The 982,554-nt window shown below is 37.0% G+C and overlaps 1 protein-coding gene across 4 annotated transcripts; it reads right to left on the bottom strand.

Annotated features, from left to right (window-relative positions):
• Positions 1 to 259,247: 259,247 nt before the first annotated feature.
• On the bottom strand, positions 259,248 to 969,714 carry PCDH9 (protocadherin 9). Of its 4 annotated transcripts, XM_054382635.1 has the most exons (9): positions 966,679 to 969,714; positions 925,320 to 925,340; positions 898,128 to 898,141; positions 863,790 to 863,804; positions 836,017 to 836,027; positions 672,161 to 672,173; positions 614,649 to 614,676; positions 510,094 to 510,295; positions 259,248 to 259,621 (listed from the first exon to the last, which is right to left on the bottom strand). In XM_054382635.1, exons 1-9 carry the CDS (start codon positions 969,712 to 969,714, stop codon positions 259,248 to 259,250), a joined length of 3,714 nt encoding a protein of 1,237 aa, XP_054238610.1. The 4 variants fall into 4 exon arrangements, with proteins under 4 accessions (XP_054238610.1, XP_054238617.1, XP_054238633.1 ...); XM_054382642.1 differs by lacking the exons at positions 672,161 to 672,173; positions 836,017 to 836,027; positions 898,128 to 898,141; positions 925,320 to 925,340 and adding exons at positions 717,830 to 717,853; positions 897,565 to 897,571 and having other exon boundaries at positions 966,651 to 969,714; XM_054382658.1 differs by lacking the exons at positions 614,649 to 614,676; positions 672,161 to 672,173; positions 836,017 to 836,027; ... (1 more) ...; positions 898,128 to 898,141; positions 925,320 to 925,340 and having other exon boundaries at positions 510,094 to 510,169.
• Positions 969,715 to 982,554: the final 12,840 nt, after the last annotated feature.

A 982,554-nucleotide genomic window follows, 5' to 3' on the forward strand; every position in this document is an offset into this window, starting at 1 on the left:
ATCATCTGACTCTTTCTGACATTGAATTATTTTTTTGCAATAAAGATAGAATTTAAGCTTTCTTTGTGATGTTCCTTACACCATTTAATCATATATTAGTTAAAGTTCACCTGATCTTTATTCTGCTTGTAGCAGTATAATTAAGCAATGTTTTGGTAAGAATCATAGTTTGTGGAAACATAATTACAAATGAAAGATTATTAGAGAAGATATGATTCTCATAAAACAGAATTCACATTTCTGTGAAATTCTGTTGTGTTTGCCCATAAAACAACCAAATATTACGTATCTGAAATTTGTTCTGATGTTGATGCAGACTTCAACTCACCAGTACCTTTTTAGTCACCAAAATATTTAGACATCTTCTTAACTAACTTAACTAGGTTTTGATAAGTTTTAAGCAGAGGTTTCAATACATTTTTTTGTTTTATTATTTAAAACTTCAGAATGATCTGCACAGAAATAGGGGTCAATGAAATTGAATACATTTTGGGTTTAATTGTATGCCAGATGTAATGAATCTTTCAGCAACCAATTAAGCAAATTGTATTGCACAGTGATCTTATTTGTTGCCTCATGATATATATACAGGAGGATAATGATAAAGATATAATGTAGTTCTGTATGCATACCAGCATAATTTGAAAACCTTAAATTATTCTTTAAAATGTATCTAAATGAGATACAGAAAATTTCTTTACTTCTTAAATCCTGCTACTATTAGTAATAACATTAATCCTGTTAAATAATATTTAATTTAAAAAATATGAGGAAATAGTGAAATTGCATTAAGCCACTTGCCAACAAATTTAAAAAATGTAATTTGTTGAGCTCATATAGGAGTAGTTGCTCATATGCTGAACATCATGTAATCTTCAGAGTCACAGTTGTTCTCATTTAAAGTACGAACAAGACTGTTTTATCACACCTCAGAAAAACTTTTTTCATTGTGTCCATTTTTTCAGGTTTTTCATATGTGTCAGTTGATGAAAAACTCAACACGAACCAGCAATGTGAGCTTGCAGTCCAGAAGGCCAACTCTGTCCTGGAATACATTAAAAAAGGTGTGACCAGCAGGATAAAGAGGGTGGTTCTTCCCTTCTACTCTGCTCCCATGAGACTCCACCTGGAGTACAGCATCCAGTTCTGGTGTCTCCTGCATAAGAATGATGTGGAACTGCTGGAGCAGGTCCAGGGGAGTGCTACGAAAATGGTCAGGGGACTGAAGCACCTCTCCTATGGAGACATGCTGTGAGAGTTGGGGTTGTTTAGCCTAGAGAATAGAAGCTCCGGTGAGACCTTATAGCAGCCTTACAGTACCTGAAGGTGGCCTACAAGAAAGCAATGAAGTAACTTTTTACAAGGGATTGTAATGATAGGATGAGAGGGAATGGTTACAAGTTTGAAAAAGGCAGATTCAGACTAGATATTAGGAAAAAATTCTTTACAGTGAGGGTGGTGAGACTCTGGAACAAGTAGCATAGGCAGATTTGTCGTGAAGTCATCCTATGCCCAGAATTATGCCCCAGATATTGCCAAAACTTGTCCTAATATGTTTGACTCACATCCTCCCCCCCGCTTCCCTCTCCTTTCTGGAGTGGATGCTCAGCCCAGAGCTGGGTAAACAAAGGACCAAGGCACCAGTCAGATGCTGTAAACAACCAAACCTGCCTTATTTGGGGTAAACAAGACCAAGAGCCCACCTCATGGGATGCTCATGCAAGCCCATGCTCCTTCCAAGTTTGGGCATAATTCTAGCTACATGCTTGGTCATCGGCTGGAAAGGTATTAATCACAGTCCAGAATCAAGGCTCAAGTAATGTATAAGTATTACCCCAAGCTGTAAGCAAGTCACTCTTTGCTTGAGCGGTTTGCACTCTTTGCTTTGTGCTATCAAGCTCTGCTTAACCTCTTGCTACTAAACTCCTTGCTATTGCTTCTATTAAGCTCCACTCAGCTGCATGCATACTACCGGCCTCTGCAATTCGGAGAGAAGCCAGCAGCCCAGGACGAGCCATCGTGCCTCAGTTTACCCAGATACCTGCAAAGAGTCCTTTGCAAGCTGCTTTGAAGCCACAGTCAGTTTTGTGTCATAATCTGCCAGTTCCACTGGTTGGAAAGAGCCACCGCATCTTAAAGGGGACTGCATCCCCGAAAGTAAGACTGCCCAGGAGGAGGGAAGAACTTGCCTGAATCTCACCAAGTCTTAACAGCATCTGCTACAGCCACGAGCAGCAAACTGACAAGCCACAATCCTTCGTGTACCAGCTCGCAAAGCAGGAATTACCATCAGATGTATCCTGCCTGACCCCCCTGTTACGGGAGAAGAGGAGCAGCCCACCCGTGGCCACTCCGCAGTCCTGTATGTGCTGGGGAAATTCAGAGCACCACTAGCTCTTTTCGAGCCGAGCCCAGGTAAAAGCTGCTCTGCACCAAGGGGGCAGCTTGAGCCCTACAGGGGAAACTGATGACTGGAGGGAGCTGCCTCCACCTTGCAGAGGGACTGCTGAGGGAGCTGAGCCAGCCATGGGACCAGCCCATAGCAGCAGCAGCCCCTGTCAGGTCCCTGGAGCCAGTCAGTATCGTCAGCCAGTCTGTGTCTCTTAGCAACCAGCTAGCAAGTGATACAGTGCATTTTTTCAATTGCACATGTTCAGCATCAGGTGGCCAAGAAGGCCAATGGTAGTCTGGCATGTATCAGGAATAATGAGGACAGTAGGACCAGGGAAGTAATTTTACCCCCTTACTCAGGACTGGAGGGGCTATATCTCGAGTACTGTGTTCAGTTTGGGGCCCTCACTACGAGGACATTGGACTACTAGAATGTGTCCACAAAAGGGCAATGAAGCTGGTGCAGGCTTTGAAGAACAAGTCTTATGAGGACCATCTGAGACAAGTGAGGTTGTTTAGTCTGGAGAAAATGAGGCTGGGGTGAGACCTTACCACTCTCCACAACCACCTGAAATGAGGTTGCAGTGAGGTGAGAGTCAAGCTGTTCCACCAAGTTCCAAGTGATAGGAAAGAGGAAATGGTTTCAAGTTGAACCAAGGGAAGTTTAGATTGGATATTAGGAATAATTTCTTTACTAAAAAAGTTGTCAGGCATTGGAATTGCTTGTCCAAAGCAGTGGTGGAGTCCTCATTCCTGAAGATATTTAAGAGTCATGTAGATGCAGTGCTTAGGGATATGATTTAGATGAAGACTTGTCAATGTTAGGCTAATTATTGTATTTGATGATCTTAAAGGTCTTTTCCAATCTAGGCAATTCTGTGATTTAATTACTATATTTTTACAAGCAATAATTTCCCATAGCTAATCTGTTATGTGTAATCATGTATCTTCCATATGAATTTAACTATAAATAAATAAATGGAATTATTTGGATATATTTTGGTGTGTTTTCAGGGTTTTTCCTTTATAAAGATATAACCCTGATTTTATTATGTGCTGTAAAACTTGTTGCTATTACAAAAAAGAAAAAAGAAGAAAAACAAAAAAAAAAGGACTATAACAGACCATAGTTCTAACTGAGATTTCACAAACAGATATTAAATGCCACAGCATTCTGTGAATATTGGAGGCTTTTAAGCCTTAAAAGGACTATTTACTGTGAAACCAATTTGCCTTTCATGACTACGACATGTGTTAAATCTATAATCTGTACAACACATACAGTTCACTCAGAGGAAGAACTAAATTACTTGGTAGTTTCTGAGTAATCTTCTGGCCAAAGAGAACGGTCTCTGTTGCCAGAATTGTTCATAAAGTTTGCTGTGTGTCCTTTTATGGGTCTGAGAAGAACCTCTGTGCAGAATGTATTAGCTGTCATGCTGGTATGACCCTGAGTCACCTTCATGTGCAGAAGAGAACATAGTGTGGGACCTGCTGTGTTACAGAGAAAAATTTGTGGTATGTACTCTGTCAAGAGAGACAGATTTGTAATGTAATCACTCAGAAATAACTATAATCATCAGCACTTCATGAAGGAATACACAGGTACTATAGTATCAGTGTGAATGAAAATTGTATTGGTATGCTTTATTAACTTGCAAAACATAGGACCCGAGTACAGTGTTACAGAGCAGATGGCAATTATTCATGGAATCTTGTCCCATGATAGATATTTATGCTCTCAAATATCTAAAGGGTGGGTGTCAAGAGGATACGGCCAGATTCTTTTCAGTGTTGCCCAGTGACAGGACAAGGAGCAATAGTGTCCTGGTTTGAGTTAAAACATAACTTATGCTGTTCAGTGATTTTAGTTTTCAGCTCAGTCTAAGTAACTGTACTTTTGGAAGTTAATGGCATGTTTTCACAGACAGGTCTGTTTATAGCAGTGATAATGTTCAATGTTTCTAATTAGCAGGACAAGGTCACTGTTAAATCTTATGGACCACATTGGGGTGCAGAGTAAAAAGCCATACGTGCATGGAGGAGCAGATGCTTCAAGTGACCTTAAACTGACCTACAAGATACTCAATTCCATATTCTATTTGTTATAAAGCTGAGGGATCACAAAGGTCAAGTTCTCTTCTCTTCTTCAATGACCAGCATCCAATGTGGACTCTCTATGTTTTGTCTTCAGTCCCAGTGCATGAGTTCCAGTTCCAGAATCCAACTCCTGAATCTGTATCCTATTTGCTGTTGACTACAGTCTAGGACTTCTGCCACAGCACCAGTACTGATGCTGATTAATTGTCGTTGGGAGGTTGGATTTTATACTGGTTTTGTATATATTTGTATCTATTTCATTCCATTATTATTATTATTCCTTATCTCAACTCATGTGCCTTTTGTCATATTTTTCTCTCCCCTTGTCTAAATGAGGACAGAGAGTGATAGAATGGCCTGGTGGTCAACTAGGATCCACCCAGTGTTAACCCACCACACCTGTTTAAAAATATTGGTAGCCTACAGGTAATGTTTAGCATACAGCTGATAAATTTTGGGTATTCAGAAAAAATGTCATAAATTATATTTTGTATATATATATATATATATATATATATTTAAGGCTGTTGAGTTAGTGATAAATAGCTTTGCATGACCATTTCTTTCAGAGATCTTTAAAACTGCATCCAGGTTAGTTTTATTAGACAAATAAGACATGTTGTTTCTATTTCTTGCTAGGGTAATCCACTTCTAGAATCATATTTAAAGTGTATTCCCACTGATCTGTTCAATCGGAGTTTTTAGTAGTCTTGATGACTTGTCTGGGAACATTATTGCAGCTAGAAAGGGAAGAAAACATCCCATGAAGTTGGATGAGGTTATTCTAGTTTCTTATCTACTGTGAGGCTTTTTGTTCTTAAGTAGACTTGTATTTGTTTGCATCCCTGCTCTCATTTTTCAATACAGTTTTTCTGAGCTTTATCACTTGAATATAGTCTCAAGCAAGTAATTTTCTGTTTTTCTCATGCTGCCCCAACAGTGAGTAGTCTGGGGATACACAAGAAGTTAGAAGGGGACACAGCCAAGAGAAAGTGACCCCAGCTGACCAAAGGGAAATTCCATACCAAGAAATGTCATGTTTAGCAATGAAAGCACAGTGAAAGCTGAAGGAAGAGAGGTTATTCAGGTTTATGATGTTTGATTTCCCAAGTAACAGTCATATGAAATGAACTGTGCTTTCCAGGAAACAGCTAAACATTTGTCTGTTGATGTGAAGGGGAGTAATCAATCCTTTAATCTTTTTTTTTTTTTTTTTAAATTTGCTTATGTGGGGAGATTTTGCTTTAACTATTAAAATGTCTTTATTTCATGAAAACCCATGACTTTTCACACCTTTGCCTTCTTGATTTTGCCGCCACCCCATTGTGGGGGAATGAGTGAGCAGGTGTGTGGGGTTGAGCTACCTATCAGTGTTGACTCACAACAAAAATTTATCATCTGTTTATGTGGGAAAAACAGCAATCTCAAACACTTACTAAATACTGAGAACTTGAAAGGATGTATTAGACTCATAAGTTACCAGATGAAGTACTGACATAAGAAGTTGTCTTCATTGGTCAAAGTCTCAGGTTTTAGAGAATGCTTTCAAGTTTCACTTGTAAAAATATGTCTAATTTTCTAGGGGTTTTCCTTTGTTTGCGTTTTGTACATAGTATCTCTTCATTATGATTAAAATGTACCAACAGTCAAAATAGCAATGTAAAATGTAACAATCACTGAAATCCAACTTAATTCCAAATTATGCATGAGTGAATGAAAATCACCTGCTTTTATACCTGCAAAAATGGCAGGTGATTAGATACTTTCTGTTTTGCTCAGCTGTTTTTTTTCCTCAATAAAATAGCCTACAAATTATATGAGAGAACCAATAGCAGAGTTTGAATTAAGACCCTGAAGAGAGTAGTTTATAGCAAATTGATGCAAACAGCACAGACGCTTACAGCCAGTGTACACTGTTGGCAGTGCTCATAAAAAACAACAAACAAAGAAAACCCCACCACAAACAAAAAAACAACCAACCAATCAAACCCAACCAAACAAAAATCCCTAAAACATACCACAATAACCAGAGGTTATCTTCCAGACAAATTGGGAAATAAGGGATCTGGTAAGAAATATGACACAGAAGATTTCACTTCTCAGAGACTGCAGGCTGAGGAATTCTTATGGCTAGGGGCATTATAAACAGTTTGACCTTGCCTCTAGGTCCCAAAATGTTCATATGCTACATGTACCATCCTCGGCTCTTAGCATCCAGCTTCTTTGGTCAACTGCTGTGTCCAAGTGCCTTTTTGCAGTACATTTTTCTTAAAATATGTGATTATACAGCACTTGCTGATAAACAAGTTGAGCATTTATTCACAGATGTCTCTTTATTACTGCCACTGTTTATCATTACTCTAAAGATTTCACAGTTTTTAATTTTGCTGCTAAGATACCAATGCAAAGTAAGTTTTGAAATCCTTTAGTTAATAACTGTTTTTACCAGGAAAACAGATTCTAATTCATGCAATTTTTCAGTAACACAATCTGGGAAAGAGGGGAAAGGGAAGAGAGAAGATCATTTGGAGGTTCCTAGACATCTAGGACAAACCAGAGAAGAGTTGAGTTTGGAACTAGCTCTTCCTGGGCACTAAATGCTTTGTCTGCAAAAGTACTTTTCTCCTATTTGTTACTTATTTCTTGGAAGCTAGCCTCTTTCAAAAGCCTGGGTCCAGTTGTGACATTTTCCCATTTCTGACTATGTATTGTACAGATAAATTAAACCCCTTTTCAACTAAAGTATCACTTCTTTTTCATGACCATTGAAGAGAGTGGAATTGCTGAAATTTGACTTACATTTCTATACGTCTATTCCACCGACTAAGACCAGATTTCTGAGGGTATATAAGGACACAGCTTCTATGACAGCAGTGGGCATTAGACTGATAAGCATATTTATAAGTATCCTTCAAAACTAAAATGAAGAATTACGGAATAAGCTAAAAAAATATGAAAGAGTTACTGGAACATCTGTTGGATCTCAAAGGTATAATTGTGACACATGCCACATGTCACCTTCAGTGACTATGTCCCACCAGCACTGAAAATTAAGAGAACTGGAAGATGGCCATATGTCAGCTGGAAAAGGACAGAGAGTCTTATGCAGTAATGATCCCATACTCCCATTTTATCTGGTTTGAGGAACAGTTCATATACTGTATATACAGGAGGATAATTTCAGACCGCTGTTAATATTTGGTGGCCTTGCTAAAGTCCTCAAGGAAGACCGATTTGGAAAACCAAAAAAAAAATAGCATCTATATGAGGATCATTGACTAAATATCATAAAGAAAGTAGATGTATATGAGGACTAAGTACCACCAATTTAAAAGTCAGAAAAGATGCTGTAGAATCCTCTCTCCATGCACACAAGCTATTTTATTTCTCCTGAAAATTAAATGAAATATATTTAGAAAAGGATAATCAATTTTGCCTTAAGAAGGTAGTAAATATCTTTTTTTCTCCTACTTCCTTTGAATGAGACATTCCAGTGTTATATAAATATACTTCAAAAGTATTTAGAGCTTTTTTTCATGTTTAAATATATCTAACTCCAGCCTCTGGGCACTTAGTTTTGTGTTCTTGTCAATGAGTTGAAAGATCTTTGTTATAAGATGTTTTATTTATGTTAGCATATATGCAGCAATATTCTCTCAGATTTCCCTTAGAGGTAGCTGATCTCCACAAGCCTCAATAATCCATTTTATTTGCCAGATGTGAGCTACAGTGTCTTCAATCTACCAAGAACAACATATATTTTTTTTAAGTATTTAGTGTTGAAGTTATTTTTAGATGGAAATTACTTTTTCCACAAGAAATTTTGTATTCTACATTTAAAAAAAAATAAATCAAATACTGTATATTTGTTCCCTGAAAATATTCAGAAAATTGATGTGACTACTTTCTAGGGCTATCATTTAAAGATAATCACTTTAAAAGTACCTTAAATCCCTACTGTAAAAGACTGATCAAAACCATATTGAAGCCAGTTCAAAAAGCACCATCAGCTTCACTGGGATTTAATTTACTCCTTATGTACTTTGCTTCAAAATAAACTAAAAGTATTTATTTTTTTCTAAATACAGAGTCTTATATCTGCCATGATTCAGCTGTTTAAGAAGGCCAATTACCCACTGAATCTGCTGAGAATTAATGGGTTTGTAAACAGGCACGCACAAAACTATTTCAGCAGTAGTATTTATATACATATGTATATATTTCAAACATTAAAGCTAGCAGGGATCATCAATTGTACAAGACTACTATCATTATCATTATCATCCATAATAATTTTAAAGAAAGGTTCTGTCAAAAAGCAAAGGCAAAAGTATGTAGTTGATGAGTTACCACTTTAGTAGCCCAATGGCTGAAAGCAGCAGATATTAGATAATTTCTTATAAAATTAAGCACTTTTAAGAAATAGGTCATTATAATGACTTCTAAAAATATTCTCAATAACTGATTACTCTATGATTACTCTAGTTAGAAAGACTGCATTTTGAGGTGATAGCTTTTTATTCACTTTTACTACAGGTAAATTTTAAAGTGCATGATCCTTTTGCTCCATTTATTCTACTCAGTGAAACTATTTTCAGAAACTTCAACCATTTATTTATTCATGTCACCTCTGGATATAGTAGTTTAAAAGTCCTGCTTCTTTTGATGTAGCTAATATGAACTGATTTCATGATAGCACAGTTTATTGTGATCCACATGAAATGAAGCCATTCATTAGTTTGTGATGAGTAAAAATAACACCTCAGCAATACCATCTGGAATCTTATAATTAAACATAAGCTTCAATCAATTTTTTGCAACATAAATTTATCCTGCAATTCATAGGAAGGTATATTATAAAACATAATTAATACTTTTTTCTATAATTTTTGCACCTACTTCTCAATATTAAAATCCTTGCACTCATAGTTTCCCTAATTTTAAATTTGCATTACAAGTATTTTTTGATATTTCAGTCTAAACTTAACTATTTTAAAAATCAAGTAAACTGAAAACTTTCCAGCAATGACTGCAAGGTAAGCATCATAGGGGAAGAGAAAACAAAAACTAAACATTAGAAGAAAAATGACAATTACAAGATAAGAGTTCATCATACAGTTTTTCATTATCATTTCAGAGTGCAGATGGCCAAAAGATCTGTGCTATTCATCCCTATTTTTTAATATAGCTAACAAATTCCTATTTAAAGGACAACTGTTTCTCAGACTTCACTAATTGCATCTTAGGAACCTTATGAGCCTGATAATTTGGCTTTGAATTCTTATTTTATTGAGCTGTTTACCTCCTTTCTTAAAACATTGATAACTTTCACTGTACTCAGTACTCTGCAGCAAAGATGGCCACAATTTAATTGTGTTATGTGAAAAAGCTGGGTTGTTTTTTTGGTGGTGGGTTTTTTTTGTTTGTTTGTTTGTTTGTTTGTTTGTTTTTTTTGTTTTGTTTGTTGTTTTTTTTTTTTGTGTGTGGTTTTTTTTTTAATTTTTTTTTTTATTGATCTTTGTTTGTTTGTTTAGTTGTTTCCAGTCTGGAAGATGTTCAAAATCTTCATTCATCTTTACCTCCTCCTTTGAAAATTTTCCTCTTCTACTATATCCTTTGAAAGATATCAGGACCAGAACTGCAAATACTTAATGTGCAAGCTAGAAGGGAATTATGAAGTTCTCAGCTGAGCTTAGTGTTTTCAGTTTGTCTTTTGAAAGACAAGGTGTTTTCCATTAGCCATTGTTTTTTAAAAATTATTTCTACCATTTACTTTGCTTGTGGAATTTTTATTGGTTTTGCTTTGGTTGGGTTGGGTTTTGGTTTGTTTGATGCTATTCTTTTCAAGATCACTGGCCACTTTGGGTAAGTTATTTCTATGGAGTTAAGTAAAATGGAACCAAACCGTTATCCCAGGTATTTAATCTTAAAATCTGTGACTCTAAGTATGACATTCAGATTTTTCCTATGTTCATGATTGAACCATACCAGTTCCATTGTTTTGACTCTCCACTGTCTTTATTCTACTGAGTAACTTACTGATACAAACAGATTTGAACACTTCACTAGCCATGTCCTTTTCCATGCATTGTAAGTAGAGGAGTGCATAGAATCTAGAATAGATTCCTGAAGTGCTTTATACATGTCAAAGTCTGAGGTAAAAATCTAGGTCTTGCCTTGCTTCTTTGCTTTGCCTTGAATTGCCTTGCCTTCCTTTCCCTGCCTTTCCTCCTCTTCACTCCTCTTTGTCTTTCCACTTCCTCATTACTTTCCTTTTTTCCATTCAATGACTCATCTCTTGTCCATTACTTCCTTAGCTTCTTCAATTATATTTTGGTAAGGAGCTATGCTTAATCTTGATATGAAATGAAAATAGATTATATCAACTCAGATCTTCTTTACCTGCATGACTGTCTCAAAGAGTTCTAAAAATATGTAAGGCATGGTTTCCCTGTAGAAAAGTTGCAGTTCTTTTTCCTCAATATATCATATTTAACCAGCCATCTACTGAATTTATCCTTTATTATTCTTTCTGCTAGTTCATCATGTACAGCTCTCCACTGTCCAAGTTTGTATTTTCCTAGATCTCTCTAGGAATAAATTTTGTGACAAACATCGTATTATCTAACTTTCAGGTGTGTGGAACAAAGTTGCCTTTAAGCAAAAGGTTATAAACCACATTTAGTAGATGGGCTATTTCATCCCTGAGGTCCTTTCCTCTTTTTGTTGCAGAGCGTATCTGGAGGGAATTTCTGATTATTCCACTGCATCTGCTCCTTCAATTAACATTCTCTAAGGATAACTACCCTGTCGCTGAGTTACTGAACTCTTATTAGCATAGGACTCAAGAGTATGAATTATGAAGCTGTGGCAGGTACAACTGCTCTGACAGGAACGAAAAAGCTTGACAGATACCTGACAAAGGGCCAGGCCTTTCTAGAGGCTGATAAAGATCATTTTGGGGTCTCTCAGACACCAACTGGAGACTCTGTGCTCGGGCTGTCACCCTGGTAATTATGTGAGCTCGGCCCTCCAACTATTTAAAACAACCACAGTGCACCCTCAACTGGAGTATAAATTGACATCTGTTACAAAGCCATTTGAAGTTTGTCTTCTCAAAGTAAGTGGCCTTGCAGTCAGACCCTTCCCTTAGACTGGGATGCCATCTAAGGATAATTCCATGGACCGAATCCTCAGATCCCTTTGGTGAGTATATATTTTGTATACCCTTGAGTGGGAAGTTTTTTTTTCTCTATGAGTGAGTGCATACATATTTTAATTCATCTTTCTAGAAAAAGTATTCCTTAAAGGTTAAGACTTTCTTTGTCATATTGTATTCCCAACTGACATCTGAATTCTGAGTAGTTTTGGTTACAATAAATCCAAATTTTGTGTAGCTATTACTGTCTGTTTTGTGGGTACTCCATGATAGAAGCATTGACCAATATGGACTGTTAAAAAAGCAAGTGAAATAAACAAAAGAAATCAAATTAAACCCCTCAAACAAAGCAAAACAGCAGTTTCAATCTCTCTATTTTTTCTCTAAATCCATTATTTTCATAAGTTTGGAAAAAAAATAGAAGTTAAGAAAAATAGGTACCTGAGAGGCAACTTCTTTCTGTAAATGTCTGTATTCAGAACAGTGAACAAAATAGATGGATTTGTTTGTATTTTTCAAAATTCAGTGGGAAAAACACACCACCACCACTACCAAAGCACTTTTTTTAAAAATTTTGTTTATAGAAGAATTGACAATACTTTTCATAGAATCATAGAAACATAGAATCAGTCAGGGTTGGAAGGGACCACAAGGATCATCTAGTTCCAACCCCCTGCCATGGACAGGGACACCTCACACTACATCAGTCTGGCCAGAGCCTCAACCAGCCTGGTCTTAAACACCTCCAGGGATGGGGCCTCAACCACCTCCCTGGACAACCCATTCCAGGCTCTCACCACTCTCATGCTGAAGAACTTCTTCCTCACATCCAGCCTGAATCTCCCCAATTCCAGCTTTATTCCATTCCCCCTAGTCCTATCACTACCTGATATCCTAAAACGTCCCTCCCCAGCTTTCTTGTAGGCCCCCTTCAGATACTGGAAAGCCACAAGTAGGTCACCTTGGAGCCTTCTCTTCTCCAGACTGAACAGCCCCAACTCTTTCAGTCTGTCCTCATATTGACATATGTCAACTGACAATTCAATTGTAAAAGACAGGTGTTCTTACTGCTGATTTTGACTGCAGGGGCTTGTTAAGGTGAAACTATAGAAGAAAAGAGCATAGGATTTGTAAGTTACAGGGAGACCAAAGTAATTTTGGAATTTTTTTATTACGAGCAAAATCAGGGAACTATAATTTGAAAGGGTTCCTTCCTCAATAACCCCAAATCTAGCTTTTGAACAAGTTTTAACAGAAATATATTCTGACCAAGTCACATTTACCTGTTCTATTTTGAAGCCTAGTTTGAACAGAACAGTGAAACGTTCTGTGGACTTTGTATCCGGTCTGCATAAAATATATTGAATTAAATATGACTACACAGTATGAAGTGAGTTCATCTGTGTAATCTGCAGGTGTACAGTATGATTTGAAAAGCCCCAGATGTAGCATATGTTTATTTATTTGCTTCAAATAATTTCCAGCTAGATTAATATAGTGAAGGATTACAAATTCTCCAGTCCCCATATTGTGTATATATTTAGAACCCTTCATAAGAACACTTCTTGGAAGAAGACCCTTATGAAAACGGAAGAAACTTTCACAATTACAAAGCATCCTCAGGCTTGCTTTGCCATTCAATTAAGCAAAGATTGGGAGGGAAAAGGAGAAAAGAGGTTTTGAATGAACTGTACTGCTGCATTACTTAAAGAAATTACCATTTGTGTAGGCACCTTCTGAACCTATGAAAAGCTGTCACTTGCTGCTCCACTGTGGTGTGGTTCCTGCACCTTCTCTGATATGCTGATCACATTAGACAAGGCCATAGAGGAATCTGCACATTCAGATACGGAAACACAGTTAAGGAACTTGGGAAAAAGAAGACATCCAGACAGGGGCTTGTAACATGAGGTACATAAATGGAAGCAGATATAGGTCCTAGCTTGAGAAAGTTATATGCAAAAATGCCTAAAAATATAGCTAATATCCTTGCAATAGAATCTGGATCATGTAATATCACAATGAAGAGAAGATCACAGAATGAAAATAGGGTTTTGAAAGGACTCCTGGAAGTTCAGGGGAAGGAATGTAATGCAAATTTACTTTATTTTAACATATTTATATGGCCTTTAAGTTATTGCCAGTGCCTTTACTGCCTTGAGACACTTAGGGTGCTAGTGCCTTTACTACCTCGAGGTACTAGAGTCTCAGAAGAATTACGTACGCCTAATCTCGTTCAAAATGTTTGGATTTTACTTCTCTTATTTCTCATTTAATTGGCTGAAATTAAACCAGGTTTTTTCCTCCTCTTAGATCTTATTTTTGTTCTTCATTTTTGAGTGAAAGAAATAAAAATTATGCAATTTTATTCTCCTAAGAGTAGTTATCATTTCCATTTTAATTTTTAATCAATTTTAAAATAGTCAGCATTTTTCATCTTATATTTATGTATAAAAATCAAGACTTTTTTAGTTAAATTAACTATATTAAGGAATGATCTCTTCAGTTTTGCACATAAAGTTTTAAATGCACATTATATGCTAACACGTTTTGTGCTGCTCTTACTTTTTAATGCAAAATTTGCTTTTATGGATATTTCTTTGGTTTTGTTTTTGTTTTTGTATTTTACATTGCAGTTTTTGACTTTTTACTTTGCTCTAGCCACTAATGATTATACTAAAGAAAAGTTGATTGAACTTTGTTTGGTATGTGAGTATTCTCACATAAAGTATTCTTTAGATACTTAATCTGTGCTTTAGCCATGTACATTTGTAATAAAATAGCATATTTTTATGTTTTATAATTAATATTTGGGTGGTGGTATCCTTAAACACTGCCATAACTTATTTACAAAATGTATTCACAGGTTCAGTTATTTGGTTGTGGGTTTTACACTGCACATACAAAGGGAGTTACATGATTTAAGCACAGATATAACCTTTCCAATACAGCACTTCAGATTGGAAATGCAGGTGCTGTGATCTGTGGTTTTCCCACAAATGGAATTCTATGGCAGATTGGCATGGTGCTCACGACTTGCTCCTCTGTCTGGCATCTTTCCAGATGCTGTGGCTATAATTCAAGCAGTCCTTGTCTTGGAGAGGGCTAAGAGACCTCTCTCTTGTGGTACCCAGTTCACAGTCTGCAGATTGCCCTTGGCTTGGAGAGGGCTAAGGCGCCTCTCTCTTGCGTGCTCCCCCGCTGGGCTTCAGCCTCTTCTGGGATTCAGTTCCCTTGGAGCTTTTCCCCTTTCTGACTTGGTTCAGGTGCAAGGCCTTGTAGGAAGATAGCAACCTTTGAACAATTTTTGAGAAGGCTATGTTTTGTCTTTGAGTTGGAAAGAATGTAAACACCTTGTAACTGAAGAGAAAGACTAGGCAGAAGTTGAGTGGATATGCTGAGAGGCTTGTTTGTCAGTATTAACCTATTGTATGCTTTGCTTGGACCCATGTCAGTGAAAGGATAGCCTATTGGGATGTGACAGCTCTATATTAGAAAAGTATATAAGATGACTATGTTACACAGTAGTAGGCTATGCTTTTGCTTAGGCTTTGCTTTTGCATGTGCTTGTGCTTAGTGCTTTGCTTAGTTGCTTAGGCAATAAATGCTTTTGCCTTTTGCAATAAGAGTCTTCTTGTCTTGTGTTCACCTGGAAACATCTTGGCATGCAGCCTGAGAAGAATAGTGCATGTTGCCATTATAAGGCCTGGGTGAAGTTGTTGGTCTGCTAGAGCAGATTCTTCAGCTGCTCTTGGGCAGCATTTGGCTGTTGTTGCCGTCAGGGTGAGAACAAGGTAAGTTGCCTGGCTTCTTGGCTGGTTTAAATACTGTCCCAAGACAATTAATGGCCTTTGGTAACCCTGGATAACTGGACCTCTAGGATGGGGCACATCCAAACGTGGCCAGGGGCACACACAGTTCACAGCTGTGTTACAAAGTTAATTACACGTGGTACATGTTTATCTGGACCCCAGGAAGTGTCTAGGTTTGCACATTCACAGGTGCTTAGCCCATTGTCTGGGCTAGGGCATGTTTAGTGGTTTGACTGTTCAGGACAACATTTTACAAGTTCCATTCAAAAGAGCATTTAAGAGTATTATAAGTTCATATATGATATATAAGTTATCAGTACCTGTTTGAATTAATTAAAAATATCACCCAGCTGAAACAGTCACCTATGTTCTCTGATTGTGTTGTCTTGCATATATGTGCAAATGTTGTAGCTTAATGCTACTAGAATCATAGAATGATAGAATCACTAAGGCTGGAAAAGACTTTTAAGATTATTGAGTCCAACTGTAACCCAAATACCATGATCACTAAACCATGTCCTGAAGCTCCACATCTACACACTTCTTGAACACCTCCAGGAATGGTTACATATCTCCTGGGCAGCCTGTTCCAATACCTCATCACTCTTTCAGTAACGTTTTTCCTAATGTCCAATTTAAACCTCCCCTGGCACAGCTTAAGCCCATTTCATCTTGTCCTATCTCTAATTATCTGGGAGAAGAGACCAACACCAACCTCACTGAAACCTCCTTTCATCTAGTTGTAGAAAGAAATAAGATCTCCCCTTAGCCTTCTCTTCTCCAGACTAGACAATCTGAGCTTCCTCAGACACTTCTTATGTGGCATTGCCCTCCAAACTCCTCACCAGCCTCATTGCTTTTCTCTGGAAATGCTCCAGGACCTCAATGTCTTTCCTATACTGTAGTGCCTAAAACTGAACACACTACTCAAGCTGTGGTCTCACCAGGGCCAAGTACAGGGGCACAATCACTTCCCTGCTCCTGCTGCACACACTGGTTTTGAAATGGGCTCGGATGTTGTTGGCCTTCTCAGCCACCTGGGCATGCTGCTGGCTCATGTTCAACTGGCCAACCAGCAGCACCTCCAGATCCTTTCCCACTGGGCTGCTTTCCAGGCATGGAAAACCTCACTGAGCCCAGATACTAACAGGATTGACAGATTGAGAGCTCTTTCTCAATTCCGTGGGTAGTGGTGCATGGCTGTTCTTAGTTGGTGGAGCGACTTGTCTGGTTAATTCCAATAATGAATGAGATTCTGGCATGTTAACTAGTTACGCAACCCCCAAGTGGTTGGAATCCAACTTCTTAGAGGGACCAGTGGCATTCAGCCACCTGAGATTGAGCAATAACAGGTCAGTGATGACCTTAGATATCCGGGTTCACACATGTGTTACATTGACTGACTAAGCTTGTGCCTACCCTCTGCCAGCAGGTGCAGGTAACCCACTGAACCCCATTCGTGATGGGGATGGGGGATTTCAATTGTTCCTTATGAACAATGAATTCCCAATAAATGCAAGTGATAAGCTCATGTTGTTAAGTCCCTGCCCTTTGTACACTCCACCTGTTGCTACTACTGATTGGATGGTTTGGTGAGGTCCATGGATCGGCTCTGGTGGGGTTGGCCATGGCCCTGCAGCAGCATCGAGAAGATGATCGAAGATGACTATCTAGAGGAAACAAAAGTTGTAACAAGGTTTCTATAGGTGAACCTGCGGAAGGATCATTAAAATTTGTTTTCGGGGGTTGGACTCAATGATCTCCTGAGGTCCCTTCAAACCCCTAATATCCTGTGATCCCGTGATCCTTTCCTAAGCCTGTAGCATTGCTTGGGGTTGTTGTGACCAAACTGCAGGACCCAGAACTTAGTCTTGGTAAACCTCATTCTGTTTACCTCAGCCCATTGATTTAACCTGTCCAGATCTCTCCACAATGCCTTTCTACCCCTGAGCAGATCAACACTCCATCTCAATTTGGTGTCATCTGCACACTTGTCAATGGTTCCCTTGGTCTCTTCATCCAAATAAAGATATTAAACAGAATTTGCCCTAATATCGAGCCCTGGAGGACACTGCTTGTGACTGGTTGCCATGTGGATTTAAATCCCTTTATCACAACTCTTTGGGCCCAGCTGTCCAGCCAGCTTTTAATCTGGCAAACAGACCACTTGCCTATGCCATGGGCTGCAAGTTTCTCAAGGAGAATGCTGTGGGAGATGGTGTCAAAGGCTTTACTAAAGTTTGAGTATACAACATACACAGCCTTTCCCTCGTTCTTTGTGTGGGTCACCTGATCATAGAAGGAGATGAGGTTGGTCAAGCAGGAACTGTCTTCCATGAACCCCTGCTGACTGGGCCTCCTAGGTTTGACTCTGTGCTGGAAGTCTGTGTTCAACTTACATGTTCAGACTGTGAGAGGTGTGCTGAAGCTAAATAGGTACAGGATTATCATTCCTTATTCCCTGTGTGACAGGAGTCCTGTCCATTCACCACTAGCTGAGCACATGAAGACTAGGAGAGGTGTTTAACTAAATAAAGAAAAAAAAAATAAAAGGAGAAGAGAACATCTAGAGCAATGCCTCACATACTTGCAACTGATATTTTCTTCTTGTTAGGATAGTGTTAAAGTGAGGTCAGTCTGCTAAGTCTGAGAGGAAGCAAGCTCTACAGTACTATTGATGAATACAAACCCATTGATATTTATGATTTACATCCAGGGCCACAGAAAAAAAAAAAATTATTCTTAGGAAAATAAAAAGGTCTGTCCCAGAAAGCTTGACAATGGATATGAATGACCACTACACTGACATATTCAGCTCCTGATTTCCAGATGAGGAAAAGGCCTCAAGTAATATGTACATAAAACATAACCCTCATCTTTGTATACAACAGGAATCTGTGATGGAACTCCATATTGCCAGGGGTTATTTGTGTTTTTCTCCTAATTTGGTATTCTGCTAAAAGTATGATAAGAGACAAACTCTATTCCTTTTTATAAGACTGTAGCCTCTAAAATATTATCTGAAAGTTTGTACTGGTTTTAAAATTATATCTAATAGTAAATTTTATAGGAAGTAATTTTCCACAGTGTTTTAAGGGTTTAAAAAAAAAAACAACACAAACAAACAGGTAATTTTCTTTATAAATATTTATGAATGTTATATACTACAAGGAGCTAAAAATCATTCTATGTTTTTCCTGTCGTTGTCTACTTAGCTAGATACAGCTAGTGGAAAGGCTGTGACTTCTTTTCAAACAGTAAAAGCAATGCAACTTGAAAGCGATGTGAAATTGACTACAAGGAATTGATTAGATCTTTCACAGAATGTTGGGAGTTGGAAGTGACCTCAAGAGGTTGTTGAGTCCAAACCTCCTGCAAAGCAGGACCCATTAGGGAGGTCACACAGGAATGCATCCAGGTGGGTTTCGAAGATCTCTAGAGAAGGAAACTCCACAACCTCTCTCGGCAGCCTGTTCCAGTGGTCCATCACCCTCACAGTACAGAAGTTTTTTCTCGTGTTGAGATGGAATTTCTTGTGATTGAGTTTACATTCATTGCTCCTCATCCTATCACTGGGTATCATGGAAAAGAGACTGTTTTCACCCTCCTGACAGCCATCCTTCAGGTGTTTGTAGACATTGATAAGGTTCCCCCTCAGCCTTCTCTTCTCCACACTAAACAGCCCCAGGTCTCTCAGTCTTTCCCACTAAGAGAGATGTTCCTGTCCTTTAACCATCCTCATAGTTCTCCATCTAACTCTCTCCAGCAGTTCCCTGACCCTCTTGAAGTGGGGAGCCCAGAATTGTACACAATATTCCAGATGTGGCCTAACTAGGGTGGGGTAGAGGGGGGGGAAGAATTCCCTTGTCCTGTTGGACACATTCCTCTTAATGTACCCAAGCATATTATTGGTCTTCTTGGCTACCAGGTCACATTGCTGTCAAGTGGATCACTTATTATCACCCAGGACTCAAAGGTCCCTCTCTGTGGAGCTACTCTCCAGCAGGTCAACTCCTCACCTGTACTAATGCATAGTGTTATTCCTCCCCAGGCGCAGGACTCTATGCTTAAACTTTGATTTCTTAGTGATCATAACAATAAAATATGTACCAGATCCACTGCACATATTCAAAAGCAAGTTTTGCATACTATAATCTATAAATCTAAGCATTCTGCAGGAATAATATTTGAGGAAATTTACAATAATTTCACATGTTCAGATTTCACTATATAATTTTAAACTAAGCTTGTTAGTCTGAATAAAGAATATGAATTGAAATTGTTTGAAATTTGATCTTATAAGAACCCTGCTGCATAGAACCTAATTAGTCTTGTTTACTAACAGGATACTCATCAAGCGGGTTAATAATTTTTTTTTAAAAAGCTTGATTTTGATACATGATTCCATCAATGTTTTATCTGTGTTCCTGACCATAAATATAAAGAATACATGAAAATCTTGATTATTGTGAAAAATTGAAAACAATTGACTTTGAGCTATAATTCTAAATCCTGCTTATTTCTGTTTTGTTCATCAGTTTTTCATTGTAAAGACTATCCCTTTCAAGAATAAATCTCCAGTTTTATTCAGTGAGATTAACACAGAGATTTGTCTTCAAATGGCTTTTCTGTAGATGACACGAGAGTAGAAAGGCAAATGAAGTGGACCAGCTGGAACAGGCTGCCCAGAGAGGCTATAGAGTCTCCTCTGGAGACATTCAAAACCCACCTGGATGCTTTCCTGTGTGACCAGCCCTATGTGATCCTGCTCTGGCAGGGGCGTTGGACTAGATGACCTTTCAAGGTCCATTCCAAAGCATGACATTCTGTGATTCTGTGATCCTTTTAAATGATCTCTTTCAGGAATTAGCATCTCTGATGCCAAGTGATCCTGTCTTGCAATTATGTCTCTCAGCTATTTGTATACAATATGTAGCTGCCTGTCATCTGACAATTGTGCCAACTCACTTCCAACAAAAGGTCTCATGTGTCACTCTTTGCAACAAACGGAACTTTGTGCAGATCAGCAGACTTTCATGAGATCTTTTGCTCTTTCCTCAGGCTCTGCTGTGCCTGTAACACACTTTAAAAACTCCCATGGAAATGAACTGCCTGATGTTTCCTGCAGTGTGTTATAATCATGATACCTGAATCACTGAGATAGCAAATTTAGCACAGACTATTCCATATGCAACATCAAATGAAATGAGCTCCAAAGTTGTAATAAAAACTTAAAAAAAGTATGAACAGCAACAACAAAACCTTCCCAAGCATAAAAGGTTATAATATTTTCTATGTATATACTGCAGAAATGTCCCTTATCTGGGAAAACTAGGTTCATCTGTTAGATTTTTTTGTTTTGTTCTCTGCTGCATAAAAATACCACCTGCCAAGTTGCAGAGTATTTACAGATCTACAAAAAATTTCAGTATCTTCTCTGAATTTGTTAACAGATGTTGAATTATTCTGGAATTAGCTGATCCTTTGTGGTTTCTTGTAGCAATTAAATGTGTAGCAGTTTTCTGAAGTGTTGAAGGATCTAATTTTTCATTTGCATAATTGTTTGTTCTAGTTAGACAGTAGTTTAAGATCAAATCTTACAAAAAGCAGTGCAACAGACATGAGAGTATAATAAATAAGTAAGTAGCTGTAGAGATGAAGAGAAGCTGGTTAAGGCTATTTATGTACTACCTAAAACTCAAATGAGGATCACAGAGATTTCAGAAGATAAAGTTTTTATGAGTTTAAATTAGACTTATCTGCAAGTTATAGATGCAGTCTCGAACTGGATAAGTAATGGCCAGGAAGGAGATAGATCTGCAAGTCTCATAAACAAACAAACAAACAAACAAAAGCCCTAGAGATTCTTTAGAAGATCAAAATATATTTCATCATGCCTCAAAGTCTTTCAGTACTCTTTAACAGATACCTACTTCACCCATTGGCTCCATTGTGCCATTAAGTGTACCTGCCATTAACAGTACCTTTTCATAACAATATCTGGTTTTTTTTTTCCTACCAAAAGAATAAGTTAATTTGAATGTTATAAAATGGACTGTACTATTATCTAGACCTTAAACTCTATGGGAAAGGAAGAGTTTCTGAAAATTCAGTACATGGATTAATAAAAAAGTAGATACGGGGCTTATAAAATAAAATAATAATAATAAAAAAAGCTTATAAAACTACTTTCTATTTGAATTTGCCAGATATAATGTTACATTTGTTAAACAGGATAAACAGTACTAGTCGTGGGTTACCAGAATATTGAATTGCTTTCTACTGTTCAAAAAATAGCTTAAGACTGAGTTGAATTGGACATCTGCAGTTTAGCCTCAGGACAGAGCTGACCTTCCATAGAAAAGAGTCAACAAGTATTAACAGATATAATAAGCTGTCAGAGAATCTGAACTATAGGCTAAAGCACGGTGCCAGTTTTCTCTGCTGCCTGTGCTGACCCTCGCTCGTTTCACGTGCTCAGAGTTTGTTGGCACAGGAACTAAATAGACTTCATGCTACCTTAATACGCCAAAGTTATCATAGGAGCCAACGAGAACTCAGACGAATGTACTATGTGGGTCAGTTAGAGCTATTGTGCTAATTATTTTTTCAGGCTTTGTTTAGCTCTAACCAAAGAACAAAGTGAATTCCTCTTGAAAGGAGTTCACTATAATAGTAGTCGCCCTAGCACTAACACACCACCGCTTTACATTTCCAAAGTATTGTTCAAATAACAGACAGTTAAGCTTTACTGCTGACATAAAAGTAATTATTCAGTTTCAATTTCAAAGTAAACACTAAAAATATAGATCTTCTGTCCATCTCTCTCTGATAGTCTTTCTCTAGCAAGCACTTAACACCTCAATGCAAAAAGTTTGAATATGCCAAATGGTATTTTTTTTATGGAGCATCAAATGAAAAATCCCACTGACTCTAGCTTTTATTTTATCCCATTTATTGCAAGATACTGCCTTGGAAAGTCAGATATTTTACTGTACTTTCTAAAATAGACATCATCCTAATGTTATGCAGCTAAGACAGTTAAAATTATATCAGGATCTCCACAGTACTTGAAATTATCTAATGGTACTGGTAAATTGCACTGGTATCTTGCTCCAATATCCTCTTATGATCTTTTATTTACATCCACAATCTCTAGACCAGAAAACTTATCTTAGCTATTGGAAATCCTTTGACTATCTTATATGATGCCTATAACTACAATTTAATTGGTCTGGAAATTGAAACTTACTTTTTTTTTTTTTTTTTTTTTTTAACAAACCCACCAGCTCTTATACTGCAACAAAAATCATTACTTGTTTCTCACTGTAGTATACCTAATTTTAGATTGCAAACTGCTTGGGGCAGGTGTCATATCTCTTATGCATTGTGCAAACTAGATAGTGAACGTTGTATAAACTGAACAACAACAATAACATGGAGCTGGATCATACCCTTAAGTCATATGCACAGACAGCTTTCTTTACAGAGATTGCCTTTCAGCCCAGTCTGGGAGAGAGGGGTATGTCAGATGGTTCCTCACTATTGCTCTACAGCAATGAAATCCTACTTGAGATGACAATAGAATTAGCTGCAATATTGAAGGAAAAGTGACCAGATGAAAGAAAGCATTAGAAAAGATCACTTCATCCGTAATAGCTTAATCCAGATAAATGATAAATTCTACTCCAAAGGGAAACCCTGAGCAAAATTCTTTAGGCCACAAAATTATAACTTACAATTATTATTATTACTTATTTTCTAGTTATTGAGATAACAAGAAGAAATTATGTTTGATTATATTTGAGATTAGCAATCTATTTCAGTGGAGTCACTTCAGACTTGCATTGGTGTAAAGGAGAGCAAAAATTGCCCCAATTAATTCTACCAAGTTTCTATAAAAGTCAGTTAGGATAATTTCTGGTTTAACCTTTGGCTATTTTAAAGGCATCACAATATAAAGATCTATTTCCTGTCAATCTGCTAAAACTTTAACATTTTAAATTAACTTCTGTTAAATTATGAGAGCATACATTTTAACACTTATCTAGAGGCAACTACAAACATTCCCACTGACAACAAATCTTCCAATTAAATTACCAGAATATATACAGTCATTCAAGAAACGAGTATCACCAGAGGCTTTCAGCTTTATGTCCACAGGGTATTTGATCTGCTCAAGCCTGTTTTTACACATTTTTACAACAAATGGCGTAAGTCCCTTCCTTTCACTACCTTTGAGTTTTCTTGCTCATGGGGCTATACCATATGACTGTTCCCACTACACCTTTGTGACACGTGTTCCCTGCTCTTATCACCATGCTGACAGTTATCATTGCTGAAAGTCACGTAGGGCAGTTTCTGTGAATAAGAACCTAGATGATCACATGGTAACCAAATAAAAGAAAATGTGTTCTCTCACTGCACTGCTAAATCAGAAGCATTTGGCTGAGTTGAAAGCTACAGTTTGCACCCAACTCTTACTACTTCAAGAGATTCATAAGGCTATTTTTTTTTTTGGTATAAACCATGTAGAACATATGCTTTGCCATTTAATCTAAAACATAGAGGTAACAGAAAGAAAAAGATCTCCAGTCAATGTGTAGGCCAGTAAAAATTTCCTGCAGATCTCTATTAGTCAAAATCATGCCAGAAACAAAATTAACTTTGAAAGGGGAAGGATGGACTTTGTTTTATTTCTCATAACTGTGAGTCTTGCAAAAAACATGTCCATCAGTGTAAAAATAGAGAAGGATATAAACTAATTATTTAATGATAGACTATTTTTAGATTACATATTGAAATCTTGAGTAGGAAATCGAAGATTTAAATGTATTTTTTCTTTTTCCAGATGAATTTTTTCTATTACTATTATTCATCTGTCAAATGTCACCTTGTGTTTCAAACTTCAAAAAAGCAAAACTCACTCCCACCACTTTTATTAACCTTCATTATATAGATTCTAGACAGTATTGTGTGTCTCAGTCTTAGTAACCAGGCAGCTTTTCAGCATCATAAAGTTAATTTATATTCATTCAATTCTGTCTGATCTTCAATTCAGTGACCTTTCCATCCACTATCTACTATTAGGTTAGAACAGAACATTTTGAGTATTTTGATGTGTTATCAATTATTTAGAGTACTGCTTTAGTTTTGGATAACCATAGACTGTCAAAGTGCTGTGAAGTGTTTATAATATTAGCACAACTTGACATAAACAAGGAATATTTATTTCAGGCATCTCATAAGAATTAACCTACGAAAATACCAAAACTCAAATCATTTTTGAAAACATACACTTTTGAATCCTGTACTTTTTGAAATTTTCTGAGCTTATTCTTAGGTGCAGTGCTAAATTGCACTGTCCAAAGTTTCCAAATGCTGACTTCTAAATTCTCAGATATTCTTGAGAACAAGAAAGAAATAAAGATAGAGAAGTATTGAACAACATGGAATTACGTTATATTATCATCATTCTGTAATAGTGAATTTTCACTTTACATTAGAAATACAGAGGTATAATTTTAATGAGTTCTGTTGTAAATTGAAGGTTTTGATTGACTTTTAAACAAAGAGTAAAAATATTATAGAGAAAAATAAGTTTTACTGAGCATTTTAATTGTTTTTATTTCACAAATGTTCTCTCATTGTTTAATCTAATAGGTACATTAACCAAAACTTCTCTAACATCTTTACTCTTATGTGGGGTTTTTTAAATAATCAAGTGCTATGAAAATTGGCATTAGCTTTAGTCCTTGATGAGTCAGAATAAAAAAAATAATAGATCTTTTATTCTCTTATCCTTTAAACACAATGGTTCTGTTAAGTATTGTATGACAACACTAATTACATTGTTTTGATTCATGTTATGAAAGAAAAGAACTATTTACTTTTTTATGCATATTGTACCATGTTGCATCTATATCCTAAATATAAACTTGCATTTATATTATGTTTTTAGTTCAGAAACTATATAGAAAATATGATGGCCATGCATGCACTAAATGATAAATTATGAGAAACAGTAGACAGCTTAGGATCAGCTACTCTTGGTCCACAGTTAGCTATTGTGACTCAAAATATTTTCTCAACTGTGGATGAAAATAGTCCATTTCAGTAGGATTACTATTCTCTGGGAAGGAGCACATAAATTTGACCTGCTCTCTTATCGTTATTTTCATCCTTCTAGAGAAAAAAAAAAAAAAAAACAAAAAAAAAACAACTCTAATGCTCTGTGTCTGAATTTGATATTACAATGCTCTTTTGCAGTGAATTACATCCATACCCACTTGAAGGTCCATTCTTTGTGGACACAGTAGAGTAAAGGGACCTTATTAAAGTAAGAGTCATGCTATGGCATGTTCTTCAAAGATGAAATAGGATAATACAACACAGTGACCAAAACAAATTAAGGATCAATAAACATCCTCCCTGCACTGCTTTTTACAGCAGTGTGTTTTATGAGTAAGTTTTTCTGAAGTTCTAGCCTGTAGGATATTCTATATACTTACAGTTGTGATATGTATTGTTGAATATCCATCAGAGCCTTAAACCAGCTGTTCTTTTTTTCTTTCTTATGTCAGTGCCTACTAATGATAAAAGGATGTTTGCCTCTTCTGTTTTAACTGGCACAATTAGAAGCCAGAGGGCTCACTGTTAAGACACTACAGATTTTCTCTCTGTCTTTGAAATTGTTAATACAGCATAGCATTTATGAATCTGAGATAGTTATTCTAATTCAAATTTTCCTTATTTTTAGAAAGTCTTCATTCTCCTCATTTGCAAACAGTTGCTTTCTCTATCCATATGGCTTTAATATTTGCCTCAGTTAATACACTTTATTTAAACTGTGTTAGAAAAGGAAGATACATTTCTAATGAATATAAAAAAATCTTGTGCAACATTTTAGCCTTATGAATCTCTTGAAGTAGTAAGAGTTGGGTGCAAACTGTAGCTTTCAACTCAGCCAAATGCTTCTGATTTAGCAGTGCAGTGAGAGAACACATTTTCTTTTATTTGGTTACCATGTGATCATCTAGGTTCTTATTCACAGAAACTGCCCTACGTGACTTTCAGCAATGATAACTGTCAGCATGGTGATAAGAGCAGGGAACACGTGTCACAAAGGTGTAGTGGGAACAGTCATATGGTATAGCCCCATGAGCAAGAAAACTCAAAGGTAATGAAAGGAAGGGACTTACGCCATTTGTTGTGACTAGACTTGTCATCTAAAGTTTAGCATATCATCAAATCACAATCCCTCCAACTCTCCAAATTTTCCCATTATGAGGGTGATTCGAAAGATTTTCATTGCTCAGAGGAAACAGTGTCCTCTGCAGAGGAAACAAGAAATCCACATGACTCTTTATGCTAGAATTCTTTGGTGCAAAGCAGAAGATTGTTGAGAATCTTCCACATGAAGAAAACTAGTCAGCTCTTTGGCAGTAGTTAGGACTGGGAAATTTGCATCACATAAGCTAAACACAGTCTATCAGTTTATTCAATCACAACTGCAACTCAGATGTTAAACCTACATCTTTAAGGTAGGTTTGGATTATATAATTATTACAGTTGTTATTGTTTTGGTTGTTTCTTTGGTTTTTTTTTTTTTAATTTTAGTATTAATAAAAGCCAGCTTCCCCTCTATTTATTCAACCTTACTCCCTTCTCATGTTAGGAAACCACCTCTCCTTTTTTTTAATTTCTTTATTTCTTTTTTTTTTTTTTCTTATGTTAATATGACAAGAGCTATTACAATCAGTTCAATATGCCTCTAGGAGGTGGACATGAAATGTGATTTTCTTACCCTCATGACCTTCTGAAAAGGAAAACAAATCCATTCTTAAGCAAAATATTATCATCAGTATTTCTCTGAACCTTGATAAAGGTGAAATTATAATAGTTCAGGTATAATAGAAATAATTAAAGAAGAAACACTACTTTGAAATATTCAAAACCCAGAATTTATTTCTGTAAAGATAATTCCTAAATAATATGTCTTGTTTCATTTATTATGAGATTCAGAGATGTGGGAAGCAATGGAAGAAAACAGTGACATTTAGGAAATGATGTAATCATAAATAACAGTTAGAGTACTAGTGGAAGACAAAAAAACAGTCTGCTCTGAAAACAAAGAGTATTACTCTTAGCCTCTGTGAAATACAGCAGCCTATTGAATCTGCAGAATATTATACCTGGGTGTCACCTAAACAGTTCAGTTCTTCTTTGCTCCATACCTGGAGATATTCAAGGTGGGGCTCGACAGGGCCCTGGGCAGCCTGATCTAGTTGAGGATGCCTCTTCTTACTACAAGGGGGGTTGGACTAGATGACCTTTGTAGGTCCCAGAACATTCTATGATTCTAAAAGCAAATTGTTGCCAGTGCAGAATTTGCATTTAGTGAAATACTTATTGATGGGCATGAAGATTAATTAGAACCTTTAGAATGTATCAAAATGCACAGGAAGATAAAGCAATTAATTACTCACATATAATTTTCAAAGCATTATTGCTAGACCAGCTGCCAAATTGCAGAAGTACAAATGAGAACACAAATATTTTTATGTTTTCTTCAGTAACAAAACTCTAATACACATATTTTACTGAAAGAAGACCATCAAACATATTTGAAGTAATGTTTCATGTGTAAATATTCATATGCAGCATATGCACATAATCTGTAAAAAGAAGTACAGTCTTTTAATACTCCCATACTGTGGTAGTTTTAGGTTGTACCTTTAATGTTGGGGGTAATTTTCAACCCCACACACATACTCTAACAACAAATTACCAGTATGAAAATTTTATGAGGGTTGGACTACAGAAATTAATAGCTGCATTTCTTGTGAGTAGGTAAGTTCTAAATATAGAGTGAAAGCTAGAACTTGCGCTGTAGAACATCCTTTGCTTCTAATAAAATGTCATCTGACTTCAACATTTTAATGTCCAACTGAAAAATTACTATCATGGATTATATCTCTATTCCATACCACTCAGGAAGATGATGTTTACAGGTCTTTTCTATGTGACTGTAGAAGTATCATTCCATTTAACGATGCCTCATTTAATGAGGCAATCTGCATCCAAAAGCAGATTCACTTGCTACAGAAGTGAATACTATTAGATTACAGAAAACTTCATAAGATCAGATTCAATCTGACCTTTACATATAACCTCTAATAATTCCAGTATGATTGTTTTTGGGTTTTTTTCCCCACAATATCTAATGAATGGCTATTACTTTCAAATAAATAGGGCTTTCCTCCTCCCCTCCCCAATTACCTCACTGTGTAGAAATTCCTCCATTTTGTCTTCTTTTTTTTTTTTTTCTAACAAGGTTTCATAGTTTTCTTCTTGATTTCTGAGTCCTGCCAGCTTGTTATAAATAAACAAAAAACTGAATCTGGTCTAGCCATATCCTGCATAGTGGGGATTTAGGCTTTTAAAAACTTCTGAGTGACAGCCAAGTCCAAATATACCTGGGAATGTCTATCTGTAAATGTTCCATTCTTTAGATGCATCCCTGATTAGTGAACATTTTTCTCATATGGCTAATTTTTCATCGCACAAGGTGTGAAGATCTACTCTTTCTGGTAACATGGATTTAGTGATCTGCTGCAGTCCACATTTATGTGGCTAGCTGACTGAACTCTATTTCAGATTATGTCAGGAGTACAAAACCATTATGATACTATGGTGCTACTTTTTTCAGAGTGATCAATGTCATTAATGTGGACTTCCCAGTAGAGAGCTGGTTAGACTGAATTGTCATGAACAGACTGGCTTAAATGGACAGAAGGTCACCTAAGTTAGCCTTGCTGGACATTCTGCTCACAGAAGCCCCTTCTTCTTTGACTGTTTGTTTTTTTTTTCCCAGAAGATTGTTGTGATTTAGGTCCAGCTGGCAGCTCAGCCCCACAGAGCCACTCACAAAACTTAGAGCTAGAAGGGCAAGTGTATCCGCAGCTAGTCAAGTCTGGTTAACAACAGGTGTTGTCATCCATAAGAGCCAGGTCTGGATCAGAAAACTGTATGCAGACAAAGAGGTCTATCCAGCAGACTGCATTAAAATTTTGCCTTCAGCGTTTCACACAGATGGAAACTCTATGAATTATACTATATGCCACACAGATAACAGAGAACTGGGGATCCTAGTAAAATGTATAGTTGACATTAACATAATACCATGTATTATTTGTTTGTCATATATGCTTGGCTGACTGAATACTTTTCCTCACTTAGTGGACCACAGACTTAAAAATCAATGAGGTGTGGTGGGTTGAAACTACCCCCCATATTAAAATTGCTAGACTAGATCAGATGGAAGCAAAGGAAGCTATATTTACAAGCAAAACTACAATCTAGAAATATGAAATGCAGTGAATATGTACAAAATATATAATATTTACATGTATTTGCAATTTAGAAACAACACGGAACCAGGGGGTTACCAACAGCTTCCTCCTCTGCACACGGGACAAGAGAAAAAAGAAAAGCAGAACAGCTGCAACAAAGAACGCAGCCAAGGTCAGCAACAGCCAAGCAAAAGCACCAGCTAGTTTCTGCCAGTGAGGAAACAGAAAAGAGAAAGAGTTAGTTTGCACAACTAACTTTATGTTAGATATTAGACCATTGGGATTATTTAGACCTTATCATTATTTTCCCTTTCTATCACTTTCTACGCAATCTGTGGAAAAATTTCCTAGACACAGCCTAAACTGCCACACGAGGTAACATCTCAACTTTAATTGGTTTGGATTTTATCCCTCAAACATTTCTTTATTTATAAATGTAAACAGCAATAAGAAGATCAACAAAATAGAAACATACTCTAATACCTTTTCTATTTGTAGTTAATGTGTTTCTGCTTCACAGCTGTATTCAAAATTTGTTCTGTTGTGATTCTGAGGAATGGTCATATAGTGTTCTGGAGAAGCTATGACATGTAAAACCTGTGAACTGTCAGTACATGGTTACTGTGGGATTCTACAGTTACAGTTAGATTACAAGTCTGACTTTTTTCTTCTCCACACTTACAGGAGTATTTGCAGTTTCCATTCCTAAATAAAAATGCATTTTGTTTTCATATGGATTTTATTACTTGTTTGATTCTAGATTTTGCCTCTTGAAATCAATTCCTTTATTCTTTGCAATGTTATTTGAATCTGAAATTAGAAGGTTTTCATCCTGTAGGTATTCTAGAATTTAGAGCTGTTGAATAAGAATGAAGAGTATAAGGGATGAATTTATAGAAAATATGTTTTAAGAAAAATCTTTACTTTTAGACAAAGCTGAGTGCATATTTTCCATCATTTGAAGGCCAACAAACTAGATCTACCCAACTTGCTTGGGAAACTGGGACCATGCCTCTTCTATAGGCAGAGAACCAGAAAACTAGATAGTCAGCCAAGAAACAATCTGACCAGGAAATCATGCAGACTAGGTTATCCATGGAGCTATGGCATTCCTGTTTTCTACCAGTCGTACTATAAGTTAGCCAGAGCTCCTAGGCATTTGGGCAGCCCACATACAAACAGGTGGGACTTCAGGGAGCCAGGGAAACCACATGTCAGTCATTTGACTGGTATTTGAGTTGACAGAAAACCAGGCATTCATGCAAGCCTTCCAACCTACCCATCTGCTTTGGTTTTGGTAAGTTTCTGTTAAGTCTACTAAGTTGCAAGGAAAGCTTTTAATTGCATCATATGACTAACTGCTTTTCAGAGAAGAGGTAATAGTTGTAAAGTTTTAATAGCAAATTAGAGGAAGAACTTTCTTACCATTTCAGTGGCACTCCATTTAAATCCTGCAATATAGATGAAAAACTGGAGCACAGCCAGAATACACTACCTCCAGAAGTTTCCACCCAGCAAAATGACCCTTAGGGATGTTTCCATCTTGGCACAAAACACAGTAGTATTAAAATTAAAAATTCCTGCAACTCTTTGATAGCCACACAGATAGGAGCATAAAGCTAATTTAAAAAAAACAAAACAAAACAAAAAACAAAACAAAACCAAAACAGACCTGCTGTTGCATGACTGGACCTGTGGCTCCAAAAAGTACCTAGACCTCAGAATGTACTTGACCTCAGCATGTACTTATCCTTACATGCAATACAAAGCAATCATTAAGACATTCTAAAGCAGAATAAAAATTACAAACAAAATTTTCTTAATGCACTTTGAATTATCTTTCAATGATACATTGGTAAAAAAAAAAAAAAAAAATCAGGTTATTTTTTTTAAGTTCTCCCCCTGCTGCCTGCTAAAGTTTACAAGAGAATTAAGGGACAAAGAGTTTGTACAGTGCTATTACTTTGAACTGCTGCTTCCTTCTCATTTTGACACATCTGGGGCATGTAATTATTCAAAAAGGTCATTTTCCACACAAGAAAAGGACAGTGACCAGAAGGCAGCATTTAGGCTGTGAATACACCATGACAACTTAATCAATGAGAAAACCCCAGTGTCAAGAACCAGATTACTTCTGGGTTGACAAAGACTGATGTCTCATCAGTTGCTTGTAAAACTCACTAAAGGCACAGAAAGGTCAGAGTCCTGGTGCAGCACAAGAGAATTATGAACGTTCAAAGACATTAGCCATAGAGGTTGAGACAATTGCATCTTTAGATATTTATTTCATAATTAGCTTGAAGCATCATTCATAGAGTAGCAGCTAATGTGCAAAATTGGTCTCTCTTCTTAATTTAAAATTCTAAAAATGACAATCGTTTTTTCCTTTCTCACTAAATTTAAACAGGTCAACTGAAAGGATTTAGCTGAGGTTTAGTCATCAAGATGACATGCTACAACTACAGAAATCCCAAATTGAAATCCTAAAAAACTCCACGTTGCCATCTAGTCACAGGAGTATTTGCAATGAGTAACATCTGGGTATGTCTGAAGTGTTTGTAAAATGGGAAATAGCTTAACTTTCAAACTCTGAAGTGATCCACAAATTAGATGCTTGTTCACCTCTCATGCCTCAGTTTGATGATGGGGCTTTGTGCTACAGGTAATGGAGTTGACAGACCTCAATACTTACTGAAGGGTGTAAAGATGTAATGCCATTATTATCTAGAGCTGATCATTACTAGTCCAAACTTGTACTTGTTGATATCTATGCCATGGTGTTGGAGAGCTGTAAGAGCATAGATGGAGACACCACCAGCCTCACTGCAAGTAGTGAAGTTTTTCACCGGTTTCTGACAAATGTAAAACACATGTTGGTTCTCCTAAGAGAATTGTATCCATATTTCCAATGTGTGACCCAACCATCAGGCCATCTGGCACTGTATGAGAGTATATTCTGACTTTATTACAACAAAGATATGCAAAAATGCAAAGCCTAAATAAACATTGAAGGACTAAGACATTTAGAAGATAAATGGGGTTAAGTCTTTTCCCACTGAATTTAACTGACTTTCTGAATAATTCTTTCAATATTAATTCATCTAAAATGATTCTCAGATAACATGAATGAGGTAGCTTTGCTGACACAAATGGACTGTGCTGATATGCTCTGATTTCTGTGTGCTTTTGACGTGCCATGAGTTTTTAACTAATGAAAATGGATCAGGTCTTTGTTTTTATTTTAATTTTTTATGTACATTGATCTTATTTACTGTAAATCTCTTCAGATATTTTAAAAATTATTTTATTTTTCATTTTGAGAAAAGAGGTCATAGATTTTATCTCCACCCTGGATTTATTTCACTTTTACCACTTGAGTCAGAGACCTTTCAGTAGGCAGCAGTGCTTAAGCAGGGATTTAGTTTTGTTTGACACGTAGAAGTCATACCTGCTCTTTCATGAGGACAGCAGAGAGAGGCAATTCTTGATTCAGTTTATGCAAGTGCTCAAACTGATAAATTGCCATAATCAGATGCATCAACAGACACAAGAAAGAAATGCATATAGCTCTGTGTTTTCTCCTCTCTACAAGGACTCCACTGCAGATGTATCTACTGCATTCTCTATGGATTACTTCTACAGGGATTTAATCTCCAGGGAAAATCAGTACAGGAAGACTAAAACAGTAGTGCTTATGCAATCACTTGAACTGCAAAACTGAGCTGTGTCTTGCATTGTGAAAGACATGTCCAGAATCTGATCAGTTTGCAGCTTTATCCTAAATGCATGTTCTATGCAAGCTAAAGACAATATGACATTAATAAATACACTGAAATAAAATTAAAAATATGAAACAAAAATAATAAATCTATTTTGTGATATTTGGCTGTTATTTACTAATAGCCTCTACCTGCCTTTGGTGCCTCAAACTTGACCATAGCAAATGCTTAAAGAAGCCTTTGAATAGTTTGAGATTCTGGGGCAGCTCTTTGATCCACATGTACTTGGCTCAAACCTCTAACATCTTGATTGTTGCATTAGATTCATCCCAGTTCTAGTGTTTCACCACCTTCATTGTAAAAATATCTTCCTTAAATCTAGTTTGAAACTAGCTTCTTTTAGTTTAAAGCCATTACCTTTTGTCCTTTTGCAGTGGGCCCTACTAAAAAGTCTGTCCTTATCTTTCATATAAGCCTGTTTTAAATATTGAAAGACTGCTATGAGGTCTCCCCAGAGCCTTGTCTTTTCCAGGCTGAACAACCCCAATTCTAATCAGCCTTTCTTTATAGGAGGGTTTTTCCAATGCTCTGAATATTTTTGTGGTGCTCTTTTGGGCCTGTTCAAACAAGTCGATTTCTTTTCTATGTGGAGGACCTCAGAGCTGGATGCAGTACTCCAGATGGAGTCTCACTAGAGCAGAGTGGAGGGGCATAATCACCTCCTTTGGCCTGCTGGCTGTAATTTTGATAATGCCCAGAATATCATTGATCTTCTGGGTTGTAAGCACACACTGTCAGACCATGTCCGAGTTTTCATCTGCCAGTGTCCCCAAGTTCTTCTCCACAAGGCTACTCTAAATCCCTTTGTCACATAGCCTGTATTGTTACAGAGGATTGCCCCAATCTCACACTTGTCCTTGTTGGATCTCATGAGGCTTACCTGGGCTCACATCTCAAGCTTGTCCAAATACCTTTGGATAGCATGCCACTACCCCTCAGGCATGTCAGCACCACTCAGCTTGGTGTCATCTAAAAATGTGCTGAAGGTGCTCTTGATTACATTACATCGTTGATGAAGATATTAATACTGGTCCCAATACAGACTCCTGAGGGACACTGCTTGTCACTGATCTCCATCTGGACACTGAGCCACTGAACACTACCCCCTGGACCACTATCCAATCAATTCCTAATTTATCAAACAGTCCATCCATGAAATCCAGACAACGATATTGTGAAGGACAATGTCAAAGGCCTTGCAGAAGTCCAAACAGATGATAACCTTAGATCTTCCCTTGTAGGGACTCCATCATAGAAGGTGACTAGGCTGATCAGACAGCACTTGTTACCATACAAGTATTTCTTTAGCTTTTTGTCCTTCTTCTCCTTCAACCATGACTGCTGCAGAGAAGCTCTTCTGCTAAAAGGCCATTACAAGAACTGAACTGCTTCATGAAAGAAATATATCAGGTGTTGAATGATGCCTATTTGGGAATAGGTGTCTAGCTTCATCTTTGGATGTGTACTTCCAATCAAATGACTTACACCCTCTGTACCATATTTACGGCAGAAGCACTTCGCAGCTGCTTTGCAAGAACAAAAGGATGGATACTTACAGTCATTTGGATTACATTTGTAGCTGGTGCTAACTTGCAGGTGTTAACTTGCAGATGTATGTACTAAAAATCACAGAAACATAAAATCATAGAATCAGTCAGGGTTGGAAGAGACCACAAGGATCATCTAGTTCCAACCCCCCTGCCATGGGCAGGGACACCTCACATTACATCCGGTTGGCCAGAGCCTCATCCAGCCTGGCCTTAAACACCTCCAGGGATGGGGCCCCAACCACCTCCCTGGACAACCCATTCCAGGCTCTCACCATTCTCATGCTGAAGAACTTCTTCCTCACATCCAGTCCGAATATCCCCACCTTCAGCTTTGTTCCATTCCCCTTAGTCCTATCACTACCTGATAGTCTAAAAAGTCCCTCCCCAGCTTTCTTGTAGGCCCCCTTCAGATACTGGAAAGCCACAAGAAGGTCACCTCGGATCCTTCTCTTCTCCAGACTGAACAGCCCCAACTCTTTCAGTCTGTCCTCATAGGAGAGGTGTTCCAACCTTCTGATCATCCTGGTGGCCCTTCTCTGGACACATTCCAGCATGTCCATATCTCTCTTGTAATAGGGCTCCAGAACTGGATGCAGTACTCCAGGTGGGGTCTCACCAGAGCTGAATAGAGGGGGAGAATCACCTCCCTCAACCTGCTGGCCACACTTCTCCTGATTTAAAATTTGAAAATTAGAGTTATCATCTTATAGCTGTGTAAGAGATCTGACAAGTTTCATTATACTAGATAGAAGGGAAGAAAAAACAAACAAATAAGCAAACAAACAAACAAAACAAGACCAAAGAAAAAGCAACAACAAATCCCCCCCACAAAAACAAACAAAAACTGAAAAAATCCCACCCAACTCAACCATTATATTCCCTCTAAAAGATGTAGTTATGATATCAAACAACGAAAAACTGTTCTCAGCACTATTATCTATGTGATTTTTGTTATTAACTGAAACCTCCAAGAGACTCCAGTATGTCCTGTGTGGAGGGTTGAAATTACCCCCCAAAATTAAATTGCCAGACCAGCTCAGGTGGAAGCAAATAAAGCTGTATTTACAAGCAAAACTACAATCTAAAATGAAATGCAACACTATGTACAAATTATACAATATTTACAATATTTACAGGTATTTACAATTTATAAACAGCACAAGAACCCCCCTGGACAAACCAGGGGAGCTACTAATATCTCTCCCTTCCCTACTCCCTACCCCCCTGTACACGATAGAGGAGAGAGAAGAGCCGAGAGTTGTTTGTTAGATACTCAGTCACAACAAAGAACACAGCCAAGGTCAGCAAAAACCAGCAGAAGCACCAACCAGAGCAGAGGAAGCAAAAAGAGAGGAGGTTAGTTTACAGATTTAAGTTTTATGTCTGTTATCTGCCCAATGGGATTGTTTAGAACTTATAATTATTTTCCTTTTTACACCCAATTGTGATTTATTTACATTCTACTACTTTCTGTTCAAGATCTGTAGAAAATTTTCCAGGCACAGCCTGAAACTGCCACAGTCCTGGTTTGAGTTAGAACTAATTCTGTTCAGCAATTTTAGTTTTCAACTCAGTCTTTTCTAACTGTACTTTCTGAAGTTAACAACATCTTTTCATAGTGTTTGCTTTCAGCAGTGGTAATGCTCAATTTTTCTAGTTAGTACCAGGGATTGGTATGCAAACTAGGGTCATTGCTAACTCTTGTCTACTGCTTTTAGGATGTAGAGTAAAAGGCTGCACCTGCAGGGAGGAGTGGACAGTTTAGGTGTCCCTAAACTGTGCCATAAGTTATTCCATTCTATATATGTCACATTCATTGTAAAGCTGAGGGGTCACATATTCTTCTTTAATGGCCGGTGTCCAAGGAGGACTGTATCCATTCTGCCATCAATCCCAACACGTGTTCTTGAATCCAGTTCCAGAATCCAGTTTCTGAACTGGATCCCTGTCTGCTCCTGAGTCCAGTCACAGCATTAGCGGCAATGGTGACTAATTGCTATCAGGTGGGTTGGGTTTGATAGTGCTTTTGTATATGTTTGAATATATTCAATTTTATTTGGTTTATTTTCATTAAGATAGTAGGCTTTTTTGTTTTGTTTTCGTTCTCTTTTCCAGTTTGTGAATCTCTCTCCCACATTTCTTTTCTTTTCCCCTTTGGAAAGGTAGGAAGATTAATAGTGTCTCAGTCATTTTGTGGCCAACTCAGCCCTAACCCATGACACAGTGTCACATTGCTAACAAATCTATGGAGATATATGATGATATTGGTAGCATCTAGTCAATCCATACCTAAAACTGATGTTCCAATAATAACCATGAAAATAAAAATCTGCCTATCTTCTACTAAAATGAGCATTAATTCCATTGTAGTTCTTCCCCACACTGAAAGGACTCCATCATAAAAGTGATCTCTACAAGAATTCTAATACTGTTTTTGTACATGCAGCAAAGTAATAATTTAAATAATTACAAATGTGTAGCTGTATGTACAAAATTAATGTGCAGTCTAAACTATTTTGCTGGCATAATGATCGTTTATGTTTATAAACTCAGAATTCAAATGAAATAATAAATCATGTTAATGTTAACAGAGGTAGAATATATGATCTTGTACAAAGGTATGGAAACTGGCATGACTGTGGAATAAGGCAGTAAATAAATAGCAAGCATGAGTAAAGAAATTTTAATTTATATTGTTTTACCTAGGTATTTAAACAGCCACTGTTCTGGTTTAAGCCACCCCCTTCACACCCCCACACACCTCCAAAGATCAGGAGGGAAAGTAACAAAAAAAGCCTGGGTCAAGATAGGGATTTTAATGGAAATAATGCAATGTACAATTGACTTAGCCTATTTTGCAGAAAAGCACAGCAAAAGCAGAAGCAGCAACAGAAGTCAGCCTTAAAAAGACCTCCCCCAAAATTCCAAGCCTGCAGCCAGCATAACATCAGCATGGTATCCAATACTCATGTGCACGTTCAATTAGCCAAACCCATCACAGTTGCTTAACTTCAAAATTATCTCTTAGATATACTGTTGTTGACATCTCAGGAATTTTGAATAATTTGTAAAACTTTAATGGCAAATTAATTGGGATTTGTGCCCCCTGAATCCCCTTTTTCACACAAACAGAACTGGAATAAGTTTAGCACTTTGTAATAAGACTTTGTTCATGATCCTCCTGACAACTTTTGATATGCTATGCAAATTAATTTACACTTCTGAATTATCATATCTGCTTTTTATTGTACGATCAGTTATTTTGTTTGTAAAATTAAAAGTTTAAAAAGCTGAAAAATTACAATCATAGAGTATTAAAGAATTAACAAACACACTAATCAGACTAAATACCTAAGGCATAATTTGAGTGCCAGAAAAATCAGTTGCAATACAGTTACCTGTCAGGGTGTCAGGATGGGGATTAGACTCAAAAGGTGGGTTTATGCTTCATTTTATGTGCTGTAATATACAGGATGTCTCATGCTTGTCCAAATTTACATTACCTGTGAAGAATTAGATTGCTGCAAATGTGATCTACAAAAGCCAATATGATGACCTAGTTTTGTTTGCTACCAATATTGGCAAGGCAATCATGTATTACTTTTTTCATTACAGTTTATGAAACTGTTCTTACTTAAGATTTTGTTCTTACTTAAGATTCTCTTACATGGAGTTACACATTTAGGCTAGACTTAAAAAAGCCCAAAAGTGTACTTAGATAAATGAGGTGTAATGGTGAGTAATGTGAGCCATATAAGTCTTTAACTGACATTGAAGACCTGCTATCAGCTGTCAGTTACTTTGTTTAAATTCCAGAAGTAAAATATCTTTACTTAAATTCAAAAGTTTCCAGGACACACAGTTACACATCTGTACCCTGAAGAGTCAAATTTCAGTTTTGATTAGGCAAATGCCTCAGCACCCAAACCTGTCTTGGATCTCAAAATTAGGCCATGAGAGTACTCCGGAAGTCGTGATGTCAGCGCAAGGAATAAGCACACACTTGGACTGCTTGTGATGCACAGGTCAAGAATCTATCTGCTTTTCCTAAATTAGCTGAAATTACTTTGGGTAAAGGAGTCTCATACATATTCACAAATTGTAATAAAATATAAATATTTTATATTTAATATTCTGGCTGTGGCATATTCAGACACTGCTGTAACTTATTTACAAAGTACGTTTACAGGTTCTGTTATTTGGTTGTGGGTAATATATTCCATGTACAAGGAATATGAAAACAGGCAATTTAAGCAAAATCTCGAGAATTTCCAATACAGCCATTCAAATTGGAAATTGAGGTGCCGTGATCTGTGGTTTCCCATGAGAAGGATTCTATAGCAAATTAGCCAGGTACTCACAGCTTGTGACTTTCTCCGGTATCTTCCCAGACGCTGTGACTATAATTCAAGTGGCTCTTGGCTCGGAGAGGGTTAACAGGCCTCTCTCCTCTCTTTAGCTCCAGCACAAGGCTCTTGGAGCTTCAATTGGCTTGCAGTCTGCTGCGGCTGGCTTCTCTTCTCTCAAGCACTCCGGCCCAGGGCTCTCAGAATTAAAATTCAAGCAGTTTCTTCCCCGTTCACGGGCTGTGGCTTTTTCTTGGCTTAGAGAGGGCTAAGGGGCCTCTCTCCTCTCAGGCACTCTGGCACAGGGTTCTCGAGCATTGATTGCTTCAGGCTGCAGCAGGGCAGCTCTTTGGGGATTTAGTTCACTTGGGGCTTTTCCCTTTTCTGCCTCTTGGAGCGTTGGTTGCTTTGGTCCAGGTACAAGGCCTAGGTACAAGGCCTAGGTGTACCTGCTAGGTACAAGCTTTCCCACTGCAACTCAGCAGCATTTGGCTCTTGTTGCTTTGTTGGCAAGAACAGGGCAAATTTCCTACCATCTGGCTAAGACAATTAATGTCCATTGGTAACAGAGAAACCTGATAGCTTAACCTATAGAACGGGGCATATCCAAACATGGTCAGGGGCACACACAGTTCCCAGGTGTGTTATAAGGTTAGTTGCACATGCTACACATTTACCTGGACCATCTGGACCACAGCAAATGTTCAGGTTTGCAAATTCACAAGTGCTTAGCCCATTGTCTGGACTAGGGCACGTTTTGGCCTTTGTCCCTTCAGGACACAAATATCTTGTATTACCATTAAGGAGAGCATTTCCAAAGTAACAAAAAAGGACTGAAATACTTGAATATGTAAAGATAATTTAAGATGAAGTTTTCATCATATTATCTGGCTGTTATAGCTACTCAGCTGTGGAATAATAGCAGATAGTACTGGCAATAGAAGAAAGTTCTTGTCTGACTAGTTTTGCTTGTCAAATAAGAAGGGAGAAGGGAAAGCATTTCAAGTAAACCATATATATCTACTAGTTAGGAAGAAGTAAGTGAGATGGCACTGAAGAACTGATGGTAAAATGCTATAAGCATGCTCAGAAACAGATGAAAAACATCCATGAGGATTCACCAACATTATTTTATGTGGGAAACGTATATCAATTCAGAGAATTCAGAAACAGAGGTAAAATATTAAAAATGTAAATGACACATGAGTCAGTGCCTAAAATGACCTCAGTGCCTAAAATGCATTTAAGCATCTGCATCTGTATAACGACTTCATCTTCTAGATTTAAGCTTGCCTTCTCATTGCTCCAACTTTGCAAAGAAGTTAAACAGGTCAGAGTGTTATTAGGAAAAGAAAAAAAATGATAAATTTAAGAGACAATATCAAAGATAAAATATAAGCAAGAACATTGTGTTAACAGCCAGATTTGAGGAGGGATTTAAATTAAATCTGAAAAGTGTAAAATGTTATCATGATTAATTTTTCTTACTTGGTCTACCCAGGACAACTTTAGGGAAACAAAACCTCCATTTTCTGTTTATACATTTTGTAGTCCAAAGAAATGATCTGGCTTCTAGTTAGGATGGTCACACCTGTTTCTTCAGCCTACACACATACAAAAGTTGCCAGGAAGCTTCAGTAAAGAAACTTCAGAAAATATTTTTACCCTCATAACATCAAAACCAGATTACTAGCAATTTCTTTTTAAGGATTGTTCCCTCAACACCCAGAACTCTTCATCACATTGTCAGGATTTGTAACATGAGCAAGAACCTTGAAAATTTTTTACCATTATAACTTCAATTTTATGTTGTTGAAACTTTATTAATTAGTTTCAGCATTATTTCCAACTGTTGCTGGTTTTATACATAGCACTATGCTCTCCTATGCAACCTGTCTGCCCTCTCTACTCTTTCTCTCTTGTGGTAAGGGGCATAACTATCTCCCTTGAAAGCCATCAAAGGAGTCAAGTCAGGACTCTCCATTGACACGAACAATATCTATCACCAGTGCTCCCCCATCTGCATTATTGGCCTGGCTGTTCTTGTTACCTGAAGTGCAGGACATGAGCTTCTCATCACAGGCCTCATAAACCTGAGGTTAAAACCTGCCTATGAGGCCACAAGAGAATACCAAACATCTTGCAAAGAAGGCATGATCCATTTGGGGCATCTGCCTTCCTGGTTGGGCAGCCAACAGCAGGTTGCTTCTGGGACCTGTGTGACATCAAAGAGTGACTGTGACATCCCCCTGACCATGGCTTTTCATCAACCACAGACTCTGTCTCATGCATTTTGTCCAGGATTCCCATGGTCACACATGCAGGTCTTGCAGTCTTCATCTGGATTGTGGTCTTTATCTTCAAACTTTGACTAAGCAGAAAGCAGTGGCTCAAGGCACTGTGTGAAGACAGCCTCTTCCAATGACTCTCTCCACTCTGCCCATCTGTGAAGTGCTGTGGGATCTACAAGGGGGCTGTCCTGGGGCTGTGGACATGAGTGCCATCCAGAAATGAAGACTCTCAGTGAGTTTCACTGTCTTCCCCTGACATCATCCTTCAGGTACTCTGTACAAAATCAGGTCATGTCTGTAGACAGTGTAGGAGCTCAGGTGTCTCGTCTGAACCAGCTCTTCTCCAAGGGCCTCCTGATAGTTTGTCAGAGCCTACCTCAGGTATGTCACCCAGTCTGGCTTGAGCACTAGGGAGGTGTGGAGGAGAACAGGGCTTCCCTTCCTACTGTCCCTCCATCCTTCCCTCTTGCCCTGGAATAAACCTCCAAAGGGGCAGAGGTATGTGAATCTCACTTTAGTCCCACCTCCTTCCAAGTCCTAGCTGGATCCTCTGCCACACAGAGCCACATGGATTCTCCCTGCCTGTCATGGCCCTCTAGGGCCATGACATGGCCAAGTACAAACCCAGACAGGCTTTAAGATGTCTAGACAGGGTCCCTTTTTCTCCCCTCCTTCCTGCAGAAAAACAGGGCAATGTGGGAAAAAGGAACAAAGGGGAGAGGACTCCTGCCTGTCTGGTAAACAAGATGTTTATCTGGGCTGAGAGCACATAAGCTGACTGCTGTTTCCCCAGATACAAAGTCCTTGTTTCTGCCTTTTATGGCTATAGCCTGGCAGAATACTTTTCCATTGGGCAGCTACGTGTTAGCTTCAGCGCCCCATTTTATGCTGATATGGCAAGGTCACTATGCCATTGCGGCTGTGCTTGCAGCTGTGTTGTTAATTTACAGGATGTAACAAAGAACTAGTTAGACAGAAGCTTGTGAAATGGCACGTAGACTTAACCGCAAGTGGGCTGGATATTATAATGTAGCTTTTAATTAAAAACCTATCGAATGATGACACTTGTGCATATTCACCTGAGTTGTACCAATAGAATAGTGACATTTATGCATATTTAGCTGAAGATGTTATATAAGCTGTGTATTCGAACAATAAAGTTGAAGCTTGCTTATCAATCACATTGATTGCCGCTCGTCTTCCCTCGTGTTTCACCAGTAAATCATACTGATTTCTGCCCGTCTCCGCGTTCGACAACACCATTGGACCAACCAATCTCTGGCAAGATGTATATATACAAGTGGCTTGGTAGTCACCCTTGCCTTGCCTTGCCTTGCTCAAATCTTGTTTCAAGCCTACTTGGACCCATCTCATAGAAGCTGCCTCAAGTTGTCCTGCCCTGCCTCGAGTGCCTGGTCCACAGCCTGGGATAAAGCCATTAGCCATACACATGCAAGTCGGAGAAGGCACAAGCCTAGAAGCCGGATCTGCCTAGTCTGCTTCCCCTTGCTACCTGAATCGTGCTGTGCCTCAGTGTTCCAGGAAACCAAGCAAGCACCTGTCACAAAGAGTGTCGTTAACTGCCTGCCATCCGCTGAAGCCGGATCAGCCTGGGACCACGCGGTAAACTCTCCTTGCCAGCAATCTGCCATGCTGCGCCTTATGAGAACACCCAAAAGCTAGCACAGCAGCAGCAGCATCTCCCATGTGGGTAAAACCAGCTGTGAGTAATTGATTCATTGCCCTTTGGGTTTAAAGGTTTTTATCAAGTCTCCCCCCACTATAATCAAGCGCTATCTGCTCTCGGGGACTTTCTCTTTCCAAGTTGTTGCCTCCTAATTTGCATTGAATAGTTTGTATTTTGCCTTAAGACTGCATATTCCCATTGCAAATATATCTTCCAACTGTACAATGATCATCTGGGAGAATGTAACATCCCCTCCCCACAGCTTTCTTGGGCTTTTCTTGCTTTTCTGCACCTAAATACAGAAAGAGTCAGGCACTTTGCATGCCTCTCTTGGCAGGACATGATATGGCCACACAGGACCACCTGAAAGAGAGAAGCTCTACTGCAAGGGCTGAAACCAGCCATCTGTCTCCAAAAGGGCTATATGAGACTTCAGCAAGGTCCTAATGTCCCATCTGCCTGGGTGCTACTGCAAATGCTTCCTACATGGCCTTCTGACTACTCCCCTTTTGCTTTATGTGCATCTGGCAGTAGGCTAGAGGGAGAGATGCCTGCCCACTCTGCAGGCAGCCTTTTGAGCTGGTGCTGCACATGAGACTGGACAATGACTAAAAGGAATAAATGGACTGTTTGTCCACTACTAAACAAACACAACCAGGATTTGGAGCAGATCTCCACAGTGGTGTTACAGCCTCAAGAAGCCCACTGATTACAACACCTCAGAGGGGAGAAGGGGACATGTGGAGAGAGACTGAGAGCAGAGGGCTAATGTAACTCTGGGGTCCTCAAATGCCATTTCCTAGCAGTCTCTTGGATCCAGCACCTCTCAGGAGCAAACACTACCAAGCACAGATGAGTATGTAACAGGCCCTGCTGCTGTGTTCTAGGTCCATCCTTCAGCATGATGTGGTTGCAGACAGAGTATTGTCCTCTTTCACCTGCAATAAACACTCAGATGCTTTTCATTTCTAGAAGAGTATGATTTTTTTTTTTTATATTTACTGCTGTAACAGAAGATGTTTCCCTCCTGTTTTCCCTCCTTCTATATTAGAAACCAAGGAAGCACCTTAGAATGTTAACACATGAATTAAGACTTCTTCCCACCAAAAGATGGAGAGATCAATAGCCCAGCTGAAGTTCATCTACACCAGCGCACACAGCATGGACAACAAATAGGAGGGGCTAGAAGCCATTGTACAGCATGAAAACAATGACATTGTGGCCATCACAGAAACATGGTGAGATGACTCACACAACTGGAATGCTGCAATGGATCATTATAAACTCTTCAGAAGGGACAAGCAAACAAGGAAAGGCAAGTATTTTGATTGTCCAGAGCCAACAAGACCTAGTGCTGGGTCATTCACTTGGGTCACAACAACCCAGAGAGACTGGAAAGCTTCCCATCAGGAAAAGACCTGGAGGTGTTGGTAAATAGCTGGCTGAATATGAGTCAGCAGTATTCCCAGGCAGCCAAGAAAGCCAATAGTTTTCTGACTTGTATCAGAATTGTTGCGGCCTGTAGAACTAAGGAAGTGATTGTCCCCTTGTACTCACTGATGAGGCCACACTGTATTCAGTTTTAGACCGAAAAAAGAAGAAAGACACAAAGATTCTGGAGCACATCCAAAGAAGAGCAACAAAGCTGGTGAAGAATCTAGAGCACAAATCTTACAATGAGGGAAGTGTTTTTTTTTTAGTCTGGAAAAAAGGAGGCTAAGGGGAGACTTTACCACTCTCTCCAACAACCATAAGGCAGGTTGTAGTGAGATGGGTGTGGGTGTTGGTCTCTTCTTCCAAGTAACAAGTGATAGGATGAGAAGAAATGGCCTCAAGTTGCTCCAGGGGAGATTTAGGTTGGACATGATGAAAAATTTCTTCAAAAAAATGGTTGTGAACAGGCTGCCCAAGGACGTGATTGAGTCACCATTCCTAGAGATACTTAAAAGATGTGTAGATGTGGTGCTTAGTGACATAGTTCAGTAATGGACTTGGCAGTGTTAGGTTAACGATTGGACTTGATAACATGAAAGGTCTTTTACAACGTGAACAATTCTATGATTCTACGATTTTAGAGAACTGAAGGACTTTAGTGGTAAAAGTGTCTGATTTCTTGTTTTTCCTTTCTTTTTTTTTTTTTCTACTTTACTTGACAATTATTAATGAACCATAACCTGTTTACCTGATTAGTTTTGCTTCACTTCCGTTAAGATGACTACACACATGCATGAACATACACACTTCCCTGCAGATACGCCACTAATACTCTTCTGCAATATTGACCTTTAGCAATATAATTTTTACATTTTTATAAAACTTCCTAAGAGCACAAATAGAAATAGAAATATTTTATGGTTTATTACAAATTTAATTCTGTTTTTTCTAGTACATCTTTTCTCAAGTGGAAAGCCATGAAATCTACCACAAATATTACTCAGCAGCCTACTTACATTATTACAATTAATGCATCATCTGGCAACTAAATATGTAGAGCATATACCCCAGCTTCACATCTTCACCCTTTCCTGAAAGTATCATCAGATTGATACATTTTACAGAATACACGGAAGATAACCAAATTGCAGGTGCTTTCTTTTCTCATACTGTTGATTTACAAATCCATCTTAAAAACTATCTTTAGCATGTAATTAAGACATTGAGTGTAGTGTGTACTTTAACTTGCATTTATACTTTCCATTTAAATGCAACAGTTGCTTTTTTGATGGATATTAGAAAGTTTACTTATAAGATTATATTTAATATACTAGGGATATATTAGTGAATTTCACTTTCCTTGAAAGAAACAGGGGAGAGAAATAGAGTTTACCAGTTCTGGTTCTGTTAAATTTGTTTGGGTTTGGTTTTAATTTAGCTCATGACCATTTACCTCTTTTGTTTTGTCAGTTCTGTGCATTTCTAGCAAACATAAACTTGTTCCAACACTTTGTAAATTCACAGTACAATGTAGTAGAATATGCCCATTCATACAGATCTCAGTATGCACAGTGGTTACAACAAAAGAAGATGATAAAAAGGATAATGGTAGAAAAGTGAATAACAAGATATATGAAAAATTGGAATGTAAATATTAGCTATAGCTTATCCCTGGTAAGTTTTGCGATGTATTATAAACATTATTTCTCTTTTCTGAGTACTGCAGAGAAACATAGAGAAGGTTGAATATAATAGGAGACTGATGTGAGAAGTGAGGAAAGTTCTGAATCAACACTATTATGACAGTAGGTGTAATTACACAATATGATTTCACCTATGTAGGGAACTAAATGGTGTGTTGGAAATAAGAAATGTAACACTTTAAATACAACAAAAGGTTGTGCTATCTTTCATTATTTTCAGGTGTTCATAAAAAATAATGAGAAGCATCTCAGAAATATCACAGGTTGAAATGAGAAAAACATGTAGAGAAGAATATGAGATTTAACACATCTAAGTGCCAGGTTCTATACATTGGCCAAAATAACCCCATGCAGCGTTACAGGCTGGGGACAGAGTGCCTGCAGAGCAGCCAGGCAGAAAGGGACCTGGGGGTACTGATTGACAGTAGGTTGAACATGAGCCAGCAGTGTTCCCAGGTGACCAAGAAGGCCAATGGTATCCTGGCCTGTATCAGGAATGATGTGGCCAGCCAGAGCAGGGAAGTCATTCAAGTCATACACTTTGAGTACTGTATCCAGTTCTGGACCCCTCAGTTCAAGAAAGATGATGAGTTGCTTGAACATGTCCAGAGAAGGGCAACAAAGCTGGTGAGGGGTGAGGAACACAAACCCTATAAGGAGCAGCTGAGAGTGCTGGGGTTGTTTAGCCTGGAGAAGAGAAGGCTCAGGGGAGACCTCATTGCTGTCTACAACTACCTGAAGGGAGGTTGTAGCCAGGAGAGGGTTGGCCTCTTCTCCCAGGCAACCAGTGACAGAACGAGAGGGCACAGTCTCAAGCTGCACCAGGGGAGGTTTAGGCTGGATGTTAGGAAGAAATTCTTTACAGAAAGAGAGATTGGCCATTGGAATGGGCTGCCCAGGGACGTGGTGGAGTCACTGTCCCTGGAAGTGTTTAAGAAAAGACTACTTGAGGCACTTAGTGCCATGGTTTAGTTGATTAGATGGTGTTGAGTGATATGTTGGACTGGATGATCTCAAAGGTCTTTTCCAACCTGGTTAGTTCTTTGATTCTGTAATCATGAAGAATAAAGCTTTTCATCTTAAATCCATTCAGATTCCTCATAGTATGTTAAGTATGGAAAAGGCATTGGAAGACTAATCTATTCTTGCCAGAGATTTGTCTCATCTACTTAAAAGTACCTTCAATGACAGTAGGTTGACAGGTTTCTTTGGCAAGCTTTCTAGTTTTTTATTACCTTTTACTTCCAGAAGTGTTTCCTAAAATGTCTTTTCTAAACAATGAATTTCTCTTTCTTGCAGTTTAAGACTATTACTTCTTTTCTAATATGAGAAGCATATTACCCCCTTCTTTCAAATTGTCTTTTATTTTCTTGAAATCTATTATTAAATCCTTCTTAAAACTTTATTTTATCTTTCATTTCAGGTTGTAATCTCAAGACCTTCAATCAATATTTCCACCCTAGTTGGCACTCTCACCAATTAGTATCTACACATTATAAAACCTGGTAGAAAAATAACTTACATACTAATTAAGTCTATTCATAAATGCTGAATTGAATAAAAGGATAACGACACACATCTTGTAGACCACAAGAAATGTTTTAATATATTGCTGATTATTTTAATTATTATTGCTGTTGACTCATTCTTATCTCGGGATCCTCTCTTAACATGGAGACTTGCAGAACTTTTATCTAGAACTTGCAGAACTTTTATCTAGACAGCTGTTCCTTAATTTATATGTATGTAATTTCTTATTTCTGCCTGTGTATCTTGCAGCTGTCTCTATTGGCTAACACTGCATTGTTTCAAACCTACCTCCAAGATTCTTTTGAATTCAATTCTTATACTTGTATTCTCTTCAGAGCCTGGTATCATATGTAAATATTCCAGCATCCTGGGTCTTCATAACTGAAGTTCAAGCACGGCATCTTCAGACTACTGAAGCAGTCCTTTCAAAAGCAGTACACAGAACAACAAAGAAAACAGAGTAATATAGTATACAAAGCAAGCACATCAGCAGGAAAAAATAAGTGAAATTTTTAAAAGGCAGAATAATAGTCAAAACAAGCCTGTATATGGACTGTGCTACAGGAAGGAGCAATGCGTCTGGTAGTTCTGTCATTAATTAAGATGGTCACAGAATCATCATAGAATCATTCAGGTTCGAAACATGAGGTCCAACAATTAACCCTATTCTAACAAGTTCACCACTAAACCATACATATCACTAAGCACTACATCTAAACCACCTTTAAATACATCCAGAGATGTGGTGGTGGTGACTCCACCACCTCTCAGGGCAGCCTGTTCCAGTGCTTGACTGCTCTTTGCTAATGTCTAGCCTAAACCCACCCTTGTGCATCTTGAGGCTGTTCCCTGTTGTTCTGTCACTAGCTACCTGTGAGAAGAGACCAGCACCTACCTCTCTATATTGTCCTTTCAGGTATTTGTAGAGGGCAATAAGGTCTCCCCTCAGCCTCCTTTTCCTCTGACTAAACAGTCCCAGTTCCCTTAGCTGCTCTTCATAAGACTTACTCTCTAGGCCCTTCAGCAGCTTAGCTGCTCTTCTTTTCACCTGCTCCAGTGCCTCAATGTCTTCTTGTATTGAGGTGCCTAAAACTGAACACAGTACTCGAGATGTGGTCTCACCAATGATTTCTACAGTGTGACAATCACTTTCCTACTCCTACTGGTGACACTGTTTCTGTGGATGCAGTTGGTTTGCTTTTCCACCTGAGCACACTGCTGGCTCATATCTAGCTGCTTGTCAATTGGAACCCTCGGGGCCTTTTCTGCCGGACAACTTTCCAGCCACCCTTCCCCAGTAAATATCATTAATACTGAGGGGTTTTTTATTTGTTTGTTTACCTAGCAAGTACAACGGTAAAGTCACCTTCAGGCAAAACAATTTTCTCCTTGTCCTGAAACTTTTGGGTCATCCATTTATACATAGATTCTTGAAAGAGAAAAATAAGTGTTCCAAAATTCTATATATAGAAAAAGGAGAGTTTAGTGACTGACATAGCATCTCTGTTCCTCTTTACTTAGTGTGACAGATCATCTGATACTGCTTGTCTTTTGCTAGTTTTAACCTCCACAGTGAACAGACAGAAGGTGTTGCCTCCTCTAACAATAACCATAGCAACAAGAAATATGACAGTGTTACTTGTCTGTTTTCATTTTCTTTCTAATCTTCTTCCTTTTCCCATTTCAGGATAGTAGTATATTTGAAGTACAGGATGACTGTAATGTCATTTAAACACAGAATAAATATGAATATGCTATGGTGTAATCAAATAACAGTACTCAAATCCTTTTCTTCCATCTCCACAGTACAGGATATAAATCCATGAGTCCTACAAGCTGAAGAATCAGTAATCACAGTCACCAGGTACTCTTCTTAATCCTCTCCAAAGAGTGATCACAGGTGACTTAATTCATATTAACATTATATTGTGACAGAATTAGTAACACATATAGCCACAAAGTATGTGCAAAAACATGAATTGATGCTTTTTTAACTGCATGCTAAGTGCTTAGGGCAGCCACTCCACATTGGCTACGGCTGCTTTTATACAGCATAGTTTTAACATAAAAATGTTTGAATAACAACCATTGACCAAATTAATGACTTATTAATCATCACATTTTCTTTCTCTATATATTTGACTGTCATTTAACATCTCTGCTCTAAATCCTGTACTTTCTGCTTACCGATGAGCTAATTTAATCTCTGGCCTTAGTAATATGAAATTTAAGATAACTTCAGTTTACTGTGTTTTTTTCCAATACTATACCATACTTTTCTGAATTGTAAATCTACACAAAAATCATGTCACCTTCTCTGAAGAGAAAAAAAAAAAAAGATGAAAATATCAATGCAACAAAGAATGCAATGCAGTCATTGCAGTCATTGTTATGTTCATAAACTGATGTTGCAATAAAGAAAACTAGGAAGGCACACTCTTCGTGGCAGGATGAAAGGGTGTGGTAGTTTGAGCTCTAAGTTTAGGAGCTCAAATGATAATAGATATAAAAGTTGGCTATACCTTTTCAGCCAACGTCACGTTTTGTTGTGGCATACACTGAATATCCCCAGTCTCTAGCATGACCCAGTATGTGTGACCAGGCCCCTCAGCAGAGACCACCCCTCAGGTTGGTTTGCCCCCACCAACAGCAGGGAAAACCCATACTGATTTTCCTAGTAGGTTTTTCTCATTGATCACAGGAACTCCATCTCCATCCACTGTTTGCAGCAGGTTGGACTGGGCAGGACCAGCTCGGTTTACAGACCCTCTGCTATTGACTAACCAAGCGGCCTGAGCTAGGTGTCTTTCCCAGTTCCTAAAGGTTCCACCCCCCATGGCTTTTAGGGTGGTCTTCAACAAGCCATTGTAGTGTTCAACCTTCCCTGCAGCTGGTGCATGATATGGGATATGGTAAATCCATTCAATCCCATGTTCCTTTGCCCAGTCCCTTGTGAGATGGTTCTTGAAGTGGGTTCCATTGTCCGACTCAATCCTCTCTGGGGTGCCGTGTCTCCACAGGACATGTCTCTCCAGGCCCAGGATGGTGTTGCAGGCAGTGGCATGAGGTACTGGGTAGGTTTCCAGCCACCCTGTACTTGCCTCCACCATGGTCAGTACGTACTGCTTGCCACTGTGAGATCGAGGAAGGGTGATGTAGTCGATCTGCCAGGCCTCTCCATACTTATACTTTGACCATCTCCCCCAATACCATAAAGGCTTCATGCGCTTAGCCTGCTTTATGGCAGCACAAATGTCACACTCATGAATAACCTGGGAGATGGCTTCCATGGATATGTCCACTGACCTGTCCCGAGCCCACCGGTATGTGGCATCTCTCCCTTGGTGACCTGGAGTGTCATGGGCCCAGTGAGCTAGGAATAGCTCACCCTTGTGTTCCCAGTCCAAGTCTATCTGGGAGATTTTAGCAGCCAGATCTGCTTGGTGGTTGTGCTGGTGTTCCTCAGTGGCTCTGCTTTTGGGAATGTGTGCATCAATGTGCCGTACCTTTATTGGCAGCTTGTCCAGATGGGCAGCAATGTCTTGCCACAGGTCTGCGGCCCAGATAGCCTTTCATTTCCTCTGCCACCCGTTCTTCTTCCATTCCTTCAGCCACCCCCATAAGGCATTTGCCACCATCCAGGAGTCAGTATATAGGTAAAGCACCGGCCACTTCTCCCGTTTTGCTATATCCAGGGCCAGCTGGACAGCTTTTACCTCTGCATACTGACTGGATTCACCTTCTCCGTCCCTTGCTTCTGCCACTTGCCTTGTTGGGCTCCAGACAGCTGCCTTCCATCTCCGTTTGCTCCCTGCAAGACGGCAAGATCCATCTGTGAATAGAGCATAGCCCTTTTCATTATCAGGGAGGTCATTATATGGGGGAGCTTCCTCAGCACGGGTCACTGTCTTCTCTGGTGGCATCCCAAAGTCAGCACCCTCTGGCCAGTTGGTGATCACTTCTACTATGCCAGGACGTTCAAAGTTCCCCATTCGAGCTTGCTGAGTTATCAGGGCCATCCATTTACTCCAGGTGGCATCTGTAGCATGATGTGGGGTTGAGCCCCTCCCTTTAAACATCCAAGTCAGGACTGGAAGCCTTGGAGCTAAAAGGAGTGGTGACTCGGTCCCAATTACCTCAGAAGCAGCTCGGACTCCCTCATAGGCAGCTAGGATCTCCTTTTCTGTTGTAGTGTAGTTGGCCTCAGAACCTTTGTACCCCTTGCTCCAGAAACCTAGGTGCCTGCCCCTTGTCTCACCAGGAGCTTTCTGCCACAAACTCCATGTAGGACCACTCTCACCAGCCGCAGTATACAGCACATTCTTGATCTCTGGCCCAGTTCGAACAGGTCCCAGAGCCATAGCATGGACCACTTCTCGTTTTATCTGGTCAAATGCTACCTGTTGCTCAGATCCCCACACAAAACTATTTTTCTTCTGTGTTACATGGAAGAGGGGTTTCACTATTTGACCATACCCGGGAATGTGCATTTTCCAGAGCCCCAAGAAGGACTGTGTCTCTTTCTTACTAGTGGGTTGCACCATAGTGGCTACCTTATTCACCACATCCTGAGGGATGTGGCGACAGCCATCTTGCCATCGAACTCCCAGAAACTGGATCTCTCTGGCAGGCCCTTTTACCTTGCTTCTCTTAATGGCAAAGCCAGCCTCCAACAGGATATCGATTATCCTCTTACCCTTCTGATAGACCTCCTCTGCTGTCTCACCCATACAATGATGTCATCAATGAACTGCAGGTGCTCAGGGGCTCCACCCTTCTCCAGTGCAGTTTGGATCACTTCATGGCAGATGGTAGAACTGTGTTTCCACCCCTGGGGGATACGATTGCATTGCTATTGGACACCTCTCCACATGAAAGCAAACTGTGGCCTACATTCTTCTGCAATGGGAATGGAGAAGAAAGCATTAGCAATGTCTGTTGTGGCATACCACTTGGCCCACTTCGATTCCAGTTTGTACTGGAGCTCCAACATGTCTGGCACAGCAGCACTCATCGGAGGAGTCACTTCATTCAGGCCACAGTAGTCCACAGTCAATCTCCATTCCCCGTTTGCCTTCCACACTGGCCTATCGGGCTGTTGAAAGGTGAATGAGCTTTGCTGATTACCTTCTGGCTCTCCAGTCATCGAATCAGTTGATGTATGGGGTGCAGAGAGTCTCGGTTGGTCCTGTATTGCCTGCGATGCACTATGCGAGAAGCAATTGGTAACTTCAAATCCTGCACCTTATGGCTGCCAACTACGGAGGAGTCATCTGACAGCTCAGGCATGGCAGACAGCTGTTCCCTGTCTGCAGTCCCTACAGCTGCTACCCCAAATGCCCACTTGTGCCCCTTAGGGTCCTTAAAACATCCCCCCCACAGAAAGTCAATGCCAAGAATGCAAGGTGCATCTGGACCAGTCACTATGGTGTGTTTTCCCCACTCATTCCCAGTCAGGCTTATCTCAGCCTGCAGTACAGTCAGATCTTGTGAGCCCCCTGTGACCCGTTGAATGGTTATGGGCTCGGTCCCTCTGTAGCTTGATGGTATTAGGGTGCATTGGGTCCCTGTGTCCACCAGAGCTTGGTACTTCAGGGCTTCTGAAGTGCCAGGCCATTTCACAAACACATCCCAGTACACTCTGTTGTCCCTGACCTCCGCCTGGCTGGAGGCAGGGCACCTCTAATGCTGGCGGTGATGCCCACATTTGTCACAGGGCCCTGTGTTACTGGGAGAAGGGTCTCCTGAACGGGAGGAACCACCCTGGGAAACTGAGGCTGCCCTTCTCCTGGGCGACTTATTCCCATTGGGGCCACCTTGCAGTTCCCGTACTCTGGCCCAGAGTGCAGAGGTGGGTTGGCCATCCCAGCGGTTCATGTTTTCCCCATGGTCACAGAGAGCTCTCCACAGAGCCACCCTTGACATCCCCTGATTAGCTTGGGGTGATCTCCTAGGGGGATGAGAATGACGTTTATTCCTGATGGCTGAAACATGGATCCATTCTGATGGAGAAGGTGAAGGGGGAGAAAAGGTGTCATCCCCTTCCTTCAGTTCAGGCTTGGAGGCCTTAATCTCTTTGATGATGTCTTTAGTCATAGCCTCTATGGCTGAGATTACGGGCTTGTGACTGATACTGTCCTCATATTCCCTCAGGTCACTAGCAAACTCACCCACAGTTTTAGGACTTCCATCCTGTCCAGTCAGAAGCATCCCTCCTCGTGTGTGTGCATATCTTTGAGGGGCACCCTGGGTGAGTTTCTTTACTAAGGACCGTTTCATGGACACCTGATCTGGGTCTAAGGGGAGCTGGCCATTTCCATAGATGATCTCCAGCACAGCCATCTGTCTCAGGTACTGAATGCCCTGTTCCATAGCCGTCCATTTAATTGGGGCCCAAGGCAAATCCTCTCTGGTAGGGTACCTGCGCTTTATAGCATTAGTAATCCGGGCCCAGAGAGTGTGTGTTCCATCGAGTTTTGCTAATTCTTTATCCAGACCGGCATCATGAGACAGGGAGCCTAGAAGCTTCGCCTCCCTCTTATCTAGATCTACAGTTTCTGCACCCTCATCCCAACATTTTAGGGTCCAGTTTAGTATTGTCTCACCCTCTCTCCGTGCGTAGTCCAGACGAGTTTGCCTTAATTCTTTTCTGGGCAGAGATGTGATGGTTATGATCTCCTGATCTGAGTCCTCTCCATCTGCTGGTCGGTTCTGAGATGTGCTGGGTCCTGCTGAGGTGCCTTCTTCACCATCCGTATTTGGAGCTGATTTTTGCATCTTTTTCCTGCGTGTGGTAACCGGTGCTAGGGAAACTACAGGTGGAGGAACATCAGGGGTTATGTGTGAAGCTGTTGGTGGGGGGCCAAACCCTCGGGGCTGGGCCTCAGGTTTGGCCAGCCTCCATCGGGCTGGACAGCATTCACAGCAGCCAGACCCCTCCCTCCTGTTTTCATAAACATTATCACAGTGCCTGCAGTGCTTACAGCTCTCCGCCTTTGGGCCATTAAGGCTTACAAAAGAATTTCCTAAACCGATTGTCCCTCCACAGATACCTCTTAATGGGTCGGGGCACCCCCTTCCCCACATGGCCAGAGCGAGTATGATTATCAAGATTACATTTAAGCCTACAGAACATATTTTTACATAGTCCCATTCTCCTTCAGCAATATTTTTCTCCACACGTTTAGTTTCATAATAGGTTTCAGAGAAATTCTTTATGTCAGAAAAGTTTGAGAAGTGCCCACTGCCAGTAAGATTGATGGAATTCAAAAGGTACATGCAAAACTGCATTGGCAGAGTTTTTATCCAGTCAAACAGCATCTCTATAAATAACCAAAGCACATGGTAAGTCAGTAGTTTATAAACATGCGTCCAAAAGATCCAGCCAACAGCCCATCCAAAAACTTGAACCATAAGAATCTGTAAAATTACCATCTCTACTTCCAAACCCTTCTTTCCCAATCAGGTGTTATTTTCAAGCAAAAAAAAAAAAAATATATTTCCCAAGCCCCACGTTGGGCGCCCAAAGAAATATTGTGGTAGTTTGAGCTCTAAGTTTAGGAGCTCAAATGATAATAGATATAAATTCCTCCCCCTGCCCCTCTCCCTTTTTTCTCAGCAGGGTGGAGAGAGAGAAGAAAGGAAAAAAGAAAAGGGGTAGGGAAAAGGGAAAGAAAAAAAATCATGAAAGAAATATTCTGAAGTCGGTTTGGAAGTAGGAGGAGTAAATTTTTTTCTTTTTTCACAAAAGGGAAAGGAAAAAAAAAATTTTTGACATATATATATATATATCAGTAACGGGGGGGGGGTTCACAGAGGTGAGGGATGAGGGTGAGTGGGAAAAAATATACAAAACCAAGCCTGGATGGCCTTGTGTTCCCCTGGATGTCGGTGGACTCAGTTGAGAGAGAGAGAAAGGGCCCCAGCCACGTGGTCCAGTGCAGGAGACAGTGACAGCAACAGTAGCAGGAAGTCCTCTCGAGCAGACGAGGCAGGAAAAAGGGGAGAGCAGCAAGCTATCCGCCCTTTTTATAGGCTTGCTGGACAGGAAGGGGAAGTGGAATAGACCACCTCTGAGTCAGGGGACCGCCTTCTCCCAGCAGGGGAGGGGCCAAGCCCTCCCCAGATTAAATTTCTTTTGTCCACCTGGGGCTGGGTTCTTCTCAATCCCATCCAGGATGGGTGTGCCCCAGCACAAAGGGTCACATCCTCCTGGTAGTACAGCAGGACTAACATAATATGTACTGTACCTGTGTAGATTATGAAAGATTCTGACTAAAAATGATAGGAATCTTTTATTTATTGTAATGGAGTCAGATAAGATTCAATAATCAAGCTAAATTTCTCACTTTTAGTTGTAAAACATGGATAGGCAACTGTTTGAGCTGAAGTGTTCATGTTTATTTATGAGCTTCTCTCGCTTTGTCTACTAAATATTCTAAGAATAACATATTTTTGTATACATTCTACCTACTTCATGATGTATTTAATATACAAAATCAAATTAACAGGATTTTAATTCCGGTAGAACAATTCTTACACACCAGTAATTATGGTTAGTACACATGGGATACACATTCTAGTCATACTTATGGTAGCGAAGACTATTAACTAAATAGCAGATGTAGTCACTTTGTTAAGGCTACATAAAAAATGTTAGCATTTTGACTTGAAATGATAGCACATTGGCATCTGTTATTCTTGCTCAGAGCTCTCCCCAATGCATGTCTCTGTGTACCACTGTGTATGTGCCAACTTGCCTGTGTGCAATGATGAGAATATATGCACCTATGTTAGCTTGGCTGAAGCAAAATAATACCCTGTACTCTTTATAGAATGAAAATATAAAATAATCTACATCACAATTTTTCTGCCTTTCAATGACACATGGATTTGCCATTTGCATGTATATTCTTGTTTACTCTTTAAGTTGAAGCTCTGTATTGAACTGTGTAAAACAAGATATCTAAATTTGGAAAAGCTGAAAAGTGAAAAAAATATTCCTTCATTGTGGTTCAGCCCACCTCCTTACATATCTGAACCCACGAAACAAGAGATTCAATTTCCAGAAAAGATTTGTTTTACAACTTTTCATCCCTAAAAATAGTGAAATGCACAAATAGTAAGTCATAATTTAGGAGTTAATTTTCTAAGTTTCCTCAGTCATTCTGTACTTTGAGACTTTATTTAGAATGAATGTGAAAGATTAAGCTTGTTTTAAAAGTCTTGCTTTGGTTTGAGAACCAAAGCACCTTTGGAAAACAATTTTATGTGCTTCAGTATTTTTTATCAACATTATTTTAGTGAAGAAATGAAAAGATAAATTGATTAATTGTGTGCAAAATATGTTAGCATTGCAGAATTATTTGTTTTTCAAGTAATTTTTTAAAACTGAACTCTGAGATCAACAAAGCTCTTTAAATATATAAACAACATAAGGAAGCAGTAAGGTCATAGTTTCAGAGAAAAGAACAAACTTTTTATATTACAGATAAGGTGAAAACAAAAAAAATAGAGGAAATATGTAATATTTCCAGTACAATTTCACTTCTACTCAACTACTCTTCTTATTCCTAATTTCTTTCCCTTTAAAATGATAGCTTTATTACTGATTATTCCTAGATTTTAGAAAATGAAGACTTTATTAATTCTTCAGATTTCCTTCAGTAATTAAATTAATTTTGGTTTTCAGTATCCATTTTCTAAACAAAAGTAAATGTTATTAAATGTAGTTGTAAATCCAATCTCTTTATTTTTTTGTAATCTGTCCTGTTTTTCTTTCTTTCCTGTGAAATGTATTCTTAGGGAAAATATGAGTATTTCTGATTTGACTATGCAGTTTCAGAAGGCAATTTAGATATGCTAAGAAGGTATGATGCTTCCCATTTGTCTTCAGACATATTTTAGTGTCCTCTATTTGTCTCTCTCCCTTTTTTTTTCTTTTTTTTTTTTTTTTTTTTGATTGGCTTCTTTTTCTCATAATACTCCTCTTTTGATGTTCTAGGTATTTCCTTCACACATCTATTTAATCCTCAATAATTAATGAAAATAATCATAACTCTCTAGATACTGATTTTGGCATACAGTCTTACTGTTAGCTGTCAGTTTACAAAACGTACTGCTCCTATGAGGGTAGTTTCAAAAAGTCACACAATTCAATTATTCACTTTCACAGAGCAAGAATCACAATGTGTTAATACTTTCCTATGGTGGATTTTATTTTGTTGGCAATAGATCACAGTAAGGCTGCAGGTTTTCAAAATCTGGCAAAGTAGAAGAGAGTCACCAGATGGAGTCCTCAGGTAACATACTGAAATCAATGTAGTTTATTAATACAGAAGTATTTGACTAAGCTATGTATTAATCTCAACCTTCAAAAACAGAATGATGGTGACTTGCCAGATTTTGAAGTTCACATTAAAAAGAGCCTGATAACTGATTAAGTTATTTCACATACTTGCCTAGATTTATTTTAAAGATTCTTTGGATGGTTTCTCTACCATGTGCCACTCTATTCTTCTGACTTCCCATCCAAATAGATAGAGTTCAGCCTACTCATTTAAAAGGAGCACAGGCTGAATAATTATATACTCCAATTGTTCTCCATCTGCTGCTTACTTGATCTACAAATGCCTTTTCATGTACCAGGAAGCAAAAAGCAGAAATTCAGCTCTTCAGAATTTCCATGTGGGAAATTGGAAGTTGCTATGTTCTAGTAGAACCTAGGCATAGATTAAAATGCATAAGAAAATGAACTTTTTTTAAAATGCAAATTATCTCATTTCCACTGGGCAAATACCAAAAGGTAAACAGAAAAAAATCAAGGAGCAGGTAAGTTGCCTATGCTATCTTTTTCTAAGACAGAGCTTTGCAAGTTGAAAACACAGGACACAGACCTGGAAATGTAGGTATCTATATCCATACGGTACTGGGGAGTTCCAGGAAATATTTCTTAGGGTTAAGTTCATATTTCCTCTGCATTCATGTTTCACCAAGTTTCTACAGGAGGGACATTTATTTAAAAAACAATGTAGCTCCTATATTTTAAGGGTAGAAAAGATGTTGTGTCTAAAGCTTGGAACAAAGTGATATAAATCTGATTTATTTTAAATGCATAATTGGCATAAAACAAATGTCTGCCAGCAGAAATATAACTGTGATTGTTGAGGTTTTTTGTTCTCTCTGTCAAAAAAATATACAATGACAAAGTTTTTTAAAATGATTATAATTTATTATAATTGGCTTATTTTATTCTAGAGACAGATTTTCCTAGTTGAGTTTTTTTTGGTAGCAACAGTTTTTCCTGGAGGACAACAAAGCCAGAGATGTATGCATGGAAGGAAGGAAGGAAGGAAGGAAGGAAGGAAGGAAGGAAGGAAGGAAGGAAGGAAGGAAGGAAGGAAGGAAGGAAGGAAGGAAGGTAGGAAGGAAGGAAGGAAGGAAGGGAGGGAGGAAGGGAGGAAGGGAGGAAGGGAGGAAGGGAGGAAGGGAGGAAGGGAGGAAGGAAGGAAGGAAGGAAGGAAGGAAGGAAGGAAGGAAGGAAGGAAGGAAGGAAGGAAGGAAGGAAGGAAGGGAGGAAGGGAGGGAGGAAGGGAGGAAGGGAGGAAGGGAGGAAGGGAGGAAGGAAGGAAGGAAGGAAGGAAGGAAGGAAGGAAGGAAGGAAGGAAGGAAGGAAGGAAGGAAGGAAGGAAGGAAGGAAGGAAGGAAGGAAGGAAGGAAGGAAGGAAGGAAGGAAGGAAGGAAGGAAGGAAGGAAGGAAGGAAGGAGAAGGAAGGAAGGAAGGAAGGAAGGAAGGAAGGAAGGAAGGAAGGAAGGAAGGAAGGAAGGAAGGAAGGAAGGAAGGAAGGAAGGAAGGAAGGAAGGAAGGAAGGAAGGAAGGAAGGAAGGAAGGAAGGAAGGAAGGAGGGAAGGGGAGAAGGGGGAAAGGAAGGAAGGAAGGAAGGGGAGAAGGGGGAAAGGAAGGAAGGGGGGAAGGGGGGAAGGAAGGAAGGAAGGAAGGAAGGAAGGAAGGAAGGAAGGAAGGAAGGAAGTAAGGAAGGAAGGAAGGAAGGAAGGAAGGAAGGAAGGAAGGAAGGAAGGAAGGAAGGAAGGAAGGAAGGAAGGAAGGAAGGAAGGAAGGAAGGAGGGAAGGGGAGAAGGGGGAAAGGAAGGAAGGGGGGAAGGGGGGAAGGAAGGAAACAAATCCCATGTGGTACTCATTACATATCTATAAAAAAAGACAAATCAGAAAAGGTACTTAGAGTGGAAAAAGTAGAGAAATAGTACACATGATACCTGTTAATATTTTCAGTAGGATATAAGGTTGGAGTTTTTTGGTTGGTTTTTGGGGTTTTGTTTGGTTGGTTTTGGTTGTTTGTTTGGGTGGTTTGGTTTGGTTTTGTCACACTCACATAGACTATTCTACCTGTAAACCATTAGTAATATTGCTGTACTAGGTGTCTGTGCCCAGGGACTGGCAGTGGAGGGCTGAAGGGGTAGCTTCTGAGAGGAGGGGACTGATCTGCCCCATGCTTTGCACAGCTAGTTCTAGACTGCAGAGCATGGCAGAGCCCAGCAGCCACAATGGATGTGCCTCTGGGAAAACATATTTAATAAAAGGCAGAAAGCACTGCACAAAAGTGTAACAAGGAAAGAACAGTAAAAAAAAAAAAAAAAGGAAAAAGAGAAACAGTCATGTGAACTCAATGAAGGAGAACAGATTCTGCTGCAAGTTGTGTCAAGTCGTATGGATCCCAGAGAGGTGATTAGAGACAGTCAGCATGGTTTCTCTAAGGATATAACATGCCTAGGTAATCTGGTGGCATCATACAATGGAGCGACTACAATGCTAGATAAGGGAAGGGAAAATTGTGTTATCTACCTGGACTTCTGTAAGGCGTTCGATACGGTCTCACACAACATCCTTGTTTCTAACTCTGAGGCATGGTTTTGAGTAGGTTGGCAAATGTGGTGGCCTTTTATGAGAAAGTCCATAGAGAAGATCCAGGAAACTACAGATCTGTCAGTCTGACCTCAGTGATAGGGAAAGTCATGAAGCAGATCATCTTGAGAGCCATCATGTGGCACATCTAGGACAACCAAGGGACCAGGCCCAGTCAGAATGGTTTTATGAAAGGCAGGTCCTGCTTGACAAACCTGATCTTCTAAACGAGGTGACCCACTTAGTGAATGAGAAAAAACCTGTGGATGTTCTTTGCCTCTACTTTAATAAAGTTTTCAATAATGTGTTCCACAGCATCATTTTGGAGAAACTCATTGCCCATGGTCTGGACAGGGCTTTGCTGGCTGAAAAGCTTGCCAGATGGGTAGGCCCAAACACTGGTGTTAAATGGATTTAAAATCCATTCAGCTGGTCACAAATGGTGTTCCCTGGGCTTGGTATTTGGGCCAGCTTTCTTTAATATCTTTATTGATGACCTTGACAAGGGGATCAAGTGTACCCTCAGTAATTTTGCAGATGACATCAAGCTTGGTGGGAGTGTCAATCTGCTGGAGGTAAGGAAGGCTCTTCAGAGGTATCCAGACAGGCTGGATCTATGGGCTGAGGCCAACTGTATGATGTTCAGCAAGGACAGGTGCTAGGTCCTGCACTTTGATCACAAAATCCCCATACAATGCTAAAGGCTTGGGGAAAAGTGGCTTGAAAGTACTGAAAGTACTGGTTGACAGCCAATTTAACATGATCCAGCAATGCACTCAGGTGGCCAAGGTAGACAACAACCTCCTGGCCTGTATCAGTAATAATGTGGCCAGTAGGTGGAGGGAAATGATTATGCCCCTGTATTCAGCATGTCACCTGTCCCCCTGTATGGTGGTGAGGCCACACTTTGAAAACCATGTTCAGTTTTGGACCCCTCACTACAAGAAAGATACTGAGGTGCTGGAACTTGTCCAGAGAAGGGCAGTGAGGTTGCTGAAGAGTCTTGAACGCAAGTGCTATGAGGAGCAGCTGAGGGAGCTGGAGTTGTTTGGTTTGGAGAAGAGGAGGCTGAGGGGAGACCTCATCACTCTCTACACTTACCTGAAGTGTAAGGATGTTGTAGCAAGGTGGGGGCCAGCCTCTTCTCCCAGGTAACAAGTGATAGGACAAGAGGAAATGGCCTCAAATTGCACCAGAGTATGTTTAGATTAGATATCAGCAAAAAATTATTCACCAAAAGGGTCATTGGTCACTGAACAGACTGCCCAGGGAAGTGGGGGAGCCGTCATCCCTGCAGGTGTTTAAAAGGCATTTGGACAAGGTGCTAGAGACATGGTCTAATAGTTGTGTATGGGGAGATTCTAGATTATGGTTGGACTTGATGATCTAAAAGTCTTTCCCAACCAGGCAATTCTATAATTTTATGATGGCTGGACTACCTGATGGAAAATAAATTGACTGTGGGGCCACATACAAAGGGTTGCAGTCAACAACTCTATACCCAAATGAAGATCAGGAATATGTGGTGTCACTCAGAGGTCTGTACTGAGACTGGGATTGCTCAATATCTTTGTTAATATCATAGTGAAATTCAGCGCACTCTCAGAAAGTTTGCAGATTACACCAAATTTGTATGCTTGAGAAGAACCTTGACAAGGTCAAGAAGTTGATCAATGTGAACCTCAGGAAGGGAGTGAGACACTGGAACAAGATCTCCAGAGAAGTTGTGGATGCGCTATTCCTGGAAACATTCAAGGTGAGACTGTAGGGACTTTCAGCAACCTGATCTAGTGAAAGAGGTCCCTGCCCACAGCAGGTGTGTTGGAACTGGATGATCTTTAAAGGCCTATCCACCTCAAACCTTTCCCCTGTAGTTGTTGAAAAGACTCATGCTACCATGCAGAAATAGTTTGAGAAGGAAGGGGAAAGTACGTCAGAAAATCTTCGTATTGATTGACCACAACTCCCCACTCTCCTTTTGGACTGATTGAGACAGGAAAATAGAGGATTCAGGAATAAATAAATTGAGAAAAAGAAGTGTAGAGGTTGGGGGAAATAAATAATACTTTAAACATTTAGGATATATTTTTTTTGTCTTTGTTTCTCACAGTTCTACTTTTCAATTTGCAATAAATTATTTATATTTCTGCCCCCCTCCCCCGTATTGATTGTGTTTGTCTGTGATAGAAACTAGTAGGTAATCTCCCTGTCTCTATCACTTTATTCCCTTGCTCTCTTGAAGAGGGGGATTGAGAGAATGGCTGGGTGGGAATATGGCAGGCAGCCAAGGTCAACCAACAACAGTATTGCATTGGGGAAATGACAGGCAATATATAGAATTTTAAACTGATTCCTGCATCAGCCTCAGTAGCTCATGCAGCAGGATGCCTGCATTGTCACGATTAAGAGTGTGCCAACACTCCTTTTGTAAAACCTCTACATTCAGGGGATTAGAATTACATGGCATTAAATATTCTTTCTGAGTTGAAACTAAACATACGGTACTTAGGGTGTAATGGTAGTGCTGATGTGTGAGGCTCTTGTAGTGTGACTACTAATATTAATTTCTCAAGCATTCGGCTCTAATGATCTCAGTGCTAGACCTGCAAAATGACATGGGTACTGCAACACTGAGCTTTGCAATGCATTGCTCCCAGAGGGGAATCCATCCGTCAGAGCAACGTGCCTGTGCTCCGTGTACAATGTACTGGAAATTTAAAACATTCTTAAGAAGGATCCCAGCTGGCAGCCTGCTGAGTAGAAAACTGCCAAGTTAATCACTACAGAAAGAGTAACTTCTTTCTTTCAAGGTACACAGAAGGTGATATTTTAAAAAAAAAAAAAACATGTGGTGTAAGTAATGCTATTAAAAATGTCATTTCTTTCTCTGGATTTTTCTGAAAAATTACTTTTAATATGGCAGTGAAATAAAAAGGTGGGGTTTTTTAAACTTTTTTTTTCCCTTTTTAATTAAACACAGGTTTGGCCTACAGAGAATTTTTTTTGTAGAAAGTCTCAGAAGGAATAACCTGATAAAACTTTTTTTTTTTTTGACAGAAAAGTTTGCTTTCAGAAGTTCCTGTAGAAGTCTGTTCTGTCCTTAAATTGTTTTCCATTCAAATACACAACATGAAGTGCTGATAAGTGGTTTTGTTACAAATTTTTTGTCTGTAATTTTTTCAGAGATGTTCTTTCCTGATCCTTGAAGCTGTATGTAGAGTTCTCCAAAACATTTAAGTTTGCTTCAAGTGAAAACAAGAAAAAGCAAGTTTGATGAAGATGTTCATAAGAGGTGTTGATACAGGGTGAAGGTATATTAAAGATGGTAATTAAAGTGTTTTATTAAACTTCTTCTCTGTTTGATTCCTTTCAGCTTGTCAGGAGAAATTATTGGTACATCTCTTTTCATTTTAAGAATAAAACAAAATGATGAGGGATTATAGAACAAAATTCTTCCGGGAATGTGTCTTTTAGTTACTGTATTGATGTTACTTCTGCCTGCCGTGTGATTCAGCAGACATAAATTTTCTGGCTGTATCTTTTTCAGCAATTTATGAAGTTAATGACTGCAACAGAGAATCTTAAATGTATAATACCTTACTTTCTGTCTTTTTAGAGTAATGTGTAGATATGAAAATCCCTGTTGAACATTCCCAAACAGAAATACATAGTAAGTACTTCAATCACTGCAATACCTGAAACAATCCTTCACACATAAGTGTTAGGGGAAAAAAAGTATGGTATAAGTAAATTTTATGCTACGTATCTCCTGATGTGCAAGAATCATCAACATTACTAAATGTAACTTAACATATAATGTTGGTAGACATCCGTTCTCAGCATTATTCACTGGTTAAATAGATGTAATGAACGGGTTACAAAATCTACTTACTAGGAAATTATTTTGGATGACATTCACTAACTTTTCAGTCTCAATTTTTTTTTTTACATCCACTACCAGTAAAGTAGACACACAAATATAGACAAAGGAATATGATGCATAGACCATGTAAAGTTTATATCCAATAAGGTTCAAATTTCATAGTGCGTCATGGTTGAATCTCATTGTCCACTAGCTGTACAAAGTCATGAGAAGCCATGAGCACTCAAAGAAACATTAAGTTCCCTTTCTATTCAGAACCATGCTGACAATTAAAAAAAAGCCTAACTCCTTCTGTGAAAGAAATAGGTTGGCACAAACAAATTCTATTTCTCAGTTTGTGGTCAAGCAAGTAGCACACAATTATGTGGATCTTATGTTGTTTATTGAGACTGCCATTTTCTTTTAATGTTCATCACATTTAGTTGTACAAAGACTCCAGCCTTTGAAAAAGTGTTACTAAGCAAAATTTGGCTCTTGGCATGCTTTATACTCTGAATGTTGGTCATAGTGTGTATTTCTAAAAAGGGAGCTTTGAAATTAATTAATGTGGACTTAATAATTAAAACAGCAGTATCAGCACCCAGGAATTTCTGCTACATTAGTCAGTTCACAGCATTTATTTAGTTTATCTGAATTAATTAATTTCACTTTCAGCACACTCATTTATTTTCAAGGTAACTGTTGTTTTGAACTATTTAACCATCCTAGTGAAAGAATTCAGTACAGTATTACAGAATTATATTGTGCCTCTTTTTTTTTATCTTAACATCCTCTAAGTGTTAGTGGTAGCTGTAACGGGGAAAATGTGACTATTTTCCTAATAGGATGACATTTCCTAGGGTGCATTTCTATGATTATGAGCAGTACATTGCATCTTGTATGGCAGAGGCTGTTAAAACCAGCACGTTAAAAGGTCTGCCTGTTTTACTTAGCAAAAAATTAACCCTGATAATCTCTGTATAACTCCTAATTTCCAAAGCCAGGTCTGGAATTACATCAGATCTTCACTTATTGTAACTGAGAAGAATGCAAGCAGAATGAGATCTTGGCCATCCTTCATATCTCAGTACTGTGGGACAGCCAGTGTCATGTAGCACTGTGCACAATTCAAGACAACACATGGATTATCTCCATCAGACAACACGCTGCTACAGGTCTCCCACCATTACAAAGGTTACAAAAATAACCAGTAAGCTCAGAAACATAAAAATTCTAAATTTGCTCTTGCTATGCAAAGCAATAAATGGATGTATCAGGGTTAGTGTCATGGTAAAATATGTAATCTTTAACAGGCCTTAGTGGCAGGTATGGTAAAATCTCTACGCAGTGAGTGTTCACTGAAATATCCATGAACTGTCCAGAAAAATCTGAAACAGAAAACTTGTCATATTAATTCACCTAATAAACATCCTATTAACAAATAATTTCTGGTTGATCCCATAGAATAAGAGAAAATTGAAATGAAGCTTTTATTTTCTTTAGAGTTTGCTGAAACATATTGGTCTGGTCAGCAACACAAATTTAAAAATTGACATCCAAATATAAAATCTGAAAAAAAAAAAAAAAAAGAGTCAGAGAATAGAAATGAAGATGACCTAGAGACCCAACTAATATGAAAAGACACAATATTTATTGAGGATCTAGAAAGAAAATGGACTTCTGAAATCATATTTAGATATCTATTTACATTTTCAAACAGACCACAACATTATTAATGAACAACATTATAATATCTTCACTTGTTTATTACACTAATATTTCTGGCAACTAAATAACATTGTCTTTTTTACTGTAATACTAAAACAAAACAACAATAAATAAAAAAATGAACAACCTCAAAACTTAAATATTCCACATATAATGCCCCAAATACACTCTAAATTGGAAAAAAAAATTGAAAATCCTTCTACATAATTATTGAAAATAGATTTCCCTACAAAAAGCGTTCTAATCATTTTACTATAAGGAATGTTAAATACACTGATTTTTTTTTTTAAATAAACTATATGAAAATAATCAGTAGAATTAGTTTGTGAGCTTATCCTTGATGAAGCACAGAAGTATTTCCATCTAAAACTGATTATGTTTAATCTACTGCATTACAGAGGGAAAGCAATCCAAAAGACAACAGTAAATTTGTGTGCTTCTGCCTTGGTTTAAGTTTGTATTATCAGTGTTATTGAATAACACAGATAAATAGCAGAAGTTCACTCATATTGTCCAATTAAGTATTACTTGATAGGAACCACACTTTACTCTGTGAGCCGGGATCATTTTTAGTAGATGGGAAGCTGACAGTTTTAAGACACTCTTAAAGAGTGAATATCATTGTTCTTTTGTTTCTCTTATAACTGAAGAACAGATTTTCATAGGAGAGTTATAATAGACAATAACCATGAGTATGTCCTCATATTCAACTTTATCCAAGTTTATCCCTCAACAAATTGCTTTTGCTAAACTATGATCTGTCAAAACCACTGTATTCTTAGCTTCCCTTTGTTCTATTAAACTCCAGAAAAGTCCAAGTTGATGGATAATGGTATTTTGGTATAGAAGAGATTATTTCAACTTTAGTTTAGCTATTATGCTCATATGAAATGACTCTTAGTGGAGGTCATGATTTGAAATAGGGCACAGCCAATTCTGTGTTTCCAAGATGAAATTCAGTGGTGTAGTTACTATTTCCACATTTCAGACCTTGAATGATTCCAAATGTTCAGTTGCATTTAGCTGTTCTACACAGAGATACACAGCTCTGGCAATTCAGCAACTGTAATATATCGTTCTGGGGTATGGCTCATTTTACCCCTGAGAACAAAGGTTTTCCATCAGTATAGTGTTGAGGCAGGTAAACAGTTTCAAATCAGTAGTTCAAGTTACCCACCAATCCCATATATATATATGTATTTTAGACAGGAAAGCTTCTCAGAGACACTCATGTGACCACAGAATTCCCTGGAAAAAGGCATATACCTGTTAGGATCAGACACAGTGCAGAAAGTAGTACAGTGAGGATCTGTATTAGAATAATACTAATACCATGGGCTGGAATTTCTTGTATTCTCTGAGGGTCACTTGGCTGTAGGTTTAGTACATAAAACTGAGCTAAAGGATGCATTTGAATTTGAGCCCACACCCATAGCCTGAGTACTACTCCAACATATGTTACGGCACGTTACTAACTTGTCATGACAACTGGTGTTTAACAGCTTCACTACAATGTTACAAGAGGCTGTTACAGTTGACAACACCACCAGCCAGCTCTACCTCATCGGATGTGTATGCAACATAAGAAAACGCAGAATTACACTTCAACATTTAACACTAATTCACAGGGTCAGCTGTCTTAAACTTTCTTAAGAGCCACTAAAATGACATACAATTGTACAGCAAGTTCTTTAAATGCTCGTATAAGTAGTACAGCATGGTTGAAAGTCTTGCCACTACTATCTTCATATTTCTTCAAATTTCCTGCATGTATCACAGTATATCAGAGGTTGGAAGAGACCTCAAGAGATCATTAGGTCCAACCCTCCTGCCAGAGCAGGATCACTTAGGGTAGTCCACAGGAATGCATCCAGGTGGGTTTTGAAAGTCTCTAGAGAAGGAGACTCCACAACCTCCCTGGGGAGCCTGTTCCAGTGCTCCGTCACCCTCACTGTAAAGAATTTTCTCCTCACGTTGAGGTGAAATCTTCTATGTTCTAGTTTGAACCCATTGTTCCTTGTTTTATCACTGTGAACCACCAAAAAGAGCCTGGCCCCATCCACTTGACACTCATCCCTCAGATATTTATAAACATTGATCAGATCCCCTCTCAGTCTTTTCTTCTCCAGACTAAATAGCCCCAGGGCTCTCAGTCTGTCTTCATAAGGGAGATGCTCAAGTCCCCTAATCATCCTCGTGGCTCTCTGTTGGATTCTCTCCAGCAGTTCTCTGTCTCTCTTGAACTGGGAGCCCAAAACTGGACGCAGTATTCCAGATGTGGTCTCACTAGAGCAGAGTAGAGAGGTAGAAGAACTTCCCTAGACCTGCTGGACATACCCTTCCTGATACATCCCAGGATCCCATTGGCTCTCTTGGCTACAAGAACACATTGTTGTTCCATGGAGAACTTGCTGTCCACCAACACTCCAAGGTCTTTCTCTGTGGAGCTGCTTTCCAGCAGGGCAGCCCCTAACCTGTACTGGTGCCTGTTGTTATTTCTCCCCAGATGTAGGACCTTGCACTTGTTCTTATTTAACTTCATGAGGTTTGCCTGCACCCAGCTCTCCAGCCTGCCCAGGTCACGTTGGATGGCTGCACAGCCTGACAGGTGTCAGCCAACCCCCCTAGGTTTGTATCATCAGCGAACTTGCTGAGAGTACTCTCAATACCCTCATCCAAGTTGTTGATAAAGATATTGAAGAAAACTGGACCCAGTACTGATCCCTGGGGGACACCACTTGCCACAGGCCTCCAAGTTGACTCTGAGCCACTGATGATGACCCTCTGAACTCTGTTGTGAAGCCAGTTTGCAATCCTTCTCACTGACCAACCATCTATGCCACATCTCCTGTGCTTTTCTGTGACGATGTTATGGGAGACAGTATCAAAAGCTTTACTGAAGTCAGGATCTATGACATCCACTGCTCTTCCCTCATCTACCCACTTGGTCATAACTTCATAGAAGGCTATCAGATTAGTCAGACACGATCTCCCCTTGGTAAATCCATGTAGGGATCACTAGGCTTCTAGATAGCAACTGTTCAAATACCTGCACATTAAAAATGCTGTCATACTTGTGAAGTGGGCATAGGATTATTTTTGCAGGTCAATTAATTCTTCCCCATTATTGCAGATTATGTGGGTATTTTCATGAAGCATATCTAACCTCTAAATAAGATAATATTGTCCATGTTTCTTTTTGTCAAATTCTAAACCACAATGTTTAGGCTGTTGGTTTAAATTTTAAGACAAAACAAATAAAAACAACAAAAACCCTTTAGTGCTATAAATGGCTGAAAAAGAGAAATTTTTAATATAATTGCTTTCAGAACTTCAACTGTAGCAACTATGTGACAATGTTATGTAAGAATTAAAAAAATGTTCCTTTTCCTTGCACTGTGAAACATGGAATTCCCAGAGGGGAGTTTCGACTAGATCACTATCATGTATTAGAGAATATTCATCGATGATGTGAGAATTGTTGTTCACAGACTCTTTCAGCAGATCTTCTCATCTCTCCAGAATTTTAAAATCCTCATTTATGTCAGTGGGTCATTGAAGTAGAACTACATTTCTTAGAGAAGAGGTGATATATACCATGAATTGCTTTAATATATTCTACTGAAGACGAATGCAACTTTTACAGACTCATCTTGTTTCACATTAAGGTGTTTCTATAGATTATGAAGGCTAAAATCATTGCTCTGAAGTCTTGATAAATGGAGATAGTTTGCAATATCTGCACCAAGAGGTCTTACTAATTTTTTCAAGAAAGAACATCAAGCAAACTCGTAAAGCGATTTTTACAGTTTCATTCCTAAATGTTATAATTTTTTGTGTATGGCAATACAACCTAGAATTCATATCTAGCTACAGGAATTTCTTGTGCTAGGCAATATATAAACAATGCAAAATGAGAGTATGAAAATTAAGTTTTCTCACCATCTCCACAGAGGGCCATACAGAATCCTGATTGAATTCTTAAAAAGATTAGTTTTCATCATTTGAGATTAAATAATTCTTTGTATGTCTACTATTATGCTATTGTTGCTGAAATCACTACAAGTAAAATCATGGAAAGGGACCAAGACAATCTGTGCCATTTAACTTAGCACAGAAATATTCACATGGTCACAAGCTTTCAGTCAAGGGTGTAGCTTAAAACATAGAAAGGGGAAAAAAAATAAAAAAAGAGAGCTTGGGTGTTAGAAGTGAGTGACTGCTCCTCCTGTAGCTGTCAGAGTGAGATGGTGAAGATGGCTGCAGAGTATGTATCCCTCCTTAAACAGAAGTCTCTGCTCCCCAGACCTCAGTTTCTCCCTCTGTGATGGTAGAGAACTATGCAGATGGCACAGAGGAAAAGAGCTTGGTCTATGATAAATCAGACATACCAATACTTTCCCCTATTTTTCTCCTTAAAATTTTGTAGTTTCATAATCTTTTCCTAACTGGTTCATCTAACAAACATTTACTATTCTAGTTATGAACATGATGTGGAAAAGCTTTATTCCAAGTTATACATTGCTATATTCCTATTTTGTTTACTAGGCATTCAGGATTAAACACAGGAAATACTTTTCCTCTCAGAAAATATTTATTAATCCACTACTCCTGGATACCCAAAGCACAGCATTCACAGAAGCAAGAAGCAATTTTTTTTAACCTTTTTCTTTCTTCTTCCCCCCCCCCCATCTCACTTGACAGGTTTGCTAAATTGTTTTTGATTAACTTACGTGGAATTACAAGTATATTCTGTGCAGCAGGTATTGATCTATTTCATAACTCTACATCGACTGAAACTGTTCTATTTAATTTTCCTCCAGCAGAGAATTTGAACTGAAATTCTGTTTGAATGGAATCTGTCAGGATTTCTTCCACCTTATAGTTTAATCTTTACCCAGCCCTATCACTATAATCCCATTTTCCCAGAAACATCAATGGAGATTTTGGCTTTCACTGGGCCATATCATATTTTAACAAATATTTTTCTTTTTTTCTCTTTTAACCATTGATGGGATGCCCTGAGAACTAGCAATCAGTGGGCTTATATTTATAAATTTGCAGTTAGAAATTAGTTGCTGGTTATGAGGAACATCTGCTTATATTTGGCATAGCTGTAATTGGGATAATACTTACTAACCAAGGGAAGACAGGGTAGATTACAACAGAGCAGTTCTGAGACCATACTAGCTGTCAAACTGAGTTATAAACCACTTTTCAGTGTCATTGGTCTTTATATGAAGCTTCCATCACTCAGCAGAATCAAAAGGGAATGCAAGTAACCTAAGGAAAAATAATATTTGTGTCCCCCTATATTTTTTCTCCTTCATCTTTTTTCTTCACCACATGCTGTATTTGTAGAAGAATGCACAAAATGAGGCAAGTTCACCTAGTATTATTGTTCAAAATTTAGCAATAAATTGGTCAGCAATAAATTTGTATTAGCCACAAATTCTAATTCACGTATTCCTTGCTGATACCCCATTTTTCTGTTTCTTTCTGTGAGAGAACTTTGCATCAGTATAGGTTACGTTAAAGTTGAACTATAAGCTAAAATAATTAATTGGAAATATATTTAATATATTTATCTATTTGTCCATTAAATAACATATTGATACATTTCCAAGTTTTCACAAGTGTCTGCTTATTTAGTTTTATGAAACACTCATGTTTTTTATTTAGCTAAGGAAAATATGTCAACACCAACCACAGTGTCCATAAACAAGCATCAGTAATGACAACAAAAGAAGTCTTGGGGCAATCATCAAAACCTAAACAAAAGCTAAGTCAAAGGACCTTTGGAAATCATCATTCATAGCATTCACTTAATCTAAATTTAAAGCTCTACTTCTCTATACATTTACAGTACCCAGTGATGTCTGAGATAACTTCATGGAGCTGCCAGACACTAAAAAACACCACCTGAAAACCTTTTTTCTATGTCTGAAGAATAGTAAGAGCTATACAAACATCATTTTCAATAGCAATAGATGCCTGGTTTGATCAGCTGAACTCAGAACTAGCTATCTGAAAAGCTTAAATATGAGCAAATTCTCACTGAGTCTAATTTCTCATTATAGAAGATTTCTTATCTATTTTACTTCCACAAACTCCTCCAAAAGATATGACAGCGACTTTTCAATTAAGTATGATAATTTTGTCTGATTAGGTGATTGATGCCACCAAGTACAACATAAAGAGTGGGAAGTAAGTGAAGTCATACAGGTAGACTAGGAAGAAATGAAGCACTCATTGCATCAGCACTGCCAAAAGAAATTATGAACATGACAAAATATCTGAGCCAGAAATTCATATCACTGTTACCTTTACAGTATATCTGTATCTACGCAAAGTTCGTTTAGAATTTTACACAGATAGGCCAGTTTGAGACTGCCTAAAATGCTGTCATGTAGATACACAATAATTATGTCCTATAGAGCTGATCCCACAGACAACTGCTCTTCTTGAGACTGGTCAATCTGATTAGCTAATTTTAGCACTCAGAGAGTAGACAAGACTCTAACAAGGACCATCACAAAAAGGATTGTGTATATAAAGTGTTTATGCTGGATTGTCTTACAGTACCACAAGGGTGTTGGAAATTAACAGAAATAAAGTAGAGGGGATGGCAGGTTCAAAAGGCATTTCAGACACAGCCACTTGACTCTCCCACTTTAGCCACCTTCCTACAACTTAGTACAACTTAAAGTACAGATACTATCTGTTTTGGCTTTTTTTCACATTCCTATACATGTGAGGTGCATAAGAGTGAATAGATAGAGATGAGCTTTCACTTTCTGTAGCTAAACAAATGAAGAAAAATATATGAAAAGCATTATATCTTATATATAAAGGCTGCTTTTTCTTGTCCCAAGAGAGTTAATTACAATAGCTATATATTCACATCTTGATGTTTACATAAAATAAAACAGAGATAATTTTTCACCAAGTGACACAGTCCAGATTTGCTTCTCTTTTCATTTGCCCTTTTGAGTGAGTAGCCTACACATTCTATTAACATTATCTGGATTGAACTCTGTGAGAAACTGGGCCAAGGTATTTTCTGTAAAAGTGCTAAATGAAACAGGCCATTTCTTCACAGATGTTTGATAATTGATTAAGCTAATGTTTTGAGCCTGCCTTATGTAGTCACCTTGATTAACTGTCCTACTTGCATACTAGGAAGACCAGCTGTAGTTGATGAGTCAGACACAGAAATGCAGATAAAGCTCTCTTTGAGATAAAGAAAATGTTGTTGAATGTGTCATAACAAGCATCCCTCATTTAATACTGTAGAAACAGTAATGCTTTCTGAAACTGAAATACCTATAGTGGGCAAATGTCTGTGGTCAAGCAAACATACAAGAAATCTGCTCAAGACTATGACCTAAATGAAATGAAAGCATCAATGAGAAGTTACGAGCTTGTCTGTAAGAGCATGAGTACCAGCAGGGAGAGAACGGAGGAAAATAACAATGGGTAAACGCAGAAGCCAAATAGTAACAGCAGCATTCACAGGGTGGGTGAGTTGAGGGGTCAGGCTTTTGGGGAACTGTATGTTAATCAGTAGAAAAGATGCAGGAAATGACAAAGTCAAGTTCCCTATCATTTGAGTCATCTTGTGTGCAGGGATTAAAAAAACCCCAAAATCACACACAAAAAAGGCAAGCAAGCAACCAACCAACCAACAAAAAAGACCCCTTTTTGTATCACTTTCATAAACAATCAAAACTGAAACAGAAACTTGTGATTCAATTTAAACAATTTCTTCTCCTACTAGAAACAGTGCTCTGAATCCTGAACTTTCATTAGCTGCTCAGGTCAAACACAGTTATCTTTTTTGTAAAAACCCCAATAGTTAAAATCATGAGAAGAGATCAATAATAGAAGTTTAAAATATTCTACCATAAAAGAAAGCAGCTTATTAATTTGAATTTTAAAATGAAATTATTACTGTAGCACATTTGTTATTTTTTAGTAAAAAAAAAAAAAAGAAAAAGAAAAAGAAATGGTAACCAAAAGTCTTATATTGCAAGTGAAAGATCTCAAAAAGATCATGTTATCTTTCTCACTGAGCACTTCACCAGAAAAATTATTCTGCCCAAGGCACAGGAAACAAATATTTTTAAGTATAACAGAATCCCTGTTATGACCTTTTTACTGTTCTCAAGGACTGGCATGTTTCTGATATTAATTTCTTTATTTGTTGCTTTTTGTAACAAGTCTTTGTGTTCTTGTACACACTCAGCCTGTTCATCTACATTCACAGATACAGGCTTTCAAGACTGGAGGGACAACTGGCAATATTTCTTCCCAAAGATCTACTGCTGTACAAAGAATAAACTACTTCATTTCCTAAGAACACTGAGCTGACTTACACACTAGAATAAGACAATGAAAATAAATATATTACCACTTTTGATATTTTCTCAGTATATTTAAAAATTTCTGAATTATTGTAATGGTTTAGTGCAAGGGCTAACCTGCCTTCTCTCCTAACAGAAAAGTGAGGAGAAAAGTAACACAAAAAAAAATCAGGTTTGAGATAGAGGTAAGAGTTTAATATAACATGAGATACCATAATACAATGTATGATTACTTTAGCTTAGCCTCTTTGCCGAAGCAGCACTGTGAAATACAGGGTAAAAAAACCCAGTGCGTAACAGAAAAGCAAAACCAGTGCTACCCAACTCCCACCCATTCCACACCATGCCTGCAGAAAAGAGACAACACCCAAGAACCCCGGAACCCAGAAGTAGCAACTGGAACATGAAGTCTCCCATGTTGCAGTTTAAACTCCAAGTCTTGTAATACTTTGCTCTGTTTAGCACTTTCATTGTTGAAACTGGCATGGTTGCAGGATGGTATGAGGAACAGCAGCAGCTTCAATTCAATCCGTAAACATTATCTACTAATAACCTTTCATAACTGTGTATACTCTCATTTGATTGCCTATCAGGCTCTCTGAAGAGAAGAGAATGAAATTCACCCTTGGTAAATATTAGCATTAATAGAAAATATAGCGATATCATTATTGGTGACAATAATTTATATAAAACTGTAGTGTAGGGGGTAGACACAGGAAATAGTGTATTTCTACCTATATATCCTGCACCCTTATAAATCTGGCTGTAAAGTAATTGTCTTTCTCTTTCTTCCCTCTCTGCTCCCATGGGAGAGAGACGGTCTCTTACCTGGTAATGATGGGGGAGTATCCCAGGCCTCTTTGGCCTGAGTAACTTTTTTGTTTTCCCTGCACAGTTTTCACCTGTTCAGGCCTAATGCCAGGGTAGAAAGGTAGTTCAGGCCTGGCCAGCCTGAAACCAGCCTAGCAGTGGGGAGGAAGAAAGAGCCCTGGGGGTTTTGGGTGAAGCCCAGGTGGGGAGAAGAGAAGCATTGGGCTTTTGGTTTGGTGTAAAGGAACTTTGCTATGCTCACCATTATGCTTTGTAGTTATTGTGTATATGAATTGCTTTCCATGACTATCCAATCCATTTGTGTGAATGTTCTTCTTTTGCCCCTTTTGGAGCAATAGAGCTCTAAACTAGGACACTGTAGGATGTGCTATGCTTTACATAGAAAGATTCTAAGCTGCCCAAGTTACTTAAAATAGACAAAAGGTAATGCAAACAACAGCAAACCAAACCACAGGAAAGCTCTTATGGAAGCTGAAGAGAGTTAATTTTCACAAAACAAGTAGAAATATGTATTTTAAAGGGGATCTTGGAAAAAAAAAACAACACACACACACACACCAAAAAAACCCAAACAAACAAACAAAAAAATTCACCACACACAAAAAAACCCCCACACATAAATAAAGACAAGGTACATCCTAGCTGTACAAATGCAGTATGTACAGTTGGTGATTCATACCTCCACTTTTACTTGTTGACCTCAATCGATTTCATGTATCTTTAGGTAACAAACATCTATCATTGAAATCACCTTACTCAGCCTACTGAAACAGATATATAGCTCTAAAAAGTGAATCATATCTCCCAAAATTCCAGAAGCATGCTTTTATTTAGATGAAAAGCCTTGGCTAATTACAGAAATATTTTTTAACATATGTTTTCTATTTTCTTCTAATGTTTGTATGCTTATAAAAATATATATAGGGAAGCACATCAAATGGTATGATTTGCATGGCAAAATAAGATACTTGGTCTGTCTTGCTATCTGAAAGAGGGCTATGGAGTAATCTAGACTGCAAATTCCTATAGAAATTATCCATTACCATTTTTTTAAAGCTCTGAATTCAACTATGATGTAATTGAACTAGGTCTGCATCAATATTTTACTTTTATTGCAGTACAATTGCCACATAGTTTCCTCTTCTAACAATACTCTTACTATTTGCAAATTAATTGATCCAATAAAATATCAATGAGTCAGTCTGCTCTTGAAGTGGAGGGGAAATTAATCTTCATCCTGAAAAATAATTCATTTGCTACTTCTTTTATTCCAAGGCTTTTTACACTCATTCTGTTACAAGGACGACATCTTGGCAACTATGATATAAGCCACTTCGAAGAATTTTGTAGACAGCTTTCACATGCACCAGAAAGTGCATGATGCTGCTTTTACTAACCAATATACATTTAACCAATTTTTAAAGGACTTGGAAACTCCAAGCCCGTAATTGTTTATATATAAATAATACCTTAAGCCAACTTTATATTAGATTTATTACAGTTAATAGTGCTGAAAACACTTAATCAGGGTTGACTATTTCATAGGGATCTTTATGTGCATAAGTAATATCACATAAGAAGATCCATTTGCACTTTATTATATATGATTTTAATATACTAAAAACAAGAACACAGGAAATGATTAGTGAGAGAATTTCAAAAGAATTATGCATCTCTGGTGAGTACTAAGATATTATAACCAACAGTCAGCTTGGTTCCTAGAAAAATTCTTATTTTACTACTTTCCATAAAAGCATTTAAACATTGTTTGCATTCCTTTCCTGTAGTCCTTTCTCACACACAAGCAGACACTCCCACAAACAACGCTCTGCAAGGGTAATGAAAAATAATTATATTGAAACTAATGAATGAACATGCAATTTTTAAAAACTGTGAAAGACAAATCCTACATTTTTGTCACAGATAAGTTTCTGAACAAGACAACCATCAGTGAGTTTAAATACTTTTATAGTATTTTATTGTTTTCTTGGTATCATGAACATATCCTGAAACAGCACGACAGAATTGTTTTATTGGTGCAGATTAAATAAAGCCAGTAACTCCTAGCACAGGAAATGTATAGAATCATAGAATCAGTCAGGTTTGGAAGGGACCACAAGGATCATCTAGTTCCAACCACCCTGCCATGAGCAGGGACACCTCACACTAGATCAGGCTGGCCAGAGCCTCATCCAGCCTGGCCTTAAACACCTCCAGGGATGGGGCCTCAACCACCTCCCTGGACAACCCATTCCAGGCTCTCACCACTCTCATGCTGAAGAAATTCTTCCTCACGTCCAGCCTGAATGTCCCCATTTCCACCTTTGTTCCATTCCCCTTAGTCCTATCACTACCTGATATCCTAAAAAGTCCCTCCCCAGCTTTCTTCTAGGCCCCCTTCAGATACTGGAAGACCACAATGAGGTCACCTTGGAGCCTTCTTTACTCCAGACTGAACAGCCCCAACTCTTTCATCTGTCCTCATAGGAGAGGTGCTCCAGCCTTCTGATCATCCTGGTGGCCCTTCTCGGGACACATTCCAGCATGTCCATATCCCTCTTGTAATAGGGGCTCCAGAACTGGATGCAGTACTCCAGGTGGGGTCTCACCAGAGCTGAGTAGAGGGGAAGAATCACCTCCCTTGACCTGTTGCCCACACTTCTCTTGATGCAGCTCAGGATGTGATTTGCTTTCTGGGCTGCAAGTGCACATTGACAGCTCATGCTGAGCTTCTCGTCCACCAGCACTCCCAAGTCCCTCTCCTCAGGGCTGCTTTCCAGCCAATCACTGCCCAGCCTGTATTTGTGCTTGGGATTGCCTCCACCCAGATGCAGGACCTTGCACTTGGTCTTGTTGAACCTCATGAGGTTGGCTTGTGCCCACCTCTCCAGCCTGTCAAGGTCCCTCTGGATGGCATCCCTTCCCTCTAGCGTGTCTGCTGCACCACACAGCTTGGTGTCATCAGCAAACCTGCTGAAGGTGCACTCAATGCCACTGTCCATGTCACCAACAAAGATGTTGAACAAGACTGGTCCCAGGACTGAGCCCCGAGGGGCTCCGCTTGTCACTGGCCTCCACTAGGACATGGACCCATTGACAGCCACTCTTTGGGTGTGGCCATCAAGCCAGTTCTTTATCCATCTCGTGGTGCACCCATCAAACCCATGTGTCATCAGTTTGGAGACCAGGATGTGGTGTGAGACAGTGTCAAAGGCTTTACTCAGGTCCCGGTAAACGATGTCAGTTGCTTACCCCTCATCTATTAATGTTGTGACCTGTTCATAGAAGGCCACCAGGTTTGTCAGGCAGGATTTGCCCTTGGTAAATCCATGCTGACTGTACCAAATCTCTTCACTATTCTTCTGTCTCAGTAGTGCCTCCAGGAGGATCTGTTCTATGATCTTACCAGGTACAGAGGTGACACTGATTGGCCTGTAGTTCCCTGATTGTTCCTTCTTACCCTTTTTGAAAATGGGAGTAATGTTTTCCCTTTTCCAGTCAGTGGGGACTTCCCCAGACTGCCAGGACTTTTGGAATATAATAGAGAGGGGTTTAGCAACCTCCTCTGCCAGTTCTCTCAGTACCCGTGGGTGTATTCCGTCGGGTCCCATGGACTTGAACACTTTCAGGTTCTTCAGGTAATCACGAACCTGATCTTCACTTATGATGGGCAGTTCTTCCTCCCGGTTTCTGCCATTATTTTCCATGACTCCAGGAGTGTGGCTTGAGGCCTTTGCAGTGAAGACTGAGGTAAAGAAGTCATTGAGAACCTCAGCCTTTTCCATGTCACTTGTGTCCATTTCACCTGTTTCCTTTCTGAGGGGGCCCACACCTTCCTTAGTCTTCTTTTTACCATTAATATACCTGTAGAAATTCTTAGTGTTCCCTTTAACCTCCCTGGCTCGATTCAATTCAAACTGTTTACAGATTTACATGATCTAGTTCCTATTGTACTAAAGGATTCTATTCTAGGGTTGTATTTGGATGTTATCCTTGGTCAGAAAGAAGCAAGTATATGGTATAAACAGAAGTATATAGTAGAAACAGAAGCTTGAAGTGTCATTTAAGTTACTCTGAGATATCCAAGGTGTAAGAAGTTGCCAAATATAATACAGAATCCATGAGAGACTTGTGGAGTAGCAGCTAGTGACTTAAGGATATTGCTGGTCATTCCGAATTGCAGTGTGTTTGGAAAAAGGAAATGAACCCTCTTTCTGTCCTACTTACTATATTTGTATGATTTCCCTTCATCTGGGGAATTGAGGATGAAATATAACTATCAGCTGAACCACATGATTTATGCCTCAGATGTGTTTAGGCAGGTTTTGTTATTTCATATGCTTATGGTAAGTACTCTTTTTTTTTCATTGTACTGTGAGAATGCTGTGAATATCACTTCTTATCTGAATTCAAATAAAAAGGAGTCTGTTAATTTTTACATGGGAAAAGAAGTATGGGCTGCAATAGATTTCAAACTCAGAACAATATTATTTGAATTATTGTAGGGTGAAGATGAACAAGTAAGCTTTCGACCTGTCAGAATACAGGAGATCAGCATAAGTTGTAACTTTGGGAAGGAAATATGGACAGAAATACTAAAACTGTCTGATAAACACAGATTCTGTTTCACATATATAATGTCAAGTGGTTGAAATTTATTTTCATTTTCAACAAGTATAAAAGTGAGCTTTATAACAAAGCAAATTATACCTTCAAAGACATGGAGGAATGTAGACTACTTGACTGACATTAGGAAGTGCCAAACTTAATTTTTACTCTAAATAACTTAGTGCAGACATTAAAATTTTGCTCACTCTTAAGATGATTAACCAAACTATAAACCTGTGGCTATTCTGTGAAATTAACAATTTCACCCTCAAGCCTAGAAAGTTTTATCATAACTAGTATTTTCCATGAAAACTTTGACTTTTATGAAAAGGCAAAAAATAAAAAGAAAAAAAGTAAAAAAAAATCTTAACAAGCTAAACTGAGGAAAGGTTAGGAAAAAGGTGAAAGAGATCTCCGGCAACAGTTATTAACAAGCAGGAAGAAATGAGTAGATGAGTGAAACATCAAAACTTTTCCTGAGTGATACTTTTTTGTACAATCTGACTTTTGGTTCAATACAAATGTATTTTTCCCACTGGCTAACAAACTGCAGAAGAATGATTCCAATTGTGACCACAACTACTACAGTTCAACATGACCAGTCTAAAGATACTAACTATCCCCATCAGAGGACAAACATCCCTATGATGTTCTTATCAGATGGTGTCTAATGAGAGTACTTCCTTTGTGTAGCAGCTGTGTTTTGGATTCTACAGACAGTGGATGAAGCTTAGATGTCATTTTATGAAAGTTGTTGCTGGGCATGGGGAACAGAGAAACTTACTGAGAAAATTTAATAAGTGCCATCGGATAAACCTCATAACTCTGTTGGGCGGTAATGTTCCTGGGAAACATAAGCAGAATTTCTGCTGGATATCAAAATAAGTGTTTCCTGAGCTTTCCTCTATTTTTTTATGCAATGAACGTGCAATGGAAGAAGAAAGCCAAACCTGATTATGAAAAAAAAAATAAAAATGAATTGCTGCTTTCTCATTCTATGTGGAACCTGACTATGCTAAGACAGTGCTAAGGATGAGTCTCACTTGAGAACATATACAAACATGCACACACACATTAGCTTGGTCTATTAAGTTTGGATTTTCAAAATTCAGTGCATTGTTGCCTGATCCCTTTCCTGTTCTGGGATTTGTTGTGTGGTGTACAACTCAGTAATTTTAAAGTTTTTAAAACCTTTCATAAGAATTTTTTTATGAATAAATGAAGCAAATAAACTTGAAAGATCATTTTGTAGATAAACAGGAAAAGGAAGAGTAAGCGATCTGAGATTGTTTAAGATGCAATGAAGGAATTATTAATAAAATAACATTTTATAATATTAAACATTTTCACTAAGTGTTGTACAACTTTAATTAACACTTTTGATATGAAAATTAGTAGCATCAGCATCACAGATGGGATGATAATGTTGAAAAGACACACTAAAAACTAATGATCACTGGAAATCACATCCCAAAAGACTTATTTCTTTTTCTTTTTTCTTTTTCCCCAAGTTTACTGAATTATCTCTATGCCAAAAATCGAAAGAGTGGTTAAAAATGGGAATGACACAATGTATCCATATTGATTCTGGAAAGTTACTCCACAGTATCTCTTGGTAATTACTCTACAGAGCAGAAGGGAGGGAACCTAATCAGTATGACCATCAGATTAAAGAAATGCATAATTGTAAGCAAGGGAGTATGGCCATTGATTCCCCCAAATAAAAAGGCTAATGTTTTCAACTACACTACTTTGAAAGCTCATAAGAAAATGCTCATGTCTTCCATTGCATAATCTACAATAACCTGAACCAAGAAACCAATTTATCAGGTGAGCTGTTCCACCAAAATGCTAAAGGGCTTTAGCTTTACTATGCCTTCACACTTTTTAATCAAGTTCCCGTTATTTGTAATCTGTGTCTGATAATAGGTAAGAATAACAAATAATAAAAATGATAACTATATTCTTATCACTTCCATTCTACACAGATAACTTTGATGTTTTTGTCAGAGGAAATTAGGACTGAGCTCACAGGTAGACATTGCTAGTTTTATTGTTCTATGAAACCTAATTAGCTATCTTTGAACTGCTTACCGGAGTATAGTTTTCTCATTTTCACCTATTTAAGCAAAAAGCCAGAAGAACTTGAAACTCTGGAACTTTTGAAATCAACAGGATAAAGGTTCTAGCCTTCTAGGTCCTGTATAATGTGCATCTAAGGAAATGAAATTAAAAATTTTGGGATATGTAACACTTGCTTTTCTTCTATAAGAATGAAAAAAAAAAAAGTGCTAATTAGTGCTATTTTTCCTTTATATATTTAAAGTAGAATTGGGAAGATATGTGAAAGAAAGAAAGAAAGAAAGAAAGAAAGAAAGAAAGAAAGAAAGAAAGAAAGAAAGAAAGAAAGAAAGAAAGAAAGAAAGAAAGAAAGAAAGAAAGAAAGAAAGAAAGAAAGAAAGAAAGAAAGAAAGAAAGAAAGAAAGAAAGAAAGAAAGAAAGAAAGAAAAAGAGAAAGAAAGAAAGAAAGAAAGAAAGAAAGAAAGAAAGAAAGAAAGAAAGAAAGAAAGAAAGAGAAAGAAAGAAAGAAAAAGAAAGAAATAGAAAGAAATAAAGAAAAAGAAAGAAAAAAAGAGAAAGAAAGAAAGAAAGAAAGAAAGAAAGAAAGAAAGAAAGAAAAGAAAGAAAGAAAGAAAGAAAGAAAGAAAGAAAGAAAGAAAGAAAGAAAGAAAGAAAGAAAGAAAGAAAAAGAAAGAAAGAAAGAAAGAAAGAAAGAAAGAAAGAAAGAAAGAAAGAAAGAAAGAAAGAAAGAAAGAAAGAAAGAAAGAGAAAGAAAGAAAGAAAGAAAGAAAGAGAAAGAAAGAAAAAGAAAAGAAAGAAAGAAAGAAAGAAAGAAAGAAAGAAAGAAAGAAAGAAAGAAAGAAAGAAAGAAAGAAAGAAAGAAAGAAAGAAAGAAAGAAAGAAAGAAAGAAAGAAAGAGAAAGAAAGAAAGAAAGAAAGAAAGAGAAAGAAAGAAAAAGAAAAGAAAGAAAGAAAGAAAGAAAGAAAGAAAGAAAGAAAGAAAGAAAGAAAGAAAGAAAGAAAGAAAGAAAGAAAGAAAGAAAGAAAGAAAGAAAGAAAAAGAAAGAAAGAAAGAAAGAAAAAGAAAGAAAGAAAGAGTGTAAAGTATCATAAACAATTTTACAGTGAATAAAATTAGGCCTAAACATCCCTTCAAAACCAGTAGTGTTCTGCATCCAAAAATTAAACTACAGGTAATTTTGAAGAAAAGCAGGCAGTCTTTCAAGTCACTGAAACAAAATTTTCTTTTATGTGTAGTACTAGAAAAAGAAAGAACTAAAATATGCAGTCAGTTAATAAGTAATGCCCCTTTTTTTTTATCAATGTTCAATAACGTTCAATGAGATTTTTCCAAGCAGCAGGTCTGAAAAACTACTTTATTATTTACCAAATTTGTGGCAAATTCTGATAGAAAGTGCTAAATTTTTAAAACCAATTCTCAAATTAACTCATGTACTGAGGAAATAATTTACTTGTAAATTCTAAGAAAATTCTCTCCATACTCAAAACCTTAAATAGTAAATGCTGTTTGGATGCATGCAGTTTGGGGGAATATGCAGTGTATTACAAACAGGACAATTCTTGCCTTATGTGCATAACTGACCTTCAGCATGATGACACTGTCAATGCCTTTCTGCTCTCTTTACTTTGTTTAATGTATTGTCAGCTGCCACAGAAGAGTAAAAGAAAAGCAAAATAATAAGCAGTTGATTTCAATTTTAAAAACGTTACAGTATTGTATGTAGATTTTACATGAATTTTTTCATAGAATAAAGTATTCACCTTTCTGAACAAATTCAGATAAAAAAAATAAAAGCATTCATACCCTATAGTGTGGCCCACCCCAATTTTTGCCTCTGATAATCCTCAGTAAAGGATTGTGAGCATATATATAATTCCCCTTTTCTGACTGGAAACAAAATATCATCTTTAAAAGATTTAATTTTCTTGTCTTCCTTGTGACCTTCATTCTCTTTTTAGCTGCATGCAAAAAGTGTAGGGATGGTAAATTGACTTAATCACATCTGAAAAACAGCTCCCTTGTACTCCCACAAGCATTCACCCTTTCTTTTCACCACTCAACAGTCTCCCAAGAGAAATACATTTAACAGAGAAATGAAAACAGTGCACATCACAGAAAACAAAATGCTCAAGTATACCTGATGTTTAGCCCAAGTATACAGAGATTGTTACTGGGTTAGCTATACTACAAAATGATGAATTTATTTCATTACTGGGAGGTGAGGGGGGAAGTAAGAAGGGATCTGTGCTGTAGTCCTCTAGGGATGCTCAAGCTAGATAAACTGCTTCAACAAAGACGTTCACAACTACAGTGACCAAAAAGAAAGTACTGTCATTAATGCCCTCTTAAATAACAAAATAAATTAAATGGAAGTATATACCGTGACACAGAATAGGTGTCGGGCACAAATAATGTGTTATTTCCTTTAGAAAGATTCATACAGAGAGACAACAACTGCTATCTTTGATAATATATCTTACAAAGAGAAAGGAAAAACAAATACTTGATATTTGCAAGATTACTTTAAAAAAGAACTTGCAAAGGTTTTCACAAGATATCAAAGTCTCCAGAGAAAATTTCCCAAATATGCAGAAAACATAAAATCTGAGTGGCATGTTTTGTTTATTATGAAGGCACTTTATGTGCAAATAAAGAGTGTTTGATGTTGAACTGATGCAGAAAGACATATTTCTTAAAGAAACCACTAGAATTGTGTTTGTACTCTGAATAACACAGATTAATTTAGTCACTGAAAAGGTGTTTTTGATACGTGTAAACTGCACTTTATATTTCAATTAACAAGATTCTATGACAATATTTTGTGTACAGCTTTGTAGAATATAAATAGGTTATCATCCACTTTTATTAGTTATATGTTGTCTTAGTTGTTCTTACCATAACATTACAGTCTAATATACAAATTTGTTTTGCCTACTTCCACATAATACTGACATTGGATAAAAAAAAAATAATTAGGTAATAGTACAAACATCTAATTTCTCTACTCTCATTCAGAAATCATGTCAGTAAACTTCAGCATAGTATTCCACTGATATTCATTGATATTTGACATTTGACATGCTGTAAAGCAGCTCCATGGAGAAGGACCTTGGAGTCCTGGTGGACAAGAAGTTATCCATGGGACAGCAATGTGCCCTTATAGTCATGAAGGTCAATGCTATCCTGGGGTGCATTAAGAAGAGTCTGTCCAGCAGGTCAAGGAATGTTCTCCTCTCCTTCTGCCCTGGTGAGACCACATCTAGAGTATTGTGTCCAGTTCTGGGCTCTCAAGTTTAACACAGTCAGGGAAATACTGGAGAGAGTCCAACAGAGGGCTATAAGGATGATTAAGGGACTGGAATATCTGTCTTATGAGGAAAGGTTGAGAGATCATAGGCTGTTTAGCCTGGAGAAGGGAAGACTGAGAGAGGGGACTTTATTAACATTTACAAATATCTGAAGAGTGGGTGTCAAGAAGTGGGACCAGTTTCTTTTCATTGGTGATCTGTGATAGGATGAGGGGAAATGGATACAAACAGGAAGTTTCACCTCAATATGAGGAAAAACTTCCTCACTGCAAGTCACGAAGCACTGGAACAGGCTGTCCAGAGTCTGTGGAGTCTCCTACTCTAAAGAATTTCAAGTGAGTCATCAGGACGTGTTCCTATGTGGTTTGCCCTAGGTCATCCTGCTTTGGCAGTAGGGTTGAACTCAATGATCTGCAGAGGTCCCTTCCAACCTATACCGTTCTGTGATTCTATGATTATATGAAGTGGCTAACAAAAGTTTTTTTAAAAAGCATAATAAGTAGAACCTTTTACCTCAGCATTTAGAAAGATTACAACAAATAACACAAACTTAATTAAATATATAAGGTATTTGGGCATCCATTTAAAATGTGTAATTGCATTTGCTGAAGTTCAGATGTTCATTGCTCTGTATATTTTATTAGTAGTTGCAGTGATTGTAAATGTAAATATACTTAAATAACTTACAAAGATATATTTGGGAAATTTTGTTTAAAAAATTAAATAAATTAGTAAACTCCCAACACATTTCAGCATTTTTTTTTCTTTAGAAAGTTTTTGCTTTAAAATAGAGGGCTTCAGAAAAAAAAAAATCTAATTTTATAATTTTGTCCCTTTGATGAAGAAGGTTATTCTGCTATCTCTCTTATTTTTCCTTACTTATCCTTACAATAATCCTTCATGGTAGTAGGAAACAAACAAGATAACCAGTATGTAAATCTTTCAGAAGAAGTCCAGGACAAGCCTATCTACTAATCTAAATCTGCACTTCTAGATCAAAGGCATAGGGAACCTGGGAGAGGGACTGGGTAGGGGATCCTGAAGAGGGATTGTATAAACCCACAGTTTGATAGTATCAAAGACAGAAATGTTTCTGAGAGAGCTTACAGATGGTGATGTTCCTTCTCTGAATGTGCTTTTAAATTACCTTTGGTACAAGGTAACAAGCTTTGACAGAACTTATATCTCATTCATAGGCTGTGAAAGTAGAAACCATTATAATGACTACCACAATGTTTTGCAATTTATATTGTTTATAAAATGCTTTACTTTATTGTTTTCAAAATCCCATATGAAAATCGTCTTTGAAAAGACATGAAAGATTTACAAGAAATATAACATAATTCACTCTTTCATATTTCTGCTCTTTGGTTACTTGACTTTTGAAGAAGATGCTGGACATTCAGACACCAATTCCTTCTGTGCAGCTGGAGAAATGCTTTAAATTAGAACCTAAGACATCATTTTGTTGAGAGAGAAAGAGGAATTTTTTTTTTTAGAAATTATGGTCAGAATATTTACAGATATTTATATTCTATAAATATTCTGTAGAGTTTCACAAAATCACACAGAATCACAGAATCACCCAAGTTGGAAGACATCTCCAAGATCATCAAGTCCAACTGATCAGCCAACCCTAACTAATCAACTAAACCATGGCACTAAGTGCCTCATCCAGTCTTTTTTTAAACACTTCCAGGGACAGTGACTCCACCACCTCCCTGGGCAGCCCATTCCAATGGCAAATCACTCTTTCTGTGAAGAATTTCTTCCTGACATCCAGCCTAAACCTCCTCTGGCACAGCTTGAGACTGTGTCCTCTTGTTCTGTCACTAGTTGCCTGGGAGGAGAGACCAACCTCCGCCTGGCTACAACCTCCCTTCAGGTAGTTGTAGACAGCAATGAGGTCTCCCCTGAGCCTCCTCCAGGCTAAACAACCCCAGCTCCCTCAGCCGCTCCTTGTAGGGCTTGTGCTCCAGATCCCTCACTAGCTTTGTTGCCCTTCTCTGGACATATTTGAGCAACTCAATGATCACAGAGATATCTTATGTTAGCTATAGACCTAGAATAAGTAGAGAGAGTCTGAAGATACTTTGTTTGAATCAGGTATCAGAAATCAGAATAAGCATCCTATGGGAAAGCACCATTTTAGTCTGTTCTATGTCTGTAAAATGGAAGGTAGTTTGATGAGAAGGTCGTGCCTATATGTGATCAACTGACTTGATAAACTCACTTGAAGTCTCAGATGCTATAAAACTTTGTCATCAAGAGATGATCTGTTCCTTCATGCACTCGGGAAAACAGGAACTAGTTACAGCACTCCTGTGAAACAAAAACTGGGGGTAGGAATTACCCAATAAATTTTATTTCTGTCAGCTTCAAAAAGAAGGGTATGAATATGCAGAAGGAGTAGAATCACAAAATAGTCATAAAGTAGGCCTGAAAATAAACTGGGATACCAGTACTCTGTATCTGAGCTGTACAATTTTCAGAAACACCTCCAGAATTGTATTTTTCTTCTATGAATTGCAGAGATTCATGTATGAAGACAATCTTCTGTGTAACACAACAACGGAGAAGTGGTTTCTATTAAGTGTTTGGGTTATTCCAGTCCTCCTGTATTTTAAAGTTAGATGTTTTTTTGCTTATATACTTCTGTATGTTTTTCTCTTTCCTTCAGAGCTGTCAAGTTTTTAAAATAAATCAATTCAAATTGAAAAAAAAAACTGTTACTGTATCAATAACAGGGAGTTTCTCATCTGAAAACAGGCAAATAAATCATCACTTTTATTATTGGTTTTGAAATGTCTTTTCTGGTAGAAAATCCTCTGCCTACAAAAATGCTGTGAAAGGACGAGATCAGAAACCAGATCAAGCTGCTTTCTCTTAAGGTGTTGTATTATCAAGATATATTAATAAGTAAAGTTAATATTCTACTCTAGAAATACACAAATCAAAGTTCATCCTATGGATTTCAACATAGTACAAATAAACCAAGAATAATATAGTATATAGAAGTCTAGAAGTCCATCACAATATTTCTGTTGACTGTTTGAGCTCCATGTGCAAAATTTCATTGACAACTGCATTGAAACCAAGTCTAGCATCTCGCCTCAAACATATGTATGGGGCAGGATTAACTTTGGACTTCTGCTGTGTAGAACCTTAGACTTCTGCTATATAGATACCCATGTGAAATAATCATCTAGACTCCCTTAAGAATTCAAGAAGATAAATAGAATTTTTCAAAAGGTACTTGACTTGATCTGTCTTAAACTTCTGCCTCAAAAATAGAAAAAATGCTCTGTTGGAAAAGTCTTTCATCCATGTCAAAACCAGATTCATAACAAAACCAGAAAAGTACCAGTAGCAGTTACATTTGAGATCCATTCATACACACGCACACGCACACTTGCACAAATTCAACAAAATCCAGCACAAAAGAATTAAAGGGTTTTCTGTGAATTTTTAAAGATGTTTACTGCTTTGTGAAGCTACCATTTAAATGTAAAGTGTTTTTTAATGGTTTTGACTTCTTTTTTTCTACTCTATTCCATTAACGTTAAAAGAAATCTGCTGGAAGTGTTATGAATATAAAGATTCTCCCATTAAAAAAATCTTATGCTAGTCACTTTGTAGTATAAGTACATAAAGATCAAGTCCACATGTAATATGAATATTTGGCAAGTGACTCAAACTTCAAATCTGGTGATTGTTGCATCAGATTTTAAGTGACACCATTAATTTCAGAATTCAGAAAGTTAGGCGTTAGGTGTTTTGAAGAAGTGGTTAAATCAAGCACTTCAGTTTCTAGTTTATGCAAAACCCTGATGAATAAACAGGCTTGGGGAAATCTGTAGAAGCTCATTAGCATGTCTCAAGTCTCTGGAATTCCATTTCTTAGAACTCTAGCTCAAACATTTCTATTACACTGAAACTATTAGCACTGTGTTTTTGTTTTCAAGAAGGGTTTTTATTTATTTATTTACTTATTTATTCTTCTTTATTTCTCCATAACAATAACAACGACAAAAGAAAAAAAAAAAGTAAAGAAAGGCATGTACAAGTTGTTTAGACAATTTTGTTGCATCTGTTTCGGAAAAAAATGTTTGTGTACACTTGAGTAATGTTTTACTTCAGAGAAACAGAATACTTTCCATCACACCTCAAACAAGTGAATGAATAACATGAATTTCATGGCTAGGTAGCACCCTGGAGATTTATAAATTTATCCAGCAACTAATGCTTCAGTGATATATCCATATTAATATCAGCCCAGTTTTGTGTGATTTGGAAATGACATATCAATTGTCCAATTAGAAGTAATTACTAGACATAATCCAGATTCATAATTCAGATACGTTGGAAATCCTGTAAATCTAGTAAAAAATGTTATCGTGTCTACTTTAGACCCATTATGATATAATATAAACATACTATATATATGTTCATATATATAAACATTAATACAAATAAAAACAATGTAAATTTTATAATGTACATTTTTATTTCATCAATAACTTCTTATATTACAATGTAATATATGATGACATAATTTCTAGAAAATTAAAATAAAATGCACACAAATGTAAAAGACTAGTGTTTCATTAAACATTGTGAGTCAGGAAGTATACTGTAATATTAAATGTCATGCAATATCATGTTTTCTTCTCTGTGAATATCCAGTAAACAGACAAATGTTAAAAGACAAGTATTGATGAAAAAGAATAAAATGAATTGAGTGAAATGTTTATCATTTTTTTATGTTTAGGGTAGGATAATAAAACCACATGGCATTTGTTTATCATGTATGCATCACTATGTAGTAAAATTATCTCCTATTCATGTAAATCAATTTACATATAAAAAACACTACTGATGTTTTGGTTTTTTTTTCCTCTTTTCTTAGGTCCACTAGAGGTATTATTATCCAAATCAATTTGAATCACAGTCCATAGAACAAATATTCCTTCAAACAGATTAAGTAAAGAATTTGTCACACTTGAGATACAATGATTGTACACTGGAAAATGGAAGCACTTTCTTCAATTTTTGTTGTTCTTGTTCTCAGTAATATTTTTCACCACCATCACTCTAATTTTCAAACATAATTTCTGATCTGTTACAGTGTTAAACCTCATTAAAGTAGCTTTTTTAAATCACACTTTTGTGTAAACCTTGACATTACTCAGAAACTAACTAGAACATCATTAAATTAGGCTCTTATTTAATGTAATGTAACTTTATAGCTCCTGAAAAATAAAGAGCTTAGTCTGAAAAATGGATGTCTGTCAACAGGGACAAAGATGTGCTTCCAGGCCATAAATGATCCCATCCCAAGTTTATTATGGCCTGTATTCCTAGGAGGCATAGACACCTCCTTTCAGGTTCCCGATGTTAGGATAGACAAAGCCAAGGATAAGTGAACTGTTTTGAATATTAGGTTTAGGCACTTAGGCCTTCAACTCATGTCATTGTCTACATACTTGTGACTTCTTACAACACAAGTTACTCCCTCATCAAGGAGAGTGACTATACTATTTTGAAAAAAGTGTCTGCCATACACTGGATCCACATTTAGGTGGCTTCCCACAAGATTAATTGTCCATGAAAGATTATACTGATGTTTTTTTAATGAATCCTCATTCATAAATAACAGTCCAGCTGTTTTTCACAGTAGGATTCCATATTACTGAAGAGCTATTACCAGGATGGCACCTGCCCTCGTCACTTTATATCTTACAAAGTCATTTTGATTACAGCTACTTTCATTTATTTTGAAGTAGTGTACATGCGAAAATGATACGCAGATGACCAGAAAGGTCTTCAGAATATTCAACTGAGTTCTAGTCATATTATGTAGGTCAAGGAACTATACACATGTAAAACTCTTTGCAAATACTCAAACCCCCTTCCTATATCCCAACAAATAATCTGTAAAACGGAACAGGATAGTTTAACAGAGAAAGTAGAGTTCACTGATGGTAAGCCTTTATATATTACCAGTATTTGATAAACACCTGGTTCACCCGATCATGATTTTTCACAACAACTTGCTCAGTTTGCAATCTTAATTTGTAAAGTCCATATATACAACCAAATACAGATTAATTTGTTTGCAATGTTTTTTTTTCACAGATTTACAGATTGCATTGGATTGGAAGGGACCCCCAAAGATCATCTTGTCTGACTCCCCTAGAGTGAGAAGGGACACCTTCAACTAGATCAGGCTGCCCAGGGCCATAGTAAGCCACCTGTCTACATGAAAGACAGAATAAATTAGGGGGTTTTCTAAACCCCAACAGCTATCTTTATAGCTCATACAATGCACACACATGAATGACCAAAGTTATCCCATCTAACATCAGAAAACTAAGCTTCCCATTTTTTTGTGTATTCAATGAAGACAGAGACACAACATCTCTAATTGATCCAGAGCTTGTGAATATCAAATAGGTCTTACATTTATAGCAGATGGAAAAGAAATGTAGGAATTCTTGCTTGTTGCTCAACATTAGATAAAAATAACCTGAGCCTTCATGTTTGTAAATCTGCATGTAGGCTACAGGGTGTGTGAGATTCATTCTCCTAACTTGTGCAGATCAGATCTGATTAGACATTTCTTAGAACCCTCTCTGAGTGAGCACCAAGGTTTCCTTACACGAAAGCTCACAAACAGGAAGGAGGAAACTACGCATTTGGTGTTAACATTGTCAAGCTGCAGTATCCTGACAGAATAGGACACCCACATTAAAGGGATGCATAATTAGACTAGCATTACATGCTCTGATAGCAACCCATTTAATCATTTTCCACACAAAATTGAAATAATACCAAGTTATTTTTTTTCTATAAATCCTTGAAAACAAACAAGCTGTGCATAGCACAGTATGAATTCCAAAAGGAAGAACATTAAACTTCTTACAGCTTATTTTCTTAAATATGTAAACAGTATAAATTTTTACAGTGGAATCAATCTCTATCAGTATTTTTTTTTTTTGTTTAACTTCACAGTGAACAGAAAATTGCAGGAGGCTTTCTTTTTTATTATTATTTCATGTAATTTAGACAACAGTTGCACTAAGTCATCTACCACTGTTATTTTCTTTCAGTTTAGAAGGAAAATAGTTTGACCTACAATACAAATTCTCTTGGTATTTTGTCAAATTTATTTTATGCCAGCAGCAGTCACTGATTTTAATTGAATGGAAACAATAGCTCTCATCCTCCGTGTCACATTGCTGGATTTTGTATCATTGAATTTCAATCTGGTTTCACTGGGACCTGCCGAGTATAGTTTATGCCAACCTCTGAGTCTCCTTGCTATACTCCATTCCAGGGCATCATTGTTTGCTTTTTGTCTGCTCTCTGATTAAATTGACACCATTTTACCTTTTGTGACTCCTGTGTCATTTTATGTTGACAGCATCTAGTAATGGTAACAGACCAGTGTCCTTGTGGAAGGGGCAGAAACCATTGATTGGCTGGGTGTATTAATGCAGACTCTTTAGAAGTCACGCAGACAGGGCTTTGTGCTAACTGGCAGATGAATGGGGGATAGTAAGAGATGTTATTAACCATAGATAACAGTCAGCACCTTCTATTCACTAGCAATGTCACTTTGTAACATTTGAGGAACCAGTTGGTAGCAAAATTTGTTAAAGCAATTCTTTCCCTCTGTATACACAACCTGGACTGAAGCTGTTTAAGGCAGAAGAGTGGAAATAGTGTTCTGATCAGGCCCATATTGGCTGGATGCTCATATAATTTCCAGGGAGCTGAAACACTTAATTCAATCCATCTCCACTTTACAGCTAAAATCTCTTTAGGACAACAAGATAAGCCTTGCTGATACGAAAGGTTAAATATTTACTGTGTATAGGGAATTTGTAGTTGTCTTTTTAGAAATGAATGATTAAAAGTGGTTACAAGAAGCACCTGTCTATATAAGTTCTATTCATAAAACACAAGGGAAATATAATAATTACATTAAATCTTTCACTATTATCCTTTTAATCAGGATAGAAAAATAAAAATACCAAAGCCTTAAACTTATGAACTTTACAAAACATCTGCATTTAAAAGTAAAGTGTCTGAGAAGTGCAGAATGGCCTTTGTACATGCTTATATGCTGCTGCTGAAACACTTATTCAGCCCCACTTATGTTCATCAATAAAATAAAATTTTTGTCATAATTACAAGATTTACATACATGTTGCCAATGTTTTTTTCTAGATTAAGGAATCTGCCAAGAGTTAAAGCAGAAACTAACTCGAGTGGGAAGTTTATCTTCCTTTGCTCAATTTACATCATGAATAACATAAAGTAACCAACGTAATTTTAATTCTCACCAACATTCTGAAATCATAACTATCCTTCCGTTTTTCTCAGAAACTGAGCCTTTCATCCTGATTCTAAGTTACCCTGTAAATACATTAAAATGTTGATGGCAAATCAACATTTCTGGCACAAAGATATGCTGTATAGTATATTAGCTCACTCACAATGCCACTGCAAAAAAATCATCCTACAAGCTACAGTTGTCTAACATCCAGCTATTTCCAAACACTGATGGAATAAATTCCACCTGTCTGCATTCACACATTTAAACATTTCCTAATTGTTGCAAGATATTCTGGAAGCTGAAGGGAAGTGCAAATCCCTACTGATCCTTAGAATAGAACCCACAAATATATAAGCAGGTCCTACAAATAAGTACTGCCATATGATTAAGCCAAAAGACAGTATGTGTTGTATATTATTTTGAACATAATTAAAATGCCACCTGCTGTGACATTACACATGTAATAAACTCAGTAGAATGATATTTACTTTATTGAGTGCTTTTCTTCATAGCAGTTATTGTTTTGCTCCACTGTGGCATAGTGCTACCTACTTAGGTTATTATTCACTACCTATGGTTTTCAAAAAGATATTCTCCATTATGAACAATGTCATTAGTTTACTTTTTTATTATTTAGATATTTTTATATATATAGCAAGCATAGGGAGCTCATATATATGATAGGGGAAAAAATAAAAACAAAAGCAATATTATCTCATTTGTATTTATATTCACCTTCATATTCATTCCAATTTTGACAGTGTTTTTTTCCTTTATCAGAAAAAAATTTGGCCACATATTGTAATTCTGTGTACTCTGTCATGGTAGGGCCAAAAGGGCCCAGCACAAACCCAGACAGACCCTGATGTGTCTAGACATGGTCCCCCTCTTTCCCCTCCTTCCTTGCAGAAAATCAGGGTAACGTGGGAAAAGGAACAAAGGGGACAGGACCGCGCATGTCTGGTAAACAACTCTCCTTCTGGGGTAAGAGCATATGTACTGGCCACTGCTCCTCCCAGACCAGGCCTGTGGTTCTGCCTTTTATGGCCACAGCCTGGCAGAAACCCTTTTCATTGGGCAACTGTGTGCTGGCTTCATTTGCCCTATTGGCCCAATTGAATCTTGGGCAAGATATATAGACAGGCTGATTTCTAGTTGCCTTGCCTTGCTTGAATTGCTTTCTTGCACCCACCTAGCTTGAAGCTTCCTCGAGTTGCCCTGCCTTGCCTCGAGTTGCCTGACCCAGAGCCTGGGATAGAAGCCATGAGACTACTCACTGCAAGCTAGAGAAGCCATGAACCTTGGAGGCAAAGCCAAGCCTTGCTTCCTCTTGCAACTAAAATTTTGCAGTGCCTCAGTTTACCCAGAACAAAGCAAGAGCCCATTGCAGTAATAGCGTTGCACAGCCCACTGTCCTGCTGAAGCCAGACCAGCTCCAAGACTGCATGGCACTTCCTGCTGGCAAGCTGGTGCACAAGAGGACCTCAAAAGCCTCAACAGCTAATAGCAGCATCACTCCCAACTTGGAGCAACTTCATTTCTTCTTTGGCTTAATGGTTCTTCTTGAGTCTCCCCCCCCCACCCCCCCCCACTGTGGTCATGCACCATTTCACTCTTGGGGATTCTCTCTTTCCCTGTTATTCCTATAGGTTTGCAGAAAATTGATAAAATTGTTATATTTGCCTAAATACTGTACATTCTCATTGTAAATATATATTCTAACTGTACATCGAACAAATTTAATACATTGTTGGCAATTTTTCATATTAATAAAAAGTTATTAATATTTTTATTACTATTCACATTTGCCATATTGTTTATAAATTAGAACCATAGAAACATAGAATCATAGAATCAGTCAGGGTTGGAAGGGACCACAAGGATCATCTAGTTCCAACCCCCCTGCCATGGGCAGGGACACCTCACACTAGATCAGGCTGGCCAGAGCCTCATCCAGCCTGGCCTTAAACACCTCCAGGGATGGGGCCTCAACCACCTTCCTGAACAACCCATTCCAGGGTCTCACCGCTCTCATGCTGAAGAACTTCTTCCTCACATCCAGTCTGAATCTCCCCACTTCCACCTTTGTTCCATTCCTCGTAGTCCTATCACTACCTGATATCCTAAAAAGTCCCTCCCCAGCTTTCTTGTAAGCCCCCTTCAGATACTGGAAGGCCACAAGAAGGTCACCTCGGAGCCTTCTCTTCTCCAGACTGAACAGACCCAACTCTTTCAGTCTGTCCTCAGAGGAGAGGTGTTGCAACCCACTGATCCTCTTGGCAGCCCTTCTCTGGACACATTCCAGCATGTCCACATCCCTCTTGTAGTAGGAGTCCAGAACTGGATGCAGTACTCCAGGTGGGATCTCACCAGAGCAGAGTAAAGAGGGAGAATCACCTCCCTTGACCTGCTGGCCACACTTCTCTTGATGCAGCCCAGGATCTGGTTGGCTTTCTGGGCTGCAAGTGCACATTCCACAATTAAACACATTCCATAACATACATGACTATAGACTATTACTAGACTGTTACTAGAACATTATTGCAGAAGGTTTGTTCATCTGAGAAAGAGCATCTCAAGAATGGGGATACTCTAATGAAAATTTAGTGGCTTGTATGTTGTCTCCAAATATGTGCTAAAAAGCAAGTATTCAGAGCATAATTTTAAGTAAACTACATCATTAATTAGGTCTCTTGATGTTGACATTTTTTGCTGCTGCTTTTTAAATACCCAATTAGATAACTAAAAATAAATATTCCTGTAGTAATAAGGACATTGCAACATTATGGGTTGTTTGGGTGACATAGAAGAAATAGCATCTGGTTGCAATCACAATTGATATAGATCTGTCAAACTAGTTCCTGATGGATTCTTTTTGTTGCTGTCTCCATCTCTGAGAGAACAGCGATGTCTGTGAAAATCAGAGGTTGATGCAATTAAACTCTCAGTCCATCTGTGCAGAAGATTTCATAATATTTTCAAGAATAGAATATTTACTATATTTGTACATCTCTATTTTCACTTTTAAGTTACATGTTATTCTGTGTAACTTTCAAGAACAGTTTGTAAAGAAATTCCCTTATGAATGTTTTGCTGAAGCCGAAGGCAGCAAATACCTACAGTATTTAAAGTTTAACTCAGTTTTCTTCTTTGCAAGACCTATTATGGAATGTAAGATGCTTCTCTTGTAAGAGTCACTGACAGTACTAGAACATAAAGTAGGGCAGAATCCTTTTCTTTCTTTTTTTTTTTTTTTCTGACAAAATATTCTAAAGCTATCAAATGTGTAGGCAGTAAAACTAGGGCTAGAGGCCAAAGAATTTTAAAGGCAGAAGAGAACATTGGAAAAAGAGCAGTTTACTGATTCAGCAGATAGTCACATTTTGCTTTTTGTGTGAGAAATCATGTCAAGAAAGCTCTATTACTGATTTCAACAGCAGTTGCAAAAGATACTTTGTAGTCATGAGCTCATGAGCTAGCAGATGTATATAAAGTTCTCAGAATGATAGAGAACCCTTCTGGGATTCAAAAAGGGATCTATGTATTCAAAAAACTTTTCGATAAGCCTTTATAGGGAAAAGTATATCAATCAAGACTTTGAAATTACTGTAAAAATAGCAATGGAAAGTTGTACTGACTACAGAAGAACAATTCTATTTCCCCAAAAACTTTTAAAGTCTCGGTATCTGCTTAATCCCATGCTGGAAAAACAGCAAGAAAACAAATAAACAAAACCACCAAGGATCCCTCCCTCTAAAACAAACACAAAACCAGCTACAGGAACAAAACAAAACAAAAAGGAAAAAAGAAAAAAAAGCCAACAACAAAAGACACAAAACCCCCCACAAATAACACAACAAAACTAAAACAACACCCCCCCCACAACACAAAAATAGGTATTTTTGTCAGAAAGTGAAGTGCATAGAATTGTAGCATCACTATTCAATACTATCAACATAAGATGCTATGTTGATGCCTGAGCTTCCTGTTTATATAATTGAGTTCAAACCATTGTGCTAAGTCACTCATCTATGGCTTCTCCATCTCAGAGCAGTTTCAGTCATGCAGAGTACAGATGTAATGGTAGTTTTCATCATTAAATCAAGCAGCTGAATATGAGCCAGATGTCAAAGAAAGCCAGTGGCATCCTGCTGTGTATCAGAAATGGCATTCTAGATTGTATCAGAAATAGTGTCACCAGCAGGACGAGGGAAGTGATTGTCCACCTGTACTCAACATTGGTGAGGCTACACCTCAGGTACTGTGTTCAGTTTTGAGCACTTCAATACAAGAAAGACATAGAGACATTAGAGCAGGTTTAAAGAAGACCAACTAAGTTGCTCAAGGGCCTAGAGAATAAGTCTTATGAAGAGCAGCTAAGAGAACTGGGACTGTTTAGTCTGAGGAAAAGGAGGCTGAGGGGAGACCTTATCACCCTCTACAACTACCTGAAAGGACAATATAGAGAGGTAGGTGCTGGTCTCTTCTCACAGGTAGAGGGAATCACCTCAAGCTGCACCAGGGTATGTTTAGGCTAGATATTAGGAAATCTTTTTAACAGAAAGAGTAGTGAAGCATTGGAACAGGCTGCCCAGGGAGGTGGTTGAGTTAACATCCCTGGATGTGTTAGAAGATTGTTTAGATGTGGCGCTTGGCAATATGGCTTACTTGTGAGGCTGGTAGAGTAGGTTTAATGTTTGGACCTGGTGACCTCTAAGGTATTTTCTAACCTTAATAATTCTATGATTCTATGATTATTGCCTAGTGTCTTACAAAGAGAAGGGGGAAGTTCTTGACGTTGTTTGAAACCATCATCTTTCTACTAATTATTTCTACTTTAAAAATATATTTCAGTACATATATTCTGAATTCTTCCATTCATGAAAGAATAATCAAATATAAGGCTGTCTGTTGCTTTTCCTGTATTAAAATAGATTTAAAAAAAAAATCCCAAAACTATTCTTACATTGGAGGAAAATTAGAAACAGTTGAACAATGTAAGAGATACTTTGATGAGTGAAAAAGTGATCTTTCAAAAAAAAAAGAAAACAAATCTATTTTATCAATTCTGATTTTTTTTTTTTTCAATGAGACATTGCGGTCTTGAACATGGGTATTTGTAATTCATTATGTGATAGTCACCACAGATGTGAATTGTTTGGAGGTCTATGAAGATTTTTCCCTACGTCACTAACCTATCTGCTGTCCTCTTTTTTTCTTCTGTGTGTTTGGTGACAATCCAAACTTTGGTCAATGCTTAATGTTGCAGCTGCTTTTGAGTGCCTTACCATCATTTCTCAGTCACCAGATCTTGCAGCCTTCTGTAGCTGGTCACTTCTACCATAAGATTCAATAAAGAGAAGGAGGAAGTAATGTGAAAGAAAATTATTATTTGAAAGGCAAGGAACTACAGCCATCACTGATTTGCCATTCTGTATTTTGCTACTTAATAAAAGGCCATACAGCTAATGAGAATCCAGAATTTACAATGCAATATGCACAATCAATTAACAGATGAAAATTATGTCTCTAATTCTGAAGTATATGATTAAATGGGTTTTGGAGGGATAAAAAATGTTTCATAAGCAGTCCACGGGAAGAACTGTCTGCATCAGTTCCCAACAACTAATTTAAAACATTCTATTTCACTATTTCTTTTCATATTTTAGGAAAGTGTTTACATTGATATCTCACTAGTTATTCTGCACTGCTGCATTGGACTGGTTTTCCATAGTGAAGGAGGGGCATGCCCTCCATAAAAAAATTTCAAGAAGGTCCCCCAGCTCCAAGCAGGGCCACCTCTGACCAAGAACAAGCTGATTGGTACCTCTTCAATAACATACTCAATAAGGGAAAACCTGTTGGGCAGGTTTTTTGTGCTGAGCATTCTGTGGGTTAGAGAGGAGTAGGATATGATAGATACAATCATGCAGACACCAAGGTCAGTAAAGGAGAAGAGGACGAAACACACCAGGGCAGCCATTCCCCTTTAACTTATGGTAATATGGCAAGCTGAAGCCTTGCAGCTCTTAAAGATCAATGGCAGAGAAGAATTCTGACCATGCAGGATGCCGTGCTGGAGTAGAGGAATGATCCTGAAGCAGGCCATGACTCCGAAGTGAGTCCACACTGGAATTACTGATTACTGAAAGGACTACATTCTGTGAAAAGGAGTCACACTTGCTGGAGAAGTTGGTGAAGGACTGTCTCCCATAGGAGGGATGCCATGTTGCCACAGGGGAGGACTGTAAGGACTTTCCTCCTTGAGGAGAAGGGAGTGGCAGGACAACATGGAATGGACTGAGACTGACCACAACCCCCATTCTCTGTCCTTTATACCACCAGCAATGAGGAGGTAGTAGAGCTGGGTCCAGGAAGAAGGTGGAGATGGGGGTAAGGATTACATTTAAGATCCAGATCTATTTATGACTACCCCACTCAGACTCTGTGAAGTTCTGGTAGATTTGTTTGAATTAAATTTATTTTGTTTTCCCAAGCTGAGTCTATTTTCCATGATCATGATTGGTGACTGTGCCCTCCCTGTCCTTTGTCTTGACCATGCGGTCTTTTGTTGTGTTTTCTTCCCCTCACCACTGAAGAGAGGTAAGAGTGAGTGTGTAGACAATGATGACTGAGGGGCTGTGTGGTTTCTTTCTTGTATTCTGGGTGGGCATAAACCATGACAACCATATTTGACCAGTTTTCTAATACCATCTGTGAAGTTATGACACATAACAGTTTTACAGGTATATTACAGTAAATCAGTAGAATCTGAAAGGAAGCTTAAAAAAAAAGTAGAAAACCGGTTTCAGTTTAGTCTTCAGGATATTTTTGATTTATTAAACTACACCACAACATGCCAAGAGGTAAGAGGGTCAGTTTAAAAAACACCCACAGCACAAACAAAAAAGAAATTGAGGAATAAAAAATCATGTTTAAGCTTCCTATGGGTATTCACAGAAATATAAGATTACACTTTGCAAAAGAGCACTGTGCTTTATAAAAGCATCAGTTTAGAAGCAACTGTGAAAGATAAAGTGTTCTGTCAAGTAGAGATGGTCACTACTGACATGTGTTTTTCTGCCTCTTAGTAAAACAGTTGTAATGATTGAGATTCCTAAATCCCTGGAATAACCCATTCCAGAGATTATCATTTAAAATGATAAAATCTTTCCTACTGTCCAGTTTTCATTGGTGCAGTTAAGCATCACTACTTCTTTGCCTGTGCTGCTTAGAATAAAGAATGGGAAGTTACTGTGTATTTCATCACATATGTAGCTGATTAGTGCATTCACTCCACAGCAACCTTTTTGTGTTTTGAACTGAACATATTAATTTATTCAAAGTTTCCTTGTTTGATTTGTAAGCCAAATATTTGATGATTAATACTTCTTTTATCTATGGCCTGGCCAATCCTAACTGACCAAAGATTTCTAGAAATATGGTACTGAAAACTGGAAGTAGTATTCCCACTGAGATGGTACAGCACTGAGAGAAGTAGAGATTTTTTTTCATATATTCCGGGTTATAACTCCTGGTTATGTTTGCCTATTATGTTTGCATTTGTTGATGGTCTTGTCCAATTTGATTAAGACTTTACTACAATCGAGATACATGTTTTCTTTGTTGCTCCTCTATTTGCAACTCCTTCATCATTTTATAAATAGACTTTTTTTATTTCTAATATATTCATATTGTCTGTAATTAATATCCTTGGGTTTGTATAAATGACTCATAATATTTCTTTCAGTATTTGTCTTGCATATTAAAGTGACAAATGTATAATTCTCTACTTCCCTCTTTTTAAGATGAGACCACAACTGATTACCTCCAGAGTTTTGATAGAAGAACATGTGTTTTCAGAAAGATTTCATGAGTTCTCAAAAATAATTACCAATAGTTTTCAAATTCTATCAGCTAATACTTTAAATACTATGGGCTGAAATTCATCTGTCCCAGGCAATCTGAAAGACTGCAACTTGTTAAAGTCTTCTTTAACCTGTTCTTTCTCATTCAAGAATGAGATCTGATCTCATTCTAATGTTATTGACAAACTGCATTAATCATTTGATCACCACATCTCTATTATTAGATCGAATAGGACATGGGACATATATTGTTCATATTTAGAATCATTTATACATAGAGAGAGAGCTGGTAGATGACCTCACCAAATCACTGGCCATCATTTGCCACCAATCCTGGCTTACTGGAGAGGTCCCAAATGACTGGAAGCTGGCTGATGTGATGTCAGGAGGTGTTAGGTATTAGGTAATAGGTTGGACTTGATGATCACTGAGGTCTTTTCCAACCTGGCTGATTCTGTGATTCTCTGATAGAATCATAGAATTGTCTGGGCTGGAAGGTACCTCCAAAGGTCATCTAATCCAATCTCCCTGCAGTAAGCAGGGACATCCCCAACTAGACCAGGCTGCCCAGGGTCTTGTCAAGCCTCACCTTGAATATTTCCAGGGAAGGGGCCTCCACCCTGGGCAACCAGTTTCAGGGTTCCATTACCCTCATAGAAAAGAACTTGTTCCTAGCATCCAATCTAAATATTCTCTTCTCCATCTGAAAGTCATTGCCCCTCATCCTGTCACTGCAAGTCTTTGTAAATATCCTTTGTCACTGTTTTGACTTGCCAAACCTTATATTGCATGAGGCAATACAAAGGCACAATTCAATAATTTGAAGAAGACTATATCAGATTTGGTTTCCTCAGCTTTCTACAATTTTCCAAAACTATTCAGTAAGCTTTACACTGTCCATCCCCACCATACACCACAGCCAATAGTGCGTACCTTCAGTCTATGGCTATAAGTTACAATATGCATAGCACAGAATCAGTCTCAGGAACGCAATTCCCTGTGTTCACAGACTGGGATTTGGTACATTCTCACTATCATTATCCATTCCTGAGTAGAGTTTTGGAGTTACAATTTTTCTGGAGTTGTCTTCAATAGAGAATTTCACTGTCTGTTAGTTGGCGTCAACACCAGGAAACATTGCTGACCAGATTTACTTTGCTGGTTTAACTACAGCCTCACTTTCCCACTGCAACAGAGTCCCTGTATTATATCAGGTCCAGACCTAAGATCTGTATATTGCTTACGTGGCCAGTTCATTAGTGAAATGAGTTGCTAACTCATTTTATTTAGTTGTTTTTATTTAATTTCTTCATATGTGTTCATTAGTTGCATGTTTTATTTTGTTTTGGTTTGGTTTGGTTTTGTCAGCAACAGTTTTCTTTTTATAAATCTTTTCCTCTTTTGACATCAGTGAAAAGCATGCAATTTTTCCACCACTTCAAATTTTCCTCGACAAGATGACACAGTTACAGAAAGTCTTGTACAAATCCCTACTTCTCTTCAAGTCTGCCTTCCCATTTCAATTGTATCATATTTCCTCTTTCATGTTCAGAAGACTGTAAATGTAACCATTTCATACTTAGTCTTCCTAGCTAAGTTCCACATCAATATTCCATATAAGTTCTTCTCTATTAATTAGAATAAAATCTACTAGATAGAATCACATCCTTTAGTTGCTTTCCGTGCAACTGAATAGTTATTACCACAGTATCACAGTATACCAGAGTCTGGAAGGGACCTCAAGAGATCATCAGGTCCAACCCCCTGCCAAAGCAGGATCACTTAGGGTAGTCCACAGGAATGCATCCAGGTGGGTTTTGAAAGTCTCCAGAGAAGGAGACTCCACAACCTCCCTGGGCAGCCTGTTCCAGTGCTCCATAACCCTCACTGTAAAGAAGTTTCTCCTCATCTTGAGGTGAAATCTTCTATGTTGTAGTTTGAACCTGTTGTTCCTTGTCTTATTACTATGAACCACCAAAAAGAGCCAGGCCCCCTCCACTTGACACCTATCCCTCAGATATTTATAAACATTGATGAGATCCCCTCTCAATCTTCTCTTCTCAAGACTAAACAGCCCCAGGGCTCTCAGTCTTTCTTCATGGGGGAGATGCTCAAGTCCCCTAATCATCCTCGTGGCTCTCTGTTAGATACTCTCCAGCAGTTCTCTTTCTTGAACTGGGAAGCCCAAAACTGGATGCAGTGTTCGAGGTGTGGTCTCAGCCGGGCAGAGTATAGAAGTAGAAGAACTTCCCTAGACCTTCTGGACACACCTTTCTTGATACATCCCAGGATACCACTGGCTCTCTCGGCTATAAGAGCACATTGTTGTTCCATGGAGAACTTGCTGTCCACCAAGTCTTTCTCTGTGGAGCTGCTTTCCAGCAGGGAAACCCCTAATCTGTGCTGGTGCCTGTTGTTATTCCTCCCCAGATGTAGGACCCTGCACTTGTCCTTATTAAACTTCCTGAGGTATTAATGCCTTCCAAGAATTTGTAGATCAGTATGGACAGGATAATATGTAGATCAGTATTATCCAGCTGTTGAAATCAACAATGCAGACTAAGAAATCTGTGTCATTCAAAGATTCAGTCATAATCAGTGGAGAAAAAGAACCACTTGGAGTAAATCACTCACCAGCAGCATACTAAGTGAGGGCTTCTGTTACTCAGCAATCACAGCAATCAGTTGAGAAAATAATTTTGGTTGAGAGAATAGTTTTAGTCCATTCACCAATTAGATTTTAAAAGAACTGCAGCTGCTCTCATCACCAAATGTATAAAATGACTTTTGACTAAATAATTAACTGCAGATTGCTCATTGGAAAGTAGTAAAACAATTCACGGGTTTCATCCTACTGTATCATACAACAACTTTGATTTACCAGATTTCCTTGTACATATCATTATACAGAGACACTGCTCATAATTACCTCGGATTAAATTTACACATTCACCTAAAATTTTAGAACTAATCATGACTGTTACTGTTTCCTATGTTATACCTGAAAGTTAAAAATGTTCTAATTGCAACATATCTGGAAACAGCTTACTGGATTTGTAAACAGCTGAACATTTCTGTTTCCTAATAGACTACATTGGAAAACATTACTTTATTTTCATTTGAGAAAATGCCAGCTGTGAAAGCAAGCAACATAAGCAATTAACCAAGGGGGATCTGACTTTTATTTTTAAATGTTAGTCAATGGATTTACCACCCACAGCCTTCTCTGTGGGTGTACGTGCATGCACAGAGCATCTTTCAGGGCTGCTCAAATTCTGCTACTGAGATAGCATGGGAAACTTGGTTTTCATTTGTTTATTCTTTTATTTTCCTGATCTATCCATTAAAATTTGTTTACACAATATTCTGGGATTAACAATTCTAGAATGGTATGGGAACAATGTGCTTCAGCTTTTATTAAATGAAGACTTATGCAGCCTGTAGTTTAGGCCAGTTTGTTTTAATAGGATCAGAAATTTTTAGCATTTGGTAACTTCAGCAGATTTTCTTTTAATGTTAGTAGATCTGCACTCCACAGCCTTTCCAGATTTACTATATATATTTGGTCTATTAGAAAATGTTACCCACTCTTATTGTACTCTGCTATATGAGATAGTCTTCTAAAATCATGTTTTAGTAGCTAAATATCATTCCAGTATTTCAAGTTCCACAATAATGTAATAAGGGCTGGCATTTTTATAAGCTAGCATTTTCACTGGTAGGCTAAATGAGGCATTATACTTGGAGTGATGGGAATGAAATAACAACATTGCTCTTTTTGGTCACATTATCAAGAGACTACAAGAATTAGTAGGTCAGTAACAACATACAGATAGTTGTCTCCATGGCATCGAAGAACTAATCTTCCAAGAAAAATAAAAAGGGATGATGATAAGTGAGGGTTAAAGGAACAATTTCCAGAAGTTTTAAATCTCACTAGCGAATATTTATTTCTAACTAAAATAAAAGTTGCCCTATAAAAACAAAAGGTCAATAATAGTCCTAAATCAGAAAAAGACTGGCAAGATTCTTTGGCTAAAGACTAATTGCAGAAATCATTGAAGACAAGAAGTCAGACTAAATGATCATAGCATTTTCTGACTCTTCAGAACACAAAAGTTGCTGCTTTTTACAGAGTACAGTTGTAGCTTCCTTAAAATATTTTTTTTTTAATTTCACAGGTTAGTTTTGAGATCACTTTGAGGAGTTTTATCTCTTCAAATATTAAGAAAGTGATTAAAATTTTTCTTATACTTTCTAACTTTAGATATATCAGTCCTTTTAAGCAAAAGAAGGGCAGCCACTACCAGTTGGACACCCTACTTAATCATTTTGGTGGGGCAACCTTGGCAAACTGTCAGATGTCCACATAGCCGCTCTCTTTCTCCCCACCTTTTCAGCACAAGAGAAGAAAACAAGATGAAAACACTCATAAGATGAAATAGTTACTGTAACAGGCAAAACAGACTCAGAGAATAGTAATTTAGTTAATTGTGAGTTTAAAATAGAGTAGGATGGTTGGAAAAAAAAAGACAAGAACTACAACATCTTTTCCCATGCATACCTACTTCCAAGGTTCAATTTCACTCCTTTATTACTGAATTCTTTACCTCTCCCTCCTAAGGAGGGGGCACAAGGTAGATGAGAGGGTTTGTCCATAAAAGTTTCACTCTACTGTTCCCTCCTCCTCACATTTTTTTCTCTGGGTCCAGCATGTGTCTTTTAAGAGACTAAAACTTGTCTCTCTTGATGTGAATCAACAAAGATAAAATCACCTTTGCTCCACACCAGACTGCAGTGCCCCATCTTGAGATGCCACCACCTTGGCTGCTGGGCTCATCTGTGCCCTGCAGTGGCTCTCTTGGAGCCATCTGGAACCAGCTGTAACTGGCATGGGGCATCCTTGGCATTTCCTCACAGAGGCCACCCCTACAGCCACCTACTTGTAACCCCTGGGCACTTGCACCCAACAGTTATTGACATCTTCCCTAACTGTTTTTTACTGTCCTAAATACTTTTAAATTTTTTTCCCTTAGAATGACCTGAAGAACTTTTCAGAAGGAACAGGAGAAAGTGGAGTGGTCCTCTATATTAAGAATACATATGAATGCCTACAAATTAGTGAGAGTAATGATGAAGCTGAATCCCTGTGGGTAAGGATCAGGGGGAAGGCCGACAAAGCTGGTATTGTGGTGGGAGTCTGTTATCCACCATCCAACTAGAATGAAGAGGTGGATGAAATATTCTACAAGCAGTTGGGAAAGGTTTCACAATCACTCCCCCTTGTCCTGTTAGGGGACTTCAACTTCCCAGATGTCTGCTAAAAATACAAGACAGCAGAGAGAGATCAGTCCCAAAGGTTCCTGGAGTGTGTAGAAGATAACTTCCTGAGGGAACTGGTGAAGGAGCCAACAAAGGAAAGTGCTCTCCTGGACTTACTGCTTGTGAACAGAGCAGGACTTGCTGGGGAAGTGACAGCTGAAGGCTATCTTGGGCATAGTGATCATAAAATTATAGTTTTCAATTCTCAGAGAAGTGAAGAGAGGGGTTAGTAAAACTGCTGCCTTGGACTTCTGGAGGGTAGACTTTGATATTTTCAGGAGCCTGATGGATAAAGTCCCTTGGGAAGTAGTTCTCAAGGGTAAAGGAGCCCAGGAAGGCTTGACATACTTCAAGAAAGAAGGCTGGACGTACTTCAAAAAGGAAATCTTAAAGGCCTAGGAGCAGGCTGAGCCCACGGGCCAAAAGATAATTTGATGGGGAATAAGGCTGGCCTGGCTGAATAGAAAGCTTTGGCTGGAACTCAGGAAGAAAAGAAGAGCTTATGGCCTTTGGAAGAGGGGGCAGGCCTATCATGAGGACTACAAAGATGTGGTGAGATTGTGCAGTGAGAAAAGTTGGAGGGCCAAAGCCCAATTAGAACTCAACCTAGCTACTGCTATTAAAGACAGCAATGGCAAAAAATGGTTCTATAAATATATTAACAACAAAAGGAGGACTAGGGAGAATCTTCATCCTTTACTGGATGCAGGGGTAACATAGTGACAAAGGATGAGCAAAAGACTGGGGTACATAACGTCATCATTGCCTCAGTCTTCAGCAGTAGAACTAGTTGTTCACTAGTCACCCAGCCCCCTGAGCTGGAAGACAGGGAGGAAAGGTGGCATGAGACCTTCAAAATCCAAGAGGAGATGGTCAGTGACCTGATACACTACTTAAACACACAGAAGTCTATGGGGCCGGATGGGTTGTTGCCAAGGTTTCTGAAGGAGCTGGCAGGTGTACTCGATAATCCTCTTTCTGTCATTTACCAGCAGTCCTAGCTATCTGGGGAGGTCCCAGCGGACTGGAGGGCAGCAAATGTGACTCCCATCTATAAGAAAGGCCAAAGAGAGGATCCAGGGAATTACAGGCCTGTCAGTCTGACCTCAGTGCCAGGGAAGGTCATGGAGAAGATCATCTTGAGTGACGAGATGATCCAGCTCAGTCAGCATGGGTTTATGAAGGGCAGGTCCCGCCTGACGAGCCTGATCTCCTTCTATGACAAGATGACCTGACTATTGGATGAGGGAGATGCTGTGGATGTTATTTATCTGGACTTTGACACTGCTTCTCATGGCATTCTCATAAAAAAAACTGTCTGCTCATGTCTTAGATGGGCACACACACTGGCTGGCTGGCTGGGCCCAGAAGGAAGTGGTCAACATAGTTAAATCTACCTGGTGGCCAGTCACAAGTGCTGTTCCACAAAGGTCAGTATTGGGACCAGTCCTGATCAATTTCTTTACCAATGACTTGGATGAGGGGATTGGATGCACCCTCAATAATTTTGCAGATGACATGAAATTAGGTGGGAATGTTGATCTGATTGAGAGTAAGGAGGCTTTACAGCGGCACCTGAATACGCTGGACTGATGAGCTGAGGTCAGCTGTATGAGCTTCAACAAGCCCAAGTACCAGGTCCTGCACCTGAGCCATAACAACCCCAGTCAATGCTACAAGCCTGGGGAAGAATGGCTAGAGACCTGGGCGACAGAAAAGGATCTGGGGGGAACTGATTGACAAGTGGATGAATATGACCCAGCAATGTGTCCAGGTGGCCAAGAAGGTAAATTTCTCCAAGGTTTGCAATTTGAGGATGGATTTTTAGCAAAATTAACTGCAATGTTTCTCTGTATGTGGAAAGAAGTTCAAAATAAACAAGCAAAAGTATCTAAATTAGTCTAGAGATTATATCTTCCATGGAAAATAACAGGTTTATTTCTTTTATCAAATGAGTCTAAAACTTGTCACAGAGATTCAGTTTTGTTTTTTTTTTCTTTTTTTTTTTTTTTTCCGGGGGGTGGGTATGTAAACGGCATTATCATAATTTTGTAGCAAGTATTTCATCTGTTCAAGTACTAATTTTGAGATGAATGTCTTCCTGTGGGACATAACTCAATTATGCATCAGTTATACTTATAATCCCTACAAATTGTTCTATATTTCACTTGAAGTTATTAAGTTTCTGTTTCAATATACCTGAAAGCTAAGGATATGCTCTTCTTCTATTGCCTACGTATATAATCTATCTCCATGGTTGTTTTTTTTTTTTTTTTTTGTTTTGGTTTTTCTTTAAATTTGCATTTTTATTATATACTGGGGATCTGGAGAATACTAGACTCCAGTGTATGCTAATGGATATAACAATATCATTACAAGATGCCACACTGGCAGCCAATGGAAGCACAGTTCCACTATGAGTTGCTGGCGTAGCTAAAGTGCTATCTATAGTAATACATCAAACGAAGACCATAAAAAGCTACAAGATGCTGGCTCAGTGTCCTAGAATATACACAACTTCTCAACACATTCTTCTGAGTCAAAGAATTTGGAGTACTTTGGGCAAGAGAGGTTCTCTTCAGTACTGTTATTACGATCACAGGGTCACAACTCTCAAACAGGAGCACATCTCTGCCAGCCTTCTAGCACATGAAACCTGCCTTCAATACAGGATTCTGTATTTTAATTATGATAATCAATAAAATTAAACTGATTTTAAATTAATGATAAAACCACAAGACCATACATCTAGAGGTTTGGGGCTTGTTTTATGGGCTTGTTTTCCTTCTTTAAATTAACAATTCAAAATAAGTATTCAGGCTGAAATTCTCAACTGGTTTCAACCATATAAAACTTAAAAGCCTAGTCTAAAACAATAGCTTGGAAAACAGATGTTTAGCATTACAGGCAGACATTTCCAAATGGCTGCCTTTTTCCTACTGGTAAAAGAATGTACCAATGCAATGAGTTTAAACTAAATATCTTAACTTTAAACTGTTAAAATTATATGTGACAAATAAAATATGTTGTCTTAAAATGCTTCTTTATCACTGACTCAAAAACAGTAAAACATTCTGTACCTTGGTTGTTACAGCAATCCCCTGTCAAGTTGTTTTTGTTTTAGTTTTTTGTTTGTTTGTTTGTTTGTTTTTTTCCTCCTGGGTTTGCTAAGTTCATGTCTGTAGTTTAGCAGATTCAGAGATATTCATACCAAATAGTCCCATCTTCCAGGAAAATGTTCTAGCCAACAGTTTATGTGGCATCATGATCTGGCTTCTCCAATACCACTGTTACTGTTTCATAAAATACTTGCATCATCTTTTTTATTTTTTAAAAAATATTTTCACCATGGGAATGAAAAAATTAGTACTGGAGAGTTATAGTGTGGCTTTGTTGTTGTGTGGCTTTGTTGTTTGCTTTTTTCATTATATTAATGGGCTTTGCCACTATGCTATAACCTTAAGTAATTTGTCCCATCCATTACTCCTTTACCTTTCACTTCCTTCTTCTTTCATACCTCTTGAAGCCAGACTGTAGCTTGCAGCAATTTGAATAGTACTGTAGCTCTTTGATCTAGTGCTTAACCAGTGAATTTACACTGCATGGTGAACTGAAGAAAACTGCTACAATATCCTTAAGTCAGTAAAATGCCAGGAGTGAAAATGAACTCCATTCTTCGATTAGGTTGAGCTTGCAATCTAATGGGAAAAAAACATGTATTTTATAACTATTTTAGGAAACCTAATAAGATGCTCACTATAAAAGAAATAGTTCTGAAAGTATGAGCATATCTGAACAAAAAGTACTTAGCACAAACTGATTCCTATTTTCTGTGTGAAACTAGTATTTCTTTTGGTGCTTCTCTTTATTTCAGTGCTTTATTATTTCCCTCTGATGGAATTTTTACTTTTCTTGGATCATAAATCCATATGATTGCACAGATCATCTGGGTGTGTTGGCAAGTATGATATTGCAAAAATTGGGTTATCCTGGTTTTCTTAGGCTGTTATGAAATGTATGTGAAGCCTACAGAAGTATTTTAGGAGATAGCTGTGAGCAGTTCCAATATCATAAGCTTACAATGTTACTCAGTTTAAGGTTACTTTTAAAGATCCTTTGGATTAACTTTTTGTTGATAGACTTTATCATGTTCTTCCTATTTCATCTTGTCAGTGTCTCACACTAATATATGACAGTTCAAAAACGCATTCCCTGAACTCAGATATCAGATTATTACTCTGAGTTTGAAAGCAAAATATGACATTTTCCTAGATAACAAATGAAGGGTCCTACATTATTGGTCAAATCTGTCACAAAGTCCTGTGATAAAGAGGAGTTTGGAAACATGTTGTTGTTGTAGGGCATCACTGACATGTTGAGATTATAGATACTGAAGCATCAATTATTCACTTACAATCAGTTTTATTTTCTATTTATAAATATAAATAAAATTATTCACAGAAATTAAGCAAAAATAAATTGTTGTTCTTATGCAGATCTGCATATGCTTCTGTACAAAATACAGAGGAACTACTTACCTAAATGAGAGGACTGTGAAAACATCTCACTGTTTTTTCCAACATACAAAAGAACATTTTATTGACTCCAGTTATGCTTCAATGAATATTCAGTACTGCTAATCTGTTCATTAGTCTTTCAGACAGGTTACTCCATAGATGGGAAACATAAAAGCACAGTAGTAATATTTTTTGATGACAATAAACTATTTTGGAGATATTTACAGGAGAAATATACAAAGCCTCAAAATTAATTAATTTGTGCAAATATGTGAAAATCAGAGAGTTTATAAAGTTTACAATGTTATCTTCCACACTGGTGTCATTTTACTGTGCCTTGAAATATTAACTGCTGATTGATTCAATATTCTAGGGAGAAGGGCTGAATTCTCCTTCCATCGGAATTTCTGCACAAGTATTTCAGATAAATTTATGTAGAGAAAGAACTCTGATATTATCAACAGATCATGAATAAATTCAGCTTTATTTAAGCTGTAGATTTATTTCCTGTGTATCTGTATTGCACGTTGTGATAGAATTACATCTGGTATTTATGCACACATGGCTTTTGGATAATCAGTTAAACCTTGTGTTTGTCTTGTAGTAGCTGTTCTTCAATGGATTAGACTTGTCAGACTTCAAGTCATCAAAAGACCAATGTAATTTATAAATTTCATTCCTAAAGTACACTCATCTTTACAAGTTTCTGAGACTTTATACACTAAGTTATGATATGATGTTCTACAGCGAAGATCATGGAATCATAGAATCATACAACGACAGGGGTTGGAAAGGTTTTTCGGGGATCATCTAGTCCAAACACTCTGCTAAAGCAGGATCACCTAGAACAGGCTGCACAGGATCACATCCAGGAAGATTTTTAATCTCTCCAGAGAAGGAGATTCCACAACGTCTTTGGGCAGCGTTCCAGTGCTGTCTCCCTCTCTGGAGATATTCAAAACCTTCCTGAATGCATTCCTGTGTGACCTGGTATAGGTGATCCTGCTCTGCTGGGGGGTCAGACTAGATGATCTTTTGAGGTCCCTTCCAGCCCCTAACATTCTGTGATTCTGTGATAAGAAATTTGAGATAGAGGTGTCCAAATCCTTCAAAAACTACTTAATGCAATCTTACACAATGCTATTTTTCAGTACAAACCATACTTCAGAGACCATAATATTTACTAGAAAATATAGGAATAGTGTTCTGAATAGTTTTCTATAATAAAAAATTCTCAGGATTCCGTTAGCTCTTAACTTTGACCTTCTCTCAACTTGTAAGGAGAAACTTCTTTATGGTGAGAGTGACAGAGCACTGGAACAGGCTGCCCAGAGTGTTTGTGAAGTCTCGTTCTCTGGAAACTTTCAAAACCTGCCTGGATGCGTTGCTGTGCAACCTGACCTAAGTGATCCTGCTTTGGCCAGGGGGTTGGAAAAGATGATCTCTAAGTGGTCCCTTCCAACCCCTAACATTCTGTGATTCTCTTCATAGTCAATTAAAATAAAAACAACCCCTACATACTTCTTTTATGTATACTTCCTTCAAACAGTCTCATAGGTGTTAATTTAGGAATGCAATGTCAGATAACACACACATATATATAAAGCTGTATTTCATTCTGCTCTTCAACTCTGTCTAAACACATCTGCTTCAGAAAGTAAAACTTACATTTTAAATTATCTTTTCTTTCAGAATTATTGAATATCTTGTCATTTCTTCATTGTGTGATATGCCTTCAAGATTAATGAACCATCATGGTTCTTTTTTATGTCACCCATCACCTCCATTGTATTTTTGATGTATTATTTAAACACAGTACCTGAAAACCTGATCTTTTTTTTCCTAGATAAAATTCTTATTGTCCTCTTTCCTATTAAAAACATACATTTGCAAGTCAAAGCTATTTCATCTTCATTTCTAACCAAAGAAATAGGGCACTATTTTACTGTTAGTGAGAACTGTAAGAAAGCAATGAGTTTGATGAACATGGATTATGTAAATTCCAAAATAAGAATTTTTGCATTGGATGAGAAAAATGAAGCTAAGAAATTGAACCTGCTAATCCAAATAAAAATTAAAGTTATATATATATGTGTGTTATTTCACAAAGTCATTTTAGAGTTGGGTTGGATTTTCTTTGTTGCACATATATGAGAAAATTGAATTGGGGAAATTTCTAGAATTAGGCAAAGATACAACTGAAATCACAGAATCACAGAAAACATCCAGTTGTAAAAGACCTCAGATATCAACCAGTCCAACCTTCGACCCAGCACTGAAGGGACGACACTAAACCATGTCATTGAATACCAGGTCCACACGCTGCTTAAACACCTCCAGGGACAATGCTCCACCACCCTCCTGGGCAGACCATTCCAGTGTCTGATAGCCCTCTCTGTGAAGAAATATCTCCTAGCATCCAGTCTGAACCTCCTGAATCAATAGGCACTACACAGATAAAAAGGAAATGTGACCACAACCCTTGAACTAAGTGATAGGACAGGGTTCAACTTCTCCAGAATATTGCTTGAAGGTGACCAATTTAATTTCAGCTCCTCTAATTACCTGTATTCTCCTGTTGTTCTGGTTGTATATGCAATTATTTTAAAATATAACTATTTATTTAAAACTGTTTTAAAATTGCTGCAAACTTAAACACAAGTGAGTTATGAATGGTAGCATTACAATATTCATTAATATAATATATACATTCAGAACCAAATATTTTGTATCTCTTTTTAATATGTTCCCAGATTTCCAGCAGTTACCCCCTGAAGACACACAGATTCAAGTTCTGTTCTTAGAACAGCATTTATCTGTAAAGACAACATTTTTTTTCTGCTCCCAGCATACCCAGTCCAGCATTTTAACTGTTCTCATGAAAGAGTTTGGGATCATCTTCAGCAGAAATGAGGAGGCAGAGACACTTGTATTGGATGGAAGATTTATGCTCTTGTGAGCCACACCTGGTGTCTCTGTTAGGGTTATAAATTCAGAAAAGTCATTGAGGTTTTACCATTTTTGTGCATAGTCAACCAGGTGAAAAAAATTGTTTCTTATTGCTCTGAAGTCTTAAAAGAAAAACAAAAGCAATGGTTGCTTAAATACTATTATATTGTAGTAGACTTTTAAATGGATTGGTTGATAAACATTACATTCCTATTTTGATTTTTTCTTGCCTTATACAGCTAAATATAAAGCACAATTTATTCTCTTACATAATGCTCAAAGTGTATAATGACATACTTATTATAAAAAACACATTAATAATATGCTGACTTGGGTCATTCTCTTTCTAATTAGTCCTTTTATTCCTGTATGTTTCATCTTCTCAGATGGAGTTGGAATTCAGATTGTTACACAAAGGCAGGATTTAGTTCAGCTGCCTGCACACAGAATATTAGTGTCATTTTTGGTGTTGGGTGGTGTTTTTTTTTCTGTCCTTCAGTTTCTGTCTCAGAACTATAAAGGTCTCCCAAAAGCATTGTGGCCTAAGTACCACACCTGTAAGATGGTTTGTATACTCTAGGGCAAGTAAAATTGCAGGAGGTGCCTACATTTAAGTTAGCTTATAAAATTTATGGTCAAAACAGCCACTGAGACTCAAACAGTTTGCTTAAATGTATTCATCTCATGCCATTTCCAAACCCTCCAGCTACCATTCCAGGAAGATATAGGTCTGCTTTACATCCCATCTGTCACTCCTGTGCATATGTCTTGGGTATCCTAGCATATCTCAAATGGCATCAGGAGATTATTTTTAGGCAATTGAATTAAGCCTATACAGGCTAGAAAGTTGTTCAATTGGTTACATTTATATGTCTCCTGAAAACAGAACTGAATAATTCCTTAGATTTCCTCAGCACCTCTGTAATACAGACTTGATTCATTTTTACAAAATAGGCACACAATCCATTTTAAATGCTTTATCATGTCCTGTTAGACCTCAAGTACCAGTACAGGACAACACAGCTTTCCTGTGCAGGTCTTATACCTGCTAGCTCCACACAGACATTTTAGACATAATTAAAGATCTTATCTGACACTAAATACCTATATGTGGCAAGTGAAGAAATTTCCAGATCACCACAGCATTATTGTCAGATAGCTCACATCAACAAGAGTGAGGATTACTTTACTATGTCTGCTCCAGGTGCTTACACATAAGTGTCTGAGTGACATAGGGCACCTACTCTGGCCCACTTTTATTGGTACCAAACGACACATACTTTTCTGAGGGACCTGTGTCCTAACTGTGAACCCAGTGGGATATCTTGACTATTCCAGGAGGTCTCAAATGCCAGTAGATATGTATATTTAAGAAAAAGCAAACAAACAAACAAAAAAAAACCTCAAAGCAAACCAAAAAACCCAGTCCCATATGATTAAATAGACTACACCAAACTGAGATCTGTTGATATTCTAGAGATTAAGGTTCCTAACCAAAGGGACCTCAAAAGATTGAAGATATTGTGAACAGAAACTGTGAGAAGTTCAAGACATATAAATGCAAATTCCTGCACCTGGGATGGAATAACTCAATGAAACAACGCAAGCTGGGAGTCATCTTGCTCAAAAGCTACTTTACATAATCTCAAGAATAGCAAGTTGAACGTGAGGAAAGTGTGCTGTTGTAGGAAAGACCAAGAACAATCTGGCAAGTGTTAGTAGGAGTCTACACAACAAATCAAGAGCTGTGATTATTTTTCTCTATTTGGTACTTTTAAGGACACATCTAGAGTAGCAAATCCAATGGAGAGACACCATGACAATTAGGAGCCTGAAGCACAACAGATAAGGATAGAAAAAAAGGCTTGGGGGGATTCAGCTGATGTCTTCAGTTGCTTGAAAAGCATTTGTTAGGAAAATAGAATCAAAGTCTGCAGAGTTCTACAGCAAAACAACAAGAATCAGTGGACAAACTTGCCAGCATCCTCCTGGAAAAGCTGGCAACCCATGGTTTGGAGAGGTGGACCCTTTTCTTGATTAAAACCTGGCTGGATGACTGGGCACAGAGAGTGGTTGTGAATGGTGCTGCATCCAGTTGGTGGCTGGTGACAGTGGTGTCCCCCAGGGATCAGTACTGGGCCCAGTTCTATTCAACATTCTTACTGATGACTTGGATGAGGGGATTGAGTCTGCCATTAATAAATTTGTGGATGACACCAAGTTGGGGGGGAGTGTTGATCTGCTGGAAGGTAGGAAGACACTTCAGAGAGACCTGATTGATGGGCTGAGGCCAACAGTATGAGGTTTAACCAGGTGAAGTGCAGGGTCTTACACTTTGGTCACTACAGACTGGGGGATGAGTTGCTAGAGAGAAGCCTGGCAGAGAGGGACCTGGAAGTGCTGGTTGACAACAGGCTGAATGTGATCCAGCAGTGTGCCAAGGAGCCCAATGGCATCTTGGCTTGTATCAGGAATAGTGTGGCCAGCAGGACTAGGAATGTAATTCTGGCCCTGTACTCAGCACTGGTGAGGCCTCACCTCGAGTACTGTGCGCAGCTCTGGGTCCTTCACTTCAAGAAAGATACTGAGGTCCTGGAGTGGGTCCAGAGGAGAGCAGTGAGACTGGTGAGGGGACTGAGGGGAAAGTCTTATGAAGAGAGGCTGAGGGAGCTGGGGTTGTTTAGCCTGGAGAAGAGGAGACTCAGGGGGAACCTTATCACACTCTACAACTATCTAAAGGGAAGTTGTAGTAAGGTGGGGGTCAGGCTCTTCTCCCAGGAAACTTGTGACAAGAAGGCGTGGCCTGAAGCTGCACCAGGGGAGGTTTGGGTTGAATGTTAGGAAGCACTTTTTCATGGAAAGGATAATTAGACACTGGAATGGACTGCCCAGGGAAGTGGTAGAGTCACCATCCCTGCAGGTTTTTAAGGAAAGATTGAATGTGACACTTAGTGACATGGTCTAGTCAATATGGTGGTGTTAGGTCACAGGCTGGACTTGATGATCTCAAGGGTCTATTCCAGCCTTGGTAATTCTGTGATTCTGTAATAAGTTAGATATTAGGAGAAGTTTTTCACAATGAGAGCAAAGTCTGAAACTGGCTGCTCAGAATCAGTGAGGAATCTCCAGTCTTAGAGACATTCAAACCCAGCTGGATAAAATCCTGACGGACATGCTTCAATGACAAAGTAAATTCCAGTTAAGAAGGAATTTAAATCTGATGATCTTCACAGGCACCTTGCAACTGAAATTATCAAATTAGTCCACAATTCTTGAATCCCACAGCATAAACCCAATTCTGTAAATAAATTTTCAAATTGTAAGTAGTCATTCCTTTACATGAGGCTGGTGAAAGAAAATTAATCAAATTCACCTTTCCCTTCTAATAGGTAACTTAGAAAGAGATAAAGCACTCAGGACAGCTTTTGTGTTATTTATTTGCATATAAAACCAGTGTATTTTTCTTGAAAAACCATGAAAGAAGGACAGGACTGGTGGCTTATTTTTGTTTGGTTTGGGCTTTTGTGGTTTTTTTGGTTGGTTGGTTGGTTTGGGTTTGGGTTTGTTTTTTTTTTTTTTTTTTTTTTTTTTTTTTTTTTTAAGGGGGGGGGAAGTTGATCTTTTTTCTTTTAATTCCATTTTTCTCACCTTTATTTTCTAAGCATGACAATCCTGTACCTGTGATTAGGTGTGTTAAGAAAACTGCCTTCTCGTATGTTTTCTGTAATGTGTAAAGTATATTTTTATTGCAATATAGGAAAAAGAGGATTCCTCTGGACTTTGGTGACTGTCACTAGAAGACATATTTTGGAGAGTCCATTAAATTATTGAGCTATTTGCTTTCCACTTTTTGTATTAAATTCATAATTCTCTGTAACCTGGGCTTAAGTCAGAAGGGAAGATATTGTAGCCAGTGTTTGACTCAGTTGTGCCTGAATGATTTTATAATCCTCTTTTACTTCTCAGCCACTTTTACTTCTCAGCCACAGCAGGGATACCTGTCCATGATTATAGTAGCTAGATTTCCTAAAGATAAGTCTTTTGTAAGTGTAAAGTGTTCAAGATGTTTGTTACAAGAAGCAATACCACTAGACTATGTATTGTTCACTACTCAAAGTAGAAATAAGTCCTCTAGGAAGAAGTATGTTAGGTTCTTATTCATTGTACAATTTTTATAGTAAAGGACCCTAAGAGGAACAAGTTTGGGTTTTGACTGACTTACCAAACACATGCTGGAGAGCATCTAAGATGTCACAGTCAAAGCTTTTCCTTTGTAAGACATTCTGAGAGCAATAGAATGTTTAAAACCAGAATTATGAAAGTTCTCAATATGGTGAAGATGCAACCCAGTACGTTTCATATACATAAGATAGTGAAACATCATCAACATTTTTGCATAGAGTAATGCTTTATGAGCTATGATTTATAGTTTTTAGCAATACAGCAGTTAGCATTAGCCCATACAATTAAAACTAATCTTGGGTTAAATTATTGAATCTTTTGATTCAACAATTCCATTTTGAGCTATGGTAGACAGTGTCCATTGTAGTTCTTAACCTGAAGTTGTCAGAGTTTAAATTAAAAGACTGGTCAGGTATTGGCCCTGCTGACTCTGAAATTTATTTTCCTATTTGAAGTACTAGAGCCTGAATACCTTAGCATTTACATTAGCTGCAACCATACCATTAGAATTTGATGTTTGATCTGTGGAGCAGGCAGTTATTAGGGCAGGAGGAGTAGTGAACTAAGTGATATTGAGTATTTTATTACGAACAGTAACATTAGCTAGCAGTGTTCAGAGCATGAACATAGCTTAGGAGAATAAGAAACAGCTTTAAGTACAATTGAACATATTTATGAGTTCACACTTCACTGTCTAATCATATTATCTAATACTTGCTCTGAATATGATATTTGAAGACAAGTTCCAGAGAGTAAATTTATCAATGTAATATTTATACACAACAAATAAAGAAGTGTGCATTTCTGTAAACCCAAGCCACTTCTTAACTTGGGATTATCTGAAGTATTAAATTGAAGTTTTGTTTCATTTCCCTAGAAGCAAAAATATCATACGTACATTCTTCACATGCAGTGACATTTTTTCAGAACTTTACGGTTAGTGGTGGCTCACCGCCTGGTGACACAAAAAGCTTTCGGGAGTTGATGTGGGAGTTTTTTAATTGTTTAACGTTACTGTTACAAGACTTTTTCAACTAACTTTCTCACTCTCATAATTACCTGAGAAAAAGTCACTTGTTGAATGGATTTAAGGAATGGAGCTACTGCCCTATCCTTAATAACATAATCTTCTGTTTGATGTAGATTTAGAGAGATTTCTATGCTTTTCAAAAATAAATGTACAATTCAGTATAAACGATTCCATTTCCCAAATCTTTTGAGGATGTACATAAGATATACAAATGAAATGTCATGTCCCTTGGGCAGTTGACACAAGGACATGAGAAACTATAGACATGATGAAATTCAGTTTTGAATTTCAGATATCTGAACATAAGTATCTATTGCTATTTGAGATGAGCTATCGTATATTATTCTATTACAGCTTTCTTTCCTGTCCTGTTATTCTATACCATTTGGTGTGTGTCACTTTCTAATATGAAACTCCTGTACAGCTTTACTACAGATCCAATCTATCTAAACTTTAGGTTCCCAGTCATTCTAAAGCATAATGAGTTTTAGAAATTAATGGAAAAAGGAAATAGGCCTTTACTGGCTCAGAGCTACTGTCTTAAGTTTAATTGAAGTGAACGGGATTTTCCCTCTCTAAATCTGCAAAGAAATCACATTTTAACTTATTTAATATGCACTCATTGCATGACACATCAATATCAAAGCAGCTTTTGAAATTCTAAAACAAAAAACCACCAAAGGTATTGACAGGGGAATCTGAGCCAGGGTGGGGAGAATCCTCCAGGGCCTGGGAAGAGGCAGGGAAGCCTGTGAGTGGAGCCCAATCTATGTTAATTTTCAGTAAACTGAATGTGAAAAAGCATACTATACTAGAGTGGCATCCATCTAAAATATATCTCCCTGGAAAGAAATCAAAAGACAAGGATCATTGTGGCAAAAAAGAAACAATTTTTAAAATGTCAATGAAAAGAGGTGTTTGGCATACAAGAAAGTTATTCCTAACTGGAGGTAAATCAGAGAAGAAAAGTTAGCAAGTAGTTAGACGCTACCTTCTTTGAAACTGTTTTCCCACATCATGACTGAGGCAATGAAACTTGTGACCCACACATACGAAGTCTGTTCCCTAGTTAATCAGATTTTTACATGTTCTTTGGAGTATGTCCTTCACCATGCCATTTCTCAAGAAAAGCCTTGATGGCACAATGAATGTTAATGTCACAGTGAATGTCAAAGGGACAATGAAGTCAATGTACCTGACTTTATCCAGAAGTAAAAAGCTTCTTTTTTTTTTTTTCTTTTTTTTTTTTTATTGCTCCTTTTTCTACAATCAATGCTTATGTCTTCTACTTGAAAAGTGAAGTTCTTTAGAGCAGCATGAACCATAGGCCAAACACATTTTAACTGTATAATATTTCATCCAAAGGACAAAAAAAAAGTTAAAAAGAAGTAACTGCCAGTGACATTCTATAATTGTGTTTCTCTGTTTTCTTAAACTTATGAAAGAATGATCATATAATGACATATACTAGCCTTGGAATATTCAATTTCCTTAAAAAAATATTTTCTCTAATTTTAATTTTGCTGCTTTAAAGATAGCAGATTCCTGGTTTATTATTAAAATATATCAAAAATATTAAGGAAATACTGACAGTTTTACATAGCTGCAAGTCTGAAAAATCTTGGGTGTAGCCCATTCTAAATTTCATTTTAGTAGTACATTTAGGTATATGAACCTAAATAAATGAAAGTAAATAAGACATGCATTTGACTTTTAGCTAAGGAAGCAATTGGCCTTCTGATGCTGAAAAGCTGCCAGGAATGTTTATTAAGGCTGCCCTATGTTAATTAATTGTACTTAACAACAACTGAAGAATAGAAGTGCTTCTTTAAAATATCAGAGCTTTTTTGGATGATAATAATAATTGTCCATGATCTGGTAAAGCAGATATTCACTGACCACCAATGATCCTGTATAACTCTGGAACAACCTTCCCAATGCTTGCTTTTCTGGAAAAATTAAGAGGACCAATGTGGACTTCATCTGCTATGAAGTCTAGCAGCACATCAATAAGACTTTTGCTTAATATTGAGAATTTTACAAAACTTCACAAAAGATGGAAGCACAGACAACACCAATTATTCTTTTCCTAAATTTACAAAAGATCAATTAAGTCTTTTAAAAGTGAGGAAAAGAAAACATAAATGTTAGGACATAAATCTTTTGGAAACATAATATTTTATGGTAGAAGTACATAAACTGAATCTAACCCATTTAGCTGTTGTCCATACTGAGCAGAGAGACAAGCCTACTTGGAAAAAGAAAAACATTGTTTTGTTGGGTTATTTTTTGAGGGTATCTTTTTTGTCTGTTTGTTTGTTTGTCTTACTTGGGTTTTAGTTATTTCTTTTAAATAAAGATAATGATGGGTGTTAACGTGCTATGGAAGTCCTGCCCTTTTCTTTCGCTGTGCAGTGCATGTGTGTTTGGATAAGAAAGCAGTCAGCTACACCTTTAGTTAAAATGCTGAGCTGAAGTAATTTTTTTCTTGTGAAAAAATGAGGTATTCCTCAGATATAGCACAAGAAAATTATTTCTAAGATATTTGTTCCTGTCTATTTCAATGCAGCCAATGTATTTTGCAGAGGAAGAGATTATAGCTATATAGGTGAAATTATTTCCATGTTATTTGGCCTCAGGGCCAAAGAAGCATGCCATTCTGGTTTTGCTATGAGAGACGCAGGTCTCATTCCTCTAAAGCTGTAAGACACCAAATGTGCTTGCATTTCACACCAAATCTGATGCAATGTTTGCAGAAAGTTGTCTGTCAGCACATCAATAGGATGTTTGCCTTCACTAGCCAGTTAGCAGAGAACTGATTCTGCTGGATAACCAATTGTAGTAAAGAGAAACTTAAGAGTTGCATTTTTACCTTGCTTCATACATTGTATCATCACTGTTCCTGTATACATGTGACTCACAACTATGAATGCAACAATGCAGTTGCTTCTGCATGTAAAAGTCTGTCTCAGGGAAAAAAAAAAAAAAAAAAAAATGCAAGCATCTGAATAATACAGCAGGTAATAATATATGAAGACTTTTCTGTTTAGGTAAGTGCTGAAGAGTACAGGTGTGTAATAAAAGAACCTTATCCAAAATATCTACTTGCTGCGACAAATTTTTCATCTCTGTGTAATATAGCTCTGCAGTCAATTGTGGGCAAAATAAATATTCAGTAAAGATTCAGTATGTGTTCAATGTGATGCCAGACTTCAATTTGAAGTCATATGTACTTACCAGCTGTGCCTTAAACTAAACTGTAGGCCTAAAACTTAAGGCAAGTTATGCTTCAAGATGAATGATCTCAACAATGCTTCCCAGATTCTTTCTTTTACCCTGCTTCCACAACTCAATGGAAAGAATTGCCCAGCACACTAAGCTCTTCTGTATCATATACATATATGTGTTTTCTCAGGGTTGCTAGATATACTGAGGTTCAATGGAGCTATGACATCCAAAGACTGGCAGTCTAGATGACTATGGATGACTAGTATTCTGAGGCATAGTGCAGCACAGTTCAGAAACTATGGATATGACTGTCAATGCCTATGATTAGACAGAATATTATCTTTGGTGAGCCTCCTAGTTCTCTTCCTGCCAGACTAACAGCCCCTAGGCAGTTCTGATTCTACCCAAATTTATATCTAGTAGGAATGTTTTATATAAATTAAATAAATTATATAAATATGTATTTGAGCTTTCAAAAAACAATTTGCATGAGATTTATTTGCAAAGTTAATTTTTTTTGAGAAAAATACTCAAAATGTCCATCAGGGTACTATGCTTATAATGTTTTCTATGTAATTTATCACTAAAGATGAGTAACGGGAAGAATAATGCAATCATTATAGGATTTAATTTGAATTTATCTTAACTACAATAGAATTAATTATCCTTTAATTTGAACTTTCTGTAGTTTAGAAAAATAAGATCTGTAAAGTTTGCAGTGAATAAGTGTCATGAAAAGTCTGCCTTTCCTTTTCTTAGGTTTTTATTTTTTTTATTTTATATAATTCATTGCCATACTAAGCCACATAAACAATATAGAATTTGATAGATACAACAGATCATCTATCCCCTATGGAATATCAGCAAGTTAAGTATTATATCAAAGAGAAAAATTTAAGAAATAATCATATCTGTATTTTCATGAAGGAAGCATTGTTTCATGGCTGACTAATAAAAGCCACTTTGTAATGTAATCCAAACATATTTGTACACTTTTAAATATTCATGCAAAACTAACCATAGCTGAAGTACTCAACCTATTACCAGGCTCTTAAACAGCCTCATTTCCCAGTTTGCATCTGTATTACTGTTAAACTAAATTAATGCCTGAAATATTTTGTAGCAAAGCATTCCTTTTAAATATTAATTCCTTATTCATATTCTTTATCAATATCGGTACCTTTTAAAACAAGTAGAAGGAATTTTGTGATAAACTTCACTTGGAACTTTTGCTGATAAGAAAGTCCCTTTCTATTCTGCCTAGATAAAAAAAAAAAAAAGTTTTATTTGTATTCTACAGAGCTTTTATAACATTCCCTAGAAAGTAATTTCAGTTCCCTCTCTCCCAGATCAAATTAATTTGACCAGGCATAATTTAATTAGCATTAATTATTATACATGCAATGTACAACAAATGAGTACATCAATAAATAAATACATCAAGGATCTAATCAAATGTAATGAAATGGACTAACGAAAATATGTTGCACATTTGTGCTTAGACAGGGATATAGTGTTTTGACTTTAAATGTTCTTTTTTTTCCCTTTATTTAGCAATGATTAGGCATGGCTCTAATGCTAGTCCTTTTCTGTACCTCCATTTCCATCATATGCCAGTGTTTTGAAATGTTTTTTATCTGACAGATGAGATTTTTCTCTAATAAGCTTAACTGAAAACCCAAAGTCTGACCTCATTTAAAACTAAAAAAAAAATCTCACTTTCTAGAGTGAGGTTCCTAGGAAAAAAAAAAAAAAAAGGATTATATTTAAATTTTCCCCTTCAGAGGCAAGAGAAAAGCAGCCTGGAAGACTGAATTACATCTGCATAGAATACTAGCAGATATTTTCTCTTTAGTTTTTGAAGTTCAGGTGTGAATTGTTAATGTAAAACATAAATATAAAACTTTTATTAGCCTATCCTGATATTGCATCAGTGAGGTAAACAAACAATAAGTTGGTAAAAGCTAAGCAGAAATAGGTATCTGGTCAAATACACAAATATTTCCACCAGCAATGTGTATGTATGTATATGTGAGTCATCATAAACAGACACAAACACATATGTGACCATGCACTGTCTATGTCTGTGTCTTTATGTGTGCACATATGGGGGTATGGGGGAAACAAGCAACCTATCCTATCACAGAATCACAGAATCAACAAGGTTGGAAAAGAACCTCAAGGATCATCAAAGTCCAACCTGTTACCCAAGACCTCATGACTACTAAACCATGTCACCAAGTGGCAAGTCCAATCCCGTCTTGAAAACCTTCAGGGATGGTGACTCCACCACCTGATCCCAGGTAATTTGTTTATTCAAATGATTATTACTTTTTTTTTTTTTAATTTGATATGTGTAGATTTACAGAAGAAATCAACGTGTTGTTGTAGTCACACCAGCAAGTGACAAGTGTATGCTTCCTTTCTGTATAGTCGATTCTTAATTAATTCTTTATTAGGTCTTCACAGCACATATAAAAGAGAAATTAAACAATATTTTTCACAGTATTTTTCTGTGTGCAATCCTGTCATACGGAAGAACTCAAATGTCTAAAAATCCACATAAAACAGTCATATCTTATCTTTCACCTTTCATGTTTTGGAAGTAACCATGATTATTTTTTGTTTACTTCTTTTCTGGTTTCCAAATGTTGTTATCTATTACTGTCTTTAATACCACAACTTTTCCACATTCTTTCTATATTATATTCCTGAAACAAGATGACTGCCTTATATCTTCCGCTTAACTACTATGATTCTGTTATTAATATATTAAAGAACCACAATATAAAAATATTATTTCATAGAATATTAAATGTCTTTATTAGCCTCTATAGAAAAGAAGATTAAAAAGAAATTATTTCGTTTGATTTCATTATGTCTTGTTTTTCCAACCCTAGCACTGGCACATAAAAAAGCAGAAAGTCAAGTTACCTAAACACCACAATGATGTACATGACTTAAATTAGTATGCCCAAACAAAAACATGCTCATCATCAGTAAAAAAATACATATCAATGAGAAAAATCATTACAATGGTATTTCATACATCACTGTAAGGCATCTTATTTTTGAAACAAATTCTGAAACAATATTCTTTCTTTCCCAAAAGCAGAAAATATTCTTAAATAAAAAAAAAAAATCTTTGAAGGTTATTCTTCCTCAAGAGCAAATAAATTTATTTTCTTTTTGTCTCCAGAAATGTTCTCCAGATTGAACGGGTTTTTTGTTTGTCTTTTTTTTTTTTTTTTTTTACATATAGATACTATCCCTGAAAATTGATTGAATTTGTTTGCTAGAATGTAGACTTTTTAAGTATGTGCAGTTTGCCTTATAAAATGGTTTAGAATACTGTAGAAATATGAAAACTGAACTTCAAGTATATCCTTTAAATATTTCTATCAGGAAGAATGCGTTGGGTCACACAAAAATGCAGACTGTTGCAAGAGCCGTGCTAGTTTTAGCTGCTGATTTTTACAGTAATTTATACTGCTATCTGCCTGTAGGCAGCCTAATAACCCAGTAAGAGATGAAGTATTTAAAGTAAAAGGCCAAAATCCAGGTTCCTCCATGTAATTCTGAGCAGTCTTTCTTAAATCTAATGCAGATATGAGACATCAAATTAGCTCTACTACCCTTAGAAAACAATGTCAACTAAACAAAATTTGAGAGGAGTGGTAACTAAGTTTCCTTATGCATTTCTAGTGAGTCCAAAATCCTGGAATGAACTCAAAATGAAGACCTAAATATCAGCAAAAACCATGAGTTATTTTGTCTAATTCAGTCCTGTACTGCAGGACAAGGTGACAGGAGACATAGTAATAGCTGTAGAAGGGAATGCATTAAATCTAATTGATAGACTCATAGAATGATTTCCATTGTAACAGACCTTAAAGATGGTCTAGTTCCAACCCCTCTGCCATCGGCCAGGACCCCCTCCACTACACCAGCTTGCTAAAGGCCCAGTCCAACCTGGCCTTGAGCATTTTCAGGGAGGGGACATATGCAGCTTCCCTGGGCATTGTATTCCAGTGTCTCACCACCTTTACTGCAAAGAATTTCTTTCTAATATCCAGTCTAAATCTACCCTCTTCCAGCTTCAATCCATTGCCCCTCATCCTATCACTACAAATGTCCCTTGCCAGCTTTCTTGTAGGCCCCCTTCAGGTATCGGAAAGCCACTATAAGATCTCCCTAGAGCCTTCACTTCTCCAGGCTGACAGCCCCAACTCTTTTAGCCCATTCCCATAGGGTAGGTGCTCCAGCCCTCTGATCATCTTCATCACCCTCCTCTGCACTCACTCCAACAGTTTGATGTTCTTCTTGTGTTGAGGGCTCTAAAATTGGACACAGTACTCCAGGTTCAGTCTCATCAAAGCAGAGTAGAGGGGGAGAATCATCTCCCCCATCCTGTTGGACACACTTACTTTGATACAATCCAGGACACAGTTGACCTTCTGGGCTGCAAATCTTCAAGTACATACTTACCAGTTCATTTGAGACACAGAGGAGCAACATGAAGTGGAGTTTATTTTAAATCCATGTCAAAGAAAGCTACCAGAGAAAGTAGGTAACTTGCAAAAATCCAACAAACATTTCATTGAATAATTATTCAGTATAACACTCAGACTTTTGCATAGTTAATTAAAATCTGGCTGGTACATTGGTCATCTGTAGGATCTCTACTTATCAAATACCAATCAATACTGAGGTAGAAGGGCAAAGAGAGGGAGGACAAAGCATGGGTGAAAACAGAAAATCAAAAATCAAGATACCGGTGCTTGTGTTCAAACAAAATACCCTTTTATCTTTATTTTCAACATGGTATGGATGATGTTTCCGTGTTGAACTGTCTTCATATCAACACTTCATTTTTTGAACATGTTTTCCACCCATTCCTTCACAAGTGTAAACAGTTGCTATGACTGGCTTGCATTAAATTAGAAATTAAAATGTAAACCTCTAAATTATCAATAAAGTTGACATAAAACCTTTTTGATTGTCTGGGATTGAAGGTAGAAATACCATGGCCTCAGGACACTACAATGTGCCTCATGGAGTCTGCTGTCACACGTCACATTCATATATATTACTACACTGTGTCTATTGACATTATGCCTTTAGAATTTTCGTAGGCCTTTGGAAATGATCTCTACAATTGTTCTTGTTTTACCTAGTGCATGCTTCTACACTACTGTTAAAGTACTCATGGGTAGGCCAAAAATACAAGTCTTTTCTTACTTTGGCTAGTAAGAGTGTCAAATTGCCAGCCTAAACTGAGCAAAAGGGAATGTTAATTAAAAGGGCAGGATGTGTTCCAGTTGTTCTAATCAAAGAGAGCTTAATCCCTTCATAAGCTGGCAGGCTTTGTTGGAGGAAATTCTGAACAACCTTGTTACTTTTGATAACTGTAAGCCACTGACTCATGGCCCCTTGACAGCTAGCTGAGCATGTAATAACATTTCTCTGTATTTGGGGACTGGCTTAACTGGCTTTATAATAGATTATTGTAGATGTTAAAGTGAAATGTTAGTCTTTCTTTAAAGCTCTGTATTCCCTGGTAATTAAGGTCATAAAAAGGGCACTGAACACAATGCAGTTTCAAGGTCGCCAAACACAGATACAAAAGTCTTCAGTTTGTGTAAATAAGGTATTAACCATGGGCTTATTCTGCAGTGCTAATAACTGAAATATGGTTCTTCTATTACCAGTACATGACAAATTCACTGAAAGTTATTTTTTAAGTACAAACAAGTGCCTTTCACTTGAATTAGAAGACCCAGTAAATTGTGAGGACTTTTATCAGAAGAGAGAAAGGGTGGAAATACATTGAAAGAAACCAGAAAAGAAAAAGAAAAAATAGTAACAAAACTCTCAGGTAAGCAGAACACTACAAGAGAGAGCACAATCAAATGGCATTGCATAACTACATCTGCAGAAGTGGAGGTTATTTAGTGTAACAAGAGCCTTAGCAAAATCTCAGCTTTTGGCACAGAAAATCTAGTGGGACTGTGAAAACTAGGATTTCCTTTTAACTTTCAGGGCAGTGATGCTTATTCATAGTTTATGTTTTTCAATTTGTGTATTCCACTGTGAATGTAAAAGCTTAAAGAAAGGAGTCTCCCGTACTTTAAGTATTAAATTCCTAACCTGTAAGAGAGTAGGACAAGAAGAACTACATAGCCTGAGAATGTAAAACCTTTTATAAAAATAGGTTAAAAAAAGAAAACAAAAGCAAGAGGGAAAAAAAACAAGGCAGCCATTTAAAATGCCCAGAGTAAAGACACTTTGAGATGTCTGCGTGCACCTGCATTTATTAAAAGAATAAAGCTTTGGTTTTGATAGAGCTAGAATAAGATCCCTGATCAGGAAACTGGCTCTACTTTTTTCAGGACTGCTAACTCAATTGTCTGGAAGAACACCGAGAAATGTGTGAAATTACAGACACCAATAAGTATATAAGCACAATGTGAATGGTAATGGGCACAAAAAGCTAAAAAAAAAAAAAAAAAAAAAAAACCAAAAAAAACCCACAAAGGATCAGATTTGCCAGAAGGGAAAACTTTTTTGTTGTAAGGAAAGCATTCAGCCAATGGAGTAGTCTATCCAGAGAGACTCTTCAGGTTTTTAATGCCCTACTGCATGATGTTCTGAGGAACCTCATGTGCCCTGTAGCTGACCCTGCTTTGCTAGGCTGACCCAGAATCCTCCTGGGGTCCCACCTGACATTTAAATATTTACTTGTATTGGAACTGCTTTTTTAAGGCTGTAAGCAATTTTTAAACCTTTGATCTTTGTTACAAACAAAGATCAAGTATGAAGTTTTTAACAAATTACGTTAACTCAGGCAAAATTGAGGCAACGTACTCAAGTTCTGGTTTGTTTGTTGTTTTTGTTTGCTTGGAGTTTTTTTCTTATGAATTTAAAGAGACAGAAGAAAAGAAAGGTAAATTATGAAAAATAATTATATAATCCTTTAACCTACAGATAAAGGAGAAAAGTATTTAAATCTTAAGTGTTTGACAAAGAGAAAAAATGTATCTGACAAATATGTGAAGTTACATCTGTACACCCAAAGTTTAATGACAATGTTCATTAAAAATGCAAATAATTATGAATGTAAATGAAAAACCACAATCCTGCATTTGTTATACAATCATCCAATGTATTATTATCACAAAAGCATATATTAAAAAAGTAATAATGATACAACATGTATTTATGCTTAATTATTAAGAATACTCACCTTCTCCAAACAGAAAAGAAAAAATTCTGCATCGTTCCTGAAGTACAAACCTGTGCTAAATGACTTCAACCAAACAAATTAAGTTGTACAAAGACAAAATATTGTTGTGCAGAACAGTATAGATATATTTGCTCTGAAAACTGCTGTGAGGATGCAAACAAGCAAGCAACTCCTTTTGGAACACTCTGAAAGCATATAGCTGCATGTTGTGAAGACTTTGGTCTTCCTTCTATAAGCTTGCTCATAAAAGGCTGGTTAGACTGAGTCCTTCAGGGGACCTGGAATTCACCTGATTTCAAAATCCTATCTGAGCCTAGAACTCAAGAAAGTAAATTACTTTGCTGGGGGCAAACTTTTGCCAAATTATGGAGCAGGATGCAGTAGACTATTAAAATACCTGAATTTTAGTGTCTGTATGTATGCTGACATCATGTTTCTCTGGACACGTTCCAGCACCTCCAGATCCTTCTTGTAATAGAGGCTTCAGAACTGGATGCAGTACTCCAGGTTGGGTCTCACCTCTCTTAATATAGACTACTTTTCCCATGTTGCACTGTAACAAAATCTGAATTGCCCACCATATTATACCAATGCACCCAACTTGCAGCAATTTGCAAATCCAGTGTCAGGTAGGATCCCAAAACAGACACATCTTCTGGGATACCAAGAGCCAAGCTCTCAACTGCTGTAAAGAGGCATTTCATCACTGAATTTGTAAGAGGAAATTTGTTTACGTTAACTGAGAATTTGGCTGAAATTCTGTGAAAACTATTTATGTGGGTTTTATATGTTTTGATATTCTATTAGAAGTATAAACATTGAATTAAATTTACTAATAAAACCAACACTTGGCTAGTTAGTAGAACATTCACTCTAAGGTGTTAATGAAGAATTAAATTATTCTCTTCATACATAGTGTTGTCTACAGAATCTTCATAATTTATATTTATGACTTCAGTACTCATTAGTAAGTTAATAATGATTTTTCCCCCCCCACGGGAAATTCATCAAGAAATAAAAAGACAAGAAAGGAGATACTAATGAAAAGTTTCAACAGATGTAAGTTTTCCTAAAGGCTAAAGCAGGATAATTGTTAATTATTTCTACTACACTACCTTGCATGAATTTTGCCAAAGATCAGAAAATCTGAAAAAGAACCTAGCAAGCAAAAATAATAATTAAAAAAAAAAAAAAAGAAAAAGGCATTTAGGGGAATTTTGCTTAATTATTCTCTTAGAGCTTTTGAAAGATATTAGGCCTATATCTGTATCATTCCCTTTTGTTTTCCTTTACAAGACTGAAGTCAAATATCCACCTCCTGACCCAATCACTATTTCCAAAGTTCATGATCTTATTCTTCTCCCCAGATTGCTTCTTGTACTTTTCTCTGGACTTATGGTTACAACTTCTCGGACTTTTGTCAAAAAGCATAGAATTGCAAAATATTTAGCTTTTTTTCCCTCTTTTTTGCTTTTTATTTTACAGTGGGATTTTACAGATGGATCCAACACTTTTTCCTTTAACTCTGGAATTGAAGAATGTCACACAACATTTTTGTTCTGCATCAAGATGTGACACAGATGGGAATATAAGGATTATATAAACTTATATGTATGAGGAAATATTAATAGAATCGTATTTTATGCCATCTTGAACCAACTATATTTGTACTGTCACTTCCCAAGAGAAAAATAGAATGGTTTCAAGTGTTAAGCATGAAGAGTGCTACATTTCCCTTTCATATTAAGCTCGAACTCTCGGCTCTAACACAGCAACTTGCTGATTACACATCATTATGTCAGTCATGATGAACTATCAGTTCAGCTGAACAAATTAAACAAATTTCATATAATCATATAAGCATATATGTATAAATATAAACACAAATATTTATATGAGATTTATACTTTATTAATTTATTTTTTTAAAGAAAATCACCCAATGAGTTCTGACACATGAGAAATAGCAAAGGATGTGTCATAGGAAATACCATTCCTGTATAGTAAAAGAAACAAGGAGCTTCTGGCTTGAGCTAAACACTCAGAGTTCATGTCTTCCTCTCTGAAGAAGGCAGCTTTGATCTCTTTCAAGGAATTGTAGTTAATGCTTTGTCTCAGCTGGCACTTCTCAGCTGAGGATGTTGTCTGGCTGAAGGATCAAACCTGTTTTCCGCCATTTCTGCAGGGTAACGGAAAGTGACACACCTTCACAACCAAAAGGAAAGGAGGCAAGAGATGTGCTTCAGCAGTAAAACTCCATATTCACCTAGGAAATGGCAACTGATAGTAATTGATAGCAATCAGGCATCCCAGTTATCTCCTCAGATATGCTGTCTTCCTGTTACCATAAGACCCCTCAGTACATTATGATGATTACTTTTTGATGGAAACATCTAGGATATATCTGTACTCAGCACTGGTGAGGCCACACCTTGAGTACTGTGTTCGATTCTGGGCCCCTCACTACAAGAAGAACATTGAGGTGCTGAAATGTGTCCAGAGAAGGGCAATGAGGCTGGTGAAGGGCCTGGAGGACATGGCATACATGGAGTGTCTGAGGGAGCTGGGGTTGTTCAGTCTAGAGAAGAGGAGGCTGAGGGGAGATCTCATTTCTCTCTACAACTACGTGAAGGGAGATTGGAGCAAGGAGGGGGCCAGCCTCTTCTCCTTGGTGTCAGGCAACAGGACTAGAGGAAATGATTTCAGGTTGCACCAGGGGAGGTTCAGGCTGGATGCTAGGAAATATTCTTCATAGAGAGGGTTCCCAAACATTGGAATGGTCTGTCCAGGGCAGTGGTGGATTTGCCATCACTGGAGATGTTTCAGCAGCATGTGGACCTGGCACTTAGGGACATGGTTTAGGATTAACCCTCAACTAGGTCAAAGGTTGGACTGGATGATCTTTGAGGTTTCTTCCAACTGGATGTTTTCTGTGACTCTGTGATCTAGGATCTAGCATTTTTACAGGCAGGGGTAGAATGTATGCACAATCTGCAATATCTTTCCATATTTGTATGTCTTTGTTTCAAATCATCACTTATTTTCTTTTCTGAAGAGCATTAGGTTTAATATTTATACTTTACTTTATGGCTATGCCCAGAAGTCAATGAGGCTGATTTTCCATAACATGAAAAACATTACAAACTTCATCCATTTTCTGAGAGGACGGAATTTCTGTTATCCTGCCACCCTCAACTGTTATCTTCCCTTCTCATCTTATTTATTATTTTTTTTCCCTCTACCTGTATTCTCCTACTAAAATTCTTTAAAAGCTAACCAGTTCCAAAAAATAGTTCTTATCCTATTATTTTCTTCTGTCTTTTAACTCTATGGAGTTCCTAGTGCAATAGTATAAACCAGACTTTTTTTCCTTTTGTGGTGGATTTAAGGCTATGCCTTTAATTTTTCTTCTCAGAGTTTGAGCAGAGAGGTGAAAGAATGTAAATAAATCACTATTGGGTGTAAGAAAGAGAAATAATGATTATTCTAAACTATTCCATTGGAGGGAATGGTCTCTGAAGAGTCAGTTCCCAAAACAAAGATTGAAGAGTTCTCTCAGCAATGCTAACAGAGTGTTCTCTGCTCTTCTTTTCTGGTTTCTTCTTCAGCATTTGACTTTGGCTAAGTTTTCTAACATATTTCTTTTTTCTCTTTTTTTTTTCTCCCCCTTTGTTTGCTAGTTCTGGGAAGGGGGTGAGGGGGAGATGGGGGGAAGAGGCAGGGCTCCTCTGAGGCCAGGGGGCTTTGTTTTGATTTTCTGTTAGTTGTATATATTTGTAAATGTTGCGAATAGTATATAGAATCATAGAATCAACCAGGTTGGAAGAGACCTCCAAGATCATCCAGTCCAACCTATCACCCAGCCCTAAGCAATCAACTAGACCATGGCACTAAGAGCCTCATCCAGTCTCCACTTGGACGTCTCCAGCGATGGTGACTCCACCACCTCCCTGGGCAGCCCATTCCAATGGGCAATCACTCTCTCTGTGAAGAACTTCCTCCTAACATCCAGCCTATACCTCCCCCGGCACAACTTGAGACTGTGTCCTCTTGTTCTGCTGCTAGTATATTTGTACATATTCATTGGATTTCATTACAGACTGTAGTTTTGCTTGTAAATACAGCCTCACTTGCTTCTAAACTGAGTTAGCCTGGTTATTGTCAGAGTGGGAGGAATTTTTTTCTTAACCCACCACACCTTTCTCTATAAAAGCTCTCTTTCACACGACAGACATAATAGGAAATCATTGCCAATTACTCTGTTGCGCAATAACAAAACCTCCATTTTGTATGACAACCTAATCCAAAAGGTGCATTCTAAGTGTACCATTCTCAAAATGCTTCACAGATTGAACCCCTTAGGGAATGTAGATATTTCTCATTTCTTCTTGAAACCAATATGGTTTAGGCCTATGGCTGCTCAGAATGGGGTGGGATTTGGCATGTAAAGAGCTATAATTCTAAAAATTTGTATTTATGGAACTTCAGCCACAGCCTTCAATTCAGGTAACAGTCATCTTTCGCACATATTTCGGAGGAAGAAATGAGAAATTTTTGGACAATCTTTCTAAACTATGTTTAACTCTTACATCCCTCATTAAAAATAACATAACGATGAAAAATTCAGTATAATCCCTCCAAAAATCTCCAAATTTAGAATTTATTTCTGAAGTATTGTCAACTCTTCTGGAATCAGAAAACATTAAAAATATCTTGTTATTAAAGTGTGATTTACAGAAAGATTTCTCAAGTAAAATGTCTGTATAAATACAGCAGAAGAATAAAAAGTTTGTGAGTGTTTTCTGCACAACCTATAACTAAAGCAGCCTGCTATCTGCAATCTCATTATAGTGGAGAAAGTGGGAAGTCTCACTTCCTTACAAAGTAGTATAAATGAAAGTGTAGTTATTAGCATAAAATAGGAATGATACCCTTGAGTGAAGAAGGAGCAATCAGTAACAAAGGATAGTAATAATATAACAATCGTGTTATCGTTAAATGATGGCTGCTTGATTGTGATGGATTAAACAATTGCAGCATTTTATTGCTTCCTATCCCTCCTGCAGTAACATTACAGCAGCAATCATGTGATTTTTTTTCCTGTATATTTGGCACCTGCTGACTTAAAGTCATTTATAGTATGTTGTTAAGTTGGTTTCTTAATGCAGGTGCTAAGTTACCATTAACACACTTAATGACCACAAGGAATATGAAATTGGATCAATTAAATGAGGGGGTTACCTTTCCCACAGTTTCTAATCACATGTGGACAACCACTAATGAATTGGAGCTCTCTTGGGTATCTATTCTGAAAATCAAATCTCCTAGACAGTTAATCAATTGAGATAGATATCAGTTAAGCTTATGCTCTGCTAGATTCCACTGCGTCACTGTCACTTAGAGAAAAAGAGGCCAAGTGAAAAAAAAGAGTGGTGGTGGAAAGTAAGTTTAAACTCATTTATCTACTGTAATGTACAATAAATAATTATGCTTAGTTTTATTCCTGAAATGCCATGAACGTTTGAACTGAAGGACTTTTTTAGACTTTCTTTATGCTGATATTTTTCTGTACAAAAATAACAAAAGTCCACAAGCAAGCAGGATCTATTAATTTGCTCACATCTTGAACACTAACATTGCCATGAAATTGCTGTTGGATAAACATCTTTCCTAGAACAAGCATGGCAAACATTTAAAAATTCTTTTTCATGCTTCCAAAATGTCTGCTACCCCATATTGCCACATGTATGCAGCTTTCCAAATCTAGGACTTCAGCAGTGATTTTGTTATTTCTAGACTTAATTGTATGTCACAGAAAGAAGTATGTCCTGATTTAAGGAAAATAAGATAAAAAACACATAATCTTTATAAACTCCCAAAGCATTTTCTTGGACTGCAATCTAATAGTGAATTATAGCTAATATATAGCTAATTATAGCTCCCAAGTTGTACTTTTATGATTTGCTATTCATGTACTACTTTATCCACTGCCCAGAAAATAAGTGTTTTTCCAGTACATCGCCTCTGCAAAACTGTATTTTTTAAAAAGTATGCATTTCATCAATGTCACATGTACAGACCATTAGAAAGCAGTGACTGCTTATGCTGCATGTGAAGTCTGTCTCAAATCTTACAGTATTATACCAGTTTCTACCAGGAACTATGGCTCTACTCTGAGTCAGTTTATTTTTCCTATCAGTATATATGAAATACGAAGAAAAACTCTGAAAAAGGTGATGGATTAACTGGCTATGCAGAGGTGACATACCCAGACCATTCCACATGAAAAGCCTTCCCATCTCTGTGGAGATTTTCTCTGCAAATCTATGTTCTTGGAAGATTGGCTAGGACTGAAAATTACTTGGTGAAGGGAAGCTCAAGAGTACATAAATAAGTTATCCCAAAAAGAACATATGACTTTGCTTCTCAGCCAAGAGAGTGATACTCAGCAAAAAGTGAGAACACAGCTACAGATGGCAGCTTTTCAAATTTGAAAGATAAAGATATTTCACAAAGATCTTGTAGGAGCTGCCTACTACCTAACCCTTCTGACTTATCACAAATTCCATAAATAACTGATGTTTTTGAAGAATTTTCAATCAGTAAATGTAATGGATTCTTCTTTCATTGATGAAGATATTGAAGATGCAGCCGTTGTTTATCTGAGCTGTCTTTCTGGAAAGAAGACACTTAGATTAAGAAGAGGTGTTACTGTGACCAGTTGTATTTCTTAACTTTCACAGAATTTGGAGCTGAGAAATTACTTGTTCTTATTTCCTCAATATCTGAGGTCAAATCATATATATGGATTGTTGGATTTAGCAGTTCATACCTGCATTGTCAAAGCTTGCTTACTGTCACTTGGAATACATACATATTTGGTACCAAAAGTGCAATATTTTTAAGGCATAAAATTCAGTCTGTGGCCAGAACTATAAATGTTATCTCTTATCAGAATGTTTGTGTTTCTCACTTGAACACGTAGTTAATGCCATTTCTGCCTAAGAAATTGCAAAAAATAACAGCAGCAGGGTACTCCACTGATCTTTCTTACATGTATAGATGTTTGTCTGAAAAAAAATGATATTTATGTGTTTTATTTATCTCAGACTCTTGGACAGTGTGGGCCACAAAGGAAAATGGATTATGTTTTCCAAATCTCAAAATGAGTTCAATGTTTGGATATTTTTTAACATATCAAGACTTCCTTATACCTTGAAGCTAGTGAATCTACCAAATATCAGCTAGATAGGCATCTTATCTCTCTAAGATGAATGGTAAGAGTGTATGCTATACTGACACGGTACAGTGTATGTGTATTCATGATCACACCTTTAGTAGACAGAAAGAAAGGGGAGAGGATCATAGTTCTGAATAATTTTTTCCTCTGTTTCAGCATCTTTACTTTCCTAGATAAGGATTAGTATATATTTGCTTTGAAATATTTTCATCTGGCTTTTTAATGAGAAATTATCCACAATCATTCCAGTCATGCTTCTCTTGTACTCTTTTTAGTATTTGCTTAACCTAATTAGTGTTCGCAGCTAATGCAACAGCCGTTGCTGAGCGTGAGCTGAAATAATGTCTTCAGTCCAACCTTGCCAATGTGTGTTTAAATCCAGTCTTGTGTGGCAATCTCTACTGAAAGGTCATTGTTGCTCATCATTTCACTTTGTCCATCCTTACCAATCTCCTCCTTTGACAAGATCCTCATCAAGAGATGCAAGATATGAGAGACAGAGAGAAATTAGAAAAACAGTCCTTCAGAAACAGCACTTGCAAGGGAGTATGTGGAGAGTATGTGATAAAAGCAATAAATATTCTACTGCCACCAATTCCTTCTTGAGCTCCTTACCTCCTGTTATGAATAAAAGAGATGAGTTGGGGAATTAATAAAAATATAAATTATTTATTAATTTAGCTTTGCCACCCACATAACTATACAAAAATTACAAAATATATATATGTGTGTGTGTATACATGTGCATATATATGCATACATATGTGTACATATATACGTATGTGTACATATATGTGTGTATATATGCATGTGTGTGTGTATATATATATACAGGTTCTTATGTTCAGTTGAAGAATATCTTCAGAATGTAGGAATGGTTACAAATAGTTTGAGAATCAAACAACATTTGGAAAAGATAAATCCAAAAGCAGTATGTTGCCCCTACTAACAAAAGGGCAGTTATTTCCCAGAGATTTAGGAATATTCCAATTTACTCACCATGATGGGAATTACTCTGGTGTCTCTTTTAATCAGAAAATCCTCCTGTAACTGTGGCTGCTTCATCCACACGTGTGTGTGAGGAAAATCCAAGAAAGAGAGAGAGTGCTCTGCAGCTTACCCATTTAAACACCCATCCTAATTTGTTGTTGTAAACACTACCAGAAAGCATACTCTAAAAGCTGAAAAGAGCAGAAAATTACTGCCATCAGTTCTCTGTTTAAACATGCCTAGGCTTGCTCTGGCATGGTGGTCTGCACCTGACATGTGGCTTGGGGAGCAGCATCCGTGTGTGGCAACCAACCACAACCTTGGGGAAGGAAAGGTGTCCCATGCTTCTCTCTTTTCCCCCCATCCTAGCTCCATGGGGGTAGGAGAGAAGTTTTGGGTGTACTGCCACACCTCTATTTAGAGAATTCAGGAATGTACATAAAGTAGACCTACTAAAAGTAGAAATATTATCATCTCAGTATCTCCTTCTAGAATGTTTGAAGGTTACTGATGAGATAATGAAAAGGAAAGGCCTAAAAGGTCAAACTGGAATACTTTCATTAGAAACTACAGTCTCGAAACTACAGTCTCATAACTACAATACGAGGTCTAAGGGTTTTCCCTTTATGCATTTAAACAGTATGGAAGAAGAATGTTATCTTAAAATATTATAAATACCAACATGACTACAAAGAATAAAGAGAATTCAAGGAGTCTAAATTTTCATTATACAGACAGCAAAATGGCAATCCATTCTGCAACAGTAATTAACTGTTGTAGTGATATTCTAAAGAGAAACAATTAGTCTCTAATGTATTTAGTACCTTATTATTTATGTGGAAGAGGAATAGTTTGTTTTCTTCAAACTAATTTACAGCTCTCAGAAATGAAGTGACAATGATATTCGTAACGGGTGAAAACAATATAAATTAGAGGTGACAAGAAACTACAATCCTTGTAGTGGGAATTCAGCAGCACTGAGATATCAAAAGCATCTGTCTCCTCAATTGAAAGTCACTTATTCTGTATTAGTACTTTCCTTGTACTACAGATGCTCACCTCTCTAGTAAAGCTGCACAACTGTATACATCTCAGACATGAGTATGAAAAGATTGAAACCTAGTACCATTGAAAACATGCAAATTAGAGAAGATTGGACCAAAATATTGGACCTGATGAGATACACCCACGGGTGCTGAGGGAACTGGGGAAGGAGGTTGCTAAATCTCTCTTTGTTATATTTCAAAAGTCGTTGCAGTCTGGGGAAGTCCTCGCTGACTGGAAAAGGGGAAATATAACCCCCTCATGGAAGTGGGCCCATGACAACCTCATGAGGTTCAATAAGACCAAATGCAAGGTCCTGCATCTGGGTCAGCGCAATCCCAAGCCCCAGTATAGGCTGGGCAGACTGTCTTGAGAGCAGCCCTAAAAAAAAAAGGACTTGGGGGTGATGGTGGATGAGAAGCTCAACATGAGCCAGCAGTGCACACTTGCAGCCCAGAAAGGAAATCACATCCTGAGCTGCATCAGGAGAAGCATAGACAGCAGGTTGAGGGAGGTGATTCTCCCCCTTGTTACACACCTCTACTCTGCTTTGATGAGACCCCATCTGGAGTATTGTGTCCAGTTCTGGAGCCTCTATTACAGGAAGGATCTGGACATGCTCCAGCATGTCCAGAGAAGGGTCACGAGGAGGATCAGGGGTCTGCACCTCTCCTATGAGGACAGACTGAGAGAGTTTTGGCTGTTCAGTATGGAGAAGAGAAGGCTTTCCAGTATCTGAAGGAGGCCTACAAGAAAGCTGGGGAGGGACTTTTTAGGGTGTCAGGTAATGATAGGACTAGGAGGAATTGAACAAAAATAGAAATGTGTAGATTCAGATTGGATGTTAGGGAGAAATTCCTCACCATGAGGCTGGTGAGACACTGAAACGGGTTGCCGAGGGAGGTGGTAGAAATCCCATTCCTGGAGGTTTTTAAGGCCATGCTGGATGGTGCTCTGAGCAATCTGATCTAGTGTGAGGTGTCCCTGCCCATGTCAGGGGGGTTGTAACTAGAAGATCCTTGATGTCCCTTGCAACCCTAACAATTCTATGATTCTGATTTCAGTGCTTGTGTAGTCACAAGTTATGACATTTTCCTTGACAGCAGAATTTAATACAGGTTGAATGCTCTCTCTCAGAGAATTGTTCTATCTTTACCAAATCATTCCAGATCATCAATTCCAAGCAACAGTCCTGCTAGCAACAGTGTAGGAAGAGGTACATCTCTGACTCCATCTTTTGTTTTCTGAGTGTTTCTATTCAGATTTATTTGAGGTACCTGGATGTTCTGGTATTCTCCATAGGTGTTTAGGCACCTAAATTAGAGATGTACGTCTCACTCTAGAATAAAGTTAGATACTTCAGAAACCAATTTTCTGGATACTCACAGCCTTTATTAGACAAAGTCATTGATAGTTACTAGAAGTCATACTCCTTAGCTCTATTTATTAGTCAGCACTATAAAGAATTGTAATTGCAGTAAAAATTATCTAAGTACAAGGAAAATTTCTGTGCAATGAATGCTATAGTTTGCTATAGTCATACTAATTTTCTTTTAAATATCTTTTAAAACCAATCATTAAAATTCTATGATAAGGAACAAGCACATATGTGGACACACAAGTTTTATCTTCCAGTTTAGCAGAAGTTTTCAATACATAAAATAAAATTGTGTGTGTGTATATACATATATATATATATGGGACTGAAAAATAAAAAATATCAGGAAAAACAGTATGGCAACAATAAAATATTTAAAATATTTAAAATATTTTATATGCATGTGTGATCCTCTGCTCTCATATCTAGATATTCACCAGCAGGATTGTGATGGTTTGAAACTGTCTCTTTAATTTTGCTTCTCAAAGTTCAAGCAGAGAAAGAGTCTTGCATTTTACTAACAACATTCATAAAATAGTTCTTAACTGCAAGAAGTATAGACTACAAAAAATTACATTTATTTTGAGACATTCCTAGACAAGGCACTTCTACACATATAAATGTAGTCACATAATTGAAACATCTGTCTTACACTGTAATTGTTTGAAGTTACAAATCAGAGCCCTACAGAATTCTGCTTTGCACACCACTAGATGGAAATTTGCCAAGGGATATCTAACTGCCCATCAAAGAATTAGGAATCTTTAGTGTTTGTGTGACAGGTACAGTAGATGAGTAGTATGGAAGATGGCAGGAAGGATTTCTTTTTTAATGTCTTAAGCATAAAGAATTGCAATAGGCATAGGCAATGCTGTTAAGTTTTATTCTTTTAAGGTTATCATACACATTCAGCATTGTATGAAGCTACAAAAGAAAAAAAAAAAAACAAAACCAAAACAATGCATAGCAATCTATCTTGTGGCAAGACAGGTGAACTAAAATTGAAAAGAAAAATTCTAAATACACTTATTTTGTTGTCATATTTCACAGAATTCTACAATCAAGCACAAAACAAAGAAAATTTCCTATTTCACCTTTCACTTCACTTTAAGCTTTTTGTGACTGATAAATTTGTGACTGATTAATACCCTTGTGTTCTACCCAGTCTGCAGAAATTAAAGGGGCTAGGAGTGGCTGGACTTAGCTCTTAATAGATATGCCAGTTATTGAAATGAGTATAGGCCTGACACCAAATGCACAAACAATCTGTCTGCTGTCGGTTCAGCCATATCCAAAAGAAGCAGTTTGGTAAGGCTTATTCATACACAGATTCTTTAAGATTGCCAGTGATAAATGCATTAAATTGCAGATGGTCTTCAGCTCTAACATACAATTGCAATCATAACCTTGATTTCCCAAGGAAGCACTTGATGCAGCTGAGTTTGCAAATGTTAGCGGACAGAATCTCATTCTCAGTGTCTGCTCTGGTCATCAAGTGTATATCAGCAATATGGAACCTTGTAGTTTTCCACTGTTTTGTGCTTCTAATATCCTGTCACTGGGCACCACTGAAAAGAGTCTGGTCATATCTTCCTGATAGCTGCCACTTAGATATTTACAATCATTGATTAGATCTCCTCTTAGTCTTCTCCAGGCCAAAAAGACTCAGGTCATTCTGTCTTTCCTCATAGGAGATGTGCCTCAGTCCCCTAATCATCTTCATAGCCCTGTAGAAGCACTTAAAGAAGTTGGTACTCATTTATTGACTTTCTGACCAGAAGGGATCATTATCTTAATCTATTTTGACTTATTGTACAACCAAGCCTATTGGAATTTCACCTGAAAATTTCTCTGTCAGTTTTATAGCTTTGCAAGGAGACAGGTATTTTCAGTGAAAAACAGAGGTGAAATGATAATTTCAAAAAAGCAAACAATAAACAACAAACCAACAACACAAAAAAAGACAAAGAAAACAACAAACCAGACCAAACAAAAAACCTCAGCAAAATAAGGAAAGCAAGGAACTTTCATGCTTACAATAGTGCTATGTATCTGCTTACACACACGTATACACACACACATATATGTATGTCATAGACCTGGAAAAGTTTTAATGCTTTGAAATCTTATGCTACCTTTTAACATGTTAATAAATACTGAAACTTTCAGAGGAAGAAATATTCTAAAAGTTTAATGAATCATTCAATTTCCAGATGTACTTCCTCCATGTATCAGTAGATTCCTAGTGTCATTCTGTCAAACTCTGTAAGGTTGTGACAGAATTAAGCACTTCAACTCAGGCTTTAACACAGGGTAGAAAGCTTATCTAACCTGACAGTACTCTAGAAATAATCATTCTGACTTGTCAAAGATGGTACATGCCAGGTTCTTTACATTATTTGGAAATGAAGGAACTTAGAGAAAAAAAAATCAAATGAAAAAAACCTGAAATCTTATCAATCCCTATGGGCAAATATCAACTTTGGCAAAGGAGAGAGACATGAACCAAGCTAGAAACACAAAATGCACAGAATCTCATAATATACGTAATCTACGACTTGAGCTTAGTTTTAACCACTAGGTACAAAGAGTTTTGTTTTGTTTTGTTTTTTTTTTAAACTGAAGGAGTAAATGAAAAACAGAGATGGTATGGCTCAGTAATGTTTCTCAGTGACAGGCATTTTATCATCTGTTAAGTGGTTGTAGTTGCCTTTGCAGAAGCAGACTACAATTGAATAGAGATATCTAAAGATGAGAAAGATTAGGTCATTCTGTTGTTTATAATTATTTTAGTAAAAAATATTGTGTGAATTAAAAAAAAAATCCCCTTTTCATGGCAAAGGCAACCCCTCTCCTAAGATTCTCATAGCATTAAATAATAAATATATACATCAAATTGATTTTTGTTAACAATATTATTTTCTTCCAAATATCTCTTATTCTGAACAGTATTTTTCTGTTTCTAATAAATGGCTGTTTTGGTATAAACAGTGGACACAGCTGTGCCAGAGACACACTGATTCTTCAGGTGTGAGGCAACTTACTTGAAAGCAATTAGTTCTCTTGAAAGGTTCTGTTTGCTCTTCAAATAGTAAGATGCTTAAGCATATGCTAGGTGTGTATGTAATCATGTTGACTATGGGCAGTTGTGCTTTATTAAGTACTTTGGTTAGGTAGAGTATTTTTTTACTTCTATGTACTCAACTAAACAATCTACATGATAGACCCCTTTTGAATTTAACAGATCTGAGCTAACCAAAAAGATCCCTAGTCAGATTAGTAAATCTCTGTACCAGTTTTATTCAAGTAATGACAGCTTCACAGAATCCTCTTTTGTGCTTTGTGATTTAACTACATTCATACAAAATATTTAGACATATAGGTTTATTCAGATGGCTAGACATGGGAATGGAGTGGTTTTTGAGACATACTAGGGCAGCCAAATAGCCATATAGGGCTGTTATATTTGACAAAGGACTTGTAAGAGAGCTGCACCCATCTGAACCAGCAAGTAAAGATATACAAAAAGATCCTAAGACTTCTCAGATGATGGTAAATTAATTAACCTCTGATGTCTGCATTAGGATGAAATTGCTCTTTAAGCTTTGTTGGATGTATTGGCTGACTATAAAGGGAGCTTAGATGTACACCTTGCATGAGGGCTGCCACACTGTAGATTGTTGGAATATATACTTTATTTCAATCTTTTAACTTTTATCAATTCACCATTTCACAATGGAAAGTTTTTTCATGGACTGTCATTCTGTCCAGCAATCCAATCACTTATTTCTTAGAATGTCTGAATGTTACATAGAGACTCCCTTGCCACTCCTACAATCTCCTTCTCACTGTTCTCCACATTTGGACACAGACTACTTCTGGCAGTGGTTTCTCATTTGCCCTTGTGTAGATTCAAAAAACCTGTTGGAAAAAGGCCAAAGAAAAATCTGAGAAAAACAGTTGTCCTTGGAGTGTGATTTTTGTTCAGTCTTACACAGTGTTCGTATAGACCAAAGTAAGACAGTTCAAAGATCATAAAAATGGTAGGAAGAAAGAGCAGGTGAGGTGACAGATGTCAAAACCATAAGACAGGAGAAATAAGGATCAATACTCAGGCAGACATGACAAGACATCTGACTAGAGAAATGGAATTGGCTTTGTGTGATAACTAGTAGTCTATTTAGGGTAAAGATCAAAGACAGGAAAATGGAGAAGAAAACAGAAAAAAGAAGACCTTGTACCTAAGCACACAAAGAAACAAGGTAATAAAAAATAATATTTTCTTATTTGTAATAGATGATAAAGTTAGCATAATCTCATATTAGTTGACTAGTGATATGGTGTGTTATTCTGCAACTGCTTTAGAGTCTCATGATGCAGTAGCTATTCACCCTCAGTGTGAGAGTGGCCTTTTCTCATTCCCTTATAAGCACTGTCTGGTGAGCCCAGTGGATCTTCATTTGTCAGCTAGTCCTTTCAGTAGACAGTGAGTGTCCCTTCAGTTGACTGGTGTTGAACAGGGGAGACCTGCAAATAGTGTGCAGCATGTGCAACACCAAAGCCAAAACTGCTTTTGGTGAAAATGAAGGCAAGGTGAGCAGCGGTTCACCCTAGGGTCATTTGGAATATACAGGAGCATTGTTGTAATACATCCTGGGAATCTTTGTTTTTGTAATATTTTTTGTTTGTTTGTTTTTTGTTTTGTATTTAATATTCTTCCCAAAAATAGTTTACATGTAGCTTCTGAAAATCATAAACAAGCTCATTACAATCTGAAAATCAGTTTCATATGCAAATATGACATTTAAGGTGTCTGGTATATAAAAGGCATAGTTAGAGGTAAAGATTCTCTTTTAAAAGTTCTACTTAAATTGAACTTATTTTAAAAAAGGTTATCACTCAGAAATGTTAGCTTGGGCTTTTTTTCAGATCTGGAATGGCACACCCAGGTTTATAAGTGGTTTTAAACCCCATTAAAAAAACCAAAAATTGGCTAGATCAGTGCAGTCAAACTAATGCTTGCAAATTTAACTCTTATTTCTGTCTATAACTTGTTTATCAAGGGTTTCTAATTCCACAAGCTTACTTGTCTAATGTCTTGGTGTATATCCAAATTGTCTAGTTTCTGTGAAGATCTGCAATATGAGAGAAATTTTGGTGTTAAATTCACAGCAAACATGAAAAGAAATTCTAAATAGATTTTTAAGACTAAATCTATCCAGTAATTATTCTTTCTATAAGATGGCAAACTCCAGAAATTATGAAAGTTCTGAAAAATTCTGTCTCCAGACTGCATTCAGCTCTTGCATACTTTGGGACTTCCTTATAAAGCTGTTATTTTAAATGGCAGTAAAAAAATATCCATTGATTTTCAGGTCTGACCGGTATGGATTCAATACCACACACTTGAGAAAAAGAAAAAGCAGCATAGGTCAAAACAGCATTACAGACTAGGTAAGGCTGAGAAATGGATGCAATTTAAATGAGTGAAAAATAGACATAAACACACTTTCCATTCACTCATGTAAAAGGCATTTCAGAACTCTTGGAAACAACCTCTTTGGAATTCTTGTAAATAAAATATTGTTGCTACCGTATCACTGCAGGGTCTGAGTGGTGGTGTTCTTTACAATTTCACTCTATTCCAAACAAACTTTGTTTTGGGAGTCTTAAATTTTCTTCATTGACCAAAGATGCATCATTAAAAAGGAAGGATATTAGTTAAATTGTTTCTCACTGATTCTTAACATAGTCTGAGTAGCCCCAACCCTTTCAGAGGAAGTTCTCATTGATCTTTGTTTAGTACTTCAATGCAGAGAAACAGTATAGGACACATAGCACTATTTCTTTCACATCACAGAACCACAGAATCATAGAATCATAGAATGTTAGGGTTGAAAGGAATCTCAAAAGACCATCTAATCCAACCCCCATGCCAGAGCACGATCACCTATACCACATCACACAGGAACGCATGCAGCGGGTTTTGAGTATCTCCAGAAAGGGAGACTCCACAACCCCCTAGGCAACCCGTTACAGTGTTCCATCACCCTCACAGTGAAAATAGTTCCTCATGTTTACACAGAACTTCCTGTGCCTCAACTACCACCCACTACTCCTTGTCCTGTCATTGAACATAACTGAGAAGAGCCTGACTCCATCCTCTTGACACTCAGCCTTTACATATTTATAAACATTTATGAGGTCACTCCTTAGTCTCCTCCAAACTAAAGAGCCCCAGCTCCCTCAGTCTCTCCTCACAAGGGAGATGTTCCACTCCCTTAATCATTTTTGTGGCTCTGAGCTGGACTTTTTCAAACAGTTCCCTGTCCTCCTTCAACCAAGGGGCCCAGAACTGGACACGGTATTCCAGATGCTGCCTCACCAGGGCAGATTAGAAGGGGAGGAGAACCTCTCTTTACCTACTAACCACACCCCTTCTAATACAGCCCACAATGGCATTGGTCTTCTTGGCCACAAGACCACATTGCTGTCTCATGGTTACTCTTCTACCCACTAGAACTCCCAGGTACTTTTCCCCTTCACTACTCTCCAACAAGTAGGTGCAAGACTCTACACTTGCTCTTGTTGAATTTCATTAAATTTCTCCCTGCCCAACTCTCCAGCCTGTCTAAGTCTTGCTGAATGACAACACAACCTTCTGGCAGCCACTCCACCAGGTTTTGTGTCATCAGCAAACTTGCTGACAATGCACTCGGTGCCCTTATCCAGGTCATTGATGAATATATTGAGTAGTACTGGTACCAGTACTGACCCCTGAGGGACTCTACTAGTTACAGGCCTCCATCCCACTGACCACCACTCTCCGACTTCTTTCCTTCAACCAATTCTCAATCCACCTCACTACCCTACCATGCAGTCTGTGCTTCTTCAGTTTAGGCACAAGGATGCTGTGGTAGACAGTGTCAAATGCTTTACTGAAATCAAGATAAACCACGCTGCTCTACCATCATTTATCCACCTGGTTATGTCCTCATAAAAGGCTATCAGGTTGTCCAAACATGACTTCCCTTGGGTAAAACCATGTTGACTGTTCCTAATGACCCTCTTGTCCTTGATATGCCTAAGGACACACCAAGGATAAGTTGCTCCATTACCTTTTCAGGGATGGAGGTGAGGCTGACCTTGTCAGTGACTCAGTAATATGTCTCCAATGTGATTTTAAATGTCATAAACCAAGTCTGGTTCTCATCTGCTGATCCAGAATGATTTGGGTTTTTCATACCTTAAAGCTTTTAGATAGGCACTCGACTCACTGCTTTTACAATAACTTGAAAGTCCTTTGATGATAATGTTATACTTTCTCTTTTTTTTTTTTTTTTCCTGTGTTGTTCAGCACTGCTACAGCTGGGATGTTACCATATAACACACTTCTAGGCTTTATGGTGACACTGGAACAAATTATTATTATTATTAATGACAAAGAAGAAAAATATAATAAATAATTATAATAATATTAATCATAATTATAGCAAACATTATAAGATTAAGAAGAAAAGAATGTATTAATACACACAATGTGATTCCTTTGCATATATATGAGAAACAAGACAGCACTGGAGTTAAAGTACAATACATGTGATGGCAATATTTGAAATACATAATCAGCAGAAATTACACTAAAGTTTTGTGGATTGAATTATGATCTGAATCAAACTATTTCCTACTGATCTATTATCTAAATTCCATGATTTATCTCATCCCATGAATCATCTAATTCCTATGACTTCATACCATTATGAATGAAGACAGCACTGCAGGATAGAATCTGATATTCCAGTTCTTTTGGCCTTTGTCATCAACTACTGTGTAATACACTGGAGAAGTATTGGATAAAAAAATTAAGGAAAATAACTTAAGGATATAGGAAAATATTAATTTATTTGCTTTCCCTTACCAGTTGAACGGAAGGAGGAAGGCTGCAGGGTCACATTTTCTTGTTTAATTTTAACCAGACCTGTAGTGATAGAACAAGGGACAATGGTTTTAAACTGAAAGAATATAGATGTAGATTATACATAAGAAAGGCATTCTTTACAATAACAGTGGTGAGACACTGGAACAGATTTTCCAGAGAATTTGTAGATGTGCCATCCCTGCAAGTGTTCAAGATCAGATGAGAGTAAGTGGGCATGCAAATTTCTTAAAGGGAAAGAAAGCCTAAAACACTGGACTCCTTTCTGAAAGAGTGACCTAGTCACTAAATGGCTGTGCAAAGAACACCAATTATACAGAGAGACTGAAATGAGTTCGATAAGGTAAGATTTGCCTCAACTATCTAAATAAAGACAGTTTTGCAAGGCTATGGCTACGTAGTTGTGTTTGTTGGGTTTTGGTTGTTTGTTTGTTTGTTTTTTTTTGTTGTTTTTTTTTTTTTTTTTTTAGTTAAACAGTCTCGGGTTGAAGAAATGAACAGATTGCAGTTCTGAATTTAGGCTTTTAGGGAACATTTAAGGCTCTGGAAATCATCTGAAATGCTGTCCTAGTAGTGTGTATTCATCTAAGTTCAAGTATGTACTCATTTAAGCACATTACAACGCCTCCTTCAGAAACTTTGATTCCAGAACACACAGCTGCTATGAATGCCCAGAGGCATATACTCCTAATACTAGTTAATTTGGAATTAAAAAATCAGATCCTGTAATTACAATATAATGCAACCAAAACAAGGAGCCATGAGAAGTACAACAGTCAGAGTCTGTTCCTTTCAAAAATGCTGTCAAAGTAAGAAGTAATGGTATCCAGATTTTTCAAAATAGCCTTCCAGCTACTTATCTTCTACAAACAAGTATATAATCTTTAACTGTTGAAATACTTTTATCATCTCTTTTTCCTTCCTTGTTTGTAAATACATCAACAATCTGGGTCATCTGACTTAACTGGAGTGTGTTTGAAACCAAACAGTAATAAACAGAAAAATATCTAATAATCGAGAGGGAAAAAAAAAAAAAAAAGAGTGCCAACTGGTTATTCATTATCTGGCATGGGAAAGCAACTTTGGTATTACTTTCCAATGATTCATATACTAATACTAATATGATGTGATTTCTTATCTGACTTTTATTCTCTTCTCTTTTCTTTTGTCTTCCTTCAAAGACATTTGTTTATTATATATTCACCTTGTATCCTCATCAATTACCTGAGTGCCTGAGGGATTCTCAGGTATCAGTTTGAAAGGATTAAAAAAAAAAAAAGGTGAAGCAAGGCCATCCCTTCCAGCTCAAAGAAGCAAAGGATTATCTTGGAGTGAAATTAGAAAAAAAAAAAAAAAAGTGCAGTGTACACTCTTTGACTGCTAAATCATTCTTTGTAAAGCAGAAAAGGACAGAATTGAATCATGTGACTTTGAGCATGGACCAGAAATTGTTTGGCAGTGGTTGTTTATGGCTGATGAGATCTTAAATAAGTAGCATATTTACCTCAGTCTGTGACTTTGAGTACATGCTATCTAGCTCAAGGTCATTAGAATCTAGATCTAGTTTCTATTAGATTAATAAAATGGAATGAAACAAAATAAAACATACATGTTTGTAGGAGATTATCTAGCAAATGAGTTCCTTCAAACTAGTCTCAGAAATATTTCACTTCAAGGCATAACTAAATAAACACCTGTTAACAGATTGCAGTTAACGCTAGTACTTTAACATTCACTGATAACACTCCTATACAGTGCTCAGAGAATTAAGATGAAAATGATAAAAAATTAATAATAATAAAAATAAAGGAATGGACTGGAATTCTCATAGCACCGCTGAACTGATTAAGTGCACAGTTAGATTTCTTTACGGCATATATCTCTGAAACTTCATATGATAAAATACGGCACTACATAAGGATGTTAAATCTTAGTAGGTTTATCACTATATCAGACCTTGGTACAAAATAAGAAATAAGATTCACTGCATTAGGACCTATTAGATCATTACTATGTGCCTACACAATATTCACTGACACTTCTTTTCTTGTCTTAGTTTAATAGAAATTTGTAGTTTGCACCTTGATTAGATTGTTCCATTTTTTTTTTTCATATTTCAAAAGCGCTTAACTATTTCTACTAGTTTTCTTCCTCTTCTCCTCAGTATACTTTTGAATTTTAATTGTTTGGACTTTGGTTAGTTGGTTTGTTGGGTTTTGTTGTGTGGTCTTTTTGTTTGTTTGTTTTCCCAAGGTCAGTTATTACTTTTCATAATTCTTATTTCTACAACCTTTTAATTAGACGTTTATTTTTCCATATCATGTTAGGGAATCTAACTCTGCAACAAATTGATGACTCTGATCACTATTTGTATGGTGATAAACAAGTTAGGATAAACTAAGGACTGAAGAACTGAGGCACTGTTTTTTTAAATATTTGCTTTAGATTACACTCTTACTTTCTGCTTTATCAGAACCTATGGTATGCTATTTATATATCTAAATATTTCATTATCTGCAACTACTACCCTTTAATATTGAGTATAACATTCAATATTACATATTTTTATCCCCATAAATAGATTAAAAATAGGATGCAATTTAATTTTAGCTAAATTGATTTCCTGAAGGATAATATAGAGATTATTATTGCCTGTACAAATATATACAACACGTTTGGGGAATTCAATGTAGTGAAAGGTGAAATATTTGCAGAATATTTCTTAAAGGTAGAAGTAATTAAATAAAATAATTTTATAATAATACACACAGATCCTCAGAGAAAATGTATTTCATAACTATTGTCTACATGTGTCCTTAATATATTAAAAATATTCACACTGGAGGATGCCGTGTCAAAGGTGTTACTAAAGTTCAGCTAAACAAAATCTATAATCTTTCCCTCATCCACTATGCAGGTCACCTTGTTGTGGAAGGAGTTCAGGTTCACTAAGTAGGATCTGCCCTTCATGAACCCATGTTGACTGGGTCTGATCATCTGGTTGCCCTGCACGTGCTGCATAATGGCTCCCAAGATGACCTGCTCCATGACCTTCCCCTGCACTGAGGTCAGACTGAGAGGTCTATAATTCCCCAGGTCCTCCTCTGGTCCTTCTTTTAGACAGACATCTTGTTTAGCAATCTCCAGACAGATGGAACCTAGTGATAGCCCAGTCCTCTGCTCTCTCAACACAAAACATGTGGCGGGCAGGGCTGATAGCCCATAACGATTCTATTGTCTGAAATAAGGTGTGACACACCTAGTCTGAATAGACAGGTTGAGGGCTTTGACAGCCCTTAATAGCTCTCAGAAAGAGCTGCTGGCCTGGCAGAATGGTTTAACAATGAAAAGTGATAATTTCTGTGAAGGTGGAAATTCCCTCTTTCCTTATTTAAAAGGCAACAGCTTCATGCAAAGGCCAATGGCAGACATTGCAACTAAGTACTCACCTCTCTGTGCACACATTTGTCTGCACAACTCTCTTTGTTATTTGGAGAGACTGTCACCACCCCCACTTAAAGGACCAGAACTTCCAGGGTCCATGTGTTGTATCTGTCACAGACGACTCTGCTAGTATGTACACCTGCTACTGAAGGACTTGGACTACGCTTGTGAAAACATCACTGGATCCAACTCTCTCTCTCTCTCTCTCTCTTTAATTTTTATTCTCCTTTTTTTTTTCCATTTTCATTTTCCTCTGATCCAAATGCGTCCTTCAGGTGCAAGTGACCAAGAGCTTTTGTTGGATCTAAGAAGCCTTATTCATCATCTGTTTGATGCTGGTTCACTTTAATTTACTCCAAGGGAATTTTTGAATCTTGACAGCACACACCCCGACTTCCCACTGCCCAGGGCTGCCTTGGGACATTGGGTCATGGCAGTTGTGAAAGACCTCCCCAGGACTGCTGGTAAATGATGGAAAATGGCTTGGTGAGCACTTCCACCAACTCCCTTGTTACTCTTGGGTGTATGCCATCCGGCCCTATGGACCTGTGGACTTCTAAGTGGTGCCATAGGTCACTAAGTACCTCTTCTTGAACTATAGGGGCTTCATTCTGCTCTTCATCCCTATCTTTTTAGCTCAGGCAGCTAGTTATGCAGCAAACAACTGGTTTTACTACTAAAGCTGAAGGCATAGAAGGTATTGAGTACCTCAGCCTTTTCCTCATCCTTGATCATTATGTTCCCTGCTGAACCTGACAAAGGACATAGATTCTCCTAAGTCCTCCTTTTGTTGATAATATATTGTAGAAGACATTCCTGTTCTCTTAAAAGCTGAAACCAAATTAATTTCTAGTTGGGCTTTGGACCCTCTAATTTTCTCCCTACATAGTCTCTTGACAATCTTGTAGTCTTCCCAAGTGTCCTTTCCCTTCTTCCAATGACCATAAACTCTCCTTTTCTCCCTAAGAAGCAATCACAGAATCACAAAAACACAGAATCACAGAATGTTAGGGGCTGGAAGGGACCTTGAAAGATCATGTATTCCAATCAAACCTCTCTAGTCAGCCAAGCCAGCTGTATTCCCCATCAACTCATCTTTTGGCACATGATGTCAGCCTCTTTCTGTGCTTTTGCAATTTCCCTCTTGAACAGTGTCTAGCCATCCTGGGCTCCTTCGTCCTTCAGGACTTCCTCCCAGGGCACTCTGCCCACCAGTCTTTGAAAGAGGCCAAAGACTTTAGTTGTAATTTCATCCTTTTATTTAATTTTCCATCATTAAAAAGAACACTCTCAGAGTCTTTACCACACTTCATGACATCCAAAATTAAGGTATCCATCCCAGCATGTGAAGAAAAAAAAAATCAAATACTCATAACCAAAATTAAAGAAATTCAGGAAAATTAACTGAACAATATGACAAGAATCAGATTACCAAAGAATTTACTATATTGTATATATTATACATTTCATAAAGACCTGGTAATAAGAATAACAGAGTAACAGGTATAAATGTATAATATGATTCAAAGTCTGAAATGTCTTTTAATCAAGATTAATCCATGAATCATAGAACGGTTGGTGTTGGAAGGGATATTCACAGGTCATCTAGTCAACCCCCTCTGCAGTAATCAAGAACATCCTCAACTGGATAAGGTTGCCCAGAGCCCTGTCAGGACTCAAAGAGAGAAATCTATCTGAATCTCATCTCAGACCAAACTGACATCATAATGGTGAGCTAGGGAAAACATATAGAAATTATTGTCCAATTTATATCACTGTCTTTAGATGAGAGAATACATTTGTTCTCGTCACTGGTGCTGTCATTTAAGGTTTAGTCCAGACCCCTATCTGCTAGTGGATGTCCACACTTCAGTAACAGACAGCTTTTCTTGGCCTCATGGGGTTTTTTTGTTGTTTGTTTTTTTTTTTTTTCCAGTTACGGCTGATAACAGGACCATACCTGACTATAACTAGAAAAATGGAACAAGCCACATGCAACAGCTTACTTGTTCAATGGAGCCTCTACTTAAGGGCATATGAGAACAGTACTCAGAGAATTATAGCAAAAGCTAGATTAATTCCATCTAGGCAAGCGCTCCTTTTCCAGTAAGTGAAGACTGATTATTTTTTTTCCAGAGACAAAGCAGATTTTAGATAGTTCTTTTTACTCTCTGAACAGTTTCAGCTGGATGTCTTTGGGCTGAGCACTGCCATGACACTCACTTCTGTGTCACATGAGACACTAAAAAGTCCCAAACTAAATTAGGGCTAGACACAAAATTGTGGATCAGTTAACCTCTCAAGTAAGGCACTAACTGAACTTAATTAGGTGATGTGAGTCTGGGACCTGACTAATTTAAGTCTGCCCACACAGTTTAGTATCTAGTTGGCTTATCCTTTCTGAAGAGTGTTTTGTTGTTGTTTTTTTTTTTTTTTACCAAAGCAGCAACTTTTGAATACTTAAAGTATTTTGATTGAAAACTCTTCATTGCAAAGAAGAACCTGGAACAACCAAGGGAAAAACTCTCTCAATGAGTGTGAAAACTGATCCCATATTTGGTCTGAAGCAGAATACTAGTAAGAAGACGAATCAAGCATCTTGGTCTTACAGAATTTAGCATCATTACCTTGGAGTATGCTCTTTGGCATCCAGTTGTTGCTCTAGCAGCCTTTAGGTATACCACGAGTGTTTGCACTATGTATTGCAAATCCACCTGTGCAGGTATCCCACACATATTCAGGCATATAAAATGACTCTAGATTACTATGGTTATTAAATGAAACCTCTCATTTTGGATGAGTGTTTTCATGAACATGCAGACATCTTTTGTTACTGTGGCTTTATAACTGTATTAAAAATCATTTAGCCAACATGGAAATGTGGTACTTTTAATCACTGTTTCGTTTAAAGTTGATTATCATCTAGTGGTGTCAAATTTAGTGACCTAGAGATTCATCCAAAAGCACAAGGTCTTTCATAACTTTTTTTGTTTTTCTCCAAGAACTTTCTTATGTCTACAATGAATAAGAAAATGCAAAAATCTAAAAGGAGGTAATTTGCTGTAATAAACACATTTCTTCATTCAAGTATCCACTTCTTCAGAAAACTTTCATTACCAGAGGAAGGTAAAACTGATACTCTAAAATAAGAGGATCCCACCAGGCCTAGTATTTCCCTCAAAATCTGTTTTTTCTTGAAAATGAATACAGTAGTTAAATTGGGGAAGTGGCTCTTTGACCACTATGATGACAGAGAAAAGACTTTTGTAAAGTCAATTTTATATATGCAAACTTGTATGTCCAATTCCTTGACTGATGTGTGACTGTCCTGTGAACAGTTTTGGCTGTTTTCACAACAGCTCATCTTGAGAAAGATGACATGCAACTTCCATCATCAGAAGTCTAAAACGTTGATTTAATGAAGGTGAGAGTATGTGTGTTGCAGTTAGGCAAGCTTTTCAATGTTGCTGCCAAGAAAACAGTGAGTTCCGGAAATTCTGTGTCAGTCTTTCAAAACAGTAGTCAGAGCAACAAGAAAATCAACATCTGTTGTGTGTTTTCCCTTTGTTTCTTCTAATCGATTCAGCAAATCTTTGCCAAACATTTGCACAGAGTGCCATAAAAATGTCACTTGAGGGTGAAAAAAGTGTCACTTTATAAGTAAATGTCATTTTATAAGTAAATACTATTCAATAGGGAAAGAAAAAATGACACTAAGAAGTTCAATAGCTATGTGGCTGATGATACAAAGAAGCAGAGACTGTAATGAAAATTCCAGTTAATTTGTACCCCATCTGTCTGATGTCTTGATAATAGTAGACATTAAAGGAAGTGATAATGGTGGGTTTCCAGAACATCTCATCAGTGGACCTCTACAGTTCAAGAAGCACCTGCAGCAAGCAGTATTGTCTCCACCTTAACCAGTCATAACAATTGAATTCCCTCTCCTTTTCCGTTCCTTCTTTTCATTCCATTGAATATCAGCTGTTGTAGAGTTCCCAAGTAACCTCTGCCTCTGTTGTCCTAGCCTTGCCTCTCACCATGTCATGGTCATTGTCACCAAAGCTGTTCCCAGCCTTAATGTCCCCAACCAGTCCTTCTTTATTCTTTATTTGTCAATACTTGTGATTCTATTTTCTGACATGCATCCTTTCAGTCACTTCTACACATTTATCTGTTTTTATCTCCCACTTAACCTTTTCCTGCCTTAAACTTGAATCTCTTCCCTTTATTGCTTACAGTCCTGGAGTCAAAATTTGTTACGCCTTCAAGTGTTGCAATCCAAGCTCCTCCTTTTCCCCAAACCTGGTATGTTTGGGTCAGATAAAAATTCCCATTTCTCACAGAAAGAGATGTATTAAAAAAAAAAAAAATTTTTGTTCCACACTTCTTTTTCTCCTTCTTTGGTAAAAGTTAATAGCAGAAGATAGAAGCAGTGACCCTGCTTCCTGCAGCAGTTTTCATTAACTGCTCTTGCTTTGAGTGTCAAGCAGAGAAGGCAGCTTGCGGGGTCTGGATTTTTTTTTCTCTATACACTCTTTGCAGGTTGTATTAATCATATACTGATCTAGGAAATTTTGCTTTCTATATTTTTTTTCCCCAGGATCTTCCATTTGGCTCACTTGAAACAGTATGTACATGATAAAATATCTGTTTGCACAAAGGGAAGCGATATAATTGGCAAATGAGAAGCAGAGGCCAGGAAAACTGTAGACTTCTATAGCAACTGTGCCAAAACAAAACATACTCAATATTTAATGCTGCTAGTGACATTCCCAAATTACACATCTGCTCTTTGATTTACATTCTAGAGGACCAGGCAGCAGATGGAAAAGACAGTGAGACTTTCAGAAGAGGACTATTCTGCCTTATAAATCTATATAGGACCTGCTTACCCCCTTGACTGCTGACAATTACGTGGGAAAGCATACTGAATAAAATAAATGTCTTGCATTTGAGGCACTTAGCAACAGCAATATATTTCTGGCACAGGTGATAGGCAATTTGAAGGCCAAATCAGTCCTGCTATAAGTTTTTTTTTTTTTTTTTTATTCTGACAATTCTGTAATCTTATGTGATAAGACATCACAAAGAGGGAGCTAAAATGGGAACCATTATGAAAAAAGGTATGATTTATTAAGCACATTTAGAAATTATATTTAAACAATTTACTGAATGCCATATAGTTGTTTGTTCTTTTGTTTGTCTTGTTTAGACTTACCCAGATTCTAATTTTGTGTATTATTTCATTCTTTATCCATAACACATAAAGCTGTGATCTTCTGCCACTGGTGGTGATAGTGGTATTTTTGGTTATCCACCTTCATTATGATTCAAATACTTCTGCTAGTGCTGCAGGCAAATGAGTTGTCCCCTCTAGGGAATAATGTGCTTTCTCTTCATTTCTGATAGAGACTTCTAAAAAAGAAAAAACTTCATTCTGATTTCATGAATGGTTTCATAACAAGATACAGAGTGTTGATTATATTTTGAATAGTTGTAAACTTTAATCAGCAGTTTTCAGATTTATACTTTTAACTCCATTATTCCACTCAATTTAAGGAATATTTTATTTTAAATTATTTTTTAATTGTATTTGAATGCCTGATATTTTAAGCAGTATACATCTTAATTCTGTAACATGAAATCTTCGCATTTAGAGCAGAGAATAATTTATCTAAAGCTTACTGTAGTCAAATTGAAAATTATAGTGTGAAATATTTCAACAGTTTGTCACTGTTTGCCTTGAAATATACTTTTACTGTTTGCAGGTAGTATTAGACCTAAACAGATATCAGGGAAATAGAAATGATTTTTAGAAAAGGAGCAGTTATTCTACGTGCTGAGCATGCACAAGTGAAAATATAAGCACATCAGCAAAGCCTGGGGAGAAAATTTGACCCTAACTCCTTTATGTTATAGTTTAGGTCCTCAAAGTGCAATAAGAAATTAGTTTTACTGCTACACTGCATAACCTTTGTTTACTGCTATATTGGGAACATCACCTGATATCAATTCTAATTACAGTGTACTAGAATACAGCACTGAAAACTATGTTTAAAACTTCAGGTCTAAACTCACACAGCATTTGAAATATCAGCCACTATGTCATTTTAAGATCTACACATTTTTCTTCATCTTCTCGCACAGGATAAAATGTTTGTTGGAAAATAAGACTGTACAAAACTCTTATTCAGACTTCATCTCTCAGACACACAATACCACTGAGATGCTCATTTGGCACATTATCCTTGTAGAATACATTGATATAGTTCACATAGTTGCCTCTTTAGTTAATGTGTTGAGTATCTGAGGCTCTGTGGAAAAAATAAACCCCCCAAAAATGATAATGAAGCAGTGTAAAGCCACTGATGAAAAGAAGCTGGGCCAGCACCTAAAGCGAAGGTAAGTGTCTAACAATGGAGTATTTTAGATGAGAGATCAAGTTGTGTCAAAGCCTTAGAATATTCTTGCAGAACTCATGTTGACCTTTGGATGTATCTGATCACAATGATCATTCATTTGTAAGAATTTCAGATAGCTACTACATTTTTCCTTCAGTGAGTTTTCTACGTTGTTAATCAAATTGGTACTTCAGCACAGGACTGTAACTATTTGTGAAAAATTTCCTTGTTAAGTAATAATTAAAACATTCCTGTGTTTATCCATGATGCTTTCATCGAAGTTCAAAGCCCCTTATAAGCTACTATAAAAAAAAAAAAAATAACTGCACATCAGACAAAACCATTATGGAGAGTGAAGTTAGTTTTATGGATATATTTGTACTTTTTTAGTTTTGGCTGAATTATTGGATAAAACTCCATTATAAATCTCAAACACTAGAAATTCAGTTGGGTAGCTTCTTAGAAGAGAAATGATTGTTTTCCTTCTTGGCATTTTTTGTTCAGTTAACAGGAAAAAAAGCAGACAAAACAGAAATTAGATAATCACTGTATCATCTAATAGACTGTTAGTACAACTCATCTACAGTTGAGAATCAAGAACTACATCCTTCTCCCTTAATCCACCTGAAATAAATGTCTAACTTCCTTCCTCTACTGGGCAGAAGAAAGCAACAATTCAGGAAGGTGATTCATGTCATCAGAGACATGTCATAGCAGAGGAATTAACTGGTCTGAGTAAAATTATCTTCATTATCAGTAGGAGAAAAAAAAAAGTCCATAAAATAATTTGTCATTGTTCCTTAAGACAAGTACCTGAGATAGATGAGGTAACTTATGCTCTGACAGTTATTATATTTCTGTGGTTTTTATAAGTGCAGCTATAACTAGCTAAGCTAAGCCTTAGACTCTTAGAGAGATACTTTGAAGCAACAAATAGCACCCTAATTGTTTATATTATCAAGAACATCATGCTGTGACAACACATACACAAAATTAGCAATTAAAATATAATTCTCCATAATGTGTCTGTCTTTATTGTGTTTATCTACTTTATATTGCAACAATCTATATGAATCTGTGTTCAAACAGGGTATGTTTTCTTTGTATGTTCATCTGAATCTTTATCTGAGTTCTTGTACTGTCTTATTCTGGGGAGTATCTTCCTTTCTAACTGGTGTCTATGTTACTGCAAACCTTGCCATTTTTACTCCAAACTCGATGAGACTGGAAGTCATATCCCACTACTTTTTGTATTCTAATTGTATTATAAGTGTATTCATTTCCTTCTCTATGTTGCATCAGTTACTACAGAGCATGTCTGTCCTCAGAAGATGGCTGATAAAGCTTATTCACAACTACCAGTCTTCCAAGAATTCAACAGTGATCATCTTATAGTGGTAAGATTATTTTCATAGTGATCTATTAATTGTTAAAGTACACCCTGCCACTGGAAACCTCTCCTCCCTGCTTCAGACACATTAGAAATTCTTTTTGCTTTGTGCCAACTAGTCAAGTGGGAATGCTCAGTCAACATGAGGTAATCTACAATTATCAAAGAAAAAGCAACTGCTTAAGTGGTGATGCCATCTATTTTATTGCAAAGAACATTCCCATTCTAATTCTCCCATGTTACTTTATGAGCACACAGTAATTTAAATGATTCTCTTTACCACCCATCTTTAGTTACAGTGTCTAGTCCCTTTGTAAATGGAGACATTTATACCTTTGTTACTTATTTCACTATTAGCAGATAAAAGATTTGCTGTTCATGTGTTTGTGCAGAGCTTGTCATTTTATATTATGACATATTGCCTTGGTGGTGCATTTTGATAACGTTAAATAAAGGTACAGATGATGAGAATTTGTAACTAGAGGTTTTTTTCTCTCTCAGCCTAAAGCCATGGAGCCATTCAAACAGGCAAATTATTTGCAAGAAAAGATATTAAAAAGGGTTTAGCTGACATCTACAAACAATAAGATAAAATTACAAAAGACACATTTCTTCAATGTGCAGCGTAGAGCTTACCTGTTGGTTATAATGTTTGCACGATGATGTTGTATTATCTTGTCATCTTGATCATCAAAAGCTAGTCTGTGCATACAAAAAGAAACCAAACATAAGAAAATAGCTTTATCAAATTAATTATTCACTAAAAGCAGTAAGCTCAACAGAGTAATTTTTAGATTAATATATCCGTAAAGAGAATACACTATCTTTGTACTAAACCAAAACATGAATAATAGTACAAAGAAGACTCTTTAGCAAAACCTAATTGAGAATAAAACTGTCACATTAAAGCGTGTTTTTGACAATAGGGTTATACACAAAACCTTTCTGTGATTAATCTAAAAGTTTAAACTAAAGAAGTACCATATAATTGCTTATTATCGTGAGCTTCTTACAAAATCTTAAGGGAGAACATAATTTGCACAAACATATGCTCCTTCTTAGATTACTAAATATTTCTTAGGGGAAAATGGTTAGAACATTAATGAATAATAACAACAGATAATTTCATTACATTTAACAGAGACATAAGCATTTGTTTCTGTATCAGAAATGTTAATTGCCACAATATATGAACAGCAGTGATTTACGCATTGCTTTTTCTCTTATGTGATTTTCTTATTATTTTAAGATGTCTTCAGCCTGACAAAAAAGTATCAGAAATTATCAAACCGATGATTAATTTATCTCTTTTAAAGACTTTTTTTAAAAAAATCACATGTATACAGGGAAAATAAAAATATTTTTACAGATATAATCATTGTGTGTCAAATGGATGTCCTATTAGAATAAGTTAATAAAACATATGACAAGAATTTAACATTTTGCGTAATTTTAAAAAATGTAAATGTTCAGAGGCATGAGGAAAAATATTATAAGTAACATTACTGGAAGTAACAAGAATACTAAATGTAGTATTGCAAATGTAAATGTAGTTTGCATTTCTAGGAAAAAATGCACTCTACTCTCTGATTGTATTTCCTACATTTTTTTCAGTTAGTATAATTCAATGTATTTGAAAACAATATTTTAAAGCAAATCATGCCAGACATCATCTTAAAGAGCAGAGCACTTTGACAGTATCATCATTCTTCATTTGGAAATATGTCTTTGTATACCAGATGTTGTGGTTCAGGCCCAGCTAGCAGCCAAGCTCCAAGCAAATACCAACTGCCCTCCCACCCCCTGTTGGGATGGAAAGGAAAATCAGGCAAGAAAGGCAAAACCCTGTGGATTGCGGTAAGGAGAGTTTAATGGGGCAGCAAAAAGAGATAACAACAATCAGGGAGAACAATAATACTGATGAAATTGTATATACAGTGAGTGATACAAAATGCAGCACTGGTCACGATGGTCTGGCCCAGCCTGGACTGGTGTACCTGCTTGCTCCTGCTGCCACCCACACCATGCTACAGCCACCTGCTCAAAGCGCTGATGCTTGCCCCTGCCAACCCTTCCCTGATGTAGCAGAGAAGATGTCAATATCATATTCAATATTCATTGGCTGGATCATCTGTCTGTCTTTGCGGTGGCCCCTCTCAGCTTCTTGGGGAAAAAAAGAAATAATAACAAACCAAAAACTTAGCCCTGTCCTAACTGAACCCAGGACACCAGAATTACATATTCATTTTTTTTCAGGTAATCTGTAGTTATGGTGGAAATACTGGTTTTTTGTTTGTTTGTTTTTCATTTATCTCATACCTGCACCAAATATACTGCTACTGTACTAAAATCTCTCTGTAAATATTCCTCATTGTTGAGTGCTATTCCATTTTCTTTTCAGTAGTTTACAAATATTTTAACTCTGCTTTTTTAAGACTTATAGAATGAAATATAAATCAGAAAAGGACTCCAGAAATCTCATGATTCTAAATGCCATACTATAAAATAACACATCTTCATGTATAATTTTGTATCTCAAGTCATTAATTTGGGCTTCAGCAAGGATCTCTGTTTCATGAATAGCAAAACATCTGTACAACTTGTAGCAAATAAAAAGTAAGCACTTATTTTCTAAGAGAAAATTGTTTTCCTGGATATCAATGCTTATTAATTTTCAAAATTTTACTTTGTTCAGTCAGCATGACTCAGTAAAGATTTTAAAGTTTCTGCAAGTCTTTTATCTTACTACTTTCCGGCCGGATAATAAATCCGTTCTAAAGCTTCAGGGCAAGGATTCATTTTTTTTTTCCAATATAATGTGGCAGTTAATGATATACAATTAGGGGGGTAGGCCATATATTTATATTACAAGAGGAGGATTTGTATACCACTGTAGACGCATGTAAAGAACACAACTGGTCCAGTCATTTTTGTGGATAACAATGGTCCAGTCTCACTTCCCTTCATATACATTTATGCTTCCTTTTACTAGTGTGCATGGTAGACTGAAAAAAGTAAATAGGGATGACATTGTCTACACTGTTTAAGACTTCATGTAGATTAAATGTATTTCAAAATTGTGTGTATGTCACAGCTCTTTGAAATAATGGCTTATGGGTAGATTAGGCTGTCACAATAATTTTTTGTTTCAAAATATTTAAAAACAACCTATATTATATTACAATTTATTGTGTCGTTGACCTTAACACCTACTACTCCTCATTTTGTTATATACATTATTATTTTCTGTTTCCTTCTTATTCCACTTTTACAGTTTCTTTGTGGAAATGCTCTTTCTGTATACAGCAATACCATTTTAGAAATGCAGCAAAAGTGTACTGTGGACATGTAACTTGTCTTCTATTATTTCAATTTACCACTGTTGTCTTACTCATTGAATAAAATTCCATCTAGAGTAGGCAAAAAAGTATTCTGTGTTGGGCTATTAACACCGTGATTTAGGAAAGTATCCCAGTATCACAGTACATCAGAGGCTGGAAGGGAACTCACGAGATCATTGGGTCCAACCCCCCTGCCAGAGCAGGATCACTTAGGGTAGTCCTCACAGGAATGCATCCAGTTGGGTTTTGAAAGTCTCCAGAGAAGGAGACTCCACAACCCCCCATGGGCAGCCTGCTCCAGTGCTCCGTCACCCGTGCACCCCTCACATTGAGGTGAAATCTTCTATGTTCAAGTTTGAACCATTGTTCCTTGTCTTATTACTGTGAACCACCAAAAACACCCTGGCCCCATCCACTTGACACCCACCCCTCAGTTATTTATACACATTGATGAGATCCCCTCTCAGTCTTCTCAAGAGTAAATAGCCCCAGGGATAATAATTTGCTAAATCTTAGATCTTTTAATTTTGTGTCTATTCTTTAGCATGTCTCAAAGATGTACCAGTTAATACCAGAGAAGTTGAAATAGGCTGAAACAAAATCATCCATAAACACAATCTTGTGAACCTAAGCTGCCCTCCTTGTCTCTTCATACAAGTTTTCATTTTGTTTCTTTTTCCTGTCCCTGGAAGTTCATTATGTGATGTACCTGTCTTATTATCATTTTAATACTCCTATGTATAAACTATCTTATTGCAGGAAAATGTCAGCTCATTTCTTCTTGTGCTTCTGTTGTCCTGATTTTTAACAGTATAATAAAACTCATACAAAAAAAAAAATCTTTCTTGGGAAAATTCCTGGCATAAAAGTACTCTTTAAAGACAATTAGGTGATTATATGGGATAGAGTTAGTTTTCCCTTAGCAATATTACCTCTAGAAATGATTGGTGAAACCATGTTGATCTCAACTTTCTGGGCAAAAGTTTAGCTTTTAGATTAAATTAAAATGCATATTTTTATTTATGCTAAGCACTCATTCTTCATGTTGTCACTCACTGTTCAGAATGTGTGTGTTACAGCTAAGCACAACTTTTGTTTTAGGGAAGAGGATACAGTTTCTCATAAGAGCACTCTCCAGCTTGTGAACTAAACAGAGGTCCGAACCCACAGAAGCTCACAAATACAAATGCCTTGAATGCTCTCAAAGCAACTAAGATTTTCACAAGATTTCCATTTTGCAGATGAGTTTGGTTTTTGTTTGTGGGGTGGCTTTTTTGTTGTTGTTGGTTTTGTTTTTCAATTTGCCTTCTTTCCCCCTTCCCCCACCATGTGGATAATTATACTCCCAAAGAGAAAACAAAACAAAACACAGTGTTCCAAAATTTTCTGTTAAATAGTATTTTAATAAAAATTAATAGTGAATTTTGACCTCCATCATGGTATAATGTAATCAGTAACACAAAAAAGATACATTTCGAACATTTTTTATGCTATTTCATGAGAAATCTGCCTCTGATTAGTATCTAAGTAGTCATTTCACTTTCCTTGCCAGCTCTCAGAGCAGAGTTTAGTTTCATATGAGAACACCAGTTTGTAACCTTTTCAGATACAGTAAATGAAACATGGCTCAAAATGGATTAATGAAAGTAAGAACAGACTGTAGAGAGACTATGTCTATAATCCTCCAACTATCTTCTTTTATTCTGACCTCTTTTTATTTTCAAGCACCTTAAAATGGTAAAGAAAAAGGGCCAAATCTCACTCTACAATATATGCCTTCTTCACTATAGTTGAGATTGAAGGAAGAAGTCAGATCCAAATTCTTTACAGCAGAATCTGTTCACAGTTAATGTAGGATGCCTCCCTTTCTCCTCAGGTCTTATTTCTCAAATTTAATCAAAATCAGATCTTATCTTCTATTTTTTTCACACAAGTGCCCTGACTCTGGAACTTTGCCCCTATCTAATTCTGTTATTTTGATTGTCCAAATCTAATTTTCATGTACACAGTTTCTTTTCACAGAATCACAGAATTGTCAGGGTTGGAAGGGACCTCAAGGATCATCTAGCTCCAAGTGCCCTGCCATGGGCAGTGATACCTCACACTAGATCAGGCTGCTCTGAACACCAACCAGCTTGGCCTCGAAAACTTTCAGGGATGGGGCTTCTACCACATCCCTGGGCAACCTGTTCCAGTGTGTCACTGCTTTCATGGTGAAGAACTTCTTCCTACTGTCTAAGCTGAATCTACCCATTTCCAGTTTTGTTCCATTCCCCCTAGTCCTATTCCTACCCAACACCCTATAAAGTCTCTCCCCAGCTTTCTTGTAGACCCTCTTAAGATACTGGAAGACCACAATAATGTCTTCTTAGAGTCTCTCTTCTGGAGACTGAATAACCCCAACTCCCTCAGTCTGTCCTTATAGGAGAGGTGATCCAGCCCTTTAATCGTCCTTGTGGCCCTTCTCTGGACACATTCCAACACATCCATATCTTTCCTATAATAGGGGCTCCAGAACTGGATGCAGTACTCCAGGTGGGATCTCACCAGAGTAGAGTAGAGGGAAAGAATCACCTGCCTTGACCTGCTGGCCACACTTCTCTTGATGCAGCCCAGAATACAATTGGCTTTCTGGGCCGCAAGTGCACACTGGTGGCTCATGTTGAGCTCCTCATGCATCAGCACCCCCAAGTCTTTTTCTTCAGGGCTGCTCTCAAGACAGTCTGCCCAGCCTATAACGGTGCTTGGGAGTGCCCTGATCAGAATGCAGGACCTTTCAGATGCAGGTCTTGTTGAACTTCATGAGGTTGTCATGGACCCACCTCTCCAGCCTGTCCAGGTCCCTCTGGATGGCATCCCTTCCCTCCAGCGTGTCTGCTGCAGCACACAGCTTGGTGTTGTCAGAAAGCATGCTGAGGGTGCACTCAATGCTGCTGTCCATGTTGCCAGTAAAGATGTCACTCCCTGTGTTAGATGGACAAGGAAGTGAAAAATATAACCAGAGGTCCATGATTCAAGATAGAAGCAATTTAATAGGATGAAAAGCAAAAGCAAAAACAAAGGTCACACATGGAAGCAAGAGTGAACAAAAATACTACACTTCCCATCAGCAGATGATATTTGGTCACTTCCCAGGAAGAAGAGCTTCAATACGTGTAGCGGTTGGTCCAGAGGACAGATGCCATCAATAAATGCCTTCACACTTCTTTCTTTCCCTTAGCTTTTATATGTGAGCTGATGTCATATAGTGTGGAATTACCCCTTTGTTCAGTTTGGGTCAGCTGGCCTGGCTGTGAACCCTGCTGGGATCTTGCCCATCCCTCAGTCTACTGTTGGGGAAGAAATGCTGGAAAACCACAGCCTTGGTGTTTGGCTCAGCAGTAGCCAAAACACTGGTGTGTTATCAACATCCAGCTACCTCACTGCAAAGCTCAACCAAACCAAATAGTGTTTAAAACAAACAAACCACTCTCAAACATTATTTCAATAGTTTTAGGGTTTTTTTTTTAAATTAACTGAAGTAAAACTTATAAAAATATATATTTCTTCTCCCAATAAAATCCTTTGATACACTATTTCCTAAGCTTTTACAGAATCACTAATTGTTCTATGAAAATTATATGAAAGAAGGCAGTCACTTGTACATTCTGCAAAAGTAATAATTTATGTAATGTTCCATAATTACTTTTAAGGCATTTAATTTTTAAAAAAATATTTGTATTTATATATAATATTCTGCTGCAAACAAGCTTTTCTTACCTTCTAGAGAAGCCAGGTAAGGAAGACTGAGAAGCTATCTGAGCTTGCTGGTACAGTAATTTCAATGATATATTTTTCTGTCAGTAGATGCCTTCAGTTGCTGTAATTGATGTTTCATCCATTACATCAACTTGATTTCTCAGACAATAGATAATTATCTAGGTTCTGCTTCTGGATGATTATTTCCATTTTCCAAGAAATCTCATGTTATAAAGGACAAGAACGGCATGAATAATGAGGGATTATGTTGGTGAAAACTACATCACTAAACCTATGTGTATTGTTCCTTGTCTTTGAAGAAGGAAAGAGACTTTTATGGACTAGCAGTATCGGTTCTGTTTCATCTCTTCCTGAAGAGAGAATGTTAAGACTACCTAGAAAATGAAAAACTGAAGATAAGGCTATATAAAGCTCATCTTCCATCTGAAGATGAAACTGAAATTAAAAAGAGTGATGCAATTTTAAAAATCCTGAAAATGTTCATTCAAAGTTTGTTATTTAATCATGCATGAAGATTTTTTTCCTCTGAAAGGGCATCTATGAAGTTATAATTGCATTAGGTGACTCACATTTATGCAATTACCTTAGGATATTGCATTATATTTCCAAGGATATATTTTTACTAAGTGCTGCTTATTGAGTTTATTCACATTATCTCATAGTTACAGATGAGGATTTTCTATTGTCTGTTTTATGTGGGATGCTTAAAGCACAGAAATAGGCACCTTCACCACATGCTGCATGGTATCTACACTGCACAGCATTCCCTGAATCACTACATTTTACACACAAAACAGAAAAGGTGGAACACACTCTCATTTTCTCGTGAACTAGCAAACAACAGGAATATATTTCTATTCAAAGAAGTTTTGACAGAAGTTGGTTAGCACTGAACAAGCAGCAAATGAAGCTAAGCCAAAGGCAATTATTAGGATTTCCTGTGTTTGGTTCTTGTTGCCATGTTGCATGTGTCTTTTACTTGGAACCGCTTGTAAGCTTGAAGACTTAAGGGGGAAGCCAGCAAGAGATGTATTACCGGAGCTACGTGTCATTGGAAGCTCCTCTTGACTTTCATTTCATTCCTTAACAATTTGTGTTCATTTTGATGCACTGCAGCACCTTTAGGTGTCCTGTAAGAGGGTTTTTATGTGATATGCAGATACTAAGATCCAATCTAATAATATAGGTGCCAGGTATATTTACCACAGTTTCCATGTCCTTAAGGGTTTAAGGAAAATGAGAAAAATAATTTTCTGACTGTATCTTAATAACTGACCCACTTTGGCTACCAGCCTTGCTGTTCTACAGAAGCACCTAGAGGATGATTCCTGCAGAGGTAAGTTCTTAAATTAAATGAAATATGCTAAAACAATGGATAGTTCATTGCCGGAGAGCATCCCAAGTTAATCCATATATGAACCTGGTTAATATCAAGGTAACTATCGCCAAGAGACTGCACTGGACAGATGTTGCCTGTGGACTGGGCTAATAAGGGCAGGACAGTCAGGAAGCACCAGGGACAATCACAGCCCTGGACATCAGGTACCTCCCTGGAAATGAGTACAGGCCAAAACCAGGCCAGGATGTGGGCCCACAGGTGGACCTAGTTCGGGAGGGCTGATAACTGAGCAGGACAAGACTGTGGGGAGCTGGAGACTGGTCCTACTGTGGTGTGGCTGGAACGGAGGCTGACAGCCCTGGTGAGCTGAAATGGGGTCCTGGGATATAGACAAGGTGCAGGGAGCCCCAGGACGTGTGGGCAGATGCAGCAAGGCCAATATGTTTCCTCAGGACCTTGACATAAGATAGCTATTATGCCGAAATGAGTAAGATGTTGAGTTGCTGGAACGTGTCCAGAGAAGGGCAATAAAGCTGGTGAGGGGAGGTTGAGGGAGCTGGGGTTGTTCAGCCTGGAAGAGGAGGCTCAGGGGAGACCTTATTGCTGTCTACAACTACCTGAAGGGAGGTTGTAGCCAGGTGGGGTTTGGTTTCTTCTCCCAGGCAACCAGTGACAGAATGAGAGGACACAGTCTCAAGCTGCACCAGAGGAGATTTAGGCTGGATGTGAAGAAATTCTTCACAGAAAGAGTGATTGGCATTGGAATGGGCTGCCCAGGGAGGTGGTGGAGTCACCATCCCTGGAAGTGTTTAAGAAAAGACTGGATGAGACACTTAGTGCCATCATTTAGTTGATTGGATAGGGCTGGGTGATAGGTTGGACTTGATGATCTTAAAGGTCTTTTCCAACCTGGTTAATTCTGTGTTCTGTGAAGATTTCAATGTTCATCTACATTAAGTAAACCAACACTAATATATTGATGAAATCATCTAACTAAAAATTAAAACTAGCAGAATAAGGGTGGTGTCAATGAAGCAGCAAGACACTTGGTGGTGTGCCAAGTGATGATGGAGAAAAACTTAATCTCAGTTGGTGCAGTCCTTCTTTTACACCCAAACCAGAAATGTCATTGCTCACAAGTGCTAAACAGACAGGTGGCCAAAAAACTTATTTACTACAAACCATGAGATGAATGTAAATCACAAGGAGAGTGTGTGTATGGTAATATCTGAAAGTAAAGAAACTACATTGTCTAAGACTGACTCCAATATCTCTCCCTCACGTTGTAAATGTGCAAGCTACAGCACGTCTGTCTTCTACCTTCTGTCTCTTCACACTTCTTCCTTATATATTGAAAGCCCAAACACCTTTTAATATATTATACCAAAATTAATACCCTAAGCATGTGGTATACACAAACTAGAACCCCAAAGTATTAGCATACTCTAGAGTTTACTCCAAAACAGCAAAGAATTTAATGAATATGTGAGCTTTCCTTAAAAATTCCTGTATCCACAAACATTTGGATTTTGCTCTTTTTTATTTATTTATTTTAGATTTATTGTCCTGTGTAATGATTAACAATTAAACTTTTATTTCAGTGGAAAGGAGAATTGAGAAGTATTTAGATGCCACAGCTGAGACACTTCATAATGTATGAGTACTTTGTAGTCTAATGCTTATAACTTGACTGTTGTAATGGCTTCAGGCTTTGTATATTTTTGTCTTCATGTCTCAAAAATTTGAGAGCATCCTTTGTTGAGTACTTTGCCAACCAAAGCTTTCAGACCACAGGATCACAGGATGTTAGGGGTTGGAAGGGACCTCTGAAGATCATCGAATCCAACCCCCCTGCCAGAGCAGGACCATAGGATCTAGCACAGGTCTCACAGGAGCACATCAAAATGGGTCTTGAAAGTCTCCAGAGAAGGAAATTCCACAACCTCTCTGGGGAGGTCTGTGACCCTCACAGTGAAGAAGTTCCTCCTCATGATATGGTGGAACCTCCTGTGCTGTAGTTTACATCCATTACCCCTTGTCCTATCCCAGGGTGCAGCTGAGAAGAGCCTGGACCCTCCCTCTTGACACCCAGCACTCAGATATTTATAAACATTCATTAAATCCCATCTCAGTCTTCTCCATACTAAATAGCCCCAGGTCTCTCAGCCTCTCCTCATAGGGCACATGCTCCAGTCCCTCAATCATCCTGGTAGTCTTCAGTTGGGCTCTCTTGAATAGATCCCTGTTCCTTTTGAACCGGGGAGCCCAAAACTGGATGCAATATTCCAGGTATGCCTCACCAGGGCAGAGTAAAGGGGGAGCAGAATCTCCCTTGTTCTGCTGGACACACTCCTCTTAATGTACCTCAGGATCTCATTGGTCTTCTTGGCCACAAGGGCACATTGCTGTCCCATGGATAACTTGTTATCCACCAGTACTCCCAGATCCTTCTCCACAGGGATGATCTCTAGCAGATCACTTCCTAACCTGTACTGGTGGAGTTTATTATTCCTTCCCAGATGAAGGACTCTGAATTTATCCTCATGGAACCTCAATAGGTTCCTCTTTGCCCAGCCCTCCAGTCTGTCCAGGTCTCGCTGAATGGTCACACAGCATTCAGGTGTATCAGCCAAGCCTCTCAGATTCATACCGGCAGCAAACTTGCTGAGCAGACACTCTGTTCCCTCATCAATGTCATTGGTAAAGATGTTGAACAGGACTGGATACAGCACTGATCCCTGGGGGACTCCACTAGGTACAGAACTCCAGCTGGACTTGGCACCATTGACCACCACCCTTTGCACTCTTTTTTGTAACTGGTTCCTAATCCTTCTCACTGTTGATCTATTCCACACCTCCAGAGCTTACTCACAAGAATGCTATGGGAGCTAAGGTCAAGGTAGACTACTTCCACTGCTCTCCCTGCTCTCCCCATTCAGTTACATCACAGAAGGCTATCAGATTAGTCAAGCATGACTTCCCCATGCTGACTGCTCCTGATCATCTTCTCTTCCAAACGCCTAAAGATGACCTCCAGAATGAGCTGTTCCGTTGCTTTTGTGGGGGTGGAGGTAAGGCTCACTGGTCTATAGTTTACTGGAATAGCTTTCTCACCCTTTTTGAAGACTGGAGTGGCACTGGCTTTCCTCTAGCCCTCAGGCATCTCTCCTGTTTGCCAGAATTTTTCAAAAATGATGGAGAGTGGTAGAGTGACAACATCAGCTAATTCTCTCAGCATTCTTGGATGCATTTCATCAGGTCCCATGGAGTTATGGATGTTCACTTTATGTAACTGATCCCTAACCCAGTCTTCATTGACTAGATGAGAGTCCTCCCTACTTCAGTCTTCTTCTCCTTCATCCAGGGTCTGGAATTCACAGGGTTGTTCAGTCTTAGGAGTAAAGATTGAAGCAAAGATGGTATTTAGCAGCTCTTCCTTCTCTGCATCCTCAGTTATCACAGGGTTGTCTCCTTGTCCAGCAGAGGGCCCACACTTTCCCTATTCTTCCTTTTCCTACTGATATATTGGAAGAAGACGGTGCTCAGTACAAGCATGGCTTCTCTTTTAGTGAGTATCACCTTTAAGAAGAAAACAAACAAACAAAAACCAAACAAACAAAAACCAATCAAGCAAGCAAAAAACCAACCAACCAAAAGACAAAAAAACCCAAAACCAAAACAAAAAAAACCTGAACAAAACCCAAAATCGATTGTATATTTGAGATTATTTCTTTTTTATTATTATTTATTTTTTTGTTATTCACTGTTTCTCATTTCTTGGATTCTGGGTGCTGTGTGCTGCAGAGTAGCCTCAGACTTTTTTCCTGACTGTATATTAAAAACAATGCCCAGAATTCAAATGGAATGGGGGTTAACTTTTTTTTTTTTTCCCCTCTGTGATCTATTTTTCTCTTTCTTGGGATTTTCCTTCCTAATTTGAAAACAACTCTAAACATTGAGGCTCATTCTATGCTATTCTGGGACCCATGAATTGGTGGATGACAGTTTCAGAGGTATCCAGCAGTGCCAATTATGAAACTACAGTGTCCAGTGAAGCATGCAGGTTGCAGTTCAGCAGGCTGAACTATCGAATACTCAGTGAGTTTAACAATAAAGACTCTTTATTTGGCCAGTGAACTTTTTAAATTTTATTTCTTGCTCATAAGTTTTCAAAGTGGAAAACAAGGATTTTACTGGTGAATTTCCCTTTAACTTTAATGGAAATCATGTAGCTAAAAGCCACTGCAGAGGGTCAAAAACGTAACTGTTGTTGGAAGCTATTGTATGGCAAATAATTAAAATTCAGAGTACAGTACAAACAATTCTATACAATCAGAAGTAAACAAGAAAATTGTAGGAAAGATTAAGAAAGCAAGGAGCAAATATAATAAGAGAGAATAATAATATTTGGAAAAATATTTTCATTTGGTTAAAAATATTACTTCACTGACTTTTTACAGAATCTTACCATATACCTGAAGAACCTTCTTGTTCACTAGATATTTTTGTAAAAGTTTGATGGATTTATTTCACAGCAATATTTCTTAATTGTAAAGTTAAGTTATGTATAATAAGATACACATGTATAATTAACTTTTGTATTAATGTCTGGCTCTTCATTTTTAGAGAGCTCAGGATTACGCTCTATAAAATAGACAATGTTAATTATCATAAAAAAATAAATACTTGAATATTCAACGCTGTTAGTGATATATCCAGCACTGTTACTTGTACATGTAAAATTTGTTTATAACTTTCTTAATATATGTCTACACAATTTAAATCCACCTTAAGAACTGATACCAGGTTTTATATTTTATGCTTCTTTTTTATTTCTTTTAAATTCCCTTGTTGTTTTTTTTTTTCTTCTCTTTTTTTTTTTTTTTTTTTTGTTAATGGACTTATAGACATGAAATATTACTTTTTTTTTTTTCTCAGAACATAAACATTTTTATATCACAACAATTTATGGAAAGATTCATGTCAAATATCAAAAATTCAGCATATCTTGGAGATATTTTTAAAGATATATTAAAACCTTATGCTCAGGCAGGTGTTCCTATTCCTTCTGATCATAGCTATATTCACCTGAATTGGCAAGTTCTAAGAGACTAAAAATGGAGAAGATTTGACAGACTTGGATTTATGCATAACTGTCTTTTTAGGTAGTCTTTTTAGATAGATTGAGCTCAGATTACGTTCAAGCGACCTATAATTTCTCTCTGTTTTTTTAATCAGGAAAGATCAAGGTCTGCTCAGAAAGGATTTAGGTGTTCTCTGTCTCCCAACACTGGCTGTTACACTGTCACAAGGACAATTGGCACAGGCGGGCTGCCAAATCAGAAAGGGAGCAGTGGGACACATTTACAGTATGTGGGGGAAATCTGTAATAATATAATTAAAGAAACCACAAATCAGCTGGTCAAATGTAAATGTCTACTTCAGGGTGAGATTAATTGCTCTCTGAAGTCCACTGGCTGTACTGATTACCTAAAACTAGCCAGGATAGGACAAGCTCAGACAAGTACTGAGACACTGCAGAGTCAGGTCAGTGCAAAGTCTATGGCCTTGTAGTACTAATGGCAAAATCATATTTACTGGGATGAAGCACTGTTTATGTCCTCAGTTAAAAAAAAAAAAAAAAACAAAAACAAAACATTAAATCTGTGATCTGAGCAGTGACCAAGTCAGCAGGAGCACCTGAATTATTAATTACTTTTTAAACTATGCACTATTAATCCACCTTTATTTTTCTCTTTGGTTGGTTGGGTTGGTTTGTTTGTTTGCTTGCTTGTTTTTTTAATGCATGCGACATGCTGAAGATGCCATCTTTACAGGATAATTCATAACAACAGTATAATTTTTAGTTAATATTTCTTTGGTCCTTTGAGGATTTATAAACATTTTATAATAATGTCTAGTTGTGATGGTTTGAAACTGTCTTTTTAATTTTTCCTTGCAAAGTTCAAAACAGAGAAAGTGAAAGAATGTAAATAAGTCACTATTGGGTGTAAGAAAGCAAAATAACGATTGTTCTAAACACTTCCATTGGATAGATAGAAATGTTTAAGAACTATTACCCAAAACAAAGTAGGCACTCTGCACATTCTGCGTTCGGCAGTGGGGGCAGTTGCTGGGCTGTCTGGCTGCTGTTTCTTCTTCTCTTCTGGCTGAAGATAACACACTGACCTTGGCAGCTAAGTTAACAACTTTCTGCTTAACAAACTCTGCTTCTCTGTCCAGGGGGGTCTGGGGGGGAAGCTCCTGGGAGAGGGAGGCCCCTTTGGGAGGGTCCCCTTGGGGGGAAGCAAAGGGAGATCGATTGTGCTTTTTCTGTTGATTGTACATATTTGTGAATGTCGTGAATTTTGTATATTTGTACATATTCATTGCATTTCATTGTAGATTTTAGACTCTGCTTGTAAATACAGCTTTTCATTTGCTTCCAGACTGAGCTAGCCTGGTTATTGTTGGTGGGGGGGGAATTTCAGCTCACACCGACACACTTTTTATTTTTGGCGCTCCAACTCGGGGCTCGATTGCTTGTTTGATTTATTTCTGCTCAGATTAGGAAGCAAAATGAAGCTGTTTTGGATTTTGAGTAATTTTATTTCCTCTGTTATCAGTGTGATTGTTTACAGATGGGCTGTTTCCTGCATGATAGACAAGATTGTGAGATATGTGGCATATAAGTCATTTCTTTGGGTTAAGAACAAGTTACTGAATGTTGGTGAATTCTGTTATGGTCTTATTGGGCTAAGAAGCTATGGTAACTCAACTATGGATCTGCTAGCAGACACATATGAGTTTGTTACTCCTCTTACAACTACAGAGGGTCTTTGTAACCAGTGGTACCCTAGATATCTTGTACTAGCCTTAATCTTAAATTTGTTGCTTCTTGGAATAATCATATGGCTACTGATAGCACTGTGTCAAGAAAGACATAAGGCTACTTGCTCTTCCAGCTCTGCTGTGAATGTGAAAACCAAGCCAGTAAATTTGGTGGCCACTGTAACCAGAAAGCGTAAAGGAGCTGCAGGAGGTGATGCAGATGCTGCAGGAGATGGTGCAGATGGAGATGAGGGTCCTTCTACTCAGGGTCCCTCTGTTAAGAAAGATCCTTCTGATGAGGAAGAGAGGGTTAGCCTTAAAACTCTGGTAGACCTCTTAAGACCCCACATGGATGATGGAGATGTAGGTCAGGATGTAGACCCTAGTAGATTAGCAACTGCTGGTAGTGCCTCTGAACTCAAAGAAATTCAACGGAGGATTAAAATAGGATTATGGGGACAGCGACCTCAGGATGATGATGATGATGATGATGATGAGGATGACATACAGTCAGCTAATGCACCCAGACAGGAAATTAGACATGTGAGGAAGGATTACATCAGAGGAGATAACGAGCCAGTCCTGTCTTGGCTAGCCAGGTGTTTTGATATGGGAGCCCCAGCATTGGTGGTAGGTGACAAGTCGGCCTCTCAGTTGGGGATGCTCTCAAAGGATACAGGCATAGACAGGCATCTAGGCAAGTGCATTGGTAAAGTTTCTCTGTGGGCACGCCTCCTACTGGCAGTCTCGCTGAGGTACCCCAGCAGAGATGATTTACCATGGAACCCTAAGCCTTGGACCACAATAGCTGAGGGAATCAAGCGTCTGAGAGAGTTTGCTGTGAGAGAAGTAATGTATGGAGATCATAAGACTCTGAATCCTGATGAAATTCCTGTTGGAACAGGCCTTGCCAAAAAGCTCATTAAGCTTGCTCCTCCTAATTATGCTACTATTCTGGCAAGCAGGATTGTGGCAAGAAATTATGGTGGAGCACCTCCTACTGTTGGCCATTTCACTGACCAAATGAGGCAATTGGAGGATAGTCTTGCACGTACTTCTTTGGTTTCAGCCATTGAAACTCTGTCTGGAGAAATGAAGAATTGCATGAAAGAGCTGAAGGAGGAACTTAAAACCTCCATATCCAACTTGATGAAGGGGGATGATTCTGATTCCTCTTCCTCCAGATGGATACAAGTTTCAGCTGTCAGAAACAGACGTGCTCCAAGAAGGCCATTCCAGAATAGGTCAAACCAAAACAGACAGCAGAGGCAATCACGTGGCAGTATCTGGATAACTCTGCGTGATCAGTTTGGTGAGAACATGAACAGATGGGATGGTCAACCAACTTCTGATCTTTTCAAGAGGTTACGGGAGCTGCAGAGGGGCAGATCCCGAGGTAGCAATACCAGGAGGGTAGCTGTCGCTTCCTCAGTTTCCCAGAACAACTCTGATAGCTCCAACAGTGATCCTAATTCTGGTGCTGGACGTTGTGCCGGCTGTACATGTGGAGGTAATCCCCACCATTAGGGGTGCCCTGCCTTCCACCAGGGGGAAGTAAGGGATAATGGAGATAACAGAATCTATTGGGATGTGTACATCCAGTGGCCTGGCACTTCAAAATTTCAGAAGTACAGGGCCTTGGTTGACACAGGAGCTCAGTGCACCATAATACCATCAAATTATCAAGGGGGAGAATCTATAACTATTCAGGGAGTCACTGGTGGATCTCAAGAGTTGTTTAAGATAGAGGTTGACATAAGTTTAACTGGGAAGCAGTGGAAGAAACATACTATTGTAACAGGTCCTAATGCACCTTCTATTTTGGGAATTGACTTTCTGAGAGAAGGGCGTTTTAAAGACCCTAAGGGTTACAAATGGGCTTTTGGAATAGCAACTGTAGAAATTGATGGAGGAAAATTGAAGTTGTCCATCAGACCTGAGCTTTCAGATGAATCTGCAGTTGTGGGACAACATGAGATAGAGGATGTAAAGCTGCCGGTTGCTTCTCAAACTGTGCATCACAGACAATACAGAACCAACCGTGACTCTTTGGTGCCCATTCAAAACTTGATTCGTCAGTTGGAGAGTCAGAAAGTCATCAGCAAAACTCATTCACCTTTCAACAGTCCAATCTGGCCTGTGAGAAAGCAGAATGGAGAGTGGCGTCTGACAGTTGATTTCCGTGCCTTGAATGAAGTAACTCCACCCATGAGTGCAGCTGTACCAGACATGATGGAACTCCAATATGAGCTGGAATCCAAGCAGGCCAAATGGTATGCTACCATAGACATTGCTAATGCTTTCTTCTCTATTCCCATAGCAGAGGAATGCAGGCCTCAGTTTGCTTTCACCTGGAGAGGCATTCAGTACACATTCAATCGTTTGCCCCAGGGGTGGATTCACAGTTCAACCATCTGCCATGCAGTGATCCATGATGCTTTGGAGAAAGGTGGAGCTCCAGAACACATTCAGTTCATCGATGACATCATCGTCTGGGGTGAGACTGCTGAAGAAGTCTTCGAGAAAGGTAATAAAATCATTGACATTCTCTTGCAAGCTGGTTTCGCTATCAAGCGAGACAAGGTGAAAGGACCTGCCAGAGAAATCCAGTTTCTGGGAGTGCGGTGGCAAGATGGTCGCCGTCACATCCCAATGGATGTGATAAACAGAGTCTCCACCATGGCAAATCCCATCAACAAGAAAGAAACTCTGCGTTTCTTAGGCATAGTGGGATTTTGGAGACTGCACATTCCTGGATACAGTCAGATTGTGAAACCTCTCTATGATGTGGCTCGAAAGAGAAACAGTTTCCAATGGGGTCCTGAGCAACAAGCAGCCTTTGACCAGATCAAGCGAGAGGTAGTCCAAGCGATGTGTCTGGGACCTGTCCGAACTGGTCCAGACATTAAGAACATTCTGTACACGGCTGCGAGTGACAATGGTCCAACCTGGTGCTTATGGCAAAGAGCTCCAGGGGAGACACGAGGACGTCCTCTTGGTTTCTGGGGTCGTGGCTACAGAGGCTCAGAGGCAAACTACACTCCAACAGAGAAAGAGATTTTAGCTGCTTATGAAGGAGTGAAAGCTGCTTCTGAAGTGATTGGAACTGAGTCACAACTTCTTCTAGCTCCTAGATTGCCAGTTCTGAATTGGATGTTCAAAGGCAAAGGTTCTTCACCACATCATGCAACAGATGCTACCTGGTCTAAGTGGATGGCTCTGATAACACAGAGAGCTCGAATGGGAAATCTCGAAAGGCCTGGTTTGGTGGAGGTGATCACAAACTGGCCAGAAGGCACAAGCTGTGCTAAACCTCCAGAGGAGAGAGTAGCTCGTGCTGAGGAAGCTCCTCCTTACAGTGATCTGTCTGATGATGAAAAGAGATATGCTTTGTTCACAGACGGTTCCTGTCGTCTTTTTGGGAACAAGCAGAGATGGAAATCTGCAGTGTGGAGTCCAATGCGCAGAGTTGCAGAAGCGAGAGATGGAGAAGGAGAATCCAGTCAATTCGCAGAGGTAAAAGCTGTCCAGCTAGCTCTTAACATAGCTGAACGTGAGAGATGGCCAAAGCTTTATCTCTACACCGACTCGTGGATGGTAGCCAATGCCTTGTGGGGTTGGCTGAAAGACTGGAAGAAGAATGGCTGGCAGAGAAAAGGAAAGCCAATCTGGGCTGCAGATCTGTGACAAGACATTGCTGCTCGCATTGAGAGAATCCCAGTGAAAGTGAGACACATCGATGCTCACATTCCTAAGAGCAAAGCTACTGAGGAACAACAACACAACCATCAGGCAGATCTAGCTGCAAGAGTTTCCCAGGTGGACACAAACTCTGATCCTGATCCTGATCTTGACTGGAAACACCGAGGTGAGCTGTTCTTAGCTCGGTGGGCCCATGACTCGTCAGGACATCAAGGCAGAGATGCAACCTACCGATGGGCTCGTGACAGATCCATTGACATTTCCATGGATGCTATCACACAAGTCATCCATGACTGTGACATTTGTGCTGCTATTAAGCAGGCAAAGCGGATCAAGCCCTTGTGGTATGCTGACCGATGGTCCAAGTACAAGTATGGTGAAGCCTGGCAGATTGACTACATCACTCTACCTCGTTCTCCATCTGGTAAGCAGTATGTGCTGACTATGGTAGAGGCAAGCACTGGATGGCTGGAAACTTATCCAGTTCCTCATGCAACTGCACGTAACACCATTCTTGGCCTGGAAAGACAAATCCTGTGGAGACACGGAACTCCAGAGAGGATTGAGTCAGACAACGGAACTCATTTCAAGAACAATCTTGTAAAAAACTGGGCCAAAGAGCACGGCATCGAGTGGATATTCCACATTCCCTACTATGCACCAGCTGCAGGGAAGATCGAACGCTACAACGGTTTGCTGAAAACCACTCTCAAAGCCATGGGGGGTGGATCTTTAAAAAACTGGGAGAAACATTTAGCACAAGCAACCTGGTTGGTGAATAGTAGAGGTTCAGTGAATCGAGCTGGACCTGCCCAATCAGATTTGTTGCAAAAGGAAGAAGGTGATAGAGTTCCTGTTATCAGAGAAAAGAATCTGTTAGGCAAAACTGTTTGGGTATTTTCTCCTTCAGGAGAGGCCAAACCTGTCCGAGGGGTGGTTTCTGCTGAAGGTCCTGGTCACACCTATTGGGTGATGCAAGAAAATGGTGAAATTCAGTGTATTCCACAAAGAAATCTAACTTTGGCTGAAAGAGGTTAAATTCAGAGTGTTGCGCAGATACAGCATCGCGCCCAAGAGGAGAGTTCATGAGATCTACAGTGCACGAACCCTGAGAGCCCTGAGTCACCTGAGAGTCCCTGTTCCTTTCTTCGCTCCATCTGCGAGGAAACAAGCTGTTTGCTGTTTTTCCTGTGATTTGACTCTTTTGAATCATCTACATCTGAGATAGCCGGAATGGACTATGGTCTTTATTCACCTAGTGTTGTAGATATTATTTTAGATTAGATAAATGATAGTAGCAGCCAATGGAATTGTTTAGAAGGGGTGGACTGTGATGGTTTGAAACTGTCTTTTTAATTTTTCCTTGCAAAGTTCAGAACAGAGAAAGTGAAAGAATGTAAATAAGTCACTATTGGGTGTAAGAAAGCAAAATAACGATTGTTCTAAACACTTCCATTGGATAGATAGAAATGTTTAAGAACTATTACCCAAAACAAAGTAGGCACTCTGCACATTCTGCGTTCGGCAGTGGGGGCAGTTGCTGGGCTGTCTGGCTGCTGTTTCTTCTTCTCTTCTGGCTGAAGATAACACACTGACCTTGGCAGCTAAGTTAACAACTTTCTGCTTAACAAACTCTGCTTCTCTGTCCAGGGGGGTCTGGGGGGGAAGCTCCTGGGAGAGGGAGGCCCCTTTGGGAGGGTCCCCTTGGGGGGAAGCAAAGGGAGATCGATTGTGCTTTTTCTGTTGATTGTACATATTTGTGAATGTCGTGAATTTTGTATATTTGTACATATTCATTGCATTTCATTGTAGATTTTAGACTCTGCTTGTAAATACAGCTTTTCATTTGCTTCCAGACTGAGCTAGCCTGGTTATTGTTGGTGGGGGGGGAATTTCAGCTCACACCGACACACTAGTAAAGCAATTATTGATGTTGAACATATGAGTAGCTCTCATTCTTAAAAATATTGATTACTTGTTATGTAACCACATTAGATTTGTTTTCACAGCATTACCCAGTTGCAATTTCAATAACCATCCTTAGAGATCAAAAGACACATTGAATATACCAATATATTCAACATATCACTTAATGCAGTTCAAGAATTAATCCTTCACTTCACACTTAGCTCTTCCACCACAATATTTAGAGATTTTTAAACAGACCAGATTCTAATCATAGAATCATTGAATCAGTTTCAGTTGGAAAAGACCTCTAAGGTCATCAAGTCCAACTATCTACCTGAAACCACCATGCCCATTAAACCATGTCCCGAAGTGATGTGTCTAAACAGTTTCTGAACACCTTCAGGGACATTGACTCCAACACCTCCTTGGGCAACATAATCCAATCCTCGACCACTGTTTCAGTAAAGAAATGTTTCCTAATATTCCATCTACACCTCCCATGGCGCAATTTCAGGACATTTTCTCTCTTTTTTTTCACTTGATACTAGGGAGAAGAGACCAACAGCCATCTCATTACAATCTCCTTTCAGGTAATTGTGGAGAGCAATGATGTCTTCCTTCAGCCTTCTCCCAGTTCCCTCAGTCTCTCTTCCTAAGATCTGCTGCCTAGACACTTCATCAGCTTTGCTACTCTTCTCTCAACACACTTCAGCAAGTCATTGTCCCAGTGAGGGGCCCAAAAATGAGTACAGATTTTGAGGTGTGGCCTCACCAGGAAGAAGATCACTTCTCTACCCCTGCTGACCACACTATTCCTGCTACAGGCCAGGATGCTGTTCACCTTCTTGGCCACCTGAGCACATTTCTGGCTTATGTTCAGCTATGTGTCAATCAAGCAGGAAGCTATCCATCATATTCTAATCATAGAATCAAGAAGGCTGGAAGAGACCTCAAGGATCATCGAGTCCAACCTGTTACCCTAAACCTCATGACTATCTAAACCATGGCACCAAGTGCCACGTCCAATCCCCTCTTGAACACCTCCAGGGATGGTGACTCCACCACCTCCCTGGGCAGCACATTCCAATGGCCAACCACTCTCTCTGTGAAGAACTTTCTCCTCACCTCCAGCCTAAACCTCCCCTGGCGCAGCCTGAGACTGTGTCCTCTTGTTCTGCTGCTGGTTGCCTGGGAGAAGAGACCAACCCCCTCCTGGCTACAACCTCCCTTCAGGTAGTTGTAGACAGCAATGAGGTCACCCCTGAGCCTCCTCTTCTCCAGGCTAAACAGTCCCAGCTCCCTCAGCCTCTCCTCATAGGGCTTGTGCTCAAGGCCTCTCACCAGCCTCGTTGCCCTTCTCTGGACATGCTCCAGCAATTCAACATCTTTCCTAAACTGAGGGGCCCAGAACTGGACACAGTACTCAAGGTGTGGCCTAACCAGTGCTGTGTACAGGGGTACAATGACCTCCCTGCTCCTGCTGGCCACACTATTCCTGATGCAGGCCAGGATGCCACTGGCTCTCTTGGCCACCCGGGCACACTGCTGGCTCATGTTCAGCTGGCTGTCAACCAGTACCCCCAGGTCCCTTTCCACCTGGCTGCTCTCCAGCCACTCTGACCCCAGCCTGTAGCTCTGCATGGGGTTGTTGTGGCCAAAGTGCAGCACCTGGCACTTGGACTTGTTGAATGCCATCCTGTTGGACTCTGCCCATCTGTCCAGCCTGTCAAGGTCCCTCTGCAGAGCCCTTCTACCTTCTAACAGATCAACACCTGTTCCCAGCTTGGTGTCATCTGCAAATTTACTGATGATGGACTCAATCCCCTCATCCAGATCATCAATAAAGATATTGAACAGGATGGGGCCCAGCACTGATCCCTGGGGGACACCACTAGTGACAGGCTGCCAGCTGGATGTGGCACCATTCACCACCACTCTCTGGGCTCGGCCCTCCAGCCAGTTCCTAACCCAGCACAGAGTGCACCTGTCCAAGCCACAGGCTGCCAGCTTGGCCAGGAGTTTGCTGTGGGGGACAGTGTCAAAGGCCTTGCTGAAGTCCAGGTAGACTACATCCACAGCCTTTCCCATGTCCACCAGGCTGGTCACCTGATCATAGAAGGAGATCAGGTTGGTGAGGCAGGACCTGCCCTTCCTAAATCCATGTTGGCTGGGCCTGATTCCTTGGCCATCCTTCAGGTGCGCAGTGATTGTCCCCAAGACAATCTGCTCCATGATTTTCCCTGGCACTGAGGTCAGGCTGACAGGCCTGTAGTTCCCAGGTTCTTCTGTTTGTCCCTTCTTGTGGATGGGCGTCACATTGGCCAGTTTCCATTCTTCTGGGACCTCTCCAGTGAGCCAGGACTGGTGGAAAATGATGGAGAGAGGCTTGGCCAGCTCATCTGCCAGCTCTTTCAGCACCCTAGGATGAATCCCATCAGGTCCCATGGACTTGTGAATATCCAAGTGACTCAACAAGTCTCGAACTAATTCCACATGGATTTCAGGAGTACAACACTGCTCCTTGACCCCATCAACCAGTTCAGGAGGCCAGTTATCCTGAAGTCCTCCTGCCTTACTGTTGAAAATGGAGGCAAAGAAGGTATTTAGAATCTCAGCCTTCTCCTCATCCTTAGTTACAATCCACTTTTAAACTGCCTTCATGTAGTCACAGAGGGAAAGAATTAGAAATATTTTAGACAAAGGAGTAACAAGTCTCTGGTATATTTGGAAAGAAAATTGCCACTCCTTAAATTGCCACTTTTATTCATCATTGTGTTGATAAGGAATGAATTAACTCATCAGAGCTTCATTTGCTTACCTGTTTGACAAAAAAAACCAAAAATGGCAAACATGCCTGCTACGTATTATCATCTTAAGAGACAGTTATTGTGAATGTTTTGGTCTATAATTATTACAACTGCTTGCCTACTGAAGAGATGTAGTCACCATTTGTCACTTCGTGGAGGATGACCACAGGTTAATAGATTTCTTTTCTTTTCTTTTCTTTTTCCCAAGTGTACCCTAGAATTAATTTTCATGCTATAATATATGTGCTTGCGATTACTAAATATTCCTTTTACAAATTTCCCTGTACTACACTTGATCTTAACCAAAAGGCTGAGAAGCGGCCCTGTGGTAGTTTTTGCTTATGATATATTGATGGTAAAGTACATATTTCCACTGTAAGAAAAAAGAGTTAAAGACAACACATATTTTCATGCTGTATATCTTACATAGCTATACAAATACGTAGAGAGAGGAAGAGGAAGAAAAATGGAGAGAAAGACGTAACTGCAGACCCTATATCAAGTAGATTGCACAATCTTTCTTCAACAAAATGCACTGATTTCAAGCCTCACCTGTAGAGTTGCCTTTTCTTTCTAATTAAAAAAAAAAGTTGGCATAATTACAGATTTCTTTTCTAACAAGAAGTATTTATTAATAATCTTGAAAGTATTTAGATCATCATAAAACCATATGTTCTAGGTAACACCTCTTAATTTATTAAGAAATGAGAAGGCAGCTGGTTAGTGTGAATGACATTTTCTGTTCTGCACCAGATTTGCAAGCCCTCAAGTATTTATTTCTAGGTTGTATTTAGAGACGTCATTGTTATTGTTACAGATCAAAGAACTGCACTAGGGTAGAAAATATTTAATGTCTCATTTTCCTGCAAATTGCTCTAAAAACTTCACTAACGATACATCTTCTCCTTTGACTTTCTGTTCACAGAAAGACTGCCATCCTGATAATGAGCATAGATTAATTAAAGCAATGGACTAAGACTGAATTTTGGTAACAGCTGTGAGAATCTAAATCATGCTGTGGATAGTGCAATGTACATAAGCAGGAGACTCAAGGTGCCACTGGTCTTAATTAGCACATGCAAAATTTATGTATTGTGGTAGTTGAGCAGCCTCTTTGTTTTAGTCTCCTTAAACTAAGCTGAAAGATTTTTTTTCCTTTGTATAGTTCTCTTGTCCTTTTCAACTTTGGTATGTGTTGTCTCCCACCAAAGTTACATTACACTTAATTTGTTAATAAAATGTCTTAAGGTTGTGGATTTCAGTTGAGATACCTTTTTTCTTTCATTTCCTATTTACTTTCACACAAGAGTGCTGGATGTGGCCTTACTGAGAATTAATAATCCCTTCCATTAATGACTAATAAAAGATACCCTTCTATCCCATTGCAGTAGTAATAGATCATGACATTTTGCCATTGTCCTGTAATATTGTTAGTATTTGACTTTGTGTTATCAGTACCATAATAAAAAGAAATCAGAATTTAGGTACATTGTTATTTATACATTTTTTTTTTTAAGTGAAAATCACCACCCTCTTCTGCTGGAACACTGCTTAATGTGATAATTTCTAAAAGAATCATCATATTACCAGCTACCTTCAAAATGAATCTCTTAATCTGTAGTATCTGGAAGCTTGGGGAAGTGTGGCTGGAAAGCTAGCTAGCAGAAAAAGACCTGAGAGTTGTAATTGACAAACAGCTAAACATGAGCCAGCACTGTGCCCAGGTGGATAGGAAAGCCAATGGCATCCTGGCTTGGATTAGAAATGCTGTGTCCGGCAGGAGTAGGGAGGTGGTTGTCCACTTGTACTCAGCATTGATGAGGCCACACCTTGAGTATTGTGTTCAGCTTTGGGCACTTCAGTACAAGAGAGATACTGAGGTGCTGGAGAGAGTGCAATGAAGCTGGTGAAGGGCAACTGAAGGAGCTGGAGCTGTTTAGTTTGAAATAGAGGAGACTGAGGGGAGACCTCATCTCTCTGTACAACTACCTGAAAGGACATTGTGGAGAGGTTGGTGCTGGTCTCTTCTCACAGGTGATTAGTGATAGAAGAAGAAGGAATGGTCTCAAGCTGCAGCAGGGTAGGTTTAGACTGGCTGTTAGAGGAAAAAAAAAAATAATAGAAAGAGTGGTCGAGCATTGGGCTGCCCAGGGAGGTGGTTCAGTCACTAACCCTGGATGTGTTGAAAGGTCATTTAGATGTGGTGCTTGGAGATATGATTTAAGGGTGAATTTTGTAGAGTAAGGTTATTGGTTGGACTCGATGACCACAAGGGTCTCTTCCAATCTGAATATTTCTGTGATCTGAGATATCTGATAAAGTGTGTCTGCCCTCATGATTATGACTTGAATTTACAACTGTTTTCTGTAGAAGCTGCAAATCTGACAGTAGTGGGAAAGTTAGCAAAAATTGTGATGCAATACTTTCTCAACAGCAGAACAAAATATCTGACCAGACTAAAATAAACCTAAATTCAACATCCTTTCAATTAAAATGTAAACTTCTCTAAATATTAGCAAAGAAGGCATTTAGGAATGGAAAAGAAGATAAAACAGGAGACAACAAAACCAAAGAGATAAGATGTGGTTTAAAACATAATAAATAAAAATATACTCCTAGATCTGACTGCATTAAGGGAAATGGAGCAAAAAAATTGGATCACTAGCCAGTTCTTAGAGCAGTTACTTTTTCCTCAATGACAATTAGATGCTTCAGTGATATATGCTATAAGAATTAGAAACTAGCAAGCTAGATAGAAGAAATTAAAATAATGTATGACCTACCTTCAATGGCAGCAGGATTAGATCTTGAATCAGTAGGTGTCTGATTAGAATTTTCTTGAGAGCTGGCTGTTAAAATTTATGTTTTAATTTATGTTAATTGCTTTTTTGAACCATTTAAAAAATTATTATTTTGTTTAAACATGATTGTAAATAAAGCTAGCATACTTAAATTCAGTATTAAGGATCAGTTCATGATCATTTTGCAGAAAGCATGTGAGACCAGAATGAAGCATTAGAATCGAGATACTTAGCATGAAATCTAGTGCACCTAGTTTGGCAGAGAGGCAATCCAAGCTACCTAAAGTAAGTTTCTAAATTTACAATAAAGGTAGTCCAGAGATATATGCATTTTGTAGACGTGCAAAGTGAAATCCAAGACATCTTGGTAATCTGTTTGCTTTGTATACTTCTTTTCATTATAGACATATTAAGGTTTGGCCACTAGAGGATGACTCAGTTTAATCTTTCTTAATGTAAGTTAAATGTCCTTCAGATGACTACAAGGCTAGACAGACTTAGACACATACATCCCAATGCAGATGTGGTTTCTTGGCTTGATTCCCACTTTTGTTTGCAGTTCAGTGGCTGTGACACTAACCTAAAATGGGCAAAAAGACAAGCCTGAAACAAAGACAATATACTCAGTTGATATTTAATTATGGTTTTAATGTGTCATACTTCATATAGAATTTGATGAGAAGCATTTACTGCAAAGCACTCATTAGAGTGTTTAATGGCTAGCACACTCAACTAAGGATGAATACTTTTCCCAGTAAATTAATTAATAAAGTGAAATGTTTAAACACTCACATACCAAATAAGAATTTGTCTAGCTGCATTACATGGAAACTATGTCTGGCATAAATTTGTTCTTAAAATATTATTAACAAATCATATTAATATGCTAAAATAGTTGTGGTATCATTATATTAAAAATAATGGCTATTTAATATTCTTCAAATATTGATATCTGAATAATAATACCAATACCAATAATAATACCAATAATAATAATAATAATACCAATAATAATAATAATAATAATAATAATAATAATAATAATAATAATAATAATAATAATAAATCTACTGATTTTGGCTACACCTATAATTCTGAAAAAAATAATTGTGAAAGTTCAGGCACTGTTTATCCACAGTATTCAGCCAATGTTAGCATAATTGATGAGCACAATTTTGCTCCAGTCAACAAGAGCTCCCACAAACACGGTCAGGGCTCTGATCCGAATATATCCTCTGTAAGGGACCATTTGCAGGGGGAAGTACAATGGGAACAGGGTTTGACTCCCTTAGTGCAACACAGTCTTCCAAAGCTATCTCAGTAGACATTGCATGCATTGTGTATTTTCAGGTTTATACAACAAAAATGTTACTCTCTTGAACTACATGGTTATAACATTAATACATGTGTTTAAAAAACAAACACATAATAGTGTAGGAAGATAGCAAACCTTTGGACAACTTTTGAGAAGGCTATGTTTTGTCTTTGAGTTGGAAAGAATGTAAACGCCTTGTAACTGAAGAGAAAGACTAGGCAGAAGTTGACTGGATATGTTGAGAAGCTTGTTTGTCAGTATTAGCCTATTGTATGCTTTGCTTGGACCCATGTCAGTGAGAAAGGATAGCTAATTGGGATGTGACAGCTCTGTATTAGAAAAGTATATAAGCTGACTATGTAACACAGTAGTAGGCTTATGCTTAAGCTCTTGCTTTGCTTATGCTTTGCTTGTGCTTAGTGGTTTGCTTAGTTGCTTAGGCAATAAATGCTTTTGCCTTTCACAATAAGAGTCTTCTCGTCTTGTCTTCACCTGGAAACACCATAACACGACCAGACCATGCAGCAGTGGCATTAAGGAGGTCAATATCAACCAAAGATGGAACACATGCATCTAAAAAGCTTTGCGACTTAACCTTAGAATGTGTTGCATAGTCCAATGAAAGTGTATGTAAATTAATGTTTATATTAATAAAATAGCTGTTCTGAATTTATATATTTTTTTCCTAATTAATTGTATGATCTCTTTGCATGAGCTATTCTGGCAATGCAGCATTGATTTCAGTAGGCTACATGTAAAAAATATATTGTTCATAATCCTCACCGACATTTTATCAAAGAAAAAAAAAAGCAGCTGTTAATATGGATGATGTCAATGCCTATTATATTTAATTCACCAAAGTTATCCAAATATGCAGTGTTTGTGTTAAAATATACTCACATTTTATTTTATTTAGTGGCACAGAAGGCTAATCTGGGTACTGAGAGTATATATACAGAATGGTACTGGAAACGTGCCAAAAATTATCAAGACTGAGTTTCAACTGTAAGAATATAGGTGTTGTGCAAAATAGTGAGAGTTTTGTGAGGGAATTGATACATTGCAAGCAGAAATGAAGCTACACATCATAAAATATGTTCTGGCACTTATATGCACCTTCTATATACAAAACACTTCGGTTAACGCCAAGCTTACTGCTGTATCTTTTTCTATCTATCTCTTACTGCTACCTACTTTTTGATTTTTATTGCATTGCAATAAGTTTATTAGTATAATATTATAAATACCCAGTTTAGAATTTTCTTGGTGTTTGGGAATTCATAGGTTAGCTGGTATGGGCAGGTGACAACATTAATACATGAGAGGAGAGCAACTGATGTCATTTTCCTGGACCTGAGCAAAGCCTTCAACACGTCCCACACCACATCCTGGTCTCCAAACTGGTGACATATGGGTTTGATGAGTGGACCACTAGATGGATAAAGAATTATCTTGATGGCCACACCCAAAGAGTGGCTGTCAATGGCTCCATGTCCCAGTGGAGGCCAGTGACAGTGGCAAGCAGAGTCCCTCAGGGCTCAGTCTGGGACCAGTCTTGTTCAAGATCTTTGTTGGTGACATGGACAGTGGCATTGAGTGCACCCTCAGCAAGTTTGCTGATGACACCAAGCTGTGTGGTGCAGCAGACATGCTGGAAGGAAGGGATGCCATCCAGAGGGACCTTGGCAGGCTGGAGAGGTGGGCACAAGCCAACCTCATGAGGTTCAACAAGACCAAGTGCAAGGTCCTGCATCTGGGTCGAGGCAATCCCAAGCACAAATACAGGCTGGGCAGTGACTGCCTGGAGAGCAGCCCTGAGGAGAGGGACTTGGGGGTGCTGGTGGACGAGAAGCTCAACATGAGCTGTCAATGTGCACTTGCAGCCCAGAAAGCCAACCAGGTCCTGGGCTGCATCAAGAGAAGTGTGGCCAGCAGGTCAAGGAGGTGATTCTCCCCTTCTACTCTGCTCTGGTGAGACCCCACCTGGAGTACTGTGTCCAGTTCTGGAGCCCCTATTACAAGAGGGATATGGACATGCTGGAACATGTCCAGAGAAGGGCCACCAGGATGATCAGAGGGCTGGAGCACCTCTCCTGTGAGGGCAGACTGAAAGAGTTGGGGCTGTTCAGTCTGCAGAAAAGAAGGCTCCAAGGTGACCTTCTTGTGACCTTCCAGTATCTGAAGGGGGCCTACAAGAAAGCCGGGGAGGGACTTTTTAGGCTATCAGGTAGTGATAGGACTACCAGGAATGGAACAAAGGTGGAAGTGGGGAGATTCAGACTGGACGTGAGGAAGAAGTTCTTCCCCATGAGAGTGGTGAGAGCCTGGAATGGGTTGTCCAGGGAGGTGGTTGAGGCCCCATCCCTGGAGGTGTTTAAGGCCAGGCTGGATGAGGCTCTGGCCAGCCTGATCTAGTGTGAGGTGTACCTGCCCATGGCAGGGGGGTTGGAACTAGATGATCCTTGTGGTCCCTTCTAACCCTGACTGATTCCACGATTCTGATTCTAAGCTTTACTAGAAATCAGCACTAGAGGGACAGAATGGAAGATTTTGTCTTCCATGTATCCTTCCATGATAGGGAATTCCATAGGAATAACTGTCAAAAGATAGTGACTGAGGTAGCCTCCACATCGCCATTTTCTCAAGAAAAGTTAATCTGTTATAAACTATTATTTTGTTTCCTTGCACCCACCTCTTTCACTAGTGTGATTGGAAATTCTAAGGATAGAAGGAAAAACTAGTCTAATGATCAATGATTAGAGGTCAAGACTGCATCTCTAACATTTTCAATGTTAGAGTCTGCAGTGATTGACACTTTCAGTGTGACTTGAAACCTGCACTACCTCTTTGAAATGAAACCTGTACAGACGTTTGCCTTATGCATTATATCTTTGCCATGTATTCGTGTGGTTGTAAGAGAGCACAAATAAAATATACTTCAGAAATAGATTTTCCATTAATTGGAAGGAGTACAAGATTAAACATTTATAGCTGCAAATAGTCAGAGGCATGATTACAAGTATTTAAATCCTTTTTCTTTGTTACATGCACCAGATTTAAAAAAAAAAAAATTCTCTAGTAAACTATTTTTATATTACAAATCATAAAAAAAAAATCAGAAGGATAAGGCAGGTGGGATCATTTATGCAGCTATGATAATACCCAATTTAGAGAATAAAAAGATTGTTGAAAGTAGATGAGGACCTTGGAAATTTTTCTCCAAAATGAGAAGTAAACAATCACTTTGGAGCCATCCACAGCATCCTCCCTGCGTTAGTTTTCACATCTCCATTATGTCAACAGCAGAGTGTAATAAAATAAAAAAAAAGGAAAGGAAAGAAAAGAAAAGAAAGCATGCTTTATTCTAGAGAGAATAAATTTTTCTGAGAGAAACAATGCAAAAATGTAGGTCTGTGACTCACTCTTAGAAGCCAGTAGTTTGTATTGTGGTATTCCTTTATAAACACAATTATTTGCTCTCTTTATGACGCAATAATTAGAGATTTTTTCCCCAATTGGACTCAGTCTAACAGCTATTTATTCCATTAAATTTACTCCAGTCCTTCTCTCAAATATGTTCTTCTATTTAATAGAATGACATGTGTTTCAGGAAGATGATAAATTTCCCCTTGTAGCTCGACTTCTTTTATAACCAAAACAAAAAAACGAACAAAAAAAAAAAAAAAAGAACAAAAAAACCCCAACTAAACAAAAAACAACCCCAAAAAACAGAAGAATGTAACGCTGACAGCATTCAATTTCATTTCTGTATGCACTGAAATACTGGTTTATCAGTTTTGCTGTATGTTAAAGAGAGAACAATTATAAGTAAGAATTACTTTCTGCTTGTCTTGGACTCCTGGGGTTATACATATAAGGTCCCAATCAGATAAATTTTTCTACTTTAAGTACAGTTTTAACAAGATATTGAGCCAACATTCTATTCAGAATGGTCTGTAATTTTGACACAAGGCTTTAAATAACTACAGAACTGACATGCACCTGACATGTATTAGGAAAAAAGGAAAAGAAAAAAAATTACAAGAGAGATTCTTATATAAGAAATCAATGGCCATTACTTTTAAGCAGGTACATAGCAGAGTTAATCTGAATAGTGCATTTTCACAAGCACGTTGTTCTGCTGTTCTCATATAGCTGGCAACTAGGATACAAGAAAGCATAAATAACAAAGATCACAAAAAACTACAAATCTGACATGCCCACCAACTGCATTACTAACACAGAAATTTATAACAAACACATTTAAACTTTCAAGTTTTTACGTGTAATTTCCATATATTACTTACATTTTCTAACTGTGTCATGGGATCTGAGTAACTAATGTCCTAATTGTGTAACTATCTGCTCTTATTACCCAAGTTGAATATCAGTCTGTTCACTTAACTTTCTCAAAGCACACAGGATAATTAGTAAAATTTGTCATATTCTACTCTTAATTTTCCTCTTTCAGAAACCACACTACAAATTACAGCATCATTAAAGAGCGTAGACTCCTAAGCACTTGTGAAAACTGACAACCTATTTTTGAAAACAGATATAAAAAGCTTTGGGGAGAAAAAAAAAAAGAAAAAAAAAGGAGTAATTTTCTCCAAGACATATTAAAAGCTTAGAATCATTTAGCTGGAAACATAGAAATATTCTTAACTGTCAAATAATAAAAATTATGTTCTAAAGGTTTCCTTAAAAATTAGGAAGATATCTATTATTTTCTGTTACCAGCGTTTTTCCACTGCTTTTCCAGAGTGCAGATTTCTAATGGGAAATAAAAATCAAACCTCAGAGAAGGTTCACTTATTCTTTGATTATTGGACCAGAAAAGATCATTACAATAACTAGTTGTGGTAGTTTTAGGCTATGCCTTTAAAAATTTTTCACAGATCTTGAACAGAATGTAGTAGAATGTAAATAAATCACTATTGGGTGTAAAAAGGAAAATAATGATAAGTTCTCAGCAATCCATTGGAGAGATAACGGACTTAAAACTATTTGTACAAAAAAATCTCTCTCTTTTCGCTTCTTCGGCTCTGGCTGATGAATGTCCTGACTTTACTGACCTTGACTGCATTGCTTTTGTTGTGCCTGTGCTTTGCAGCTCCCCTGGTTTTGGCCAGGGGAGTTCATCTGCTGTTTATCAACTGTAAATACCTATAAATATTTGTAAATACTGTATATTTTGTACATATTCATTGCATTCCATTGTAGATTGTAGTTTTGCTTGTAAATACAGCTTCATTAGCTTCCAACTGAGCTGATCTGGCAAACTTAATGTTGGGGGGAATTTTCAACCCACCATGTTAGTCTAACCTGTATGATATAAATGTTCATGCAATTACATTTTACTTAAACCCTATAACTTCTGTTTGTCTACAGTATAGTTTTCAGAAGTATGCTTTAGAGAATTCAGCTACATATCATATCTAAGGGAAAGTTTTTATTAGGGGCTGTACTTACAAAGGCCTTTGAATGGCTTCTTGAAATGTCCATTTCAGTAACTGAAAATCTTTGAGTCTTTATGTCTTTTAATGTAGTAGATCAATGTTAGAGAGAAATATCACTATTTCCTACCAAGGATACTGGAAGAAACTGCACAACACTGTGGTAATATGGTTTAAATTTACATAAAATTACTGTATGTCTACAAATGGGTCTAATAAATTTACTTCTTAAAACCACTTTTTTGCAATTTCTGTGACATAGGTGTGACATGCAGAGCATTGAATAGTTATATCAATATTTCAGTAGAGTAAGCTAACATAGCTGCAGTTTAAACCACTTTTAGATCTTTAAATGTATATATCAAGTATTTTGATCAGTCCTAGCAATTTATGAATATATCAGATAAATTATGCAGTATATAAGAAGCCATAACACAGTTTTAAGAACAAACACAATATTTTCTTTAAAATGAGAGCACAAAATGTTATCTTTTAGAGTTTCAAGTTTTTAGGAAAATGAAGTAAAATATTAACAATCTGTAAATTAGATATAAAAGGTTCAGTTCTATTTTGTTGTTGAATCAGATAGATTCATACTAGCAGAGATAATTGAAATAAAAAACTTCAGGAATAGTATTTTAAATGTCCAACATAAATGAATAGTTTAATTTCTTTAGCTGAAACTCCTCCATTAATATATAATTTTGGATTAGGTCTGAAGCTCATTGGAGTCTTTCTTCCTTTTCTCTTTCCATAAAGGTAAAAATTGAAGTTCCTCTATCCATAATAAAAATTTTTAATCAGGATGTTGATAGCTTCAGGACAAGAGAATCTTCTAAACATTGTGGTTAGAGTGTTGTGGCAGCAGTTTCCAAACTCTTGGAAAATCTGAACTCTATTCTTGATCTGGCCTTGAATCCAAGCTCTCATTTAAACATCATCTTATTGACTCATCTTTTGACATGGCTGACTTCATCTCAGTTGTATGCTGTAATCACATTTGTTTAAAATTTCAACAGCTTTCAAAAAAACATTTAGTAATGAGACTGTGGTGAAGCATGTACCATCTGGCTGTGGTATGTTTGCCATACCCATGAAACGTATTTCTATCCCTTCAGCAAAACTGTATTAGCACAGTGTCCTTATTATTAAGCAAACATGATATTTATGTCACATAAACCTTGAAATATAACATAGTTGCACTGAAAAAATAAGAGATTATGTTATTAATCTTTAAAGAATATTTTCTCTTCTTTTTAGAGGAAAATTCTACTAAAAGGTTAACATAATCTATTGGAGAAACACATTCACACATAATGTGGAAAGTTCCATCAAGGAATTCTTGCAGATCATGTCAAAAGAGAACAGATGAAAGCAAAGGAGTTTTTCAGTTTTGCATACTGCTGTCAACACTAATATTTGACACACTGGTTCAAAACAGGTTTTTCTGGCTTTCCTGGGCAACAGGGATTCTTTTTCATATTATATCTAGAAAATAATAATCTATCTAAAATTGTAAATTGAAGATTTCTGTGACACTCTGAAACACACTGAGATTCAGGAAAAAGAATTGTGGAGAATGGCTTTTAAATGACATATAATACTCTGAGGATTAAGTATCTTAAGAGTTTTTAAACTCTCTTTTGATAGCTCTTACCTAGAGTAGATCCTCAGTAATTTTCATTAATAAAATGACTTGAATAAAAAATAGCAGTCTCAGACTTAATAAAGAGACCACTGACTTTTTTAGTGCACTTCATTTTATAAGATTCTTATGTTTAGCTGAACAGAACTGAAACAATACATAAGCTTTGTATTCTCAGATCATGGTACTTTAAAGATTCAGCTTATAATGAATAGTGGGTAGAAGTGAGTCAGATTAGAATTTGTATTTTCAGAAACATATATTCATCTGCTAAGTTAAAGGAAAAAAGAAAAATCTTAGTCAAGGAAAAAACTAAGGTTCTTCCCAGCCACAGAACTGACATTCATCTGTTGGAACAGAAATGTGTTTTTCCAGCTAGTGGAAAGAATGTTTGCAAAGGATGCAGTAGACAATAAAAAATCCATGCCTTTTTGTTGCAAAGAGAGAATGTGTGGATGAAAATAATATGATTGCATTCCACATATGCATTCTGGCAAATTTATCAGAAGGGAGTTTAGAAAACATACGCAGATGAAATTTCAGAGATGCAAAGACTGCATTTAAGAGTAAATTTTCCTGTGAGAACTTCCTCAGTCATTTAACATCCAAAAACTAAGCTAACCAGATGGTGCTGAAGATTGTGTGTAGAATGAAGAAACACATATACAAATATCTTCACAACACTGTTGTTCTGACTCAGTGACTGCACTCATGCATATTTTATGGTTTTATTTTTTCACAGTTGGCTTTATTACTTTAATTTTATGTTTATTGTTAGCTAAAAAAAAAATTTGAAAATAAATATTAGTATTGATTAAAGGAAGTGGAGGAAAAGTTGTATTTTGTGATTAATCATGGTAAAACAGTATCTCGAATTGTTAGTCATAATGTGTTCATGCCTAAATAGTGTATCAAAAAACACTTAAGAATTTGTAACTACCGAAACCTCATTCTTCCACTCACTATAAAACTCTTCTTAAAAAAAAACCTGTTTTAAAATGTTGCAAGAGGGTCTTAGGTTGAGCAGACAGAAGTTAGTTTACCCCCCTCCCCAAAGGAGTAAAAGAAAAACAATCTGCACACACAATTTGGAAATTTAAATGGAAATACTATTCACAACTATATACAACAATATAAAAGACACAAACTTCGTATTCAGCCTCAGACTAGTTCTCCATCCTGGGCTTGTCAAAACCTCACTAGGCCAACACCTTCCTAAAAACCTTCCCCCAACCAAACCAAAAACCAAGCCTCAATGACCCTCCTTCCCATACCTCCCTGCTTCCCCCTGCCCCAGGCCTGAATTGGTGTAGATAAAAATTAGCTACCCCTCCCACATTGCAAGAGATAAGGTCCTCACTGGGAGCAGGAAGAAAGAGAAAAAGGGGCAGAATAGAGAGTAATGCATGTTTATAAAAGGTTCGCAGGATTATGGGAATGAAATAACAATGATTACACTTACTCGTACACCTCCTGGACTATCTGGTCCTTCTGGAGGACTTTTTTTTTTTTTTTTTTTTTTTTTTTTTTTTTTTTTTTTAATAGTTCTTAAACCCACAACAAAGAGAATCCTGGTATTTCATTTTACTCTTAGGTTTTTAGCAATTTTTTTCAGCCAGCGTCTTCTACTTGCTTCTGCCTTATTGACAGCTTCTGCCTGTTGACAGTGGGAACTGCCTACCTTGTCTGGTATAGAGTTTATACTAAGTATTTGTGCTTGTTTGCTACCTTGTGCTGCACACAATTCTCAGCTCTCTCTTCTGTTCCTTGATAGTTTTACATTGCTGTCTTCCAATCCAACAATGTCTAACTCAATTTGAACCATTTGGTCTACTGATGTATGCACTATCATATATTAAAATTTTAATATATGAGCAAAATTTTAATAACTGAGCAAAACACTTGAAAAATTAAAGGTGTTATCTTAAATAATTAAGTTTTCTGTAAATGTAAATAGTTTGAACTCTAAAGTAGGCTTTTCATAGAAGTATAGAATCATAGAATGGTCTGGGTTGGAAGGGACGTCCGAAGGTCATCTAGTCCAACTCCCTCTGCAATAAGCAGGAGCATCCTCAACTAGATCAGATTGTCCAGAGCCATATCTTGAATACCTCTAATGTATCAAAATGTGTATGAGTATCAGCCTCTGTTTCGCCCTCTGTCAGGTCCATCTTTATTTCTATATTCTGCTAACAGAGAAAATGCTGAACTGGTGGTTAGTAGATGTTTTATGTGTGCTTGGATTGTTTGTTTTGGAGTTTGAATAGTGCCATCTCCAGGAAGCTGAGAAATTTTCAGGAAAGCATATTAGGGTTATATGCACCTATTTCAAAACCTGATTTCATCAAGTTTCATATCACTATCACTAAAATTGTACATGAACAAATCCATCACATTCCACTTCAGCATCTCGCTTCGTCGTTCTGTAAAATTGCCAAACCCCAAACATTTTTATTTTATATGAGACTTATCATCCCACTGGGTTCTAAGAAAATTTAGAGGACTAAAAATGTGGGGATGCTATTCATACTTTTTTTCTCTTATTGAAAGCAAATAGACTTGCACATTGCTTCTGTACTTATTCCAGCCTGATTTCATTCCTTTGCCCTTTGAGTCACTTCTCCCTTACCATCCTTCTTATCTAGCCAGTCAGAATGTCTCTTCAATTCTGAGCTGAACACAATCCTGCCTTGCTCACTTTACCATCTGTAGCCTACCATGAGGTTCAGATACTATCTTCCCAGCATGCAAGACATTTATTTCAACTCCTTGCAGCCTGTCTGATGGACTATGTCTATACTGCTAGAAAGGAGCCAGTGATTCCCTTAGTAATAGGCAATTGTTACAAGATAAAACTAGTTCAGCCAAGACTAGGTCAGAAGAATTCTGAGCATCCTGAGAACTATCAAGTCAGTACAAACAGAAATAGAAATAGAAATAGAAATAGGGCCTTTACCAGGAAGCAATTCGATTTATAAATGTTCTTGAAACTGCCAATGATATCACCAATTACACGTTGCAAATGCTTAACTAATGAAAGTAGGAGCAATTTGATGGACAGCACATAAAACCTTTATCTTGACAATTTTTCTGGTCAGGTATTAATTTACCTATTTTGTAGTTCTAAATATTTGGAGAAAAGTAGTTAGAAACTGAATTACAGAACAAAAGTCTGTCAGAAATGGAAAACTATTAATTTCTGGGTTATATATATAAAAGGTGCTCTTAGGTCTATCTCAGACTAATGCAGAACTTGAAGATTTATTTGGAAGCACTGGGTAGAAAGGCACATGAATAAGACCTTCAGTCAAATATTTTAAGTGCTATCCAAAAATACCAAAGGATTAACCTCAATAGCAACAATACAGTGTTTCATGTGTAAGCATATTATAGTGTCCACTGTCATGTGTGACTGTGGCACATTGCTGTCCCTGTGAAAGTGTCATAGAAACACAGAAATTTCCTATTTAATAAAAAAATATATTTGAAATCATAACTAAAATCATCCTGCAGAAATCTCCATGAAGCAGCTCCAGACTTTCTACAGAAGATAGGAGCTACAAAAAAGTGCAACATTACCCTTTTATCTGGCGTTACTGTATGATGTATCATGTAAAAAGTTACTGCAGTTCTTTAGAAAGTAGTAGTCTAAGAATTCAATTTTGGAGGATTGAATTATTAATAGAAAGCATAAGACTAATAAACATATTAAAAATTAATGCAAATAGCCAAAAATATAGCCTATAAAACAATATGGTTGTAAAAAAATGTTGGGGTAGAAATGTTGGGGGTTAGTTTGGTTAGGTTTTTTCCCCCATATATCATATTTTCCTATATGCTCAGGAGCATTAGGGAGGCTGAAATGGAGATAGACTATTGGAGCCAGGCTCTGCCCTTCCTGCAGAGGAAATGGGAGCACCTGCCACATAGGACCCAGGAGCAAGGGGTCCCTATACAATCCCTGAGGCAGGTATGTTGGGAGACACATGAAGAAAAAGAGAGTCCCCTGTCATTTATCTGGACCTGTGCAAAGCCTTTGACTCTGTCCCACATGACATCCTTATCTCCAAGCCGGTAAAATATGGGACTGATGGATGAACCACTCAGTGGATAAATATCCTGAAGGCTACACCCAAAGAGTGGCTGTCAATGGGCCCATGTACAAATGGAGGACAGTGACAAGTGGAGTCTCTCAAGGATCAGTACTGGAACTGGCCTTGCTTAACATCTTCATTGGTGACATGGACAGTGGCATTGAGTTCACTGATGACACCAAGCTGTGTGCTGCAGCAGACACGCTGGAGGGAAGGGATGGCATCCAGAGGGACCTTGACAGGCTGGAGAGGTGGGCCATGCCAACCTCATGAGGTTCAACAAGACCAAGTGCAGAGTCCTGCATTTGGGTTGGGGCAATCCCAGGCATCGATATAGGCTGGTCAGTGACTGGCCTGAGAGCAGCCCTGAGGAGAGGGACTTTGGGGGTGCTGGTGGATGAGAAGCTCAATGATATGACACTGTACACTTGCAGCCCAGAAAGCCAACAGTATCCTGGGCTGCATTAAGAGGAGCGTGGCCAGCAGGTTGAGAGTTGATTCTCACCCTCTACACTGCTTTTGTGAGCCCCACCTAGAGTACTGTGTCCAGTTCTGGAGCCCCTATTACATGAAAGATTGGACATGCAGGAAGGTGTATGGAGAAGGGCCACAAGGAGATTCAGAGGGCTGGAGCACTTCTCCTAAGAGGACAAGCTGAGAGAGTGGGGGTTGTTCATTTTGGAGAAGAGAAGGCTCTCAGGAGACCTTATGTGGCCTTCCAGTATCTTAAGGGGGCCTACAAGAAGGCTGTTACAGGACTTTTTAGGGTGTCTGGTAGCGATAGGACTAGGGGAAATTAATCCAAGGTAGAGGAGTGTAGACTTAGATTGGATGTTAGGAAAAAGAGTGGTGAGACACTCAAACAGGTTGTCCAGAGTGCTGGTGGAAGCCCCATCCCTGTTTTGTTTTGGTTTTTTTTTTTTTTTTTTTTTTTTTTTTAAGACCAGGCTGGATGTGGTTCTGGGCAACCAAATATAGTGGGAGGTGTCCCTGCCCATGGCAGGGGTGTTGGAACTAGATGATGCTTGAGGTCCCTTCCAACCCTGACAATTCCGTGATTCTGTGTTGTTAATGATAAAATTCTTGTTAGTGCTTCTATTATGTGTTATTTTGTATCACAGTTCATATAACAAATAATTAAATGCTAATATCATAAACAAATACCCTTCCCCCCATCTTTCTCATATTTATGATTTAGAGTTTTTAAAAAATCAGTAAATACAACATCTGGAATACCTGTTCCCTTTAAGCAGGTGTATCAGAACAGAGAAATAACCTAGTTGGGTAATAGCCAAGAAAGTGAAGCTATTCAGTCCTTCCTAACTATACTAGTTGTTTACAACTACATATAATTTTTTTCCTTATCGTGGGAAACAAAAGTTTTAGTTTAGTTTAGTTTCATTCACATTCTTACTTATTTATCATTGCTCTTGTCTTCTTGGTGTAGAATCCTCAATCCACTCATTTCTATTGCAAAAAAATTCCTTAGAACCTTCAGTTACATAAAAATAAAAAAAAAAAAAAAAACAACTTTTGATCCAGCATCTTTTACTGTATTATCTGTCATGGATTCCTTTTGTTTCCTCCTTTGCATAGATTTTTTTCCCAAGGTTTCTTCATTATGCCTGAAGCATGTCCTTGTTCCTAATGTCTGCTGTGTAACTTTAATGTCCCTCAACACAGTAGGACAGGCCTGGGATTCTGATGTCGTATTTACTGCACAAACAACAACTTAATTAAGTAGTGCTTTAGAAATATCATCAGTGCTTTGCTACTACTATTGCACTTGGGCATGTATCACATTGTTTTGACAAATGTGTTTGGAGAATTGCTTTGTAGTTTGCCCTCCTTCTGGAACACTACTGGCTAAGGATCCTGGAACAAATTGTTTCTATTGCACAACTGGGGACAATGCTCTCAGTTCCAAAAATTAGTACAAAAGAGGCAGGGATGAGGACCAAAGTTGCACAACCTGAATCAGAATTAGACCTGCTTCACTTTCATTGATATTTTATATGCCTAATATGGGAAATCATATTCCATTCCCCCCCCCCCCCCCCACTTTACTAAAATAGAAAAGCCAGGATAAAATTCCTTCTTCCATTTCTCTTTATATGTACAGCTAGGGAAGGGAGGAAAATAGAAAAGAAAGTACTTTATTATGCATTCTGTGAAAGTTAGGCCAACATTTTCTGTTCTGTTCAATTGCCTTGCACTCTGTGTGGTGTATTCACTCGCATCAGGTTGGCATAAATAAAAGCAGTTGAGCTTGAATCTCCATTAGTTTTCAGCAAGTATCTCTATTTATACCTTTGTGAAGTAAGTTCAAGTTGAATTTAAACTAATATAAAAGAGACATTTTCACAATTACTGTCCTTAGATAACGAGAATGGACCACAGCTCTAGGAGGATCTAAATAGCAGAGCCCTAACAAAGGAATGCTAATGCTAGTGTTCAAAGATTATTTATATTAGAAAAAAACCTAGAGTGCTATAATAATCATAAGGGAAATTTTGTGGATTGGAAACAAGTATGAACAAAAAAGCTTGGGGTTCCTAGCACTGCAAACCCCCAACTGCTAACAGCAATAAAAGATTTCACAAAGCAGAGATTGAGCTAGATACTTTTACCTTCGAAACCAATTCTATGCTGTTCACATCTTTCCCTACATAATTTAGTACATTATTTGAAAAGTCCACTTAAAATTCCTGGTTTAAAGTCTCTTCATGTATTTTCTTGTTCTTTACATGTTATTGTTCCAGTTGGAGTATTGGAATCAGAATGGTTTGGGTTGGAAGTGTCCTTTAGAAGTCATCTAGTACAAACCCCTTGTTATGGGCAGCAACAACTTTTACTAGATCAGATTGCTCAAAGCCCTGTTTAAACTGACCTTGAACACTTCCACTAATGGGCCATCCACAATTTCTCTGCATAACTTGTTCCACTGTCTCACCGATTTCATTGTGAAAAAAAAAAAATTCTTCCTTATATCCAATCTAAACTTATCCTCTTTCAGTTTAAAATCATTGTCTCTTGTCCTATCACTACAGACCTTGGTAAAATACCTCCCTATATCTTTTATCTTTCCTATAAGGCCTATGTCTTTTTTTTTTTTCTTTTTCTTTTTCTTCTGTCTCTAAGTAAGCACGCCCTCAGTTCCTGTCTATCAGCTTCTTATAAGATATATTCACAAAATTATTCATACACCCAGTGCTTGGTATATTCCTCTGAATAACACATTGTTAAATGTATGTGGAATGAGTATTTGCTCTTTTAAGCAAGCAAAGTAAAAAGCCATGAACAAGAACATATAGAGTACAAGCCTTACTGACAAGAATGAAACCTGGTTAGTCACACTAATTGGTAAGGATATGTGGGATTGTGAAAATGTTTATTTTGTTAGAATTTCTGGTCAAGAACACTATGAGGTGGTTTGCTGGGGAAAATGAGAATGCCATAAACAAAATGTACAGAGACACAAGCCAAGCAGATAGAGACAAAATCAAGAAACAAACCTGTCCAGTCACAATAACTGGTGAGCTATCAAGAAACTGCAAGCAAACCAAAACTGCAGCTGATAAGGCTTCAAGTCTCAGGGTCCAGAATATTGGGAGATGGGGCATGTGCGTCAGTGAGTCTATGGCAACTGGTCCAGTGTTGGAGGTGTAAGGAAGAAACAAGGCAGGAACATACAGAAAAGGGAATAAAAGGAAACAGTCAGGTGCAAAATGAGGTCCATCAGTACATTTGTCTGAGCTCTGTACCTGATGACTACATTCTGTCCTGTTTTATTAAATCCTTGCTTAACAATTTCTCCATGATCTCTCCCTCTCTGTCTGGTCTGTGTCAATGCTGCAAAGACTCATCGCCATCTACTGAGGGGATTGGAATTAGGGGACTGCATGTCAACTGCTGGATTCAGGCTTGGGCTGCGCATACCCCATTGTCAAATACTGGATCCAGTGAGGTCTTAAACCTCCAATCACTGGAGCAGAAAGAGTTTGTGTCCCTAATAAGAGCTACTTGAAGGGATCAGGGTGAGTGAGGGATTGTGTCAGGACCATGGGTCACAATCTGTGTGCAGGCAAGAAGGGCAAGAAGCTGTACCTTTTCCAAACTGGATGTATGTAGATTGTAAATGTGAATTCACTGACAAATTCCAAGATGGACCAATCAAAAAGCTGGGGACTCAACTTGGAGTGGGTAAGGAGGATTAGCACTGGGATAGGAGTTCTGAGCAGGCAAAGAGACTGTGACAGTGTTCATAAAACCCACGGACATACACATGCTTGTGAACCTGGAGAGTGTGGTATGTGCTGTACTAGTGAACACCTGCCTCTGACAGGCCAAGAGGAAGAGGGGATATGGCTATCTGCACCTGTGTCTGGTGCGAGTCTTGAATGTGGGTGCTGGGGACAGTGCCTGCCTGTGGCTGTCTGCGTGACCTGCTGTGTCAGTGTCATCTGTGTGTGTCTTTATGTGTCCCTGTCTGGGGAGGCAGGGGGAATACATGTTCAGTGTCAGTTCTGAAGCATCTTCATTAGTTCAAAGGGGGAAGCAGCAACCATGTCACTCATCTTGGGCAAAAATCTCCAGGTCCTCAAGCACCAGGCTGGGCTCCAGCAGCCAAGAATGAGGATCCTTGTCATGAGCAACTGGAGGAGGTTGCCACTCCTAAGTTCTATTAGTATTTACTTGAAATCTGACTAGGTTCTGCCACTAGTATTTCTTTCCCTAAGACATTATGAATAAACAGTGATCCAAACTCCTGTTTTAAATAAAATCACAGTTTATACTTTCTCTCAGGAGGCACAGTTAAGTGATATAATTGTTAGATCAAAAAAAAAAAAAAAAAAAAAAAAAAAAGGCATTCCTAAGTCCATTCTTCACAGTGACCAGAGAATCATGTGATACCAAGTTTTCTTCCTTCCACAGTCATAGTTTTATCAGAAAACCAGAATTAGAACCTCTTTGCTCAGTTTTTTCCACAATTTCTTCTAGCTAGTGTTTCAACCTCAGCAGAAAATATAGAGAATGTTTTCTCAATATTACTGGTGACCTTATATTCAGAACAAGTACCTGAAGAACAAGACCTACAATCATCTTCAAGGTAAAGCTGCTGAATCATAGAATCATAGAAACAACCAGGTTGGGAGAGACCTCCAAGATCATCCAGTCCAACCTATCACCCAGCCCTATCCAATCAACTAGACCATGGCACTAAGTGCCTCATCCAGTCTTCTCTTGAATGTATCCAGTGATGGACACTCCACCACCTCCCTGGGCAGCCCATTCCAATGGGCAATCACTCTCTCTGTTGAGGAGGACCCCAAACTGTTCGTACATTGTGCAAAACTGCTAAGATAATTGCAAAAGGTAGTACTTAAGTCAGGAGACTAGCTATAAAGAGACAACTGTTTCTTGTCTATACAGCTCCTCCTTTCTTCCCATTCTGATGATTTGCATTCTGTGAAGACGTCATTATTTCTCTGTTGTGTGTTAAAAAAAGGTCAGATTAGATTGCTGCTTAATTTTCCTCTCCTTCCCTAGGATCTATAAAAAAAGATAAAATCCTTGTATAATCACATAATTTGTCCAATGTCTTAACAGTCAGGTAAATGTACAATAGTCTTATTCCTACAGAACAATTTAAACTCTGTCTTAATTAGCATTTTTGTTACTATGTCACCACACAAAGAGTTAATCTATTTTTTTATTATGTCTTGAGGATCACCATGGCACACTGATGTTTCAATATTAAAAAAATGTGGTATTCATTCTTTGATAGTTGCCTTTGTTCCCTAAGACATTATATATTCCCTAAGACATAACATTTGTATTTAAGGTTAACTAGCATCAGACTATCTTTCAGACTAACTCTTAATGCAGGGAATGAGTTTAGGGAACTTGAGGCCCATGCAAATTAGATTTCCTTAATGATTTCTGCAATTGTTTCCCTGAGAGGTTTGAATATTCTACAGCATGTCTACTGCCATAATAGCAATACAATCATAACTATATCAGCAGAAACCATGTGTACAGACACAGTATGCCAAAAAGGACCTTCTGTATGCAATTTTGCATGATTTCCCCATGCAAATATGAACTAATACGAAATTAGTTAAGCAACAAAATATCTGGTTTTAAGTTATTTTCTACTGAAAACATACCATAAAATATTAAAAACCTTTAAGCTGTTTAATGCCAAATGATCCTTTCCTTTTTTTATTGCCTTTTTTATTATTATTATTCCTTCATTAGGTCTTTTGGTTGTAGAAACATCTGCAATAGCTTTAAGAATAGCTTCATGCTTTCCACAACTTGGATTTATTTCATGCAGCTTACACTGTTGAGACTGCAGAAGTCTGTCTGAGCTGGTATCCCTGTTGCACTTAATGAAGGGGAAAAAATCATGCATATGTTATGCTACCTTTTAATTGGTTTAGATCTCTAAATTAGGTCTGAATTTTCAGAGTACATAATTCTTTTCATTGAATATGATGGAAGGCAACCTCCATAAAGCCATTTATACTGGAGTATAAATACTTCTGTTTTCACATGAAGTATATACCTTCTAACAAACATTATAGCTATGTATTCTGCTGAGGGGGACAAAGGTCAAGGTGTCAGCCAGACAGCCAAAGCAATCCAAACCTGCCTTCTAAGGTAAACAAGTACATGAACCCACTGCATGGGATGTTCATGCTCCTGCAAAATAAGGGCATAATTCTAGCTGCACCTTTTCTATAGGCTAAAGTATAGTTGTTGACAAGAGTGCCCATTGGCCAAATCCAGCCTCAAGAAATTTACGAGTATCACCCCAACTTATAAGCAAGTTGCTCTCTCTTTGCACTCTCTCTTTGCTCTCTCATTTTGTTACCAATCTCTCTTTGCCTGAGCTTGTAAGCTCGTTAGTTTTGTGCTTAAGCCTTTGCTATTGAGCTCATTGCTAGTAAGTCTTCCCACTCTACCTCCAAGCAAGCTACTGGTCTTGGCAACATGGAATGAAGCCAGCATCCTCAAGAGCCCCGGGAACAGCCACCTGAGCCTCAGACCCCAAAAACTGTAAAGGAGAGTCCTTTGCTGAAAGCTACAGAAGGCTACAGCATTGCATTGCCAGCCTTGTGGTTGGAAGAAGAGTCCACAATGTCTTAAAGGGGACTGGACCCCAAAGGGTAAGCCTTTAGCCCAGTTGGGGGATGACTAGCCCAAACCCCGGCAGTCCAAACATCTGCTACAGCTATATGCAGCAGACAATGAGCCACTGAGCCTCTGTGCTGTTTCGGAAAGCAGAAACACCACCTAGATGCAGCCTGCATGACCCCCTCCTCTGTTCAAGGGAGAGAAGGGAGCTGCCACTTGGACCTGCTTGCAGCCCTGTGACACAGGAGTAACTCGAAGCCAGAACCAGCCCGAGAGAGTCTCGCCCTCTCCTTTGAGCCCAGCAAAGGATTGCCTTATAACTTTAAAATGGGAAAGCAGTTGCTGAGAAAAATCGGCATCACGAGCTCCTTTGAGCCAAGCAAGGGGAGGCTGCCACTCTGTGCAGCTGTACCACTTCCCTGAGGCCGCTCCCGCTGGCCCCAAAGGCTGTCACCACACGAGGGATGACACCAGCCCCACCCACCACAGCGCAGGATTGGAGACGTCTGAGCCTGCCTACAAAGAACCGTTGCCCTGCCCCTCAGTGCAGGACAACCCTGCAAGGGCTGACCTCGAAGGGCCCAGCCCTGCCCCACAGGACCGCTCTCCCAGCCTCAGCAGTCATGCCACCACTCCAAGGGAGCCACTCCAAGGGAGCAGCCTGAGCTCTTCTAAAGGAACCTGCCAACCTCCCACCTCTGTGGGAGAAGGTTGCTGCCACCGTCGCCATCTGGAGGGAAGCTCCCCCCATGGGTCAGCCAGCATCTGAGCTGCAGCCTCAGCTCTGGGAGCTCTCGCCAGGAATGGACCAGCCCCAGGCCAGGCAGGCAGCAGCCAGATAGCGTAGCCTAGCAACTAGCTTCCCTACAAACAAAGGACACAATGTGTTTTTTCAGTTTCACGTGTGCAGCACCCACTAACATTCAGTTCAAAGCCAGCGCCCAGTTCAAGCCTCTGCTCGAATTGTGTCTGATACACTGTAACACCCCTCTGTATATAGGAAAAGCTGCAACCGTCTTGTCGAGTCGCCATCTGGTGGAAAATGGCAGAACTGCACCCTGTGTTCCTGTAATAGAAATTAATTCTGTAAATAGTCTAATGGGGTCCAAATTGCACATATTAAACCAATTATGGGTAATATCTCACAATCATGCACTAGAATCTGTATATAAAATAGTTATTAATTGGTTATTAATAATTTTAATAATTAATTTTAAAGTTAATTATCATATTTCAATTTAATCATAAATTAATAACCTCTCCATCATAGTTTGTATCATGTTGTGCTGGTTTGAGGCCAGACAGATCCTCTCTTGCCCCAAAAGGGACAAAATGACACTCACACAAATGGATTGGAGAGTGATAGAAAGTTTAAATGGAGAAGCAATTGGTGAAACTACAGAAAACTACAAAGCGTGGTGCCAAGAATATCCCAAAGCATACAGAGCCCCTTATATAATTCCCAAAGGCTTCCCAATCCTTCCCTTCTCCCACCTGAGGGTCTACCCAAACCCCCAGGGCTCTTTCGTCCCCCTCCCACTGCTAGGCAAGTCTCAGGCTGGTCAGGTCTGAGACTGTCCCCCCCTCCATTCTCCTCCTGGCATTAGGCCTAGACAGGCCTAGGAGGCCTTGAGATACTCCCCCACCGTTACCTGATAGGAGCATCTCCCACGGGAGCAGAGAGGAAAGAAAGAGGAAGGGAATGACTTTGCAGATGGATTTATAGGGTGCAGGATTTATGGGTAGAAATACGCCGTTTCCTGTGTCCACCTTACTGGGTTGGACACTCGGGACACCAGAGGTGTAACTTATGTGGCAGCAACAGGAGGCACCCAGCCTAAACTGCCACACGTGAAAACTAGTTATGTCTTGATCCATGGAAAAATGATTAGTAGTACTAATATTGAAATTAGTAGGTATGGAATAGCGTTCTCTTCTCTAATATATATTGGGATGCAGATTCTAAGAAAAATAACCCTACATAAATTATAATAGCAAGCTGTCTGAAATTCTCATTGAGATGAGCTGGTATGGTTGTTATATGAATGTATAGAAATTGATAAATGACACACTAAGGGAAAAAATGTGAATAATTTTCTTGGTCGTGGGGCTGAAAAAAAACTTCTCAGGATTTACTGTCAAAGAATGCTATTTCTGTAACACTATTTTGACAGTTACAGAGGCTATATTCTATGTCAACAAGCTTATAGGGCATTTTTGTGAACAAATAGATTCTAAAAAGACATGATTTTGAAAATGGTGTCATTGTTTTGTCTTTCAGATTTTATCATAATTTTGTCTTTATATTTGTCTAAAAGCAAGAAAATAATTCTCTCAAATTGAAGCACACACTTTTAAGCAATTGTAGCTGTTCACTTGGATTTCTTAGGGCCTCAGTAACCATGTCAGAACCCTGTGCTTCCCTGAAGATTAAAAGCAGATATTTTTTTAGCTGACAGTGTTTTGTTTCACACTATATAAACAAAATACACCTATTTTTCATTACTAGTACTTCTATCCATTTAACAGATACTGTGACAATATTGTAGTATCAGTTATGGTTGTATTAAAAAAAACACAAAGTCAAGCCCACAATATTAATAGTAATTTTGCACTTTGAAATATGATTTTTTTTTCCCCAGAAAATGTAGTCACTATTCATTATAGTGCTAACCTTATGAAGGTAACTTCTACTTTGTACAGGTCCTGATTGTGAACCCTGAATATTTTTGATCTCTAACCCATAATGTGGTGCTAATAGTACTGTAGGGTATTTTGGAGCATTTGTTGTTTCAACACACTCCAGCAATTAGTAAATTTGTGTGCAAAATTATGTGTTGGTTTGTAGTTTGTTTGGTTTTTTTCTTTGTTTCCTTTAAATTGACCATAGAGCTTTTAAGGATATAATCAAACATGCACCAGGGAATATCTGCAAAGCTTTTATATGGCATGTTTTAAGCAGCTACATGGTTTTGGTTTTGAGAGAGAGCTTTGCCCTGGAGGAGAAATCCTTCAGAGATAAGAAGAAAGGGAACAAAACAACTTAGACAAAAAAAGTTTTCAATCATGGAGAATGATTAGTACAAAGGAAGGAGGAGGAGACATCTGTTGATTAAAGGATTTTTAGAGATAATTAAGTGCACTTATCCAGAAATAAAAACATTAACATCGTTTGCAAGCACACATGGCTTCCTTGGGAAAAAAAAAAAACGACAACAAAACAACAACACAAAAAACCCCAACCAAACCAAAACAAACAAAAACAAACAAAAGAAACCCCAGAGAATTAAACAGTCTACAAAATAATCAGCAGCTTGGGGCCAGTCAAAACTGTGCCACTTGCATGACCTTCCAGACTTTGTAACAAGTCTTTATGAAGTAGTAGTAGCAACCAGGTGCTGAGTGCTAAATTAGAAGACGCTAAATATAGATGTAGGAAGATGAAGTGAGGCAATCATTTTCAAAAATATTGTTGAACTTTTAAATTTTCAAGTAATCCATTAATACTCACCCTTAATACTGTGTAATTTTCTGTCAATCTTACCTCAAAAAACTCATACCTATTTTCCTAAAGAGATTAGGTATTTTTATAAATAATTCATCCTGCTGAGAATCTTCTGATACTTTATTTAATATGACATGTGTATGAAAGAGAATGAAAACTCAAGATGTTCTGAAGTTCAGAGGAGTGATGTTCTGTAAACTGCAGGGTTAGGGCCACTTTCACCATTTCTACTTGGAAGATTTGTGATTATTATTATGTTTGATACTTATATAGACTGTGACTATATTTAAATATTTTTAAAATGTTAGTTAGTGCTTAAGGTAAAGGACTTCTTGTCAGAGGGGTCTTTAGGAGTTCATGTTTCACTTACTTCCAAGCCATCTGAAACTGTCAAATACCTGAAATAATTACTGCTGCAACCAAGTTTCACCATGTAGAAAAGCCATACAAGAATATTCACCTCTGCTTTTCATTGATCCTTCCAGTCAATGGTAAGGTGCACAAAATGGCCAGTTGAATCTGAAAAATCAATGAATGGTTATGGGAGTAGTGCCTCAGCCAGAGCTGTGGTTACTTAGACCATGGGACTCACTTTGAGAAATCCAGTCTCCTGGAAGCTGGTAGAATATGCTTCCAAGAGAAGGAACAGAGTATCTTTGGTCATAGGCTTGCCAATTCAGTAAGGAGGGCTTTAAACTGGAGTTGACAGGGGAAGGAATCCTCAAACAATCCCACTGGTACAACTCTAAGGCCTGAAGAAGGATCACAGACCAGTAGTGTATCACCCGAAGTACCTGAAAATGGAATGCAAACCAGTAATTCAGCTTCAACTAATGCACATAGCATGAGAAACAAACAGGAGTGAGAGATGTGCACTCCTACAGGGCTATGGAATTATCAGCATCACCAAGATGTTGTGGCATGGACACTACAGCTGGAGAGTGGGAATTGAAGGATACAAGCTCTTTAAGAAATACAGGGGAGGGGAGGAGATGAGTCACCCTCTACATCAATGACCACACAGAGCCCATGGAATTCCATTTGGGGAAGGATGAGGAACTGTCTAAGATCTTATGGGTCAGGGTTAAAGGGAAGGCAGGGGCAGGCAATACTATAGTGGAGGTTTTTTACAGACCACCTAATCAGGAAGCCTAAATGGATGAGACCCTCTACAAACAAATGGGAATGGCTTCTCATTCACAAACTCTGATCCTCATGGGGGACTTCAAACACCTCAATATCTGTTAGAGGAACAACACAGCAAGTCATCAGCAGTCCAGAAGGTTCCTAGAATTTTAATTTCCTCCTCCAAGTAGTAGAGGAGCTGACAAGGATAGGTGCTACACTGGACCTTGTGTCATGAAGGCATCGCATGCCCAGAATTATGCCCCCAGATACCAGCTAACTTGTCCCAACATGTTCTGGGAAGTCCCCCTTTCACCCTCCTTTCAGGAAGGGAAGATAAAAGGCTCAGGCGCCTGCCTGTCTCCTAACGGCATAATTCTAGTTTCACCTTTCTATAAGTGGAAGCAGGTTGTTGGCAAGTGTGCCCGTTGGCTAAGTCCAGCGTCGAGTGTCTATAAGTATTGCCCCATTTTGGTGCCACGTTGCTCTCTCCTTTGCTTTCACTCATCATGCAACTCACGATTGTGTAAGCTATAAGCCTTTCACACAAGCATACTTGGAAGCCTCTGTGAACATGGAAGCCAGCCCACGGAGTGTGCCTCGAGGACCCGCAAAGGATGACCCCGTCGCCAGAAGTGACGTAGACCCAGTCGACAAGGACTGAGGGAAGCCCCCAAAGAGGGTAAGCTGTAACCCAAAGGGGGGAAGAGCTAGCCCAAGCCTGGCTGTCCAGAAACATTGCAAGCTAATTAAGCAGCCAAATAAGCAGAAACGCATCTTGCGTGGCCCCTGCAGACCACGGGAGCGAAAGGAGCCGCCCCCTGTGGCCGCTCCGCAGCCCATATCAGGGCGAAACACCCGGGGTTTCCCCGAGGGAAAAGAGAGGGCAAAGATTAGCCTCTCCATTGAAGTCAAGGCAATGACTGTACCATTAAAATTTAAATGGAAGCAGTCGCCCAGAGAAGCGACAGTCAGCTCACTCGAGCCGAGCCGAGGGGGGGAAGCATCGCGTCACCGCACCCCCCACTGGAAACCTGCCTACGGGAAAACTGCCCCCGATCGTAGGGCCAAGCACCGAAAGGACCTGGCCCTCCTGAGCCGTCCTCCGGTCAGGGAGCCGCACCCCTCCCCGCAGACCGCGGGAGGACAAAGAAGCGAACTGCCCTTCCCGTAGACTGCGGAAAGAGAAAGCCAACCTTGCCCCCCCCCCCCCCCCCAGAGCCGGGAGGGAGAAAGAAAGTGCCACCCGAACGGGGTCAACCTCGGGCAGAAGCAGATACCCAGCGAGCCCGCGTGATCCGGCAATTTGTCTCGCTGCTTGTATCTTTCATGTGTGTAACATTTAGTAACGTTCTATTCAAAGCCCCCGCGCACAGCCGAGTGATATTTCCAGCTTAACCTGCCTCGTGATAACGTTATAAATAGCTCTTACATAGCTCGCAGCCGCAAGCCCCTTGTCGAGTCTCCATCTAGTGGACAAGCAGCAGAACTGCACCCTTTCGTTCCCTTAATTAGAAATTGACTGTAAATATTATAATTGAGTATAATTGTAAATACTAAATCAGTTATGGTCTATATTATTACAACCGTGCATCCGAATCAATATATATAAAGTAATTAATAGAATATTAGTAATAATAATAAACAATAATTTCATAACTCATATTTTCATAATTCATAATTAATAATCAGCCATCCTCCATCCCTATTCACCCTCTACACGACACCTTGTTCTCACCAATGAGGAGGGGATGGTGGGCAATGTGAAACTCAAGGGCAATCTGGGCAGCAGTGACCATGAAACGATTGAATTCCTCATGCTTAGGACAAAAAGGAGGGTGCATAAAAAGCTCACTGACTGGATTTAAGGAGGGCAGGCTTTGAACTCTTCAAGGATCTGCTTAAGAAGGTATCATGGAATAAATGCTTGGAGGGGAGAGGAGCCTGAGAAAGGTGGGTAATATTCAAGGATCACCTTGTCACCAAGAGCAATGCATCCAAAGAAAGAAGAAGATGGGCATGAACTGATGATCCAAGCCTCTGCTGATACAAATGATCTTAAATGGAGTCTTAAATGGATCAATGGATTTTGCTTTCTCCCATCCTTAAGAAACATGACTAGTCATTTTCCCAAATATAAGACTCTCCTGTGTATACATATGGCTATTTAAAAAATTATGTGCTAAATACAGTGTGTCTTCCTTTTAAACATACACTATGTACCAGTGTTTTCCTTACCTACTGAAGCCTATGTTATCAAAATCTTTATCAGTTATGGAAGATCAGAATAAGATTGTAAAAGATTAACAGATTTAACAAAAAGACCTAAAAAAAAAAAAAAAAGAGGTTAAAAATATTTCAGGAAATAATAATTCATTTAGAATCAAAAAATCATAGAATGGTAAGGGTTGAAAGGGACATCTGGAGATCACCCCTGTGCCGAAACAGGATAACCTAAGGCAGTCCACACAAGAACTTGTGCAGGCAGGTTTTGAAAGTCTCTGGAGAAGTAGACTCCACAACCTCTCTGTGCAGCCTATTCTGGTGTTTTATCACTCTCACAGTAAAGAATTTTTTGCTTATAGTGAGGTGGAACTTTCTATGTTCCAGTTTTCATCCCTTGCCCCTCTACCTATCACAGGGCACCACTGAAAAGACTGGCCCCTTCTTCTTGACACCCAATCTTCAGGTATTTCTGAACATTAATAACATCTCCTTTCAGTCTTCTCCAGTTTAAACTGCCCAAGGTCTCTCAGCTTTTCCCCATAAGACAGATATTTCAGTTCTTTAATCATCCTCTTAGCCCTCTGTTGGACGCTTTCCAGTATTTTCCTGTGTCTCTTGAACTGGGGAGCCCAGAACTGGAGACTAGCCCAGATGTGGTCTCACCAGAGCAGAGTAGAGAGGGAGGACAATCTCCCTTAATTTGCTGCTGTACACAGTCTTCTTAATGCACCCCAAGATACCACTGGCCTTCTTGGCCATAAGGGCACATTACTGTCCCACAGATAACTTATTGTCCACCAGGACTCCAAAGTTCTTTGCCATGGAACTGATTTACAACAGATCAACCTGTAATCTGTTCTGGTACATGGGATTACTCTTTTGCAGGTGCAAGACTCTACACTTACCCTTGTTGAACGTTATTAGGTTCCACACTATTAGAAATAGTGTGGCCAGCATGAGCAGGGAAGTGATCATGTCCCTATACATGGCACTGCTGAGGCTGCACCTCAAATACTGTGTTCATTTTTGGATCCCTCACTACAGGAAGGACATTGAGTTGCTGGAATGTGTCCAGAGAAGGGCAATGAAGTGGGTGAAGGACCTAGTGAACAAGTCTTATGAGGAGCATCTGAGGGAACTGGGATGTTTTCAGTCTGGAAAAGGCTGAGGTGAGATTTCATTGATCGCTAGAGCTTCAAGAAAGGAGGCTCTAGTGGGGTTGGTCTCTTCTCCCAAGTAACTATGGTAGGAGGAGAGGAAATGGCCTCAAGTTGTGCCAAGGGAGGCTGTGATTGGATATTGGCGTTGGAATAGGCTGCCCAGGGAATTGGTGGAGTCACCACCTCTGGAAGTGTTCAAAAAATATGTAGACATGGCACTCTGGGACATCGTTTAGTGGGCATGGTGATGTTGGGTTGACAATTGGACTTCATGATCTTAGAAGTCTTTTCCAGCCTTGATGATGGAGGGATAATAGGTGCTGGCTGCTTCTGGGGAGATTCTGGATGGACGCTAGAGGACAATTTTTCACAATAAGAACAGTGAGCGATTGGAATAATCCTAGGGAAGTGGTAGAAACTCCAGCACTGGTCACTTTCAGGATTCAGTTGGACAGGGTGCTGGGCTTCTTGTCTAGACTGTGGTTTTGACAAAAAAGTTTGTACCAGATCATCCTTGAGGTTCTTTCCAACCCGGTGTTCTATGTGTCTCAACCCACTCATATGGGAGAGAAGGTTCTTTTAAGGATTGCCCAAACGAAACAAAGACCAAATGGAGTAGCTGGTTAAGAAAGGTACTTTGATCTTATTTTTGCTTCTGAAAAGGGAAAAGCTAGAAGTATAGGGAAGGAGGAAAAGCAAGGAATTATTATAGCAAGGGATAGTCACTACCAGAGATCCAGTGACATCTTGCCAGTCCTGATGGCTTCACACAGTGGGGGAGCTCCAAATGCCCAGCAGTTGCTCTCACAGTTTTATAGTTTTCCAATCCTGTGTGCAGTTGCACTTCCTTAGCTGGTTGCCATAGTTTTCTGCCCAAGTGCAGTTCTGCATTTTTTTTGTGTGCTGTATAGCTCTGAAGTGCATCTGTGCTAGTCATTTGTGGGGAGGGGTTTCTCCACCTGAAGGACCCTGACCCATTCCATGTGAACTAAGTCTATCTGTGTGCATGTTTATTAACTCTGTTCCTTCAGTTAATGAAATACTACTGTAGGTAGAACAAAGACCTTCTAATTTAGCTACACAGTTTAAACACTATTCTACCAAAAATATAGATGCCCACAAGAAGAAAAGTAATCAAATTCCCTGCAGAGGCAGTAAAGATTCAGATTTCAATTTGTGCATAAAACCTGGTAGGAAGTGCTGAGAATACACACCATGTTCACCTGCCTCAATCAATTTTTCTTATAACCTTCGGAGGACTTTTTTTTTTCTAATAGAAAAGCAAAACAAAACCAAAGTTTAAAACATCATCTGAGTCTACCATATTTTTTCTTAATCCTTCTACAGATATTCCAATCCCTCCATATGAGTTCTAACTGTGGTGTAAATTAGTCTGCATTCCTCCTAACTCCATTACACTCTCATGCTTGACTGCACAGTGATCTAGCCTCAAAAAATGTAAGATGTCCTACTGAGGATACTCCACAGATTGGTTGTCACAACACTGTTCTAGGAGACGGAAGTTCAAAGCCTTTCCAGTTGATAGGGTCAAAAGAAACAAGCTTACAAATTCCTATTTTATGCTTAAGCTACATCAGAGCTATCAAATGAGACGCGATGTTTATACACAAACTTGACAGTGGCAAATCACTTTTATGTTTTGGTGTTTCTCAGTGGACTTGGATCATATATATGAGTCACATCCAAGTTTCAATCTGTAAAGAAGTACCTGCTCCCTCAAAGCAGGCACTTCTGAGCAAGCATGACAAATTAAGTGTCATTGGCAAGTGAGCATTCAGGCTAAGAAGACTAAGTAATGAATTTCAGGGTAAAGCAGTCACTAAAGAGGGTTATAAATGACTAATTTCCAATTAATGTGAATTTTTGTCAGTTGAACTCCATGACATGAACAATCTTGTCCTATTATTTTGAATCACAAGACAATCTAAGCACCCTATATTTCTCAATTTCACATTAATAGAGACTTGTTTTTTACTTTGTTCTTCCTCCATCTCTAGTATCTATGTCATGAAATCAAGAGATTAGAAGTGTGTTGTTTTTAAATTATCCTTTCTCTCTCGCCTTTTTGTCTTCACAGAGTTATCCCATGTATTTATGTTTTGTCCAGTTTGACTTAATCCCACTCATATAGCTTTTCTCCACTTCAATTCTAGTCCAATATATCAGATCCCATACTGTTACGCCTTTCCTACAATGAGTTTGTAACTGGTGTTGAACTATGCTGATAGCTGTGCTTTGTTTGGTTATATTTTTCAAAGATGCAGAGAAAGAAATTCACTTTTTATGAGCTTTTTTCCTCTAAGCCTACCAATCACTAATGCCAATCAGTGACAATTAGTATATTTTTCTTGTTTATTGTGAGGATTTTATTTTTGTTTTGACTAAGACCACAGATTATTAACTACCACTGAATAGTCCTTATACAACAAGAACTTTAATTTAACACAGCTTTAGGCCAGATTGAATTCAATAATACAAAAGGAAGAATTATAGATCACTGCCAGTCCCAAATTATCCAAATTCCACTTTTCCAAATACTGGTTATGAAACCATGCTATTTGACTGTCATTTCTATAGAGAAATAGATGTGTTTTCAGTCATTCAGTAAACGTTTACATTTCTGAAATGCTAGTGACATTTTTTCATTGAAGAAATTGCTTTTTTTCAGCCAGTTCTAGTGTTCAAACTAAGATAGAGTTAATGGAATACACCTGAAGCACTAAACAAGCAAAAAATCCAGGCACAGAAGACAAAACAAACTAAACCAAAATAAACATGCTACATCTGTCCTAGTTTAGGACTAGTCCACAACTAAACACCATGGAGCCACCCACCCCTCTCCCCCTACCTCTGGTGGGACAGGGAGAAGCATCAGAAGAAAAGGATAAAAAAGTCATGTGTTGAGATAAAAAAAAAAAATAGGACAACAAAAAAAGAGAAGAAATATTAATATTAATACGAACAAAAGATTTATGAAGAGAGTAATGCACAATGCAATTGCTTTCCACCACTATGAACCTGATGCCCACCCATTCCCAATCCCTCCTACCTCTACCCTGGCCAGCTTTCCCAGTACGTATAGTGATCATGAAGTCATATGTCAGCTAGTATCTCCTTGGCTACTTCAGGTCAGAAGGCTCTCTCCTCTCCCAGCTGCTTGTGCAAGTTAACTGAAATGTAGCCAAGCCCATGACAATATCACATTAATCCTTAACCCAATAACTAGATTATGGGGAGGAATTACCTCATGTATCTGTACAGGTTAGGGACTGACCTGCTGCAAAGAAACTCTGTGGAAAAAGACCTGAGAGTCCTGGTGAACAAAAGGATAACCATGGCATCCCAAAGTGCATGACAAAGAGTGTGGCAAGGAGATCAAGGGAGGTTCTCCTTCCTCTCTACTCTGTCTTGGTGAGGCCTCATCTGGAGTACTGTATCCAGTTCTGGACTGCCCAGTTCAAGGACATGGAACTGTTTCAGAGGGCACAGCAAAGGGCTACAAAGATAATTAAGGGACTAGAACACCTCTTGTGTACCAACACAGGTTAGGGGCTGATCTGGGGAAAAGGACCTGGGAGTCCTGGTGGACAACAGGATGACAACAGGCCAGCAATATGCCTTTGTGGCCAAGAAGGCTAATGGCATCCTGGGATGTAGAAGGGGTGTGGCTAGTAGGTTTAGAGAGATTCTCCTTGCTTTCTGCTCTGCCCTGTTGAGGCCACATCTGGAATATGATGTCCAGTTCTGGGCCCCTCAGTTCAGTAAGGACAAGAAACTGCTTGAAAGAGTCCAGTGCAGAGACACAAAGCTGATTAAGGGAGTGAAACATCTTCTTATGAGGAAAGGCTAAGGGAGGTGGGTCTCTTTGGCTTGGAGAAGAGGAAATTGAGGGGTGATCTCATTCGTGTTTATAAATATGTGAAGGTGAATGTCAGGAGGATGGAGGCAGGCTCTTCTCGGTGATGTCAAATGGTAGGACGAGGGGCAATGGGTTCAAGCTGGAGCATAGGATGTTCCAGGTAAACATAAGGAAAACTTTGTCACTGAGGGTGACTGAGCACTAGAACAGCCTGCCCAGAGAGGTAGTTGAGTCTCCTTCACTGGAGATATTCAGGACCCACCTGTATGCATTCCTGTGTTACCTGCTCTAGGTGGTCCCGTCCTAGTAGAGGGGTTGGACTAGATGATCCTTTGAGGTCCCTTCCAACCCACAACATTTTGTGATTCACGAAGAAAGGATGTGGTATTCAGGGCTTTTTAGTCTAGAGAAGACTGAGGGGGCATCTTATCAAGACTTATAAATACTTCAAGGATGGATGTCAGAAGGATGGGGCCAGTCTTTTTTTGGTGTTGTCCAATGACAGGACAAGAAGTAACGGGCACAAACTTGAACACGGTGAGTTCCATCTAAACAGGATGATTGAGCATTGTAACAGGCTGCCCAGAGAGGTTGTGGAGTCTCCATCTCTGGACTCATTAAAAAACTACCTGGATTCTGTCCTGTACAACCTGCTCTAGGTGATCTTGCTTTATCAACAGGATTGGACTAGATAGTCTCCAAAGGTCTCTTCCAACCCCTACAATTCTGTGATTCTGCATTTCTGTGAACTAGAGCATTAACTTAGGATTGAGAAAATGCATTCTCTTCTGTCTGCAGGTATTTGAATGCAAATCTCATTCTTCTGGCTACAAGTCTAAGATCCTTGATACATGCCTTTTTTGGATCTCTAAGTGGGATCTAAATAGTGCATAGTCTTGGTGCTGAGTATATACACAGCTGAGAATTTACTGACCTGGAAGAAAGTCTATAAAACTGATGCAATAATTTTCTTGTTTATATAACAGAATTTAGTTGTGTAATTTCCACAATTGAAAAATAAATAAATAAATAAGACACACTGGAAAAAAGGAGAGAAAATTTAAGTTATTCCACAAAGAATGAAATAAATGATTAATTTTAATTATGTAAATATTTAATTAAAAACAACAACAAACAAACAGTGGAATGGACAAAAATGTGAAGTAACATATCAGAAGATTCAGAACAGCAACAGCAATATATAGCAGTATCACCAAAAGAAAAGATGACAAATTGATAAAGACAGTTCTGGAATTATTGCCAGAGCCTGTGAATCCCAGCAAAAGATGCTAAGCTGAATTGCAGAAAGACAGAACCTGGCAGATAATAGGAAGCAGCAGGGATGCAAACTAACCACTCAATTCAGAAGATGTAAGACATTGGCAGTCCTGTGTCCAGCAGTGGGTTGATAATGGCAGACATGCCAAAAACATGTTGCATTTGTATTACTAATAACTACAGTATTACTAATGTAATTTGTATTACTAATAACTAGTTGTATGGTGCTGCAATATTTAGGTGAATTGTTTCACATATTCCAATTTCATGTGATCATACACAACTCCATGAAGTGACACAATGGAAAAGAATTGTTTGTGTTTTTCAAATCAGTTTGCTGTCATTTTAGATGAAATACATTTATGTGTAATCTTATCTTGTGTGGAACTATATGTTAATGTAACAAATAGGAGTTTAATTCAATTAATAAATCTACTGTCCAAGTCACTTTCTTTTTGTCTAGGTCTTGGCCATGTACAACTCACACTGAGTCACCTAGGACCATTATCTGAGTGAAAACTATAAAAGCAGACTCCTATGGTGACTGAAATCAGGGGGAATTTTTCAAATTATTTTTGTATAATTTAGTTCAAGCCTTCAAGAGAGATGACAATTAGATCATTTATTTTTTATACACATAGATATTATCAGAATCTACCGCCCAAATGAGGCACTCAGATTCCCTCTGTGATTCGTGGCACTATGTCTTGTATTATCACAAATCCCTAACAAATTAGAGCATTAAACTGAGTATTGAAATACCTATTTTCTCAAGGTTACCCATGACCAGAAACAAAAGCTTGATCATTAGTATCCTATAAACAGCCCTTAAAAAATTAGTATTGTAAGGAGTTTGATGGCTCCCATTTGGTCACAGTTCTGCAGTGTCATCAAATGATCAAATTAGTGTTGTATTCCTCCAAATATTGTGGTGGGTTGAAATTACTCCCCAACTAATTTGAGAGAATTACCCCCCACAAAATAAAATTGCCAGACCAGCTCAGTTTGGGATGGAAGAAAATGAAGCTATATTTACAAGCAAACTACAATCTAGAAATATGAAATTCAACGAGTATGTACAAAATATATATGTACAATATTTATATATAAACAATTTTTAAACAACACAGAAACTCCTTATGGATCCAGGGGACCCGTTCATTTCTTCCCCTACTCCTTCCCTCCTTCCTGTTACCTCACACAGTAGTCAAAACAAAGATATCCTGCAAGGCCACAGGAGAGAGAGGAACGTTGCAAGCAGAAGTGATAGAAAAATAGAAGAACTCTTTATGCCTCTGTTCTATATTCCCATTAGCAATCCAATTAATTATGTAGACCTTATAATTATTTTTCTTTTACATCAATGGTAACTTATTTTACTTTCAGCCTTTGCAGTCAGGATCTAGGCTAAAGTTCCCCCTTCAAACTGTAACATAGACATTGTCCATAGGCATGTTAATACTTTTTAACTTTAAGGAGGTACTTAACTGCCACTGCCACTGATGGTACTCAAATTAAGTAATCAGTTTGAAGAAGGTGCTTATATGCTTCCCTGAAATATGTAATGAGTTGCCATTCTTAGATTTTAAGATTGCAATACTTTTATCTTGTAGTTTAAAATAAAAAGTAAACAGGCAATATAACATTGGGGAAAGGAATTTGGGCACCAAATGGAGCAAATTAACCCCACAGAAAATACTAAGTCTTGGTGTTGTTTCAAAATTGGACTTCAGAATGAACCTATTAGTTCCAAAAAACCTGGAATCTTAAGGACTCACAAAATGTGGCTTTATAAGGCATGATTTTTTTTTTTTTTTTACTGTAGCAGATACATAAAAGTACTCCAAACCAGGACTCCTTGGAAAAGCAAAGTACCTTACAGAACTGTTAAAGCAAGTGATAGCAAATAACATTTTAGAGGTTATCGTGAACAGTTTTAACGAGTCTCTTTAGTTTTAGAAAGTAAAGGATAAAAATGACGATGAAGCACAAGGCACCTAACACATTTCTCAAACCATCTTCTTGCCTCTATAAAAGATAAGAGGAAAACACCCTGCTGATACGGAGATTTAATTTGAAGTAAGATGCATAAACTTTGATACCTCCACATGGGTTTCTTCACTCTGCCATGGATCTGCTATATTCTGCATACTGTATAAACACAGTTCTGAGGGTAATTCTCACACTAAAATTAGAAAAAAAAAATAGTGTGCATATTTAATACCTCCCTAAAGTGTTTCACTTCAGCAATAAAGTATAGCAGTGAAGTAAAAAAAAGCTTCTAGTTGCTTTCTTGAGCTGCTTGCCTGAAAGGGACCACATTGCAGCATTTGTTTTATTATGTAGATGTGAATTCATTTGAATAGAAATGCACTTTTCCCACATCCTTTTCTATGTATAAATAAGAAACAAACACTAAAAAAATGTCAGACAGCTCAAAGAGGCTCATAGACTGAGTTCATCTTTGGCAGTTCGGATTCAGAAACAGTAATGCTGTGGAAAAAACTGTTCTACAATTTAAAGTATAGCATATATTTTTAACAAGCCCTCATTTTTCAAACCAAAAGTGAAAATAGGTAGGTGGTTGTTGCTACTGGTTGTTCTAATATTTCAGCTAATGTGACCTGATGTAAAGTTGAAAGCATATAGATTCATTGTGGTGGTTTGGCCCTGGCTGGGGGCCAAATGCCCACCCAAGCCACTCTATCAATTCCCTTCTTAGACAGACAGGGGATGCAGGAAAATAAAGCAAATGGCTGGTAATAAGGTAGAAGCAACTCAATAATGTAAAGAACAAGCAAAGATCGCATGTAGAAATAAAAGCAAAGAGAGATGTTATTCTCTACTTACCACCAGCAGGCAATCTTTGGTCACTCCTGGGAAGCAGGGTTCTACGCTTAGCAGTTGATCTGGAGGACAGATGCCATGGACAAATATCCCCACACTTTCTTCTTTCACTTAGTTCTTGTATCTGAGCTGACATCAGATGGCATGGAATACTCCTTTGGCCATTTTGGGTCAGCTGGACTGCCTGTGTCCCCTCCCAAGATCTTGCCCACTCCTCAGCATACTCTTGGGGCAGGGGAATGTTGGAAAAGCACACTCATGCCTGGATGCTCATTCAGCAGTAACCAAAACACTGCTGTGTTATCAACACTGAGCTAAAAGGACTGCAAAACACACCACTAGAAAGATGCTCTGAGGAGAACTAACTCCAGATCAGCCAAATCAAATACATTCATATATCTTTAGTAATATGTTTTTCTGGACTCATTAATGAGCTTTAAATGAGGAAAGTGCTAATAAGAGAACAGTGCAGTGATATACTGTTCCCTACTATGATATTTTCATCATGAAATTACATCCAACAAGTAACTGCAAACACTATAGAAGATTTAATCTGGCAATTTTAACCCTATACTAGCTTCTACAGGTACAAATGACCGTTGCTAATAAAAGTAATACCTATCCTGTTTGGAAACTTGATGAAGGTATTTTAGATTATGGTACACAATGGTAGTAGCAAGTGTTATATTTTAATCTCATTGGGAAAATACATTATGAGATACAAAAAAAGGAAATTGAAAGACAGAAGGGACCTTAAAGATCATGTAGTTTTGAACCTCCTGCCATGTAGTGGAGGCTAAAAGAAACTGGCTTCATCCTTCTGACATCCACCCTTCAGTCCCTTCCCAATTCCAGTCCTCCCAGTCTTTCCAGCTGCCAACACACAACAGGTATGTGGCTCTTAAAATAGAGGGTCAGACAAACAAGGATGGAGCTGATTGTCCATTCATGCAGTCACCCAGGTCTTGTCTGCTAGTCCCACAACTTAGGACTAGTGCAGAAAATAGGTGGTGGAGTGGCCCTCTGTTTAGAGAAACATATGAAACTATGCAAATTAACGAAGGTGATGATAGGGTTGAGAATCAGGAGTAAGGTCATCAAGAGTGATATTGTGGCAGGAATGTGTTATAGACCAACCAGGATGAAGAAGTAGATGAAATTTTTTATAAGCAGTTGAGAGAGGTTTCACAATTGCTTCCCCTTGTTCTCATGGGTGACTTCAACTTCCTGGATACCTGCTAGGAGAGCCCAAGCACAGTTAGAGTTCAACCTAGCTGCAGCCATTAAGGATAACAAAAAATGTTTCTATAGATTCATTAACAACAAAAGGAAGATTAAGGAAAATCTCTATCCTTCGTTGGATGCAGAGGGAAATATAGTGACTAAGCATGAGGAGAAGGCTGAGGTGCTCAATGCCTATTTTGCCTTGGTCTTTAGCAGTGGATCCAGCAGTTCCCTGGACACCCAACCTCATGAACTAGGAGTCAGGGAGGGGAATCAGAATGAGGTCATCACAGTAAATGAGGAAGTGGTCACTGACCTGCTACATCGCTTAGACACACACAAGTCTATGGGGCTGGATAGGCTACATCCAAGGGTGCTGAGGGAGTTGGCAGATGTGTTTGCCAAGTCACTATCCATTATTTACCTGAAGTCCTGGCTAACTGGAGAGGTTCCAATGGACTGGAGAGTAGTAAATGTAAGGCTTATCTACAAGAAAGGAAGAAAAGAGGATCCAGGAAACTATAGACCTACCAGTCTGACGTCAGCATCAGGTAAGGTCATGGAGCAGATCGTCTCAAGCACCATTACACACCATACAGAGAACAACCAGGGGATCAGACCCAGTCATCATGGGTTTATGAAGGGCAGGTCCTGCCTGACCAACCTGATTTCCTTCTATGACAGGGTGACCTGACTGTTGGATGAGGGAAAGGCTGTGGATATTGTCTACCTAGACTTCCAAAAAGACTTTGACACCATTTCCTACAGAATTCTGGACAAATTCGTGGACAAACTGGCTGCTCATGGCTTGGATATGCACACACTCTGATGGATAAAGCACTGGCTGAGTGAACAGGTCTGAAGAGTAGTGGTCAATGGAGTTAAATCCATCTGGCAGCTGGTCACAAGTGGTGTTCCTCAGGGCTCAGTGCCAGGACCATTTCAGTTTAACATCTTCATTGATGACCTTGATGAAGACATAGAGTGTGTCATCACTAAGTTCACAGATGACACCAAGTTGGGTGGGAGTCTTGATGTGCAGGAGAGTAGGGAGGCTCTACAGAGGGACTTGGATAGATTGGATTGATGGGCCAATGTTAATGGAATGGGCTTCAACAAGGCCAAATGCCAGGTCCTGCACTTGGGTCACAACAACCCCAAGCAATGCTTGGGGCAGTGTGGTTGGAGGGTTGTCTGGCAGAAAGGGACCTGGGGGTTCTAATCAGCGAGCAATTGAATATGAGCAAGCAGTGTGCCCAGGTGGCCAAGAAAGCCAATGGCATCCTAGCTTGTATCAAAAATGTTGTGTCCAGCAAGAATAGGGAGGTGATTGTTCCCTTGTACTCAGCCCTGGTGAGGCCACACCTTGAGTATTGTGTCCAGCTTTAGGCACCTCAATACAGGAGAGGTGTGGAGGTGTTGGATTGCAGATGAGGGTAACGAAGCTGGTGAAGGGCCTAGAGAATAAGTCTTATGAAGAGCGACTGAAGGAGCTGGGGCTGTTTAGTTTGGAAAAGAGGAGGCTGAGGGGGAACCTCATCGCTCCCTCCAACTACCTGAAAGGATGTTGTGGAGAGGCTGGTGCCGGTTTCTTGTCGCAGGAAATCAGTGACAGAACAAGAGGGTATGGCATCAAGCTGTGACTGGGTAGGTTTTGACTGGACATTAGGAAAAAAAAATTCACAGAAAGAGTGGTTAGGTATTGGAATGTGCTGCCCAAGGAGGTGGTTGAGTCACCAATCCTGGATGTGTTTATAGGTTGTTTGGATGTGGTGCTTGGGAATATGCTTTAATGTTGAACTTTGTAGAGTAGGGTTATCGGTTGGACTTGGTGATCCTGAAGGTCTTTTCCAACTGGAATGTTTCTGTGATTCTGTGATTATAGACACTGATAAGGTCCCCTCTCAGCCTTCTCTTCTCCACACTAAACAACCCCAGTTCTCTCAGCCTTTCCTTTTAAGAGAGATGCTCCAGTCCCTTAAACATCTTTGTAGCCCTCCATTGAAATCTATCCAGTAGTTCCCTGTCCATCTTGAACTGGGGACCCCAGAACTGTACACAATATTCCAGATGTGATCTAACTAGGGCAGAGTAGAGAAGGACAAGAACCTCCCTTGACCTGCTGGACACAGTGTTCTTAATGCACTCAAGTATACTATTGGCCTTCTTGGCCACCAGGGCACATTGCTGTCCAATGAATAAGCTTCTTATCAACCAGAACTCCAAAGTCCTTCTCTGTGGAGCTGCTCTTCAGCAGGTCAACCCTTAACCTGTACTGGTGCATGGTGTTATTCCTCCCCAGGTGCAGGACTTTATACTTATCCTTGTTGAACTTCATTAGCTTCATCTTTGCTCAGCCTTTCAGTCTGTCCAGGTCTCATTGAATACAGCACAGCCTTCTTGTGTGTAAATATATTCTCCCAGTTTTGTATAATCAGCAAATTTGCTGAGGGTACACTCTGACTCTTTATCTAGGTCATTCATGAATATGCTGAACAAGACTGAACCCAGCAGCTACCCCTGGGGAGCACCACTAACTGCAGGTCTCCAACTGGACTTTGCCATTAATGACAATCCTCTGGGCTCCGTTGTTTAGCCAGTTCTTGATTCATCTCACCATCCACTCTTCTAAGTCATGCTTCCTGAGATTTCCCATGAAGATGTTATGGGAGACAGTGTTAGATGTCTTACTAAAGTCAAGGAAAGCATCATCCTTCTGCTCTTCCTGCATCTATGCATTCAGTCATGTCATCATAGAAGACTATCAGATTAGTCAAACATGACTTCCCCTTGGTAAATTCACCTTGGCTGCTCCTGATAACCTTATTTTCCTCAATGTGCTTAAAGATGACCTCCAGAAAGAACTGGTCCATCACTTCTTCAGGGATGGAGGTGAAAATGGCTGGTCCATAGTTTCCTGAGTTCAGTTTCTTTCACTTTTTGAAGACTTGAGTGACATTTCCTTTACTCCAATCTTTAGACACCTCTTCCATTCCCCATGATCTTTCAAAGATGATGAAGAGTGGTAGAGCAACAATATCAGACAGCTCCCTCAGCACTCATGGATGCATTCCACTGGGATCCATGGATTTTTTTATGTTCAGCTTCCTCAGATGATCTCTAACCCAATCTTTACTGACCAGTGAAGAGTCCTCCTTCTTCTAGGCATTCTCTCTTACTTCCACAGTCTGGGATTCCTGGGGGCTGGTCCTTGTTGATGAGCACAAGGTCCAGCATAGCACCTTTTCCTGTGGGTTCCTTTACCACTTGGAAGAGGAAATTGTCACCAAGACACTCCAAGAACTTCTAATATTGCTAGCATCCTGCTGTATTGTCTTTCCAACATATATTCAGGTGACTGAAATCTCCTACGAGGACCAGGGTTTGTGAATGCAGAGTTTTTCCAATGTGTTTATAGAAAGCCTCCTCCACTCAGTCTTCTTTGTTAGGTGGCCTGTAACAAACCCCCAATATGATATCATTTTCCCTGGTCTTCTCTTTAATCTTCACCAATAAGCTCTCTGACACCTCTTCATCTATCCCAGGTAGAGCTCCATGGACTCCAGTTTGTCTTTGAGGTAGAGGCCAACACTTGTCCCCTTCTCACCTGCCTGTCTCTCCTGAAGAGATTATACCCATCTAAGCATAACCTGCAGCCCTGAAAGCCATCCCACCATGTTTCAGGAATGCCAATGACACCATAGCCCTGCAGTCATGTCCATGTCTGTAGCTCTTCTTACTTGTTCCTCGTGGTCTCTGCATTAGTGTAGACATTTAAGTTGGGACTCAATTGAGGCTGATTTACTAACTGGGGTTTCCTTATCCTACATTTCTGGTGCTCTCTTCCCAGCCTGAGGTCCAACTCCAGGCCCAGGGTGCCTATTATTTTCATCTTTGATGTTGGGTGGATTGAGGATCCCTTCCCCCAGCAACCATAGTTTAAAGTTTCAAATTGCTGTTAAAAAAAAAAAAAAACAAAACAGGTGCATGTATGCCAGCGGTGAGTGCTAGTAAAAAGACTAAAACCAAATACATTTTGTATCTTAATAATTAGTAGTTACAAATGGATACCTATAAACAGAATCTAGGTACATTTCAAGGAACCTGAATAACAGCAGAATTATACAGGAATCCTTAACATCTGTTTGTCTTGCAAGAAAAGCAAAATCCTGCTTGCAAGTAAGGTAGGCAACCTGTAATAAATGAAAACATCACTTTTATATAGGAATTGTCAATTTTATTTGGTATTAAGTGCTAGAACTGACAAAAATACTTGCTTCATCCAACATATTGCCACGTTTAAATGTAGCATTTAAATCAGGATTTTGAGTAAAGGGTTATGAATAAATCAAGAGATAGACTTGAGTGGACGATTTAAAAGAGAAAAAAAAGTAAAAAAAAAAAAAGTTACGAATTCATAAGCTGTTTTATTTTTCATTCAATTGCCCTGAACAGTCAAATAACAACAGCAACATATGTTAGGTTATAAATATGCCAGGTACAACTGATGCCTTCTGATCTTCCACCAAATCAAGGGATCCCTGCTGTAGGGACATTATACACGGCGCCAAGTTGCAACTGTGAAGGAAGTGACAGCATCACACAGCAGTACTCCTGGCCCTGGCAGAGGTCAGCAAACACAATTAATGTTGGGGAAAGAAGTTCAGCTCCATTTGTTTCTTGCAGTTTAAATAAATGACTGCTCAAGAAGTATGCTACTGTAAGATCTTTAACCATTTCACCCTTTACAACATGAATTGTAAACTTTCCACTTCTTTACGGGAAACCTAAAATATATAGCAATATTTGGATATTATTATATGTGGTATTATTTACTCAGAGCAGCTCATCTTAAGGAATTATGCTGAAGTAAAAGGTCTGTAATTTTGAAATGGCAATTGTACTTCGTATTCAGCACTGCAACAAAATAGGCTATGATTCTGGATTTTTGTTAGGTGAATTTAATCTTCTAATTTTATCTGTGTATCAGCTTGTATTTTGCCTTTTATAACCCAGTAAATACTTCCTCCAGCAAAATGAGACAAGTATGTTCATAAAATAATTAAATATCACTAAATGATGATTTTTTAAAAGTAATCAGGAGAAAACACAGGCTGACTCAATGTTGTTGCATTTTTTATTTTCTTTTTACTTTCTTCTTATAGATTTAAGCTACAGACATGATTTCTCTAGCTACAGTTGAAATTATTTTTCTTTTACAGAAATGTTGCCCAACTACAGAGGCAAAGGTGAAGATAGCTAGCATCCTATTATTGATTTTTTTGCTGTTGTTGGAAAGTGCTATGTCTTTTCATTTAGCTTTCAGACCATGTACTCTTTTCTCCTTTATAGCTTCTTGTTTTGACTATAAACTCTCTAGTTAAAAACCAAAACCAAACCCAAAAAAACCCAAATAAAATAGAGAGACAAACAACAATCAAACCACATTTAGCAGTTCTACAATACTTTCCTTGTTAAGATATGAGAGTAGTTAAATGTCAGGTCAATCTCAGAATACGTTTTTAAGGATAGTGAGTCTAAGAGTCAAATTCTTGTGAGCCTATTTATAAAGCCAAGTGTCCTACCCCTGGATCAGGGCAATCCCAAGTACAAATATAGGCTGGGCAGAGAATTAATAGAGAGCAGTCCTGAGGAGAAGGACTTGGGAGTACTAGTTGATAAGAAGCTCAGCATGAGGCAGCAACGTACACTTGCAGTCCAGAAACCCAGCTGTATCCTGGTCTGCATCAAAAAAGGCATGGCCAGCAGGTCAAGGGAGGTGATTCTCCCACTCTCCTCCATTCTCAGGAGACCTCAGATGGAGCCTCTAAAACAAGGAAACTGTTACAGAGGGTGTTGAGAAGAGCCACCAAGATGATCAGAGGGCAGAGCACCTCTCCTATGAAGACCAGCTGAGCTGGGGTTGTTCAGTCTAGAGAATAGAAGGTTCCAGGTAGACCTTATAGCAGCCTTCCAGTATTGAAAGAACCCTACAGGATAGTTGGAGAGGGATTTTTACAAAGGCATATAGTAATAGGACAGGTGGTAATGTCTTCAAACTGGAGGAAGCTAGATTGAGGTCAGACGTTCTGAAGAAATTCTTCAGCATAAGGGTGGTGAGGTACAGACACAGGACTCCCAGAGAAATTGTGGAGGTTCCAATCCTAGAAGTGTCCAAAGCCAGGTTGATGGGGATTTAAGCAATCTGCTCTAGAAGGAAATGTCCCTGACTACGACATGGAGGTTATAACTAGATGATCTTTAAGGTCCCTTTCAACCCAAACCGTTCTATGTTAATCAAACCAGTCTACTAATAAAATACTAAGACCATGAGAGAGTCAGGAACAGCATTCATTCTTCCCCTTTTTGACTCCTGTCAGCTAATACTAAAGCACAGTTTTACCCTCCTACTATTAGCTAAACAGTCTTTTACTATTTTATCACTGTAGCATCCAGATGTCCTAATGATGATACAAGTAATATTCTTCCTTTCTGAACAATGCTGTATTCATGGTCTGTTTGAAACACATTGTCTCTCTTTTTTCTTAATGACAATTACACTTCTCCATGATAATAAAAGAGGTACAAATATATGAAGCAGGCCTCACTTCTCCCTTTCTAGACTTCAGTTGGCATGTTTCCTTTGCTAGAAGCCATAACAAACATCTTATTCATCCCATTGTTGTTTATGCTTGTGATGGTTTAGCACAAGGTCTAAACCAGGTGCTCTCCCAACACAAAAGTGCAGGGAAAAGTAACACACAAAACTTTGGGTTGAGATAATGAGATAAGAGTTTGCTTTAACATGAGATATCACAAGCACAAGGTGTAATTACCTCAGCTAATAATCTAATTAATCTAACAGTGTATAATACAATGCATGATTACCTTAGCTTAGACTATTTGCAGAAGCAGCAGAGTGAAATACAGGAAAAAACAAGCATAAAAGAGAAAGCCAAAACCAGAAGCTCTACCCAACTCCCACACACCTCACCACCATCCCTGAGGAAAAAAATAACCACACCAAGAAGCCAGAACCCAGAAGAGGCAACTGGAACAGAAAACTTCCCATATTGCGGTCAATTTCAAGCCCCACAATACTTTGCACCAGGAGGCATTTTCATTTTTGAAGCTGGCATCACTGCAGCATGGTATGAATAACAGCAGCAGGTTCAATTCAATCCATGACAATGTTATATTTAGTTTGATGTTCATTCAGCTGACACTCATTCAGATTCTTACATGTATTTTCATTGATGCAGCCACATTTAAGAGGGTAAAGGTATGTCTTGGAATGCTCAGGATGCCCATGTCAATTAAAATTACAGTGCCAAAAGTTTTTCAGTGATTCTCGCCTGCATATAAAATAGGTAAATCAGAAAAAGTTTTTAAAGGCCTGTATAAATGAAAGCACTACGGGATGAATGATACCATTACATTGTCAGAGACCTGTTTTTCCTTCTGAAAGTAAGAAAAGGAAAGTTGTCATCTCAGGTCAAAAAGAGTTTGAATTACTGGCTCTGTGAAAATATCTATTTCTCTCAATTAACAATAAATGATAATCTAAGTTGTTAGCTCAGATTTAGGTATTTATGATATAGAAATATAAAGAGATTAAATTAGTTCTATATCAAAGTATTCCTCTCATTCCAAGTGTTAATTTATGGATGTTTTCGACTTTAGTTTCTTTAAAATATTTCAGGGTATATATAACAGGCATAAATGGAATTACACTTACTAATCATTAACTAGTCAACTCTTTGAACTTTATTCTTTGCCCTTTGGTCAGGCACTGGGTTAATATCTTCATGCTTTCAGCATTATTTGTTTAATTGTTTTTAATAACACTTCCTAGCAAGAGACTAGATAAGGCTATGCTTATACTTATTGTTATATGATATCTTTTCTTTCATGCTAGTCCTATCATCATTTCTTGAGAAGCTAAGACATCAATACTGTTTCTTTTTCTTTGCGGATAAACTATGAAGGGGTTCATTCAGTTTCTGAAACACAAAAGGCAATTACTGCATTTTTAAAATAGTCTAGGTTACTTGAGATACCTCCACAGGGTTGAAAAATATATCAGAGCATCTACAGGTGTATCATAGTCTCTGGAAAAGGCATTGGAAGTCAAAGTAGGCTACATAGGGCAAATGGAATAACATTAGTTGCTGATCTCTTGAAATGACCTGGACTCTGTTAGCTCATTGGGTCTATAGTTAGTGAATGATAGTCTGCGTTCTTTTCAGATAAACTAGTTAATTTAGAAGCATTAGATTTATTCTTAATTTTTTTTCCTTAAAAAAATTACTACTTGACCTTTTCCATCAATCTAGTTTCTGTAAACTGTAATATATCCATTACAGGAGCTAAAGTTCCACTTTTAATTAGGAAACCTTAATGTGGTTATCTACATATTGAAATTAGAAGATCACATTATGTTCAGTAAACAGATCAATTCAGCTGACAACATACTTCTGTCCATTGTCATTTGATCTCTAAGAATACTTTGACTAGCATCTATCTGTGATTTCAGTGTGGTGCAGGGTTTCTGCAGGTCATGTATCACATATGATAGTCTTCTGTAATATATGCCAAAGTTAGGCTAACGGTTGGATTTAATGACCTTAAAGTCCTTTTCCAGTACAGATGATTCTAAGATTCTCTGATTCTATTTGCAGACCCATGCAGCTTTGTTGATTGTCTTTGAAAGTCTCAAATTAGTGCTAAAAATCTGCGTTTAGGTAATTGAACCAAGCCTCAAGCTAAATTTCTTTTGAGGCTCCATTGGCAATTAACGAAAGCTTCAACACTTGCCTGCGTACCACAGCAAAACAGAAACAGAAACATGGTGTCTGGAGATCAGCTCCACTCTTCATTTCATGCTTATTTTCATTGCCGAATATTGTACCAAATACCGTAATATTTCTACACATCCAAACTAACACACTAGGGTTTACAGGTAGCAACAGAAAGGCACTGACGGCAAGACAAGACTATTTTAAAAAAGCATCAAAAAATACAGGTTTACAGTTTCCTTTCTTGACAAAGTTATGTTCAGAGTCACTACAAAGTGGAAAAGCCAAAACTGTTCTCAACCTAACAATGAAATCTATGGTGCTGTTTCATATGAACTTAAGCAGCATCTTTTGCTGATTTTGATTTTTTTTTTTACTTAGGCATGAGCAAACCAGGAGTGCACCAGAGATATATACACCAAATGGAAAGCCAGACAAAGTCTAGCTACTTAAGCACCTTTGTCCTATTTGTCATTGCTCTGAGAAGAGTCAGACTTGCTCACCTCAGTCACTACAGCAAGGTTCTACAACATTCAGGGCACTGTGGAGTAGCCCTTTGTAATTGAGGGTTCAGTCTGAACTCAGGAGAATGGGACTGTAGTTAGCTTTACTATAATTACAATACCTATTTCACTTTCACTTACACCTATCCAAGATATCATTTAACCTCATTTTAGATATGTTTCAGGATTCATATTACTATTTCTCTGAAGAGTATTCTTTTTTGTTCATTCATTTTATTTAATAATCACTTTTCTGTTAAGCCTTGGACCATGGATCAGTATGCTGTGAAAAAGCCATTTCCCCCACTCTACCTCCATCTCTCTGTCCATAAAAAGGAAACTACTAAATCAATCTTCTCTGTACAGAGATCTAAAACTGACTGATAAAAGCAGTATGAAAAAAGTAGCTGTTATTATCATCACTAAAAAAGAGTAAGAAGAGTTTTCTCCCTTTTGAATGACAAACGATGATTAGTAGGCAACCCTGTGATGTTTTTTCAGAATTGTTTAATAGTGGATGAGATTTTAAAACATACTCAGCTCAAATTTAAGTTTGATTTAGTTCAAATCAATGAGAAAACTCCCACTGACTACTATTATTATTCTTTAATACTTACTACTGATGCTGAAAAAATAAAAGTTGAATAGCAAAGGACCAGAAAAGCTTCCCTGGCTTTTATATGCAATTCATATACAGAAATGTACAATTTTTCTTTTTTTTTTTTTTAGCAGAAGTCAAATGAATAAATGTATCATTTGAAAACAAAAAATAGAGCTAAAGCGTAATGATTTGGCTATTAACCACACTGAAACAGACACAGGTGATCTTCAGTTTTGCTGGGGGTACTGCTTGACAGGCCATACTCAATATGAGTCAGCAGCATGCTCAGCTGGCCAAGATAGCAAACAGTATCCTGGCCTGTATCATGACCTGTGTGGCCAGCAGGAGTAGGGAAGTGATCATGCCCCTGTATTCAACACTGGTGAGGCTGCATCTCGAATACTCTGTTCAGTTTCAGGCTGGAGCATGTCTAGAGAAGGACAAAAAAGCTGGTGAAGGGTCTAGAGAACAAGTCTGATGCAGAATCGCTGAGGGAACTGGGACTGTTTAGTCCAGAGGAGGCTAAGGAAGAACCTTATTGATCTCTGCAACTACCTGAAAGGAGGTTGTACTGAGGTGGTGTACAGTTTCTTCTCTCTGGTATCAGGATGAGAGGAAATGGCCTGAAATTGTGCCAGGGGAAGTTTAGATTAAATGTTAGGAAATATTTCTTTATGGAAGGAGTGGCCCAGGGAGGTGGTGGAGTCACTGCCCCTGACGGTGTTCATTAAACATGTGGACATGACACTTCAGGATATGGTTTAATGGGCATGGTGGGGGCTGGTAGACAATTGGACTCAATGATCTCAGAGGTCTCTTCCAACTAAAAACAATTCTGTGATTTACTCTATTATTAAAATAAACCTCAAAATTTTACATGTCATTGTGCATGTTTAACATGTACATGTTACTTAATATTGGATCTACTTGAGAGCTTTCCTATCAATATAGAATCATGGATTCTTTCTTATCAATATAGAACCATATATAGAAGAACACATATAGATATGTACTTCTTTCCAGAAAGCAAACAAACAAAACCCCAAATATATCTGTCATTTTTGGGGGGGATTAAAAAAAAAATTAAAAATTAAAAAGCTTACCTAAAAAGGTAAGCCTTTTTATTCAATTAAATAGCTTGTGAGTGTACAAACATATATACATGTGTACTTGTGATACACAGCTAGATAAGTCCAGATGTTTTGAGACTTACTGGAAAATGAGAAAAAAAACCTAAAAAACTGGAAAAAAACCCACAAAAACAAGAAAACAAACAAAAAAAAAACCCCAGCAATAAAAAGACAAGCTATACTACAGAGTGGATAATAATGGTAAGTAAATGCTCCATACTGCAGAGGGAAAGCTATGGTTAACTTATGCCTAGGTGTCTGCATATAACCCGTATCTGGGGTTAAACTGTAGCAGTTTCCCTATCACCAAATTACCCCTCCCCAGCAGAGAAGGGGAATTGGGAAAAGAAGACTCACAAGTTGAAATGAAAACAGATCTAATGATGTCATTTACTTGGACCCGAGCAAAGCCTTCGACTCTGTCCCGTACCACATCCTGGCCTCCAAACTGATGACACATGGGTTTGATGGGTGGACCACGAGATGGATACAGAACTGGTTTGATGGCTGCATCCAAAGAGTGGCTGTCAATGGCTCCATGTCCCAGTGGAGGCCAGTGACAAGCGGAGTCCCTCAGGGCTCAGTCCTGGGACCAGTCTTGTTCAAGATCTTTGTTGGTGACATGGACAGTGGCATTGAGTGCACCCTCAGCAAGTTTGCTGATGACACCAAGCTGTGTGATGTGGCTGACACGCTAGAGGGAAGGGATGCCATCCAGAGGGACCTTGACAGGCTGGAGAGGTGGGCACAAGCCAACCTCATGAGGTTCAACAAGACCAGGTGAAAGGTCCTGCATCTGGGTCTATGATTCTGTCCCACCAAAACCAAGACAATAGGCATTTCTAAAAAGGAGAAAGCAATGTGATGAGAAAATAAGCTAACAAAATAATTAGGATGAAAATGCAGGGATCTCTGAGTTCAAAACATCTTAGACATAGCATCAGGGAAAAAGAATTGCAGAAGAAATAACATCAGGAAATTGTGTTTGAGAATAGAAATGTCTATTTTTACCATATTTACCACCATCTTCCACAAAGATGAATTTTGTCCTCATTACCATTTGTAATATTCCTGTTAAGAAGAGGCAGTATTAGACATATTAATGTGTTTGGTTCTACTTTAATTTATGATTCTCTCCCCGCTTTAATGAGATCTGCTCTATAGCCCATAAAATAATTGTTATGGTAAACTGACTTTTTAAAATTAGCTACACACCAGTTGGTCCAGAAACCTATTGCTCTGGACTATTCATGCACAAAATACCTTTGTGTGAAGCTCTTTCCAAATGTGTAATGATTGGAGTAAGTCCAGAAGTTTGCCTGCAGAGTCTCTCTACATGATTGCCATTGTAAGCAATCTTACACTTTCTTTTCCCAAGGAGGTTATGGTCAGGTTTACCATGATTAAGAAATGCAGACAACGTTTTCAGCTTCACAATGAAAATCAGAGTGCTTCTTCATATGAAATTAAGAATTTTCTTATTTTAAGAAAAAAGAAAATGAGCCATTCTAAACTCCCCATTCTATCCTACTGCATCACAACTTTCTGTTTCAGAATTTTTTTACAAGAAATCTCAGAAGAGGGAAAAAAAATGTCAATTTCTGTATTCTCTCTATAGTTTTATCAAGTTACTCTGGTGTGATAGAGCACTGCTGTTTGTCCCCCAGACCATGCATCCTGCTGAGACAGTTATTCTATCCAAATGATTTCCTGTTGAGAGTGTCGGTTTAGGTCACAAGCGCAGTTTACCAACAATACTTCCCAATTAGCCCTAGGGAAAAGTATTTCTGTTCCCAGAAAATAGCACACTGGAGGGGAAAAAAAATCCTCAAAGCCTAAGCCAACTGAGATAGATCATATTTCAGGGGTCATATGAAATGAAGATGCTGAAGAACGTTTAATGATCAAGGCATACCAACAGGCAAACTTCACAGATGTGGATGTCAAATAAAACTGAACATATGCAGTTCTGTTATCACTCATCAAAATAGGAATACTTCTCTGTGTGAGAGAAGGAACAAAAATATAATAGAGACCTGGGGTTTTTATATCCCAGAGGAGACAACAACCTCTTTCCACTGCAGCTCACAGTTTTCATGTCCTTCCACTCCTACAATAATTTCTGTAGATAAAGGTGACTGCAGACAGATACCTAATCTGGTTGAAATCTCAGCAGTCTTCCTAAATGGCTGAGAATTCTGACTTCACTACCTGACAGCTCTACTTTCCTTTCATTTCTCAGCAGAGGAATTTTTTTGACTGGGGTTGTGATTAAATATAGGGCAGGGAGTTGAAGCAGTTTGTAGCACATGCAGAGCTTCTGCATTTTTAGCGTTCTTAGAAGAACAGAAATTAGAATTTTTAATATTATTTCTTTTGTGTTTCATTTTGTTTGGTGTGTTGTTGGGTTTGGGTTTGTTGTTTTTTTTTTTTGAGGGTTTGTTTGTTTGGTTTTTGTTGGATTTTTTTTTTTCTTCCCTGCAGTAAAGGTCAGGAATATATGGTTGAATTGAACAAGTCTTAATCCTTGTTATAACCCATTCAGAAAAGAGTCAAACCTAATACTTACATACTACATGGGCATACTAAATTGTACATTCCATATCCCGGCTTATAGTATTGATGCCACATTTATGGCATAACAGTAGACTGTAAAATGAATACCACGTTTCTATACCTGGAAGCAAGGTCTCAGGCCCCCCTGTATATGTAATAGAACTTCCTTTTGATTTTTTCCCCTCAAAAATCATAAAAAATGATGGCTTTACATCATAGCAAAAAACCCTCATTTTTTTTAGATTCCAAGGTATGCAAGTTTTGGTTTTGTACATCTGCTTCTGTGCAAATAAGTAGAAGATTCAGATCAGAACAAAAGGTTTTTCAGAAGTAAAAGTGTCAAAAATTTATCCACTATATAAGAAAAAAAAAAGTAATTTGTGAATACTGTCCCACTAGAAATCATATTAACAAAATGTCATGGTAAAAGCCCTAGAGAAGCCTTCAGTTACTGGGAAATATTCAGCAAGCAGGGGAAAAAAAAACCAACACAACATCAACATTATAAGATTACTTGAATTGTCAATAAACGTAAGTGCACAGCAGTCTTACTCAACAAGACACAAATCACATCACTAAACCTCTAGAAACACCATGCAGTGACAGTAATCTATCATCATACTTTTAAAAACTGCCTTAAAAATGAAACTCAGATGAGTCAGGATTTTTATCATCTTCAGGCAATGAAAGAATTGGCAAAGTGACTCAATAAGACATTTGAAATCTTTCTCATTTGGATTTCTTGAGCTTGAAAGTTGTACTTCACTGAGTACAAAACTAGCTGATCCTTCAAGTCTGTCGCATAGCCAGTCAGCACAAGTTTAGTTCCAGATGTGCTATCTTTTGCTCCATAGGTCTGCCACAGGGGACATTATAAAAAAGGCTTTTAGGGAAAAGCAGATATGAATCTGTGAAGGATTTGAGTGTCTTCCACATGAAACAACTGTTTCATTTTCCAAGGGTGCAATTTTTCTTGTTTTCTGAAGCAAAAGTAAACTATCTGAAGTTTGTATTATTGGAAAAAAAATAGGCACAATTCACCTATATTTTTCTATAATATTGACTATATAACTAGAAATAAATAGGAATTTGTGACATAGCTGATTGTGGTAGTTTTAGGCAGTGCCTTCAAAAATTTTTCACAGATCTTGAACAGAAAGTGGTAAAATGTAAATAAATCATTATTGTGTGTAAAAAGGAAAATAATGATAAGTTCTAAATAATCCATTGGAGAGATAACAGACTTAAGCTAGTAATGTAAACAATCTCTCTCTCTTTTTGCTTCCTCGGCTCTGGCTGATGTTTCTCCTGGCTTTACTGAGTTTGACTGCATTGCTTTTGTTGTGACTGGTATTAACAACAACAACTCTGCCCTTTTTTTTTTTTTTTTTTTTTTTTGTCCCTTTTGTGTACGGGGGGTTGGGCGAGGAGCAGGCAAGGGAGAAGCTATTAGCAGCTCTCCTGGTTTTTGGCCAGGGGGGTTCTTGTGCTGTTTATTAATTGTAAATACCTGTAAATATATGTAAAAACTGTATATTTTGTACTTATTCATTGCATTCCATTTTAGATTGTAGTTTTGCTTGTAAATATAGCTTCATTTGCTTTCAATTAGGCTGGTCTGGCAAATTTAATGTTGGGGGGAATTTTCAACCTACCACATTACAAATTAATTGGCACCTATCCAATGTGGGGGGTTGCTCGACTGATTGATTAATTACTGTACTACTACTAATTGCTAGTACTACATTAGTACTACCTTTAGCAGCTTGCTCTGAAACAGACACTTAGAAAATAACACTTGAAGAATTTTGGAGAGCAGTCAGTCAGTCAAATATCCCAAAGCAGTATCAGCTAGGCTTTTGCTCATGTCTACACAAGCATACCATTGAGTGATTAAGCTCAGGCTTTTTCTTCACACAGATCAAACATCAGAAATGCATTTGCTAAACCTACATAGATGATCTGTGATATTCTGCAGTTAACATTGTGCTATTTTTGCTGAAAATTCCTGACACATCTTCTGAGGATATTTCAACATTAGAAACAAACACATACAGAGAAATTTAAAATTAATAAATCCTTAGAGAGAAAAACAGACTTGTTGCATATTTACAGTAAAGATTTCAATTAATGTGACATATTTATATTTGTAAGTCCTTTCACTCACTAATGGTTTTGGTCCTAGATGAATTGATGGGAAAGGAAGAGAAATTTTATTAACAAACACTTTTATTAATTACTTATGAGACACAGACTCACCACTGTATAATAGCAATATTTGATGGAAAGTAGAGCACAGAGGATAGAACTTAATTTTGTTTGTGTAGCCACAGAAGAAAAAAAAAAAAGATGTTATAATCAGTGTGGTCTCTGCTGCAGTAAGCAGTTAAAGATTTATTTTAATTTAAAAGAAGAGCTTTGTTTCTTCTTTTCTTCTGTCAACTCACAAAGAGAGCACAAAATGAGTCAGATGTTTCTAGCCATGCCAGCAAAATAATACAGACAAACTAGTACATTTTCTTCCTTTAGGGTTTCAAGACACCAGTTTTTGGACATTCTGTGAAATCTTTAAGGAGATGTGATTAGGATGAGGATTAAAGGCTATTGTAGTTAATATGCTGTTTGGAAGATAAAACCTCAGAAGAGGGGAAAAGATCCATTGTCAGACTGGAAATAGGCTTACACTGGGCGTTATTAGCACTAGCATTATTTTCTATCCTGGACAACGTGGTAAACAGCCTCATGCCTGCATCTGAGGAATACATACAGACTGTTAAGACTATGCTGTAGTCATATTTAAAGAAAGAACTGGAAGTGGTAAGTTTTCAAAAGAGCTACCCAAGTATGAAAAACAGTAGAAGCCTAACTGACACCATGTTCTTGTTAAGTCAATTTATATGCTTACATCTTCAGAGAAATATACAATGAAGAAACCTCAGTGAGAACTAATAAATTTAGACAAACGAGGAGGAGATTCAGTGAATTAAAGATGAAGTATGTTATAGGCAAACACATCATAAGGAATCATTTGAGCTGAATTACTCATATATGTTTCTGGGTTATAAATTAACTGTATTTGCTCAGGCTAAACACCTGGGAAGCTCACTGGAAACATATGTTCAGTTTGCAATTTAGAATTGATTTTTTTTTTTAAAGAAACTTTAAACCCAAAAATATTGTAAAAACAAAAATATTATGGAAGCAGAAAGTGATTTAATAGTGCCATCACCTCAAACATCAGCCAATTCCAATCATGCAGTCATATAGATTATAATCAGGAAATACAAAGAAAAAAAAACACCAAAAAAAACTCTAGAAGAAGAGAACTCAGGTACTCAGAAGAAATTTCCCATACGAGAAGTTTAAAAGCTTAGCACCGTATAGCTTGTATTAGACTTGAAGGAAAAAAGTATCCTCTATACCAGTATGAAATTAGCATAGCATAATTTGAAGTTGGGAGTTCCTTTTTACTTTCTTCTATTAAAAAAAAAAAAATACCCCAAAACACAGATAAAGGAGAAATTTCATCATTCATAAATAATATGTAAATTTTAATTCTCGTAGGCTATAAAAAGGCAGGGAAGAATTTTCAGAGTTGTTTCTCCCTTTCTTTCCAGAATAGTGGGCCCATAAAAAAAGCTCACTGCTGAACTAACATACACTGTAAAAGAAATTGCTCTTCATCCATCTGACTGGTAGACAGCTTTTCACATTTGGACCTTAAAGCCAGGCAGTGACAATGAGATAATGGTTTTAAAGCCTAGCCCCATGCAATCTTGAGCTTTTACTCATTGTCCTTTCCTTGAAGTCAAATGAATGGAAGGAACATTCCCCTTAGGTAAGTTTTCTCCATAGACAAAGCAAAGAGGGGAAATTGGACAAGTTAGCAGATGTAGTGATTTTTTTGTTTGCTTTAAAATTTTCTTTTATTTTTTGATTCTCCTGATTAATATGAACATGAGAGATAAACTCTATAATCTTAGTTGTATAGCATTTGTTACATATAAGCAGATGTCCTCTGTCAGTGTTAGCCTACTTGTTTGTCTTTATACTTAAATTCATAAGACATTTAACTCCCTACTGCCTGCTGTGATCAAAGTCTGGCCCTCTGCAGAACATGCAAATCACCTTAAGATCGTGATGATTACATTAAGAACTAAGAAGTGTCTCCACAAAGATAAGATCATTCTGAACAACCTGGCTGATGTGTCATCTCTGCCCACAGCAACTGTCCAGGGCTGTGGTGGAAAGCAGACAGCAAAGTGGGGCGAGGGCCTCTCATCGCTGGCCCCTGCAGGCACACGGGAAGACCCCCTGGAAGTCCACATATGCATTGTTAATGTGGGACAGGGGGAGCTATGATGAAAAAAACAGTATAAAATTCCTGAGTTATGCCAGCTTACTGGAGGGGAACATTATCAGGGACATCTCAGGCTGGAGGCAGCAGTTCAGGAACATTCCCCCTGCCTCCCCCCAAACAAAGAAAGAACATGGGGTGGTAATGATCTTTCCTATTCTCTCTTTCTCCATTCTCTCTCTCTTTCTCTATCCCTTTTCTTTCTTTCTTTCTTTCTTTCTTTCTTTCTTTCTTTCTTTCTTTCTTTCTTTCTTTCTTTCTTTCTTTCTTTCTTTCTTTCTTTCTTTCTTTCTTTCTTTCTTTCTTTCTTTCTTTCTTTCTTTCTTTCTTTCTTTCTTTCTTTCTTTCTTTCTTTTTCTTTCTCTTTCTTTCTTTCTTTCTTTCTTTCTTTCTTTCTTTCTTTCTTTCTTTCTTTCTTTCTTTCTTTCTTTCTTTCTTTCTTTCTTTCTTTCTTTCTCTGTTTTGCTCGCTCCATTCTCTCTCACTTTTTAATAAATAGTCTTAATACATGACCTTGTTTGTGTCTTAATTTGACTCAAGGGAATGTTCAAAAGAACCACGTCTCCTTCCCAGCTTCTGGATCGAGACACCTTACATGAACAGTTTATAGAAATAAATAAGAAATACATAAGAAACACAATACTTGCACTTTACCTGCAAGGTACAGACTATTAACAGATATGTGAAGCAGATAACTGAAATGCTTTCTATTTTAAACAAAAGAAAACAATCCCCAAATAAATAAAAAAACAAAATTAAAAGTCCCATCAAATCTTCAGAAGAAAGCAACAGTATTCCCTCGTTCTTCTATGGGTTTCTTTTTCTTCTCAAAAATCCAAGAAGAGCTATGACTCTTTATACTGCAACATGAGATTCAGGATGCAGGCTACTCCGAGGTCAAATACCAACTCAGTATTAAACGGTAGATCACATTAAGAGTCTATAAAACAGTACTGTTTTCCAATTTACTGAATGGTTTGAGGACATGGACTAGTGAGGACATATATGACTCCTAGACAAATGTCATCTGCACCATCTGTGGACCATATTGTGCATCAGATGGCAGGATAAAATTTTCCAAAAGAAAGTTTCAGAGCTGAGCTCTGTTCCAGGGACTGCGGCCATGATCATCATAGAACAGCTGCATGGGGCTGGTCATACATTGAGGATAGAAGACACCAGCATCCTGCAGCAGCTGGTGTGCCATGGACTTGAAGAAGCAGAATGTAACCCGGACAGACAGATGATCTGCTTCAAGGATACACTGAAATACAACTTCAAGCAACAAAAATTGCTAAGGTGTCAGACAGGTAGGGTTGGTACAGCATAGTTTAGCGTGAAGAGATTCATTCATTGTAGCCCAGAAAGCCAACCAGATCCTGGGCTGCATCAAGAGAAGTGTGGCCAGCAGGTCAAGGGAGTTGATTCTCCCCCTCTACTCAGCTCTGGTGAGACCCCACCTGGAGTACTGTGTCCAGTGCTGGAGCCCCTATTACAAGAGGGATATGGACATGCTGGAACATGTCCAGAGGAGGGCCACCAGGATGGTCAGAGGGCTGGAGCACCTCTCCTATGAGGACAGACTGAAAGAGTTGGGGCTGTTCAGTCTGGAGAAGAGAAGGCTCCAAGGTGACCTTATTGTGGCTTTTCAGTATCTGAAGGGGGCCTCCAAGAAAGCTGGGGAGGGACTTTTTGGGATATCAGGTAGTGATAGGACTAGGGGGAATGGAATAAAGCTGGAAGTGGGGAGATTCAGGCTGGATGTGAGGAAGAAGTTCTTCCCCATGAGAGTGGTGAGAGCCTGGAATGGGTTGTCCAGGGAGGTGGTTGAGGCCCCATCCCTGGAGGTGTTTAAGGCCAGGCTGGATGAGGCTCTGGCCAGCCTGATCTAGTGTGAGGTGTCCCTGCCCATGGCAGGGGGGTTGGAACTAGATGATCCTTGTGGTCCCTTCCAACCCTGACTCATTCTATGATTCTGATTCTGATTCTAAATTTACTAACAGAAACTTTGATGGTCTTGCTGACTCATTGACAAAGACAGAGGTCTCCAGTTAAGAAGTCATTACTGTTCCTTGATAATCTCTGTGTCTGGCTTCTTTGTAGAGTGCAGGTGGGAAAGGCTAGTATGTCTGGGTCTGACTCAGCCCTGTGGAGGCAAAATGAAAATCTGAACTTGGCAGATCAGAGGAATTTCTGATGTTTGTGATTCTGTGCACCTGAGCATGTGTTGCATAGTAAAGAAAGAAGACATCAAAGAAAAAAAACCAAAACACAACACCAACCCTTAGGACTACACATGAAACCAACAAGAAAAAGACATCCCAGTAATGTGCTGTGCTGGGTTTGGCTTTTTGTTTGTTGTGTTTTTCTTTTCTTGTCCAATCTTATAATACTTCAGGCCAATTCCATGTGAGGTTTTCTTTTCACTCCTGAAGGACAATGTAATAAAAAAAATTAAACAACAGAGAGGGCTTTTTGTTTTTCTTTTTTTTTTATTTTTATGAAAATCACCTAGCAGGCATTGTTGCATGTTAAGTTGATGAAAACTCAATTTTAATTGTTTATATTTATTGCAGTTGAAACAAGAGAGGTTGAATTTTTAGATATTTTTCTAATTTCAAAGCCTCATTTTAACTAGTTTGTTTCATTTTTTTTTTTAATAGCCTAATGAATTAGCTCACAAAATTACTTTGATTTATATGTGATGGTAAAAATGGCTTAATTAAATTAATAGATTTGGTATCAGAATTTCATTATATCTGAATTCATGGAACTAAGTTATGGTTATGTATGACCTCAATTGCATTTTGAATTTACAATAGAACTCTTCAGTCTAACAAGGAAAATGAAAGGTTTCTATGGCATCTTAGAAATATTAAACTCAAATTAGTAAGTACAGGAGTTAATGTATATTATTTGCACTATATTGTATTTAGTTATTTGTTTGTTCCTTTGTTTATAATTTGGCTTTGACATTCTCATTGTGAAACTGAGTATCAGAGGTTGGTAAACATAGGAAAATCCTTAGTCCCATGGCTAAACAAATAAATGAAGAACAACTATTAGTAAATAATAGCAAATAATAATAATAAATAATAGGAATAGTAATAAATAATACAACAAAACAAACAAAACCCCTCAATCTTATTTTCATTTCAAAAGAACAATCAAAACCTGTGTCCCATCTGACTGAAAGTAGATGCCCTTCAGCGCTGTAGACGTTCTAGCACTTATCAGATTCAAAACACCTGTTTCTTCCCCACATTCACATGCACACATAGCAGGAGATGCTGAGATTTAGAAAATATCCACAGCTGCAAATTAGCCTTCTCACATGTATTGCAATTAGCATCCCTCTTCTAGATGTATTCATAATATGCTCTCACTGGCTACATAATCATTACTTAATTTTTGCCTGGACTATGAGTAGTAGTCAAGACTATAAAAGTAAAGTCTTTGGGAATATGCCTAGGTTCTGTGGTTACTCAGTTTGCAACCATGAATGACTATTCTGATACCTGAATTTTAGTGATATTTGAAGGACTTTAACAAACAGAACATGGGTTTTGAGGGAAGTGGAGTTTACTGACACAGAAAAGGCATAGATTAGATGATGATTATTTATAGATAATGGCAGACTTTAATGTAAATTCAAGGTTGAATCTGGCAACATGTGCCTAATGTGATTAGCTAGCTGGAAACTTATGTGGTGACCTATGATCAGACAGGGCAAAGCTGAGACAAGGAAATGATGAGGTGCTGCTTATGAACAAGAGAGGATAGACAAGCAGCAGTTCAAAGACATGAGAAAAGTGATGATCTAAGACATGACCATCACTCCAGTGGCAGTTGTTATGTTGGGGCATTGATGCATTCAAGACATCCTCACCTTCTTAGACTCCAGTGGAACACAGGACTTTCAAGGCCAGTGCTGAAATCAACAAATATCTCTATAATCAGAATCACAGAATCACAGACTGTTAGGGGTTGGAAGGGACCTCTAGAGATCATCTAGTTCAAGCCCCCTGCCACAGCAGGATTATCTAGGGCAGGCCACAAAGGAATGCATCCAGGCAGGTTATGAAAGTTTCCAGAGAAGGAGACTACACAACTCTGGGGAGCCTGTTACAGCACTCCATCACCCTCACCATAAAGAAGTTTTTCCTCATGTTGAGGTGGAACCTCCTGTATTCCAGCTTGTACTCATTGTTTCTTGTCCTGTCACTGGACATCACTGAAAAGAGACTGATGCCTTCATCCTGACAGCCACTCCTCATATATTTATAGACATTAATAAGATTCCCTCTGATCCTTCTATTCTCCAGACTAAACAACTCCAGTTCTCTCAGCCTTTCTTCGTAAGAGAGATGTTCAAGTCCCCCAGTCATCCTCATAGCTCTCTGTTGGACTGTTTCCGGTAGATCCCTGTCTCCCTTGAACTGAGGATCCCAAAATTGGACATGGCATTCCATGTGTAGTCTCACCTATATATTCTTTCAGCCTCTTTGTAGGAACAGTGTTTCAGACCTCTTACCATCTTTTCAACTCTTCTCTGGACTTGCTCCAGCAGGTCTGTGTCCCTCTTGTATTGGGGGTCCCATATCTGGGCACAGTCATCCAGGCCAGGTCTCACCAGAGCAGAGGGATCACCTCTCTTGATCTGCTGTCCTCACTTCTTTTGATGCAGCCCAGGATGCGATTTGCTTTCTGGTTTGGAGGTACTCATTGTTGGCTCATGTCCAGCTTCTCATCCACCAGTACCCCCAAGTCCTTTTCTACAGGGCTGTTCCCAATTTTATCATCTCTCAGCCTGTACTGATATCAAGGATATCCTCCCAGTGTATTGCCATCTCCCAGTTGCATTGCTGTGACACCAATTAACCTTCTAGAATTTGGGGAAGAACTTCACTTAAAGCCTATACATAGCAGTCTATCTGCTACATGGATCTGACAGCCCAAAACCGGACTGCATATTTTCGTGAACTGACTCTTCTTTGGAGTTCTTTCCATATTCTTCCCCATTTTGTGGTGGGAACTTATAACATGTGGATCAACATTTACATGGTCTAGTACTACATCTTCTGTGTTACACATGAAAGTCTCAGATATCACAGACTGGTGTTGCCTGAGAAGAGGTCCATCCTGATATTGGCTCCTGCAACCACAAATTCCAAATATAACATCTTTATTTTCTCTTCCCTTTTTTTCTTTCCCCCCCCCTCCCTTTCTTCACAGACAGTCCAATTCACCCCATCTTTTCCTGTCTTCTTGCTCCTTTTTAAATCCTCACAGTGAAAGCAGATGTTCTGCATAGTTGTCTACATGTGTGCACACTGTGACACATTTGGAAAGCAGGATTTTCCCCTCAAAATATGCAGATAATACCTGCACCACTATAAAGACAATCTACAGAAAGTCTTGGAACAGGTCAGCCTCATCTATGACACATTGTGCAAAATTTTGAATTAATGGAAAATCAGAGTTTCCTGAGGCTCTGAAGGAGGAAAAGGAGTGACCTGTCTACCAATGTCATGAAGATTCAGAGAGAGGGACATCCTGCAGGATTAGGAGGTTTACGATTTGCTAGACTGTGTCACTTCTGCTGGATATCTTAGCAAATTTTGCAATAAGTAGGAATGGTGAGTGACTACACAAGAATATCCATTTCTTGCAGCCAAAAGACTGAAATGCTACTAAACTGGGAACAAAGAAGCAGATCATATCAAAAGAAAACTGCATTTATTTCACACTCTAGCAGAAATTAAATGTGGTAAAGAATACATACCACAGACTACATCTGAGGAGGTCTCTCGGGTGAAACTGTCACTATTTACTATTTTTTCATTTTCCAGTGGCAGTATATGTACTTCTCATGGAAGTACAGTGCTATGACTTGAAGAGGATACATTACTCTGTACTTCTATGCTCATTATAATTTTTATAGTGATTTTAGGTCTCTCCCAAGGTGTAGGGGGAGTGTAGAGAGGCCCCTTTGATGCACTTTGATGTGTTGGTGTTTGTGTATGGACAAGAAAAATTCAGAGGATGTCTTCCCACTGACACATTGCCACCTACAATGCAGCCATCTGCAGTAGGAACTAATATAACAAACAGCCCACTGTAGCCTTACAATTTCAGGACTGATAAAGCATAACACATCTATGCAATGTTGTTATTGTCTCCCTTATTGCCTATGATTGTTCCTACATAGGGCTAAAAAACAAGATGAGCACACTTACTCAGTTCATATTGCTCAGCCTGGCCTGCAGAATGACTCTTGGCTGGAATATAAATGTGATTTGGCCCTCACCATTCCCTGTCTGAAGAGATAAAGATTTCTCCATTCACTGGGGGCTGGAATTCAGGCTCAGGTGTCCTGTTTTGAAGATAAAAGTCTAATTGTTTTTATCCGGTCAATGTATTCACAAAGACAGACTTTTCCTAAGTTCATGAGCAGTTTATTGGATAGCAATATGTGAGGAAGTCATGAAAATGTTCTGAACCTTTTCTGTAAGCTTAAAAAGCCTCCAACCACAAAACTACAAAAAGCCAACACAAAACAAACAGAAGATAAGCCATTAATTTTAGTACCAATGGGAAGAGGTAGTGCTGTGTGGTAGATTTACAACTACATGCTGTAATTTAGGCAGCCTGAATCTTTCTATGTTAAAATTACTTTTTCTCTCTACTCCTCTATTTAGTGTAATTGTTATACAGCAGGATTACTTAAGGGCATATGAGTTTAAGGATATTATGACGTCTCTGATTGACATATCCTTTCATCCTTATTTGGTGTAATGACCACTGACATAAAAAGTACTTCTTGAACTAATCTGTCTCCCACTGAAATCAAAGGGAGCTTTTTAATACAAGGACCTTTGCAGAATAAAGACACCTTCAAGATTAAAAAAAAAAAAAAAGTTTCGCAAAATTCTACAAATTTCTCTCTAGACAGAACTGCCAACTATTCACTTCTGGCTACATACCATCTCTGCAACCTCAGGATATGATCAGCTGCTGTTTATCACACAAAAATATGAGGTGGTAAATGCAAGAGAAGGGCAATGAATTCATAGTAGCTCCTGTGACCACAGCCTGTATCATGTTTATTATAGCATAATCACAATGCCATAAGCATTCAAAATACAAAAACAGTCAGCAATGGCAGCTCTAGGTCTTCAACAAATTCAGCAGCAGTCAGCCAGACAGACTGTTGAGAACTAGTCAAAAAATAATATTTTGGTAACCACATAGTAGGAAAAATGCAATTTCATTCTCATTTATGTTTAGTTTCACTTTTTAGTGATTCTTTTTGCTGGTGGTTGGTTGATTTATTGGTTGAAATATCCAAAAGCATCAATGGGTGTTAAACAGAATTTCTGTATTTTGGCAATGTACAGGCTCAGACCTCATTAAATCAGTAGTATCCCTTTTGAAATCATCCATGTCTACTCCCAATGCTACTGTAGTTGAATTAGTAATTATGCAGTTGTTCAGGACTAAAGAATTAGAAAGGCTGTGGGTGCAAGCTTATTATAAACAGTAATCATGCATTTGATATCCTAGAAATGCAGAGATACTCAATTTCTTTGTACTTCCCATGCAAGAACCATATATTAACTGAATGCATATTTGTGTAGAAGTATTGCTTGCTTCTGACGTATTGTTTATTGAGCTTGGCCCTTAGCATGGTAATTGAACCATACATAGCAGGGCATTCAAAGAAAACACATTAGCAATACACTTCCCTGAAGCTACATGTTTTACAAAGAAAAATCTTGAATGTATCATTCCCTCATCCCTTCCACAAAGTTTATTTGTTTTCTTTGACAGAGGGTGCACATATTAATTTCAATCCCTCTTTCACTATTGTTCTGCATAAAAGTTTCCAGGTTTTCAATATCAGTGGTGGGTAATTCAACATAATAAAATATCAAGAGATTTTTGCAGCTGTCAGTTGCAAAGTTTGGAACAGGTTCTGCACTCTGATTCTCCATAAAGCAGAGAACTTGTGAATAAAAGGTTTCTTTCTGTAGGTCTTAAAAACATAACTCTTTACATGTGTAGGGAACTTGAAGTTATTTCAAAAGGTTGTTTCACTATACAACTAAAACTAAGGAGCCAAAGACCTACCTAAGACTGTATTCCCCTCAGATCCATATACCCGTAGGTTCCTCATCGTGGCAGTTTATGCTGGGTGCCTCCTGTTACTGCCACATAAATTACACCTCCGGTGTCCTGAGTGTCCAACCCAATAAGGCGGACACAGGAAACGGCGTATTTCTACCCATAAATCCTGCGCTCTATAAATCCATCTGCAAAGTCATTCTCTTCCTCTTTCTTCCCTCTCTGCTCCCGTGGGAGATGCTCCCTGTTGGGTAACAGTGGGGGAGTATCTCAAGGCCTCTTAGGCCTGTCTAGGCCTAATGCCAGGAGGAGAAGCAGGGGAGGGCAGTCTCAGACCTGGCAAGCCTGAGACTTGCCTAGAAGTTGGGGGGGGGGGAGGGAGGGGGGGGGGGGATGGTGGAAGAAAAAGCCCTGGGGGGTTTGGGTAGACCCTCAGGTGGAGAGAAGGGAAGAGTTGGGAGACCTTTGGATGTTGTAGAAGGGACTCTGTATGCTTCGAGATATCTTTGCCACTGTGCTTGTAGTTTCTGTAAAACACCAATTACTTTTCCATTTAAACTTTCCATCACTCTCCAATTCATTTGTGTGAGTGTCATTCTTTTGTCCTTGATCTGTCTGGCCTCAAACCAGGACACTCATGTTTCAAATAATTTTCAGAATGAGGTTTAAACTCTTCATGAAGTATAACCATTTACAGTTAGTGTTATTCCTAAAGGAAACAGTGTATTGTTGAATCAGTGAGCACCAGCAAGTAGGTAGTTCTGGCTGAATGAACAGACCGTTGTAAATTTTGCTTCTGTAACACAGTGCAGGTTTATTTGTATGAGTAAAACAATTGTCTTCATGTGTCTGCCTCATTTATTTATTTTTTCATCTCTTTGGGGTGTAACACCACATGGTGGACAGTAATTATGCATGGTCTTTATCAATAATGTAGAAGAACTCTTCCTAGGAGTACAATATCATGCAGAAAAGCAGAGGTCTATGCCATTCCCTGTGGTAAATAATACTCTTGAAAAAAAATCTAAACAAAAATAATAATCAAAAGTACAAACACTGTAAACAGAACTCAAACTTCAAAAGAAAACAAACTATAAACTTGTATTATAAAAAATACAAAGTAATATATATAAACCTGACCAATGCACTTTAAAAACAATCTCCTTACTAAGAATGACATACTGCTTGCTAAATGATGATTAAGTAGTGACATGTAAGGAAAAAAAATAAAATTCTATTAATGTGATTTTTTTGGCTTTATTTCACTGAAGTTCTTTAATTTCTCATTGAATTAATTTAAATATCAGATGAAAACATAAACATCTTCACAAACCAAATATTTCTTCAGAATGTTGCACATGAAAAGAAATCCACTGATCACTTTATGACATTAAGCTTGTGTCTTTACCAGCTGTGCCCTTTTTTGGGGGTGGGTAGTAGAAGTGTTTGATCATTTATCAGGAGTGAAATCCCTTGTGCACTACTTTTTTTTTCTTTGGAAATTGATAACAGGTAATTCCTCATTCATTTGAGCCTATGGATTATCTGCATGCTATCTCTAGCTGATGATTTTATAAGCATTTGATATTAAAAAATCACTACTCAGACTTGGTGCTGGGAATAGTGTCCCTCTGACATTCCCTAAGAATTTACCAGGGAACTTAACTGTCTAATTTGAGTAGGCACTAGGAACGCCCAACTGTCTCAAGTTCAGTCTACCATTTTATGCCATGGCAGCACTTACTTGTCAAAAATACATCCAAGGCAATAAAGTAGATGAAAGAATCTTTCAAACAAACAGTGCAGTGAGTGAAAAGAAAGCAGATGATGTATTTTCTTCAAACAAACACACATTTAGATGCTGGTGAAATAGTGGCTTTTTTCTTTTTTTTTTTTTTTTTAATAATCAAGAAAATTCTTATTGACTTGGATATAATTATGGGTTACCAAAAGTAGTTCCCAGTTTTATCAACAATGAAGATTTGATCTTCTCAAAGAAGCGTATGTTCTAGTTGATACTATCTGCAAAACAAAGATGAAATCTGACTGTGAAACATGACAGAAATACTCCTTAGTGTACAAGATTTCTGTCACATCTTCTGATAAATCAGTTCTAAATATTATCTTCTGAGCCCAGAGTCCCTTCATCTCCCATCTGGGGCTTAACATATTGTCACCTGTGTAATGAAGAATGTAAGTTCACTTCTGATAGCTACAGTAAGCAAACCCTAACTCCTGTATTATGTATCTATTGTATGGCTGATTTAAAGTACTGATCTCATCCTAACTTCAGTTGTGAATAAAGGCAAAAAAGACATTTTAAAAGCCATTCCTTATCCTTCCTTTACATTTGCAGTATGTGTAAGGCGATAGTAAAAACATAGAAAGACACATTCTTAAAACTCAGATCACTAATAAATATTGTTATAGGTATATATTTAGACAAGAAAAAAGAAACAGTTATATTTCCCGTACAGTACTTACCCAATTTAACATTGTCACATGGTTGTACAAACAGGATTATAACAAGCAAAGAAAGCACTTTATTGAATGAATAAATAATTAAAAGCATTGGTGAGGGTAGTCTTAAGAATATGCTGCTTCATACAGTTTAAAGTACATCAAACAACAAAATCCATAATCCCAAAATTCCATTAAATAATACTGAGTAATTATGTGATTGATAATATTTAAGTATATATATATATATATAATCTGTATATATATATGTGTATATAATCATATTATTATGAGTAATTAAGGTATCTATTTACATGCCATGCAATATTAGAATGTGTTGCAATACCTAGGCACAACAGGTGGATTTAAGATTGGCCATGATAGAACAAAACAAAGCAAAGCAAACCAAAACAAACCGAACCAAACAACCATAATGAAAACAACTTATATTTGAAAATGAGGGATATTTTCTCAGTTCTTTCTTTTCATAATATACAGTGAGAATTTGAGATCCTTTCTGGTAGGTAAAGACATACCTTTAGTATTGTACAACTAGGTAGCAGTATAAACTTAAAGCTGTAATTAGAGCCATGAGATGCTGCTGGTAGAGAAAGCAATCTTGTCATATGGCATGCATGTTTGTGATATTCTTCTCATCTCAAACCCAATTATGCAAAACGCTGAGCTTCTCCTACATGAGGATGCTTACTGCTGTATTCTGAAGAAATTAAGTGCACTCAGTGTCTCAAAAGAGCTGCACATTATTTGGTTCTACTACTGTCAGAGAAGTGATGTGTCTATATCAATTAAAAAAAAATTAAAAAAAGAAAGAAGGCAATAGAAAGAGGTACTAATTTTGTATTTAGTAGCATTAATTTCATTTTGTAAATAAACTATATTTTGTTTTAAAACCCTGCAAATTACAAATTTGCTTCTTCTCAAGCATTTGCTAGTCCACTGTATATGAAAGGACTTGCTATTTCTGTTGAAAATTGAGAGACAAGTCCTGATATTATGCTTTGTTAGAGGTTCAATAAAGCCAGAAGGATCAGATTTGGCCCGCTTTATTACCATTTTACTATACGATTGAAAATAAATTGAAAACAAGAAAAGCAGTTTATAATATATGTGTTAGTCATGTAGAAGTTTCAGAGAAGCTAAATAAGAAACAAATAAATCACTCAAGTAAAGTAGGAAAAGTTCTGTATAAGAAGCATCTACCAATGAGAGCTGTTTTGAAACAAGAGAAGTCAAAGATGATTTCATTTTATGTGGTAATTATATTTGTTAGATGAGACCACTAACACAATCAGCAGTGAAAGTTAATAAAACTAATTTTAATTGAGTTGGAGGTTAACTACCCATGAAACACTAAGCTGATTCACACCTCTTGGTGATATTGTATCATGTTTTCTGTACACTAAAATAGCTTCCTCTGCTCTTGAATTCATTTCCAGTTTAAAGGTCTTCATCACAGCAGCAAGGACTGCAAGCATATGAATTAAATAAATTCAAGACTTTGGAACATAGTTCTGCTGAAGTGTATTAAACAAGGAAGAACTGAGCATTCAGACATAATGCTAGTAGTATTTTGTTGGTTTCACTGCATGAATTGGCACATGTGAGCACACGTGCTGTAGAAAATCCTCACTGCTTATTTTACTTTATGGAAGGGACACATGCCGTACGAAAGTTTTATCACCTCAATCAGGAAAATATTTTGAGGTCATGGGAAACCATCATCACAGACTACTTTCTCTTCTTTCTGAACTGGACATCATTTCTCAGCCCTCATGCCAGCAGGAATACTTTTATAAACTTATTGCGAGGTATCAGACTCTATTGCCTAAGACTGTCAGACACTGCCTTTATGCCTTTTGTCTTGTCCTGAGTTCCGTGGTTCCCATGAAATCACTTATTACTATGTTCCAAGAATGACCATGTAATTCTTACTGCATTCTTCTCTTTTGTTAAAGATACTAGTGCCTCCCTTTGTTCAAAACATCCCAAGATTAATTTTCCAATTGATGTTGTGATCCTATCTTCCCCAGTTCTTTTCTCATATCAGGTACATCAGGTTTTTATCACTCCTGTTCTTTTCTCTCACACAGATATGCATCCTCTGCTTTTGCCATTTATGTATCCAAAGCTTCTTGATTTCCTCCATTAGACTTTAGTCCACTCCATGCTCAAGTCCTTAAGATTCTTTCTGATCATTATTCCTATTAATAATTTACTAAAAGTTAGTAATCATATTAAGCAAGTAATGTGAATATATTTTTCTTAATGTATATTTGTTCAAATTTATGTATATTTTTTGTATCCTCTGTAATTCTGCTACATGTGTTTCTTTTCCTTCATGTATTTCCTTGGAAAATAGGTCCTGGCTACTTTATTGTTAGCAAGAATTGGCACAGCATATTATTCAGTAGGATGAAATAACAGTATCTGTGCATGCTTTCCATTTTCTGTTTGGGCAAAGGGTTTTGGTCAATGACAGTAAATATAAAGGACTATTGAAGAAACCTTTGGTTTATCTTTTGAGCCGTGCTTATTTTTTGAGCAGTCCTTCAAATGTGTGCACTAAGAAATAAATAAATAAAGGACACCCAGTCTTCCTAGCTGAAAAGCAAACAAGCAAACAAACAATCAAACAAACTAGAAGTGGCATCAGAGAGGTATCCATAGCATGCCAGTTTATCAATAAATTGAAATAAAGTTTAGCCTCAGAGCTAATAAACTGGAATAGTCATCAATAAGCAGCTGTCTTCTCATTCTGTGCAGTTTATTTATTTTTTTTTTAAAAAAAAAGCTCTCCATCTGACATATCACTGAATTTGTCAGATTTTTTTTATTATTTACTTGTGAGTTTCAGACAGAAGTACTAATATCACTGATTGAGGAAACCCAATGGTTGTAAATGAATGGGCACTTACTGAACACACATTTCAAGCTGATTTACAGTTCTGCGGAAACCTCTGGAAAATGCGCCTTTGACTTAAATGGTATTAAGGTACAGTTCTCAGTGATCATTTTGCCTGGCCTTACCATGCCCTGCCCTGCCCTGACTTGCCTTGACTTTCCCTTTCCCTTTCCCTTTCCCTTTCCCTTTCCCTTTCCCTTTCCCTTTCCCTTTCCCTTTCCCTTTCCCTTTCCCTTTCCCTTTCCCTTTCCCTTTCCCTTTCCCTTTCCCTTTCCCTTTCCCTTTCCCTTTCCCTTTCCCTTTCCCTTTCCCTTTCCCTTTCCTTTCCTCTTCTTTTCCCTCCAGTCCATTTTTTAATAACTATTTCAAAGTTGGGTAATGGCTTAAGAATCTAAAATTATACAGAATCTCAGAAAATGAGATTTCTGGTAGAAATTTAAATCATATATGTTTGTTCTCTTCCTGTACAGATGGATGGCAGCACAAAGTACTGAAGGTTGCAACTAAACATAGTTATTTTTCCATAGAAATAGTAATATAATTTATTTTCTGTCCACGATCAATTTTCTTTTTTTTTTTTAATTTCTTTTTCAAATATCTTCTATTTAAAAAGGCACTTATCATTTATTTGGATTTTTAAATAATTATGATATTTTAGGGTTTAAGATAGAACTTAGGGCACCTCAGGTTTAAAATTCATGTTGTTCAAAAAAAGGTTAATTTTATTGACACATCATTTTCAAAGTCGTTTGATTTTTAAATTTCTCTTCCTTTTTATTTTACAGTGCTGCAAAAAAAAGTGATTATGTAAATTTTCCTGTATTTACTGTATATTGATATAACTTTATTCTATTTCCAAAAGAAAGACTGAGGTGTGGTAGGGGATGACTTTTCTGTACATTACCACTGTATATTACGAAGACTCATGTAAGGATGATTATTATATGTGCTCAAGTACGCCTAACAAATCTAGGCTAGATTCTGTTATCTTTGTTCTGGAAAATCAACACTTTACCCAACTGAAGTAATTAATTTTGATAAAGTTCCTACTTATCATAGAAATGACACAATTTGACCCTCAGGATATATTTGTTGTATATTCCATTCTTATACATATCTATATGAAATAAATGGACGATGATATGTTTAGAAAAATAACTGAAATTCATAATGAAAGAAAGAAACAAATTAACCAACAACAGAAAGAAAGAAGGAAGGAAGGAAGGAAGGAAGGAAGGAAGGAAGGAAGGAAGGAAGGAAGGAAGGAAGGAAGGAAGGAAGGAAGGAAGGAAGGAAGAGAGAAAGAAGGAAGGAAGGAAGAAGGAAGGAAAGAAAGAAGGAAAGAAAGAAGAAAGAAAGAAAGAAAGAAAGAAAGAAAGAAGAAAGAAAGAAAGAAGAAAGAAAGAAAGAAAGAAAGAAAGAAAGAAAGAAAGAAGAAAGAAAGAAAGAAAGAAAGAAAGAAAGAAAGAAAGAAAGAAAGAAAGAAAGAAAGAAAGAAAGAAAGAAAGAAAGAAAGAAAGAAAGAAAGAAAGAAAGAAAGAAAGAAAGAAAGAAGGAAGGAAGGAAAGAAAGAAGAAAGGAAGAAAGAAAGAAAGAAAGAAAGAAAGAAAGAAAGAAAGAAAGAAAGAAAGAAAGAAAGAAAGAAAGAAGAAAGAAAGAAAGAAAGAAAGAAGAAAGAGAAAGAAAGAAAGAAAGAAAGAAAGAAAGAAAGAAGAAAGGAAAGAAAGAAAGAAAGAAAGAAAGAAAGAAAGAAAGAAAGAAAAGAAAGAAAGAAAGAAAGAAAGAAAGAAAGAAAGAAAGAAAGAAAGAAAGAAAGAAAGAAAGAAAGAAAGAAAGAAGAAAGAAAGAAAGAAAGAAAGAAAGAAAGAAAGAAAGAAAGAAAGAAAGAAAGAAAGAAAGAAAGAAAGAAAGAAAGAAAGAAAGAAAGAAAGAAAGAAAGAAAGAAAGAAAGAAAGAAAGAAAGAAAAGAAAGAAAGAAAGAAAAAGAAAGAAAGAAAGAAAAGAAAAGAAAGAAACAAAGAAGAAAAGAAAGAAAAAGAAATTCAAAGGAATAATGTCCCTCAGGCATCTGCCCAAGAACTACCACAACACAATCAGGAATTCAGAACATTTATTGCAAGAGCTGAAAAACTAAATAACGTTGACCTGGCAATGCAGCAATAAGGATAAGTGGTTAGATAGATTCTTATTATGTCAAAGTCATCAAACACCCCTCACAAACTGACATAAGTACTGCAATAAGCAATGCACCCCTGACCCATTTTTATGCCTTTTGTACTGTGCAGGGAAAAAATACAAAATAAAAAAATAAGAAGTGAACCGCTATATACAAAATAATAAAGAAGAACAAAAATAGTTTGTGGTTTTGGTAAGAAAAAAATCACCTTCAGATTAGCTAAGTTTGTTAGTGCTGTTTCACTGTGGCATATGTAAATTTTTCTTTTGTCTGTAAGGATTTATTTTATTTTACATTTTTTTTTTACTTTTTTTTCCCCCATGCTATTTATTTTTGTAAATTTTCTGTCATGCCTTAACAAAATACATCTAAACATGTTTGGATTTGGATTTGCTTTGCGTGCAACTTAGATCTTATTAACATTAGGAGTCATTCTGCTGGTTTGACTGAGGTGACATGATACCTGCCAGGCATTGACCAACTATGATAATAAACAGTTAAACAGCAATAATTAGAGATTTAACCCCATAGTTCCCCCAACTAGTCTACCAGGAGAATGCTCTGTTACATCATGAAGGCACAACACATTCTGTGGCTATGGTCTAAAAACACTTGTGTTACTACTACATTAATGCAGATGAAAATCAACACAAATGTTGCTGTTTCAGCAATACAAACTGTCTTAGGTATAGACACACATCTGCCCAACTGGAAAAAAAAAGTGATTATTGTATTTTCCTTCTGTAGAATTTTCTCCATATGTTCTAGCTTATAACAATATCAGTTACCACTCATTAAATGACATATTACAGCTAATTTGATCAATAATTCTAAACAAACAGCTTTCCCTCTCACCCACCACAAATTTAAATATTCTCCTTTTGTTTTGCAGTTTCCCTGTTTTATGAAACACAATGGCAGTTGGTTTTGGTGTTTTGTTGTTGTTTTTTTTTTTAATATATAAATTGATAAATGTGTAAGCCCTCGCACATGTCTTTTCATTTTTAGTATTAAAAAAAAAATAAAAGAAAGTCTACCTGAATGCTGGTTTCATTTGCTACTACATACAAAGAAAAATTTCTTTGTTTTCACTTCTACAACCAACCTTCCCTCCCACCCCATCACTCCCTCTTTCACTTTTAACACAAATGGTTGGGTTTCTTGGAACATTGTGTGTCAGACAGACTACTAACACATAAACACCATCACTAAAAATAAAAGCAAAACAACAGAAAGCAAATGAAAGAAAGTAAAAAAGCAGCTGTGAAACACAGAAATATGCTACAGTATCTTTTCAAGTGAACGCTATAAGTACACAAAAATTTTAAGTAATAATTGTTTCTATTTACAAGTATTTGAAAACACGGACTGACTTATAAGTGTCCACTAATATTGTTAATAGCACAATAGGTTTAACGTTTACAGTTTCAGTTTTGTTTGCAATATGATCTCAAGTATAATGGTCCCAGCATAGATCAATGACAACAAAAGCACATTTTTCTCTAACTGGATATGCTTTTCAGTCATTGTAATCCACTGAACTTTCTCACTTTCTCACTCTCCAAATGCATCTTCTGTTGTTCATAGCAGCAGTCCAGGGTCAGAAAGGAAATAAACAAACAAAAGGATATTTGCAAACTGGAGAGATTTCTGCAGATTTTAGTCATGTCTATTTAACAAAACCACACAACTAGTAGAAACACTCTTTCATGTTGCAGGACATCATACCTTCCACGGTGCTAATATAAAGATGTGCATATCTCTGCTAGGTGAAGCATAGTTCTAGAGGTCTACCCAATACATAAAGCTCTGACACACACACACACAGCATCAGCAAGTCTAAGTAGGCTAAAGTCATTGGTCCAGAGTAACCATTTCTTATAGCTGGTGCTCCTTTGGACTCTCAGCAGCTCCTGAGGCCTGTTTGTAAGACTTCAAGTTGGCCAGAGGAATGTCAGTCATGTGGCTGCCAGAGTTGAAATGGCCTTCACTGGAACCATACTGCTTTCGGTCACTGAACTGGTTTCTGTTGCTATCTTCTTTCCAGGTCCTGGTCAATGTGTGTCCATTAACTAGTTTGTCCTTCTTAACCCATTCTTTCTGAGGTGCAAAGGTGGAGAGAGGAGACTTTGGCTGTTGGTATGGGCCCAAGCTGGGAGGCATCCAACAGTTGTCTGAGTGACCCAAAACTAGGCATTCTTGAGTACACATCTCTGTAGCTTCAGCTAATCCTCGAGGCCCAAGAGGTCCATCTAGAGAAGAAAAACAAACAGAAAGAAGAAACAAGAAGAAAGAAAAAAAAAAAAAGACAGGAAAAAAAACCCATAATATTAGATTGTGATATTTGGCATTGAATTCACGCATATATCTCACGAGAAAATTAACGATTCTGCAACAAAATATTGTGCTGGCAAATCCTAGACAGGGGAAATGCAGTTCAGTTAGCCTCAAGTTATCAGTCTTAGATCTTGCTATGAATAAATTTAATTCTCTTTTTCAGTTACACTAAGAAAAATATTGCTAGGTGGGTGAAAATGTCAGAGGAATAAACATACCATTTCAGATTTTGAATGTGAGTGAGAATTAATGCTCTTTATAAAGGCCTACACTTTGGATGTATTCTCTTCTGCTTTTAACTCTCTTTACTACCACACAGCCTTGGTGAACTACCAGCCTACCACAGCAGAGAAACATTTATTCTGTCCAAAGATAAATTTTCCCAAAGGAATGCTTTGTACGTGAGATTATTCTAATGTAGTAGTCTATGAAAAAACAAAAGGGTAAATACACAAACAAACAAACAAACAAAAGGCTTATGTAAAACTTGATAAAGAACTGTTCTCATAGTTCGTTGTGAGTGAGGAATGTTAGATTACAGGAGACAGAAACGGAGCCTGGTGAGCTACTCTGCATATTAAATATCCACATCATTTTTCACACACTATTGAGGACACAGCTGGCCAGCTGCAGGCATCTTGCAATCAAGCAGACAGGTCACCCATGTCTTCAGCTGCACTAAATGCCTTTCAGTCTTACTGCATTTCTAGATGGCTGCACTCGCTCATCTAATCAGACTGGATACATAAGGAAGGACAAGCCAGGAAAAGGGGAGAAAAATCACTTTGTGTATTTTTCTTAGATGCTTCTCAATATGTGAGATACTTTTTCATGATTCTTTGCTAACTGTATTGTAATTTTGAGCAAGAATTTTGAGATGCCTTTTCCCAACTTCAAACTAAATCAACTGGCTATTGGTATAGAGTTAAGGAGACATTTAAAGAGACATGTTTCCTTGATTAAACCGCCCAGTGACAGAAAGGAAATTATAGATTGATTTTTGAGGAAGAACATTAGTAAGTAGTCTTGAATAGTGAAGTTATGAATCATCATAAAAAGCAGTACTAATCAGAATAAAAATGTCAGTGATGTGTGAGAAAAAAAAATAGTATCTTTATAATATAATTGAGACTCAAAATAAGTGAGGCCACACTAACAAAGATTTCTGTGTTACAATCCCAAAGAATATTTCATTCTCTTGTATTCCATGCACATGAAATAAATTACCCTTAATATCAGATCCTTTTTTCTGAATACTGAATTATCCCAAATCATTTTACGTAAATTGCTATCCTTTCCCTGTTGCAGTGGTGGGTTGGTTTCTTGTTTGTTTGTTTGTTGGGTTTTTTGTTGTTTTGTGGTTTGTTTGGTTTTGTTGTTGTTTTTTTTAACTGGCACATAAAAATATGGCAGTAAATTCCAGAGATTATCAACCAACTGTTTTTACACACACATATAGAAAATGCGGTCAGGCATATTTCTAAATGTCACATTGTAATTAGTCAATTTTCTTATGTCTGTTTACTCCTCTTCTTAAATATCTGGAGAATATACAATATGCTATTGAAGTGACAGAACATAATAACCCACAACAAAAGTTATTTCTTCATTTCTTGTACAAGAAAATGTCCTATTGTTGACAACTGGAATGTGAAAATATTACAGAATCAGTGTTTCCATTTAGATCAATACAGGGTGATATAACTAAACCAGAATCGTTAGGGGAAAAAAAATTAAAGACAACTGTAAAGCAGAAGCTTAGCAGATTTCAATGAGAATCAAGAAACATGATTCTAAAATGAGAATCGGGATAATTCCCTGAAAGGGATGTACCTAGAGAACAACAAACCAAACCAAACCCCAAACACAAAACAACAGAAATAAACAAATATTCATGTTATATTGTTAACATTTCCAATGCTTTAAAGTTTTTTTTTGATAACAGAAATTTGTAATTTTTTTCTTCCCATTTTCAGAGGGAACAAGTGAGAAGTAGATTTTTCAAACTGCCTATTCTTACTATACAATACTATCCTGCTGACCAAGAAGGAAAAGTTTGGCAGAAATTAAAACTTTCAAAAGAGAAAGAAAATATTACCCTGCAGAATAACATACATTAAGAAACACAGTTTTTCTAATCTACAGTGGAATAAAAGAGGGCCTTCAGTACTATAGTTCTGAAGTGGAGAAATTACTTTTTCTATTTAGCTAACTACATTTCAAGAGATAAGGTATGTATTTTCATTTAAAATTAAAATGAGTAATAAGCTGGTTTTACTTAGGGTTAAATATGGTTGTGGGCCTATAAGCTACATGTCAAACTCTCTGGAAGATTTACTTCAATTTTTTTTGCTTTCTTTAGTAACAGTTCCAGGCAGTTAATGCTCTTAAACTCAGAATGGATTTTAAGCATTCTTTTCTTTAGCTGTCTTTACATTGATAAACTTTCTGAAGAGTACTGAAATGCTTAGTTATCTGTTACTCTGAGCAGCAGACAAGAATGGGGTAACAATGTCAAGATGATTTCCTGTTCCGAATGAGCAACTTGGGTTTTCTTTGGTTTCATGAAATAGCATGAGAATTAGACTTCAAAATTCAGAATTAGACTTCAAAAATGAGAATTAGACTTCAAAAATTTATTAAAGATTTTGTACAAGTCCTCTTCCAGTCAACCTTCCCTATGCAGAAATTTCAATCAAAGGCAAGACTGTGGCAGTGTCTGCAGTGGGCCAGTTAAAATCCTTGTATGGATGTGGGTCACTTCAAGTGACAACTGTAAACAGAGTGAAATCCTCTCCTTTTAATCACAGAATGTCAGGGGTCAGAAGGGACCTCTAGAGATCAACTGGTCCCTTGCCAAAGCAGGATCATCTAGGGCAGGCCACACGGAAACGCATCCAGGCAGGCTTTGAAAGTCTCCAGAGAAGGGCACTCTACAACCTCACTGGGGAGCCTGTTCCAGTGCTCCTTCACCCTCACCATGAAGAAGTATCTCCTTGTGTTGAGGTGGAACCTCCCACGTTCTAGCTTGTACTCATTGTTCCTTGTCCTATCACTGGGTACAAGCAAAAAGAGACTGACACCTTCATCCTGACAGCCACCCCTGAGATATTTACAGCTGTTGATAAAATCCCCTCTCAGCCTTCTCTTCTCAAGGCTAAAAATCCCCAGCTCTCTCAGTCTTTCTTTATAGGAGAGATGTTCAAGTCCTGCAATCATCCTTGTTGCTTTCTGTTAGACTCTCTCCAGAAGATCCCTGTCTTTCTTGAATTGGAAAACTCAAAACTGGACTCAAAACAGCATTCCAGATGTGGCCTCACCAGGGTTGAGTAGACAGAGAGGACTGTGAATCCCTGAGGAACACTTCTAGAACTCTTCTTTTAGCTGCATAACTATTCAAATATCTGTGAGGTACAGTGTTAGTCAGCACACTTTTCCATGTGTACCTGTATGTAAAACTCTATAAATAAAACACAAGTTCGAAGTTGAGAACAGGTTCAAACTGCTACTGGAGTGAGTAGGCATTTTTCCAGTACTTCAACCTGTGCTTTCCAATCTGTAAACTGGAAATATTTACTCACCTTATTAAATTATAGTAAGGTTTGCATTTACAGAATGCCTTGTAGGACTTCATCTAATATATAATTAACAGTTATTATTTTACTCACTTTTAGTTTAGGCTGTCACAACAGAAAAATAAATCCACAAATTATTTTTTTTTTAATACTGATTGTTAAAATTATATACTTTATGGCTGAGGTACTACACAGAATTATCATACTTACTGATTTCATGAAAACAACAGGTTTATTCTTAATATATGTGGTACCTGTCATGCCTGATCTTCAGTTAAGAGCCTTAGACACAGCATAATGTTTTTGTAAATATTATTGCTAATAATGATTATATAGTATACATATAACATGTTTTATATAATATATAGTATATTATGTATATAATATAATAATGTTTATCCTGATTTAGGGAGGCTCTATAAATGTCTCACTGTGAGACGAGAAAAAGCTGAGAAACAGATTTGGAAGAAACAGATCTTAATTTATAAAAAAAAAAGAAAAAAGACAGTCTTTCAAAACAACATTATTTTTTAAGCTTCTGTATTGTGTAATTATGTTCTCAAGCACAGACAGTTAAATGCTTTTCTAAGACTCTATTATTCAGTCTGCTATTCAGTAGCATAAAGTGAAATGATCATGAGCAGTATGATGGGAGAGACCTTCTGGGTGTAGCTTACACTGAAGAGTTGGTTGCTTTGTATTGAGAAAGCACAGTGTTGCCTTAATGGTAATTATCTTTCTCCTCCACTAATGCTGAACAATACCTTTTACCCAATTTTCTAAAGTTGCTTCATTACCACATGAAATGATACCACTTAAGAATCTTGTTTGTGCTGCTTTAATTTTGTAATTGCATTAATTTGTTTCTTTTCTCTTCATAAAAATGTCACTGAAATTTCTGTATCAAGTTTTTCCACAGTGAAGTATTTATTGATATGTGAGGGATTTTTTTTCAAAGTATTTGTTCTCTGAACAATCTGTAATACATGAGGCTGGTTATCAGTCTTGGCTGCTTGAATATATAATGACACAAGTGCTGATAAAACTGTACAAGCCATCTGTCTCTGGAGTTAAATGTTTTGAAAGCAAACACAAAAGTGAATAACAAACCCTCCCTTAAATTGTCTTTGTAAATATTTATATCAGACCTTGCCAAAAAAAAAAATGTTTTTTTCTTTGTTATTTTATTCCGTTAATAGCTGTCAAGCAGATGCATGACTTGCCTACTCAAAAGCAGACAGGTGTAAGAAGAAAAATAATGTATGCCACTCAAGAGCCAGTCATACCCTAATGCTAGAATTTCTGTGTGGCCTTTTATCTCTTTTTATTATACCCAGAAGCTAAACTACTATTTCATTGATTAACTTACTGCTGCAATTAGCAACTAGGTTCTGGTGTGTTTGCCAGCTGTTTTTCAACCTGCTTCGTTAGAGCTCTCTTGTTTAAAGACAGAAAATTCATTCTTTAATTTTGAAAGTCAAGGCCACAAGTTCTACTCAGTGAGACTTTATTGTTGGAAAAAAAAAAAAAAAAAGAGAATGGGTACTCTTTGCCTGAGGGCACTAACATTAAGTATAGTGGATTTGAACATGGCCACAGTTGTGCTTCAGACAATCATATTTATTTAACTTCTCATATTACATCTTAAAAAGAAAAAAGAAAAGGAAACAACAGCAACAACATTTTCAGCTCTATTTAACCTCAAATACAGAAATCTTTTTTTCAGCTTTCATGGGCTACCTCACTAAACGACCTTTTCTGAGACCACATATTTTCACCACTTTCCCCACATATATTGAAACTGAAATGTTATTACTACATTTCATAGAGGTTTTGCAACTAGTGTATATATTAAATATAAAAACTGGAAAACCATTTATAATGACTAAGAGTCTTTTGACTTTTTTTCTCTTAAATATCAGCCAATTAAATAAGAAAGGCTGTTCTTTATTTCTGGTTGTTAAAAAGCTAATCCAAGACTACAAAGCCACATACATGCTGTACTGTATGGATATGTTTTCTTGGTATTATTAATTAACAGCAAGATTCTGTGACTACTAAAAATATATTTTTAGTGGCTTGTTCCATGGTCATTCCACCTGGCACAGTCAGTGCTGGTAAAATCACATTCTGTCCCCAAATCACCTAATTCCAAGGCCCCTGGATTCCTACCACTTTTGCTGTCAGTTTTGTTAGACTTAATCACCATCACCTTATAACCTTCTTCTCTCTCCTCTTCCTGGAGTTGCATCATCTGTACTGAGGTGCAGATGAAGAAATGCCTGCTAGTTCCTGTTTTTCAGAGGTAAGCTGCCAGAATCCATAATTAGGACAATAAGAGAAGGGACAGAAAGCAGGAAGGTAAAGATATGTGGAGGAGGTACCCAAAATACAGAAATGTAGCAACTAAAGTATTTTCTGAAAAGAAGGAATTACAAAATTGCCTCAATTGGAAAAAATCATGAAGTCAAATCATTAGTCTAATATCGACAAGTCCTTGACTACACCACGTCACTACATCTGCATGACTCTTAAACACCTCTAGGGATGGGAACTCCATCACCTCCTTGGGCAGCCTATTTCAATAAATGTCAACCCTTTAAGTAAAGAAATTCTTCCTAATATCCAATCTAAACCTCCCTTTGCACAATTTGAAACCATTTCCTCTTGTTATAACAACACTTGTTACTTGGTTGAACAGCCCAAGCTCCACCTCTCCACAAACTCTTTTCAGATAGTTTTAAAGTCCTCCCCCTCAGTCTCCTTTTCTCCAGACTAAACAACTCCAATTTTCTCAGTCACTCCTCATAAGACTTTTTCTCCAGACCCTTCACCAGCTTTGTTGCTCTTTTCTGGACACACTTGTCATGGTAGGGCCATGACATGGCCCAGTACAAACACAGGCAGGCCTTAAGATGTCTAGACAGGGTCCCTTTCTCTCCCCTTCTTCCTACAGAAAGACAGGGCAACGTGGGAAAAAGAACAAAGAGGACAGGACTCCTGCCTGTCTGGTAAACAAGTTGTTTACCTGGGATGAGAGCACGTAAGCTGACCACTGCTCCCCCCAGAGACAAGGCCTTTGGTTCTGCCTTTTATGGTTGTAGCCCAGCAGAATGCCTTTCCATCAGGCAGCTACATGTTAGCTTCAGTGCCCCTCTGGACCAACCGATATATATATATAGGTTGACTGGGTAGTCGCCTTTGCCTTGCTTCCAACCTTGCTTCAGACTTTATTTTGCCTTGCTTTAAGCCTTGCTTTCAAGCCTACTTGGACCCATCTCATAGAAGCTGCCTCGAGTTGCCCTGCCCTGCCTCAAGTGCCTGGTCCAGAGCCTGGGATATAGCCATGACCCTATACACAGCAAACTGGAGAAGCCACGAGCCTAGAAGCCGGATCCACTTAGCCTGCTTCCCGTTGCCACTAGAGTTGTGCCGTGCCTCAGTTTACCCAAGAACCAAGCAAGCGACCATCACGAGAAGCGTCATTGACTGCCTGCTGTCCGCTGAATTCAGATCAGCCTGGGACCACGCGGTAAACTCTCCTTGCCGGCAATCTGCCGTGCCAGTGCCGTACTAGAGTGCCCCAAGTCTCCAATGCTAACGCAGCATCCTTGTGTGGGTAAAACAAGCTGTGAGTAATTAATTCATTGCCCTTTCAGTTTAGAGGTTCTTACCCAGTCTCCCCCCCACTGTGAGTGAGCAGTATCTGCTCTCGGGGACCTTCTCTTTCCAAGTTATTGCCTCCTAATTTGCATATAATTGTTTGTGTTTTGCCCCAAGACTGTATATTCCCATTCCCATTCCAACCATACAACGATCCTATTTAACGAGTTTTGGCAATTTTCATTAATAAAGGGTTATTAATACCTGTTTGCCATATCTTTTTTTATTATTGTAAGGGTAATTAATAATCCCCTTCACCACAACACTCTAGTACTTCAATGTCCTCATCGTGAGGGGCCCAAAACCGAACACAGTATGCAAGATACAGACTCACTAATGCAGAACACAGGAGTAAAATCAATTCCCTGGCCCTACTGGCCACACTATTCCTGATACAGGCCAGGATGCCATTGGCCCTCTTGGCCACCTGAGCACGCTGCTGGTTCATGTTCAGCTGGTCATTGATCACCACCTTCGTATCCCACTCTGCTGAGGAGCTTTTCAGCCACTCCTCTCCAAGCCTGTAGCACTGCTGGTGTTTGTTTTGGCCAAAGTACAGAATCTGGCATTTGACTTTAATGAAACTTAATACAACTAGTTTTGACCCACTGATACAGTCTGTCTAGATCCCTTTGCAGAGGGATCAAGCAGATCAAAAATTCAACCCGATTGAGTGTCATCTGCAAAATTTACTAGGGGTGCAATCAATCCCCTCATCTAGATCATTGGCAAAGATGTTAAACAGAACTGGCCCCAGTACTGAGCCCTGGGGAACACCACTTATGACTAGCCACCAATTGGATTTAACTCCACACACAACCACTCTTTGCACCTGGTTATCCATCCAGCTTTTAAGCCAGTGAAACATTCACCCATCTAAGCCATATGCAGCCAGTTTCTCCAGGAGAATTCTGTGTGAAACGATGTCAAAGGCTTTACTAAAGTGTGGATAGACAACATTTCCAGCCTTTCCCTCATCCACTAAGCAAGTGATCATGTTGTCAAGAAGGACCTGCCTTTCATAAACCTATGACAACTGGGCCTGATCATCTGTTTGTCCTGTATGTGCTGTGTGATGGTACTCAGGATGATCTGCTCCCTCACTTTCCCTGAGACCAAAGTTAAATTGACAGGCCTGTAGTTTCCCAGATCTCTTTCTCTGCCCTTCTTGTAGATGGGTGTCACACTGGCTAACTTCCAGTCTGCTGGGAACTCCCCAGTCCACCACAATTGCTGAGAAATGATGGAAAGTGGCTTGGTGAGCACTTCCGCCAGCTCTCTTAGAACTCTTGGGTGGACTTCATTTGTTTGTGCAGACTTGTGTACATCTATGTGGTGCAGCAGGTCACCATCCATCCCTTCCCGGATTTCATGGAAATCATTCTGCTCCCAGTCTGTCTTCTAGCTCAGGGAGCTGCAGGGGTGTTGGACTAGATGACCAGTAAAGGACCCTTCCAACCCAGTGCATTTTTTGATTCAATGATTCTATGATTACCAGAGTACAACTGGTCCTATTACTAAAGGCTGAGGCATTAAGCACCTCAGACTTTTACACAGCCTTAGTCACCATGTTCCCTCCTGCATCTAGTAAATGATCGAGGTTCTCCCTAGCCCTTCTTTTGCTGCTAATTTATTTACAGGAAGATTTCTTACTGTGTTTTACTGCACAAGCCAGATTAATTTCTATCTGGGCTTTGGACTTTCTAATTTTCTCCCTGAATAGCCTCACAATATCTTTGTGATCATTGTGTGTGACCTGACCCTTCTTCCAAGGCAATAAATTTTCCTTTTTTTTTCCCTGAGTTACCTTCAGAGCTTCCTGTTCAGACAGGCCAGGCTTCTTTGCTGCTGGTTCATCTTACAGCACATAGGGACAACCTGCTCTTGAACCTTTGAGATTTCTCTCTTGAAGTATGTGCAGTCTTCCTAGATTCCTTTGCCCTTCAGAACTGCCTTCCAAGGGACTCTGTCAAGCAGTCTCCTAAGCAAATCATAGTCTGTTCTTTGGAAGTCCAAGATGGTAGTTCTGCTGACTTCCTTGCTTACTTCTCTAAGAATAGACAACTCAATCATTTCATGATCGCTATGCCCTAGATTGCCTCCAATTGTCCCATTACCCGCAAGTTCTCTCTTCACAATGAGCAGGTCCAATGGGGCACCTTCCCTAGGAGATTCACTCACCAGCTGTGTAAGGAAGTTATCTTCAACACACTATAGGAACCTCCATGACTATTCCCTCTCTGCTGTGTTGTGCTTCCAGCAGACATCAGGGAAGTTGAAGTCCCCCACAAGAACAAGGGAAAGTGATTGTGAGACTTCTCCCAGACGCTTATAGAATATTTTATCTGCCTCTCTGTCCTGATTGGGTGTTCTATTAACAGACTCCTACATCTATATCAGCCTTGTTGGACAGGAAAAGCTAGCAGAATAAGATTTTCTATGCAATTCCATGAAGTACTTAAGTGATCCAGATGGCTTCCACAGAAATACAAGTATCTAAGATATTTTAAAAAATTGTATGCGGCTTCTTTGACTCCATGGGCAACTATAATTTGAATTGCAACATCATTCAACTAGTTGAAATTGATTTTGTGCAGAACTTCCTCTAATGCCTGCTAATGACTGGTTCACATTCAAATCTTCTGAGAATTAAGAATGTAAGTGTTTCCTTTCTTTTCTAATCTTCAGTGTCTAAGATATGTTTGGCATTTTAGGAGCATAACCAACATATGCCAAAAGGTTGTAGCTTTGAAGAATATAGCAATGTAGTAGGCTGTCTGGTTTGGTTTGTTAGTTTTCCCCTCAACAGGTCACTTGTGGTTAGAACATATCTGAAAGGCCCAGACGCGGTTCTCTTTTCTTCCTGACAGGTTATGGTCGCTTCCTCCTATAAATGTGCAAGAATCAACCTTGATCTCTGTAACTCTTGTTCTGAGAAACAAGAAGCAGTTCTGTTATCTTGCAGAGAAGAGGATTTCTTATACACCTCAGGAATACTGAAATTATTAATCTCCTGTAGAAAAGGTAGCTGTTAATACCATGTTGACTTATTGAAAAAATTTCTTGTCTGAAGTTCCTTTCACCTGTAGCTGCTCCACTACAAAAGGTACTTTGAAAGGAACTGATACTTAGGTTGTTATTTTTTTTTCTGTTGTCCCTCCTAGAAATTAAATACCATTACAATTGTCAAGTTACATCCCCATCAGTAATAGCATTGTTGTCAATATATTATTTTTATCTGGCCTAAATTTATCTATTTCCAATTATTTTTACATATTTATATAAATTTCTGTGCATTTCTACTTGTGCTCTTTCAGGAGGCAGTCATGTACCATAGAGTCCACCCTTTGAAGCACTGCTACACTAGACAAAATTTAAGTTCCTTGTACTTTCCAAGGCAAGACACCTTCCAAAAAATAAAAATACTTTTTTTTTTTTTTTTTATTGAGAATATAGCCTTTGGTTTCCTAGATCTGCTTACCTACACATTCCTTGGATATAATTTTTGTGGCCTGTTTCTGTAGATAGATATAAACTGGCTACTTTACTGTCCAGCCGGATACAGAGCAAGTGTCACAAGAGTGACACTCATAAAATGATGCTATGAAAAATGCATTTAGAGAAAGTATATAGGGAATTTCAGCAGAGTTAAGAGTTCTTAATAATCCCATTAAGTCTTCCAAACCAGCCTCTTTGGAAATGGAAAACTCACTCCACAGGCAGGCCACATTTACATCTCTCTGCCCCTGCATCTAAACACATACTTGAAAACAGTTCAGCTGTATGTCATTACATTTCTGGTTTAGTTCTGGGGGATTTATAAAAGAAATTATTTAATCCTGAATTTATTTGGGACTTAATTCATAACAACACCTTAAAACAAGAAATAAATTTTTACAGCCTAGTGACAGCTCCTTTCAGTTGCTTGAAAATTCATAGAGGTTTAAACAATTTCTAGCCCTCAGTTGTCCATAGAAGACAGCAAGCACCCCATATCCTAAACTATACTGAATATGCTTTACGCAGCCTCCAAGCTTGTGAGATACTAGGGGTCAGATTTCCTGAGTGCTGTTTAGTCTTTATAAATAGATGGATGAATTGACTAATCACAGAAGCACAGAAGCATAGAACAACTCCCCACAAATGACTGTAATTTGTATTCTCAAGTTTAAGCATCACATTGCGAATGCAGACAGTCACCTTCCAGGGAGAGAGGGAGAAAAGAAGTGTAAACAGGATTTAGCAAAACCCCTTTTGTTAACAAATAAATAAAGATTAAGTGTTTTACATGTCGCATACAGATTTCATTCTTTGGTCACAGATGAAAAGTCAACATTTGCAAATGGAGATAGTCCAAATACATGGGCAGCCAGAACAGCAGATTCTCTCCCTGAGAGGATATTGTTTTTTTAGATAGACTTTATGGTGCACAAAGAACAGACAGCATATCTTTATAAATTTGCACCCATCTTCAGGATGGCCTGAACTCATCCATCTTCTTGTCTGCTGAAGCTACTTCAATGAGGAATGCTATCTCATCTATTTCCTCAAAATTAGATTTTTTTTTCCTGCCATACATGTAATTTTAGCAGGACAATCTAACAAATCAAAATACCACAGAGAATTCAAAAGAACCTTCTAAATTTGATTGGATCACTTAATGAGGCCAAAGCACAATCAGTGTTTGGAATAATTTGGAATAATAATTTTCAGCATTAATCATTTTTTTTTTCACTCTGTAGCTCTTCATTTTGCTAAAAAGTCTTTATTCCCAAAATGTGATGATGGATAGAGATAATAGAATATTCATAAAGGATCCTATGGTTATGATCATTTAGTACCTTTTTTCTTTCACACCTAAATATTTATGACACTTGATCAAAATATTTTGTTGAATTGCTTTACAGGCAGCCTGCTGAGGCAGCACCGCTTCTGACATGGTCACATTTTCTGATCTATTAATATGTCCCAAACATCAAACTGCTGTCAGTCAAAAACAACTAAAGTCTCAATTTGGAAGATTCTGTCAACTGTTTATCATAAAATCAAATCTTAGTGAGTAATGTCTACAAACTGTGTGTGAGAAAAGGTAGGATTCAATGCAAATAAAAATCAAAATGAGAAAAATGTGGAGAATGTTGTGAAACTGAGGTGAACACCATTTCTTTCAACACTGCACAGTTTTATGAACTTTCTAATGCAGCTGCTATGGGTCTGACCACTAGCTCGTGCACAGCAGAAAAAAATACCAGATAACTTGAATTTAATTTGATTTTTACAATTTTAAAAATAAGTGTAATAATAAAGGAGTTGTTTTTCTCAATTGCTATATAACTTACAGTAAAAGCTTGATCTTCTGACTTGTGATAAATATGGATCATGCCTTGAAGGCAGGCATGATACCTCGTGATTTTACTGAGGTGAAAATTTTGGCTTTACCGATCCATAACTTAATTATAGCATAATTCATTGTCAATATACACATATATGATGAACTATACTACCAGTAAAAACATATATATTGTGTTTTATTTGAATATACATCAGATATATTTTCCATAATTGTACTTCTGTATATATTTTAAATATATATTCTACCTATTCATCTATGTCCATTATCTCCATTCAGCAACAGAATGGAACAAATAGAGTGATACACATTGAAGTGCATTTAATCACAAAATGAGCAACTTAATTGCTGTACTGAAGTTGGGTGTGCAATCACCCTAACCTTCTGTGATCAGTGCAGAGAGAAGCAATTGCACAAAATGATTCAGCTCTCTGAAGACCTGATTCATTTTCTGGAGGTGTGAGTTTCTGCCCATTGACAAAAAGGCAATCGGTGGATGACAATTACATCTACCTCAACATATTTTCTGAAACATACTCAGAAAGGAAAGATTTTGTGAAGCCTGAAAGAGACTTACTGGAGGGATTCTGCTACAGTCAAGTTATCTTTCAGAAAATTAATACTTCAAAACAACTTTATTTCTCCATACTTTGAAATAGGTACAAGACCCTGAAATAGGTACAATATCTGATCCAGTGTGAGCTGTCCCTGCCCATGATAGAAGGGGTGGGAGTAGATGATACTTGAGGTCCCTTTGAAACCTGACAATTCCATGATTCTATGAAATGCTGTTATTTATAAGAGAGAGAAGACTGTGATTGTTGAGGTTTCCTGAATTTTTCAAAGCAGGACAGAGGATAAAGTAAAAAGCCTGGAAAATACTAAAACTACAAAAAAGTTAAAATTATTAAATGCATAAGCCAGATAAAGAAAAGTGTATTTTAAAGTTATCTCCTGCACCACAAATCCATGTGAGTTTAAAATTAAGGGAAAGCATTACATTCAGATACACATATGGTTTTATTTACTTTATTTATCTCTAGAATATTCTCAGTCCATACAGAGGGTTAATGAAACTCAAACCATCTATTAAATTTCAATAGCTGTGTTGGTTTCAATGGATTTTCTTTGATGAGTCATTCAGTAATTCTCCCCAACTATCTCCAGTTCTTGTGTGTTGCCAATTTTCCTGTAATCTTGAAATGTCATTAATAATAAAATTCATCCATTAGTTCAATATTTACTTGACAGATTAAGACAAGGGTTTATTTATCCTATTGCAAGAATATTTTTATTGGATTCTAATAAAATTTAACTTTTTTTTTTTTTAAAAAAAGTTTACCACATTTTAAAGTTACGGAAAATTTTGTTCTTCCAAGCAAGTTTTAAAAACAGTAATAAGTTGAATGCCCAAAACAACTTGATAAAGAAAGACTAGACTCAACTACAGAGTCTCCAAAACATAACCTTACTGCTCTTATTATCGTTCACAGAAATGTGTAAATAGGAAACCCGAATAGGGACCACAGCAAGAGTTATCTTCTTATTTAACCTTAAATAGTGGCATCCTTCATTAAAACTAACTTTTATGGAAGAGGTTATTTTACCATAAGCATGCAACTTAATTCACTGTCTATAGTCTTTCCAGACTTCCAGGAATTTGGCTCCAGATTTCATTGTATTTCTGCAATACTGCAAATTTTACTTCTTCTCGTATCAAACACAGTTTTGTGAGGCACTCCTCGCTGAGGTTATCAATTTGTTTCTCCCCAAAAGTAACAAGTCTGGGTCTTAATCTCAGGAATAATAATTCCAAGTTATTAATTTAGGAACCTTTAGAAATTTGCCACCATGAACAATCAATGTAGCTTTATTCCAAATTCGATCACCTATTTTATTTTTAAACACTCAGCCTGATTTCCTAAGCATTATTTTCTTAGCCTTGGATTAAATTCTGTAAGATGGAAAGTGTTAAAGTAAACATTTTTGAATAAAAAAGAGGAAAAATCAGTTTCCTACTTTAAGAGATACATGGCAAATGGGAAAATAAAGACAATATAAAACCCCTACAGACTTTATACTCCAGACAGCAATTCATCCAAGAGCAAAACAAAAATGCAGACATATGCTTTAAAAACAAGGTGTTAAGAAGTATAATTAAGATTATTTTTGCACAGAAATATGAAAATCATTCTGTAATTAAGTTGATTGCAGCTATCTAAACAAAGATTAAATTTAAGTTTAAATTGTAATGCAACTTTTTTAATTAAGCCCTATTACTAATGTATGTTTCTTGTCACTGTCATGCTTTCCTATTTTTCTTCAGTAAAATTCAGACCAAAATAAAATTTAGATTAAACTGAATTTGTTTCAAATTTGTGGCAGATTCCTTATGTGTAAGTGCTATTATGTAAATAAGTAGTTTAACTGACTTGAAGAGACCTTTTGAAGTCTGGGAACTCATTCTCCTAATTTAAGCTATACCAGTCTGAAAAAAATGAAGTGCATAACAAAAGAAAGTGCTTAAAATAGGTGCCTAGTAAGCTTGATTATTTTGTTGTCTTCCATTCTACACAAAAATGTATGCTTGATAAATTTCACAGGATGCAGATGTTAGAGATGCCATTAAACTAATCCAGAGACAAAAGAACCATTTCCTAATTCTGCTTGTATAATGGCATCTCATTTAGTTAATTTGGTAAAATTCAGTTCAGTGCCAGTTGAGTTGTCAGAACTGCAGGCACATTACACAGAGAATACCAGATTACTCCATTATGTCTGAGTTACACCCATGCTACAGTTTCTTCATTTTCTTTAAAAACTGTGTTTATTTACATTATTTTTTTTTCAGGAGAGACAGCCATAAGTCTCTTAATGAGCTTATATAGTTTACAGTAAAATTCCCATTAAACAAATGTTCCTGAATCAAAACACTTACATTTTTATGAAACTAGGCTTGAAAGTTAATCTGTGCTGCTTTTAGTCTTTACATTCAATGTGCTGAAAATTAATATGGAATTAAATGTCAGTATATGCTATTTTCCAAATACTTTTGGTTAGTCATACAGTCATATTCTACTCCTTGGCAAGAGCTCTACGTTCCAGGCTTTTAAGTCTTACCTGGGAGACTGAAGAAAAAATAATCTTTGTGATTCTAAATTGGAAATCAAACCATAATTCATATTTATTCATGCAAGAGAAGCTAGAAAGTAGGCCACTTTAAGTTGCATCCAATTCTAAGCATACAGTAAAAAGATTGTCTGAAATCAGTGCACAAAGTGAACATATGGTAGGTCTCTAACAATACATTTAGAGGAATATCCTTAATGGCATCTCCAGATGAGCAAATTTTTTAAGAAATAAAAAATAACAAATATTGTTTATCTTTAAATGGATTATAATGGATCGAGAGAAAGATGGTGAAGGAAGAATTGTTACTATGAGCACATATCATGAATACACGCACATATAATATGCTCTTTACATTCCCCTTTATGATTGTAAGGAGCTTGGCTTTTTTTTTCAAGTAATTAAAAAATAAACCAAAGAACAAAAACATTAGAAATTTGGGAAATGTGGTTCATGTGCAAAGCAAAGTTTTTGCAGGAGTTTACCAAGTAAAGCTGTCATTTCATGGAATCAGAGAATCATGGAATCATCGAATCATAGAATGGCCTGGGTCAGAAGGGACCTCCAACTTTCATCTAGTTCAACCTCGTCTGCAGTAAGCAGGGGCATCTTCAAACAGGTCAGGTTGCCCAGAGCCCTGTTGAGCCTCACTTTGAGTGTCTCCAGGGATGGAGCCCCAACCACCTCCCTGGGCAACCTGTTCCAGTGTTCCACTACCCTTATGGTCAAGAACATCTTCCTAACATCCAGTCTAAAATCTGTCCTTCTCTAGTTTGAAGCCATTGCCTTTTGTCCTATCACTACTACTACTCTCTTCATCCTTCTAGTATGCCCCTTCAAGTACTGAAGACCGCTATTAGGTCTCCATGGAGACTCCTGTTTTCCAGACTGAACAACCCCAGAACCCTCAGCCTGTCTTTGCAGCAAAGGTGCTCTAACCCCTTGATCATTTTTCGTGGCCCTCCTCAGAGCCATCAGGTCCATGTCTTTCCTGTATTGCAGACTCCAGACTTGTATACAGTACCCAGGTGTGGTCTCACCAGAGCAGAGCGAAGTGGCAGAATCACCTCTCTGGATCTGCTGGCAATGCATCTTTTGATGCAGCCCAGGATGTGATTTGCCTTCTGGGCTGCAAGCACACACTGTCTGCTCATGCCCAGATTCTTGTCCATCAGCACCCCTAAGTCCTTTTACACAGGGCTGCTTTTTGGGGGAGGAAGTGAACAGGTCCCCTGGATTCATCCAGAGGGGTCTGAGGAGTTTTTACATTGTTCATAAATTGTCAATATATATATATGTTGTACATGTATTGTAGATTGTGTATATATTCATTGTGTTTCATATTTCTAGATTGCAGTTTCCTTGTAAATACAATTTCATTTGCCTCCATCCCAAACTGAGTTGGTCTGAGCAATTTATTTTGGGGGTAGTTTCTCCAAATTAGTTGGGGGGTAATTTCAACCTACCACAGATGTTAGGGGGCCTTCTGAAAGTAGTGGGTGTACAAACAGATGTGTTCTTACTCAACATGTAGAATGGAAAAATTATGAAGAAACTCAGATTAACAAATGGAATAACATATTTTTCTTCTTACATTAAAAAAAAAAGTAATAATAATAATCTAATTTAACAAAGTATTAAAACTAAATGAAGAATTCCAGTTGCTGGATTTAGTTCACTTAACATTTCTGCTCTTCCATCTCCCTGACAAGAACTGCAGTGCAGATGTTAATTACCACTTATAGAATGCCTTGTCAAAACACCTAAGAATTACTCTTCCATTAATGACTTTGTCCTGCACATGGGTTCAGTGACTGACTCAAGTTGAAGAATGCTGAAAAGGATCAAAGACACTTATTTAGGACGCTCAGTCTTTCTCTGCAAGCCCCACCCAGTAATGCATGGCTTTGTGCCAACAGCTTAGCTTTAGAAGAGGAACTATTATAAAATTGTAGTTACGAGGGAATTAGAAGTCACATTTAAAAAGATTATTACCCTCGTGTCAAGTGAGTTAATTTATTAAACAATAACTTAAGACACAGCAAGTCATTTAGAAACAATGCTAAACATGTAAGAGCACAATGACCTATTTGAGATGACAGAAAACTTTATTGGTAGATGAGCAGAAGTATTCCAGGCCAAATTATTTAGTGCAGTAAGAGAGACAGTCAGCTGCTTCTCCACACATTCATTGGAGACATACATCTTCTCCTTTGAAATAGGTTGGAGTTTTGCTACTGCCTTTGCTGGGTGTAAAACTGGGTCTTTTGTCTCTGCAGAACATCAAATTAATCTACTGGCAAGCCTGATTTAGGAAGGTGAGCACTGAAGGAAACTGATCAATTCCCTTGTGAATTACAAGTCATTCCTTTAGCATTTAGTGTCCCTACGTACCACCCCAATTCTTTCTTTACAAATTCTTCAAGCTCAAAACTCTACCTTTTTCCAAGTTCCTTACATGTAGCTCTGCTTACTCTCTTTCTGACATGATTTCAGCTCAGGTCTCGTCAGTATTCTGGTTTTTGGTCTAAAAAACCCTATTTCCTTCCACTATCTTCTCAGTTACCTGGCTGATAAAGATGATAAGTCCTTTGCTTACACATCTATATAACCCAAAATTTAAGGTTACTTAAATATGGAATCATAAGTAAGGTAGGACTCATTCCACCCTAGGGTTCATCTCTGAAGACAGCCGTCTGAACTATTTATGCAAAGTGGTTTCACCTTGTGTATTTGCAACTCTTTGGAGGAGAGGCTTAGAGACCTGGGGCTTTTTAGCCTGGAGAGAGAAGACTGAGAGGGGATCTTATAATACATATAAATATCTAAAGGGTGGAGGTCATGAGAATGGGGCAGGGATCTTTTCAGTGAATTTGGTTCCCCATTCAGGCATTAAGTGAGAATAGTATATGTTGTTACCTACTGTGGGGAGAAATACAGCACTGAAAGCAGAAAACACCTGGCAGACATCTTGAATATGAAACTTTTTATTAAGTATTGCATTCTTTTTCTTTATTAATTAATCTATTTCACTCTCAGGTAATCCCTTTGCAATTTCGCAGCAGTCCAACTTTCAAAGGAAATTTATGCTCTGTCAGTTTCTGTGCCTGTGCTGTTAAAGGACTTGGCAATGACATAAATATCTTGGTAATTTGTTCACTGATAGCTTGCATATCCCCTCCTCAGTGGTCTTTTTCCAGAAGGCATTAACATCAAAAATATTCTGTGTCCTACTGGTCATTCATTAACAATGTGGTCTCTAGGCCTATGTGAGTTTAAAAATCCAACGTCTTACTATTTTTACAGCTAAAAGATGGAGATAGTAAGATCTTGTTGACAAGGTTGATTAAGTAAGACTGCACGAATGCCCTCCTTAGCACAGCATTAACTAGAAATTCTTGTTTAAACTTCTAACTGCAGCATATTGCCTGAAGTTCTTCTATACTTGACATGCTTTTGTTTGATACCTGCTGCTTACTGGGAAGGCATTTATTACAGAGAGAGAAGCATGAGAAAAATCCACATTCAGCATCAAATAGTTTTATAAATATGTGAAGTGTAAGATCTGTGCTACCCGACTAGGATGCCATAAATGTACAACCAATGTGACAGAAAAGTGAGCATAAGTTACCACAAATCTATAAGAATTGATCTGAAGGAATTAGAATTAGAAAGGAAAATGTAACATCATGACAACTGATGAATGGGAAGATCTGCCACATATATTGCAAGAATGGTAGATAATGTGGGTTTACCATGGGAAATTACATCGTTTTTGGAAGCAAAAAAATTCAAGTAAATCTCATTACTCTGGACATGCTGTTCAGAGATGAAGTGCCATATAGTAAATTATTTTAGATCAGCTAGAATATATGCTAATAGAGCCTGTAGGTTGATTCAGGGAATGAATAGCTGCTGCTGAGAGGTACAGAGCTGGAGACAGGTTCCACCCAATTCAGTATCAGAAATAATCCTGAATATTTACACTAATAACCTTGATCTATTCAAAGTGCTGATGCAATCTGCTCCTGGCACAAAACTGGGAAATACTACCACTAAGGACCAAATTATCTTATCAAAAGAAAGGAAAGCAAACAACAAAACACAAACCGAAGCCTTTTATTACTATGGAAGACTTGGAGATTTTAGCTCTTTTCATTCAGGAGAATAAAACCAAAGAAAAAAAAGATGAAGAGCACGGGTAAACAAATAGATGTAAAACGACTTTGCAAATTAAGAGGTGGTGTTGTGGTGAGAATAAATCTGATGACGCAGTGTCTGCAAACAGACTACTGGACCCTTTCCTAGGGGTTTAGATTTTACAATAGCAAAAGTTCCAAAAAAAAAAAAAAAAAAAGATCAGCAGACTTATTAGTGGAAGTTCTTACTCTCACATTTAATCTCTTAAGGTCTGACTATGGTCTTATCAGCTGATGTACAACAGATGTTTGGACTGGAATAAAGTATTAAGGCACTGTAGTCAGAATGTACTGTTTCCAATGTAAAATCGATAAAAGGATTTATAATTCCTTACAGAGAGGATATGCATTATTAAATATAACAATTCTTAGCAAGAAGATGGGATTTTTCAGTATGAATGCTGTCTAGCATTCACATACCTGCCAAATATCTCATCTAGGAAATGAAGGTTCTGGAGATAGGAATGATCTCATGTTGGTAATTGAAGAATACTTTTCAGCTAATTATCTGGATTCTTTAAACAGGGTCTTTTACAATGTGATTCATCTGAATTCCTTCAGGTTTTACTTTATGAGATGAATTGTGCCCTGCAAGTGTCTACTTCTCTCCCTGCTGACTACTAAATTACCCAAAGTGCCTAGATCAGGTGTATACCTGGGATCCTTACCTTCTGCATCTGAAGCAATGGAAGACAGATCTTTCAAAATATCTACTAAATCGAGGGCAATGTCTCTGACCTTAGACATGCCATTTAGTTTCCCTGTGTCTTTACTGCTTATCTATAAAATGAGGATAATAGAATTTCCATACCTTACAGGGCAGGTTGAGAATTACATGTCTCTCTATTACCATGGCAATAGATGCCCTATAAGTACTTAAGCCTCTTCTGGACTGGTAAATGAGAAAATCAAGAAGAACAGACAGTAAAACTTGAAAACTAATTACTTTTCAGTGAAGGCCATTTCACATCTCCCTCAAGCAAAATGGCATTGAAGGATGGGGTTGTGTAAAGCATTCTATGATTAATCATAAGAATGACAACGATGTTTTTGAGAACGGGGGCATCTCTCACTCCTGAATTCTTATTCACAGAGGATATGTTTTTCTCTTTTGTTACAAGCTGTTCCACTTGTCTCATGATGCAAGTAAACAATTGCTGCAGCAACAAAAGAATCCTTTGTGTTTATTTTTCACTGATACAGGATGTATCCTCTTAAATTTTCTTTGTCCTCTTTTGAGACAGCTATCAGAGAAATGTTTTCCAGCACTCAAATCTTTAGTGAAAAATTTATTACAACACATTTCTTGTGTTATACTGTGGCTCTGGTGTTATGTGTTTGTTTCATGCATCCAGAAGATGATTGTAATCTCATTTCCACCAATACCAATTGACTTCAGATGGATTACTCCTAATTTACCATGGAATAACTGTCATAGTCATATTTCAGCCAGAGCTTACAAGCCTCCATCAGAAAAGTAATTTTTTTATTGAAAGGCTGAATTGGCATTCATCCAGAAATCCCTGTAAGAAAGAATTTTTTAACTGCACTGATTTAGAAAAACATAGAAGCCTTATTTATTGAAAATAAAGGATATAAATATTTTAACAGCAGCAGCAGCCATAAAGAGAAGGTAGTATTCAAAGTTACTGCAAATAAAAAAAAATCCTGTTAGGTTGTCTAGAGCTAAAAACTGATGATAGAATTTGGAGAGTGCAGAGAAATAGGTACAAAGAAGTACTTGTCAATAATAAGAATAACAGCACTATATTTACAATCTGATGTTTAAAGCCAAAATAGACATTCTTTTCTCTTTTTGATCTCAGGAAAAGTTATCTGCGGCTCACAGGCTTGAACTTGAGTCTTTATGTCACTTAAAAGAAGTACTGAGATAACTGTGCTAGAGATGACAGACTAGTAACCCCTTAGCAAGCCAGACCTGTGGGAAGGTGTCATGTTTTCTGTGTCTGGCCTGAAAACACTCTTATAACTTAGAAATGTGCTCTTTTGTTCTCCCATATGCCTGAAACTGCTTCTCAAGAGATATAAAAAGTTGAAATTCATCTTACAGAAAAAAGGTCATTCTATTTTCCATAGGAACAAAGAATCACAAAATGAATGTAAATCTTTTTGTTGATATTGTTGTTTGTTCTTTTTTTTCCTTAAATTATTTTCTCAAGACAGAACAGCTCACAGATATTATAAACCAGATCCCCAGATATATTAACGGCTACAGCACCGATAAATTTGGAGGGTTTCTTCCTCCAGTATCTCTCTACTCAGTCTAAGCTACATCAAAAAAATGAAATGTGGTCAGATTATTTACAATGATACATTTGCAACATACATTATTGTTAACCAGACAGCTGCCTGGAGAAAAAACAAAACTGGATGCCTTTATGAGCTACTGCATTTTAATAGATTGTCTTCTTTCTCAGAGAATTCACACTGCATTCTTACTTGTTTCAATAAATTATTATCCTAAATAAAACATAGCAAGTAGAAACATCTTATAAAGAAACAGAGAAGTTTGAGAGAGTAAGCTAAAAAATGTAAACATGTCAAATCACATTATTCAAACTATATCCTGAAAGATCAAAACCAGATCTGTGAATCTTGAAAGCTAGTAATATTACCAATTGAAAGGCATCCAGAACTACCTTATTCCAGTTTGGCATATATCTTTATTTAAAAACAAAGTTTTCATGAGAGCAAATATATTCCTAAAAAACATGGATAAGTACAGACATAAAAAAAAAAAAAAAAGGAAAAAAATAGTGTTAGAGAAATTTTCAACTCAGTGCAATGACAAGCTTTCCCAGTTTAACTTTCAGTGAGTAACCTAAGAGAGTGTCATAGCAAAGGTTTTAATTTATAATTGCAAAGATTATTCAAATCTGCAATGAAAAGATCTTAATAATTTACAGGTTCTACTTTTTAAAATAATTCCAATACTATTTGCAAGTTAATCAATGGACTGGGACTAAGGAGCCTCTGTTCTTCTCCATTCAGCCCTTAAGCTTTCTTCTCTTGCTTCCTTTCAGGAACTCTTTCATTCCCCACAAAATTTCAAAACCTTGAAGTTTCCCTTCTTTTGACCTGATCTATTGACCACAAACAAATCATATAAGCAAATAATAAGCAGCAAGTCCAACACAACCCAGCACCAGCTAAAAGAGGTGCTGTGCAATCATAGTGGTGTCTAACTCTAACTTCCATTGTGAGCATGCAGCTCTGAGACAAGAAGCTTGCACACGAGCTCCCCAGATGGTCTCCTCCACCACAGCATGATTTTGATAAAGAGATAACTATAGGTAATCTCTTAATGGTGATTTTTCATATGGCTTTCTTTGCTTCAGATAAAGGTTTGCTTAAGTTTTGCAAACTGAGTAGAAGGTGGACAGATTTCTTGAAGACTCTTACAGTCTTTTGTCATTAAAAGACTTTTGAGCTGTTACTGCAGGAGACAGCTACAACTTCTCTTGTAATATAAGTACTTTGCTACTTGAGTAGCGATTAGGTGCTTGTTTGTGTAGCCAGTGACAAGGCTTAATGACCGTGTTAATTATTCTCCCCTCTCCAGTGTCCTCGTCTTGGGTCGCTGACAAATCGGCAAAGGGAAGAGTGACCTCTGCCCAGTATACACAACTGATCTTATTGAAATTAGCAGTGGTGCAAGCTTTTAATGACTAATTTACAGGAGAGTCAAATAAATAGAATATAATACAAAAAACCACACAATTCTTAGAAGTTCTGGCAAACCTACTCTGTGAACATCGTTACAGACCGTCTGAGATAAAAACAATTAGAGCCTCTTTCAGCTCTGATAATGTGAATGCTGTTTCTTGGGCATAGGCACAGTGTAAGCATATCAGAGCTCTCTCTGTGTTCACACATCATTCCCAGACTCTAGACATATACACCGTGTTAGCTGAATCCTCTAAGGAGCAAGTAATTTCTTTTTACGTCTTTACAGTCAAATAATTTTGCTTCTCTTTTACTTTTTCTTAAGCCATGTAATATTTACACAACAGAGGGACAGATTATAAAATATTCATCTTCCTCAATAATTCTGTTTTTACAGAATTCGTGCATAGAATTTGATCTTGATTTACAGAAAATATACCAAGCCTATATCACTTTCAAAACTCTGGAAAAAATAATAGAAAACTACCCAACAGCTTAACAACAAAGAATACGTCCTTAAATACTCACCAACATCTATTAATTCTTCCACAAATTTAAAAACATAGTAATAACTGAAATCTCCTACTCCACACAAATTAAATAAAGAACATGATATATTTTTACGTAAGTGTTCTATAGTCTTGTCTATATAAGAAAGCATTTAACACATAGCTATATCAAACACTGTTGTATTAAAAGTACTGGGAGAGTGCAATTCTTATTTTTTATCAGCTGCCCTTATTTCTGGATAACTAGTATCCTAATTAGAAATATTGTGTGACTTTTGCTTCTTCTAAAGAATGGACATAATTATGAGTATTCTCAGTATGAACCAAGTGCATGAAGAGAAACATCATATAAAATTATAAGGTTTACAAATAATGGGGCTTTTTCAGGCTAATTTTCAGACCATAGTTCTGGATAAACTATTGAGATGTGAAAAATAGAACATATTATTTTCAAATCAACAATTATAAAAGATTCAAGGGATTCTAGGATGTTCTTCAAAGTATACATTTTATGTGTAATACATAAAAAAAAAAATCAGATCATAGCTAAATGTGCAAAAATGTGCCAAATATGTCACTCAAATAGTTCATTAACACTAAGCTGATTAACACAACATATTTTATTTCAGAGTGAAATTCAAAGCCTGTTATGGCAAAACAATTTAGGCTTACAGGATTGTATTGAGCACTTGTGCCTGACCATGCTAATGTAGTTGGTTTTATTTCAGAAGCACTGGGGAGGGAAGCATGAAATCATTAGTAATTATATAAATATTAAGGCCACACAACTGGCTCTATTGCTGTTTTCAAACGGTAGCATCTGCAAATTCAGCCTGCAATAAACACTAATGCATCCAGAGAGGAGAGTTCTGACACATGAATGGGATGCTTTGTCAGACTTGCATAAAAATGTAGATGAACTGGAGGGAAAGAAAAGCAAAGAATTCAAAGGGTTTCTTGATTGCCTTCTTTAAAATGCCAAGAACTTAAGCTGGCCTTTCTTATCTTCCTCTACATGCATGTGACACTTTAGGAGGTCTTTCTTATTGTACTATAATTCAGTAATTGTTCCAGCTCTGTGCACCATGCCTTCCTTCCAAAGGGCAGCATGAGATATATAATTCTGGTAATGAACAGCTGCATAATTTAAGGGTTGAACTAGCAGGACACTGCTCCTTATTTGTGTTTTCTTAGCAATTGCCAAGATATTCCAAGCCTATTTAGGAATACAATCCTTTGTCTGTCTACATTCTCATAGATGATATATGTTGAGACTTGGTCATGTTCCAGAAAGCAGATTTTATCAGCTGAAGTACCAGAGCAAGCCTCCTCTCATTTTGCTTCAAAGGGCAGCACTACAGAACTATTATGCTGTATTTTTTTCCCCAGCCATGAACATTCTCTGTTCTATCATGCAGACTTGTTCAAATACAAAGCATGATAGACTTAATCACAGAGCTATCAAAGGCATTTCCACACAACATTTCTCTCACCAAGGCTAATCTTCCAAATGTTAAAAATGTCCAGGCAGTTAGGCCCTTCAAGATGAAAGCTGCATGCTGATTAATCAGCTGCTTTTTTATTCTGTTCTGGCAAGTGTTCCCTATTTGTAAATAAAAGGTTTACCCTGGATTTCCTGTAAAATAAGGAGCATAAGGCAGCTTTGGACCAGAGTCATAAAGCAACAAAGCCTTCTGCTGTTGCATCTGCAGGGGCAGGTTGTTTGTTCTATCACAAATATACTTTCAGGTGTCCTGGAGAGAATGAGCTAATCTAATATGAACCTTATTCCAACATGAGAAAATGATGTTGCAACCTCAAAGTTTTCTACTTATTGATTATGTTCTTTGGCTTCCTGCAGCATTTTAATTGTTGTTTGCTTGAGGAGACCTGTCTGCAAGTTGTGTCATTGCAGAAGTTCAGGTTGGCTTATGATGTGTTGCAAAGTATAATACAAATCCCTCACAGAAACACTCTCATATTAAAGATGAATGCACCTATTTATGTTGCAGAGTGCTGACTCTCTATTCAGATGGTAAATAGGTAGTGTGAAAGAGACGTGACAGACCCAAGAAGACTAGAAATTGTCTGCAGACTGGCAGCCACTGTGGTTCACTGACAGCACAAATTACTTTCAGGCAGTTTGGCACATCTCCATTTGTCACACTTAAAAGCTTGAGCCAAGGATATCCAATTAATACAGAACTGAGTATTTCCTCCTCAAAGCTGGAACAGAAATGCAATTGTTTAAGATTCACAGTGTGCATCACATCACTTACAGATCATAAAGGAATGTAAAACAGTTATAATAAAACCTATGTAATTTGTTTCACAACCTCTTGGCTGCCGCTCACCTCAGGTTTTCTTCTACGCTGTGCATACCACCTCTGTACTATTAATTCCAAAAAATGATTTCTCATGCAAAGTGAATTCCTGTTGCTGTAAATCATGCAAACAGCTAGAACAAATAATTTTTTTAATATACCAGTTATCAGGGAATGAGCTTTTGAAATATTTACCTAGACCAAAAAAGGAAAATTTTTCCTTCCTCACCAAATTTTGAAGGCCGGGTGAAGGTTGTTTATTTTGAAAGTAGAACTTTCATGAATCAGTATCAGTTTTTGACATTATAAGTCCATCTATCGTTGTGCAGCAATAACAACTGTATCTTCTGCTATGTCCCAGTGCCTGTTTATGTATGATTTCATATGAATTATTGGTGGTGCAGTCATGAGGGTCAGGTTTATATAGCTCTTGCACACACAGATTTTTTGTTGTATCACAGGATTTCCTTGGAGAATTTCCACACTCCCTAAGCAAGTTTACAGAAGTCCTCTTTTATCTGGATGAGCTTTTGGTGTTCAAAAGATAGGAGAAAAAGTGCAAGACTTCCATGTATTGTAAACACTAATCAAAAAGACCTGTGAGGTTCTCCTGTAGATTATCTAAAGCCAAATTAGATATGCAAAACAAACACTACACTGCTGGCAATTTATAATCAAAAGGTTTGAAACACTTGAATTTTTCGAAGTAACTGACGATACAGACCTTTTGAAAATGTGAAGAAATAATAAGGGTTAAATAATGAATAAAGAACGAGAAAAGCACTTTCCCTGCTCTCTGCTATCTGAAGAAAGCTGCAGCTGGCCCCCTTTGTTTGTCCCCCTTGAAGCATCCATGAAAAAAATGTTTTAAAGAAAAGTGTTCTCAGATACCTATCTGAGTTATTCTTTATTCTTAGCCAAAATTTCACATTGAACTCAAACTGAAAAGAGCTCCACTATCATTATTCCAAGTTTACTGGTGTAAATAATATGAAAACCTTGGCTTTAATTGCAAATTAATATCTTTCACCAACATATTTCCCGCTTAATGCCATGGTATTTTTGACTGCAAAGTCCAGTAATAAACAGAGCAAATGAAATGTTTGCTAGGCAAGATCAAATTTTAAAACTAATCATAGAATCATAGAATCAGTCAGGGTTGGAAGGGATCACAAGGATCATCTAGTTCCAATCCCCCTGCCATGGGCAGGGACACCTCACACTACATCAGACTGGCCAGAGCCTCATCCAGCCTGGCCTTAAACACCTCCAGGGATGGGGCCTCAACCACCTCCCTGGACAACCCATTCCAGGCTCTCACCACTCTCATGCTGAAGAACTTCTTCCTCACATCCAGCCTGAATCTCCCCACTTCCAGCTTTATTCCATTCACCCTAGTCCTGTCACTAGAGCATATTTAGGTTTTCAGATATTTTCATGTTGACATTGTCATATATAATTTCTTCACAATGCCTTCACCTTTTAGCATACACGGCAGTCAGAAAAAAAAAATCTGATTATACATAATAAATAAGAAAAAATGAGGTTATTTTAGCACCACATTATCAATAATTTAAAGAAAAAATACAGCAAATTAAAGAAAAAAACCAGCTGTGCCTGAGTGAGATTGTACCTAGGATGGTTTTCTTCGGGAACAACTTCTCCCAGGCACAATGAAGGGGAAAGCATGGGGCAGGGATGTTCCCAGCAAGCTGGCAGCATCCAGGTATGCTGCTCTGGAGGACAACCGTGCTGGCTCACTTAGATGTGGGCTATCCAGTAGTTCTCATTGCCTCAAGACAGTCCAGGGCATATTTATTGTAGAGGGAGTTTCTGTACCAAACCAAATAAACCGTATCAAAGACTTTGTTGTAATTTGTGTAATTTTCTGCTAATAAAACATGTATTTTTTATTGTCTGGAGCTATATATGTGAGTAAACCATTACAATTTTCAGTTAATAAAAATAAACTTGGACTAAGGGCAAGAAATTACTTTCCCCCAAAGATTTTGGGCCGTAAATGCTTTTTCTACATTAACCTTACTGTCAGAAATAGTATACTGGGCTGTGTCACATTTTATCCAGTCCTTGGAATTACACCTTTACACCACACAATTCTGTCAAGACTTTTCGACAAAAAGTTTTCTTTTAGAGAGGGTAAAAAAAAAAAAAAAAGAGTAAAAAATGCTTCCTTAGAAAAAAAAAAAGTCTGAGGCAACTTCCAGAAGAAAAAATTGTAATGAAGTACCTTGTCACAAATACCCAATGGAACTGAAAAGTGAAAACAGAAGATGATTCATTACACTTGTCTGCTTACTGATGATTGTTTGAAAGGTCACCCAGAAGAAATATGTCCTCCAAACCAAAAAAGTAGGTCTGGTAAATAAAATTACACTTGAAGGACAAAAATTTGCTACATTTATTACTTCAAGAAAATAAGTTTTCCGTTCTTCTAATATGCAGATATCCCTGTTAAAATACACTGCCTGCCCAGTGGGAAAAAAAATATAAATATTTTATTTCCTTCCTTTATATGTATAATCAGACTTTTTGTTGTAACTCATTTTTCACTCAAGACAACAGACTTCTTTTCTGAATAAATCTATCAAATTCTGTTGTGAACACTTATTATGATATGAATCTACAATCTACAAAGCAGTCTTGAGCAATTACTTCAAGTTGCCTCTACTCTTGGACGTTTTGCTATCCGTGTTACATTATACCCAATCTTTCCTGTAACTCCTGTGCTGCCACACTTCCAGTGAAAAATAATTCCTTTAAAGATGCAGCATGGTCTCAGGTTAGAACACCTCTTTCAGCTAAAATCAGTGTTGCTACACAGGCTGAGAAATATTAAGGTTATCTGAATTTAACTGAATCCAACTGGAGAATCTAGATCAAGGTTCTGCTCTTTCTTCTTAAAGAAACTGCTTATGAAATATGAAGAATTTTGAGCTAATGTAAAGTCTATAAATAATAGAAAGAATTCCCTCTATTACTCATTCCTTCATGAGAATGTGCTCTAGGGTATGTTCTGAATTCATAAGTGAAAAAGAAACTCCACAAAGGATTTACATGAACAAATTGTATAGTGTCTCAAACCCAGAAATATTCAGCATGCAATTTTTCTTTGAAATACTGTATGTATGCTTCTTTTGTCCTAAATATGTCAACAGTTCTGTGTTTATTTTATGCACTGCAACACTAAATATCTCCTCAATTGAACAGATCATGGTTGCATAGCAGCATGCAGGAGCCAGCTGGATGTTTAATGATAACAGAAATGTTTTGCTGAATGATTTGTATTATAATACCAGGATATACAATTTAGAGTATGGGTTCTTTTTCAGATTTATATATGTGGCTGTGATGTTAGCAGAATCCTCCTGAAGCCGGAGGTTTAGTAAGTAGAGAAATGACTGTTATGACAATAAAAAGACATACTCTGAAGGAAACTGTCTTAAAAGAAGAAGCCCAAAGAACTTTTCATTTAAATTATTACATTTCACAGAAGCTGCAATGGGTTAACAGTCAGTCTGCTTTCCCAATCCCTGTCTTTCTACACAGGCAAGAGGGAAATTAACACAGAAAAACCCTCTCAGTTGAGATAATGAGCTTTGCTGAGAAAAATGAGTTAATACAATGCACATTAACCTTAGCCTCTTTGCAGAAAAAGTGCAGAAAGTGTAGAAGCCAGACAACTAACCTCCCCACTCCTCCCAACCTGTGGCAGCCCGGCAGAAAAAGACCAACATCCCAAAGTTAGAAAACAAAAGCAGCTGTGGGAACAGGAAGCCTCTCACATGACAATCTAAACTTCAAGCCCCATACTATGTTGTTCTAGCCAGCACTTTCATTTTGAAGCTGGAATGACAGCAGTATGGTATGACTATCTGCAGCAGATTCAACACAACACATGGCATTCTCCACCCCTTTATTCTATACCATCAGCAACATGCGCAGCAGCAATTAACATCCAGCAACATACACCACACATCATTCACTGTCCATTCTCACTCAAAATGAAATTGCTTTGCAGTACACATAAGATGTCTCACTGCAGATGCTCCTGATCTCCACCCTGTTCCAATGCAGTCTGTATCAGTCCATAACCATTCCAAATCGTGGAGCTGCATTTTCACCCTGGGGCAGTTGATTCCAGTGACTCCTTCCACTCCTCCAAGTGAAAGAAAATTGTGGCTCCGTTTCCAACACAGCCAGGTGTTGAGGTCCCTCTGTCACACCAGCAACACAGGTTACATTGCGTGACTGTGTCTACTAAAGCTTTTATATTCTTGTGGGTTCAACCTGCCAAGCCATTGGTTCCACACAGTCCAATAAACCTAGCTGTCCCTCTCCTCCATCTGGTTGGAGGCAGGGCCCCTCTAATTCTGACTGGAATCACTTGCATCTTGAGAATATGCTTTGAGAGTCCCTTGAGGAGGGTCAGAAGCAGTATCAGCTTGTCTGCTCTTTTTGGGTAACTTTCCACGGGGAATCGAGGCAGCATTCTTTGGGAGAGAATTCCCCTGTAATTCACATGCTCATGCAGCCAGGACAGAAGTGGGTTTTCTGTCTCACTTCCTCATGTCCTCCCCATGGTGACATAAGAAGAACCACAAGGTACACTGTGGTGTGTACTTCCCAGATTTTCTCCCTTGGACAGGCGAGCACCTGTGCCTCATGGCTGAAACATGGGACTGTACTGGTGGGGAATAGAATGTGTCCTTTTTGAGTTGATGGACCTCCCATGAACAGTTCCTTCACAGCTGAAAAACAGACCTGTACAGAGGAAGAAAGACTTCCCCTGCATTGCTGGGGCCTACTAGACATTTCATCTGCCTTGTCTTTGACCATCTTCCAAAACCAGAGATAAAGACCAAACAAGTACCCCTGGGTCTTACTCTTGTTCCCATGATGACCTTGCTTCATCCTCATCCGGGTCAGGGCAATCCCAAGCACCGATATAGGCTGGGCAGTGACTGGCTTCAGGGCAGCCCTGAAGAAAAGGACTTGGGGGTGCTGGTGGATGAGAAGCTCAACATGAGCCACCAGTGTGCACTTGCAGCCCAGACAGCCAATCACATCCTGGGCTGCATCAAGGGAAGCATAGCCAGCAGGTCAAAGGAGGTGATTCTCCCCCTCTACTCCACTCTGGTGAGGCCCCACCTGGAGTACTGCATCCAGTTCTGGAGCTCCTATTACAAGAAGGGTATGAAGGTGCTGGAAAGTGTCCAGAGAAGGGCCACCAGGATGGTCAGAGGGCTGGAGCACCTCTCCTGTGAGGAGAGACTGAGAGAGTTGGGGCTGTTCAGTCTGGAGAAGAGAAGGCTCTGAGAAGACCTTCTTGTTGCCTTCCAGTATCTGAAGGGGGCCTACAAGAAAGCTGGGGAGGGACTTTTTAGGATATCAGGTAGTGATAGGACTAGGGGGAATGGAACAAAAATAGAAATGGATAGATTCAGATTGGATGTTAGGAAGAAATTCTTCACTGTGAGGGTGATAAGACACTGGAACAGGTTGCCCAGGGAGGTGGTAGAAGCCCCATCCCTGGAGGTTTTTAAGGCCAGGCTGGTTGGTGCTTTCAGCAACCTGATCTAGTTGGCAGTATCCCTGCCCATGGCAGGGGGCTTGAAACTAGATGATCCTTGAGGTCCCTTCCAACCCTAGAAATTCTATGATTCTATGACATCCTTTGCCAGAGAAGCTGCTTTCCTTTTATGCTTCTTTTTCCATCCAGGGGTAGCTGATATGGGCACAAACTGGCTCTCCAGTGCAGCTGCCATGTCTATTGGTCTGTTTGTAGGCCCAGAGACCTTCTCTTGTCCCTGTGTGCTCTGAACAGTGATGAGAAGTGTTTGATACACACGGGCCAGGCCCCAACACATCACAGTGATTTCTGTCTCTTAGGAACTTGCAGGCTGACAACAGACTTTTTTTTTTCCAAACATTTCACCAGCTTCTCAGGATTTTGCTCTTTTTCAGGGGTGGAATTCCAAACCACTGGAGATGACCACTGTCCTAAGGATTTACCTGTATTTTCCTACACACCCTGCCCCTCACTGTTATTCTGCAATGGGGCAGATCTCTCAGTGGTGTTTTTGGGAAAGTCATGTATTGATGTGAATAAAACCTGGCATGCTAGTAACCAATACAGCAACAGCACAGCTCTGAGCCACTCTCTTAAGGTAACACAGCACCAGAAAGAGTACATACAGGACACCAGACATCCCCAGAGAGCAAACACATCAACATACTGAACACAACAGAATAAAAAATCCCAGACTTCTATAAAACTCTTTTAACAAGCCTCAAGTCTTAATTGAATCCTCTTGTTATCTTGCTTCTCGTTATCTCAACCCTTTCATCTCCTGTCAAAATCAACTGTTTTAGTTAAGACAGTTGCTTTTGAGCCCCATATTGAGCACCAAATGTGTAGACTGTAATGCAGTGAGAGTTTGCTCTCCCAACCTCTCTCCCTCCACACAGACAGGAGGGAAAGTAACACACAAAAAAACTCCCAACCCTCTGGGTTGAGATAAAGAGTTGAGATAAAGAGCTTTAATAAGAAAAATGAGATAATACAACACACTGTTACCTTAGTCTATTTGCAGAAAGAGTGCAGCAAAATGCAGAAGCAGCAGAAGAAGCCAACAAACTAACCCCCTCCTGTCCTGCATCAACCCAGTGGAAAAAGACCAACATCCCAAAAAACTGAAACCAAAAGCAGACAGCAGAACAGGAAGTCTCTCATGCTACTTTACTCCAGCCAGCACTTTCTGTGGCTGGAAATTATCCATATTTAATCAAAGTCCTACATTTTATCAATGAATAAACCTAGAATAAGAATTAGAACTAAAATTAGAATAAGAAAAGAATAAATTTCTTCACTGAGACCATATAAAGCGCAAGGACTTGTATTATATAATTACTTGATTGCAATTCTACTTAGAGTACACATTCAAGCTCTTGTATACACTCGTGTCTACACATATATACTTTGATTATAGTGATAGTGGAAATAGTTTAAAAGTGAAAAATCAAGCAAAAGTATTGACAGCTTTCTGTTAATCAAAATTCACAGCTCACTAGTCCTTTCTACTTCATTTTTAAAGTCTGATAACACTGTCTTATTAATTGTCTCATATTATTACTTCAGCATCTTTCAGTTCTGAAACAGAATGGAATATTTACACAAATCTGTGAACAGGTGGTGACTTACTAAAAGGTAACAGTGCTCAAGCAAATTCTTCTAAAAGAAAAATCTATCCATTACAATGCAATCATGACCAGGTACACAGCCCTGATCAATACAAAAGTACAGTTGCTGTAAAACAGCTCCACTAACCAAGGTAATAATCCACCATTTTAAAGACTGGAAGAACCAACCAGTTAAACACTGGATAAGGTCAAGCACTATTGATCATAGATTCTAGTGAAATTCCTTTTATTGTTTTTCCTTCTTTTGGTTTTCTTTGTAACCCAAGTATTATTTCCTTAAAAATACACTTCTTTTTTTTTTTTTTTTTTTTTTTTTGTCAGTGGCTGCACTTACATAGAATACAAGTGGTCTCACAGAACTACATAATGATGCATTGATTTCAAGATCAATACTGCTACAAAACCTTGGAGACAGGAAAATAAAGAGGAAAACATATTTTTCAGAATCCATTAATAATCTAACTTCTACAGTTTTTAAGCAGCAGGGTTTGACAATCCCATGAACTTTTCTAAAAAATCACATCTAACAATATTTTTGTAGTTGAGCAGTACTAATAAAAGCTAATTTCACACTTTTTCCATGGACAATGGAGAAGGACTGTAAAACTGTATAAGGAGCAAGAGTAAGGTTTTCTTAATTAATACCTTTCAGCAAGCTAATGCTCTGCTACAGTCTAGTCCTGTTTTTCAAATATACACAAAAGTCTAAGATATCAACTACAGCTTGAGTATGCTATGCACTGCTCTTTTTCTTCTTGTTCTTTTACTTCAGTGTGAGAAAGTAGTTTTCACAATTTGGAAAGAAGAAACATTAAATATTAGCAAACTTATTCAGACATAAAACTGTTTGCATTTTCTGCTGATCATTTTTCTAATTTTATTCTTGGACAAATTTACACAAAAGGCAAATTTTTATGAATGATTTTTCTTACACACTCTTCTGGGACTTCTTACCTGCAAAATAGTTAGGATCTTTCATCTATCTTGCATACACCTTTTAATATCATCAAAAAGTGGAATTAAAATATTCTTTCTCAGTTGGTAAGGAGATTACCTCCATGCTTTTTACTTTTTTTCCTTTTGTTATTTCTTGCCAAGCTCTTTCTCTCTGAACACAAAGTCACTTTGATGAAGTTTCACACTAGCCAGATACGCCCTCAGGTTCCTGAATGAGAGCCTTCAGCATAGAGAAGGAAACCAGAAACCCTGATTTCTTGCCCTTTCTGCAGTTCTGTGTGGGACAGCTACCTTTGAAGCTCCAAGCTGGTAGGGAGTAAATATGTACTGCAACAAACTTCTGGGTTTTCCAATTCAAAATAAGCAAAAGAGTTCTACCACTCTGACAATCATTTTTACTAGCAGCTTTTTTTTTTTACCTTCAAGCAGCTGACTTGATTTAAAGTTGACTATAAGGTACTATGAACACTGATAAAAAGAAAGGATAGCAGTATTCTGTATCTTATGCTTTTACAATACAGTGATTTATTGTGTTTGGTATGGATCAGTCCTTCTGGTTTGCACATTTTCCTTTTCAAACACACTTAATGTGTTTTCTTAGCTTTTGTCTAGCTCTCTAATATTAATTTCATTTACCTTAATATAATTAATAAACTCTTGCTTTCTACTGCATATTCAGGCTTTTATTAAATTAGTCTCAGTATCATATGCATTCTCATCTAACCACAGGTAGAATGATATGCTGGTGTATTGTTATCTCTCTGTCTCCAGAAAGCCCTGAGCACAGACATGGAAATATCACATATTTGGAGAAATGCCACCTGGCACAAATCAGTCACTAGGTGGGTGAATATGCTGAAGAGAAACAACTGGCCAAATGGAAAATCCACTTAGAATCCAGCAGTGTATCTGGCTTTCACATTAAAGAGGAAAACAAAATATTTGTTGTAGTTAATCACTGTGATGGTATTTAATATTTTTTCTCTATTTTTCCCTGTCTCATTAACGTAATCTGTTTTAACTTGCCTGGTGAAGTTTTACTTCCTTGTCTTTCTTGCTTTGTTTGTTTGTTTGTTTGTTTTTCCTTTGCATTTTTGTTTGTTTGCTTGTTTTGGTGTGGGGGTTTTTGTTGTTGCTTTGATTTTGGTTTTTTCCCTCAACCTATAGCAAAATGAAGAATTAGAAAAGTTACGTCCTGTTTTTATTAATAGAGGCACTGGTACTTTTTATGGGACTACAGAAATCACCACAGACAACCCCTTTATACACCACTTCTAAAATTTACTTAAAACTCACTATAAAATTGACCAGTCTTGCTTAATATCTTTATCAATTATCTGGATAAAGGTACACCCTCAGTAAGTTTGCAGATGACACCAAATTGTGTGGGAATGTTGATCTCTCAAAGGTAGGAAGACTCTACAGAGGGATCTGCACAGCCTGGAATGATGAGCTGAGGTCAGTTGTATGAGGTTTAATAAGGCCAAACGCTAGGTCCTGCCTTAGGGTGACAGCAACCCCATGAAACATTACAGGCTTGGGAAAGAGTGGCAGGAAAGATGCCCAGCAGAAAAGGGCCTGAGAATGATGGATGACAGATGTCTGAACATGAACCAGGAGTGTGCTCTGGTGTCCAAGAAGGCCAACAGCATCTTGGTCTGTATCAGGAATAGTGTGGTCAGCAGGACTGTAATAAAATATATTTATAGTTTATATTTCTGGCAGTGGTACCTTCAGACATCACCGTAACTTATTTACAAAGTGTATTTACAGGTTCAGTTATTCGGTTGTAGGTAATGTATTCTACATACAAGGATTATGAAGACTGTTAAATGATTTAAGCAAAATCATGAATTTCCAATACAGTGATTCAAATTGGAAATAGAGGTGCCACAATCTGAGGTTTCCCACAAGGGGAATTCTATAGCAAATTAGCCAGGGACTCACAGCTTGCTGTTTTTGTCTGGTATCTTTCCAGGCGCTGTAACTACAATTCAAGGGGCTCGTGGATCAGAGAGGGCTAAGGGACCTCTCTCCTCCCATGAGCTTTGTTGCCACGCTGTAGCCCTTCCTTGGCTAGGAGAGGGCTAAGAGGCCTCTCTCCTCTTGTGCCCAGTTCAATTCTCCCAGTGCTCAATTCTCTTGGGGCTTTTCCCCTTTCTGCCTCCAGCGCAGGGCTCTTGGATTGTTGGCTGTCTTGGTCCAGGTGCAAGGCTCAAGTGTGGTTTGCCTGCTAAGACAAGGTCCTCAGCTGCAACTCTGTCAGTATTCGGCTCTTGTTGCTTTCTGGGTGAGAACCAGGCAAATTGCCTACCATCTCAGCTGGTTTAACTGCTGTCCAAAGACAGTTCATGTCCATTGGTAACAGAGAAACATGAGAGCTGGACCTATAGAATGGAGCATTTCCAAACATGGCCAGGGACACACACAGTTCACAGGTGTGTTACAAAGTTAATTACACATGCTGCATGTTTACTGGGACCATCTGGACCCCAGGCAGTGTCCAGGTTTGCACATTCACAGATGCTAAACCCATTGTCTAGGTTAGGCCATGTTTTGGGGTTTGTTCCTTCAGGACAAGGACCAAGAAAGTGATTGTGCCCGTGTACTCTGCACAGGTGGGGCCACACCTTGAATACTGTGAGTTTTGGCACATTACTACCAGAAGGACACTGAGTTTTTGGAAGGTGTCCAAAGGGAAACAGAACTGGTGATGGGTCAGTAGAACAAGTTAGCGGGGCTTTGGACTGGGTATTAGGAAAACATTTCTTTACTGAAAAAGTGGTCAGGCATTGGAATAGGTTGGTTTGGATTTTTTTTTTACCCCAGAAAGATCCATTTATTCTTCAAGACATGATTCTGTGGTACATTTTGAACCAAGTGTGAAACTTGAGTGATTTCTGTTATGTACCACTTTTCTCCTATGTTATGTACCACTTTTCTCCTCTTTGCCTTAACAGGAAAGAATATGAGGGAGGAAACTGAAACTAGGATCAGCAAATTTTGTCTGGCATCAGAACTATAGTCTTATGTCATAGGTGTTACAGTAGCTTTACAGCAAGTGACCCTGAGCTGCACAGTACATGAAAAATTCTACTAAAGTCCTACTCTCTGTTACCCTCTTACCATGCTTGCTTCAAACCTAAGGCAATGGCAGTGAGATAGTCCATTTTGTCAACCTATAAGATGACAATGAAGGATGATTTGCAAGAAATGGAATATTAAGTAGAAAGTCAAATGAGTTGGTACTCCAGCTAAATTTGATATGACGAGACATATGCAATAAACTCCACAGGCGTAAAATTAGATTGCATTTACTGTACATCATCTCACCTATGCTTGGCCCACAAATTCTGTTCTACTGAGATCACTTTGAGAGTGTTCCAAATCTCTGAGCAGTTGTCAAACATCTGCCTTTTTTTTTTTTTTTTCAATCCTGTAAAGGAAAGCTAACCACAAAAGAAATTTGTTCTTGTTCTTCATCATGTTACTTTTATTCCTGTATGGACAGCCAAGATTTTCCTGTGGCACTTGCAGCTGAAAACAGTCTCTGAAAAGACTTGCACATAGAATTAAACATTTTTTTTTTTTTTACACTATGTGTAAAAAAAAATAATAGCACATGTGAAAAGCCTTGATAATAATTTATATTTTAAATGAATGCATAAATGCAAGTATTACAGATTATAAGACTAGTTTATTTTGGGTCCCCTGAATCTATGGTATTAATTGGTCCAGATTGAATGGACTTCTTTTACTTTTTAGGAGGATGTTTCCCTACACCCATGAAAACATTTCATGATTGCCATGCAAACTCCAGTGAGTTCATATGTAAAAATATTTTTTAAAATGTTGACAATTTTCTCCTGCAAATTCCTCCAAAGAATAATCCCCTTATCATGTGTCCTAAGCATCTTACCTACTGCCTCTCCTCTAAGTGATTAGAGGTTTTACAAAAGTGACTCATACTGTATGATATGGGGGACCAAGGAATGGGAAAAGGATGACCTTGATAGCTATCGTGTCTTGAAGTACCAGAGTCATTTAAGGAAGCTGTTAAAAAAAAAGTCATGTAACCTGTGACAATTCAATTACATTGAATTTCCGCAACAGACACATAATTTTAAAACAAAAATAATTCTTATTATTGGAATTTCAATACACTTTTTACATCATTATCATTACTATTATAGCACCTAAGGTAGATTTTTATTTTTTATGAGGATTAGGAAGATCACAATTGTCTAGATGTAATTATTCCTACTAGAGACGTAGTTCAACATCAGTTATTTTCAGAAACACTGTCCATTTCTTTTTGCCAGTGACAACTTAACTTCTCCATCATTATTTCCTTTGAAGGAATGCATGAAAACAAAGTCTTCTGCCTTTGCTACACTGTATAGTCCAATGCTTGTTCTGAGGTCATCAGTGATCCAAAATTGTCAAGGGAATCAGATATACCAATAGTAAATTTAATTCTGAGAGGACCCTGGCTAGAGTTATAGGACAGTAAAGAACAGTAAAGAAAATGGAAGATGCACTGATTGCACACTAGCAATACTTTAACAAAACTGTAATCTTCAACAATTTATGACAGCAGAATGTTTGGTTCACTGATTCAAACCAAGAGGAAAAACAAAACAAAACAAAACAACCCCCAAAACAAACAAGCAAAAGCCAACCAAAACCAAAATAAAAACTACAACCCCAAAACAAAACCACAAAATATCTCTGCAGAAATGTTTCTCCTTAGTTTAGCTCATCAGGCACATTATTCACTGCTGTAAACAAAGAAAAACTGCCTGTGCTCTATGTACAATCCTGAAACTCCATTTGATTTCAGCAATTTCATGGTTCATGTACTAGCTGAAAGAAAATTTCTCCCCAGAAGACTATGTGCACGAAGCACTGCCAATCTCTAACAGTTAAAATCACGAGTCCTCGATCAAAATTCGTGCTCGATTACAAAAACCCCAAACCAAACTACTGCCACCAAAACAAAAAACAACCAACAACCCAAAAGAACTCCAAATAAGTAAACAAAGCAAGCAGAATGAAGAAAAAAAAATCATATTTAATTGGTTAGATACATCTTCCTTTCTGTTTTTAACATAACTTTTCATTTTGAGGTTTCTACCTCTGATTACGAGATAACTAAACATTTGTTTATTTTTGTAACAAAAGATTGCATGTTCATTCATATTCCCATCATTTTTGACTTTTAAGAAAAAATGCTTTCAATCACATGAACATGTAACCCTGAAGAACTGCCCTTGATCTTCTACTATACGAAATGCCTGGAAATAATGTTTAGATGAAAAATTTCAACAGACTATAAAGATTAAAAAACAAAATACAAATGTATGCAACATTCCACTCATTTGCATACTCTAGCCTGAATTCAGATCATCTAGCTTTTCTTAGCAAAGTATTTCCACAAAACAAAACAATTAGAAATGCTGAGCAGAATGACAACGAAAGCATTGCTGCAGTTCCTTCACAGAATGCTATGGAATTTTATATTCTCTTGCCTGCACTATTATTACTGATTTATGTCATCTTTGATACTGGACAATATGCAAGTTGCTAGTATTTTGCATGACAATAACTTACCATTTTCATTTTCTGGGCCTTCCATTGCTCTTAAGAAAATACAGGAGACTTTCTAGTAAATAGCATCAACACGTAGTTACCCAAACCATGTTAGTGAAGTCTTTTTGTTTGTTTGGGTTTTTTTTGGTGTTTTTTTTGTTTGGTTGTTGTTTTTTTCTTTAATTCAGCTGTTGTATGGTGCATAAGTATTAGGGACTTTCAACAGTGGAATAATATCTCAGCTGAGCTGGGGAATATGCAGGCTCTTGAAATGGTACCTATTGTACTGTTAAGTGGAAAATAAATAAAAAAAAAAAAAACAAACACCAAAACCCAAACAACCTAATGGCTCTTCATCTTTTATAGAAAGAAAGAAAATAAATGCAATAGAAAGAAATAAGAAATCATGTTGCTTAGCACTTATGTATAGTTTTGCCATATATAAAGTGTAACTAAACAAGGTTGGGATGATCTTAAACTGTTGTAGGAAGCTAACTTATTTTAAAATGCCTACAATTGCACTGAGATTTGTGTACTTTTAGTGGATTCATGAACTTTCCTTTAAATGCAATATTATTAATCTGAGTATGGATTGTAAGGTCAGACTCACAGAGGGCAAGCATGTGACCATTTTAATATTTCCCTACTTAATACTTCTCTAGTTCAACACTCTCAGAAATGTTTATAGTAGAGAGGGATTTTTTTTATTATTTGCTTCATTTTTTTTTCCAGATAAACTCAGGTAAAGTACTTAAATTAAAATAGCCTAGATTAATAAATATCATTTAAAAAAAAAAACAAAACAAACAAAAAAGGAGGAAAAAAAGGAGAAAAAAGTGATGTTGGACAGAAATGTTGAAAAAACCTAAGTTGTTAATCAGCAATTCACTTAAATCTTGTCATGATTAAAAGTCTAATTAAATCCAAAATTTTAATTACCTGCAAAAATTTTAGGTTTAATTTAAATATTAAAAATGACAAAAATCTCAATTCTAAATACTTCAGAATTTCAAGCTGAGTAACATACTAAATAACTTTGATTTCAAGCAATTGCTGATTAAAGAAAATAATGTTATTTCTATCAATTTAAAATGTGAATGCAGTCACATAACATTTCCTTAATTTCCAAACTTAAAATCTCACTTTTTAAATATTTATTATAGTTTAATCCTAAAAATTGCACATGTCGACATATTCTGTAGAATAAAACCAATTAAATTGTTTACAAGCTAACACATGGAGCCAAGCAGGATTTAATTACAAATCTGAAATAAGTGATTTTAAGAATTATTTTCTACTTCATATGAGCAAGCAGTGTGCCCAGCTGGCCAAGAAAGCCAATGGCATCCTGGTTGTATTAGAAATGTTGTGTCCAGCAGGAGTAGGGAGGTGATTGTCCCCTTGTGCTCAGCTCTGGTGAGGCCACACCCTGAGTATTGTGTTCAGTTTTGGGCACCTCAGCACAAGAGAGATGCTGAGGTACTGGAGCAAGTGCAGAGGAGGGCAATGAAGCTAGTGAAGGGCAAGGAGAATAAATCTTATGAAGAACTGAAAGATCTGGGGCTGTTTAGTTTGAAAAAGAGGAGGCTGAGGGCAGACCTCATTGCTGTCTACAACTACGTGAAAGGACATTGTGGAGAGGCTGGTGTTGGTCTCTTCTCACAGGTAATTAGTGATAGAACAAGAGGGAATGGCCTCAAGCTGTGACTGGGTAGGTTTAGACTGGACATTAGGAAAAAAAACTCATGGAAAGAGTGGTCAGGCATTGGAATGGGCTGCTTAGGCAGGCAGTTGAGTCACCAACCCTGGATGTGTTTAAAGGTCTTTTGCATGTGGTGCTTGGGGATATGGTTTAGGGGTGAACCTTGTAGAGTAGCGTTATCAGTTGGACTTGGTGATCCTGAGGGTCTTTCCCAACATTTTTTTGTGTTTTTGTGATTCTGTGAACTGTAAAAATAGAAATAAATGCAGTATGATGTCTGCTGCATATATATATTACAGATAACAATAAACTCATGGCATTGAAAAGATATCATTGAAGCCTGTATTTTTTTTCAGTAGGAGTAGTACATGAAGAGATGATTGAAGAAGCTTTAAATATTAGAATGAAAACTGAGTGTAAAACTTGGGCCATGGTTCAGAACACTTTATTAGTATACTGAATTACTTTATTAGTAAACTGAATTACTTTATTAGTAAACTGAATTATCATAGTAAAAATAGAATCACTGTGGAATCAACCTTCTCAGAAGAGAGCTAAAACAATACCAAAGGTAATAACATCAAATGCTTTAATACATATGTATATTGTAGGAAGATGATACAGTGTGAAGTCCGTTATGTATGAAATGTTACTCGTAGGCAAGAATTCAAGCATAGGGTCCCTGAGCTGATGATCTCTTATAGCCAGGAGGTTTTTAAGGCCAGGCTGGATGTGGCTCTGGGCAACCTGATCTAGCGTGAGGTGTCCTTGCCCATGGCAGGGGGGTTGGAACCAGGTGATCCTTGAGGTCCTTTCCAACCCTGACAAGTCTATGATTCTGTGATCCTGACAACCTTTCAATGGATGTTCTGGCACACTAACCAAGGGATGGTTACAAAATTTAAAGTTCATTTGAGGAGACAAATCTCCCTAGCTCACACCATAAAATAGGTCCCCTCTTGAGAAAGCTGTAAAATCATAGTACTTTAAGAAACCTCCAGAAGTCATCTAATCGCATCTTTTCTGTGGGTGGAATCAGTTATATTTGTGTCTTTTTGACAGATGTCTGTCTCACCTGCTCTTATAGCCCATCAGTGACAGAGACTTTGTGATCTACTCAAATGAATTATTTCAGTATGCTTCCCTGTGCTGCTAGAAGATTTTTGCACTTCTTTAATATAAAACTTATTTGCTGCATTTCTTTGTCTTTTCACTGTCTTAATGGAGGACAGACTTTGCAGTGATCTGTTAACATATTTTAAAAGGTTCATATCCCCCTGTCATCTCTTGTTCATGATAAGTCTAATTTCCAGTCTTAACAAGCAGATCGTTGTTTCAGAATCTCTTCTTGATCTCTTCTGTAGTCTTTTCAAATGGGCTGCATACTTCAAGCTAGGGTTCTGCTTAGCATGAACTGAAAGAGCTTATTTCTTTCCATGGACTATTAAGGGAGCCTGGGGTTATTAACCTCCCAAGGATAAAGTTAATCTTTGTGAAGCACTGAAGTAAATAAATTGTATTTTGCAGTTTCTTGCTAGATGTCAGCAATGTAAGGAACATTGCTCCTAAAATAGCTCCCTGACTGTTATTGTATGGTAAATGATGTGAATGACTTGTTGCTATATTCACAATACAGATGGTCTCAAAATCCACAGTGGTGTGGCTTTATTATGTGACTTGGTTCTGAAGTGTGCAATTCAGCTATTTTATTAAACTTACCATGTGGAATACTTCAGGTCAACAGATGGAAATCTCTAAGTCATGTTATGAATCAGACAGCACTCACTGGCTACGAACTATTTGAAGAAAAACTTCACTGAGAAATATTCAGGGCCTGTATCTTACAACATCTATCCTCCTCACACAGTTCTTTTGCTAATAATTATTTCATTGACAATGCATTTATTTTTTACTGTTTTGTGTGTGTGTGTAACTCCATCCTGTGCTTAATCAGAGGTGATTTTGGCTCTTCAGAATATTATTTTTATATCATTGAGATGCAAATTCTGAAGATCCTCTACCTTTGGGTCATAGGATACTTAACACTCTTTATTGCCCCAGAAAAAAAATAGAAGTCCAAAACCAGAAAAAAAGAATATGTTGCTGGTCACAGCTACTATTTCCTTAATATTGTTGCCATTGGGTTAGCCAGTTTTGGAGGACCATGGATCTATTATATCTACTCTAAAGATTTTATAAATAGCTGTTAAGAAAGACCATACACACAGACTGAATATCACTCCTGTCCTTCAGGACAATTTGAAAGGCACTACTACAATAAATCAAAATACTTGGGCAATCTATAAAAGCATATGACAGTTACAATTTTTTCACTTGTATAGCAGAAGTCATCATTCATAATATTGAAAACACACAGTATGTCCCTAAAAAAAAAATAGTCATGCCCTTAGGAGCCCTTTCTACGCAACAATATAAATATTGCTGGCTCTAAAATTGGTGAGGGGGTTCTGTTCTTTCAGTACAGAACCCATCAAGATGAATTGCATCCAAAAGGAAACATCCAGAAGACCCATCATGGAAGCATGTGAACTCAGAAAATCAACATGTACAATAATGAAAAGTTACATCAGCAGCTTTTGAATTTGGCCCTAGAACAAAAAGGATTGTATGAGGGCATCTTTTAGATAGTGTTCCTTTTACTATCTTAAAACAAACAACCTTGAAAAGAACAGAGGTAAAGATGTGCTTTTGTGTATCTCCTGGATGAATAAAGCTGTAAAGTAATACTGATAAAGTATGAAAGCAGTAAACAGCAAGGCATGTTATTTCCTTGTAGGTGATATTAATGGCAAGTTATAACTTCAGTAACACAAGCTTCTGCTTCAGTGATTCAACCAAGGTCACGCTATGCAAAAATGGAACTCACACTCCAGATGCTGAAAGCAGGAGAGTGTTTATTAATCTCAAGATGTGGTGTTTACAAGGAGTTATCGCATTCATGGCTGCCATACAGTAGGTCTCACAGATCTCTTTATGTTGAGCAAATGTTGATTGCAAAAGCAGGTGCATTGTCATTACACTTGACAGAGAATGGTTTTCATATTCATATATTCATATTTTTAAGTAGATGTTTCCACATAGAGAACTCACAAATCTGTATCACAGTAGAATGAGGACAATGGCAGTCTTTCATAATTTAAAACATATTTCAAAGTAACTATTTTGAGTGATTTGAAAACACACTATAAACAAACTTAACTCATGTACTTGAATAGTACCCAAATTTACAGAGGAATAATGCAAGGTAAAAGCGAGTAGTATGAATTGTAGAATCTGGTGGTATCATCCTCTCCAGCTGCTACCATGCAAACATATATATATATATATATATATATATATTATTTGTATTCCAAAACAACTTAATCCTGACACCAGAAACAATTATTCCAGCCCTACTAATTTTTTTTTTCCTTCCAACTGAAAAGTTTTTACTGTTAACACATGCAAAAGGAAAGCCAGTTCTTTGATACAGTCTCTGACAAGGAAGAATCTTTGAGAGCAAGTTGAAGACAATTCATTCAAATGGGGTACCACTCTGCTTTGTCAGATACTCATGATCTCCTATATTCTAGCTAATGAGATAATCTACATAATAACATGCCCCTACTGTGTGTTTCTACTGGATCAGTACAACTCTTGATCTACACAATATCACTATCAGCATGCATTTAGCAGATAGGACCAGTACTAATCTCATAATTTCACTACTAGAGTCCTTCTTTTGTTCCAAGTTTCACACATTAAAAATAACTGTATAACTCAAACCAGTCTTTCTTCTACATGTTGAAATATACTGCACAGAAATACAATAGATTGGATTTCATATATGAATGAGAATTGTGTAGATGGTATTTCCAAAATAATTTTAAAAAATGTAAGTTTACCATTTTAGTTACTAAAAATATAATTTCACAATCCCAGATTTCAGAAGCTATACACTTTGAACCTGAAAATAGTACTCATGCACACTTTGTGGCTGTGTTACTAAATGTGCCTCAGTGATCAGAAAGGATTCAAAGTATTGGAAGTTTTATGTATATCGTACTGCTGCCTCCCCAAGAAAACTTATGCTTGAAGAAAGTTGCAAAATTTGAGTAGATGTTTTAATGTCTTTTACAGTGTATTGTTGCTGAAGTAAACATTAAGTTACAATCTTTTCATAGCTAGCATTATTTTGTATACTCACAATAGCAAGTTCTTCAGAAACAAAGATGATTTTGAGGTGAGCAGCTCAAGGAAGACACAAATGAACAGGTACTTCTATGAGACTAAATTGTAAACACAAAATATACTTTGAATTGGCTATTCTCCTTTTGTTCAAAGCATTTAAAGGCATACAAATGTAGCAATGCAGTATTAGCTTTAGTTGAGAGAGAAAGTAGATTACTACAGGCTTAAAGTCATGTACTGTATCAGAGTATGTCTGTGTTCCATAATGTCATACTTTACAGTGAGCCCCAAACAGGATATGATCATACCCACACTATAAATCATTAAATAGAGTGAGAAGAGGGACTCCTCTTCTGACTAAGGCCATCACAAGCTGATTGTTGAAGCTACTCTTACAGAGCACAAAATGACTCTGCTCATACCCTCTTTAAAATCATCCCATTAAGAAAATAAAGTCCTTTCATAAATGAATATCGTCTCTTAAAAAAGCTATGTCCATATTATCCTTTTCTCAACTCTCCCTGTGTAACTCTTCTGCAGATTATGTTTTGTTCTCTTAAGCTCAGTGGGTGTATGGATGTAGCTTAGGGTAGTAGTGTGGCTTTTTCACTTTTCTGGTTAGTTTGTATAGTTTTGCTTTTTGTTTGTTTGCTTTTCTAAATCAGATTAGTACAGCTACAGCAGGATATGATATTGTAAGGATATCTTTAAGCCACAAAGAATGACTATGGTTGAGGCAGAGTAAAATGAAACGACTGACAATTGACAGGGCAAAATATTTTTTTTTAAATTTTGTATTTAGATTCAGAAAAAGAAAAGCACATCACCCAGAAATTTTAAGTACCCATGGTACTATATGCATATTTTAAACTTTCAATTTTATGGCTCCTGTCACCTTGAAGACAGACAGTAAAGCAGATGCATTACAGAATTTTGACATTCTAAATGCATTTCCCCCTGTATAAAGCAAAATTCACTGGCAAAAATAAAATTAATTTCTTAAAAAACATTTTTTTCTTATTACTATAAATTGATAAGGATTTTTTATTTTTATTTCATATTACTACAATTTGTGGAGATACTATTGTCATAAATCTAACCTAGTAAATGATCTTCGTTGGTGCCAACTAATCAAATAAAGTTTTTGCAGCAAAGCTAAAATATTATTCAGTACAAATATCAGCAGGAATCTTATCACTTCCTTCCTTCTAAGAACTTTGGCACAGATGGCAAAGAGAATATGTTTAAGGCTTTTATGGAAGTAATGATGAGTTCAGTCATCAGCAGACTGAAATAGAATCTTATCTGCAGTAGGATTTATTTCCTAATGTTCATAAATTAAAGAATATATCTGAGCTATATGGGAAAATAATTAAGAATAGCTACTTTCTGCCCAGTACATTAAATTGCTAAATTTTTTGACAGCTGGAGCTGAATTACTAGTGTACACTGAGACATGAGCCGTATGGGGAAAGAAAGCACATTTGCCAAATAAAGGATTAAAATGCAAGGGGAGAAGGGGGGCGGGAGGGAATCTCTGTCAGGGAATAAAATTTGCATGAAGGAAGACCAAATGGCAATATGTTGTTATACCCTTTGAATGCATAATTTGCAGATTTATTTCCCTGTTCTCTTTGCATAGTAGATGTAAAGATTATGCTGAAATCTAGGAAAATTTGATTGTACATGTGCCAAAGCGAATTGAGAACTTGAGTCAAATGCCTGCTCCCGTTCTAACAAATTCATAATTAGAAAATAGCTCTGCAAGGCATTTCTTTGTAAATACATCCAACTAATTTTGCAGCTATGCATTTTAGAGTTCAGACATGCAGGATAAGCCTTCCTCACTTAGTTTGTTCTTGTAACATGACCGAATTGGTGCAGCTTTAGACTTCTGTGATAAACAGGAATGTCACACATCTCATATTTCTTTCATCTCTGTGCTGTAAGTGCTGTTTGTTTGGTTGTTGTTTTGGTTTTTGTTTTTTTTAATTACTCAGTGAAGCTGTTTCTGGTTCATATTTGGAAGCCTGTGGCTGTTCCCACAGCAGAAACAGGATTACTCAAACCCCTCCCATTGCTGTCCCTCAACAAGAAAATTTTCTCAAATGTCACTCATAGTCTTACTGATAGATCTACTACCTCTGGAGCAAAACTTATCACTCCTATTCTTCATTCATCTCTGTTTATTTGGAGCAGTTGATTTTCTCCCTTCAGATACTTGTCAACATTTCCGGAAGATGTTTTAACTAGCACCCTGTCAGCTGACATCTCTAAAGCAGGAAGGCTGACTAGCTGTGAAAGATGTGACTCCCAAACCCAGAAAGACTCAAACCACTGGAAACTGAAGCAAACCCCTTCAGAGCATATGTTACCCTACTTACAATAAAGCTTTTGTGACATCCTTTTAATTGCAACCATATGACGCTTGCTTGTAAGCCAGAGGCACTGAATATGAGTGAAAAGTCTCATGTGAACTACTAGACTTTCAGTTTCTAAAGGTATTTCTAAACAGATGAGTAGCCTCACTTAGAGTATAAAAACAAACCAAAACTCCAAAAGCTTTTAATTAAATGTAATTTTGACTGCCATTCTATAGAGTGAGCATATATATAACTCATTCCTGGCAGAAAATTATAAAATCCTGGCCATCAACCAGACTTTTAAAAAGATACCATTAGCAGAGTGCCTGTTTTGTGAATTACTTGGATTGGTGGATGCAGAGTTAAGAAGACAGGGTTTGGACAGAAGGCAGGAATGTGATGAACTACTTTTAATAAGTGTAATGCATATGGCATTCCGAACTGCTTTGACTCTAATGCTAATCTTAGCTGTGCATGTTAAAGTAGTGCTCCCCTAGTTACCAATGAATTTACTTGGTGTTGCATCTGGAATAAATGAGAATTTAAACCTTCTTTCATTTTCATTAAAGCATCCAACACAAGAATGTTCTTAATTTTTTTAATTTTACTTTTCCACTGTCTTCATTCTTTTCTCCACATATTATAGAGTAGAACAGAGGAGAGGGACCTGGGGCTCCTGGTGGGTAGAAGAAGGACTATGAGCCAGCAATGTACCCTAGTGGCCAAGAAGGCCAATGGTATCCTGGGGTGTATTAGAAGGTGGTAGTAGATTGAGAGAGGTTCTCCTCCCTCTCTACTCTGCCCTGGTGAGGCCACATCTGGAATACGGTGTCCAGTTCTGGGCCCCTCAGTTCAAGAAGGAGAGGGAACTGATTGAAAGAGTAAAATGTAGAGCCACAAACATGATTAAGGGAGTGGAGCACCTCCCTTATGAGGAAAGGTTGAGGCAACTCTTTAGCTTGGAGAGGAGGAGACTTAGAGGTGACCTCATTAATGTTTATAAATATCTGAAGGGCGAGTGTCAGGAGGATGGAGGAAGGCTCTTCTCAGTGATGCCTGATGATAGAACAAGGGGCAGTGGGTGCAAGCTGGTTCCACGTGAACATAAGGAGAAACTTCTTCACTGTGAGGGTGGCAAAACTCTGGAACAGGCTGCCCAGAAAGGTTGTGGAGTCTCCTTCTCTGCAGAAATTTACAACCCTCCTGGACACATTCCTGTGTGACCTGCTCTAGGTGATCCTGCCCCAGCAGGGGGGTTGGACTAGATGATCCTTCAAGGTCTCTTCCAACCCCTAACATTCTGTGATTCTGTGATTTATATATCCAAACATACTTTAAGGGATGTAGATAACAGTTACCTGACTGGTTTATTTTGTAATAAAGTGTGAAGCTCCAGAATGATTTCCATTAGTACATCTTGCTTAAACCATGTTGGGTAGGAATGAAAGACAGCTTTATGTATAACAGTATTATGAGAAATCAAGGAGTCAGAGGACATGCGGAGTTATGTAGTTTCAGTAAAGTGTGAGAAAGGAAAGGAAAAGAAAGGAAAAGAAAGGAAAAGAAAGGAAAGGAAAAGAAAAGAAAAGAGAGGAAGAAAAGAGAAGAAAAGAAAAGAGAAGAAAAGAAAAGAAAAGAAAAGAAAAGAAAAGAAAAGAAAAGAAAAGAAAAGAAAAGAAAAGAAAAGAAAAGAAAAGAAAAGAAAAGAAAAGAAAAGAAAAGAGAAAAGAAAAGAAAAGAAAAGAAAAGAGAAAAGAAAAGAAAAGAAAAGAAAAGAAAAGAAAAGAAAAGAAAAGAAAAGAAAAGAAAAGAAAAGAAAAGAAAAGAAAAGAAAAGAAAAGAAAAGAAAAGAAAAGAAAAGAAAGAAAAGAAAAGAAAAGAAAAGAAAAGAAAAGAAAAGAAAAGAAAAGAAAAGAAAAGAAAAGAAAAGAAAAGAGAAAAGAAAAGAAAAGAAAAGAAAAGAAAAGAAAAGAAAAGAAAAGAAAAGAAAAGAAAAGAAAAGAAAAGAAAAGAAAAGAAAAGAAAAGAAAAGAAAAGAAAAGAAAAGAAAAGAAAAAGAAAAGAAAAGAAAAGAAAAGAAAAGAAAAGAAAAGAAAAGAAAAGAAAAGAAAAGAAAAGAAAAGAAAAGAAAAGAAAAGAAAAGAAAAGAAAAGAAAAGAAAAGAAAAGAAAAGAAAAGAAAAGAAAAGAAAAGAAAAGAAAAGAAAAGAAAAGAAAAGAAAAGAAAAGAAAAGAAAAGAAAAGAAAAGAAAAGAAAAGAAAAGAAAAGGAAAAGAAAAGAAAAGAAAAGAAAAGAAAAGAAAAGAAAAGAAAAGAAAAGAAAAGAAAAGAAAAGAAAAGAAAAGAAAGAAAAGAAAAGAAAAGAAAAGAAAAGAAAAGAAAAGAAAAGAAAAGAAAAGAAAAGAAAAGAAAAGAAAAGAAAAGAAAAGAAAAGAAAAGAAAAGAAAAGAAAAGAAAAGAAAAGAAAAGAAAAGAAAAGAAAAGAAAAGAAAAGAAAAGAAAAGAAAAGAAAAGAAAAGAAAAGAAAAGAAAAGAAAAGAAAAGAAAAGAAAAGAAAAGAAAAGAAAAGAAAAGAAAAGAAAAGAAAAGAAAAGAAAAGAAAAGAAAAGAAAAGAAAAGAAAAGAAAAGAGAAAAGAAAAGAAAAGAAAAGAAAAGAAAAGAAAAGAAAAGAAAAGAAAAGAAAAGAAAAGAAAAGAAAAGAAAAGAAAAGAAAAGAAAAGAAAAGAGAAAAAGAAAGGAAAGGATTTCAGACTCATACAGTCTTAATTTTAAAAGAGCACAAATAATATCAAAGTATCAAATGGGAAATACTGAAGGAAACAGTGGCCAAAGTATATGAAGAATGAACTTAAATTGAAATCTGTACATGCTATGCAAATCTCACTAAAGCTACCTGAGTTTAGCCTTGGATATAATTTGGTCCCTGAGTCAGGAAAGCACTTAACCATGTTATTTAAATCTATCTCCATTTAAAGAAGCACTTAACACACGCTCTTCTTCAAGCATGTGTTTTAAGAACCATTGACTTCTGTGAAACTTAAACACAAACTTAAAAATGTAATCATGCAATTAAAGCTTTGTATGGAACAGAGGTGCTTCCCTGAGAGGGAACCTTTGGCATGTATCTGCAAGTGATTAAATTGAGAGAACTCTAGAAATGAGAAGGTAGCACTGAAATGGTGTGGCTAGCTGGATGCCTAAAAAGCAGAACATGAGAGTAAACAGCAGCTACTTAAGCAGAATTTTTTGAATATTCAGCTGTTTTAAAAAAATGCCTTATATAATCACATTTATTAAATAGACATGCTTAGGAAGAGGTTTCCCCCATGCTTGTGTGAAAGCCCTACAGATTGCTAAGTGTTTTCCTGTTTCCGGATTCCTGATTTTATTAATTCTGTTAGTATAGGCAGGAATAAAATTATTGTCTTGCTTCTGTTACTGTGGTGAAGACTTTGAGTACACTGTAGTTTCCTAATAGTTCTCATGAAAGAAAAAAATCTAGCAAAACTATTGTCTACTTCTCCAGAACAAAACAAACAAAAAAAAAATCATTTAAGTTTTGAAATCTCTTATGTCTCAGGGATCAGGAAAAAACAGCTTGAAACAACAGAAAGGTAGTGGACATTATGAAAAGAATCTCCAGTGACCTTGAGAAGAGCAAAGGCAGGAAAGAAGATTTAGCAAGATACAACTAGCCAATCATGAGCAGCAGTTTTGATTTGGGGCTGATACTGAAAAAAGCAAAAGACCCTGAGATTACCCCTGGCTCATACTGGAGCTGTGTGCAAGATCTTCAGAAGGCTAATGGATTTATCCTCTGCACAGCAGAAGGAAATGAACTGCCATGACACAAATTATTTGCCCAAAGGGGCACTGGAAATCTATGTGAAGAAGGAAACTGAATATACACCAACAGAATCTCAGGTTAGCTGCAAAGATTGAACCATTTTTTCTAAGGAAAAAAAAAAATAAAAATAAAAAAAGATAAAACCAAAATTTTAAAATTAGAGGAAAAACAGACATCAGACTTAATAAATTAAACCAGTAAGTCTTTATACACACATAAATGTTGGAAACTAAAAGCAAATACAAAGGGAAGGAAAATTCTTAATAAAAAACAACCAGAGATATTAATTGTAATGCTAAAAGTAAAAACAGAAATAAAAATAAGCTGGGTTAATATTAGACATTTACATAGTAATGGCTTTCCTGAGTGAATTTGAACTGGAAGACAATTATGTGAACACTTTCTAGAAAGCAAATTTGTAATAATTGAAAAAAGATGATGAGGCTGAATGCCAGAAAACATACTTACAATACCAAATTAAAAATAAAAATACATACAGAAAATTGAAGTTTGGAAAGAATATTTTATGGATCATTAAACCACCAAACATGAACATTCTGGTCACTAGCTGTTCTGTGTGGATTAATAAAATAAGGTATAACAGCAGGAGAGCACTGTAAATCATATTTTAAGATATAAATGTGATTAATCTTGCCTAATTTTATGTGTGAAGAGTGACACCAGGTAGCGGATAGTCACTGCAGACCAACTGTTACCTTCAAATAGCAGTTCCTTCCTTTCCAAAATGATTTTCATGCATAAGCAGCATCAGTTTTTCCTGAAGATGCCTGTATCTTTTCATGATAGAAAGAAACTGACTAGTTTAAATTTAGGTGACAATCATTTTCACAGCCAGACTCAAATGAGATGAATCTCACAGTGCTATAATTTAAGGAACTTAGGAAATCTAAGTGTTTTGGAACTTTTTCCATTGTGGAAAGTCACTTAGTTGAGTAATTTAGGGCAGATCATAGCTAAATTAGAACTAGAGCTCCACAAGGACATGTGATATCTTTGTAGAAATGAAGATTTAAACATCTCAGCAAAAATTGGTGTGTCTAGAGATGTTTTGTAGTATCAAACAAGCTTAAAAATCTAATCTATTTGCAGAAATGGATACAATTACTGCAGAAACATCATAGAATCATAAAATGTTCCAGGTTAGATGGGGCCCCAACCATCTCCCCGGGTATCCCATTCCAGTGTTCCATCACCCTCATAGTAAAGAACCTGTTCCCACATACAGTCTACATCTGCTCTTCTCCAGTTTGAAGCCATTGCCCCTCATCCTATCACTACAGGCCTTTGTAAACAGTCTCTCTTCATCCTTCTTGTAGGCTCCCTCCAGGTACTAAAAGGCTGCTATTAGGTCTCACCAAACCCTCCTCTTTTCCAGGCTGAACAACCACAGCTCCCTTAGCCGGTCCTCGAGGAAGAAGTGCTTCAACCCTCCGACCATTTTCGTGGCCCTCCTCTGGACCTGCTCCATCAGGTTCACATCCCTCCTGTATTGAGAGCTCGAGACCTACACACACAACTCCAGGTGAGGTCTCACCAGAGCAGAGTAAAGCAGCAGAACCACATCTCTTGATCTGCTGGCAATGCATCTTTTGATGCAGCCCAGGATGTGATTTGCCTTCTGTGCTGCAAGCACAGACTGCCTGCTCATGTCCAGCTTCTTACCCATCAGCACCCCTAAGTCCTTTTACACAGGGCTGCTTTCTATCACCTTATCCCCTAATTTGTATTGATATCAAGAATTATTGTCCCGTCCAGAATCTGGTGACAAGACTTATTATATCAACATATAAGAGAAAATACAGTCAAATATGAGCACATCTTTAGGTAGTTTTGCCTAACTTAAATCTGAATCGCTATCTTCTGTTACAAAACAGTGAACTAGCAGTTAATAATCTTCCACTGAGGCACCTGACAAGATATAAAGTAATAGGATGAACCAAAGCCTAATTATATGGACAATCCTATCTGTAGGCAACCCCTAATCCATTAAGAAGCTTCACTGAAAATAGGCTAATGACAAACTTAATTTTCCTCCTTTAAAAATGTTAGTTCTTTAGCATCTCATTCGATAATGAAATGAAAATGCACTTTATTTGGTTTGTCTTACAAAAATTGCTACTTCAAATTTACTCTCTATAAAGCTTTTTGTATGGAGTGAGCAATTTTTCAATAGAATGTTATAAAAGGTTCATTGTGCTTTTAGAAAACAATTGGTTTAAAACTCTGATTACTATTTTTCTTGTTCTGTTAGCCAAATTCTAAATTTTATAGTTGCAAACAATTTCTCATCTGACATAATCTAAAATCAGAAATAGAACAACTTTACTGAATTAGGTCAGACACTGAACTAGATTGTCTGGCTCATACCTATTTGCTATGATTTTGTGGAATAATTATGTGTAAAGGCTTCAGATTAGACATTTCTCTACATTAACAGAAGGATTTTTTAAAAGTAGAAGCAGTGTAATAAAACCAACTAATCCAGAAGAGTTTATCTGGAGTGTTTAACCAAAACCAGATCTTCCTAACTTTGAATATATTAAAAAAAAAAATTAGTATGAAATAAGTGAGAAATGAACATCAACACTTAAAGAAAGGCTTATGAGTTTTCCAATTTGCCCAAAGACTTCATTTGGAACTAGGGTCATTTATTGTCAGCATTCACCAATTCCCTCCATTGTGTTTACTACTATTCACATCATCCTTTTCTCATAATGAAAGGATCATCAACACTCATTTGTTGTCTTCCACAGACACGACAATTCTAATATTGAAAAGCAAGGGTTTGCAGGCTGTAAAATTTTTTCCTACACTCAATATGCACATGTTCTAACACATCACAGAGATTAAAGTAGTCTTAATTAGTTTAGTTTTAAATTAATTTAATTGGTAGGTTTCAGCATAATAAGGGGTTTAAATAACAAATTCTTAGCTATGAAATGAGGTAAGTATTCTCTGCAGCATATTGACAAATTCTGCTTGTCAAATTCCACAATATGCTATGTGCTCAGCTTTCTGGCTCTATCCTGTCTACTCAGAGGCACATATCTGTTCAAACACACAAGTAAACGAAGTGCACAAATTGGTAAATTCATAGACAAACCAAATCATGGCTTAGAGAGGGAATCCGTTATATTAGTAAGATCTTCTAGGAGTAACAGAGATTGGACAGAAAGTTTTTGTCATTCATCAAATGCTTTCATTCTTAAAAATTCCTAGGGATGTACCCACCCTATTCACTCATTTCCTTGCATTCCAAAGTTCTCTTAAGAAAGGTTAATGATACTGATCTATCTAAAATGCTGTAAATCATTCATCATCATACATACTGCATCTGCTAATTATTGTTAGCCTTTTGCTCTCTTTCCCACTTCTCCTTGCAATATCTCCTCTGGCAGTGCATATGCAGTGCACAGAAAACTAAAAATGTGTGACCTAATGAGAAAACTATCCTTCAGTAGTTAATCTACTTTATCACTGGAATTTCTCTTGAAAGTAGAGATTTTATGTCAGCTATCACTGGAATTTCTCTCGAAAGTAGAGATTTTATGTCTGCTGCTTAAAACGATTCAAAAAAGAATGGAAAATAATTTCCATTTTCCCCTACTGAAGAATGTCACTGAAGGTATACAAAGCACTTAGAACATATCAACATTTATCTAGAAGTATTCCATGCCTTTCAGTCCAGCAGGATTTTTTTGCACAATTTTAGATACACTGTTTTCCACTGCCTAGGCTTTTGGGTATTTGTAAAATTACTTTTTACACTTCCTGATTCACAAGAAATAAAATTAAAAAAATATTAAATAATAATAATAACACCTGTCTGAAGCTTGTCAGAACTTTTTGTACAACTTTAAAAAGAAAAACTAGGTAGAAATCTATTTGCAATGTATTACTGGCAAGTTCATACAATATAAAACTACCTGCAATGACAGATAAATTGTAGCATCTATTGTTATGTAAGATCAGTGACAGCATAGCACTCGATTTAGAAGCAGATATTTTGAAGAATTCCCCATTGAACTGTTCTCCTGACTTCTTTCTGAATCAGTTATTGCTGTTAGCTGTCCTGGATACATTCTTATATTTTGCTGTTCTCATATATAAGCACTAGTTGGTGCAAGTAACATCCATCACGTGTTGTTTGCTTTGGCATGATGATCCTTCCTCACCATGCCCTTGTTCATCACATTCAATCGTCTTCTCTGGTCTTAAATTAGACCTGTGTGTCTGAATACTCCTTATAACAAAACAGCAGTTCCATTTCCAGTGATGTCTTTTGAATATTCATGGAAGTGGTTCTTTGGAACATGACAAATAGCCACATGATCCCTCCACTGCTCAGTTTATATTTTTTCTATTGAGCTGTATTTTAAAAGTCAATTAGAAACAAAAGACAAGATTATGCATATAATATGGAAAGGAAAAAAAAAAAATCTCAAACCAACAACTCTTCCCCCACCCCTCAATTAACAAGACATCTCCCAGGGTATATCTAAGGCTACAGACATCTGAGATAAACGGTAATCATGACTAGGCTTCTGAAAGAGTGTATGTTAGGTGTGGAAACTTGTATGAATATGTTCACTTTTTGTTACTCTCTTACATGAGTCAACAGGGCTGAGAAGTAGTGGTAAGGTGCAATAAGGTGACAGAGAAAACCTCAAATAAGCCACATTTCATTACAATGTTTAGAAACCACTGTATGAAAACTATACTTCTTGTTGTCCTTAAGCCAGTGTGTGGAATTAGGAGATGATTAAGAATCTGATAATAATTACTTGCAAAGAATTGGTTACTTTTCTCAAAAGCTAGGGGAAAATAAAATCTGGAAAATAGTCTGTATTAATCCAATACTACATTCCTTGAGTTTTACATAGGACTAATTTAATTCAAATTTATAGGAAAAATAAAAGTAATTTGTGGCAACAGGACCTTATAATTTTTAAGATAACTAAATTGTATGAAACTCTCTCTTTGTCCAGACACTTGCAAGTGTTTTAGAAGTTGTTTCAAAGCAATATTAATAGTTCTATGAGTAAATGCAGCTGGAGGGCGAACTTGGAAACAAAACTGTAAATGATGTTACACTCTTTCTCTGTATAAGCAAAAGTGGTTAGATATCAAAAACATGCTTCCCAAGAAAGCTGAATTACACAGAAATAGAAATACTTATTCAAAATGTGTTTCTGGGCTATATTTTTAACTCCTCTTCATAGGAATGATTATCGAAATAATTTTGCTGAAAAGCCTGAAGGAGAAAGTAGAGCACAAAACTGTGTTTAAATGAAAATGGATTTAAACATGAAATATTGTAATTGTTGTCATTCAACATTTTGGCAATTTAATAATAAAGGCTTTTCAGATCCTCCAGTAGAGGAAAAATCCATCTCTGATTCACATAATAGTTAACTCATAGAGTTCAGATGTAAGTATACCACACTCCTTTACTCTCTTAATTCTGGCACCAAGAAAAAGCATAATTATACCCAGCTTTAAGATCTCATCCATGTCCACCTCTGGCTTTCCTTTACATAATAACAGTGCTACAAATTGAGTATCCATGTTCTACTACAATCAATATAAATATATTCAAATAAATAAGGGAGTAAAAGAAAAAAGAATTTGCATATTAAGAATAAACCCCGTTTTCTGCGCTTACCCATTTTATTGTGTGGTACAGAAAAAATTAAGTCCTCCTCGGCATGTGCTTTACTGACATAGTTTACTACATGGTTATGCAACCATTATATAGCAACATTTCACTTGTGCCGGTCTCCTACTACTCAGTTAAGGGTGTTAATTTACACAGTGATGACTGGTTCAAACCCTTTTCATGTGACCGGAATTTTCCTAGAATAGTACAATCCACAAAGATCAAGACAGAATGTAGAGTGATGAGGAACATTTACACAGTTTATATTTACAAAAGACTTGATCCAGAAGAGATGAGGAAAAGCAGAAAACTAGCATATGCTGTGCAAAAACATATGCTTTACCAAAAGTAGATGGTACTACTTTTGGTAAAGTCCTTCTTGTAGAATTCTTTGTAAAAAACGTATCAATAGATCCATCCATCTGACCCTGCTAGGTACAAGTAGCTCAAAAGGGTGAAAATAAATGACCAAAATCCCAAAGACCTCCAAAATAATGAGGAAATCATATTACAAATGAACTAAAAATAGAGGAAAAAAGGTCTTAACAGGGCTATTTCTGGTACAGAAAAGGCAGAAGAACAAGCTCTATAGTTATAACTTAAATATCCTGCAACTCTTCTTTGGCACTGCAAAACACAAGCATGGTAAAGACTGTGTTGCTGTTATTAACTTTTTGGGTCTTCAAAACAATCAGGTAAGGACAAGGAACATCTGAACTCTCTACTGGGGATGGTCTCTGTTCTGCTCTCACTACTGGGTTGCTCCCAGGAGCTGTTTGAATAAGTCTTTTTTAGCCTGAGCCAAAACCATGAGAGGGACAAATTTAACAGTTTCACAATGTGTACAATTCAGCTCCAGTGGCTGGAAACATTTGTTGGATCTGTTTTATTTAGTATAAATATAGCCTATGTTGCCACTAGAGATTTGTTATTGATAGTCAAGTTACATGGAATGTATTTCAATGACATTTGTGAATGACAGCATAAAGTCCTAATATAAAAGACAGATCTCTTAGGGAAGTATTGAACAGGTTTCACTTCTTATGAAACAACTCTTTACAGAACAGAATCAGGAAAAGTCCCTTGAGGCCTCTACTAATACAAAATGTACAAAATAAACATTTCCACTCTGATTAAATTGCAGAAGAAGATATTCTATTTGGAATAATACATAATTTATTATTTAGTATATTGATTATACCATTAAAATATTCAATTGTGATTTAAAATTATGCATTTAAATCAGTGATTTCTGAACTAAAGATATCCTAAGCTGTATGATCTTAGAAACAAACAAAAAAGCACTCTAGCTTTAAAGGCAATTACTTTAAGGTATAATCTGACACACTGACAGCAAATACAGCACATATATTATCATAGCTGTGCTTATAGGGTAGTCTACAGGCTTCTCACACATATTAAGTACAATTTTTTTTTTCAAATTATTTAAAAAAACTCTTAAGGTTCTATTTATGAGAGAATAGAAAACCAAGAAGAAAGTATTGCTAGAGTACAATTTATCTGTGAACAACTTTTTTATTCTTGAGGAAACTTCAGAGTCAATGAAAAATCAAGAACAAGAATCTAATAAAACTCAGTCAAAATCTACTTCCATACAAATATTGAATTCCTTTATTTTTTAAAAAAAATTGTTTATTTTATATTAAACAAAAATATGAAAACAGCCCTTCTTTCTGCTTACAAAATAAAGAAAATTAAGAAATCCTTGGCCAAATTGTTCCCTTGTAACTGTGCTATAGGACATGCAGAAATTCTGTTTTGACCTCTTTTAACTTCCAGAAAATAAATGGGACAGCACATGTTCATTTAAAGTGATTACATTACCTGAGGCTTGCCACTCAAATCTGCAGCTGCTAGCTAGAAAGCAGTGAAATGAGGTCATGAGGATGAACAGAATGACACCCAGAGTTACAGAAGCACTCCTGGATGTTCTCCCACTGACAAAGTACTTGAGCAGCCAAACATCTTCTTTTGATCAGATGTTTTAATACCAGCAGATAAAATTTGTTTTGCTTGTCACCAACTAGACCTACCCTAAACATTTAAATCACGACATAAAGCAGAAATTGAGCACACCACATCTCCTGAAAAAAAAATCTAACAGAGTTCAACTTGGAGGGATCTCAGGAGGTCTTTGGTCCACCGTTGTGCTCAAAGTAGCATCAACTGTAGGATTAGTAAAGATTGTTCAGGACTTTACTTTGTCAGGAGAACCTCTAGGAATATAGACTACATAGACCTCAAGCAGCACATTCCTGTGCTTGACTGTCTTCATGGTGAAAACATTTCTCCTTCTGTCTATATACAACCACTGTCAAATATACAGAGATAATTCTGCACCAATTGATTAGTAAATCTAGTCTCACAAGTACGTATGCAGAGACCGCAATGCAGAGACAGGACAAAGCTTGATGCAAGCAAGGTGTCAGTTTATTGTATACAGCTTTTCCTTTATATAGGTTAACATAATATCAGAAGGCAGCTTGTAATTGGTCATTAGTATGTCCAGGTGACAGTTGTAAATTCATGATTGCCTACAGAGAGAAAGTCTCATGCGAACGCATAGATTTTACCAAGGCTTAAACAAACGTCAGGTAAGAGATAAAGGATTCTATAACTCTACTTTCCACTGTCCTAACATTTCACCAAGTTCCTGTTATCAGGTAACTGCGTAATCCCCACAGGTCACAGTGACCACTGGGAATCACCTGTCTCTGTTTTTCTTTCTACACAGCTGCATTCTGTTCCCAGGGTTTATGACCCACCAGGATTAAAACATTTCCTTCTATCAGCAAAGCAGTGTCTGGGGTCCCCAAATTAGGTCCTACATATAGACTACATAGACCTCAGGCAGCACATTCCTGTGCTTGACTGTCTTCATGGTGAAAACACTTCTCCTTCTGTCTATACATAACCACTGTCAAATATACAGAGATAATTCTGCACAAATTGCTTAGTAAATCTAGTCTCACAAGTATGTATGCAGAAAAACTGTCTTATCATTGCAACTGCATAAGTGGTGTGACAGTTTGACAGTAGCTATGTAGGCTCCATGTGCTCATGTCTTGAGATGTTAGGCCTGAAAAAAATAATAACTTGTTGAAAATAAAGAGTATTTGAAAATATATAAATGTGTTTCAGTGATTCTAACTCCTGTTATTTGCAACTGCTAGTGCTATTACTTTCAAGAGATACCACTATGCCTGTAAATGATTGGGAAAAAAAACCTAAAAATTTTCTTCTATATGACTGATCATCTCTGAAAGTAATACAGCAAACATGACTACATTCAAGTCTTCTGGGTTAAGCAATGAAAAAAGAAAACAACTTATGCTTATCTACCAAACTAGTTTAAGAACAAGAGCAGACATTTTACTTTGTCACATGTGAACACACAGGGATGTTGAAGTAGGATCCCAGTTTTCTTTGTAACTCAAACTTGAAAGGAAGTTTGCAAATTCCCTAGCTGTTAGGAATTACTCCTGTAAAGAGGCTGACTGCTCAGCTGTAATTTTAAAGTTCTTTATAGATGACAAAAAGACCTTGCCAGCAACTAAATACTACTTTCAGGTAGTTTAGTATGTACTAAACCTTTTTATGACACAGTTTCTAAATTAGAGAAATTTGATCATGTACGTGCTCAGCTTTCTGGCATCATTGAAAGATTACCTGACAGAAAAGAACCAATGACAATTAATTTGGTTATAAACACAACTTTTATCTAAAAACACCTCAGGGCAAAACAGAAGATGAAAAAGAATTTTAAAGACACAATCATGCTCATTTAACTGACTTCAAGTCATGCTTTCAAAACCAGAAACTTTTAAAGATTTGTAGACTCTGCAGGAATTAAAAAGTTTGGGGGAAAAAAAAGAAAAGTTTAATCGTCTGAGTTTTATCACATAGTTCAAAAATACTGGATATTATGTTTGCAAGCTCCATAAAGCTTGTTAAGAAATAGTAGAAATAGCCTAGTGTTTTATCTTAACGATCCAACTTTTTAAATTTCTTTCAAATATATTGAATTTATTTAGTCCATTTCTACATCAAATGGCAAAAAATATTTTTCTTCTGTAAACAGACTTGGATAGATTATAGAATTCTATTAAATACCATTTTTGCTAAGGCTGAGATTTAAATTAATTTCAATTATATGCTTAAAGAGTTACAAACTGCAGTTCAAAAAGTGAAGATGTACTGAAATGCATTAAAACTGATCAAATGCACCAGTTAATACTAAGTCAAAGCTGAAAATAATTGAGAGTAGTATGGAAAAAAAAGATTAGATGGTAATGGAATTTTATTTTATTTTTTTTATTCAGTATCCCTTATAATAAAATATTTTCCATAGTTAATGTTGTTGAAAGATGGTTATGAAGTACTTCCATTTGAAGGGGCCCAAAAAGAGCATTGATTGATTAAAATATTTTTAAAGGGAGAGTATTGTGTGGTTAGGGGCTATTTTAACCACATTATGTATCAGGTTCTTACTTTCTTTGTAAGTATCATTAGGAAATATTTGCAATGGTTGTCTGAGCACTATCACCAACCAAATATGAAAAGTAGATGATTAAAAATATACCTTTTAGAAGCACACTGGAACTTCAATTAAACTATAATATTCTGAGTAGTTACATCATATGTCACCACTATGCTAAGAAGGACAGGGGCAGCAACAAGATTCTAGACAAGGATTAAGAAAATTTTGTTCCCCATTCATGTCCATCTCCCCAGCTACAGAGTTAACACATGTTCATAGCACAAATCCCTCCTTTCTCTGAACTTTTGATGTTAGCCCTTACACAGCTCCAGCAGTTATCCTTGTTCAAGATATTAATACACCAGTTGCAGAAAACTGTAGAGAAGGCAAAATGCTATGTAAAACCATGAAATGTGCTTTCCTGTTAATTTCTGCACTACGCTCTCCGCTGATCAGAGGTGAAACATCTTACTCGTTCTTAGGCTGAATCTAGCTTTGTAACCTATACCTAGTGCAATGTCTTGTTTTATAAAATATACTGAAACAAGCAAACAAACAACCAGCCTCTGTAATCCACATTATAACATTTCCTTCATGGTCCTCAGGACCTGATATTGCCTACTTTCCTTTCTGACATGCTTATATAGAAACTTTTATCCTTGATGAAGGCTAGGAAGGCCGTTTCTGTGACAGCCTGCTACTAGAGAAAACTGGAAACAAAATTTGTATGAGTACCAAACCCACCAGTGTCCTTCACTTAGAGAAACCAACAGTGCAAGGTTAGCTGTAGATATGCATTTCTTCTAAGTAGAAACGTATTTTTTTCTGTGTAAAAATAAATGACTGAATGAAAAAATAATGTGAAACATGACAAAATGAAGCACATTTACCAGCGAGATGTTACCTAAAGGAGGGTTGCCATATGTCAGCTCAAAATCAAATCTTCATTTCCAATTCTTTTCTTTCTCTATGCTGAATATTTTAGATCTGGAAATTATCTGGTTACTGTGTCAACGTTCCTGCTAAGGATATGATTATTCACTGATTGTAAATGGATACATGCATGCCCAACAGCAGTCTGGAAATCTTACTCTGTATTAAGGTACAAGCACACTATGTTACACTGTGTTGCCTTGTTCTCGCTATAGAAAGGGAAATGGAGTCCTTGCAGTTCATTTAAGTTACTGAGACATCAAAATACCTGGAGATATCTGACTGCCCAGCACAATCTCTTTACACAGAGAAAAACATTTACTGTGACAACAGCAACAGCAAGACCAGTAACAAAAACCACTTTGGTATAACTCACTTTAATCTTGATAGATAACTGGCATAGGCTAATGGAGTTACCAGGAGTTTGACATAGTTTCAGTAGTGTGACAGATGATGCTGATGTTCATATTCACGTGCATAGACAGAGGAAAAGAGATCCTAGGAGTAGACGCTAATGTAGTAAGATTCATCTATCAAAACTCCAATGGACATCTATTTCAAATAGAAACAAATGCTTTATGGTTTATAAATGACTGGGATGAAATTCATTATTAAAAAACCTTACATATCCACATTTCAGCTAATCATCCCAGGCATCTTTTATAATAAATAAAAAATAAATCTAGTATATGATCATTTATAGCTAAATAAGTCATCTATAATAGGTCAAATGAATTATGTCCTAAAATTGACTCTTTTCTCTTAAATGCTGATGCACATGTGTATACTGTAGATGTCTAGGCAAGCTAAGCAAGATAAATTCCAGTCAAAATGACTACTTAAGAAACCAGTAGGTCAGTTATATATAAAAAAACCCAAAAAACCAGTGTATGGAAAAGTTTTGGTCAGATTATACCTACATTTATCCATTGTTGTCTTAAAAAAAAAAAAAAAAAATTAGTCTGAGAGTCTTTACTTTCACTTCTCCTTGAGAATGAATTTGTGCTACATAAACCTTTGACTAAGTGTCTTACGTGTCAGTGTTTTAAAACTGCTGAAGTTCCAAACTACCATCTAGCTTCCACTTTCAAATTGCAGTAAATTAAACAACAGTTCTTAAATTGTCTCTAAGTGGCTATAATTAAATCTTCACTCCTAATGATGCTGTCCATTCCAAGGACAAATTCAATATGGTAAGAGGTGTAGGAAAGGAGAATTATAACAGAATCCTATGGCTTGGCATACAGCCATGTCTAAAGGGCATACATTAGCACTTCAGCAATTTCTGCAGGAGTTGCTGGAAGAGAATTAGTCTGAAGAGGGCATATATGAGACAGTAAAAAATAAAACACCTTTTCTTATTCTGGCCTTCCATAACCCTTTATTTTTATTTTTATTTCATATTTTAAATCTTGTAAATAGATTCTTGCTTTGTCAGAGGAAGCCTAACCAAATTCTACTTTATGAACTTATGTAGCCATGATAATATAGATGTACTCGATGTTAAAGTGTGTGTCCAAGTACAAATATTAACACATTCTCTAAGATTCCTCTGCTTTTCTTGGAAGTTCTTATCCTTAATCCTTGTTAGATTAGGTGTTTTCAAGAAATTCATAAAACCTCCTCTTGTTAACATGCCCAGGTTAAGCACAAATGACAACAATAAATACAACAGTAACTTTTAACAGTGTGTGTGAATTGAATCTCACAGAATCACAGAATGTTAGGGGCTGGAAGGGACCTCGAAAGATCATCTAGTCCAACCCCCCTGCACAGCAGGATCACCTATACCAGATCACACAGGAACACATCCAGGAGGGTTTTGAATATCTCCAGAGAGGGAGACTCCACAAACCCCCTGGGAAGCCTGTTCAGTGTTCTGTCACACTCACAGTGAAAAAATGTTTCCTTGTGTTTCCATGGAACTTCCTATGTCTCAATTTCCATCCATTGCCCCTTGTCCTGTCATTGGGCATCACTGAGAAGAGCCTGACTCCATCCTCTTGGCACTCATTCTTTACACATTTATAAACATTTATGAGGTCACCACCCATTAGTCTCTTTTTCTCCAAGCTGAAGAGCCCCAGCTCCCGCAGTCTCTCCTCATAAGGAAGATGTTCCACTCCCTTAATCATTTTTGTGGCTCTGCACTGGACTCTTTCAAGCAGTTCCCTGTCCTTCTTGAACTGAGGGGCCCAGAACTGGACACAATATTCCAGATGAGGCCTCATCAGGGCAGAGCAGAAGAGAAGGAGAAGCTCTCTTGACCTACTAACTACACCCCTTCTAATACATCCCAGAATGGTATTGGCCTTCTTGGCCACAAAAGCACATTGCTGGCTCATGGTCAGCCTTCCATCCTGGAGGATGGAGAACCCCACTAGAACCCCCAGGCCCTTTTCCCCTTCACTGCTTTCCAACAGATCAGTCCCCAACCTGTACTGATGCATGGGGTTGTTCTTTTCCAGGTACAAGACTCCTATTCTGAGATGATATTTCTCCAAACCAGGGACCTCAAAAGAGGAAATTACCAGTGACAAGCTGTGTGAAATTACCATCCTTTAGAATAAAGAATAATCAGATAATTGCAAAGGGACTTTTGAGAAAAGGAGTGTCCTGAAGGGACAAACCCTAAAACATGGCCTAACTCAGATAATGGGTTAAGCACCTGTGAATGTGCAAACCTAGACACTTCCTGGGGTCCAGATCACAGTATCACAGTATATCAGAGGTTGGAAGGGACCTCAAGAGATCATTAGGTCCAACCCCCCTGCCAAAGCAGGATCACCTAGGAATGCATCTAGGTGGGTTTTGAAAGTCTCTAGAGAAGGAGACTCCACAACCCCCCTGGGGAGCCTGTTCCAGTGCTCTGTCACCCTCACTATAAAGAAGTTTCTCCTCATCTTGAGAAGAAATGTTCTATGTTCTAGTTTGAACCCATTGTTCCTTGTCCTGTCACTGTATACCACTGGTCCCCTCCTCCTGACACCCATCCCTCACATCTTTATAGACATTGATCAAATCCCCTCTCAGTCTTCTCTTCTCAGATGGTTCAGGTAAACATGTAGCACATGTATCTAAACTTGTAACACACCTGTGAACTCTGTGTGCCCTTGGCCATGTTCGGATATGCCCCATTCTATAGGTCCAGCTCTCAGGTTTCTCTGTTACCAATGGACATTAACTGTCTTTGGACAGTAGTTAAACCAGCTGAGATGGTAGGCAATTTGCCTGGTTCTCACCCAGAAAGCAGCAAGAGCCAAATGCTGCTGGAGTTGCAGCTGAGGACCTTGTCCTAGCAGGCAAACCAAACTTGAGCCTTGAACCTGGACCAAGACAGCCAACAATCCAAGAGCCCTGAGCTGGAGGCAGAAAGGGGAAAAGCCCCAAGAGAATCGAATCCTGTAAGAGCTGCACTGCTACAGCCTGTGAACTGTAAGGCAGAGAGGACTCTTAGCCCTCTCCGAGCCAAGAGCTGCTTGAATTATAGTTACAGAGTCTGGGAAAATACCAGACAAAGGATCAAGCCATGAGTCCCTGGCTAATTTGCCACAGAATCCCCCTTGTGGGAAACTGCAGATCACAGCACCTTTATTTCCAATTGAAATAGGTGTATTGGAAACTCTCAGATTTGTGCTTAAATCGTTTAACTGTCTTCGTATGTGGAATTAGCCGCAGCCAAATATCAGAACCTGTAAATATCCTTTGTAAATAAGTTGCAGCAGTGTCTGAAGATACCACTGCTAGAAATATTAAATATAAAAATATATAATTTATTACAATGAATCAGTATACTTTAAGATAAACAATTTCACTTATATTACAGTCAATCATTGTTCTTCCTCAAAGGGTGACGATACCAAGAACACACACAACAGGAGAAGTCATTGACATGGAAGCTAAATCAATGGTCTAACAATGAAGTTCCCCAGGTTCCTTTTTAATTGATTACTTGAGGGCTTTTGAGGTAATGAAATATTTTCCTTTCCCCCCCCCCCCTTTTTTTTTTTTTTCATATGATCTTTGTACTTATATTTATGTAAAAGTATTTGTGAATTGATTGTGATTTTTATGATGGCTCTTCATCTAAATTAACCTCTCCTTGATGTTACAGAGATGTTATGATTTTAAAGACAAAGAGTGGAATATGTTACTCTTTTATTTTCTCAAAAACTAAGAATAGTAATGAAATTTTTGCTACTTAAGAAATGTGCGTGCATAAAAAGATTGCCTTTTTCTTCTATCAGTCCCAAAAGGAAAATTCACCTTTCAAACTCTCTAACTTAATATTCAATAAAAACTCTACAATGTTGTTCCATAGACAATTTCAGGTTGGAATGAGCTGGTTCAAATTATATTAGATTATATAGAAAAATAAACAAAAATAACAGCAATAGGAAATTAATTCTATGCATGTTTAAATATTTCAAAACTTCAAAACCATAATTTAAAGTTTTAATAATTTTCTAAACATTTTCCCCCATAAAAGACTCTGTCAAAATCAGTGTGATGTTGAAAAAATTATTTACCTGAAATGCCAGAATATGAATATGGTTGTTTCCTTTCTCAAGCAAGAGGTGGAGAAATGTGATATATAAAAATATTGTTTCTCTTTCTGACATGTGGAAACATTTCTCAGTGCTTAGATGCTACAGGGAACAACAGCAATGTAATTTTGGACAATGTTTGGCCCACATCAGGTAGTACATAGCAGATGGTCTTTTCTATAACTTCTGCCTTGCAACGTTTTGCAGTTTTAAAGTGAACCACTTTTATTCCTAGATTTTACCTCCTAGAACTAGTGCCTGTCTTGCAGATGAGAATCCTGTTAAGGCAGAAACTGAGCGAGTAGATATATGGATGTATATTTGAAGGCTCTTATGTGAATGCACTGTTAGTGTGTTGGTATTGATTTTAACTAGTTTTGAAAATATACAGATTTTTTTTTTAATGAAGTAGATGACTAGAAAGACTAGATAAATACTATTTGGGGAGGGTGACTGGAGTCACTGCAGTGTAATTATAAAAAAGAACATATCTAAGAACAGAGAACCTGCTATTCTATTTGTCTCTTCTTTCAAACCTGGATTTGACTTTTTAACGCTAATTGGAGTATTGACTGACCATCTAAATGCTTGCCCTCATTGTTTCACTCTCACAAATTAACTAGTGAGTGCCTCCAGTTATCTAAATAAGGTGCTGATTGATCATATGGAAATAATTAATCAAGCCAGAGCTGATATGATCTCCAGCCATGTCAGAACTTTCTTTTCTCATTATGCTTACCTAGTGCAGAATTTAAATTTACAGCCTGTGGCAAAAGGCAAAACCTTTTGAGAGGTTTCTACAAGCCAAATTACAAGGAGGAAGTCAGATTTCATTGTAATAAGATTTTAAATGAGTCCAATTACATTTTAGTTCAAACAGTCTTGTTTCAAATACTGTTCTGTCTGTCTGGCAGCATTTAATAGAAGCCAGCATCAAGTTTAGAGCAATGGGGAATAACATGCCAACTTTCTTGTCCTGAATCAGTGGAAACAGGCATCCTTAGTGGACAGGCACTTAAATTCATGTAATGCAGAAACTGAAATGCTGTTACAACTGTATTTCTCCTTAACAACAAGTAGACATAGTAAGCAATACAGTGCCTTTTGCTGCAGCAACTCATTAATCATGAACAAGCTTGCTATTCTTCAGCCTCCACCTTCCCCACCTACAAACACACGCTTAAAAAAAATAAAAAATCTTTTTAAATGAAAAAGCTGGAGAACAGCATATACTATTAGTTCAATAAAGTATGTTACACTCTCAGTGGTCATATAAAGTTCATGGTTTTCTGCTCAGCATCTTATCTAGGAAAAGCATTGCAGAAGCTATCTCCTAAATCATCAAATGCAGGCTATTCCAATAACAAACAGTTGCCACTTGCTAGTATTTCTTGACAAACTGTCTTGGTCCTAGCTGGCAGTTCAACACATGTTCTTACAGCTGACTGAAACTACCTAGTTTCTCCTCTTGAGCTGCTAGAAATGAGACAAGAGGAAAAAGTCTTTAACAAAGCTGTCATAATCTTATGACAACACAAGGAGGCCGAGAGTTAACCCAGATACTCCTGCAGTATAGAAGCAGCATGCTGCTTTCTCAAGTACAAGTACAGAGGCACAACTTCCTGACTAGACAACATTAGATGTTTGCCATAGTTGTGGATTTCTGCTACACTCAGAAAGACACCACCACTAATGAAAACAAAAAAAAAAAGCAACATGTGATTCATAATTAAGAGTAGTTCCTAAATGTGCATACTTCAGCAACATCTGCTCAGTTAGAGTTGGTCCAGGCCCTAGAGCTTTTATTTGCATCGGGATGGCAGAAACAAAGGACTGTTTTAATTGCATATGAATCAGCTGTAAGCTCATTTTTACATTGTTAAAAGAGAACAAGTCACAGCTTTCCTCCTGCATACAACAGAAAATTTATGCTTTTACCCTTTGAAAGCAGAAAGCATACATTTCTAGTGAAGAGGAAAGAGATGGATTCTGCACATGCAGATATATTCCTATGTGAATATATCTGCAAAGTGTTTGACATTAAAACATAATTACCACAAGGAACTGTCACACAGAGTATTTGAAAACAGCACACTTAGTTTGCAATGATATATCTTTAATAGCCATTTAAGTTCTTTACCAGAGTGAACAGAACACAAATCTGCAACATTGCCCAACTGGGAAAATAAATGGTCATCTTGTTTCACTCGTAAACCATTATGGAGAAATATATTACCTTCTTTCCACTGGTAGACCATTATCAAATGCTACCAGATGCTCATCTCAATTGCCAATGTCATATTTGAAAACTCTAATGATGCTAACTAGTTTTCTACACAACGAAACAAGAGGGCTTTTTCACCTGACAACTGTGTATCCCAAGAAACAACCCAACTTCGCAAGCGGGTCTATTTCCATCTTGAATACACAATTTCTTCAAATAGACCACATCTTACTGGACTGATGCAGAAACTTATCCTGGTAGTTCTCCATATCTGAATTTCCAAGAGGTATATAAATATCTGAAATGCACTTTCACTGGTTATGCTAGCAGTATTGAGTTTATCATGAATGTATTATTTTGCATTTTAATCACAGTACATAATTTTAATTTAGTAGGTATGTTTAAGGAGAATAAGTAAACAAAATACTTCAAAAGAGTGCAAAAATATTTATGTATTTATTTAAAACAAACATTCCATATGCAGTATAGTTACTTTTATATATATATAAAATATACACATGCTTTCAATGTTATAGTCTCAAGTTATGGCTTAGATTTTAAACTACCTAATCAGTTTTGGCCTCTGCTTGCAATTTGTATGGCATTTTAAACTGGGCTTGAGAAAAGTAAAAATCACTAGCGCATTTGAAAGCCAAGAAGTGCATAGCTGTGCTTATCTAAGTGGATCAAGCCCTGAGTCAGAATGTTGAATGACCATTTCATATTGTAAATAATTAAAGGAATGCCATGAAATAATTTATTACAAATGGATTTTTAAAAGGGAGTCACTAAGTGCATATGAGTTCCTTGCTAGGAGATCTCACTGCTTCAATCACTGAATTCAAATACCATTATTGAGATCCTGCTGGGAAAGCAGCATAGGTACTTTCTGGATGGCCTGTTTGTTTGCTTCCATAGCTATTCTTCCTGTGCAAATATCCCTTGCTCTGTAGATATGTGACTACTCAAAAGGTGTCTAAAAATAATGAGCTGTAAAGGTTAGTTAAAGCCACATTTGAAATTGCAACTGCATTCCACGTTGGACAAGAAAACATTTTATCCTCATTACAATAAAATTTCATTCACAGTTAATTTACAGATCAAGCCTGAATCTCAGCATACTAATACAGGCTTTGATAAACATGCTTCATATTGTATCTTGACTTGCTGTACCTACATGAAGCATGTGCTTTTTAAATTCAAAAACCCCTTTCCTGCCCAGACACAACACCCCAGCTTTTCACTGCTCTTAGCAGCATCACAGTCAGATGCAGAGGGACTCCTGCTTTAAGTAAAGCTCTGTATAACAGTCATCATCACCATAATTTAATTGTGGTGGGGTTTGCCAGCACTTCCATTCTCGTCATGGCATTATTACTTATGAAGAATCACTCTGAGTTAAACATAGCACTTAGTGTTATGAAGAGCTGAAGAGCATATATTATAGCACTTAAAATAATAACAATAATAAAAAAATCTTTAGGAATTTTTTAAGATCTAAGTGCACTAAAGAAAGGAGATATGATCTGTTAAAAACTTCTTCATATTCCACAAGGGCCTACAATTTTCACCACATGTGTGATTTCTTTAAACTACCACTACAGTTTATTTTAATAATTTCCCAGGATCCAGAAATTGCTGCCATTTCTCTTGTACTACATGAACAAAGTAAATGTTTCAAGCACATCAGTGTCAAGAGGAATTGTCAGATACAGTCACGTTTCATTGCTTCGTAAGAAAACCCAACTTATTTCACAACACCTGTCACAGACATTAATATTCAGGTTGAGTGTTTCAAGTTAGTGTTGCACGGCAAGAAGTTTACGTGTATTCTTTGAAGCCAAAATTTATAACTGTTCTGTATTTGACCATGCTCATGACTTCATGAGTGGCTTACAGCAACATATAAACAACAAAATTAATCTGCAGAATAATTCATCATATACTGTGTAGAAATGCATTTTAAGAGTCCAGCCTTGCCAACATGATAATGGCATGCATACAAATATTATTGCTTTGAGTCTCATGGTATTTGCATAATTGTGAGAAGACACAGTTAGTCTGGAGATTCAGAAAACATATTTGTTATGTTACCTAGGAACTAGAGAGCCTCTTAAGCTTTCTAGATACAAGTCATATTGATATTCAATGGATCCTCTTTTAATCAATACTATTTTACTTTTTTTTTCATAGCATCTTTTTTTTTTTTTTTTTTTTTTTTTTTTATCCTGTTCCTTACTATATTGGGTTATTCTGACCTGGGGCATCCAGGGAAGGAAAGAACACTGGTTGTACATGTGAAAACATAAAATTGTAGAAGTATGCACTGGTGCCTCTATTTCCACCAGGTTTGTGGGATTTCCATTTTTTACCAGGAGCTCACTGACCAGGATTATGTATGAGTGCTAAAATAAATTCTTTAAGGACAGCCTGTGTCTGCCACTTGGACAGAGATTCTTCTAAAATAAAAACACAGATAATTCATATAAAATAGTTGCTTACAGATGCTCTCAAGACAATGTCAATGTCACATATGGACAAATAGGAACAGGAATGACAGGAAAATAGATAAACTTAGCAGTAGATTTAAATAGAGTAGAAAATATTAATTTGATATCTGAAAAATGATACTCTCAATCTCAGAAGCAGGTAAAGAAGTAGGTAAACAAAAACTATCATGATATATGTGTAATATTTAACATTTAAGTATTTAAATAATTAAATCTGTATGTATGCATAGAACAGAATTCTGCCACTTGCCTGATCTTTTATACATCTAAATTGATCAAGCTGTTCCATATTTTTATTGTTTTGTTTTAGAGAAAGTCATAAGAATTGATAAATTCATAATAATGTTGAGAAAAAAAATTAGTAAGTTCTTTCAGCACTGAAGCTAGACACTAGACAAAGCCAAGTCATTTTAGAGTACACAATAGAAACACACTAGCAAAATAATAGCATCTTTGTAATTTATTGCAGAGGTAAAAATGACAAATCCATTCATGCACTGAATACATGATATGGATGCAAAGAACTGTTTGCAAATAAACTTTAAGCAACCCTTTTCAAACTCTCATGAAAAACATTATTACAGAATCATAGAATCACAGAATCAATAAGGTTGGAAAAGACCTCAAGGATCATCAAGTCCAACCTGTCACCCAAAACCTCCTGACTACTAAACCGTGGCATCGTGCCACCTCTAATCCCCTCTTGAACACCTCCAGAGATGATGACTCAACCACCTCCCTGGGCAGCACATTCCAAGGGCTAACAACTCTCTCTGTGAAGAACTTTCTCCTCACTTTGAGCCTAAACTTCCCCTGGCGCAGCTTGAGACTGTGTCCTCTTGTTCTGGTGCTGATTGCCTGGGAGAAGAGACCAAACCCCTCCTGGCTACAACCTCCCTTCAGGTAGTTGTAGACAGCAATTGCATTGCATTAATGTTACTTTTAAAATGTGTCATATTGTATTTTGGAAAAATAGAAACAACACAAAAAAACCAACCACAAAACAACAAACCAACCAAACCAATCCACATGTGCGCACACACACACAAAAAATCACAAAGCTACCGAAATCCCCACAACTTGCCCCAAACAGAATCAGATTGTTTTATGAAAAATGTAATTTCCCACCCCCACCCCCCCCAAAAAAAAATACTTTTAAAGAGAAAAAAATTATAACATATTTCCAAAACAGGGTAAGGACTCAATCAGGACTTGAAAGATTTTAAAAACAGTCTTGCAGAAGTAAGTTGGAAAAATGGTAACTGAACTACGTCACCAAAGCCATGCTAAAACTGCATCACTGAAGGAAGATGTGAAACCTGACAAGCAGCAGCATGGAATACAAACTAACTGAAGACTGGAAGAATGTAAAAAACATTTTTATATCAATCTTGTGTTACCTGAAAAGCTTTCCTGCCTAACCTAGGATTGTATCCATCTATACAAATAATGTTCTAGTACAGGTAGATGCTTAAGAGGATTTAAGGACATTTGATGCTAGATGAGACCTTGATACTTAAACTAATACAAAGACAATAAAAAAACTAGAAAAAATCCAGTGTGGTGCCGAAACAAATGTGAGATTCTTTCTGGATTGGTTGTCATGTATTTCATCCCTCAAAACACAGCACTTGAATTATTTTTTGCTCTACAGATACCACATCTTGCCTTGAAAAGTACCTTGGCAACACAGAGTGACTAAATTCATGTTGCTTGGAAAAACAGCTTAGTATTTCTTAAATTTGAGTGAAATATCTTTTATTTTTCACACTTCATAGGTTTGTTTATGTGAAAAGTAATGTTAGGATTCTGTGACGTGATAATTCAGTTATGTAAATGTATATTTATTATTAATATTTCATAAATTATGTCAAGCATAACCACTCTAAAGTGTCAACAAAACGTTTTGCACAATTCTTTTCTATAGAATCTTCATTCTGTTTCCCTACACATATACATATTTCAATCAACTAGCCACTTGCCAACTGCTCAACTAAGTTCATTATTAGCTGAAAGTTCTACTCACCTTTACAAAAAACTCCATACTGAATCTTAAAATTTTACACATTCTTGTCATTGACACTACCCACTCAATACCTGATCAGAAACACAAGAGCTGATAACAAAACGGAATGGTAGAGCCAAATGTATAAGTAAAAAAGGAAATATGTTTTGTATTTTCTCTAGTGATTTGCTCTTCTGCCAGATGAGAAACAGGTGCTTGTGCTTAAGAATTTGTGGTAGGTTGAAAACTCCCCCCAACACAAAATTGCCAGACCAGCTAAGGTGGAAGCAAATAAAGCTGTATTTACAAGCAAAACTACAATCTAAAATGAAATGCAATGAATATGTACAAAATATACAATATTTACATATATATACACAAGTATTTACAATTTATAAACAGCACAAGAACCTCCCTGGTAAAATCAGGGAGGGCTACTAATAGCTTCCCCTTCCCTGATTCCTACCCCCCTGTACATGATAGAGGAGAGAGAAGAGCAGAGAGTTGTTTGTTAGATACTCAGCCACAACAAAGGACACAGCCAAGGTCAGCAAAGCCAGCAGAAGTCAGAGCTAGTATCTGCTAGAGCGAAGAAGCCAAAAAGAAAGTTATTGTAAACAAATAGTTTATGTTTTTTTTATCTGTGCAAAGGGATTGTTTAGAACTTATTATTTTCCTTTTTACACCCAATGGTGATTTATTTAAATTCTACTACTTTCTGTTCAAGATCTGTGGAAAATTTTCCAGGCACAGCCTGAAACTACCACAGAGTTAAAGATACTGGAGCAAGAATAAATGTTCTTTAGAATAATAACTTGACATCAGTTTGTCTCAGCTATAAGAGCTCCACAGAAAAGCAGAGAATCATCCTAGAAAGTGAACATGCTTTTTATTCCCTATTTTTTTATATACAAATCCAACTTATGACTGCAGAAAAGATGATCTGAGATCTAATTTTATTTCAAGATCATTCTCTGTTGCCACTTGGTGCATCTTTTTGTCCCTGTCCTGAAGGGTCAACCCCCCAAATATGCCCTAACCCAGACAATGGTCTAAGCACCCGTGAATGTGCAAGCCTGGATATTTCCTGGGGTCCAGATAAACATGTACCATGTGTAACTTTGTAGCACAGGTGTGAGCAGTGTGTGCCCCTGGCTGAGTTTGGATATGCCCTATCCCATAGGTCCAGTTACCATGGGTCTGTATTACCAAAGAGCATTGTCTTGGGACAGTATTTAAAGCAGCCAAGGAGTCAGGTAACTTGCCTTGTTCTCACCCAGACAGCAACAAGAGCCAAATGCTGCCCAAGTACCAGCTGAAGAAACTGCTCTAGCAGACCAACAGCTTCACCCAGGCCTTGCACCTGGACCAAGGCAGAAAGGGAATTGAATCCCAGAAGAGGCAGCAGCCCAGTGAGGGAGCACACAAGCGAGGGGCCCCCTAACCCTCTCTGAACCAAAGGCAAGCTCCAGACTGTGAACTGGGCACAACAAGAGAGAGGTCTCTTAACCCTCTCTGAGCCAAGGACTGAGTGAATTATAGCCACAGCATCTGGGAAGATACCACACAGAGGAGCAAGTTGTAAGTACCTGGACAATCTGCCACAGAATCCCATTTGTGGGAAAACCACAGACCACAGCATCTGTATGTCCAATTTGAATTGCTGTATTGTAAAGATTAGATCTGTTATTAAATCATTTAACTGTCTTTATACGTGAAATGTAAAACCCACAACTGAATAATTGAACCTGAGAATGCTTATTTTTGTAAATAAGTTATAGTGGTCTTTGAAGATACCACCACCCAAGATATTAATTGTAAAATATATAAAAATATACATTTTTATTACAGTTCCCTTACTGTTCAGGTGGGACCGTGTTCCCCTATGACGTCAGGCAGAATTCCTAGAAAATCCATTCAATGCATCCCACTGCAGCTGGTGCCAGCTGTCATTGGCTAGCTAAAGAAAGGCCTGATTTAGGCAAATTATCACTTTCCTCTAGCATGTACAGTCATTGTCTTTGATCTTCATTTCTGCTTAAAAGCAATTAATCTTCTGGCTCACTGTGATCAAAATGCATACCACCCATCAGTGGCAGTCTGTATATGTTACTGACTGAAATCTTCAATTCCAGGACAAAGGGTGTTTGTAAATTTGAATACACTTTTTTTTTTCTTTTTTTTCTGATTTGTTTCTTTTTCTGCTGCTGAAGAGTAAATGCATAAGCTTCCAGGAAAAAAAAAAGAATAAAAAAATAATAATAATCAGATCTCATGATTTAGTCTAATTCAATTAAACGGCACCACCATTTACAACATACTTAATTTTAGAGAAGTCTTCTTATACTGGAAAGGAAACAAATACAGAAAACGTGGGCTTAAGGTGCTTACTTAAACTGGAGAGATCTGAGTACAGTTTCTCAACTGCCAAAGACCTCCTTTGTAATCACTGGCAACTTATTTCATCTCCCTCTGTCCCAGTTTTCACTTCTTTGTTTGTTTAACATATCTTTTTCACTTATTGTTGGTATGTTGGCATTTTTGAACAATAGAGACTTTTCAGAACAAAAAATAAAATCTGTTTCTAGGATGATATGAGTATCTTTTTTTTTTACTGTTACTGTATATATGCATTGCTTTCTGCCTGTGTGTGTGTAGGTGTATGGCACGTGTGTTTATCTATATCCTAATAATGATCTTTGGCCAATTCATAAATATGTATGTCTAAGAATTTATACATATATAATTATACATAGTTCATTTAAAACAGATATTATATTTCTGCTAATAAAACAATATCAGTAAATATAAAGTTTCTTCCATCTGGAAGAGCCTTGTGTGTGACATCTCTGGTGAAGATAAGTGGATATAGTAATATTATGAAGTCCCTGGGTGACTTTTTTTTTTTTTTTTGTACTAGAATTACAGTCATAGAATCATAGAATCAGTCAGGGCTGGAAGGGACCACAAGGATCATCTAGTTCCAACTCCCCTGCCATGGGCAGGGACACCTCACACTACATCAGGCTGGCCAGAGCCTCAACCAGCCTGGCCTTAAACACCTCCAGGGATGGGACCTCAACCACCTCCCTGGACAACCCATTCCAGGCTCTTACCACTCTCATGGTGAAGAACTTCTTCCTCACGTCCAGCCTGAATCTCCCCACTTCCAGCTTTATTCCATTCCCCCTAGTCCTATCACTACCTGATATCCTGAAAAGTCCCTCCCCAGCTTTCTTGTAGGCCCCCTTCAGATACTGGAAGGCCACAGTAACCTATTTACCTCATTTACCTATTTACCTCATTTACCTATTTACCTCATTTACCTATTACTAATTAATGCCAGATGGATGTACAGAGGGATATACATTGATATAAAACTACAGTATAAAGAAATGTTTGTATGTTTTATGAATATTTTAATTATTATATAAAATCACTAAATAAGCTTTGAATAATTTTAACACACAAGTATTACTGCATAAAGTGTAAATATGATTATATACACTTTTTCATAGTATTTTGTTACATAGGCCAGCTATTGCCAAAAGAAGCCTTAAGTCCAAATGTTGAATGGAAAGGGGAAAAAAGGTAAACATGCAGATGAACAAGTAAAAATAAAAAGAGATAAGTAAAACTAGAACCTAAATAAAAGATATTGTCTGTGACAGTCTACTTCTAACAGATGATTATTAGCGGTTTAGCAACAGATATATAAAATTAATTTTATGCTTGCTTGCTACATATGGAAAAACTACACAATCTCAGAAGAAATTTTGGATCTGAATATCAAAACTATGAATTGAAAATTGAGGGCAAATAGAGCTATAATAGTTACTCATCATTCCAGCTACTTCATACTAAGTATGCCCAAATTTTGAGACTAAAATATAATCTAGTGTCTTCAATCTTTGTAAATGAACATAGACCTTTTTAGTTGTTGTTGTAGTACTCATCTGTGCTAATAAGCTTCACTCCTAGAAATTTAAATCAATATCATGTTTGTATTTAATCATACAAAATGCATTTAAAGCATTAGAACACCACAACTTAGAAAGGAACACCATGTATCTCAGACTTACCAATATTAATATCCTATCAACAAAACAAATTACAAGGAACTGAGTACAAACTGGCTTTGTAAAGTACATTATTTATATTCACTTTTAGAACCTCCATGATTTTGTATCCTTGAGATCATTCTGTTTTGATGCAGACATACAGGAGCAATTTACAGCAGACCATTATAATGTATCTGTATCTATTCAAGACACCTGTATATCATTGACAGCTAATATATTGATCAGAACAATAAGTGCAAATGCTTGATCTTCAGTGCCTAACAGTCACCAGGTTTTATATGTGCCTTGTGAATTACAATTCTTTTACAAGGCACAGCAGGAACATTGAATCCAAGCAGATAGAAGGTCAAACCAATGACAAGAGTAAATCTGGATCATATTAAATGACTACTGTTTTTATTTCCCATACTCATTTCTTCTGCAGAAAAGTGAGCTTTTCTGCTCTCTGCTCTCACTGCTCACATACAGGAGCAGTGTATAGAGACAATGAGCATGATTTCTTCTCAAATTCAAACAGCAATTAAGATTTTAATTTGGTTACAAGCAAAAAGTATATAGCATCAGAAAACAAGTTAGCTTTGGTGTCCAGTTCTAGGCTGATTTTCTTGACATGGCATTTAGAAAAGATTTTTCAGTTCTTTTCTGACTCATAATTAAGCCTATCTGAGAAAGAGTAAAGGAAACACATATTATCATGCTACTATTTTTACAGTCACTTTATATCTCAGATTTGCACTAAAATATTCTTCACTGTTCCAAAATTTCAACAATGGGCCTTTCATAACAGCATTCTTACAGAACAGTGTGGGACCTTCACTGAAATAAATTCAAGCCAAGGCTTCCAAGGAAAACTTCTGGCTACAGTTCACATGACCTACACACACCAGTTAGAAGAAAAAGAAATAAAAAGAGACAAAGTCCCATGGAAACAGACCATCCATTCAAGTAAAAATAAAAAAAAAAAAAACCTTAATGCACTGCACTGCTGTAATGGAAAAGATCATGTGTAAAGAATTCCAGAGGATAAAACCTTTCCATTAAAGCAATTTCATACTACTAGCTTACCTTCATACTTTCACCTTTGATGTAAGGCATTATGCACAGTACAGTGTTGGAAACATTTAAAGAACTAAGAAGGAAGAGGAAAATAAGCAATTATTATGCTCAGGCACAGCATAAGAAAAGGAAAATAAAAAATGTACACCAAAACAGACTCACAAACTGCTACAAAACTATGTAAAGGCATTTATGCTACAGCTCACTCTCTCATTGCCTCTCTCCTCTCATTCCTCTCCCCTGCATATTAAACACTGGGTTCAGTAAGGGACACAGCTTTTTGGATTCACTAATGAAGAAGCATCCTTTCTCCATTCCAAGTACATTATGTAACTGTGTAAGCAATGGAAGCGAATTCCATGGCCTTACCCTCGAGCATTGTACCTCTGATGTAAACAGCCATGGAGAAATCTGCTGCTGCCTACATGTGATCCAAGTCTAGGGGAAATATAATTCAGAACTTTGCCACACATCATAGCCTTAACCATTTCATTACAACTTACTGATTTCATAGAAAGGAAGAAAGAAAAAAAAAAGTTTATTTTCATTGTACCTTATTCTAAAGTAATCAAGTAAGCTTGCTACATAGTTGATCTCTTACAGGAATTATTTAGCTCGACTCGTTGCAAGCAAATAGTTTTGTTTCAATCTATAACAAGATTCACACTGATATTTAGAAATAATACCAAAGCTTGAAGTGTTTGCATTTAGTAGCTATCAGAGCAGATATTGATTTATCTGAACCTGATGACCATCTACTGCAGTTTATATGATAGTATATTCAATAATAATTTTGCAGAACAGTAAGCAATGTTTCCTTATGTCCTGGGGGAAAAAAACAAACAAACAAACAAAAAACAACAACTAACCAACTAACCAACAAGCCCAACCAACCAAAAAAAAAAAACCACAATAAAATGACCCAAAGAAACAAACACAATCTCCTTTATTACAAAATGCTTTCAAGTACAGTATCACCTAGCAAACACAGAGATAAAATTGCAAGGAATGGATTTTTAAGTAGCTTTTTTTTTTTCCCTCCATACAAAAGCGTTTCACATGCCTCAGCTACTGAGTCTTAAAAATCGTATCAGCTCTGGTGGCCTCTGATCCTGGGGTGCAGCTTCACAAAAGAAACCTAAATTATGCGTGTCTTGACATGAATAGTTGTAAAATGTATTTATATTTCATTTGTGTTATGGAAATAAATTAATTAATTAAAATGATGTGGTTAAAAATAAATTAAAAAAGACTGAGAGACTGTCTAGATGAAATTAAATTGAGCATTCCACTTAATGGCCAAACTTGTCTAGTTGGTTTACTATGGGAAAGCTATTGTGTTGCAGTAAAGAGTAACCAGAGTGTAAGAAACTGGTAATGAGTGCTACGGTAGCTTTTGAGGAATAAATATTCACAAAGGAGAAACTCTTTAATGTTTCCTGGTATGAGGTGACTAAGATTTCTAGATTTGGTAGTTAAATATTTTATTTGAGGTCACTGCAGCTGTTGTCAGTAAATATTAATCATGAGCTTGTTACTATCAAATAAGTAAAGTACATGCACAAATCTTTAAGGTTAAAACTGTGGATTAATTTTTGGCACTTTCACTTCCTCTATTAAGATTTTTAATACCATTTAAATGCTAAATCCATACCAGTACTGCTGCCCAGATTAAGCATGATTTTCATTGATAAATCTGAGGCTTTAGAAGACTGAAGAGGTAGCACTTCTGTCCAATAACTTTAAATACTACAGAGGTGTCTGTATCTGAAGACAAGTTAGGCTCCTTTACAGTGATTTCAGAGGAACAGAAAATTCCTAGGTATGATTCATCTCATACTAAAGGGGATGTCTAAACCAAGTCACATGAATTGTTCAAGCAGCTATTTATCTGCACTGACAATATAGAGAGTGACTGTAGGTGGACGCCTATAGTTCAGAAGAAACTTATCCCAGATCTTTTGCAGCAGTGAAGATCTACCACAAAAGAAGTCAGCACTGAACACTGAACCTACCTAACGTTTTTATTACATTTAAAAGGAATCGATACTTTGAACAAAGCTTTCATATGTCTCAGACATCTCAGTAGTAACACTTTTTACAAAAGCATGTGCAGTGCAGTACCTTGCAGAGAGGTTTTCCTAAAGCCAGCTAGGTAGAGATATTAAAAAATTAATAGATAATCAGTAAAGAGCAGGCACTTTTACATATATCTTCTCTTTCAAGAGAGAAGAGTTCAAACTCAGCACATCAAATCAATTTTAAATTTAAATATTAGCTCCTGATCAGATGAAGAATATCAAAAAGCATTAATGAAAATGAAAAAAAAAAAAGAAAAAGGCATTTTTCTTTAGTTTGTGTTCCCTCTATAATGGAGCTGTAAACTACTATTTGAAAATCACATCTTTATTCTAAATTGTATTAATACTTTAAAAAAGGTTTAAACCTTGAATGACACAGCCAGCTTTTCAAAAAGAGAATCTTCACATTGCATTTTTCTCTAATCAGCTTTAACATAGGTGACAAAATACATGGCAATAGATGGCATAAGGACCACACTGACGACGTCTAAGATAATACCTCAAATACTAGCCTATGTACTTAAGAGCTCATTAGAGTTTGGTTCTTGGCTTTTTGTTGCTGTTTTTTTTTTTTCTGTTGTTGTTGTAGTTGTTTGTTTTGTTCGTTTGTTTTAATTGTGTGGTTTGTTTTTTTTTTTCTTCTTCTTCTTCATTTTAATTGTTGTTTCATTTTTCTGACTGAGTTACTTTGGTTTGAAATAATTGAATCCTGGAGTTCCATAATAATGGAGGTCCAGGGACACTTGGAAACCAGCCAGATGCCACAATTTTTCCCTAAACTGCTTGCTGAGCAGGTCAGCAACTTGAGGACTGTGATACTGCTGAGTATGAAACTAGAAACTAGTTACTGAGAAGCTATAAATCACAACTAAAACTTAGGTCCTACTAAAGAGATTAAGAAAAAGAAGCATGTGATGCTTTTGGCACCTGCAGTGCTGCAAGGACGTTGCTTGTAAAGGAAAAACTGTTAGAGCATTAAAGCTCTTTTTGCCAAGATAAACCCAGTACAGTGGTTTGTTTTATGGTTTATAAGGTATCCACTTTATGGTTTATAAAATCTGATGAACAAAGTCAGGAAACAGTGCAAGCAGATATTCCAGGGTTAGGTAAATAGTTCAAAAGTTTCCAGAGATGGGGGGGAGAGGAAATGTTAAAAGAAAGGGAAAAAAAAAGAAAAAAGCACAGGAAATGCTGATATGAAAATGCTGGCACAGAAAACAAAGTTTTATCTGGGTTTATATACGTGTCTGTATAGATATATCTTCATATAGAATTTAGAAAAAAACACAGTTAAAATGCCAAAGATTGAACCAGCCCTAATAGGAGTGATGAAACTGTTCAGTAGTGCCATAGGAATACACAGACAAGAAGAAACAAACACAAAGTGTATTTATGTTACTAAAATATATGGCACTAGGGAGTAAACTGGAGCACTAGCCATCGTGACTGCAGAAGCTTTGGCAGCAGAGTTCATCTCCTGCCAACTCAATCCCAGCACACAGGGCCATTCGCATCGTAGGTCCTTTCCAGAATTCATAGAATCATACAGTCATACAATGGTCCAGGCTGGAGGAGACCTCTGTAGGTCATCTAGTCCAAACACCCCTGCAAGTAGGCAGGGGCATACTCAATCAGGTCAGGTTGCCCAAAGCCCTTTTGAGCCTCACTTTGAATATCTCCAGGGATGGGACCCCAACCAACTCCCTGGGCAACTTATTCTAATGTTCCACCACCCTCATAGTAAAGAACCTGTTCCCAACATCCAGTCTACATCTGCTCTTCTCCAGTTTGAAAGTTATTGTTCCTCATCACCACAGGCTTTTGTAAACAGTCTCTCTCCATCCTTCTTGGAAGCCCCCTTCAGGTACTGGAAGTCTTCTATTAGGTCTCCCCAGAGCCTACTTTTCTCCAGGCTGAACAACCACAGCTCTCTCAGCCTGTTCTCATAGCAGAAGTGCTCTAACCCCCTGATCATTCTTGTGGCCCTCCTCTGGACCCATTCCATCAGGTCTATGTCCTTCCTATATTGAGAGCTCCAGACCCATACACAGTACTCCATGTGAGGTCTCACCAGAGCAGAGTAAAGTTGCAGAATCACCTCTCTGGATCAGCTGGCAATGCATCTTTTGATGCAGCCCAGGATCTGATTGTGATTTGCCTTCTGGGATGCAAGCACACACTGCCTGCTCATGTCCAGCTTCTTGCCCATCAGCACCCCTAAGTCCTTTTACACAAGTTCTTTTATCAGCTTATCCCCTAGTCTATATTGATAGCAAGGATTGTTCCATTCCAGGTGCAGAACTCTGCACTTGCTCTTGTTGAACCTCATAAGGTTCACCTGAGCCCACCTCTCCAGCTTGTCCAGGTCCCTCTGGATGACATCCTATCCCTCTGGTATATTGACAACACTACTCAGATTGGTGTCTTCTGCAAACTTGCTGATGGTGGACTCTACCCCACAGTCTATATCATTGATAAAAATATTAAACAACACAGGTCCCAGTACAGGCCCCTGGGGGACACCACTTGTCACTGCTCTCCATCTGTACTTTAAGCCATTGAGCGCCACCCTCTGGATGTGACCATCCAGCCAATTCCTTATCCACTGAACAGTCTACCCATCAAATTTGCACCTCTCCATCTTGGTGAATAGGATGTTGTGGGAGACCATGTCAATTCATCATGGATGTAATCATAACAGTTTGGGATTTCTTTGGCCTGTGCTGTGCTCTGTCAGCACTCTCCCAGGCTAAGACTGATAGCTTAAAAGTCTTGGCATTCTACAGGACATCATATGCACACTTAAAACACAACAGGACATCACACTTAAAACACAACAGAAATTCTCTGTTTCACAATATAAAAGCATTGTTTTGATGGTTTGCGACTCAACCCTCAAATTAGTCCAGAATATTTTAACTGGGTACTAATGTCTCATACATGACTACCAGCTCGGGCTCTGAGGAAACATACAGCTCACTGCTGTGTGGAATAGATGGAGCCAGTCTGTTCTGGAGAGGCACAGTCCCAAACAATGAGGGTATGAACCATGTTGCAGCATTTTTTTGTATGCAAATAACATCTTTGTTCATATTCAGATATATAATTGAGAATCCAGTTATTCACATGGATTAGTAAAAGGACTACTCTACTTATGACTTACTACAAAACCTGGTGTTAAAGGCAAAAAAAAAAAAAAAAAAAAAAGGATTAGAAAAATTTGGGGCAACTTAACCTGGATCAATACTTACTTTTAGGCCCTTATTTCAGACAAGTAAATTAGGAGCCCTTAAATTACCCTTTCTCAGTACTGGAAAGGGCTTGGTGTAGCCTTATATAGCTGAGTCAAATTAAGGTCTACATAGTTAAATGCCTAAACTTAGACAAGATCCTTTTGAATCACAGAGAGCTGAGAGAGCAAGTGAGTTAAACTGGTGTGAGAAAAAATATGACAGAACAGCAGAGGAATATAAAATTTGTTTGATATGCTGAACAATGCAGTGAGGTGTTGATAGTCTGTAGAAAGAAAACATACCCTTACAAACCTGTTAGGTGCACTGCTGTGATCTTTTTTTCTCAACAAGTGGCTATGAGAAAAAAAAATGTTTAGATGATAAATTGAAAGCAAGAGCACCAGCACAAAGGTCATGAAATGCTGTAAGAATTTTGGAAGAGTTTTTGTTCTATACACTTTTCTAATAAACCTTCTTTTCTCACTTTTGCTGGAAACCTATGGAAAAACATCAAGACCAGCAGTTTTTATCCTCAATTCCATATATTGCCACAATCAGCAGACAAAACCAGTCAGAAAATCCAGACCATATGCATATGTAAGATCTGGATTTTTCAAAAATATTTAGATTGTATAACATTCTTTTTTTATTAAATTCACATTTTATTTTATATTAATCTGAATACAGTCATTTAGATCCTTCTAATAGCAATGGAACTAAAATTAATCATTATGTACCACAATTTGGCTTGTTTCCACAGGAAGAGATAACAGTATTCCACTGTAGAGTATTTTAAAGGATTATGTTCCTTCTGGAAAAAGAAAAATCTTGATGTGAAAGGAGAGCCTAAGGAAATACATAAAACAACACTTCAGTTTTTACCTTCACATCACTGCACAAGAAGTACCAAACCCTTCTTCAGAGAGGAAAGGAGGAGGAGGAGAATCCTACACATCTGATAAATTAAAATTCATGCCTTAAAACCTTTGTTAAATGAATGCTTAAACAATAAAGCATTATACAATGAGTATGTGTTGTGGGTGTGATGAGGGGGTGTAAGTGAAGGACAACTGCAGTAAGCACCTCTTGTGGAAAACAGGAGAAGTAAAAATAGCTGTATCCTCATCCTTTATCCCAATCACAGTGATTTGATATCAAATAAAAAGCATTCAGTAACTTCTCGATTGCAATAGTCGCTACATGCAACAAAAACATGTATTTCAGGACACATGGGACCTGGTTTTTCATGTTTATCCTATTATTGCTAGAAAAGGCAACTAACTCCCACAAAGCCATGATTTAAACTTGCAGCTGGCTAACGTTTGCAGTATGAGGGATAAGAACAAACTGCTTAAAATGCTGTTTAATCTTTATAAATATTATCAGATACCAAATGTAGGGCTTATGATGAAATAAAAAGAATTAAGCCTAGAATCATATTACTGTTTCCATACACTATTGAAACCTCATTGAGTTGAATGACTTTAACCTTAAATTTCTTTGAGATTTTCAAGGAAGAGCATTTAGGCTTGATCAGCCCTCAAATGCTTTCACACTTAACTCTTATTGACTTCAAGGGAGTTGCTCAGGTATGTCTAATGGAAGATTTGGGCCCTCAATGCTAAATTTTCAGACAGGTTAAAATAGTGGTATGCACTTTTAGATAACTACATATAAAGAATATACACTTGAAATAGCCTTGAAAAGATTACTAAGTATGCACTCTCAGTTACTGAAAATCTCTGAAAAAATGTTTATAAATTTCAGACACCATTGAACATATTTTATAAACTGGCATCCTGCTTTATCATTTTTTCTGTACCACTTTAAAATATATGTTTAGATTCATGACTTTAATATGCTCTAGGCGAATGGATTTCACATTCTCTTTCTATAGCCCTATTATAAAAAAATCTAATTTTTTTTTTTCAGGCACCATTTTCAGGCACCATTTTCAGGCACCATTCTAATAGCAATGGAACTGAAATTCAGTGTTGGGATTGTTTCACTTCTCAAATACAGCCAGCAAGATTCGCTCCGAACTTTAAGACTTTAACACAGTGAAATGTGTTTCAGCTTTCCTATAAAATAAGCAAAAATGTAATGAAAGCAGATTCTTGAAAGTATACAGTACATGATTTTGCTAAATCTGATTCTTCTTACAAGTGGTATTATGAAGCAAAGAAGGAGAGCAATGTGAATCATACAAAGTAAGGAAAAAAAAAAGGTCCATGATTCTGATTGCAAAATAGTTAATTCCATGTGCCAATGTTAGTAAAAACCTTAGCTCAGTCTTACTTGATTCAGAAATGTTTGCTTATTATATGTATCATGTGATAGTATACTAATATATTAACTCATGTTAACACTCAGTAAGATGCTACATAACATTTTCATAGAATCATAGAATTGTTTAGGTTGGAAAATACCTTGAAATTTATTAAGTTCAACCATGAACCTAACACTGCCAAGTCCACCTCTAAACCACGTCCCTCAACACCACATGTACACATATTTTAAATACTTCCAAGGATGGCGACTCAATCACTTCCCTGGGCAGTCTGTTCCATTGACTCATAACCTTTTCAGTGAAGAATTTTTTTTCCTAATATCCAAGATAAAACTCTGCTAGTGCAACTCTCACCCATTTCTTCTTGTCCTGTCACCTGTTGCTTGAGAGAGGAGATCAAGCTCCACCTTGCTACAATGTCCCTTCAGATAGTTGTAGAGAGCAATAAGGTCATCCCTGAGCCTCCTTTTCTCCGGACTAAACAACCTCAGCACCTTCAGCTGCTCCTCATAAGACTCTTCATCAGCTTTGTTGACCCTCTTTGGACATGCTCAAGCCTTTCAACGTCTTTCTTGTAAGTGAGGGGCCAAAAACTGAATACAGAATTTGAGGTGCTGTCTCACCAGTGCTAAGTACAGGGGAGGATCATTTCCATCAGTTTTTCCAGGAGAAAGCTGTGGAACATGGTGTCAAAGGCTTTACTGATGTCTATGTGCAGAACACACACAGCCATTCCCCCATCCATTAAACGAGTCACCGTGCCATAGAAATGGACCGGCTTTGTCAAGTAGGACCTGCCTTTCATAAACCCCTGCTGACTGGTTTGATCATCTGGTTGTACTGTGTGAGGCATGATGGCATTCACGATGATTTGCTCCAGAACCTTACCTGGCACTGACATCAGACTGACAGTCATAGTAGTTCCCTGGTTCCTTCTTCTGGTCCTTGTTAGAGATGGGCATCACATTTGCTAATCTCTAGTCATCTGAGACCTCTCCAATTAGCCAGGGCTGATGACAAATAATGGAACGTCGCATGGTAGAACATCTCTGCCAGCTTTCTCAGCACCCTTGGGTGGATCCCATCCAGCTCCATGGACTTGTATGTGTCTAAGTGGTGCAGAAGGTTTCTAAAGATTCCCTTTGGTTCATGGTGGCTTAATATTGCTCCCCATCCATCCTCTAACTCAGGTGGATGAGTACCCAGAGAACAATTGATTTTGCTACTAAAGACTGAGGCAAAGTTCGCATTAAGCACTTCAGTATTTTCCTCATCCTTTTTCACGATGTTTCTCCTGCATCCAATGAAAGATGGAGATTCTCCTTCATCCTTCCTTTGTTGTTAATATATTTATAGGAATGATTTTTATTGTCTTTTATGACAGTAGTGAGATTAATTTCTAGTTAGGCTTTGGCCCTTCTAACTTTACAACATCCTTGTCGACCTCCTGAGTGGTATAAAGGTAATAAAGTCTCTTTTTTCCCCCTCCTGAATTCCAGCCAAAACTCACTGTTTAGTCAACCCTGTCTTCATCATTTCCAGGTCATCTTTAGGCACACCAGGATTGCCTGCTTCTGCACTTTTAGAATTTCCTTCTTGAAGAACGTCAGTGCTTCCTGGAATTCTTTGTCCTTCAGAACTGCCTCCCAGGGGACTTAACCAGGCTCCTAAACAGGCCAGTGTCTGCCTGTTGGAAGTCTGAGGTAGCAGTTCTGCTGACCCCGCTCCTTACTTCTCTGATAATTGAAAACTTCATTTCATGATCTCTATGCTCAAGATAGCCTCCACTATTACATGACCCACAAGTCCTTCTGAACAACAGGTCCAATGGAGCATCTTCCCTAGCTCACCAGATGTGGCAGGAATTTATCTTCCACACCATCCAGGAACCTTCTGGACTCTTTTCTCTCTGTTATGTTGTATTTCCACTGGACATCTGGTAAATTCAAGTCCCCCACCACAACAAGTTTTTGTGATTGTGAGACCTCTCCCAGTTGCTTATACAATATTTCATTTGTTTCTTCATCCTGGTTGAGTGGTCTATAACCGACTCCCACCATTGTATTCACTTTCTTGGCCTTACTCCTGATTCTTACCCATAAACACTCAATGTTATCATCACCATTATTAAGTTCCAAACAACCAAAACACTCCCTAACAATACAGGACTACCCAATCACCTCTCCTTCCTTGCCTACCCTGTCTGAAGAGTTTATTGCCATTCATAGCAGCGCTCCAGTTGTGTAAGTCACCCCACAAGGTTTCCATGAAGACAACTAAATCATAATTTTCCAGCTGCATAACGACTTTCAGCTACTTCTGTTTCTTGCCCATGCTATATACATTGAAGTAGATGCACTTCAGTTGGGCTATTGATCTCACTGTCTTTGAGAGGCAGAAGCCCTTATAACTTCATGACCATTCTCAGATCTTTACATGGTTTCTAGCACATCAATAACCCTTCTGTCTTTGCTGCCATGGGGATCTCCGTCCCCTCTCTCCGCTGAGATGGCAGAACGAAGGACATTGCTATCATACCATCGCTCAAGGCATGCCACCTTAAGGTTTATCTCCAGCAAGTCTAGCATTATCCCCTTCCACATTCAAATATAGTTTAAAGTTCTTTCAGTGAGCCCTGATACTTCTGTAGTATGCTATAGAATGCTTTCCCCACTTTGGGACAGATGCAACCCATCTGTCACCAGCAGGCCTAATGTCATGCAGACCAAACCATCATAAAAACAAACAAACAAACAAGCAAGCAAACAAAAAGCCAAAACAAACAAACAAAAACCACAACACAAATTCTGTTTGCAACACCAGGATTCAGGGCAGATATTTCTCTTCTGGTTTCTTAGCTCATCATTCCCTGAAACTGAAAGGATGGACAAGAACACTGCTTATGCACCTAATCCTTTAACCAGTTCTCTCAAGGCTCTGAAGCCTCTCTTGATTCTCCTTGGGCCTCTTGTTTCAACCTCATCACTGCCTACCTGAAAAATCAGTAATGAATAGTAATCTGAGGGCAAAGTAAGAAAATTGAAGCATGTAAAAATAGAGATAATTCTAAATACACAAACATACTGCATCTCCCTTTGTCTTGTAAATGTCACCCTGTTTGAAAACTTCTTCCACTAAGATGACTTGACTGTGAAGGATGTTAGGACAAATAATGAACAGTGGAAGTGGATATTTTTGTGTTGCCTTTAGTTGGCTGAAGGGGAAACAGGCACTTTTGTAATTAGGTCTCTCAACACATTAAAAATTGACTGGAGAAGGTAACCTTGACTCACTATTTGTGACTAAAGTGCTATGTATATTTACAGTTCTGTAATTATAATTTCCTTTGGTGTTTAAACGTTGTGATAAGGACAGATGTAACTCTCCTGAGTTCATGGAATACTTCATCCAGAAATGACTTTCCCCTAGTTTATTTTTATTACAGTACTGTCTTTTCTCTTGGGTTTATAACATCTACAATTCTCTTGAAAGTTTGTATAAAACTCCAGTTTTGAAGGCTGAGAGCATACATACATCTATACAGATATGACAGGCTTCCTATGCTTACATTTCATGTTCTTTTTTTTTTTTTTTAATAAGAAAGAGTCATCTAGTTAAGCAGCTCAGAAAGCACTGATGCAAAAAATCCCTCAGAATTCGGTAATGATGTGTTCATCTTTCTGCACATCTGCTCAAATTCCAAGTCACGATGATGAACCTGTAAAAATTCCAAGTCAGGAGAGAGAGAGGCACTCATAAGTGTTAAAGTGCTGCTGAATTAGTATTTCCACTACAGACTCCTTATGGTTAAAGTAGCATAGCAGTTAGTCACAATTTTCCAACTGGGACATGGGAACACAGGGGTGACAAACACAACCAAGGAGGTAGACTTGGGCTGTTTCCTGTAGCTTGTTATCTTCACGCTTTGTTCAAACCTCAAAAAGAAGGAAAAGCAAGTCTGGCCTTTGCTGATGTGACTTGAAAGTTCTACCATTTGCTTAAAAGGCTCAGAATTACTTATCTTTCTACTCTTTTTGGTTTTAACAGAATTTTTCCAGTTAGGAAGCAAAATCTTTCTTTTTGTGCCTGAAGATTGCCTTATGTAATAAGTCAAAGAGAGGAGGTCCATACTACTCATTAATTTATTATATCTGTTATCTTGAAACCAATATATAAAACTTGAAAGTGGGCCTTACTTTTGACTTGTGTAACCAGCAGAAAATGAAAGCAAGAATTGCTATGAGGAAGAAGAAAAGATGGGTCACAGTGAAAAGAAAAACAATGGACAAGTGTAAAAGGAGAAAAATAAACCCCAGTAATTCGGCTCTCAAGACAGTGCATTTTTAACTGGACTACATTGAACTTAGCAATATTTTCCTTTCAAAATTTTCCAAGAATTTCCTAGAATTTGGTACAATTCTTAAAAAGTAATTTTTCAGTATTTTTTATTAATTATTATATTGATTATACATTTAAAAACAAAATAGGTGATGTATTAAATCCCAGGTCATTCTTTCTCTGTAGTTTAAGCAGGCTGTCAACTGATAATCACTGAATATCCCTTTCTCTACTGAGGAATGTAACTATATCACCCTAAATTTATACCCATCTCACAGACTATGATTGAAATTACATTGATGGTTTTGTAAAATGGATATGTGTACTAGTGAGAAATGAGTCAGGGAATGAAGTTTATAACAGCCAGATGCAGAGCCTCTGAAGACATAAAGAAGTCATCTGATCATTAGATTAAATTTTAAGCATCTCTTTTAAATTACAGTCACACAAGAAGGTGCAGCACAGTTTTTCTCAAGTTGGAAGTTAGCCCAACCCTGCATTCATCCATGAAGTTTTCTTTTGCCCAACATCACTGTAATGATACTGGACAGAACAACTGATGCAGGACTTTGACCCTTTACCTCAGACATGTTTGATGAACCAGGAGAACCCACAGCGCTTGGAAAAGTGGTTTCCACAGGAAGGTGTAGTCAACTTTTGCTTTTGTTATTTTTACCATAATCATGCCTGACAATTTTTGTTAAGGAGAGTTTCTTTAGATGATGGGAAGTTGAGAGGAGTATCTACTGTGTAAATAAACACAGTTAAAAATATTCTATGAATATAAGATTCACTTTGTCTTTGATATGATTCTTACAGTGAGACAGAGAATACATTCTTAGGATATCTTTTGCCACACACAATCTTAACAAGAACCCTAAAAACTCAGCATATATTCCTTTTGGGAAGCAATAAATTACAATAAAATAATATATTCATATCATCATAATATTTAAACTGCGACACTAGAGTTCTGCTGTGTTAATTAGATTACAACTTGGAAACAAATGAATGATTCAAGACAAACCATATGTAAATAAAAAGATTTGATAAGGGACCATGCTGAAATTATCAATTTAATTCTTCCTAATACCAGTTTCCCAAACTGATTTTAAATATGCACAGGAGTGGTATGCAAAATATATACAAATGCAAGAACTAAGTCAGGATTAATGATACCTCTTTTGTTGCCTTTTTTTTTTTCTGTAGAGAATGAACATTCTTCAGAAGAAGTAAGCTGACACTAGAGTAGGAAGCAGGGTATCTTAAATTGCCTGAGCTGCCATAAGGAGTAATAAATGTTGAGCTGAGGCACACCCACACACAGAAATATTTTGCTTAAAATATTCGCTTTCCCTGGAATTTTCTATTGGCTGTTAAAGTAATAGATGCTTAATTTAAACAACTCTGATCATTAAACACCACCGCACAAAGATATCCAGGGATATCTTTGAGCTGTTGTTTTATCTGCAAGGTAAAATAGTTTGATACATGTGCAACCCAATCTACAAGTGATAAAACTATGAAATACAACTTTATGACAGATAAGAAGTGAAGAACTAACATCTTAAACTACACTCAACAAATACCGCTGTGTAAACTTTGTTTCCCTGTTTACTACCATGCCCTTGTTCCCTAATTTTCATTGCTTCTGGAGTTACTATTGTTTCTCAGGAAAACCCCCATACAGTTCTGAGGACATCTTGCTCCAGGGATCATTTGTACAGACACGACTATCAGATTTGCTTCCTTTGCCCTACACATTGCTAACATACTTCCCACAGGTTGTCTACCTGCAATATTTCTGGCTGCTGTCAGGCCACATCAAAGGAGTCACTATCTTCACATCCTCTTTTGTGCTTTAAAATTCTCATGCTGAAGTCTGGAGAATACCTTTCATAGTATTTCAGACACCTTGAACTGAGAAAGCACAGAATAAATAACTGCTTTGCCATATGCATTGCAGAGAACCAGGACCATGTGCTGCGTAGCATGGATGGAGTTTGGTCTGAGAGTGGGTAGCCCTGGGTGATGCTTGGCACATGAGCCATTCTGCACTATTTGGCATGTGATAAGCCCCTTGGGGTGGAGGCAAGTGCAGAAAACTGCTAAAAATGTATCAAAGGTGAAAGGAACACTAGAAAGATACTATATTTACGACACCTTCTCTCTTTGTAATACTACCATAGAAGTCTTAAATCTCCCTTGAAATTCTGGAGATTAGTTTCTGGTTAGATGTAAATATTCATGCTTGAACTCAACATCATTGTAGTCAACCCCTCCATGTTATGAATGTATGAATTTATAATTAATGATATGGCATATATGAATATTAAGTAAAATATTAATACCTTTTTATTAATTAAAAAAATTGCCAAAACTATTAAATAGGTTTGATGTATGGGTGAGAATGTACAATATCTAGGCAAATATAACAATTTCAACAATTTCAAGCAAACTGGGAGGAATAACAGGGAAAGAGAGAATCCCCCCACGCAAAATGGCGCTCGACCAAGGGTGGGGCGACTCAACAAGAACGGTTAAGCCAAGGAGGCAATGAATTAATTACTCATGAGGAGTTCCACGCCAAATAGGGGGGTGCTGCTGCTGTATTAGCCGTTGAGGCTTTTTGGGGCACTCTTGTGCACCGAGCATGGCTGGTTGCCGGCAGGAATGTCACGTGGTCTCTGACGCTGGTCTGGCTTCAGCAGACTGCGGGCTGTTTACAACCCTTCTCACAACAGGGTCTTGGCTTTCCTGGGTAAACTGAGGCACGGCAAAATTCTAGTTGCAAGGGGAAGTGAGGCTTGGCTCCGGCTCCTAAGGCTCATGGCTTCTCTAGCTTGCAGTGAGTAGGTTCGTGGCTTTCATCCCAGGCTCTGGACCAGGCAACTCGAGGCAAGGCAGGTTCAAGCAAGGCAGGTCCAAGCAGGCAAGGCAAAGGCAAGGCAAATGCAACTAGAAACCAGTCTGTATATGTATCTTGCCTGAGATTCAATTGGACCAGTAAGGCAACTGAAGCCAGTACGTAGTTACCCAATGAAAAGGGACTCTGCCAAGCTGTGGCCATACATAGGCCTGGATGGGGAGAAGCAGTGGCCAGTACATGTGCTCTTACCCTAGAGGGAGATTTGTTTACCCAGACGTGTAGGGCCCTACCTCATGCAAGAGGGAGCAGGGAGAGGGAGACCATGTCTAGACACGTCAGGGCCTGTCTGGGTTTGTGCTGGGCCTGTTTGGCCTACCATGACACTCAGCTGCAAACATTTAGAGAAAGACAGTGAAACAACAAAAAAGCACATAAGACCCAAGCTCTACTTTATTGCTCTGCAGCTGAGATTTACAAGACATGTTGGAGGTAATTTCACCACTGTCTGTATTCCCATGGTACGTGAGGAGAGTACATCTATAAGCGCATACATACAGAGAAAGGCAGTGCAGACTTACCTATCTCATCCCCAAGAAACCTATAAAGCTATCATCTGAGGGGGCCATTAAGTGTATCAAGCCTGGTTTCTCCAAGCCAATTCACTTTTAGGAGCAGCAAAATGCCGCATCACTGAAGGAATGCTAAAACGTGACATGCTGCAAAGAGACCCCAAATTCAACCCTCGGAAGCAGCCAAGGTAGAAATTAACCTGACCTTCTGTAAGGGTATGTGTACAATTAGATCTCTAGTTAGCTGTAATGGAAGAGTATCAACAACAGAATTTAAGAGAAGATGAAAGCTTACAGAGTGTGAATATCTGACACCAGTCTGAATCTGCAAACAAAACCTGACTGGCATACCAGCACCCCCAGGGCAGTGACCACACTGAACATTAAAAGAAGCATTTTTACTACTCTCTTTTAGTCAGGGAAGTATGTCCTGACCATGAGTCTGTTGCCCCATATCTGCAGCCTTGTTTCTAACTGAAAATGAGTTGCACTGAACAAACTCAAGGAATACAGGGGCCAGTAGTAAACATCAAACACGGCAACCAGAAAATAAACCATGTGAAGGTACACTAAATGATCCAGTGTCATCTACCAAGCTGGAAACTCTAGAGTAAAAAATCAGTCTCTTCAATTACCTTCAGGGTAATAATATATAAAAGAAAGAAGGGATTTGTTTAGTATGGAAAATGTAAAGGACAGGGGGCATTGGCCAAAAGCAAAGAATAGAAAACTGGTAGCAGTAAATAAGAAAAAGCTCTTAACTTTAAGATCAATTGGTTGCAGAAATAAGCTCCTTAAGGGCAGCTGGTCGAGGCATTATCATTACAGATGCTACAGAGGCAGCTAGATAAATCATTAGTTGGAAAGATGTGATGTGGTTTTGCAAGAAGCTGAGTAGCTGCCCAGTCTGATGGGTTTTAGCAATATTATTGCACAAAAAATATAATACACACAGCTCACTTACCCCTTGGTTTCCTATTTTCATTGTAACACAGGTCTAAAAATGACCAAAGCTGGCAAAGACACTATTCATTTCTATGTCCAGCTGTTTGTGTTTTCAACTTCTCACGAATTGTTACATTTTTAGCATCACATTTAGATACTGCTGAGATTTTAATTTTACAATATTTTTTATTCAGAAGAGTTGAAATTTTTCCACACCTTCTAGATTGATGTTAACCACAAATCTCACTGCTCATAAGTACTTTTCCAGAGCATGTCTTTTTTCTTATGACGTTACTGTCCTTGACAAATTTTCATTTGCATTTTTCAAACGCTTTTGTGAGATGTAGAAAAGAATGACCATAGAAGTATAAACTGTTAAGAGGCAGTATTAAGAAGGAAGTAGTTTTCTTCATTCATGAAAAAAAAAATGTAGATAAGCCATTGTTTAAGCATTTTTAATGAACCAAGGAGGAGAGAAATTTGAATCCACTGACATCCCAAACATCTTGTGTGAATTCCTTGTTTACAAGACAATCTCAAAATTCATTTGAAATTATCAAGATCAGGATTTCATTACATTTCATTCATGTTAGCTCTCCTGAGCACACGGATTAAAAAAAAATATACAATGCTATGAATTTGTGCTCCTAGTAACAACTATATCTACTATAGCTGATAAGTCATTAAACAGGTCTAACCAGCATTCAAGTGCTGTGCCTCTCTGCAGAAAGAAAGTGTAATTTCAAATTCACTTTCTTGGTTACAGTTGATAGGAAATGACACAGGATAGGGATCAGATATATGTGTCCATATGCCAAGCCATTATCACATAACATCAAAAGTAACACAACTGCCTGCACTGTAACTGTGCTGTGTTGGTATGAGAGCAAAGCTTATTTACAGGTTCCACAGAGACAAAGTCTGATACTGGAAGCTAATAACTAACAGCACAATATTGCAGTACAACTGGGCTAGCTAGGATCATTGAAGACCATGTTTGGGGATTTTTTTGCAGAGATGATAGATGAGGTTTACTTTCTTTCTGCTGAACGTAGGAAGCTTCACTGCCTTCAAAGCAATATTTTCTTTACTACTATTCTCACTGTGCAGTATCCAGAATATAGCAAGAACCAATGTTTATTCCTCTCAGATATTACATTATGACCACTTCTTAACAACAAAGTCATTTACGAAGACCTGGGAAATAGTTGTCCCCAAACATTATGCACTGGTAGTCACTATGTTAAACACACTTTACTGAAGGAAAATTAATTTTTTTCTTTACGCTCTGTGTAGACGTTGCAAGCAGGTGTCCTACTGGTTTTAAAGCATGCATCAGATTTCAATGTTTGCATTGTTATATGATCCAGATACTTTGTTACAGGCATAAAATATCAATCTTGTGTCATATGAATCATGTTTGAATTCTAAGTTTTCTTAAATACATTTTTAAATATAATAAAAGTCATAACAAAATTGCATGTTAGGCAGATACTGCAAATAAGTAATGTATGCTGGATACAGTAAACATGTTAGTTTAGACTGATGATTCTGTGAAATTAAAAGTGCTGTTGAAATGTAACTGCTAAGTGTTGTTTTCATTGTCAGAGGGCTTACCTTAAAATGAACATGTACTTAGGACGTGAATTAGGACTGGTGATTCCAGTTACTGATTATTTAGCACGTTTGTTTTTTTGGGTTGTTTTGGGTTTTTTTGTTTGTTTGTTGGGGTGTCTTTATTGGTTTGTTTTCCTAGACAGTTCCCAGAAGAACACTATTGCTTAACATAGATATTCTAAAGCATGTTTCTTGCTTTCCACATAAGGAGCTCAAACCGACTTTTATCATCTTTTACTATTTTTTGTTGCCTTACACAAAACCTTCAACAAGCACACAGTACTCACTAACCACGGAAGGAAAGCAGTACTGAAAATGCTATTCACAGCATGGAGCAGTTTGGATAGATATACACCAAAGAGATAACAGTGCATAAGCCAAGTGGGTCTTGACTCCACTTTTTCTTTCACATATGTTCAAGTCACATGATGTGTCTACTACATCTGAATTGTGTTAAAGATATGAAAGGCGCAAGTTTCTAAAAGGTCTTTTAATAAATTGAAACAATTTGTTGCAGTGATGGGAAAATGGTAGGGCACTATGGTAAAATTAAATATTTTGGGTAGGAAGTAAGCATAAAGAGGCTTAGAAGAACAGTAATACTGAAATAGATACTGGGAAAAACTAAGCAGGAACAAGGTGACAAAAGATCATGTAGTCATGGAATTGGCAAGACTTTGGAATATTGGACAGATGCATGATTTCTTTTTGCCAAGTTGGTAAGGAATTCTACTCCAAGTATGTCATAGTTAAAACTCTCCTTGATTCCACATAAAAGACAAATACAAAACTAGTGTGATTTATCACTCACACATCTCATGTTTAGCTTTAGAGGACTAAATCTAGTTCTATGTAGTCTATAATTTAATCAAGAAGGGTTGCAAATGTTCTTAAGAAGAAAAGATCACAAGATCAGCTGGATAGATTTTTTTCATTCACTGTAAAAATCATACAGGATTTAATAGGTATTTCTACTTTCTTTTTAATCATGGTGATCCAACTAGACATGAACATATAGCCATGAGTTACTTTTTCTTGGGGATAAGAACAAAATGTCATATTATTCTGAGCTACCCCTGGTGAGCAGCTAAGCACCACACACCTCCTTGCTCACTTACCCCCATCCCACCCAGAGTGGGATGAGGGAAGAGCAAACGAAGAATAAAAGCAATAAAATTTGAGGTCAAGGTAACAAAAAGAGAAGATTATAGAAGAGAAGATTATAGAAGCAGTTATTTAGTAAGTGGAAAAATAGAGAAGAAAACAAAACAAATAATGCAAAGCCAATCATTTGCCACCTTCCAAGAGTAAATAGATGCCCAACCAATGGCTTTTTTTGCCATGCAAACACTATTCAGCAAAAGCTGGAATCTTAGCATCTCGTCAGTATTGTTGTTGGACAGAAATTTAAACCACAGCACCATGTGAGGTGCTGCGAAGAAAGTCAACTCTATCTTAGTCAGGCCCAGTACACATATATAATACTAGAATTTAATAACAGGTAAATTAGTTTTAACCAAAAGATTACTATTTCCCATCAACATCAGCACAGTTTCCATTTTAAATAGGGATCTCAAGGTCATATTTTACAAATTTTTCATTTACCTTCAGATTTTTAAAAAAGCTGAATTCAAACTCAAGTTCAATCATTTTTGTGGGATGCTAGCATGGAAGGCAAAGAAAAATCCTGTTGACACAGACCAAGTGTAGCAAGATCAAGTTTTTCAGGCTAAAATTTAGCAGATTAATAAATCACTGAAAGAACTGCAGTTTAATATTTTAGTCTTAGCAATCATGCCTACAAGCCTCCTTTTATGATGGCTCTAAACTATATGCAGAATGATATACTTACTGTGAAGGTTCTCTGATGTTTTACTGCATAAATTATTGGCTTAGGTTGATAGCTGTCATACAGAAATAAAGTGCTGTATTTTAATTAATGCATTTATTAAAAGAAAATTAGGGAGTTTATCAACTAAATCATAATTATCATAGTTTTAAATGGCAAGTTAAATGTAAAATCATTGATTAAAAGCTTAATTAATTAATATAAGGAGAATTCCAGTCATTTCTTTTACATTTGCAGTTCTTGAATTATAAAAGAATAGGTCAGATTATCTTGCTTTTCAGTGATGTTCTTGTAAAAGTTACATGAAAATAATGTGCAATTAAAGAAGGATTAAATGAACTTTTAGCTTCGCAGGGCACTTATGTGGATCCCAAGAGGATAAATAGGGGAGTACCATCCAATAGTTTTATGCCAGCACGAAGCTTGATTATTGCTATGCAGAAAAGCATTAAGCAATGAATAAACTAACAAATTGTGATTTTTATTTTTATTATTTTAGAATTTATTTTAGTGAAAGTCATCAAGAAAGTTTCCATAAAACTTGGCACAAGTATGTGTTTCATGTGACTGACCAATACAGACTTCTGTCATATGGAAAATCATGCACCTTTGTGTGAACAGCTAAAATTCAAGCCTTAGGTGCTTATTCTCTGAGGCTAGACCTCCACTGGCTGGAATGGGAGTTTTCACGCCTGTCTCAGATGTGGGTGTCCCCTTTAAAGTACTTAATGTTTTTCTTCCATGTATACATACCCTATTTCTATTTCCTAGAAATTGTAGTCTATGGGTTTGCCCCTCAAAATGTTTTCCTCATTTGAGTTAGCAGCAGGAACACGGCATGGATAATTGTATGGAGTATTCTCGCTCCTTTCTTGATTTCAGTACTCCAGCTCTTTGTCATTATATGTTTAAGAAAGATAAAAGACCGTTCCTTTATAAACAAGTAGAAATAATAATTCTTAATTTTAACATAACACTCTCAAATTTCCTAGGAATTGCAAAATCAATGATAGTTACAATATCAGTGACTGAAAGCATTTAAAGATCAGTCACCAAGACATCGTAAATTTTTCTTACGTATTTTTGTTATATCATTCAAAACTCGTCAAATGATACATATATATTTAAAAAGAAATCTACTTAATGCTAAGTAATTAAAAATAAGTAAATGATTTTGAGACAACCCAGGGGAAATATCATTATAGCCATCAGAAGCAGTAATTATGTTGTTGAACAATGCTATTAAGCAGCTTGTGAGCTGCTAATGTATACATTTATCACTGAAAGTTTTGTGTTGATTTTTTTTTTTTTAAGAGTATAGAAGACACCAAGAACAGAAAAATACATTTGCTTGGAAGATCCAGAAGTTCATTGGCATTAGCTTTTCACATTTCAGAGATTTAATATGAGCATAAATCAGGTATTTCAATTATTTGAGAGGTCCCACTCATAGTATCTACCAAATTTTTAAATGTAGTAAATATCATTAGTGAATGTGCTTGCCATTTGCACAGAAATTAAATATTTATGGTTACAATATTGTCTATTTTTGTCTGAAAGATCAAAAAGATCATGACCCTGAATGAATAAATAGTACAGAACAGGGCTATGTTCATAACCTTTAGATCCCTGTATTTATGCATCAGTGAAACATACTTTGCCAGAGAAGGAATTAAAGTAGAAACTGGCTCTTAAGGAAGGGATAGAGAAATCCATTAAGTCTCGGCTGGATTCCTTGGCGTTTCAGGGAATGTCAACAAATTAGCTTTTATTATTTGTGCCTCAAACAATTACAAGCTCAGTGTTGAGGACAAAACTTAGCGAACTGAAAATGTAAATCACAAAAGAACAATTTAAAGGAAAATATTTAAGGTAGTGTAATTAAAATAGAGTTAAAATACACATAGCAATGCTTAAATCTCAAGGCTCCTTGAGTTCAACAGCTGTTCCAGAAAGGCTAATTTCATCTCGGTTTTGGAGAAAGGAAAAGCAAGAAAAGCAGAACATTGATGGAGGATTTAATTCTTTCCTCTGAAAAAGCAGATGAGTGTTTAACAACTTTTTTGGCAACAAAAAAAAAAAAATTAACTAAAAATAGAATTGGCTTCCTTTAACTAGTGTCACCCAGATTTTAAATCTTGTATTCATCTTTTCCCCCCCAATTCTAAAATCAAGTCAGATATGTCTTCTAAATTCAAGCTGAGAACATATTTGAACATGCCTTAGAAGGCAGCATCTGCTAGTCCTACTCCGTTCCAACACAGGCTGCCAAACTTAACATCAGAAATAAATTAAAGAAAATGAAGTTTTTGTATGGAAAGAGTAATATTCACTTTCTTCCATTTGCTTTAGACATTCTACTGCTCATTTCTTTTTAATGTCTGGCATATTTGTGTTATGAAACAGAAAGAATCAAGCTTTCTTATTTACCTCTTCTGCACTGCCTATTTCCCTTTTTTTTTTTTTTTGTTTGTTCTTGTTTTGGTTTAATTGTATTCTACTTTAACTATATTTAACCTAACCTTTTAAACTTTGCTACTCCTAAAGCCTAAGAAGAGTGCTAAACATACACTTTGAAATCACTGAAACACGCTACTGCACAGGGCAACAGCAACAATATAAAGAAAATACACTGGTTATTTTTTGTTCTTGTTTATGGATAAATTATTTGGGTGAACCACAGACAGCTGAACATGAATACAAGAACAGCTAGTAGTACATAAAATTTTCTAAGATTTGCATTCAAACTCTCTGTTCAAGGTCATGTGTGTACAGAAGCTTGTTTGGTGCCTATAAACATGCATATTATTTGAAACACTTGAGCTTCACATCTCCCAAATATGATATTATCGTAAGGTTTATAAGAAAAGCAAGCAGTTGGGCAATTCTTTCATTCCATGTTTGTGTTTTGAGGAGATGATAGTTGTAATATTTAAAATGGTCACACACTCAGATCATATGCTGTCAAGTACCTTTCATATCATATTAGCTGAAAAGAAATCATTAAGACAAAAGGCAGGCAAAAGATATACAAAAGTCCCACTGTTTGAGCAACTTCCTAAGCACACAGACTTATATTTTATTACACTAGACCACAGAAAGCATTTCTAGTTGCAGTATTTCTCTCATATAATTAATAAGATGATTATATTTCATATAACAGTCAAATGAAAGACATGCTTACATCATCTCTTCACATTGCAGCCACTGTAATAACTCAGGTTCCTGAAATACATCGACATACTCCTTGTGCATTAGGGACAATGATGTCTTCCATCCTTTTTCCTGTGTTTCCAACTGGTTGCTTTAGTAACTAACTAGTATACCAGCATGGCATCTTAATTAAGGAATATATCAGACCTGATACAATCACTCACAAAACATATAAACGTGGCTCGACAGTTGTGGTTTATTCATTTGTGTATGAAAAACGTTACAAGTCAAATTAACAAATTTAAAAGCAAACAACATTGTTTGAAACATACAAGCCATCAAATTTCCTCACACAAACATCACTATTGATTAAAATAGTTGAGGGGAGATTGCTAAAGAGGGAGCTCTTATGACTGAATATGTAGGATGTATTATGTAATGCAAATAGTGCATAATGCAAATGGCTTCCCACTCTCCTTGGGAGAACCTCAGTATCTAGCAGAGCGTTGGGAGCATGACCGTAACTTCAGCAAAAGTAGATGCATGTGTGAAAATACTGAGCACTAGCACATCCAAACTGAGAATTAACAGTATTTTAATGAAATCATAAGCATTAGCAGCACTGTAATTTGACCAATAACTTCATTTTGACCAGACAGTTCAAATATTGATTAAACACTTAGTAAATTCCTGGTGCTACATTAGGTGCATTTCATTAGTCAATACAAATTTTACACAGGATAGCACATACCCACAGAAAAATTATCTATAGAATGCCTATCACATTTATTTAGCCACATATAAGCTCAGCACAGGTACTTCTCTACCTATGACTGTATTCATGGAACGATCTACGCTCATCTTTTGAACCTTCAGACAAGACTCCTACTTGCTATTATCTGCATTAGCATGTATGCCAGAAAAGGGTAAAACAAACCCAAAGGCTATCTCTACAGGCTGCAGCTTTTCCCTGAAGGTCTAGGAGAGGTAGGAATGGATGGGCTTTTCCTCATCTGTCACTTTGAAATGATGAATTAGTATAGGGAGAAGCAATGTGTCAGATATCCACAACTGGCACAGTTTTCTTTAGAACAAAGTTAGAAAAAAAAATCCAGCTACGATTTTTTTTAAGCAATCTGGTCTCAGACCTCTACTTCTGAATAGCAAGAATTGCACTTCCTTTTTCTAGAGGCAAAATTTCACTGCAGTATTTTTTCAACAGAAGCTGTAATAGAAGTACTATGTTGTAGATTGAAAGGCAGTCTTGGTAGCAGTGACCCATTATCTAAAGTTTCAGTTATAAATTTATTCTTCAGTCAGCTGTGTTAATAGATCTTCTGTATAGCATTCCACTCTCTGGACTACCGCTATGATAGAACAAATAAATCTTAACACATAATAAACAACCTATGATTCCTTCCCTCTCAAATACATAGTATTTGCGTGAAAGCAGAACTGTGCCTCAACACATGTTAGGCATGACATTTAAACAGGAAATCTGGGGCACTACAGTGTAATTCATAGTGTCTAGTTAGAACAGGTTTTTTTTAATGTGTATTTTCCTAAGAAAAATGTTTTGGAGGAAAAGCAACAGATACTAGAAATTATTCCTTAGCAATATCCTGGAAATCAATGGGTTAAGGAAACTGAACACAAGATCTCCCATCAAAACCTCCAATAAGCAACCAAAACCAACAACCCTAAAAAATAATAAAAAAAATTAAGCAACTTCCAAATAATATTGGTAGAGATTCATATAGAAAGAGACTGAGATGAAAACTAGAATTATATAACTGTGAAAAATATGCATGTAACCTGTTATCTTTCTACTGAAATATGAGAACATTTCCCTTGGCTATTACCATAGGTCCCATTTCTAAGAAGGAAAAATAAACAGATATGAAAGCATATACCTATGACTATACAAGTGTACATTTGCCCATGTATTATGTCATTTAATATACACATTTATAAAAAATACATGAACGTGGTAGATAAATCACTAATATCAGTAGCTTATACTTTGAAAGGACAGTATTGTTTTCTATGTTTAACTCATACCTGGGGTTAAACTATAGCAGTTGCTCTATTACCGCGATGCAGAGACGGGACAAAGCTTGATGCAAGCAAGGTGTCAGTTTATTGTATACAGCTTTTCCTTTATATGGGTTACCATAATATCAGAAGGCAGCTTGTAATTGGTCATTAGTATGTCCAGGTGACAGTTGTAAACTCATGATTGCCTACAGAGAGAAAGTCTCATGCAAACGCATAGATTTTACCAAGGCTTAAACAAACGTCAGGTAAGAGATAAAGGATTCTATAACTCTACTTTCCACTGTCCTAACTTTTGCCTAGTTCCTGTTACCAGGTAACTGCGTAATCCCCACAGGCCACAGTGACCATTGGGAATCACCTATCTGTGTTTTTCTTTCTACACAGCTGCATTCTGTTCCCAGGGTTTACGACCCACCAGGGTTAAAGCATCTCCTTCTATCAGAAAAGCAGTGTCTGGGGTTCTGGTCCCTAAATTATGTCCTACACTCTATTACCTGATGACCCTTACCCAGCTGAAAAGGGTAATCAGGAAGAGAAGACCCACAGGTTGAAATGAAGACAGCCTTAATAAAATAGCAAAATTAATATCAATACAAGATGCATAAAGTTATATTCAGCCCAGCAAACATCCAGCAGTTACTATATCTAGGAAGGCACACCTCAGGAGCAGGAAAAGAAAACATGTGAAGAAGAGTTGTGGCAGTTTAGGTTGGGTGTCTCCTGTTACTGCCACATAAGTTACACCACTGGTGTCCCAAGTGTCCAACTCAATCAGGTGGACACAGGAAACAGCGTATTTCTGCCCATAAATCCTGCACCCTGTAAATCCATCTGCAAAGTCATTCTCTTCCTCCTTCTTCTCTCTCTGCTCCCATGGGAGATGCTCCCTGTCGGGTAACAGTGGGGGAGTATCTCAAGGCCTCTTAGGCCTGTCTAGGGCTAATGCCAGGAGGAGAAAGGTGGGGGGGGGTGGGGACAGTCTCAGACCTGGCCAGCTTGAGACTAGCCTAGCAATGTGGGGGGAAGAAAGAGCCCTGGGGATTTTGGGTATACCCTCAGGTGGGAGAAGGGAAGAATTGGGAAGCCTTTGGGTGTTACGTAAGGGACTCTGTACGCTTTGGGATGTTCTTGTCACTATGCTTTGTAGTTTTTTGTAGTTTCACCAATTGCTTTTCCATTTAAACTTTCCATCTCTCTCCAATCTGTTTGTGTGAGTGTCATTCTTTTGTCCCTCTCGGGGTAAGAGAGGATCTGTTTGGCCTCAAACCAGCACAAGACCCAAAGCTGAAAACACAATCAGAAGGCTGTCTTCTTCTCATCAGACTTTCTCCTTTATATTGAGTGTGATACTCATGGTATTGGATACATCCGTGAACCAAACTGAGTCAGCTGTCCTGGCTGACACAGAACTGCTAATGGCCTGAAGCCCATGTCTGGCCTGTGATGCTTTCCCAGCAAAATGAGGACAATCATATAAAGCTATTACAGCTCACATGTAATTCCTATAATGTAATTAACCTTAACATTGAAAACAATAAAGGTACAGAAAGAATAAAAAAATAACTACTTTATTTTTAATAAAGTTTAGTTGATTAGATGATGTTGGCGATAGGTTGGATGAGATAATCTCAAAGGTCTTTTCCAACCTGGTTAATTCTATGATTCTGTAATAGGGCTTGTATATTTGATAAGAAAATAGGAGTAGTAGTTAAGAAAGCAATTAAATAGCGTACTTTTAGCTTTACAAACTGCTTTTTTCCCCCAAGAATTATGTATATTTCAGTAAGATAAAATTAAAGGTACTCTGTTTTCCTAAAAGTGTAATCTGAAAATTGCCTTCAGCAGCACACCTCATTCAAGTTAGTGTACTTGGCTACTCCAGTCATTTTCTACTGCTAATCCAGTCTCTCTATAAAGTATCAGCATCATTTTGTGGTCCTGTTACAGTATTTCATCCAAATGAATAATCAAAACATTAGACCATAGAGGCAACAGAGGTACAATTATCTACTTGAAACAGAACTACAATATAGGCAACAGAGCTAATCAGTCTAGTTTACTTTATAATCAATGGAGAGAAAGAGATGCTGTTAGCACCAAATTTATTTGATCTCTTAGATATCCGCTTTAGGGTAAGATGAATTATGCCTAGAATTGCCTGTAATCAGAGTCTAGATAGGAAGCTCTGGCATAGACACTACCCATAAGATAAATACCACCCCTTTTTGTTCTCTAAGTGTACCTACTTCTTTTACATTTTTAAAAATTTTTTAAATATTGATTTACATAAACTGAAGAATGTAGAGTGCTCACTCCTAGTAAAGAATAAAGATCCTATTCCAGTGCCTATTTAATACAGTGTTTGAAGAGGGACAACCACAATGAGACCGAGACAAACACAACCCCAAACAGTCAATAAATGGATTTGTTTTATTTACTCTAGAGAGCCAGCTCTGAGTGCCTGCTTGGCCTCATTCATGGCATTTTTTTAAAAAAAATAACAGGTATTTCCCATTATCTGAAAGCATAGAAGTACTCAGAAAAAAGGCAGTCCTGAAGCAAATAGATCTCACTTCCTTCATGATGGGTTTCAAAAGTCTTACTTTTATTACATGCAAACCACAAAACTTGAAAAATATTGAAAGACTTCACAGAAAAGAAGAATAATTTTCCATTTTTGTTGTTTAGAAAGTAAATTTCTTTTCAATCGGCATAGATCTTTCAGCCAAACCTGGAGCAATAGAAACATGCCTTGGCATGTTTGTCCCTTTGAGCAAGATGGAAGTTAAAGCATTGGAACTAGCTATATAAATGTAAAGTTAAATATATTAACTGATATTTAAGGTGACTTTTGTAAAAAACAATGTTAGAATATTTTCACTCGGTCTTTGCCTTGGCTTAATGTCAAATGTAAACACAGAGCCATGCCAGCCACAGGTGCTGAACTCTAATTTAACTTTAACTTTCATTACATTCCTCTCCAAATTATGTCCAAAGAGCAGACCTGCCAAATCTTCATCTGGAACCAAAAAGACTGTTAATTGGACTCCAAGGGTGAAGACAATAAGAAAGAAATTCTGGTTTATTTCCCATTGGGAAACCACAAGTCTGATGCTATAAAGTACGACGAGTTCCAGAGTCCCTCCATGTTGTTGTCTTCCAGTGCATCAGCACTTTCTTTATCTTCCAAATCATTAGACCAGGCAAAATGTTTCCTTCTTCATTTTTTATTTATACAAAACTCAGGAAAGTAACTATGTTTATAGAGTCTATATTAATCCAGTCACTCATTCACACATATACACAAAGAAAACAAAAATCAAACCTAAAAACAATGGTTTGCTTGGCTTTACTATGTTACTGCATTAACAATGATACATTCCCTGTCATTCCCAACAGCTTTTCATCCCAGCCTGATACTAATCTTCCAATCTGTTCCACAGAGAAAACTACAGGCAGCTGAATAATTAAACCAGTGTGGGCTGTGATTTTTACAAGTCACTGGGGCAATATGAGACAAAGAGAACAAGCAGTTAACCACCAAGTCATTTGTAAAGATCCTCAGGTGCAAGACTCATTTACCTAGGTTAATCTTCTAAAAGCAAGTTGAACATATCATGCATGCTATCTTTATAGTTAAAAAAAATTAAAAGCCACTTCAGAAATTCAGGTTAATTACAGTTTTAAGATGGAGTTAAATCATTGTCTGAAGGTGCTTGTCTCCATTGTCTACAGAAACTGCCTGGAAGAGTAGCTTGACTGAAGCAAATTGCTAAATATCTGTGTATTTCATTGTAACTAACTTTAGTGGGAACCAAGTGCCCAGTTGTCTTCCCACCATTAAAAGAGAGAGGAAAGTGGTGAAATACTGATAAAAAGGTAAAAATACATTTATGTTCTACATAAAACATAAAGAAATTATTACAGTTATTATTTTCCATATAGATTCCACATACATTGTTTCTTCATTCAAATTTTATGATGCTTATGGGCCTTTTGGACCATTTTTTTTTTTTAAACATTGTTGGAATATGAAACACAGGAAACCTGAAATTGTACAGTATTGTACAAGTATGAAGGTTTTGGTGGCACTGGTGTCTGATATACACATCAGTTTGTGAACTGAAAAACATCTCCAGTCTGGAAACACCAAATGTTGATCAATTTGCAACTCTTTGAACAGGTAAAGAATTCCTGGAAAATAGTGACCTCTCTTCTGTATTGGTAGCCTCGCCATAAACAAGAAAAGATGTTTGTTCAAATAACAGAAGTTTGACAGAGGCTTCTGTGACCTCTTCTCAAAACTTGGCAAAAGATTTCAATGTCTATTACAATCCATGGCTTTGTCTCTGTATATCAAACATACTTAAAAAAAAAAACAAACAACCAAGCAAACAAAAAAACCACAAAAAACCCCAAACAAAGAACACAAGGAAAAAAACAACAAAAACAACCAACAACAAAAAAGAGCTTCTTTTCTAACTGCTTATACTTTGGCAAAACTGCTATTCACCTATCTAAACACTAACGTGTGTATAACATTCTCATTGCCCTTTCCTTCCAGCACTAGGTTTTCAACTAGCATCTGAGTATCCTTGAAACAGACAGTTAATTTTCTCATGTCAGCTTTTTTTTGTACCTCTTTAACATCCAGAGAACTACTTTTATTTATGTCCAATTCCTGGACCCCGCAGAGCTGAGATTGCAATCTGCTAATACCTGATTTTTGGACAGCCAGTTGTACTTGTCTCATAACAAAACACTCTTGCTCTCTAACACACTAAGAATTAATATTTACCCTTACTGAACCCTTCAGCTTGTACCAGAAACTTTAACATAAGCTGTCCAAATCTCCATCCACCCTTGACTAGGAAGATTAATAATAATTCTTTTTGATCAGTATTACTCTGTTGGCCAGCAATGGTTTCCATGGTAATCAGGTGGTAGACAGAGCTGAAGTAGATTTCATCAGATGTAAAACGGTATTAGATTTATCCCACACTTCTAATTATATCTTACCAGGACTGACTTTTACATGCTGTAGCTCAGAGGCATAAAAAGACAGGCTTAACTATTGGAAAGCTTCCACAAGGAAATAAATTGCAATGTCCTCTTCTAGTAGCTGAGGCTTTTAAGGGATGTTTTGGGGTGATTTTGGGGTTTGGGTTGCATATTTTTGGGGTTTTGTTTTGGTTTGCTGTCTGATTTTTTGTTTGTTGGGATTTTTGTTGTTGTTGTTGTAGTTATTCAGGTAAGAGTAGAGTGCGTTAGAAGATTTTTATAAAAGGAATGAAATAAAGTGAACTACAGTTAGGATGCACCTGGTGTATAACTCTCAGTTTTAGTCAGTGTTTCATGTGCTAATGGGAGCATGGGAATTCAATGGAGCATGGGAATCCAACAGAGAGCTAGGAGGATGATTAGGGGACTTGAGCATCTTCCCTATGAAGAGATACTGAGATCCCTGGGGCTGTTTAGTCTTGAGAAGACTGAGAGGGGATCTGATCAACGTCTATAAATATCTGAGGGGTGGATGTCAGAAGGAGGGGTCCAGGCTCTTTCTGGTGGTACACAGTGATAGGACAAGAAACAATGGGTTCAAACTAGAAGATTTCACCTCAACATGTGGAGAAACTTCTTTACACTGAGGGTGACAGAGCCCTGGAACAGGCTCCCCAGGGGGGTTGTGGAGTCTCCTTCTCTAGAGGCTTTCAAAACCCACCTGGATACATTCCTCCTGCTTTGGCAGGGGGGTTGGACCTGATGATCTCTTGAGGTCCCTTCCAACCTCGCATATACTGTGATACTGTGATACTGAAGTTATAGGAATTTCATATCAGATTAAATCATATGCCTTCAAAACCAGAAGGTTTAAATTTGAGGATAGATGATTCCAGCAGCAAGGACAAACACATTTTAAAACTCATGATGTAAACATTTGTGTTGTTATTATTTTTACTTCTACTTCTGATTATTTCCATTTCTATCTTTAAAGAAAAAGTCCTTGGGAGAATGCAATATGAGATTTTTATTCCACAGTCCAGCTGGTTCCCTTGGCATAACAGTAGCTAGCATATGATAAGCATGCCAAATGAATACATAATCCTTATTTTAGTGTCAAACTCAAGAGTTGATTGGTGCCTGTTTAGAATGTGAATTAAACTTGAAAAGAAGGCAACTGAAAATTACTATATATGCCTATTTTTACTACAGCACAACTTAATTCAAATGATGGCAGTACATTTACAGTAAGTATTCCTGGAATCTCTATATGCATTTAGGAGTGAGAGAAGGGGGAATAAAAAGGGACTAAACAAGAGCTATATTTTGCAGGTGAAAAAGAGATGGAGTTGGGCTTAATGGAGATAAAGAATACATATTTGATTGGACTCTAGGATAAAAAATATGGTGGCTCTGGCTCAAACTTGAATTTTTAAGCTGTAGGCATTGTGTAGACATCTGACTGCAAGCATCTTTATTAGATCTATACTAACAACTATAGCTGTACATACCCAAAATCATAGATTCTTCTTTGAAACTCTGACTCTCACAGTAAGGCATGTACGTAGTCAGTTAAAGCAAATGACAAAAGGGAATAATAATGAAAATTTTCTTTCTAGTAAAGACTGTAGAAGTTGCTAAGAAAGAACAGAAGATGTCAACATACTGAAAATCCATATTTTTAAAAACATGGTATTATATAGAGTCTAAGACTGCTAAAATTCATGCCAGAGGTAATGGAGTGAGCCAGAATGTAGTCAAAAATCAGTTTCCTGAAAATATTACCAGAAATGTAAATACGATTCTAGTTCATGAATTATAAATGCTCAATGACTTCATGAATTATAAATGCTCAATGACAACATGAACATGCTTTGCAGGAAATAACAGGTGATGGTCAGAGGTTTGAGCTGAAGGGTTGCAGACAGATGTGGGTAGGCAGAAAGATCTGCAGCAGTATTCCTTGAATCCCAGACTTGTGGCTGTAGGGCTGCCAGATCCTCACTGCTCTTGGAAGAATGATCTCAAAATCCTTGGCTTAAGTCATGCTCTTCAGCATTGCAGTTACAGTAAGGATTCTCAGAGAGCTGGAGAATTTGTGCTCTAGGCATAAGACTAAATTTGGAAATCTTCCAAATGTGATCTAAGATCTAAACCTCCAGGAAGGTACATCCAGAGCTATGGCCAGTTAAAGAATCATTTTGATGACTGTGGAGAAGCAAGCATTGCTACTTACATTTTTCAGCTCTAATTTTGCTTGGAGATTAAGATATTTACTATTAGTTTTCTTAGTTTGATGTCCAAGAGATCCAGTCAGATTTGAGGACCTCAGTGTGCCTGATATTATGTATGTGTGTATATATATATAGATATAGATATAGATATATGGAATAAAAAATAGCATGTGAAAAACCCAAGATTGTAGGACAAGACTTGGCAGCTAAAAAGCAATACTAAAAAAATATTAAGTTCAGTAAAAGCAAACAAACAAACATACCAAAAAAAACCACAGAATGAAAATGAAAGAAAATATTTCAGAGTACTAGAGGACTATGACCTTCTGTCAGACCATTAGTTTGTATGTGATCCAGTTCATTAATATGTCCATATGAAACATCATTACTGACTGATAGCTATTCAATTGTTTACTGAAATTGATCCTACGGTCTCAGTCCACTTTCTGTTGCACAGTTATCTGCATTATAATTGACATTCTTGTTGACAGTACCAAGAAGAATGCCATTAACAGAGCAGAGGTGGACAAAGTCTGTAAATAGATTTTGATTTCTTGCTGAAAAAAAGGTTGGTTTGTTTGGCTTTTGCCAATATAGGATTTTGAATGCTCTTTCAGAAGATATTCTTAGTAGCTAATCTGAGATTGACAGTAACCCTTTCCTCAGTAGAAATGCGTTGACAGCGATACTTGAAGAAATACGCGTCCATGATGGAAATTTACATTTAAATCATCTTAGTTATTTGAAACTTACAATTTTTTTTTTTTTTTAGATGTACCATTTCTTCCATTAGGTAAATGGCTATTCCAGTATTTGCAGTATTCTTTTGTGTTGTAATACACTATGCTGAAAACAGTCCCTACTACCAAATGGTAATTAGAGACAAACCTAAGCTTCATCATAAGCAGTCTCATTACATTTCATATTATTCCTAACATAGCTGCACAAAGTTGTAGCCCTAAGTATCTTTCTGAATCAGGACAAAACTAGAGTGAATTAATTTGCATTAACTAAACTGAAAAGACTATAAGGAGGACCACTGTACATCACACTTTATTAAAGGACAAAATTTAGCAGAAAGTAGTCATGTGCTTATCACTCCATTTGTTTAAGAGCAAGGACACAGAGCAAGCAGCAAAGGAAACAAAATGAGTTCCAGATTTGCTTCGTAATTTGGGGAATTAACAAATTAAGTTTAACGTTGTAAGGGAAAGCACAGAAGGACAAAAGTGTAACATAATTAGAATCACATTAGAGTAAGAAGAGTGAAGACGTGATTCTGCATTTATCAAAGGCAATAGCAAAACACCATTATCTTTGACGTAGGCTAGATTGGACCCCTTAGAAAACTGACATGTTTCCAAAATAGAATCATAGCATCATAGAATCATAGAATCAGTCAGGGTTGGAAGGGACCACAAGGATCATCTAGTTCCAACCCCCCTGCCATGGGCAGGGACACCTCACACTGCATCAGGCTGGCAGAGCCTCATCCAGCCTGGCCTTAAACACCTCCAGGGATGGGGCCTCAACCACCTCCCTGGACAACCCATTCCAGGCTCTCACCACTCTCATGGGGAAGAACTTCTTCCTCATGTTCAGTCTGAATCTCCCCACTTCCAGCTTTATTCCATTCCCCCTAGTCCTGTCACTACCTGATATCCTTAAAAGTCCCTCCCCAGCTTTCTTGTAGATCCCCTTCAGATACTGGAAGGCCACAAGAAGGTCACCTCGGAGCCTTCTCTTCTCCAGACTGAACAGCCCCAACTCTTTCAGTCTGTCCTCATAGGAGAGGTGCTCCTGATCATCCTGGTGGCCCTTCTCTGGACACCTTCCAGCATGTCCATATCCCTCTTGTAATAGGGGCTCCAGAACTGGATGCAATACTCCAGGTGGGGTCTCACCAGAGCTGAGTAGAGGGGGAGAATCACCTCCCTTGACCTGCTGGCCACACTTCTCTTGATGCAACCCAGGATCTGGTTGGCTTTCTGGGCTGCAAGTGCACATTGACAGCTCATGTTGAGCTTCTCATCCACCAGCACCCCGAAGTCCCTCTCCTCAGGGCTGCTTTCCAGCCAGTCACTGCCCAGCCTGGATTTGTGCTTGGGATTGCCCCAACCCTAAATAATGGGTAGGCGCAGCAAAAGGAAACGCTGCTCGGATGTTGTAAATAGAACACAGGTAATAGTATCAGAAGAAAACTCAATCATATATTTATTAATATTATAACAGTATACCTTAAGCTATACAAAAAATCTTCTAGGACATCTGTATTGAAATAGTTTAGAAGTCAGGAAAATCTAGATTTGTATTTTCTCCTATCCACTTAACAACTGAATTGTGACAGAAATATCTGGGGGAAAATTCAAAAGAGATGTTTCTATGTGAGATTTTTCTGACTAAATCTACAAGTAAGACAGAGTTCCTCTCACACAGTAAAAACGAAACTAATATTTTTGGAGTTCAACCTCATTTCACAACTAGGTAGGTGTTTGTAGTAATTTAGTTGAATCATATCCTAGAAAAGCTAGAAAAACTGCTTCTACCATTGACTAATGAGGTAATCTAGGTAACAAGGTAAAGTATATGACTCTGGTTTAGGGTAGGAGCAACAATCTTTCATAGAGTTGGCTAATCACTACTGAAGATCTTTGAGTGGGGACAGAAGACTCAAGTTAATGTAAGCCCCTATAACAACTGTATGATATGTAACTTAGACTTGACAAGTGATCTTTTTATGTCATTATGTTCACACAGAAAGTGCCAGGAAATGCAGGCATCTTTCACCTCTCTGCTCTTTGTGCAGAAGTATGCTTCTTTCCACATTTTAGCCTACAAGAAAGCCAGCCTCATATTTGCATCATGACAGGAAATAATGGTAATCACTGAAATCTCCTCATGGGCACAGTATGCCTGATCAACCTGACTGCTTTCTGTCATGAGAGAATTGGCTCTGTGCATGACAGGAGAATGGTGGATGTGGCATGTTTGACTTTAGCAGGGCATCTGTCACGGTCTCTATGTTATAGCCAAATTCATGAACTAGGGGCTGTAGAAGTGGACAATAAAGTGGAAGTAAAATTGGACTGGGTCTTAAAGAGTGGCAATTAGCAGTAAAAGAGTCAACTGGCAATATTACTGGGACAAATATTCAATGACTTTATTAAGAACCTAGAAGATAGGAGAGAGGGCCCTCTCAGTGTATTTGCAGATGATACAAAAAATTTGGTGGAACAGATGATAGGCTTGAGGGCAGGGCTGCTATTCAGAGGCACCTGGACAGGTACAAGGACTGGGCTGACAGAAACATCATGAAGTTCAACAAAGTGTAAAATCCTGCATCTGGGAGGGAATAACCCCATGCAGCCTGACAGAAAAGTATCTGAAGGTTCTAATGGGCAAATTGAACACAAGTCAGCAGTGCCCCTTTGAAGCAAATACAGACAATTTCAATATGGGATACACTAGCAGAAGTGTAGTCAGCAGATCCAGAAAAGCAGTCCTTCTCTGATTGGCAGTTGTGAGACTACATTTCAAGTGCTGTGTCTGTTTTTGAGGTCCCCAGCACAAGACACTGGTACACCGAGTAAGTCCAGCAAAGGACACTAAATCGTTCAGGGGAATGGAGCATGTGATATGCAAGGAGGGGCTGTGAGAGGCTGTGAGGTCTTTCCAGTCTTAGGAGGAGAGGGCCAGGGGAGACTTCATTAGTGCCTTCAGATACTTCGTGGAAGGGCACAGAGAAGATGGAGACAGTCTTCTTGGAGGTACATGGTGACTGGTCTGGAGGCAGTGGACACAAGTAGGACAATGGGAAATTTTCCAGTGGAAACACTGGGCATTTTACCATGAAAGTGAGCAAACACTGGAAGACATTACCCAGAGGTACTGTGGGGTCTCCACAGTGATATGAATACATTCAAAACGGAACTAAGCATAACCCCAAACAACTTTCTCTAACTGGACCTACCTTGAGCAAGGGTCAGACAGAGGACCTCCAGTGATCCTTTCTAGCCAATAATATTGTACTTTCTGTGACTATAGCTTGGTCTGATGGAGTACTTGCTTCTGAAGGCAGAGAAAGCCACAAAGGCCTTTTTTATTTACTACATCTAGCAGAAGTAATACTGCAAGAAAAAAAATCCCAGTAAAATCTGTTGCTGGATTAAGAGAAAAGAGTTACTCACAGAGCTTAAAAAAACCTTGAAGTTAAATAAAAAAGGAAACTTTATATATGCTGGCTTTCAGCAATGTAGACAAATTCATATTTAGTTCAGAAAAGGGCACTTCAAATAAATTGGTTAAAAAGGCATAAAGAGAATGGAAGAAAAATAAACTTGACCAAGACTTAATGAACCAATGGAGTATGGTAGCCAAAGGGAAATTAATGTTTGGAAATAGGGGTATGAATAAAAGCTGAAGTTATTTAAGGAAGTAACAGATAGATACATAGCAAGAGCTATGGAGGCAGCAATGTATTAGGATTATTTACAATGTTATTTTGATTTGAAGCACTTGGCCACTGCAAATAAACTAACAGATGACAGATTCCATCTAGAAGTACAGTAAGGTAACATTCGAAAAGTCATGTCTTGCAGGCTGTCACTGAATGTCACATATTCTTTTTAGTCTATTGTACAAGCCTGTTTTCAGTTTCTACCATTTATCTAGCTTCTTGTCAGAGAGCAGGAGCCTAATATGAAGAAATTAAACTGAGAAGACAATCTCTTTGATGCAGTTCAGAAAGAAATGTTTGTTCGTATATTAGGGATAAATGCAAGAGCATCTGTTCCTCTCTAAAACTTCTTATATTTGGTTTAGTTTATGTATAAAAGTAGTTATTCAAATAGGAATATGATCTAAGAGTAACTACATGGATAGCCACAGAGCTTGATAATTTCAAAAATGATAACTGCTTTGTGACTGCTGTTAAGTATTCAAAAGAGCCTGCAAATATTAAGGCTTGTAAAAGCAGTTTCATAATTCAATTTCTACACAATGGAACAGTTACAGTTTCAAGATTAATGTGGTTTTGTATAACTCAGAGTAAAAAGCTATGCTTTCTCAAAACCAGACTTTTTTTCATCTTCCTTTAAATTGTAATTTTGAAGTATCTGTTAAAAAAAACCAGTGTAATTCACTTCTCTTTTTTTTTTTTTTTAATTCACAATTCAGTAAATGTGATGCAAATGAAAAAATCCATATACCCTCATGTAATGGGCATCAGATATTAGTGGGATTTTTTTTCTTCCCTTTACCATTCCCCTCTGTTGTTGGTAAACCATGGTGGGCAGCTAAGTAGCAGCACACAGATGCTTCTTTATTTTTCCCCCAGTTGCTAGTGGAATGGGAGAAGAGGAAAAAGAGGACAGAGGCAAGAAAACTTGTGTGTCTAGATTTTTTTTTTCTTTTATTGTTTAAAGTTTAATAAGTGAAGAGTAAGTGGAAGAACAGAGACAAAACTAGAATAGAACAAGTGCTGCAAAGGTTATCATTCACTACCTCCTAAGGGTAGTTCCTGAGCTACTTCTCATTATATCGATACATTATGTGGTGTGGACTATCTCTAGTTAATTCCTATCATCTGTGGGGTTATGTCAGCTTCCAATCTTTACAATAGGGTGTCACAGTGAAGAATGGATAAGGTCCTGATGCTAGCAAAGCTCTCTATATTCTAAAGACAAGATCATAGGAACACATATTCCTATGTCCAGCAGACAAGATTGGTATCAGAGTACTTGTATATAGTTTATCACTCCAGTCTTTCCCAAAACTGCTGGCTTCCAAATATGAACAAGGGCATCGCTTTTGAAATAACAGAATCAATTGCAAAGTAGTTAATAAAAAGGTGGCATTCACTCCTCCCAAAAAGTCAATAAATAACAGTTTTATTATTGGAAAGGTACTGAATCAACAAAAATGTTCTATTTGTAATCGTTTCTGCAAAAACTCCAGCCCTCGTTTCAGTATACATCAGTTTTGTCACTCAGCCAAAGTACCTGAGGGTCACATGCAGAGCCTTCTATTCCCTTCAAGCAGCTAAGACAGATATATCAGAATGAAATATAAACATTTTAAACCAGGTATTGCAAGCTAACAAATAGCTGACCTTTGTCACCATTGCTTTAGGCTTCTTCATGATTGTAACCTTGCAGTATCTTTCTTTAGGAATAAAGTATTAAAAATTTGTATTTCAAATATGGAAAATTTAGGGAAAGATAGGCAAAGCAAATAGTGACTGCACAAAGTCCAGTAGAAATAGAGTGTACATTAAGCAGGAAGAGCAAAGAAATATGATTAGTATCCAGGTAGTGACAGGCTTTGTCAGGAAAGCTTATAGCTCGCTCAACTTATGGTATTGCTCAGTCCCAGGGGCTAACCCAGAGGATACTTTACTTAATCTGAGCATCTTTTTCACACTTGAAGCCCATTTGAAAGTCAGAAATGGACCTGATCCTGAGATTCCCTAGGAGACCTTAAATGATAGGCATGCATGATAGATGGACAGGACGTCAAGTTTACTGTAGATATAGTTTCTGGCTAAAGTTTCTTGTGGTTTTATTTATTTGTTTGTTTGTTTATTGTAATACCAGGCAGGGGTGAGAGGCACAGCAAGGGAAGGAAGCAAAGGGTAGGAAAGAGAAGGGAAGAGAAAAAATCAAGAAGGAACTTAGTAATTTGTCTCAAGTTGCCACTTATCAGCTGAGGGTACAGAATTTGATGCTTGTAGGCTATCAACATAACATAAAGAAGAGAAAAAATGTTTTGTTCATACCACTGTTGGTATGACCTTTTGTGTGAGAAAACCACTACTGCCTCAGACTCACTTTATATCCAGTGGGGTGTTGCCAGAGGACAATTCTTGAATTTCAAGATAGCTGTCCAAAATGTGTTATATGACTTTCTCTCAATACTAATCTCAAGAGTGGAGAAGACCTTTCTTGTGTGATAAAAAGCTTGATTCACATACCTAAAGTAAGCTATACAACCATTAGAAGGTTGTTTTTAGGATTTTAAGTAGATTTCAAAATATTTTAGTTTCCCACCTAATCTTTTGCTCCTCAGAAGACCAAACTCACTCATTAAACAGATAAGTCATAGTATGGACTCTTCTAAGATTTTTTTGACAGCATCTAGAAGTTTCCTATATCCCACTAACTTAAGAATTGTTTATACTTCAGATAACTTAAGCAATGTTTATACTGAACTATTAAAAATTGTCCCAAAATGGAAAACATTGGCGGAATAATTGTAAGAAGTGAATGTGCCCTACCCCAGATGTCAAGCATATGGTGATATGATAAACCTGCAACAATCATGTAACACTCAAGCTTATTTGCAGCAAGTAGTAGTCAATAATTCAATAACATATGCTTAATAGGTTAGCAGGTTAAGAGCGTATTTTCTGCAGAATTACTGAGCATAAATAATGTAAAAACTAACTTGTATCAAAAGTAAATAAGGTAGGTAATTGTTTAATTTTTTAAATAAAATAATTTACTGAAGAAATTAGTTGGGTTTTTTTTTCAATATTTTGTTGATTTGTTTGAAGTCTCAAAGAAAGCCCTGTTCCTATGTCAATCCCATGAAAGGATAGGAAAGCAAATCAGGGAAACAGCAGGGAATTATTTTTCATTCCTCTGTCACTTTGTCAACTCTGATAAGCATGTGAACTCATTTTAAAAGCAATTCCAAATCCATGAGGTGTGAGTTCATTGATAGGAAATCGGTAACTTCAAAATAAAATGCACATGTTATTTTTTTGGTGCCTATCATCCTTCCTGACACAACATGGTCTTTTAGATCTACACAGCATGAGAATATGAGCATTGACAGTGCAAGACCAGCTTTTGTGCCATCCTCATTCCAGGAGACACAAAGCAAATGTTTCCAGCTAGTACCAGAAGTGCATACAATAACAACACACTTAGCCCTTACTTGTCTGCTTAAGTGGCAGCTTTCCTTTTCACACATAAAAATTCCAAAATGCCTGAGATACGAATCATCTTTTGTGCTAAATTTGGTAAGCTCCAGTCACACTGTATATGTATATTCATGCAATCATATCAAAAAGCAAAGTCTACATCTAACCTCCTCACAACTGCAGTAGCAGGGGTATCTGCAAAAGACAGCCATTTTTACAGTCCCATTGGTCTCTGTTTACAGTATGTAACACCATTACTTCAATTATACTAGTTCTGCCTCTTCGTGACCTGGTTCCCTGAGGCTTGGCAGTCACTGGAGGTTAATCTGGTTTTCTGATTTTTTATTTACTCCAAGTTCCAGTATCTTTACTTTTATGCAAGTTTCCTAGGGGCTGTGCACTGGAGTGGATGCATGCACAATCTCTCATCTTCTTTAGTTCAGGCATAAATCTAGACCAAAATGAAATCCTAGCTTTTAAGGAGCTCAGTTACTACAGGAAAATGATGGCAGAGTCACAAAGACATTAAAATGAAACAAAATCTAGAGGTTATTGGGAAAAAACAAACAAACATTGAATTAAAACCTCAAAATAGATATAATTTGGCTTCTATGAGCCTCTGGGAGTCTGAGACCCAGGCTACAACTCTTCCAAATATGTGGTGAATGTGGTGAAGGGAATCAAATTCAAAACCTGCTACTTGTTTAGAAGGATGGAAGGCAGGGGATATGTCTTCTCTCTCTCCCCCTCTCTGCCCCACCCCCCTCAGCCCCCCCACTTAACACTACTGTAATCACAGTGAGGAAAGAAATAGCTTCCGTACCTTGAGAAAATGCTGCTAGGTAAAAAACTATTTCACTCACACCTTATGGGAAAAAAGGAACGCTCTATGCCATTATACATAAAAGTATTCCCATCACCTGTCTTGTAACAAATGCATACTATGATTAAGAACAAATAAAAGATCCTATTAACTGTGTGAGCCTAAATTCAAATCCACAGTAGATACAAATATATTTAAAACAAGTATAATACCTTAAGTGTCATTTAAAGTCCCCGAAAGTCACTTAAATGACCATCTGGCTATCACTGTCTGGAGATATATTTACTTTACACAAACCATAATTTTTCTGGATTATCTGCAGGCATGATAGCTGATGATAAAATCAGTAGCCAATAAAGTGGTCTTTATAGTATCTTATTAGGTGACCCTTTAGCTGTATCCAGGGAAGATGATTTAATTCTTGACTATGAAAACCAGAAAAAAAATAAAATTAAATATAACTAGTAAATCTTCTGTAAATTGGCAAGCATTTTCAAGATAGCAAACACAATGAGGAAAGTTACTTTTAAGCATGTGTGTCACTCAAGATGATGTGGATTTTTTTCCTCCTGTGGTGATCTTCCACTCATCTTTCCACACCTTCACTTTTAAGCCTTTCTCATTAATCCTTGGCTCTTTTTGTTTCTCTTCAGTTCTATACAAAATGTAATTTTATGCACTATATACTTAGGTATTTTAATAATGTTTGGCAAAGCCAAGTAAATTACTAGTAGCTCAGGCAAATGAAGACACAATTCATTGTATTTGTTTCTCCTGCAAGTCCTCTAAACAAATTTTAGACAATCCTCTTTCCTCAATAACAGTGAAGTAAGCCAGTCCAATTAGTGTCACTGGGTATCACTACAATATTAATTTCCAGTACCCACCCTTGCATGAGATGATATGGTGATGATACAAAATAGTATTACAGAAAAATATGTCACCTAGCTGAAAACCCTGTTAAATGTAATAGTACTGTCAGTGAGGAAAAATTTATTGAATAACAGTATAGTAATTGTTTGAATCAAGGGCAAGATAATTATAATTTAAAAAAAAAAAAGAGTGATTATGAATTCATTTTCTATATACTCCTCTCTCACAGTTAACTTGTGTGGTTTTTCTTAAGGAAGGATAAACATCTACTCCAAAATGAGACCTAGTAATATTAGAAAATGTCAGGACAAATTCATTCTAATAGATGTGAAAATGAACATACTCATCACTTACATGGTATCTTAATTACCACTTTACACAGAGATTCAGCACAAAGTTAATGCCGAGACACTTTTCTTTCTAAAAAAATAATAGCTTAATAGTATCTTAAAATAAATGCAAACGTTTGGAAGTTACACTTATCTAAAACAATTTGATTTAACCTAAATTTCAGAGGTAAGCACTGGGCTGACTTGGGAAACAATTAAAATATAAGAAATTAGCGCGATAAAAAGATTCAAAATGCATCAATGCAGCCTTTGTAAATGATCATTTGTAAGGATTTGTAAAAATACTTTTTTAGAAAAAAGATAACTTAATGTACTTGCTTCCCATTTTCGTTCTTTTCTGTTAATGAGTTTTCATATATCACTACAGCTGACATAAAAATGATGAACTTTCACTATAGCATCTGGATTTATTCCTTTGGTATTCAGTAACAGAGTGCTACAGTTTCCCTCCTTATTGAAATAATTTCCACTTCCTTTGTTCGTAAAAAAATATTTTTTATTTAATTTCCTGGGAAAGAAAATTCTGTCCCTGATTGTTGGATACTATGAATAACTTTAGCTGAAGGTCCAATTGGTTTGCAATGCAGTCCTTAGCAGAACTAATCACACTAATAAAGACTAAATGTGGTAATAAGTCTTTTTTACACAGGCACTTTACGTAAGTGTCCTCATGGTAGCAGGTACCTTGCTTCAATTATTCACCACAAATACTAGTGATGAAATGGATAACAACAAAATACATTTTTTGCTTTATAATTCCTCTTCTGTCTTTTACACTAATAGTCCTTTATTTTTATCAAAGCAGTTTAGATCTAAATATTTATATAAGCAAAGGCCAAACTACAAATACAGGGTTTTCATTTTCCTCAGAATGTACTGTCCTGCTGTGCTAGATTAAGAGATCCTATGAAAGAGTGCTTTATTCTGCTGAAGAACTTTGAGAATGAAAGAATGAATACTGCATGGGTCATGTGGCCTATTAATCTTATGATTTGTATATGAGGATCATACAAAATGCTATTTTTTTCCCTCTGACTACAATCAGAACTAAACATACTATGCCTTAAGACATATTATTGTGGCCTTCCAATATCTGAAGGGGGCCTACAAGAAAGCTGGGGAGGGACTTTTTAGGATATCAGGTAGTGATAGGACTAGGGGGAATGGAATAAAGCTGGAAGTGGGGAGATTCAGACTGGATGTGAGGAAGAAGTTCTTCCCCATGAGAGTGGTGAGAGCCTGGAATGGGTTGTCCAGGGAGGTGGTTGAGGCCCCATCCCTGGAGGTGTTTAAGGCCAGGCTGGATGAGGCTCTGGCCAGCCTGATCTAGTGTGAGGTGTCCCTGCCCATGGCAGGGGGGTTGGAACTAGATGATCCTTGTGGTCCCTTCCAACCCTGACTGATTCTATAATTCTATGATTCTATGATCGATAATTGTTCTCTATAGATATAACAGATCATAAGCCTTATTTGTTAGAAATAAAATTGTAACATAAATATGGGTATGCAAAGAGAAGGGAAAAAAAGCCCACTTCTTTACATAATATCAGACTCCCTGGTTATCCACTGTGCCCTTGGAAGAACATGTAGGAGGATTACTTTTTGTTTGACTTCTCTGCTTAACCTTCACAGTGTTTGCTTACTGTGTTGTCAGTAAACACACATCTTAAAGGATATGCACTACTGGAAGGATAGTTAAGTGCAGCATTAAGCAACTTTTCCTCAATCTCTTTGTAACTGCAGGTGGAAGTGAGCACATAATAAATTTCTTAAGCAGAAAAATAAATTAAAAAAAAAAAGACTGAGAGAAATTAAAGATAAATAACTGACAAAAGCCTCTTGTTTTGATGCAGATTTCTCTAAGTGAACTGCAAGTCTAATTTATTTGACTCCCATAAAAATAAACTATTTTCATTTCTCAAGCTTGCTGCAGGTTTCTTTTTTTTTTTTTTTTTTTTTTTTTTTTTTTTTTTTGTATGATAGTATCTCTCCAGAGTTCTTGACTGAGACCAGGAGTCTGAGATTTATTCACAGACTTGCGTGGAGACAGGCTGTTGGCTAATAACTACCTACATACACAGAACAGTAAGAGAATGGACAGATAGATGGAATCAGAGGTTAGATTAACTATTCTAAGTTCTGTATTAAAAGAATTCAAGATTTCTTAGCCATAGAATCATAGACTCATTCAAGTTGGAAAAGACCTTTAAGACCATTGTCCAACCATTATTTAATTCTACCAAATCTGGTACTAAACTTTGTCTCTTAGCACAACATCTATGGGTTTTTCAAATACCTTCAGGGGTGGTTCAACTGCCTCCCTGGGGATCCCATTCCAGCCTTTGATAACCCTTTTAGTGAAGAACTTTCTTCTGATATCCAATCTAAACCTCTCCTAGTACAACTTGGAGTTGTTTCCTCTTATCCTATCACTTGTTATTAGGGAGAAGGGACCAACATCCATGTTGCTACAACCTGTTTTCAGGGAGTTGTAGAGACTGAGAAAGTCTCCCTTCAGCCTCCTCTTCCTCAGACTGAGCAATCCCAATTCCCTCAGTTGTTCCATAGAAGACCTGCTCTCCAGACTCTTCACCTGCTTCATTGTCCTTCTCTGGACCCTCTCCCAGACCTCAATGTCTGGAGCCCCAAACTGAACACCATACTTAAGGTATGTCCTCACCAGCACTGAGTACAAGGAGACAATAACTTCCCTGGTCCTGCTTGTCACACCATTCCTAATGCAGGACAGGATGCTGCCCAGCTTTTTGGCCACCTGAGCACATTGCTTGCTGAGGGCTGGACTAGATGACATCTAGAGGTACCTTCCAATGTGGGCAATTCTATGATTCTATGACTCTACGGTATCAGCACTCTCAGGTCCCTTTCTGCTGCAGAGATTTCTAGCTACTCTGCACCAAGCCTGTAGCCTTGCATGGGGCTGTTATGACCAAGGTGCAGGGTGAAGGTCATACAACTGGCCTTGGCCCATCGATCCAGGCTGACCACATCTCTCTGTAGATCCTTCCTACCCTCAAGCATGTCAACAGTCCCTTCAAACTTAATGTCATCTGCAGACTTACTGAGGGTGCACTAATCCCCTTGTTTGGATAACTGATAAAAATATTAACCAGAATTGGACCCAAACCTGCTAGTTTCTGGTCACAAACTGGATTTAACTCTGTTCAGCATCTATCCTTGGGCCCAGACATCCAGCTAGTATTTTACCTAGAGAAGCATCCACCCATCCAAGTCATGAGCAGCCAGGAGTTTTACATTGTGCAACCAGTCCTTTTCACTCAATAAAATTGTTAGCAAGGACAGAAGTCTCTCCAGATCCTCTTTTAGCAAAAGTGGGTGTTTTGCTGCAGCAACGATTGCAGGATCAAGAGGAGGCAATGACTGTTAATGAAAACTAAGGTGCTCAAAAACCCAATTCTCCTGTTGATAATGAAGCTATAAAGCAAATTTAAATAGCCAGGCATATGAAAAAGAAATTGATCATGCTGAGATTTCTATTTTTGTATAGTTTGATGAAACAATTGATTTACTGAAAGAAAACACAAACTTGAGTTAGAAAATCAAATGTCTTTGCACTACCTCCTCACACATGGATTCACTCAAACGTGGAAGCCAATATTATCTCTTTCCTTCTACTTACAGAATATTGACAATTTTGATTGCATTGACTAATATTGTAATAGAGTTCTGTTTAGTTGCACAGCTATGGAAGCATGAAAATACTTTGATAGCAGTTATTTGCCATTGGTGAAACTCATTGAAGGAGTCAGAAGCTTGCATGCTTATAGCAAAAACTAATTTGTGCTCAACTGCCAGAGACATGGGAAGATGAAAATACACTTTTATGGAATTTACCCATTTTAAAATACAGTTTTGTTGGAAGGCATCAGAGTACTTAGCATAAACTTTTTGGAGCTTTTCTATTGTCTCTTAATTTAGTACAATTGTTAGAGTATTCTTTTTTTCTAACAAATTTCTGACTAGTTCATGATATTTGGCTTCTTAAGACTATCGTGCCATTATTCTTTATGGGATGGAGGAAGATGCAAGAATTGCTGAGACCAAGAAGAGTCTTTTTTCCCCTAATCCTGGTACTCATCAGGTGGTACGATATGCACACTTCATCTCTAAAACCTCTCTACCATTCAGATGAAACTACAAAAAAATGATGTTGCAGCCACATAATCAGACTTTAACCTGTTCTTGAAACATTACTATCTGTCTTCCTATAGAATATCATGTGTAAAGCGAAACAGATCAAATGATGATTCATTCAAAATGTTACTCTACTAAGCAGCCACAAGATAATTGAGCTATTATAACACAGAAAGAGAACATCCTGTGTTAATGCCTGTGAAGGAGAGATGTAAGCATAAAAATAAGATTATTCATTTTAGATAGGCTTTTATTATGTTGTTTAAAAATTGCAATAGAAAACATACTCTTCATTTCTTAGATTTGACTACCATTTCACTTTGTTTCTTTCCACCCTCCTGTGGAACAGGAGGTAAAAAATGTTTTAGTACATATCTCAATTGAATTGAAAGGCCAGTTGGACATAATATAGCTACATCAACAGAAAAATATGGCAAAACTTTCATTTACTCTGTAACATTGTCTGAAGACCATTTGCATTGAGTAAATTATGAGTTGCTGGAAATACTGTTCCATTTTATACAGTAAATGATCAGCCAGTTTGTCCTCCACGTAACAGAGACAGCTTATGTAGTAGAATTTCATTTCTTAGATAAACTTAATGAAGATCTCACCTCGTATGTGCTCACTTGGTTCAGTATACTAATTGCCAGAAGAAATCCCCAAACTACCGTCAACATATGGATAGTCTGTGTTTCAGATAATTTTTAACATCCCTGACATTTAATTTAGATTAATACAGTAACAGAATGTGGAACTAAAGTAACATTCTTCAATTACTGCAGTTAATAATAAATAAGGGGTATCAGGAAAGCATCCCAATCTTTACACTTTTTTACTGGAGAATTTTCTCTCTTTGCACTGACAATGCTGTCAGCACAAATTAAGGGCCCTGCTATATCCTGGGTAGAAGTGAATGGGTCTCCTTTAAGTGGCTGTCTACATGGATGGGCTGACCTAAAGCAATTGATTCCATCCAGCTGAGCAACACAATAATGCACATGCTCAAAGGATTCTGCTCCAGGGAAGGTTGTGTGTCATGCCACTTAGTACAGCTGTCAGCAAGTACATAAGAGCAGAAAGAAATGGATAAAGAGGCAAATAAAATAATTAATGGTATTCTGTATGACCTGAAGACAAAATACATGTCTTTTTTTTGGTGATACCCCCATAGCTGTTCATACTGATAGAATCTGACATGATCGAAAGCTTTGTATCTTTTAAGTGGTAAAAAAAAATAAATTCTAGAGTACAGCCATTGCTGTAGTTCTGACATCTACTTTCACCTGTATGAAATTAGCCTAATGAAACTATAGAACAGACTACCATTTACAGTAATAGAATTAGTACATGCATGCATAGAGGTGTATCTGAATATTTTTAAATTAATTTGCTGTGTCAATATTCATCAGTTTTAGCACAAGTTCATTCATCTCATTTTCATCAAAATATTATAATCTAGCATAAAATTATTTCAGATATTCAGGTATTTAGTAGTGCAGCAATTAGTAAGTATCTTCGTATTGCATTTCAAGTTAAATTCAGTATTGAAAACTTAGTGTCAAACGGTGATATCTGCAGATATTACAAATTTAAACAGAAGGAAAATTACCAAAAAAAAAGTGTAATGAATGCATAAATGTATATCTTTTGATGGTCTAATTTTTTCATTATGTAATGTAGCTGTATCTGGAATTTGACTTTAAATGATCCTGAAAGTCTCTTGGACACAGGGACATGTATGTTAACAGCTTTGAAACAAACTAGCAAATTTGAAAAATAATTTTGCTGTGAAATTAGATATTCTGGCATTTTCAAATCTACATTGCCTTATTTTTTTTTTTACTATGGTTTTGGTTTTACTATGCATAACTTCCTATATTTTTTGAGATTTAGTGAAATATGTATGGTAGGCATCACTGAAAAAAAAAATCAAAGTTTGTTTGATAAATGTTTGTAATATCTTAAAAACCAATACCAACACTGGATTAAATAATAAAGTAGGAAAAAATCTAGGTTGTCTATTACCATATATGAGGGAACGGAATGTATTATGGAGAAAGAAACAGGGAAAGGTGAATTGCATCATAGTTATAAAAATTTGTGGTAGAAGCTACATTTTTTTCTGTCTGCTAAGAACATCTGAATGGCTTTACCCACCTGAAATTATTCTACCCAAGGAATCCATACAGAAGGCTAATCAATAGTTTTTCAATACAAATTGACTGTTAAGAGTACCTTACTAAAGTAGTGATCGTAAGTGATGATGACAGGGAGTTAGGAAAACCAGTTCAAAAAAGGGAGAATTTCACTGCTGATAGTAAAGCTGAGGTTCAGAATGAGGAATTTTCAAACTACATTTGTTACCCTGAAGTGCTTCTGACTCAGAAATGAAACCCACCACCTCCTGCTTCTTCAACCTTGTTTTTTTTTCTCTGCTCTCAAACCACAACATACCCCTACTGGAAGCTCCTATTCTCATGTTGTCATTTTTATCCCATATAAAACTTGTTCTGTTGTCAGTGTTACCAACCTCAATATTCTGTTTGCTTGAACGATAGCCCTCGAGGCATGCAGTAGCAACCTGTAAATGCACTGTTCTTGCATTAGGATCTGCTTTACTAATCTAGTTCAACCCAGAATAACACAGTAGCTAGAGAGGTACAGATGTCACTTTCACGCAATTACATTCACAGTTAGAAGGCAATTATTACAATCATTCAATAACAAGTAATTAATGCCAGAGACCATATTCTTCCATGAGCCATAGTGTGCTAAACATGCACTATGCTCAGGTGAACATTTACTGTGAAATCATGCAGTGGTCCAGACTAAGTGCATACTTAATGCAGATCTTCAGCTGGTATAAATGAGAGTAGTTCCAACAGCTATAAAAGAATAATAAACTAGATCCAAAATAAGTCTTAGAGAAGAGGTGTTGATCTCCTGTGTTCATGCTGGAGCCGGGATTTTGAAAATGCTTTTAGTTGTCAAACCCTGGAAACACTTCACATTAACAACTCCACTTTGGACCGTGTAACTGCCAGCCTGTATGTCTAAATCAGTACAGAGGCAGGAGACCTTGCCAGGGAATATCTCTTATTCATCTGGGCCTCCCTTCCACTTTGAAATCGTGGAAGTACATGTTCAAAGCCTGTCTAAGAATGGGATCAATACCAATTGTGTAGGATGCCCCAATACCACTGCTGAAGCCAAACCCATTAGAACACTAAATTGCAGTTGTAACATCAGGCATTGCCAACTGGTGGCCCACAAGATATTTAGAAGTCTTGCCATTCTGCACATTAATTCACCACCATAGAAAAAAATTGCTTCTTCAGATGTGAGAGCAGGTCAAGGTCGTATTTTATTTGTGGACTCTTGCATGGTTTCTCTTTCAGTAAATTTGAAGATATTTACCACATTGTTGTGGTTTGAGTCTACACAGCTGGCAACAAAGCAACCACACAGCTGCTCACATACTCCTCCTCCCCTCTGACAGGATGAGAAGGAGAAAATCCAACAAAAGGGTCAAGACAAAGGTCGGGGAGAGCTCTCTCACCAATTATGGTCACAGGCAAAATATTTGAGAAAACAAAATCAGTTTAATTTAATCAAAACCACCACTAATTTACCAGCTGGATCGGAGCAGGACAATAATAAATACAACTGGATCTTAAATACAACCCTTCCCCTACCAGTCTCTTCTTCCCAGGTCCAGCTTACAGTTCTCCCCTGTGCAATGTGTCTTCCCTCCCACAGAAAACAATCCTCCATGAACTTCTACCAGCATGAACCTGTTACGTGGGCTGCAATCATACAAGCAACAGCTCTCTCCAGTGTGATCTCTTTATTAAGAACATATCCATATCCCAGTACCTGACACAGTCTTGTAGGAAACATGCAGTCCAGTTTCATCAAGCACTAAAAGAACCTGAAGAAAAGCTTCTCATACATTGAATGTTTTTTAAATCACTGAACTGTTAGAAAAAATGTGCAGAAGCTATTTATTCTGTATTTTGTGTGAAGAGATTGGCTTGAATCCTTGTTTTCAGGACATGTTCAACAATTAATCCAAACATAAGCAAAATTAAACAGCAAAGTAAATTACACTGCCATCTTGCTGTATGTGTATTAAATGTATTCTGTGAGCAAAACCCACCAATATATACGTGGGAAACAGAATTCACTGCAGTCACTTTACATAGTGATAAGTTGTACTTTTAAGTCAGGCAATGATAAAGTTTGCACTCATAAAAAAAAAAGTCAAAAGTTGACATTACAAAACACTTAATTGCCCACATTAAAGGGTTTGTGGTTTATTGCAATGAATAAAATCCATGTGATTACATTTAAGAATGATGTTCATAAAAACTCTGTTGCCAGACCACAGATTTGAAAGACTGAGGTCAGCCTTCCAAGCTTTCTAGGAAGGAATAGCCTTATATGATGTTTTAATGAAAAACAATTAAAATAATCGATTTCTGTGGAACTCAGATTTATTTGCACATTTTTGTTGCTAAAATTACTCCAACATATTTTCCTACAATATATCCCCAGGAAAAGAATGTGATAAGGTGAATTTTCCATATTTTCCACATTACCCGACACGAATTGATCACCAATGTCAGTGAATAAGGACAAAAAGAAATTAATACAAAATATGTTAAACAAAAGAGAAACAAACACTACAACTGCTTGTTTCAATGGAAGATCTCTGACTCTGTGAAATTACTGTCCTGGTAATTAGGCAGGATGTGATCTACTCAGCAACTGCAGTGGTCCAAGGTGAGGTCTTGCTATGTGTTAGCTTATTGATAGAACTGCTTGTATGCATCAGAACACTTGCTGTTAAAAAGTTGCAAGGGGACCATTTTGGGAAGGATTCTATTCAACAGCAAATGCAGAATGGATCCTCTAAGACAGTTAAAGTGGGATGGACTATGTGGAGGCTTTCCCAAGTGACTTTTCTAATGTTTGGTAAACTGAGCAATTTTGAAATAAAAGCTAACCATACACAAAGACATGGATAACTGAGGTTAACACAGCCATTCTCCAGGGTTCCATTTGTTAATATCTAAATCCCATGAAACTGGAAGAGCTCTGCTTCATTAATAAGATGTGAATAAATACCTTCATATCTATACTTTTGAATCTGATAAAAACATACAAATTTATTGACACTGTATTCATGTTGGTTGTGCTTCAGGCTCTCTCTTTCATGTATCCATTCCATTTTTTTCCCTTTTACTTTTTAGCCTTTACTATCAAAACACATTATTTGTTCTTTGCTCTTGGCAGAAAGACTCCTTGAAGTTAAAACCAACAATAAAGACAAATCTGAATTAGAAATGAGGCACAATATTTTAATTACTGTCTTTCAAATAGTGAGAGTATTAAGTAAAACCAGACTTTCGGCTATAATTGTACTGAATATTTCATTATTGAACTTTGAAAAAAAATAAAATTAATGTTTTTGCTAAAAGATAGACAAGCCTTGTCTACTATTCTTAAAGATCAAGTTGGTTCCCACAAGTTTTGTTACAAAGAAATACAGATGAAAAAACCCAGTTTGGTTATAACTTCCCCCACTCATTTTTCACCAACCATTTTCATAAGATTTTTTCAGGCACTTTACAAGACACAGAATAACACAGAAGTAATAGAATGCACACATATGAATTAAACAGTTCGGGTGCAGAAGTTGGCCTTTTTATTGTCTTAATGGTCATTTCACAGACTGAGGTTAGTTCCTTGATGCTTCCTTTATCTCTTATCTTGAAACAGAGTTGTCTTAGTTAACTTCCTTGTAGCTAAGCCTATCCTTCTTATTAAATATCCAAAGAAATTGTGACATTTCTTGGCAGTCTGAGAAGTAGTGTCAAGCACCAAATGAGCAAGCATTCAGTGCTTAGCCATGCATAGCCATGGCCTCATGCATAGCCATGGCCTCAGGATTCTTACACGCTGGCTAGGCACTGCAGAGAACCTTGCATTACTATTTCCCTTTTCAAACCACATCTCCAAATCTGCCCATCCACGGTCACTTTGCATAGGGATGAAGACTCAGTTTAGCCAGCATAACTTCAGGGAATTACTGGGAACATACTAAGCTCCTATAGACCTCTATGAAAAGATACAGAATCCTTCCAGAGGATGAACAAATCATCCATTGGAAATTATATATCTTCATGGAGAAAAACTAGGTAATTGAAACTGTAGATTCAATATTTCAGGTAACTGTCTTTAATCACATGGGCAAATCCAGGTATAAATTTATACAAGAAGTATGCTAAGGCTCCTGTTAGAGATGCATAAGAGAAAGGCAAGAGGCAAAAATGATGTTCATACCTCATTGTTACAACCAAGAAAGATCTAAATGTCAGAGCAGGAGAAGAAACAGGATTAAATCATATGGGAAAGTATTTTAGGGAAGCACTTTTACAGAATTTACAGCACTTTTTACTGTAAATACTTTTAAAGTAACTTTTTTAATGAACAAATGAATTTTTAAGTGAAACATATTTTTCTGTTTGCAGTTTCTTTTTTTTTTAATTTTATTTTTTTATTTTTAATTGTACAAACACAATAGATTTCTCTCTTCTTAAAACACCAGGGAAACACTGACTGTATTTCATTGGAAATAAGTCACAGGAATAAGCACAGAAAATATCAAACGATGACACAAGTTCTGAGACTCAGCTGCATACTTGGTATTGACTGAGACCACTGTAATAGGTCAAACTCAATGTCCTATGCACAGAAATTGAAATATTTTTATTTTCCTTTTAAAAATAAGATGTCTATCCTCACAAAACGCCTACATATTTAGGAATGGATTTGCCTTCTCACTGGTTTTAATTTAAACAAAATCAGCCTTGAGAATAAAGTAACTGAACACTTTCATATCTTTGATATTTATTCAGTTTTGTTGCTAAGGTCAAATTCTGTCCTGATGCATACCTCAGGAAAGATTTAGTGTCTAGAAACTTGTAAGAGCATAGTCTCCGATGCATTAATTTTTCTCTAACCCTAACTTACTTCCAAAATGAATTGCTGCCTTCTGATACATTTATAGAAAGCTTTGTCTTGAGATGACACACAAATGCAGCGAGCCTTAAATCAATCACAATATCAAAGCAAACAATAATATGAAACACTTCAATGTTTTTTCCTACATGGAACAAATTTGACAAGTTTCTCAGCTTACTTTCTGTCAGTCACAAGAAAAAAAAGAAATCACAGTAGTCAAGAAGGATACACAGATGTTATATTCCACATAGTGGGTGCTATCCAACACTGGGTCTATGCACCTGAGTTCCCAATCGTTCCACTCACGGAACATGCAGGAGAACAACACAGTTTCTTTCACTGTAGAAACCTAGGTCTATTTATCAAGGAGCAGAAGAAAATAGCTCAGAATTCATCCCAGTAAAAGTCAAGACATGACAGGAGCGTATAGCCTAACACATGAAATGGGAGTCAGTCGTGCATTGCACCTCTACTTTGAAACAGCCAAAGACAGACAGATCTTTCTTTAAAGAGAGAGTCAAAATGTCTGGGTCAGTATTTCTGGTAGGTCAAGAAAATTCCTTGGGCAAATTTCATAGGCTTTCTTGTAATTTGCACCAAAGAAAAATATGGCTCAAAGCTTTCCATGCCATAGGCGGTATCTGATGAAAACAGATCATCAAGACTTGGTAACCATATTAATTAATACTTCTCAGATTCCCAGGCAGAAGGATCTAATTCCACAAAACCAGGTATTTTCAAATGAGATGTGTTGGTTTTGGCTGGAATAGAGAAATTTTTTTTTCATAGCAGCTAGTGATGAGACGGTATTTTGGATTTGTGCTGAAAATCATGCTGATAACAGAGGTATGCTTTAGTTATTCATAGATTCACAGAATACCATATTGGAAGAGACTTCAAGGACCATCTAGTCCAACCTTTCTGGGTAAGAACATAGTGTAAATGAGATGGCCCAGCATCTTGTCAAGCTGGGCATTGAAACTATCTGAGGTAGGGGAATCCACCACATCTCTTGGGAGTTTATTGCTGAGCAGTGCTTACATAGACTCAATATTTTCTGCTTCTCACACCACTGCAGCAACAAGCAGGCTGAGGGTGCACAAAAAATTGAGAGAGGACACAGATAGTACAGCTAACTTCAACCGAGCATATGAATATTTCATACCATTTGCTCAGCATATAAAGGTGGTGGAAGAAGAAGGAAGGTGGGGGGAATGCCCAGAGTGATGGCATTTGACTTCCCATGTAACCATTACGTGTGATTTGCCCTGCTTTCCTGGAGGTGGCTGAATACTGCCTGCCAATGAGAAGTAATGAATAAATTCTGCTTTGCTTTGCTTGCATGCACACCTTTTGCTTTACCTGTTAAACTGTCTTTATCTCACCCCACAAGTTTTCTCACTTTTACCCTGCTGATTCTCTCCTCTGTTCCATCAGGGGGGATGAGCAAGTGGCTGTATAGTGCTTAGTTGTCGCCTGGGGTTAAACCACAACACCAGACTAACTTCAAATTATTTCTCCATTTTTGTAATGATGGATAGAAAATACATAACTGTAGGGTAAAAGAGAGTGAGCCATTATTAAGCTGCACAGCTTCTTGCCACCACACATATGTTTATACATTGCAAATCTTTAATGTATTAAAGATAGCTGGAATATAAACAGATTTCCTGCATTCCTCCCAGACACACCAAATTTCTGAAAAACAGACTGTCAAAATATTCCACAGAAATTCCTCTATTTGATTTTTAGGTAGCTGTGAAGAACTTATTTTTCAAGATTTGTTCTGCTACAACCAGAAGGGACTGGACTACCCATCTCTCCATTTTCTATGTTTCATAGCACTGTTAGCATCATTCTAATTATGTTTGCTTTGATCTTGATGCAAGAGCCAGAATTCTGAAAAATAGTAAGGACATCTTACTTCATGTATATCAACAAACAATTCACTATGGAATCACTTACAACCACTCTCTTATTTATCAGTCTACGTCACTTTCATGTGGTTTAAAGTGAACATTTAAAATCATCAGGCAGTTACTTTGGAAAACAACAACAACAATGTTTTGTTTTTTAAAAATCATAAATAAAGAATATCATTTAACTTTTATTTTATAAAATCAGAAAATGAATACAGGTAGGCTTTAGAATGTGGTAAAGTGAAGGGTCTTCTACCGTGGCAGATCCATGGGCAATAACATTCCATAAGAAGAATCTGCAATATTATATTATGTTCTTCCTCTTTCTTTCTGCTTTATTTTATCAATATTCAATGAGTGTGAGCTATATTAAATACAGGATTTTTCCTGTATACGATAGATTGAGAACACTGCCTAACAGGTCAGAAAATGCAAGAAGTGCAGCTTGCAAAGTGGAATGTGACAGACTTTCCGTTTCTAATATTCTATTAAAGCTATTTCTAGATTATTATTTTATTATTATTGCATCTAAAAATCTTTAGAGTACAACACAGAGTTACAGCAATCTCAAATATATCTTTTCCTTTCTCAGTTTCCCTCACAAACATTCCATTTGACTGTGATCAAGACAGTCCAGGAGACTATGGGGGTAAGAGAAATGTTTTAAGGCTTTATTCTTCTTTTTTTCAGACTTCCTCCTGATTAACCTAAAACAGACCAAACAACCAAACAAAATAAATCTGCCCACATTTTTTGTGTGGGTGCATTAAGAGCTTTCTGGACTTGCCTCACTAAAGAAATGGCTAAGCAGCAAAAGTATCTGGATTTTTTTTGTTTGTTTGTTTATTTGGGTTTTGTTTGGTTATGGTGTACCTTCAAAATGCTAGATTTAGTCAGATTATTTCAGCAGCTTGTGCTGAGAAAGGAATGTCTTCAACTTGCTATTACTCTGGGCTCTCATATTGTTGAGCTAGAGTTAAGCTGTTGTAACAGCTTTTTCAATCTTTTCAAATGAACACTTGAATTAAGAAATGCAGTCAGGTTGGTAAATTTAAATTGCCTTGACTCTGAAAATGTCAGTTCAAGCTGAAACAAAATTGTTTTGAAAACTAGCAATTTAATACAAATTGACTATATTACAAAGTAAGCATATATTTGAGTATGCAAGCCCCATCTAATACTATTCATTATACTCCCTGAGAACCTGTGAAAAATTAATATTCTATACCACAATTTCCCAGGAAACAGTATCAATTATATTATCACATGAAAGGAGAGAAAATGTGTGTTGCAAACCCACACAATCTGATGACCAATTTTCTTTCTGGTTTTATTCCCACATAGCAACACAAGGATAGTACATATGCCTCCATAGGTGCCTCTTTCATCTTTTGTCAAACCACCAAGATTTATAAAGACTCAAAAACATATCCAAACTCTGATGGATACTTAAAGCATTCAGGTAATTTTAAAGAAATGGATTGAAGTTGCTCTGGCATCTTGGTACAGTCATTGGAGAAAAAGAATCACCTCAAGGAAATTTCAAAATTGAAATTGTTGCAGTTGCTGAAGAAGCTTGTCTTGCTTCACTGTCTGGTCATTAACATTGATAAAATGAAATAATAATAATAAAGTGCTTTGGATCACAGTTCCTTTGGTACTCATTGAGGATATCTTATAAGCTTACTTATGTGGTATGCACTTAGCACCCAACTCACACTGTCTTCATCATCTGCTAAAGTCAACACATAACCCTGTGATTTTGCAAGATGAGTGTAGCATTCAGTCACAAAAAACTGCAGCACAGGTGTAATAACCTCCGATTCAGGGGGCCATTGGGTGACAAAGGTACAAATCCCTCTATTGCTCCACAACAGAATTCCAGAAATGCAGGGCAGAGAATCTCTCAAGTTCTCTCAGAGGTCCTTTACTACAGCATTGTAGAAGCTCCATCATTACGGAGTCTTAGATTGTCCTTAACAGAAGTCCCAGAAGCCCTTAACAGAAGAAGTGGCTAACAGAAGTCCCTAACAGTGTTCCTAACCCCCCAATATTTCTCTATAGCCTGAAGTAGCTGTATAAAAACTCTTTCTTATCTTTCATTTAACCTATGGAATCTAGCCCCATAGACAAGCTAGAAATATTCTCCTATAAAAAGAGCCAGCATGTCCGAATGGTCTGCCTCATGCAGGATGTTGTTCTTGGCACACATGGAATGTTCTTTTGTTCTTTGCAGCGTGTGATTCGTTGACTAGGGAATCATGTGCTCTGCACGCATCCCAGAAGCTCTTGTTTGCAGAGCAGCAGCTGCCACACACAGGCTTTCTTTAAAATGCTGCATTTTCTCCCATTTTAAATAACTCAAGCAATGGGACTTCCATCTCCTCCCCTGCAAGACTATTCACATTAAGTTTTCCTCATATGCTATTCTCCTTTGTATTATTAATTCACATATTTTATTTTGTCCAATAGTAGTATGCATTGCTGTAATAATAAGTATTAATAATCCTTTCCTTTAATTATCAAACATTCTAGTTGTGAGGATGTAGTTCTAATGCTTTAAAGACTTTTTCATAAGCACAGTATCCAGAGTGGGTATTTTTTCACTACAGCATGACTACACTTTTCTGGTATAAATTTAGCCTTTACCATATACTTCTTCGTAATGATTATTTGGTTTGGTTCGCTGGATTATTATTCTTACTGACACTATAATTGCTATCATATATAGCAATTTGTTTATAAATAAACATGTGGATGAACAGCAGAAAACAAGCAACAAAAATAATGTAATGAGGAGTAATTTGCATTTAGAAGAACATTACAAAATTGCACAAAGTAGCAAGAGAGAAATAAATATTTTTCATATTATATCCAAAACTTTAAACTTTCTCTCTAAAGAATTCAGGGTTTACTGAGCACATAATAACTGAACAAGCTCTGCTCTGAGATAGGGACATACTGCTCTCCATGGCCGTGAACCAGACTCGGCCATTGATAATACTGCCTGGGAAATCTTTTTACCATCACAAATTATTTTGTAAATTTTCATAAACTTCCTCACATTACAGTTGAACAAAGACCTTTCAGTTTCTTAAGAGTAGGGAGAGCACTAAACCCACTCCAGAATAACACATAATGGGTGAGAAGGGGCCAGAAGGGACTGGAGCAACGCCTCCCACCTGGAGGTCTGTGTTACACTAACAAGGCAAAGCAGAGACATGAACTTTTCTCTACATCACAGTGAATGGTAGTTGTTAAGTGTTACAGAGTGGGTATGTCCTCTCTGTTTTCTGAAAATGATCAATGGATGTGGGAAATATTTCTTTGGACAATCTTCATTGGAACTGGCATGTTTCTGAAGAAAGTATGATTTTGCTCTATTTGTGTTTTCTAATAAAACCCTCCCTATTTCTTGAAAAATAACTTCTTATAGTTCCAGCTGTGTATTAGAAAATAAAACTTCCAGCCTGACAGCAGCTACACTGAGCCAGATCTCAGCTGATCAGCTCTTGCCCAGTGTGGCTTATTATTACAAAAACGGTACATCTTTATTTCCTCTATTTAATCTTTTCTTACAAGATATTCAGTATCTTTGTTTCAGAATGTTTTCCTCCATTAAACTTTTTCACACTCATTTTCAACTTTTCTTGTTTCTTCCTCCCACCTCCATCTTAACTTTGATTTTTAATTACTGTTTTTTCAAGATTTTTAGCTATATAATAAAACAAACTCCACAATAATAACAAAAACAAACAAAAAAAATCAGACAAAAACAACCCCCCTAAAAACCCAACCAACCAAAAAAACAACCCACAAACAAACAAACAACCTCCTCCCCTTGTCTTTAAGTAGGTTAGGCTACTTTTACTCTGTTGAGAAAATATTCAAGTATGTTTCATATTATTTTATAAACATATTTCAACCAACAGTCCTTATTGGAGAAACTCCTAAAGAAATTAAGCTGGGGCCTAGGAGCAAGCTGAGCTCTGGTGATTTATTCAGGCAAAGAGTCTGACCCCAAGGGTCTTTGCTGTCACAGAAAGAACAATAAAGCCAAGAAAATACTGTCTTTACCTGGACATATATCAGTATATATTGAATACTGAAAACAGCATTTGACTCAGATTTATAAATAATATCCATTCACCCCATCTCTTTAGAGAAAGCCAGCAAATTATATAATTAGATATACAGTTGTGGTTGACAATTTGATTTATTTTAATGAGGACAATAATATACCTTTTTTCAGCACAAAGAAACATTGTGCTTTGACAAAGGCACATTATGTTGTCTCACAATGAAAGTGCCGCAGAAAAAAATATAGAGAGCAATAATAATACAAAGTGAAAATACCATGAAGATCTTTTATTCTAGTGTTATTTTATTTATGAATATTACACATCAGAGGTTGCCAAGGCATGGTACTCTTTTACTTACAGGTTCACTAGAAAAAAGAAGGATCATAACTTAAAAAAGACAAAGCTTCACATATATTCAGCTGTCCTCCCCCTCATGTGTGAATGAATAAGAATTAATCTACTTTCAGCTATTATTTTAACCACCAAAGTGACAATATTCTTTAATTCATTTTTATCATGATTTTAATAGTTACAAATTGTTAGAGAAAAAAAAAAATTGCTAGCTGCAGTTTGCTTACACTAGAGCAAATCACTAGCGCGAGGCCAGGCCAAAGACAAGGCCTGAATCTGTACATACTGATATCTTATGCAACCATTGGAATTCACCATGACTGAAGTCAAGATGTGCTGGAGTAGTATTTTGCTGAGAAATGTTAATTTTCTAGAAGATTAACTCAGCTGAAACTAGCTTTACTATCTGCTAAACTGTACTAGCATCTGTCTTAGCATAAATGTATTTCCATTTCTAGTTCAGTGGAAAGAACACCAAGTCAGCAAGGTCCTTGGTAGGTGGAGATCCTCAGAAACTTTACTATTCAGTTTAGAAAAATAGGTTTTCTCATATAATGCCTTTCCTATGTAGTGATCTAAATCACTACCTTCAGTATTAGAAGACCTTATTTCCCCCCCCCCCCCCCATCATAGAATCATAGAATCAACCAGGTTGGAAGAGACCTCCAAGATCATCCAGTCCAACCGATCATCCAGTCCAACCGATCATCCAGCCCTAAGCAATCAACTAAACCATGGCACTAAGTGCCTCATCCAGTCTCCTCTTGAACGTCTCCAGCAATGGCAACTCCACCACCTCCCTGGGCAGCCCATTTCAATGGGCAATCACCCTCTCTGTGAAGAACTTCCTCCTAATATCCAGCCTGTACCTCCCCCGGCACAACTTGAGACTGCGTCCTCTTGTTCTGCTGCTGGTTGCCTGGGAGAAGAGACCAGCCCCCACCTGCCTACCACCTCCCCTCAGGTAGTTGTAGACAGCAATGAGGTCACCCCTGAGCCTCCTTTTCTCCAGGCTAAACAACCCCAGCTCCCTCAGCCTCTCCTCGTAGGGTTTGTGTTCCAGGCCCCTCACCAGCTTTGCTGCCCTTCTCTGGACATGTTCCAGTACCTCAACATCTCTCTTGAATTGAGGAGCCCAGAACTGGACACAATACTCAAGGTTCAAGGTGTGGCCCGACCAGAGCTAAGTAATTAGTCCTTCATGTGATCAGCAACAACCAGCAGTGAAAGCACCAGCAGGACATCTCAGTCCACACTTGCTGACCTCCAAGCCAGTCCAGACAGAGCTGGGCAACTCTGTGAGCAGCTGAGTCAGCTAGTTAACTATTTTTTTGGTATATTCAAAAGCAGATTAAATACAGCATGAAACATGTCACCTTGTGCTACTGGACACTGTCTTGAGAAATCAATCTCGAACAGCAAACTTTGAAAAGATTAAACTTTGAAAAGTTTTAAATGATGAGAACTCAAAAAGCATAGTAAGTTGACAGAACATAAACTATTTGATTTTTGGATCTTTCTCAGTTCTTAGTTTCCCAGTTTGCACAGATGGAAGCAGTATATGTAAGAAAATTAGGAGGAAATATGCTGACTGTGGCTTCCTGATAATTAAATCCATAGCAGTACTTTTTGTTGGATTGAGCAGAGTTATGCAGTCTAAAAGTAGAAATTATATCTTTCATGGCCACTCTAAAAAACAATGATTTCAAAGTACTATTTAAAAAAAAAAAATCTATGATTCCAGAAGAGTAAAATGATACAGGAATTTCAGAACTGACAGCAATGAAGTATGAAAGATTTAAACAGCAAAGAGGATCTTGGTTCTTTACTTGCAGAGACCCAAGAGTGACACAATATCCTGCACTATTAACTGAAGATATTAGATGCAAAAAAGAGATAATCATAGACATATAGTACAGGAGTCTGATCACTCATTACTGACCACCCTACAGTCCTGCATCACAGCAACTCCTCTTGCTTCTTGTCCCTCACACTAAATTCTGCAACCAGATTTTTTTTTTGCCTAATACCCAAAAGTTTCTTTAACCTAACCTTTACATAGTCTTCTGTAGGCTGTTACTCTCATTTCACATTAATCATTTATACTGAGACTAAATTACTCAGCTTCTTCCTTCCACCAATAAAATTGTTTTATTGGCTATTTTGTTGAGTTGTTCTTGTTTGGTTGTGGGGTTTTTTTGTTTTCTTTTGTTTTGTTTTGTTTGTTTGTTTGTTTTAAGGGGGTGGGGGAGAAGGGTTTTTCATCTGTTTTTATCTTATGTAATGATGACTCAATGAACTTATGCTGTCTCTTAGTGTACGAGCAGTCCTAGCAATACAAACTAAAGTTAAACTTGAATTGCTTTAACTGAATTGCACCAATAACTCCTAAATAATGCATTTATTAAAATTATTACAATATAACCTATAATTTATTGTAAAAGATGTGATAAATGACAAAAGAAGAACTCTTCAGAATACATGAAATGTCATTTGGTATTCATTTCACATTATTTCTTGCACAAAGTATCTTACAACACTCACCATCCTTGTAAAATAAAACCTATCTCTAGTTATTAATATCTTTATTTAAATGCAGATCTCAGTTTCCCTTAGAGACTGGTAAAACTCCAGCACTGAGATATTAGGGGAAAGGCAAACTTTGAGCCATATATTACCCACACAGAAAAGACTTTTGTAGGGTTTAGTGGGATAGGGATTTTTTTGTTTGTTTGGGATTTTTTGTGGTTTTTTTTTTATTGTGTGTGTTGGCAGTCTATAATTGTACATTTGTTTTTCATACCATACTTTCAATCACAGGACTGTATGCAAAGCAATTGCTTTTGTATCATGAGTCAGTATGCAGATTATAGTCTATAAATGTAACCGTAATAGGGATGATAGTAATGCTTGGCTCTCCTATAGCATTTTCTTATCAATGCAAACCATATGGATGGAGAAACTAAGGCATTGAACAAACTTTAAGATTGGATTTAAATGTTTGCAAAATAGGTTATTAACTTTTTTTCCTTCCTTCCCTTTTTATTTTTCTTTCAAATACCAGGAAATTCCAACTGTTTAACTGAAACAAAAGTATTACAAAGGCCTGTAGTGGGTATTGACTCAAAGTGATTTCCTGTCAGAATGCTGTCAGCAGACTAAGAACTGGTACATAACAAGAGAATCTATTTTAAATGTCTTATTTCAGGGCATTTAAGACTAACTCTTTCTTCAAAATATAATTTTTAATGGACACACAATAAAGTCAACCAGTACAGCCACCAAAATGAGTGGTGGCTCAGGTATTTTTCCTCGCTACGACACTAGACTGTAACAACTACTTCCTTAATGAAATCATAAGCTTTAATTTAATAACAGTGAACACCCACACCACTTTGCCTTCCAAAGCTTAAATGGTACAAAGCAGTTGATAGCAGAAAAAAAAAAGTTTTGTCATGTAAATGCAAAAGAAGGATAACACTGATGCATAATAGTAGATGTTTTTATTCTTATTCAAGATTGGAAGCTGGCAATTGATTACAGAAATGACACAAAGGAAATTTGAGAAACAGAACACTTTTTATCAAGAGCAGGGAAACAAAATATCTAAAAAAATGAAGACAATTTTTTAGATATGGTAATTTTTTCTTACTGCAGTGGTTAGCGCTGAAACAGAGAATATGACCTTTAAGAGGTTTGGGATGTTCTATTTTAATTCTTTTCTAAAGTCAAAAGGACCTTTCCTTGTACAAACAAGTGGCTATGTTGCAAAATAAAGATGGGTAGTTAGCAGGGTTAGGGCTAGTGTATGCACATTAATAAGAAAGAGCACTATAGAGGAGCATAATTTGTCAATCTGATTTAAGAATTATAGTCATTTGATGCTGAGCAAAGAGTGTAAACCAGAAGAGGGTGCCAACTTATCCCTACAAGTTAGAAGATATGCAAACACTCTAGATGACAGGAAGGAGATGAGAATGAACAAGACAAGACACAGAGATGTAGAGGTCCAGGGAAAATTCCACATGTGGAGAAGGTCCTGACACAGTAAATAACTACTATTTTATGGGAAGGAGCAGAAAACAGCTGCAGACAGTTGCCTGGCTAGTTTTGCACACAAACAGAAAGAATTTGATGAGTTGGAAAAAAAAAAGACAGAAAGTATTCAGCATTAACAGAGTGGATTTTGGTTTTTTGTGGGGTTTTTTTGGTGGTATTCAGCTGCTTTTACTTATGAATGTCAACAATGTGCTGGAATGACTAATGAATTAAAATAAATTACTATTTCCAGATGACTCAGTTAATCATTAAATGAGTCCTACTGCTGAACATGAGAGACGGTATTCCAGTTAATGAGACTTTACCCAGGGTTTTTCTTCCACCAGCAGAGAGATTCCAGATGATTATTCATTTCATTTTAGGAGTGCCTTTACCTTTGGAGAATGAACATACATTTCTCCACCAACTATAGAGAAAGCTTATATAGCAGTTTAGACCAGATGCCTGACATATTATATATATATATATGTGTATATATATATATATATAAAGTACATATTATTCACAGCATAAATACAAGATTATTTATGTATTTCTATTTGACTATTTATGAGTCTCTAGTCAATGCACAAAAAATTATTGGTGATGGCCCATTTTAGTGCAAGTGCCATTTATCCATCTGAATACACAGACCTTGTGAATCAGCTGACTCAGCCAAAGGACATTAAACTAACAACTACCAAGGAGGGTGTAAAGGAGAAACTCATTTAGCATAAAATCAAGATGTCAAGAATAAAATTAATCAAGGCACCAAGAAGCTTGAGTACAAATGCTGTAGTTGCCTATATATGAATGTTAGAAGCCTGAGTAATAAAAAAGAGAAATTGGAATTGGGATTGCTCTTTTATGATCCAGCTGGCATTACTGAGACCTGGTGGGAAGATTTGCATGAACAGAATGTTAAAAGCACTGATACACTGCATTTAGGCAGGATCTAGTAAGTGAAACAAAGGTGCTTTATATAAAAAAGGGGCATTACCTGCTCCTGAGTTCTCTGATAACCCAGAAGAAAACCATTCCTCATGTTCATAGATTCATGCTCTAATATAAAAAGAAATAAGGAATTTAGGTAAGGTACTAATTGGTGTCTGTAACAGACCAACAGCTGAATCTAGAAGAAAGGATTGCTGTATACGTGGAAAAAAAGCATTACAAAGTGCTGTTTCAAAGTGAATGTCCTGTGCTGAAATTCTTGTGGTCTTTACAATTTCTAAAAATGAGCAAGAAAAAGAAGTAATTAAACAAATGTTGCATTCTAAATGTTCTGTTTGTTAAAATTACATCAAATCACCAAGGGATTCTAAAAATACATGCAAGCATACCACCCTCCAAAAAAAAAAAAATGCATACATGATCTTGACTTAATTACATCTGTCACAGATAAACAAGAGCAAATCCAACCGAGTAAGATATTCATTCTCATGAAGTTTGTGGATGATACTGAACTGGAGGGCACAATCTATATGTTGGAGAATGTGAAGGATTTCTACAGGCTCAAAGGACAGCCTTCCAGGAACACCAGGGAATTAAAAAATGATAAGGATGTAGACCTGTATCTGCAAAGACAGAATTCCATGTGCTGGTATAGATGGACAGGCCTAATAGCATCTCTGCTGATCAGGACCTGTAAATCCTGGTGGTCTAGAGGCTAAGGTTCCTTTAACAGATATTTATTATTCTTCCTGACTACTTTATTTTTGTGCTCTCAAAGACTTCAGTCAAGAACGGAATCCTATGTTTATGTTGGAATATGGCATCTTCATCTCCAAAATTAAAGCTCAAACCTGATCCTTGTGGCCCCTTCCAACCCTGACTGATTCTATGATTCTATGATTCAATGCCATTGTACAAAGTAAACAAAGAAAATACTAATTATTGCAATACACTATTTTTCCTTTTTTATCAAGGTCTACCTATGTAGGTGTTTGTTTTTTTTTTTTTTTGGGGGGGTGGGGGGGGGCTGGGGAGACAGCTGTCTGCTTGATGTTTTCTTTTTTCTTTATTATAACTAGTACTATTGGATGATGTACAGCTGTGGGAGGTTGGATAAGAAATGGAGTGCCAGTGACTGAACTTTGAAAAAAATAGAGGCAGAAGAGAAAGACAAATACTTTGGAAGATTTGAAAATAGTTACTCACATAGCTGGGATAAGGCATATGATATGATTTACCAGTTTAGAATGGAGATGGATAGGAATAAAAAATTTTATTTTTAATTGCTTGGAAAGCAATATTTCTTTCACAGTGAATTTTGAAACTCAATTTTTAAATTAATTGATTTTTAGGAAAATTTAATTTGCAATATAAAATTAGATATTATTTTACTAGTACATGTTCTTGTGTTCTTTCTTTAGTTTCAGTCAATTTAAAGACGGCTGATGTATTCTGCAACATGATTTTTTTTGAGTCTTCTGATTATACTAAGACTCCTTCAGTATTAAAACTTTACTGTCATGCAAACTTATAAATGTGAATTTTCCATAATATTATTTTATTGTGCTACAAAAAAAGCAAAATGCCCTCTTATTGCAGATGGTCCTCATGGAAATGGTGAGTACTAGAAAAAAAGTTAACTATGTCTTTACAGCTGCAAGAAATTATTGAAATGCTTGTCTCCATCACTGCATGTCTTCTGCCATCTCAGTTAAACAGTTCCAGAGAGTAACAGCAATTGTCCCTTGACATTTTGATTAGACCTATTAAGTGAGGGTAATCAATTGGTATTAAACAATGAGCAAAACAAGCAAATAAAATTATTTAATTAAATGTCCTTTTTTGACAGTATTGGCTTTTTTCTTTTAGCTTGGCTGTAATGGAAACATAAAACAATTCCCTCTAAATATGTCCAACAAGGACAAAATGGTAAATGATTATCTAAATCCAGCAAAACACTTAAAACAGCTTTTGCATTTTTTTTTCATATAGCCCTTCGTCTTCCATCATCCTTATACTTTCCACCCCAAAAGGGAGAACAGGAGCCCAAACTGCCTGTAGGTTAGTGCATTAAGGACACTTTCCATAAGGTTGGATTGCCTGATGGAACTAGATGATGACCATGTAGAATGATAAAGATGGTGATATCCTTTATGAACAAGGCAGGGGTTTCCAGCTGATAGCTTTATCTCCTGTAAGTCTCTTGTTTAGAAAAAAAAAAAAACCTTGCTTAACTTTAATATAGGCAGTATGCACTTTATTTGGTTATTTTGCCTTTTTTTCTTCAGGATATTCAATTGCCATGGCAGTGAATTTTTATGCTGACCTGAGGCCAGCTATTTTTATTGCAGGGTGTTCCATTCACTGTTCCTCTGGGACAGATCCAACAATTCAGTTTTGCTTCACAGTCCCCTAACTCTGAAGTAGAACTGCTCACCTTTTAAAACAAAAGTGGTTCCCCTCCGGGTACAATAACAAAATAAATTGATGGTACAGCATATACAAACTTATTTCAGCCTTTGGAGACTTGCTTATTGCCTCAGACACATATAAACACGGTAATTCACTCTGATTTTATGAATTGTCTCCTGACTATCATTGGGGAGTGATGGTTAGGCAGTGCTAAATGAAAGCATCCAAGGAAGGTTGAGAATGACTGCAATGTGTCTCTAAAGATAGACGAGTTGGCAGGTAATGTTATAAATTACCATCGGATGCCATTCACAGACGATAGGAGCTTCATTCTGCATGACAGTCATTGATCTGATGCAGAACTGAGATGCAACCTTTGATGACACTCCTTGAGGATAAAAGGTTATGCTTCACATTTAGTTATGAATAATAAGGTCATGTTTTAATTAAAGTAGTATCTCAGTGGAATATTAGGACAGTGAAAATGTACAAATTAGTATGACTTGTATAACAATTGTTGCTGGAAAACAGCCTAGTGCTGAAGATAATAATGCAAAATAGCAATGCAATTACATTAATGAGGCAAATAGCCCGCCTCATTGGAAGGAGCTGAACTATTCAAACGCAAAATTAAAAGAAAATATTTGAGTTTACATTTGACATTAAAACTGGCAAAGCAAGAATGTTTACATTTCGGTGAGAAATACATAACACATACATTGGATATAGAAATTTCAAAATATCTGAATTGAAATATTTCATGCAAACTTAATACCCAAGTTAAAGATAAATATGGGATTGACTGCTTATAGAGGGTTTCTGATTTTTTTTTCAGCTAGGCACCTAATAGCACTGTTCACAATTTTCTTTCTTTTGCACAGTCCCAACAAAGTTACCAACCAAGACTTCTGAAAATAAAACTAGCCATGTAATAAACTTGTGTATTCACAAACTGCTATTATATGAAGGCTTGCAGCACATAGTATTCAGAAATATTTGTGAAATTTCTATCAGGTGATATAATAAATATAACTGATAAATATTTGTGTGGCTGATTTAGCAAAATACTTAAGCTTGTGCTTAAATAAGTCATCTAACCAACACCCATTTTAGATACTTAATTAAGGAACGTAGGAGATACTAACAGTCTCAGCAAGAGTCAGTGAATACCACATATTCCAACTGATATTCCAAAAGGTGGTTTCAGTCTCCCAAGTTTCAGGAATTAACCTGTTATATAGCAAGTTCTATGAAAGATCAGGCATGAAGATTTAACAAGAAAGTACCATTGCTACCTTGTGCATTCTGTCCTCATGCAAACTTTATTTATTTATTCTGACATGCTGCAAAGTATGTACCACCAAACCTGTCTTCCTTCCCAGCCACAGCTGTTCTAGTTTATGGTGTCCTCAATCCCATCTAAATGTTCATTTTGCAATTACTCTGCTGTCAAACGATAAGTGAAACATAGGATATATGCACAGTAAGTACTTAATAGCTTTAAAAATATACTTTCCATCATAATGTCACCAGTTGCTTGTCAGAATTAGTAAATTCTAAAATGTTTAGTGCTCAAACTAGCAGAGCGCTTCCAGATCAGAAACCAGAGATAGTGGCTCTACAGGAGACTGACTATGCAAATACCATGAAAACATAAATTGCTCTGAAAAGGTTGAAAACACAAGATCAGATTGGGAGGTCAAGAGATTACAGAAATGAGCTGTCCACCTCCCATGGTGCACAACAGATTTTCATTTCCTTTGTGCTTCTCAATGTGACTGGCCAGCCATCAAATAAAAATAGTTACTACAGGCACAGCAATGGTTTCTGTGAGGCTCTTAGTAACTCTGTGTGCTTACAGAAATGCAAAACCTTAAGGCAACTACAGGATGAGACCAGTTACTTTGCACTTCAGAACTGCCTTTAGGTAAGCTAAAACTGGGATAGAAGCTGTTACGAATTTGTTTATAGCTGTCTTACAGACATAAACACAACTTTCTAGGGCAGATTCACAACTTGCTCATTCAGACAAGAAATATATGACATTCCATATGACAAATCTACTGAATATTTATTTTGCATGTGCTCTAAATTGTTGCTGATATCAGTTTAGATATAAAATCATTAAATATACATATAGCATGGACTGACAATCTTCTTTGGAGAGCCCCACGAAATTTTCCAGAATCATTATCTGATCTTTAAAAACATTCAAATTTATTTCCTATAATATAAATTCAACTTAGTTTCATGATAGATGCATGCAAATTAAGAATATTAACTATATAGCGTAATGTAGTACTGATTTTTCGTGCTTCCAGTTTTAGTGAGGAAATGCACATTCTTTGCTTAAATAAAAATAACAAAAAAACCCCAACATGTTTTACGGCATATGGTTGGTACTGTTAGTCATACTCCATTGTATAGGCTTCTGCACTGTGAGGAATAGAGAGTAAGATCATTTTTACAAAGTCTCTTTTCAATTTTTTTCTTGATAGCAGTAGTTCCCACATTAGAGAAAATATTCAGGGTAACCATGGTTGTACTTGGGGATTTTATGGAAGTGCAAAACAAGTAGTTATATCTGAAATATATACATACACATATACATACCTACATACATACATATATATGTAATATAATGCTATCATGTAATGCTTAAATATTCTGTTTACCTCTCTTGGATGGAGGGGGAAAAAAGTTAAAGAGACTACCTAAGAACAAAATACTATTTTCTAGTAATACTCACATTTACATAAATTTATTCTCTCTGGGTTTGGTTTGTTGTGGAGCTTTTTTTGTTTGTTTGTTTGTTTATGGGGTTTTGGGTTTGTGGTTTGCTGTTTCTTTGTTTTGTTTGGTTTGGGTTTGTTTTGGATTTTTGTTTGGGTTTTGTTTTATTTAAAAGATTTGCTATTTTTGTATTTGTCTATCCTGCATTGTTGCAAAACTACCATCATGATTAGTGTTAAGTGAGAATTACCTCAATAATTTTAATGTGATGAGATTAGGATCAATATCTGCATGATATTTTCACTATTAACTTGTTTTTAAATATGATCAGATATTTCAGTTCCTAACTCAACAAAAATGCATTGATTTCACTGGAGCACAAGAGCATTCTATCTGTAGAAGCTGAAAACCTTAAGAGGACAGACTTTAAGCTAAAAATATTGTACACAGTGGTTCACCTGTCACCTACAAACCCACAGCCTCAAAAATGGTAGAGAATTATCTGACACACACAAGACTTGGATTTGAATCCCAAATACTTCATGGCAGAAGGCCAAAAAGCTCTTTTTAAGCAATCCAACAAGACATGCAATGAGAAGACAACAGATTTCTGTGTTGCTGAGTACAGTTACATACTGTGTAGAAACATAACAAGACACCTGACTAGAAAATAAAAAGAAAGAAATTTTAAAAGTCTAATCATATATGTTTTTTCATCTGAAGGCAAAGGAGACCTGAATGCTGAATTTCCAGGTGCAACAGCATAGTCTTAGTAAGTGCCAATATGAATAGAAATCTCCTGATAGCTAAAAGGTTTTTGAAGGTACAGCAGATTGTTTGAAGATCCTCTTAGTTATGCCTTAGTAGAAGAAATAACTACTTCTAAAATGATATTTTAACAATGTCCCTGCAAGTATGTATTTTGAGGACATATTACTAATATTTTAGTATGTTCACTTCAGTGCAAATAGTATTCACCCCTTGGTGACTTTTTAATTATTACTACATCAAGAAGTAATAAATTGCCTTCCTTCATCTGTTTGGCAAAAATAATATTCCATTTTGTTTGTTTTACTTAGACACCCTTCAAAGGCAGACACGGAGCATGATCTCAACATATTTATTAAGAGGAAACTTGACTTTTTGAAACACAAAATTCACCAGTGGGATTTAGTAAGAAATATCAAAAGAACACATCAGTGATAGCATTTAAAAGTCTCCCTAGATTTACTTATATATTAACCTTTATTCTGGAGTTGAAACTAGTGTTATCTTGAAGCTTCTTTCAACACATAATAAGGACGTTGTGTACTGAGGACTTCGGTCTACAAAGTTTCTTAAAATGTATTAGAATTAACACTTCTTATTTCATTTCTTCTCTGTTTCCATTTTGTTTTACAGGTGTTTTCCCTTATTGTGAAGCACTCAAGATCTATTGTATTGACATTCATCCATATTTGGTATGGTAATTAGGAAGCCTCTTCATCATTGGGTAAGCTAGTAAGCATTATTTTACTCCACACATTACAAGTATTCTCTAAACTAACATTTCACGGATTTATGTTAAAATCAAGAATTATACAAAAATTGTTTTAAAATTACACCACTTTCCAAAGCAGAGGGCTTGCTTTGGAGATTTCTGTTAATTCAGACTCATCTGCTGATTTCAATCAAAGTTCTGGTTTTATGACAACAGAGACTCTGCTAAGTGATTTGGATCACATCCAGCAAAGGTATTTAGGTTCAGAAGATATGAGGACATCCACTGATCTCAGTAAGCTATAGGAATCAATGTATTTCATACATTGTTTTGTTGTTGTTGGGTTATATATATATATATATATATATATAACCCAACAACAACAAAAACCCCACAAATAAACAAAAAACCCAAACAACTAGCCCATTTTTACTACTTTTCAATGTAGTGAAAGAACAATGATGCTCCCCCTCTTCCCTCATTATTATTGTTTTGTACCTTTCTATTCCTTACAATAGGAAGCAAACTAACATGAACAATTATAAATTAATACTAGGTTCACTTTTAAATACCAGTTTGCACTTTTTGACTTTCTGGACTTTATTTCTCAGTTTCATTTCTCCTAATTTCTGAAATACATATGGTAAAGCTGTCCATCATCTTATAAATCTTGCAGGAAAAGTAGTCAGACTATCCCCTGGAAAGTATTAAGGAAAATTGCACCTAAGATTACCCCCAAAACATACACACACAAATATGCAAATATCTATATATGACAAGATACCGTTTATGAAACCAAATGGAGCTAAGCTGTCAATAAATGTAATGCTAATTTGAAATTGCTCAAAGATTCATTTCTAAAGGATTAATAAAAGATATTATTCAGCTTTCATTTTTTTATATAACAGTATTTTGTTTAAAAAATTTAGAGATCATTATTTTATTAAACACAAATAATTATTTATGCACTTTGTCATTGTTCAAGACACACTGCAACATTCCACTTGAATAAGAGATCATATAATTATTTTGGCATAACAATTTGTTAGTCTCCAATTTATACCATGATACTGCACCATCAGGACTCAGTTTTCTCTTATTTATGCTACATCACAATGAAACATTGCAAATCCGTGAAAGGTTTTAAAACTAAAGTGATGACTGGTGTCCCTCACGTGTCTGTATTGGGATCAGTACTGTTTTGCATCTTCTTCAATGACATAGTGGGGCCGAGTGCACCTTCAAATAGTTTGCAGGTGTCACCAAACTGAGTGGTGTGGTTGACACCTCAGAGGGATGGGATGTCATCCAGAGGGACCTGGACAAGCTCATGAAGTAAGTTTATGTGAGCCTCATGAGCTTTTATGAGGCCAAGTGCAACCCCTAGTATTAACACAGCCCCAATAAGAAGGATACTGGTGGATGGAAAGGCTTTACATGAGCTGGAAATGTACACTTTCATCCCATGAAGCCAATTGTGTCTTGGGCTGCACAAAGAAAAAATTCAACACGGCCAGCAAACTGAGGAAGCTGATTCTGCCTCTCTGCTCTGGTGAGATCCCCACCTGGAGTACTGCACTCAGCCTGAAATCCTGCAGGTTGAAATAGTACTGCTTTGAATCATTTATAGGGAAAAAGCCATAAACTGCAAACCCAGGGAAATGTGAGGAATATGTTTTTCCATTATCCTCAGGCAACTGGCTCTTTGTACAATTTTACATATACTGCTTGTTATGATGATATTGATTAGAAAGTCAACAAGCTATCACAAGGGACTGCAGATCTCTTTAATACTGCTCTGTAATATTAAAATGCTATTACTGAGTCACCAACTTTCTGCCCTGCTCTAATGTTATTCTCTGCTGATTGTCTGCCTGAGCTGAAATTTGAAACTGTCACCCACAGACTTGTAGAAATGATTCAACTTCACTTATAGGGAAAGTGAAATTAAATATTCATCCCTGGACTGCATTTCAGGTTCAAACAGACTGAAGTTCCTCAAGGCAAAATGTACTTTAGTCATGGAAGATTTTTTTCAGATTTAAAAATTCAGGATGTCTATTTATCAGGGCTGGGCAGTCAAACAATCATTTATCTTAAACTTTTTTACAGAGATATTCCTTCCCCTGCTTAGTGTCATACTTCTAATTTTGGCTACATAAACTCTCAATATGGATTACCATTGGTACACTGAACATCCAGACTGATCTCTATAACATGTAGCTGTTCAGATAAAATTAAAACCAATTGTGTAAGAACTTAAATTTGGAGCATCTAAACCTCCTTACACTATTGAGCACTTCCAGAAGCAGCAGCCTTTGAAACTAAGTGATTAATGTCCAGTGACTAAAGCCAAGTTAGACAGATGTAATGTCATAACTCAACTTGCAATATACAGACTCACTTTAGGGTTTAGTCATTCTGGAACCAAAAAGGTCTGAGTAAATAAGATAAAATGTTAAATTCCACTCTAGACAAGATTTCTTCTGTATACAGAAAGTGGGGAAATTCACTGATCCAGAAAGGTAGAGGCAAATGATTCTTCCTCACAAGAGAAATTATTTTTGGGGCAGTTTCAGCCAAATTAATGGAAAATGGCCCAAAGGCTTAAAATTTCCTTCATTTACAGACTTCAACAGGCAAAACACTTTTATTTAGAGTTTTCATGTTTTATTCTCACTATTCTTGCTCTAACGCTGTGAATCTAACATATGATTTAGTCATTTAAAATACTATATTACTAAATTCTACTCAGATATACATTACATTTTTGGAAGTGTCCCAAAGCCATATGCACTCACACAGTGAAGGAGCGAGACAGGTACTGCAGGTACCTACATGAGAAAAACTGTCAAGAAACTTGATAAACTGCTATATTCCGGGCAGCCTCAGACTATCCCTCTTCAAGCAGCAGAACAGTGAAGGCAGATGAACTTGGGAAAACAGTTCATGACTGCTTGCTTATGCCCACTCTCAAATCACACTGAGAAATATATAAAAATGGCAACATTCAATATCTTTTCTCCTTTCACTGCTATCACCACAAAGTCAAAATACTAATAAGCAAATGCAAGGGTTTTAGTATTATGAGAACAGAAAAAAAAAGGCAAATAAAAGTGCAAATGTTTATACATTCACATGCCTATCGTAAAACTGCAAGCATCTCGGATATTCGACTTCCTGTGTGCAGAAGCACGTTCCCCTTTAAAATTCATTAGCACAGCATTTCTTTCTCTCAGGGTAAGGTAACTTTGTGTTGTATGTTAAGGACACTTCTGGACATATTTTATGAGTTTCCTCCTTTCTTTGCCACAGATAGGTACAAAGGTTGAGCTGGGATATAAAATAATTGCCAGTAGGAAGACAATAAAAATGGAAATGTGTTTTTTGAAAATCAGCAAAATACGACACATATTTGGGGTTCAGGCTAGTACTGGATTTAAATGAGAACCACTGGCTATAATGAATAGTTGACTCTAGTGAATACTGCCCCCTTTGACTCTAGAATAAAATCCCAACTTTCAGTTAAAAAAATAAAAACAAAAATGCCAAGAGCATATGATCCAATAGCCTGATTCAAACACAAATTCTAACCTTTGGTTTGAGTCTTTTGACTTAAGCATTGAAATACTCATCCTGATACTGAAATATGTATTTTCAGTTGTTTAGTCAAAAAGAATAAAAAAAACTCCACACTGTAACCTAGTCTAGGAAGCTTTAGGTCAACTTGTCATGTATAAATGTTATGATTACATAACATTAAATCTACATTTCAACCCAGTAAGACAGTTTTTCTAGATTATATTACCACTCTTACAGGAATTTCAAACTTCTATTAAATTCATGATCTGCTTTGTTTTTGATCCATATCACACATACGAGTTCTGCTTTTCTAAGATTTTAAAATGCCAGACAAGCTTGTGTTTAAATCTATGACATTCATGCTTATCTTCCTTGCATGACATAACAGTATTTTTCTCCCTAGGCTTCTCATCTATATGAAAGAAGGTCTTGGCCTCATGCTTTTCCTACCAGTGAAAAGTACTGTGTAGGAAAATCACTTCTAGATTAAGCTTGGCTTCTACCTGAACAGGTGTCAGAGTCAAATTACGAAAGGATAAACTCAAATTACTAATTGCAAAAAATACGTTTCATCTCTGGATGAAAATAGAAATACTTAATTAGAAATACTATAAATACTTAATTATTGTTTAATTATGTTTACCAGAAGCATAAAAACTATCTATAATCTTCCAGGGATGAATTATGGGAAAGGAATTGTTTTATCAATGCAGCCAATACAGAAAATGCAATACTAAAACTTACTTGTCGTTAGAGATATTTTCTTTTGTCTATTGATTTATATTCATAATAAGAACAATGAAACTTTTTGTGGTTCCTCATGGTTCAGAATTCCTACTTAAAATAAAGGGAAACTAGCTGAAGAGGTTACAAATATCAGTAGTGTGATTCAATTCTTTATCCCCTGGCATTACGAATTATCCCAGAGTAATGGCTAAGGCTTTGTCCCTGCATCTTTGCTACATTTTCTTAGACTACACATGTCCATGACCTCCCAACAGATTTTTAATCTCCAAGGTGAAATAACAAAAACAACAACATGCAGCTACTAAATGCCCATTTCACATGTCAGAAAAATTAAGTCTCTCACTCTGCAGCTAAGCCTAAATAATCTGAAGATAGGTACTTGGAAGAAAGATTGGTTGTTTGTCAGGCCACTACTTATAATCTTCCTCCAGCTGATTCACATATTCAGCACAAGTCTGTATGATAAAGTGATTTAGGGTTTCCAAAACTCATAAATCATCTTTGATAATGGATACCCCTTTCCTCAATTCATGGAATCATCCTATATTTCCTGTCACTTAGAAATCACAGAAAAACAACTATGTTCATACTCAGTGATGAAAAAACGCTTGGTACCTAGCTATTATAAATACTCAACATATAAATGGTTTACATAATATCTTTCTCACAGCTACAATAATCCTAAACTAAATTTTGAAGGTCCCTCATAACTTAAAAAAAAAAAAAAAAAGAAAAGAAAAAAAGAGATCATCTTTCTTTGAGGTTTATATCAAATTTTTTCTCTTTGTTTTGTTTTATTTAAGTTAAGCTAGACTTTCTAAAAAAAAAAATAATGGAAAAATCTATCACCCTTGACAAAAGCATTGTTATATCCTTTTGGATGGTTTTATTTTAAGTCTTGATATACTTATGCTCAGAATAAATTTAAAAACACTTCTTTTCTTTTCTTTCTTCCTGTGAGAGAGAATTAATACATGTGCTGCCATTTTGCAAATGTAAACAAAAATTAAATTCATGAACCTAAGAATTCTCTGCTTTCTATGGTATATTGCAGCACTTTCATTAGTTTAAATTGACCATTTAGGACATAAAGAGAGAATCATGTCACTTAACTTTAGAACTCTTACAAGCTACATGTTTAAGTGTGCAGTCATGTTAGTGTCCTTTATGATCAACGAGGAAAACCAGAGAAGAGTACAGAGGTGTTTTAAATAGTAATCTAACAGATTAGAAGGGTCACACTCTCATGGTATCTATGTAATTTCTGTTAGTATAAATATGGTCAAGAGTGTCTTGCTCCATAGATCAGCTAAATTTAAGAACTCTAAGTTAATGTAGATCCAACTAGCTCAGACTGTATAAAACATTTTCCTAGTGCAACATAATTTTTCTCAAATGTTATAAATGTGACAACAACAGTGAAGATCTTCCTTGGTCATGCAGAAATGTCACCATTTTATCTTAAGAAATAAAAACCCACTGAAATCAGTTAAGTTACAAAAATTAGAATAATGGCTTGTAAAACAGAAGGCAAAATTAGCATATATGAAATGGTATGGAATTCCATACATAGATGAGAGTTGTATTAGAACTCACAGAAGCCATGCACTGTTTCTTTAGTTCATAATTATACTGACTGTCTTAAACAAGGTCTGTTTGGTTTAATGAATAATGAATAATTTACGTAAGAAGGGGGGGGGGGGGGAGAGAGAGAGAGAGGTCTGATATCTTTAAAACTACATTTTTCTACTAAGACTGGACAGAGCTTTAATTTGAATCAGAAAGAGGAGGCTTTCCTTTTATTGCAGTGTGGAGGAATGATCATGCCTAATGAAAACACAAGAAGGAGCAAGCTGCATGGACAAAAAAAAAAAAAGATGGGGTTAATGATCCAGATAAATTCTTTATACCCTTCTTATAAGATATCTTTTACCTATTTTTTCCTGTAGCAAAAATAAATTATTTTATACAAATCCTGCCTAAATTCCTGCATACAAACTGCTATGAGATTACAAATCTGTGGTTTGTGCCTTTGGTGTTAGGAGGAATATTATTTAAGCCATTTTTTTTTTTTAATAGCAAGATTTCCTACTCACTTTTAAATGGATGGAGTACTTTTTCCAGGACAGAGACAGTTTTATAGTAGTAACTAACCATCAAGCAAGCTACTTTACTATGATTCCCAAAACTTTTATTAGTTTACCAGACTGTAGATTACAATAAAATTGAAACTTGTATTACCCACTATTAAATAATGCTTGGAATAGCTTATTTTATTAAAAAAATAATACCAAACCCTCCCCAAAAAAACAAACAAGCAAAAAAAAACCAAACAAAAAAATCAACAGCAACAAAAATTGAAGTAAGTTTCCTGGAATGTGCATTTAGTCTGCCAAAAGAAAATTCATGTGTACAGACAAAACAGAACAGAATATACAAAGTTGAACATATTCTTATTCATTTTCAAGAAATTGTCACAAACAACTGAAACAATAAAGCCCAGATAAGCTCTAAAGAATGGTGCGTTTCATTATCCTAATGATTCAATATTCAGTTTCTTGAAGTTCGTCAATTCCACACACACACAACTACAACATAATGATTATATTCTACTTTGCTTAACACTGAAAATATGGGCACTATTTGCAGTCTATGCTCCAAAGAGACAGTTGCACAAAGAAAATTATGCAATAGTCTAATTATTACCTGTGACATTTCAGGCAGCAATTTCCTCAAATGCATTTGACAAAAATTGAACCTTGCAAAATAGAAAAATTTGCACATATTAAAAATGCACACATATTCTTGTAATCATATTGAAATTTATTATAAGTGACACTGTACATGCACGTGTAGAGTGCAACTCATGTCTACAGTTATTTTCCCCAAAAATAAGTGGCTCAGATTTTATCAGGGTTTGACTTACAACATGAAGCTATTATTGCATGACATATTAATAAGAGAGCTATTACTGTTTTGATATCTAAAAGCCACAACATATATGATATTCAGAAGCACAAAATAAGAAGAGCATTAGAATGTTCTCATTACAAGACTTTATTTTCCATTTTTCATCTTTTTGCATCTCCCTTATGCCCTTCTTTTCTTTTTTCAGGTGGGGATATGCAGCTTAACTCTTACTGGTGCAAAAGGGCTTACTTAGGGCTGAGGAATTTGACTAAGCAAATGAGGTTTTACTAACATGGGTGAATCAACACATCTGTGGGGAAAATACCCATCTGCACATTCTTAGCCCACAGCAATTGCAGGTAAATCCATACATTTAAAGTTCCTTGTCAGCAACTACAGTGCAACTGATGCATGGTAACATGACCTGGCTGTCATAGGAGTTTTACTCTGCATCTATCTTAATCATTCATTTCCAATGGGTCCTACAATAAGTGGAATTATTTTTACTGAACATACATGAAGATGAAAACTCCAAAGTAAAGTTTTCTTGCTACAGCTGCTATAATGCTTAGCAGTAGCTGTCACATATATCAGCACTTGTGAATCTAAGGATCACAAGACAACAAAATATTAATAATCTATTTTGGATCCTGATAGGTGAGTTGCAATATCATCTTTCTTTTAGAGTGTTATGTACCTCCATAATTTAACCTGCACAATAATCACTGTCCAACAGGACAATAATATTAATTATATTACTATAGAATATGTTCTTATCTTGTTTTCCATAAATATATTTTACTCTCAAACAATAATTTCATTTTACAAAAATACATTAGTAATTTTGTTCCCTTAGCTCCCCAAACAACATAAGCTTCTTCCTCTCTAGTCTAAATTTGGCAGAAGTCAAAACTATGGGACTTTTTCTTTTTTCCCTCCCCACAAAGCAATATTGCTCAGGCAATTTAGACTTTAAAAAATGAGTGAAAAATTGCACTATCATTTACCTAGATATTGATAATGGGATAGATGAACTACCTATGCAATTTAAACTACATCTTAGTGCAGGACATATTTTGCTGTCAACTCAATTTATTTTAAACAGCATTTAAATAATTTTGTAATTCCAATATAAGAATTAAGCACAATATTGTAATTTTCATCACCGCACATATGCCAATATGAATAAATATGATTAACATGCTATTTTTTTCTTTCAGTTTCTTCCTTTGGGAATGAAAAGTAAATTTTCCTTTATTTTTGTTTTATTAGTGTTATCCCTAAAGTCTACATACATTACATAAATAGTGTGAATATGAGCATAAATACTTTTTCTTTATAGCCCTTTTATCTTGAGTGATACCTGTTCCTGGTACCTGGATGTCTTTTACATAACTTTGTTCTCCAGTACAATTCCAATGTCCTTGCTCTTTATTTTAGACAAAAAAATTGAAGATTATAAGCTCCAGGCATATCAATCAAAAACAAGAAAGTCAGCACAAAGTCTAATAATGAAAACCATGATTTCATAAATCATCCTTCACAGGTTGGGGTCATCTTTTAAAAATTTGTTATCAGGTGCAGCTCAAGATTTCGCAGACTCTCATTCTTCTTTTTTAATGAAAACAATAGAAAGATGTCAGCATACAAATGATGTGACCCTCTTTAGCTTAAAAATATCATGAAAATAAAAAGATTATGTTCTCCTTTGTCCTTGAAATTGTGGAAGTCAGGATTTCTACCTCCCCTCTCACAGAGTTTAATAAAAAAGTTTCTTTCATAGCTCCATAATGAAATAAAAACATCTAACTATATGTGAATGTAATTTAACAAGCAGTAGATTTAAACACTTTGATGCTGTAGACTTTCTCTACTACCAGCATTCTGTATAAAACAGTTTCAATTGCTTAAGGGGCTTTTGTTACCACATGTTCTTAAGCAAGCCAGGACCCCTCTGTTAATGGAATTACATATTTTTATTTCCATCAAGAAGTTTCAATGCATTACTTATGCATCACATTTCAAGTCATTAAAAAGGAAAATAAAACTAACTAACTAACTAACTAACTAACTAACTAACTAACTAACTAACTATTAAAAAGGCCTTTACCAGTTTCTGTCTATAGAACAGACAGAGAATTATTTCTCGAATAAAACAGCTTTAAACAGCTTTAAAGAAGCCTGCAAGAAAGCAGTAATATGTGTCTTTGTTATTTGTGCCTGTACTCTTCTGTATACAAAACTTAGGCCATGTTTTGCTATTGATTTGCTAAAATTTGAAAGGTTTCTATGCTAATATGGGATGGATCATGATCATTTGTTTAGTTTCACTCTTAGAGGAGGATATAGATTCTTTGGATGCATTGGTACTGCTGGCTGAGATGCATCTTTAAATGTAGATACAGAGGGCAAAACTGCAAGAACAGATCCAGTTTAATCGAAGCATGCTGTCTGAAATAACATGTATGTGAGCTGGGATTACACTGGCTGAACTATATACCACTCTCTATGAAACAACAGACATAGTCACTGAGGGCCATGAGAAATAGCAAGTTGCAGATGCTCTCTTGAAAGGAGTAAGATCCTTTCTGTGATATCACAACTAAAATTTTGTTTTTAACATTGACAAGCAATATTACCAGCACAAAATTTCCTAAAATGGAGAGAGAAAATTCCAGGAATGATTCACGGGCAAAAAAGGACAATGTCTCTTGAAAGGCCCTGACAACTATATTGCAAATCTGACCTGGGTCAAACCTCATCTAGGGATGTAGGTCATGTAGCACAGTTTTCTGTCAGTGCATATGAAATCCACAATTTGAACTGCTCAAACGCTGTTTGATGGTAATGCCTCTTCTAAAGTCTATATAGATGTCTACTGAGTGTGTTGGCTCACACAGATATTGCTATGAACTTTATAAAGGAGTCGGAGATTCTATAGTGCAAAGTGAACAGTTCAGACACAAGCAGATGAGATACGATTATTCATAAAAAGAATTTGACTTCCAGCATTCCTCATTTAATCAGAGGAAGAAAACTTGTTTTAATAGGAAGCTAATATTTATCTAGAATGCATTTTTTCTACTTTCTCTATAGTTTTGAATGAATCTACAATTTTGAAGCACCTCTATTAATCTTCCCTGAACTCATGCAAATTTTCATCCACACTGGGGGCCTGTACCCATTCTCCCATATATGATCCATTATATATTCTGAAATATCAAAGTAAATATTGATTCAATATATTTGAAATAAGCTTATGTCACCACTTTATTGACTAACAACCTGTTGCGAATATCAAATAGTACAAAATAATTCCATAAAACAAGGGAACAAATATATTTTAAGTTGTTTACTAAAATTCCAGTGACACAAACAAGCTCAGAAGACTCTTTAGAAGGACAAGAATTGACTGTGAAGAGGTGGTGGTGACAGTGATCAGTTTCTCCTGTACAGTTCTTGGGTGACCTTATAACTTCCATGTCAAGAAAAAATAGTAGAGAAATTCATAAAATTAGTAATTCCTACAAAAACACAAACTGAAATATCTCATCATAGTTACTACTGAATTTACACAAAGGCCAGTAAAACTTCTTAATACAAGATAGAAAATGGTGCCAGATATACACAGAGAAGCAACTATGTGGTTGAGATAATCTGAAGCTTTATCACAGAATTACAGAAACATTCAGGTTGGAAAAGACCCTTGGGATCATCAAGTCCCACTGATAACCTTACTTTACAAAGTTCACCCCTAAACCATATCCCCAAGCACCACATCTAAATGGCCTTTAAACACATCCAGGGTTGGTGACTCAACCACCTCCCTGAGCAGCCCATTCCAAAGTCTGACCACTCTTTCTGTGATTTTTTTTATCCTAATGTCCAGACTAAACCTACCCAGTCGCAGCTTGAGGCCATTCCCTCTTGTTCTATTGCTAGTTACCTGTCAGAAGAGACCAGCACCAACCTCTCCACAACATCCTTTCAGGTATCTGTAGAGAGCGATGAGGTCTTCCCTCAGCCTCCTCTCTTTCAAACTAAACAGCCCCAGCTCCTTCAGTCACTCTTCATCAGATTTTTTTCTCCATGCTCTTCACCAGCTTTGTTGTCCTTCTCTGCACTTGTTCCAGCACCTCCACATCTCTCTTGTATTGAGGTGCCCAAAACTGAACACAATACTTGAGGTCTGGCTTCACCGATGCTGACTACAAGGGGACAATCATCTCCCTGCTCCTGCTGGGCACAACATTTCTAATACAAGCTAAGATGCCATTGGCTTTCTTGGCCACCAGGGCACACTGCTTGCTCATATTCAGCTGCTTGTTAATTAGACACCCCAAGTCCCTTTCTGCTTTACAGTTTCCCAGCAATGCTTTCCCAAACTTGTAGCATTGCTTGGGGTTATTGTGACTCAAGTACAGGACCTAGTATTTGGTCTTGCTCCTGTTAACATGTGCCCATCAACCCAATCTATCCAAGTCCCTCTGTAGAGTCTTCCTACCCTCATGCAGATCAACATTCCCACCTAACTTGGTGTCATCTGCAAAGTTACTTATGACTCCAGACTGAACAACCCCAACTCTCTCAGCCTTTCTTTGTAGATTATCCAGCCCTCTGATCAGTCTTTTTCGTGGTTCTCTTCTGGATCCACTACAGCACAGGTCCATGCCTGCCTTGTACAGGAGGCCTTTGAGCTTGAGAGCAGCCCTGAAGAAAAGGACTTGGGGGTACTGGTGGATGACAAACTCAACATGAGCTGTCAGTGTGTACTTGCAGCCCAGAAAGCAAATCATATCCTAGGCTGAATCAAGAGAAGTGTGGCCAGCAGGTGGAGGGAGGTGATTCTCCCCCTCTACTCCACTATAGTGAGATCCCACCTTGAGTACTGTGTCCAGTTCTGAAGCCCCTATTACATGGAAGATACGGACATGCTGGGGCATATCCAGAGAAGGGCCACAAGGATCATCAGAGGACTGGAGCACCTCTCATATGGAGACAGACTAAGAGAGTTAAATTTCTTCTGTCTGGAGAATAGAAGGCTCCAAGAAGATCTTCTTGTGGCCTTCCAGTATCTTAAAGGGGCCTACAAGAAAGCTGGTGAGAGTCTTTTAGGATGTTGGGTAGTTATAGGACTAGGGGGAATGGAGCAATCCTAGAAGTTTGTAGATTCAGATTGGATTTGTGGCCTTCCAGTATCTGAAGGGGCCCTACACGAAAGCTGGTGAGGGACTATTTAAGATGTCATGTAGTGATAGGACCAGGGGGAATACAGCAAAACTAGAAGTGTGTAGATTCAGACTGGATATTAGGAAGACGTTCTTCACCATGAGGGTGGTGAGATAATGAAACGGGTTGCCCAGGGAGGTGGTGGAATCCCCATCCCTGGAAGTTTTTAAGGCCAGGATGGATGCATCTCTGAGCAACCTGATCTAGTGTGAGGTATCCCTGCCCATGGCATGGGGGTTGAAATTGGATGATCTTTGAGGTCCCTTCCAACCTTGACAATTCTGTGAGATAGATGTACTCCTGGTCTGGTATCATGATAGTGGAGTAAACTAGAATCACCTCTCTTGACTTGTTAGCCATGATTCTTTTGTCTGCACCCCAGGATACAGTTTGCCTTCTGGGATGCAAGAGCACATTGCCATATCATACTTATTTTCATTCACTATTAATCCCAAATCTTTCTCTACAGGTCAGCTCTCAAGCCATTCAGCCCCAGACTGAATTGATACTAGCAGTTGGCCTGACCTTGAATGAGCCTTGTTGAACCTCATGAGGTTCACATGAGTCCACTCCTCCCTACCAGCATTAACCCACAAGAAGAATAATGTGTTTTTATCTATCTTTCTATCTATCTATCTATCTATCTATCTATCTATCTATCTATCTATCTATCTCATAAAATACACGAGTTTGTATGCATATGAACATGCATATAAAATACAATACACGAACCACATATTATATATATATATATACTAAGTGAAACGTTTTCATTATTGCAGGGTGAATATAGTGATAGCAAATTTGCATCAGATTTATCTCATTTGAGGAAAGGTTTTAGACGAAAGACCCTCAAAAGCATAAGCACTATGTTTGCTGAGCATTTACTGAGCATCTAGCCAGCCCTGTATCTGATGGCTACTTCTATGCAAGTCATAATTTTAAGAATCGTGAAATAATCATCCTCAAAATTCACAATACAAATCCTACTCTAAGTAACACCTCCAAAGTTTGGTGCAAATTAGTTGGTCTATAAGACAGGCTGGGACTACAATATTTCAGTGTTTCATACTAAAAAAAAAAAACACCTGTAATTAGGAACCAATAACCTTATTCCTTCTTAAAACAAAATGCAGACATTTAAAATTTAAGTTCCAGGCAAAGATGCAGTCCATCAGTTTCTAATATTAGATGAAAGACAGACATATAACCTCACATGACAAATTTTGTTATGAAAGCTTTTTGTGTGTCAACAGACCAGCACCAATCCAAACTTAGAATACTGTACTCAAAGAAACACACTGATGTTCCTTTAGTACTCCATTAAAAAAAAAAAATCCTGTTTAATCAGGAGTATCCAGTGGATTATATAATTTTTTTTTTACTCTATTCCAAGGGTAGTGTTGCTAAGCTGGCAAACCAGGATGGTATTAAGAGAAATTAACTGATCCTTGCCAAGGCTAAGAAAATATCTTTTTAATATTATAAGAATTCCTTACAAGTCATCCTAATGTGATTTGAATCCCTCTGTTTTAAAAGGAATTAGTGTATCAAAAAAGATTACTTCTCTTTTCTCTTTCTCATTTATTACTGACCTAAGGAAGTATGTAATAATTCAATTTAATTTATATTTCCCTGAAGAAGTGCAATTCAATGGATAATACACGCAGAGCTTCTGTATTAATAATACCCAGCTGGAGACAGTAGAATACATATGGTACATAGTGGTTACAATTAAGTAGGAAGACCTGAGACAGAGGCATTTATATCAGCAGCTTTTTACTGCTTAGGAAAATAATGGACCCTAAGGCAAAGCTGAGGGACTTCTTTATCTGCTATGATTAAAACTATTGATAATTCCCAAAGTGGTAGGTTAGGCTGCTGTTCCACATTTTATTGCTTAAGATATTAATGAGAAAACAGAAACACTGTCTGTGCTATTTAGTGAATACCAGAGGCCATATTCCATTTGCCATTTCATCATGATTAGTCTACATTGCTATGTCGATTTCATATTTTATGAAATGTTCCTTGACTTAACCCATCTACTAAAAGAGTATAATAGCATTACTAGCATGCCAGGTCTTTTGTGATACCTGAAAAATATCTTTATTTTGACTGGCTATATAGTTTCATGTGTTTCTACTCATTCATATTTGGATATTAATCCTAGTTAGAGTGAAATTTGTAGTTTAGACTAAAATATTGCTTCCACAAATTATATATTATTTGTAGAAATACTGCAATCCAGTACAGCAGAGAAATGCCAAAAGGGAGAGCGGTAGCACAGTCTTCTCTGCAGTCATTACACTGAAATGATGCTTGACACTGATCTCCAGTCAACACAGACTTATTTAATACTAAGATTTATCCTTTCAAGTGGGATCAACAATGAAATATTCCACCTAAGCATCAGTACACTGGAAGAAAAGGGATCACTGGCTCAGTCAGTCACATGATGAGGTATAGTAAGAAGCCATGCAATGAGAGTTGAAGCACTGTAGAAAGGATGAAATTAGTTTGTCAAGCTGTAGTGTTTGACGGTGAGAAACAGTCATGATAGTAACTCTGCAGAGTGGTTGCTTGGGGCATGAGATAGTCAACAATATCAGACTCAAAAATGCACTTCTGACTGGCAACAGTCCAGTAAAATTCTAAATAGCATGCCTAACTGTTTAGTAGGTTAAGGTTATTGCTTTGTCTCCCTAAACACGGTCAGTCTTTATGGCATTATTTTTCCCTTCTACCTTTTCCATGGTAATTGTTCTATTTTTATCTGCAGAAAGACTTTTGACAGATGTCCTTTGTTTCTGTCCTCTGTGGGATGCCCTTTTTTATGTCCAGTCAGTCAAATGATGAATGATTTTCAAAAACCCAACCAAACAAACCAAAACCACACAACACTACTGATCTGGGAATGTCTGACACCATGAAAAATAATTCATATTTTAATTTTAAATTAATCTTTGCACAAGAGTTCTCATATTTAACCAAGATCATAAGGACACACCTGCAGACTGAAATAATTCACTGAGTGAAGATGTATCACTTCTCTATGTTCACAGGACAGGAGAAGCACTTGAATGTGTGGTATCTCTAACAGCTGTCCCATTATTCCCATTACATGTCTAGGAGGTAAAGTCACAGTACTGTAAAATAAGGGCTTAATATGTTTTCATGTGTATTTACAATACCTGTAATCACCACTTCATGCATTTACTCTGATAGCCATAAAACAATAAAAAGGATAAAATAATAACGTGTTGGGAGCATAATAAGGCTCAAAGATAATGAGACTGTTTGGAATGAGACAGATAAGAGATTGTCTGTTTCTACAGCTCACCAGCTAGCTTGCAAGCCACCCTGCGGAACAAATGGCCACATAGTCAGATTTTCCCTCTTACCCATGAACTTCTCACCTTGCTTAGAGCCAGCACTCTAGAGGGACTGCAAAATTAGACCCCCACACTAGATAAAATATGGTTACATTTTTTTTACATAAAATTCCAGTCATTATGGGAACAAGTTTTCAAACAGAAGCCTATGGCTTTCACTAAAATACCATTACAGAAATCACAGTTTGCTGTCACTCTTTATCAACCAAGAAAAGAGAATGGCCCTTGGTTATTTTCAAAGGCAAAAATTTAAAATTTGCAGGATTGGCAGAAAGAAAAAAAAATAATATTTCACCAATGAAACCTAAATAAGTTATTTCTCAAAATGGTATGATAGATTGATGGATAAATAGATGGATAACTAATGCAATATAATATCTCTACAGAATTCATAGATCTATGTCATTCTAATAGCAACTCAAATTCCATGCAGAACAGGTTATTTTAATTTTGACTTAATTGTATGGTAGATCATCTGTTTTCATTTCTCTGACCATTCTCAAATGTCTTTTTGATATGGCTCTAGAGAGGGGACTGACCATTCTCAAAAGTCTTTTTGATATGGCTCTAGAGAGGGGACAGCTTAGATCTGAGTGTCATTTCAAGACAGAAAAACTAACATGCTTAAGCTACACAACTTACTCTTTTTATTTGACAGATCAGTGGCAGTCCCATTAAACTAAGATATATGCTTTTACATTAGCCTGACAAGGGATTACACTAAATAAAATGTTTTTGACTGGCATGAGTTTCCTATTACTCAGTTTGTCCTTTGCTGCCAGAATCAGGATATATAAAGGAATATAACATGAAAAGTCCTTGTCCTCAGGCTCCTTGAAATTACTTGGAGGCCAGCAGTCCTGAAATTTATATGTATTCTTTATTTAGGATTTACTAGTATGCTGTTTTCTAATCATGCTAATACTAACATTTAAATGCATGTATTTCTCAAAAATAAATACCATTCTGATCGATAATTCACTAACAATAGTTTTATATTGACATATTTGCATGTGCACCGAACTATGCTTTTATCACAGATACCCATCTAAAAATAGAAATTTTGTCATTCAACACATTATCCTGTTATTTTTTTCTGCTGTATATTATTTCTCTGCCAAGTGATAAGGTAAAGGCTGATGAACTTGGACTGTTTCATTTTTAATCTAAAATGTTATAGTGGAAATGGCCAGTTAACAGCTTTGCTCTCACATGGATAGTTCTTGGTCTGGTTTCTAATGTAACCAACACACCATCACACAACACTTTTTGTGACCTTCAAAGAATTCAGTCTTTGCCACACAAACTAAAGAAGAACCTTGGTCAACACAGAAAGAATTATACAGGTCACCAAACAGTCTGCCTTTATTAAATGAGCCAAAAGTAAGGTTCACACTTGCTCAGGCAAGAATACAATGTGTGTCCTGATTGGAAATCACTGTTGCCAATTCTTTTCTTACACATCAGAGTTCACCATTTCCACATTCACAGCTGATACAGCCACAAGGAAAATCCAAAAACTAAAATAAGCCTAAAAATTCCACAGAGTCTTTCAGGTCTTAGCTACAAAGTGAGAAAAATCAAATTTGTGTGGTTCAGGGAGGCATAAAGTAATTCAGAATTAGATCTACTTTTTGTACATTTTATCCCTGGTTTTGAATCAGCAACTCAAGAAGTTGATCAGTTTCCATGGAGTGGGAGGTTTCTGCCTTACCAAATCAAAAGTGTGAAATAATTATGCTTTACATCCAACAACTCAAGTGGGTTCACACTGGCTACCCACTTGTAGACACTGAGTATCTACTTCCTTTGGTCCAACTATATTAGCTCATTAAGAAATATTTTCTCAATAATTTTTGTACGTAAACATTGAACAAAAGACTAAATATTGTATCAAAGAAGTACTGAACACTGCACAGCAGGGTTTGATGATAGCAGCCAATTGCCTCCCCTGCAGTTGGAAGACAGCTTGGGTAACTATTCCAAAAATTAATGAGCAATCAGTTCTAAATTAAACCAAGACCTATGTTTAAATCTTTTTCCCTCCACACTCTTTACAAGTCTGATTTTGAGTTACACTCACAGATATAAAACACAGCATTTGGCTTTGCGTGTTGTAGAAAATTATTAACAGAGTAAAAAATTGGTTCTTTAGCATTTCCTTCACATTTTTAGCTTTTATTTTCCAAAGCAATTTGAAAGTAAATGGACTGTGATGAGTTTTGCTGCTTCTGTACCAGGCTATAAACAGAAGTTTCCTGTCAGTCATTTCTAGATGACGCTTTGAAACCAGAAGTATTAGATTTATTAGTCTATTATACTCACAAATATTCTGACATGCCACTTTCATACTGAGCTCTGTTTTTAATTATTGACAAAACATTTGAGTAGTATGAAACAAATAGGATCCAGAACAATGTGGAGAAACATTACTGAGGGGTATTCAGCAGGTCAGGGAAACTCAAGTTACTTTGCAGCCTCTGTAACTTTGCACCTTTACCTCTGTATCAGCCCAGATTCTAATACTCATAAGAGCACAGTAGTGATAAGGTTGGTTGCCAGGTGTGCATGCATACAAGCATGCAATGGTAATTATATATCATAAGCACCAATGTAGATTCTAGATTAGACTAAGGTCTTATAGGAAAAGAATATCAATGTGAAAATGACTGCTTTTGGATAGATAGTAGAACTTCCAGAAATCCCTATCTTTTGCATTTCTGTTCTAATTTCCTAACTGCTCTCTTTTCTCTTCTTCATTCCTTAATTCCAGCCTGAAATCATGAAGCAGGAATTAAAGCAGATAAAAAGGAATTACCTCAGAGATGGAAAAAAAGATCAGAAATGTAAAAGTTAGAAGAAAACTTTCAGGACATACAAATTGTTGTGTAATTTCCTCCTCCCAGTCTAGTCTTCTAGTCTGTGCACAGCTTATTGTGCATGTGTGTATCTATAATAAGCAAAGATACCTGCAACCAAACTGTGTGGTTTTTGTTTTGTTTTGTTTTTCATTTATTCTTTTTATTACATAAAGAGAAAAATCACAGAAGATAATTTTGATGAGTTTAAAACTGCTGAAGGTCTAAACATGTTGAGATTAATTAAGGTACAATGAATCTCTGAGTCAGTAGGAAGAAGAATGTAATGTCTTGGTAAGATATAGAAGAAATAAAAAAAATACAACAGCGGTACCAGTCATTTTGGTACTGAGTTGCAGTTACATGATGTGCCACTCTGACATTCAGAAATGGATTTTCCCTTCAGTACATCTCAAAGAGGCATACTTACTTCACAGATTAAAAAAAAAAACAAACACCTCTACATGAAACAAACAAGCTACATTGCATTTTTGTACTTTGTTTAAAAAGTTGGCAGTAAAATGTAGAAGTTTGCTTGGTTTTGTTTGTTTTAATGTAGTAAAGAATCTTCCATCATAACACATTTTACTCAGTTAAAAAAACCCCACTTGTGAAAATCAGAGCATACCATAACTGTATTACAATACAGCTGTTACAGGTATACCAGGTGATGGTGGTTAAATAAAATACAATATCTATTGTGGAATTCAGCTCTTATCTGAAAGCACGCTCTTGAGCTTTGTGAAATATATAAGAGGAAGCACTTCCATGAACTGATTTAATATATTTAGTATTGACAACTTGCTTAATATTATACAAATAATCAGTTGAAACTGGAAAATACATTGCTCACCCACACTGGGTAATGGACTTCTACTATGTTTTCATTCTGGCAGAAGGGATGGGATACTGGACTTCTTTACAGCCATCACCAAAGACAAGATAAAAGCATAATGATACCTTGATTTTTTTCATGTGCCAGCATCCTTTCCTCCTGTAATTTCATGTATAGTTTTCTGTACATGTCTAGATTTAGCACAGAAATGATGCAAAGAAGAAGAAAACATCTCTGTATTACACAGTTTTAAAGTGCTTTCTTGGAAAACATCACATGCTGGAAGAGTACCACAGTTCTCCTGAAGTATTGAAGTATTCTTGAGGTATTTCCACATAGCTCAATATATGGAATGTTTATTACTGGTAACTTAAGTTTTCACATAATAAGCTAATGTTAGCAATTTATTTATCCATCACTAGTCTGTAAACAAGAAATATGAGTCATAAATAATGAGACAACCATGAGTAGGTTTTAGTTTTTGAAAAGCTCATGTTCACATTATCATCATCATGTTGGAGAAATTATTGTGCTATATTCAAATAAATGGAAAGTAATGGAAAATGAAAAAGGACTTGAATTTTCTGTGATAGAGCTGCAGAATTAAATAACTAGCAATGTTGTGCAATGGTTATTAATTTCCTTTAGAACCAAATATGCCCTTTTCTAACACACATTATATTACAGTTTTGATTTTAGTTTCCATTACTTTTTGATGCTTGTTTGCTCTGGGTGATTGGCTATCCAAGCGTGTAAAAAATAAACTATTTTACAAGACTGGTCCTGCCATTACAGAAAGTTTTCGGATATGTAGTCTGTTTCTCTTCTATATTACGACTGAAAGATTGACAAATTTATTCACTTCCTTATCTAACTACCTTACTTACTAAGAATAGTGATTTGTTTCTTTACTTGGTGCTTCCTTGACACCCCTCTGTCCCATTCATCATCTCCATCTGCAAATGGTCACTTGTGAAGGGAAGATCAGTCCCAAATCCCCAGAGGAGGCATGGATGTGATATACAAGGAAAAGAAAAAGAAATGAGACACTGCTAAAGGAAAGAAGACAGCAAGACTAAGCAAACAAGAACATATTAGGAGAAGAACATGTGAAAAAGGATTAATTTGAAGAGATAAGGCATAAGATTAGGAATTGTTATGGATCAACTACAGAGATAGGTCAAAAGAGGAAAAAAAAAAGGTAAGAAAAGGAGATGAAGAAGAGGCAAGTAAGATGAACAAAGCTTTCCAAAAAATATCAGAATTTCCCTAGACTAAGAGTAAAACAAACGTGTCAAAAAAAAAAAAAAGGCAAGAATAAAGTTAGTGGAGAGCATAAAAGGAATAACTTGGTAATGAAAAGAAGGAATTACTTGGTAATGAAACACCAGCAAATTAATTTATGTAGGAATGTAAATGAACTGGTTAAATGCATTGGTTGAAGTAGAATTTATCCCAACAGACTAAGACATCACCTTGAAATTGTAATCCTAATGTCATCTGCAGTAAGGACCAAATAAATTATGTCACTTAATGCGAAGGAAGAAAAATTCCTTTTACCTGTACTGCTAAAATGTTTGATAAGATCCTACATTCACTCCCTTTGAAAGCTAAGACCATTCACCTGATGCTGAAACATATTTTAATGAATGCACCCCACATTCACAGGTTTAATTAGTTATATTTTACACACAGCTATCCTGAATATCTCTTTGTTAACATGGCCCATGAACTCTAGCTTTTTATAAAGTTTATAGCCAAATTGTTGAAAATCAGGTTACTTACCTGAAAATTTAGCACTTTGTGAACATTATCTGAAATTTAGAGTACTGTTCTCATGGGAGCTTACAAGACATTTGAAAATATATAGTTAACAGAAAGGTTAATCAAAGGTTGACAGTTCTTATGACTGAGCAGAGTGGATGGAAAGGAGGGACACTATAGTATTTTTTCCACATGTTAACTTATTTGAGCTAGACATCTCTGAGGACTGTAATGTGACTATTCTACCTCTGCTACTCGAATGAAAACAGTCTAGGGACCCAGTAGCACACTAGTGTCTAATCAATTTGACATCGGTTGAGGAAAAAGTGCAAAAAAGCTGTATTTAAGAAATCAAAAGTGATGTATGCAAGAAGTATTACACAAATTAATCTTCTAAATAGACGCTGAAAATGAGTAAACAGCTCTGAAAATATCTGGCAAAAATGTTACCTTGAAAAAGGGTAAATCAAGACATTAGATATTCTAGTAATTATAGATACACTGATATTTTACACAGAATGATAAAAATCAGAAAATGATGATAGTAGGATAGGGAAACAAACACAGATAAACCAGGATAAGCCAATGTATGGCTGTGTTAATGAAATATACAATACATTTCATATTCTTTCTAATATCTCTGATAAACACATTCATTATCAGAATTTTAAATCAGCTGCCAGAACACTATTCAGCCTTCTGTTACAAAATAGAGAATGTGGGCATCTAGATGATTTCTATATTATCAGATGAAACTGGGCAAATTCGGAAGAACAGCCAAAAATTGTCAATTTTAAGACATCCTGGATAAGGTTAAGGGTGGATTTGAAGACATACATCTCCAGCAAAGCTGACTTAAAGCTGACAAAAGAATTAGGCCCACAATAATCACTATAATTTGAGGTCTGAAATGTTTTTACTCTCTTTTTTACCCATATCAGCCAAGCACATACCTTACACTTCCATGATGAAATCAAAAGCATGCAAAAAAAAAAAAAATTAAACATTTCTAGGATGATACCACAGATTATGCCCACTATCAACATTTTGAAAAATCTGGTAACTATAACTTTGATACCACACAGTCACAACTAATTGATTGGTGACTATTTAAAAAAAATAAAATAAAATTCAATATATTTTATTTGTTACCTGATGGACGTATTTCAAATCTTACAAAGGCAATATCAAAGGAAGCTGTTCTACACACAAGATGCACATTTCAGAGTTTGAAGACATTTTGCTGTTTTACACTACTAATACAGGAATTTAGTTTTTGTCTTCTTGATCTATGGCAAACCTGAAAAGTTCCAAAATTAGAAGAAAAGGGTACATTTGCACTTTAATCACTTGTCTGGATTTACTGCACATAAATCAGACATTCAAACCCTATTGGCATATCCAAAATGATACTCATAGATTCTCACTGACATCACTTAACAATCTTCTATATTGTGTGCTTTCTCACAGAAATTTATGGAATCTGATATTGAGGGCTTTTTTTTCTTCTTCTTCTTCTTCTTTTTTATTCTATTATTAAGTTTTGATTTAGAATAAAGGCAAAAAGAATGAAGTTTAACTGTTATTTTTTAGAAATAAAATTATAGAAATTATATTTAAAAAAAAAAAACCTCAATGACAAAATACTGTACAATATTACTAAAGAAAAGCAAAAAAGTATACAGAAAGTATAGTTATGCACTGAAAATTGCAGATACACCTATGTGACTGTAGATATGCAGGATTTACTCAGTCCAACCCAGGACTGCTTCATGTCTGCATGATGCACTGACATTCACTGACACCCACTAATCCTCAACAAAGCTTTTTTGATGAAACTGCATCACAGCATTGGCAAACTTTCAGGAAACATATGTCTTAAAACTGCTGTTGTGTAATTCTATGGATCCTATACAAGTTGTGTTCAGTCTCAGAGCACTGAAAGTCAGTATTAGTGAGAGATTTAGCTGGTCATCCTCTTTACTTATGTAAGTGGAAGCAAAACACTATAATTACTGGTTATTCCTCAGGGAGGAGAAGAGGGGGATGATCCTCAGGATAGTAAGTTGCCTTTTGGTTTTAGAGTATTAAGCTACTTAAAATAGGGAAAGTATATTGAACTGTTCTCTATATTAACATCATATCATCTTATTGCACCTTTATAACTGGCACATCTATATTTCTAATTTCTTAACATTTATATTTTTTGTAGAATATTTTTATATATACACATTGAATTTTTTGTGTATCACAAGTATCACATGATGGCAAAAATCCTTCTCAATGCAATGACCTCTTTGTACACTGATATTGGCTGGAATTATAAAGCTGACAGAATTAGACTCAAAAATTAATTATGTTCCAAAGTTAAAATGAAAACATGTAAAAATTTTTGTTCATTATCTTCAGAAAGCAAAGCTCATGAGCATCCACCTTATAATCTAATATTTCTGGCTAGTTTGTCACAAAAGGAATACTGAGAGATGATCTGACAACATAAGCTTAGCATCTAAATACATAAGTTTTAAAGCTAAATAGTACTATTTTGGTCAGTTATTTGGTCTCATATGCAAAAGCATTAAAGATTCACATCCCAAACTCATTTTCATACTTATTTCTGTATGTAGAATTGCATATTATGTTTTAATAATTTTTATGTTTGTCCATAAACAGTACCTGTGGCTAAATACCTTCATCTTCAGCAAAGGATTGATCATTATCGACACAAACATTTGATAGAAAAACACAGTAAATATGGAGTGCTCCATAACAACCTTCAGTTTTATTAGAGTTCATTATATAAATATTTATAATTAAATGACAACAGAATTTAATCTACCAGACATATCTTCAGCAATTCACACTTCTTGCTAAGAGGTCCCTCTATGCTTTTTCCTTTTCATTTAGAAAAAAAAAAGTCTCATTATTCCATATAATTTTTCTAGCATAACTATTTTGAAATCACTATTTAAAAAGCTATTAACCCAGAATATTGAGTGCAAATAATATCTGTCTGAAAAGATATGAGAGTCTACATTTTTCCACCCAGTACACTGTAACTACTCTACTTTGCAGATATTTTCTGAAACAGCTCATAACTCCCATTGAGAAAAAAAGTATCTGTGTTTTTTCCAAGAATGTACTTTAAACACCTCCATCGCTTCCACAATCTGTGGATCCCATAGTTAAGGTAGGGACTAAAATCTGCCTGGAAGTCATTCATATTAATTCCACAAAGGAGTGACAAAGTCAAACGGTGCACCACTGCCACGGCCTGAGTGGCACTGCTCCTGCACAGTCAGCTTCCCTGGGGACTGATTGCTACTGCAGCAGCAGAGAATCTCTTTGCTAATCTCCTCTAACTGTTGTTGACCTATCTTTGCCAACCCCTCCCAAGTACATAATAAATCAAGCACATTTTACATGAAAAATGAAGTAATTACTCGGTGAATCCAACAGCTAATTGCACACGGAAGCCTTTGGGTAATGTGGGACAAATCCATGTCAGATTTTGAAAGGCAGAGAAAAAGGAAACTAAGTTAATAACTTCTCAAATACTGACAGACTGAGAGGGATTGAAATGTACCATTTCTTCAGAGAAACCAATAGCTTGCTTAAGGGAAATGGAAAATTCTAGCTATATAGTTTAGCTTTACAGCAAAAACAGGAGTGATTTTGAGGAAACAGTGTACCAAAAGCAATCAGTTATGATGCTGCACTTACTTATGTCAGATATCATTATTACACATTATTCAAAGTAACCTTTTCTTTTTTATACCCTCCTTGTTTTCTACCTGCTCTGCAATGGGTACTTCTGAGTCCCATAATTCCTCATTCAATTTAATTCAGTTGACTTGTTGCCTCTTTGCCCAGCTGATCCCTTGATTGCTCCTTACCCAGGCAAACCTTCCCCAAACTCCCATTACCAATGTATTTCTCTTGCTGCTTAAATGCCACATACCTGAGTTTGCCAGCTTTTTCTGCCTTTTGGAGGGAGAGGAAAAAAGTGATGGGGACAGAGAGAAAGCAGGTGAAAAACACAAATTATCTTGATCTCATTCAAGTTCTTTGCCAGCCTTTGCTCAAATCAGGTGTGATTAGTTTCACCCTTGTAGCTCTGACGTGAATGGAGTATTTTTGTCATATTTGAGCATAGTATCTCAATAGTAAGGGCAACTTTAAGAAACCACACTACACTCAATGCCTTTTTTTGGAGGTAAGAGTAGTGAAGTCCTGGTAAGTATCTACTGAACATACGTGCTTTTTCAACTTGGCTAAATTTGCTTGGATTGTCACAGGATAGCAAAAAAAAAAAAATCCATGACACAAATGCCATTCCTCTGCCAAATTTCAAGGTCACTTACAATTTAGTTTTGAAAAACAAGCTTTTCTCCAGCCTAGCTGCTGGAAACAGCTGAACCATTTTGGAGGATTTTTTCAAGTTGTTGTCCTGAGATGACTAGCCAGCATGGAAAATTTTAGTTTGAATAGTTACAGAACCTGCCAAGCCTCCTATGTTTAGTGTGAGACACACATTTTCACTTATTTCCTAGGTGCTCCCACAGCAGTTACCTTCATCTCACATAGCTACAGGGTAGTGCTGAGGTCTTGCCTGCAATTCAAAACACCATCAGCAGGATATAACTGATCATCTGATGGAGGGTTGTGTTGTGTTGTTTTTTGTTTTAGTGAAGGGTATCAAAATAAAATTAAAAGCTTAAAATTAAAAAAAAAGCTTTTCAGACACCTCTTTAAAAAAATCCCAGAATATTGTTCTTCCCTTCTTTTTATTAGTTAGACTTCTCAGCAGGGGATCCAAACCTTGTTATATCAGAGGAGACAGCACTATGAGAAAGAAAAAAAAAAAAAATCTCTGACCTACAGTTTCTTTAACTACTTGAAATAAAGAACATTTAGACTCCAAAGGTTTAGATTAAAGATTTTAGTTCAGCAGTGGAACTTCAAGACTTTTTAAAAGCAGAAAACAGGAGACATTTGCCCAAGAGTTATAATGTTTTAATACAGAGATATCTTCAAAAACAAAAAGCAAAAAGCTCTTGGGCATTGGAGGATCAGAGGTAATTGGATTTGATCAGATAAAGAAGGCGGCAATTATTTACATAACAACAAAAAACATCTACAGAGGAAAAATAATCTTCCTTTCATGATATCTTAGAAACAATCAGGCATCAAAACATTACTTTCATGCAGCCATGTTTTATTGTCTCCTAAGGCTTAATCAACATGCAAGGATGAGTCTGACATACTTGGCAATTAAAACTTCAGTCCTGCTATCTATGTCTCCTTAGCTCTCTTCAAAATGCTTAATTTTGTTAGTCTAATGTGCTTTGTTTATATAAAACAAGCACGGTTTATTTTCATTGTAATATAGCAAGACAACAGTGTCATATGTCAGATATAATAGCTGATACATGTAGCATTATATTAGTTGTAGCAAAGAGGTTAAACTCACAAAGTTTGCACCAATCAGTACTACAAGATGAGTAAGTAGATAGTCATGTTCAGTGGACGTTATAGTACCTGTGTGTTTGTGTGTGTGCATGTGTGCATGCATGCTAGAAAGGAGAATACATTACTCTTACATGTTTTTAATAACCCCTACTTTTTCAATGAACCTCTGGGTTTAATTGTTTTGGCTTTCCAAAACCAAATTTCTGTCATCGTTTCAGATCAACTCAAACTTGAGAGGATAGGAAAGATACGGGCAACCTACTTGGATGCATTCATATATCCCATAGGTTGGAGGAAAAGCATGTCTCATTGTTCTTGATTGGCTAGACAGAAGAAGGACACTGAAAAGAATAAGGTAATTGAGTTTTGTCTGAACTTTGTGCTGACGTGGCTAACACTTCAGTTATCCTGGTTATGTACATACAAGCCTGGAACACAGAAATAACATGAGGGGTCAATGGCAATACATTAGTGCCACTTAATGATTTTTCTTGGAGGGGTGCTTCTAATTTCTGCTGAAAACCTGAAAATATTCAGAAAAATGAAAGTTCTAATGCTGTGCAAAACAGCCTGTTTTTTATCCCCAAATACTCTAATATAAGATTTCTGAGAACAAGTATTTCATCATCATTATATTGAAGATGGACATCTACACAATTACATATATTAACATGATCAAAGCCCAGCAACAGCATATTAAATCCTAAACACATATTTATATTTACATATTCAAAACATTTTTCTAGCAAAATATCTTGCCACCAAGGAAGTGAGTGCAGTAAACATATTAGCTTCTTGAATACTACCCCCTTGCAAAGAAAATGCATATTCAGGAATAAGATAAAGATGATAAGAAATTTGTCTGGGTTCAGAAATGTTTGTTTGTCCTAGACAGTACCAGCATAGTCACTTTTTGTATTAACTTTTTAAAATATTGATGTACATTTTTTACATCTTTTTTTTTCCCAATAATAACCCGCCAAAAAGATACTGCATGTTTTATACAGTGAAATCGTATGGTCTCAGTGTTGTTTTCTTTGACTGTAATCCAAAAGAGTTTACACTGGATGAAAACAATTAAACATGCTTTCTGAAATACTTTACAAATCGTTTTCTTTTGAAGTAGTTGTATAATCAGTGTGGAAATGCTGATTTTCAGAAGATGTTTTTGTTTTCTTCTCACTCTCCTTCAGTACTTCCACACTTTCCCCAAAGAAAACACTGATTTTATCTTCACATTTGTTTTTTAAAAATACTTATTCCCATGCCAATGGTTTTCTTGAAAACTCAGAAAGAACAACCTTAAATCACTACAGAAAAAAACCCCAAACATACTGCCACACATTGAACTGAATATTCAACATCTGAATCTCTTGCAACTCAATTCTTGGTATATTTCTGATACAAGACGAGGTAGTGATAAGGCAGTGAGTTTGACGATAAGTGCTACATCTGACACACTAAAGATAAATGAGAATTACTGATAGAAAGCTGCTCTACTTTTGCTGCACTGTATGGGAAAGTGGGTTCATTTCCATCTCCCTGTCAGGTACCTGAAAACAACAGGCCTTATCCCTCCTTAATCTCAATGGGTTACCTTCATAAACTCTTTGAAAGTTATATATGGAAGCTGGAGTAAGCCGATTAGCAAGGGTTGTTTGCAATCGGACATCAGCAAAGTACATAATAATACTGCAACATTACTGAGAATACAGAATGAGGATGGTACTAGTAGGAAGATATAGCAATGTTATTTAAGACACAGAGGGGTCACATAAAACTCAGAAAGTAGCCATGTACAAATACCATCTCTTCCATTCTGAAACAGCCATTTAAAATTTCCTAACTTTGAAGAAGGCACCTTTACTGAAACAACTTAAACTACAAAAGCCTCACTGTAGATCACTTTCTAGGTAGGCATTTACTCCTTCTCAAAATTTGACTCTCTGAACTTCTAAACCAATGATTAGTAGAACTCATTTGTATGTATTAGATATATTTTATTGAAATTTCATCTGTATGCCAAACATTCTCCAAGGTACATTTTGTATTTTTCATTGGATTAATGCATCTTTTGAAAATTCATACTAGTATTTTGTACTGGGACATTCTCTCATTAATACTTGTACTGTGACAATAATTCAGTTACATACATACATGTTTATTTTCTCTATCTATTGTGGCACTAAAACAAATGTTGAGCAAATTATGATGTCTAATACCCCATCTGAGTAAATTTTAGCCTGAGAGCACAGGCTAAAGAGGGAGCTGATAAAAAGTAAAAATAAGGCAGAATAGCACACTCGTTAGCTAAAGTTCTGTATGATTCTCCTCTGAGATTTGACAACCTTTTGATTTAATTTTTCTTGACAGTTCAGTATAATATCATGATAGACAGAATGTCCTTGGTTATCAATTTTGCTTCCTCTCACTGTTTGTCCTTGTGTACTGCAGATGCTTTGTCTGAGTCACATCACTTTTTAGATAAGGCAAATAAACCAGAAAAAAATTTACGCCCAGTTTTTGGTGAAAATAATATGAAGATCCTAACTACGTTTTTGTTGCAATTTTAAGTATCGAATCACTTTGTTTAACATACAGACTTGTGGAAGGGGAACCAAGACATATGGTACCTGCCAGTATTTTTAATGAGCATACATGCCAACTTTCGAGGTTAGACTTACCCCCTATTTACATTAGAATCTATCAAGCATATGTTCAGATCTCCACACAGTCCAAGCTCCTAAACCTTCTGAGCATGTTAGCATATAGATGTAATTTTGTTGGCCAACACAACCACAGCCAAGCACAGAATAGCCCAGGCAACACAGTAATTCCTAAGTATTGTGGAAGTGCTTTGATAATTTACTACTGTTATGTTGTAGAAAAGAATGTGGTCAGAAATAACGGATGACAGCTGACAAAGTAAAGCCTTCTCTTCACCTGATAACACAGTTACAGCCAGAGATACTGACATAGTCACTTTGAGATATAAATGTATCTAACCTTAGGCGGGTTGATGCCAACACTCAGATACTGAAAGAGGTTTCAATGACACATCCACAGTAACACATGATATTTGAGGTGCAACTGGCTCACACAACATATACAATCGAAACTAATTCCTAATGCCAAAGCTAGAACAATTGTTGGTAATACTTCCTTAACATATTCCTGTGCACCTGGGTATATGGGAAAAATAGAAATATTTATTAAATTATTTCTATCTTGAATCCTAATTTTAGAAGGAAAAGCTGTGATAGATTTTTGGCTGCAGACTTGCACATCATAATAGGAATGTTATCTTATATTTAACTCCTACAGTTTAGTGCTATGATAGATATTTTCCAGGAACACCAAGAAAATTATAAAAATTATAAATATGTATGAGGTTTTCACCTTCTCCTTAAAATGGTGATATCTTAAAATTTCAGCTTCCAACAAAGATACTGCAAAATGTACATGTCTAATAATAATAATTTTTATTTATCCTTTCATCCATAAATCTTGAGTGTTTTGTTAATACAGTAAATTTTACCCTTGGGAAAACAAGACAATGACAAGTGACATCTCTTTCCCCATAATATACCAGTAAAAATGGTGGGAAAAATCCTTATTTAGCTTGTCCTAAGATCTAGTCACCCTTTTTAATTTTCATTCTTTGAATGTTCATATTAGAGCGATATATGGCAATGCAATATATCAAATAGGGTAGACGAACCATTCTGATTAAATAGAAATTGACTACAATCTTTGTAAGAATATTAAATTAATCTTTTGCAGTTATTGCTCTACACCCTACTAAAAAAATTCTAGGCTTCCAAGTATATTCTAATTTCTCAGACTGAGTTGCACTTCTCTCTGGAAATTCTCAATATCCTACTCTTCATGGCTCGCATGCCACATTACTTGCCATTTCTTACTTGCAATGGTTGCAGAGGTTTTAAAGGGACAACACAGGTAATCTAGCTTTGAAAATAGCTATGGATGGATCGAAAATACTTGTTCTTCCCTTTTGTGCATTTCAGGTGTACAAAAAATGCTGCAAGAATGAGAAATTGATTGTCTGCAGCTTAAGCCACCAGTAGAAATCTCTGAAGAATACACATTAGAGATGTTTTAAGCAGGCTAATATCCAAACCTCTCTGAGGTTGCTGATTTTACAACTAACTCTACTGTTCTTATCCCATTAAATAATGTTTCTACCAGTTAGCCATACTGAAAATCTGTCAGAAAACATACTGAAAACCAAAAGATGCACAAAACTAGCTCTGTAGGTTGTAAAGAAAAATAATTTTGAGTTAAACAAATGATAACTGCTATAGAAAGTAAGGCAACTAAAACCTCTCTGAGCTCTGATTGCAAATGTGCTCCTGTAGCACTGAAGGCTAAGTAGAAAGAATGACTCAAAGTTCTTTTACATTTATGCCTATGTGCAATTCGATATCCAAAGAACAGGCTAGCTACATTCTCTTTCCCAATCAATTCTGCACAATCACCTTAACTCTTGTGAATGTCACTATGTACCAAAAAAAAAAATATACAAAAGGTGATGGATGACTGCCTACTGGGGAGACAATTCCAATTTTTAGCTCACAGCGCAAAAGGATAGCTTCCAAAACTGTCCTGTGCCTTTCTCATCCATTCTGGCTTTCAAAAATATGTGAGACAGTCTCTCATTCGTATATTCAGCATGGACAATTCTCTTTAATGACAGCAAAATTAGTCTTGTTCCTTTTAAATCATGGTAAATTAACTACATAGGCATTAAACAGACCAATACAGGCAAAAACTGACCTGCTATCATTGCCATATCTCAGCTCAAGTATCCAGCTACCACTATTTGGACAGAGAATCACTGTGATATCCTTAATTTATTACACTGTTTGCATTTATCTGAAATTTGATACATAATGAAAACAACGGGGATTGAAGGTGCTAAAATGATGTTATTGGAAAGGCTTAAACTTTTATTAAGGGCTTGTTCTCAGACATTCTGAATGTTTTAGTTCTTTTTTTTTATTTTTTCAAGGCAAAACATAAGCAGATACAAGTTTGATTTGTATTACAAAATTAGGTGTGACAAAGTCTACTGCATAGGAGTCTAGAATTACAAAAAAAAATAAAAAAGAAAGAAAAAAAAAGAAAAGAAAAGAAAAGAAAAGAGAAGAAAAGAAAAGAAAAGAAAAGAAAAGAAAAGAAAAGAAAAGAAAAGAAAAGAAAAGAAAAGAAAAGAAAAGAAAAGAAAGAAAAGAAAAGAAAGAAAAGAAAAGAAAAGAAAAGAGAAAAGAAAAGAAAAGAAAAGAAAAGAAAAGAAAAGAAAAGAAAAGAAAAGAAAAGAGAAAAGAAAAGAAAAGAAAAGAAAAGAAAAGAAAAGAAAAGAAAAGAAAAGAAAAGAAAAGAAAAGAAAAGAAAAGAAAAGAAAAGAAAAGAAAAGAAAAGAAAAGAAAAGAAAAGAAAAGAAAAGAAAAGAAAAGAAAAGAAAAGAAAAGAAAAGAAAAGAAAAGAAACTCAAACAAGCACCTAGCCACATACCTAGTTCATTTGTCCGGCTTTCTGGAATTTGGGAAGAAAAGTGAACACAAATAAAACATTTTTAACAAGACGTTTGATTGAATAACCCAGTGTTCTAACTTCATTCCTAGTTGCAAAAGGGAAATACAAACTTCTCCAATCTTTTTAAAAATTATTTTTATTTTTTTCTTAATAGCCCCTCACACAATGAGGTTGCAGCATCATTTGAGGTTTCTGGTGTTTCTTGAATACATACATCCTGTACATAGACTTTAATAGGTTTTCAAGCAGTGAGTTGCAACATTCCAAAAGATAAACTATATGAAGCCTTCTGATGTAAAGATGTAGCTGTCTTTAGCTTTACATTTATATATTAACCATGTGTGAGACAGAATATGTAGAGTAACCATAGTAACAATATAACATAGAGTATATTGGCTTGAAAACTGTCAAGTGCATTAGATATGCAGGTCACAGAGGGGTTTTTTATCTTGTTGTTGGATCAGGCCTGTACTGGTACTTTATATTAACCATCTTTATTATATATAAAACGTCTCTAAACCTCCCCAAATAAAACATGAATTTCAGGCTCATTTAAAAAATGATGCATGCTGGAACACAGGAGAATGCTTTGTTTGTGGAATCCTTTGAAGATAAATCCTAAGCAGAGCTTTTAATCTACACAAGCAGTAAAATAATGTGCTGGCCTGCACATATCTGTATCAGAGAAAATATGGAGCAGTATAGCAATACTGATTTTGAGGAAAACACTATACTGAAAGTATATGGTTAATGTAGGGTTCCAAAAAACAAATTAAAACCAAAACCAACCAACCAAACAAACAAACAAAAATACAAGAAAAGTTCAAAAACCACAATCACTTCCTATTTATCTTCCTTCAAACTATGACCTGCACATTTTTAAACACCTGAATTGCTATTATTAGTTTTATTAATTTATACAGTTCTTGATGAATCTTGTATGATAAAAATGTTAAAAGAAGACAGGACCATGTAATTTCTCAGTTGCAATGAAGTAAATAGGTAGTTAATTCAGAGTTCTGGCAACCCAAAGTTATTGTTAAGATTTTAGTTTCCATTCTATTTACATAGAGAAGTGGAAACATTTCTTAGATGTAAATACCCAAGCAGAAGAGAAATATGCATTAACTAACTACATCAGGTGAGGTTCCTATGCTTTCCCATCAAATCTAAAGTAAATCACTTTGAGTTCACAGCATTTTAGATCTTTCACAAGGAAAATCTGAGGTGTTATTACAGTTATATTTAACCCTCTCACATTTTATTGTGATGAGGTTCAGCCCTCCTCTATTGCTTAGTAAACACTGTTGGGGGAAAATAGCTGGTTTTATATGTCTTTCCTTGACCCCTGTACTCCATTTAACTGTAGGCAGAGTTGTGGAACAGCAATAGCCACAACACGGTTGCAGAGACGGCAGCACACACCAGTACTCAGAGACTCTAGGGTGCTTCTACAACTGTAGCAAAGTGATCTGTTTTCAGAGTTACTGAAATGCACCACAAATTTAAAATTGGCTTTTTAATAAGGAGTGACAAAAGATATAGTCATTAACACCCAGCATCCTTTTTCTTTCTTTTGTAGTTGCATAGGAGATGCTCAGAACTTATTTTTTTCTGTTCTTTCCCATGGTGCTGTCTCTCCCTATGACTTTCATAGGCCAGCTGTTTCAAGTAATGTTTTTTTTTTACTAAAGCATGCCTATAACAAAAATCCTCAAATAAAAGATGGACCAAATATGTCAAAGCCTCTAACTAAATTCAGGTTGCCCGTTAGGAAGCCTTCATACCCTGTGAGCTGCTCTAAGGTATACATGATGACTGAGAAAGCAACCTCTGACCCACTGGCTTTTTCATGCTCTAACTAGTAAGTAGGAAACAACAGGGGTTGAGGGGATCTCTATGAAACAGTGCTCGTCTGAGCGTGACAAATTGGAAAATGGGCTCTTCTGTATTCTGTAATGACAAGAATATTTAATAGGCTGTGTAGGGGGTACATTAAAAAAGATGTTAGCCAGCCTGAAAGTGCACTCCTGGGGTGAAGTCCTACTCCCACTGAAGCCAACTGCAAAAAGTTCCATCAGATTGAATGGGGCCATAATTTCGCTCCTGGTGTACACCCACATAAAAATATCTATTTAATTTTACAATAGATGATGTATGTTTTTTGGTTCTACACAACACATTGAAAATATCTGTTTAGGTAAAATGACATAGGCCAGCATTACAGCTTCTGAGGCATAAAATAAGCCAATTTAATTTTGTTTTCCTAGTTCACCACTCTCAAAATGAGAGTCTGCCTTTAGGTGCTCAGTGGTGAATTATGTCATCTGTACATTTTTATCCCACAGTTCAACAGGGTGTAGAGGACCATAACGTGGGTTATTGAAAAACAGCTTGCAAGAGAGCAAAATAAAGTTTCTCTAAGTAGGCTTTCCCCCATCTCTTCGCTCATAACTCCAATATTAGTAATTTGGCTCTTACTGACATTTATAAGAATTGTGACCACAGAAAGACTGAAAAAATACTGTCAAGAAGTGATCCAAGAGCTGGGTTATAAACTTAAGATCTGTGTTAAAGTTCTTTCTCTTCCAGTAATATCTTGTCAAAGTCACTTTGGACTCAACTTTTAAAGGTGTTAGGCTTCTAGAAATGCAGACAGGCACCAGATTAGATTTTCAAAAAGTGTTTAAAATATCTAGCTCTTTTTAACTTCTATGCAGACTTTACAGAATGGGGGGAAAGGTACAGATTTCTAAGATGGCCATAAAGGAACTTTACACATGCTTCATGAACTGATGACTGTGAAATATTTATTCACAAACATCTAAAGAGTCACAAGAAGGGAAAGACTGTGACAATCAGGTCCATAATTATGGTATCTTTCCTTAAAATGAGCAGTATCTTATTACTCAATTTTATTTATATAAACAGACATAATGAGTGGTAAAGTAATAAAGTATGAATAGAGGTAGCAGACTTGGACTGAAGATGATTTTGTTTTCACATGCGACATTAATTGCCATTTGGATTAGACTAATGTACCACTTATCGCTTGGAAGTGGTAGGCAGGGAAAGGAAGAATGGAAGAAACCTTAGTGTAATTATTATTCTTTGTAAGTGAATCAGTATGCTTTACATGTCTCTCTTTTTTTTTTTTTAATCTACTTGTGTAAAAATCCCTTTTTGCAAACTGCTGAAGAGTTCATTTCATTAATCCTTTAGGAAGAGCTTCTGTCAGATGCTTTAACTAATGGCTCTTAGCCTCTGGAGGAGTTTAAAAGGAAAATATTACTTGGATCAATAATTAAACACCTGAGTTTTGGGGTTACTTTTTTAAAAAGGAATTATGTATTATTATTCTTGTCAACCTTGCTTGGCCTTGGCTAGTGACTTTAGAAATCTTGTTGTAAGACAAATCTTTTATTTGCTATTGGCCATTTTCTTTAAGCTTAAATGTCCTAAACATTCTGCTTTGGAGAACATACCTTCAAAGTGCTCTTTAATCACTACTACATTAACTGCTGTCAGTAACCAGCCACCTCCATGAATGTTTAATACTGGAATGACAGATTTTTACTAAAGTTTGTATTAACCATGGCTATGTAAACAATTACAGTCCAGAAAAATTTATGAATAAGAACCATAGAGCATATAGTGAAACAGCTGAAATTTCTCTTTTTCAGTATGACAAAAGCCCATATATTAATTCTGGTCTGCAAACGAGTCCATCAATTATGGATCCTGAACACTGCTATTATTACTTTAAGATAGATTTTAATGTTCTTTCTCATACTGGGTAGTACTTCACTGTGAAGCAGTCTCATTATTGATTTTAATAGGACTATTTATTAAGTTAAGTAGTTTTCAATACGAGTCAAGTTTTAAACTATTAAATATCAATTCACATAGTCTAATTAAGTATTTTAAGTAGGGAACATCCAAACTAGCATTTTAGTTTTGACCATGACTGCACTTCTAAGGGGAATCTCTTGAACTTCCCATTTACTTCTCTTTGGCTCACAGCACAGACAATACTTAGAGGATATAAACAGAATTTTTCTTAGATGAAATTAAGACACAAAGGACACTGTAGTTGCCAGCATTAACAGTAATAGGGATTCGGTCCATAGGAACAAACCAGAGCTACTAGTTTGCCACTCTACTTACCACTATAGATATATTTCTAATATACTAACAGGCATTTCATCTAAACAATGAAAATAAAATCAGTTCAGAATAAAAACTCTAGAATGCGAACAACTTGAAAACTGTACCCTTTGCCAATTTAGGTATACAAGTCCACAGTGGTTATTAGTTATAAAATAAAAATAAGATCCTAATTTCCCCATATGCTAAATGGAGCTAACAGGCATCTCCAGAGTGGTGATTCAGAACTGCAAGACAGTGATTTAAAGGAGACAATGTTAATCATGGAATCATAGAATGGTAGGGATTGGAAGAGACATCTGGGGATTGTTGAGTCCATCTCCTCTGCCAAATCAAGATCACCTAGGGTAAGCCACACAGGAACAGCCTTTATGGGCAGCTTGTTCCAGTACGCTGGCACCTTCACAGTAATGATTTTTTTCCTCATGTTGAAGTAGAACCTCTTGTGTTCCAGTTTGTGCCTATTGCCCCTTGTTCTATCACAGGGCACCACTGAATCACTTCTGTGACTACTTTATTCCTTTTTCTTTGGCTAATTTCATGTTTTAAGAGTAACAGCAAAATAGCGTAGGAAAACTTCTAAGGAAAGACCTCATGCTGAACAGTTCCAAGACGCTCTAGCATAACACATTCCAAGCAGAGAGCTAGATACCAAGCTGGCACGGGGAGCCATAAAACCATAAGCATCTCCCAATTACCATTTCATCACTTATAAACACTTTATCTCTCATTATAATCTTGAGATTGCTACTCTGTTTCTATCCACTTATCTCTCTGTGCTCTGTCACTGAGCTCCTGCTAACTGCTAGATTTCATTCTCTCAATGTTTATTTCCTTCAACAGCTGCTGTAGGCCTAACTGATGGGGTGGAAAGCTCAAGTGGTGAGGGAAGGAGAGAAGAAAGGCAAATAAGATGGAAAACTCAGGGAAAAGTAATCCTGATTTGCTTCTGACATTGAGAAGCAGTGCTTTCAAAGTATTCCTGTCCTAATGATATATAGTTCCTATCCCCATTACTTATTCTCAGTCTGTTTATTATATCACAGTGTACTGTTAACATAAACAACATTGTTGTATTTTATTTTGGTTTGTTTTCAGGTTTTGAGGCTTTGCTTGGATTTCTATGCTTTGTCATTTCTTTGTCCACCATTTGTTGTGCAAAACTACAAGAAAGAATTAGGCCACTGTAGGAAGGAATTCAATATAAATACTATTTCACAGATGTGTTCTATGAAGAAATACAGACAGAGAGATGAAGTTAGAGGAAAAAGAGTTTCTGTCACAAAGAAAATCTTCTCTGTTTCATACAGTTAGCTAAAACCAAGGAATTCACCTTATCTCTGACATAGGAATCTGTTGAAGTAAATCTGCGTTCTGTACAGTTGGGCTATGCTCAAGTTGTCCTCAGTGGCACTTCACATATGTAATAAAAGTATTGCTTATACTTCATTTTTTAGAAAAATACAGCATCTACTTAAGATTACTATTAAACCATGTGGTGCTGGGGCAGAAGGGTGGGAAGGGAGGGAGGAAGGGAATGGATGTATGACAAAAATAATTGGTATATCAGAAATAAATGGGAAGCTTACACACCTTTTCCCCACAAACTTCATTTCAAATACAGCAAGCAGCTACTTTTAACCTTGATTTTATATATGTAAAAATGTATTTAGACAATTGTGAGGAAAGACATAATCTCAGCAGAACAATACTAAATTGACCAGCATTCTCTTCCTGAAAGAAAATTTTAAAAATAATTTATTGCTTAAAAAAGAATAATTTTTAAAATTGCATTAACAAAGGGCAAAGAGCGAAACCATACTTCAAATTAAGTCATTGTGACACTTGCAATTTAGACAGCTACCCTATTAGTTATGGTTGGTTCTCAGACACAGTGAAGGACAGGAAATAGGCTATGGCTTAGTATTTGTTTCAAGTCTGAGCCCTAATTCACCAAATGAACATAGTTTTAAATCTTTAATTCTGGACTATTAATTTCATCTCTTGATACTTGCTGGGTTTCCTGGGCTTAAAGGAAAGCTTCCTGAGTTCCAATACATCAAATAGACAGAATGGCAGGTTACAGGTAGCAGCAATTGGAAATCTGCTTGTAGTTATCTCAGCTTGTAGTTGCTACTTCACAGCTGAGTCCTGAGCCAAAGCATATGAGTATTCCTACATCACTTCACACACTGGAGGTAGCAGCAGTTAAGCCTCATGCCCAGCTGCACTTCCTAAGTAATGCATGCATGCACCTATGTAGGTAGGATGCAGATCTCCAGTGTGAACCTGGGCTCTTAACCAGTCATGAACACTGTACTACTGCTGCTTTCTCTCCAAGATGGAGAGAATTACATTGACTCTCAGAGGATGCTTGGTCTGCTGGACACTTCCTGCTGAATAAAAGCAAGAAAAGTAAAATCTTCCACAAGAGGAGTGGCAATTTCACTTGCTACTTCCTTACCAAAAGAATCCCCACTCTAACTTGTTCTTTGCTCTGTCCAGTAACTGTCATTTGGACGCAGCACATAAATGAGTAGACTTGCCTAACCAAAAGCAAATATTTAAGACCAGGGCACTTAACAGCACATAACTTTAATCATACAACTTAAATTAGGTTCCCAAAGAAGGCAGGCTGTATCACTTATCATTCTCAAACCTAATTACAGCTCTTGAGGTTGGTTGAGATTAGAGAGTAGTGTAAGAGCTAGTATAAAATGGAAAAGAATATGCACACTCATCAGTCCTTTATTTTTAAGCAGTTGGTCGAATATTTTGATGATGTTCAAAGTGCTGAGGAAGCTGATCAGTGCCAGCCCATCTCTCACTGCAAGGAAGACACTTAATTATTTTGCAATTCTAAAAGGTCAGGTAATTTAAATGAAATACAAATAATTTGCAGGACATGACACACAGCAAATAAAGCGTACCAAAAATCAATATACCACAAAGTTGTTTCTGATTTGAATAAATCAATTGTACTATCACGAAAAAGCCTACCTTCTGCATGTTTTTTTTTTTTTTCTGAAACAAAAGAAAACTTCAAGTAGGGACATATTGGCATGCTTAGTGTCATTTCTTATTGTCATATTTTCAACTGTAATACAGAATAAACTACCAAGTTATTTGGTTGACTGCCAGGAGCCCACCTCTCAGTAAATGACCAATTCTTTTATTACACATGGCAAACAAACCGCTCTTAAAGACTCTGGTCCTTCTACATCAGATCACAGTGCCCCTGGAGACAGATGTGCTGTGCCTTCATAACATTTTAAGGTTATCAATTACTCTTTTGCTAGATATGCACACTATAAGATAAAACCTGTAACAAGTTGGAACTGTTATTTTAATTAGAATAAATGAGTGGTTTAGCCTGGGTATCTTTGATCATTGTCATGTTAACAAACTGAATAACAATGAAGTCTTTGAACAGCAGGCTCTGCTGGGATTTCTGTAGCATATTATGTCCAACTACAGCTAAAACCTGTTAAGCCTATGCTTTTGTTTCTTTATGCAGTTTCGTCCTAAAGGTAAATGTTATCCATAACAGTTTTACATTAAACCCCATCAATGACTGTTAAGCCTTTTATAGAGAATTGCCACTGTCAAAGGCTAATCTTCTTTCTTTTTTATCATTATTTTTCTGCCTGACAAAAGGCACAGATAGAGTTCATACAGATACAAGCAATGGCTGTTCACACTCATTAGACATTTCCTACTTGTCTAGGTAAGAGACAAAGGTGCACTTAAATAAAGCTTTCCATCCTAATGACACATGAGCAGAGAATGCAAATGTTCTTTCTACTCATGCTTTTCATTCATTTATCTCACTTTTGTGTGCTTACTTCCCTATTTACATTCAAAGAGAAACAATATGAAAAGACAGAGGTAAATAGTTATATAAACTCATATACATTTTAATGTTCCGCTACTGCTAATACTTTATTGTCTTGAAGATGCTGATATGTTCATAGCAGACATTTCAGATCATTGTTTCTTCTTTCAGTTCATCTCTGTGTGTTGTACTTGATTTAGAAAAAGCAAGAACATGTGACAGCAGGATTTCTTACCAAATAAAGCCAGTAGTTTAAAGAAGTTTTAATAGCTTAAAAAAAAAATCCTATCATCCTTCAAAACCCTTATAGGTTTTACAGAGTACTGAGTGACTTACAGTGAGCAGGTGCTAGCTAAAACTTTCTAGCTAAAAATGAAAAAAAAAAATCTCCTAGATCATTATACAGAATGGTTAAAGCATAGCACCATTTGACCTTGCAGACAGAGACATACAGAACTGTAAATTTGCACACTGACCTTCTTGACACTGCTTCATCATCATCACTTTTTCATTCCCACAAGCTCACCAGTATTGATGCACTGCTTCAAAACACAGCCACTGTCACTACTCCACACTACAACTACAGAGCACCTTGCTTTCAGCCTTCATTTGACACAGTATGATGCCCTTAAATGCCCCAAAACCTGAGAAGAATGACAAAGGAATCTGTGGCAAATCAACTCCTCTCACTGTGAACAACACACAGTATCTTGAGACACAAAAGGAAGGGGAAGACTTTTTTTTTTTTTTTTTCTCTCCACTACCTCCCTTGTTGCCAGTGCTGTCTTACTGAGTCAAGTCACTCTCTGGTCCTTCAGAGAGGGTTCGTCAATCCAATGCAATTCCTGTACTTTTTACCAGTAGTTTATTGGAAAATTTAGCATTTTCACTAGTGAAGTTTGCAGGTGACACAAAGATTCTTGGACTAATAAATATGAAGGACATGTTACTTTTACAGAACAATGCAGATCACTGAGCTCAAAGGACCTGTTGAGCAAAATGGTTTTTAATAGAGTAAATACAAGCTGATGCACCTGGGAATTAACAATTCAAGCTTTACTTAAAAATTAGGAGCCATAGAAAGCAGTCACTTAGAAAGGATTGTCAAAGCCATGAAGGTCCTCAGAGGACTCACTGTCGCTGCCCAAGCCCTGCAGGGCTTTCCCATACCCTCCCCATGGCCCAAGGATGCCATAGCAGTCCCTCAGGGCATCAGCCTCTGCTCCAGTGACATGGGAGCAGGGCCAGTCTCCAGCTCCCCACAGCCCTGTCCTGTCTGGCCATGTGCCTCACAGAGCTGGGCCCACCTGTGGGCCTGCAGCCTGGTCTGGCCACAGCCCATTCCCAGTGAAGTGCTGAACACCCCAGGGCTGGGACTGGCTCAGAGCCCCATGGCTGCCCTACCTCTAGCTGGGGCATGAGATGGGCTGTGGCTGCCAGACCCTGCCATGACAGACTATATGGGGATTCCCCACTGATCACAGGCCCAGAGAACTGCCAGCTCAATCAGTAGTCAACAAATATTTGGGAATCAACATAAATAATTACTTTTAGTGCCATAACCAGGAGACACTCACATTGAGGGATCCTTCCAACTCAATGCAATCTGTAAATCTGTAAATCTGTGAAACACTTGACACTGTGTGAGATGATAAAAAACTCAACCAGGCATCCACACTTCAGTAAATAACAAGAAAGCACAGAAACCAGCTCAGAGGTCATCTGTGAGAAAAAAAAAAAAATCAATGTATGATTTGGTCATTGTTTGCAAGTACCTGCACATCCAGAAGGGTTTGATAGAGTCAAGTTTCAATGTTCCAGACTGAAAAATGGCTTGAACCATAACTTAGGCAAATTCAGCCTAAGTTCAGATGATTTTTCCAGCTGTGTGGATGAGCAATCACTAGATGACAGTATCACCAGGTCCTTCATGTGTGGCAGTTTAGGCTGGGTGCCTCCTCTTGTTGCCACATAAGTTACAGTTCTGGTGCCCTGAGTGTCCACCCAGTAGGTGGACAGAGGAAACAGCGTATTACTACCCATAAAACCTGCACCTTATAAACCTGTCTGCAAAATCACTCTCTTCCTCTTTCTTCTCTCTCTGGGGAAGAGGCTAAAAAACTCAACCAGGCATCCACACTTCAGTAAATAACAAGAAAGCACAGAAACCAGCTCAGAGGTCATCTGTGAGAAAAAAATCAGTGTATCAGTATCTCAGGCCTGTTTCAGCCTAATGCCAGCATAAGAAGCAGGGGGGGCAGTCTCAGACCTGGACAGCGTGAGACCAGCCTAGCAGTGGGGAGGAAGAAAGAGCCCTAGGGGCTCTTCAGTGGGGAGAAGGGAAGTATTGGGGGGCCTTTGGGTGTGGTGTAAGGGACTGAATGCTTTGGGATATCTTTGCCACTATGCTTTGTAGTTTCTGTAAAATACCGATTGTTTTTCCATTTAAACTTTCCCTCACTATCCAATCCATTTGTGTGTCATTCTTTTGTCCCTCTTGGAGCAACAGAGGATCTGTACCGCCTTAAACCAGGACACGCAACCATACTAATCATTACCAATTAAAGATTGCTTGTCTTTTGGAAGGGTGTCTTCCATTCCAGATTTAGTAAAACTCAGGAATTCACCCAATGTTACAGCACAGTCACTAGATTTCTGAATGCTTGACTTATCTCAGAACATAAAGTGCTTGCTCATGAAACTGGCAATTTGAAAGGGGACTGAAAGTCAATGAAACAAAATAATAATAATTCTAAAGTAACGATATGGGATGCTTTGATTGTATTTTTCTTTCTGTATAGACATAAAAAATTATAGCAGCTGTTTTGATCTGTTCTGTTCTAGTTTAGCTTCATAATGCTTAGTTGTGTTTAATTCTGTATTGGTGCTACACCTATTCACTACTTCTGTAATGAGCTGAGACATAGGCCCATATTTCTGCCTAAATTTGACTTTCCCCTCCTTTCTAGTTCTAAATCATCTACAACCATTAATATAATGACTTGGGAGAACAGGAGAAAAATGAGCTCGCACAGGATGTAAACCTCACTTCACTGTGCATATTATAGACTGGTAATGGGAAGCACACTGGTATTGTAATGGAACTATATACTGCAGTTATTGTATTTTGCTGAGCATAAATTACATTTGTGTTGTTAGTATATTTTGTATTACTCTGCTAAATCAGAAATCTCATGTAACACCAGTTATCTTCAAATAAATAAATTTTATATTAAACATTACACCCTACACATGCAGAATATCTAAAAGAACTCGTTCAGTGACTATTGGACTCTGACACTTTACAAAGTAATAAATTCAAGTCTCTTCAGTAACCACCTGCAGCTTTTTCTACCGAAGCTAAGCCATTTCTAAAGGTGGTGTAAATAAGAACAGTTTCAGTTGTGAGTGAAATTATGCTAATTTACTCTAGCTGAATGACTGATATGTGAAGACTGCAAGACAGAGAAGACTAAGCACATGCTTTAATGAGTTATTGAATTAGGAAGATAATGCAATTTATTTATTATCAGAGAGCCTTCTCTCTGCTAGACTTGGAAGGGTAAAAAATAGATCTTATGTAAAAGGTATGCTTACCTGATTTTAGACATGCAAAGGAATTCTTATAGCTCCTTTAGAGACTGAGCTGAAGAGAAACAGCTGAATGGCAAACTACATAAGCAGGAGGATACAGAACAGTGTTGATGGCCACAGAAACTTATATATAACTTCTGCATTATCACAGAGATCATACTATACCAGGGGAAAAAAACCCCAAAACTTCACTAACTTACACATGGATATACCAAAAAAAATTGTTTCAGGTACCATCTCATATCTTGGTGGTGTTTTTTGAGCTCTGTGATACGGTTTTCTTCTGTTCCCCATGGTAGTGAAGGATCTAGCAAATCTAATAGATTATCATGTTGCCATAGCTGAATAGGTGCTTAGTAATGGTCACTCAGAAGTTGGCTTTTGTTTGTTTGTTTATAATAACTGGAAGTAGAATAGAAAATCCTTCTTTGAAACAGTTTGTCTTTTAAAAGAAGAAAACCTCTTTTTGCTAGCTCCTTTTTTTCATGGAGACAGCAGCCCTTCAAAAGGTGGAACTTTTATCACAATTTCTTTAAATATATGTTACCCTGAAAAGGCTGCAGTCTAGTTAAACTAACTTCTTGATATTTATTTTTCTCTGCAGCTGTGAAGGAAGAGAAGTGTTCTGTGAGCTTAGAAACTTCATTGGCAGTGTGAGGTCCTATGAAAATCTGACAGGGCAGATTCTCCCTCACTGGGATATAAAACTCTGAGAAACACCTTGCCTTCTAAAACTAAAAAGAACTGAAGAATGGAATAAATGTAAGAGAGAACATAAAACCTGATGATCAACCTCCTCCTGCTCAGAGGAGAAAACAAGATTGGCAGCAAATTTTATTAAACCCCTAACATTATTGAAAAACACATGGTAGATTAGCACAGCACATTTGATATGGCTGTGCCTATTTTGCCAATCTATCCATTTCAGCCAGAAATTAAATTTGATCTGAACCATGTATCAAACTGCCACTTTCATTCACCCAAATTAAATGCAACTTATGTTGTCTGAACAATGCCAGCAGTAAATTAGATATTAGGTTATTTCTGACATTACATCTAAAGTTTAAATTTCTCTGAGGAACTCTTGAGGTTAGTCTTACATGTGATGTCACTGGGGACGCAAGTAAAAGTTAGTACAAACACTGCTAACAGTCATAAAAAGAACCCACCAAATAAAAAAGAACAAGAAAAACAAAAACGAAAAAGAAAAAAAGAAAAAAAAAAAAGAGAAAAAGCTCTGAAAATGTGAACTACTTTTGTCTCTCTGTAAGAGCAATTAACACACATTCCCAAAGGAACTACTGAAAGAAGAAAAGAAACTGAGGATTCCCTTTGGGAAGGAGAGTAACTGTAGCAGGCATTAAATATGCAAGCAGCCATTAGGCATGATTAAAGATTAATTCTGTGTCATAGACAGGACCTGGGGTCATTGCAGGTCATGACTTTCATCTTAATTATTTGGCTTACTGTTTTTATTTAATTAGCTTGGCTTAATGAGTCTTTGGTTATAGATGTCTGGCAAAATGAATATTGTGCACCATTTATTAAGTAAAAGGCTCAACTATTTAACTTCTTCCTAGCAGATAACTTCCACAATCTCAGTAAGATTCTGGATAAAACCAGAATGGATTCTGTGTAAGAATATAATGTTACAAACTTATTTACATCTCCAAAACTAAGGTTAGAGATTTTACTGAAATTGATGGGGTACCTGACTCATAATACGATGGTAGTATTCTGGTGCTGCTTATTTTATTAATTACATTGATAAAAATCTCTGTAAGACAACACCCACAGCTCTCACTAGGCACTGTGTATTGTACTGGTGATGTCAAGGTATTTGAAGTCTTGGTGTTCTGTTCACTGGGTTTTAGCAGAATATATTCAGTCATAACAAAGAAGTACTTATTATTTTAAAATCAACTTTTAGAACTTTTTAAATCTAAACTATAATAAATATTTCCATAATAAAAATATGACAAAGACCTTCAACATCTTTTTTTTAATTGTATTAGCATTTTCTTCCCACTAAAACCATAACAACGAAGAGTTCATTTAATTCTTCTCTCTCCTCTTAAACTTTGCCTTACAGTCAAATTAATCACAAGTATGACTGAATCTTAGTGCAATGTGGTTTTCTCTTCTGTTTCAATAATTAATCAAACAAATAGTATTTAAACAAAACACCTGTAAAAAGAAAAGGACTGGGGGAGACAGGCTTATAATTCAAGTATAGCTAGGAGAACAGAAGGCTCACTTCCTTCTTCTGTTCAGATCCTCTGTCTTCCATATCAGAATGAAAAGAAAATTAGCCTGTCACCAAAAAACTTGACAAATTATCAAAGTTTAGGAAAAAAAAAAAAGAACACATAAGTGGAAATTCTCTTTCTCAGTGTGCCCCAAAATGAATCTACTTTTTCAAAGTAAAAACTAGTAAAGCTAGACTAAGAATGCTTATAGGACAGCAAACACTAGGGAAGCAAAGTAAGTCCATTGTGGTGTAATTCACAAAGTTAATGCTAGAACAAATTTGCAGCACATCTGGTGTATCAATCAGCTAGATATACTGGTAAACTACTAGGTAGCCTGGTACATAGTGGTTTAGAATCTTTAACGACACTAGGAATTCCAATTCACTTAATGGTTACATTCAGGATTAGCTTTGAAGGATGAGGCTAAGGTACATGAAGAACAGGAAGAAGATCGTAGCCCTGAAGTCATGTTACTAAGTTTTTGGAAATACTGTATGAAACCAAATAATGCTCAGTAAATCTTTTGTTCCTTGAAAGCTGAAGCCATTCTCTTGTTAGGAAGATAGTGTCTCTTCAGCATGGCTAAGAAACAGGAAGATTAGCTCCTAATTGCTTACTTTCATAGTGAACAGAAGTCTTACAACACAATACATCTGAAAATTAAAATTCAGATGGCAAAATTTGATGGCAACTATTAGCATTCCAATTAGAGTGGTCAATAAGAAATGTTTATGAAAGTTTTGCAGAGTGAGAGTTTCTGCTAGACTTGGAGGAAACAACATTGAAAAAGAAAAACAAACAACAGCAAAAAACCAAAATAACAAAACCAAAACCAACCAAACAACAACAAAACCCCAAACCCAACCAATCAAACAAACAAAAAAATCAAGCAAACCAGGAATAATCTGAATTATAAAACTGCCAAGAGAGTATTTTCCTTAAATGTGGCCACCGCACACAGGTCCATCTGATATATCAACAGAAGAGCTATTCAAAGGTGACAAATTCTGTCAGCTGAACAATGTAACTTGGGGGGCTGATTTAGGTAAAACTACTTAGAGTAGAGGAGTTCAAACAAGCTAATTTTTTATGCAATGGCAAATACTGTGACATGCATAACTATGAAAATTTTTACACCAGAATTAGTTTTGTACCTAAGCTACCACACCCTAACTTTCTGACTCGTAACCCTCTCTTCTTCACATGGAAGGAAATAAACATGATTTAAAGCTGAAAGTGTCTTTCTTTAGTTATTAGGCATATAACTAAAGAACAGATCAAGTTAAATAAAAGCTGAATTCCCCACACTGTCCCTTTACCTGAACTTCTACTGATAAATTCAGTACACATACCATCTACATCATTTCCTCTACCACCTATTCCACTTCATCAATAATTTCCTTGGCTTCACTCCCATCTCTTTTCCCTGCTTGATTTTCTGATACAAGAATTGTGCCTCACTACAGGGAACCTGCTTTTAGTTTGGTATTAATAGAGCTTTACTATAAACACATGTGCACTGAGCATAAAGACAAGTGATATTCTGGACTGGATCCAAGATCTGTTTTGCTCAATATCCTGTCTCCGACAGAGGAAGATATAAGAAACCTACAACAGTCAGTTCCAGTGTTGTTCAGTCTAAAATACAGGGAATACTTCAACCTTAAGATGTAAATATTAATTTCAAAACAATGGGTTATGATTTGTCACAAGAAGTTAAATGTGTTGTCAGTGTCATTATTCAAGACTTGATCTAAACCACGTCCTGTCTTAATGATCCCTATAATCCATTTAAATGTACATGAAAAGCAATAATCAGCCTCAAAATACTTCAGGACTTGTGTCGGTGTGAGCTGAAATTGCCCCCCCCACCAACAAGTAACCAGACTAGCCCAGTCTGGAAGCAAATGAAGGCTGTATTTACAAGCAGAGTCTACAATCTATGATGAAATGCAATGAATATGTACAAATATACAAAATTCACAACATTTACAAATATATACAATCAACAGAAAAGCACAACCGATCTCCCTTTGCTTCCCCCAAGGGGACCCTCCCAAAGGGGCCTCTCTCTCCCAGGAGCTTCCCCCCCCCTGACCCCCCTGGACAGAGAAGCAGAGTTAGTTAAGCAGAAAGTTGTTAACTTAGCTGCCAAGGTCAGTAAGTGTTATCTTCAGCCAGAAGAGAAGAAGAAACAGCAGCCAGACAGCCCAGCAACTGCCCCCACTGCCGAATGCAGAATGTGCAGAGTGCCTACTTTGTTTTGGGTAATAGTTCTTAAACATTTCTATCTATCCAATGGAAGTGTTTAGAACAATCAGTATTTTGCCCTCTTACACCTAATACTGACTTATTTACACTCTTTCACTTTCTCTGTTTTGAACTTTGCAAGCAAAACATTAAAAAGACAGTTTCAAACCATCACAGGACTGCACAACATTTAGTTTAGGTTGATTGCCCTCTTTTTCTTGTGTTCAGAGACAGGTAGAATTTGCCGTGTGAATTTATTACATAAACTAGAAAAACTGCTTTAATATTCCATATTTACTCATTTTCTTTTGCAGTAGCTTGCTTCTTTCAACAGAATTTTTCCAACTCTTCAAGATTGCATTTCCTGTTGTTGAACCTCTTTTTTATATTGTTTAAGATACAAGACTCATCAGTACCATATAGTAGCTTAGAAAAGGTATTTAAAGCATTATGAAATCTTTTTTATTCGTTGCTATCCCTACTTTCATAAATTCCAAGAGCTTCATTCTTTTTTCCTCTACTTCATCTATATGTTAAGCTGAATTGTTCCTTGAGTTATACACAATTATACATTATATATAAAGATATATAATTTTTTAGTTGGTATATGCAATTTAAAAGACTCTAAATTATATGATTGAATTCAATTACAAGCTGTTTTTACTTCAGTTTGGATATATTTTATTAAGTTTCATTGACCATTTGTTTCTGCTCTCTTGGATACCTAGCAAACGCCATGATTTCTCTGATTCTGAATAAACAGCTCTTGATGACAAATATCTACCTCATTACTGTCTGTGTTTTCAAACTCTAAATATAAATATTTTAAACTAAAGTCAAAAGCAAAAGGCCAAATACAGAAGCTGAACTCAGCCTTATTGCAGAAGTTTTCCCATGAGAAAAAAAGACGTACTTTTTCTTGCACCCTGTTTTACCAAACAGTTGTGCTGTGACAATACTTCATTTACTTTATTAACTTGTCAGAGTAATAAGATATTGCTGTGTTACAAGGATATTAGTAACATTAAAAAATAAAAGAGATTTATTGGTAATAGGCTACTGCTTAGTTATTAGAATACTCCTTTAGTTATAATTCCATGTTGTTATAGGAATTCAGTACTCAACATCTTTCAAATAATTGTTAATGCTGTTTTTCCTCAAAACAACAATATTCTTTTTTTCTTTTTTTAGTTTTGACCACATGAGAAACAGAAAAGAAAAAAGAAGTAAAATTAGAGCAATCCAGAAATTGCCATCACCAGTCTCACTAGCAAAAATGTAAAGTCCAGGGATAATGTCACACAGCATGATACTGGAAATGGCCACTGGTTTAGGCAGCAGACAGGCAGGAAACAAGTTAGTGGTTGCTAGGTGGGACATTTAGTTATTTTCCAACACTCAGTTCATTATGTATTATGTTGGTAGCTTATCTTGAATACATTCCTGAACATAAATAACAGAAGGAATTGAATTTCCATGTCAAGGAAGACAGTGTCTTCAAGCTTAGTGTAAGTCTTTTATATTCAGCAGCCAGTTTAATGAAGTGTTATAAACAATTTATATGACCGAGTTTTCAGGGAAAAAAGTTTCTTTTTTTTTCTCATTTTACATAATGCTTTTCTTAAGTTAATGGCATAGGAAATGGGGAAATCAGTTGTTCATCAGATTGTAGAAACACTGACACATTCCTCTAGATCACTAAAGTAATCAGGCAGTAAGTGAAAAGTGTAAATAATCTTTCCGTCAAAATTTGTGTAAGTATTATACAACAATTCATTAACCCACAACAATTTTAATCACATCTGGCACTAAAATTATGTATCTGTCTTGCTAACAAAACATCAGTAAGCCAAACGTCTAGAGGGATAAAAATAGTGCAACATAAGTAAAAATCTAGTTTCACTGAGTAGAAAGATCTATTTAGTGCTGTCATAATCTTTTTCCTCCCTCAATCTCCTAGTGGTTTTTTGAGGTTAAGGAAGGAAACAAATTTCCACAAAAGATGGAGTCAATAACACAGACAGAAAAAAGGATTATATGAAATACAAAAAGGAATGGGGTAATAATAACTGAACAAGGAGCTAATTCCTTGAAAGACTGTATGTTTGTGTAACCATAAACTATGACACATCAAAAATGAAGATTTGTTTATTCAGTAACAGATAAACTTAATTCATTGTACTGCCATCTGTAGGATTCAATTGTATATCGTATATGGATACTGATGTCATGACTGGCATTAACAGACAGTTATAAACACCCAAGTTACCCTTACTTACTTATTCTTTTCATAGATTTTTTACTAATTATTTCTAAATTTTTTTCTCCATTTCAGACTCTAACTTTTCTTATTATACAGTGAAAATACACCATCAGCTTTAGAATTTAGTATTAACTATAATTACTATATGCACCAAAAATGCAGACCACAGAGGATTTCATCAGACTTCTCCCTATTCATGGAAAACTATACTTACTTATTTTCTTCTTCTGAAGTAACAATATTCTACAGATTCAATTTTCATACAATGATTAAAAAATAAATAAATCCGATAGCATTTTCAGAGTGGTCTGTTTCTGATTTTTCTATGCTTTGAAGTCTTTACTAGTCAAAAATATTCAAATGAGGGGGATGTGTCTTTGAACATTAAACAAGGAAAGTCCATTGCCCTTGTGCTTTGAGTGGAAAGAAAGGAGAAAAAAGGCCAAAACAAACAAGAAAAAGCCCAAACACACAACAAGAAATACATGATTCAATCTGTTTTGGGATTTGCGTTATCTATGAGGAATGAAACTTTCCTTGTGATTCATATATAAGACTAGTATTGCCTGTATTTGTTTTATTCATGAGTGCCAGATGAAGATCAAAGCATGAAACTGGAGATGGTAGCTCACAGGAGGAAGATGTAAAGGTGATAATATAGCGAAAATCTGTTGTCTATTGATGAGACACGCAGCAATATTCCTCCAACTCTGAAATCTGTACTTTGTGTTTACATTCATCCTCAGATTTTGTATATATATCCTCCAGCTCACAAATGTAGACCCAATAAGTGAGACTGGATGGAATTCACCTGAGGATATTAAAAGAACTTGCTGACATAACTGGCTGCAAGTTTAGAAAAAAGTGCATATCTATGTACCTAGGACAGAATAAACTCATTCACCAATATACTGGGAAGCATCTGGTTGAGTATCAGACCATTTGCAAGTGATCTGGGTGTAATGCTGAATGATGTGCACTCAGTGTGAGACAAATCACATACAGGGCTACCTAAGGCAAACTGTGGTCAGCAGATGGAGGTAAATTACTATCTTCTTCAATTCAGCCGCAGTGAGGCTGCATTTGGAATATGTGTCCAGTTTTGTGTTTCAGTTCAAGAGTCAGGAAAAATGGGAAGTATTCAATGGAACACAACCACTGAGGAAGCAAGTGCCTGCCTGCCAGAGGAAATTGAGAAAGCTGGGTTTGTTCAGTCTGTTGAAAAGAAGGCAAGAGGAGGAGAAGCGTAGAAGTACTCAAAGGACATCTATGACTTTAACTGTCAAGTTCTTGGCAATGGCAAATTCTAAACCAAGGAGCAACTGCTATAAGCTGTGACTTGGAAGGTTTACACTTGGCATTAGGAAAAAAGCTTTTATACAGTACTGGAACAGGTCACACAGAGAAATTGTGAAGTCATCTTTGGAGATTTTCAAGACTCATCCATAGAAAACATAAAGTAATCTGACACAGGCACTGTTTCTTCACTTCATTATGGAGGCTGGAAAAATACAACCTCCAGAGGTCTCTTCCAACCTATACATATTTCTGTAATGAAGATACACATCATTCTATAGATGGAAATGTGAGTAATGTTTAGAGAAGTGTAGGAATAAGTACAAAAAGAAAAAGATGCTGAAGCTGTTCAGATGTGTAGACTGAATTTTAAGTAAAGCAGGGACGCTATGTCCTGTACTGCTTAAATGAAAGCTTTATATTTTCCTTATAAAGGGAAAATATTATTTGGTTAGCTTTCTGCAGCACTTTCCTTCAGCTTTACCTAAGACTACCAATAGTTCAATAGGTTCTAAACAATTGAATCTAAAGAAATAACCAAAATCAGTTCAGTTTGAAATTTGACTTAATGACAGCATTAAGACAAAAAATGTTCTGGCTTAGTTAGTAATCATAAAACAAATTGCTCCATTTAACACCATAGTAAATTGTTTTCATGCACAATTTTCTTAATAATTTTTATTACTCTATTTTATTAATGTATCATTTGCTTAGGCATAACATCTTGCTTATGCTGCATAAAGCACAAATACAACCCCCTAACTTAGAAGGGGAAAAAAAAAAAAAAAAAAAGAAGAAAGGCTTCATTATAAAGAGAAAATTTGGATATTGTTACATGATCTGTATGAATGTCACCAAGTATGGTAACGCAATGCTTACTATGTGTTACAAAGTGTAAGGTCATATTACCAGATCTAATTCCGAAGTTATCCCTGTTTTGAAGAGGATAGGCTAGGTCACCTCCAGAGATTCCTTTGAACACAAATTATATTAGTCTGCTATTACTTTTAACAAATGATGAAGAAGAAATATAAATGAAAAGTACTTCTAAGACTCAAAATCTTTGCTGAGGGCTGAAAAACCACACTGTTCATAAGCGCACACACAAGTGAAGCCTACATGATATAAAGTGTGGAAAAAATCCTTTTTTTTTTTTTTTTTTAGACTTAAAGTACTTTAAATCACTCGTGTCAACAGACAAGTCTGAAAGAATGATTGATGTTATGTAACAAAAGCAGTATGTGTTGTAGTGTGGCAGGGTGAGCTAAGGACACAGCTTTATTCTGTGCTCAAAATGTGTTTGGTATAGTGGGTTGAAGTCACAGCAAAATGTGACTTTTATGTGCTAATAGTAAGATAAGTGAGGATACACAAACACACAAACTTATCCTCAACATTTATAATACCCTTTTCTTCTCTTCATGTCTAATACTTGCCTTCACATCCCATTACGTCAAGTCAGGTGCTGTAGTGCTACATGATGGATATAATCTAATGTGACAGGTTACAATGTAGCATATTATTTGGAAAATTGGGGAAAAAGCAGTTGTTTCGAAAATGCTTGTTAAAGATGTCTCAGGTTTGGTTGGTGTTTAGGGATTTTTTTATGTTTGTTTGTTTGTTTTTTCCTTTTTTCTTTGTCTATGTGGGTTTTCTTGGTTGTCCTGTTTTTTGGGATTTAACCCATGCATAAGAAAAGCCTAAGCTGGTAGGTTTTATTTAAAGATCATAATTCATCTCCAATGTAAGAGCTAGGAATTTCTCTAGATGTAGCAGATGTTTAAAAGGTGCAAACAATTAGAGAAGGGATCACTAAGTAGACATTCCTTCTAACGAGCCAGCAAAAGGAAAACTTGTGCTTGTTTCAGTGCTTTCTCCATTTCACTCTAATAGAAATTCCAACTAGGCTAAAGCATATCTCTGTAATTGTTAAACAGTCAATAAATCCAAATAAATCTATGTTCAACTACTTTGGGTGGATACAACTTCAGTTACTGCCTTTTATCTTGTTTGGCTTTGTGTCCCATTTAGCATTTTAGAATCCACAAAACACGTTGGCAGCAGGAACAGATAAACTTTTTTCTCTCTTCTGGTATGGAGCACTCCTTTTTCCTTAAATTACTTGTGTTCATTTTTAGGAGCTAAATACCATCTTCAGGCACAAAAGATAAAGTGTGCAAGTAAATTTCATGGGACTTTATGAAGCAATTCTGCTTGGACATTAGAGAACATAAATATTTGGCATGTTTGTTTGTTCCCTATTTTTTTTTTATTTAATATACTAAGTTTGGGCTTCAGATAAGAGTTGGTGGTGAGGGGGGGAAGGCTCTTGCATCACAGGTCTGTAGACTTGTCTCTGATTGTCAATCAGCCACAGGAAATTATGTCCCTAATGCCTGATTCTACCTCAGAGATTTCACAGACAGAAAGGGAATCAATGGAAAGACTCAAATAGATTTGAATTATTTAAGAAATTATTCTAGTAGCAGGAACTACTTAATTATATTCTTAACTGAGTATAGCAAGATATTTTGATCTTGTAATAATATGGGTATTACAAAAATCAGAGAATAAAGAGGGGAGAATGTGAAGTGTTATTAATATTAGATAGTAGCAAAATACAATTTCTGGAGAAAGTTCTTCACGGAGAGAGTTGTTAGCCATTGGAATGTGCTGCCCAGGGAGGTGGCGGAGTCACCATCCCTGGAGGTGTTCAAGAGGGGATTGGACATGGAACTTGGTGACACGGTTTAGTGGTCATGAGGTCTCTGGTGACAGGTTGGACTTTGATGATCCTTGAGGTCTTTTCCAACCTTATTGATTCTGTGGTTCTGTGATTCTGTAATTTATTCCAAGATGTTTTACCCCCCAAAATTTGAAGTGGCTTTGACATTATAACATGTGGCATAGGACTGTAAACAACACTGAACTAAAAACAATGAAAATCTCAATATTTTATCTTTCAGCACAAGTGAAAAATTATGGAATACTGTATCTTAAAATGATAATTAATAGAAATATCTATAGGAGACCTAATTTCTGAACAGTCAGAAGACCATAACTTCATTCTGTTTTGGGAGATCCTATCTGCCCATGTTTGATGAAGCAGAAGTTTTTTCACTATAAAGACGAGGAAATACCTCAAATGGGATTATATATATCAAAAAATGTACACATACATACATATGGAGTATCTATCTTTACATTTCAGTGATGGCAAAATGTGAAAGGGTACTATATTAGAAAGAATATTTGCATTACTACAGCATGGATAGGTCAAAGTTAATGAAAAGAGGTATATATACTGTCATTTTCTACATTTTCAGAAGGATTTCTTTGGGGTTTTTTTGACCCAAAAGTATGTGTCATAACATATATTTTCATGCATTTCTCCACAGAACTACAATGATGTACACTTATATTTTTTATATTCTTATCATTCATATTTCCACACATCAAGTGAAATGACTTGAAGCAGTATGCAAATATATGGGCCCAGAGGATGAGATTTCCTCGTTCCCTGATCAATCTTCAGAACACGACACTGTATAAAAATGTTCTAGTCCCTTGATATCAGTGAGGATACAAGGTGTTTTTATTACAGCAAATTGTTAAATAAAAAGTGTCATCTCAGGTTTGAGCAATATAATCCCAAAAATAGCATCTCAAAAAAACTGAAGAATACATGGAAATACTTCAAGAAAATTGTAACTGCTGAGTTACAGAACAAAAACTATTCTGTAAACCAAGGCAACTGAAAGCGATACAGATTTTTAAGTAATATGAAAGAGGCTTCTTTCACATCATAGTTTTACATCAATGCAATCTCGCTTTGGGGGAGGTGGGGGGGCTGGAGCTTCTTATTTTTTTAATTATTTCTATGATTACTGATAAAACATAAGCAGCCCTCTTATTAAAATCTGTCCTAAATTTCTATCACACTTTAGTATCCATTCAAGTACATCACAGTAGGAAAAGTGTATTATTACCATCATGAATCTTAGGTGGTATTTTGCTAAGGTTCATTTGTTGTTACCTTACATTAACAGACAAATAATCCAATATGATTAGCTCTGCATGTCCTCTCTGGAATTATTTAACATTCAGTCTTCTGATTTTATTTAAAGGTCTAATAAGCTGGATAAGAAAAAAAAAAATCCTAAATGATGAAAAAAAAAAAAAAAAAGAAGAAAGTTACCAGGCCTTACTGATTTTTAAATATATTATTTCACCTAATTTCCAGAACCAATCTATTCCTGAAGCTAAGTTTCTTCAAAGGCATGGTGTTTCTTCAAAGGCATGGTGTTTCTTCAAAGGTATGGTGTTTTGTTTTGTTTTGTTTGTTTAATTTTCCCATTTAAAAAATCACCTCTTAAAGAATTGCAAGGTTTTCTATTTTAAAATCATAATTATTACAATTGATTCCTCTAATAGATTTAGAGAAAACTTAAAAACAAATAGGAAACAATTTATACCTGAGCATCAGACTGGCATATCATAGCAGAATAATCTTGCTTTATATTTTAGGTCATTCACAAGCTCACTGGGAAGACATCGAATAATGCAGCAGCGTGAATGTTTATATCTTTGCAAACAACATTCACTATTGACTAACACCCCTGCATTTTCTATTACATGATGTCTAATTAAGCCCCATGATGCCACTCTCAAATCTGACAAAGCAGAGATAATTCCTGACATTTTCAAAAACTTGGCTTATGTTCCCTTTCTTTTTACAGTGACACAAGCTGGGGCTTCCAACTGATAACGACATTGCAGCAAGTTTCTGGGTTTTTAGTCTTTTTTCACACAGTAGTTTACTCAGAATGAATGGAATTACACAGACCTTTATTTGTCTTTGCAAGCTTCAAGTGCAGAATCATGACAACCAAAAGAGCAAATTTTGTCCTTGCTTGCCTCTGTTCAACTTCCACCAAAATCAGTGGAAATTGTGTATTATGCTACCCAGGGAGTGATTGGGTCTACCACACATGGAGACAACTACCACAGCACACATGAGGTGATAGGTCATGTCACTTCAATTGTCTCTATCTTCTTTCAGCACTAGACAAATATCAGAAGAGGCAAACATAAGAGAGCAAAATAGTAATAGTAGCACTCAGTGTCCTGGTGCTGTGTCTGTCACTGCTGCTCGTCCAATCCAGACATAATTCAGAATTTTCTCTACCACATGTGGTGCCTCACATCCACCTTTCTTGGGCAGCAGCAGGAGGTGGACCAGAACTATTTTGAGACTGTCTTTAAGACTCATCTCTTAAACATGAAACAGTAGGTTTTCAGATAGAAGAATAAAGACAAGGGTGAAAAAGGTCCTGCATGTGATTCTGAAATTATGAAAATGAACAGAGAGGGATGTGCACAACACAAAAAAACCAACCAAACAAAACAAACAATCAAACAAAACTACAAATCAGGTCTTTTCATTGTTTTACTTGCATTACTTAAAGGATATCAATTCCATCTTCCCTTTCCTGGTAATACTGTGTTTATATTTACTTTACTATGTTCAATGTGACACTAGCCAGAGACTACACAAGGTAAGTTTCCCCACTGAAAGAAACAATAAAACAAGAAGTGGTGATGACATATTTTTTTCCACACATCTTACAATGATTAAGAGCTGGCTTACAGGTCTTTGCAGAAAAAATAGTAAAACTCAACTAAAATTACAGAAACCTAAACAAATCATATTAGTGTATGGTTTAAGAAGTCACAATTTGCTATTTTATTTCTCAGTAAAAAAAAAAAAAAAAAAAAAAAAAAAAGATTTAATCTCCTAGAGTTAAGACTAATGTAAAAATCATTAATATTTTCAACTGTAAACTCCTGAGATCGTTGCACCAATAGCAAAATGTCTTGCTTTTCCACAATTTTCTTCTAGAAATTGCTTTAATACATTTTCACAAGAAACATCATTTGTTCAGATTGTGTCCCAATTCACCCTGAAAACACAGACAACAAAACTAATTATTTTCAACCCCAACCTTTACCCAACTGTATCTTTTGAAGGCAGACACTAAATTGGTGGAAAATTACATCTTACATTGGATTTCATGCTTATCACAATTTTCCCCTATATTCTTTCTATCTGTATGATTAAATCATTTCACATCTTTCAGAAATCATAAGTCACAAAAGAGAAAAAAATCACCATAGAATGATTTGATATGTCTAAAGAATATCCCCATTACATATATGGGCTTTGTCATTTCAGTAGTCAAGCTGAAGAGCACATAGTAATGCAACTTATTCTTTGGTAACAGTAGAGCTTCACCAGACATAATCTTCTTTGTCCAAATACAAACTTAAAGACTGGATGATAAAGCTATTTGCAATTAATTCGTATTTGCTTTGGTTTACTTTTATGGTTGTGTCATTAAGTTTCTAGTGAAAACAGGTGCTGGGCAGCCATGAAGAAAAGGCTTCTGACTGAACTGATTTACATCTGAACTGCAACAGATCAAGCACAAAGGCTGAAGGCAAAGCCTAGTGTGGAAAAACTGACATGTCCAAGACAATGGAGGAAGAGGAGTAAATTTATTACAGACCACAGGTACAAGTCTTCTCAGGGAATTCCTGAGATTTGTACACCAATAGGAAAATGTCACACTAAAATCAAAATAGTTAAGAAAAGGAATGCAGAAAGCTAAGAATCCAAAGAAACATTACTGATGGATAAAGATGAGAAGTGATAGAAAAAGGAAATATGTATGTATATTTATTTTTCTATTTTTACCTATGGTATTTGCAATACTGTTAAAAAGCCGAATTTGGGCAGTTCTCTTTATATGAAAGAAAACTATAAAAGCCCTACAAAGGAAAATATAATAAATTCCTTTATTTCATGAAAATCAGTAATGTGCAGTAGCTTATTTTCAGTGTTTCCTCCTGCTTTTTTGTTACTGGGTTAACTCTCTCACATTTAAATGGTAGAAGACATTCGCCATAGGACACACACTGACATGACAGTGACTTACATTCTTTTGTAAGGAGATTAAGTATACCCTTGCTAAAGGTTATTTTTTAAGCAGTATATTATCCTAATAATCAATATTGCCCAGAATAGGCATATCTGGTTGAATGTATTTGTAGACTCTGTTAAATAAACTACTGGTCTTCACACTACTCCAAACAGACCACAGGAATTACAGGCCTGAAAATTAGCATTCACTAAGGAAGGGACACATGTGAGAAGTTTTATAAATATAATAATATGGCAGATTCTTCTTTCAGTAAAGATAACAGTAAAAGTTCTGTGTGAATTGTCCAATATTCAGACTGAAGACTAGAGTTTTATCAATAATTTTTGAAGATCTGTTTTCACAGCAAAAAATGAATCCAGGATGAATACCTTTCTATTTGTGTGTTTTTCACATCAAATAATTGGTAGAAAAGATATTGTTTTCTTTGAAACAGATTCAAATGAATTGCTTTCTTCAGTCTTTCTTGAGTAACTCTTAACAATGTGTAGTTTCATTTGACAGCTTGTCTGTTCTTAGGTGAAGCTATATGACAGTCATTCACAAAAGTATTTGATTAGTTTATCATTACCTGTGCCTTTGTTTAGAATATGTTTTTTAAATACTTTGCCTCAGTACTCAGTGTACTTTGTCACCATATAATGTCAAGTAGGCAACTCTGTTCAAGTTACTGCTAAATTCAGTTTCTTTCATTACTGAATACAAGTTTAGATGACCTGGAAAGTATGATATTCAGGTTTATTTTTAAAGTAGAGGGAACTCTGGGAATACCTGTAAAATTAAGTTGCAATAAATTAAGGATAATAAATTAATATTAGGTAGCAGGGCTGAATACAGGGGGCAAGAAAAAACAGAAGTTAAACATTTTTTTCTGATGTTCTCTATATGTGTTATGCAGACATTAGTTCAAATGGACTGTGAATACCCAGCAATCATAGCATATGTTCTGTCATAATGCCATCATGATAATGGAAATATTGTAATGTGTCACCAAGTAGAAGTGTGCTTTCAAAAAGAAACATGAAGCAGTCAATAGTAATAGCTTCAAAGGACAAGGATAAGCACTGCTTCACCTATCAAATCAGAAACCACAGTATTGTTCTGGAGTAAGATTTTGCAAAGAAATGTTACTTTTCTACAGTAACATAAAAATGAAGCCCTGCAAAACCACCATCAGATTTATCTTTCTGTGTTTGTGAAGCAGTCTGTTTCAAGATGAATGACTGATGTTTCATTTCCTCTCACTTATGGAAGATTAACTTCTAAAGATTTTATTTAATTGTAGATTTTATTATAGATTGGATATTTCAAATTGTTAGCCCATTAAATTTTTTGATCAAGTGAACTAGTTAATCTAGGTAGTCTGGTAGTACATTACTATAGACAGTAAAGTGCTTCCCAACATATCTGGCAAGAAGAAATTAAATTACTTGGATATTCTTTGATGTTAATATTCTACCCTGTATCTCCTAAATAGTACATTTACAACTTCATTTATGTTAGGTAAAAATGCTGTTATGATAGATTGACTTCATTTCCTTACAACAAAATTAAGATTTACGGATTTTTAGTAACACCAGTAATGTACAAAAGTTATGCAGGCTTATGCTGATGAGAAAAGGACAATGCATATATATGAACAGGAACAGTATGGATAAACATTCTATTACTACATTTATATCTACTTGTAAAATCTAGACATTTGACCAGATTTTTCTAATCCCAGTGACTTCAGGCAGACTAGGTAGCATAGTACACTAAAGTTAAGGAGGAATAGCAGAAGAGAAATATGTGGCTTTTCCACAGCATTTTTTGTTTGCTCAATTTCTGCTGTAAGAGTCCATTTTAGTAGTTGGTTGTGCTAAATTCTGGAAACAATTTGCTGATGTTGGAACAATTGTTCTGCTAGGGGATTACAAAGGAACTTGAATTAAAACCAAACAAACAAATAATTAAAAAAAAAAACCCACAACGAAAAACCAGCAACAACAAAAACAAACAACCAAGCAAAAAAATCCAACAAAACAAACTAAACCTTTCAGTGAAATTGTAGTTCATCTTTTTTCAACTGTAAATTTCCTAAACAAAGGTAACCCAAGAATAGAAATCAGGAATTAGAACCTCCCTTTGGGATTTCTTCATGGACCATACATAATGACTTCCTCCAGTTTCATCCTCTACTGCTCTTCAACATTTTACAGCCACCCATCAGGCTAAGCTATTGAATCAGATCCAGGCACAAGACAGACTCCAGCCACACTGTTCCAAATCATTATCTAGTGTCTAAATAGGGCCCTAAATATGTTAGCTGTGCTTGATAATTTTACTGAACTACATTTATTTTTGTTGAAGCAGTCAGAGATTGTCATGATGAGTATGTTCAATTTAATATAGAGAAAAAAATGGATTAGCATCAATCTAAATGAAAAGAGATTTAAACTGATGATATGCGACTTCTAATTTTAACACAAGCTTTCCTTGAGCTACTTCTATATTTAGTATAATTTAAAATAACTTCTTGACAAGTAATTTTCTTAAAATGTAAGTGACAAATATGAATAGATTATGTAGGATATCATTTGAAGTCCAGTGTATTCTTTGCATACTGTGAGGATGCACTGAGAGTATAAAGTAGCTGCACAAGTGTGCTGGGTTCGTTTTCTCCATAGTAGCTAGTATGGATCTATGTTTTGGATTCATGACCAAAACAGTGTTGATGATATGGAGATGTTTTAGATATTGCTGAGCAGTTTTTACACAGTGTCAGGGCTTTTTCTGCTTCTTAACCCATCTCACCAACAAGTAGGCTGGAGGTGCTCAAGAAGATGGGAGAAGACAGAGCTGGGGAAACTGACCCCAACTGACCAAAGGGATATTCCATAGCATATGATATTTTGCTCAGGACATAAAGCTCAGGGAAGAAAGAGGAAAGGAGAGGTTCAGAGAGGTGGCATTTGTCCTCCCAAGTAACTGTTTCCACATGACGGAGCCCTGCTTTCCTGGAGATGGCTGAACAACTTCCTGCCAATGGCAGGAAGTGAATGAATCCCTTGTTTCACTTTGCTTGCACACATGGCTTTGGCTTTACCTCTCTTTTTTCTCAATCCATGGTTTTTCTCACTTTTATCTCTCTGATTATTTCCCCCACTCCACTGGGGTAGAGTGAGTAAGCGAATGGCTATGTGGCATCTATTTGACAGCTGGGGCTAAACTGTGACAAGGACAGAAAGAAACTTGTACTTGCCAGTCCCCTGCTGTCATTTTGTTATGACATACAGTGAAGCTGCATAAAAGATATGGCTGTTAGATCCACTTCTTTAATGATTTCTTACTTAATGAAATAGCTCCTAAGATTTGTTTGAGGGCAAAGAAAGCAGCCTCTACATGAGGGTAATTCCCCTTCACCCTAGTCCCCATTTAACTAATTAAATGTTCTTTAGAATTCAAAATCACTAAGTATAACAAAGCTCCTGGGAATCATAAGCAAAGTCAGGGGGACATTTCACAAACAGGAATGGTTAATATAGGACAGTCTAGGGAGTACATGATGCTTTCAGTATCATCTTGTATGGTATTTCACGGCTTTAATAACTCTTCCTGCAATGTTGCAAGAAACTTCTGATCAATACCAATTATCTTTCTCACCACAGAAACAAGGTTCAGCTAACCCTTTGAGTGTCCTATCCGGAAATAAAGACAAGATATATTTTTTGCATTGATGAAGGAAACATTTCATCAACTGAAATAAAATTATTGCTGTAACAAAAATGCTTCTACATTCTAATTTTAGATGAACATGTCACTCAAAGAATCACTCCAGTCCATCAGTTTAAGAGCATATTTAAAAATTATTAATTTAAATAGAACAAAGAAAACCTCTCACATTTTATGTTGCTACTGTGTAATTACATAAATTGAAAAGCTCCTACCCTTGAGTGTCTTACACTGTTTCAGTCACTAGTGCCTACCCACAGAAACTTTGGTAGAATAAGCAAAACAATCATTAAAAAAAAAAAGAGTATGTTTTATTTTTACTAATTACTTTTTTTAAAATTGCATTTTGCTAAAACACAATTTAAAGAATGTACATGAACAGTTATTTTACTGACAAGTTATGCCACTAGAAATATTTTCATTTTGCATGTAGATCAGGAGACAATTTACATAGAGAAAACTTTTCATTACCAGACCTTATGCATCTACATATTTTTATGATAACAGACTAAATAATTACCAATGTAAGTAAATACTTGTGGTTTTCTTCCATTTTTATACTACACACTAGTTTTCATACCAAACACTCAACTAGATTGTTTGAGATGTCTTTCAAGTTTTTTTTCCTGTAATGAGGCAGACAGCCAGAAGAAATAGTGAGCTATCTATTTATATTAAAGGTCTTAAATATTATTTTTCAAGTTAATTCCAAATAACTAATATAAAGAAAATATAAAAATAAGAGTATTAGAAATAAGATTTTAAAACTACAGAAAAATGCATATTTGATATCTTTATTACTGCTCCAGTATCTTTGTGGTAATGAGCATCTAGATTCTTTGAAGAAAATGAAAAATCTCTTCTAAGATTCCATTAATTACATCTGTCTCTCTGCTTATCTCTATCTATGTATTTGTAAGTATGCTTGAAATGTTTAATTCCTGCAGCCCAGAAGAGCTTTGTATATATTCATTTAGTACAATAGTCCATGAAATGGAACTATATCAGTGCACAAAACAGATTAATTTGATAGAAGAAAAAAGTAATGAGTTTTTAAGATCACATCAAAGAAGCTACTCCTGTAAAACTTCAGAAAGATGACTATTCTAATTATACTGATATATATAGAAAAATAACCAATGTTGAATACTCTTTGGCAATGGATTTATCAACACGTACAATAAATGGCTTTGTATTGCCTTGTTTAAGCTACCTAAGCTAATACATCATTTAAGTGGCCATTTCAGAAAGTGAAGCTGTCTATAATCATACAGGACTATGTAATTACTCAGAATACAGTGCAATATTCCTTCACAATCAGTATGCTATATGGAACTATCTGAAGCAGTTTTGCCAACCTAATTTAATCAAAAGCGGAGAACAAGCCATTGCCCTCTAGAGCTGCCACTGTTCTCTGCATAAGCTTGAAACAATGTTTCCATTATTGATCTTTTCTGGCTTCTGTAACAAACTGGGCCACATTATTATTATTTGCCATCTCCTCTGACTCACTGGGAACTATAAGCTGTTGCAATGAAATATGTTTAAAAGTCATGTTAACTTTGTTTCAGGTATTATTCTAGTAAAGTTTTCCTAGGGAACACAAATATTTTATTGAGGAAAGAATCAGCTTGACAGGAATGCTTTCCCCCTGCCAAAAAAAAAAAAAAAAAAAAAAAAAAAAAAAAAAAAAAAAAAAAAAGGACTGATGACAAAAGAAGGTCAATCTTGCTGGAAGTTTTTAATAAAACTTTCTAAGGACTTCTTTTCTCAATATTTCAATTTCTCCACTTTTTTTTTTTTTTTTCCTGGGGAGTACTTGAAGGAATACTAAACAAAGAACTTTGAATCTTAACGATTTTTTGAAACTTGCTCAATCTACTGATAGTAGGTACAGATGCAACAGCTTGAAACACAATGTCTTACAGGAAAAACCAAAAAAGGCCCAGCCAAACTGCACAATACCATTTGTTTCTGTTTTCATCATGATAGTTGTCCATTGCTTTACTAAAACACAGTCTTAATTCTGATTCCAGGGTGGGGGGAGTGGGGAAAACTATGTCTTTACAAATGTTACGTATTCTTATACTTAAGAATATGAAAGTACTTACAGCTGGCAACAAATATGACCAGTTTGTATTCCAATCCTTCTTTTGACTTTAATTAGAAGAGGGGCCACTGCCTCAGGTTTCCTTTCTGTACAGCAGGATTTCTCTTGTAGTCCAGTTGATGTGATGACCAACCATTGCAACTTCTTCCACTATAGCAGTTGAATTATTAGGTCTACCTTAGTATCCTCTAATTAAAGTATTATTATTTCCTTTTACAGATACAGATACCAAAACATTTTTTAAGAGCAGTGAGAAGTGCTGAGAGAGGAGAAAGAAACCAAGGATTATTTTTTCAAGGAAACGTTCTTAATCGAAAACTTGAGGCTGAGGGATAATTGGATAAAAATTAGAAGGAACTCAGTAAAAGCTCTTGCCACATCTAATACATGCTCTGTACAGCATATCATTACACTTCGAGATGTATGAGGAACTGAGTGTTAGGGAGGGAATAAAAGTCACAGGAAGATTTGGAAGAATTTTACACTAGGAAATTGGGTATTTGGAACCTGAAGATAAATTTAAAAAATACTTTACATAAATTTTAAAAGCTTAACCATTTCTTTCTGAACTGAATAACAAACAAAATAAAATATCGAAGCACTTTCTCTTTTGGATTAAATTAGGTCATTTTAGGTGGTTTACTGAGTTGAGCTCACCATATTACCCTCAGCAACTTTTGTAAATTAAAATTGCTAGAACTGTTTGGTGGCATAGCAGAGGGAATGTGAGAAAATCCCAATGAGACAAAAAGTTCCATCTGGATTTCATTATGCAGTTATTTTCCTGTAATTTAGTTTTATCATTTTAAGCCATGAAAGTCATTTAATGAATTATTACATAATGATAATTCTCAAATATTGTATAAAAACTCAAGCATTCTTCCTATTGTTGCATGGGCTAATAATTCATTAATAAATTATCTGAACAAAAACTTATTCACTAATAGTGTTCTACCTTAGATCTGTCAGAAATGTCACTCATTTTGAGTCCATCATTGATCTAAAAATAATATTTGCTAAAATGCAAGTGATCATAATTTTATATACTTTTCTACATAGAAGTAGAATATGCCACCCACCTACAAATGTGTGGCATATACTGGAAGAAAATCATATTCCTTTTAATTTGTTATGAAAAAAATTAATTAAACATTTACAATTATAACAGTAATTCAGTTTTGCAAATATTTGTTGGAACTTCAAAACCACACTTTGATTCATAACAAAAGGTATCAGGCTGGAAGGGTTTTGTATTTGTTTCTTTGTTTAAATCATGTCTTAAAAAAACAGGTAAGGAGCTACATCTTGTACTTTATCCAAAGCACTACCCTATTGCATCAAATTTCTTAGACAAAGAAAACAGTTTGAAATAATCTATACTTCTGTATTTAGTGTTTATGCTAGATTACCATCTGCACATGGTGAGATAGCTAGGACTGAAATGCTAAATGATCATGAAGCTCAGATGCCACAAATTCGTATTCTCTTGAGAGACTTCCTTTGCAAAGTGTAAACAACTCTCCAAGTTTAATGTCTCTGAATCTTTCTGTTTTCCTTGGACGTTTCTCTTCTTCTTCTTGTTTTTCTTTTGCTTTGTTTTGTTTCATAGTCTACCAACACAGATATACAGAGGTTAATCAGGGAAGCCAGCCAGCACAGGTATAAGCAGTGAGTGCATGAGTGGAAATCTTGCTTCTAAAACAGCCCATAAAGCCAACAAGATCCTGGGCTGCATCAAGAGAAGTGTGGCCAGCAGGTCAAGGGAGGTGATTCTACCCCTTTACTCAGCTCTGGTGAGACCCCACCTGGAGTACTGCGTCCAGTTCTGGAGCCCCTATTACAAGAGGGATATGGACATGCTGGAACGTGTCCAGAGAAGGGCCACCAGGATGATCAGAGGGCTGGAGCACCTCTCCTGTGAGGACAGCCTGAAAGAGTTGGGGCTGTTCAGTCTGGAGAAGAGAAGGCTCTGAGGTGACCTTATTTTGGCCTTTCAATATCTGAAGGGGGCCTACAAGAAAGCCGGGGAGGAACCTTTTAGGATATCAGGTAGTGATAGGACTAGGGGGAATGGAATAAAGCTGGAAGTGGGGAGATTCAGATTGGACGTGAGGAAGAAGTTCTTCCCCATGCGAGTGGTGAGAGCCTGGAATGGGTTTTCCAGGGAGGTGGTTGAGGTCCCATCCCTGGAGGTGTTTAAGGCCAGGCTGGATGAGGCTCTGGGCAGCCTGATCTAGTGTGAGGTGTCCCTGTCCACAGCAGGGGGGTTGGAACTAGATGATCCTTGTGGTCCCTTCCAACCCTGACTCATTCTATGATTCTATGATTCTATGATTAAAAAAAAGGAAAATAAGTGAAGGAGGGAAGAAGGGGAAAAAAATAAAAACAGTTTTAAAGGGATGAACCAACAGTTTAAAAAGATTTAGGATAGCCTAAATTCTCTGTGAAAAGACTACATGGCACTTTGATCGTGGTTTACACTATTCATGTGAGGAGAGGATTTCTAAAAGAATTCATGCTGTACTTAAAAGTTATGGACTGGCAGCAGAGGTGATACTGTTGTAATGTGTGAATTTTATATATCACAGCTCCTAGAGAAGCAGAAGCCTATTTAGTGCTGCAAATCAACAGATCTCTTTCACTTTTTCCCCCACAGAGGATAAGAGTTACCTATGGCGATACCAAGTTATAAACTAACCCATCTTTACAGTCTAACGTTAAAGAGCTTTATAATTTCACTGAAGTATTTAGGAAGGAATACTTGTATTCTAATAAAGGAAGGGGAGAATTTTGTTAGTGAGGGGTGAATTGAATGCTTGTTTGAGTTTACAGTTCGATTTTAATTTTGCTTTAGGGATTACAGAGGAATCTGTCAATAAGACAATGCTACAGAAAACACCTGAAGACAGTGGAATCTAATGTAAATGTTCCCATGTAAATGTTAATACTGAAGGCAAAATAAATTTATATGTTGTTCAAACAGACCTAGATTTCCATAATCTCAGAGGTATCAAATCTCTGTCGGGTTCCAACACTTGACTTCTTACAGAAAATAGAAAAAAACTAATTGTGGGTATACAGATCAGCTACATAAAATCAGAGAATTAATTGCAAAAGTATAAGTCTTTCCTCAAAACAAACAAACCAAAACAGAACCCCAAACAAATTTAAAAAAAAAAAAGACAAAAACAAACCAAATAACCCAAAACCCCAAACAAACAAACAAACAAACAAAAAAAAACCCACCACCAAACAAACAAAAAAAATCCAGAACAACCACCCCCAAACAAACAAAAAAGGCCGAAAAGCAGTGCCAACAAAAGCTCTCAGAACTAATACAATTTTTTCGTACTTTTCATATTACTCTAAAATCACCTTGATTGAATCAGCTCTCATAAGATATTTCTATTACATACACACTGGCAGGGCAAATTACTTGGCAGTTGTGTTTCTCTGTGCCTGTTCTGCACCCTCCAGGTGTTAAGAGGAGCTACTTCTGAGCAGAGATTGAATCCTCTCACCATCACTAAGCATGCTGTCACTCACATTCCCTTTATGTGCCCCCAGCAAGAGGATGTGAGTAGTAATGTTCTCTGCCAAGTCCCTGTTAGTAATTGTTCCCAAATAAATTAACTGCAATGCACGTTACTAGATTTCTTAAACAAAGTAGGCATTTAATATCTGTTGGTGCCCCAAGACAGGAACTGTACAGAAAGTAAAACATGGGACTAAATCAGAGTTGATTAGGACTTCTTTTACCAATTATGCATACATCCTCTCCATTTTGTCCATACCTTAAGAACACAAAGATCTAAAATACTACTCAAGTATACTGGCATATTAATTTTGAAAACTTAAAACTCACTGACTTAATCAAAATGCATTTGTGTCCCAATTATATCATCAATACATTCATTTAGAGAGAAGACAGTAGGAGGAATTATCTGAAAACATAAAAGTGTTTTACAAACTTCATAAAGTGATTATTTCAGGAGGGTAATACTGATAGAAGTCCCTAGCAAGACAAAGTAAAAATCCTGAAAAGAAAATCACTGAGAGGATGATGGAAGCATAGGCAGTAATGGTTTACAGAGCACTAGTCACACAAGAAATGTCTGATAGCTTTCTGGTAAAAAAAAAATAAGAATTTTCAAGGAATCTAACTCAGTTAAATATAACATAAATTTTAGAGAACATTTTATGAAACTGTATTTAAAACCAGAATTCCATTGAATTTCATATGAATTTATTCCTTAAGAAAAAGTTATAAAATTTTTGAAGCAAATATCCATATTATGGTCACACTGTTATATGAATAGTGATATTATTCCCTCTTTGAAAAGATTGAGAAAGAAAATATATAAGGGATAAGCACCAATAAAATAGTTTTAGAGAACTTGGAAAGGAGTTAGAGTATTTTTTATTAAAATTAACTTAAAATTTTAATCTGAAAATTGACTTATCATGCACATCCTACTAAGTTTCACACCTACCAAATAACTTCAGTACATTTTTTGATATGAAGGGATAAAGCTGTTATCAAAGTGATCAAGTACAATATGGCACAATACTGTACTTTGTCTATTATCAAAATTACTATGTTTTTAAAAATAGTAATAAATTTAAAAATTCACACTTACCTGCCCAAGTCATATATTATAAAAAGGACATTTTCATTCCTATTCCCTTAACTGTACAAATCAGTCCGGCTTCAGTGCTTACACAATTACATTTGTGTAAATTACAACTAGTGAATTGTATACACAAGGGAAAATTCAACTTAAACACAATATGAGATTAAACTAAATAAGTGTTTATAGAATATCAATAAATAGATAGAAGTGTTTCCATTCAAGTAAAGGCAGAGAAATCAGTAATAAAGTTAAGTCTGGGCAGAAGGCAGAACTGAATCAAAGATATTTTAAGAATTGGTTTTATTTCTAATCCTACCCTGATTTCATTGGTAATAAATTAAACTAATTTCCCCAAGTTGAGTGTGTTTTGTTCATGATGGTAATTGGTGAGTGATCTCCCTGTCTTTTCATCGTATTTTCCCTCCTTTGTTCAGCTGGGCAGGGGAAATCGGCAGCTTTGGTGGGCACCTGGCATCCAGATATGTTCAACCAACTACATTTAGTCAAAATAGTGTCGGATATCCCTGACTGAGTTGCCTTTACACTCTACCCCCTATGATAGACTTTCCATGAGCATGTTCTGCTAACCAGCTATTTGCTAGTTGAAGCTCTTGCTTGTCAAGTGCTCACGAGTCAGTCTCAGTGATGGCAATGACACAGACATAAACTAATTTCTTTGAAAGTAATTTTAGTCCCATATGGTCTTGATTTTTAACATGTATGACTGACGCTTGCCACTGGTATTCAAATTAGGCAGTGGGTAATAGAATTTTCCTTGCATCAGGAGCTCTTGGATTGCTCAGTGTTAAAAGCTGTAATTCAGTTGGAAGAAAATAGAGTAGGAAAACAGTCGCATTGATGATCACATCTGAGCCACCACATTCTCTAGTTGAATTAAAATGAACCTATACAGTTACATTCGTAGATGGGAAAACCAAACCCAAACCCAACCCAACTCAACCCAACCCAACAAATGAAGAAACACACATGTATTTGCCTCCACTGCTGTGGATACTGCTTTTTAAAGCAGACTATTTTAATAGAAGGCCCTCAGACTTGTGCAACCTATCAAAGTACAGTAAACAGGGACCCTTCACTAAGGACAATCATTTTAAAGAGTAACTTCTCTTTGTTGGGATTAAAGAGCTCCAGATGCAAGTTGTGGTTGCATCCAGCTGAGGATGAATGGGCTGAAAAAACAGTAAGTATTGAGAAGCATGAACATTTTCTATGTTGTTTGCAGAGCTGCTAAAATATATATTTATAGAAGTGTTGCCTTAACTGATCCTGTTTACCACATAAGGGAAATTGTCCTGCTACTGATAATCCATACTAATGTTAAACCATCATAACACTGTTATATATATATAAAAAAAAATCAATTACAATCTCTAACAGAAAATGATTTGATGTGACAAAAATGTCATCTGTAGAGAGTTATTTAGCTAGCCTTCCTGGGAAGATATTTCCAACAACTGCTAAAAAAAGATAAACAACAAGTATGTAAAAAAATTTAAAAAGCATTGCTTTTCAAATTTATTAGTATTAATTAAAATGGAAGTTTCAGTTCTTCTAGATTGATTAGAGGATCTGAAAAGGTTTCTTTTTTTCAGAGTGTTGAACTGATATACACAAGCTTAGTCCCAGTCCCCATAGGTCATTATATAAAAAACTACTAATAGGACAATACCTTTTACCAGTATTAGGTGTTTCTAGCCCATTCTGCATGGTTGAAACCACACTAAAACTGAGAAGTAATCTGTTTCCTTTTGGAACCATAATTACATATTGACAAGTTAAACGGTGAGACCAAAACCAAGGAGATTTGGGCTATTATGCGATCATCCTCATGGGGCAAACCTAAGGGGACATCAATTATTTTGCCATGGCCTAACTCCTTTTCAATTTTCCTTTCTTGAGTGACATTAAATACTTGGAGAAAAGGAACTATGGATATAACAAATTCAAGGCCAATGTAGCATGGATGTCAGAAAGAGTTGCTACATATAATTGAAATAAAAATAGATATTCTTTATTAGGAAAATATTCAATGAAAAGCATTTTATTACTACAAAATATATTTTCTTGCTTATTAGTTATTTTTCTTCATTTAGATTTTTCTCATCTTAAATAGTTTTGATTATGTTTCTAAATACCTTAGAAAAAGATCTAATTCACTGAACAATTACTATTGTTAAATTATTGGTGTTTTCAAATTATTCACTAGTTGATAAAATGGAGTTTACTAATAACATATAACAAAGAAAGGAGCCATTCAAAGATTATTTTTTTTCTTATAAGCTCACATAAGATGATAAAATTTAAATGAGATTTACACTAAAAAAATATATTGCACATTTCATGAATAACTACATAATTCCACCACAACATACTTTAAACCACTCCTTAGGAGCCAATTTTAGATTAAAAATTATGCTTATCCTCCTTGTGTTCATACTGCATTCAGTTTTAACTCATTTCAAGGGTTAAATTTCAAGTTTCATTTCAAGAACTTGCCTATACGAAAATAATGATTATCAAGTACGTTATACCTAACTTCTACATACTTTAAAAAAAAGAACAAAACAAAAACCAAACCCCACACAATCTTGTTATCAGGGTTTCAGCTTAAATTTCTAAGCACAGTCAAATATAATTGTCAAATACAACAGATGCAACAAAAGGAAAGAAAGTAGAACAATATGCACCCACGTAAGTACACATAAAGTTCAACAAAAGTTTTTAACTTTCTGAGAAAGAGAAAAAATATGCTGATCCATAATGAACATGAGGAAGCACTCAAACAACTTTGGAAATTTGAATCAAACCATATGAATAACAAAAAAGTGCATCATTAGGTATGCTTACATCATTTGTTCATCTCCAGTATTTGATCTTCTGCAACTAAATCTCACTATAAAAAAAAAAAACCACCATAAGCACTGTTCGGATTGCTTTTACTGAACTCGTAATAAATTTATTTTAGAAGCATAAAAGTATATTACCCATAGTATGAAAACTCAATGCAACAGCTCCTTTAAGGTTAACTAATTCTTGCTTGAAGGTTAGGCCTTGCCTATATGGGAATATAACTTCCCTGTATACATGTTTCAATGACTTGGGGTCCCTCATCTCTATCAATGGAACACACGATGTGCAGTGTGTCATAGCTCACGTCTGCATTTTGATCACTCGTAAAGCTCCATAGCAACTGAAAGAGAAGCAGCCTTTCTAGCAACAGGAGATTTCTTTCATATTTTACTAAGATTGGGTGTTCCACTTGAGTTATACAGTAGTGGATGACTAACTGGTTTTGGTTTTGTTGTCGTTTTTAAGAAAATAAAAATGTTTACAGAGTAAAAGTTTTGACTTTTTATAAACTTAGATGTCCAATGTTCAGCAGCCTTTACTGATGCCCAGTATGGTATAAGTTTCAGAGGAAAATACTGAAAAGAAGATGACATAATTGCATATTAAACTAATAATCTTTAGGGAATAAATTTTATTAAAACTATTTTAAAAATACTATTAATACTATTAAAAATAGAAGAGCAAGACTGAGCATGAATCTAAAACTCAGAAGAGCAACATAAAACCAAATCAAACAAACAAAAAAATGAAGAGAAGCAAATGATACAATTATAAGTTGATGGCATAATAATTCTGACCTTTGCCAAGGGAATTATGCTAGGTAGGGTGGATAAATGAAAACTTCAGTTTCCCACATAGAATTTTTATGAAATTGTTCCTTAATGAGATTGTAGTTTAATGACTAAACCCTCAACTATAAATAGAAAAACTAGGGTGCTGGATGATTTCAAATTCTATTTCTGACCTCCTTGACAAGTTTCTACACTGACTGTAGAGTTAACACAAACTGCAAAGTTTGCTTTTATCCTAGAAAATATATATTTACAAAGGGAATAGTGAACATCCAGAGTTTCTTTCATCCTCACTGCTCCTCTTTGGTGTAGAGAAACACACAGAGGAGTTCGGTGTGGTTAGAACTGAAATAGTTCAATCAGTGAAGAAAAGATTTTCATTCTGTTTAATGTGTGACCATCTAATAAATCATTGCCTGCCTGCATACAGAAGGCTAGAAGGGATAGCCATTCCCTGGGCAGGACTTCAATGCTATATACATAGGAAATTAATTCTGCTTCATTCATGCCAGCTCCACACCTCACAGCCAGTTGGATGCCTCCACGAGCATGAGCATGTCTCAAAAGCTGTAGACTGCCTTGTAATATTCTTAGTGAGTTCTTAGTACTCACTCTAGATTATGAACCCTGCCTCTTCAGTTTGCATGTCTCATCTGTGTTACTTTATACTAAATTTCTATCCCTAGCCAGTTCGGGTAGGTTCTAAGGTAATACTGCCTTAGTCCTGCTTTTGATGATTAGCTAACTCTGAATTTATTTGGCATTGCATTGAGATCTTGCTGCGTCTCTTTGGATTGGTGTACAAGCATTCACTCATATACTTTTGGATTCTGTGGCTGAACCTGATCATTAACTATATTTTTGGCTTCTTTCTACTGATTACTTCCTATCTTTTTCCCTTTATCACTCTCCCTATTGCATTCAACCTGTCTACGCTCTGAATTCAGACCAAGACTAATAAGTAGGCTTTATCATCCATATGTCATAAAACTGTGGAACTGCTGTCAGCAGGTTGTCCAATCTATACTCCAAGAAGGTACACAATAAAAAAAAATTCTCTACAACTGCCATCTCTTCTGTTCACTTGGAATATTGTACCTGTTCTCCCCACTTACTACTTGGTTGAAAGTATTTGTTCACTATTCTACAGGGCCAGTTTCTTCCATAATTCTTCCTCTCTCCTTTCTAGATTTCAACATGTGGTAAAGAACGTCGACCTAGGAAAATACTCCAGAAACAGGAAAAGAATAGGTTGGTACTTCTCTTAAAGCTTTTCTTTATACTTATTATATTTTTATTGCTATAATGTATCCAGTGCCCTCTCTAAGAACACAGAAAAGCAGAGGCAGTTTCTGTAGTAGGACAAGACTTCAATATCACACTTCTGCAAGGGGAATCTTTCAATAACTGCTTTCTCTGACTGAATGAATTTTGCATTCCTTCCTTAAAGCAATCCCTCATGTAACCTTCCACCCTCCTGGGTGATGCTCTATTTAATAGGCTATTATAAAAAAGCAAGCATTCCTTATTTTCTTTCTCTAGCATCATTAATGTCTCAGCTACATGTTTGGGTCCACAGAAGCTATTTACATTCAATCTTAGAGCTGGATTTTTAATTGCAAATCACAGCCCCTCTATAAAAATTTAATCTGAATCATGAATGGACAGCTAAGTTCAGTGACATACAAAATCTTTGTTATAAACATTTATAATTCCTGATCTAAGGTATAGTTTTCATTACCATGCTGACTTCTTGAATACTGGCTGCACGAGCTAGATATAGAAATTGTGGAAACTAATTCTAAATTTTCAGCTTCCTAAGATCAGAGATATTCCTCAGCTGTGTCCTAACTCCTCAACAGGGTATCAGCTGTGTAAGCTAATGGTTAGCCACAAAACCAAAATTATTATATACCAGACAGGAGGAAGCAACAGAACTGTGGAATGCTCCAAGTGATGTCTATATCAACATTGGGGAAAACTGGACTGTCAATGACATAATCCTGTAGCCTCCCATCAAATACAGCTGCCAAAATTCTCCTTTATGCTTATTTATTTATAAATCAAATACATTAAAAAATATCTTGGTGTAACTGTTCAAAATATGTAGTGTCTGATTCTTGTATACACGATCTCTGTTTTAAACTCTATTCACAAAAATAAAACCTTTATTTGAAACATGAATTACGTGAAACTTTTAAATTGACAGTTTCATTTTGCCATTAATGAGCATGTCCAACTCCAGAGAACTTCAGTAGTGCAAATGAGGACAAAATATATCCCTTAAATAATTAATTGTGTGTCACATTCATAATAAATAATGTAATTTAAACTTTGCTCTACAGCTATTCATTGTCAATATCATACTTCTTGGAAGAAAGAGATATTATGTTATTATGAATAAGGTCTTGGTATTGCTGTTCTTTACATTCAATAATAACAGTTTAACAAAATCCCATAAGGGGCAATGTCCTCAATTGGTTTTACCAGCCATTTTTATTCCAATTCTGTAAATGCAAAGCAATAATCTCTCATGCTGATACATAGATACTGTAATTGGGACAAATTATTCTGGGTTTAATGTAAATTTTTGACAGAAGTACAAATCTTTTGTAGGATTTCAGTGTGCAAACCTATGGTTTTAAATTAGGTAGAAATGATTTTGAGTGATGGCTCCTCTTAACATCAGGGGAGTGCTTACATCTCTCACTTTACTTTGTACATGGCAGGCCTCCCAAATTCCTACTGTTAAATCTGAATTAAATAGCTTTAATATGTATGATAGTTAACATTTTCAGAAACTATGCATTAAATCTGTAACCTAAAACTTCTAGTTAAGGAATGAATCCAACACTTCAGGGCTTTACACATATTCATTTATCTTTACTTTCTCTTGCCAAGTGGGTGTTTAAGTGCAAACTGTATAAAAGTTCACATCACCTGGATCTGTTTCTGCAAGATTAGTGGAGGAACATTTTAGTTTGAAACTGATCTTTTTCTTCCACAACTTTTTAGTCTCTGAACTCCAAAGCTTGTATTAAATATGGAATAGGAATAATGAGTTTTAATTTTTAAAGACATCAAATACCCTCAACAAGCTGGTTAAGAATTGTAGAGTGACTTTGTCTCCAAAAGACAGCTTAGCAAATCCAGTAAAATAGTATCTTAGTTTTCTATATGCATGAGGGTGTGTTCATTCCTCAGATTTTAATTTCTTCTGAACAATGTTAGATGAAAAAATGAGTGAATGAAGTTCTGTTTAGTACCCAGCATCTTACCACTACCAATACACTGCAAGTCATACCAAACCTTCATGTACTACTCTGTCAAGGTGTTTACATATTCTGAACATGTGCAGCAGTTAGTAATAATGTTGTTAAGAAGTTTGTTTCCTACTTGTATCCCAAACAGGCATACTCCTTCCTTCCTTAATATTATTAAAAGAGCATGATACGATTGAGATGCCAATATAAATTCAATATAATAGCAATGCCACATCGATGGCATCCCTGACGACATGGCACCGGGGCTGGAGCTGAGCTGCCGGGAGCAGCAAGCCTTCCCCAGCCCACGGCCCTCCTCGTCCCCACCACCTGGCCCGCACTGGCCCCCGAGCTCCTTGCCCGTCTGCCTTTACACAGACAGTGAGGATGAGGATGAGGACTTGCAGCTGGCTATGGCTTACAGCCTCTCAGAGATGGAAGCTGCAGGGCACCACCAAGCAAGTGTGTTCTGAGGCTGCTGCACCCGGGGAATTTATCTTTCTTTATTTTTTTAAATAAAATTTCTGTGTCCAGTTCTTGGCCCCTCAGTTTAGGAAAGATGTTGAACTGCTGGAGCATGTCCAGAGAAGGGCAATGAGGCTGGTGAGAGGCCTTGAGCACAAGCCCTATGAGGAGAGGCTGAGAGAGCTGGGACTGTTTAACCTGGAGAAGAGGAGGCTCAGGGGAGACCTCATTGCTGTCTACAACTACCTGAAGGGAGGTTGTAGCCAGGAGGGGGTTGGTTTCTTCTCCCAGGCAACCAGCAGCAGAACAAGAGGACACAGTCTCAAGCTGCGCCAGGGGAGTTTTAGGCTGGAGGTGAGGAGAAAGTTCTTCACAGAGAGAGTGGTTGGCCATTGGAATGGGCTGCCCAGGGAGGTGGTGGGGTCACCATCCCTGGAGGTGTTCAAGAGGGGATTGGATGTGGCACTTGGTGCCATGGTTTAGATAGGCATGAGGTGTAGGGTGACAGGTTGGACTTGATGATCTTTGAGGTCTCTTCCAACCTTCTTGATTCTATGATTCTATGATTCTATTCTATGAATTCCTTTTCATTCACTTTTCACATTACTCAACATGAATTTGCACTCTGTTCTACAGTGTAAGCTGGCAATCAAATTACATGAATTAGACCTCTAAGTTGCATCTGTCATTACTAAGGTGTTTGTTTAGTGGAGAAGTATCAGGATACATATAGTTGCATCTCATCTGAGAAAGCAGGGAACATGTGATAATCTGGATCATAGTCCAGCACTTTTCCCCCTTTATTCATAACCTCTTTCAGGACTGATGTTTCTACTGTTGACACTTGTGTCTTGCAGACCTGAAACTACTGCATCAGTGCTTTGTGCTAGCTCATACTTCATTTGGTCTATCAGTGTGATTTTGTATCTATTAATGTCCCTCTTTTTGTCAAGTGGTGTTAGTACTGTAGAAAAAAAATAAACTAAATCCTTTGTCTATATATACCTTTAAAAAAAATCTTAAAATAAATAGCAGTCTCAGAATCTCTTCCTAAAACTGTATGCATAATCTGGTCTAAAGTAACTGTTATTCGTACCAGTGGACCAAAGACAAGGAAAAAAAAAGAGAGAGAGAGGGAAAAAAAAAAAAAAGTAAAGGCTTTCTGTCCTGCCTTAGATAAAAAGTGATGAAGAAAATTAGACAAAAGCTAAGTGGACTACTGAAAAGTTCTATTTCATTGATGATTTTGAAGGGATCAAACATACCCAAGAATACTATAAAGGCAACCACAGCTACATTTTTAATAGTATCCAAAGTAAGGATTATGAAGGGGAAAAAAAGTAAAAAGAAAGAAAAAAAAAAACCAACACACAACAACACAGTTAAAAACCCAGTGTACAGTAACAGCAAGAAGAATAAGAACTTGTAGTCTCTAGGCTTCACAGTTTGTTAATGACATTCCAAAGGAAACTGAAAGGTCACATGTTGTCAACTCTCCTATAATAATCAAGCTTTAACTTTAGTATTATGGGGACTTGACCCTGGCTGTATACTAGGTGTTCACCAAGTCACTCTATCACTTCCTGTCCTCAACAAGACAAAGGGAAAAAATACAGCATAAAGCTTGTAGGTCAAGATAAGGGCAGGGAGACTACTTACCAATTTCCATTGCAGGCAAAACAGACCTGACTTTGGGAAATTAACTCAATTTACAGTCAATAAAGCAGAGCAGGGTAAAGATAAATAAGAACAAATATAAAACCCCTTTTCCCACACCTCTATCTTCTTCCAAGGGTCAGCTTCACTCTTCAGTTTTCTACCTCCTCCCCCTGAGCACTGCAGGGAGATGGGGAATGGATATTACAGACAGTTCATCACACACTCTCTCTGATGCACCTTCCTCCTCACACTCTTCTTCAGTCCCAACATGGGCACCCTCCCATGGGATACAACCATGAACTACTCCAGCATGAGTCCTTCCCACAAGTCACAGTCCTTCAGGAATGGACTTGAAGAGTTCTCCACAGGGTTACAGGTCCTACTAGGAGTCTGCTCCAGCTTGGGGCCTCTGTAGACTGCAGCTTCTTTCATGGCACATCCACCTGCTATGGCATGAATCCTCCACGTGCTGTTGTGCAGCATTTTTTCCCCTTTCTTAAATGTTATCACAGAGGTGCTACCAATGTGACTGATGAGCTCAGATTTAGCCAGAGGCAGATCCCTCTTGGAGGAGACTGCAACTGGCTTTGCCCAACATGGGGCCAGCTTCTGACATCTTATCACAGAAGCCCCAACACACATAAGCCTTTCCACATGAGCCAAACACAAGTAGCTGCAAGTTTATTATGTGACAACAAATTACACAGGAAGTGGTGATGATATGGAAGATTTTTTCTACTCTGTCAGCAAAATGTTAAAATCCTCCCACAGTATTTATTAAATACTATAAATTAGAAGACAAACTTAATATGGTGTTTCTCACTATTTACTCTCAAATAGGATTACAGCACAGACCAAAGTACCTGCTTTTCTCTCTAAGCAAAACCTTAAGGCAAACTGGGAGAGCAAGATATTCTTGATGCTGAAGACTATCTTAATACCCATTTTCCATGTAACTGCTGTCATCCTAACAACGTATTTCCAACTGTGAGAATACAGATAACTTCCTGCAGAGCTTCTAATCTCAGAACCATTCTGCAGAGCAGCCAGGAGGATGTGGTAGCATAATGAGAAAGCTGCTAACTACTGCCTAGAGATATAACATGTCTGCTCACTTCTCAAGCTCTGTTGGCTTGATACAGGGATCTAAATCTTTCCTTCCCTAGATGCCAACACATTATTCTCACACCAGATAGCTTAACTTACCAGCTGCCTACAGAACCCCTGAGATCTCTTTTAATTCTATACAAAACTAACACACGAGGTCCATAAAATGCTTCCAAGTCAGTCAAGACTGCTAACTGTTTGGATTTGCAGTGGACACACTGATGTCTGGATGAAGTTGACACTTAAGCTTACACTGCAAGTGAACACAAAATATGACAAAGATTAAGTAGACCAGTATGTGGAAGGTCATCCAATGGACTTCAAAGTTAGTGTCCCAGATTTGCTTCATTTAAAAGACAACAGCAGTTTATTCTGCAAAAAGCAGTCTAAAGTACATAAGGGATGCTATTCCAGTACTTTTTTCCCCCACAATAAGTTTAAAAAAAATCTTCCTTTTGCTTGACATAATTTCCCTGTAGCATTGTGCCACTTCCACATAGCCATCCATAACTCTTGGCCTGCTTGAAACAATCTTCAACATGCCACTCTTGTTAATGACTGAGATACCCCCTGATGGTGCTTAACATTTAATAGTGCTAGAGCTCCACGTTTGCCCAAACAACCTTCTCCATTTACCTTACCTCAAAGGCGTTCTAATTTTTCTTCAGAGACAGAAATCCTTTAAGCCCATTGTATCCTTAGGCTACAAATTTACTGAGATTTAGGTTTCCAATAAGAGCACTGAGATGAATGCCACCTTCTCATTTATGAATCAATTTTTGCCCATCGGCTTTGTAGTGTTATTACTTTTTATTTTATTTTACGTTCAAAGGAGAGAACTGCAGGAATACATACATCCATACACACATAGTGTTGGGGTGGGGGAAAGAAAGAAAAAAAAGAGAAGAATCTTAAAATTAAAACAGAGTAAAACATATGACAAGATATCCTAATACAGAAATCACAGATTACGTGTAGTCACAGACATAGTATCTTTCTCATCTGCAGGACTCTTGCTTTGAACATCAGCACTTACCACAAAGGCAAGCATGCTGTTTCTTAGTAGCATGAGCTATATTTCTATGTAATGCTTCTAACTGGTTAAAGAAGCACTTTTCTTTTCATGCACCACAGTTCAGCTGACACTATCATCTATCTTCAGTGGTTAGCTTGCTTTTGGTCTCAATAAAGACAACACTGTTCTTTGCAAAATTCTGTGAAGGACTAGCATGTGAAAAAAAGAAAAAGAAAAGCCTAAAAATCCAGTGCCCCTTCTTTGCAGGAAAATTTCAAACAGAAAAAGCAATAAACTGAGTTCTTTAGAAAGCTTAGTTTTCAGGAATCATAATTTTCAAATGACTGACTTGTAAGTTCTGTTTTATTTTAATAGTGTTTTGAATGAAATTAATATTGAGCTTCATGTACAGCCCAACAGGCTAAGCAATTCTAATTAGGGGATTATGTGGTCATGGTCATGTATCAGGTCTTGATAATCTATAATCCAATTTTAACTGCTTGCTGAGAGTCAGATAATATTCTTGCTGCATGGCTTGGAATTCATCCCATTTGAGGAATATCATACAGATCAAAAGATGGAATCAATTTTTTACCAGAAGGTAGCTTGTCATTGTGGAACTCGCCTTCAGTACAGAAACATCCCATGTAAAAACAGAATTGCCATACTAACCAGGCAACACTTTTGCCAAATCCTAATGACACAAGAAAATTAGAATTTCAATTGCATGTACGACAACTGTAATGTTACTTTTAGTTAAGTTACATCATTATATCATTAAAAATTGTTTAGCAACAGGAATACATTCAATTGATGAGACGGGGGGTAACCTGAGGGTTCCTGAGGTACCTAGAAATGTCAAACACCTAAGCACAATCTTTATGGAAGTGTGCCATTTGGAAATTTATCACTGAAGATTTTTCTGAAGATACAGAAAATATCTTCCAGGTTAGCTAAACTGTGATAGTAACAAAAACAATCTCATATATATATATATATATATGCTTAAAGGATGCTTCTTGTCAATGTGTGAGTAGGTCCCAAGAGACTCTCTATAAAAATTGAGATACTGACTCATAAGATGTAATATAATGAGCCAAGGCTTTCTCTTAACACCACAAAACCTGGCACCCTGACCAGGCTGCTCCATTTATGTCTTACAATCTAGGCTTTTTTCACATCTTTATTCTGCTCACTATACTCTACATCAGGATTTCCAGTTGCAGAGACAGAAGGTGGAAGCGACATAAGCAATTGTAGGCTTACACAGCTAAATATGCCTTGCAGTTCAAATAGGAAAAAGAAAGAGTGGGGAAAAAATAATCAAAGAAAACCAACCCAAACTCCTCTCAAGAGTGCTGTTGCTTGCATTTTGAGCACAGGTTTTGCATAGCAAACATCAGGAAAAGCCATTTTCAAAGGTTATATAAACTCATGTTAAATACTTGACTATTCAAACAAGCACAAAATAGATACAAAGGATGAAATAATAAAGGACCAGGGACAAAAGACCCACAAACTATTTAACAGCCTCTCTATAATGGCAACATAAGCAGAGTCTCCTGCAGTACCTTGAAAACAATGATTGCAAGCAAAACCTTGTGAAACATCAACGCATTTTCTGATAGCTGTTTACAGTTTCTCCTTTTAAGCTGTTCACAGTTGTATGTCAAAGCAGTAATTTTAGGGTGAAAATAAATAAATAAATAAATAAATAAATAAATAAATAAATAAGAAAGATAAATAAATAAATATCATTTTTTTTCAGATACAGGCATTCAGTAAAAATAGCCCCACCCAAGTGATCATGGTATTGTTTGGTTTAAAAGAGTCTTTTGCAATGTGAATTGAAATAAAATAATATGAACTGAAAAAACCCTTCTGTTTTCTAAAATGCATTTTTAAGGTTTAGATATACATTATTTAATATTCAGAAATATTTTTTATGGTTTCTGGACAAGTCATTCAGAATGGTATTATACTTGAGGGGGAATGGAGGAAAAGAGAATGCAATGTCTCCTGTTCCACTTCCAGAAAATAACAAACAAACAAACTCACAAGTATGAAAACTCAGCATTTTTTACCTTCTTAGGAAGCCAGAAAGTGAGATTCTTACAGTAATGTGTTTAAGGCTGTTGTGGTTTAACCCCAGTTGGCAGCTAAGCACCACTCATCCAGCAGGACAGGGGAGAGAATCAGAAGGATAAAAGTGAGAAAACTTGTGGAGTGAGATAAAGACAGCAAAAGCCGCACAGGCAAGCAAAGCAAAATAAGGAATTAATTCACTGCTTCCCATCGGCAGGCAGGTGCTCAGCCATCTCCAGGAAGGCAGGGCTCCATCATGCATAACAGTCACTTGGGAAGACAAACGCTGTAAATCTGAACTGCACCTGCTTCCTTCTTCTTCTTCTCTTTCATTGCTGAGCATGATGTCATTACGTATGGAATATTCCTTTGGCCAGTTGGGGCCAGCTGTGTCCTCTTCCAGCTTCTTGTGCAACCCCAGCGTACCCACAAATAAGGCCTTGACTCTGTGTAAGCACTGCTAGTAGGTAGATGAAACATCCCTGTTACCAGTACTATGTTGGTCACAAATCCAAATCATAGCCTCATGCTAACTACCATGAAGAAAATTAAATACAAGCCATTTGGAACTCTTAAGAGTTTCTGTTGTACAAAGCAGACTGCCAAATGCTATGGTTTTCCTTCTCAGGCTCTCTATACTATGAAAATGTTTTAAATAAGGAGTTGAAATGGCAGACTGGCTCTACAGCTTCTTCATATAAGAAAACAGAAAAATTATCTGTGATTAATAGTTCCTAGTTTCTTGCTGCTCTCTCTCCCTGCTGACCTTAATATAGGTGAAACATGGCTTATTATCTTTGGCTTTATGACTCAATATTCTTGTAAGCCACTAAGCTTGCCTTCCTAGTGGGAAACACAGAATAACACAGCTCTTTTAGGAGAAACCTTGCTGTTCCACATGGAAAGGTTTTCTTGAGGAAGCAAAGGCTTGAATACATCTTCAGATGGAGACAAGGGGAGAACAGTACATTTTTCAGCATAGATCCTATTCTGAAATTTTATACTTATGAGAGTTGCCTCAGTGACATGATGGGATCCTTCTTTGAAATACCGATATATAGATATTCAAAACATTAATTTCTTAAAACTGCATTATGTGTAACTATGACATCTTCTGCCAAAATTCCTGCATGGTCATGTCACAGAGTTAATACTTGACAAATTTCTCTTATATGCAAGTAGGGTCTAGATAGAATAGAGCATCCTCAGGAAGATAAAATAGAAACTGAGCTAGTGGAAAAAAAGAAATGAAAAGACTGTAGGAGAGATTAAAAACTCAGCATAACAATCTCGCTGGGATCTTCACTAGTAAAGATGAATAACATTTTTTCTCTAAACTCTGAGGATATTTTCCCAGGTGACGCCTTTAAAATACCCCTTGTGGTGGATTGACCTTGGCAAACTGCCAGATGCCCACCCAGTCATTCTCTCATTCCCTGCCCTTGATGAGACAGGGGAGAAAATAACATAGAAATGCTCACGGGTTGAGACAAAAATGAGAAGAATGCTTAACACTGATCTTGACAGACAAAACATGCTTCACTTGGGGAAAATTAATTTAATTCATTATTGATTAAAACAAAGGTGGACAGTGAGAAATAAAGGAAAAACAAACAAACAAACAAAAAGAAAGCAAACACACAGCAAGACCTTCCCCTTCCTTTTTTCCAGGCTCAACTTCACCCCTTCATTCCTGACTTGTGAATAAAGTTACACCTGTGTGGATTTCTCCACGGTCTGCAGGGTGCTAGTGCCTGCTCTGGCAACAGCAGAGCCTTCTCACCCTCTTTCACCTTACTGGTTTTAGGGCTATTTCTATCATTTTTTTTCTGCACTTCTCATTGCCAAGCAAAATTTTTTACCCCTTCTAAAATATATGTTCCCCTATTGCTGTGGGTCACTTGGAGCTGACTGGAAATGCATGTGTCTGGCACAAGACAGCCAGGGTCTCTCCTCCTCTCTTCACTGAAGCTCCTCTTGCAGCTCCCAGCGCTAGTGATTGGGCAGCTACAATAAATGTATCCATAACCATGAAAACCACATCCAATAAGTTTTTTTTTTTAAAAAGAGGGTGAAGGCATAAAAATATTAAGCTATGAATGACAAATATGACTATTTTGCAAAATAAAGATGTACACACTTTCATAGCATAGGGCTAGGCTGAGTAATGAGACAAAGGTTCTTTCTAAGTTGTCGTAGAGAATTTTTCTTATATTGTTCTGATTTACAGTCCAGATTAAACAAGGAAAAATGAAACACTCATATTTTTTAAATTTAGTCGAAACACTTGAGACAGAAAGGTTAAAAATAGTTCAGGGAACAATCACAGAAACAATGTAAGGTCATAATTTATGCAGCAGGTTCAGACTGATAATGAGCAAAACTGCTAATCAGTGCCCGCAGATATTAGATAATAAATTCAATAGGCTGAAATGGGTATTTGTAGTGCAGCAAATATTAGTCTAATGATTGAATTAATCTGAACACAGAGAAATTCTTGCATGAAAATTTGTTTACCGCATAACATACTAATGAAGAAAAAACTAGGTAGGTCTTTTTTCACCCTTATGAATTAAGTGCTGTTTGGGAAGACATATCAAGGTATTAAATTGTAAAGTTTTGTAAGAGACACCTGAGAAGATATGAGCAAACAGGAGATAGCAATAGATAAGGTACTTGTTCTTCATTACATTTTGTATGGCTGAATACAAATTATTTGATTAGCACAGTGTATCAAATAAGCTGCTATGCAAAATAGATCTGGAAATAACCAAAGTGCTTCATAATTAGCTGATCATTCTGGTGCTTCCTAAAACTGCATTTGTTGGATAAGAAGAAAATTCCATGTACGTCTGTGCACAGGAATGGAAGCTTAGATCTCTATGCTAATTAACTTTTATCTCTGATCATCAAACAAATGTGCTTACAATGATAACTAAGGACAACTTTCCTCAAATGTCTTGCCTGAAAAGGCATCACCTTGAAACAAACAAACAAACAAACACATGAAAAAAATGAAAATAATTGATTTTCTCTCCTTTAAAGATGTCCACTTTCTATTATAGGTGCAACCATTACAGTAGAATTCACTATTTTCAAGTTGCTTGCAGTTTGTCCCTTTACTATACAGATCAATGGCCTAGCCTGACAAACTCTTCAGAAGGCAGACGATCAGCAAAACTGATCCTCAACTACAGAAAGAAACTATAGATTATTTTCAATTATTTATTTTCTTTTCTCTAACTGTTCATTTCTCAGATACTTTAAACTGGGGCTTTATTAAAGTATTGTCTGTGACTGGCTGATTCAAATGATCAAAGTTGTGGAATAAATTGCATCAAAACAAAACCACTGTTAATAACAGAAGTAGATGCTAACCCCAAGTTTATAGTCACTTATGTGTTTCAATGGAAAACAGATTTGGGCTTTTTCATCTAGTAAAATAATTGAAATGATCAAAGTATTTAATGTGGTCTAAGAAATATTATAGGCCAAAACAGATCAAAAAACCTCCAGCATCTTGTCATCCTTACCATTAAATCTGAATATACCACTCTGTATGCCTGCCTTTAAAATAAATACATTTGCATATGACTTATACTTTAATTTCAGATGGACCAAAAAAGAATGTATAGAAATTACACACAACTGAGGAAGTAATACCACATATGATATAAAAAGAACCCCAAAAAAACAAACAAAAAACACCCTTATACTATTGCTAGTGTTAGCAGAGAAGTGCAATATGCAAATATATTTTGTAGGTCAGTGTTATCTGCTCCTAAGCATTACATGTGGCTCCATGACAGTTTATTGCTACCAGCTACTCTAGACATGCACCTGAGGTCTCATAACCTCAGCCTAATTATGCCAATTTTAATTGGAAGGAGAATGAATTAGGAAATATGACACTCATCATTTACCCCAACTAAATATTTTCTTTCTCAGTTTGTGTTGTTTTCCAGTTTGCTCTGGAATTTCACAATCTTGTGAGAAAAAGCAGTCTTTCCTTCAAGATTGTTCAGTTGTCAGAACGATTCATGGGAATTTTTGAGACGCAAATAGAACAGCTTTCTGACTTTTGAGCACACAGAACTGTTCTAAAATGTTTTAGTGTAGATGGAAGAATTACCTATACCAATGCTGGATCCCCAAAACTCTATACTGTTTTGCATAATCTATCCAGTTGGCAGTTTACCTGATAATTTCCAAGCCATTCTTTTCTCTGCCTCTAGGAACACCAGATGGATCTCTCTCCTTTTCTTTCTCTGCACTTGTGCAACAGAGTAGGCAATATAACAGGAACATCTAAACCTGTCCCACTGACAAATATAGAATCATAGAATTGTTAGGGTTGGAAGGGACCTCAAGGATCATCTAGTTCCAACCCCCCTGCCATGGACAGGGTTAATTCACACTAGATCAGGTTGCTCAGAGCCACATCCAGCCTGGCCTTAAAAACAACCAGGGATGGGGCTTCTACCACCTCCCTGGGCAACCCATTCCAGTGTCTCACCACCCTCATGGTGAAGAATTTCTTCTTAACACCTGATCTGAATCTACCCATTTCTATTTTTGTTCCATTCCCCCTAGTCCTCTCATTACCTGACAGCCTAAGAAGTCCCTCCCCAGCTTTCTTATAGGCCACCTGAAGATACTGGAAAATCACAATTGGGTCTCCTTGGAGCCTTCTCTTCTCCAGACTGAATAGCCCCAGGTATATCTTATCTCAAAACCAAAGATACTGATTTCTAGATAAAAGGCATAAGATATACAGAGACATAAACATAATTTGCTCCTAGGATTTATTCTTTTAGTGTGTGAATACCCACAACAGTTGAACTAAAGTAGAAAGAAGAGTAGAATATATTTTCAGTCGAACAAGCAAGAGATACAGACTTACAAAAGGTCACATATTGTTCCAAAAGTGAAAGACTGTGGCTCAATAGTCTCTTTTGCACTAAGACATATTCCAAAGAATTAATTTTTATTTCTCAATGTTTATTTAACTTTTATTTTGTTTTTACAAAAAATATTTTTTTTTATTATTTGTTCATGTATGTTCTTATGGAACCAGTTGATCACTCTTAGGCTGAAAAGAGAATAAAGCATGCAAAGTAACTTACTATTTGCACATTCTAGGATTCTTCAGTATTTTTTGCTTAACCAGACTTCTTTCAAAGCATAACTCTTAAACACTAATGCTGTTATTGTTTGCAAAATAACACAGATTAATTTACAAGTGTCTTTTTTCACACTAGTCCCCTCTTTTTACATGACCTTCTACCAAGCACACAGAGAGTAGCTCAAGACTGCTGTCTGAATTTCAAGATAGAAAGTGAGTAATACATGTTTTTAACCAAAAAACACACAGTGTTTTGTTCTACTGGGAGGCATGACTTATATTATAGACTTAAGTGTATATAATGTCTAATTAGGACTAAAGAGCCTCTTTTTATTAATTTTCTTAGAAATTAATTGGGCAGGTATCCTATGTCTAACACAATAGTCCATATATTCAGAAACAGAGCTTGAGAGTACACTCTCACAGCTAGAATTTCTTGAAAATATGACCATAAAATATCTGCAGAATATCAATACCACTGATCTCTCAGCTTATTTTCAATGATATCCAGCTTTATGATCATGCTATCTCTTTAAATGCTGAAGGGAAGTTGGGTAGCCAAAGGTCACTATCATTAGTAAATATCTAAATTACCTGAACTTGGTATTTATATGGATGTCAGTATGACCAGATACTCATATATTTAAATTTTACAGCTGGCACAGTGCCCTATACTCATCTATATCTTGTTTGGTATTTTCACTCATCTGCAAAAAGTATCATTAATATATTTCCAAACATATTAATCCACACAAATAGAGATTTCTGCTATTAACTTTCTATTTACAATGAAAATATATGATTTACATTCATAATGAAACAATAACAAGAACATGTATGTATAGCATTCAAAAAAAAAAAACCCAACAATCAAAACCCCCAAAAACTAGACCTGGAGTAGTGGCAAGAAGCAATTACCTTGTACTGTTCCTTTCATTTCTCATAAGAAGAAATATATAAACTAAAACTATCATTCAAACTAATCCACTGTGCTATGGATGACTACTTTTGAGGCACTTGGTTCCTCTTCTGAATGATTCAAGAAATCTGCAGTTAATTCAGCTGAAAAAGGCAGCCTTCCAGGGGAAATTTTGACTACACTTTTAATTTCACAAAATAACCTACAAATGACTTTAAAATTGCTGGTAACACTATACTACTACCAACCACCTACATATTTTTGTTGAAAGACTGTATCTACAATCCATTAGTTAATGACTATGCTGTGTTTGCCTGACCACATTCACATTCAAACAACCACTAAGTGGCTGAGTTTCAAGGGCCTTGCAATAGCAGTACCAATTAAAACCAGCTTCTTTTTTTATATTTTTGCAAAACGAATATATTAAAATCAACCCCCAAACCAAACAACAACAAAAAAAAATCCCACCCCAAACAAACCAAAACACATAAAACCCAACAACAACAGAAAAAAAAAAAAACCAACCCCAAAACACCAACACACAAACCCCAACAAAATCCCAAAATTCCCAGGGAGAAAAAAAATTTCATGCCCTTGCTGTGTTACAGTATTAAGCCTTGGCTACAGTGAAATATGTGCTTGCATATTTTAAGTACATTTTAAATTTCAATAGCTTATGTGTTTTGACTAATAAATTGCTTTCACTTAAATTCATTAATTGACCACTTCTCTTTAACAAGAAACTACTTGTCAATATTCAGTAAAATTTAAACATCAAAACAGGTCAATTATTCCATCAGATAGATATTTTACATAAACAACTATGAAGGACATGCAAAGTGATAAATAAGCACACTATGAGTTTTCTGGATTAATAAATATTCAATGATTATAAAGTTGAGAAAGTTTGCATTTTTTTCCAGTTATTTTTGATGAATGAATCATTTATAACTGATATTTTTACTTGATATAAAAGTAGGCCTTCACTAGCTATCTCCATGACATTTTCCATAAATGCAGCTATGCAATGAAATCTTCAGTTCTGTTTAGTAAGGATAAAGTAAAAGAAAGAAGTTATTCAATCTTTCTCAATGAACTTATCCATTCCCTTTAGATCTTGAAAACAACACAGATCTAATCTAAAAGAGTAATTGGGCATATCACCAAGAAAGCAAAAAGAATCCTTCTCCTAAATGGTAGGCATATAGAATTTAATTTCAAGTTTTATCTTGGAAATGGCCCTTTTTTGGTGAGCTTTTCAGGGTGACGAACTTCAAAAATGCCATAAATGTGTTGGGAATATATAAGCATACAGTATTTGGATGGTAGTTCAGTAATGTAGATTTCTTCCAAAATGATAGGTGAGTTGGCCCATGGAGAAAGATATGTATGTTAAGAAACACTATGCTTACATTAACTTTCAGAAGTGTCTTTGCTGGACTTGCTCCATATTTCCAGTGCCAGCAGAGAACTGAAGATTCAGAGCCCAGCACTGAATTTGTCCTTCCAATGTATCTCCACCAGTGCTGAGGAGAGGTGAAGTCTCATCTCCATCAAGCTGCTGGCAACAGCCTTCCTAATGAAGTACAAGAGGTTGTTTTCTTCAAGGATTTCTGGCTCATGATCAGTTTGAGGTCCAGGACTCCCAGTTGTTTTTTGATTGGTCATACTCAAGTCTGTGCTGCTGCAACAGGGTTATTCCTCCTGCATGGAATTTTTCCTCTCATTGAAGCCATCAGCAATCCTAATTCTACTTACAATTTGTAACCACTTGAATGCCGAAATCAACAATTCCATGCTAAACTTGACACTTTTATTCTCACAACTATAATATTTCTTTAAAAATTAATGTTTGCCATTGTGAATAGGAGTTGCACTGCCAAGTCTGCATTAGAAAAAGAGTGGGAAATATCAGAAAATGAATCTTCATATTGACATAACAGAGTCATAGCTGGCAATTACGACTTCCACTGAATTTCATAAGCAACCTCAAAAATGCTAAACAAATATTGCTGCCATAATCGCACTATCACACCTTTATAAGATGCATTGTCTTGAATACAGTTATATGATAGAGCACCTAGAATGACGATAGAGCCCTTCCAATATATTTAACTATGATAAAATATGTGTGTATTCGGTAGTGTTTTTTACTTTTATTTCCTGTGGAAAGTCTCTAAAGAATAGGAAAATCTGTAATTGTTCTATTGCTAAAAAGTATTGTTAAATAGCATTCTCATGAGACATGTAAAAGTACCCACTCAGAGCAAAATAATGAATGATGAAGAAAATGATTTTATTTTTCTTTAAGTCTGTGATTTAGAAGACTTTTATTTTTCTTGCTGTGATTTTTTTTTTGCTGTGAATTTTTAAATTGAAACCATTGACTATGTTGTTCATCTGTAAGAGTTTTAGAAAGGACTAAATGATTCCTTACTCCTGTGGGTTTTTTTTTTGTTGTTGTTGTTTGTTTGTTTGTTTGTTTGTTTTGTTTTGTTCTAGACAGGTATTAAAAAAAATACAAGAAAGGGAAAAAAAGTGTTTATGAACAAAATATTAAAACATTCAAAATGCCGCAAAGAACTGAGTAATTTAGTAGAGATCCAAGATGATCTGAGCACAACGTCTAAACTATGGACACGAAACATTCAGTTTATGAAACAGAAGGTGAAGAGTTGATTCAGTCCAAATCAATAAGTAACAGAATATGGTTTCCTCTGTCACTGAATATCATTAAATCAAGGAATCTTTCTGAAATATATGCTGTAGAAAAAAGCAGAAGAGACACACTTTTTTATGTTATTAGCTTGGATTTCTGACCTGTATGCAGGAGACTGTATGAGTCAAAATAATCCCTTCTGTCTCAAATATTTATGCAATTCTGGAAGTCAAAGACTTCCTGCTGAGAAAGAGCACTACAATCTCACAGGCAGAATCTAGACATTGAAGATGTATGATTTCAGACTGGGAATATGATACCCACTTTAACACTCTGAAGGATTAACCTTGGCTGCAGACAGGTGCCCAGCAAACTACTCTATCACACCCCCTGCTCAGGAAGACGGGGAAGAAAATAAGATGAAAACATTTATAAACTTATGGACTGAGATAAGGACAGGAAGATTGCTCACCATTTACCATCATGGGTGGAATTGACTCAACCTGGGGAATGTTAATTTATCATCAATTAAAAATAGAGTAGGATTATGAGAAACAAGAAAAATTAAACTAAAACCACCTTTGTCTAACCCCTTACTTCTTCCCAGGCTTAACTTCACTCCTGTACTCCCTACTCTGACTCTTTCCTCTCACTGTCCCCACTGAGTGGCACAGGGAGACGAGGAATGGGAGTTGCAGTCACGTGATAATACATGCCGCTCCTTCCTCCTCACTCTCTTCCCCTTCTCCAATGCAGTCTTTCCCACAGGCTGCAATTCTTTATGAATTCCTTTACTGTGGGTTCTTTCCATGGAGTGAAGTCCTTCAGGAACAGCTTCATCATGAGTCCTCCAGGGGCCATAGTTCCAGCCTGCTCCTCTGAATCCTCTTCATAGACTGCAGCTTCCTTTAGGATATGTATACCTACCTGCTCTGAGGTGAGATCCTCCATGGCCTTCAGGGGACACCATGGTCTTCTCCATAGGCTGCAGGGGATTCTCTTCTCTGCCTGGAGCACCTTCTCTTCCCCCTCTTTCTTCAATAACCTTGGTGTCGGCATGGTTGTTTCTTTCACATTTTTGTTATTCCTCTCTCCCAGCTGCTGTACAGCTTTGGGCAGTAGTGGGTCTGTTTTGAAGCCTGTAGGAGCTATCTCTGTCTAACATTGGTGCACCCTCCCCCAACCTTGATGAGTATACCAAATACAAACACCAAGGGGTATCATTGGACTGTTTTAAAATACAGGCTTGATAACACCCCCCCCCCTCCCCCCACGCACAAACTCAAAACAAAACAAAACAAAAACAAATTAACAAGCCACCAAAAACTCCACAGATTTGTGTGAAATTCTATGCAATAACAGAGGTTTGACTAGATAATAATGCTTGAAACCTTCAAAAATCTATGAATCTCTGCAGTAGATTTGGGCTTGCTGTGATAACAAGAGAAGGCTTGTAAGATAACTCTTAGCAATAGGAGAAACTCCTAGCAACTCCTTAAATCAATCTTTTGTTTTAGCATATACTACTGGCAAAAGCATCTGAGGTTTTAAAACTGTCCTACCTACCATCATCTATGGCATTCACAGGCACCAGCTTTCGAGTAATGTGCAGTCTTCCACTTTGTTTAATCTTCTAACCCTTCTTACAAGTCTGAATAGTCCCCATGCCCCATCCAGCCTTTTCAGCTCACTGCTGAGGACTCTCAATTTCTCATCTTGAATGGAACGAGCAGCTAGAAAGTTCAGACACATTAGATGTTCATCATAGAGAAGAGATGGGACAAGTTCCCTTTTTGTTGCTCATTCAGTGGTGTGCCATCCTGATTTACACTTCAATTAGCTTTGGTGTATGGGAGAGTAGAACATGAACAGATGTAGCACAGTGGCTGTTCTAAACCAAGACAATTTTAAAATCCTTACTGTAATGAGGCAGCAAAGAGACGTAAAGAGATAGCAATACCTCTTCTGCCTCTCAGAATTTATCTTTTTAAAGAAATAAATGTGTAGGCTAAGATTGAACTCAGACTTCAGACCATTTTATAGCCCTTCTGTAGGCGAATTCACCAACTTGACTCCAGTTTTTCTTACTCCTGCTTGCCTGCAGCTAAATGTGACAGTTAGATTCTGTGTGAGGTATGAACTTGGGTTTAATGAAATGGAAGAAATGACTCAAAGGCAAATGTTCCTATCTTAGTTCACACAGAGTCTCAAATTATGAAAACACAAGAAGAACTACAGACAGTGACTTATCCAGAGCTAAGCATTAACAGAGTAACATTTATTCCTACACCTTAGAATGTTCAGCTATGGACTTTAATATTGCCAAGTAAGACAAGAAACTTTTGAGGCAGCAAAATGAAAAGCAGGATTAAGCAGAGGGCAGGCCCTCAAGGTTAAACCATCCTCACCCACTGGGTGTATTGATAGTGACACCACAAAACCAAAGCTCTTTGCATGAAAAGCTTAGCTTCTCCACTTGGGACCCTATCATATGACTAAGTGTAATACAAGATAGTCTTGCCATTACTCTGAACGTTAATCATAATTAAACCACTGCCACAGAGATATTCCAACTTATTACTAGAATTATAGTATGATTTAATAACCCTGACATTACTTGACTAAATCACCATAATATTAGGTTTATTTAAATGTTGGAACTCAGGTGTTTATCAATTACATTCATCCATACAATTTTAATGTACTGGAAATAAAAAAAAAGCGTTCTACAAACTGTATTCCAAGAATATGGAATTGCTTTGGAATTTGTAACTCATATCTTAGGACATAATAGAATGTTGTACTTAATTTGAAGGTCATCATTTTTAGTTAGTAAAGAATGAGTTTCCAAACAGGGTTTTTGCTACAATATTCCCTGTTTTTTATAGAACTTCGTGTTGTGTAACATATATTGATTCCACTTATTAATGAAACATAGAAATTAGGAAAGCATTTACTTAGCTTCACAAACATATATCAGAAAACATAGATGTTATATTTCTGTCTGGTATTAAACCATTGGAACTACTGCATAGATTTATCCACAGTGTATAGTAGGCTTTCTCCCTAGAGCAGTTCTAACACTTCATATATATATTTATATACCATTCCTCTTTATCTCTTTGAAGAAAAACTAATCACATCCACAGCTTGCAGTTACCAAAATATGATGCATCAAGCATTTTCAAGAAAGTGTATTTTTCCCTTTTTTTTTACACTAAGAGGCATATTTTTACTTCATAGAGTACTACTGTACAGCTCTGCCTCATGAAACCCTTAGATATATTAACAATTCCAATCTAAATTTAAGTCCCTGACAACCTTTACAAAACCACAGCAAAAGAAGAATTCTTCACTAATGAGGTGGGTTATTCCTTTTATTGAGATGAAAGCCACATTTACAGTAATGAAAAATAACATTCTGCCCCTGATTGCTGACAAAGAAACCCACAATTTTCTTTTGAGTGATTACTGAAGAAATAATTGACATTAAAATGTCAGACAGCTGTACACATTTAATGCAACTGACAATAAAGAAGATGTGTTATAAGTGTGCTTTCCTATATTCACACTTAAAACTGTTGAAATGTAGGAATTTGGGTCTATAAAGTCACATCAGTAAGTATAATTTCACATTGATTTTGTTTGTTGGCAGTTTTTTAGATCCTACAGAAACTTAACCTTTTCTAAATTCTTATCTGATATACTAAGACATACTCAGCTGATTGATCCTTGAAATATCTTCCTTCACTTTTTATAAGATTTTAATATATACATATAGTTTCCAAATGCAAAAAATAGTATTAATTTAGAGAACACAGGTCAGCACTCCATACAACAAAGCAGAGTTCAGAATATTCAAAATCATTAGTTTCCAAGAAATTGTAGAATCTCCTTTTTGATATCTGTTTTTTGTTTTTGTTTTTGTTTTTGTTTTTTAGCAGACTCTCAACACTATAATATTTACAATTGTTCTCTTTTGTTTGTCATCATGGTGACAAATAAAGTATTCAGCTAATGTCATGCTGTTTTCCCTTCCTACTGGCCTGTGCTCCTGGCAAAGTCATGGTCAACAAGGCAAGGGTAAAGTTGTTAATCATTACATTTACATGCAATAAAAACATTGTAACATACACAAAGCTTGTCTAACTAATCAGTATCATGTGCAAATTTATGTCATCATAACTACGACTCTTGAATAATGAGACTTCCTGTCTCATTCCTTCCGTATTTGATTTGTTAGTATTACCATTTGAATTGTTGTTATTATAATTTACTAATGCAAGGGAAAACCACAGTGCTGGTATCACTCTCTAAAGTTATATTGTTTTTAAATATGATGAATTGTTGCTCACTGATGTAAGATTTCTTATAAAGCATATCAGGACGCAAATGAGACAAGGGTAAAATATGAAGAAGTTGCAACTGATAGGTTAACAACATAGTTTTTTGGCAGTCAATTAATACTGACCTATTAACAACGGTGAAATAGAAAAGATATTTCAGGAAACTGAATGAAAACCCTGAGTTAAAATAAAAGCTATTTCAAAACTGAGTTTGAATGATGCAAACCAACCATAAACTATAGACATCATTATATAAATTCGTAGATTTTTTTTTTTTTTACTTCATATTTCTATCTTGTTGCCACCTTCTTATAACCACAGTGACAGTGTGTGGTTGACAGTGTTAGTGTTTAGTGTCTCTTTATTTTAGTTTCTTCCAGTGAGATTGCTGTTTTAAGATTACATAGATGAATGCAGTCTCACTGTGTATGTTTCTTTCATTAAACCATGTAATTGTAGCTCTCATGTCTCTGTTGAAACTAATGATTGCAAGAAATATGTCAATAAAGTTTCTCATACCTTGTGTATTTAATAAGGTGTTGTTTTGGTTGATGATTTTGTTGTTGTTTTGTTTATTTTTCTGTTTCAGGTTTTGAAGACCCAGGCCTTGGTCATTCTTCAAATAGAATTACAATAGTAACATACTAATATTGAGAAGCAGTGGCTGCATTTTTATTTACATAAATTCATGCTGTACAGTAATAAACACACCATTCATCGGGCATTAAATTCATTAACCAAAATTTCTCTCTCCACGAGGTAAGGACTTCACCATCAAGATTAACATCATATTCCCATGAGCTGAAGCAAACCTTTACTTAAAATGAAGTTTCATAAAAGTAGTGGAACAAGTCTGCATTTTTTGTGTATTTTTTTTCTTGGAGATCATAAAACACTTTTTTTTCTCTTTTAGTTTTAAATCAAAATAAAATATAGTTCTGAAACATTTATCATATAAAACTGGCATCAGTACACACACATGGTTATGTTCCACTAAGAATTTTTCTTACGTTATAGATGTATCATTTACCTCAGCATACCCAAATTATTTTGATATACAACGATCCCATAAATATCCACTGAAATGTAGCTCCTTCTGCTGTTAAGTACTACTGTTTAACATTTCACTTCAAAAGAACTAGAAATTCATTTTATACATGTGAAAGGATACAATGTTGAAATGATACTACATCAGTTATCTTAACCCCATAAAGTAACTCTGCCCGATCACCAGATAGGATTTTTCTCTTCTGAAAATTGTCACAGGATTTTCAATAACCATAAAGTGTTTTAAAATCCCTTTCATATCTCATCCAAAAACTTTTGTCTGCAGTAGAAAATAACTTTTGACAAATGCCTAGCCAATAACTTGATACTGAACAAGACATAAAAGAAAAATCCATCTAATGGGCAGCATTACTGCCTTCCTGCTTTGGGTTTTATGTAACAGTAATGACCACATCATTCCCTTCTTAGTTTGTGAGATTTCATGAGATATAGAATACATGCATTATTTCAATGTCTGTCCTAATTAGTCTTATAAAAGGCAAAAAAATCTATACTTAGATATCTCACTAATCATCAATGCAGTTTGATAATTGGATTTACATGTTTGCCATGAATTTAATATCCCCAGGACTAAACTAGGTGCAACCACAAACTTCTTATACAGCTTTTAAGAACATGTTCACCTGACTAATCTACTATTAGTCTCTGTAACAGGGATGAATAGTTCTTCATGATTAACACACTACATTTCAACAAAGTGTTTGACACAAAATTTCTAAAAAATCATGTTTAATAACTTGGTATGAACTACTAAGCCCATTTTCCTAACTTCTGATGGATTTTTACATCACATTTTGAAGAGATGTGCAATACCGAGTCAGCAAAGCCAATACCAGTGCCAAAACACGATGCTGCCTTAAAACTCCTCTCTGATCTTGTTAAATCATTCACACGTCTCATACGTGGTCAGAGAATTAAGAGGATAATTCCTCGTAAGTTCCTCGCTTGCTTAAGCAGACATACCTTCTTGCTCCAGAGTCAATCCATTAATAGTTGCTATTATTTTATACTTCTTTGTATTTCTACAGATTTAGGGTTTAAGATCATAGTTACAACATTTCCATTTGGGTAAAGAAAATAAAATGTAAGTGTCATATCTAGGAGAAAAAGGAAAGGGAAAGAAGAAAAAGGGAACAGGAAACTAGAACACAACTCTGAATTGTTCTCATTGTTTCTTCATCAAGTTTCACCCAACACACCTTCTCAGTCCTCCCATAGAAAGTGTGAGATAAATGTTTCTCAGGTCAATGTGTCACAGTTCGCATTCTCGTCTGCCATGATTTAAATGCCATAATTCACATCCAGCTCTGCCCAAATGAGAATATGGACCTTAATATTGTTCATCAGATCCCAAAATCTCTCCTGGTTTGTACAGGCCCAGTGACAATTTAATCATCTATACAAAAAGGAAAAAGACCAAAGGGAGAAACTAATTCTTATTTCTATACTCCTGGGATGCAAGAGAACAAGAGTTCAATTTCCTTCCAAGGGCACTGATAAGACTTTTAACCTTTATCTCCACATTCTACACAGAAAATAAGAGGTTTAAGGGCACTATTACTGCCCACTCATAGTTCTTTGGTATGTCCAGTACCAAAATACTAGTCAAAGTATTGATTAAGAGTTCATTTTTAGTCCTGACTGTCACAAAAAACACTGCAATAATGTGAATGTGTTACAGAGAAGGAAAGAAGAGGAAAGGCAGAAATTCCCATGTCAGGTAAATTGCACATAAATATTTGTATGAAAATGCATATCCTACATATCCAAAAAGCAGAACATCATGGCATTCCAACCTAACCAAGAAACCTCGTGTTTCTCGCTGTTCGAGGGGCAATTGTAGGCATGTGATAGAAATTTAGTTTCTTTACACTTTTCAGTGCTTCACTGATTTACTGTTTTCTGTGTTAGTCAAACATTAACTGTGTTAGTGCAACCCCCATGTCCTTCCTCTTTAATTTTATATTTAGAATTACTTTCCTAAAACAAAGTCCAATGCTAAATAGCAAGAGCAGCACAAACATTAAAGAAAGCTTGCTACGCCGTAGGACTTTCTTCCCAGCTCTTCTCAATTACTGTGCAATTAGTATGGAGCTATTTTTTTCTTGTTGGAAATATTTTTGTTTCTACAGTAAAATTACAGCATGAGGCACTTCAGACCCATACAGTATTTCCTACTAATTGTTTTGAGCTATATGACAAAAACAGTCATGCACATGCTTAAAGACATCTCTATGTTGCAAAGCTCAAAGGGATGAAATAGAAAATAACTGAGTTACTAAAGGAATTCAGATAAGCAGAGCACTGATGGTGACTCACCGGAGTTGGGGTCAGAGTTGCCATCAGCTTCAGTCCTCTTGTCCGGTGAAGCCTGGTCGTAGAATTCGTCCTGCGGCTGAACCAGAGGGAGAGGGTGTGAGATCAGGGTTCCACCACCCACTGGCTCGTGGTCTCCTAGACCACTGTCACTGCAGCTTTCCTGGGAGCCATCAGGGAGGTGAAATGTAACACGGCGCTGGGACTACAAAGAAGAGCACAGGACACACTGATTAGTGCTCTTCTTCTCTATTCTCCTGACTGTTTTGGGGTTTGTTGTTTGTTTCTTATTTAAAAAAATAAAAATATTTTTAACGTGCTAATAGATTTCTGGCAATGCTCATGAAGCACTTTTATTTATCATATTTCTTGTTGGTTTTGGTTTGGTTTGGATTTTTTTGTCTTTCTTTCCTTTTTTATTTTTTTTCTCTTTTTGTCTTTTGTTTTAGAATTAGGGCATTCCACAGAGGATGGCAGGCAGGAGAGGCAAATTTCAAAGCTTTGCACATGCTCATCTGTGAAGTCAACTTCTCATAAGAAAGTGACCATTTCACCCATACATTGTTTCAAAATATTAAAAGTATGATCTATAAAAACTCTGAGAAACACGAACACTTCAAACTATGTTATGAAAAGTAAACAACATCAAAAAAAGCAGTAAGTATATATTTCTGAGGTTAAAACTTGGGTTAGTACTGTTCGAACTGGAAAAATAAGTCTACCGAGTTAAATAAAATTTCCTGAACCTCTTAAAAGAACCCCATTCATCTCAAAGTAAAAAAAAAATCTGCAGTGTACACTTGGATTAATTAACCATTATTGATTCTGAACCTCCCTCATCTGGAGAAATAACCCAAATTTGTAAATTGTGGTCATGGAATGCTACAGTGATTCCCATGAGCTCCAGTGCCGATAGCACTGCTGCGAATTGTTTAGCAACCGTGACTGTGGGATTCATAAAAGGAATATTATAGGTCTTCATGGATCAAAATACTGCATCTTTGAAGCACTGGAAACAACAAGTTCAAGAGTACCTCAAGAGAGTGGTTAACTTAAGGTAAGCAGAGATTCACAAAGTGTGTCTTGAACAATTGTTTAGTTTAGTCATTACCTTCTTATCAATGAAAATTGTATCTAAGCTAATCATTCAAGATTTCTACAGTCAGAAAGGACTATCAGGAAGATATTACAACAGGCAACTTCTACTAGTTACTAATATTTAAAGTTAAATTTGAGTGGCCTGTATCCATCCAAAATACAAGAAAGTTTTCCTGAAGTTAGCAGTATCAGTATTAGGCCCTGAATCTTTTTCTTTTCCTGACTCTTTTTTCCACTTTTTTTTTTTTAATGAGGAAAACCTCAAGTTAATAGTACTAACTGTATATTTGCTTATTAAAAACTATTTGTTAATGATAATTGCTACCATTTTATAGGATGATCAATATCCTTTACCAGTTTTCTTTTTATTCATCTCCCTTGGGTGGACATAGATAGTTGATTAAGTCAATTTTTGGGTTACTGTGTGATTCAGTATAAAAATAAATGTAGTACTATTTGCTCTTGGCTGTGATTTTATAATTAGCATTTTGCTTTTAAGTTATTTTTCTAGCTTTAGGATTAGAATCCAGCTATAGCAAAGCCAAATAGATCCTCTGAGTCATTAGGTTGTACTCATTTACATCAACAAAGGACTTGACTTTACTATCACTAAGTAAACTTTTACAGCATAATTTAATACTTTTCCTTATAACTTTTTCATTCTGGAATTCTCACCATGAACATTTTTTAATTATTATTATTTTTAAATCAATAGCAATTTCTTTCCTTTCAACATGAGCAAAAACTAAATGCTGCTGGCTAGACAGCTTAAAACCTTCTCTTTCTGCATTTGTTTTCAGTACCCCAAATTTAGACATCTGTTTTCTCAAAGTAAGAATTTACATCACTAGTTAATCAATAATAGGCAGAGGAAAATGAGATTACTTTAATATTTTTTTTAATTAAAAGACTCTATGTGAAATTATGAATGACTGAGAAAATAAAACCTTGAAGTAAGGGAGGAGGTGGAAAGTCCAGTTTAAGATTCTGCAAAATAATTAAACCCTTGTTATTAATTAACCATCTACGTAAATAATTACAAAAATATCAAGTTTCATGAATCATATACTAAAAATACTGACCTTGGGTAACAAAAGCTTTTCATACCAGCCAGAATCTGCTCTGATTCTGTACTGACAGGAACCAGCCAGCCAGTAAAATGGCACAGGACTAACACTAATACTGGCAACTTCTTAGCTGATAGTGCTATAAATTTTTAAATCCATACTTTAAGCGATAAGAAAAAAATATATCAGCTTGGCTTTCTGAGCCTCCCACTGAGGACACCACAAATCATAAAGGATTATAAAAAAGCTAAAGGTCACGTAAACAGTAATCCCATTCCAGAGATGATGAATGGACAGCATACAGTCCGTCAAGAAACTTTAGACTAAGCTGTGCCATCAAAACAATGAGAGGAAAAGCCTCCTGCAAAGAGAAATTCAAAGCAAACACTTATGCTTGGACATATATTACTTGTAAGGGAAACTACCAGTCAATCTACTGGGAGCTTATGCTGGTGCGCGGCCAAATCCTCCAGCCGCCCAGTCTAGGATCCTCCTGCCTGGCTGCTGGAGTCCAGCCCAACACACAGGGACCCAGGGCCCGTGCCCAGGTTGAGGGATGCATCTGCCACTTTTACCTTCTCAGTGGCATAGCTACTGCCATACTAAGACTGACTACATTCCAGATGCATAAAGGAACACACAAAGACAACATGGGCATGGCCACAGCTGTGGATATGCAGACAAAGTGCTGCCCCCAGCAGCACTCACATCCAGGAAATCACACCAGACACAGGCAGCCATGTCCCCTTATCTTGTGCTGGCAGAAGCAGAGGGCCAGTAGCGCAGCACACCACACACTCTCCAAGTTCAAAAGCTCATGCACATCCAAGGTTTCCCCAAGCATCAGCACAGCCCCTCTGTCTGCCCAGAACCTCTGCCCAGACTCTGCTCCCCCTTACCTTTTTCACAGGTCCCCAGTTTGTCAGCTGATCCACCTGGTGCTTGCTACACAAATGCAGCATTCACACACTTGTCCCACAGACACCCCGAACTAACATTCCCTTAATACCAGCATAAACCCTCCATCCACTTGATATCCCTTGCCTGCACCAGGATCTCCTACTCCCTGGCTAGTCCAGCCTGGAGTTTGCCAACCTATGTGTGCACTGCCCACACATCCACTTCATGTAAAACATAGACACTCACTCTCAGAAGCTGGAACTTGGCACATGGGCTGTGAACTGTGGTCCTGAACTAGCACTAAGTTGTTTTTTTTTTTCTTTCCCCTTCTACAATAATATCAGAGATTCTTCTTTCAGAGGAAAGAAAAACCCTACAACATGCTTAGGCTATGTTTGTATTTATCTGCTACTCAAATGCATCTTTATATTGTTTTTATGTAAAGACAGAGTCAAGATATTCTGAATAATTAGGTTTATAGTAGATACAACACAGGGAGTAATAATAACAAGTAATTATAATTTTAATTTTGCTACTACATATGCAATATTATAAACAGCAAGATGTAAGGCTATGGTTCAGGTTCACAACACTTGGCCAAAATTCAAATCTAAAATTCACGACCTATTCAATCATAAACCATTGTTCAAGGGAAGGAAAACAGGGGTTTTCTTTGGATCTTGAAATACATACAATCCTTATTTTTAATCAGGAAATATAGTATCATTGTTATGTGAAATTCAAAATGGAAAGGAAAATCCAGTCAAAACAGTATGATTATAAATTTTTTTCAAAGTAATTTCAATATATATCTCAGAACCATTTGACTCAATAGGTTTTTGAACATGGGCTGAGTTTTAAAATCAGGAAAAAAGTTCTTATCACATGAAATCATTCTTCTATCAATCACCTATTGCACAGATACTATAAAGCTCATTGATGTAAAGCATGACTTCATATCCACAGGAGATACAGAGAAGAATTAATTCTGTATCTTAAATGTCAACAAAGGATACAAAGCTCTGGTGCTGATAAAAAAAAAAAAAAAAAAAAAGATAGTTCAAGTGTAATTTGAACTTAAAAAAAAATATTTACTGTGAGCACTGGAAGAGGCTTCCAAGAAGGGCTGTGGAGTCTCCTTCTTTGGAGACTTTCAAAACCATCTTGGACACATTCCTGTGCAACCTGATCTAGGCATACCTAACTTAAAAGCAGGGTTGGACTAGATGTTCTCCAGAGGTCCCTTCCAAACCCTGCCATTCTGTGTTTCTGTAATAAGGACACATTTCTTTTTTCTGTTTTCAGACTAGGTGGTCAAATAGTTGATACAGTTTTTAATCACAGTCACAACCAAAAATTATACCAAATCAAGCACACATGAAAGGGGTCTAGCTGCTTATTTCTTGCTTCAACTAAACCAAAGACATACCTAGTACTTTCTAATAATTGTCATTTGTGGAGCCACTGAACATAAGTAATAGCTATGGTACTTGCAAATGCTAACTATTCATAGAAATGGATAGTGGAGGGAATGCATATTCCTAATCTTATTCTCAAGCACAGAAAAGTATAACCTGTACTTGACATAGCATATTGAATTTTTCTTGATCATAATATTTTATTTTGAGATACTGAAATTTAAAAAATAGTTTTGTGGCTTAGTATTATTTTCCCTTTCTCATGTTCTTCTGCCCATTTTTTCTCACTTCTGTTGTCTTGATATGAGGAATTCAGTGGTGGCCAGTGATAGGACATGTAATAACGGGCACAAAACACAGGAGGTTCTAAACAGCCAAAAGCATTTTTACTGGGAAGGTGTCTGAACACTGACAGAAGTGGCTCAGAGACGCTGGAGAGTCTCCCTCTTTGGAGATATTAAAAGCCATCTGGACATGACTCTGGACACATGGCTTTAGTTGTCTCTGCTTGATCAGAAGAGTTGGACTCGATGACCTCAAGAGGTCCCTTCCAACCCCAACCATTCTGTGACTCTGTGAATTCTAATTGGAAATAAAAGAAAATCTAGAAACATCTGGAGTAGTTTCATAATTTTCCAGTGCTGAAAACATTTTTTTTTCACTGAACTGGTTTGTTTCTGACAATCCTAGCCATATAAAAGGTATTCTGATAAAAGAATTTGTAATTTCATTCCATTCAAATCTATTGCTTTGGAAAGTGGCATAAAGCATTAAACGTACAATTCTGAAATCCTTACTTAAGCATGGTTTTCTGTAAAAAGAGACAATGCCAGTAAAGTTTGGACATTGCTTGTGAGACTAAGCTTTTTGCTGATGCTTTATTTTCCCAGAAAACATCATACACAGAGAGAAAGTGGTCTGTAAATAGTGCAAGTTATTTTGTTGACCTGAGTGACGAAAGTCTGAAGAAGAGGAAAGATCATGCTATGTGATATTGAGTGTTTGAAACATCCAATGGCAGATGAGTTATGTGCTATGATGGAAAGAGAACTTTAATATAGGAAGTATAAACACTAGTTGTCAAAACTATTCAATACTTTCCATTGTATACTAGCTTCTAAAATGCTTTCAATTATGTGCTTGAATCAAATAGCAAGCTGCAAAAATCAGCATTAAGAGGAACTTTCACATGGTGAGATTGTTTTATGTTTCAAACCAGACTTTCAAGCTTTGTACAACTATTGTATTGTCTTTGTTAATCAGGGATCCAAGAAATGATTGTACCATTGTTCCACTGATGAGTAGCTCGCAGGGACAGACATTGTTATGGAACAAGCTGTAATTTAAAAAAAAAAAAATTCTAGGTTGATGCAAATAGAGCATGCTAAATTTTAACCAACTCAGATGCCTTCTGAGTTGACTAGTCTGTTACTTTAGATCACATGACCTCTTCTCCACCTATACATATACTTGATTTCTATCCTCGATTTTCCAGACAGGTGGAAATCACAAAGCATCCAAATTCACAGGAAGTCAAGTTAAGCTTTATAGAATGGTCCATACATTTGTATATCAGCATATATATTTGAGGATGACATATATTCAATTGCCATTGTTATTCTTGTTATATCAGATAATAATTCAATTTATTCTGTTAAATTTCACAGTACTAAAATTTCAGTAAACAATACTGCAATATATTACAAGAAAGTATAAATATAATCACCTGTTGTATCTCTTTTGCTACTTAGGTTGAAGAGAAATGGCCTTTTCTTCAGTGTGAAAAATATTTTCAGTTACAGTCTCCCCACTTATGGGGGAGGAAATGACTGCTTGATGGTCCAAAGCACATTTGAATGTTGAGAACAAATATCCTCTTTGTTTATGTAGTCATGCTCCTTCATTGTATTTCATGAAATAATAATCTTTGTACTATAAATTATTCCTGGGTTTTATTGGATTATTATTTGATTTTTTTTTTGATCGGATCCTCTGAAGACTGACAAACTTTCAACTAAAAACACTAAACACAGGACTATCATCTATTTTATTTTAAGTTTTTCTTTCCTAATATCAACTTAGAAAGTAAATAGTCCTTTCCCTAATAAGCCTTGTTATCTATTTATGGTCATATGGACTCAGGTCAAAAGGAAAGCTGAGTGTTACAGTTTAATCTAGTCTAAATCAGAGTATTATCTTGTTCAATTTGGGACTGTGGTAAAATGCTAATAAATTTCCAATATTTTCAGTCTTAGCCCCCATTCTCCTGAATTAAATGTCTGAGGCTCAGGAAAACAGTTTTAAGCCTACAATTATGCAAATAACTACTTCAGATGAATGGAAAGGCAAGTGGGGGGAAGAGATGGAAACTGCTGTACACAATAAAACATAAAAGAAAATTGCCAGGTGTGCTGGCAGTGGACAACTCAGCTAATGTTCAGAAACATTATTCACCCAAATGGCTAGACATTAGTAAACCATAGTTTGCTATTCATGTTTCTTATGAGCACCTCTGTGGAAAATAGTACTGAGAAAGGATTATTTTAAAATGAAATAATTTTGTAGATACCTATTGAAAATTGGTGCCACAGCTAGAAAAGAAAGGCACCCTTACCAAACATTCATGTAGTCCCAAAATATATGAACATAAAAGTGCCTTTCTGAGGTGTCTGAACTTAACCTTTTACTACAGATGACTAAGTAACCTTAGTACACGTATTAGAAAACTTAAGTCATTAATTTCTTTGACAACTCTGTTGTTATACTGCTTAAAATTAGAGAGATGTGAATTCAGAGTTTTCAAAATTAAATTACTAAAGTTAACCTACCGTGAAGAAAAGGTAGATCTTGCACAATGTTCATAACTATCTGGGCATCTGACTTCAAACATTAAACACTTGAAATTTTACCTGCTGTATTTAGGATAGAAGAACCTCAAGACAAAAAGATATTATGCTGGCTTATCTGTTGCTCTGGCACATCTTATATGAAGAGCTTATTTGTATTACAGCATGCAAAAAAAAAAAAAAATCACATATAAACAGTTTAGTTGTAGTATGTGATTTTAGTAATTGAAAGACTTCAGTGATCTCCAGTTCCTTTGTTTATTTTGATTTTGGTGATGAGCTTCTCCTAGCAAGATGGATAATGCACATTACAAGTGAACTCAATTGAAGGAGCACTGCAGCAGTACTGTACCAATTATGCTTCACTTTGAGTTCTGCATTAGTAGAAGCATGAGTTGATCAATAATGCATATGAACTACTAAATTGTAGAAACAGCTGTTGCTGAAATTTTACAAGTTTAATTATAACACTAAATTTGCCCTGATTTGCATTCTTTAAATCATATATGGCTTCAGTAATGTGAACAATGTAATAAAGATTCTGGGACTTTCTTTTAACTATAAATTACTTTTTTTAAATGTGAGAAGAAACAATTGAGAATACTTCTTATCTGCAGAAAGCACATTATCTAGAAACTGCATATAAAATAACTCTATATGAAAATATTCACTGTTGTGGTAGTTTCAGGTTGTGCCTGGAAAATTTTCCACAGGTCTTGAACAGAAAGTAGCAGAATGTAAACAAATCACCACTGGGTGTAAAAAGGAAAATAAGGATAAATTCTAAATAATCCCATTGGATAGATTGGATAGATAATAAACATAAAGCTAGTAATGTAAACTAACTTTCTCTCTCTTTTCACTTCCTCTGCTCTGGCTGGTGCTTCTGCTGGCTTTTCTGACCTTGGTGGCATTGCTTTGTTGTGGCTGAGGATCTAACAAACAACCCTCTGCTCTTTTCTCTCGTCTATCGTGTACAGGGGGGTAGGGAGCAGGGAAGAGGAAGCTATTAGTAGCTCCCCTGGTTTGTCCAGGGGTGTTCTTGTGCTGTTTATAAATTGTAAATACTTGAAAATATTGCAAATATTGTGTATTTTGTACATATCCATTGCATTTCATTTTAGATTGTATTTTTGCTTGTAAATACAGCTTCATTTGCTTCCAACTGAGCTGGTCTAGCCATTTTATGTTGAGGGGTAATTTCAACCCACCACAACTGTTCTATTTGCAGTTATATTTATAATGTTAAAGTTCATCTTGCTTACAGCATTTAATGAGTTACAGAATTATTTCATCAACTAAGGTTTATTAATTGCATTGAGTAAATGTGGTATTGTATTGAGATATGTGGTATCACATCAACAGCCATTCTTGATACTGCGCCTTGTTGTTGAAGCTGATTACAGTGCTGTGTATTCGTGTTTTCATCACTGTCAGTCACTACAGCAGATATGCAGAGTTATGCAGCACCAGGAAACAGGAAACTTCTCAGTGATATTCAGGAAAAAGAAAGATGTGATAAAAAACACCTTAGTATTCTGTTCTGCTAGCATTCTCTAGTGTGCTGTATAACTTTGGAAATCAAGCAAGCTACACCTCTTGTGCAAAGGTAGCAATCTTCTGTCTGAGGTTCTGCAGCCTCTGTATTAGAACTTCGTTTTTAATTCTGTATACAAGGGGAAGAAAAACATACTTCAAAATCCATCAATTTAGCAGCAAATGACCAGCTGTCCACTAGGAAGTATTGTATCATAGAGCTCTAAACATAGGCAGATTAATGCTGTTATAAACGTAAAACAGAAAATTTGAAGCCCTTTAAATGTTCATAGGGACATCATGATGTCAGACTCCACTTTTATTTATATGAGTTTGAAGAAATTAAATTAAGAAAATCATATTTCTCCTGAATAAAGCAAGAATCAATATATGCAGAAAAATATCCCTGAATTCTCATAAAGATTCTAAGGATATTCTGTATTAGCATGGGGGCAAGAGGAGGGCAAAGAAGGAGGCTCTCAATTTAGGGATGCTGCAGGAAGAATGGTACATAAGAACATTGCCTCCTAAAGTAGTACTGGTGTGTGTAGTGGGTATCTGTTGCTGACAGGTCACTGGGTTACAATTAATTCTGAGTCAACAGTCATGTCTTCTGCGAGCATGGAAAGCAAAAACAGCAATAGCATTGCTCTATGAGTATATGAGTATAGAAAGCATCTGCACATATATTAACCAAATGAACACTGTAGCTGTCACATTAGATAAATGGATTTACATTGGAAAAGCTGAAAGTAGACATGACTGTCAAGGATAATATGGTTAAGCTGGTGCATCCTGGGAAACATGCAATTTATATAACATATTAATTTTGAAACTAACGTTGTTATCCCAATCAATTGCACACACTATAAGTGAATTAAAACACCCCTGTTAAAACATATCTGCATCTATACTAGTAAACTAACTAGACAATAATGTATTGGCACCATAAAATCCTATGTTTTGTTATATGGGACAGGAGGTCCTTAAAATTGCTTCCCTAAGAGCAAATTTATAAATATACTTTACTGGGTTTCTTTCTTTCTTTCTTTTGAGTTTTAATTTTGTATATGCAAATATATGCTGCAGAAAATTAAAAAAAAAAAAAAAAAAACAAAAACCAACCAAAACCAACAACAAACAAACTCCCAGCTTTTCACTTAGGATTCTTCAGAAAACAAGAAGAATAAAAATACTGACAAATCCTTCTTCCATCACATATATATAACACAAATGTACATCTGATCTTAAAATGCAAAAGCCTGGAAAACTAAATCCACAGAGAATGTTAGGACTTTTGGCAGCTGAATGGGCTCTTTTGTTTTGATAATGGATCTTTCATTCCTGTGCCATGTTGACTATTGAGGCAAATCTCTACTACATTGTAGTCGCAAATAAGATGCAAAATGAAGAGTGAGCATACTGAGGTGTTTCCACACAAAGATTTCTGGAAAAAAAATAATAAAATATTCTTCAGCAGCTTATTCCATAAGAAAACTAAAATCTCACTTATTAACAAACAATATGAAAAAAGGAAGAGGAAAAAGGAAGGCCCTTTTGCATGGAAATCAGATGCACAGAGGACAGTGGTATTACTGTACTATCCAAACAGCAGATACTCTCATAGGTGCAGGGAGAGTAATTAGTTAGAAATATATTTTCTGCTAGCCTCACATAGAAGTCAAATGGAAGCTTACAAGAATCACCATTATTATTAGACTTCTTCCACTTTTTAGTATTTTCCATATTACAAATTACATATGGCATGCTCTTGGCACATTAAAACTTACAAGAAAAACAAGAACTCTGAGTATCATCTGAATACCTTTAGAAACTGCTGCCATGGAATAAACAAAAAGATAAGTTTGATAGTTTGTGTTCATGTTCTAGGATTGATTATTTAACCTGCTTTGTGCCAGATTAGTGTAAGGTAGCAAAGTGAGCTCACATTGGTGAACTTTTTTTCTTTCAGTACTCTAAAAGAATTAACTTCCCAGAAGTCTTTGAAGTTACACCAACTGATTCAAACACCCATCTACTGCTGATTAGTTTCTACTGGAAATACATTCCCTAAGTTACGTATCCAAACCTTCATACAATCTTGACCTGTGACTTCTCCAACATTATCTGTCTACAAAACTAGAGAAAACAAGATATTGGACAGTTATTTTGAACATAAACCATTTAGTGAATGTTGCATATTTTTTTCCAGATTTGCATGCACAAAGTTTCTCATTTCACAGAATTTGTTGGATGTCATCACATTTGATCCAAATGTTTAAAACTGATGGACTTATTTGTGCACTTTCCACCTAAAGCACACAACGATGTCTATTAATGGAGACAGTCAAAGACTGCTGACTTTTGAGCACATTTACTAACATTTCAAGGGTACTTTATATGCATTTCACAAATGCTAGTTTTTCATTAAGCAAACTGACAAGCACAAACCTTCTGCTTTACATGTTATTTTATGCAACAGTATTAAACAAAAGCATGAAAATCAGAGGCACAGAGCAAAGAAATTGAACTTCACAAAAATATTATAAAGGTGTATGCAAATGCCCTGTGTCTCTCTGTTTTCCAGAGAATATTTACCAAAAAAAAAAAAAAAAAAAAAGTCCAAAGACTAAACCTAAACCAATTGTTTATGCCTATTGATATTGTGTCATGATACACTCTACATGACTAGCTATCTACAGGACACATTTCTTAGTGAGAATTCAGCATGAGAGTGATTTTTAAATAAAATATCAATTTATCAGCAAATTGAACTGAGTTGCATTATTGTTTTGATATCAATTTCTCACATAGCAGCAGATCAGGATCATTCTGGTATGCACTACTATGACAGATGGAAGAAACTGTAAGGTGGTACTTAGAGATCTAAGGTGTTATCACACTGTAGAATACATCACAGAGCTCAGTGCCTGTGGAAGCCACCTTATCTCAGTCTTCACAGGTTGACAAGGCATGTAAAGAATGCATTCAAAACCCCAATTTGTTCTCTGTTGTTGACAGATCACAGATATGGAAATCTGAGATATTTCCACAGGAACTGCAAGTTGGTTGATCACTAGTCAAGAATGGCAGATAACCACACCCACTTCAGAAAAAATCTGAAAATGGAAAGTTGCTTTTTTTTTAGAGAGAATGAGCAGAGCAGGAAGCTGTTCTTACATTACAGTTACTAGTAATATAAAAAAGCCGTGAAAAGAACAGGCAAAACATTTCAAGCCTGAGAAAATTCTATGAAATGGAGGCTAATTTTGAATTTCACACAGTTTTGAATTTCATTTGAAGAAGGCATAAATAGGGACTTAGAATCATAGAGCTGTGTTATTTAGAAAATACTTTTAATACCCTCAAATCCAAGTTGGCCTAGCATTACCAAACCACTACCAAATCATGTCCCTCAGCACCACATCCATTCATATTTAAGATATCTCCAAGAATGTTGATTCAAACACATCCCTGGGCAGCCTGTCCAGTGCTTTACAACCCTTTTGGTAAGAACTTCTTTCCAAATATCCAGTCAAATCCTTCCCTGGTGCAACTCAAGGCTGATTCCTCTTGTCTGATTGCCTATTACTTTTGAATAGACCAACACTCACCTCACTGCAACCTCCTCTCAGGTAGTTCTAGAAAGCAACAAGGTTAGCCCTGAGCCTCCTTTTCTCCAGGTTAAATAACCCCAGTTCCTTCAGTCACTCCTCATAAGACTTGTGCTCTAGAACCTTCACCAGCTTCATTGCCATTCTCTGGACATTCTGCAGCACCTCAATGTCCCTCTGATAGTAAGAGTCCAAAATGCAATATTCAAAAAGCAACCTCACCAGTGCTGAGTACAGCAGGACAATCTCTACACCTGCTGGCCACGTTCTTTCTGATACAAGCCAGGATGATGTTGACCTTCTAGGCCACTTGGGCATGCTGCTGGGTCACACTTAACTGGTTGATGGCCAGCAGCCCCAAGTTTGTATACAGTAGGCAACTTTCCAAGCCACACTTTCCTAAGCCTGCAGTATTGTATGGGAATTGTTATGACCCAAGTGCAGCACCCAGCACTTGTCTGTGTTGAAACTGATAAAATTAGTCTTGGTCCATTGATCCAGACTTTTAAGATCCCTCTGTAGAGCCTTCCTACCTTCTAGTAGACCAACAGTCCTGCCTAACTTGGTGTCATCTACAAACTTACTGAGAGTACACTCAATCTCCTTGTCTAGATCATTGATAAAGATATTAAAGAGAACTGGCCCCAATACTGAGTCCTGGGGAACACCACTAGTGACTGGCCACCAGCTGTATTTAATTCCGTTCACTACCACACTCCAAGTCCAGCCCTTCAGTCAGTTTTTTACCTCACACTCATCCAAGCCAGAAGTAGACAGCTTCTCCAGGAGAATGCTGCGTGAGACAGTATCAAAGGCTTTACTAAAGTCCAGGTAGACAATATCCACAGCTTTTCCCTCATCCACTAAGTGGGTCACCTTGTCATAAGAGATCAGGTTAGTCAAGCAGGACCTATCTTTCATAAATCCGTGGTGACTGGGTTTATCACCTGGTTAGCCTATATGTGCAGTGTGATGGCATCCAAGATGATCTGCTCCATAACCTTCCCCAGCACTGAGGTCAGCCTAATAGACTTGTAGTTCCCCAGAACCTCCCTCTGGCTCCTCTTGTAGATAGGGGTCACATTTGTTAACCTCCAGTCAATTGGGGCCTCCGCAGTTAGCCAGAGATGCTGATAAATACTAGTAAACCTAGTACATAAAATCTAGTAATGCCACTGGAAAGTTTCCTGCTGATATCAAAGGGGTTTAACAGCATTTTTATTAGCACTAAAAAAAAAACAAAACCAAAACAAACAAACAAACAAAAAAAAACCCTCCAGGTTTTTCTTGGCATCTAACACACACATTCTCAATATTTCTGACTTTACCAACCTCTGTAATCTAAATTACTTTGCTCACTTTATTTCTTTTTTTTTTTTTTACTGAAGACAGTCATCATACATAATCTACTTTTTTGCCTTGTAGTGTCCTATTATCTTTTCCAATGTGTGCTAAAAAGTGTTCATTAGATACAAAAATTTAAATCTGATTATGGCTTCTTAAATAAGCTTTAATATATTTAATAATCACTTAGATTTGACATTGTTTTGTGTGTCAGTGTTTTGTGTGTCTGTGCAGATTACTGTGCTCGAACTTCCTAGAATCAATTAAATATATATTCTTTTAATAGCTTATCTCTCTAGTTTCTAAACGGAGATCAAATTCTTAAGTGCTATTAATGAAATACATAGGAGGCATGCCCTCAACTTCTGAATTACATAATGGCCAAAAATGCTTAGTAGAAAATTATGTGGCAGTCAAAGGGAGGCTGACTTTTCAATATGAAATGACAGGCATGTTTCATTAATGGCCAAATCTCGAAGTTATTCTTCAGAAAGTAATGGAGGCCTTGCACTTCAGTATTTCATCAACAGGTAATTATTCCATTAATACCTCTATTACATAATAACAGCATGGCAAAGCTACTAGTGTCAAGCATTTGGCCAGACAATCCTCACATATGTGCAGATTATAGAATGGAAGTCTCACTCAACACAGGTGTTTTCACTTTGCTCCTTAAAACAGCACTCACATTGTACCAAGACAGAGTGACAACAGCCATAACAATGTCCTAGAGGAAAACAGTAGATAGGCTCATTAGATCAGTCTCATTGATATCAGGCATTTCTCTGGAAGAGTTTTTATAATCTGGAAAAAAGTGGCTAAGTGCACATTTGGATAAATGCTTATCAGAAAAGTATCTTTTTCTATAGTCATCAATAACACTTACTGTAGCTAGTTTCATTGAAAAAAATGCAATGAAAATGATTAAATAATTAATTCTGTATCTAATGCAAACAACAGCTTAAGACATATGTGTGTGCATATATATATATACAATTATATACATTAGGGAAATGCCTAATGTGCACTTCGAAAAAGATTAGAGGGCATGGACTTTTATCCATAGAGGTAAGGTTATTTATAATTATTTCTTAAGAAAATGTATACTTAAAAAACTCTATAACTTAGAATAGAAACCATCTGGACAATGTATTTTTCAGTAGTAGCCCTAATAACAATAATAAAAATAAGAAAAATAATTCTATGTCAAACTGTAGAGAGTTAACTTCATAATGAGGAAGACAAATGTTTCCCTCACTAGGAAAAAAAATGATACGGTACATGCCCTGGGTTGACAGATGGAAGGAAAAGACAGACAGATGTGCTCTAATTTCTTGATTTCTCTCCTTTATTTTTTTTTTCCTCCTTTTCTCCATAAGATTACTATAAGGCATAGATGAAACTGCTTACTCAATAATACTGGCTACAGATATTCACTAGAGCAGTAATGCCAAATATAATTTAGGACTTTGCCCACTAGTATCATCTCAAATGGAATTCAGTTACAAGAAAAATGACTAACAGCTGGCACTTTCCTTAGAAATGGCAAAACACCAACCAGGTCCAGTTTGTGCAGCCTTTGTAGAAGGGACCATCTGGAATGCTAGCCTGAATCTTAACAATTAGAATCAGGGGCCAGGTCAGACAAGTAGCATCTTAAAGAATTCATGATATTGAGTTTCTAAGATAAACTGCAAATGACAGAGAAGATAACATGTGAGAGGATATAAGCAGTCATTCTAACCCAGGGGATAGAGGGTGATCATGTGGTTAAATCAGAAGACTAATTCGGTGACAGATTTCATCATAACAAATCTAAGTCACTATAATCAATAAAAAGTTTCCAATTAGACTTAGAATCTTGTACCTGGGATCTATCTTCCAGATACTGAGAACTTCCTAATAGTGGCCACCTGCTGTTAGCTGCCAGTGACGTGAAACACTCAATATTTTTGCTTATTGACAAGTGGGAAAGTTCATTGACTACTTTCTTTTTGTTTTTTTCAGATGGGCATAACGCTTATGGAAGCTAACTTAATACTTGCAAATGAATTTAAGATGCTCAGATTGAAAATGCTGCTCAAAGAATAAACATTTCTTCTATTTCAAATTATAAAACATGATTATAAATTCCATTTACATTATTATAAAAGGCTTAACAATGAGCAGGGGAATGCCAGAAAAGGAAACATCAGAGTCATTGTGACAGGTAGTCCTCAAATATCACAGGAAAGAATGCTGTTCCCTCACAAAATTTACAGTCTGATGGAGTAATGACAACAAGGGAGCCATGGAAAAATAACAAAGGTAGCAGTAAAAATTCCATATGAATACTATGGCTAGCAGTGTCCTGCTTGATGGATCTAAATCATTATGCTTTCTGGTTGTTTCTGGGGACATACTCTCCTCCTTCTTTTCATAACTTAATGCTGTTTTCTCTAACCTATTAATTTCACTTTTATGATGATAAGCATTATTCCCATTTCACTTTTATGATGATGAATTTTACTTCAAGATATTCCTTTCAATGCTTTGATTTTTAAAGCAATAATAAATAAAAATTACATATGCTCCTCCCCTCTTCAGACATTTCCTTGTAATTTCCAGTGCTCATCTACCTGCAAATAGCTAGGACATCTCTGAGAAAATAAACATAGGAAGACACTTTATAAAGTAATGGTGAAAGAAGGATATTTTGCATATTAAATGGTTGTGAAAACAACTAAATGTACGTTGCAGGAGTTGTTTTAATCTTAGAACAGGCCGTTATTCTGTGATACCACTCAACTCATTATGTTTTCAGGCTATACTTTACTGTTTCTTTTCTTTTCTCAATATATTTTTAACTAAGATTTCCTCAAAAAACAAAAATCATGACTAGAAGTGATATGATACCATACATGAGTAGTCCAAATGAAACCATTCCCGAAAATCATTTCTGAAAATTTTAATATTAATACACAATACCTGATATGGGCATTTATCTATGATAATATCAAAATAGTTTTATATAAACAATGGTGTGAAACTCCAATAAAATAGCAACTCATAAACAGTTTTCCTCAATCCTTCTTTCTGTCTAAACTCAAATCTGACTAATGTGTGCATCGTGCCAGCCTCCAGAATAAATACTTCAAACAGTACCAATGAAAATTTTCACTGGTATCTAGCACAAAGATTGTATTTCATTTCATTTCATATTGAGAGGACTAATCAGAGTAAATGTCTTTTTTTTTTTCCTGCTGTTTTAACTTCAAGAAATGATCTCTTCTGGTTTTATCCTATTATAAGGATCGTTACAAAAATGGGAAACAATTAACACCGGATTTAATGCGTGAATGCCATAGAGCTGAAGTAATTGCACTCAAGGTCTGCTAACTTTTTAATCAGGCATTTGGTTGCAAGCTGCTCACAATTGATTCAGAGCAAAGAACTAACGCAATCTAGGCAGCAAAAGCAGGTGTGCCAAAAAAAGCAGACATGTTGGCAAAAGTCTAGAGGGTAAAAGAAGCAAAAACTAATGGAAAATTCTTCTTAAAAGACTTTTGCTTGGGATCCAGTCATAACCGAGTGAAATTAATTGAGGTAAATGAGCACAGAGAGAGTTTTTTTGACCAAAATAATTAAGAAATATGAACAGTAAACCCACAAAAGCTCAGCTTAGAGAAAACCTGCCAGTAAGAATCTTAGTGAGCAGAATTAATTAGATTGGGGAGTTGAAATTTTCACATGCATTTTGCTACATAAATAAATAAGAAATATCATGAGAGATTTCTGGAATTACAAGTAGAACACTTACTGTTCTCAGAATTTATTATATGTTTAAAAAAAAAAAGAAAAGATACATTTTTTTCTATGATCTTTTTTTCTATAATAAATTTGTTCTACGTGATTAAGAGAGTCCTGAAGTTGGAAATGTTTACACAGCATTGCACTGGGTGCACTTACAAATTAATTGCACGTATTGATGAAGACTGTGGCTCCTCATGCACATATCTACAGAATCAGAGTTTTGTTAAAGAAGCAAGGGTATCTATTGCAAGAATATACTCTAAACAAAAATTGCATGCTTACATTACTTTTCAAGTGAAAAATGCACCTCCATGATTTGTACACAGTATGAGAGAAAACTCTTTACAGAATTGCCCTCAAGGAAAATTTGATTAGGTTTATACATCTGCGTACCATCTTCAAGGATTGTGGGTTGGTTTGTTGTGAGTGGTTTATTTGGGGTCGTTTTGGTTTTGGATTTGTTTTGTTGTTTGTCTGTTTGTTTTGTTGTGTGTTGGGGTTTTCTATTAACTTCTTTAAATCATTTGTGTATTTAATTTTAATGATTTTAGCATACTTTTATATAAAATCCATCTTTATGTAGTAGTTCTACGTAAGGATCTTAACCAAACTGTCTAAAACTTCTGAATGAGAAACCAAAAACTATATTGATAATAAGGACCCTTTTTAATTCAAACCAGGAAAGAATCTCATGTTTGAGTAAGCACCATCCATCTTGGGAAGAAACAACAAAAAACCCCAACCCAACCCAACTGACCAACAAAAACAAAACAAACAAAACCAAAACCAAACAACAACAAAAAAAATCACCTAGATAATAGGTAATCCAAAAGGTTTGGCATCTTTATTGCACAGATATCTCTGAAAACCTGTTACAAATAACACTTTCTAAAAGACTTGCAAGAAACAGGATTGAGCTGAAACTCAGGCATTTCTAAAACAACAATATTATGCAAAACCCTAATCCTTCTGCCTAGTAATAATTTCCCTGCAAAGTTCAGAAATAGGCTTCCTATCTTTTAGACACACTTTTGAAGAAATTTCTATGTCAGCTTCCATGCTTTGCTATTTTTAAGGCAAAGCAGGCAGTGATGACTCAGAGCCAGATCAGTATAAGTAAAGCTATATAAACATTGCTGTAAGCCCTTGCTTTGCTTTCCTTTTTTTTGAAGAGTGAATCCCACTATATACAAGATGTACTAATTTAGATAAAAGAGTTGAAGTATACAGATGCCCATATCACAATACATGGATCCAACAGCATCACTTCAAAAACATGGATGCAATAGCATCACATCAAATTCTGAGTACTGAGGTAACAGGATATTAGAAGCTTTAATCATTGCCTTATTTCCTTTAATCAATAGCTTCATCTATTGTCAAATTGTTTACCAACATCTGAAAACAGCAATTTGCAGCAGCTTGGGCACCAGTAAAGCAAAACAGCAAGGGCATCTCCTAACTAAGGCAGATCCCTAAAAGTCTTTTTCTCTTCCAGTGCCTAGATGGCAGTGATTTCACAAAGCAATACCCAGTTCAATTGTCACTATCTCAGCTTGGGATAAGTATGGAAGAATAGTCACATATTTGTGAATCTGCCAACACTCCAACAACAGCTTTCTCTCTTTCACCTTCCTTCTAACAGCTATCACTCGGTCACTCCACTGTCTGTCATCTGCAGGTGAGGGGGTTTTACAAAATGAAAGGCAGTGGTCTGGCATAGGGCCACTCACACACTCTCACAAAAAGGCCCCTAATCATAAGGGACTTTCACATCTCTCTGATCTGAGAGCAATTCAGGATAGATGCCAGAAGGAAGAAGAACAAAGAAACCAGCATTTAACAATTCCCTCAGTGGGTTAATAATACTGCTGATACGGCTTTTGCCACATTAAACAGACATGCTCTTTTAGACCCTACTTATTGCTCTGAAACTGATTCCTTAAGCATTGTCTGGAGTTTAACAAGGGTTGGGATACCAACAATCAAACTTTGAAGTAATTCTTCAAATTCCAGTGAAGGGGCTGCAAAGACAGCTAGAACATTCATTCAGGTCATTCCAGGCCAAGGAGAGAGAGGGCAGTTTGATTTCTTTGCAATTGTTGTCTTTAAAGGACTTGGACAAAGCAATTTCAACACAACATCTTATTTCTGAAATTCTTTAAAGGATTGGTATTGGAGGTAGTGAATAGTGCTTACATTCAGCACAGCATTCTGACACTTCAGGAGAACTCTACAGGAGCTGCAACACATTAGTGAAGCCTGACAGGGTAAAGATCTTCCTTCTCCTGCCATTTTGTTTTGAAGTGACAAGCTACAGACAACAGAGGATTTCAAGATGAGGATTCTATCTAGTACTTATATGAAGCATCATTGTATGCAATCCTCTAAGTCAATAATACAAAACAGAACGGTATATAGGCAGAAAAAAAAATATTTTAAGAACCTTAGAAGCGTATTTTGGAAGTGGTTAATGCTTTAGCTTCCTACATGCAAATGGTCTCTTAAAAATTAAAAAAAAAAAAAAGAAATTAAAATCCTCTGAGACACATTCAAATGTTAAAAGAGACAATTTGCCTATCTATGTTCATTCAGATGAATATTCAGCAGGATCACTTTCTTGTGATGTTTCTAGTACTTAGGTTAATTTCATTACACTCAGTGAGATATTCATCATAAAGAAATATCAGGATATCAAAATGCAGTATAATACTTAATTGGAGTCCACTTATGTGGGTGAATCAAATTGTCAACCTGGAAATTTGCTCTGAGTTATTAGTGAATATATTCACTCCTTCCAGGCCCTTATCAGCTTCTACATAATCTAGGCTTTTTGAAAAATTCTGAGAAGAATTTCCCAGATGATAAACTGAATGAAGGCAATGCTGTGCTTGCTTTCTAAATCAACAGACAGCTGGAGTGCCACTGCTGTAACCTACAGATTTGACAGGCTACAGCAGAGTTAAAATTGACAAGAGCCTTTTGTCATATTTTTCCTGCTGCTATTCAAAACTCTGAGCAGTAGGAGACTGTTGAGAAGGAGGTTAATTTTGCTCTGCAGCAGTTTAGACTATGGAAGACTAATGAAAGTAAACAGTATAGGAGTCCTTCAATGCTGTAAATTGCAGCACGTGATTTGGGGGAGATAATTTAGCAATGCAGCTACACTTTCAGCAAGATTTCATAAGGTCTTTACGTGTGTGGGTTTTTTAATTTCTTGATTTGACTCAATATTTAACAGTAAAAATCCAGGAAAAGCAGCCAAAATTTAATTTTTAATGCATTATATTGTTCCACAATACAGTAATTTATGGAGGAACAACACTTTCTTCTGTCTTTTGGAGAAAGATGTAAGAAGCAATATTTAGACTGCCATAGGGACATGAGCTAGATCTCTGCAGAGGATGCAAGGTATATACACCATGACTGGGGAAGTAGCAAGGAAGATGAGTTTAGAAATCAAAGCATAAAAGGATAAATGACTGAAACTTGCCAGAAAGAGGAGGACTAGATTCACTGAAGCAGTCTGACAATTGCAGGCAGGAAAGAAGAATTAAATTAAAGGTAGCACAAAGACAGTGGATAAGACCAAGGCTGTATGACAAGCCAAGGACAAAATAAGAATAGGTATCAATTCCCATTTACCAGTGGAAGAAGAGGAAGGTGCTGAAAGGAAGCAGATGTTACAATGAATTCAGAGAAAAGCCACTGTCTGGCCTGTACAGTTGGAGTAGGAAATGGAAGAGACAAGGAAAAATCCATTGAGGAAAGCAACTAAGAGAAAACCCCTTCCTGACAGAGTGTAATGGGAGAAAACTCTCTTGGGAATGAATAGAAATTTAGTAGTGAATTATTGCAGTGATCAGAAACAGATAATCTGTGACAAATGTACATACTAAAAGATATAGCTTAAAGGACTAAAATTTGTTCCCTGGAAAGGCTATATGATAAATCCCACTCTGAATTAGATTTAATCTTTGCCTTCACCATACAAAATGTGCATATAAAGCTAGCGCAGATGTTACACTTTTTAAGCAAGCAAGGAGAAATGGACATTTGCCAAGGATGCCATGTTTAAGACATCATCCTTAAGATGGGATGAATCACTTCCTGTCAGTCCTACTTACTTGCCATTGACTAAAACCAATGTCTACATGACCTCATCTAAGTAAGATGAAATGTTACTGAAGTCAGGTTTAGTTTCTGTTCTTTATTTCCTTAATGGTTAATTTAGGGTCTGAGAGTTGAGATCATGCATGCAACAGTGGCTTATGCTCCACTTCTTCAAAGCTACAAAGGCTACTAATATTCTTTTGATCCTGCTCTGAAGAATAAATGTGCTAATATTTCTAGAGCATTGAGATACAGTAGTGATAAATGTCATAGCAAATTCCATGAGGAAACTAATAGCTCTGTCTTGAAAACAGGATATTAACACTGCAATAAATAACATCAACATATAGTGAACAACAGGGAGGATATACTGAGGTTAGCTGAATAGAATCAAGATTCTCTGAAAATAATAATTGATATATGATTAGGTAATTAAGGATTTTATTGCAATTCCTGCATGCAGAGAGGCTGAACTGAATTTCCAGTAGCAACACTGATACTGGCTTCTGAGTGCTAGATTCTGTAATTTTAAAATGATGATAAAATAGACCTTGTTCTCAGTAGATATATATCACAACTTGCAAACAGTAGAGAGAGAAGTCTTGCCAAGACATCCACATAAGTACAAAATATAGTCCTGCTAGGAGTAAAAAGATCAAAACAATTGGAAACAATATCTATATTTTCTATACAACTTATTTCAATCATATTTGCTAAGACCATTTCTTTTGGAAATATGGTTCAGCTTTCCCTGTTTGTTTTATTTATATCCTCTTTATCCTAGCCCAGAAATTTTAATTGCTTCTCTTCTTTAAGAATTAAAAACACACTGACATTACAAAGACATTCAAGTTTCTGTTTTGCACTCTGTTAAATCCATCACTAAAAACCACTATTTTTTGTTATACTTTCATCAAAACAAATGCACATTTGTTTGACTTTCCCTCACATTTTTAATGCTCATTGTTTAGTTTCTATTTATAAGTCTCAGGGATTTTAGACTGAAATGTTTGCACAAAGGCACACTTGGCTCAATTTGTATGCTAGTCTAACTGGCAAGAAACAACACTGTTCAGCTCTGACTCCTCTCTTTGGAAACAAAGCTGCTGTGAAAAGTGAACCTATGCACACAGTCATTGAGAAATCTAAAAGTGCTATCATCGGAAGTGACAATATGGCTTGCTTAGTCAGGATTTGTTCTGAATGTGCTGTTTCAGAATTATTTACTAATTAAAAATGTTTTAACATAGAGAAACCCGTTGCAATTTGCCTCTTGTTTCCCAGGGTGCAGGAGCGTGAAATCATAGATGAATGAGCTACAGCACCATAATTTGCTTCTGTCAGTTTAAATGAAAAGGTCTGAAATGAACTGCTGAAATTAGTTCACCAGTAAATGCAATTTAACTTTATGATAAACTGTAACAGCATACCCACTTTTCACAAACTTCTAATCTTACACCAAACAGAATAATTATTTGCTCTATATCCTATTCTATGCCCTCCTTAGGCTTAGAAATTGGGGGCATCAACCAATTGGCACTGAACTCCCAACATCCAAGATTAAGAAGGATATGTCGCTTAAATGTAGAAAAGACCGAAATTCACTTTGTGCAGAGAGCTCCTACTACCCCCTCTGCTTCCTCCCACACACATACTAAGTTGAGACTGTTTTATTCTGATGTTTACTGTGCTGAAACAAATAGTAACCAGAAAGAAATACTTTAACTATTGGAGTGGAAAGAAAGAAAGGACAATTGCTCGCAGTAACATACACATGTGACTGAAGAGGACTAGTTTCACTCTTACTAATGGTAAAATAAAGTCATTCAGCTGTGAAATGACTCATAATTAGGATGACCTCATTCAAAACCCAGTTACAGCAAGATACTAGATAAGCAAATCAAAATCATCACTTCAGTTCTTTAAAGACAGATAGCATGAAGTATCCATCTGTTAAGAGATACCACCTGTTCTATCAACTCACTACATTGCCTCAAATATTAAGCAGGAAAGTCAATTAAGTCAATCCATGTGCAAAAGGACCTTCATGAAGGTTGAGCAATTGTTCTCTGCTACCCGGTATCTCAACCCAGTAAGGGAAAAACAAGACAACTCCAGAATAACTTCATCTGTCCCCTGTCAGATTCTATCTCCAGCTCTTGATTAATAATGTAGGAGGCACTAACAAATACAACACCATGTATATAAAAAGGGGGTTGTCTTTTGTTATCAACACAAGGTCATTAGTCTCTGAATCTAATGAAGTTTTTTATTGTGTTCCTTTGAGCAAAGGCTAAAAATTTTGTGCCCAAACCCACCATCACCTTGAAATGCTCAGTTATCAATACATGTTATTTCAGCCAAAACCTAATAATGTTATATGCATAACCTGTGATTACCAATCTATCCAAAGGCTAAAACTTTTGTGCCCAAACCCACCATCACCTTGAAATGTCCAGTTATCATTATGTTATTTCAGCCAAGACCTAATAATGTTACATGCATAACCTGTGATTACCAATCTATGCAAAGGCTAAAAATTTTGTGCCCAAACCCACCATCACCTTGAAATGCTCAATTATCAATATGTTATTTCAGCCAAAACCTAATAATGTTACATGCATAACCTGTGATTACCAATCTATGCATGTTTATACAAAGAACATCTTTCAGTGTATAAAGAAGCTGTACTACATGATTCAGATTCTACCTCTATAGCTGGAAATCAGTATCTTCATTCTGGGGAAACTAGTTCCTTGCACTCAGCAATCATGAGAAGGAAATCTAATATGCTGTCTGGGCAGAAAATGGCAAAGGGCTAGTAGTAAATGTAAAATCATGTTTATAGGGAAGCAAGAAAAAATTTTTCAGGAAAAGGCTGAGATTTGTATCGTGACTGATTTATACTTATCGAATGCCTCAGTGAGCCTTCATTTTTTCAACTCTAAGGTAGGATTGAATATAAAAGTCGCACCCCCCCAAAACAGTGAACACACTTAAGAGAAAATAATGACGATATATGAAGTAAATCCCAACTACATATCTGTGAAGTGATTTTGTAGCCTGATGCCTACTAAATACAAAGAGTGAGAAAAAACTCTAATCACCAGAAAAGCTGTCAAAAAAAAATCACTCTTCCTGAAATCTAAGACTTAGTGTGCCAGGTTGAGTAACTTCTGCAAAATCGTGTCAAGACTCACTTATTGTATTGATGGTATTTGACTAGGGAGGGATGTGGTTCCCTCAGTTAGTGTGACATTGCTAGGGAAACCCTTAAAACCTCTGATTAATATTTAGTAGAGATGAAAGCAAAAAGAGCTTGAATGTGCCTTTTAATAATATTCATTCTCTTTAGCTGACTTAGATTTCTTTATATATAAGATTTCTCTATTTGCACACTGGTGCACTTGCATAAATACAAGTCAACATTTAGTTTTAATGTGAAGGTAAAAATATGGCTTAGTCTTCTTCAATTGTTATGTGCAATTTTAAGTATTTTTTCACCCTTTTTGTATAGTTACAAATATTATAGTTACAAATATTATAGTTACAAATACAATAATTTGCCTAGGAAGAAAAATAAACAAAAACACACAGATGCTTTCACTTTTTAATTTTCTTTCTGAGAATAAGTGATTTACAGTCTTTCAGTAAACAGAAGAGTTCACGGAGAGTTTGGGTTCCTGGAAGGTATTTACCTATGTCTGAAAATATAGATGTGTGTTGGATTTTTTTTTTCCTAAACAGCTTTATTTTGGCTAGAACAACATTCTTTTTGTAATCTATCATTCTTAATAAAATTATAATCTTCATCTGTGCATTTCTGTGCATTTAGAAGTTGTGTATGCATGTAGGAACTGACTAATGGGGAAATGTTAGTTCCATTTTATTTTGCAATTTGATTTCCTTATTTTTACTCTCTCACTTAAAATAATGATATTTAAAGTTTCCTTTCTTTAGATCTTTATATCCAGATATAGTCTAAATTTTAAGGACTTTTTTCCATCTGACAGATTTTAAAAGACAATTCACAGATATATCTGCACAACTAAAATCCCTATCCACCTTTTTGTCTTATTCCTTGATTATAGCAATATCTCTTTCTCACATTTATAAAATGCAGTACTGCTCTATTCATTACCATTCAGAATATTATCACAATGATCATCTACCTGCATTTTCCTGCAAATGTTTTAATGACAATACATAAAAATTTGAGTTAAAAAGAGGAGAAAAGAATTATCCACAAAACTCTTTTCCTGTAAATATGTCTGTTGGTGTTCACAGACATATGAGGCCCCTCTCACCACACAAGGGCAGCAAAGATAGCCACATCACAAGACCTACCTGCTGAGCAAATCTTCAAAGCAGGAACAAAAGCTGTCTGGCTGGTCAGTGAAGGAGGGGGCATGGGGAAAAGGATGACAATATCTAGAGTGAAATGTGTTGCTGATGCCTTTGTACACATTTCAGGAGCCAGATCTGGTTTGCAGTTGCCATTACTTTGCATCTACACATACAATGGTAGCAGTTGTTTTCCTGTCTAGAAAACGCATACAGAAAGAAGGCGTATTTCCACAAAAGCAAAATTATCCCACCTCTGAGGCATTTTCTAATCAGCTCCTATTCCACAGTAGTTTTTCAGCAAACTTCAGTGGAGCCTCCAGTTCCAGCCTGCTGTGACTGGAACATACTGTTCAAACTGCCATCAAGGACATGCGATCCTTTTCTCAAGCAACATTTTTCACTGGTACATACTGGATGCAGGATAACATGGAAATGGGTTCAGACCCTTTTGGATATTTGTTCTTATGTTGTGGTTTCTAGAAAATCCCTGAATCAGGGGCCATAAATGACTCATTCCCTTCCTTGAGATTCAATAATAACCTCATTCAAGAGAATTGTTCACAGCATATAGAGATAACGCAAAACTTGAAAAGAATGAATGTCCTCCCCAGAGAACAGTTCTTATTCCTGAGAACAACTCTGAGCTTTTTCATTGAGGTGAGGCACACTCTCAAATGTCCTGTTTAGCACACTTCTTTCAAATATACTTTCCAACAGTTTTCTTTTTTAACAAAACGTGCTAGCTATCACATGAAGTGCAGCTATTTCACATTTCGTCACTCCTGCTCTTCTCTGGCATACAGTGGCAGGATGAGTCTCCTTACAGTACCGGGATGCTCATAGTCAGCCTTGCTCCCAGGCTGCAACCAAACAGAAGGTTTAGTTCAGCATTTGTAACAGTGATCTGTAACACTGGCACTAGCTTTATCATATTTCAGGAGCCTACATATAGTTTCATATGGTTTAAGGTGAAAAGGGACTATTTGATCATCTGCTCTGGACTCCCATATATCATAAACCATTAAGCTTCACCCACAAGCTCTTAAATTAAGCCCAAGGACTTCAGTTAGCACTCTGGTTCTCAGAAGACTAAGCTTTTTTGCCAAAGGCAGACAGAAATGTGAAAACAGATGCTACCAATCCAAACTCCTCTGCAATGGCAGACAACTTATTAAGTGAGATAAGTGATTTATACACATCATCTCTGGTGTTAAGAAGGCATTTACTGTAGTGCCAAAAAATGTTTTACCCCACTCTGGTTGCTGACTTCAGACAAGGCTCTTTCCCTTTGTTTACCCCAGGTTCCAATTTCTGAAATAGCTGCAATTAAAGCTTTCTTTCTAAAAGCTTATTATTACATTTTTCATGAGATACACTTATTCAGTACTTAAATAAAAGTCTTGTCTTTCTTTAAGTAATGCTTGGATTGGAAAAGTCTGAGTAGCACAGTCCTTCAGTTTAGCATTGCTGTTTGCTATTTTATTTCTTAATTCCAATCCTTTCCTAGCTTCCACGGGCAGTAAGTGCAAAATTTTCTGGTTCTGCACCTTGACTTTCCTGTTTGTTAATGTCGCAGTTCACTAATAACTGCCACCAGAAATGAGATGGTCCATTCGTTCAGTATAAATTAAACCTCATAGGAAGGGGAAGAAAATACAGGTAGAGGATTGTTATAAGGATTCCTGAGTTATGATAAGAGGAATTCAAGGATAGCAGCTCAATTTCACCTTCTAGCAATTCATGCTGAAGAAAAAAAGATGGCACAAACTGAAAGTGCTGTTCTGCACACACCTTACTTACAAAATGGCAGTCTAATTACCTCTACGGCATTTTAAAATGTGTATTAAACACTATTTTGAGAAAAATAAAATTATGGAAACATTTTCCACTGGAACAGTGAAACAGCTCACAGAGTTTTGTGATTTTGCTGAAATTTGGTTACAAAGAAGCAAAAAGCTGATCATGTCAACTGTCTTTAATCCTTTCTTCTGAAATTACTATTCATAGAATTGAAAGAGATCTACTAGGTTAGCAAATCCAAAACCATGCTGTCACAGGCAGCCATGAAATGCCATCCTGTTCCATTTTCTATTTATATTATTCTGTGTATTACAGTACAATATAGAATTTAAATAAAAATGATTCATTTGAAATTATTTTTTTTAATCCTGTCATATGAATTTTCAGATTTAGTTCCAATTCAGAAGCAAGACACATTTGAAAAGCTTGAGATCATTCATGAAAACGATTTTTAAAAGGCCTTCAAAAAGCTCTAATAAAAAATGCTCCTTATAAAGAGCAGCCTTCTTATAACATTTTTTCCACTGCTCAAAAAAATCTTTCAAATAAATCTGACAGGAGACAGCAAACAAGAGAAAGAACTGGCAGCAACAAATACTAAGTGCAGTTCCCAGTGTTCATGAGAGAAGACAGACCAGGAGAGAAAAAGTCTGTAAGTCTGTCATGAGCACTGCAGCAAAAACACAAAACTCAACTCAGCAGGGTATGCTAGCAACTAAACCTAGTTTAGTTCCATGCAGAAATCCCTGTACACAGAAGTTAGAACATGCTCCATTCTCTGTGTCCACAATGTGCATCTGAGAGTTTCTGCATGCCACACATTTTAGACTACATGCTGGTTTTTTGTGCTAAACTGTAACTCCACCATACAGGCCTGCAGGGGGAAAAAAAATTGAATTCATTATCAACCAAAACTTCTTACAAGCCACAGAAAGCAGCATGTTTAATGGATGCTGGCACTTCTAAGATGTGGCATTTGAAGCACTCACATCTGGAGAAAACGTGCAGTATTGTCCTCCCCTCTATTATCCTTTTTCTGTCTTCATTTTAAAATTCTACTTTTACCTTCATGCAACATTTCTGAGGAAAGTGTTGGAAAACTAATGAGTAATGAATGAAGGAGAAAGTGAGCAGGTGTAAAATCTGTTTTCCTTGTTGGTGCATGACAATACTGTGTATGAATAAAATGTTTTATGCCTTTTTTTCTTTGCAATGAATTCAGAATTCTAGCATTTAGAAATGTAATTCCTGAAAAGAAGGGGAAAAAATTAAAATTACTGGAATACATAGAAACAGCTTGGGCAATTTTGCTTTTGGATCAGATTTGAGATCTATCACGAAAACAGCAGTAAGAATCCAATTGTTTGATACAGAAGTCAAACACAGAAATTACTCTATGCCCCTATGGTTACCAAGTTATACTCTTGTGGGCTATACAAACATGCTCAAATTCTGAGGTTCCTGGGTATCAAAGATACAAATTACATCATGATATATTTTTTGTGTCAGTGTTAAACTAACACACCTAAATCTATTTTGCTTCCCAAGCTAGTTTGCAATAAGTAACTTTGACTTCAGTTATATATTCAGATGGGAATCTCATTTTGCATTTTATTCATCAACAGAAGAGATAAAAGCAGTTAGAAAATACTTGATAGCAGAGTTTTACTGCAATAGTAAATCATACCTCTGCTATAAAAGTTGAGGGAAGCGTTATGTGAGGTTGTGTTACAGTCCAGGATTTTATAGCCTTAAAAAAAAAGTCAGAAATAAATTTGAATAAGGCTGAGGAAGAAAGCAGGTGAAGATGCAAAAGAGAAGAGACAACTTTATACTGTACCTCAATTTATCGTTTACCTGTCATTTTTACCTCCACATCTTCAGATCAGAAATCTTTTTTGCATAGACAAAATGTCAGTGACAACTTTCTATTTTAACATCTTAGGCTGTCAATGACATTCTGTTTTAATAACTTCCAAAGAATTTCTAAGTATTCTGTTTCTTACTTGGTAACGAAATGAGAAATACAGAAGGGAAAAATTTTTGCAGATTAAATATTCTATCCCTGGTTCCTTTTTTAGTAAATTAAAATACATGCAGGTTAAAAGAACAAACAGCAGCTCAGAATTAATTGTTGTAAATAATAGAAGTCAACACAGGTTACTCCAGTTACAGTATTTACATATAAAAATAGAATTGATAGCTTGCATGCATCCATGTTTTAGCTAGATCAAATTCCACTACTTATTATTATCTGAAATAAAGATACTAAAATCTGAGGATAATACAGTGCTCGATACTGACTTCTTGTTTTGTTCTTCAGGGGGTGGAAAGTTGCAACACCTTTCAGATAATGCTAGTAAATCACTTCAAAATCTAATCCTGAGCAAAATTATAGGCATAATCCTCTCCGTAAGAGTTCCAGAGGCTGTAATGCTAGCAGCAAATTTAATAAAAGATTCAGATACCTTTGTAGCTAAGGGCCAGTCAGTGTGGTTTTTTTCTAAATTCCTAATTTCACAGGTTTATAATTTACAAATCTTTGTGAGCTTAAAATATTCACACAAATGCATCTGTGGGTGTTTCTAGAGTACTAGAAAATTCATGGCATAATATAAAACCTTTCCTTAATACTTTCCACTGACTCAAGTTACTTCTGAAAATAAATTTCAAAAAGCCACTGCAACAAATATAACTATTATATTTTTAAAATTATTAAAGCAAGATGAATTTACAATCATGCTAAATACCATTAAAGGCAGACCTTTTTTTTTTTTTGGTCCTTCTTTGGGGGAAAAATTTTCCATTTACTTCTGCATAGAAAAATCACAGTTTTGGAAATATTTTCAAACATCTTTGTTGTACATCTAAGACTTCTATATACAAGCCTATCTTGTTACTGTTTCTCCTGTAACAATTGTGACATATAAATAAATTAAAAAGCCATTCTCTGTGGATAGAATTTTGTGTAGATTTCTAGTAGGTTTAACCTTTTGTTAGAGAAAAATTCACTTCATATTTTGTAAACAAGAAGGTTATATTTTAAGACTTCGATTAGGAAATTAAATTCCTAATTAAATTCATTAAAGTCCAAACTGAAAGTGATAAAAAAAAAATCTTTTGATCTTTGTGAATTTGAAAATATTGAATGCAAATTGCATACGAGTTATTTGAGGCAATTTTAAATGTGCATAAATACTACATGATGTGTACACGGAATGCAAGCACTTTCTGTGCTCAAAATATTTCAGTCTCCATCTGTTATCTTAGCAGGTTTAACAGGTGTTTCATATAGCTGTAACACCAATATCAGGAATAATTCAGGTAAGTTGTTCAAGGATAATATACCATTTTTACCCCTAAAATACACCTGACAAAATACCTCAGCTTTGCAGTGAATAATATCTGTGGTTGCATAGCACGTCTGTCTGTTTATACATCTTTGTAAGCATGTAGATGGGTAGGCAGATAGGTGGACCACAATCTAGAAATGTGCACAAAGGTTGTGTATTATACAGAATATTCAGAAAGATCTTTGTGTCTCATTATCAAGGGAAGATAATGAAATGGCAGGTTTAGATCCTGCACAAAGGCCAGTGGAGTGAGGTGGTGTTTCTTTACAGATCCACAGAACACTGCCAAAATAACACTAGACACTAGCCAAATCTTTTCTGTCTTTTTTTTTTTTTTTTCACAGAATCACAGAATGTTAGAGGTTGGAAGAGACCTCCAGACATCCAAAACAGGATCACCTAGAGCAGGCCACACAGGAACACATCCAGGCTGGATTTGAAAGTCTCCAGAGAAGGACCTTTGCCCAGCAGCTTACAAAATGAGACTGAATAAAATGTAAAATGGTGAACACAAAAATCTGTTCATGAAGGAAGTAACATGACATGGCATTCAATCAGTTAGTCTAAAGACTCACTCCCTGCCCCTTGCTTATGTATTATATAATTTCCTATTATAAAAATGAAATATCACCATCATGTTTGTCAATTTATGAAATCAAATGGTGTGTATGGATAGTGGAGGTTCCTAAAATAAACTTGAAAGATGTTATCAGGTTAGTAAAATGAGAGGAAGAAAAAAAAAAACAAAAAGAAAAAAGAAAAAAAAATCTGTGTTTTGGGTTCTCTTATGTTTTTTGGTGTTTTTTTTTCCAGGCAAGTAGTAACTGTTTGTCCAAGTCTAGTGAGAAGAGATCATTCAGAGCAATCTTCAGTTAAGAATCCTTAAAAATTTTCAGATTTCTTTTTTTTTTCAGTATGGAAATCAATTAATATTTTGTGGAAAAAAAATTGTTATAGGCAAATGTCACTCTTTCTAGGAAGAATCACACTGTATGAGAGCTTCTTCCCATTCTTATAGAATCATAGAATCAACCAGGTTGGAAGAGACCTCTGAGATCATCAAGACCAATCTATCACCCAACCCTAACTAATCAAATAGACCACAGCTCTAGTTTGAATGAGAGACAAAATATTACACATTTTGCCACTGGCAGCTAAACAATGTGAAACTTTTGGAGCTGCAGACATTTGAGCTAGAAATAGTTATTACAAGTAAGGATCCAATCTCAGCTAATTGTCTACATGTAGTTCAGTGTAAATTATATACATTGCCAAAAGAATAATAGTTAAAACTCAAATTTTATGATGCACCCATATTTAGATACAATTGTACCTAAAATGGGTGAGATGAAGCAGCCTGTGCCTATATTTTTCAGCTTCATCAGACAGATATAAGGTGCTTAATTTTTCAGACAGCTACATCTATTAAAGACTAGTCCTCTGCCAACAGAGTTCTAGGTGTGCATCCACATGACATAATTTTATTGATAGGTGGATTGTTTTTGTGATGAGTATTAAAAAATAGTAATAAAAAATCAAATTTACTAATATAGAATAAAAAATTAAAATAACCAGTTTTCATTGAAGTTACTTTTACAAGTTTGACATCTCACCAAGCCAGTGTTTCAAAAGGCTGGGAAATGTCAAGAGTAAGATTTTTTCCAAGCCTGGGGAAAAAAAAAAGTTTGCAAGTTGTCAATCTTCTGGTTTTAATAGCATATCCCGAATCTTCTGAATTAATTTATTCACTTTTGTGACCACCTGTCTACTGTTATTGTCAGAACTGATTCAGGTTGTCTGAGTACTCAGAAGTCTTAGCTGTGACATTGGAAAGATTAACTCTTTCACACAAATAAGGACAACTGTGTGCATAATTCTTCTAATAAGCTGGCTTCTAGATTAAAAGAAGAGGAAAAAAAATACCCAAACAACTGAAGGACAAGGGTAGCATGATAACACAAGTCTCTAGCCTTCTTTCAGTGAACTTGGTAGCAGGTTTAACTACAGAATTGCTCTGTAAGGTACTAAAGTAATTTTTTCTTTCAGATGAGCTCTTTGATGATCCTCAGACACATCTGTTAAAGTTTAGGGAATGATGTGATCCATGTGTTGAATTTTAAGAATCAGATACTTAAAGTGAAATTGGACATCTATGATAACTTACCCTCAAGTTTTTATTCAGAGGCAAAAGTAGTTCAAGAGGGATCTCTACAGAAAAGTGCATCTATTTTATCTCCTCTGACCACACAAAGATGACTCTTACAAGCTGTGGGACTTAAACATTTAAGGTAAGGTAGAATACAACTTTCTCCTAAGAAGCAAAATCACCTTTCTCACCTTTCCAAACTAATTAGTGGTTGAAGACAGGAAGCAGTGGTGTCAGAAGTTAAAAACATATCTGATGATTTATATTAAAACATCACTAAATTCAAATGTATATAATTCTACATTATCTTAACATTAATTTTGAATTGAAATGACATTTTCAACACCTGGCATTTTTATATTAAAACAGAGACATAAAATTGCATGCAAAGCTATAGTATCCATATAGTCTACTTAATTAAGAGAATAATTCTTCTGACGGTATATAAAAATAGAAAATGCTTACTTATCTCACAAAAAGTATTTGAGGATTGATGTTTGCAACCCTCCCTGAAAAGGTTTCCAATTACCCTCTGAAAAAAAAGGAAAAAAAAATCCAAAAATAGTCTTCGTTGTCATTCAGCATTCTTAAATTTATAGGGCTTCTAATTCTCATCCATTATGATCAACAAAAGAAGACTGCATCATAGAATTTAGCTGACAATGGTGATTTCTGGGTTTTAATACTGTCCTGTGAATATGCCACATTTGTCTTCTAGCACTACAATGCTACAAGCCAATCACAAAACTGCACAGGTCGATCATTTTAACCCAGTGATGCAATGCAGCCATTACTTACGGGTAAATTTTCAATACAGTCTTGAGATTCTGTGTAAAATTCAGTACTGGTGAGTCATTTGCTATGGGTACCTTACAATTTTGATTCATTCTGCCATGCAGCTTGAAGCACAGAAGCGAAACCTAAAGTAGGACTCTATTTAATCTATGCTATCAACCTGGGTGCTTCAATTAACTGCTAGAAATGAAAGCATGAACCTTCAATTTGTTGTAATGGCAATCCAGATTTCTCTTACTGCAGGGCTGGATTCATGTAGGAAGCTATTGCTCATATATATGATCAAGCATGCAAGCAACTGAGAATTAGCTTCTTATGGATTTTTCAAAGTGTCTGTGAATACTGTACAAAGTAATATTCCAAAATGTTCCACATTGCCTTTTAAAACCTTCTACAAAAAAAAAAAAAAAATAATGACATTGCAGCATTATAAAAGATATGTGGCTCTGGATTATATAAATAATATACTGGATTATATAAACAATATCTAAAGCTATGAAAACTATGTTCAAATATCAAAGATATGGAGTTAGATAAAGGTTGAACTTGATGATCTTGGAGGTTTTTTTCAACTGAAACAATTCTATGTTTCTATGATTCTATGGTGTAATTTTCTTCAGTAGACTTAAAGACCAGGTATAAACACCTTTGGTAAAAAATAGGTTCAATACATATGCCTGCATACACACATTGTAAAACAGAAAATGTTCAAAACATGTACATTCTCTCAGGTGTTCCAGCACCGAAGAATTCTAGATTTAAGGACTGTAGAAGTTCATAGAATCATAGAACTGTTTCAGTTCAAAAAGACATCCAAGATCATCAGTTCCAACTGACAACTTATGACCATGGCCATTAAACCAAAGTTGTGTCCAAGAAAATACTGGTTTATTTAAAGTGGGCTTTTTGTCTAAGTAAATAACTTCTAGCTACATTTTATCTGTGGGACAAATCCATAAAATTATACTGCACCATTAATTAGAATTTCCTGTTAATTTTAATGACATTTGAAAAGCTTTTGTAGCTCACTAAATGAGACGCTTGGACTCCTTTTCTGCCTGGTTAGTGAATACCAGGAAGAAACAGTGTGCATCAGGGATAGTCTAATTACTGCCAAAACCAAAGGTCACCTAATTCCAGGCAATGCAAATAGACTAATTATATTGTTTCTTAAGGAGTCTTCCATACATGCGTCAATCAGCAAAAATAGCAAATAGCAAATTAAGAAGTCCTATACCAGCATAAATTCTACATATTTCCATTTAGAATGATGTGGTGAAATGACACTACATTAAATTCATCGATAGGTAATTTAATTACTATGCTTTATAAAAAGGAAACCATAGAATATTGTAAAACATTGGAAACTTTTTCAATGACCTTTAAGTAATTAGTGTTTCATAATTATGTACATGAATTCTGCAGATATTTAAAAAAAACAAAAACAAACAAACAAGCCAAAACAAACAAAACCAAACAAAAAACAACAACAAAAGAAAACCCCAACAGAACCTACCACCAACATTTTCCCCCCAACAAGCCACACATGACAGTTATTTTCATATTTATTCTAGAGAAAGAAATTTCTTATCCGACCAATCATTTTAATCATTAATCTGTAACGGAAAGAAAACAGAAAAGTACCCACATAAATTAAACAAATTGCAATTTCTGCTTTTATGACTACTTGACATCTATTTACTTTATCTTTAAATGTGTATTTATCATCTTTGGAAGAATTGTACTGACTAACTCTCAGTGACACACATATCCAAATAAGCATTGGATATTTCAGTGTGTCCACTACCTCACTTCAAACACAACCTCTCACTAAAACAACAGTTTTAGTTTAAAACTATCACCATTCCTGATTTGAAAATTTTCCATGAAAAACCTGTCCCCAGCAAGAAGAGAAAGTTTGGCACCACTACACCATATTAACACTATATTGTTCTGCCATATGTGTAACATGGCCATTAACAGCAAGAACTAAAAAAAAAAAAAAAAATAAATAAAATTTATAATGCAAGTTTCTGTTGAATAAGGAGTAAAGCCTGCAAATGCTATACATATGTGCTATTCAGCTGCTATCTATTACACTAACAAAAGTACTTCTTTCATACATATGCTTGAGCCACAAACTATCAACTAGCTGCTCTGGATGATACTGAAGAATAGTGTCGACATTCAGCTATTTCCTTAATTCTCCAGTATGAATTATACCCAGAAGAGTACTGAAATTTCCTAATGTACTACATGTGATTTAATTCTACCTTTCAAAGTTATGCAAGAAATGCTTTCTTAGATGTGAGGCTTACAAAGGTTTTTAATCTGCTGATAGGCAGCTGGGTCCACAGTACCAGTAAGGTTTGCCTCAGAGAGCTGAAAAACTCAACCTCCAAAATGCTAATACAGAAGCAGAAAACACGAGTGTGCAGTCCATCTTCTTCAAGGGCTATCAAGAGGAAGTGCAAAAGAAACAAAACAAAACACCTAACTCACTACGCTGGTGTTCCCTAATTTGGTAATGCATAGGCTACTTAGAAATGAAATGGCAGGAAACTAGCCAGGAAAACCTATAATACTTGTGAGAACTGCCAACTTGTTAGCTCAAGCTGAAGCTGTCACTTAATTTTGGGTTCAGGACATCTTGCAGTATAGGAGTAGGCTGTCTGCAAAACCCACAATCAAGAAAACTTCGGTTTTGATGGCAAGCCTATGAGACACTTCCAATTTGTATTTTTTGGCCCAATGGGCAGTCACAAACTATTGGCCTAGCACCAGTGTAGCCCAGACACACTGTCAATTTACACAGCTTAACCAGTGTCAGGTTGTCGCCAGTCATTGTTCTCAAAGGAGTTACACAATGCTGTATTGGATACAAGGACAAATAGGGAAGAAAACCTAAAATAATCTGCAGCTGCACATTCTGTGTTGCTTTTCCCTATTCTCAGGATAGAACGGTTTAAAGATATACACAGTGTAGTGTTACCTCCTACAAACTGTCATCCCAAAGTAACATAATCACAGAGCCATTAGTTTGCAGTGCCTGAGTTCATTCTTCATTACTTAACTTATTGTGCCAAGTGTCAAATCAGTGTATTCACATTATAATTGCAGTTCTACTGATATATGGTTTTCTATGGATGCAAGTAATTGTGTAGGTTCAAAGCAGTGAAAAATGTATTTGCTTTTATCCACCACTTTTTTTAATCCTACTTAACTAAAATTTCAGAAGCAGAAGCAGGCTTTCATGTGGTGAAGTGTCCACTACAATGTTTAAATGAATAATTTACTACCCAAATTGACTGCACCTATCATCTAAATTTAGAGATATCAGACTTTTAGCAGATGGTACACTGCAGACAGTAACTCTTGGTCAAAAGTGCTTCTGGAATATGCAATTTGCTATGGTAAACTGGTCCATCAAATCAATCTGGCATTCTGCCTCTGGGGAAGGGTAGTACTTAATCCTCTGTAGAAAGATGAACTTCTCCCATAATACACTTGGTCAATTGTGCAATGCTATACATTCTTGAGTGGAGTTAAAAAAAAAAAAAAACAACACTTCTATGCTTTCAGGTAAGTAAGGTAAGTAGAATTTGTTATGGTATCAACTGGAAGATAGCCAATATCCAAATAAATAATATTTCATATTAAGGGTATGACCTCAATACCCTCTAATCTTATTGACACAAATGGAAGCTCTCTACACACAGTATTTTCAGGAGCAGGCAACAAATTGGCACATAGTTTAGCAGTTCGGATATAGAAAGGAAATTAAAAGAAACAGAAAATGTTCATGTGTTCTATTTTAGGTTAATGCACTTCTAAGACTTCCTGTATATTGTAGATACTACACTTTAATTATTTCTGCTGCAAATTCAATATTTAAACTTGATTTAGACTATATCTTTAAAGAAGAAAATAATAAAAGTCACATTTTTATTTCTAGTGACAGAAAATCTATCGATTGCATTAGAAAGTAGTTTCCAGGATTAGTTAAAATATCCAGCTTATTTTTAGTTTGATTTGGTTTATGTTCTGCTTTTAGCCATTACACTTTGACATTTTTCTGCCTACAGACTTAATAGACTAGCCTTTTTTTTTTTTTTTTTTTTTTTTTTTTGTTCTCCATGTAGGTACTTCTAGCTTCTAATCAAATATGTACTAAGTCCACTGTTTTAAGACTAAGCTCAGCTTTTCAAAGCACATGTTTCAGTTCTTTCAATCATTTCTTTGTGCTTCTTTGACATTTAGTGTTTTGTTTTCCTAAGTGATGGCACCAGAACAGGACACAGTATTCATGAAATAGTCATATTAATACCAAGAGCTGGGGCAGTAATATCGTTCAGTGTTTCTCAGTATTTGCATAGCCACATCTCTAAAAACTTTTCACTTTTGTGAGCCCACATTCTAATGTTTCTCCAGCATTTCTCTCTGCAAAGTTTTCGTTCTTTGAAAGTGACTGCTTTCCTGAAGCAGTATTTTCACATCTGTAAATATGCCCCATATTTCCAGGATTTTACAGTGCTCACAGTGAAGTTCACATCAGTTTAACAAGTCTGATCAGAATGAGCTATTTATGTTCTTTACCACTTACTGACTTACATGGCAGAAGAAAACTGCATCACTACTGAGTTTATGATTTAATTTCTCAATGCACAACACAACAGAGGAAAAAAGACCGATTTTCCCACATGGAGCACAAATGGCCTCCTGGTTCATTTTACTCACATTTAAAAGTTTAGCTTTGACTTTATCTGTATAATCAAATATGAAGCTGTTTGGTCATGCTATTCACACTTGATGCTGGGAAACCTGCTACATAGTCAGATAAATCAATAAAAAAAATTAAATAATTTATATCACAACATTTCTTTTTACCTTCAGTTCTTCAAGGACGTATCAGTAATGAACTAATGGTACAAAGAGCTCAACAAGATCATCCAGAACAGTCAGTTCACAGGATATTAAGCCCTGCTTGATGCCAAGAAAAAAAATATAATTAACTAAGCCCTGATGATCCTTAATCAGATGGTTAGTAGGTTTCCAGGTTCCCTATATACGTTACTGATACTGTATGCACGACCAAATCACAATAAATCATGTAATAGTTTGCAAACTTAAACTAAATTGTCCCACAAATTTCCTTTTAGCTGCAGTGATAGCAGAAATCTGTTGTTAAATTTTAATTTGCCTTTTCCTGGAATGTTTAGAATGTTTAGCTTTTTCACTTTTACTGTATTTTCCTAACAGGAAGAAAATACAAAGAATGGCTGGGATAATGCTAACTCTGATTTATGCTTCTAGCTTTACAAGATTTCTTTTTCCCTCCCTTTGCCCAAACTGAGTACCTATTTTTTTCTTCTCCTGTAATGCATACCTGGAAGTAATAGCTGATAAGGAACTCTACTAGCACTCTGTTGTGACAGTTGAAAACAGTAGGAAAATTTTGCTATTCTATGCTACTTTGAAACAAAATACACTTGATTATAATATGCAATAGGAAAAAAACAAACCAAAACAAAACCAAAAACCATTGTTAACAAGATGATTATAGCAAGGCATGTCAGAAATACTGCAGGATGGGTGCTGCATTCTTTACTTCCTATTTTCAACTGTCACATAATGCAAATACACATGGGTAAGAGCTCTCACTCTCTACTGACCAGCTTTCCTTATGATGTAAAATAGCTTTGCAAATAACACAAGTGTGGGTTGATTGAGTTTATAAAATACACCAGGGCCTCTTACGAAAGGTGATACAAAAATGGTCCATGGTTAATACATCCTGAGCCATTTAAACTAATCAAACATACTGTTGAAGTTTTTAAAAAAAAAGACATAGATGTATAAAATTAAATGAAATATACTGCAACAATAAAGTAATTCAAAAGGAAAATAAAAAAAAATGTATTTAAAGTGAATGGTTGATCTAGATAGCAAAAAAAGCTTTATTTATAATACACATGAACTTACTGAACTGAAAACAGTTGCCAAAGTCTTTAAGATCAAAACATTTTCTGCTTCTGATTTCCTCCAATCTTATTTGACATCTCCAAGGAAGTACATTACAATCCCCAAACCTTTCCCGAAGAGACAATGACAATAACAATGTTGAGTGGCATTTTGGATATAGGTGGAATCTTTCTAGGTGAAATTTAGGTGTACTGAGCAGTATTACTCCCTTCTGAATGCAATCTTACGTGACCTTGTAAAACACTGATTCTGATGATAAACTCTTCTTTTAATGTATAATTATATTTCTGTGTTATCATATGATATCATAATTTAGCATTAGCAAACATATCTTTAGCAAGCAGCTGAACTGGCTACTGATATGAACTTAATACTGGGTTGCACCCTAAATCAGCTGGGAAACAATCTGGTATAGGAAGGTGTCATTCTGCTTGATATGCTTTATATCCCTTTATGAGCACTTGGCATCTGCTCTCTAAATCTGCTCTGGATCCCTGTTGTTTTTCAAGTGGAGTTTGAAGGGCTGGTTTTGACCTATAAAGCCCAAAATGACTTGAAGTTTGCTTTTTTGAGAGACTGACTCATTCCCCATGTGCAAAGATTACTGACAGCACTGAAGTACCTTTGAATGAAAGATAGGAAACCAATGACAAGGTATATGAGTGCTCTTTCACTGCAGAATTCACTTCCACACCTATCTGAAGTGATCTAAATTTGTTAATCTTTAGAATATACCAAACCCCCATCTATCTCTACAGACATGTAGGTAGGACTGCTGTCATGAAAACTGAAAAGGAGAAAGGAAGGTTTTCTGTGTACTGTTTTCTGTGGCTAGGGAAAAACTGATGCCTACTGACTAATGTTCCTGTCCATCGCGAATGGCATTTTAATTTGTCAAGAACACCAACAGGTCAAAAAAGATATCTGAAGGTGTTCTGAAGACAACAGACAGTGTTTTAACGCTATTATATACATAGACAACAGACTTAGAAATAATTTTGTGTGTAAAAGTAAACCTAACTTCCCCACCCCAAAAAAAACCCACATGTCTGCAATCACTAGCTATTAATTAAAGTGTGAAGTAAAGTAAGGAAGAGACAAATGTTATGCTGAATGATTCTATAAAGTAATGACAACTACTACACCATTAAAAGGCAGAACATAAAACTGCACTCATAACTAAATTCCTTGCTTTCTGATCATTTAAAGGCATTTAAAACTAATAGTGGTTTGAAAGTTGTTTAGTATGTGCATTCATACCTTTTGCCCTGCACGAGTACTTCCATTAGCAACACCACTTTCCTATCCAGCAAAAAACCCAAACCAAACAAAACCAAAAAAATCTGTCACCTGTAGGTGACTAGAAAAGACTTCTACAGCCCCCTAGTGTTGCCAGACTACATACCCTAGCTTAAAACAGAGCAAAGCAATGTTAACTTCTACCCCACACCCTGCCAGAAAACCCATAAACTTTGCCACTGCTGGGCATCCAAGTTATTCAAACAACTAAAATCACAGCTCTGGCAGAATGAGTTGCTGTGTTTCCCCTCCCAAGGGAGATGGTACCAAGCAGACAAGGCTTAGAAGTGGTCTTTGCAAATAAAAGTATATTCACAGAAAGGGGAAAAAAATAATATCAAAGATTCAGATTAATTCACTGTGTACATAGTTAAACAGCTCACTGGAGAGTTTGTTATGCCTGATTGCAGGCCATCAGCAGCAGTGATAGCTCGTTTCTACTTTTACTCCCTCACTGCTTCTTTCCTAGAAAGTTTCCATTGACAGAGCCTACGGCTATACTCTTAGAAATCATATAAAACCTGACAGTGCCAAAATTTCAACTGCAAAAAAGGTGTTTTAAGGTGTTGCCTTTCAAACTTAATTTTAACAGACAGCTGTGTTCAGCGAGCACATCCCATGGCGGCAACGTTCGGTACTTCGCTGCCCACGGGCTGCAGATGGAGCTGTTGACAAAACAGTTAAACTCACTGAAGAAGAGCTGGGCTGGCACTCAGAGCTGCGGAGCTGCAGATCGCTTTTACAGCTGCGGTGCTCTGTGATTATTATTGCTATTATTATGATTATTATTATTATTATTATTATTATTATTATTACTACTACTACTACTTTCAAATGTCTCTACAGGACCAAAACGACAAAACATCCTAACCTTGGAACTCAGGTGCAAGACTCCCTAGCCCACCTTCAAGATGTCCTTAAGATAAGACGATAAAAGCACATTAACAATTTTTGAGAGGTAAATAAAGATTCAAAGTCTAAATTATGTAACTAAGAGAGATAAACAAACATCAATGTTTCTGTTACCAGCACTAACCCCTTTTTGAAAGGCACTTTACAAAATATAATGGATTTCTACAGCAGGAAAAACTTATGTGCTACACACCCCCATAAAAATTGTACTTATGAAATGTTTTTGCATCAGAACACCTGAAAAGTGCAAGCATTATTGATAGGAGAGGTCTAACAGGATCACATTCACACTGTTTAACAGTATATTGCCACTTAGTACAGCTGTATATATATTACAGTGCAGACTGAATGCTGTAGTATGACAGTTTATTTTGCACTTGAAATTTCTGATAAACATTGCCTAGAGATCTCTGTAGGGAACTAACAAAATCCCAGCTGTTATATTTGCTAGCAAGGAAGTTAATTCAACCTTCCTTTGGACAACTGAAATTAAAGCACTGGGTCATAATTATGCACCAAGCAAGAATGATGACACAGATGATCCTTATGTTCTCATGCTACTGAAAAAAGCTATGTTGTAATTAGTGTTGCAAGCATGATAATGTGTTGCTACAGCTTTGAAACTCCTCATACTTTAATTTGAGCAGATAAGTGCAAAAAATAAGTAATTGCCTCATCTGAACCAAAGGATTGAATTAAAATTCAAAAGTCTGCAGATTAAGTCAAATTTTCTTATTTATCTAGTTAAAATGCTGAAAATATATAGTAAAATTCTATTTCCAGTTATTGTAAGGTTTCTACAGTATATGTGAGGAAGTGAAGTCTATTAAAATTCGTGACTACTACTTCATTAAAAGCCTATAAAACTAAATTTCAAACTCATTCTGCTGCAAGATGCACGTGTCAGAGTGGCACGGCCCCTTTATGATTGTTTTTTAAATTATATTCAAGTGTACGATACACATTCTCCAAACACTCTGAGCATAAATAGCATCTCCAAAAGCTAAAGTTACCTAGATCATAGGCTGCATATGGGTTAGTGAGTCAGTACAGAAAAAAGTAGCAAAAGAATGAGGTTACAGATACCAGAGAAATTTAGACAAGCTAAATTTCAACGAACACATAGTAGTCTTTTATTCCTGGGTGGGGGTTTTTGTTGTTGTTTTTGGGTTTAGTTGTTTGTTGTATTTTGTTTAAACGGGATGGAATATTTTGACCTCTGTATAGCGATACCATTTAAATAGCCCTTTAACTATTCAGTGTTCACACCACATTATTCTGCTTCAGTTTCCAGCTTGCCAAAGTACATTAAAATCCTCTAATAGATTTGTGCAAGATCTAATTCCTCTGTGCTTACAAAGGCTTTGAATTCCTTTATGGAGGGCATATAACATAAAGGGAGCATTTTTTAATGCGGTGTTTCATTCTATAACATTTATCCATGGCAAAAAATGGGAAGCTATGAGGAATTCTGGAACATAACAAAAGAAAGTGTAAAGGTGACCCCCAAAATTTGCAAAGTGTCTTGCACTTGCCTTGCAGGATTTTGCAAGGAAGGGGATGCCCTTACACAATTCAAATGCTAGCTCAGTCTCTGGGCCATAATCAGTCTCTGGGTCCTTTTTATTTAGCAATACAGTCTTAGTTTCACCTGTCACTTCTGGAATTCTTGGACCATGTTTATATAGTGCACAGGCGCAGGCTGAGAGTTAGACGTAGCATTATCTGTGGAGAGATTTAAACCAATAAAATCCTGTATAACCATATAAATACCTACAGTGATAAAGTAATTAACATTAAGACTTAAAGAACATGCAGAGTTCTTAGAGAAGATCCAGATAAAGGATTCAGTGTACTCTGATTTGCAGTGATTGAGGATCAAGGTTCACTGCTGTCCATTTAACTGTGCAAGAGGCTGTTCAACACATCTGGGTGCAATAGAATGTTGCAGCTCAGCAGAGCATGGTGAATAAGAGTGGATAAAGAAATGAGGTCAAAAATAACTAGTGAAATGTTTCAAACATATAGACAAAAGGAAAGACCTCTTAGAAAAGAATTTCCCTAAGAAATTTGCCTCATGATTTGGTAGTTTGGTATAGATGCAGGGGTGAAAAATAATAATTAAAAAAGTTAAAGAGGATGAAGTCAGGATTTCATGGCTTCTAAAACCTTCTGCACAATTACACTGTACAGATTAAAAAAAAAAAACAAAACAAACAAAATCCAAGAAAACAAAGCAACAAAATAAACAAAATACCACCAAAAAATCAAACCACCAACAAAAAATGTAGAAAAATCTAATATAAAACAGAAATCATTATCATGCATTATTAATGGACATTAGATATATTTGCTGTATAAGAAATTGTTATTGCAATGACTACCGATGAAGTTCTGTGATGATTACACAAAATACATTGCACACCAAATACTTAAGAAGATCCAAAATTTTTTTTTCATAATTCAGAATATATTCAGACATAACTCAAAAGGAACATCTATCAAATTCAAGGGTGAAGTCACCTGAGGTATAAATGACACCTGTCAACTATGTAGTGCTAGTTATATGTGGGACGCAAATTGACAGAGTACATAATAAGGATCCAAGGGGTAAGAGATATCAAAGAAACTAGTGTTCTCTGAACCAAGAAATCCAGTGCAGAGGTGTTTGAGAAACATCACACTATCTTCAGTGATCTCAAGAGCCTCACCTTTATATGCCACTCAGAATAAGAGCAGCACTCTTACAATTTCCCCACTGCTCACCCCCCTTCTTTTGTATTTAGTACGAGCTTATATAAAATTATTTAGGAAAGGATCTTACAGTGATTACCCTTTACTCTTTTCTCCTTTAGCATGCAGAAGGTGAAAAAAATAAATTATATCCAAACTATTTCTCTAGCAAATGAGGCAACATACCAAAAAAAAGTGAGAAATTGCAATAGAAAGTTGGTGGGAAGTCTAGTGTCTGACATGAATCCTGTTGAATTTGGAACGAATGCTAATTCTTAATTTTTAAATAAACTAGTGTTAACTCTAAAATCCTGTTTCTGTTTACTTATCCAAGCCCGTATTTACCTAGTCATTGTCAACTGATAAAAAAAGTACTATTTATAAATGAATCATTAACCAACAAAAAGAATATCACTCTACTGTCACTTAGTAATGAAACCATGAGCAAAGAAGAGAACCCATAATGTTGAAACTACACCTTAATTTGTGAGAAGAATCATTCACTCTTGTCTTGGGGGCAGGAAGAAGGGAGAACTCTGATCTGAATTTTAAATTAAGTTCTACAATAGTGAACTCCATATTCACATAAATTTTATTTCCATTTTGCTTCTACCCGTCATTGTTCTGTTTACTGGAGTAACAAAAGAAACCATTCAATGAAAAAAAGGGGGTAAATTTCATAGCTGTTCTAACCCTATCAATTTTAAGCTCATGTGAGCTATGGTATCAGCTCTATGTATCAGCTCCCACTGTGCAATGACTGGTTTATACAGTTTGACTATGTGATGAAAGAAACTAGTTGACATGCACTTACCGTATGAAGCCCTGGCACCTGCATTGCAGACACTAATCAAAGTGCTCCTTCAGAGGGGTGAAAAGAATCGCCATTTGTAACGCAATAATTAGGCTGGGTAGAAGGGCCTGAAAAGTAAATCAATCTCATCTGCTCTCTAAATCTGACACCATTCTCTAGGCAGATTGTTAACATAATGAGACAGAAGCCTACAAGAGGTCCCATAAAAGACCTCTGGTTTTTTGGGTTTTGTTTTTGTTTTTCCCCTTCTTTCTTTATACTTGCAACGTTACTAAAAGCATAATTACAGACAATTCTACCCTAAGTCACTAGCATAAAAGAAGCTATTTTTAAGAAGCTCATCAAAAATAAGTTGGCAGAACAGACGGGCTATATAACACAGCAGCAGACTGACTCTATTTGCCCAACTGAATGAAGATTATTTGAACCTATTCCCTACTAAATTGGCAAGAAAATAATTTCGGTGAATTAATATGATTGTCTGCTCACATTGAGCAAATTAAGAATAATGCCACTGAAATCTGTATTACTATTACCATTGTGTGAGAAAAGAAGCATGCACAATGTGATCACTGTGTTTTTAAAAAGGAAATGAGCAACCAGCCATCAATATTTATGGTAAAGTTTATAAGCAGACATTTTTTCATGTACAGCCATTCAAACTATAAGAGCATAATCTGACTTAATAGCCAAGAGTAAGCAATTCTATTTTCCTTTGCAATGCAGTTGTACCATAGTTGATACTCTGTAATACCAAAAGCTTAGGAGCCTTTGTTAGTGACAACCCTTTGTGGATGTTGTGCATATTTATGCCAAAAATTCACATAAAAGTATGCAATAAAATATGCTGCAAGTGGTGGAATGCAGTAAATAGATATTTAAAATGGATGGGATGAATCTTACTTCTTTCACAGTCAAATACAAATTAGTCATTATTTTCCCTTTTTTACCACAATTTCATTTAATCACTTCCATCTACATGTTGTAACCATGTAGCCTCATAATGCAATATTGTCACTGATAGTAACAGGCATAAGCTTTATACTAAACCTGCAAAGCCTCTGAACTGTGGCTTGTCAGGTATGCTCTGCCTGAGCTTTCCTGGACCTGCAGCCTTGTTTTATTTGGTTGAGTTGTGACAGCAATTTCACTAATTGGCCAGGTGGATGTGGCTAATATATATCTTACTTTCATGTGTCTTTGTATGGTAGAACCATATTTTTGCATAGATACTAGTAATAATCAATTATTCTACATGGAATGAGATATTTATGAATTCAACATGACAATGTAGAGAATCACTGGCCTACTATGATGGAAGTAGCCTTGGCAAGTATAATTTCAAATTTATATTCAATTATATGACATGCTTTCTGGTGTTTTGATTTTTCAGCTGTACATCATATTGGTTCTTTTAAATATCCTTAAAATTCAGGTTCCTCAATGATACCAACAAAGACCAATAAAAAATGCTCAGTAACTGCCATATTTTTAAAATACAGATTTCATACATTTTTCTCTATTTGATACAATTTATCTCACTTTAAAGGTATAGAAGTTGTGTTTCAAGGTAAGATAAAGAGCTCCTCTTCTTTTACAGGTATGTCCAGAGCATGATTCCTGTGATCTGGATGATTTTTACATGATTTGGGTTATCTGGCTCACATTTGAATGCCTAAATTCAAGTAAAGAAACATAGTAATGTATTAAGAACGGATCACTGCCTCAGACTTTCTTCAATCTTTTAATAAAGTCACATCTTTTTGGAAAGTTGGTTTTTACATAGGAAGTGTAAAACCTAAAGTTTGCAATCAAAATCTCACACAACCTGCTGTGTCTGAATCCCATTGTTCAATCATTAAAAGGAAACAAACAAAACTACCCAAAAACTCTTAGTCCATTTACATTTCTTTTACAATATTACGCTTTCACATTCTACACTGTTTTATTGGGTTGGGTGGGTTTTTGTTGTTGTTGTTGGTTTTTCTTCTGGTTTTTTTTTTTTTTTAATTCAGAAACTCTGCCTTGCAAACTGCAAATACCAAACAGAAAGAGAGGAAACCATCTACTGCTGAAATGATTGCACAGCATATGAAAGCTATTAACAGCATACAGGAGTTTAATGCAGTCATTCATTCTGACAGGAGAAACTGAACTGAAAACTGACTTCAGTCTGAAACCTGGAGAAACAAGGTTTGGCTAGGACAACACAGATTCAATGCTGTAAAAAAACAGGTTTGTCTATATTAGATCAACTTTTTAGAACTACACTTCACAGAAAAGACAAAGTATCTCTATTCCAACACCATTGTGAATGCTCAGCATTGATTTATCTAGAATAGCAACACATACAGAATTGTTTTAGTACTATTAATAAAATTTATCAGAAGGCATTGGCTTAATTATAATATGTAATAGCAAATTTGACAGTCTGTGTTGTTTATTTCACCAATCTTTACTGGTCAAAATGCAGATAATGTAGAGGGGTGTCTTGGGTTTAAGGAGTGAACAGATGCTCTTTACCCTTCCTCAAAGGAGTAATCCACACAGGATTGGAAAGAATGGAAATTAAAATGGGAGTACTATTCACAACTATATAGAGCAATACAAGAACATAAAAAATACCCAAAAATTCATATTCAGCCTCAGCCCAGCTCTCCAGCCTGGGCTTTGTCCAAAACCTCACTAGGCCATCACCTTCTAAAACCTTCCCCCCAAAACCAGGCCTCAACACCCCAGCCTCAAAGCTCCCCCCCAGCCCACACTTCCCTACCCAAACCTCAAAGACACAGTAAAATTCAGCTGCTCAAGGACAGAAGCCTCTCCCGAAATACTAAACAAGAGATAACAGTCTGTGATGGGAGCAGGAGAGAGGGAAAAGGGGGAAAACTATGCAGACAGTTTATATAGGGGAGAAAAAGATGCAATATTATGGGATGGAACAACATGATTTCCACTGCCATCCCCCTTAGGATGGCCAGGCTGTCCAGTCCCCAGGGAGGACTTTTCAATGGTTAGACAGCTATTCCTTAACCCACAACAAAGGGTTTTGGATGGAAAGGAAACATTTTTTTTTCTTTAAAGACTGAGTTTTGCAATGAACCTTTTATATTGTTGCAAGACAGTACCTGTATCACATAATATTACACACCAAGAGAGATGTCGAGGTACTGGAACATGTCCAGAGAAGGGCAATGAAGCTGGTGAGGGGCTTGGAACACAAACCCTATGAGGAGAGGCTGAGGGAGCTGGGGTTGTTTAGCCTGGTGAAGAAGAGGCTCAGGGGTGACCTCATTGCTGTCTACAACTACCTGAAGGGAGGTTGTAGCCAAGTTGGGGTCGGTCTCTTCTCCAGGCCACCAGCAGCAGAATGAGGGGACACAGTGTTGTGCCAGGGGAGGTATACGCTGGATATTAGGAAGAAGTTCTTCACAGAGAGAGTGATTGCCCACTGGAATGGGCAGGGAAGTGGTGGAGTTGCCGTCCCTGGAGACGTTCAAGAAAAGACTGGATGAGGCACTTAGTGCCATGGTCTAGTTGATTGGATAGGGCTGGGAGATAGGTTGGACTGGATGATCTTGGAGGTCTCTTCCAATCTGGTTGTTTCTATGATTCTATGATTCTATTTCAAAATATTGAATATTTTTTTCAATTTTTAATGATTTGTTCATAGTTTTCTTGTTGAAAAGGATGTTAGTGGTTGTTTTTTTCTCAGAGTAATTAAATGGAAAAAAAGAATCCCTTTTATTGACAGACTGATGTATAAACATATTGCTGATTTTTGCATGAAAAGAATATATCAAAAGATTCTCTTCATTTATCTAGGTGTCTATTATATTATCTATAGCTTACAGCTGTATTTCAGTAAGACAGAACCTAGGTCTCAAACTGCACACAACAAGCACAGCAGTCAAAAAAACCCGTGCTGGTTCTCTGGTGGCTTCCAAATATATGCATACAGATTTGTACACATATGTATATATGGATATATACACACAGAACATTCATGTTTTGTTGAATACTTTGTATGAATGCAAGTTTGCAACCTCTACTGATCTTTTTCATAAGATAATATGCAGAAAGCACAAATCCATCACCATAAAAGTGTTTTGCGTTTTGTAGGAAAGCTTAGACAAATTAACAGTGAAAAATATATTTCCCGCTTATTTCTCAAAGAAGGAAATTAAAACCATTTCAATGAAAATGACACAAACATAAGAAGACTGCAAAGAAAATGGCAACCACAACTCACTGTATCCTAGAGGAACACATGACTCTCCTTTCTCAAGGGCTGGCAGATAAGAATCTAAGCATGTCAATAATTACAATCCTTTAGAATTAAAAAAAAACAACAACAATTAAGATAAAAATCTCCTCCTCAATGCTCTTGGAAAGCTTTTATCTGCAGTGATGATTTTTACTGCACTTTTTGTGCTCCTTTATGTACTTCCTGAGAGTAGTTTATGCAACTGCAGTAGTTCCTGGAGAAGATGAGACTGAGGGAAGAGCACATCTCTCTACAACTACCTGAAAGGAAGTTGTAGAAAGGTGAAGACCAGCCTCTTTTCCCAGTTAACAAGTGATAGGACAAGAAGAAATGACTCTAAGTTGTACCAGGTGAGGTTTAGATTAAATATTAGGAAAATTTTCTTCACTGAAAAGGTCATGGGGCACTGGAACGAGCTCTCCAGGGAAGTGGTGGAGTCACCATTCCTGAAGGTGTTTAAAAGTCATTTGGATGAGGTGGTTAGGGACATGCTCTATACAGTTTTCTACAGGGAAATATTAGGTTATGGCTGGATTCAATGATCTTAAAATATTTTCCAGCCAGGTGATTCCATGAACACATGTAAAGCACAAGAGTAGATCCCCAAATATTGCCATAAGCTGACACAGATTCACAGCTGAAATTCACACTGGTTGAATACTGGCATCTAACCAGAGCAGTCTCAACACTTCTCAGGATATCAGGTGAAACTGAATTTTTACTGCCCTTAGTATGACAAACATTTTGCTCATCCTGCAACAGGGGCAGGGGCAAAGCTGCAGAAGAAAGCCAAAAGGAAAACAGCTCTGGCTTGCTGCCACCATGAAGAGTGAGGGTAGTGAAAACAGTTGGTAGGTGAAGCCCGACGTCCAGCACACACACCTTCTGACGGGCACACAAAACCTCTTTCAGGAAGATTTCCAACAAGAGTATAGCTATGGGTATCTTGCTGTTCCCCTCCTTTCATATCTGCAGTTTCAGAGATCGACAGGAGCGGGAGTGGTTTATAGTAAAGGTTTTTTGGGGGTTTTTTTTGGAGGGTTTTTTTTTTTTTTACTTTGTCCCTAACTGCAGTTCCAGAGAGGTTCAGATGAAAATTTAAAAAAATAAATCAACTGTATGTATTTTCACAGGATAAAAAAAGAAAGTTGCAGATCTTTCTATGATCCTGATTCAGTATATTTTTAATTCCTTTTTGCCCCAGAAAAATCAAGAGAGGAGCAAGGCTACGAAAGTGGACTTTAATGAGATGTGTCCATTTTAATTGCTTCAGATTAGCTATTTCTTCTGTAGCTTGAAGGTCTTTGAGAGTGCAAAAAAATCCAAGAGGCCAAATTCTGTCTGTTGAGTGCAAAATGTTCAATATAGAACAACTTTTCTGACAGTAACCTAGCTATTCATGATTTTCATTTAAGTAATTAACTGAAAATAGGATGTTGATAATTTCTTTCGATTAAGCTAAAAAAAAAAAAAGGAGGAAAAAAAAGTCCTATGTAATACTTTGCAAGTCTAAGTTCAATTTAAAAAAAAGAGAACTTGTTCTACACAGCAAATCCTTTGTACTGCCTTTTTTTTTTTTTTAATTGAAAACATGTCCCTGAAGAAATATAGACACTGGAAAACGTGACCCTGAATACAGATGTGTCTTATTTTGGGGCCATGCATTGAATAGTTCTCAGTCATTCACAGACCAAGTGGCTTTGCAGTAAGTTCAACAAACTATAAATAGGCTGATTTCAATAGAATTTTCAGATTAAAAAGGGTTAGAGTGCATTGGAGCCTATAAAAAAAATTTCAAGGCCTTCATAATAGTGTTCTGGATCTATAAGGCTGAAGACTGCATTCAACTATTATATGGAGGTATTAGACATAATCCTCCAAAAAGTTTGGTGTGACATTATAAGCTCCAAGTTTTGATAAAGCACCAGGAAAGGCATGTTAAACACTCTTATTCCTACTGACTCTTACTGACATGTTATTAATGTCTCATTTGCAATTTTTGTGGAGACCAAACTTCATTTAAAAGGGTACAGAAATCTGGAAAATATTATAATATGCTAAAGTTGTGTTAGTTAAAGGCTGGTAAATTTAGAAAAGCCAGCAGAATGGGTTTGCTACCTGCTTTACATTTCATAGCCCAGAGCTCATCTCCAAAGAATAAGAGGGAAAGAAAAAATACTGAGATGAGAACAGTGCATTATCACTGATATATTTTTACTAGATAAAAAGAAGACCTTCAGATATCCAGTCAAGATACCTGATAGTTAACATAACAAGACAGTAGTGGTAGAGCTTAAAGCACTGAGTGGCACCAACACATCCAGAGTTTTGTCAGCAGCAGTCTCTCTGAGGCAGCAGGTCACAGGGATGTACCACAATACCACAGCCCCAATGCACTACTTGCTTAACCAGCATGGGCCTAGTTAACACTTGCCTTTGTTGAAGCTACAGAACTTTATGAAATTTGTCACTTTGGAGATTAATCTCTCACTTTTACATGCTGATATGCTTTGTTAAATTTTCCCTGTGCTCCTTCTGGGTTTCAGCAAAACCTTTGATCAGAGCCATTGTTTTTAATAGATAAAATAAAGAGACCATCAAGGCAAAGACTGACCTTCAGCAGAAATTTAATTAAGGGAGAAGCAGTTAATAAACTTGAAAACCTTTTAATTGCCAATTAACCCCTGACTCACCCACCTGATTATCAGCTTAGCTTTGATGCTGCTTAATTCTCTCCATACTTGTAAAGAAGAAATACCCATCACTCTTCCTAGCCAGCATTTCAGTCTGAGAATACACCAGGAAGACTATGGGTCCAGTTACTAAACAGTGATAATAAACCCACCTTAATTGCTTCAATTAGATGATCCACAGGGAATCACTTTACACAACCTATAGGGATTAAGAGGCTCTTCATGAAACACTACAAACAATTACAGAGGGATGAGCAACCATCAAGAGCTGGCAAAGAAACAGCAGTTGCTATCTATAGACAATTTTCTCAGTTTTTCCTTGTGCTCATCTGTGAGGAAGAATTAGTCTTTGCTCAAATACAAATACCCAGTCAGGACAAGTCTGAGGCAGGATTCTAAAATGACTACATACTGGATATCTCTGATGGTCATGCTAATATTAAGCCAAAAAGACAATGTAGTCTCATCAGAGAGGATGTGTCACAAGAGCAGGTGGTCAGTATTTTGACAGCAGCATTGCTCAGCCTATGTGTTTTGCCCTTTTCAAATTGTTTTCTCCCTGTCTGTTTCAAGAGGTGTTTATGTGGCATAGCAAGAGAGTCAAACAGCCTAAGCACAGACAGCCAAAGAGATTCATGTTCATAGAAACCAAATACAGTGCAAGTATTTATTTTAATGGACAAATATTTAAACTTTTAAACTTTATTTGATCATTTCCCTGAATGTGATATTTTTAAGTCACTTCTATTGGCAATGAAACTTCAGAAGATGAAAAAGAATAGTAGAGAGAGCTTTCTCTGTGGTAATTTATATATATAGGTAGACACTTGCACATGAACTTAATATACAGTCACATGTATGTATTGAAGAATACAGGTACACATGAGAGGACAATATTGAGAAAAACACCCTAGGGATACACTAATTCTAGAATTATGCTCTGGCCACCACAAGTGGGAAGGAGGCAGTCTCCTGAATAGAGAAAGCTCTGTGTTACAGCTAAAACTCTGGTATCTGCCTGCTGTAGTGAGACCATGCAGGACTCCACATGCTTCAGAGAAACTAAGTTTGTAGACTGAAATATGTTCCCCAACTAAATTTATGGTTGTTGGGTTGAGAAGTTGATTATAATTCCACAAAACGACAAAGTCTTGTCACAAGTTAAGAGGTCACATTACATTCTGGGATGTGATCAAAAGTGAGACAGAATATTTTAGCCATAAGAAAATCCCCTGGGCTTTTTAATTATGTCATAAGCCTGGATGAGCTGGCTGATTATACCATCTGACAACTTATATATATACCATTTCAGAAAAAGAAGGCTTATTCTGAAGCAATGGATTGGTGACATAAAACCTTCTAAGAAGTTCTGGTTACAAACGATACAATTGTTCTTTAACTGCATCTCAGTCACGATCACTTAATTTAGCATATAAAATAGATTTGGGATCTTTTTCTTCCATCTTTTTCTGCTACATGAGACCCCTACTACATGTCACTTACGCTGTACTTCCTTGAGAAGCTGAAGCTGCAAACAATAAAATCCCCATTATCTCCCTTTGCTTTCCTAACCAATATTTAATGAAGTAGGAAATTGCCACAAAATGTCTTTCAGATAACATGCCCTTTATATCAGGGGCTGGAAACAAAAAAATGCCGAAGATATTAAATAACATTTAACCTGAAATATCTTATATGGCCACTTAACAAAGACATTTCTCCCAATGGCTATATATCACAGTTTCCTTCATCTGTATGGAAGGAAATGGACCATATGAATGAACACCTGCACTCAGTCCTTGGATCAGTATATTTGAATAACCCAAATTATCTGCTAGCTCTCCAGAGGCACAGAGGAAAGTTCTAAAAGTGTTGGGCTGGGTTGGGTTGGCAGCAAGGAATGATTTTGATCATTTTCAAATGATAAATCACATCTTAAAGAAAGAAGTATAGAAAGTAGAAAAATATTGCTTGAGAAAAGTAGAAAAAAACAGCATCTGCTCTACATGGAGACAGACATTACAAAGAATAGATAATGCTTCTAAAACTAATAAGATTTCAAATGTTCAGACTGGGGAGAAGAGTTTTATCTACTATATGAGCAGCCTTTTGCTCTTCCAGACAAGCCTTCACTCCCTCTATCATATCACACTATTTAATCTGCACCTATTGCCAATTCAGTGTTTCATCTGAGCAAAGTTGGCAGAATTTCATAGAAATGTAGAGTTCACACTGCACAAAAAAAAATGATGATTCATGTTATTCCACAGTGCACCTGAGACTGAATTTGATGCTCTTTTTTCAATCTTTGTTCTCAGAATGTTGACATGGAAAAGTAGTAAGTGTTTTGAACTTAAGAACTACTGTTTTCAATGGCAGCAACTTTGCTGTGTGGCTTATATTTTGTAAATTCAAGGTTGATTATGACACTACATTGTTTTATTTCTGATTTGTTATTCCCCAAATTTAGGAATTCAGACAGGAACTTTGCAATATTTCAGAAACAATATACTACAATAAATAGAAGGCATACAACAGAACAAGAGCAGGCCAGCTAAAAAGCAAATTCTGAAACTTAAGAAAATTGTCCATGTTATTTAATGTATTTCACAGATGGAAAAAAAATCCTTATACATCAGCATTTAGTTTTTTCTCAGTAGTGTTTTCCAGTTACAGCGGGGATTTGTGTTTGGGGCTGTTTGGTTATTTTTTATTGCTTGTTTGGTGGGGTGTGGGTTGCCTTTTTTTTTTTTGGGGGGGGGGGGGGTGGGTTGTTTGTTTTGGGTTTCCTGATGGTTTTGGGTTTTGTTTCATTAATTATCATTAAAATATTGTTCTGGTTTTATTTTAATTTTAAAAATTACTTTGGGGCACATAAAGCCAGATTCACTGCATTAGTTTCACTCTCTAAAGAATGTCTGATCTAGTCTCAGCTTAAAGAAGAAATGTGAAAAGAAAAAGAAAAAAGTAATGAGACAACATGACAAAAATACACTCTTTGCCATGCACAAAATTACACTTGTTTAGAAACAGACAACACATTTGCAAAAGCAAGTGCCTTTGCCATGCCCTTCACTACATCAGTGTTTGACAAAGCTTTACACTGCTTGTTTGTATCCTGCTCAACTCCATGCTAGGTTAAACCAATTAAAATGTCTATATTTAATGGTAACAGGTACTATCATCAAAGAACAATGCTACTAAGGAAATTTGCAAACTTTTCCAGAAGCAGCACTGAACATACAGAAGGAATAGTAGTTTAAGGAAGTTATTTAGCTAGGGATGCTCAGAGCCATAAGTACAACTGAAAGAATGAATATTCAAAATCTAGAGGAGGGAGGGGCATATCAATTCTCTTCCAAGAAGAAAAGGAGTTTTTTTTATTTAAAATCCACAGAAGAAGTTGTTGCACTGTTTTTTCTTTTTCTTTTTTTTTTTTTTTGGGTAGAAAATACATTGGCAACTCTTCAGAAATATTTTTGGGGGTGTCAAAGATTATTTTTGAAAGGTAACACTAAGGTGGTTATGTACAGACCTATAGTAGCATGTGGTACCTGCCACAAACTGCTTCCAGTGTATGGACAGGATTGTGACATTTGCTGAGCAGTTACACAGTGGAATAATTGAGCATAAGGTCAGGTTGCTCTCATGCTGAGACCAGTGCCCATCATGCTGACCAATACTGTCTCATGGCTCCATTCTGATCCCCCATAGCTTGGACATGTTTATTATTTCTCATGTTAGACTGTGCAGAGACTTTTTAAATGAGTCGCAGTGGCAGGTGGCCCTTATTAATACCTCTTAGGTTGTGAGAGCTGCTGGAAGGCTTAATCAGAGAATAGAAAACAGAAGGTAGGACAGGAAAGGTCCTGTGAGGAAACGTATGAAAACAATTACATTTGGAAGATAAATATGTTTTGGTGTCACCTGAGTTAATAACAAATATATAGTCAAGGACAATGTTGCATAATAATAGCTTGGTATATCCTGTTTAGAAGAGGATAGTGATTTATAACATTCTGTACTATCCTTGTAAATCGGTAACAGAAGCCACAGATTACCTTATTGTAGAAAAAGATAAAATTGTTATAAAGAAAGTTGAAACTATGGGCAACAACAAGTTGCATTTGGTAACTATAGCTGGAGTAAAATAATTCTAAACACTGCTATTTAATGGTGGCTAAAAACTTTATTATCATGGATGTTGAAGCATCTCAGTCAAGCAACTCAGTTGCTTGCTGAGTCGAGCAACTCAGTCAAGCTGTCTATGTTTTCCAATGCGAGCTTAGACTCCAGTTACCGAAGCAACATGGAATACAAAGAAAATACTCTCGTTTCTATTCTAGCTTACTGTAAACACAGCTCAGTTATGTTCATTATCCTTTTCTTGAAAGGAAATTCAGAACACAGCAACAGGCATGCCAGTAGGAGATTTGCATATTGTCTACACAGAATTTAAAACATGAAAGCAAAGGCAGTAGAGAAATTATTATGGAAATGTAACATGTGGTAAGCAGAAATAATAGATAAATACTAGTGAAGAAAACTAATACCAATAAATTAATCACTGCTAATAATTTGTTTCTGGAACAATCTTGTAAGATTAATATATGAATTTAACTGCTTTTAGCAAGGCATTGGAACATATGCAGTAAGTGGCAGCAAGAGGTAGTGTAAGTGATACACTTCATTTTTTCCATTAACAAATGCCTGCATACTCTGATTGGCCATATAATATCCAGTATTAAACTCCCACATACACTCCCCCCCACCCCCAAAAAAAAAAGGCAAAAAAAAGAAAGTCCATACTGATTAAATGGAGACTCTCAAAGTGCACAAATTAACCAGTTAACCAAATTGCTTTCATTTTTAAGAAACACACCAATTTGGCTTTGAATGTTCTACAGATTCTGTTTGTGGAATCTGTAATTTTTTTCCCTCTGACTGACGTAAAAATCACCTGATACACAAAACTATAAATATAAATGCCTAAAACAATGAATGTACACATGCACACATGCATGCTCTCATACACCCATGGAAGAGGAATATCTCAGTATCACAGGGAAATGTGGTTTGGACATCATTTACAGGGGGTGGAACAACATAAAACAGGTGTGGGGGCTTATTTGTGGGTTGGTTGTTTATTTGTTTTGTGGGGTTTTTGTTTGGTTGGTTATGGTTGGGGTTTTTTGTGTTTGTGTGTTCGGGGGGACCTTTTTGGTTTGGTTTGGTTTGTTTTTTTGGTTGGTTTTTTTTTTTTTGGTTGGTTGGTTTGGGGTTTTTTATTGTTGTTTTGTTTTAATATCTCCAAATTCCCAGAGTGCTGCAGTGAGTCATTGAATTTAGGTGATACAATTAAAATTATTTTAGTCACTAGAGTGGTCACTCACACCATCCAGTTTCAAGAACAGCTACAGTTTTAAGGACAGTGTTACTGTACGAAAATAATGGTTAATTCCCAATTGCAGTTGTTGTGACATATACAGAGGTATAAAAGGAATTACTTTTTATTTATTTCAAAGGACTTTTGGAATATGTTTGCATTTTTTTTTATATTAATAGGTACATCACCTTTTGTGTGCAAGGCAGTGTTGCTGCATAAGAGAGGATGAACTTCTGGGCCCACAGAAACCAATTACAATTCAGCTATAGCAAAAAGGAAATGAAAAAAAATGAAAGCACATCTAATTCTGATCTTGGAAAGAACTCAGTACCAAAATACTTGCCATACACTTTAATTCTCTTCATTCCTCATGATGAGTCACCAGATCTCCTCTATCCTTAACTCATACTGTTCTATACAGTTCTTAAGGGGGATGTGGAGGATGGGGAGGGAGGGAAATCACACTCAGTTTTGAATTAGCGTTCTGTTGTGTCCTAATTTGGTCCACTACACAGTAAAACAGGAAAGCCAGACAATATTTGGTATGTTAGTATCTACCAGAAAGGAAGTAGAGTTCACATATTTTCAGCTCTAAAAATGTTTTCATGAACAGCAAAAAATGTGAGGTTAAGCACCTAAATAAGAAAAAAATCCAAAGTCCTCAATACAGAATACATGGTGAAGGAACTCAAATGACATCAACCATGAAAAATACAATAAGAGTTTGTGGGATTTCCTTGAAAGTTAAATATGTTTCATAGTCAGTGAAACATAGGGATCAGTTACACAAATTGAATATACACAAGTCCACGGGCCCTGATGAGATGCACCTGAGAATGCTGAGAAAATTGGCTGATGTTGACGTTCTACCACTCCATCATTTCTGCAAAACTGTGGCAAACAGGAGAGGTGTCTGAGGACTGGAGAAAAGCCAGTGCCACTCCAGTCTTCAAGAAGGGAAAGAGAGATTCCAGAAAACTACAGACCAATGACCCTCACCTCCATCCCTGGAAAAATGATGGAGCAGCTCATTCTGGAGGTCATCTCCAGGTGCTTGAAAGAGAAGATGATCAGGAGCAGTCAGCATGGATTTACCAAGGGGAAGTCATGCTTGACTAATCTGATAGCCTTCTATGATGTCATAATTGAATGGGTAGATGCAGGGAGACCAGTGGATGTAGTCTACCTTGACCTTAGCAAGGCTTTTAACACTGTCTCCCATAACATCCTTGTGAGCAAGCACAGGAAGGGTGACATAGAAGAACTGGCAGTGAGATGGATTAAGAACTGGTTACAAAATAGAATCCAAAGACTGGTGGTCAGTGGTGACAAATCCAGCTGGAGTCCCCCAGGGATCAGTGCTGGGTCTGGTCCTGTTCAACATCTTCATCAATGACATTGATGAGGGGACAGAGTGTCTGCTCAGCAAGTTTGCTGATGATACCAAACTGGGAGGCTTGGCTGATACACCTGAAGGCTGTGCAGCCATTCAGTGAGACTTGGATAGATTGGAGATCTGGGCAAAGAGGAACCTAATGAGGTTCAACAAGGATAAGTGTAGAGTCCTGCATCTAGGAAGGAATAATAAACTGCACCAGTACAGGTTAGGAGGTGACCCGCTAGAGAGCAGCCCTGTGGAGAAGGACCTGGGAGTCCTGATGGTTAACAAGTTATCCATGGGACAGCAATCTGCCCTCATGACCAAGAAGGCCAATGGTATCCTGGGGTGCATTAAAAAGACTGTGTCCAGCAGATTGAGGGAAGTCCTTCTCCCCCTCTATTCTGCCCTAGTGTGACCTCACCTGGAATATTGCTCCCCAGTTCAAGAGGGACAGGAATCTACTCGAGAGTCAAACAGAAGGCTATGGGGACGATTAAGGGACTGGAGCACATGCCCTATGAAGAAAGGCTAAGAGACCTGGGGCTGTTTAGTGTGGAGAAGACTGAGAGGGGACTTAATAAATGTTTATAAATATATGAGGGCTGGGTGCCAAGTGGGAGGGGACAGGCTCTTCTCAATTGCACCCTGTGATAGGACATGGGGCAATGGTATAAACTACAGCACAGGAGGTTCCACCTCAACATGAAGAGGAACTACTTTACTGTAAGGGTCACAGAGCCCTGGAACAGGCTTCCCAGAGAGGTTGTGGAGTCTCCTTCTCTGGAGACTTTCAAGACCCATCCGGATGCATTCATGTGTGACCTGCACTAGATTATATGGCCCTGCTCTGGCAGGGGGGTTAGACTTCATGATCTCTGGAGGTCCCTTCCAACTCCCAACACCCTGTGATTCTGTGAAATTTTCAACTTCTTGGGATTTCCAAGAGAAAAGTCATCTTGAAGCCTCAACTATTAACTCAAACATAATGCTGTGATATTTAAAACTGTTCTTTCAAATAAATGCACTATCCAAATGAAGCATGCTGACTGAAGAATGGATTTGTAACTATGGAAAGCTGGACACACAAATAATCACAGCCATAACCAATTTTGATCAACATACTACTATTTTACTTGCATTGTGTTTAAAAATTTGTAGAGCTGTCTTATGTGAGTTTCTGTTTTGAAATGTTTGAAGTTATTACAGAAAGTTGACTGCAATATTTGTTGTTATTTACTATTTCAGCAGTTGGAATAGGCACTAAACCTCTGCTTGTGAACAGCTAGATATTTGTGAGAGTTGATCCAAACTACAAAAGCAACAGCTTTATTTTATCTTTATACCTGTTTCTTAGTTCCCACTTTTCATGACCCCTTTGCAGCTCAAGAAAAAAAATGTGTTTTTTTCATATAATCTTCTTCATGGCTTACAGAACAAGAGCTATGATAAAGAAAAAAAATTAAAATTCCTCATTCATGAACTGCAGTTTTACTGTTTAACCAATTATAGTTCTGAAGTATTGAAGTAGGAATGAAACTTGAATTGTCCTAACTAAAAAAATGGGACTAATTTTAACTTCATACTCGTCTGGTCCTTCTTATTTCTCAGAGTTTTACTTATTTTTCATTCCTATTCTATGTTCACCCTCAAAAAGCAATTGCTGTACTTTTAGATTATTAGTAAAGTAATTCATAAAAATGCTATCATGCTGATAACCTAGCATGCTGACAGGTTGCAGTATAAAATATATTTTTGATCTGTGTTCAGATCCTAATAACTTAAAATAAAAAGACTGGTATGCAGATTAGAAAACAGGTTGGCCTCCACTCACCCTTAGTTTAAATTAATACTTTTTTTCAGTGTAGAGCACATTTGCTCTGTTCTTCCTCAGGTTAGCTCCTGTCTTGATTTAAATCACTGCTGAAGTACATCTGCCAAATAGCCTGCACTTGGCAAGTCTGCTGTGCATTCCTATAGAACTGAGAAAATGCACCACACTCTCTCTTCCCCCTCTCTAAAGCTACTACCTTTCACAGGCTACTGTGAGCTAACCTATGCATTTACTCATCTTTATTCATTCGGGTCTTGTATTTTGATCTGAAGCAATGAAATCCAGCACTAATTTATTATACAATTTAAACAAGAGAAATGTTGCATATGAGACTGAAGGAAGAAATGGGAATATAACTCCACTTGCAATATAGCAAAGGCACGCAGACATTATCCAGTTTTCTAGAATGTTGCTTTTATTTTTATAAATGCAATGCATCATATTTTATTGTAATGCTCACTAGTGCACTACTAGCTCTTATACTGTCATTTACTTTAAACTAAGAGGTTTATCAGAGTGCCATTGACTCCACACTAATGAACATTAACCTTTAACTAAAGCAGTTTTAGAAACACAGCTCTAAGGCTCACTTCCTTGGTATAACTCAAACATTGTTACTTTTGTTATATCAACAATATCAGGTGGTTAGGAGGAAAGAAAAAATCATAGTTCATTCTATTCCTGTCATTGGGGTTGCAACTCGATGATCTTCAAGGTCACTTCCATCCCAAACCATTCTATGAATCTAAGAATTTATTGTAAGCAAAAGCCCATACCCACTGGAATAGGAAACATCTAAGCATCACCTTTAAAAATACATAGGTTTGTCCTCCTAGGCTTCCTAGATAGAATCATAGAATCAGTCAGGGTTGGAAGAGACCACAAGGATCATCTAGTTCCAACCACCCTGCCATGGGCAGGGACACCTCACACTAGATCAGGCTGGCCAGAGCCTCATCCAGCCTGGCCTTAAACACCTCCAGGGATGGGGCCCCAACCACCTCCCTGGACAACCCATTCCAGGCTCTCACCACTCTCATGCTGAAGAACTTCTTCACCATGAGTAATGACAAGTAGGTATCTCAATAACCCAATTCAGACCTCAGTCACACTCTGAGCACTGAAACGTGGAGCACCTATGCTCATGTTTCAGTTGTCTCAGTTATGTGCCTCATATTAAGTGACATGAATCCGAGTGCCTCTTTCCATTCTGCAAGTGGACACTTTCTTAAAAGGCTCTGCATGTATATGGATTACTTACTTAGCCATTATACTTATTCAGGAAATGATATGCTAGCTAATTGCAAAAAGTACAGAGTATTCTTCTATGTGCAATGTTATTTAAATCAATTGCTACTTCTTGTATATCAAGGGAAATATTTTCTCAATATTAATGGCAGAGAACATTTTTCATTTGGTTTCTGAAAACCAAGCATGATTTTAGAAAGGTTAGCTAGGAAAAGGAAAATACTTTGATTGTTTTCCATGTCTCAATCTATTGTTTTTTCAATTCATCTGGCTGTCCACCTGAAACAACTTGGACAAACAATGAGGAAAAAAACCACTTCACAAAACTTTGAGAATAATCTGCATTTAAATACAATTTATACTTTACAAGAACTATGTTTAGTCACTGTCAGAATTACATAGTCTTGCAACATGGAGATATATTACGATTTAGACAAAGTTTTCCTATCCCTTCAACAATTAAACCATTTCTAAGATGTTATAACAAACAATGCTAATACCAGGCCTAATCAAGTTAATACTTTCATCATAACCTTGACCAAGTAAATTTGGAAAAGACTTGTGCTTTTAAGACGTACCATTATAAATGTCAACTGCATGAGTCAACTGCCTTAAATATATATGATTACGCTAATTTTTCTTTCAGAGGTACAGACAAGACCAAGGAAATTTCTTTTGTCGTTGAGATGAATAACAGAATGGCTTCTTCTTTGACTATTAGATGCACAAACAATCCTTTTATAAGAAAAAAGGGGGAAAAATACCCTGCAATAACAATAACAGGATCTTAATTAAATGTTCAAACTTGAAATTTCTTTCTGTAAAAGGTAACAGTTAAGAGGACTAAAACAAATGTCAAACCCCAGTCAGGTAAAGAAAAGTAAATGATACTATTTCCTCCATTTATACAGTCATAGTACTACTGTGGGTTTTGTTTTTTGTTCTTTTGTTTTGGTTTGTTTTTTGTTATTTGTTTTTTTTTGGGGGGGGGGGTTTGGGGGGGGGGGAAGGGTGAAGAACAACATGTTCATTGAAGGTATTTTTACAGAGTCTTATGAGGCTTGGAGACTATAATTTCCTAAAAAGATGATCAGGTAACTATGAATGTTCTTCTATATATCAGTTAATATTTGGTTCTACGTAGTAGTAGTCACAGAACCTGCAATTACCAATACTCATTGGCTATTACTGAAACTGCAATTACTTCAACATTTCTTCCAGCAATGGAGTGAAAAATTACTTCCAGGGATCACAGACTTTCATTCTTTGTATAGACAGAGATATATATAACAGAAAGAAAACTCTCGCATGTGATTGTAAAACCTGGAAATATGTTACAGTCTTCTCTCCCCCCTAAATTCACATATTTTTGCAGAAACAATACTTTGCTAGCCTGAGAATTCAACAGGACTGAATTCTAAATTCATACTGCAATTGCAGGGGGAAATGAACACTGTTTCAATCTCACTCTCAAATCTTTTTTGTGCCAGGAAATCTCCATTTGCTACTTGAACGAAATCTCATGGAAACATTCACTGAGAAGTTTTTCAGTTTTAGGAAATAAGTAGTCACAACCCATTTGTACCCTATACAAGCTTACAGATGGCTGCAGCACTGTTGGTGCATTTTATTTATTTTTTTTTTCTGTGGACAGTTGTATCAGGTGTAAATGGTAAGGGTTTGGTACTGGGGAAGCTGCTGTGCAACACTCACAGCCATTTCCAGATGCCTCCAAACAGAGTCACCATAGGATACAGCTGAGCCCATTGGCCAAGATGGTGGTGCGTTAGGGAAAACATATATGAGAAAAGGCAAAACACTGGACAAGAAAGTAGTGAGGGGTGAAAAAAGCATGGAAACCGGCCCATAAATACCAAAGTGAGTTAAGAAAGAGAAGGAAGAGAGATTCTGTGCAGTGGAGCAGAGCTTTCCCTGCAGCCAGAAGAAAACCACAAGCTGGACCAGATTTATTCTAAAGGAATAATAGTCCGTGAGAAGGAGGAGAGGAAAAGTTTGGAGGAGAAGGAGCAGAAAAGAGGAGCTGTTGGGACTCACCACCCACCCCTCTATTCCCCATTCTCCTTTCTGTGCTGCTAGGGGGTGGGGAAGATCAAAGAGTGGAGAGTGAAACTGGGCATGGGTAAGGGAGGAGGAAAGGTTGTGTCTTAATTTTTTTTTCTTTCTGCCCAAATCGACTTTAATTGACAAGAAATTAAATCTTCCCCAAGACAGTAATAGGTGAGCAACCTCTTTGTCTTTATCTCAATATTTCTCAGATTTTGTTCCGTTGTCCCATATAAAAGGAGTAGTGACTGCGCAGCTGGGTAGGATTTAGTCCCCTAGCCAAGTCTATCAAACCAGTGGGTTTTTTTCACGTTTTCCCTAGCAAGAAATAAGAATACTTTCTACTGTGGTAAATCATTTTATCATAAGAGTATTCAAAAATCCACATAGCAAAGGCACTTCAATTCATTATTTAAACTTTCTAATAGGGAAAAGTGATATAAAAGATCTGAATACTTCTGTGACCAAATTAATCAGAAAACAGATATTCTCAGTGTAAGTATATGATTTTCAGGAACACTAGATGCAGATAAAATAAACAAACAGAACAAACAAACAAAAAAAGATCCTTACAACAAACAACCCCCAAAATATCAAAATACAACCTCTCAACACACATATTATAAAGAAGGAGAAAGGAAGGTTTCCCTTGAAAATCTGAATATGAGATAGGGTGGCAAACAGAGATATTTTAGGAAAGAAAAGAAAAACACTGGATGTCCCCTCCACCAGGTATTCTTAAGTAATTTTTGGAATTAGTCCTGTTTCAAAATGATCCTGAATTCTAATACCAAGTGCTTGATAAATATCTTAACTATGAGATACTGTATACGCAGCAAGGGGTGGATTAAGGCTAATTGTCAACAAAGCATTTCAGCCTTACCCAACTAAAATTAGTCATCTAAGTCTTATCTACATATGCAGGCACCCTGTTCAGTCAGTCCAAAGACTTTTTTCAGACAGTTGTCACCAGTCTGACACCTAGTTTTAAAAGGCATTCATTATTTCATGTCAATTGCTTTCTATTGACCATAGAAGGTGCTCGATGTCCAGTTTATAAATGGTAAACAACAATTCTTAGACAAGAGAACTGAGATAGATCTAATTCTAACACAGGCTAATCAGAGGCAACAAATTTTTAGAGAAATAGTATCTCCTCTTTGCCAAAGGGTAGCTAGTGTATCGTCAGATTTGTAATGTATAGGGGTTGGCTAAGGTTTGTGGGTTTTTGGGTCATTTGGGGTTTGGCTTGGGTTTTTCTGTTTGGGCTTTTCTGTTTCTTGGGAGTCTTCTGTTTGTTTGAGGTTTTTTGTTTGTTTGTTTTCTTTGCATTTGTTTTGTGATATTCCCTCTATCTTTAATACCGTTGATTTAAAACACAAGACTAGTTCCACAGCCCTCCACAGGAAATAACACAGACTGAGTACCACGCCAAAGTTTGGAAGGTTTGCTAGGATTTTAAAAGCCAATCATTTTAGAAAATTGCTAGCCCGTAGGCAGTAGTGCAAACTCTAAAACAAGCTACTTTGTAGTTTACTTTATTAGATGTTTGACTGCTTCATTTCAACCTTTAGAGAGGATCTTCTGGTTAATGGGTGCATTCTCAGAGGGAGAGTTACTTATTCATTACTTCAACGAGGTTAACAGCAGATGGAATGCATTGCAACCAGAGTGGTCTATGTGGTGAAATGATAACATCTATTAATTTCTTTTGCTACAGAGTAGAAATAAAACTATTTAAAAATGCAAACAGTATAAATACTGAACTTTTTAATCAGAACTCAGGAAAAAAGATATTTCTCATTCAACAGAGCACAGTATTTTGTAGGAGTAAAGAATCATTTCACAGCCCACCAAAGCAATGAGAAAGTGCTGTGAAAGTGTGAAAACTAGCAATAAAACACCAGGGTGTTCAGCTATAGTGTAAAATATCCTAATGAAATTTTTACCTTGTATCTTTGTCCACCCAGGAAGTACCTTTAATTAATATAAATTGGAGCTTTGTGTAATGAAGGAAAAAGTATGTATTTTGGAAATAATATCACACTGTAAAAGTTTTTCTCCTAGTTTTTTGCAAATTTTAATCATGTGTGACCATGAAAATAGTTTATATAACAGTAACTTTGAAAAGCCCCAATTAGCATGTACACTGAAATGACATTTGTTCATGTATTAAATTCTACCATGTGTATCATAAAATTCTCTCTTCAGTGGAGTCTTCCCAAGAAGAGAGACTTGATCCTCTGTGGTGTTTTACCTTGCTTAATCATTTACACTCCTGTAAAAACAATGTAAATCACTGTTTAATCAGGTTATCCTCTCAAACAAGGCAGCAGTCAGATAAGGCAATGACTGTTATCATAGCTCCTGTGAAGTCAATAGCACCATAACCATTCATGTGTGCACAAGATCTGCTCATAAGTCTACTTCAGCCACTTTGCACAGGTGTGCCTAACTTTGCAGATCAAAGAGTCCAATGGTGATCAAACAGAGGAACACTAGCAAGTGCCAGAACCTCACGGAAAGGCTGCTCACTGTCACGTAGGGCCAAACAGGCCCAGCACAAAACCCAGACAGACTCTGATGTGTCTAGACATGGTCCCCCTCTTCCCCCTCCTATCTGCAGAAAGTCAGGGTAACACAAGAAAAGGAACCAAGGGGACAGGACCATGTATGTCTGGTAAAAAAGTTTGCTTCTGGGGTAAGATCAGGTGTACTGGCCACTGCTCCTCCCTGACCAGGCCTTTGTTTCTGCCTTTTACGGCCACCCCTGGCAGAACCCCTTTTCATTGGATAACTATATGTTGGCTTCAGTTGCCCTATTGGCCCAATTGAATCTCAGGCAATATATATACAGGCTGATTTCTAGCTGCCTTTGCCTTGCTCAAGCCTTGCTTGAACCTGCTTGGACCTATCTTCCTTGAAGTTGCCTCGAGATGCCCTGCCTTGAGTTGCCTGGTCCAGAGCCTGGGATAAAGCCACGAGCCTATACACACAGCAAGCGAGAGAAGCCATGAGCTTAGAAGCCGGAGCCAAGACTGATTCCCTTGCAACCAGAATTTCATCGTGCCTCAGTTTACCCAGGACAAAGCAAGTGCCTGTCACAAAGAACACGTCAAAAACCATCCACTGTCTGCTGAAGCCAGACCAGCCCAAGACATCATGGCACCTTCTTGCTGGCATCCCGCTGTGCCAGCAGCACACAAGAGTGCCCCAAACACCTCAACAGCTATTACACAGCAGCAGCACTCCCCACTTGGGTGGAATCAGCTGTGACTAATTAATTCATTGCTTCTTTGGCTTAAGGGTCCTTGTTGAGTCTCCCCCTGCTGTGGTTGAGCGCCATTTCACTTCTGGAGGTGCTCTCTTTATGATGTTCGACCGGTTTGCACAGAGTTGTTAAGGTTGTTATATTTGCCTAGAAACTTTACATTCCCATTGCAAATATATATTCGAACTGTATGTCTAGCCTATTTAATAAATTTTGGCAACTTTTTCATATAAATAAAAAGTTGTGGGTTTTTTTTAATATTTGCCATATCATTCATAACTCAAACAATATCTTCCTTAACACTCACATAGAGAATTTTAACACACTTGACTAAAGGATCATTTTGCAAATGAGGGAATTGGTATTTGTTCACAAAGGGACCAATACTGTTTCAAGCAACTACTATACACTGTATCTTCACAATATACAGCTCTATACTGTCTTCAAGAGAGTTAGTATAAACAGAAAGAGTTTTGATCTGAATATTTTTTTTTAATATGTAAAACTGCCTTTTTCCCAACCCTTTATGGGTCTCCAGATTGTGTATAAATATACTAAGCAATTTAATTTAAAGCAAATGAAGCTGAAATCTAGTTCATAAATGATACAGAGCTTTTGATTACAAGAGATTATATTTATCCTTTTACAAGAAAGAAAAGAGTATGAGGCCTTTAGTATTTATTTACTTTCCAAACTGAAGTATAAATAATTCAGTGGTGATAAGACTTCATTTGAACAACATGCAATTTTATAATCTGTTCCTAAGTAAACTTACAGTTATCTGTGTGTCACGCTATGGCAGGTCTTTCATGTATTTGTCATAGGTGTTCTCTTTCCCACTTTGACTTTCCTTTTACACTGTTAAATCTCTTTACAATTAAAATAAAGTTTCTTTTGGTTGGGTTCTGTGGTAGTTTGTTTGTTGATTTGGGTTTTGTTTTGTTTGTTTCTTTAAAACAAAAACCAACAACAAAAAAACTCCAGAAAATCCTTTTTTTGGTCTTCCTGAGACTCCACCAACCTATTTAGTCATAAATAAATTACAGCGAAATAAGCAAACATAATGAAGACAGTTGCTCTACCCTAGTGAGACCACACCTGGAATACTGTGTTAATTTTGGGGCTCCCCAGTTCAAGAGAGACAGGGACCTGCTGGAGAGAATCAAATGGAGAGCCATGAGGATGATTAGGGGACTTGAGCATCTCCCTTGTGAAGAGAGACTGAGAGACCTGGGGCTGTTTAGTCTTGAGAAGACTTGAGATGGGATCTCATCAGTGTCTATAAATATTTGAGGGGTGGGTGTCAAGTGGAGGGGGCCGAGCTCTTTCAGTGGTGCACAACAATAAGACAAGGAACAACAGGTACAAACTTGAACATAGAAGGTTTCACCTCAACATGAGGAAGAACATCTTTACAGTGAGAGTGACAGACTGCTGGAACAGACTGCCTAGAGAGGTTGTGGAGTTTCCTTCTCTGGAGTCATTCAAAACCCATCTGGATACATTCCTGTGTGGCCTACCCTAGGTGTTCCTGCATTGGCAGGGAGGTTGGACTTGATGACCGCTGGAGGTCCTTTCCAACCTCTAATGTTCTGTGGTTCTGTGATAGAAAATCACTGAGCTTTCACTCCACCAACACCTTCTCTTTAAGAAATTGTCACACAATGTGATGAAAAGAATTTTTTTTTTCAGAACTTCAAAGGAAAAGCGTACAACATTGTTCTGTCATGCTCATACATCTTAAGACAAAGTTTTTCACTTTAAAAACATAATGAGGCTTTAAATGTCATTATGATGAAGATGCAAGAGGGGAAAATACAATAGAAGAGAAGAGTTTTGTGCACTTCTTAATCAGGGAATTTTAGTAAGGATTTTTTAATTTTTTTTAATCAAAAAGTCCTTAATTCATTATTTGTCACTCTATCTCAAACCACCTACTGTCTTTTAAGATATTTTCAATCGAAGGTGGTGTATTCTCAAAAAAAAAAAAAAAATCTCACTCTCTCCAATGTCTAGCAATATAAACCTCTATATTATCCAGCTGTCTTTTCTTTAGATTAAGTTAATTCCTATTTGTTTCTATGTCCTCAATAATGTATTTCTTCTCAGATTTTAAAGTTACCCATTTATCTTTTCTATACATTTTTGATTCTTAAAGGATATGGAAGTGTTTAGCCCACCAAAGGAAATTAACATGTTTAAAACTAAGTATCTATTTAAATTACATAGAATTTGCATTGACACAATTTGCTTAGATCAAATACAAGAGTTGCAAACTTTCTGGTATTCCTCATGCTTATGATAATTATTTGTCTCCATTTGTATTTATAGAATTGCTCTGCACAATTAACAATTCTAAACAAAATTTTTAGCCTTTTAGATTCCCCACAGAGGAGAAAAAGCCAACAGACAACATTTAGTTATGTAGCCCAAGCAAAAAAGCCATCAGACATTAAACAAGAACGAAATAGATGTAGATAGATCTTTTCCACAAACAGAAAGTTTGCTGAAATACAAGCTAGTAAAAGCAACAATAACAGCAATGTACTCTTGTTGCCCCTCAGGACAAGAAGGACAGGGAAATGATTGAAAGAGTACAGCATGGGGCCAGAAAAATGATTAAGGGAACGGAACATCTTCCTTGTGAGAAGAGACTGAGGGAGCTGGGGCTCTTTAGCTTGGAGGAGACTAATGTTCATTAACTTCATTTATGATTATAGATATATCAAGGGTAATTCGTAAGAAGATGGAGCCAGGCTCTTCTTGGTGATGACCAATGACAGGACAAGGGGCAATGGGTGGAAGTTGAGGCATAGGAAGTTTCATGTAAACATGAGGAAACATTTTTTCACTGTGAAGGTGGCAGAACACTGGAACAGGCTGCCCAGGAGGGTTGTGAAGTCTCCCTCTCTGGAGATACTCAAACCTGCCTGGATATGTTCCTGCATGATCTGGTATAGGTGATCCTGCTCTGGCAGGGGGGGTTGGACTAGATGATCTTTTGAGGTCCCTTCCAACCCCTAACATTCTGTGATTCCGTGATTCTGTTACATGTATGAAATATATAGTAGGGAATTTATTTTCCATAGTTTTGAAACATCAGAAAAACTCTGAAATGTAATTTACCAGGAATATAATCTGAAAACTGGAAATAGGTGTGAGAAGACTAAATTCCTTTTAAAAGTCAGCTGTCTAATCCTGATCTGTCAACAGCTGATAGATTCCTAACTTCCATGCAGTTCCAAGACTCAATTTTGTTTATTTTGCTGTAATCTATATCAAGCTATTTTAAGGTATACTTTAGGATGAAGAAACCTCAGATCTCATAGTTAAGAGGTTAACAGGGACAAATACTGCCTGTGGGTTCATTCTACAGGGAAAAAAAAAAAAAAGTAAGAAAATTAACATTCAATGTCTTGATAGAGAAAACATCTGTTACTGTGCATTCTTTCCTCATATTTCCAGAGTTACGTTAATTTTTTCCGGAGTGTTCTTAAAGTTGTAAAATAAAATGAATTGTGAAAGCATAGCAAAGGTAAGGTTAGGAAAAATGTCTGCTGTGTAAAAGTTAAAAACCTGCTTGTTTTCTATGCAAAAATACATAATCCCTACCACAGAACATCTTTAAGCACTTTCTTGATTAATATGAATCAATTCTTCACTCATATCACCAAATTATAATTTGCTCATCTCAACCACTGCAAAGAGTAAGATGTCATAATTACATTAGATATCTTGATTTTATTTCAATATTTCTTTGCAGCCTGAATCAAAGATTTTTGATGTTTATATATATATATATATATATATCCTTTCTGCTTTATGCTTTTCTGTGTTTTTTAGCAGAATCATATTCCTGATATTTTGTGTTCAAGAGCACAGTGGATGCATAAGAAAAAAGATCTCTAATATTTTTTGACACAGATAAGAAATCACACAATTTTTGAGTGCAGTGTTGCAAATGAAAGAAATAAAAGGCCTTAGCAAATGTATTTATCTTTTATGGAACAAAAACATTTTCCAGCATTCTGTAGCTTTAAAATGCAACAGAACAGGGTTTCAATTTGTAATAGGGTTACAAAAGAAACTCACTAAAATCTCTGTATTTCTTCATTCACCTTCACTTGATTTGGGATTAAGAGGTAAACGCCATATATCAATTATATATTTATTATAAATGACTGTTGATTTCTGTAGTCATGAATTCATATCCTACCTTCACCATGAGTGATATGTTGAAGTATTTTGATGAAATAAAATTACTTCTCATCTTCAGGAAGAAACTAGCACAAGTTCCAGAGAGATTTTAATCATAGGGACAGTATCTGTATAAATTGCAAAAATCACACCTTTGAGTTTTCTATAGTTTTTTACTTTCCAAAAGCACAGGTCAAGACTGTCTTACTCATCTCCAAAAAACCTACACAATTCACACTTCTGAGTCTCATACATATCACAAACTACAGTGCTTATAACCTTGCATAAAGATTAGTCTGTAGGAAGGTGAAGCACACTGCAGAGTGGTGAAGCTACTGCTAACTTTGCATTGGTGAAAGTCTCATAACAATATTGTATCAAAGGCATGACTTCTGTTTTGATTCCCTCAGCTTTTACCAGGCACATTGGGTTGATTAATTTTAGCTGTTCATAACTTCAGTTAAATTCCATAAAATGTCTACAGAATAGGAATGTTAAAATTTACTTCAGTTACTTTTCCTTCTCTGGACATCACCTCCCATCATAGAAAAATAAGATAAGTTACAAGAAATGGCCTTATCATATCATCCATTACAATTTCAGGATTATTTCATGGATTTGTGTTTTCCAGCAAAACTCTTAATGTTGTTACCAACTACTCAAATTCTTCCAATACTGAAGTTTTATTTAGGCTCAGCAGTTTGTTTCTTTAAGAATAATGGAAGATCCTAAGATTCTTTTCTCTTATGTCAAATATTTTTTAAGTCCTCCACCTCAGTTCCCAGTCATCTGCAGAGAAGTTTTTGGATGCCATTTACAGACAACAGAAAAACAAAATAAACCAAAAATCATATCTAGGCTCTTTTATTTCCTTATCTACTAGCAAATGAATTAATTTGTATTCAGCTTTTATCTCATCACATACTAAACAGACAGTACCATATATGACTTAACTAGCTTAATGTTAATTTATCAGGTTTTATTTGTGTATGCTATATGATTTTTGGCCATCAGCATGCTTAAAACCATCACAGCATTTTTCATAAACATTCAACAGAATTATACAATAATTGACCATAGACCTTTAGCTTAACGTTTTATTGGCCTGACTGTTAATATTGGCAAGGTGGGACTGATGTAGAAATAGGATAAATCTTTTTCAAAGAGCATAATTTCATTAATGATGTAAATATACCATTAGCTCAAGAAAGAAGGTATAATTTTATTTGCATTATTATTATTATGATGCAAATTATTATTTTAATATTCTGGGGGGGGGGGGGGCGGGGGGTGGGTATTTAAAAGAAGCCAGGTAAACATCATGGATTGCAAGCTGCTTAGAGAAACTTTTCACCCCTTCAGGTGATAGAATCAGAAAAGATACAGTGTATTTCTGTATAAAGACCTCAACCAGTATAAAGGAGGCTGCACATCTTTCTATTCCTTTAAAAATGGCAAACCCGGCTGCAAGTAAAAATCCAATTCTGTGATATAAAAAATGAATATTCAGAGTCTGTTGAGTGCAAAAATAAATCACTCAATAAGGTTAAAAGAACACTGAATTCTGGGAAACAGAATACAAGCTACAGCACAGATAATCATTAAGCAATGAGAAAGATCTGGCAAGATTTCTGTAACAAAATTAATGTTGATAACTCTGCATCATCAGTTTAGAAGTACAAGTGGGATTCAGGATAAAAAAAGAACCATGTCCTGTTTAAGTACTGACAGAATATAATACTGAATGTTGAAAAGGACACTATTAATAGGCCAATCTTTTCTGTGAGATGGAGAAATACAGTTTAACTTACACAAGCTGCAAAATTATTAAATTCAGAGGTTAAACTTTGCATACTATAAAAGCATTAAAGGAAACAGTCTTAATTATTTAAAATGAAGAAAGGCTTAAGTTAAAGCATAATTCCTTAAAATTAAACAAATAAAAACTCCATGACTCAGTTTTAATTATATTTTCTGCTTATCTGTCATCTTTCCTCTGAGGTGCATCTCCATCCTTTCACACAATCTCATTATTTTTGTGGAGAGTTTGTTTTCTATGATCCCTCATCCACCTGGGAAAGTTCTTCTTCTGTGTCTTGACAAGTCTACTCTATCTACATTTTGGTGTCCAGATATCATTTACCTCTGGAAAAAAATAATTATCTGCTACGTTGAGATTCCTTGAGATTTTTCCCTCCCTGTGTAATTGTACAGCTTTATACCTATGTCAATTAACTGAATGAAATAGGTGTTTATATTATTTACTAATCACTTACAAACATGCATACAGCACAGGAGCAATTTCACTGCTTGATTTACATCCCTAGAATAGTTCCCTTAAAACCAAATCAAAACAGACATGCCACATTAATGCAGAATATTATTTGACTAGGAAAAATGCAGACATCAGTAAAAGGATGTCTGCATAACATAAAATCCTGTTAAAAATCAGAAGGTTATTAGTTCCAAAATTTGTAACCTGCAGACCACTGTCAATCCATTGTCTAACCAATATTTACAGTCTTTCCTTCCGTTTCTAGCCCTTTAACCTCCCAATATTCAACTCTGGTACTAAGAACTCCCTCCTAGCCTCCCTGCTTAAATTAACTCTTTCTGATTCAGCCATCGGCTGGCTCTAATGCCCACTACATATAAACCACGTATCTTCCCACAGCATTTTGGCTAGGAATCATTTTAAGGACAGGAGAGAAATAAAGGCAGCTATCCTGCTGCTGCTGTTTCACATCTTTTGTCCTAGATGTAGCATATCACTCATCATATCTAGTTGAGGATGCCCCTGCTTATGGCAAAGGGAGTTGAACTAGATGACCTTTGGAGGTCCCTTACAACCCAGAAAATTTTACAGTTCTGTGGTCCAACTGAACTGTCCACATTGTTAAGACAGATCTACCCACAAGGGATTTCTAGGGAATTCTAGTGCATCATTATTTTCATGTTTTATTGGGCAAAGTATCCATAAAATTTCAGTCACATCTTCAGATTGTTTTCACAGTTAATAATTTCAAATGCCTAAACATTCATTTTCATGTGCACTTCATTATCGTGTACTCAGAGGAAAAAAACCCAAAAAATATAAGAAACCAGATCAAAACATATCTCTCCCCTAACTATATGAAAAAGCAGCAAGGAAAGGATGATAGAAGTCAGAATATGGCTACCTTTTTATGTCATTTATTTTAAAATGCAAATGTTATTAGGGCAGAAAATAAAAACTTAGTTTATACATTTCTAAAAAACAAGGTAATAAAAAAAAAAAAGAATACTAATTTTAACCAGTCTCCCATCTGCAAATGACATGAAGTGACAATGGACATGTTCATAAAGAAAAAAGATTTATTTGTAAAAACACCACAAAGAAAACATTTTTCTCCATCTAACAGAGAAATCCTTATATATTTTACTTAATTCAGAGCACTGAAAGCAATCCTGAGGAGATGGAAGAAAAAGGTTATTACAAAGTACAAAATCACATTTTCTATCCCATTTCCCTTCTACCAAAACAACTGTTTTTTTTTTCCTATCTGAGCTGATGTCAGTCTAATTTCAAAAACTCTCATTAGTAAGTTTTCAAAACTTCCCTCAGTCCCTCAAACCTCTCACCTAGTGCTTAGGCATTCTTACTATTAAGGTATTTCTAAGTCTCCTTTGCCGAGTCTTTATTAATTATGTATAAATTGAACAACTGCTATTCTTCACAACTTTCCTCATGGATTATATTTCCTTTAGATGTCTGATCACTCTCATAGCTTGCCTGTAGTGAACTCTTTTTAGCTGGTCTATATCTTTCTAGTCCGGATTGTCACCAATTGAACCTCATCATTTCAGTTATCTAATATGAGAAATCAAATGCATGCTTTCTCAACCCAGCCTTTGTACAGAAAACTCATAATGGTAAGCATCCCCCTCAAAGGTAAGATTAAGAAAAGAGAAACTTTTTTGATGTACTACAGTCTGGGTTATTATTGCAGATTGACAGATAGGACAACCTATGATGACTCAGGTCTTGATTATATCAAGTATGGAATAACAACTGCACTTTTAATTACTGTTATGTACCGATTAGTAGGAGGCTTCAATACCTGCACTTCTTCACAAACAAGATGATGATGATTTTTTTTCTTTTTTTTTTTTTTTGATTAGCTTACAGAGAATCCTCGAACACAAGTATTTTTATATGTATTTAATTTTAATATTTGCCACATAGGCTCCTTTATGAATCAATTTCACATTAATTAAAGAGCAAAGTACATACAAAAAGAGAAAATAAAAATCTGTAGTGCTTTATGACTTTGTTTCAATGCATATGTGTATATATGTATATGTGTATTACATACGTGGAGCTTTGGTGAGAAATATGTGTATTGTTCAACCAACTGTGTCATTTCAGTGCTGTGTGTATGGGGGATTGCGTAGGGACTGCAGCTCACAAAGCTGTTCTTTGCTAATTGTCTCACATACTGTCACAACAGGGAATCTAACAACAACAACAAAAAAAGTATTTTGTGAGACTGTGTAGAGCTCATCACCCAGTACTGAGTGAATGAATTGAAAGTTCAGTCAAGTATGTCAACAGAAGTCATCCCTTTGACTGCACTTTTGGCATCCCCATAAAGGGATGAATAACTCTAGGGACTAGTTATCAGGTCTGTAATGTGTAGCTTCACATATGAAAAGGACTCATTGAAAAATATTCATCAGTCACCCCAAGAGTTAAATTAGCTAAACATAGATAAAATTGATTTCTCACTGCATCAGTGAACACAGTAAATTCAGAAGCATAAGTACTTTAGAGATTCAGTCATGTTCACAGTTTCCATTAGTCCAGCTAAACAATGAAACGTTGACATGGTTGCTCATGACAAATTTTTTTTCTCTGCCTTATTTTAGAAGAAATCTTTGCAGTGTATGCGGTCTGCAGAACTAGAGCAAATTGTCAAAATTTTTGCAGATACATTTCCCAATCTCCACATTTGGCATACTGGCCTGGGAATATGCACTCTATTTATATGATTCACCATTGTGGACATGGGGAATGATTTTAAGCTGGAAGAGGGTAGATTTAGACTGGATATTAGAAAGAAATTCTTTACAGTGAGGGTGGTAAGACATTGGAACAGGTTGCCCAGGGAAGTTGTGAATAGCCCCCTCTCTGGAAGTATTTGAGGTCAGGTTGGACAGGGCCTTCAACAACTTGGTCTAGCAACCTGGGTATCCCCAGCCATGGTAGAAAGGTTGAAACTAGATGCTCTTTAAGGTGCCTTCCAACCCAAACCATTCTATGGTTCTGTGATAATTATATATATATATATATATTATATATATATATATATATATGAAACTTCTTTACCTTCAAGGTTCTTTTCTTGCATAACCAAAAAAGTTGAAGGAGGCCCCAGACATATTTCCTGCATATTACATGTAATTCTCTTGCCTTACTTAATGAGTCTCCCTATCACTAGTTTAATAAAAGGTGAGGAATTTTCTGTATTTGTATGTGGGTACACAAATGTGTTTAAAGTGTTATTTTTTGAAGAAGGTGCCAGCCTTAATGAGTATGATATATATATCTGTATATATATCTATTAATCTCTATAGTTATGCATGTACACATATATGTGTATGTATCTGTTCACTTCTGTATGTATAGATGTATCGACACGTGCACACACACATCCCACAATAAATAAAAGCCCCACAACACACAAGGAGCATAGTATTATGACACATTATAGCATATCCCACACTAAAGATTGTTACTGTGTTTCCTGTTTAACTGGGATATGTTTCTTTGTTTGACTGCCTGGCAATTCTCCTGGGTCATTTAAGTTTAAACAGAGTTAAATTTAAGTTTTGGTGGGAAAAACAAACAAAAAAACCAGTTTATAACATCTATAGAATTACACACCCAAAACCACACATGAGCATATATGTGTGCTTGCATGAATAATCAAGGAATCTTGATATTCCTTGGTACTCAATGATATTGTTTTCCTTTTTAGGACATCACAGTATTTCACAGAGATCAAAACTTTTATATGGATACAAACAGAATACTATTATGAACAGAGGGACATAAGAAGGTAAAATATTTTTTTACAAAGGAATTTTGTTCTTATTTTTTCGCAACTCTACAGCTAGAGGAGAACTACAGAGCCATTTTCTTAAAATGCAGAAAACATAAATACCTATTTTATTATCTTATTCTGGTTTTCTCCATAGCTATAGATCATTTACAGCACGTATTTGGCATTATATCTGGCTGTATACTGTGTCAGAAAGAATTCTGCTTACAGACCCCACAATGCTCTTCTATTTTACCTGTATATACCTCTCCTGGCCTTTCAATTTATTCATGCAATAATGTTCCCTTTCCAGTCCTCCTCATTTTAAATGAGCTTGGGAAAAGTTGTTTCTGAAACAGTGATTTAGCTCATTTTCTGAGCCTAGAGGAATATACTTAACTGATTTATTGCCCTATGGATGTTGTAATTGTTGCAAAACATGATGTATTCCCAGAACAGTGGTATCAGCAAGTCATTTTGAAAATATGCCTCCCAGTATTCCGCTGAAATTAACAAAGCATAATTAAATAGCTGCAGTTCTTAAGCACGTTGTACCTTCCAGCATGCAAAGAGTTATTGACAAACTTCAAGATGTCAAGAGGTAATATTTGTCAAAGCAAACCCAAATACATTAATAGCTTCTAATGGCGTATTTTAATAATATCACATGTTTCAGCTCTTTAACATGCACTGTAACTTTGAAAACCTGCACCAAAGAAAGAAAAATGGTTGGGTGTCGTTTAGGAGTGACCATGTAGCTACTACAATTTACCAGCAAGGTCTGCTCCAAAATTAGGAAAATTCACACAACAAAGGTTACAGCATTCAAAAGGCTTCCTTGAGAGAAAAAACAAACAAGCAAACAAACAAACAAAAAACCCTAATCCTTCTCTATTAACTGTTTCTAAAATTCTTTCAGAATACATATTCACAAACAGAAATAGATTGTTTTCATTATTGTTTGTAATTTGCAAAATATATACTAAAAGATAGGACAACATTTTCAAGATCAGGTAGCAAGCTTTTTCAGATTTAGATGGTTTCATAAAATAGTTTAAAAGATACTGAACAACTCCTATTTAAGCATAATTTTGAAAATTAGGCCACAAACCCATATTTTCAAAAGCTGGTAAAATTAAATTACTTGAAAATTACACTAAATTTGGGAATGTAATATTTACCATTTTTTAAATGTTACTCTTGTAATGTAGTCTTAGATGTGGATTTGATCCATGCTTCAGCCAAAACTCATGAGCTGACCAAGGCACCACATACTATTCTGTCACAGGCTGACAGAATTAAGAAGGATACCAAGGTTCCAAGACTACCTTTATATATGAATTCTAACTTCTTAATTACAAACTGTTGTCCTGAGCATCTAATACTCATTTAGCCTTCTGAATAAAGCACCTCACCTAAGCAGAGTTACAATATATGTGTCAAAGCCTAGGTTTTATGAAAACAGCTTGGTTTACCTCACATGATACAGTTCATACTATGGAAAACTTCCTTTTAAAGGTCCATTCTTGGTATTAGTCACTGGTGCTTTAGATAATACCAGTAACTTGAGAATAATCACTAGTTTTGATCTTCATTTTCTGAATCAGTTTATTTAAAGAGTGCATAAATAGAGTACACTCAGGTTTTCATGCCAAAAGGCCAACATTCCATTATTTGTCATATTTTTGTTCACAAGGTGCTTCCTAGTCTCTGTCTGTCTGGTATTCTAAGAAATATTGGAAGCATTAGTAGTCTGTCTTTACTTATGCCAGACAAATGGCTGGCAAATTATTGACTGAGACTTCTTTTAATGATCTGTCAATCAAAGTACAAGAAGGTATTCTATTATATTTACTAAATACAAATATTGACATTTCATTACCTACTGTTCTTAAGCTATGAGAGCAGGAAAATATATAAAACCAAACCAAAACAAAAAAGAAACAACCAAAAAACAAACAAAACCGAAAACAAACACCCTCAAATGGCTATAAACACAGAAAAAAATGGAAATGGAATATGTGAGGAATATTAGCAATGAGTAAGTGTTGTAGTCAAGTAAATGTTTAAGGCAAAACATATATACATAAAACTTCACATGCACATTGATAGATGTTTGTATTGACATTTTTATTTGGGGTATTCAGCATAGCTGGGTTTCACGGCTCTTTTTTTTTTTTTCATTTCTATTTCTATTCTATTCTTTTCTATAATGTCTTCTATATCCTGCTCTTCTGCATAGGTTACTCACTGTCACTTTTTAACAAAGAGAGGGGGAAATAAAAATAAGTAAAAAACCCCTTTCAAGACTCCAGGTAACTGATTAAAAAGACTCCATCCACCTGTTAGCAGTCAACATTTTATGGATTCTCTATTGATCAGATCATTAAAACCACATGAAGAGAAAATTTAGAGACAAGAATTCAGGAAGTCATTAATTTAAATCATAAAAAACATAAACATCTGCATAAACAAAGTTTTCCCATTTGCTACATACTATCAAAAGCAGAAGGCAGAACAATCTTTAGCATATAGCTTGACTATATCTCTGAAAATGCAAGGAAAACAATCACGTCAGTGACATTTTCTGGTAAGTTGACAGTACAGATGCCACCTATATAATAACTTAAAATATCATCTATTTTAAAGAAGGAAAACAATACCACTACCTTATAATTTCTAATTATTCAGAAAATAAGGTATAAGCTTCCAAGCTAAACAAAATCATGTCAAAATAGCAATAAATGTTAGCAGATTAGAGCTATCCTTAGAACTATCTTTTTTGGTCCAAAGTCATATTTGCATACATCGTCATAAACATTCTCTTATTTTACTTTAATTCGTTGCTTCATGACAACAGAAACAATGACTTTTAAAAATGCCACATACTCCCTTTTCATTTTTTTTCCTTGTAATAAGTACACAGTTTATAATAGAGGGCATGAGTCCAAAATACCATTTAGAAATTGGACAGATATGAAAGAGGTTCTCAGAAGAACTTAGAACTATAAAGATTGAGAATTTTTATTTCATAAAGTTTTACAAGTTCTAAAAAAAAAATTCTACAAATTTTCTGAAGAAAGCTTTTCACTGTACCAATGAAATTTGTTAGGGAAAATTTAGATTTTAAAAATCTGGAGGAGGAGAAAGCAAATCATTCCACAAACAATAAAAACATTTTGTGAGCATGGTGGGCTTTTTAACTATCTCAAACAAGGAGAGTGCTATTGTTAAGCTATGAATTCTCTGCTGCTATTTATTCCATTTAGAAGCCACTCATATACCAGGGTGATGGACAGCAGCCTACAGTAAATAGACTAGAGTAGAAATAATTCTTGCCTTTCCAGTTAAAAGCTTAAGACTTTGTGAAATGTAAAGGGTCTTGGTCCTATATTCTCATCCCCTCAATTGGTTATTCAGTGGCTAGCTGACGGCAAAAGGAGGTAACTATTCCTCATCTTCAAAGGGGAGCCAAAGCACAAAAAAAAATCTTAACGTTCTGACAAAAACAACAGGGAAGAGGCAAGGATTTGAGTATCAGTCTTGATTTTTATCACATAGAATATCAGCAAAAACTGCCATTTCTATCTGGTATAAAGGAAAACTATGCACTTTTTAACTTACTCTTCAGTCTTACTAGTTTGAATAACTCCTACATCATTTTTGAAAGGTAAAATAGCAGCACTGAACTCTGACCAGGACAAAATGATCTATCTAGTACAAGTTTATTGACTGAGAACATATGAGTCTTACTAATTTGACTTTAGAATACAGACAAGAAAGAACGACAAGTGTCCAGCACCTCAGTATAATGCTAATGGTTTCTTGCATTGAATTAATAGCAGTAAAACATGCCCAATTTCAGCAGCTGTTGGAAGCAGCAGGGTTGCTCCAGTCAGAATAAAGGGAGACCTCCATCTCCCCAGATAAATGCATTCAAATCAACGAGTGCATACTAACAGTCAGCAGTACCCTGCTCTTCTGTAACAGTGATTAATCACATTGCTGACTGGTTCTCAGCTATCTTCACTTCTACCCTCACTGTGGACAAGATCACTCAGCTGCTCATTAAAAGAACTGCATATGAGCTGCAGGAGGGAAGAATGGTGATCCCTGATGAATTATTATAATCAGTATGAGACCTTTTCAGCACTTTTATATAAGCTTAACTGAGGCCAGGTGTCAGTGATTCACCACACCTCTCCTGGGGCCAATACTACTTTGCACCCTGCTACTGACAATGCTGTCCAAGTAACACAATTCCATTTTATTGGTGGAACATTTGTAGGAACTACAGCATGGGAAAAAAAAAAAAGACAGTTGTCTCTATATAGTTAATAAGTGATCTGCAAGTAATGCAAGATGTGACTACAGAAAAATGAATTGGATACAGGCAGATAGTTACACAGTCACGCTAACTGGATAATTTATCACAGGCACATTATTATTTAACCCTTATTCCACTGCCTAGTATTTTAGCCTTTAGGCATACAAACTAAATTGCCTATCCAGTCCACCTCTATAGACAGAAAAAAGATCCTCCAGAGACTAATATCAGCAGAAGTCAGGTTCCCTGAACAACATGATTGAGATGCTTGTTTTTCTACAACATAGATAAACTTCAGACTGATAGTTTTGAACTAGTACCTAACTTTTAGATGGCTAAATTTTGTGGAAGAAAACAAATTTCTCTGAAAATAAAATTATTTCAGTTACAAAATTCTTTCAGGTGGCTGACCAATCTATTTCTATTGCTGATACTTGGTGTCCAGACTTTAGTCACATTGTCAGAATTACTTGTGGTATGAGTGGACATTAGACCAACCTGACAACATTTGTTAAGCTTAACACCAGCCTTAAAGAGACCATCAGAGATCATTGGTGTCTGCTTTCAACTGGATTTGCATCAGGCATGGAAAAGGTCCTGTGCTGATTGAATTAACTTACTAATCAGCATTCTTTTAAATCACCTTCTTCCCCTGTTTCTGCTCTCTGATCTGATACATGTATTAGTAGTTCTTAAACTCAGACCCACCTGAGCTCATCCACTGCTATACAAAAACTGGCTTCTGGAAACTTAAAAAACCCCAAAACTCTAATCTACATATAAAAAGCTGTGGAGGTCACCTCATTAAAGTTTTGCTGTAAGTTACTGAACAGTAACAAAGCAGACAGTTTAAAAGGCATCTGTTACTTAGCCACACATCCTTGTGGATTTTGGTTTCTGTAACTCTTGACAGCTACTTAAGTCATTACCATACCCTCATCAATGTAATCAGTACCCTAAGGCTGCCCTACCTCTCAAATTCACAATCTGCAATGCTGCTCACTTCAGTGCTTTGGGGCATATTAGCAACTCGAGCTTTTTCTGCTTTGATGTGCATGTTATATACCACTGACCCTAAAATATGCAGGTCTAATGAATCGGCTTTAATAGTTTTCTTACCCACTTAAATGTTTTTGTTTTAATTGCCTATACTACCATGTGTCCTGAACTACACTGAAAAGTTCACAGCATAGATGCTAATGGTGCCTTTCTAATCACTGCATAATGAACAAAGGTCTGTCACAGCAATTTCAGAGGTCAGACTTCACAGTTAGGAGCCCTACTTTAACAAAAATCAAACAAAACCAATCACACTTTTAATATAAATAATCTACACCACAAAATATTTTAAAAGAATATCTAGGCTCTTCACAATGTTTGTATAAATTTTTCCAGTTACACAAAATTACTATTTTACAAATTCCTTTTTTTAATCTACTTGCCGATAGCCACAAGCTCCACTTTATCACATTGTCTCTCAAGTGTACTTAGCTTTCATGGATCACTGCTCTGGGGCTCAATTTGATTTCTCTCTTCATTTACTTTAGGGAGTGCAGATAACTGAGGGGCAGGGTCACGCTCTCTACTGGCAAGTTTTACATCTAGACATGTATGGGGCACAAGCCAAAGATTTGTCATCAAAAACTCCAATGCTTTTTCAAACTAAATATTCCCCCCCACCCCCCCACCCCCCCAACATTTACAGATATCATTTTTATCAGAGACAGAAAGTGTAGCAGCTGTTTTCATCCCTTGTGCCACCTGCTTTTCAAATCAATGGCACTAGCTAAAATGCGTTTTCATCACTTCTAGATCTAAGTCCTGAGATCATGATAACATGGTGAAACTTTAAGATTAGAGTAGATGAAAAGGAGGGAAGGCCTCTCCATTTTGTCAGAAGTTTGTGGATTAGGTATGAGCAAGGTCAAATAACCTCCATTATAACACCAGCTTTCTGATCCCTTCTTTCACCTCATGATACATTAGGTCTGACAGTTGGGGAATTTAACAGAATATTCATACACCTATATGAGCTATTATTAAAAATGTTAGAATAGGTACCATGGTTGTACTTTAAAATGTGCAGCCACCAGAATATGTGAAGTTCAACAAGAAAAGATGTTGGGGCATTTCAATACTACATCCACTTACATGTCTAGGTACAAATGCAGTGTGATATCACACATTTATTCCTAAAAACGTAACCATGACAACATTTAATTTCATGCCACAGATTCATTTGACCATAAACCTTTTCTTTTCCTTATTATGTAGGGTTGTTTGTTGTTTTGTTTTTTTTTTTAATTTATTTTAAAATTCCCCTAAGTACGTAGAAAGTTATTTTACTTGCACATTAACTACACATAGCAGAAAAATCATGTAACATACAGCTTTCAGAAAACTAACAATGTGGTGCCAGGACTTCAACCATACTACCTGTTCTTGGACTGTCAGAAATACGCATTATATTCAGAGGTTCACCTACATAAGCATTCTGGTTTTAACCAGGAGCTAGTTTTAGGAATGAACATACAGCTTGTTTTCACTCAGCCTTGGTTTACAGTGTGGAGAGTCTGGAACTGCACAAACTGGAATCCAGTGAATTCCACAGAACAGTAAAATGATCTCCGGTGTTCCAGGACACCCAGCACAGAACCAGACCTAGTAAAATTCTAAAAATTCATAGGGTATACATGTCATGACCTCAGTATCATTTGCCCCACTCTAAGGTGGTCTATTCTGTGACTCTACTTGATAATATTAGATGTAAGTCTACATGCTTGGGAAAAGATTAAAATTGCAAACTTGAGCTTGTTGCTTTTAAGAAAGAAAAGAAAAACAAACAAAAAATTACAAAGCTAAGTAGGGCTTAGGAGGTTTTGTTGGCATTTTCTTTGTTTTGTTTTTAAGAATAAAACAATTTTTGCATGGACTAGAAAGGCTCATCAGCTCAGCAGAAAATTACTATGCTAAGTGTAGCCACAGGACGTAATTTAGGAAGAAAAAGAAAAAAGTTTTTTATTGTGATTGTTCAGTAGTAAAGTTGCTTTCTTCTTTATAGACTTAGCTAGACATTACTAGCATAACTGCCATCTCTATGGCAGTCTCAGAATTACAAGCTGTTACAAGAACATGATTGCAAGAGAACAGAGATGAAACTCCTGAAGTTTGAAGAATATTAAGGCAAAACCCATATGATTAAGTAAGCAAATTTCTTCAAATACCCACATACACATTTCTGATTATTTCATCTTAGGGGGGAAATATTCACAGAAAACCAAATGTTTTTCTACTTTTCCCCTTAAGAAGACTAACCACAATGTGTCTGTTATCTGCTAATCACTGTGGTCCTTGCAAAAGAAAGAAAAGAAAATATGAGAAAGGCTAGACTGCGAATTTCAAGCTTTTTATCTGTCCAAGTTGTTCTCTAGCAAAAGAATTGAATGGTACCGGTACAGAAAGACTTGTTCCTAGCCCTACTGAAAACCTAAAGAGCAGAAACAATCCTTCAGAATTCCAGTCTTTAACTGATGTCTAGAAGTCAAGAATAGGACAATGAATATTTCTTAGCTCTTCCTTGCTGTCCTCTTTATTTGTTTAAGTAACACAACTTTCTTTATACAGACACCACCTGTTAAAGTGTCTGTGCAAAGTTTGAGGTGTAAAGCAATACAGTTCCTAATTTCTAATTTCTGGTAGAAGAAAAAGGTGTCTAACAGCCAGGCACAAAGATAACCCAGTATTTAATCCACTTTTTCTCATGAAACCACAAAATGATGACTACTTCACTATTACACTACCATACCACCACCAATTACTGTAGAAAATATATCAGAGACTCTTCCCTCTTATTCCCATTCTCATTTCCGTAGACTATGCAATTTTGTTACAATGCATGCTTGTGGTGATGAGTGTAATCCATGTACAATAATTATGATCCTATTTTAGTAATTATTTTTATGCCTGTTGTAGTGAGAATTTCTTTCTTCCATAAACTTTACTACTTATGCATAATGAATACTAATTGATTACTATTTGTTAAATGGTATCGTGAGTTCAGAATGGATAGTTATTTCACTATCTGTAAAACTAATACAAAAATAAATAGTTACCAAACTGATGCAGATTTCAAAAAGAGCTTGTGTATCACAAGAAGAAAATACTTCATCTAGTGAAAATGTGCAACACAGCAGATACTGAGTTTCACTGGTTGGCTAAATTCCACTGTTAAGACCACAGTCACAGTTCCAATAGGTAAACAGATTGATTTTCTGATGGAATACAGCAAGGGAATATCACCAAGATACAAGAGAAGAAAGGACACTCAGATAAACCAATATAGTTTTCTGTCATGCAGAGCTGACACAGGAGTGGAGGGGTAAGTGAAATTCCCAGCTGTCTTCAGCTAATATTCCACTTATAGGATGTTTTTGTGACCACTTAATTAAGTTTCTATTCCTGCCTGCAGATCCCTGTCATATAAAAAGACTTTTTACAGGTAAGAAGGAAAATGTGACTTTATATCCAACTTCCTTATGTAGCACCCATTTGAAATGTGTGCATTAATGAAATGAAAATCAAACAAACCAATTAAACAAAAAACAACCAGCCAACAACAACAACAAAAAAAAAAAAAAAAAAAAAAAAACCCACACACCAAAGCAAAACAAAAACACACACAAAACCAACCAACCAGCCAAAACCCCAAACCCAACAAATCAACCAAAAAAGTCAGTAAAACACTGATTTGGGATGATTTAGAATTACCTCCTTTTCAATTTTGTGAGACCATACCAAAGATAATTGTGCCCTAACACAAAAAAAAATACTTTCAATAATGACTTCAGAACAAAGAAAGTGTTCACTCCCTCACTTGGTACATATTTACATTTAATTTTCATGCTTAATGGACTTGCATTCCAATCACCAAACTGAACTTTAATGCAAGCTCTGGGTAAAGAATACCATCTTCATTAAGCACCAACCAGCAATCAAACAAATAAGAACATTTCAAAGTAGAATTCCCACCCTGCAGGGTTCCAGTGAAGGAAATAATAAAGTGAAATATGAAAAATAAAACTGTTCTTCAGGAAGAACAGATCTAATTAAAAGGAAGACCTAACAACTTCATGGATTAATTGGGAACCAACTGAGATAATTAGACCTCTGGGAGTAAGATTACACCCATCATAAACTGCTTTTTTTCACAACTACAGGTTAAGTGCTTAAAGCTTTAATTGGGGGCAGCACTAAGAGGAAAGTGAAAAGCACAGAAGAATTAATATTTGGTGAAGCAATATCCTGAAGTACTTTGGCATTGTTAAAAACCACATTGTTATTTTTCCCCAAGTGCGCAGGATTCTTGGAGCCAAGTTGACAACCATGGTTACAATCTGTACCAATCAAAAAATGCTCACACTATTATACTTTGACCTATAAACCACATGTAGCTACTCTGCACATTAGTAGTTCAAATACAGTTTCACCCTCTGTGATTACAGTTAAATGAGCTGTTATTTTAACACATACAAACACTATCATAGTTTCTGTAGTCAAACCATGTTTTTCAAGAGAAAGCCACCCTAAGAATACTACAGTACATTTAAAAAATAATTTTTTCAAAACATAAGTAGAGATGTTTGAGATGCTGTTTTGATGTACCTTTGTCTTCTCTGTTTCACCCTGCCTCCTCTCTCCTGCTACTACAGCTCAGGAGTCTCCTTTTTGTGCATTTTAAATCCCATCTAGTAACATGAATCTAGGATGAAGATTAAACAGAGGTGGAAGAAATTGTTCAGACCACTGGCATCCCAACATCATGTCCTACAGACTGGTGGTTTTGTTGGTTACCCTAATCATCTAATGATTCTTCTGGCCTTTAACCAAGTTCACAGTTTGCAACTTTTTCATTACTTTCTCTAGCTCCAAAAATACTCCCTATCTTCATCTTATTAGAACTATACCATGGAGTGAAAAATTGACATAACTACGTCATTTTTAGTCAGTGGAATTGTGTGATACATTTGGTATCACAACATGACTTAGTAAGGTAACAATAAATACATTGATAAGATGCTTCTAATTTGTACCTTGGTGTGAGGAATAAACATACAATTAAAAAGCAGATCTATTAGCAATCTCGTTAAACACCACACAATCTTGATCTCTCAAAACAGACAAAAATATTTTTTAATAAAGCCATTGTTAAGCTATTTATAAATGCATCACATTTGAAGCCAAGATTGTCAGTCCATTCTACTTCTATATGCCTTCTGGATTCAAGCACTAATGAAGCAATAGCTATCAGCATGATTTTTGCTGAAATACTGTTACATTAATGAGTTTGGATCAGCTGCTCAAATGGTTTGGCTGAAAAAGATGTATGATCAGGAAATATATTGAGGGAAGTAAACATAAATGTTAAGTTTTAGCCCCTTAAATTTAGTTAATTGCAAACATGATGCCTGAAACCCTTTTCTTTTTTTTTTTTTTTTTTTTTTTTTTACATTCCCACTTCACTGAATAAATTAGACCCTATATAAAACTGCCTTGTTTATCATTAATGCAAAAACACTGGGACTAGTTCTTCTCTTTATTATACAATTCTTAATCCAAATGACACTCTGTGTTACACCAGTGTAAAACTGCTGGTGAATTTGTCACTATCATATTGAAGTCAGCATTATTCAAACCTAAAAGTTATTCCCTCATTTATGCCATACCTCTATATTATCCTGTCTGAGACTGACACAAGCTCCAGTGGGGTCACATATCCCTAGAATTAACATTCTGGTTTGAAAAGGCAACAGGGATTTACATATGACATTGCTTAAATTAATTCTTTCTGTTGTCTTCAGTACAGTACTTCCCTGGAGCACCTTTAGTCATTCAATCCACATGGAATGAGAAAGCTTTCTTTATATTAGTCTATTAAAAGAACTAGAATATGAGTCACCAGGCATATACCTTGACTTTAAGGAAAACCTTCTCAAATATTGGTAATGATTAGATTATACCTGAATGAATCACCCTCTGCACCTGTGAGAAGATAATGATGATACACCTGAAGCTGACGGCTCAGCACTGTGTTAGACCAAACAACATGTTTGAAAAGAGAGGGGAAAAATATGTCTGTCATCTTCTCACTTACAGGTTACTAAATTGTGTGAGGAAAGACTTTCTGTGAAAAGAAGACATAAATAAAATTTTAGGTGCATTCAAGCCAATTTAACCGGACAATCTGAAACCGCAATTCCAAACGCAGTATTTTAAAGATCTTTTAGTGACACTCATCCTATATAGGAAGCAGTTGCATTTATCTAGTTTAAGCCAAATACCAGCACTTGGGATTTGTTCAGCTCCAGGGTTGTATTATAAATTCCTTGAGGGAATTCACAATTCACCAAATGACGTATTGTTATTATCACCAAAAGTGAAACATATTCAACAAAACAGTACTCAGTGGGCAGCAATTCTGCAGTGTACAATTACAGATGTCATTTCCCATCCCAGGTTTAAATGTTTTTGCTTTCACGTTCAATAACAACATTAAAAAAACCACACACAAAAAATAACCACACAAAAAAAAAAAAACAAAACAAAATATCCAAACCCTTCATCCATCCCTTGAACTAAGGGCATTAGTTTTAATATTTAAACAATTCTTTATCTTGATTCATTGAATAATTCCAATCCATATTGTTTTTGTATTGGAACATCTGGATTTCCCTTCCTTTCTAGCATTAATCTGTGTTCTGAGGTTTGGATTTTCTCTTGCTTTGCTTTTTTAATATGTGAGGTTGCTACAAATACAATCATCAGCTGTGCCTACATTATAATTAAGATCTTGTTTCTCTGTTGATTACTCTAAATGCCTTTGGTTTTGGTGTGTTTTTTTGGTGTGCTGTTTTTTTTGGGGTGGTGGTGGTAGTTTAGGGGTTTTTTATTTTTGTTTTAGCAGTATAAAATTTTGTGTTGCTCCAGTTTATGAGTTATGGCAGTTTATGCAGTATTGTTGGCATCTTTAGCTTCTAAAATACTCCATATTTCTCACCAAAAAAACCCTAAGGTCATGTTCAATTTTCAGTTGCAACTGTGTAACTTCAGAAAAATTCTCTCAGTCTACAGGCTTTAGAAGTCCTCGCAGATAGTTAGAATGAATATGAATCCTGTTCTTACATTGGAATGAAGGACAATAGACCTAACTCATAGCTCAGGAAGTTTAAATGTGGGTTCATATATGATACCACATAATATTCTTTATTAATATAATAGGATTAAATGATGAATACCATTTTATCACTGTAACTCCTGTCATTTAAAGAATTGATGAGCATGTCTATACCACACAAGTAAACACATGGCATATATTCTTGAGCAGGCATTGTTTGAAAAGCTTTTGGAATGATCAGCAACACAGACACATGTATTGTACAGTAAAATGTGACCTAGCACATTTATGTGGTGATGTGCCATGTAATGCAGATTTATTTGCTTTTATGAACATTAGCTCACAGATCCATATATCAGAACCTATGTCACTATGCTACTTTTATCCTAGTGTAGTATAGAATTAATTGTAGTGGGTTCCTGTTATATCTCTCCTGATATCCAAAACTGTCTACCAAATATGGATGCAAATCAGGTAGTCAGATGCAGTTATTCTACTGACCTAGTTTGTAGGTAAGGAATAGTGCATCTGCTCCTCCACCTTTCTAAAAATATGCAACTAAAAACTGCTTACCACACCAATGGAAAACACATGTGCACTCTCAGAATAAATTTAAGTATGTTTATAGAAGAGGAAGAAGAGTACATGAAGTTACTATCTGCTTGGCTTCACCTTGTTTAATACATGCTGGAAATGTCAGTTGCCTCCTGCATATAACTGCAGACTTGAACTCTGCAGCCTTTCTAATTGGTCTTGCTTGTCACGCTTAATTTGTTCAGATTTTATTTTAAACAATTATTAAAAACAAATGAAAACACGAAAAGCTATTTTACTCCATTAGTCTTGTGCGCTCCACTCTGTATTCAGGCCTACATCAACAACTGCTGTAGCAATACTGTTTCTTTCAGGATAAAGACAAAACATGGATTACATCCAACTTTTAATCAGCTGTACAGATGGGTTTATTTCACAAATGCACTAGGCTGCACAGATGGAAGTTCCTGAATGCCTGACAAGGTGTTAAAATGGTTACCAAGATTACAAAGGAAGAAAAAAAGCAGCACTGAAAATTATAATTAGTAGGGACTCTACCTCTTAAGGGATTATTAGTTCAGAACTTAAATTTTGTCCTTGGTGTGTGGAAAGCGGTTTGCAAAGGTGAAGACCTTAGCTATGATAACTGTTTTCTATCTCTTAACAACACAGACAGTGATACAAATATCTAACAAAAATGTTATACCCGATACAATACACACTAAAACCAGCCAAAAGCATAACATAATATTTTTGACCATTTAAAGGCAAAATAAAGGGAGCAGCAGTTTGTGCTCAGTGGCATACTGAGCAGCAGTTTAAAGAAAAAAAAAAAGAAAAAAAAAGTAAGGAATCCTGTGGATAGGAGTAGAAAAACTAGCAGTATGCATGATAATAGACATTATGTTTTTGAGCAGTTTTGTTATCAATGCTCAGATTTTATGCCTAAAAAAGTTAAATGAATTTTCATACTTGACTGAACAGTTTACAGCACTCATCACCTCATGGAACACTATGCCAGTGTACTATCCTGATGCCAAATGTTCTAAACTGTGTTTTGGAATGAACACGATAGTAAAAGAGGTCATGAACAACTGTGATCATTACAGACTCCTGTGCTCTTGTTTGTAAGAGTGGAGGGCTGCAGACACAATGCTATCTTTATGCTAAGAGCATTAATCTTTCCTTTATCTTTAACAGGATAAGTTTTTTATCATTTAGGAAAGAAATAAAGTATCATGAGAGCTTCTGCAATCTCTTCATTCATACTGAATTGGGGACAGATGTGTATGGATGAATCAGGAACAGACTGTCCTAATGCACTGGAAGCTACACCATTATTTTATGCAGAGCTTTGTGATGAGTATTTTATTTATAACATGCTCTTAGGAAGATCTATGATTTTTCAGTAATACGAATAAGATAAACTCAAGTTTATCTTCCATGCTAAAGACTCAGTTCTATGATGAGCAGAGTACACAAATGTGCACATTACACCATATAGACAGTAGATAATTTTAAATGGATCAGAGACAGATAAGGGGAAAAATACGTTACTAGGTCTTAAAAGACACAATTATCAAGAAACACAGTAAAGCTAATTTTTTATTTTCAAATGTAGGTTAGAATACAAGGGAAAATATCTGGATGGTAAATTCGAAAGAATCATCATGTGATTTGCATGGTGGAATAGCCAAAGATGGCATAAAGACAAAAATATTCCATAAATTGTTTGGGTTTGTCACAGGAAAAAAAAAGGGGGGGGGGGGGGGGGAGGGGCAAAAAGATATAAAAGGTTGCAGAAGTCAACTTCATTCTAATCCTAAGAAAATTAATATATCTGTAGGTATTTAGATACAAAAACTATGGCAGACATGAGCAGAAAGGAAGTAAGAGAGCATAGGAACGTGGGAAAAAAAAAAAAAAAGAAAAAAATCAGCCAAAATAACACAATTCTTTTTGGCAAGATCAATTTCAGTGTGACAAAAATAATAGTTCTTGCACCAGCCTATATTTAAAAATATATTTAGAAAAGTATTTTGCTAGTGAAACTAGACACTAAAATAAAGCCTTTACATATTGAATGAATAAATAAAGACTAATTAATTAAGTGCCAAAATGTAAACATAGAGTCATTATCAAGCAAGTTTGTTTCTACTGGTGTCCTTCAGGTCCCAAAACTTGGTGTTGTGATTCAAGATTTCCATGAATGTATGAAACAAAGAAATTAAGAATATAGTTTGCAGATGACATAAGGATATAGGGAAAATTAATAAAGTAAGTGACTAATTAGGAGACTTTTCAGATCGCATTGGAATCTGGGACCAAGGAAACTATGCATTGTAACATGAGCAGATCTAAAAACCATAAATTTGAGATGGAAGTGTTGGAGGGCAGTGAACAGAAAACTTTGCTGTCTGAACAGAAAAATCTGTTTAGACAGATGGAGAAGTAACCATATCCAAGAGGATTTTAGGGCTGTTATCAGCTGGAAATGAGCTCCAAACGCAAGACAGAGAGCAAGAAGACTAACATAGTTCTTCCACACGTTATTATACAGAAGATTCATGTAGCTATTGCAGATTATCATATTAAAATATGACCAATGCATTAAGGTGGTTTTTATTTCATTCAGGAGTGACCATTACTAGGACACTAATAAAATGAAGAATTTCAAAGAATTACAGAAGACGATTTCAAGGCTCAAGAACTGCACCTGTGAGAGTCATGACAAACTAAATAATAACCTTTAACTGTATTAAGAATTTGTTATTAGGAGATGCTTTAATCTGGGACACACAAGTAGAGCAAGATTAAACAACTAAAAACTAAAAATCAGCATACTCAGTATAAAAGCCATTTATTTGCTTCAGCAGGGGTGGATGGACTACATGATCTCCAGAGGTCCCTGCTAACTCCTACCATTCTGTAATTCTGTGATTAATTTAACAATAAGTTTTATTATTATGTAAAAAAAAAAAAAAAGAAAAGAAGTGTTCTGGGAGTTTCAGTATCATTGAATATTTTTAAAGGAAGGAGACTTAGGCCAGAAAGTTGGGCAGGGAGAAATTTAATGAAATTCAACAAGGGCAAGTGCAAAGTCTTGCACCTGGGAAAGAACAACCCCATGTAATGGTATAGGTCGGGGACTGACCCGTTGGAGAGCAGTGAAGGGGAAAAGGACCTCGGGGTTCTAGTGGATGGAAGGTTGACCATGAGCTAGCAATGTGCTGTTGTGGCCAAGAAGGCCAATGCCATTCTGGAATATATCAGAAGGGGTGTAGGTAATAGGTTGAGAGAAGTTCTCCTCCCCCTCTACTCTACCCTGGTGAGGCCACATCTGGAGTATTGTGTCCAGTTGGGGGCCCCTCAGTTCAAGAAAGGCAGGCAACTGCTTAAAAGAGTCCAGCACAGAGCCACAAAAATAATTAGGGAGTGCAACATGTCCCTTATGACTGAGGGAGCTGGGGTTCTTTAGCTTGGAGAAGAGGAGACTAAGGGGTGACTTCATTAATGTTTATAATTACGTAAAGGTTGAGTGTCGAGAGGATAGAGTCAGGATCTTCTTGGTGATGACCAATGACAGAACAAGGGGAAATGGGTGGAAGCTGAGACATAGGAAGTTCCATGGAAACATGAGGAAAAAAATTTCACTGTGAGGGTGATGGAACACTGAAACAGGCTGCCCAGGGGGGTTGTGGAGTCTCCCTCTCTGAAGATATTCAAAACCCTCGGATGCATTCCTGTATGATCCTGCTCTGGCAGAGGCGTCGGACTAGATGATCTTCCGAGGTCCCTTTCAGCCTCTAACATTCTGTCATTCTGTGAAAATTATTTTCTTCTAGAAGAGAGATTCCAGCTAAAGGAGCGAGCAGTAATAGGAAACCCTACAGCCTTTGTAAAGGAGAATTGCATGTCAGACTATCACATGGCCCTTCTTGTCTTGATAAACAAGAAACAAGAAATAATAGCACCCATATGTTAGCAAACTTATTTGGTGAATTGCTGAACTAATTAAAGCCTACATAATGTCTGTGCACATGGCAGAATCTACATTCCTTAACAGGTAATATTGACACCTATGTCAGTCTGTTGTTTAAATACACCAAAGTTAATTTTTAAGTCAATGTAAGTGCCAGTGTTCAGGCCCAGCCAGCAGCCCCACTGTCACGCCACATCCACCTGCTCAAACCACCAATGCTTGCCCCAGTCAGTCCTTCCCTTTAATTAATGGCTTCATAAAAAAAAAAAACCAAACACACACACACACAAAACACCACAAAAAAAAAACCAAAAACAAAACAAAACAAAAAACCCCACAGCCTCCAAACAAACACCCCCCCACCCCCCCCCCAAATTAGAAAATGTAGTTTAATGTTTTTTAGAATATAGAAGGGAAAAATCAGTGAAATGAAATGTACTTCAAACATGTTTTTTTTTTCATGTAATTTTAGATGTTAAACTTAATCATCTACTGTAAACTACTCTAGAAAATCTCCTTAGCTACACTTTAAAGGAAAATCACACAGCTCCTTAAGTAAATCACCAACTAACTGTTAGAATTAGCCGTCAGATCCACTACCGTAACTACAGAGGAAACTGAAGCGACAGTGAGATGAATCCAAGCTTCTGTTCTCTGATTTCACAAAAAGATATACAAGGTTGAACTTTAGATGAAAAGTGTGTGTCTTTTATTATCTTTCTTTCACTACCCAGAATAATGTATCCAGTTTGTGGCTCTCCTTTTTTTTAGTTGGTCTTTGGACCTCCAGAGATCCCTTCCAGCCTAAAAATATTTTATGATTTCATGACTGTTCTTTATGTGATTTTCATACATTAACTCTTACACATTTGGTTGAACTCGTAGTCTGATAGGCAATATGATTTTTTGCACAGCGAAGAACCTGATTTCACTTGAAGTCTTGACATACAGACAACAAATACATTCACTGAGAGGACTGCCAAGCCAAAATAGGTGAAATACAGAAGAAAAAGCATTCTAGTACTCTTTCAGGTCAAATTAAAAACTGACATTTTCAAAAGCTGAATTTCTCTCCAGTTAGTCTTGGAATACCATAAATGATAATATGGATGAAAGTCTGCAACTACTGAAAGAAGATCTAGCATCACAGAATGCTTCATATTTGACATTAATCCAAAAGGCATCCATACGCACATCTCAGACTTACAAGAGAGGATGGCTGAGAAACAAGTCCCTTGTTCCATGTTGCTGTTAGCATAAACAATTATAAGACATGAAACGAAAATTACTTTTTCATGAGCAATACTACATATTTTACAATTGTTGGGTGGGGAACTATTACGGAAATAAACTACCTCTGACAAGAAGGACAGCGATCTAGCAAACATATTGATATATTATGTAGTCCTTAAAGAAGCAAACAAAACAAACAACTCCAAACTAAATTACATATTCTGTGATAAGTTTGGGTTATATATGGTATTGCAAATACACAACAGAAACATTGTGGGTAGCAGAAATGCATAGATAGTAAAGAAAAGGTGTAAACCAATCAGGAAAGAAACTTACTTGTATCAGCAATGGCAGTAAAAGCAGATTAGTTTTACCATATCTACTCTTCTGGCAGTGAAAATAAAACTGTTTCTTGGAATACACATTCACTTGAATTTCAGTAGATTAGATGTAGTAAATTACAGTCATCCCTAGCAAAATTCAACTTTTTTCAGAAAATTGAGTTGGATATGATGGCTAGCTTTAGCACAGTAATTATGTGGTTATGAAACAGTCCTCACAGTCTATACTGAAGCCCTTGGAGAATTTCCTGATCACCTGTCTAAAATATCAGTATTGTTTACTCTTCCTATGGGAATCTCTCATAAAATCCATAATGCAGTATTTTTAGTCACAAAAATTAGGCAAATGAGCCTAGCAGTATAATCACAGATTTAGGAGAGGGTAGTTCCTGGTTCCAGTTCCTACTCCCAAAGCTTTTATCCAAAATAAAATAAAATAATAATTAAAAAAAAAAAAAAACAAAACAACAAAACCAACAACAAAACCCAACAAAACCCAACCAACTAACAAGTCTTGAATGGATTTCCTTCTCCTAGGTAGGAATCTTAACAGAAAAAAACTGAGTCATAATTTCTCTTGTTCTGTGTTCTAATGGACCTATATATGTTTTTATATCATACTGACTTCAGATGAGAACATGTGCAAATGACCACCAGCATATCATTCACTGCATATGGTGTTCCTCAGCTACCACAGTTCACAGTGATAAGAAAAGGAACAATGGGTTCAAACTTGAACATAGAAGATTTCACCTCAACATGAGGAGAAACTTCTTTACAGTGAAGGTGATGGAGGCACTTGAATAGGCACCCCAGAGGGGTTGTGGAGTCTCCTTCTCTGAAGACTTTCAAAACCCACCTGGACGCATTCCTGTGTGGACTATCCTAGGTGATCCTGCTCTGGCAGAGGGGTTGGACCTGATGATCTCTTGAGGTCCCTTCCAACCTCTGATATACTGTGATACTGTGATACCACTGAAATAGCTATACCCTTGCACCACAATTTTGTTTAATTCCCTTATTATAATACAATACATTGCTGGAGTGTCCATGCTATCAGTAAGACGTAACAGCTGAACGCAATTTACACCAGAACTGTGGTGATAAGTTATCCAGCCGAAACAAATAAACTATTTGTCAAAAAAGATGACTACAGTGATTAAATGACAGAAAGAGACAAGAGGGAAGTAGAACAGGATATTCTGGCACTGATTATTTCAGTATGCTCTAGTGGACACAGTTTGTTGAAACCCAGAAGCAGACTACTGGATAGATAAAAAGTCTTGCCATACAAATGCAAAGAAAGTTTTTAACTACTGAAGGCAATTCACTTCACGGCAACAATATTTCCCTTTATTTTTAATGTTTTCCTTTTTCTGTTCTCTTTAAAGTGGGTTACACTAGATTTTATTTTGGTGAATATCAATTTTTATTGATTAAAAGCTTCTTTTCCTCTGCAAACATAAATAGGTGTTTTAAATTTGAAAGCAAAACCCCCCAAAAGATAGAAACCTAGTTTCTCTGAGAAAGAATCACACTGAAGATTTTGCCATCTGGTTGCACTCGACTACTGAAGTTTTATTTTCATTGGTTTTGTTTTTATTTATTTGTTTGTTTTTTAATACTGCCACATTCAAGCAAGTAGATTAAATGCTATTAACTTTAATATCTTTTTTTAAACAAAGTAATCTGTTGATGTAGTAATGGATTTTTAAGTAAGCATACTCATTATATCATTTTTTACACTATTGTTGTTTCCCTGTTGGCCACATGAATCCCTAAACCTGACATTGTTAATTACAATTATAATATGTGGTATGTGAACACCTGATTAACTCCATACTGTATTTAAGGCAGACATAAAGGTAATTAAAGAATCGTAGCACCAAACTCAAAGGGTGTTATCGCATAAACCCAAAAATACTGCTGTTTCATTCTCTTGGAAATGAGCATTACAGGACTTCCAGAGCAGAGCTACCATCTATTCAGGCCTTGAAAATTAAACTTTTATTTGAAAGGCAATCAGCTAATTCTACAGGCATTAGACAGGCATTAGAACTCATCAAAAATTTATTGATAGGAAAGGGCTGAAGCTGTTGTGCCTTTACATGTATACCCCAATTTAGATTTTTAGTTACTTTTACTTGAAAAATTGGCTCTGACTCTCCACATGGCTTGAGGCATAGTTTCAATACTACTTTTTTGTGTCAAAAACACCTGTCTTTTTACTTTAGTGCCAGAAGGGCTTAGCATCTTGTCAGTGAAGTAACACAGCCTGCACATTTATAGGTGTCACTCACTTTACCATCTGTTTTTTAGGATAACAGTCACCACTATCACTCAGACCCTCCAGAGGCTTAACAATCTTTATAGATTAAGGTTGAGATATACACTGAAGAACAGCTAGGGGTATTCCACCACTTTCAGCTCATTCTATGTGTCCTTTTTCCTTTACTCTGGGAACATCTCCTCCTACATGAATTCAGTAAGTATCACTCATGCAAATTTTTTTGTCAGCAGCATCCACTTCTATAAAGTGTTAAAGAAAATAATTGTCAAACAAATGTCTGCATGTTGTACACTGAGAGAAAACTGCATGCACATAAGCACCATGTCCAAATCTACACCACAGACAATTTACTCCTGTCAAGAGACAGAAGTAACATCATCATCATTAATCCTAAATTACATTTCATTGATAAAATTTTCAAGATAATTTGTCAAATGGGCTAGTAATAAGTAAGTGTAGTACAAAAATTCAGGCTTAATCTATCAGTGAACAAAACCAGGGTTACTTTAAAGAGGGTTTGGGATGTTTCTCATTTGTTTGTTTGTTTGTTTTTTCCCTTAATCCTTACTTCTCATTAAAATAAGTAAATAGTGCCACAGTCCACATTACATGCCTTTTAAGTATCAGTGCAGGTAAGCACATTTTACAGGCACAAAGGAACAAAGTTAGAAGATATATAGATTTTGATGTAGGGGTGATATTTCAGTACTGCTATGAGGCTAGTGGCCTTTACATTGAACTAGCAGAGAGGAAAACCAGTTTTCCTTTAAACTAGCATTTAAAGCATGTTCAAATGTTCAAAATATAAGATGGGTTCAAGACTTGTGGTAGGACCAAGTGGAAGAGATAATATCAAGCAAGAATCCTTGCTGGATTTGATATCTACTTCCAGAAACAATATGACGTCAGTGATTCTTTGGCACATAAACATTGTTTTATACTTTTTCTGATATTAAGATATTAATTAATGAGCACCTATGACTTGTCCTTGGCCTGGAAGTAGCACTTTATGAGGTTGATAACCAAGGAGAGCCAAATAAACACTACAAATACATTTTTATGCTAAAATCCCAACAAGGACTTTCTAATGATAATGTTTTGGTTGTTTAAAGCTTGATGTCTTCAGTTCTAAAGGAACACAACGAGAACAGATCACAAGGTAAATTGTCTGGTAGCTGAGGATCTTCCTGATAGAGATCTAAAAGTATAATCCTGTCCAAATTACCTGGAGTAACACAACATCCTCTTTTTTTAATATCACATGTATCATAATATACCATTCACACCTTATTATCCTCTTCATTACTTTCTTTAGAATAGGACATGTGTAAGGGTGGACAATGATCACTGATCATAGAATCATAGAATTGACCAGGTTGGAAGAGACCTCTAAGATCATCCAGTCAAACTGATCACCCAGCCCTAAGCAATCAACTAGACCATGGCACTAAGCGCCTCATGCAGTCTCCTCTTGAACGTCTCCAGCTTGGCGACTCCACCACCTCCCTGGGCAGACCATTCAAATGGGCAATCACCCTCTCTGTGCCCTGAGCAGCTATAAAGTTTCAGATGAAGCCTCCTCCTTTCCTTTGATAAAGCAAGCAGATAGATGCAGCTTGCTGTCCCACATTTCTCCATAGCAGAGATACCTGTCTGCCAAGTCAGTTAGTTCAAGAGTTTGAAATCAAAGGTAAACATGCTCATGTTGACAAATTTAATTTCTAAGTCAGTGGATACTCTACTATTGAGGGACAGTATTTTGTACTAAATCTTAGTGTAGATGAGAGCTATTTAATAGCACCATTCAGACAATCTAAAGACAAAACTCTGCTCTCTCCCTGTGCTATCTTTCAATGACTTGTTTCCAACTTCTGAATTAAACCTGTTCATTTCTCTGATGGGAGATGGTGGATGCTATCCAACCTTTTCTTTGTAAGCTGAACTCAGTGGAGTGAGTTCTTCCTGTCTTCCTCTTCGCACTAAATTTGCTTCATTAATCACTTACTGGTGAAACCACATCTCTGTCACCAATGCAACATACATTCAAAAGTAATTTAAGCAATTGTTAACATGGCATCACTATGGCTCTGTAATTACCGTGGACTGCATGGGAACATTTTTTTTGGTTGTCATTAGATGCTGGTTAAGCATTGCTCCTGGCATTGAATTGTAGCTGGCCTGTGTTTTTCCACTAGGCCCAATTTTCTTCCCATTTTGAATTGGAAAAGCAGCAGCCTGAAATTCCTCAGCCAAGTGCTTTTTCACTACATTATGACATTTGGGCTGTGTGGGCGGAGGGAGTTGAGAGTTGTACTGCCTTGCCTTCCCTGTAAAACATTTTAGTCTTTCTCAGAGCCACACAGCAGTGTCAGCACAGTGCTTTCATTACTGTGGAAATATTACATGCAGCCATTAGTCTTCTCTCTTCAATTAGTAACAGTCAGTTAAGCTATGCTCCCAGCCTGCTTTAGCTGTTGGCAGCATAGCCAAGTCAAACTTGTCTCCCATTTGGGAAGTAAACGAGAAAAACCTACTGTTCACCAGTCACACACCCTGGCTGTGAAAAGGAAGAGGACAAGGGCATACACTTGTTTGAAAATATTATGCAATTAATTTACAGGTAAGGAAATGGCACTGGAAAAGATTAAGGAGAAAATCTTCATGGTATGCTTATGAAAAAATGCTAATACAATACAACTTCTGGAGTGCCACTTCACAGAGTACCTCTTGTTTTATCGTTTTGGATTTTTTTTCCTGTTTTTTTTTTTTTTTTCAGGGATGTGGGAGGAGTTATATATAATGGGACAGGTTTGAATTAAGGACTATTGTTATGAAAGCTGGACATATTAGAACAGAAGTGAAAGATCAGATGAAAAAGTATTTGTCTTCTGCAAGTGAAATCCAATTCAAATGGGCAGAAAAGAGCATTCTCCAGCTTGAATGACAAAGGAAATGCAAAACTGAAGTTCCTCTGATAAGTCCTATGGTGCAGATAGCCTACCAGAATAAATCAGCATATCCTAACTGACATTAAATGGAATCTTGTTTATTGATGAAAAAAGAGATTTCAGTGCTCTATCTGTACAACAGGTCCACTGAACAGCTGGTTCTAAGAAATGATTAGGCAGGATCAAAATTTCCCTGCGTTAAATCAACATGAGATTTTAGATTTTAAAAATGCTATAAACTTGAGAATGTTCAAAATAATGGCTCAGAAGTGCATTTCTACCATCTTGAAGGCAGAATCAAAAAGTTAGAAGCCAGATAACAGTGAAAATTTTAATGTGGTTTTTGTTTGTGTTTTGGTTTGTTTTTTTTTACTTTGGCTCTGAAAACATGATTTTTATCTCTATTTGTGCTGTAATTATTTTGCCTTTTTTTTTTCCCCACATGGATCCAAAAGCTTGTGACTATTAAACACATGAGAGTACATAAAATCCATCACTGATTCCATTGTTCATTCTATAAAAAAAATCCTACATTCTTTTGATTAGTTCTTTCTAAATGAGCTACTCTTGTTAATCCTAACTGGAGTGCTGAAATTTACACAAACCATGAAGGAACTCTTTTGTAAGAGTTCAATGACTGAAATTACCTTTGCAAGATATCTTTACATAATAAAAATAAACTCTGAATCTATCATCGCATTTCTTTACAGCTTCAAAACCAATAATTCTAGTTTGCCAATCCTAGCAACGCAGTTAACTGCTTTAACATGACATATCATTTTCAAACAAGACTTCTTTAGGTTATCCTTTCATGTGAAAATGCCATATGCAGTATTTACTACTAAAGGTCAGGTAATAGAGCACTCAGATTGAATAACAAGCAGGGATCAACATACTTGGAAATAGCTTGCTATCAAAAGACCTACTAAATGACAGATGGCTGGCAAGCTGTAAGGAGACCACTGTATTAAGATACTTTAATAAAACAAACAAAAAACCCCACCAAAACCAAAGAAGCAGACAAAAACAAACCAAACAAAAACCTCAACAACTCACACCCCTAACAGAAAGAAAATGTATAAGCAAGATCTATGTATTAACATAACTATATTGGTCAGTCACCTGGGGGCATTTGACCTACTTCCATGATGTCCTCCTACAGTGATACAAGCTTTTCTTCTTCTCAGCAGGTAGTAATCTTCCAGGAGGAACTGCTGAGAACTGCCAGTATCCCTTCTTGCTGATCTCCCAAATTGTTTTTGGAGATACAGGCATTTTTGCAGTGTATGTACCTTTTGCTCTCTCTTAATTTTCCGTTTTTTCCTGACAATCCAGGAGCAATACAGAACATGAAGTTTATATGATCTGAGAGAAAAGTCAATTCCAGCTGCAGCAGAAAAGTTCTATGAACCCTCAATATGCAGCATGTTCAACATTATTTTTACATGTTTTATAATCATTTAATACAAGTCATTAATAGCTTGTTAGAAGACGAAACATTTGGGGTTTGATATATGTTAGGTTACTGTTGCTTCATATTGTATATTTCCTTCTGAATTACTACCAATGAAAAGTCAACAAATCCATATTATCAGAAGGCACAGAATGCATTAATTTGAGCCTAATTGTATTGGGTTTGGCTGGGAGGGAGTTACATTTCTCCAGAACATCTTTCGTAGTGCTGTGTTTTGTAGTGCAAGCTAGAAGGGTGTCGATAACACACCAGCGTTTCATCTACTGCTGAGCAGTGCTCACACAGCACCAAAGCTCTGCTTTTCCAACATTCCCACCCAGCAGAAGGTTGAAGGGTGGGTAAAGTCTTGGGAGGGGAAATGGCTGTGCCAGCTGACCCAAGCTGACCGAAGGGGTATTCCATACCATATGACATCATCTCAGTTATAAAAATCCAAGGGAAAGAAGGAAGTGTGTATGGGGGGCTTTCGTTAGTGGCATTTCTTCTCCAGAAAAACCACTAAGTGTATTGAAGCACTCCTTCCTGGGAAGTGGCCAGATATTGTCTGCTAATGGGAAGGAGCAAACAATATTTTTGTTTGCTCCTGCTTCTGCATGCAGCCTTTGCTTTCACTTTTGCCCAGTTAAACTGCTTCTATCTTGACCCAAGGGTTCCTTGTCATATTTTCCCTCTCCTCTATCCATCTAAGAAGGGGAGCACCTAGCCCCCAGCCAGGGTCAAACCAACACACTAATATATGTTCCCTGCAGCGAATGCACAACTCTATTCATTTTTAGCTGCATAGGTAGATACAGAAGAATCACTTTGATTAAAAACAAAACAAGTAAGTTTTATATCCACAGTACAATAAAGACCTCGAAAAAATCAGTTATAGAATGTTGCTCTGAAAATGTCTTGCTCAAAAGTAAATTGTCTTTCTCAAAAGTAACTTCCTTATGTCCTCCCTCTCTCTCTCTCCTTCTCAAATTTCTAACAGAAAAGACAAAGGAAAATCCTCTGAATTCAAGCTAACAAGCTAACTAATAACAAAGATGATAAAGTCTGCATAGAGTAACCCAGTTACTTCTAACTGTATTTGTAGAGCAGGTTGGTAGGAATATTAGAAAAGTCATTCTCTGTCATGATAATGACTTCAGATTGCACTACTGCACCACTGCAGGTCAAAAATACAAGAACAATATATGTTTCAACTTCAAATACTCTTTGGGAGTGATTAATACAATTATACACAGCTATATTTGCACTGCAACAAATTTCCATCTAAAGGCAAAACGAAGTTCACAATTGCTCTAGGCTCTGCACAAATTAACACTTCATTGAATATTAATGAATTACTCTTTGTGACCAATTGCTATGCAAATAAGACTTGTGTCAGAATTTATAATTACTTTTACTTCAAGATAAAATACATGAATATTAACATTAAAAAATACTTCCCCAATAAATTGAGTAAATCAATTAAGACAGATGCCACAGTACTACTAAACTAATAGTTTTGTTGCTGATTTTGCACAATTAGATGACATTATTCGTTATACTAATTTCTTATAATTAAGAAAACTCAGTAGTATCCTAGAGTTTTACCTCTATCTACTACATTTTTGTTTGGAGTAAAAAACAGTTCATATTAGTTACACCATATATCATTCTAATTTATAATATAAAAATAAACTGATACTGAATGTATATTTTTACTTTATAGTACGTTTTATATCTCCAAACCTAAGAACGTGTAGTAGGAGGTGAAAGCTACATCATTGCCTGCATCCTTTTTCTCGCAGTCATGAGGGGTTTTTTTAAATGATGTGATGTTTATATAGCTTGCATGACCAAAAGCTGAATGTCTTTGTACTTCCAATGCAGCCTTTCTGTAAAATCATCTCAATACCAATCAATCAATATTGGTTCTACAAGTTATATTGGATATCAGCTTTCTTTCCTTGAATTGCAAGAATGTTTCAACATGTTTCTAAACCCCAGTCTGTTAAATAACACAAAAATAATTTCTCATAAAAATACTTTAAATATAGTTTTTGAAGGTTTCTCAGGTTTCTCTGTTGTTCTGTGATAAAACCTGGAGAGAAGAATAATTTTCTTCTAATTTTCGTTTTTGCAAGAATAAGCCATAGTAGAGGCAATGGTAAGAAAAAGTAAAGCTATGAAGTCAAAGAGTAAACCAAAAATCTCAGCAGCAATAATAGAAATTATTGGTTTGTTGCTTTTGTGTGTGTGTGTTGTTGGGGTTTTGTTTGTCTGCTTGTTTGGTTTGGTTTGATTTGGTTTAATTCATCCATATTGTGGAGACTGCACTAACAGAGTACCCTTTAGTTTATCAAGATAGTCATAAAATATAGCAGCTTTTACTAATCTCATAGCATACCGATGATGTTGAGGTTATTAAATTGAATTATGTAGGTTTACAAATGGGATCAATTCTGAGTACACAGGAAAGTCAGGACTGAATTCTGCTACTATGAAACAAATGGATGTAATTAATTAGGGTGTCACCCACTTTTGGAGAGGGCATCATGCCAGAAAAAGACTGAACAAGGACATGTTGTTTTCTACCTTCTGCCATAATCGCAGTTGTTTTCTTGTGCTCTTTTTCTCCTGTCACTTTCAAACAGATGTGTGATCCTCAACACAAGACATAATTTCAAAAGCCATCAAATTCAGAAAATGCAATACATATTGCTATTGCTTTGCACCGTTGTTGCTGCAGTGGTGAACTACAGGAAAACACTTATCACACAAAGACACATTCATGAGCTATATTAAACCAAGTATCCTTTTCCCAAATAAATTTACAGTAACTAGCACTCTAATTTTTCAAGACTACAACTTCACAATATTCTGAAATAGGAAAGCTTCGTCTCCCTACTCTACAGAGTTAATGCTGAGCTATTAGCCATGCAATAGAGGAGGGACTGGAAGTCCCACCAGCAACTTAATGCAGCCACTGTAGCCAAAGCCATGCACTCAATGAAGCAATGCTTTTCCTTTTGCTGTCAATCTTCAGTACCAGAGCAGCAGGGTTTTATTTTATCTTTGCTTTTTTCCCATTTCACAAGGGTATTTAAAATTTGATCACAACAATGGTTCAGTTCATATGCATATTACAAACTGCTTTGGGGACCGCTCAGTGCAAAATGGGTGGATAATGTTACAGATTAACTTGACTCTGGAGTGTGAACTGTCAGCTATATCCTTCAGCTGGGGAAAAGATTTTAAACACTACCTGAAAAATTGTGAGGCCTAATCTTTCTGCTGTGCTAGCTTCCAGCATAATCCAAATAATATGAATGTGCTTTCCATCTGACTGAGGCAGGCATGCTGTTAAGTGATTTGAGCAATTTGCCTGGTGTAATAACCAGTTTTCTCATTGGATGCCAGGAACTTCCTGAAAATCTTTGCCTATGGCTTGACACAGGCTGCTGAGTAGCCACAAAACTGTTTGATAAAAGAACCAGTTTTGTCCAGTACAAATCAATAGCATCACACTGCAATAGCTGTATTTGACTACAGCACTCAGCTGTTATCAAGTAGGGGACCCATTCTGACTATTTTAACTTCAGAGTATGTATCGTTTTCCCAGCTGGTCTCCAACACAGCAGGAATGGCTATGGTGTGTGCTCAGTGTTTCAGCCAAAGAATGTTCAACATTCTCAACACTCCACTGGCCTTCACACAAGTATTAACTGAAAATGCATTTCAAAGAAGGTATCAAATTGTTTTACTAAAACAGAGTATATAAAATGTGAGTCTTCAAATGTGAACCCTTAAATCTGAACTGGAAAGATTTACTGGTAATTTCATCTATCCTTTCTATCTAACACAACCTTGTTTTTCTAGGAAAACCTACCACAAAAGGTCACATCTTGCACAAATAATTATATGCAGTCTTGAAATTAGTTGAATTAGTTATTGCCATTGAAAGGATGAAGGAAAATATTTCCTAACATCAATATTCAAAACGTCATTATCCTCACCTCTTCTGTAATTTTTACTCATGAAAGCACTTTTTAGATAACAAAACATGTTTTCTGGATATATAGAATCACAGAATCACAGAATTGTTTTGGTTGGAAAAGACCTCTAAGATCATCAGGTCCAACTGTCAACCTAACACCAGCATGGCCATGTGTACATGTTTTCATAGCACAGTAAGAATAATCAACCTTGTTCTCCCAATAACTGAAGTTACTTTTACAGAAAAAAGGAATATGCCTTTTCTAAAGATCTATGCCACTAAAACTAGATAAATGTGACAAGTTAAATGGTCCTTATTTTGTTATTATTCTTTCAATCGTCTTTCAGTTTTTCAGTTTATACCTTTCAGAATATGGAGATTTGCCTAAAGCATGTATGATCTCAAAACATTGATGTAAGAAAAGGACAAAGCACCTGATCATAGCTAGGAATTATTTTGCCTTGAAATTTCCCTCACAACATGGGGCTGATAATCTTTCATAAATTCGTGGTTCCACTGAAGTAAACAGATTTTTGCCCTTTAATCCAAATAAGTAATTTCTCCAATACCTGGCAGACTTCTGTAACAAAAAGATATTTATATTTCCCTATAGTATAAATGTGCTACAGGAATAATAATTATAAATATTTTTTTTACTCAGATATGAATCCTAAATCTCATGTATTGTGATGCTCAAGCATGTAATTCTTTCATGTTCCCCATGCCTTTTGGCATATTAGGAAGGTCAATTACCCTTGGGAATATCATGAAAAATCACATATGATTCCAGGCTTTGATTATAATAATTTTTTTTTTCCAAAACATTCCAATGCATTTCTATATGGGCACCTTGGTGGTACAATGAAATTAATTATGATGCTAAGATTTTATTTTACACATCTGCAAACAGAGGGTCACAGATATTAAATTATTTGTATCCTGAAATAGTGAAAAATAACATCAGGAAAATCCTCCAAGAGTTTCTATCATTGAGCTCGGTGTAAAAATTTCCTCTAAGAATGTGAGTATCTTGGATTAGGCTCTCCCTAATAAGTAATGCTGTAAGTAAAGGATGTTCTGTTACACTGAGCAGCAGAGTATCATAAATCAGGAGGCAGTTGGCAATTCTACTCATTGTCTATTGAATAGGTTCCACCTTGGACAAAAAAAAAAAAAAAAAAAAAAGAAAGGGCAAAGAAACCTTTAACGCTTTTCTAAAATATCTGTATCTTTTCTAACCTGATTTGCAGCTGACTTCGAACTTTCAGATTGCATAATTTGAAAACAACAGTTTTATTTTCCATTCCGAATCAAGACGACCAGCACTGTCAGCTGCTCACTTTGACCTCTGTTCCTGTGCGGGCCCTGACAAGTTATCCACACTACCCTAATGAAGAACAAACAAACAAACAAAAAACACGTAAGAGAGGAAGGAAGGGATGGAAGGGGAAAAGAAAGAAAAGAAAGCCTGCATGTGTCCAAACTTAAAGACAGAAAATTTTAAAAAAGAAAAAAAAATAGCTTGAGTATCGATGTACGGATAACATGCTAATATATCCAAACACAGTAACAGTCACAGGGGATCTGCTGCTTACTTGCCCTGAGTAATTTTAAGTAAAATTGTCTCTTAAGCACACACAGTTAACTTATGCACACATTTTTGGTGAGGTTTTTGAAAATGCTACTAGAGATTCAGTACGTTCTATATCACGAAGCATTTCCCATTAGCAAGTCTCCTTATTTCTTCCAGTGCCAATATTTCTCCAAGTCTCTCCTTCAATTTTTTCAAGTAAATTATCTGGAAAATTGAAATTTACTCCTTTAGATGAACAAATTATAAAAAAAAAATAAGTGTTATCATCACTCTTTTTATAGGCACAGTCAGAATAGCTTTGTGATTGTCAAAATTACTCCTACTTTGTGACTAAAACAGACTCTCATGATTTTGGATTGTTGCTTAGGGAAAGATGATCCTGTTTTAAACTCTGTGAGTGCCATCTAGACTTCATGCTTTAACACAGTGAAAAAAGTTCATACCTGACTAAGTTATCAGAACATCAATATTTAAGCGTTCTTCTGTAGGAGCAGTTCAGTCTGAGTTTGCTGCATACACCACCTAGGTCCTATTTTAACCCCACTAAATTTTAATAAGACACTACTTTTTTAATGCAAATTGAATTTAATTAGAACTATACTAGAGATTTGATACATGTATGGGAGTAAGTTTCAACCTATGTTAAAATAGTCTTGCCTCCAAACCACAATTTGGTTTTACTGTAGCCAAAAATAAGGCCTGTTGCATGAAGTAATTAGACATCTACTGCGGAAGAAAATTAGAATTTACTTGCCTGGAAAACAGACACAAACACACTAATTACCATAACCAGGTACAACATAATATCTTATTTTAACATTGTAAAAACATTAATAACATCTTGCCTTAATTGCAAATGAGCAGCTGGAGTTGTGATATAGTGGCACAAACAGGGTGCATAAAAAATGTGCAAGTATTACACTTTGCAGTATAATAAGTAAGGATGCAGAGTAGGCAAGAACAATGTCTGGTAAAACCAAAATAATCCTGCAGTGCAGGCAAGCAGGGTGTCTCATGGAACCAGAATAATCCTGCAGAATATGCAAAACTAGAACAAACTCTTATCCCAAAAATAAATGTCAAGGAAAGCTGAGATCACCCAGTTTTCTTTTGAGAAGGAGACAGAGGAGCACAAAGCATCAGTGGTGCTTTATGAGGAATGATGGAGAGGAAAGAAGGCCCAGACCCAGAAGTACAGGCTTTCCCTCTCAAACTGCTCTCTGGATTGATGGATTACAGCTATCAGTGTGAACTAAAATGGCATCACTTAAGTGGCATTGTACATTTGCAACTAATTTAAGATAAACTTGTTATGGATGATTGATAGTGATTAAGTGCTAACAACCAGCAATGTGTGTTATTAACAAATTCATTTAATCCAGTCATGAGTCATTTTGAAGCTCCAAACTCGCTGGTTTTGGAATCTTGTCCCATCACATTCCCATTACACTGTTCTCTTAACTCCATAGTATACAAAGACCACACTATATTCCATTGCAATATTATGTTTAAATTCCAAATTTTCACAGGACTTTCAAACATTTTTTAAATGCTTAAAGATTCATCACAGTAAAGCAAAACACATGATTGAAAAGCTTTTTTCACCTTAGTTCTTTTTTTACAAGTAACGTAGTCCTTAGGAAGTTCCATGATTTTTTATTATTTTTCTTCTCCTTTCTGCAGAAAGTTATTCTAATATGATCACCTTGGAAAGATATGAAAGGTAGTAGTACCTGTTGTTCTGACCTATATGACTATACAACATATGCATATATGTGTACATATGCATATCAGATACAGGCAGCATTAGGATTCATTTCTCCACCTAGGCTTGAGAAGACTTCTCAGCATGTGAACAATCACTTTTGACATCTTGAAGTCACTGCATGTATGTACCTGTACACACACACAGAGTTCACCGTCGGTTTTGTAGATCCATAGATGCTTTTTAACAGGAGAAAGAGTATAATTCTCACATCTGTCTTGCATTCTAAAATAGAAATGTTATTAGGTGATCCTGTTACATTATAGATTATTGATGCATACACACATAGTTAAAGCTCCTCACCACTCTTCCGAGTTGTCTCTTCTTTCTAGATACCTCTGCTATTTCTCAGCAGCACTTCTTTGAGATGACTTGCAATTAATTCCCTACAGAATAAATGCTTCATTGTATAGAAAAGCATAAAAGAAGAAAAAAGGAACTACAACTATCCCCCTATATTTAATGATTTAGAAAATCTATACTTCACTTGCTCCAGCAGCAAACTTTTCAGTGTAGGAAAGGAAAAAAATGTAAAGAAAAAAAAGGGGGGGATAATGACTATATTTTCTCCTTATTCAGGGAAATAGTATCTCATATTTAATTCTACATCACCAGAATAGTTTATGGAAACAAGAATGCTATTGGTGAAGCTATCAGTGGGCTCATTAATTTGTAGTGGCTATTTCTCCTGACCTAATTTCCTTTCCAGCTTGAAAACTGTTTGAAATTTCGTCTGACTACAGTAAGGTTTATTGGAAATATTAATGTCTGTGCTCTCCCCATAAGCCACCAGCAGGGCAATCAACTTGAAAGATGAATTACAACATCTGCATTAACAGCATATAAAGTTATAGTGTGTAGTCTGGCTCTTTGTCCTTTGCTGCCCTCCTTCCTTCACTCTGAATGTGATTCTGACAACTGAGAATTTTTGTCTTTTTTTTTTTTTTTTTTTTTTAACAAGAGAACACCCTATGAAAACATCATTAATAATACACATTACACACTGTGGTTTATAATAGATGGCTGTTTATCCAAAGGTTGGGGAATGACTTTTGCAACTTAATTAGTCTCGGAATCAGAACGGAATTGTTATGATCTACAGAGCTCTTCATGATATTCATGAGTGTGTAATGTCAGTATAATTTATTAACATTATTTGCCTTAAAAGTAAGAGAAAAGAAATATATGCTTCTTTGGGTAAAGATTATTCTCAAACTGCTCAGTGAGCATTCTTCCAGTAAGAATTATGAGAGGGACAAAAATAATCATTAAAAACTTGTATGTAAGCCCACATTGAGGTCTGTCCCACTTACAAAAGTGTTTAAGTATGTAAAAATCAAGCACACAGAGACACTCAGTGCAACCTGGGAACAAGGATGTGGCAAGAATTTGTGTCTCCTCCAACGCAAAGCTTATGGCATCTGTGCCTCATATCTGTAACATTACACTGATGTATGTAAATATACCTTTATGTGGTAACAGGAAAATTTCCTTAAAAAATACAAGATCAAAAAAATAATGCTGAAGATAATTCAGAACATAGTTATTCTGTAGAGAATAAATAAATGTTAAAACCTCTAAGAACTCAAGAGAATAAACATTTTGATCTTGAAGATTTACATCTGTAAATGATATAGTTTCTTCCTCTAAAACAATTTTGCAATCAATTCTTACCAATATTTTAGTACTTGATTTCTTAACTACTCGAATTTTCAGATTAGCACATGGACAATAGGATTTGGGGGAAGGAGGCAGCAAAAAAGATGATCCATTATCTGTAACAAAACTGCTTCAAATACCTCTCTTACCATGCCCAGTTTCATAGAAGAACAGAGGATGAAAGGATAATAAGTGTTCCATGATACAAGGATTAGATCTCAAAAGCAAAAAAAAAAAAAAAAAAAAAAAAGAATGCAAAAGATTCTTTCCTTGTACTGAGTGAAGGAACCAGGCAATTGTTTTGCCAGATACATGAACCAAATTAGTCTGAAGGCTATTTAGATTTTCAGGCACAAAACCCAGACAACTGATGAGAAAGTCAGTTCAGCACTGACATTATCATCCACACTACCTAGAAAAAGTGAAACAGTATTACCAGGCTCCTACCACCTCCAACCTATGGACTATTCTCATATCATTTAGATAATTTTTAGGTACTTGTCTCCTACTGATGTGAAAAGAGATCAGTAATTCTTTCTCTCTCTCATTTCTAACTCCTGAATTACTAACTTATCTCTTGCTTACAGTATTTTTTCCTATTTCTGTCTCTGACTTAAATCTTGGTTAAAATAATAAAAATTACCTAAGTTAAGTAAGAAAAGCACTCTTTCTTGTTCCTCCCATGCCTTTGAACTGAATTTTCCATTCTTAATCCTTTGTTAATAAAATGCTGTTGATATACATTTGACATCATGCATAGGCCTTTATATATTCATTTAATGTAATTAGTTCTTCCTTTATACTTTTCGAGGTATCTCCAGTCATAGTGGATTCAACAGTCGCCAAAGTGCTTTTATGTTAGATGTTTCTACTTAGAAAATTATGCAGCATATTGGTTAAGAAGTCCACAATTCATAAATGAATTTATGTGATTTCCTGTCAGTTAGCTAAGATGTTTTGTCCATTTAGATTATGCACACAATTACATCTCAATTACAACAGTTATTCCAGCCTCTGTATTTATTCCAGCCTCTGTATTTATTCCTATATATATCAGCTTTAGAAATACTTCTCTCAGCAACACAAGTCCTGCAAAACTTTAGGAAATCATTACCACAATACTCAGCCCCACACCCCTCCACCCCACAAGAAAAAAAAAAAAAATTCTGCTGGTCACAAACAAAACCATACAGAATATCTGTGCCTAGACTTCTGTTGACCTTAATTTCAACTCAGTCAGTATAACACCTTAGGTTAATAACTCCTGATGCTCACCTCCACAGAAGTCAGTAACACAAGAAAGTATGTGATAGCCCCTGCTTCGGTTAAAGTTGAAAAATAGTTTCCATTATAGCTGCCTATTTCCACACTCCTTGCTTATTGTTGGCTGAATAGCACTCTGGATAACTAGAAGCATTCAAAAAACTCTGCTCTATCCCATTTATTACCCTGTAACACAATTTTGTTTCCTTGGTCAAAGATGGGAGATCATGGATAAAGTAGCCATGTTATAGGTGCTGTCCAAAAGGTCTAAGTTTACTTATAATTCTGAGAGCAGCTTTTGTCAGTGAACAGCTTCACTGTTTTTCTACAACTGTGAGCTTTAGCAAGAAACACATGCAGTGAATATCCATTTTGCTGATGGCATAGTGTCAGAATTGATGTTCTTAAGTTTTCTCATTTTTTAAGCATTCCTTTGTTTCCTAGCAATGACATTTAACTGCTGTGCCATACTGAGTTCTTTTACCCTTATATCACAAAACCAGTTTGTTAACTTACTGAAAGGTTTGCTAGTTTCTAAGATGTAAAGAATAATCATGTGGTTTCTGTTTACTTTCAGATGTTTAGTTTTACAATTAGTTTAACAATTCATTCCTGAAGGAATAACAATACAGTATAAAAGTTTTGTAGCTTCTTGTAATGGTTTGAATCAGAACAAAACAAGTCAATCTGAACCAGCAGGTTAACCTGGCTATTTTCCCAACACAGAAGTGAGGGGGAAAAAACACACAAAAAACTCAGGACTGAGAAAAAAGAAAGTGAGAGAATAGAGATTACTGATCAAAAATCAGATAAACATGGTAGAAAATGCATAATTTCCTCAGCCTATTTGCAGCAAAAACACGGCACAAAGCAATAAAAGCACGCAAGCCAAAAGCCCAAGCTGGAAAACTACTCCCCCATCCCTCCTTGTCCCACCACCATTGCAGCAGAAAAGACAACACCCAAAAAAAAATGGAATCCAGAAGCAGCAATAGAACAGTAAGTCTCCCATGTTGCAATCTGAACTTCAAGCCCCATAATACTTTAGCACTTTCATTTTTGAAGCTGGCACGACTGAAGCATGGTATGAATAACAGCAGCAGGTTCAACTCAATCCATGACGCTTCTAAATCACATTTTCAGACATCAGAAGACAGCTTAAAAAAATAAACACATACACAAAATATTGGATGGAAAGATATTTGAAGTCTAGCCTCCATTTTTTCATTATCAAAATGCTGTACTAAAATGCTGTACTAAAACCAAAGCAAGGTTCACTTTATTAATCTTACGTTTCCACAGAGACTCATTGTCCCAGTTTAAGACAGCCCACACTCACAAGCAAGCCCCTCACACAAACATCAGGAGGGAAAGTAACACAAACAGTCCTGTAGTTGAGATAAGGAGTTTAATAGAAATAATAATAATATGTACAATTACCTTATCTGTTTTACAGAAAAGACCTCCACACACTCATCCCCGAGACCCACAGCCAGCCCAGCAGAAAAAGAACACCACCCCAAAGCTGGAAACCAGAAGCAGAAACCGGAAAGAGGAAGCCTCTCCTGTTGCAACCAGAACTACAAGCCCCAAGATACTTTGCTCCAGCCAGCACTTTTCATTTTCACGCTGGCGTGAGAGCAGCATGGTATTGAATACTCAGCAGAGTCAATTGGCTAAACCCATGGAATCGCTGAGCGGGGGATCGGTGAAGGGTTGCATCCGCGGGAAGACGCAAAACCTACTTGGGGATTTTCAGGATAGATGAGGTGTCTTGCGGGGGCCTGGGACTGGGTAGAGTGTTAGGGTGCTGGAGGTTATTAGGGTTTTGGAAGTATTTTAGTGTTTGGGAGTGTTTTGGTTGTGTGTGGTTTTAGTATACGGAAAGGGTGAGGGGTTGGGAGTTGAATGGGGGGTAGGTCGAGAGGGTGCTAGGTCGAATTTAGTCATGGTGTTGCAACGGTGTAGTTAGGGATTGAGTTGGGGTTGGGGGGGCGGATGCAGGTGGTACTGACGAGGTTGTGGTTGGTGTGGGTGGGGGGAAAAAATAGGGTTTTTTAGTCGGTATAGCACGGTGAGATGTTCTGCAATACTATCTTTTGAGCAATGGTGATATTGCACAAGGGTCGTTAATAGGTGAGTTCATTAAGGCAAGACAGCCAAATGGGATTGTTTAGGTGGGGGGTTGTGATATTCTGAAGAAGTGTGTTAGGATAATAGGAAGGTATCAGCGAATTGTGAGTGCACTTGGTAAAGTGTGATGTAAATTAAAACTATCTCCTTGAAGAGATGCAAGCCTCGGAGTATATCTCATGTGTTTGGCGTAATATTGTTTTGGAATTTATAGGCTGATTGTTCTCGAGGCCTTTTTTGCGGATTAGGGTGGAGTTGACGTAGGCTAGACCACAAATTTTATTGTAAGGCTATAGACCCCATACTCTAAGGGAGAATTAAGGAATATTGGGCAAACGGGCTCATACAATTCACGTATCATGTACAGCTGGAATCCATGGAAAGGTGTTGGAGGAGTGCTAGGTGATAGGTAGTGAGAGAGTGATGGACCGATGGGTTGAATTTGGTTATTGTATTAGGGGATGATTGGATGGGCTGGGATGTGAAGAAGTCCTGAATAAGGGTGCTGAGTTTATTTAGGCGGTTTGTAACTGCAACAGGTGGTTTTTTGGTGGGGTAGTTTTGGAGCGTAGTTGGTAGGACACGGGTGGTCGGAGTAAGTGTTGGTATGGTGTGGAGTCTGGGGGATTGGGATGCGGGGGGGACAGGCGATTTGGAGATTCTGGTGGCGATATTAGATGATTAAGGGTGGGGTTTGGCGTTTTAAGGCGGGTTGCAGGGGTGGTTCAGGATGTAGTTGGCTCTATGGCCAAGTCAGGTAACAGCTAAAATGTTCCAAACTAAAACATTAAAATGTTCCATACTTCCTACTGTCTTTTCTCAGTTTCTTGAGACTGATATATATTTTATGATAACAGTTCACAAATTTTCTGTTGGGTTACAGAAAGGGAGGCATTAAAAATTCCTGCAAATATCCTCTTAAATGCAAAGCAAGAAGTCAAATGGAAAAAGTTCTTGTGGAAGATGCATCTATGACACAAGTCCTAATATCTGTGAGATGAAAAAAAAAAAAAAGAAAAAGGAATGGAGAATTAAAATTAGTAAAGATAAAGTAAGATAGAACTAAAAAGATTTAAAAAAGAGTCATAGGAATAGGCAGTAGCTATTTGAATGACTACATAGGAAAAGGAAGAAAAAAATTCTGATTTTCCAACATGAATGATGTAAGAAACAAAATCAAACTACTGCATATAGGGCTCTTAAGCTGAAGTATGATTAGTGCTTGCACACAAATTAGCCAGCAGCTACATTCTAGGAAGAAAACAAGGTTATTCAGGAGAGCACATTGTTTTATATCCCTAAAACTGTAGCATTAAGAAGTCACTTCTTTTCTTGTGTTGAAATCTAAGATGATGGTAACAAGAAAACTGGAGCTAAGGGACCAAATACAGATTATGGGTGCGATTTTCACAAAAACCCTGTGACATTCAAAACTGAACTTTGTTTTGTTTTCTAAAGGACCACCACTTTGTAACCAGATTAAAGAACTATAGTAGGTTAATAAAAATATAACAGATGTATTAACATTATGGAAAGTATCATGATGTTTCCAAACAGTGCGTTTCTTTATTTTTTCCCAAAAATGTGTATCTGCTTAAGTGTGTATATAATACATACTTTTTCTTGACGTTTGAGTTCAAGCACATGGTCGTTATCAATTAATTGTTACTTTTTTAGAATGCTCTGTAGGCTGATTCAATCTTTACAGAAATATTTTTGATGGATTACAGGGAACTAGCTGAAATGAAGACACATCAATCCTGATAAATTCTCTTGTTCCATCAACTTTTGAAAGATGTGTGCATTTTATAAACATGTAACATGGAATGAGAACTCTGAAGTCTTGAGAATACTGAGAAAGAATGAATGTTCAGATGTAAGTTCCAGTAGAGAAAGATTTTAAATTATAGTTAGTGGTTTTATATTTCTACTTTAAATACAAGAAAAATTTCTTAGGAACTGATGTCTCAAATGTCAATCAGAAATGTAATGTCTTGGTTTTGATTTCCCTTGGTTGCCTCATCCATTCTTTAGGCAACAGCTTACTTCTTTTCCTAAAACACCTGATTAGTCATTGTGTTTTGCAGGCTTAGCATATAATAATTAGACTTCACATTTTACACAAGTGAGGCTTCAGGTTTCTTTTGTTTGTTTGTTTGTTTTTTTTTTTTTTCTGGTTATAGAAATCCAGTCATTAGGTATGCCAAGTGTAATCTTCCATGGCAAGGAAGATTAACCTGCCACTAATACCACTTAGCTTTGTCTCACAATATGCATATCTTGGATTTCTGCATATAATTTGTATTTCAGAGATGTTCAAATGTGGGCCTACCTCATCAAAGTTATTTCATACTTGAAATATATTTCTGTGCGAATTATATTGATGACCACTGTTAAGAAAATGGAAACTGCTTTATCAAACCATCTTAGCTCTGCATTATTCCATTTGTTAAGATTTTACATTTATTCAAGGGTATGTGTTATGTTCTCCTGATGGTGGGAATCAGCATGAAATATAGTCTCCAAATTTCAATGAAAGTAATAAATTGAGATTTTTAATGTCTGTTAAATATGTCTGTTGAACTCTGTGGGCATTAGGGTATTCTTTTCCTTATTAGCTGAAGCCTGTAGCAGTTCTTCCAATCTACCAGTTTCCAACTATTAAAATTGCAGTGATTTATTTCACTCTCAATATTAAGCTGTTGCTTATGAAAAGTCATATTGTTGCTAATGAAAAGTCATGGAAACTAATGGCAGGGACCGAGAGGAAGAACTGTCCATCATAAGTGAAGATCAGGTTCATGATCACCTGAAGAACCTGAAAGTGTTCAAGTCCATGGGACCCGACGGGATACACCCACGGGTACTGAGAGAACTGGCAGAGGAGGTTGCTAAACCCCTCTCTATTATATTCCAAAAGTCCTGGCAGTCTGGGGAAGTCCCCACTGACTGGAAAAGGGGAAACATAACTCCCATTTTTGAAAAGGGTAAGAAGGAAGAACTAGGGAACTACAGGCCAGTCAGTGTCACCTCTGTGCCTGGTAAGATCATGGAGCAGATTCGCCTGGAGGCACTGCTGAGCCAGAAGAATAGTGAAGAGATGATTGGGTACAGTCAGCATGGGTTTACCAAGGGCAAATCCTGCCTGACAAACCTGGTGGCCTTCTATGAATAGGTGACAACATTAATAGATGAGGGGAGAGCAACTGATGTCATTTACTGGGACCTGAGCAAAGCCTTCGACACTATCCCACACCACATCCTGTCCTCCAAACTGGTGACATATGGGTTTGATGGGTGGACCACTAGATGGATAAAGAACTGGCTTGATGGCCAAACCCAAAGAGTGGCTGTCAATGGGTTCATGTCCCAGTGGAGGCCAGTGACAAGCAGAGTCCCTCAGGGCTCAGTCCTGGGACCAGTCTTGTTCAACATCTTTGTTGGTGACATGGACAGTGGCATTGAGTGCACCCTCAGCGAGTTTGCTGATGACACCAAGCTGTGCGGTGCAGCAGACACGCTGGAGGGAAGGGATGCCATCCAGAGGGAACTTGGCAGGCTGCAGAGGTAGGCACAAGCCAACCTCATGAGGTTCAACAAGACCAAGTGCAGGGTCCTGAATCTGGCTTGAGGCAATCCCAAGCACAAATACGGGCTGGGCAGTGACTGGCTGGAAAGCAGCCCTGAGGAGAGGGACTTGGGGGTGCTGGTGGACGAGAAGCTCAGCATGAGCTGTCAATGTGCACTTGCAGCCCAGAAAGCCAACCAGATCCTGGGCTGCATCAAGAGAAGTGTGGCCAGCAGGTCGAGGGAGGTGATTCTCCCCCTCTATTCCACTCTGGTGAGACCCCACCTGGAGTACTGCATCCAGTTCTGGAGCCCCTATTACAAGAGGGATATGGACATGCTGGAACGTGTCCAGAGAAGGGCCACCAGGATGATCAGAGGGCTGGAGCACCTCTCCTGTGAGGACAGACTGAAAGAGTTGGGGCTGCTCAGTCTGGAGAAGAGAAGGCTCTGAGGTGACCTTCTTGTGGCCTTCTAGTATATGAAGGGGGCCTACAAGAAAGCTGGGGAGGGACTTTTTAGGCTATCAGGTAGTGATAGGACTAGGGGGAATGGAATAAAGCTGGAAGTGGGGAGATTCAGGCTGGACATGAGGAAGAAGCTCTTCACCATGAGAGTGGTGAGAGCCTGGAATGGGTTGTCCAGGGAGGTGGTTGAGGCCCCATCCCTGAAGGTGTTTAAGGCCAGGCTGGATGAGGCTCTGGCCAGCCTGATCTAGTGTGAGGTGTCCCTGCCCACAGCAGGGGGGTTGGAACTAGATGATCCTTGTGGTCCCTTCCAGCCCTGACTGATTCTATGATTCTATTGAAATTTAGCCCTTCCACTAAAGTGAAAGTCCATTTGTTCTGGATAAAATAAAGATCTAAATCCTTAAATCAACATCTTTCTCTGTCTGTCTTCTCTGTCTGTGAAAATGTAAAAGCAGTCACTGGAGATACAGAGCAATCCTTTTCTCACGTTACATGTTTAGTTAAAACATTACTTCTTTTTTTTATCATGCATCATTCAAGCTCTTTCAAAATCCTGTTTGGCTCTTTGCCACAAGAGATACAACCAGAATTCTGCTCATTTTGTCCTTTTCATCTTAACGACAATAGGTAGCCCTTCCATTCGGCCTCTATTTTCAGATTAGTTTGCTGAAAATCAAACAGTTCCCATGTTGGCAATGGTAAATCCCACAAGTATTTGGATGTAAAACAAATCAAAACCAAAGCCAGGGTAGGTCTATAATCTTTTTTAAACAGTCCATCATGCCTTGTAATGAATGTATCCTACAAAAGAACTGTTCTGTCATTAAACAAGCTTTTAAAGGCTTAGATTGATTCTACAATTACAGTGATATTTTGACTTTTTTGTATGAATTTCAGAAATTTCAGTAATTTATACAAATCAGTTTAGCCCAGTCTTACCTATAACTAAATAGCACTACTTTATATCTTATCATAGAACATAATCCTAAGACTGCAGACTAATTTTCTTTTCATTTGCAAAACCACGCTTCTGCATACACAGGTTAAAAATCATTAAGTACTTCCCTCTAGATCTTTTTTCACACCTTTATAAAGTAGAGACCTCCTGACCAATGACTATTCCTCTGTCTCTATTTATGCTAAATATGATCACATTTCTTCAATACCTGCTAAATATTCTTGAACTTCTGTAACTTTCACACTGATGTCACAATCTGTGACTCTGTGATTCTGTGATCTGACTAGTGTGGTTACCTAATGATAGTAAATTTCCTTGAATGTTAAACTGTTTGTTAGATGCTATTAAACTAATTCTGTCAGATTAAAAAAGAAAAAAAAATGTTTTGTTAACAGAGATACTACTTTATCAAAGGTAATGTAATTCAATATGCTACACTTTACTCCCTTTCTTATGGCATGCTGAATACCTCAGTAGTTATTCTATTAGTTAAGCACAGGCCCTTTTTATTGAAACATTCCCCCTTTTATCTTCATTTAGTTCACAATGCAACTTTACAATGTCATTCAATTTATGTAAATTATATTCAAATATATATGAACTAGAATGTTTATACTGATAAGCTGTTGTAAAAAATGTTTAGGACATTATTTGAGTCATTTTGTTCTGAAATATGATTGTAAATCATGCAGGTCACTTAAAATACGGAGAAAATTCTGGTTAAAAAAAGCAGGAGAATTACAATACTCAAAATCCTACTATTGTTTTAATTCTTTCCTTTTAGACTCTTCTGATCATTTTCCTTTATCCAAGTTTGCAATTTTTACTGTTTTTAGCAAACAGTCCTGGAGGTACTACATTCTCCCTGAACACAGTTGTGTAGGTTTTATTGCTTCGCACTGTTGAATAGAAAGGATTTGCCAGCTTGGGAAAATGCCAGAATTTGCATTTTAATAAAGATATGCCAAACAATAAACTTGCTTAACATCCTGTGACAGATTTGGTGAAACTTTATCTTGTTAATTTGTATTACTGCACTCACTACACTTTTCTGTGGCCATTGTTTTAAGAGAGACAGAGGTAAAACTAAATTTATGCACTAACTTCTTTTTCAGCAATACCTGAAATTCTGTTACTGGGATACCATAACTCACTTAGATCCTCAGTGATAAGCAGGAAATATCTCCCAAATCCAGTGTCTAAAAAGATGCAATTTGGAGTCAGGATGATGGTCTGAATTTCACCTGAATTGTGAAGAGACAAAGGTATTCAAGGAAGGGAACTGTATTAAGTGGTTAGAAACCCAAAGGTCTAACGGTGACCACAAGATGAGAGGGTGCAGTGTGCAGGGAAGTGCTTACAGTTTATAAGACTTTTCCCTTTAGGCATTGCCTTTATTGTTTGTGCACCTCTGAAAATATAGTGCTACACCATAGTCACTCAAAGAAAGAAACAGGATTAAAAAGAAAAAATCAACAACTACAACAAAAGCTATCAATTATTGTTTTGGAAAATACTACTACATCAACCCTGTACATCATTAACAATTTTATGACAACGGTGGAAACTGTTATAAAGTGACTGAGAAACATTATAATAATTTGACACAACACAAGCAGAACCAGCAAATGTCTTTTGGATTCAATATATGAAAACTGGAAATGTGAAGTCTTTAGCTGTATTACTAACTCATCACAGTCTCCTGTCTGCCACATTTTATTCTGTTACATGCAGTCAAAAAAACCCTTGCAAAAATAGCCCCACTGTATCAAGGGGGGAAAAAATTGCCTGCATTTTGTGTATCATTTCAAAGACAGCTTTTAGGATTTAAAACATTGCCTATAGGAACTGTTAATGCCACATGAAATAAATACACAGCTGAAGAACTGCTGCAAAGACCAAATCTAGAAAAAAAGAGATATTTTATAGCTCATTAACTTTTCAAATAGAGCATGGAGGTGATGAGGAATATTTCTTTGATCTCTTCTTCCACAGACACAGAAAATGTAACAAGCATTCAAGATCCTGGGTTTCACTGAAGTGCAAAAGAGCATGTCAGCTCTTCCATATATTAAAAAAGCACCACCAACAAAACAAAACAACCAACCAAACAAAAAACACCACCCAAAAACCCAGCCAACCAACTAAACAAACAAAACACCACACCTGGCCAGGCAACCTGCATTTGAATACAGGAATTCACCAAAGCAGTGATTATCATATTTTTCATATGATTTCTTGGTTCTATTCAGTTAAAACTTTCAAGTAAGTTAAAATAAGATTATTGCTTTGATTAATACTTTTTTGCTTTCATTCATTTACTTGCTGGCCAATAGTGAAGTCAGTCGTGTAGGTCTAGACATGCCATAACAAGTTACTCCCTAATCTATCTCTGCCAACTTTCAGTCATAACTGCAGCTTCATTTTTTGACAGCTTTCCTCAGAAATTCCACATCCTGTTTTCCACCCTAAACAGCACTCCTTGCAAATGGCATGAAGAAAACTACAATTACCTAGGTACAGTGTGCTTTATGATAAGGCAGTAGTGTAGAGAAGGTCCGTCTGAGTTCTTTATTCAAATCCAGCCAAAATTCAGTGTTGAAATGCCACCATCTCTAAAAGGGAACAGCATCTGGCAGTGACAGATACCTAATTACCTTCATGCAAAGATACATTTTTCATGCAAATAGCAGACGAAGTTTTTAGGTGCACCATAAGCTAAAATGTAAAAGCACCAAAGTTATTCTGCCTATAAAAATTGTATCATTACATTTGATAGAGATTTCCCAAAGGTGTTTTAATAGTTGGTAAATACTCTTTAAAATAAAGACTAAATTTGAAATTATTTTAGGGTTTTAAAGTGAGAATAACACCATGTCCTGACATACATTATCCATGTTTTCTTTGTAAATGGTATAGACTTCAAGGCATAGCCAACCATTTGCTATGGGGACTCTGACCTTGCCTAGAATTGTAGACTTTTCTATAATGCTGTATAGAATAAGAAAATCTAACACCCACAGAAATGATTTTTTTTTGCCTTCTTTTTTTTCTCTTTAATTTGGTGATGCTAATTAATCAGCTTCCAGATTTTATAATTCACTTTTGGCCATTAAAATTGTTAAATTAAATACAGGAAATCATGGTGAGCAGGAGGGAGAAGGTAGATTTGTAGCTTTGAAGTTGTTTTGGTACTAGCAAAATATTCTAATAAATTTCAAACATTTTGAGAATTATTTTTGTAAGAGGACCTTTTTTTTTCAGCTTGTAGAACAAGAACTACAAGTTTCCCCTCAAAGCCTCCAACAGAGATCAGTAAGAAATAGAGTCAGAATATTTTATAGACAGATGCTCTTGAAAACTTCAGCATGCCAGCTAAGCAATAGTTGGCTACAGTTTTAAAATCTCCTGGAACATGTAATTGTCCTTTCTCTAAATATACCACCTTCCAAGAGCTCTGGGGAGATGGAAGGGTACTGTAAAGATACAGGAGGTGCAAGGTGGGGAAAAGAGGAAGGGAGTGGGTGGTAGCCATATGAGCTGGCAGACTACTGGAAAAAGGACTAGCATGCCATCTGCCAACATATTAGGCCAGAACCAACTGCTTAGATAGGGGACTACAGTTTGCAGCTAGAATGAGGGAATCAGAAAAATACATTTACATGATTTGGTTGGTAATTAGTGTGCTTGGAATGTTTTGGTTTTTTTTTTTCTTATAAAGTGCTGAACACATTACTGCACAGGACTCATCCCACTTCTAGCTTCTGCAGAAATTAGTTTTTTCTGTATTGTTAAGGAACTGAGTTACAGTTCTCTGTATAACAGAATGATCTGAACTATGAGAGAACACTCCAAAGGGGAACAAACCAAAAATACTGGGGTTTGTATTCAAGCTTTTTTAGTTAGGGTGGAAAACTAGTTACTTAAGTCTCCTCTTCAGTCAGTGGCCAGGTACAAGTACCTCTGGAAGGTTGAACTTGTAAATTAAATGAAACGAACATTAGCTGAGTCCTTGAATTTTACTTCTTATGCACATCCTGTGTCCAGCCTTGAACAGAAGGCTCAAGCATCAGATTCAACATTTCTGAAATGATGAAGGAATATTTAAGGTCCTGAATTCCTTTTTTGGGCCTGGTAGAAGTTGTCAAAAACAAAGAACATAATAGTAAGACTATCTAATTTTCTAGGACCTAAATGGAGGTCAGCTCATTTAATCTAAAATTCAAGAACTATTGGATGATAGTTAAATTACTTCATTACCAGCCCTTGTATTAAGGGATTAAATATAATCTAAATTGAGTTGTGGTTTTTTTGGTGGTGGGTTTTTTTTCTGTGACACCCCTTCTGCAGCTCACATAAATTTTACACATTTTGTTTTTCAAGAATGAGGAGATGGATAGAGCTGCTGTAAATTTATTCTGTACAACTGATATATGCATTTAAATTTTGCACAGGAAAACTTGCATGAAAATTGGTCATGAATTTCTTTCCTTCAAAATTACAGATGTTCACTGTTTTCAGAAGTTTTATTCTCCTAAATCATCTTAATTGATATAGCCACAAAAAATCTATACTTACAAATCACGTAGAAAAAGGGAAAAAAAAAAAAGAAGTCTCCTAAGAAAGGCCATCCACATGGGCCTCATGCAATAAACTTGAAAACCTAATTTAATTATTTTTTAATCTTCAGGTGGAGTTAAAAATGAAAATAAAATCAGTCTTAGTGCTGTAGTCCAGAAGGAAATTTGACCTTGCAATTCATCTGTTCCTACTGAGTTACAGCTGTCCATCTTTCTTCAGGCATAATATGACATTCTACAAAAATCATGAAAAAGCTTCTATAGATTTCATGCTAGCTTTCTGAAGTTCAATAACTTGTTCCAGAAAGCTCAAGCAGAGGTCTATCTTTTGACCTATCCTGTCAGTGTTTGGAAACCTAGCATCATTAATGCTTGCAGTTCAGGATGTAACTTATGTGATGTGCTGGGCTATAGTTCAGTTTCACAATAAACTAATTTATATTTTCCTCACAAAAGCAAAGACAACAGAATCTTTGTGGGTTACACAGCATGACCTGTATAAATAGAATATGCAAGCAGCTGGTTCCAAGGGAAAGAATCATGAAGTGTCACATGATAACACAGTATAACAAAATATATATGCAGAATTGAAGCTGTGTACCCTAAGATACCAGATTCATTACCCAATATAATTTCACTGAATAAATACAATAGGTTCACAACATTTATTGTGCACGTGCTAAGTAAAAGGTTGAGCACTATGATCATTATGTGACAGGTCATGACACATACTTGATCCTGGAGAGCACTATGGTCTGACCCAACAGAATGCTGCAAACTATTGTGCTGTATTGCAGGTTGGCTCTAACCTTGTCCAGCCTCAGACAAAAAAGGTGCTTCATGCTGTACTCTGTGTGATCAGCATATGCTACACATTCCTGAAATGCTCATGCTGGATGATGTCTTCCCATAGGAATCATTCACAGGGATGACTACTTTTTGCCTAAACATATTTGGAATTCACAGCTCTGACAATAAAATAGTTCATTCAGCTGACTTGGGTATTGTCTCTGTGCATCCATGTTGGTAGATTAAAAGATCCAGAAATCTTACCTGAAATGCTTTAGGTACTTTAGAGACCCTCAAGCACTGAAGCTATAACAAAATTTGTTTCTGTTCTACTTTGAATTGCCTTCTATAGCTTAGATACTAACCTCTTTAAACACCAATCTCTGTCGGGAAAATTTCTCTCTCACTGTTTTTCTAGTCTCTCAAATTTTTTAGTTGTACTTTCAACCTTAGATAAAAGCCAAATTCCTGTGCCAAACACTTCCTACTTCAGTAAGTATAAACAGTTCTCTGCTGACAGCAATATACTTCCTTGTGTCATAAAAAAAAAATAAAAAAAAAGGTGGAAGATAACTTTAAATTACTAGGTGATATAAAAAATAAAAAAGAATTACTCCAACTAGCTGAAGAAGGCATCTCAAAGGAAATGTAGAGAAGAAATCCCATTAGTAATTTTGATATTTGTTATGTTCATGAGAAAAAACCACAATTAATTCCAACCCCAAAAGAAACACTTCTTGCTGATATTGTACTTAATTTCAGTTGTTACTTCCTTTGACAACAATATGGAAAAGGCACAGAAAAGACACAGCCAGATGTAACCACAGACAATGATGAATAACTTCAACATTAATATAATTAACTTAACCTCTTAGAGTTTTCTTAACCTTCACATTTTTTTTTTAAACAGTGCGTTACTAGTAGTTTATAGACCACTATCTGAAAACCACACCATGGCCTTATGTTCTGGGATTAATATTCAGGTAATACTTAAAGTATAGTAAGAAATGCAGAGAAGTTATTTAATTCACTGCTTCTGGCTTTTCATTCCATTAAACTCCAAATTTACAGTGAATAGTAACATGTCAAAGTAATCTCCAGCTGCTTAGCAAATGCCTAGCAAAAATAAAGTTTAAGTAAAAACCAGTAAGCTTTCCTTTTCTGAATTCCCATTTCACATTGGAAATATTATATATGTGCTGGAAGGGCTTAAATGGTTTCTTTCTGCAGACTGAACTCATGCTGTTAAAACCAATTTTGCATTGGCTTTAATCAAAGCAAGATCAAACATCTACTCTTCCTTCAGACCTACTTCCAGCAGGAAAGATTCAGCCAACTGGAGTAAAATAAAAGCAGGACATAAGAGGTTCCCCCATAGAGCCTTCAGTGCTAGTTATGCTTCTAATGGGACAGCACTATCAAAAGTTTTTCCTTCAACACAAAGTTACACATCATAACCCATGACTGATATTTATTCAAAGTGAGGCTTGACAGGGCTCTAGGAAACCTGATCTAGTTGAGGATGTCCCTGATTACTGCAGAAGGGGTTGGACTTGATGACTTTCAGAGGTCCCTTCCAACCCAGACCATTCTGTGATTCTGTGATTCTATGACTGCAATGAGTATGGTGCAGTACCTTTGTCAAGGACCTTCATGCAAATTGGGAAGGATCTTTGCTACAAGCAGGCACCCATAACTCCCATTTCCTCCCAAAATCGTGGTCTCTAATTCTTGTCCTTCTAACCTTTGCTTTCTGTCACTGTAATATTGCCCAAAGTTGTTCTGTTATACACTGTTTACAGGGCCTAGTTTTCAGTACTACAAATGATCGGAGGCTGGATTTGAATGGTAAAACAGATTTGGGCACTGTAAGGCTCACAGAAAATCAAGGTTCTGTAATCAAGCCTGCTGATGACTTCCCAGGACACTGTTCACCTTCTCATCTTATCTCTGTATAACAACTTTTACGTGAGTAATAGCATATATAATAATAATAATAATAAATAATAATAATAATAATAATAATAATGTATACATATGTCTATATGTAGATAGTTGAGAACTCTCTTCTTTTGTTTTATTTTTTTTCTTCCTGTTCACTTAAATTCATTAGTAAGAGGGAAATTTACATCATGGTACTAATATTCAATTTTACTGCCATATGAATTCATCAAGAATATATAAACTTATTTTCATACCAAAAAAACCAAAAAGATAAAGTAATTATGTAAAAAACATGGACTGACCCACATTAATTTTGAATGAAGCGAATATGAATAATGCATTTTTGTATGTATCACTTTGTGTTGTACAAATTCATCTTTGTTTTTTTGTCTTCCAACAATGATATAATTTAATTACTAGCCTGACTTAAATCAGCAGCAATAAAGAGTGTCAGAGTAACAGACATAGTAGCTGGAATCTTGTCAAAAATTCTATGTCAAATAGCTATTTTTGCTGAATAGTTTTTGAATTTGATGTTTCCTACTTTGTAAAATTATAGTAGAGGATAACAAGCAATATTCTGTTAAGCATGCTAACTCTCTCCTCACAGTATCTAAAGCTTGATAAAATAATGTCATGTGATATGGTAAAAGGCTGGAGTACAAGGATTATATGAAACAGAAAAACTGAACCTAGATGTCAGTTTGGCATGCAGTCAAAGCTTTCGACTTCTAACCACTGCAGCTGCCTAGGCTTTGGTTAACCTCTCATTGATTTCCCCAAACAGGATTTCATCTAAAGCACCAAATTAAAAAACTGAGACTGAGGACCAGTTCTGTAAATTGAAAAGTGTACAAATGAATTGGTAGCAAATATACTTGGCAGCTTTCATCTCTGTAATGTCTCTGATTCTGAACCTAACAAAAGTTGGTAGAGGTCAGCTTGGTTTTTGGGAGGAGGGGAAACAGAGCATGAAGCAAAAGGCAATGATTTATTTTATTCTATTTTAAGAAATTATTTAGTAATGGATTTACTGTTTCTCACCGCGGACTGGAAAAAAAAACAAAAAAAAACTGACAACCAAAAAAACCAAACAACAACAACAGCAAAAACCCCCAACATGTTGGAGATTATTCAGAGGAGGAAAAACCGAATGCAATAAAATCAAACAAACAAACAACAACAACAACAAAAAAAAACCACCTCTTGTAATAAATCCCTGTGATCTGCAGTACATTGTGATGGTGAAGTACATGCAGTAACAGCCATTTCACTTTGTGCTACTTCCTGATTGCTACATTCAGTACCCAAGCATATATATGCAGTCTTCTAAAGGAAGGTCTGGGCTATGAGGGTTTACAGTGCTGCAATATATAAGAAATATGACAGCTCAAAACAGCACTGTATTAAACCCAGAAACTGACTTAAAAGAATCAGCACCATTGAAATGTTTCAGAATAAAATATTTTTCATTTCTTTCCTACAAAGATCACTGACTACTTATCTACTCTATACCTATCCAAGAAGCTTCATTAATCCTAAACTAGAAACAATTAATCTGATACATCATGCATGCAAGAAATTGAAACCTCTTTCTTATTCATATTTTGGATCCTCAGAGGCTACTCAATTCACAAATATTTGATCCTGCTCTGCTCAATCATGTGAACCATCACAAATGAGGAAAACTTTTTAAAGCTGTGAAGTAATATCTGTGTATCTCACCTTGATGAAGGGAACAGTAACAAAGCTTTTATTCAGAAAAGACTAAAGTTCTATGGATGAGAGGAGTCACTGGCACATACTTGGACAACTTCCAGTTCAGTCAAAAAGAGTGAGTAAAATCCAGAAGCATTATGAAGGCCAATGGCAAATGTCTGCTGACTTTAATCAGGATAAAGGTATCCTTATCTATGCTTCTTCAGTCACTGACAAAGGTGATGCTGAATGTATAATTTCTGTTTATTTCTACTAGACAGTCTTTCTAGCCTACACTGATTTTTTCAGTTTTGGCATTTGAAAGCTTATGAAGTTTTGGTCTCAATGACAACCGTGTGAGCAGTTTTATTTACAGTCTTGCTGAGGACATAAGCTCATGTCACACGGCATACAAAAAATGGACAAAAAAATAGACAAAAAATAGACATCCAAACACTACTTTAAACTCTGTAAGGAGAACTTCCCCAAGTTCTTCTAACAAATTCACTGTTTGTGATTTTTTTTTTCTTAAACAAATTCACTGTTTGTTTGCTTAACAAACAAACAACAACAATCATAAGAAAAAAAAACAATCCAAACCAAACTGGGAAGAAGATGAAGACTGTGTTTCTACTCTAGGCTCAGATATGCAGTTAGGTATCCACAATATATGCATGTATGCTTCAATTACAGGCAGCAAAGTACTAAGACTTCATTCATTTATCTAAAAATGAGGTCAGCTAACATTTGAGATACTATGAAATATGAGATACTACAAAGTACACTGCATGCTCTGTAATACAGTCAACTACCCATTTAGAGGCATGTAAGACAGGATACCTAAGAAACATCTCAGATAAACATCAACAGAACAAAAGAATAATTCTTTTTATGACACTACAATCTTCCATCAAAGAAAATGCACATGCTCAAAAAAGAGCAAAATTGATATTATTGTGAGTCACACTTGTAGCTTTTTTTAATCCTACTCCACCTTTGCATTTAACAATAGATCAAAAAAGCCTTTAAATTATGGAACATAATGTTCTTTTTTTAATTCTCTCTTCCTCCACAGGAAAATGCAATTGAAAGCATTTCCTTCAGTATGGAATATAAATTTATTCTAATATGTATGGGACAGATAAAGAAAGCTTGTGAGGTACTGTTCTCATGCATACTTCCTTGCCTCTCCAACCTACAATGATAATTTTTGGTTTAAGAAAACAAAATAGCTTAAAAAATGGTGTACATCCAAGAGACTTCTCATACAAATATGCTGTTGAACAAAACCACTTGGATAACCTTTGGGGCATCCTACTTCTCCCAAAAGACTGGCATCCTAGTGACATTAAATTACAGATATATCTTCCTTAAAATATTCAGATTCATGAAAATGTGTTTTGTTTGTTTTTTGGGTTTTGTTTTGTTTTGTTTTTCATCCACCAAGGAAAACAGCTTTTAAACTAAATAAATCTGTGGGAGTCTTTTTAAATGTCTTTTTTGATATTACAGTTCTGTAATGCACTTCAAATGTGTTTATAATACTATATGATGATGATTTAAAGAATTTATTTTATGTATGATTATAGTTCTGGAAGAAAAGAACATGAAAGTTGTAGTATCTTTTTAACTCTTGTGTTTTGAATCTGTATACAGGATTTCTGTATATACCAGCATTTCTGAAGCATAACACCTTCTTTACAAAGAAGGATAAAACCATCACCATCAAATTCGCCAGGCATATCTGTAACTGCTTTCTGTTTCACACTTCAGTGATGTTCAAAAAAACAAAACCACATAGTACCATGTGAAAAATCAGACAGACAGATAAAAGTGTCAGTAACGCACGTAGGAGATAAAATGCTGAAGACAATACTCCCGAACAAAAAGATAATTATTCAGTACTATAAGTTTGGTTTCTTTTTTACATTTTCATCTTTTGCTGTGCACAATATGAACTATCTTGTTCTCTTTATGAACTTGCATACAGCATACAGCATGGGCAGGTACTAAACATATGCAGATATTTTGTATGCACACATTAAATATAAATATGAAGATATTTCTGTGTCATGGTGTATTTAATAAAGTGAGGTAAAACCCAGGCTTAGAGAGAAGCTTCCTAATCTAGTTAAAGTCCTTTAAACATCTGGAGTTGTGGACAAAAGTGACTTAAGAGGAGAGAGCAAGAAAAGTGCTCAAGGGTAAGCATGACATGTAAGGGAACATCCTCTGTGCTGTTGGGTGGCTCACCTCAAACACCTGTATGCAAACATGCATAATAGAAAACAAATCACACAGAACCCATACAAGCTCCTCAGAGCAAGTGAGGAGGAGGTGTTGCATTCTGTGGAAAAGGGCAATTTGCACTGGAGCAGGTGACCAACCAATCCACAGCTCATGGGTTGTCCTGGTTTAAGGACATAGGTCAAGACCAATGTAGGTGTAGTGATGACTGTCGGATAAAGACTGATTGATCTAGAAGAGGAAATGAAGCCTCCTGGAGGAAACCTCAAAATCACAAGGGTAGTTCTCAGTGGATATGAAGAACTTAACATCTCCTGAAAGGGCAAAATGATGAAGCACAAAAATGTTAAGGGATTTCTGCCAAGCATCGAGAACTGTTTACTTGATACAGATGTACACTTGGCTGACAAACTGACCAGAGGAGACACTCACTTGGATCTATTAAAAAAAACAGAAAAAAAGAAAAAATATACAAAACCCCAAAACTAACAACAAAACAAATACAAAAAAAAAAAGCAAAACAAAACAACAAACTAAACCAAAACCTAAAATCAAATGAAAAAATAAAAAGACAAAACAAACCTCTGAACCCAGACTTTGGAAGAGCAGTTTTAAACTTGTTCTAAATTCTATGTGGGGGCTAATGGAAGACTGCCCTGGAGGGTAAAGTAGCTGAGGAGAGCTGATTGATCATCAATAATGACTTCCTCAGAACACAGGAAAAGTCCAGTATGATGCCAAGGAATCAAACAAACATCATGGGGTCAGAATAGAAAATGGGGAAAGCTTGTCTGAGCTCAGCTGACTTACAAAAGCCGATACTCACTTAGAGTTGATATTAGTGAACTCTGTGAAGCACAAAAAGCAAGATACACTATCAGCAAATGCAAGACAAAGGAAAATAGGGGGCTGACACTTGATGAAACCCTATCAGCAAAGGACACAGATAAAGCTGAAGTACTAGATGTCATCTTTGCCTCAATTTCTTCTGGGAAGGAATACCTCAATCCTACCAGGTCCTCTGAGTCTGTGCCAAGACCTGGGAGACTGAAGAATTATCCACCGCAGAAGATAAAAAGCAAGTAGTTGTACATAGCACAAGATGGGATGTCTCCAACAGTGCCAACAAACAGATTATGTCACTGTAAAGACACTGTCTGTGGTCTTACAAAAGTCTAGGTGATCAAGACAGGTTTAAGATAACTGCAAATATTGTTCATTTTTGAAGAAAAAGAGAAGGATCACTGGAAGAACTGCAGGCCAGTCAGCCTAGCATCACTAGTCAAGGAATGCTCCCAGCAGCTAAACACAGGTACATCAAGCAGAAGGAGGAGATTGCAAACAGCCTATATGCATTTTGCCGTGGCAAAAGTTGTTTGACTGGCCTGACTGGCTTCTGGGCTGAACTGGCTGCCTTGCTGTAAAAAGGTTAAAAGGTGTACAGTGATGCCAGCAATGTTTTTGGTGTTTTTTTCCATACTAACAACTGCTCAGGGAAGTAGTTGAGTCATCACCCCTGGAAATATTTAGAAGACCTTGTAGATGTGGCACTTACAGACATTGCTGACTTGGCAGTGTTAGGTTTACAACTGGACTAGGTGATCTCAGAAGTCTTTTACAACCTAAATGATTCTATGATTCTGTGTGTGAGACTACATATGGAATGATGTGCCCACTTTTGAGCTCTCCAGTACAGGAAAAAGCACTGGAATAAGCCTTGCAAAGGGTCATGATTTTTTTCAGGATGCCGGAATGTATAAAGGAGGCCTCTGAGAGCTGCATGTGCTCAGCCTCAAGATGTGAAAGCTATTGCAGTTTTAGCCACCTAATAGGAGGGCCTGGAGTATATGGAGGCAGACACTTTCCGCACAGTGATAGGATGAGAGGCTTTGCCACACAAGTGGCAACAATGAAAATTTGATGGGGGGGGGGGGGGAATCACAAAGATCATCAAATACTGCATCAAGCTTCCAAGAGAGACAGTGACAAGCCTTGGAGATACTAAAAACTTGACTGGGCAAGGACCTGAAAAACCTGTTCTAAATTAGCCCTGTTTGAGTGAGACATTGTAGTAAATGACCTCTGAAGGTCCTTTCCAACTTAGATTCTCCATGATAATAGAACATTACTCCATGCATGACTATTCAGAATAACCACATGCCTAGCTTTAATATACTTAGTACTTTTCAGTTTTATATATTTCAATGGATAGTAAATATTTTCTTTTCCGTGTAATACACAGGAAAGCTAATAATACAAAACTAATATGTTTTAATACTACACATTTTAATATTAGAACCATGGGTAACTACTTGAAGTGTTCTGATTGTGCTATTAGAAATAGTATCAGATAAATAATCTGAGTATGAAATGAGCAGATGTTGTAATAGCATTAAAAAACTGCACTATGTTCTACATGAGCTTCATCTCCACAAAAACAAACAGGAGATGTTAAAAAAAAGAGAAAAGAGCAACAATCATAACCAGTCAAAACCCCACAACTCCCTCTGATGTTACTTGTATTGGTTGTATTAAGGTCACACAAATAGCTCCAGACCATTCTTTCAAGGTAGAGGGTGATCACGTTGTAGGCAAATCTATTTGCAGAGAACAACTGATGAGCCCAAACTAACCCAGCATATCTTAAAACATGATCATGGAGTCACAGAAAATTCATGGAATTTTGAGAAAAAGAAAACAGTTCAGGAAACTTGAAGCAAACATATTGCATTCCCCACTCTTCTAAGTGGAAGTCATTGAGTGAAGAATTTTTTCAGAACACAGATTGGGAAACTACAATAGAATTTGATTGCAGGGCTGCTTTTTCTAACTGTGGTTATGACATTTAAATTAATACCAACTGTTTGATTACTCAACTCTTTTCCTCCTCCATGATGGATAAATATTTAATGAGAAAAATCTCCACTGTGATTGTGAACAGTGTAAAGAAGTTAATTTCTCCTTTATTTTTCCTCAGGTCCCTGAGAAACCAGGTATAATCTGAGGAGTTATAGAATAATTAGCTTTCTTCCAAATCTCTTCATAAGTATTCACCAGAAAGATAATATTTATTTAGATGTACCTAAAGGAACTTTTCTACCCAGGAGAAATCCTGCTGAACTTTACACAGGACAACTATATTTAGAGTCAGGAACAGTACAGAGTAAGTGTGATTTTTGACTTAAGCTAAGTCTTCAGTCTTAGTTACAGATGCAATCACTTAAAGGCTTAGTTTGCCTGACTCAGATGTGCTGATAACACTTCATTATCAGTAGCACTAGAAGGAATACATGAGGCCCTTTTCAAAAACAGATGTGAGGAAATCCAAGCAGGGAACTATTGCATTATTTCTGCCATGAAAACATGCCTTAAGAAATTTCTCAAGAAATCCAGCAGCCAACAAAGTTATTATTAACCTATGACTTCTCTTTAGTTCTATATTTAATTAGTGCATATTGTGTCATGAAGAGAAGCCAGAGGTAGAAGAACGCTATTAAAACCATATAGCCCTTCTAGTATAGGAACTAGAGTAGATCCTTGACAGAGAGGAGGAAATAAATAAATAAAAGAAAGCCAACCCCCCTACACTTTAAAATAATAAAATATTACTTAAATATAAAAATTCATGACCCTTACATACTATATACACATATACACAGAGACAAAGATAGGATAAAGGAACATGCTATTATTTTATTCACTAAAAGTTGAAGGATTATATGGTTTTAAACAGAAAGAAAAATAGTAATATAATGAAGTACTGACAGACAGCCCCATCCTGCTTCCCATAGTAGACTCCTAGCAAATGTCTTCACCCAGAGACAAAAAAGATGCACTCTTTATTTAAGATTATGATTTGCACTAGACACCAAAACAAGGGTGAGACAGAACATCTAGATTTATGTTCCCATATGAGCCATTAGACTTGTCATAACAGCAATCAGACTGACAATAGAACAGTTTTCCTTATCACAAGAAAAAAGAGCAAGCAAAGAGGATAATATGTAAGAAAAGGCACAGTTCTTCACAAGGACAGAGAGACTTAGCCTAATCATTTCAATTAATATATCACATATACTCCAAATTTTCCTACATATATCATACTCTTAACTTACTAAAATGTAGGTGAACTTGTTGTTAAAAGTATTGGAACATTGTATAAAAAAAACAAGAATGGATCTATCTTCACCCCAGTAGGACACTTGGTTTTCCATATGCTGCTTCACGTGATTCTGCTGTGCATCTGTCTCACAGAAAACATTAGATGGTTAGATTCACTATCAATTACAGGCTGGAACGAGTTTGATTTCAATTACAGCAGGAGAGGAAAACAGCTGGTATCCCTAAGGGGAGGTGTAAGCACCAAGGGGGTGAACCGAAAATCAGAATGGTACATTGCTTGCTACTAATTAGGGAGAAAAATGAAGTCAAGATATATATGTAAACATTTATTTTTGTGTAAGCCTAAGGTTGCTCAGTTTCACTTCAGTCACACTGGAGACAGAAGAATAGGACCTTATCGACCAGCATCTATTTTGATTAATCTGAAAGAGCTGCCTCACAAGTAATTGTAATGAGAGTTCTAAACTAAAAAGCAGATTACTTTTGAAAACAAAGTCATAATAATATCTAATTACAAAGTAGATCAGTGTTTGTCCAACATCCCTGAATTACATCCAACATAAGAGACTTCTTTTACCAGCTAATAAGCATGGAGAATTATGATCAGAAGAAAATACCAATTGTGAAAACTTCTGTCAGGTTTAATAACAATATCTGTATATACAGCCTCCAAAAAATAAAATGTACAGAGCATTCCTTTTCTCAGAATCCTGACTCAACCAATTATCATCTAGCTTGAGCAGTGGAGAAAAAGCTATGTTGTTTGAGCTTTTACTTTTGTGGTGGTTTTTCTTTTGTTTGTTTTGTTTTTTACAGGGGAAAAAATATTCCTGCATGATCTGCTATTTGGAAAGCAAGTAATTTGTATGAAACATGCTTGAATAAAATACTTGAATAGTGTCATTTTTTTTTCTGTTAACCTTAGCCTATTTCCTACAGCTCTGCATCTCTTGCCTCTCTTGAATAAAGACTCTGTCACTTTAGGACAAACTCAGTCATAAGCTCAATATCTTTCAGAAATTCGTCTCCTGCTTTTGATTATTCCATGCAGTCTCCCTCTAATACATTCACCCTAAAGGAACAGATGTTCATGTTATTAGTGTAAAAGTACCATTATATTCCTAAAAGGGATCATTTTGATAACACTTCACAAGATAGAGTCTACCCAAAGGTGTTGCTCAGATAAATGGGACCATGAACACATCTGCCCACCTGCAAATAACAAAATTAATCTGACATGAGATGGAAAACAAATCTGCTCTACTTGAACTCCATCATATAATTGTTGCCGACTTCACAGTTACATAACACATTTGGGTCGGGAGACTGAAGTGATGGAAATCTCAGTGACAAATGCTAGTTGACCTCATATATGGATGATATCAAAGAGATTGGCCTGAAGCTACGTGGCTAGTGAAGCCACATGGCTCACTAGTTTGGCTTATGCCAACGTGATTTTTAAAGCAATAAACAGGTAAGACAATAACTCCAAGTGAGTGAACACGGGCTGGGTTTGTGTCTGTTAAGGTTTTGGTAGCAAGGCTATAGGCATGGCTTCTGTAGGAAATTTCGAGAGGCTTCCTTGGCTCTAAATTGACCTACTTCTGGCCAAGGCAGTCATCCAGTGCCTCTGTGATAACATCTGAGAGAGGAAAAGCCTTTTGGGCTACTTCTTTTCTTTTGGGAGCTCTTTTGTTTTGGAGAGGAGAAGGAGGTAAAAGAGACAACAATATGGACATCTGAGATTACTGAGGAAGGATAGGGAGCTTATGGTGAGACAGCAGGTTGAGTCCTTGAAAAACTTAGAGATCAATGGTGGAAAAAAATCCTGTCTGCAGCAGATGAAGGACCTATCTCAAAGAAGGTTGTGACTGTTGGAAGCACATGCTGCAGTGATTCATAGTTGGGAGGATTACAGGCCACTGCAGGGACCCATGATGGTAGGAGAAGTTCAGGGATGACTGTCACCCATGGAAGGGGCACCACATGGGTGCAAGAAATGGACTGTGAGGAGTTTTCAGTCCAAAGAAGAGAGAGCAGAAGAAACAACATGGGACAGACTGATTGGAGCTTCTATTCCCCCTGCACCACTGAGGGAGAGGAAGTAGACAGCCAGAAGCAGAGCTGAGCCCAGGAAGAGGGTAGGGGTGGGTGGAAGATGCTTTTAGGATCCAATTATTTTTCTTATTGTACTACTCTGATTATACCAGTTGAGGTTTTCTTTAAATTAAATTGCTTTTGTTTCCTTTGTCTTGGCTCCTGAACTTTTTGTTACATTTTCTCCTCTCCATCCCACTGGAGTGGGGTAGGAGTGAGTTAGCGGGGCAAGAGTGAGTGAGTGGGTACCTTGTGCTTTATTGTCATCTGGATGGGCTTAAACCATTACAGGAAACATTCATGGGCACAGAAAGCTGAAGCCGAACCATGCACACAGAAGTCCAGCTGACAATGAGGACTCAGACATCGCACGGTTGTAGTGAGCATCATCATGCCTGCATGCTGGTCTGAACTAGGCTAGGTGAAATGCAGCTTTGTTTGGCGTCTATGCATGTGCATGTACATACATGGGTGTGCATTGCAGAATAGATTGCTATCCACATGCTACCATCCCTCCCACATGCTAAATACATTCTAGATTATTCACCACCAGCTGTTACATTTCCATTCTTGCATCCATTCCACCTCAGCCCAGTTCCCCCACAAAATCATGCTGTTTAAACTGTTGATTAAGCAGGTGCACCAGACACGAAAGAAAGAACTTCTGCATCTAATCTTTAGGTCCAGCTACCACCAACATTAAAAGGTATTAACTAACATTTAACTTTAAGAAATAGAAAATCCATTAGGTCTGAAACTTTTTTCCTTTAGACCGTTTTTTATATTCTATTACATACAATGTTAATGGAGATTTGCTTTGCCAAGAATCCTTTAGAAAGAGACTGTGCAATTACAATTTAGATGAGTGAAGTACTCACAGGTAATTCAACTTTTTTTAAAAACAAGAATAAAATACATCTTTATTCACTCCTAATAATTCACTGCAAAATGAGCAGTTATTCAGTCTACAGACCATCGTGTTTTCAGGCCCAGCTGGCAGGCAAGCCCCATGCAGCAGCTCACACAATTCCCCCTGCCACTCCCTCCCCCCGGTAGGATGGGGAAGAGAAATTGGGAGGAAAATGTAAAAACCCCACAGGTGGAGATAAGGAGATTTGAATAGAACAATACAAACAATGAAGGAACAACTGGAATAGAAACAATAGAAACAAATAATATAAAATGAGACATGCTCACCTGACACAGCCAACACTTTGCCACCAGTGACAAAACCTGCTGCCACCCAGCCACTGCCCACATCAGCCTCTCCATCCTTTTTATACAACAGGCATGACGTTTATGGTATGGAATACCCCATTGGCTGGTTCACCCTGTGCATGGCCCCTCCAAGCTTCTTGTAACAAAAATTAACCCTAAGCTAGCTGAACTCAGGACACATACTATCAACATTACTTTGTTATTGCTCAGATAGTGAAGATTTATCAGTATCAAAATGATAAAAATAGATTTAAATACTTAAAATACTTTCCATAAGAAAAGGGTTGGAAGATATTTTTCAAAACCTAACATTCAAAACAATGAAAGGAAATGTTGCACCAAGGGAGATTTAGATTGGACATTAGGAGAAACTTCTTCACTGAAAGAGTTACTAAACACTGAAATAGGCTCCCCAAAAGGTGGATGAATTCCCATCACTAGGGGTGTTTAAAAGATGTATATGGTGCTAAGGGAGACGGTTTAGCACTAAACTTGGTAGAGTTAGGTAATGGTTTCACTCAATGATTTTAAAGGTCTTTTCCAACCAAAACGAGTCTATGATTCTGTGATTCATATGGATGGAAAAGCAGCTTTAATATACCGATTAGCTGCTCTACTGTTGTCAGCTAGGAAAAGAGCCCAAAGCTTTCTATGCCAGGTATCAGCTGGTAGAGAGAAGAATAAATTTTCACTTTTTTTTTTTTTTTTTTTAAACCAAGGAAAGGCACAGGAAATAGTTTATGCATTTATTTAACTCTCTTCAAGTACTGAACCTAACTAAAAAAAAAAAAAATCTGACAAAAAGCAGTTCTTAGAAAAGGTTGAGAGATTTCCATAAAATCTTTCCAAAATCAGCTTAAAAGCTGAGAACTTTCTTCCTTGTTTGGTTACTCTAGAACTTAATTTTTAGTAATTAAGATCTGACCTCCACAAAAAATTCCCAAACACCTGTAACTCTTGAAAGACCACGTTTTACAATTTGAAGTATAGAATAGCATACTTTCCCTCAAAAATTGGACCATGAAGTATTACATATGTATTGTTTTTAGAGATGGAAATAAACCAGCACATCAGAACTCTTATTTCCGTAAATACTATACAGTGGAATAGAATATTTGAAGGTAAAATATTATACACTAGTACTAATATCAAACAAACAAACAACAACAAAACAAAACAAAACATCCTAAAACTCAGGTAAGAGCTGAAGTGGATGTTTAGTATTATATGATACACCACTGCTTGATTCTATCTCAGGTCGGTCTTAACGTTATCAATGGCCTTACTAAGAATTTATATATATCTACAGACACCTATAATTTCTAGTACCTAGAGTAGACTGGACTAGACTAGATTAGACTAAACTGGACTAGAATAGACTGGACTAGAATAGAGTAGAATAGAAAGAATATTTTAGTTGGAAGAGAGTCACAACGATCATCTAGTCCAACTACAATTCCCACTTATTATTGTGCTGACTTTAAGTTACTTTTTCCCTAATTGTGTGTAACGGTTTGGGTTTTTTTCATTCAGAACTTCCTTTAAAATTCTTGTGTTGCCAAATTAATATATAACTGTAGCATTCTCTATCATTAGAGACAAGATAGATATCTAGATTTATGTATCACTAAAAAGATTCAACAGAGTTTATTCAGAACATTTTACACTAGAAAATTAAAGCAATTATCTCAGAAATGCCTGTAATGAGGCTAAAATAACCTACTATTAAGGCTAAAAAAGTCAAATATCCAGAGGTAGCTAGAAAATAGAATTTTAAATTTAATCTCTGACACTGGAAACTCCGGTTTCCAGGAAATTTTTTTCTGATGTAGCTTAAAGCAAGTGCAACAGAGTGCTTAGTTTTGGGAAAGAGGCCTATATTATAAAGGAAACAACTACTATTAAGCCTACTATTAAGGCTAAAATAGCCTACCATTAAGGCTAAAAAGTCAAATACCCAGTAGGCAGTTAGAAAATACAGTTTTAAATTTAATGCCTGGTACCAGAACCTCCAGTTTCCAGGAAATTTTCTACTTCTGATGTGGTTTAAAGCAACTGCTAACCACTTGCTTGTCTGAATAAAGTTAAAAGATTTTATTATAACCTTCAGCAGAGCAATTCTCTTCCCTCTGTCAGATGCCACCACTCAGTTCTAGTTCACTACAGGCATTACTTCAACTTCACACCAGTGTGACATTATTGAAAAGAACGGAAGTACAGTTGCATAAATTTTCAGTAATGCACTTCTTATGAGCCCTGCAGGAGTTTTGCCCATTGAATTCAGTGACAGCAAGGCCCAAAGTACCTATCTTAAATTAAATGCTTATTTTATTGATCTCAGTTGATCTGATATCTTACCACCCATGGTTTGTCAGGTACCCAAATCTCCCACAAGTACTTCGGCATATCTCCAAATTTAGTGCCTAAAAAGCAACAATATTTAAATAAAAAAGAGGTGTCATTCTGACTACAGATCTGCAGATAACCCACCTCCCCAGTGGCACTGTATTGGTAATACAGAAAGCAAAATGTCATCAAGTTTCTACAGAAGATAGCTAAATAGCTTTTTATGAGGATTCACAAACTTCAGAGACCACTGCCTAGTGCCGCCAAACGTATGTGTGGTAACATTTAAAATGCTACCTCACACATCAGTTTGGTTTCTGAAGGCTGATTGTATAATATTTTGCTACAGCCAGGCAACAGATTTTCAGATGGTTTTTTATTCTTCTGTTTAGTGAACTACCAAATGAAACTGCTGTCTCATAATAAGAAACTTTATCTTTTTTTTCTTAGTTTAACGCACTATTAAACTTGTTATTAAGATATTATTAATCAACCCCGAGACTCTGAAATGCAAAACCAGCAGATCTTTAAAGCTGCAATTAAAACTGTGTTTAATGTGGGAGCATTAATGGATGTTCATGCTCTGTTACTAACTGCTGAATATAAATAGCACAATGTACTTCAGGTTCTCTCCTGAGTATAATACTCAGATGCCCCAAAATATCATGTCTCCAAAGACTCTGTGTGTATGTGACTGTAAGAGAACCTTGGTGGGAATGTTCAGTAGGTTACCAAGTTCGAAGAACTTTTTAAACTGCCTATTCCTAGAACAACTGAATCAGTTTTCCAATCTGCCAGCAGAATACTGTAATAACTCTGAACAACCTAAGCCACAGCAACACATGCATTTGGAAGGACAGTCAGAAACTCAGGTATCACCCCAGACCCAGGCTTTTGTACTGTTCTGTTTTGAGATAAAGAAAGCTTTCCAGAGAGAGAACATAAGCTTTCAACCTGTTCTACCTCCTCCCCAGACAAAACTCAGTACATTTTACTTGCTCTCACACATAGAGAGCAACACCACTGCCTTGCCTTGTTGGTCTGTCTTTTCTAAACAGTACATAGCCATCCATGACAACGTTCCAGTTGTGGGAGTTGTCCCACCGTTTTTCAGTGATTGCAATTATGTTATAGTCATGCAGCCTAACACAGCTCTCCAAATCTTCCTGCTTATTCCCCATACTCCATGCATTGGTATATAAACATTTCAGAGAGGGATTTAAGACATTAGTTTTCACTCCTGCTATCTGTCCATTCCCAGTCACTTCTGTGATTACTAACCTATGAGTGAGCCCTGTGTTTTTATTGGCACTTATACCACCATTATCCACCTCAAGTGAGATGGCAGATTGAAGGCCATCCTCAGGCTATTCTCTAATAAGCCTGGTTTTATCCCCTTACCCCTTTGAGTCTAGTTTAAAGCCCTTTCAACAAACCCCACCAAATCCTGTGCAAGGATCCTTTTCCTCCTTTGAGAAAGATGTACTCCATCTGCCGCCAGCAGACCAGGTGCCCTAAACTTCCCCATGATCAAAGAACCAAAAATTCCAATGGTGGCACCAGTCTCTGAGCCATGCATTAATCAGGTGTATTTTCCACCCTCTTTCAGTGTTTTTCCCTACCGCTTGAGGGATTGATGAAAACACCAGCTGTGTATATAAGCCTTCAAGTAGTCACCACAATACCTTGAATCCTTCTTAATTGCCTTTGGACTTCTCTTTGCAACCTCATAATTACCAACCTGGATAACTAACAAAGGGTAATAATCAAAGGGCTGCACCAGAGCAGAGAGCTTCCTTTTTACATCTCTAACCTGAGCCCCAGGGAGGAATAAGACTTGCTTGTGGGATGGATCTGGTCTGCAAATGGGCCCCTCTGTTCCCTTCAGAAGAGAGTCACCTACTAGATGTACCCTCATTTTTTGTCTCTTTGAAGTCCTAAGGTGTGGGGGTGAGTGACAAGCACTGGGTAACTCACTGGATCGATCCTTGTCTCCATCTTCATTTCCTGCTACTTCCAGAGCCACATAACTATTATGTAAATGTATCTGAGGGGGGTGAGGGGGTGTAGGGTGTGGAGGGGGATGCCTGCGACTCTGAGCAGGAACCTGCTTTCACCTTGCCTCATCTTCTTTCTTGTTATTGCTAGCCTGGTGGCAGGAGGGCAGGGGACTCTCTTTTTCTTCATGTGTCTCCTGATGTACTTGCCTCAGGGATGGTACAGGGGCCCCTTGTTCCTAGGTGCTATGTGGCAGGTACTCCTGTTTCTGTTGCAGGCAGGGCAGAGCCTGACTCCACCAATCTATCTCCATTTCAGCCTCCCTAATGCTTCTAAGCCTTTCCACTTCATCTTGCAGCCTTTCAACTTCACCTTGCAGCTATACTCCTTGGCTGAACAGATCACCTACCTGCTCACACTGCACACTCCCTGATACCAGGGAGAGGCTGTAGCATGCCCTACAGCCTGTGACCTGCACCATCACATCCTTCTGTGGGAGCTTTGTCTGGGTTCCCACGTCCATTTTGAATGGTGTCATGGTCATCTTCTGCCAGGTGGAGACCATTGTACTTTGTCTGAGATGGTGATTATATTTATTTTTTTATTATATTTTATTTTATTAATTTTTCTCAGCATCCAGCCTGCCTGACTACTGATGATGTTTTTGTCAGACTACTGTTGAGACTGCTGAACTCTGCAGCCTGACCTTGTGCATGCTGCTCACTGTGTTGCAGAGAGATAGCTAGCTGCCTCGCGGTTGTGGTCTGAGCACCACTTCCAGTTTTGCCACTTTTAAATCTCCTGCAATTTCCCTGGAAACACCCCTAGCCATGGCAATCTCTCAAGCACACACCTGAGAGATGCCAGCTAGTGTCATGTCTCCCCTCTCTCTTTGGGCTTCCCCATCTCCAGGACCCCCTGATCTCCTCTAATTACAAAAACAAAACAAAACACAAAAAACCCCCGCAAACCACAGAGGTTGCCAGTCCAATGAAGGCTGCCTTGCATTCATGGTCTGAGCCAGTTCTGAAAACTTTTACAAGAAAACTCCTTGAAAGCAGAAAGTCATCTTAAGTTTTTTATCTACCAAAAATATTTGATATTTGAAGTCATATTTTCTAATAAATTCACAAATTCCCTTCTTTGTCATCTAAAATTTCATTTGGAAAAAAAACAAACAAGCAACACACACACAAAATGCTTTACAGAATGTCATGGTACGGCCAAACAGGCCCAGCACAAAACACAGACAGGCCCTAATGTGTCTAGACATGGTCCCCCTCTCCCTCCTCCTATATGCAGAAAGTCAGGGCAACACGTGGAAAGGAACAAAGGGGACAGGACTATGCGTGTCTGGTAAACAAGTTTGTTTCTGGGGTAAGAGCAGGTGCACTGGCCACTGCTCCCCCAGACCAGGCCTTTATTTCTGCCTTTTATGCCTACAGCCTGGCAGAACCCCTTTTCATTGGATAACTGTGTGCTGGCTTCAGTTGCCCTATTGGCCCAATTAGGTCTCCAGCAAGATATATATACAGGCTGACTTGTAGTCACATTTGCCTTGTTCAAACCTTGCTTAAACCTTGCTCAAACCATGCTTAAACCTTGCTCAAGCCTTGCTTAAGCCTTGCTCAAGCCTTGGTTGAACCTGCTTGGACCTATCTTGCTTGAAGTTGCCTCAAGTTGCCCTGCCCTGCCCCGAGTGCCCGGTCCAGAGCCTGGGATAAAGCCACGAGCCTACACTGTAAGCCAGAAAAGCCATGAGCTTAGGAGCCAGAGCCAAGCCTGCTTCCCCTTGCAACCAGAAATTCACCGTGCCTCAGTTTATCCAGGGCAAAGCAAGTGCCCATTGCAAGAGGCGTCGAAAACCACCCACCGCCTGCTGAAGCCAGACCAGCCCAAGACTGCGTGACACCTTCTTGCCAGCAGCCTGCCATGCCAGCGACACATGAAAGCGTCCCAAAAGCCTCAACAGCTAATACACAGGAGCAGCACTCCCCACTTGGGTGAAATCAGCTGTGAGTAATTAATTCATTGCCTCTTTGGCTTAAGGGTTCTTGTCAAGTCTCCCCCCCACTGTGGTTGAGCGCCATTTTGCTCACGGGGTTCTCTCTTTCCGAGTTATATTCCTACTGCTTTGCATAGCATTATTAAAATTGTTATATTTGCCTAGATACTGTACATTCCCATTGTACAGTATATTCTAACTGTACACCGAACCTCTTTAATATGGTTTTGGCAATTTTTTTCATATTAATACAAGGTTATTAATATTTTTATTAATATTTTCCATAGTGTAAATCAATCAAACAATACATTCCTTAGCACAGAAGCAGAAATTTTACTAGATTTTGCCTTCTGAATGAAAAGGAACTTATACAGCCCATGGAGATTAAAAAGTATAGCTTAACAGAAAGGTAAAACAACTCCTCATTTTAAAATCTGCCTACATGTCCTCTGATATTTTACATATGATTGTTTTCCTCATTTATATGATTACATATGAAGAACAATTCACCTAAAGGCAATGGAATTAATCTGTTAGAATAAGTCCCTGCAGATCAAGCTTTCTTTCTAGAATGTGTATTGCACAGTTTTATCTACTTTTCTAAAGTAATGTCATTTTGAAGGTAGATTCCATACTATCAAATACTTTCTTACTTGTTAGAAAGTCACCTTTAGAGAAATAAGTCACCTTTGCAGAAATAATAAGCATTATTTCCTGAAAATAATTGGAGAGGAATCACAAGAGTAATTTCAGTAACAACAAATAATGAGTATTTCTCCCATCTGCTTTGCTAGGTGAAAGCTTTAGGGAGACTATCAAAATAAAACACTAATACAATCCCATTCACATAGCAATTGCAAAACAAAAAGACAAATGCATAGTATCACTAAATATGATGCCTTTATGTAGTAAAGTTCCCCAAAAACACACTACTGCCACATCAGAAGTGAAATACATATTTCTTCTCACTTTCCATGGCTTTCAGGAAGGGTTAAGATCATTAGGTATTGAAGGCCCAGCAAACTGGCTGGCTCTGCAACTACTTCTCTGGTTGCCCATATCTTTCTACAGCTTCCCTGTGTCTGCCAGCACATGGTAGAAAGCTACAAAGAGACTCCTGCTCTCAGTCTTACAACCAGTAGCAACTTTGAAACTAAATTTGAGCCATACTCTTCACCCAATAAATTACAGCTAGAGGCTGAGAGAAAAAAATGTTTTGATGGAAGGAGCAGGGAGGGGGACAGGGCAGGGAAGAAGACGGGAGGGGGAATGCAGGTGCAAAGAACCACTAACATAAGACGTATTTTAGAGTATTACAAAGAACGGTTTGAAGTTCTAACAGGAGATGAGTCCCTTGTCCCTGGGGTCAGTGTACAAAGTACACCCTTCAGTTCATCTAAACTTGTGATTCCTGAAGTGGCTTATGACTGCCATACATTTAAAATTCAATGTTGTAATCAAGAGGTCTTAAGTATGTATAACTTCTTCCCTAAAAGTTGTTCAAAAGTCAACATAATTTAAGGTATCATAAAACACGGAAGATTTATTTCTGTGAGACTTAGTACTGTTTTATCTTTTTCTTTCCAACTGTTCCTCTATTTCATGGGCTGACATCAGCAAAAACCTTCAACCAAAATGCACACAGGCTTTTTATTTAATTTATCATCCAACATTTAGAAACAAAAATGTTGTGGGAATATCTTGAGCTAAACAATTTGGATGGATGAGGGAAATAACAAAGTCAGCATCACAGATGAGATTGCAATCCAACAGCAAGGAAGATAACACAGAAAAAATTTGCCAATTGCCTTTTTCCAATAAAATGAACAGAACCACAGACCTCTAAGAGTAATGAAAACAACCTACTGTGTCATCATTTTATGCAAGAAAGGAAGTGAGAAGATTAGCCTAAAACTCCTACAATAATATGGATTTTTTTCAGCTGACAAAAGCAATACTATATAAAATCTTTTCTGTGCTTTATTTCTAATTACCTTCTATCCTTTAATGAACAAGAAAGCACTTGATCTTGAAAGTCCTTGTGCAGTCAAAACTCCCACTAAAATTAATGGGACATTTTTTCCAGCTTAAGAGCTCTGAGATCAGTCCTCAAACTTAGCTTTTTATAAGCATCTTCTATTAATCAAACTTCTTAGCTTTTTTTCTCTCATTTGCTGCTAAGATCACGTATTAAAAAACACAGACACTAGAAATCATAATCTTGTCTGAAGAAGAGAGCCTGCTGTACTTTGTTATCCTCAAAAGTTTATCTCATTCTCACTAGTAAAACTCCAGTTCTGAAGATACTTGGTTACCACCACACCAAATACTTGCTTTTGGCCTCTTCAAAGAGTTCACACAGACACTGTCACACAGTGCATAAGGACGTTAAGATGACTGAATTACACAACTGAAATGTGTGTACACAAACTTTCTAATCAGCTAAACCTCTCTGAAACTAATAGACTGTAATGTAAGGGACTCTGAACAGCCTTGTTGCTTACTGAGGTTCAGTGATCATTTCTCCCATTTAGCCTCACTGAATCTGCAACATATGTCTGACACTTCAGTGCCTAAAAGGAATAAAATTATGTCCTTATCTGTATGCCTCAAGAAATAACTTTGATTTGCAGGCTGTTGGTCACTCATCTCAGGAAAATACAATTCTTATGCAGTTAAAAAAACAAAGAAAGAAAACCTAAACAACAACAACCCCCCAAAAAACACAAACAAAAAATAAAAAAAAAACAAGCAACAACAACAACAAAAACCCTGAACAACATCTAGTAAGAAGCTTTTATATTCAAAAGAATTTACTGTCTTTTTGGCTGTAATACAGCAGCATCATTACCCCACCATAATTCTCAATTTTCTCCCACTGTAACCTGTCAAATCAGGTAGTACTAACAACAGTGTCCTAAGAAAAACTATGAGACTTGTTTATGGCTGACCATTAATAGGCCTTAGCAAGGATAATTTGCTTTGTTCATTTTTTACACTTCAGCAGCATAGCAGCGTAAATGTATGAGAGAACTGACAAGATAGCACAGCATTTAATTGCTCATTTAGAGAGCCTGTGAGAAGCTGTCCTGCACTAGTATAGGTCTGCATGGATTCTTACACAGCTTTATACCTTCCTGTGAAGATACTGTAATATCTGTGCAGATTCTGTAACACTTCCTTCATTTACAAGGAACTGAAGAGCAACAAACTATTGACCTTTTAATTACAGTGAAGAAATACAAGATTCAGCAGATGATCCCGTAACATCCTCATAGAAAAGCTCAGGAGATGTGGCATAGATGGTTGGTCTGTGAGGTGGATTGAAAACTGGCTTGACAGCAGAGTTCAGAGGGTTGTCATCATTGGCACAGAGTCAAGTTGGAGGCCTGTGCCCAGTGGTGTTCCCAAGGGATCAGTACTGGGTCCAGTTTTGTTCAACATCTTTATCAGCAACCTGGATGAGGGCATTGAGAGTACCCTCAGCAAATTTGCTGATGATACAAAACTGGGGGGGTAGGCTGACACCCCATCAGGCTGTGCAGCCATCCAGTGTGACCTGGACAGGCTGGAGAGCTGGGTGCCGGCAAATTTCATGAATTCAATAAGGACAAGTACAGATCCTGCATCTAGGGAGGAATAACAACAGGCACCAGTACAGGTTAGGGGCTCTCCTGCTGGAAAGCAGCTCCACGGAGAAAGATCTTAGAATGCTGGTGGACAGTAAATTCTCTATGGGACAGCAATGTACCTTTGTGGCCAAGTGAGCCAATGGTATCTTGGGGTGCATCAAGAAAAGTGTGTCCAGAAGGTCTAGGGACGTTGTTCTCCCCCTCTACTCTGCCCTGGTGAGACCACACAGGGAATACTGTGTCCAATTTTGGACTCCCCAGTTCAAGAGAGACAGAGACCTGCTGGAAAAAGTCCAATGGAGAGCCACAAGGATGATTAGGGGACTTGAGACTGAGAGACCTGGGCTGTTTAGACTTGAGAACATAAGACTGAGAGGCGATCTCATCAATGTCTATAAATATCTGAGGGGTGGGTGTCAAGTGGAGGGGGCCAAGCTCTTTTCAGTGGGGCACAGTAATAAGACAAGGAACAATGGGTTCAGACTTGAACATAGAAGGTTTCACCTCAACATGAGGAGAAGCTTCTTTACAGTGAGGGTGACGAAGCACTGGAACAGGCTGCCCAGAGAGGTTGTGGAGTCTCTTTCTCTGGAGACTGTAAAAACCCACCTGGATGCCTGGATGCATTCCTGTACAGACTACCCTAAGTGATTCTGCTTTGGCAGGGGGGTTGGGCTTGATGATCTCTGGAGGTCACTTATAAGCTCTAATGTTCTATGACCCTATGACTCTATGACAGAAAGAAGGAGAAATAAGGATGATGAAGCAATTTGCACTTTGACATATATATACACACACACAAATACCTCCACAATAAATGTTCAGCTGAAAAAGCAGCACCAGCTAAGTCCTTGCCAACTAATCAGGTTCTCTTTGCCAGCTGTCATGGTTTAAACTGACGTTGGTGTTCTTTTGCCTACATCTTCCCTTTCTTTTTAAATGCTGTAATGTACAAGACTAAAAAATGCACATTAAAATATTAAATAAATAAAATATTACATAAATAATACCTGGTTGCTCATTACAGGAGAGGAAAAAAACCACCAAAAGATAAAAGCAACAACTACATCACTTACAGAGATAAGCAATTTTGCTTCCTTTCAAAAACAAAAGCAACAAAAAACCCCTACCCAGGCACAATCACTTTCTAAAGGATGAAGCACAAACTTGAAAGACAAATTGTAATTTATTAAAAAGAATGAAAGTAAAAATATAATGTCAGTGTTAGAACTGAAAGGTTCACAAGACATGCAATTATTTTCCTGTGTGAGCAATTAAGTATGCTTTTAAAAAGACAAATGAACATTTTGTTAGATAGAGAAACTAAGGACATTTTTCACTGCCTTTTTTTTTTTATTTAAGGAAAAAAAAAGGAAGGTAAAAAACCACACTCTCCCTCCAGAACCCTACTCTAGAATCTGAGCGTACTGGTGAAAGCATCCCTGCTTACAGAACACAGAAAATCTAGAAGGAGAAACATCTTGGAGACCATGGTGAAGTCCTACCCCACCAGATTAACAGCAAAAAGAGATTTCATAGTGCAATTCTGATTCTTGGAGTGTGTGCAATCTCTGTGCTTGCAAAATAATACTCTGTGATATCAACACTTGACTGTTAGAGTCATGTCACTTAGCCACCATTGCCTCACAGACCTGTGTTCCCTGCCTTTGTCTTGGACTCCTTTGTTAAATAAATTTCTTGTACTTGACTATTGACTGTTGAAATGAGATGTAAAGAGGAACTAACACTACAAAGACAGTGCAAACATAACATCAAGTTCACCTTTCATATTCTACAGTGAATTTGTTGCTCTTATCTATTTACTGTCTATGTAATGTCTAGTTAACACTGATCTCCTGATGTGAGACCATTTGACAGGTATGCAACTTTATGTAAGGTACTGAATATATAATTTCAACAGAAGACTTCTTATTTTGAAGATGGATATCTAGATGCAGTCTACACTTAAGGACAACTAATTATTAACTAAAAAATTCTTGGCATTTCTAGTGCAGTTCAATTCTTTACGACTAAAATAGATCTGGACTAATTGTTAACGATGACAGGCTGTAACTGGTTTTAGCCATAAAAGATTGTATTATCATCCTGCAAATATCATAATATTATGTTTGGTTTTGCTTCTTTAGTGTTGCCTAAAATTATGATCTGTGAGGTCAGGAAACACATAGTCAATCAAGACAAAGAACAATGAGTGGCTCTTGAGAAACAGGTGACCACTATTTAGACTTTCCACATGAAATAAATTGGTGGTTTCAGTTTAGCTCAAAGCAGATGTGATTTATCTATAAAAAAAAAAACAACAAAACAACCCACAAGCAGACTATTTGTCACTCTAAGGTCAAAAAGATCAAAGATTCAAACCACTACCCAACCTATGCTGTCTGTCTCTTTGCATGGATGTTCATTGCACTGCATCTGTTCTATGGATACACTGTGACAAGAGTGGTTTTCAGGTGAAACTACCGAAGGGTCAATTATATCAAAGCATATCAACATCCAGGGAATGGATGGCAGCCACAGTATTACGTTAGTGAACTATATGTAATGGCAAAAAGTAAAAAAGAGCATACATTTGTAATCTCCAGATGTTCCTAAATGTTAAGTGACAGCATGCTAAACAAAAGCAAAACAAACAAACAAAAAACCCAAATCCAATAACAATGGAAAAAAAACCCAAGAAAAAAAAAAACAAATGGAATCATAGAATCACAGAATCATAGAATCAGTCAGGGTTGGAAGGGACCACAAGGATCATCTAGTTCCAACCGACCTGCCATGGACAGGGACACCTCACACTACATCAGGCTGGCCAGAGACTCATCCAGCCTGGCCTTAAACACCACCAGGGATGGGGCCTCAACCACCTCCCTGGACAACCCATTCCAGGCTCTCACCACTCTCATGGGGAAGAACTTCTTCCTCACGTCCAGCCTGAATTTCCCCACTTCCAGCTTTATTCCATTCCCCCTAATCCTATCACTACCTGACACCCTAAAAAGTCCCTCCCCACCTTTTTGTAGGCCCCCTTCAGATACTGGAAGGCCACAATAAGGTCACCTTGGAGCCTTCTCTTCTCCAGACTGAGCAGCCCCAACTGTTTCAGTCTGTCCTCACAGGAGAGGTGCTCCAGCCCTCTGATCATCCTGGTGGCCCTTCTCTGGACACCTTCCAGCATGTCCATATCCCTCTTGTAATAGGGGCTCCAGAATTGGATGCAGTACTCCAGATGGGGTCTCACCAGAGTGGAATAGAGGGGGAGAATCACCTCCCTTGACCTGCTGGCCACACTTCTCCAGATGCAGCCCAGGATCTGGTTGGCTTTCTGGGCTGCAAGTGCACATTGACAGCTGATGTTGAGCTTCTTGTCCACCAGCACCCCCAAGTCCCTCTCCTCAGGGCTGCTTTCTAACCAGTCCCTGCCCAGCCTGTATTTGTGCTTGGGATTGCCTCAAGCCAGATTCAGGACCCTGCACTTGGTCTTGTTGAACCTCATGAGGTTGGCTTGTGCCTACCTCTGCAGCCTGTCAAGGTCCCTCTGGATGGCATCCCTTCCCTCCAGCGTGTCTGCTGCACCACACAGCTTGGTGTCATCAGCAAACTCGCTGAGGGTGCACTCAATGCCACTGTCCATGTCACCAACAAAGATGTTGAACAAGACTGGTCCCAGGACTGAGCCCTGAGGGACTCTGCTTGTCACTGGCCTCCACTGGGACATGGACCCATTGACAGCCACTCTTTGGGTTTGGCCATCAAGCCAGTTCTTTATCCATCTAGTGGTCCACCCATCAAACCCATGTTTCACCAGTTTGGAGACGAGGAATCTATCTTTGGAATTTGGAATCTATCTTTAGAATTCATAAAATCTCTGTCTCATTTTCTCTTTCTCTCAGAGGCAGCATATTATGTTGCAAAGGACAATCCTTTATACCTCGGAAGAGAACTTGAGTCTGATGGGAAGATTCTTAGTCATACAAACCTACATTTTACCAAAATCCCAAAAGTAGATATGACTCAGTTTCAAAATTGGCACTATGATTCAATATACTAATTTTTCCCAATTTAATGCTTTTACTCTAGTCTTGTGAATTCTATAAGCTTAAATTCATGCTGGGAATGAAAATATACCTTAGACTTCCTGGTAATGATTTGCATAGGTAGAAGAGCAATTTACTGTTATGAAGTGAACAAATTATGAAAGGAGCAGCAGTCTTATGGTTGAGGAGGAAGGGTACAGTTAATGTTGCCATTCAAAGAAAATAAGGGAAAACTTCTGATAATAGTTGGAAGAAAATCATAAGAAGTTTATCATGCTCAGTTTATTTTTCTTACTACAGAGAATACTGATAAAATAATCCTAATGAAGATCATCAGGATATCAAAAAAGCAAAGCAATGCTTGAAAGAAATTTCAGAAGTCACCATCATAACAGTGCTGAGGTTATGATTGACTAAGCCCACTGTTAGTAACTTCCCTTTCATAAACTCTAAAAATATTTTGTTAAGATTTACATAAAGAACCTAGATTGTTACAGACATTCCTGTTCAATTATTCATATGCCTTGTTTCTAGTAAGTCTAATCTTATTTTCTCTTCAGTCTGTATTCCAGTTCTTAAGTGATGTTAGTATTAGGAAAGAAAGAGGTTGTGCTGAGGTTTAACACATTACATGCTTAGTAATACAATTAACACAGCTGCTAGCCTAATCAATCAAAGGCTGATTCATACCCTACGCTATCTGTATTGATCCCATTATCATCTCATATATCCATATTAAAGAAAAGAGAAATGACACCTTCCCTATTGTGCTTCATACACATTACCACCTCTAAAAGCAAAAAATATAGTTTTCAATCTCTTAAAAATATTTCTAATTCTACAGAAGTCAAGCTTAAAGTGAAAACACAACAATAAATAAATGCTGTCTTTGCACTAATTTGGATAGAAAACATGTTCCACTCACATTAAAGAACAAGCTAAAAACCGATTTTTCAACAAGTTAATGCCAAACCGAACTGAAAGGTCTAGAATCCTGTGTTGTTATACCATCCCACACTAATCCTGACATTGCCAGCGTTTGATTACTATCAATGAGTATTACAATATAATATAATTAGTAGTGGCAATATTACCACACATATTATAAACAGCCCTGCTCTACTGCCTTTAAATTAGTTTTATAAGCATGTTAATAACATACCATTAAGCGTCAATACAAATCCTTGACAGCTTCTTGAAAAAAGATTATGCATGTCTAAGCAATTTTCTCATACACAGGTTTTCTTTAGAAAACATGTTGTCACTATTCCATTAGCTCAAAAGGGAGTGTATGCACAAAAGAATTTCTGCTAAAGAAGTCTGACTGCTAGCCAGGAAAGCATATGTTCAATAGTCTGTATTTACTGCTGGCTGGGATAGGGTTGTAGGTAGCACAGCATCAAATGAATCTCTTCTTTAAAAGATGTCTAGCAGCGCAGGGAATGCTTTTCATTTTCAAAGGAGGAACCCTTTGAATGAAAAAAAAAAAACACAACCGAAGAACAAAAAACACTCATTTTGACAGTATTTCAATGGGGACTGTTGGAATGAAAACAGAGTAGATTAACAGATATGTAGGGCAGACATCTTCAGTCTTATCCAAAGTCTCTGAAGTCCAGTAGAATTTGGATGGTGTCCTAAACTAGTCCCCCTCCTGAATCTATTTAAAAATAAAATAATCTTAAAAACAAAACAAAACAAAATAGAACAAAACAACAACTCACTAAAACAAAAACCAAAATTAAATTCATGTACTTTTGCTGCATATCTTACCATAATTTAAGGGTGCCCAACTTCCTACAGTAAAATGCCTCATCATTGGCAAAACTAAAAACACAGTCTGTAAAATTTTCCAACTCGTATTACACTGATCTGGCCTCTGGAAATGCCACTCCTTTTATTATACATGGAGCCTAGCATAGGTGTCTGTCATTTTGCTGTTGAAAAGTTCAGCAAGAGGAATCTTATGATCAGTCTTCAAAGATATTTCCCATACAGTCAGACAATTGACTGATTTGATTCCGTTTCCATTTTGTACACAATTATTAGCTTAATAAGAAATTCAGAATGCAAATAAGTATCCTTAGCACTATGGTATGATGCATACAAGATTAAAGAAAAATCTGATTTGTCAGATTCCACAGAAGTGGAAAACAGATTTTTCTCTATTATTATCATTATTGTTGTTGTTGTTGTTATTATTATTATTTCTTTTTTTTTTTTTTTGAAACAATGGAAAACACTGGAAACATTTCAATTCAATGTTCTTCACAAGTTTTAATGGTCAATATATTTCATGGTCTGTTGCAGAACAAATTTTTACCATTCAGTTGTCGCAAGCAAAGATATAATGGAAGTGTCAGTTTTTGGGGTTGCTTTTGTGTTTTTTGGATTTTTTTTTGCAGGGGAGATATTGGGTAGTTGTGGTGGTGATTTATGGGATTTGCTTTGCAAGCACACACAATCTTAAGTATGGCTATTATTAATGGAAATTTGCATTCGTGAGTATACTTAGTTTCTTAAAAGGATACATGACTGTAATAAATATTTCCTATGTTTCCAATTGCCAATATCCTCACAATCATTTTACTAAAACCAGAATATTGAGTAACAAAACTGGCTACATGTGACTTTTAAATTTTACCTTCTGCTTGGGAAAATGAGAAAATGAAAAAGATGGGTGAGCCATCCTAAAGACAATCCTTCTCTTGACTCTCAAATAAAGCTGTCTTGCCCTTACATAGATGGATAAACCATCCGTTTCCACTTCTGGTCCTAAGCTGAAATTTTGATGCTGCTTGCCCTGTTTTGATTTGATTAAACATTTTTGCATTTTAAGTGGCTGATCTTTAACTATTAGCAATACTATGCTAAAATAAGCAACTATTTTAATCCTTGAATGCAGGCTATCATGAAGACATCCATCCTGTAGTGAGGTGGTGCACTTACAGAAAAGGAAAATAACCTTGGAGGTCCCCACTATCTAAGGATTGTTTAGACTGTAAAAATTATAAATATATTACATCTTTGATTTCTATGTCATCTGAAATGAAAATACAGACAAACAAGTAATGATTCCTTCGTTCCCTCCTTTTGCCTACAGCAATCATATAGAACTAGTACTGACCAGGATGATACTGTGGGGTGACACAGTTTCAGTTTCAGCAGTCAAGATGAGCTTCTTCATTACACTTAAGCTACTGACAAAATACAAAAATCATTCACTCAATTAGTTTATTATATTAATAAATCTGAAAATATCAGTTGTGCTAGTTTTATATTACACTGACATTTACTGTCCTCTTGCAAATCCATTATTCCCTGATGTGATACAGAATTCTCTGATGTAACATATCAGCTAACACAGCAAAATACCTGAAGCTTTTAACTCTGAAATCCAATATTTTTTTTTTTGCTATTTTCATAAAATTCAATATTATCTTAAGAAAATATTATCAAGTCAACGAATTTATCATCCATTTTACCACCATAATTAGTTATGTCAGTGCTGTGAAGGTAGGCTGCAGTTTGTACTACGATACAGCTCCTATGTTCAATTACCTAGAATCTACTAAATTCCCAATGTAAGAAAATAAAATATTTTTTTAAACCTTCAACTTAAAATACAAATGGTGAGTTTAACAGCAAAAGGAAATGTTTCTATGAAGTCTGATTTGGGACTGGAGGAAAACAACAATAGCTGAAGGCAAAAGACTTCAAACTTTGAGCTGAACATCCACATTAAGCCACCTAAGACTTTAAAATCCTCTGTGAAGCTTAGACACTAAACAGGAAGATCCTCTAATTTTAAAATTTTCTAGTGTGGTTTTCAAGCCAACACCACTTATTTACTACTTTAGGATGAACTTGCATAATTTATTAGAAGTGCTGTGATCCTAATTACAACAGTCGGTCAGACTTTTTCAGAACTGCATAAACAAGGAGAATTGCCTAGCTTCTAGGTCTAGTGACTAAGAAAACCTATTTTCATCACATTTCTGCCTGAGTATAACCCCACATGAAGGAAAAATAGCAATAAAATAAAATGGTACAGCCATATTGGTTCAGGTCAAGGAACTTCCTGATTCGGTATCCTTTCTCCAACCATTTGACAACTTTGTGAAATGACTCCAGTAAAATCTTAAAAACCCTCAGTTATCTGGATCTATCTGGATCCAAATTTATTGGGATTTATTCCTTTGCAGGTCTGAAATGAATGTATAATTTGTCCTTTATTTGAGAAAATGGACCACAGACCAAAAATTTCAACAAACAAATCCCTCAGCATCCCTCAAGCTTTCTCCCAGCTTCTGATTATTTGAAAAATCAGCCTATTAGTGTTTAGAAACTCACAACTTTTCTTATTATTTCATACTTATTCAGGATAATTTCTTTAACTGATAAAAGTGATCATAAGAGTATAAAGAATTTAGTTAATGCTGAACTAGAAGCATTACCACCATAATTAGTTATGTCAGTGCTGTGAAGAAGCAACCGAGAGGCTTTAGGGTGTATTTCTCATTTGTCTAATTCTGTGATTAATGATGGCTAGTGCTTAGTGATATAAACTGCACATATTTTGGACTCTTCAGTATCACATCAGTATCTACTAATGGGAAAACAAACAAACAAACAATGATTTTAAGTCCAGTTGATGAAAATAGTAGCAATATATTAATTTAGTATTCCATTGATATTTTCACTATTCCAGAGTTCAGCAGAAAGATACTGCAGAGTCTTCAACTCAAAACACTACATTTCCCATTGTGTCTCCCATGACAACCAGGCTCCTCTGAAAACAACTGTGCCACCAGAAGGCATCAAGAGTAATAGAAAGAATTTGTATTCTTCCTTCTGTTGACTTCAGAAAAATTGAATTTAAGCACTTTCAGAAATAAAAGCAAAATCTTAGCTTTCTCTTGCAAATTCCTACACACAAATGAATGAAGAATTGCATCAGCATACATTGATAAATATAAGGAAAGACAAACCTGACTACCTAATTCACTTTTCTAACAGAAGTCTTCAAACTGAAAACAAAATGAACAGAGCAGGGTCCAAAAGCAGACGCTAACAGAACGAAGCATTTGCCATTTACTAAACTCCAGAGTTTAGCAACCACTCACAAATTCCAGCCAACTTTCATCAAAGTTTATGTGATCTAAGACTACACTGCCACCAGAAAGACAGCCCTCACTTTTTCTTTTTTTTCTTGAGCACATCCTTTGCTATGTCAGTACTTAAATCACATAGCTTGCCAGTTATGTCATTTCCTTGAACTGACTAAAAACTAGGCCTGCCTCCCCAAATTATTATTTCTCCCAGAACAGCTGAACAATCACTAGTGCTGACACAAGAGAGGTGGCAGGAACAGACAGCTAGAGGCAGAGAAAAGAGTACAACTTGCCTTTTTGGCAGTAGTGTGGTCAAAACTGATGCTGAGAGATCAAACAGAAAGCTAGAATATTATATGACAGGAGCTGTATCTCATTCAGTATTCTCCTGAACTGGAAGAGCATGAGATGAGCATGAATTCCCATTAGAACTAGCTTTATTATACAGCCAGCTAACACCAGTACTTTTTCACTATCTGGAACAATGATCTGATGATTTATGGTATTGGAAGATAGGCTATAATTCCACAAGGGGCACATTGAGCAGGATCTTGACTTTTTAAAACTTACGAAAACAAGTTAAAGGAATTTGTAGAGAGAAAGTAGACACAGAACCAGAGGATTTGGTTAGAGGCACCTACCAAAGCAGTCACTTTGGTGTTCCCTTGGGAGCTATTACAGAAAAGGTTCATCAGGCATCTACCAAAATAAAGCCTATAAAAGGTACCTATACCTATATAACATATAAGAAGGAAAGAGAGCCAAAATAAAGTGCTTATGATAACTGCTTGCTCTTTGAGTCTACCAGATGACTTCTAATTTCACATTAATGGGAGGCAAATCACACACGCACACACACACAAGTCTCTATAAAGAAAATTCATAAGCCATTTAATACTAATCTTGATTCAAACAAAACACTCCAAATAACCTTCACGAATAAAAGTAATGATTTTTTTCCTATCAGTAGTCCACACCTGAGTTATTGGAACCATACTTCTAGAAAATTTACTTAACTGAAACACTGCAGTTCACTGAACAGTATCAGTAGCCACTTCTTTAAATAAGTGCCTGGACTTGGAGACACTATGGTCTTCCTTTGCAAAAAGAGTAATTTGCAACAAAGCAATCTTGCAACTGAACTTTCAGGCTAAGTACATTTCTATAATAAAACTTCAGATTTAACCTGAAAACAGTAGTCAGAACTTCTGGTTTAAATCGTTTATATATATGTATATATATATATATTTTAAATTAAAAAGTCAAATTGTAAAATACTGATAGTTTTCCAGATATATTTCAATCTCATTTTTAGTCTTTCTTTCTAATCCAGGAGCTAGTAAACAGATGTCTTCATAAACACCATAATGCCAAACAATGAGTATACCCTAGAAATGTTAATGTATACTCAATAAACGTATCTGAAAAAATAACACATTCAAAGACTGTTTTCACATTTCCAGAAAACCATAAAAATCTTCTTCTATCTCAATTAAAATAAGCTTTTGGCTTTTCTAAAAGCAGCTGTGAAAATAACTTGTCAAAGGTAGGTCGTCACAACAGGGATTAGAATAGGGGAGCAAGAACATCAGCAGCAGCCCATGAAGTTAAATTCATTACATACAAATCCCATGCATCAGCAGTTATGCCTACACGTTGTGTAAACTATGAATATGTTGCCATTCAAAAAGTAAGTTTCCAACCACTAGAAAAGACATCATGGATGCAAATAGAGTCCCTATTTTATTTTTCAGTCCAGCATACTTTTTATCTGAAGACAAATCACAATGTCAAGTCCCCAGAGCATTCACTTCTTACTGAGGTTCGTTTTACTGTGTGAGATCTGAGCTAATTTAAATTCAACGATTTGATGAGCTGCACTGATCTGATCTTAGAGCTTCTCCTGTACAAATGCCCAATTCCCTTTCCCTGATCCCTTCTCTTACTGAAGCAGATACAGTAATATCTGTCGTACACTGAAACTAGTCTCAAAGGAGAAAGTATTTTCTATGGCAGTTCTTGGGAGACCAACTTCCTTGTTAGACATTACCAAGCCCTCAGATATTCAATCTCTTCCAAGCCAGTGAATATAAAAAGAGATCCTTGTAGCACAAGGTTCACTATTTGATATTTTGCACTTGAACATGTGCCAACTTACCTTTCAGCCCCATTGGTTTCTAAGGTAAAAACATTTTTATGGTATTTATTCATTTCTTTGTGAAATTAGAAGGTTATTTCTCAGAGTCTAACAACCTTTCCACACTAATATAGCAGGAAGGTCTGCCATTCCTTTCAATTAAAATGCTCTGGTTTTCAAACTGAATAAGAAGTTTGATAATTCAGCCAGCACATATAAAGCCGGTGGCTTGCAAATGCCTGAGAACTTGCAATCCATCATCTAAAACAAAACCCATAAGAACTGTCCTAGTATGAAAGATATCTTTCCCAGAACTATTATCCACTGGTATCCTGCACCATTTCACACTGCTGCACTGAGAAAACGTGAAAGTATTCCCAAACCGCTCAGAGGATACAAATGCATTTAGTATTTGATTAATTGCATTAAAACCATAAATGTGAAACCTCCACACAGGGAAATGGGTGAATAGGACAATTTTTTCCTCTTTTATTTTTGTCTTGTTATAAAAATGTCACAGTTTTCGCTTTTAGGAAAGATGCCAGCAATGCTGAAATGCACTCAAAATGTCCAAGTGTTGGCCAGAATGAAAATTCTGCCATGTCTGTGAAGGGTTCCTATAAACAATATTAGGTGTGAGGGGTGGCAAAGGAAAGATAAAACAATGCAATTTTCAGCGTAATTTTTACATTTTTAGATTTATTGTATTATGCACAAAATTTCTTTTAATAGTTTTGGGTTCTAACCTTTCCCATGCCTGCAGTATATCAATTCCTCTCTTGTTCCAGTGAAATTAACCTGTTTTTTAGTTTCCAGTTTCTCAACATAGAATCATAGAATGACCTTAGAGATTATCCTCCCACTAAACCAGATTGATCAAAGCCTCATCCAGACTGGTTTTAAGCATTTCCAGGGAAGAGGCAACCACAACTTCTCTGGGCAACTTATTCCAGTGTCTCACCATCCTCATAGTAAAGAGCACCCTCTTAATATCTAATCTAAACCCACCCTGCTCTAGTTGATATTGCATTCTCTCTCTTCAGACATCTTAGAAATCTGCTTATTGCACATATGCCAGACACATGAAATCTTACTACCTTGCCCTGCAAATCAATCAGTTATATTTTGCTAGCAGTGAGAATAGCAACCCAGGGTATCATATAATCCAAAATCAGCACCTTGAGTTAGACTGTAACAACTGACTAAGAAAATTTAAGACAGTATTAACACCCACCAATACTGTGGGCCATTTGCAAATGCAGGAGTCATGTAGTTTGTCTGTATTGTCAGTTAAAGAGAAGCAAGCACCTAACAAAGTTGAGATGGCAGAAGTCCTGATGGTAGAAGTCCTTTTTTGCCTCTCTAATTATAAATACAGATGGCTGTACTTCAACAGATACGAGAGGAAAAAGATTCCCAGGTTTGATAATATTTACAAAATATGTTTGCATATTTGTGAGGCAAAAAATGTAATTCCTAGCATATGGGTCCTAACAAATTATTAATTGTAATGGGGTGTGGAAAGAGCACACTTTAGACTACTTCAGAACAAAACTGCCTGTCATTTGACTGACTCAGAAAATTAAAAAAAAAAAAAAAGAAAAGTACAAAAATTGAGTTTTCAGGAAAAACAGATGATTTGAGAGCAGTGGCCTAACTGCTACTCTCAAGCCAATAGATCGATTTACAGTGTTTGGGGTTACTTGAGGTCTCAGCCTAGACTGAAGTTCCAACGCTACAACCAGGGTAACTGCATATAACAGTTGCAGGGGAGGGGAAAGAAAGACAGACAAAAGAAAAGCAGTTTAACAGAAGGAGAATCTACATATGAAGAAACCACACGAATTACATTATTTTTTTTACATGCAAATTTGTGTTGTAGAGCCAGTTATTTGATTCTAGAACACTCACCACAATATAATTTAAGATAGCAGTTCTATTGTGAAAATGAATTCCCAAGAAGAATTCATCCCAACAGAAAAAAAAAAAATCACTTCTGTCTAATTCAAAAGAAAGGGTAGTTATAATTAATAGACAATACATTATGTATTATTCACACCAAAAGAAAACCTTGCAAGAGCTTATGGACAATATTGATGATCTGGATGTATCCAAATCCATTAGACCTGACAAGATTCTCCTGAGAGTGTTGTAAAGGCTGCCTGATATGACTCTAGCCTGCTGTCTATAACTTGCATAGCAATTAGATGAGGTCCCTGATGGCTGTAAAAATCCTATCATTACATTCATCCTTAAAGGCAAGAAAAATGGCCCAGAGAGAATAATATGACCCTCAGCTAGGTCTATGACCATAGAAATATCATGGAATACATCTCCCTGGAATCTTTTTGCAAGCACATGAGAACAAGAAAGTAACCAGGAACATGCAGCACGCTTGACCAACTTGATACTTCTGATGAAATGTCTGGGTGCAAAGAGCAGTGCATGCAGTCTACCTTGACTTTAGTAAGCTTATAGACACTGCAACTCATACTTTCTTCATGTGAGGCACAGACTAGAAACAAAAAAAGATTGTCAGGAGGAATGAAAGTTGGTTTCACTGCCCTGAAGCCAAAGGCTTGGCATCTGGCTAGCAGTTGGTAACAAGCAGGTTATCCCAGTAGCTGACATACACCCCAATAGTGTTAATTTACAAAGTAGACTACAATTCTCAATATTCTCATAGCACTCTCAACAAGTTATAATAGCATTGGCAATAGCATTGGCAGATGCTTGACATAAAAAAAATGGGAAAGAATCAGTCCAGAACAACCTGGATAAATTTTGAGGACTGGACCACGTGGGAGTTGGTCTCTTCTCCCAGGCAACCAGCAGCAGAACAAGGGGACACAGTCTCAAGTTGTGCCAAGGGAGATATAGGCAGGATATTAGGAAGAAGTTTTTCACAGAGAGAGTGATTGCCCATTGGAATGGGCTGCCCAGGGAGGTGGTGGAGTCGCCTTCCCTGGAGATGTTCAAGAAAAGACTGGAAGAGGCACTTAGTGCCATGGTCTAGTTGATTGGATAGGGCTGGGTGATTGGTTGGACTGGGTGATCTTGGAGGTCTCTTCCAACCTGCTTGATTCTATGATTCTATGACCAATAGAAAACTTATGAGAATAGACAAAGAAAAATGCAAAGTTCTAATATATAATCTCATGCAGACTGTAAAGTGCTTGGCTGAAAACTGCCCTTCTTAAAGGAGTCTGAAGTTTATGGCTGATGCTAGATGGAATGCACATCTCATAGAAAATAAGGCACAATGCATATATTAAGAGCACTGTAGTTACAAGTTACTATTCCTCTTTCCTTCAGTATTGTTCAGATTGCATCAGTAGGGGTGTTGGAAAGCTCAGGAGATTGTGGTCACATATTATTATTACCACATTACTATTATTATTGTATTGATATATTATTATTATCACTAAATATTTTTAAAAGGTAATACTATTGGTGTTTTGCACCACGCTTTCAGAACATCCAGGACATGGATGCATAAGGATAACTATGATGGTAACTGAAAATTCCACATAACTGTGGCAAAAAGAAGCTTGTAGTTCATATACCATAATTTTCATATCAACAGGATATTTGGGGTAGGTGGATATTGAAGGCAAGGAGATGCAGAAAGGCAAGCAGAATTATTAATAAATCACTGAGGATTGGCAACTGTTTTAGGACTCGAGATCCAAAATTGTTAATTTCATCTAGAAATGAGCATCACATAAATAAAGAAAGAGAGAGAGGCCAAGCTTTCCTAAATTTTCAGGTAAAATATGAATGATTGACTGTCTTCAACATGGTGATTTGTTTTGACACTTTGTTTTTGTAACTTCATATTTCTTTTCCACAATTCAAAGCACTTTCATTGGAAAGTGAACAAGAACAGCATTTGGTGAGTGGCAAAAAAGATTCACTTGTCCAATGCTGTATTGTTCCATGAAATAACACGTCCTTGCTACTCTTCAAGTGACACCAATGAGAGTAGCAATGAGCAGAAGGACAAATTAGAAATTATATTTGTCAGGTAGCTTCCAATATTTAAAACAACGTATGGAAAATTCTATCACTACAAAGCGATGCAAACAGGGGAAAGTGAAATTGTCCTCAAAAAATCTAATTCTCATTGTTTACCTCAAAATGTATATTTATTAGAATGGTAAAATCAGTATCAAAGAACAAAAGATGTTGCTAAGAAAACAGAAAAAATGGGAGATAAGAAATTCATGCAATTACAGATATGTTTAGATGCCTTGGTTTGAAGATCAATCAGTGCAAATAAAAACAAGTTCTGAGACAAAAGGCACAGCAGAGGCATGTGGAAATTGAAAAAATGCTTTGAATTGTACAACATCAGGAGCACTACAAAGTGTGATGGGCATACGATGATTTCTCAGGGAGTTTTGGCTCACAAGAACAGAATTCTTCCACTGTGCTCACTTGAAGAACTGAGAATAGGACAACTAGCACAGCTGCTTATAAAAAGATTTTGCTCTCTGAAAGTCACATAGAAAAACACCACTTATGACAGCAATATGGAGTATTTGTAGGAATTGTGAAACTACTGAACTGTCACATAATGCTGTCATGCAACAGATTTAATTTGCCTTTGTGAAAACTGCAGAAGTAACAGAAAGGAGAAATGAATACTAGGCCAGCACATGGTATAAAACAAAGATCAAAAAATGAGGACAGGGAAATTTAGGAAGAGGTTGAATGGGTAATAAATATCATTCTAGCCTAAACCAGACTTAGGTTTCTCACACCTTAGAATGTGAAACCATTTTCTTGTGTAGTTTATTTTCTTAAATATTCTTTAACCAAATAATTTATTTAATTTTCTTAAGAATTTTTAAATTTAAAAATATTACTTTTTAATATGATGTTTCCATCATTCTAAGAGTAGCATTATATAAGTCAAGATTTCAATGCACAATAGTGAACACAAAAGTCTTTATCTGTATCTTAATTGAAAAAAAAATCAGTAAAATCAAATGGAATAAAGATCTTATCTGGTTCTGAAACATGACCCAAAACTAAATTTATTAGATAGGGTTAAGTAAATTTTCATTTTGCCCTTGCCATTTTTTAAATTTAGTCATCTTCTAGTTGCCTGAAACTTTCACATACTTTCATGAATGTTCATAAAGATTTCCTGTCTTGGGTTCTAATGGAAGGATGCTTTTTCTGCTGATGCTTGAAAGAGTAGGAAAAAGACACAGCTCATGTATTTATTAATGTGCCATAGATGAAATACCAAAACACTTTTATGAAAGAAACAATTTTCTAGATTTTTTTTCCTCTTCTCTTGAGGTGGTTTGGCCACAAAGCTGAAATCTCTTAGCAAGCTAGAATACCGATGGATAGAATTTCTGAGCAACCTCATGGTTACTGCTCCTAAATTTATTGATTGAACAGGTAGGAGAACAAAAAATACAAAGAATAACAACAACAAAAAGCAAACCCACAAAAAATAAAAGTGAAAAAGAAAAAATAGCTTTGAATTTGCAGTTCAGCACAGTTTAGAGGGAGTTAGAAGTTCATGTGATTGCCATTTGCAGAAGTATGCAAACACCTATAACTGAAATTCTAATTGTATATCTAAAGAAAGAAAAAGGTTAATGTTTCTCAGTGGTTATTTTAACTGATATTTATTGACTCTGCCCTTAACAAACCTCTAGCAATGACAAATATTCTGTCTTTCCAGGTAATCTATTTTCAGCTGATGATGCTATTAAAGGATAAAAGTTTTAACCTGAGTTTTTAATGCTGTAGCTTAAGCTAATTACTTCTTGTATCCACCACAGACACAATAGAGGAGAATCTCCTCTATTTATGGTAGCCTTCTACATGTTAAACATCCTGCATAGAGAAAAATGTGATGCAGCCATATAGGGCCTGATCCATTATCTGATAAACTCAGTGCACAGACTCTACTCAAATCATTCAGGTTGCACCAGATGCCTCATAGAGCCATTGCTGTATTTGTCCCAGCAGAAAAGGAGAAAAAACTTCTTTGTTATCTTTACTTGCATGAAAAACTCAGATATTACTGTGATGAACACCATATTAGAAATTAGATTCCCTATTTTATTTCAAGAATCATTTTCCCACTTCCAAGAATTGCAATGGCAGTTGCTATTTCCTGAACTCTCCCCAAAGCAACCTGTAGAAATGCCACCTACATCAGACTTTGTAGTATGCACAGGATGAACTGTACCAATAAAATCAATTTAAATTCTACACTTCATAGCAACAAATGAGGAAAAACAAAGTCATTTAAAGAAAAAGATTACTATTCTATGTAACTATTGACACAGTAAAACTTTCCAGTTTTTTTTTTAACATTTAATAATGCATCTTTTTTACTCCTGAGTCTAAGCAATGATAACATTAATATGGTGCTGGTACCATCAGAAAAGTCTGTCCTAGGCTTAATGCCTACATTAGGCCTGTCCCAGGCTTAATGTAACAATTAGTTTTTCTCAAACTACAGTGTTTTTCAAACAAAATCCATGTATGCCTCTTAATTTTCCACTTGACAATATCTTTATTGATGATCTGGATGAGGGGATTGAGTCAGTCATCAGCAAATTTGTGGATGACACCAAGTTGGGAGCAGGTGGTGATCAGTTAGAGGGTAGAAGGGCTCTGCAGAGGGACCTTGACAGGCTGAACAGATGGGCAGAGTCCAACAGGATGGCATTTAACAAATCCAAGTGCCAGGTGCTGCACTTTGGCCACAACAACCCCATGCAGCACTGCAGGCTGGGGTCGGAGTGGCTGGAGAGCAGCCAGACAGAAAGGGACCTGGGGGTACAGGTTGGCAGCCAGCTGAACATGAGCCAGCAGTGTGCCCAGGTGGCCACGAGAGCCAATGGCATCCTGGCCTGCATCAAGAATAGTGTGGCCAGCAGGATTAGGGAAGTCATTGTGCCCCTGTACACAGCACTGGTTAGGCCGCACCTCGAGTACTGTGTCCAGTTCTGGGCTCTTCAGTTTAAGAAGGACATTGAGATACTTGAACATGTTCAGAGAAGGGCAACGAGGCTGGTAAGAGGCCTCGAACACAAACCCTATGAGGAGAGCTGAAGGAGCTGGGAGTGTTTAGCCTGGAGAAGAGGAGGCCCAGGGGTGACCTCATTGCTGTCTACAATTATCTGAAGGGAGGTGAGCCAGGAGGTCTCATCTCCTGGTCTCTTCTCCCAGGCAACCAGCAGCAGAACAAGAGGACACAGTCTCAAGCTGCGCCAGGGGAGGTTTAGGCTGGAGGTGAGGAGAAAGTTCTTCACGGAGAGAGTTGTTAGCCATTGGAATGTGCTGCCCAGGGAGGTGGTGGAAGCACCATCCCTGGAGGTGTTCAAGAGGGGATTGGACGTGGCACTTGGTGATATGGTTTAGTAGTCATGAGGTCTTGGGTGACAGGTTGGACTTTGATGATCCTTGAGGTCTTTTCCAACCTTATTGATTCTGTAATTCTGTGACAGTGCTTATCACTTCTTACTCCCTCACAGGCAAACAGGTTTTATTTTTAACAGTAGGAATAGGAACTAGAAATAGCACATAGAGAAGCAGGATGAATTTCCTTATAAAGGATGAGAAGGATAAAAAGGATGAGCTGTACTCATTAGTTAAAAATTTATTAAGGATCTTTACTTACTCTCTGTATGGCTACATGACCAATGAGCTACTTCTATAATTATCATCACTACTTGTTTATCACCCACTAGATTCTCACACTACAAGCTTCAAAAATAAGTTTATGCAGCTTAGTGGAGATGTAACATATTGAACTTTCAGGTTTTCCTGAGTCAAGCAGGATACTGGACATGCTGGCTTTGGCAGTCAACATATCTGTGAATGTGGTCTTCTTCCCTAGAAGACCACTCAGTCCGTATTATAACTATCAGGTAAAACTTAAGGAAGGTATCTGTTTAAAATCACATTTTCAATGATGAATTCTACTATAACATTATGTAAGAACAGAATTCATTATTAATGCAATTAGGATTTCCCTCAGCTGCTCTAGGGTCTTCACTTCTGAAACTAATTAGCCTCTAACCAGCCCCAGGGTTGTTATGCCTTGAGAGTTCTTGAATACGCACCTTCCTTTCTCTTATCACTAAAAATGTTACTACACTTACCCAGAGTACTGCTCAGAAAAAAAATCCCCTTCCTAGACTAAACCAGACCAATCACCTGTTCCCTCGGTTTCACAGTTCTGTGTTCCCTTTTGTCTGCCATTGATTACTGTGTCATCACCTGGTAATGCATATGATAAAGTTTTCTCCTGGTCCTGATCTTCAGGAAAATTTAATTACAAATATTATTGTAGACTCCAGTATGCTTCTGATTTCGGCCATTTAACCCTTACAGACATCTGAAATTGGTGAATTTTTATAGACTACATTATTAGAAAAAATCTACAACCTTTTATTTTAGATACAGACCTTTTATTTCTCTATCAGAACTCTATAAAGACCAAATATCTGGTAATGAGGACTTCAGATGAAAAATGTTCCCCAGGGGTATGCTATTATTTTTAAGAGGAAATCTTCTGGAGAGTGTCACAAAACCTAATGAGGTTTGTCTGTTGTTACTCTTGCTCACAGTGTAACTTTGTTTTCCGATTCTCAGTAAATACAAACGATAGCCTGAATGATAATTACTGGACAAGCTAAATTGTAGATGTATTTTTACTTACTGATTTTTTAATTTTTTTTTCAGAACAGTCAAATACAAGTTATATTTGCAGAGCAAAAGAAAACTGGAGGTTGGAGGGGTAGGAGGAGGGTGGGTGAAGAAAGAAGTGGGGGAAATGCTATCCAGCCATGTAGATGCTGTTGATAAAATTTATAGCTAAAAATTTAATATGTTTAGGGCCATGATGAAATGCTTATCATCAGCTTGCATTGCCTGCAGTTCTTGCTGATTCCAGCCCGCTCAGCGTATCCTGTTAATGAAATGAAATGGCACGGGCCCAGTGCTTGCAAAATAAAATTCATTTCATTATAGTTTGAGAGGCTTTCTTCTTTTCTCTCTCAAAGGCTGGACTCAGATTGCAAACCTTTATGAGATTCTCCTTTTTTATTTTTTTTTAATAAATTGGGGGTTTGTGTATGTTACTAAAAAGACAACCAATATCTCAAATTTAAATTTACTGGCAGTGACTCTACTACAACCTTCCCTTAAATGCACCGATGGTCTCATGACTTCTGAGCATCTATTTTAAGAAATTCTACTCAGAATCAATGTCACCATTGATTGGGTAATATATCGGCTGCTTCTTCCTCAGTTCCTCTTTATTTACACATTTACCCTCACTCGGACAAGGTGATTCTAGATTAATGATCATTCAAAGGCTACAAAACACCAACCACGATTCATTGTCACTGGACCTCTTCAATGGGGAAAAAAAAATCTGATCTGTTAATACCATAAAACAAGAATGTTTTTATTTGCTTTGGTTTTATGTTTCCACATACAGCAGGTTTTTCACAGGTATAATTCTATGTAGAAGCACGACTGACATGCAAAATTAAACAACTAGAATTAGACTAAAATACCACACTCTAAAAAATACTGCATCACTGTAATTCAAAATGTTTATGTAAATTAAATCTTGCTAGAGCAAAATTTATCTGTATGAGCTGATGTGCATGCAGCTTTTATCACCAAGGTACAATTAGTCTGTTAAACCCTAGTCTTACTGTGGCCTCCCCTGAAAACTTTTATTCTCCCCAATATAAAATAGTGTTTATTTTTGCATTAGAAATATACATAACACTTCCTGGAGCTAATCTTAGCTTTAAAGACAAATTCAGACCTTGCATTCTCTGTAAAAACCCACGTTTCTATTAAATAGACTATATAGGTGTCTCAGAATTTGGCATCCAGTATTTCATTCATTCAACAGTAAATTGAATGTGCCAAACTGATCCACATTTCTGCCACACAAAGACAAACTTTATAAAGAGATACATATTCTAGTCTCAAATGTCGAAACCTTTCTTTTTCAGGATAAACCAAAAGAGAAGTCAGAGTGAAAGCTTTTGGCACTGATAATATGATGAAAATACTATTTAATTTGTATTAAATCCAGACAGGAGCTGCAGAAACTCTCCAGTGAGGTGTGTTGCTATTTTATGAGAAAACTGACTTTTAAAAGCAGAAGATGAAAATACTTGCATTAATAATCTTCTTCCAAAGGATGGATAGGTACAGTGATTAAAGTGTTATCTTAGGGCTTTAATGACCTGGGTTCAAGTCTCTGTTCTATTTTTCTTATCTCTTTGAGACACAAAGCTACATGACTTGTGTTCCCAAACTAATAAAAAATACCTAGATGCTGATGTTTCCTTGTCCTTGAAGATACTTTCAAAAGTTTTTTTTTTAAGATAACTACTTTCACTAGACACAGTTTTGATACAACTGAAATAAAAGAATTCCAAATATATAATATTTCAGCATGATATCCAATGGAAAATACAACATTTTTAGGAAAACAGAAGCTCTTGCAAACCATTCGATGGCTTTGTGGTTCACTCTGCTAAAATATCTTGAATCTGAAGCATCTACTGGATAGATATAAAGTCTTGTTTTCTACATTTCTGAATAGTTACTCATACTAAAAGAGCATAACAGGTAGTAAATACAATTCATACTTACTGGCTTACAACCTAAACTATTTTTTTTCTTTTTCTTTCTTTTTTTTTTTTTTTGACATCAGACATCTATAATCTGACTTTTCTGTCATTTTCCATTGTCAGATCCACTCTGAAGTCCCTCATTAGAGCAAATGAGGGGATCAGTGGGCAGCAAAGTTACACAGTACCAATTTGGCTTGACCTGAATGAAAAGTGCAGCTAAATCTGTTGAGGGAAAGGAACCCAACTCTTTCAAAACAGAATTACATTCAGCAAGGTCCTGAAAAAATTAATTGTTCTACAGGACTGGGTTATTGACCTCATTAAAAGCCCCAGGAACAATCAACTTCCTGTGTTTTCTTCTGATATGCATCTGATGCCCTCTAATAGCACATCCCTTGTTAGAAAATTCAACATAAGTCTTTGGAAACAGTATCAAACTGCTTTCTTCTGTCATTTATAGTGATTGTCATTCAGTCCTTAAACTGGATTATATTTCTCTAAATTGTTTCAACTCTCCATAAGGGTTTTGGTTTGTTTGTTTGTTTGTTTGTTTTTTCTTTTCTTTCTGTTTATTTGTCTGTTGTTTTCCTTCTCTGATTTGCAGTTCTGGCACTCTTAAAACATCATATACATACGAGATTACGGCTGCTACAACGGAGCATACTGGGCATTTTACCAGAAAATCTGGTAAAAATCAGCTTTGATATCATTAGAAGAATGATGATACTTTATGCCTGCTTCACCAAACACATGGCATCTTCTTTTATTTAGCCATTGGTTTACTAGCATTGCTACTGGGCTTAATGAACCAAAATACTTCCTGCACTGGAAAGTGTAGCCTGGCATTAGAAGGAAAAAAGAAAAAAACAGAATATAAACAAACTTTATAAAAAAAAGTAGCCTCTAAAATTGTTTACAATAGACTTCTTTTTCCCAGAGCAAGACAGTTGGAATGGAAATAATTTCCAAACTCTGGCAATGAGGTTAGAAATTCAGTTTTATGGCCTGTATGGATTTGAATGAAATGAGAAATATGGAGAAAAAAGCATTACTGATATATATTTGGCAGTCTACAATCTACAAAGCCACTAATTTTTTTCTTGAGCTGCAAAGAGGAGGAATCTAAGTATAGAACCAGAGATATCAGTGGCTTGGCTGGCTGAAATTTGTAATAGTGATCGCTGTTACTAGGGGCCTAACGTGGGGCAAATAGAGAGTCATATCCATGAGGGGCAAATAAAGAGTCATATCCATAAGGGTCAAAGGAGCTAGAGAAAAATTGAATCTGCAAGAATCAGTAATGAAAATGTTAATCTGCATTCAGAAGGACATAGAATGAGTAATGTGGCAAAAGAGAGAGAGTCCAGCAGAGAGCCACGAGGATGATTAGCGGACTTGAGCATCTCCCCTATGAAGAGAGACTGAGAGGGGATCTGATCAATGTCTATAAATATCTGAGGGGTGGGTGTCAAGTGGAAGGGGCCAGGCTCTTTTGGGTGGTTCATAGTGATAGGACAAGGAACGATGGGTTCAAACTTGAACATAGAAGGTTTCACCTCAACATGAGGAGAAACTTCTTTACAGTGACAGTGACAGAGCACTGGAACAGGCTGCCCAGGGGGTTGTCTCCTTCTCTGGACACTTTCAAACCCACCTGGATGCATTCCTGTGTGGACTATCCTAAGTGATCCTGCTCTGGCAGGGGGGTTGGACCTGATGATCTCTTGAGGTCCCTTCCAACCTCTGACATACTGTGATACTGTGATAAAAGATGGCTTTCTTCTAACAAAATTTTCTGCTAATACTAGACTTGTATTAATGGGGCAAGAAAATGCCCTTTTTCTCCCATAGTGCACTAGATACGTAGACACATAATAGATTAAAAAAATTGCTGACTTTAACTGCTCTACTAAAATATGTATATATATACATATACATATATTTAAAAAAAAAAATCTCAGAAAATGTCTCTATAACCAGACTGTAAGCTGCTGCACTTAATATATCAAACTTTTATGATTAATAATAACCTTCTCATGACTGAGTTGACATGCTGCAGGTTTCGGAATGAGCCAAGTCAATCCAGGTTAAGTGATTCACTCTGCTGATTATTTTCTCTCAACATGAATTTGATGAGATATGTTGCCTCCGGAATCTGTTATCAATAACTGCTACAACCTCCAGCCACAGCTGAGGGCTCAGAGCCATAAAGTACTGCAGTACAGCACAGAAAAGTACTGTAAACATTGCAGTGAGGTTTATTGAAGAAGTCTTGATTACCATGACAGTAAACTCCTCTACCCACAGACAGCAGAGTGAAAGGTAGTTACAGAATTTATCGAGTCTTGTTCAAGCCAAATATATATCTACCCTCACTCTTCATTTTTATTTTTCTTCATCATCCAGAAGAACATAATTTTTGGGTTTATCACAAACCTTCTGTCTGTTCCATCCTATATGTCATTTGTCACACTCCTCAAGGTCACGGGAGTCTCAGTAGGAAAGCATGTGTGTTGATTGATTGGTGCTGTGATGCCTATGTCTACCAGAGCTGCTAAATGAGCTTCTCTCCCCTTTCCCCATACTTTCCTGCCTCCAAGCAAGGATGTGATTGAAGGTGATGGGAAGGTGGTGGGTGAAGTAAGAAGAGGGGGAACAACACCTTAAAGAAAAAAAAAATATCTTGCCTGTGAATCCAATTAAGAAGGTTCATAAACAAGTGTTGACCCTGGTCATCAAACTGTCTTGTATCAATAATCTCTGACTATTTGCAGGACATAACAAAAAGGACATATTTGCCCTAGAAAACATAATGTATAATAAGTTTGAGAGGAGTTAGAGAACAAAACACGGACAGAGAAAGACAGCAAGACACCACACAGGAAAAAGAAAGAGTGCAAGAGCATGAATTAAAAAGGGAGTAGGCTTAAGTGAAAGAATGTGCACAAGAGAAAGTGAGAGTGTGAGAGTGAGCCCAAGAGGTCTCATAGGAGAGAGCAGGAGGGAGAGAAAGCAAGAAAGTGAGGGTGAAAGAATGCCAAGAAAGATACTGAAAGCACATGCAAGAGAGCACATGAAAGACAAAGTACTTAAGAGAAAACATGTATGTAGGAAGGAGAGAGTGAATGCAGCAGGTGTGACAGGAATACTGCAGAGGAACATGTGAAAGAAACAGAAAGCAAGGAAGAACACAAAGAAGACAAAGGAGAATAAATGAGGAGAAATCAAACACGTAAAGTCTTTTTCTGAAAACAAAAAAAAAAAAAGACAAAAACTTCCCTCTATGTCATAACTTTTAAAAAAAAGGTATTTTAATGCTTCTGGTCTTAGACATCTTTCAGACCAAAATTCTGTTATTATATAAATCTGTTAACTACATTAAAAATACATATTTATGATTTTGAAATGGGCACTGGCTGTATCTGATTTATTAGATTAAATGTTGTGCTTCTCTGAACAACTTCTTCCTGTTCATCTCTTAGAAACTCATAAACACATAGACATACCATCAAACAGATTGTATCTGCAGCATCCAGAGGCATCACTTTAATTTCAGAGAAGAAATCTAAAAGATTATCACTGCAGTAAGCCTCGGTGGTTTGTAAATTATCATAATATCTCTAATAAAAAGATCCCAGACTGAAAGAAAACCAAACCAAAACCAAAACCAAAATTCCGTACCATAAAAATGCTAAATAAAAACCCTAGATTTCTTACTGATGTACTTGTTCTTCATAAGTACATCTAACAGACAGTTATCTAGAGGGGTGTTCTACTGCTGCTCTTCAATTGCATCAGCAGTAAAGAAACAACAGATACCAGTGGAGAAAACAGAATGAAAGAAACTGATGATCTACTTTCATCACACTGATTTGGCACTTATGCAGTATAACAAGGTTAAAAACTCCCACTCTCCTCTCTTTGCCACTCAGCTCATATTCTCATGAACTAGGCCTGTTAAAACACATGAACCCTTAAATATCTAAGTCATCTCTTGTGACTGACAGGCTGTGTCTGTCTTCTGGGCACAACTGTGCCTAAAATTTAACGACAGATTTTTTATTGTTTTAAGTAAATTAACATTTCCAGCTTCTAAGTTTGTTCCACATCAAAAAACATTAGCAGTTCACAAGGCACATGAAGGCATAGCTCTTAAGAACCTGCCAATATTATCTTGGCTTAATGCATAACTAAAATAAAAGTGAAAGATATCAGTATCTATAGAATTATCCATTAAAAGAGTAAGTCTAATTTTATGTCGATATTACAGCATAGTATGCAAAGATTCATCATGCACAATGCACAAAACCAACTGGAAAACAGATAAATATAAAACAATTTTCCCAACGACAAAAATAATGATGCAAAATTACTCCGTTTTTAGTGAACTAAAAAAAAATCCCTTGTAAGAAAATACCAATCAATGGCAAACACACAATTCAGAATACAGGAATAGTAGTAGTATAACAGTACCTGCAACCCTCTACAACTTTCTTACTAATAAAGCTGGAAAACATGTGGAAGTAAGCATTTTCCAAAGTCCTGAGTTGCACAATGAACAGTTAAATCAGTTATAAACTATGTTATCAGTTATAAAATAATGGTATACTACTTTAAAACTTCAACTGAGTGTTCAGTTACACAGAACAGATGTAAACCCCAAAATACTCAAGGAAAACTAAGCTTGTACAATTTTTAAAAGTATTGGCAGGATAAATATAAACAGTCACACATTTGTAAACTGTATGATGAACGCTTTAAAAATTAAAAATTAAACAAAAATTCAGAAATAATGGACAAAATCTTTAGAGTGAACACTTAAACTTTTTTTTTCTTCAATGAACAAAATCACAAAATTATTTCATATTTGCCGTTACACTTGTACACAATCTGAAAGATGAACCTCAGGTTATGTGGGTACGTGAAATATTTATGGAAAATATCTAAAGTTTTCAGTGCAATAATTGAGATTACTTCAGAAGTCAGGAGTGAAAATAAACAACATGTCACCATAAAGCATTGAAGGTCTCTGTAAAACTGGTACAAGATACGTTAGAGACACACAAATAAAAATTGCAAGAGCAGTCCCACTATAAAGTAGAGCAAGGATCTGCAAGTTTTGATTGAGAAAGTCCCTGGAGCATAAGTTCATCTTTTCTGAGTATTTTGTTTTGGTTTTTATATACGTATAAATAAGGAAAATAATCTTTCATAGATAGCTTTAGAATATATGTTATTTTTTTCAGACAACTCAAGATGATTTTTCCAGTGCAGGAAAAGTGGTAATAGCAAGCATGGTAGTAAATGTAAAAACAAAGCACTGGTGATGTGTATAAGCATATACATGGTTTCTTTGCTATAACAATAGAAATGTCTGCTTTGGGACATTTTTGGCTACTGAATGCAGATTTTGTATGTCAGTATAGAAGAGAGAGGTTATATGCAGTAAAACCCATAGGTAATCAGTAAGAAAAAGAGAAAACGTTATAAAGAATTAGCTTGAAGGAATATCCCAAATCTCAATGCTATCACAAATTAATCCACTCAGTTGTAAAATGATATTGGAAGCTTTGTGCAAGCAAGATTTCATAGGCAATCCAGCACTTCTTACCTTTGCCTATGACAGATATATTGCAAGCAAATTTGTTGTCTTAGTATTTCTGCTTCTAGAAAACACAGAGGGAAAAAGAAATCAATGTTGTAATAACTTCTTTCTTAACACTCAACATTAAAGAGAATGTCACTGCCACCCTTATTTCAATCATTTAATCTAAACTGTTTTTCTACCTTGCAAACGACACAAACTTTTTGAAAAATTGCAAACTCACTATAATCTTAAAAAAATATTTGCAAATTTTGCATTCCATTGGCCCTCTCAAGTTATATTATAAAAGAATTGGTAAATTTATCATTTTATCATCACAAATATTCCGATGTCTGATCTAACTTTCTCCTTCAAAAAACAAACCACAGGAACATAACAATTAATGGGAATTAGCCATAACTGGTACACCAGTGAAAATGTCACTGCTTCAACTGAATTTTCTACATCCTCGCCTTTACTTCCGTACTATCTAGTTAACATTCAACTAAGTCAGCCATCTGTCTTCAGAAGTGTGACTAGAGTACACATGACAAGCTTGATGAAAAAAGTAGATAACACAGTGTGTTTTGCCACTTAAGAGTTTCTGCATTAGCAAGGTTATTTGCTTTGAAAAGCAGCAGAAGCACTTTCTCAAACTGTCTTATTCCCCACCTGTAACCACTCAGAGCAAGTAGCAAGCACTTTCTCTTTTTCTTTAAAAAAAACAACAAAACTCCTTCCCTCAGCCTGTCTCCAAAGCCATCAGATCTGTGGCACCTCAATAAGTTATTCAGGCTGCTCCCTGTCTTGCTCAGTTGTGGGACTTCTTGCTACACATCCCCATTGATATCCATAACTATGCACATGATGTATAGAAAAATCACAAACATTATTACAGTAAATCCTTCAGCCTGCAATTAATTACAAGAGCATGCAACCCTAGTTGCCTTACAGAGCCATCATGGGGCAGTCCTGTTATTTTCCTCTTACTCTTCCTCTTTTTTTCATGCCTAAACCTATTTTATAAAATTTGTTTCCCATGTTCTCTCTTCTCCATTCCAGTTGTTTATTATAACTCAGAATGGTTTCAATGCAAGTTATTGGAGCTGTCACTTGTTCTAAACCCTTCTCCTCCACCTCCCACCCTCCCACTCCATGTTCAATTCACTCCATGAACAGCTGCATCACAGCTGTCAGGGTGAACGGCAAAGATGTCCTTTTCCGATGAGGCTGTGCCTGTGGCACACAGAGTTCTTTCGAGCAGCTAATTAGCAGGAGATAGGCCAAAGCAAGGTTTGGTGCTGTCCATCAAGTCTTCTGCCTATGTCAACACCATCAGCTGAGCTGTCACGCTTGGCTCCTCATTTAGAGTGCCTGGCAAAGCCTCTTTTTATGGCTAAGGAAAGATGGTAGAGTATGAGTAGTAGAGGAAAAGTGGAGGGTCAGGCTTTGTCAGTGTTCAGAAAGAACAGTTTCATACCAACTAAAGATCTTTCAAAGCATATGCCTTTTCTCTTCCAGTTAACTCCTCTACTAACAACTCACAACTATGACAGCTAAACAAGACACAAGATTCAAAGGCAAGGTTGACCATTTTTTTTTTTTTTATTTCTTATTTTTTTAAGAAATGGAAGCTAGTACACCTGTAACTGCATTTGTGATCACAAGTTTTGCATATTATCCTCTAAAAGTATTCATCTTTCCCCCATAATTATAATTTAATAAGTAACATCCAAAAGCATACAATTTCTTGCTGGTTTCTTTTTTCTTTTTTTTTCTTATACAATAAAATTTGCTACATATATACTGAGCACTACAAGCACATGTAATAGCTGAAGACACCCCCCCAGTGAAAATTGTACCCTTTCAAATGAAAGGACATTTTTTCAAGAAGATGAAAATGTACAAGGTAACAAAGAAAGCAAATTAAATCTCCGATTATGTCATTATAGAGCAAAAGGTTCTGGGATGCCCAGGGAGAGATGCGATATTTATCGTCAGTGGTTTTTAGACACCTCACTTTGTCAGAGCTGAAGCACTATATGTTTAGCTGTGGTCATTAGTGTGGGCCTGGTGACATCGCATCAGGAAGATGAAATCTGAACACAGCCATTAGGTCAAATTTTAAAATACAGTGCAGTTTAAAACTGTAAAATAATTTAAGTTAGAAGGGAACTCGGGAAATTATCTAATTTAACCTCTCAAAGCAGAGGCAAGACCAGGTTGTTCACGGCTTTGTCTAGTCAAGTTTTGGGAATCTCCAAGGATGAAAATTCTCCATTCAAGTTTTAAATTCATGCACCCAAGTACAAAATAGCTCTTCTCTTTAAAATAACACCTGGGAAAAGATTATGCCTATGGCATGCAGAGTTCTTTCAAACTCTCACTACCTGTGAAGTCTTTGTACTTCACAAAATATAGTCATGTCTGTTGCCCAAGTTCATCTGAGACTTCGAAAAATATCATAAGGCTATGCAACAGACTACCAAAAGGACAGAGTTCCTCCTTGAGTAGAGATATAATCTCCCCCAAAAGGTTTCTCATTAGAGTAATTTTTAATCTCTTTTACTTTTTTTCTAAACTGCATTTTTTGTTTCAGCATAAATACTTGAAAAAGCCGAATTTGAGGTTTATAATTAGTAACTATGTAATCCAACTGTTATGATGAATAAGCTTGCAATTTACTTCTCTCCATTGTTTTTTATTATTCATTTCATGTTTTAAACTGTTACATGCAAAAAGAGCAACTACCTTTATTTTCACTAGAATGATTTGCCCTTCATAGTTTAAAATTAGTTCCTTATGTGCCAGTATCCAATACATGGGAGAAGCACACAACCTTTAGCAGAGTAAAATTGGACCAGGTTCAACAGGAAAAAAGTCAGAGTAGAACTATTAGTAAAAAAATTGAGTTTATATAAAAATTATGGATATAGCAGTAGTGACGATTAAAATGGTTCTATTTATGGCTATAATTGATTACAAACAAAATTAACCTTAGCTTACACAATACTTTGTGTGATGTCATGCTGAAATTAAAAAAAAAAAAAAAAAAAAAAAAGCTATATTTCTTCATCTCCCAGAAATATTTTTTCCTTGTTTGGATCTTCTACCTTAATAAGTCAGCTTGGCAGTGTCTTCTGTTACCCTCTTTCTGGGTGATGGATTTTTTTATTTATTTTAAATTAGAAGAAATAGCTACTTGAATAGAAGCAATTAAGTTTTATGCTTCTTATTACTGAGAGGTAATTGGAATGTGGTTATCATCCAGTTTCACAAAGGTACAGGCATATAATTCATTTCCTCAAAATCTGAGTTACATTTTCAGGTAAAATGTGGAAAAAATATTTCTTTCATTCCATCAAAATGTTACTCCTGGTTTTCATTTAAACATTTTTTAACTTCCTTATTTTCAAGCATCTCTCCCAGACATCTGCACCCAGGCATTTCATGCTTGCCCTTTCTGCCAAATTTATGAGGGTAAAGCTTGAAATTTGCACTCATTAAAATCTCTTTCCATCAATCCTTCAAACTTTGAGAACTTTGATTTCCATCTGACATTGATTTTTGGATTTCATCCCTACAAAGAAGAAGTCTTATCAGAGACACTCATACACTGCACACCGGATGAGTTGGTAAAACGACTTCAGCTGAAGCATCAAAGAAAGTGACAGGGAATAGCTACTTGCATTCAGACACAGCCTAATGTGACTTCCAGTGGGGCTTTAATTAAGATTAGTCTTAGAGAAAAGTGGAGCATTTTACATAATGCTGTTTTCCATATATTGAGTTCAAAACGTTTGTCCAAAATGAACAACATGAAATTATTCTATATTGTGTCTTCTATTTCAAAACAGCTATCAAATAGCCTAATTTAAAAGCTCTGTCAAAAAACATACTATGTGATCACTTACATACACTGCTGGGTTGTTGCTTCATAACACTACCTCAGAAAAAAAAATGAAGCGCATGCATTTTACCTCCTAGATGAAAATTAACAATTCAGAACTACGGAAATAGCAAAGAAACAACAACTACTTTACTTCAGCTGTCAACTGAATTCAGTGGAATGTAAAATAAGATTTGGTATGTCTAAATGCACAGAAAAAAAAAAAAAAAAAAAAGACCATCAAGATGCACACAGTGCAACGATAAAATGCAGCACCTGTAAAATGCAGCCCCTGGTCCAGCAGGCAATTAAAAAACAGATTACAACAGCTGAAAACAAAGATACTAAAAACTCCACAACAAAAACAGGTGATACACACAATATGTTTGTCCTGATCTTCCAGTTTTTGAAGATTACATAATATGCTAGGTCAGATCTTGTCCAGAGTGCAGTAGGACCAAAAGAGACAGGTACTGGGATTAAATTATTTTAGTTAACATAAATTTTCACTCATACTTTCAATGAAAAAAAAAATAAAAGAAGGGAAGAAGCATATTTTTTACTCACTGCATTTCCAAAGTTCCCTTTCTAAAGTTCCCTTTTTAAATTCATCATGAGGTAGCAGCTATAGAAGAAGCACCACAAATGTGTATTTGAAATGTCTGAAAATACAGATTGTTGTGGCAAATGCCAGAGGACAAAGCTTGAACCAAGAGACAATTACTGGAAAAACAAAAATAACAATTGTTTTGACAAAAAGAGGGGTGAGAAAGGATAAATATATAATGTCCTCTGTGAAGGGAATAGGGGAAGAAGAGGAAGCCTTAGAAACATCCATTACAGAAACAGAAAAGTCCCACTTGAAGGGTGTGAGCAGAGTAGAAGAGTATTTTTTTACCCATTTTCTAGCCAGTTCTACACCGCACACAAATTTCATTTTTCCCAGATGTAAAGTGAACTACATTAATTTTCCACCTGCTTTCACATATCATTAAAATTCCTGAAAATAAGCATTATTCTATAAATCTGCAAGGATTTCTATTTTTGAGCACTTGTGATTCACCCAGATACTACTGTGGTGTGACTTCTAATTAAAACTACATTCTCAGGTAAAGAGCAGACCACCTGACATTACAAAAGGATTTAAAATCCTTTTGGAGTTCACAGGATGAATTCTGGAGCCTTTTGATGTTGTTTTTTTTATTTTATTATCTCTACACATATCATGCCTTATTATGACAAACATTTACACAAGTGCTTAACCTTGCATAAAGCTCCCTCTCTCTTTATAATGATCTGATATCACTTCCTCTGAATTGTCTCCTATTTCTTCCAATAGTCTGGAATTGATTTAGTCACCTCCAACCACAGATGAAACCCTCGTTCATAGAAAAATTCACTCTTTATGTTGAGACTGAGTTAAATTTGTGCTGGTCTCATGGAAAACCACAAGTGCAGCTACCAAGGTCCTGTCCTTTGAGCAAAATGAGACACGGCAAAATGTTAACCCCCAGCCCAGAGAAAATCTTTAAAGTCCTGCTTCAGAATAGTAATTCAAGGAGATGAAATTAAAAAGGAATTCTTAACTCAGACTGGCAATAATTAATCATGATCAGCAGATTCCTCGTTTATCTGGCTGAGTAACAATTGAAGTTTACTTTTATTCCAAATTGATTTTGTTAAATGTTTTTACAAAGCAAAAGATCGATGCAATGCTTTCTTTCAAAAATTAAAAAGAAAACCATTTGTGGAAGTAACTGTTTTAAAATAAAACAACAATAATAGCCATTCACACTTTATTCTGAAGCATGATATATAACCAACTGCAAAGCCATGAGAGACTTGATATTAAAAATGTGAAATGCTTAATCTGTAATTTTTATTGCCCAGATACCATACCAGCAAAAAGCAAATATCCCATAATAGGTTTTGTTTTGTTTTGTTTTTTTTTTTCCCCTCAAGAAAAGATCAGAAAGTATATTAAATAGAAAAACTGTCTAACTTTGAATTGGAAAAAAAATGAGAAAGGAAATATTAATTTTTACTGCTTATTATTACAAAACATTACAGCCTACTACAGGTAGAACAGATCCCCTTAGAAATGTATTTTTTTTAATCCTTTATTCACTGTACAAACATCTATGAAAGCAAAGCAAAATACTGTCAGTTGAAATAGGATCTCTGATTATATTTCCATGATGGCAAGTCATCAAACTCAGTCTAAAGGTTCCTAATTCACACTTTAAGATATTGAACTGTATTTGCATGCTGTTCCATAGTAGGCCACTGAGCATTTACCATAGTCATCAGTGTAAGTGGTAAGTTACATTTGATCAAAGACAAAGCACACAAAAAGAAACCCTCTTGCATTTCTTATCAATTACTGATATTTTATTTCAACTCCCTCAGTTTGTCCTTTCCTCTCTTAGACAAATGTATCTTCAGAGATCCTAAGGGATAGGGAACGTGTCCCTGACTATGACAGGGGGATTCAACTAGATGATCTTTAAGGTCCCTTCCAACCTAAGCCATTCTATCAATCTATGAATCCTCAGAAATACTGATCAGAACTGAATGAGTCAAAGAATCAACCAACTATGTCCTTACTGTTTTCTTTGTCCTAGGGGAAAATAAACAAAAAAAAATTCCCACACCAAACCCAACACTGAAATAGAAATCTGTATTTTCCCCACAAAAGTTCAAACACATTTCTCTTACAAATTAAAAAAATTATATTCCTTCCATTTCTGAGCATATGCCTACAGTGCAGTTCCTGGTGTAATAATGGTAAGAGAATGAGCTGAGGATATTCTAACTCCTAGAACATTCTACCTAAGGTCCCAAAGGATGAGGGAGGAAAAAATTTCAGCTCACATTGAATGTAACATTGTCATGGCTAAATTGGTATCTGCTTGATCAGGCATGTAATTATATGATGTGACCATACCTCAACACAAGAAGAAACTTCTTTACAGTGAGGGTGCTGGAGCACTGGAACAGGCGGCCCAGAGAGGTTGTGGAGTCTCCCTCTCTGAACACATTCAAAACTCATCTGGACGAATTCCTGTGTGGACTACCCAAGGTGATCCTGCTTTAGCAGCAGGGTTAGACCCCATGATCTCTGGAGGTCATTTCCAACCTCTAATGTACTGTGATACTGTGATACTTTTGAACTGCATTATAAGATCAGCCTCAGATATCACTAGAGGCATTTGGGCTGTTGTTTGGGTTTTTGTTGTTTTGGTCTGGGGTTTTTGTGGTTTTGTTCTGTTTGCATTTTGTTGTGCTTTTTTCTTTCTTTTTCCAACACAGAGGGGAAAAAGAGAATAGACTCTAGCCTACCTACAGTTTATGCCCCTCTGTAAGAGACTAAATCTTGTTTCTCTTGATGTGAATCAACAAAGATAAAATCACTTTTGCTCCCAGACAACAGAAATGTGTAATGAGCAGACACCACTGGATAATGACTCTCTGGAATGTGCTCAGACAAGATCATGTCTATCCATCAGCTACCCCAGAAAGGGAGGATGGTGAAAAGGACAACAGATTAGGCCCTGATGTGTATTGTGTGTATGAGCAGGTAAATGAGGAAGGACTAAAAACCTGTATAAAAGACCTGAGGGATGCCTGCTCAGGAGAGAAAAATAGAGAAGACACCATGCAGCCTGGAAGCAGTCCAGGAACCCTCTCTTCACCACCACCAGCAAAGCCATGCCCTAAATTCTGCCTGCTGTAACTCACGGAGAAGAGAAAAGGCATCTTTACTGAAGAGTCCACACATTGGAAGCTGCTCTGAGAAGGACTTGGACTTGGACTTTGGGATCTCTCCCTCCCCTCCTCCAGGGCGGAGAGCCAACAAGGATGTCATCTCCTCCAAGCCAAAGCGGCAGCACCCTTCCTTGGAACCAAACTGTCTTGCGGAGGATGTGGTAAATATAATGCCTTTCCTGCTCTCTCTCTCTCTCTCCATTTCTTCTCTCTGTATCCCCCTTCATCTGTCCATTTTATTCTGTTAATAAATAGTCTTCCTGTTGATATTTTGGCCTTGTTTGTGCCTCTAACTTCATAACATGGGAACGTTCAAAAAGAACCGAGTCTCTTTCTGCCTCCGGACAAAGGCACTCTCATAATCTTTTAACTACAATAACAGAAGAGTACTCTAGGACAAGCCTTTAATCAAATGGAATAAGAACACCACAAAAAGTTAATTACAGTATTTTATGAGATGGTTGAGTTTGATACTACTAGCAGATCTGATAGGCAGGTTTTATGGAAGATTTATGTGGCATATGCCAATAAACTCCAAGCAAACTTTTCAAATTATTGTGTAAATGAAGACTATTCCATCCCTCCAAAGACAGGTACTGTGAGCCCAATGCACCTGCAATGCATTGTTGAGCTGACCTGGGCATGCTCAGTGGTTGTTTGCCAGAGAATTATAGGAATCAGACTACTGAGCTAAACAAAACTAAACAAAAAGACAAACAAATAAAAAAAAAAAAAAAGAGAAAAACATGAATGAAATAGAAATCACAATTAAACATGGGGTTTAAAATACCATGCAATAGTGCTGGGAACTTGTCAGATGCCACACAATTCATTTGCTCATACAATGATGCATATTTGGCACGATGTACTCAGGCTTTTTGTTTGCAAAAGGAAGATATTTTTGTCCTTCCATGCTTTTGACCTTTGTATTTATTATCAAATACTCTTTCCAATTTCACTGAATTACGGAAAACTACCCCTTGTAAGCAATGTCAGAAGAATTTTGTGTGCCTCTTGAAATGAGATACTTCATACAGTTGATGCTGTCAGCTTCTGTTTCCAAACTTTACTTAGAAAAAACAGGGCAAAACCAGGAAAAAAATTACAGAGTTGTAGGGTTTTTATCTCAGGATTAGCTATTACATCTAATCAGTAATTAAAAATATAGCTTAATACAAAGAATAGTTTCTCTAATCAAGTGTAGGGATTTCCTTGTCAATATTAGAACTGAGAACTTTTCTGAGGGGAGAGGTGACAGTGGTGAAAAGAAAGATAGAATAGCTTGAATTTGATTGTACTTTATGATCCCTGTTACCAATTTTCTGTAAGGGCTCATCCCACTTAAAAATATCATTGTTATTTTAAGACAATTAATTAGTTTCCTTCTTTGGGGGAAAAAAAAAAATCATTCAATCCAGGAAGGCATTTCTTTGGCATTTCTTTCACTTTAATTATGTAATGACAATTTTCAGTGGTTGGCAAAAGTTCTTCCAAACGCAACACTCAATTTGTATTTAATCAGAGACAATCTGTACTGCCTACATAGCATTACCTCATTTCACTAGCTTTTTCAGCAGCTACATGTTATCTATTGAAATTTTAGGATGTAATTTCCTATGAATGACAGAAGCTGATAACAATCCAAGTCATGAAATTGAGAACGATATTCACTTACTTTTACAATACTGAAAATACAGGCTACACCAATTACAAAAATAGTTAAATATTTTTGTTTAAGAAACTCTCCAGTGCTGCTACCCGGCTAAAAAGCAATAGCAGTGTACGCTATTGTTTAGTTGCTCCACCTACCATTCCTGTAAGATCAACATTTCTTACAAAAGATCAATAGAATCATTACAAAATGTCTTCACTATAATTAAGGAGGCAGCAGTCTTATATTTATGCTGTAGGATGCATTAAAATACCAACAGACGTCAGGACTGAGTTAGCGCTCTCTCAGCTACGCCAGCTATTCCTCACTAAACCATGTTTTATTTATTTATTTGCTTCAAGTACCACCAATTTCTACTCCATGCTCTAAATTTAAAAGCCCTGAAGGACATTTATTTCTTCACATCCTTTTGTGAGAAAACTGACTATAAAGAACATGGAGTAGACGGAATAGGTAAGGACTATATTCCAAGTTCATTATAAAACAAAGTGGGAAATTTCTTCCACTGAATGTTTATGTAAGACCAACAGAAACTACAAATTTAAGAATTGCTATGTCTACAGAAGCAAACTGTGTTTGTTGGTAGCAAGTTTCTTTTTTGTGTGTGCATGTGTTTTGTTTTGGGGATTTTTTTTGCGGTAGCAAGTTTATGTGACACCTTAGAAAGATGTTTAACACTGTGTTGAAACCAGCATTCAAGTTTTCTTAAAGCTTGAAGGATAGTATCAGAAAGGAGATATGCTGACAAAAAACAGGATGAATCACAGAAAAATGCCATACATTTTCCAAACAATTAAGCCTGTCAAACTTACAACTGTACATGTTGCCATAAAAACATATTATATTCCACTGTGAAAAATGACTGTTGTTTGGAGTTTTGTTAGTTCGGGTTTTTGTTTGGTTTTTTTTTTAGTGATATATCACTAAAGGACACTTAAAAATAAATAGTGTATTTGTATAGAAAATGATTGCAAAGAATTAAGCACCAAAGTGAAGTCAAATAAACAAATGTCAGAGATTTTGTTGGGTTTTTTGTGGGGGTTGGTTGGTGGTTTTGGGGTGTTTTTTTGTTTGGTTTGGTTCTGTTGTTTTGTTTTGGATTTTTTTTTTCATTTATGCCTGAAGCAATTTTACCAGCAGATTCTCATCCTAAATAAATATATTTACTAGCATAAACTTGCATAATTAAATATTGCACAACTTTTATAGTTGTACAACACTATATTGCTCCAGTGTGAAAAAGGCAACCTACAAGAGGTTGAAGCAGGGACCAGTTTCAAAAGGAGCAGTTAGAAGCATGTGATGGTTTAAAACTGTCTTTTTTAATTTTCCTTTGCAAAGTCAGGCAGAGAAAGCTAAATAATGTAAATAAGTCAATATTGGGTGTAAGAAAGCAAAATAATGATTGTTCTAAACACTTCCATTGGAGAGAGAGAAACGATTAAGAACCACTACTCAAAGTTGGGGCAGTAGGAGTCTGAGTTCACAACTTGCTGGGCTGTCTGGCTGCTGCTGCTTCTTTTCTGGCTGAAGATAACACACTGACCTTGGTAAGCTAAGTCTAACAGCCTCTCTGCTTCTTGACTCTCTGCCTTCTGCCAGGGGGGTCTAGGTCTTTCTGGTTGGGAAGGAGGCCCCTTGGGAGGTCCCCTCTTTGGGGGAAACAAAGGGAGCTTGGTTGTGCTTTTCTGTTGATTGTATATATTCGTAAATGTTATGAATTCTGTAAATTTGTACATATTCATTGCATTTCATCATATATTGTAGATTTGCTTGTAAACACAGCTTTTCATTTGCTTCCAGACTGAGCTAGTCTGGTTATTGTCAGTAGGGGGGATTTCAGCTCTCACAGTGTTACAAACCATTTCAGCATGTGAAGGGCTGGTGTCAGGAGAGCAAAAGCCCACACGAAGCAAACGCTTGCAACAGACATCAAGGGCAACAAGAAAAAATTCTACTCTGATGCTGATAGTGAAAGGGTGGACAAGGAAAATTTGGAACTGTTATGGAATAATGCAGTGGATGAGGATCAAGTCAGGGATATATGTCATGCTAAGAGCAATTCTGTTCCTTTAAGTCTGGAATTGTGATAGTAAAACTGAATAGAGTACATAAAGATATCAAATATTGATATGGGATTTTCCACTGCATTTTTTATTCAAATTAGAGTATGTTTAGAATATTGAGCTCCATAGCATATGTTCATAATTAAACACATCTAAAAATATCAGAGATTACTCTTAAACCAGGCCTATTTAAAAATGGCTTGTTTTAAAATGAAAAAGAGAAAAAATAAACTAGTATTACTTCATAATTTGTGAATTAGAACTGACTCAAATTTAACAGTGTATTTCTTGCACAAGCAACAATTATACTGCAGAAATATAAAATAAACTACTATTTCCATTACTCATTAAAAATAATCTGGTAAAGGTTTGCAAATAATATATTACATGTATGACTGCAATGAAATTGTTGGTGATTTAATTAAGAACTGAAGAATAGCACCCATCTTGAAAGTAACCCAGCAGGTTCCTAGTAAATGAAGGCAGACTATTTCAGTTAAAATCCAACAAGGCATTAAGTGTGCTAAGAAAAAAAAAATTGCAGAGAAACAAGTGATTGGAGAATAGTAAGCAAAACCCAACACTTAGGAAAGATAATCTTATATATTTCAATAACCAGCTGCAAAGATCATTCATACTCAATTACTATCCATCTCTACTTCTTACTATATCTGAACTGGATGCAATTTCAAACAGAAAGCAGAAGGCACACAGAAACACCGTGGTATGGATCACACCTTTTAGATGTCCCATGCCTGTTCCTCAGATTTACATGTTTCATAACCATTATACTTACATTTTATACCCCTGTTCTGACCAATTTGCCAAGGGTATGCATATCAACAAAATTATTATCAAAACATACTTTCAGTAATAGTAGGATCTTTCTTGCTGATTCCTCACATACAGTTATTGTCTTGCCAAAAAAAAAAAAAAAAAAAAAAAAAAAAGAAAAAGTATTTCATAGAAGAACAATGCAATGAAAGGTTTAAAATTACATTAGGATAACATGCTGCACTAGCTCTACAGACCTACATTACAGGCCACTGTGATTTCCTCAACATTATGCTTTAAATAAATTGAGACAAGAAATGTAGGCATTAGTAACCTTATGAAGATGAATGCCCTTTTGGTCCAAAGACTGCCCTAGGAAGAATACATCAGATGCTTTCATTAATAGCTGAAGGAATTAATTCTACTTGCTTCTAAATAGACTGACTCTACTAATAAAGAACTGAAGTGTTGTAAGCATAGTGAACATACTATTTGTATTGTACAATTTCTTTTATATATTTAATATGAAACATGATGCTGCTGCACTACTAAAAAGGCCCTAACCTCCTGTGTCATGTATTTCAACACAAATTTATTTCTGAAAGAGCTGAGTACAACACTGTAATATTGATATGTGATTAAAATAAATGATTGCCTGCCTAAATATGGAAACTATCTTTATTTTAGCTCAGAGTTCAAAGCTTACCCCTCATTATAAAATTGTAATGAAATTTTAATGGAAGATACCTTTCTAAGCACCTGTCACAATTCACCCAAAAGCAGATGCATTTCAGCAGCTGTTATGGGTTGTAATATAACAATATTATGAGTATCAAAATAATCTTGTTACAATGTCTTGAGCTTTTTTCTCTACCAACTTTGCAGAACAAAAAATTACAAATGATTTTCAAGAGAGGAAAAAGATACTGATTATAAAGACTAGAAGGCATTCAATATGACTGAAAAGCCTGGGGGGCTGGTTGTTTGTTTTTCAATAAAATCACTGTTTCCCCCCTCATTTGCAATCCACAAAACATTCCAGCCCTCTCTGCAATTTTAAAATCTTTTAAGCCCAAAGGGCTACCAAAGCTAAGGTCAGCTCCGTCAAGGACAAATAAAATCTGTCTTTAAGATGGAGGGAAACATTCAGTCTGCATTTGTTCAGGACAAAATTTTACTTTTCCTATTCTGCTGACAGAAAAATAAAACAAGAACAAAACCAAAAGTATCACAGTAACACAGTGCATGAGAGGTTGGAAGGGACCTGTCATCAAGTTGTCAATAGTCCTAAAGATTTCAGTTCAGTAATATTAACAATCTGATAACCATCATGAGAAAATAAAGTAATTAGTTTCAGGGCCCAAAATCAAGGGTATTACATGAAAATATCAGTTATTCCTTGGACAGAGCTCAATGGCCTTTGACTTTCACCAACTGTGAAGTTCCTAATCTTTTAAAATCAAAGTACCAGAACACATCTGGAGAAAATAAGGTTATTGTTCCCAAAAGGAATTCTAATCTGCTTATTGAGCTGCCTTTTTTTTTTTTTTTCCCTTTTTTCCCTGTCTTTCTTTGGTACTGATTTGGTCGATTCAGGATAAAAAAAGGAAGTTGCACAACAGATCTGTTTTCCCAAAATCAAGAAGTGAAGCAGTGTCACACGATATGAAACTCCCCCATATATTCCCACCAAGCATAAGGGAGGATTTTGGGTGAGGAATGAAGGCAGAATCATATCCTCTGGCTTTACTCACCTCTTATTTGGAGCTCCAGTGTAATTGTAACTGACGTGAAAAAGGCCAAAAAACCTGTTCCTGCAGCAGTGCTTTAACTGTAGAGCTGCTTATTCGTGTTCTTCAAAATCATATTAATGCCAGAGTATTTTCAAAGGAGATTGAAATCTTCATTCAATTCCACCATTCATAGGGTCCTCCCACATGACCCTGTTCAGTTCTCTTTTAAAAGGAGCAGAAATGGCTGAACTATGCCTTTGATCCTGCCACCATTTTTTTATATTCTAGCTGTATAGAATTGATATAGTTCCAGGGTCTGCTTTGAGAGTCTTTTTGTAGTTGGGAGCTCAATAATTCCTGCATTTAGGCTACAGGAGGATCAAACCACAGCAATCTTTCAGGCAAGATCCTTATCCTGATACAGGTACAGTCTAACTCTAGCCATGAACTCATAATAAACTGGAATACTTAGTCTTTCATCTAATTCTCCTATAAAAGCTTGATATCTCTTAAAGTCCATATCCTAAATACACATGAGCTACATTTCCTTTCACAAGCTTAGATGGGGGAATTTCTGAATGAGAGACATATTGCATGAGGAAGAATCTATAAACTCAGCCACAGATGGGAAAAAATTCTCTTTGAAATCCTTTCTGTGTTTTAGGCACAAAACCTGTACAGTCTCTGCACAGCAATTTTAGAGTTTATTCTTTAAATCCAAGGTCATGTAGTCATAGCAGCTAGCTCATGCTCAGAGGGGAGGTAATCATCCTCTGTTCTTCTCAGCAAGTGCTCTTTGCTGAGGTCAAAGAAACGGGGCAATGTAACACTGGAATCCATTACAAATTAGCATAATGTCACCACCTCTCTCTGTGACATTTAAAATGAGCACAGATGAAGGACAGCACGGAAAACAATGCAATTACAAGTATCTGGATCCAACAGTAGTTCTGGAAATGAGCAAGGAACTGGAACTGCATGAATCCTTTAACAAAATCCAGTGTTCCTTGTGTAGCCTTCTTTATCTGTCATACCATTAAACAAAACAAAACAGAAAACACAAACCCCAGACATTTCAGTCAGACACTCCTGAAGGTAGGAAATCTGAATGAAATAACACCACAAGCTTTTATCATATAAAAATAGAAAAAGAGAAAATATAGATAAAATAAAGGTGAGAAGAACACCATCTCAGCACCACTACGTAGCACTGCTGTGAGGCAATCTGTGAAGATGAGATCTCTCTCTGTCTCTACACTGACTTCTAATCATACTTTAACACTTCTGAAAATTTGCAAAACAGGGAATTAAATAAAGAGAAAAGAAACATACAAACTCCAGCAACAAAATGTGTTATCCTGTGTTAACACAGTCCAGTAGCAGTTTCACCATATTCTAAAATCAGCTTTGCTCAAGACCAGAGGTAAGAAACATGAGTATAGCTCCTTTTTCATTAAAAATTAGCAACTTGTATTTCTTCTTAGATGCTCTAAAACTCATAAAAAAAAAAAAAAAAAGTAGAAGTAGCAAAAAACTTGAGTCTTACCATATTCTGAAAACATTTTTAATTTTATGTCTTTTCTGGAACATGATAGCTAATTAGTTATTTGATTATCGTAATCAGAAACACTAATCATTGCAGTCTTGATGAAAATTCAGTGATTATCCCAAGAGGGTTGCGGTCCAGTAAATGTGTTGACAGGCTATTTATTATTATAATGGCAACTCATCATGATAACATATAACAGAAAACAAAAGACAAATACAGATTAATACTGTCCATGATAGTTTAATACAAGAGAAAATCTAGTGTGACCTCCAGGCCAAATTACGTGGTTCCAATACAAGGAAAATTTCTTAAAACATCAGATTCACATTCAGAAAACTCTAGTTTCCTAGCAAATTAAAATATAAATCCCACTAACATGGCCAGCAACCATTGCCAAGTCATATCATGACCTCTTTTCAAAATTACCACACAGTTAATTGAAAAGTATAAGAAAGTGTGTTTTATTATTTAGAATCACAATCAAAATATTGCAAGTATAAATAAAATATATGAAGCAATATCTCTCCCTTTCATAAAGTTTGGTCTTTAAATCCTTCAAATATCTAAAAAATAAATTATTATAATAATATATTTTTAAAGATATGTTTTTAAAAATATAATGATAATATATTTTTACCTTTATAATGAAGTAACTTCCCTTTTGAGAAATATTTAACAGTACTAGGCCTTTTCTTGTGAAAATTACCACAGAAAACTGACATTAGCTAAACTTGTTTTCCCCAAGAAGTTGCATCTTGTCAGCCCACTTACGGATTTATTTTAAACGCCATTTCTTCAGCCTGTAATTTATTATTTCCATTTTCAGTTTAACAAGCTACAAGTGGAACTGTCCAGAGATTAAGTCATGGAGTTGCTTTAAAATACTAAATTGCTATTATCCACATTATGAGTTGGAACCCTTTTCTATCCTTCTGATTTGTGCCTTTTTATTATTTTTTTCAGCAGGTTATATTAAATGTCACCCAAGCTCTACAAAAATACTAATGCTATTACCTATTTTTTTTTCCCCCTTTCCTCTCTCCCCTTCAAGACTAACAGCTGCCAGAATTGTGACTGTCAAAACTGGCAGCTAGGAACTTTTCCCATGCTTCCCAGAGTTGATTGGAGATATGCAAATAACACTTCTCCAAAAATTGTCCGAGGGTCCCAAGAGGCACAAAGTGAGGTTAGATACCTCCTTTAAAACTCTGAAGCCACTGTATATTCCATTCTCCCAGAAATAGAAAGTAAGAATTCAAGACAAAGAGATGTCATTGTCACAATGACTTCATAGAGTAGCTGTCTATCACTCTACAGTGCAAGTGTATATGGCTTCCATTGTCACAGCATCCAAGCAATCTCAATATTTCACGTACATACACTCCCATGATGACTACCAAATGTAGAAAAATTACCATTGCCTTTTAAAGCTAAGAAACTGAGGCACAAAAGTGCAAAATAAACCTGTCATAATAAACATACATTTTATGGATTCATATTAATGAATGCCAAATAAGATCTCACTAAACATCTACTTCAACTACATAAAAAAAGAAGAAAAGCAATTATACTTGACTGGCTTGTCAGACATTTGTCAAACTTGAGGAAAACTCAAGGAAAGAAAAAAAACCTGTGAATAATTTATTTCAGTGGTTTACTGCCTAAAAAGCATTTATGTCTGTTACTCTAACCGTCACCCATATATTACCCCAATTTATTCTTCTCTTTCATTTGGTGGCCATTGATCATTGTTCTGTTTGCCACAAATTTTTCATAAGAGGGATCTCATATTTTCTCCAAGTCTTCCTTTGTCTAGATTAAATAAAAAAAATTCTATCAATATTTCTATTTAGGTCATGCCTTCAAACTCCTCATCATTCTTACTCTTCTCTTTTGAACTTTTTCTAGCTTACTCAGCTCCTCCTCAAACCATGATGACCAAAACTAAACAACATATTACCTATGACCTTGAAAGCAGTGGCTTCAGTAATTATTTTTCACATCTTGCACACAGTGATCTTGTTCATATATTTTACAGGAGCATATCGTTAAATCATGTTTCATTTCTGATCAACTATCACCTGATTAGTCAGATATTTTTTGGCTTGGTGCAATTAATTTCTCCTCTCCAAGTACAATATTTCCTACAAAATTTTAATGACTATCAACTGGTCGCTTTAAAGGTGTTTTCCAAAATCTTGAATACTGATTCCCAGCAAGCCACCTAAACATGCTGTTAAAGCTTGGATTTTATCTGCAAGATTTACAAGGCTACAGTAGCCTGTCATTAAAATTATTAATGAAAACACAGAAAAGAATATTCCATCTGGGACAGACAAATTGAGGACTCTATTGACATGTCTTCATAATTTCAAGGAAAACTAACAGTAACTGATAAATTCTTATGCATCACAAGACATTGAAAAAATGGAGTACAAGTCTGCCTATAGAAATTTCATGTGGGACAGGATGAAAGAGTGTACTGAACTCAAGGTTTGTTACACCTGTGGATTTCTATAGATCTGCTATTCTGTCCAAAGCATTCTAGAGTTAAATTCACTTCTTGTGGATATTAATAACTTGCTCTAGACTACTTCCAATGATTCAGTTAGACTGTCCATGAAAACTTTTCTTATTTTGAAGCCCAGTGATATATTCACATTTCTCTAACCCCTAAGGACTCCCTCAAACTCCAAGAATTCTCAATGTGTAGAATATTCAAAGAAAGCTCTCATCCATTAATTTCTACTTTTATTAATGTATTTTAGTTTTAAAGTTCAAACTCCAACAATTCTCAATGTGTAGTATATTCAGAGAAAGCTCTCATCCATTAATTTCTACTTTTATTCATGTATTTTACTTTTAAAATATTTCATTTAGGCAGCCATAATTCAGCATGTGCCTCATGTTGAGGCACACTCCATGTCCTCAGGTTTGTGATGTGCATTATGTACCAATTAAAACACTTTCATTGGTTATCTAGTCAAATAATTCTGTAGGATGATGAGTGAAAACTGAAGCAAAGAACAGCACTGAATTCTTCAGCTTTCTCTACATCATCCTATATTTGCTCTCTTCCTTATATCTTCTCTTCATTTTATCATGGAAAGGTACTGTTCTATTATTTTTACGTGACTATGAGATTGACTGTTTTTTTCTTGCTTTTATTTTCCCCTACCACTTTCTAACATAGAGTTTTCAGTTTGCACTACTTTATTATATCTTTATTTCCCATTTATATTTCTATTCTTATGCCTAGTTATTTAAACCTTTCTTCCATTTTCATATGATTTCTTTCTGATTCAGGTAATGAAAGAGCTTCTGATCCAGTCATAATGATATTTTAAGGTGTTGCCGGTTCCTTTTGCATCTCTTAAAAGGGTTTGCAGCTGTATTCTACCAGAATCCAGAGTTTGTCAAAGTCCATTATCCTCGTTCTCTATGACAAAGAAGAATGAAATGTATGTTCCAAGTCTTTATTCAAACATGTTCAAAATTTGAGTCTGAGATAGTTGGATAGGATCACAAACCATTGTCACACACTAACCAATAAACTCAGGCATTCAGAACGTCAAAATGATACATCACACATTTACAGTAACAAACTGCAAGCCTGGTCTTACTTTTTGGTAAACAGGAGGAGGGGGAACACTGTGGGGTCATGGAACACTCAATTTCATCAGCATACTCTAACTGATATCTAGCAACCTAAACCCCAGATCACATCAGAGGAACAGTTTGTGTCACCAAAACCAACTCCCATTGATTCCCAGCTGAAACATCGATTCCCTTGAAGTTGTAGCATTTACAGTGTATCTCGTGTGTGCCTAAACAAGACTGGAGTGATGAATTTCACTGTCTAACAGAGGTGGTTTACCTCAGCAAATAATTCTCACATTAATAACCTTTCTTACAGGAGCAGAGTGACCTTGTATAAACATATTCACTCTTTCTATCAAAAATTTAAACACAGAGCATGATTTGACAATCCATCATTTTCCTTCCTATGAAATAATAGAAAGAAGGTGTAAATCCTAAATGTGTAACATGAATTATGCATGTTGTCTACACACTACAGAATTCTGAGAACATATGCATTTCCATAGCTGCTAATTGGGCCTTTTACAGATAAAATATTTCCCACTGGGAAGCAGTTAAAAGCAAACAAGCAATTGTTCCCACCCCATCATGACTCCAATTCATCAAGAAATCCAAAATGAACCCACAAAGATGGCATAACTTTACTAAACAAGAGCTTTTTTAAAGTTTTCCTTGAAAGTAAAGGAATTGGGTCATGTTGCATTTAGTAAAGATGGACGTCATGAACCTGCAGCTGTAAGAAGGGTATTGTTATAATACAAAGTCATATAATATGGTTGAAATTTGGGATGAATTAATATGAAATAGGATAATTCTGAGGTTTCAATATGTTCAAGAGTTTGAATATAATCCTACATATTAGCCATATGCATACTTCAATAAGAGAGCAAGAACAAATTGTCAGCTGAATTCCTGCAGTCTAAACACTAAATTAATGTCAGCACTGCTTTGCAAACTCCCTGTTTGTGTTTGATTAGAACATTAAATCAACCCAAACGTTTAAAGCTAGTAAGCAGAAAATTAGGTTTTCAAACCCAATACCTGTATTTAAAATAAAGGACCATAGGCAGCAGTAAGTAGGATAGGCATCCTGCTAATTTCAGTCAATACTATCGGGATCATGTAGCTCAGTACGGGTGAAAAAAGAATTAAGACTTTTTTTATTTTCTTTAATGAGCACAGATGAAAAACCCTGCTGAAAAGCAGTCCCAAAGGGTTAATGATGTTGAATGATGGATCTATAAGGAAAACAAAAACAAAACCAAAAACCTGATTTGCATAGTCTACTGAGATCAACTCACAGTAAGTGATGTTTCTTTCACAATTTTGCTTTTATATTTATGATAATGCAATGGTAATAACTTTCAGTTTCAAGTAATCAAAAGCATAATTTGAAGTCTAGTATTTTATACATGGTGGTTAGGAAATATACCTTTGTAAACATTATCAAGTTTTTCTGACTTAACTCATTCTCAGAATATCATCCATCAATTTGCTAACCCTGGCATAGTCCTTTGGGATAAAGCACACAACAGAACTCAGTATGTGAAATGTGTGAAAGCAGATGTAAAATATCCTGGGACAACAGGGCTTGTCTATTGCTAATGGATAAAGTAAGTTCAAAAAATTTTCAGAACCACCATACAGAAAAGCTTTTTTGTCATACCCCAGCTGTCAAGGAGCATTGAAAGTAAGCAAGCAAGCAAGCTAAATGTCACAGTTTCTTAATATGATAGGGACAGGGAACATAATCCTTTACAAAACTACTTGAACACTAAGTTTAGTATTCACTGTTTCAGTAGTGGGTGCAAGGATGTTTCATGAACAGCTAAAAGAAGAAGATGAGATAGGTAAAGATATGATTTACAGCTAGAATTATGTGAAGAACACAGTAAAACTGAAAAAAAATCCTTGAAAATATGCTTAACTTTGGCTAACCACAGAAATTTGGACTCGATGACCTTTGAGGTCTCTTCCAGCCTTCTTGATTCTATGATTCTATGAAATTGAGGTTTCAGCCCAGACTCAATGAAACAGCTACTAAACCAAAGGAAAACAGCTGCCCTGACTACATGTTTTCTATTTTGTAGTTGGCATTTCCTAATGTGGCAAGTCTAAAGACTAGATAAGATTCAGTTACCTAAACAGAGATGTCTAATGCTATTTGAAATTTCCCAGAGTTTCCCTTATATGACAGATTATGACTTATTTGCTCTCTTATAAAACTGTCAGAACATAGAATTACTAGCTTAGCTGTACGATTTTAGAAAAGCAGTATACTTGGGATATCCTAGAGCATTCCAAACTGCATGGCACAACTATGTGCAGGCATCTGAATTCCACCCAAAATATCTAAAATTTTATTCCTTAGTTCCCTCATATAGACATTAGTGGAGAGACTTATTTTAGTCACAGAATCACAGAATGGTTTGAGTTGGAAGGGACCTTAAAGATCATCTAGTTTCAACCATTATGGGCAAGGATGCCTTCCACTAGACCAGGTTGCTTAATGCCCCATACAGCCTGCCCCTGAACACTTCCAGGGAGGAGGCAACATTCCTGGGAAACCTGTTCCAGTCTCTCACCACCCTGACAGTAAAAAACTTCTTCCTTACATCTAATCAAAATATACCCTCTTTCGTTTTAAAACCATTACCCCTTGTCCTATCAGTACTCTCCCTAATGGGGTTTCAACACATCTTTCCTTTAGGTTCCCTCTAAGTACATTTTCCAGACATGTAAAACTGCACACATTTCATTTCACCATTATACATAAGTCTTTTCTACTTGTTCAGCCTAATTTATTGCCACTTTAAAATAATCATAGACTCTTAGAATTGTCAGGGTTGGAAGGGACCTCAAGGATCACCTAGTTCCAACTCCCCTGCAATGAGCAGGAACACTTTCCTCTAGATCAGGTTGCTCAGAGCCACATCCAGCCTGGCCTTAAAAACTTCTAGGGATGGGGCTTCCACCACCTCTTTGGGTAACCTGTTCCAGTGTCTCACCACCCTTATGGTGAAGAACTTCTTACCAACGTCTAATCTAAATCTACCCTCCTCTAGCTTGGATCTATTCTCCCTAGTCATATCACTACCTGACATCCTCAGAAATCCCTCACCAGCTTTCTTGTTGGCCCCCTTCAGATATTGGAAGGCCTTCTCAGAGCCTTCTCTTCTTCAGACTGAAATGTCAGTGTAACAATCTCAGTTTTTGTTCATTTTGATCTTAGCTTAACAGGTTCATCCCATCTATCTTCAGGTACCAACATTAATTCAGATTTTGTTCTAGATTCTCAGCATGATTTAACCCACCTTCTGTAGTTGCCTCTGTTTTCCTTTTAACTATCCAGCTAAGTTTAGCACTTCAGCCAGCTACTTAATGTTAAACGGGCCAACAGATCAGTTCTCAGGTGTGGCAAAGCTAAAATTCAGCAGTGGTAGCTGCAAGAAGCTGGGTCTTCACCTTCATGCTCCTCTTGGATATTTCAGGGGCTAATGACAATGGTGGTTTAGAACTGGAAATGAGAATGAACTGCAGGCATGCAGTATAATTGGAGTCATCTGACAGGTAGACTCAGTGGCACTCAGAGTACAAAGGAGAGCTCTTGCAGGAGGAAGACCTCAGGCCTGAAATCTCTTATTTCTTATTTTAAATAAATAATTTATTCTGCAAAACAGCAGCATAGCCTTCAACCTTAACTCTTTACCCAATTTGATATTACAGCAATTCATTGTTGTATTGCCTGATATTTTTCTCAAGTAATTTTGAAAATATCAAGAGACCCGAAAGGTCCTTAAAAAAGATTCTGTGAAGACCTACCCAAGTTCAATTAGAAATAAAAAACAAAACATAAACTTAAGACCTTCTCCCCAAAGACATTCTCTCACATCCCATACAGGAATGTGGATATGAGATCAATACTAACCCTGTATGGCCCTCTGTTACTGCTTGAAGGCTTCCTACACTCATCAAAAAAAGTAGATGGAGCATCACATGGAGAACTCTCCTCTTCTTTTGAACTATAGCAAAATCACAAACCCTCCTCTCAGGGCTTGAAGTTTTTGCTCTTGCTCTATGCTCTATGTGCACAGGAACAGTCATAAAATACAACCATTTAAACTTCCAGTGGAGAAAAAGATTTCATTTAATTTGGAGGGTTCAGTCCAATTCTTAGAGTTTGTACAATAAACTGACTGGTAAAATACAGTCAAGACTTTTCCCTCAGCTTATTATTTTTATACAATCTTTTTGATTTTAATTTATTAAATTAAAATCACATTATGCATTATGTAAATCACCAATTCCCCAAACCATAAGATTACCTATTTTGAATAACTTAGAGAAAGCTCTTCATTCCTGAAGGAGACAAATTGAAATTAAATATAAACAAACAAAAGAACATGAGAAGAGGTCAAATGCTGGGAACTCAGAGGGTGCTAGAAGTATGGTGAAAGTAGAAGCTATAATGAAGGAAGAGAAGTTGACATTATTGGAAGGTTCTCCCAGACAATAAGCAAATGTGAGTTTACTGCAGTGGAAGCAGAAAGGCAAAACAGGTTTAAAGATGTAATTTCAGAAAAAAAACAGGCTTCATCCTTTCTAACTTTTGTGGAATATGTTTTTGACAAAAATTCTGGGGATTTAATGGGAACTCTTAAGACCCCACACAAATTTTCTTCATGCACCCACACTGTCTTTTCTGGCTTGAATAAGTTTGTTGGTAGATAAACACTGCCACTACCTCATGCTTGAAAAGTTTTGAATGTAATTGACTGTCAATGATATGATGATTTATAATGCAATCTGCTGCTACTTCTGCTGCTGCAGATAACTCTAATTTGCATCTATTGTATTAGATATGATGAACTTGACAATCATTTTCAATTTTCCTCTTTGGCTTTCATTCAGGTTGATGTGGCCAGTAACAGTGAATTTTCATTGTTCTCTCCTGAAAGCAATAAAGGAACAGGAGCTTGTTTTTATATGAAGCAGTTGGCTGTTTCCAGGGGACCCATTTATTGTGTAATGAAGTTTCTGCCAGGCAAAATACTTAGAAAAAGTGTGAACTGAAACTTTCATTTTAAATCTTTACGTTTTACTGAATTCAACACAGGCACCATTATGCTACATGAAAGAAAGATAGGTGACAGGGAGAAAAGGAGACCTCAAACATGATGGACATTATACCAGCTGGTAGACATTACACAGTTCCATAATTCTGGTCATATTCAGACCTGGCAGCTCTGGCTTCTCCAGGGAAGACAAGTGAACAAGGTGTTCATGGTTTCGTTTTGGAGGAAAATTAGTAAGGAATGGAAAAGGAACACAATAGAAAAAAAACCCAGAACAACTTAGTGTACATGAAAATGAGTTTAAAGATAAGCTTTTCAGACAAGCAATTACCATACGACAACCTTTCAAGTTAGAGCCAGGCTGTCTTGTGTGGTGACTACTCAGGAATTTAAAATATTTGATCATTATGAGCAATACAGATAAGAAAAATCAGTATTACAGTGATATGCATTAGACTATGAGACAACTTTGTGGCTTTGGATAACCCAACCCCTCACCTGTATTTTTCTCTCTTTAAAAAAGGAAAGATAACAACACCTTTATTTGTTCTAATCTGCTTTGGTATGCATGGACAAAATGTAAGATGCAAAAACTACATATTTGCAGATCACATAACAGCTTCTATTACAGAATTGCATCTGTTTCCTCATCTAACAAAGTTTTCACAATTAGTTGGAAGTTGTAATACAAGTCCAGCTACCACATGGAAGAATGAGCTGGGTCCTATTCTCCCTCATCCATCACCCAAAAAAAAAAAAAAAAAAAAAAAAAAAAGGACTGGCTTCTAAGTTTCAACAAGCGTTCTGTGGGTAAAAAAGGTGAGAGAGAGATTTCAGATCTCAGGTTTAGTTTGAACAGCTAGAAGTTAGGAAAAAAAAATATATTTCTGACTTGCAAGTAGAACATATGTATTAAGGAACTCATCAAGAAAGAATAAATATGGAAGCACATTGTTATCTTTTTAACTGCAACTGCATTTCAAGAATGACATGATTCAGTATCATGTTTTCTGTGTATCCCATTAGCATCATCCACAATAAACTATTGCTGTAGAGGTTAATTTAGTTCCTAAATAATATGAAGGAACTTTTCTATTTTTTTTTCAGAAGCTTAGGCCAAGTTTTGGGGAAAATTAACTCTTTTTCCCCAATTCAGTCACAACAAGCAATCATGCTTTACACTTGTTCTTACTTACAGTATAAAATATCACAAACAACAGCATAAAGAATGCTGTTATATAATACACAAAGTGAGCAAATACAAAGGTTAAGAGGAACTAATATGGTTTGCTGGGCACCTGTTACAGTAATTCAGGGCTGGAAAGTTATTGCTTTTCCCTTGCAAAAAAAAAAAAAAAAGTGAGAATATTCAACTTGACTTTAAGTGTATGCTTTAAACACACCTTTATAAGTCAAACGTAATGCAACTGCTTTCTCAAAGGGTTAGGATTTTTTTTTTTAAATAATTTGTTCATAAAGCTTGTAAAAGAAAGAAGATATACCCATCCTTGATCAATGTAGGGGGAAAATGTAAGCAATTCTATATAGTGTCTTCAGTAATATGAATTTCTATTATATCATAGAATCATAGAATCAGTCAGGATTGGAAGGGACCACGAGGATCATCTAGTTCCAACCCCCCCTGCCATGGGCAGGGACACCTCACACTAGATCAGGCTGGCCAGAGCCAGACATCAGTGAAATAAACTGCATTACTTCACCTTTAATGGCTGAAGATACCAAAGATGATATTTAGTTGGAAACAAATGTGAAAGTGATTACGGATTCTAACAGGGAATCAGCTATAACAGTGAAGGTAGTAGTATGATGTGGAAGAATGCTTGGGGTTACATACAGATAGGACGAGGCAATAATTCAACAAAATAAAATCTGTTACATGTGGCCTATCCTTCAACTAGAATTTTACTCTCCATGTAGAATTTCCAACATGCTCTGCCTTTTCTGCTTCATTCACACAGACTGACATTTAAAGGTAGAAGCTCAGCAACAATCTGTGACTTCACACCAGGAGAGAGTATATGGTACATTTCTCTACACCAGGTACAGCGTGGGCTCCAAGTACATATACACATTTTCTCAGTCTTAAAACTCAATGATCAACTTAAATGCAAAAATACCATCTGAATTCAACAGCTGTCAGAGACAAAAAAGTAAAAATCACAACTGCATCTTCAATGCAAGAGCAAGCAAAACCTGTTGTTTAGCAAAAATCTTTTTAGTATAACTGGTTTGTGGCAGTATACACGACTTCAAAATTTAAATGCCTTTCAGTCCAAGAAAACAGAGGCAAACTGAAAGAGAACATTTGGCTGAGAACAGAAATGTAAAATAACAATGTAGTAACAGTGCAGAAACTCAGCAAAAGTGACATGTTCCTCCAAGTCTGATATCATACACATATTTGCTATTAACTTTAGGAGTTTTCAGATACCTTACTCATATCTAAGCAAAGCTGGGAAAAAAACCTCCTGAGGTACAGGCTGGTTATGGTTGACATACTAAATTGTAATTCATCCCCTTCTGTCTGCTGTGTTATTTGTAAAGAGAGTGAGAAAAAAAACAAAGACAAGCTTTTTTTTGGTGGCTTGTTTAATCTGCTAAAACCCATTCGAGGTAATCCTTGCTCCACAGTGGCTCCCAGTGGGAGATGTAAGCTGGCAGCAATACAAGCATTCGCCCAAAAACCACCGAGACATCTCTTTTTTAAATACGCTCTAAAAATAGGGAGCTGAGACAGTATGGCATCTAAAGTTAACAATGGAAGATGAGAAATCCCCTGTGCCTTTATGTGATAACATTTAAATGGCAAGCTGTTGAAAAAAATCGTTGAAAAATGAACCATCACATACACAACCTGAGCATACCATTCCTCCTTGGAGATGGACTCTGGGGTTTCAATCTTGTAACAATTTTATCCATATAAGCAAAATTTCAGCCTTCTGTACTCTCAAAACCAGATGACGTTTTTAGGAGGTAAGTATATCTCTATCAGGAAAGTTACATATCCTAAGTGTTTTGATTTCCCTATTATGTCAAGATTTAGGAATACAAGTTTTAAAGCAGAGAAAGGTATTCACTCTTTAAAAGCTTTGAAAGTTGTTTTCTCTATTCACTGTTTTATCAAACAAAGAAAAAAACAAACAAACCCCACACAAAACAAAACCCAAAACCAACCAACCAACCAAGCAAAACAAAACAAAACCAACAAAAGCAAAACCAACAAAAAACCCCCACATAAAACAGTGTCTGAACATGTCACATTGCATACAGCTCCCTAGGTAAGCGCTACCTGAATCCTGCAATGTGTACAGGGCTCAAAAAATGAAGTTATCATTAGAGTTTCTATGAACACATAAAAGCAAACCAGTGATGAAGGAAGAACTTCCTAGCATTTTACTGTGCAGCTTTGCTAGTGCAGCAGCAGCAGCACGTAGTTAAAGAATCTGTTTTTTTTAGAGATGCTTCCACACAAACACTTTGATGACATCATCATAAATGTATTCTGATAATATAAAATGCAAAGTGTCCTCATTATTTTTCCTTAATGCTATCCTTTTCTTCTCCCCTTTATTGTTACAAAACACACAGACCTGACACTTAACAGCTCAGCTCCCGAATCCACATGGGGTATATTTAACTGCAATTTTTATTCAATTCACTATGGGCACAGACACTCAGCTTTACACAGCAGATCTGAAAGCAGTGGTTATACTTCAGACAAATTTGTATCTCCGGTTGGGAAACCGTAATATTCGAACTGGTGAAAGATTGTAGTACATGGCAGAAGCTGAAGAAATATTTAAAAGGCATTGAAAGAGAGGTGGTGTGGGGTTTGTGTTTGGTATTGGGTTTTTTTTTTTGTGTGCCTTTTTCTTTGTTTGCTTGTTTTGGTTTGGTTGGTTGGGTTTTGTTTGTTTGTTTTTTCTTTTTTTTTGTTTTTGAGAAACTGAACTGTAAGCTTCAGAGAAAAGATGAATTTAGCTGTCATGCAAAGAGCTGGACTGCCAGCACTAGAGACAGTTTTCATTCATAGACAGCTACAAGCAGCAAAGAACACTAGCGTGTTTATTGTCAGTGAACAGCATAATTTACCTTTAAAAATATATCTGAAAATATAGCTGTGATAACTTCACTAATCTTTGCAATCTCTTTTCAAGCGAGAGAGAAAAATCTAAACCTTTGGTCTTTCACTGCAGAAGTTTCTTATCTAATGTAAATATCTGTAGTTACTTTGTTGTTGAATATTTTATTATGAATAAATAATAAGAAACATATTTCCTGACCTATGCCTTTATATAGGGCATTCTTAGTGTTTAAATTCTCAGACAGCAAATACTTTCTCAAAGAGGAGTAGCAGTGACATTTGCTAAAACATGCATTTTGCCAAAATGGCATTTAACCAAAACCAAGTTTCTCCTATTTCTAAGCCTTGTGTTTTACTAAACTTCAGTTCCATATTGGCAACCCTGTTGTGGAAACCATCTGGAGCTGGGGATCACCTCCCTTTCTATTTTCTTGATGTAGAGATAAAAGTCCTGATGCTGACAGAAATTTTGTGGAAATTTTGTGGCTGCATGCATTTAGGCATGCCTTGGGGGGTGATATTAAACTATCACACAGATCAGCACCCAGTCAGGGTGGGGACCCACACTTCCTTTCTCTAGGATGAAAGGGGTCACAAAAGAGGAAAGCCTGGAATATGGAGGTCTTGTATTAGTTGCAGAGTCAGAACGTGACCAGTCATTATGTGTGTTCAGCCCAGCAGCTTTGCATAAGCCTTGGGTTTATTTCTAGAACCTGAACTTGATCTATGGTTTCTAAGCCCGGGTTTTTAATGGTGCAAGAATGTCAACTTAAAATACAAAGTGGATTTAAGAGAAAAGAAAATGTTTTCTTTAAGTGTCCAGTATAAAGAGCTACTTGTTTGGCTTTTGCTTCATCTTTTCATCAACGCAAAACACTCTGCTGTTTATCCTATTTAGTAACTTGGATTTTAAAATACTAACCTAAAAGAAAATGCTCTGGATCCAATCCTTCAAACTTGTCAAGTGTTCTGAACGTTATAAAATACGACAAAAACACACACACACACAATTAAAATTTAAATATCTGTCACAGTCACAGGCTTTGGGGTTGCTTGCTGCTCTGGTAAAAGAATGTTCAGGTGGGATAATGTTTTTTAATAGCAGTAAACATTATACTAGATAAACAGTTAAATCTCATAACATTATTAAAAAAAAAATCTCATCACAGAAGTTAAGGCATGATGGTCACCAGCTTGTGTCACATTATGGGGAATTCAACAGAGGGAAGGTTTGGGTGCCAGTCCCCGAGGGTTGCAAGCAGAACAGGAAAGGAACGCTCAGGTGCAGTTACACCCTTCACCTAATTGCTGCCTGCCACTGAAAAGATAATCCTGGTCCTCTTCAGCTCACAACACTCCTGCAGCTAGGAGATAGTTGGTTGTTAATGATTAGTGGAAAGGAATGCTTTTTTATTTTTTCTTTTAAGGGATGCAAGATAAGCAACAGGAAGCACAAGGGCATAAGGGCTGGGAGCATCCTTGTTGGCAGCAGCCTGTAATTACATCAGATTAAGTATAATGTGATACCAAACCCAAGCCCATTTGAAGTTTTAGCACTGCCCATTATATTTTGGTAGACAGAGAAGAGAGAAGAGAAAGCCCTGCTGTTTACAAAAGTTGCTGAACTAGTATCTAGATGATGGAATTGGAGATATTATAGGCGCCATCTTCTAAAGAAGGCAGTCAGTGCACACACAAAGCCCCCCTCCAATCCACAGGTCAAGCCTATTATTATTAGTATCCTAAAAAAAAAAAAAAACCAAAACAAAAACAAAAACAACCACAAACACTTTAGCAAGCTAAAGTTTATTTAAACCGTTTAGTGTGAGGGTACATGTACTCCCAGCAATGCTTCTGTGAATAAATTACAATTATCTTCCCGTGTATCTCATCTGCCAAACAGACACTGCTCTCTATGATGCAATAAAAATGATGTTTCGAAACCATTACCATGAATTATTCCTTCCCACTATGTAGTCTGAGGCTGCCTCTACCATTCTGACTTTGAAGACTCATAGATCCTTGTTACAAGAAATAGCTTTATTTACTGGCCTGGGAAATTACTGGTTGTACCTGACCGCAGAAGCTGTGTGTACAAACACACCAAGCCTAAGGCTCATGTGCAAAACTCCAGTCAGGAGATCACAGATGATACTGGAAAAATTTTCCAGCACACCAATAGTAACAGAAAAAGACAGGTAAATAAAGCAACTTTTTCTCTGCTGCCCTCAGAAACAGGTTTCTGAGTATTAACAAGCAGCTGTCATGGCTGCAGAGATTTGGACAGGTGAAAACCGGCATTGGTACTGCTATAATAACGCCTACATTTGATCTCCTTTTAATGAAACGACAAACCACACTTTGGCCACCTTCCTTCCAAACACTGCCAAAAATTTTCCCAGTGGCAGTGGGAAATATTTTAATGCACAAAATTCCTAGTTTACATTGTAGATTGTCATTTTTTTTTTTTTTTTTTTCTGACAGATCTTTCAAGGACTTAGCATTTAGCAGTCTGCAAACCTGACAATAGTAAAAGATTCAAGATTGAGGGCAGGGGGAGAGGGGAAGAATGAGAGTGGATAAGGTGGAGAGAAAGGAAAAACAAATATTCTTGCATAATAACCTCAAAGAATGTCCTGCCTACCCTCCTGCTCTGCTCCTTTAGAGCAAAATTTAGAACATCAGTTTTTACACAGAGACTATAAATCTGAGCTTTATAGACACATACCAAATGCACCAAGGGAAGCCACTTCTCTTTTTTCCTTGATAAGGTGTCCCCTTCTGCCACTACAAGATGAGTAAATTACTCAACCTGTCTAACTGATCCCCAGTATTCAGCCTGACACTGACAGTGGCAGTGCACCTGTTAGCGTGATGGACAAGTGATTGGCAGCATGGCATTTGCTGCTTTCAATAATAAGTTGGTTATTATACAATGATGTTGACAATCTAAAGAGACTGCAAATATTAAAGTGTAACTAGGCAAAGGTTTGAAAAAGAAATAAAACAAACATGTTATGGGTGAATGTGACCCTGAATAAATTTCATGCCAAAGGCTTCTTTCATTTTGAAAAGAAAAATATAGAACTTTAAATGTGACACTTTTTCTTAGGAGAAAATTATTCTATTTATATTTATGTGAATTCAGAATTTTCCCATAAAATAAGCACAAGATTGCAAGCCTTGATCAGCTTCTTAGGCATATTGTATCTATAAATGCAAAAAAGTCTAAGCAACTACAGTTACAGTTTTTGTAACACACATTCTGTAGTCAGCGTAAACTAGCACTTTATTGCAACTATTCTGTTTTCTTTCTTATGATCCTACTTTGTCCCTCTCTTCTGTATAAGCGTTACTCTGGACCAGGTGTCACTGTAATGTCTGAGGAGACAAAAGCTTCACCAGCTGTTAGCAGCTGGAAGTCTGAATAGCCTGAATAACCTAGAGAATCAATCTGTAGGCTATTCAACTTACTGGTCCACCTTGGAAAAAAATATGACTCCATTCTGGAATGTAGAAACTGATAAGAAAATTTCAGGCAAATAAATGTTTCATTTAAATCTAGTATCTTATTTCCAGTAGCATGCAGAATAAAACCACTGCACCAACTGGGCACCTTTTTTTGTCATCTCATCCCTGCCATATTTTTATCCTAAATTTCAAAAATGAGGAATTAGTATAAAACTTGAAATGGGGAATTCTATCCCAAACATTATTCTTGCTGTCATCACTCTTCTTTATGATTGATAACCATGTTCTTCACTTAAATAGCTACAAACTTTCTAAAAGTTTCTGAGTTTTATTGTATCAAATGTAATACCTGACAGTGCCAAACCGTTACTGTTTGTGCTGAAAATATTTCACCTTGGAGTTTGTTAATGTGATTAAACATAGACAACTCACAAAAATGATAACACCTGAAGATTATGATGTGGCATCCCAAAAATTGCAAAATTCTAATTACATAAATACTACATAATACTACATAAATACTAAAATGACTTTCCTTTTCCTTAACTGTGATATAATAGATGCATAATAGTACAGGTCTTATTAGCAAATGACACAGTACATGCATTTTACACGGTGTTCTAATTAGATGGCTAATCCTGGTTCCATTGGCTACATTTTCCTAGTAATCTCTACAGCAGCAGGTCACAGCCTTGAACTCTGGCACACATACAACCACATGGCTGAATTGTTCACTAGCCTGTAAACTGTCCACCGTTTGGAATGTGAAAACTTCTTACAATCCTTCAACAGAGTTCAAACTCTCATCATGGCCTGAGATTATTGTACCAGCAGGCAACCTTTTTGGGGCAGGAAAACAGACAGGAAAGGTGGATAATAAATGTTTAGTTAGGTGTATGGATGTGATGAGTGCCTTGACATTTGAAGAACAGAAGTTTCAAATCCTTTTTTTAACCTCTAATTCTAACCAACAAATTCTAGAGAAATGGACAACACACAAAAATATGTGCTTTAAATCAACATTTAAGCAGTAAACCTTAACTGTCCTCATCATACCTAGATTATTAAAAAAAAAAAAGAGATAATAAAAGCATTGTGTAATCTTGCTAAAAAATTTACACATCTCATTTTGAAGTGCACAGCTTCAAGGTTTTCTGCAAACAGAAGGCTAATTGCAGATTCATAATGACAGTGTTAGGAAAAAAGCTCTAAGACTCTAGCCACAAGATCTCCTGAAAGGAAAAATAATAAAACTTGAAAATGAAATGTCTTAGTAAATCAGTAATTCACAGTAATCGTCTACAGATTTTATAATCCAGCTTTTAGATTTGGAACCATGGGCTTCAACCATTTATTGCAACTTTCACAGCTCTGTGTAAAACCATACATACACATGGCATGCACAACTGCTCAGAAAACAGATTGAAATGAATTCTAACGCTTTTTATACATTAGGAGATATCTTAATTAGTTGTTTCTTATATACAGCTGTTACTAATACGTACATGCACACACAGAGAAACATACATACACACATACAGACAGAAGTATTTTTCCTAAGTTTAGCAGGGGAAAAGCCACTAGATTAAAAGAATGCTGAAACAAGCAGTTACTCTAAATGACAGCTGCAATGCAAAATCCAGTTTCACAAAGCTTGCATACTGACTCGAAATATATCATTTTTTTCCAATCTAAATGCTATTTTTCAATTCAGTGGGCCTCAAGCTTTTCAACAAACTGAATCAATTTGAAGCTACTCATTCAAAAGGGCTTCTTAAATGCCAAGTCCTAGAATTCAACATGACAGAAGAGACAAAAAGTCATCTTCATCTCCAGTCACAATCAGCTGGGCACACAGTCCCATGTCAGCATGTGGGCCACTGGAACGTGCTATAGGCACAAGTCACTCAGGAAAGACAAAACAGCCTTCCAGTTTCTTTCCAAATTTCAACTAGGGCAAGAAAATTAAATAACAATTTAGGATACAAAGGGGTATTTTTTAATATTAGTTCCTTTGGACAACTCAGAATGACTATACCAGGAGACAAGGAAGTCAGTTCTTTTTAGCTAAGCAAATGGATACTGAGGCATTCCCACATGGGAACATGATCTACTTTCAGCAACTTCACTTGGCAAGTGCCAAATTTAGTCTTCAACATGCAGCACTTCAACCTGTTGTATTGGGCTTGCAAGGTTGGAGTTAGTTCTACGACACACCAGTGTTTTGTCTGCTACTGAGCACTACTCACACAGCAGAAAGGTTGTGCTTTTCCAACATTCCCCCGCCCCATCAACAGTAGGCTGAGGGATGGGCAAGGTCTTGGCAGGGGACATGGCAGGGCCAGCTGACCCAAACTAACCAAAGGAGTATTCCATAGCATGTGACATCAGCTCAGATGGAAATGTTAAGTGAAAGAAGGAAGTGTGGGGGGCCTTTGTTGATGGTGTCATTCCTCCATAGCAACTCACGTACTGAAGCCCTGCTTCCCAGGGAGTAGACTGACACTGTCTGCTGATGGGAAGCAGAGAATAATATTTTTGTTTGTTCTTACTTCAACGTGTGGCCTTTGTTTTTGTTTTCAACAAATTAAATTGCTTCCATCTTGACTCATGGGCCCTTTGTTATATTTTCCCTCTCCCTTCTCCATCTAAGAAGGGGAGTGACAGAGTGGTTTTGCTGGGCATATAGCCCTCAGCCAGGGCCAAACCACCACACCTGTGGAAACCCTAACCAGGCTCAACTGCAATTACACAGCCCAAGGTCTTACACCAGACTTCTGGTAACAGTTTGCGAAAGAATAGTCTCTGATGGCTTGTGACTAGGAGGTGGTAAATGAAAGTTCAAAAGACTGAAGCAGCTGCTCTGTCTCCAGTGCACACCTTTACCCACATAATCTAACTCTTTGATCTCTTGTACAAATTTGCCTGCCTTATGCTGTTTGCAAGCAGAAGTTACGTCACCACAGATCCATTTGTATGCAGTGAATTTGTTTCTATACAAAGGCTTTAAAAAGAAAAAAGAGCTGTGCCGGTGAATAGTACAGAAAGAACAAAGTATAGGAAGTACATCTCATGTTTCAATAAAAGCCACAGAAACAAGAAAATGCATTAGGATTTGTATAGAAACAATATACAATTCCACAAAAATGGAAGAGATTTGCAGATATCCAGGGGAATGAGAAAGGTCTTTCTGTACACTTTTATACACAGAAAATGTAGGAGCAGACACAGAGAGAAGAACAATGGAAGATGTACGGTCTATTCAAAGACTTTTCCTACTTCTGAAACCTGTCAACATGGAAGTTTGAAAGACACAACAAAATAGTCTGTTTTGGTTTTGTTTTGTTTTGTTTTGTTTTGTTTTAACCAAGCTCTTCTTAGCTTCCTAGTAATTTTTTTTGGAGGGGGGTATTTATTGTCATTTTGTTGGGTTTTGAGGGTGGGAGGTTTTGTTTGTTTGGTTGGGGTTTTTTTTGGGAGAGGTGCATTTATTTTATTTTGGTTCTGGTGTTTTGGTTTGGGTCTTGTTTGTTTATTTTGGGGGCTTTGTTGTTGTTCTTTCTTGGTTTGCTTTGTTTTTCTGTGTGCCATCATCTTCTCATTTGCTGTAACTCAAGCTAGAAGCAAAGCTAGTATATGAGCTGGGCACAGTGCCTCACCTTCAGTTCTTAGCTCCTTTTGAAGCCCAGCAGAATGCTACCTGTCATGAGATGGCACCCTGTCTGCCCAGGTTTTTGAAGCACTGAGCTATTCCATTCAACCAGATAGCATCCTGGCACTCAGAAAAGGCTCTCCACTCTGCTATGATACTGCCCTATCTCAAGTATGGAAGGTTAACAATACTAAAAACTTACGAAATATTTTCATTTCTGGAGAAACTAAAGATACTTTGAGCTGCCCCCCGTGTTCTCACATTTCTCCACTAGTTCATGACCTGTGTCACATAATAAATAAAGATCCCTGAAAGACACCTGCCTTGCCCTTTTGAAGCTCTGCTGCATCCAAATGAGGGCATTCTGATTGGTGTCCTTTCTACAGTATACAAAAACATATCAGAATGGCCACAGGTTTTGTTCACAGATAGTTCTGCTGTGCTTTGTTTGCTTTTTATTTTCCCTTTCTACAATGTTTCTGATTGATTGTTCTGTCAAATCTGTGATAGTAACCAACTGGCAAAAAATGCTCCAGTGGAAAAATATAACAGAATTTAGTTCAAATAAAAATACAGTTCTACAGAAATCTTTTATAAAAATGTACAAAATAACCATGGTGTATGGGCATCTTTTAAATCTACCTACTTAATTTTCCAACAGGATCATATGGCAACACAGTCAACTGAAAGTTCTAGGTTTGGTACTCAGGTACTATTTCCTCCACAAACGGATATTCAATTCAACAGAGCAAGTCACTGAAATCTATCTGTGACTGTCCCTACATATGTATTTAGCAAATAAAAAAAAATTAGGCATGTACAGTAGGCAATCTAAACATGGCTTATAATACTTCAGATTTGATAAAATGTTAAGAATTAAATTATTTCTAAATTCTGCATCCTCCTGACTCCATGGAATTTTATGTTTAAGGCCATTTTGAACCATATCACAATGTGGATAAGACTGAATCTTCAACTACTATCACCTTGTTCTCTGTTTATATTGAACATGTAATGGTTATTTCTTAAAGCCCCCATTTCTGTATGCCTCAATAAATATTTTGCAAAACAATATATATTTTTTATTGTTTTTCCAGAGAAGCTCACTCATAGTAGGGTAATTTTCTCATTTTCTTTCTTTCTTCCATTTTTTTTTTTTTTTTTTTTTGTATCCCTTTTGTCTCACAGTTTGTATAACACATCCAGGTATCAACAGGATTACATTAGTAATTTGGCAGACCCAGCATCTATCCAGATTTCTACCGAGAAATCTATTAAATCTACTGAAAATTAATCTTTTGACAACTCATGCTATACTTCTAGTAACGGTTCTAATCTTTTTTTGTTAGAGCATCACACAACTGTGAACCCATTAAGAGACAGTCCCTCTCTTTTAAAGGGTAAGAAAAGTCAGAAAAAATCCCTTGCCCTAGTGGAGGACTGTATGTTCAACTCTCTATATAGTCATGTTGTACCAAAATCATATTCTACAGTTGGGAAATATCCTTCTACTGGCCACTGTTATAACTTACAGCAGAAAATCAAAGTTAGCATATACTATGTTCATGCATTCATCACACTGATTCTACAGGGTAGAATCTGAAATCCAGTGCTATTTAACTTTAAGCTGCTGTAGCACAAAGAAAGCATTTTACTGACTTCCTTGGATTTGAATCTGGACTTTAAAGACCAGTACAATGGAAGTGGCATTACATAAAGCCATAAACAGTATATTATTCAAAACTTTTCTCTATACAGGGGTCATTCAGAGCTTCTTTTGTGAAGCAAAGATAGGTACAAACTCCACTAAGATCAAGCAGATCAACTTTTTTTTTTTTTTTTAATGTTTGTAAGAGAAGAAATTGGGGAGATACACCACAGGATCTTCAGGCAAATATTTAGCAACCTCACAAAAATTATGACCCTGCATTTAGCATTATTAAGCCAAACCTACTGAGATACTCTGTCGACATGAGTTTGTACTACCTAAATGTCTGCAAAGGCTCAATCACGGTCTCATACAAAAATATTCTGTAAGTGTGCTGAAACTACATATTACATAGAGGCTTTTTTTCTAATTATGAGAAAAAAATTGTAGGTAAAAGTACAACCAACTGAAAAAAAAAAAAAAAAAAAACAAACCAAACATACAAATAAAAAAATAAGAAGAAATAATTATGAAAGAGAAAAAGAAAGAAACAATTTCTATGCATTTCTTAGAGGCATCAAATATCCTGCTCTGTCCCTTCAACTACACGTCTTCTCCCTGGAAGAAAAGGTGAAGTGATGGATTTTGCATTCAGAAGCACAGATACACTATGTTCTTTTACTTTAGTCATAAATGCTTACAATGATGCAGAGAAAGAATGACAAGTGAAGGCTTATCATTAATTGCAGGCATTGTGCCAGTTGAGTCCCTTAATACAATGCCTTCTCAGAATCTGAGGAAAATGAAATATGTAAAAGAGAAGATCAGAAAGCCTGGAGAATCTTTATGCAAGTATTAAAATGAGAGGCAAATCTGACGAGGATGTATGTGTGTTTTTAAGAAATTCTACCCCACACAAAGAAGAGGAAATTAATTAATTGCACAAGAAATATCATGTGCATACATTAGACTTTTCTTCCACTAACAAAAGAAATACAGACACAACATTTTTACAGGTCAGGTTAAGCCTTCATGAAAAAACAACTGACCTTCAACAGTGCTAATTAATAAGCACTTCTGAGTAATGTTGATGTATTTAAGCTAGAAAGCACATTTTTTTGCCTGTTATGGATTTTGAAGTATCTAAATTTTAATACTTTAACATTAAATGACTGTCCACCGTTCTTAGTTTTCAGCGCTGCTCAGAATGCTAGTAAACCCAAAACTATTATTTCTATTAAAAAACCAAAACCAACAAATACAGAGCTACACTGCACTGGTTTGCTCTAAATATCTGAGGATATTCTGCTGAAAAACGGTTTTCACACAGGAAATTCTCTCTGCACATTTTAAATGAGCATCTCAGTGTGACAGAGGAAACATAACATTCAGAGAGAGTCATTCATATGTGACAATATAAATGATTCCTTCCAATGTGTTGATGAAAAACATATTTCTATTTATTTGAAGTATCACACATCATGGTAGAGGATCCTTTAGACTGAGTCTATTCATCAAAACCAAGCAACTATGCTAGCAGACAAGTTATTGGAACACTACAATTGTTTTTTTCACTAGCAAAATTGACTATATTTAGAGGTTAAAATGTAAATAGTAGAAATTGAGTTGTGACATGAATAGTATCATTGCAATATGATAGAAAAATGCAATAAGTGAATAATCATGTAGCCTTTCTTCTAAATGGGCTGCCATTGAAAGTTCCCAACAGAACTTCAGAGTAGCACAAAAGTTATCTCACATCTGTTCATATTCAGTAGCTTCCCAGCTGAATCTGACACATTGTAAGAGAAGTGAAAAGTCATGCTTTTAGATAAAAACTGGTTTTGGTTTGGTTTATTTTTAAGAAAACAATAACTCTCATTTAATATTAAGCTCAGTTTAATCCTTAATGTAAGACTTTCACAATCTCTTAAAAATAAAAAATGTGATTTAAAAAGGGGCAAAAAAAAAAAGGACAACAAAAAAGCCCCAATAAGCACAAGCCTCAACAGCTGTATGCACTTTTAATCTCCAGGAAAGCATGTGTTCTGAGAATCGTGTTTGTTTTTAAAACATCTGTAGGCATTATATAGAAAATTACATTCTGCAAAGCCCAACATATTGCAATCAAGCATCATACACATTGGTATTCTCATCTTATGCAGAGCATGCCAATACTTAACCTAATACTGATATAACAAGAGTATGCACCCCCCACAAGTTATAAATATAATTAGAATACATTTTTTACATGACAACACTTTTGTTTGTAAGAAAAAGGATTAATTTAACTAAATCCTTATTTTATCCCACGAATCGTATGCTTTATGGTTTGGTTTTTTTTTTTCAATTGTGACTGGTAACAGAAAGTAGAAAGCCACATAATCCCCATTTGAACAGAAGGTGAGGATGATGAGTATTTACAAGAAAGGATCTGTTAAAGAGATTAGGTCTTTCTTTCTCTATCCTAACTTCAGTATAATAGTTTTTAATGCATTTGGCATATGCACCTATCAACTGATCAATGTCTATTGAGTTATGTAGTGTGGGAAAACCATCTGATAATCAAATCTTTTTAAGGATATATTTGTTTGAAGCTTTCTACTATCATCTGAACTCTCATGCGTGTCAGCATTCAGCTTAATTACACAGATGTTCTCACAGATGAATACTGACTCTACCAGCTACTCTTGCAGGGAGTAGCAGTTTGCTGACAGGTGGCCATACCATACTCTCCAGTCTTACAGAGCAAAAGCACAATGCCTTTCACAGGCTGCAAAGTCAGTGTTACAAAGCCCTCTTTTGTACTGTGGTGTGACTTTTTGCTAACTACAGTAAAACCACTTGCAAACCAGACATCTTTACACTCACATGACCCCACCTTCCCCCACTCCACAACACTGCAGTAGCACTTCATACTTCATGCACTGATTCCAACGGAGGAGCAGCCAGCTTCCACTGACTCACCTTGCAAGTGAATGCTCAAATGCCAGCAGAAAATGAAAATTGATTCCTGCAGATATGTTGCACCAGGCAGCTCAACTTTTGCCTGGATATGATAGAGATGGGAAGGAACATAGGAATGGTCGTATGCAATAGACAAAAGTCTGCACTGGAGAAGTAGGAAGAGTATCTCTTCAGACAAATTTCCCATTACAGTTCCCAAGTAAATCAGATCCAAAGAAGAACACAGGTTGTTTCTTCCCATGTTAAATAGGGCACACAAGTCCTGTCTAACAGTGAGTGCCCTAACAACAGCACTTCAAAACACCCCATAATTATTACTGCTGCTGATACTACAGACCTGTAAACTGAGGCAGAAAAAGATCAAGGAAGAGAAGAATATTTTGGGAATTCAGAACACTTGATGTTCACACACAAGCCTGAGATAAGGACTCACAGCTGAAGTTATGAAATCAAGTCAGAAATTGAATGCAAGACAGGCTACATTCTCTTTTATGTATATATACACACTTTGAACCATCATTTAGAATATACAGAGCAAAGATATCAGTCAAAGCACAAAAGCTGAATGTCAGCTCATGTGAATGAGATTAATTTCTCCTTCTTAACTAAAATGTAAACATTTTTCAAGCTTCATTAAAAGTTATTAGAAGAAAAAAATTCCAACAGTGTAGATTCACTGCCCATAGTCACTACATCTGGTGTGTAACTGCCTTGAGCTTTGCTATGCAATTGTGTAGCCAGATTGAGCATGTCCAGCAGCATGTTCAGCAAGCAGTGCATTTCAGCTGTTTCTTATCCTTGTGTATATACCTGTTTTGACAATGCTCTAATATGAAGAACATTGCTGTCAGAAGCAATCTTTTTGCAACTATAATGCATAGCCTTTCAGAAAACTATGCAGAAGAGTTAAGGAAGTTACTGGCTTTTGGAAACATTGTCTTAAGCTGTTTAACCAAATCCTTACCTCTCCCACGTGAACTGCTAAGCAATAAATCCTTCCAATTCAATGCCTAATGTGCCAGGGGAAAGTATGGGTTTATATACACAGCCATTTACTTTATTAGAAACCATTACTGACAGCCTCTTGGGAACACTAATACCTGGTGGTTATTTTCTGGTTTCAATGCTAAAATAAAGACCAGAGTTTTTATACATGTAACAATGTTGTTGCAAATGCAGATTTGTGTTATTCAGACTTCATGTTGTTTCTTCAGTTGGTCTGTTTACATGAATTCTAATAATCTTCATCTGAAAAAAAAAGTGGAAAAGTCTTGGAGTCATTAATTTCTAATGTATAAAAGTCTCTTTGCAACTAATGCTCTTATACAGAAGATACTGTTTCCCCTTCCATAAAAACACTGCAACAAAAAATTGGATATTTGTGTAAGATATCTAACTGGTTAACACCAAATGAGGCATCACAAGCTTTCAGTCTGATGAAAAAAAAGAACACATGAATTTCTTGGAAACCATGAGCTGAAGAGGCAGAAAGATATTTTAGATAAAAATTTGTAGGAATATACAGTTCATTTCCAAAAGCAGATGGAGTGAAGAAGCTACCCTAGCAATAGCTCAGTCATATATTTCACTTTGTGCTCAGCAAGGAATCAAGGTGATTGCAGCTCCTAAACCAAAGCATTCCTTTTGATTAAGGAACAGGTTAACAATCCTGAATTGTTATTATTTTTACAGTAGCCAAAAAAAAATACTCAAGTTATATTTCCTTGAGCTCCCGTCTATGTGAATTTGATTACAAGACTATGGCTTAAAAATAAAGTATATGTATTACAAAAATAATCTATTTTTACCTTGAAGTTCCTCAATCTACTAACCACTAATTTATAGAAATGAATTGTTCTGACATTCTGCCCTAAGAAGGGTGAAGAGCAACAGATGATGTAGCACAGCAATGTAAAATCTTTCCTTACCTTTCCTTCATAGAATTTATGGCTTTTGTACCCAGTCACTTGGACAACTCCTCTTTTCCCCAAGTATTCATATGAGTCTATCCCTTGTGAAACTGTTTACATTAATATTGACAATCACATTTTACAGTTACTGGATTCACAGATTTTTAGAATGGTTTAGGCTGGAAGGGACCTCAAAGATGACTTAGTTCCAACCCACCTGCAATGGGCAGGAATACCTTCCACTAGACCAGGTCGCTGAAGGCCTCATCTAGCTGGGAACTGAAAAACTCCAGGGAAGGCAAATTGAACACCTTCAGGGAGGGGTCATTGAAGACCTCCATAGGAAACCAGTTTTGGTGTCTCATCACCCTCACTGTACAGAATTTCCTCCTAATATCTATTCTAAATCTACCCTCCTCAAGTTTAAAACCATTCCCTCTCATCCTGTTATTACAAGCCCTGGTAAAAAGTCCCTTCCTGACTTTCTTGTAGGCCCCCTTCAGGTACTAGAAGGCTGCTATAAGGTCTCCCAGGAGCCTTTTTTTTTTTTTCAGGCTGAACAGCCCCAACACTCTCAGCCTGTCCCCACAGGGGAAGTGCTCCAGCCCTCTGATCATCTCCACGGCCCTCCTCTGGACCCACTCCAGCAGTTCAATGGTCCTCTTATGCTGGAGGCATCATCATTGGATGCAGTATGTCAAAGGGGCTCTCACATGAACAGAATAGAGGGGGAGAATCCCCTCCCTCATCCTGCTGGTCACACTCCTTTTGATGAATCCCAGGATGTTTGGCCTTCAGGGCTGCAAGGAAACATCACTGGCTCATGTTGAGTTTCTCATTAACTCAAGTCCCTCTCTTTGATACTGCTGTCGAGCGACTCTTTGCCCAGCCTATGTTTGTGCTTGGGATTGCCCTGACCCAAGCGTAGAACCTTACAGGTGTAGGATTCTTACATCAGGAACAGGATTCCAGTAGCAGTAAAGGTGATCGTCAATATTCTTGTAAAAGGAAAATAGTTGTGAGGGCTGCTTTTTTTATTTTTTGCTTCTTTATAAACCATAGTAAATAAAATACCAACTGTCAGTTTAAAAGTAACTTGAACAGTGCAAGATGCACTTAAACACAATACTGAATGAGAAGTTACTCGCTTAAAATGAATTAACACAACATCTGAAAGTATCAACCTAGATGTACAAAAAAACTCTGTTTAATACACTGGGCTATTAGCTTATCTACATTTCTGGGTTTAAGCTGTTCTGTTTAAACTTCCGTTTCTAAGGTTCACCTTACTCATGCATGAACTTTTCACTAAAGAAATCAAATCTCCTTACAGACTGGTTCTGACCTTACTTAAACAGTTAGGAGGTGACAGAAATCTGGAGATTAGTGATGTACTAATTGTAGATTACTAATATTTTATGAGGAAAATGAGTAAGATTTCTAGCTCCAGTATGCCAGAACAACAATGCATTCAATATTTAATATTCAGCACATCCTCAGCTTCTGACTTCTATAAACAACTAAAACACCTCTATCTTCAAAGCTGTTTTGAAATGTACTTAAAGTACTTAATAAGTGAGAAAAGAAGTTTAAAAAATGATTGTGCTCTAAAGATAATATAAATTGGACAAGAAGTATACATTGCAAGTGTAAGCTCCTTGTCATACTCACGAATTTGCTTGGATAGCAACTCATATTTTCTACCTCACTGGAGTTTCTGCTACCAGCTACAGCATAAAAGTATTCAAACCTTCATGATGTTTGTCTTTGAAACACTGCATTTGTTTTCCATTATGAATATAAGCAAGCTAATAAACTCATGATGCCAAGTTTTTACACATCAAGAGCTGCTTATTGGAAAGACTGCAAAAGAGTAAATGTATGATGATTAAGAGAGCCCTATAAAATATTTAGTATGTCCTATCCATTCTATTTCCTGTGTCTTCTCTATCTTCTATCTCACTCAAATTTTCACTCTTATATCTTCTCCTTCTTCCTCAGACTAGTTCTCTAAGATTTCAAAAACATGCTGAAACATAAAAGGTCAACCTGAGGCAAGCACAACTGAAGAGAAAATTTTTACACTCCAGGAAGTCCCCAGACATAATGGCTACTTATGCTTACACAACAGTGGAATTGCACAATTTTCTATGAAGTGGTGGATTCCAGTGAAAACAAGCAAACAGACCCTTCTCAGTTTTCTTCATATTTAGTTCCACAGAGTGGAACAGAGTGGACACATCTGTCTCTAAAAACTTATGAAATGATGAAAGTTTCCTAAATGCTAACCTCTTCAGATAAAATGATTGTTTTTAAAAATGACTACACTATAATGACAAAGGAATGACTTATTGTACCAATGCAATCTAAAATAAACACCATTTTGATTACTTGATGGAAGGTGAGAGCCTGCTTGAAATGCAGTCTCATTCTCACTTAAGGAAACCAAGCAGTTCTGGACTTTTGTCATGCTCTTTTATCTGCATAAATCTTGTGCTTGATTCATCATATAACGACAATATGAGTCAGTTTGTAACTGTATGTTTGAAGGCAGTTGGTCAAAGATTTACAGCACAGAGCCTTAGTGTCCTACATTTAAGGCAGAACAGAGAGTTTCATTCCACTGTTCAGTGCTACAGATCTCATTGTTCATAAAAGACCAATAAACTCTGGAAACTGATGATGTTTAACCACTTTGGTTTCCACTCTATAAGAGAAAACAGAAGACTACATAAGCTTGCAAGCACAGCAGTCATCTACCTTTGTCAAAACAAATAAAATACAAACATTAAAGATACTTTTGTGTGCCAGTTTCAAAATGAATTGTTACTTTCTTTTGTAGCACTGGTAGAATAAAAGAGAATCAGGTTCTGCTTGGATATTCATTCTGACTTGTCTTGAAAGTTGAAATTTCAGATAGGTCTATCTTCATTTAACCAATAAAAATAAATCTGTTTCATTTTACGTAAAATCTGTCCTTGATCCAGAAGGGAGAATAAACATCAACCCCAAATATAGTAAGGAAAGGAGTAAAAATGGTATCCTGTTTCTTAAAGAAAGTTTCTTTTTTGTCAAGATAGAGGCATCACACTTTTAAGAGTTGTAAACAACATATAACACATGTTTTCTTCTTCATTTCCATAGTAGAGAATTTAAATTATCCTCTGAGAAACGAGTTCATGTATATTTAAAAACCAGGAAAACAAAACAAAACAAAAATATCTTGAACCTGGCAGTATTTTACATTTATGAATGCCTTATCTTAAAAAGATGCAATTTTCCTTACAGCCAGTACTTCAGATAACCTACTTATTTAAAAACTATAAAATCAGTCATAGCAAAAGGGGTCATTGCAATAGAGGGAGCAGACTACAGAGGATCAGAAGCAGGAGACTACTTGCAAAAAGAGCATTTAAGGATAACCTTCTCATGTGGATGTGTGTTTAATCCTTAACTACTGCAGATTGTGAGCCATACTGCTGCAGATGTTTCATTTACACAGACTACGTGAAAATATCACAATTATTTTCTCTGGGATGCTGATAACTGTATACTTTCAGAGTTCAGATACTTTTTGGGCAGAAATTCTCTCAGTATGTTAAGATATATGACATAAGAGAATGACCAAGGATGTTCTTTGCACAGAAAAACTCTCACAGAACTTTGTAAGGTGGCAATCACAGTGAGGCATGGCCAATACATTTGGTTCTGTAATTTGGAAAATTCTGCTTTGGTACCATAGCCACAGAGAATTAAAAACAAACAAACAAACAAAAAGATAGGAAAGGGTAGAAAGGTAGGTAGCTATATTTCATCTAAACACTGTTCTCTATGCATGATCCCTAGATATGCAGGGTCAGAAATATCCAAATTAGTTTTTATGCAAAACATTTTTTCTAGGATGAAGTGGTGGAAATGTGTAGATAGAAATATCTAATTCTTCACTGGAAAACTGAGATTTTTATATTAACTAATTAAGAAATGACTGAACACATATTATGCTCGAAATATGCAAAGCACAAGTGAAATACTGGGTTTTGCTAAAACTTAAAAAAAAAAAAGATATGCTTATTAAATACAAAACAATGTAGAGATATTTGAGAGGCTAAATATGAAGAAAAATAATTTTTAATGTGTAAGATTACAAAGTTATCAATATAGTGATATTTTCAAAATTTAGGAATAAATCTTAACTAATGTCTTAATGAAATGTTCCTATATTATGCTGTATAACTGCTAGTTCAAAAAGAGCTCTGTGTGTGAGGGGCAGAAAAGCAATAAAGGAGGTTGGGAGATTAAAGCCAGCTATTTACAAGTCTGGAATATTTATCTATGTGTTTTGTTTTTAATTAATTTGACCAGTTTCCTTCTGTCTGGCCCATTTGGCATACACTTTTTGTCTGACCTGTCTGAAGATCATCTGAAAAATGGTAGGTGAAAACACAGCATCACATGCACTATGCATCTCCCAGATTCCTACCCTTAGAAGAGAAAAAAACAACAAATAAACAGGAAAGAACCATAGGGAGGCAACATCCCCTCACAATCACTTTTAAAACAGAAAATAATAAAATGGTGGAATTTTGTTTGTCTCATTAAAGAAACCTATAAAGAAAACAAAAGATATGTACTTATGTCACATCCACGTACACAACTGCTATGCCACTTCTTGTTTAATGAATTACATTCCTAAGGATAAGATTCTCCACTAGCTACATGCACAGACCATTACACCTCTACAAAGCTGAAGAAGCTTTTGGAAAAAAATTAAAAATCCAGTGTATTTGCAATATAGTTACAATAATACATGTTTTGTCATGGAGTGTTAATAATGGCCTGTAGTAATTTCACTGACATTCATTTATAATCCCCTTCCATCTATTGGCCAAAGCATCTTACAGTATTAGCATTATGTGAAAGTGTATTTTTAATCAATATAAAGTTGAAAAGTCATTCTTATTGGAAAAAATCACCATCCTTGTCTGTTTTATTGCTGTCTATAGTTGCCATTTGCTTTACTTAAGGCTGTAAAAGACAGATTTCTGCTCTACAGCAAGAAGGATGCTGCTATTACCTGTGAGCTGTAAACCACACTGCTTAGAAAAGAGATGCATATTTTGATAGGAAACCAGGAGACAATAACAATTTCTTTAGATATTGCCACTTCTTGAGTAAGAGCAGTGTTTTGTTTAGCCTTGCTATTTTAATAGAGAGTCCTGTATCTATTTACAAATTATCTCACTTTTAAATAACTGATCCCATTTCTTTTTTTAAGTTGTGTTGTTTGTTTGTTTTTAAATATATGGACATGCTACTCGTTTTAAATTGGTACCTTTTCCATTTATTTTGACTTTTCTTAAAAAAAAATTAATTAAAAATCATCTGGATCATATCTGTTAGTTTTTCTTAAAAAGAAAAAGAAATTAAAGAAAAATATTTGCTCATATATTAACATAACACAGCTAACCATACACTGTTAGAATACAGATTGAATGTGTACACACATGCATCTTAATTGGTCTAGCAAATTCTCAAACAGTTCCTTAAAGGAGTTGAAGAAATGAAATAAATTAGTCACAAAGCTCTATGCTTGCCATCTCTTCTGCCTCCATTTTGAGTAATTCTCTTTTTTTTTTTTTTTTAGGTCTGCTCTTTCCTGGTGAGCTCAGAGAGATTCATTAAACATGGCACAGGTGATTTCTAAAACATCCCTGAAGCTACTGACAACCATATTCCATCTGAGGACTTCTCACTATCCAAATTTTCAATTTCCTCAGGAGCACATTTTCATAACCCTCACATCCCTATTTAAATTTGCCACCTGTCTGTGACTAAAAAATCCTGTAGTTCCAACTGAGGCCATTATACAGGTAAGTGAAAATACAAAGCCACACATTCCTCTCCTACACAGACAGAAAGATTTACTGATCATGTCAAAATCTGACCTTGACTTAGTTAACCTGCTATCCCAGAAAGTGAGTTGATTCATTAAATATCTCCTTAAACCTCGCACTATATCCCTGTAAGCATTGCACTGCCCAGATTTGCACTCCATAACACACTTTTTTTCTTCTCTCTCACTTTCATAACAGGTAATTTTGGCACACACAGCTTTCCACAGACACCAAAAAATGCCTGCAAGTGCCACCTTTATCTTTTAACAGGATTTTCCTAAACCTCCTCAGAGTATGTACAGCTGGACACTGATGACAGTGGTGGGTTACCTTGGCTGAGTGTCAGGTATCCAACAAGTTGTGCTATTGCTCCCCTCCTCAGCAGGCTGAGGAGCTGAAAATAAGATGGACAAAAACTTGTAGGTCAACATAAAGGCAGTTTAATAAAGTGAAACCAAAGGTCACACATGGAAACAAATGAAAACAAAAGATTTATCCTCTACTTCACATTAGCACTTAATATCCATCTACTTCCTGGGAAGTATGGCTTCAGTATGCATAGCGGTTGCTCAGGAAGACAAATGTCACAGTAACAAATGCCACCCCCCTCCTCCCCCTCCTTTGTCTTAGCATTTATTACTGAGCAGTATTCATATGGTTAGTTTGGGTCAATTGTCTTGGTTGTATCACCTCCCGTGATTTTGCCCAACTCCAGCCTACTGGTGAGGAGGAACAGGAGAGAGAGCCTTGATTCTCTGAGCCAGTACTGCTCAGCAGCAGGAAAAGCAATGGTGTTTTACCAATATCTTTCTATGCACCAACACAAAGTACAGAACTGTGAGAGCTGCTAAGAGGAAAACACTCCATCTCAGACAGACCAACTGCATCAATTCAAGGAGAAGGTGATTTTTTTACCATGCTAAGAGAGCTTGATAAAACTAGGCCTGACCTGCAAATAACAGATAGGCTACATAGCCAGATAGCATACAAAAGCAAGATTGTTTTATTTGATTTTATTTGATTTTTTTTTTAAGAATATTTATTTTGTCAAATAACCCAAGCACAATTTGGCTAAAATAAGTTATTCTACAGCACAGAGACCGCAGACATGAATCAATACTGATATGGTTCACAGCATCACAGCAGAAAGCAGTCAACTAGAGTCAGCAATTGGCCAAAAAAAAAAAAAAAATCTGACTTCAGGACTGGGATCCTATCGTATTTGAGACCCAGTTGTAACCAAACAAAATATTGTTCATTCGCAGTTAAACACTGATATTCTCAAAGCTGCCTTCTAAGGAAAGGGTGGAATGTATTAGCAAGAACACCAACTTCAAAGGGTTCTTTACAGAGAAGACACATGTAAATATCAGTTCTTTGATCAAGAGTGTCCATCACCGGTCTTTCTCCTAAAATGGTTCTACTACTTGTCATTTCAAAAAAATACACAAATTATAGAATAGGCATCTGTTCTAAATAGTGCTTATTGGGTTGAAATACTTCTATCAAGCTTTTGAAATTTGCATTGCCCAAAGAATGCACTGCAACTTTAGGTTGATAAACTTCAGTCTTCAACAACCTCTTATACTAAAGGAGCTTCACTGGAATTAGCCCATCTTAATCTTTAAACTCACAGACCCTATCGATAATGCTATTGACAAATTAAAACTTCAAGTCATTGTCTATTTCCCACATATTTGGAGCCATCTCTTGACAGTTTATAGAAAAAAAATATCACTACATATAATCAATATTTCATAATAAGGAAAAAAATCCAAAACAGAACAAAACTGAAACTGGAAAAAAACTCCCCAAAACCCAACCAACTCCCCATTAAAAAACAAACAAACAAACAAAACCATGTTAGACTAATATTTGAGAAAATTGGTTTATTTTCTAGTCTTTGCTAAATCTGTAGTCTCCTACCACTCTGCACCTGTTTCCAGGCATGCTACACCTGACTTAAGGATTCTAGCTGATAAGTCAGTGCAATTAGTTTACTCCCACATCATTGTGCTATGGGGTGTGCATGAAAGCACTGTCTATTCTGTCAGGCTACATTTTTAGTGACATTTTACCCAGAAAAGATGGTCTAAAGTTCTGTAAGCAATTGAAAGTACAAATAAGAATGGTGAGTAGTAAGAACAGATGAGGAGAAGGCTGAGGGTCTCAATAACTTTTTTTTCCTCAGTCCTCACTGGTGACTTCTCTCGTCATGCTTCCTGGGTCGAAGGACCAAAAGATGGGACCAGAAGGACAAAGTCCCTCCCAATGTAGGTGAAGACAAGGCTTATGCTCACCTGAGGAACCTGAACATACATCTACAGAACCTGATGAGATGTATCCCAGAGTCCTGAGGGAACTGACTGATGTAGTTGCCAAGCCACTGTCATGATATTTGAAAAGTCCTGGCAGTCAGGTGAAGTCCCTGGAGACTGAAGGAAGGGAAACATTACACCCATTTTTAAAAAGAGTAGAAAGGAGGGCCCTGGGAACTACCAACCTCTCAGCCTCGCCTCTGTGCCTAGAAAGATAATGGAACAGATCCTCCTAAAAGCTCTAATAAGGCACATGGAGGACAAGCAGGTGATTTGAGACAGCCAGCATGGCTTTAGTAAGGGCAAGTCCTCTGTGAACAAACTAGTAGCTTTCTACAGTGGAGTGACTACATGAGTGGACAAAGGGAAGGGCAATCTATCTATCTGGACTTCTGCCACTCTGCTCTCACCACTCATTCCTCACCAGCTCTGGGGTCCTCAGCATAAGAAGGGCATGGACCTGATGGAGAAAGCCCAGAGAAGGACCACAAAAATAATCAGAAAGTGGAGCACCTGTCCTACAAACACAGGCTGTGAGAGCTGGGGTCATTCAGCCTGGAGAAGAGAAGGCTCTGGAGAGACCTTAGAGTAGCCTTCTAGTGCCTGAAATGGGCCTCCAAGAAAGCTGGGTAGGGACTGGTTACAGAGGCATGTAGCAATAGGACAAAGAACAATAGTTTTAAACTAGAGAAGGGTAGATTCAGAGTGAACATTAGAAGTTTTTTGCTATGAGGGTGGTGGAACAGCAGAAGAGGTTGTTGAAGGAGGTGGTGGAGGCCCCATCCCTGGAGACACTGAATGTCAGGATTGACAGGGGTCTGAGCAACCTGATCTAGTTGGGGATGCCCCTGATTACTTCAGGGGGGTTGAAGTGACCTTTAAAGATCTTTTTCAGCCTAATTCATTATACAATTCTATGATTCAGTGAAAATTGTCTGACTGCTTAGAGGCTTCCTACAAGAAATGCCTTAGAAGAGACAAATATTTTCCCTGGGGAATTTGAGGCCACAGCTGCATACTCTATCTAGCATGGGCATCCTCTATCTGCTACAAAAGTCTGATTTGCTACCGTCTTGATCATTGTGTAGTGATGTGTGCCTGTATAGAATGAGCGTAAAATGCTGTTTTCTTCTAGTTCAGTAGCATTTTTACACTCACTTTGCACTATGGTAAATGATTACACACATTGTGAGGCAGTGAAAGTCAGATTTGAAAGGCGTTACTTTTTACCTGATCTTTGCCATTTCTCAGCAGAACACAAGTATAAAAATGTTGCCAACCACCTCCAGTAAGATTAACTTAGCTCTGAAAATTTCAAAGCACTTCTCAAACAATTCCCTCCACATCCACACAAAAGAGAAAACACCCATATTATTATATAGTCAAGCAAATTAAGCCACAAAAATACTATCTAAGGTGAAGGGTAAGTCAACTGAAGAAACTTGCATGTCTCCAGAAGATCTAATTCCCAAATCCCTGTCCTAACCCTTAAACCACACCCATACTTTGCAACAGCATTATTAGTAAAGGTCCTCATTTAATTTTGTATGTATTGCAGCTGCTCTCTCTTTTTCATTCTCCCCAAACCCTAGAAAAGGGAGGTTAATCCTCCTATGATACAATTGTCTGTTTTGCTGACATGCTGATGTTCATGTAGATGCGAGTTTGCACCTCTTCTTCACTTTTCTTCCAAGTCAGTAAAGCTTAAGATGTTTTTATGTTGAATGAAAGGGTAAACACAAAAAGAAGAAAAAAGGAAGTTGAAAAAGAGCAAGATGAGCAACAGCAAGCAGTTCCACAACGCTCAACACACGACACTGCATTGTGACAAATCAGACTTGCATAGATTCTGTCACAAGCAAAAAAAAAAAAAGACAATACAACTTTCAAAGGTCATCCCTGTTTTCAAAACTCTGCATTAAAACAAGACGTTGCCTTTAATTGCTTTTATTTTTAGCCAATAAATATGTACTTCTTCCTTTTTCAAACAGTGACATAAGTTAAGTGCTTGTGAAACACGGTTGCCACTCAATTCTTGGGAGCTAAATTCCATAGAAAATACAAATAGCAGTAAGGATAGCAGCAGCATTTCTTTCATATGATGACAACATTTATGTGATTTAGGAACCAATCAGACCATGTTTTCCTCAAAGACACCAGCTGAAATCCCCAACCTTTCAGAGAAAAGGTCAGGCTCAGCTTTCAGACATGCTTATATTCAGCTGTATGTGAATAAAGAACTTACCAAATCATAATTACCCCTCCAGTAGGTGCCTTTCCAGCAGGTACTTCTTTTTTAAATCACATTGATTTTTAGGCCCAAGTGTGACACTAGGTAATCATATGACAGGTTATATAATTACATCATAAAAGTCCTCTTTAAGAACATCATATATACACTTACAAGGGCTTTTAAAAGTGTAATTCCAATGTTGTGGCAGTAAATACAGTCTAAACCAGGTTTAAGTATTTTCTGTATGTCCTACAGGAACACATCTTAGAATTTCCTCCTCTAAGAGACTTTAGCACAGAATCATTTTTCTTTCCTCAGTGTCTTTCGTTGAAGTAAACTAGCACTTGTTTATCTGAACTCCTACATGTATGTAGTGAAGCTGTGATTATCTATGTCCTTTTAAGTCCCATTCTTTCTCCTTCTTCCATGACCTGCCAGCATCAGGAAATTCATAGCACAATTATGACACTTCGTTATCAAAAGCATGTTGCTGCGAGCCTGCTATTTACTTCAGATACAGTGAACATTTCCCAGTCAATACTTTGCAAAATGGAAAGCTGAACTGGATCTTAACACAGCATGAAAAACATACCACATTGTGATGTGGTGCAATCAGCTATACAGGGACTTAAAACTAAAATTGGTTTTATTATGCAAAGAGGAGTCCCTACTATGCAAATAAACACAAACAAAGCAAAACACAGAAATCTTGAATAATAGCAGCTGCTGCTAGCAGTCAAGAAATCATTTCCTATAATCAACTGAAAACAAACAAGACCCCCTAGTTTTAAACATGATTGTCATACACACCTAAACGGATCTTGGATGACAGGAATGCATTTAAAATCCAAATCTCTGCATCCGTTTCTTTAACAAATGGTGGCCCTCTACAAGAAGGCATTCTAATTAATCTGTCTTGTGACTGAGCCATCACCACCAGTACAGCTACACACTTGCATTAGGGTTACAGAATTTAATTACAGAAAGCAGCTGACAAAAGCAGAGTAACCTAACATACACAAGAGTAAACTTTAAGCAGAGGACATATGCAAAGGACAAAGGATGGAAGCTGCAGTTCGTAAAGCATTGTTAACAGCCTCCACTTACTCTTCCTTCTGCCCCCAAAATAATAAAGAATAGATGAGAATACATGTAGTTCTGAGAACAGCCAGGAGCCAGTACTGCAGAAGATGCTCTACGTCGCCTTTTGTTTCCGAGTTCTTGCAGCAGCTATACTGAATCTGCATTACAATGCTTTGCCTCTGGGCAGCAGCAATACCATACTGTACTATGGTTAACTATAAATGTTTAATCACTGCCTATGATCTCAGCACAGTCCACCAGTTTCATTTTGTGAGCATGGGCCAAGCTGTGCAGAAATATCCTAAATCAAGGTTTAACAGCATCAGTTAGAAATTACTCTGGCTGTGAATCCTCTTATCTCCTCTTATTCATACCACCCAGCTCCGAAGGCAGACTGCTTTTACAGCACAACTGTTAAACCTGAAGATACACCCCACAATGCAGAGCACGTAGACACCCAAATTAACTCCCAGTCACATTAATGTTATCTAGACCTCAGTGATATCCACACTCCTACAAGCTACAAAGCTAGATGTCTGTTCTCTGTGAAGCTGAAAAGTCATAATAGGACCCAGAAAAAGTGAGAAAATCAGACTGATCAGATTCATTGCAACAATGCTATTTTACATCAAAAGAGACTTTTTGGTAAGTAATTAAAGAAGAGGTTTCCTTCTTCACTGGAAGCAAAAAAACACCCCAACCAACCAACCCAAAAAACTGACCACCACCACCACCAAACACACACATGCAAGCAAACCAACCCACCCCTACCCCCACAAAAAAACCCCAAACACAAAACAAACACAACCAACCACACAAAAAAACTCCCCACAAAACAACAAACAAAGCAAGAAACACATAAGGCAACATGTAAAAGGAAGGTCCATTATATATGTTAAACTGAATATTCAGGCCCCCAGAGCATAAATTGTCTAAAGTCTAACAAACTGACATTCAACATCCTGTAGGCTAATTATGAGCAACTGCACTCATAATTCTGAGTGAACTATTCACCTTCTTCATTGACAGAAGTGCACTGGTGTAACCTGACTTTAATAACGGACTGGTATCTCCAACATTGGGTTTTAATGAGTTCTGATTTGATATTAGTAACAGCTTGCCCCATATTAGTGTACTGATGATGGCCTCCTACAGTTTCTCTTTGAAAAGAAACTAGATTAGGATCCTAGAACAACAGAGTTTGTAAACTCTAGTGAGTAATCAGAAAGGCAGGCACTGATCTATCATGAATATATAGGACATTTGATAGAAGGATAATTTCATGGTTCAAAAGTTAATCAAGTCGGTGCCTCTGAAATGTATGCCAATTATTAACATCTTTCTATATTTTAGACAGTTAACTAGATGTGCAAATAAATATTTCTGCATGCAGATACAACCTCTTTACAAAACTGCATATCCATTCACCAGGTAATACTATTTTCTTGTTGCTCCAGTGGATGATTCATCTGTGCACGACTATTTTGTGCACTGCTTTAGTAGTTATTTAGTTGTTTTATCTGAGTTTACAGTAGATACTATTGCATAATATTTGGAAAACTACTGCGTCATCAGGCCTCTCTCTTTCACCTCAAGTTAAAATACACTTTTCAGAAGTGTCTTTTGAATGAAGGGCCAATGTTACTCCCCTAGGAAGTACCACAGACAGTCATGATCAGCTGCTTTCAGACAAAAATTATTATTTGTTTTTTTAATTCTTTGGCTATATATATTTTTTTCCACTATAGGAAAGTGGAGTTGCAAGAGGTTGTACGAGTAGAGGGTACAAGAATCCTCTCTCTAAACCAGTCATAGTAAACCACTCAAATATCCCATGAATAAAATTACTAATCTTATGAAAAGATCTCCCACATTCTACAGGCTCTGTATTGGTTTATTCCACTCATTATTATCTGACATTCCACGAAACAGTTTTGAGATTTGTCCATTAACTTTTGCCTGTTGTTTTAACAATATTCATCTTCCATTCAAAATTACAGTAAGCTTTACAGGGCTTCTCACATCTCCTTCACTTTCAAAGAGAAAAATAAATTTAAAAAATATTTGGAGACCCAGTAAGAAAGTCTTGCAATGTTTGCTTTCAAACATTATGCATCCTGTATAACAAGTCAAGCTTTTAACTAACTTCTGCTCTCTGCTCACTGTAACAAGGCAAAAAGACAACAGCCCAGATCTCAGCTGCAGAAACACAGGATGTATGTTGGAAACCTGCCCTTCTCACCTGTTCCCTCCACTGAAAGCAAGGGGCATGCCTATTTTGTTACTGTTGTTGTGAAGTGATCATTAAATTATTGCTCATAGCAGGGGGCAAAGATATCTTTGACTAAATCTGTTAGCCAGACTCCTGCAGTGACTCTTCTCTGGATTCCCCCAGCAGGCATCTCTTTGAAGTGCTTACAACGAATGGAATACAACAGGGAGAAATCAGAAAGGGCAATGTTGACAACTGTCATAGCAGGTTACAACTTGAATGGCAACTGAGTAGAAGGTCTCTATCTCTTTCTGTCTCTTTGATACCTCAGATCTCCTTAGCATTATTTCTGGTAGGCATCCAACCTCCATTAGCAAGAGTTTCTGGAAAATTGTGTTTCTCCCTAAATTCTCTCCCTCAGCTGTAAATGTAATGCACTGTTCCAGGCCATCAGGTCTTCCAGATGAAATGGTTTTGCAACTGTAACAGCGTATCCACTATGATAGGCAACGTGCCAAGATGTAATTGGTGATACATAACAGAAATTATAAGCAATATTAATGGAGGATATATTTCAAGGAAAGACCCATTTTCATTCCATAAGCATTTTTATGCCATTATATAAAGGGCAAAAAAGTTAATGACACTAAATATGGTATAATTCCTCAGCAACCCTTTTTTATCTGATGAATGCTACATATTTATGCTATAGCACAAATTGCCTCATCAATTATCTCATTTCATCAGCACTAGAAAATTCAAAATACATGACAACTTTAAAATGCCCACTAATACCTGATAGTTTTTACATACTACTTAATGTACTGTGAAAGCACACATGTTTTTTAAATAAAACTTTTGAATGCACTGAAATGCACACACATACTACTTCAGCTGGTAGTAATAACTGCTAGTTCCCCTGAACTGAGGAAAATTATATCTCACCCCCTGTTCCAAGCATTCCAATGTCTAAGAATGTTTTCAGCTCTTGTTAATACATTGCTTTGCAATATCAAGATATAAGATAAGGGCTTAAAACTCTAAGACAAAGTTAAGATATATAGCAAAAATAATTTGAAGATTAAAATAAAGAAGGAATAAAAGCAAAAAAATACAGCTTAAATAAGCAGATTTCACATTAAAAACAAACAAAACCCCCTGAAAACAACACAACCAAACAAAAACTCAAAACCAAACCCATATTTCACATACAAAAAAACCCAAGGTCTAGTAAGGTGAACAGCAAAGGCTGCTTGATTTCACATTTTACTTTTTCAAATTAGTCTAGAAAATTCCTGTTACAGCAGAAGATAATGCTGCACAATCCAACAGATTTTTACAAATCCTGATTTTTACAATTCTACAAAAAAATGCCCACCAACTTGGTGGGAATCACAGCACCTCCAGCTGAAGGATGCTAAAATGTAACCTAACTTTGAGCAACAGCAACTCATTGTTTTCTTGTTCTGAATGATAATTTGGTGGATGTGTGAGACAAGCCTGAGGCCCAACCAGGACTTCCCACAGACAAAAGAGGAACAAGCAGCATGGTATGTGCCCCACAGCAATACTTTCAAGTGTTCTATTAAAAAAAAAAAAAACAAAACCAACAAAAACTCACACTATGCACACAGTAGAGAGGACACAGGAAGAAAAACAATTATTAACCCTACAAAGAACAATTTTAGGGTTTCATTTCTCAAAAACTTTCTGAAATTCATCATTTATAGAGTAATAGAAGAAGAAAGCATATTGGTAAACAAAACACAGCAGTGATGAAAACAGTGCACTGCTAAACTGTGCAAAAGATTGTGCCAAATTTGAAGAGAAACAGCAATTTCAAGTTTCTAGAAGAACGAATAATGACAAAATATCTGGGAACTCAAATTTACTCAACACAGGGAAACTGGTCTGCTTGGATACTACAGAAACAATTAGAAATAAGATGTCACATATTCTTTGAAGTCGCTCCTAATACAGTCCTAGGTTAATACCACTGGCCTTCAAGTTATCTATTGTACTATTTAATTGCAAATTTCAAGGTAATCTAAGTTTTCCTGTCACATTCCTGTCCATCAAACGAGTGTAATACCTATTTTCAAGTTGGCTATGTTTGAGAGATCACTGATGATGGAAAAAATTGCATCACTGAAATATTCATCTAATTAATTCTCAAAACAGATTGAAACATCATGGAAAACAAAAAGTGCAATTGCACAGTTATAAAGAAATGTCACTTCTCATTTTGGCTAGGGACCATGGACTACAACTTGCATGCTTTTATAGCTTCACAGAATGCACCAACACGTTTCTTATGTGCTCACAACTCAGTTCTCTAGTTGTCTAATACTATAGACTGATACTAACTTATGCACTTGGCAAACAGGGACTTAGAGGCACATTTCAAAATCTGCCACTTGCTTTTGACACCATGTTATGCTATCTTAAACGTTGCCAGAGAAAATACATAGAAGTTACTGTAAGAGAGAAAACTTGAAAGTCTAAAGGATTCTGACTTCAGCTGTAGGTGATATTGGACTTGTACACAATTGTCATTAATGAATCTGATTCAATATAATTGCCTTCAGCTTTCCTTAAAGCAACAAAGACATTCTATTTCTCTACCTGCAAAACAAACAAACAAAAATCCACAAACATCACTAAGGAACATGGCTGACAATAGGCTCATATGATTTTGCCCAAGAAGATGCTAGGCAGGCTAGACACCAACTATCTATCCTATCTTGACATATGGTAACAAAAGCCTCTACACAAGAAAATACTTTGCTGTAAAATCTGTGGACTAATTCTTGAGTAATGCTTGTTTTCTAAACAGCTTCTTAAATTTCTTATTCCATTCTATAATGTTTGACCAAACAAAAAATACTAAGATAGTTCTTCCATTTTTACCCATTATAAGAAGTAAAATCATACTAAAACTTAGTCAATTTCAAAGCTAGCCTCCCATTTTTGTCTTGTTCCAGAAAAAAAAATAAAGCACACACAAACACAAACAAAAGAAACTCCCCAAAAAAACACAAAAACAAAACCCACAAAAAAAAAACCCCTAGCTATCAGCAAAAACTTATCTGAAAAATATAAAGTTGGTACAAAGCAAATAAAAATAATCTATATAAATAGTAGTGATACCTCAAAAAAGACTCAAGTGATTATTTGTTCTCTTATACATTAAGCCTTTTGCATTGCAAAGTTAGTTATAACCACTTTAAGAACAGTTTCAATGGTTTAAGATCTCAGCATCCAACAAAAGTGCTAGCAGGAGAGATCACCTGAATACTCCTTAATCAATTTAAGCAGAAAACCTTCCCAAACACATCTACTGGTCCTTTAAATTAAACTGGCTGTCTATCTATTGTAGCACTAAGAATCACAGAAATTCCTAAAGAGGACAGTAGCAACTCTCAGCTTGTGCATGGTAATGAAGATCAAAAAAGTAAAATATTTTAGAAAAAATAAAAAGAGACAGAGAAAGGAGGAGAGAGAAGAGGAAGGATACTTTTAAAGCAGCAATGATTTGGAAGGCTGCGACATGCATGAAAACAGAAATAGTTTCTCTAATGAAAGATGAGAATTGATCTTCTATAACAAACAATAGGAAGTTTGAGAAGCTGGCATTTACACAATCAAAAGTCACCAAAACCTAAAAATGACAAATCCAGCTCTAGTTTTCAAATCCTTGTCTAACTTTAGGGTTATCATGGCATATCATGATGTGCCCAAAAGTCTCTCACTGCCTTTAGCAGAATAACTAATTCATTTAGCAGGGTAAACACTTTGCTGTTGGATTCATTCCCCTTTTCCAATTAGCTCAAAGTCAATTGTGCAATTTGGCCTTGCCAACAGGTACATACTAAAGATGCCCTGATTTCTGAGTTATAATGAAATTCACAAATTGCAAATACTATCCATATATATCTATCTTTTTATGAAGCTATGTGAAAATATTGATTTTACCTATTTTAAGTATATATTCAGTTCTTGTAGGACAGACCTTAGTCCAACAGGCAGTTGGACTTTATTATCATTGTAGGTCCCTTTCAACTGAACTATTCTATTCTATAATGCTTATTAGCATTGATAATTGTTATTGCAGCCATAGCAATGATAGTGTTGATCAATGAGCATACAGAATAGGTGTTTTTCACATAGGATTTTGCACGTCCCAAGATTTAGAAATTGAAGCATTTTGCCAGCTTAACACAGTCTTTTCCCTGCAATACAGATGCGAGGGAAAGTTACACACACAAGAAAACAGCCCCTGGATTGAGATAAAGATTTTAGATAAGAGTTTAATGTAAATGAGATAACATAATGCACAATTACCTTAGACTATTTGCAGAAAAAGCACATCAGAAGGCAGAAGCAAGCAGAAGACAGCAAGCTAAAAACCCAAGCCAGGTAGCTACTCCCCCATCGCTCCCTGTCTAGCTGTCACCCCAGCAGAAGAGAGCCAACAGCCAAAAACCTGGAACCCAAAAGAAGCAACCCAAACAGGAAGCCTCTCATGGTATAATCTGAACTTCAAGATCCATAATACTTTGCTCCAGCCAGCACTTTTATTTTGAAGCTGGCATGAGGCAAGATGGTATTGAATAGCAGCAGATTAAAACTCAAGCTATGACAACTGCATACATACACTATTGCCAAAGAGGGTGAAAGACCTTAGGAAGTTTAGCTCTAGAATTTTTATTTGTCTCTCAGACTAATATCCAGAAATTATATAATAATCCAAATCATACTTTGGGGTAATTCCAATAGTTAAAGTCACCAAAACCACTTATATTCAGACACACTGTATATTCAAAGGCAAAGAAACTGTATATTGGAAATAAAATGTTTATTTGCAGGCTATGCTGGAAGCTGAAGTGGGTTTCATATCTCAATAAGTAAATAAAATACATTTTTGCATTCTTTTATGGTAAAAGGTAGGTGTTTTGGTACAATTTATAAAAAAAATAAAAATTTCTCAGATGCTGACAAACCCTGAAAGTGTACACATTGCTTAGCTAAAGTGGCAGAACCTCCACTTTAGAGATCATTAATTATTCCCAGATTTTACCACAATATTTGATTATTTAGGAACTTATTTGCTAGATTTTAGGACAACATACTGGAACTTTGCTTTTCTCTTACTCAGTAACTTAGCTGCCTGAATACTCACGTTAGTAACAATATGCACTGAGACACAAATACAATGCATTATTTTATATTGAGTCTTCTGTAGACAGACTTGTGATTTAAGGATAATACTGCTGTTCTGGAAGATACAATGTTGTTGTTGATTATGATGTTAGATAGTTGTTTTCTTCATCAGACTTTATCGATTAAATCACTCATGGGATGAAATGGTACATGAGTTTCATAGTAAATAGGGCTATAAAAATAGTCTAAGCTAGAATTTGAATTCAAGGCATTAAAAATGTATATGTTGTTCTATATAATGCAAATACACATTAATCTTAGCAAGCACTATCCTTTTATGCATAAAACCCAAACTGATCAATGGGATACAAATGGAAAAGTGGTTTTGACTTTGGAAAAGAATTAAAAAAAAAGGAAAAAAAAAGGTAATATTTATTATTCCATCAGGATAAGAACAAGGGTGTCTATTTATCAAATGTGGAGGATTGAAATTCCCCTCCCACCATTAACTTTGCCAGACTAGTTTAAAGGCATAGCCCTAAAATCAGTACAATAAAAAAGAAAGAAAACAAACAAACAAACAAACAAACAAAAATGTAGTAATGATTCCTACTTGTGTTATATTAGAAAAACTGTATTTTTACTTGGTGCTTCACAACAGTAAAAAAAGGGCTCATTCTTATTTTTAATATTCTCATTTGACTAAATTAGAGGATTAACTCAAAAATCCAGATAAGATACAGTTCCTTGAATTTGTTCAATAGAAACATGCTTAAAAAAAAAAACAACAACAACAAACTTTCTTTCATAAATCTCAATAGTGAAACACATAAGAAAAAGTAAGACTCTCTTTTACTTTGGGGATGCGAAACTAATTACAGAGATAAGTGAGTAACCAAAGGTTATTCGAAATCTTAAAGAAGTTAGAGACTGAACACCAGATCTCAGCCTAGGGTCTTATCAGCGTATTATTATTATGAGTGGCACAACGTCATATCAATTATTAAAAATACATGTACTTAGAGCCTCCTCTAAACACACAACCTATTCTATTGGGAAACAAACTATTCACAAATAAATATGAGGAGAAAGAAGAATCAATCATGAACAAAATCTTTCTTCTTTTCAGAAACTGGCATGCTACCAACACAATTTTGACCACATAACCATGCATAAACATTCTTACAAGTACTGTTCAATAAATCCTACGTATTCAAAATACTGGATGCATGCTTTCACAGACCTAATGTGATGCATTTTAGACACATTGATAGAATCCAGGGAATTAAACATAAAATTTACACTGATGTTGATTATACAGCGAGGAAGTACTATCCTGGACAAAACTATACCAATTCATAAAGGATGTGGCTCACAAAGGATGACAAAGCCTCTTTGTTGCTCAAGTATGTGGGGGCTCAAGTCCTATTTACCTCCACATCAGATTAGCAAGATGCAGCTCTTTTACTGACTTCCATCACTGAAGACGCATGCCCTCATTTGTCCGTGACAGGCCTTTTGCTTTCAGCACTACTGTGCATTTGATCTGAGTTTCATAACAGATAATAAAGGATAACATTAAAATAAGCAAACATGGTTAGTAATGACTTTTATTTGAGCCTTTCTAAGTGTATACATTGCCTAAGCCCACCAACTGTATAGCAGCAGGATTTGCTTCCAGATGTATAAAGGGAAAGAATATCACTTACGCTCTGGGATCCCTGCTGATTGGGATCAAATCCATAAATCAAAGAAAAGAAATTTTGGCTGTTCAGAGGCATCTGAGGGAAGTTTGCTGTTCCCAAGGGAACTGTCTAGCAGGCTATAGCAAGCAAAGCGTTGTGAAGTATTATGGTTCAACTCAGTTAAGTTATATTTCCAATTGAAAACACGACAAAAACCAAACACCAGATCCAAACATAAAAATGTTAACATTAGATTTGACATTGGACCTGGACTCAGAAATAGTTTTGCCCAGCATTTCTGCAGCTTTTCTATTAACATGATCCTCTGTCATGGGATAAGCAGACACTTGGTGCAGGAACTCCTGGATAGGTTACGTACTTTGAATACTCTGCACTCATTTTCATTTGCAGGAATTCAGTGCATGACAAGGGGAAAATAGTTAAGAAATGATAGTATATCTGCTTAATAATAGCTACTCCAAAATATGAAAAAAAAAGCAGTAAATATGAATTTAAATATTCAATGTAGAAGCATGCTACCTTTTCACTGAATCATTAGTTTTGTTTCCTTTTTAATGAATTCACTTCTGAGACTCTGAGAATAAAGATACACATATTGAACGCACTGTTCTTCCTGTATTAAGCAAAGAAGATCATGCTTCAGCCTTAATTATATTCTACTCAAACAGCAGGAAGAAATAATTCAAACCAAACCAAATCCAAATATTCTTTAACCCCAAAATTGAGTTCAAAATCCAGGCAAAACATTTTAGTGTTGATTAGTGATCTAATGTAACTGCAATCACAAACTGTCCTCACAAAGATATAGAAAAAACAATAATCCAAATTAATACACAACAATGGAAGCACACCGGAGAAATACTAAACTAAATAAAATAACTCCATAACTAAAATAACTAAAATAAATCTACTACTAAAAATAGGGGGGAAATGCTATTTTTTAAAACCCACTTCAGGCCTTTTAAAAATCAAACTTGTTCTTATGAAGAAGAATGTCTTCTAATATAAACCCATGCAGTACTTTAATTGGCACAGTACTAAAAGCAAAGCATTAGAAATTAGTAGAAAGGCATTTTCTTCCTCACAAGAATACAATAGGCTACTGCTTTACATCTAGCTTAGATATACACAAGTCTATGGGGCTGGATGCCGTACTACCAAGGGAAAGGCTATAGATGTTGTCTATCTGGCTTTGACACTGTCTCCCACAGCATTCTCCTGGAGGAACTGGCTGCTCATAGTTTGGAAGGGTGGATGCTTCACTGGGCAAAAACTGTCTGGATGGCCAGGCCCAAAGAGTGGTAATAAATGGAGTTAAATTCAGCTGGCAGTCAGTCACAAGCAGCATTCCACAGGGCTCAATATTGGGGCCAGTTGTTTTTAGCATCCTTATCAACGATCTGGATGAGGGGACTGAGTACTCCCTTGGTAAATTTGCAAATGACACTAAGTTGTGAGGGAATATTGATCTGCTTGAGGCTATGAAGGCTTTGCAGAGCAACTTGGTGAGGCTGGATTGATGAGCCAAAGCCAACTGTACCAGATTCAAGAAGGCTGAATGCCAGTCCTGCACTTGAGTCACAACAACTCCATGCGATGCTACAGGCTGTAAAGCTGCCCAGTAGTGAAAGGCCTGTGGGTGTTGACCAAGAGTCAGATGTTCCCAGGTGGCCAAGCAGGCAAACAGCATCCTGATCTGTATCAGGAATAGCATGACAAGCAGGATCAAAGAATAGATCATGCCACTGCTTGAGTGCTCTATTAAGCTTTGGGGACCTCACTAAAAGAAAAACATAAGTTGCTAGAGTGGATGCAGAGAAGGGCAACACAGCTTGTGAAGGGTCTAGAGAAAAAATCTTATGAGGAGCTGCTGAAGGAACTGGGCTTGTTTAGTCAGGACAAAAGGAAGCTGAAGGGAGATCTTATCACTCTCTACAAGTACCTAAAAGGAGGTTGCAGTGAGGTGGTTGTTAGTCTCTTCTCCCTAGCAACAAGTGATAGAACAAGAAGAAATGTCCTCAAGTGGCACCAGGGGAGGTTTAGATTGGATATTAGAAGAAAATTCTTCACTGGTGGAGTCATTAAACACATCTCCCCAGGGAGATGGCTAAATCACCAACCCTGAAGGTGTCTAAAAGACACATAGATGTGGTGATAAGGGACATGGTTTAGCACCAGACTTGGTCAAACTAGATAATGGCTGGATTCAATTTTAAAGGTCTTTTCCCACCAAAACAATTCTACAGTTCTATGAACTTGAGAATAAATATGCCTTTATTCGGAGGAAAAATGAAGCCAAAGAGGAAAACAAAAAACAAGCAAACAAAAAAAGTAAAAAAACCCCAAACACCCCCAAAAAGCCAAACAAACACAAAACAAGCAAACAAACAAAACCCACAAAAAACAAACAAACAAAAAATCCCAAATCCAAAACAAACTCTCAAAAGCCCTCCACAGCTCTTAGTGCATTTTGAGGTGCAAATTCCCAGGAAACATATTACCACTATGGTGTAAACTATACCACTGTTGCTACTGCTCACATTTTTACAGAACTGTACCCATTATATCAGTCCATTAAGGACTGCCTCATCTAGCAGATGCTGAGTAAACACTTCAGGAAATAGTTCCCACCGTGCTGCCAGTGGCTGCATTGCTAGCAAAAGCAAAGCTCCTTCACTTCAAACTAATTGGGAATGTTTACTTCAACTGCAGTATTGCCACAAAGGTGGCCTGCCATGGTACACAATTGTTAGGCAAGCAATAAGTGGACAGAAAGATCTGAGAATTGACCCTATTACCATAGAAAAGGAATGAATACAGCCTTGGCTCTGAAGAGGACAGGACAGTCACATCAGAGAAAGCTCCAAATCTCCAAGACTGACAACTGAGCTCCCTGATAACTCCTGAGAGACACAAGTTTTGCTGTCAACATTTTCTGCCACTATGTTTGTGGAAGATGCTTACAAGTAAAGAACACAGGCTGGAAAAGCCTACTCTAAATTTCCACAACTATTTGAAGCACCTGTCTTTTCCCACTCTCATCTGCTACCATGAGCACAGCTCAAAGGTGTAGTAATGGAGGAGTATGATCTTCTCACCAAAAGGTAGCATGAGCTTATCTGTCAATCAGCCTTTATCAGTTCATGCATAATTAAACAGCTATAGGATTTTTTTTTCTGCTTATTTAAAGGAATATATACTTTAAAGAACCTGCCAGGCTATCTAGCACTGTAAAAAATAATTAAGTTTTATTTACGCTAATGTACATCCCATTTACTTAATAGAACATTCAGTTTCTGCCACTGCTCTGGAACATTTTCATCTTGAGATGTCAAAGTGCAGAAAACCCAGTCCCACCACTGCCTCAACCAGGGATAAGAAACAGTGTCAGTACACATACTGAAACAGATGACTTCTGACTGATTTAAAAAACAAAATAAAACAAAACAAAACCAAAAAACAAACCAAAGAAAAAATAAAAGGCAAGCAGGTGCTTCGCTTCTTCCATTGGTTATGTTTGCTTCTCTCTCAGGCCTAGATGTAAAAGCAGCAGAAGAACGGTTTCAATACCATGTAGAGGGAAAGCAGAAAATACAAATTTTTGGTATACTCATCAGTTTGAATGAAAAGCTGCACATTATTTATGAGACATGTGAGAAACAATCCATTGTACTGAACAACGATAGCCAATCCTAAATATAAATCCTCCACTGGTCGATAACCACTATACCCATTCCCTTAGCCATGAAAATGACCTGACAGAGCCATAAATTCACATGTTGTCCATTCTCAGAAACAACCTCCCTGCTTCCCAAGACAGTCTGCAGTGCACCATCCATGACATTGGTGCAAACATTTACTCATTTATTATTTTATGCTGACTGTTCTTTGGCTTCCTGACAAAGGACAGGCAAGGAACAATGGTAATATAACCTGGGCCAGGTTCAAGATCCAACTGTAGGCTAAATATAGGTTTCAGAGATGGCACAGTGTGTTAGCACTTATGCCAGCAGTACACTGTAACTCACTAAATATGGATTTTATTTTAACACAAAAAATTCCATAAATCCTTAAGGTTTCAATTTACACATGCATAAAACAAATTCTCCACCTACAAGTTTCTTTCAGAGAACCAAACAGAAAACTCAGTCTAAACTTTCTGAAAACCTTTATAATGCCTGGCATTGACCCAAAATCTCTTTGAAGAGCCTGACTGATAATTAGTACATTTTCAATGATTTGCCCCTTTTGGGGCCAGTGCTCTAATGGGTTTTAGTGCTAGCGAATCAGTGCTAGGATTTGTCCTGTGCTTTAACGTGCACAGAGTGTTAAGCTACTTATTTGTAATGATACTGTTCCTGTAGGAAAGCCTGCCTTGATTGTTAATGATACTTGAGGCTCTTAATCTTAAAACAGAGGGGGAGAGAAACTGCAGGGTGTGGCATAGTCTACTCCACAGTTTGTCATTTACTGAAAACAAAAACCTCACTTAATTCCATTGATAGCACTCAGAATATTATAGTAGGCATTTAATTTCCTAAACAAACTGTGTTTTAAGAAACTGGAGCAATCTTTTAAATTACACTATGTTCATTGTTTGTATTTGTTGTTTTGTTTTTTTTTTAATCTGAGACCTATTTAGACATGATTTACTCCAAAAGAATAATTTGAAGAAACTCTCTCTTACCTTCCACAACACTCATATCAATTTATTAAAAAAAAGAAAACAACAAAACAAACAAAAAACAACACAAATAACCCAGCACAAACAAAAAAACCCACCACAAACAATAATATCGTCTTCTTCTTCCAGATTAAACTTTAAAGACTGCTGTATGATCAGTGTTACTCTATTGCTGCTTAACAGTATATACTGTTGATACATTAATTGGTTTATTGACTGTTTTGAAGTTTTACAACATTTCATTCAGCCCAGTGTGCCCTTTTTGTGAACTCACACAAATAATTACCAGGTTCAATAGCCTAAATTATCTTCATTAATACTACAATAGATATATGTAATAAAAAAGAAGAAGAACACAACTAATACCTTCACACAAGTAGTCCTATTGATTTCACTAAGACTGATTTTACAGAACAAAACATTGCCCAGATATTCAAGACTTTGACTACCCAACATACAATCTGTATATGCACAATATTAGATTCCTGAGCATCACAAACTATAATAAAAGCAAACTGGAAGAATAAGACCTGTAAAACTTATTCAAGTGTACCTATGGTAAAAAATGTTAAGTCATTCAGTGGAAAAAAAAAAGTATGAAATCTAGGCTTACTGGTAAAGTGTCATAAAATAGTATCATGTCAGATTGCTCTGACACTGTCAATCTAACAAAAATTGAACTTGAATCTTCTAAAAATATTTTGAAAATACAAATCACGAAAATTTACCCCTTGTAAGTATCAAGAAATTTAACACAGATACACGGTCACTGTAAGGGACATCTATTGGACCCGAGCTTGACTCTCTTGTCTAGAGACAAATGGCAGTTAATATACCAAGTATAATGTTAAATATACCAAGTTTAAAGTTAATATACCAAGTATAATAGAAGTAATTCAGTGTTTGCAAATACACACATGTATTTATAGACATACCTAAATGGGAGTGCTGTTGACTAAACAAAAGCACAAAGTACTAGAGAAGCCTTTAAGCATAACAAAGAGATATGAACTCAGCTGATAGTGCAAAAGATAAAAAGAGAGGATTCAGTATTGAAATAAGACACTGAAAGGAGGTCAAGCAACTTAGTGAATCAGCTGCTGACCTCATATCAAACTCAGACTGTGAATGAAAATTGCTGTTTGTAAATGGCTGGAAAAGGCTTTAAGCCGCAGAACCATTCTGGACTTAATACACTATATAGAAAAAGATGAAGCAAATCTTACCAACCCCTACTCAACTCCCTTGATTGTCTTTCTGCAAATTATATAAAATTGTCCTGCATTTTCATTCCTATTAGTTGCCAATCTCTATCTAAATTAAGATTTATTTGTAATAAAATACATAAAATCCACTCAATACCCTGCTTTAGAAATCATGTAAATACCTAAGGTAAATAGTAGTGTTAATTCAAATACCTCTCAAAGAGCAGCCCGCCCTTATGAACTTAACTGGAGTGCACAGGAAGGTAGAAAGAGTTTGGTATTTTCTATTCCGTTTCAGTCTTAAAAAGGTCAGTTCCAGTGAGAGGATAAGTCTGAGAACAGTTTTCTAAATCTTGCATTTATGGAAAGAAAGATATACATCCACAGGCATGCTGGATCTTCAGTCCTGATTTTGGAATACTCATGTACACATACACTACGTTATGTTAAGGTCTCATCAGAGAGACTTTTGGACCCAGTAACTCACCTGCCGGTGTCGTTACCCTAAATATTTCCTAACTAGGTGGCTATATAGTCACTGTTCCCAAAGTTGTATCACATAAGTTACTTCAAAATTGCTGCACATACACTGTTAAAACACCTTCCAAGTTATCATGCTTGTTATTGTGGTTGTCAGACTTGGCTAATTGCTCTCAACATACACTGAACACAGCATCAAACTGACTAACATAAAATTTGGATTTTTGAGGATAAATGTCAAGATAATACCGTGACACCATCCCAAAGTGTCAGTACAGATCTGTTCACGAAAGAAAAAACCTTCAGAGGTCCATTCCCTAGGGGAAACGTGCAACACCTCCAACAATGGCACTGGCAGCAAGCTTGGCCCCATTCTCCACCTACATCTACAACAAACCCACCACCAGATGTGGTGCCTGGTGCGTTTTGGTAACTATCGTCTATCCATACTGCTTGTATCAGCCTAAAAACTCTCAGGGTTGGCCATCTGGAATCTTTTGCATAGCATCTCCGACAAGTTTGGGGTTTGTTTGTGGGTTGGTTTATTTTGCTTATGCTTAGACTTCAGTCAGCAACAGTTTGGAAGTAAGAATTTATTTTCCTTCGGGTGAGTTCTACAAGCAAGGCAAAATTAGGCTTTTTTTATTTCCACCCAGCACTGGGAGCTACACTAGAAAATAAGTTGGAGAAATACACAAATACATTGACATGGAAAAAATTCAGAATGGAACAGAAATAGGACTATAAACAAACCTCTCTCTTTCTTGCTGTGTCTCTTCCATGTGCCTTTCTCTCAGATCAGCTACCTTTTCATAGCTCGTCACATCACAAAACAAAAATTGGTAGAAGTGATTATCCCTTAGGAAAGAAAATAAACAGGAGAAAACAAACAAACAAAAAAGAACCACCTTTCCAAAATCTCTTCTACAGCTTGGCTGTACCCCTGTTCCCTGCTATGCCCAGCAAACTCCAGGTTGTGTGGCAAGTCCCATTCTTCATTTTCACTTTTCCTCTCCTCTCTCACCTCTTACCCAATGTTCAGCAGCTCCCAGAAAGTGAGGTGAACACTTTCTGCAGATATCTGCCTGAGCCAAAGGGCAGAGGCCAGATCAATGTGAAGTATTTTTCTCAACTGTCAGTTAGTATCATTTTAAAGAAACATAAAACAGTGAATTACAATAAATAAAAGAGAAATATTCTAAGTGCTTTTTCATGGCCATTTAGTCTAAGGACTCTTCTAGATTTTTATTTTTCTTTGTAGTGCTTTTAATATCAACATTTACTACAGTGACTCCATCATATAACTTGTTCTAAATCTAGTAGAGATGGTATCAAATTCACAGATCTACATTACAAAATATTAAGTTGTGGAGTGTATTTTTGTTTGCTTGTTTGTTTGCTTGTTTTTTTCTTTTTTTATCCTAGTTTGTTTGGAGGTTTTGACTTGTTTTTATCAGGAGGTTTTGACTTGGTTTGTGTATTTTTCTCAGATTTGTAGCACCAGTTTCATACTGGATAATTATTTTTTTTTTTAACAAGTTAATCACAAAGCAAGAGGACCAAGCCTCTAAGATTTTCCATACATAAATGACTTGTGCTATTAAAAAAAAAAAAAAAACTTTCTACAGTGTCAGTACTCTGTACTATACACAACACACAGCAGAACTATTTCAGCTATTGTCTTGGACAATATAAGCCACAGACAGAAGTACATCCAAAGAGAGATTCTCACTAACTAGGGGAACTGAAGAGAGTTTTTGCATGACCCTGCAAACTGGGGCAGCTTTACATTAGTGCAACATATTATGAAAGTTTTCAGCCTGTAATAATGAGTATATTCATATATCCATGTAGTAGTCATGGATTTAAATTTAATCTCATTTTCCTTGGTGTAGTTAATGCAGTTCAATTAACACTTTCAATGTCACAGCATAAGTGCAAAAAGTGCCTTTATGTGTCAATATCCTAAAACAACTTTTGGTGATGGTGTTGCTATTGCTGCTGATTTAATATACACCATTTTCCATTAGGTAAATACTACAGCTAGTAAACAGATTCAAAAATTTAGATTTCATTTATACAAATTGTATTTTCATATGTTCAAGCTCTTTAAGAAACTATGCAATTCATTCCTCAAGTAGTTTTTTCTAGTAATGAATGCAACAGCCTGGTAATGGAAATAGCACTTGCTAAAATTAGCCCATATCCCTTTGAAGCTCCTTCACACCTAAATACCTGGGTGAGTTTTTCTGCTTTGGTGCACCCTCCTCAGGAGTACCAAGCCAATGAACATGCATGCTACTAATATTTAAAATGTTTCCTGAATTTATGTTATTCTTGCATGTGACACAGTGTCTTCAAACTCCTACTTGGAAGTTACTGCTATAAACTTCCTTGTGACCTGAATTCCTTGGTCTGTTATTAAAAAAAACAATCAAACAAACAACAAAAAACCCAACTTGACCCAACCCAACCCAAAAAAGCCCAGCCAAACAACAACAAACCAATTAAAAAACACTTTCTCCCTAAAAAAAAAAAAAAAAAAACAAAACCAAAACCCCAAAAACCCCAAAACCCAAACAAAACCCAAGTAAACAAACAAATAAACTCAACCAAAACCCAGCAGTTAAATATGAAGCTATTTAAACCTGTTCACCATAGTAATGCTGTCTTTAATGCTTTAGCTTCAAACTTCAAACAGTTGATAATTATTCTTCTGCAGAAGAAGTATTTTTCTAGAAGGACTAAATGTAGTTTTCCAGCAAAACAGCTCCCAGAAATCTGTTGCTATTGTTGTTGTTTCAAAACAATTTAGTTGAATAAATAAAGGAGCTTTCATTCACAATACACTGTATTTGTTCAAGAAAATAAGAACACAGGGTTTCTGAAAGACAACAAGCTTGATAACTTTTATTAGTCTCTCATAACAGTCAATTTCTGTATACATTGCCTTGCAAAGGTTTGATGGTACCTTAACTGAATTTGCTAAATATCAGGAAAAGACACCCCAGAGGCTCTCAAAGCTAGCAAGGGAAAAAAAAAAAAAAAGAAAAGAAAGAAAATACATCTAGAAATATCATAAAACATTCCTCAGAAAAATGTTCATTTTCATTCTCCTCTGGAGATGGGGAAAGTTTGATAAATTCAAATAAAACAGATTTAGCTTAGGGAATGAACACCAAATGCTTATCCATGCTATCTTCTCTATCAGCTATGGGAAACTGCATTTTGGAAGATTAAAAAAAGCCCTCCTTTCTGTCCTTCTCTCATATCCTCATAAACCCCCACCACACTGCACCCTCACCCTGGCACATCACCATCTTATGTCCACCTCTGTCTGCAGCAAGTGAAAATTTTTAGCTAAAACCAGCCACAAACAATTTCTTTCGAGTTGAAGTTACACTTCATTTCTAATGAATCATTTTCAGAGTTTATTAAGAAGTTCAGCATAACAAGCTGATGTTTACCTAAAGTGTAATTTTTTTCCTGTACATTACATTCATAAACAGCATAGAACACTTTTGCATTTTTCAATGTGCCACAGGATTTGCTATCAAATTTTCTGCACTTCTAAGTCCATAGACAGTTTTTCAATCTATCTGGTCCTTGCAGATTCAGCACACTACTTGCAGGCCAAGCTGTCATCCTTCTGGTTTTGTACATTGCTGCTAGCACTAAAGATTTGGCAGACAAAATTCCTTGCTCAGTACACACAACACAAAGGACTTGGGTGTGCTGAACATTCCCACATTAACCTACTCCAGACAGTAAGTTATGTGCAGCCCCACTCTGCAGTACAAAGCACCACCAAGTCAATTTACTAGCTGTAGTGTGTTCATATGTGTTCCTTGACGCTAACATTTCTAGCTACATAAGCAGTGTATGTAGGTCTTGCAGCCTTTACAAAAGTATGCTCTCAAAAGAGAATAATTATTAGCATTCTGAAAGATGAATGAATTAGAAGACCTTTCACTTTGTTCTTCCACAAATCCTCCAGATTTAAAGGGTTATTAAGGAGTGAAAAAGAAAAAACAAACAACAAAATAAAACAGACCACCAAAAAAACCCAAATATGCTCAGTCAAAAAAACCCTAATACAACAAAAAGAACCCCAGCCTCCCTAAGAGCAAAGTAAAAAAAAAAGAAACCAAACACAAATGAAACCCCTCACTTTTCATATGTAATTTTCTTTCTTCAAGTAAAAGATGTGAAAGTGATCATAATAGAAACCAGAGGGCAGCATGTGATAAAAGTTCCATTCAATCTGTTTTTCAAAGTAAAGCTGTGCTTAAAATATCATTCTTCTTCAACTACTTCTTTACCAAGAAAAAATGTAATGGGATGATAAGATGTCATTGCTTGCAACAGTGAAAAGGAACTGAACACAGAAACTCCAGAAGGTCTTCTCCAGCCTTAAGTTGCCCACTTTCTGTAAAGACGCATGTTGTCTTTTCACTATATTCTTTTCTAAGTTTGCCCCACAAACCAGCTGTCATCTCTGATGCCTGCAACTCTGTTACCAGGATTTGCTACTGGATCAATTCTGTAGGTGTTGTAAATCAGCATAGCTTCAGTAACTTCAGCTAAGTGATAATGATTTATAACGCCCTGAGGATCTGGCCCCCTGTCCTTATTACTTCATTAATCTGCATATTCCTGCAATGCACACCAATCTTTTTTCTAAATTACTTTTACTTCAACCCACCTGTTATAAGGTCTGATGTGGATTTATGCAGCGTTCATACCATAATTTCTTACTTATTTTTGAAGAAGCATTGCCCTGAATCTATCCATGGTCCATAAATGATCTGTATGGCTGACTGAATCAACCCTGAGCTGGTAGCTGTCAGCAGGTATGAATTCAATTTTGCAAGACCAATCCATTAGTATCTAAACACTATTAATAGAGTGGAGAGGGTGAAGCACATTTTTTCTATCCCAGAGAATATGAGGCTGGCCACTTCTGGTAGGAAGGTATTTGATTATGTCTGTCAGAGTCAGAAGACCATGGTGAGTACCTTCTCATAATAATGAGTAGCTTACTCCCAAGTGAAGAGAAAGTTCCTGTTGGGAAGCATGTTTTATCTTATTCCTTCAACACAACACTGATGTTAAGAGGACAGCAAGATTCAGAGGAGGTTTTGATATTTATATATGGGTAGCAGGACCACCCACTGTTACACTGGGCAGTATATATTATTTTTTGGTAAGAAAATTAACTCTCATATTTCAGTGCATAACCCTAATACTAGAAATAAGAGATAAAAACAAGATCAGTGGAACTGTTGCTACATTTCCACTTTGGATCTTTCTGTAGTTCCCTTAATTTCTCCCTTACATTGTCTATTGTTAAAAAAAAAGACCCTGAGGAAATAGTGCTCTGATCCTCCATGGCATGGCCTGGAAACCAGGATCGCAGTCACAGTATGAAAACCTAACCAAATGCAATTTTTTTTGCAAACATATTTTTGAAAAATAAAATGTTGTGTTGATGCCAAGTTTATAGCGAAGCATCAACAACCCACATTGAATTTCTTATGTGGGCACATAAACACCTCCAGAGTCCCTGAAACTAGAACATGGAAGAAATAATTTAGATGAAGTTAGAAGAACTATTTTTCTTTCTAAAACCTGATGTTTTTCTAAAAGCAAAAGTCTTCAAAGCATTCTTTGCAGCAATACGCAATGGTTATCTTTAACAAGTCAGCATTTTCCAAATGTTACAATACTTAGTTTTCATAAACTTAAAACAGAGCGAACTGAGACCTCGCATACCCTATTTTATTAACAAGCCCAGGCATTTAAATAGCATGTGCAACCACAGACAGCAGTTAAGGAGGGACAGAGGATTCTATGCACTAAATATTCACAGAATCAATAAGGTTGGAAAATACCTCAAGGGTCATCAAAGTCCAACCTGTCACCCAAGACCTCATGACTACTAAACCATGTCACCAAGTGCCACGTCCAATCCCCTCTTGAACACTTCCAGGGATGGTGACTCCACCACCTCCCTGGGCAGCACATTCCAATGGCTAACAACTCTCTCCGTGAAGAACTTTTTCCTCACCTCGAGCCTAAACGTCCCCTGGCACAGCTTGAGACTGTGTCCTCTTGTTCTGGTGCTGGTTGCCTGGGAGAAGAGACCAGGAGGTGAGACCTCCTGGCTCACCTCCCTTCAGATAATTGTAGACAGCAATGAGGTCACCCCTGGGCCTCTCTTCTCCAGGTTCCCTCAGCCTCTCCTTCTAGGGTTTGTGTTCAAGGCCTCTCCCCAGCCTCGTTGCCCTTCTCTGAACATGTTCAAGTATCTCAATGTCCTTCTTAAACTGAGCAGCCTCAAACTGGACACAGTACTCGAGGTGCAGCCTAACCAGTGCTGAGTACAGGGGTACAATGACCTCCCTGCTCCTGCTGGCCACACTATTCCTGATGCAGGCCAGGATGCCATTGGCTCTCTTGGCCACCTGGGCACACTGCTGGCTCATGTTCAGGCGGCTGTCAACCAGTACCCCCAGGTCCCTTTCTGTCTGGCTGCTCTCCAGCCACTCTGACCCCAGCCTGTAGTGTTGCATGGGGTTGTTGTGGCCAAAGTGCACCCAGCACTTGGACTTGTTGATTAATATTGACTTGAAGATTATGATCAGACTGAGTGCACAAAGAGAAAAAAATGACTTTAAGTCAGTAGCAGCCACAATGGGCTTTGTCACTCCCAGATTCAGTGAAATAACTAGTTCCAAGGGAGGGAGAGTTAGAGGTGACCAGACTGTAACTGAGCTAGTGTCAATTGCACATGAGAGTTCTAGATGTAGGAAACAGGAATCAATTCAGTTTATATTTTTTAAAACAACCTCATACCTTGCCGATTTCTAAAGAGTTATTTCATTGCAATTCTAACAGGTACAAAAATACAACTTCTTAGTCACCCCCTCTTCAAAATTTATTTCAGGCTACAAAAGGATATCTTACTCATCAAGTAAGATTCTCTTCAATAATAAGGAATACAGTAATAAATGCCTGCTTGCCTGCCTGCCTTCTGTAGGATCAGGGTAAATTTTAAAGGGCCACTAATTCAAGAGAACATTTGCACATATCATTCTGCATCACTGCAGTGTTATTGCTAACTTCATAAAGCAAAAAAAATGAATACTCAAGAAATTATTATGCTCAGTACATACTGCTTTTTTCCCTGCAGTTTCTGGGATAGAGAAAAATTGCTGTATGTTCTGATTTTTCCAGTGAATATTTCCAATTTGATAGGTTTTGTTGTTGCTGCTTTTTTTTCTATGTACCTATTGTACATAAAAAAACAATCTTGTTACGTCTGTTCTGTATGGTTATGTTCAGTCAAGACACCCACCACTGTTTCTTCGATCCTTTAGAAAACAACATTTCTTGGGATTTAGTGACTGTTCTGTAGACACACATGCATGGAGTTTGAATCTCCCACTGTGTTTTAGGAATTACTTCACTGAAATTGCATGGGTCTTCAGAGAATAAATATTAAGTGGATTTCAGTCACAGCAACATCAAGATTCTCTAAATGAGAGTGCATGAGGCAAATTAATGGGTGAGCCACCTGAAATTTCAATCTAAGTTTTCCAGACTTCTAATTCCCTCTTCCTACCTCCTTTCTTCTCTCCTCCTGTTTTAAAACCTTAGCTAGCGTGTTTATTGCATGTTCGATGGTGGTGTAAAAAGATCTTAATTCAGATCCAAAAGTTCTGGAAAAACAAATGCCCCAATTTCCCACTGTTCTGCATCTCACACAAGATGGTTTTATCCAGCATGTTTAATCCAAACATCCTAGTGAGGTCATCAGTTTGTTTTGTGTTTTACTGAAAATGGATACTAAAGTGAATAGATGCTCAGTGAGGTAGTTTTCAGAGCCAGGAATGAGTGAGAGTGCTTTGAATTCCTTCCCAGCATACTCTGTGTACAACAATAAAGAGCTGTGTAGATGGTTGTGAAACAACAGAATCACCCCAGTTCAAGTGTTTATATAGAAAAGTTTGAGAAGAAGTGGAAAATCAGTCCCTGGATGAGCTATAAAGAGAACAGATAAACCAAATGTACACTCCTCCTTTATTAACTTCCTTAATGAGGTTATCTCTGACCATCAGGAACTCTAAGGAGACCAACAGCCATCTGTTTTAAATGCCAAGCTAACGCCTGTTAAGCAATAGATCCCCTCTTCCTAGGGCTCATGCTCTCAAAACCTAACAGTAATTGACAAGACTGACTTCCCCATCTGGGTTCTTTGGGTTGTAGTTTTATTGTTTCTGTGTTTTGTGGTTGTGTTTTGGTTTGGTTTTGATGTTGTTTTTTTGGTTTTGTTTGCTTATTTGGTGTTTTTTTGTTTTTTTTTTCCCTGTGTTTTCACTTTACATTTTGAGTATGTGACAAAATGCTGTGCAGGGGATTGCCTTTACAAGCAGAGCTATTTTTTAAACTGAGTGAACAACGTTGTAATAATACATATGGAAAGATCAAAACGCAATTTCTTTTTATTATTCCTATTATTGCACTCCTCAACACATGGCAACCTCTTCAGAGACAATGCCTTCAACATAATATTGATTTAATGTGCCACTTCATATGCCTGCCACGTCCTCAGATTAAAGATTTAAATTAATATGACAAGTTAAACACTAAGAAATGTAACAAATCACCAGAAAGGCTTATCCATACAGGCTACATTTTATAAGAAAAAGCCCATCCCAAACAAACAAACCCATCCCATTCCTCAACCCCAGCAGCCACAGCTTAGATCAAATTTAATTTGCTTGATTGATCTTGAGATCTTCAAGCACAAATTCATTATTCTCTTATTAACTATTATCATTATTGAAATTTAAGGAACCTATAAACCTATTAAACTGGTCTTAAATGTTGCAATCTATTTATTGAACACAGCAGCAATGAAAAATTAATTATTAAACAACCACCACAGGAAAACATCAGTGGCCTTGTCACCTCAGAGATAGATTGATAGCGTGTTACCTTCTGGAGAATGAGGCCCTGCAACACTCAAATATAAACCTTGGAAGGGTAATGCTGACTATGTCATAGCATAATTCACATTTTTAATTTAATGTTTTATTAAATGTTAGAATAAATTTATCCAGGCCTCACAGACTGTCTTAATAAATGAATTGGCACTCCTTCAGATGTAAAAAATGGTCACAGCTTCTCAAGGGCATCAGAAACCCTGAAGCATAAGACACTAGCAAATACAAAGAGCAAAGGCAGCACAGACAGTGATATATTTGCAAGCACTGCGGGTGAGCCAACACTTTCAAAATGCTGAGGCTAACAAAACAAGGGCAGTGAACTCCCAAAATGGGAAAAGCACCTGCAGTAAGAAGCTATGCTTGAGTGCTGTTGCACAAACATGCCCACTGCTTAAAAAAAAAGTAGAAAGGGTGTGGGTTTATCACCCTCTTGCTACTATATTTCAGGATATGTTTGTATGTTTAAAATTTCATGAGCAGTATTAATAATTTATTTTTCTCCTGTCCTTTAATTTTCTAAGGCAAAACTTTGAAAAGTAAAAGGCAAGTAGATGATATATTCTCTCCCTCCTCTGCAGTTATATACAACACCTTCATTTGTGCTTCCCTGTAGAACTGCCATCATCAGTAATATCTAATTGGGCTAAGAAAAATGGTCACGAGTTCCTTAATCAAAACCAATATGCCCCTGCCCTGGCGCATCCCTCCAGAGACATCCTAAGACTTCCATAAGTGGCTCCATTTCAAAAACATTTGTCTTACGTAAGGCAGGACAGCTCAACATTCAACCACTCAAGCAATGAAAGGCTTTCATAGCATAATTGAGCTGTACTACATATTTCACAGACACTAAGCTAAATGATTGCAAATGGCCGTTAAAACTGTCAGAAAAGTCCCTGTCTCCCCTTTGTAGACTAATAATAAAAAAATACTTAGCATGTTTTTTTTCTAGACCTCTAAAATGCTAGTTTTCAATAGGTAGCCACCTCACATAACATTGACATGTTATGCTGTTAGCCAGCATAAGAACCAGTTCCAATAAGCAACACACAAAACCACAGTGAGCAGTGAGTTATGCTAAAAACATCTTCTGCGGTCTGTGCCTCTTGAACTCATGCAGCTGGCATCCCTCTGTTGAATGCACAAAAGCATTTGAATGAGAAGGTAAAAAGGAAAAATGGCTATGAAACTTCCCTTGAGCTTGGCACTTTTCCAGGAAGTTGAGAAGCAACTTCCCAGCATGTAAACAATATAAAGGAAAGTGAATATCAAAACAAAGTGCACGATTGTGCTTATAAGTTCTAAATACACGATATTCTTGATTTAACTAATGACACTTGCCACCTCACTTATGAGTCCTACAGCTGATGTGAGAGGAAATGAGGACTTTATTAATCAAAAAATGAGATGTAACTTCACATAGGTATAGGGTTGCATGGAAACAAGCAGTGATACCAATTTGCTGTCAGTAAATATGACAAAAGAACCAAATTCGAACTATGCTATATTTAATGCTATCTGACTTCAGCTGACCCAAGAAAATATATTACGCTCAGACAAGTAGTCATAGCTTGTAACAGACACTGCATATTCATATGGAGATTTTAATTTTTGTTTTTTTCACTTTTTTTCAGGGAACAGTTATAAACCAAAAATGTCAATTTTTTCCCCGCTCTTTCATTTTATTAGGATAGTAACTTGGACATTAGTAAACTTTCCTGAAATGTACATCACTGTCTCTAGGGAAGGAAGCCAGAGTTAAAGCTATTATGTAGTACATATTTATTTGAAGAATACACTAAGTTCAGCAAATAGATGAGATCAATAATATCCTGAGGTTTAGTTTTGTGCCAGTTCAGGCTGGGACAGAGTTAATTTTCTTCATAGTGGCCTGTATGGTATTATGTTAACACCCAGATGTTTTAACTATTTCTGAGCAGTTTTACGGCCTTTTGTGTTTCTCACACCACCCCAACAGCAAGTAGTCTGGGCGTGCACAAAACATTTGGAGGGGATACAGCTGAGACAGTTGATTCCAACAGACCAAAGGGATATCTCATACTGTATCACAACATAGTCAGCAATTAAAAAAAAAATAAGGAAGAAGGAAGGGGAGGACATTCAGAGTCATGGAATTTCTCTTTCCAGACCACCTTGAAAAAGTGTGTAATGAAGCCCTGCTTTCCTGGAGATAGCTGACCATCTGCTTGATGATGGGAAGTAGTGAATGAATTCCTTATTTTGCCCTGCTTGTGTGTGTAGATTTTGCCTTACTTGTTAAATTGGATTTATCTCAGTCCATGAGATTTTGTACTTTAACCCTTCCTATTCAATTCCCCATCCCGCTGTGGGTGAATGTTCATGTGGATGTGTGGGGATGAGTTGCCTGCTGGGGTTAGTCACAATCAATTTTTTAATTATTCTGGTAACAGGTAAAACACTTTGGTTGATGTATGCTTTGGGGTTTTTGGTGGGTTTTTTTTTTTGGTTGTTGTTGCTTGGGTTTTTTTGGTGGTTTGTTTTGGGGTTTGTTTGTGGTTTTGTTGTTGGGTTTTGGTTAGTTGGTTGGATGGTTGAGTGGCTGTTTTTTGTTTTTTGGGGTTTTCTTTTTTTGTGGGGGTTTTTGTGTTTTGTTTTGTTTTTTTTTTCTTGGCAATGTCCACTTTCATTTCACAAGTGGTTTCCTTCTTTATGCTTTTTTTCCAACCCACCTCCCTTTAGTGGTGCGAAGGAAGACAGATTCAGTTTAAAAGGAATTTTTTTCTTTTAACAGACATTCTTGTAGACAAAGTTTCAGTTACTAAGAGAAACTGGTTGCTTTAGCACTTTCTAAGAAACTATTGCATTTTAGCTTCATTCCTTTGAAACTCAGGCCTATAAAACTGTTAACAATTTTAAGCAAGAGTGTGTGCGTAAGCAAGCAAATAAATACGTTTCAAAAGAGCAGAAAATCAATCACAGCATAAGTAGCTCAAAATGTTTCTACTGCATCTACACTTACCCTTTTGGACCACGACTCCATGTTCTGTTCTGTCCATATGCCCTGATTTCATTTCAAGGATTATCAGGACACTGAGAAGAGATACATAGCAGATGTCCTTCTGTTGACAACATACAAAATTTGCATCCTGTTGGGCACATTCTGTCTGACTTGAACACTTACAGGACTGGTATGCCCAGTTCTACATATATATCCATAGCATCTTCACCAGGGTGAAGAGAAATTTGATAGTGGCAGAATGAAAGGGCTTGTGTCTTTACTCCAAAAGAAACAAATTGCAACTGAATGCAGCACTTGTTACCCAAGGATACACTCTCAATCCAATATATCTGAATACTCTATTAAAATGACAAAAAGTAGAGGAAGTTAGGCAGAAGAAGGACTACAATGTGATAGCTACAATAATAAGTAAATTTTAATCTTTTCCTAGTGCTTTAACACTTAATACTTTTTCTTAGTATTCAGTAGTTATAAAGTTCACATTGCTATATATGTGACACTGCAACGTGTTAGTTCACATTCTCTCTATGAAGAGGCAAAATTTATGAGCCTGTCTAAAGAAAATTTGCCATCGGATATTAAATACAGGCTGTGCCTTTTCTGTAGCATATTCTTGCTGACTAGGGTAAATGGTCATATACATTTATTTCAGTATTTTCAGGTAGAAGATAACTTACCTAAATATTTTTCTTGTTACCAAATAAAAGAACTCAAGATGCAATTCACACTTCTCTACTAGTAAGCAGGTATCAAGCTGAAGCCTTCTGTCCATTAAGATCAGACTTGTAATAGCTGGCATAGGATATTCAATTTCATCCACAATGTGATATATACAGTCCTATTATATCTACAACAACTGGCCTAGGCAAAATCTAAACACATAAATCTAAAATATCATGCAATTTAGGAAATTCACATGTTGACAAGAATGTATTGCTCTACTCCAATATAGTATACTTCGGCAAAAGCATCCACTAGATACAGACCAGTATCAAACCATCTATACTACCAGTACTTGAAAATTGGAAACTCTGAATCTACAACCTATGACTCACATATTAGCTTTACCAAAACTAAGGATATAAACTTAGAAAAATATCAACTGAGCCATTTAAGGTGAGACCCCAAAGTGAAAGTCCAAAGAGAACAGAAACCGAAATAATGTCTCTACCAATTTTAATTGTTAATAAATTTGCTTTCAAGGTCTCCCCAAACCATAACTATTTTTTTTAAGGTGCATAAAAATACTCATACCTAACAGAAAATTTCTCAGAGATAAATGGATGTCAATAGATCATTGCACATCAAAGGTTTTTATTCCATACAACATAATAGATGGATATGTAGATAGGCAAATGGGTAGATACAAAACCTTAGTATGCGTGTTCATACATGTCCATACATGAATAGAAAGTTCCTTGGAAATACCATTAAATGGCAGAAAGACTTCTAAATGGATGTTAAATGCAAATTAAAAAATCAAGAGTCTGTGACATGTAGGATGTCTGTCCTTTAGTAACCTTTGGTTTTGAGGATAAAAAATGGAGATTTGCCATCCACTTGTACAGTGACTAATGAGCTAATAAATTTACAGACAGATGAATGCAGAATACTTGATTTCTCCTTAAAAAGGTGCCTACAACCCAAATTAATTATTTTAATCAAAGAGAGAAGAGCCATAAATACTGTGAAAGGGCTACATTTTCAAGAGCTCTACCCAACTCTTATGAACATTAAAGAGGCTGTTTCCTGTGGTACTGTAACTTGTAAGTGTAAATACTTGCTCTTTTACTAAAGGCAAACAGGTTTTAAAAAAATGAATTCTCAAAAGTTGTATATGTTATAAATGCTTTCACATACGGAAATCGTTGAGATTATAAATTACAGACCATGTTATAGTGAGAAAGAATTATTATCCTTGGTGACTTGGGCAGGTAATTTCTTTCCTATTTTTCTTGTAAGCTCTTTGAAGCAGGAATTATCTATGTATGTACTTTGATATTCCAGTGTTGACTAGGGAGTCCAGGAACAATTGCAATACAGATATAATAAATGTATGTACAGATATTTACAGGTGAAAGTGTCGTACCTGCACTGCTGTTATAGTTACTTATGATGATGCTACTTGGAACACATGCCATACCAAATAAACTCATCTCCCTTTTCTCAAAAAAAAAAAAAAAAAAAAAAGATTCTGCTACTTTCTAAGAGTCTCTGAAGTTCACTATAAACTTACTTCATTTATAGTCCTTATCACTCCATTCCTCCTTTTCTCCCTTGTCTCCTTTCTGTCCCTTTGCAACATATTGCTCCTGTGGGAGGTATTCACACTGTCTAACTTTAGTCAACTAATTTAGGGCTCTGAATCACTCTCTAGGAGTGCCTACTTCATAAATTATGACTATATATGGAATAGAAATTTTTACAGTTAGGTGTTCTAATGTGTACTTTCTTCAAATATCCAAAGTAGCTTGGCCTATGTGGTGTTAATATTCCACTGTATGGAACGCTGTCTGTCAAGAGTAAATGAATTTACGAAGTGTTCAGGTTGCAGTTATGTTTCAACTAGCTTAGCACCTCACTTTAATTTTGTCTCACCTAGATTTAACATGGTAAGCAGACTATATGTAGGAAAGCACAAATGAAAGGGAAAGGGAAAGGGAAAGGGAAAGGGAAAGGGAAAGGGAAAGGGAAAGGGAAAGGGAAAGGGAAAGGGAAAGGGAAAGGGAAAGGGAAAGGGAAAGGGAAAGGGAAAGGAAAAGGAAAGGAAAGGAAAGGAAAAGAAAAAATACTAAATTCAGATAGTATTAACCCATGGAATTTGGTAAAACATTAGTAGAATTTTAAAAGAACATGGTTACTCACTAAGTTGCAGTGTTTAGCTAAGGAGGCTGCAACTGTAAGACAGTACATAAGTCCCCTGCCTAACCACATATTGACCTTTCTTAATGAGACTGCCAACAAAGGTGACAATTAGAGCAATAATTAGAGCAACATATTTTTTGTTGTGCTGAACACAACTGTTACCAAGGGAACAAAGATCATACATTTTGCTTGACAGTGGATTCCTGACTGGCTCAACATAGATCTTCTACTGACAACTACTTGGGTAAGCCTCGAGATGAGAAGGTAGTAAGCACACCACTAGCATATTTTCCTTCTGAACTCTTGGGACACAGGAAAGCTTATGCTCTAAGTGTCTAAATGATTTCCTGGCACATTCTTGATTTTGTCATCTCTCACACAAACTAAGCGATCTAAGAATTTACAAAGTTCCTTTTATATCAGAATTTCATGTTAAAACTATTTGTTTCTCCATCACAACTAATTACATTGGTTAAAAATTATGCATCCTAATTCAACATACTGACACCTGTAAACCAGGTATTTCAAGATCAGCTTCTGAAAGCCATAAGCAAACCATAAAAAAAGGCTTGGTTAATATATGTATCAAATATAAATTTATTTAATTTTAAAATATTAAATGTGATAAGATGATGATAGACAGAAAAAGAATGACTTTTTTCTGTCTCATTTGCAAATGAATGCATGTAATTTAAACAAAACATACAGAGACAAGAAGGACACAATATATAGTGGAATAAGAACTGTAAGCAGCATAAAAATGTGCACTAATGGTAGGGAAAAGACATGGGAATGACATCAAGCTTTGTCTTGGAGTTCCATTAAAAGGAGACATGTTGGTGATTTCACAGACAGTACAAAGACTAAAAATCTATTTTAAATGTACAGGAAAATGTTTAGCTGACAGAGGCATACAAAGAATGATTTTGAAAGAAATAAAGCATTTCTACCCATGGTTCTTTACATTTACATCTTTCAATTATGGTTTATTCCTATGTATCAAACGTTTAATCAAAATTACTCAAATTAGTTTTACTCAAGACAATATTGTTTTTCCTTCCTAATTAGACCTGCTTTCCATCACAGCAATTACTAAGAACTGACCATTTAGAGAGAACCACAAGGATTTGGAAAGATGAAAGATCTGTCTAAGCAGGTTTTAAGTAGAAAAAAAACATTTTAAAATTGCATCTGTATGAACACTACTTAATTAGATTAACCAGTTCCTGGTAGGTGGGAAGAACTTACATAACATACCCTATTTAAAACCACATATTTCTCTGTTAATGTTATGGACAAACTTCAAACATTTCACTAAAATTTACAGAGTATTTCAAAGATGTTTTCATGCAAGATAACTAGTGCTTCATTATTTATTTTTCTTTCAGCTAGGCACAGGATTAAAATGTTTCTTTACCAGTTGTCTCCTTCGTAAATGAAATGTCGTGGCTTTTTTTGTTTTTTTCCTTTTATTGAGACAAATGCACTGTAAAATAGCAAGCTGTGATCTTACATAGATACTATTATCATCACTTCTGGCTGTACTCTAAATCTTGAAATTCCTTTCCTAAAATAAATCTGGGACAAAAAAATTCCAATACCTCGAATATGCACATACTTTCGAAGTTAGAAATACAAGTTCATTGAATTAATATATTTTTAAATTTTAAGGGAAAAGACATTACAAACTTTATTATTTTGCTATTTTGAGATGTTCTGTTGTTTTTTTCTCCTGTAACCTTCACTTACTATTGCATGACTGGCACCATGTTTTACCTACTGAATGGAATATGAAAGAGAACATAAAAGTTAAAGGCCAATCTGATTTCACTGTTCAAAATCACTGAAATCTGAAACTACACAAAAAACAGATGAAAACTAAACAAATCAGAGTGAAGCTATGACAGCTGCATTTAAACAATCAAGGCAGTCAATATTTTTTAAGTTACACACAAAAGCCTCGCCTTTAAAATGTAAAGATAAATACAACATTTAAATCTTCAGCCTGGAATTTGAATCTGAACAACACTTTTGTTTGGGATGCTTTTACAGTGAATGTTTGGTAAAAGCTTGGGAACATAACACAGGAGTTTGCAATACTATATTTAATTTCGATATTTCACTGATTCAGCCCTGAGTTCCAAATCAATGAGGAAAATTTAAAGGAAGCACTGTGATAGTTGTGTTTTTAGAAGGCAATCCACTTTAGGGATGGATAACATTCACAATTGCTGATGTTCCCATGTTGCTATCAATATATTAATATACTTAAAATAATTCTTAATATTAAGAAACAGGATATGCACATCTTGTGCATAGGAAGGACCTGAGTATTTTGTGAAATCTATGTCAGTTTGAAGACAGAAGTTTCTTTTAGAACTATTCAACTTCCGAGAGCATTTTCTCCTCTAACAGATAAATAGCATGATATTTGGTACATTACCTGTCAAATACTTGATTTAATAGATTTTCTATTTCTCAATGTAGAACTGGAATGGGGAAAAAATATATTTGAAGTTAATGTAATAATTAATGTATCCATCCATCTAGCTTTAGTGTTTTCGTCTGCTTCCCTCTGGGAACCGTATATAATTCTGCTCTAAAAGTTTTGACTGGATGGTTTGAAGATGACAGTTTGTCTTATATAGACAAGTATAATTAAATGTGTCAGAAAAAAAAATCAATATCTTTGAAAAATAGAGTACCATCACCAAAAAAAAAAAAAAAATCACAATCACAAGTGACTTGAAAATGTTCATAAAAACAGCTTTTCAACTATATTTTTGTCACATGTGGCTGAAATCCGAGTTCCATTGAAACAACAATAATAATAATATAATCGATTGAATTTTACTAATACGAATTTACTTAAAGGTAAAAATTGTAAGAATTTAGCACAAGAATTGCATGTTTGGCTTTATGATTGTATATATGTAGACAATCCTCAGTAAGGGCAGCAACAATGCATTGTCATGCCACTTGATTAAGAGTAGAATAAAAAAATGCAGATTCTATTAATTTGCTTAGTCTAAAGAAAAAAAAAATCAAACCAAAACAAACAATCAAACAAAAAAACAACCAAACCAACCAAAGAAGAATGTGCCAAACCCCCCATAATTATGACTTTTAGGATTTCAATGAACTTGAAATGCAAAGGTAATACAAACACCACCCAGGCCTGCTCCCAATGGTTACAGAAACTCCCACAACCTGAAGCTGATGGGTTGCTTTTCACTGACTTAAGACTGTAAACTGAGACCTTACAAACAAAAAGGTATGTCAGCCAATATAATCCTTGGTGGCTTATTCCAATTGTATTGCTTCACTTATTCTCCTGTACACTAAAATTGTAACCATTGATACCACACCCCAAGAAGAAGTCATTACCAGAAACTAATAGGATGGAGGGAGGGGAGGTATTAAAACATTTCATTTGAAACATGTAGCATCTCTCACAGGTTCCAATACTCTAATACAATCTGGAGAACACAGGTAGAGGCACAGTCTTTTAAGGAAAGGAAAGAACCAAGAAACCTGCCTGAAAAACACTGCTAAATCTTTTCTACGTTCACAGTAGTTTTTTATATGGGTTCTAGAGAAATAAAAACAGTGAAAAATGTGCTGATTCTGTACTGGAATATTATCAGGATACCAATTTATTTCAGAAACAGCATCTAAATACTTATTTATTGATACATTTTATCATGGTGGGTTTACATGAAAAATAGCAGGCTACAAGCTGCATCTAACTAGTGACTCCTAGAGATGTTGAAAAGTATTCTGTGATTTTCTCCCAAATGGCAACACACCATTAAAAAGGCATATATTTATCTCTCAATATTATCTGAATACACACACATTTCAAGAGATATATTAACGCACAGCAAGTGCAAAGCATGAATATTTTCAGTATGAAGCCAGCAGCAGACATAGTATTCTCACTGTTTGCCATAAACATTGTTTCTGCAAAACTGAAGTCTTCAATCACTTAATGTTAAATTGTTTTCTCAGATGTGGCTGGCAAACTGTAAAGACTTACATAACTTTTTATTAGGTTCCTACTTATTTTGCAAATATATTGTGAAAAGCATTCAGCTTTGAATTACTCACTGCAGCAAGCTCATATTTTTGGTACACTTTTTTTTTCCTCTAGATTGGCAGACAGTATAGTTTCTTTTCTCATATTTTATGCCAAAGCATCATTAATATAGCATTATGTTAATTAATAGGTGTGGCTGTACAGTTTATGCTCTATTCCTGTCACTGGCTTATGCTGTACCAAGCACTGTGGTATTTTAGAACCTTCCAAAATTACAAAGAGCACCAAATTTTCTTTCTGTTACTCCTTTTAATAAGAAACTACTTATATTTTGGATTTTGCTGCATTATACTGATAATTGTTGTGTCACTGTGCATAAAAAAAAGGTCATGGTGAGTAGTTTTAACGTTACTCTCTTGTAATTCAGCATCCTATGCTTGACTATATCAAAACAGCTTATTCAAAGAGAAAGAATATATGTAGTGTATATACTTATCTACACACACAGTTATTTATATGTGTATATATACATATGCATAATTGGTCCACAGATAGGCATATTATATTCCATGTTCTGCCCTCAAATATTACTAGGTTCCAGTACTAGCTGTAGAGAGGTTACTAGCATTTTAATAAGCTTACTCAGAGATGAAAGACTTGGTACCTCTTGTCAACCTCCATTTCACCCGAAATAGTTTGGTTTTAGGATTGGGTGGACTATGGAATGGAAAATAGTGTATTTCCTTCAGATAAAAATCTGGCAATAATGTGAGGAGTTCTAGCTGTCCTTATAGTTCTTTTACCAAACAGGTAGTGTCGGAGGTGATTGATCACATTCCCACCAATATGTTCAGGATCTCTTTTAGTGGATGTTCTGAATTCAAGGCAGTGGCATGCATCTGTGCAAGGTGTCCCAGGCAGTCTGAGGAGCCTTCCTCTATGCAAGCAATCTTCTTTGTGAAGAAAGGTGGTGGAGTATGTTGCATACTGTAGGCAGTCAGTGATGATGAAGCAGGCAGACTCTCTCAGGGAGAGGATGGGGAACATTTGAGAGAAAGAGAGAGAGATACCAGGAAATAAGCAGGCCTAGGGGAGGTCATATTAAGCCTCGAAATAAGTTTGCCTCTTCCCTTTTCCACTAGAATTTTAAGGATTCCAAATCTTAAAATACCTTTGTTCATATCAGATATTGTAAGAATGTCTAGAAAATTATCAGCTACTTAGATTCTACCACTAGTCTGGGATTTTTTGGGGGTTTTTTGTTTGTTTCTTTTGGGTTTTTTTCCTTATTTCCACACAAAGTCTGAGATGAAAGAAGTAGACTCATATGATGCTGTCTATTTAGACTGATTATATTCCTGGTTTTTATGAATGTCACCCAGACAGTGTCAAGAAATATGCTAAAAGATTGCTCCCATCATCGTTTTGAATATGTCTGCCTGACATACCAAATGAATTAACTACTTCTCCATTCTCTATTTAATTTCCATATTTTTGGTCACAAATAACCTAGCAGTCTCTCAAAGTTTTAGCTTTGCTCCTTAACCTTGTTAGAGTAACTGAATACATGTGGTGAAAACAATGTTCCTCTCAAGATAATAACTCGGTCTCCTTCTTAGTCTGAGACTATGTCATTTTGGGATAGGATGCAAAATGAAGCAAAATTTTGCTCATAAATAATATATATATATAAATTGTCATTTTCATTATAGCAAAAAGTTAACAGTAGGATGTTTAAAGGCACCTTGGAAAGACCAGGTGTTCAAAATGTATTCATGTGGGGGGGGGGGAAAGTTACAGCAAGGTGGCAAAATTTGCAGGTAACACAAAAAAATTCTGTCAACTGAATATTGAGAAGACAGAGGTAAATGACCAAGCTAGATGGGTGGGCCATCTTGAAAGAGATGAAAATTATTTTGAACACAAAGTAACATACATTAGTAAAAAATAAAAAAAACCCTGTATCAAATCATTGACTTTACCAGAGATCTCAATTAAGAGCACCAGCTTACAAAAACCACCTGGGCTTCACTGCAGACAGCTCAATGAAGAGTCCTGCTTGAGGTGAAGCTGCGGTAAAAAAAAGGCAAGTAGAAACTTAAGATGCATAAGAAATAAAATATAATGTCATAATTTTCCCTCCTGTGTAATAGTGTAAAGTACTGGTCACTCCATCACAAAATAGATATTACTGAATTAGAAGGTATTCAAGAGAAGAGTGATTGTGATAATTAGGCACATACAGAAGCCTTCATATGAAAAGAATGAAAAAAAAATTGAATTGTTAACCTTAGGAAAAAAGATGAATAAGAAAGGATATGATGAGAGTATAAAAATGGTAAGTGGCAAAGAGAAAATAGATCAGGAGCTTCTGTAATCTCATAATTCAAGAACAAAAGGACACTAAGTGAAAAGCAGCAGCTCCAAATCTGATAAAAGGACATACTTTTTAATGCATCACATAATTAGATTATGGAACTTGATGCCACAGGGTGTCACTGATGTCAAGACCTTACCAAGATTCAAAGAAGGACTTGGCACTTAGAACTTTTGATATTCTTGGGAATGTTATGCAGAGTAACTGTTAAGAAAGTTTTGAGAAAGAGGTTATGTGCCATGTTTCATGATTTAAAAGACAATACTTTCAAAAAAGAACTGAAAGAAAAGTTTCCTGGAAGTAGATTTTCCCATCTCTGGCTATTTATTTTGTTCTTTGGTTTGATTATTTTGTTTGCACTTTTCTCTGGACTAACTGTGAAATTTCTAGATGCAGAACCATTTTTTTCTTTTTTGTGTGGCAGCTATACAATTGATTCCATGTGTCCTAAGTGTCTTCAAGCCCTACCTTAACCTCCCAGCTATGATATTGAAATCTTGCTAAACACCCTGCAGCGCCTCCAAACAAGAGATATAGGAAGCACCTCCATACAAGAGACACTTAGCTTCTTATGCTTCCTATTCTCGGCAGTTTCCTCACCACACTTTTTCTCTTTTCTACTTGTCTTCTGATTAGATAGACAAGGTATTTTTCTCCCCTGTTTTGTAGTTTGTCTTTCCCTAGGTTGATGGTTTTTTTCTTTTTTTTTTTTTTTTTTTCCTGTATGAAGACTCTCAGTAGAAGCAAATAATGATAGGCAGAAGAATAAAAGAGCTCTTCCTCAGATCAGGTCTGTTGTTAACTGAAAACCAAATCAAAAATATCATGAAAGATACATGGTAGAAGCAGGATCATTGATTTGGAAAGTATTTTCAAGTAATTATTCCTTCCACTGTTATTAATTCTATTACATTCTCAAAGCTGGGGTGCACAATAAAGCCTGTAAGTATTTTAGGTATCAGTTAAAGGTTTTGGAGGAAAATAGTTATACTCTATTTATTATTGATATTATACTAAAAGCAAATTTAATTATACAGCATTAAAACCACTTACAATTTTCAAAGATTCAGACTTAACTAACTTGTCAGAAGCCTCATTAAAGGGAAGCTATTAAAGCAGGTATCAGGGAGATAAACAATACTGGTACCTTTATAGAGACTCAATTAACTGCACCCAGCACAAAACCTATTTGGTTCTGTGGGGGTTTGAGGGTAGATACAAAGCAAGGGAAGATACTGGGGGTAAGGGCACATAGAGCAGCTGCATTTGTAGGGCTTACTGGGTGAACAAAATGCCAGAGGGGCGTAACTGCCTTTTAGAGAAGCTGAATTCAGACAGAGCTCACAAAATGGACACTGCAGTGAGACTGACAATACCTGACTAAGGGATAATACTTGAGAGAACTGGGCTGCCACCAATTGAGCTAGAAGATGTGACTAGCCGCTACAAATAAAGATGTTGTGTACTTCGTCTCTTTTCCCAATAACTTCCATCTCTGGAGGTTTTCAAGATGCAATTGGACATGGTGTTAGATAATACCATCAAGGCTCCCTTTCCTATAAAAGTTTGGACAAGATGTTCTTTCAAGGTCTTGTCCAATCTGGGCAATTCTGTGACTTGACTCTGCTTTTGTATTCTTTTTTTTTTTCAACTTTCATACTCATGTCTCACTAATCAGACATATTTCTACAACTATTTTCTCTTTTTTTTTTCCGGAAAAAATACTAAAGAGGAATACAAACTTTATGTTCTACCTTTCCCATCTTGAAATGGTATATCCTGCACAACACTGCAAAGCACTATGGGGATTACATATCTGTGTTAGCGTTTGTTTTTGAGGCATCCACATTGCACTCACTATATGGTTCAGAAATGTCTGAGAGTTTACAGCTAGTCTGCAAGAGCGCTTTAGCCCACAGGACATGCCCTGAACACACTCTGGCATAAATATGCTGTTGTAGTACAATGTTCAGTAGCAAAAGAAAAGGAGCTGGTTAGCAACAATGAAGAATTAAAATTCTAGAAGAAATGGATCCTATACTATGTGGGATAATAAGAAGTATGAATACTGCTGGTCTCAGGAATACGAAAGGTGTTTCCAGCCTATGAATATTTACAAACATGAGTTCAAGACAATCACAATGTGCATTGTTCTTCACCTTTTAAATTTTTCACAGAATCACAGAATGTTAAGGCTTGGAAGAGACCCCAAAAGATCATCTAGTCCAACCCCCCTGCCAGAGCAGGATCACCTATACCAGATCACACAGAAATGCATCCAGGCAGGTTTTGAATATCTCCAGAGAAGGAGACTCTACAATCCCCCTTGGCAGCCTGTTGCAGTGTTCCATCACCCTCACAGTGAACTTTTTATTTCCTCATGTTTACACAGAACTTCGTATGCCTCCACTTCTACCTGTTGCTCCTTGTCCTGTCATTGGGCATCACCAAGAAGAGCCTGACAACATCTTCTTGGCACTTACCCTTTACATAAATATTAATGGGGCCATCCCTTAGTCTTCTCCAAACTAAAGAGCCCCAGCTCCCTCAATCTCTCCTCGTAAGGAAGATGTTTCACTCCCTTAATCATTTTTGTGGCTCTGTGCTGGAATCTTTCAAGCAGTTTCCTGTCCTTCTTGAGCTGAGGTGCCCAGAACTGGACACAATATTCCAGATGTGGCCTCACCAGGGCAGAGTAGAGGGGGAAGAGAACCTCTCTCAACCTACTAACCACACCCCTTCTAATACATCCAGGAATGGCATGGGCCTTATTGGCCACTAGAGCACATTCCTGGTTCGTGGTCATCCTTCCAAGCACTAGGACCCCCAGATCCTTTTCCCCTTCACTGCTCTCCAACAGGTCAGTCCCCAGCCTATAGTGGTACATGGGGTTCTTTCCCAGGTGCAAGACTCTGCACTTGTCCTTGTTGAATTTCATTCAATTTCTCCCTGCCCAACTCTCCAGCCTACGTCTCACTTGAAGGCAATATCTTCTGCTGTGTCAGCCAGTTCACCTAGTTTGGTGTTGTCATCAAACTTGCTGACAGTGCACTCTGCTCCTTCATCCAGGTCGTTGATGAATATATTGAATAGTACTTGTCCCAGTACCGACCCCAAGGGACTCCACTAGATACAGGCCTCCAACTAGACTTCATCCCACTGACCACAACTCTCTGACTTTTTTCCTTCAGCCAGTTCACAATCCATCTCACTACTGGATCATCCAGACCACGCTTCCTCAGTTTAGCTGCCAGGATGATGTGGGAGACATTGTTTATTAACATATAATTCTTATTGATAACAATTCCACAATCACAAAACTATAAGATACCTTTAAATTGAAAGCCACCTACTGGGAAAAGAGTTCATTGTATTTTTTCATACTAAGTACTACACAAAAGCAAAATATATACTCTAATGTTGCATACTCTATTTACAGCCATATTTTGGCTATTTTATTTTATTAACAATTATTTAGTTTTAAAGTTAGTGTCTTCCATAATATTTCATACTGTGAAAGAAGTAGAAGAACATCTTATCAGGAAGAGCAGATTTAGTTAAGTGATCACTATTTTGCAACAAAAAATTTTCACCTCGATGTGCATGCTACCTTTTCACGTCAAGTTCTCTGTTCTAATTTTTTACATCAGTTAATAGTGTGGCCTGAAGTTAAATATTTTATTAATTTGAAAAATCTACACACAACTACTGCAAACGATTCCAATTAATTTAGTTTCCCTTTCTTAGGAAAGAAGCATAAATGTCTGCCAATTATTAAAATAAAAGATAAAAAAATTCATTATGTCTATGTAAAATTAGGTTTCCCACAATAAGTTTACCTTACATGTTACAGAAATGTTCTTGTTTTGAGTATTAAATCTAAATAATATATTATGTTTCTTATACCTCCCACTGTGTGTGTATATATATATATATATATATATATATATATAATATCATTATACATTGTGCCTGGTATGAGTAAATAAATACACTTATCCTACCATTAAAACAATCTTCCCATGTCAGAAGTTCAGATACAATTAAATTAGGTAGAATTGTGCATGGAATGAAATATGAACGGGATAGATTTTAGCATCTCACCTAAAGAAAGGACACACTGGGGTTTTTTTTATTTCACTTTATACTTGAAAATTAGGTTTGGAAGAAGTTACAATGAGAAGAATATCAAATCTTCTTATATTATGGCAAACATCTTTTTCAAAACAGAAAAAAAGAATGCATGCTTATTTTAAATGAAAAAAAAAAGAAGTGCATATGCAGAATGTTACAAGACCCTACTCAGCACTTGTAAAAAGTGAGCTTTCCAGACCTAAAAATGTCACTTACCCAGTTACTAGTCAGGCTTCTGTACCAAAGGTGAAAGTTAGGGATTGTCTTGCGTATACTGAAACAAAAGCCTACTGAGTTTTATGCTCTCCAGTCCATTACAAATCTCTCTACATAATTTCCACAATCATACTCAATCTTGCACAGAACTCTCATTTGCTCATAGCTTTCTCTACACACTATTTGGGATTTGGTATACACTACTCTTCACAGCCAATCAAAAAATGATTCTTTCCTCCCCTGGCTCCCTACCCCCTCACCTTCCCCCAGGAGACTGAGGTACTCTTAATGAGTCTGAACTGATTTTCTTAAGGCTGTAAAACTCCTTTTTCTCAGACATTTCAATCAGGAATGGTGCAATCAGAAGACACTAAAGTAAAGGGCAGCTTTTTATTTTGTAGTCATGTCACATTTCCATGAAAATGGTTAACCTTAATTAATAGGTCTAAACGTAACTAATACTTGAGTATACTTATAAACATAACAAATATATGGTTTATGTATATATCTTCTTGTTTTTTAATCCTAAAATAAATTACAAGATCCCAGAAATAGCAATTATAATATATTCCCTTCTTCTACTGTCCCAACATAGATTTATATGGGTATTTCTGCATAGAATATGATCTGTTACTATTTCCTTTGTTCACATTCAGTCTCTGACATGAAATCAACGTTAAAATTTTCCAATATTAAAATACAGATAATATGAGATTTATAATATCTTCCACAAAACTACTCAGGTCTCAAAATCAGTGTCCACTCAGGACTCCAGTGTCTAAGGACCCAGATGTGCAACCTTTATCCATATAATGAACTGCATAATAATCACTATTTAAGTGTGTAAGGTGTTCATAGGATGAGGCCTAAAATCACCATTTTGCTCTTAGACAGTAGTTATTTAACCAGGAAGGACAGTTTTCTAAGTTTATAACAGGCATTACAGAGTGGTCATCTTAGGCCATGCACTGGACAATTACTACATTGTATTTATGTTTATTTCTTTACCCTGATATCATAATTGCTGTTAAGAGGAATTATTAAAAACAAAACAAGCAAACAAACAAAACCAAAACACAAATGCAATCCCTCCAGTGCCAAGATTGTTGAACCACCTGCTGAAACAGACATTCTGGATCATTCTGCAACTTAGTTTATGACACTCATTGGATTTTTAGTTCATGGTAACCAGAGTTATTTTTTTAACTATTCTTTTTCATTTCCCTTCTCATAATCTCCAAAACTGTCAGGTTTTAGACACAGGGACAGTGGTTTTAGATTATTAATTTATTCCATCCAGTTATGTCATCAGAAGAGGGTGGAAGCAGACACCATTATCATAAGTGGCTTCTGTGACTTCCCAGCATAACTGCTTAATGCCTCCTTTGCCTCATTCTTTAATTGTATGTTTTCTGGGTAGACACCCCCTTGAGCTAAAAGTATGAATGAGGAGCAGAATGAAGCCCCTGTTATCTAAGGGGCAATGGTTAGTGACCTGATACACCACTTAGACACATACAACGCTATGGGGTCAGGTGAGATCCACACAAGGGTATTTAGAAAGCTGTTGGAAGGGCTCCCCAAGTCACTTTTGATCCTTCTTCAGCATTTTTGTGCTTCTGAGAAATCCCAGTTGACTTGAGGTTAGCAAATGTGACACCCATCTACAAGAAGAGCTGTAAGGAGGATCTGGGAAACTACAGACCTCTTAGTCTGACATTGGTGGCTATGGAGCAAATCATCTTGACTATTGTCATGTGGCACATACAGAACAAACAGGTGATCAGGCCCAGTTAGCATGGGTTCATGATGGACAAGTCCTGCTTGGTGAGCTTGATCTTCTTCTGTGACAAAGTGACCCATGTCTACCTAGACATTAGTAAAGCGTTTGACACTGATTCCCACAGCATTCTCCTGGAGAAACTGGCTGATCATGGCTTGGACATGTATACAGTTTGCTGGGTGAAAAATTAGCTGGATGGCCAGGCCCAAAGACTTCTGTGAACTGAATTAAATCCAGTTGGTAACTGGCAAGAAATGTTGTTTTTCAGAGCTCAGTGTTGACGCCAGTTTTATTTAATATCTTTACCAGTGATCTAGGTGAGGCAATCGAGTGCACCACCAAGTTGGGTGGGAGTGTTTTCCTCCTTGAAGGTAAGAAGGTTCTACTGAGGGGTCTGGACAGGCTGGATTGATGTGCTAAGGCCAAACGTATAAGGTTCAAATAAAGTCAAGTGCTGGGTCCTGCACTTGGATCACAACAACCCCGTGTAAAACTACAGGCTCGGAGAAGAGTGGCTGGAAAGCGGCGCAACCAAAAGGGACCTGGGGTTGTCTACTGACAGCTGGATGAATATAAGCCAGAAGCCTGCTCTCACAGTCAACAGTTTAATGTCTTGTATTAGAAATAGTGTGGCTAGCAGGACTAGAAAAGTGACTGTCCTTCTCTGTTCCACACTGATAAGGCCACAGTCTTGAATACTGTGTTTTGGGCCTCTCACTACAAGAAGGACATTGAGGTACTGGAGTATGTCCAAAGAAGGGCAATGAAGCTGATGAAGGGTCTGGAGAAAAAGTTGTATGAGGAGCAGCTGAGGGAAATTATGTTGTTCAGTGTGGAGAAAAGGAGGCTGAGGAGAGACCTTATCACTCTCTACAATTGCCTGAAAAGAGATTGTAGGAAGGTGGGAGTCAGTCTTTTCTTCCATGTGACAAGTAATAGGACAGGAGAAAATAGCCTCAAGTTGTACTAGTGGAGGTTTCATTTTGATATTAGGAAAAATTACTCATCAAAAGGGTTGTCAAGCATTGCACAGGCCATCCAGAGAAGCGTCTGTGTCACCATCCCTGGAAGTACTTAAAAGATGTGTAGATGTGCTAATTCAGGACATATTTTAGTGATGAGCTTAGTGGTGGTAACAGTTGATCAAAAAGGTCCTTTCCACTCTAAATGATACCACAATTCTATGAACTCCCCACTTGCGATAAAGAGTAGAGATGGCAAAGTCCTGAACATGGTACAGTCAGAGTTTTTCAACATCTGAATGACAAGGCAAGGTATATTTGGGCTATGGATATTCTGTCCTCCCTTCAAGCATTTAAAGATCTGAGACTCACAATTACAGCCATAAATTCTATAAAGGAATGACTCTGCTACAATTGTATGAGGTTATTTAATCCTGACTAGTTACTAAATTCTGCAGTGCTCAAGAGGCAAAATGCTTTGGTTACACATGCTGCAATTGCAATGTAGTAAGTTAAAAGCCAAAGGATAAACACTTTGCTCTAAGTGATAAAACACTGAAGAAATGAATGCTAGCATTTGGCCAAATCAAAGGTTTGTATAAGAAAAATGGGATGAAGAAATAATCTTATTCAGCAGTGGATAATTTTTGAAAGAGATATCAGAAAGATTTTATTGTTCTTACTAACCTCTTAGAATCATAGAATCACAGAATCAAGAAGGCTGGAAGAGACCTCAAAGATCATCGAGTCCAACCTGTTACCCTAAACCTCATGACTATCTAAACCATGGCACCAAGTGCCACGTCCAATCCCCTCTTGAACACCTCCAGGGACGGTGACTCCACCACCTCCCTGGGCAGCACATTCCAATGGCCAACCACTCTCTCTGTGAAGAACTTTCTCCTCACCTCCAGCCTAAAACTCCCCTGGCGCAGCTTGAGACTGTGTCCTCTTGTTCTGGTGCTGGTTGCCTGGGAGAAGAGACCAACAACCTCTTGGCTACAACCTCCCTTCAGGCTCCCTCAGCCTCTCCTCACAGGGCTTGTGCTCAAGGCCTCTTACCAGCCTCGTTGCCCTTCTCTGGACATGCTCCAGCAATTCAGCATCTTTCCTAAACTGAGGGGCCCAGAACTGGACACAGTACTCAAGGTGTGGCCTAACCAGGGCTGTGTACAGGGGTACAATGACCTCCCTGCTCCTGCTGGCCACACTATGCCTGATGCAGGCCAGGATGCCATTGGCTCTCTTGGCCACCTGGGCACACTGCTGGCTCATGTTCAGGCGGCTGTCAACCAGTACCCCCAGGTCCCTTTCCACCTGGCTGCTCTCCAGCCACTCTGACCCCCGCCTGTAGCTCTGCATGGGGTTGTTGTGGCCAAAGTGGAGCACCCGGCACTTGGACTTGTTGAATGCCATCCTGTTGGACTCTGCCCATCTGTCCAGCCTGTCAAGGTCCCTCTGCAGAGCCCTTCTACCTTCTAACAGATCAACACCTGCTCCCAGCTTGGTGTCATCTGCAAATTTACTGATGATGGACTCAATCCCCTCATCCAGATCATCAATAAAGATATTGAACAGGATGGGGCCCATCACTGATCCCTGGGGGCCGCCAGTAGTGACTGGCTGCCAGCTGGATGTGGCACCATTCACCACCACTCTCTGGGCTCGGCCCTCCAGCCAGTTCCTAACCCAACGCAGAGTGCTGCTGTCCAAGCCACAGGCTGCCAGCGTGGCCAGGAGTTTGCTGTGGGGGATGGTGTCAAAGGCCTTGCTGAAGTCCAGGTAGACTACATCCACAGCCTTTCCCACGTCCACCAGGCTGGTCACCTGATCATAGAAGGAGATCAGGTTGGTGAGGCAGGACCTGCCCTTCCTAAATCCATGTTGGCTGGGCCTGATTCCTTGGCCATCCTTCAGGTGCGCAGTGATTGCCCCCAAGACAATCTGCTCCATGATTTTCCCTGGCACTGAGGTCAGGCTGACAGGCCTGTAGTTCCCAGGTTCTTCTGTCCGTCCCTTCCTGTGGATGGGCGTCACATTGGCCAGTTTCCAGTCTTCTGGGACCTCTCCAGTGAGCCAGGACTGGTGGAAAATGATGGAGAGAGGCTTGGCCAGCTCATCTGCCAGCTCTTTCAGCACGCTAGGATGAATCCCATCAGGTCCCATGGACTTGTGAATATCCAAGTGACTCAACAAGTCTCGAACTAATTCCACATGGATTTCAGGAGTACAACACTGCTCCTTGACCCCATCAACCAGCTCAGGAGGCCAGTTATCCTGAAGTCCTCTTGCCTTACTGTTGAAAATGGAGGCAAAGAAGGTATTCAGAATCTCAGCCTTCTCCTCATCCTTAGTTACAATGTTACCCTCCATGTCCAATAAAGAGTGGAGGCTCCTCTTGCCCCTCTTTTTAGCATTAATATATTTATAAAAATGCTTTTTTTTGTCCTTCATGGAAGCGGCCAGTTTAATTTCTAACTGTGCTTTTGCCTCTCTAATTTTTCTTCTACATGATCTAGCAACATCCTTAAACATATTACTAGTTGCCTCCCCCCCTTTCCAAAGGCGATAAACCCTCTTTTTTTCCCTTAAATCCTTCAGGAGCTGCTTGCTCATCCAGGCCGGTCGTCTTCCCCGCCGGCTCGTCTTACGGCATGTGGAAACTGCCGGTTCCTGTGCCTTTAGGAGCTCCTGTTTGAAGTAGGTCCAACCATCCTGGACCCCTTTCTTCTTAAGGGCTGTTACCCAGGGAACTTTCTGAATAAGTTGCCTGAACAACCTGAAGTTTGCCCTCCAGAAGTCCAAAGTGAGGGTTCTGTTACTGCTCCTCCCTATTTCCCTGCATATTGAAAACTCCACTATCTCATGGTCGCTGCACCCTAGACAGCCTCCAACCATCACATCTCCCACCAGCCCTTCTCTATTTGAGAACAGCAGATCAAGCAGAGCCTTACCCCTGGTAGGTTCACCTAAGAGCTGCATCAGGAAGTTGTCATCCATGCACTCTAGGAACCTTCTGGACTGTCTCCTCTCTGCTGAATTAAGTTCCCAGCAGATGTCTGGTAGGTTAAAGTCCCCCACAAGGACAAGGTCTGATGATCTTGAGACAGCTTCCAGCTGCTTCTAGAATATCTCATCGGCCTCCTCGTCCTGGTTGGGTGGTCTATAACAGACTCCAACCAGGATGTCAGTTTTGTGCGGCCTCCCTCTGATTTTAACCCACAAGCATTCAACCCTTTCATCTGCAACCTCAAGTTCTGAGGCATCAAAGGATTCCCTAATATACAGGGCCACCCCTCCTCCTCTTCTCCCTTGCCTGTCTCTCCTAAAGAGCTTATAACCCCCCAGTGCGGTACTCCAATTGTGAGAATCGTCCCACCATGTTTCTGTGATGGCAACTACATCATAGTTCTCCTGGTGAACCAAGAGTTCAGTTCATCTTGTTTGTTGCCCATACTGCGTGCATTGGTGTACATGCACTTCAGCTGGGCTGCTGATTTCACCAGCTTATGTGGTCCTCCCTCCTCTCCAGGGAGACTGGTTTCCACACCCACCCCCTTCAGACCTAGTTTAAATCCCTCCCAATGAGTCCTGCCAACCCCAGTGCCATCACCCTCTTACCCTTTCTAGATAAATTCAACCCAACTTGGTCCAGCAGGTCGGGTGCAGTAAGAGTTGCCCCGTGATCAAAGAAGCCAAAATTCCGCTGCTGGCACCATCTCCTAAGCCAACTGTTGATGGTGTGGGTTTTCCTGTTCCTCTCAGTGTACACCACAGCTGCTGAGGGAACTGAGCAGAACACCACTTGAGCTCCTGCCCCGTCAATTGATTTCCCAAGGGCCTTAAATTCCTTTTTAATCTTCCTGGTGCTGATCTTTTCAGTTTCTTCACTTCCAGCCTGGATTACCAGCAATGGGTAATAGTCAGAGGGCTGGATTAGTTTAGGTAACCTTTGGGTGATGTCCCCCACTTGGGCCCCAGGTAGGCAGCACACCTCCCTATGGGATGGGTCGGGATGACATATGGGTCCCTCTGTTCCCCTCAAGAGAGAGTCTTCAATAACTATAGCCTTTCTCTTTTTCTTTGTAGCACTGGTCCTTAAGGTCTGGGGGGGCTGCTTCGTCTTTGGCATCTCCTTGATTGGTTCCTCTACAATACTCTCATCCACATTGCCCTCAGCCTGCAGAGTCTCATAGTTATTGCTCAAGGGCAGCGGGAGAGGGGAAGAGGGTCAGGGTGCATTGGCTTTGCTTCCCCTGACAGGGACCTGTATCCATCCTCCACTGCTCCCCTCAACTGGAGGGGGTTTCAAAGCCTGTTCCCACATATCCAACTCCCTTTTACATTCTCGTATGGTCCTGAGCCTTGCTACCTCCGCTTTCAGCTCAGCCACTTCATCCTTAAGCTCAGCTACTAAATTTAAGAGACAATTCACCTGGTCACACCTGACACAGGTGTCTCCTTCACCCTCCACACCAAGTGCCAGGCTCAAACACTCACTGCAGCCAGAAGCCTGAACACCAGCATGCTTGCAGAGAGACTCAGTTTGGGAACGTACTGCATGTTTAACACCCTTTGTCCGAGTTGTTACCATGGTAGGTACCTGCTGGCAAGAGATCTTGAGATCGGAGATTTTAGTGAGAGTGTTTGTTTGTTTGTTTTCCCCCTGTACCCTGTCAGCTGACCTGGCATGTGCAAGCAGGCAAGAAGCCTAGCTCACCAGTCATTAATGGCATCGCGCGCTCAGCCCCGCCGGGTTTTAAACATTCCCGCGGCTGACGTCACAATCCCGAGCAGGCACGCGAGAGGACGACCGCTGGTTGTCGCTCTCTGCCAGGGTCCTTCTGCCCCGCAAACCACGAAAAGAAACGAAAAGAGAGAGAACCCAAAGCAGGCACAGCGGACCTGGTGTCGATCCCAATCAGCTCACCAGCCAACCTTTATCATTGTTTCTCATGGTCCTTCATTTTTCTGCCAGATTAGAAGTAGTATCTGTTCCTAAAATGTCCACGCCAGCCAAATATCAACACAGTTAACACCAAACAATGAATACCCTAAAGAGCAACCATTATCTGTTAATTTGGATGTTTTAGCAAACGTTTTCTAAAGAAGTGGTTATGATTGTGACTCTGTGCCTTACCAGAAATCAGTAATAGATGGATATTGTCTGACAGAAAGCTAGTATTTAGTTGATTTGCTACTTTGCTACCTCTCTACCTAGTGTCTTGGGAAATTTACAGATTTAATCTAAATGTGAGATATTTGAAATAGTACATAGGTCCCAAAATTTTGCACACAATTGTATGTCATCATTCTCACACATTTCCAAGATACTTCTCACATGCCCTAATGGGCAGTACTTGGGCTTTGCAACAGCAATTGGCCTGGTTAGACTATAGCAATTAGCAATCACCTGAAATATAATTAGCTATATAATCAGCAATCACCTGAAAAACTTATGGCTTCATAAGGACCTAGTGAGGTGCCTATAAATACTCCTTGTTCATATACAACATTATAGAACTTCTACATGAAAACTTTATCATGGTTCACTCTGTTTGTTTGCACATATTCACCAACTTCTACTTTGGAAAATTCTTTTTGGTATATTGGGATTTTAATTTGGCCCATCAGCAAGAAGAAATTAACCAGAGCAATTTCCCAGGGGTATGAAATAGACAGAACAAGTCTCTGAGTGAAAGGATACAAAGGCTAATGAAATACATACATCAGAGAAGGCAGTATGAAAGAAAGCAAATCCTGTCAGAAATTCACTCTATTGCTTGACAAAGATTTATATTTTTCTCTACTGACCTATAAGCAAGTTATCACTGATACAGAAACGCACTGATACCTATAACTTAAAATAACACAAGAACACTCTAATTATAAGGAGGGATTTTATGGAACAGAATTACAACTTAGACATTGTTTGGGAAGGTCATTATCTGCCATTTTTAAGAGCAGCTTAACTATACCCAAATATCTATGACATTATATTAACCATCCCCAAAGCGAAACTGCATGCACTCAATCTGTCATTCTCAAGGTACTCTGCTGGCCTTAAAGGAAGTAATAGATAGCATTTTAATAAATGAGCAAACTACAAAATCTAGTTTCACTTTAAGGAGACTTTTCTACAATTTTATCCTCAACATAGAAGTGGCAGATACTTCACCTAGAGGCCATTTTCTATGTGCTTGTAGACCAAAGGGCTCCTTTTGAAATTGCAAGAAGAGCTCTCCCTCTGCTCCTTCTCATTTAACAGAAAGTTTGTACTGTGTAACCTTCCACAGGGTAGAGCAGAGGATTCATGAGAGTGAATCCTCTCGGCCTGAGCATGTAAAAACTCTTTATTATTACCATGACAGAAATTTCATTTTCCAAGCATACTCTGTCTCTTGCAGTATATACAAGTCTAAATGCAGATGCAGTCAAAATCTCATTAATGACTCGGATCAACAGCTGCCATTGATCGTTAAAACGTAAATGCAGTGACTTCTAAATCCCCAAATGACACAGCAACTATGCATTTTGGGAAATGAGAGAAACTGTGACTATAATGTAACAATCCATGAATATTGTCTTCTTTCTACCTTGGTACTGCTGAGAATTTTCCAGCTAAAAGGAAAAGAACAATATGTCCTTTATTTGACATTTTCAAACCCTCTGATTAAAAAAAAAAAAATCCATTTTTTTTCTTGATGTCTATCATACACTGCTTTCTTGATGTATGTATAGCTTGCTTTCACACTCTGCAAAAAGCTTCATGAAAAGAAACCTGGAAAGCTTCTCCCTTTATTTTTAAAACATTAGATTTTGGAAATTCCTACATTCTGTAAATTTTGAAATATGATGACCTTTTAATATAAAATGAACCTAGAAAAATCTTTTGCTAGTAAGGGATTAGAATGTAAACTGGGCAAAAGTTGCAGGTGATGGCCACTAGTGGGGCCCACTGCCTTCACGACTTACTGCAAATAACATTACCTGGTAACTAAAGATAAAGACTAACGTTAAAACCAAAACCAAAACACAAATTAAAAACAATACAATATTAAAAACAGAAAAAATCAGGGGACCATCACCTGAGATCTGTAACATTCATAAACAAGTAACTCTATTTCTCAATTTATATTTAAATCCTGTCTAGTTAATGGAAATTGAGAAAGATCCCAACAAAACAAACAGGAAGAAATAGAGTCTCATTAAGAAACAAGAGAAGAAAACAGCCATAGATAAGAAAAACAATCATGGTTAAAAATATTTTAAATCTACATTTTACTCATAAACCCACAATTTGGAACAGGTGTTTATGCAATCTTTTCAATTTGCTGTGACATGCAATACGTGATGTGATTGAAACAAAATAAAAGCCAATCAAATCATTGTCAAGTACCTAAAATGACTGTGTGTTGCAAATGAGTTCTCAGGGGAGTCAATGAGAACTACCAGGTGACTCCATCCCAAAATGCGAAAAAGTGCAACCAAATTTTTGCATGGCAATAACACTAGCTGTCTGAGGGACAGATTTTAGGGGAATATTAACAGCTGCAACCATTCCCAAATCCAAAAAAAAGAAAAAAAAAAAAAGAGAGACAGCAACACACCCTCTCACAGCCTTTCACCTTAGAAAGCTCACTAATTCATCTGCCAGGTGTATTGGAACATTATTGCTTAGGTAAACTTCCTCTAGCACTACAAGCCCTTCTCTCTACCAGAGTGGATGTATCTCTTATCATTCACACAAAACCACACAGAACGTGTTTGGATGGAAGTCGCTTTCAAGATCATCCAGTCCAACCTCGAACCCAGAACGGCAAGGTCAACACTAAACCATGTCCCTAAACACCATGTCTACCACTGCCCTGGGCAGACTATTCCACCCAAGGAGTGACTATCAATGTGTCCATGTCCAAGTGGAGGCCAGTGCCAAGTGGAGTCCTGATCATGAGGATGATCAGAGGGCTGGAGCACCTCTCCTATGAGGACAAACTGAAAGAGTTGGGGCTATTCAGTCTGGAGAAGAGAAGGCTCCTAGGTGACCTTATTGTGGCCTTCCAGTATCTGAAGGGAGCCTACAAGAAAGCCAGTGAGGGACTCTTTAGGGTATCAGGTAGTGATAGGACTAGGGAGACCGGAAAAAAAAAAAAGAAATGTGTAGACTCAGATCGGATGTTAGGAAGAAATTTTTCACCATGAGGGTGGTGAGACACTAGAACAGGTTGCCCAGGAAGGTCGAGAAACCCCATACCTGGAGGTTTTTAAGCCTAGGCTGGATGTGGGTCTGAGCAACCTGATGATCTAGTGTGAGGTGTCCCTGACCATGGCAGGGGGGGTTGGAACTGGGTGAGCCTTGAGGTCCCTTCCAGTCCTAACAATTCTATGAGTCTATGTTTGATAACCCCTTCAGTGAAGAAATATTTCCTAATATCCAACCTAAACCTCCCCTGTCACAGTTTGTATCCATTTTATCCAGTCCTATCACTTGCCACCAGGGAGAAGAGGCTGTACCCCTCCTTGCTGCAATCTCCTTTCAGGTAGTTGTAGACCATGATAGGGTCTCCTGTCAGCCCCCTCTTGTTTAGACTCAACCACCCCAGGAGATCCTCATAGGACATGTGCTCTAGGGCCTCCATGAGTCTAGTTGCCCTTCTCTGGACACACTCCAGCATTTCTATATTATTCTAGTAGTGAGGGGCCCAAAATGGAACACAATATTCAAGGTGTGTCCTCAGTGTGCCAAGTACAGGGAAATGATTACCTCCCTGTTCCTGCTGGCCACTGTGGTTCCAATACAAACTAGGATTCCATTGGCCTTCTTGACCATGTGGACACTTTGGTTACTCATACGTAGTTGATCAAAATCCCCAGGTCCCTTTCCAAGTTGCAGATTTTCAACCACACATCCTCAAGTCTGTAGATTACCATTGGGCTGTTGTGACCCATGTGCAGGACCTGGCACTTGACCTTGAATCTCATACAACCTTGGCTCATCAGTCTAACTTTTCCAGATCCCTCTAGAAGATTGATTCCCCCATCCAGTTTGGTGTCTTCTGCACACTTACTGAGGGTGCACTCAATCCCCTCATCCAGATCAATGACAAAGATATTAAAGAGAATAATACTGAGTACTGCCCCAGTACTGCACCCTGGGGAACACCATTTAGATCTGTTAGGTTTTTGATATCATTTAGTGTCAAAGAAAGCCAGTAGAAAATCAGGCTTCAAGACTTGTTTGTCATAAGCTGCCTGTGATGTAAGTGGCTCTATCTGGTTTAAATGAAGAAGTGGTACAGGAAGAGTAACACCTTGAAGGAAGAAGAACAAGATCAAGTAAATGCAAGCTCATGATCAGTGCTTATCTCATCACTACAAATTGGAAGTCTCTTCCTTTTATGTTTGCCTCAGCCTGAACCACAATCATTATTCCAATATACTTCCAAGAACAAGTAGTGTGAGTATGCTCCAGAGCTTTGTACTGGAAAGCTAAGGAAAACATTCACAACAATCTTCAGACTTGTGATGCATGAATGAAGCAAATGTTCATCACACAGCAGAAAAAGCCACTTGCCTTTTATTGCTAGATTTGTTTTGATGTTCTTCATCATTTATCTTTTCCCTTATAATCAAGAAAAACAAAAAGGTTCTTGAATATCCTCTCAATTTCTTCTTGACTTGTAGTTCTTTACCTACCTATCAAGAAGCCACAGCCTCAGGACGCTGTCTCCATACCAAGGAAGGTTTGCATGACTAGCATAGTAATTCTGTTTCAGGCATTTGGCTTTTACAGCTTAACCATCTTCACTGCAAACAAATTGCTTAATGGCTTTGTGTAGCAAACACACACCGAATTGTGCCAACTGATCAGGAAATAGCTGAGTAGGTATGACCTGTGATCATATTTATTGGCATTTCATTTAAAACCTCTTCTGAATAATCATTTGCATCATCGTCTAAATCCAATCACTTGCGTTCAGTAAGCCTTAGCTTTTTGTCTTCTTGTTCTAAAACCAATAATACTCAGAAGCTTAAGAGTCAGTAAACATGTGTAGGAAGATTCTTCACCTTCATTAAACGTGGTTGAAAGGAGCAAAGTTCCCTGAAAGCACAGGTGGATAGGGACAGCTCGTTCACAAAGAACATAGTGTCAAACAATAAAAGCTGACAGCACACGCTGGCACCACAAGACCAAATCCCTTTTGGCTGAAGTGCCTTAAAGACTTGTATAAATGGACAGATTTGACAGAAAGTGAAGCAAACCTCTGTGTGCAGCAAGTGCAGAATATCCATGGCATTTCTAACAAAGTGATACATTTAAAATGAGGTAAGAAAAGACCATGCTTTTGAAGCATGACACAAGTACAACAAATCATCTAGGTTTTAATATATTGCAACAATTAATGCTGTCATGCATATTTTATCTTGAGTGTTTTGCCATTACTGGAGAACTTGCCAGGTGTTTCTCTTAGAAGAAACAAAAACCATCAGATATGTCCTTCACACAATTGTGTTCACTTACAGTAAACATCAGGACACCTGACATTACCTAAAAACTAGATAAAAATTATATCTTTTATACTCAGAAATAAACATTATCAGCAAAATATAAAAGTCTCTAGAGCACAGAAGGAGTTTGATTTGATTTGGTTTGGGGTTTTTTGTCATCTTATCACAGCTGAATGGCCATGACTACTGCTCCTGCTTTTAACAACTCACCTTCAGAACCGCAACCAGTAAATCCACTGGCCTCTGAATTTTTGTTCCAGAATCACATTTTATTTCTTCAAGCCGGTTGGTACAAGTTCTGCCATGCAGCCAAACACTTTGTGGCACAGCTTCTACTGTTTCCATCAGTGAACACATAAAAGAGTGTTTAATTGTTCCTTCTGTGTGGCCTGAAGGAAGTGTGGTGAGCCAGCCTACCCAAAAATTTAGCTAAGTTTGTGAACAAAGTTAGAGATTGAGGTTAAAGAACTTAGTGTAACCCATTTGAACTGATTGGTCAGACCCGCTTTCCCCTGTCCACTTTATTGTCTCTTATTTTTAATTATTATACTTAGATTAACTTCCAGATTTCATCCACCCCTGAAACCCAAAGTTTTGGGTTTTTTTCCTGTCTTTTTTGTATGTTTGATATGTTTGTTTTGGTATTGGGGGTTTTTTTTGGCATTTTGTTTGATCTGGGTTTTTTTGTTTGGTTGTTTGGTTGCTTGCTTTTGTTTTGTTTCCTTCCCCTACAAATGCAGAAGATTCAGTAAATCCAAATAGTTACACATGGCTTTTAAAATATATTGTTTTGCATGGAAGCACAAAATTTTAAGACTAATTTTCCATAATATTTTGGGCATTTTTTGAGACTATTAACCTATAATCTGAAGTTCTCACATTAGGTACAGAGTAAAACTACATGTCTTGAAAAATATTTATCTCAAACTGACAGTATACTTCTGATCACACTTTCTTTCTGTCAGTCATCAAAATCTGAACATCACTTTTATCCTACACCAAACTTCACTCCAGTGTAGAGATATTATCTACTGAAAAAAAGCTGGAGCACCTCAAAATATGGTGGAAATACCTGATACCAAGAGCAAATAGAATTGTATATCCTTTAGATGTGTAAGAACTGCTGATATTTCAGTTTTGGAATTTGCCTGGACCCGTAACAATAATTAAACAAGATGCTCATGTTCACACTGTTTTAATATTGGTTTAAGTGTCCAGAGGAAAAAGACAATGTTTAATATTTAAATATCAAACAGTTTGATTAAACATTAGAATCTTAAATTAATATTAAGGAAGGCTGAAGAAGAGTTTATAGAACTGTTCCTAGGTCTTTCGTGTTGCAACTGCCAAAAATGCTTTTTGAAGTTAGCTGTGTAGGCATTTTTTTTTCCTAAAAGTAGCCTGACCCCAAGCTCAGGAATGCCAACCATAATTAATTAAGCAAAGCTTGTATTTAGTGATGGGCTGCAATGTTTACCATGAGAAACAGAACATACAGAATTCTGACTGAAATCAGGTATGAGTGTAACAGCTCAAAGAGTCAGGGAAAAAAAATACTCACCATAGACTCACTCTACTTAGTCTTTCAAATAAATGAAGTTCCCTAAAAGGAAATATTAAGCTGATAGGCCTCTCAGTCAGGTCTGCAACTTTTTAAATACCTGAGGATTAGCTTCTACACCTTGGAGCTATTATATCTTCTCTCAAAATTCATCCTTCTCCTTTCTCCAGAAATACCATTAATTTATCATTTGTAAGAGTTCAGTCCTGTTTCTTCTTAAAACATCCATCACAGCAGTTTGAACTGAAACTTCCAACCAAACCTTTAAGGCTTTTTCCAAACTCAGTAAAAAAAAATTAATTACAAAACCCAACCACCACCACCAACAACAAAAACAAAACAAAACCTAAACACCACAAAACAAACAAAACCAACAAAAAAATACCCCAACCCACCCAAAAATGAAGAGCTCAGAATTCAGATTTTGAGTTAATTACGCATTGCAAAACCTACCCAAAAAGGTTTGAGACAAAAAATAATGAAACAGAGCAAACCCCAAGAAACACATTTTCTAGAAACCAGTTATTCTCAGTCCTGAAAAGCTGTAGTGATCGCAGACAAGGATAAACATAAATTGCCTGGGTGCAAATGTAAAAGCCTTCGCATTTACCCATTTTACATCACAGATGCAAATTATCAATGTGTAATTTCCATTGTACTAAGGTGACAGCATATTATGCTTCTAGCTTTCAGTCACGTTTCATAGAGAAATCCTTCTACTGAATGAACACTGCCCCATGGCTACTTTCAAAATAATCTATTGAGAATACTAGAATATTTCTATATATTTATAAAAAGTATTGTGTTTCTTTAAGGAAGCAGCCCAATGAAACATTACTCTTTTTTCATATATGGAATAAACCCACAAATACTTTAAGTTTAATTGTTGAGGGTTTGTTTTTTTTTGTTTTTTTTTTTTTTTTTGGGGGGGGGTGGTGGTGAATTGCTGGGGTTTTGGCTTTAATTATTGACAATGGTAAAAAGATTGTTTAAGACTAGCTGTGTCAGAGTTTTGGATACCAAGTGTGACAGGCTCTGCAGAGGTGTACAGTGTTTTGCTTATTGATACAAATTGAAACTGAGCATAGCAATTTATTCAGCAAATCAAACCCATCACTGCACTGCAGTTTTCTCTTTCAGCTCTCATTTCCCAGCCAACTACTCTTAACCACTTTGCTACTTTTACTTTACAGTAAAGTTTCAACTGTTGTTAGGGGTTGCTTTACGATGAGAGTAAACCCCTGTTTAAAAAAATCCTAAGGACTGTTATAACCTTCCACTTGTCACTAAGTGCTGCATCCTTCACACTTGTTCCATACTAGTTGCCTGTCTGTGAACACGTCACCATTAAATGTATTTCTCTGTCCTTCACCCTAGTAAAAATCCAATAATTTTTATGCAATGCAAAGCATTTAAATAGATTGCAAGTGAAATTTTTTTCTAATAAACTGTGAAAGAGAGCTTCTTTAATACAGTCATGCAGTATGTTATTTTGCTAAAATATACTTAAGCTAACCAGTCCTCCAAAATAACTGACATGAGATCACTGGATTGCCTAATAGATATGTGAGAAAAAAGAAGCAACTAACCCAGGCAAAGCAGGCTGGCAGCCTGCTAAAGGGGGAGAAAAATAGAGCAATCTTACAGTGTTGCGCCAATGTATAACCCTGGATTAATAGCTAGCCTTGGCAAGGCTCAGATGTGAAGATGCTCACATCGGGCATCCCAGACTTGCTGCTACCAGAGGTTGTTGCCATGGTAACCAGTGACAGCCAACACTAAAATGAATTTAGGAAAGATAGTTAGGAAATACTGAAAGGAAGAAAGAAAATGAAAAGGAAAGAAGTTTGATGTGTATAGAAAGTACATGCACAGTTCCATTGCCTGCTGTGTGCTCTGTGGCAGCAGAGGAATTAGTAAATGAAATGGAGCTGAATTTCCGTTTTACCTCTGTGATATCTGACAGATATTCCTGCTTGTATGAGTTTCTAATTGAAAGAAATTATTGTCTCATTCACTCAACAGCTTGTCAGTGACTCAGCAACCCAGCAAATTCAGCATCCTCTGAAAACTGCACAGAACTGTTAGCACATTGTTCCCATCTAAACTGTTTACAGGAAGCCTGGAGTGGCCCATTTCTGTCTTCTGCCTTTAAATCAGCCTGGGTATGGTTCCACCCTGACACGTAAAAAGGCTCAGTGGAAGACATATTTGTCACCAAAACAAAGGGATTTAGAACGTCACAAATCTGGTGGAATTTTTCCCCCTCTCCTTGCTTGTTTGGTTGTTTTTTGGGTTTTGGCTTTTTTTTGTTGTTGTTGTTGTTGTTGTTTGTTAGTTAGTTTGTTTTGTCATTGTTTTTGTTGTTGTTGTTTTGTTTTGTTTTCCCAAACAAAGCACAAGGCAGAGACTGGTCGTTTAAAAGCAAGATTTGGTTCAAAGGAGGCTAACTAGAACTGCAGTCAGTGGACCATAAATTACAGCGCCCATGCCCAGCTGTGCAGCATTGTATGGAAAAAGATGTTTTGGATCGCAGTGTCCCTTAGTGGTAGCTGCAGTTATGTATGCTGCAAAAATAGTTATTGTTGTTTACTTGCTCTGCTATCAACGTGGTATGCTGAAAAGCACACTTATAGGAATCCCTGTGTGCACTATATTATCTTATCTCTCACAAAACACGGTCCTAGCCCCCTGGAAAACTACTGGAGCACTGGGCAGAAAGAGATAGAAATTAAGTACTACATCTGGTAAAGCTGAAGTGCTGAACTAGACTTTCCTACAAGCACCTTTTCCTAAGATCAACTGTACATCATGATCAAGAGGATAAACCTCACATTCAGCCCCAGAAATCTTCAGTAGTCGATTTATGTGTATGTGGTTTTCAGGTGTAGAAATTGCACAAACCTGGGTAGAAATGAAAAAGTTGTGACAAGGACAAATATGGAAGAAGCTGATACTTTCAGAGAATAAATATTTAGAAGGGAATTTACACCCCAAAAAAATGCTTTTACAGAAATAGCAGGCACGACCGCAGTTGGAGAAATCGGCCAAGTTTTCTCCTCTTCCAACCCTGGGAGCATGAAGAGCAAGTTACTTCATTCACCCTGCTGAAGTCATGACTCAAGACTTATCCATCCTTTATATCATTTTCTCCATAAGTAAAACGAAAAAATACAGAGCCACTTAGCCTTTTAGAAGTGCTTTCATGTTTAAAGAAAAGTGATAAGCGAGTGGTAAATATTGTTCAAGATATTAATACTTTTGTGATCAATACACATTATGAGACTGCTCTTACTCATCTTGTTTCCCACAGCTAAGGGAATGCAAGAAATAATAATATGACAATTACAGTTGTTAGAAATGCCCCTAGTAAAGGCTGCCAAGTTTCCTAGAAAGCAGGGAAAGCTGTGTTCTCATTTACTTACACTTCAGTGTAACTTTTATTGTATGTAATCAAAATTATCCTTGTCACCTGAATCAGACCAGCTCAGGGGTTTTATTAATTGATGACTCAGCTGTTGTGTTGATGTGACTTTACCAAATATTTTGGTGTAATACTGGTTTTAAAATTGGAATCAAGTAATTTTTAACTTTCATTCATAATGAGAATTCTCCTAGTACTTTCTTTGGAGAGCTTTATGAAGACTTTGAGCTACGACTTAATACTAAGCAAAGAAAGAATATGGAAACCACAGATCTAGATCCATGAAAACAAATCCAAAGAGATTTCATCAAGTTACAAGTTTCAAAAGTTTATACGCATTAAGAAAATATCTCTTTTGTAAGGAAGTAGACTTCATCTACAACTATATGAAATATTCCTACAGGCACGAGTAGGAAAAACGTTCTCAATATTTGGAGAGCAACTTTGTCAGTGCTGAAATATTTTTAAGTTTAACGTTTAAAACTCTTAATAGCAACCCTGTCAACAAGTACGAATCAGAGATTAGTGATTAGATCAGTGATTTTTATAGAAAGTTGGCATATGGTAGAATTTCTTATAGTCTCTTCATATTCAGAAAGGATAGCAGATACTTTGAACAGATAAGAGCAACCCGTTATTTTTCAGTAGGTGAGTCATAGTACTCACCTAGATGATTACTACCCCTATAAAATTTTTATCATCCAAAACAGACAAAAATTAAACTGAAATATATAATGCAAAATCCCTTATTCATTTGTTTCTAATACATTTGAACCCACAGAATCCTATTGCTTCTATCTCAGCAATTTGCAACCACAATTCCAGAAGGTGACCCTTGTGGAAGCCTACCCCATAGTCTAACTGCAACCCTCCTTCCTAACATAGTTTGAACTGTAGAAGGCAAGAGTGAACAAAGATGAAGCTACAGAGATTTTCACACTGGAAGAAGCAGTTCCTCCTTTCACAGATGGTGGCTCTATAGCCCTTTCACCATTTTCATCCCCTTTAGAGAGCTTCAAGAAAAATCTTAGAAGTGTAATTCTTGCATATGTAGGATTGATCTCTTATAAAAAAACTAGGAAAGGAAAAAAACCTCATCATTTAGAGTATAAAGTGGGTGAGGGGTTTTTGGTAGGTTTGGTTTGTTTGTTTGGGGTTTGTTTGTTTGTTTGTTTGGGGTTGGTTTGTTTGTTTGTTTGGGTTTTGGTTTTGTTTTGTTTTTTTTCCCGAGGGGACAGATAGTTTTATGAATATCTTGGTTTGTCTGCAGGTTCCTCACATCATCTCATTCTAGTGCCAGACCCTCTCTCAAGTAAATCATTGCTGAAGGTGTTAAACTTGGGGCCAGCCAACATAGAAAAGCACTTTTGTTTAGAGAAAGCTAGCTTGACAAAAATAAATGAAGGTGCACTCATCTACTAAAAAAAGAAAAAAAAGAAAAAGCCAAGAACTGAAAAACACAAGCATTTTGAACTCATGAGTGGCAAAATCAATGTGATAATATGTATGGTTAAAAAGGTAGGAACTTGCTAGTTAGCCATCTGATCTAAAGCTGATGTTACATTAAAGAGCAAGAAGAAATCCAGAAGAAACACTCATGCAATATCCACTGTTTATCCACAGGGATAAACATTATTTTTCAATAAGAAAAAAAAAATGCTTCTCAATTTCATTAAATAATGAAAAAAAATTGTGTTTCTTTTAAGTACTTTTGAAGTGTTTGGCACTAGTCCTAATGCTTTACAGAAAAAAAAAGTCCCCTTTTCAGATTTTAAAGGAAGAACAGTTACATACCTGTCTTCTAGGAAAACTGGGGTTTGCCTTTCCTGATTTCATTAATCATTGAAGTTCACCTAACACCAAAATAGTTTGTGGATGCATGAAATGTGAGAATGAAAATGCTTTTTACTTGCAGTAGATCTATTTTTGTCTTTATCTTTGTTCATTTCAGGAACAAGTATGTTTTATTTATCTAAATATAAGTTATGGGCCAGAAAATTTTGCTTATGGACCTCTCTTTATGAGCAAATCAGTGAATCTGAAGTTTGCCAATGAGATGTGGATCCAAAGTATTATATTTTGATTACTGCTTCTGTGAGAAGTATATCCTAATATAAAAAGTGCTGAGAAACTCGGAAAGATTCTTGTTATCCTCAGTGGAAGCTGGGTGCAATTTCTGTATAGCAGTTATCTCAAGATATGTATTAAGGTAGTAGGGGAAAAAAAGGGGCAAACGCTTCAAAAAACTTAGTTTAAATTCACCTTTTTTCATATATTTTCTAGTGAATCCATAATAATAATTTTCTAAATATTTCCTATATATTAAAAAAGTAATTGATTTTGTAGTGTTATTTCTCTAATTTCTTTTTAATTGTAACTGAAAAGGAAACCATATATACAACAGCAAAATACTAAGAATAAACAAGGATCCTGGTAAAACCACAAGCAGGACAAATTCCTGTCATTTGATCCTTTGCTAACAACAAACCAAAAGAGTTTGTCTAATAAATGGCTCAGGTAATTTACTTTTTTAAAACTGCAACTTCTTAATTTTACCTGTGGAATACTCTTCAGTTTCTACCTGAATCAGTGCTAGGAAATGGCCTAGCCTCTAAACCTACTAATTTGCCAGTCTGACCCCTGATAAATCAATGTTATAATCTATAGCTTGATGTCTTTTGCTTTAGCTGTCTGTTGAATGCTTGATGCATACCTCTTTGCAGGAGATATGAAAATTACATCATGTGCAACTGGTTGGAACTCTTGTGCAACCATAAGACACTGAGCCACTCTGGGGAAATAGTTAAAATGAACTACAGCAGATAAATGTCCGTTTCCAGGGGCTTGACATTATACTATATTTAAATTAAAGGGAATGCTATTCTGATATCTTCCTGCTCTGACCATGCTGGTTTTTTCCCTTTCAGAAGAATCTGATAAAATGCATGATCACCCTCTGCTAAGGCTCTCAATTCCTCTTCGATGCAGGCGGCAGGGTTTATATGCTAAAATTTTAATGACGACGGACCTGCACAGCAATGTGAGCCACCAGCACATTCTCAGTAACGCTGTGAGCACTGGCATCAGGTGATATTCCTACTGCTGAAATCTGCATGCCCTAAGAAGCAGGCTTTGTGGACATAGAGGCAGCACCAGAGAGAACGCTCCATTATCATGCAGCAGTCATATGGATGAAATGGAGATTTACGAATCCCTGCCAAAGAAAATATATTATGGACTGTAAATTAAAATGAGGCCTTAATACATAGTCAACTACATGCTAGAGAGGCTGATTTTCAGATTGCCATGTCTATTCAGACCCAGGCAGCTGTAGACAACACCTCTCATTAAGTGGTGCTAAGCTCCCCATGAAATTCAGATATTCCAAATTTGAAAAGGCAACTGCCAAAGCTTTCATAGTCATGGGAAAAAAAAAAAAAGAAAAAAGAAATCCTCAGATGTTTCAGTTGGCATTTTACTTGCAGCATACTATTGTAGTGTGATGACTGTGACATAGTGGCTTCATTCTCAGATGTAGTTTCAGTGCCTTCCACAGGGAAACTTCAGTATTAGTCCTCTGCAAGTCATAACATGTTGCAAGTTCAAAGGACCAGATTTTCATCTCTGAATTACTGCTGCTGTTCATGAATCATAGTCTTCTTACATCCATCACCGCACACTGGTGATACTTACACCTGAATCACTAAATGCAAATAATTCTTATTGTTGGCTGTGTTTTGGTGAGCATTTAGAATGAAAAGAGCTAGACTGTAAGATCTGAAAAACTTTAAAAAAACTCTCTGGAACAGCAAGCTTGCTCAAGAACCTGTAAGCTAAAGCAATAAATTCCATGCTGCACTACCCTTCTGCACATCCGGTGTTTCAAATAGGATGCAAATGATAGAACCTGTAAGACTGATCTTGAAATATATTCAAATACACAAATTATATGTCCAAAGGCTAGGGCTCTCCTAGCATAGACAAACGCACAGCACATTTTCCAATAGACAATGAACCCAACAGTTATTTTCCCTTTTCGCCCTTCTAAACAAAAAACTCCACGTAATAAAACACAAAATATATTTACTCATCATATATGCCAAGTTAGATTTGAGAGTCTTACTCTCCTATGTACTTTATTTTATTGTATATTCCTTTGGCTTACATCCTTAAGAAAAAGATAACTTGTCTTCCTTCCTACTCTCCTTAAAAAAATTTTAAAAACACCCAAAAAAGCAGAGGAAAAGGAAAAACCTTCCCCTTGACTGCCCTGAAACAGGAAAAAGAATACAAATTAACTTTCTTTTCTGCTTATTTGTACAATATAAAATGATAAAATTCACTTCACACTTCAAACCTCTACAAGGACACTTTGCCTCAAGTGAAAGTAGTTCCACATGGACCATTTTGTGCTTTTCTAATGTGTAAATGTGCTGTTTTATGTTGAAGTAAGTATAAGCAACTATACTGTACGTATACAGTAACTCAGCTATCATTTGAACCCCACAAGTGCCATGCCCTAAGGCATGCTACAGGCCATGCTTCATAAGGCAAGCAAAGTATTTTCAGTGGGCTATCTGCAGTGGCATAGAATATGACAGAATCTATTCTAGACCTGGAGAAGCAATATGTTCCAGAAAATAGAACATTTTTTCTGGAAGGCACAAGCATAACACTTTTTGAGGTCATTTTTCAGAGTCTATCAGTCACATTTCAAAGCACACAAAGTCCCAGTACAAAGTTCTCAGTAAGAGATATATTCCTTGATTTATTCTCACTTTTCCATGAATGCATTTATTTGCCTTCTCAGAATAGGAATATTAAAGACAGCCCCCACATCACCATCTTCCCACCAGTGGTGATGTAGTACTGTCAAAGCACAATATAGGCATGAGTATATGAATAAGGGTCTTTGTAGTAATGACCTTCCCAGATCCACAATGATTAGTACCAGGCAGCACATAGCAGTGCTAATTCACAGTGTGACATACAATGAAAGTCTGAACTGCATCTCCTCAAGCAAAAGCAAAAGAATAGCAACTTTCCAGATTCAGGAGGCTGCAAAATGTAAGCCAGACCATTTTACAGCACTCGTAGCCAATCACAGAATCTCAGAATATATCTAAGTTGGAAGAGACCTTCAAGACCATCTAGTCCAACCTTTGACCCAGCACTGAAGGGTCAACACTAAACCACATCCCTAAGCACCATCTCCCTAAGCACTATGTCCTTATGGCATTTGAACAGCTCCTGAAATGGTAACTCCACCACTGCCCTGGGCCGAATATTCCAATGTTTGACAAACCTTTCCTACATATTTCCTAATGTCCAGCCTAAACTTCTCCTGGCACAGGTTGTAACCATTTCCTCTAGCTTTGTGTGGTGGTTTTAAGACTATGTCTTTAATTTTTCTTCACAGAGTTTGAGCAGAAAGGTAAAAGAATGTAAACAAATCACAATTGGGTGTAAGAAAGCAAAATAATGATTATTCTAAACATTTCCATTAGAGAGATAGAAATGTTTAAGAGCCAGTACTCAAAACAAGGTACAGGCAGTCTCTTTCTGTCTGGTGTTTTCTCTGCTAGGCAGTCTGCGGGCTTTGGGAGATAACACACACCTGCATACTGACCTTGACAAGCTAAGTTTAACAGCCTCTCTGCTTCTTGGCTTTCTTCCTTCTGCCAGGGGGGGTCTGGGGAAGGCAGGGGGGAAAGAAGCGGGGCCCCTCTGGGGCCAGGGGGCTTGGTTGTGTTTTTCTGTTAATTGTACATATTTGTAAATATTGTGAAGAGTGTATACTTGTACATATTCATTTAATTTCATCATAGATTGTAGTTTTGCCTGTAAATACATCTTCATTTGCTTCCAAACTGAGTTAGCCTGGTTATTGTTAATGTGGGAGGGGAATTTCAGCCCACCACACTGCAACGCCTTGTCACTTGCCATCAAGGTGAAGAGGCTGGTCCCTTCCTCACTCCAGCCTCCCTTCAGGTAGTTGCAGAGAGAGATAAGGTCTCTCTCCTCAGCATCCCCTTCTCGAGCCTGAACAACCTCCAGCTCCCTCAGCAGCTCCCCATAGGACATGTGCTCAAGGCTCTTCACAAGCCTTGCCCTTCCGTGGATACGCTGCAACACCTCAACATCTTTCCTTTAGTGAGGGGCCCAGAACTGAATACAATACTCGAGGTGCAGTCTCACAACTGATGAGTACCGGGGGACGATCACGCCCCTGTTCCTTCTGACCACAGTGCTTCAATACAAGCTAGGATGCCATTTGTCTTCTTGGCCACCTGGGCACACTTCTGACTCATATTTAGTTGACTATCAACCAATACCCCCAGGTCTCTCTCCAAGTTGCAACTTTGCAACCACACATTGCTGCATGTAGCTTACCATGGGGTTGCAGTGACCCAGTTGCAGTACCTGGCACTTGGCCTTATTGAACCTCATACAAGTAACCTTGGCCCATTGGTCTAACCTTTCCATATCATGCTTTAAAGCTTCCCTACCCTCTAGAAGATCGACACACCCACCCAGCTTGGCGTCATCTGCAAACTTACTGAGGGTGCACTCAGTCCCCTCATCCAGATCACTAATAAAGATATTAAGGAGACTAAGTCCCATTACTGAACTCTGGGTGACACCACTAGTGACATCAGCCAGATTTTATTCTGTTCACCACCACTCTTTGGCCCCGGACATCCAGCCAGTTTTTTTTAATTCAGTGAAGAGTGCATTTATCCAAGCCTTGTGCCCTGAGTCTGTGAAGGAGAATGTTGTGGGACAGAGTATCAAAGGCCTTACTAAAGTCTAAGGAGACAATGTACAGAGCCCTTTCCTCATCCACTAGGTGGGTCACCTTTTTGTAGGAGATGAGGTTAGTCAGGCAGGACTCTCCTTTCAAAAAACCCATGCTGACTGGGCTTGATCACCTGGTTGTCTTGTGTATGCCATGTGATGGCACTCAGGATGACCTGCTCCATAACCTTTCCCAGCACTGAGGTAAGATTGACAAGCCCAACATCTTTTGACTTAGTTACCTTTGACCCTTGTGCAGCAGTAAAGGATGCACAAGTTGGGCACAGCATGTTATGAAGAGCAGATGCTACCACTCATCATCAGGATTTGCATCAACTGCCCTGCCTGCATGCAGCTTTCCTCCCACTGATCCAGACTTTGCCCTGACTCCCAGCTTGGCTTCAGTCAGTTCCCAGTGAGATGCCATGGGCTGGGGTTGCACCCACTGTCCTTCCAGCTGCCCTGCTCCTAACTGGGGTGGTAGGACTCTGTTCTGCTATTCCCATGAGGAAACTCCAGCTGTGAGCTTCATTCCACGGAGAGCCTCTTTCCCATGTAATATCCAGAAAACACCCAATTCCAAAGCACAAAGGACAGGGTGCCACAAATACCTATGTAACAAAGTAAAGAAATGGCCGTGATTTTTACTACAAACCCCAAAATTCCTAGTTTATGCCAGATTTTTCTTATCTAGTTTCACAAATCACACTTTCCACTTTGTAAAAATGCCCAGAGTGATGTTAGTAAAATCTGCATGTTTTTTTTTTTTTAAATAGTGCTTGGTTGATTTCTTTTAACAGTAAAGCTCCTCACTGAGATGAAGGCTTCTCGTACACAAGCAGCTACACCACGCATCTGTAATCATGCCCTGTAAATGGCACCAGCAAAAGAAAGGAGTGACATTTTTTCCTCTTGATCACAACAGAATAAACAACATTTTAAAGGTTAAATTATTCAAATTCTACAGTTACCTGTAAAAAGAAAAAAAAAATGACATCTCTGCTGTATCTTCAGATTTCTTACATCCAATTATTTTGATTTTTTTTATCCTTTCCCAGACTTCCCGACTACCGATGCTTAAGGGGCAAAAAAAAAAAAACAAACAAACAAAAAAGTGTTGTAACGAGTGGCAACTCATTTACTTCCACTGATAGCTACAGCTCCAGATACAAGGCTTTCAGCTCAACTCGGAGAAGCAAGTTAGAAAAACAGAAGCAGACAACATGTATCACATTTCCTTGTGCACTATGAAAAAAAAATCCTGTTTGAGTGTCAACTTTAATTTTTCTAAGGTCAGACAAATGTGGCAGTCACGGGGAAGAAATATAGTACTTAAATCAGTCTGTAAAGATTAAGGCAGAATAAAACAAAACTAGGGAATTCAGTCTGAAATTGTTTTAAGTGATGTAAATCCCTGGAATCCCACTGTTGCCGATGATACCAGTTACCGCATCAGGTTGGTAGAACCATATTGGCTCACACTAGCAAAAAATCTGGTCTGTCAGTGACAGAAGAAATGATATAGTATTCAGAAAACATCATATAATTTGTAAAGGTTTACTGGTTTTTCGTTTTCTGATCCTGTGGTTATCTACACCAAATGGAAACCAAAATGAAACAAGGGATTCTGCAAAGTACCTAGTAGGATCACACAAGAAAGATTTAACACAAAGACTCCCTTTCCTTAATATCTTTCCTGTCAATCCCTTACAGCTCACTTCCTTTGACTCCCAGGAGCACCCCTGCTGCTGATCCCCCTGCCTCTAGCTGTGGTTTCGCACAGATTATCCAAGTAGCAGATTTACACGTGAAGATCCACTGTTCTTTAACTTAAAAAATATATCAGTTTGAAAACTAAAAAGCAAGAGTATGACAATTCCAATCATTTTGTCTATTCCTAATCAGTCCATGAAAACTACACCTTTACATCCAGACCTTTTGATCCAGGCCATTGTTTCATCCCAGTTTCTGATGTTGTTTCATTTCTCAAGTTGTAAGAACAATAATTCTTTCACATGGTTATGAAAAATAACTACAAGAAATTGGGGAAAACAGCCATACCACACTGTGTAAAGTAACATTATGACTGAGCTCATAAAAGAGATGCTGACTGAAAAATTTAAAGTTTTTCAAAAACTTTTGATCTTGTTTATTCATGTGAAGTTTTGATGTGAAAGCTTGATGTCAACTGTAAAGAGAAACATCTCTCAAGACAAAAATAAAAAAAAACAGACCTCCTGTTGAAACGTACCCAACTATAACCAACAAGTTTCTGATCTTGAAGAGAACATCATGCAAGTGTCTTGCATTTAATATTATCTTATGCCAAGGAGCCCTACTTTTTCTTCTCATTATATTTTCATCATAGATAAGTGTTTGGTTTCACACATTTGACAAAAAAGAAAGTTGCTGGAGTAGATGTTCAGTAAGCCTTATTAAAATAACTACCCTGCTATATTTGCTTTGTACATAGGTCCTGAGATAACATGCCATTTTGTGAGGACCCATATGCAAAGTAAATATAACAATTACTCTTTTTACTTGTGATAAGCAGATTCATAATAACCTCTTTGTATTTAACTCTGAGCTCTAACTCAGCTGAGAGGAATCTGAGCCTGTCATTTCAAATATTTCTAGATTTAATTTATGTAATCATTATTTTTAACTTTCATTGCACAATATCAGTAGAAATTAGAAATAAGTTATTTAACATTTAAGCATTACATGTGCAGAAAGAATTTGTGCAAATTAGTGTAGTTTTTTCCTTCCTATTGGTGGTGTATGCAAGCATCCAGCATCTTACTGGATTTGTTTAAAACAGAGAGACATTGATTATAGTATTCTGGTGATAACAAACAAATTACATTTGAAACCTTTCATCATTACAAGGATGATGGTTGTCTTTGTTTCTAACAAAATAATCTTTATATGTATACAACATTCTTGCAAATAAGATACAGTATTTGTTCTATAAAACAAGATAATTACTTGTATATTTGTTTCTAATAGCAACACAAAGGGCTTTGGAAATGGCATCATTATGGAATTGATCTGGGTTTGCAGAGGAGAGAAGAGATTGTTCTTTTTATTTAAAAGGAATACAGAGAGAGCCTAGATATGCCACGTGAACAGAAATTGCTGTTCGAATGTCACTCATGACCTGACAGACAGAGAAAGGTTGACACACATTTAAAAGCATACAGAAAGGCCTGAGAAATATTTTGCCTTCAACTAGTTTATTCATTTTTGTATATTCAGAGAGGTTGAAAATGCATTCCTATCCATCTGTCAGTGTTCTAATGAACCCTTCAGCAGGTAATGGAAAAGGTTCATTATACTTGCATAGAGCAAAAGAAAACGCATGTTCAAAAATCTGAAAAGACCACAGGACAATGTATTAATGTTTCTAATGTCAACATGTATTTTAGCTCTGACCTTGGTCAGATATTTAGGTAAATTTGTGTACATGTTTTTAATGCAGGATTCCTTGCTAAAAGTGAAAAATAACGGCACATCACCATTTGAGCATTTTTAGGAATAACATCTAATGGGTTTCTATATACACAGATATATTAACTGCATGTGTGAATGACACAAGTTAGAGAGAAATAAGGTCAGGAGCCTTGTATAAAATTGTAAAATGTTACTGATAATAAAACTGATTCAGAAGTTTTTTAATGACAATGAACAAAAGAAACAGTACGTAATAGGGAAAAAAATAAGTGGCATATGGAAAAATCACATGGGAAATAAGAATATTCCCAACTATGATGGAAAACCACAGTTTTCCAGTGAAAGAGTTTAGCTATGTTAACCTCCCTAGAGGTTCCATAAAAAGGATGAGTTTTGAAGAGTTATTTGAATGAAGACAGGCAGTGGTTTAACTCATGCATAGAAGTCTACAAAAGTTAATAGTGAGATCTAGAATAAAAGCCCAAAAGGAGAAAGTTATTAGGACAAAACAGAGAACAAGAGATCAGTAAGAGACACTCTGTAGTAAAGAGAATTAGAAAAAAAAAATCTATAAAAATGAGAAACCACAGAGCTGGAAAGACCTTTGAAGAAGGTTTTCAGTATAATATAAAGTCCTTTTGCATTCACAGGAGTCTTTTCATTGACTACAGGGGATTTCTGATGAGACCATACAAATTTTGCCTTGATGATCTGAAGGCACTTTCTTTTTATTTAAGCTATGAGAACAGGAATACAGCCTGTTTCAAAAGATCATCATAACTCTAAATAATGTAAACTGCCTGTAACTTCACTGTCTAATCTACAGTCTTGACCATCCATCAGAGGTTACACAAACTGATAAATGAATGCCCTGATAACTTTAGCAGTAGTATGTGCTAACACAGAGAACTATTCTGTTGTTTTCCAAACAGAAAGAGCTTGCTAAAAGTTACTGGGGATGTTGATATATCAATACCAAAGTTGTCTCAGAAGAATTCAGTGAATCACAATTAACTCTCAGAACAAGGATTCTCCATGCACTCCAGCCTGCATTTTCTGTGTATATGTATAGTTAAATCCTACATAAACAGCATTTTATATTAAGACACATAACATCCTACAGTCAAATGAAGTACCTGCATGATAAAAAGTAAATGCAATTCTTTTTTGCCTGAAACTGAGCATACTATAGGCAGTATCCTATCCAAATTTAGGTTGGGTATACTAGAATTCTAATAGCAGGTAATATGAGTGCTCATTAGAGATATGCAAGTAATTCATTACCTAAGTGTGTCTAATTTAACCATGTTTTTCCCCCTGAATGAATCCTGCCCTAGTGGAAATCAGTGATCCAGCCCACACACTTCCAATCCTGTTGGCACTTTCAGTTCATATTTGCAATTTTTTTTAGAATTCTAAAAATTACTTTCTCTGTCATCTCTTCTGATCTCCATTGGGTATTTATATTCAGCAAGTATAATTATTCTTTTGGCAAGCTAGTGAAAATTAAACCCTTGCAAGCAAGGGGGAAAAAAAGGAAGAGAGTGAGAAAGCAAGAAAGAGAAAGAAAATCCACTTTAAAGTGAAATTATCATGATCTTACTAGCGTATAAGCAGAAGGCTAGTGCAGAAGGCTGGTACATATTGTGTACTAGTTACGAGTTTGTTCAGCAGAAAAATGTACACAAAAGATGAGAAAAAACATTTAATGTATTCCTTCATATATCAACACTTTTTTGTTATTGTAGTACACTTCTGCCTAAAGTAGTGTTCAAAGATAATTTGCAACCTGCTGTAAGAGAAACTATGAAGAGCATTAGCCATCATGATGCTTTTCCTCAAAGCCACTTGCTCTGAAATGGAATAAATAAAATTTGGATTACTGCAAGAGTATGTGTTTTACACACAAAAAAACCACAGAAAGCAGCATTACTGTAACCCTGCTGGGAAAGTACAATAAAAATAAATTCAGAATGAAAGAAAGCACTGCAGTTAATACATGAAGATAGAAAGACAGAATAGAAGGTTAAGAGGTGGGAGCTTAATGGTAATTGTCTTATCATATTTTAAGAACCTTATCTTCATTTTGCCAGGGTAAATGTGCCAAGCAAACACAGGTCCATATTTCTAGCTTGAATATTATTTACGAAGATGTTGCATGCTATTCACTTTGCAGAACAATTCTTAAAATATCAAAACATGTTAAGTAAGAACATTGTGTAAAGTGAAGGTTAAACTGAGTTATTTAGAGGGTTCTTGGTTGTCAGTGAATGATGCTTCATAGGTTTATGTAACAGTTTCCCACTTTGCTTCCACTTAGATATGATCATATCTTGTGATAAAGAATGGATGAACCATTATTTGAAGGAGGGGGAGTATAGCCTTTCATCTCTGAATCAGTAAAAAAAAAAAAAAGAGAGAGAGAGACAACGTATCATGGCCAAAAATTTTTGTTACTGGATAAACTCTGGATTTGGCAGTCAAAAAGATTTCAGAGTAATTTAAAGTAAAGTCAGATTTAAAGAATAGTCTTGTACTAGGTGGGAAGCTTTGTCAAGAAAAGTTAAGACAGGGAAGTCACTTAAAAGCGACATTTTTCCTTACTACTACAAGTTCTATTCAGCTTCCCTCAAGTGTTCCTCTGACTGAGTATTCACTGACCCTGCAAAATATTTGGGTCCATGCTTACTGCAATAGATGAATTGCTGAAGATTCTAAAAGAGAATTTTAAAGGCTCCCACCATGGCAATTAGTCATGCCATGGGTGCTCTGTGAAGGAGCCTGGAGACTAAAAGCACTGAGAGGTCTGATTCTCCCTGATTTATCTCCTATTCTGCAATAGTGAAAACCTCAAGTATCCCAATCCCTATCAGGCCCACAGATCCTAAAATTTCAAGTAGCTGATCACTAAACTGAATTTGCTGGTCTGTTAAGAATGCCAGCTTCACTGAGCAACTGCAGGAAGCCTGTTTAAATTCAAAACACTACGTGCCAGCACTCTTGATGTTTTTTAATTTATTTTTGATTCAGCAAATTGAAAAAAGGGTTTGTTTTTCATCCAGCTCAAACTGAATTTTTTTAGCAAACAAAAAGATTCCCAAACCTGAATTCCTTTCTTTAACAGTCTCCAATGTTACAGGCTATTGAAATCAAACAATAGCGGTTTCAGCTCTACCTCTTGTAGTTGTTATGGTGTTCTTTAGATATGTAGTCCACCCTTGGTGTGCATTTTTTGCATTATTAGCTCCTAGTTATTCCCTATTTACAATAAAAACAAAAAAAAAACAATCAATCATGTCATTTGAAAGTGAAAGTTAGAATACCAGTTGGTTGGTTTGTTAGCTTTTATGCAGCTCTGAGAAGCTTAAACCCACGAAGCCCAGTTTAATATGGCTTTATGTCTGGCATTTCAATTATCCCATGCAAGCTCTGTTTTTCAAAGCTTAGAGAGTTCAACAATTCTCTTGTGAGAATTCAGATGTCTGAAAGTATAGTTTATATACTATATAAAGTACATACATCTGTAGACATATCTAATATCTGAAAAATTTGTCATAAATTATCTGCAGACAAAACACGTTCAATGTCTAGGCTACTAGTGCATTAGTAATTATAAAAGTTACAAAGACCTTATATAGAGTGTCAATGATTTTTTTTTCTCATTAATAAGTTATATTCCTGCAATCACAGTCCTCTACAGTTTCCCAAATCTGCTCCTGTGTCTGTTTCCCTGTAGAGTACCAAGTTTTACCCTAAGTCCTTGAGGCCAGACTAGTTTCTGCTTTCTGTCTCAGTGAAGCTTTCATTTTTCCTTCACAGCAAGAAATTACTACCTCGGATTCTATTAAAATGCATTTAATGTATTTTTCAGGCAGGATCATTTGCTGCAAGATTAATATTCACCTCTGGTTTCAGAGGCTACAATGACTCTTTAAAAAGAAGTATTTTCTCTTTTGGTCATTTGAATTTATCAAGAATTATGAAAATAAAATAATCTATAAGACTGTAGCTATCTATTACTATAGCTTTACCTTTGCAAACAATCCATTTTTTTTCTTTTTTTAATGTAGTATTTTTAACAACTGCAGTGACCATGTAATCTTGAATGTGCAAGGCATTGAAAGATACATGAATCCCAAATGATGTTTTTTGAATTAAAAAATAAATAAAAAAATTTTTCTTCAGTTATGTGACTTTTGATACCTTGAGCAATGTAATCTTATTTCATGGGACATGGTTGAAAAGAATATGAAAATCCATTTCCCACTACGTTGGAAGTGACAGTTTTAATAAATAACTATTAACTTCAGATACATATTTTTGTCTGACCATTAAAAAACAAAACAAAACCAACCAAACAAAAAAACAGGGAAAAAAAAATCCAACCCTTCCCCACCCCCAAAACAAAAACAAAACAAAACAGAGAGACTGGAGGATTATTTGCAGGTTGAAAAGATGAATATCTATTGAAGAGCACACATGACAGATTTCCACTATCTAGTATAAGCCATATGTGTTTCTTACGCACTACACATGAACGTTCCCTGTCTTACTGCAATGACCTTATGATCCCTGGTGCCAAGCGTTCAAGTCCCAGCTCTGGATTTAAACTCAATCTCATTTTAAGTTTCCATTCTGTTGGCAGCGGAATCATTCTTCACTGCACTGCTCAAGCCAGAAAAGGCTTCCTGACTCAGAGGCAGACTGAGATAAGCAATGGCTAGAAGAGAAGTTGTAATTGCACAAGCTCTTTCTTTCCCCCAACAGATACTACTACAAATGAGTGCCACTGAAAATTCTTGAGCTTCAGCTGGGGAGATAACCTTATAGGCAATTGTGAATCTAACATGGTGCCCAGATTAGCAAAGTAGATGGAGGCAAAAAAAAAAAAAGCTTGTATTATTTAACCCCTTCTCAGCAGACACACATTTTTCTGCTAGATTGTTTGTTTGTTTCAGGGTGGTTTGGGGAGTTTGGTTTGTTTTTTTTTTTTTTTTTTTTATTTTTTGCAGTTTGAGCCTTTTTTTGTGGTGTTGGTGGTCTTGTGTTGCTGGTTTTTGTTTTGTTGTTTTTTATTTCTTGGGGAGCGGTGGTGTTTTGGGGGTTGTTGGTTTGTCTTTTGGGGTTTATTTTGTTTGTCATTTTGGGTTGTTGGGTTTTTTTGTTGTGGTTTTTTTTTTCCCTTATTTGTTTGATTAGTTGGTAAGAAAGCTTTCATAAGGAAGATGGATATGGAATCCTAGCCTGAATATTAGTGAAAACCACACTGTGGAAGCACACAGACTTTTTAACACCACAAAATCAGGTGACAGAAATTAGGGAAAGCCGAAATAACAATTGCTCTGTTTTCTTCTGTCCTCCCTGTACATAACCATTGTAATGACATCTGCAGCTTCTCCTCACTGAATGTACAAATCAGACACTGATAGTTAAATAGCAGCTATTCTGTGTTTACTTTATCCTCATTATTCAGTGAATACACCACATCCTTCCCCAAATGGTGTTCAAATCAAGTCTTGATACCAAAATATTAACTTCCTCAAGAGTTCTTGTTTCTTCCACTACAGCTTTTTAGTTCTAAATATGAACAATTTATTCACACAACAGCATGCAGTAGCATTGTTGAGCATGTTTCACTAAAGAAAGCTAACGTGCATCTGCTGAAACCAAAACCATAGAGGTGTAAAACAAGTTTCAGAGCTCCAGGGTCTGTCTTTTTCCAGCAGTTAGCGCTGCAGAGCCTCCCACAGGCTCTGTACAGATAGCCCTGGGCCTCGGCTGCCAGTCCAACATAAGGCACTCTGCACATCTGAGTTGGTGCATCACAGGCTGTCACACAGATGATACCAAACACACAACAAGCAAGACTTTGCTGAAAGCTTCATTTAAGCCACACGTGACCAGGCTAACTTCACGCATCAAAAAAGTTCTTCCCTAAATTTCCTTTCCAGCCATTATCTTCTGTTATCCCAGGAGCACGGCTGGAGCCCTTGCCAGTGAAGACTCAGGTAATGAAGTCATTGAGAACCTCAGCCTCTCCATGTCACTTGTCATCAGTTCTTCCGTTTCCTTTCTGAAGGGGCCCACACCTTCCCTAGTCTTCTTTTTACCATTAATATACCTATAGAAATTTTTACTGTTCCCCTTGATCTCCCTGGCTAGATTTAATTCTAACTGAGCTTTAGCTTTCCTAACCAGGTCTCTTGCTGCTTAGGCAGCTCCCTCATATGCCCCCCATTCTAGCTGTCCTTTCTTCCACTCCTTGTAGTGTTTCTTTTTGTGTGACAGCGTGTCTGGGAGCTCCTTATTCATTTCCCACTCCATGCCTGCTCCTCACCTCACTGCAACCAAGCCAGACTGTAATTGTCAGTTCTGTTTGGACTTAAAGTGGACAAATACTGAAAACACATAAGAAAATCTCTCTGTGAAGACCAAGAGCCCTCTGCAAGCACCATACTGGAAGAAAAGTGGTGCTCACCCTAATATACATGGATATAGATATTTAGCAATGGTTCATGTGCAGTCAGGTCACGCCACTGATTTCTGAGAGATAAAGCAAGACCAATTCAGACACAAATCACAGACTTTAGCTGCCAGATGCTAATGTTGCTACTGAGCCAGGGCAAACTGAGGTATTTTTAAAATGTGCATAAGTCGACTAAATGTGGGTTGTTTTCCCAAAGAAAGATACATTCTTAGCAATTCCAGGTTCATTTTCCAAAGCAGAAAGTTAAAAGAGAGATTTTTAAGTTTTATTTTAATAATATATTTTGCCTCCAGACATTTTTGGCTAGGCAGATCTTGGCAAGGGAAAATGTCAGATAACTTAATTTTGGCAAAGTTATAAGAAACTGAAAACACTCCCCTATTGAAAGGCTCTTTATTCAAGAAATTATGTTATCACTTCATTTATGAGAGTTTGCTCATATGATGAAATTTTCTGGATTTGCTTAACAGTAATGAATCCCTCTGCTGATACACTCACTCATTCTGGAGCATTTCAAAAAGCCTTTACAAGTGAAATTATTGCACTTGATGGCCCTAACTCCAGATTCCTGATGCATCCACTTCTCTGTTTCACTTTAGTGGAGTTTGGACAAGTAAAGCATAAACTTCTTTGTTCTGACAGAGGATTAGTTAGACCTCCCAGGCTAGCAGTCCATCTGCTCTGCCAGCTAATGCTATTGTCCCGGAGACACCACCTCCCTCATTGTTCCACCAAACAATCCACGCCAGCTCTTTTCTCAGCTGACACTGACAAGTACACGTCAACCCGTTTGCATTCTCCCGCACACATCTGTGACACTGAATATAGCCTTTCACAGTTTTCAGGCAGTTTAAGGCCTAGTAAGAGATACAAAATACAATTCCAGAAAAATAAGAATATACTCAAGCTTTTTAATTGCACCAGAGTAGTTTATCTCACCAATTCAGTGTCCAGATCTGTGTTTGATTTGCTCCCTTCTACACTTTTCTTCCTAAAGACATACCAGTTAGCACTGCAATATGAAAGAAAATGTTTTAAAAGCATTCAAATTTAAAATACACTTACATATAAAGAAAATTTGATTCTCTAGTATAAAATGTTCTGGTCATTTTTTTAATAGATATAAGAGAGTAGAACCTCTTTCACTGAAGACTGGTTTTTGGGCTGAATCCACAAAATAAGACTGAAATAAGGAAATCAGTTCTTGTCAATTAGATCCCTCAAAAAGCTTTAGCTAAATGAACTAACGCAATCTCAATACAGAACTTGTCAGCAACGATAACAAAAATCTGATTACTCCCAGTATATCAAAGAAAAAAGCAAAAGATGGAATGAAACTATAGTTGTTACAGGTGGTAGAAATCCAAGATTATTGATAAGGCACAGACCAAAGTCAGTGCTCTATCCCTTAGTATATCTAACACTGCTTCATTCGAACCTCAGGTGGACTTCATGTGATCCAAAACAATACAGCCTTATTTGCCAATGGCTGTTATTCGATGACAGAATGTTAAATGGATAAAGGCACTATACTTTAAAACAACAACATAAAATTGCAGTTGTTGCCTACAGCACAAAAGTATTTAAGGACAGAATGAAACAATACATCTACTTGTTGGCACAGTGTCACAGTGTCTGTACCAGACACTAAAAAAAACAACCAACCAAACAAACAACAACAAAAAAACAACACCAAAAAACCCCCTACTTTCACTGATTCTTAAGTTGCTCAGAGAGTGTTATGTACTAAATGTTCCAAAAAGGAGACAGGCTTCCAAACCAGAAAGTGAAACAGTATCTACCATGACAGACCACACTCTCAACATGTCCTTCAACCAGTTTCTACGGTGGTACTCAGCCTCTGATGGGAACCACAATGTCTACAGCTCTTGGACCAGGGCAGTAGGTGGTAGGTACCAGCATTAAAATAGTAGAAGTTGGAGAAACAATCCATGTTCTACAGATGATGCACAATCTTTTAAAATTTTAATTTCATTTATGTCAATGTAACCCTATCTCCAGAGAATTATCTAGAGTGAATTCTATCTCCAAATAGAAGGCATATGACAATTATCCACCAGTGTCCCAGTTTAACTAAATTGGTTTTAAATTGGAACAACTTGTTATACAAAAGGGGGAGTTGAAGGGGGATATATTTTTGCCTGAGACACGTGATTAGATTTAAGCATTGAAAGGGAAGGTCCTGTCCTCTGGACACAGGCTGACAGACTCATAGAGCTCCCCCCTCTTTCTTTTTTTTTTTTTTTTGTTTTAATTTCTTTCTCCTTCCTCCATTTTTGTTTTTTGCCAAAAAGCATTCCAGCAAATGAAAAAAAAAAATCTTACTTTTTCCCCATAAAGAGGGCAAAACCACTCATAATTTGTTTTAATGTATGTATGAACATCAAGCTGACATATAATCAAGTATTCCCAGACTGATGTATTAAAACGTTTTTCTGCCAATTCCTGCCCTACATCTATGGTTTAAGAATTCTCTCTCAGAATTTCTTTTTATTGTTTTGTCATGCAGATCCCGTGACCTATGCTGATCTTTGTGACAGTAGGTGGTGATAGGAAGTTCTTTCCATCAGAGCAAATCTTTTTCTTAAGCATATAAAAGGTTTGTTCAGTAAATATTCAAGTAGAAAATACTCTTCAGTGAGGAAACTAGTTCTGATTTATCTATAATAACACAAAGAACAATATGAAAAATGTGCAAGGATGCCAAAGAATCAGCAGTATTTCCTTTTTTCAACAGGAGGTCACTTGAAATCAGATGTCCGTGAAGAAATAATAAATAGGAATATTTTCACAGAAATTATTTCCTAAGAAAAATTAATTTGTGTGTGTATATATATGTATATAAAACAGCTGAACATTTTCTGCATTCTCAGCCTGGATGGTTTTCCCAGATCTGGTGTAACCTAAGAAAACAGATTCATTTGGTCCTAACTGTTAAAGTGCAGGAGAACTCCCTTCAACAGCAACCAGCTTCTCCTGAATTGCAAAGCATTCCTGCTCCCCTAGATTAGAAAACAGTAGACTGGAAAATTGCAGGAGATTGGTTTCTACAGACTTTCTGTTTACAACTGCAGTCTGTAACAAGACAGCAATGACTCGTTCTGCAAAGGAGCTCGCCTGCAGCAAGTGCCTCAGAGGAGTGCAAGGATCTTGTGTTTGTTCCAATAGTAGCTCTCCACCAAAGATCAGTGTGGTAGTTTGAAATTGTGTCTTACCCCTGTCCTCCTCCAATTTTTAGCATTATTATTTTTGTTCAGGCAATCAGCCTAAGGATCATTAAGGAGACTAGAATCTTGTCTGAGTTTAATAAAAATATTATGTGGAGAGAAAAAAAATAAATTCCAAGAAGTAATGAAATAACAAGGAATTACTATAAAAAACCCTCTCATAATCAGATACTGCTTTTATCACATCATGTGCATTAAACTTCTCTGAACTGATGTCCTTTTCATCCTAATGTACTAAATTAAATATCTGCTCCTTGTAGAATTTGATTCATCTAAACTAGATTAAAATCAAATCATGAACAAAATCAATTTCACTTAAAGTACAATAATCCTGGTCCACTAAGGCCCCCTTTGTGTAATCACAATAAATGCTGTCTCTGCCTCCATTGCCATCCCTTATTCCCTCCCCCCCCCCAGCCTTTCGCTATATGCATAATATTCATATCATATTATAAATTATGACCTTGTATATCTCATTCATATCTTATTAGAGCAAGTTGGCCAAGAAGCCAGAGGCAAGACAACCTCATTCAAACAGTCCTCCAGGGTTTTCAGGTCAAGCCATTTTTTAAATTGGGATTGCTATAAACCTCAAGGGATTTCTTGATTTAAGAAAGAACTACAAATATTTAAGCTGTCTTGGGGGGGATTATGCTGACATTGGATCGTGGGATTACCTCCCGCATAAGACTCAAGGGATTTGGACTGCTTTGGCATCTCGTCAGAAAACTGGGCAAAAATGCTTCTTACGCGATGTTAATCAGATATTCAATCATTCCTCACTGTAAGCATGTCAAAAGGTAGCAAACAAAGGGAGAGGAAAGCAGTTGCTTTGAGATGTGCAGGGGAAAAAAAGCAATCCTTTGACATACTGTAGTATTTTGGCTTTTTCAAAAAGCAGTACAATTCCTGGTAACAATAGGTCAAAATCATAAGAAAAAAAGCGCAGCATCTTCAAGTCACTTTATATACCGATCATCTGAGTGTGCCCCCTGGATCTTCAGATGATCAGTACCAGCAAGGTGGGGTCTAATTAAATACTTCTACTAATTAACTCTTGGCATTTCTACATCAGAGCATCATTTATCTGGGAGTGCTTTAATCTAATAACCAAGTCTCACAACAGACTTCAACAACAGGAAATGGTGATTTTAGCTGATGTAGTTAGAACTGCAAGAAGGTTTTAGGTAAAACTCCCTCTGTTCTGGTCAGACCCAGGCTCTGGCTAAGATCTGAGGCCAGGCTTGAATTGCAATTGAAGCTGTCCTGTCAAGAACAGCACTTCAGTACATTCTCTGACCATCAAAAGTAGGTGCAAAAAATGTCATTCTCCTTCAGTAATTTCATTCTCTCTCTCATTTTTTTTTCCAAAGCAGAAGTTAGAGAGGGAAAATGACAGAAGTTAAAGTCGTTCACCACTGGAACAATGAAAGGAACAAAAGCCAGCAACATCCAGAAATAAAATGGCTACTTGAGGACTCTCTGCTTGGTTCTGCCAAATGTAAAGGGTCAATGCCAGATCATCATATTGAGAAAAAATATTGCAAAGGAAAATGGTTTTTTTACAGAAGGAATGTTGAAAGCAAAAGTCACTCTCAGAAAGGGGTCTTGTCAAAAAGAGATCCAACCCCCCCCCCCCCCAACTAAAGTACGGTTTTGTAAATTTATTCAGCAAAATAAAATTGAAAAAGGCAAACAGAATCACAGAATGGTCTGGATTGGAAGGGACTTCCAAAGGTAATTGTAGTCCAAGCCCCTGCAGCAAACAGGGACAGCCCCAACCAGGTCAGGTTGCCCAGAGCCCTCTTGAGCCTCACTTTAAATATCTCCATGGATGGGGCCCCAACCACCTCCCTGGGCAACCTGTTCCAGTGTTCCACTATCCTCACGGTAAAGAACCTGTTCCTAACATCCAATCTATATCTACTCTTCCCTAATTTAAAAACATTGCTCCTCGTTCTATCACTACAGGCCTTTGTAAATAGTTCCTCTCCAGCCTTCTTGTAGGCCCTCTTCAGGTACTGGGAGGCTGCTATGAGGTCCCTCAGAGCCTCCTCTTCTCCAGGCTGAACAACCCCAGCTGCCTCAGCCTGTCTTTGTAGCAGAGGTGCTCCAACCCCCTGATCATTTTTGTGGCCCCCCCTCTGGACCCATTCCATCAAGTCCATGGCCTTCCTATATTGAGGGCTCCAGACCTGGATGCAGTACTCCAGGTGAGGTCTCATCAGAGCAAAGTGGCAAAATTACCTGACTCAATCTGCTGGCCACACTTCTTTTGATGTGGACCAGGATGCGATTGGCTTTCTGGGCTGCAAGTGCACACTGGCTGCTCACATCCAGCTTTTCGTGCATCAGTACCCCCAAGTCCTTTTCCACATGGCTGCTCTCTATCACCTCATCCCCTAGTCTGTATTGATAGTGAGGATTGTTCTGGCCCAGCTGCAGAACTCTGCACTTGCTCTTGTTGAACCTCATGAGCTTCACCTGGGCCCACCTCTCTAGATTGTCCACAACCCTGAATTCACATTTATTAATTGTCCAGTGTGGAAAACTGAAGAGGAGTATGTTTTGGGTTGATTTCCCCCCCACACACACCCCTTTAGCTGCTTCATTGGAGAAAGAAGACAATTTCCTTCTTCAAAGGCATGTTTACTCCTTCATCCAACCGCATTGTCTTCAGACATACCTACTCTCTACCTGTGTAGCCTCACATATCACCTGTACAACATATCGTGCAAAGACACAATCAAGGTTAGTTTCAGACTGGAGAGGCAGAAGATAAAAGTAAATAGGGCTGTGATGGGAAACTCAATCGTACATCTCTGCTTTTTAAGGGTCCCTGATAGGACTCACTGTTGGAGAAAGATGTCTCTTGATGCATAGAAAGCTTTTACGTGACAACTCCATTGAACCAAAATTTAGCAGTAATAGTCCCTTTCAAACACAGACTTTTCTTCTCTGTTTCTTTAAATCAGTGCAAGAACCACAGTGTACATAAAAAAGAAAGACTGTCCATGATGAAAAAAAAGAAAGAAAAAAAAAGAAAAATAAAACCCCTCAAATAATCCTAACTAAATTTGACAGGAAACTACTTTCCACTCACTCATGAAGAGATTCCAGCATCACTGACAACAAGCCCTGCTGATTGGGGTCAGTCACTTTTCAAGCCCAAGGGGACCGTCTTTCCAACTTCAATCACAGTCTTATAACTCCCCTATAAATAAACATACCAAGGAATAAAAAAAGCAAGGAGAACCAGCAGTCACACTCCACGTACAACAGTGGCATCCATTAAACTGCAGTAATAATGTTTGTGTTATAGGAAATCCAGAGAGGAAGGAATCAGTCTCCTTCACACAGCTGAAAGAAGTTTTATTTGAACTATGTTTATAACTTCAAATGCTTTGGTAATTTTACAAGCACATCTGCCCAGACAAATGTATTATAAACACTAAACACCATCTGAGAAGCTTCTAACTTTTTATGATCACAAAAGAAATAATGCAATAGAATGTGTCAGATATTTAACTAACAAGAAAATGAATGTTCATTTTTAATGCTGATTTTGAGTCAGATTTGATGCTTAGCATTCCAAGGGCTCATTTTTTTCATTGAATCTACAAACAAGTTTTCAAGCCATCTTTCTGTAAAACAGGAAAACATAAATCATGATGGTTAACTAATCACATTTGTCACATCCCAAAATACTGATAAAGGGGAGAGCAACACTTATTTTCTAGTGTTGTGTATCCTGAGATAGTCCTGTGAGGCAGTCTAAGCGTGTCTGAAAGGAGGGAAGCAGGAAGAGGAGACAAGAGATTAACATTAAGAGATTTCAATTTATGAATCAGCAACGGATTTTATATATTGAATATGTATGAATTCAAATGTTTACATGTTTTTTTCTCTTAAAGTATCCATTGATCATTTTATCTTTTTAAGAATTTGTTGTGAATAGGAAATATTCCTTTGGACAGGCTTAAGTTATCAAATAAAAATGCACACATACATTTCTAAATTTCTTTTTTGCTGTTTAAAAATTAATCGGTATTGTGTCGGTGTGAGCTGAAATTCCCCCCCCCCTCCCCCCCCCCCCGACAATAACCAGGCTAGCTCAGTCTGGAAGCAAATGAAGGCTGTATTTACAAGCAGAGTCTACAATCTACGATGAAATGCAATGAATATGTACAAATATACAAAATTCACAACATTCACAAATATATACAATCAACAGAAAAGCACAACTGATCTCCCTTTGCTTCCCCCCAAGGGGACCCTCCCAAAGGGGCCTCTCTCTCTCCCAGGAGCTTCCCCCCAGACTCCCCTGGACAGAGAAGCAGAGTTTGTTAAGCAGAAAGTTATTAACTTAGCTGCCAAGGTCAGTATGTGTTATCTTCAGCCAGAAGAGAAGAAGAAACAGCAGCCAGACAGCCCAGCAACTGCCCCCACTGCAGAACGCAGAATGTGCAGAATGCCCACTTTGTTTTGGGTAATAGTTCTTAAACATTTCTATCTATCCAATGGAAGTGTTTAGAACAATCGTTATTTTGCTTTCTTACACCCAATAGTGACTTATTTACATTCTTTCACTTTCTCTGTTCTGAACTTTGCAAGGAAAAAATTAAAAAGACAGTTTCAAACCATCACAGGTATCCATGGCTATAGATCAGTTTCTAGTTATAGTGAAATTCTCACTATTTGAATACCTGAATCTCTTCTTACACCAATATTTCTTAGATTTAAAAAAAAAAAAAAAAAGTTCACTATTTTGGAAGTCCATTCCACAGAGCACAAAAAACCCTCTAGGGACCTAGGGAGACTTGGAAAATAGTTTTCCGTACATACCAAACATGCCATGAAGAAGCATCTGAATATCACAGCATTCTAGAAAACTACTACTGTTAGAATCTCAGGACATCAGGTGGCCTATCTCCCTAATCTGAGGCAGGATTAAGCATCTTTAGTAGAATCTGCCAATACTTGTGGAAATAGGCATTTCACAGCCTACTGCAAAACCCACGATAATGCTTGGAGAGTCATTTTAGTTAAAAGATATAGCATAATGATGTAATTTTTTCTAGTATTTATGTAGGAAACCAATGAATTAAATACTGTGTTCAGCATAGCTCCTCAACGATTCCTTTAGTATTGGCCCTGTGTGCTGGTTCAATAAGCTCTCTTCATAGTTGTAATATAAAACATCTGGAGTCAAGCACTTGCACACAACTATCAATACATTAATCATGCTAAATAGGATCTCCCAGGTAGTACCTAAGAATTGCATGGGAAGTAGGAGGAACCAGTAGCAACTTCCACCTGGTGGTACAAAGCAGGCCATTCTTTGGAAAAGGGTTAAGGAACAGGGGAGAATTTAGCCATATAGATGCGAACTGTGTTGCATTATCTGAGGGCCAAAGAATGGGTCTGATTAAGCTTTTACAGTCAAAGCCAACAGGACAGAACGTGTTTCTGGTTCAAAATAATTCAGACTAATTAATGTTATTCTGTTTTTCTGCCAACTTTTAAGCATAAATTAGCATTCTGTAAATATTTAAGATGAGATTACATTTCCTACATGAAATCACATTTCTAATCTGTTCCAAATAAAAGTATACACCAAGTCCTTGAAAGAAAAATCTTCATCCTAGTGAGTATCTAATTTCTTAATAGAGCAATTCAAAATTAATATTGCTGTATATGAAACTTGAGCCTGTTTTCTAGTGCTGTGTGCCCCTGGGAATACTACCAAACTTGAAAGATTTAACTATTTCTCTTCTACCAGGGTAGTTGTAAAAGGTAACTGCCCCAGACAAATCCCATTCAGCCCTTTCTCAGCAGGTTCTAGAATTGCCAAAACATCACACAATGTTGTTCCATGAAAAAGGGCACTGGGTTGTTTAAACACATGCCAGTAAAAGCTGCTTCTTTCAAAGGAGGTTTAATGGTGAAGGATATACTTTCTCTTGTGAGGATTGGGATACAGATCCCAATCTGTATAAATTGTATAAATTGAAAATGCACAAATCCATTGGCCCTGATGAAGTGCATCCACAAGTGCTGAGGGAGCTGGCTGATGTTGCTGTACCACTTTCCATCATTTTTGAAAGATCATGGAGAATGAGAGAGGTGGCTGAGGACTAGAAGAGGACCAATGTCACCTCAGTCTTCAAAAAGGGCAAGAAGGAAGACCCAGACAACTAGACTAGTCAGCCTCACCTCCATCCCTGGAAAGGTGATGGAGCAGCTCATCCTGGAGGTCATCTCTAACAACACAAAAGAAAAGAAGGTTACCAGGAGTAGCCAGCAAGTATTTACTAAGGGGTAAACTTGCTTGACTAATCTGATAGCCTTTTATGAAAGTATGACCAAATGGGTAGATGAAGCGAGAGCAGTGGATGTCATCTATCTTGACTTCAACATGCTTTTTGATGCTGTCTACTAAAACATCCCCATAGGTAAACTCAAGAAAAGTATGCTAGGTGATTGGACTGTAAGGTGGATTGGTAACTGGCTCAACAACAGAGTTCAGAGAGTCATGATCAGCAGGAGAGTCCAGTTGGGGTCCTGTGGCCAGTGGTGTCCCACAGGGATCATTAGTGGGTTCTGTTTTATTCAGTATCTTCATCAAGGACCTGGATGAGGGGATTAAGTGTACCCTCAGCAAGTTCACTGATGATACAAAACTGAGAAGGGTGGACAATACACCGGAAGGATGTGCTATCATCCAATGAGATCTGGATGGGCTGGAGAGATAGACAAAAGACATGTGTAGAGTCCCACATCTAGCACCAGTACAGACTAGGCCTTGTCCTACTGAAAAGGAACGCCCTGGAAAAAGACCTTGGAGTCCTAGTGGACAGCAAGTTATCCATGGGACAGCAGTGTGTCCTTGTGGCCAAAAGGGCCAACAACATCATGAGTCAAATCAAGAAAAGTGTGTCCAGGAGGTTCTCCTCTCCCTCTCCTCTGCCCTGTTGAGACCACACCTGGAATACTGTATCCAGTTTTGGCCTCCCCAGTTAAAGAGATCTACTGGAGAGAGTCCAACAGAGAGATATGAGGATGACTGGGGGACTTGAAGCTCTCTCCTGTGAAGAAAGACTAAGAGAACTGAGGTTGTACAGTCGAGAAGAGTAAGTGGGGATCTTACTAATGTCTATATCTGAGGGGTGGCTGTCAAGATGAAGGTGTCAGTCTCTTTTCGGTGGTGCACAGTGATAGTACAAGGAACAGTGGCTACAAGCTAGAACATAGGAGGTTCTACCTCAATATGAGAGGAAACTTCTTTATGGTGAGGGTGATGGAGCACTGTCACCCAAATTCAGCTGGTAATACCTCTTAGCACACTCCCTCACAGAATCACAGAAACATTCAGGTTGGAAAAGACCCTCAGGACCACCAAGTCCAACCGATAACCCTACTCTACAAAGTTCACCCCTAAACAATATCCCCAAGTGCTACATCCAAACAGGCTTTGAACACATCCAGGGTTGGTGACTCAGCCACCTCCCTGGGCAGCCCATTCCAATGCCTGACCACTCTTTCTGTGAAATTTTTTTTCCTAATGTCCAGTCTAAACCTACCCAGTCACAGCCTGAGGCCATTCCCTCTTGTTCTATCACTAATTACCTGTGAGAAGAGACCAGCACCAGCCTCTACAACATCCTTTCAGGTAGTCGAGAGCAATGAGGTCTCCCCTCAGCCTTCTCTTTTCAAAACTAAACAGCCCCAGCTCCTTCAGTCACTCTTCATAAGATTTATTCTCCAGGCCCTTCACCAGCTTCATTGCCCTCCTCTGCACTGATTCCAGAACCTCAACATCTCTCTTGTACTGAGATGCCCAAAACTGGACACAACACTCAAGGTGTGGCCCTCCCTCTTCTGCAGTCAAGTGCTCCAAAAGGAGTAGGAGTTATGTCTCTAATTCTTCAGCAAAACTAAGGAATGGAGAATGTCCACCGTCCTGCTACTTCTACCTCTCCATGCAAGCATGCATACCATGTACTGAGCAGGGGCTCTGGTGACAGGCTCTCTGGACAGGCGAGTAGAGGCTTAGTTTGCCTTCTCATCTAAGAAAGTTGACACAAGAGGGGTCCAGAAGGAATACCTTATTTGAAAAATACCTCATGCATGAAGCAGGCATTTTAGCAAGCCAGAAGCTTTAGTACGTGAACAGCTGTATGCACATATTGATGAAGCAATGTTGGAGGTTTTATCATCAGCAGATATTTTGGCACAAAAAGACTTGAACACAATGACAGCTATCAAGAGTTTTCAGGATTTCATTCCCATCTAAGTGCTGAACATACTCACATAATCTGTGATTTAAGTGATTAAAATCCTTTAGCCTGAAATTCTCAATTTTGGGAGTATTTAAACTATGCCAAAGCCACAAGAACTCAGTTGTTTGAAACTGCTCATAAGAATATTCAGAAATTCACTTGTGTATGGCATGACTTAAAACGACTCTGATGACATTTGGAAATACAGCAATCACTTCCCAGCACTGGTAACAGATTAGTAGCTACTCTAAAATTCCAATGGGTGTTTGCAAGGTGATATTTTCTATCATGTCGGAGCATCTGACATTTCGTATTTTCTTACCAACTAATGCCAACTTTTTAAGGCACCAAAGCAAGTCCTTTCATTGAAATCAATTCAAAACATCTCTTTTAACAAAATTTCAAATGCATTCTAGTCACCTAGAGTACAACCCTAAGTTCATTTTCCAATACTTTCTTAACATTTTATAGTTTTGGGTTTCTTTGATGTCTCCTTTTTATGAGCTTACCTCATATGAAGTTGCTGGTTTCACACTTTACACTGACTTTTTAACACACATAATCTTGTTAGCTGCTAGTTAATTTGTTTTCAATCGTTAGAATGGCATTTTCAAAGATCTTTTAATCATTTTGAGACAATTTTCTCCAGCTTTTTCCCAAGGTAAAGGGTTTGATCTTTGCAATAGAAGAGTTTTAAATTAAATCATTATCCCATTTAAAAGTGCTGACCTCCTCTATTGCAAACAGTAGCACAAGGACATAAATAATGAAAAAATTAACATGATACATATGGAAAAGCAAAAATGTATTAAACACAAGTTTATAAACAGAAAAACAAACAGATTCTCTTACAGTAATGATGTCTGTGAAATTAAGAGAATTTAATACAAACCTTTAATATAATTCCTTGCAAAACTCACATGCCCATGATTTTTTCAAGATGACAATCCAATTTTGAAGATCTGCCTTCAGTTTTGAAGGAATGCAGGCAGGTACAACCCAACCCTCTGCCCAAATATCTGCATTAGGTAATACTCAAGCCATTAGGTCAGTCATTACCAAACTGTACACCTACTCTTGCTATCATTTGGACAGGGGTTACTGCATCAAATGTATGTTTCATTCTTTTGTAACGAGCCTATCAGAAAATTACAGAAAAGGTCTCTATGTTTAGCCTGTATCTGGGGCTAAAGTAAATCAGTTACTCTATCACCTGACAACATCTCCCTGCAGGAGAGAAGGGGAACTGGGAAAAGGAGAGACACAGATTGAAATTAAAATGGAATTAATTAAATATTAATATCCAATATCAATACAAAGTATATGAAGTTATACTCATCCCAGAGAGAAGAGAGGTAGGGAGAAGAAGTTCTGGCAGGAGACTCCCCTCCTCATAGCAAATTTTCTCCTTTATTCTAAGTGTGATGCTCATGGTATAGGCTACAACTTTGAAACAGCTCAAGACAGCTGTCCTGACTGACCCTGAACTGCAAATGGCCTATGGCTTACCTGTGGTTCTGTCCCAGCAAAACCAGCACAAAGGTCGCAATGACTTGTTTTCATTTGCAATGTTAAGATATGTTTTTAACTTGGTATTTTTAACTGCAACAAAAATCCATCAGCCTCTACTATCGCTGCTGTTACTGCCTGGGTCTTCCTCTGTCCTTGCTGCCCTCCTCCAGCCATGCATAGCTGCCATGTAGATGACAGCTACAACTTTAATAAACAGAAAAAGGGAGAGCGGAAGCAAGCAGGCAAAGAAACATCAGCTTGTAGCCTTGCCAAGTTTGCTTCCTTACCTTTTGCTTTTCTCAGACTGGATGAAACTGGTAACTAATGGAGCCTGCATGGAAAAGAGGAATGCTGTGAAATGGGGGCGCACTGGTCACTAAGGCCACCAGCTACTGCTCTGTATAGAAAGATTCTGTACTGATGTTAAAATGCATCAGAACTCATAAATTACAGACCCAAATAAACTGTTTTGCTGCAGTCTACTGACACTGTGAGCTGTCAAGATTGAAGCAATTATGTGTTTAAAGGAAATAAGATAGAAGCTATAGATGTAATGCTTAATTTGTTCCTCCCCTAGGACTGTCACATCCAAAGTTAAGAATCTCCTCAAATTCCCCATAAAACATAACCCCAGCATCTGACCTAGACAATGTCTCCTCAGAAATAATGTCTCTAAAATGCAGGGCTGTCCATAAGATACCATTAAGCATAAGGCAGCATCTTCATTTGTCTTCATGCATCACCAGTTAACTCATTATTCTATGCAGCTTTTTGGAAATCTCTCATATAGAAAAAAAGTATAAAGTGTAAATCCACCTCACTGTGCAGCTGTGCTAGCTGTTCTTAGTGGCTTAAAAAGAAGCATCATTGACAAGCAGCTGCATCCTGTTCCCTTAACGCATTTGCTCTGGTTAAGGCCAGATTGTGGGAAGGAGGGAAGGCTGCTGCTGCTTCTGGAAAAGCTGGAGATATGAAGTAACCAAATTATGTAAGAGGTTTAAGAAAAATCTTGGGTGAAAGGACACTAAAAGTCAGGCACATAGAGATCCACCCCTTTTTATGACAAGACAGCAGCTGTAGTCTGTGGAAAAATCAGTATTTTTTTTTTTTAAATTTAAAAATTGGAGTACTGTGTTAGATCTCAAAATTGGGATTTCCAGGGGAATGTAGTTTATTATCTAATGAATCACATGGTTACTTCAAATAGGAAAAAAAAAAGAAAGAAAAAAAAAAGCACTTAATTTTAAATCACAGTTTAGTTCATCTACCTTTTCTTTGTAAATTCGTCTCATTATAGGAGCAATTGTAAACAGAAATAAAAGCCTACCAATTAATATATTTAATCTCTACCTGTTGCTAAGTGTTTCTGTGGATACTGTAATTTATGAACATTTATGCTGGGGAAAAAAAAATCCATTTTAACCATCAGGTAAGAATTGTCACAGTTACCTGCAACTTATTTTGGATTAATTTTGCTCTTCATGTGAAGGGTTTATCTGCAGTACTACACTTGCAGTACTACTGCTTTGCTGCTGATATGCTTAGAGGAGGATGGCCTTTTATTTTTAGGTGAATCTGGCACCAAATTATTGAATTATGGATAAATGTGGCTTTGATATTTCCAACTTTTTCCAACCCTTTTAGGCTAGATTTATTTCAGTGACTATTATAACATTAGATTATTTGTTTACAGTAATTGAACTGAGCAATCAACACAAAAACAATGTTTGAGAGCTTCTCCACTTGTCTTACAACAGTCATTTATTAAATTACACACAGATGTCATTAAACTCCTTCAAAGGACTGCCCTCAGGTTCAAGCCTGGATTGCATGTACACATTGACATTCTATTATTAATCTTTCGTCCATTTTTATTCCTCTTACAATACAAAAATGTATTTTCAGTTTTCTGTATTTCAACAGAATTAATAGAGCCATCTCTGAGGTGGGGACTGGAGTAGTTGAACTGAATCATGATTATAAAGCAAAAACATATCTCTGCTTCTAATTCAAAGTCAGATGAGGATTTGACTTCATAACCTCTTGGGGTTTTCTTTGTTTCTCCCTCTCATTTTGTACCACTTCAGTCCTTTTCAGCACGGTACAGGTACAATACTGCATTTACTTTCTGCCAAATGCAAGCCTCTCTGCTGATACTATTGCCTACCAAACAGCAAACTAAACAGAATGGAGATGACCAGACTGCAGAAACTTTCATACAGAAGTAAGTTGAGGAAATCAAAAGACATTATTAATTTTTTTCTTTTTTTTTTTGATGGTTGTTGGTTTGTTTGTGGTTTTTTTCAGCTATGAACAGTCTACATTAGTGAATCTATATAATCTAAAAAAAGCAATTTGTAGAGTATTACAAGGAATCTCTTGTTCAAGAAGCTCAGGAAGTATGAAGAAACAGTTTCAGTAAGACTACAACTAGAATTTGCAAAGGGTTCTGGAAAGATTTTTTGCTGTTTTGTTCAAGAAGTTTACCAGTGATCACAGGTACAGATAGAGGACTTCAAAAGTATTCATTTCCCTTCTGAGTTCCACTTCCCTCAGGGGATTCATTCTGTGACAGCAGTAATAGTTAATATTAAGGCCTGGTATAACCCAATTTAGATCAGTGGTCTCCATTTAGGACAAGCAAAATCCTTAACAAGGCAAACTGACAAGTCAAATCATTTTTATGGAAATGTTGGATGGGCAAACTGACTGGCAGCAGAATGACTCCATTTTTTGCCCTCCAAAATTCCACCATGAAGTTGTACCTAGACCCTGAATCACAAACAGGATTCAGACACAACCTAACTCAGAGTAGTTTGCCTTTGCTAATCCTAGATAACTCTGTGCTAGATACATACTAGAGCTCTCAAGACAGGTTTTGCATCTTTGGATGTTCCTTCTGCTAGCTGGAAGTAATAAGAGGACAGACAGGCTAACAACATATAACTGGCCAATTGGAAAAACAACAAACTGGCCAGCAGTGGAAGAGACAATTCCAAAAACAATAGTGAACAGCTTTCTGCTGCTTGTTAAAAAAAGCAGAAAAGCCTTTCACAAGCAGAGGATCCCCTTCACCTGAAGAAAATGGGAGAAAGTAAGATTGGAACCCATTTCTATGTCTCAGAAATCAGTGGCTTCCAGACCTCTGAAACACTAGCTGTGGATCAATACTAGTCTCAGGAATTAAATCCCTGATGACTTTTAAAGGCTAAAAAAATGAAATAACTTGATTTTAGCCAGGCTTTTTTTTTAAAAAAAGGTCTTCCACTGCTCCTGTATGTGCTGGAGGAAAGAGATATTTGTACAGGGTTCCTGGTTAAGCACAAAATTAAGAAGGAGAGCACCTAATGTTTCTGTAGGCATCGAGTGACTTGAGGAACTTGTATTTCCTTCGGTGGCAGAATCACCACAGCCTTCCCCTGGGGATTAGTAAACAGCCTGAGTTACTGCAGGAGTATGCAAACACTTTCCAGAAGGAGAAGAGAAAGCACTGCCAGGGCATAAAGACCCCCCACACTGGGATATTATGCCTATTCCAAGCTTAAGTAATCAAAACGCCTTCAGCAACCATTGCTCAAGCAGTGCATGTCCTCTACTCTCTCTCCCGGAAGGCTTTAAGGCGACATTAATTGAGTAATTTGTTTGTAAACCAAAGTGTATGGGTATATACTTAATGGTGGGTAAATGTCAAGATATATTCTCTTTAGGTAGATTTTTTTTTCCAACTGCAGTAAGTTTTGCAGCTTTAAAGAAATAGCAATTGTTATGGATGCCATAGCAGGTATTCAGCCATTTAGAAATAACGCAGCGTTTCCAGTTTGTGGTCCCAGTATACACTGGCCTAGCCCTATGATTTAAGAGCTTAATTGTCTTCTAACCATTTATCTTAAAATGCAGAAACCCTTTCTTTCTCACACCCATTTACAGTCTTTTTGATTTCTTAGCAACAGTGTCCTAGTGCCTGAGGTAATAATTTATACTGTGAAGAGCTTCTACTGCAGAAAACAAAACCAAAAGTTACTTCACATTAGAAAACAGGACTTCAAAGAGGGGGAAAAAGACCCCCAACAAACCAACAACAAAATAAACAAAACAACAACAAAATAGTATTTATTAGACAAATTTTAATTATAACAGAACTGGGAGATGGGTTTCTCAGCTCAACTGGCTGTCCCATACCAGGGTGTGTACTCAGTCTGACTGGGTAGAACTATGATGGCTGTCACATACCTCAGGAGTATTTGCCATAGTACATGATGCCAAATGGAAATGCTTCTACCCTTTCAGACGCACCAGAAAATCCATACCTGCACACAGTCACCACTTTGATCTTAGGAAAATCATTATAATGATATATCCCTGTTTACTTGGTTTGAAATGAGAGAAGGCAACAAGGCAAGACTAGAACTCTACGGGGCACTGCAACAGTCTCTTCAGGGCCCAGCAGAAAGGCTGTGTGTCTCAGCAGGCTCTAGAGTACACCTTTCCACAAAGAATCTGCCTTTGCTTCACTGCCATATGCACTCCAGCTCTTCCAAGCAGGGCTCCTAGTGGCAATATCAATACCACATTTCTCATGGTCTTTTTCAGTCTCTGCATTTAAGGCATGCACTGAATCTGCCCCAGGGCGTATGGAAAGTAAGATTCTGGTATTTCCCAACTGACACACTAGTATAATGTTAAACCACTCCATTCCTGAGTCTACCTATGCTGCACAGAGGGAATATAAAGCTTAATTAATGTAAACGTGTGAGCTTCTCAAAAGGAAGGCACAGTGTAAGTAGAAATTACTCCCATTAAATCAAGTATTGGGGGAAATGATCACATGTTACAGACTGAAACTTGATCCTCTGTTCTTTAAGTAGTGAGAATGAAGACAGCAACGTCAATGGGGACTGCGCTCAAGCCAGAACACATTCTCTTGGCATCTGCTCTGGTACTGCGTGTTGCCAACCTGAGCTGGAGACAGGATGCACTCTTTGTAAGTTCAGACATTTCATACGTACTATGTGTGGTCTCTGTGGGGGATGAATCAGTTGTCATGGGGACTTTCTGTTTACAATCCTACCAACTGGAACTGGTGTCTGCTACAAAAAGATGGTCTCTTGTTGAAAGTCCAATATTTAGGAGAAGATCCTGGCTGAAGGGAACGTCAAGGGGGGAAAAAAGACAAACTGAAGAGAATGAAGAGAAGGAACTGGAAAAAGAAATCTCAGTATTAACAGAAAAAGAATATACAGTTAAGTGACTTGCTTGTGTAAATAATTCTAAAATTAGTTACCACAGTCTGATAATTTGCCTTAACTGTCAAATACAGTTATTTTCTATGTTTGTTAATATTATAATATTATTTGAAGTAAACTAAGTACCAAAAAAAAAAAAAACCTACACAAATTTGAGATCATAATCACTGCCTTATTGTTGGAGCTGAAACTAGTCTCTTAACCTTCCTACACAAGGAGAAACAATGAGATGTGTCTGTTTAGAGTGATGTTAGGAGAATTACCTAATATATTGCTGTGCTTTAGCAGGGCCCATCACTCTTCGAGGATGGCACTACTGCAGAAAGCACAAAGGTGAGATCTTAAGTGTAATTCTTATGTTTCATTGTCAACAGTTTGAAAGTGCAGTAAGGGCAATGATCATTTTGTGCTCTGCCACAGTGCTGCTTTGCTTATCATCATTTCCTTGTTTATCTCCTCATAAAAAGAAGTTTCAAGCAAACATGAAAGATAACAAGCAAGAAAGGAAAATGAAAGAGAAATGTTACACCATTGTTTCTTTTCTTGGCTGCTATAACCTCTCAGAATATCATTCAGCTCACTTCATTGTTACATTATCGGGGTTTTTTTTCCCTGTCCTTTTTTCACTCCAGGCTTTGTGTCTCAGGCCTCAGTGGCAATACCTTGGCATGCCATCAAAATACTAGTATGAAGAAACCATTAAGTAGTAGCTTCACTCGTATAGCTGTGGGGTGGAGAGGTGGGCACAAGCCAACCTCATGAAGTTCAACAAGAACAAGTGCAGGGTCCTGAATCTGGCTTGAGGCAATCCCAAGCACAAATACAGGCTGGGCAGGGACTGGCTAGAAAGCAGCCTTGAGGAGAGGGACTTGGGGGTGCTAGTGGACGAGAAGCTCAACATGAGCTGTCAATGTGCACTTGGAGCCCAGAAAGCCAACCAGATCCTGGGCTGCATCAAGAGAAGTGTGGCCAGCAGGTCAAGGAAGGTGATTCTCCCCCTCTACTCAGCTCTGGTGAGACCCCACCTGGAGTACTGCATCCAGTTCTGGAGCCCCTATTACAAGAGGGATATGGACATGCTGGAAGGTGTCCAGAGAAGGGCCACCAGGATGATCAGAGGGCTGGAGCACCTCTCCTATGAGGACAGACTGAAAGAGTTGTGGCTGTTCAGCCTGGAGAAGAGAAGGCTCTGAGGAGACCTTATTGTGGCCTTCCAGTATCTGAAGGGGGCCTACAAGAAAGCTGGGGAGGGACTTTTTGGGGTGTCAGGCAGTGATAAGACCAGGGGGAATGGAATAAAGCTGGAAGTGGGGAGATTCAGACTGGACATGAGGAAGTTCTTCCCCATGAGAGTGGTGAGAGCCTGGAATGGGTTGTCCAGGGAGGTGGTTGGGGCCCCATCCCTCAATGTGTTTAATGCCAGGTTGGATGAGGCTCTGGCCAGCCTGATGTAGTGTGACCGTGCCCATGGCAGGGTTGGAACTAGATGATCCTTGTGGTCCCTTCCAACCCTGACTAATTCTATGATGCTATGATTGTTTATCATCAGACCAAGTGGACATCTCCTCTATGGTTGCTAAGCAGAGAGAGACATTCTGTGCGTACGTGCGTGCATGTGTGTACATGTAATGATGATGCCTTGCTAAAAATATCTGTGACCTTACCAGCCACATAAACCCTAGAAGACACAGATGTTATTAAGAAAGAAAGCTAAGTTGCTGCCAAGGAAGGGAAGGAGGATAACAATCACCCCAAACTATCAAGAAACCTTATTTCTTAAGTTCATATCCCATATATGACCACCACCTAACCTTTAACTCCTGAAGTTTATGCTGCTGCTCTATATTATAAAACAAGTATCTTGTAATTCAGATCAGTGTATAAAGTAGGAACCTTGTCAAACTTCAGTTCACCTTTCTACTACCTTCATTAAAAAAAAAAAAAAAAATTAAGTTACTCTTTCCAGACCCTACAGATTACTTTGCAGACTGGTCCTTTCACCATAGTTACTTAACCTATGCCACAGCACTTCCCCTGAAAGTGGATTTTGAAAAGATGCATCAAAGCTGTGCTGTCTTGAGATACAACTTAGATATAGATATATAATTTGAAATTACAGAAAAGATTCAATTTTGCTTAGGACACATTGTTCATCTACTGACCTCTTACAGGAAAAGGCTGCAACTTCCCCTCCACCACCAACAGATTCCCTAAAACTGTTCAAGGTGTTTTTCTCTACAGCTTACCAACCTTGAGGACTGAGTGCAGCATAAACAACAACCTATCAAAAAACTGTGAATGGCTTTAACTGCAAATATGAACATTAAACACAACTAAAAAGTTAGTTTAAACAAGGAAAGCATCTATGTAGCAGTATACAGCTTAGGGGATAACTTGTACAATATTGTTTGATTTTTCTGTGTTCTGTCAGCTACAACACCATTAGCATATTTTGGGAAGTTAAGAAAACCTAAAACCTAGCACTCTAAACAGAAGGATTTGCATGAATTTATGAAAATACTGCACTTCCAAAGCATCTCTATAAACTAATTGAATGAATGCACTGTTGCTATACAAGTTAGCAAAGAGCAGGAACATGATTCTTAAAAAAAAAAAAAAAAAAAAAAAAAAGGAAAGAATGAGATTAACGAAGAGGGGAGAAAAAAAAAGAAATCCAAACAGCTAATGCAAACCTACTTCTACTAAGACACCCTAAAGCAGCTGAAGCATTCAGCAGCCAGTCATTCAATTTCCTCTCACAGAAATCACTCCAGGGTTTTTACAAAACAAAGCAAACAGGAAATATATACTTGTGCAACACTGTTTTAAAATTAAGGAAATTCAACAGTACAACAGCTGAGTGGTCAGAACCCTACAATGTAGGGTTTTTCAGCTTGCTTTTTTTCTTCTTTGCAAGCTGGTATTCACTACTATTCATGTGTTTTCATCTCACTTACTAGAGTGGTCTACACTGTGATGAACTGAGTGATTTTTTTAGAAGGCAAGATAACCAAGGAAAAATACCAAGAGGTTTTCTGAATGTTCTAATGAAAGTGAAGAGAAGGCTTGCAAATAGTGGGGAAAGAAGGAATTGTTCTACTATTGGTATACTTGAAAGTCATGTTTTTCCATACCTAACTTCATTAACATTTTTCAAATACATCATAAGTTTCCATAAAAGAGAAGACAATGGATTTAGAAAGAAGAGAATCAACTGTGAACTGTCAGTATGGACTCAAAGCAAAGGAAACGCAGATTAGGTATTAAGCCAAGAAACAACTTTCCAAGACTAGGGGTAATGGCGTACTGAAAAGATTAGATAAAAAGAGACTGTTATTTTCCACCACTGGAAGTTTGTCTGAAAAATGCATATAAATTGCTTATCAGGAAGGGTTTATAAGACAGGAGACTTGTCTCTGGGTAGACATCTTTCCTGACTGTGTGATCTTCTCAAGTCTTCTGTAAGAGAAAAGTTTGGGCTTTTGGTTCTTTAATCATGGGTTGATTTACAGGACACCAGGTCTGCTGGCAACAGACAGGGTACACCTGTCTCAGAAGGTGAAAAGGATCCTGCCCAGGAGCTAGCAGGGCTCATTGAAAGAACTTTATATTTGAAGGGGGGAAGGGCACAAAACAGGGCTGGCTAGAAATAAGCCCAAGGATAGAACTGAAACACCTGAGAGCAGCTGGGCAGAAACTATGACTTCTCACTACACAAAGGTGGCAAGAGCTTTATACCAACTGAAGTGCATCTACACTAATGCACAGGGCATGGGTCAAAAAAAAAAGGAGGAGCTGGAAGCCACTGTCTATCAGAAAAATTGTGACATAGTAGCCATCATAGAATGTGGCAGGATGCCTCACACAACTGGGTTGCCACAATTGACGGCTATAAACTCTTCAGAAGAGATACGCAAGAAATGAGAGGCAGTGTTATGACCCTGTAAGTCAGGGTGTGTTTTGATTTTATTGAGTTTGATGCTGTTGGTGATACAGTTGAGTGTTTATGGGTAAGAATCAGGGGGGACGCCAACAAGGTAGATATCCTGGTGGAAGTCTGTTATAGACTACTCAACCAGGTTAAAGAGACAGACAAAATATTGTTTAAGCATCTGGCAGAAGTCTTGCTATCACTGGCCCTTGTTCTGCAGTTGCTGAAGCATGTTCAAAGCTGGTGAAGGGTCTTACAAGGAGCAGCTAAGGGAACTGCGATTGTTCAGTGTGGAAAGAGAAGACTGAGGAGTGACCTCCTTGCTCTCTACCACTACCTGAAAGGAGGTCATAGTGAAGTTGGGTCTTGGTCTCTTCTCACTAGTATCAGGTGATTGGACAAGAGGAAATAACCTAAAACTGTGTCAGGGAGGTTTACGTTGGATATCAGGGAAAATTTATTTACAGAAAGAGTGTCCAGGCATTGAATAGGTTGCCCGTGGAGTTGGTGGAGTCACTGTCCCTGGAGGTGTTCAAGAAATCTGTGGACATGGCACATTTGGATGTGGTTTAACAGCCTTGGTGGCATTAGGTCAATCATTGGACTCACTGATCTTAGAGGTCTTTTCCAACCAGAACAATTCCATGATTCTATGATTTTAAGAAGATATGAATACACAAGAAAGAATAGACAGGAAGATTTATCTGAATCACTGCCCTTAAAGATGACTTGTCCATGTGTGGTGGAGGGCAAACAAGTCCCAACATCCAAACACAAGCCTTCATTTACCCCCTCCCTTTGGAGATGGGGTTTTTGGTGTGAAAGCAAACAAAAGCTAGGTGCCTCCAAGTCTCTGTTAACAGGGGCTTGCCTGGACTTGTTTTGTATTTGTCCCTTGTTTTGGTAGACAAGAAGCATGCAGCTCACCTGTGGCTTGCCATGTTGTATGCTTGTGAATTTCCCATGTTTGGGCAAATTTTATTCTGTAGGCTGAATTTTGGGGTTTTTTTCTAATGTGATTGGCCAACATTGTGCTCAACAAATATTTAATAGAAACTGAGATGGTGAACAACTTTGCTTGTTTACCAGAAAGCACAAGAGCATAGCCTTGTCTTGCCTTGCACACTCTCGCCTTGTCCTGGAAATCCTGGTTGCACCGTAGATAAAACTGGCAATAACTTCTCATATTCATGGCAGTCCCTGTGTGCACCACTGCCGAAGTTGCAGCAAAAAGCCCAGCTGGCAAGCCAAAGCCACCTTGCTGAGAAAAAAGAAAGCTGCCTCTCCTAGCTGGCAAAGTTGCTGTGCCAGCTGTAGCTCGTGAGAGAAGCCGCTGACAGGCCACTGCTGAAAATCCGCTACCAAAAGGCAAAAGTGCAGCTGCTTCATGAACCACGAAAGAAGCCCACTGCTGCAGCCCATGAGCCAAGAGCCGCTCGCTCAGCCAGCAAGCAGAACTTGCCGCAGCCTCTGCCAGCCACAAGAAAGCCACACTGGAGCCAAAGCTGGCAAAAGCTGCCAAACTGCGGCAGCTCTGCGCGCACCACTCCGCAAGCTGGGAAAGTCACCTCACGGCACTCTAAAAAAGCCCTTGGCATTAAAGCTTCCCCTGAGACCACTCTCTCTCTGGCAGCAAGACCACTGTAGAAAGTTTCCTCCGGAAAAGCCATCATGTAGCAAAGTAATTTTTGCATTGTCTAACGCATGCAACCACATCATATTTTAGATTATAAAACTGCATCCCTGGAAAGACTCCAGAAAGCTCAGGTCGTAACTGACCATATTTCTATAAAGTCTCTGCAAAGGTTCTTGCCAGCCACCTTTGTTTTGTGGCCACAGAGTTCCCCTTGTGGGCAAGTCGCATTTGCTGTGAATCTCTTTCACAGAATCACAGAATCAATAAGGTTGGAAAAGACCTCAAGGACCATCGAAGTCCAACCTGTCACCCAAGACCTCATGACTACTAAACCATGTCACCAAGTGCCATGTCCAAACCCCTCTTGAACACCTCCAGGGACGGTGACTCCACCACCTCCCTGGGCAGCACATTCCAATAGCTAACAACTCTCTCCATGAAGAACTTTCTCCTTACCTTGAGCCTAAACTTCCCCAGGCGCAGCTTGAGACTGTGTCCTCTTGTTCTGGTGCTGGTTGCTTGGGAGAAGAGACCAACCCCCTCCTGGCTACAACCTCCCTTCAGGTATGTGTAGACAGCAATGAGATCACCTCTGAGCCTACTCTTCTCCAGGCTAAAGAATCCCAGCTCCTTCAGACGGGATTGTCTTTCCTAATTTAAATTACTGTTTGTAAATTTCTGATTTTTGCTTACATTGTTTTAAATTGTTTACATGTACATTTTGTGAAAACATCAACCACAATCAAATACCAGAACCTCTAAGTATAAATTGTAAATACGTTTCAGCGGGTTTTTTTGTATTAATAAATAAATACATTTCTCATAATATCTCAGCCTGATTAAATATTAATAATTCATACCACCATGGTATGTGACTCATAACCTTCTTCAGAATTTGTCTGGGCAAAATTTAAACCTATGTGCCAAACACGGGTGCTTGTGAACTGTCAATGGAGCTTTAGTGTGGGATTCAAGAGATCTGCACTGTATTCCTGATGTTGTCCATGGCCCAAAAGGTGATTCTGGTCATGACACTTCATCTGACTCCGTCTCGCTTTTACAGTCCATAGAATATTTACTTCCTTGTTCATGTGCTTCTAGATCTGTTGGTGCAAATTCCAAGTGAAAGCTACATAATGTTATTGCTGTTCTCATATTGTTATTAAATAATAGTAATCATTTTAACATGTCTTGACTGGCACAACTCTTAAATCAAGCCAATCAACTTTTAAAACTGTGCACCCATTATGGAGGTTTTCATTTGTCAGTGTTAGATATGATATGAAAACATAACCATAATATAGGTGACAGCCTAAGCATTTTGTCTGTTTTTAACTTAGTCTCAGCAGAACTATCTAACTTCCCCTTCACATGCATTGGCTCAGTAATTAAAATATACCTAATGTTTCTATGCAATACAGAAGTGACATATATGACATTTAACAAGGAAAGTAAAACTTTGAACGAAAATATATCTTTGGACAACTCTGTCTTCTGAGCATTCATTCAACAACACTACTGCTACTAGCAAATATACCAAGGGACTGAAACTCAACCACCTGTTAAATTACAAAAATACTCCCTTGTATGGTTTATTCCTGGCCAACTAGGCCTCTCCAAAATTATATTTTAGACAGACTTTAGGAGTTAACAGCATTCTCCATAGTCAATTTGTCTTTACTCACCTTCTGTTGCACACTAGCAAATTTTAATAATATGGACGTGGGTCACCCTATGACAGCTGACCTTACTGGCATCAAGAGTCCCAGGCACATTTAATTTCCTAGTGCAAATCTTGCCAAGTAGCTCTTACATTAAGTAAACTAATTTTTATTTTAGCTTGAACAAAAAATAAATTAAAAAAGGCAAAACAAAGCAACAACAACAACAACAACAACAACAACCAAAACCAAACCAACTAGACACCTCCCTCCGTGCCAAGTTTACAATCTTCTGTTAAGGCAATTCAGTCACATGATGTACTTTAAAAGACCTACTGGGTTTTTTTAATACCCAAGACTACAATATTTTTAATCAATTCAGGAAACTGTAGCTGCTTCCCTTTAGTATAAAAGTTTTCTTTCCAATAGTACAAGGTAACTCCTGAATGAAGTCCCAATAACTCCTGTTGCTTCAGGAAGGTCTTTTCCTTGTAATGATCATAAACTATACACTTTAATGGTTAAAAGTTGACTGCTTATAGCCTAGCCAGTGGCAAATCCATTTTGTTATGCTAATGCCATATGTGAAAATCAAGTGACATTTTAGCTTTGCAATATAGTTGTTTTGGCTACTTAACCTTGTGACTACTCATTTGTAGCACAAGACGACATTTAAGGAAAGCTTGTCCTTTCACGGTAGTGAGATGTAAGTGGACTTAAAAAGCAGATGAGTGGTGGTCTTCATAAACTGAAGATGTAGTAGCTTGTGTCTCATTCAAATGACAAGTGTACAGATTAATAACTAATGTATTATTAATAGGTATTTATTTCCTCTGCTCCATCCAGTTTTATAGTAGGATGCATAATTAATGTACTATTTTAATCATGCTATATTAATGAAAGTCTCACAAAAGCAATACACAACTGGGCTTTGTGCAGTTAGCGATGTTTAGTGGGAAGTATTTTCATGTCAACTATAAATAAATAATTGGAATTATAAACAAAATGCACGTCACTGGCATTATTAAGGCAAAAGGTTTTTCTATAGTTTGTTAAATACCAACAAGAGACACTGTAAAGTTTTTCTGTTTTTAAACAAGCCACTTGAAAGAGAATGGATTGGAAAAACTCAGCCACAGAATTACTGCTTTGGCCTTCATATAAGGTTTGATGTGCCTCAGTGGTTTATTTCTCATAAGCTGCTCACCCAGCAATGGGGAAAGCAAACTGACAAGAAAAATGGTCAGCAGTTGGAGAAAAGGGGGGGATGGAAGGAAGCATTGATTTCTCTAAAAGGAGAATGCAAGTCTACACATTCTAACAGCAAAATGCACGAGTGAACAAGAAAAATCACTAGCCCCCAGGACTGGCAGTCCACTGTAACTCATGATAAAGTAAATGCATTTGGTTTGGCATATATCTATGAAAACTGTTTAGTTTCTCCCCTTGTAGCAGGACATTGTTGTAAAGCTCTGCACTGAACTTTAGGTATGTCACCCTAAACTGAAATGCATCACTACTTTCAAATATTATTCCACATTGCCTACTGTTAATATCTAATGAAACATTTAAAAATAATAAGCAAATAACAAACAAATCAAATAAACAAATAAACAAACGAACAGAATCAACGTTATCAAAACTGCATAGTAAGAAACATCACTAGTAACTACAGAAAATTTGAATTTTCTATTCTTAATTTTATAGGCTATTACTTTTAAAATAAACACAATAATAGCATTCTAATACATTAAAGCAAGGTTCGTTACAATCTAAAATCAGAAATAATAACTAGCAGGACTTTTATCTTTCACAGAAGTGGTGAATCAAATTAGCAAATACTCTTCTTGCTTTCTATGTAAGACATTTATACCTCTGTTTCTTACTGTGTACTATCATTGATATGGCTGTGTTTCTATTTGTGTTGCAATAAGCACAGCACAAACTTCAGTGAAGAATGTAACTGGAACCAACTACTCTGCCAGTGGACATGGCCAATGTTCTGTAGTCTCCATGAACTTTTATAAATAATGCTAGGAGGAAAAAACCTGAAAATCTCATATTTGGAAGCCACTTAAGTCAATCAGTTTTATGTGCCAATAAACAGGACCAAAACCGAGTTATTTAAATTCTAATCCAAACAGTGTTGATTCCAGTAGACAGAAGTATTAATGCTCTTGTCCATGATGCTGAAAATATTATAGAATTCCTATGTTAATGACCAAAAAGAAATTTCTATTGACTAAGGATTATAAGATATGGTTTGGTTTGTCTGGCAGTTTTATACATTTCTCTATATAGAGTTGACATTTCTGTCTAAGGGACAATAAAATGACAACCAAGCAGCCAAAAGGAATCCCACCAAAGATAAATAAATATATAAAGATGAGAAATATTCTTTTGGGAACAAGTTGCATGGAGTAACAGGATGAAACCCAGCTTTAGCATAGCACAGCTTCATGTACTTTTTTGTCATGGGATGCCACAAAAATCTATATTCTCATTTCAGCCATAATCAGGTTTGAACTCAACTATTCCATTTCAGTGGGAAAATACATGATGCCTTGTACTATCTTGGTCTTTCTTTTCCTGTTCTTATTTTCCATTGTGTCCACTCACGAAATTTTGTATTCCCCATAAGCTTTTAATCTCTATTTGTAAAATATGAATTTAATTTCAGCTTATATATTTCTTAAATCTAAGTATTTTTTCACTCTGACATTTTTTTCCACCCAAAATATATTTTCTTGGGTTACTACCAAGAAGTGGGATAAAAGACTATAAAATTTTAAGGAGAAGGCTTCCAAGGATACACTTCTGTGGAAAAAGTAGTAACACTTGTGACTCTGTAGTTGGGAAGGTTATAATGAATTGACTAAAACGATGAAGTTAATGCATGGGAATTAAAACACATTAAACTATATGCAGATACTTTCATTCTGAATTAAAATGGCTTTATTTTTTGTAGTTTAATCTTCCCTTAAGCACTCTAGTCCTCAAAAAATTTTCCTATAGGGGCTTAATGGTCCTTAATTTAGCTACATTAACTTCATACTTTTCGTTGTTCTCGCACATAGAATTGCCATAAGATATCTAACTGCTGCATTTGATTGGTGCTTGCACAGTTAGGAACACAGAAGGTATATCTAAGTGGTGCCATTTATAACAGCATCAATTTGAACCTGAGAATTATTAATACAGAACTATTAATGCAAAACTATGGACACTTCAAAGCTTCTTTTAAAATCTGTACATCTTTTTAAACAGTCTTTTCTACAGGAGATCTCAAAACTCTTTGCAAAATATGCAAATAACATTGTTGCTATTCTTCTGAAGAAGTGAAGCAACAGAATTTAGGGTGAAAGCCATAAAGGAAGTTCTGTCACTTCCTGAGCAAATGCTCCAAAAGAAAGCACTTTATATTCTAAACATGTTTTGAATGAAAGTAGCTGTGGTCATGATTACTGTATGTTAAACTCCCTTGCAGAGCACCTATCCAGACCAGACTATGATGGGATTTAGGCACAAGGATGCTTACTTTGTAAATCTAAAAGTGCAAGTTGGAATGTTCTTCTGAGATAGCAGTGTTTCTGGAAAAATCCTGACAAAGACCTTTTGGTTCACTTGGGAATTTGAAAAAAAAAACAAAACAACATCTACACTACCACCAAATGTCTAATTCATATGAAATATGCTAAGAAGTGTGAGTAAAATGGCTGGTGAATATTTGAGAAGTTGATAATGGCATAGAGATGCTTTCCAGGTTTACTAAAAAACAATCTAGATTAGAATTCCAGTGCATTCTGCCATAATTAAATATCTCTCAAGTTGTCTTTTGAGGAAAAGAACAGAAATAAAGGTGTTCAGCTCTACAATCCAGTGGGACAATACCCACTTTATGACAAAAAAAAAAAAAAAAACCAAAAAACAAACATGCTGGAACTAGCAGTAGGATTGATAGTGTCACCTGGGATTTTAGCCCTGCGGACTGGATGATATGGGAATCGTGAGGAAGAGAGATAAGAGAGGAGAAAATTTAGTCTGGGGGAAAAAAAAAAAGGAACAGGGCTTGTGGCAGCACAAACATTGAGAGAAATGTGGATTTATTATTTTTTTTTTAAGACTTAAAAAAAAGAAACCGTTTGCCTTAGATATGCAGAGGGAAGCAAAAGAACAAAGATTACTTGAGGTTATGGTCCCAGGAGGCAGAAGGCATAGTGAGGTTGTAAATGAAGACAGAAGGGAAGCAGAGGAGAGGGACCGAGGGAAGAGATAAGAAATGGTTTATGTTACAACAAGTTTAAATGCCATGCACTTCTCTTTCCTCCCATTTCAGTTTAACAAGTGTTCTGAACTGCAAGAAACATGGGTGGTATCAGGAAGGGAAAGTCTTCCCCAGAGAATACTGTCATGGTAGGATTAATTCTTTTTACCTCCACAGCACTGACAAGTGCACTTTTATAAACAATGTTCTGCTCTTAAATCATCTAATTTATCCCTTAATAATTCAGTAGCAGAATTTAACAGACCAATACTTATCACAGATGCTGAATGAAAAAAAAAATAAAAATCAAGACACAAAAAAAGCCAACAACAAAAATCCTAAACAATGAAACAAATAAAAATCAAGGGAAGAAGCATTTTCAACTCCAAAGTTATGAAGTAAGCAGATACATGACTTCAGATGTGCTGAATGATTGTTTAAGAACAATAAAAACACGCACCTATGCAGACAACAAACATTTTCTTATTTGTACCTGACCTTAATATTCAAGATATATTTAAACGCAGTTTAAACTGCCTGGTGCCCTTCCCTCTTTACTCAGGGCACATATTCCCATTCCACCTTGCCTGCAGGTATTAGTATTCATCTGATCCCCCCGGAAGCATATTTAATTCACTCAGAACAGAATTACATACTTTGTTTCAGTATGGCTTGTTTTCTGTGGACACTGCAAAGGGCAATAGCTCACGAAGGTCAGACAGAGCAGAATGGGTACTTGCACCTGGGGGTGAGGGAGGGCAGATTCTGCTGATTCATACTGCCAGGGACCCTCAGCAGAGAAGATGCTTTTCTGAAAGGGTCAGTTATATGTTTGCGGTTCTGCAGCTGCACAGTTTAACTTTGGTTTTCCCCATTATATTCTGTTTGCAGTTACTGCAGTGCTGATCCCTATGTGTGGAGAAGTACATTTGTGCAACAGCAATGGCTTTCATTACAGTTCTGTGGTCTATTTCATATAAACGTGAAATTGGGACAATATTAGCAGGTAGTTCTCAGTTCTAGAAATTGTTCTGTTGTTTCCTTCTTTTACTACTCCACATTTTGTTTGTCTTTTCTTTCAAAATTCAATAGTACAATCAGTGTGTAAAATTATTACTGTTGAAGTGAGCATTTCTGCGAAACTTCATGTTATAGCAATTGGAAGCTTGCTCTCCATTGATGTTACCAAGCAAGCAAAAAGAAACAAACCTAGCTTTTAAACTGTGCCACGTAAAAATCAATTGAAGAGAACAATAATACTGCTCATGTTTTGAAAATGAAATCATCTTTATCTGGTATCATTGTGTTATTTTCTGCATACATAGAACCATCATTTTTGCTGTTAAGTTTCAGTAATTTTTCCCACTCCTACAGTACTTTTAACTTAAAGTTGTTCTGATAACATCTTCAGTGTACTGGGAAATTTATCGCCTTGAGGTCTTACAGAAGCATCATTCTTCTGTTGTTTTAAGTAAGGGGAGATAATCTACCACTGATCAAAATATTTTAGCCTTAAGAAATGCTGGTTCTTAAGTTCTTTGTGAAAAAATATGATCCACTATACCTGGAACCAAAGTGTGGGAATCATGCAACATCTTGCACAACTGGGAGAGAAAGATTAAGACAGAAAGAAGTTCAATACAATGCTCCAAATGAAATCTTCTGCACAAAAGGTATCATCATCATTTGCAAGTGTCTCCTTGTCCATAAAAGACTTTGTTTTTAAACAACAGGAAGCTCATTCATGAGAGATGTCTTTTCAAAATTCATTTTGACCATGCTTCTACATTCCTTCAAGCTTCCATATTCATTCATTCAAGCACAGCACAGCTATGGCAGAAATATGAGTTATTTTTTTCTATAGGAATCTGTCTGACCTTATGTCTGCTTAAGTCATTCATCACTCAGAAACTGTGGTATAGGGTGATAGTCTAAAATTTCAAAAGAAATGCCAGTGTTTTAAAAGACACAGTCACTGAATCATATAAACTCTAAATTGGTAATAGAGGGATTACTAGGATGTATCCAAACAGGAATCTCAGAATAAGGAAGCTATAATGTTATAAACAGATGACAGTTGTGAAAATTACTATTTCAAACTTGCTATCACCCTGTAGAGGATGACCCTATCAAATTTCTGCCATCTTAGAGAAGGGGGCCATGTTCACCTCACCAAAAGTTAAACTGAAAACTGATGTTTACCTTTTCCCCACATTACTGGAATCAAGTGCCATCAGAAGATACTCCTTGCCTCTTATGATAAGTTCATACTTGCTAAACAGCTTATTTGTCTGGATACTGCCCTTTCCTAAAAGATAATTTAAAACTTTGTGCAAGACTTCTGATTACCTTTAAAAATCAGTTAATGGCTACACCTACGTTAACATCCTGGAAAGGGTCAGACAGATTTCTCCCAGAGACCTTCTCTACACAGAGACATGCAGCAAAATTTTTCTATATTTAATTTTTGAAGTAGATTATTTAAACTACATTAAATCTCTGGTAGTTGTAATTCATTTGGAAGGGAGTTAAGTTAAACCAAATCAAGGCAATTTTTATTCTGAATGAACATCTACACGGGGACTTAATTAAGTTTAACTAATCCACTTTAAATTCGTTTTTACAGATTAATTTTCCTGAAAGTCTCCATATAAATAAGCTTTCAGTTAACTAAATGTAGTTTCAGCAAATTACTACCAAAGACCTCATTCTGTTTCAAACACAGAATGGTATGTATTTTCTTGTTGAACTTTGACTGCCAGAATCTATCACAGAGACAACATGGTACTAATGTCACTAGTAAACTGACTGTCTATTTAAAAAATAAAATAGTCTTGGTTTTTAATGGATAACTTATTTAAAGTAACAGTTTAGAAGCATTGCCACATCAAAAAGAGGTGTGCATGTTTTTGCAGTTCATTTTGAAATGGCTTTTTTTTTTTTTTGGTGCTATAAAATGTTATTTAGAAAATACACAAGGAACATTCTTAGATAGTGCTGCATAGCAAAGCTCTTTACCCTGTTAAAGCAGCAAAAATCCAGACTCAGATGAAAAACAACACTAAAATCCTGGCTATTTTCCAGTATTAAAAAGAAACAAACAAAAAAACCCAACTAATTTAAACTGAATGTGTAACTATTTGGAGAAATCCATAGAGATACAATCTTCTGTTTTGTTTTTAAATAACCTGTGGTTAATTTCCTTAGAAATAAGCAAGGATACTCCATTCTGCTTAGGAACAAAATTAAGCAATGGGATGTGGTTCAAATGGTTCCTCATATATTTAAGGAGTGACTCTTCTTACTTTTCTGCAGGGGAACATAATAATCTCAATGTTTTGAAAGCAGAAGAGGGGAATGAGCATTAGGAAATGTGACTTCCATCCCCAAGACCTACCTTAGCTTTCTTAGTTTGCTCTGGTGCAAATATCTTTCCTGCACCTCACTTTCCCAATATGGCAACTGTGGCTAAAGATACTGAACTCCTTTGAAATTGCTCCCAGATCGAAGTTAAAAAGCATTAGGAAAAGCAGAATAATGTGTTGCTATTTTAATATTAAGGATGAAACACTGTGACAATGATATAATCACCAGCTATTGCACATGTTCAAACTACTAGTAGGGAAAATAATAGTGTACAACTATATAAAGTGCGAACTGATATATTTACAATTGAAACCTAAAATCATAAACCCATACTTCTGTCTGAAAAGCAATGAACTGAATACTTCCTCTGGATTTCAACAAAATGCATTACAGCAGAGCTTAAAAGGGAAAGGGGCCAGGGTGGCTGGGGGGTGGGGAGGGATGTGCATGATGGGGGTAAGGAATTGTGTTCAGATCACATGAATTGATGATAAATATATTAATACTACAGCATTCACCTCCAGGTGGCTGCTTGGAAACTGACAAAACATAATAAATACAAAGGTCATTGCAGCCAAGAAATGAAGTGGATTCCCAAGATGGAGTCACTAAACGTAGAGAGCTCTCAGTAGTAAAATAAAGAGCTGTACATAAAGGTTCTCCCAAAATAGGTGTTGCTGAGCTAGTTTTACTCAAAACTACAGCCAGAATTATGTGTATGGTATAGAGACTAGCACACTTAATGACAACAGCTTCAATGAGGACAAAGTTCAGCACTTTACATCCTTCACCACCCCAAAACAAACGTCAGTCAAGGAAAATAAAATAATGGATACAAATGCTAGAATATGAATTTAATACTAGCAGTAGTGAAATATTTATTAGCATTTTGCTTAGTGCTATGGGCATCTTTAGGGCTTTCTAATGTTAAAGTCATAGAAGAATCTTATATATACCTTTTTTACCCAACAAAGAAATCTCCTTAGCTCATAATAATGGACTTCTCGTGGTGCTTCTGTAAAGCTTAAAGTTGATATAAAAAAAAATGGTTTGCATGTTATTCTCTTTTTTTTTCCCCTTCCTTTTTTAAGACACGCTAAAGTCTTCACATTAATATCTTACTGTGAAACACAAATTACTCAGGGAAGAGAAAGAGAAGTCTATCAGCACAGTGGTCCCGCCTCCATTTGCGTCCATCATTGCTTTTCACATTATTTGATGACTGGAGACTGTGTGGCAGAGGATGCAGGTAGGAAAGTGGGAGAAAATGCATAGTTCAGATTCCATTGCAACTTTATAGTAAAATTAATTACCCTGCTCTCCTTCCCAACAGTTGATGTGCCCCTCTCTAAAGCAGAGGCATGATTTAGCCTGGTTTACCCTCTAACCTCCACAAACAGTTTATATCTGAAGCTCAGTTAGCAACAAGCTTTAGCAGCACTGTAAGTAATAATATACACTCATAATTTTTCTGTAACAGGAGAATATTCTGCCACCTTTTTTCTATTTTTTTTATTCTTCATCATTTAAGAACAGTGTATTCATCTTTCTAATCATGGGTATCAATTCTGTCTGAGCTATGGCCTGTGTATGTTTTAAAAAATGTGCCAATCTTCTGCCTTTTTACTGTCATTCAAAAGCGAATTTTCTATTATTTTTTATTTTTAAACATTTTTTCCCCTTAAGCAGGAATCATGCTGAAGTTATCTGACACAACCTATAGCTTGTCACACAAAGCAGAGGAAAAAGCATGAAGGGGCCCATGGTGAAAACAACAGGTCTGAGTACAACATAAGGGGCTGACATTGCAAACTGGATAACGTTAACGTTCACGTTCACCACTCACAGAGAGGGAGAGAGAAGCCTCTAAGGATAATAACTTAAATACTTAAACTCTTAATTTAGCTTCTTCTAAGACCAAAGGTTAAAAGTAAGTTTGACACCTTATTGCCTGTGCTCACCCTTAGGTAATAAAAGGACCAATGAAATACAATAATGGGTCCCTCTGTGCCATGACACTGCATCATAACCATTACATAGCTCAGGAATATCAAACACACTCTTACAGGGAGTTCAAAATCACTAACATGCATTTTAAAAATGCAGCAGTCACAACATTTTAATGGGTTTTTCTTTATTCTTTCTCTCACCTTTTTTTTTTTTTTTTGGTTGTGGTTTTGTTCTTTGGGGTTTTTTGGGTTGTTGGGTTTTTTTTTTTGCTTTAATGATTTATCAGGTTATCTGTACATCATGAAGTATTTATTTCCTTTCCAAGCAACGTCCATTTGAAAACATCCAAATAAAAATAGCTAGGATTCTCACAGCTGCTCTTACACCTTGTTCATAATTTTTCTCACCTCATCCTTGATTTCCTTAGTTCCTCGGCCCCTTTGGAAAGTAAATTGCTTATTGATATATAATTTTGATTCTTAATATCCCACACTTACTTCATATGAGAGTAAATAACAAGCACACAAAATGCACTAAAGAGTCTCTTGAAGTAATCCCCATGTGATTTGAAGTGATCTAAGGAACTGAACTTGAGTCTGTAATATTAATTTAGTGACAATTAAAGTATTTCCTTTAAAATTCTTAATAATGTGTAATTCCATGAAAATTTGCACATCCATCTCTTTGAACTATGAACACAATTCCTATAATGCTAAATAAATAGAGTAATAAACCACGATTATGAATTTTGCTGGGAGTGGTATATCAATTTCCTGAGTTAAGCTTCAAAACACACATAGGAACTGGATTTTATTATTCCTGCCTTACAAATAGGAAAATAGGCACTGCAAAATTGGTTTGCAGGTTCCATTCCAAAAGTTATTACTACAAGCAGTGGGATTTAAACACATGCTTAAAATTTAACATATCTGTGGCAGTTTTAAGGCTGTGCCTTTAACTTTTCTTCACAAAGTTCAAGCAGAAAGGTAAAAGAATGTAAATAAATCACAATGGGGTGTAAAAAAGCAAAATAATGTGTATTCTAGACATTTCCATTGGAGAAATAGAAATGTTTAAGAGTCAGTACTCAAAACAAAGTACAGGCAGTCTGTCAGTCTGTCTGTCTGGTGTTTCTCTTCTGGGCAGTTCTGTGTTTCCCTTCTGCAGATAACATACTGGCATACTGACCATGAAAAGCTGTTTCTAACATTCTCTCTGCTTCTTGTGTTTCTTCGTTCTGCCAGGGGGGTCTGGGGAAGGCAGGGGGAAAAGAAGCAAGGGGCCCTCTGGGGACAGGGGTTTTTGTTGTTTTTTTCTGTTGATTGTACATATTTGTAAATGTTGTGAATAGTGTATATTTGTACATATTCATTGCATTTCATTACAGATTGTAGTTTTGCCTGTGAATACAGCTTCATTTGCTTCTGAACTGAGTTAGCCTGGTTATTGTCAGTGTGGGAGGGGAATTTCAGCCCACCACACCACAGCAATACCCTAGGCACTTTCCTGACTGAGACCTAGGTGTGTCAGTGATAAAGCTGTAACAAAACTTTGGCTGCCAGTTTCAAGCTTCACACCAGTTGTATAATGAAGGTAAAGAGTTGGCTAATGTCTGCATATTTTAAGCAGAGATATTATTCAGCAAGCAGTAAAGAAGCATGAAAGGATAAAGTACAGCTTATAAGGTAAGCACTGGAGCTTCTCCTTGGCTTTGAAAAATAGTAATTCAGATTTCTTCCTAAATCGTGTTCTCTCTCTCTGTTCTACATTCAACTCCCTATTCTTTCAATCTCTTTAAAAGCTGCTAACATCAGCTGCTTTTTTTGTGGTTTTTCTTTTCGCTTCATTGCCTACAAATTGCTCTAAGCTCTTCATTCCCTATGAACCTGTTCAGCTGGAGCAGAACAGCTGTACAGCAGGCTGTTCCTAGTACACCTCTGCAAAATGTATAGGAAAATGATAACAAGCTATACAGACTAAAGTGAGGGGGGGTTGTCTTCTGAAGAGATGAGAGGGGATATGTATTTATATGTATTTAAACTTCCATGTATCTAAGCAAACATAGAGTTGGGAAAGATAAATAATCATTAAAATACTGGATACATTCCTCCAGAGAGCCAAAAGTCTAAAACTCTCTGTCTCTGATTTACATCCCCTAAGGTGTCAAGGATGTCTAACCATGTCAGCTGGAGTGGAAAAACACTGTATGTCAGCATGAGAAGTCCTGATTGCTGTAAAACAAATGTCTTTTTAGTTTCTCACCTCCTTAACCCTCTGCCACATATATATATAAATTTTTAAAAAATTATAAAATTATATATATATAAATTTTAAAAAGTCACTCAGATGACTCTCATTCTTTAACTTCTTATTTATGTTCAAAAAAAATTATGTTCATGAAGTCCACTACTCATTTTGCCTCATATATAAATATATTTTCTGAAAAAAGCATGGTTTGCTCTTCTGGTTTTAAGTAATCAAAACCAGTAAGAACAGAATTTAGAACCAGTCTCTGAATAAAGGACAGACTTTTCCAGGGTAGGAGAGAAAGCCACAGTTTTGAGTTTTGTTTGAAATTCTCCACAGGTATGCCTCTAGCTGAAGAAAATCAACCTTGAGTTTCCTATTAAAAGCACAGACAGGGAGATGGTAGTACATTTGCCACTGATTTCTAAGTGTTATGTCTAAAGGACCTGGTTTAATCTGTGAATGAACTGCAGTTTCCTCTGATATAGACCCGCTAGTTCAGACACTTAGTATAGGCAAGGTAAAGCATCATTTCCAGTGGTGATGCTGCTGCTGTGCTTTGAGTCTACATGAACAGCTTGGACAAATCAAGCTATACTAATGGTGTAATGCCAGTGACTGCAGTTGTGCTCTTAGTTAGCCTTAGAGGGGATATGTTCATATCTGCCAGATGCTTACATATCTTCTGATATACATCTTTACTGGAATCTTTTCTTAGAATATTACTCTGATAGTCTTATCATTTTAGGTAGAGAAGAAGCCTTTTTCTTTTTTTTAATTTTTTTTAACATTTGTCTGTCTGTCTCAAAAGGAGAAATAAACAAGAAAGTAAAACCAGTGAACAGCCCCAAATGATAAAAATTCGGATCCTTCAGTAATATCACAATACAGGTTTTCTGGTGTTCTTTTCTTCCCTTTCTTCCTATTGTCTATTTCCTTCTCTGGACTACAGACATTTCCCCAATGGCCTTCAGGCACCAATGGCTTCTTCAGGCTGCCAGGGACAAGAAGGATGAAGTGGAGGCAGCTATGCCCTCCCCCCAATACTAACTACTTGCCTTTCATCAAAAAGCCTCAGACAAGGCACTTCTGAGATAAGCATGGGACTAGAGGTAACATGGGGGCTCTGAGGGAAATGCAGCATTATTTATGTTGCGGTTACATACCAGAGTGTTTGGAGGTCCTGGTACACCTGACACAACCCAGTACTACAGAATTCACCATGGCCAAAGTGTCTCTTGGTTTTTGGAAGAACTCAACAAAACCCTATTGATTTTTGCCTGAAATGTTTAATGGTTTTAGAATCAGAAATGGTTTAGAATGGTTTTATCATCAGAAAAGACTCAAATAGCATTAAAAGACTTTGGTATAGCCCATCATTACCAGAAAACACAGAACTTCTAGAGCTGATGTCATCCAGTGTTCACACACAGAAGATCACACTACAATTTGAAAATCAAATAAAAGCCCAGAGCAAATCCTTGATAAAACACAAAATAATAACTATGGAACGGCTCATTAACTTCCAAAGTTCCTAAGAGGTTGAAGATCTTCAAAATGTCTGTCCTTCTGCAGTGCCTGCAAGCCTGATATGAGATTTAATGAGTCCTCTGTATCGTCACAAAGAGAAAAAAATATGTTCTCTCATTTCCAATTCAGCTAGCTGTCTCTTTTACCTCCATAAAAATACAGTTATGCCAGAGATTTAACTGCAATTTAACAGCACAGCATTCTGTTTCAATAACATGGATAAGAAGACCAGCTTTTTAACAGTTAAAAATGGATGCTTTTACGCAGTAGAGAAAACCCTGCAAATTACTTTTATTCTAGAAACCATTTTTATTGCTATTTTTCTCCAAGAAAAGTAAAAATCAATAAGAGGAAGGATTTCTAAATACAAGTAGCAAGACTTAATGCTTCACCATTCAAAGTGCTAAAGTTTACTTCACTAAATCCTAGCCTATGACAATAAAATCTTCTTAAGATGATGACCTATGCACTGATAATTCCACACATAGCATGTTCGATATCTACAGTAATTTTCCATGCAGTTTGGTTTATGTTATTTCTTGCTCAGAATTACCTTGGAAAGTTACAATAATGAACTGAGACTAAAGAAATGAAAAAGCCTCCAGAAGCAAAGAGAACTGTACTAAGTTTAAAAAAAATATTTAAACTGTGACACAACTGCTGTAGGGATGGGTGTTAGGTGGAAAGACCCTAGGAGTGTAGGTGAAGGATCTGATAATTTCAATCCTTTTCAAAAATATTGAACAAGTGTTGTGGACCTGATAGCATCACCTAGATGGATTCCTCCTAATTTCCAGAGTTCAGCTAAACCACTAGTCTACCTCTCAACCTGACCAAAAAAGGACCAAAGTACTGCTAGAGTTTATTTAATCTTCTTTGTAATAATCTGTCCATAACAATTGTCATTTACACTCTATTGTCAAGAACAAGCTACTTGTTACAAATACGTTGTCTTCAACCATTTCCTTTTTAAAAGTGAAAAATGCAAAATTATCTGGTTTTGAGGTTATTAAATTCATTTATGAATACAAAATAATAATAATAATAATAATAATTACTATTATTAATAATAATAATACCTAGACAGTAAGGTTGATAAACTGATTATATGCAATAACAGGAAAAGGTAATATTGTGAAGGAAAACCGGTTACTAAAATTAATGTGTATCTAAGAATACGTTTACACAAGTAGTGTGTTGCATACTGGATAGTTGTTAACCCCTTGAAAATTTTAGATTTTGTTTTGATTTCCAAGCAGTTTCAGTATCAAGTTCAACTGAAGGAATTACACTGGCCCCAAAGCTCACTATCTGCAGGTTTCAGCATTGGTTTAGCTTCACTCAGCATTTGCACAAACTTGCAATTTAATCAATAGATTAATTCAAACGAGTTTTATTTGCATTGAAACAGTCTAATAAAGTCACAAGCAAGGTTAAGAAGAATGGAGGTCTTTGCAAAAGTCTTTATGCTACATTGCCCCCAGATAAGCAAATCTGAGACCTTGTTTAGGCGGAGTAGACTGTTTTCAGTTATAACACAGCTGATGGGTCTGTTACCTTTAGTCAGTTCTTAAATCTATTGGAAAGGTCATATTTTCTGAAAGATGATGGAAGAAAGTTATAAATATAACAATGGAGGGTTTTACAAAATATGCTTTATGAAATAAAGCTATTAAGTAAAATAAACTTATTTGTTTTGTTCTTAATTGATTTGTTTACTTTGTTTGCCTGTAATTGTAAATAACATTTGATTAACAGAAAGGTGAAAACTACAACAAATACAGTCTGAATTATGTTGCCAACTTGTATGTTTCAGAATTATCTTGGGGAGACTGATTTCATCCTTGTGATATGTGGGGCTGTGATAAGTTAGTAACATCTACAGTCAGTTAACTGTCTGAGGATGCTAACAGACAGAATGGATGTTAGATGCCCAAGACTGTAACAGCATTTCACTCATTTCACTTCACTGCCTACAGCAAGTTAGAACCCAGTATACCTAATCAAGCAACAGCAAGCAATACAGGGCATTCAACCAACAACATACAATAAAGCCCCCCCCCCTATTAGCAATAATGTTATGCTACTTAGATATTACTGATTTTTTTTTCCCCCTTAGACTACATTTACCATCACTTCTGTTTTCTACTCCCTAGAAAATATTGCAGTTATATTTAGGCTGTTAAAAATCTCACAAATAATTTAGATATCCTTGGCATGAAATCTAGTTATCACAGCTTTAGTAAATTGCCTCTAAGTGCTTATGGTTCATTAGCAGCCCTGGCATCACTGACAACCTGTATTGTAACAAAGGGCATTTTTTTCTTCCAAGTTGTCTAGTTACAACAAAACATCTTGAAATCTCCTATGACCTTGCTACCCATGTAAAATATTCTGCTATCTGATCCTCTATTTCCTTTTATTTATATATCCAATAAAAACCTGTCTATATATTCATCCTGAAGAACTCATATTGTAAGTTGGAAATTCAGCTTGACTCTTAAGTACATTCTTCCAGTTGTTTCCCTCCTACAGACACCAAAACACAAATTTCTCCTCTTGCTGTGGTGTCTTCCTTTAAGTTCTTCAGGGCATATTTAATACATTTTCAGCACTGTAAATCTCAGTTTCCTCTAGCCAGGAAGCTCATCTTCAGTGACTAATGGTAAATATGAATGGAGCCTGTATCATCATGTTCAACACTCGTCCCATCTGAAGACAAAAGGACACGGCAGTATATTCCAGTTGCCAACTTTCCTGTTCTTTAACTCATAGGCAGCCTGAAAATACAGTGATAAAACCTCATTCTGCTTCAACTGGTAGAGAAATATTTAAAGGACTTGCTTCATGAAAATTCCCCAAGTGTCCCCACTTAACTGCTTTAAACCATCTCCAGCCAACTTGTAGTGAAATCAACATGCATAAGGAACAGTTGCTTCCAGAATATCAGATATTACTGAGGTGTTACAGAACGTGTAAAGTTTTTATTTTAAATCTCTAGTGAGATTTTCTTGTAACAATCATTCTGAGATCATGCCAATCGAGTGATAACTTGAGAATGTATTTACAATAACCTACTGCTTAGTAAAGCCCATATTAATTTGAGTGCAGAAGGCCTTAACTGTGGCCAGAATATGTGCTGGGCGAACAGAATAGAATATTTTAGTTGGAAGGGACCCACAACAATCATCTAGTCCAACTGCATGACTCATTCAGGGTTTACCAAAAGTTAAAGTATGCTAAGGGCATTGTCCAAATGATCCTTAAACACAGGCAGGCTTGGGGCTTCAACCTCTCTAGGAAACCTGTTCCGGTGTTTGACTACTAATGTCCAGTCTAAATTCTCCTTGTGCAGCTTTGAACCATTCACACATGTTCTATCATGAGATACCAGGAAGAATGTCTGCTAAGTATTTAGTTGTGTTTTTTTTTTTTTAAATAATATCAGGAGTAAATCCAAAAGGATGCTATTAATGAATTCTGAAATTTTAAAAAGTGGAGGAAAATCAGCTCAAGTTAACTCTGAAAGAGGTAAGATTGGGATGTTATTTGTATTCTCTTTTTTCTTTTTATCATTTTCATGTTACTATCACATTTCATGATACTCACCTATTGTGGTACAACTGTTATGGCTGAAAATTGCTAGATGTGCTAAAAGAAATTCCAGCATATGAGAGGCTCTCTATAGCAGACAAGAGAATCAGGAATGTTCACACAACCAAAGCCGCAAACTGATCATGCCAAAGAGATTTTGAGTTGCTGAAAGTGTTCGTTTTCATTGTGTCTGAATGAAGAGCTGAATGTGTCACTCAAAATCTCTGGATCAAGTCTCTGGAGTTCAGTGTTTCTTACTAGTATCAAACTTTCCAGGAATCTCTTTCATGGAAATTTAAACTGACCTACCAGAAAAATGAAACATAATTAAGATAGTTATATCCTGCAATAATCAACCTGGCTCTATTCAAACTGCTTAAGAGGAGGGCAAAGGAAAGTGTTGTTTCGCTATCCAATACAGAAAAAATTAACTGACAGATGACACTGTGAAGGCCAAAGTATTCAATTTCTTTTTTGCATTAGTTTTAATTAAAAAGGTCAACAATGAGGAGGTGACTATCATAACCAATACAAACCAGAAAGAAATTGTTTCAATTAAGAATACAGACATAAAAGCTTACTTAAGTAAATTAGGTTTTGGAACATATGTGCCTGATGAACTTTCTCCTAGGGTATTTGAAGAACTTGTAAAGCCACCTCAGAACCATGTTGCCATCAGAAAAGCAGTTTGTGAAGGACACATGGTATCAATAAAATGGGAAAAAATGAAAATGCAACACTAGTTTTTAAAATAGTAAGGAAGCAGGGAGTTTAGGAATGTCAAATCTGTCTGCCTGTTATTAAGTCTTAGAAAAGTCCTGGAACAAATGAGTGACGTTTCTAAGTAGCTGGAAATATGAAAAGTAGGTAAGGAACATGCAAAATCAATTAGTTCTGAATTAGACATTTAGGAACAAATCACATCAATGGAACAGACCTTGTGAAGATGAGAGTTGCAAGCAAGGTCACTTGTGTCATTCTTGTATTACAAAATTCTCAAATATACAAAAAAAGAGAAAAGGAAAAGCTTGTCTAAGTGGTACTATTATAGTGTTGGTGCAAAACTGATTAGATAACTGCATGTATATTATAAACATGATTAAACTATAGCTAAAAATTGATTTTATTCTTCTTCCTCTAGCACACCTGTTTGAAGTTTTAACGAGGCAAGTAATAGAGAACATTCTTACTGCATTTAAAGAAGAGACATAACTGGGCTCACCAGTATGTTGGAAGGTCAGTTAGAATGCAAAATTCTAAAAGGCAGGAACAAATCTGTACAAACACAAGTCCTAGAGCTATGAGTCTGATCAAGTGAAGATCTGATATTTAACATGCAAGTTTTAAAGCTCAAGATGACAAGACTGAGGGTAAAGATGATATTAATATTTTAACATACAAAAGGTAGCTCTAAAGAGAAATGTTTTGTGCGTGACAAAGAATAAGTGAAATTATATCATGGCAATGTGCTGATAACCTAAGAGTAAGGAATGCTACCACAACACTAAAATAAATTGCTAAGTGAGATGTGGAGTTCCCACAGCTGGGTGTCTCTAATATCTGTCAGGCATGATCTAGGTGTCTAGCTGATGTTGCTTTGGAAGGGACTGGATCATCACCATATTATTTTTCATATTTTTTTTTTCCATTTCAAATTGGAGGGAAGAAAAATTTACTTTTTTTTTTTTTTTTTAGAATAAGTATCATACTCCTTCACACAGCCTACCAGAAATACTAGCTGTATGTTTAAGAATTACTATAAATAATTTCTGCAGAGTCAAGCCCTCAACACTGTAATACAATAGGTAACATATATATCTATATATGAAATTACAGAAAACTCTGGAATTCTATGCTACTTTCTCAACCACTACTTGATCAGATCATTTGTTTTCAGACTGGAGAATAAATCAGGTTCAGACGGATTCAAATTTCACTGAAAAATTGCAAGAGTGATTCAAATATGGCATTTTAAAGCTCACGCATACAGTTTGAATACTAAAGACACCAAGTATAGGAAATTCGGCTATGAAACTAGAAACTGCTACAAAAGCTGAAGCTATAAAAACCACTTGCACGCACAGAATGATGTGATAATGAGCCATACATCAGGAAAAAAAAATAGCAGACAATATGAACGGAAAGCATACTTAAACTCAAAAGGACACCTGTGCCAGCATTAAAAATGATTTATTACATGAATTGCAGGTCAGCACAGACAATACATGCCTAGAAGAAAGGGTCTCTTTCCACTCAAAATTGGACTATTACACAGATTTCTAAATCAGTGTATCCTCTACTGTGGTAAAATTAACTAACTCAAATTAGCATATTATAAACAGCATCTACTGTGGTAAAATTAACTAACTCAAATTAGCATATTATAAACAGCACTGTTAAGAAATTTATATAAATGAAGAAAAAAATCAGCTAAAGTCATCATACAAATCTTAATTAAAGCTGCTGTCTTAGAAATACAAATGGAAAACAAAAACAACCTTTGGACAAGTTGCTGCTATTCTCATACAAGCCAATCAAAAAACTGAACTGTAGCTCTGCTGGCAACTTCTATGTCACTAGTTACTCTACCTAGGTCAACTACAAAATAACCCTTTTTTGGGTGTGTAACATATCCTCCTTGCCTTCTAATTATAGTATTATAACTAATACATAAGTAATACACACACACACACATATATATACATACAGACACATGCAGGAATACAAATGGGCTGAAGCAGACTGAGAAATAAACCCAAATTTTGTTGAAGGCAATCAAGGTTGGTATTTTTATTTTGTTTTTAAATAAATACATTGTTTTACTTAAGTACATAGTCCCCTTTTTTCAGAATATTTCAGTCATTTCATAATTAGCAGACCATATTTTATGAATATGCTCCATAAATTTAAAATGTTCCCCTGGATAAGAAATGCTCAAAATAAGTAAATTTCTATTGTGTAATTTTACACCTTCTTATTTACACATATATATGAAATGATCACAGGGAATATCACGCAACCTTACACTTCTGAAAAATTTTGTGGCAAGAAAGAGGAAACAGAGTAAGATAGCATAGTAATGTCTGAAGACATGGCTTGAAAATTCATGATCCTAAAATTAGAAAGGATTTTTCAGAAAAAAAAAACAACACTATATATTCTAGAAATATGATATAGAGACTTCTAAAACATTCAAGTACATACACTGGATTCCAGATTTCTATTTGTCCCTAGATTCCTTATCCAGTACATTGAGTCACAAAGAGGAAGCAAAGTAACACAGAGGGTAGAGAAAATGCCAGGATGTTTCCTGCATGGGGCATAAATGGATAGACTTCAACCCAGATATAAATGAGTTTCATGCCACACTAAGGATTTTTTTCATTCAGAATTAAAGAACCTGTGCCAAGAAAGAGTTTAACAGGATCCCTAATTCTCACAGAGATGCATCAAAGCACACAATATGGGCCATGAGAACTGCAAAATGCCAGCCTTTAACAGAAACTGCACATTTATATGGAGATTATTTTTACATTAAAAATGTGAAGGAAAAAGTATGAAACAAAAAAAATCACAGAATTACAGAATCACAGATCGTTAAGATTTGGAAGGGATCTCTAGTGATCAGCGAGTCCAACCCCCCTGCCAAAGAAGGATCACCTAAGGCAGGCCACACAGGAACTCATCCACATGGGTTTTGAAAGTTTCTAGAGAAGGAGATTCCACAACCTGTTCCAGTGCTCCATCACCATAAAGAAGTGTCTCCTCATGTTGAGTTGGAACCTTCTGTGCTCTACCTTGTATCCACCAAAAAGAGACTATCACCTTCATCTTGACACCCAACCCTCAGATTTTTGTAGACATTGATAAGGTTCCTCTCCCAGCCTTCTCTTCTCAAGATTAAACATCTCCTCTCTTTGTGTGGCCAGTTACAAACATTTCTGCTGGGATTTTTGGTGAGACCACTTTCTTTATGGCTGAAGAAGAAAACTAGGGGATAATGCAACTGTTAACTTGAATTAATCTATGCAGATGAATCAGTCTTGCTGAATCTAGATCAAAAGAAAACCAAACATGGTGAAAATACACCTTTTTAATATTCTGCCTTGGACAAATGGATAGCCTGTCTTGTAACCTTGACCGAAATCACATGACAGAAGACAGCAAATTAGGAACCATCTCTTTACATTGTTTCCATATACCTACAGTTTTCTTTCATTTATCATTTTAAATTACTATATGGTAAGACCACGACATAAATACCATGTTCAACAGGTGGTAAATACTAACAAAGACAATACCTGATATTTGTGATCTAGTGATAATCAGTTCTGTTGTACAGAAAAGTCTATGAAATTCAACATATTTTATTCTGCACCAATCTACATCAATGTAATGTTACACTGAGTTTCTCCTAGTCAAATACCTGATAAATGAATCAGTTACAAGAAGCAATTGAGTATAAGGCAAGACTCGAAACAGGTTTCCATTGCATTTATCAGCACAATAAATGAATAAATCTTTGAAATCACCACTTCTGGTGCATTCTAAAAAACCTTCATCATGAAACCTGAATTACAGCATTCTGAGATATAGAAGGTTGCTTCCTGACAAAGCATGCTAATTGTCTTGCTTTGCCTTTCATCCTCAGTAATTACTTTTTTCCATATGGTGACAAGCTAACTGCCTTCTATTTACATATAAAAAAGCAGCATGATCTTTGGATACCAAAACTGCCCACATAGTGTCACACAAGAAGTTGGATTACCAAATCAAGAGTAGTTGTGTGGGCTTGGCAGCATCGTGACAACTTCTGCTAAAATTTTCCTCTGTCATTATTAGAGCTGAGATAAAGATAGTGGAAAAGGCAGTATTAAAAACATGGAAGTTTTTACAGGATTGCTGGAATTCCCAGTTATCTGTGCCCTAGAGTAACAGGTGGTGGCCATTCAGAAAATCAGTTACATCCAACAACAAATTCTGATTCTTGCCTGTGGAGCTGGTAGGGGCAAAGGCAAAAAAAAGCAGGAATGTTAAGCCATTTGATAATAAAACAGTGCTCCCTACTCCTCCTGCTTCACCCTATTCTTATGCTACTTCAAGCTTATCTTGTTGCAAAGACCAGTTTCTTCCTTTCCTCACTTTTACCAAAAATGGAGCCAAACCAGTAAGAACAAGAAAATCTGAAAAAACCCTAGTCATATAATAACCTTTGCAAAGTATTCTTAAGCTTACTGCAATGTTTTAGAAACAAAGTGGGGAAAATTCCATTTTTTGGGCCAGGCAGGAAAAACATTTTAAAAAACCCGAAACAACAAAAAAATCCCAAACAACAAACAACCAAACAAAGAAACCAAAACAAAAAAACACACACAAAAAAAGCATGCAAGAATGTTAAATCTTAAACACAATTTTCCTAAGAGCTAAACTATGGTCAGCATAATTTCAGCCAATTCCTAGAGCAAATAAATTTCACCGAAGTTATTTACTGCAACGCTGGAATACAGCCTATCCCAAGGGTCAATTTAATTTTCCCCAATTTAACTAGCTTTCTAAAACCACACAACTTTGAACAAGGATGTCAGGAAACAAATCAGTGAAGTACAAAACAGCTTTATTAATTCTTTGTAATCATGACTAGCACTTGAGTAGAAAGAACATTCAGGAATGTGCCAATGGCTTCTTGTTAAGGTAAAGTAAAACTACCAAACTTGAAAAACTGTTCATATAATTTTTTTTTCCTAAACTAAAGCCAAACACTTAAATATAGAATCATAGAACCATAGAATCATAGAATGGTCTGGGTTGTAAGCGACCTCCAAAGGTCATCTAGTCCAACCCGCTCTGCAGCGACCAAGGGCATCCTCACCCAGGTCAGGTTGCCCAGAGCCCTGTTGAGCCTCACTTTGAATCTCTCCAGGGATGGGACCCCAACCATCTCCCTGGGCAACTTGTTCCAGTGTTGCACCACCCTCATGGTAAAGAACCTGTTCCTAACATCCAATCTAAATCTGCTCTTTTGTTTGAAGACATTGTCCCTTGTTGTACCACTACAGGCCTTTGTAAACAGTCTCTCTCCATCCTTTTTGTAGGCCCCCTTCAGGCACTAGAAGGCTGCTATTAGGTGTCCCTGGAGCCTCCTCTTCTCCAGGCTGAACAACTCCAGCTGCCTCAGCCTGTCTTTCTAGCAGAGGTGCTCCAACCCCCTGACCATTTTTGTGGCCCTTGTCTGGATCCTCTCCATCAGGTCTATGTCCCTCCTGTATTGAGCGCTCCAGAGTAAAGTGGCAGAATCACCTCTCTGGATCTGCTGTCCCCACATCTTTTGATGCAGCCCAGGACGCAATTTGCCTTCTGGGCTGCAAGCATACACTGCCTGCTCATGTCTGGCTTCTTGTCCACCAGCACTCCTAAGTCCTTTTCCTCAGGGCTGCTTTCTACCACCTCATCCCCCAGTCTGTATTGATAGTGAGGATTGTTCCAGCCCAGGTGCAGAACCCTGCACTTGCTCTTGTTAAACCACATGAGGTTAACCTGGGCCCACCCCTCCAGTTGTCCAGGGCCCTCTGGATGACATCCCATCCCTCTGGTGTATTGACAGCACTACTCAGCTTGGTGTCATCTGCAAACTTGCTGATGGTGCACTCGATCCCACTATATCATTGATAAAAATATTAAACAGTACAGATCCCAGTACGGACCCCTAAGGGACACCACTTGTCACTGCTCTCCATCTGGACTATTGAGCACTATCCTCCGGATGCAACCATCCAGCCAATTCCTTATCCACTGAACAGTCCACCCATCAAATCCATATCTCTCCAACTTGGCGAGTAGGATGTTGTTTGGGACCATGTCAAAGGCATTGCAGAAGTCCAGATAGATCACATCAATAGGTCATCCCTTATCTACTCACATAGTCACTTTATCACAGAAAGGTTAGTTAGGCAAGATTTGCCCCTAATGGAGCCATGCTGGCTATCTTGAATAACCTGTCTTAGCATGGCATCCAGAAGGATCTGTTCCATGATCTTCCCAGGCACAGAGGTGAGGCTGACAAGTCAGTAGTTCCCAGGGTCCTCCTTTTTATCCTTTTTAAAAATGGGTGTAATGTTTCCTTTCTTCCAGTCCCCAGGGACTTCACCTGACTGTCAGGACTTTTCAAATATCATGGAGAGTAGCTTGGCAACTACATCAGCTAATTTCCTCAGGACTCTGGGATGCCTTTCATCAGGTCCCGTGCACTTGGATGTTAGGAAGAAGTTTTACACCATGAGGGTGGTGAGACACTGGAACAGGTTGCCCAGGGAGGTGGTAGAAGCCCCATCCCTGGAGGTTTTTAAAGCCAGGCTGGATGTGGCTCCGAGCAACCTGATCTAGTGGGAGGTGTCTGTGCCTATGGCAGGGGGGTTGGAACTAGATGATCCTTGAGATCCCTTCCAACCCTAACAATTCTATGACTTGTATATCTTTATGTTCCTCAGACGAGCATGCAGCTTGTCTTCAGTTACAGTGGAAGGGTCTTTGTCTCTCTGGTCTCCATCTTGTGGGCCATCAATATGAGAGATATGAGGAGAAGGGATGCTAGTGAAGACTGAAGGAAAAAAGTTGAGAATCTCAGCCTTCTCCTTGTCTGTTGATACTAGTTCACCACTGTATATAATCTGAGGCTATTTTATTTCCTTAACGTTGAATTAAAATCTTAGATATAAATACTTGCTTCTGAGACAAACAACAAAAATACTGTGAGATCGAGCTGAAGTAGGCAGCTAGTAAATTAATTTGAACCTGTGTCTTGATAAGCAAACAGGGTTTACAGAGAGTAAATGTGGTGAAATATTGAAGATGGAATAAGCATAATGTTTTTCTTCTTTGCAATATAACAATCTAAAGAGCAAAAATAGTATGCAAAGAAGGTGATATACTTTGGCAGTTATGGCATTTTTAAATACCAGATTTCATACTCTCCCTGCACCTCAATTTAGAAATCATGATATTAGTAGGCATTATGTCAGCTTTCCCTTAAGGTAATCCTGAGTGTGTTTTTCACCTTGTAATATAGGTACAGACTCATAACTACTATTAGCAGCTCTCCTCTCCCCCACTGAAGTCTGTAGTGCTCTCAGACAAACACACAAAAGAAGTGTCTTAGGCTTTGGAAATAATGCAAAGATCAGACTGCTACTCTGGTGTTTTGAGACTCTCAAAGCACATTCCTTGACTGAAAAGGCAACCAGAACATACTCCAAGAACAGCAAGAGGGGATAAAAAAGTATTTTTTGCTTTTCAGTATTCATCCTGCAAAATTGTATGATTCCACTACAAGTCTAAGGAAAAAGATAAATTTACCTAAAATGAGACTGCTGATGCAGTTTAACAGAACTCTTGAAAATCTTCACAGGCTTCTCCTAAACAAAGGGTGTAACTGGAGCTGCCTTATCTGAACCTAGTGCTAATGGCTTTCATCTTTTACACTTTAGGGGTAAACTGAATATTTTATAGCGAAACTGCAGGAAACTCAGGGGAAATTAACATAAGAGATTCTTATGAATCAACACTTCCTTATGTATATTTTTCTTCACAACACTCAAAATGGCAGATCTTTTTTTTCCCCTTTTAAATCAAAGTTCTCTTTTTCCCTTAAATAAAAGGCCAAAGCAAGAACAGATTGTGAAGCCATTATATTCATGAAGAGAAAAAGAGAGGTTAATTCAAAATTCTATGGTCTGTTGAACCCAATATCCTCACGTTCCCCAAAGCAACAACAAACGCACCACGGAAACTCAATCAAGGCATCAAATCCACTCCAGTAAATGTGTTGTGCCAACCCATTATTAATGTTGCCTCTCAGGGAAATTCTTTATCAGCATGAACTTGCTGACAGTATTTTTCACAAATCCACATTATACTATTTCCTTGACATTAAATGCCAAAGACTACAAATCAGGAGAGGCCTGAGAGGGGAGAGATTCAAGGATGAGTTCTATTCACAGAACCAATCTGACGAACAAACTGAACAAGTATGTTCAGAAAGGGTTCAATAAAGTGGCATAAGCTGTTGGCAAATTTGACAGGTTATAGATAAGTAAGTCGTCCTTGAGAAGGGAGCTTCTGTGGACTTGTTTTCCTGTATCCTTCCCCACACCAGTCACAGAAATAGGAGTGAAAAGTTGGTGAACGAAAATAGCTGAACTAAGCCATTCGCCACAAGAATATGGAGCTTAATTGTATTCCCTCATGTCTTTTCCTACTGCCAAATAAAAACACCATTGTCTTGCTTAAGAATTCCCTTTCATATCTGAAGGATCTCTGCCAACTTAGTTGCAAGAGTCACGCTGCATGCCCAAGTGGAAGTGAAAAGATCTCACGTTTTCAGATTTATGCCTTCACCCTCTTTTTGTCAATAGAATTTAAATGCAGTGAGCACTGCAGAACACACTGAGAAACTTCATTCAGCAGGGGCTTGCACAAAAAATCAAGTCATTTTACAATTTGGATGCAAGGTACATGCATGTCATCTAAATATGCATGGCAAATGCATAACAACTGCATCTTAGCCTCACAACTTCAGAGCACAAATCTTATCTGAGGTGATAATGCAAATGGCCACTTTCACAGATGAACAACTGCAGTAGGTGGGAGGGGGAGAAAGAAGGGAAATACTTTCCATTCTGTGGCCTAATTAAAACTGTAGGCAATAAAGGAAATTGACAGCAAAGAAGTTTAGATCCTAACCACATTTTTAAAGATTAAAAATCCTGCTGAGATGTGAGTATTCATGAGCAGGCTATCTGAGACCAGCAAACATTAAAGAAGTTTCACATAAATTTTCTGTAATGCCAGTGACTGCATTGCCCAGAAATCCCATAGTGTTTCAGAAAAAAATGCCATTCAGTAAAACAGCAACAATGTAATATGTCACATCTGAAGCTGTTATGTCATTACAGCTATCATCTCGCTATCATTGATAGAATAAGTCAGTCACACAAATGCTTAGTTATCTGACTCAAGATTTACAGAATTTGTTACTTTTCCCTTAAAAGATTACTCACTAAAAGAAAACATGACATAAAAACATTTTCCCTGAGGTGAAATCAAACAGTGACTGTGCTGAAATATTAAATAGCACACTGAAGTATGAAAAACACAATAAGGATAATTGAGTCAGTCAGAGAACATTTAAAAAATCATATTCATTTCTTTAAATGTTAGTATTGAAAAATCAGCTCTTGGCACGTGCCATGCAGTTGGGACAAAACCAGTCTGTAATTTCCTTTGGTGCTCCAGTTGGATTTGATTTCCTAACACCTCCTGCAATAAGGACAAACTGTTGTTGTTACAGAAGTCTGGGCAACTAACCCCACAGAAAACCTCTAAAAACACACTGGTAGGGAACTGTGAAATGCACAAGCCAACAGTTTTATTTGGTAATAAATTCAATCTTTTGGCATAATTGCCATATGGCATGATTTTTTGTAATGTTTAACAGTTTTTCATTAGAAATTAGTGGTTTGTTTTTCTTTTAAAAAATCTCTTTATTAGGGTAAACACGCTTTTCCTATTTTCCTTTAAAGCCCAAGGGCCTGTCAAAGGTAAGCACATATTCACAGTATCCTGCTAAGTAGATGTATATTTTGTTCAAAAACCTTTTAAGAAGAAAGCAGTATCCTGACAAAGATGGGCCAGAACCAGGACTGTAAAATAAAGGCAACATTAAAAAAGAGATTTATAGCACACTTGCTCCTTCTATCTACAGCTCATTTATTCTAAAAACCTCTTCCTAATGAGTAATTTTCTGGATGTCACCACAACTTACTAAGGTCAGCATCCAAGTGTAGTACAAGCAACATATTTAAATTAGTTTATTTGGTCAGGAAAGAGCAATATAACCTGGCATATATCAAGAAATTATTAATTTGGCTGTACTCAGGGACAAAACCCATTACTGCTGCAATAGAGGAACAGCAAGCTGGAAGTAAAGTATCCTGACTGCATAAATCAGACTCCTAAGAAGGTACTGAATAAATATGGATCAAGTATCATTTTTCTAAGAAGGATATTAGAGTTCCAGCTGCTGTTTGATTCAGACTATGAGGAGCATGAACCAAGATCCAAAACTAATCTGCATGGATTAGACAACCCAAACCCTGAAAAGAAAAGCCCTGCTCCTCAGCTCTTCTCCCTCTTTGTACCCAAGGTGCTCAAGATCTTGTATTGAATTATTTTCATGCAGTCCAAGGAAGGACAAAAGATAGGAGGACAAGATAATTTTCCAACTTTTCCCTTCTATAGGCAAAACCAGAAAAAAAAAATCTTGGTCTTGATATTGCTACTAGTTTCCTCATTGTATATTACATGGGGCTCTAGGGTTGCCCTGAATGGGAAAAAGAAATTAAAAACAAACAAACAATCAAAAAAACCCCACTAAACAACACCAACCAACCAAACAAACAAAAAAGCAACCGAACCCAACCTTTTTAGTTAGAAAACTATCCTATTTGTTAAGCAAGGCAAAGTCTTGTAGCATGATGAACTGGACAAAAGCATTATATGTTTTCATACATCTGCAGTTCCCCATTCATGACAATGTGCAGCATATTAATAGTAAGGGAGATATTATTCATAGATTCATAGAATGGTTTGGGTTCAAAGCAACCTCAAAGATCATCTAATACCAGCCTCCCCTGCCAAGCACAGGGACATCCTCCACTAGATCAGGTTGCCGAGAGTCACATCCAGCCTGGCCTTAAAAACCTCCAGGGATGGGGCTTCTACCACCTCCCTGGGCAACCTGTTCCAGTGTCTCACCACCCTTAGTGTAAAGAATTCCTTCCTAATATCTAGTCTAAATCTACCCTCTTCAAGCTTCAATCCATTCCCTTTTATATGCTATCACAACAAGCCATTGAAAAAAGTCCCTTCCCAGCTTTCCTGTAAGCCCCCTTCAGTTACTGGAAGGCCACTATAAGGTCTCCCCAGAGCCTCCTTTTCTGCAAGCTGAACAGCCAAAACTCTCATAGCCTGTCCCCATAAGGGAGGTTCTTCTTTAAAAGAAAACATGAAATACATTGCATAAAATTATAACTATCCCAATTTCTCAGTTCAGTAGTAGTTTTAGTATGTGTTAACTTGCAGTAAAAATGAGTTATAGAAAATGCTGTCATAGAGGCCATTTTCAAAACATGAATAATTCAAACAAGTCCCAATTTTTTTTCCTCAAAAAAAAAAAAAAAACAAACCCAAAAAACTCTGTATCTTTTGCAATTAAAGCAGCTGAAATAGTGGGGTTTAAAAGCAACCACTTGCTCAATACAATAACATTTCACTGGAATTATTGTATTTTCATGGATCTCCATAGACAATATATCCTGCACAAGGAAGAAATGTAATCCATTTTGCCAACAGTGCAGTCAAAAGAGAGATGAAGTTTGCACTTTGCATGTGGTGAATGAAAATTGAGAATATATGTAATAAGCATCTCTAAACCTTAATGAGTTATTGAGCTGTGTCTCCTAGTGTGATTCTTTTTAATTTATTTTCTATTTTCCACACAACTTTTCTGTAGGAAAAGAAAGTCCAAATAAAATTAGTGACAATATACAATAAAGTAAAATTCATAAAAGGCAAATGCTATTGAAATTAAAACCATATTTGCCCCTGGGTAAATGCATGCTGAGAATCAAGCCAGGAATGACTATGGCACTAAAATTCCAGCCAGAACTGTGTGACTTACAGAAAAAGTGTACTCTTCATAGCTATTCTCTCTAGAGGCACATGTGCCTACAAAGGCAGGAATAATAGCAGCTGCTTAGTACTGAAAGGTTTTTTTTTTAAACATTGAAGAAAATAATTTTATTTTCCCTCAAGATTAAAAGAAGAAACCGAAAGAAAATACTCATCTTGTCCTCAAGGTTCTTCAGGGAACCACAAGGTTAGTGAAATGATCCTAGCTCAAAATTTGGATGGAAAACATCTAAGCAACAAACTCAGAAAGAAGTATGTGCATATGAGATACAAATACTGTCATATGAATTGAAGAAATATTTAAAAGATCATAAACAAAAGTTGTGGACCAGAGGTTCTGTTCAAATGCATACAGGGTTTGGGAAACCACAATTAGGTTCCCTTTTCCACCACACGCTTATCATATAGTTTCTAATAAACGGTTTAGGGCAAGCAAATTCTTTTTGTGGTCCTCTCATTCCTAGAGCTGGAAGTCACTTCTTCCCATAAGAAAACAATTGTTACTATGTTTAACATGTTCATGTCTTCCAGATTCACAATAACAGCAATATCACAAAACAATTCTGTTGCTAAACCATCTTTGTCACTGAAAAGCTTTTCTAAACATCTAAGCTAAATCCTCCTTACTCAAGTCAGTAATTTTTGCTTATATAAGTCATCTTAGTCACACTTTCAAGTGACCTTGGTATAGAGACATACCACAAATTATTTGAGCAACATCAACAGATAATGTCTAATTATACTTCAATTAACATTGGCTAAGAGTACTCACACAGTCTGCTGCTGAAGCTCAAGGAATGTGCAGTGATCATAAAGCTTCTGTAATTCAGCGTCATGGGATAAATTGATTCTGATGATGATACTCAATACCATGCTGCCATGTGCCAGCTTTAAAACAAAAGTGCTGGCTGGAGCATAGTCTCATGGATCTTGAAGTTCATATTGCAACATCAAAGGCTTCCCATTCTGGTTGATGCTTCCAGTTTCTGAGTTTTGAGTGTTGGCATTTTCCACTGGGTGGGCGGGGGTGGAGGGGGGGTTGGGGGTGGGGGGAGGTCATTGGCTTCATCTGCTGCTTCTGCATTTTGCTGTGCTTCTCTGCAAATAAGCTAAGGTTATTGTGCATTGGATCATTTCAAGTAAACTCCTCGTCTCAACCCAGAGCTGGTTTTTTTTTGGTGTGTCACTTTCCCTCTTGTCTGTGTGGGGTGAGAGGGATTTGTGAGCATAGACTGTGCTAATCCAAATTAATCCAGGAGGTGTTGCTCTCTGTATTAGTGAGCAACTAGAATCAGTGGAGCTCCACCTGGGGAAAGATGATGAGCTCGTTGAGAGCATATGGGTGAAGATTAAAGGGAAGACAGGGGAAAGAGATGTTACTGTAGGTGTCTGCTACAGGCCACCTGACCAGCAGAACCAAGCAGATGAGGCCCCCCACAGGCAAATAGAAGTGGCTTCAAGTTCACAAGCCCAATCCTTGTGGGGGATTTCAATGACCATGACATCTGCTGGAGTGACAACACAGCTAGGTACCAGCATTCCACAATGTTCCTGGAATGCATAGATGACAACTTCCTCCTCCAAATGGTAGAGGAACCAACCAGAAAAGGTGCTATTCTGGTCTTTGTTCTCACCAATAGAGAAGGGCTGGTGACCAATGTGAGGCTCAGGGATAACCTTGGCTGCAGTGACCATGAAGCAATAGAATTTAAGATCCTCAGGGCAACTAGGAGGGAACATCCCAGGCTTACAACCCTGGACTTTAGGCATGCAGACTTTGATCACTTCAGGGATCTGCTGGCCAAGGTATCATGGGACAAAGCCCTAGAGGGAAGAGGGGCCCAGGACAGCTGGTCAGTGTTCAAGGATCACCTTCTCCGTGTCCAGGAGCAAAGTATACCCACAAAGAGTAAAGCAGGAAAGAATGCTAGGAGACCTGCCTGGATGGGCAAGGAGCTCCTGGACACACTGTCACTCTACAAGGAGTGGAAGAAAGGACAGCTAGAATGGGGGGCATATAAGGAAGCTGCCTGAGCAGCAGGAGACCTGGTTAGAAAAGCTAAAGCTCAGTTAGAATTAAATCTAGCCAGGGAGATAAGGGGAACAGTGAAACTTTCTACAGGTATATTAATGGTAAAAAGAAGACTAGGGAAGGTGTGGGCCCCCTCAGAAAGGAAACGGAAGAACTGATGACAAGTGACATGGAGAAGGCTGAGGTTCTCAATGACTTCTTTACCTCATTCTTCACTGGCAAGGGCTCCAGCCGCATTCCCAGAATAATGCAAGATAATGGCATGGACTGGAAGAAGGAACTGCCTATTGTGAATGAAGATCAGGTTCGTGACCATCTGAAGAACCTGAAATTGTTCAATTCCACGGGATCCGATGAGATACACTCACGGGTACTGAGGGAACCGGTGGATGAGGTTGCTGAACTACTCTCTATTATATTCCAAAGTTATGGCAGTCTGGGGAGGTCCCCACTGAGTGGAAAATGGGAAACATAACCCCTGTTTTCAAAAAGGGAAAGAAAGATGACCCAGGGAACTATAGGCCAGTCAGTCTCACCTATATGTCCAGTAAGATCATGGAGCAGATCCTCCTGGAGGCACTGCTCAGACAGAAGAATAACGAAGAGGTGATTTGGTATAATCAACACAGCTTCACCAAGAGCGAATCCTGCCTGACAAACCTGGTGGCCTTCTATGACAAGGTCACAACACTAATAGATGAAGGCCAAGAAACTGATATCATTTACCTGGACCTGAGCAAAGCCTTTGACACTGTACCACACCACATCCTGGTCTCCAAGCTGGTAAGGTCTGGGTTTGATGGATGGACCATTCAGTGGATAAAGAAGTGACTTGATGGCCGCACCCAAAGAGTGGCTGTCAATGGGTCCATGTCCAAGTGGAGGCCAGTGACAAGCAGAGTCCCTCAGGGCTCAGTACTGGGACCAGTCTTGTTTAACATCTTTGTTGGTGACATGGACAGTGGCATTGAGTGCACCCTCAGCAAGTTTGCTGATGACACCAAGCTGTGTGGTGCAGCAGACATGCTGGAGGGAAGCAATGCCATCCAGAGGGACCTTGACAGGCTGGAGAGGTGGGCTCATGACAAACTTATGAGGTTCAGCAAAACGAAATGCAAGGTCCTGCATCTAGATTGGGGCAATTCCAAGCACCGATACAGGCTGGGCAGTGACTGGCTTGAGAGCAGCCCTGAAGAAAAGGACTTGGGGGTGCTGGTGGATGAGAAGCTCAACATGAGCCACCAGTGTGCACTTGCAGCCCAGAAAGCCAATCACATCCTGGGCTGCATCAAGAGAAGCATAGCCAGCAGGTCAAAGGAGGTGATTCTCCCCCTCTAGTCCGCTCTGGTGAGATCCCACCTGGAGCACTGTGTCCAGTTCTGGAGCTCCTCTTATAGGAAAGATCTGGATCAATAAGCTAGAGGTTCTTCTGCCTCTTTTTTCTGAGGACTTGATAAAGGCACTCTCAAGCACCTGGAGGAGGTCAAGGTCTGTACAGCATGCCACTGTAAGTGCCACTTAAAAAATAAAATCTGTCTGCAGAAAGAACCATTGGTCCCAATTATCCAGTAGTCCAAGCACTGACATAATGTGAGAGGACACAGTTCAATTGTCTTTCAAGAGTATTCCAACCTCTACTGCCAAGTAAAGTGCTGTAACCATCAGATTATCAGCTATGATAGGATATTTTTCATGGCTATTGCTGAAACCATATGATGATCCATAAGGCACCCCTTTCTCCCTGCTATTAGCTTGTTTAAATAGTTTTCTTCACCCCAGATACGGTGTTTCCCACAGTGTCCTACATGGGTGGCTACAGATCTAGCCAAGGTTCAGCCTCAAAGACAGACAAATATGCAAGAGTTTGGCATGGTAATGTTTAGGATACAGCCCTTGCTTCCTTTTTCACATCTCAGCATGACTGCTTCCTCCACAACTTACATTAGAAAACTAAGCACTACTGTGAATTTAATGATGTCTTTGCCTTTCACTGACTACAGATTATGCTTGTTAAAGAGTTTTTTGTTTGCTATTGTTTTACATCTAGTTTCCAGCACTGGCTCTTTTTATACACTTCTTTCCACTCAGCTGAGCAAAAAAAGCTATAGCAGTAGCTTGAAAAAAGAAAAAAAGGAAAAGAAACTGCTTCTTATTCATTTTCCTCCACTGCCTGGGAGCCAGATTTATGAAACACTATGAAACAGATACGAAACATTTTATATTACAGAATTTCCCCCTCCTCCATCATGGAACCTTTGTATTTTCTGTTAGCATTGTAAGAAGGCTAAGTCTTTTTATGTGAGCCAGTGTGCTCCTGAAAACAAGATTATAAACCTCAAGTGGCTACAGCAAAGAAATATTTATTTTGTTTAAAATAAATGGAGAAACTCTTGGATTATAACTTGAGTCATATGTTGTAAATCAGCTTAGTGAATAACACAGGCTTGGAACAATCACTGTTCAGGGACGCAGCTTTCTACCACAGAGTGAAACTTCCACAAACAGTTACAGGCTATTTTGCTAATAGTAAACATTGAAAAACTAGAAATGCTTTTCCTTCCTTCTTGCTGGTCCTTCATAAAAAGCTTTGGGCCTAACCGCTAGGAATTACATTAGCCAGATATAAACTAAAAACTATTTTGAAAGTTAAACTGATAGGAATTTTTTTATGCCCTTTCCTCAACCAGTGCTTTCTCTGTGGAAATGGTTTGAATCAGGGCTAAACTTCCTGCTCCCCCAACACAGGAGTGAGGGGAAGACTAACATACAAAAACTTGGGATTGAGACAAAAAGAGAGATAAGAATAGAGGTCACTGATCAAAATCAGAAAAATATAGTACAAAATGCCTAATTACCTTAGCTTATTTGTAGAAAAAGAATGGCACAAAGCAGCAAAAAGCAGAAGTAAGCAAGCCAAAAGCCCAACCCCCCATCCCTCCTTGTCCTGCCACCATCCCAGTGGGAAAGACCAACACCCAAGAACCAGAACTCAGAAGCAGCAACCAGAACAGGAAACCTCACATATTACAATCTGAACTTCAAGCCCTATAATACTTTGCTCCAGCCAATACTTTCATTTTTGAAGTTGGTATGACTGTAGCATGGTATGAATAACAGCAGCAGGTTTAACTCAACCCACGGCACTCTGCTATCATTAATGCATTATCTCCCATTAATGGAGCTTACACTTTTCATGCTGAGAGAACCTAAACTCCAGATAGAAATGCTACATCTACGGGATAGGACTCTTCTGTGCTTGTTAATAGTGCAATGAAAAAAGAGGTACCAAATCTCGTTATCATCAGAAGGGCAAAAGAATCTCAGGAATTAAAAATAAAAATTAAAAGGAGGGTCCTCACTGTCAAAACAGGGGCAGGTAGATACCCTGAATCTTCTGCCACTCCAGACATGTCAATCAAAGATAACATAATGCGAGAATATCTGAGTGACATTTCAAGCTGCATTCATAAGCAACTTCCCTCATTCAAAGTCAATGAAGAGACAGGACTTACAAGCCCACACTGGAAAGTTATTGAAATGTGACTGACATCTCAAAGAAAAAGTGTCAACGGGATAGCATGACCCTGTGCTGAAACACTGCAAGGTTAATCAAAGTTATGGCAGATGGGAGCTAAAAAGACCCTACCTCAGTCTGAATTCTTGTAGTCACAGCAGTGATCGGGCTACTATCTCCTTTTCACTTCCTCTCCCACTGACATTTTCACCCCAAGTTTGTATCATTTGTCCACTCTTCTTTGGGTTTCACTTTAGAAAGATCCTGGTGGAAGTCACCTGAGAGAAGGTTTTATACATATGAATAATGATAGGTCTCATTTTTCCTCCTCTGGGACTCACTGTGCTGTTAACATATGATCTAAGATAGCAAGTATACCATTGGGAGATTAATGGAAAGCACTACAAATTGCAGTTATTGCTCAAAAGAGACTTGGTAGATTCTGAGTTAAAAGATCAGCAGAAGTCCTCTGAGCTTCTATGGAGCAGTAAAGACAGCAGATAAATGCTCAGACTATTTTTCAATGCTTCCTATCTCCCTAAACCCAGAGAGATCCTGAAAACTCATTCTTTATCAGTTTAACATCAGGAAATGTAATACATGGACATATCTCCTTCTATGATCACCCCATCCACCTCCTAATTTTGTAGTTCTGTAAAGACAATTTATTTTTTCTCATAACTTCTGTAGATATGCCAGTTACTAGCATTTTTATTCAGTGCTATCACAGTTAAATTGTAGACCAGAGCTATCCATTTAGCCTAAGCATATTCTGCAAAGTAAAAACCCTAGTAATAGAGATAAACTAAAGAGCACAGGATAGACTCAATGCAATAGTTACGTTCATGTGCTTACAGTTACAAAATGCAATCTTTATGTAATTTAAACAAGCATGACTTACTTTTATATCAAAAAAAAAAAGAGAGCGAAAAAGAATTCTCTGGTTTATTTTCTTCTTGGATGGCATATTAGTGCTTTCTTGAGTTTACTTCATATGTTTCTTGTTTTCTTATTCTGTCAGCCCATAGCAATATATCACAGATACAAATAGCACCTTCTTGACACTGCATATCATTAGCTAAAAATGCTTGTGGCCCTGTTCTGTTGGTTTCATTCCTTACTCCTCCTCTTTTTCTAGAAGGCAAACAGTCTAGAAAGTAAATATGCTTCTTCCCTAGAGCCCAAGGTCCTGGAATCCTTTTTCTTTCCATGGACTCACTGTCTCATTTCTGAGTCACTGCCTGCACTGAATGTCACACAACATTTCCATTATGGAATCAGTCCTCCAGTCAATTATTTAATTAAAGGAAGATGTACCAAATAATACTCCTTTCTCCTCCAGTAAAAACATGAGAGCAACAAGATAGAAAAATATATTTTTTTTAATTTATTATTTTTTAAGCCAATGATAGAGAAACTTCAGAAGGGGGGAAAGATCACCTTGGGAATATATTGTATCAAACATGACCAGCAAGGACTTTTCTTCTGGGAAGAATAATGGTTTAATGTTTAATTAATCCCATCCATTTCTGCATTTATGGGAAGGCGGAGAAGAAGAGTCTGCTTTATAATGTGGAAAATTAAATATTAAAAACTTTGTGCCTATTTGACTTTACATTTTCTTGTTATGAATGGGTATTTTCACTTTATTTCACTTTCTTCAAACTACAAGAGACAGAAGCAATTACTGCAGCTCTGCTGAACAAAGGTATTCTCAATATACCTCTGATACAGCCTTGCCAATCCCAAAACAAAACAAAAAATTAAAAACCATTTAAAGTATTAATGGAACCTTTGAAACTCACATTCAAAGTGACGGAGGTTACTCAAGATTAGAGAAGGCCAGGGAGAACTTCAGAAAAGCTGAACAAAGTTATGCATTAAAGAAACTCCACAGATAAAATTCAGTGTAGACAAGAGGCAATATATACTGGATGAAATAATGTGAATTGCTCCTATGTACAAATGGGTTCTAAATTAAGTGCACCTATTCAGAGAAAAAGATGTGGAAAGTATTTTGGACAGTTCAATAAAACCATTTGTTCCATGTAAAACACTAGTCAAAAAGCCCAACAATATTATTAAGGCCTGCAGAGTACTAAGAGAGAACAATAATGAAAATAAAGCCTTTAAATACAGTAACCTTAAATAGTCTATGTTTTTGCCTTGTCACAAAAGGCAGAACTTTTTCTTTTTTTTTTTTTAATTAAAAAAGGTCCATCCAGAGGAAAGCAGCAAAATAATGAAGACGGTTAAAAATATGACAACTCCTGTGTTGGAGAAAGGATGGAGCAGGGGTATGAATGGTCTCTCTGAACCACTCACCTAGCAGGCAGTTCTGCTTCCTTTCCACTTTTGAATTGTACCTCTAAGAAGTGCACCCCACCTCTGCAAGAGCCCTGACTCACTGTTACCCCAGTACAGAGTCCATCCAAAGCTTCAGTCTTCACATGGTTTACAGCCCTGCATCACCTGTGGCCACATCCCCCCAGTGCTGTGCCTGTTACCTGGCACAAACTGCCCCATATTGGAAAGCGACAAGGCACTGGGGGCCTCCACCTTCATTCCATTATTCACCACATAGACACTGCATCAGGGCAGGCTCAAGCCCAGGTGCTAAAATTATTACGTTTTGGAACTTACTACTAAAAGTAATACAAATAATGTAAGCTTTATTGTGGGCCTTAGATAATACTGGGTAGAAAACTAAAATTAATCTTCTTCCACGTTTTTCCCCTATTAGAAGATGGTGTCCCCTCTCTCTTGTGCCATCCTTCCTCCACTTCATCTTCTCTCATGTCCTGGTCAATTTCATCTGTATCCACTTTAATCAGTTATCCTTCCTTTCCCATCTCTTGTTGTTCACTCCTTACTTTCTGTGTCTCGTCTTCACAAAAGTCCTGAAGGTTCAAGAGAGCCTAAATTGAATACAGTTTTAAGCCTCGCATACTAAACCATTTCTCTCTCCCACTGTTGTGTACTTCATCTTCCTCTCAAGATGCAGTCCAGCAGACTATCAGCAATCGGCTAAGCAGTGCTAAACTGCACTGAATCTGACTTCTTCAATTCATATTCACATCCCAGTCTGACTACAAGATTAAAATCCACTGTGTTCTCCTGTCTTCTCGCAGTCACTTCCTCACTACTTGTTTTTTTGCGCAGGAATGCTCCAAAGAGCACTCTTCTTGCTTTGTAGAGAAAAATTACCATAACTGAACTTAAATGTAACATTGATTTAGTTAAAATTTCCATGGAAAATATTTACCATGGGATCTACTCTGATTCATATTAAAATTAACCTTCTTAGGAAAATACTAGCTGCTGCATTTATATTTTCACTTCTCAGTTTGATTTAAATCAGAGTGTTCATGTCACTCTTTCACTCTGATCTCCTCACTCTTGTTACTCAAATAGTGGTGCAGTATCAGTGTACTTCCCCCTTTCCCTGTGACGACTTAAAATTTAAACTTCTTTCCTCACATTCCCAAATCACAGAATCAACCAGGTGAGAAGAGACCTCCAAGATCATCAAATTCAACTGATCACCCAACTGTAACTAATCAACTAGACCATGGCACTAGGTGCCTCATCCAGTCTTTTGTTAAACACCTCCAGGGACGTTGACCCTTCCACCTCCCTGGGCAGCCCCTCCTAAATCCATGCTGGCTGGGCCTGATCCCTTGGCCGTCCTGCAGGTGATGTGTGATTGCACTCAAGATGACCTGTTCCTCCAGAGGTACTATACTGCTCCCTGACTCCATCTGCCAGCTCAGGAGGCCAGTTGTCCGGAAGACAACCTATCCTACTATTGAAAATTGAGGCAAAGAAGGCATTAAGTACCCTTGTCTTTTGTTATTATATTCCCCTCAATGTCCACGAAAGAGTGGAGGTTGTCCTTGCCCCTCCTTTTGCCATTAATATAGTTATAAAAATTTTTTCTTGTCCTTCACAGAAGTGGAGAGTCTAAGTTCTAAATGGGCTTTTGCCTCTCTATTTTTTTGTACATGATCTAGCAACATGCTTAAACATTTCCTGGGTTACCTCCCCATTTTTCCAAACGTGATACACCCTTAATTCATTCAGAAGCTCATTGCCCATCCAGCCCGGCTGTGTACCCTGTCGGCTCCTCTTCCGGCACATTGGGACAGCCTGTTCCTGCACCTTCAAGATTTCTTTGTTGAAGTAGGTCCAGCCTTCCTGGACCCCTTTGTTTTTAAGGGCTGTTTCCCAAGGTACTTTCCAAATTAGTTCCTTAAATAAGCCGAAGTCTGCCCTCCAGAAGTCCAGAGTGGAGGTTTTGTTGATGCCCCTCTTAGTTTGACTGCATAGTGAAAACTCAGTTATTTCATGGTCACTGGTCCCCAGGCAGCCTCTAACCACCACATCTCCCACCAGCCCTTCTCTGTTTGTAAAGAGTAAGTCAAGCAAAGCCTCACCATTGGTAGGCTCACACAGCAGCTGTGACAAGAAGCTATCCTCCACACACTCTAAGAACCTTCTAAACTGCCTCCCTTCTGCTGTGTTAAGTTCCCAGCAGATATCTGGCAAGTTAAAGTCACCTACTAAGACAAGGACTGGTGATCTTGAGACAGCCTCCAGCTGCTTATAGAATAATTCATCAACCTCTTCATCCTGGTTGGGTGGTGTATAACAGACTCCAACCAGGATGTCATCCTTGTTGGCCTTCCCTCTAATTCTCACCCACAGGCACTCAACCCAATTCTCTTTAATCTCTAGTCACATTCTAGTCACATGTCTAGTCACATTCCTCCAGAACTTCTGATGATTGTTCTTTACCCTTATCAATTACAGAGAATTTTCTGTGTTATTCCATGCTGGGATTTTGAAGCAAGAGAGCAAAATTCTGCCACCGAAGTTTTTTTGCCATTGTAAAGAGTTAAGTTTGTTTTTCTCATATTTGCCTCAACATTTTTTGTCCCGAGGTGTTTCCACATCATTATCCAAGGACGATAGCTGCTTATCTACAAGACCATGAGGTCTGTGATTACAGCAGCTGATAAACAGACAAGGCCACAGGTTCCGTGTTCAAGAGTGTTGGGTGCAAGCTGGGGCTCACCGTGACAGATGTATGCAGACGACCCTCATGGATGACTGACATAGCAGTTTAGAGCCTCTCTAAATACATGACAGTAGCCTAATAGTCTGCCCAGAATAGACATTGAGACAACTTTTCCTTTTACATTGCTGCCTGTAAGTAAGACCTAGCATAGATGGCCCCCACAGGCAGCCCACAGGCCTGAATTTCTAATTGTAACTTTGCAATTCGTTTGTTCAGTGAATCTAGGAGAGCTACAACCTTCTCTTCCCATCTGTAAAACACAGCTAGTCAAGGTTATCTCCTCTAAAAAGCTTTTAGATCTACTCAAACAAATGCCAAAATAAGAACTAAGTAGAGGCTTTAAACAAACCATTCTTACAGAGCCAGCCCCAAGGTTAAACTTAAGCTCTGCTGATTATCTGCTATTTTATAGGTATAGTTAGTATTTTCTATAAATATATTGGCCTATGTATCTCTCAAATATCATCACTAAGAAGCCAGATACTTGACTGTGACCCCAGAGAAGATTTGTGACTGCAAAGCCCCCTAACTTTTAATCACGAAAAGGACATAATTGTAGAAAAGCTAAATAACTCAGTATGAAATGTAGAAAATGGAGTTATCTAGCAAGTAGTTTGTAATTACAGGAATCCTGGAAAAAAAAATCAGATTCAAACTAGATATTGCAACTAATAAACTGAGGATCAGGAAAAGGCAAGTTGGCCTCCCTTCTAATGAAAGTCCATTACAGATGCCAAAAGACTGACTGGTTTTCTTACAAACTATCAAATGGGACCCTCAGGAAATTCACTTTGAATGAAGATGAGATGAAATGTTTGCCAGAATTGCCGTCAAACCCTCTCACTTTTAAGACCTGTACACAGACTGGTAACATTTTATCTATTCCAGCACCAGTGAGCGCAACCGGAGAATTCCACTGAGTTTAGTTCACGTATCAATTTACACTTAAGGGTAAAGTGGTTAAGCGTCTCGTCTAATTAAATGATTTAAAGATGGGTTCTGATTTCTCTTAAGATTATGGCATTCAGTATGTGAAATATGCCATATGCAGGTAACTCAAGAAAGTTAATTCTGATATTCCTATTGTAGCTATGAAAAAATAGAAAATACCACAACACCTTTTTTTCCTGGTTTTGTTTTTCTCTTAATGCTTATTTGTACAGTTTCTAGAAGCAAATTAGTGTCTTCAAGGCACAACTTCTAAGAGGCATAAAAAGCAATACCTTGCATGCTAACTTGGTTTTCGGTTGGGTGTTGGTTGGTGGGGGGGTTTGTGTGTTGTTTTTTTGTTGTTGTTTTGTTTGTTTTTCTTTTGTAAAACTCTAAATAGTTAAAAGAAAAAGCAAGGTGGGGGAGGAAAAGAAAAATAATCTAGGGCAGAGGCTATGCCATTCTTGATTTACATCTGCCCAACTCTGATAGCTCAACGATTACAGAATCCATTTTTAGAACAAGTAATTCAGGGAGGTTCTTTTAAAAAATAAATATTCATTTCTGATCTGAAAAAATCAATTTGTTGTGACAAGAGCCAAAGGCAGACAGACTTCTGAAGTACTCCCTTTACTTGTACTGAAATGGTACTTCCTTTCAATGTAAGGAATATTCAAAAAACTCCAACAGGTTCATAATTGTTAAAGCAAGTTTGTACTTGAACTAACACTAGAGCAAATACTTTTTTAGCCAAGAAAATTCAGAACTCGGTAAGTAAAGCAACAGAAATAAAATGGGATTATAAAAAATGTTCCCTTCAGTGTATCCCCAGATCTGATCTTGGGTTCAGACTGAACTGCTCAATCTGGATTGCATCATACTCTGCGCAGGTCCTTTAAAAGTTTGTTATGTTTTTTTTCTCCTATCATCTCCCCATTTCTGTAGTACAGCAGTTCCTTGCACTTTGCACCAGCTTCCTGCCCTCTCCTCATGCTACAGGCTCCTGCCACATGGTCTCTGCCCTCTGCTCTGGGATGTCCCTTACACAAGTAAATAAAGCTACCTCCCTTCTATCCATTCAATTGCTTTTTAGAGGAACAAGGAAATGAAAATAAATGCCATCCATCACACACATACATTCAAGAGCCAACACTGTTCTCTGTTCCTCTCACAACACATCAATGGAGGTAAGAAAGCTTCATGACGATAATTGGGAGAACCACACTGAAACATAGATCACTGTCTGCATCTTGTGCTATTTCATATGCTGCATGCAAGGATCTGAGGAGGTGACATTCCAGTGGACAAATGGTGTTTCAAAATAATACTAATTTATTCTGCAGCCTTGCACAATCTGCACTGAGAGATAGTGGCAACAGATTGAATGGTACTACAGATCTCTCCAGCACAGACTCTTTTCCTACAAATGCAGAATTAAGTATTCATGAAGAGATCTCGAAGGTCTAAAATGACTGTAGAGCTTTCAAGATGAGACATTCTGAACTAAGATGCTGTCAAATAACAAGTCATAAGTGGAAAGGCAGAACTTATCTCCTGAATATAGCAGAAACACAAGAACAAATGATTGGCACTAAACAGAGAAGTTCTCTCCCCACCCAGCCTTTTTCTTTTTTTTTTATTTTTAATCTAAGTATGCAACAAAATGGCTGTTAGTTATACTTTTCTGAACAAGAGAATACATAATTGTCTTTAAAATAAAAGCTTTTGAATCTCAGATTGATCCTTCATAACAAACATTTTATAGAGAATACAAATTTTGAGATGAGTTTTCAGTGTATGCTTTGATTTTTAGCAATGGAAATTACTCCAAATAGCCCCAGAGATTAACCTGCATACACCAAATTCCACCAAAAATTTCCTTAAAGAGAGCAATATGGAAATGACCTAAATGAGGTAACCTGAAATACTACAGCACAGCTGGACACTTCCCATAAAGCACACCTGAGGAACCAGGCTGCACTCACAGTTACGTATCTTCATTGGGGGTAGCACTAATACGTGTTTGTGTGCAGGAATGTAACAGATGGAAACTCAGTGTGGCAAGACTAAAAAAGTCACAAATCATCTTTGCATAAATTCCTCCACCCCATGAATAATTACGTCCAAGAGACAGATACCCCAGACCAAGCAATGGATATTGTCAGGCAACTCTGCAATGGTCTCCCCTGCCAAGCATCATGTTGGAATATAAAGCTTGATTATGTAGTTTTGCTGGACCCTTTGCGAGTAATCTTTGCAGTGAGTACTCAATGAACACACTGTTTGCTAGTGTGTGACTCCATCCTGTTGTATGGACTGCACATACTGTGCACACTGTACAGAGGTGCAAACCCACACACAGATCACACACTGACTTCAAATTTGCTGTGCCTGACTTTTCATTCTTTTGCATGTAAACCCAAAACAAACTGTACTCACATAAAAAGACAGTCTCACTTGAAATCCTTCTCCCACAAGCTTAGATTTGACTGAACGAAAGAATAGAAGTCAGTTTTTAAATTAATTGAGTTACAGGGCATTACTTCCTATTGGAGGGATTTCTGGGAGACAAAAAGTGAGTTTGACTTCAGCTTTGCTTATTATCAGGAGAAGAAAGGAGGAGGAGAGTATTTATTTGTTTCTTTTGCTGGAAGGGTATTTTACAACACATAAGGTGGTAAATGCATTGACACATTTATTTCCCAAGGGAAGTGACAAATCAGTATACAGCAGGAGAAACTTTGTTACTTCTCCTAGAACAATCCCCTCTGTTGCTCTGGGTGACTGCCTATGCTCTGCCAACAATTATTTTTGGTTTTGTTTTTTGTGATTTTTTTTTTTTTACAGCTTTTATAATGTTTGCCATTAGGTTACCAGCGTTAGAGATAAAACACTTCACAAGCAGTACCAACACACACAGTACACTTGGGAACTTGAGAGGGTTTCAGTTTCTTAGCTGAACCTAGAGAAAAATCAAAGCTACTTTATTTTTCTCTTCCTGGCATCTTCAGCACCTTTTTCACTTGTAGTAATATGATGTGTAAATGTTTTTCAGCCACAGATTTACAAATAAATGTTGGAAACAAAGCATTCTTAATATATTAATTAATCAAATCTTTTTCATATATACCTTCTCATATATTCCCTGTCATGGTGCCATATGACCCTTGACTACTTTCAAAACTAATAAAGCCAAAGCTTCCAAAGATTCTTAAAATTAATATTTTTTTTTTTAACACAGGAGATTATTATCTTTGTGTGTTTATTTTGGGTAATTACACTTATTTCACATTACTCATAAATTCTCTAATTTGATACTTAAAAGTATGCTTTTGTTTATTTTTCAGTTCACGTCTATTTAAAGCATGTAATAGTCTAACTGTATATAATCCTTTAAATACCACATTCAGAGCCACAGGCTTTGCCATGAGACTATGTCCTTTCCACTCTGAGGCAAGAAAGAAAATGTGTCATGTCAGTCTCCTGTTTTACTTTTCCATCCCATGATTTTTTTTATGTAGGTAAAATTCTGTATTGTGTGGGGTTTATGGGCTTTCTGGAAGGGTTGTTTGTGTTCTCTGAGTTAAGTTTCCAGAATGTAAGTGCAGGCACCTCAGTGGAAAAGTTCTGCTTCAAGAAGCTGGTGCATGAAGTGGATGATGAAATAGAATGGACTAAATTAGATCAATGGCTCACTTTCATATTGAAAGTAAAAGGGCACAATTCTATTGTTTTCAATTAAATTCAATGAAAACCAGCATTAGAATAAAGCACTATAATATAAAAAGATATTATGAGATATACCATATCTGGCAACCATGGAACTGACAGAATAAATGAAAAAAAAAATCTCACTGTACAAAGTGTCCTCTTCAGTGAGCTGCTGCATTGATATTGATATTCATATTGCTGCCTAGAACTTGCAACTTTTTCCATATAAGTAACATACATGCAAGCATCTGATGTGTGAGTAATTTATTTGAATCAGGTTTTCTTATTGCTCTACTTCAGATAATAATGAAAATGCAAATGTTTGTTACAGCTAAAAGCTCCCTTAGCTAGAGAAAAGCTTTTGAGTCCCACTATTCACAGTATTTGATCTTAAAACACTAGAGGGCTGCACATCTTGAAATGTCTATACAGTTCCACTCTGCTATGCAAGATAGCATCCATAGGCTCTGCTATCTAAAGAGATTCCAAATTTTGCTTTTCTGCAGAATCCACCCCACATCCTGCTCCCATTCTGCAACAACAGAGGTAGCATTACTGCAACTTCTCCCACTTCAGTTGTACCTACCATGGGACAGTAAACAGCCCTTCTTCTATAATTCTCTTCCATTTAAAATATACATATCCTCACTCATATTGACTTTATTCATTTCTGGCTTACTTCCAGAGTCACATAAGTGAAATAAAAAGGACTCATACCGTGGGGATAAACAATACCTGCAAAGGGGAACTTCAATGTCTGTTTTGTATATGAGATTAATTGAACTAAGAGAAGATTCCTGTCATGGCAACAGATTATTAGTTGTGATAAATTGTCCTTTGTCTCACCTTTGATGGAAGAGAAGTGAGAATAAAAAGACTGAGTAATGGACTGCAAATATGCCCTCTTCTTTATTTCTCCTTCCTCAGTAAAGGGAAGTGGCACATTTCAAATTTGTTTTGGATCAGGTTTCAGGGACTATCATACATTTTGTAGCCTTTTATATGTTCTTTGTTTCTTAGTAATAAGAATCCAAGAGCATTTTGAGGGAAGAAGGCCATGTGGCTTGTAAATAAAATATACAAGCTCCCTAGTTGCAGAGAAGGGTTTGAAAAATATCACCCAGGTGGGCCTAAAAGGCAAACAAAAGGCAAACAAAATAAACAAAAAACAAACAAAATAAACATGAACTTGGTTATTTTTATACACCAAATGCTCTCTGAGAAGTCTTGAGTGCTTGAGGTTGTCACTGTTCGTTTTTCTTGCCAGCAGACTACTGAATTGTGATCTCTGCTTTGCCTGAGGAAGGTAAAGACAAATTAAAGTGGCTGAGTCTGCAGTGGGTCACCTTGAAAGGGGCAACCCTTAAAGAAACTAGTTCTCTCTGGCAGATTATTTCTGAGAACTAATATATATATGGCTTCAGACTTGGGAAGACAAAATAAAAATATATTTGAGAAGATAAGCATATAAAATAGGTATTCCTGAGTAAAGCAATAGGTACGATCAGATAAATATGAGGAGAAAGCATGCAGCTACCCAGCTATCAACTTGAGGGAAGAAAGGCTCCAACAGTTTATTTTATTTGTAACGAAGTGAAGGAAGTTAGTTATGCATACTCACTAAAACTGGTCAAAGAGCACATCTGAGAGAGGAGAGATGCGGAGTAAAATAGATCTTTACAGCACTGAAACATTCAGTAATCCATGAAGAAGAGGCATGAATGAATGCAAAAAAAAAAAATAGTTCTGGTGTTATCTAAATGGTATACACTCAGAATATAATTTGAAAATTTAATTTTAAATTGTTAGAAACATTTGAAGAAGCTCATAAACAAAACTAACACCTACCAAAACTTTAAAATTCTGTTGCTATATCACTACTTTTTTTTTTCTTACCAGATATTTTAAACTGGTATTCAAAAATTCAAAAAACTTGCATTTACTGCAAGTTTTGTGTATTTTAATTCCATGGGAATCCATACATATTTTAAAAAGTAATTTTGAGAAATCTCTGTCTTTGTCTTTCAATTTCTCTGTCAGCCAGCACTCATCTGCCCCTGATAAAAAAAGAAACGGAGTGATTTTAAGAAATTATCTTGTAAAACAGAACTTAAACTATGAGTGATCAATAAGGCTCCAGAATCATGCGGGCACATATAGTTAAATAATAAACAAACAAATTAATAAATAAAAGGAGGGGAAAAAACAAAACAGAAAAAACCCAACTTGTTATTCTTCTTCATTTAAAGAGCATGAGATGTTCATTGGGTTATTCTGACCAATTCATAAACAATGAGTGTAATAATCTTAGTTTCTTTCCTACAGCACATACATATATCCTCTAAAGACTTGACTGATTATGCTATTAACCAAAAACCTCAGCACTTAAAAATATGCCACAAATTAAGAATAATTAACCTTAAATCCATCCACTATATTTCTGATAGGCAGGACTGAGTTATTTTTTTCTTCTGGGTTTAGATGAATTTTGATGACAGACAGATACTTATTTTTCTCTTAGGAGTTCCTAATTTGATCTCCCTCACCTTTCAGCTGTGAAACAAGCTTACCTGTTCCAAAGCTCATCTTTCAGACAAGGATGTTCAATGCAGCACTGCATATCCAGATTTGGAGAAGATCTGTATTATGTTCATTATTTTTTCACAGCAGACCTCTAACTTATTCACCTTCCCTCTTTTTTGCCTCAGCAGAAAAATAGCAGACAACCCACAGATGAGAGTTTACAGTGGAAGAACTGCAGTATTGAATATTCAAACTTGAATCTTACACCTTTTCATTCACAGATACCTATAGAAGAAGTAGTGACTGAAGCAATTATATGTCACTAAAAATTCCTGAGTCTTTTTTCATGTCTGTCCTCATTTTTGTCATCATTTTTATAAATGTAGGCCACATGGGGCCCCCAGACAATCCCTCTTTCCTTCCCCAGACAATCCCTCTTTCCTTTGCCAGTATGCATTCATCCTCAAACCATTTTGGTCCTGAACAGAAAGACATACACATAAAGTCACATGAAGAGGAAGATGCACTGTTTTGAAGAAAATATGCCAGAGACCTTTCACTCTTCCTTCACTCTAGTCACACAGAGGCTTGGATAACCACAGTAAGATCTTAGGACAAACGTGAAAACAGTCATTCGAGTAATTTTAAGGAGTTAAAGTTACTAAGGTAATTTCTTCTGTGGGAATTCTGTGAATGGAAAAGGAGTCGAATCCTGTAAAAATAGTTCAAACTTATTCAAATACAACTCTGAAAAATATTGTCATCCATTTAGAAATTTCCACCTAATGATGAAAGCAATCAGTTCCTTGGATTCCCATCTTTATTAAATGAACAAAGACCTTATACAAAAGGTACTGGATAAAGAGCCTACTACACCAATAACCAGTACATTGCCTGAAAGTATGGCTTTGCAAAAGTATTCGAGGTACCTTCAGAACCAAGAGTCATAACAATTTCATTATGAATTCTGCTAATTTACTTACACTCTGACAGAATTAAGGATTCTGTGATTTTAACACTAAAAGAAAGAAAGAAACAAAAAAACAAACAGATCTTCCAAAACCGGATGAAAGCAATAAACAAAATAAATGGTAAAACACAGAGAGCTTCATTTTCTGATGTATAATGTAATTGGGAAACAGACAACTAACAGCTGACCTCTGTTTTCTTTCTGTACTCTGATCACTGAGGTGAAACTCTCAGACATATTCCTTTAATTTTTCAAAAGGAAGAAAATGAATAAAATACCCTTTCAGTGATCCTGGTATTTAAATAAATGACATTTATAATAGGAATGCACTTTTGCCTCCACTTCAGAAACCTTTTTTCTCATTTCTGAACAGCAGTTGCCTATGACAAGGAATGACAGATCATTTCCATTTCTATCTGTGTCCTGTTGCCAGGTCATACTGTCACATGCAGAGGGAGAGGGCAGTTCATTCTCGTTCCAAGGTCTTATCTGCAGTAGCCAGAGAGCTGATGGACTGGCACTCAAGACCGAGAATCCAGGCCCACCTTGCCCACATGTGAGCATCCTGTAGCAAAGCATATCCATTAATAGCTGTTATTTCTGCAATAAGCTGTATTTGACAAGGACACAGCCCATGGTTCTTTGTGCTGAGGTGTTCAGGCATTTGCTCCTAGTTAATTAGGAGCAAATTTGGCTGATCCTTAGGGAGAATGTAAGTATGCACCAGAGGAACATCAACATTTGGTTGATTTACTCTAGATGATCATTCATTAGCAGGGGTTTGGAATAAATGGTCTTCAGAGGTCCCTTCCAACAGCTACCATTCTGTGATGCTGTGGTTTTGTTGGCTTTACTTATGCTTTTCTCAGTGTGTAGGCAAGTTCTGACCCAGGAGAAGGGAACCCTCAGCAGACTCCAGCTCCCACTAATCTAAAAACGTCAGGCATATAAGACTAATTTTAAAATTAATTGTGTAATGCATGCATATTTGTGAACTTATTTTGCATCTCTCTTTACCATTTCAATAGATTACTAATACTTGCTTTAGATGAATACCATCTTTGGACTAGTTTGCAGTTTTGGGCAGCTGGCAACAATATAAAAAAAACCCTTACAACAAAACATGCAATTCCTCAGCATTATGATCCTATACATCTAGGAACAGCTATTGTGAATGGCAGTGGCTGTCTAAGAATATCTGCATGTTTATTGTTCCCCCCTGAGGCAACAGGATTTGTCTGAAAGGAAAGCTCTGTCTTGACTATCCCTTGAGAACTATAATTACAGCTATAGAAGACTACACTATACTGATTCTCAAGTAATTGAAAGAGACTGACAGGCAAATGCTTTCCATGTCCATGGCTCCGAGATTAGATCCTCTGAAAGGTAAAATGTATAGGCAATGGGCCAATCTAGCCTCAGAGTTAGAGGATTGAATATATGGAACCAACAGAATTACAGCTTTTCATATCATTCCTGATTTTGTCCCAGTGCTTTCAAATAGAGCCAAAATAAACCCTGAAAAATCCATGCATTGCATTTCCAACATTATTAATTCTAAATAATAACCACAGCTTTTGGCATACAGATGAGTGCTTTTTCTGGCTAAACAAGCCATATCTCCTGACTGAAACCAAATTCTTGACAGAGAATCCAGGCTGAGGACATGGCTGACTGAAATGCACAGAGAAAGATAAAAGAATTAAAGAAGCTAAATCATGCTTGAAGTTTTACGTCAAGCTCATAACAAAACTCCTTGAGATTGTTAGGAAAATATCTCAAGCCACAAAGATTTACTCCTGAAGATGGTACTTAAAGGAAGCCTACAGGAAAGGTGGGGAGGGACTCTTTTTCAGAGAGTGAAGTGATAAAGTGAGGGATAACTGTTTTGAACTAAAAGAGAGTAGATTTAGGGTAGGTATTAGGAATGAATTTCTTACTGTGAGGGTGGTGAGACCAACATGTCACGTTATGCAAAGAGGTCATGGATGCTTCCCCCCTGGAAATGTTCAAGGACAAGTTGGATAGGGCTTTGAGCAACTTGGTCTAGTAGAATCCCCTAAGATTTGCAGGAAAATGCAGAGACTTGGATTCCCTTCCATCTCTACTGTTCCAGTTTTGAAGTTTTCCAAAGGATGTCTGCCCTCCCTTTGGAAACAAGTAATAAAAAAAACCACGTAGCTAGAATTAATGTCATTTAAAGATATCAGCCATATCACCAAGATTCTTAAAGAGTTGTTTAACAGATGATCTGATATTGCTGTAATAGAGAAAAAAACAAAATAAAACAAAACAAAAAAAACCCACAACCCCCAAATCTGTCTACCTTGCTTTGAAGTGCTCCATTTGCTTTTTTCTCTGCTAAATAAACATTAGTCAATTCTTTTGAAAGAGAAGACAAATGTGAAAAATTGAAACTGTGAGCACGAAAGATAAATAATGGGTGAGGTCAACATGAGAAACAGCTATTTGAGATTAACTGGGCTGGAATAAGCCAAGAAATGTAACATAAGCATCTTGAATGACGTTATTGTGAACAGCTATTAGGAATGAGGGGATAACAAAGGACATAATCAGATACAAATGTTAAAAATTCAGAAAAAGGAACACACAGGAAACTTTGCCTAGCTGGAACTCCCAAATCCTCCTAATCATTTTTTCTCTGTACCACAAGATGTCAAAACTCTTTTACCTCCCATACTAGAGTGTATTTTCTCTGTTCCCTGGCTTAATTTAAAGTTTAGGTTACTCACTATGTGTGACTGATTAATAGCCATAATTTTCAGACAGGCACTGTGAAGAAATTATCTTTTAAAAGGCAGTCTAATATATCTTTATTTGTTAAATCTCTGATCATTAAGGTCTGTTCATGTTAAAAATTGTTTGGCATCATGCCTGTGCATGACAATAAACACAAGTTACGTTTTACAAACAACTAGAAAGTCTTAATTTGGAATTTTGTTAAAGATTTGTTGTTATGAACTGGATTTTAATGTTTCCAACATTTATTGTACTAACCACAGCTGCATTATATTTTTGCAATGATAAGATGTAAATTATATTCTGATACATTTATAATGCTCTGTAGGCATACAATAGATTGAAGAGTGGCAGAACAGAATATAAAAGAACTGAAAAGACAAAATACTTGAGCATCATTTTACCATGCTAGCAAACTTTCACTTATGAAGACAGAAAGAGCAAAAGTTTTATAATGAAAACTTGAATGGCTTAATGACAGCACTTCTCAACTCCTCATCCCTTCATATGATGTTCTAAAAGCAGACTGACCAAACAGTTCTTCGTAGAAAAATCCTTTTGAGAACTGGTCCTTTTGAGAAAAAAATGTTTCATACTGTTCCAAAATGAGTCAGACCCAATTTTAGTTAAACTGTGTCTGGTATTCTTTTCGTTGGTGACCTTATTTCAGATGAACACATGCTCTTCCCTTCCATATTCAGTCTTTTCAAGAGATATCTGAAAAAGCTGATGTCAGCCTCTCACATAAGCTTTTCTCCTTCTAACTGCTCTTTCCATCCATCCTACTCTTAATATTTTATAATTTAAGGTACTTCATGAGTAAAAGTATTGGGAGAGGAGGGAATAAAAACTCACATATGCAACCCATACTTCCCAGGACACAATGTTTTTATATAGTCTTATTACCACAGAATGGTCTCAATGGCATTATCTACTGAAAATAGACCTTAATTAAAGAGGAATTACAAGTTCAAATCCAAGCACAGACTAGTTTCAGTTCTATCTCACATCTTACTTAGAAACACAGGCTCCCCACAGTCTTGCCATATTGTTTGTACTTGTGAAGTCTCTAATTCTAGTTTTCGTTTTCACCAGGTTTGTTTGTTCTAATATAAGAGGAATCAACTTAAACCTCTTATGGTGCAGCCTGAAACCATTTCCTCTAGCCCTGTTGCTTGCCAGGAGGCTGACCTCCTCACTCCAATGTTCCTTCAGGGAGTTGTAGAGAGTGATGAGGTCTCCCCTCAGCCTCCTCCTCTCCAGACAATCCCCATCCCTCTCAGGCACTCCTCATAGGTCGTACACCAGAAGAATTCCTCACAACATATTGTTTTGGACAGATTTGAACCAGCTCATGAAAGTTAGGAATGCAGTCCTAAAACTAATCTTCCCTCTATTTCACTGTGAAATTTCTACTAAGGTAGAACTTTATTATGAAACATTTACCAGTATTTTTTTTTTTTTAATTCAAAGGCTATATTTAGCTATAAGAATATTTTTGTGTTACTTTTGAGTAAATTTTATCTCCATGCGTGCTACAAATGCAAGTATTTATCTGACTCCCCCTTCCTCTTCCCCTCTATTAATATAAGTATCTTAGCATAAAGACATACATATATATGATATATACATATATATGATATATACATGTGCGCATTTGGTTTTTAGAACATTGTATATTGTCACCAGTAACTTATTTCATATCAATGCAGCCCTGATAATTCACATCAAGTAAGAATCTTGTCCTTTTTTTACCCAGACATGCTTTTATTCATTCAGCACTGCTTTTGAATGTTCTAGGATTAAATTCCCTGAAAACAGCCAAATTTAGAACAGACACAACACAGGAGCAATGAGCAAGCTTTCTTGTTTGTCCTTGCTTGCTCTCTCCTTCACAATATCCTTGACCCAAAATAACCACTCCTGGGCATGAGATTGAAAAGTAGTCTCAGTGCTCGTTCAGCTTTCCTTTTATTGTTGTCTGTAAGCTAATTAATGCACATAAATTTTTACCTATACAGCAGAAGCTGAATTGATCCAATATTAAATTGGGAATATATGTACAGCAGAGACAGCTAAACAGAAATTTATTTAAGAAATCTTTGCAAAACAGTTTTATTTACTAATTTATTCTGGTGTATCTGGTTACATACTCTAATCATACTCAGTTCTATTCACATTGAAATTCTCATTTTAATTTCGATTCTATAGGTTGTCTCACAGCTGTCTGTAAAAACTTAAAGACAATCACAGCTAAACACTTGAAATTATTTTTGTGTACATTATCCCTTAATAGGGGGAGCACTGGAAGCAATTATTAAGGGTTGTGGTTTTATTTATTTTTTTTGGTGGTGGTGATCATGGGGAGAACATTAAAAGAGAGAAAAACCCAGCCATATATGAGACATACAAAGCTGAAGGAAATAACAGATCATCACTTTTTCAAACTACCTAAAGGTGTTTGCTAATATGGTAGCAATCTGCTGCGAAGTCAAGCTGTAAATAGATTCTTTTGCGTTAGATTTGCATGCATGAGATGTTATCAGTTCAGAGGCTGAGACATTCACGTTCCTCAGAACTATAGCAAAAAAAGCTCTTTAACATCTCTATAAACTCAAATGCTCTGAAAGAATTTTAGACAGCACTTTGTCTCATTTTTACATACAGAATATTACTTATCACATATATGAGATAAAAAATAAAAAGGAAAGCGTTAAGTACTTGACTAATTACACATACATTATGTGGACATTGTTTTGTTACATTCCACCTACACATAGCTAAAATTCAGAAGCTCAGGAGATATGATCTACCTCCAAGTATTTGGATTACCAAGCAGTGCACTTTCTGTCACAATATTCCTGTTCAGCATTCATCAGGGACATAAATACTTCAGTGAATCTTCATTTATTAAAAAAAAAAAAAAGGAATAGAATAAGGATTTCAAATATGTTTCCTTGACCACCCTTCATTTCTAGGAAAAGATATTTCTTATGCTATTTATCATTGGATTATAAGCAAATCTTCTAGTGAGAACAGTTTCTATATACCAGATGTCAAATTATAGACTCAGATACATGGCATGCATCACTGAGTAGCTTCAACAATCAGATTCTATGCTGCTATTTTTAATACATGCTGATATTAAACAGGCAACTGATTTTAAGTTCAGTTCTGACCCTTTCAACATGTTGAATTCCTAGTCTTGTTCTGTACTTGAACAAATCAGAGACATACATGCAACAACTTTTTTTAGCTTTAGTGTATCTGTAATTCAAATTCACAGTTTTTACTTCAGAAGTCCATCCACTGTTACTTTAGAAGAATGGAACAATAATCAGCTTGCTTATGAAGCCATGGTGGTTGCTGTGGATTTTCTTACTTTTGTTGATTATTAGATGGATGAATTTGGTAAGTTACCTATGGAAAATTCATTTTTAAAAGAACCTAATAACTAAGGCAAATAGTAGCATAAAAAGATGCAGAAGGGATGTATAAAAAAAAGTCCCTTGGAATGTGCTACCCCTTCAAGAATCATGAAGAAGTGAGAAAAGAACATGGAGTTCTCTCTTGACAGGTGAAAGGGATATGTAGCAAGATGTCATGACAAAGAGTTTCTGTAACTCCAAAAATACATGTTAGGGCAAAACAAAATTACTCTTAACAGTACTGACTTTCATAGCACAGCTCTTCTGAATGTTTTTTTATCTCTACAAATCACCTTACCAACTGTCTTTTCATAGCACTGTCTCTGTCTTCTGCAGGTTGCAGACTACAGGAACCACCCAGATCTGGAAATCATCCCAATGACCTAAGTGCAGATGAAGGATAAAACAACGCACAGGTAAAGTCCAGAAAATACCTGCAATTCTTCATTCAAATTTGTACAGGATTATATTGGTATGGGATGCCTTTTGTGCTCCTGTGTAATTCCTCAGTGACACTTCATATCGTGCAATTAAAAAGCAAAACAAAATAAAACAAAACTACACACACAAAAAATTCACAAACAAACAAAATACCCCAAAGAATTTACTATACACATGGGTACTTTATTTTTTTGCCATAACTGAATCTAGGGAATCAAGGTGTTTCTTTCTGGAGCTATGTACTTGGATGTGTAGTAGCAGGTTGCCCTGCTGCTGGAGGTCACTTCAAGCTAGCCTCTCACTCAGCTGACATAGGGAAATTACAACATCATTGCATGGCCAAATTTATGATGGAATTCAAAAATACCCTGATAAACTGGAAAAGTTGTACTCACTCCATGAGAATGGATGTATCACATTCACTTTACTTGAGGTAAAGGAAGCAAAGAAGAAAAGGATGTCATATCCCCTAGGGCACTCACCCATCTAAGTTCTCACCTGGCTGCCCACCTCACCTGTGTTAAATCCATGTTAAAACTTAAGACAGTTGCAATAATGTAAACAGCAAAGGAACCAGTCCTAAAGTAGGCATCTTTAAGAGTCAGATCACAGCAGCACGTACTGGATGTCAATTTGGAAGGGGTAGACAAGTATGTACCTCAGTCCTTGTTCAGTGACCTTGCTGTGGGAATATGCGGATTCAACCACAGGGGAAGATTAAACATTCAAGGCAAGACAAAACTATGTTATCCTTAAACAAATGTCCCTTTCAAAAGCTTAATACAAAGCTGATCTAGAAAGCCTGCAACTATAATGATTTCATGTTTTGCTGATCCCAGCCTTTTCTCCTGAAAGACTTTTTAGTGGTCCCTAGCGTAAAGTTGAGATCAGCATTTAAATGCAAGTCTATCTTTTTAACGTAAGTCCTCAGGAGCCCAGTGGATCTCAGTGATACTGAGAGTTTATAGATTTATGCATGGAGATATATATATATCACACTTTATAGCTGATGACTGTATTTCAGACTTCTTTTTTTTTTTTTTTTGGCAAAAGATTTGTAGTTTCTGTGGTTTGTGGTTTTCGTTTTTTTGTTTTCTTCTCTCCTTTTCTCTGATAATGAAAATGCAAAGCCACTGCCTAACAAGATCATTTTTTCTTGTCTGAAACCCTTCTTTTTGCAAACAGTTAGGGACCAATTATAGGTATTCACAGTATCACAGTATCACAGTATACCAGAGGTTGGAAGGGACCTCAAGAGATCATCAGGTCCAACCCCCCTGCCAGAGCAGGATCACTTAGGGTAGTCTGCACAGGAATGCATCCAGGTGGATTTTAAAAGTCTCCAGAGAAAGAGGCTCCACAACCCCCCATGGGCAGCCTGCTCCAGGGCTCTGTCACCCTTACTGCAAAGAAGTTTCTCTTCATATTGAGGTGAAATCTTCTATGTTCAAGTTTCAACTCATTGTTCCTTGTCCTATCACTATGAACCACCCAAAAGAGCCTGGCCCCCCTCCACTTGACACCCACCCTCACATATTTATAGACATGGATCAGATCCCCTCTCAGTCTTGTTTTCTCAAGACTAAATAGCCCCAGGGATCTCAGTCACTCTTAATAGGGGAGATGCTCAAGTCCCCTAATCATCCTCGTGGCTCTCCATTGGATTTTCTCCAGCAGGTCTCTGTCTCTCTTGAACTGGGGAGCCCAAAACTGGATGCAGTATTCCAGGTGTGGTCTCACCAGGGCAGAGTAGAGAGGTAGAAGAACTTCCCTAGACCTGCTGGACAAACCTTTCTTGATGCATCCCAGGATCCCATTGGCTCTCTTGGCCACAAGGGCACAGTGGTGTTCCATGGAGAACTTGCTGTCCACCAGCACTCCAAGGTCTTTCTCTTTCTCTTTCTTTCCAGCGGGGCAGCCCCTAACCTATACTGGTGCCTGTTGTTATTCCTCTCCAGATGTAGGACCTTGCACTTGTCCTTATTAAACTTCATGAGGTTTGCCTGCACCCAGCTCTCCAGCCTGGCCAGGTCACGTTGGATGGCTGCACAGCCTGACGGGGTGTCAGCCAACCCCCCCAGTTTTGTATCATCAGCGAACTTGCTGAGGGTGCACTCTCAATGCCCTCATCCAGGTCGTTGATAAAGATAGTGAAGAAAACTGGACCCCGTACTGATCCCTGGGGAACACCACTTGCTACAGGCCTCCAAGTCAACTCTGTGCCACTGATGACAACCCTCTGACCTCTGTTGTGGAGCCAGTTTTCAATCCACCTCACTGACCAACCATCTATGCCACATCTCCTGAGCTTTTCTATGAGGATGTTATGGGAGACCGTATCAAAAGCTTTACTGAAGTATTTCCCATCTCCTTCTAATTTCTACACCTTCTGTAACTGCCGTTCTCTCCTAGGTAACAGGAATGCTACACATGTGAGGAATTTGAGGCAAGCACTCTATATTCATCCTATATACCTTCTTTCAGTAATCCTTACCACTTATTTTAAGGTGATAGATAATTTTTACTGTAAACGAGAATATTCATGAAAGAAAAGTAGAACTCTGAAACATAGTAGTTTAGCTTGTGTAACTTCTATCTTCAATAGCTGTTATTTTGTGCCTCTTTTCCCTTCTACAGAAATGCCAAACAGATAGTCTAGGTAAAAGGCTAACAAAAATCCTCTTCCTGTGCTGTGCATCCCACTGGTTACACCATTTAATACTGAAGAAATTTTCTTTTTTCTTGGGAGACCTTCTGGAAAAGCTGATGAGTGCAAAAGGTTTCATGTTCAAAGATTAAAAGGGCCACTAGCCTGCTCACTCAGCTTCTTCACTTACTTTGTTATCTAGACCTGATTAAATCAATCTTGGTCTCCCTAAACACAGTATATAGGCAGGCTCACTTGGTGCTTCTGTACCTATACATTGTAATTTTAATTCCCACTGTGACCATGAAGCAACATATGACCCTGTCAAATCTCATCATTAGGAAATGTGACAATGGGGATCTCTAGTCAGAGGTCTGACACCTTTAAAGTCCTGACTTTGAAGGGAGTCCTCCATGCCTCCATTAGGAACAGCATATACTGCTGTTTCAAGGCATGGAATTTTTCTTGGCTTTTTTTTTTTTTTTTTAGCCCATGCTTCTCTTAATCCACTAATAATCTGTGTGAATTTCCTTGCACCTCAGCTTCCTTCTTCATCAGCTGTCTGCTGTATCTGCCAAATTTATAGAAGATCCAGTTTAGAGGCAACCATCAAGAGCCCCTTGAGCCTCTTAGTTCTTCCATTTTTTTTGCCTGTGGCTGAACACAAGACATTTAACCTCTCAGCTTTAATTTTTGTCACTTGTAAAACGGGGAAAATAATCTTTAGTATCTGCCATGAAAGAAGTCAATATTCATCACAATTAAATAATTGGAAGGATTTCAATCTAGCATAACATCAGTCTGCTGAAATCTGGAATCACAGTGTTGGGTTTTCTTTTCCAAATCAGTGGCTATTATTACTTATCACTGCTCACAGTGACAGCAACAACAAAAACAGCTTTTTCACCCCAGGAGTTTCTAGTCTGGAAACAAAACAGGGACAGAACGAGAAGGCAATAGAATAGAATAGCAGTGGGCAGAACTCTGCTTAGTTGCACAGGTACCTGTTTTGACTTTATTTTAAAGCTTCCATAACTGTTGGGTTTTTTTGTTTTGGTTTGGTTTGGTTTGGTTTGTTTTTTTTTGAGGGACCTTATGCTAGTTTGGAAAAGTATCTCCTTTCAGGGAGAGTTCAGTCAGAAAACAAGAAAGGCATGTAGAGGTTAATAATGGAAATACTTCTAGGAACTGGATATTAGGATGGACTTACATGACTTACAGCCAGAAGCAGTTAGACACTCTTGTTTTTTTTCAGCCAGGATATGAATGTAAAATGTGTGCTTGATAAAATAAAGCTTTCTTATGTAAATATGATCTTAGATAAACCTAAGAGCCACACCATGTCACCAAGCTTAAAACAGTCCTAACTCTACCTCATTTTATTCACATTCAGAAGAAAAGTGAGCATACCAAATACACAAAAGGTACGGATAGTCTGCTTCCTTTGGTCTGAGAGTATCATCTCTCAGATAGCTTCAGAGATGAATAGAATAATATATTGCAGGCCTAGTTTTGTCTGAGATGATAAAACTATACTTCTTGTAATCATGCATCCTCTATATCTGAAACTCTGTTTTGCCATTCAAGCTGCTTTATCATAAAAAGGAGGAATGTCTCTTTAACAAACTTTTAATTTATTTTATTTTTAATTTTATTTCACAGTGACAATTAGGCAGAGTCAAATTCATTGAATCTATGGGCAGACAAAAGAAGTTTTCAATTCTCTGATTAAATCAAGCTTCTTTAAGTATGAAAAGTCCTGAGCATTTTCCTCAAAATATCTTCAGCTTAAAAATTATTAATGTCTCTTCTGAATAGCATGACAGGAAAGAAATGTGCAAGTAGTTATGTCTGAAGGAAGAAAGGAAGAGAGCAGGGAAGGAAGGAAGAAGGGGAGGAAGGAAGGAGGGAAGGAAGGAAAGAGGGAAGGAAGGAGGAAGATATAAATGTGTTCCTATATCAACATGCATGTGTGCTTATGCACAAAAAATAATTTTTTAAATAAGAATTATAATAGACATTAATATTTTAGAACCAGCCTGGGGTACATAGGAATATTCAACAATACATATTGGTAATATTGGTGTGTTTTACAACATAGAATAGGAAAGATGAGAAACAGGGGATACTTCTGAAAAAGCAATAGAACTCCACAAAAGAATATAATTAGATTAAATATCTCAAAGTCTGAAATTGATTAATACTTTCCACTTTCAAAACTAAAAAAAAAAGCATATACAGAAGACAGATAGATATCTGATTGCTATTCACTAATTTTCACTTATTGAAACCTCTACCAAGTTAATGCACCCTGGTTGCATGCACATATTCAGCTAAATGGAAAAAAGCTCTCTCTTTTAATAGTGACATATTAAGGCTTAATATGCACTTATAACAACTCTCCTAGCAACTTTTCAAACACACGTGGTGTCTTAGAATCAGTCATAATTGTTTTATCCTGTAACGAAGTGTCCCATTTGGGCCTGCTTCCCACTTGTGTTGGCATCTACAGAATGAGTTCTGAATATCCATGATTAATCCCAGGGATTCATTATCCCCTGGGATTTATAATTCCGTTGGGTTTCTAATCCAAAAATATCAACCACTATAGAAGCAGGATACTGCTGAGGTTCAGCATAGTGGACAGAAAACTGTAGTAATATGGGTAGCTCGTTTCTCAGTATGCAGTGTGCCTTCTCTCATTGTCAGTGAACCATACAAAATGAAAGGATCATCCAGCATCATAAACTAAGCAGGAACAGGGCACATTCAGTATGTTTGGTGACACAGTCCTTGCAAATTTTAGGGAAACTACTGCTGTCATAGTGTGGCAGTTTATGCTGGGTGCCTCCTGTTACTGCCACACAAGCTACACCTCCGGCGTCCTGAATGTCCAACCCAATAAGGTGGACACAGGAAATGGCGTATTTCTACCCATAAATCCTGCTCCCTATAAATCCATCTGCAAAGTCATTCTCTCCCTCTTTCTTCCCTCTCTGCTCCCGTGGGAGATGCTCTCTATCGGGTAACAGTGGAGGAGTATCTCAAGGCCTCTTAGGCCTGTCTAGGCCTAATGCCAGGAGGAGAAGGGGGGGGGGGGGGGGGGGGGGGGGGGGCAGCCTGAGACTTGCCTAGCAGTGGAAGGGGAAGAAAGAGCCCTGGGGGTTTTGGGTAGACCCTCAGGTGGGGAGAAGGGAAGAGTTGGGAAGCCTTTGGGTGTCGTGTGAGGGACTCTGTACGCTTTGTGATTCTTTGCCACTATGCTTGTAGCTTTTTGTAGTTTCACCAGTTGCTTTTCCATTTAAATTTTCCATCACTCTCCAATCCATTTGTGTGAGTGTCATTCTTTTGTCCCTCTCAGGGCAAGAGAGGATCTGCCTGGCCTCAAACCAGCACATATAGTCAACACTGTGGCATAGTTCAGGGGTTCCTTTGGAATGGGGACACTTCCCAGACTGGGATAGTGGTCATCTGGACTTCAGTAAAGACAGTCTAGCTTCATTGACATGAACTGTGACATAACCGCTTTTATTTTATCGCTCTCTACATCTACCTGAAAGGAGGTTGTAGCGAGGTGGGTGTTGATTTCTTTTCCCAAATAACAAGTGATAGAACAAGACAAAATGGCCTCAGAATGTGCTTGGGGAGGTTTAGGCTAGATATTAGGGGAAAAAATCTTCACCGAAAGGGTATCAAGCATTGGAACAAGCTGCCCAAGGAAGCTGGCATAGCTTCATCTCTGGGGGTATTTAACTGATGTGTCAATGTGGCACTTAGGGACATAGTTTAGTGGTGGACTTGGCAGTGTCAATGATTGGACTTGATCTTACAGGGCCTTATTTACTAGTCTTGAAAGAAATATTGAGCATTTTCTTTTTCTTGCTGAGTGACTCTTCAGAATTACAGATGCATATAAATGTAGGCACATCTGCTCAAGTAATTGCTTGAATCCTCACTGTGTCAGTCCAGATCATCCTGTCCTTTGTCCAAATCAATAAAATCCATGAAACTCTATTCTGTATTAAATCTTCCTAAATAGGGCCATTCTCCAAGAAGTAGCATTTTTTCACCGTGAAAACAGAGAACTTCATATTGTCAAAGGAAGAATAAAGAAAGAAATTACATTTACCTTATTTGTGTTTGAGAGCAAGATGATTGACATTATTCTATCTCTAAGTGGAGGAAGAGGTTGAAGTGTAGCAATAAAACTTGTCAAGAATCCTGGCAAAGCAATATTTGATGAAATTTGCTAAAGGAGTAACCACAATAACATAGAACAAAGCACCTTACATAGAAGGTAGCGGTGAAAGGGAAGCAGTAATCAACCATCTCTGTTTCATTCTAGAAATATTCAAACGTTTCCACAGTTCACAGAAGGAATGAGAAAGATCCCCTCAAAAGCATTAATGTGTTTTTTAATTAGAAAGTCAGCAAAGAACTGTCTTCTCAGAGAAGTTTTTATGATTGTGCCTCAGCTTCCTGACACACCTTTCTAGATCCGTGCTCTCAAAAGAACAGTGTCACACAGCAAGGTTTACTAAACATACTGTTTCAGAGCTTGTAACTTCATTTTCTGTAACAACATTAAGTTCTTCAGTGAGGTGGGTGCACACATTTTTTAGGGCTCTCAATTTTCATGTCTACTTTATTATAAAACAGTGGAATTTAAAGCAGTAACATTTCTCCTATGTAGCTCTACAGCTCTTATGTGGGAACCACGTCCATGTGTTCTTATATTGATGCAAAATTAATTAAAGAGACAATATTATTGCCAACTATATTTTCTCTCTGCATCCATTATCCATCATGTTCACAAGCATAGTAACATAGTAAACTTCAGAGAGCTGTCACTCAGATACACATAATTGTACCTCTTCTATGCACAGCAAACACAAATAACTTTCTTGAAAACAAATGCAAAATACAATATTTGCATAAAGGATAAAAAAATACCTAAATTGATCAGGCTTATCTATACTGTGAGCATATGTCACACCATGTCCTGGGCATTTGTTCTGAGCATGTCTTCAGCTTCTCTTTTAAGCAGTCTTAGATATCTGCTTTACACAGGGATAATGCAGAATAAAACTTACGTTTATCCCTAAAATTTAACTTGAGCATATTTCAAGGCAGGAAGTGGGAATTAATTTCCATTCTTCTTCTTCTTCTTCTTTCTTTACCTAAAAACTTTCAAACATAAAATGCCTGAACAGTGCATCTCTAAGACTTCTATGTCCTCAGGAGTTGTTCAACCACTAGGATATACAGAAAGCACCTTCATGTTTGCTGTCCTAAATCCATGAATCTTGAATCCCTGGGTGCACAAGCGGCCCAGTTTCAACAGAATAGGAACATACTGGATTTTTTTTTTTTTAGGTTCTTTCCCTCTGTTTTTTGTTCAAGATGAAGATTGATATAGCATAGGCATCTTACCCTTCACTTTTTGGTCTTTGATTACTTGAGAGGTGTCAGAGTAGCAACTGGGTGTTAAAGCACTGACTCACAAGACTGAAATTCAAGTCCTTGCACTGAAACAGACTTCTACATATTTCTCTGAGCATGTCATAGGAGCAGTACGTGCCTCAGTTCTTAAGTGTAAAATGGAAAACAGAAAAATCTTTAAAATCATGCTACATAATATAGTACAGTATATGACATAGTACATTGCAGAATATGAAAGGTAATCATATTCTATGACAACAGCAAGCTATATTCACACTCTAAATATAAATTAAGACTAGTTAATCCCAGAAAGAGGGACATTTTTCACATAAGTGTCACAGATTCCAATCAGCTCTAATATCAATTGACTATAAGTCACTTGTGATCCTTTTATTGACATCAGTCTGCTTTAGGCTAAGCTCTTTCATAACCTTGTGGTATTTGGGCTTCCAGTACTGAAGGTATTTCAATTAATTGTAAAAGATTGCTGAGATTTTTACAACAACAAATAATTCTGTCTACTTCTGTAAAGCACTTTGTTTCCTACCCTTTATTTTTTGGCATAAAATATCTGCCAATCTCCCTTCTCAGTACAGGAATGGAAATACAGAAAGGAAAATAAAATGGCATAGGGAAAAAAGAAAATGGTGATGCCACTGAGAGTTACAAAAATGCAGCATTGATAAAAACTTCCAGGACAAAAAGCTAGTGTGAAAGATTGGGGGGGTAGGGGGGGGGGGAGGGAGGGGGAGGGGGTGCAGAGAAAGAAAAAAAGGAAAAAAGACTGCTGCTACCTGAAGTGGAAGTTGGATGGTACTTGAGTAGATGCTAATCAAATATTCCCTGTTAAGTAAGAGGAGAAACTCACGGTAAAAAGAAGACTGTAGGCCCATGGGAGAGAGAAATTCAGAGTGTTTGAAATACAAAAGAGAGCCAACGGAGGAGAATACTGTGTTTTCTAGAAGTCTCAGGGATTTGCCACATGACATAGATGCATGGTGAGTAAGACATTCCTTTAATGCTCAGCTCCACTAGTTTTCACTGATTTCAATTGGACTTTGTATCATACCATGTCTCAGCTCAACATAATATCCTCAGCTGCATCTCGCATCCTTTTTTGCTCTCTCTGTTAGTAAACCCATTTGAAGTTTTTCAGATGCCTTGCCTTTTTGCCCAAAAGTGCTTCCTTATCATCATCTTAGTTACATTTCACTGTGAAGGTATATCATTGCATTAGGGCGTACAGTCTTGAGCCTCTATAAGGCCTCTAATCCTTTCCAAACTAGACCTCCTGCTCACAGGTAGCATAATACCTGTGATAATACTTGAGCTTCTCAAGCCAAGTTCTGTGTACCTAAGTAGCATTAGTTTTTAAGGCACAGACTGCATTATCATGTCAGACAGCAACTTATGTTACAGAAAAATGCCACCATTCACTGTGTCACTAGGTCACAAGTGCTCCTCTTTCTGAGAAGCCCAGTGAATTTTGATGTGTTACTCAAGTCCTTCCCACACGTCTAGCTCTCCACATTCGTCATGAACCAGTCTAGATGTCCAAGTGATGCTCTGCAGCAGAAGCATACTCCTGCTCTTTGTTCAACTGCTATAAAAGGAGCTAAAAATGAACATGGCTCTTCCTGGAGGCATCCAGAACTGCTGGGACACTCAGCTCCATGGTGTCATTCCAGGACATCTGGGTCCAGGCTCATCTCATGAGCATTCTGCTGCAGAGATTGCACTGGCAAGGGAGCGGCGTACACCAGATTGTCAGTTTGATCCATGATGCTCCCTACCTAGTAGGAGCCCTCTTTGTGGAATACAAGGTATACACTCATAGAATCATAGAATCAACAAGGTTGGAAAAGACCTCAGAGATCATCAAGTCCAACCTATCACCCAGCACTTCATGACTAACTCCTCTTCTCCAGGCTAAACAACCCCAGCTCCCTCAGCCTCTCCTCACAGGGCTTGTGCTCGAGACCTCTCACCAGCCTCGTTGCCTTTCTCTGGACACGTTCAAGTGTCTCAATATCCTTCTTAAATTGAGGAGCTCAGAACTGGACACAGTACTCAAGGTGTGGCCTAACCAAAGCTGAGTAAGGGGGCAGAATGACTTCCCTGCACCTGCTGGCCACACACATACAGGAATGTGTTTCTCCATCAGTACATTTTTATGTGTAATTATTTAAGAAGTACTTTTATTTCTAGAAAAAGAAAAACAGATTCATCTGGCTCCAACATGCATTCTGTTCTTACATTTCTCTAAAATTAAAGGTGTAAACAGTTTGGCAGCTAAAATAGATCAAAATAATAGAATAAATTTTATATTTTAATCTTATATGTGAATTTATATTTGACTTGATATGTGAATAATGCTATAATTACTTTTTACTGAAGATAAAAATCAGTGCTAAAAACTGTTCTTTATCTGTACGTTTTAAAAAACCTCTACAATACCATCATCACAAGATTCTCTTCTCACATGGCCCAATTTCTCTTGCAGCTCTGAATATTGCCATCTCAGGATCTAGAGGGTTGAGAGACATGTTTTTCTGCAGATGGCATGAGAGAAAAATTAAGAAGTGACGTAGAGAAAGATGTTAAGTAGCAACAGACTAATGGAGAACATTTTGTCCTACTTTTGAGGAGCACATCAGGAAGAGCTTGTTTTTTTAGTGGATCCGAAGTATAATCTTTGGCACTATATGATTGCTGTAAACATTGCTCTGCACTAATCACTACCATATTATTGTGAGTTTTGCTGAACATTTTGTAAAAGTTACTTTTCATTCCTTTTTTCCAGCACTTATCTTGAAAATGAATCATACATACCAAAAGCTCTAGACAACAAATAATGATTAAATTGTACCTTTTCTTTCAGAGATTTATTTCTTTTCATTTTAATTACTTCCCATTAAATCCATGCATTAATTTCTTCTGGGTAAATCACTATAACCAAATAGTGCAAGTAAGAGATATCTTTGATGCATAAACATCAAAGCCTGGAAGAACCTTTTCCTGTGGCATAGTAATGACCAAGCATTTTGAATAATAGCTTTGTAAAAATTAATTCACAAATTTCTATTCAAATATTGATCTAATATCCATACTGAGTCACTACAAACACAAACCAAGAGAAATCTATTTAAAGTCTTCTCTTACAAGTACACCACTTTCCTCCAGTCTTACCATCTCAATCTTAAACAATGAAATAAACAATCTACAAAACCAAACAGTAACTGACCATCTAATTCTCCTCCTGGCAAAGAAGGAAAGAGAGGAAAATCAAACAAACAATAAAATAATAAATACAAAGCTGTAAGTAGCACTTACTAGTGGTATTACCGAATATTCTACTGAACAGTCCTCATTTACCATTTTAAGAGTTAAAAACATCCACAATATGCAAAATCAGTTGGCATACATCAAATGGGGATACGCTGTGTCCATATGACTGATGGGATGGGGATTGTGTACTCTGCTAATTTAGATTTCCTAATGCGAATTTGGTCTTCCAAAATCTGAGCAGAAGAAAATATTTATGAAACAAATATTTATGAATCTAATCACTGTTTGTCTTCTGAGAACACTGGCCGTTAGGAGTGAGCTCTGATTCCTGAAATCATTGAGAGGGTAGATATTTGCTTCAACAGATCAGTATCTTATTGTGAATTAATGCTGGTATAAAATGGGCTTTATTGCCAACATGATTCACAAAAGGGGAAATAAACCCCTTGATTCTTTTAGTAAAGCATTCTCCTGTGTTCTTTTTTTTTTCTTTTTTTCTTCCTATTTATGGATTTGGAAATGCAAAAAAAGGTAGGGAAAGGGTTTTCTTCAGGGCACAAGTAGTTTGTTCTATGTCAGCCTCCAGTGTAGTTCAGATTTTAGCACAGGATCCCCCACAAGCTTAACATTTGAGAGAAAGCTGACCACAGCCCCTTGAGATATTCTCATTACTATTTCTAGACAATCTGGAGTTTGCCACAATGCCTTTTTCACATATATCCCACTTTCCTTAAACAAACAAACAAAATTCAGAAAAATATTTTTGGCCTGTGTCTTCCCTTTCCCTCTCCTTAACTGAGGAAAAACATCTTTCATAGTTTTAGATATCTAAAAATAAAACATTTTGCAACATTCCAATATAACTCTGAAAATGTAAATAATGGCAGCTATCTTTACTTGTAAACACTGCTGTCTGTATTTTATATAGATATTCAGTTCTCTCTATATAGATATCCATGCATATATATCATAGAATCATAGGGTTGGAAGGGACCACAAGGATCATCTAGTTCCATGGGCAGGGACACCTCACACTACATCAGGCTGGCCAGAGCCTCATCCAGCCTGGCCTTAAACGCCTCCCTGGATGGGGCCCCTACCACCTCCCTGGACAACCCATTCCAGGCTCTCACCACTCTCATGGTGAAGAACTTCCTCCTCACATCCAGCCTGAATCTCCCCACTTTCAGCTTTATTCCATTCCCCCTAATCCTATCACTACCTGATAACCTAAAAAGTCCCTCCCCAGCTTTTTTGTAGGCCCCTATGTATATATATATATATATATATATATATATATATATATACACGTTTGTTTTCAGGAGTACAAGGAATGGAATTTCATTTCATTGTTCAAATAATATGTAGTAGCTGCAACAGCCATCAAGTTTCTCTGGCCTTTATCCAACTACAGGCAAAAGTTTACTTATATCAGCAACTGCAGCAGCCTAAGTAAAGGGCACCCTGAGGGTTTGGCTTGTGTAAATGGGGCTCTGTGTGATTACGGCACAGTGAGGCTGGCTTTTGTGGCTGAGGATGCTTCTGGGTCCTTTCCTGTGTGCTCCCATAGGGCTGCAGGGTGGCAGGTTGGTATAATGAAGGAGTCGTTTTCCCAGTGCTGTTATGGTAAAGGCAAAATCACTTCTACTCCCTTAAGAAATGTTTTTAATCACTTCAGAAACACTGTCTGTGGGAAGATTGTTCCTCTGACATACGAATCAAGCTCCTCCTCTCCAAACTGGGAGTGTTAGGGGTAAATGCTCAATATCTTTGTGCATGTGTGTGTGTATACAATATCCAGCCCCTTAAATTTTAATCAATGTAAGTTTTTCTGATAATGGTGTAAGTGTTGGAACTACAGAGCATGCACACACACCTCCAAGCAAATGAAACGTGTCAGCAAGTGCTGTAATCAATAATAATATAATATTCTTCCCTAAATAATGGTACACCAGGAGACATGTGTAAGACACTGATGAATTATTCAGCAGGTCTGCTTTGCTGCTACATTGCTCCTTCTATGTTTTCCTAAAGCTGAAACACCTGGCAGAGCACTCTCTGACTTCATCTTCTTCTCCATACCTAAATCTCTTTCTTCCCTCGTATAAAAATTAAGTTACCTAGGTGCCTAAAGCTTTAAACAGTCTTCAATGGCAAAACTGTGATGTCTTGGAAGTTTCAAAATGCCTTATTTCTACTTGATAGCTTCACATGGGGATTTGCTATCTACTTTAGTAGGTAGCTGCATATTAAAGATTTTTAAAAGTAAATGTTTCATATTATTGAGAATTTAATTCACTACACAGTGTATGACTTTCTGGACAAATTATTCATTAAAAGACACAAGGCAGATGCATTTGACTAGTTAAAATGAAAGGTTAGGCTATGAAGGTCTTATTTAGATTGAACAGTATGTTACTGCCATGGAGCTAGAGTTGGTGTAAGACACTGTTTGGCATTAGCTAGAATACAGTACACGCTAATTTAGTTTTGTAAAGTAAAATTATGCAAGATATTTTCAGTCATCTAGTTCTCTAAAAATGCATGTATATTTTAAGTACAGATCTTGCAGCATGTAATTGAATACAGATGACCTTTACAACACTAAACAAGCATTATAGAAGTTAAGATACACATACAAAACTAGGTTCACAGAAGGAAGGTAATTTCTGCAAGACAAACAAGAATAAAAAAAAAAAAGTCTAAATGTCTTGTTATAATCTCAAAGACAAGCCAGTACATTTTGTTTCTTTTGTGTTTATTTAAGCTATTCTGGAAATTATTTGAATCTTTGGGTAGCAACACATTTGTATCTAGAGATGTTCATCTAATCTGTCATTCTGCTAGAGATGATGAGATCCCTCTTAACGTCTTTCATGTGCTATGTGCAGCTCACTTTTAAATGCCACAAGCAATAAAAATCCGTCACCTCTTCTTGAGGTGCTGCCTGATTCTGCAATACAGCTTACCACTAAGTAGTTTCTTTGATACTCAAGCTATATTTCTCCTGCTTGATTCATGTTCTACTTCCCATTATTTCATGTTAACTCTCTCGGCCTGTGCTATCAAATGAAGGAGGTCTGATTCCTACCTGTACTAACTGCTTACTGCTCTGAATGGAGCAGCACAAAATAAATACCACCCTCCCCCCACCTCAGAAGGTCTTCTCTGTGATCTCCCCTGTGAGACTGCTGTCCACTGCCAGAAACAGAACCATGTATGTGATACTAGAAAGCTATTTTCCTCTTCTAGGAGACACTGCTAGATTGCTACAGAAATACGTCAGAGCTTGTGGAGGCATATGGTGTTTTTAAACAGGCAACACATTAACTCTTGAGCTCTTGCATAAAAAAGGTTTATAAGAACAGTTTCACATACAGTCAAAACTATTTGGTGCCACATGCCCCTCAGCAGATGATCTATGGGGTTGTGGTCCAGCCATCAAAAAGCACAGAAGCAGAAAAAAATGCACGTAGAGCAAGATCACAAGGTTTTGACCTAGATTTCAGTTAGCAGGAGACTGCATCAGAAAATAAAAAATGGACATACTTTGGTGCCCTTGACAAAAAGGCTACAGGCCTGAGTGAGTCAGGAAAATAAGGTGCAACATTGTCTGAGCACCGCTCTAAGCGTGGCAGGAGGATGGAAAGTGACTGCACGTTTGTCTGCAGTAATCCCTCTGTGATTATGAATTCAGATAAAAAGATCTCCTCTGTCAAACAAAATGCTGCTTCAAGCAGGGAAAATAGCTATCTGACTCATGACCACCAAACCAGAAAATCTTTGTTAAACAAGCCATTAAATTTTAACAGTAAAGTTTTGAAAAGTTGACTGGGAAATCTATGTAAAAATACTTGAGCAAAACCACTTGCGCACAAAGTGGAGAGCAGCTCCACGGAGAAGGTCCTGGGAGTCCTGATGGATAACAAGTTATCCATGGGACAACAACTGCCCTTGTGGCCAGGAAGGCCAACGGTATCCTGGGGTGCATTAAGAAGAGTGTGTCCAGCAGATCGAGGGAGGTTCTCCTCCCCCTCTACTCTGCCCTGGTGAGACCTCACCTGGAATATTGCATCCAGTTTTGGGCTCCCCAGTTCAAGAAGGACAGGGATCTGCTCGACAGAGTCCAGCAGATGGCTATGAGGATGGTTAAGGGACCGGAGCATGTGCCCTATGAAGAAAGGCTGAGAGACCTGGAGTTTTTTAGTCTGGAGAAGACTGAGAGGGGATTTAATAAATGTTTATAAACATATGAGGGCTGGGTGTCAAGAGGGAGGGGACAGGCTCTTCTCAGTTGCACCTTGTGATCAGACAAGGGGCAATGGATATAAACTACAGCACAGGAAGTTCCACCTCAACATGAGGAGGAACTTCTTTACTGTAAGGGTCATGGAGCACTGGAACAGGCTCCCCAGAAAGGTTGTGGCCCTGCTGTGGCAGGGGAGTTTGACTCCATGATCGTCGGAGGTCCCTTCCAACCCCTAACACCCTGTGATCCTGTGATCATGTGATCATGACAACTATAATGTTCTACCAGAATCCTTTGCTGTCTCCCTCTGATTCCAGAAGCTGAGATGTGACCTCTTTATTCACCATAATCATTAGAAGAGGTTGACAAACAAGCAATTTTCCTAGAGTGGTTTTATTAACTTTGGCAAATGAAAATTAAATTAACTGCAAGTTTTCACAAATGCAGTTACTCTAGCAAGTCCGGAACATGAAGGAGAAACAAAATGCATTAAATATAAGGAAGTACATGAAAATCATAACTGTCCCTCCATGTATCAATGTGAATGAGGAAATAGTATTAGTTCTTCTACCTAGAAAATAACTATTTTCCATAAATCTTACATGTCCTCAGGCAAAACAAAACTCTCATTTCTGTTTATACAGAGGAGCATAATTTACTAAGCAAAACAGTAACAAGACCACATATGAAAATATATTGTGAACTATTATGTGCAATTCTTTAGTGAAATGATAAATCAGATTATATAATCTCAAATGACAATTCCGATCTATTACAAATATCATCTGTGTTTATTCAAACACTTCTAATCTTAAATCATCACAACTATTACTTCACTCCTTCAAATTCCAGTGAAAGTTTTATATTAAATCGGCCTCATAAAACAGAGCTACACTTCACCAACTGAAAATGACACTACAATGAAATTGTCTAATCTTATTTTAAAGGGCTTTTGGCAATGGCTGCAATATCTTATTGTAACTACCCTATTTGCACTGCAGCATCTTCACAGGAAAGACCTAATTTCATTTAATTTCTTTATTATTGAATTTATTAGAAGCTCTGAATGGAAAGCTTCCCTATCTCAAATTTACCAGTGATAGTTTTTCCCCTGAAACTTTTAGAGGAATTTTCATTAGTACAGATGTAACTAAAGCAAGAGGTTAAAGTGCAAAATATATCCTGAATATTAATGTTGATGTATATAAGCCAAACTTTGAAGTACATACTTCAGGTGGACACCCAGAGCCAAATCTATTTCTCGTTCCTGCCCTGACACAGACAGATCCTGTTGACCTTGACAAGAGTTTGCTTAAAAACAAAAAAAAGTACTTGCAGGAGAAAAAAGTCCTTAAGTTCATGGATGGACAAAGGTGTTCCTTCCTCCATCTGCAATGTGTCCTACTATGTGAAGGAGATCTTGTAATGAATGTCCAGAAGAGAGCATATTGAGATCATAATGTATTGGGCAGGAAGCTTTGTTAGGCACAGAGAAGTCAATCAGGATTTGAAATTATGTTTTTTAAACTGGCATAAAACAAACAAACCAACCAACCCCAAAAAACAGATAAGAACTCTAAATAAAAAAAACAACCAACCAACCAATCAAACATGACAAAAAGATGAAGATGTCTGCTTCCTCCTAATATGAACTGTAAGCGTTTCCAGTGTGAAGGCCCTGTACTTCATGTTCCTCTTTCCAGTTCCTTGATAGTTAAGACTTCCTTTATACAGGCATCACCTTAATTAGAAATATTTCTCCTAAATTAACCAATCTGATACAATTATTTCTATGTTCTAGGAATTATGTGAGATATAACCCCAGCTTCAGCTGAGTTTAAATCTTTTTTCTATGCATAGTACTGATACACCCGTCCTAATAAAAACTAAATACAATGGAGGGGAGTGAAAGAGGTGATATTACTTGTTAAGTAACTGAATAGGCTTAGGGAGATGTGTTCATTTTCTACTATAGCTACACATTTCAGATGTCATCTTGGCCAAATCACTTAATCCAGCATGTTTGCCAGCTCAGAGGAAGGGACAACTTCCTGTTTCACAGAAGATAATAATGATAGCTGAATTCAAACCGTCATGCTGAGGAAGTGATAAAGGCAACAACAGCTTCTAACCATAGTTCTGATGCCATCAAGTTGGCACATGTTTCCTCACCATCATGTAGCAGCTCAGCTTCTGGAGGGTCCTTTTTTTAGATACCAGATCTATATGATACAGTCTCTCTCTTACACAGTAGTTAAAATAAACCCGGAAGTCCAGTGCTGCCCAGGAATCTACTTTGTCCTGAGGTTAATTTTTAAAACAGTAAGACTATTAATTATGAAAATTCCAATTTCCCTGAGCAAATTTTTTTGTCCTTGAGGCAGGAGTTTATCTTGTATGTACTTTGAAATATGCTCTTTCCTCGTGCATTTAATTCTTCTTCAGCTGAAAGTGTTCACTCATAGACAGTCTCAGACTGTTCAGAGCACATTTTAAAAAGAGACAACTGTAGATATGAGGTCTGTATACACCAGTTATAAACTGCTCATACCTGTTAAAAACCACAATCAGTTAAATTAGTTCTAAAATTAATTTTCTTTTTCACTATATATTTGTAACTTTAATTATATTTCATTTGATATGGTATATAGATATATTTAAGGCAATTTGTTTTACAGCAGTTCACATTACCTACAAACAGAAAAACAATTCCTTAAATTTTTACTAAATGAAGAAGAAACAAGGTCTGTCAACAACTTTGGATAAAATTCAGCTCACTTAGAAATATTTCAAAAGCTCTTTGTTGTACACCGCATAAAGTTCCTGCCTCTGGTCCACAAGACTCCTGCTTCAGAAGTCTCCAAGGTGTGTGATGCATGAGCAGAAAGATACATACTGCTTTCTATAAAGGACTGTATTCTACAGCACCTGCGCAACGAGGTGTTAACACAGTGTGGAACCTTTCAGCAGTACTGCAGCAAAAATCTGCATTGACCTTTCATAATGCTATGACAAGATGTTTATGTTAAGTTGTGTAGCAAAGCCACTAGGAATCCCTGAAAATTGATTCATCTAATTTCTTTCATTTGCCTGTTTTAGAGTGGATGATGCTTTGGAGATGCCTCTATCCACTGACTACATACTGAATCAGTAACCACTATATTGTTAATGCAGGCAGCTCCATGAATTAGGTTAGTTCCAGACCAGCATCTGTACACCATATCTCCTGAAGCACACAGGAAAAATAATCACATAATTTCTTTCCATCTCACATCTTCACAATCCCTCCTTGCCTCAAAAACTGTGATCTTGACACACTAGTAAATACTTATGCAAATGACAATTTACTTGATCTGATACTTTTCATAATATTCCTTGGTTTATGCCTTTTAAAGGTTGTCTCATCTGTATTTATTTTGACATATAATTTTTTTTATTAATGTTCAAGAACTTTCATAGCAGACATTGCACCTTTCCAACAATTGTAATTCCATAGTAAGAATGTGACCTCTGTCTCTGAAAAGACTATGAGCCCAATGTCTGTTTTCTGTTCACTTTCAAACAAACAGCTCTCTATATGTGTATCGAGCTCCACTTGGAAAGCTAGTCCACTCTTATTTTTTTAAATTTTCAATTATGACTGTTCTTTACCATAAAATAGCTGTTCTTTTTTTTTTTTCACTGTCTCTTTGATTTTATTCAGATTTTAATTTTGTTAGATGTGTTTGGTGCAGAGTATCTTTTTGATCTCTGTACAGAACCCAGTCAGTGGCTTCCTGTTTCTAGGTGTTATATAATGATAAAACAGATAATAGAAACATCAACTTGAAAAATCAGCATTCTTTCTTGAGTCTCATGTCTTCCTTTGCAAGTTGAAAGCATACTGTTCTTTTTGTAAATTTGCCTGGCCTACAGTTTAACACTGGAGAACTCTATGAACTCTTTTTGAGAGGTATATAAATTTACTACATTACAGATTGAAAAAAAGGTGTCCAGAGTTGTCAAATATAATTAAATAAAAGCATCCTAATTTTGGTTCGTGTATTGGTGTCTCAGCAGAATGTTCTTGTTCCCTGTTAGAACAATAAATATAGAACAAGGAGTTTAATGGTATTCTCTTTTTATAGCAAACTGATGGGGTGAAGTAATTGCTTTTGGTGTTCACGATATCTGTAGCTAGATGAATTTACAAGGAAAGCACTTTAGCCTTAGAGCAAAATTATGAATATGTATCAGGTTCCCACATTACATTTATTGTTTCCAGCACACATAAATCAACTTTGGCATAACATGAAGAGAGAATAACCAACAAACTATCTCATGAAGTAGAAAACCATTATTTAAAGTGACAGTCTCACCCCTATTTTCCTCTAAATAAAGGACAAGGACCTGAAACAATCACCTATCCCTTTTCACCTCTCTCTGTAGACTGTTCACAAGCAGACTGCCATTAGGCATAGCACTGCTGACACCACTGTTTTTTATGATACTTCTGATGACATCTATTAATGCACCATCACTGGGAGACATGCAATACTAAACATGCATTAAGGAGCTACTACTTCCTAGCTGTCTGGAATTTCTCTAAAACTACCAAGGGAACTGGCAGAAGTCCTAACCAAAACAATTAGCATTCATCTATAGCAGCAACGAATAAGGCTTTCTTGATGCTAATCAGGGGAAAAGTACTCTTTAAAAGCAGATTAACCTTCAGATTAATAAATGGTTTAAGAGCACATATTCAGAGAGAAGATGACTTAATCCTAAATAAGTGGATGAATGTACAACTGCTAATAAACCTTCAAATGGAAAAAAAATAAAATGCAAGCCAATAAACTAGATAAGATGGACTCTCACTTACTCTCTGAGTGGCTATCACTTACTCTCTGACAGTACTGAGCAAGCCTTTCACACATTAGTTACAAGTCATGACAAATTTTATTCCCCCAGATTTTTCTTAATGTGGAACATATGATTTAGAAATCATTTCAATACATAATGCCTCTACTTAACTTCCAGATGAAATTACTTTATGGCACTGCTTTAGTATTGTAATATAGATTCAGAAGGCTGATATAAAATGCTTGTAACCAAAGGAAAAGAAACAAAGAGAAGCAGGAAGAAGCAAAAACAGATGAAAAGAGTTGCTTATACGTTTTGGAAAAGCACACAATGTCAACTAACACAAAACTAAGAAATATGCAGAGAACCACAGAGCAGGCATCCTAAGCCACATCAAAGTTATGTTTTTATGCAGTGTACTCAGAAAGAGTACTATATTCAAATTGCATGCCAAAAATTACCAAGCATAATGAGGCAACTTCTGCTCCTATCAAAGTCTGTTCCTAAAATACAAGCTTGTCATATTGTAAAAAAGCCACTGTTTTCTGTGTGTGTTTCTTCTTTATTTTGCTGTATTTTCCAAATTTTGGGGAAGGCTTTTTTCTACATGTAGAACTCTTTCTTTCAGTTCATATCTGGAAGCAGAGCCTAATTAGGAAAATTAAAAGACTGATATTTTCATGTACATCTAAATAGCCCTCATAAAATCCTGTCTGAGTTTTATTCTAATTTAGAAAGAAAAGAGCTTAGATTGTTGCTGGGAAATTAATCCTTGCTTTCACTCCTTGTTTTGCCCCCTCAAACAGCAACTTAACTTCTGAAAGGTTAATTTTTACTATAATTGCTACGAGGAGGCTGCCTTGTAAAAGAGTCTTGTTTCCTAGTCAAACAATGGCTTTATCAGAGAGCTTAGTGTCCAGCCATTGAAATGTTCATGTCAATGTCAAGTTGAAATACCATCATACTCATGCCAAGTTAATGAGAAAAAGTGTTCAGGCACCTATTGGAGCTAAGAGTCTTACTTTTCTCTCTTTTACAAGCTATTTCTGAGCCAGCTTCAGATTTGATACAAGCCAAAATTGTTGGGAAACAAAATGTGTGATGGCTTTGCTGCCATATAAGGAAAAGCACTGGGAGCAACCATTTCTAATTACTGCTAGATAGAAGGATCTTTCGTAGCCACCATTAGTCCCATAATAGCAGGTATTCTCTTCCCTGTACCAACCAGTGAGGACAACAGATCTTCCCAGACTTTAAGAGTCATCTTAGACATTGTCATGCTCCCTCCTTTCTAAGATGAGCAGTGGACAGAGAGAATTTGGGCATTTTGCAGGACAGTCTTTCCCTCTTAGGAGGAGGACGCCTCATAGTGACAGTCCAGAACAGGAGGTGTGACCTCTTATCCATCAAGATGCAATGGCATAATGCCACTGCGCCTGTTTTGGAAACATAGCTGTTTTCTCAGCAACAGTGTACTCTCTTTGAAGACTCAAGATTTAGGGGAAAAGACTAGAAGACGAGTGTGCCTTAGAGAGTTCTAGAATGGGAAAATACTAATTCACTGGGCTTGAGGTCACTGCAAGTCCATCACTTCCAGATGCTAATATTTGCAGACACTGCAGTAATTTTGACTTCACAGGAGACGACCTGTGCCATCTTATGAAATCAGGCTACAGAATGATAAATTATCATCCTTTGCACTGAATTGGATCCAGAATGAAGCAGATTGCACAGAAAACCATCACCTAAAAAAAAAAATCCAAGGTATATTTTTAGGATGATGTCAACTAAAAGATACTACATTATCTGGAGAATGTCTGAAAGAGACAGCAGGGTCAAATAGCTACTGCTTTTAATTCAAAATTTCTGGGCATTAAATTCTCATGCTGAGGAATTAAGTGGATAATGAGCTGGACACAAGTATGACAATTGGAATAATGTTATGAACTGCTTCTTCTATATGTTATACAAGATAAACAGAGAACTGACTGGAGTTTTTCAATGAAGTGATATCAGAATGTTTTAGAGTTCCATGAGAGTCCTTTGAAAAGTATTGTATATTCATCCTGTCGTCGTAAACAAAAAACCCTGTCTTTTAAGCAAATATGTAATAAATAAATTATTAAAACCCCCAAACTCCAAAACTGACAACAACAACAACCACCAGACAGACAACCAAACAAAAAAAAAAAAACCAAACAAACAACCAAAAGCAAAATCAAAGAGGATGAAAGTTCCCTTTTTCTTAAGTAATAAAGAAGCTAGGTCTACACAGGGAGAAAACCTTCTGTCAGTAAGAATTTCTGGTATCCATTGCACAGAGAAGAAAGTGAATATTTTTCAGTCATGTTCACCTCAAAGTTTGCAAACATCTGCTTACAAGGACTACGATGCCCAGGAGCAAAGTAGTCAAATGGAGTGGCTAACAACTCATGTTTCTGAAAGGATGCTTAGACCTGTCATCTTTCTCACTGAGTGATCCCTGGAGAGATCCAGAAAAACAGTTGTGTAAATTACTGGCCCTGGACAAAGCACAGGGCATTGAACCCACATATTTATAACATATTTTCCAATAAAATGTAAGGAATTTCATCCACACTTGAAGGAAAGCAACCCTGCCATGCTTAGATGGATGTGGATTGTGCTGCAAAACTGTATTTTCACATTATGCATTTTCAAAATTAAAATGTGTGTCTTAAATGAAGGAAGATTTACTCTTTCATCCTGAACTAAAAGTTCAGCTCAAAAGAAACTGCTATACTATGGTGGAACAAACAACTTGCATGCAGTTTGCACAATAAAGACTTGTTGAACTAAACTGAATAAATAAAGCAATCAGTTTTAACAAAAAAAAAAACTTTCTTACCAATTAGACAGACAATTTTCACCCCCAGAGAATTCATTTGCCCCAGACTCCATTGCATGCCTGTCGTCAACCAAGTTTTCAGTAATATGAGGGGTTTCCACATTTAAAATACATATGCAGTTGTATTCTTCTGAAAGTGTGAGGCATTTCTAAGCTTACATTTTTATTAATGCAATGATTTTTTTCATTTCACATAGCTAATTACCATTAGTTCTTAAACTATATCTGCAATGTTGATTTTTATTAAAATTGACATACACATACAAATATGCATTTAATGTCCACTTTGAAACAAGCAGCATTTATTTGTGCATTAGCATGGATTCCGAGCATCAAATGAAGTAACACATGCTTTGGTATCAAATGACACAACTAGAAGCACACATGGTGCATTGTACTGTGACTTATACATACCCTGTTCAGACTTCCAGATCGCTCCTTTATATATCCCTTTGTATGAATGACACCATAGAGTTGGTAGTCTGCTGGCAAAAGAACTCATTCTAAGACAATTTAAAAGAAGAGTTGCTATTTCACAGGAACCTTACTCTCTAAGAAGCTATGATTCACGTAGCTTGCTGTGTGTATGGTATGCTGTACTGGAAGTAGTGAGGAAAGAGGAGGAATGCTGTGGTCGTGACACTTCTCGTACTAAGTGTGACCTATATGTCCTTTAGTTCAAAGTTCAGATTTCATGTGAACTGTGAATGTCAGATTACTATGTGAATTTAACATCACCACTCCTTTTGCTCCGGGGATCCTACTTCCCCCAGAGATCTCATAAAAATATTTGCCCTGTCTCAACCTTTAATTTTGTTCAGCAAAGATGCATTGAAAGGTATCACAGCTGCAGTCCAATGTCAGCCAAAAAAAAGTACAAAAAGTTCTGCTGAGCTGCAACTCACTGCATTGAGCTGAACAAAAGCTCCCTTCCTGAAGAACTGCAAAGCCTCTGCATCTGAAAAGAGCTTGCTTTCTTTCCTAGCTCTTTAGGATTCAGCATCATGACTTCAGGGATAGCTGTAGAGGTTATGTGGAGATTTCCGAGATATGAAATTCAGTTCTTGTTATATTTCATAAATGACTGTGCTACCTTTCAAACATACTTTTATTTTCAGGTAGAGAAGTCAGCCTCTGGAACCAGTTGACTTTAGAACTTACATGTTGCTCTGTAGATGTGTTCACCAAGTGCACTATCACTTGCCTTAGAGATTCATAAAATAATTTCAGGTATTATACAGATGAAATTTTAAACGTGGTTTTAACAATTACTGTAATTTGATATGGCCTCTCCAAATGCTGCGAGTCCATTGCCAACAAATTCCTGGTGCTGAATTTGTAGTCAAAACCTGAGTAAGGCTAAAATGTCCTGCAAGCTCCTTCCTTGAACTCTTTTTTGTAAACATAATGGGAAGAATTTCTTACGATTTCAAAGACCAGTAAGTGCTACTGTTGGAAGGATTTTTCTATTTCTTTTTTTGCTTCTGCCTAAACATTGGGGCTATCCCTCACTGTAATGTTGATTCATGCAATATAATAAATTGAGCACATCTTCTTGTTCTTTTTTCAGCACCTTAAGTAATGGAAAGTGAAATAACTTGAGAAACTTGTTCATTTTAATCTTGTGTCAAGAGGCTAAACTATATTAGCTGCAATTTTAATCACAAAATATACTCACATTTGTCTGACTTTATAAGGTTCTCAAGTATAAGGCCTATTAAAAAGGAAAAAGTCATAAAAATGCGTCATAAGAAACTGAATGTTGTTCAAATGTAGCAAGCTGGCTCAGGTTTTCACAGATTGTTTGGAAGAAACAATATTGAGGGCTCACACTAGGAAAGCAATATGCAAGGCAAAAATCGAGTTCTGGTATAAAGATCAATGCAGTGAAAATAAAAGATTATTAAGTTAAGCAAATCTATCTTAGTTTCATCTCATAAACAGCCTGACATTTACTGTAACATCCAATTTTCATTCTCATTGTAACAATTTCAAAGTTAAAAAATGCTGTTCAAAATTTACAGTGCAAAAGACAGAGGACTTATTCTTCAAATCTGTTAGTGCAGAATTAGATGTAAAGCAGTTCATATTAAACACATATTGTATTTTTCCCCACTGAGTTTATAACCTAAGGTAAATTTATTTTCTGAAGTGCTTATGATCTGTTGAAGTGCCCTGAAAGTACTTCTACCACATTAAAAAATGCCAAGGAAAGCATTTATGTATGTAACTGAAGTCTATCATATTTGACTTCTGGTTTTGTTATCTGAACAACTACCAGGAGAATGCAATATCCATTCTCTATCTTGTGAGAAGGCCAGCAAAGTACAATTGCAGATGCTTGATCACTAGCAACAACCCTGACACTGAACCTCTAGGGAAAGGATGAACATGCAGATGTAGCTCAAGTGGTGAGATCAAGGATAAGACAGCCTTGCCTAACAGCATTATGCTATCCATAACTCATACAGCCCTTGAGTGGCAAAAGGTGCACCCAGGCTCTGCAGGTCTAACTGCTGTAGCAATGTAAAAGAATTTTTTATTTCCAGTGAAGCAAGGGCAGTGTCTGTTAGTTCCCAGTGATAGCCTAGCTTTCAATAAACAGAATGATGTCTTCCAAGATGTTTAAAGTATTTAAATTCTTTCTCACCAGGTTTTGTGCTAGGAACACTGATACAATGCCAGACACATGAAACAATTTGTCATACTCATACAAAAGGTTAAACATTTTATTTACTGTTCTATTATTGAGTTTTCAGCTTCAAAATTACAGGACTTGTATAAGTACATTCATGTTGTTTTGAAGAAGGAAATGTTGTTTAAAATGTTCTGGGTAATTTGTTTCTATGAGGTAAAAGAGATAAAACAAACAATCAAACAAACAAACCCTTTAAATAACACCAATCATGAAAGGAAACAAAACGTTAGAATTAAACTGTCACTGGATGACTGCTTTTAAAGTTCACTGTCTTCATTAAATTCCCCATGAAAGGGTCCAAAGACAGAACTTACTGAAGTATACACAATAGGCAACACAGAACTTTAAGATTCATGTTTGCTTTCTATATTAAAAAAAAAAAAATCCAACAGACAAAAAAAACCCACCAACAACAAAAAACCCACAAACAAACTAACCATGTCATATTCAATCAGTACACAGATTTACAAAAGCACATACAATATTTTCCTCCAACTCCAAATTACTGAGTTAGCTAAAATGTTTGGGGGGGGCGGGGGGTTGGAGGGAAGTTGTAAAGAATTCATGGAAGGGTAATGTCTAATTAGTACCTGAAGTTGTACCAGGCTGCTGATTCTAATTAATAACACTTCCTAAGTGTGTTCAAAGGCATTTGAGTAAAATGAAAGCCTTCAGAAATGCATTGAAGCATTTAATACCTAGATACTGTAGTGATAAGCCTGCCATAAAAGCCTAAAATAGGTTAGACAGATTAGACTGGCAGATAAAACAGACAGAAATAAACCACGGGCAAATAAAATACATCGTCAGGTATGAAAGAGACAAATACTCTTGAAAAGAAATAACTACAGAGAGACAAAAAAGCGATGCAATTTGAGGAAACGCTTGTGCTTGGCTATAAAAATACTGTTTCTAGTAGTATATTTTAAAATATTATGCATCCTATAAAAGAAAATGTATCCATATAACATAGCTGCTCTAGATTACAAAGATGTTTTCTTATTAAAAAAAAAAAAAAACAACCAACCAAAAAACACTAAACTTTTTTATATAAAAGCAATTAACATAGCCTGGCGGAATGTGCTATGACATATATGCATTGTACTGAATCAGTTCCTTCTCTGATCAAACATATCAAATCCAAATAAGCTGATCCTGCAAGAATTATTAGTATGCAGCAGCATTAGTATGCTAGGCAGGGGAGGAAAATAAGGAATTGTAGATCACCTGGTACTGTAAAAATTCCAAATGGATTGTGACATTTTATTCTCTGTTTCTTTCCAGCTATATACAGATCTCAGATGTCCTATGGACCTTAGATGCATATGCCTACTGTATATGGACCTATATCTACATCACAGTTTGGTTTAGGTGAAATGAACCCCACCCTGAACATGGTGGTTGTCTTTTGGGTGATAGAATATCTGAGTAGGATTTCACATGCTTACATGTGTTAATTCTCTAAATTAGCATATTAGAGAAAAAATACAAATATATTACACACATAATGTTTGATAATCCAAAGAAGCAGCAGGTCAAGCGGCAGCTGGCACATCTATGAGACCACATGCAGGGTTTTCCCTGTTCCTTGCACATCTATGGCAATAATCAAGGTGTCACAGGGAAGCATAGAGGTTGATGTTTATTTACACTGCTGGATGTCCACGAAAGATGATAAGAGCCCCCTAAAGTTGCTGAGTGACTATGGAGAAGTGAATTATACCTTTCTGAAGACTGACACACCCCGTACCACCCAATATCCTGTAATGTGTATTCGAAAGTGACCAACTCACAAGAAACCAGACAGCAATCTGAAGGCTGCACTTCAGCAATTGCTGCATAATCTATAGTGACCATCCTGGATGAAAGCTCTAGAAAGGCTTGGGGACCTGCTTGCATTTTCAGAGTAGCCTGAACACTGGTGGCAAAACAACTCTGATGTAACATTAAAAAGGCAAGTAAATGCAGCTGAGCAGCAATGACACCCACTGTCCATGCTCCACAGAAAGTTCATATACAGCTTACTGGACCACAAACCTGGCCTGTTTTAACCCTTAATCAGATTTCCCAGGGACAGCCACCTGAACAGTTCAGCTTTAGCTAAAGAAAATTCAGTGGAGCTGTAGAGACACGGAGAATCCCTCGCTCTGTGAGACAGAAAGACAGCAGGGTGGAAGTTCAGAAAGTTCCCCATTAGATGACAAGCAATCCTGCCTTTTAACATTTTTATACATTTCTAATAGCAGTTCCTCCTACATAAACTTCAAGCAGGCTGGATCTGTGCAAACATCTCCTCTCCCCTGTGCTGCGCAGGGTCTCTCACTTATCCCCCATCGACAGCTGTGGCTTGGGAGGCAAACAGTAGTCATGCTGTTCTATGCACAATGACGGACAAATAAAAGAACAAGTTAAGCTTGGGAGATTTAAAATTTAGAGCTGAGGGACTTCTGTGAGTTTTACTGTGTCTCTGTGATCCTCCCACTAAATGCAAGAGCTGTTTTCTTCAATAAATGAAACTCATAATAAACATCTCTTCTCATGTCTCTCCAGAGCCCTTAGGGAGCTCTGCAACGGCACAGTGTGGAAATTTGCAGAAAGGTGTCCTCTGATGGATTTGACTTGCATGCCATCAGTTGTTATAAACTGCCAAGGAATGGGAAATGGGATGTCTCATGACACCCATAGATTCTAGCCATTAAAAATCATATCAAATGCATACTTGAGCTTTATTTCAAAGAAGTGTTTGATTTCATCAAACTATTTTGAAGCATAAAGGTTTATTTATAAGGACTTTTTGCCTTTCATACCTTCCTTCTACACTCAATTCAAAATTCTTCTCCTTCAGGGCATGAAAAAGATTGTGTGTTAATTAGCAAATTTATTTTCTTACAGAATAATGAAATTGGAATATATTAAATTGAAAATATGATGAAGATGTTTCTAAAGTTGAAAAAGGCAAGACCAGGTGGTATCTGGACCTCACGACTGCATAGTCAGAATAAGTACAATGGAAGGAGCTTTCAAGAACTGAGAAGTAAATGCTTTATAATCTATAATTAGCCCAACATTCAAAGCTGGATGAAGTAAGACAGGACTTTCTTCTTTTCAGTAGGCTTAAGGTCAGCTCTTTTACATTCAGTACATAAAAGTAAACTTGGGAAAGTCAATGAATAATTCTTGCCCTTCCCCCTCATACGGATCTATCTACCCAGCCATTGTGAAAATCATGTTAAGTCTCCTTTAACAATAAGTATCAAGTTTTTACTATCAGGACTCATTTAAAAGTGAGCTCTTCTATCTTATGCATCACCAGCAAAATGATTTATCTAAATCCAAACTGCAGAATTTTTATTAGTAAGCTAAATGTGGAACTCATAAACGTGGATTTTCAGATATTGTATTCACAGAGTTGGCAATTAGAAAATCAATCTTTGACTTCCTACCTGCACTGACAGAAAAGTTATTGAGAGGAAGTACCGGATTTTACAGGCTTTTCAGAGTCACTTTTCTGATCATATTACCAGCAATCTTATCTCTTTAAAATATTTGTCTGCAGCTTGGAGCGATGGAAATGAAAACCAATATTAAGAAGGATGTAAAATATCCCAAATGCAGTTACTCTGATACTTATTTACAAGGGTATGTTAGCAACTTGTGTACCTATCAGCTCAGTGCTCCACCAAGTTAGTGATTTCAGTGTAGTTAGTTCTAAATATCGGATTGCACTGTGTAATTTGGCTCTAGATAGATCCAACAAACTCTGGATTCTGAATGCTGTTTGGATGATCTAGATAGATGTATTACACCAGTATGCCAGCTCCCACAGCAACCATTCACAAAATCTCTATTATTATCAATGGGAACATGATAGTTGTTGCTTCATTTAAAAAATAAAAACAACAACAACAAAGTGGTTTTTAAAGTCTTCAGTATTTGTAAGACCTATAATGTCTGCACAACAAAAAACTGCAATGTAATTAAGGTGAGCTGGAATTTATAGGAGGAAGTCACACAAAAATACATAATAATTTTCTGAAGCAAAATAGTAGGTAAATTACTCACCTGAATAGGGAACTTGTAAGCCACACATATAGATTTTTAAAGGGTGGTCTATGCAAGTTTCTTATATACAAGGATATATAATACAAAAATAAGATAGTAATTACTAATTTCCTATATGTTTGGTCATTTTGCCAGTAAAGCCATAACTGTAAAACCTTGCAAATAAATGGAGTATTAGAAGAATATAAAGGGTAAAAAGACTTAAAAAAAAGAAAAACAAACCCAAACCTTAAAGTGGAATTATTATATAAAGGCTAAGATAAGGAATACTCCATAAAACAAACTTCTGAGTGGTTCTTACTGTATTTATTAAAGAAAAACTTGAAGTACACTAAACATTAAATAAAACAAATCTTGTGCTGTATAGTTTATGCACAGCAATGTCCATGATTTATAAAAGACCTGAAAGTTCTTTGGCAGAATTTTATCCTCAGGATCCTTTAGCAGGACATTGTGTATCCTGTTTATATTGGGAAAGGACAAAAAAAGCCAAAATTTCCTTCAGCAGATTTTTCAGTGATAGAAGAAGTGGGCCTTATATTTTGTATTATTATTGATTATATTATGATCTTACTATCACTTTCCTCTGCACTGGCAGTAGGGTCAGTGTTATAGACAAGCAAGAACTCTTATCTTCACAAACAATAATATGACTGTTGATTAATGGGTAACTTTGAAGTCTGGGTAGATTTTAGTTGCATACTCAATATTTACACTTGAGTTGGACTTTTGGCAGCACGTTATGTCAGAGGAGACCTGGGCATACTATATAAGCAATTAGTTTGGCTTTGATCCTTCCTGGGGTCTTAGGAGGATATGGGAGGATGTGGGAGGTGACGAAAAACGAGTTCCTGATTCCTTCCGACATCAGACCAAGTGCTCCCCAGGCAGCTCAAATTTGTGTCACTGACAAAAGGCTTTTCATGAGTTGAGGATGAATGGATGCCTCCACTATTGGTTGCTCCCATTTCTGCCCTTCTGCACCCAGACCACTCCTAAGGAGTCCAGTGTCACATGTGGAGCTGAAGGGACTTGCTTGAGATTCTTTAGATCTTTATGAATAGCATTATGTTATCACACCTGTTAATCTTTAGATATCACAGAATCACATTTCAAACCCCCCAGCCAAAGTAGGATCACCTAGGGCAGGCTGCACAGGAACTCATCCAGGGAGGTTTAATATATATATATAATCTATATTTATTTATTATTACTATCAGAGAATAATACTAGGAGTAATTGATAAACTATTTAAATTAGAGTAAATGAGACTAGATTTTACATGTTGGCATGACTGTCCCTTTTTTGTAGTTGTTTCATTATGCTTTACACTCAAAAACATCAATAAACTTCTGTTTCATGCCCAATCTTCTCTGATTTCCACTTTTGACATTCATATGATACAATACACACTGAAGACAGCTTTTAGTTTAAAATTCTCTGCCAGCTGCATCTTCCTACAGTTTTGCTTACTGCCTGACATACTCAAAATTCTGTCTCTGCTTTCCTGAGTTACTTCTTATCTGGGGACTTGATCTTGAAACACACACGCAGAAGTTTCTTTAATTTGCTAAAAGTGATTGTCTGAAGAATTGGTGCCAGTGCTGTAAGATGTTCTGCAAATGCAGAGAGCAAGACACATGGGATCTGGCTGTATGCTCTTGAAATTATTGTTTATATAAACAGTGTCTGTAATCAAATACAAAATTAGACAAAAATAAAAAAAAGTGAAAATGTGGTGGGTTTAAACTCTTTTCCTGACAAATTGATAATTAAAATGAATATTCTTCTTCTGACATTTTTGTACATATTCTCCTGAAAAACTGAAACTATGGATAAATTCTCTTTTTATGCTTTTCATAAACCTTCTTCAGTCCTTGCATTTCCTCCTACAATCTTTATCATCCCTCTTTTCATATAATACTCAAAAAATGTCATCTCAGGATAACCTTTTATTTGACCTTTCAGCAGATAAATATCCTCCAAAGAAATCAAACTTTTATTTTCCAATTTCCCACTTTCAAATCATCAAAGACAGGAATTATACAAAGAAATACTGTTCTGGTTCTTGTTTCTGAGCTCTGATCACTAAATTACCATTTGACCCATTTTAATAATTTAAAACTATTTTTCTTTTAAACTCAGAATGTCAATTAAACAGTCAGTTATAATGATATCAAATGATATATACTACTTCCTTTGATGAAAATTATTATTTTGGAAATGCAGACCCATTTTTATGCATTTATTAGTCATATCCTTAAAAAGCCAAAAATTAGTAAACAAAGGATTTGATCTAGTACTTCCAAATACCAAAAGTGAAAAGTACATCATGGCATCCATACTGTCACAGAGAAAATCTGTGGAAGATTTGGATTGGGCCCGTAAATTTAGATCAAATGGGTCTGGTCCTGCTTCATTTCTTTTTTTTTAATAGATGGAAAATATGGAATAATGCTACTTAAAGTGCTACCTGTACACCAGTGAAAATGGTAAAATTCAGAGGAGGCTTGGGCCAACTGATGGTGATTCATGATGGCTAGCTGGTGACTCTACTAATTTTAGTCTTCTAAATACATAACTGGAATTAAAAAAAAAAGGGAGGGGGGAGGGGGGGAAGAGAGGGAGGGAGAAGTGGGGAAGGTTGAAAGTAGCCAAATTGTGATTTAGAATTAGTCATAATTTACAAAATAGGAAAGTCACCAACATATTTAAAAGCTGACTTATGAGATGATACAAAGGAAATCTTACATGAATGCTCGTTGATATTCCTCTTCCCATCTCCTCCATCCCAACTGATTTCAAAGCAATTTGTCATAAGTATGAAATGAACTGAAATTCCATAACTGCAATATTTACTTTAGAATTGATTCATGTCATATGAAACCCTTGCAAATAGTACTCTCTGCTATTTCTAGCTGTATACAGATGAAACAAGTTCTTTCCAAAGCCCTCTGAAACTTCTCTGAGTCTTCCCTTGACTTTGCTCCAGATCTGGTCAAATGTGAAAAACACATACTGGATAGCTAGAGCTCCTTGGCAACAGTAGGTGGTTCAATAAAATAAATAAGTTTAAAAGTATAGATATACTTCCTGTTGATGCAGTTCAGAACTTTCCTGCCAAAAAATGTCTAAATTTAAAAATAACTTCTTAGTGCGGAAAATTGAGACTTATGACAAAAGATAGAGGATAAAAAAAATAGACTGGTTTTTAGTTGTTGTTGACTAAACTTTTAAAATATTTTAGTTTGATTTCCAGATAATCTGTAGAGCAGGACACTTTTTGATAAATGTTGTAGGATTTTAGTGACACCTCAATAACTAAAAAAAAGAAAGGAGACTTCTGTGTCATACATGAAACTAAAACAAGTGAATAAAGATCAGATTGGAGCAGAACTTTTTGAAAGATCCCAACCGAAGGGTCTCATGTCAAAAGAATCTTCTGCTCAGCAGCACAGATTAGTAGCACTGAGGAAGAATTTAAAAAAAAGCACCATTACAATGTTTAACAACCTCTTTCGGTCAACCAAGGAGTAAAGCGGACTTTCCACAGCTTTCCACAACTCTTCATCTGGCTAATCTGGGACAAACCAAGGAAAAAAGAGAGATCCTGGAGAGTATCAGTGAAATGGAAAGAATTACATACATGTATAAAACAACTTAAAAACATATCATGGTGTTCTATGCATTTAGAGTATTTCACGACACCAGCTGGTTCTTGGCAAGACTTTGCAATGCAATTGCAATCACTGAATATCACTTCCAAAAAGTGCAAATGTTTTGATTGGAAAAAAATCCAGTTTTGAAGTCCGAACTGCATGCCTGCACAACAGTTTGTGACAAACTGCATGATGACTCCAATCAAGGCTGTCCCCTTGTCATGACAAACAATGCAGAAAACTCACAACGTTTTCATTTATCTTTCAGTTTAACCACACACTGAAAGGCAAATTGAGAAAACCTTACTTATAGTCATCCATGCATTAGACCATTGCATCACTTCTTCCTTTCCACTTGGAAATTGTAAAAAACTTTTGATAAACAATTTAAATTGATTTTCAGTTAATGCAGATGCTAGCAGGTACTACTTTCAGCAAAAACCTCTTCCAAGCTCCCAGACTTTTAAACTAAAGTCAAGCCTAAACATTTTTAAAATGAGTGCTGATAAATCTTCGTCGAATTAGAGGAAATTTAGAAATTCTGGCCTTAACACTTTTGATCCTTAGCTCCCTCAAACACAGAAAGATAAAAGGTTTAACATTTGGAAAGCATTTTGAAAACCTGCCAGGAAAGGAAGTATGGTCAGTATACAGAGCTTCCTCTAGAAAAGCACAGCCACAGCCCTACAACTGCTGTTATCTCTAAGTGTGCTTCAGATGGCACTCCCAGGATGCGACACTTCAGCAATCAAGTAAACTGCATAGTCAGAATGGAGAACACATTTAAATGACTGCATTCCCATGTTTTTAATGGGGCAAAGACTCCTAAAGACTTTTGTGGGCAGGCTATGTAGTGCAGTCTGCCTAACCTTAGATACCACTAAGTCTTTCCATTGACTTCATAGACAACCCGAGGGAGTAGAATGTCTGAAAGCCTACTGCTGTTTCAAATATAAAGCAGGTATGTAAAAGTAGATGCCCTGACTTTTGCTTCAGTGATTCTGATGAGATAAGAGAAAAAGAAAGTAGTCTGGCTTCAACCTGCATTATGATTTTATGTAAATTATTTTAAGTAAGGATTCTTAACCTGCAGTGCTCCAGGATCCTGAAGCTGAACTACTTTTTAAAGCTAGTTTAGCAAACTTTCAAAGATTTTTGCAAACACACTTCCTACTTGCTTTGAAATCCACAATGAAGGTGTACATGCATTCTAGCAGAATTAAAAAAAAAACCACTTTTAAATATCCTAGTGTTCATCTTTTTCCATCCACTTCTCTATACTTGCATTATAGAAATGGTAAATTTTCTCTCGTTAAAAAATCACATTGGAGAATTACTTATTCAGATAAGATTTTTTTAGCACATATATAGGCTGATTTTCTATTTAATTGTTATGAAATGTTATCAAAAATCTCTCAAAAGACTACCTATAGGACTGTCTGAAAAAGATTAAAAAATAAAAATATTATGAAGATGGATAATGAGGAAAAAATAATTAAGATAAATTAACTGGCATAGTATTTCACAGACATTTCTACAGAACTGTGCTCTTTGTACTAATTTATTAGAATTTCTTCATAAAGGTAGATCCTTGCAAATTTTCTCATCATTGTGCCTGAATGAGTTCTCAAATTACAAATATATACATATATACCAGAAGCATTGTCCTGAAGCTGAAGTTCTGGCATCAAGCTTACATAGGAAACAAAATCATGGAAAAACAGTCTTGAATCCTAAAAGGTTACTGTTCTCAGTGAAAAAGCTCAACTATTTACATCATGAGGTGTAAAAAGATACTAAACAGTTTCTCCATAGCAAAAACAAGTAATGAATCTGGCTTTGACATTTCCTGTTCAAGAAATAGCTGTACCAAGTTAGAATTTTCAAAATACCTATCACTTTGCATATATAGATTTAATTTAATTTAAAACAAGGGTCATTGTATAAATGTATCGTAGCTTCCAAGACAGGCTTCTTCAAAATTATAATATGAGAGCTTCCCATGGTTTCCATGGAAATGACCTTTCACTATTTCCATGGTAATGCATCTAGTTTTATATATTTCTCTTTTATGAGACTTTATTATACCAACAAAGCTAACATCCAGAATACAGTCCTTAAGTTATGGATGCAAACTCACTGAGAGAAATAATCCGACTCTCCAGCCCCATGGGCATGCTAAGCTTTTGTATGCCTTTTTAATACTGTGTAACAGAGTTTTGAAAAAGATCACCTACTGCATATTGTCAGTAGACAAATGGTGATATATCTTGCTCATTGCTATGCCCCTAAAGGAGTCTTTGGATTCACCTGCTGCAGTTTTTTTTCAGACTGATCGACTGTTCCCAAAGGCAGAACAGATGGAAAAAAAGATTGAATTGAGAGTCTTCTATAAATGCCATGCTGTTGATCCTATCTCACTGTGAAATAAATATTTTTATAGTACATTTATTGAAAATCCATAGGTCTTTGAAATTATATATCTATAGGCTTGTTGTTCTCTCTTTCAGAATTTAAACTTGAAATTTTATTTCCCTTCCCTTTTTCATATCTTTATCATTGTAGTTTTTGTTGCTGTCATCAAAAGCCTCTTTGTCACCTCGGAGACAAAAAGAATGGAAGAAGTGGGTTCAAAGCTGCAATACTGAGAGCAACAAAGAAACCAAGGTAGCCCTGTCTCCAGCATTCTTGACATCTAAAGAAACCCATGTGGACCTAAGGTGTTAAGTCCCTTAAGGTGTTATGAAGATGGGGTTTGGACAGGGCTGTGCTGCCATTCCATACCCTCCGTAGTGATGTTACAGTAAGGAGATATTTGAAAGAAAGTCCCAGAAATATTTCAGTAAAGCTTCTTTCATTCTGGTTTAATAATGAAGAAAATCCTACCCATTTAGAAAAAGTAAACAAAATAAATCTTAAGGAAACCCTCACAGAGACACAAATTCCTCAGAGAAGGAGAAAAACATATAAACCTAATTGCAGAATTTAGTCTGACTCATACATAATTAGCGATGATGCAGAAGAAAGAATTCTAACCTGTCATTCAGATTTCAGTTTTGTGAGCTAGCTATTAGAAAAATACCAATTTATAGAGTAAGATAAGACACATGTCAGACACAAGTGGCTGCAAGACAATGACTGCAGGCAACAAAGGTAAAAGAGCCAGTCTTCAGCATAAAATTTTATTTTAATGATTTTGTTTTTCCCTAACTAAAAAATAGGTCAAAGTAGGTGGCTAGAGGGCTTGCTCTTAGAAATATCCTACAAATTAACTCCTTCACCTGCTTCAAAGGAGATAATAACAAACATATAAATCACTTGTCATTATGTGGTCAACTGGTATAAAAACTTTATATTACTGTTGAATAACTGAAATGCTAGGATCATCACTTACACTTTTTGATAAGATACTGCAATCACAATGACTATCAAGACTTCAGCCTGCCATCACTGAAAACATTCAGCTTTCATTTAATTCTATTCCTTAGACATTTCCAAATGAAGCACACTCAAAATAATCATTTTGATTCTATATATTGAATTTCAGCTTTGGACAAAGAAATGTCAAGGCTGGAAATACATAGACAGAACATTCAAAGAAACAGGAGATCTTAAAAAAACTTCCTCATATACCTTTTAATCTGTTCAGGGTTCATGTCTACATATGAGCTGCTTGATATTTAGGCTTAAATTCATAGGACTGATTTTGGGGACCTACTTCAGGATAAAGTAAGATCAATCAACTCCCCAAATTGTTTTTCTCCACTAACTATAAAGGGTGTCTAGGTGATCAGATGATTGAGATTAATTTAATACAAAACAGTTGCAAAATCAGATAGCTGACAGTACTAGCAAAGAGTATATTCCACTTACATAGCATTTTGTGTCATGAGCTTTTGAGAGAAAATATGTTTTAAAAATATTTTTAATGAAGTTTGTATTTTTATTGGCAATTCTGATTCCTTTTATGTTGTGAGGCTTTTTTGTCGGCTTTGTTTGGGATTTTCTTGGCGGGGTGGGGTCTTTTGGTTTTTTTGGCTTCTTGTGTTTTTTTCTTAAAATAGATCTACTTAAAGAAGTCTTAGTGTTTTTATTTAAGTGAAATATTTGCTTTTTGGCAACCAGCTATTTTTGGATGCGAGAATGAATTATTTTTTTTCTCTTAAATAATGCTGATTCACCATTTATTTCTACACTACCTTGACATTCTTGACATACTTATAAAGACAGACTGCCTAATTTCTTGTCATGGTCTATAGCAAAGATGTTTAAAATGTTATTTGTAAAGTGATTTGGATCAGAATAGTAGTATACTATTATCATTTTTAAAGGTATAACTCTAGGTGATGTCAACATTTGCCTCCAACAAGACAACACTGTGTCATTCTGGAAAACAGCTATATCAGCAAAAGAGACTGTTTAAGAAAGAATATTAATTAGAAAGAAAAAAACAATCAGTAACTTTTCAATGAAGTCTGGAAAGACTGGACCAGCATAAAAGAAAGTTAAAAAAAAAAAAAACACAACAAAACAAACCCACCAAAAAAACCCCAACGATGTCGAAATACTTTTTAAAATAAAACACAGAAACACAAAGAAGCACAAAGGCTTTCTTACTCCAGCCCTGTGGTATGCAGGTATGTCATAGAATCATAGAATCATAGAATGGTTTGGGTTGGATGGGAGCTCTAAAGGTCATCTAGTCCAATGCCCACTGCAGTAAGCAAGGACATCCTCAACTAGATCAGGTTGCATAGAGCCCTCTCAAGCCTCACCTTGAGTATCTCCAGGGACAGGGCCTCAACCACCTCCCTGGGCAACCCAGTCAACTGTTCCACCACCCTCAAGGTATATCACCACAGAGATGCAAGTCTCCTCTCAGAGCCTTCTATAAGAAGCAGCATATCGATTGCAAAACTAATTTACAACCATAGTTTAAAAGTGCACATGAGATAAAAAAAATGAGTATAGTCATTGCAAAATGATGTCTCATAGTCCTATCACTGCAAATCCAGCTCCAGCCACTAGTATCTCCCACAAAGGACAGAACAGTGACATTCCTGTTTGCAAAGAAAAACTGTCCTAGGATAGGTGCTGCTGAGAGGCTGGCCTCTGCTCACCCTCTCTTACTAGGGAACGTATGACTTCATGGTGTGAAACAAGACTTGTTTTTGTGTTAACTGAACATCTTTGTGATAACTGAACACGCCTTTGGAAAGGCTTGTTTGAAGCTTTACAAACCTCTAATAGTGCTATTGTCAGGCATATTGCTGTGTACTTTCAGACCAAAAAAGTAATGATTCTGACAGCAAAATGAGCTTTTATGTTTTGTAATTAACATACATTCAAAATGATAGATTGTGTTTCAAGTATTTAACATTAAAATAAGAAACTAAAAGCAAAAGGAGGGATGATGTGACACTTCTGGAATTGGATTCACTGGTATAATCTTTCTACACTATATTTTCTGATCCATCTAAATAGCTTTGTAACTGGTTAAAGAATGCCCCATGCCTCCCAACTGCAGGAACTGTCATAGTCATTTGGATTCAGAAAAGGATTATGTTTTCCACTGTTTTTAATTAACATATTTCTGGCCATAGCCAAAGCAGTACTGAGCAATTTCCATTCATTTAACATTTCTCATGTATCTGAATTCTAATCCACCCACTCCTTTTGATAAGACACTGAGTAGTGACCTGAACATTGTGCTGAAAAGAAGTTTGAGAAAGAATTTGGGGGGGAGAAAAATTGCAGTGTTAAAAACCTGTTAACCACTAGTTACTAATTTAAATTAAGCTGGAACTAAAACTGCTAGTGATTACTAAGATTGGCAAAACATTCACTCTCGAATATAACCCCCTGTATACAGTTACATTTATAAAGGAGGCAAGCTATTAAAAGAAAAACAATTCTGCCACATACTAGTGGCAACAAACGCAATAGCTGTGAAGCTCTGTGATGGGATATGACATGCGTTTCTCCATACATTTACATTTTAAAGCTTTAATGAAAGCATATTGTCAGGGAATGCCAAGCCCACTAATGTATTTTCCTTTGCAGTGTTGTGACAAGATCCCACTTCATGTTGCATGCAAGAAAACATTTTGTATTAAATGCAAAGTTAATATGCAAGAATGAAACTGAGCAAGTTCCTCCAGCAAACTTGCTCTGCATCAAAAATCTAGGGTAAGCCCTTTTTGAAAGACAAAAGCATTTTATTTCATTTTTTATGAAGCAGCCTCTTATCAGATATTTAGTCACTGGCTTTTGGAAAATTCACTCTTTCTTCAAGAAGGCTGTACAGTAAAGATGCTGCAGCACTTTCTGAAATTTCATCAGCAAAATAATGTCTTCTGTTAAGAAAATTGAAATAAATACATGCATATAGAAATAACTGAGTGAGGTGGGCTGTTAAATGCCTTTTAACATCTAACTTTATGGATTGTGTTGCTTGATATACAAAAAACTGCAACACCTAAAAAAAACGTAATGTTCATATACCAAAATAAGATTTAATTTAGAGCTCTTTCTGTAGGGTATTGTTTTTATAGATGTTTGGAAAACAAATTAAATTGTTCCCCTGAGTTCATAATAAACTATGGTTTTCTTTATTCCTTTGTTGCCTTTTTGTTCATCCTTTCCCAACTTCTGCTACAGATAACTTACATCTAAGGCTGTTTGTTTGTTTGTCCAGAAACTGGTTCTTATTAAACTAGATAGTGTTTATGTTGGTGAATGGTATTAGGTATGAATACACAGCGTAGAAACTGATACTCCTCAGTCTCATATGTAGCTCTTAAAAAGAATCCCACTACATGACCTCTGTCCTATGTGAGGAAAGTTACCATACCCTAATGTGAATACACCTTTGTTTTTACCATGAATTTACAAAGGTATCACAGTATTGTAAAACTTTATAAAATTAATGTCAGCATGGGACTTCTGTTTATGGACACAAAGGCTCATTTTTATGTTATTGAGATCAAAGTCTTTGTAAAGGAATGCAGGGGCCCTCAGTCTCAGCTGAAGTCAGATAGGGGAATCCACCTATTCACAACTGGCATGCCATTGAGCACTTAAGCATATTGAAACTAACAGGGCTCCTCACCCATTTTGCTGCCAGCTAACACGAGCCTGGGTTACACAATCAGGTTCTAAATTAGCCTAATCACTTAACTTTGGCAGTAGTATTGCAAGAAAAAAGATTCATCATTCATAATGGAGAAGGTGAAGATGTGAACCTTAGCAAAAAGGCACAGTCATACATTCAGAGACAATTATGGGTCTCAAATACCAGCAAGCAAAGCAGGCAATACCTAGTGTCAACACAGGCAACAGACAACGTGCCGACTTTCATTCCTGATGACAGTGAATGTTTTATTTATTCTGTTGTGTGATAATGTTGGGGTACTATTTCTGGTCTCTGGCTATATTTGCAAGAAAAATATATGATCCTACCTCCTTTTGGTCATCAGTGTTTCCTCACATGAGAGTACTCGAACATCCATTCCCATTTCCAGAATTAAAAGTGAAAATGGTTCTCACGTTTGGAGTATCAGTGCTTCACTGTAACTGAGTGTTGAGTTAGCCCTACAGCAGATCTTTAATGAGATAAATGTTATTACAGACTGGGAAAAAAAGAAAAAAACAAAGTTGAGTATGGTGAAACTATCTCTTTAGAGATCTGAGGGCTCTCTTTAGAGCCTGATTTTCAGAATCTTTTTTGAAGATAATTCAGAACTGTTCTTCAGTCTTTTATGAAGGAGTCACTTGAAAAGAAAGATCTGATTTTCTGTAGGAATAGCACCATTAAATTTAAGGCATTTCTTAAGTAAAGTATTCAACTGAGTATTATCTGCCATTAAGATAATTAGGTCTAATTTTGCCTTGGACCTTAGTTGAAACTTTGCAATGGGAAATAATTTCTGGAAGAGTTTTTACCTATTTAAACAGGCAAGTTAAATAGGGAATTTTGAAAGATATGGATTCCTAGCTCATTCTCAAATCAGATTTATGTGACATTAGAACTACATTTTTAATGTGCAAAAATTTAGCTAACCACAGTTAAGGAGCTATATTGGGATTTCTGAATGGGAACTATCAAGCTATATATGTTTTTACATATGCACATCTACCATGCCAGTGAAAGCATCTTGAAAAATTACTATCTCATGATAGTACAGGTATGCCATACGGGGTTGTCAAACGTGTACACCAGATCTAAAACTGCGATACTAACAATTTTCACTGTGACAACAATTTTTTTTCTTTTTTTTTTTTTTTTTATTTCATCCTTAAAAGTTAAAAGCCTAATCCTCTCCCAGTTAACTAAACATCTAAATACTAGTAATTTTTACAGGAACAGGATACTTTATCCTCAAAAGAAAAAAATTAAATCACCTTATCCCTTAACCTTTTCACTTACTGTCAAACATATAAAAACTTCTCTTACCGAAAAAAGCTGTGTCACTTTTTACTCTAGATGGGGAAGGACGGAAATGAAAAATAACCATTATTCCAAGGTCTACAGAACTTAATTACCTCTTTCCTCAGGGAAACTCCCCATGGAGGCCACCAACGTTTTAACCTCAATAACGTGAATTATGTAATAATAAAATAGCGTTAAAAACAAATGACAAAGACAATAAAACTAAAAGCTTGAGACAAATTTGAATGTATACTGTACCACTGCATCTTTCTCCAAGATTTCTTTGTTTGTTTGTTTGTTTCTATTGGGAGCTGTAAGCCAGATTTTTAGATACTATAAACTAAACATATGTTTTTGTTCATGTTTTCCCCATTATTTCATCCAGCTAATTTTGTATTTTCTCCCGAATTGAGCTGATACACAAAATACGTTAGAAATTTTATCTTGTCCTTCAAGTACGATACGGTGAGTTTCTTGAATCCAGACCACATTTCCAGTAGAAATTATGGAAGTACCAGAAGATGCTGTGCCCAGCAGAGCAGCAATCCCTCACTTAGTGAAGACAGCTCTTAAGTAAATTGAGATACTGCATTTTGTGATATGGCACACCTGATTTAAACCATGATGGTATTAAACACAGATTTACACATACTCAGGAATGTGGGACTTAGTCAAGGGAGCAGTTTAAAAGCATTTCAACAAGAAAATTCAACACAAAGCCTCAACATTGTACAAAACAACTTCTGAAACTTTATTGTGAATTTTAAAGTACATGTAGAAAGGATCTTATCCTCAATGTCATTAATTAAAAATAAATTTGAAAGAAACCCACATACTAGTAGTTTAAGCAAAGTTCAGCACAGACTTTTTGAAGTCACAATATATACATTGCATGAAAGTGCAATAAGCTTCCAATTACATTAGATATATAGTTTTTAAATAAAGAGTTTTGATTTGACATGTGTGAGAGGCATACTGTTTACAATGAAAATGTTTTACAAAATAAAGCAAAGGAAAAATGGAATTGAATACATTTTGAATGTACAACTACTTTATATTCTTTTTAGGTAGTTCTTTACTCAAAGTGTACAAAGGTCTGCTTTATTTTTAAAGGACATCTGTTTGCTTCACTGTCAAACACTGATTAGAAATGATAGCTTTAAAGAGTCATTACTATACACATCAGTGAACTCTTAGTCAATTCAATGGCCACTACAATGAAGAAAATATTACAGAATATTGACAGTATCTTCTTTTCTCCTAAACTATGCATAGATAAATACATAGCAATGGTGCCTATTACTACAATAAAAGTGAAAACACTTCACCTGATTTTTGCAGCTATTCTTTGCATAAATATAATGCATTATATATAAATTGGTTTATTTAACAATCAACCAATTGCTTATTTTAACACTCAGTAACATACAGAAGTACATACAATGCTATCCTTAAATATTTTCCACTCTGTAGTGGCTCCTAAGATTCAAAAAATCAACACTGTAAATTCGCAATTCCCAGCCTGGGGGAAGAGTATCCCTCAGATGGACCAATACTACTTACACAAGTTAAACCATACTATCAACCCATAGCGTCCACCTCCAAAATACATAACAGGAGTAATATAGTATACTGTGGGTACTAACTACTGCATAATCATTATATAGGAAATCATCACATCAAATCTTTTACATTTATGATTACTCATTACATTATATCACACACAGAGCAAAACTTTCCTCAGCAGATGGACTGCTTTTTCCACAGTTTTTTGTGTTTTAGAGAAAATTCATCACACAATGACAAAGTTATGTCTTGAGAAGTATGCAAAATGTGTTTCCTTTTTCAGGATAGAATACTGAGCAGCAAACTATTACTTTACAATCAGGATGTAAAATTATGTCTTTAAAGAGAAAGTCACATTTTCGGCATCACAAATAAACAAACCATGATTGGGAATGTGGGACTGTCATTTAAAACTGTGGGAAAAGCATACAAGAAAATTAGTTAGCCAATAATGAATTAGGAGTTGCACTTTCCTTTCAAACAGAGCACAGTAGGGTTATGTGATTTGTGTCCATCCATTCTGCAACGTGTTATCTGAACAGCTCAAAGCATTGCAAAGGACAAGAAAGCTTTGCATTCATTATTGCCAGAATAAAAGGTATATGCTAAAATATGTAATTATTTTGGGGTGGGGTTTTTTACCACCACCAAGGATGCTTAGGACATTAAGATCTGCAGAAAAGAGCACGCTATTTCTTTTAAGCACACAGGTAGGGTAGACAAAAATCCACCCTGCATGGATTTGCTTACCTACTTTACCTGGACTTCTTTATCATAGTTAAACTGAAACCTCTTACTCCAAACAGACTCACTTTCTTTTCAATATAACTGTCTCTGCTATGGAGAAAAAAATTAATCTCTCTCAGAAAAACAACACCTAATAGCAGTGATCAGTTCATGGGCAAATGCTCCAGTTCAGACATAATCCATTTTTGGCTGAGCTGCTAATCTTGGAACCTCTCTTTGCTTTTTCACATTAAATGTAGTAGACTAGGCTTTCAGCTGTCATCCCTGGTAACAGCAGGAATAAATACTAACAGTTCTGCAGATGTACCTGATGGTTTTGACTTCTGCTGTACATTAACCCACCAGAAACTTCATGGTGAAAAGCTATAAAAATATGCACTCGATTTTGCCTGATAACCATGCAAGAAGAGCGCAGCATGCCCACCAACTTCAGTCACGCTACACTTGCTTGTCCACCACACGCAGCAGCATGGTGAGACCTACGGATTGCCTGAGGATCCAAAGGGAAGGGAAACGAGAAGTCCCTGGCATGGCTCCCGGAGACAAGACAGGTTTAGAGCCAACACTAATGGCATGCTGACAGGCTGTACTTTAAGACTTCTTTAAAAAAAAAACCAATAACAGTAACCAGAAGCTTTACCAGGCAGCTTTACCTGCCCAGTGATTCTGTATTAGAGCATCACTTTAGGTTAAAAATGAAATCTTTTAGCTTACATTATGTGTCACTCTCTTTCCCTTATTTCTATTTTAAAGACAAAAAATAGCCCACCCTTTACTTTGCTATCTTCAAAGAGGATAACTGAAGTCTTCCAAGATCCTTGACAGCTTAAGTATACAGTAGGAATAGTTGACAATTACATGTGCTTTTCTCAGTGTGTAGAAAGGATGGCTAATGGGATTAATGAGTCGTTTGCTTTTCCACTAGTGAAAAATCTAAATAACATGACCTTCAGTCAATGTTGTTATTTAGAATCAATTCCTTAAACAATTCACAGCACACCGAAGATGACCTCAGACAGCAACTATTTTTAATGATCCCTCTCATATAGATTACATAGATAAAAGTTTAACCGTTTGCACTAGCTGCTTTTTTCTCTAATGGAAAAGTATCTTGCTCCAATGGCTAAGGTCAGCTATCATGAACACTAGAATTTCCAATTCAGTCATAAAATACTCCCAAGTCTAGATTTTTCTTAGAGAGACAATAAACAATGTCCGATAGATAAGTTCCTTTCCAAAGAAAATTTATAGTGTAAAACATAAAGATGAACGGATCTCTTTTTGTGCTTCACAGAATTCTTGGTTCATATAAACCCACTGGCATCAATGGTGGGACTCTTGCTTTAAACTAGTGTGAAAAGAAGCCAAGCATCTGTTAACAAAATTTAGATGTTTCACAGTGCTAAACAGTTTATTTTATATTTATATATCTATATCTATCTATATATATATATACACACACACATATATCTCTCTCTCTCACAGGAACTTGGGGCTAATATTGCTATTTTTAAATTGATATTTATCAAAGGGACAGAGAGGTTCTGTTTAACACCAAGTCAGCACACGAACACTGACTGCAAACAATTTTCATTTAAGTTGTAAAGCTGGAAACAATATTTCTAAACAGGGACTGTATTCCTTACTTATCTTTGAAGAGAAAGGTTGGACTAACCCTATATCTCAATCTTTTTTAGGATTTATTTTAGAAGGATAAGAGGTTATAGCAGAGTAAAAAAAAAAATACTTAGTACAGTGCCTAAAATCCAGATGCTTAATCATCAAAATACTTAAAACTCCAGCATTAAGTGATTTATGTGTTTGATGACATAAATGTTTATGACAGCCTTAGCCACATAGTTGTATCTGCTTGACTTTCACACACTTTATTTGAAGACATGCATGTGTAAAGATCAGTAGCAACTGCCAATTTGCCTGATGTACCACATTACCATACAAAAACTGCTACAGATTTTCCCCCTCAGGTGCAATTTTGTCATAGCCCATTAATCCTTTCAATCCTCCCCCAATCCTGTGGCCTTGTTATTTAGTAATCCCTGATTGTTATGGTGAAGGAACATTGGAAAGTCTCTGCTGTCTGCAAGGCAGAAAATTACAATGGTTGTCTATTAAATTTGGCTCTTACAGTGCCTGGTTGGATCAAACTCACTTGTCACAATCACAACCAGTAGCCATAATATCAGGACAAATTATCACTGACATTCAAAATGTCGATTTTTAACTAACTTTCTGTCTCACAGTGTTGCCTCTTCAGTACCTAGGCAAAGGTGGAAGCCCAGTTGTATTTTTAGGGAGCTGGGAGAAAAAAGTCTTAAATCAACACATCACGTACAGTGATGTTTCATTCACTTATGCATGTCAGGTTTTCAGTTTTCAATTCTCAACTGGGAACTCTCCCACATGATTGCAACCTATTGTGCAACTGAAGAACTTGGCTTTCTTCCACTTAACTCAGCTAAAGAGAGATTACAGGGAACACTGTTTCCAGGGCTGCTCTCATTAAATAAAAGATTCTCTATAAACATCAGAATTCTTCTTTTTTATTCAGCATTTTTACACTGCAAAATAATTTATCTGTCTTCTCTCTCTCCCTCATATGTACATGCATGCACACACACACACACACATGCACAAAGCCACAGGGTTTCTGTCCCAAATCAAGTATGTGTATGCCTATCTTTATTTCCCACATAGGACAAAAGTCAAATGCATTTGTATTTTAGGAAAACAAACAGACAAACAAAACTCAGCCTTTCATCGACTTAATTAAAACCTGTAAACCTTGGTTTAATTCTACTGACATGAAAAAGTAACAGCTACAAGCTCCCAGCCAAGATTTGTGATACTGTACTGAAACACTAAGGTCTGTAGTCAGTAATACATCCAATCGCAATCTTTAACTAAGAAAAAAAAATACTAGATATTTTAATTTTGGAATAAAGGAAAGAGGTAACTAAACAATCAAATAAATCACAAAAAATACGAAATAGCCAAAGCTTCAAGACCAACCACAAAACAGAGGAAATAAACCTCCTCTTAGTTTCCTCAGATATTTAAAGTTACAACATTTATATCTAGGATCTGACTTGTCCTTTGAAAGTATTGTACTCATCCTTCAGAAGTCCAGCTAGATCTTAGCCTTTCCTCTAGAACATCAGTGAGAAGTGTGATTACACAATCTACATGCTTGCCACACATCACTTACATTTCTTAGCATACTGCTGCATGAATCAGTCTCACTCATCCATGGGGCAGCATATACTGCCTCCAGATCACTGAGATGGTTTTCTTTGTCTGGATGTACACAGAACATAGCATGTAGAAAATTCATATTTTAGCTTGACGAGACTTACTGAAGTTTAACTCAGACTTAACGTATTCTGTACTTAAAGACAAATTGGAATAATTTTCTTTGACTTGTTTTAAGAATAGCTGAGATTTCACTGCTGAATTTCAACATTTATAATACTAAAGAAAACCAAATTTTCTAATCGTAACAGCCATGTTTCCTTGCGACACTGTTCAAAATAGTGGGATATTCTTAGGGTAAAACAGCAAAATACAAATTCTTACATGAAAATAAAAGGCTTAGTGCAATTAATGTCTGAGGTTTTAATCTATGCTGAGCAATGATGCACATTCAACATCTGATAGAGAAATCTGTCTGGATAGGAAGGTTTAGGTGTCTAATTCTGACCCTAGCTGCTCTTTAAAGTTCATACCAGTAGCAGTAGATACTATGCAAAGTATCTGCAAAACAAGTCACATCAGTCTGCACTGCTGTCTATATTAGCTGCCTACATTAGCCCAAATTATATACAGTCTTTGCTTAAAGAGATGCTCAGGACAGGCCTTCTCATCAGCACAGGTGGGATCCAATCATGCTGCAAACAATCATAAAGGCCATGCCAATGACAAGAATTTACCTTCTAACGCAATGAGACCTACACTCAGACACGTAGAAATTGTGGTACCTGACAGCTCACTCTTGGCACCAGTGTAGTGTTTCCCTAACTGAAATTTTGAAAATATCTGCCCAACTCCCACAGGGCAAAGATTATGTAGTTGCAAACCCAAAGATTTTCATATCGAGAAACAAATACAGAACATGCAAGTAAACCTAACAGATTAAGGAATAATCATGTAGAAGTACTCCATGAACTCTTCCAGTTAGAAACTCTTTCCTATCATTTTTGCTTAATGATATTCCTAGCTGTTTTAAATTAGCATTTAGGCTGTAAGCAACAGGAATACAGTTAGGGAACTGATTTACTAAGGAGGAGCCTGGCAGTTGTAAACTGTTCATCTCTGTATCTTCTATCACGCTTTTGTCTAAAGACATTCCTACAGAATATATTCACCTCATACACATGCACAATAGGTCTCTGTGCGATAAGCTTAATGTTGATTTGGACTGCAATTGCACCACATTTCCAGAAAGTTCATTACAATGTTGGGCATATGTTTTAGCTTGCAAAATAAATCTTCAAATGTTGTTAAATTATATACTTAGCTGTTTTCATAAACAAAGACGTTGTCCAGTACTAACTGAGGATTTGGTTTTCAAGCTGAAAATGCAAAGCAGTTTTGGGTTAGTCATAAAAGCAGTAATGCTGATCTTTCTGAATATATCGCAAATCACTTTGAACTTCCTCCCTATGACTCTTAATGCTATTAACTACATACCTGCATGTGTTCTTTAGGCAACATGAATACCTTCAGCCAGCACTGTGTCTTTTCCTTAAGGCAGAATGCTCAGTATATTTCAATAAGTATGTAATCCTGTACATACAAACACATGTATATTTATGTAGACATGCACATACATCATGACAAGGTAATATGATGAGTGACATCATATTCTCCTTGCTTGAATTACTTTAGGCCTAACTAAACAAATACAACCAAAATAATTAAAACAAGCAAACAAAATTAACAGAAATCAAGGAAACGCTTAAAAAATGAGTCACTATTACACACTGAAAGGATGATGACTTTGAGATGATGACATAGTATGAGCCTTGATCAAAGCTCATGGAGTTTCTCCTTGCACAAGACAGCATCTACTTGTTACGTTTTTATGACTGTGGCTGATGTCTTGATTTTTTGCGTGCGTGTGGTGTTTTGTTGTTTTGTTTTGCGTTTTTCCAGAATAACTGCTGGTATCACTAATGTTTCCATTTAAAATGTTCTAAGCTCCAAGTTAGATTACCTCTCAGTGAAGTAGCAGACAAATACCCTTAGTTTTTAGTTCTCTGATTCTTGTGAGTTTAATATAAGGCAAAGGTAGATTTTTCAAAACCATTTGTTATTAGTTGTAAAATTCTCACAGATTTTACTGAAAGTCTTTTCTAGCCCTAAACTGTTAAAAACAAAGTATAATCCCTCTGTGAATTTAGGATTCTGCTACCTTATGCTCAAAAGTCATAGCATAGATCAAATGTTTGATATATGACTATATGCATAGTCAAGTCTTCCAAAAACAAGCCTGTGCAGGTAATGTTATCACTCTTACCTGAACAAAATTTTAAAGAAAGGGAAAGTCTAAAGAGGGAGCAGTTTAATATTCACCCTTGACAAGAGGAAGACGTTAATTTACAGCTGGTTCCATTTTTAATTGATAGGGGTTTTATGCAGTGAGTGAAAGCCAGCTAATTTTCTTCAGAGAAGTATTCCTATTCTCTTAACTGGGTAAGAACTACATGCTTCTTATTGGTTTACTGCACCATGGGGAAGGGATAAAATACGAAAGTAGCTTGGAAAATTAACTGTTAAGCTCAAAGGGGGCAGAAAGGAAGGTGGCTCTTAGATACAACTAATTTAGTATCAAACCAAAGCAGTGAGCTTTCTTGGAGGAGAAAGAGACCAAAGGGAACACAAAATTGTGCCTAAATTATTTCTGAAGCAATTCATAGAGAAACAGAGCTTTCTCTTATGTTTAAATTAATTCCACACTTCCTTTTACAATATCCATGTTTTGAACAGTTTTAAAATAAAATTAACAACAACTCCTATGGAAAAAAACCAACAAAACTTCATTTTTGACACAATAAAGTGCAAGTGTTGTCTGAAGATGAGGCCTGGACTGCTTTTTGAAAAGCAGATTGTGGGATAGATCCTCAGTTGTTATGAAATTACATAGCTCTGTTAAGTGTATTGTTCAATTAAAATGTAATGTAACTATGATAACAATTTGCTTACATTACCATATGTTAATAAAATAACAAACACAATTTGTAAGTTTTGTTCTTTGCTTTATTTTGGCTGCTTTTAATTGCTTGGATTTTCTTTAATTGTAAAGGCTGTACATTTGAGGGGATAAATTCTCACTTGTACTGTCAGGCCTGGTTAATCATTGCCTACTTATCCACATTTCTAAAGATCTAAGATTTTTCTTGAAAAGAGGCTTAGAAGCAATTGCCTTGTGTTCATTAATCCATAAACATTTTATTTCAAATCAGATTGCCAGCAGACATAACCTCTTTGCATTGCTACAACAGAGACTTGATTTGATTAAACAAACAGCTCTGATTCACTGAATTGTCTCCAGAATAGTTGTCCCTGGCAATACTATGCAAATAACTGCTGATGTATTGACATTCTCAGCTTTCTAAAGCTGTTAGGTTTTCCTCCACTAAAACATCACAATGTTGTATCTAATTCAGCAACTATGCTACATAAGGGCCACCACATGTAATGTACATAGTCTTTAATTTACGTTCTACTCTTGGTTTCAAAAATAAATGTCATATTTAAGATGTTCTTTCTCTGTATCTGAAATATATATACTGAAATAGCAATAATATTTCTCTATTTTAAAACACTTAAATTTACATAAACGATATTAACAATTTAAAAAAAATAGGAGCTATGCAACGTTACAACCCATCTAAGTATTTTCGCCTGTTCGTTTGAAATAGCTCTCTTTTATACACAATTAAATGGATCAGTTTAGGAAACAGGAAAGCTTTACAGCTTAAGATTCCCAAATCAAATATGCTAATTAAGCCTACATGGTTAATACTAACTGTTCCTAAAACAGCACAAACCAGTAACATTCAACAGATGCATGATTCACTTCAGAATAAATAACAGTTATTCTGTGGGAGTATTTGCTCAGTCTCCTGTGAAATAAAGCAAAGGTGAAAATCAGTAAGCTCTCAGGGCAAGAGAGAGGAAAAAGGGAAGAATACTCTTATTACCTTTGGTTAGACAATAGGAAGAGAAGACAAAGCACCAAAGAAGATGGAAAAGCTAAGTCTGCAGCCTCAGCAAAAAGAGCAGGAGTTGCAAAACTTTCATCAATAGATTTCTAAAAAGTCACAGTTCCCAAGCCTCTGAAAAAAACTTTCATGGACTTCAAAGAGGTAGAGGAATCATGGACAGAAGGCTTCAGGGGAAGCAGTAAAAACTATGAAAGAAGTATCTATTTCTTCCTGCACTCTCTTAAATACTGAAGTTCCTAAATGAGGGTTGGTGCAACTACTGATGCAACCAAGTGGTCCACCCTGAGGGTTGACCCTGAGAGGCATTATGCGACCAGCCTATCAGTAAAGAGTCCTCTGAATGTACTGAGGTATTTTCTTTCTGGGAAAATGTATTCATAGCTAAAATGGTTAGTTCTTCAGTATTGTGTCAAATACATTAGCTGGGAATAGACAGGAAACCTTAGCCAGCCTACAATGAATCTGTCAAAGTGCAGATTAGTTAGATTGCATTATTTCTCGCTTTCTATTTGACACAATCTGTTTCTTCTTATGACTCAGAGAAAGAGAACTGAAGGATGAACCTTCTGGTATGATCTCAGTTAAGCCCACCATACTGTTTTAGTAAGCTTAACAAATACTTCTATATAATAAAATGAGCATTTTCAGTGTTCCTGGGTGATAAATTAGGTTATAAGCATTCAGCGTACATGCAGCCTCTCCTCATTTACCATGTGATAAGACTAGGTCACTTATGGGATTACTAACCATGTAATTGTATTTCATAATTTGTATGTAATAACATAAAAAATATGTATGTTAATACTTGTATGAATTACTTGTTTGTGATCTGTGCTAGATTTTCCTTGCTGAAGTTTTATGTATGCATTGCATTTTGAACCACAGTGTGTGAATTTAACGGTAATCGCTTAGAGTTACAGAACAGTTGGTGATTTCTTTTCAGATTTTTTGGCAGAGACTGAAGTCTTAGTACAAGTGGAAAAAAGAAAAGGTCATTTGTTTTATAAATAAGAAGTGCAACATTTTATTACACTGGTAAAAATATGTGTAATTTCTCCAGAGAACAGGAAGCAAAATGAGAGGAAAAAAAAATCCTAGAGTCATAAAGGTCCAAGACCCTCTCCACACCTGCAGAGGTAGCAACCTTTTCTTACATTATCAATCTTGGTTCAAAACAGGGATGTGATCAAAAGTTAGACTTCTTTTAGACTTTCAAAATACTCTCATCTGGGCTTCCGCCCAGCATGCAGATTAGCATAATACACTGTCTGTGCTAAAAGAGAGGTCCATGACTTGAAACAGCAGGAGTGCTGAAGTCAGAATTGAGTTGCTTCAAAGAACTGAATAAGGAAGCCTGAACTTTACATTTATTTATTTATTTATATGTCTATCTATCTATTTATTTATTTAAAATGAACATCCAAGAGATGTCCCATCACACACTTGTATTCAATGTAAGCATCTATCACCTGACTTTATAAATGCTACATTGCTTGCAGATGATTCTAATAGCTCAAGCTTAAAATAAGAAGTTTCAACTGAATTGAAATACAAAGACATTCGTTTCCCAGATCAGCTTTTATGTAATGTACCAGATTAAAAAGCTTGCTCTACTTTACTGGATGGGACTCAACACAGTTTGTCTAAGAAACTCAGAGGTAAGGAGAAAACAAGTTTAATCAGGAAAAATTCACAAGAAAACAAACAGGCATTTTACCTGAACATGTTCATCAGAATTTATTGTATTTTTGCCTCAGCTAAGCCTGCAAAAGAGGACTGTTGCTTTTGTACCTGTTATTTTAGGATAGCTACCCCAACCCATAAGGCAATAGAAACAAACTTCCCCCTTTCTGATGTTTGATTTTATCAAAGTTTAATCATCTAGGAATTCTCTAAAGAAAATCCACACAGCAACTTAGAACAGCATAACCTGAAGCTTCAGAGGGTTTGGTTAAGTATAATGCATCTCACCCTTGTATTAAACTACCTCAAAGTACCACAGATCCATGGACTAGAAATGAGATTCTTTTGTCCCCTATGCTTAGAAAATAATGGCTTATTTTATAATTGTACAAGTTCCTGTTAAGGGCAGAGACAATCCTAAGAACTACACTCAGAAGTGTTTTATTCTATAAAAAAAAGGATGTAACCTGATTCGCATATTGAACTGTTTTCATTAGTGTATGCCTCAATTTATTTCTATAAATCTCATGCTGTGTCCTGTTCTTCTTGAGATGTTAAAAGTATCACAAAGATTAAAAACTGAAATGCAACTTATGTATCTTGGAAATAGCATTCTAGAAATGTCTATTGTTAGACATTGCATGTTTACATGCATAAGTGGCTTAAAAGTGGGTCATGACAGAAAGAGTCCATGTAGTAAAAAAATTATTTCAGCATGCTTAAAACTACTTGTTGCAGGTCACCCTGTGAACAAAGTAAACCAGTAAAGTCAGAGCTACTTATTAGCTACACAACTACAGTACAGCCATGATGATAACAGCATCAGATGGGCAACTTGATGGTTAAACTGGCAATTGTGGAAAGGGACTGAGATCCAGCTTCCTAATTCTTGCTATTTAAAGTGAATTAATGCCTCATACTAAAAGAGATTACTCAACAAGCTGCAAGAGAATGATGGGTGCTGCAGGAAAGAAAAAAAAAAAAGTCTTGGAGTCTCTGAGTCTTCCACAGACCTTTGCTTGTGGGAGGAAGAAACAGGGATTATCATACAGACATGAGGAGGCAGATTCAACTCTTGATTAGAAGCAAAACCATCAGTGAAATAGCTGTAATTTCACAGAACTGGGCTCAGATAGCTTTTACACATGCAATTCTAACCACACCAAACAAAAAAAGAATTCAACTTGGGAGTAAATATATTAGCATCTTCTTGGCTTTTTTCCATGACTATAATATGGCATTAGTGTAAATGTGACCCAGACTTGGGATCCCTGGTCACTGTCGTAGCCAAAAGCCTAAGTATATGAAATCTCCTTGGCTCTGGTAAAGCACTAGTGCTAAATTCTCGGAAATGATAACATTGATTCATCTCAAAACAGTCTATATATAACAGCAAGACTAGGCACACATAAAATTATGCACTATCTTGCCTCAAGGTTAGCAGCATATTCCTAGTAGAAGGGAAAAATGTTATTTTCTTTCCCTGCAATCATGTGATAAATAGCTGTAGGGCAGATTCAGCAAGATTTCGAAGGTTGTGATTTTACAATATAATGAATGTATGTCTAACTTTTTGCCACCTGAAAAAGCGGCAAAACAAAGCAGGACCTGTCAGTATTTTGCTTGTGGCAGAAATCAGACATTGTCCAGAAGCCTTCATGAGACACACTGCTACCTTCTTAACTAGTTGATTATAACATTGACTCCAATACTTCAACAGCTTGGCTTATCAGCATATGGCATAATTGGAAGCAGCAGCCAGCAGGTATCATGTGAATAGGAAATGTCTCACACTGAGTAACTACTGACTGTGAACCAAACACATGGTCTTGTAGGTAGTTTGTGGAGGAAAGTAATAATAATAAAAAAAATGTATTGAAAGTGAGAGGAACCTTAGATGGGTGGAACACCTTTGCAGGATGTGAGGCAAGTAAATTACCTAGAAAATTCAAAAGTAGGAAGAAAAAAAGCTAAAAAAGAAGTCATTGCATTTAGATCTAAAATGAAGAGATGAGAAACTAAAAAAGGAACATTTTAAGAAGTATAAACCAACTATTTATCCAAACTGCTTACCTAAAATAAACAGCAAATCTCAAAGGAATGGTAACCCTGTTGTTGACAGCAATCTAAATCCACAAACAATTTCAGGAGACACTTTAGCAAAGGTAGAAGGCATGTGCTGAGAAGTGCATTCTTAGGAGCAGGCAGACTAAAATTACAGCACTGGAAAAGGCAACTCATGCTCGGGACTGCTCACCTAGCTTGCAATGAACTGGCATTTATTCCTATTCTACTCATTCTACAGAGCAGACTGTGGATGAAATGTTTTATTCTGATCATGCTTCCTATACAATACTGTGATTTACTGAAGTAAAAATTGAATACAGGCACATCTATACTATGACGATCATGACTTAATGGCCTGTGCTGATTTAATGTCTGATTTTGATGCTTCCTATTACTCCACTTTGGGGGGGATAACAGAGTTACAGCCATTGTACGCAGCTGCAATCATTGGTGCATTCATGCATAGTTTGCAAAATGGAAGCATCAACACTGAATAAGGTACGAAAATGCGCTGGAAGTATACCAGATGATAATTCAAGTGGTGCCACTGCCTGTATCACCAGAGATACATGTGAAAGTCCAACAAGGACTTGAATTCAACCATAGGAGTAAATTGTGTGGTTTTGCCAGACAGTAGGGCAGAGACTCACTTTCCATCACTTTAGAAGCATAAAAAAGAACTAGAATAAGTTCACCTGTAATTCATATCCTCAAAGGCACCTTTACATTGCAAGATAGTGTAACGTGATTCTACACTGAAGTAGGTAATGCAGTATAAAATCCTGCTAATGATAAGGTATTGTAGTTTCACCTGTACCTAGCCAGCTCAGAACAACCCCAGGTGTATTGTTCAGGGTTGACCTCGACCAGCTACATCAAGGTATGAAAGATCTGCTGCTTCTCTCCACAAGAATTTTACATTTAGACAGATACCTCACAATAGCAATCTTGATGTAAAACACATGCTTTTTCCAGTAAAGACAGAATCTTAACAAAAATGAGAAAAAGGAACATCATGTTTAAAGAATAATGAGTGTATAGAACAGCCCACATGTAAATGAGATCTAATCTATCTGTGTCAACCGAGTTGTGCAGAATAACACAAAACCTAAATTTCTCCCTTTGTATTTTAAAAGACTTCTAAGAGCAGCAAAATTTACAGGGGAAAATGTCAAATAAATTGGCTTCACAAATATAAAAAGTATTTTTTGTGTGTGTTTACAAGATTGCATCTTCTGGTGCAAGAGTTAATGCACTTTGTGAAAGTTATACTGCGTCTTATAATCTTCAGCTGGATGTGGTGGCAGTTGAAATCTCATGACAAAATGCTAACTTATCTTTGCTACTGAAAAAATAATGAAGTGGTAAATAGTTGCAGAGCGATGTTACATGGAGTGATATGCAGGTTTTGTGGGTTCCTCATTATATGTGTAACTGTATGCACATAAAAGCAATGAAAACCCAAAACAGGCAGCAAAAGCTTAAGGCTTTAAAACTGGAATAGAATTGTTAGTGTTTTCCAATAGAAATATGATAAATTTAACCAAAGTCCCTCAGTATTTCATGTAGTGTTTTCTGCTAATTCTAAGATCTCATGGGCAGCACTTAGGCAAAGACCACAATTAAGCTAACATAACCAGTTTATTCTTATGCTGATTTTACCCTAGTCAAGACACTGACATAATGTTGAACAGTCTTAAGGTGTCTTTTTGTTATGCTTGTTGCCTATAGCATTTAACTGAAGGTGCTATCACAGCATCCCTAGCAGACTCCAAATGTCATGAGCACTAGCAAGCAGCAGCAAGCTCTTCTGACCTCCAACTATCTTTACTGAGGTCAGCAGGAAGTAGGTTTGGCACTCTTCAGTAGCTAGAGGCTTCCCAAAATGAACTTCAAGAGCACTGAATACAATCTGTCCTTGCATTTAGCACTAAGACACAAAAATGTTAAAAAATACAAAGTACAAGATAGTGAATGCAGAAATGTGTTTTAATGCAGTCACCACTGATCCAAGAATGAAAGATCCGAAAGTGGGAATTACTTCTATGACATGTTTATGACAGATAAAAATCATAAATGGCAACAAGAAGTACTTTGTCTGGAACTGATCTGCACTATGTATAAAGCATCTTAGTAGGCATTGCATGAAACCACTCTGCTGAAAAGTGCTCAGCATGCTGCTTTAAACAAGCAGACACAAGGATCACTGACATTCTGTGTATCACAGCAGCACTGCCAGACTTCTTTTTAAAAGAGTAAGTTTTTCTACAAGTCCAGACATCCACGCTGAGCTTTTAACCATTTTGAAATGTAAAGATGTATAACTCTTTTCTTCTCTCATCCCAATCTCCCTTTCAAATTGCTGAATTCAAAAAGCACTATCGTATTACTGAGTTGCAATTTCCACTGTTCTGCCTTCTGATTTACATTTTTTGCTGTCGTTTTAAGAATGAATTTTCTATCACAAGTTTTGGTGAGATACCACACCAATTACAAATTGTGAATGCATTATGCCATCTGTGAGAAAACTATGAACAACCCTACTAAAAAAAAAAAAAAAGGCAAAACATATATTAAAGAATTACTTTGCCTACTTGTTTTAACTCTGACAGATACCAGATGGCTACAAAACTTGCTGGTGAAATCAAGCAGGCTAGCTGGTACTACAGGATCACACAGTAGTACAGCAGATGTAGGTGAAGATAGATATAGAGGATTTTGTGTCTGCAGATAATACAGATCTTAACTACTCTGAAGGAAAATGACTCATACTAGGCATTACACCACAGTTTCACACCTCTGTAAAGCACATCTGGGATGCCTGTATAATATTGATTACAAGTGAAATCTGATTTCGTTTAAACATAAGGGAATTTTTTTTTCACTGTGAGGGTAATGGAACACTGCAACAGGCTGCCCGAGGGGTTGTGGAGTCTTCTTCTCTGGAGATACTCAAAACCTGCCTGGATGCATTCCTGTCTGATCTACTCGAGGTGATTGGCTTCTGGCAGGAGGGTTGGACTAGATGATCTTTTGAGATCCCTTCCAAACCCTAACATTCTGTGATTCTGTGGTTTGGTTAGCATTCAAATGCAAGTGCATAAGAGTGCAAAACCAGTCACCACTGTTCATCCTGTACCTGCTTTCACTACTTACAAATTCGCTAAATTAAACACATTTCAGATTTTGACATGCATGTTCAGGCCAAATATATTTACTCCCTCAGTTCCCATTACAACCAGAAGGAGCCATCCCAGCTAACATCTCTAACAATCCATGCTTATGAAGTTAGGCCCTAGTTTCTCCTCTGCCAAACCTTCAGTTCAGTTTTGCAATCCAAATACAGCATGCCATCAAGCTGCAGAGGGAAAATATGTTACATATTGCAGGAATACATTTTCTTCTCAGATTTGTATTAATAATTCATTCTAATTTGATTCTCTTAAGTCTACTGGAACAAGTCAAAGCAAGTATCTATCTAGTTTAGAAAATGTTTTACTTCCCATATTATGCTTCTACCCACATACGCTTCCAAATGCTTCAACTCTTTGAGTCTTAATGAAGCCAGTTGGTTCATTAGAAGTCCTTACCTACAGCAATGCATGGGTATGTTACAACAGAACGTACACAAAATGTGCTACTTCTCTACTGTGACAGTCTTCATTTAAAGGGAAATCTCATATTCCCTCAGATCACATATGTTTTATGAAAATGAATGTGTTCAGAGAATGAGATTAAAAAGTTAAACAGGAAAGGATAACTACAATAGCTCATAAGAGGAAGAGATATACTTAAGCATCAGCCAAATGACACTAGTTTTCATATCATTTATAGTGGAAGCTTGAAGACTGAAATACTCCACAAGCCATTGGTTTCTTGGTACTCTATGTCAGATTAGAATATTTCTCAATCAACTGCTAAAGCACAGAAGGCCAAAGCCTAGATTTGATCAAAGCTTAATAATAGTGATATCCAGGGATGTTCATCAGGGATCCTGTCAATAGACACATCGTAGAAACACAGAAGTTCATCACTTTCTTAAAACTCTTGAAAAGCACCTAGCATTTTCAGTTGAGATTTTGAAAAATTGCATTAAGAAATAAAAGTTCTGATTTGTGATCAGGGAAGCATATTAAAACAACAACAACAACAAAACATGTTATGAGATTCAAATTATTTGCAGAAGGTTCTGTAACACCCCTTTGCCTGAAGGTACTCTTAAAGCCTACACAGCCCACCCAGATGCGGGGCTGCTCTACTAGTTAAATGTTATGGACTGCATGGGGTTCGTTGCAATGTATTAATTCTAGAGAAGAAATTAAGAAAAATAAAAAGTAAGCATTTAAATCTCATCCCCACAATGTATTTTCATCTCATTCACATGAGGTTCATGTAATTCAGAGCTTCATTGTCCACCTGAACTGTACCAGTACTCTCTAAAGAATGGCCATTAGAAGTGAAGACAAAATGGATTAGGGTAATCCAAGGGTGGCTTCCATTCACTATATCCATGTTTCTCCTCTGTTTCCACAATATGGACAAGCACTGCCATTTTTAAGTTATTGCAGTTTAAGGAAGAAAATAGGGGCTGTATAATAAAAATAAAATGCCAATCACAGTAGTGGATCACCTATCTTGTCTCATTCTGTATTTCTACTGATTGACAACCTAGTGCTCTTGTAACATTCAAAGGCAAAAAAAAAAAAAAAAGTCAGGGATTCATTCCAAAGTGAAAAGTTTGACAGATGTAACAGCTTTCTGAAATGAAACTGATGAAACTTCAAATAGAAAAGTTCATTTCCTATATAGGGGAGAGATCAAATTTCAATACATAAAGTTTACTATCCTTAGACAGATGCAGATTTCATTTATTTTTTTTATCTGGCAATTGTTAAAAATACTGGAGATGACTAGAGCTTTGCTATTGCCACACAATCTACCTCCTGCTGCTCTAGATGCCACAGACTTCAATAAAATCCATGTTTCAGGGTACTGTTGTCACAAACTGAAGGCACCTTCAAATTCTCTTACTGTTAATGCTAGCACTTCACTGATATTTTGACCTGTACTTTTGAAATGGCAAAAGTGACACAATCTGACAAGTGACCAAAAATTCCTACTGTGATAGACACGTACCTAAACCGGAGAGGTAAAGGAAGAGGTTTTACACTATAGTGTGAATGGCCAGATACAACCAAGGGTAGAGAACAAAAGTTTACAACATCCTTTTCCTCTACCTGCATTCACAAAATGAGGCATCAAGGAACATACAGCACAGAGGAAAAATACTGGGAGCAGCAACAAAACAAAGGGACTAGAGTTTCATTGCACTGCTTTCTTAAAATAGACAGCTGTACAAATGGACAGATAATTTAATTAAAAGTCAGTAAGAGTCTTTTTGCTGATTTGGGAATCTTTGCATTTAAGCCCTAAGACTTTCCCTATATGTGTAAATATACACCATTCAAATAATACTGAAACTTAGGGAACTACATACCTTGAAAGCCTTCCCCTCAAAGCTTCAGTGAGAAAACTCGAATGGATCATACCCCTCACTGGATCATACTCTTCACTGGTGTGGGATGCGTCTTATCCAACTGCATCCATTAGCTTTTGCAACCCATTTAAACCAGCATGTTTTCTTTAGGGTGCAGTAAATCTTGAATTCAATGAAGTAGATTAGATTTGACATACAATTAGAAGCTAGACAAGATGAATCCCACCATAATGTCAATAGAAGGAAAGTCAGATACTGTGTGAACAGGTGCTACCAGAAAAACATACTGTTGAAAATTACACAAATTATACTTTTTGTGAACATCCTTTACAGAAATTAGGCTAGATCCACAATCACAACTCAGGCACCTGAAGCAATCATAATGTTAAGATACATTAATTACATGCTGCAAGGAGAGGGACTGGTATAATAACAGTATTCCCAAAATCTACCCCACTGAATGCAAAAGCTACTAAACTCAGGGGTTAAACATCACTTCCCTTCATGTTCTGCATCTTATTATAAATAGAAAGAAGGTGTTCTTTTAAATCAAAATTCAGAAGTTTAACCATTTAAGACATAGCTGCTAGCTATCAATCAACAAGAGGATTCAAGAATGTCAAATACCATTAAAAAGTGAAACATGGTCTTCCTCTTAGTATTTTTTGTGGTTTAGAGGCTGTATGACCATACAAGGTACAAGCTAAAGTAACTCATTTGATCAAAAATATTGTACAGGCAGGTATTTAACAATTTTTAATAATTAGGAAAACCAATCACAGAAATTTTCTTACTAGTAATACATGAAAGCCTAGGAGGTACTAACAACATTGTACAAAATTACAAATAAAGGTAGTTGTATCTAACACTTAATTTGGATAGAAGGAATGAGAGACAATGGATGATTTGAGGCTCCTAAGTGTTTCACAAACCAGTATCAATAGCTATGCTCTTTCAGCTATTAGCCAGTAAGAATATCCAATTCAATATTTTTGGAGTGGGGAGAGGTTGCTATACTAAAAGGATACCTAGATCTTTTTTCTGAAAATGTGAGGGAGGACACAAACAAAAGAAGAATAATCTGACAGCTGATCATCTGCATTTTATCAAATACATCTCAAAATAAAATTATTTCTAATTCACTTGACTGTCAATTAATTTTTCATATTTTTATTTTAGAAATATTATCTTAACATCATCCAATTCTTTTTTAAGAAAGTTAACATCAGGAAGATCTGCAGATGGTGTAAATTTGAAGATTTATGTCAGTTTGGATCTAGCTTCAAATGCTGACCTCTTACTCAAGAAAGGGTTCCCTATATTCCTCTTGTAGCAAGAAGTGCGCATATTCCAGAAAAACTTTCAAATAATAAAATTAGTATTTATGCACAAAAAATAGAGTTTAGCATTTCACAAAATACATGGCAAAGTTACAACATCAGCTTAAAGGAAACTACAGATGCTACATATCAACAAACCTTGACAAATGCTGAATTACTCATTTTTCTCTCTGTGCAACAGAGGATGCAGGCCAACCCATGCCAAGATTTTAAAAACAAGATTCCCCTGCAACTCACTAGCTGCAAAGCAACAAGAAGAAACAAAGAGTGGGTAACTTTTGAGACGGGTACAATTTTGACAACACAGTGTGACTACAAATCAAAATTTCAAACACCTTTCTCTATATTATGAAACATAATTCATGGTACTCATGAAAACAGAAAACTAAATTGAGAATGGAGACCGAACCTTTACAAGATTTCAAAGTTTGGACTTTTTAGTAGGATCAGCATGAATTCAATGTTCAAATCATAGTGGCCTCAATGCTTCCCTGAATCCTCAGGTACTGGAAATAACCTACACATGGTTTTGTATGGTTATGATAACATTCCTATACAAAAGATTTTTTTTTTATTTACTTGAAATTTCATAATTGTATGACCAATACAATACTGCAGCAACATTAATGTAATGTGTCTCCTGTCACTAATGGCTATTGCTATTTCCAGTGGGAGTTCGTAACTTGCTAAAACGCAATCCACTACAACAAAATTACTGCAACTATACTAGAAAAGCTTTTTTGTATGATACTTTAAAGAAACGTTTCAGATGATATGCATTTTGCATTTAGACACGCATGTAAAATTTTTGTTAGGCAAGATGCTAAAGCCCCTTATGTTGCAAATGCCTTGATAAAAGATGCCAATCAAAATGAACAAAAGATGTAGCCCTCCCCCAAATTTTATCTACAGTCTGGAAAATCTTTTTTTTAAGTCACTGAAATGCTATCTCATGTAAACCAGAAATGAACTGATTAAATACTGTGATCAGTCTACTGTGATAAATAATTTTATGTACATTCCAACACAGGCTGAAAAGTCAAATAAGAAAAGAAAAAGAAAGTAAGGTATGTTTTCCCTTCAGTTTTCCCTTGTTTGTCCTTCAGTGAAGAAATGGACATTACAGAATGTATGCAAGAGATGGCCTGTACTTGAGCAGCAACTGAGGAAACTTCTGAGTATAGACTTTATGGATCATCATAGCATTTTGTGGGAGAAGAAATACCGAAAATTCATGTATTGCCTCTAATTCCCATTAGATCTTCCAGAACATGGTACCTCCATTTTGTCAATTATATTCTGCATGAGTGCTGCAATTAAATAATACAGAAAGAAGATACAGTATCTTCTGAAATAAATGAAACAAACTCAGCTATTCTTGAATGGAACTTGCCTAGACAAGGGTTGGTCCACCAGGTATTAGGCATTTGCCCCTATGCAGAACACACACAGTCGAGCAGTTGTATTACAAAAATAAGAATCCTAGAACTGATGAAGTAATCTTACTTATGACTTGGAAATTGCTCTTCAGACAGGTAGACTGAATGTAAATAGGTCACAGTTTCCATATCTTTAACATCTGTTGTTTATACCCAAGAAAGCACATCAGGGGCAAGAAAATTAATTCCCCAATTGTTGTCAACTGAGTTAGGGAACAGCAATAAACAGCTTACTGTAAGCCTCTAGCTACAATAAAATTGCTGTCAATAAAGTGTGGCTGATATGGTTTTGCAGTGCTAGAAGAACACATTCTTTGGAAGTGAAAATATGAAATGGAAACTAAAAAGATCATCCCTTGTGCCTAAATACAAAAGACCATTATCACAAAATTCCAGCAGTATTAAACCCTCAAGATCTGGTTCTCATTTCCATGTGTGACAAAAATTTATTAGCATTTGTAAAACTTTGGCTTTGTAAATTCAGGACAGATGAGATGCCAGTGATTCTGATAAAAATCTTTTGCATGGGAAACATTTCAAGAGAAATGAAGCTTGCTAAGCTTTTACTGTCTGTATCCATATACACAAAATTTTCCTTACTCTAGTTTAGGATTTCTGCTGTCACTATTGAAAGTGGTATTATAGCTTAGGGTTATGTTCAGATTTCCATTATAACGCTCAGTTTTCACATGCTCTTAACTTTCTGAAAAATTCTTCTTTTCAGCTGAAATTTTCCATGCTTGGTCTCAGCTCAAAGATGAGTTTCTTTAGACAGAGGAGCAAAATCTGTTAACCTATTTTTTTTTTCAGTTATATAAGGACAGAAAAAAATACACTGTACATTTTCACCATTTCTAATATTTTAGTATATAGATATATAAATATACAGAACTAGAAAACAATTGAATTTTCCATGCAGATATTTTTCCAGGTGACTAGACCTCACCCAAGACTAATATCCATGCTAACACGTGAAACAATGAAATTGCATTTTTTTTATACTAAACAGTAAAACAAGGCCACCAAAAATAATACTGTGCACAGAATTATGGAATGCTACACTTATAGAATTTTTATATTTGCATGTGATGTAGACTCTGCACTGCTGTTCCAATGCAGATTCCCATCAACTTATGGGCCTTGAAATTGTCACTCTCGGCATATCAAATGAAAAGTCATCAGTGTTTTCAGCTTTTCTTTTCTCTTACATAAACCCCAAAGTTACAAATTTAAACACTCCAGAGTAAGATAACATCAATTACATTTGCCACAGAATGCTTAAGTGATGTGCATTGATCAGCAGGAGCCTGTCTACTCATTCCTTGACCAGGCAAGAAGTCCATTGACTGAAAAAGGAGTAAAGCAAGCTCCGCAGAGCTTATGTTACTGACTATACGATCAAAAAAGTACCGTAGTATGGAATGCATTTAATGCGCCAGTCAAGTCACAAATCCTTAATTTCTGCTATCCCAGCACAGAAATAAATGGACACTGTTAACACATATTTAGCTTTCATGAGCGTACAAGAACTGTAGACCTTTCCAAAATGTATACATTGTCACCTTGATTCAGAGAAGTGCTTAGAACGTGCTTAGGGCTGTCCTTCTCAAAGACAGTATTTGAAGTCATTCGGACTTCAAGGATCTGCTTCAATCCTATCACTTAAAACGAAAGTTCAGCACATGCCTAAATGCTGTTTGATGAGGAATAAAGACTGAAGGTTTTACTCATAACCCATACTGATACATATTTTTAAACCTCTGTTGTTTGTCATTGTTGTAATTCAAATCTGATTAAGTTGTTATAATTTAAAACTAGGATGACCAGAGTAAATTTGCCCTGCTTTCTTTTTTTATTTAATCTGTTGCTAATCTGATGATACTGAGTAGGAGTTTTTTTGTCTGTTTATTTGCTTTTTATAAGAGGCCTTTCACAAAGAACAATAAAACATGTCGACTTCTACTGTATTTCTATGTAGCTATTTGCTGTAGCAACTTTCTAAGTTGAAGTGCATTTTAAAGTTCAATCAAATATTGAAAAGAACACTGATTGAGAAGCCTGCATAGATTTCAATATTCTTTATGAATCATAACAGTGATTTTGGAAGCTTAGCTGTATAAGCTGGTGGTGTGCAACATCCTTTACATACTCCTAATTATGTGAATTAGCATTTAGAACAATCCCAAGTTCAAGTATTCAAAAATGCTCTTTTTGGAGCATCCACCAGGTTTACTGCAAGATAGGCACTTGAAGAAGGCTTTGGTTTTTATACTAAGTACTTCTGAAACATCAGCTTGTGCAATTCAAAGTGACATGTGAAGATTTAACCACAGAATTTCCACTAAATTTATTGACAATTGCACAGAAATTGCCCCCCCCAAAAAAAAAAAAAAAGCTAAGAATTTTGTGCTGAACAATCTATTTTTGAATTCTAAAAGCTTTATCACTTAGAACCCAGTTCCAGCAGATTTCCAGGACCAAGCTCCCATTAAAAGTAATGGGATTTTGCTTGAATGGCATCTGAGTGTGGACGTAGGTCTCAGCTATTAATATTAATGTATCTGCAAGATACATTACATGTGTATTTACCTTGGACTGAAAGAAACTCCAATTAAAAATGGAGGATGATAACATTTCTTAGATGTGTATTAATCCTATATTTCTTCTTTCCCTATCTCAACACCCTCCACAACAATTCCTCCCTTTGCAAACCACATAAAGAAAACGTGCTGAATATAAAGGTAACTTAATACAGCTTCTAACAGTAGCTACAGAGAAATTAATTGTGTTAAACCTCAAGGAAACAGTACACTGGCACAGAAGCAAGTATCTCTTCTGAAAGGAATTTTTAAAAAATGTTTTTCAGATACTGCAGTATGAGCACACACTACTATGCAGTAAGATTTTAAAATCTGAATACTTTGCTTAAAGGCCATACCCTATCACAAACCTAAAAAAAAAACAAAAACCCAAACCCAACAAACCCCACACTATGAAAGTGTATTTAACTCCTATGCCACTGAATATTAGCTAAAAGGCATCTTAATTTCAGGAATTACAAACAGAATAATAGGAACACTACTAATGATTACTACCAGTGCTGAACATACTGCTCCACACAAAAGTGACAAGGGAGTATAAAAAGGTTATATCCTGTAACAGTCATCATTGGGAAAAAGAAAACAAACACTGTCTCCTGTGCCACAGAATAAAAATACACAACCTCAGTTTAGAAAAATGTCTACCTACAAAAGAGTTAGATTTTCAGTTACATATAATGTTACAACTTTTGCACAGAGTGATCCAAATAATGAGTTCGAAAAGGATTCAGCAAGACTTCAGCAGAGTTTGAATCAGGTCCATATACAGGTATAATGACTGATATTATTGGACTGAAAGCAATGTATTTAACACGATGAATACAGGTAAACGAAAACACTGACAGCAGTTTTTGTTTGGGTTTTGTTTTTGTTTTGTTGTTTTGGTGTTTGTTTTTTTTTTAACCTCATACTCAGCTTCACTGTACAGGGCTTGTAGATTGTATCAGGTAAATAATTTGGGGGGTCTTAAGTGCCTCTAGGTGCTATGGGGGGCTAAGTTTGTTTCCTAATAGAGTTTGGAAAGCTAATTGCAGCTAAATTAACAACATCTCGGAACAGAAACAGACTGTGTGGGTTACAGGTGTTACATTTTGTAACTAAAACTCGGGAGAAAACTTCAACTGAGTAACCACAGATTATCCAGAGCTTTTTCTATCGGTTTGTTTGGTTTGGTTTTGTTTTTTCCTAACCAGTTCTTTTTTTAAACTAACACTAATAGTATGTGCATGGTGCTGTGTGACAGACTGGAGATGGCTCTGGGAGTATACCCTTTAAAATCTTTTAGAAAGGTTAAGGTTTTGAGAGAATCTTCTGTGATGTTTTCAGTGTCTTCTTGTAAGGATGAGTTGTTTTAGAGCAGTCAGTTTAGCAGAACTGCCTAAAAAGTGCTTGTTTCATTCTTAGCATCTTGTTAGTGTGACACCTTACAGACACCCAAAGTCAAGACACAGTTCTGGGAACATCACATTCATCTCAGATAAGGCTAATGCAACAGCAAGAAAATTACTTTATCCTAAACTTGGCTACTGTCAAAATCTTTTTGCAAAGACAAGCCTAAATGTGTCTCACTTGATTCCCTAGGATTCATATACCTAATAAATTCAAACGAATCACCATCACTTGGAGGGTACAGAACCAGCAGGAATATGAACACAACTTCTAACACCTACAAAGTCGACGCAGCAAAAGTGAAGCATGAAGGAAGCTGCCTCGCAAGCATTCAAACTTAACTACTGACCACTCCAGTGCAACTGTCACTAAATAAAAGGTTCTTTGGCTGCAATATCAGCTGGATCCTTCCCTCCCCCCGCCTTTTCCTAGCTACTGCAGGGCTGGCACGGGGCCAGCTTAAGCGACATAGTACCTTAGTGCCATCTACAGGCCACACTGACACACCAATTCAGTGTCAAAAGACAAGCACCGATAAAATAAATTAGACAGCACCGCATTTAAATCTTTATTAGCAAGGAATTATTAGACCTAAGAAAAACTAATGCTGGATTTGGTTGAAATATGAGTTTCTCAGCCTCCTAATCCCTCTTCATATGGTGTATTTCACAGTTTAAAATGAGTTACGACAGATCACTTATGCATTACTAAGATGAAAAAATATTTACAATGGGCTTTTTTTTTTTTCTGCATAATTCAGATGTATTCAGAAAACGCATTCCTTTCAAAAGTATGTTTTGGCCATTTTTTTTAAATATGCAACAAACCATCTATGCAATATCAACTTTCATCTGTTACAACAAAACCATTGTGAACTCAAAACAGAGGAAGACTTCCGTATGGCTTAGTTATATCCTACCAACGAACCACATGCTTCACAGATGAAGTAGCTTTAAAAATCAGTTGTCTTTCTTAGGGAAAAAAAATAAACCCTTTAGTAACACTAACTTCACAAGGTTCCAAACCAACTTGAACTATAAAAGAACCTCAAGCCAATTCACTTGAACTGAATGTACACACCCCTTCAATCTTGAAACATAAATTTGCAGACTGCAATTTGGCATATAAGGAAATATATTTTCCTCTTCAATAACTTTTACATTTGGACAGTCAAATACCAGGGAGAAAAAAAAAACAAAACGTTTTTCAGTTTTGATAGTGCACCTGTATGTGCACATGCACAGATGCACTAAGTGTCCTTTAACAATCAGTAGTTTTCAAATTCCAAAGCATCACAGGCATTTTGCAAGTGTTTAAGACCCAGATAAATAGCAATGGGGTCAAGTTTTACTTTGTTTGGTTTTGTTTTTTTGTTCCCCCCATAATGTAACTAACTTAAATTAGACTAAAACAAAAACAAACCCAAATTAAAAAAAAATAAAACAAACCACAACATAGTGGCACTTTTAATACTGGTTGATCGGGCACTTGTATGCAGTACTTATAGACCAGTAAAAGTGCTCGTTTACCTGTCTGGTGTGTAAGGGGCCCTTTGTCTTGAAGCCTCCTTGGGAACTGCACTCTGAGGCACTGAAGTGATCTGAACTAGTGGAAGAGCGTTTGGAAAGGGTGTCACAACCACCAACAAAGGTGTTGTCCAACGGGAGCTCCTGAATCACATGGTGTTTTTTCACTGAAACTGGAGTGTCAGGTTTGAGATGAAAAGCAGACTGTGGAGAGGCAGACTTGTAATGCTTGGCAAGATCAGGACTGTTAGGCTTAAAAGTTGTTGGTGGTGCTGTGCCCCAGTCAAATCTTCCTATACTTTGCTCCTCCAGCTCTGCTGGAAGGCTTATTGTCCCGTTGATAGGTTCATGAACTGCATCATCAGGTTTGGACTCCTCAATGGTCACAAAGTTCAAAAGAGAACTCTTTGGAGATTTCCTTTTCTTCCTTTTCTTTTTCTTGTTTTGCTTGTTCTCCTGATTGGGAGACATCCACTCAGCACCTTGCTTGCTCCTCTGGGCGGCTTTGAATCTGGATGCATGCCGACAACGAACAAGAACTGTTACAAATATCACCACTATGACAACCATGGCACCTGCCACAATAGCAATCATGATCGTGAGATAGTCCTCATTTTGATAGGGTTGGCTACTGTCCCCTATGTTCCGGTCCAAAGGTGTTTCCATAGTCCTGCGTATCAAGTCATAAATATAAGAGGCATTTCCAGCGGTATCATTTACATACAAAAACACAAGTACAAGAGTATGCAGGGATTTGGGATAACCCAAATCACTTATGTTGACAACTAAGCGATGCAGCCCCACATCATTAGGAGTTGGTTTTTCTTCCAGAGTGATATTACCTGTCACTGGATCAATCCGGAACAACCCCTTGTTATTTCCACTTACAATTGTGTACTTCAGCTCAGCATTCATGCCAGTGTCTATATCCACAGCAAAGACCTCAGCTACCACTGATCCTGGAATTGCTGAGAGTGGCACTAGCTTAAAAGAAGTATTAGAAGGTGGGTAGATGACAACAGGGCTGTTGTCATTAACATCCATGACGTTTATGGTTACTTTTGCTGTAGAAGAGCGAGGAGGTTGTCCTCCATCCACTGCCTTAACATCAAAAGTATAGGAGCTCTGCTGTTCTCGATCAAAAGAAACATTGGACTTTATAACTCCAGAGTACGGATCCAGCACAAAGTTTTCATTGTCATTCAGGATGGAAAGGGTCACTGCTTTATTTTCCCCAGCATCTGCATCAGTCACTGTGATCACCCCTACTGTGCTATACTTTGGTAAGTTCTCTGAGACAAAAAACTGAAAGTGATTATGAGTAAATTTGGGACTGTTGTCATTTTCATCCAACACAGTAACAATTACAGCTGCTTGACTCTGCAAAGGAGGGGTGCCATTGTCTCGGGCTGTAACAGTAAAAATGAAACGTTCCTGCTCTTCTCTGTCAAAAACTCTGGAGGCTGTCAAAACTCCTGTCTTTCGATCCAGATCAAAAAAGGAGGCATTAGGGCCAAGCTGATAAACAATGTCTGCATTTTTCCCACTGTCTTCATCTGTGGCACTAATAGTTGTTAAGTATAGACCACGACGGTTGTTTTCAGAAACTGACAGCTCAATTACAGGCTGGCTGAAAATCGGAGGGTTGTCATTTTCATCCTCCAGTTTAACTCTTACCAGGGCAGTCTGGTTCAAACTGGGCTTGCCAGAATCAGAGGCAACAATTTTAAAGCTGAATTCTTTGGTGCCCTCATAGTCCAACAAGGAAGAGGTCTCTAACAAATACTGGTTGTCGTAAACTGCCTTCAAGTGGAAGGGGACCTCTCTCTCAATGAAACAGATCACTTTGCCATTCACATCAGTGTCCTTATCTGAAACTGTAATTAGGGCAATCTTTGTATTGACAGGATCTTTCTCAGATAAGTACACTGTGCCATTGATGGGACTTATTATGTACCTGAGGTCTATGTTAGGAGGGTTATCATTTACATCAGTGACATTGATGGTAACAGTTGCCCTGGCTGGTGTAGAGCTACCATCACTAGCCAGCACTGTCACTTTGTGAATAGCAGTTTCTTCTCGATCTAAGGACCTCTGAACTGTAATCATCCCTGTGGTGTTGTTTAAAGCAAAAAATCTTTTGGTTGCAGGGGCGACTTGGGCACCAAAAATATATCTGATTTCTGCATTGCTTCCTATATCTGCATCTGTAGCATGAAGCTGAATTACTGAAGTGCCTACAGGAGCATTCTCTGGTATATGGACCTCTACTTGGCTCTCTTTAAACACTGGCCTGTTATCATTGACATCACTTACTGTGACTTGCAGGATGGCTGTGCTGGATTTCTGGGGGGTGCCTCCATCCTCCACTTTTATTTTCATCACGTAGGTATCCTTTTGCTCTCTGTCCAAGTTCTGCTGAACGATCAGCTGAGGCCATTTCTCTCCTTCTGGAGTTTCTACAATATCCAGTCCAAAGACACTCTGCCCATTTAGCAACTCGTAGTGCTGCACACCGTTGAAACCTGTGTCTGGATCTGTTGCTGATGGAATTGGAAAGCGACTGTTGATCAGAGTGTTTTCTGGGATGGAGATATTGATGACAGGGGATGGAAACATAGGTGCATTGTCATTAGTATCCTTTACAATAATTTTTATTTTGATCAGCCTAAAAAAGTCATTGGGGAGAATCACCACTTCAAGTTCAAAAAAACATTCATTTTCTTCTGCATAGGAAGCTCCAGCACAGAGTTTTTCTCTGTCTATTCTGTTGGATGTCGTAAAGATTTCCCCAGTGTTACTGGACACTTTGACCAGAGGGGCATCCCCTGCTTTAGACACCAGTCTGTAGACAAGGCTGGCACTGGTCCCCGTGGCAGCATTGATGTGAGAAATGTTCAGGTCCTTTGGTATGTTCCCTATGGGTACATTTTCAGGCAGCTCCTCTCTAATAGTGTAAATAAGTTCTTGAGCTACAGCAGAATCCAGCCTTAAACAGGCAATCAAAGCAGCCAACAGGTAAAAATCCCTCAGGTCCATGATAAGGTTTTAATTCTCTTTTCACAGACTTTAGGACTTAAAGGTTTCCAGAAAGGAAAGATGCGCGATTTGCAAGAGGAAGCATGCATGGACTGCAGGATGCATTACATCTCATTTCTTATTTGGAGACAGCACTGTCAACATAACCACACAGAACAGCGTTATTGGTTTTTTTAGGCATGACAAATCCACAATCTCCAACTACGACTTGTTTTTGCAATGCACACTTAGAGCTGTACGTTTTCCTACTGCTTCCTTCCACAAGCAATCCCTCTGGACAAACGCACCAATATCCCATCGGCTGCATTTGCACAGAGCAAGAATGGAAATAACTACTTGCAGGATTAAGGGTAGCCACTGTTTCAACGCATACTTTCTGAATAACGTCTTGGTACACTCTGTAACATGCTTTCCCTCCTCCAGCCGGTTATTTGGTGCAAGTGAAAAATCTTCCTGCACTACTTCTGGATTCTAACCGCTATGTCAGCTGCCAAATGTAATTTGTTGTTTGCTTCCGTATGTATTTTTTAGCTCTTGCAAACCAGATTTTTCTCTGCTCCTTGTGCCTCGCATTCCCCTCTACAGCTATGGTACAGGGAAATAACCACCCGGACGTGCTGCTGCTGCAGCAGTCGTCACTGGCTACTTCACATCCCTGTTAACCGATGAGACAATAACAGGACTTACAGTTTTTTACACTCTCAGCTCAATGTTTCCTCTCCAGATGTTGGATACTTCTCCTTCTGTTTAATAATCTTAAACTTTCTTTATTTATTTTTAAACACAGCCTAAATCAGGAGGCTGGAAATTCCAATTCCAACTTAGGAGCAGCCAGCACGTTTATAGGAAAGGGGGGGAAGAATCTATTTTCTAGTGAGGAGAGAGGTGCAGCCTTTCCCCATTGACACTGACCTTCTTTCAGGATGTTATTAGCAGTTGCCACACATAAATACTGCAGACTAATCATGCAGGTTACAAAAAAATGGAAAAAGGAAAGCGACAGACAGACTTCTGTTTGCATGCTCTGCTAACCGCCAATGATCCGGGTGCAAAGCTGCCAGCAGCTACAGTTTGGCGGAACTGGGCAGCCCCTAAGCACTAATCTTATCTGCATTAAGCTGCACGATAGCTGATGCCCGTGATTACTTCCAGCAGAGTGATGCAGGTAGGGATGCAGAGACAGCGAGTAGGTGAGCCTTTGCCACTAACATCAACTGAATCTGAAACACTGATTCTTTCCCTAGATAAATATACTGCGTGTTGGCTGCCTTTTTTTTTCCTTTTTTTTTCCCCTCCCTTTAAAGCAATGCACCACAGTGTATAGGTAACTTTGCACTTACGTTGGTTGTCTACCTTTGACGATCTGCTGCAGCTAAGCAATGATCTGTTCCACCAGATATAGCACAATGCATCTGGTAAACCACCAGATTTGGAGAGATCAGCAGCAGCCAAACGCTTCCTCCTTGAGATATGTGTTGCTTCGGGATGGCAAATTAGCAACTCCAGGGAACAAATTCACAGTTCTGTCGTTAGTCATCCTCTCCACGTTTCATTTCTCTCAAGCGGCGATCCTTCGGGTGTTTAACGTGCACGCAGCAACCCAAACAAACAGCAAGCAAAATTCGGTGCACTTCTTTAGAGCGGGGGTATTTTCCGCTCTGTACGGCACACGGTTCCCATCCCTCTCTCCGCTGAGCAAACACCTACATGAAGTCTGCAACTTCTTACTGGAAATGACAAGAGTTGGTCTGGTGGTGCTTCTCTCTCCTTCTTTCTCTCTGGGGTAACAGTGGCAAAAAAAAAAAAAATCCTAATAGATTATTGCTTTAGTGACGGGAGGACGCGACAGCGCTTTCCCTCCTCCCTCCAAGCCTCTCGCCCTCGCACACGCTCTCTCTTCTCTCTCTCTGAACTGAAATTCTTGATATAACTCTCAATAAGCCCAGAGGGAGGGTGTGAGCGCCGCTAAGCCCCCCCTCTCGCCGCTCCGCATTGGATCGCGCCGGCGGGGGCGGTGGCTGGCGGAGCGCGGCCCTGGCATTGGCCGCCGGGCACGTCGCTCCCCGGGCCGGCCGGGAGGCGGGGGCGGCCGCGCGGCGGCACGGGTCTCCGCCGCGCGGAAGGGTCAGGAGGGACGCGCAGCACGGGGCCGCGGGGGGAGGGAAGGCGGGGGAGGGGAAGGGAAGGGAACGGAAGATGGACGCGGGCACAGGGGCAGGTGCGGCGCGTGTGGCACGGCGACCCGAAGGACGGCGCTGCGTGCTGGGGGCCGTAGCGGGGGCCGGGGCGCGGAGAGAGGCAGGAGGGATCATCAGGGCACTGCGGAAAAGATGAGGGTTTGATGTGGGTTTAGGTTGGTGGGGTGCGCTGGAGGGAGCCTGTTTCGGGGGTGTGCCACAGCGCGTTCTGTCTCCCTTGCGCGGGGAAGGCTCGCAGGAAGCGCAGACCTCCGAGCCGCGGTTGCATGTCTGGCACGGAGCGCTAGTGGCCGCGTGTTGTCCGCGGCCGGGCCCAAAGCTGCAGCCTGGCGCCGCGCAGCGCAGCTCTGGAGGAAGCACCTTGCCCTGGCCCTCCTCCGCGCGTTTCGACTTTATATTTAATACATGCCTTTTCATCTATAATTCACGCTGCTCTGACTCCAGCCCTGTCTGAGCTCCCATTTACGCCTGCACACCTTTCTCCTTCCCCTTCCCGAAGGGTCAGCCGAGACACTTGGGGAAGGAGGGAGAGAGCTGCTCTGCTGGTTTGGGGTTTATCAGCTTAAACATCGAGCTGGAAAACATTCCTCTTCAGTGGTTTGATAAATAATAAAAGTGCTCCTTTCACCTTCCCCGTAAATGACACACGTAAATTATCCATCTAGCCCCAAAGAAGCATCACATGCCTGAAAGCCAGTGTAATAAAATGCCAGTGTGTTACAATAGGAGTGACCTCAAAAATGTGACAAGTAGGTGATTATGCTGCATTATATGTAGTGCCTTTTTCAACGTTTTCTAAAGCATGAATGAACCTTCATTTGACTGTGCTTTTGTTGCTAGCTTTTCTCAGCTTGAACTTGCAAGCTGTATGACATAGTACCTATCCGATTCAGCATGCCCAGGTACCTGGCCATGCTGGTTTCTGTTTCTGGTTAAGCCTCTCAAATACATATGCATTCAAAAAACACAACATCAGCATATTATTTTTTTTGTGTGTGTATACACAGTATTCTATCTAGATAATTTACACATTTTCAGCTGATAGCACTGGCCAGCTAAAGAGTTCCTGCCTTGAAGATTTTACATTTTCAGATGCAGGCTCCAACCTTTAAACTCCATACGCATCTGCACGTACGACACACCATTAACTAATGCTGGAAGCTGCTTGTATCTGTCAGAGGTCAGTAATTTGCATGGCCTGGTGTTGCGTAGTACATACTGACAAATGTACATACCCTTGCTAGTTATAACCATGCTGTATGTGAACATTGTGCATCCTGTAATCCCATGATGTGTAAAGATAAAACACTCTCCAGTTTTGCTGTGCTTTGTATTTCTGTCCAAAAGTCTCCTGTTACAGATGCAGAAAAAAAATTGATCCTGGTTTTGATGGCATCAAGTAAGGTTAGCAAACGGAACTGAATCTAATAATAGTTTAAGACAAATGTTCGTTTTGTAGTACAGAAAGGATGGCTACAGCCCCAGCATTGAAAGTCAAGCAAGTGACATGAAGGAGCAACCTTAATGCCAAACCACTTAGATAAAGAACTCTGTGAATGAATTAAGTATGCAGTTCGTTCGTCTTTTAAAATACAAAGCAGAACAGCCATTAATAAAGAAGGTAATTTGAACTACTAGCATTCTGTGTAATGCAGCCTGCTTCTGAAATACAGCATGTTTATATATGCGTTAATAATGCACACATTTTTCCTGACAGTAGTCATATCACAGCAGTGTGGCATCACAGACATTTTATAGCCTCATTCTAGTAACATCACAGACATACAACATTCTTATTCTAATCACACTATAGTCATTTCAATGTCACATTGTAGTCGCATCACATAGCCTGGTAATAATTATTTAACTTTATTGCTAAGCTGAATAGTTTTCTGTTTGCTCAGGGATGACTTTAACTTGTAGTCAGAACTGATTAGCACATACTCATAAATGAGTTCTCATGTACACAGGGTTAGTCTCATGAAAAGTTAGAAAAAAGAAAAGTAAAATTTCAATGAATTGTATTTAAACCAAACATGGTCAGAAGTCACAATAATAGCATATTTTTTGTTGTTTTGTGAAGTTATTTTAGAAAGTCAAAGATGTTTGCATGCAGATCAGTCATGTTTATGTGCTCCCTTTAAAATTCTGTAGTTCTTTAACTCTACATTATTCGCCTCATGGAAGAGACAGATCTTCAGACTGTAGTGTTTGCACAACAGATTGTAAAATTGAGGCCTAGAGTACCAAAGGGGCTAGAACTGACACAAGTACTTCTAATAATGGGAGAAAATGAATAGAAGGGGCTGAGTTCCTGAGTAGGAGCTGGAATTGCCTAGTGCAGCATTCCGCTGCCCCCGAAATGTGAGGAGCTACTCTGAAACGTTCCCCATGTTCACTTGAGTAGCCATGTTTTATCCTCCAGTAAATGCTTATTTGCTCAGTCTTACATTTGAGAAAACTGTGGTATTTGATGTTATATTCTCCTCAAATGCAGCTATGTACCATTATTTATAGTGTTCCTTAATAGTCTCCTTTCTTTACTGTGATACATTACGCTTTTGTCTGCATATATGAACACTGGACTCCTAATCACATCATAACCTATTAAAATGACTTCTGTATTATAGCATATTAACTATTCATCCACATCATTGCTTGTTATCTTCGCCTCCATATTATTATGTATCAAATTCTTTTCTGCATCATATCTGACTCAAATTCTAGCATGCTAGAAACTGGCTCCAATTATTCTGTACTAGCTATAGCCAAATTGCAGTAAATGGAATTGCTTACATTGTATCATACTGGCTACAGGCTCACACAATACATTATACATGAAACTGATTCACATTATGCTTAGCTAACTAAAGACTTTAATCTTGAAGTGTTGAGCATAAAATGCTATCGTTCTTCACTGAACTGGCTCTGGTTACTTGATCATTTTGTACCTGTGATTGCCTCTTACTGGCTGTTATTATTAAAGCAAAATGGCTTTTCCTCTCCTGCAGTTCTACCACTTTCTATGGAGAGCTGATTCATATGCTAATGAATGTGCTCTTTTACTTCGTGCCTTCACACTGCAACACTGGAACCTGACCTGTGGTGCACCTGTAGCATGACCCATTCAGTGCAGGACAGTGAAAAAATATGTTATAAATATTCACTTGTGTGTTCAACTAACAAGTCTTTAGCAATCGTTAATATAATCCCTGGAGGCCTTGTTTCTTAAACGTTGCTTAAATAGTAAACAAATCCAGCCTCGTTCTCATCTCCAGAAGGAAACATTAAAGCCCAAACTGCTGGTTCTTCCAAAATCTTTCCCTGGAAAAGGAAGGGATTTGGAATTCAGTGTGGCATGTAAGAAATGAGGACTCCCCCTGTTGTAGGTAGTATCTAATCCATGAAGTAGACCACGTCCATGGAGGAAGTATTTGCTCTATTCAAACTAGCACTGGCATTGCTCTTTCAAAAGTAATTAACAAAAATATTTGGGGTAATGAATATCATACATAACTACAGCATTCCAAAAAGCCATGTAATTGAATTATAAATTAATGTATATTTTTTTTATAATTTTGAAATTTCATTAATTGTTTTTCAGAATGGTTGTGAGCACTCTAGGAAAGGGAAAACACTAAAGCAAACAGTTAATGACTATATGTTAACCTGTGCTCTTAAACAAACAGCAATAGCCAAGTCAGCTAATGATAAATAATTTAAGCCAATCGAGCTGCAGAGATGGGACAATAGTTGTAGAATTGGGCCCTTTTAGTGTGTCTTTCTTCAGGAAAATAAACTCAATCCCTGGATAACCAAATCACGAAAGGATCAGGTGACAAACTTAATTTCATATGAATGGCAGAACTAAATTTAACTGAATTTGACTTTTTTTAAAAAATGTTAATTTATTTATTTTTGACTGACAAAGATTGCAAATGTCAGTTCATGGCTCTGAAGGGTCTACAAATGCACAAGCTGAAAACTAGCATTTTGCAGTGCCAGTGTTTAATCCCTGTCAGTACAATACAGCAAGGTGCCAAACTCCCATTAATTATTGGGTTTTATTTAAGGTACAGATTTACATACAGACTTCAATTGCTTGATTGAAAGCTTGTGTTTTTTCTTCCTCACCGTATTTTGGTAACTATTTAGTAAAACAATATAAATAAATTTTGATATGACAAAAAGAGAATTATAAATAAGTGCCATTTAAGATGCAACTTAAAAGAGATGTAGTTGCATATGACATGACAGGAAAAAAAAATAGTTTCATTCTTTGCTATCCTCCTGTTATTTATTACGATTAAAGTGGCTGATGAATCAGAATACAAAAGCAGATTCCGAACAGTACTCTTGTGCAAGGTGAAGATATTCCAAGACCTGAAAATAACCCAATGTCTTATCGATGCTTTATTGTTTAACAATGTGAAAAGGAAAAAGATTGGGGGGGGGGGGGGGAAATAAGGCAGTCTAAGATTTTCATAAAAACAATGTCTAAAGAAAGCTTTAATAAAGGATTTTCATTTCCATCAAAGCAGTAATGTAAATCTGATTGATGGAGTTATGCTGGTGCAGTGTTGACAGGATCAGAATGAGACCCAAAGCATGGAATTAGACCTCCTTCAGGCATTTATTTTGTTTTTCTGCTTTCAGCTTCTGACCTACTCCTTGCTTGCACAGAAAAAAAAGAAAATACTCAATTTAAATCAATAGATACACTAACTTGCATTAGTGAGATTGACATCTTTGCGTCCACATTTGAACCTCAGTATCTTCTGTTTTTCAGTCCTACTCTGATGTCAGTCATGCCTCACCATTTACAAAAGGTTACTAAGGTAGTGAAGCTTGATAAACTCTACATCCTTTGAGGGAAAAAAATACTTATTTGACATAGACATACCTTCATTCTTTAAACTGCAGATAGACAGGCAGACAGATGACTAACTTCTGACTAAAAGCATTGTGCTGTTGTGAATTGCTGCGTATTTCTAACTCTTTTCTAAATATTTTAGTTAAACCAAGGAATCTGTGGTTTTGAAGTTTTCTCTTTTGAGGGATGGTATGTTTTGCATTGTCGTGGTAGAAACATTGTGAGAGCTACACCCTTTTTATTGAGCAGATTATGCCCATCTATTTACCATGCATAATCGCTGAAGGGAAGAGAACAGATTCCTGAACTGCATCTGTGACCCAGCGGCATGGCTGTGATTCTCAAAGAATCATTGTTCTTCAGGGCTCAAGAGCTGTAAAAGAGGTGTATGTCTTCTTGTGGGCAGTAGTACCCCAACTCTGTACATGCCACCGTGTTCTACTTTGACAAAATTTTGGCTTTTTTGAGACTGCTTTCTCTCAGACCTCCTCTCGATGTGGAAGCCAGAATTGTGTGGAGTGCCCATGCAGAGCTGAGCCTGAAAGAAAGAATTAATCCAAATGAAATTACTCTCATTAAAACAATGGGGGGAAATTACAGGTCTGTGTTTGGTATGCATTCAGGGAATAGGAAATGTCACGGAATATATTTGCATTCATTTACATTCTGTTCAGTTTCCTAAAAATATTTGGTTTCTAGAAAAAAGACTTTGCCATAGATCCTCACTACTCCATTCAGTGACTTTATTGTCCAGGTTCCTTAATAGGCAGAAGTTACTCTAAGTCTTAAAGTAAGTAAGATGTTATCATGTGTACAGTAAATTTTAACGTAAGCTAAGTAGAAATATACAGATAATGGGGCAGTACTTTCTCTTCCTAGGAACTTACTGACATTCATAGTCAGAAAATAGTTTAGGGGAAGAATAAGACAGAGAGTTTCATTGATTTTCCTTTTTTACTACTAATAAATCACTGATTCTGCCTCCCATGTTGACAAGCAGCAGATGTTTCAACACAAACTTCATCAAAGTTAGTCATTTTGTCCTCTTGCTTATCAATGTTTCTGTCGCTCTGAGGATGACATGCCTCAGGAAATAAGTAAGCACCTATCTATAGGGGCATCACTCAGTCATGCTTAGACAATTATCACAGCAAAACACACCTCAGACTGATCAATAATTGCTTTCCTTGTCAAATTTCTGGATGTCACAAGCAACACCAAAAAGAGGGATCAGACCAGAGCAAAGCCTCGTCTAGACAGGTAGATTAGATTACTTTTAGTCCTAACAGAGGCAGAGGGGTGCCACAGTGGTCCACAGCAAAGTCTTAGAAGGCACCCGTTTCCCTCTGCCCAGTAACTGGACTTGGGCAGACTCAGGCTATATGAGCAAGGAAATTACTTCTTCCCAGAGAGAACACCGTAGAATCAGAAAATGCAATATTAAGAACCACTTGGAAGTGTCAGATTTTTTTTTTCCTGGGAAATTTTGTTCTGACATATGCCAAAAAGTTCTTATTTTCAGATGGATTTACAGGGATCAATGTTTAGATTCCCTTTCATATCTCTGTCTTTCCCTTTATCTTTTTAAAGCTTGGATAGACTGAAGGCCTTCTGGCTGATTAGCTTATATCTGTGCTTGCAAACTCAGGCCTGTGATGAGGAGAGGATACTTGTTTCAGAGAGAAATTTTTTTTGGAAAACAGCAACTCAGGTTTATTCAGAGTCCTATTTAGACATTCTTTTTCTGTATAGTAGATATCTATGTAACTATTTTTTCACTGAAGACATTACATTTATACAATAAAAGAACGAAAGAAACCTACAGATTTTCTTGAATTTAAAGCTCAGATGAAATACACATGATGATGAGAGAAAACACACAAAGGTGTAGTACAAAAATTCTAAGTTTATCTCTGTGTTGTAATGGGGAGGACTTTTACTTTCAAGCATTGCAAAGTATGTCAGTCACTGCAAACTCAGATCCACCCTGCCTATACCGTTATCATACCAGTGAGGAGAAATAATTACAAAAACTTTTTCCTCACTGTTGCACTGCTATCAATCCACCAAAGCACCTGTGAGATTTAGTAAACTTCATATACGGAACACCAGACATTTCAAAGATGAGCTTCATCTGTTGCTTGGTGTTTATTACTGGTCAGGCTATTCTTGACTGAAGATGTTGGGAGTCATACTGAAGAGGTTTGGTTGGTTGGATTTTTTTGCAGCATGAGTGCCAGAGGGTTTCAGGATATGCAGAGAGTAGCTAGTTGTATTCAACAGAATAATATACTGTTCATCACTGACAGAAATAAGATTTTTTAAAATAGGGAAACTATTAAATTCTTATTAACATCATTACATTTAGGTGAATGAGGAGAATGCCTGCTATCCCTAGAGATATGCATATTTTTTTCCATATGGCATTACAGGAATCTTTCTTTGTCACACACCTATGCTACTACAAGAAAACCAGGGGAGTTCTGAACCATCAGTTTCTTCTCCATTAAGTAGTTGGTCTTGAATCTAAGTATATGAACATGAATGACAATCTCCATTCCACTAATAAAAGTGATTGTTACCATACTTTATTCTTCAGTGCTTTATACTTTATGGAACAACTACCTGGATATTCCTCTGCCAGACCCATCTGTCACTTGGAAGCTTCTGCCACAACTGCATGTGTTAGCAATATTAAGAGGAAGTGACATCGAAAACCCATCTTGCCTCCACAAAATACAGACATGAGGCTCATTCTCATAATTCTTTCTTTAATTATATGAAGTTAGCATTATTATGTCAGTGTTCCTACACAGTAGGCTATGTAGGCATCTCAGATTTAAAGTATATTGTCACGAATTCTGTTCTCCTTAACACTGATACTTCTTTTTCTGATCTGAAGTAGATCTTGCCTAGCACTGTAAGACCAATGAGAAATACATAGTTAAAAAACCACAAAGGCTTAAAAAGCAGATCTAAAAAGATCTTAATTGTTGAAAGTACGTTATGGACAGAGTACGTTATGGACAGAATATAGGCATCTGATCCACTCAAGTGTCATCGAAGTGGAGGAGGCTTTCCACAACTTGCCTCAATTCACATAGTTAAAATTTGTAAGAAGCTGAACTTGCACTTTTGTGGCTGTTCAAAAGTCTTAATCTTGGCCTGTCAGAGCAATGCATATCTCAAGCCCTATCAGGATCTACAAATAAGATGTTTTTCTTCTTTTCACTGGATATAATAGTTCATGCCTGCAAAATCAAGCTTTGTGTAAAACATAGCATATTTGGGTTTACTTTAGTCTTAAGCACAACCAGGAAATTTGTATTTAAATGTTAAAATAATGTTGTAATGTTAGTTAAAGTCCTAATGGAACAGATGTGTGTGTATGCTGACTCCCAAGCACAACAGATAAGACTAGAGGGAGATTCTTGGTTTACATTCCATGCTCCATGAACGTTGTTGTCTGTCCCTTGCATGAAAAAGGCATTGAAGAAAGTCCTGCCTGACCATCATGAACAACCAGTAAGCTGCAGATTAAAATAGTCTGCTAGTATAAGGGTGCTACATGCTGAAATCATACAGAGCAGAGGAGAAAAAAAAAACTATTTGCTTTAGACAGCTGTCAGGAATTTTTAACCAGTGTTTCAACTGATCTCAGTGGTTAATTTGCCATTTCTGAAAGGTCTAAACCAGGTAATTCAAAAGCATTCCTTTCAGTTTCCCAAACAAGGCTTTCTTGTTCTTTAAGAGAATCTGTAGGGAGGTTGTTTAAAATGCTGCTGCAACATGTACAGCTACATGCTTTATATATGCTTGCAGATAAATGACTGTAGTAGTTCCTTCTTCTCTGACTAGTTAAGTTTAAGTGCCATTATTTTTTGAAGGAGAGCACTCCGGAATTTTTCATTCTTTCCATGTGTTTTAGAGGAAACCAAGATGTCCTTGTGAGAGACAGACAACTTGAGCATGGACGTTTTAACCACTAAATGGCTTGCTACAACCAAGTCTAACCTACTTTACTACCTCAAGTCCCATAAAAATTACCCAGATGCTTTCCAACATTCTACCTACTATGAACTGTCTTATACAGAGGCACAAGGGGAGTTTCTAGAGGATTTTTAATGAGAGAAATGACAGAAAATGTCTTCATTATCCTGATTTAAGAAAAAAATAAAAATAATAAAAAACCTCATAATTAGAGAGTAATTAATCCTCCTTGAAGACATTTACATCTAAATAGCAGTAACTGATCTAATGAACTCAAACTTACTGTGCTACAATGAATGTAGATCATGGAACAAAGAATAGTTGGGGGAAAAAAAGATTAATATTTATACAGTGTCACTTTTAAACAAAGCCATCCAGAATAATTGAGCATGTGTATGTATGTAAGAAGGAGTTTCAGTAATTAGGAAGCAGTCCTATGGTAAGTTTTATAACTTAGGATGCAATGAAAGCTATTTTAATTGTATTTTAAAGGGCAGTTGTTTCTGTTGAAAGAGAACTACAAGATTTTTGTTTAGCTTTCTAGATAAATATAGAAGGTCGTCTTGTTTTCACTGAACCTGCTGAAATCTTGCCCCCTGACGTCAAGAGAGCAGGCTTAAACTCAAACAATACTTGTCAAATGTATTTCGTTCAATTTTACAGCTACTTACAAACGCCTGCACATCTTCTAAATGCAGTAAACAGTGTCATCTAGAGGATATTTTTAAGTACTGCATGTCACCTACAAACCAACGTCTCTCCTACAGGGATTTCGACAAGCAAAGTGAAAGCATGAAGCTAGACAATATTATTGAAGGCACTGTGCTTTCGGGACACCAGAAAGCCTGTCACAACAAAATACTTGGATGTCTTAAGGCTACTTGTTCATTTAATCACAGGCATTTAGAGAAATTAAGCTAATAACCACTATTAGTGTGAATCTTTTTTTTACTTAAGGTGAAGAAATATTATTTTGTAATAGAAAATAATAGAAATTTTGTATTATTGTATAGTTCTGACCAGCGCATAATTGACTTTACTTAAATGTGCTTAATATAATGCAATTCATGTGGCACTAAGAAATGTATTTTTAAAATGTAACTAAACTGAGCAAATAATAATTATGAATCCATCAAACAGTATTATGGGGCCTATGGCAGGAAATGAGCTCTTTGAGAAGACTTAAGAGATGTACATTTTGAATATCATCTTACACTGATAACATTACTAAGAGGTTTCTATTTCCAGTCTTAGATGCAGTGAATGACAACAACAATCTCATTCCATCAACAGTGACAAATTATATGGGATTTCCTCTCCCATCTTTTATAATTAATTTCTACTAAAAAAGAAAAACAAAACAAAACACTAACAACACCAAAACCCACCAAAACCCAAAACCAACCAACCAAAAAAACCTGCATGTAAATAACAAATTGCCAAGAGAATTGCTATTTTTTACCTTTACTGAAGTTGCTTTTTTTCTGTCTAGATCACAAACATCTTAACATTCTGCAGCTATCTGCTATTCCTGCTTCACAAAGGATTTATACATTTCATGTGTTATTTCTCTCCTTCTTGTCACAGCTTCACATTAATTTGCAAGAATTTAAACATCTAAGGCTATTTCTCCTTTCAGTCATGGGTCAGGCAAGAGTGCAATCTGTTTAGAACGTGAGTGCAATGGGTCCATTAGGTTGTAACTTGGTTTCTGTTTTACAAATGAGCTGCATTCAAAACATACAATTGCTTAATGAGGCTATAATGCTTAATGAGGCT

Source organism: Indicator indicator, chromosome 1, assembly GCF_027791375.1.
Source record: "Indicator indicator isolate 239-I01 chromosome 1, UM_Iind_1.1, whole genome shotgun sequence".
Taxonomy (NCBI): Eukaryota; Metazoa; Chordata; class Aves; order Piciformes; family Indicatoridae; genus Indicator; species Indicator indicator.

Excerpts from the sequence above, each read along its gene's own strand:
- PCDH9 (XM_054382635.1), bottom strand. The coding sequence starts at position 969,714 with ATGGACCTGAGGGATTTTTACCTGTTGGCTGCTTTGATTGCCTGTTTA. Across the intron at positions 510,296-614,648 it reads GAGAGGGAGGACATAAGGAA|TCCCAGCGCCGTGTTACATT; the intron begins GTTACTTTTGAG and ends TCTTCTTTGTAG. Across the intron at positions 259,622-510,093 it reads CAACTCTGACCCCAACTCCG|ATGGACCTCTTGGGCCTCGA; the intron begins GTGAGTCACCAT and ends TTTCTTCTCTAG.